This window comes from Carcharodon carcharias, chromosome 4, assembly GCF_017639515.1.
Source record: "Carcharodon carcharias isolate sCarCar2 chromosome 4, sCarCar2.pri, whole genome shotgun sequence".
NCBI classification, from domain to species: Eukaryota; Metazoa; Chordata; class Chondrichthyes; order Lamniformes; family Lamnidae; genus Carcharodon; species Carcharodon carcharias.
The window spans coordinates 33,432,778-34,555,795 of record NC_054470.1 but is presented as its reverse complement, the minus strand read 5'-3'; the positions used below and the strand labels follow the sequence as shown (position 1 = coordinate 34,555,795).

The following is a 1,123,018-nucleotide window of genomic DNA, read 5'->3' as shown; positions in this document are numbered from 1 at the left end:
GAAAGAGAGAGATTGTGTGTGCAAGAAAGAGTGTGTGTGAAAGAGAGAGTGTGTGAGAGAGAGAAAGTGTGTGTGTGAGAGAGTGTGCATGTGAGATATGTGTGGTGTGTGAGAGAGGCTGTGTATTTGTGTGTGTGAGAGAGAGATTGTGAGTGTATGTGAGAGAGTGTGTGCAAGAGAGAGAGAGTGTGTGTCTGTGTGTGTGAGACAGTGTGTGCGTGTCTGTGTGTATGTGTGAGAGAGTGTGTGTGTGCGTGTGTGTAAGAGATAGAGGGTGTGTGTGTCTGTGTGAGTGTGTGTGAGAGAGAGAGGTAGAGAGGGTGTGTGTGCGTGTGTGTGAGAAAGAGGAAGAGAGTGTGTGTGTGTGAGAGAGAGAGAGCTTGTGTGTGTCTGTGTGTAACAGAGAGCATGTGTGTGTGTGAGAGAGAGAGTATATGAGAGTGTGTGTGTGTGAGAAAGAGAGAGAGGGAGAGAGTGTTTGGTGTGCGTAAGAGGCTGTATGTTTGCGAGATGGAGAGCAGAATTTTACAACAACAGGATTTTACGTTCCCGCTGAAATCAATGGGGATTATAATGGCTCGCTGCATTTTATGGCCCTGTCCCTGCAGAAATGGGGCCATAAAATTCTGCCCAGATTTTGTGTGTGAGAGTGTGCGTGTGAGAGAGAGAGACTGTGTGAGAGAGAGAGAGACTGTGTGAGAGAGAGAATGTGTGTGTGTGTGTGTGCATGTGTGTGAGGGAAAGGGTATGTGTGTAAGAGAGTGTGTGTGAGAGAGAGAGTGTGCGTGTGAGAGAGAGAGAGACTGTGCGAGAGAGAGAGAGAGACGGTGCGAGAGAGAGACGGTGCGAGAGAGACAGTGCGTGCATGTGAGAGAGATGTGTGTGTGTGTGTGTGTGTGTGTGTGTGAGTGCGTGTGAGGGAGAGGAGGGTGTGTGTGTGTGAGAGAAAGGGAAAGGGTGTCCGAGAGGGAGTGGGTGAGTATGGGAGTGTGTGTATCAGCGAGAGAGAGAATGTGTGTGCAAAAGTGTGTGTGCGTGTGAGAGAGATTTTGTTTGAGAGAATGAAACAGTGTGAGGGAGAGAGAGAGGCGCTGTGTGTGTGTGTGAGAGAGAGTGAGAGAGAACGATTCTGTGTGAGAGAGAGAGAGACATTGTGTGTTTGAGAGAGATTGTGTGAGAGAGAGATTGTGTGAGGGAGAGAGAGAGATTGTGTGTGAAGTGAGTATGCGTCTGAGAGAGTATATGTGTGAGGGAGGGGGTCTGTGTGTATGAGAGAGAGGGGTGTGTGTGAGAGAGGGAGAGGGTGAGTGTCTGTGTGTGAGGGAGTGTGTATGTGTAGGAGTGTGTATATGTGTGTGTCAGAGAGAGTGTGTGTGCAAGACTGTGTGCGAGAAAGAGAGAGATTGTGTGTGCGAGAGAGTGTGTGTGAAAGAGAGAGTGTGTGAAAGAGAGAAAGTGTGTTGAGAGAGTGTGTGCGTGTGAGAGATGTGTAGTGTGCGAGAGAGGCTGTGCGTGTGAGAGAGAGATTATGTTTGTGTGTTTGTGTGTGAGAGAGTGTGTGTACAAGAGAGAGAGACCATGCAAGAGAGAGAGTATGTGAGACAGTGTGTGCGTGTCTGTGTGTATGTGTGAGAGAGTGTGTGTATGTCTGTGCATGTGTGTGAGAGATAGAGGATGTGTGTGTCTGTGTGTGTGTCTGTGTGTGTGTGAGAGAGAGGGAGAGAGAGAATGTGTGTGTGTGAGAGAGAGGGAGAGATAGTGTGTGTGTGTGAGAGAGAGGTGTGTGAGAGAGAGAAAAGGAGAGGGAGTACAAGAGAGAGCGTGGGTGTGAGTATGTGTGTGTGAGGGAGTGTGTGTGTCAGAGAGAAAGTGTGTGTGCAAGAGAGAGAGAGATTGTGTGTGTGAGAGAGAGAGTGTGTGTGTGTGAGAGATGTTTGGTGTGCAAAAGAGGCTGCGTGTGTGTGAGAGAGTGTGTGACTGTGTCTGTGTGTGTGAGGGAGAGAGTGTGTGCCTATGTGTGTGTGCAAGATAAAGCGTGTGCTTGAGAGTGAGGGAGGTTGTATGTGTGTGTGAGGGAGAGTATGTATGTAAAAGAGATGGAGCGTGTGTGTGTCTGTGTGTGAGAGAGAGGGTGAGCGTGTGTGTGAGGGAGTGTGTACGTGTGTGTGTCAGAGAGAGTATGTGTGCAAGAGAGAGTGTGTATGTGCGAGAGAGAGAAATTGTGTGTGTGAGAGAGAAACTGTGTGTGAGAGAGTGTGTGCGTGTGAGAGAGAGAGTGAGTGTGTGAGGGAGAATGTGTGTGTGAGAGTGAGAGGGTGTGTGTGTAAGAGAGAGTGTGTGTGAGAGAGAGAATGTGTGTGAGAGAGACAGTCTGTGCAAAACAGAAACTGTGCAAGAGAGAGACTGTGAGAGAGAGAGGTTGTGTGAGAGAGAATGTGTGTATGCGAGAGAATGTGTGTGTGTGAGAGAGGGAGTCTGTGTGTGTGAGGGAATATGTATGTGTGAGAGATAACGTGTGCATGTGAGGGAAAGAATGTGTGTGCATGAGAGTGTGTGTGTGTGTGTGAGAGATGTTTGGTGTGCGAAATAGGCTGTGTGTGTGTGTGTTTGTGTGAGAGTGTGTGTGCATCTGTGCAAGAGAGAGAGAGAGTGTGTGCCTATGTATGTGTGCGAGATAGAGTGTGTGTGTGTGTGTGTGTGTGTGAGAAAGAGAAAGGGAGACGGTGTCCGAGAAAGGGCGTGGGTGAGTATGTGTGTGTGAGGGAGTGTGTGTGTGTCAGAGAGAGAGAGTGTGCGCGAGAGAGAAAGATGGTGTGTGTGAGAGTGTGTGTGGGAGAGAAAGTGTGTGTGAGAGAGAGTGTGTGAGAGAGTGTGTACACGTGAGAGTGTGTGTGTGTGTGAGAGGGAGAGTGTGTATGTGAGAGGGAGACTGTGTGAGGGAGAGTGTGTGTGTGAGAGAGAGAGAGAGGGAGTATGTTTGAGAGAATGTGTGGGTGTCTGCGAGAGACTGTGTTGTGTGAGAGAGAGAGACAGTACTAGAGAGATAGATAGTGCGAGAGAGAGAGAGAGAGGGAGCGCATGCATCTGAGAGAGAGAATGTGTGTGTGAGAGATGTGTGGTGTGCGAGAGAGTCTGTGTGTGTGAGAGAGAGTCTGTGTGTGTGTGTGTGAGAGAGTGTGTGAGAGAGGGAGTATGTGCATGTAAGAGAGAGTGTGTGCGTGTGAGAGAAAGAATGTGATTGCGCGAGCGAGTGTATGTGTGAGAGATGTTTGGTGTGCGAAAGAGGCTGTGTGTGTGTGAGAGAGAGAGAGTGTGTGTGTGTGTATGTGATAGAGAGAAAGAGAATGTGTGTGTGTTTGTTTGTGTGAGAGAGAGAGATTGTGCGTGTGAGATGATGTGTGTGGGTGTGCGTGTATGAGAGACACTGTGTCTGAGTGAGTGAGTGTGTGTGAGAGAATGTGTGAGTGCGAGAGTGTGTGTGTGCAAGAGAGAGAGTGTGTGTGTGAGAGAGAGGGTGTGTGTGAGAGAGAATGTGTGTGAGAGTGTCTGTGTGAGAGAGGGAGTCTGTGCAAGAGAGAAACTGTGCGAGAGAGATAGACGGTGTGAAAGAGAGAGAGAGTGTGCATGTGAGTGAGACTGTGTATGTGAGAGAGAGACAGTATGTGTGAGAGAAGGGTGTGTGAGAGAGGAAATGTGTGTGAGAGAGAGGGTGTGTGAGAGAGAAAGTGTGTGTGAGAGTGTGTGAGACAGAGTGTGAGGGAGAGTGTGTGTGTGAGAGAGAGAGGAGTGAGGTGTGTGTGAGAGAGTGTGTGTGAGAGAGAGAGAGGAGTGAGGTGTGTGTGAGAGAGTGTGTGTGAGAGAGAGGGTGTGTGTGTAAGAGAGAGTGTGTGTGAGAGAGAGTATGTGTGAGAGAGAGAGACCGTGCAAGACAGAAACTGTGCGAGAGAGACTGTGCAAGAGAGAGGGAGCATGTGCATGTATGTGTGTGTGTCTGTGTGTATGAGAGAGCCTGTTGTGTTTGTGTGAAAGTGTGTGTGTGAGAGAGTGTATGCCTATGTGTGTGCAAGAGAAAGGGAGGGTGTGTATGTGTGTGTGTGTGTGTGTGTGTGTGAGAGAGAGGGGTGTGTGTGTGAGAGAGGGATGTGTGTGTGAGAGAGGGATGTGTGTGTGAGAGAGAAAGGGAGAGGGTGTCCGAGAAAGGGAGTGTGTGTGTACGAGTGAGAGTGTGTGTGTGTAAGAGATGTTTGGTGTGTGAGAGAGAGAGTGTGTGTGTGTGTGAGAGAGAGTGTGTGTGAGAGAGTGAAAGAGTGTGAGGGAGAGCGAGAGACATTGTGTGTGAGACAGAGTGAGAGAGTGTGAGAGAGAAATGGAGTGTGTGTGTGAGACAGAGAGATTGCATGTGTGCATGAGCAAGAGAGACACCGTGTGTATGAGAGATGTTTGGTGTGCAAAAGAGGCTGTGTGTGTGTTTGTGTAAGAGCGCGTTTGTGTGTGGTGTGTGCGCGTGTATGTGAGAGCGTGTGTCTGTGTGAGTGATAGAGAGTGCGTGTGTGAGAGTGTGTGTGTGTTTGTGAGATAGTGTGTGTGTGAGAGAGTCTGTATGTGTGTGTGAGAGGGAGAGACAGAGTCTGTGTGTGCGAGAGAGAGACTTATGTGTGTGAGAGTCTGTGTGTGTGAGAGAGAGTCTCTGTGTGTGTTTGAGAGAGAGAGAGAGTGTGTTTGTGGGATAGTGCGTGTGTGTGTGTGTGTGGGAGAGAGATTCTGTGTGTGTCTGTGTGTGTGAGAGAGAGTGCATGCGTATCTGTGTCTGAGAGAGTGTGTGTGTGTGAGTGTGTGTGTCTGTGTGTGTGAGAGTGCGTGTGTGTTTGAATGTGTGAGAGAGAGTGCATGTGTGTCTGAGTGTGTGTGTGAGAGAGAGAGAATCTGTGTGTGAGAGAGATAGTATGTGTGCATGAGAGAGAAAGAGATAGTCTGTGTGTGTGAGAGAGTGTGTGTGTGAGAGAGAGTCTGTGTATGTGAGAGAGAGTCTGTGTGTGTGTTAGAGAGAGTGTCGGTGAATGTGGGAGAGTGTGTGTGTGTGTCTGTGTGTGGGAGAGAGAGTGTGTGTGTGTGTATATGTGTATGAGTGTGTGTATGTCTATGTGTGAGAGAGAGAGAGTGAGAGTGTGTATGTGCCTGTGTGCGTGTGAGAGAGTGTGTGCGTGTGAGAGAGAGTGTGTGCGTATGAGAGAGAGTGTGTGCGTGTGAGAGTGTGTATGTGTGAGAGAGAGAGTGTGTGCGTGTGAGAGAGAGAGTGTGTGCGTGTGAGAGAGAGAGTGTGTGCGTGTGAGAGAGAGAATGTGTGTATGTGAGAGAGAATGTGTGTGTGAGAGACATGTGGTGTGCGAGAGAGGCTATGTGTATGTGTGACAGAGAAAGGGAGAGGGTGTCCTAGAGAGGGCATGGGTGAGTATGTGTGTGTGCGGGAGTGGTGTGTCGGAGAGAGAGAATGTATGTGTGTGTGACAGAGTGTGTGTGTGAGAGAGAAAGTGTGTGTGAGAGAGACAGTGTGAGTGTGTGAGAGTGTGTGCGCGAGAGAGTGTGTGTGAGAGAGAGTGTGTGTGCGCGAGACAGAGTGTGTGCACGAGTGTGTGCACGAGTGTGTGCACAAGTGTGTGCACAAGTGTGTGCACGAGAGAGAGTGTGCATGCGAGAGATAGAGTGTGTGAGAGAGTATATGTCAGAGAGAGTGGGTGTATGTGAGAGAATGTGTGTGTGAGAGAGTGTGTGTGCAAGAGCACGTGTGTGCGAGAGTGTGTGTGTGAGTGTGTGCGTGTGAGAGAGGGTGTGTGTAAGAGAGAGTGTTTGTGTGAGATGGAGAGACTGTGCAAGAGAGAGACTGTGTGAGATAGAGATGGTGCCAGAGAGAGTGTGTGCATGTGAGAGAGAGAATGTGTGTGTGAGAGCGTGTGGCGTGCAAGAGAGGCTGCGTGCATATGGGAAAGAGAGAGTCTGTGTGTATGCGTTTGTGTGTGTGTGTGTGTGTGCGAGAGAGAGTGTGTGAGGGAGGGAGTACGTGCGTATGAGAGAGAAAGTGTGTGCATGTGAGAGAAAGAATGTGTATGTGCAAGCGAGAGAGAGAGCATGTGTGTGAGAGATGTTTGGTGTGTGAAAGAGGCTGTGTGTGTGTGAGAGAGAGTGAGTGTGTGTGTGTGTGTGCCCACGTGCGTGAATGTGAGAGCATGTGTGTGTCTGAATGTGAGAGAGAGAGTGTGTAAGTGTGTGTGTGATAGAGTGTGTGTTTGTGAGAGAGTCTGTGTGTGTGAGAGAGAATAGTCTGTGTGTGAGAGAGAGATAACCTGTGTGCGTGTGTGTGTGTGAGAGTACATGTATGTCTGTGTGTGAGAGAGAGTGCGTGTGTATCTGTGTGTGTGTGAGAGAGTGCGTGTGTGTCTGTGTGTGAGAGAGAGTGCATGTGTGTCTGTGTGAGAGAGAGTGAGTGTGTGTTTGTATGTGTGTGAGAGAGAGTGCATGTGTGTCTGGGAGTGTGTGTGTGACAGAGAGAGTATCTGTGTGTGAGTGAGATAGTTTATGTGAGAGAGAGAGAGATAGCCTGTGTGTGTGTGAGAGAGTGTGTGTGTGCGTGTGTGTGTGTGTGTGTGTGTGTGTGTGAGAGAGAGTCTGTGTGTGTGAGAGACAGTCCGTGTGTGTTTGAGAGAGAGAGAGAGAGCGTGAGTGAATGTGGGAGAGTGTGTGTGTGTCTGTGTGTGTGGGAGAGAGAGTGTGCGTGTGTATGTGTGTATGAGAGTGCGTGTATGTCTGTGTGTGAGAGAGAGTCAGAGAGAGTGTGTGTGTGCCTGTGTGTGTGTGTGTGTGAGAGTGTGTGCGTGTGAGAGAGAGAGTGTGTGCATGTGAGAGAGAGTGTGTGCGTGTGAGAGAATGTGTGTGTGAGAGACAGAGAGTGTGTCAGAGACCGTGTGAGAGAGACTGTGTGAGAGAGACTGTGTGAGAGAGTGTGTGCGAGAGAGAATGTGTGCGAGAGAGAGAGAGTGTGTGCGAGAGAGAGTGTGCGCGCAAGAGATAGAGTGTGTGAGAGAGTATTTGTGAGAGAGAGTGAGTGTATGTGAGAGAATGTGTGTGTGTGTATGTGTGTGCGAGAGTGTCTGTGTGTGAGAGAGAGGGTGTGTGTAAGAGAGAGTGTTTGTGTGAGAGGGAAAGACTGTGCGAGACAGAGATGGTGCCAGAGAGGGTGAGTGTGTGCATGTGAGAGAGAGAATGTGTGTGTGTCTGTGTGTGTGTGTGTCTGTGTGTATGTGCCTGTGTGTAAGAGAATGCATGTATGTCTGTGTGTGTGTGTGTGTGTGTGTGTTTGAGAGACTGCATGTGTGTCTGTGTGTGTGTGTGTGTGTGTGTGAGAGAGTACGTGTGTGTCTGTATGTGTGATAGAGAGTGCATGTGTGTCTGTGAGTGTGTGTGTGTGAGAGAGTGACTGTGCGAGAGAGAAAGACAGTGCGAGAGAGAGAGTGTGTGCATGTGAGAGAGAGAATGTGTGCGTGTGAGAGAGAGAATGTGTGTGTGAGAGAGGCTGTGTGTGTGTCAGAGAGGCTGTGGGTGTCAGAGAGGCTGTGTGTGTGTGTCAGAGAGACCGTGAGTGTGTGTGAGTCTGTGTGAGAGAGGAAGAATGTGCATGTGAGAGAGAATGTGTGCATGAGAGAAAGAACATGTGTGTGAGTGAGTGTGTGTGTCTGAAAAGTTTGGTGTGCAAAAGAATCTGTGTGTGTGTGAGAGAGAGAGCGAGAGTGTGTGTGTGTGCACGTGTGTGTGTGTAAGAGAGAGAATGTGTGTGTTTCTGTGTATGTGAGACAGAGAGAGAGTATATGTGCATGTGAGAGACAGAACGTGTGTGCGAGAGAGAGAGTTTGTGTGTAGGAGATGTGTGGTATGCGAGGGAGGCTGTTTGAGTGTGTGAGAGAGAGTAATTGTGTATGTGTCTCTGTGTGTGTGTTTGAGAGAAAGTGAGAGACTGTGCGAGAGAGACAGTGCGAGAGAGAGAGTGTGCATGTGAGAGAGAGAATGTGTGTGGGAGAGAGACAGTTTGTGTGTGAGAGATGTGTGGTGTGTGAGAGAGGCTGTGTGTATGAGTGTGAGAGAGAGAGATAGTTATGTGTATGTATGTGAGTATGTGTGAGACAGAGAGGGAGAGGGTGTGTGTAAGAGAGGAAGAGGGTGTGTGTGTATGTGTGTGAGAGAGAGAACGGGAACGGGGTTGTGTGTGTGATAGAGAGAGGGAGAGGGTGTGTGTGAGGGGGAGAGGGGGTGTGTATGTGTGACAGAGAGGGAGAGGGTATGAAGTAGGAAAAGGGTGTGATGAGAGGAAGAGGGAATGGTGGGGCTGGAGGGTATGGCGGGGGCTGAAGGGTTGGAAGGGGCTGGTGGGCAGGAGAGGGCGGGCAAGTGGGCGGGAGGGGGATGGCAGGCGGGCGGGAAGGAGGGAGGGGGCAGGCAGGTGGGAGGGAGGAAGGGGGCGGGCGGAATGGAGGGAGGAAGGCAGCAGGCGGAATGCAGAGAGGGAGGGAGAGAGAGAATGTGAGAGGGTATGTGTGTGAGAGGGTGAGAGGCAGAGGGTGTTTGCGTGTGAGAGAGAGAGTGTGTGTGTGTCTGAAAAAGAGAGGGTATCCATGTGTGTGAGTGAGAGAGAGGGAGGGAGAGGGTATGTGTGTGTGGGAGACAGAGGGAAGGAGAGTGTGTGTGAGAGAAAGAGAGGGGGAGAGAGTATGTGTGTGAGAGAGAGAGGGGAAGGGAGAGTGTGTGAGAGAGAGGGGGCGTATTTGTGGGAGAGAGAGAGTGGGTGAGAGGGGGGAGAGGATGTGTGTGAGAGAGAGGGGGAGGGAGAGTGTGTGTAAGAGAGAAAGAGGGAGGGAGAGGGGGCATGTGTGAGAGAGAGAGAGGGAGGGAGAGATTGTGTGTGTGTGTGTGTGTGAGAGGGAGGGAGGGAGAGAGGGGGAGGGAGAGAGGGAGGGAGGGAGGGGGAGAGAGGGAGGGGGAGGGAGAGAGGGAGAGAGGGAGGGAGAGGGAGAGAGAGGGGGAGGGGGTGGATGTATGCATGTGAGAGAGAGAGAAAGGGGGAGAGGGTGTGTGTGTGTGAGAGAGGGAGGGAGGGAGAGAGGGAGGGGGAGGGAGAGGATGTGTGTGTGAGAGAAGGGGAGGGAGAGTGTATGTAAGAGAGAAAGAGGGAGGGAGAGGGTGCATGTGTGAGAGAGAGAGAGAGGGAGGGAGGGAGAGATTGTGTGTGTGTGTGAGAGGGAGGGAGAGAGGAGGGAGGGGGAGGGAGAGAGGGAGAGAGGGAGGGAGGGAGAGGGAGAGACGGGGAGGGGGTGGGTGTATGCATGTAAGAGAGAGAGAGAAAGGGGGAGAGGGTGTGTGTGTGAGAGGGAGAGAGGGGGAGGGAGAGTGTGTGTGTGAGGGAGAGGGAGGGAGAGAGGGAGGGGGAGGGAGAGGATGTGTGTGTGAGAGAAGGGGAGGGAGAGTGTATGTAAGAGAGAAAGAGGGAGGGAGAGGGTGCATGTGTGAGAGAGAGAGAGAGGGAGGGAGGGAGAGATTGTGTGTGTGTGTGAGAGGGAGGGAGAGAGGGGGGAGGGAGAGAGGGAGGGAGGGAGAGGGAGAGAGGGAGGGGGAGGGAGAGAGGGAGAGAGGGAGGGAGGGAGAGGAAGAGAGGGGGAGGGGGTGGGTGTATGCATGTAAGAGAGAGAGAGAAAGGGGGAGAGGGTGTGTGTGTGAGAGGGAGAGAGGGGGAGGGAGAGTGTGTGTGTGAGGGAGAGGGAGGGAGAGAGGGGGAGAGGGTGTGTGTGTGAGAGAGGGTGTGTGTGAGACAGAGAGAGAGAGAAAGAAAGAGAGGGTGGGTGTGAGACAGAGAGAGAGGGTGTGTGTGTGTGTGTGTGTGTGTGTGAGAGAGGGTGAGGGTGTGTGTGTGAGAGAAGGAGAGGGTGTGAGTGAGAGAGAGAGGGAGAGGGAGGGAGATGGTGTGTGTGAGAGAGAGGGAGGGAGAGGATGTGCGTGTGTGAGAGAGGGTGAGGGTGTGTGTGTGAGAGAGGGAGAGGGTGTGAGTGAGACAGAGAGGGAGATGGTGTGTGTGAGAGAGAGAGGGAGGGAGAGGATGTGCGTGTGTGAGAGAGGGTGAGGGTGTGTGTGTGAGAGAGGGAGAGGGTGTGAGTGAGACAGAGAGGGAGAGGGTGTGTGTGAGACAGAGAGAGAGGGGGTGTGTGTGAGACAGAGAGAGAGGGAGAGGGTGTGTGTGAGACAGAGAGAAGGAGGGAGAGGGTGTGTGTGAGACAGAGAGAGAGGGGGTGTGTGTGTGTGAGAGAGAGGGTGAAGGTGTGTGTGTGTGAGAGGGAGAGGGTGTGAGTGAGACAGAGAGAGGGAGGGAGAGGGTGTGTGTGAGACAGAGAGAGAGGGGTGTGTGTGTGTGAGAGAGAGGGTGAAGGTGTGTGTGTGAGAGAGGGAGAGGGTGTGAGTGAGACAGGGAGAGGGTGTGTGTGAGACAGAGAGAGAGGGTGTGTGTGTGTGAGAGAGAGGGTGAAGGTGTGTGTGTGGGAGAGGGAGAGGATGTGTGAGAAAGGGGGCGAGGGTGACTGTGTGAGAGAGAGGGAGAGGGTATGAGGGAGAGGGAGAGGATGTGCGAGTATGAGAGGGAGACGGTGTGTGTGGGAGAGAAAGGGTGACTGTGTAATGTGAGAAAGGGTGAGTGTATGATTGAGAGGATATGGGGCTTTCAGGCAGATAGGCGACTATGCCAGATTGAGATGGAGACTGAGTTACGAATTATGTTCACATGGTACATTCTGATAAATCCTTTTTCAGGTTTTCTCTATAGATTAAGAATTGTGTTCTGACGTAGTACTAATCTTCAAGTAATTTAGGTTAGCTTGTTAATTAGAGAACTGCCTGGAGCAGCAGTTATCTGGCAATAACCTGAAAGCAGTTGGTTCAAGTGGTGTTAATTACTGTTGCAGGAAGCTAAACTAGCCAGTGACTCATCAGAGGGTCTATAAAAAAAACAGGCTTTTCAGACCACATGATAAGTCAGAGGCACGTGACTACGCTGGAGTGAGACAGAGACTGAGTGTAGCGAATTAGGTTTACATGGGAAATCAGTACACGGGGGAAAGAAGTGTGGTATACATAGGAATTATTCTAAGTTAATTAAGTGAGTAATGAAATTAAGCATAACTAAATAACATAATTCACAATGGCAGGATAGATGTTATGTTGCAGCCCTAGAATGTGGGAGCTTTTAGATGCATAGGAAATCCAGAACATACACATCTGCAGAAAGAGTGAACAACTAGAGGAATTCCGGATCAGGATTATTGATCTGGAAGCCAAGCTACAGACACAGTGCAAATAAGGGAGAGGGAGAAATACCTGGACACTTTGTTCCAGAAGATGGTCATGCCTCTTAGAATTGGGTCATCTGTTTTGGTCAATAGGAGGATGTGACCATGAGTGAGGCAGGTGTGAGGTGCTCACAACTGTGTGAACAAAAGCGAGGTCTGCAAGGTAGATGAGCAGGCTGGCCATGGCATCACTGTACAGGAATCTGTTCAAATGGGTGGGAAAAACAGGAATGTAGTGGTAGTAGGGGACTGTATTGTGAGGGGCATTGACACTGTTCTCTGCAGCCAAGAGCAAGAGTCCAGAAGGCTGTGTTGCCTGCCCGGTGCCAGGGTTCAAGACTCAGGGCTCAGCCTGGAGAGGAACTTGGAGTGGGAGGGAGAGGATCCAGTTGTCATGGTCCATGGAGGTACCAATGACATGGGCAGGACAAGGAAGGAAGTTCTGCATAGTCAATATGAGAAGCTAGGTACCAAATTAAGATGCAGAATCTCAAAGGTAATAATCTCTGGATTGTTACCTGAGCCACATGAGTGAAGGAAATATCATTTTTCCCCCTAATATTGCTGTGGGATATGAAGCAGGCTTGTGGGCGTTATGTGTGTGTGTGTGTGTGACTAATTTAATTAAACTGAAGACAGTCAAACTGCAAGGTTAAATCACCAAAGGGTTTAGGTGTAAAAGCAGGCATTTTGAAATGGAAATGGACGTGCATTTGAGGATAAATTGAGAGGGTTGAATTTCAAAGAGAAATGACAGAAAGTTTTACAACTGGCAAAAATCATTAATAAATAAAGCAAAGTTATCATGTTTATATTTCCTGAAAGGGCTGGCCATAATGACAACATAAAAGATTTTTATATTCTGAGAAAAGTAACTTGAAAGAAAGTTTAAAGCAATGGATTTAAAGATCAAAGGGAGACAAAATATATTTAAGGAAAGATTGAAAGCTGTTTGGGAGTGACCATGTGAGATCTTGAAAGGTGGGCTGTGTGAAGACAGATTTGTGAAAAGCAACCTCTAACCACTCCAGAGAAGTGCTTGCTTGCTCCAGAAAGCAGGGTTTTGTTGAAAGCCTTGGAATTACCATTGCCGAGTGAGGATGAGAGAAGCTGTGAAATACCACCCTTAAAGCAACACTGGGTGCCTTATGGTGATATTACTGGATGTTTTATAGATTAAGAATCTATTTGGACTGTTGCCTGAAAAGGGGGTTTATTTGGGAGTCAAGCTAAGTGTAATCTTTTTGGAAATGTTGTAATGCTAAAATTAACTGTAATCTTGTGTGTTTAAGTTTTCTTTTCTTTTGTTAATAAGTGTTTTAATTTAATATTTAAAATCTCTAAAAGCAGTAGTGGCACCTTTATTTCTGACTTTAGTGCACATACCTTCTTGTAATAAAAATACAAATTGCAAATCATTGTGATAGCTTGGCCAAGTTTCCCTTTGGTATTTGGTCAGCCAGAAAATTACCACCTGCCATATCATAACACATGCAAATTGGCATAGGGCAAATAAGATTAGAGAGATGAATGCATGGCTCAAAGATTAGTGTGGGAGAAGTGGGTTCCAGTTTGTGAGGCACTGGCACCAGTACTGGGGAAAGTGGGGGCTGTACCGTTGGTCTACACCCTACCCATGCTGGGATGAGTGTTTTTGTGAATTGCATAACTAGGAATGTAGAGAGGGCTTTAAACTAAACAAGCAGGTTAAGGGATCAAGCTTGGGTAGATGTGGCAAATCAAGGGGTAGATTCAAGACATCTGCTCAGCCTGGAGAGGAACTTGGCCAGCAGAGGCAATGGTGTAGTGGTATTGTTGCTGGACTTGTAATCCAGAAACCCAGGATAATGCTCTGGGGACGTGGGTTCAAATCCTGCCATGGCAGATGGTGGAATTTGAATCTAATAATAAACTGGAATTAAAAGTCTAATGATGACCATGAAACCATTGTCGATTGTTGTAAAAACCCATCTGGTTCACTGTTATCCTTCAGGGAAGGAAATCTGCTGTCCTTACCTAGTCTGGCCTACATGTTACTCCTGAGCAAAAACCCTCTCAACTAGGGCAATTAGGGATGGACAATAAATGCTGGCCTAGACAGTGACACCCACATCCCATGAATGAATATAAAAAAATAGTAATATGCAAAGTGAGGGTCATAGCATAGCAGGAAGGGGCAGAGGGATAAAACCTAAGAATACGCCAATAGTCAAGACTGGATGTTACAAAGATAACAAAAAGACAAAACTAAAGGCTCTGTATCTGAATGATAGTGCACATTAAAGTAAATAAATATGATCTGATAGCCATTACAAAGAAGTGGCTGCAGGATGACAAGGATTGGGTCCTAAATATTAAGGGATATATGACATTCAAGAAGAGTAGGAAGCTAGATAAAGATGGAGAGATATTACTGTTGATGGCATTGGTGCAATGGTTAAAGATGACCTTAGTTCAGGAGATCAGGATGTAGAGTCGGTTTGGATGAAGATGAGGAATAATAGGGAAAATAAGTCACCAGTGGGAGTGGTCTACAGGCTCCCTAACAGTAACCACAATTTAGGACAATGTATACAAGAAGGAATTTTGGGTAGTTGTGATAAAGGGACAGCAATAATCGTGGGTGATTTTAATCAACGCATAAACTGGAAAAATCAGATTGGCAGTAGTAGCCTGGATGAAAAGTTCAAAGAAAGCTTTCAAACAAGTTTCTTGGAGCAGCACATTCTAGAACCAACCAAAGACTTGGTATTGTGTAAGATGACAGGATTAATTAATGACCTCAGAGTGAAGGCACCCATTGGTAGCAGCAACCACAATATGATTAAATTTTACATCCAATTTGAAAGGAAGAAGAATGGGTCTAAGACTAGTATTTTAAACGTAAATAAGGATAATTATGTGGGCATGGAAGCTGAGCTAGCTGAACTGAACTGGTATACTAGACTAGGGGATAGATCAATAGAGAAGCAGCAGCAGACATTTAAAGGGAGATTTCAGAAAACTCGGAATAAGTATATTCTTACCATAAAGAAAAATTCTAAAGGTAGGACCCACCACCATGGTTAGCTAAAGAAGTTAAGGAGAGCATAAAAGCATATAATCTGGTAAATGTGAGTGGCAAGTCAGATGATTGGACAGAATATAAAGAATGGCAGAAAATGACTATAAGGTTAATCAGGAGTAAGAAATTAGCGTATGAGAGGAAATTAGCTAGAAATGTAAAAATGGAAGAGTTTTCCACAGGTCTTTAAAAAGGAAAAGAGTAAGTAATGTGAGTGTTGGTCCTCTAGAGAGTGACAATGTGGAGTTAATGGTTAATAAGGAAATGGCACATGACATGGACACATAGTTTGTTTCTGTCTTCACCATAGAGAATACAAAACACATTCCTGTAATAGCTTTAAATCAGGAGGTGGAAGGGAGAGGGGAACTAGATAAAAATACAATCATTAGGGAAATGGTACTGAGCAAATTGATGGAGCTGCGGGCTGACAAGTCTCCAGCTCTTGATGGACTTCATCCTAGGGTCTTAAAAAAGGTGGCTAATGAGGTTGTAGATGTATTGGCGTTAATTTTCCAAAATACCATAGATTCTGGAAAGATTCCATCAGACTGGAAAGCAGCAAATATAACCCCTCTATTCACAAAGGGAGGGAGGCAGAAAACGGTAAACTATAGGCCAGTTAGCTCGGCGCCTGTTGTGGGCCTGTTAGAATCGATCATTAAGGAGGTTATATCTGGGCACTGAGAGAAACTCAAAGTAATTGGGAAGAGTCAATATGGTTTTGTGAAAGGGAAATCATGTTTAACCAATTTACTGGAGTTCGTTGAAGGAGTAACATGCGCTGTAGATAAAGAGGGCCTATTGACATGCTGTACATGAATTCCAGAAGGCATTTGATAAGGTGCCATATCAAAGATTATTGCAGAAAATAAAAGCTCTTGGTGTAGGGGATAACATATTAGCATGGATAGAAGATTGGCTGGCTGGCAGAAAACAGACAGTATGCATTAATGGGTCTTTTTCTGAATGGCAGGATGTGACAAGTGGAGTGCTGCAGGGTCTGTGCTGGGGCCTCAACTTTTTACAATTTATATCCATGACTTAGATGAGGGAAGTGAAGGCATGACAGATACATTTGCAGATGACACAAAGATAGGTAGGAAAGTATGTTGTGAAGAGGACATAAGGAGGTTGCAGACGGATATAGATAGGTTAAGTCAGTGGGCAAAAATATGGCAAATGAAGTATAATATGGACAAATGTGAAGTTGTTCACCATGGCAGGAAAAATAAAAAAGCAGAGTATTATTTAAGTGGAGAACGGCTGCAGAATTCCAAGCTGCTAGGTGTTCTCGTGCATGAGTCACAAAAAGTTAGAATGCAGGTACAGCAAGTAATTAAGAAGGCTAATGGAGTGCTATCCTTTATTGTGAGAGTAAAAGTAAGGATGTTATGCTCCAGTTATACAGGGCATTAGAGAGACCACATCTTGAATACCGTGTGTAGTTTTGGTCTGTTTATTTAAGGAAGGATGTAAATGCATTAGAGGCAGTTCAGAGGAGGTTTACTAGATTGATACCTGGAATGAGTGGGTGGTCTTCTGAGGAAATGTTAGACAGGCTGGGCTTGTTTCCATTACAGTTTAGAAGAGTGAGGGATGTCTCAATTGAAGTATATAAGATGCTGAACAGTCTTGATAAGGTGGACATGGAAAGGATGTTTCCTCCTGTGGGTGAATCAAGATCTAGGGGCACTGTTTTAAAATTAGGGGATGCCCTTTTAGGACAGAGAAGAGGGTTGTGCGACTTTAGAACTCTCTGCCTCCGAAAGCGGTGGAAGCAGTGCCATTGAATATTTTTAAGGAGGAGGTAGATAGATTCTTGTTAGGCAATGGAATCAAAGGTTTTTGGGGGTAGATGGGAATATGAAATTCGAAACACAAACAGATTAGCCATGATCTTAATGTATGGTGGGGCAGGCTGGAGGGGCTAGGTTGCCAACTTATGTTCCTATTTTGTAAGTTTGTATTGAGTGTATGTGTGTGCATGTGTGAGGGTGTGTGTATGTGGGTGTGTGTGAGGATAAGTGCGTGTGTGTCTGAGAGGGTGTGTGTGTGTGTGAGAGGGTGAGAGTAGGTGTGAGAGAGAGGGTGTGTGTGTGTGTGTGAAAGGGTGAGGGTGTGTGTGAGAAAGAGAGAGGGTGTGTGTGTGAGAGCGTGTGTGTGTATGTGAGAGAAGGGGTGTGTGTGTGAAAGAGGGTGTGTGTGTGTGAGAAAAAGAGAGGGTGTATGGGTGAGAGAGAGGGTGTGTGTGTGTGAGAAAGGGTGTGTGTGTGTGAGAGAGAGGGAGTGTGTGTGTATATGTGTGTGAAAGAGAGGGTGTGTGTGTGTGTGTGTGTGTATGAGAGAGAGAGTGTGTGTGTGTGAGAAAGAGAGAGGGTGTGTGTATGTGTGAGAAAGAGAGAGGGTGTGTGTATGTGTGAGAAAGAGAGAGGGTGTGTGTGAGAAAGAGAGAGGGTGTGTGTGTGTGAGAGAGAGAGGGTGTGTGCGTGAGAGAGAGGGTCTGTGTGTGACAGAGGGTGTGTGTGTGAGAGAGAGGGGGTGTGTGTGTGTGTGTGTGTGTGTGTGTGTGTGTGTGAGAAAGGGTAAGTCTGTGTGTGTGTGTTTGTGTGTGTGTGTGAATACGGGGCAAGCATAAAAGTGGAATTGTGGCCCCATTCAGATAGCCATGCTCTTATTGAATAGTGAAACAGAATCAATGGGCCAAATAGTCTACTCTTGCTTCTAATTCATGTTTGTTCGTATGACATTTGCAAAAAGATGCTTGTGCCAGTGGATTGAAGGATGATAACTTTGATTCCCTTTTCAGTAAGAGACTCAGATAGGCCGGGAAAGTATAACAGATTTAGTATTGTTAAATTATTGGGCTGAATCTATGAAGGAGTGGCAATCTCCATTAGTTTGCCACTCTACTCCTAGTTTCTTCTCTTGCACTGGAGCTCCACATTTCTCACCTGGACTTCCAAACTGGGCCTCTTCACAAATGCACAGTGTATCTGTTCTGGGAGTCCTTCTTATAGTGCAGGATCATCAAGAAAATCCAAGTCACACCCCCTTTTTACAATCATATACTGTCATATTCCAGTAAGTAGAGAATATAAAGGTCCCAAAGCCACTTTGAGAAGCTACAGATCGAAGTGTGTAAGGTGAATGGGTGTGGTGGCAGGTGGGTGGATGAGATGCTGGGGCAGGTGGGTGGGTGCAGGGCTAGGGTGGCAGGTAAGTGGGTGAGGGGATAGGGAAGCAGATAGTTTGGTAGTATTGTTACTGAGGAGTTAGAACTGGTTTTAATCCTTGTAGCTTTTACTGCTATTCTGGTAAGTGAGTTGGAACCAACCAAAGTCTGCGACTCTAACTCAGAGGGTTGCAGTTCAGGGGACTTTTCATCGGAAGTCCAAACTTCCTGGGCAATTGCTACATAGTCACTGCATGGGGTCCTCCGAGGGGTCCTTGGGGCATCTTAGGGAGTACCTCCAGGGTACACCCATCCAGCCATCTGAAGTTCTGGACCATTAATGTCTGGGGTTTTTAAGGGGCTTCCTGATAGAAATTCAATAAATGATCAGCAAAAAGCACATATGCCTGTTGTTTTTTTTTGTCATTCATAGGTTGTGAGCATCACTAGCAAGGTCGGCATTTCTTGCCCATCCTCAATTGCTCTTGAGCAGGCGGTGGAGAACTGGTGTCGTCCATGTGGTGTTAGGAAAGGAGTTCCAAGATTTTGACCCAATGACAGAGAAGGAATTGAAATCAATAGTAATAATTAAATTAAGTGAATTGAATTCAATTAATAAATCTGGAATTAAAAGCTAGTCTCAGTACAGGTGACCACGAACCCATTTCAATTGTCGTAAAAACACATCTGGTTCACTAACCTCCTTTAGGGAAGGAAATCTGCCATCCTTACCTACATGTGACTCCAGACCCACAGCAATATGGTTGACTTAACTGCCCTCTGAAATCCACTCAAGTCATTCAGTTGTATAAAACTGCAACATCTAAAAGGAATCAAACCAGGTGGACCACCTAGCATTGATCTAGGCACCAGAAGGGACAATGGCAAGCCCAGCATTGTTGACCCTGCAAAGTCCTCCTTACTAACATCTGGGGACTTGTGCCAAAATTGGGAGAGCTGTCCTATTAGGCTGTTGCTTGATTAAACTAAACAGTCATACGCACTGAATCATTTCTTACAGACAATGTCCTGGACATTAGCATCACCATCCCAGAGTATGTCCTGTCCCAACGGCAGGACAGACCCACCAGAGATGGTGGTATAGTGGTATGCAATCGGGAGAAGAGTTTCCCTCAGAGTTCTCAACATTGATTCTGGACGCTATGAAGTCTCATGGCATCAAGTAAAACATGGGCAAGGAAACCTCTTGCTAATTACCACCTATTGCCAATCCACCCCCACCCCTCAGTTGATGAATCAGTACTCCTCCATATTGAAAACTAATTGGAAGAAGAACTGCAGTTGACTAGGGCACAGACTCTGGGTGGGGAATTTAATGTCCGTCACAAAGAGTGGTTCGGTAGCACCACTATTCACCAAGCTGGCCAAGTCCTGAAGGGCATAGCTGCTGTACTGGGTCCGCAACAGGTAGTGAGGGCACCAACAAGAGGCAAAAAACCTACTTGACCTTACCCTCACCAATCTACCTGTTGCAGATGCATCTGTCTATGACAATATTGGTAGGAGTGCCACTACACAGTCCTTGTGGAGACAAAGTCCCGTCTTTACATTGAGGATACCCTACATCGTGTTGTGTGGCACTACCACCATGTTGTGTGGCACTGCCACTGTGCTAAATGGGAAAGATTTTAAACAGATCTAGCTACTCAAAACAGGACATCTGTGGGGTGCTGTGGTCAACAGCAGCAGAATTGTATTTAACTACAATCTGTAAACTTATGGCCCACATATTCCCCATACTACGATTACCATCGAGCCGAGGGATCAACTGGCTCAGTGAAAAGCGTAGGAAGGCATACAAAGAACAGCACAAGTCAGACCTAAAAATGAGGTGTCAACCTGGTGAAACTATAACACAATACGACTTGCATGCCAAACAGTGGAAGCAGCATGAAGTAGACAGAGCTAAGTGATCCCGCAACCAACAGATTAGATCTAAGCTCTGCAGTGCTGCAGTCCTGCCCCCTGACATTCACTGGCATTAGCATTGCTGAATCTCCCACTATCAACATCCTGGGGATTACCATTAACCGGAAACTGAACTGGACTAGCCAGATAAGTACTGTGGCTACAAAAGCAGGTCAGAGGCTAGGAATCCTGGAGCGAGAAACTCACTTCCTGATTCCCCAAAACCTGTCCACCATCCACAAGGCAGAAGTCAAGAGTGTGATGGAATACTCTCCACTTGCCTGGATGAGTGCAGCTCCAACAACACTCCAGAAGGTTGACACCATCCAGACAAAGCAGCTCGCTTGATTGGCACCCCTTCCACAAACATTCATTCCCCCCGCCACCGACGTACAGTGGCAATAGTGTGCACCATCTACAAGACGCACTGCAGAAACTCACCAAGGATTCTTAGACAGCACCTTCCAAACCCAGGACCGTTACCATTTAGAAGGACAAGGGCAGCAGATATGTGAGAACACCATCACCTGGAAGATCCCCTGCAAGCCACTCACATCCTGACTTGGAAATATATCGCCACTTCTTCACTGTTGCTGGGTCAAAATACTGGAACTCTTTCCCTAACAGCACAGGGACTGCAGTAGCTCAAGAAAAAAGCTCACCACCACCCTCCCAGGAGCAATTATGGATGGCAATATATGCTGGCCTGGCCAGCTACACCCACATCCTGTAAATACATTTTTAAAAACATCCAGTCGTGGATGGTGATGCACAATTAAACAACTAACATGAACAGTAGGCTCAACAGTATGCCATCCTCGGTGATGGGAATACCCAGCACATCAGTGCAAAAGAGAAGGGAACCATCTTCAGCCAGTAGTGCTGAGTGGATGATCTATCTCGCCTCTTCCTGAGGTTCCCAGCATCACAGACGCCAGTCTTCAGCCATCTCAATTCACTCTACTTGTATCAAGAAATGCTTGACAACATTCTGGCAATAGTACTGAAGACTCGTGCTCCAGAAGCTGTTGCACCCTAGCCAAGCTGTTTTGATACAGCTACAACATTGGCATCTACCTGGCAATGTGGAAAACGTCCTGTCCAGAAAAGTCAGGACAAATCCAATCCAGGCAATTACCACCCCTTCAGCCTATTCTTGATCATCAGCAACATGATGGAAGGGGTTGTCAACAGTGCTATTAAGCGGCAGTTACACAGCCATAACCTGTTATTAATGTTCAGTTTGGGTTCCACTGGAACCACTCCTCAGCTCCTGACAGTATTGCAGCCATTGTCTATACATGGACAAAGAAGCTGAACTGAAAAGGGGAGGTAAGAATGACTGCCCTTGGCGTCAAGGCAGCATTTGACCGAGTATGGAATCAAGGACCTAGCAAAACTGAAGTCAATGGGAATCAGGGGGGAAACTCTCCACTGGTTGGAGTCATACCTAGCACAAAAGAAGATGGTTCTGTTTGCTGGAGGTCAATCATCTTAGTGCCTGGACTGCAGGAGTTCCTCAGGATAGCATCCTAGGCCCAACCATTTTCAGCTGCGTCGTCAATGATCTCCATAAGGTCATGAATGAAGATGTTTGCTGGTGATTGCACAATGTTCAGCACCATTCGTGACTCTTCAGATGCTAAAGCAGTCCAGATCTACATGCAGCAAGACCTTGACAGCATTCAGGCTTGGGTTGATAAGTAACATTTGCACCACACAAGTGCCAGGCAATGACCATCTACAACAAGAGAGAATCTGACCATTTCTACTTGACGTCCAATGGCATTACCATCACTGATACCCCACCATCAACATCCTGGGGCTTACTACTGACCAGAAATTGAATTGGCCATATAAATACTGTGGCTACCAGAGAATCAGACGCTGGGAATTCTGCTTAGAGTAACTCACCTCTGCCTCCCCATAGCCTGTCCACCAGGAAAAAGACACAAGTCAGGAATGTAATGGAATACTATCTGCTTGCTTAGAAGAGTGCAGCGCCAACAGCACTCGAGAAGCTTGGCACCATCCAAGGCAAAGCAGCCCATTTGATTGCTATCCCATCCACCACCTTAAACATTCAGTCCCTCCATACCGATGCACCTTGGCAGCAATGTGTAACATGTACAAGATACACTGCAGCAATTCACCAAGGTTCCTTCAATAGCACCTTCCAAACCCACAACCTCAACCACCTAGAAGGGCAAGGGCTGCAGATGCATGGGAACAACACCACCTGCAAGTTCCCCTCCAAGCCACACACCATCCTGACTTGGAACTATATCGCTGTTCCTTCGCTGTTGCTGGGTCAAAAACCAGGAACTCCCTTCCTAACAACACTATGGGTGTACCTACACCACATGGACTGCAGTGGTTCAAGAAGGTTGCTCAGCACCACTTTCTCAAGGATGATTACAGATTAATGATGGCCTTGCCAGCGACACCCACATAACGTGAACGAATAAGAAACAAACTTACCAATTTGATCAAGGTTTTCCTCATCTGCCCTAATATCTCCTTCTGTGGCTAGTGTCAGCTTTGGCTTTATAACATTCCTGTGAACCACATTGAGACATTGGTTTTACATCAAAGGTGCTCGGTAAATACAAGTTGTTGTTGAGGCATGATAAAAATTTTCAAAATAATTAGTGATTTTTATCGAGCAAATATTTCCAAGTCAGGATGGTGAGTGGCTTGCAGGCGAGCTTCCAGGTAGTGGTGGTTGTAAGGTGTTGGATGTAGTTCGGTAGGTCTGATTAAGGTATTCGTAGTCTTAGGTAGTTGAACAGTAAATTTTTATTAACTATATACATATGTACAGTAAAGGTCCAAGCTAAGCTTTCTCCATGCTTGCATCTACACATGGCTCTGTCCAACACTATGCTTATCCCTAGATGCAGGTCATGTGCTCTCTCACATCACTGTGTGGGCAGTACAGTATTAAATCCCACGTCAACCATTTATATGCTGACCCTTACACTACATGTGCTAGAAAGAAATCGATTGTTTCTGGAGACTAATGGCATCAAAGGATATGGAGATAGTGCGGGAAAGTGTCATTGAGGTAAATAATCAGGCATGTTCTAATTGAATGGTGGAGCAGGGTCGATGGGCCGAATGGCCTACTCCTGTTCCAATATTCCTACGATCCTATGTTCCAAGTCTTTATCCAAAGTATTTCCAAGTTATCCCAGGTTACCCCTTGTATTATCATCATTATTACTACTTCATCTACCCTCCTCAAGTCTGAATTCATAGGATGAGGCCTTTATAACCCTTCCATAACTTGTTCTCACTGCTGGGGTAGGAGTGGTAGGTTCTGTCGCTGCAGATAAACTTTGTTGAATTGGAGGTGGTGGTGGCAACCCGTGAACAAATAAAAAAAATTGCTTCCCTGCATTTGAAGTAGTTTGTATTAGCACAGTATAACAATTACAAATTATCCACTGGTACAACGAAAGTTTAACATGTTATGATTTTAATCATGCTGCCTTCTCTCTCTTCCTCCCCACGCCCAGTCAAAGTGAACCAACTATTTGCTAAGTTCATAAACAACAACCCTATCTTCTTAGCACAGCCAGCACATCTTTACCACCAAGGGTTTACACCCAAAACATTAACTTACCATTTCTCATTACATATGCTGCTGAACAATGTTTTGGATAAACATTCATCAACTAATTAAAAAAAATTAGATTCATTGTCAATGTATTTTATCCTTTAAATATATCATTTATTGTATAGTACACATTAGTATCATATTGAATACCCAAAATTTACCTCAAATTCTTTGTGTGGTTATTAAAAAAGGGAAGCAAAATCTAATATTAAATTTGGTACACAATTGTAAAGACTTTCACCAAATACACAACCAAGATAATAATTATTACAAATGCTTCAAAGCCAATAAAATGCTTGTTACCAGGACAGCATTTCACTCAAGATGCTGATATCATTAGCTTACTTACTTACGTGGCAGCTGAAGAAGGTAAGCTCACTGTCATCTTCTCAAGGACAATTAAGGATGGGCAATAGATGCTGGCCTACCCAGTGATGCCCACATCTTGTGAAAGAGTAAATGAGGCTACCACGTCAAAACTGTTAGCTTGAAATTCAACCTTTTTGTGCATAAAAGTAGTGAGACAGGTTGAAGTTGGCTTTGGTTAACTAGTTATATAGATACCATGGGCTAGATCTTCTAGTGGGTGTCAGGATTCTAACATCAGTCCCAAACGGGGCTTCAGAGCCTGCCCATGTCATTAGTGTGCCCACCCCCAAAGCTGGTAGGCTAGGCCACCAGGTTGGAGCAAAAACCCCGCTGCAGGACTGTTAATGAATGGGGTTGTGATGTTTCATCCCTATAGGTCCCCAGCATTGGGATATTGAGCCTTTGAGGTCCCCTTGGCTGCCTCGAATGATCTGGTGGCTTCCACACACATTGACACCAGTGCAAAATGGCCCCTTAACAGGACTAATTGGCTCCATGGAGCGGGCAGCAAACCAGGTTCCCAATTCACCCGACAAAGTCCCCCGAAGGCAGGAATTCATTGAAGAGCCATTCTGTTGTGGCTTCCTCCCCAATTTTTCCATCCTTCTCCCACCTCAAAACCCATTTCTACAGAGCCAGGAAAATTCAGCCTTATGCTATACTGATTGAAATTCATTTTTAACAACAGTTCTTTGGTGTTTGTGAGCATAAATAGCTAATGTAGTAGTCCATTTGTATATTATACCACACTGACATCTTTGTAGCTCAACATTTGAACATTCTTGTTCTGTAGTTAATTACTGTCAGCCTTGACTCAGTGGTAAATCAGAAGATTAAAGGCTCAAGTTTCATTCACATGATTTGATCACATAACCCGCGCCGCTGCTTCATTTCTGTACTGTCTGAAGTGCTGTTTTTATGAAGACAGGTGAAGGAAAAAGATTCCACGGCAATATCAAAGAAAGGCAGGGCCCACCTAGGCCTGCATGGATCAGCAGGCCACTACTGTGGCCAGAGGCCATTCTGTGTAGAGGTTTCCTGTCAGCCTCCTCTGACAGCAGCAGCACCCACCTGTGCCAGTGGGGTCATCGTCATTCCAAGAACAAGGATACACCCATCGTTGTTAATTGAATGGCACACCTGGAGGCAACTAATTAGGTCGCCTCTTGTGACATTGTGCCAGCAGGCATGCTGCCAGCAAGTGTGGGATTGGGACCCAGAATTAGTCCAAATCAGCAACTATTTTCAAAGTGGATAAAATTCAGCCATACATTTCAAAGGTATTTCATGGCTGTAAAGTACTTTAGGACATCTTGGAGATTGTGAAAAGCACTATATAAATGCAAACCTCTATTTTCTAAATTGGATACCTGGGAAGCTCACTTCTTTGAATAAGATAATGAAATAGTAGGGAGAAAAGCAGAGAGAGGCACAGAAGGAGTAGATGAGACCAAAGAACTAGACTTTAGTATTATCAAACCATATTCTGCCCTGTTGTGTCCAACGGAAAACAATCAATAGGATTGGGTTAAAATTGTAAAATGAGCTCCTTTTGAATTACGACAAAGAAACGTGATTTACATTGACGAAATGGTAGACCCAGAAGCAAAAAACAAATTCACAATTTACTTCTTTAACCTAACACGAAACCAGCAAAATTTCAAAAACGTATTTTGCTGTGACCATGAGAGTGAATGCACATTTAAAATATATAAGGTGGGGGGAAAAAGATAAAGCAGAACTGCCTAGGACAGAAAAGGCTCTAGCGAATTTTACTATCACTGCATATACAATGTCATAACTACTGACAACTCTTGTTGGTGTAGTATTTATTAAGATTGGTCATTAATATCGGGGTTAGGGTATTTGGATTGAGGATTAATATTAGGGGTTAGGTGGGGATTATTAGGAGGTTGATAGGGATTAGGGTGGGATCGGGGTTAAGATTAGGAATTGAGGTGGGGATAAGGATGTTAATATTAGGAGTTAGGGTGGGATGGGGTTTATATCCGAGGTTAATGTGGGGATCAGGGGTTGAGGAAAACGTACCCAGAGTGTAATTTTAAAAGAGCAATTACTGGTTAAGCAGAGATAGTTTGAAGCACTTCTGATTATTGTTATATACAACTAAAAATTCTGAGCTAAATTCTATAAAGGACCATTCAGCCCCATTGACTGACCCTCCTTGTATAAGACTTGTTTTGGTTTTGTAACCTTGACAAAACGGACACGTCTTACCATGAAGTTTTCTCATTGGCTGACATCGGAGCTGATTATTGTCATTACCAATCAGATTATCCGATATTGCAGTTGGGTGAGGTCCTATAGCCCCATCTGTCTGTCCTTCTTCTCCTTCTCCTCCGCCTCTCTCTCTCTCTCTCAGGTCCTCCTCCATTCCCCTCCCCGCTCTCTACAATATGTCTGGCTCCATATTAAGAGCCTCTATTAGAGCTGTCAGTGCCAAGAGAAGGCTGGTCCCCACCAGAGCAGCGCTTACTTTGGTAAGTGAGACCACCAATGTCTTCACACACTGTGACAACCCCGGGTAAACGGCTGTGGGCTGGCGCGGGGGTCCAGGGTAAACGGCTGTGGGCTGGCGCGGGGGTCCAGGGTAAACGGCGGTGGGCTGGCGCGGCGGTCCCGGGTACACGGCGGTGGGCTGGCGCGGGGGGTCCCGGGTACACGGCGGTCCCGGGTACACGGCGGTGGGCTGGCGCGGGCGTCCCGGGTACACGGCGGTCCCGGGTACACGGCTGTGGGCTGGCGCGGGGGGTCCCGGGTACACGGCGGTCCCAGGTACACGGCGGTGGGCTGGCGCGGGGGTCCCGGGTACACGGCGGTCCCGGGTACATGGCGGTGGGCTGGCGCGGGGGTTCCGGGTAAACGGCGGTGGGCTGGCGCGGGGGTCCCGGGTACACGGCGGTGGGCTGGCGCGGGGGTTCCGGGTAAACGGCGGTGGGCTGGCGCGGGGGTCCCGGGTACACGGCGGTGGGCTGGCGCGGGGGCCCAGGCGAATGGGAGTTGTGGTTGCAGAGCTTCCAGTTGTTTTTCTGTGGTCCACCTTCCACAATAAACTGCAACTCGGGATGTTTGGATAATCTTACGTCTTTTTCCGCTACTCCGGCAGTAGATTTCAAAGTAACAGCTGTCCTATTGAATAAACGTCACCCGCTTCTTGAAATTATTTTTAAATACGCTACGATTCGTATTTGTATTAATTAGTATTGTATCGTTCGCTACCCACATTCCCCCCCCCCCCTCTCTCCCAAACCCACTTTTTCTAATGAAAGCAGAAAATGCTGGAAATACTTGCAGGTCAAGGCAGCAAATGTGGAGAGAAAAACAGTTAGCGTTTCGGGTGTGTGGCCTTTCAGCAAAAATACTTCTTTCTGTATCTGACCCTGAAGGTAAATTCTTTCCCCCTTGTCATTTGCTCCTGCACTCTCAAATTCGCAATTTTCAAGTATTTTACCTTTAATTCGTCATGAACATCTTCGCAACTGGAATATCTGTGACAAAACAATTGGTTTAACCATTCATATCCCCAGGTCTGACTAGACTGCTTTAACCATTATTGGATTATGCTCTCCATCACTATCCCAAGACTGTCCAAGAAGGCCAACGTAAAACCTGGCTTCACCACCACTAACCGTCTTCTTGAACCGCTCTCTGTGCCTTCATTATAGTCTGTGGAATTCTGTTCCCCAGAGAGGGAGGCAGAGACATTGAATATTTTTAAGGCTGAGTTAGGTAAATCTTTGACAAGGAGCCAAAGGACATAGGGGCTAGGCAGCAAAATGGAGTTAAGGCCACAATCAGATCATTCAGGATCATTTCCTATATTCCAATAGTGGTTACATTTCAAAAATACTTCATTGGCTGTAAAGCGCTTCAAGACGTATAGTGGTCGTGAAAGGTGCTATGCAAATGTAAGGCTTTCTTTTTAAAAAAACTATCCATATCCCCATCTCCAAACACTGCCACCGCCTCCCCCCCCCCCCCTTCTCTCAAGTCCTTGAATGTTTTGTCACCTCCAAAATCCATGCCCATCTTTCCTGGAACCCCTTGCTTAATTCCTCGAATCAGGTTTCCACCCTGCTGCAGTACAAAACAACTGTTATAAAAGTCATATGACATCCTAGTTGACTCTTAACGTTACTGTTAGCATTACTGTTTTCATTATTCATGGAATGCAGATGTTGTGGGCAAGACCAGCATTTGATGCCCAATCTGAATAGTCCTTTAACTGAGTGACCAATGGATACAGGATAGGTGCTCAAAACGTCAGGGTGGTTATGACCACCTCCCTGTGCATCACCCTGCTTGAGGTCAGCCTTTAGTTTGCATCTTGCTGAGGATCATATTCTGGTCCTTCTTAAACAATTGCATAGATAAGGAGGTACAGAATACGCCATCTTAACTTAGGAGTAACAACATGAACTAAGTCACCTTGTCTGTTTCCACAGATTATTTAAAAATTGTTGCCTTTTTAGGGGATGTTATATTATGCAGGAAATATCTGTTTATTCAAGACCCCAATTTCTTACACCATGCAGTCTCATGGCATCAGGTCAAACATGGGCAGGGAAACTACCTGCTCTTTACCATGTACCGCCCACTCCTCAGCTGATGAATCAGTATTCCACCATATTGAACACCACTTGGAGGAAGCACTGAGGGTGGTAAGGGCACAGAATGTACTCAGCGTGGGGCACTCCAATACCAATCGCCAAGAGTGGCTCAGTAGCATCACTACTGACTGAGCTGATCAAGTGCTAAAGGATATAGCTGCTAGACAGGGTCTGCGGCAGTTGGTGAGGGAGCCAAAACGAGGGAAAAACATACTTGACCTCATCCTCACCAACCTGCTTGTCACTGCTCTGTCCATGACATGTTGATAGGAGTGACCACCGCACAGTCCTTGTGGAGACAAAGTTCTGTCTTCACATTGAGGATATCCTCCATCGTGGTGTGTGGCACTACCACCATGCTAAAGGGATAGATTTTGAACAGATCTAGCAACTCAAGACTGGTCAGCAGCAGAACTGTACTTAACCACAATCTGCAACCTCATGGCTCAGCATATCCCCCACTCTACCATTACCACCAAGCCAGGGGATGAACCCTGGTTCAATGAACAGTGTAGGAGTGCATGTCAGGAGCAGCATCAGGCATACCTTAAAATGAGGTGTCAACCTGGTGAAGCTACAGCACAGGACTACTTGCTTGTCAGTCAGCAGAAGCAGCAAGTGATAGACATCACTAAGTGATTCTATAACCAATGGATCAGACCTAATCTCTGCAGTCCTGCCACACTCACTGGAGGAGGAGGCTCCACAAATATCCCCATCCTCAATGATGGGGGAGCCCAGTACATTAGTGCAAAAGATAAGGCTGAAGCACTTGGCATTTCTGGCTGAAGATTGTTGCAAGTAGATGAACCATCTCTGCCTCCTCCAGAGGTCCCCAGTATCACAGATGCCAGACTTCAGCCAATTTGATTCACTCCACTTGATATCAAGAAACGGCTGAAGCCACTGGATACTGCAAAGAACAGGGGCCCTGACAATATTCCGGAAATAGTACTGAAGACATGTGCTCCAGAACTTGCTGAGCCCTAGCCAAGCTGTTCCCGTACAGGTACAACACTGGCATCTACCCAGCAATGTAGAAAGTTGCCTAGGTATGTCCTGTATACAAAAAGCAGGACAAATCCAACCTGGCAAATTACCACCCAATTAGTCTACTCTTGATCATCAATAAAATGATGGAAGGGGTCATCAACAGTGCTATAAAGTGGCATTTGCTTAGCAATAACCTGCTCACTGACGCTTAGTTTGGGTTCCACCAGGGCCACTCAGCCCCTGACCTCATTACAGCCTTAGTTCAAACATGGACAAAAGAGTTGAACTCCTGAGGCGAGGTGAGAGTGACTGCCCTTGATGTCAAGGCCGCATTTAACTGAATGTGGCAACAACGAGCCCTAGGAAAAGTGGAATCAATGGCAATCGGGGGAAAACTCTCCTCTGGTTGGAGTCATACCGAGCACAAAGGAAGATGGTTGTGGTTGTTGGAGGTCAGTCATCTCAGCTCCAGTACATCACTGCAGGAGTTCCTCAGGGTAATGTCCTAGGCCCAACCATCTTCAACTGCTTCATCAATAACCTTTCCTCCGTCATAAGGTCAGAAGTGGGGATGTTCGCTGATGGCTGCACAATGTTCACCATTTGCAACAACTCAGATACTGAAGCTGTCTGTGCCCAAATGCAGCAAGACCTGGACAATATCCAGGCTTGGGCTGACAAGTGGCAAGTAACATTCGCGCCACACAAGTGTCAGGCAATGACCATCTCCAACAAGAGAGAAACCAATTATCTTGATGTTCAATTGCATTACCATCACTGAATCCCCCACTATCAACATCTTGGGGGTTACCATTGACCTGAAACTGAACTAGACTAGCCGTATAAATATAGTGGCTACAAGAGCAGGTCAGAGGCTAGGAGTTGTGGGGCGAGTAACTTGCCTCCTGACTCCCCAAAGCCTGTCCATCATCTACAAGGCACAAGTCAGGAATGTGATGGAATACTCCCCATTTGCCTGGATGAGTGCAGCTCCTACAACACTGAAGAGGCTGGACACCGTCCAGGACAAAGCAGTCCGCTTGATTGGCACCACATCCACAAACATTCACTCCCTCCACCACTGACACACAGTAGCAGCAGTGTGTACCATCTACAACATGCACTGCAGGAATTCACCAAGGCTCGTTAGACAGCACCTTCCAAACCCACGACCACTACCACCTAGAAGGATAAGGGCAGCAGATGGGAACACCGCCACCCAGAAGTTCCCCTCCAAATCACTCACCATCCTGAATTGGAAATATATCACTGTCCCTTCACTGTCGCTGGGTCAAAATCCTGGAATTCCCTTCCTAACACCACTATGGGTGTACCCACACCACGTGGACTGCAGTGGTTCAAGAAGGCAGCTCATCACCACTTTCTCAAGGGCAACTAGGGATGGGCAATAAATGCTGGCCCAGTCAACGAAACCCACATCCTGTGAATGAATTTTTAAAAAAACAATTTTTTCGAATATCACTTCCACCCTCAGCTCATTCCTTTTTATTCTGAGAAAAAACTTCATGCAAATTTCCACCTACTCCTCTTCCCTGACTACCTGCCTTCCTTTCACCTTCCCACTTTCTATCCTTTACTGATTTGAAAGGGTGATGGAAAAAAGGTTTAGCTCTATGAACTAACTCATAATCATCAGCTGTCTCTGCTGCTTGTCTTACTGTTTGAACCCTCTGTTCCTCCACATAAGTTCTCACTACCAAAAGAAGTGAATCTTTAAATTCTTCCAAAAGAGTTACTTCTCTAAGAGCTTCATATGTTGCTCCTATCTTTAATGCTCATATCCACCAGTCAAAGTTACTTTGTTTTACTCTTTCGAACTTGATATAAGTTTGCCCAGACTGTTTTCTCATATTCCTAAATTTCTGTCCGTATGCCTCAAGAATGAACTCGTGCACTCAAAATAGCCTTTTTTACCACATCATAAGTCACTGACATTTCTTCTGACAGTGCAGCATGCTCAACCTCATGCTCAACCCACCAATGTCCAGTTTTCCAGTGGCCATTTCATCTATTTAGCTATCTTCTCAAATGAAATAAAGAATGTTTTAGCATCTCTTTCCTCAAACTTTGGAAGACCTTTTGCAAATTTAAACATCTCCCTACTGGGTTTTAAGTTAAAGGTTTTTTCATCATCAGAACTTTCCTCAGAATCTGATATCTTCTTTTTAAAATCCAACTTTTTCGGCCAATATTCTTTGTCTCTTTCCTTCATTCTCTCTTCTGTTGCTAACTTTTCCCTCTGGAGATCAAGTTTTCACTTTTTCCATTTATTTTTGAAATAAGCTCTGTTTTTCCATTTCTTTTTCTGCTGCCTCTGGTTGCAGTTTTTTCATTTCCAATTCTTTTTCCTTTGTTTGCCTCCAATTCAAGTTTTGTCAGTTCCTTTGCTTGTTCAAATTCTATCCTCTTCATTTCTAGCTGAAGTCTCACTACCTCCAGCTGTGACTCACTAGTGTCAGGTATCACTTCCAACTTTAAATGCTGTGCTATACCTTCAATTATATCTGCTTCCTTAGCCACTGCAGATAACCCCAGTTGTAATTTATATGCCAATTCCAGTAAATTAACTTTAGTTACCTTTCGCAAACCAGCCAAAGTTATAACTTCAACTCCCAGACAAGTCTAAGCAACTGCCAAAGCCCTAATGCAGTCTCACCACTTCAAAAAAAAGTCTCACCAACTCCTGAATTCAAAGTGCTTCTCATACTCATAACCTTAAGATTCAGCAACTCCAAACCAATCAAGGAATGTCAAATATATGCCACAAAGAGTCCCAACTATGTTATGGCACAGCCGATGGTAAATGCTGAGTTATTCAAATCCCAAAGGGAAACTTGAAACAACTGCCACGACTTGTTTTGTAGTTTGAAAAAAATTTCATGATGCGTGTCCTGAATTCAGTAGGAATAAGACTACCAAGTCTTTTAGGTCTTCCAAAACTAGATTAAACATTTATTAATAAGAGAAATGATTTTGAAATACATACATAGATCTACAAATTACTACTATGATAACTTCTAACTCCCCTATTCAGTCTAACTCCCAGTTACACTTTCATTAAGGCAACAGTGAGAGACACAGATTTTAAAGGACCCAGGCAAATTAACATAATACCCTGAACAAGTTGAATTCAAACCTGAGTTTTTTTTAACTTCAGCCCTTTGAAGACAGCAGCTTGAGGCATAGATGCTGAAGGCTTTTCACACTTCTAAGATCTTAGAATGCCTACCCTTAAACACAACTTTTGCTCCTTTATACATATTTTCCCCTTTGAATGCAAATTCCCATTATTTCACTATTTCTTTGGACTTTATCTTCCTGATAATAAAAACCTCTCACAGCACTAAGTTTTACCAGTAATCTTTTGGAAAAATAAACACTGTTTCTGAACATCACCTGGCTAGGTGACACATTTCACCCTTCCTTTGAAAACAATCTAGTCTGGTTTATTCAAAAATGCAAATGTCCTTCTATCTTGCGTTTAAACTTCCCCCATGTTTATATCAAAGCCTTCAGACCAGCTGCCTTTAATCCAATTAAGTCTCTCTCTTTCTCTCTCTCTCTCTCTCTCTGTCTCACACATACACACACCCCACTATTACTCTATACGACAAATTCTAATAACATTGTGGAAATTATTGTATCTCCCTGACAGAAGTGACAGAGGTTGCTGATTGGATTACCTTGTCTTTGTTACAAATGTTACCATGTGCGTTTCTCGCACATTGGAGGTGAGGTTGGGGGAGAGGAGTTCAAGAAGATGGCTTGCAGTAGAGAAAAGAAACTAGGAGTTACCTTGGCATTCCAGAATGATCCTGAAATAGTAATTTTTGCAGTTGGGAGCAGGACCCAATAGTTCTATATTTAGTCCAGCCAGATTTGACAGTGAATGGCTAAACCAGTTCTCCAGCATATCCAATCAAGTCTGAATCCCTTTGAACTTAGAGCAGAGATGAGAAAGGGCCAGGGTGCGAGAGAGTAATGGTTTTAATGGGATCAAAGGTGAAAGTGAGGGTATGATTGAGCAGAATGGTAGCTGCAGAAATGAATGGTGAACAAAGGGCCAAAGTTTAGGCAGTTGAGATATTGAGAATGTAGTTCTAAGTGAAATGGGGGAAGAGTTTTTTTCCAGGATGGATACAGAAGGAAGTAGGGTCGGGAGGGGGAAGGTGATATAGGTGAAGACCAATACAAGGAAGAGATCAGAAACAGCCTTATCTGTGGTTGATAGCAAGGCAGTAGTGAAGCCATATGAGGTGGCATGGTCAAGTGGGTGGCCATGAGTATGAGTTGGGAAGTTTATATAGAGGGTGAAAGTAAGAGAGGATAGGAAGGCCATGAGAAGGAGAAGCTCATATAAATTTATGCTTTCATTGAATAAAAATCAGTAATGAAACATTTAATCTGTTTTAAGCACCCTAGTGAATCTCTTTGCGCAAGGGAAGATATCTTTGTTGCACATACTGTTACTTCTGTAATGATAAACTATCCCTGTGGCTTCACCTGATCTGGAGGCAGCCTGCTTGGTCTCCTGTTGTGGCACATGAGATGCCATGATAGATGTTCACTGGGTTTTGAAGCCTGTAAGCCAAAGGCTGCCTTACCTGTACTTGTGCAGGGGCACAGACAAATAATGCAAGTAAATGTTACTGAAATTAAATATAAAGGAAAGTGGTGGAAAGAATAAGAGAGAACATGTATACTAAATGGTGAAAAAAGCTGAACAGAGGAGCTTGAGAATTCATAGGAACTTGTATAAGTGTACAAAACATAAAAGCCAAGAGAAAATGCTTATCCTATTTAAATCATTAGTCAAGCTACACTTAAAATATTTGTCCAGTTTTCAGCATACTAATTTAGGAAGGATGTCAAAGCTATGGAAACGGGATAACTGCTGCTGGAAGACATTATCTGAAGGCCAGATATGAAAACATAGCTAGAACTCAGTACTTTTAAATAAGTGGGTTGCAATGAGGTAAGCAACTGTTGCTGAAGCTCTGCATTTGCAAAATAGGGGAATACATAATTTTATAGGTTGTGATGTAGGTCCATGCTGTAGTCAGATTAGATCGAGTGCAGCCTTTCTTTTTAGTCATTCATGGGATGTGGGCATTGCTGGCTAGGCCAGCATTTATTACCCATCCCTAATTGCCCTTGTTCAGAGGGCATTTTTTTTAAAGAGTTAACCACATTGCTGTGGGACCAGGTAAGGACAGCAGATTTCTTTCCCTAAAGGAAGGCACACTAAAGAACATTAGTGAATTAGATGGTTTCATGGTCATCATCAGACTTTATTGAATTCAAATTTCACCATCTTTCATGGTGGGATTCAAACCCAGGTTACCCTGAGTCTCTGGAATACCAGTCCAGTGACAATACCACTATGCTATCGTCTCCCCCTAAAGCTGATGCATCGCATGGTCATTTGTGCTGCTCACCATGCTGCTTGTGTTGAGGTCTTGTTATCTGCCATCTGCCTGGAAGATGCTCACATTCATGCTTGTTAATTGTCTAATGACCAGCTAGTGTCAACAATATGTCTTTCCCCATTGAAGACTGGATTAGTCTCTTTGTGGTTGAAATGGGTGCAGAATGACAGCCCCAATGATGTTTCAAATTAAGTTATCCCTCTTTGATAAACATAGCGAGTAATCTGATACCTGAAAACAGTCAGGTCTGCAGTATTCCAGGAACTTGTTAGTGATTTGACGAAAAGAACTTGAAGTGTAGACTAGTCATGAGGGGCTAGAACTCTTTCTACTTAAGGCCAAAATAACTCTACAAACCAATGATCATACAAGGAGCTAGACATGCAGCGGGTAACATACCAGTGCTCTCTGCTGGTAAACTGCTGTTTTAACTGATTCGCCAGTAGGTTCCTCATCATTGGTTCTGCCAACCTGCGCCTTAGATCTCTGGCCTTGGATAAGTGGGTGAGCCCCTAAGTGTGCATTCATTATTGGCAACAGTAACAACTTATATAGCATCATAATAAAAAGTGCCAAGACTCTTCATTAGGAGCATTGTAAAACAAAGTGAGCCACATGAGGAAATATAGGTCAGATGACAAAAAGCCTAGTCAAAAAGTAAGTTTTAGGGAGTGTCTTAATGTGGGAAATTAAGGCAGAGAGGTGTAGGAAGAGTATTCCAGAGCTTGCAACCTAAGAAGCTGAAAGCATGGCCACTATTGATGGAGAAATTAAAATCAGGAATGCACAAGAGGCCAGAATTAAAGGAGTGCAGATATCTTGGAGGGTTGTGGAGCTGAAAGAGATTACTGAGAATAGGGAAGGGTGAGGCCATGGAGGAATTTGAAGGATGAGAATTTTAAAATCAAACTTTGCTTAACCAGAAGTTAATGTAGATTATGGAGCACAGGAGTGATAGTGGAACATGACTTGATGCAAGTTATGACATGGATGCAGAGTTTTGGACGACTTCAAGTTTACGGATTTTCAAATTTTCAAACTAGTAATGATTACAGTGGGAGACCATCCAGCAAATAAAAATTTGCAAGATTTTCTTTAGTTAATTGGTTTGAAGATACTTAATATGGGATGGATTTCCATGCATGTCAAATATCCAGCACAATGAAAAGAAAACATGCCTCCTCTTTAAAGGGTTGTTGTGTTTGTATCCCATTAATCTACACCATTTTCAAACTAGTAATGATTATAGCTTTGAGTAGGCTTTGGGATTGGAAGGAAATGGATAAATTCAATTGTGGGAAATAGGTGGGAGCTAGTAAAAAAATTAGTTCTGATCTCCAACTGATTAGTTATGATTTCCCTTGAGGAAATATGAGAAATATCCAGAGTTCCCAAATTTTCTGTACAGTAAATGGAGTTTAATGTTATAATTTTGATAAATTTTTAAATTGTGATAAAATTGAAATCATTGTTAAACATTTAAACTTGTTTTTCTCCTTACCCAGACTCCCTTAGCTGTTAATAAAATTAAACAGCTGCTTCAGGAAAAGCCTGAATATGTAAGTATCATCAGGTATATATCATTCTTGCCTGCCGGCCCATAATAGGGAAAAGATGGGCAATATTTCAAAAACAAGAATGAGTGGTTTTTTTCTTAAGGAAAGCTTTTCTTCCCAGGACAGGTTATATAGTGATACTAAATATTTATGTAACAACATTTATTTTAACTTTCCTTTAGTAGCATCTTGTACTCATTTGTACTTGTCCCAAGAATAAATCTTTATTAATTCTCAAATTATGTTCGCATTCTCCTTAATGAGAAACCCTGACTCTTATTCAGATTATTAGGGGAAATTCATGATTTAAGTGTTACAACTTAAAATGAATTAAAAGCTGTTTTACAGTTAGTATATACCTTTTTACTCATTCATGGGATGTGAGCTTCGCTAGCAAGGCCAGCATCACTAATTGCCCTTGGGAAAGTGGTGGGGAGCCACCATGTTGAAGTGCTGCAGTCCACGTGGAGCAGGTACATCCCAATGCTATTCGGAAAGAAGTTCCAGATTTTTGACCCAGCAACAGTGAAGGAATAGTGATACACCTCCAAGTCAGGATGGTTTGCGGCTCGTAGGGGAACTTGCAGATGGTGGTATTCCTGTGCTTCTGCTGCCCTTGTTCTTCTAAGTGATAGAAGACAAAGGTGCTGTCAAAGAAGGCTTGGTGAGTTGCTGCAGTGCATTTTGTCGATGGTGCACGCTGCTGCCACTTCTGATGGTAGAAAGGGTGGATGTTTAAGGTGGTGAATGGGTGCCAAACAAGTGCTTTGTCCTGGATGGTCGAGCTACTTAAGGATTGTTGGAGCTGCACTCATCTAGGCAAGTGGTGCATATTCCATTACACTCCTCCCCTGTGCCTTGTAGATGGTGGACAAGCTTTGGGGAGTTAGAAGGTTACTCACTGTTGATTTCCCAGCCTCTAACCTGACCTTGTAGCCATAGTATTTATATGGTTGATCCAGTTAAGTTCCTGGTCAGTGGTAACCTCAATGTTTATGGTGGGTGTTTTAGTGATGGTAATGCAGTTGAAAGTGAGGGGGAGATGGTTAAATTATCTCTCATCAAGATGCCACATAAGTACCATGCAATGATCACGTATGTTACTAGCCACTTATCAGCTCAAACCTGAATGTTGTTCGGGCCTTGCTGCAAGTGGCCGGCTTCAGTATCTGAGGAGTTGCAAATGGTTCTGAACACTGCACAATCATCAGTGATCATCCATCCTCACTTCTGACCTTATGGTCAAGGGAAGGTTGTTAACGAAGGACCCCAGGACACTACCCTAAGGAACTCCTGCAGCAATGTCTTGGCGCTGAGATGATTGGCCTTCAACAATCAGAAACATCATCTGAATGCAAAGAACTATTTTAAGATCTTTTTTAAAAAAAAAAATTGGAAATATAGAGTGAGTGTGAAATTAGCTCTGCCCTTGACTGAAATGTAAGTCTTTTGGTATCTGTAATAGTTAGTGTTGGGCATGATTGATTAAAAGGGTAAGATACCTTGCAGAATATCTGTTAATCATAAAGTGTTTTAAATGTTTCTTATAGGACAGTGCAATGTAATTAGGGAAAGTGAACAGCTTATTTTTTACAAAATGTAATTCTGTGATAGATTGGATTGAAGATTGGAGTTCGAACTAGAGGATGCAATGGTCTGTCCTATACTTTAGAATACACAAAAGAGAAAAGAGAATCAGATGAAGAAGTAATCCAGGATGGTAAGTGCACTAGTTATATACACTCAACTATTTTATTCTAAATACCTGTCGTATATTGTAAATACTGAAGCACCTGGTCCAGACCTTAATCTGCATTATATTTCCTCACATTTTAAAATCTTACCAAATATGTTTCAGTAGAAGTTAAAGTAACCTGTATTATTACTTTCTGCAGCTTCCCTGCAGTATATAACCTAATTGGGTGCCTAAAAATGAGGTCTGCAAAATAAAATAAAGCTCAGAATAGAACACATTTTGCATTGAAATCAATGCAAAGCCCAATGCAACTACACTGTGGCAGCTATTCAGACTCTCAATGGCTGGTCTTTGCAATGTGGCAACTATTCAGACTCACAATGGTTTGTCTTTGCAATGTGCCAACTAATCAGACTCTCAATGGCTGGTCTTTGCAGTGTCACTTAGTTAAATGTACTGGTAATGGGAATCACATGATAGATTTGGGATGCAGAAAATCCTTTTAGCCCATTTAATGCTGTCCTTCCAGAATATGAACTCTACTTTCTTCCAGTTACAAAATCTGTTTTTTAAATGAGTCCTGTGTCTTGACCTTAACTATTCTTGTATTCTAACTGCTGATTGCCCGCTTTAAAGAAATACTTCTTGACGTCTGTTGCAGTAATGATTAAGGAGCTTTGTTTTCATGTCCGTTCCCGAAATTTGGATAACACTGGGATAGCAATATTAATTGTTCATTCCTAATTGCCCTGAAGGTGTTAAGAGCCAAGCAAATATGACTGGAGTCATACAAAAGCAAAATACTATGGTTGTTGGAAATCTGAAATAAAAACTTAAAATGCTGGAAATACTCAGATTAGGCAGCATCTGTGGAGAGAAAAACAGAGCTAATCTTTCTGGTTGATGACTTTTTGTCAGTTCTGCAGTCTTTCCTGCATTTTCTGTTTTTATGACTGAAGTTAGATCTCTGCCAGACTAGGCAAGGATTGCAGGTTACTTTCCCTGAAGAACATTAGCTTGTTACAATAATCCAGCATCTTTTGTGATTATTTTTTCTGGTCCTATCCCAAAATGATCAGATTTGCTGAATTCTGTTTCTTAATTTGCTATGGTGTAATTTAAACTTTTAACCTTTGGATTGCTAGTCCATTCCAAAACATCTATACTCCGTTTAGGCCTAAGGACATTAAAAATCATTTAGAATTCCATTTAAATTGCTTTATTTGTATCTATGGTGCAACAGCCTACAGTAAAACAAAAGGAGAAGTTACTTAGCCTGTTGATTATTTTGATGTGAGCTAGAGGATCCCTGTACTGCTCTCAAAAAGGGAGTGCTGAATGAAAATTTTAAATTTAGTCCAGTCATTCTGGTTATGTACAGTCAATTGCTTGAGAAATTTGACTGTGACTAAAATGACTAGATTAACTTTCAAGTACTTAAATTTTAGGGAAGGAAATGGATTTGCCTGATTATAATTGCAGAAAATGCTGGAAATCCTCAGCAGATCAGTCAGCATCTGTGGAGAGAGAAAAACAGTTAATGTTTCAGGTGGATGACCTTTCAGAACTTGAGGAGCCATATAAGCTACTCTGGCTCCTATTTCTTATGTTCAAATGTTCAACAATTGGGAGACTTTGTCCTGTATGATGTCGAGCTTGTTGTTAAAGCGGCGCTCATCCAGACCAGTGGGAAGTATTCCATAACACCCAATACTTGTGCCTTGTTGATGGTGGACAGGTTTTGGAAAATAAAGAGATGAGTTTATTGCCATAAATTCTCGGGCTCTGAGCTGCTGTTCTAGTGGCAATAATTATATGGTCTAGCTAAGTTTCTGGTCATTGGTAACCCCCCCTCCCTTCCCACTTGCACCCCCAAAATGTTGATAGTATGATGTTGGAGTTTTCAGCAATGATAATGTTAAGTGTCAAGGGGAGACGGTTAGGTTCTTTCTTGTTGTTGATGGGCTAGCTTGGATGCATTTAGGAGAAGCTAGATAAACACATGAAGAAAGGAATAGGATGGTGTTGGGATTTGGTGAAGATGATCGAGAAAGGGTTTATGTGGAGTTTGAACACAGGCACCTGTTGGGCCAAAAGGTTCTCAGCGGACTAGGCCCTGGGCTATAGATCATCTTGACAGCGCTGAAAAAACAGTGCATGCTGTGGGTTTCCACAAGTTTTTGTATCTCCCATGCTCTTGCTACCCTCTGTTTGTTCTTTGTCTCAAGTTTTATGCTGTACTGCTGCCTTCAGTTGCTTCTCAGGCTGCTGCTTTTCACTTGAGCTGTGGTGAAGTTTCCAGCTGATGAAAACTTTGAGCTTGCTTTTGATTAGGTCCTGTAACTCTGGGTCATTTTCATCAAACCAGTCATGATGTTTCCTGGTAGAAAGACATAAGACCTCTTAGCGGGCGCTTGTCATGCTGGACCTTAGGGTCGACCAGGCACTCTGGGCACACTCGATTCTGGTGGCTGAAGGTTGAGGGGTTGGCAATGCGGTGCTGCCTGAAAAGGCCACCTTAGTTGGATTTTGGAGGCCTTTGATTTTACTTTTCTTGCAGCTTTGCTTCTGTTGCCTTCGCTGTTTGGGGTCCATGCTGATGGAAATGGTAATTTGGATAAGGCGGTGATCAATCCAGCAGTCATCAGTACCTGTCATGGCCCAGGTGATATGCACATCTCTGCATTCCCTTGCTCGAAAAATGACATGGTCAATCAAGTGTCAGTGTTTGGACCATGGGCGTTGCCATGAGGCCTTGTATTTGTGTTGCTGGCGGAACAAGATTTTGGTTATGATAAGGTCATGTCTTTGACATTTCTTAAGGAAGAGGACTCTGTTGGAGTTTGTTACCCCTATTCCTTCCTTGCCTATTGCACCTTTCTAGAGATTTGTATTTTCCCGACTCTGGTGTTGAAATCTCTGTGGAGTTTCAGTTTGTCACCTGCTGGGACTCAGGCTAGGGATTGTTCAAGGTCGGTGTAGAATCCCTCCTTGGGGATCTGTTGCCTCAAGTGTAGGTGCATATGCACTGATGACAGTGGCATGCTGATTCATCGTTAGGCTGAGCCAAGCAGTCATGAGGTACTTACCTATCCCACAGCTGAGGCTCATTTTTTGATGAAGTCCACCCATGGAGGCGTGGTACCTCTTCTGGAAGGCCCTACCAGCTAAAGGTGTACCCACTTTCCCTGGTCCTTCAGTTGACCTCCTTCTGCATGTCGCAAGCCACTTAGGATGGAGATGGCAAAGTGCCCAAGTTCCCACACTATGATGGCGGTGCAGTACGATATTTCTGGGGTGGTCTGTGAAGGTCCTGATGTTCCAGGTCTCGATCTTCATTTGAATGAGTGGAAGATGCCTGCATGTATTTTTTTTTAACATAAGATGGTTGTTGCATGTCGATTACCAGATAGTCTGTCTTCTCCATTTTCCTTCTTGCAGTACTGCACCTCATTTCCAGCAAATTACCCACAGGTGTGGATCTACAGAACAGATGGGAATCTGTTCAATCTATGCAACCTTTAATCCAAAACAAACCACTTCAATCTCAGTCATGGAACTTCAGTATGTAAATTAGGCTTGTGTGCGCACTCACTCAAAACTGAGAACCAGGTCATCATCAACTCCTTCTATGAAGCTTATGAGAAAATGGACCTTTCACTTGACACCTGGCAAACTAAGGTTCTCTTCCAACTAGCTACCACAGCAAAACATCTCCCATCGACAAGATCAAGGGCTAGATCCTGGAAAACATGAATCATATTTCGTATCTTGCAAGTTCCTCTCGAAGAAGACAGATATAACTATGATATTCATCTTTGCCTCCAGAAAGCCAGTTCAGCCTGCAGCCAACTGAGGAAAAGGGCATTTGAGGACCAGGATCTCAAACCTGGGACTAAAGTCATGGTTTACCATTCAGCAGTGATCCCCATGCTCCTATATGCTTCGGAGACTTGAATAATATACACCAAGCACCTCAAAGCTCCAGAGAATTACCACTAGCAATGCCTTCACAAGATTCTCCAAATCTGGTAGCAAGAAAGATGGTTAAACAGCAGCGTCGTCTCCCAATCCAACTTATACAGCATCAAGGATATGCCGCTCGTATGTCTGACACCAGGCTCCTGAAGCAACTGCTCAGTTGCGGCAGGAGATTCCCAGGAGGGCATTGGCAATGCTTTATGGATGTCTTCAAAGCATCCCTGAAGAAGTCAAAAACTCAGGGGAGATCCTGGCTTGTGACCAAAATGGGGAAGGCACCACAATCCTCCAAACAATCTATCTACCCAATCCTTCATGCACCACCTGCCCCACAGGTGGCAAGCCTGCAGATCACACATCAGCCATCTGAGTCCATTGAACTGTCATGGAAGCAAGTCATCCTCGATACTGATGGGCTGCCTAAGAAGATTGTAATGCATGTACCTTCATGAAGCCCATTTCTTGTTAATTCCCAGGCTCGCTCTGCATTGTGCCATGGCATGGAATTGCAGCTATATGCAGATATCTATTAATTTACATATGAATTAGTTAAACACTGCATGATGAAATCAATATTTAAAATCTTCACAATAATATTGCATCTGCTAAATCATAGAAATGTATAATTTTCTTATACTTGAGAACGCTCAATGAAATGAAATATGGTCTAAATGAAATTAACATTTAACATTTGAATTTGTTTATTCCAACTGACTTGAACACAGATGGCAGTAGTTAGATCAACCTATAAAACATTTTGTTATTATGAATTCAGCGTTTGCCAGATACTTTGCTTATTTGCAGCTTAAAGGATTGCTTAGGCAGCCAAGCTCATTCTTAGTGAACCAAAATTTAACCTATGCATGAAGTAATCTGGGAGTGAGTATGCCCCAAATTAACAAATTTATGTTAATTATTTACTTTGGAACAATAACTCTGACTTCCATGATTGACATCAGAGTACTGACTGATTATATATCTTGAGCTATAAATATAAATCGGACTTCCAGAGAACTTGAGTGGAAGTAAAAGCTTAACAACATTAGATTGAGTCAACATGATTAATCTATTTTATGAAACTTGTTATTAAATAATAAAACAGCTCTCAAGTTTTCTTGCATATTGGAATTATCAATTTGAACGAATGTGATGGAGAAAACTTCATATATAAACTCGGATATTCATGCCATGTTTGACTATCCATAGCTTATAGTTGTCTGGTGAAGCAGATATTCACTAAATCAATCCTGATATAGAACATTAGTCATTTTTCCTCTGTTTGGAATTCTGAGCCATGTCATAAGGATAGCAAAAGGGTATCTGCAACAATTAAATAAGGCTGTTAATTCAAAATAAGTTTTAAAAATACACACTGCTTAACAAATTTTCTTCTTAGATTTAACCATTGACCAGAAACTGAACTGGACTAGCCATATAAATGCTGTGGTTACAAGAGCAGGTCAGAGGCTAGGAATCCTGCAGCAAGTAACTCGCCTCCTGACTCCCCTAAGTCTGTCCACTGTCTACAAGGCACAAGTCAGGAGTGTGATAGAATACTCTCCACTTGCCTGGGTGAGTGCAGCTCCAACAATACTCAAGAAGCTTGACACCATCCAGGGCAAAACAACCCGCTTGATTGGCAGTCCTTCCACAAACATTCACTCCCTCATCCACCACCAACAAACAGTAGCAGCAGTGTGTACCATTTACAAGATGCACTGCAGAAACTCATCAAGGTTCCCTAGGGAGCACCTTCCAAACCCACAACCACTACTATCTAGAAGGACGAGGGCAGCAGACACATGGTAACACCACCGCTTGGAAGTTCCCCTCCAAGCCACTCGCCATCCTGACTGGGAAATATTTCACCTTCCTTCACTGTCACTTGGTCAAAATGCCAGACCACCTTCCTTAACAGCACTGGGTGTACCTACATCACTGGAATGCAGCAGTTCAAGAAGGCAACTCACCATCACCTTCCCAAGGGCAATTTATTTGTATATGTCATGAACATACAAATTACACGGTAATGAAATTAGTGACCGAATATCTCTCAAAGGAAATATTAAGAATGTCTTTATTTCAAACAAGGCATCTCCAATCAGTCATTGTTTTAATATTTGTCAATGCTATTGTTATTTCCATTGCATTGATGTTTGCATTATAAATCCATATTTCATTACTATTGATAATTTTAGCTTCTGGTTTATGTTCTCAATCTTCCCAGTATTAAATTTAGAAATTTGCACAAAATTTAAAAAAAGACAAGCTTTTGAATATCAGCCATACAAACCAAAAAGTTAAAACCATTAAAATACCATTCATCAAGGTCCAGTTGAACTCTCCCTCACTTTTTTTTAAAAAGTCAAAATATTAGGAAATGATTAGGCAAGATTAGGAAATGTATCATTCATTGAATTGAAGTTTTTCAAGCAGACTTGAACAGCTTTACAAATCAATTTCCAGATGTATCCTATATGAAGAAACTGACAATCATACTTGTAACCCCACACTAATCAAGGTAGCTACTGAAGTAGAGCGTGCAAATTTGGCATGATCACTAATAAATAACCATTTTTAAATAAGGCTCCTATTACTGAAAATCTATACTGAATATAACCCTTACTTATAGCCATTGATTTATTTGGGGGAGGAATGAGATTAGTACATAGATTTGATAGTTATTTATTGAAATTAGTGCATGCTTCAATGGAAAGGTTGTGAGGCTTTAATATTTTCTGGAAAATCACCTTTTTTTGTCATATCAATAAAAACTACAAACATACTTGTTATTTTCTGTCAAATAGTACTTCATTGTAATCCCCTTCCATCAAAAAAATGTATGCGTTTGAACAAGTGTATGGGATTATTTAGCTTGTGCTTTAAGTGCAGACTTATGTAATAAAAACAGCGCTGGAAATACTCAGGTTTAGCAGCATCTGTGGAGATAGAAAGGGCTAAGGTTTCAGGGTCTGTGACCTTTCAAACTCTTATGGTTGATTTTGTAGTTAAATCTTTGCATAGAAAGTTCCATAAATTTCTGTCATAGTGTGGTTTGAGGCTTTATGTGTAAAGGTTCTATACTTTATCAATTCAGTTGTTTCTGCTAATCAAGCAGAGTCTGAATAACGGCAACTTATTTATATAGACATAATAAAATGTCCCAAGGCACTTCACAGGAGCATTACAAAACAAAGTATAGCACTAAGTCACATGAGGTATTGGGTCAGATGACAAAAAGCTTGGTCAAAAAGCTGGATTTAAGGAGTGTCTTAAAGGAAGAAAGTGATGTAGAGAGATGGCGAACTGTAGGAAGGGAATTCCAGAGCTTAAGGCCTAGGCAGCTGAAGATACTCACCAACGGTGGAGCAATTAAAATTGAAGATGCTCGAGTCCAGAATTAAAGGAGCACAGATATCTCGGAAGGTTGTGGGGCTGGAGGAGATTACAGAGGTCTGAGGCCCCAGAGGGATTAACGCAGCTAAGTATAAGACTCACCTACCTAGTTCGGAACCAAACTGTTGAAAATAGTGTTCCAGGTTTAATTTGTGAAATTTGGGACTTTAAGAAAATTGATTTAATTAAATATCAAAGCTTTGCAAATGCCAAAGGTTTTTATACTTGATCAAAAGCACAAATGAGGCAGGGCTTCTGGCAGCAGGTGGCGATGATGGGGGAGAACACCAGGCAGGGGAACAGGTCGGCTCATGTGGCGCGCTCCCTATAGGGAGCAGTGCCTTTGACAAGCTGAGGGGTGGAGCGAGAGGCCGTGAGGGAAAGGAGAAAGCAGCCAGGACAAAACTAGCACTTGAGTGACAATGTGGCACTCGGGCAGCTTGAAACTCCTGAGAGTGGCTGAAGAGACAGGAGGGGAATTAGGACCTAGTCAGACTGACTGGCAGCACTCCTGAGTCTGAGAAGCCTCGTGGGGAGAAGAGGGGCACAGGGCAAGCCTGGTGAGTGCTGTGCTGAGGAGCCATGGCCCCAACTAGACAGAGATCTGGAGGATCAGCGATGAATATTCTGTAAATAGTTGTTTCTTGGAGTTGCGCTTTCCCTTACAGTTTATACAGTTTTGATGTTGGTGGAATAATAGAAACTTGTTTTTTTAAACCTGCAATCCATGTGCTTAAACCTCACGTTATACAAAGTTACTTTGCATCCCTGACATGTCTATATATACTATAACAGAAAAACGTTCAGGTGGGTGAACCTTTCATAACATTTGAGCCCAAATAAAAATCAGTTTTGATTTAACTCAACTTGTAATGTAAATCCTTACCTCTCAATTGTTTCATACAAATATTGCACTGATGTTACTATAACTTAAGCATAGTATTGTCAGATTTTTACAGATTGTTTCTGTTATTTTTGCACTGTAGAGTTATAGCACACAGGAGGCCCATGCGGATTTTACACCTTTTGTTGTGCTAACTTTTCAAATGACCATAATTCTGTTTCACTGTTCTTTCCCTGTGTTCCTTTTATATTCCTCTGATTTAGTTGAACATATTAATGTTAAATATATAGCCTCAGTAGCGTCTTGTGGTAATGTCTTCCAGATTCCAATAATGCTACTTGGAAACTCTGACACCTCCCACCCCCCTGTCCAAGCCCTTTGAGTGATGATCCTAAGCTTATGCCTCTTTATTACTTTTTCTACAACCAACGAAACAATTTACTCTCTCAAATCTTTCTCTATTTTGAAAACCTTTACTTGAGTTTCTACCTGCCCTTGACTTACTCTGTTGCAATTCTAAAAGAATTATTTTTTTTCATAACCATCTCATTAATTCCTGGGAATCGTCAAAGTACCATACCAGTACTCACCTAGGCTCCTACGACAGCACCTTCCAAACCCACAACCTCTTCCACTTAGAAGGACGAGGGCAACAGATGCATGGGAACACCAAGTCACACACCATCCTGACTTGGAACTACATTGCCGTTCCTTCATTGTCGCTGGGTCAAAATACTGGAACTCCCTTCCTAACAGTTCTGTAGGTGTTCCTACAGCACATGGACTGCAGTGATTCAAGAAGGCAGCACACCACCACCTTCTGAAGAGCAATTAGGGATGGGCAATAAATGCTAGCCTGATGCCCACAACCCATGAATGAATAGTAAAAAAAAAAATACCAGGCAGTATTTCAGTTTTGGCCTAAATAATGAGGATTTCAGCAATTCAAAATTAGCAAACACCAGCATGATGGCAAAGGACAAGTGCATTGATTGGGCATGTCATGATTAATGTAATATTTGTAACTAGGGATTATTTAAATCTACAACAATTTGCATTTATATGGTACCTATAACATAGTAAAATATTCCAAATCACTTCAAAGGAATGCTTTCAAAAAGATTTAACACAGTCACTTGAGAAGTTAGGACAGGTGACCAAAAGGATAGGTCTTAAGGTGTACTATAAAGGTGGTGGAGAGGTTAATAGAGCTAACTCTAGATCTAAGGGCCCAAGCAGCTGAAGGCAGAGTGATTATTGATGGAGACCTTAAAATCAAGGATGTGCAAGAGGCCAGAATTGGAGAAATGAAAAATGTTGGATGGTTGTGGGGCTGAAGGAGCACTGAGGCCATGGAGATATTTGAAAATAAGGATAATGTTAAAAGCAAGGCATTGCTAGATTGGGAGACAACGTAGGTCAGCTAACACCAGGTGACAGATGAATGGAACTTGGTGCAAGTTGGATATAGGCAGCAAAGCATTGGAATAGTTGAGCCCAGATGTAACTGGAGCATAGATGAGGAATTCAGCAGCAGATAAGATGAAGCAGGGGCAGATAGGGGTGAAGCTATGGATTTGGAAGTAGCAGTCTTGGTTTTGGGAGAACACCACCAAGCATTGTAATTTTTTTTTATTCTTTCATGGAATGTGAGCATCTCTGGCAAGGCCAGCATTTGTTGCCCATCCCTCACTGCTCTTGAGAAGGTGGCAGTGCCAAATTCGTGAAGCTACAATACTAGACTGCATAAATGCTAAATGGCAAGCAGCATGCTATACACAGCTAAGTGATCCCATAACCAATGGACCAAAGCTCTGCAATGTTGCCACGCCCAGGTGTGAATGGTGGTGAACATTTAACAGGAGGAGGAGGCTCCACACATTTTCCCCAACTTCATTGGTGGTGGAGCCTAGCATATCTCTGCAAAAGACAGGCTAAAACGTTTTCATCCATCTTCAGTCAGAAGTACCAAGTGGATGATCCATCTGGTGTCCTCCTGAGGTCCCCAGCATCACAAATGACAGTCTTCAGCTAATTCAATTTGCACAGCATGATATCAAGAAACATCTGAACGCACTGGATACAACAAAGGCTATGGGTCCCAACAACACTCTGGTTGTGGCGCTGAAGACATTTCTTCCAGAACTAGCATGCCTAGCCAAAGCTTTCCAGTACAGCTACAATGTGGACATCTACCAGATAATATGGAAAATTGTTTTTTGTGGGCAGGACGTAACTAGACAATCTGGCCAATCACCGTTCCATCTACTCTTGATCTTAAACAAAATATTGGAAGGTGTTGTCAACAGTGCTATCGAGCAGCATTTACTCAAATAGCCTGTTCCCCAGTGCTCAGTTTGGATTCTGCCAGGACCACATGGCTCCAGACCTCATTAGAATCATAGTCCAAACATGGACAAAGGGGCTCACTTCCTAAGGTGAGGTGAGAGTGACTGCCCTTGACATCAAGGCAGGATTTGGCAGTGTGGGCATCAAGGAGCCCGTAAAATGGAAATCAATGGGAATTGGTGGGGCGAAAACTCTTCACTGGCTGGAGTCATACCTAGCACAAAGAAAGATGATTTTGGTTGTTGGAGGTCAGTCATCGCAGCCCCAGGACATCGCAGCAGGAGTTCCTCAGGGCAGTTTCCTAGGCTCAGCCATCTTCAGCTGCTTATCAATGACTTCCCCTCAATCATAAGATCAGTGTGTGAAATGTTTGTGCAATCAGCAATGTTCAGTACCATGTGTGACTCCTCAGATACTGAAGCAATCTCTGCGTTCATGTGCCGGAACTTGGGAAACATTCAGTCTTCGGCTGATAAATGGCCAGTGACACGCACAATACACAAGTTCCTGGTAATGACTGTGTCCAATAAGAGAGTCATTCCCTCAACGTTCAATGGCGTTACTATCATTGAATCCCATGCCATCGACATCCTGGAAGTTACCATTGAGCAGAAATTTAACTGCACCAGCTACATAAATACTGTGGCTACAAGATCAGGTCAGAGGCTGGGACTTCTGCAGCAAATAGTTCACCTCCTGACTCCCCAATGACTGTCCAGCATCTACAAGGAACAAGTCAGGAGTGTGATAGAATATCCCCCATTGGGCTGGATGAGCGCAGTTCCAACAACAGTCAAGGAGTTCAACACCTTTCAAGAGAAAGCGATCCATTTGATTGGCACCACATGTACTGCCTTAAACACTCCTTCCTACACCAGTACACCATGGCAGCGCTGTATATCGTCCACATGATGTGCTACAACAACTTATGGCAGCACCTTCCAGACCCATGACCGCTACCACCTATAAGAAAGAACAAGGGCAGCAGGTACATGGGAACACCATCACCTGCAATTTTCCTCCAAGTCCTGACTTAGGAATATATTGCGTTCCTTCACTGTCACCGGGTAAAAATCCTGGAACTCCCTTCCTAGCAGCAGTAATGACAGTCTTCAGCTGACCTTATTGTTGAGGGGAAGTCATTGATAAGACTGTATTGTAAGAAATGTGAACTTCTTAATACTTTTTTTTATCTTTTATACTTTGTTATGAATTGCTATTTGTGTATTTTGTAGGAGTTCATGGTAGTTGAAGAGGTAATTTTTAGATGTGTAAGGAAGTGTGCCTGCATGGCTTGAATTAACTAGAACCACATGTATGGACGTATTGTTGATGTATTAAGGATAGGCTGTTTGGGTCATGACTAAGAGTTGTGACTATGATTCATGTAATGTAAGTTAATGTAAGCATTGTCAGATACATGACAGCACAGGGAGAGTTCCTGGCTGCAGGAAATAAAAAGAGTGAACTTGGTGAAGCTCATTGCGCAGATTTCAAGAAGCCGTAGGGTGAGGAGAGAGTAAAAGAGTTCACGAGCTGTCTGTAGCTGCTAGTTAATAGGAAGCAAGAACCATCTGAACTAGGATATAGACTGCCTTCTTTTAAGTATATATTGAAATCAGTACAACATAAATGTTTGCCAGATCAATTTAAATATTTGATAGGCAGTTGCTGGTAAATTTTTAACGTACTTATACTTGTGCCCACTGATACTTTAAACCACTTCAGTTAAATCTGTTCCAGTACTTAACTCTAAGTCAGCAGCAATCAGGAGACAGGGGACTAGTTACATTGTAAATCATTGTGTTGCTTGTAATGCTCCGCCATTCTCCTCCTCACATGGCAGCTGCACTCCATCTCACAAAACACCTTCCTCCTGCCACTGCTCTCAGCTTACCTTGGATCATGTTGTCATTTATCAAAGGTCACTCTATACAGGTAAAAACAGGTAATCTGAGTACCTTCCTCTCTCAAAGTCTGATTTGTGTTCCTGAGAATATTTCCTGGATCCCTGGATGACCTGGCAAAGTTTGCCACCTTACTGCAGTTCTAGGGTTGGATCAAAAGCTTCTACAAGCCGTAGTTCTCCCACCCCTGAGTTAGGTTTATTGGCATACGTGTGAAGTCTGACATTGGATTATTGGATGATGTCAAGGGGCATCATGCAGATGAGAAAAAGAGGTAAAGGATAGATCCTTGGGAGATTCCAGAGGTAACGGTGAGATATATTGTATAAAGAGGAGGCCAAGTGCTATTTTTCCCATGGTAATAACTATATATTAGCTTTTCATTTTCTCTTGCAGGTGTTCGAATATTCATTGAAAAGAAGGCACAGTTGACACTTTTAGGAACAGAAATGGACTATACTGAAAATAAACTCGCTAGTGAATTTGTATTCCACAATCCTAACATCAAAGGAACCTGTGGCTGTGGAGAAAGTTTTCACGTTTGACTGAAACCAACAACGTAAAATGAACACAAATGTGGGCGTTGTGTGTTGAGGCACTGATCTTTCTTTTAGACTATTGAGTGTAGCTGAACCTTTGTTTTAATGAATTTTGAAGGGAAAAGAAAGTGATATGCATCTTTGGTGTTCTGACACTAATAGATTTTTCCTGATGGGGAATTTTGCACAATAGGTTATGGTGAAGACCAGATACTTTTTTCTGTTCGATCATGATATAATGGATAATGTCAAGTTCGTGTAACTGAAGTATTGGCTGGTAAGATGAATAAATTTGTGCCTGATTCAGATAAATACAACATCCCTTTCTCATCTGGGAGAAAGAAGTTCGTGGATTTGGCATCCTCAAACCTTCTGTATTCTTGCATATGCTAATATATTTATGGCTAATACAAACTGTGCCAAAAACATAATTTTGAAAACATATAAAAGGCTTGTTCTGGCCTTTTTAATTATTCCATTTTATCAATGTCAAATACAAAGCTATTGATAGGGTGTAAGTAGCATCTTTATGCTGTTAGCTTTTCACTCTTCATAAAAACTGTTCACAACAGCTTTACTTCAGTTAAAAATCTGTTTCTAGGTTTTTGTAGCAAAGCTTTCAAAAGAGATTATCATGTTAGGGGCCAGCAGATAATCTCCTTATCCACTGCCAACTGTTAAGGGTGCAAAATGAAAGTAAGGATGGTAATGGAAGCCCGATGAATTGGAGTACAGTATCTCCATTCTACAATATTATATGTCACTCATACAGTCCAATCTGCTGTTTGACCAAGAAAATCGGATACATAATTATTTTCAGATTAATAAAATTAGAAAATATCATTGTTATCTGGAGCCAAACCCCTTTCAGGTTTTTTGATCTAGTAAAAATGCACCCAAGCGATACGAATGATTCGGTAATGTTGCTGTTTAGTGATTTATGATGCATGATTGGGCGGATCTTGATACTTCATGAGCCAGAAGTTCATGTGTTATGCTCTGTCCCATTAGAGAGACGTAAATCCGTGGGGCTTTGAAATGTAATCTGTTTACCATATATCAAGAATTAGCATAAAGTTATTAAATTCTTGATGGTACACAGTTTTATTTGTTTGGTTCCAGTGCAGCTATAGGATGAGTGTATTAACTATTGTGAGCTAATTTGAAGATTTGGAGATAGTTCCAGTAATTCTTGATTTTTTTTTCATCTACATTAAATATAAAATCTAATGGAAATTAAATGTATAAAGTGTATTTTAAATGGTCATGGTTTTAATCATTTTGTAACTTTGTCACATAGTAATTAAGGAATTTCAGTTCGAATAAGTTCAGTTTGTAATCTATTGATTGTGCTGACATCGGTTTCCATTTTCTTGGATTTTTTTTAAAAAAAAGGTTGTAATAATCTATATTTTTAAATTAAAGTCTAATATTAGATGTGCTGTGTAAGTAGCATCTCACAAGTTCAGTGGCAATCTGACTGGCTTAAGAGGAAGTAGAAATTGTCAACTTGCTACACCAAAACAAATCTGCCAGCAGTGGGGATGTTTGCTGATGATTGTGGTTGTTGGAGTTCAGTCATCTCCCCTCCAGGACATCACTGCAAGAGTTCCTCAGGGTAGTGTGCTCAGCCCAACCATCTTCAGCTGCTTCATCAATTACCTTCCTTCCATCGTAAGATCAGAAGTGGGGATGTTCGCTGATGATTGCACAATGTTTTGGCACCATTCACGTCTCGTCAGATACTGATGCAGTCCATTCCCAAACGCAGCAAGACCTGGACAATATCCAGGCTTGGGCTGACAAGTGGCAAGTAACATTCGCGCCACACAAGTGTCAGGCAATGACCATCTCCATCTCCAACAAGAGAGGATCTAATGACCGCCCCTTGACTTTCAGTGGCGTTACCATCACTGAATCCCCCACTATCAACATCTTGGGGGTTACTATTGACCAGGAACTGAACTGGACTATCCATATAAATACTGTGGCTACAAGAGCAGGTCAGAGACTAAGAATTCTGCAACAACTAACTCATCTCCTGACTCCCCAAAGCCTGTCCACCATCTACAAGGCACAAGACAGGAGTGTGATGGAATACTCTCCACTTGCCTAGATGAATGCAGCTCCCAAAACATTCAAGAAGCTTGACACCATCCAGGACAAAACAGCCTGTTTGATTGACACCCCTTCCACAAGCATTCACTCCCTCCACCACCAACGCACAGTAGCAGCAGTGTGTACCATCAACAAGATGCAATGCAGGAATTCATCAAGGCTCCTTAGACAGCACCTTCCAAACCCACGACCACTACCATCTAGAAGGACAAGGGCAGCAGATAGATGGGAACACCATCACCTCCAAGTTACTCACTATCCTAACTTAGAAATATATTGCTGTTCCTTCACTGTTGCTGGGTCAAAATCCTGGAATTCCCTTCCTAACAGTACCACGGGTGTACCTACACCACATGAACTGCAACGGTTCAAGAAAGCAGCTTGCCACCACCTTCTCAATGGCAACTAGGGATGGGCAATAAAGGCTGGCCTTGCTAGTGACACCCATATCCCATAAATGAATTTTTTTAAAAATTAGATTCAACTTGATAGGTGTGAGCCCACATCATGGAATATATCAATGTTTAGCATTAAGATTCTACTAACACCTGGCCAGTTCATATTTGACAGTTATCTTGATCGCTGGTGCTGTGCAATCTGCCCTATTTACATTGCAGATTCCATAACATTGGGTGAAACATAAACCAGGTTTTTCGCATGCAGTTGCTTGAAAGATGTGCATGTGATTTTATTTCTGTCTTCTGAACCTTTTCTGATGGTGGTCATTAATGCTGCAGTACATGCACATGTGACACGTGTGTCCCTGTTGCCTGATTCACCTTAGCTGCAGAAGGTAGCTCTGCTGTGTGAGCAGCACTATAAGATAATTGCAGAATTGGAGAACCCTGAAAAATGGTTAGAAGATATAATGCAACCAGACCAGCATAGGAGATAGAGATTCCAAAATAGGAAGTGAAAGTGTTGTGCTTCTCAGGACTGTGGTGACTTGTGACTGCTTGGACTGCTGTTCTCGTCGCATCCTGAGATCCACACTCAGTGCCATGCACCGCCTTTTGAACACACTCTACCTCTCCCTCCAGCAGCACCAACTCACCCTATCTCTAAGCTGTCCTTGCCCCCAGTTTCATTTTATTCTTCATCTCATCCGACGCCACAACAAGAAACTTTGTCTCTTTCTTTCAGGTGCAAAGGAATGGAAGCTGCAACAACTCATCGACACCAATGCCCGACCCTCTGGCCCCAGCCCATCTTCCAATCCCAGCCCCGGCCATGTATTCACCATACCCCCTGACCTTCCCTCTCTGATGCTGCAAGTTCAGTGCTCAGCAAAGGACTCAGTTTCATAACCTTACACCCTCACTTCAATGAATTTTGGGCTCAGCACGATGCTGAACTCTTCTTCCGCCACCTTTGTCTCCGTGCTCGCTTCTTTGGGCAGGAGTCCTCTCCCCGTTCAGCGGATCCTTTTACCCGCCTCCAATATTCTCCCGCCACCTGGACCCCTCCCTCTGGATTCTTACCTGCTCTTGGTCTTTTCATTGAGAACTGTCGGCGTGACATCAGTCGCCTCAATTTCTCTGCTCCTCTCTCCCACTCTAACCTGTCTCTCTCTGAACTTGCCGCACTCTATTCTCTCAGTCCAACCCTGACTTTGTCATCAAACCTGCTGACAAGGGTGGTGCTGTTGTCTGGTGCACTAACCTCTACCTCGCAGAGGCTGACACTCGCAGACACTTCCTCCTACCTCCCCAAGTGAGTGCTCTAAAATTCTCTCTCGCCTGGTGCAAACCACAAACATCCGGTCCGTTTACAGAAGTGTGAATTCCGCTGTCAGGGTAGAAGATTTTACAGGATTAGGTTTTAATGAGCGTGCATGAGATGCAAAGTGGGTTCCCACCAAGCTTCAGTGGGAGACCCGACCCGCCATGAATGTCAGGAGGGGATCATCCCGACCTTGTTTGTCAGCTTCGGGAAACCGATTTTTCACCATATCTTCCGCCCCTATCTGCCACAAATCCTGCTGATGGCAGGGAGGGAAGATTCCGCCCATTAACTCTGGCCAGGATTTTCCGGCCTCTCCCATGATCTTCCAGTCCTGTTGAAGTGGCTGGACGTTTGAATGGCCCGCCATGCCAGGCCGGAAAATCCCAGCCTCTGTTTCTCTCTTCACAGATGCTGTCAGACCTGCTGAGTTTTTATTTCAAACCTCCAGCATCCAGTATTTTGCTTTTACTGATTCCTAAATGTTTGGCATATCGGGTTAATTTGGTGATAACAGCAAATTTTGAAGCAATTTCTGTTGTCTGTGTCAAAATCATTTGTATAAATGAAAAACAAAATAGGACCCTGCATAGATCCCTGGACACACCATGAGCCATATCCTGCAAACCCAGAAAATACATTTGATATTACTCTTCATTTTGTCTCCCTGCTATGCCTTTACAAATGCACCTATTTCCTTTGTGCCTCAGTCTTTGTTATACGCCCCTTGTGTGTTATCTAAGCCCTGATTTGAAGCCATTCCGTGGTAGCGGAATCATGGATATATGAGAGAGGGCAAGTTAAGTGGGTTGAATGGCCCTCATTTTAGCGCATATTGAAATTTATGCTCTTCATGAAGCTTATCTAAGTGGTATTTACATTCAATACAAGCTGCTATTTGTCATTTCTGGTGTTCATCTAGGCCTGAATCTTCCGTTCAGGTGTGCGTCCCGATGTCACCACGAGTCATTCAGATCTTCAGTTCAGCGGGCATGCAGCCGACTCTGCTGCACGCCCGCCAAACTGTCAGAGGCCTAACATGGCCATTAATCAACAATTGAGATACTTGTCTGGGCTGCCCATCCAACCTTAAGGTTGGTGGGCAGGCGAAGAGCCAAGGCGGCCTTCGCATTTCTCATGAAACCCCCTTCACCGGCAGGATGAGGTTACATGAAGGCTTTATAAATTAAATAACATTTTTTATTGAAATACATAAACATGTCCCTGCTCATGTGACACTGGCACATGAGGGGACATGTCTGAGTATTTTTTTTTTTCTTTTTTGCAAAGCTTTATTCTTAAATTAATCTCCCTCTCCCCCCCACCCGCACAGGTAGCGCTGAGCACTTCCGGGTTCACGTCATGCTAGGCAGGCCTTAATTAGCCTGCCCATGTAAAATGGCGACGCACAGCCGATCAAAGGCAGCTATTGGCTGTGCGCCTGCCTGCACCCACTCCCGCCCGGCCTGCCCAATGGGGAGAAAATTCTCCCCCTATTCAACGGAGCTATGCTAACACTATTTGTTTTCTTATTCTTTCCCAGGACGTGGGCATTGCTGGCTAGGCCAGCATTTGTTGCCTACCTCTACTTGCCCTTGAGAAGGTTGAGTACAGTCAGTATTGGACCTGCTGTGAACACCCGAATGGATATGCTGCTTGATACAATCCACCAGTTGTTAGGACGCTTGGCCTACATACCTGGCATCACGCTGGCATTGAAACTCATACACCACATTACTCATTTGTGTGGTAGGCAGAATGTCTTTTTGGCTTGGCGATAGCATCCTGTTAGTAGAGAGTACCACTCGTATTGCTACTGCACAGCAGCACAAAATGGCTGGCTTCATTTGGCTCAAATTGTAAATACTACAACGATGCAATTTAGTAAGGCTAAATATTTTCACATTGTCAATTTGACAGATATTCAACAGTACTTATAATACTTTGAGTAGGAAGTCAGTTCCTGGGTACAATTAGCTAATGTTTCAGAAGAATAGATGAATTGATTCAAGTGAATTCCCCATATTCTATAAAATTACACTGAAGGCAAGCATATGGATTGTAATTTTGGTCTTATATTTTTGACTGCAAATGTCAGTGCTCTATTTTCATACTTTTAACAGGGATAGATATCAATGTAACTCAGAATTAATCTGCAGCTGTTCAGAGATAATTTGAACTGGTTTATGATGAATGAGTCATGATTTCTGCCTGTTGTCATAAAGTGATACAGCATGCAGCACATGACCACAAATATGGATACACATACTATGAAACTCCAAAGAGACCAGGTAGCAGAAGCATTATTTTTCATGCCAATAGTCTGCTCGATGATATTTCTGATGGCAGCCGTGGCTTTCTTTGTACAGTAGCTCTGCAGCGGTGCCAGAGTTTCTGAGAGGAATCTTGAAGCCTAGTCTAAAGGGGACACCCTTGCCATCCAACAGTCAGCCTGTGAAGAGTTGGAATAAAAACAGCAAAGAGGACAGGCACAGGATAAATTGATCATGATTGCTCCCAAAGACCCTCATAACCATTATCTGATTGTTTTCCTGCAATTCAGCCTTATGGGCCTTGCCTTCACCTGACTACAATTATTGACATTAACACAAATACAAAATCCTGAATAAAAATTTTTACTTTAACTCCTCTTAATATTTTTTTAAATTAACATACTGCCTATCACATAAATGAGTAATGTGGTATGTGAATTTCAGTGCCACTGTGATACTAGGTATGTAGGCCATACCTCCCATAGACTGGCGGATCTTATCAAACAGCATGTCCCAGCTGCTTTTTACAATGGGCATGTATCCAACCAGCCCATGCTTGCAAAACTCAAAGCATAGTGTCCAACATTTGATGTCCCAATCTCAGAATCACAACATTTGCTAAATAATCCTCAGTGTGCTAAGAATTATGCTGACAACCAATTTCAGATTGTCAGTCAGGCTCACAATGTGGAGCGTTTGAAGAAACTGGACTCTACATATATTAATAGACAGGACCCTGTTCTTTGCAGACAGAAAGAGCATGTACATACATTGCAGCTGTTTCAGCGAAACAAATTAAGTGACAGTGATTCACTGACTCATTACTCAGGGCAATGCCTTGCCAATCAGTGTCAAGCTACCTGGTTTAAATTTCAAACAATACTTAGCAGTTAACTGTCAGTCACTATCACTGGCGCATTCTCCATGGCAATACCTCTACCTATCAGAGTCCACTTGCCAACTAATCAGCACTCTTATACAGTAGAAATTGTTGTTTTCCCCTTATTTTGGTATTTTTGTGAAGTGTCCTGATGAGTGCAAGACATAAAGATTCAACATATCTCTTTTTTTCAGCAATACTCAAGTTCTATACTACCCAACAACTATTTATCCTGAATTAAGAAACACCCATGTGCATTGAAAAACTGCCCAGTGCACCTAGAATTTCTCGGTGTCTGGGAGTCAGCTTTCCTTGTTAGCCTGGATCCTCAAAATCATGATCTGAATCATCGACAGCAGAATGCACCTTTTGACAAGGTCACACTTGTGGTGTCCAACCTCCCCACCCTATCCTACCTTTTTTGTGCATGGTAAATCACATGAAGAGCCTAGCTTCTAAAGTACAGTTGTGCCAGTCTGTGAGCTGGTGCTTGTTATGATTAGATTGAGCAATGTATCTTCAGGTAGGGTTCCTTCCTCTTCCAGCATTGGCACAAGAGCCTCAACATTTTCGGCTCCTGAAATGAAAAAGGGATGGTATAAAGGGAGAGCAAAGAGAGATGAGTGATTGCTGAAGCAGTTTTGGCTTGTCTCACAGTGCAACAAGAGTGAGAAAGAAGTGAGTAGGAAGAAAAGAGGATACTCGAAAGAGTTACAGTGTGAAGAAACACTGCACAAACTCATGTCCAGTGTTGCCACAGCTATGGCCCAGCCACCAGCTCATGATCTGTATCACAGTCTTTTTAAACTGGAAGAGTGTATGTAAACGGCCTGTGGCTACAGTGGTGGCCACCTGCAAACCTTCTGCAACAAAAAAAGGGGAATGTCTTAGTGATACTAGTGAGGTGTTTTGGAAATGCATCAGTTGAGGCGGAATAGTTGGTCCGCATTGTGTAATATTTGTGCTGGGGGAAGTGAAGGTTCCAGTAGCAGTGAGAGTAGGAGATGCAGAGTTTTTAGTAGGGGAAGGATGTGCAGTGAATGGTGGTACAGTGATTGTAGGAAAGTTAAGAGAGCTAAATCTCTTGAATTAACCTCCTCAGTGACTTCTTTCCACTGGTGGTGGAGCTGGTGCCTGATGACTGAGGGAAGCAGGATTGTTCTCCTGCCTGTTACCATGACCAGAGCTTTAAACTCTGCATTGGAGACTCTGGATGCCTTTCTGAACCTCTTTCAGCCTTTTTCACCTTTTGGAACCTTTCCTGTAGCCAGAATGTACCTCTCCTTTACTGATATTTCCTTTCCCCTTATTCCCCTTCCCCCACATCCCATTCCATTCCAAATAGATGCTACATCAATAAGCAGCTTGGGCAGCACTGGCTGCACACTGAATATGATATTGAAGTGCCAGCATGAGTTTCATGTGGCCTCTACACCCATATGAACAGTTGCACTGAGCACACATTGCTTCCTCCATGCACTTGTTTTTGTGCAACATCAAATTTCTAGGCCATTTACCTACTCATTACACCATTGCTATTTGTGGGGTCTTACAGGGCACAATTGGGTAGTTCTTCCAAACAGCTGCAGTCAAGATGGGTTGAGCCTTCTGTGCTGCATTGTTCTCTGATTGCAACTACACTTCAAAGGCACTTCATTGGCATTAAAGCACTTTGAGATGTTCTGAGATTATGAAAAGTACTAGATAAATGCAAGGTCTTTTTCCCCATCAAGCAGCATACATATCAGCCAGCACGTATCATAGCCTTGAAAATTACAGAAATTTATCTCTGACATCATCCCATCACTTATGCACACATGTAAAACCTAAGAGATGGGTGGAGGATTCAGCTCTCACAAAGTGGGAATTACATCATGGACAATACATTTTGACCAATTTGAGTGGTGATAACAAATAGCCAGCTGCTACTACACCCCACTAATTTCAAAAATCCAAGAAAATTTGAGTCTTCATCTTAATGACTGATGTTAATGACTATTGGCTTTTGAACCCATTATCTATAACAATTAAATGTTTAACAGTGCAGGAAAAAATCTCTTAAATTGCCAATTGCTTGGTTTTGAAAAAAAACTCAACCTTTTCATGGCCAACAATGGATAATTCTCTTCATTTAATGATCTACTTAGTCTCTGTGGAGCAAGGTTATTCAAAAGTTCCTGACCATTTCAGAATGCTGCTCAAGTACTCCTTAATATCTCAACGCTTTGCTTTTGCTAAATTTCTCTATATGCAATTTATTAAACCAAATCCTGTATGGGTTCAGTTACTGAACAAAATTATATAACGTTGCGATAAGGTTTTGAGCCAAGGATGTAAGTACCATTAACACATGTTACTTGTCAGTTTGAACTGCTAAACATTTACTGAGCAAAAATAACTTGCTTTCAAATGGTAAAGCAAATCTTGCATTTTAAACAAACCCCGGTTGTCCTGTTTAATGTATTGCCTATATCCCAAATCTGACTGATTTTAAATCCCTCTTGGAATTCAACGTACATTTTCTTAAAAGTTGAAAAGTCAAAAAGTTCCAATGCTGAAGTTGCCCATGAGCAACAAAAGATTCGTGGCCAAACGTCTGAACGCTTTTTAAAGAAGATGAAAAATGTTGCCATTCCTTTCGTTTCTTCTTTGTATGGCTGGGAAAACAGTTATTGGTTGATGTCTAGGTTAACAATCCATTCAGCGGCTTCAGCTGACGCAGTTGTGATGCCACCAAGAATGAGTCTCTCAGGGCAAAAGTTCAAAACGTAGGTGATAGTCGAACTTGAAAGGCCACAGTCGCAATTTGAGCTGTTCATGATGTTCCGGCCACATCTTCCTTGACCTGTCTTTAGTCAATCCAGGGTGTCGAGATTTTCGTGGAAGGTTGAAAACTTCACCTTTCCCTATAATTTCAATTAAACTAATCCGTGAACAGCGACTGTGTATAGAGGCATTATATTTCGTTGCAAAAACCTTCCCTTTCTCGTTAGATTACAGCAACCACTAAAGCAAACATCAATCTCAGACAGCACCCCCGAACTGGTATCTAACAATAACTCACTCTACAGCTGGGTTACGCCTGAACTGTTGGGACAATTCCAGGGGGCGAGAACGATTGGATTGTGACGATATACTGACTTGATTGTGTCGTGGATTTGGATGGGAGTCGGTAGAAGCATGCACGCGTATTTGGCGGTAAATTCAGCAATGGCAGGTGGAGTCCCCGGGTTAAATTGGAACAGCTCTCAGCGCTTCTGAACACCCAACTTGCCAAAGCCTTGTATGGATGTTGCTATAGAGACGGTATAGCTATTAACTTATGAATATTGTCAGGGAGAGACAGAGCAGAGGAGGAAAATTTCAACAGTGGTATTTATAATAAATGTGTCTGTGATAATACTGTGTACATTGCGTCAGACAATATGGTCGAAGGGTCATGAGGACTCGAAACGTCAACTCTTCTTCTCCGCCGATGCTGCCAGACCTGCTGAGTTTTTCCAGGTAATTCTGTTTTTGTTATGGTTTTTCTTTTACCTGTTCCTGTGATGCGTTGCTGCTTCTCTCGCTTTGTCTCCCCGTCTTATACTTCTGTATCTTTCTGCTGGACGAGGAAAGACTCTTTGATTTTGCTTTTCTATCCGCCTCTCCTCTCCGTCTCTCTATCTCAAGTTTAAGTAATTAGAATGTTTGCATTTTCCGAACCAGCAAAACACAAGTGAGAGAAGTTTTGCTGTGCTTCTAAATTCAAGTTATTTTTTTTAAAAAATACACTAATAACATTGGGGCGATGGAGACATTGGCTTATGTGATTTTTAAATGTTATAATCTCAAAAGCCACAAAAGGCAGTGTGCACCGTTTCACATCGATCTCAGACTGCCTCTTTGCTTACAAAAGTGTAATGACCTGGATTTTGCGGTCAGCGACAAAGGGAACAGCCTTCGCCATTGACCTTGAAGAAAGCTGCCCACAAGCTCTGGGTATGAATGTCAAGTCCAAACTAGGCTTTTGGAAGAGGAAAAGGCCTTCAAGTAAAAAAAGGTCAATGAAACATTAAAAGAAACAAAAGACAATTCAATACATTAATTCAATTATGTTAATGTATGTAAGAGTATAGATATTTTTTACATTATTCTAATATAGAGCAAAAGCATCAATGGTAATGTAGACAAACTTAATTCTCACAAAACCTGTGTTTTCCTGTGTGATGCTGCTAATGTTGAAGGATGAATTTCAGGATCAAGGTCATTGGACTGTAAAGATGGGCACATATATGTAATTCAGGGGAGATGGTGGCGCAGTCATAATGTTATTGGACTGATATCCAGAGGTCCAGGCTGATTCCATAACAGCTGGTGGAATTTAAATGCAATTATTTAAAAAAAAACACACCAGAGTTGAAAGCTAGTCTCAGTAATAGTGATGGTAAAACTACCATTGATTGTTGTAAAAATCCATCTGGTTCACTAATGTCCATTAGGGAAGGAAATCCGCTGTCCTTACCTGGTCTGATCTACATGTGACCCCAGATCAACAGTAATGTGATTAATTCTTAACTGCTCGCAAGGGCAGTTAGGGACAGGCAGCAAATGCTGGCCTTGGCAGTGACATCCACATCCCATGAAAGAAAAAAACATTTAAAAATTTAATAAATAAGCTAGGGAATGATATTGAGCTTAAAGAATTGTTAGCACTGAAACAAATAGTACACATTCCTTTGGCAGTCCAAGTAACGTTAAGAGGTTCAAAGTGACAACCGCAGCATGCGCACGCACTTCAGGTGTTGTCTGCATACCACATGCACACACAGTGAGAGTTTGCCAGAGGTATGCAGAGTAGGCAGGTCACATCAGCACTGCCATTTTGAAGCTTAGTGGTCCAGTTAATATCCTTTCTTAATCACACGTGGCTAAATACACATTGAACAACAGGAAGGACACCACGCCAACACCCCGCCCCCACCCCCCGCCCGCTGCCGCCGCCAACCCAGGCCTTACCAGCACTATTTAAAAAAATCATCAACTACTTTCAGATTAGTTGTTGATTCATTATTTCTTGTTGCTATGATTGTGAGGGTTCTTTCTAGAGTTCTTAAAAGTTGTGGGCATGTGCTGAAAGATTTTATCCTGATTTCAAAGATACTCCACAGATTACTTGCTTGCGGATATGGCATTCCCCTTAGCATGTCGCATCACTGGGAGAGTGAGCAGAGGTCATGCAGAGCAGGGCAAACTGCTAGAAGAGGGAGGAGGAGGGGGAGAAGGGATCTCAGGATCTCCACTAAATGTGTTTAGGACAATTCTCCTAACTGAACCTCAGTGGGGAATAATGTGTTTCATATCTGTGTTTCACTAAGAATGTTCCCACTGAAATGTACCACCTGCTACAGCCAAACCTGCAACCGTAGAGCGAGGTGAGGACCCAGTAACTGTGGCAACAAGCTCCTTCCAGGTTGGAGATGCAGATATTTGCAACATCTCACTGTTTGTTATCCACCATTCTATAAAGTCGGTCACTGAGGTTGTCTCTTTAAAGAGAGGTGCCTACGTATCATTCTTTTTTGTTTGAGAGCAGCAGGCAGATTGACCATGCAGCTTAGCAAGGATTTCTGGCTTCCCATGGTGCAGGGTGCCAATGATTGCACACATCACTTTACAATGCCGGATGTCATCTCTGAGATATCCTGCAACAGAAAGTGATTCCATTCCTTCAAATTCATTTGGTGTGTGAGCATATGCAGAGAATCATGCAGGTCAGCACCTGGTATTGTGGCAGTGCTCATAATGTCTTCATTCTGTGGCAGTCAGCTACATGCACTGCGTTTGAGCCACCACAGCAAAATACTGGGCAATAAGGGCTATTCACTGTGCCCTGGGCAACATTTATGTATGTATGGGTACAAGTATGCTAATGGGGTTGACCACTAATTCCATGCTGGAAAGAATAGACCCCAAGCTCTGAATAGAATCTTGTGCAAAGTTATTGTTGCTTCGTATTCCTTGACATTGCACGCAGGCTTTCTCCCAATGCATCAAGCATTATATTGTACATACCTGTCAACCTCTTTCTGTAGCCTGCCCCATTGAAGTTCTCTGCAGCAAAACCTGTATGTGACCTTGCCCTCTGAGAAGCTGGCAGCTGCAGCACCCTTGCACTGCCTTGGCTGTATGCCACTTGTACTCATTGTCTTACCACATGGAGACCCTGCTGCTAAGCTATCCTCCAAATTATGCGCAGTGTCAGTATCTGAGTTAGTGGCTCCGATTGCGATTGAGTGATGATGTTTCTTCATTATCACTGTCTTGTTGCTCTTCTACCTGATCTTCCACCACTGTCTGACAAGGGGCCTCTTGTGTATCTGAAAGGAAAATGCATAAGTGTAGGATTTTAGTAAAGGAGGCAGTGGTGTGGGGAGGAAGTAGATGGCGTATTTTTACATAACCTGCAACATGTAAATCAAAAGAGATGGATGAGGGGTGAGTAACAGGATTGGCTATGAGGATACCATCATCTTTTATGCTTTCAGCCCCACTGCAGGCTATGGGTTTCAGTCATGGTTGCTTGAAAGATGGAGAATACTGTTTCCTCCATGAAGGTAAGGACATACACTTGTGCCAATTAGGCCCTTCTGCATCTGGTTATTCTCCTGCAAGAGAGACGGAAGTGTGTCAGAGAATATGGTGCAATTTGTTTGGGTAATATGGCTGCCTTGGTTGAATAACTGACAGTGTATGCAAGCTGTGAGATGCAGGTGTGAGGCTTTTTGTTTTATTCATTCATGGGACGTGGGTATCATTGGCTAGGCCAGCATTTATTGTCCACCCCTAATTGCCCTTGAGAAGTGGTGGTAAGTTGCTGTCCTGAATCACTGCAGTTCATGTGTTGTAGGAACACCCATAATGCTGTTAGGAAGGGAGTTCCAGGATTTTGACCCAGCGACAGTGAAGGAACGGTGATATATTTTCAGGTCAGGTTGGTACGTGGCTTGGAGGGAAACTTCCAGGTGGTGGTGTTCCCATCTGTCCACTGTCCTTGTCCTTCTAGGTGGTAGTGGTTGTGGAATGTGCTGTTTAAAGAGCCTTGGTGAATTCCTGCAGTGCATCTTGTAGATGGTACACACTGCTGCTACTGTGCATCAGTGATGGAGGGAGTGAATGTTGAAGGTGGTGGATGAGGCACCAATCTAGTGGGCTGTTTTGTCCTGAATTGTGTCGAGCTTCTTCAGTGTTGTTGGACCTGCACTCATCCAGGCAAGTAGAGAGTATTCCATCACATCCTGACTTGTACTTTATGGATGGTGGACAGGCTTTGGTGACTGAGGAGGTGAGTTACTCTTCGCAGGATTCCCAGCCTCTGACGTGCTCTTGTTAGCCACAGTATTACCAGGGCTGGTCCAGTTCAGTTTCTGGTCAATTGTAACCCCCAGTATAGTGATAGTGGGGGCTTCAGTGATGGCAATGCTATTGAATGTCAAGAGGAGATGTTTTGATTCTCTCCTGTTGGGGACGCTCATTGCCTGGAACTTGCATGGCTCAAATGTTACTTGCCACTTATCAGCCCAAGCCTGGATATTGACCAAGTCTTGCTGCATATGGACACAGACTGCTCCAGTATCTGAGGAGTCATGAACAGTACTGAACATTGTGTAATCATCCATGAACATCCCCATTTCTGACCTTATGATGGAGGGAGGGTCTTTGATGAAGCAGCTGAAGATGGTTGGGCTTAGGACACTACCCTGAGGAACTCCTGCAGCGATGTCCTGGGATTGATATGATTGACCTCCAACAAACACAACCATCTTCCTTTGTGTTGGTTTGACTCCAACAAGTGGAGAGTTTTCCCCCAATTCCCATTGACTCCAGTTTTGTAGGGCTCTTTGATGCCACACTCAGTCAAATGCTGCCTTGATGTGCAGCGCAGTAACTCTCACCTCACCTCTGGAGTTCAGCTCTTTTGTCCAGGTTTGGACTAAGGCTGTATTGTATGCAGGAGCAGAGTGGCCCTGGCTGAACCCAAACTGAGCGTCAGTGAGCAGATTTTTTCTGAGTAGGTGCCACTTGATAACACTGTTGACATCATTTTACATCACTTGGCTGAGAATTTAGAGTAGACAGAAGGGGCGGTAATTGACCAGGTTGGGCTTGTCCTGCCTTTTGTGGACAGGACATACCTGGGCAATTTTCCACATATCTGGGTAGATGCCAGTGTTGTAGCTGTACTGGAATAGCTTGGCTAGGGACGCAGCTAGTTCTGCTGCACAAGTCTTCAATACTATAGCCAGGATGTTGTCTTTGCAGTGTCCAGTGCCTTCAGCTGTTTCTTGATATCGCGTGGAGTGAATTGAATTGATTGAAGACTGGCATCTGGGGCCTTGTCTCCAGGGAGAAAACTCGGAGGGAGGAGAACCGGAGTGGTGAGTATAAATCTAGCTTACCTCGGGGATTCGCGGCCTTGTCTCCAGGAAGCAGACTCAGATGGAGGAGGACTGGAGCGGTGACCTCGGAGCACAGAGTAACTGAAGCCAAAACTGAAAAAGTGACGTCACAGGAAAGCTGTGACCTGATTGGTTGGTAGGAAATCTACACCAAATTTGAAAAAAAAACACTACAAAGCTAATTAATAAATTAATTAGCTAAGTAGAGATGGCTGGGCAGGTGATGTGCTGTAGCTGTATGATGTGGGCGTTGGCAGATCCCATTGTGAGCCACAGTGACCACATCTGCAGCAAGTGTTGGTTGCTGGAGGAACTCGGGCTCAGAATTGATGAGCTGGAGTCTGAGCTCTGGACACTGCAACACATCCGGGAGGAGGAGAGTTACCTGGACACTTTGTTTCAGGAGGCAGTCACACCCAGTAGATTAAGTACCTCAAATTCGGTCGGTGGTCAGGGTCAGCAGGGTGTGACTGCAAGTGAGGCAGGTAGAGGGATCCTGTGTTCAGGAACAGAGGAGCCTCAGCTTTTGACCTTGTCCAACGGGTACGAGGTACTTGCTCCCTGTGTGGATGAGAAACCAGGCTGTAGGGAGGATGAGCCAGCTGACCACAGCACCGTGGCACAGGAGGCCATTCAAGAGGGGGAAGCAAAAAGATAAGTGGTTTTTGTAGGGGATTCTATAATTAGGGGAATTGATAGCATCTTTTGTAAGCAGGATCGAGAGTCCCCCGTGTTATGTTGCCTGCCCTGTGCCAGGGTGAGGGACATCTCTGACTGGCTTGAAAGGATATTGGAGAGGGAGGGGGAAGATCCAGTTGTTGTGGTCCATGTCGGGACAGATAACATAGGTAAGACTAGGAAAGAGGACCTCTTTGGGGATTATCAGGAACTAGGAACTAATTTAAAGAACAGGTCCTCAAGGGTTGTAATCTCCAGATTACTACCTGAGCCACATGCAAATTAGTTTAGGGGCGCGAGAATAAGGGAAGTAAACACGTGGCTAAAGGAGTGGTGCGGGTAAGAGGGGTTCCATTTCGTGGGGCACTGGCATCAGTATTAGAACAGGAGGGATCTGTACCGTTGGGATGGTCTCCACCTGAACCGATCTGGAACCAATGTTCTAGCGAAAAGGGAAAATAGGGTGGTCAACAGGACTTTAAACTAGAAAGTAGGGGGAAGGGAAGGGTAAAACTCCAAGAAGTATGATGAATGGGAAACAAAGCAGCAGGTTAGCGTGTTGGGGGTGGATTCAACTTCATGGAAAATTATGAAAAAACTGAAAAGAAAGGAGAGCCCAGGAGAGGCTATTAAAGTCCCCAGAACACAAAATAGGACAGAGTGTTTGGAATCTAACTTCAAGCACATCAGATAAAGGGACAACAATGAGAAGAGAGACAGGAAATACAGGACTGAAGGTGTTGTACCTGAATGCACGCAGTATACGAAATAAGGTAAATGAGCTTGTGGCGTAGATTGAAATTGGCAGGTATGATGTGGTGGGCATCACGGAGACATGTCTGCAAGGGGATCAGGACTGGGAGCTAAATATCCAAGGATATACATCCTATTGAAAAGATAGGCAGGTTGGCAGAGGGGGTGGGGTTGCTTTGTTAGTAAGAAATGAAATTAAATCGATAGCAAGAAACGACGTAGGGTCAGATGATGTAGAATCTGTGTGGGTGCAGTTGAGGAACCGCAAAGGTAAAAAAACCATAATGGGAGTTATGTATAGTAGTCAGGATGTGGGGCACAAGATACACCAGGAGATAGAAAAGGCGTGTAAGAAAGGCAAGGTTACAGTGATCATGGGGGATTTCAATGTGCTGGTAGACTGGGAAAATCAGGTTGGTAGTGGATCCCAAGAAAATAAATTTGTGGAATGTCTACGAGATGCCTTTTTGGAGCAGCTTGTGGTGGAGCCCACTAGGCAACAGGCAATTCTAGATTTAGTGATGTGTAATGAGGCAGATTTGATAAGAGAGCTTAAGGTGAAGGAACCCTTAGGAGGAAGTGACCATAATATGATAGAATTTGCTCTGCAATTTGAGAGGAAAAAGCTGGAATCAGATGTAATGGTATTATAGTTGAATAAAGGCAACTACAGAGGCATGAGGGAGGAGCTGGCCAGAATTGACTGAGATGAGCCCAGCAGGAAAGTCAGTGGAACAGCAATGGCAGGAGTTTCTGGGAGTAATTTGGGAGACACAGCAAAAATTCATCTCTAGGAAGAAGAAGCATACTAAAGGGAGGACAAGGCGACCATGGCTGACAAGGGAAGTCAGGAACTTATGGTCTTACGGTGATGCTGGGCCGGAGGAGGCTGAGATGGATCATCCACTCTGCACTCCTGGTTGAAGGTGGCTGCAAATGCTTCAGCCTTGCCTTTTGCACTGTTGTGCTAGGCTTTCCCCATCATTGAGGATGGGGACATTTGTAGAGCCACCTCCTCCAGTTAGTTGTTTAATTGTCCACCACCATTCATACCTGTATATGGCAAGACTGCAGAGCTTAGATCTGATCCATTGGTTGTGGGATCACTTAGCTCTGTCTATCGCATGCTGCCTCCACCATTTGGCCCTGTGTTATAACTTCACCAGGCTGACACCTGGTGCTGCTCCTGGCATCCCCCTTGCAGTCTTCATTGAACCAGGGTTGATCCCTGGCTTGGTGGTAATGGTGGAGTGGGAGATATACTGGGCTGTGAATTTACAGATTGTGGTTTAATATAATTCTGCTACTGCAGATGGCCCACAGCGCCTCATGGATGCCCAGTTTTGAGTTGCTAGATCTGTTTGAAATCTATCCCCATTTAGCACAGTCATAGTGCCACACAACACTATGGAGGATATCCTCAATGTGAAGATGGGACTTTGTCTCCACAAGGATTGTGTGGTGGTCACTCCTACCAATACTGTCATGGACAACTGCATCTGTGACAGGTAGAATTGTGAGAACCAGGTGAAGTATGTTTTTCTCTCTTGTTGGTTTCTTCACCACCTGCCACAAACTCAATCTAGCAGCTATACTCGGCCAGCTCAGTCAGCCGTGGTGCTACCAAGCCACTCATAGTGATGGACATTGCAGTTGTATTTTGCTTTTGTATTAGCTTCTTGGCCACTGCCGGCAGTCAGAATCAACAAACATCAGCTAATTTACTTTTAAAATAAAATGAATAAAAGCCTAAAGTTAAACACTGTCTCCATCTCAGTTGTGTTATTCATAAAAGAATTAGGTATGTAGCAAGTTATTTAGAGTGTATTAAAATTTGATAATTCAATTATTAAAAGTAGTTTAGAATATGAACAGGACAGCAAACTTATTTCTGTTACTCTGTCTTTATATCAGCTGCCTGCTTAAAAAAAGAGGAGCCATTTAATTTCTACATTGTGTTTAATAACTGCAGAATTATAAGATGAAAGGAAATGAAGAGGAATGGAGTGATGAAAAGAGCAGTCCAATTGAAAGTTCCTCCTTTAGAGTAAGAATCTAATGGGAAAGTATAAGTAGCAAATTGACATATGCTAATGTATTTCCTAACTCTACTATTAATTGCAATTGCCTAGTGTAATGACTTGACAGATCGGACAGGTTTCAGCAAGAAACAGATAAACTTTATTACAGAGAATTCGTCAGATGCTACATGTTCGACAGGACCTTTGTCAGGAAGCCCCTCCCACTTGATTACCCACACTTAGGGCTCATTGGTTGGAGCCTCCAAGAACATCACGTGACCCCTGAGAGATAGCAGGAGAGACTATACCTCCAGTTATTACATTTCCTCCCGCTTTAGTTTTTTACAGTTTCTATTTACAGAGAACATTTGAATATCCAGCAACATATACATAAATACAACTTAAGGTGATTAAAGATTAAGTCTCTGAGATGCTCTCCTTATTCGGTTAGAGCAGTGTAGCTCTACCACTTGGGGTTACCCCACAGGACCGACGTGATCAGGAAATGCAGCATCAGGTACATCATTAGAAAGTGGCAGTTCAGGGTTATGCAACTCCACAGGGACAATGGGTATGTCTATTCTAGGTGGATCTGTTACCTCAGGGGTTGATGGTTCGATGTTAAACACGGGCAGAATTGTTGGTGGTTGAAGTGTCTCTCTCTGTCACGAAGATGGTCCATGTGTTTTTGAATGATACGGTCTTCCACTTCCACCTGGAAGGATAAGGGGCCAGTCTCTGAGGCAATGGTTCCAGGAACCCAAAAAGGACCAGTTCCTAAATTCTGCACAAATACTGTGTCTCCTACTCTGAATGTGCGAGCTTTGCTATGAATATTGTGATTCAATTTTTGATTACTCTGATTCTTCTCTACCTTCCCCTCTAAGTTTGGAAACACCAGACTTAACCTTGTACGTAGGCGGCGTTTCATCAATAATTCAGACGATGTTGAACCCATATTCGAATGTGCCATTGTACGATAACTGGGAAGACAGTGGGAAAGTTGAGTTTCTAGAGTGCCTTGATAACCTGTTCATTCCAGATTTGAAAGTTTGCACAGCTTTCTCAGCTAAACCATTTGATGAAGGATGGTATGGGCTGTTTTAATATGTATGATTCCATTTAAATTCATGAATCTCTGAAACTCTGTACTGGTAAGGACTGCAACATTATCAGAAACAATGATTTCTGGAGACCATGTATGCTAAAACAATGACGCAGCTTTTCAATAGTTGTGCTCAATGTTGGTGACCTGACTTCTTACATACTCATCCATTAGAATGTGCATCTATGATCAACAAAAACATGGTACCTAATATAGTACCATGGTCCTACATAATCAAAATGTAGCCTAACCCAGGGTCGACCAGGCCACCCCCACGGATGCAGTGGAGCTGAAACAGGCAACTTCTGTCGTAGTTGACAGTGGAGACAGTGTTTGAACATGCTTTCAATGTCACTGTCAATGTCTGACCACCAGATATAGCTTTGAGAGCATTTTCATCTTTGATACGCCTAGATGTTCACTATGAAGCTCTGTCAAAAGTGGTACTCTTCCTTGGGAAGGGACAACAACTCTTGATCCCCGCAACAAAAGTCCATCTTGATGACTTAACTTTCGGGCATGGAATGGTCTCATCTCTTCAGGTGCGGGTGAATTTGACCACCCTTCCAAAATAAGGTCTCCGAGGCTCAAAAAAATTGGATCTCTGTTCGTCCAGTTTCTAATTTGCTTCGCACACACCATTGAAGAATCCAAGAAATTCAGTACTCGCACAACTTCTTGTGGCACTGGAGCATGTACAATGCTATCTGGTAACGGGAGACGACTGAGCGTGTCTACATTTGCAATATGTAAGACAGGATGTACATCAAAGTCTGATGTTGTAATCTTGCTGATGCTATTGGCAGAGTGGCCTTATCCTCACTGAATAAACCCATTAATGGTTTATGGTCCGACACAATGGTGAAATGTCATCCATGCAAATACTGGTGGAATATCTTCACTCCGAATACCACCGATAAATCTTCCCTTTTTAACTGGGAATAACCCTTCTCGGCTATGAAGAGGGCTCTGGAGACATAGCCAATTGGCCTTTCTGATCCATCTTCCATTCTATGTGATAACACAGCTCCTAAACGATAAAGAGAAGCATCACAAGTTAATACCAATTCTTTCGATGGGTCAGAGTATACCAATAAACACAAGGAATGCAATAGTTTCTTTATTCCACAAAGGCTTCCTTCTGTTGTGATTCTTTTTTAACAACAAGTGCAATGGTATTCACACAGTTGATAAGTTTGGGAAGAGGTGGCTATAGTAGTTGACCATACCCAGGAAAGACTTAAATTCGGTTACAATGGACGGTGAGGGCGCATCTTTTATTGCCCTAACTTTCTCTTCTACCAGATGCAAACCCATGGTGCCCACCCTGTGACCCAGGTGAGTAACTTCTGGCACTTGAAATGTGCATTTTTCCATTCTTTAATCATACACCGGCTTCCACGAACCTTCTTAGCACCTCCTCCAGGTTGGCCAAGTGTTCAGTTTCAGTTGACCCTGTGATCAGAACATCATCTGGGTAAACTACCAGTCAGTGAAGTCCTTGCAAAAGACTCTTTATTATCCTTTGGAAGATTGCACATGAAGATGATACGCCAAGGATTAGGCGAGCATACTGATAAAGACCCTTGTGTGTGTTGATAGTCATGTATCCTCTATACGTACTGTCCAGCTCCAGTTGTTGTTAAGCATGGCTCATATACAGTTTTGTATAGGATTTGTCTCCAACTAGCTTTGCATATAAGTCCTTGGAATGGGGTAGTTATCTAGTTTGGCTGCCTTGTTTACGGTCCAATTATAGACCTCACAAATGCATATGGTTTGGTCAGGCTTAACCACTGGAATTACGTGTGCTGCCCATTCTGAGGATTGGACAGGTTGGATGATGCCCAGCATTTCTAACCGGCACAGATCTGCATCCACCTTCTCCTTCAATTCATAAGGCATAGGCCTGGCCTTAAAGAAATGTGGTGTCACCTGAGGATTCTCATATATTTTTGCTTGCAAGCTTTTTAACTTCTTTAATTCATCCCAATTTATGTCATATTTCCTTTGCAGTTCAGGAACTCTACCTGTTTTCAGGTGAAATATTTCAGGCCAGTCAAGCTTGATTTTCTGTAATCAGTCCCGGCCCAGAAGACTAGGCCCTTCTCCTGTCACTATTATCACTGAAAGCTGAGCTGTCCATTGCATATAAGACACTGGTACTGTGGCGATGCCCTTTACCTGTAGGTTCTCCAGTGTATGTCTTCAATTTAGCAGTTGTCTTCTCCAGGTTCAGTGGCTGGGTACCTTCATTTAGGTATTTAAATATATGCTCTCCCATCACTGTGGTTGAAGCTCCTGTATCTCCTTCCATTATTAGTGACTTCCCATTAACTTAGATTGTGGTAGTGATAGGTTCAGTTTTTATAACGGTGACATTATACAGGGAATAGATGTCAGTATTGGCAGCTTCACATTCTGCTGTAATGTTCAATTCAATCATGTTGATTTGCTGCTTCACGAGCTGTTTCGACTTCACCCTGCATTACCTTACTACGTGACCTTCCTTATGGCAGTAATGTCATTCACAAGAAATAGGAGCAGGAGTAGGCCATTCGGCCCCATAAACCTGCCCCACCATTCAATAAGATCATGGCTGATCTATCCCAAGCCTCAACTCCTCTTTTGTGCAAGCTCCTCATAGCCCTCAACTCCCCGATATTTCAAAAATCTATTTACCTCCTCTTTAAATACTTTCAGTGATCTAGCCTCCACAACTCTCTGGGGTAGAGAATTCCAGACATTCACTACCCTCTGAGTGAAGAAATTCCTTCGCATCTCAGTTTTAAATGAATGTCCCCTTATTCCATAACTATGTCCCCTAGTTCGAGATTCCCCCACTAGTGGAAACACCTTCTCAACATCTACCCTGTTAAGCCCACTCAGAATCTTAATAAGATCACCCCTCATTCTTCTAAATTCTAATGAATAAAGGCCTAGCCTGTTTAGCCGTTCTTTTAAGTCAACCCCTTCATCCCAGGAATCAGCCTAGTGAATTTCTTTTGAACTGCCTCCAATGTCAGTATATCCTTTCTTAAATACAGGAACCAAAACTGTATACAGTACTCCAGGTGCAGCCTCACCTATGCCCTGTACAGTTGTAACAAGACTTCTCTATTTTTAAACTCCAACCTCCCTAGCAATACAAGCCAAAATTCCATTTGCCTTCTTAAGTTACTTGCTGTACCTGCAAACTAACTTTTTGTGTTTCATGCACAACTACACCCAGATGCCCCTGTGCTGCACTTTTTTGGAGTCTCTCTCCATTTAAATAATAGTCTGCCTTTTGATTCTTCCTACAAAAGTGCATGACCTCACAATTTCCTACATTAAACCCCATCTGTCAAATTTTTAGCCCACTCACTCAATCTATCCACATCTCCTTGCAGATTCCTTATGTCCTCATCAGAACTCGCCCTCCCACCTATTTTTGTATCATCAGCAAATTTGGATATCTTACACTCTGTCCCCTCCTCCAAGTCATAGAAACTAGTAGCAGGAGTAGACCATCGGCCCTTTGAGCCTGCTCCACCAGCCATTAATATAGATAGTAAATAACTGAGGCCCTAGGACTGATCCTTGTGGCACTCTACTAGCTACGTCTTTCCAACCTGAAAAAGACCCATCAATCCCAACTCTCTGTTTTCTGTGTGCTAACCAATCCTCAATCCATGCTAACACATTACCCCCAACACAGTGAGCTCCTATCTTGTGCAATAATCTTTTATATGGCATCTTATTAAATGCCTTCTGGAAATCCAAATACATTATGTCTACCAATTCCCCTTTATCAAAGCAGCTTGTTATATCCTCAAAGAACTCTAGCAAATTTGTCAAAAATGATTTCCCTTTCACAAAACCATGTTCATTCTGTTTGATTGCATTAAGTTTTTCTAAATGTCCTATTTCTTCTTTAATAATGGACTCTAGCATTTTCCCAACCACAGATGTTAGGCTGACTGGCCCGTAGTTTCCTGCATTTTGTCTCCCTCCCTTCTTGGACAGGGACGTCACATTAACGGTTTTTCAATCCACTGGGACTCTCCCGGAATCCAGTGAGTTCTGGAATATTTCGACAATGCCTCCACTATCTCTGCAGCCATTTCCTTTAAAACCCTTGGATGCAGGCCATCAGATCCTGGCAACTTGTCTGCCTTTAGTTCCATTAGTTTGTCAAATACTTTGTCCCTCGTGGTAGAGATCTTTCCTCCCATTAGCTCCTTGCTTATCTGATATCTTGGGGATGTTTATTGTGTCCTCCACTGTGAAGACCGATGCAAAATACTTGTTTAAATTATCTGCCGTTTCCCTGTTCCTCATTATCAATTCTCCAGCTGCAGCCTCTAAGGGTCCCACGCTCACTTTAGCCACTCTCTTTTTGTATACCCATAGAAACTCTTGCTGTTTGTTTTTATATTTTTTGACAATTTACTTTCATAAACAATTTTCTCCCTCTTTATTAGCTTTTTAGTCATCTGCTGCTAGCTCCTAAAAAAATTCCCAATCTGCTGGCCTACCATTAGTTTTCGCCACTTTGTATGCCTTAGTTTTTGATTGGATACTCTCCTTGGCCACCTTTGTTAACCACGAGTGGCTCATCCTTCTCATTGAGTCCTTCTTTTTGACCAGGATAAATTTTTGCTGAGCATAATGAAATATCTGCTTAAATGTCTGCCACTGCTCATGCATTGACCTTCCCTTTAGTCTATTTTCCCAGCCCACTTTAGACAACCCTTTCTTCATCTACCTCAATTACCTCTATAATTGCCCTTATTTAAGTTGAGGACACAGGTTTGAGACCGAGTTGCTTGCCCTCAAACTGAATTTGAAATTCTACCATGTTGTGATTGCTACCCTCTAGAGGATTCTTAACTATGATATATTTTAGTAATCCCACCTCGTTACACATTACTAGATCTAAAATAAAAACAGAATTACCTGGAAAAACTCAGCAGGTCTGGTCCTCGCCAGACCTGCTGAGTTTTTCCAGGTAATTCTGTTTTTGTTTTGGATTTCCAGCATCCGCAGTTTTTTTGTTTTTATCACTAGATCTAAAATAGCTTGTTCCCAAATAGGTTCTGCAACATTTTGCTCTAAGAAACAATCCCTGATGCAGTCTACAAATTCGGCTTCCATGTTACCCCTGCCAATCTTATTTGTCCAGTCAAATCATCCGTGACAATTGTAGTGCCCTTCTTACACACCACCATTATGTCCTGATTTATACTTTGTCCTACAGTGAGGCAACTCTTCTGGACCTAAAGACGACTCCCACCTGTGACTTGCTATTCCTTATTTCCACTCAAACTGATTCCACATCATGATCTATTGCACTTATATCACTACTCACCACCACACTGATACCTTCCTTTATTAACAAAGCTAACCCACCTCTTTTTTCTTTTTGCCTATTTTTCCGGAACATCGAATACCCTTGAATATTGAGTTCCCAACCTTGGTCACCCTGCAACCAGATCTCTGTAATAGCTATTAAGTCATATTCATTTATTTCTATTTGTGCCATCAACTCATCTATTTTGTTACAATTGCTGGGTGCGTTCAGGTAAAGAGCCTTAAGCTTTTTACCATTATTGCTCATTCTGGTTCTAATTTCTGCTGCACTCTTCTGCTTATATTTTCTTCCCTTTCCTGTCACACTTTGATTAACATTTGCCTCTTCACTATCCTGCACCTCTGCTTGCTCATTTCCTTTTGATTTTTTAAACTTCCCTTCAATTGAACCCTCCCCCCTACTTACTAGTTCTGCGTCATAGAATCTGCAGGTGTCTGTTCCATGGTCACCCTCACATCTATAACAAATTAATCCCGGAGTTGCTGCTGAAGTATTTCTATTCGACCTTTTCGTGTTTCTAACAGTGGACATTGCCTCTCGTTCGATGCAGTGTCTCTGGTTTTCACGCCATTCCCAGCGGTAGGTTCCTGCCCCACATGAAGAATAGCGCCATGTTGTATGTGTTGCAAAGCCTGCGAAACTCTTGCAGTGCTTTCCATGGCGAGGGATATTCCCAGGACGTGCTTCAAATCCATGTCGACCTCTGTGAGTAAACGGCACTGAATGGCGTTGTTGTGAACTCCTAATCCCAAAGCATATCATTGAGTGTATCCCCGAAGTCACAGTGTTCTGTCAACTACTTCAACTTTGCTACATAGGTTGCAATGGACTCTTCCAGGGCCCTAACTCTGGAATTAAACTTAAACCGATGCACTACTATGGATGGCTTCGGCCAGAAAAGTGTTTTCATGAGGTCCATTAATTCATTAAAGGACTTAGAATTGGTTATGCTCGGGCCCTACAGACTGCGGATGAGATTGTATGTCTGCTACCACATACATGCAAAAGAATGGCTTTCTGCTTTTCCTCTATTGTAATTTCATTTGCTACAAAATAAAAACCAAGGTGCTCTGTATACTGGCTTCAGTCTTCCATAGTCCTTTCCTAAGGATCGATTCTGCTGAAGAGCGGCATGACTGGCAAGTAGCCTTTTCTTTTTTGCAGCGTCAGAGCTGTTTTACCCCCATCGCAAAATGTAATGATCTGATGGACCAGACAGGTTTCAACAAGAAACAATTTTCATTGCAGAGAACTTTTCAGGTGCTACATGCTCGATCAGGAACGTCATCAGGAAGCCACGCACCCAATTACTTGCGCTTTGGGCTCATTGGTCAGATCCTCCAAGAACATCACATTGACCCCTGCTAGACAGCAAGAGTTACTATACCCAATGTACTGAAAAACATGTGACACAGTACACTGATACACTCATGTCACCATTATCTTACAGCACCACTCCTAACAGCAGCCCTGCTTCAGTTGTAGTGTTGTAAAGAGTCAATATTACCCAAGGAGATGGGTCTTTGGACAACTTTCTAAATGAGCATCACTACGGCAGTAAATGTAAGTAAATGCTACATTGATGGCAAGTCAACCACCATTGCGCTATATACCTTCTTGTTGAATAACAAATGGGTGGAGCCCTGAACCCATCCACTTGGGTGAGGAACTGTGGTCATGAAATTTGGTCCCGCACCTCATTTCCATGCACTAAAGAGATGCCTAAGTCTCTAACATTTCAGGCAGGAAGCACCTGTTCATTACAACTTAGAATGCTGCCCATTGTTTTGCTGCAGTCAAAACATAGGCATCGTGGGTCCATGCATGAAAGAGCTGTTTGTCTATTTACATATCCAAATAAGAGACCCGCTGACTGCTTCAGGCCCCCAGTGTAATATTGGATTGCCCTAAATACAAACCAGGTCCATGTTCGGTTTAATACTTTCAGAATAAGGGGTGGCCTATTTAAGAAGAAGGTGAAGAAGGAATTCTTCTCTCAATGGGTCATAAATATTTGGAATTCTCTGCTGCAGGGAACAATGGAAGCTGCTTGAGTCATTGAATATATTAAAGGCTAAGATAGACAAATTTTTGAAACATAGGGGAGTCACGGGTTCTGGGGAACAGGCAGGACAGTGTAGATGAGGCCAAGATCAAATTAGTCATAATCACATTGATGGAGCAGGCCAAGGGGTTGTATGTCCTACTCCTACTCCTGTTTCTTATGTTCTAATTTAAAGGGACTGCTGCAGGTCACAGTCAACAGCCTGTCTTTAAATTATATTTATCTTAATGTGGAGCCTCCTTCCAGCTCCATAGGTAAAACATATGGGCTGCTGCCGACCATGTTACCCTCCTCTACTGCTAATGGCCCTTCCCAATCCTAGCCACCACTAACCACCCTCCGGTTGTCTTCCTGTCACGGCACCTTCAATAAATTACCTGATGATACAGTATCCAAAACTTCAAAGCTTTTCCTCCAGTGAACTGCTTGAGGACACCAAAATGTCTGCAGCTACCAACACTTTTTGTCAAAGCTCACAGGTAATGAGCAGCCACATAAGCAGTACCAAAGGGTGACCGGCAGCACTGGCACTATTCCTCAACAAGTCATCAGCAATTTTAGGTCAGGAGGGGAATAGTGAAAAATAAAATGGAAGTAAATTAAAAATTTAATTTATCAAACTGAAAAACCCTTTTAAAGGGCTAGTCAAATATACAGCAGTACAATTCAGTCGTTGAAGTGAATGTTTTGGCAAACCACAGAAGATGTCAGTGGTGAATTTCTTCCAAGCTTCTTCTGCCCTAACTTCTATAAAAGCTTGTGTAAACAGTGTTTCTGCCAAACTTCCATCAATGTAAGATGTAATTCACCTCTACAACTCCTAGAGTCTTTGACTTGAGACCCAACAGAATGGAAATGTTTTTCTGTTGTTTGTGTACTTAACTTACTGAAAGCTATTCCTGATGTTGCAGCACTGCTAGTTCAATTCAAATGGTAGTGCTGCTGTGAAAATGGGACACAGATATAAACACCACATAATGAAGTTCCAGCACCAATGTCATGTGTTCATTGACCATGTGACTAGCAGGCACCCCACTCTGCTTGTTTTCATATGCTTAATTGAAATTCTGCACAAAGGGTTCTGATTTGCCTGGGCTAATGACGGCGAAGACATCAGCGCTCACTGTCATTACTCTACTGAAACTGACAGCAACTATGGGAGCTTGGGCATGTGCAAAATAATGCGTAAACGCAGAGGTTGCTGTCAGTGAGTCAACACTCCTCCGTATGATGCACCATAAAGGTTCTCACAGACTGCTATCTCTCTTACAATCATAAATTGATGAGAAATTCCACTCAAACGCTGTTAACCTCTGTAAAAAAAACTGAAAAAGTTACACCTAGTTGAATGAGGTGTAACTAGGTTTTTAACAATGTACTAACTTCATAATTACTGCTAAGCACCGTTATTGGCCCTGCAAATCTAATTTTATATTTGCGGAATGTCAAGTTTCTCTACAATGATGAATTTCACATAGCTTTAAAAACACAAAATTCTTCTTTAAAAACTCTGTTTATCTTTATTTTAGCTTCTATCTTAAGTCATACACTTATTTTACTATCTGAAAATTTAAATTGAAAGATTTTAACTTCTTGGTTTGCTGTATGTGAGTACTTCAATTTGATTGGTTACCCACCTCTTGCTGACAGCACTGCTGCTACACACCAATACATCCCCTAGATATGGTACTACATTTAAACTGCATTGGGGAAAGGGGACATAGTGATCTGCCACAGAGGACACTAGTTCTTTGACCTCAAGAGAAAGATGAGCACCCTTATTTTGTTGCTGACTTCAAAATTCAGGCCAACACCTTTATGTCCCCTGAACAGGCCATCTCTAAGCCTGTAAGCCTCAGTATGACTATTTTAAGGAACCATTTAAGGCAATATTAAGGGCATTTGTCATCAAAGTTGAGTGCACAATATGTTCCAAGGTTACACAAGTTTAGAAATATCAATACCCATACATCTACAGAGGTCACAAAAAAACGTATTGATGACACCCTCTGATTTACCTCTCAGTTGTTGATGTTGCATGACATAGAAAAGCCCAATTGAGGGAAAAAGGAGGCAGTCCTACTGTAAAGAATAACATGGCATTTAAGGAAAATAGACTAAGCTCATCAATTAAACAAATATTCCATCTAACAGAATAGAGCAGATCTATCTTCATCTGCTCCAACCCCATCAAACAGTATAAATTTCATCACATTTTTACTTCTCTTTAGTTCTGAAGAAGAGTCATACGGACTCGAAACATTAACTCTGTGTTTCTCTCCATAGATGCTGTCAGACATTTTGAGTTTTTCCAGCATTTTCTGTTTTTGTTTCAGATAAAATCTTGTAATGTTGCACTGTATTTACACATGTACTCATAACAGAAGAACTTTAAATTGACCAGTTGTACCCAAGATAACTTACAGGAGAATAATTGGGCAAAAATAGACATAGAACCAAAGGAAACATTAGAGGAAGAGGTAAAGGCTAAGGGGTTTAAGGTGTGAATTCCAGAGCTAAAGCCTAGATGGCTAAGTAGGATAATAACCCTTAATTGGATCCATTACTCTTTGCAGTTTTTATAACTAACCGAGGCTTGGATGTGGAGAACAACATTATAAAGTTTGTAGATGACATAAAATTTGGCAAAGTGGATCATGATGAGGATGGTTGTAGACTTCAGGATGACTTAGACAGGGTGATGAAATGAGCAGAAGCATGACAGATGGATTTCAATTTGAGGACCATAATGGAAAGACAGTATACCATAACGAGCACAACTTTGAAGGTGTAGATGAGCAGATGAGGTGTAGATGATACCTTGGTATCCATATACATTATTTCCAGCCCAATGAGAAGGGAGGCATTGCTGGACCTGGTTCTTGGAAATGATGTGGGCCAAGTGGATCAAGTGCCAATAGGAGAACATTTAGGGGACAGCGATTATTATACCATAAGATTTAGATTGGCTATGGAAAAGGAACGGGTGCAATCCAGAATAAGAATAATGAACTGGGGGAAAGCCAACTTCAATGATGTAAGGATGCATCTGGCCTCGATAAATTGGAATCAAAGAATAGCAGCCAAAACTGTAACTCAACAATGAGTTGCCTTTAAAGGAGAGAAAGTTCAGGTATAGTTAAAGTATATTCCCATGAAGGGAAGATGTAGGGCAGACCAATCCAGTGCTCCCTGGATGACAAAAGATATAGAGATTAAGATGAAGCAGAAAATGTGTGCTTATAACAGAAGTCAGGTGGATAGTAGGATTGAGAACCAGGCTAAATATAGAAGGCTCAGAGGGGAATTCGAAAAGCAAGAATGATAAGCAAAGAGAGATTGTGAGAAAGGACTGGGAGTTAACATAAAAGGGAATCCAAAAATCACTTATAGGGATTTAAATAGTAGAAGGATGGTATTTGGAGGAGTGGAGGCAATTAGGACCCAAAATGGGAATTTATCCATAGAAACAGGGAACATGACTGAGGCACCAAATGAATAGTTTGCATGCTACCCAGGTAAGGATGAAAGAGGAGGTAGTTCAGACACTTGAAGGGTTTAAAATTGATAAGGAGGAGGTATTGGATAGGCTGTCTGTGCTTAAAGTTGATAAGGAACCAGGACAAGATGAGATACATCCAAGGATACTGAGGGAAGTAAGAGTGGAAATTGTGGAGGTGCTGGCTATAATTTTCCAATATTTCTTAGATTCAAGGATGATATCAGAGAACTGGAGAAGTACAAATGTTACACTCTCATTCAAAAAAGGGTGCAAAAATAAGCCAGTAACCATAGGCCAGTCAATTTAACTGGGGTGGTGAAGAAGTTATTAAAATGATAACTTGGGACAAAATTAATAATCACTTGGGCAAATGCAGGTTAATTAAGGAAAGCCAGCATGGATTTGTTGTGGGCAAATTGTATTGAACTAATTTTCTTGGGAAGAACTTCTGGCGGGTGGGGGCGGAGCCCGCTCGCTGACGCGTAAAATGATGCACGGTGACATCGGGCGGACATCCCAATGTCATTGTGCATCATTTAGCTTTTCAGTTCGGCAAGCGCACAGCCAAGTCAGCTGCGAGCCCGCTGAATTGTCAAAGGCCTATTAAGACCTGTTAAAAACTAATTTAAACAGTTAAATGAGCTGCCCATCCAACCTTAAGGTTGGCGGGCAGGCGAAGAGTCCAGGCGGCCTTCACATTTTTCATGAAACCTCTTCCATGGGCGGGATGAGGTTTCATGAAGTGTTTTAAAATTCAATAAAAATTATTTTAAAAATTCATTGACATGTCCCAGCTTATGTGCCACTGTCACATGAGGGGACATGTTTTAAAAGTTTTTTTTCTTTATTTAAATTTTCAAATGTCAATCTCCTCAGGGAGATTTCTGCGCTCTTTCATGCACATATGTGAAAGAGCACAGGCCCGGACTCAGGGAAGTCACCTCCCCACCCGCACTGAGAGCGCTCAGCACTTCCGGGCAAGCGTCACACTGTGCGGGCCTTAATTGGCCAACCCGCGTAAAATGGCGGCGCGGACCTGATTGGGGGGGCGCCGATTGGGTTCGCAGTTGCTCCTGCCTGCCCCTGTGGAAAATTCAACCCCTTGAGTTTTTTGATTAGGTAACAGAGAGGATGCATGAGAGTAATGCTTGCAGGAAGATGACGTTGAGGAAGAAGATCAGCAATGCTCTAGTTAAATAGCAGAGCAGCTTGAGAGGCCAAATGGCCTACACCTGCTCTTGTGTTCCTAAGTAATGCTGTTAATACAGTTACATGGACTTCCAAAAAGCATTTGGTAAGATGTCTGTTATGGTCAGACCCCCAAGTTGTTGTTAATATCTGGTTAGGGACCAATAACATTTTATTTAAAGTAAGCAAAGCTTAAGATTTAAGACACCTGCTCAATGAATAAAACCACAAGATTCCATGGGTTTTGAACAAACAAAAATAAACTTTACTATACAAGGTCAAAAGGATCAAGCAATTTACATCTATCTTAACATACAGCCTAAGTATGAAGTACATGTGAATTAACAGGCCAACTGTAGTCGAATACAACACACTACAGAATAAATAACAGATGCAATCAAAACAGTCCATGGATTTCTCAACACCCAGATGTCAGTGACACTGTGAGTCAACCAATCTCACTGAAACTCTGTCTCTCTCACAAGGGATTCCAGTCTTCACCTTCGAAGATCTAACCTTGGTATTCTCTCCAAAATTCACTCCAACTCAACAATGGTCCACCTGACAGGGTTTCAATCTCATCTCCTGTGATTCCGTTTCTCTGGATTCTCAATTATGTACTCAAGCACCTACTCACAAGCTTAACTTCAGATCTTTGGCCGCACCAAGCAAAACACTACTGCTCCAAAGAGGTACCTTTGTTCCAGTGACTCGCAGCATAGAGTTACCAAACTTTGGCTGCCTTCTTGGATCTTCGGGGCTTCTTCTGAGCCCTCTTCACTTAAAGTCTGCTCCACACATCCCTTTTCCTATTTGGAACCTGCTTCTCTGCTCCTTTTTTTTAACTGAACTGTGACCTTTTCTTGTCCCTGCCCCCTCTCTGGGTCTCTTCTTTTAGGATCTCTCCCTGTCTCCTCTCCCTGTCCTGTGTCTGAGACATTACTCCTCTATGGTGCTCTGCTCCCAGTCTGGGTTTTCGTGTCTTTTTTCTTCTGGCACAGGCGCACTTGGCCCAAAGAATGTAATAATGTCAATTTGCACATGCGCAGCCTATTCCCAGTCTGTGCATGTGCAACAGCTCCAAGGCCTATTGGGAGTTGAAGTTCCTGACCTTCAATCTCAACGTTAAGGTAAGTTTGACTTTCATAACATGTCACACAGCAGACTTGAGCAAAGTTAGAACCATGGAATAAAAGAGGCAGTAGCAATGTGGATACAAAATTGGCTGAGTGACAGGAAACAAGAGTACTGGTGAACAATGGTTTTTTGAACTGGAGGAAAGTTTATAGCGGATTTTCCCAGGGATCGGTGTTAGAACCTCTGCTCTTCCTGACATATATTAATGACCTAGATCTCTGTGTATAGGGCAAGATTTATGGATGATATGAAACTTGGAAGTGTAGTAAACCATAAGGAGGACAATGTAGAACTTCAAAAGGACATCGACAGGTTGGTAGAATGGGCAGACAAGTGACAGACAAAATTTAATGTGGAGAAGTGTGAAGTAAATAATTTTGGTAGGAAGAATGCAGAGAGACAATATAAAATAAAGGGTACAATTCTAAAGGAGGTACAGAAGCAAAGGAACCTGGGGGTGCATAAATCATTGAAGGTGGCAGGACAGGTTGAGAGAGCAGTTAATAAAGCAAACAACATTCTGGGCTTTGTCAATACAGGCATAGAATACAAAAGCATGGAAGTTATGTTAAACCTGTATGAAACATAGGTTTGGCATCAACTGGAGTATTGCGTCTAGTTCTGAGCACCGCACTTTTTGGGAAGGATGTGAAAGCATTAGAGAAGGTGCAGAAAAGATTCATGAGAATGATTCCAGGGATTAGGGACTTCAGTTATGTAGAAAAATTGGAAAAACTGGGGCTATTCTCCTTGAAGAAGAGACGGTTGAGAGGAGACTTGATAGAGGTATTCAAAATCATGAGAGGCCAGGACAGAGTAGATAAGAAAAAACTGTTCCCATTGATGGAAAAATCGAGAACCAGAGGTCACAGATTTAAGGTAATTGACAAAAGAAGCAATGCTGACAAGAGGACAAACCTTTTCATTCAGCAAGTGTTAGGACCTGGAATGCACTGCCTGAGAGTGTGGTGCAGTCAGAGTCAGCTGAGGCTTTCAAAAGGGAATTGAATCATTATCTGAAATGGAAAATTTGCAAGGATATGGGGAAAAGGCAGGAGAGTGGCTCTAGGTAAATTGCTCCTTCAGAGGACCAGCAGATACACAACAGGCCAAATGGACTCCTCCTGTGCTGTAACCAGTCCATGATTCTATAGGCACTTGAGGAATTGGATTTTACAGGGTTTTGGACAAAAAGTGGGAATGTGGGATTATGCAAGCACTCTTTCAAATAGCCAGTGCAGGCAAGATGGACTGAATAGCCTCCTTCAATGCTATCAGTTTCTGTGTTTCTACTGGCAGAATTTTGTCCTTGTCAGGCAGGCTTGGTGGGGATGGGTGGGGGTGGTCAAGAAGCTGACTGCCGCCTGTGATCGAGGCCCACCCAGTGTGAAACACAAGTGGCAGCGCTCAGCATGGCCTCTGGGGTGGTGGGGGAGGAGGGCGAGTGTGGTGAGTGTAAACTTTGCGCATGTGCGCGAGTGCACGCTTGAGAGTCTCCCTGAGGCACAGAGCTGCCTCAGGGAGATGAAGTTTTTTTTTAAATTAAAAGAAATAAAAAATGCTATAAAATATTTCACCTTGAGTGACCCTGTCACATGAGCGGGGACATGTTATTAATTACAGTTAAAAATTTTTATTTTATTTTTATTTGCACTAGGAAATCTCATCCAACCCATGCATGAGGTTTCCTAGAAAGTGCAAAAATTGCTTGGCCTGTTCACCCACCTGTCAACTGGAAGGTTGGATGGGCAGTGAAAAATTTATTTTAATTACATCGTTAATGGCCTTAATAGGCCTTTTAATTGTTGATGGGCACGCGCTAGAGTTGGCAGCACACCCGCGAACTGAAATATCGCCCGACTGCGTGTTGGCGTTGAGACACTTGCCCGATGTCAATGCACGGTATTTTACGATCAAGCGGGTTGGGCGTGCGCACACCTGCCGAGGTAAAAATTTTGCCCTATGAAGATTATCCCACCCAAGTGCATGTCTCCCAGATGGCTAGGCATTAGGATGAAATTTCTTATAAGTTGTACATGGGCTAGTTGCCAGGTGACCTAACAAGATGGCAGAATTCCACAGCTAGTATGAGAGATTTGCAATCTCAAAAAGAAAATTACATAGCTATCAAGATTTTAGTTAATGGCAATCCTGCTGTCTTTTTTTCCTTAGGTATCAGAATTATTACTTGCCATTGAAAGCTTAAGCAAGGAATGGATGAAGTCTCACAATGAACAGAAGCATGTGAAGAAAATAGCAGAAGCACACAGGCTCCAATTACCCAATATGGAGCTGTCAGCTACCAATGAGAATCAGCATATAAAAACTGCAAAATCGCCAGAACGTAGCAATATTAGTTCTGGCTCATCCAAAAGATTTACATTTACAAAATGGCCTCAACAAAGCATTTTTGAATGCAAGTTGGATGCAAAACCTCTAAATTGGAACATAGACACAAAACTGCAAGTTAATAGAAAACCAAAGCTTGTATGTAATTGGCCCCAAAAACCTAAATTAGATCATCTATTTGACCGAGGCATTATTTCACCAAAGAAGAAATATTTGAATATATTTGATGGAGAATACTTTCACCAATCTCACTTAATACCATTTCAACCAGAAAAAAGTAGAAAGCAAAGACCAGGTGCTGAAAAGACACGTCAAGTCGGAAGCCCATGTCCAAACATGAAGTCAATTCTAATTCGTCGCCGAATTCAACAGTCAGTATTAGCAGGTAAGCTATTGCTATAAAACATAGGACTGATTTTCCTCTGTCTCCCTTGGTCCCTCCCTCCCCATAATCATGCATCAGACAAACATGTTGTAGTAGAGGTGCCCTGTGCCTGCTGAGGAAGGAGTGGGTGAAGATGTCCTGACACTGATCATTTGCACAGCCTGAGTGCTAGCAGAGGTCCACTTCTTGAGAGCAAATAGTTGGGTACACCAGCAAATTTAACAGGTCTCCTGGGCTTCTGAACACGAACATTAGAGCAGAAACATCTTCAGCCCAAAGACGAAGTTACAAACAAAGGAAATAACTTATCTTTAGCAAACCTCCTTCTTGAGAGTGCCTCAGAAGCACCTGTTTCCAGTCCACACATGTAACTCTCAGAATCACAGAATTGTTATGGTATAGAAGGAGACTATTCGGCCCATCGTGTCTGTACCGGCTCTCTGAGCATTTTAACTTAGTGCCAAGCTCCTGCCTTTTCCCCGTAACCCTGCACATTGTTTCTATTTAAATAATCATCCAATGCCCTCTTGAGTGCCTCAGTTGAACCTGCCTCCACCACACTTGCAGGCAGTGCATCCCAAACCCTAACTACTCACTGTGTGAAAAGGCTTTTTCTCACCTCACATATACTTCGTGTGCAAAATACCCTGAAGTTATGCCCTCTGGTTCTCGATCCATTTACAAGCATCTACTCTGTCCAGACCCCTCATGATTTTGAAAACTTCTATCAAGTCTCCTCTTAGCCTTCTCCTCTCTAAGGAAAACAGTCCCAATTGTTCCAATCTTTGCTCATAACTCAAGTCTCTCATCCATGGAACTATTCTTGTAAACCTCTTCTGCACTGTCTCCAATGCGTTCGCATCCTTCCTGTAGGGTGGCACCCAGAACTGTACACAATACTCCAGCTGAGGTCTAACCAGTGACTTAATAAATTCATCATAACCTCCCTGCTTTTGTACTCTATGCCCCTATTAATGATGCCTAGAAACTGGTACAAACCACATCACCATCTCTTTCAGCACAATCCAAGAGCATGAATGGAAAAGTAAAGTTGGAGGATTGGCTAAGTCCTCACTTCCTCACCTTAGTAGCATGCCAATGCTAGGTCTGCACTTATTGTAGAAGCATAATAGTACTACCAATTTTGGGAACCCACAGAAATTCCAAGGCAATGTGGTGTAGTGGAAACCTAAAGTACTAGAACATTCTCCCAGATGACTTTTGTCCCTTGTGTCCTTGGAGCTCAAGGGAATTTCTTGTGGCACCTCTGCCTGCTCCAGATCTTTGTCCTTTTCTACTGGCCCATGTTAGTGTTTATGCTCTACATGAGCCTTTTTCCAGCCTACTTCATCTTACCTTGTCAACATATTCTTTCTGTTTTGTATTTTTAATTTGCTCCTGTAAGCTCCCAGCTTGGCTCTGCTCCATCTCCTTGCCATATCCTCACGATTGTCCAAGTCTGTCCTCAGCCTCCAGCTTCTGCCCTGACATACAAATCTAATTGATAATCCTAGATGCTGCTCTTGCTTCTACTCTAATTATAGGAACATCTGATGCAGATTCAAAGTAGTTTTATTTTGACCGTGCTAGTGCCCTGACCATTCATTTCTAACTTTTTATTTTGTGTTGATTTCACCATTAAGTTTCACATCAATTTTAGTACTACTTATACCCTTTACTGAAACTCTTATTGATGCTGACATATCCAACTGAGAAACAGGAAAACTGAGATTGTAACATAAAATAGAAAATAATAATTCTAGAAAGAGAAAAATTAAAGGGAAAGTGTGATAAATAGATGAAATAGAGGAAAGGAAAGACATAAATGATGGAAGAATGAGGGGAGCAGAAAACAGTGAGGAAGTTTTTTTTGCATCATGTACTATTACATTTGACGATATGTGCTCTACTTTGCAATACAGTTTAGTGCAGCAATTGTGATCATTATTTTGGGTCTTTGCAGAGAGATAGATAAGCATGTAAATGTTGAAAAATATTTAGAGTAAACAGTCACATGTAAGTAATTTTTTTTATATACAGCGTTAACTGTTATACAGTGTAAATCTTCATCACTATCAGAATAGATTCTCAAGGAGCAATAAAACTTGCATTATGTTACAAAAGTGTAATAATTTTCATAATATTTTTCTGGTTTATTTTAAAGTAGGTTTATTGGGGGAGGGTTCTGTTTTTCTGTCTGTATGTGTGGTTTAATTACATTTTGTAGCAAGCAGACTGCAAATTGAAGTTATCAAAAGGAGTAAGGTGTAAAAGTGTCTTTGAAATGCTAAGTAGTAAACATGGTTGGGGTCTTAGCGCATAAGGCATGACAGGAATTTGCATTTTTAGATAGATGAAGGGGGATTTGTATTTCAAAGGGATTTTAGATTGTTTACAAATAGTCAGACAAGCAAGCTACGGAACGTGTTTATTTTTCTTGAGGGTTGCTGACAATATATAGTGACAACATGAAAGCTTTACATTATAAGGTAAAATTCCAAAGACATATGGAAACAATGGAATCCACAAATCAAAAAGGAGAAAAACATATATAAAGGAGAATGAAGCTATGTGTTGGGGGAAGGTATTGTAAGATCTAGCAGAAGTGTGTGAAGCCTTCAATATTTGTGCACAAGCCTGCTGTCTACAGAAACCGAAGCTGGAGAGAGCCATTTTGAATTCCACTGTCCAGGGTATTATGTTAATTTGCTGGATCTGTTTATAATCTATAATCTATTTTTGGATCGTTGCCTTAAAGGGGGTGTAACTGGAATTTTGGGAGTTCTTATAATAATAATTTGTAGTCCTGGGTATGTGCTTGAAATCTTCTCTTTGTTAATAAATATTTTAATTTAGTTTTTTAAAAAAATTTAAGGTCATGGTGGACTTATTATTTCTGAGTTCAGGGTACGCCTCTCAAAATAAATACAAATTGCGAAACTGTTGTGATAGCGCAATCAACTTTTCCTCGTGGATTTGATCTACCCAGTACACATCATCTGCCATGTCATAACAAATTGGGAGCTCGTCTGGGGTATTTGAAATTCCTTGATTGATTTGGACTTGGTGAATCTTAATGTTATGAGTACGAGAAGCACTTTGAATTCAGGTGTTGGTGTGAGGGATTTTTAAAGTGGTGAGAATGCAAAAACGGCTGTATCCGTAGCTAGTTTGTGGATAAGTTGCAGTTGAGGTTACCAGTAGGGGTGAAGAAAGCAGACATAGTTGAAGTGATAGCACTGCACTCGAAGTTGAAAATGATACCTGACGCTAATGAGTCACAGTTGGAGGCAGTGAGTCTTCAGTTACAAATGAAGAAGCTTGAATTTGAACAAGCAATGGAAATGAAAAAACTTGAACTAAAGGTAGCAGAAAAAGAAAAGGCAGAGAAAAAAACGGGGAAAGAAAGGGGAAAAGAAAGAGTATTTCAAAGAGAAATGAAAAGTGAAAACTTGATCTCCAGAGGGAAAAGTTAGCAATGGAGGAGAGGGTGAAGGAAAGAAACAGAGACCAGAATTTTCTGCTCGGCGAGTGGGGGCGGGGCATAAAACGATGCACGGTGACGTTGGGCGTGCATCCCGATGTCACCACGCGTCATTTAGATTTTCAGTTCGGCAGGCACACAGCTGAGTTGGCTGTGTGTCCACCGAACTGTCAAAGGTCTATTAAGGCCATTTAAAAACTAATTAAACTAATAAACTGAACTGCCTGTCCAACCTTAAGGTTGGCGGGCAGGCGAAGAGCCCAGGCGGCCTTCGCATTTTTCACGGAACCTCGTCCATGGGTGGGATGAGGTTTCATGAAGTGTTTAAAAATTGAGTAAAAATTTTTATAATTTTCATTGACACGTCCCAGCTCATGTGACACTGTCACATGGGGCGGGACATGTCTTAATTTTTTTCTTTTCTTTACTTAGATTTTTAAAACTTAAACTAACCTCTGTGCTTCAGGGAGATTTCTGCGCTCTTTCGCACACATGCAGGCCCCGACTCAGGGAACCCCCCGCCCAGCCCGCACAGGAGCGCTCAGTGCTTCCAGGCGCACGTCACGCCAGGTGGGCCTTAATTGGCATAATGGCGGTGCAGACCCAATCGGGGTCGCCGATCAGGTCCACGCCCACCCCTGCACAACCCCCCCATATTCTCCCCAGGGAGTACCAACTTAAAAAACTGGACCTAAAAAAGAGACCTCAGATGCTGAGGGAGGTTGTGATGATGAAAAAACTTTCAACCTAAAACCCAATGGGGAAATGTTTAAATTTGTGCAAGCCCATCTGAAATTTGAAGAAGGAGATGTAGAGGCTTTTTTTTTTATTTCTTTTGAGAAGGTAGTTAAATGGATGAAATGGCCACAGGAAAATTGGACTTTGTTTTTACAGCCTAGGTTAGTGGGTAGAGCTCATGAGATTTATGCTGGGACCCCAGCTATTCAAAATATATATTAATGATTTAGATGAGGGAACTAAATGTAATATCTCCAAATTTGCAGATGACACAAACCTGGGTGGGAGGGTGAGCTGTGAGGAGGATGCAGAGATGCTTCAGTGTGATTTGGACAAGCTGAGTGAATGGGCAAATGCATAGCAGATGTAGTATAATGTGGATAAATGTGACATTATCGACTTTGATAGCAAAAACAGGAAGGCAGGTTATTATCTGAATGGCTATAAATTGAAAGTGGGGAATGTGCAACAAACCTGGATGTCCTCATACACCAGTCGCTGAAGGTAAGCATGCAGGTGCAGCAGGCGGTAAGGAAGGCAAATGGTTTGTTGCCCTTCATGGCGAGAGGACTCAAGTACAGGAACAGGGATGTCTTGTTGCAATTATACAGGGCCTTGGTGAGACCACACCTGGAATATCGTGTGCAGTTTTGGTCACCTTATCTGAGGAAGGATGTTCTTGCTATAAAGGGAGTGCAGCGAAGGTTTACCAGACTGATCCCTGGGATGACGGGACTAACATATGAGGAGAGATTGAGTCAGTTAGGATTATATTTGCTGAAGGATGAGGGGGGTATCTCATAGAAACCTATAAAATTCTAACAGAACTAGACAAGGTAGATGCAGGAAGTATGTTCCTGATGGTGGGGGAGTTCAGAACCAGGGTTCACAGTCTGAGGATACGGGATAGACCATTTAGGACGGGGATGAGGAGAAATTTCTTCACCCAGAGAGTGGTGAGCCTGTGGAATTCGCTACCATAGAAAGTTGTTGAGGCCAAAACTTTGTATATTTTCAAGAAGAAGTTAGATATAGCTCTTGGGGCGAAATGGATCAAAGGGTATGGGGAGAAAGTGGGAGCAGGCTATTGAGTTGGATGATCAGCCATGATCGTAATGAATGGTGGAGCAGGCTCGAAGGGCCAAATGGCCTACTCCTGCTCCTATTTTCTATGTTTTTATGCTTCACTGTCAGAAGTGTTGGTGAATTATAATGCTTTAAAAAAGGTTATTTTGAGTGCAGATGAATTGATTCCTGAGGCATGCAGGCAGAAATTTAGGAATGTAAGGAAACAGCTGGATCAAACTTTTTTGAGTTTGAGAGAGTAAAGCAAAGTAATTTTGACCAATGGATATGGGCATTCAAGGTAGAGGCAATATATGCAGCTCTTAGAGAAGTAATTCTTTTGGAAGAATTTAAAGATTCTATTCCTTCACCAGTGAGAACTATCAGAGAGTTAAAATGGTAAGGGAAGCAGCAGATATAGCTGATGATTATGAGTTAGTTCATAGGTTTAAACATTTTTCCATCCCCCTTTTAAATTAGGGAAGGATAGAAAGTGGAAAGGTGAAAAGGTCAATCATCATGAAAGTGAAGGAGCAGGTGGAAATTCCCAAGAAGTTTTTTCTCAGACTAAAAAGAAAGGTGCTGAGAGTAGAAGTGACAATGTAATAAAGTGGGGCACATGCAGTCAACGTGTTGGAAATTACGGGAACAATCTGCTGCAATTATTGTAATGCAGAAAAGTTCTGGAAGTAAATGTACTGTGGGTTCTGAGATTCAGGCACAGGAAAAACCGGTGGTTTGAGTACTGGTAAAGCAGGAAGAATCAGTGATAAGTAAAGAAGTAGGAATGTGTTCACAAATTACCCAAAAGAGTTCTGAGAAACAGGCTACAGAAATGTTTGAAGGTTTTGTGTGTGAAGGGAAAGTCTTTCCATGTGTACAGGGTGGAGTAGGTAAAGATGTTAAAATTTTAAGAGACCCAGGGGCTAATCAATCCTTAGTGTATTAATGGGATAGTAATATTTGTTGGTCAGAGGGAATATTGCAGGAACAGGTGATAATAAGTGGGGTTCATGGAGGTGCTAAACCTATTCCTTTGTGGAAGGTAAATTTAAAGAGTGAGTGGCAAACAGGCAAAGTGACTGTTGGAGTGGTGGAAAAATTGCCCATTGCAGGAGTTCAATTTATTTTAGGCAATGATATAACTGGGTCACAGATGTGGATGATGCCTATGGTAGTTGCAGAAAATGTTGCAGAAAGAGCTTGGGATTGTTTGCAGATTGTGTGATAACAAGATCACAAGCTCACAGGTTGAAACAGGAAGAAGAGGAAGTTACAAGGGAGGGAAAAATTATTGAAGTTCAATTATCTGATGCTTTTTTTGATAAGATCGTTCAGGAAGAAAGAATGGGAAAGAATGTGGCTGAAGTGTTTAGCTCAAAGCAGTTGCTAGAGTTACAGCAAAAGGATCCATAAATAAAACAGTCATATCAGGCAGCTTACTCAGAAATAAAGGCAGAGTGATTTCCAGAATGTTATTACCTTAAGGGTAATGTGTAAATGAGAAAGTGATGACCACATCAGGTTTCAGCAGATGAAAGATGGATGGAAGTGCATCAGATTGTTATACCATTTGGATATAGAAATGAGATACTGAGAATAGCTCATGAAATCCCAATGGAATTAGAAAGACACAGGCAAAAATGCAAAAGCTTTTTTATTGACCTGGATTGCATAGAGATGTAGGCAAATTCTGTAGAACATGTCACACATGTCAGGTGATAGGGAAACCAAGCAGTGATTCAGCCAGCAACTATATTACCAATTCAAGCATTTGAAGAACCATTTACTAGAGTCACAATTGATTGTGTTGGACACCTCCCTAAGACTAAAAATGGAAATCAGCACTTGCTGACAATAATAGATATGTCTACAAGGTTTCCTGAATGGTACCTTTGAGAAATATTATAACAAAGAGAATTGTGGAAGAGTTGACTGAAATATTTTTACAAGATATGGTATACCAAAAGAAATACAATGGGGAGAATTTTTCCTATAGCAGGCAGGCTGAGCAGGAGTGGGCTTGGGCAGGCACGGAGCCAATTGCTGCCAGTGCTTGGCTACACCCAAGTAAAATGGCAGCACGCCCCCAACTGGGGGTGCCGACCGGGAACCCACCCACCTGCAGCCGCTCCCGCAAGTTCCCCCCGACAGGGGGAAAATGTTGGCCCAAATCACTTTGACACTTGTCTGGAAGGTAACTCAATATTTCATTTAAATTTTTAAGCACACCCTCTTTATCTAATTTGATTAGAGCAAAATCAATTTCAGAATCCTTCATTCCTACCGCCTTCTCCTTATCTAACATCACTAATGCCTCCTTTTGGTCCTCTTCCCTGCCAAAGGTTGGACAGGCAAGTCCATTAATGGTTTCAATTAGTTTTCTAATAGCCTTAATAGGCCATTGACAGGTTGGTGGGGGACGCCACCCTGCATCATTTTACATGTCGGTGAGCGGGCCCTGCCCCCGCTCACCAAACAGAAGATTCTACTCTTGGAGAAGCTATTGCAGTCCCACAAAGCTATTTGTGGGAATAAGCTGGGGAGGACAAATTTAGCTACACATAATGTGGGTGTAGAAGTTTCATCTTCAACAAGGCAACATCCTCATAGATTAAATCCAGCAACATTATCAAAAATACGGAAAGAAATTGAATTCATGCTTTGAAATGTCATCACTGAGTCTAGTTGCAGTAATTGGAGTTCGCCTATTGTGGTGGTACCGAAATCAGATGGAAAACAAAGACTGTGAGCAAAATTTCACTCATGTCGGGCGGACTCAGCGGGGACAGTTGGAAAGCTGACTGCTGCCCGTGGTCAGGACCAGAAGGCAATTTCATGCTGGCAGGCCAATTTGAGCAGCAGCGCTCAGCACTGCCTGTGCGGGCAAGGTAGGGGTGTGAGGGCGAGCAGGTGCACGCGCCTTCACACATGCATGTGAGTGCAAGCTTCATAATCTCCCTAAGGCACAGAGCTTCCTCAGGGAGATGAAGACATATGAAAAAAATAACAATGTAATGAAACATGTCCCCTCTTTGCCATATGAGCAGAGACATGTTATTAATGAAAAATTAAAGTTTTTATTTTATTTTTATTTGCTTATGGAATCCCACAACTGGATGCTCTTATATACATGATTGATGTGTTATATTCTGTTGCCTGCTTAAGTAGCTCTATTGGGAATGCTTAAGTTTTGAGTCTCAAGGAGATGTAACAAGAGAAGTGGAAAGATAAAGACTTGTAAAATAAAAATCAAATTAATAATTCAAAGTCAATAATTTTCATAGAAAAGGCACTACAAATGAGTATATTCTTTAAAAATTGGGGTGGTGGGTAGTGGAAGGAAGGTTTGCTTTAAACAGAAGTTCTGAATCCCCTGGATCGCACTTGAGCCAAAACCTGTGCTTGTTATAGTACAGATCTTATTGTCAGGAACTTAAACCCACATTTCCTATTGTTCATTTGTCTATGCTGGGGTAAAAACCATCATAAAATATGTGAATTTGATGTTTTCCAGTTTCTGTATTCTAAGTGGATAAACCTTGGCTTTGCTTAATTAATTCCAATAAAATAGATAAAACTATACACCAATATGCTATATTTTTTACTTTATTGCATACTTATTTAAATAATCAAACTTGCTAATAATTTAATCTTTGCTGTCATCAATGTTGCTGCTCGATAAGTGCATCCAATTCTGGAACCCAAATATGAACCTGTGGAAATCAGAGTTAATTAGTAGTTATAACTGGAACACAAAGTTTCACTCAACCATCCTTATAATTTTATTGCTGCACTGGACCAGTACTTACTAAATTAAATATATTTTCAAAATCTCTTCCACCCAATGCATCGATCTGTAACTCAGAAGTTCTCATGATAGCGAAGAAGCAAGCGATTGTAAGAACAGTAATTCTAGAAAATTTCAAGAAACTTCATGAGCACACCTCTTGAGAAGTTACAACATTTGCACAAATACAGCTTTATGGAGAATGCTATGGATCTTGCATTTTATGTATTCAGGTTGAATGCTAAGTTAAGTTGATGGGTCATTGTAAGGAACTTGATGAAGTATTTGAATCTCTAGGGCAGGCATTACAGTTTTTATTCAATTAATTATTTTATTTAAAATTCTTTATGATCAAGGAGGTATCAATAATTACCACAAAAGCATTTTTCCTTTTTTAAAAAGGTTACAGACCTAAAAATTGAAATGCACACTGATATCAGGTGACATTGTTTCTTTCACATAAATTTGGGGGGGCTAAATTTATGCCAGTGCAATGCTGACGTAAATGCAGAAACTCTGCATTTTTGTATGGTGGCTGCATTATATAAATGAGCAGCAGAGGGTATCAGTGAATATATCATGCAACTGATGCAAATTTTCTTTAATTTGTTCTGGATTTAGGCGTCACTGGCTGGGCCAGCATTTGTTGCCCATCCTTAATTGTCCTTGAAAAGGTATTGGTGAGCCGCTTTCTTGGTATATCCACAGTGCTGTTGGGAAGAGAGTTTCAGTATTTTGACCCAGCGACAGTGAAGGAGCAGCGATACAATCCCAATGATCAATGAAATTCAGCCATAGTGAGATCTTGATATAAACTTGATTTATATCAAATGGGCCAAATTAGTTGAGGATGGGGTGGGAGGGGAAAGGAAAACATCATAACTTCATTCTGAAGCTATAGTTACACCAAAATCTTTCAGGAACTTCCAGGCCAGTATATTTATTTAATGAATAAATTCCCTCATGTGTGGGGGAGGGTTCTGCTAATTAGCTGTGACAGCTTCAGCAGAAGATTGACAGAAGGTTAAATAGATTGAGTGTAAGCTTTCCACTGATCTGACACTGAAATTAGTGTGCCCAATCAGGAGAACAGCAGAGGAAATTCCCAGTGTTCTCTCAATTAATGTGTTTATATTCACTTTCAGGGACAATACATTATGAACCCTTCATTGACTTAAAGGACCTACAGTGGAAGCTATATAAAGGAGCTGTGAGAAGAGAACCTAAGGTGTTAATGGATGAACATAAATGTAAATTACACCCCATCCTAACAGGGAGACAGCACAAAGAAGCTCTTCCTGTTCCTTTGATCTGCAAAGGCAACAAATACATAGAAGCATTCTAGAAGCACAAGTGTGACCTAATCTCTTGCTGTTTTTTTGAGTAGCTAATAAATCATGATTCTTTGAAATTCTGAATTGTTTGCTGAGCTCCTGATTATTATAAACTGAAGAACATCTCATGCACCTGTAAGCTATTGGAATATATCTGTGACATATTTTATGCACTGGGTAACTGATTGCAAGGCTGCAAAGTTAATACTAATTTTTCCAGGACCGGTGGTTCAGGCAATGAGTGGCTGAGCCATCCAGACTGAAAAAAGTCACACATTTGATTCCCAGTGTATGCTGAGTTAACTGATCTAGTATAAATGGTCTTAATCTCCTCAGTTGGGAAAGAGAAAATTGACCTGGCTTCTGCACCTGATCCAAAGTAGAAGTGAATATCAGTTGAAGATAGGATCTTGTTCTATGGTAATGTCTGCATATGAAAATAAGTGTCTCTGCTTCTTTTACCATTTTAGAACCCAACTAGCCCACTGTAAAATAAGGTAATTCATGTGTAAGACCCAATCTGCCCCTTCCTCATCAAGTATGTTAAAAATCGGAACTTTAAAATTTTATCATTTAATGTTTTGCAGTCTAATTTATTTGGAAGCAAATTTGGATTAGAACAAATTTCTGATTGGTCCTCTTGAATGACACACTCAACAGTTTATGTGGAATGTGATACAGTCTGCTGTGGAGTAATCTCTGACAGTTCAGCGATCCCTTAGTGATGTGTCTCTTACAGTGCAGCACTCTGGTGCTATATGGGAGTGTCAGCTTAGATTTTGGAGTGGGACTTGAATCCACAGCCTTCAGATTCAGTGGTGAGAGTGCTACCATAAAATGTGTAGCTGACACATATTAGTGTGATTAATGTCGTTTGCCCTCTATATGAACTAGGTAAAACTAGTAGCGCTTCTCAAACATTGATTGAACATAAAAATTGTCTCAAACATCAGTAGACAAAGTAAACCAACATTGTCTGCAGGTTGAGAAACTGAGCAACAAATACTAAAAAAAAAATCAAAAAGCAGCAATGACTCATTATAGAGCATGTAATTGTGCTGCACTAGGTGCTTTAGCCAACTGTGGCTTCTTAAACTGAAGGGAGGCCACTGACAAACGCATCCCTTGCACATGTATTCTGAAACCGGTGCAGAAGTTTCTCCTTCACTTTTCTTTTCTGTCGGGGCTGCCATTCAGTGAATAGCTGTTCTGTTTTTGTCTCCAGGTAGCCGGTTCGTGCTGGCGTCTTTGGCAATTTGGGTATCCAACCTGAACTTGCATCTTCACCACCATGCCCATCTTCTTTCGGAAGTCGATTTTCATTCTGAGCCTGATCCCTTTACTCATTCCAGCCAAGTATGCTAAAACAATCTATACGTTAGGGCAAATAACAACCCAATGCAAATGATGAGATTAAGTTGCCACAGTAATTACACATCAGCCATAGCTGATTTTATCCAAAATGATATTAGTGGTAACTTTGTATTTGACGCTTATGGGAATGGCAAATAGATGGGTCTAAATGGTTGGCTGCAATAACTGGCAATATAGATGATTGACACGGTATTTCCTTTCTTTATTTTTCCTCCCAAATGCAACATCTTATTTGTCTTTGCATTAAACGTCATCAAACATCTATCTACCCAATCTAGTAGCCAGTGTCCCCCTGATGTTACTTACAGTGCCTGTTAACATTTAACTACGCTCCTTATTTTCATGCCATCTACCAATTTTAATATTGTGCACCCCTTGTACCCAAGTCCTGATCAGTTTGTTATATTGAGAAGAGTTACGGTACAAACATTGGGCAGAATTTTCTGCCTATCAGGCAGGTGGGCCCGACCCATCTCTGGTGGGCGGGGAGCCGATCCCTGCCGGAGAAGTGGGACCCCCACCATTTTATGTGGGTGGGCCAATTAAGGCCCGCCCAGCATGACGTCCAGCGGGAAGCGCTATGCGCTGCCTGTGTGGGCAGAGGGGATTCCCCAAAAGCGAGAGTGTGCTCTTTCGTGCATGTGCACAAAAGAAGGCACATCTCCCTGAGACTAAGTGCTGCCTCAGGGAGATCGCTGACACCTTGAAAAAGATTAAAAATAGAAAAATAAAATTCCCTAACATGTCCCCTTCATGTGACAATGTCACATGAGATGAGGCATGTTCATAATATACATAATAACTTTATTAAAATATTTAAAACCCTGCATGAAACCTCATCCCACCGGTAGATGAAGTTTCATGTTTTTTCTATTTGCCGCCGGGTCTCCTGGTCTGCCCGCCAGTCTTAAGGTTGGACGGGCAGGTCCTTTAATTGTTTAAACGATCCTTTCAATGGCCTCAATTGGCCATTGACAAGTCGGCGGGCGCGCAGCTGATTTTGCTGCGCCCCTGAGTTCCTGAAAATTTAAATGGATCGGGATGACATCGGGGGTTCCGCCCAATGTCATCCCGCGTCATTTTATACGTCAGCGAGCAGGCCCTGTACCCTGCTTGCCGACGGCAAAATCCTGCCCATTAACTCCTGGGGAGAATGACTGTTCAGATTCCTTCAATCTAAAAATAAATCATCTTATGATTAATCCTTGTTTTCTGCCTAAGGCATCCTTATCTCAGTCAGTAGAACAGTAGAACCTTTCAGTCAGTGCGGTTCAAGCCTCGCTCCTGAGTCAAGCACAGAATCTAGTTATTTGAGCTGAGGTGCCATTTTACAGATGGGATGTTAAACTGAGACACTGTCTGCTCGCTAAGAAAGATTTAAAACAGTCCAAAGCACTATTCCAAGACAACAAGCAGAGTTCCAAAGTACCAAGCAATATTTATGCCTCAATCAAAAAAAATTATAGAAACATAGAAATAGGAGCAGGAGTAGCCTGCTCCATGATTCAGTATAATCATGGCTGATCCTCTATCTCAATGCCATGCTCCCGCACTCTCCCTATACTCTTTGATGCCTTTAGAGCCTAGAAATCTATCTATTAAGGACCATAGAGCCATAGAAAGGTTACAGTGCAGAAAGAGGCCATTCAGCCCATCGTGTCTGCCCTGGCCAAAAAGAGAAAAAAGAAACTAGCAGCCTATTTTAATCCCATTTTCCAGCACCTGATCCGTAGCTTTGCAGGTGCAGTGCTTCAGATGCAGATCCAGGTTCCTTTTAAATGAGTTGAGAGTTTCAGCCTCAACCACCAACTTAGGCAGTGAATTCCAGACACCCACCACCCTCTGGGTGAAAAAGTTTTTCCTCATGTCCTCTCTAATCCTTCTACCAATCACCTTAAATCTATGCCCCTGGTAATTGACCCTTCAGCTAGGGGAAACGAGTTTTTCCTGTCTACCCTATCTAGGCTGCTCTTAATTGTGTGCACCTCGATTAGGTCATCCCTTAACCTCTTGTAAGGAAAACAACCCTAGCCTATCCAATCTCTCTTCATAGTTGCAATTTTCAAGATCTGGCAACATTTTTGTAAATCTTCTCTGCACTCACTCCAGAGCAATTGTGTCCTTCCTGTAATGTGGTGACCAGAACTGTACACAAAATTACAGCTGTGGCCTAACCAGTGTTTTATATAGTTCCATCATTACATCTTGCTTTTGTATTCAATACCTCGCCCAATAAGGGAAAGTATTCCATATGCTTTCTTGACCGCCTTGTCCACCTGTCCTGCCACCTTCAAGGACCTATGGACATGCACTCCAAGGTCTCTCACTTCCTCAACCCCTCAAAATAACTTCCTATTTATTGAGTGTTCCCTTGCTTTGCTTGCCCTTCCCAAATGCATTACCTCACACTTTTCCAGATTGAATTCCTTTTGCCACTTCTCCGCCCACTCAACCAAACCATTGATATCTATCTTTCTGGAGTCGACAGTTATCCTCTTCACTACCAACTACACGGCCATTTTTTGTGTCATCTGCAAATTTCCCAATCATGCCTCCCTCATATAAGTCTAAATCATTAATACATCCAAAGAACAGCAGGGGCCCTAACTGACCCCTGTGGAACGCCACTGGAAACCATCTTCGACTCACAAAAACATCCACTGACCACAGCCCCTTTCTTTCCTATCACTGAGTGAATTTTTGATCCAACCTGCCACCTTCCCCTGTACACCACGAGATCTCACTTTCCTGACCAGTTTGACGTGCAAGACCTTGTCAAATGCCTTACTGAAATCCATGTAGACAATATCGACCGTACTACCCTCGTCAATCCTCCTTGTTACTTCCTCAAAAAAATTCTGTTGTTAGTAAGACATGACCTTCCCCTATCAAAACCATGCTGACTATCCCTGATCAATCCGTGCCTGATAAATCCGTGCCTTTCTAAGTGACAGTTTATCATGTGTCTCAGAATTATTTCCAATAATTTTCCCACCAAAGTCAGACTGACCGGCCTATAATTTTCTGGCCTATCCCTCGCACCCTTTCTAAATCATGGTACAATGTTCGCAGACCTGCAATCCTCTGGGACCTCGCCTGTATCCAGTGAAGATTGGAAAATGATCCCCAGAGCATTTGTTATTTCCTCCCCAGCTTCCTTCAACAGCCTGGGATACAATCCATCTGGCCCTGGTGATTTATCCACCTTCAAGGATGCCAGTCCCTCCAGTACTTCCTCTGTCACTATGCTTATTGTTTATTGCTTATAATTATTTCCTTCTTAAATATATTCAGTAACTCAGTCTCCACAGCCTCCTGTGGTAGAGAATTTTGCAGGTTCACCACCCTCTGAGTGAAGAAGTATCTCCTCATCTCAGGCATAAATGACCTATCCCGTATCCTGAGACTGTGACCCCTTGTTCTAGACCTTCCCCAGCCAGAGGAAACATCATCCCTGCATCCAGTATGTCCAGCCCTCTCAGAATTTTACCTTGTCATTTATCTCATTGTTGTTTCTATATGCAAATTGGTTTTCTTGTTTGCTTGCATTACAACGGGATTGCACTTCAAAAGTTCTTTGGCTCTGAAACACTTTGGGATGTCCTAATATCATGAAAGGTGCTATACAAATGCAAGTTTAACCAACTTCCTATTCAGGCTGCAACTTTCCCTTTAATACTGTACCTCTTTAAATTTATCAACAAATCTCCCATATGGCACCTTATCAAAGGCTTTAGAACTGTATTGAATTTGTCATTCAGAAGTTTCCTTTTACAAATCCACAATCACTGCCCTTAAATAACCCATTTCTATCAAAGTGAATATCAATTTTATATCATCTTATGGCTTCAGTCCAAGCCAAACAAATCATGAATATCAGAACACCAAGGTCTCTACACCATTTGTTATACTGATCGTGGGGAAAACTACAGGATGCACTTAGCACCTCAATTGTGTAGTTGGGGGAGGGGTGTCTACAGCAGATGCCACATGCTTCAGAATGAATTGCAATTCTATGAAGCAGTCAAACAACATTGCAGTGTTACAAATAGCCACTTGATTAAAAATTGAAACCTGTGTCTCCAACTTTGTGGATCATGAGAAACAATGCAGCCCACAGAACAGATTATTTGTCATATTTGATGCAGTGATGCACTCTCACTCAAGCCTGCAAAAAGATTTAGAGTAATTGTCACATTTGCATCCATTACCTTTAATAAAATTTGGGGTGGACTTACCCGGGCTATCAAACCTCTTGCGTGAATACCTAGGGCCTGATTTGGGCTACTGAGACGGGTGTAGACTCAGATACAGATACAGGTTAACGAACTTTTATTCAAGCGAACGCAGGAAGAATCTGCCTTAAACTGGCTAAAACAGAACTCTACTGATTACAGGTAAAACCTTTTTATACACAACTAGCCATGTACACATTGATTTATTCAATTTCTAATCTTGTCAGTGTATAATCACATGATAAGCAGATGTCTCCAGTCCCATTCACATCTTTACTCACCCAAGCAACTTGCTCTAGCCTGGCTCCATCCCTGATACTGTTTGTCTTTACTCTTATCTGTTTACCCTCATCCCCCCTTCTGTCTCCTAAATAGTTAAACCCTTAAGATCCCCAAGGCCTCCCTGGAGAGTTCTGCTGATATTGGCCCTTATGGTGTACAAGGTTCATCTGGAGAATTCTGCTGACCTTTGGTTTTACCAAAAACATAGAAATGCCTGTTTAACTCTTACAGTCCCCTGTTTTGGCCCTTGGCCTAGCCCCAGCTAGCCAATTCAGTGGTGCTGTCCTTTCCCTTTATGCTCCGTAACCCATCGATACTGGTCAGGTATCCAGCTTAGGGCTGTAAAGGAATTGTGTCAGACCTTCTGTACTAGTTGGCCCTTCAATTTAGGCCCCTGATTTAACACTTTGTTGCCCCAACTTTTTATCGCCATTCCCTGTGCGATCAGCTCGGCGTGTGTCCCGACATCATCACGCTGTCTCGTGATGTTTCATTCAGCGGGCCCGCACCAGAGTTGGCTGCACACTTAGTGATATTTAAACGGCTTATTAAGGCCATTAAGGAAGTAATTAAGGTCCTTGTTGATGTTGCCCGTCCAACCTTAAGTTTGGTGGGCAGGCAAAAAGGCCAAGTGGCCTTCACATTTTTTAGGAGCGGGATGAGTTTTCCTAAAGCTTTTATGAATGAAATGTTAAAAAATTCTGAAATATAAAAACATGTCCCATCTCATGTGACACAGCCACATGAAGAGACATGTTTAATTAAATTTTCAAACCATTTATTTATTTATTTCAAAAGCGCTTCAATCTCCTCGAGGCAACTCTATGCCTCAGGGAGATTGAAGAGCTCTTTCACGCACATGCATGAAACAGCACTGGAGTGCTGGCCCCAACTCCCCCACCCAAGTAAAATGGCGGCATGGATCCGATTGCGGGCAGTGGTCGACTCCGCGACCACCCCCACCCGCTCCTACCAAGCCCGCCTGCCAACTGAAAAATTCAGGCCCTGGTGTGATAGATCAGGCATGTTAAATATAAAATTAATAAGCAATAACCGGGGCTTGGGAGATAATCCGAATCCATGAGTATATCTGTACATTCAACCCCCAATTCCACAGTTCCTCCCATCAGGTGGTAGAGTTTATTTGTCTAAGGCTTGAGTCTGTTGCAGGAGTGTATAATATGTCTTATACCCTCACTGGGCCTTATCCCAGATTAGGATGATGTGTTTGGGCAATAGTGGGAGAGCATTGGAGAACTGACTCAGATACTGTCAGGTATTCTTTTACAATTTCCACAGCTTGAACATTAACTGTTCCTCTCTTATATATTTCAGCCAGTTCTACCTTCCCCATTCTTACTGGTACCTGTGGGTGTAAGCACACTGAATAGTTATATATGGGGCATGATCGGTTATTCCCATACCAGAACTCTTGCTGCCATGTGGTAATACAATATCTCCCATTTCCCATGTATGCAATGTGGGCTGGCTCTTTTGCAGCTCATATAGTCTCCATTGTACAATTGGCTGTAGCATTAAATCCACACCTTGCCTCTTCTGTTTTGTACACCGAATGAGCACATACTACTGAGGTGGCTTCTGTATTGCATCTAATCTAATGAAGTACTAACCATACTACCCTGTATCTCTACTGCGTATGGCGATATATTGTGGTATCTTAAAGAATTGTTCCCCCTGATTACCCCTATATTCTCTACCCTATATAACGCCTTGCTGGGTGTTGACTTGGGTATAACAGGTATCAACAAGACAATGCCGATCAACATGTTATTATCCATTATCCATTCAGCATCAGTTTCATACACATGTGTTAAGTCCCTGAACTGGCAAGCGGTCAAATCGTGATTGTGTCATGAAAGGGTAAAAAGATGTGCATTTGTTACCCGTAAAGGGACCATATCCTCATGAACTTGTCTCAAATTGTCCCATGTTTGTTCAAGCACCCATGATCTACAGGTACTGCAGACATTGTTCCTATTTGCATCATCCGAGATATTCTTACCCATTCCAATTAATTTGTTAATGATGCCCACACGACCCTCCAGCACAGTGGTCAAGTACTGAACTGTTTATGTCAGGTCTTGGTCTGTGCATAGTTTAGTGTCTTGGAAGCCTTGCCCCTTTTCTAAAGTTTTCTTAAACTGCGAACTTAAGGTTCGGACCTTTTGGTCCACAGTAGCGAGGCCGATGGAAGTAACTACTGAGGTTCCTGTATTAACACTGTAGTGACAGCATTTACCGGGCTGCACTTCAGCCTGTTCTTCTCCTGGGCCATTGGCCGTGTTCCACCATTGAACTGAGCTTCTTCTATCGTTAACTGACCCATTAAAGCCATATGCAATGCTTGAGTATGAGTCGAGCACCAACAGAGCAGGGTTATGCCGGATATGTTTAGGACCATGGGTACCAGCTCATGGCGTACATTATCATACAAAGTCTTCTTATAATTAATCTGCACACGTCCATTTTCTGGTCCTGGGCTTAATGTCAGACAAGGTGTGTCAGTTGGCGTGGTTGGTGGGTTTTGAATGCATCTGCTAGGACTGATTGTCCTGTTGTCGTGAAAGGTGGTGAAGTGGTTGTAGCGCTCCTTTCCTGGGGTATACTCCCCACATCCACCTATTATCATCCTGTGCCCACATTTGTCTATTATTGTCATTCAGACCACAAGTGTCCCAGCCCTGATTCTTGGGGAGAGAATGAGTAAAAACTGAGTATGTGACTTTCTTTCTCACAAAATACTACCGTTCCTTATGTTCAAAACACATTTGTTAGAGTCGGGAATTTGACAAACGAACCGGTCTCCTCAAGGAGTCCCCACCAACAGTCCATGTGTGTCAAGTCGTTGCTGCTTCCGTGTCCAAACTTAAGTAGATCCATGTCGCAATGCAACGTTACTTGGTCTCCTATTGTTACGTTCAGTGTCCCATGTTGGGTGTTGCGCTCCGCACTGCTTGTGGTATTCCATAATCCCGCCTGTGGTGTTTGTCCGGTGCTACTCCCTGTTCCCTTTGTTAGGATTACCAATCCCACTGGTATTGGTGTGGCGGTTAACATTCTGTAAAATTAAACAGATAACCACCCTGGTCATCACTGGTTGGTTGTGATTAGTTCTGCAAGACAAAATTAATTAGCAAAACACATCAGCTGTGACCGGTGTTTCCAGAGCCCCTTTCCTCTAATGTCCACGCAGGCACATGTATTACTGGTCATGATTATCTTGTATGGTCTCGCCCATCTAGGTGTAATACTAAACAAAAACAAAAACAGAATTACCTGGAAAAACTCAGCAGGTCTGGCAGCATCGGCGGAGAAGAAAAGAGTTGACGTTTCGAGTGCTCATGACCCTTCGACAGAATAGTTCTGTCGAACTCTTTTCTTCTCCGCCGATGCTGCCAGACCTGCTGAGTTTTTCCAGGTAATTCTGTTTTTGTTTTTGTTTTGGATTTCCAGCATCCGCAGTTTTTTTGTTTTTATCTAGGTGTAATACTGGCTTATTGGGTGTGACTCTGACCATTACCATATCTCCCACACTGTGTACCTCAGCCTGTCCTGCCCTTAGCTCCGCCTCCATATCACATATGAGCTGCTGGTCTCTAATCTCTTGTCTCTTCCCGTGCAGCTGCTTGCACAGCTCCTGTGTGAATTGCTTCACTCCCTCTCTCTCACCGGTCCTACTTCCTCACTCCCTGACATGACATCTCCTGGCAATCTCATTGCCCTTCCTGTAGTCAACTCATACGGAATCAATCCAGTCATCCTACTGGGTGTTGCCCTGAGACTCAACAGGGTACTAGGTAACAAATCCACCCACCCCCACCCTGTATCCTGAATGGTCTTAGCCAGCGCTTTCTTCAACATCCTGTTCATTCGTTCGACCATACCCGAACTTTGCAGGTGGTAGGGGATGTGAAACTTCTGTTCATTCCCAAACATTTACAAACTTCCTTATTCACTCGCCCTGTAAAATGTGTGCCCTGATCTGAATCTATCTGCAATGATATCCCCATCGGGGAATCACTTCCTCTAATATTATTCAAGCAGCAGTTGTGGCTGAACAATCCTGCGTGGGAAACGCTTCTGCCCATCTAATGAATTGATCAATTATGATCAAACAATACTGTTTCCCTCGGCTTGACAGGAGAGTTCCCGTGAAATCTATCTGTATCTGCTCCTGTGGTTGAGGCTGGTGCAACGTACAAACTTTGACGGGTCTACCTGGATTATGATGCGCACATGTCAGGCACTTTTTGGCGATGTCTCTTCCTGCTCCCTGCCACCGCCAGCACCTGCCCATCCTTCCTAACATAGCTTCTCTCCCATGTTGGGCAATTCCATGGTACATTTTCATGAGGTTCTGTGGTATACAGCAGGGAGCGACTACCTTTCCATCCTTTCACCAAATTCCATCTGTGCCTTTGACTGCCCCCTGTCTTTCCCACTGACTTCTCTCTTCTCCCTCAATGTCTCTGTAAATCTGCCATGTTCACCTCCTTGGGTCCAATTGCTGCTGCAGCCACCTGGTTCCCTGGACTGGTTGCTGCAGCCTCCTTAGCTGTTTTATCCACCCGTTGGTTTCCCAGTTCAATGGGGTTCGCTACTTTCTGGTGAGCCTCGACCTTTATTACCGCTGCCTCTAATGGTAGTTTCGCAGCCTCCACTAGTTCCTTAACTATCGCTTCATGTTGTACGTGCCCTCCTCCCAAAGTAACGTATCCCCTCCGGCTCCAAGCAACCATATAATTGTGCACTACCCCAAAGCCATATCTACTATCGGTATTAATATTAGCTCTTTTCCCCTCCGCCATATGCAAGGCTTCTTTTAATGCTACCAACTCTACTGCTTGGGCTGAAAGGTCTCCTGTTAGTTTACCCCTGCCCAAGATCCGTCCCTCTCCATCAACAACAGCCCATCCAGTACCGAGGATCCCATCCATGTATTTGCGGGAACTACCTACGAACAGGGACGTGTCTATGTCTTTTAATTCATTTTCTCTCAGAGGCCCCAGGCTCATCTATCCTCATCTATCTCCCGTAGGCAATTATGTTCTAGTTCAATGACATGTTCCTTCCCCTTTAATAATAAGCCCTCTGCTAGATTGACCCTAGAATCGCGGATTATTACAACTGATTTGTCCTTTGGTAATAGCATAGCTTCCCACGCTGCCCGGCTATTATCTGACACAGTTTTCAGTTTCCCCGTGTTGAGCAATTCCACTATAGTGTGTTTCATGTGCAGTATCAACTCCCCTGTCATTACTGTGGGTTCACAGGCTTTCATTGACCATGATGCGCAGTCAATTGCTGCTACGCAACTGGGCATCCCACTCGCCCTGGGGCATTGCCTTGTTGAAAAGTACCTCTGTGTTCCTGAGCCAGTACAGCACTATAAAATCCTCCCTCGTGGTGGGCATACAAGTGAAACGGCTTTCCCAAACAAGGTAACGCAGCACTGGTGCCTGAACAAGTGCCTGTTTCAGTGCTGTATAGGCTAATCCCTAGCACCTTTCCACATTTTATCTGATCCTGCGATGCCTTCTCTCCTTTTGTCAGTTCTTGCATGGGTGTGGTGATTTTAACAAAGTCCTCCACAAAGGTCCTACAATAGTTAAACAGCCCTATAACCTGTCTCACCCCTCGCACATCCACAGGCCTTGGCATTCTCTCTATAGCCTCCTTCTGACTGTGGGGAAGTTCCCGTTTACCCTGTGATGTCACATACCCAAATATTGAACTTCCCGCTTCCCCAGCTGAGCTTTTACCTGGCTGGCTTTAAAGCTGGCTCCTTCTAGCAGGTCGAGGATATGTAGTAAAGCCCCTATTGTGTCTCTTAGCGGTTTCCAAGGTGATCAAAATATCGTCCACATATTGGATCACCATGCTGTCCCTACCCAGACTTGCATGGCTTAAGATGTCACTTATTGCCCGGTGAAAAATAGCTGGGCTATTGTAAAACCCTTGCGGTAGACAGGTCCATGTATACTGCTGGTGCCCCACTGTGAAAACAAACTTATTCTGAGATACCTCACCTAGCGGAATAGCCCAAAAACCATACGCAATGTCTAATGCTGAAAAGAAAATGTGACTTGACCCTAAGCTGTTAAATATAGTAGCTGGCTACTATTGAGTGTTCCCTGGGTGTCACCTTGTTTGGAGCTGTATAGTCAATGGTCAGTTGATAGATCCTATCCGGTTTCTGAACGGGCCAAATAGGGGAGTTAGTCGTGGACCGTGCCTGCCTAACTATTCCACCCTGCTCAGGATTCTGTATTGTACCCCTCATCACTTCCGGTGACTCCTGTTTAAAGGGGTACTGCATCCTTGGAGGGTGTTGTGGCCCTGGAATATGGATGAGGGATGAGACAGGTTATAGAGCTGTTTAACTATTGTAGGACCTTTGTGGAGGATTTTGTTAAAATCACCACACCCATGAAAGAACTGACAAAAGGAGAGAAGGCATCGCAGGATCAGATAAAATGTGGAAAGGTGCTAGGCATATTAATCCTCCCACAGTTGTGCCTGTGCCATACCCAAATCCTGGTCACTTGTTGGCACAGGGTACCCCACTGCCCATGGTGTTCCTATGGGTCCGGGTCAGCATCTTACCGCGGTTACATTACTAAGAACATTGGTGATCGATTCTTCTTAAGTTGACCTTGCATTATGATCTTACCATCCTGGAGGCTGATTAAGGACCCAGTTTTGTTAGGGTGTCCATTCCCATGAAATTTCCCTCCATAGTTTGGCACATCCAGATCCAAATGGAGGTGACTAGACCCTCTACCCCTAAGGGAATAGTCTCATTCAGTTTTGCCTTGTTTTGCCTTTGTGGAACTGTATAAAACACTGGTTAGGCCACAACTGGAGTGCTGCATGCATTGTAGGAAGGATGTGATTGCTCTGAAGAGGGTGCAGAGAAGATTTACCAGGATGCTGCCTGGGCTGGAGGGTCTGAGCTATGAGGAAAGATTGGATAGGCTGAGGTTGTTTTCCTTGAAACAATGAAGGTTGAGAGGGGACCTGATAGAGGTGTATAAGATTATGAGGGGCATAGATAGGGTGGATAGGAATGCACTATTTTCATTAGTAGAGGGATCAATAACCAGGGGACATAGATTTAAGGTAAGAGGTAGAAGACTAAGAGTTGAGGAGTTGAGGAGAAATTTTTCACCCAGAAGGTGGCGGGAGTCTGGAACTCATTGCCTGAAAGCATGGTTGAGCCAGAAACTCTGTTAACATTTAAGAAATATTTAGATATTCACTTGCATTGCTATAGTCTTCAGGGCTATGGGCCAAATGCTGGAAAATTGGATTAGTGTAGTCAGAACTTTGTTGACCGGTGTGGACACAATGGGCCAAATGGCTGTAGATGTCTATGAATCTATCCTTCCTATCCCAGTCACTGTTGTTTTATGGGTGGATCACAAATCCAGGTCTGTGATTGAAATGGATGCTCCTGTGTCTATCAACATACTGCACTGCCAGCCCCCTAACAGCACATCAACAAATATATGGGGATCCCCGGTCCTGAGTATCCTGAGGGCCAGTGCTACCTATTGGCATTTGGCCAAGTCCCGGAAGAGTTTCCGAGCTTCGTCCGTCATGAGAAACTATTGTCCAGGGTCTGTTCCCGGAGTCTGCCTCAGGCCCTGACTCTCCTGTCCACCAATTAACCTCCCCCTTGTCTTCACTACCACAGCCTCTGATTTGTGGTTTCTTTCTTTATTACTTTGTTGGATATTGGCATTAACTTGTCTACACAATTGCAAGTATAGAGTGTGATGATCATTATTCCCTGTTGTTCCTTATCCTTCTTCTGACCCATCCACCAGCCTTTTGTTCCTTGGGGGTTCTCTATGGGCTCCACCCATCCTTCTGTATCTTCGTCATCATTTTTGACTGTAGTTCTGCTTTAAACCTTATGATGGAGCCATCCGACCCCAATCAAGATCAAGAGTGCACTCTTTCTCCTTCGCCTTTCCTGACCGCATCTTATTTATTTATTTGTACTCCACGCGGATGCCACCAGCACGGTCTTTTAATACAGTCCCTGCACGGATACCACCAGCGTGGATTTGTCCCTTCGCTAGTGGTCTCCCTTCTCTCAGCACTTCCTGTACTGAGCTCTCCTTTAGATTCTTTGATACTCGACTGGACCGTCCTCAGGTCAGCTTACTGTGCTAACTATGTGTGGTAAGTAAACTATATTCACCTGTTTTGCAGCGCCGCTCCGATAGTTCAAGACGGGTATCCTGCTCGCAGCGCCAACTGTTGTGGTGCCTTCTAAGAATTGACTCAGAGGAGACTCAGATAAGGATTAATGATTGTTTATTTAAGCGAACACTGGGAGAGTCTGCCTGAGACTGGCTAAAACAGAACTCTATCGATTGCAGGAAAGCATTCTTTTTATACACAACTAATCACTTACACATTACATTATTCAAATTCCAACATAATCACATCATTAGCAGATGTCTCTAGTCCCAAGTACACATCTTTACTCACCCAAGCAGGGACCCTTTATTTCGTTCTAGCCTGGGAGGGGTTGGAAAGAGGAGGAGGAGGGGTTGGAAAGAGGAGGAGGAGGAGGAGGGGTTGGAAAGAGGAGGAGGAGGGGGGGTTGGAAAGAGGAGGAGGAGGAGGGGTTGGAAAGAGGAGGGGTTGGAAAGAGGAGGAGGAGGGGTTGGAAAGAGGAGGAGGAGGAGGGGTTGGAAAGAGGAGGAGGAGGGGTTGGAAAGAGGAGGAGGAGGAGGGGTTGGAAAGAGGAGGAGGAGGAGGGGTTGGAAAGAGGAGGAGGGGGGTTTGGAAAGAGGAAGAGGAGGAGGGGTTGGAAAGAGGAGGAGGATACTCCTGATACTGTTTCTCTTTAACTTTATCTGTTTATCCTCATCTCCCCTTCTGTCTCCTAACCAATTAATCCCTTATCATTCCCAAGGTCTTTCTAGAGAGTTCTGCTGACATTGAACCTTAAGGTGTACAAGGACAAAGCAGTCCACTTGATTGGCACCACCTCCACAAACATTCCCTCCTTCCACCACTGACACACAGTGGCAGCAGTGTGTACCATCTATAAGGTGCACTGCAGGAATTCACCAAGGCGCCTTTGACAGCACTTTCCAAACCCATGACCACTAACATCTAGAAGGACAAAGGCAGCAGATAAACGGGAACACCACCACCCGGAAGTTCCCCTCCAAGTCACTCACCATCCTGACTTGGAAATATATCACCGTTCGTTCACTGTCGTTGGGCCAAAATCCTGGAACTCCCATCCTAACAGCACTGTGGGTGTACCCCCACCATATGGACTGCAGCAGTTCAAGAGGGCAGCTCACCACCACCTTCTCAAGGGCAACTAGGGATTGGCAATAAATGCTGCCCCAGTCAGCGAAGCCCACATCCCGTGAATGATAAAAAAAAACAAGGCTCATCTGGAGAATTCTGTTGGCCTTTGGTTTTACTGAAAACATAGAAATCCCTATTTAACTCTTACATGGGTAACTCAAGTCGGGAGATTTCACAACTCAACGGACTGCCTTGGTATAAAGTACCCCAAAACATGTGATTTTCACTCAGGGGGGAGGTAGGGGGCATAGAGGAGATGGATGTAAGATAGGGTCAGGCCCACCAACCCTGGAAGCAGAGCAAAGGCAGCCCTGGGAGGGAGATGAGTGCCAGGATGGGTGGTTAGAAGACCTGCCTTGGTTTTCTGGGACATTGCCCCAGTTGTTTTAGAACTTGTTAGGCTCCCTATTCCTCACCCCTCAAGCTGTCTCACCTTTCCCACCCACCCCACCAAGGCCCCTTATATCTTTCATGCCACCTCCATAACCACTTACCTAGTATTCACAATGGGCAGACCTCAGAAGCTATGTTGAGGTGAGAAAAAATAAACTTCTAACAATCTAACACAGCTCTCATCCTCACTGTCAATAGGGAAAAAATCTCCCATTCATAAAATCCATTCAAAGCTTTTAACTCTCCTGAAGTGGTTAATCTTTTATAAAAACAAACAAGCTCCTATTCAGTCGGCATTGTCTACTCCCTCAATTCGTGACTTCCACATAGAAGGATAAGGCCCTTGGATCAGCCAAAATAGGGTCTGTTTGACCTCAGCACTGAGTTCAAATGATTTTCCCGAGTTAAGCTTTCCCACCTGTATGAATCGTGCATTGCCCCCTTTCCTCATACTGGCAAAAATTGAATCTGTCAGAAATGAATGTAGAGCATCTGCATTTGGGTCCCGGCTGCCATTTTTAAAGATCCATGGAGTCTTCTCAACTCTGTGAAAATCTAGCTCCTAGACTCAGATGTTGCCTGTCTCCTGGCTTTTATCTTCTCCACTTGCATGTCATCTAGCTGTTCCTCAAAGCATAGGAATAACAGAATTCCAGGAGGAATCTATTGTATCCCTAAATCCTGAGATTTCAATAGCTTCATGTATAAGAAAGTCATTTTGAAGCTTTGCCAGATCGTTGATTCATGTAACCTAAGGTCTTCACTATGGGGAGAATTTCCCCTGTTGTGGGGTTTGTGTGGGGGCGGGTGTGGACCCGATCAGGTCTGCACCACCATTTTTGTGAGCGGGCCAATTAAAGCCCGCCCAGTGAGACGTGCGCCCGGAAACGCTGAGCAGTCCCTGTGCGGGTGGTGGGGGAGAGCATGGTTCCCTGAGTCAGGGCCTGCATGTGCACGAAAGAGTGCAGAAATCTCCCTGAGGCACAGATCTGCCTCAGGGAGTTTAGTTTAAGTTGCCAAAATTTTAGTAAAGAAAGGAAAAAATTTTAAGACATCCCCTCATGTGACACTGTCACATGAGCTGGGACGTGTCAATGAATATTAATGAAAAAGTTTATTTAATTTATAAACCCTTCATGAAATCTCATCCCACCCGTGGATGAGGTTCCATGAAAAGTGCAAAGGCCGCCTGGGCTCTTTGCCTGCCCGCCAACCTTAAGGTTGGAAGGGCAGCTCAGTTTTTTAGTTTAATTGATATTCAAACGGCCTTAATAGGCCTTTGACAGTTCAGTGAGCCCTGACCCCGCTCGATGAGCCAAAGATTGAGGCCTATGATTTCCTGCCTCTGGGATGTGGTGTGGGTCCCAGTACTCCCACCAGAATAGCAGTGGTGTTTCCTGGGGGCTGGAAGAGATCAAAATTTAAGGGAAATTCTGGGGAGTATATGTTGATGTTGTGGAATGAGTGGCTTTGCTCAACGCTGGGGTGATTGAAGGAAAATCTTGTTGCCCATTTTATGTGGTGAGGTTTCATTGGAAGGTCTCCCGGTCCCATTGCACTCAGCATAACACCTGTGTACTCGCCATAGTTTGGAGTGTTGCGTAAGGGAAATCAGGACACACGTGGGAGATCAATTCAAAAGAAAAAAGATTTGTTAACTAGCTCTTTGTTTTTGTCATTTGTGTTTAATACCTTTTCAGTACTAAACATACTGAGTGGATATCTTGTGACTCAATAGGTAGCGCCCCTGTCTCTATGCCAGAAGCCCTGGGGTCAAGTCCCACTCCAAGACTTGTTGACTATGGAAGGAGTGTTCATGATGTGATTCAAACAGGTTTTTAATCAGCATGCTAATCCTTCCAACACATCACCCAAGGAACAAAAGGTATGTGTGAAGAAACAAGAAAACTAAACACATTGGTGGTATTCCCCCAAAATTTAAATTAATAAAAGTAACAATATGACATAAGGCTAAAAATTATTCACAGTTATCACATGAACACATAGGGTAGGGTTTTCCCCTCCGTGCAGCTAAGTATGGTGGGGGCAGGAGGGCGCAATGGCAGGTTTTTGCACTGTATTGTCTGCTTCCCGTCAATTAATTATGCATCAGCAGGAAACATGTCAGTTCGCAGGCATGTGGCCTCTGATTCGCCTGCCCTGCCGTGACTACGGTGGATCTTCGCTCCAGGCGCCACATTTAAACCACACTGGCACACAGCCTTCTCAATGTCTGCAGCCCAGAGTTGCCCCACGAGCTCCCAAAGGGAAGAAGCATGTTGCTCCAAAATTTAGTGACGCTTCACCGTCCACCTGCTGGATACCGTCGAGGCCCGCTGGGAAGCCCTCTACCCCCGTCATGGCTGGAGGAGCTCCACTGATACCACCACTCTGGTTTGGGAGGCAGTGGCAGCAGCAGTCAGCCCTAAAGCTGGTCAGCAATCCAGTGCAGAATGGTCTCATCCATTTAACCAGGCTAAGTCAATCGCCTCATTCCTCTCAACTCACACACTCACAAGCCCATCAGGCATTCGCAGGATGACATTCCACAGGAATCTCACACACTGCCAGCTCAGGGGACGTCACCACTCACTCTCTCACACACACCTTCACATTTCCATCTGGGCTCATATTCTGTGTCAAATCCATCTGGTTTAAATATTGCAAAGCAGGTATCCTTATCCTCTGCCTGAGCATGCATCCTGCTCATACTCTCCATTTGTTTTTATGCAGGACAAGCTTGCACACAATAGGAGGGAGAGGTCCCAGACTGGGGGTTGAGTGGCCAAGTACTCTCTGAGGAGCGTGTCATCACACTGGATGGAGAGGACCAGGACCATGCCTGTGGTGATGGTGAGGTCAGTGGCGCATACTGAAGTGTGGAACCTGCACCAGCTCATCCCTCAGACAATGATACTGTAAGTGTATTGGCGTGTCTTCCAGACACTAGCCATGCACTAATTATCTCTCTTTTCTTTCACAGGCACCTCTGGAATGCACCCGAGGGCATCAAGGAGCCATGGCCTCATCTCCAGCCCTGAAGACACCTCAGATGAGGAACCATAGAATTGCACTGTAGAAGACCTGTCACAGTGCTAAGCCATAGTCTCCACCAGCGCAGAGACACACACTATGGTGGGACCTAGTTCTAGAGCAGCCTCGGTGTCACAATCTGGTGAGCACAGCATACAACCTAGCCCAAATCAGGCAAAAGCAGGGACATCCAACATAGCCAGCACTCAGAGGACAGCTAGAGGCCAGAATTCTGCTGAGTCCAAGTCTGATCACCAGCGTCCAGACTTGGACCTAACTCAGTTGGTGGACCTGCAATGACAATCATGGGAATATCAGGGAGGGTTGTCAGCTGCATTCCTCAGATTTCAATGTATGATGGAGGAGTCTGAGGTAATAGTGCTGGTATGCTGTCACAACTCGCTGCAATATCAAGCCATCCTGCTCCCTGAGCCATGACAGATGTGGAAAAGTTTGATCAACCCACCCAATTGTTTAATTTAAGTTAACAGAAAATAATCACCAGGTTTGTAAACTCAATAAGTAAATAATTGTTTATTGAACAAATTGTCTTTAACAGGGGCAAAAGAAATAAATATGAACTGCTAATTTCTAACTCTATAACCTAAACTCCACCCCTTCTTAAATCCCTATTCACACACATACAAGACACATAAGACACACACAAACATGCATTTTAAGAGTGGGATAAAACTTCCAAATTCCTTTCAGTTCTTGTTAATGCCATGAGGCGGTCTTCCAGTACTTTAAGTCCTTAATTCACTGGTTGAGCACTTGCTTTTCAATGTCTCTAACAGTGATTTTCCCCTTTGCCTCTTGACAGGGGTTTTCAGTGAGAGACCAGGTTATAGAGATATGAGGAGAAAAAGCCAGCTAGCTATTATTGTAGAATTACTGGAATCATACACATACAGAAGAGAAAGGTTTTAGGTGTTTTTCTTTCATGCTAGGGGCTATTCTGCTGCACTGCTCTCACACAAATGCTGGTCACCTGGTCAGGAGCCAATTAAAACATTGTTGCCAGGCAGTTCCCCATTAAATCAGACTCCTCCTCAGCATCATTCTGTCTTTCATGGCACTCTCTGTTACAGGACAGCAACATTGTATATATCCCTCACACTGTTCCATAGACATGTTCTTCAAACTGCAGCCATTGTAATTTTAATCCACAGTCCAACAGAAATAAAAAGATGTGTTTTTTACATGTCTCCACCCTTTAAACAGATGAAACGCTGTTTCAAAAATGTTTCATCGTAAGGTATGAGACACATAGACAACAAAACATGAGACTTACTTCCATTTCTTCTTCCTCCCCATTATATAATCTTATACAATCTTCAATATTTCTTATCCCTTTAATTTATTTTAGTGTTTTAAACCGGGTCAATGCATGTGTGATCAGATTACCTTTGCTGACAATATGAACAATCTTTACATTGAATGGTCAAAACATTAGACTCCATCTAAACAGTCTCGCATTTCGAGTTTTAAACTTTTCAAAAATGCCAGCAGATTATGATCAGTGTAGATTAGTATTTCTTTGTTATCGTGTCAGACATAAATTTCAAAGTATTAAAGAGACAACCTCAATGCTAGAGCTTCGTTTTCTACAGTAGAGTACTTTCTCTGATATTGCTTTAGTTTCTTGGAAAAGTACCCCGCTGGCTTCTCTGTCCCTAATTTATCATCTTGTAACAGGACTGCACCTACCCCCAAGTCACTAGTATCAACTACCATTTTAAAAGGTTTGGTGAAGTCAGCAGTGGCCAAAACTGGTTCATTTATTAAGATTGCCTTCAGCTTATCAAAGGCTGCTTGACATTCTGCTGACCATACCACTTTTGCCTGTTTTCTTAACAAATTGGTGAGAGGTACAGCTATTGTGCTGAAGTTAGGCACAAACTTCTTATAAAACTCACACATTCCCAAAAACCTCATGATTTCTCGTTTAGTTTTAGGTACGGAGAATTCTATTAGAGCATTCACTTTTGCTGTTCTCGGCAACACATGCCCTTGTCCTACGACTTGACCTAGGTAAGTTACCCTTTTGCAAATTCACTTTTGGCCAAAATAATGACTAAGCCAGTCAACTGCAATTGCTTAAACATGTCTTCTTTACATGTCCACATTTTAACTTCTCTTTAGTTATGGAGAAGAGTCATACGGACTTGAAACATTAACTCTGTCTTTCTCTCCACAGATGCTGTCAGACCTGCTGAATTTTTCCAGAAATTTTCATTTTTGTTTCAGATTTCCAGCATCTGCAGTATTTGCTTTTATCTTCTTTACGTGTTCTTCCCATGTGTTACTATATATTACAAGATCGTCTAAATAAACCACTTAGCTAAGTGCTGCAGCAACTTTACATGTTGCCTTTAGTCTTGCTAGAAACATGGACCCGTAATCTAACATGGGGGATTCATCTTTCTGAATTAGGAACTTGTCCTGAATCTCTTTTAATGGACCTCTTATTTCATGACCATAGGTTAAGTCAAATGGACTAAATCTAGTAGATTCATTTGTAGAATCTCTGGTGGCAGATAGTAAGAAATCTAATTCATTGTCCCAATCCTTTGGGTATTCATGGCAATAGGTCTTAATCATGGTTTTGATAGTTTGATGATATCTCTCGAAAGCTCCCTGTGTCTGTGAATGACAGGCGGTAGACTTTATTTGTTTGATACCCAAACTGTTGATTATGTCCTGGAAAATTTTAGACATGAAGTTGGTCAGATTGTATTTCAATTGGTAGGCCATAACGAGTGAAAAACTGAGTTAACTTTTCCACTGCCACCTTAGCTGTAATTGTCCTTAAAGGAATAGCTTCTGGACATTGGGTTGTCATATCCATGATTGTAAGGATATGCTGATGTCTTGTTTTCATTTTGGATAATGGTCCTACACAATCTACTAATACTTGACTGAATGGTTCTTCAAAAGCTGGTATGGGTATTAGAGGTACTGGTTTGATTACATATTGAGGTTTACCTACCACCTGATATGTATGACATGTTTTACAAAATTGCACCACGTCCTTATGAAGTCTTGGCTAGGTAAAATGCCTGTCTATCGATGTATGGGTTTTCTGTATTCCTAAACGTCCCGCCATAGGGATTTCATGTGCTACTCATAATACTTCCTTATGATATTTGGGCAATACCACTTTCTGATGAACAATCGTTCATTCCTCATCCGCAGGTCTGTGAGGGTGACTCCACTTCCTCATCAGAACTCCATTTTTAATGTAATAGCATTCCGGAACTCCTTCTACCTCAGCTTCAGTGTGAGCTGACTGTGCTAACTTGGTTAACTCTGGATCTGCTTTCTGAGCCTCAATTAATGAAGACATGTCAAACACTTCCTTTGAATTATCCTCATCCTTAAAAAAGTTTCGGCTACTCTAACATCTGCTCGTGGTTTACTTTGGCCTCTGGTGATGGACTTTGTTTAGCCATTGCTCTGGCCACCACATATAATAGAAAAATACCAGGAACTTGTTCTTGTAACTGTTCCGTCTCTTTAGCCTCTCTTCGACTTTCTGTACTTATGGGTGAAGCTGTAACCTTCACTCCTGTCAAATCATTCCTCAGGAGTAAATCAAATCCATCTATGGATAATTTCTTAACCACTCCTACAACCACCGATCCAGACAACAAATCACACTCCAAATTGCGCTTTGTACAATGGAACCGGAATATACTTTCCACTTATCCCGTTTACCAATACTTTAGCTTTCATTGAACTCTCTGGAGGGAAAACTCGGTCCTTCTCCAGCAAAAGAGTTTGAGTAACTCCTGTGTCCCTTAATATAGTTATGGGTTTAGCTGTATCAATTGTTGAGAAAGAGGTTATCTTTCCTTTAGACAAAAACCCTTAATACCTTATTCACTTCACACTGCATTCATAGCAGTGTTTACCTCCAGACCCTTATTTGTAGTTAAAGCTACAATTTGATCCGGGCATTTTCTTTTTGAGTTCCTTTTTTGGACTCACCCTTACGAACTCCAATAAGTCCCATGGGCTTCCCTCACAACTTCCAGCATTCTGAACGAATGTGTCCCACTTTATTACAATGGAAACACTTAGGCCATTGAGTTCCACCTCTGCCCTCAATACCTTCCTTCCTGATCTGGAGAGGAAATCTCAAGGTATTCCCAGCTATCCATTCTTTACCCTGGCCACCCTGGAAGGTAATTCATTTCACTCTCCCACTTTCCATATTTTTCAAATTTATGGGAGTGATAGAAGAAGATTTAGTTTTATGGATCAGCTCATAATCGTCAGCCATTACTGCTGTCTGTCTAGCAGTTGCAACCCTTTGGTCTTCAACATGGCTTCTTATTTCAGAAGGTAAGATGTTATCAAATTCTTCCAAGAGAATGGTCCCACTGAGAACTTCATAGGTAGTTTCAGCCTATGAAGTTCATCCTAATGCTCATATCCACCTGTCAAAACTACTTTGCTTAATCCTTTCAAATTCAGTGTAAATGTGCCCAGGCTATTTCCTTAAATTTCAAAACTTTTGTCTGTATACTTCAGGGGCCAACTCATATGCACTCAAAATGGCCTTTTTCACCACATCATAATCTCTAGAAACGTCCTGTGACAGTGACGTGTAAATTTCCTGTGCCCAGTTTTCATTTGGCCAGTTCATCTGTTTAGCTATCTTCTCAAATGAAATAAAGAATGCTTTGACACCCCTTTCCTCAAACCTTGGAAGAGCTTGTACAAATTTAAACATTTCCCCACTGATCTGGAAATAAGCCCTACATCACACACTGGTGTCTCTTTTTGAACTGCCAACATTTTAAGCTGGAATTCTCTCTTTTTCTCTTTCCTCCGTTTCTAACTTTACCATTTCTAATTCCCTTTGGAATGCCCTTTCTCTTTCCTTTTTTTTCTTCCTCTAGTTCCAATTTTTTTATTTGAATTTGAGCCCATTTCAATGAACCACCCCGGGAGAATTCAGTCTCTCTGGTATTTCTTCCAGTTTCAAATGCTGTGCCATCTCTTTGATTATCTCTGCCTTCATAGCTTTGGCAGGCAATCCTACTCTTAATTTACTTGCCAATTCGATTAACCTGGCTTCTGGGATCTCTTGTAAAATCATCAGGAACATCTCTTCCGCTTGCAGGAAAGCTTTAGTAGTTTCCAGTGCCATCTTGTTTTTGACAGTACACACCTAGTGTTTACTTTTAACTTTTATTACCTTACAATTACTAATAAAGTACGAGCTTTGAGGAAAATGGGAAAAACATTCACCAACTGATCACATCTTTTTTCCCATGATGCCACAACTTGATTTCTCTCAGAATTTGGCTGCTGCACTCTGGAGCCACAGACTGGACTGGACTGTATTGCTCTTCTAGATCCTGCTGTCTGCCTCAAAGTTTCTTTTAACTCGCTCTTCATAGACTTTTCAGTGAAACAAGATCAATCCCTTGGTTTGATCGTAATGATATAGTGAGGAGTATGCAGGGCCATGAGGTTACACATTGTGGTTGAATACAACTTTTCTGTTGCTGATGGCCCATAGTGCCTCAGGGTTGTCCAGTTTTGATTTGCTAGATCTGTTCTGAATCCATCCCATTTAACACGGTGGTAGTGCCGCACAACAAACTGGAGGGTATCCTCAGGGTGAAAATGGGACTTCACTTAACAAGGACTGTATGGTAGTGATTTCTACTGATACTGCCATGACAAATGCATCTGCGACAGGTAGGTTAGTGAGCGTGAGGTCTATTAGGTTTTTCCCTCTTGTTGGTTTCATCATCTTGTTGGCCTTGTCTGGCAGATATGTCCTTCATGATGGGAATTGAAATCCCCTACCCAAAGTACATTCTGTGCCTTTGCTTCCCTGAATGCTTCTTTCAAATGGTGTTCGACATGGAGGAGTGCTGGTTCATCAGCTGAGGGAGAGAGGACAGTAAGTGGTAATCAATGGGAGGTTTCCTTGCCCATGTTTGACCTGATGTCATGAGACTTCATGGGATCTAGAGTCAATGCTGAGATCTTCCAGGGCAACATCTTCCTGAATGTATACTACTGTGCTGCCCTCTGCTGAGTCTGTCATGTCAATGGTACAGGACATACCCTTGGACAGTGATGGTGATGTCTGGGACATTGACTGTACAATATAATTAGGTGATTATGACTATGTCAAGTTGATGCTTTGCTAGTCCATGGGACATCTCTCCCAATTTTGGCACAAGCCCCCAGATTGAATACTCTCCAATTGCTTGGATGAGTGCAGCTCCATCAACACTCAAGAAGCTTGACACCACCCAGGAGAAAGCAGCCAGCTTCACCCAATTCACCACCTCCAACATTCACTGCCTCCACCACTGACACACAGTGGCAGCAGTGTGTACCATCTACAAGATGCACTGCAGCAACTCACCAAGGCTCCTTCAATAGCACAAACCTAATCTGCAACCTCTACACTGCACTGCAACAACTCACCAGGTTTCCTTCAACAGCATCTTCTAAATCTCAGACCTTTACCACTTAGAAGATCAAGGGCAACAGACACATAGGAACACCCTCACCTACAAGTTCCCCTCCAAGCCACACAACATCCTGACTTGGAACTGCATCACCATTCTTTCACTGTGGCTGGGTCAAAATCCTGGAACTCCCTTCCAAACAGCAACTACACTACATGGATTGCAGCTGTTCAAGAAGGCAGCACACCACTACCTTCTCAAGGACAATTAGGGATGGGCAATAAAAATGCTGGTCTAACCAGTGACCCCTACACCCCATGAAAGAATTTTTAAAAATTAATCAGGAATACTTTACAGGGTCAACAGGGCTGGGTGTGCCATTGTCATTTCTGCTGTTTAAGTACAGTTTTATTCAGTTTTGATTTTTTTGTTGTGATTTCATACAACTGAATGGTTTGCTAGGCCATTTCAAATGGCATTTAAGAGTCAACCACATTGCTATGGGTCTGGAGTCACATGTAGGCCAGAATGGGTAAGGATGGCAGATTTCCTTCTCTAAAAGACATTAGTGAACCAGAATGGTTTTTATGATAATCGATGATAATTTCATAGCACCATTACTAAGGCTAGTTGTCAATTCCAGATTTTTATTAATTAATTTACTTTATGCCAGAATGTACTTCCCTAAGTTTCTGCTGGCTATAACATAATTTAAAAGCAAATTAGATAAGTATTTGAAAAGGAAGAGGCTTAAGTGAGGAAGGGTAAGGAGTCAGAGTTAAAGTAGCTATAGTTGAAGGACCAGTTCAGACCGTGGAGCTGAACTTCTGTGCTGTAACTTCTATAATCAGGCAGGAATGCAGGAATAGCTTCCTTCACTCTCCTTCCAACATTATCAAGATCACCCACAACTACATTAGTGTCACATTTCATTTCCCGCACTCATCATAGATGGCCTCTTCGAGCAAGATTGTCACAACTGCGTTGAGCTCGCTAAAATTCATAACGAGTACTCATTACCTATGTATATGCCATGAAACAGACTACTATTGACCTTTGGAAACACTACAAAGACAAGTGGCATTATTAATATATCGGGAAACAGCAGAAATGAAAAATACTGGTGGTATTTGCTACACTTAGAAGTAGCCTAAGGTATGAAAATGATGTACTTTTAAGCTGTTCATCCATGGTGCACTCTAAATCGAAAAGGGCACTGGGAAGATGATGAAGGAAAATATCAGGACCTGTTTTTCTCCCTTGAATGTATTACATGAAATCAATGACCTTTAAATATCAAAGGGAAACATTATCAAAAGCATGAATTGAGGCACATGAAGATCCTTGCATCATTCCACTTGATATTACAAGTCACATTGTCTGATGACAGAACACTGTGGCAAAATAACATCAGGCGTGTGTAGGTCAGCCCATTTAAGACTCTCCATTGATATTAATAATTATGAGAACAAAAACATCAGAAATTTCTTCCCGTAATCTGGGGAAGCCCCAGATGTTCTAATTCTACACTGAATAGCTAATATGGAGGTAAATTTTCTCATAGCTTCTCCTTGGTTGCAACTTTGATTGCATCAGTAAGTACTACTGCACTTTTACTCAAATTGCGGCATTGGAACAGGAGAAGATCTAAGGAAATTCACCTCGATAGACTGAATTAAATGGCGCACCCCCCCACCACCCACCCAGGAGTAAAATCAGCATGGAGCCAACCCGCTCCATGCTGGCCCGCCTGCAGCCATAACACGCTGCAGTGGGCTTAACAAAGGCTCAGGTGGACTTCCGCTCCTCACTGGAGAGGAAGTCTGGCCCCTGGAGCTGCCGGCCAATCCAATTGCCCGACAGCTCCATCAGTCCCAGTAGCACCAAGAGCACATTAGTGGCGGCTGTTGGAACTGCAAGAAGAAGACAGAAAAGGCCCAGGGAAGACCCAGGGCTTCATAAAGCCGATAAGTCCAGGGTCTTGTCCAGGGAGAGTTTGGGCTGGTCAGGGCAGAGGGTGGGGCACTGGGTTTAAAGCTAGGGGTGCTGGTAATTAGGATGAAGTGGGATTCGATCTTAGGGTAGCCACGTCCCCTGATCTGCAAAAGGAAGCCCACGAAGATTGAACACACCTCTTCCTTCCCACCCTTTGAAAGTTCCCTTTAAAAATTGGGCTATCCACTCCTGCCCGGCTGCCCATGCGAAATGTTTTATGGCATGGGCAGTGTATTATCAGGGTCAATTGGCTTGGTAACAATAGCTCACCCAGAAACATGTCTGGAGGGCGCATGTAAAATGCAGCCCAATGTTACTAAATCCAGAAGACAGACAGAAACAAAACATTAAAGATAAGTACAGAAAAAAACTTGAGCTGGAGACAAGGGTGCAAACTGGTGTCATGCCCAGTACCGGCAAAACTTTCAGATAATACTTTTAAAAATTGGAAACAAGCTGTTAAGGTGGCTGCCAGAAATCATGTGATATTTAGTATTTGGGCTATAGAACAGTATCAAGTCTCTGGCAAATACCTAATTAAATATGGACATAGGTGAACATACCTCACAGTCATCTATGGAATCCACACATCTCATTGTTTAAAGATGGGCCAACACAAAGCACTGTGGAGTTCCTATCTCCATGTTTCATACTGGACAGAAGGAAAGATTGAAACCCAGTTTGTGGCAGATGGAAGTGAATGGCCACTATCAACCTCCCATTGTATTACAATGGTCTTCCCCATTTAAACTAGACTGGATGGGCCTCAAAAGTGTTAACCTGCAGCACAGGATGGATAATCAACATGAACACCATACCTTATTTGGAAAAGACCTTGAACATGTGAAAAGCCAGATGATGACTGGGTCTGTGGCAGGTGGTGAGGGAACCAACAAGAGGGAAAAACATACTTGACCTCATCCTCACCAATCCACCTCCGCAGATGCATCTGTCCATGACAATATCGGTAGGAGTGACCACCGCACAGTCCTTGTGGAGACAAAGTCCCAGCTTCACATTGAGGATGCCCTCCATCATGTTGAACGGCACTGCAACTGTGCTAAATGGGATAGATTTCGAACAGATCTAGCAACTCAAGACTGGGCATCCATGAGGCGCTGTGGGCCATTAGCAGCAGCAAAATTGTACACGAACACAATCTGTAACCTCATTGCCTGGCATATCCCCCACTCTAGCATTACCATCGAGCCAGGGGATCAACCCTGGTTCAATGAAGAGTGCAGGAGGGCAAGCCAGGAGCAGCACCAGGCAAACCTAAAACTGAAGTGTCAACCTAGTGAAGCTATAACACAGGACTACTTGCATGCCAAACAGCATAAGCAGCAAGTGATAGAACTAAGCGATCCCACAACCAACGGATCAGATCTAAGTTCTCCGGTCCTGCCATATCCAGTAGTGAATGGTGGTGGACAAATAAACAACTCACTGGAGGAGGAGGCTCCACAAATATCCCCATCCTCAATGATGGAGGAGCCCAGCACATCAGTGCAAAAGATAAGGCTGAAGCATTTCCTACAATCTTCAGCCAGAGGTGCCGAGTGGATGATCCATCTCGGCCTCTTCCAGAGGACCCCAGCATCACAGATGCCAGTCTTCAGCCAATTTGATTCACTCCACATGATATCAAGAAATGGCTGAAGGCAAAGGATATTGCAAAGGCTATGGGCCCTGACAATATTCCAACAATAGTTCTGAAGACTTGTGCGCAAGAACTTGCCTCTAGCCAAGCTGTTTCAGTACAGCTAAAACACTGGCATCTACCCAGCTATGTGGAAAATTGCCCAGGTATGTCTTGTACACAAAAAGCAGGACAAATCCAACCTGGCCAATTACCGCCCATAAATCTACTCTCCATCATCAGTAAAATAATGTAAGGGGTCATCAACAGTGCTATTAAGCGGCACTTGTTTGGCTCAACCTGCTCACTGATGCCTAGTTTGGGTTCCGCCAAGACCACTCAGCTCCTAACCTCATTACAGCCTTGGTTCAAACATGGACAAAAGAGCTGAACTCCCAAGGTGAGGTGAGAGTGACTGCCCTTGACATCAAGGCAGCATTTGACTGAGTGTGGAATCAAGGAGACCTAGCAAAACTGAAGTCAATGGGGATCAAGGGGAAAACTGTCTGTTGGTTAGAGTCATACCTGGCACAAAGGAAGATGGTTGTGGTTGTTGGAGGTCAGTCACTTCAGCTCCAGGACATCACTGCAGGTGTTCCTGAGGGTAGTGCCCTCAGCCCAATCATCTTCAGCTGCTTCATAAATGATCTGCCTTCCATCATAAAGTCAGAAGTGGGGATGTTCACTGATGATTGCACAATGTTCAGCACCATTCGCAACTCCACAGGAATTGAAGCAGCCTATGTCCAAATGCAGCAAGGCCTGGGCAATATCCAGGCTTGGCTGACAAGTGGCAAGTAACACGCACACCACACAAGTCTCAGGCAATGACCATCTCCAACAAAAGAGAATCCAATCATCGCCCCTTAATGTTCAATGGCATTAGCATCACTGAATCCCCCACTATCGACATCCTGGAGGTTACCGCTGAACAGAGACTGAACTGGACTAGCCATATAAATACTATGGCTACAAAAGCAGTTCAAGTCTAAGAATAGTTTGACAAGTAACACACCTCCTGACTCCCCAAAGCCTGTCCACCTTCTACAAGGCACAAGTCAGGAGTTTGATGGAATGCTCCCCACTTGCCTGGATAAGTGCAGCCCCCACAACATACAAGAAGCTTGACACCATTCAGGGCAAAGCAGCCCGCTTAATTGGCACCACATCCATAAACATTCACTCCCTCCACCACCGACGCACAGTAACAGCAGTGTGTACATCTACAAGATGCACTGCAGGAATTCACCAAGGCTCCTTTGACAGCACCTTTCAAACCCACGACCACTAACATCTAGAAGGACAAAGGCAGCAGATAGATGGAAAAACCACCAACTAGAAGTTCTCCTCCATGCCACTCACCATCTTGACTTGGAAACATATCGCCATTACTTCACTGTCACAGGGTTAAAATCCTGGAACTCCCTTCCTAACAGCACTGTGGGTGTACCTACAGCACATGAACTACAGCAGTTCAAGAAGGCAACTCACCACCAGCTTCTCAAGGGCAACTAGGGATGGGCAATAAATGCTGGCCCAGCCAGCGAAGCCCACATCCTATGAATGAATAATAATAAAAATGAGACAACCATGTTTTCTTTGCCTGTTTAAAAGATCAGCTCAGGCAGTTTGCTGATCAGATCCAGCAGAGCCTTAGAGTCATCAGTTCAGTGAGTCTGTGAACCAGATTCAGAAACAAACAGTAAAGCAGCAGGCAGCCAAAGTCTTAACCTGTTCCAGCTTTCAAAGTTTAACTGAGAATCAACTTCCTGGATATTCAACTACAAGAAACCTCACAATTGGCTGTGAACCATTTGCTTTACAAGACTGTCACTTACACTTTAAATCATCGAATCCATTCAAGAACCACAGGCCTGTCACATGAGAGACTGAATTAACTGTAGTCTGTAAAAGTGCATTATCTTTATCTGTAGGGAAACTTTATGCGTGTGTCTGCGTCTGTGTTTGTGACAGAGTGTATTACAGTGCGTTAATTGAGGTAAGTGTGCGTGAATAAATAACCTTTATTTTAAACTCACAAAAGCTTGCTGCTGAATTATTTGATTGGAATAAACGCTCCTAGGTTAAGAAGAGACATACCTCCTTCCATACAAAACATACTGATTATAGATAGTATAAAAGCAAAGACACCCTGTCGGTGACACTGATTAAAAACAAAATCTTTTTGTTGGTGAAATAGAATTCTGACAGTACTCTCCCACTGCAACCTAAACTATTGAGGTTTGGAATCAGCCTCATTTACCATCTTAAATATTGTTTTTGTTAAGAAACTTGACCTATAAAATTAGGTGGGATTTAACTTGCCTACTAAGACTGCCAAATTGGGAACAACAAAATTAGACACCCTTGACTGCACTATCCCCTCTGCATATGTAACTAAAGAGACTTACTTCTTGTTTGAGGCCCTGGTTGCAACACTGGGTTGCTCTGAGAAGCAATCCTGCATTTAATCTCCTATCCCCACCTCACAGTTCATGACCCCTATCTTGCCACCCTCCTTCACTTCCTTTCCAGCTCATGTTCCTCCTCCACCTCACCCCCACAATTAGCCATTCTTCAACCCTCAATCCCAGATCCAATCTATGGACCTGATAATGAGCCCCAGACCCACTTACCTGAAGGGCAACTGTGCCTCTGGCAGTAGTCCAAAAATACACAATGCTTCAGCTGCGGATTCTGATGCCATGATGGCTCCTTGTAATGAGGCCTAAAGCCTAATGTCTGGGAAGGCCTGTAAATATTTTTTTTTTGCTAAATAGTGACAGCCCTGCCTGAATAAAAGATATTCTTCACCTTTAAAAAGTATTTCATGCTTCAAGTTCAATTTCTCTCTCACCATTCCTTTTACAAAGAATAAAAGCAAGTGGTTTTTTGGGTTTGTGTAGTAGGGATCTATGGGAAACAATCCAGTAAATGATTTTGAGGCTTTGAAAAATGTAAAAAGAATACACAAAACAGATGCCTTTTCTATTATCACAGTAACCTATGACCCTGCATTAGTTCCAACATCCAAATTGAGGCATAGGAGTGTCAGAAGGGATCCCTATACCTGCTTCCACTCCTCAGCTTTATATTAACTGATTTTTCTCTTTTTAGTTGCTGAAGAGCCCATTGTGCATTCCAGTATTTTCTGTTTTTAACTACAGTTAGTATAGGTATTCTGTTTCCCTGGACTGTATACAGCTCCAGACTCTCAAATGATCCGAATATATAACCTACAGTGGAAAGAATGAAGATCCTCTGGCAATCTTCAGAAGAACGCTTCACCTTAGTGGAGCAGCCTGCAGTCAAGGGATTTAATGTTTTCTTTCATCACTGTTAAAAGATGTCTGTATTTTTTTATAGATATTGAGTGAAGACTTCAGACATGAAATATTCATTACACTTTTCTTCTGCTTTAAGATTTATTCTGTAAACTTAAATATAAATTTTAAAAAAGGTGCATTGACGTATAATTTCTATGTAAATACTGGACCTGAATTTTGCGTTTATCGGGTGCACGTGATCAGCTGGCCCTTTAATGGATGGGAAACTGTCCCCTGACCACAATTGGCCCCCAACCACGATTTTGTGCTGGCTGGCTAATTAACGGCCAGGCAGTGTGAGATGTGCCCTGAGAAAAGCTCAGCACTGCCAGTGGGGGCAGGGAGATGTTAGGCACCAACATCACTATGGGTGCTGGTGAGCACTTCCACTGAGCTCCCTGAAGGCAGACATATGCCTCAGGGAGCTGCAGACCTCTAAATAATTACATAATACTGCAAAAAATGCCCATGCAGCACAATCAAGCACCTGAAAGCATACCTCATAAAAAAAGTTCCCAAATATTTATTTTTATCTTATAGCCTAACAGAGATTTCATCATGCCCTTGGATGAGGTTTCATCAAAAATGTAAAGTCTGTCTGGCCGATTGGCCTATCCTCCAACTATAAGGTTGGACGGGCCACGAAAAATCGCTTACAATTGGGCCGATAATGAGCTTAATTGCCCGCTTAATTGTCGGCAGGTACTCTTCTGACTTCTGCGCATGCCCACCAAGTGAAATATCGCACGAATGTGTGATGAAATTGGGACACTTGCCTGACATCATCTCATGTGGTTTTATATCCGTTTGGGTCGGGAACACGCCCACTGACAGGACGTAAAATTCTGGCCCTGGGGATGATTCTATTGAACACCTATTATTGTAACTGAAGGTGATTATCAGTTTTCCACAAATATAATTAATGTTAGTCTTGTTTAAGCACACCTGGTGCAACGTTTTACTCTGTGGTAACCATGAAAACACAATTTGATTAAAGAAATTAGTTTCTTTAAGTAGGTAAATCATAGCACAGAATACATCTTTTATGTTATTTTCCATTCTGAGAATTGGTGAAACTTTTATAGAATAATCATATTCCTAATCACATTTAAATTTCAAAGCTCATGATATGATTTCTAGTTTTTCCTATCACTGAAGTCTGAAAGAGACCGGTGTTCAAAATTTTGAACTGTCACTGATTTGCTTGATTAGTTAAAATATTTCACGTGAAAGTTTCACATAATTACTAGATAACTCAGATAAAGTTAGGTGTTTCTTCCCTTGCTCATTTTACTGGCTGAGCTCAGCACTGATATTTTTTCGTCTACATGAGCATAATCGGGACTAGCTGACACTGGGTTTGCGTATGTGGCATCTTTCAGGTTTATAGAAACATTTTCAGCATCTACTGATCAGGTTATTTGTTTTGATTTACCTTCCATAACCTTTCAGGTAATAGATAGGAATAAATCTGCAGTAATAGTCATCCAACTCTCAGGAATATCCTTAAGTGTTATTGGAGCCATCATCTCTAGCTTTGTTAAGCTTTCCAAGTTTCTCTTGAGCTTTCCTTCATGTCAACATGTATTTTTCAGAACAGGTGAATTATTTTGTTCAGGCCCAGATGATTTACCACTAGATGACTTGTTCATGCAAAGACATGGATATACACTGAGCTGATCCAGGTTAAGTTAGTTTCTAGGTCTTGCTTTGGCTTAAGATTCTTTATTAAGGTCCTGTGAACCTTGCTGATACTGCTATTTTATTCAACTTCCAATGTCTCTTTGACCTTCCACCAAGAGGCAACCTCCACAGTTTTGCCAGGTTCCCGACACAACGGAGAGGCCTATGACTTTGGTAAATTTTCATAGTTGCAAGAAAATTCCCCTTAAGTGGAACATTCATTGCCTTCATTTCCCGCCTGCTTCCATTGAATGGGTTGTGGATTTCAGTGGCACTCTGCCTGGGAAACTCACCTGGAGGTGAACAGCATCAGGGAGCCATCCTAATGGGGTTTCCACTACTTTCCCATTCCCTCTGTTTCCAAACTCACCTTCAAAGGGCTGTGAAAATTCCTCCCATAGTGGAAGATGTGATAGTTGAGATACTGGATTGGTTAAAAGTTGATAAGCGGTATTAAAAAGGTTGGCTGTACTTAAATTTGTTAAGTCATTAGCACCAGATGTAATGCATCCAAAGATAATGAGAGAAGTAAGCGAGGAAATTGCGGACACACTGACCATAATCTTTCAATTCTCCTTAAATGAAAGGGTGCTGCAAGAGAACTGGCGAATTACAAATGTTCAGAAAAGGGTGTAATGATAAACCCAGCAATTACAAACCAGTGAGTTTGACTTTGGTGGTGGGAAAATGTTTAGAAATGATAATTTGGGACAAAATAAACAGTGACTTGGACAAATGTGGATTAATTAAGAAAATCCAGCATAGGTTAGTTAAAGGGCAAATCATGTTTAACTAACTTGATTGAGTTTTTTGATGGGGTAACACAAAGGGTTCATGAGTATAATGCAGATGATGTGGCATACATTAATTTCTGAAAGGCATTTGATAAAGTGCCACATAATAGGCTGGCCAGTAAAGTTGAAGCCCATGAAATAAAAGGGATTGTAGTATGTTTAAACAGAACACTTAAAGAGAAATTTGAACACCCAGTAATTAACTGAAATAAATCACACTACAAGATTTCACATTTGTAAACAAAAACAAACTTTGCTGTATATAAAAAACTTAAACAGAGCAAGCACTACTATCTTAACACAATAGTTTGTCAAGACTTAAGAGTATAAATGTGGTGCCCTTATTATTCCCTAATTCTATTCAAGAGCACCCTAATACATTACAAGGTATTGAGGGCTCATTCATTTCGCCTTTTGGAACCAAACTACGTATATCATAGTTCTACAGAATTCACTTTGATTTCTCCTCTGTGTTCCAGCCATTCTCTGAGGTGCAAGATTTTATGGGGATCCTTCCATTAGCTTTTGGCTAAGTGATCCTCCAACTTTCCTTTAAGACCTTACAAGTGTGGACTTCTCTGCTCAAGCTTAGACCTCACTGCATTCATGCTTTGTAATTTTAACAACAGGAACACTCCTGGTTCCTATTGGCCTCTCTGTTCCTTTGCAGTTCTCATACACCTCCTGGCAGATTTCTCCTTCTTTCTGCTTTGAGTTCCTCCTAAGCTGACTGCATGTTTTCTGCAAGAAATCCACAGCAAAAACCCAACACAAAAGTGTACCTCTACTGTATAGTCTTTTTCCATAGCAGCATGGCATACTTTGGATGCTTCCAAGCAGAAACATAGAGCAATTATCTTTTACCTTCAAAACAATCCTTTGATCCTGTGACCCATATGAATAATTTATATCTCTAATGGTTTTAATGGCCCTCTTTCCAGACTTGCTGGTTCCACAAAGAAACCTTTTTGTTTACGAAGGTGCTTTTAGGTTCTTTGATTTGGGAACTACATGAATAATTTAAATCCCTTCTTGAAATAACTGTAAACCTCCTTTTCCTATCAAAACCTCAAAGATGGTTAATCCATTGTTTAGGTTTCTCACTTCTAACTCTAATCTTATTAAATAATCACAGGTTACCCTTTTAATTGTAACTACCTAGGTTTGTTTGAATTGCACTTACTTCTGTCAGGTTTGGGTGTGGATTACAGTTTAAGTAATAGTCACAGACCTTAGCCTTTCACGGTGGCTTGCAGCGCTATGTTGTGACTGCAATTACAGCTAAAAATTACCCCTGTAATAGTTCCCACTCTCCACCTGCATGGTGCAGAGCAATGGACCTAGCTAGCATTTGCAAGTGCTCCTGAAATGCCTGTTAGACGGCCACAATGAAATACCTGCTAGACGGTCACAACTATGCGATGTTATCTGTATGTGTCTAGCCTCATGATGCTGGCCTAATACATGTGAGGATGCTGGTTTACACCTGAATGTCTGGCTAGTGCAGCTTCACACAATCCCTATGCTAGCTCTCAGAAGGGCAACAAAATGGTTATCTGATTGTGACCGTGCCATCAGTGTCCTAGTCTTCCTTATGTATAACTTAATCTGCTAGTATGAAAATATGGAGGCCTCTAATGGTATGAGAGCAAAGCTCCAGTACATCTGCTGTGTGTTCTTTATTATCAATGAAGTTACTAAATTATGCTTTAATGGGGTGTCCAGACTGACTGGGCCACCTCGTTCCCAGATGCCAAGGCAATGCTGGACGTGAATTTGGCAAGCTTCCGATGAAGGCTGTGTCATGAGTGCAGTGCTTGTCAGTGGTCAGACGATGGCGCTGCTAAAGCTCTCTCCGCGCACACAAAGGTAACCTGACTGGCAGGCTCGCATCCCTGATTGACAGTGACAGATCACAGCGTCCTAAAGAGCGATCTCATGCTGGGGACTCAGTATAAGCAGGGGCGGATTTGCAATGAAACACACCGTATGGTGGCCCGGGGCCCCCAAACGACAGGGGGCGGCTCAAAATGATGAGTGAATGCTGAACTGTTGGAAGTGCTGTCTTTCAGTTGAGACGTTAAACTGTTCGCTCAGCTATATATACAAAAATTTTCCTGGCGGTTTGCCCCCTCTCAAGGCATTAAAACAAACCATTACGCAACTTGCGAGCTTGATGCGGCTGGAGCGAAGGGGCGGGAGAGGAAGAATGGGAAGTCGACAGGTAAAGGCGTAACTTTAGAAAGCGGCTTTGCTTCTTCCCACATCCTAGACGCCCGCTGAGGTTCGGAGCTAAGATCCCAGTGCTTCTCCCGACATGACTTTATATGCTGCTTTAGCATGCTGGAGGCATTTGACTGGTGTTTATTTTCCTACTTTCTCCCCCTTGGTCACGTCATTATAAATTAGCATCGGCGCCGACTAATCCATCGCCTTGGACGGAGATCGATCAAACTATAGGCTTTTCACCCGGAGCAATCGACAGACTCCCACCAATGGATTGATAAATTGGTCGAACCTCTTTTTTACTTCCTGTTCTATAGACATTTTGTGAGCCGGAGCCTGAGCTGATTTCAAAAGAAAGAACCCACTTCTTCCAGAGGTAGGTTCCGGAGCTTTGCTGTGCCATTTGATGCGCTTTGAACTAGAGCTTTGCCTACTTGAGCTGAGAGCCTTGTTGTAACATTGGCGGATTGGCGATAAGAACGGTGTTACTGTCATAAAGACAACTGTTCCCTAGCTAAGCTACAGGTTCATTCGATGTTCCTCGTTCTTTTTTCAACACAGAAGAAAAATCCTATGAATGATCATTGAACCGATTTGCACTTATTCACCACCATGGTTTTGACATGGAAGTCTTTTGCAATATATTTTTCTTATCACTACTGTGTTGGCAGATTTCCGACCAGTGTTTTAACTGATGCTAGGTGTATTTAAAATCTCCAGAGTAAAGTCATGTTGGACATAATTTCAAGCCTGAGCTTGCAGTTGACGGTGTGACCAAATGGGGCCGCTCCAATGCTTGTTTAACTGCAGAGCTGTCATCGGCCTTAAAAGCAAAAAACTGCGGATGCTGGAAATCCAAAACAAAAACAGAAACAGAAATACCTGGAAAAACTCAGGTCTGGCAGCATCGGCGGAGTAGTTCTGTTGAAGGGGCATGAGGACCTGAAACGTCAACTGTGCTCTTCCCCGCCGATGCTGCCAGACCTACTGAGTTTTTCCAGGTATTTCTGTTTCTGTTTCTGTTTTTGTTCTGTCATTGTCCTTGTTGCTCTCATTCGCTCCCGCTGCAGATGCTGGGACAGCACAGTGCTCGTGTTGCCTTCCAGTCTGCTGTTATAAATCTGAATCTACCGCTGTCGCTTATGATATTTGGCGTTTGAATTCTAGCATCATAAAGTATTAAAATGGCAAGTTTAAAAAGACAGAATTGAGATTGACATGAGGAAGATTTTCTTTGGTCTAGTGTCCCGCGATTATATAAAGTGCAGGACAGTTAATGTCATGATCTTTGCAGCGAATTCAACAATCCCATACTCAGACTGATAACTTGAGTTCCAAGTTCGCAAACCGTGTAACCATTCAGCATCCGGATAAGGATTCAAAACACTGCATAAATCACAGTCCTTTAATATGAGATGTGCTTATTCAGATAGATAGGACTCGTAAATATTAACAGCAGTTGAAGAGAAGGACATTCATATGCAGTATGTTGCCAAAATTAGGAAAGGTTTCATTAAAAGACTTTTGCCACCTTTTCAGAGAGGTGATGGACTACTGTTCTGATATGTGGGCGGCTCCAAGCTGTGAACTAAGTGAATGGGACATCTCTGAATTGATACTAATCTCAGATTAAAAATGTGAGGCTTCTTGGCTGATTTGATAAAATTGGTTTGAAAATTGATTTGATAAAATTTGATGAAATCAACCCTGGCCTTTCTGTCAGAATGCAGTTTGTTAATCCTCCCCCATACCTTGTATTAATATGATAGCACAGCAAACATTGTAATCACTAAGATAAAAGCTGGAAATCCAAAACAAAAACAAAAATATCTGGAAAAACTCAGCAGGTCTGACAACATCTGCGGAGAGGAACACAGTTAATGTTTCAAGTCCGTATGACTCTTTAACAGAACTAAGGAAAAAGAGAAAAGAGGTGAAATATAAGCTGGTTGGGGGGGGGGGGGGGTTGGGGTGGGGACAGGTAGAGCTGGATAGTGGGCCAGTGATAGGTGGAGATAACCAAAAGATGTCATAGACAAAAGGACAAAGAGGTGTTCAAGGTGGTGATATTGTCTAAGGAATGAGCTAATAGGTGACATTATGGGTAGAAAGCAGGACGAGCATGATACAGATAACCCTAGTGGGGCTGGGGTGGGGGGAAGAGATCAAAATAGGCTGAAAGGTAGAGATAAAACAATGGATGGAAATACATTTAAAAATAATGGAAATAGGTGAGAAAAGAAAAATATATATAAATTATTGGAAAAAAGGGGGATCGGAAAAGAGTTGGGAATGGAGGAGAGAGTTCATGATCTAGAATTGTTGAACTCAATATTCAGTCCGGAAGGTTATAAATTGCCTAGTCGGAAGATGAGGTGCTGTTCCTTCGGTTTGCGTTGAGCTTCACTGGAACAATGCAGCAGGCCAAGGACGGACATGTGGGCATGAGACCAGGGTGGTGTGTTGAAATGGCAAGCGACAGGGAGGTCTGGGTCATGCTTGCCGTCAGACCAAAGGTGTTCCACAAAGCGGTCACCCAGTCTGCGTTTGGTCTCTCCAATGTAGATGAAAACGCATTGGGAGCAGCGAATGCAATAGATTAAATTGAGGGAAGTGCAAGTGAAATGCTGCTTCACTTGAAAAGAGTGTTTGGGCCCTTGGACAGTGAGGAGAGGGGAAGTAAAGGGGCAGGTATTGCACCTTCTGTGGTTGCATGGGAACGTGCCGTGGGAGGGGGTTGAGGTGTAGGGGGTGATGGAGGAGTGGACTAGGGTGTCCCGGAGGGAATGATCCCCCTGGAATGCTGCTGGGGAAGTGAAGGGCAGATGTGTTTGGTGGTGGCATCATTCTGGAGTTGGCAGAAATAGCGGAGGATGATCCTTTGAATGCAGAGGCTGGTAGGGTGATAAGTGAGGACAAGGGGGACCCTATCATGGTTCTGGGAGGGAGAGGAAGGTGTGAGGGCGGATGCACAGGAGAGGGGCCGGACATGGTTGAGGGCCCTGTCAACCACCGTGGGTGGAAAACCTCGGTTAAGGAAGAAGGAAGACATGTCAGAGGAACTGTTTTTGAAAGTGGCATCATCAGAACAGATGCGATGGAGGAGAAGGAACTGAGAGAATGGGATGGAGTTCTTACAGGAAGCAGGGTGTGAGGAGCTGTAGCCAAGGTAGCTGTGGGGGTTGGTAGGCTTGTAATGAATTTGGTGGACAGTCTATCACCAGAAATTGAGACAGAGAGGTCAAGGAAGGGAAGGGAAGTGTCAGAGATGGACCATGTGAAAATGATGGAGGGGTGGAAATTGGAAGCAAAATTAATAAATTTTTCCAGGTCCAGACAAGAGCATGAAGCAGCACCAAAGCAATCATCAATGTACTGGAGAAAGAGTTGTGGGAGGGGGCTGGAGTAGGACTGGAACAAGGAATGTTCCACATTCCCCATAAAGAGACAGGCATAACTGGGACCCATGCGGGTACCCATAGCCACACCTTTTATTTGGAGGAAGTGAGAGAAGTTTAAGGAGAAATTGTTCAGTGAGAGAACAAGTTCAGCCAGACGGAGGAGAGTAGTGGTGGATGGGGATTGTTTGGGCCTCTGTTCGAGGAAGAAGCGGAGAGCCATCAGACCATCCCGGTGGGGGATGGGGGTGTAGAGGGATTGGACGTCCATGGTGAAGAGGAGGTGGTTGGGGTCAGGGAAACTGGAAATTGTTGATATGATGTAGGGTGTCAGAGGAATCACAGATGTAGATGGGAAGGGACTGGACAAGGGGAGAGAGAATGGAGTCAAGATAGCAAGAAATGAGTTCCGTGGGGCAGGAACAGGCTGACACCATCGGTCTGCCGGGACAGTCCTGTTTGTGGATTTTGAGTAGGAGGTAGAAGCGGGCCGTCCAGGGTTGGGAGACTATGAGGTTGGAAGCTGTGGAAGGAAGATCTCCAGAGGAGATGAGGTCAGTAACAGTCCTGGAAACAATGGCTTGATGTTCAGTGGTGGGGTCATGGTCCAGGGGGAGGTAGGAGGAAATGTCTGCGATTTGACGCTCAGCCTCTGCGAGGTAGAGGTCAGTGCGCCAGACAACAACAGCACCACCCTTATCAGCAGGTTTGATGACAATGTCAGGATTGGACCTGAGAGAACGGAGTGCAGCAAGTTTAGAGAGAGACAGGTTAGAGTCCGTGAGAGGAGCAGAGAAATTGAGACGACTAATGTCATGCCGACAGTTCTCAATGAAAAGATCAAGAGAAGGTAAGAATCCAGAGGGAGGGGTCCAGGTGGAGGGAGAATATTGCAGGCGGGTAAAAGGATCCATTGAACGGGGAGAGGACTCCTGCCCAAAGAGGTGAGCACGGAGATGAAGGCGGTGGAAGAAGAGTTCAGCATTGTGCTGAGCCCAAAATTCATTGAGATGAGGGCGCAAGGGAATGAAACTAAGTCCTTTGCTGAGCACTGAACGTTCAGCATCACCCTGTTTTAATTGAGTGGAAAATGATCACGGAGGATCATTGTTTATTTTCGGTGCCCTGCTGCTAACCCTTCTATTGGCATATTCCACTGGGTTTATGAACAGCAAAAGCTACCAAATTGGCCTGCCCATGACTGTTAGATTAAAATGTGCCACAGCGACTTTCTGTGAGCGAATTGCGAATGTGGGACACATAATGTACCATGTGCTAACCAGTTGTGCCAAGAGAGCAAAGCAGCGCTAATTTGCATACACGTTTTAAGTTGTATCATTTTGCTAAAGGCACAAAGTTTCTTCGATTGAGTGGCAAGAACTGAAGTAATATGATAGTGTGCAGAAGTAGTTATGTGACTGTGAAAAAGCTGGTAAAATAACCAATGCCCCATAGTTTTGGGTTGTATATGAGAGTGTGTGTGTGTGTGTGTGGTTGGGGCGGGGGGAGGGGGGGGGGGGTCAAAAATGAAGCTGAGCACAGGGCCTCGCTAACTGTAAATCCACCACTGAATTTGAGGATGAGGCCAGAACATTATTCATGACGAGAGATGGCCTTTGGAGAGACACCGCAGTCCGGATTCAGATCAGTCCACAGACGGTCAAGCAAGAATCAGTGATTGGTGATTGTCCTCCTTGAGGTGTCTTGCAACGCTCCAAGCATATTGCCGTGAGTGCATTGATGTTTGCAGTGCTGTTCTTGCCTCTTGAAGGCTGCCAAAGGCAGTGAAATGTTGGTACGATGATTGAAAGGAGTCCACCATATCTACTTGATTCCCAATGAGCACAGGTGGAGTTATTATCCCATTACAGAATGGCCACGTGCTCCACAGGCTGCATAGCCTTTCAAGGATGAGGCCATCATCACCCAAGATTATGACTGCTCATTCTGAGATTGATGTCCTTCATTGGGATATTGAGGATAGCAAAGGTGTTAATGTCTACCCTGCATCGAGGGGACAGGTGAAATGGGTTTGTACGAGCTAGTCATCTTCATTGCCCTTGAACCTTGTCACTATAAGGGTCTCACAGGCATGTTTGCCACGTCTGGCCTGTGCTATGGCCTCTTCCTGCGGGGCGTCAACATCCTCGCCCTTTTCGAGGTCATCCCTTTGATGTCCTCCTCATCAGAGGAGATGTGCTGCATCTCCGCCTCTCCATGTGGCAACTCATCCCCCCTTCAGAGTACCAGATTGTGGACAGCACAGCAAACCATAATGATTTGGGAGACCATCTGGGGAGAGTACTGGAGAGCGCCATCTGACCAGTCCAGACATCTGAAATGCAGGTACAACATGCCCATGGTCTGCTCAATCAAGGGCCGTGTTGCAGAATGAGCAGTGTTGTACTTCTTCTCTGAAGCACTGTGTGGCCGCTGAACAAGCGTCATTAGCCACGTCTTTTGTGGGTAGTCTTTGTCACCGATGAGCCAATCCTGAATGTGATGAGGACCCTTGAAGATCTGTGGCACCTGCAAGTAACTCAAGATGTAGAATCATGCGAGCTCCCGGGGTACCTTGCACAGACCTGCATAATCTGCTTTTGGTGATCACAAATCAGCTGCAATTTGAGAGAGTGGAATCCTTTCCTATTGATAAATTGTAGTGGCTTCTGCAGGGAGGCTCTTAATGCACATAAGCAGTCACTGGCACCCTGCACCTGTGGAAAGCTGGACATTGCTGCAGATCCTTAGGCAGCAACTTCAAAACCCACAACCATTACCATCTAGAAGAACAAGGGCAGCAGATACATGGGAACACTGCCACCTGGAAGTTCCCCTCCAAGCCATGCTGACTTTGAAATATATTGGTGTTCCTTCACTGTCACTAGGTCAAAATCCTGAAACACCTTCCCTAACACCACTGTAGGTGTACCTACGCCATGTGTACTGTAGCAGTTCAAGAAGGCAGCTCACCATCACCTTCTCAAGGGCCTAGCCAGCAATGCCCACAATGAATAAAAAAATCCCATGCCCAGGCAACCTGGCTGGCTTCATCCATGGAGAACGGGACATGATTGTGCACCTTACTGAATAGGACATCAGTGACCTTTGGTATGCATTTATGAGCAGAGAATTATGATATTCCTCAGAGGTCCCCAGTGGAGCCCTGGAACAAGTCACTCCCAAAAAAGTTGAGTGCAGTGATCACCTTTAGAGCCATTGGCACTGGATGACCTCCCAGTCCGTGCAGTGTCAGATCCTCCCGAAGAATGTAGCAGATGTGAGCCACCACATCCCGTGACAAGTGAATGTATCTTTGGCACTGTCTCTTGCTCATCTGTAAATATAAGAGGCTTCTTTGGTACACTCTGGGTCATGCCAAATGCCTCCATGGAATTGGTCTCTCCTCCTCAGCTTCTGGGTCTTCATGGGACCCTGCTGGCCCATGTTCTGCAGGACAAGGCACTTCCCTTTGCCCTGCCTGATGGCGACAGGCCCTACTTCTCCTCCTCAGTTCCTCGTGTCTGTGGGAAAATAGTTGAGAGATATGATTGCACCTTACCCTGCAATGATAACCTTCCATTGCCAAGCTAGGGAGTCATTGTGCAGCCCTTGGGCTGCCCTCATTCCTGACATTCCATCTCCAGATTCTCCCTTGCAGCTGTAGCACAGCATTAAGGCTCATTGGTAGCTGAGTTTCTTCCCCTCTATGCCCCAGGCATGATCACACAATCACAAAGGTGTTGGATCTGGAAGAGTACAGCCAGGTACTATCAACCTCAGTTAGGGCACTGTCTGGCTGCCTCCTTTGGAGTAGACTAGAGCCCAGCCTTGCACTAATGTAAAACAGTAATTGTTAAGCCGTGTAAAGCCTGAACATCTCAGCTGTAATGTGTAAGGTTGTTTGGAGCATTTTGTGTATGTACTTTAGCCGGTGGCCCCTTTATAGTTGGATCCTTCTGACTTTTTCATGTTCCTCTGAGAGGGACAAATGGTCAGTCATACTCTATCTATGTTTGGCCCCAAGCCCTGATGGTTCTCGCAAATCATTCAATTGGCATTTGAGTCTTCCTTACATGTCTCAGCTGAGCCTTGTTTTCCATGTCCTGAAGTGGAAATTATTGGGATGCCTCTTCAATCAGCCCAAAAATACAGTAGTTGACTCCTGTGAGCCCTCAGGCCCCTATCCAAGCGATTTTTCCCCAAGGTTATTTTTATTTTTCAACTGCGTCATTCAGTTGGCAGTCAAAATGGTGCTGCTCCTCTTCTGCTATGAGACCAGCTTCCAATTGCCCCCATCACCATCCAAGTCCCTCCTATCATCCTGGAAGAGCATCATGTGCAAGGTTCCCTCCCTCCTATCACTCTCCTGCCTCCCCCTTCAACGCTGGAGTCTATCGCTATTCTAGCAGATATCCCTGTTCTCACCCTGAACTGTATTCAGTCGATGTTCCCATGTCCCATGTCAACCTCATCCCTCCCTATCTTGAGTCCATATGCAGCAGTGACCTACCAAGATACCCCCGCCATGAGTCCATCGAATGCCCCCCTTTTACTTACCAGTTTTCCATTTACAGGCTGCTGATGCCTCCCATAACTGTGACTGTGCCATCTATCACCAAGTGCCAGCCACCAACTCCCAGGACCCAAATGTATGAAGGGCTGACCAAGCCCTGCACATCATGCTGTGCATGACTGACACAGCATAGACAGGTCCTTAGCTTCCCTGGACTGGGACCAAGACATGCATGCCAGGCATAGCCTTGCAGCATGGTGTGCACTGCCCCAGCACTGCCTTTACCTTTTGGCCCCGACTACATGGTGCGCACTTCCCCTGGACTGCCTGAGACTTATCCCTCCTCTTCCTTTAACACCCACCACCCCCCACCCAGCCATGTGCCTCTGTCCACCCCTTCCCTCCCGGGCTCCAGTCACTTACTCCACAACAGTTAGGCATCTCTGTCCACACCTTCCCACCTGTGCTCCAGCCACCTTCCCTCCCTCCATCAGGTATTGCATCCTACTCCCCCTTCCCCCTGGTCTTGCCTGAGTCAGCCTTAACATGGAGTTGGAACAGCGGCGAGAGCAGCACAGTGAAAGGTAGGCAAATGCTATGCAAACAAACCTTGAAGTCGCAAGTGAAGCGCAGTTTTCCAGGAGCATGCCACTTATATCTGGTCATGAATCAGAGCAGTCTAATTATCTGCCAGCAGGGCAATTAGGTTGGGAGTGTGAACATGATTCCAGTGAGCTGGGTTTTTAATGAGCATTCATGTGATGAAAAGGCATGCAAATGTGGTTTCCGACATGGCGCAGTGGGAAACTCGACCTGCCGTGAAAGTCCGGAGGGGAAAATTGCATTCTATTTTCTCGCTGGCGGAAAACTGACTTTTGGCCAAAGTCAGTTTGTATTTTCCAGTCTGCCCACACAATACCTGCCACTGGTGGGACTGGAAAATCATGCCAATACTTGCCTTAGAGGGAGTTCAACAAACGTTCACCAAACTAATTCCTGGGATGGAGAAATTGTCCTATGGGGAAAGATTAATTAGACTGGACCTTTATTCTCTGGAATTTACCAGAACGAAAGATGATCTCATACATATAAAATTATTACAGGGCACGACAGGGTAGACGCAGGAAGGATGTTTCCATTGGCTGGGGGTTCTAGAACCGGGGGACACAGTCTCAGAATAAGGGGTAGGCCATTTTGGACTGAGATGAGGAGGAATTTCTTCACTCAGAGAGTGGAGAATCTTTGTAATTCTCTGCCCCACAAGACTGTTCAGTTGTTGAGTATGTTCAAGCCTGAGATCGATAGATTTCTACACATTAAAAACATTAAGGGATATGGGGGATAGTGCAGGAAAATGGTGTTGAAGTTGAAGATCAGCCATGATCTCGTGAATGGTGGAGTTGCTCCAAGGGTTGAATGGCCTACCCCTGCTCCTATTTCTTATGTTGTTTCCAGACTTCAAAGTTCTTTTAATATGCCTCCTTTGTCTTAGTCCTGATAAGACTGTCTAGCTTTATATAGGATCAAGCTACTTCTCAATCACTTTCACAGTTCACATTTTCGGGAAAAACAAGGAGCTGAATTTTAAGGGGCACTTTGGTGTCCACCCCCGCCACCTGGCTAAAGATTCAGGGGGAGCCAGCCTACAATCCCAACAGCTGCCCTGCAGCATTTTAACACTGGGAACAGCATTAATTGCTTTAAGGCAAGACTTCTGCCCTATTTCAGGAGGAAGTCCCACCTTACAAAACTACTGACCAATTGAATGGTCAGCAGCTCTTTAGCCCTAGCATCACTAGATGGACTCAGTGGCTACTGCTGGGGTGACAGGCACTCCTACCACGCTGAAGAGCCCAGGTAAATCTGAGGTCAGGAGTCTCAGCAAAGTGGGTGAGTGGTCAGATTCAAGAGGCAAGGGGGAGGGTTAAAGTGGGGGGAATGGTCTGGTTGTTGGGGGGTGACTCTGATGGGCACAGAAGCCCTAAAGGAGGACCACCACTTGCCCATCAGCAGCCTGTGCAGCTAAAGCTACCGGGCTTTCCACATTTACCATGGGTAAAATAATGGCAGTGACAGGATGAGGCACTTAAGTCGCTATTTGATGGTATCTTAAAGGCCTCAGTAAGCCCAAGGTGGTCAGGCTGCCTGACACCTCCCCTGCCCCTCATAAAATTTCAGACAGATCAGGGTAGGCGGTGGGCAGGCCGCCCGCTGAATTTTACAAGCTCCTATCTTCAAACTTGCCAGTGGAGGACAGTAAAATCCAGCCCAGCTGTTCCCCATCAGTCTCAAAGGATGATGGACTTGGTTAGACAACCTTTAACATTTGTATCTGTATGCGTGTATAGCATCATGCTGGAAGCCTTCACAAGTTTCAACTATAATGAGGGTTCTTCTTTATATACCAGGTCCTATACCAAGCATCACTGTGCACATTCCCATCAACATTTCTCCTGAATGCCAAATGTCCTCAGCTGAGTTCTCTGCAGCAGAATCAGTCTGTGCCCTCAACCCCCTCCTCCCCCCACCTCCTTCCAGGGAATTGGCATATGGCATATGTGATAAGAGTGGTAGCCTGATGAAGTATCTTTGGACCTCCACTGATTCAAGCATTAGGATAAGCAAGGCTTGGGGAAAGCAAGAAATTATTTTGCAATCACAAGAGAATTAGGACTCTAGGGAGTAAGTACTGCTTATCATGAACTTCTGTTTGATTTACTTTTTTCTATGTTCATTTTTTTTTCTGCTATTGTCACTGCACATTTGAGGAGATGGTGGTGTAGTAGAAATATCACTGGACTAGTAATCCAGAGGCCTAGGCTAATGCTGTAGGTACATGGGTTCAAATCCCACCATGGCAGCTGGCAGAATTTAAATTAATAAATCTGGAATATAAAGCTTGTCTCAGTAATGGTGACCATAATAACTGTCATCTATTGTTGTAAAAAATCCATTTGCTTCACTAATGTCCAAGGGAAGGAAATTTGCCATCCTTACCTGATCCTGCCTACATGTGACTCCAGACCCACAACATTGTGATTGACTTTTAATTGCCCTCTACCATGGCCTAGCAAAGCCACTCAGTTCAAGGGCAGTTAGGGATGAGCAACAAATGCTGGCCTTCCCAGTGACGCCCACAACCTATGAAAGAATGGGAGAATTGGAACAAGGAGAACAGAGGATGACTTTCGCTGCCAACATTTCCAAGGAACAGTTAGGGATACATATTGTGGAATTTATATTCTTTAGGTGACTTTGGAAAGCCAAGGGACTCCGAGGGAACATTGCAAGTTTGCGCTGACAAGTGTGGCTGCCTGACTGCCTCATAGCTAACAGATACTAATTTAGGCATTATCTTTTTGTCCTCTATGCACTCTCTGTAGGCCCTATATATCCACCCGCAGAACACCTGCGGTCTGTCCGCAAGAATGACCCAAACCTCCCTGTCGCTTGCCATTTTAACACTCCACCCTGCTCTCTTGCCCACATGTCTGTCCTTGGCTTGCTGCATTGTTCCAGTGAAGCCCAACGCAAACTGGAGGAACAACACCTCATCTTCCGACTAGGCACTTTACAGCCTTCCGGACTGAATATTGAATTCAATAACTTTAGATCTTGAACTCCCTCCTCCATCCCCACCCCCTTTCTGTTTCTTCCCTCTTCCTTTTGTTTTTTCCAACAAATTATATAGATTTTTCTTTTCCCACCTATTTCCATTATTTTTAAATATTTTTAAATCTTTTATGCTCCCCCCACCCCCACTACAGCTATGCCTTGAGTGCCCTACCATCCATTCTTAATTAGCACATTCGTTTAGATAATATCACCGACTTTAACACCTATGTGTTCTTTTGTTCTGTTGTCTGTGACATCTTTTGATGATCTGCTTCTATCACTGCTTGCTTGTCCCTACAACCACACCACCCCCCTCCACTTCTCTCCCCCCACCCAACCCCCACCCCCCCCAACACACACACACACACACACACACACTTTAAACCAGCTTATATTTCACCCCTTCCTTGGATTCACCTAGTTCTGTTGAAGGGTCATGAGGACTCGAAACATCAACTCTTTTCTTCTCCGCCGATGCTGCCAGATCTGCTGAGTTTTTCCAGGTAATTCTGTTTTTGTGTCCTATATATCCAGCAACAGATGTGAGATATTTTCTTGTCACAATAAATAGTGTCATATAAAAAAAGCTGCTGGGGCTGGGATGGGATAAAATTTGGGTTCAGAGCATCTTAACCTATTAAAGTCAGGCTGCATTCCCATAAATACTACAGAAACAAAGAAGGAATTTGCATTTATGTAGTACTTTTAAAGACCTTAAGATGTCCAATAGCACTTTGTAACCAATGAAGTATAGTTACTGTTGTATTGTAGGAAGCTTTGCAATGAGTTTTGCACACAGCAAGCTTCCTTTGACCAGACAATTATTTTTAGTGGCATTAATTGAGGGATAAATATTGGCCAGAACACAGGGGAGAACTCACTTGCTTTTCTTTGAATAGTGCCATAGGATGTTTAACATCAGCTACCAAGGCAGATGAGGCTTTGATTTAATGCTTTCTCTAAGAGATCATACTTCTGGCAGTGCAGCACATCCTCAGTACTGCACTGGAATGTCAGCATAGATTATGTGCTCAAGTCTCTCGAGTGGGACCATTATTGAGCACACCATCAGCATGCTGAAGCAAAGATTTGGTGTGTCAACAGATTTCCTTTAATATATGCTTCAGTCTCCACCATCATCATCTTGGTATGCTGCATACTGCACAATTTCATATTACAGAGTGGTATGCAATTGGAAGAGGCACAACAGCAGTAGCACTCCTTATCAAATGATGATGACTTGGGTGAAGGTGTAGAAGTAGCGGGTGAAGGAAGGCTATCTTAAAGCCTTGTAGAAAGGAATGTGAGGATTGACCTCATTTTGATTCTGATGATCTGCTCATTCTCCTGGGAGAGTGAAAAGTGAAGTGGTGCCTCAGGAGGATTATGAGAGCATAAGAAAAAGGATCAGAAGTTATCATTTGGCCCACTGAGTCTGCTCTGCCATTCAATAAGATCATGGCTGATATGATTGTGGCCTTAACTCCATTTTCTTCCTGGGCCCCATAACCCTCGACTCCCTTGTAGATCAAAAATCTGTTTAACTCAGCCTTGAATATATTCAATGAGCCAGCCACCAATGCTTTCTGTGGAAGAGAATGCCAAAGACTCACAACCCTCTGAGAGAAGGAATTCCTCCTCATCTCTGTCTTAAATGGGTGAACCCATATTTTGAAACTGTGTCCCCTAGTTCTAGATTCCCCCATGAGGGGGAGCATCCTCTATGTATCTACCCCATTAAGCCACCTCAGAATCTTTTATGTTTCAATGAGATCACCTCACATTCTTCCAAACTCCAATAAGTATAGACTTGACCTATGCAACCTTTCCTCATAAGACAACCCCATCATCCCAGGAATCAGCCTAGTGAACCTTCTTTGAACTGCTTCCAAAGCAAGTAAATCCTTCTTTAAGTAAAGAAACCACATTGTACACAGTACTCAAGGTGTGGATTGTCCTGCTGATTGAGTGTTTGCATTGTGGTAGAAGTTACTCCAGAGCTTCTTGTTTCCTTCCTGTTGTGTGCCATCCTCTCCTACAAAAATAGTAGAAATATGTTAATAGGTGCCCTGGGAAAGGGCTTTCAATTCTTGTGATGAGCCAGCTTGCCACAGGGTGCGTGATGATAGGAAGATACAACAAAATAGCTGAGTGAGTAGTTTTGAAGGTAGTGGAAGTTGTTTAAGGTGAGTGCTAGCAGAATGGTGGTGCAGTGAAGCCTGCCTTGATGGACATCAAGGCCTGAGAGGTGAGGATTGATGATGCCAAGGCAAAGTGAGGGCCATGCAAAGCAATGCAGAAAGTATGAGAGATGTGAATGAGTTTTATTTTAGCAAATCTTTTGCAATCAATATATACATTGGGTCACATTCACATGCTGTGCCCACTCCCACCATGTCTGTCCAACAATTTACTTTGGTACTAATTACCTTCTGAGAAGAGGATCTTCATTCTATTCTGATCTTATTCCATCGGCATCGCCATGAATGCATCTGAAAATCTTGGAGATCTGCTGGAATCCTTATTGCCCCATAAAATCTATCTGTAGCTCCACAGTTGCTTTCATCCTTTGGCCACAAAATTGCACTTTCCTTTTTAACTTCAGCGGGCATTTAAGGACCTGCAGCAGCAGCTATTTTCAGCCTCATTGCAATGATCATTAGATTTGTATAGAAGAACAATTTATCCTTTGTAAGACTACATTTAGTGAGGGTACCCTCAAAACAATAAGCAGTCTTATATAAGTTGTGCATATCTAGCTAACAGCTCAGTAAGAAGAATCTGCTTGTGATCATCACTGAACCATCTATTGGGAAGACGTAGGGTTTGGAATTTAGTGATGGGTTTCAAATAACGGAAGTTATGCACCTGAAAGTCAATTTATGGCAGTCATAATAGGGATGTTGAGGACCACTCTGTCCATCTGACATGGCCGAGAGTTCATAAGAGTCAGTCCTAGAGATAGCAAAGGCATGGATATTAACATTTAGGTGGTTTATTGCAAACTATCCATGGTGTCTCTGGCATATTTCCCTCCTTTATGCCTGGGTATAAGTAAATACTCGGATGTTGTCCAGAGGAAAATCAGGTAGGAAAGGTGACTGTCATAAAGCTTGCCCGATCTTACATCTATTAAATTAAATGCACAGAAAATTAACAAAAAATGGCAGATATAATGCTTTTAACAAAGCAAAACATCCCAAGTTGGACAGACTTTGTTACTGAGAGTTTTGTACCAAAACAAAGAAGATGGGACATTTTCTGTGAATGAACTTTGTTTTTTCACCCCATAAATACTGTGACAGAAAGGAGTCAATATCATTTTGCAACTTAAACAAAAATGCTTCAGTTTTGCCAAGTTCTCTTTATGTAATGTTGGCCATTTTATCTAATGATCTCTCATATCCCAAGGGAAAAGGCACTTGTCCTGAGAGATGAATGGAAAATCAGAAGGTAAGTACGACATATTTCTTATGAACTGGTTGAATCACATAATCAGGCAGGCTGTAATTCAATGAGTGATGATATCAGCTTCCTGAAAACGTACAGATGGAAATCTGCTGATAGGTAAATACATTATTTGATGTAACACTGAATCATACAGAATGGGAAAGTCTCTTGTCTAAATTAACTAACCTCAGATGTGGTCATTATAAGGAATTCTAATAGATGTTGAGAATCTATAAGAAGAAGCTATAGTGGCATCAGCATGCTTGAAGGGAAAAGTCAGGCAGGATTTATGTCTTTGATTACAAGGCATCTGCCACTCATGGAAAGTGAATATGTGTGAACCTCCAATTAAGGCAATAAAGATTGGCTTTGAGACCCCTCATAAGAGAACAGACAATTACTACTGATCAGCCATGCTTTTACGTAAAGAGTAGTGGTCAAGGCACCAAAGTTTTGCATCGCTACCTTGAATAATGAAGGTGCTTCATACTAAGTCTTGCCTTCCTTTCAAACCATAGTTTGCAAACAGGTGAACTTTTGGCACTGCATGAAATTTTTGTTTTGCTTTTTCCTAGCCTTACCATTTTTAACTATTTTAGATCATTTTGGTTTAGCATTAATTTTGGATGGACCAGCCCAAATTGGAAAACTGCTCATGGCCATTCCTTTGAGAGGATTGTGTTGGTATACGTTTTCTTCACATTTGTACATCTTACTTCAAAGTAAGGTCTTTGGCTATCAGGTAGAAATTGCTTTGGAAGATTAAATATTTAGGGTTCATTGGATAATTGGGTAGATTGTACATAGCGTGTGGTAGGAGAATCCTTGTGAGCATGGTCAGTAAAAGAAGTTAATCTTATAAATTTCCATTTGTGGACTGCTTGTGTGCTACTGGTGCCATTCTCGGGGGCGAAGAGTGGATGAGGGAAGCAAGGGGAGAGTGGACGGGGGAGCAAGGGGAGAGTGGATGGGGGAACAAAGGCAGAGTGGATTGGGGGAGCAAGGGCAGAGTGGATTGGGGGAGCAAGGGCAGAGTGGATTGGGGGAACAAGGACAGAGTGGATTGGGGGAACAAGGACAGAGTGGATGGGGGAAGCAAGGGCAGAGTGGATGGGGGAAGCAAGGGCAGAGTGGATGGGGGAAGCAAGAGCAGAGTGGATGGGGGAAGCAAGGGCAGAGTGGATGGGGGAAGCAAGGGCAGAGTGGATGGGGGAAGCAAGGGCAGAGTGGATGGGGGAAGCAAGGGCAGAGTGGATGGGGGAAGCAAGGGCAGAGTGGATGGGGGAGCAAGGGCAGAGTGGATGGGGGAGCAAGGGGAGAGTAGATGGGGTGGGAAGGGGAGGGTGGATGGGGGCAAGGGGAGAGTGGATGGGGGCAAGGGGAGAGTGGATGGGGGCAAGGGGAGAGTGGATGGGGGGCAAGGGGAGAGTGGATGGGGGAGCAAGGGGAGAGTGGATGGGGGAGCAAGGGAGACAGGATGTGGAGGCAAGGTGAGAGCGGATGCAAAATCATGCTGGGGGTGGATGTGGGATCATGCCAAGAGTGGATAGGAGGGCAAAGGGAGAGTGGATGTGAGGGTAAAGAGGGAGTGGATGGGCAGGCATTTGGAGGGTGGATGGGAGGGCAAGAGGGGAGTGGATGGAGGAGAGTGGATGGGAGGGCAAGAGGAGAGTGGATGGAGGAGTGTGGATGGAGGGAGAGTGGATGGGAGGGCAAGAGGAGAATGGATGGAGATTGAGTAACGGAGGAGGGGAGAGTAACAGGGGAGGCAAAAAGTCGGAGGGAGCGTGACGGAGCGGGGAGTGACAAAGAGGATAAGTGAGAGAACCGGAGTGATGGACGGGGAGTGACAAAGAGGATAAGTGAGAGAACCGGAGTGATGGACGGGGAGTGACAAAGAGGATAAGTGAGAGAACCGGAGTGATGGACGGGGAGTGACAAAGAGGATAAGTGAGAGAACCGGAGTGATGGACGGGGAGTGACAAAGAGGATAAGTGAGAGAACCGGAGTGATGGACGGGGAGTGACAAAGAGGATAAGTGAGAGAACCGGAGTGATGGACGGGGAGTGACAAAGAGGATAAGTGAGAGAACCGGAGTGATGGAGGGGGAGTGACAAGTCCGATGGGCTGTCGGGGGAGTGACGATGGTGGGTGCGGCCGTGAGCTGGCAGGTGCTCGGGTCGTGTCCGGGTTCAACTGCACATTGGGAGCCGCTCCTGCTCGGAACGGTTTGTCTTTGAACGCACCTCCCAGCATGAACAGGTTCTGGCCGGTTTTCTCTGGCAATCGGTAGTGCTGATCGACAGTTCGCCTCATCCATATCTTTCTTTCAAGTATCTTTTGACTCGGTGGATTATTTTTAAGGACTCTTCGCTTAGGCCGGACAGCCGCCTGTGAGTGTAGTTTGAACCGTCTCTCCCCAGCGGCCGTAGGTACCACTGTGCACTCCAGCCGGCTCTGGAGCGCTGATTACTGGGGCTGATGCTGGGCCTGGGGAGCGGGCGGCGCAGCGCGCGTTCTCCGCCGCTGTTCTTTCTGCTGCTGGCGCTGGGCGCGTGCTTGGCCTTCCTCGCGCTCAGTTACTGGGTATCGAGCTCGCGCAGCGTCGAGCTGCAGGCACGAGTCGCCGAGCTGGACGCCAAGGTCCGGCGCGCGGCCGCCGACCTCAGCGCGTCGGAGCTGCAGAAGCATCAACTCCAGCTGCAATTGCAGAGCCAACTCGAGGGCCACAAGGACGAAGTGGGTCATCTCGGACTACTGCACCGCCAGCAGATCCAGTCCGAGGCCAGGATTTGCAACCAAGAGAAGGTAAATTGCACTACTCGGGGAGAAGGGAGGAATGTTTGGAAGAAGATGGAGGGGAAACGGAATTATACTACAATTAGCTATAAAAGCTAGTGTACGAATATAAAAAAGGCTAATACAACTTAAGCCTTATGTTGGAATGCAAACAAGAAAGTATGATTCGGTCGTACAGAACTTTGGTAACATCCCTTCTGGATTTCTGTTTTCAGTTTTGGACACCGTATCTGGGGCAACAAGACATATTGGCTTGAAAGGAGTCCAGAATGGTGGGTCTTAAATACTTAAATAATGAGGGTAGTTTGCTTAAATTTAGCTTGCATTCGCTTATGTTTTGTTGGTTCTAGGTTGGTGTAATTAGGCTCCTCGTTCTCAATTACACTCCTGTAAATTGTCTTGGGTACAACTGGTCAATTTAAAGTTTTTCTGTTATGAGTACAGTGCAATACAACAAGATTTTATCTGAAATAAAAACAGAAAATGCTTGAAAAACTCAGCAGGTCTAACAATGTCTGGAGAGAAAAAGTTTTGAGTCCGTATAACTTCTTCAGAGCTGAAGAGAAGTAAAAATGTACTGAAATTTATACTGTTTAAGTGGGGTGTTGCAGGTGAAGCTGCATAGAAGGCCAGCGATAGGTGGGGGCAAAGGAGAGATTGACAAAGATGTCATGAACAAAAGGACAAAGGGAGCATTAATAGAATGGTATAGGCTAAAGGAGATGCTGATAGTGGCATTAATGTAAGAAAGCAGAATGTGATAATAGCAAGTCAAGGGTAAGCACTCTGAAAAGAACAATATGAACAAGTGACAGATGGCCCCTATGGAGATGCAGTGGGGGGAGGGGACGGTGCTGGGGAAAAAAGATCGAAAATAGGATAAAAGGTGTGGCTGAAACAATGAATAAATGAATAAAAATGAAAATAAGTAAAAATAAGTGGATAAAAAATAAAAATGAATATTGAAAAAAGGAGGTAAAAAAGGGGTGAGGATAGAGCAGCGACTTCATGGCCTGAAGCTGTTAAACTCATTGATAAGTCCGGAAGGCTGTAAAGTGCCTAATCAGAAGATTAGGTGCTGTTCCTCTAGTTTGTTCCTCCAAACACACATATAAGACACGCAAAAACAGTTATTTACTTATTAAGTTTACAAACCCGGGGCTCGTAATCTGTTAACCTAAATGATACAGTTAGGTAGAATTGGGGAGATCTGGTGGTTTGATCAAACTTTTTCACATTTGTCGTGGCTTGGGGAACAGCGGGGGTTTATATTACTGCTCACTATCCCCATGAGTCCTGACAAATTGTAAATAATTGTGGCCCCAGCACTGATCCCTGTGGCACTCCACTATTTACAGGCTGTCATCCTGAAAATGCCTCTCATCCTAACACACTGTCTTCCATTAGTTAGCCAATCCTCTATCCATGCTAATATACTACTCCCAACACAATGGGCTCTTGCCTTATTATTTCCCCTTCATGAAACCACACTGACTCTGCTTGATTATATTATGCATTTCTAAATGCTGTGCTATTACTTCCTTTACAATATACTCTAACATTTTCCCAATGATGGATGTTAAGCTAAATGGCCTATAGTTACCTGTTTTATGTCTTCCTCTCTTTGAATAAGGGCGTTACATTGGCAGTTTTCCAATCTTCTGGAACTTTCCCAGAATCTGAGGATTCTTGGAAGATTACTACCAGTGCATCCACTATTTCTGTAGCTACTTCCTTTAATTTCCTGGGATACAACCCATCAGGTCCAGGGACTTATCGGCCTTTAGCCCCATTAATTTCCATAGTACTTTTTCTCTAGTGATATTTATTGTATTTATTTCCTCCATCCCTTTCGCCCCTTGCTTACTTAGTATTTTTGGAATTCTATTAGTGTCTATTACTGCGAAGACTGATGCAAAGTATTTATTCATCTCCTCTGCCATTTCCTGATTCCCTATTATTACTCCCCCAGCCTCATTCGCTAAGGGGCCTGTGTTCACTTTGACCTCTCTCTTCCATTTTATATATTTAAAGAAGCTCTTGCTGTCCATTTTTATATTACTTGCTAGTTTATCCTCAAAGTTTATTTTCTCCCTCTTTATTATTTTTTGGTCATCTTTTGTTGGTTTTTAAAACTTTCCCAATCCTCTGGGTTACCACTAATCTTTGCCACATTGTATGTTTTTTCTTTCAATTTGATACTATCCTTAATTTCCTTGGTTAACCATGGTTGGTTTATCCCCTTCCTTGGATCCTTCTTTCTCATTGGGTTATATCTTTGTTGTGAGTCACAAACTATTTTCTTAAACGTCTGCCATTGTTCATCAACTGTCTTTTCTGCTAAACTCTTTTCCAAGTCCACTCTAGCCACTCTCAGACTGAATGCTAAATTTGACTATGTTATGGTCACTGTTTCCTCGGGGTTCTTTTACTCAGAGAACATTTATTAAACCTGCCTCATTACACATTAGCAGATCCAAAATAGCCTAATCCCTGGTTGGATCCATAACATATTGTTCTAGGAAACTGTCCTGAATACAATGTATGAATTCTTGCTCGTGGCTACCTCTGCCAATTTGATTTTCCCAATCTACATGAAGATTAAAGTCACCCATGATTAATGTACTGTCTGTTTTATATGCCCTCATTATCTCCTGATTTACTCTCTGTCCTACAGCATAGCTACTGTTAGGGGGCCTATAGACTACTCCCACCAGTGTCTTCCCCTTGTTATTCCTTACCTCCACCCATATGGATTCTACATCTTCCGATCCAAGATCATTTCTTGCTATCGTATTTATTCCATCTTGTGCTAACAAAGCTACCCCACCACCCTTTCCTTCCTGCTTGTCCTTTCGCAAAGTCGCATGCCCCAAAGATTTAGTTCCCAGCTTTGATCTCCTTGTAACCATGTCTCCATAATGGCTATAAGATCATACATATTAACCTCTATTCGTGCCATTAATACATTTATTTTGTTCCGATTACAACATGCATTTAAGTAAGGAGCTATTAATTTTGCCTTTTTACCATTTTTTCCCTTAGACCCTTTTTGTTGCTTTTTTTTTTATGTTTGTACACTCTGTCCCTTCCTGTCACACTCTGGGCATCAATACCTAAATAGCTGCCCTGCAATGCTTATCCTTTTGCTTTGTTAGCCTATGTATGCCCTCTCTTTCAAATTGTATCCTGTATACCAAGGCCTAAATCATTAATATATATCAGGAAAAGCAAGGGTCCCAACACCGACCCATGGGGAACTCCACAACAAACCCTCCTTCAGCTTGAAAATGTCCATTACTACTAGCCACTACTGTCTGATTCCTGTCACTCGATCAATTTCATATCCATGTTGCTACTGTCCCTTTTATTCCATGAGCTATAACTTTGTTCACATCTGTTGTGCGGCACTGTATCAAATGCCTCTTAGAAGTCCATGTACGCCACGTCAACAGCATTGCCCTCATCAACGCACTCTGTTACCGCTTCAGAAATCCCCAGCAAGTTAATTAAACATGATTTTCCTTTAAGGAATCCATGCTGGCTTTCCTTAATTAACCCACATTTCTCCAAGTAACTATTAATTTTATCCCAAATTATTGTTTCTAGAAGTTTCGCCTTCAGTTTTCCCTTTTTAAACCCTTATTATGTCTGAATTACCTCCTGTTTCAACATGGGGAGCATCTTCTTTCTTGGTAAAGACAGATACAAAATATTCATTTAATAAGTCAGTCCTCTCCCTCTGTGCATAAGTCCCCTTTTTGATCCCTAATCGCCCCTACTCTTTTTACCACACTTTTACAATTTATATGCCTATAGAAGACTTTGGGATTCCATTTTATGTTAGCTGCCGGTCTCCCTTCAGACTCCCTCTTTGCTTTTCTTATTTGCTTTTTCATCTCCCCTCTGAATCTTCTATATTCAGCCTGGTTCTCAATTGTATTTTCTACCTGACATCTGTCATAAGCACATTTTTTCTTCAACTTAATTTCTATTTCTTTTGTCATTCAGGGAGCTTTGGATTCGTTTGTCCTACCTTTCCCTTTCGAAGGAATATACTTTGACTGTGTCCGAACTATCTCCTCTTTGCAGGTAGCCCATTGTTCAGCTACCATTTTTCCGCCAACCTTTGACTCCAATTCGTTTGACCCTGATCTGTTCTTCCCCCATTGAAGTTGGCTTCCCCCTCCCAGTTAAATATTCCTACTATGGATACCTCCTTGTGCTTTTCCATAGCCAGCATAAATCTTATGATAAAATGATCACTGTCCCCTAAATGTTCTCCTACTGACACTTGATTCACTGGTTGAGCCCAGTATGTTGACTCAGTGTGCTGGAGGTGTCAGGCTGCAAGTTTGGACATTCTGCTACCTGGGGCAGGATTTTCTGTTTGACATGCAGGGGAGGCGGGCCCCGCATGTCAGCGCATAAAATGACGCACGGTGACGTCGGGCGAGCGTCCTGACGTCAGCGGACACCATCGTGATATTTTGCTGGTTGGGCGCACAATGAAGTTCGATGCATGCCTGCCATTAATTAACGGGCTAGTTAAGGCCCTTAAGTCGTCAACCGACGGTGATTTTCATGCGCCTGTGCGATCTTCGGATCGGCGCATGGGCGCAATCGGCAGGCAGGGTAGAGACTTTTCTATGAACCTCATCCACGGGCGGGATAAGAGGGCTCAGTGGGGTTGTGAATCTGCCTTGTGGAGTATTTATTGGAGAAAGTATTTTAAACTTGCCTGTGATATGCAGCAGATCAGAATGAATTCCAGCAGCTTTCTGTGTACTTTGAACCTTCAGGTTGATACTCTGCAATCGGTAATCTTTATTGGGGCTACAGCTTTCCGGTGGTCTCCCCTTAGCCTCGGTATCGATTCTGATATGTCCACTGGAGGCACCTCCTCTGAGGAGGAAGGGAGGGCTAGAATGAGGAGTAGGCCAGGAGTGCAAATTCAACCTCCAGTGGAGCCACCTTTGGGCGTACAGGTGTAGGCAGAAGGGGCGCAGGGTCAAGAGGTAGTCCAAGGTGGAAGGGGCCGCAGAAGATGCCACTATCCTGCCAGGGTATACAGCCCATGAAGCAATTACCTCAATATGATTGAGGTGCAGTGCCGAAGGAGGCTCCAACTCAAGGGAGTCAGTCAACCATATCTGTCAGATGATTGGCCCTGAAATCTCTCCCAACTGTGTGGGCAGTCACCCCATGCCAGTGGCTCTGACGGTCACAGTTGCCCTCCACTTCTACGCATCTGGCTGCTTCCAGGGCTTGGTGGGTGATCTTTGTGGTGTCTCCCACTCAGCTGTCCATACTTATGTCAAACAAGTCACAGATGCTCTGTTCAAGCGTGCATTGACCTTCATCCACTTACGCTGGGACCAGGCAAGCCAAAAGTGAGCCAGAGGCTTCGCGGCCGGCCGTTGCTGGCTTCCCCTGCATCCAGGGTGCAATAGACTGGACACCTGTGGCCATCAAGGTGCCAGCAGGTGAGCCCAGTGCCTTCGTCAACAGGAAGGGCTTCCATTCCATGAACGTGCAGATAGTGTATGCTCACAGGATGCTGATTCCACAACTCTGTTCATGGTATCCAGGCCTACATCCTCAGACACTCCCAGGTGCTGGAGCTCCTCAGTGCTCTGGCTTGGCTTGATGGATAGCTGCTGGGTGACAAGGGCTATCCCCTCAGAAGGTGGCTCATGAAGCTTCTCCACCATCCAATATCAGAAGCTGAGCAGCGCTCCAATAGGAGCCACGCCTCCACAAGGGCTGTGCTGGAGAGAGCCATCAGTCTTCCCAAGATGCTCTTCCAATGCCTGGACCGATTGGGGTGTACTCCAGTACCCCCCATATCATGTGTTGCTGATAGTGATTGCATGCTGCGCTCTACACAATCTTGCGCTGGAAAGGGGGGACGCAGTGGACGATGAAGACATTGACGCAGTGCCTGTGGCTGCACACGATTCTGAGGATGAGCAAGCACAGGAGAATGCTGAGGGGCTAGACGCTGACCTCGAACTACACCATGGAGGCAGGGGACACCCAGGAGGCTTTAATCCAACGAACCTTCCGCTAACTCAACTCATATGGATCAGCAGGACAAGCCTTGCCTGGCGCTTTCATATTCAGCACCTAAGTGCTAAATCTGCCAGGTCATTAGCAGCTACAAAGGGCTTTGGACATAAATTTGAATGTCCAAACAAACACTCATGACATTTATCTGAAACATACACATGTAGAACAAAGGAGCCACTCAGCAGCCATGGTAACACATCTGATTTTTATTTTAAACATCAAATGTTCTTACAAATCCAAAACAAAATGTTAAGCAAGCAAAAAAAAATTATAAGGACCTAATCTCGGGCCAACATAAAAGCACCAGTGAGAAACCTGTGGTGTGCCTAAGGTACCTTATGCTTTCGTTTCCGGGTGCTATGTCTTGATGCTGCCCCAGCACTTGGAGTGGCATCTGAGACAGCCTGCTGACTCTGCTGTCCTGTTGGCCTTGATGACCTTGGCGGTCATCCTCTGGCCTGTGGAGCCTGTGCTGGCACTGCCTGGGAGGGATCTGCCAGTTGCACAGCTGGCATCTCCCCAGTCATCGCAGCCTCACCCGATGAAGTGGTCAGTGGGAGAGGGGCAGAACAGCTGGTGCCCTCATCTGGAGTGCCGTGAGAGAAGCCTGCAGATATGACGGGCAGCTGCTGCACCCACATGATGTCGCCTCGGACCTCCCTGCTCACTGTGGATGGACGGGCAATGGGCTGGGAAGCTTGAAGCCTACATCATTTCCCACATTGGCAATGACCAGCTGTGGCCACTGGTGCTGTGAGGGCTTGCAGGTCCGAGCGTAACCTCAGGAGAACCTGATTGTTCTCCTGGAGGCGCCTCTCCATGAGAGTCACCATTCTCTCCATGTAGGAAGCATGACGCTCTGACATGAGGCTCATTGCATCAGTGATGCTCCATGTGGACTCCTCCACAACAGACACCAAGCGAAGCACAGCCTCATGTATCACTCCCAGATGCTCCTGCACACCCGGCCGCATTTCCTGCAGTTGCTGCATCACGGACGACTCCAGAGGCACATCATCACGCACCGAATGAGCATGTGCCTGGTCCCCTGCAGTCCTCCGACTGCTGATGCCATCGGTGTTCTCTGTCTCTCCAGCTCCTCCAGTGAATGTGAAGTGCCCTCTCCACTGTGCCCCGGGACACTAGCCAATGTTCCAATGCCCACCGAGGTGCTAGTATCTACGCTAGTGCCTGCCTTGCAGGTGACACTTGAGGGCCCTCAGGTGTAAGAGGGGCACCTGTAGCTCCTCCTGCCAGCTATGCTCTGATGATGCTGAAATGAACAACAAGCACAGTGGATCAGTTAGCGTGCACACAGTGACACACTTCATCCATTTCCCCCTGGCTCATTATGCGCTCAACCTTCCAGAATCAATGGACACGAACATTGGTGGGGTGGCAAATAGTGAGTCCATGACACTCCGTTCCACGACACTCCGTTCCACGACACTCCGTTCCACGACACTCCGTTCCACGACACTCCGTTCCACGACACTCCGTTCCACGACACTCCGTTCCACGACACTCCGTTCCACGACACTCCGTTTCACGACATTGCCTTACATTACAGGCGGATATAAATGGGCTGGTCAGATAGGCTGATGAATGCCAAATGGAATGTAATGTGGATAAGTATGAGGTCATGCTCTTGGGCAGGACAAACAAGGCATGGGAATACACGATGAATGGTAGGACCATGGAAAGTAACGAGGATCAGAGGGACCTCAGTGTGCGTGTTGACAGGTAGCGGGTCAAGTACATAAGGTGTTTAAGGAGGCAAGTGTCATACTTGCCTTTATTAGCCGAGGTGTAGAACATAGGAGCAGAGAGGTAATGTTCCAAGTGCAGAAAATGCTGCATAGGCCACACTATAGTTCTGCGTACAGTTCTGAAACGCGCTTCACGGGAGGGATGTGATAGGAGTGGACAGAGTGCAGAGGTTGTTGACCAGGATGCTGGCTGGGTTGGAGAGTTTGACTTATGAGGAGAGATAGCATAGACTGAGATTATTTCCTCTGGAGCAGAGGAGATTGAGGGGTGACATGATTGAGGAGTATAAACTTATGAGGGGCAAGGATAGGGTCGACAGAAAGGAACTTTTCCACTTGGCAGAGGGATCAGTAATCAGGTGGCATTGATTTAAGGTAAGTTTGACAGGGGATGTGTTGAGCAACTTTTGCACGCAGAGGGTGTTGCGAATGTGGAACACACTGCCTGTGATAGACACAGAAACGCTCCTAACATGTAATAAATATTTGGATGTGCAGTTGCGATGCCATGGCATACAAGACCATGGGCATAGTGCTGGGAAGTGGGATTAGTAGACCTAAGAACATGTTTGATGTGCTCATCCTTGAAGGGCCGAAGGACCTTTTTCTATGATCCACGCCTCTGACTCTATCACTTTGTGACCGAGCAATGTCGCAACAATAACAAATTAAACAATCATCAGTGCTATGGATGGTGGGAGGACATTGTGGATCTCACTGTTGGCCTCAAATACCTGACCATTCCACCCCAGCCTCACCGACACTAGTTGACTTGGGTGCATGACGCCTCTCAAGCTCCAGGGCCTCCTGTTTAAAGCGGCTTAATATCAGGAGGTGAGCCTGGCTGCCTCCAGTCCTCGAACGCTCTGACGCATTATGAGCATTCTTCTCCTGAGAAGGGGAGAACACCATTCGTTGTGGCAATTTGCACATGGACTCTGCACACATATGCTGCACCCCAACCACAGTGGCCCACATCAGGCCTCCAGTGCCTCTTCTCTCTGCTAATGCTGATCAGTCACACAAAGATAGTACACCTCCTCCCAGCAACCACTTTGGACACACGCTGCGTACATCACTTTAGGAAACACACAGTCTTTACTCCCATTGCAAGGATGTGCAACTAAGTGCAGCGTCGAGGGCAGCAGATGGCTCTTGGCCACGACACCTTGAGGTTCCCCTTCCACCATCTCATCACCGTGAATAGGACATGTATTGGAGTTCTGAGTATGCACCTAGCTGCATCTTCTGTAGGTTGCCCCCAGACTAGTCATGTGCAGCTAAGAGTAGCACATGATGCAGGGGAGAACTCATCTCCTCATGAACCAGTCAGGCTGATCTAAGCATGGGCACTATCTGCTTGCACACCCAGCGAAGGAAAACTGCCCAACATGATTCAATGCAGTCACAACAGTAAGACTTTGGGCGGCGGAGGGGGAGCCTCAAAGGCCACGGCTACCTGATGGTTTAAATGACCAATGCCAATATGGTACTCACCCTTCCAAAGCGCAACAAATCATTGAAGCGCTTACATCACTGGATCCAAGTGCACCGCACCACATTGCAGGAGCTCGCCACTTCCTCCCAGGCATGTTTGGTCGCATCCTGGGGGACCAACACCTCCCGCCGTGCTGCCACCTCCTCGAGGAGGGCAGCAAGGCATTCATCTGAAAAGCAAGGGGCGCGTTGGCCTACCCTGCAGCCTGCCCTGCTCTTGTGGCAGACCCTGCAGCCTGGCCTGCTCTTCTGCCCTTCCCTCCAGCATGCCCTGTTCAGCCAACCCCCTGCAATGTGACTTTGAAGTGGCTATTGTGAGCAGCCTACAGGAGGCTGCCAGGCCTTCCTATAAACAGACTGCCAGATCACCATTGGACCCGGTGGTCTAAATAGGCCCGCCACCGCCCGCACACTCCCGCTATCCATGGGAGTCAGCAATATGCTGGGCGGGCCTTAATGGCTCGCCCGCGTAAAATGGTGATGCGGACCTGATCGTGGGCACCAATCGGGCCCACGCCCACTCCAACTCCGCCCTCCTGACAGGCAGAAAATTCTGTCCTTGGTTACTGCTTTCTGAAAGAAATTTGCAGGCATAGAAATGTACCAGAGTTCCCCTTGCAGCAGTCTGACTATATGGTATCTCACTCTTTAAAAATTACTGTATATCTCCCTGACCAATAGAGATTAAGAGTTTGCTGACACATTTTGCTGCCAGGTATCTTTTTAAGTAAACACACTTTTATCTTGATTGTCCCCAATCTGTTGATAGCTACTGGCTATCCTGAATTTCAAATAGCTTCCACCTGTCTCCACAAGAGAGGAAATGATGTTGACTTGCCTGTGAGGCAGCAGTCTTTTGACAGTTCCTATGCCGCCCCCCTTCAGGCCCTCGGTTGATCTGATATGGGGGGTGGAAGAGGGTAGGTGCTTTCATTTCCGAGCATCAGAGCTATGCCATTCAACACATTGCTAAACATATGATCATACGTACATAGAAACATACAAATTAGGAGCAGGAACGAGTAGATCATTCAGCCTGCTCTGCCATTCAGTAAGATCATGGCTGATCTGATTGTGGCCTCAATTCCACATTCTGCCTATCCCCGATAACCCTTGACTTCCCATGTTAGTCAAGAATCTATCAACCTCTGCCTTAAAATTATCAACTGACCCTGCCTCCACCGCTCTCTGGGGAAGAGAGTTCCAAAGATTCATAACCCTCTGAAAGAGAAAATTTCTTCTCATCTCCATCTTAAATGGGAGACCCCTTACTTTTAAACTGTGCCCCCTAATTCTAGTCGTTCCCACAAGGAGAAACATTCTTTCAGCTTCCACCCTGTCAAGTCCCCTCAGGATCTTATATGGTTCCATAAGATCACCTCTCAGTCTTCTGAACTCCAATGGATACAGGCCCAGCCTGTCCAACCTTTCCTTGCAAGATAAGCCTTCCATCCCAGGTATCAGTCGAGTGAACCTTCTCTGAATTGCTTCTAATGCATTTATGTCCTTTCTTAATTAAGGGGATCAAAACTGTACACACTACTCTAAGATGTGGTCTCACCAATGCCATGTACACAGTACTCCATTCCCACTGGAATAAACAACAATGTTCCATTTGCCTTCATAATCACCTGCTGAACCTGCATATTAACTGTTCCTGATTCATGTACAAGGGCATCCAGCTCCCTCTTTACCTTAGAGTTCTGCATTCTCTCTCCATTTAAATAATATGCTGTTTTTCTGTTCTTCCAGCCAAAGTGGATAAGTTCACATTTTCCCACATTACACTCCATTTGTCAAATTTCTGCCCACTCAGTGAACCTATGTCCCTTTGCAGACTCCTTATGTCCTCTTCACAGCTTAATTTCCTATCTATCTTTGTGTCATCAGCACATTTAGCAACTGTACTTTCAGCCCCTTCATCCAAGTCATTAATATAGATTGTAAATAGTTGAGGCACCAGCACTGATCCCTGTGGCACTCCACTTGCCACAACACTCAACCTGAAAAAGACCCATTTATCCCTATTCTCTGCTCCCTGTTGGGTAACCAATCCTCTATCCATGATCATATATTGCCCCCTACACCATGAACTCTTATTTTACGTAATAACCTTTGATGTGGCACCTTGTCAAATGTCTTCTGGAAAACTAAGTACAGCACATCCACAGGTTCCCCTTCATCCACATGACTTGTTACTTCCTCAAAGAACTCCATTAGATTAGTCAAACATAATCGCCCTTTCACAAAACTATGTTGACTCTGCTTGATTGTATTGAGATTTTCTAAGTGCACTGCTGTAGCCTCCTTAATAATAGATTCTAGCACTTTCCTACAACAAATGTTAAGCTAACTGGCCTGTAGTTTCCTGCTTTCCGTCTCCTTCCTTCCTTGAATAGAGGGGTCACATTTGCTATTTTCCAACTTGAAGGGACCTTTCTAGAATCTAGGGAATTTTCAAAAGTTAAAACCAATGCATCAATTATCTCAGCAGCCACTTTTTTTAAGACTCTAGGATGAAGTCCATCAGGACCCGGGGATTTGTCAGCTTTTAGTTCAATAATTTTTTTTAGTACCCTTTCTCTGGTGATTGTAATTGCAGAAACTTCTACTATCAGTTTTATATTTCTAGTTAGATTTCTCTTGTACTCTAATTTCTTCCTCTTTATCAATCCTTTAGTCATTATTTGCTGTTCTTTACATTCTGTCCAATCTTCTGACCTGCCACCCATCTTTGTGAAATTATACACTTTTTTCTTTCAATTTCATACTATCTTTAACTTCTTTAGTTAGCTATGGTTGATGTGTCCTTCCCTTAGATTCTTTCTTTCTCACTGGCACGCATCTTTTCTGAGTATTCCAAAATATCTGCTTAAATGTCTGCTTCTGCATCCCTACTGACCTATCCCTTAACCTAATTTTCCTATTCACTTTAGCCAGCTCTGTCTTCATGCCCTCATAATTGACCTTAAATAAGGTCAAAACCCCTCTCTCCCTCAAACTGAATGTGAAATTGAATCATATTATGATCTCTGTGATGGAGGGACACATTCACTATGAGGTTATTAATTAATCCTGTCTCATTGCACTTTACCAAATCAAGTATAGCCTGCTCTTAGATTGATGCTAAAATGTGCTGCTCTAAGAAGTTGTCCCAAAAGCACTGTGTGAACTCATTATCCAGGCTACCTTTGCCAATCTGATTTGTAGATTAAAATCACCCATGATTATTGCTGTACCTTTCTCACAAGCCCCCATTTTAAAAAATTCATTCAAAGGATGTGGGCTTCGCTGGCTGCGCCAGCATTTATTGCCTATCCCTTATTGCCCTTGAGAAGGTGGTGGTGAGCTGCCTCCTTGAACTGCTGCAGTCCATGTGGTGTAGATATACCCACAGTACTGTTTGGAAGGGAGTTCCAGGATTTTAACCCAGTGACAGTGAAGGAACGGCGATACGTTTCCAAGTCAGGATGTTGAGTGACTTGGAAGGGAACTTGCAGGTGGCAGTGTTCCCATCTATCTGCTGCCCTTGTTCTTCTAGTTGGTAGTGGCCGTGGGTTTGGAAGGTGCTATCTAAGGAGCCTTGGTGAATTCCTGCAGTACATCTTGTAGATGGCACACATTGCTGCTACTGTGCGTCGGTGGAGGTGTGAACATTTGTGGATGTGGTGCCAATCAAGCGGACTGCTTTGTTCTGGATGGTGCCCAGCTTCTTCAGTGTTGTAGGAGCTGCACTCATCCAGGCAAGTGGGGAGTATTCCATCACATTCCTGACTTGTGCGTTGTAGATGGCAGGCAGGCTTTGGGGAGTCAGGAGTTGAGTTACTCATCGCACAATTCCTAGTTCTGACCTGCCCTTGTAGCCACAGTATTTATATGGCTAGTCCAGTTCAGTTTCTGGTCAATGGTAACCCGCAGGATGTTGATAGTGGGGGATTCGGTGATGGCAATGCCATTGAACATCAGGGGCTGATGGTTGGATTCTCTGTTGTTGGAGATGGTCATTGCCTGACACTTGTGTGGCGCGAATGTTACTTGCCACTTGTCAGCCCAAGCCTGGATATTGTCCAGGTCTTGTTGTATTTGGACATGGACTGCTTCAGTATCTGAGGAGTTGTGAGTGGTGCTGAACATTGTACAATCATCAGCGAACATCCCCACTTCTGACCTTATAATGGAAGGAAGGTCAATGATAAAGCTGAAGATGGCTGGGCCTAGGACACTACCCTGAGGAACTCCTGCAGTGATGTCATGGAGCTGAGATGACTGACCTCCAATAACCACATCCACCTTCCTTTGTGCTAGAAATGACTCCAACCAACGGAAAGTTTTCCCCCGATTCCCATTGACTCCAGTTTTGCTAGGGCTCCTTAATACCACACTCGGTCAAATGCACGGCGAGGCTGGCACTCTCACCTTGCCCCACTTCAGGAGTTCAGCTCTTTTATCCGTGTTTGAACCAAGGCTGTGATGAGGTCAGGAGCTAAGTGGCTCTGGCAGAACACAAACTGGACATCAATGAGCAGGTTATTGCTAAGCAAATGCCGCTTGAGAGCACTGTTGCTGACCCCTTCCATTACTTTACTGATGATTGAGAGTAGACTGATGGGGCGGTAATTGGCTGTGTTGGATTTGTCCTGCTTTTTGTGTATAGAACAAACCGGGGCAATTTTCCACATAGCTGGGTAGATGCCAGTGTTGTAGCTGTACTGGAATAGCTTGGCTAGGGGCGCGGCAAGCTCTGGAGCACAAGTCTTAAGTATTATTGCCGGAATATTGTCAGGGCCCATAACCTTTGCAGTGTCCAGTGCCTTCAGCCGTTTCTTGATAACACGTGGAGTGAATCGAATTTTATCCTATATACCACATCCTATTGTGTGGTTACTGTTTGGGGGCCTATAAACCACTCCCACAAGTGACATCTTACCTTTACTATTTCTCATCTCTACCCAAGCTGATTCTGCATCTTGATCTTTAGAATTAATGTCAACTTTCTCTCTTGTACCAGTGCCTTCTTAATTAAGATTAAGATAGCATTATCTTCTCTATTTAATTTATCACATTTTCCCAAACCTTGCCCCCACTATTTAGTTTAAAACCCTCTGTACTGTCCTAGTTATACGACTCGCCAGAACATCATCCCAGCAAAGCTCAGGCAAAGACCATCCCAACGGTACAGGTCCCATTTTCCCCAGACTGGTACTGGTGCCCCATGAATCGAAGCCCATTTTTCCAACACCATTCTTTCAGCCACCGATTTAACCCTCTAATCTGATTTACCCTATGCCAGTTTGCTTGTGGCTTAGGTAGTAATATGTGATTATTACCTTAAGGTTCTGCTTTTTAGTTTAGCCCCTAGCTGCTTATACTCACTCAGCAGGGCCTCTTTCCTAGTTCTACCTGTGTTGTTGGTACCTATGTGGGCCATGACCACTGGATCCTCACCCTCCCACTGCAAGTTCCTCTCCAGCCCAGAGCAGATGTCCCTCATCCTGGCGCCGGGCAGGCAGCACAGGCGTCTGGACTCCTGCTCTCGGCTGCACAGATCTGTGTCTACCCTGCTGACTGTATTGTCCCCAGGTACATTTCATTGCTATTAACTCCCCCTGCTTGAATGGCTTCCTGTACCATGGTCAGTTTGCTTTTACACCTTGCAGTCACCAATGTCATCCTTACAGGCAAGAACCTCAAACCCCTTGGACAATTGTAAAGGCTGAGGGTCCTCCACTTCTACTTACTGAGTAAACCCCTACCCCCCCCCCCCAAAAATACCCCCAGTCACATCTGCAGTCACATCCTCCTCTCTCTGACCAAATCAGAAGACCCTATCTTAAGGGATGTGACTGCCTCCTGGTACAAAGTGCCCAGGCAATTTCTCAGTCCCTGATGCATCACAGTATTTGCAGCTCAGCCTCCAGCTCAATGACGCTGAGTTGAATCTCCTCACGCCACGGATACTTACTGCGGATGTGTTTGTCCTTGATCACTCTGGTATTCAGGAACTCGCACATTCTGAAGTTATAATACCACCTGCCCAACCATCTTTATTATGTATTAATTAGTTTATTCTTAATTTATAAGTAACAAACACTGCTACTCCCATTAACCTTACTATAACTAATAAAACCTTACAATTACTAATAAATTACACCAGTTTTGAAGATAAAGGAGCAAAATATTCACCAAACAATTGCTTGTCTGTTTTCCTGTGGTGTCACACTTTGATATCTCTTAGAACGTGGCCGCTCTGCTTTGGAGCCACAGACTGGACTGGATTGCATTGGATTAGATAGCTCTCCTAGATTGTGGTTACTGTCTCCGGGTCCTCCTTTCTCCTGCTCTTCTAGCTGCTGCTGACTGCCTCCCGGTCCTCTTTTGCCCGCTGTTCTGTAAAGGTCCCTGTATAGCTGTTAAGATAGTTAACCTGAAACAGACATTAGGCCCTTTTCATATCCAAATAAGGAGCACAATGTGTGTTTGAGATATCTTCCTGAAATTAAGCTTCCCTGCACATGTGCCTGCTGGCCTCAAGATAACCATATGAGACCTAAACAGTGTACCTTCTTGATAAATGTTTTAAAAATGTTTCCTTACAGCCATGAAGACCATTGCTGACTGCTATTCAGTTCCTTCCTGATCTCCAAAAACCTTCCCCTTGGACCAATGAGAGCTGTTGTCAGGGAAGAGCTGACTTAATACTGTCCTCAAAGAACTGGGCAAACTGGCTGTCCCTTTAGCTTGTCCAGTTTATTGGCAATAATGAGGCCCTTGGGCTTCTTTTCAGGCTGGTAAAGGGTCTAAACTAATTTAAAACCTCATTACCTTTCTTTTGTTGGATCTCATGGTCTTTTATATCCTGTGATAATGCTCAACTATATACCCTTAAAAAAAGGGATTCCATTTAAATAGTACCTTTCATTACCATAGGATATCCCAAAGTGCTTTACAGCCAATGAAGTACTTTTGCAGTGTAGGCGCTGTTGTAATGTAGGAAACGTGGCATCCAGCTTTTACACAGCAAACTCCAACAAACAGCAATATGATGTTGACCACACAATTTTTTTCAGTGACGTTGATTGAGGAATAAATATTGGCCAAAACATAGAATAACAGTAGTGATATTCCCTATGTAATAGTGCTATTGAATTGTTTGCATGCAATGAGAGGGCAGACAGGGCCTCGGTTTAACATCTTATCTTAAAAAAAAGCAGGGGACTTTTGTGCTCAAATCCTGGAGTGGCACTTGAACCAACAACTTTCTGATTCAGGCAAGAGTGCTACCAACTGAGCCACAACTGACACCTAATGCCTGGTACCTACCAGCTTCATCTCTATGGAAGTTTCAGTTAAATCACAGTCTTGCTTAATTATGCATTATGTCCACTTTCAAATTTACTCTGGGGTTTTGCAGTTAGTATAGTCATTTGGGAAACTGTTTTCATGCACTTGGTTAGTATGATGTATCATGGTGAGATCTGAGTGAAGGCTGTGAATGTGTAGAGTGTAGGCATTTTAATTAACTTACCTGGAGTAGTATTTCCGTGCCAATCTATTGTATACTAGACACATATTTTTTCTCTCGTGTGCCCACCTATTTTTTTAAACCTGAAAGTTTATTCCAGAGGATGAAGAAATCAGTATTGTGGTACAGTCCATAGTAGTGGAAAAAGTGGTATCATACTGGTACTGCCTTAATATGGAGACATGGGAGTTGTGCAAATCTGACTTTGAATAACAAGTTACAGATGGTGAGTGGATTGAATGATAAGAACAAATTTGCATTTATGTGATGCCTTTCTGATTTTGCACAAATATTATTGTCGGTTGAAGGATAAATGTTAGCCAGGATACTGGAACAACCTCCCGCTTTTCTGAATCGTGTCATGGAAACTTTTCTGCCCACCTGAGCAGGGAGATGGAGTCTCAATTCAAGACCTCATTAGAAAGATAGTGTTTCTGACAGTTCAGCACTCACTAAGTACTATACTGAAGTGTCAGCCTAGATTATATGCCCAAAACCATTGTGGAGTTGAAATGAGAATGGGCTCAAATTTTAACTGATTAACCTTTCTACTTCAAAATGAGATGAGATGGTGAAGTTAATTTAGAAATCACCTGAATGTTAGTCTCACATTTTATAAGTCTCTGGTCATACATAGATCTTACTATCGACTATCGCTAAACTATGGCATGAATGAAAGAGTAAAGAATAAGGTGCAAGAGGCAGCCAGCTCCTCATTCTAAGGGCTGTGGGAGTTGAGATATGACAGTGAGTAGGAATGGCATGTTTGGAATCTGCTAATAAGTTACATTAGAATAGCCTGTGTTGAAATTGACAGAGGGTGACCCAGCCTTTAACTGGATATAAAAGGAAGGAAGAACTGCTTTCAACAGCTAGTTCAGATTAGAATGGTAGTTTACATTTGCACAAGCTCTTGCAAACACACTCAACTTCATTGGTATCCAAACAGTTTTTCTCTTTATGGCTGTATATGTGTACAATACTTAAATCTTCAGTGTATTGGCTTTATTCCCTACCCCAATACATGGCTCGAAGTCCAGGGGCAGGATTTTTGGGTTGCCGGGCAGGCAAGCCAGGGAGTGGCCGGGAAACCCCCGATCGCGATTTCACGCTGGCTGGCCAATTAATGGCCAGCCAGCGTGAAAGGTGCGCTGAGAAGATCAGTGCTGCTGGGGTGTGGACAGGAGGAGTGTGAGCTCAGAAGTCTGTGCATGCACGGTGGAGCATGCACTTAATGCACCCTGGAGACAGGGAGCTGCCTCAGGGAGCTGAAGAATTTTAAAATGAGACATAAAGCTTTTGAAAACGGGAAAAAATGTTCCCATATAGGGCTCACTCACATGAACATAAACATAATAAAAATTATGTCAAAGCAACTTTTTTTTTTGTAATTAATGTCAGAAACCTCAAGCTGCCCATGGATGAGGTTTCCAAAAAACATCCAAAGGCCGCCTGGCCAATTCGCCCACCCGTCAACCCCAAGGTTGGATGGGCAGCGAAAAATGGCAGTTAATTGAAACTTTAATGGCCTTAATAGGCCTCTTAACTGTGGGCAGACATGCTGCCATCTCTCGCGCGCACCCGCCGACAGAAACATCGTGTGAGTGTGCAGTGCTCGCCCGACGTCATCGCATGTTATTTTACATCCGATTGGGTTGGGTGTGTGCCTGCCCGCAGGATGTAAAATCCTGCCCGCAGGATATTCTTTGGTTATCCTTTAACAAAGTGGCCATTCTTCAAATCTGATCTTAGGTGGTTGAGAGGCTGTTGAATTAATGGGTATTTTGCAGCTGGGATCAGTTTACTACATGAGCATACATTCCAACAGAAACGATTGAAAGGTGGTTGGCTTGGAAACTCTGGATGCTCTCTGGGATTACTGAGGTTAAATGTATTACCCCTAGCATACTTTCACAGATTAAGAAACAGGAGGATATCTCTGGTAAAACATTTACAACTTCCATAAATGGAACTTGTTTTATGTAATCATGTTCCAACATGATTTATATCTGTTTAGTTTTATGCCCTTTTGCTTGGTTTGTTTTCTCCTCCAGGTTATGTCACTCAATGCCCACCAGCTAATTTTTACAATTTTTGGAAACAATTGCTATTGGTTCTCTAACATGCAAGGGTAAAAATTAAAGAATGCAAATGAAAAGAGAGATTCAGAGCTGGTAAAGGAGCAGGGAAGTAAGAAAGACACAGAACAGTTGCAGCCAGATGTGGGGGTGGATATCAATTTTTTTCCCCAAAAATGCGCTGGATTGAAGATGCCAACTGATGTTTATTTGGATTCCACTAGTATCAGTTGTGGCTCAGTTGATGTACTGTTGCCCCTGAGTCAGAATTGGTTGTGGGTTCAAGTCCCACTCCAAGGACTTCAGCACAAAAGCTGGGCTGATGCCCCATTGTAATAATGAGGGAGTGTTGGAGGTGCTATCTTTTGATGAGATTTAAATCGAGGCTGCACCTTCTCAGGTCTTCTCAGGTGAATATACACAGTCCAATGGCACTATTTTAAAGAAAAGCAAAGAAGCTCTCCCCGGTGCCCTGGCCAATATTTGTCCTTCAATCAACAGCTATAAACAGATTTTATCACATTGCCATTTGTGGGAGATTGCTGTGTGCAAACTTAGAATAATTGAATGGCTGGAGCACGGCAGGCAGTCGTTTGGCCAGTTATGGCCATGCTCGCTTTCTACTAAAACAAATCAGTCCCATTGACCTGCAAATTTTTCCTCTTCAGGTGCTTATCCAATCTCTTTTGCATCTGCCTCGACAATACTCTCAAGCAGTGCATTCCAGAACCTAACCACTCACTGTGTGAAAAAAAATCCTCCTGTTGCTATTGGTTCTTTTGCCATTCACCTGAAATTGGTGTCCTCTGGTTCTTGAACCTTCTGCCAATGGGAACAGTTTCTCTCTGTCTGTTCAGATCCCTCATGATTTTGAATATCTCCATCAGATGTCCACTCAACCCTCCCTAAGCAAAACTGCTTCAGCTTCTCAAATCTATCCATGTAACTGAAGTCCTTCATCCCTGGAACCATTTTTACAATCTTTCTGAACCCTCTCTAAAGCCTTTTCATTCTTTTTAGAATTGTGCCCAATTCTAGCAAGTTGAAGCTGAGGTTGAACCTGTGTTTTAAAAAGGTGCACCATAACTTTCTTGCTTTTGTATTCTGTCTCTATTTATAAAACCCAGGATCTCAGAATGCCTTAACTACTTTCTCAGTCTGCCCTGCCACATTCAACTATTTTTTCATGCATACTCCCAGATTCCTCTGCTCTTGCACCCGTTTTAGAATTACACCATTTATTTTATATTGCTTCCTCGTTCTTTCCACCAAATTGTTGGTGCATTTCCTACATTGCAACAGTGACTACACTTCAAAATACTTAATTGGGTAATGTACTTTGGCATGTCCTGAGGTTCTGAAAGGCGCTTTACAAAAGTGAGGCTGTGAAAGGCACTTTACAAAAGCAAGCTTGTTCTTTTACAGGGATTGCTGAGGGAGGAGTTCACAGTGTGGTTGCTGGCTCGTACGGAGCTACAAAACACATTTGGAAATAATTTGAGTTTGCAGTTACTTAAACTCAAAATTTGTACACCATAAAATATAGCTCTAATTAGGATTACAGATCCTTAGAAAATTGAATATAGTTTCTCTAGCTTCAGCTAACCCTAGAATTTTGTGGTATTTCACTAATTTGTGCATAGTACCAAATAGCATATTATGTCTCTGTTAATTGGTGGCCTAATGTACATATGACTTGCTCCAGTGAGAGCATATAGCTTGGTGGCATTAAGGAGATTGGTGGCTCTGGCAGAGTATTTGCACTGAAAATGGTGGCCAGCTGGCCAGAAATAAAGAGCATAAAGGAGTGCTGGATAGCACCAAAGGAGGAAGTAGTACCATATTACTTTTCTGAGGTTCTGGTGATTGTTGTTTAGTTTATAAGATTGCTTCTGTCTTGGCCCTTTCATTGGTGGGAATAGTATAATATAAAGGAAATCGAGTCATTCGTAAGTTGGGTAAAGAAACTGGGGTTGTTCTAGCAGTGAACTTGTTAGAAATACCAAAAAGAATTGAATGGAAAAGAGAATTCAATTATTAAATCTGAAAATAGTGCTAATCTACATGTAGTATGTCATAAATGATCAGCTGTCCTTTTTTACTAACAGGCAGCTTGATGTTTATTCTTGATCATGTGCAACTTAGAATTATCAGAAAGCAAAGCATGTTTTTTTTTTTAAAAATTAAAAAAATAAAGTTCAGGATTAAGATCATCAGGTTTTAAGTTACAGCCCAAAAGGAACATGAGAGAAGCAGATTTGTTGCTGAGATACAGCAGGTTCTGCATGTAGAAGGTAAATGTAGTGTGATTATAGTCCAGCCCTGTATATTCAATGCACAATCTTCAAGCTTTGGCACAAACTGCTTTTAATATATATAAATTGTTGTAATTTCATGGTCCTCTTTAGGAGTTTCAGTGTTAGTGGTGTTGTCAGTGCCACTACTGAAAGTCCAATCAGCATTAATTCCATGGTAACAAACTTAGGTTTTCTTGGGTCTCCCAACCTGCTACCCTGTTCCCTGGTCAACTTTGTGAAAATGTTGAACCCACTCAGTTTTCGTGTATCCCAAAACTGGCATGCTCACATGTGAGATTGGCTCAGGTTCACATTTCCAACCAAGCCTACTTGCTGCAGATGTGCTGCGTTCAAAAACTCAGTAATTGCATATGTACAGAGCAGTGGGATTTAGTTTGGGGATTTACGTTAGATGAGCGTCCAGCTCCATTTGATTGTGTAAATGTGGGAAAGTAAGCATGTAGATTGATTTGGAGATCCAGATCTAGAACTGAAATTGAGGCAGATTTGAGCAAACATGTGAAGCTGGTTTTAACTTTGCTGCTTTAATATACTGCACAGTTATCCGGCATAGGGAAAATATAGAGATAAAAACAAAAAACTGCAGATGCTGGAAATCCAAAACAAAAACAGAATTACTTGGAAAAACTCAGCAGGTCTGGCAGCATCGGCGGAGAAGGAAAGAGTTGACGTTTCAAGTCCTCATGACCCTTCAACAGAACTGAGATTTAGTTCTGTTGAAGGGTCATGAGGACTCGAAACGTCAACTCTTTTCTTCTCCGCCGATGCAGCCATAGGGAAAATCTACTTTGTTTTGGGTCAAATTCCTGGCAGTCCCTCCCTAACAGCATGGTGGATGTACCTAGATCATATAGACTACAGCAATTCAAGAAGGCAGCTCAACACCACCATTTCAAGGGCAATTAGGGATGGGCAATAAATGATGGCCTAGCCAGCAACATCCACATCCCATGAACGAATAAAAAAATATATAATGAAAGTTAGGAAATGAGCTTTTGTCCCTGTTCATAAGGTGGTACTGTGGCATTTTGTTGGAATGTCAGACCGATTACAAGACAAAAGCAAAATGAGCAGATTTATAAATGTATTAAATAACATGCAGCACTTTCTGATTCCTAACTTCTATAAGAATGTTGTTTTTTTTTAAAAGGAGGCTCTGAATAAGAACATCACCAGTAGCACAAGGATTATACAAACACTGCAAGGTAAAGACATTCTTGGTACATTATATGCAGTACACTATTCAGAATGTGTTTGTTTCAAAATCTAAGAGGAATTCACGAGTTGGCAAAAGCCTAGTAGTGTGGTTGAAGTTAATAAATGAATGCTGTCAGCCATTTGATTAGAAGTGGTAGTCGGGGTTGTATGCATGCAATAATCTTACATTTTTTATTTAAAAACAATATGCTTTTTCATGTGGGGTGTGTGAAAAGACCCCTTAAATAACAGCACCAGCTAACTAAATGGATATATTTAAAAAATAGATAAACACCAGAACACGCTGCAGGTGGTGTATTTCACAGTATCCTTTTTAAATGAGCGATATGCCTTAATTAATTACAGTTAACAAAGATGCAGCTATTCATTAGTAAAATGTAAGTAAAATTGTCTCTGGCTTTTAAAGCTACTGTAAACCACAGCATGTAAGCTGACCTGACTTGTAAGATGACCTAATTTCACTGGCCTCAAAAATCATGTTTTTGTATATACTTGAAGTGTAAGTTGAAAGGGATCAAGCAGACAATACCGGCTGTGTTGTGAAAATGTGTGGAAGCTTAAGCCACACCCACTTTTTGCATCAGATGCTGATAACATTGCAAAATGGTGACCACCCACACCCACGCTGGTGGTTCATTTTATGCTTGATGTGTAAGTTGACCTCTGTTTTTGGAGAGGTTTTTCAATGTTTCCAAGGTTGATTTATATGCTGACCTCTATGGTAGGACTCCTGAATTGACAGTGAGTTTTCCAGGAGTGATATTTTTCACTGCCAGTGAGCTGTTGGATAAATTGTTAAACCTATTTTTAATAAATACTTTTTTCTTTATCCTGACATGAGTCATTATAGGTTGGATATTTAAACCACATTGAATGATTAGATCTCTACTTTTTAAAAAAATACTCTGCATAACTATTCATAATAGAATCAAAAAGTAAGTTGACAATTTATGGTTTGCTTCTTTCATTTTCTGATGAACCTTTGCCTCTAAGGAAAGAGAAGGGCTCCTGTGACTTCATGAATTAATTCATCAATTAATTCTTTCCCAAAGTCCTATCTAAGAATGCTGTGTGTCTTTGAGTTTACTTGTATTTACTTCATCTGAGGTCTATGACCTACTGGACATCTTGCATCGTTGTCAAGATGGGAGAAAACTCTTTAATATTTGGATACACCACCTCTTGTACATATTAGTTTTATGATCTTGGTGGTTTTATGGGCTGGAGAACAACTGCAAAGTGACATCTCCTTGCCTTGTGCACTTGTATCCCTTTTTAAGAAATTTTTCACCATCATAAACTAAGCTTTAAGTGGTTTAGGGGAAAAATGGTTTAACATTATTTTGTTAAAGTAAACAACAACTTATTACTTTGAAGATGCTATATAAATATGTGTCCTGAGGAGCTTCATAGGAGCAGTATAAAACAAAATATGACTCTTAGCCACATAAGGAGATATTAGGTCCAATGACCAAATGCTTGGTCAAAAAGGTAGGTTAAGAAATGTTTTAAATGAGGATAGTGAATTGCAGAGGTGTAGGGAGGGAATTCCAGAGCTTAGGGCCTAGACAACTGAAGACATGGCCACCAATAGTGAGTGATTAAAATCAGGGCTGCTCTGGGCTAGAAATAGATGAGTGCAAATATCTGAGGGTTTTGGAGCTGGAGGAGATTATAGAGATAGAGGTCAGTGAGCATGGTGGTGACAGAGAAATGGGACTTGGTCTTAGTTGGAACACGAACAGCAGGGTTTTGGAGGACCTCAAATTTATGGAGGATAGAATATGGGAGTAGTCAAGTCTAAAGTAACAAAGGCATGAATGAGGGTTCCGGCAGCTGATGAGCTGACGCAGGGACGAAGTTGAGTGATGTTATGGAGCCAGAAATGGATAGTTTTAGTGATGGCGAGAGTATTTAGTTGAAAGCTTATCTCGGGGTAAAATGTGATGCCAAGGCTGTGAACAATCTGGTTTTGCCTCTGACTGTTGCCAAGGAAAGATAGGGGGGTAGGTAGGGAATGGAGTTTGGAATGGGGACCAAAAACAATTGCTTCAATCTTCCCAATATTTAATTCACAGGATCACAGCATCTTTACAGCACAGAAGGAGGCCATTTAGCCCATCACGTCTGCACTGGCTCTCCGAATGAGCAATTTACCTAGTTCTGTTCTCCTGCCTTCTCCCCATAGCCCTGCACATTGTTCCTTTTCATACAACAGTCAAGTTCTGTTCTAAATGCTTTGCTAGAGTACTTAGCCTAATCCGGGGACATTTCAGTTCATCCAGTACTGGGTGTTGGTTAAGCAGTCTAATAATTTAACAACAGTGAAGGAGTTGAGAGAGGTAGAGCTGAGTGTCATCAGCATACGTATGTGAATGCCAATATTGAATTTATGCTACTGATAAATAATCAAATCAGTAATATCTGGCTTGGTTGCAGTTTTGATAGATGTTTTCCTTTTTCCTCCAGAGCAATTTCAAGAATTGCAAAAAGGGTATAGCCATTTAAATCAAAAGCTGCAGGAGCTGCAGAAAAAATTAACCTATGACATGTAAGTATGTGAACCTTCTAGTACTAATGCTCGCTGTAGAAAAGTTTGCTAATACAGTATAACATTGTTGCACTTTGTGTGATGTCGGAACAAAAATAACAGCTTCTATTTAGATAGCACTTTTTTAATGTGAAAACCATCCCAACGCATTTCGCAGAAGGCATCTGCAATTGATGCCAGGCTTCAATAGGTCTTGTTGATTGCAGACTAATCATCTCAACTGCTTGCTGCTTGTTGCATCAAGGAGGCTAATGGTACAAGTTTATTGAACAGGAATGAGAAAATTTTTCCTCAGTTTACTCTCATAGAATTATTGGATTAATCCCAACTACATTACATTGGATTTATGACACAGAAACACACCATTTGGCCCAATCAGTCCATGCCGGTATTTATGCTCTGCTCGAGCCTCCTCCCATCTATTCTCATCTAAATCTACCATCGTAACCAATCTTTTGATGAAGAAGTTCCTTCTGAATTCCCTATTGGATTTCTTGGTGACTAACTTATATTGATGGCCTTCAGTTATGCTCTTCCCCACAGGGGGAAACACTCCCTCTGCATCTATTCTATCAGAACGTTTCATAATTTTAAACATCTCTATTGGTCAGTTTTGGCTTTTTTTTTCCCAAGAGAGAAGAGTCCCACCCTGTCTTGATACATGATACATATACCCATGCTTTTCTGGTATCATCCTTGTAAATTTTCTCTGCACCTTCTACAATGCCTCTACTTTTTTGATTCGTTTATGAGATGTGGGCGTCGCTGGCTAGGCCAGCATTTATTTCCCATCCCTAATTGTTCTTGAGAAGGTGGTGGTGAGCTGTCTTCTTGAATTGCTGCAGTCCATGTGGCAATGGGAACTGCACTTGTTACTGTATGGGGTCTAACCAAGGTTCAGTGCAGGTTTCACATAACTTCCGCACTTTTCAATTCTATGCCTTTAGAAATAAAACCTAATACTTAGTTTGCGTTTTTATGGCCTTGCTAACTTGTGGGGCAACTGTTAGTGATTGATATATTTCTATTCCAAGATTGCTTTGTTCCCCTACCCCACCTAGAGTAATAAGTGACCTCCATTAAGTATCTTCATCGATATAGGTATTCATATTATAGCCTTTTTTTCCCATGACAAAAGCCCCAAGTAATGGATATTTTAATAAAAACAGAAAATGTTTAAATGCTCAGCAGGTCTGGCAGCATCTGAGGCAAGAGAAACAGAGTTAATGGGCAGAATTTTGCCCTTGGTTGGCAGGCGGGCGGGCAGCTGAACTCTGCTGCCGAAATGGGGCCCGCTGCCATTTTGATTCGGCAGGCCAGTTAAGGCCTGCCTGATGGGAAGCGCTGTGCGCTTCCTGTGGAGGGGGTGGAGGGATTCCCCAACTGTCAAAGTGGCCATTGACAGGTCGGCGGGTGGACAGCTGATTTCGCTGTCCGCCCGCCTTCCTCAATATTTAAATGGTCCGGGATTACATCGGGGGTTCCTCCCAATGTCATCCCGCGTCATTTTCCCGTTGGCGAGTGGGCCCCAAATCGCCGACGGGAAAATTCATGCCAACATTTCAGGTTAATGACTTTTCATTACAACTGAGAAATGTTAGAAATGTAATAGCTTTTATGTAGATCAAATCAAGGGAGGGTGGAAAAAGAACAAAATAAGTCTGTGATAAGATGGAAGACATTAAATGACAAGTGAGTTGATGGGGCAGAGTCAAGAGGAACAGTAATGAGATGAGTAAAGAAACAAAAGATGAGTCCAGAGGAGTGTGAATGGCAGAATAATGATCTTGCTTATCTTTCAGATAATAGCTGTTTAAGACCAAAACATGCAAAGAAAACAAAACTGAATGGGGGCAGAGATTACGGTGTGAAATTGTTGAACTCCATGTTGAATCCAGAAGGCTGTAAAATGCCTCATCAAAAGATGACTGTATTGGTGCCATTTCATGCTCTTGCCCTAAACTGGAAAACATTTTCAACTTTGCTTCCAGTTTCAACCATTCTCTCACTTTCACATGGTCCATTTCTCACTCTCCCCTTCCTTGACTTTGCTGTCTCCGTTTTTTGGGATATCAAAAATGTTAATTAGAAGCCCACAATCTGAGCTATACTTCCTCACAGCCACTTCCTGTAAGAACTTTATTCCATTCTCCCAGTTTCTCCATCTCCTACACATCTGCCCTGATGATACAACTTTCCACACCAGCGCTCCTGATACATTTTACTAGTCCTCGACTATGTCGGACCCACTTCTTGCACTTCTGCTTTCACCCGTTCCTCTCGCTCCTAGAGCCACGATAGGGTTCCTCTTGATTTCATCTTCCACCCTACCAGCCTTTGCCATTTCCGACTTGACCAGCATGATTCTACCAAACATCTTCCATACCCCTCTTTTTATCGGTCAGAAGGGATTGTTCCCTCTGTGAAAACCTGGTCCACTCCTCAATCAAGCCCAACACCCTGTTCCCTTCCCAGGATACCTTTCCATACAAGCGCAGAGGATGTAAAAGTTGACCTTTTATCTCCTCCCTCTCCTCACTGTGCAAGGCCCCAAACACTCCCTGCAGGTGAAGCAGTGATATATGCTGCTGTATGTTGCAGAGACAAAATGCAGATTGGATGACTACTTTGCAGTCCAAAAGCATGATCCCAAGTTTCTGGTGGCTTGCCATTTTAACTCTCCACCTTGCTTTCACACCAATATCTCTGTCCTCGGCCCATTGCAGTGTTCCATTGCAGGTCAGCGCAAATTTGAGGAACAGCACCTCATTTTTTTGATGAGACACTTTACAGCCTTCTGGATTCAATGTTGAGCTCAATAGTTTAAGACCATAATTTCAGTTCCCAACATGTTTCCTGTTCTTTGCATGTTTCATTTTTATTTTTTTTTCCCATCTTGTTTTTGCTTTCAGGTGGCAGATGTTCATTATTCTGCCATTCGCACTTATTCTGGATGCAACTTTTGTATCTGAGCTTGTCACGTTATTACTCTCTGGCTCTGCCCCACCAACTCTTTTGTCATTTAATGTGCCTCATCTTCCATCCTATCAGAACTTCCCTTTTTTTTTTTTCCACCCACCCCATTCGAACAACTTAAAACCTGTTACGTTTCTAACTTTTCCCAGTTCTGATGAAAGGCCATCGACTGGAAATGTTAGCATCAACGGAGAAAGAAACAGGAGTCTTTCCAACATTTTCTGTTTTTATTTCAGATTTCAGGCATCTGCGGCATTTTGCTTTTGTTATTAATGGATTTTAAAATCTAGTATGTCAGTGATTTCAAGTGTTTGAGTTAATTCACCGTCACAGTCGTATTATTTTACAGCAATATTTGCACATTAAAACTCATCAATAATGAAATGAAGATAATCCCAGCAGAATCTCAGGAGTTTTGAATCTTTGCAGCATCTTCATACAAGAATTCAGAGCTTTTTAATGACTTTGGTATTGTGACATCAGTACCTGAGCATTGAAAAGGAAAAATGACATTTCTTGGTTGTGACTTCTCTGGGTCACTCATGCAGGTAGAACTTTTCTTTAAATTAGTGACTTCACAGAGGTTTGGCTGAGAATATTTTGCATTTCCTTAAATGTTGGTGTTCAATATTAAATGTCTTCAATATTCTGTTTGTGAATTTAAAAAAAACAAAAAATCTAATTATGATGCTCTGCTCTGAGGTGAGGTAAGCTTTTTTTAATAAAATGTCTTTCTTGGAATTTAATCTTGATTATCAGGAAAATTTTTGATGAACTGGTCTAAGTCCTAAAATCTGTATGCATAATTTATATAATTTAATAATCCTTTGGCTTGTGACTGAGATCATTCCCTTCTTCTAGGAGACCATTAATAACTGATGAAATCTTTACAAGGATAGTCTGAGGGATGTTCTTAATTCTGATGGTGCAAATGATTACCAGTTCACTGCTGGTTTTGCTTCTGAATCAGTTGTACACAGTGTCTAGGGTTTATGATGTAGTGCCCAAAAAGTTAGATATCGTTTATTTGCAAGGTGCAATATCCGCAGAAATAGAAAATTCAGCAACAACTTAAAGCAAAGTTGCAAAATTAATGAATTGTTTTTTTTTTATCTGACTACTCAGTACTCAGTGCAGTAACCAAATAAATGATCAGAAAGAGCTGTATGAAGAGCAGATTAAAGAACTAAACAAGAGGCTTGCGGAAGCCACCAAGTTCCAGCCTGAAAACAAAAATACTGAAGCAACTGATCAGAACAAGTTAATGGTAAAAACACCATTTATTTACAGTTTGTGTATTTTCCTATCCAAAATCTTGGTGTGTTCCCTCATACTTTTCATTTTTTCTTTCTTTGCATCTCTCTTTTTTTTCTCAAATATATTTGCTTGAATTGGAAACTCGATATTTACTGCTTTGGTGATGATGTAACTCTAACAGTGGTCTATGATATCTGGTGTTAAAAACCATGCAGAATGTGGAAAAGTGAAAATTCATGCATGTGCATAGCAGGGAAGATTTGGGTTTAGAACTTCACAAGCAAAGGAAACTAAGAGGCTTATAGTAAACCAAAAGCACCAAAATGTTGCTTTACTTCTGTGTACTCACACAGAACAATCAACCAACTTTTGAAATAATTGCTCAAAACTTGTGGCGCTTATAAAAAGTGGGTGCATAGGGTACTGAGTAGACCACTAATGTGTGCCAGTTACCTTTTTACTTGTAGCCTTTAGCAGATCTGTTGCTCTACCAATCTCTGCTTCCATTCTGGCTCAGTGTGGCTGCAAGATGTTGCCATGGCTGGAGTTTGTTGCTGTTCCTATTTTACAGACAAAGGACTGCAATTGAGTGCTGAGATTATCGTGGCAATCATAGTTTAGAAAGTTTTGAAGTTTATATTTCAATAGAATATAAAGTGTCAATAATTCTTGGTTACCTTTTCTTCTTGTGTTAACATTTGACAATTGTTCAAGGTAGTATATTCCAAATACGTCCACCCACAGCCCTGGAGTGGTGCAGAAATTTGGAGCAGTTGTGGTCCTCTATGAAGTTAATGACGGTTCTGAAGGCTTAGTTACATCTCATTCTGCTTAGTTACTTGGAATTAATAATTTTGATCTAAATGGCAATAGCTCTTGGTAGGTTCAGATGAAATCTTTCAAGACTTGAAGCAGATTCATAATTTTCAAGGAACATGATGGATGAGAGCAACTGAGGAATGGAATGTAAAATCAATCCATTAAAGGAGATAATGCACTAAAGATGTACTTGTTGAAAAGTGACAATTTTAGGCTTTGTGAGAACTATTATATAACTTCACAAGCAATAAAGTCAGATATAAATACAAGAAGAACTTTAATTGGTAAAAGACAGGAAATGAGGAAGATGTGAGATACATTAGCCTTGTATCTAAGTGGAAACGCTAATTAGCTATCCTTGACCTCAACTTCCTTTCACTTAAAAGTAAAGATATAGTTTATAGCATGACTGTTTCCAACCTGATACCTACAGCACCTTTTTGAGACTTCGTGAAATTCAGAGTCTACTCATTGTGAACTCAGTGATTGCTGCCATTGTTTCCAAAAGTAAATACCTTGCATCTTATTCTCAGTAAAATGATCTAAGTCTTCTTTTGATCTCTAAGAATCAAACCACCCAAGCTGACTATCAGGCAGATGGTAGAACAGGTCACATGACTCCATTCATTTACCTTGAATTTAAATCTACAGTCCCAAAACCTAATGATCTTACAAACCTCATGATTGTAACCCATGGGATTGTGACAGTTTCTGAGATAACCATTTCAAGATGTGACTGTAAAGCTCCAGAAAGCAGTGCTTTTCTGATCTGATGGGAGACTGGAAGGTGTTTTGATGATTTAAAAGGACAGTGTGTTGTTTTACTCTGTCTCATCACACCCAGGAAAGAAACAATGTACAGGGCAGATTCCCTTCTACCCCAGCATTGCTGATATGTGTAAGAAAAGGACAGCAGGTGAGCGAGAGGCATTGAGTGAGTTGGTGAGGGCTCGAGCCAGTGCATGCAGGATGGCGTGAGTACACACTGGCATGGCCACCACTTGATAGGCGCATAGCAGTGATGTTAGCAGTGGGAAAGACTACATGTACCGGCAGAGGCAGTGGGTGCCGAGTTCAGTGTCAGGTGTTGGTGTTTATAGAGTAATAGAATGTCTCAGCAGAGAAGCCGTCCGGCCCATCATGTATGTGTTGGTTCTTTGAAAGAGCTATCCAATTCCACATCCCTCTTCTTTCTGCCTAGCCCTGTAGATGTTTGCTTTGCAAGTACTAATCCAGTTGCCTCTAAAATTAACTATTGAATGTGCATCTATCACCCTTTCAGGCAATGCATTCCAGATTATCATAACTTATTGAGTATATTGTTTTGCAATGCCTTCCTTGATCTTGATAATGCACCTACATCTAAAGTCTAGGATGCTGTATGTACTTTGCAACATGTCCTGCCATCTTCAAAGATTTGTGCATGTGAGACCCGAGGTCTTTTTTTACCAATTGTACCTATTTAGTTCATATTACTTCGTGGTTTAAATGGAAGAATAAATCATATGAATTAGGAGTAGGCTATTTGGCCCTTCGAGCCTGCTCTGCCATTTAATAAGATCATCGCTGATATGATTGTGGCCTCAAACCCACATTCCTACCTACCTTGATACCCTTTGACTCCCTTGTTAGTCACGGATTTATCTAGCTCTGCCTTAAAAATATTCAATGACCCTGCCTCCACTGGTCTATGGAGAAGAGAGTCCCCGTAGGATCTCATATGTTTCAGTAAGATTACCTGTCATTCTTTTGAACTCCAATGGACAAAGGCTCAACCTGTCCAAGCTTTCTTCATATGCTAATCCCCCTCCCCCATCCCTGTTATCAATTGAGTGAGCCTTCTCCGAACTGCCTCTAGCGCATTTATATCCTTTTTTTAAATAAGGGACCAAAACTGTACACAGTACTCCAGATGTGGTCTCACCAACATCCTGTACAAGTGTCACAAAACATTCTTACTTTTATATTCTACTCCCCTTGCAATAAACAACAACATTCCATTTGTCTTCCTAATCACTTGCTGTACCTGCAAACCAACCTTTTGTGAATCATGTACCAGGACACCCTGATCCCTCTGTACCTCAGTCTCTTTCCATTTAAATCATATGCTGCTTTTCTATTCTTTCTGCCAAAGTGGACAAGTTCACATTTTGCCACACTATACTCTCATCTGCCAAATTTCTGCCCATTCATTTAACTGATCTATACCCCTTTGCAGACACCTTATATCCTCTTCACAATTTAGGGTGGAATTTTCTTCTGCTGAGACTAAGTGCAATGGCAGGCGAGAAAGCAGCGTGTTTCCCACTGGGCAGCGGGGTGGGTTCTTGCACCCGATTGTAAGCGTACAACCTCATTAATTATGTTACTGGTGAGTTGCTTTCTGAATCACATGGCGGGGCGGGCACTGATTTGTCTGCCCTGCTGTCACCTTATAATGTTGAAGGTCTTGGCGCCATATTTAAACGCCACCACACATTCACTCTCTGCAGCACTGCAGTGTGCAGAGCCGAAATTCTGAAATGGCCCCCAGGAGAAAGAAGCTATGGGTTCCCAGAGCCAGCCACGACTCCCTGGTAGATCTCCTCAAAGCTGTTCGTAAACGCCATGATGTCCTATTCCCGAGGGATGGAACCAGGAGGTCCACCAACCTCATCTTGCCGGCCTAAGAGGAGGCCGCAGTGGAAGTCAGTGTTGTTGGCACCCAAAAAAGAAATATGCTGCAGTGCAGGAAGTGGATAAATGATTTAATCTGCTCCACCAGGAAATGTCTGCTCACTCCAAACTCACTTTCATATTGGTATCAGGCAATTCAAGCGTTACGATCCTTTGGGATCTTTCTCACTATTAGCAGAGGAGACATCAGCACTGAATGTCTCACACATACTTTAACATCACCACAATCTCATCCATCATCCTGCACAAGCAGCATCTTCGGCTCTTACTGGAGAGGGCTGAGCATGTACAGTAGCATGCTTTTTTATTTACTCAAGGGATGTGGGCTTCCACAAGCAGCATCTTCGGCTCTTACTGGAGAGGGCTGAGCACGCACAGTAGCATGCTTTTTTTTTATTTACTCAAGGGATGTGGGCTTTGCTGGCTGAGCCAGCATTTATTGCCTATCCTGAGTTGCCCTTGAGAAGGTGGTGGTGAGCTGCCTCCTTGAACCACTGCAGTCCCTGTGGTGTAGGTACACCCACAGTGCTGTTAGGGAGAGAGTTCCAAGATTTTGACCAAACTTTTCCTCCATCCCTTCTCATCACATTCCAACTGCAGGAACTCACCAAGGCTCCTTAGACAACACCTTCCAAACCTACCACTGCTACCACCAAGATGGACAAGGGCAGTAGACACATGGTATTGCCTCCTGGAAGTTGCTCTCCAGTCCACTTACCATCCTGACTTGGAAATATATCGCCACTCCTTAACTGTCACTGGGTCAAAATCCTGGAACTCCCTTCCTAACAGCACTGTGGGTGTACATCCCAGGAATGAATAAAAAAAATGCCTTCATGCAGGCCAACCTGGCCCACACAGGAGGGAGAATTCCCAGACAGGAGAAGGGACGGTGGACATTTAGGAGCTCACTGCCTTCAAGAAGGAGGCAGCTGAGTTGGCAGAGGAGAACTGGGATCGCTCCTGTGATGAAGACGTGATCGGCCTCTTCCAGCAACCCAGTACAGATGAGCTCTCCCTGAGTTGATCACATCCTGACATTCACAGTGATTGACATACAATATTGTTTTTTGCCCCTAATGAACTAATCTCTCTTCTCTCTCTTACAGGCACCAGGAGGCCCAGATAGAGATGCAGCCAGACCATTGGATCCAGTCCCAGTCCACCTCAGATGAGGATCCATTCGCTGAAGTTTTTGTCACTATGTTCACCTGCAACCTCTCCCACCCCAGCAAACCACACTTCAGTGGGTTCTAAATCTAGATTAGGCTCAGGGTCAGTTTTTGGAGATGACCTCACTGTCATGTCTCCACAGCAGTTGGAGGCAGTGATAACCCAGGTGTCTAGCCTCTAAGGACTGCTGGAAAACAGGAACCTGTTGAGTCAGAGTCAGATGATAAGCCTCTAGAAATAGCCGTCGCAGACAAGCTGGAGTTGCAAAGACAGATGGTGGCAGAACATCAGGCAGAGTTGTGAGAGGCAGTCAACAGACTAGAGTGAAGGATGGAGGAGTCTGTTTGCATTCTGTCTGATGTTTTGGCTCCGACATGCAAATACCTCGAGGCCACCATTGGAAGGATGGTGGCTGGCCTGGAGACCCCGGACCAACAGGTTTTGCCGGATTTGCAGCTGAGTTGGCAGGGGAGAACTGGGATCTGCACTCCATTGCTCTGGGGATAGGTGGGATCCTTCAGTGGCTAGACGAGAATGGGACAGACCACACCTCAACCTTCCTCCAGGTGCCCCTTCTCCTCCAGGAGTCAGGCAGGGGACTTTGGGCACCCAAGGGGAAGAGGACCATTAGCTGGTCACCCTGGGGCCATTTACCCAGGAGACATTTAGTGTGCTGCTGTTCCCAATCCCCTTTGCCTGTGACCCCATCAGCTTCAGCTCCAAAGGCTGGGGAGGATGCACTGGCCCCACAGCACGAGACCCAAAGGAAGCTGGGGCACTCCAGGCCTCGGCCCACCAAGGTAATCACAGACAACAGGGCTTCCTAGTTAGCAGGCTGCTTCCACTTCTGCTATGGATGTCGGGGATGCACCTAGACGTGGTAGGATATGAAAAATTAATGAATATTGAGAGCACATTGGTGGCATGTGTGTTCACTCACTATATGTTAAGCACCTTTGTAAATACATTGAGTTCATGATAATGATCTCATCATGTGAATGGCTCTGCGTGTCAATCTGTGTGCTATCTTATTGCGAGAGTGACGTAGGCACCTACTCTGTGATTGTCTTCCTCTGTGTGCCTCAGATTCATATAATGTTTAGCAGACTCATGTTTGTTATTCACCCCTTGTGTAACGTAAGGGAGATATGTCAAGCTATATCGTGAAAGTGACTGCACCTTGACATTTCATCCTTTAAGCCCTGAAACACACCATGGGGAGAATTTTCGGCTCGATGAGCAGGGGTGGGGCCCGCTTGCCTAGGCGTAAAATGAGGCGGGGTGACATCGGGCCTGCGTCCCAACGTCAACGCGTATTATTTAGATTTTCAGTTCGGCAGGCACGCAGGCGACTTGGCTGTGCACCCGCTGAGCTGTCAAAGGCTTGTTAAGGCTATTAATTAATTAATTAAACCTATTGGGAAAGCTGCCCATCAACTTAAGGTTGGCGGGCAGGCAAGGAGCCCCTGCGGCCTTCGCATTTTTCACAGAACCTCATCCACGGGCGGGATGAGGTTTCATGAAGGGCTTATAAATTAAATAAATTTTTCCATTAATGTTCATTGACATGTCCCAGCTCTTGACACTGTCACATGAGGGGACATGGCTTAAATTTTTTTATTCTTTATTAAAATTTTTAAAACTTAAAACTTATCTCCCTGAGGCACCTCTGTTCCTCAGGAAGATTTCTGCACTCTTTCGCGCACATGCGTGAAAGAGCGCAGTCCCAACTTAGAGAACCCCCCCCACCCGCACAGGGAGCGCACAGCGCTTCCGGGTGTGTGTTATGTAAAATGGTGGCGCCAATTAGGTCCGTGCCCGCCCCCACACAACACGCCCAACTGGGGGGAAATTCTCTCCCATAGATTTATGCATGCTCATGTATCTTGGAGGGTTAAATGTAATGTTGTATCATCAACACTGAGCTATGTTCAGTGAGTGTGTGAGAGCACACATCCTGGAGTCATTATGGTACAACTATGTCACTGAAAGTGTCTCCTTCAGGTGGCAATGATTGCACAATGTGCAGTTGATGCAGTGTATATGCTGGTCTGCTGGCCTTCGCCTTGCACACCGGCTGTATACAGCTTTGGGGCTGATCTTCCAAGAATGAGGACTTCGTGATCCTTGAGGGTTACAGGTCTACAGCCCAATGCTGATCTTGCTCATGATGTCACTGCTTGTAAAGCCCTTTCCAATCACTGGTATGATGCTAAGGAACAGGAGAAATGCACTCTGTTCTTGTTGCCTGGGCCATGCTCCGGATGGAACCTTGTGGCTATCAGTGTTTCACGGGCACATCTCCTGCAGTGTGTAGCTGCGATAGCATCCTCATGCGGAAGCTGACCATCATTGCCCTCCTCAGGTTCCTGCCCTTCCAAGTCCTCCTCGTCTGAGGAAATCTCTGCCAGCTCCATGTCTCCCTGTGGCAAGTGATCTCCCCTTTGAAGCGCCATGTTGTGCAGGGTGCAACAGACCATAATGATGCGGGACATCTTCGATAGAGAGTACTGCAGAGCCCCGCCTGAATGGTCCAAACAATATAAGAGCATCTTCAGGATGCCAAGGGTTTACTCAGTGATGGACCTTGTCACAGAAAATGCCATGTTGTCTCCCTCCTCTGAGGTACTTTGAGGATGCCATTTCTTCAGCAGGTATCCTTACCAACCAGCAGTCACCCCTGTAAGCACTGCGGCCCTTCGAATATCTGTGGCCCCTGCGAGTTACTGAGGATGTAGGAGTTATGAGAACCCCCAGGATGCCAGGCACAAACGTGCATGATCTGCTTTTGATGATCACAGACCAGCTGAACATTGATGGAATGGAATCCCTTTCTGTTAATGAAGATCAAGGGCTGCTGCCAGGGAGCTCTTAAAGCAGCATTTGTGCAATCAATTGTACCCTGCACTCTAGGGGGGCCTGAGATAGCCACGAATCCAAGAAATCTAGCAGCCTGGCTAGCTTCATCCATTGTAAACTTTATGTAATGATGAGCCTTCCGTCACCACTTTTATACATTTATGTGTTGAGGATAGAGAGATGCCGCATTGGTCCCCTGTGGATCCCTGGAACAAGCCACTTGCAAAAAAATTGAGTGACCTTTAGGAACACTGCCAGGACTGGCCTCCCAGTCTATACGGCATCAGATATTCCTGCAGAATGTGGCAGATATGAGCCTTCACATCTCTTGACAAATGTAGACTTTTTCATGGCACTGTCTTGCTCATCTCCAAACAGGAGGTGTCTTCGGTATGCCCTTTATTGTGCCAGTCACCCTCTTTGGGTTGGGTCTGACTTCCTCAGCCCCTGGGTCTTCCTGTGCCACCCTGGACCATGCACCTCAGGCCAGGGTTCTTCTCTAAGCTGTGCTGGATGACACTGGGCCCATCTTCTCAATCTGAGCGTTGCCATCAAGAAGCATCCATTCTGTGGCGATCCTCCTTCCTGTGAACTGATAGATCCAAGAGATGAATGTAACTTACTCAATAACTACACTCCTCCCACTCCAAGCCTGAAAGGCACTCTCATGCCCATGGGCTGCGTTTGTGCTACCTGTCTTTCCCAGTTCCACCCTTGTATTTGAGGCACTCACTCACCAATCATAGGTGTCTAAAAAGCCACCCCAACAACTTGACACCTCAATCTGTTATGATACGGCAGGTGGTACTTGCCAGGCTGACCAAATCCACAAGGGAAACTTGGCCATGCTATCACAACGGTTTGCAATATGTTTTTATTATGAGGTTTGTGTACTGAATTTAGAAGTAATGAGTCCACTAACAATAAAGCAAACAAGATTACAGTTACACAGTTACCTAATATCCCTAAAATTCCCACTTAACCAAACTCCCAACTCTACACCCCCTTTAAGGCAACAGTCCAAAATAGATTTTAAATTTATAGAGATAATCCAGCACCCACTAGACAGTGGAATTCCAAAGGCTTTTAACAGAACTTTGGTTATTGGAACAGCAGACTTCTGCAAAGTGGCTAGAGGCTTTTCCCAAGTATATATGGTGTACCTTTCAGATCCAACAAGGCCTCACCTCATACAGTCTTCCATCCTCCTATAAATATATATTTCCCTTTTAATTTGTAAACCCCATTGTTCCCCCATGTCTCTGGAATTTACTTTTCCTATAATATAAAAATCTTCTATGGGCAGCACTTTTGGGGAAAAATCAACATCATAACCTTGTCCTGTTTATCTTGCCAGTCATAAAAACCTTATTATGTCTCTTTGAAAACCAAACGCCCCTCCACTTAAAATGGAAAGTTCATTCACACCCTATCTGGTGACTTTGCCCTAGCTTTCTCATTAGCACTTCAAATGCCTTTTTACACCTAACTCTTTTGATAATTTCAACCTTGCAGTCCACCTGTCTCTAATTTAATTAAATCAGCCACACAGACAGAACCACACACACATAAACCTTCTTTACAAAATCCCAGAATAATAATATGAAGAATATGATAGCTTCTTGACAAGTCTCGTATAGGATTGAAGAGGATTGAACACAGCCATGTAATTTTAAGCCTCTCTAAAGGCACTTGTACACTCCCTAATTTGGATTTGTGACTTACCCCTGTCTTGCACTTTTGGAATGATTGGAAGCCTTGCACCCTGTAACCCATGTCAAATAGACAATGCAGTTTGCAGAAATGTTCTATTGAAGGGTCATTTTGACTCGAAACGTTAATTGTGCTCCTCTCTGCAGATGCTGCCAGACCTGCTGAGTTTTTCCAGGTATTTTTGTTTTTGTTTTGGATTTCCAGCATCCGCAGTTGTTTGCTTTTATGCAGTTTGTAGGGTTTGAAAAAACTTCTAAACTTATATCCAACAGCTATACTCCCTTCATGGCTGGCTGCCTCTTCCCTTCTCACATACCTGTCATGGTTAAATATTCAATGAGACCATCTCTAATGTGACCCCAATACCTAGTGTAGTCTCATGTAAAAGCACATCATGAGTTGCTGGTTCCAACTCTAACTTGTCAATCAAGTCTCCATGAGTTCTCTCAGCTGAGCCTTCATCTCCATGTTGAAATTCTAATAAGTTTGAGGTTGCCCCGTGGAGTCCAGCTGTGGACTCCTCCCACACTGCCTCAAACCCCTCCTGTGGCAATTTTTTTTTTCTGGTTTCATTTTTAAACTGGGTCATTGACTTGGGGTCTGAACATGGTGGTGCTGCACTTGTACTTCCCACACCCCTCCCCATCTTGAGGCCATGTGCACAGCCGTGAAAAGAGGTGCCATTTCCCTCCCTCATGAGAGCTTCAGGTACCCCTTTTTCTCTCTCTCTCTTTCCACCCCCCCCCCTCCTGCCCATTACATTTTTCCCATTTATAGGCAGCAGATGCCTCCGCTGACCATGACTATTCCATCTGCAGCCCAGTACCGAGCCAGCCACCCCAGGACCATTGTGTGTGATGCACTGACCACATCCTGCACACCATACTGCGCATGACCCCCATTGAGCAGATGGGCTTTACAGCTCCCTGGTCTGGGACCACAGCATGAATGCCACGCATAGCCCTGGAGCGTGGTCCAGGAAGCCCTGGACTGCCTTCACTCTCTCACCCCAACCATTTGACCTCAGTTCCAGAACTATGGCTGTTTGACACTCATCCCCCTACCTCCTTCAGGATTCAACACCCCCACCCCAGTCATGAATCTGCATGCACCCCTACCCCCTCATGCCATATTAACACTACCTGCCACTCTCCCAAGCAAGCGGACACCTCTTCTATGTCAGGCTACAGCTTCCTCACCCCCAGTCATCCCTCTGCATGCCACCCCCCACTCCCTCCTCTTTTCCCTTCATGCCTCTGCCTATTGTCCACCCATGCCCCCGACTGTCCCAATCCTGGTCTCTATTGGTAGCGTGCAGCTTTGGCAGCAGTGACAAGTCAGTGCAACGGTGAGGGGGTCGCGGCAGCTCTGTTGCAGGCAGGCTTACAATGTTGTGCGCACCTTGGAGTCATGAGTGAAATGAAGGTGAGCAGGTGCATGCCACTTAAATCCGCTCATGAATCAGACTGGTCTAATTTCCTGCTGGCGTGGCACACAATTAGGGAGAACATGATTTTGATGAGTTGTATTTTTATTGAGCATTCATGATATGCTAATGCATGCAAATAGGGTTCCCAATATAGACTAGCGGAAACGTCGAACTACCGTTAGGGCGCTATGAAAGTGTTGAGGGGAAAATTCTGACTTGTTTCCCTGCTGACGGAAATCCGACTTTTGGCCTTGCCTCGAATTTTCCACTTCCGCCGGCCATGATGGACTGGAAGATTCTGTCCTTACTTTTCCTTGCCTCATGAGCAAATCTGGCCCTTTCATCCAAGTCATTGATATAAATTGTAAATAGCTGAAGTCCCACCAGTGAACCCTGTGGCACTCCACTCGTCACATCTTGCCGACCCAAAAATGACCCATTTATGCCTATTCCCTGTTTCCTGATAGTTGATCATTCCTCTATCCATGCTAATATGTTAGCCCCAAATCCATGAGCTCTTATTTTGCATGGTAACCTTTGATGTGGTATCTTGTCAGATGCCTTCTGGAAATCTAAGTACAGTACACCCACTGGTTCCCCTTTATCCATGCTGTTTGTTAATTCCTCGAAGAACTCCAACAAATTAATCAAACCTGATTTCCCTTTCATAAAACCATGTTGCCTTTGCCTGATTGAATTGAGATTTCCTAAATGCCCCAGTATAACCTCCTTCATAATAGATTCCAGCATTTTCCCTATGACAGATGTTAAGCTAACTAGCTTGTAGTTTCCTGCATTGTCTCCCTCCTTTGAATAGAGGAGCCACGTTTGCTATTTTCCAATCTGATGGGATCTTTCCAGAATCTAGAGAATTTTGGAAAATTAAGCCAATACATCTACTATTTCAGCAGCCACTCCTTTTAAGACTCTAGGATGAAGTCCATCCGGGCATGGGGATTTTTAGTTCTAATGATTTTTTTCAGCAGCCTTCCTTGGTGATTGTAATTGTTTTAAATTTCTCTCTCCCTTTTGCCTCCTGATTCACAATTATTTCTGGCATTTTACTTGTATCCTCGACAGTGAATACAGTTGCAAAATATCTGTTTCCTATTCACAGGCCATCTGCTTATTTCCCATTATGAATTCCCCAGACACAATCCCTAGAGGACCACCACTCACTTTACTTACTCATATCCTGTAGAAACTGTTAGTATCTGTTTTTATATTTCTAGCTAGCTTTCTCTCATGCTCTAATTTAGACCAAAAGACATAGGAGCGGAAATTAGGCCAATCGGACCATCGAGTCTGCTCCGCCATTCAATCATGGCTGATAAGTTTCTCAACCCCATTCTCCCGCCTTCTCCCTGTAACCTTTGATCCCCTTCCCAATCAAGAACCTATCTCTCTCGGTCTTAAATACACTCAATGACCTGGCCTCCACAGCCATCTGTGGCAATGAATTCCATAGATTCACCACTCTCTGGCTAAAGACGTTTCTCCTCATCTCTGTTCTAAAAGGTCTTCCCTTTACTCTGAGGCTGTGCCCTTGGGTGCTAGTCTCTCCTACTAATGGAAACATCTTCGCCACGTCCACTCTATCCAGACCTTTCATTATTCTGTAAGTTTCAATCATATCCCCCCTCATCCTTCTAAATTCCGTTGAGTATAGACCCAGAGTACTCTAACGTTCCTCATATGTTAAGCCTTTCATTCCTGGGATCATTCTTGTGAACCTCCTCTGGACCCCCTCCAGGGCCAGTACATCCTTCCTGAGATACGGGGCCCAAAATTGCTCACAATATTCTAAATGTGGTCTGACCAGAGCCTTATAAAGCCTCAGCAGCACATCCCTGCTTTTATATTCTCGTCCTCTCGAAATAAATGTCAACATTGCATTTGCCTTCCTAACTACTGACTCAACCTGCAAGTTAACCTTAAGAGAATTCTGGACTAGGACTCCCAAGTCCCTTTGCACTCCAGATTTCTGAATTCTCTCCCCATTTAGAAAATAGTCCATGCCTCTATTCTTCCTACCAAAGTGCATGACCTCACACTTGCCCACGTTGTATTTCATCTGCCACTTCTTTGCCCATTCTCCTAAAATGTCCAAATCCTTCTGCAGCCTCCCCACCTCCTCAATACTACCTGTCCCTCCACCTATCTTTGTATCATCTACAAACTTAGCCAGGATGCCCTTAGTTCCTTCATCTAGATCATTAATGTATAAAGTGAAAAGTTGTGGTCCCAACACTGACCCCTGTGGAACTCCACTAGTCACTGGCTGCCATCCTGAGAAGAACCCCGTTATCCCCACTCTCTGCCTCCTGCCAGACAGCCAATCTTCTATCCATGCTAGTACCTTGCCTCTAACACCATGGGCTCTTATCTTACTGAGCAGCATCCTGTGCAGCACCTTGTCAAAGGCCTTCTGTAAGCCTTAAATAACATCCATTGGCTCTCCTTTGTCTAACCTGCTCATTACCTCCTCAAAGAATTCTAATAGACATGTCAAGCATGACCTCCCCTTGATGAAACCATGCTGACTTTGCCCAATTTTACCATGCACTTCCAAGTATCCTGAAATCTCATCCTTAATAATGGACTCTAAAATCTTACCAACGACTGATGCCTGTAATTTCCCATCTTTTGCCTCACTCCCTTCTTAAACAGTGGGGTTACATTAGCGATTTTCCAGTCCTCTGGGACCCTCCCTTTCTCCCTCATTATTATGCTTTTAGTCATTCTTTGCTGTTCTTTACATTCTGTCCAATCTTCTGACCTGCCATTCATCTTTGCGGAATGATATGCTTTTTCTTTCAATTTGATACCACCTTTAACTTCCTTAGTTAGCCATGGATGAAGCATCCTTCCCATAGAATCTGTCTTTCTCATTGGAGTGTATCTTTTCTGAGTATCCTGAAATATCTCCTTAAATGCCTGCCACTGCATCTCTACTGACCTATCCCTTAGCCTAATTTGCCAGTTTACTTTAGCCTGCCCTGCCTGTCTTCATGCTCTCTGATTGCCCTTATTTAAGTTTAAAACACTAGTTTTAGATTCACCCTTCCCACCTTCAAACTGAAATGTGAAATTTGTTCAAAATATGATCACTGCTACCTAGGGACTCCCTCACTATGAGGTCATTAATTAATCCTGTCTCATTGCACATTGCTAGTATAGTTTGCTCTCTAGTTGGCTGTAGAAGGTGCTGCTCCAAGAAGCTGTCGCAACAACACTATGAACACATCATCCAGGCTACCTTTGCCAATCTGATTTGTCTAATTTATATGTAGATTAAAATCATCCATGATTATCGTCATACCTTTCTCACAAGCCACCATTATTCCATCCTATATACCCTATCCTGCAGTGCGATTACTGTTAGGGGGGGCCTATAAACCACTCCCATGAGTGATTTAGTACCTTTAATATTTCTCTTCTGTACCCAAACTGATTCTACCCCTTGATCTTTAGAACTAAGACCATCTTTCTCTATTGTACTGGTGTCACCCTTCATTAAGAGAGCTACCCCTGTACCTTTTCCTAGCTTCCTGTCCTTCCTAAATGTCTTGTACCCCTTGAATATTCAGGCCCCAGTCTTTGTTGTCCTACAGCCATGTCTCTGTAATGGCTATCGGATCATACATATTTATTTATATTTGAGCTGTCCATTCTTCTGCTTTGTTACGAATGCTACGTGTGTTCAGATACAGAGCTTTCAGTTCTGTCTAATTACTACTTTTGTAACCTCTAATCTTATGCTTTGTACACTATTCCTTCCTGCCACACTCTGATCGTCATTTTCCTTATTGCTACCTTGCTCTCTTACCTTGTCTTCTCCACTTAATTTATCACATCTTCTCAATCCTGATCCCTCATTCCCACCGACTATTTAGTTTAAAGCCCTCTCTACTGCTGTAGTTATACGACTCTCCAGAACACTCATCCCGGCATGGTTCAGGTGAAGACTGTCCCACTGGTACAGCTCTCACTTCCCCCAGTACTGGTGCCAGTGCCCCACGAATTGAAAATCATTTCTGTCACACCAATCTTTGAGCCACATGTTTAATTCTAATCTTATTTACCCTATGTCAATTTTCTCATGGTCAGGTAATGATCCAGAGATTATTATCTTTGAGGTTCTGCTTTTTAATTTAGACCCTAGCTGCTCATAACTCCCTCAGCAGAACCTCTTTCCTAGTTTTACTTATGTCGTTGGTACCTACATGGACCGCAACCACCAGATCCTCTTCATCCCATTGCAAGTTCCTCTCCAGCCCAGAGCAGATGTCCTGAGCCCTGGCACCAGGCACGCAATACAGCCATCTGGACTGTCGCTCTCAGCTACAGAGAACTCTGTCTGTACCCCTGACTGTGCTGTCCCCTGCTACCACTGCATTCCTATTAATTCCCCCTGCTTGATTGGTTTCCTTTACCATGGTGCCATGGCCAGTCTGCTCATACATCTAGCAACCCAGCTTTCATCCATACAGGTTGCAAGACCTTGAACCTGTTAGACAATTGCAGGGCTGAGGCTCCTCCATTCTATGTTTTGGGTCCCCATATTTGCCTGACTCCTGTTCCTGGCCATGGACTGTATCAGAAAACCCTATCCTAAGGGGCATAATTGGCACAAATTGTCCGTGTAACTTTTCCCCTCCCTGATGTGTCACAGTGTCTGCAGCTCGGCCTCCAGCTCATCAACTCTGATTTGAAGTCTCTGCAGTTGCAGACACTGTAGACACGTTTTCCCTGAATATCACTGGCATCCAGGAGCTCCCACGTTATGCAGTCATGAGACAGCATCTGCCCTGTGATCTTTATTGTGTGCTAATTAATTTTTTTTAGTTAATTAACTTATTAATAAGCGCTACTACTCCCAATAAGCTTTATTACCACCAGTAACTTTTACTAATACAAATAAAAATTTACAATTAGTGATATATTGTCTGAGTTTTGAAAGATAAATGAGCAAAATACCACCAAATACTTACCTGTTCCCTTGTGACGTCATTTTAATTTTTTTCTTGGAATGTGTTGGACTCACAGACTGAATCCTCATCCCAGCTAGCTGACCTCTCCACCCTGTGTTTTGAAGCTGTCTCCTTCCCTCTCACGCTGTTTTGAACTCTTAGACCTCCTTCCTTCTCACGCTGTTTTGAACTCGGACCTCTTTCCCCCTCTCGTGCTGTTTTTGAAGCTCCCTGTCGTGCTGTTTATGAAGTTCTCAGATCTCTCACCCCTCATGCTTGAACTGTCCCCTCTTGTGCTCTTTTTGAGCTCTCGGGACCCCCCCCCCCCCCCCCCCCCCCCCCCCCCCTCCGCTCGTGCTCTTTTTGAGCTCTCGGACCTCTCCCCTCTCGCACTTCATTCTAACTGTCCCCTCTTGCATTGTGTTTAAACTTCATGCTTCCTCATTTTTAAAATAAGTACATATGGGCCTGGATTTTTCCTATGGCGGGCGCGGAGACAATTAAGGTCCACTCAGCGTGACGCACAGCCAGTAGCGCTCAGCGCTACCTGTGTGGGGGTGGGGGGGGGGGTGTGAGGGAGGGAGAGTTGGGACCTGTGCTCTTTCACGCATGCGCACAAAAGAGCGCAGCAATCTCCCTGAGGCACTGACCTGCCTCCGGCAGATTGAATAAACAATAAAATAGTTCAATAAATGATGTAAAAATTTATTTAAAAATGTCCCCTCATGTGACAATGTTTGTAAAGGTTGGAAAATTAATTTTTGTTTTATAAAAGCTTATAAGGAAACCTCATCCACAGGCTGGTTGGACGGGCAGTGTTCTTATGTACTTTAATTAATCCCTTAATGTCCTTAATAGGCCCTTAACATGTTGGTGGGCCCACCGCCAACTCCGGCGTGCGCCCGCTGAACGAAATATTGCGATGACGTCAGGATGCACGCCCAATGTCATCGCGTGTCATTTTACACATCGGCGGGTCAGACCCGCACCCACGCACCGTCCAGAAGATTTTGCCCAATTATTCCAAAATATTTGTTACCTTTATTATTAGTGAGCAATTTATGGAGTCCATTTGCCTTTGTTAGCATTTGCTTTACATAGCGTTTCTAAAACTATTTTCTTTTAAGGAGTAGAATTGCACCATGGTGATACTCATGTTTGGGAGTAAATTGAGTTAAGAGCCAATGGCCGAAATGATGAAACTGGTTCATAGGAATAGTAGGATGTAGGGTCTATTTTTTAAATTCAAAAATGCAAGTATCACCATCTCAAGTTTCTCTTGCTTTTTCCTCTTACCCCTCCCTGTCTGTGAGAAAATATTTCTAACCAGATATAAGAGGATAGTTTTTACACTTGCTGCTTATTAATACCTGAACATCCAAGTAAATTTCCAATTTACTGATTACTGTCAAACAGACTAAGCGCAAACCAGCAGAAAAAGAAGGTACTACTGAGGCATCAGATAAAGAGCAAACTGACCACACAGATCAGTTAGGAGTTGAGAAAACAAATGAAGAATTCAAACATGAAGATAAGAAGATAAAAGAATTCAAACATGATACAATGCCTGCAAATCTTGCACATGAACTTGAAAATAACAGGCTACTAGATACAGGTATGAATTTTAAAATGTACAGTTCAAACATTGCTTTGTTCCATTTAATTTTGAGCAAGTATATGCATGGGTTTTCTTTTGAATGAATTTTAATAACTTTAGTGTCTAAAAATTCAACTCAACATTTTTTTCAAATTTTTTTATATGAAACTGAATGGATTCAATGTGTCCCGACCTTCAATCTCTCCCCTTAAATATTCGATTAGTTACAAAATCTTATGCTGCTTTGTTAATAACAATGGGAAAATAAAACTAAATGCACATTATGGCAGCAGGTACAATTGCTCTATGGCACTCATTTATGCTTTGACCCTTTTCCTATCATTACATTAGCATGTGAACAGTTCTGAAGTATTTCTCTGTCAACACTTAGGGATGTCAACATATGTCAATGTCAACATATTTCTAAATTTTAAGATAGCCTTCAAATATTTAATTTGTTTGTTTTGTACTGTTGTTGGGGTTCAGAAGCCCACAGGAAAAGTCCTGCTCTAGGCTTATATTTGATAGTAAGCATCAAAATGAGTTAACGTGAGGCTGTTTTGCAGACATCCTTGACGATGAGAATGGAACCAGGGTTGACTATGAAAATGTGGAACCCAAGAGAACTCCAGGTTCAGTATAATTATCTATATTGTAATGCATTATTTTAAGTAATTCCCAGGGTAGAATTACAATGATGTGGAAATGTCTATCCTTAACTGAAACACTATCAAGGGGTATTCTTCTTTAAAATCTGTAAGCTACTTAAGAAACATGGTAATACCTTCCATGATGGCCAGATTCAATTTAAATCATGTGCACGACTCTTTCCTAGAATCCAGCTTGATGTACTAGGTAGTACTGTTGCTTCTGATTCAGAAGAAGCCTCATGATGGATTTGAGCACATAATTTAGGCTGCCACTTCAGTATGGTACAGGGGAGCACTGTGTTACCTTCAGATGTGATGTTAAATTTGAGGTTCTGTTTGTTTGTGCAAGTGGATGTAAAAGACCCCTTGACACAATTTGAAGGGAAGCAGGGAGTTCTGTGTCTTGGCCAATATTCCTCCCTCAGCCATTACTATTAGAATAAATTATCTGATCATTCATTCAGTTACTGTTTGTGAGATCTTGCTGTGTACAAATTGATTGCATTACTACAACTACATTATAAAAATTAACCATTAGATATAAAGCATTTTGGGATACCCTGAAGATATTAAAGCTACCACGTAAATGCAACATTTGTCCTTTGTTTTTTCTTATAATAAATGTAGGCAAGGAATAATAACAAGGCTGTAAATTTTGCATTTTTTTTGGGATATCTCAGACTATTCATTATGGAAATATTGTAACTTTTTAACCAAATATTAGTATATTGTCCTTTTACCTGTTTTAACATATTTAAGTGAGGTATATCTATCCTTTTAAAGAAATCCAGGCAGAACCTGAGTGACTTTAATTTGTCCAACTCCTGACCACATAGTAGTGGAGGATCTGAAACTAGTGTCTTAAATTTAAATGGAGGCAATTACAAAGATACAAAGACAGAGTTATCAAAAATATCTTGTGAAAACAGGTTAAAATGTAAGAGGGTAGATAATCCGTGGCATACATTTATGGAGGTATTTCATAATACTCAACAAAGGTGTATTCCATTTAGAAAGAAAGACTGCAAGAAGGGCAAACTGTGGTCCTTGGCTAACTAAGGAAGTTGAGAATTGTAGCAAATTGAAAGAAAAGGGGTACAATGCTGCCAAGATTTGTAATAGCCCAGGAGATAGGAAAAATTTTAAAAACAAGCAAATATGATGAAAAAAATAAAGAGGGAGAAATTAGAATATGAGAGTAAACTAACAAGGAATATAAAAACACAGCAAGAGCTTCTGCAAGTATATAAAAAGGAAGAGAATAGGTAAAGTAAATGTTGGTCCATGGAGGATCAGACTGGGGAACTAATGATGGGAAGCAAGGAAATGGTAGAGACCTTGAACAACTATTTTCAATCTGTCTTCATGATAGAAGACAATGAAAGCATTCCAAGAATAGTAGAAAGTCAAGGGACAAAAGTGGGGAGGAACCTAAAACAGTCACTATTACTAGAGAAAAAGCACTAGGAAAACTAATGGGACTAAAGGCTGACATGTCCTCAGATCTGATGACCTGCAATCTAGAGTCTTAAAATAAGTGGCTGCAGAAATAGTGGATGCAATCTTCCAAAATTCCCTAGATTTTGGAAGTGTCCTAGTGGATTGGAAAACCGGAACCCTATTCAAGAAAGGAGGAAGACAGAAAGCAGGAACCTATATGCCAATTAGCCTAACCTCTGTCACAGGGAACTTGCTAGAATCCATTATTAAGGAAATAGTAGCAGGGCATTTAGAAAGTCATAATATAATCAAGCCAAGTCAACATGTTTTTATGAAAGGGAAATGATGATTGACAAAATTATTAGAGTTTTTGAGGATGTAACAAACAGGCTGGATAAAGGGGAACCAATAGACGTATTTGGATTTCGAAAAGCCATTTGCTAAGGTGCCACATAAAAGGTTACTACATAGGAGAAAAACTCATGCTGTAGGGGATAATATTAACATGGATAAGAGTATTGGTTAGCTAACAGGAAGCAGAGGGTCAGGAAAATGAATCATTTTCAGGCTGGAAAGCTGTAACTAGTGGAGTGCCGCAAGGATCAGTGCTGGGGCTTCAACTATTTACAATCTATATTAATGATTTGGGTGCAGGAATAGAGTGCATTTTAGGCAAGTTGGCTGACAATGCAAAGATACATGGGAAAACAAGTTTTGAGGAGGACACAGAGTCTACAAAGGGATATAGATAGGATAAGTGAGTGGAGAAAACTTGGCAGATGGAGTGTAAGGAAAAGGTGAGGTTGTTTGCTTTTATAGGAAAAATGGAAAAGCAGAATATTATTTAAATGGAGAGAGACTATAGCATGCTCCGGTACAGAGGGATCTGGGTGTCCTTGTACATGAATCACAAAAAGTTAGGATGCAGGTACAGCAAGTGATTATGAAGACAAATGGAATGTTGCTCTTTAGAGCGAATGGGGTGGCGTTTCAAAGTAGGAAGTCTTGCTCCAATGTACAGGGCATTGGTGAGATCACACCTGAAGTACAGTGCACAGTTTTGATCTCCTTATTTAAGAAGGGATTTACATCCATTAGAGTCAGTTGGAGAAGGTTCACTAGGTTGTTTCCTGGGATGAAGGGGTTGTCTTGCGAGGAAAGGTTGGGCCTAACTTTTTATTGGAGTTATTGAAATGTATTAAATTGGGGGGATTTTACAGGTGAATGCTGAGAGGAATCTAGAACTAAGGTACACAGTTTCAGAAGAAGGGGGCTCCCATTTCAGACGGGGATGTGGAATTTCTTCTGTTGGATATTAATCTTTGAAACATTCTATCCCAGAGAGCTGCGGAGGCTACTTTATTGAGTGTATTCAAGGCAGAGTTACAGATTTTTGATCTACAAGGGAGTCCAGGCTTATGGGGGATAGGCAGGGAATTGGAGTTGAAGCCACAATCAGATCAGCCATGATCTTATCGAATGGTGGAGAATGTCCGAGGGGCCGAATGACCTACTCCTCTTAATTTTTACGTTGTTAAACCAGGCTTGTCCAACACGTGGCCCAAGTGTGACCCACAAAGCCCCTCAATTTGGTCCCTTGAGGTAAATGCAGTGGAAGATTCTGGAAGTACTGCTCCTCCAATCATAGGCCAGTCCTCTCTCATGTTTGCAAATATGGGAGAGAAGAAGTCTGTGATTGGAGAAGCAGCAATACGATAGCAGCGAGTGGCCTCTGAAGAAGTAGGGGTTGCAGAGGTGGGGGAAGAGGGAGAGGGAGGCTGCCCTGCCCTGCCGTGCTGGACTGGGTGGGGGAGGGAGAGACTCGCTGCTGGGCTGGGAGAGACTCGCTCCATGCCAGATTGTGTGGGAGAGTGTATAGGAGAGAGAATGAGTGAGTGTGGGAAGTTTGTTTGTGTGTGTCTGGCTCACTCGCAGTCTCAGGATTCCCACTCACCTTCACTCCCATGCACCAACACACAATCACACCCACTCATATGGTGGGTGAGTGAGTGAACATCAAGAGACTGCTAGTGAGCTAGACAAACTGACACTCACTCTCACACTCTTATGATGATCTTTATTAATTACTTTTTAAAAATTATTAACTTGTTGCTTTGATATTGCTTTATTTTTGTTCAGCAAGTTGTTTCTTTTCTGGATGTTAATCTGTTATATTTTCGATGCATTGAATATAGAACCTTCTACTGGGAAGTCATTTCAGCTATCCCCATGAATATTCAATTGCAGCCTTTGAAGTGATCAATTATAACCTCCTCTGACTAAAGTTACCCTTGGTTGCATGTTATTTACCAATGTATAAATGGGGCCTTTGTTCTGCACATACCAAATCCAATCCCACTTCTCCGCAGAGCTATAATTGTTGCAGTTCATGTATTATGTCAGGAATATTTTGTTATTTTAATGTTTGTCTTTCTGATAATTGAGCTTTTGAAATTTCATCTCATATCTTCTTCCCCTTCTCAAAAACTGCAGAGAATGAGAACCAAAATCAAAAAGAACTGCTGGATGCGATGAAAGGGGAAAAAACAGCAGATTACAATGGAGATGAGGGAAATGTTGCAGAATCTGAGGATGAAAAAGAAGCAGAACTTGCAAATGACTTGAAAAGTGTCTAGTTATTAGTTAAGCATTTTTTAAAATGAGCAGAATGTGAAATAATCTCCCTTTCCTTCACATGTAATGTTTACATGCAGTAAGTCCTTTTTAAAGTTGTCATTGTGTTCCTGAACAATGCCACTTTCAATGAAACAACTTTAAGCCAATCAAATTGTCCCATTGAAACCAATGCAACAGCTGTAGTTAGGTTCTGTATGACCTTAACAAAAACAGAATTACCTGGAAAAACTCAGCAGGTCTGGCAGCATCGGCGGAGAAGAAAAGAGTTGACGTTTCGAGTCCTCATGACCCTTTTCGAAGGGTCATGAGGACTCGAAACGTCAACTCTTTTCTTCTCCGCCGATGCTGCCAGACCTGCTGAGTTTTTCCAGGTAATTCTGTTTTTGTTTTGGATTTCCAGCATCCGCAGTTTTTTTGTTTTTATCTCTGTATGACCTTTCTCATCAGGAAAAAACAATAAAACCTATAAGTTGTAATATTTCACTTCGTTAAATTACTAGATTGGTAAATGAAATAACTTCTTAAAACAAAATAAATTGAAAAATATACGAGAAATATGCTAATTGTTTCTACTTATCTCCTGGTTGCAGACCCTCCCGTTCACCACACATTCCTGCTCCCTGACCCTCCATCTCACCGCCTTTCCACTTCCTGACCCTCCTGCTCTCTGCTGATCCTGCTCGCTACACATCCTGCTCTTGAGCCTTCCTCTCACCTAGCATCTCGTTCCCCTGCCTCTCCTGGTTCCCTTTCACCTAGCATCTTGTTCCCCCACCTCCCCTGCTTGCTGCTTCCCTCTCATGAGCTCTCACAGTGAGCGAGGGCTCTGGAGACAAGCGCAAGTAGCAGGAGGAGCGGCTTTGATTTGCAGGAGGTAAGCTGCAAGCTGGAGAAGTGGTGAGAGGGAGGGTCAACAGCGACTGGGAGACTCTGGGAATGAGAGAGGCCACGAGCCTGAGGATCAGCGCTGAGAGCCAGGGGCAATGATTGGGAGGGTTGGCAGCAACTGGGCATGCCACAGGCCAGAGTGTCAGGGATTGGGAGAGGCTGCTCCAAAATGACACAGATTAGGTCACGGGTCCCTATGTCAGACCCGGTGCGAAATGAATTTAAAACAAAACTGCTGATGCCAAACGCAAATACAAGCCCCATTAACTGACTGTTAAAGTGAGACAATGTAAAACAGGTTAACTTAAAACAGCGACTTATTGTAGATGGAAGCTGCATGTTTTCTCCTAGGCAATTTTTTTTTATAAAGGCCTTGCTTTGGAACCGCACCTCACTCTCCTGTCATTAATGACTTTTTGTACTCTTGCTACACACCTGGAAAGTTCTTGATGCCACTAGACAAATTCGATCTATGACTATTGCATAACTGTCTTTCAGTAGCTTACATTTTAAGCATTTCTCCTCCCTTATTTTTTCTGGATTTTTGTTCCCAATAGACAGATTCCTGATTTCAGAATTATTTTCCTCTGGCTTGTTATTCCAGGCCTCCAATTAGTGTCCTTGCCTTTCCTTTCCTTTCCTTTCCTTTGAACAAATCAATCATACAAGCTTCTAATATTGGTGTTGCCAGATGATGCTAATGGTTAGTGCAAATTTTCAAGTGCCTCTGCTTTTCTTTTCCAGTAACACACATCCATGATTAATGCCAATATGATTAATACCAATATTCTCTCCAGCTGCCACAACTTTCTGAAGTACACCGTGTCTTCCAAACTATGGAGGGCTAATTGTCAATCCCAGGAAAAGAGAAAACAAAATGCTTGCTTCTTCCTTTGGTGGTGAAGCCTTGAGGGACGGAATATGTTTCAAGTTAGAGATGCTCTGGACATCAGTTTGCCTCATTGTTTCATTTCCATCCTGTTCTTCTTTCATTTTAAAAGGGATGAAGTGTGTGCTTCCAGAACAGGAGGCATGCATAGCTTGGCTGGAGATGGGAAACCATATGGATTTGAATAACTATTAAAAGGTTATAAATCCTTAAGTGGCAATGACTTGATGGTTTTCTTTTTTGATGATGACCTTCTGTAGAGATTGAGCTATATTTAAAGCATAATAAATCTTAATTTTCAGATGTGCATGGCTGTGTTAAAATTGCAAAGTTGTGCCTTAATTTTGGTTTAGATGTTAACAGAGTCGTTTGTAGTTCCAAGCTTTGGTTGATATTAACTTTTTTAAAATGTTTAGAAAGACACAAAGAAACTATGAACAGAATTCTTGAGCAAAGTGAAGGTGATGGCAAGAGACCAATACTGTGAAGGAGACTGCATGAAAATGGTTAACTGAATTGATCTCTTATTTGTTCATATTGCACATTTTCAATTGACTAATGCCCACAAAGAGATTTGTTTACAATTGGTTAGGGCTTCAAATCAAAATGGGATGAACTAGTAACAATGGTATAGTGTGGGCTTTCTGTAAATAGTTTAGGAAGTGAAGAGTGTAGGAGATTTTATGGTTCGTTCAAAATTTAGTAATGAACTGTACTAAGCAGTCATTTGAGAGTAATTCAGACTTGTGGCTTCAGTTGGTGGACTGCTTGAGCAACTGACAGAGGTTGAACTTTGATGCTCTGAACCTAATTGCATTGCCATTTCTAAATAGTGATTATGACAATGTCATAATGGTTTCTTAATCTGGATAATCTATTTTTATTTTCTAATGTCACTGTTACAAGTAGCAACCTTATTTAATGTAGAGTTTAATCTGAGAATTTCTATTTCAACTTTTATAATGTTCATTACAAATGTTATAGAGAATTGCTTTTACCTGCGGGCGAGGCAGATGTTTTAACAAAAAGGTCCTGAAAGACCAGGAAGATGTGCGCAACCTTTGTGCATGTATTTATATTTGAGTGGTGAGTTAAGACTAGCTTCAAAAATATGAAATGTCTCTTAGTGTTGGTGGATTTTTGGAGATTTTTTTCTTGGCTGGATAGCTTTTTATAGTGCTAAAACATGTAAAGGTTTTAGTTATGTTGTTGTCCTGGGAGAAACTTACAATGAACGTATTGGATGTCTTTCTGAAAGGAATAATAGATTAAAACAATTCTCAGCTTTTGCATCTGAACAGACAGGATTGAAAATAGAGTCAGGAAGTTATTTTTGCTAATTATACATCTGTAGCCTAATCTGTTGCACTGCATTATTAGGGCATGAGGACTTTGAGGTTGGGGTGCATGTTCTTTTCCCTTTCCACTAAAAAATAAATTTTCTACCATCTGAAATAAAAATGCCCTTAAATAAGACTAATGCATTGGGCCAAATCTGATTAAGAAAAGAGGTTTTATTCCTTCATGTCCTGTATAACCAGCCTCAGCAAGGGACAGACAGCCATAAGAATTTGTTTTCTTTTCTAAAGGAAGTTGTTTCTGTTGATATGTTTTTCTCATTTAAATTGTCTGGTAACGTTAAAACCACTTTATTTTGGCTTTTTGCATTTTTACCTAAAGCACATTTTCTACTTGTAAAATCTCTTGCTGTGTTGTCTTGCATTTACAGTTGGTGCCTTTGTGAGGAAGAATGACTCTGTGGTTGTTTATTTTTTAAAAAGCTCCTACAAAGTTATAATGTGTCATCAAAATGACAGTGACTTTGCTGTTGAGCCAGTGAATATTTACTTTGTGAAACTTGCTGCTTTGCTGATGGAAGTTATTTGCCAATTCGGTTGTCTTTTTTTCTCAATTTTGGTGAAGGTGATTTTCAAATTCTTCCCCACTGGGTCTTGATCACACTTCCTTTTTTTAGCTGGAAGGTAACTTGGAATGGGCTGCTGAATTCTTCACAGCTTTGAATAACATTACGTGCCAAGCTGGATAGAGGTTGCATTTGCAGGTCTTGATGACCTTGCTTGCCTTTAACTCCCCATTAAACATTGACAGCTCAACACCTAACTAGCACAGTACTTCATCCTGCAGCCTGCTGGAACTTGCTGAGTAAGGATAAATTGTTTTTAAATTGCTCCATTGTTGGTCATGGATTTTTTTTCCAAAGCAATTCATGGTTGGAAGATCAAAATGTTATGAAAATAATCTTATTGCCTAGGCATTGATCTTGTTTTTAGTTAAGTTGCAGATATCGCTATATTTGAAACTTTTTGGGGGACTTGAGATTGTATTCAAATTTAGTTTGATTTTGATGTTAATAAATGGCTTTCAGATTTAATCCTATAATTGTGTATTACGTGACTACATTTTATTTGAGCTTTATTCCATAAATGTGAAAAATAGGTACATGTTTAGACCTGCTCATGTTCAAGTAGGAAATATTGGGTGCCATGATTAATTTTTGTTAAATTTTAAAGCTGTTAACTCAATTTTTAACTTGAATATAATGAAAAACCTGGTTTCTTGAATATGCCTCACACTGGATAAGGTGTGAAAGAAACAGGAAAAATTGGAGGGTTCTCTATTTCAAAGAGAAGCCTGTAATCCTTCTGTACTAGTAGATGGCCTTTTAGGTAAAATATCAACTTGCGCAAATAAGATACAATTGCAAACTGCCTGCAGGTCATTTTATGACATTTTCTAATTTTTGAAAAATTGCATTTTGATGCATGTAGTGACAGTCCATTGAGTGACTACTAAATTATTTTAAGCCTTGCAAAATACAGAAACTGCTTTGCTGCTTGTAAATCTCAAATGTGCAAAGTAAGCTCACTAACATGAATTGATGTGACCTCTATCCTGCCTAACCTCCTCTCCTTGGTTATAGTGGCTTTTCCTACCTTGGATGCGTATAGTCTTGACTAACACATGAAAAAAGTTAATTGATTTAAGATTCATGGCAGCTTTCAAACTTTTAAGCTCAATAACTTATGGCAGAATTTTGCCCTTGGCGTGCGGGATCGCCAGGCTGGGCAGGGGTGGTCGAGAAGCCTACCACTGCCCACGATCAGCAGCGCTCTGCGATTTTATGCGGGGGGCCACTTAAGGCCCGCCCAGCATGATACACGAGCGGCAGCGCCGAGCACTGCCTGTGCAGGTGGGGGGAGGACAGTGAGCAGGTCTGGCATGAACTTCGGTCATGCTCATGAAAGATCACTGAATAATCTCCCTGAGGCAACTCCGTGCCTCAGGGAGATGAAAAATATATTGAAAAAATTATTAAAGAACTGAAAAATTTAATGAAACATATCCCCTCGTTACCGTCACATGAGCAGGGGCATGTTTTAATTAAAAGTTAAAGCTTTTATTTCATTTGTATTTTATTTTGGAAACCTCATCCCGTCTATGGATGAGGGTTCAAAAAAAATGCAAAGGCTGCTTGGTCTTTTCACCAGCCTGTCAATCATTAGGTTGAACTAGCAGTGAAAAAGTAATGACAATTGATAACTTAATGGTCTTAATAGGTCTTTTAATTGTCGGCGGGTGCGCTACTGGCTCTGGTGCAGCCCACCGACCGAATTATCATGTGACTGTGCATTAACGTCGGCACGCTCGGCCTACATCATCACGGGTCATTTCACGCTCAGTCATTTCGGGCATGTGCCCACCCGCCGAGCTAAAGATTCTGGCCTATATTTCTCTGATGCCTCAGTATTGTTATGCAAGTAACCATAAGTCCTGGTGAGTACTGCTGAACCCTTTGTGGGGGAAAATGCTCTTGGGTATCATAGCAAGTATTCAAGTAACTTTAACTTTGGCTCTTCCACAAATTCTGTTTGAGTGACTATCCTGTTCATTTAATGGCCTGCGAGAAATTGCTGCAGCAAAACAGTTGAAACCCAAAGCTAATTGGGTAGAACTTCAGAATATCCATCCATCTTAACATCTCAGTAATAAAAACAAAAATGTTAAAAACACTTGGTAGGTCAGGCAACATTAGTGGAGAGAAAAAAAATAAACATTTCAATAGGTTATTGACTTGTGTTACAACTGGGATAGGAGGAGTGCATGGTTTATCTAGTCCCATTACTCCACAGGTTATACCATTAGTGTAAATGTTTAGTTCACTTAACAAAATGGCCACTTATTTGCCTTTGCAACTATTAGATCCAGAACAAAAGACACTTTAACCGGATTTCTTTCAATAAACTCAGAATGATTGTTTTATTATACAACAAAACTACTCTTCGAACACATTCTAAGAACTGGTTAACACAATATGTAATCTGGAAGTGTATGTGTGCGCATATACTCACTCACTCACTCACAACAAACAAATAGGGTCTCTGCAGAGATGGGCGGTTGAAGAACACTTTACAAAAAGGATGAAGTTCGCAGGGTTTTGAGGCTGTCCATCTGGTGCTCCTTGATGCGAGGATGGATCGCTAGTCACAGTAGATGTCTGGAGGTTCTCATCAATGGAGCTTCAGTGTTGAGAATAGAGCTGGGTCAATCCTTTTTGGCTCAGCCTTGCAGGTTTCCAAATACAGACAAGTTCCACTGATATGAGGATTCCTAGCTAAATACTGATAACCACATTGTCTTTCAGGCAAGACAAGGAGAGAGTTGGGCAGCTTTCCCCCTTCTCAGTTCATTCCCAATTGAGTTTAAAACATAAAGCTCATCCCCATCAGGTGTTTTCCAGTAAAACACTAGGGCCTTTGTCTTTAAAGCAATTTTTTCCCCATCAATTGAAGTAATTGCAGTTCAAACAAGCAAATAGCTCTCCTCCTCAAGGGCCATGCTGGTTATTTAGCTGTAGTTATGTGATTTCTTAGAAAAAGCATGTTTGCTTAGGACCCAAGGGGAACTTATGACCTTATTTAAAAAAAAAGCCAGCTCAGTTCCCAAATGTCCAAATAATGCAATGTCCTTCCAATTTTAAAAGAAAATCTAGTTCTTGGAAGATATGGTTCTAACATGCCCCCAGCCTTAAATGAAATGCCATTTCCAAATGAGTTTCATTACAAAGTGTACAGAAAAAGATATATACAATATATAAAACAAAATTCAAACATGCACTCAATCATTCGCTCCTTATATAGAATCTGTGTGGTTTTCTCCGATTTTCTTGATTTCCTGATAATTCTACAAAAAATACATTCTTGATAATACATTAGCAATTATGTTATCTTTCCCAGCAATATAAACAATCTTTAAGTTATAAGGCTGTATTAGCAAGCTCCAATGGAACAATCTGTCATTCTGAGTCTTAAATTTTTCCACAAAAGTCGAGATTATGGTCAGTTTGTACTAGTGTTTCTTTGCAGCCTTGACGGATATATACCTCAAAATGTTTAAGAGCCAGTAACAATCACAGGGTTGCCTTTTCTACTGTCCAGTATCTCTTGATGCTGATTTATTTTTTTAGAAAAGTACCCCACTGGCTTCTCTATGCCCAATTCATCTTCTTGCAATAAGACTGCACCCATCCCCAAATCATGAGCATCGATTGCCACCTTGAAGGGTTTAACAAAATTTGGAGCAGCTAATGCTGGTTTGTTAGTGAGGATCACCTTCAGATTCTCCAAAACTGTCTGGCACTTTCTTGACCATACCACCTTTGCCGCCTTTTGCAATAAATCTGTCAGTGGAGAAGCTATTGTGCTGAAGTTTAGCTCAAACTTATAATAAAAGCTGCACATTCCCAAGAATCTCATGATTTCCCATTTGGTTTTAGGCACATGGAATTCCATCAAAGCTCGAAACTTTTGCTGATCTTGGCAACACTTGCCCTACGATATGTTACCCAAACTTTCGTGAACTCACTCCTGGCAAAGTTTATTATTCGATCTGCCAACTGTAATTGTTTAAATAGAGTTTCTGATTATTTGAAATGATTTTTCCAAGTGTTATTGTAAATCAATATATCATCCTCATAAGGTACACATTAGGAACACTAGTTACAACTTGGTTCATTGCCTTTTGAAAGTGGCTGGAGCATACTTTTTTAGCCTAGTGGCATTACTCGGCAGTGGTATAGTCCAATTGGCGTACAAAAGCTGATATCTCCTTAGCTCACTACATTAAAGGTACTCATCAGTATCTCTTCTATAAATCATTCTTAGTAAGGAACGTGGTACTGTCAACCTGTCAATGCAATCTTCAAGACGATGGATTGAGTAGGAATATGTTTATGTTATTGCATTAATATTTCTGTAATCTATGCAGAATCTGGTTGATCCATCAGGCTTAGGCACTTATACAACAGGAGAACATCCAATGATTTGACTAGGTTCAATCAAGTGATTTTCTAGCATATATTGAATTTCTGCTTGCACTTGCACTTGCTCCTCTGGACTTAAACGATAAGGAGGTTGTTTTATAGGAGAAGATGCCCTACATCCACATCATGCATGGCTAAAGTTGTACATCTTTGTTTATCCCTACAGATTCCTTTAAATTCTGTCAGTAACCTCACTATAGATCCTCTCGTCCTGCCTCTAAGTATGAAAATATGGTGTCTAATTGTCCTAATTCAGCATTAGCTAACTAGATAGCAGGAGATTCAATTTGTGAACTGACTAAGTCTCCTTCTGCCTCACTCTCACTGTCTCTTCCGTCCTCCATTATGCTTACAACCTGACAAACCTGCTCCTTATCCTCCCAACAATGGTATTGTTTAACATTTGATGTGACACAGCCAATTCTTTCTTGTGATCTGGGGTGTCTTATCAAATAATTTACCTTATCAATCCCCTTAATTACTTTGTATGGACGACTGAACTGTGCTTTCAGAGGTTCCCCCTGTTAAGGCAATAACACTAACACTTCATCCCCTGGTTGTAAGAATTATCAGCCCATTCCTTCATCTTTGTTTGTGAAACTTTAAGATGTTCTTGAGCGACTAACAGGCTCCCATGAGCCGTTCCTGAAACCCGGACACATAATCTAACATAGAGGATTTTCCTTCTGCCCTAAAAAAACTTTTCTTTGATTAACTTCAGAGGAGCCCTTATGTCCATAAATTAATTCAAAAGGATTAAAACCAATAGTTTCATTCGGTGAATCTTGGGTAGCAAATAAAAGAAAGCCCAGTCCTTTGTTCCAATCGTGGGGATATTCATGACAATATGCTTTAATCATTTTGGGTTCCCCAAAAACTGGTATGGGAATTAAGAGTGCTGCTTGATTGTAGGTTGTGGTTTTCCCACCATCTGGCACATATGGCATGTTCTACAAAACTACACCACATCCTTGTGAAGACCTGGTCAGTAAAACTGCCGGCTTATCCTCACTTCAGTTTTCTATATCTCTACATCTCCTGCCATAGGAATTTCAAGTGCTATCTGCAATATCTCTTTAAGATATTTGGGCCATACTACTACCTGATGATCCACTCTTCACCTGTAGGTCTGTGAGGAGGTCTCCACTTCCTCATTAATATCCCATTTTTAATATAATAACATTATGGAACTTCCTCAGCTTCAGCATCTGTTTGGGCTGTTTGTGCTATCTTTCTTAACTCTGGATCGGCTTGTTGAGCCTCAGCCAGAGAAGATTTACTAAATATCTCTTTCAGATTATCCAAGTCTTTAAAGAGAGTTTCAGCCAGCCAAATATCTGTCTGTGGTGTCACTTTGACCTTTGATGATGGACTTTGTTTAGCCATTGCTCGGGTCATCATACATGAAGGAAAAATTCATGTAACCTTTTGCTGTAACTGCTCCATCTCTTTAACCTCTTTTGAGCTTTCCGTAGTTACAGGAGAAGCTACTACCTTTGCCCCAGATAAATCATTTCCCAGGCATGAGTCAACTCCATCTACGGTTAACTTCTGGACAACCTCTACTGTCAGCGTTCCAGACATTGGGCGGAATTGCCTGTACCCGTTGGTGTCAGGCGTGCTTGGCGGCATGAGTGGACAATATGGCGAGAAGACCAGAAATCGATTTCACAACATTATGAAACTAGTTTGCGATCATCTGATTAGCCCGTTGGTGGGCCGTATTTCCCGGCATTGGACCTCAGGAACCTCATCTCCATGTCATTCTAAGGCCTGCCCACTGGAATCACCCTCCACCACCACCACCAGCCACCAACCCCGCACCCTCCCCCCGCCTCCAAGCCAACCCCCAGCTGGATCATCCACCCACACCGAAGTGTTTCACAGCAGCATATATAAAGCATGCCCTTAGTGGGCTGCGCTTTGAGGGGAAGTTGGAGGTGAATACACAGTAACGGTGCACAGCACTTGCCTGCGTTAGCTGTTGGACTTCAAGGTTGAGGCACATTGGAGGCGTGTGGGCAAAGGCTGCCCTGCAGTTGTGTTGACTTGGGGATGGGGGCAAGGGCTGCCCTGCGGCTGAAGGTAATGCACAAGCACGTGCAGAGTTGGGGAAGGGAAGCAGCCACGCATTAGGAAGCCTTGTGACAATTCCTCTGCACCTGAGACTGTATAGATGCAGCCACATTGACATGCTTGGATTTGGGCCCCTAGCTTATCTGCCCATTCAATCAATACAGAGGCATGCAAAAACCACCAAGTGCTCCAGAGCTTTTCACCCCTTGTGCACAGACTTAAAACTAATGAGTGTTTTATTGGACTGCAGATCAGTTGGACAATTGGGCACATTGTACAATCTCCTTGTTAAAGCTGGCCATGGAGCAGTCACTGGTGGAGGTGCCCACAGCCCCTTGCAATTTCATCCCGGTTTGGACCAGTCTCCCCCATGGTTCAAGCCAACAGTGCAGCCTTGCAATATGGGTTAGGAGAATGCCTGTGCCTGAGCTGAGAGCACAGCATGCAGTCTAATGGGCAAGGCTGCCACCAATCAGGTGGAGTGGGGCAGAGGTGGATGGGGTTTCAGGCAGCCAGGCAGTGCACTAATCTCTGGCCATCCAAGTGGTGGTCAGCACTCTCTGGGATGTGTTAAGGGGTGTTCAGACTTAACCAAGAGAGGTTCTTAGTATGCCCAAGCTAACACACACATCTCTCTCTTTCATCCTGCAGGAGGAGTACATCTGGAGCCTGGTGTACTAACTGTATGTCTCGCATATAGAGAGTGGAGATGATGGAGAAGAGAGCGATGGAGACGCCTGGCTGCGCAGAGGGAAGAGTAGCACCCTCAGGAAGAAGGGAATGAAGAGTCACAACAAGCCATCGTTGGTTGTTGTCCAGGTAGATCCAGGGTCTATAGTCACGGCCTTTCATCCCTGCATATGACCGAGAACCAGTGCCGCCGAAGATTGCGCGTGTCTAGGGAACTGGTTGATCACATCTGCCAATTACTGCAGGATTTGGTGTCACGGGGACATGGAGGGCATCCACTGCCAGTGGCTGTGAAAGTAACTGCAGCGCTCAACCTTTATGCCAGTGGCTCCTTGCGGGGCCCCACAGGTGACCTCTGTGGGATATCACAAGCTTCCACCCACAAATGCATCCATAAGGTCATGGATGCCATCTTCACAAGGGCACACAACTTTGTGTATTTCGCCTGGGTCCAAGAGAGCCAGGATGCAAAAGCGATTGGATTTGCCCAGATCTTGGGTTTCCCAGAGGTGCAGGGCGCAGTTGACTACACTCATGTGGTCTCAGATCTCCGTTGCAACAAGGGGTCAACTATGTCAACGACAAGGGCTTTCATTCGCTGAATGCTCAGGTGGTGTGCAACCACCTCAAATGCATCTTGCAGGTCTGCACACGGTTTCCAGGGAGTGTCCACAACTCCTACATCCTCAGTTGGTCATAGGTACCAGGGTCCACAGAGGCTGCTAGGTGACAACAGCTTACCTGCAGAGCACGTAGCTGATGACGCCTGTGCAGCAGCTTCAGACTGCAGCAGAGCGAAGGTATCATGAGGCTTATGCTGCAACTTGCAACTTGGTGGAGCAAACAATCGGGATGCTGAAAATGAGGTTCTAGTGCCTGGACCTATTTGGTGGAGCTTGCAATATAGTCCACAGAGGATGCATCATCGTTGCTTGCTGCGCTCTATTCAGTGCCAGGTTGTAACAAGGAGAGGACCTGGTTAAGGAAGAGATGCAGGAGCTGGAGGTCTCCGATGAGGAGGACATCAATAGTGATGAGGGTGAGGAGGTCCCCTAAGGCAATGATGATGGCGATGAGGCCTTCGCACAGGCAAGATGAAGCAGGTGCGCTTGGGAGGCCATCATAGCTGCTAGATTTGTGGAGGATGATGACGACATGCAGTGAGGAGACACCATGTGTAGGTGGTGAGTCGTCCCATGGACAAGATGAGAGCAATGAAGGTGTGTGTAAGAGAGTGAATGATGTCCCTTGAACTGGCAGTGAGTGAGGGCCCTCCGGATATGTGATGGGTTTGTGAGTGTGTGAGTTGTGAGTGGTGAGAAGAGTAACCTACCCTGACGTAACGGAGGAGATCATTCATCCTCTTGTGGCACTGGGTGGCTGCCATCTTTTGCAGGGCATTGGCACTGACCACCGCTGCCACCATTTCCCAAGCCAGGTTAATGAGGTTGTTGCTCAGCCTACAGCCAGAGCGGGAATAGAGGACATGGGAGGGAGTCTCCACTGCGTCCAAAAGGTGCTCGAGGGATACGTCAATGAACCCTGGGGTTGCAGTCTGCTTGTCTTTAGGGGCCATGTCTTTTGTGCAGCAGTCGTTGTCTGGAAGCACTAAGTTGTGTGTGCATGGCTGCACTTTAAATATGGCGCCCAGCATGATGAAACAGCGAGGTGATGATATGGTGGGCGAATGAGAACCCGCCCACTATGGAAATGATGTGTTTCCCAGGAATGCATAATTAATGCGGCAGGCTTGGGATGATACGGCGTGAGAAGCCGCCATTGCGGCCAGCGGGTAAAACATCATTTTCCCACCCGCTACTGCACTTGTGCAAATCTGGGATGATTCTGCTCCATTAGGTCACAGTCCAAGTACGCCTGGTACAAAGGTATGGATATATACACTCCGCCAATACCATTTATTAAACCTTTGGCTTTTAATGTGCTTTCTGAGGGAGCAGTTACATCTTTCTGCAGCAAAAGTGTTCGAGTGGCTCCCATATCTCTTAATATAATTATAGGTTTAGCTGCCTAATTTGAGGAATAAGGGGCTACTTTTCCTCTCGCCAAAAATTCTTTATAGATTTCATGTATCTCATTCACTTCTCCTGAACTCAACAGCAGTGTTCACACTCGGTTTCACAGCTATAGTTAATTCTACCACTTGATCTGTTGTATTTTCAGTCAGGGCTCCTTTCCCTGAATTGCTCTTACGTACCCGAATAAGTCCCATGGATTTCCCATGCAACTTGCAGCAATCTGCACAAACGTGTCCCGCCTTGTTACAATGGAAACACTTAGGCCTTTAAATATCACCTCCACCCTCAGTATCTTCCTTTCTGGTTTGAGGAGTTGTTTCCAAGGGGGTTCCCAGCAGTCCCTTCTCTTCCCTGGCTACTTGCCTTCCTTTCACCTTCCCACCTTCTATCCTTCTCAGGTGTGTGGGAGTGATGTAATAAAGGTTTGGGTTTATTGACAGGCTCATAATCATCAGCCATCTCTGCTACCTGTGTAGCTGTTGCAACCCTCTGATCTTCAACATTGGTTCCAATTATTGGAGGAAGTGAATTCTTAAATTCTTCCAGGAGATTTATTTCTCTAAAAGCTTGTTACCATAGAACCATAGATAAGTTATGGTGCATAAATAGGCCATTCAGCCCATCGTGTCTGTGCCAGCCAATAAAAGACAAAGAAAGAAACTAGCTGCACATTTTAATCCCACCTTCAGCACCTGGTCCGTTGTCTCGCAGGTTATAGCACCTCAGATGCAGATCCAGGTACCTTTTAAAGCAGTTGAGCATTTTGGCTTCAACCACCAATTTAGACAGTGAATTCCAGATGCTCACCACCCTCTGGGTGAAGAAATTTTTCCTCATACTCCCTGTAATCCTTTTACCAATCACCTTAAATCTATAGCCCCGGTACCTGACGATCAGCGAGAGGAAACAAGTCTTTTCCTGTCTACCCTATCTAGGCCCCTCATAATTGTGTACATCTCAATTAGGTCACCCCTCAGCTGCCTCTCTTCTAAGGAAAACAACACTAGCCTATCCAGTCTTTCATCATAGCTGCAATTTTCCAGCCCTGGCACCATTCTTGTAAATCTCCTTTGTACTCCCTCCAGAGCAATTATTTCCTTCCTGTAATGTGGTGACCAGAACTGTACAGAAAATTCCAGCTGTGGCCTAACCAGTGTTTTATACAGTTCCATCATCATATCCCTGCTTTTGTATTCGATACTCATCCAGTAAAGGAAAGCATTCCATATACTTCCTTTACCACCATATCCACCTGTCCTGCCACCTTCAGGGAACTGTGGACATGTACTCCAAGATCTCTCACTTCCTCAACGCCTTTCAATATCCTCCCGTTTTTTGAACATTCCCTTGCTTTGTTTGCCCTCCCCAAATGCATTACCTCACACTTCTCCAGATTGAATTCCATTTGCCACTGCTCCGCCCACTCAACCAAACTATTGATATCATTCTGGAGACAACAGTTATCCTCTTCATTATCAACTACATGGCCAATTTTTGTGTCATCTGCAAATTTCCTAATCCTGCCTCCCACATTTAAGTCCAAATCATTAATGTATATAACAAACAGCAAGGACCCCAACACTGAGCCCTGTGGAATGCCACTGGAAATTGCTTTCCTTTTGTAAAAACAACTATCAATTACCCTTTGTTTTCTGTCACTGAGCAAATTTTGCATCCAACCTGCCACCTTCCCCTGTATCCCATGGGATCTCACTTTTCTGACTAGTCTGGCATGTGGGACCTTGTCAAATGCTTTACTGAAATCCATGTAGCCAACATTTACTGCACTACCCTCATCAATCCTCCTTGTTACTTCCTCAAAAAAAATCTATTAAATTAGTAAAAAACAATCTTCCCTTAACAAAACCATGTTGACTATCCCTGATTAATCCATTCCTTTCTGACAGTTTATCCTGTCTCTCAAGAGTTGATTCCAATAATTTGCCCACCACCGAAGTCAGACTTACTGGCCTATAATTTTCTGGGCTATCCCTTGCACCCTTTTGAAATAATGGTACAATGTTCACAGGCCTCCGATCCTCTGGGACCTCGCCTGTATCTACTGAGGATTGGGAAATGATCCTCAGAGTATCCGTTATTTCCTCCCTGGATTCCTTTAACAATGTGGGATACAATCCATCTGGCCCTGATGATTTATCCACCTTCAAGGATCCCAGTCCCTCCAGTACTTCCTCTCTCAATATGCTTATTGTATCTAATATTTCACACCCCTCCCCCTTAACTAGAATGTCTGCATCTACATTGAATGCCCATATCCAATGGTCAAAATTACCTTGCTTTACACTTTCAAATTCAATATAGGTTTAGGAACACAGGAACAGGAGAAGGCCATTCAGCCCATTTAGCCTGCTCCGCCATTCAGTACAACCATGGGTGATCGAACACTTCAATGCCTTTTACCCACATTATCCCCATAACCCTTTACGTTATTGTTAATCAGAAATCTATCAATCTCTACCTTAAACATATTCAATGATTGAGCTTCCACAGCCCTTTGGGTTAGAGAATTCCAAAGATTCACAACCCTCTGAGTAAAAAAATTTCTCCTCATCTCGGTCCTAAGTGGCTTCCCCCTTATTCTGAATTTGTGTCCCCTGGTTCTAGACTCTCCAACCAGAGGAAACATCTTTCCTGTATCTACCCTGTCTATTCCTTTAAGTATTTTGTAGGTTTCAATGAGATCACCTCTCATTCTTCAAAACCCTAGAGAATGCAGGCCCTGTTTGCCCAATCTCTCTTCATTAGACAGTCCCACCATCCCTGGAATAAGTCTGGTGAACCTTCGCTGCACTCCCACTATGGCAATAATATTCTTTCTGAGGTAATGGAACTAAAACTGCACGCAGTACTCCAGATGCGGTCTAACTAACCTTCTATTCAATTGAAGCAAGATGTCACTACTCCTGTACTCAAATCCTCTTGTGATAAAGGCTAACATTCCATTAGTCTTCCTGCTGCACCTGCATGTTAGCCTTCAGTGACTTATGGACAAGGCCACCTAGGTCCCTTTGTACATCTACACTTTCTAATCTCTTACCATTTAGGAAATACTCTGCACATCTGTTCCTTCTACCAAGTGGATAACCTCATATTTTTCTACATTATATTCCATCTGCCATGTTCTTGCCCACTCATTAAGTCTGTCTAAATCCTCCTGTAGCTGCTTTACATCTTGCTCACAAGGCACATTCCCACCTAACTTTGTATCATCTGCGAACTTGGAAATGTTACATTTGGTCCACACATCCAAATCATTGATATAGATAGTGAACAGCTGGGGCCCACGTACTGATCCTTGTGGTACCCCACTAGCCACAGCCTGCCAAGGCAAGAATGACCCATTTATTGTTAGTCTTTGTTTTCTGCCTGTCAGCCAATCCTTAATCTATGCCAGTATATTGCCTCCTACTCCATGTGCTTTTATTTTGCTAATCAACCTCCTATGGGTTTATCAAAAGCCTTCTGAAAACCCAAGCATATGACGTCCAGCGACTCACCTTTTATCAATTGTGTTGTAACATCCTCAAAAATCTCCAACAAGTTTGTCAAACATGATTTCCCATTGGCAAATCCATGCTGACTATCAGATTATAATTATCCAAGTATCCATTTATCACATCCTTTATAATAGATTCTAGTATTTTCCCTATTACTGATGTAAGGCTAACAGGTCTGTAGTTCCCTGTTTTCTCTCTCCCACCCTTTTTAAATAGTGGGGTGACATTTGTTACATTCCAATCTTCAGGAACCATTCCAGAATCTATAGAATTTTGGAAAATGATTACCAATGCATCCACTATCTTTATAGCAACCTCTTTTAACACTTTGGGATGAAGAATATCAGGCCCCAGGGATTTATCAACTTGCAATCCCATTAATTTCTCCAATACAACCTTCTTACTTATACTAATTTCATTCAACTCCTCATTCTCCCTTGTCCTTTGGATCTCTAAATCTGGGCGATTTCCTGTATCTTCCTCAGTGAGAACACACGCAAAGTAATCATTTAACTTCTCTGCAATTTCTCTATTCTCTTGACTCTGCTTGTAATGGACTCATATTTGTCTTAGCCAAACATTTCCTTTTTACACCCCTACAGAAGCTTTTACAGTCCATTTTTATGTATTTTTGCGAGAGTTCATTCATATCCTGTTCTCCCTTTCTTCACCAGTTTCTTGGCCTTCCTTTGCTGTTTTCTAAAAACCTCCCAATCCTCAGGTTTACCACTACTCTGGCAACTTTATAAGCCTTTTTAACCTTATACAATCCTCAACTTCCTTTGTCAGCCACGGTTGCTTGACTTTTTTGGGGGGGTTTTGCACCTTGAAGTAATGTATAGGTGCTGTAAGCTATATAATAATTCTTTGAAGACTGTCCATTGCCTATGTACAGTCATACCTTTTAATGTATTTTCCCAATCTAACTCTGCCAAGTTGTCCCTCATGTGTTCATAATTTCCTTTATTCAACTTTAACACCCTTGCTTCAGAGTGAACTACCTCACTTTCAAACTTAATGTAAAATTCTATCATATTGTGGTCACTTATCCGTAAAGGTTCTTTTACAACAAGATTATTAATTAGTCCTTTTTCATTACATGATACTAGATCTAAAAGAGCCTGTTCTCTAGTCAGCTCCTCAACCTACAGCTCTAGAAAACCATCCCTAACACACTCCAGAAACTCATCTTCCACAGCATTAGTGCTCAATTGGTTTACCCAGTCTATATGCAGATTGAAGTCACCCATGATTACAGTATTGCCCATGCTACATGCTTCTCTTATCTCCTGATTAATACCATACCCCACATTACCATCACTATTTGGTGGCTTACAATGTCAACCAATGTCTGCTGCCCTTTGCTGTTTCTTAGCTCCTTCCAAACAGACTCTACACGTTGTTTTTCCGAACAGAGATCCTCCCTTACTAATGCACTGATCCCAACCCTTATTATCAGCGCAACTCCACCTTCTTTCACTCCTTGTTTCTCCTTCCTAAACGTTGAATATCCTTGAATATTCAGTTCCCAGTCTTGGTTACCATGCAGCCATATTTCTGGATTGACAATTCTATCATACCTTTTACCTCTATTTGTGCCTTTAGTCCATCTACCTCATTGTGAATGCTGCGTGCATTTGGGTATAACACCCTTAACTTTGTCTTTTTGACATAATTTTGTATTCGAAGCAGACTCAGTGCTCTGCTTTGTTTCTCCTGCCTTCTAGTCTCATTACTACTTCCTGTTACCAACTTTGCTTCCTTCCAATTTGGGCTACCCCTCAGGTTCCCACCCCCCCGACAACCTAGTTTAAGCCCATCCCAACAGCACTAGCAAATCTCCCTGCAAGTATATCAGTCCCAGTCTCATTAAGATGTAACCCATCCAGCTTGTACAGGTCCCACCTGCCCCAGAACCGGTCCCAATGCGTCAGAAATCTGATGCCCTCCCTCCTGCACCAATTCCTCAGCCAAGTATTTAGTTGATCAATCCTCCTATTCCAGTGCTCACTAGCACATGGCACTGGGAGTAACCCTAAGATTACTGCTCTCGAGGTCCTGCTTTTTAATTTCCTTCCAAACTCCTTGAAATCTGCTTTTAGGACCTCATTGCTCTTCCTACCTATGTTGTTGGTACCAATGTGGACCACGACTTATGGCTGATTACCCCCCCCCCCACCACCCCAACCCCCTCCTCAATGCCCCGAAAGATGTCCTGCAGCCGCTCCATGACATCCTTGACCCTGGCACCAGGGAGGCAACACTCCATCCTGGAGTCATGTTTACTGCTGCAGAGATGCCTGTCTGATCCCCTGACTATGGAATCCCTTATCACTATTGTCTTTCCATTCTTCTTCCTCACCTCCTGTATTGCTGAGCTGCCCATGGTGCCACAGGCTTGGCTCTGGCTGCACTTCCCTGAGGAACCATCGTCTTCCTCAGCATCTAAACTGGAAAACCAATTAGCAAGCAGGATAGAATCAGGGGACTCCTGCACTACCTGCCTGGTTCTTTCAGATTGCCTGGCAGTCACCCATTCCCTCTCTGGCTGTACGCTTCTGACCTGCAGTGTGATCACCTCCCTAAACATGCTATCCATGTAGTCTTCTGCCTTGCGGATGCGGAACAGTGACTCCAGCCACGCTCAGGTTCCGAAACCCAGTGCTCAAACTTGTAGAGCTGGTGAGACTTCCTACAGATGTGTTTGTTTAGGACACATAGTGCATCCACAACTTCACACATACTGCAGGATGTACACTCCATTTGGCCAACCTGACCTGCCATCCCATAACTCTAAACTTTATTACACTTCAAGTAGAATGAGTAGAATAAGTTACTAGTGAACTTTACTCCACTTATGCTAACTTTATCTTACTTTTATTCATTTTATCACTTTATTTCACTTTGATTTGATTTAACTTTACTTCCCTATTGTTAGCATTCTTTACGGAAATCCAAGTAGCTACTTCTTTATAATTGATACATCTTACTAGTTTTAAGCTATTTAAACACACTCCCTATCAACAACTTCTCACCAACCAATGAACTTACAGTTTTCCTGTGATGTTAGTCCTGAATTTTTTTTTCACACTCAGCCCACTAGCCAAGTAGAGGTGCCCCTCACAGATCTGGCTGTCTCTGCTCCTGGAAGATGAGTGAAGGCCCCAAGCTTCACCCTCTATTTATCTGCTGCTCGAGTAGAGGTGTCCCTCGCAGGTCCAGCTGTCTCTGCCCCAGAAGGTGAGTGAAGGCCCCCAGCCTCACCCTCTATTCATCCGCTGCCTGAGTAGAGGTGTTCCTCGTAGATCCAGCTGTCTCCGCTCCTGGAAGGTGAGGCTGTTTCCTTACATTTAAAAATTTCTGCCTGTACACCTCAGGGACCAACTCATACACACTAAGAACAGCCTTCTTTAATTCATCATAATCCACAGAAACTCTTCTGAAAGTGATGCTTAAATCCCATGAGATCTACCCACTAATCTACTCTGTAGGAGTAATGTCCAATTTTCTTTTGGCCACTTCATTTGCTTAGCTACTTTCTCAAATGGAAAAAATAATGCCTCCAAACCCCTTTCCTCAAACTTTGGAAGGTCTTGTACAAATTTAAACATCTCCCCAATGGGTTTTGAGTTGGATTTTCTCATCATCAGAATTTTCCTTAGTACCAGAGGACTCTTTTTAAAATTCCAGCCTTTTAAGCTGGAATTCCCTTTCTCGTTCTTTTTCTCTTTCCTCCTTTACTAACTTCTGTCTCTGGAGGTCAAGTCTTTGCATTTCCATTTCTTTCTTTTTTGAGTTTTCTCATCTCTCCCTTTTTCTTCTAATCCAAGTTTTTCCAGTTCTTTTCATGTTCAAGCCATTTCATTTGCAACTGAATCCGAGCTAACTCAATTGACTCACCCCCTTGAGAATGTGGTCTCTGTTATATCCCTTCCAATTTCAAATGCTGCACTATTACTTCAACCATGTCTGTTTTCCTTGCCCTTATGGCTAATTCTAACTTCAACCCATCTGCCAATTCTATTAGCCTATTTGGTTAGCTTTTGTAAACCAGTCAGGGATAAATATTCCATATCTAGAAAAGTCTTTGCAACTTCCAAAGCCATTTTCGTTTACTTATAGATAAGAAACCTGGTGTCTGTCCTTTATCCTTTACCAATTATTATTATTCCACATACCCGTTGTCTGCATATTGAAATCCCGCAAGAGATGCCAATCTATGTTACGACTGGGGTGGGAGGAGTGTGCAGTTTCTTTAGCCCCACTACTCCACAGGTTGTATCATTAGTGTAAATGTTTAATTCACTGACCAAAATGGCCAATTATTTACCTTTGCTACTGTTAGACCCAGAATAAAGTAGATTTTAACCAGGTTTCTTTCAAGAAACTCAGAATGATTGATTTATTATAAAACAAAACCTATTCTTAGAACAAGTTGCAAGAACTGGTTAACACACAATTTGTAATCTGGAAGTGTAACTATCCTTTTAAAAATTCCATGGTGTGCACACACACATATACACACACAAACAAAGGACAAACAAATAAGGGTTTCTGCAGAGATGGGTGGCTGAATAAAAGAACTTTATAAAAAGGATAAAGTACACAGGGTTTTGGCTGTTGATCTGGTGCTCCTCATGCGAGGATGAATCACTAGTCACAGTAGATGTCTGGAGGTTCTCACCAATGGAGCTTCAGCGTGAAGGAGAATAGAGCCAGATCAATCCTTCTCACCTCTGTCTCTTGGGTTTCCAAATACAGACAAGTTCCACTGATGTGACCTAGATGGATGCTGATAACCATACTGTATTCTAAGCAAGGCAAGGAGAGAGCAAGTTGGGCAGCTTTTCCCCTTCTCAGTTCATTCCCAACCAAGTTCAAAACATAAAACTCATCTCTGTCAGGTGACTTGCAGTAAAACACTAGGGCCATTGCCTTTAAAGCAGCTTTTTCCATCAATTAATGCAATTGCCATTGAAATAAACAAATTGCTCTCCTCCTCAAGAACAATGCTGGTTATTTAGATGTAGGCATGTGACTTCTTAGAAAAGGCATGCTGTTCACAGCCCAAGGTGAACTTATACCTTTTATAAAAAAAAAAATCCAGGTCAGCTCCCAAGTGTCCAAATAATGCAATGTTCATCCAATTTTAAAAGAAAATATAGTTCTTGAAGATATAATCTAATACCTGAAACAGGAGTTGGGGTGTAAGGTGTGCATGCCACTAAAATTGAGGGGAATCATGTCAGGCCAGCTCCCTGATCCTGTCAGTCAGCTGGGGTATTTTAGTAACAAGAGGACAAGAAGCAGACAGCCAATTTTCATTTAACAAAAATGTCCAATTATGGGCCATTTTAGGGTGCCGTTAACATTTTGCCAGATAAGTGGAGCCAGCCTCCCATTGGCAGCCCCATGGGGGAGGATGATTTTATAAAGCAAATAAGGGGCCATGGGCAGGAAAGGCAGCCCTTGCGACCCCAACATAATACCTGGAGTGTTTTCCCTTCGAGCACCTGGCCCTGTATTTTTCAAAAAGATTTTTTGTTTGTACCTTCTGTAGTCTGCAGAGCTCCTACCAGCCTCCGCAGCGACCACCAGTCCTGGTGGCGCTGCTGAGGTGCCAGCCCTCTGATTGGGCCAGTAGCTCTTTGGCGTGGGCTGCCACCCTTAATAGGCCAGCAGCCTTGGTGGCAGCCACTAAATTGACTGCCACTGGTAAGATTCATAGGGAAGCCCTGCCAGCCACCCATGCATACCAACGACACACAATTCCTTCCAATGTTGTGTCGTCTGCTCAATTGTTAAAATTCAGGCGATTGACTCTGTTTCTCTCTCCACCGATGCTACCTGACGTGCTATTTCCAACATTTTCTACTATTTCAGATTTCCAGCAACTGCAATAAGTTGCTTTTGTATTAACATTTCCTCCTGTACTCAGTCCTGACCTATTCTCTTTCTTCCCTTTTCATTCTCCACCGCACCATACATATTGCAGCACAAATAGGTATTCTACCTATAACCACCAATCCAGTTCTCCATGCAATATTCAGCTGCTTTTCAGATTCCATTGAACCATAGAAAAGTTACTGTGCAGTAAGAAACCATTCAGCCCATCATCTCTGCACAAGCCAAAAAGAGAAAAAAGAAACTAGCCACTCATTTTAATCCCACTTTCTAGCACCTGGTCTGTAGCCTTGCAGGTTACAGCACTTCACATGCAGATCCAGGCACCTTTCAAATGAGTTGTGATTCAGCCTCAACTACCAATTTAGACAGTGAATTTCAGATACCCACCACCCTCTGGGTGAACAGGTTTTTTTCTCATGTCCCCTCTAATCCTTCTGCCAATCACCATAAATCTATGATAAAAGCAAAAAACTACGCATGCTGGAAATCCAAAACAAAAACAAAAATACCTGGAAAAACTCAGCAGGTCTGGCAGCATCTGCGGAGAGGAACACAGTTAACGTTTCGAGTCCGAATGACCCTTCAACAGAACTAAGTAAAAAATAGAAAAGAGGTGAAATTATAAGCTGATTTAAGGGGGTGGGGGAGGTAGAGCAGGATAAAGGGTCAGTGATAGGTGGAGATAACCAAAAGATATCACAGACAAAAGGACAAAGAGGTGTTGAAGATGGTGATATTATCTGAGGAATGTGCTAATCAAGGGTAGAAAGCAGGACAAGCAAGGTACTGATAGAAACAAAAAAACTGCGGATGCTGGAAATCCAAAACAAAAACAGAATTACCTGGAAAAACTCAGCAGGTCTGGCAGCATCGGCGGAGAAGAAAAGAGTTGACGTTTCGAGTCCTCATGACCCTTGATAGCCCTAGTGGAGGTGGGGTGGGGTGAAGGAATCAAAAAAGGCTAAAAGGTAGAGATAAAACATGGATGGTAATACATTTAAAAATAATTGAAATAGGTGGGAAAAGAAAAATCTATATAAATTATTGGAAAAAAAAGTGGGGGAGGGGGGGAAATCGGAAAGGGGGTGGGGATGGAGGAGAGAGTTCATGATCAAAAATTGTTGAACTCAATATTCAATTCGGAAGGCTATAAATAAAGTGCCTAGTCGGAAGATGAGGTGCTGTTCCCCCAGTTTGCGTGGAGCTTCACTGGAACATTGCAGCAAGCCAAGGACGGACATGTGGGCATGAGAGCAGGGTGGTGTTGAAATGACAAGCAACAGGGAGGTCTGGGTCATGCGTGCGGACCGACCGAAGGTGTTCTGCAAAGCGGTCAACCATTCTGTGTTTGGTCTCTCCAATGTAGAGGAAGCCACATTGGGAGCTATGAATGCGGTAGACTAAGTTGAGGGAAGTGCAAGTGAAATGCTGCTTCATTTGAAAGGAGTGTTTGGGCCCTAGGACAGTGAGGAGAGGGGAAGTAAAGGGGCAGGTGTTACACCTTCTACGGTTGCATGGGAAGGTGCGGTGGGAGGGGGCTGAGGTGTAGGTGTTGATGGAGGAGTGGACCAGGGTGTCCTGGAGGGAACGAACCCTGCGGGAGGCCGCCAGGGGTGTGAAGGGAAGATGTGTTTGGTGGTGGCATCATGTTGGAGTAGGCGAAAATGGCAGAGGATGATCCTTTGAATGCGGAGGCTGGTGGGGTGATAAGTGAGGACAGGGGGACCCTATCATGTTTTTGGGAGGGTGAAGGAGGTGTGAGGGCGGATGCGCGGGAGATGGGCCGGACACGGTTGAGGGCCCTGTCAACCACCGTGGGTGGGAAACCTCAGTTAATGAAGAAGGAGGACATGTCAGAGGAACTGTTTTTGATAGTGGCATCATCAGAACAGATGCGATGGAGGCACCTTAAATCTATGCCCCCTGGTAGTTGACCCCTCAGCTAGGGGAAACAAGTCTTTCCTGTCTATCCAACTAGGCCCCTGATAATTTTGTACACCTCAATTAGGTTACCTCTTAGCCTCCTCTATTCTAAGGAAAACAACTGTAGCCTATCCAATCTCCCCTCATAGCTGCAATCTTCAAGCCCTGGCAACATTCCTGTAAATTTCCTCTGCACTCTCTCCAGAGCAATTATGTCCTTCCTGTAATGTGGTAACGAGAACTGTACACAAAATTCCAGCTGTGGCCAAACCAGTGTTTTATACAGTTCCATCATTACATTCCCATTTTTGTGTTCAGTACCTTGCCCAGTAAAAGAAAGTATTCCATACGCTTTCTTTACCACCTTGTCCACCTGTCCTGCCATCTTCAAGCACTTGTGGACTTGCACTCCAAGGTCTCTCACTTCCTCAACCCCTCAATAACTTCCTGTTTATTGAGTATTCCCTTGCTTTGTTTGCACCTCCCCCCCGCCCCCGCAAATGCATTACCTCACACTTTTCCAGATCGAATTCCATTTGTCACTTTTCCGCCCACTCAACCAAACCATTGATATCATTCTGGAGTTGACAACTATCCCCTTCATTATCAATTACGTGGCCAATTTTTGTGTCATCTGCAAATTTCTCAATCATGCCTCCCACATTAAAGTCTAATTATTAATATATACAACAAGCAGCAAGGGTGCCAAGTGGAACACCACTGGAAACAGTTTTCCATTTGCAAAAACATCCATCAACCATTACCATTTGTTTCCTGTCACTGAGCTAATTTTGGATCCAACCTGTCACCTTCCCCTGTATCCCACGGGATCTCACTTTTCTGACCAGTGTGGCATGTGGGACTTTGTCAAATGCTCCACATCATCTCTGCTTCTTGGAATATTAAAGACCCAAATTATGCATCTCTTTGCAGCCCACTTTAATCTCATCTCCAAAAAGAGTTATTGCTGAGAGCCTGTCCTCCAAATTCGGTGTAAGGATCATCCTGTGCTGTTCTCTGAATGCATTCCACAGTAGCTGAGGACTTCCTCACAGCTGTGATGTAACTGCTGGCAGTGTGGTGGAAATTATATACGTTAGCCATACAAAAACAGAATTACCTGGAAAAACTCAGCAGGTCTGGCAGCATCGGTGGAGAAGAGTTGACGTTTCGAGTCCTCATGACCCTTCGACAGAACTTGAGTTCGAGTCCAAGAAAGAGTTGAAATATAAGCTGGTTTAAGGTGTGTGTGTGGGGGGCGGAGAGAGAGAGAGAGAGAAGTGGAGGGGGGGTGTGGTTGTAGGGACAAACAAGCAGTAATAGAAGCAGATCATCAAAAGATGTCAACAACAATAGAACAAAAGAACACATAGGTGTTAAAGTTGGTGATATTATCTAAACGAATGTGCTAATTAAGAATGGATGGTAGGGCACTCAAGGTATAGCTCTATTGGGGATGGGGAGAGCATAAAATATTTTAAAATAATGGAAATAGGTGGGAAAAGAAAAATCTATACAATTTATTGGAAAAAAAAGGAAGGGGGAAACAGAAAGGGGGTGGGGATGGGGGAGGGAGCTCACGACCTAAAGTTGTTGAATTCAATATTCAGTCCGGAAGGCTGTAAAGTGCCTAGTCGGAAGATGAGGTGTTGTTCCTCCAGTTTGCGTTGGGCTTCACTGGAACAATGCAGCAAGCCAAGGACAGACATGTGGGCAAGACAGCAGGGCGGAGTGTTCAAATGGCAAGCGACAGGGAGGTTTGGGTCATTCTTGCGGACAGACCGCAGGTGTTCTGCAAAGCGGTCAACCAGTTTATGTTTGGTCTCTCCAATGTAGAGGAGACCACATTGGGAGCAACGAATGCAGTAAACTAAGTTGGGGGAAATGCAAGTGAAATGCTGCTTCACTTGAAAGGAGTGTTTGGGCCCTTGGCCATACGTCTGGCAAAGCAGGAGCAGCTACAAAGAAATTCCCGGCAAATGCATTTTTGAATTGTGTTCAAAATTATATACGATGTTCTGTATGAGGCCGCAGCAGGGTACTGGGTTACAAGAACTTGTGATCACAAACTACATAAATGACCAGTTCCTCTGTTTTGGTGGTGAAGGCGGAGGTATAAATGTTGGAATGGACACTGGAATGCTCCTCTTTGTGTAGCACCATTAAAAAAAACTTACATTTATATAGCACTTTTAATGACCACTGGATTCTCAGCACTTTATACCCAACAAAGTACTTTTGAAGTATAGTCACTATTGTAGTGTAGGAAACACAGCTGCTAATTTGTGCAAGGCGAACTCCCATAAATAGCAATGTGATAACTAAATAATCTGTATTTGTGATGTTGATTGAGGAATAAATATTGGTCAGGGGATTGAGGATAACTCCCCTGCCAGGGATGAGGAACTTCTAACGTTTGGCGGAGTTACGACATTAGTGTCTTGAAAATCCATTTTAAATATATGCTTCGACCATCAGGGCGAGTCTAATGAATGAGGCATTAAAAAGAAATCACAACTCTGCTGTCAGCCCGTGAGAGCGGGAACACCTCCATGAATTTCTCATCATCTGGGTCCTTCCTGAGTATAGTTGGTGCCTTGACAATTGTTATTTTCATCTTGGGCACTGAATATTGGAATCATTTTAATTTTCCTAGTCTGATGCTTTTCGTAGTTTGGACACCATTAATGCTTATGGTCGTGAGAATCTGCCTGTTCCCTTTGGACCTTACTGTGTAATTTGTATTTTCTGTTCTGATGATCGTACTGAATGTTAATGTTTCTATGAGAGCCGTGCTGGCCTGCAAAAAGAACAGTTGCTATTTACTATTCAGCTCCTGCCACTTCAGATCAGTAGCATGATTCTCAGAGTACGTGCCATTGCTGTTTGCCATTCCTTCTGTCAGCTGTGAGATGTTTAGAATTGTTGACAGCATTATATTATTTGATTTGCCCATGTATCTCATTTCCTATTCATCCTAATTTGCATGCCATTCCAGTTTGCTACACAAGATGCAGTTTGGTAATCTTAAATCCGTGTAAATGAGGTAGCCTAAATAACATAACTGCACTCTTATCAGCATTATCACAACACACACAGTTTTGTTGTATTTAAAAATATCTCAATTAATTTGTCCTATTTAATATACAAACAATAACAACATTTTCAAGAAAAACATATCCAGACAACAAAGCAGTTGCTTTTGATTTTTCTCCTGAAACTTCTTTCTGACTTCCAAGGGTAATTGAGTGAATTCAATATTTTAATCCAATTTACAAACTATGACCACATGCATTCCACAAGCCACTCATCTATATTCCCAGCAGCATTTTTCACATGGTATTTAGTCACCTGTGTTTTTACTCTTATTGTTGACAATCTTTGTCCTTACAGTTTATCAAAAAGGTTGACACAGCATCAAATACTTAGTGAGTGAAGCTGTTTGCTAATTTTGTAGTCAAATTTGCAATTTTTTTGATACTCTTCATCTACATCATCAATGCATTTTATGATTTTTGAAAAGATCTAAAATTGTGTCATCTCAATCTTGGTGCAATAAAGAAATTTCAGTTCTGCAGAACTAAAGATGAAGGAGAAAAACTGCACATCTCTGACGAGCACTTTTTTCTACATTATAGACATAGTTGCAAACTCTCGAATGGCATGATGGATGAGTTGCACCTAGGATCTGATGAGAAGCAAAACCAAACCAGCCTGAGCAGTGTTTGTAAAACATTGGCACGGAAAGATATGAGTTTTTAAGGTCACGTTCTATTATTAATATGTACTTCATGCTGTAACCGAATGCTGAATCACTTTGATGATTTCATACAATTGCATTAGTCCAGTCTTGATGGTAGTGGGAGGTAAACAAGGGTAAAACTAATGTATCTACCCATTTAAATTTGAATAATTCCACCCATTTGAAGTGGCCTGGAAGCATTTGCATTCACTATAGTTTTCCTCTCGTTTCAGGGTTCAGTGCATCCAAGTCTGGTGCCTTGCCCTCAACAATTTACATTCCTCACAGCTTGCCCTGATTTTCCCTTCTTAGTGGAAAGGACAAACAATTATGATGACTTTACAACGAGATAGTTGGTAGTTTAAGACTAAAAATATTAGTGGCTGAAATTTTCTACAATGTTACAGCTAACATCATGTAGAATGGTTGTGCTGAGTGAGAGAGTTGGCTTTCATGCACTACTGGTATCAAAACAAATTTAAAAAGTTATATTTTTTATTCTGGTCACAGTATTAACACAGTACAGCAGCACATACAAAGCATTGCTGTTGATGTGCCTACAGCTCTGAATTTTACATAGTCCCTTTCTCATATTTTGGAACACAGCCACAGCTAGAGTAAAATATTTCAAGTCTTGAACTTCAGCTCATTATGCAAACTGCATCCACAGCCATTATCTCCACTGGAGTTAGATTAATTTGACGACTGGAAAGTATTTGTGAACAGAAAAATCGAATTCTGGAGGAACCTGAAATTAAATAAAAATTATCAAGCATTTCAAAAGCAGATTTAAATTGTACAAGAGTCTAACGATGCATGCAGATCAAGTTTACATTTTCTGCATTACATATCTCCAGAATATATATTAAAAAGCTATTTAAAAGCCTTGCATCTGACAGCCCATTCCTGTTAATGCGTAGGATTGCTTTGCATACTTGTATTTACTTACCAATCAACGATTTCAACTTTTTTTTCTCCCACCCCATGCAACCTGCCAGCCATCAGGCCTCTCAAATGAACCTACTGTCCCATTCTTGACACATCTGCCTGAACCTTTCACTGCATCAATCTGCTGCTTCTGTCAACTTACTATTTGTCTTCAGTCCTTGCATACTGTCCAACTGCCACCACCATCTTAAAATTTGTACCTGAAACTGCAAGGCTGTGAAATATAGCCATCCTATTTAAAATAAATAATTTGGAGTCCTAAAATTTGATTATAAACATGTATGGATCTTAATCCTTCTGCCTCAGTACTCTTTGTATATGCAGAATAAAGCAGCAGAAAAGTTATGAATGTTTACAATTAAACCAAAATATGTTCTTGAAAGATAAGAGCCTAAATGTTGTTTTGAGGACAACCTAGCAGCAAGGTGCTCCAGTAGTGATCAGAAAACAGGTACGCAGATTTTTAAACACTCATTGCTGGGATGTGAGGTACATCGTTATGGGTTGAGATAGTTACCTCACCATCTATAAACCATACAAATTTAAAAAACGCCAACTGCAAGTATGAATTTTAGAACAAACATTTGGCTCCAATGGCTATTCCCTATTATTACATTGGTATGTGAACAGTTAGATATCTCACTATATATCAATAGACCCAAGGAAATTGTTAAGCATTTGAATATCTGACATACTATATTAGATGAATACACATTTGTCTCAACTCCTAAGTTGTTGGATCTTTACTGAAATACAGAACTGTCCAGACTTTCAGCAAGGTTGCCTCATTTCACAAGTGATCCTTGACACAACCATTTCAACCTTGGGAAGTATTATAGCTCAGCCTGGTCCTATCCTTACCCAATATCTACACAAAATTCAAGTAGAAGTCAATGTATAGTGACCTGGAGCAGCAGCCCTGAGTGTCTTCCCCTCCCCACTCCAGGGGTGCTGAGATGAATTGTGTTGCTGCTCTGAATAAGAACAGCTAGCTCAGCAGGGAAGAGATATCCAGGTTTAATAGTTGAGCTGGTCACGAGGTAAAATCATTGAGCCATGACTGATTTAAACACAATTTTCAATTTTCACCATCTTGAGAGTTGTTTCCTTTTAAAGCATTACAGGAACATAGTATGATTTTTTAGCTGAATTAATGCATTACAGTCACACTATACTGAAGGATGTATTGCTGGAAGTAACTGGGGAGGACAAAAGAGGGATTTAGCAGTGCAGTAATTCGATACACTAAGGTCAACCTAATTCTCAAATCAGCTGTCTGCCTCTCTGGAATGGGTAGCCAATATGCCTTGCTGCCCCCTGCTGGGAAACTTTGGTAATGGGACAGCGACAGGGATACGTCCCGATGTGGCTTCCTGATATTTTATCAACTCCTGTCTCTGTTCTTGCCATCCAGCAGATTGTGTCTCCTTGTCCACATGGTCTGCATCTGGCTAACAACTACTAATGTCACAATGAACAATTTTGACACAAAACTTCACCATGAGGTGACAGTGGATGTAATGTTAACCAAGGTATCCAAAAATTAGTAATGCAAATGTAGTCACAACTACATGTAAAAAAAACTTAATACCTGCCTAATGCCAGTCGATAAAGATTATAGTATCATAGAAAGATTATGGCACAGAAAGAGGCCATTCAGCCCATGAAGTCTGCGCCAGCTGAAAAATGAGCCACCCAGCCAAATCCCAATTTCCAGCATTTGGTCCACAGCCTGCAGGTTATGACACTTGAGGTGCATATCCAGGCACCTTTTAAACAGGTTGAGGGTTTCTGCCTCTACTACCCTCTCAGGCAGTGACTTCCAGAACCTACTGGTCGAAAAAAAAAATCCTCATCTCCACTCTAATCTTTCTATCACTCACTTAAAATCTATGCCCTATAGTCACTGAACTCGCTACTAAATAGGCTCTTCCCATCCACTTTATCCAGGCCCCTCATAATTTTATACATCTCAATTAATTGTTCTTTAGCCTCTTCTGTTTCAAGGAGAAGAACCCCAGCCTATCTAATTTTTCAGTGCTGGCAACATCCTCATAAATCTCCTTTGTAACCTCTCTGAAGTACTTACATCCTTTCTGTACTGAGGTGACCAGAACTGCACACACAACTCAAGTTGTGCCTTAACTAATGTTTTATATAGTTCCAGCATAACCTCCCTGCTCTTATATTCTATGCCTCAGCTAATAAATGAAAGGATTCCACATGCCTTCTTAATGACCTTATCAAGCAGTTCTGCTACCTTCAGGGATCTGTGGACATTCACTCCAAGGTCTCTCATTTCCTCTACACCTCTCATTATCCTCCCATCTCCCATTTATTATTATAACCCTTTGCCTTGTGTCCCAGTTACAGGAAGGAAAAAAATCTATATATATCTACATCAGCCTGGCTACTTTGTAAAATTAATATTTTGATTTTTAAAAATGGACAAGGCTTTACCCTGACTAGCCATGACTCATACCAGAGGAATTTCTAATTTTCAGACAAACAGCAGAGACTCATTATCTTTATAAAGGCGCTAATGCACCCGCACAGGAACTGCACAAAGCCTCTTTACATTTCTAAAAAGGAATTCTAGCCACCGGAGACCATGTGTCTGCAAAGGACAAAAGGGACACTGACTCCTCCATTAAACACCTCAAGATTCCTGACCTGGGAAAATACATCCTTTGACCAAGAACCAGAAGAAGTGGGAGGCATGTCACATGACCTCTCCCAAGCTGCTAGAGCCTGTAATACTGCCATTGCAGTGTGGAACTGAACCCAAGCAGTCTACCATTTTACCATCCAACAGGTAGCAGCAGAAAGAGCTCTGTCCAGGTCTATGGTCTGGCCCTCATCTACACTGTGAATTACTGGAACATTGGAACCTCTGTATCTGTGCCTTCAAGACTGATTCATCTCGACATGCCTTCTGCCATCATGGAAGTCATTGCTTCTTGAAAGTCAGAACACCCTACAACAGTTTCGGCCTGCTAACCTCTGAAGGAATACACCACTGGACTTTTGATTTTGGATTCACATGAAACCATAACTCTTATTTTTATTGTGGTCTTGCCCTGTACCCCTTTCTTTCCCTCATGACTCTTTTATTGTACGAGTGCAACAAGGGGCGGAAGTTGTGAAACCCCTTTCCTGCATTTTGTGTGTGTGAATAAACCAGCCCTCTTATTTTACGTTACCTTGAGTTTGCTGTGGGGTTATTAATAGAGGATTGGATCACTCCAAACTGGAGGGTTGGGGAAAATATGCCACCATTTATAAAGGGGGCAATCAAAAACACTTTTCTATAGTGAGGTAGTAAGAAGAGAAATCAGAGCTGTTTAAATTAATCACCCCTCCAGTCTGTAACACTTGTTTGACTTCCCCAAATGCATCATCTCACACCTCCCTGGGTTGAATTCCATTTGCCACTTTTCTGTGCACCTGACCAGTCTTTTGATATCTTCCTGCAGTCTACAGCAACCCTCCTTGCTATCAACCGTGTGGCCAATTTTTATGTCATTTGCAAATCTCATGCCCATGTACGTCCAAATCATTAATATATACCATGAAAAGCAGTGGACCTAGTACTGAGCTCTGCGGATCCCACTGTCAGTCCTCCACATTATTTATTCTACCAGATTGAGATATATATGAGGAAGCTCAATACACTGATGCCGGTGTCACGATCAGGGAACTAGCAGAGGGATTATGTCCAGCCACACTAGCCAGAACTTAGTATCCTCACATATAATAGGCCAACATTATGAGGCTAGTCACACACCTATAACATTGCATAGTCGTGGCCATCTAGCAGATATTTCAGGAGTCATCAAGGGCAAACTAAGTCTATTGCTCTTGTCATGACTCACTGGGGATAGTGCTGTAGTATCAAGCCCCACTGTTCCCCGAGCCGTCACAAATGTGACAAGTTTAATCAGACCACCAAACTGCCCCAATTCTACCTAACAGTTTAATTTAGGTTAAAAGAATATGAGCACCAGGTTTGTAAACTTAACAAGTAAATAACTGTGTATTAAACAAATTGTCTGTTACCAGTGGCAAAAGAAAGAAATATGAACTGCTAACTTTTAATTCTACCCCTTCTAAAACTCTGATACACAAACACCCACATGCACACACACATAAGACACACAAAACATGGATTTTAAGGGTGAGATAAAGCAGTTCAATAGCATCAATCCGGAGTTCAGGATTAGATGGGTTGACTTTGATTGCTTTCTTCCAAATTTCTTGCAGGTTGTTGTGGCTGACACGAGGTGGTCCCCCAGCACTTACAGTCTGTGGTTCTCTGGTTGAAACTTCCTTTTAATGTCTCTACTGGTGATTTTTCCCCTTTTCTTCATGACTGGGCTTTCTCAAAGGAAGTAGGATACAGCAACATGAGGAATAGCCAACTGGCTACTATGGCAGGATTACTGGAGTCTTACAAAACACAGGAGAGAGAGGTTTCAGGTCTTTCCTCTTTTCAGGATAGCAGCTGACCTACTGCACACAGAACCTGGCCACTTGGTCAGGAGCCAATTAAAACACTGTCACTAGGCAGTTCCCTCTTAAACCAGGTCCCCTTTCCAGCACCATTCTGTCCAACCTGGCACACGCTGTTCCAGGAGATAGCAACATTGTAGATTTTCTTCTTCCTGCTCTAGTGAACATCTCTTTTAAACTGAAGCCATGGTAGCTTTTAAAACCACAGTCCAAGAAAAAATAAAAATATGTTATTTACACTCTGCATCATACAGGTGGAGAGTGGGGACTAATATAGGGGTAATATTTAGCCATAAACCCTATCACGACTTAACACTGAAAGCCAGCACGAAAGGCTAAGGTCCCCGACGATTACTTAAACTGCAACCCACACCCAAACCTCACAGTCATTACATGGAGGCCATTGAAAAGTGCACTTGTTTGAAATGATTCCAAGGCGGCTTCAGTTAAAAATCTATAACATCCACAGAGAAGAGACTTCAGTACAGCAGCATCAGGATAATAAAAAAACTTCCCAAAATCTATACTCATGAGGCCACATGATATAATCCTGTGCCATATGTCTTATATATGCATTGTCCAATCACTATGTCCATATAGCAATTGGCTTTATTCATCTTACTTCTGTGGACATAAAGGCAACTGACTGAGCTGAGATTATACAAGACACCATAGACCTGAGGGACATGACAGGAGATACTTGAGGTGGTGGGGGCCATCGGTTACACTTGGATTACCTCAGAAAATTGCATCACATGGAAAAGCCATTCACTACCTGTGACTTTGAATTGGAACAGCAAAATATATTTACACATGTGCACAGTATATATAGTGAGCGAACATCTGTGCCACCATTGTGGTCTCTCTACTTAATTTTCCCAACCCTACCACTACATCTGGATGCATCCCTGACAGTTTTAGAGGTGGAGGCAGCCTGCTGACTGCTATGCCCTGTTATCTGTTATGATCTTGACATGCGTCCTTTGGAGGCTCAAGGTCTGGAGGGCCTCGGTCTATTAAGGATCTCCTGCTCTGGGTCAGGTGCACGCTCCTCTGCTTGATCTGTTGGAGTGGATGGAGTCACAGAGGAGATTTGGAGTGGTTGGACACTGTTGGAGTGTCCTATGCGGAGGCCTCCTGGGTGAGATCCCAATGGACTGCCTGATGGCCAAATGAGAGTGTGAGCTGATGCTCCTCCTCCCTGTGGGTACCCGAGGGCACCTCCCTGACTTGAGGTGAAGGGGCACCTGGAGAGAGATCAAGGTGCCCCGTCCCCCTCTCGTCTAGCCACTGACGAATCTCACTCACGGCTACAGTGATGGTGTGTAGGTCCGAGCACATATCTGGTAGAAACTGAATGTTCTGCTGGACCAGGGTCTCTACTGCGGCTGCCAGCCTTCCAAAGGTGACCTCAATGCACTTGCATGTCAGTGCCACGGCATCAGACCGAACGTGGATGGACTCCTCCAACCTTTGTTTTAACCTGGTGATGGCGTCTGATAACTTTGCCTGCTGTTCCCCTGCCTGTCTTTGCAGCTCCAACACTTTTTTTGAGGGCCGATTCCAGAGGCTCATCATCGAGCTCGACTCAGTAGGGGCTTGGCCTCCAGTGGTCCTCTGAATGTCAGAGAACTTGGTTGTCACTGACCCCGCCTTCTGTAGACCCAAAGCAGCCCGCTTGATTGGCACCACATCCACAAACATTCATTCCCTCCACCACCAATGCACAGTAGCAGCAGTGTGTACCATCTACAAGATGCACAGCAGGAATTCACTAAGGCTCTTTCATCAGCACCTTCCAAACCCACAACCATTACCATCTAGAAGGACAAGGGCAGCAGATAGATGGGAACACCACCACCTAGAAGTTCCCCCCTCCAAGTCACTCACCATCCTGACTTAGAAATATATCACCATTCATTCACTGCCACTGGGTCAAAATCCTGGAACTCCCTTCCTAACAGCACTATGAGTGTACCTACACCACATGGACTGCAGCGGTTCAAGAAGGCAGCTCACCACCCCTTCTCAAGGGCAACTAGGGATGGGCAATAAATGCTGGCCTAGCCAGCGAAGCCCACATCCCGTAAAATGAATTTAAAAAATAAAAAAAAATTCTGTGCTGTGCTCACCAGATGGTGATCTCAAGCTTGCTCTAGAACTAAGTCCCATTCAGGTGTGTGTCTCTGCGTTGGTGGAGGGTGTAGGTGAATGCAGTGACAGGTCTTCTTTAGTTGCTTCCTCAGGATCCTTACCTGAGGTGCCCTGAGTGCTGGGACAGATGGGCTGGCTGGCGGTGTCCCTCTGCCTTTTCTTGCTGATGGCTGTAATAGAGAGGAGATAATTAGTGATTGACTAGACAGTCACCTACGTTAAAGAGCACTCACAGTTATTGTTTGTGCGTGGCTGAGGACTACTGCATGGTTCCTCACTAGCTTGTTGGGAGATGCTGATCTCACCTTCAGCACAGGAACGGTCCTTGTCCTCACCAGCCAGCTCTGCCAACTATTCTTTGTAAGGGGAAAGTGGTCTCAACTACGATATCCCCGCTCCAGTCTGGGATCTCTCTCTTTTGTTGTGGACAATCAATAGAGTGTGAGCACAACAGATGAAAGGCAGATCATAAGCATGCATGTCTGCTGTGTGTGCTGAGCAGTCCCCAGCAAGGGCTGAAGACGTGACTTGTGCAGGACATTACAAAAGATGATGATATTGAAGTGTCTGTGAGACAATTATTGGTGATGTCCCTTCTGCTGGTAGTGTGTGCGATCCCCGTGGACTAAAACTCTTATAATGCCCAATGGTCTTATGAGAGTGTGAGTTTGGAGTGAGGAGAAGGTCAACTTGCCCTGGCGAAGTGTGCGATCATTCATCCTCTTCCTGTATTGCAACACGGTCCTCTTCTGAGGTCCACAGATGCTGACCTCCCTGGCGGCCTCCTCCCAAACCAGAATAGTGAAGTTGGTGGACCTCCTGCTGACATCTCTGGGATAAAGGACTCTTGCTGGTCCTGGGCTGCCTGAAAGAAACTCTTCAAGGAGCTGTTGCTGAACTTTGGGGCAGATGGTTTGGATCTTTTAGATTGCTTTCTGGCTGAGATGGTCAGCCCACACCTGTCCTGCAGAGAGTGAATGGGTGGGTGCTGTTTAAATATGGCACCCTGGACCTTTGGACCCATGAGGTAAAGGTGGGGCGGGCAAATCCCAGTCCGGCCCACCACGAGATTCAATCAGATGCACGTTGATGCATAAATAATGACCTGAAAAGCAGACAATCTGGCACAAGAACCCGCCCAGCAGGAATCATGCTGACTTTCCCCACTTGCCAATGCACTTTGTCTCCAGAACAGAAAATTCCACCTATGTGTCCAGACAATGCACCCTTTTCTGAATATATGAACCCAGCCTTGAAATCCATGCAATGAGTGTATTTACCCACAAGTTACCCACTAAACACTCTAGCAAAAAAAAAAAGTTAGGGCTAGTGCATTTAATTGCTAGTGAATTTTTAACGGTGCAATATGTCATAATTATTATCAAACAACTGATCTGGCACTGAAACTTTAATTTTACAAGATTGGAATCTCTTTCTTTCAAAACTAAATTTAATAGTGGAGGTGCAAAAAATATATTTTTTTCCATCTCTTACCTCTCTTGATCCCAACTTTCTTTATTTTGCTTTCTGTACATGATTTTACAATGAATTAAATTAATTTACACTTCCTGGTTTAGACCACATGTCTGTGAGAATTCTTCAATCTGACTGGTTGCTTACCCTACTCACATATGCCACTGATCCCCTGAAGAGGGTGCTGCACTAGAAAAGATCTCTAGCAATCATAAGGTGTTACTCAAAAACCTGCAAAAAGTCTGAGCAGCTGCCAGTTTCATGGAGATGCAGTGAGCACTGTTCCATCACTGCTGACCACAAAATCTGGACAAATGAAATTGTTTTCCCTAGAGAACAATGTATTCATATCTTGCTTGATGCATAGCTGAGCACCTAAGTAATGTTTCCAGTGATAGTCTGGTGCGAATCTGCTACACAAAAATTAACAGGATATTTGTAAATTTGATGGCCACTGCTGGTATTGCGGAGGGAAGTACTAGTCCAGATTACTACATTTCATATAACTCAGTCAGGTTTTTCTTGTAAAGCAAAACTTTCACAGGAACAGCTCTTTGGACAAATGCACATGTGACAATAGAGTGTGACATAGGGATACCAGTGTGTGGGAAATGCTACAGAATGCTGCCTGACCTTCTACAACATCACACCTTCTTCCAAAAGGCAATGATGCAGAGAATTCCCAATGGGAAACCCATGGGAACTGAAAGAAATGGCAGCCCTCAAGCAAATAGTTAGTAAAAAGTTATTTGGCTCCAGAAAAGAAAATCTTGAAAAATCAAAAACAACTAGTACACACATTAGCTCTTTCAATGCTCTTTTGCCTTCTTCAAAGTCTAACAATCTTTAATTCAGATTTTGTATGGACAATGCAAGGAAATCATAAATGGCAAAAAAGGAGCTCATTATGTCACATTCGCTTAATTTACGTGGAACTGCTCAGAAACTGGTGGTCGCTGCCTGAATTTGTAGAAAATGAGATGGGCCTAAGTGGCTGAAGAGTTGGCATCACACTTTTCCAGCCTATTTTCTGGTAGCTGTCAGATAGGGTGCAGACAAACAAGTAACTTTGGTTATGGTAGCTTTCCATGCCATGAGACAATGGTTTGTGCCTTGGTGGTCAACTCTGTGTTAAACATCACCTGGCATGGCTCAAGAGACCCACACTATTGGAAAATCTAGGCTTAAATCTTGGAAAGCTATTCAACTTAAGGAACATCAAGCAGAGACTAATACTACTTGCATGTGGAACTTCCAGTAGTATTTGTTCAACGATCAGAAACAGGGCCCTAACTGATCTATACCTAGCTCAGGGGTGCTGTGGCCAATTGTTACTACTTCCACTTTTGTCCCTATTTATGTTAGGCAACACAGCACAGACCAGGGATCAAAGTTAGAACTTGCCTGGGTGATGATGCTGCTTGAAGTTAAAAAGGGTTATTAATACAAAATAATGTTGCTTCCTGTATTTACAGTAGTTGAATGTGACAGTATTTCTCAAGGTCTAATACTTACCTTGGACTCTTTCTTGTGTCCTCCTGCGAGCAGCTTCATCACCACAATATTAGGTTTTGCAACCTTCAAAATTCTATTTACCTGAAAAACAAGTTGCATGTCACAGGGGAAAAAGTCACATACAGTCTGGAAAAAGGTGTAATTAACTTGCACAACCCAATAAAAGGGGTGTGTGGCCTATTGAGCATTTGTGTGCATTGAATAGCATATTCTATAAGACAAATACAAAGTAACTACTTTGCTTCTGCTTATTATACCAGCTATGAAAATACTCTATGCTCACAGATGAAACCAAAGTAAGCTACTCAAATAGAAGAGGATGTACATTTAGGGCTCAATAAATCCATCACACAAAATATAAAACTGCCATATCGGTTTCCTCAAAGCAACAATACAAAAGATAAATATTGAAAATATATTCTACAGTAAAGTGCACTGTACCTCATTGTCTGGATTTGGGATGTTTTCCAGTATCATCTTAGCCTGTTGGAAGTGCTTACTAGCAGCTAAATAAAGGTCAGAAGATTGAGGAGGGGGAGTGTACTTGTTGAGGTCGGACATTTCCTATTTGACAACAAAATTTAAAAATACTTCAAAACGAATACTGTTGAGAAATGTAATTTTTTGTTAATGGACAGCTTAAATAACACAAAATATCAAATGTAGGAAGGAGCATCATCAACCTCTAACAAACAAAAAACGGGTTCAACTTTAGAAAAACCCTTCTTTTTTCAGCAAAATGTTAACCAGCCTCTTTTCTCTTTTCAGATGCACAAAAGCCTACTGTGCATTTCTAGAATTTTTTGTTTTTATGACAAATTTCCAACAATTGGGTCAGAATGTTCCAGCCTCCTCCTCCACCACCACCCCCTCTCCACCAGCCCCCCTCCTCCTCCACCACCACATCCCCCCCACCCACCCCAGCCAGTTCCCCCACAGCGGGGTCAGCAAGCCATTGAAATCTCCGTTCACATTGGCAGGACCGGAAGATCCCGTTGGCATGAGGAGGTGGAAAATTCTGGCCTTGAACTTTTGATTTTCCACAAGGTGGTCAACCTTGAAGCAGGATTTTTCAAAATGCTTTCTTCGAATTAAAGTCACTTGTAATAAACATTTTACCTTTCAGTAATCAATTAGGCAACTCACATATAGAGGCCAATTTCTCTATATGCATCCGACTGTAAAACATCACTTTAAAAAAAGTAAAAAATCTTCTGTGGCATTGCTCACAGGGAGTCTGAAGATAGGCTTAAATGTGGTGGCAGTTATAATGAGAAATGAGACAAGTGTGATGGTTGCACCAGTGCATACTTGCACCAACTGCATACTTGAAGCAAGACATTCAAAGCCTTACAAGTTGTTTCGTGATGTTACTAACAGTAAATTAGAAGGTAGTTCAACAACTTCAAATGTTAACTCTGTTTGTCTCTCCACAGATGCTGCCTGACTTACTGAGTATTTCTATCAATTTCTGGTTTTACTTAAGTCGAAAGATAGGGTGAGGATGAAGTGAATGTGGAGGGTAGGTTAGTAAGACAAAAATTTGAGGTTCTGGGATTGAGGGAGATTACAGGGATATGGAGGGGCAAGGCCACGGAGTAATTTGAAAAGGTTGAGAATATTAAAATCAAGGCACTGCTTGAACAGGAGCTAATGTAGGTCAGCGAGCATCAGGGTGATGGTTGAATGAGATTTGGTGTGAGTAAAGAAACTGGCAAAGTTTTGGAAGACCTCAAGTTTACCGTAAGTAGAATGTGGGAGATCAGCCAGGAGTTCATTGGAATAGTCAAGTCTAAAAACACCAAAGGCACAAATGAGAGTTTCTGCAGCAGATGATATGAAGTGGGACAAAGTCAGGTGATGTGGAAACAGGCGGTCTTAGTGATGGTGCATATATGCGGTCAGAAACTCATCTTGGGGTCAAATATGACACCAAGGTTGCAAGCAGTCTCCCTTAGTCTCAGACAGTTGCCAGGGAGAGGGATGCAATCTGTGGCTAGGGAACAGAGTTGGGAATGGGGGCCATAGACAATGGAGTAAAAACAGAAAATACTGGAAATAATCAGCAGGGCGGGCATCTCGAGAGAGAAACAGAGTTGGTGTTTCAGGTTGATGATCTTCCATCAGAGCTCTTTGGTACCATAGATAATGGCTTCAACCTTATTAATATTTATGAGGGAGAAATTTCTGCTCATCCGGTACTGGATAGTGTTTTCAGATGATATCTCCAAGGGACAGCATGTGGATGGGATAGATCCTTGGGGGACACCAGAGGTAACATTGTGGGAGCAGGAAGATGATTCTCTGGCTATGATTATAAGTGAAAATGGAACCAGGTGTGTGCAGTCCCATCTAGCTGGACAACAGTGGAGAGGTATTGGAGGAAGATGATGTGGTCAACTGTATCAAAGGCTGCAGACAGGTCAATAAGAACTGGGAGGGATTGTTTACCTTTGTCACTGTCATATAGGATGCCACCTGCACTTCGGTGAGAACCATTTTGGTACTTTGAATCCCTCCAATCAGATTTCTGCCCCTGTTAATCGTGGAGTGCTGGGAAAGATGGGTACGGATTTGGGTGGAATGAAAATGTTCAAGGACTTGAAAGGAAAGGGAATTGGAAAAGGAGTGGTAGTTTGCAAGGGCGGTGGTGTCAAGGGTTGGTTTTTGAGAGGGCTTGATAGCGGTAGCTTTAAAGGGGAGGGGGACACCCCCTGGAAACAGAGAACTGTTAACAGTATCAGATAACACGAGAACCAAGAGGGGAAGCTGGGTGGACAGAAGTTTAGTGGTGGACAAGATGAACTTAGAGCATGAGGGGAAATAGGGGAAAAGCTAGAGGAAGCAGGGAGTTCAGGGCCAAAGCAGGGGATAGCATTAAAAGGAAGTTTGGCCCTGTGGAAGGGATTGAAGCAGCAGGTCTTGATCTTAGTGACAATAAAGACAGGGGAGAGGGGTTTAAGAAGATGGTTCATAGTAAAGAGTAGAAGCCGGGAGTTATCTTTGCATTCCAGGAAGATCCCGGAATAGTGAACAGTTTCAGCAGATGAGAGTTGGACCCAATGTTTTGTGATCCAGCCAGTTATTGTTTTGGATGGCTATATCAGTTATCTGCCATATCTTTTCAAGTCCACATCCCTCAGAATTAACACAGCAGAGATAAGGGGGAGCGTGAGGCGAAAGAGTACGACTGCATCAACAATGGAGGTGAGGGTGCAGTTGAGCAAATCAGTAGTAGCAAGAATATTGTGGTGAATGAAGGCCAAAGGCTAGATTACTGGAATTTTGAAAGTGCAGTTTAAGTGACTTGGTGTTGGGGGTGGGGGGGGGGGGGGGGGGGGAGAGAGAGAGAGAGAGAGAGAGAGAGAGAGAGAGAGAGAGTGAGACAGAGTTCTTTCCAGGAGCAGATACAGGAGGAAGTTGGGTTGGAGTTTGGATGGATGATGTGGGTGCAAAGTGATACAAGGAAGTGATCAGAAATGGTGTTATCTGTGATTGATATGATAGGAATAGCATGACAAAGGGTGGTCCTGCATATGGGTTAGGGAGTTTACATGTAAGAGGGCTTTAGGTAGGGTAAGGGGGCAGTGCACTCAGAGGAGAGAGAGCATGATGAGTTGAGATGGAGACTGAAATCACCAAAGATGAAAAGTTGTTTGGTGCAGAGGCTGAGGGAGGAGAGCATTGAAGATATGTTATGAAAAAATGTTATGGTACTTAGGAGGGCAGTAGAGAATAATTTTGAATGAGAGGCAAGAGGGTGGAAACAAGGTGAGGAGCTCAAATGAAGGAGAGAGTATCAGAGGAGTGAGGGCTAAGGCATCACATTGTCACTGCAACAGTCTCGGTTTGGCAAGTGGTTAAAGATATATGTAGGCCAGGAGGCTTTAATTCAGGGTAAGGAGTCATCACGCCATAACCAGATATCTGTTAAGACCATGGTGTTGACGCAATCATCCCCAATGAGCTGTGGATAGCAAGGTCCTTGATCACAAGTGAATGAGCATTCTGAAATGACTTAAGTACAGGGGTATTGAGAGATAATTTCTGTTGGAGTTCACAGTGTCAGCAATGGGAAGGGTGTGTTGGATGCGAAGGAGATTGGCAAAATAAGTTCCAATGCTGACACATTGGTCAAGAAGTTCGGTGAGAGAGTCAGATGGGCCAATTGGTGTTGCTGCTCATAATGAGCCAGCACTGAGTACCTCAATTAGCTCTTTGGCGGATGTTAAGGGAGGCACAGAGAAAAGCTGTAGACTGAAGAGGGAATCAAGCCTGGGTTGGTGACAAGAGAGCAAGAAGGTCAAGGTGTACTGAAGGATGACCACCAAATAAAAACATTTTGCTCATGTAGCATTGTCTTCACAATCAAAAGGCTAATTGATTATGTAATACTTTAGCAGTGAAGTACTCTTGCTACTCACCTTAAATTGTAGGTAATGCACGGGTGGTGGAGTAAGAACGCTGTTGAATGGCGCAAATCTATGCTCATATCGAACCTGTTCACTATCCAGTTCAAATTTTGGCTTTCTCACTTTTCCATCCATGTCAAAAGCTATCATAGTCTGTACCACACAAAAAAGGGGGAAATGTACTTTTAAGCAAGTATAATTTGATAGAAAGTAATCGTTAAAATTCTGAATGAACATAACCATCCTTTTGAAATCTCAGGAAAGCAATGAATCAAATTATTTGTATTAAATGTAATCAATGTTTTTGCATAACCAGATTTTTATACTCTCTGGAAAGCAATGAATCAAATTACATTTGTACGAAATATAATAAATATTTTTGTGTGTTAGTGGATTTCCCATGCTTAGTGAACAGGAGGATACACAGATTTAGAGCTCCAGGGTGTAACACAGAGTGCACATTATCATGGCCATTGATTTATGGTGACTGACAAAGTCAAATTCTGCTTCACTATATTGTATTTTGGGATTTTAGCCAGTGCTTTACAGAAAGACTGTACATTATTACAAGTAAACTTTAAATGAATGGTTATGATAATTAATTCTTCCATTACCTGTATATTTCATATTTAACTCACTTTTTCTCCTCCTCTGTTTAGCTCAATGGATCTGCCCTCACTTAGGTTCCACTCTTATCGCATCCATTTGGAGACAGAGCATCTCCAGCCATGGCTTCTCTACTTGAATCGCACCATTATCTTCGGAGTCTACCCTTCAATGCTTCATCCTCTACATGTGCCCCTCTGGCAAAATCATTTGCAGATAACAGGTTGAGTTTCCAATACACCCTACTCTGCCTCTCCAACGCCCTCTCAACAGTTCCATTGCCTTTCTGTTTTCAGATTGCTTGTCTAACAATTTCCTCTAGCTAAACAATGGGAAAACTAACTTTATTGCTTTTGTCCTCCTACTGCAAACTCCCTACTCATGGCACTGATTCCACCTGCCCTCAGGCTGAACCGGACTAACAATCAGTGTCCTAAATTCAACCCTCAGGTGATCCAATATCTTTCCAATAAGAAAAATAACCTACCTCTGCAACATTGCCTGCTTATGCACCTACGTCTACCCATCTGCTGCTGAAACCCTCACCCATACATTTGAGACCTAGAGGCTTTGAATATTCCAATGGTCTCCTGGCCAAAAATCTGCTGCCCATATGTTTTCCTGCACCAAAACATGCTCATCTGTTGCCCTGGTTCTCAGTGACCCACATTAGTTCCTGCTGCACGAATCCTCAAGTTTAAACTTCTCATCCTTATGTTTGAATCATTTCACAGCCTTGCTTTGCCCCATCTTTGTAACCTTCTTCAACTCTACAAAAGCCACAAATGCTCCTTTCCTCCAATTCTGGCATCTTGTGCATGCTCCCTCCCTTTACCCACCACTGATAGGCATGCCTTTAGCTGCCTAGGCCTCATGGTTTGAAATTCCTTCCCTATCTTTCCACTTGTCAACTCCCTCTTTTACTATAAGACCCTCCTTTAAACCCACTGTATATGGCTTATCAACCATTTTCTTAACATTATGCTTTTGTGAAATGCTTTGGGGTGATTTTCTATATTACAGGTAATATATCAGTGCTGGTTATTGTTGAAGACCTAGGCCCGGATTTTCATTGAGTTGTGCAGACATGGGAACCCTTTAAATATGGTGGGCGGGTCCGATTCCAGGATTCTTGCCCCACATTCCCATTTCTGGCAATTTTCACCAGATAGCCAGCTCCGTTGCAGGGTTGGACAGCTTAAACCCCCTGAAATTTTGATGGAGTCTGGCCTCTTCCATAAGAATATGTGGTTCACGGCCTCTCAGAGGAGTCATGAACCACAGTCCCAAATGTGGAAAAAAAGTCACCTTCTCCTGGAATTCTTTCATTGACAGGCTTTGAAATACACAAATAAAATCTGTTCTTTCAGTTTCATTAGTTAAATGCTATATTGTAAGCTAGATATCTTTTTACAGCGGTGATTGATTGAAGGGGTCTGTCCTGAAAAGTTAAGTTGACCATTATATTGATCAGCAAAGCATAAGTGTTGGGATCTAAAAGAGTACTTTCCTATTGGAAAAAGTGGTATTATGCATTCAAAACCAAAGAAAATACTGCTTGCGAACTCCACTGTCATGACCTGAATTAATTAAAAGTCTATAGTGCTTTAAAATTTGAAAAAAAAAACTAGTCCAGAGAAAAAAAAGGACACCTCCTCCTGGACTACTTTGATTGACAGACCATCTGATTTTTGCAGTTTCAATATACTTCATTGTTCCCATTTGTAATGGTGTGCTTTGATACCTGGGATCACTATGAATGCTTAGCTGAATTTCAAAAGCTACAGATCCACTTATCTCACTGGGGGGCTTTGGGTTTTAAGAGGTTATTAAAGGATTATCTGCCTTTGATGTGCTAAGTGAATAAATGCTTGTTTTTACAACAGATTAATCATCTGAAGGGATTTAACTTTTCTGAATGGCTTTAGTGTTTTTTTTTGCAGTATAAAGTGTGCTTAAGCGAGAAACTCTATTAGATTGCTAGAAGTTATTTTTACATGCCCATTTTAAAGACATGGTTCCATGGAGATACTTACTGAGTGGCCATTCAAGATACATGGGGTCATAGGGATTGAGGGGGCATGGGGGTGGTATGAGGGGTTAGGGTTTGTAGGCCTGACGTTCATCATTACAAATGGGCTGATGTCCCAGGTAACGGAGGTGGGAATTCCAACCTGTCGGCTTGACTATCCACCTGCCTCCATTGCCGCCTCAGGTCTGCCTCCGGAGGCGGCAAGCTTGATTCTATCCCGCCCCTGGATTTCCAAAATTCAATTCATCTCAAGAAAATCCCCTCAAATAAACTTTCTAGTAAACAAGGAATAAAACATATATTTTACAATTACATGATTAAATCTGCTTTACATTTTTTCTACAGTGCCAAAACTGTTTGCTAAATAGCTGTTTAGACATTCTCCTGAGTAAAAATTAAACACTGCCAATAGTTTCAATGTGAAAGACTACCTGAACTTAGTGCTAAAACTTCTTCAAGCAGTTTTCAAGTTATTTTCAAAAAGCATTGCAATGTCACAGTAGGCAATATTTGGAAACGTAGCATAGGAACCAACTGATGCATGCTATGAAATTGTGCAAAGCGCACATGCTCAGATTGCACAGATGTGCTTTGTAATCCCCTTCAACAGTTTTGGTGAAAAAATCCAGTCAATATCCAGGTGCTGAGGCCTTTCTAAGTTCTAAGTTCCTCCTTCTCTATACCCCCTGCACTACCTGTTACTATTGGGTGGTACTAGTATCCTCCACTGTGAAAACTGAGGCAAAATATTGATTAAGCATCTCTGCCATTTCTGCTTTCCTCACTATTAACTCCCCAGTCTCATCTTCCAAGGGACCAACATTCACTTTAGCTACTCTCTTTCCCTTAATATACTTGAAGAAGCTTTTGCTATCAGTTTTTACATTTTGCGCTAGTTTTCTTTCATAGTTTTCTAATCTTCCAGCCTGCCACTGACCTTTGCAATTTGGTATGCCTTAGTTTTTGCCTTTATGTTATCTTTAACTTCCTTGCTTAGCCATGGATGCTTTATCCCCCTCTTACCATCTTTCTTCCTCTTTGGAATATATTTTACTTGGCAGGAATTAAATATCTTCTTAAATGTCTGCCACTGTTCATCAACTGTCCTACCTTGTAGTCTTCCTGCCCAGTCCGCTAGGGCCAAATCTGCCCTCATGCCTATGTAGTTACCTTTGTTTAACTCCAGAACACTAGTGTGGGACTCAAGTTTCTCGCTCTCAAACTGAACTTGAAATTCTAGCATGCTATGATCACTTTTCCCTAGAGGATTCTTTACTATGACATCATTAATTAATCCCATCTCATTACACAAAACTAAAGCCAGAATAGCCTGTTCCCTGGTTAGTTCCACAACATATTGTTCCAAGAAACAATCTCTAATACGCTCTATGAACTCTCCCTCGAGGGTACCCTTGCCAATTTGATTAGTCCAGACTATATACATATTAAAATCACCCACGATCATTGCCATGCCTTTCTTACATGCTCCCAGTATTTCCTGGTTTATACTGTGCCCTACTGTTGAACTAATGTTTGGGGACCTATAGATTACTCCCACCAGGGAATTCTTTCCCTTGCTATTTCTTATTTCTACCTAGACTGACTCTACATCTTGCTCTCCAGTGCTTATATCATTCCTCATTATAGCATTGATCTCTTCCTTTACTAACAGAGCTACACCTGCTTTTCCTTCCAGCCTATCCTTCCGAAACACTGAGTACCCTTGGATATTCAACTCCCAAACCTATTCTCCTTGTAACCACGTCTCAGTAATCGCCACCAAATCATACCTATTTATCTCTATTTGTGCTGTTAACTCATTAGTTTTATTCCATATGCTATGTGCATTCAAATATAAAGCCTTTAAGTTTGCCCTGTTGTCAATTTTCCCTACTCTTATATGACACTTTGGTGCAATATGGCGTTCACACACTCTGTCCCTTCCTTTCACTTTTTGGTAACAATCAGCCTCATCACTAACCTGTACTCTTACCCTCTCCTTAAACTTTGATTTTTTATATTTCCATGCAACTGAACCCTCCCCCCCACTATTTGTATATAAAATTTAAAACTTTATTATAAATGACAACTACCAAGAAAAAACGGCAATTAAGAACAAGTGATTTGGCAAGTTCACCCTCTCCTTTGTTTGATTTGCATATATTTCTGATAGTTCATTCAAGATTGGTTCTTTTTATATAAGTCCTTAGTTTTACACTGTTGCTTTTCTAGCTTTTTTTTTTGCTTTCGACTCATATGTTCCTTAACTCTTCAGTTGTGATTTGCTGCTGTCTTACTATTAGCCAATCAACAAAGAGTGACAGAAAAAATGATGGACAGGAGTGTTAGTTTTATAGGAACTGTGTATGTAGACAAGACTGGATATATTATGGATACTGTACATCAGCAGATTTAATGAATATAAAAGCCTAACATTAAACTTAATGTTGGATACAAAGCCATAACTGGAAAAACAACCTGTAACTATAATTGAAACTCAGACCTTTGCTTTTGAGATATCACTGGACGTTGATACCTCAGAATTAGCTACCAAATGCTCCCATCTGTATGTTGGGAGTATACATGCTAAATGGAGGGTAACATACTGTTAAAAACAGAACACAGTTCTCCATTCTAAATTTGTCTTAGTTAATTACACCCTAATGTTCAAATGTAGCACTGTCTTGGTGCTGCAACAAACTTATTTAGTTAGGGAACAGAACAAATCATGCTCTGACATTTAATTAATTAGGTAAGTAACATAATGCTGATTAATTTTATTCTTTGAGGTGTTGTGTTGCATCAATTTGGAACAGCAATCTTCGCTGCCGCATAGTGGTGAAATTCAGGCTCCACAATTTGTCAGCAATTATCAGTCAGATAGTGCCATGCAGGAGTCAGCTACTTCTTCACAGAAAAGAGGTAAACGTTTGGAATGTGAAAACAGCAGACACGTGTCCAGCCCAGGGGTCAACAGCCTGTGGCTCTGGAGGTGAATGTGGCTCTATAATGTCTTTTTGTGTGGTTCCTGTTTAATGGCATTTACATAATCAATTTGTAATAGTGCAATAACATTTAGTGATCAATGTTTCTGCTCCTACTGGGCTATGTTACAATTGTGCTTTGAAACAGAAAAATGAGCAGTATTTGCAGACTCATTCCTTATTACCTGTATGTGCAATTCTATCTACCCAGTAGCTAAAGGATGACTTTCTATAGGTTCATGTCATGATTTCATTAATTAATCAATCCAAGATCTGGTATATATATCTCCATTAAAGTGCCTTTCTCAGGCCACAATTCTAAAGGAAACGTGTGTTTATGATTCTCCAGGAAACAAACTGATAAAGTTGAAGGGAAATTTAAGATTTGGGTTGCATCAAGATTCAACAAATGTAATGGTTTTCCTGGGATGCAGAAACTGGATTCTTGCCCAACCTATATATGAGTTTGAAATTACATGAAATTCAGCAGTAGCTGCAATCACTTATATAAGCGTCAGAGAGAAATTAAAGTAAACATTTTTTTACCGCATCAAATAAGTGCATAATGTTCCTTAGAATCTCAATCAACAATTTATTCCTCTTAAGATATGCTTATGCTTTTACTCCATTCTTTAATTTTTTTTTCAGTCTTGCGGTTCCCAATAATTTTTGTTTAAGGCAAACTTTTGAATAAAGTCTCTCTTCAGGTAAAAAGGTTGCCGATCCCTGATCCAGCCCAAGAAACTCAATGGTAGAGGCCTTGAAATCACAATTGCATCTTTGATTGTCCTGTGAAATAATTTTTTTTGCAGATGCTGTTTGGTGGGGGGGTGGGTGAGGAGAGGAGTGCGGTGGGGGAATATTTTCGTCTCTTTGTGGTTGCAAGGTTATCTGCCCTCTCCTTTCCAATATCTGCTTACAAGATTCTTCCTTTTTTTATTCATTCAAGGGGTGTAGGCATCGCTGGCTAGGCCAACATTTATTGCCCATCCCTAATTGCCCTTGAGGTGGTGGTGAGCTGCTTTCTTGAACCGCTGCAGTCCATGTGATGTCGGTACACCCACAGTGCTGTTAAGGAAGGAGTTCCAGGATTTTTACCCAGTAACAGTGAAGTACAGTGACAGTGAATGCCTGCTCTGCAGCATTGTAAAGCTCACAGCTTCTTTGCTCTCTCATAGGAAGAGAGGTACTCCTGCAACTTAACACCATTTTTAAAAGTAAAAACATCCTCACCTTATACATTCCAGCACACATATTATGATAAGCCTGGCTCAAGGTGATCTCTTTGCTCAGAGGTCGAACTGTAAGACAAAGAGAGGTTTTTTTCAAGTTAGAAGAATAATTCAATTCTGCAACACAAAAAAAAACTTAAAACTGAAATAATTGCTTAGGTTTCAGAGTCCACTTTAACAAGTATTCTGCAAATACCTTCAAAAATGATATCATGAATTGGCATTGGTTTCTGCTTTTACTTTTAAATTCTTTCATGGGATGTGAGCATTGCTGGCAAGGCCAGCATCTGTTGCCCACTCTAATTTCCCTTGAGAAGATGGTGGTGAACTGCCTTGTTGAACTGCTGAAGTCCATCTGGTGCAGGTACATCTACAGTGCTATTAGAAAGGTACCTCCCAAATGGACACAGGATACTACTGTTAAGGAGCAGCCTACCAACGGCATCAAACCATTGATGTTCCATTCCCAATTATGAGGCATAATCGCAGAAGATTTTGCATTCAGTGGAGAAGCAAGGCCGCTTCCTTTTCTTTTATTTGTTCATGGGGTGTGGACATCGCAAGCTTGGCCAGCATTTATTGCCTATTCCTAATTGTCCTTGAGAAGGAGGTGGTGTGAAGCTTTCCTGAACCATTGCAGTCCATGTATTGCAGGAACGCCCATAGTGCAATCAAGGAGTTCCAGGATTTTGACCCAACAACAAAGAAGGAATGGCAATATAGTTCCAAGTCAGGAGGCTGTGTGACTTGGAGGGAAATTTTCAGGTGGTGGCATTCCCATGCATTTGCTGCTCTGGTCCTATTAGGTAGTAGAAGTTGTGAGTTTGGAAGGTACTGTCGAAGGAGCCTTGGTGAGTTGCTGCAGTGCATCTTGTAGATAGTACACACTGCTGCAAATGAGCATCAGTGGTGGAGGCAGTGAATGTTGAAGGTGGTGGATGGGGTGCCAATCAGGCAGCTGCTTTGTCCGGGATGGTGTCATGCTTCTTGAGTGTTGTTGGAGCTTCACTCACACAGGCAAGTGGAGAGATTCTTGCTGACTTGTGCCTTGTAGATGGTGGGAAGACTTTGGGGAGCCAGGAGGTAAGTTACTCTCCACTGAATTCTCAGCCTCTGACCTACTCTTGTAGTCACACTATTTATATGGCTGGTCCAGTTCAGTGTCTGCCCAGGACGTGGGGGATTCTGTGATGGTAATGCCATTGAACGTCAAGGGAGATGGCTAGATTCTCTCTTATTGGATATGGTCATTGCCTGGCAATTGTGTGGTGCATATGTTACTTACCACTTATCAGCCCAAGCCTGAATGTTGCCCAGGTCTCGTTGAACATAGTATCTGAGGAGTCACGAATGGTGCCGAACATTGTGCAATCATCAGCAACATCCCCACTTCTGACTGTACGATGGAGGGAAGGTCATTGATGAAACAACGGAAAATGGCTTGAATTAGAACACTACCCCGAGGAACTGATGTCCCAGGACTGAGATGATTGACCTCCAACAACTCCTTTTATGCTAGGTATGACTCCAACCAATGGACAGCTTTCCCCCGATTCCCACTGGCATCAATTTTGCTAGGGCACACTTGGTCTTTGATGTCCTAGGCAGTCACTGTCATCTCTCTTCTTGAAATCAGCTCTTTCATCCATGTTTGGACCAAGGCTGTAAGGAAGTCAGGAGCAGAGTGGCCCTGGTGGAACCCAAATTGAGCATCAGTGAATAGGTTATTGCTGAGTAAGTATTGCTTGATAGCACTTTTGATGATACTTTCCATCACTTTGCTGATGATCGAGAGTAGACTGATGGGGTGCTACTGGGTTGGATTTGTCCTGTTTTTTTGTTGACAGGACATACCTGGGCAATTCCCCACTACCAGATGCCAGTGTTGTAGCAGTACTGGAACAGCCTGGCAAGGGGCACGGCTAGTTCTGGAGCACAAGTTTTCAGTACAATTGCCGTAATATTGTCAGCGCCCATAGCCTTTGCAGTATCCAGTGCCTTCACTGGAGTAAATCAAACAGGTTGAAGGTTGGCATTTCTGATGTTGGGGACCTCAGGAGGAGGCCAAGATGGATCATCCACTTGGTACTTCTAGCTGAAGATTGTTTTTTAAAATTCATTCTAGGGACGTGGGCTTCGCTCGATAGGCCAGCATTTATTGCCCATCCTTAACTGCCCTCGAGAAGGTGATGGTGAGCCGTTTTCTTGAACCGCTGCAGTCCATGTAGCAAAGGTACACCCACAGTGCTGTGTTAGGGAGGGAGTTCCAGGATTTTGACCCAATGACAGTGAAGGAGCGACGATATATTTCCAAATCAAGGATGGTGAGTGGCAAATGCTTCAGCCTTATCTTTTGCACTGATGTGCTGGGCTCTCCCATCACTGAGAATGGGGATATTTGTGGAGCCTCCTCCTCTTTGTTGTTTAATTGTCCTCCACCACTCACGGCTGAGGCTTAGATCTAATGTGTTGGCTTTGGGATCGCTTAGCTCTGTCTATTGCATGCTGTTTCCGCTGTTTGTATAGCTTTACCAGGTTGACACCTTTTTTTTTAGCTATGCCTGGTGCTGCTCCTGGCATGTCCTCCTGCAGTCTTCATTGAACCAGGGTTGATCTTCCAGCTTGATGTTAATGGTAGAGTGGGGATATGTTAGGCCATTGAGGTTACAGGTTGTGGTTGTATGCAATTCTGCTGCTGCCAATGGCCCATAGACCCTCATGGATGCCTAGTTTTGACTTGCTAGATCTGTCCGACATCTATCCCAATTAGCACGGTGGTAGTGCCACATAACACGACGAAAGACAATGTGCAGTGGTCATTCCTACCAATGCCATCATGGACAGATGCACCTGTGACAGGTGAAGTAAGTTTTTTTCCTCTTGTTGATTCCCTCACCACCTGCCACTGACCCAGTCTAGGAGCTATGTCCTTTAGGACAAGGCCAGCTCAGCCATTATTGGTGCTATTGAGCCACTTTTGGTGATGAACATTCAAGTGCCCCATTCAGAGTATATTCTGTGCCCCTGCCACCCACAGTGTTTCTTCCAAGTAGTGTTCAACAAGGAATAGTACTGATTTATCAGCTGAAGGAGGATGGTCGTTGATCGCCAGCAGCTTTCCTTGCCCATATTTGACCTGAAGCCATGAGGCTTCATGAGGTCCAGCATCAATGTTGAGGACTCCCAGGGCAATTCCCTCCCAACTGTATACCACTGTGCCATCACTTCTGGTGGGTTTGTCCTGTTGGTGGGACAGGACACATCCAGGGATGATGATGATGATGGGGTCTAGAACAGTTATACCCACAAAATTATAGATTATAAACAATGGGTGGGATTTTCTGGTCCTGCTTGCTGTGGGAATCAACATGGGCGGGACGGAAAATTTGATGGATCGGCAAAAGGTCCGTTGACTTTGGGCAGGTGCTGCGTGACTGAAAAATCCCATCCAATGTCAGGCTGTTGCTTGACTAGTCTGTGGGACAGCCCTCCCAATTTTGGCTCAAGATATTACTAAGGAGGACTCTGCAGCCTTGACAGGGCTGGGTGTGCCGTTGTCGATGCATGGTTGGCCATCCGGTTTCATTCTTCTTGGACTTGGTAGTGGTTTGATTCAACTTAGTGGCTTGTTAGGCCATTTCAGAGGGCATTTAAGAGTCAACTACATTGCTGCGGGTCTGAAGTCACATGTATGCCAGACAAGGTAAGGATGGCAGATTTCCTTATCTAAATAAGATTAGTGAACCAGATGGGTTTCCACGACAATCAACAATGGTTTCATGGTCATTCCTGAGATTAGTTTCTAATTCTCCAGATTTATTAATTGAATTTAAATTCCACCAGCTGTCGCAGTGGGATTTGAACCCAGAGCATTAGCTTGGGCCTCTGGATTACTAGTATAGTGACATTCCCACTACGCTGTCACCTCCCCTAAGTATCCAGAACAAATGAAGAAAGTAAAAGCACTTCATTTTTAATATAAATTTTCAGGTAGTGTTATAAATGATAGTGATTAGACTGAGATAGAAGTTGAGATAAATGTTTTAGAAAATATATATATACTTTTTAAGAAGGTGGGTTTTTTTTATTATGGAGGAAGTTGACATTTCACAAATATAAAATTAGCTTTTCGGGGGTCAGTGAAGGTGTTTAGCATTCATTATGAAGTTAGTAGATTATTAAAAACTCTGTTTCACATCATTCAACAAGATATTACTTTTACAATGGTTTTTAAAGTGAGAATAATAGTATAAGATTGGATTTTATATTAATTGCATTGGTTTCCATTGATTGCAGCCAGGGGCACCTCAACAGCACATTCTCTGAGAGGTATAGAATCAGTGACAGCAACCTCTGGATTTCTGCACATGTGTGGACTTCAGAGGTTGCTGTCAGTTTCACTGGAGTAATAAGAGTGAAAACTGACAATCTTGCCATCTTACTATTGCCAAACCCAGGCCAGAGTTTATTTTAGACAGCACAAATCTCTACCTTTCTTTTTCTTTTTTGTCTTTTTGCTGCTGCGTCCTTTCTGTTGTTCCTCCACAATCCGCTCCTCTGCCATTTGAGAGGAATCAGCACGGCTCAGTGTTGATATCAGCCAAGCGTACAGGAATTCTGAAAGATACCTGCAGAGTAGTGTGCACTAACATGTATTTTTAATCCATAAAACACATAAGGGCTATGGGAGCACCTTTTAGATACTCTTAGATATTCATAAGAACTAAGCAAACCAACAAGTACTTCTCACAGAATATGCCAGTCAGGGGAGAGCTGACAAATTATACTAGATGAGCTTAACTAGTTCTGACTTTTTAAACTAGCTTTGCACACCTTTTAGATCTGTATAATTATGACCTGGCCTAGACAAATAAGATGAGAAAATGAAAAAAGAACACAGCACAAATGGCAAGTAGAGTCTACTAGAGTGTGTTTTGCCTAAAACTGATATATATATATATATATTCAAATTTTAAAGTCTTTGCTTACCAGTACAAAGGTCACTGTGGATCATGAAAAGGTTGTGATGAAATTGTGGGAAACTTATTTTTATATGGCATCATTAATTTTTGCTCAATTTGAAAATTTATAACCAGATATTTAAGGGAATTATGACAGACTCCAGTCAGTGGATTATTCCCTATAAATTATAAAACCCAGATATTTATTCAAAATAAACTGTGCAGAACTAGTCTATTGTCACGTAAGACAGAAGAAAATGAAGAGTGAATTATCTTGAATCTTGCACATGCATGATTGTAAAGGACACTGCAGTGAGCGTACCAATTTTTAATTTTACTTCAAACATAGGTTCCAAAAAGATCAGCTTACTTCCTCAAAAAAATTAAACAATGCTTTATTTAAGTCTTGAAATTTTGTGATATTTGTCATAGTGATTCAAAAAGACAAGATAATAATTTTTTTTGCTTTTCTTTTCATCTTCTGTTTTATATCTATGCAGTGTAAAAGGAGAGGCTGTGAGTGGAGCAGAACAGCATAAGAGCGGGAGTTGAGCAGTGCCACACAAAAGAAGAGCTGGGAGCAGGCGGTCTTATTGTTTGAGTCTGAACTGAACGAAAAGGGAAAACAAAATCAGTGATTTCACAGGGCAAAGAGTCACGTGAGGTGAGTATACTGTTAATCTTTTAATTTAAATTAATTGACAATGAAGTAAGTCTAAATCAATTAATTGTTATTATAAACTAAGACCAATTAGATAATTTATCAGTGTTCAATTAATCATTCAGATCTAGGGGATTATGTTATAACTAAATAGTAGGGAATAAAAACATGAAAGGATTCTGAATTTTTCAGTAAATTAAAATCTGAGGTGTTTGTATAATTTAGATAACCAGGAGTTGACATTGGAAGGAAAAGAAAATGTGCGTAATGAGCAGCAGTCGGACTCATCCAAGTACATTCGTGAGGCTGAGAATAGATAGCATGTTTTTGAATGTGTTAACCCTACAGCTTAAGAGCATTCAGAAGGAGAGGGAATGGGTGACCATCAAACTATCAAGGAAGACCAGGCAGGTAGTGCAGCTGATATTCGGTTCTCCAACTGATATTCAGTTTTGAATACTGGTGACAGTGATGGGTTTCTCTGGGAACTGCAGCCAGTGTGAAGTCTACGGCACCATGTTAAATGTTGCCTCCCTGGTGTCAAGGTCACTGAGCAGCTGCAGAACACTCTAGGTGGGGAGAGTGAACAGCCAGAGACCATGGTCCATATTGGTACCAATGATATAGTTGGAAGGAGGGAAGACAGTCTGCAGACAGATTTTAGGGAGCTAGGAAAGAAACTAGCAAGGGATCAAAGGTCATAATCTTTCTGCACTTTGTTTTTCTCTTCTAATATTACATCCTGGTTTCCACCACCCTGCCAAGTTATTTTAAATACCCCCCAATAACGGTAGCAACCGCTCCACAAGGACATTTCCAGTGCCACACTCTATTGAGTTTAGAAATAGCAGGATAGAGAAGATGAAAGAGTGGCTGCAGAGATGTTGCAGGAGGGAGGGCTTTAGATTCCTGGAACATTGGGACTGATACTGTGGGGGATGGAACTTGTACAGGTCGGACAAGTTGCACCTGAAGAGAGCTGAAATTAACGTCCTTGTGGAATGGTTTGCTAGCACTACTGAGGAGTGTTTAAAATAACTTGGCGGGGTGGTGGGAACCAGGAGGTAATATTGGAAGGGAAAAACAATGTGCACAAAGAATTGGGAGAGGCAGATAGCACTATATTAAGGAATAGTAATATATTAGATGGGGCCAGAGTAAGAGAGAATGCAATAAGGTCTAGATTAGATTTACTGTGCATGTATGTGAATGCACAAGTGTGGTAAATTTGGTTAATGAGGTCCAGGTGCAGATAACTATGTGGGAATACTATGTTATGACAATAATGGAGACCTGATTCAAAAAAAGGGCAGGACTGGGTACTAAGTATTCCTGCATACAGGTGTTCAGATAAGGAAAGAAGGAAAGAAAGAAAGAAAGAAAGGAGGAGGAGTGGCAGTGTTGATTAAGATGAATATTACAGTACTGGAGAGAGAGGATGTCCCAGAAGGATCAAAGACAGAATCTATTTGATTAAAGTTAAGAAACAAAAAAGGTAACCGTGACTACTGGGTATATTCTATAGGCCACCAACTAGTGGAAAAGATATAGAAGGGCAAATCTAAAGGGAAATTAGGGAGGTGCAAAACCGTTACAGTTGTTATAATGGCGGGGGGGGGGGGTGGGGGGAGCTTTAAATATCCTAATACAGGCTGGGGGAAGAGGAAGAGTGTAAAGAACAGAAAGGGGGAGAATTTCTGATATGCATTCAGGAGAATTTTCTAGATCAGTGTGATTGTGGCCTAACAAGGAAGGAGGCATTGCTGGATCTGGAGCTGGGGAATAAGACGAGTCAAGTGGATCAAGATCAGTAGGGGGACACTTAGGGGACAGTGAACTTGGTGTCATGAGGTTTAGGTGAGCTATGGAAAAGGACAAGGACCAAGCCAAAGTAAAATAACTAATGGGGGAAAGCCAATTTCAATGAAGTGAGAATGGATCAGACCGAGGTAAATTGGAATCAAAGATGGGCAGGCAACGCTGTATTTCAACAATGGGCTATCTTTAAAGTGGGGATGGTTTGGGTACAGTTGAGTTTCATTCCCATGAGGGGGCAAGGCAGAAGAAACAAAGCCAGAGCTCTCTGGGCAACAAAACAGATAGAAAGGTGAAGCAGAAAAAGGGCAGGTCTGACAGATGTCAGACTGATAATACAAGTGTGAATCAGGATGAATATGGAAAGTTCAGAGGGGAAGTGAAAAGGAAAGGAGAGAAGCAAAGTGAGACTATGACACAGGTCTGACAGCTAACATAAAAGGGAATCTAAAATGTTTTCCATTGGCATATACATAGTAAAGGAGTGGTAAAGGAGGAATGGAGGCAAAGGGCATGGCTGAGGTACTAAAGGAGTTATTTGCACATGCCTTTACCATGGAAGATGATGCTGCCAAATTCATAGTGAAAGAGAGGTAGTTGAGATACTGTATCGGCTAAAAATTGATGAGTTGAGAAATCACCGTGGCTGGTTAAGATCCATCCAAGGATACTGAAGGAAGTAATGGTGGAAGTTGTGGAGGCGCTGGCCATAATCTTCTAATCCTCCTTAGATACAGGGGTTGTGCCAGAAGCCTGGGGAATTCCAAATAGTACACCATTGTTCAAAAAGGGATGTAGGATAAGACCAGCAACTACTGGTTAATCAATTTACTCTAAGTGGTGGGAAAGCTTTTAGAAACAATCTGGGGCAAAATTAACAGTTGCTTGCACAAATGTGGATTAAGTAAGGAAAGCCAGCATAGATTTAAGGGTAAATCTTGTTTACTATCTTGACTGAGTCTTTTGGTGAGCTAACAGAGAGAGTTGATGAAGGTATCACAGTTGATGTGATGTGTGTAGATTTCCAGACTGCATTTGATAAAGTGTCATATAACAGGCTTGTCAGCAAAATTGAAGCCCACAAAATAAGAGAGACATTGGCAGCATGGGTATGAATTTTGCTGAGTGACAGGAAACAGAGTAGCGATGAACGGTTGTTTTTTGGACTGGAGGAAGCTTCTTGAGGAGTCCGAACATTGCTTTTTTTGATCTGTGGCTGTGCAAGGCACAATTTCAAAATATGCAGATGACACAAAACTCGGAAGTACTGTGAACTACGAGCAGGATAGTGATAGACTTTAAGAGGACAAAAACAATCTGGTGGAATGGGCGGGTACAGAGCAAATGAAATTTAATACAGAGAAGCGTGAAGTGATACATTTTTGTAGGAAGAACAAGGAGGCAATATAAAATAAAGGATACAATTCTAAAGGAGGTGCAGGAACCGAAGAATTGAGGGTATAAGTGCACAAATCATTGAAGGTGGCAGGGCAGCTTGAAAAAGGGGCAGATAAGGCATACAGGATTCTGGGCTTTATTAATAGAAGCACTGAGTACAAAAGCATGGAAGTTATAGTGAACATTTATAAAAATGCTATTTCAGTCTTAATGAGCATTGTGTCCAATTCTGGACACCACACTTTTAAGAAGGATGTGAAGGTATTAGAGAAGGTGCAGAAAAGATTTACCAGAATGGTTCAAAGGATGACGGGCCGCAGTTACTTGGATTGATTGGAAAAGCTGAGGCTGCTCTTCTTAGAGAAAAGTGGACAGCAGATTTGATAGAGGTGTTAAAAATAACGAGAGGTCAGGACAAAGTAGGTAGGGAGAAACTGTTCCCATTCACTGAAGGGTCAAGAATCAGAGGACTCCGATTTAAGGTGAATGGCAACAGTGAGTGGTTAGGATTTGGAATGCACTGCTTGAGAGAGTGTGGCGGTGGAAGATTCAATTGTGGCTTTCAAAAGAGAATTGGACAATTATCTGAGGAGAAAAGATTTGCAGGGCTACCAAGAAAAGGTGTGGGAGTGGGACTAGGTGAGTTGCTCTTGCAGAGAGCATGGACAGGTTAGTCTGAATGGCCTGCCTCCGTAATGTAACCCTTCTATGCTACTTTCTACCTTCTCAATAGTCACAAGTGCATAAATTGTTTTAGAATTATATAATAGAGATTGCAATAAAATGTAGAAGTTTACTTTAAATAAAAATCATTCCGAAACCCAGTTATAAGACTAAGGAGCAAAACTTGCACTGTTCCTTTAATTTGGCAATTCAAAAATTTCTAGTAGTCCAGACTGTTATAACTAAACAGGATGATAAACCCATAGCTATTCAACATTTAGATTATGATTCTGAGCAACTTTCTATCTGAGGATCAGATCATGTCACTTCCAAAGATAAACACATAAAAGCAGCTTTAGCAGTATAATTTGAATACTGCTACTGCAGTTAAGTTTTCATACCAGTAGACATAGTAGTATTCATGCATGCTGTAGAGTTCCAATTCAAAGCCACTCAACAGGTATTGGATCATGATCCGAAGGTTATGGTAGAGGATCCAAGTGCCCAAGCATGCTAGATGCTGCCTCTGTGGTTCCTGCTTCAACAACATGCTATGGAGTGCTGCATCTACTTTCTCAGCCTGCAAGCAGGAGTTCAGTATGTCATGTCACAATTTAGGATTTTTGGACAATTATTGTCCCTTTCATACAATGGCGTTTGGAACAGCATTACAGCTTGAAATAATCAAATCCATCAGTTCACTCCCAAAGAAAACAGAAATTATTAAACCTTAATTTTATAAACTAGTCTATAGTTATGAAAAGTAAGTTACTATTTTGTTTGAAGCCTTTCCCTCCTCTATGGTTATTGCCTTTCCCTCTCAGCTTTCTGTATTCTCAATGTTCCTGTATGAGAAGATTGTTGTCACAATCATAGCATTAAAAAGAATATCATCTCTTGTCTGGTTGATGGTGCCATCCAAAGATTATGTGCCATAGGCTCTAATTACCACATTTTGAGAGATTGGCCAACTGGAATCTCCCCGGAATTGTTTTTTTTTGACAGCTGTCGCACTACTTAAATATTAAGATGTTATATTACCTCAAAATAATGGAATAAAATACAATTTTATATAAGCATAAAACATGTGCCACTTATCCTTGATACCCCTATTCTTTTCTTTGACTAAATTGATGTTCTTTTCTATCCAAACATTTCCTTATCTTGAAAAACTTCAAATGTTTCAGTTATCTTGAATTCTTATTCTCTTTGCTCCTACTGTGTATTTTGGAGCCTAGAACAAGTTTTATTTTGGAAAAAGGGCTTTTCTTGTCCCTGATTTTAAAGATCCTGATCTGAACACTGACATAATTTTACCACTGATATGATCAGGTCACTATCTGGATAAAAGGTCAAAATGTGCCCAAACCCCCTATGAAGGTAGCTCTGCGAATCCTAACAAGAGCGAACTGTAACTATAGCACTTAAGGTCAAGTACTTCTACCAAATTATAAAATAAAATTAGATTACTGAATATCATTCACCAACATTTCTTCTTGAACTGTTTCTCATCAACTTACTGCGAACCAATGTATTTATATTCTACTGCCCAGTCTCTGACTTTCAGCTGTTGACAAAGAATAGCCAAAATGTTTAAAACTAGCATTAGAATAGAGAAAAAAGTGGCTTAAAAAAATTTCACACTTCTGGTAATTTCTTCTTTGGGGTCATTTACTAAACATTATTATTCTGGTTTACAGTTCCCCAAGGGGATTGTAACAAAATAATTCATAGTCAAGATGGAGAAGTCCACTGATCAGATGGATGAAGTACCATCCTGTTACGAACTACAACTGACAGCAAGAGCACGTGACCTCGCCTAGCCTCTGGTTTCAGATGAGATGTTAAACTGAGGCTCCATTTTACACCCTCAGGTGGAATATAAGGATCCTTGGCACTATTTTGAAGAAGAGCAGGGAAGTTCTCCCGGTGTCTTGACATATATTTACCTCTCAACTAATGCCACTAAAACAGATTAACTGGTCATTTCTCTAATTGCTGTTTGTGATACCTTGCTGTGAGGATATTGGTTGTCATGCTTCCCTACACTACATTACACTTCAAAAAGATCTTCATTGGTTTTGAATTACTTGGGATATCCTGAGGTTGTGAAAGGTGCCATAGAAATACAAGCTCTTTCCTCTTTAAATTCATATTTCATAGAAAATACCTCATCCTGGAGAGTGGCAAATTCCTCCAGACTGTGGCCTAGTTTATCTCTCTGGCGAGCTCTGTTGTGTCCATGAATCTGGATCAAACTGCAGAATGGCTGGAAGAAATAAACCAGCAGTAAATTAAGAACTCAGAAGTTTAAATGTTTCAAATCTTGTACCACCATTCTCTCAGTGTCACATTTACAGTAGTACCATTTACTTCTGAAACCTGAGCAACTGGGAAATGGATAAATGGCAATAAAGGTTTCTAACCAAGTTAACATTTTATACTAAAGGCAGAAAATGATGATTGTTCTGGCTAGAGTTTAGTCTTTCATTTTTTTGATTAAATTTCTCTCCCCTCCCCACCCTTACAAACTGCTCTTCATCAGTCATCTAATAGATGGAAAGGGTGAGACCTCCACTAATCTACCGATCTAATATTGGTGCATGACATCAGTTCACAATGACCCCCAACTCTCAGCTTTTTCAACTCTTCATTATGGGAGCATGTCTCATTTTTGCTCAGTCCTTACCAACAGCCAATAAAGAATGAAAATTTGTGTTGAGAATCAAAAACATGAACCTAAATGTGATAGCTATAATGCATTACGTTGAGGAGTCAACAACACCTACCATCAGATTTAATAGCGAACTCCATATCCGATGTATAATTTCCAACAAACATACAGTAAGAGTTTCGATTCGAAAAGCCAATTATAACAAAAACATTTACATATGTCTAAGTAGTAAAAGCTGAGATTTATTTAAAAAACTCTTCCAAAGAAAAATATGTTCTATAAAATGTTTATGGAATGGCAGTCAATGCTATTTCTCCATTTAAAATATCAATATTCATAATCTAGAAGCACAGTAACTAAACTTAACTAATCGTTTGTTCATAATGAAAAGATGTCAATTTTTACTAATAATTGAATTAATGTTTTTTTGCTAATAATCACTTAAAATTTGCAGAGAATTCTACAGAAAGAAACTGGTTTTCTTTATTGGTCTCCTGACACAATGATATTTCACCAAATCAGCGGCTTTCAAACCATTTTGGTTGAAGGATCCCTTTTCAAGTGGATTAGTAATTAGTAATTTATCCCTAAATTGTATTATATAAACCCATAATATGAAAGTGCTGCATGCAAACCGTGTTTTAATAATGCTTTTCTGAAAACAGACATCAGTGAGATAGGTGTGTCTGTCTGCAAAGGTTGTCTATCCTTGGCATGATGATTGACAATGCTATTCAGAAATCATTCTCCACTTCCAAATATAGTCTGTACTTGGTCTTCATTGGTGCCACAGCAGAAATGGGACTTTATTGGCAAAGGTAGCAACACTGTCATTGATTCTTTTATCAATTCCGGGTACTCTGCAGCAATGGATGGTCAAAGCTGGGAAGGACTGTGTTTCTGATACATAAATCTCAGTAAGCAGTCACAGGACAGTACCACCCGCTCCTTTTCTGTTTTCCCGTTTTGGCAACAAGATGATGCAGCAAATGTTGAAAATGGATGCTGAAGCACTTAACTGTTTTAATGATTTCAAAATAAACACTGAAGCACTGTGCCAACATTGCAAGATGAGCAATGATCCTTTTTTTCACATTGAACTGTCACTGTGTCTGTATCGAGAAACAGTCAGTCGGTGGCACGCATCTAAAGCTCCATTGCTCAGTCATTTTTCCAAACCTCAAGTTTCTTCCTTAATGTTGCAATCTTGTCACTCACTTCGACTATGGTTACATTGCCTCTTTTTACTTACAGACTTAGCATTGTTGACAGATTAAAAATATCGGAAAAAGTAAGTTCAATTATCCATAATTGATCAGAGAAGTTTTCAGCAAATACAGGATTGTGCATTGTGCACAGAAAGAAAATACAGCAGCTCTTTGTGAAGCTAAAAAACTCTTTTTAAGATTGCCAGAGATTAACAACATACTTCAGTGTGAAACAATATTTTTTCATGTCCTGCACTAATTTCTGAACACAGCTTTGCAAACAGTTGTGAATCACAGGTCTGGACTTGACAAAATTCACAACTGTCTCAGCTGCATTTAACACAAAATGTATTTTAGGCTGCATTCTTTTTGAAACAAGGGCTTGGTAAAGTAACATACCAAACGTGTCAAAGTTACCACTGGGACCATTCTTGCAACACCACCATCCATACGAACATACAAATTCGGAGGAGTAGGCCACTCGGCCCCTCGAGCCTGCTCTACCATTTGATAAGATCATGGTTGATCTGAATGTAACCTCAATCCCACATTCCTGTCTACCCGATAACCTTTCACCCCCCTTGTTAATCAAGAATCTATCTAGCTCTGCCTTAAAAATATTCAAAGGCTCTACTTCTGCCACCTTTTGAGGAAAAAAGTTCCATAGACTCAAAGCCCTCTGAAAAAAAATTTCTCCTCTTCTCTGTCTTAAATGAGTGACTCCTTATTTTTAAACAGTGACTCCTTCTAGATTCTGCCATAAGAGGAAACATCCTCTCCACATCCATCCTGTCGAGACCCCTCAGGATCGTAAAGGTTTCAATGAAGTCACCTCTTACTCTTCTAAATTCCAGTGGAAACAAGCCTAACCTGTCCAGCCTTTCCTCATAATACAACCCGCCCATTCCTGGTATTAGTCTAGCAAACCTTCTCTGAACTGTTTCTAACACATCTACATCTTTCTTTAAATAAGGAGACCAGCACTATACACAAGACTCCAGCTGTGGCCCCACAATGCCCTGTACAACTGAAACATAACCTCCCTACATCTGTAATCAATTCCTCTCACAATAAATGATAACATTCTATTAGCTTTCCTAATTACCTGCTGTACCTCCATACTAATCTTTTGTGATTCATGCTCGAGGACACCCAGATCCCTCTGAATCTCAGAGCTTTGCAATTTCCCACTATTTAGATAATAAACTTCCTTTTCATTCTTCCTGTCAAAATGAACGGTTTCACATTTGCCCACATTATACTCCATTTGCCTGATCTTTGCCCACTCACTTAATCTACCCATGTCACTTTGTGGCCTCCTTGCATTCTCTTCACAATTTACTTTCCTACCTATCTTGGTGTTGTCAGAAAATTTAGCCACTGTTCCTTCAGTCCCTTTATCCAAGTCATTTATATAAAATGTATAAAGTTGAGGCCTCAGCACTGATCAATATGGCATGCCACTAATGTGACATCCTGCCAACCAGAAAAAGACCCATTTATGCCAACTCTGTTTCCTGTTCTTCTATCCATGCCAATATGTTACCCCCTACACCATGAGCTTTTATTTTCTGAAATAACCTTTGATGTGGCACTTTATCAAATGCCTTTTGGAAATCTAAGTATGGTACATCCACTAGTTCCCCTTTATCCACAGCACATGTGACTCCTTCAAAGAACTCCAATAAATTGGTTAAACATGATTTCCCTTTGACAAAACCATGTTGACTCTGCCTGATTGCCTTGAATTTTTCTAAGTGCCCTGCTATAACATCTTTAATAATAGCATCTAACATTTTCCATGTGACAGACGTTAGGCTAACTGGCCTGTAGTTTCCTGCTTTCTGTCTCCCTCCCTTTTTGAATAAAGGAATTGTATTTGCTATTTTTCAATCTAATGGAACCTTCCGCAAATCTAGGGAATTTTGGAAAATTAAAACCAATGCATCAACTATCTCACTAGCCACTTCTTTCAAGACCTAAGGGTGGAGTCCATCTGGACCTGGGGTTTTGTCAGCTCGCAGCTCCAACAATTTGTTCAACACCACTTCCCTGGTGATTGTAATTTTCCCGAGTTCCTCCCTCGCTTCCATTTCCTGATTTACAGCTATTCCTGGGATGTTACTTAAGTCATCTATAGTGAAAACTGAAGCAAAATACCTGTTCAATTTGTCTGCCATCTCCCTACTTTCCATTATCAATTCCCCAGACACACTCGCTATAGGACCAACGCTCACTTTGTTAACTTTTTTCTTATTTAAATATCTATAGAAACTCTTACTATCAATCTTTATATTACTAGCTAGCTTTCTCTCATACTCTAACTTTTCCCTCATTAATCTTTTTGTCATTCTTTGCTGTTCTTTATATTCTTTCCAATCTTCTGACCTGCCACCTGTCTTTCCGCAATTATATGCTTTTTCTTTAAATTTGACACTGTCTTTAACTTTTTAGTTAACCATGGATGGTGGGTTCTCCCCTCGGAAATTTTCTCTCATTGGAATGTATATATTCTGTGTATTCTGAAATATCTCTTTAAGTGTCTGTCACTGAACTTCTATTGACATATCTCTTAACCTCATTTGCCAATTCACTTTAGCTAGCTCATGTCCTCATGTTTGCCCTTATTTAAGTTTAAAATACTAGTCCTGGATGCACTAATTTCTTCCACAAAATTAATGTAAAATTCAATCACATTATGATCGCTGCTACCTAGGGGTCCCTTCACTAGGAGGTTATCAATTAATTCTATCTCTGCTCAATACCAAGTCTAGTACAGCCCACTCTCTGGTTGGCTCCAGAACATGCTGTTCTAAGAAATTATCCTGAAAGCATTCTATGAACTCCTCATCTATGTTACATGTGCCCATCTGATTTTTCCAGTCTATATGTGGATTAAAATCCCCCATTATCATTGCTGTACCTTTCTGGCAAGCTCCTATTATTTCTTCTTTTATACTTTGTCCTTTTGTGTAGTTACAATTAGGAGGCCTGTACACCATTCCCACAAGTGACTTATTGTCTTTATCATTATTCATCTCAACCCAAACCACTTCTACATCCTAGTTTCCTGAATTTAGGTCATCCCTCTCTAACGTGCTAATACCATCATTAATTAACAGAGCCACCCCTCCACATTTTCTTAACTCTTGTCCTTCCTAAATGTCATGTACCCTTCAATATTTAGGTTCCAAATTATGTCATCCTGTAGCCATGGGCAGAATTTAGCCCTCGATGGGCGGGCGGGCCCCACCGGCTTGGCGGCGGGCAGGCAGCCGAACTCCAACACCGAAATGGTCCCTGCCGCCATTTTGCGAAAGAGTGCACCACTCCCTGAGACTAAGTGTTGTCTCAGGGAGAGCGCTGAAAGTTTAATAGAACTAAAAAATAGCAAAATAAAAAAATTATTAACATGTCCCCCTCATGTGACAATGTCACACGAGATGGGACATGTTAATAAATATTACATAAAGTTGATTAAAGTTTTAAAAAACAGACATGAAACCTCATCCCGCCAGTGGATGAGGTTTCATGTTTTTTCAGAAGCCCACTAGGGCTCTTGGCCTGCCCGCCAGCCTTAAGGTTGGACGGGCAGGTCCTTTAATTGGGTTAATTATCCTATCAATGGCCTCAATTGGCCATTGACAGGTCGGCGGGCGGACAGCTGATTTCGCTGTCCGTCTGCCTTCCTGAATATTTAAATGGGGCGGGATGACGTCGGGGGTTCTTCCTGACGTCATCCTGTGTTATTTTCACGTTGGCGAGCGGGCCCCACCCCCAACTCGCTGACCGAAAAATTCTGGCCCACGTCTCTGTAATACTTATTTACAGGTTTGGATAAGGTAGACCAGGAGAAACTGTTCCCATTAGCTGACAGTACAATGAGTAGGGGGACACAGATTTAAGGTTTTGGGTAAGAGGTGGAGGTGGTTAGTGAGGAAGAACTTTTTTTTTAATGCAGCGAGTGGTAATGACCTGGAACTCACTGACCACAGGGGTTCAAAAGGAAAATGGATGGGCATTTGATGGAAATTAACCTGTAGGGCTACAGGGATCAAGGAGAGTGGGACTGACTGCATTGCTCTAGAGAGCAGGAACAGACTTAATGGGCCAAATGGCCTCCTTCCATGCTGTAAATTACTCTATGAGCTTTCTTACTTTTAGCAATCTGAAACGGCGTTAAGAAGGATACTTCAGGGCATTTTCTGTTATTTGATGATTATATTGTTCCTTTTCTTGTTCAAAGCCATCTGTTAATTTATCTTTACGTTCTGGATGCCTTGTTGTGAGGGATTTCTTAAGTTTTGCAGGTGTCATTGCTTTGTTGGATGAAATTTGAAAGCAGACATCACATTGCAGCTATTCCTCACCAAGTAAATCCAAATTCTATTTAACATTCTTCATACTTTCTGTTCTTTGTTTGTTCCTTGCTACTGGATTCAGCAATGCCCATAACTTCAGCTAAAGTATTTGCAATAGCAGTATTACATTGTTTCAAATACTCTACCATTTTAAAGTAATTTACCCACACACTATCATAACTCATGAAGCTACTGAGACCGGTGAAGTTCTGGCCAGCAGTATCCCAAGGGCCTTCTTTACACGTGACTAGCAGGAGATGGCTTTATTTCACAGTACAGTACAGTATGCAAATGCTAGATATCAATTTAAACTCATAATATAACTCCAGACTAGTCCAAAAAGTAAAGTTAGGGGAATATCTGCTTCATTATAGAGCACCTATCAGCTGCTGCAGTCAAATCCTTTCGTTTGTTTTTTCTTACTGCCCCTCATGCTCACGGTAAAGGTTGGGAGGCTGTGTTCAAACTGGTCACATGTGACCAGAGAGAGTACTCCTCAGATTGGTTTATTGATGGGATGATGCATGGTGATTGTATGCAAATCACTTAGATCATTAGCTGCATATTTATGAGCATTAGATCTACTCCTGCATGAGTGTGGTGACGGCTGCAAGTGAGGAAGCACTTGTGGAATCAGTGGGCAGTCATTGCGATAATGGCTGAACCCACAAGCTTGCAAATGTGCTGCAAATGACTGTGTTTACTTTGTAGACTCCCTGGAGTCTCTGCAGACCCCCAGCATCTGCAGGCCCCAGTTTGAGAGCCACTGCACTAAATAACAATATCCAGTGCTTTCTAGGTAATAAGAGAGCATAACTGTACAATTTAGTAATGGGCACACAGACCAGGGAAGGTCCCAACTTTGATGCCTGGTTTATGCCAATAATTGCAGCCAAGTCTCAGTGTATCCAGTAGGAAGGTGAAATTGGCCAGATTATCGATTGGGACTCAGCTGTGATTTCTCCTGCTTCTTCTCCCTGTACTCCCAATACACACAAACACACCCACTCCCATGCATACGCACCCACACAGTCAAATGGCAGAATGTTTCATATATGAAGAATGGGTTCTTGGGTGAGAGATCTAAGGCCTGAACATCCATGGAATCAGATTTCAGGAGAGAAAGGATAACTGGGAGAGAGGGTAAGTGAATAGCAAAAACACCAGAACAAAGGGCTCATGTTGAATATTATGAAAAATATGAACCTAGGAATTGTTGCTTGGTAGTACAGAACTTGAACATTGCCGTTGAAGCTTTTTATCTTGCACTCATCAGGACAGACACTAGAATGCCAAATCTTAAAGGGAGTAACAATTTATACTGCATGAGCATCAGCACCCCTTTTCACATGCAGTATAAACTGTCGCTCCCTTTGAAATTTGGTAAGCTTGCATTTGTCCTGATGAGTGCAAAATGAAAAGCTTTGACAGCATGTCTCTTTTTTCAGCAATAACTTAGAATATTTTTAAAAAATACAACAAAACTGCTACCCCAATATTTGAAAAATTTATAAAAACATGCACCAAATTAGATAATTTACTTACCCGAACACAGTGAGTAACAAATGAGTCAATATAATCCTTCGCTTGATGATTATTATAAAGGCAACATCTGAAATTACCACAAAAGTGAAAGATCAACATCACTATATTTATTTAATTTTGCAGTACAAGAATATTCAGAAATGAGTCTTTACAGTTGTGATCTAAAATTTTCTCAGATGCTGACAAATAACAACATTTTCTGTTTTTATTTAAGTTGCACACTTAACCTTTTCTATTCAAACTAAATAGTCTGACCAGTTAAACACTTCTGAACAGGGATGCTTGTTGGTGTTTTGTTATGTATTTTTCTATTAAAACACATTTAGGTGAGGAGCATTATTCTTAGTGTTTAGAAAGGTGACCCCTTTCTTCAACTCTTTAAGACCGTGACTCTTGTTGGAGGTTAGTTGCGCAGTACTTCTTCTCAGTGGACATTTGTCATGTCCGAGACTAGACATTGAGTCTTAGTAGCCTATTCCATCTTAAATGGCACCCTGACTAAAGTTTATATTATTTAGCAAGGATTACTGAAATAGTGGGCAGCAGCAGATTTTTCTTTTCCTTAGCCTGAGGCAGGGCTGTCGTGTTTAAAAGTTGAGCCATAGATGCAAGCAGCCAGTTCAGCACAGATTAGTTTTATAGCATATATTCCAATATTTGCGCCAGTGAACTGGACAATTTTGTAAAGTGCTGTCCAACAGTTTGTTCTTATGCGGGCTAGACATGTTTGCACTTCTGCATTTCTTTCATAACCAAAAGTAGGAATTTCAAACCTGTGAACTACCTTAAATGCTTGTTCCAAACTCTACAGTAAATCCTGCCGCAGCATAAACAGTGCCAATCTCAAGTAGAATATCCTTTGCACACATTCAATAGGAAATATATACTCTAACTTGTATTTATATAGCGCCTTTAACATAATAAAACATCCCAAGGCACTTCATAGGAGTGTTATTAAAGCAAAATTAGACACCAAGCCATATTAGGCGATATTAGGGCAGATGGCCAAAAGTTTGGGCAGAGCAAGCTTTTAGAGTGCATCTTGAAGGACGCAGAAAGGTAAAGTCGGAGAGGGTTAGGACAGAGACTCCAGAGCTTAGAGTCCATGCATTTGAAATCACAGCCATTGCTAATGGGCAATTTATACTAAGGATGCTTAAGAAGCCAGGATTAGATGAGTGCAGATATCTTGGAGAGTTGTGGGGCTGGAGGAGATTAGAGATAAGGAGGGGCGAAGCCATGGAGGGATTTGAAAACAAGGGTGAGGGCTTTTTAAAAATGGAAGTGTTGTTCACTGGAAGCCAATAGAGGTGAATGAGGTTTGCCAGAAGTATAAAAGGTCAATAGAGCTTTGGATGATCTCAAGTTTACAGAGGGTAGAATTTGAAAGGTCAGCCAGGAGTGTGTTTGAATAGTCGAGTCTAGAGGTCACAAAGGCAAGGCTAAGGGTTTCAGCAACAGATGAGCTAAGGCAGGAGAGGAGACAGCTGATGTTACAGGTGAAAATAGGTGGCTTAAGTGATGCATTGATATGCGCTTGGACGCTCATCTCAGGGTCAATGAGGACATTAAAGTTGTAAACAGTCTAGCTCAGCCTCACAGTTACCAAGAATGGTGTCAGTAGCTAGGGAATGGGGTTTGTAGCACAGACTGAAGCCAATGAGGAGCAATTGTGTGACTGCAAGATAACATTCAAGGCATTACCAAACTAGCTATTTACTGCTTGGCCTGCACAATTTCATTAAACACTTCTTTGCTCTCATCAACGAGGAGAACTGTAGAGACGTGAAGGTTTTTAAATATGTGAGTGTCATCAGGATCTCAATAACAAAGTATCTATCTAGCACTATAATCTAACAAAATGTTCCAAGGCACATCATAATACAAATTTAGACACCGAGACACATTAAGAGATATTAGGACAAAGGACCAAAAGCTTGGTCAAAGAGGTAGATTTCAAGGAGTGGTTTAAAGGAGGGGACCATGGTAGCAAGGCAAAGAGGATAGGGAGGAAATTCCAGAGCTTAGGTCTGCTATCAACAGTAGAGTGGTTAAAATTGGAGAAGCCCATGAGGCCAGAATTAGATGATGGCAGATCTATCTGGGAGATTGTGGGGCTGGAGGAGATACAGAGATAGGGAAGGATGAGGCCATGGAAGGATTTAAAAAGGATAAGAATTTTAAGAAGCAAGATTTTTCTTGACTGGAAGCTAATGTAAATCAGATCAGAGGGGTGGATAGGGAAATGCGATTCAGTGTGAGTTAAGACACAGGTAGCAGATTTTTGGATGACCTCAAATTTACAGATGGTAGAATGTCAGAGACCAGCTGGATAGCATTAGAGTAGTAAAGTGTAGAAGTAACAAAGGCACGAATGATGGTTTCACAGTGGATGAGCTGAAGCAGAGGTGAAGTTGGGTAATATTATGAAGGTGGAAATAGGACGTCTTAGTGATAGCACAAATATGTGGTCAGGACCTCATTGTAGAGTCAAACATAACAGCAAAGTTGCAAACAGACTGGCTTAGCCTCAGATTGCTATCAGGGAGAGGGATGGAGTCATTAGTTAGGGAATGAAGTTTGGAGCGGCGACCAAAAACAGTGGCCTCAGTTATCCCAATATTTAAATGTTAGAAATTTCTGCTTGTTCAATATGGGATGTCAGCGAAGCAGCCCGATAATTTAGCGACAGTGGAGGAATGTTATGATACGGCAGGTGGTATTTGCCAGGCTGACCAAATCCACAAGGGAAACTTGGCCATGCTGTCACAACGGTTTTGTAATTTGTATTTATAATGAGAACGTTTGTGCACTGACTTCAGAAGTAATGAGTCCACTAACAACTTTAGAGATTTTAAAAATTAAATTAAAACATTTATTAACAAAAAATAATAAAACACATACATAAGATTACAGTTACATAATAACTTAATATTATACCAATTCCCAAAATTCCCAATTCCTAATTAAATTCCTAATTAACAGTCCAAATTATATTTTTAATTTATAGAGACAATCCAGCAAGGTTACCACAAGCACGCACTCGACAGCAGAATTCCAAAGGCTTTTAACACAACTTTGGTTACTGGAACAGCAGACTTCTGCAAAGTGGCTATAGCTTTTCCCCAAGTCTGTTTCACATGGTGTACATTTTAGATCTCACACAGCCAACCCCCAAACAGCCTTCCATGCTTCTTTGATATGTACATCCCACTGTTCCCCCATGTCTTTGGAATTCACTTTTCCCATAATAAAATCTTTTATGTAGTCATTATGGTCAGCACTTCTGGGAAGAATCAAAGTAATAATCTTTCCCTATTTATCTTGCCAGTTGTAAAAACCTTATCATATTTCTTTGAAAATCCAACAACTTTTCCCCTTATCTAAAAATGCAAATTTCATTCACACTCTATCTGCTGACTTTACTCTAGCTCACTCATTAGCATTTCAAATGCCTTTTAACACCTAACTCTTTTGATAATTTCAACCTTGCAGTCTATCGATCTCTAATTCAATTAAATTAGCCACACACAGAACCACACTCACCTACACACACATAAGGCTCCTTTACAATATCCCACAATAATATTATGAAAAATATGACAGTTTCGTGACAGGAGTGAAGAGAAGTAGTGGTGAGGTAGAGGTGGGAGTCATCAGTGTACATGCGAAAACTAATGCTGTAATATCGGATAATGCCTGAGAGGCATCACGAAGATGAGAAAAAGGAGGGGGCCCAAGGATAGATCCTTGGGGGCTCCCAGAAGTAATGGTGTGGGAACAGGAAGAGAAGCCATTACAAGTGATACTCTGGTTACGAGTAGACAGATAAGAATGGAACCAGGTGTGAGTAGTTACACCTAACTAGATGGTACTGGTGAGGTGTTGGAGGAGGTTGGTGTGGTCAAAGGCTGCAGACAGGTCGAGACGGACAAGGAAATATAGTTTATCTTTGTCACAGTCACATTTGTGACTCTGGTAAGAGTGGGTTCGACATTGTGGCGGGGTGGTATCTTACACTAAAAGCACTAAATGCAGGATTCCCATGAGCATGAATACACTCATTATAAGCTTGGTGGTTAAAAAAAAACACCTCCCGACAATTTTAATGGTTGTTTTAAAATTAATTGGCAAGCACTGTGGTAATTAGCAAATGTTACAAGGAGTTTAGAATGGGCAATGGCCAAGAACACTGTCCTTTTACATATAGAGCTCAGAGTTCTAAACATTAAGCACCATATATAAAATGAGTCTTCATAATCTTGTTTCTAGTGGACTTGCTCCTTAATGCAAATTGACCACAATTTGACACTATGGCCTGTAACTTCCAAGCTCCAGGGCAGTGTTACTGGGAGGTACCCCAAAGATGTGCTGGGGAACCCACCACCCCCCCCACCCCCCACTGGAGGTTCCCAGGTAAGGACTGCATGGCAACTGCCCAGGAAGTTCAAATTTCCGACGGGAAATTGCCATGTACTGGGAACCATCTGATCGTGTGATTTAAATTGCAAACTTCGGATGGTTCCGACTATTTACAGTAATAGTTACCCAGAAAAAGTTAGAAGATTTAAAACCACTTCTAGCTTCTGAGTAACTATAGCACTGACCCACCTCGGCCCCTGACAGGACTTCTCCCAACCCCAACACCTCATGGGCCAGGAGATTCACCCCCCACCCCACTACCTCCCACCTCCCCTGATGTCCCTACCCACAGTACCCCCAACCCCCCTCACTGACCAACATCCCCCAATCTATCCTATATCGCCGCATCCCCAAGCCTGCCCATTTACTTTATAAATTTACTTTCTCACTGGATGTTCAAAGTGGCTGAGTCTTTAAACTTATCTGCTTTACAGTAGCTAGTGCTGTAAAAAAAGGGCATGTGTCCTCCTTACCTGACAGAAGGCTGTGCTCCATAGATCGCGCCCAGTCTGAGTCTGAAGGTCAGGCGAGATAGGAGTGGCTGGAATTTCAGGTAAGGAACCACGAGTGGAGTGTCAATCTAACTTAATTGCCACTCCACCGGAAATTTACAGGCTTATATTTGCTTTGATTTGCTAACCTCACCTCAGAAAATCCATAAGGAAGGCTGGGAAGTGCGGAAAGATGTTTACAGATAAGATTGGTCTCCTAACGTTAGATTTTTGCCATATTGTTGAGCAAAGTCGAGTGTGTGGTATTCGAAATTTGGAATTCTCATTAAAATTAGTGCTATTGCATGAGTCAAACTACAGAGAATTATTTTTATAACTGGGTAGCACTTCTACCATGCTGAATGCACTGAAGATACACAGCTGTAGTTAGACTACAAGTGAACCCACCCACATAATCATACATCAAAATTGTAAGCTGGTTACTTTGGTTAGATGACAAGTAATATAACAATTATATTCCACAGCTGACAGCAAGGCTTATACTGTAGTTTATTTCCAGCATTTCTGAAATCAATCTGTGATGTGAGAATTGTTATAGCATTATAAACAGCAATGTACTTATTTGACATGCAGCTCAGATCAGCAAATGCAAGGAACACTGCTCTTAAAAAAAATCACAGTAAATTAGTTACTCACTTAGATGAGAGCACTGGAGGACTGACAAAGTATCTCAGAGCATCTTTTATCATATCTTGCATCAGATGTGTACCAAATACCTTCTTGTTATCTACCAGGAAAGTTGCCTGTAACATAAATATTTATTATAAATATAACCAATCTACTAATTACAATCATTTTTAGTTTTAATAACATATGCAAATTCTTTGGGATATTCAGGTTGTCTGGTCATAATCACTATATTAGCAGATACCTTCAAAATACAAAAATTTAGTTATAATAATTAGTTTAACTTTATCTAAAAGAGACTTCCTATAGATATTCAATATATCATTTACTTAAATTGAGGCAATTTTAAAATTTGTATATGCTGGTTTATGACATTCATCAGCAATCTCCATTGATAATGTATAACATACAAGTATGAATAAACATGCAAGTACGATACAATGAAAATGCAGTCATTTTCAATTCCTGAAGATATATAAAAGCTTACGCACCTGCAACAAAGACCTGGACAGCACACAAGGCGACTGTTCACTAAATTCACAGAAAAAGTCCTACAAAATGAAAATTTCAAAACACACCAAAAATATCCTGATGAGACAAATTTGTAAATATTTTGAGAGAGGAGGTATAGAAACTTAAAATATCAATATTTTCTTCAAAAAATAGCTTAGTTTACAAGGTAATAGCATGTCTCTATATGAAATGTTTCCATGCACGTGGCAATCATATTTTGTAGAATTCCCAAATGAAAACAAAATTATTCAGCCACATGATAAATTTTAATTTTTCAATTAGTTTTAAAGTAACATTCAATCTAACAAAAATGTTGGAAACAATTCGCAGGCCATTTAGCACTTGTTGAAAGAAAAAGCTAAAGTAATATTTTAGGTATGGATTCTTCATCAGGGGTCCACACTTGGGGCAGAATTTTACGGCCCCGTTTTGGCGGGGACGGGGCTGTAAAATGCGGCGAGTCATTATAATCCCCATTGACTGCAGCAGGAACGTAAAATCCCACTGCCGTAAAATTCTGCCCTTGAAATTTTATTTTGTGTCTGTCATTTCCAGAGATGTCATTTCCAGTATTTTCCATTTTTGCTTGAGATTTCCAGTATCTGCAGTTTTTTTGAATACACTTTCTTCAATCCAATGGTTTCCTTGCTGTCCGAACATGTGCACAAGCCAATATTCAGAGATTACAGAAGGTGAGTGTCATGAAACTACTAATGTATATAATATTATTGGAAAATATTTTTCTGCGGGTGTGTCTTAATTAGATTAAAGCCAGCTAGTCTGGGTGCTTTGATGTGTACTAGTTTTGATATGTAATAGAGATAGCGTGCATTTGCAGTTTTTGAATAGAACATTCAAGAAGTAGGGTGAAAACTGATGCCTATCTAGCAGCTACCAAGCAACATGTTTGTATTACTAATAAAATTGGCACTATGAAAGGGGTTTCATTGTTAAAAGGTGAAGTTCAAAGAGCCTGGTGAGACCTTGAGAATTTGAATTCAATCAGTGGTTTTCGGGTATGCAGAGCAGAGGCAATGTGAGATCAAAAGGCAGCTGTAAGCCTCCAACTGACTCCACAGGAACCAAGTGAAAAGAGCTTCATTTTGAATTAGTAAGGTGAAAATGCTTTGCTTGGTGTCTGGTTAAGTCTAAGCTGTTGCTTTAATGGAGATTAGTTTGGGAATTTGTTAAAAGTTATGGTAGTAGTAATATGTAGCCATGTAAATATATATATATATATATATATTTAACCTGTGTAAATTAATAAAATGTTTCATTTAGTTTAATGTAAAACCTTGAGAACTGATGGTCTGATTCCTAAATTTAGAGTCACATCTCAAACATAACACTTAAAATTATAGGCTATGACAGTTGTTAAAATGTTTCCCTCTGGGATTTTAAAATAATTCTGCTTTACCAACTGCATTAGTCATAGCATGAGTCAGTCTGGTTCCGGTCATGGTAATACTCTGGCTCCAAAAAGTAGGTTCCAGAATTGAACTCCAAAATTTATATTCAAAAATCCGTTTTGACAGGCCTTAACTGTGTCACTAGGTAGCTGCACATGACCCACACCACAAAACTGTCTTCACTGAGTCATTATCCTATATTTCTCTACCTAACACCATAGTGAAGGGACTTTCACCATAAAGATAACATCTTTCAAAGAGGAGGCTTCTAGTGGCAAATAAAAATAGGAAGTAAACGTGACCTTGCTTCCACGTCCTAAGAGCAATAATAAGTTGTAGTACACCTTTTGTCAGTTACCACAAAAATAGGACTGATGATGGTTGTACTGAAGTCTGTAGGCTACTCCGCTGACTTGAAAGAGGAAGGGACAGGTGGCACCATCCAAAAAGAAAAGGCTTAGGCAAAGTGAATGGAACCTAACAAAAAACAAAGCAGTGTTTATACTATAAAATTGTTTTAAAAAGTAGTTCCACACAGCTGGGAGTGACGAAGGAAAATAAAAGGGAAACAAGAATCTCGAAATAAATTATATTTTTTGGTATGGCATTTTTATTGCTCCTGACCACCGTTAACCCAACCCACCGGGGTGCACAGGGTTAAATGGTTTTAACTTGCAAAGCTTAAAAATTATTGAAAGATTTCCTGCAGTTTGTTTTTCACTAAACAACACAGAATAATTACTATATATAAATGCACTGACTGTGCTTTTTTCCTTTGTTTCTTGATTGAAATGGGACACAATTTTAATTTGGGTGTGAAACCCCAGGTGCTGGGGTTTCAGCAGTTGCACTACGATTCACTTTGAGGTTGCTTGCACCAGTCCCTGTTCATACAACTTCGGTATTGAGGCAAAATGGAAATTGCTTTACTATGATGCAAAAGTTGGTGGTACAAATACAACTTTTGCAAAATGAAATGCCCTTTGAAACAAGATCAAATTATCCCTGAATAATTGTCTGAACAGTTAAACAATAAAATAGCAGATTAAGAAATTATACATAAAAGAAATCTTCAACTTACCAAAATATTGTGCAGATTTGTCAAGTTGACAACTTCACAAACCATTTTTATTCGCTCCATAAGTTTAGCAAAATAGTTGACCATATCCTCTCGTTTTATAATTTTTGCATAGCGAGGGAATGTTGGAGGTAACAATCTCTGATTGACCAGTGGCTCAAATCCCATCATTATAGGGTGATCTATCAAACCAAAAGTTCAAAGGCATAGTCTTTTCTTCAGTATTTACTTATTTGAAAATATATAACTACAGTTTTAAAAACACTTCTGGAAAATTAGAGTGATCATCCACTACAACTCTCGTGCACTAAGCTATGAGGGTCCACACTTTTGGTCTGCGTTGCATGAATGAATATTACGAACTCAAGAGCCACATGTGATATTTAGATCTTATACGGCTAACATTCATTTATCTAAGTTCGCTGATACCAACAGATCATGGTGTTCTAATTTAGAATTTATGCATCACTAAGACAGAAGCAATCAGAACAGTCCTTTCGAAAACTCCATATTCTAAACGCAAAAAAAAGCTCAAACTAGATAGTGAATGAAACATATAAACCCAAGTATGATTGAGTTGCCCATGTTTCAACTGCAGGATTGATAGGGCTCAGCACCCGTGTGTGGTCCAACCCTAGAATAAACAATTTCAAAATATCTATTGTCTAATTAAGATAAAGTTGCATTATAAGACACTGTACAAACTAAAGGAGTAATTTTCAACCTAATATATGGGTTTGTTAAACTGCAAAAAATAAAAACAAATGTTTTAGTTTATATTCATAAAATAGGCCCTTGCCAGGGTTTCTTAATCTTGCAATGAAAATGACATGTTTTGTTCAATTTTATTTCCTTTCCATTATTGAAATAGGATACTTTTCTGGAAACTCGATTGTGTGTCCACTAAGGGCCTTGTCCTGGCACTGTGGTATTTCACCAACAGCAGCTGGGGGAAGGTGAGGTGGAGGGAGGGGTGGGGAAGTCTCTCCTGTTCAGGCATCCTGTCCCCCACAAAGGGCCCGCTAGCAGCGAATGCCCCGAGTCTCTCAACCATACCCCCAACTCCACTACAGTCCCACACACCTGGGCAGAATTTTGCCTTTGGTGGGGTTGCACAGTGGGGGCAGTCAGGAAGGCGACCGCCCGTGATCAGCACTGCACCCCGATTTTACGGGGTGGGCCAATTAAGGCCTGCCCAGTGTGGAACGTGAGCTTGGCACTGCCTGTCCGGACGGTGGAAGGAGGGCGAGCGGGCCTAGCTCGAACTTCATGCATGCACGCAAAAGAGCGCTTCAATCTCCCTCAGGCATGGAGCTGCCTCAGGGAGATGGAGCGCTGTTTAAAAAAACTAATGAACAAAATAAAAATATGTCATATGAGCAGGGACATGTTTTTAATTCAAGTGTAAAATTACTTTGTTTTTATTTGCTTTGGAAAACCTCATCCTGCCCATGATTTCCTTCGCCTGCCCGTCAACCATTAGATTGAATGGACAATGAAAACTTCAGCAGAATTGTTGATTCTGGCCTTAATAGGCCTTTTAACTGTTGGCGGGCACGCTGCCGGCTCCGGCGTGTGTCCGCCAACTGAACTATTGCGAGAGCGCTAGTTGAGTTGGCAACCCTGGCTGACCACAACACGCTTTATTTCATGCTTGGGCATGTTGCCTGCACACCGAGCGAAAATTCCTGCCCCTTAACTCTGGGCCTCCAGTGATGCTTCTGGTCTAGGACCTATTGCAGTCCCTGCATTGGCCACTGCTCCCAGTGGCGTTGCTGGGATTGCAGAACTGCCAGGTCACTTATTGGCTGGCAGTTCTCAGAAGTGGGACATCCTGCTTGAGAGGGGTGGAAGCCACAACTGCATGCTAATAATTCCCTGAGCTTTGTAAAGTTCAGTCGTGGCTTCCAGGACTGGCAGAAGTGGGCTCATATCTTACTTTCCAGCCACTGGACAGAACCACTGCCTCTATGTTAAATCCGGCCTTTGGCTCAAACACAGTACTGTTTTAGGGAATCTGGTAAGTGGCTAAAATGCGGAAAATGTATTTTGTTTTGTACCTCCTTTTGTGGTATCATTTTGTGCCTGAATGCCATGGTGGATGGAGTTTTGTATAGCAGGTAGAAGATCTGCAGCTTGGGTCATAAGCTTCTGGGCTTCACTTATTGCACTCATCTAGAAAAATAAATTAACAAATCAGTTTTATCCTTTCTCTGACTTTACAATGTCACTGACCTTCCCAAGAGTTAATCCATACTGTGTGTCATCAACAATGACAGAGGTGGCTGCCTTTTACCATTCCACTGGCTATGATATTGTGCAACTAATTGGCAGGAAGTACAACAGCAACTTAAGTGTGTTGGGGTCCAGATTCCTATATTCCCCGATTTCCAAGATCTAGCCATGGGAAACCAGCTTGCTTCGCTTTGACTGAGCTCTGAAAATCACTGTACAGGGAACCACTGGCATATAACACTTGCCTCCCCCAACCCTCATCCTAACATTTTGTATAATAGCACATTGGCTCATCAGCGTGAGTTGCCACTCAAACCTGACTTTTTAATAAAACTGTTTGTTTCATTGTAATAATGCAAAGTGTTGTCACTAGTCTGTTAAGTACATGGTACTAACTTTTATGGAAAAGAAATCACAATTGTACCAGCGCACTTTAATACTGTTTATTGCTCTTAATTTACTAGCACTTCATCCTATTGTTATCCAGTTCAAGTACTAAAATCTGACATTCCCAGTTCTATGTTTACTGATATTCTAATGAGAACAGCGCAGGCAGCAAGAAATGAACAACTTTCTGGAATACACTTAAAATTAAAACTCCAAATTTGATTATATTCGAGTCTCTAACAAAAGACAAAGAGTGGTTTTCCCTGACTGTAGAGACATAATTTTATATTGTTAACCAGAAGCTTGTTAAAGAAAAGCTGTGAAGTTTCTTCATGCTCAGTTTCATGGCGTATATGACTAGTTTTAGATTCCTTAGACAAGAATCCATGAAATTCTATTACATTATGTTACCAATTTTTGACCTTATTTTGAAGTTGCCAATCTCAATCTTCCCTGTTCTCTCCTACAAGAAAAAACAAAACTTACAAGACTGAAAGCTATGGAGTAGTGACATTGAATACAGCTGCTGAAGGCCTTTCTACAAGGAAGGGGTGGGAAAACAATGAGTAGAGTCCTGCGAGTGGTGGAAGACAGCCTACTGGATTGAGAAGATCAAAGTGAACAATAAAGAAAACAAATATTGCTGAAAAAAGACACTTTGTTGAAGCTTTTCACCTTGTACTCATCAGGACAATCACAAAAATACCAATGTCAGGGGAAGCAACAACTTTATACTCTATGAGCAGAGAGTGCTGATTGGCTGGTAAGTGGACTCTGGTAGAGGCATTGCCATGGAAAATGCACCAGGTGATGGTGACTAACAATTAACTACTAAGCATTATTCGAAATTTAAACCAGGCAGCTTGACACTTGACCAGGCATTTACCCAAGGAATGAACCAGCAAATAGCTATTACTTATTTTGTTTAGCTGAAACGGGTGCAATGTGTTACATCCACTTTCTGTCTGCAAAGCTACAATTTTAATACATAGGGCCCAGTTCTTTGCAGAAAGAAAGAACATATACAGGCCTGTTTCAGCTAAACAAAACAAGTGATAGCCATTCATTGGTTCATTCCTCAAAGCAATGCGTTGATCAGAATCAAGCTGCCTGGTTTAAGTTTCAACCAATGTTTGGCAGTTAACTGTCAGTCACCATCATCTGGTACATTCTCCAGGGCAACAGCTCCACCAATCAGAGTCCACTTGCCAACCAATCAGCACTCTCTTCTCATATAGTATAAAGTTGTTTCCCCTGACATTGATATTATGATTGTCCTGATGAGCGCAAGACAAAAAGCTTCGACAAAATGGCTTTTTTTAGTAACTCAGTACTACCAAAAACAAATTGCAAAATCATAAGATGTCTTATCAACGTTTTCCTTTGTAGTTATTTTTCTTTAATTTTTATGTAAATGTAAGGATTCCTCTTTCTCATTAATGCTGCCGTGTTATACTGGCCACCATGTATAAGGGATAAATTGTGTGCGCTTTACACAGCAGCAACTGTATTATAATAATTAACTGGAATTTGCTGGAAAAATGATGCAAGTTCCCAGTAATGTGCAAATCAGCCAGCAAGTTCAAGGGACTAAGATACTCCATGAGTTGTGAATCTCCAGAGCTTGATCGATTTACACTATTCCTCTGTCTGCTTCACATGCTGCAGCATCTTGGCCTGAGGCTCTCCATTATTTTTAAGAACTTGTTAGATTTCCACATGCATTTCCCATTAAACACACTCAGAGTTAAGACTTGTCATTATATTCTTTTAATGACTGTCAATCAACTTCTCATTGCTTCAGGTGACATGCTGTAGGAGATTTAGAAAAACAATTTTTTATTTTACTTTTCCTTTTTGTCTCTATTTCTTTTCTGACTCTTTATTTCCCTCCACTTCTCTTCCTGTATCTGATTTGACTCTAATTAACATTATATCCTTCTCTGTCACCCTTTTCTTTCTCAAACCTCATTGGTTAAAGAAATGCACCATTGCTCCCGCCATTTACTAAGGTCCCAGATGCCCTATTGCCCTCAAAGTGGTGCTATCAGCTCATATTTCCAGCAAGCTACAATGCGAAAAGATTTTTAACTGAAGAGTACAGGAAGAAGTTTAATTGCATGAGATGCCCCACTCCAGCATGTTCTCGCCGTTAATTCATGGCCTCTGATTCTTTCTCTCCATTTTTAAAAATACACCTCGAGAACAAATATTATTAGATGCTATGAGAATCCGCAAAGTTTGCTTTGCGCTAGTTGGCGAGATTTTTAACTGACTTTTTGACTACTGGAAAACATCCTAGATAGTGTTCAAGAATGGGATGGGTACCGATGCCAATCTTAACATCTCAAATACTATCTTGGCTGAGATTAGCCAACTTTCCAAAGACTGTGCACCAAACATGATACCTTCTTAGTCTTTATGGCTCCATGAACCTTTTGATCAGCCTTTGCTTGCATTTTCAATAATAGAAAATATGCCATCTCTAAGGTTTTGTGTTCTGAAACAAACACTCTCACAATTTTGAATAGGTCTGTATCAAAGTCAGTGACAAAATTTGCATCATGTCATCAAGAGATCAGAAATCCTTTACTGTGAATTTTTTTTACTCCAATAGATTCCTTGCTAATAAGCAGGGTCAATCTATGAGAGTCATTCTAGAAACAAATATTTTGTTCACTTTGATTATGATGTACAACTTCCACAGAGGATGTGTCTCACCTCTTTCTTTGTGAAAGCAATCAGGGCAGTCAACAGTAACCGAGTAAACTTTATCCTGCTGAAAACTGCTGTACATTGTTGATGCTGAAACATTAAAAGCAACCACATTAGAATTTCAAGTCCCAAAACTGGAATATTTTGATCACTATGTTAACTGAAGCCAAAACAGGTTTTCTTCATTACATTCCTCCACTTTCCTCACTTAAAATAATGCCACAAATTATATTCCCAAATGGGTTTTCAAGTATACATCATTCCTTCAAAGTTCTATTTATTAAAAATTATGCCACAAAATTTGGGTAACAGATTAGGCACACTTTTGTGGAAGTAGTTTGTACTGATTTTCTTTAGTCCTTCCTTTATCTTTGAGTTTTTCACATTTTTTTTGAATAGCTGTAAATGAGTATCTAACAAAACTTAATTTTACTTTTGAGGGTCTGCATTGCCCTAAAAAAGCATGATCCCCTCTCTTTTCCTTGTAGTTTATTTTCCTCTTACATATTGGCCTTGGTAAATCATGCTTCCTGCCTTGGAGTAGGCAGGGTGGGTGGTAGACACTGGTGTGAGGTCTATGGTACATAGTCAAGAGATACTCAAGAGTTAGCCAGTGCAATGACTACATCTAATTTTCCCTCCCCCCTTGGAAGACACATATTTCACCTATTCTTGGGTCCTCCTTTACAGTGCAAGTCTGGGACTGTCATCCAAACACTCCAGAACCCCATGCAAACAGTACAAAATGAATTTTAACAAGATGCTCCAAAGCCTTCTGAAGTCAATAATGTGCATAGCCAGTTGACGTAATAGTTGAGGATTTGTTCTATTTAAATTAAAAAGTTATTTAAAAAGTATGTTTCAAACTTTCCAGACAGAAAACGTAGTAGTCCTTTTTAAATGTCTGAGACCTGAACCATTTTACTTTAGCTAGTCTGAATCCAAAGTGTGTACAGGAAAATTTACATGATGAATTCAACTTAAAGACAGACATGTTCTTACTTCAAGTTCAACCTCCGGGTTACGTTCTTCTCCTTGTCGACTTCTAGTGCTCTGGAGAAAGTAAATGTAAATGTAAATGGAATGTAAAACATAAGAAAAAAGTATTTTTTGTTTAAATCTCCTGCAAAAGTGATCCACATTAATTGAAATACAAAGGTTCAAAATTGCTCCCCATGAATATTTGAGAAAATGAACAATGAGAACCAAGACTAAAATATAAATACGTTGCTATGTTACAATATACCAGAAGCATAGAAATAAGTTATAAAAGCATGTTATATATAAATGATGAATTTTAATGGAAATGTCTTAGCATACTGTATTAACATGGTACCTTCACTCTTCTTTGCAGATCATCTTCTACATCTTTTAACATGCCTGGAAATAGAATTTAATGGAAATTACAGAAAAATTAATAGATAAGTACATACTTCAACAGATCAAAAGACTCCAGTCATACAAATCATGCCACAGAAACAGTAATCCCACATTACCCAATGCTTGTTATAAAAGCAGTTTTTGTTCTGTTACATTTATGTCTCCACTATTAAATTGGGGTTACTGAAATACAAACAAATCAAATGTATATATTCAATATTTATTACTGCAATTGAATTAATGGCTATCACATAAAGTGCTTTCATTCTTAGGTGTGGATAAAACCACCACAATCACTTCTAATAACTTTAAAACAATTAGCGCTAAACTTAATTTTAACAATGACTTGTAGTTTCTTTCAGTCTTAGTCAATGGTAAACAAGCTGCCTGCTGGTGGCAGTCACACAGTTAGCTAATTAGATAACTAGTTAGAACTAGTTACCTAGCCAGTTGGGCCTGACTCAGGTCTTCAGAATTTCAGCTGGTATAAATACAGGAGACTTTTGCTAATGCATGGAGTAAGTAGTGCGGAGGCCAGCATGACAATGCACAGCTTTGACAGAGTACTGAGCTTGGGAATTCAGCTCAATGAAGGGAGAGTTTGAAATTTGGAACTCTAATTAATTAAATAAAATATAATAAATTTGGCAGGGCAGGTGATGTGTTGCAGCTGTAGAACATGGAAGCTGTGGACACCAGTGCGATCCACAGCAACCACATCTGTAGTGTCTGCAGCTTGGGGAAATTCAGTTCAGAGTTGATGAGCTGGAGCCTGAAATTCAGACGCTGTGATGCACCTGGGAAGGAGGAAGTTATCTGGACACTTTGTTCCAACAGCCAGTCACAACCCTTAGGTTGGGAATTCAGATGTGATCTGTAGTCAGAGATAGGAGGATGTGACTATGAGTAAGAGAGGTATGCGGATCCAGAAGGTAGCACTGGAGAACCCTTGCACTCGTCCAAGAGATTTGAGGTTCTTGGAGCCTATTTGGATGAGCAGGGATTGCAGAAAAAATGAGAAAAGTGGCCACAAAACCACACCTGGTACAGGAAGCCATTCAAGTGGGGTTGGGGGAAGCAGAAGGGGAGGGGTAAAAATAATGCAGTAGTAGAGGGCAGCATAGTTAGGGGGCCAGATACTGCTCTCTGCAGCCGAAAGCACAAATCCCGAAGGCTATGTTGCCTGCCTGGTACCAGAGTTAAGGACATCTCCTTGGGGCTGGGGAGGAATCTGGCATAGGAAGCAAAAGATCCAGTTCTCGTGGTCCACGTGGATACAAATGAGAACTTCTTTTTTTAGTCCTGCCTAAGGGAGTAAGAGCAGCTAAGGGCTAAATTAGAAAGCAGAACAACAAAATAATAATCTCTGCATTACTACTCGAGCCACGAGAAAATTGATATAGGGTAAGTAAGATCAGATAGTTGGATGCATGGGTCAAAGATTGCTGTGGCAGAAATATGGGCATTGGCACTATTACTGGGGAAAGAGGCAACTGCATAGTTAGGACCACGGTGGGACCACTGTCATGGAAAATTGCGTAACTAGGTGTGTGCAGAGGGCTTTAAACTAAATAGTTGGGGGGAGGGTTCATGTAAGGGGGTACTCAATGAGAAAGGACAAGGCAATAGTGCAGGGTAGCGATATAGGTCATGATAACTAGAGTATGATAGCAAGGGATAGAGTGTACATTAGGGTGTACTAAATAGGGTCAGAGTGGGGGAAAATGATAAAAAAGAATTAAAGGCTCTTAATCTGACTGCAGCATTCATAACAAGATGGATGAAGCAATAGCACAAATTGAAATAAATAGGTGTGATATGATAGCCATTACAGAGATATGTTTGCAAAGTGACCAGGGCAGGGCACTGACTATTCATGGGTACTTGACATTTCAGAAGAAATAAAAAGGAGGTTAAATAGCCCTATTAATAAAGGATGAGACCAGTACAGTCGGAAGAATGATCTTGGCTTGGAAGATCAAGATGTAGGATCAGTTTGCATGAGGATAAGAAATAGCAAAGGAAAGGAATTACTGATGGGAGTAATTTTAGACCCCTGAACAGTAGTGATGACCCATGTGCTAAGGAAAGGCCTTTGTGTGATGACCCACAATCTGGGAAAAGCTTGCATTTTCATTTGTGCGATGTCCCTTTAAGAATAAAGTGGGCTGGGGAGTATTTTGAAAGAGGGATAATTGTTTCCTGATTATGACACCATTCGGTCTCAAGAAATGTCATGTGACTTGGGGTTGCCATGGGGATGTAGAGCTAGGAAGCAAAGGCCAGAATCTTCGGATCAGCGTGTGGGGGCGGACCCCGCCTGCTGACACACAAAATGACACGTGGTGACTTTGGGCATGTACCCGATGTCACCACGCGTCATTCACATCTTCAGTTCAGCAGGCGCGCACCAGAGTCGGCTGCATGCCCACCGAACTGTCAAAAGCCTATTAAGTCCATTTAAAAATGAATTAAAATAATTAACGGAGCTGCCCATCCTACCTTAAGGTTGGTGGCAAGGCAAAGGGCCCAGACAGCCTTCGCATTTATCATGAAGCCTCATCCACGGGCAGGATGAGGTTTCATAAAGGATTTATAATTCAAATAAATTTCTTTATTAAAATTTATTGACGAGTCCCAGCTCATGTGACACCATGTCTGAAATTTTTTTTCTCTTCCTTTAAACTTTTGAAAATGTAATTAAACTCCCTGAGGCAGCTCTCTGTGCCTCAGGGAGATTTCTGCGCTCTTTCACGGCCCGGCCATATAAAATGGTGGTGTGCTGCCAATCGCGGACGGCAATCGGCTGGGCGCCTGCCCACGTCCGCTCAGCCCCCATGACGGGGAGAAAATTCTCCCCAAAGAGTAAATAGAAATCTAAATGCAGTGGGGTTAGGATTTAACCTGCTTTTTGTTGTTTGGCAGTTCAGAAGACAGAATTTATGCAAAGAGAAAACAAGCAAGGCTCTCTCTGAATGGAAGTTTTCTGTTTGGCAGTTTTTGAATAGATCCTGGTGTTGAAGCAGATCTCTGACAATAGAGAAAAGGCTATGTTACTGTGTGTCTTATATAGTTGGGAAGGCTGCACACTGAAGACAGGAAGGATGAGAGATTGTGGATGGGAGAATATCCATTGCTGCTGTTACCAGAGCACCCAGACCTGTCCTGGCAGACCCATCGTTTCAGCCTGTTCCTGCCCCACTGAACTTATTTCTTCCTATCTTGACTCTATTTTTCTCCCTATGTCTAGTCTCTTCCCACCCACATCCATAACTCTTCTGACACCCTATTGCCCAACCACCTCCTCTTCACCATAGACATCAAATCTCTCTCTACCTCCACCCGCAATTAGGATGGTCTGAGGGTTCTCCGCTTCTTCCTTGAACAGAGGCACAATCAGTCCCCATCCACCACCACCCTACTCCACCTTACTGAATTTGTTCTCTCATTGAACAAATTTTTCTTTAACTTGTCTGACTTCCTCCAAATAAAACAAGCTGTTATGGGTACCCGCATGAGTCCTAGTTATGCCTGTCTTTTTGTGGAGTATATATATTGAAAAATTCCTGGTTCCAGTTCAACTCAAGCGTCCTCCCTGCCAACTCTTTTTCCAGTACATTGATAACTCTAGCGGTGCTGTTTCCTGCTCTTGACCAGAACTGGGAAACTTAGCCTTCCGCCCACTCCCCATGTTTTCAACAGTATAAAACCCATGACATTTCTACCTTCCTTCAGTTCTGAAGAACAGTCCTATTCAACTCGAAATGTTAACTGTTTCTCTCTCCACAGATGCTACCAAACCTGCTGAGTATTTCTAACACTTCGTTTTTATTTCAGTTTCTAGCATCTGCAGTATTTTGTTTCTTAATGAATAATGCTAACTGTTTTATATAACAGAAATTATGCTTACCTGTAACTCTCAGATCTGTGACATTATTGGCCATTTTGAAGCCATAAGTCATTGATTGGAAATCCTCCTGAAAGTAGAAATAAATAAAATGATATCAGCGAGTGACTGATGAGGAATATATCTTTCTGGAATACTGAAGTTCCTTTCTCTAAATCAACAAAACAACATCAGAGATGGTAATTAACACTAGGATTTATTTGCTGGCAAATAAAAAGCAAAATTTTGCTGATAATTTTTGCAGGGCTCAATTCTAATGCAACAGTAGCACTGATGAATTAAGATTTCAACAGAACTCAGCTATTTTTAAAAAGAGGCAGGAGGACACTTGTGCAGAGCACTGGGGTGTTAATTGTATACTAATTGTGCTTCATTGTTCGAAGGTGATAGGCATTAACCAGGAATTCACTTGTGTTGCTCGAAATAAAACAAAGGAGCATCGTAGATCACGATACATAAGTCAACCTATAAACACTCCAAAAATCCTTTGAAAATGGAGGTTGATTTATATGCCCAGTATAAAATGTGAACCGCTAGTATGGGTGTGTATGGTAGCACTAACTAATCTATTAGAGTTTTTTGATAAAGTAACATTCAAGGGGATATAGGGGAATCTGTAGATTTGGGGTACTTGGATTTCCAAAAGGCATTTGATAAGGTGCCACATCAGAAGGTTACTACACAATATAAGAGCACATGGTGGTGGTGGGGGAGAGGGTAACATATTAGCATTGATAAAAGATTGATTGGCTAACAGGAAGCAAGAAAGTAGTGAAAAATAGGTCTTTTTCAGATTGGCAAGCTGTGTTGGATCACTGTTGGGTCCTAAACTTTTTACAATCTATATTAATATCTTGGATGAAGGGACCAAATGTGCAATAGCTAAATTTGCTAATGACATCAAGATAGGTAGGAAAGTAAGTTGTCAAGGGGAGGTAGAGTCTGCAAAGGGATATAGGCAGGTTGAGTGAGTGGGCAGTGAGACCACACCTGGACTACTGTGTACAGTTTTGGCCTCCTTATTCGAAAAGATATAACTGTTTTAGTAGCAGTTCAGAGAATTTTCATTCAACTCATTCTTGGGATGAAGAGCTTATTTTATGAAGCAAGGTTGAACAGGTTGGGCCTATATCCATTGGAGTTTAGAAGAATGAGAGGTGATCTTACTGAAACATAAAAGATCTTGAGGGGACTTGATAGGGTGGATATCTCTTGTGGGGGAGTCTAAAATTAGGGGACATAGTTTAAGAATAAGAGGTCTCCCTTTTAAAACAGAGGTGAGGAGAACTTTTTCCTCTGAGGGTCATTAGAGTGTGGAATTCTCTTCCTCAGAAAGTAGCAGAGGCTGTGTCTTTAAATTTATTGAAGGCTGAATTAGATTTTTGATAGACAAAGGTTATGGGGGGCAGATGGGAAAGTGGAGCTGAGACTGCAACCAGAGCAGCCATGATTTTATTGAATGGTGGAGGAGGCTCAAAGGGCCAAAAGGCCGACTCCTGCTCCTATGTCCCCATTTTGAAATGTGATGAAAACATAATACCAACAATTCCTTTTAAATTAATGTGGCACGGTTTATTGAATTAATTAGTTGTCCAAAGATACCTTTACCTACAAACAAAACATTTTAAAATCATCATTTTTGGCATCCTGCATAGAGATCATTGAATTCATTCTGTGTCACTTTGGCTATGGCATCATTGTAAAGATCCTACTCTGGATCAGATGCGGAGTTTTTGCTTTCAGAATCATTCCTTCACAACAAATCATCTTCCTCTCCATTCATTGGATTGGATATTCTGCATTTTTTGAACAATCTGATGACACTGGTGCACTAACAGCAACCCATGATTTGATAACAAAACCACACAAAACATTAAGCGGGACAGCACGCATATTTCCACTCTGTGAAGGTTTTTTCTCCAACCATCCACCTATTCCATTTGGCGTGAACATGATCCTTGAATAACTTGTTGAGGCATGCACTCAAAGGCTGAACTATGGATGTTAGACCTTCCGATCACAATATGGGTGTTGTTTCTTTGCAGGTACCTCTTAATCTCATTGGTTATATGGGATCTGAACATGTCCCACACAAACATGCTGCATTCTTTACTTAGGCCACTGGGACACCTGTTCCACACACTGCCAATCCACAACTTCATTCCATCCAACCATTGTCAAGGACATGCACAAAACCTCCTGCAAGGAACTTGATGTTTGGCATAGTTTTATGTTTGAAAATTACCATAACCATTAATTTATAACCGTTGATTATGCAGGCTAGTACCACTATGCATCTTGTCTGCTCATGACCTGTCGTTTTCACTAGAACTGTTTTTGAACCTTTCCACTGCATGGTGTGGCTGGTGAGGATATCAAAATTCAAGGGCATATCATCTATGTTGTCAGTGTGGCTTAACAGGTACTCGTGTTTCTGCTGTTGTCTGATGATGAATCACTGGAAACTGGTCATTTTGGAATTGAGGTATTTTGATAGTCTATGAGCAATCTTGGTCTTCTGCTGCAACACTAGACTGATCCATTCCATAAAGTGGCTAGACTAACTAGCTGTTGGTCTGAAATATTTGCTGCATTCAGGGTTTAATTTGGCCCACTTAAGTACATATATACGCATTGCATTTCTGCTGACTATGTAACCATTCCGACAATTTTGCAGGGCCCGTTCTGATACATGCTTCTCAAGGTCAGACAAGTGACTAGTCTGAAATGGCATTTTATCTTGGACATCTTCTTCAAAATGGATTCCTTTTTCTTCCATCTTCTCACCAGTTTTTCACCAATTCCGAATTCCATCGCTGCATAGCTATTTGACAAATTAACGAATGTTACGACTTTTAACTTGAAAGCAGCTTCGTACTTCATTCATTTTGCTGGAGGACCTATTTCTGTTCGTCACTTGCCATGTCATGTATGGTCTGTTCTACGTTATCTTAAACTCCCATGCATCTTCTTTGTAACACAGCCCGTATCACCGCTTGATCCCATGTGCTGATTTACAATACTAAGTAAAACAAGCAATTTTGGGCTGAAAAATTGAGGCTGACTACTAATGTGAGTATAGCAATTTGCAGCTGAAAGGGGAACGCGCCAAGTATATGCAAAAGCATGATTTTTGGCACTGATAAAATGGAGTGGCCTTAAACACGACTTATATGCTGTGATCTGTGCTCACTGTGGGTATTGGGTTCGGTTATCTCTGTAAAAGCTTAAGTATGTCAAGATTAGGCTCCAGTTTTATCCTTCTTTGCCTGGCCATTAGGTCACGTTGAGGAATAAGAAAGGATAAAGAAGTGGTACACAGAAAAAAAACGTGACAGACAGAAACAGAAGAACACAAGACCAGGGTGTGTTGCAGTAAAAGAAATGAGAGGGAAGGCGAGGGAGAAAAAGAAGTTGAGAGAGGGGGAGAGAAAGGACATAGAGAGCAGAGTGGAAAATGAACACGGGAGGGAGAGTGAGGAATTAAGGAGTGAGAGAGAAATAAAAAAGGATAGAAAGGAAAAGAAAAGTGAGACGTAGAGATCAAGAGAGAGAGACAACTGACATATGAATACTTGGTGCCACGCTTCTGGCTCAGTGTTCAAATTAACAAGGTAGGTTAAGTGCAGTTACCTATCTTTATTTTACTGGGGCAGTTGTTGTAATGGATAAAAACAACATAAACCCCATAAGGCAGAAACACAGAAACTTCAGTTCATCTAGCTTATCCTATTGTTTAATTGCACCATTAGGAACAGAGCACCTCACCTTTACCGTACCCTGTGAGTTGGATATAGCAGATGGTGCAAGATCGGCACAATTACAAGTTTTACCATCTTTAAAAAGAAATCAGTATAGAATGAAATTTCATGATCAAGAAACTTGCCAGAATACTTCTGATTTAGCATGTACAACCTAACTTGGTCAATTCAAAGAGAAACTTCAGAGAGATTCAAAGGTGTAAGAGTAAAGCATCCCTTCAGTAAATGACAAAGTTCTGACAGGCAAATTCACCCCTCACAAAAATTCTGTCAATGCTGTTTGATCTCCTGTTTGAGAATCCAACATTTTATATATCACATCTTTAGAGTTATATCCATTCATTTTAGGATTTTAAAAAGTGAAAAGTAGAAACAGAAAATGCTAGAAATGTTTAGCAAGTCAGACAACATCTGTTGAGTTAGAAACAGAGTTAACGGGCTGAATTTCATGAAGTCCGCTGAAGCGGGCAAAATAGTGGGTGGGCACAGAGAATTGTGCAGGAGGCTGCGCGTGAGATCCCAGCAGCAGGAAAACTGTAGTGATTAAGTCAGCAGTGGGAAGGTTACAAAACAGGGAACTCACCCAACAGTGGCAAGAAGCTTACCAATATGCTTGACTGCCCACTTGCATATATTTGAAATGCAATTCAATGATTTTTAATCCTGCCACCCTGATTTAGTGAAACTCATGTGTCTCTTGTGCTTTCAGTAATCCGTCCAGTGAAAGATGGTGGCTTATGTGGCTTCTTCGAGTCAACGTGAGAATCCTTAGGACTTCCAGGAGACTGAGTCGCAGGGCATGGGATTGATCTTGGAGATGTTTTCTGTGTAAACACTTGCTAAGCTGACACTACTGGGGGTTGTAGCCTCAGGCAGTAAATTCAGAATCTAGAAGTACTGGGTCCGGAATTTAAAGAGGCAGCACACAACTGAGGTGAAGAGGGGCTATCCCTTACAGTGGCATCACAGCTCTGAGTCTTTAAGGGAAGGACACTTAAGAGGCTGCCTGCAAGGAAAGAGAGGTAGTGGCAGCATCCACCCCATCCTCCTTCATCCCCAGGCACTGGTGGGGATACGCTGGCTGAACAGTGACATCTCAGACCTTAGTTAAACCGTCATTGATGTCACCGAATGAGCTTGTGTGATGGTGGAGCAATCTTCTTCCTGGACTTTGGAACATCTTTTTGTGCTGGAACAACAGAAATTCAGATGCTGGAGATTTAAACTGCACAGCTTTCTTATAAAGCCTGCAAGACGGTTTCATAATCTAACACAAGGCCGGCTGCCCTTTAAATTAGGCACCAGCTCCTGCATGGCTATCAGGTGATGCGGACTTCTCACACAGAGCCACCCCCGCGTCCTCTGCACATGTGAGCTTGCCGCCATGTAATTGGGTTCAACTGACTGCCACGGACCCGTGCCAGATCACAGATGACTTCCACGCTCACTGGCGGTTGCCATGACGATAGGGCTAAATCCATCCCAACATTTCAGGCTGATAACCTTTCACCAGAACTAGGAAAAGTTAGCGATGTAATAGATTTTAAGTAAGTGAAAGGTGAATGTAAAGGCAAGAAACAAAAAAAAGGGAAGATCTATGATAGGATGGAAGGCCGGAGAGATGAAACGCAAAAAGCGGGTGGTACCAGGCCAAATGGAGTGGTAATGGAACAAATAAAGAAACAAAAAGATTATCTAGATGAGGTGTGAATTATGAACAGTTGTTGTCAGAAAGCAAAAACAAGGGGGAAAAACCCAAACAAGGAAAAAAAGGGAAACAAAATGGAGGCAGAAATTATAATCTAGAATTGTTGAGCTCAGTTTTGAGTCTGGAAGGCTGTAAAGTGCCTAATTGAAAGATGAGGTGTTGTTCCTCAAGCTTACCGTGAGATTCATTAGAAGGAGGCTGCGGACAGAGGGGTCACAGCTGGAGCAAGATGGCCAATTAAATTGGGACCTTGAGGTCGCACTTGCAGACTGAACGGAGGTAACCTGCAAAAAAGTTGCCCAAATCTGCATTTGGTCTCCCTCATCTAGAGGCAATCGTATTGTGAACAGCAAATGCAGTATACTAAATTGAAAGAAGTACAAGTAAATCACTGGTCCACCTGGAAGGAGTGGTTAGGTTGGAGGGTGAGAAGGGAGGAGGTAAATGGGAACATGTTGCATCTCCTGCAATGGAAAGGTGCCACGGGAAGGGGAGGGCTGTTACGAGTGATTGAGGAGTGGACCAGGGTGTTACAGAAGGAAGAATTCCTTCAATGCTGAAAGGGGAGTAGAGAGGAAGATGTGCTTGGTGGTGGCATCATGCTAGAGGTGGCAGAAATGCAGAGGATAATACAATCAATAAGGAAGCTGGTGGAGGTTCTGTTGAAGACAGAGGTCAAGAGCATGCATGTTTCAGCACATGGCACTGTGTGGACCTTGGGAATGTGGTGAGAATAGCCGTTTGAAAAATGCTGAATATCTTGGACATTATCTGTAATCGTAAGTGGATTCAAAACATGAAGTATGAAATTTCAACTGTAAGGAATAAACCGGAGCTGGAGGCAATTGCTAAAGAAGTGGCTATGAAAGTGAGTTTTAGTTTTCCCACCCTCCTCCCTTTCATTTGCTTAGAACCTATTGCATCTCTAACTGTTCCTAGTTCTGATGAAAGATCATCAACCTGAAAAGTTAACTTTTTTTCTCTCTCCACGAGATGCCACCAGACCTGCTGAGCACTTCCTGCATTTTCTGTCTTTATTTCCAATTTCCAGCATCTGCAATATTTTGCTTTTGTGAAAGTAAACTTACTTTTTTGCATCTTATGCTTTGAGCATAAACAAATTTCATAAGCTGGCCCAAATTTATAGCAAACTTTGTTCAACAATCTATGTTAAAGATCTATCCTTGATATCTCTTCTGCACTTACCTCTTCAAACACAGCTGCTTTATTAACTTTTTCTCTGGCAATGTCGCAGATCTTTAGGACGCCCAGAGCAAAAGCTTTCATAGCAGAATCCTCAATTAAGTCTGGATTATGAACATAAAGACAGGTGAAGACTGTCTGGGCCAAAGAATGCCCTTCTAGCCATGTTATCTGTGAGAAGAAACTATGGAGTTAAGATTCCAATTCAAAATAATATTTACTGTTGGCAACATCAAATTGCTTTGTATTAAAAACGTTTTTTGCATGTAGACAAAACAAACATCAAATGCATGAATTATTACTCTTATCTTTCCAACCGACTTGTTCAATGTTTAGTGAGTGGATAAATGGTGATGAAGGAATTGTACAAAATACATACAGATTAATTACCCTTTCCCAAGTCTCATTTCTACAGCTATAAAATGTTGTATGATATATAAAAAAGTATAACTCAAAGCAACATGGTGACAATTTTCAATTCTTTCATTTTTTATTACTAATCTATTAAAAAACTCAAAGAATATGGTGAGAATTTATTTGCAGTTTGGCTAGCTGAAAAGACACGACCAAAATTACAAATCACTTTTTCCTGGAAAACAAAGTACAGGTTTTTAAAATACATTATACTGATTAGACTATTAATAAGATTTTCTGTTTTAATAAAACACTTGATTTCTAACTATCTAATTTAGGATAGACTTCTTAAAATAAATTGGAACTTTGATGAAACTTTGTTAAATTGCACCAGTTCACTTTATTAGAAGAAGTTTCTAATTGAGCCAAAGTCTCTTGGAGTTGTGGTAGAACTAAAATACATTGTCAAGAAAACAAGAAATTGTATTTTTTTTCTCTGTTAATAACCCTGTTGTATTTCTTATGTACTGAAAATTAGGCTGTTGGGGTTGTAAATATGGCAATTGAATTAAGAGCCAGAATGACTGCAAGAGTCTAAAGCCAACAATAAGAAGTGGTTTTGATATGTTAATGAACCAAGAGGAACTTAAATCAGAGTTTTACATAAAACAATACCAGCAGTGTTTTTGAATGGAGTTGTTTTAGTTCAAAGGGGAATATATACAAGTTGTAAAAGGTGTAAAAAAGCTAAAGATCGGGTAAGTTTGTTTTTACAAGTTTAAGAGCTAGGGTAATGAAATGAGTTTAATCAATTCTGGGAAGAAAGCATTTCGGCAGAGACTGATTGAGACAAGAGAGAGATCAAAGGGAAAGATTGCATTTAAGGGGCACTGATGCCTAGGTTGGGGTAGCTGGTCAGATCTCCCAGAAGACAGCAGGATAGCTGAGCAGAACTCCAAGAAGATAGTGTGAACAAGGCCAGACCTGAAGACCAGTTGCCATTTGCCTCAGAGGACTCCCCCCATGGTAAAAAAGGAACTGTGTGGTAAAAATTACAGGAATTCCATAGATTTTGAAATCTATAAGGATAGTTGCTGAATAGAAAAGGAAAAGGTTAGCTCTGAAGGTAGTTAAGATCTTATGGAACTGTTTTAAAGTAATGTTTACTGTGTGAAGCCATTCTTGTGTTTAAGTGTAATTGTGTTTTTTTTCTCTCTCTTTTCTTTTAATAAACGTTTACTCTACTATAAAATCATCACAAGTAGTCGGGGACATCATTTCCTGATTTCAGAATCTCTTCTCATACTATACAAATTGCAAAAACCATTTTGGCAGCTGTTTCAAATTTCCCTCTGGCATTTGGGCAGTTTGGCATTTACCACCAGCTGTGCCATAACAACATTCAATTGTGTTATTGTTCTAAACCATGAAGAAAATGCACACAATAACAATTATTGGATGGATACCAATTATTTAATTTGTCTTCACTCCTATCAGTATATCAATTATAGTTTTTAGTTCTATGTACTTTCCTCTTATTTGTGTACAATCCTACAGTAAAAGAGTTGTGCACAGTTCTGGTACCATTTTAAATGAAACATACAAATGATGGAAAATATGCAGTTTAGATTAACTAGAACGTTATCACAGATTAGAAGTTACTCTTACGAAGACAGACTATAAATTGTGCTTTTTTCATTAGAGTGGACAACATTAAAGAATGACAAGATAGATATCTTAAAGGTTGAGAAAAGATACTATAAGGTACAACAAGTAGAGGCACAATATTATTATAACAAAGAATTAAAAGAAAGTTATAAAAATTCTTTACACAGAGGATAGTTAAAATATGGAATTCTCTTGCAAAAACTATTGTTTAGAGGTAGATTCTGTGTGTTGGTTTAAAAAGGAATTGGATCGTTATTGAAAAATAAAAGTGTATTAAAAGGAGGCTGAAATTAGAATATGTGCCCCAGGTAGTGGAAAATAGAAAAAATGTGCCAAATGGATTGTAACATTCGATGGTTCTTAAATTGCTTAAAACTATAAAAAAACTAACCGAAATGCCAAACTTACCAAGCAACAGAAGCATGTATCCATTATACCTATAAGTTCAGGTAAGATTAGACCCTTGATCGAAATTGTTCCATCCTTCAGTAAGAAACAAAGATAAAATTTAATACCTAAGAATTCAGCTACTTAAAAAGGGATATTGTGCTAAATTGTGTATTTTTAAGTGTCACCCATTACAATGGGTACAGGTTTAAACCTTCTCAGGTTTCCAAGTCTTTGAACTGACCAACAAGCATGGAATTTTTTGAGGAAGTAACAAGGAGGATTGATGATGGTAGTGCAATGGATGTTGTTTACATGGATTTCAGTAAGGCAGTTGACAAGATCCCACATGGCAGACTGGTCAGGAAAGTGAGATCCCATGGGATACAGGGGAAAGTGGCAGGTTGGATCCAAAATTGGCTCAGCGACAGGAAACAAAGGGTAATGGCTGATGGACATTTTTTTGAAAATGGAAATCAGTTTCCAGTGGTGTTCCACAGGACTCAATGTTGGGGCCCTTGCTGTTTGTTATATATATTAATGACTTCGACTTAAATGTGGGAGACAAGATTGGGAAATTTGCAGATGGCACAAAAATTGGACATGTAGTTGTTAGTGAAGAGGATAGCTGTTTACTCCAGAATATCATCAACTGTTTGGTTGAGTGGGCGGAGAAGTGGCAAATGGGATTCAATCCGGAGAAGCGAGAGATAATGCATTTGGGGAGGGCAAAGAAGGCCAGGGAATACTTAATAAAGGGGAAGTTATGGAGAGGATTGAGAAAGTGAGAGACCTTGGAGTGCATGTCCACAGGTCCTTGAAGGTGGCAGGACAAGGTGGCCAAGATAGCATATGGAATGCTTTCCTTTACTGGGCAAGGTATTGAATACAAAAGCAGGGATGTAATGATGGAACTGTATAAAATGCTGGTTAGGCCACAGCTGGAATTTTGTGGGCAGTTCTGGTCACCACATTACAGGAAAATCATAATTGCTCTTGAGAGAGTGCAGAAAAGATTTACAAGAATGTTGCCAGGGCTTGAAAATTGCAGCTACGAGGAGAGAATGGATAGGCTACGGTTGTTTTCCTTAGAACAGAGGAGGCTAAGGGGTGATCTAATTGAGGTTTACAAAATTATGAGGGGCCTAGATAGGGTAGACAGGAAAGACTTGTTTTCCCTCGCTGAGGGGTTCAATTACTGAGGGCATAGATTTAAGATGATTGGTAGAAGGATTAAAGGTGACATGAGGAAAAGCTTTTTCACCCAGAGGGTGGAGGGCGCCTGGAATTCACTGCCTAAGTTGGTGGTTGAGGCTGAAACACTCAACTCATTTAAAAGGTACCTGAATTTGCATCTGAAACGCAGTAATCTGCAAGGCTACGGACCAGGTGCTGGAAAGTGGGATTAAAATGAGCGGCCAGTTTCTTCTCTCTCTTTTTGGCTGGTGCAGTCATGAAGGGCTGAATGGCCTTTTTCTGCACCATAATTTTTCTCTGGTTCTATTCAGCTACACATAGATACAGAACAAACTGTCCTAATTATTCATGCACTTCTAAACTAGTATTGTTGAGTTTAGTTACCATGAACAAGTAACTTTAATCATCAAATGGCCTGGAGCGACTGGAAACCTTTAGAGAGTTTTTTTAAAGCTTACCTGACCTGCAGGAAGCTGGCTGGTCAGGAAGTTGTGGGGAATCTGGAATTTGGGCTTTTTTCTACATGGTGCGAGTTTTAGGAGGCGATCAATCCAATGGGTGAATGGGGGAGGAGATCAGACGTCTGGTGTTGGGGAAGACGGAGGACTGACTGGGGCGGATTGGAAAAAAAGTCAGAGGCTTATTGCTGGCGGTGAGATTGGAGGACTGATTGCGGTGAGATGTGATTGGAGGATTCAGAAGGAAAGGTCTTTGGGGGCTACCTGATCGTGGAGGCTCCTCAAGCATGCACCTGGTTCTAGGATTTTGATGTAAAAGGTACTTACTTACCTCCTGAATCTACCTAGTCCTCACCTTAGGAAACTGGACAGATGGCAGTTAAATTCCAAAAATATAACTAAATATAATGATGATGCGAGCCTCATTTTCAAGTTAAAACCCAGTTCCTTGGAGTAGGTTGGTCATTTACCCACCTCAGTTAAAGCCGGAAATGGCCGGGTTCAGACATAGGACTAGGGGACATAGTTACAGAATAAGGAGGCACTCATTTAAAACTGAAATGCGAAGGAATTTCTTCTCTCAGAGGGTAGTGAATATCTGGAATTCTCTACCCCAGAGAGTTGTGGAGGCTAATCACTGAAAGTATTTAAAGAGGAGGTAGATAGATTTTTGAAATATCGGGGAGTTGAGGGCAATGAGGAGCTGACAGGAAAGAGGAGTTGAGGCCTGGGGCAGATCAGCCATGATCTTATTGAATGGTGGGGCAAACTTGAGGGGCCGAATGACCTACACCTGCTCCTATTTCTTATGTTCATATATTCCTGCCCAGTGAGCTATGGAGACATGCTGCCTCACGCTCAGTTTTGGGCAGACTGCCATGTCTGTGAAATTTTAGAACAGGAGTAGGGAACCCCTACCCGGTAGTCGGTTTCAGCCCATAGCACTTTTTCATCTGCCTCGCGGTGAGATTTCAAAATTGGGCCCCGCCACCCCTGTGTGCTGCACTCTGGGCCAGCCACCGCCACGTTCTGATGCCTGAGCTTCGGCCGTGGTCACCAGAGGTCCAGGCTGTGGGGAGAGAGTGAGGCCAGAGATTTGGGAGCAAGAGCGCAAGGCAGGGATGGGAAGCTGTCAGCTGCTAATAGAGTGGTGAAGCATGAGTAACCTGGGGTGGTGTAGAGAGGTGGGCTGGGAGAGAGGGGCAGTGGGGGAGTGGGAGTGGGGGAGAGGGCGGCACAGTGGAAAAGGGGAGCGGAGGGAAGCGAGAGGGTGAGAGTGAGAGAGAGAACGAGAGAGTGAGAGCGAGAGAAAGAACGAGAGAGCAAGGAGAGGGTGGAAGAGAGAGATTTGAGAGAGGGAGTGGGAGAGAGAGCGGCACAGTGGGAAAGGGGGAAAAGGGAGAGTGAGAGCGAGAGGCAGCAAGCGAGAACGAGAGGGAGGGAGCGAGCGAGAGGGAATGAAAGGGAGAGAGCGAGCGAGGGAGAAGGGAGAGAGCGGGCGAGGGAGAAGGGAGAGAGCGAGCGAGGGGGAGAGAGCGAGCGAGCGAGGGGGAGAGAGCGAGCGAGCGAGGGGGAGAGAGCGAGCGAGCGAGGGGGAGAGAGCGAGCGAGCGAGGGGGAGAGAGCGAGCGAGCGAGGTGGGAGAGGGAAAGCGAGCGAGGTGGGAGAGGGAAAGCGAGCGAGGTGGGAGAGGGAAAGCGAGCGAGGTGGGAGAGGGAAAGCGAGCGAGGTGGGAGAGGGAAAGCGAGCGAGGTGGGAGAGGGAAAGCGAGCGAGCGAGGGGGACGAGAGCGAGCGAGCGAGGGGGAAGAGAGCGAGCGAGCGAGGGGGAAGAGAGCGAGCGAGCGAGGGGGGAGAGAGCGAGCGAGCGAGGGGGGAGAGAGCGAGCGAGCGAGGGGGGAGAGAGCGAGCGAGCGAGGGGGAGAGAGCGAGCGAGCGAGGGGGAGAGAGCGAGCGAGCGAGGGGGAGAGAGCGAGCGAGCGAGGGGGAGAGAGCGAGCGAGCGAGGGGGAGAGCACGAGCGAGGGGGAGAGCACGAGCAAGCAAGGGGGAGAGCACGAGCGAGGGGGAGAGCATGAGCGAGGGGGAGAGCACGAGCGAGGGGGAGAGCACGAGCGAGGGGGAGAGCACGAGCGAGGGGGAGAGGGAGAGGGAGACAGCAAGAGACAAAGTAGGAAAGGAGAGAGAAAGGGAGAGGGAGAGAGAGACACAGAGCCAGCTGTGAGTAGCAACATCATCAGTGCCAGCAGACTTAACAAGGCTATTAAGGAAAAAAAAATCAGCAATCACATTAAAGCAGTGGGTGAGTAGAACGTTTCTGTATTCTTTCCAAAATAAAATAAGTTGTTTTTATGCTGGTGTAGCCCGCGACTGATTTTGTCTATATGTGTGTGGCCCTTAATAAGAAAATGGTTCTCTACCCGTTTTTGAAGAACTTTGTAATCCGATCCTACAACGTCTTCCTATGCATTCTTCCCCTCTTCAAAGACCATCTCCATGGCAACATGAATCATATGGGTCCTTTATGCAGGTAGAAATGCTGATGGACTATCCTTTATCCCGAACTCTACTCTATCTTGGACATACGTAGCCAGTTTAAAATATAGCCGTTTACAACCTGACATTCTTAACACCTCCCTGGGACTTGGAGTCTAACAGTCTGTCCATCGTCATCACAGCTGCTTTCAGCATTGTCTACAAGTGTGAAGGCCTTGCACCTCCTTCCCAGTAAAACAACCTGGACTACCCATTAATCTTTAACAATCAAGCCACCCAGATATGTTGTCAACTCAGTTCTAACCATGCCACATGGCCCACTTCATTCCTCCATTTTACCCTAAATTACAAATAGTCTCAAAACATAATACTCTTATAAAACCTCACATTTGTCACATCTAATAATAAAAAAGTGTTCCTCAAGCTTTTCTATGTTGAGATGAGTTTCAAAGGTATGTTTCTCTTCATTCAGCTAGCCAGCCAATTTTTTTGTAAAACATCAATATCTTGTTGCCAATAAAAAGAAGTATTTGCCCAGTTACTAAGCTATCAAGAAAGTGGGCGGGGGGAGGGGGGGGGCTAGAAAGTGTACTTTGCTGGTAAATTGTAAATAGCAAATTTGAGAATTACATTAGTACATTGGCTAAACTTTCGGTTGAATTTGTTCTGAAATGAAGTGCCTAACCTTGACTGCCTGCTCAAAGTTGAGCACCTTACGATTAACCTGGTTTCCAATCATTCCTGCATCCATCTTTGGGTCCATCATTTCAATTGCAGACATGGCTTCGAATAGACCAAACCTGAGACAAACATTTCAAAAACATTTTGAATTACAATTTTGTACGCCATTTGCTGTCAACAAATTCTGCCATACTCTTTTATGTACTATAGCGATCGCCAATGGAATAGACTTTTGGTGATTTTCAAAGCAGCTTAATCAGTGATATGAATTTATTGTTGCAACTGATATTAGTGAAATAAAGGTGTTCCCCTCCCACAATAAGAATAACTGAATAACTGAAGAATAATCATTTTCACTTGAAACTAAAATAATTAAATTATTTTTTTGTTTAATTAAAATGTTGCCATACTTACAGTTTGTCATGCAGTAGTTCACCCAACTTCAGCTCTAAAGTAATACAAGGAGATGAAGTTAATTTTTGTACTACTATTTCACTATAAGATGCAATATATTTTACAATAACATGAAAGAATTCTCTCTTGCAGGAAACCCTTTATTATGGTGCATAACATCATTCCAAATTTAATTTCAACCATTTAAAATCTAAAATTAATTCTCATTTTGCAGTATCAACTGTAGTGGGGATACAAACTGGAATTACTTTGCAATGATGGCATTATTGTGGTGTAACACCAGATTTACAATATGAAGGTTTAGCAGAGCAGAAACAACTTTAGCTGACATGAAGCTTGTAGCGTAAATGCATGCCAAGTACAATATCTGGTTGTTAAACATTACAGCTTGACATTTTACTACAGAGACCTCAAGGGAGACTTAACCGCAGATGCAATAAGGTCAACTGAACTTTGAACATAAAATGCTATGAATATTAAACCTTTACAATAGGTCTTTTTCCTGTTTGTACTTTAAAGAGTCCAAAAATAAAATCTCTTAAATGTAAGGGACGCCACTTAGTGTCAGTGTCAAATATTCCTAAATCAGGTACATGGCCAGGTCCAGAGAAAAAGGGCCTCTACTCTTCTCCAACACCAAGACTAGTATGCTGGAGAGTCTTTTCACTGAGTGACATTGCAAACTTGTTCCCATTTGTCACCAACCCGTTTCACATAGCATCTCAACAGACTACAGGGAGATAAAACTACCATCAAATTAGTCTGATTAAGCTAAATCCAGGTTTCAAACCACCCCCCCCACCCTCTCTCAAGGAACATACTATCCTAATTTGCTGTTCCTTCACTGTTGCTGTGCCAAAATCTTGGAACTCTCTTCCTAACAGCACTAGGGGGGCCACATGAACTGCAGTGCTCTAAGAAGGTGGCTCACCACCACACTGGCCTAGTCAGTGATGCTCACATCTCAAGAATGACTAATTAAAAAAAAGAGCTTTTGGTCAGACAATAAGGAAAGGAACAGACAGAAGCAGTAAAGTGGCATAAAAAATTCTGGGGGTGGGAAAAGATATAGATAGAATAGATATTATACTATTCATATTACAAGAGACTTTCATTTATCTGCTATTGAAAAAAAGCTGCTTAAGATATAAATGGATTTACCTTTACAGCAATCTTTGAATTCCTTAGTAATGTTTACCCAGTTTGCATTACTTTTTTCCATCTTTTCTGAGATGCCAAGCCCCCAGCCAACATCGTCTTCATCCAAAGATGCTTTTGTAACCATGGTAACTATGGAGATCAAATTGTACAAGATAAAATAGACCTTACAAGAAGGACATTGTTTATATTTCCTGTTGTTTAAAGTACTCTGTGCAAATTAAAGATTTGACTTCCTTACTTGCTCAGTAATGGCAAAGGTATTGTTTTCAAACTTTCTAATGAGACCTTCAGAGGCACTGTCAATTACCAAGGAAACAATACAGCCAATTTACTGGTTGCAGCAAATAACATACTAGTAAAATAACAGACACAAGTCTTTTGCTAGGCAGACAGAAATTTGATAACCAGGGACCTGTTGGGCCTCCATTTGAAAACCTTGTCAATAGTAAGCACTGTTAATCTACTTTTTTAGATTTTTCTTGTTTTATGGATATACTGTGACCAATATTAAATTACCCTCTTCGACATTTTGCACACTGAACAAGTTTTGTGATCCCAGTAGAGACCACAATTTAAAAAACTGAAATCCCAGTTATTTACTAACAGAATAAAGCCATAAGACTCCACAGTTGAAAACAATAAATTTTACTATACAGTAGTCAAACAAAGCAAACCACCTATACATACTCTTAACACCTAGAATCAACTTAAGTCAAACATGAATTCACTGGCAAATTGAAGTTGATTATAAACTATAAATTACACATTAAATGGCAGATACAATTAAAACAGAATTGGCTTAGCAGTCCATTCAACATATAGGTCAACCTCATCCACAAAACTCTTTAAAAACTTTGTCTTCCGCACAAAGAATTGCAGCTCTGATCCTTCTAGGATTTAGTCTGATCCCCAACTGACAGCAGTGCACAACCAACTGGGTTCCACGGGTATGGTCTTCACCAAAATGGGAAAACATTAAAAACCTTCTCAACTCGGTCTGGATGGCGTAGATCCATCAGTGCTATTTTCAAGTAAAAGAAACAGCTGCAGTAACTGTATATTTGCTTATTCTCAGCTTCTGGATTGAACCTCTCTTCTTCAGCTTGCCAATTCTGTTTCAATGGACTCATTTACTTCTACTGAACTTGGATTTGTGTGTGTTGATTTATGTTTTCAATGAGGTTCATTCGCTCTCGGAGTTTTGGTTTACAAATGTAGTTTTGCTTTTCATTTCCTTAGAAACTGGGAGGAGCAGTTTCCCTTTTTCAGTTGGGATCAAAATCAAAAAATATTAGGTTCAAAACCACAGATTCCATCACACAAGCAGCAATATTAAAACGTATGAGCAGGGAACTGAGTGATGCAGTTGGCTAGCAATGTCCTTTCTCCTTGGGGCCTGGCTTTAAATACATCTCAGGCTGATGGGATAGAAGTCTGTTTTCTCTGCACATGAAATTAGATTAAGCTGTTTCAACACAGTTGCTGATAAATGCGTGCCCATAATACAGACTCCTAAATTGACAATGAACTAGCAATCTCACTCAGAGAAGTCACAGAAGCCACAATAACGGGCAGTGCAAGAAATAGAAATGACGTTTAAGCAGTGTTCACTAGGAATTGGGCCAATGGAACTTGTTGAAGCAAGTAGATTTATTGCCCTCCTTTCTCTGTTATGATCACTGTTTTAGCACTACAATTGTCCAGATACAAATTTTAATAACTATGGGGTTCCTTGATATCACTGGGGTAAATCCACTGACATTGAGCCTTAAATATCATTACGGTCCAAGACTTAATTTCTTGCCCATGTTGAGTTGATGATCTCAGCTTAAGTTGTAGTAGCAACAATTGCTTTCAGTCCTCCTGAGCTGGAGAGATGGAGAGGGAAAATCAGCTTGGGTTCCTACTTTGATCAATATCCAGTGACAATTGTTGGAATGTGTACTGTAGGTGTCAGGTGAAGACAGGATTGGGCTTAGCTCTCTCCTCTTGATCAAATAGGTTGTAAATGCTCACTTCATAGATTCAAATATTTTAATATGCATTTGTGTGAAGTATCAGAGGGCACAATGACTGATATACTCCAAGCATAAATCAATAGCTTCTGGGAAGGAGGAAGCAAGATTGGAATTATATAAACATGAAATTACATTTCAAAAATAAAATCACTCATGAGTGCTGCTTCTATACACTAAAGGTTGTATTCCTCATTGACAACAACTTCACAAACTTATTTGATTTAAGTAATTTTACCAGTATTTTGGTGCATCTACATTCACTAAAATAGGCAAATACAAGTAAGCAAGCTCGTGTTAAATTATAGGGCACAAGTGGCTTTATTCAAAATCACACAGACTATTTCAATGGCCAGCTTTCTCATTCAATCAGTACTTTGCTTAGCACTTAGTACCTGGCGCTAACTTACATATCTATAATTCTTAAGTACCCAATTCTTATTGTTGTGATTTAACAGACATTACACAATAAAATTATAAGCTGATCTTGGTTAAATGGATCAATCTGATCATTTTAAACATTTAGCCAAATCATTGTCAAATTGTGCCAAGAGACAACAATTCATAAGCTTCAGTTACTATAATTACTTAGCTTGAATAATTGTATGACTTATAATTGAGATATTGCACAAAGATTCACAAATTACACAAATTAACTAATTCCACATGCAGTAACTAATTCAAATATAATACCAGTGGCATGATAGGATCAGTTAAAGAAAGCTGGATTAATTATCTTTGTGATACTATTTGAGAATACTATAACCAGTTCTGGTCACATTGCCTCCAAAGGGTGCAATGCTACGATGTTATTTTATGGAATACATATTGAATTTTACAAAGTTTACAAACTGATTAAAACTATCAGGAAAAATGTGACATCATATCACCAGCACTAGAGACCGCTACTGCATTATAACAGTAAAATGAATAATGTTCAAGTTTAAAAAGTGTTCAGATAGCTTCTGTAACACCGTTTACAATTTTGTAATAACAGCCCTTGCAACTTTCCTAACAATGATAATTTCACCCACAGTCGGAGGCTTGCAAACAGAGCTGCTTCTTGCAGGTGAAACATGATGCTGTTGAACTGGGACAAGAGGTGCTGCAACAATAGCATTCCTGGATCAATTCTGCAGCATTTTGATTAATGATCTAGTACAGTGAACTGATAATGCAAGTTTAGATCTCTGATTACTTCTCGTGAAACCTTTAGCACTTTAATGACAAATTTGCCTTTATTTCCCTTTAGTGATTTATGAATTTTGACTGCATTGTATCACGTGCTACCCTAATTATTCAGCAGCAGCACAGGGACAGTTTCCATAAAATTGCTCAATACACATCCAAGTGGGATAAAAGACCATACTTTTGGATCAATGAGTTCTGCAGCAGGTTTGTGGAAAATCTAACAAACCTTATTAAGGTCGTAAAACAAAGTGAAAATCAGAAACAAGTTTGAAAATAACAATGAGAATAAAGTGGAACAGTGAAATGTTTCGTTGAATAATTAGTAGCACACGATAGGATGCAGTCAAAATTGATAAACCACTAAAGGAAAATAGAGGCAATTTTTTCATTAAAGGGTTAAAGATTTCATAAGAAGTAACCAGAGATCTAAGTGACTTGCATTATCAGTTCACTGTACTAGATCATTGATCAAAATGCTGCAGAATTGTCCCAACAATGCTATTGCTGCAGCACTTCTTGGAGTGGAATTGAAGTCCTAGGTCAGCCATGATCATATTGTATGGCAGAGCAAGCTCATATGGGCCATACAACTTATTCCTGCCCCGATTTCTTGTGAACATCCACAATCCTCTGGGGTAGAGAATTCCAAAGATCCACAACCATTTGAGTGAATAAATTTCTCACTATTTCAGTCCTACATGATGGACTCTCATCCTGACACTGTGCCCGTGTTCTAGAATCCCCAACCAGCGGAAACCACATCTCAGTGCCTATCCTGTCTAGCCCCTTCAGAGTTCTTTTTCAATGAGATCACCTCTAATTCTTCTAAACTCCTGAGTATAGGCCCAAGTTACACAGCATCTCACCAGTAGGACAACCCTCTCATCCCAGGGACCAATGTCGTGAACCTTCGCTGTACTGCCTCTAATGCATAGGAAATAGCAACAGGAATAAGTTATAGGGCTATGCCTGCTTCGCCAGCTGGTAAGATCATGGATGAACTTCTTTATTAACTCCAATTCCTTGTAATATGCCCATATCCCCTGACTGAAATTTGGAGGAATATGGGGGTTGGAGAGATGGGTGGTAACATCACAGTTCCATTGCTATGGCAACACAAACAGCAGCTCTGCAGTGAGGATCAACACAAATGGCTGATTTCTTCTCTCCTAAAATACCTTCAGGAGATGCTTTTAATGTTTTTAAAAGGTCACAACAAAGCATCTGCTACTGGGGAAATCTTGTCAGCAAAACATGTCTGCGGCTTCAAATCCACAGCATCTGCAAAGAGCTTGCTGAATGAAGAATGTCCAGTCCATGGGCATACCTCCATCACTGTATTTCACTGCCACCCTAAGTGCTTTTTATGCACCCCTTGGTTTGGAGCTTGGGTGATGGCTGGGACCATTGCTTAAAATCTTCATTGGATAGGCATCAAGGTCCAAGCCAGCAAGAAAACAACCATAGGGGAGCCCCGACACCAACAGGGTGAAAGGCCGAAATCAGTCCTGATAAATCCACCAAAAATTGCATAAAACCTAAAGAATTTCAACTATCACTTGTCCAGAGAGATCCACCGTGGTCGTTCCATGATAGCCAAAGGGCCGAAAACTCAAGGCATGGTTTCGATGCACACCCTGATCGCCATATTGGGGTGACTGTAGCTCTTCACCCTGTGGCTTTTAGTGATGAGTATGAACAGTGATGGTGTTGCAGCAGCAGCAGAGGTAGCCACTCCTGTGTAGGTCCGCGCAGAGCCTGCCACCAGCAAAAAGTCACTGTTGAAGTTTTATGAGCTGCACCCCCCCACCGCCATCCCAAATCTCAGGCCTAATGTCTCCCAATAACCGTCTTTATTAACACATAAGACGCTGAAAGAGAAAAACCGTCCTCCCTTTATGCTATTCTAACACAAAAAAATAATTAGAAACACAACCTAATCATGTTGGTTGCCTCTCAGAGGGAGAGAGAGAGAGAGAGAGAGACAGAGAAAGGGTGAGTAGCATTGAAGGGAGGATACAGGGCTGAGGTTGCCACCCAAAATTTGGCTTGGTGGGTGGGTGTTGGAGCGATGCACCTTCCCAAGATTGTCTCTGGCAGTGATGATTTTCTTAGTAAAGGGAGGTGTCTTCAGCCTGGCAGCTGAAACTGCCCAAGCACAGTCCTCCACCAGATCCTACTAATTAGAAGAAAGAAAGAAAACTTCACCAAGGTATCTTCAACTGCCCCAAGCTCAGCAAGTGGACCTGCACACACTTAACACATCCCTCATGATCATCCAGCCTCCATTTTCTTCAGTCCCCCCACCTCTAAGTAACAGGCTTCATGAAAGTGCACCAAACACCACCTCTTACTGATGGCTTGTTACTCTCTCAGTTGTGAAAGTTTTCGGTCGTTATTGTTGACTCTTCCTTCCTCTGTCTCCTCCTCCCAATATTGGAAATCAACAGCAAACTAAATCAAAATGCTCTCTCCTTCTGGGCTCCTTCACTCCCTTTCTCTCCAATGCTCCAGGCCACAGCTGCAATATCAGAATCAGCAGCAATACCTCTTCTCACCATCCAGCAATGAATATTCTTTTCTAGAGAGCCAGATGGTGAAGGATATAACATCAGCCATTCTTCCCACACTTTCATAAGCATTTATTTACAGAGTTACAAAGATTTCCTTTTCTGCTGCAAATTTCTGATACTCTGATTGATGAATTCTCCCGTCACTTCAGTGATAAGCATGCAGCAAAAAAAAAAACTGGTTTACAGCCTCGTTTGATGTCATCTCATGTATGACATTAAGTCTCTAGTTGCATAACCAATTGCAAATACTGTATATGAAGTAAGTGTTAGAGGGATGGATGGATAAGATATTACAAGTACCTATTTGTAGAAGCACGAGTGAACGTCCAGTTGATACCCACATTCTGCATACAATTAAACAATTAATAGGAATATAGGACTTAGGAGCAGGAATAGGCCATTCAGCCCTTTGAGCCTACTCTGCCATTCATTAAGATCATGGCTAATCTGATTGTGGCCTCAACTCCACCTTCCTGTCTGTTCCCCTTCATAATCCTTGACTCCCTTGTCTATCAAAAATCTGTCTAACTCTGCATTGAATAAATCCAATGACCCAGCCTCCACTGCTTTCTGCGGAAGAGAATGTAACTTATAAAGTTAGTACACAATTAACAACACTCCACTAGTTACATCCTGCCATCACAAATAATGTGTTTATCTCTAATATCTGTCGGTTAACTAATCCTCAATCCATGCTAATACATTACCCATAATCCAATAAATTCTAATCTTGTGACAACCTTTGCATGGTACCTCACTGAATGCCTTCTGAAATTTCAAATACACTACATCCATTGGTTCCTTTTTAACTACCCTGAAAGTTATCCCCTAAAAAACTCCAATCAAATTATCAAATACAATTTCCTTTTCATAAAACTGTGTTGAATAACCATAGTAATTTTCCAAGTACCCTGTTAATACATCATTAATAATAGATTCTAGCATTTTTCTTACTACTGTTGTGATCCCAGCTGATGTTACTACTGGATAAGTGTAGATAAAGTTCCCAGGCTGGAATCTTCCTTGATAGATCCTAACTTTTAATTTTTGCCTAGAAATGTACAGGGCGGCTACTGAACAGAGTCATAGGAGTCAGCTGATAACTTATAACAAAAGAATAAAACATTTATTAAACAAGAAAAGATGAACTATATTACAATACTCCTTCACCCACAACTATACTTTTATAGGTATATATAGATTCATAAGGATAACACAAGTTACAAAAGCTATTATAAAAGCTATTTAATGTTTACTGTAAGCACACAATCCATTAAACCAATAGAAACCTGTGATCATACACACCACACTCTGTAACCAAGTGATACACACCACACCAAACAGATGCTTTGGATCTCTCATCAACTCCCCCGAGACACTTGTCACACGGTGAGCCAACCGGTCTCACTGAACTGTAGTCTTCCACACAAGGGTTTCCAATCTCCAATCATGAAGAACTTGCGTTGGAATCTTCTCCCAAACAACACTTTCTTTCGGACGCCTTCCACAAGGGTCCACCTCCATGGTTTTGATCTTTCCTTCCGAGGTTCCTCTCCACTGGATCACCACGTGCATTCAAGCTTTGCCTTTCCATGCACTCTCTCTCTCACTCAGCTGTGTCCACAGAACACCATTGCTTCACATGCCCATAGTAAAGAGCTACAAGCCTTTGGCTGTCTCCTTGGATCTTCTGGCTTCTCACAAGCCTATTTTGCTTTAAGTCTGCCTCCTGCAGCTTTCTCTCTTTAATTTGGAGCCTTTCCCTCTGCTCCTTGCTTTAACTTCATTGAAACAAGCCCTTGTTCAGATTCCTGCTGTTCTCCCTTGACTTCACTGTCATCGTGGGACTTTTCTCCAGTTCCACTCCCTGGTTTTGGGACTTTTCTTTTCATTCTTCGGAACCTGCTTCTGCAGTTCCCTCTCCTGTGTCCAGCTTCTTCTGGCATCTGCTTCCAACTCAACTAAAACTGCCATTCTGTCTCTGTGAGCCCCCCTGTTGCTAGGCAACAGTATAGTTTATCCTACTTCAAGGGTCATAAAACATTATTAGAATGCAGGTATACAATCAAAGCCCCCAGAGTTGCAGGTATCAGTTTAAAGCAAGACTAAAACTCAGGTTCCCTTAACACAGAAATATACATTAAATTCAAAACTTAAAGCTAAAACTTAAAATGATAACTTATTCCTAACACCCACAAATGCAAATACGACTCACTTAAACTGTCTCTAGTTCCTAAGGCTATATATGTCAGGCTAACTGGTCGATAGATCCCCATTTTGTCCCTCCTTCCTTTCTTGAACAGCAGGGTTGCATTAGCTGTCTTTCAATCCATGGGCACAATTGAAGAATCTCAAGAATTCTGGAAGATCAAAACCAAAGGACCTCTATCTCTGCAGTGAGCTCTGTTAAAAGGCCATGAGGGCAAGGGGAGTTGCCCTGTTTAGTCTCATTGATTTCTCCAGTAATTTTTCTTTACTAATATCACTATTTTTAAGTTCCTCAATCCTATTGGATCCTTGTTTCCTCAAAACTTCAACTGTGAAGACAGATAAAAATCCTTCATATTTCAGCTATTTCCTTATTCCCCATTATAATTTCTCCTGTCTCCATTTTTAAGGGACCCACATTTACTTTCACTAATTGCTTCCTCTTTACATAGTTGTAAAAGCTCTCATCCATTTTTATGTTTCTTGTTAGTTTACTCCCATGTCCTATTTTCTCCCTCGTTATCAATTTCTCAGTCATCATTTGCTAATTATTAAAACCATCCCAATCCTCAGGCTTACTACTCCTTTTGGCAACTACTTTTAATCAAATATTATTCTTAATTTTTGTATTTAGCTATGATTGTATCACTTTTTCAGGGGCGTCTTTATTCCTCATGTGAATGGTTATTCTGAGCTAAAATAGTAGCAGGCAAATTCACCTCAATATAAAGTTGCAGTTTTTAAACAAAACATCTAAATAAAATGAGCTATTGGCTTATAGTTTCAAGCATACACTAAAATACTTAATGAAAGATGTATTAAAAATGCAGTACATTTTAATAATATTTATATTCAAATTTGTCAGATATAAAAAATAAAATATTATAGAAAAATTTATGTCATATGACGGAGCCAAGCACTTAATAAAGCTGATTGATATCCATAAAATATATTCATTTACAATTCAAACATAGAGTAATACCATATTAAAATTTAAATCTATTTACTGAGATGTACAATAGCATGGGCACATTAGAATTAAAAAATAATCTTCGAACGTAACTTTTTTTCCATTTAGAATGCACTGCCTTTTTTCTATAGCTTGTGGTACATTTAGTAAGTGATTATTTTAAAAATGAAATCACGTTCATGGAAATATCAGAGGCCGTGGTGTAAAGTTGAAGATGGATGAAAATATCACACACTGCTTAGATCTTTATGCACAATAATTTATTTTTTGGCGGGGGGGGAATGTGTAACTGAATGACTACCAACCACACGCTAGATCGCGTCGTTTCACCCTCTGCCATTACCTTAGAGTGATGCTGCTTTCAGTCCATCACCGTGTCCTGTCAGAGGAAGCCATATTCCGAGTTCAGCCCACTCCCCGCTCGCCACTCAGCCGTCACCCTATGCATTTTGGGAACTGTAGTCCGTACGGAGGACGTCGGGTCCGCGCCGCCTACGAAAAGGCCTCCAAGAACTACAAATCCCGTACGATAACACGATAGGAAGATCGCCGGGAACCGTCGCGAGATTTGGTTCAAACGGCGCCGTGTGGATTTGGCCATTTCCTGTAACGGATTCACCGCTGCAGCTAGAGGGGGGTGTGGGGGAAGGCGGTTGAAAGCGTTTATTTCTGTCATATCCCCTGCTCAGGCTTTTAATGGAGTCAGTCCTCAAGAGATTACTCATTCATCGAGATCGGTATGACAGAAAGAGCTTGCGTGAATGAAGCGCCTCTGACAACTTCAGGGCGTCGCAACGTGCTTCACAGCCAATGAAGTAAGTGTGGTTGCAACAACAACAAGCTGCAGCAATGAGCTGATAACTAGTGTTGAATGTTGGGGTGAAAGCAAAAAAAAAGTCATACGGACTGGAAACGTTAGCTGTGTTCCTCCGCAGATGCTGTCAGACCTGCTGAGTTTTTCCTGGTATTTTTTGTTTTGAATGTTGGGACGCCGGGAACGCCTATCCTGCTCCTTGTGCTGGAACTCTGGTCTCAGTCACATTGATGCGGATTAGTGTTGCTGGATCAGCTGGGAGCTTTATGGTCAAGGGGGCCGGGCTCGATCTGCCGCAGATTAATGTTGGAAACTTCGGAGAAAAGTACTGTGTTTATAGGCATTTTGCGATGTTGCGCTGCGATAGTTCGGCACTTAACTCTGTACCGCTATTCGGATTTAAATCCCCTATCCACATCAGCTGCTCACAGGATAACTCAATACTAATTCACACAGGCGAAGGAATGCCTAGGTAATAGGTCTGCATTGTGGGATAGTATCTTGTTGCCATTTCAAGTTTCAGCCATTAGAAAAGAAAACGGAAGCCCCTTTTTTGTTCGTGGTTTCTCGCCTTTTGTAGTCACGTAGCCTGTTACGATCGGATCGGTCGAGAATGGCACTTATTTTATTCCTTGGCAAAATTAGTATTATACTTGTACTTTGTAAGCAGTCCTGTCTATGGAGGAGAGTCTGGCTTGCTTGGTTGTGGCGTTTAGTATTCTGCATGGCATATCTTGGGAACAATGTGATCTTTTTTATATTGTAACAAATTTAATTTCCAAGAGTGTAATCATCTTGCACAGAGTTACTCAGTTGCGTAAGAAACGTTTGGAGAGATAAGGGAAAGCATTTCCATGATCCTTATATGTAGCAAAATCTTAAATGGTTTATGAAAACTTCCTCTGATTTTTTGCAACATAGCAAATATTTACTAAAATGTTGATGGAAAAATGTGACCCCAAATTATGGTTACAGGTAGGTAGTATGCAGCTTGCAGAAGGAATCTTTCAATATATGAATTAATCCTGTTACTTGATCAAACTCCAGGAATAATTCCAATCAGAATTGGCAACCCTAATCTTGATGTGGAACAAATGTGACTAAATTCCCCCTTCTGGAATATGTAAAATATTTAAAGTAATTGCCTTTTTAAGTATTACCTTGGACACTCACTTGGTAGTACAGAACTTGAATATTCTTGAAAAGAGAGACACATTGCTGAAGCTTTTCATCTTGCACTCATCAGGACAAATGCAAGAATGCCAAATTTTAAATGATCACAGTTTATACCACAGGAAAAAAGGGTGCTAATTGGTTGGCAAGGCATCTCTGGCTGAGGCGTTGCCACGGAGAAGGCAATGGGGAACTGCAGGGCTCCCCAAGCTTCTGAATAATTCAAAAAGGCACAAGGTTTGAACATTTTTTTTTGCAAACAAGAAGAATATGTCGCTTCTAGCTATCAGCATGCTCAAGATTGTTCAGCAAGTGTTGCCCAATCATGGAATTGCATCTAACACATTTTATTTTGGGTTTTGCAAGCACGGGCCAGTTGAGTACAATCAGTACTAATTATTACTAGCAGACGAAGGAACATGTTTTTTGATTTTTTTTTTTTGTTTATTCATGGGATGGGGGCATGGCTGGCAAAGCCAGCATTTATTGCCCATCCCTAATTGCTCTTGAGAACTAAGTGGCTTGCTAGGCTATTTCAGAGTCAACCACATTGCTGTGGGTCTGGTGTCACATGTAGGCCAGACCAGCTAAGGACAGCAAATTTCCTCCCCTAAAGGACATTAGTGAACTGGATGTATTTTAAAGACTTTTAATTCCAAATTTTTTTATTATTGAACTTAAATTTCACCATCTGCCGTGGTGGGATTTGAAACCAGGTCCCCAGAGCATTACCCTGGGCCTCTGGATTCCTAATCCAATGTCAATACCACTACACCACCACCTCCCACTTCAGCCAATTGTTGGAATGCATGACCTACATCCTGGTATCTGCACTGAAATTCATACATGACATTGCTCAGTTGTGTGGTAGGCAGAACTTTTTGGATGGATGACAGCAACCTGTTTGTGGAAAATGTCACTCGCAATGGCACTGCATAGTAGCAGTATGAAACAACTTGCTTAACTCATTGTTCAAATTTTTTGAGACGTTTTGCCTTTTCAAAATAAGTTGAGGTAGACCAGGCACTTTTCAGGTCTGAAAGTAGCAGTCTTTGGCTGATTTGCGAGTTTGTGCTACACACAGTGAATAGTGATCTGATTGGGTTAGCCATTGCCCACAGGATAGCTTTACTATACTCTATTTATGTGTCAAGCTTGTAAGGCGAGCAAATGGTTCCAGCTCTATTTACATGTTTGATGATAAGGCCAATCTTATTGATGCAAGAAAATTAACATTGAAGGCCTCATGATTCCACCAAGGTGGCCTTTCTCAGTCAGCACCTAACTGTCAATCTCTCAACCTACAACTATCAGGAGCCACATGGTGCCTGGTTGACCCTAAAGTCCACCATAATGAGCACCTGTGAAGTCCACCATAATGAGCACCTGTGAAGTCCACCATAATGAGCACCTGTGAAGTCCACCATAATGAGCACCTGTGAAGTCCACCATAATGAGCACCTGTGAAGTCCACCATAATGAGCACCTGTGAAGTCCACCATAATGAGCACCTGTGAAGTCCACCATAATGAGCACCTGTGAAGTCCACCATAATGAGCACCTGTGAAGTCCACCATAATGAGCACCTGTGAAGTCCACCATAATGAGCACCTGTGAAGTCCACCATAATGAGCACCTGTGAAGTCCACCATAATGAGCACCTGTGAAGTCCACCATAATGAGCACCTGTGAAGTCCACCATAATGAGCACCTGTGAAGTCCACCATAATGAGCACCTGTGAAGTCCACCATAATGAGCACCTGTGCTAATGAGCACCTGTGAAGTCCACCATAATGAGCACCTGTGAAGTCCACCATAATGAGCACCTGTGAAGTCCACCATATGAGCACCTGTAAGTCCACCATAATGAGCACCTGTGAAGTCCACCATAATGAGCACCTGTGAAGTCCACCATAATGAGCACCTGTGAAGTCCACCATAATGAGCACCTGTGAAGTCCACCATAATGAGCACCTGTGAAGTCCACCATAATGAGCACCTGTGAAGTCCACCATAATGAGCACCTGTGAAGTCCACCATAATGAGCACCTGTGAAGTCCACCATAATGAGCACCTGTGAAGTCCACCATAATGAGCACCTGTGAAGTCCACCATAATGAGCACCTGTGAAGTCCACCATAATGAGCACCTGTGAAGTCCACCATAATGAGCACCTGTGAAGTCCACCATAATGAGCACCTGTGAAGTCCACCATAATGAGCACCTGTGAAGTCCACCATAATGAGCACCTGTGAAGTCCACCATAATGAGCACCTGTGAAGTCCACCATAATGAGCACCTGTGAAGTCCACCATAATGAGCACCTGTGAAGTCCACCATAATGAGCACCTGTGAAGTCCACCATAATGAGCACCTGTGAAGTCCACCATAATGAGCACCTGTGAAGTCCACCATAATGAGCACCTGTGAAGTCCACCATAATGAGCACCTGTGAAGTCCACCATAATGAGCACCTGTGAAGTCCACCATAATGAGCACCTGTGAAGTCCACCATAATGAGCACCTGTGAAGTCCACCATAATGAGCACCTGTGAAGTCCACCATAATGAGCACCTGTGAAGTCCACCATAATGAGCACCTGTGAAGTCCACCATAATGAGCACCTGTGAAGTCCACCATAATGAGCACCTGTGAAGAGGTCCTAAATTTTTCTACCAGGAAACTGTGTGACTGGTTTGATGAAAATGACTAAGAGATACTGGACCTGATTGAGTGCAAGCGCAGAACTTTCAATGACTGGAAACTCCACCAAGGCTCAAGAGAAAAGCAGTAGTCCTACAGGCTGCTGAAGGCAGTAGTACAGTATAAAAAAACAAATGATAGGAAGGAAGATCACAGGAGAGTCAGCAACTCACGGACAACAACGATAGGCATGGTTTCTTCAGCGCTATCAAGATGACCTATGGCCCATGTACTCAATGGCCCACCCTGCGGAGACTCAAACATAAAGGGGAGCTCATCAGGGACAGCGAGGCAGGCAGTGCTTGGTGGAGAGAATATTTTGAAGAATTCTTCAACCGAGACTCTGACTCAAATGTTCTCAACACCCCATCGCTCTCAGTGCTACCCTGATCAAGAGTGAAGTTGAAAAAGCCATTTAACGCCTGAAAAACAACAAAGTCCCGGAGCGTATGGAATCCTCGTTGATATTCTGAAGCATGGCAGAGATACAGGCCTGGCATGGCTGCACAACCTCGTATACCTCATCTGAGAAGAAGAGCGTTTGCTGGGGGATCTTGGGGACGCTGTGATATTGACAATATTCAAGAAGGGAGAGACATCTGTTTGTGGTAACTTCAGAGGAGCCTCCCTGTTGTCTGCTACAGAGAAGATCATTGCGAGGATCCTCCTCAACCGTCTCCTCCCTGTAATCAAGGAATTCCTTCTGGAGTCAATGTGGTTCTCATCCATTGAGAAGCACCGCAGATATGATTTCTAGAAAGGGAAGTGGAGTTGAAATGCAAGATCAGCCATGATCATATTGAATGGCAGGAGAGGCTCAAAGGGCCATGTGGTCTACTGCTCCTATTTCTTGTGTTCTTGTGATTTTCCCTGCATGACAAATCGAAGAAAAATGCAAGGAGGAGCATTCATTGCCATACATGGCTTTTTTCAACCTCATAAAAACCTTTGACTCCATAAACTTTCGCAGTTGACTGAGTATCCTCCTCAAAATTGGCTGCCCTCAGAAATTTGTCCCCATCCTCCACTTACTATAATGATATGCATGCAGTGATCCTCGTCAATGGAACCACCACAAATCCTACCTCGGAAAGCTGGGGTCAAACAAGGTCATGTCATTGTACCAACCCTCGTCTCCATTTTCCTCATTGCAATCCTGCACCTAACTTCCAGCAAATTATCTCCATGCTTGTGGGCACTCAACAGAACAAATGGGAAACTGTTCAAATTACCATGCCTTCAATCCAAAATGAAAACCACTCCACCCTCATTCATGGAGCTTCACTATGTAGATGACACTTCTGTGTGTGCACTCACTCAGAAAGTGAACTCCAAGTCATTGTCAATTACTTTTCTAAAGCATATGAGAAAATGGACCTTTTGCTAAACACCCGACAAACTAAGATTCTCTTCCAATCAGCTTCCATAGCAAAACACATCCCCTGTTGATTCAGATCAATAGTGAGATCCTGGAAAATATGGATCTTTTTCCATATCCTGTGAGCCTACTCTCGGTGAAAGCAGACATTGACAAAATTCATCATCACCTCCAATGTGCCAGCTCAGCCTTTGGCCGACTGAGGAAAAGAGTATTTTAGGGTCATGGTTTACCAGACAGCAGTGATCCCTGTGCCCCTAAATGCTTCAGATAGTTGGGTGACCTACAGCAGGCAACTCAAAACACTGGCAAAGTACCATCAATGGTACCTTAGTAAGATCCTCCAAATCCAGTGGCAACAACAGCAATGTCCTCTCCCGAATCAACTTACCCACAAGAACAGGGCATTAAGGCACCAGTTACTGAATACTAGCTCTGCTGGGTGGGACATGTTGTTCACGTGCCCGACACCAGACTCCTGAAGCAACTGCTCTACTTGGAACTCTGTTGTGGCAGAAGATTCCCAGGAGGGCAGTGGAAATGTTTCAGGGATGTCCTCCAAGCATCCCTGAAGAGGCCAAACGTACCTGCCAACTCATGGAAAATCCTGACTTGTGATCAACCGAAATAAAGAAGGCTTATTCCGAAAGACACCGAACACATTGAGAGACTTTGCTAGGAAAGTGTAGAGGTGAAATCGGGGCATCGGAGGGAGTATACAAACCTCCAAAACAACCCATCTACCTAACCCTTCAAGCACCACCTTCTCCATGTGATATAGTTGGACAATTGTGCAGTGGACTTATCAGTCATCTCAGATCCTATCGAATCGGAGAAAGCAGGTTATTCTTGATCCTGCGGTACTGCCTGAGAGAAGAAAAATCAGTTGTTCTTCCTGGTTCTGGTAGAACCAGAAATGTTCTCCCTGTCTCCTACCAGTAACAGGCCTTCTATCATCTATTTCTTCTCGTAGTCTGCTTCAACAGGTTTCCCCTCACCCCCCACCCCACCCCATTTTACAATACAAAACAGATGTGCTATTTGACAAGACATAAGGGAAATGCTGAAGACAGACAATGAAGAGCTGTGAGGATGATCACTGGTGGCAGAGGTCTAAGCTATAAGGGAAAATTGGAAAAAAAAAATTAGGGCTTTTTGACCTGGAAAGGGGGCACCTGACAGATTATATAGGACTTTGGAGCAGGAGTAGGCCGTTTAGCCCTTTGAGCTTGCCCTGCCATTTGTTATGACCATGGCGGATCTGGTTGTGGTCTCAGCTACTCTATCCTGTCTGTCCCCCATAACCCTTGACTCCCTTATCTTTCAAAAATCTATCTAACTCAACCTTGAATAAGTTTAAAGACTCAGCCTCCACTACATTCTGGGGAAGAGAAAGTTTCCCCTCATCTCTGTCTTAAAATAGAGATTTCTTATTCTGAAACCATGACACCTAGTTTTAGCCTCCCCTACAAGTGGAAACAACCTCCTGGTATTCACTCTATGAAGTCCCCTCAAGATCTTCTTTGTTTCAGTAAAATCATCTTTCATTATTCTAAACTCCAATGGGTACAGGTCCAACCTGTTCAACCTTTCTTCATAGGATAAGCCCTTCATCGCAGGATTGAGTTGATTGTACCTTCTCTGAACTGCTTCTAAAGCAGTTATATCTTTTTTTCAAATGAGATCAAAACTGGATGCAGTACTCCAAATGTGGCCTCACCAAGGCTCTGTATAGCTGCAGTAAAACTTCCCTACTTTTATATTTTATTCCTCTTGCAATAAATACCAACGTTCCATTTGATTTCCTAATTATTTGCTACACCAGCAAATTAACTTTGTGATTCAGGTACCGGGACACACACACCCTTCTGTACTACCAAGTTCTGCAGTCTCACTCTATTTCAAATAGTATACTGCTTTTCTTGCCAAAGTGAAGAAGTTCAAATTTACTCATACTCCATCTGCCAATTTTTTGACCACTCACTTAACCTGCCTATACCCCTTTGCAGACTCCCTACCTCCTCTTGACAACTTACTTTCTTACCTATCTTGGTGTAATTGGCAAATTGAGCTATCATATGTTCAGTCCCTTCATCTAAGACATTGAGATAGACTGCAAAAACGTGATGACCCAACACTGATCCCAGTGGCACTCTACTAGTTAGAGCTGTCCAATCCGAAAAAGATCCATTTATTCCTACTCTCTGCTTCCTGTTAGCTAACCAATCTATTATCCATGCTAATATATTATCCCTACACCATGTGCTCTTATCTTGTGTAGTAACCTTTTGATGAGGTACCTTTAGCCAATGCATTTTGGAAACCTAGGTACACCACATCTGCTGGTTCCACTTTATCCACCTTGAATGTTTCTTCCTAGAAAAACTTTAGTTAAACACTATTTCCCTTTCATGAAGCCATGTCAGTTCTGCCTGATCATATTGTGATCTTCTAAATATCCTGTTAAAACCTCCTTAATAATGGATTCTAGCACTTTCCCTATGCCAACTGTTATGCTAACTGGCCTATAGTTTCCTGCATTCTGCCTCCCTCCTTGAATAAATGTGGTACATTAGCTATTTTCCCATCTGCTGGGGCAGATTCCAGAATCTAAGGAATTTTGGAAAATTACAACCAATGCCGTCTACTATCTGTGCCACCATTTCGTTTAAGACCCTAGGATGCAGACCTACTGGTCCTGGGGACTTTTCAGCCTTTCGGCCGAATTGTTTTCTTACCACCTTTTCTTTGGTGATCGTTATTGTTTTAAGTTCATCCCTCCACATCACCTCTTGATTTTCAAGTATATTTGGGTTACCCAAAGTTAAATTCTTGTTTGTGCACAAATTAATGTATTGTTTGCATAATGTGGGAAGATGCTGAATAGAGAGTAAGTACTACAGGGAGGGAACATTGGAAAGAGAACTGCTCTGAGTTGGTGGCCATTCTTGGAGGATAATTGACAAAGCCATGGAAATAGTTTGCCAGGGTGCTGAATGGCAGTGGCTGATTCAAGAAAGGTGGAAAAGAAGAATAAATTAATTGTAATACTAGAAGACACACCTTAAACTCTGGAATGTTCATGCAGTATGTTTAGTTGCTAAAGAATGTCAGCTTGGTCTCTGAGTTAGGTGGATTCAAGCCTCTGTCCTTTAGCTGAGCAAAATCTAGGCTGACACTTGAACACAATACTCAGTGACACATTAAAACAAGGCTTTGACTGCCTGCTTGGGTGGACATAAAATATCTCATGTCGTTTCTTGAAGAAGAGCAGAGAAGCTCTCCTGGTATCCTGGCCAAAATCTGCCCTTCACTTAACCACACAGCCAGATTTAACTGGTTTCTCATTTTTTTTTGCTTTTGGGACCTTGCTGTGTACAAATAGTTATGTTTCCACAGTGCCAACACAATAACTTGTCAATTATGAAATACTTTGGGGCAAAGGTGCAGTATAATACAAGTTCTTTATTACATTTGGTTATAAAATGTGTTGGCCTTTCTCTAAACAAAGATCTGATACAGAAATGCTTCAGGAATCAGAGTTTGCGATGGGCATACAAACCAATTCCAGTTTGAGAAGTGATTCAGGCAGGGCTATCTTATGTCACCCAAGCTGTTCAATGTGGTGGGAAAGAAGGTAATGAGGATGATGCAGGGACATAGATGTGGCTGCATCATAGGAGGTCATAGCATATGGAATCTCAGGTATGCAGATTGCACCACATTCATAGCCACAACAAAGGAAGAGTTAGAGACTATGGTTGGCTTAGTCAAAAGACACACTGAGTCTTTGGACTGAACATAAATGAGGCAAAAATCAACGTTTTTGTTTTAAATGACAATGGAAAAGTCAAGATTGGAAGCACCGAGATAGAGATGGAGGACAATTTCAAGTAGCTTGGCCCAATGATAAACAGCAAAGTTACATCCAGGATGAAACTTACATCCAAGGATGAAATTCAGATTAGATTAGCTACAATAAGAGACATGACAGTGACTCAAGTAGAGTCTAGAAGTCCATAAGCAATAGCATGAACTTGGAAAAATGTCTGATACAGTCACAGGTGTGGAGTGTTGCATTCTATGGATGTGAGAGTTGAACTCTGAAGAAAGAAGAGAATAATAGCTTTTGCAAATGTGGCAGAGGGTGCTTAGAATCAACTGAATGAACAGAAAGACAAATGAATGGGTTAGATCAAAAGTAGAAGTTCACGAATCAAAATGGTTGTTAAGTACAGTTAGAGAGAGAAAGATAGCCAAGTACAGACATTGGAAACAAAGGCCTGACAGCCTTGTCCTGATAACAACTTAAGGAAAAATTGAAGTTAAAAACAAAAGGAAGAAGAAAAATTGGATGTGTGGATAACATTGAGAATTGGACTGCGGGAAGCTTGAAAAAAGCCAAAGAAGAAGCAAGATGCTGCTAAAGGCCCATCAGGGCTTTGATGAAAATGAACAAATGAAAAGTGAAGATTAACTCTTTAACAATAGGGCATTTTGGAATCAATTAAGAGTCGCTTGCTATATCTAAAGTCACTGAAGTTTGAAAGACCCTTTCTCAACATTTTGCATATAAAATAGTGTATTTGTACTAGTGTTTTAAAGACTAAGGGTGAATGATTCTTATTTTTTTAACACCTGTGAAAGACACTGCCTTCTTAGATTACTTTCTGTAGGCATTGCTTTTTTGCCATGTGCCTATTGTTCACGTATAAGCATGGTACTGAGTCAAGATATTCAATGCTAATATTGTGTCTTCCACTGCTTGGTGATTAAGAGCCGTGGCTGATTTATTATTTTTTTCCCTGTATGATTTCAGAGATTCTGTGTCTGTCAAAAGAGGGACTCATTTCTTTTAGAAGCTACCTAAATATTGTTGCTAATAATATATGACACTTCAGATTCTGCAGGTCTCTTGAAGTGGAACTAAGGGATTTTTTTTCAGTTTGAACAACTCCTTGGCAATTCTTTTGGTTGGTTATTCCTAAAACAGGTCACAAACTTTTAATACCAGCAATTAAGGAAAAATGGATGAGAATACAAATTTAAGTTTCATATGTAGCCTGAGGCTTCTTAATGTATCCTACCAACTCAAAAGCTTGATTTTTGGGGGGCTTTATACTAAATAGGAGCAACTGTTGCTGCTGTTTGTTAATTATGAGTTTGTTTGTCTCAGTATGTTTGACCACTTTTCGGTGTCGCTATTAGATTGTCCTTTCATTCAAATTGCATATGTTTGTTCTGATGCACATTTTGGATGAGGAAATCAAATTTTAAGTCTCGATGCTTTGATGAAACTAGAGCTTACAAGTTTATTTCCCTCTGCCAGTCAGCTACCAATTGTTTTACTGGTTCTTTTTTTGTTCTGTCATGTTTCAAAGTCAGTGCTGTAAGAATGAATATCTTTTGGTAAGAATCATGCAAAAATGCATATTTCACATTGTAATTGCTATAACTGTTATTTTCATTTGTTCGCCCTCTTAAAAAATCAGTACATAAGATCTTTTCCTTGAACTCAAGATGATAGTGAAAGAATGGTAGTTTACTCTGCAACCGTAATACATGGTTCATATATAAACATTTAGAATAATTTACTATTTGGATTGTTAGAAGTCAAAGAAACTGAACCAAATGTTTGCTGAGTAACTAGCGTTGAGTTAATTCCCAATTTGTCAAGATATAAATTGACTGGATATCAAGTCTTAAGCGAGTGAGTATTTGGCACTGAAGCATCATGTGATTTGTATAAAAACATGCTTTCCACTGTTAAGGCTTACTAAAAAGGTAATGGTGCTTTCAAAATTGATATTTCAACTTTTTGAGATTGTTCACTACAAGGTTACATTTCCTGCAGTCAAAGTTCAATGTCTCTGCTATTTTGTTGCTGTACAGAAATTCAATATATAAATAACATTATCATTGCAATTTAAATGTAGAAGGTAGCCATTTATTTTTTTAAAAGACACAAGATTAAGAGCACTGTTTGAAGCACTGTTGTTTCCATTCTCTTCCTACTTTTTAAAAAAAAATTATTTTCATGTAATTGTACACTTAGTCGTTTGGTAGTACAGAACTTAAGTACTGCTGGAAAAAGAGTCATGTTGAAGTTTTTTGTCTTGCGTTCATCAGGACACTTCGCAAGAATACCAATATAAGGTAACTGATTCCCAGTTATACACCACCTTTTAAGGCAACAGTCCAAAATAGCTTTTAAATTAAAAAAAAAGCAAGTGAACACAGTACCCACTTGACGGTGGAATTCCAAATAACTTTCTCCAACTTAAACTACTGGGCACAACAGACTTATGCCCAAATGGCTTGAGGCTTCTTCAAGGCTGTTTCATGCACGCCTGTTAGATCTTACATGGCCCCCAACATGGACTTTCATTCTCTTTTATATATGTTTCTCGCTCTTTAAAATGTAATTTCCATTGTTCCATACATCTTTGGAATTGTATCTTTCCCATAATACAAAAACTTTCATGTTACCAATATGGTCAGTAACCTTTGGGAAAAATAAATACACCCCTTAGCCTTGCTTATCTGGCTAGTTGTAAACAGAATAACATCCCTTTGAAATCTGAACAATCCCTTCACTTATCTAAAAAGGCAAATTTCTTTCACAACTAATATGCTAAGGCAGCATCCATGTTTACTCATTAGCATGTCAAATACATTTATACACCTAGTTTACAAAAGAAGTTTACAAAATTATGAGTGGCATGGACAGAGTAGGTAGTCAGAAGCTTTTTCCCAGGGTGGAAGAGTCAATTACTAGGGGACATAGATTTAAGATGAGAGGAGAAAACTTTAGAGGAGATGTGTGGGGCAAGTTTTTTACGCAGAGGGTAGTGAGTGTCTGGAATTCACTGCCAGAGGAGGTGGTGGAAGATAGTGGTATTTAAGAGGCAGCTTGACAAATACATGAATTGGATGGGAATAGATGGATAGGACCCCGGAAGTGCAAAATATTTTAGTTTGACGGGCAGTATGATCGGCGCATGCTTGGAGGGCCGAAGGGCCTGTTCCTGTGCTGTACTTTTCTTTGTTCTTTAGTTTCTTTTGATAATTTCAACCTTGCAGTCTACCTGACTCCAAATGTAATTAATTCACACACAGCCATCTACACTCAACATTCATAAACCTACTTTACAATAAACCAGAATAATACTTATACTTTTGTAACACATGTTACTTCCTCAAAGCACTCCAAAAAGTTGGTTAAACATGATTTCCCTTTTCACAAAACCATGTTGACTCTGCCTGGTTACCTTGAACCAAGGTGCCCTGCTATAGCTTCTTTAATAATAGCTTCTAACATTTTCCCTATGACAGATGTTAGTTTCCTGTTTCCTGTCTCTCTCGCCTTTTGAATAATGGAGTTACATTTGCTATCTTCCAATCTAATGGGACCTTTCCTGAATCTAGGGAGCTTTGGAAAATTAAAAGCAATGCATCAATTATCTTACTAGCCATTTCTTTTAAGACCCTAGGATGAAGTACATCAGGACCTGGGCATTTGTCAGCCTGCAGCTCCAATAATTTACTCAGTACCACTTTCCTGGTGATTGTAATTTTCTTGAGTTCCTCTGTCCCTTCCATTTCCTGATTTGTAGCTGCTCCTGGGATGTTACTTGTATCCTCAAAACTGAAGACTTATGCAAAGTACCTGTTCAATTCATCTGCCATTTCCTTGTTTTTCATTATCAGTTCTCCAGACTCACTTTCTATTGGACCAATGCTCATTTTGTTAACTCGTTTCTTTTTAAAATACTTATAGAAATACTTACTATCTGTTTTTATATTCCTGGCTAGCTTTCTCTCATATTCTAATTTTTCCCTCCTTATTAATCTTTTAGTTATCCTTTGCTGTTCCTTATATTCTCTCCAATCTTCTGGCCTTCCACCTATCTTTGCACAATTATATACTTTTTCTTTAAGTTTGATACTATCTTTAACCTTTCTAGTTAACCACGGATGGTGTGTTCGTTCCTTGGACTTTTTCTTGTTATGATGTATCTATTCTGTGTATTCTGAAATATCCCCTTAAATGTTTGCCACTGTATCTCTTGACCTACCCATTAACCTAATTTGCCATTTCACTTTAGCCAGCTCTCCTTTCATGCTCTCATAATTGCCTTTGTTTAAGCTTAAAAACTTAGTCTTGGACCCACTCCTCTTTCCCTCAAACTGAATGTAAAATTCAATCATGGTCACTGCTACCCTCACCAGGGCACTATGAAATCATTAATTAATCCTATCTCATTGCACAATACCAGATCTAGTATAGCCTGCTCTCTGGTTGGCTCCAGAACATGCTCTTCTAAGAAACTATCCCGGAAATGTTCTCTGAACTCCTCATCAAACATACCTTTGCCTGTCTGACTTTGCCCATCTAGATTAAAATTTCCCATGATTATTGCCATACCTTTTTGACAAGCTCCCATTACTTCTTCCTTTATGCTCCATCCTATCATGTGGTCACTATTTGGTTACTATTATTTTAAGGAGAATATATCGCAATGTAGAGTGTCTGATTCATAAGTCATCATGACCGCATAGGACAGGCAGGATGGGTCAATTGATCTTTTTCTGTCCATCTTGTTTGTATGTTCTAATTAGATCACCTTATCCTCTGCTCACCGCTCTTCATACGCTATCTTAACCTTTCTAATTTTTATTTCAATCTAATACCTCCAAGTGCTAAAATCACCTTCTCCCCCTCCCTGGGCCACTCAGATTCTCCGACTCTTTCCTTTTGTGCATTCAATTCTTCCAGTGGCGCTACTGTAGGCGATTGCCTTCAGTTGCCTAGGTGCCAAGATCTGGATTTCCCTCACCAGAGCACTAATCTCTCCACTGCAGCTCCTTCACTTCGTCCACCCTGGTCGCCCTTCCTAATTTTTCCTCTTCTGCCTTGGTAACAATTTATTTTTTTGTTGCATGTCTGAAGTGCTTTAAGATACTTTCTCACATTAAAGGCACTGTACTAATGCAATCTGTTGTTGGATGATGAAAACATGTATTCCACAGCACTGGCATTTCTCATTTTGCTAAGCAGAAGTTTACTAATATATTTGGGGTAATACTAAATAAGATAGCAAAATGTACCAACATGGTGAAACGTTCAAGATTCCAACAACCTTGTATAGATAAATTTCACCTACTCATTGTTCTGTGTCTCCCGTGACAATCTTACACTGATAATTCCAGACCTTCAATCAGAAGAATTCCATAAAACAAGTATAAGCCAGCAATTTTAAAAGCCCTAAAACAGATTAGTACAGTAAGATAACCAATTTTAAGATGCAAAATAATTATTGCTGTTTTCCACATCTTTTGGCCTATTGTGTTGTTCACTGTTTGTACAGTATTTTAGAAAAATACATTTTGAATGAAACTAAATTGAAACTGATATACAGAACAGAATCATTGTACTATTTTGGTTTCAGATAATAAATTGAGAAACATTCACTGCCTGATTCCTCGACCAGAGAAAATATACTTTTTGTATTCAAACCTCCTACTAAATTATGGTACCAATTAGTCATGATCTAATTAAATGGTAGAATAGACTTGAGGGGCTGAATGACCTACTTCTGTTCCTATAAATCTGCTTTCAGCCTTCGTGGAAATATTCCCAGCATCTTGAGTCTCTCCTCGTTTATATGAGAGGCAAGTTCAGACATTATGGAGATAGAAATTCAGGCAGTGAGAAAGAGTTCATAAATGCTGAGGGAGGAAGAGTTGGTCAGATGCTTGAACACAGAAAGGTATAGACATTTAAGAGAGGGAGAGACCGGAGAAAAATCAGACACAAGGAATGGGAGAAGTTGAGATAAATATGGTAATGGCATAAGGGAGTAGCACAGGCACATTAGGAGAGGGAAAAAAAGTAAATAGCAAAAAAGAGGAACTTTTATCCACAGTAAGTGATAGATATGGATCCACCAGACAGTAAAAACATTGTATTAAAGGCAGAAAACTATAATTGCACATAACCATGCACAAAGATTAAGAATTTCTCTGAAGGAGAGTCATATGGACTCGAAATGTTAGCTCTGTATCTCTCTCCACAGATGCTGCCAGACCTGCTGAGTTTTTCCAGCATTTCCTGTTTTTATTTCAGATTTCCAGTATCTGCAGTTTTTGCTTTTATGGAAGATTAATTTGTCACGAGCGGAGTCACCCATAAGGATATGAAAACAAATTCACTCTGCTCCAGAGTTTCATAATTGTGCTTTAACAGTTTTGTGTACCCACTCCAGTGCAGCATTTATGACTAAATACTTTGAGTAGAACTTTAGGGATGGCTCACCAGTCCTATCTGCAAACTGCAATGTTAATGAAACTTATTTAAGTTTCAAGGATATCAGGCAACTAGAGGTGGTTCCTTGGCAACATCAGATCACCACAGCAAATAACATAATTTGCTTTGTATGGCGAAAACTTGTGAAGTGTTACACAACAAAAGAAGCTTATCCCAGGAATGAAGTGGACAGATGGCTCACTGATAATACCCATTGCCAAAAAGCTCCTAGGAGAGCAAAATTAGCTATTAGGCAGATTACATGAAATTTAGAAAAAAGCACAGCTAAAAATTCATTTTTGATATGTTTTAATGGATTTTAAAACATTTTTGATTGAGAACATTGTCCAATCATTGGAGTTATTGCCATGTTTCTTGAGTTCAAAGAATTTATGGCAGAATTTCAGTGCAGTTCAAAGTATTGGATAATGCACCTTAAAGTGTCAAAAATGAAGTTTAACATCATCAGAGTTCATTTGCCACTTGAAAAATTTCTAAAATCATCATTTAAATATTGTACTTCTGTATACTTTAGTCTTTTCCTCATATGCAATTCTTAAAATATTGGGTATTGAGCTGCAGCTCAAATCATGACATGTTCATGTTTCACTGCACTTTCATTGTAACTAATTTTTTTTTAAAAAACTATTCATTCTTGAAATATGGGCATAAGTTGCAAGCCCAGCATTTAATCCCCACCCTCGGGTGCCTTTCAAACGTTGATGGTGAACTGCCTCCTTAAATCATTGCAGTGCTTGTGGTGAAAGCACTCCTACAGTGCTTTAAGTCGAAAATCCCTGATCTTTGACCTAATGTCAATGAGGAAACAGCGATATATGTGAAAGTCAGAATGAGTTGAAGAGGAATTGGAAATGATGGCGTACACATGTTCCTACTGCCCTGGCCCTTCTAGGTGATAGAGGTCATGGATTTGGGACATGCTGTCAAAGAAACCTTGATGAGTTGCTGCCTCAAAATCCTGGAACTCCCTCCCTAACGGTATTGTGGGAGTAACTTCACCATGTGAAACTTCAATAGATGAAGACCCACCACCATCTCCATAAAGGCACTTAGCCGTGCTAATAACATTCATATCCAAAGAACGATTTTGTAAAAAAAATCAGCAATAAACACACTATAAACTTAAAGGTATCAAACTGTTTTTTAAAAAAACTGTTCACAGAAGTTGGTCAGATTTCAGTAAATGTTATTGTTGTTATATTCAAGTAGTGTTAGGAACTATACTGTTATGCGCATGTATGCATATGTATCCAGGATGCCACATCACCCTACCGCACTAGAGTAGTGTACCAAACTAACTATCATTCTGCAGAACATGGAGAGGTGCAAGAAATACATCTGTGTCAGCTCCAGTATTTGTGTAAGACTGATTATTTTGAACTCTCCTGGGAACCACAATGCATAACGTGATGGCAGCAGATGCTTGTGAGTAAAACCCAATCATTATAAACAAAATAAATGCAGATAAAAGCAAAATAATGTGGATGCTGGAAATCTGAAGGAAAAACAAATGCTGGAAAAACTCAGCAGGTCGGACAGCATCTGTGGAGAGAGCTCTGTAGCTTTGAACAAGGATCATACGGACTCGAAACGTCAACTCTGTTTCTCTCTCCACAGATGCTGTCAAACCTGCAAAATAAATGTAGAATTAGATTGAGAAAAATAAATCTGAATTAGTGCACGAGAGAGAGAAAAATTGAGCTAATTGTGTGAAAATGAAATGGTTGTCGCCATAACAATGAATGCACAGCTATAGCCCAGGATGAATTGGGAGGCTGTTGTTGTCGTAGAGTCACCTGAGGTTTAAAAAGTGCAGTTTTACATATGGTAATTTTCTAAAAGGCACTAGCGAATAATAAAGTTTCAGTTACATCCTTTTGAGGACAGGAGAGAAATGTTTAAATCTTTTCAATGGCTGGGCGATGAATGAGGACAGCAAAAACCCAGACAAGATGTTTGAGAAATTCAGCACCCATCCCAAGCCAAAATCAAACCAACAGATCCACTGAAATGAATTTCAAAACCTGAGGCAGGAACTAGGTTAGCCTGGTGACAATTTCTTAATGAGATTAAGAAATGTGGGCAGCAAATAAAATTCAAGGAAATGGATGAAAGGCTAATAGATCAGCTCAACTGGGGCTCTGCATGTCCTGATGTACAAAAGCCCTGTTTAGACAGGACAAGCGCACAATATCACTGGCTGACACTGCCAGACCATATGAAGCCACAAGTAGATAGATGAAGATGTTGACTACCTAAAAGGCTAATCTTTGGTTAAGTCAAGAAAAGGGCAGCACGGTTGATGCAGTGAAACAACAAAAGACAGAGGGAAAGATGTGCAAGAGCTGTGGATGACCACATGAGTTCACAGGTAGAAGGAAATGTCCTGCGTATGCAACAAACTGCTGAGCTTGTGGAAAGCCCAATCACTGGAAAAAGATTTAGTGTAAGGATCTGGCACATACAGGATTAAAATGGGACTAAGTACAGTGATGTAAGAAGGCACATTACGCAGACCCAGGGTCAGTGTGGTGTTGAGCAAAGATGCGTATAGACCCAAATATGGACACAGCTCCTAGCTTGTACCCTTATACTGGAACTATTTACATATGTTCAGTATTGTTAAAGACTTATATTTAACCCACAGAAGACTATGGAGACTTCTTTAAGACATACCGATGTGTAACCAGCACCCTCTGTTAGAATCATCTCTTTGAACTGGATTTTTCTTTTTAAAAATATGGAAGGACATTGCAGCACTTGGACATTTGGAGGCTGCCCATGAGTTTTTTCTTAAGAAGGGTCAGAAGTTCACCTTTGGAACTGGCAACAAACAAGCCTCTTCCAAGCAATTACCTGAGCTATATGGTACTTGAGAAGGAGTTGTTTGTTTGTTTTGAACTGCAAAGACCTTTAATGAAGCTGGAAGGCAAAAGGGCAATCACATGGCGGAGGCAAACCTTAAGCTTGAACCTGTGGTTTTGCTTTCAGTCTTGTTGGGAAAAGGCTGAGAACAGAAGGCTACCCTGACTAGCTCGCTCTCTTTCCCCCTCTCTGCTTTCTGAAACCGTGTGTGGTTCTCAACCTGCAGCCACATAATCCTCATCTAAGTGTAGTTTGTCTGCATAATTTTGGACTTGCTTGCTGAGACAGGAAGAATTGGTCCATCTATACTCTCCTCCATGCTGAAGCATTGTTGGTGAACTTCCCGACATCTACTGGGCCCAGCAGCATATCTTTACCCGAGGGAACACGGACCAACCACATTGAACCTCTGTGAGCTTTAATTTTGTTCTCTTTCTAAGTTTTTTTGCCATTTGCCCGACTCTGCAGAGACTACCTATGTGAGTTTTGTTTGCCTGTGTGTATGCGTGTCTGTGTCTGCGAGGGAAGTTATAAAGGGTTAGTTAGTTACACTTCCAGATTACAGTCATGTGTCAACCAGCTCTTGGAACCTGTTTAAAAGGAATTTTTTGTTTTATAATAAATTAATCACCCTGAGTTTTTAGAAAGAAACCTGGTCTCTTTTCTGGGGACTAGAAGTACAGGTACACAAACGCCTGTTTTGATGAGAAAATTAAATATTTAAATTAATGGTATAGCCTGTGGAGTAATGGGCCTTGATAATTTGCGCACTCTTCCATCTCGATCGTAACACCTCCCAACATGGTGGTAGCAATGGGGTTAAAAACCCAGAACTTGCTAAAATGCACAGGCAAACCGAAATGCTGGAAGACTGAGAAAAATTCAACAAAGCATTCTGACCTGAAAAGAAGCTCCGAGGTGCAGAGGAAAAATTGCCAGAAAATGCTCCAGAGAAAGGCCTCGAAGCTGAAGGCAGAGTTTAAAATTTCTTACTGCAGGAGAAGACACTCATTGAATCTCTTTTTGGAAGCCCAGCTTCAGAGTGCAGAGTGGACAGAGCCTGTAAGAGTGAGCTAAATCTTTTAAAATTCCAGACTGCAGCAAGTCCTGAGAACTCCTTCAAGCAATTCAGTGTTGGAAGTGTCATTTGAAAGAAACACATCACTAAAACCTGATCCCCGAGTCAGAACCTGAACCCATGGTGTCCAAAAGAAAAATAACAAATTAATTAAATATTTTGGGAACATTGTGACTGCTCAGCTTAGTAAAAAAAAAAAGAAGCTCCAATTTGACCGACTCAACAGTTTACAAAGGAAACAGCTGAATAAAAGAAGCCATTGTTAATTTTATCTTTCAAGAAGAACATCACCATTTTGTGGAGCCCAGCAAAACCGGCAGGTGCCCCTGAATGGCAATACCATCTTGAAATTCAGACAGCTCTTAAAGCTGCACAATACACTTTAAATTTTTTTAACATGGGTCACAATTCCACACTTGCAAGTCAAATTGGACTAATCCAAGGCCCAGACTAAATGCAAAATTGGGGACTTTGGAGGAAAAGATCCTGAAGATACAGCATTGCTTCAGGTTTAACTAAAAAGTCAGAAGAAGATCAGGTGAACACGCTGCTTTACTTGATAGGTTCAATTGTGAATAATGACATTGTAAGTCTGGGAATTAATGAATCATCTGCAAAATTCAAGGAAGTACTAAAATTATTTTATGTTTATTTCGATCTAAGGAGCAATAAAATACTCGAGGTAAATTCAATAAGAGAGCCCAACTGTGAGGAGAACCAGTTGATTCATTCATCAATGATCTGCACAGAGTGGCAGAAGGTTGTGAAATTGGAGATTTAATGTCTGAACTCATCAACAGAGTAGTGGTTGGAGTAACAGATGATGTGCTCTCTGACCTCCTAGAAGCAAAGGAACATTTAACCCTAGAAAAAGCAATCCAGATAGACAGTCAGAACTCCGTGAGTAGTACAGGACCATCTTAAGGGGAGGGAATAAAACCTGCAGAGGTGCAGAGGCCAACCCTCAGTCCAGTTTATTGGGCCACAAAGATACGGGGACACTCTAAGTCAGAGAAAGCAAATCCTAAACCCCCACCAGCAGAGTGACCATGCCAGTGTTGTGGAGTGAAGCACCTTCACTGGCGAGATCAATGTTCTGCAAGTGCAGCCAAATGCCTCCAATGCAACAGGATTGGACATTATGACAAACAGTGCAAGGCAAGAACTCTGAAATGCATGGAAGACCCAAAGATGATCCATGAGGTCGAGACTCCAAACACAGAAGACATGCAGCTATGCTTCTTGGGTGAGATCAAAGATCTTGGTTTCTCATTTTGGAATGCAGACATTTCTGTCAATGGCTGTCTAACAAATTTTAAATTTAGATGCAGGAGCCAGCGTGACAGTCCTATTGGACAAAGAAATATGGCTGAAAGACCTCTGGCTTTGAACAATAGGCACATCATTTTATGTGCCTGGAGGAATCTGACTTCCCATCCTTGGTATAATCCTGGAACCACCTGAGGTAAGGCAGCAGACAGACCTTGGATCTGATGTTGTACATCTGTAATCAGCCTTTCTTTCTCCTGGGTAAGGATGCCTGCATAGTCTTGGATCTCCACAAGACGGCAGATGATGTCAAGATAGCCACTGTCATTCACCAAACAGAACTGCATGCTGCCGAGTACTCAGACAAAAAAAAAAGAGTATCCTGACTGGGACTTCAGCTCTGGACTGCCTTCTGTCTCTGTGGAGCAAGTTTTTCTGTTCTCAATATAGGTGCCAGAAAACCCTCAATGGTCAGATCTGCCAACCATCCAGGTAACCATGATGCCTCCAGTGGAAGAGGTGAAAGAGTGTGTTCAGCAGTCCGAGAAGACTCTGTCTTCGCCCCCAGCAAGTCAACACTGCAACCACTGTGCATATGGTGCAACTCCCAGCTGGCATGCCAAAGCCACAAGAGACGTATGGTAGCAACCGTCCATGGCTGACAGTAAAAAGCAGAGGTGAGTGTACCACTAAACCTTCTTCGTGCCACAGGAGTGCTCTTCCTCAGACACAGAGGATGTTGAGATGATCCATATGATGATGGAAAAAGCAAAAGAAATGACAAGGAGACAAACACAATGTTTATCCACCCTGCAAAAAATGAGTTCCAGTAGCAGCAACCACCAATCTCCGCAGCAGCTGGACCAACCAAGTGTGGCTAACACGAAGGAATGGAAGAAAAGAATGAAAGCATATCCAATGCCAGCTCAACCTCAGACGAACAGGAAGAGCCAGCAATGACAGAGCCTACCATTCTGATTGAACTGCGGATGAGATATAGAAGGGTTATAGACCCAACTGGTTCAATGATGTCCTTTAGGGAAGGAAATTTGCTGTCCTTCCTTGTTCTGCCTGAATTGTGATTCGAAATCCACAGCAATGTGGTCGACTCTTAAATGCTCTCTATAATGGCCAAGCAAGCCACTCGGTTGTATCAGACCACTAGAAAGTCAATAAGGAATGAAATAGGACAGACCACCCGGCATCGATCTAGGCATTGGAAGCGACAATGGCAAACACAGCCCGACGATCCTGCAAAGCCCTCCTTACTAACGTGGGGGCTTGTACCAAAGTTGGGAGAGCTGTCCCACAGACTAGTCAAGCAACTACTTGACATTGTCATACTTATGGAATCATATCTTACAAATAATGTCCCAGACACCACCATCACCACCCCTTGGGTATGTCCTGTCCCAGCGGCAGGACAGACCCAGCAGAGGTGGTGGCTCTTTAGTATACAATCGGGAGGGAGTTGTCCTGGAGGTCCTCAACATCGACCCTGGACCCCGTGAAGTCTCATGACATCAGGTCAAACATGGGCAAGAAAACCTCCTGCTGATTACCACATACCGCCCCCCCCTCAGCTGATGATTCAGTACTCTTCCATATTGAACACCACTTGAAGGAAGCACTGAGGGTGGCAAGGGCATAGAACGTACTCTGGGTGGGGGACTTCAATGTCCATCACCAAGAATGGCTCGATAGCTATGTCCTAAAGGACATAGCTGTTAGACTGGTTCTGCAGCAGGTGGTGAGGAAGCCAGCAAGGGGTTAAAAAAAATTTGACCTCATCCTTGCCAACCTGCCAGCCACAGGTGCATCTGTCCACGACAGTATCAGTAGAAGTGACCACCGCACGGTCCTTGTGGAGACGAAGTTCCGCCTTCATGTTGTTACAAAAGTATATAACTTTCATAATATTCTGGTTTATTGTAAAGTAGGTTTATGGGTATGAGTATAGTTGAGTTTGTCTGTGTGATTTAATTACATTTTGAGTCAGTTAGGCTGCAAATTTGGAATTATCAAAAGAAGCTAGATGTAGAAATGTACTTGAAATGCTAATGAGTAAAGATGGATGCTGGCTTAACATGTAAGGTGTGAAGGGAATTTGCATATATAGCTAAGTGAAGTGATTGTTTGGATTTCAAAGGGATGTTAGTCTGTTTGCTAGATAAGCAAGGCTAAGGAGTGTATTTATTTTTCCCAAAGGTTACTGACAATATTGGCAATATAATGTAAAAACTTTTATGAGAAAGAGACAGTTTCAAAGACATATGGAACAATAGAATCTACATATTAGAGAGAGATAAACATATATAAAGGAGAATGAAAGGCTATGTGAGGGAAAGGCCATGTAAGATCTAACAGGAGTTTGTGAAACAGCCTTCAAGAAGCCTCCAATAATTTGTGCAAAGGTTTGCTGTGTCTGGCAACTGAAGTTGTAAAAAGCCATTTGGAATTCCACTGTCACATTGGTACTGGTTTGCTGGTTTTGTTTTAAATCTAAAATATATTTTGGTCTTAAAGGGGGTGTGTAACTGGGAGTCAGGTTAATTAGAAATTTTACGAGTTGTTATAGTATTAAGGAATTATAGCCTTATGTATGTGCTTAAAATCTTTTATTTTGTTAATATTTTAACTTAATGTTTAAAATCTCTAAAGGTCTTGGTGTTCTCATTACTTCTGAATTCAGTGCACACATCTTCTCGTAATAAATACAAATTACAAAGCCATTGCAATAGCGTGACCAAGTTTCTCTTGTGCATTTGGTCTGCCTAGCACACGTCATCTGCCGCGTCATGGAGGATACCCTCCATTGTGTTGTGTAGCACAACCACCTTGCCAAATGGGATAAATTTCAAACAGACCTGGCACTCAAAACTGGGTATCCATGGATCATTGGCAGCAGCAGAATTGTATTCAGCCACAATCTGTAACCTCATGGCCTGGCAAATCCCCACTCTACCATTAGCACCAAGGCAGGGGAGCAACCCTGGTTCAATGAAGAGTGCAGGAGGGCATGCCAAGAACAGAACCAGGCATAAATAAAAAAGAGGTGTCAACCTGATGAAGCTACAACACAGGACTACTTGCCTGCCAAACAGCATAAGCAGCAAGCGCTAGATAGAGCTAGAGAATTCCACAACCAACGGATCAGATCTGAGCTCTGCAGTCCTGCCACTTCCAGTCATGAATGGTGGTGGACAATTAAACAACTCATTGGAGGAGGAGCCTCCACAAATACCCCCATCCTTAATGATGGGGGAGCTGAGCACATCAGTGCAAAAGATAAGGCTGAAGCATTTGCACCAATCTTCAGCCACAAGTGCTGAGTGGATAATCCATCTCGGCCTCTTCCAGAGGACCCCAGCGTCATCGATGCTAGCCTTCAGCCAATTCTATTCACTCCATGGTGATATCAAGAAACAGCTGATGGCACTGAACACTGGCATCTACCAGCCAATGTGGAATATTGCCCAGGTATGTCTTGTGCACAAAAAGCAGGACAAGTCCAACCCGGCCAATTACTGCTCCATCAGTTTACTCTCGGTCATCAGTAAAGTGATGGAATCAGCAGTTCTATCGAGCAACACTTGCTCAGCAATTACCTACTCACTGACATTCAGTTTGGGATACCCAGGATCACTCAGCTCTTGACCTCATTACACATTAGTTCAAACATGGACAAAAGAGTTGAACTCCTGAGGTGAGGGGACAGTGACTTCCCTTGATATCAAGGCAGCACTTGACCAAGTGTGGCATGTTGGAACCCTAGCAAAACGAGTCAATGGGGATTGGGGGTGGGGGTTGTTGATGGTGGAAACTCAGTTGGTTGGAGTCATACCTAGCACAAAGGAAGATGGTTGAGGTTGTTGGAGGTCAACTTCTAAGTTCCAGGATATCATTGCAGGAGTTCTTCAGGGTAGTGTTCTAGGCCCAACCATTTTCAACTGCTTCATCAATGACTTTCCTTCCATCTTAAGGTCAGAAGTGGGGATGTTCGCTGATGATTGCACAATGTTCACCATTCATGACTCAGATACTGAAGCTGTTCATGTCCAAAAGCAGCAAGACCTAGACAATATCCAGGCCTGGGCTGACAAGTGGCAAGTAACATTTGTGCTACATTAAGTGCCAGGCAATGACCATTTCCAACAAGAGAGAATCTAACCATCGCCCCTTGACATTCAATGGCATTATTATCGCTGAATTCCCCCATTGTCAACATCCTGGGGGGGGTTACCATTGACCAGAACATGCACTGGACTAGCCATATAAATACTGTGGCTACAGAGCAAGTTAGAGGCTAAGAATAAAAGCAAAATATTGTGGATGCTGGAAATCTGAAACAAAAACAAAAATAGCTGGAAAAACTCAGCATCTGCGGAGAGGAACACAGTTGAGGTTTCGAGTCCTCATGACTTCATCAGAACTAAGGAAATAGAGAAATTAGGTGAAATATAAGCTGGTAGAGACAGGTAGAGCTGGATAGAAGGCCAGTGGAGGGTGGAGGCAAAGAAGAGATTGCCAAAGACGTCATAGACAAAAGGACAAAGGGGTGTTGACTGTGGTGATATTATCTAAGGAATGTGCTAATGGGGACATTAAGGAGGAGGCTAAGAATCCTTTGACGAATAACTCATGTTATCATTCTCCAAAGACTGTACATCATCTACAAGGCACAAGTCAGGAGTGTGATTGAATACTCTCCACTTGCCTGGATGAGTGCAGCTCCAACAACACTCATGAAACTTGATGCCATCCAGAACAAAGCAGCCTGCTTGATTGTCACCCCTTCGACAAACATTCACTCCTTCCACCACCTTTGCACAGTGACAGCAGTGTGTACTATCTACAAGTTATACTGCAGGAACTCACCAAACCTCCTTAGATTGCACCTTTTGAAACCTGTGACATCTATCATCTAGAAGTACAAGGGCAGCAGGCACATGGGAACACCACCACCTGAAAGTTCCCCTCCAAGCCACTAAACATCCTGACTTGGAAATATATCGCCATTCCTTCACTGTCGCTGGGTCAAATCATCCTGGAACTCTCTCCCTTACAGCACTGTGGGTGTACCTACACCAAATGGACTGCAGCAGTTCAAGAAGGCAGCTTACAACCGCCTTCTCAATGGCAATTAGGGATGGGTCATAAATGCTAGCCTGGCTAGCGATGCCCACATTCCATGAATGAATAAAAAAATCCTACCACTCCTCTGACAGATCTGCAAACGTGATATGGAAGGGTTATAAGGCCTCCAGACTGCCTGTACCTCTAAATTCAAGAATGAAGTGGGGAGATGGGTTAGTGCTATTGTAGTAATAGTGATGATGTAGTACAACAATGTAAGGGTATGGGACTGATAATGTAAGACATGAAGTAAACTAGTATAACTCTAAAATCATTGGATATAGACTTGGGGGAAGGTGTAGGATAAGGGTCTGGCACATATAGGGTTAATGTGGGACTGATTGCTGTACCACCCACACAGTGATGTAAGAAGGCACATGACACAGGGTCATTGTGGTGTTGAGCAGAGACTGGTATAGTCCTAAGCATGTAGACAGCTCCGAGCTTAAACCCTTTATTGTGCATGTGTAAGTAGGTCTAGTTTTTAATAGACTTATAGTTAACCCACTTTTTAAAGACATACCAATCTGTAACCAACACACTCTCAACAAAGATGTGCAGAATGAAGAAAGAGAAAATGGTAAATGAGTTGATTCTCATGCTGTCAGAGACAGAGCAACAGGGCAAATGAAGTAACAAGAACTAAAACATCCAAACTCTGGAAAATGATGATGAGTTTGAGGACACAATAAGCATGGGAACCATACAACTCCATAAGATGTCTGGATGCGACGGAGAAAAGAAGTTCTCTCCACCATTCAAATCAGGAAAAAGGTGGGAAATAAGTGCACAATTATAAATCTGAAGCTTGATACTGGAGCTTATTGTAACATCATCCTGCTTAGACTATAGCAGAAGATATTCCATGAAAATTTGAAAGCAAATTGGTACTGAGCAACATCATGCTGACAGCATATGGTGGAACAGGTTCAAAAGCTAAGAATGACCCAAATCAGAGGGGGACACAAAGGAAAAAACTAACTGCATTTTCTACATCACTGAAACAGATGGTCCTGCTACCCTGGGTTGAGCAGTTGGCTAAGAGCTGCAGCTGATTGCAATACACATGAAATAAAGGCTGTATCAACTGAGGGTTGGAGATAGTGCACCCATCGAAAAGTGCCCTCAGATCAAAAGCAAGAAAAAATTTGTCCAAATGCCACCATACTGTTTTGATGAGATGCTTTGAAGATCCTGAGTATGGGAGCATCATTGATTCAGAGAACAAATGAGTGATTCACCCCCCCCCCCCCCCCCCCCACCACGTTAAAGTACCAATAGAACTAAAAGGAAAGCTTGAAAGAGAACTCCAAGAGATGAAAGAAAAGAAAGTGTGGCAAGAGTCACAGAGCCTACAGACTGAGAAAATTCCATCATTGTGAGAGATAACATGCAAAGCCAAATGAATGATTAGCAGACAGATATTGAAATTCTCAAAGCCAATATTGAAAGCCACACAAGTTCATGACAGAAAAGGAAATAAGCTAATTCAGAAAGTTCAGGCAGCTAAAGAAGCTCTCTAGAAACTTACAACACTCCAAGATGAAAAGTTGGAACTAGAGAATGTAGTCAAGAATGAAGGCTGAGTGGGATATAGTGATGAGCTGAAACTGAGCATATGGAAGAGAAACTGCATGTTGTGTAGTTAACAGAGGAGGCATACAAGAGAGAGATCCTGAACTTCTGGTCAAAACCTCAACAGTACGTGTTTTGAATAGAAGAACTTGAAAGATGGCAGTGTAAGCTGCTTCTTACAGCACTATATAACAATCGGGAGAATGATTTACTGAAGACTAATAACAAACTGCTGGAGAATTTAAAAGAGGAAATCCGAAATGCTAGAAGCGAAGTCAAGTGGGCCCGGCAGGAAGCTGAAAAACTGATGGAAGACAGGCGCATAGTGGTTGGAAGCGAAACATAAGCTTCAGAATCATAATGCAGAGCTTGAGGAGAAGAACTGTCAGGCCAAAGACCAGTTGCAGCTTGCTGGTTTAACTCTGAAGAAGTGGCACAACATTGTAACACCTTAATGATACCATGAATAATGTTTTTGAGAAAAAAAAGCTATAAAAGACCTTTTAAGGTCTTCAGTTCAGTTATAGAACTTGATAGTTTAGACATAAAAGTTGAGAATTAACAAATTGGAAGAGTTGTATTGATATAAAGAAGCACTTTTTTTAAAAAAGGGATTTTCTATTTGAGAAGTTAGGAGCTATATTATGTGCATATGTACATAATTATCCAGGATGCCACATCACTCAGTACTGCACTACAGTCTCTGAACCTACACTAAACAGAGTGACTATTTTGAACTCCTGGGAACCGTACGATATAACAGCAAGCTTCACTCCTAATGAGTAATTAGCTGGCTTGGGGTGGAAATTACAAAGTAACTGAGTTAAACAAGTTCTTTCCAGTTGTCATCCAGATGTAGGTAGTGGCACAGCAACTTTAGCATATCAAGGCTATCAATATTTCAATGCAGTACCAAATGAATGCAATATTATAGTTCCAACAGGCAATAAACGAAATAGAAACCTGCATTCGAGATTCAAGTATTATACATGATTAAAACAATACTCATGGATGTAACATACCAAATTAATACCCCGTCGGAGAATACAGCAACTGTACGGGCGTCATGCGATAGATATACCTGACTATAAATATAGGGAACTGTTGGAAATGTCAAGAATACCATTTACGATATTTTCGAAAACGAGACCGAATGCAAACCTATGACAACATGAGCCACAACTTAATATTTTGCAACATTAACTGCGCCCGTAGTGAATTTTCAGAATTGGATTACTCAAAATATATTGCATTTTAAACCCTTGAAATAAGAGCCTCTGTGGAAACGGAAGAGCCTTGGGTGAATGGCATAGTTTTGCAGGGGTGTGTCTCGATGGCTGATGCAGGCGCACGGTGACGTGCCCTGCTATTCGAATAAGCGCTGGGGCGTTCGAGAGGTTTGTATCCAAACAGCTGCGTTCCGTCGCAGACGGTGCTTTCTACGATAACTCTTCTTCCTACACGGAACGGAGCAAGCAACAACCTCACATCATTATACGGTAGGAATTATTTCTGCGGACGCGTTGCCTTCTGCTTGCTTTTAAAAAAAATGTTCAGTGGCATGTTATAAGCCTGAAATATCGAAACCAGGAAATCCACTTTTGTAGAAAGGGTCTATGTAATGAAAAATGCTGACTGGCGGTCAGTTTGATCAGTGACAGGCCCTGTCTTTCCATTTGGCTAGTGTCCCTCAGTTGCCTCAGCTTTGGTGCACTATGTTGCCACGGTAAAATCTGGAAGTACAGTTTTTTAATTATGTGATTTTATAAAAATCAGTACTAATTAACTAGTATCGGAAAATCCTAACCTGGTTAGACCAAGTTTTACATATGCCAAAATATTTGAACGTACCTTTAGATTTTAAACTACAAATGTATCAAGCCAGAGCAATATGTAAATCAAAATAAGGGAAATTCTTGAACTGGTACTCAAGAAGATTGGACTTGGTTGCTGCTTGCCTACTGCTATCGGTATTATGGTTGTCACTTTAAACCGCACCTTCAATTTAATGTATATTTTTCTGTAACAGTTGAATGCCTGATTCAGATTAGAATAAATGCCTCTGTAATTCTTATTAAAAGCAAATCAGAACATTGTGTTTGCTAATAATATTGATTACTGTGATATTGCATTTTAGGAAAGGTAAGGAATTCCTACTTACCATCAGTTGTTTGTACTTGCATTTACTTAATGATTGTAAGGTAATAAAAGTAATTTCCATCAAATATTTTATTAAACATATTTTTGAAAGATGAATGTTAAAATTTGGCCCGTATAATTGGTATGGAATTTATATGCAAAATTCCAAGCAAAACAAGACAGTTTCCATAAGCAGATTGAATCTCCTATGAACTGAGGCAAGTGAAATTGTGCCAAAGAATTACTGAGCGCTCCTAAACTAAGTATAATGCATTGGAGACCATGTAGGATACTCATTGTTTTCTTGTCCAGTGGACTATTGCTGCTAGCTCAAGATATAGATGTAAAATATATATAGAAGGTACACACAGGAGCAGGTAGTTTGATCCACTCAGTCCATGTCAGTCATTATACTCCACTCAAGTCTGCACCTACTGCTCTTCATGTAACCCTTTCAGCCTTTTATTTCTTTGTTTTCATGTAAGCTAACTAGATAGAACAGTAAGTCATGGATGATACAAACACTTAGAAAACAATAAAAACACAATCAATCTACAAAAGGTTAAAATACCTTCTGTAGATTTTGTTTCTTGCAGTCAACGCAATACGATATTCGCTTTTAGATGAAAGTCTTTCATAAACCTTCAGCAATGCAACATGATATTTGATTCTTATCGAGTCCAAGCATGGATTCCAGAAACTGAACTAAAGATACTGACAAAAGTCTGCAGTATATATTCTGGATCAAAATGTACCTGAATAAAGAATAGTTATACCTAAATCATGATTGAAGAAGCTTATGATAGTTATTTGCATTTATACTAATAAGCTTGCAGGCAGTTACCTCAAGACTTCCTGATGCTTTAAACATAGACATTTTTAACATCTTCCTGTAAGGGCCCAAATGCTAGTTGAGCCATTTAGGAAATAATACATTTAATTATAAACACACAAGTTGACGCCTGTGAAAAATGTAAACTGCGCATGTTTTTGAATCTACAGATATCTACCTGTGATTCAAAGGAGGAGTAATTTGATCAGCATCAAGGACCCTTCCTGAATCCGAGCTAAAGTACTGTTCAAAGAACATGCCTGCAACTTGAGACCAACTGGGTTCCATCCTTAATTGTTTCAAAGGGAAAAGGACTCTCCATTTTAATCCAATCTCCATTTTAACCCAATCTCCCTCTCAATGTTAGCTATTTCTAAAACAAATTTTCAATTTTTTTTTGTTGTATTTAAAATATAATACAGGTGTCTCAAATTGTTGCACTCAGTATGGAAAGTTTGTAGTTTTATAGTGCATGCTGAAAATGTTACAATCCCCTAGGTATTTGAATTTTCACTTACAGATTGGAAAAATTATACAAGATTTTACATTTTAAGACTTTTACCCCAAAAAACACTAATTAGCTACTATCAAGTAGGCAACTTGTTCCTTAAACTGCAGAAAATATCCCTCCTGTGACCCAAAAATCCCCCACCATGTTCTACTTTATGCTGTCCCTTAAGTGGATATTTTTTTCTTCCAGGACCAGTCCTGTTTTCAGGAAGGAATGTAAATAATGTTTGACAACCTCCAAAGTTGAGACATCTCTATATTGCTGGTAATGCTTTCAAATGCAAACTGTCATGTTTTCAACGTGTTTTCCCTAGCCTTTGCCATGATGATTATGTGTAAAAGTGGCTTTGAAACAACCAGTCTTTTCATTCATCAAAATCTTAGATTTGCCTTGGTAAAGCTTTGGTTTTGTTACTCTTGAGCTCTCGAGTATGGAACTCGTGTTTCTTAACCTTCTGTTCTTGCCATGCCATTGCTTCTGGAATGGCCCAGATCCAGTTACATTTTTCACAAGAATTTTGATTATTATGTACTTGCTCTTAGTGATTTAAACTAACTAACCGCTTTAGAAATTTTTACATGATGTATTTTAGTTCTAACAGCCCCATATTATTTGAAAGCAAACTTTCTTCCATTATGCAAATACTAAATGTGTTATCAGTACATGGTAGCATCTAATTCAGCAAACCTAACTATTTATTTTCAAAGAGATGAATTAAGGGATACAGAAGGGGCTAAAGTTCTCATTTGCTTTGCTTGCAGATGTGAGGGAAATGCATAGCTTCTAACACAATATGAAGGTTTTTGGAATTCAAGGTGCTTTTTGCAGACATGCTGATTTTGGTAGTTCAGGTACATGTGGTCAACTTTAATTTGCCTTACCCTGGACAGACCGACACCTCTGTAAACAACTTCAGGAGAAATTAAGAATTCTGATTGATGCTTGCAGGATGTTATCCAGAGTACCTATTTATTATGCAGTGGAGCACTTTGTAGGATCCCTAGTGTGGTGCACCAGATTTAGAATGCAGTATCACACCTAAATACTCCTTCCTAGTAATATCTCATGGCTTGAACTGCGCCATGTACTTTCTTGTAGGTAAGTATGATCAATTTAACAATTACTTTTGAACCTTTTAGCCTTTGATTCTGGAGCAGTAATGACAGAGTACTGGGAGCGTCATTGACCCAAATGCAACCTGTCGTGGTGGGAATCATGGTGGCTGGGCCCACTTAATTGCAGGAGAGGCCCCACCTGGTGGCAGAAAAACTTCCTTGATTAAGTTGAAGGGTGGAAAGAGCTGAAGTGGGATTCCCAGTCACCAGCAGCAGGATGTCAATTAGGCACATTAGGCACATTAATAAGTCAATTGACACCCATTATCCCTGAGGCCAGCACAACTCAGTAGTGGCTCAGGGATTAAATGGGAGTCGCATGGCTTTCCGGCACCTCCTGAAGGCCGCTCAGCAAGCATTGTTGGATTTTTTGCCAGCAGCCTCCCGCAACGGGGTCCTTCGTTATCAGACACTTGATGCCTGAGGGAACTGAATACTATTTTGCCTCCTCTGCAGAGTTGACATGGGTTCCCCACTGGTTGTTCATCCAGTGGGTGAGACCCCTGTTGGGCTGACTAAAGAAATGGGAGGGTAAGAAAAGCATAAGCTCCCTGCACCCCATCCACCCCACCACAACCCCCGTAACTATTTCAGGAGAACAAGAGATATGATTTTTTTTGGGCAGGGGGAGAAAGATATTTTTAGGCAAAGGTAGGCTGAAGTTCAGGGGGCTTTGGTGCGTGAGCAATTGAGATATGATCAACATAAGTGCTTCCACCTTCTCCTTCAGTTATGAGTTGAGTGGAATGCATAGAGAAGTGGGAAGGGCATGAGTTGGAAAGTAATCAAATTTAAGTTCCAGTGGGGAAACAAGGGATTGGATGGCTGATGTGGAAAGAGGACAAAATTGAGATTTAAATAATTGTTGCAAATATTGAAGTTCAGGTTAAAATAAGAGAAAGCAGTGAATATGCTGTAAATTATTGTAATTCCAATACGTTATGTTTTTAAAAAAAGTGATGGGATGCATATATTTTGGAGGTGAAAGTTTTTATTTTGATAGCGGATGAATAATTCATTACGTTCCTTTATGTTTTAGTGATGAACATGCGATCGATCACAAATATAGTCATGTCCACTCAACAAATCATCTTTTCACCTTAACCCTAACGCAGCTAACACCCAAGAAATGCACACCTAAGCTAAGCACACAATTATAGTCTATCTGCTAGCTCTTTAGACTTTTAAACTAGATATGCCTCTTGTGTTTGTCTGAAAGTGAGAAGAGCTCCATTGAATATGCACACATCAATATTGTATAGAAGCCCAAGAGTAGAACAGAAACCCTTGTCATATTTATCTTGTTGGATATGGCTTGACTCTTATTGTAATCTTGTAGACAGTGGATAATGGAAGTAAAACATAATCAAATTATAAATTATGGATTAGCCTTACTAAAACGACTATAGGAAGAAACACTCCAGTAACCTACTCTATTTTTCGGATGTTTTAACCTCCATGTTTTTCCCTTAGTTGTCGAAGTAACAAAGAAAATGACATTTCCTTATTTACTGCTATTATGGCTCACTGAATTCCACGAACTGTCTCCACATAAGTTGCAGTATTGTGATATAAAAAGAATTAATAAATCAGAAACACATTGTTTGGGATATACCTCTGGTACCGTTTGAAGTTGCAAGAGCTAGGAAAATCAAAGTTGGCATCTGTAGTTGGATCAAGCTAATCAAATTAATGCAGTAATTTCTTGAACATCTCCAGATATAAGATCACAATTCACTTAGATGTGTTGCCTTCTTTTGGTTTAACTTCAGGACAAAGCAAGCGAATACGTTAGTGCATTCTTAAAATTGCTTTGCAATCAAAATATTTTGGCACAGCTATAATGCTTTAAGTAACAGCCCTGTTCTGAAGTATTAGCCTAGATACTACATTCAGTTGATAGCAGCCTTTTCTGAGTACAATCATTTCACTAAACATAAGTCACTTTTGCAAACTAGCGGTGGTTAAAAGACCATGACCATGTCACCGTTAGGAAATTTCATCTTTCAATTCTGTTGTGAACAGCATGGCACAACAGAATCCTTGTATAATTGCTCTGAGTGTAATGGGTAATATAGTGATCAACATAGGTTGATGTTTATAAGATTGCAGGTATATTTTTTCAGCTATTATTTGAAACATTTTATATTCATTTAAAAGGAAGGGAAACATCAGTGGTATGTGCAGGCTGATAGTCATTCCTACCACCACGGTACCCCCAAAATTTGCTCTCTGAAGTTTTAAGTCCTATCTGTAGTTCTTTAGGAGAAGCAATACGGTATTGGTAAGTCAATTGCAAAATTACTGAGAAGTAATACAATGAATGGTAGTGCCAGATTATAAAGTGAAATGGGGAGTTAACTAGGGGGCAGTTTTTTATGGTGAAGTTGAACTTCTTTTAAACAATTAGTAAGACTGGAAATCCACACCTGTGGTAGATGATTCAACATTGCCTTAACTTTTTACCTGTATTCCCGAAATCAACCTACACCGTCTCCATTTGTCACAGAAAGTTTCTGAGCATTTATAAACTTGTGCTGGAAATGGTTGTTGGAGTTATAGGTAATTTAGAGAAATGCATTCACCTTTTGCTTTTGTTTCTGTATACTACAAAGAAAGTTAGATTAATTCTTTGGGGAAATCTATGTGGATGCCAGCATGAAGATACCGGGGAGGGAGTATCTTGCTCCTGTCAAGAGGTTTTATCCCAGCTTTTATTTCCCCCTGACTCTGGTTTAAGTGTCTAAACTAGTTTTATCTTCGAGCTTTTGTTGCAAGGAGAAAGGGGAAACAATTATTTTATAGCAGTGAAAAGAATTCAGTGAAGTAGCTTGCCATGTGAAACAAACTCTTCACTTTTAAGTGGATAAATGTTTCCACACAGTATACCAATTCTTGCAGACAAGGATATAGAATCAATTCCGTCTGAAGGGAGTGAGATAATCTCAGCCAGGGCAGCAGAAGGGGAAGCAGAAGCAATTCGATTGTAATACAAGTGGCTGGAGTTTCCTTCCACTGCTGCCACTGGCCATTTTAAAAGTATGACCCTAGTCATCAAAAACTGCATTTATATCACACCTTTAATAAAGGGCCCCAATGTAATTAGCAGGCTATTCAACAGTGCTGGGCAGTTGAGCTTGATTCTCATCTTGTCCTTTTGTAGCTTTGCCGAAGGGGATCATTGATGATTGATTTGGATGGGATTCCCAAATAATATTTCTAATCCAGTGGTGCTGAAGCTGCTTGAGGACTCCTGTTGCTGCGTTAGCTGAGATGATCTCTCTCACTACAGACGGGATTGATTCTGGATCCTTGTCTGCAAGAGCTGGCATGCTGTGCAAAATAATTATCCACTTAAAAAATGAAGAGTTCATTTCACCTGGCAAGCTGCTTGATTGAAATTTTTAATTGCAGTAAAATATTGTTTTCCCATTCTCCTTGCAATAAATACTTGAGGATAAGACCACTTTAGACCCTTAAACCAGAGTCAAGGGAAAATAAAAAAACTGGATATACCTCTTGAAAGAAGCTCTGTGGGCATATTTCTGTTCAAGGTACTCCCTCCTCAGGTTGTTTTTAAGAAAGTACAACCATAAATATTTCTACTACATGATTGATGATTTCCTGGTATCCTGAGGACCCTGGGGACCCTCCATTTCAGATTTCTGATTCCTCAGAAATATACATTAAGTCTGATACATGGAGGAACCACGTGGCTACTCCATTGATTTCTATTGGGATCAGCAGGTTGAACCACTCTTAGGAGACTAGCCAGAGCCATGTGATTGACCAACTGACGCATACTACTGCATACTTGACTAGTCTGAATTGATGTACAGGCTGATCTGGAACACTGGCACCTGTTAATGGGTGCAGCTATTCAAAGATCCATGTGACTGCAAATTGATATCACTGGATTGATTAAGAATAGAAGGAGACTTTAAGTGTTGTGTCAGAAAAATGACCAATATTTCAGATAATGGATATTCATTGCTTTATCTATTATTAAATACTTTAAAGAGAGGATTATATGAGGGAAACAAAGCACTTCCTAAAAGTATCCTTCATAAAATTTACTTCCCTTTTAAGCACCTGTCTCCAGGAGCTCTCCCAGTTCTTCTAGATGTCAATTATCTGTTAATGATTTTTTATTAAGCTCCATTCTGAAAGAGAGAGAGACAGTGTAAGCCATGATAGTCTTTTAGTGTTAATGAGCAACTATATTGCAGAATCTTGGTTGTAATACTTGTCAGCAATCAGTTGCATTAATAATATATGTTGCATTCATTAGACTTTACTCACAGTTCCCAATGAGCTATAATATAATGGGACTTGTGCACATCAAGCTGCTCATGACTGAAGCAGTGCCCTGAAGTGTGAGCATGTTGTACCAAAGAGTATCAGGCCAACAAGCTCAGTAGCTGAATTGCCGATTATAAGCACAGTTGTAGAAACTCCCACCACACCGAGGAAACCAGGCATATCAGCCATTAAAAATGGTAGAGGAGAGATAATACAGAGAGGACTGTTCATTTAGTCACTTTCCAACATTTTCTTTCAAGTGACCAAGTGTGACATTAGCAGTGATTTGGAAACAAGCTGTCAACTTTACCTTCTGGAAAGTAGACAGTGAAAGGAATAGATCAGGAGGAGAGCACTTGAAAAACAATGTACATATCCTCAAAAAAGTTATCTTTGTTTTTAAAGAAAACTTTAAAACAGTCTTAAAGAAATTATATCTTAATTTTATGAAAATGTTTTCATTTCAGCATGTTTGAAATGGCAAAGTGAAAGAGGAATTTAAGCCAAAATGAACAAAGTCAAAGTGTCAACAGAAAAAGGGTGAGTAGAGGAAAGACAGACTGATAGTTTTAATGGCATGAAAAGTTAGTTTAATTTGTGCAACTTGCTTTGTTCTTGTCGTGCTTCTGTACTTAAAACTACAGACGTAAGGATTGTTTACACATACCTGTTCTAGTGTCAGAATTCTTCTTGGGAATATTACGATCATGGGAACAGGAGTAGGCCCCTCAGCCTTTCAAGCCTGTTCCACCATTCATTTACATCGTGGCTGATCTGTACCTCAACTCTGTTCGCCTTTTGCTCTACATACCTTGATCCCAATGTGCAACAATCTATAGAAGCAGCATTCGTAGACACACTCCTGTCTACAATGCTAATGGCCCCCTCAAAAAAAAACTAAATTAACCAAACATGAACTATCTTTCAACACCTCCCACAAAGCAAAAACCCAGATTGGGTATGGTGGGAATGGCAATTACAATTTACATGAGACAATAAATTGTAATATTCTAATGCCCCTATGAAGCTTTGAGAACATTTTATGCTGAATATACATGAAAATTCAAATGTTCATGAAGCTTGAAAAAAAATTGTGTATTTAATTTCATTTGATATTTAACGTTACTTTTTACAGTTGCAAGTTGTAATTTATTAAAGTTCTTAATAGTGAGAAAACCTGAACTATAAAGGAACAAAGGGATATGGGTGTTCATGTACACAAAATACCAAAAGCTATTGCACAAGTACCAAAAGTAATCAGAGGCTGGCCTTTATCTCAAGGGGATTAGAATATCAAGAGAAGGAAGTAATGCTCCAGTTGTTTTGCTTGGCAGGAGTATTTGGGCCTTGGATGATGAGAAGGGTGAAATTAAAATGGTAGATGTTGCATTTTCTGTGCTAGCATGGAAAGGCGCATAGGAAGGGGAGTGGGTAAGGAGAGTGGACAAGGGTGTTGCAGAGTGAATGGTCCCTTTGTAGTGTTGAAAGGAGAGGGGAAGATGTGTTTGGCGGTGATGGCAAAAATGGTATAGGAGGATTTGTCTAATGTGGAGACTGGTGAGGTAAGAGGACAGGAGCAACCCTTCAAATGGTTCTGGGAGGGGAGGGGTGAGGTCAGATGTGTGGGATATCTGATACAATCGAGGGGCCTGTCAACCATGGTGCAGAGGCGTCCTTGGTTGAAGAAAAGGGAAGACTTATAAGAATATTGCTGAGAAAGAGACCTATGTTCAAAGTTTTTTGTCATGCACTCATCAGGATAGAAGCAAGAATGTCAAATTTTGAAGGGAACAGCAGCTTATACTGCATGAGAAAAGTGCTGATTGGTTAGCAAGTCAAATCTGGTCAAGGTATTTCCATGGAGAATGCACCAGGGAGCTATTGACCCCCTGTTCTTTTGTTTAATGCAATAAAAGTGCATTGCCTGGATATGTGCCATTTTCCTGCTGAGGTCAGGTCCATGTGTATGAATATGTGAGTCACACTGAGTCTGATAATAAATTGGCGGTTCGTGTAATTTTTAGCACACTTGGGATTGTTCAACAAGTGCCGTCCAATCATGGAGTTGCATCCGGAATAATTTAACATCAATGATTTTTTAGGAAAAGTTCTTGCTTTTTATGAAAAGCACCTTTCATGACTGCATGATGTCCCAAAGCACTTTGCAGGCAATGAAGTATTTTAAAATTTTTTTTTAACATTACTGTAAAATATTGCGCACACACTTTTCGTCCAGCTGTTTCAGTCCAGAGCAGTCTATCTTGCATCTGGTTCCGTGTTAATTATTGAGTTTCAATCTTCCAATTTTTTTGCAGTGTGAGGAGAAATCAATTTTGATGTATTCTGCATTAGAAAGTCTGATATGATGTCCTATCATTTATGGAAGACTGCAGACCGATTTTGTTGAGGTGCAACAGTAATTCCAGTGGATTAGAAGTGACTAAGTCGAGAGGTTTTTTTTTGTTGATTTAGGCAGATTATCAACAATGTGCCTAGTTATAGGTGTAGTGAACACTTTCCATTAAAGGCTAAGATTTACCAAGGAAGGTGATCTAAGATGAGAGGAGCTGGCAAACAATCTGAAGCAATGCTTATTTATGTGAATGTTGTATAAAGTACAGACTGCAGTGCCCTCTGATGATCTTGCTTTCCTTCTGACCATAATTCCATGAGCACTGCTTCCAACTCCATCTAGTTGTCACGATGTGAATGGCAGCTCTCCAATCCTTTTAAGCAAATCTGAGCCATGAACTGAAATCCAAAGCTACTATAAATTTTAGCCACAAACGCTTTGTTTACTTTTATCTAGGGCTTAGCTTGACAGAACCTAATTGCTTTACCGATCAGGGAAGAAGCTTTGGTATTTGATTCCACTCTATTCACTTAGAGATTTGTATTTAATTAACTGCTGCAGCCCATGTGGTATAGGTACACCCACAGTGCTGTTAGGGATGGAGCTCCAGGATTTTGACCCAGCAGCACTGAAGGAACTGTGATTTAGATCCAAGTCAGGATGGTGTGTTGGTTGGAGGGGTACTTGCATGTGGTGGTGTTCCCATGCATCTGCTGTCCTTTTCCTTCTAGGTGTTAGCGATCATCAGAGTGGAAGGTGCTGTCTAATGAGCCTTGGTGAGTTGATGCAGTGCATTTTGTATATGGTGCACAATGCTGCCAATGAGCGTCAGTGGTGGAGGGGGTGGATGGAGTGGATGGTGAAGGGGGTGGATGGGGTTAAAGTCAAGTGGGCTGCTTTGTCCTGAATGGTGTCAAGCTTAGTGTTGTTGGAGCTGCACTCATCCAGGCAAGTGGAAAGTATTCCATCACACTCCTGACTGGTGCCTTGTAGTTGGTGGACAGGCTTTGGGGAGTCAGGAGGCAAGTTACTTTTTTTATTCATTTATGGGATGTGGGGGTCACTTGCTTGGCCAGCATTTATTGCTCTTTCCTAATTGCCCTTGAGAAGGTGTTTGTAAGCTACCTTCTTGAACCGCTGCAGTCCACGTGGTGTTGGTATGGCCACAGCGCTGTTGGGAAGGGAGTTCCAGGATTCTGACCCAGCGACATTGAAGGAACGGCGGTATGTTTTCAAGTCAGGATGGTGAGTGGCTTGGAGGGGAACTTCCAAGTGGTGGTGTTCCGCAGTGTTCTCTGTCTCCAACCTGATCTTGTAGCCACTGTATTTATATGGCTGATCCAGTTCGGTTTCTGATCAATGGTAACCTGTTGATAGTGGGGGATTCAACAATGATAATGCCATTGAATGTCAAAGGGAGATAGTTGGATTCTCTCTTGTTGGAGATGGTCACTAGCACTTGTGTGGTGCTAATATTACTTACCACTTATTAGCCCAAGCCTGAATGTTGTTAAGGCCTTGTCGCATATACAGGCTGCTTCAGTATCTGAGGAGTTGCGAATGTTGCTGAACATTGCACAATCATCATTATGACCTTATGATGGAGGGGAGGTCATTGACAAACCAGCTAAAGATGATTGGGCCTTGGACATTGCCTTGAGGAACTCATGATTGATGTCCAACAACCACAACCATCTTCCTTTGTGCTAGTCATAACTCCAACCAGTGGATGCCATACTCGGTTAAATGTGGCCTTGATGTCATGGTCAGTCACTTTTTTTTAATTCATTCATGGGTTATGGGCATCCCATGGGCATTTATTGCCTATCCCAGAATGTATTTCAGAGTCAACCACATTGCTGGAGTCACATGTAGCCCAGGCCAGGCAAGGACGACAGATTTCCATTAGTGACTAGATGGGTTTTTACTACAGTCGGCAATGCTTTCTTGGTCATTATCAGAGTTATAATTCTAGATTATTATTGAATTCAATTAATAGGAATTCACCAACAATTCAAGGAATTCACCATCTGCCATGGTGGGATTTGAACTCAGGCTTTGCTCTGGGTCTCTGGATTACCAGTCCAGTGATAATATCACTGTGCCACTGCCTCACCTCACCTCTTGAGTTCAGCTCTTTTGTCTGTGTTTGAACCAGGCTATAATGAGGTCATAAGCTGAGTGGCCCTGGCGGAATCCAAACTGAGCGTCAGTGAGCAGGTTATTGCTGATTAAGTGCTGCTTGATAGCACTGTTGACCCATTCCAACAGTTTGATGATCGAGAATAGTCTGATGGGTTGGTAACTGACTGGGTTAGATTTGTTCTAATTTTTGTGGACAGGACATACCAGGGCAGTTTTCCACATTGCCAGGTAGATGCCAGTGTTGTAGCTGTACTGGAACAGCTTGGCTAAGGGGGCAACTAGTTCTGGAGCACAAGTATTCAGTACAATTGCTGGAATGTTGTCAGAGCCCATCTAACGGGGGAGGCTGTGGCATAGTGGTATTTTCACTGGACTGGTATTCCAGAGACCCAGGGTATTGCTCTGGAGACCCAAGTTTGAATCCCACCATGGCAGATGGTGAAATTAGAACATTATTTGCTTTGGGTAGATTGAGGAATTTGATACTGCTGAGAGATTTGGAGGAGTTAGGGTGCAAATTAAAAAGAGAACCTGAAGAGTAATAATCTCTGAGCTGTCACCTTGGCTACATGCTGGTTGGCAGAGGGTAGTACAGTTTAGAAGGTTAAATATGTGGCTGAAGGAGTGGTGTGTGAGACAGGGGCTTTGCTTCATGGGCTACTGGCCCCAGTTCCGTAGAAGGAGGGGGGTGTTCCATTGGGACCAGCTCCACTTAAATCAGTCTGGGACCAGTATCCTGGAATAACAATGGCAGTGGTCAGGGCTTTGAGTTAATAAAGGGGGATGGTCGGAGAATTCAGGAAAGGGGAAATTAAAAAGCAATAAGGGAACTGTCAAGGCTCTAGAGCAGAGCAGCATTTTCAATAAAAATAAGCAGAGTTGGACAGGAAAGGACAGTGAGAGTATTAAAGATAAATAGGGCCTTGCTGACCTAGCTAACATCAAGGAAAGTTATTAAAAAAACGTTAAAGGTAAAAACCCTATATCCGAATGTGTAAAGCATTCACAACAAATTGAAAGTACAGATTGAAATTAATAAGTTTGATCTAATAGCCCTTGCGGAGACAGTTGCAGAATAACCAGTGCTGGGATCTAAATATTCCAGGGTGCTTAACTCCTTTTCCATTTTGCCCATCGAGGAAGGATAACTCTGAAAATAAAAGTTGGGATAAAACAGAGAGTAAGGATCATAGCTTAGAAAATCAAAAGTAGAATCAATTTGGGTGAAGCGAAGAAAAAAAAGCAAGGGGGAGAAAATATTGCTGGGGGCTGTTTATAGGCTCTTCAACAGTAGTTATAGTGTAGGGCAGAGTATAAATCAGGAAATTAGAGGTGGATGTAATGAGATTAATACAGTAATATTAATATTCTTAATATTTATCTGGACTGGGCAAACAAAATTCGCAGTTAAAGTGTGGCAGATGAGTTCATGAAACCTATACAGGTTTTCTAGATTAGTACATCGAAGTTTCAATTAGTGAACAGGCTACTTTGGATTTAGTATTGTCCAGTAGGAGAGAGTTAATTAATAACTTTGTTGCAGTGGGGTTTCTCGGGAAGTGTGATCATAATACGATAGAAATTTTGAGTTTGAAAGTGATTTAGTTAAATCTGAAACTATGGTTTTAAATCTAAATCTTGGACATCCTCTTGGCCCTGCGCCCCTTGTGCCTGCGCCTGGTCTCCCGAAGGTGGCTCCCCTGGAGGCTGATTGTCCAGTCCTGGCCTCCTCCTTATTCTCGCCCTCCCTTCCTCCTCAGAGGAGCTGCCTGCAGTGGAGACGTCAGAACCCGTACCCAGGCTAAATGGAGGCCTCTGGAAAGCTGCAGGCCCGATAAAGATTTCTGACTGCAGAGTGCTGAGCTGAAGCTTCAAACTACATGGACAGAATTTTCTGGGTGACGTGTGGGTGGCGGACCCAGCACGTCAGCGCTTAAAATGGTGCGCGCTGATGTGTGAGCATCCCGACATCGCTGTGCGCCATCGCGATATTTAGCGGGGTGGGCACGCAAGGAAGTGCGCCCGCCATTAATTAAAGGGCTTGTTAAGGCAATCAGCGCCGATTTTGAGCCGCCCATGCGATCTTTGGCTCGGTGCACGGGTGCAACGGGCAGGTGGGTAAGTGATTTTTTTAACAAAACTCATCTATGGGTGGGATATGTGGGCTCAGTGGGGTTGTCAATGTTTTATGTGAAGTGTTTATTGCAGCAAGTGTTTTAAACTTGCCTGTGTGATCTGTGGCAGTTCAGATTGAATGCCAGCAGTTTTCCCTGTACTTTGAAGCTTCAGCTCAGCACTCTGCAGTCAGGAATCTTTATCGGGCCTGCAGCTTTCCGGAGGCCCTCATTTAGCCTGGGTACGGGTTCTGACATCTCCACTGCAGGCAGCTCCTCTGAGGAGGAAGGGAGGGCGAGAATAAGGAGGAGGCCAGGATTGGACAAACAGCCTCCAGGGGAGCCACCTTTGGGAGACCAGGCGCAGGCACAAGGGGTGCAGGGCCAAGAGGTAGTCCAAGGTGGAAGGGGCCGCAGAAGACACCACTATCCTTCTGCCAGGGTATACAGGTGGCGAAGCAGCTACCTCAATATGACTGAGGTGCAGTGCTGAAGGAGGGTCCGACTGTCAAGGGAAATAGTCAACTATATCTGTCAGATGATTGGTCCTGAGATGTCTTCTAACTATGTGGGCGGACACCCCATGCCAGCAGCTCTGATGGTCACAGTTGCCCTCCACTTCTATGCATCTGGGTCCTTCTAGGGCTTGTGGGTGATCTTTGCGGTGTCTCCCAATCAGCTGTCCACGCTTGTGTCAAGCAGGTTACAGACGCTCTGTTCAGATGGGTATTGACCTTCATCCAATTCTGCTGCAACCAGACAAGTCAGGCACAGCAAGCCAGAGGATTCACGGCCATTGCTGGCTTCCCCCGTGTCCAGGGTGCAATAGATTGCACACATGTGGCCATCAAGGCACCAGCAGGTGAGCCCAGTGCCTTTGTCAACAGGAAAGTTTTCCACTCCATGAACGTTCAGATAGTGTGTGATCACAGGATACAGATTCTGCAAGTTTGTGCAAGGCACCCAGGCAGCTCCCACGACGCCTACATCCTCAGACACTCCCAGGTGCCAGGACTCTTCAGTGCTCCGGCTCAACTGGATGGATGGCTGGTGCGTGACAAGGGCTATCTCCTCAGAAGATGGCTCATGACGCCTCTCCGCTATCCAAGAACAGAAGCTGAGGAGCGCTACAATAGGAACCACGCCGCCACAAGGGCTGTGGTGGAGAGAGCCATCGGCCTTCTCAAGATGCGCTTCCGATGTCTAGACCGCTCAGGGGGCGCACTCCAGTACCGCTCAGATCGTGTCTCTGTGATAGTGGTAGCATGCTGTGCTCTGCACCATCTTGAGCTGGAAAGAGGGGACGCATTGGACGATGAAGACCTTGATGCAGTGGATGCGGCTGCACACGATGAATCCAGCAGTGGTTCAGAGGATGAGGAAGCACAGGGCAATGATGAGGGGCAGCATGCCCATCCACAACTACATCAAGGAGGCAGGGACACCTGGGACACTTTAATCCAACAAACCTTCAGCTAGCTCTGCACAAATGGATCTGCAGGACCAGCTTTGCCTGGCGCATCCATACGCGGCACTTAAGTGCTGCATCTTCCACTTCATCAGCTGCAACTAAGGGCTTAATGCATAAACATCAATGTCCAGTCAAACACTTATGATATGTCTGTGAAACAGACAAATACAGCACAAGGGAGACCCTCAAGCCATGGTAACAAATGTGGACTTTATTCCCATTCATCAGATGGTGCCACCAAAAACATAAAATGTTGCTCTGACGTTGACAAAAATAAATTCTCTAATCTAGCGGCAACAGAAACGTACCAGTGAGAAACCCATGGAGTGCCGAACATGCCTTATGCTTACGTTTGCGGGTGCCTCGTCTTGTTGCTGCCCCATCGTTCGGAGTGGCTTGTGAGATAGCCTGTTGACTCTGCTGTCCTGTTGGCCTCGATGGCCTTGGCAGACATCCTCTGGCCTGTGGAGCCTGACTAGCCCCGCCTGGGAGGGAGTGACCAGTTCCAGAACTGGCACGTCCCCTGTTATCGTAGCCTCAACGGATGCAACGGTCACTGGCAGAGAGGCGGAGGAGCTGCTGCTGCCCTCATCTGGAGCGCCCTGAGAGGAGCTCGCAGAGATGACAGGCAGCTGCTACGCCGACACAAGGTCACATTGGACCTCCCTGCTCACCACAGATGGATGGGCACCGAGCTGGGACACTTGGTGCCCAGAACACCTCCCACATTGCCAATGACCACCTGTGGCCATTAGCGCTGTGATGGCTTGCAGGTCCGAGCGTAACCCCATCAGATGCTAATCAATCTGTTGGAAGCCCCTCTCCATGAGAGTCACCAATCTCTCAATGGAGGAAGCCTGATGCTCTGACATGAGGTTCATGCCATCACTGACACTCTGCCTGGATTCCTCCACCACAGAGACCAAATGAAGCACACTCTCATGCAACACTGCCAGATGCTCCCAGTGCACCCGGCCGCTTGCCCAGCCCGACTCAGCATGTGCGTGGTCCCCTGCAGTCCTCCGGCTGCTCGTGCCATTGGCACTCTCTGTCCATGCCATCTCCTCCAGTGATTGTGAAGTGCCCTCTCCACTGTGCCCTGGGACACTAGCCGACGTTATATTCCCCACCGATGTGGGAGTCGCTGCGCTGGTACCTGGCGCGCTGAAGTGATGTGACGCTCGTGCCAATTGACGCCCCTTGGGTGTGGAAGAGGGACTCTGGATGTCCTCCTGGCGGCTATGCGGTGGTGATGCTGAAATTAACAACAAGGACAGTGCATCAGTTAGCATTCAGTCAATAACACAATTCATCCCTTTCCCCCCCCCCCGGGCTCATAATGCACTCAACCTTCAAGAACCTAAGGAGACGATTATTGGTGGGGTGGTAAATAGTCAAGAGGAGGCCCAAACATTACACGTGCATACAGACAGGCTGGTCAGATGGCCTAAGGAATGCCACATGGAATGTTCTGTGGATAAGTGTGCGGTTAAGCACTTGGGCAAGACAAACAAGGTACAGGAATACAGGAGAAATGGTAGGACCATGGAAAGTAAGGACGATTACAGGGACCTTGCTGGGCAGATTCGTTAAGGTAGCAGAACAGGAACATAAGGCGTTTAACAGGGTAAAAGCCAGACTTGCCTTTATTAGACGAGGAATAGAATAGAGGAAAAGGGAGGTCATGTTGCAAGTGCAGAAAAAGCTTTCGAGGCCACATCTACACTTCTGCGTTCATTTGTGACCTGCGCTTCTTGGGAGGGCTGGCATTGGAGTGGAGAGAGTGCGGAGATTCCTGACCTGGATACATGCTGGCTTGGAGAATTGGAGTTATGAGGAAATATTGCATACACTTGTGACATTTGCCATGGAGTACAGGAGATTGACAGGTCACATTATTGACCTTCATACCGCTATGATGGGCATAGGCTTGGTGGACAGAAGGCAACATTTCTCCTTGGCGGAGGGATGACTAACGTGGTGGCATTTATCTAAGTTGAATGCCATGAGGTTGACAGGTGAGGTGCTGAGGACCTTTTGGACAGAGTAATGTGGGATGCACTGGCTGAAAGGGTGGTGGAGGTATAAACCCTCCTAAGATGCAATAAGTATTTGGATGTGCAGCAGCAATGCCATGGCATGTTAGGCCATGGGGATAGTGGTCAGAAATGGGATAAGACGACTTTGGAAGGTGCTAGAGATGCGCATCCTCAAGGTGCCAAAGGACCTTTGTGTATGTCCCACACGTCTGACTGTATCAGTCTGTGAATGAGCAGTGTTGCTGCATTAATGATTGCAGCAATCATCAGTGCTTTGGATGGTGGGAAGACAGAGTGGATGGGACTGTGGGCCTCAAATACCTGACTGCTGCACCCCAGCCTCACCGACCCCTGCCGCACCTGGCTGTTTGGCTCCTTTCCAACTCCATGGCCTCTACTTCGAATTGGGTCAGTGTGTGGAGCATGGCCTGGCCACCACCAGTGCGCAAACGCTTATGGGTGTTGTGCGCAGTTTTCGCCTGCAGAACAGAACACCATTTATTGGGGCTGATCGCTCATGTACTCTGCACATGCACGCCGCACCCCAACCACAGTGGCCCATCTGAGGCTTCCAGTGGCTCTTGTCCACACTACTGGTGATCAGTCACCAAAAGATAGTGCGCTGCTCCCAACCCCCACCCCCAACGGCCACCTTGGACACATTTGGTGTCCATCACTTTCAATAACACATGGGTCTTAGCACCCATGGCAAGGAGGCGCAACTAGGTGCGGCACTGAGGCCAGCAGATGGCTCTTGGCCACGACACCTTGAGGCTCCCCTTCTACCATCTCATCACCGTCAATAAGACATGTTGGAGTTCTGAGTATATGTCTAGCTGCCTCTCCTGCAGGTTGCCCCCAGACTGCTCAAATGTGACAAACACCAAAATATGCTGTGGGAGAACCCATCTTCTCATCAACCACTGAGGCTGATGTAAGCATGGTCACTATCTGTTTGCCCACCCAGCGTGCGCCAAATGCCTAATGCATTAACGACACTAAGACGTGGCAGGGCGGAAGGTGCTCAAAGGCTAAGGCTACCGGCTGGGTTAAATGACCAAGGCCAACATGGTACTCACCCTTCCAGAGCACAACAAATCATTGAAGCGCTTGAGGCACTGGGTCCATGATCGACGGATAGCATCCGTGGAGCTGACCACCTCTGCCACCTCCTGCCAGGCCCCCTTCGTAACGTGACAGGCCCTCCTCCTCCCATCATGGGGAAACAGGACCTCTCGCTGTGCAGCCACCTCCTGAACAATGGCAGCAAGGCAGGCGTCAGAGAAGCGAGGGGTGCATTGCCCTCCTTCTGGCCTATCCTGCAGCCTGCCCTCCTCCTCTGGCCTTCCCTCCAATGGAGCCTGCTGTGCAGACCTCCTGCACCTGGAGCTGGCCATGGTGATAAGCCTGAAGGAGGCTGCCTGGCTTTTCTTTATACAGACTGCCGGTTCCCCATTGGAACTGGCGGTCTGTACACGCCCACCGCAATTTTAAATATCCCGCTCTCCACGAGAGTGTGAAATGCGCTGAGTGGGCCTTAATTGGCCCGCTTGTGCAAAATGGTGACGCAGCCCGCGATTGGATCAGCTCCGCCTGCCCAATGAATGGAAAATTCAGCCCCATAGGTATGAGGGGTGAGTTGGCTACGGTAGACAAGCAATGGCTGACATTTAAAGAATCAATGCATAATTTGCAATTACACATTCTTTTAAGACACAAAAATCCCACAAACAGTGGTTGCACTGTGGTTAACAAGAGGAGTTAGACAGCATTAGATAAAAGAAAGAAGAGTATAATGTTGTCAAAAAAGAGCAGTAACCCTGAGGATTGGGGGCCTTTAGAATTCATCAAAGGAGGACCAAAAAATTGTTAAGGGAAGAAAAGAGAATATGAGAGTAGACTAGCTAGAGGTTTAAAAAGAGATTGGAAATGTTTCTATTGGTATATAAATTTGAAAGAATTAATGAAAGCGAATGTGGGCCCAATAGAGGTAGAAACAGGTGAAATTATAATGTGAAAGAAGGAAATGGCGGAGAGACATTAAACAAATACTTTGCATCAATCTTCACGGTAGATGACACAAAAAAATTCCAGAAGTAATGGGAGATCAAGGGTCTAGCAAGAAAGAGGGACTTTAAGAGATCCATGTAAGTGAAGAAATAGTACTGGAGAAATTAATTGAACTAATGGTGACAAAGCACCTGGGCCCGAGGACGTGCATTCTAGAATTTTAAAAGAAGTAACTGTAGCGAGAGTGGGTGTATTGGTTTTGATCCTCCAGAATTCTTTAAATCCTAGATCAATTCCCAAGGATTGGAAGGTAGCAAACATAACCTTGCCATTTAAGAAAAAAGGAAGAGAGAAAATGGGGAACTACAAGTCCAGTTAGCATAACATCAGTAGTAGACAAAATGCTAGAATCTGTGATTAGGGACGTGGTAAAATGGCACTTAGAAAGTCATAATATGATTAAGCAGAGTCAACACAGATTTATGAAAGGAAAATCATGTTTGGCAATTTCTTTTGAGCTTTTTGAGCCTGTAACTAGTAAGTGGATGTAGTGTATTTGGATTTTCATCTGGTAAGGTGCCACACAAGAGGTATTATGCAAAAGGACTCATGGGTCTGAGGTTAATATATTATCATGGATTGATAATTGGTTAATGAGCAGAAAACAAAGTGGGAAGAAACAACATTTTTGGGTTGGTAGGCTCTAAGTAGCAGGGTACTGCAAGAATCAGTATTTGGGCCTCAGTTATTTACAGTTTAGTCTACTGACTTAGATGAGTGGACTGAGCATAAAGTATCTAAGTTTGCTGATCATACAAACTTAGGTGGGAAAATAAGCTTTGAGGAGAGTGCAAAAAAAGCTACAGTGTGATATTGACAGTTTAGGTGAGTGGACAAGAACATGGTAGATGGAATGCAGTTTTTGAAATGTGGATTTATCTGCTTTGGTAGGTAAAATGACAAAGTGGGACATTTTTGAATGGTGAGAGACTAGAAAATGGTTACATTGACGTTGGTGTCCTTGTGCATGAATCACAAAAACTTAACTGGCAGGCACTTTAAGTAATTAGGGAGGCAAATAGTATGTTAGTTTTTGTTACAAAGGATTTGAAGTACATAGGGACATAGGAAATAGGAGCAGGAGTCGACCATTCAGCTCCTCAAACCTGCTCTGTCATTCAGTTGGATCATGGCTGATCTTCTACATCAACATTACTTCCCCCCGCTATCCCCAAATCCATTGATTACTTTAGAAATCAGTCGACCTCTGTCTTGGATATACTCAATGACTGAGCTGCTCAGCCCTCTGGAGGTAGAAAAGAGTGAAGAAATTCCTCCTCATCTCAGTCCTAAATGGCCAACTTCTTATCCTAAGAATGTGTCCCTTGGTTCTAGACACCCCATCCCCCCCACACTGCCCCCACCACCATTCGGGGGAACACCCTTGCTGCACCTATCCTGTCAAGCCCTGTAAGAATTTTGTATGCTTCAATGAAATCACCTCATTCTTCCAAACTGTAGAGAACACAGGCATAATCTCCTCAGTCTCTCCTCATTGGACAGTCCTGCCATCAGGGACCAGTATGGTGAACCTTCATTGCACTCCTTCCATGGCAAGTATATCCTTCCTTAGGTAAGGAGATCAAAACTGTACACAGTACTCACCAAGGTTCTATACGATTGCAGCGGGACTTCTTTACTCCTGTATTCCAATCCTTTTAAATAGAGGCCAATATACCATTTGCCTTCCTAATTGCTTGCTGCACCTGCATGTTTGCTTTCAATGACTTATGAACAAGGACACCCAAGTCCCTTTGGACATCAACACTTCCCAGTCTCTCACCATTTCAGAACTCCTCTGCATTTCTGTTTTTCCTACCAAAGTGGATAACTTCACGTTTTTCCACAGTATGTTCCATCTGCCATGTCCTTGCCCACTCACTTAGCCTGCCTAAATTCCCTTGAAGCCTCTTTGCATCCTCCTTACGACTCACATTCCCACCTAGTTTTGTGGTATCAGCAAACTTGGAAATATTGCATTTGGTCCCACATCCAAATAATTGAAATAGATTGTGAATAGTTGGGGTCCAAGCAGTGATCATTATGGTACCCCACTATTCACAGCCTGCCAACCTGAGAATGACTCGTTTACTGCTGCTCTGTTTCCTGTCCATTGACCAGTTCTCACTCCAGGCCAATATATTACCCCCAATCCTATGTGCTCGAATTTTGCTTACTAACCTCCTATGGGACCCCATCAAAAGCCTTCTGAAAATCCAAATACAAGCTCCAACAGGTTTATCAAACGTGATTTTCCCTTTCATAAATCCATGTTGGCTCTGCCCAATCCTAGCATTTTTTTTTGCGTTCCATTATTACATCCTCTATAATAAATTCTAGCATTTTTCCTACTACTGATGTCAGGCTGGTGGGTCTGTAGTTCCTTGCTTTCTTTCTCCCCCCTTTTCTTAAATACAGGGATTACATTTGCTACCATTCAAACTGCAGAAACCCTTTCAGAATCTTTAGAATTTTGGAAGATGACCACCAACACATTCATTATCTCTCTGTCTACCTCTTTCAAAACTCTGGGATGTAGATAATCAGGTCCAGGGCATTTATCAACTTTCAGTCCCATTAATTTCTCCAGTGTGACTTTTTTTACTAATAATAATTTCTTTCAGCTCCACACTTTTGCTAGTCTCTTGGTTCTTTAGTATTCCTATGAGGCTTTTTGTATCTTCCTCTGTGAAGACACACAAAGTATTTGCTTAGTTTCTCTGCCATTTCCTTATTCCCCATTATACATTCTACTGTCTTTGCCTTTAGTGGACACACATTTGTTTTTGCTAATCTTTTCCTTTTTACGTATCCATAGTTGCTTTTGCAGTCTGTTTTATGATTCTTGCTAGTTTATTTTCATATTTTATTTTCTCCTCCTTTATCAGTTTCTTGGTCTTCCTTTGTTGAATTCTAAAAAGCTCCAAATCCTCAGGCTTAATTCTTTTTTTGGCAAATTTATAACCCTCTTCCTTTGATCTAATACAATCTTTAACTCCTCGTTAGCCCTGGTTAGATCACCTCTCCTGGTTTTTTGTGCCTCAAAGGAATATAAATTTATTGTAAACCATGTTTTAATTCTTTAAATGCTAGACATTGTTTGTCTACCATCATACCTTTTAATGTAACTTTCCAATCTACCTTAGCCATTTTGCCCCTCCTTCATAGTTTCCTTTGTTTAGATTTGAGACCCTCGTTTCAGATTGAACCACATAACTTTGAAACTTAATGTAAGCTTCTATCAAATTACATTCACTCTTCCCTCGAGGCTCCTTTACAACAAGATTATTAATTAGCACCTTCTCATTGCACATATTGTTCTTGAGTTGGGCCCTCAAAATACTGTTCTAGAAAGCCATCTTGTACACATTCCAGGAGTTCGTCCTGCACAGCATTAGTGCTAATTAGATTTATCCAGTTTATATGTAAGTTTGAAGCCCTCCAAGATGATTGTATTACCCTTGTTACCTGCACCTTTAATTTCCTGACTTATATCATACCCTACATTATCACAGTTGTTTGGTGAGCTATGAACAACTCCTGCCAATGTTTGCTGCCCTTTGCTGTTTCTTGGCTCCACCCAAACAGATTCTACATTTTGATCTTCTGATCTAAGATCCTCTCATTAATGTACTCAACTCATCCTTTATTAACAGCACTACCGCACCTCTTTTTAATTTTTACCTATCCTCCTAAATGTTGAATATCCTTGAACATTCAGTTCCCAGCTTTGCTTACCCTGCAGCCATGCCTCCACAATGGTAATTACATTATACCTGTGTTGCGGTGAAATTGACAAATCCATCGGAGACTCAGGTCCGGTTTTCGACTGTTTATTCAACCAAACGCAGGGAGAACGACTCTTAGTCAATCCAATCGAAGCCAGTACTCTTCCCTCTGAGTTGTTAGATTGTCTTTTATACATTTAGCTCTTGTCCTTTTGTGACTGAGGATGTGTTCTTGGTCACATAGGCTCACAATCTATCACAATTGATGCAAAGTGTTTCAGATCAACTGTCTCGTTTTCTGTGTACCTTATCATTCCAGTGACAGATACCTAGCTATTTGTGATCACTGGGTTCACACCTGTTACAGCTAGCCTGGGTTAGTTTTTGTGTCCTTTGCCTAAGCTAACATATGTCAAGTTTCCCTTTGCTTTACAGGTTCCTTCCTGATAACTTTTCATGGCTAAAACTACTACTGCTGTCATGCTGTGCTGCTGCTATCCTAGGTTACCTTTGCTAATAAATGACAAACGTCTTGTACCCTCTAACATCTGTTTACTTCCATTAGTGCCATCAATTCATCTGCCTTGTTGTGAATGCTATGTTTGTTCCGATACATTGCCTTTAATTCTGTCTTTTTATTATTTTCACAACCTCTAGCCTTATCTGTTGGCACAGTCTTAAGTTCGTTCGCCCTGCTCTTCCTACCACACTCAGATTATCAATTCCCTTATTCCCACCTTGCTCTCTTGCCTTGTCCTCTCTCTGTAATTTATCACATCTTCTCTGACTTGATGCCTTGCATCCGCTATTTAGTTTAAATCTCTCTCTATAGACCTAGTTATATGACTGGTCCCAGCACAGATCAGGTGAAGACCATCCCAACAGTACAGCTTCCACTTTCCCTAGTACTGGTGCCAGTGCCCCATGAAGCAAAACCCATTTCTCCCACCCCAATAATTTAGCCATTTAACTCTGTAATCTTATTTACCCAATCCAATTTGCTTGACGCTCAGATGATAATCTGGAGACTATTACATTTGGCATTCTGCTTTTTAATTTAGCCCCTTGCTTCTTATAATCCCTAAGCAGAACCTCTTTCCTAGTCCTACCAAAGCCATTGGTACCTATGTGGATCATGACAACTGCGAGTTTCTCTCCAGCCCAGCGCAGATACCCCTAACCCTGGCACAGGGCAGGCAACACAGCCTTCTGGACTCATGCTCTCGTCTGCAGAGAACTGTGATTGTCCCCCGACTATACTGTCCACTACTACCACTACATTCCTATTAACTCCCCCCACTTGAATGGCTTCCTGTGCCATGGTCAGTTTGCTCATCCACCTTGCAGCCCACTTCTGTCCACACAGGCTGCAAGAACCTCGAACCTGATGGACAATTGCAAGGGCTGAGTGTCCTCCACTTCTACTTTGCCAAGCCCCATATCCGCCTCATTCGCAGTCACACCCTCCTGTCCCTGACCATGGGTCAAATCAGACGACCCTATCCTAAAGGGTGTGACCGCCTAAGGGAACAGAAAGTGTCCAGATAACTTTCCCCTCCATGCTGTGTTCAGTGTCTGCAGCTCGGCTTCCAGTTCATGACTGTGAGCTGAAGGTCCTCCAGCCACAGCCACTTGCTGCAGGTGTGTTTACCTTGGATCACCCACATGTCCATGAGCGCCCACATTCTGCAACCACCATACATGACCTACTTTGCTGTCTTTCTTGAGTTTAATTAATTATTTTACTGATTAAATTTTAATTAGTGTCTCTGGTCCTGCCTCTGCTTATTCTAATTTCATTAAATGTTCTACTTACCCTGATTGAAATTCCCTTGTTAAGATAAATAGGAAATACTCACCAATCAATCTAATAAGCTTTACTATTATTAGTAAACCTTACAATTACTAAAATTACCAGAGTTTTGAAAGATAAATGAGAAAATACTCACCAACCAAACCAATCAACTACCTGTTTTTCTGTGAGGTCACACTTTGGTTTTTCACAGAATGTGGTTGGTCTGCTCTGAGCCATGAATTAGCTAGCTCTTTCAGGTGCTGTTGTCTGTCTCCAGGCCTTCCTGTCTCCCGATCTTTTTCAAGAGTAAGAGTGAAGAAGTCTTACTACAGTTATACAGGGCATTGGTGTGGCCACATTTGGGGTGCTGTGTATAAATTCAGCCTCCTTACCTAAGGAAGGATGTTCTTGCCTTCGAGGGAGTGGAATGAAGGCTCACAAGACTGGTTCTTGGGATGAAGGGATTGGCTGATGATGAGAGATTGAGTAGACTAGGCCTATAACCCTTCGTGTTTAAAAGAATGAGTGGTGATCCAATTGAAACATATCAAATTCTTAAGGGACTTGACAGGGTAGATGCTGAGAAAATGTTTCTGCTGGCTGGGTGTTCTAGAGCACAGGGTCATAGTCTTAGAATAAAGGATCAGACAATTAGGACTGAGATGAGGAAAAACTTCTTCACTTAAAGGATTGTGAATCTTTGACGTCTCTACCCCAAAGAGCTGTGGATTGTTATTCGTTGCGTATATGCATGACAGAGGTCAATGGATTTTTACATACTAAGGGAATGAGGGATATGGGGATAGTGCATGAAAGTGGAGTTGAGGTAGATTGCTAATCACGATCTTGTTGAATGGCAAGCAGGCTTGAAAGTCCAGATGGCCTATTCCAGATCCTATTTCTTATGTTCTCATGTTCCAATAATTTAAAAAGAAGCCCATTTTATGTGAACCATGGCAAAGCCATCCATGAAACACATTGAACAGAGGATCATATTGAGGAAGTAAAAGTCAGTTGGCTCATTAGGCTAACCCCATCCAGTGAACTCTTCCTAACTCATTCACTTTGCAGATTAAGTATTGCCTCTAAAATGTTTTCTTCATCCCTAGAAATAATTGAAAAAAATTACTCCAGGATACCACCGCACAAGTCTCATAGTTGGAGGTTTTTACAGCTGTTCATGACCCATTTTATTTATAATATGTAATAGATTTAAGGAAACAAATTGAAATTATTATTTTGATATACAGTCCAAAATAATCAGCTGAAGGTGCTTTGTGATGTAACTTTGCCTTTGTGATCTCACAACAAGAGTTATGGTTTTCATTTCCATTGGTGTTTGTTATTTTTCTACAGAAATATGATGGTTGGATTATCCTTATTTAGTTATCTGTCATATTTTAAGAAACAACCAGTTACTGATTCCTGTGTAATTGGATAACAGCAATATATCGGAAAATGGAGGACGAGAGCTCCGGACATGATGAGATGTACAGTAACAATTGCAAATAAATGTTGGGGTTGCTTTATAAGTATTCAAGTCTAAAAAGTTTTGAATTGAAATTGACATGGCTAATAAGAGAAAGAGAATCCAAGTTATTTTGCGTTTGGCACAAGAATTATGCTACTGAAAACTGGTAGCAAACTTCAAAAGCATATATAGTAAAATCATCACCAGGTACCACCTAAATAATGCAGCCTTCCAAAATTATAAATACTTTAAATCATCCTTTGGAATTTTGTACCCGATTTTTAACACATTGAAAACCCATCCATTTGCTCAGAGTTAAAATAGGGCCCATTATTTTTGTTTGTGATGATCTTTAATTTTTTAACATTGTTGTGTAAAGGAGACAGGGGAAGTTAATTTTGGGGTCTATAGGTCTAACCCTAAGAAACTCTAAAGATATTGTGCATTTTTGGCAGGCTCCGATTAAATATTTTGCTTTGTTCTCAGGAACGCCCGTATCCTTGGTCTTCTTGGCCAGCTGGAGAAGATCAATTTGGAGTCAGCATTGCAAGACGTGGACAATGTCCGTCATATCACTTCCAAGCTTCTTCATTTGGTTCAGACTCAAGGTAATTTTGCAAGATCTTTATATTTGTTAAATGAAATACTGTTTATGTTTGACTAAAATAGTTGGGGTTTTCCTTGGTAAAAAGCAGGCACATGATATATAATTACATATACACAGTAACTGCAGACTTTAGTTTCTGTACTGTAGGTTAGAATGTGTGGAAGAAAGCGAGTGATATCTGTTGTATAATGTTGTATGTGCCTGCATACTATGGTAATGTAAAGGTGCTCGCAGAGCAAAGATTAATGTGGGATTGGAGAGTAGCATCGCCTATGGTAAGATGTATGGAGTCACATGGTAATAGACTGAGAGAACACTCTGGAACCAGCCTGCATTGAGGTAACAGCAGCATGTATGACAGTAAACTGGGATCTATGAATAGTTAAAGGTTGACAACAGAGGGTTCATGTTCATATACAAGTTTCAAGATCGCACCATTGAGACATCCAACGATCCACATTACAACACGGTTGGCAGGTGGGATAGTGGTGGGAGCTCCTAAAAGATATCACATCAGTGGTGATCTGAAAAGTGGCAGCATTTTAAACGATTAACCCAGAACCGCATCTCAAGGTAGAAAACGATAAAAGCAGCTGAAGGTAGACCAGAGAGACGTACGCCTAAGAAGAAAAGTTGAAGAAGCTTTGCTACAGAATTAGAAGTTGAGGAACCCACCAGAGCAAGTGGAAGTTTATTGCAAGACCCCCGAGTGATGCAGAGTTAAAAAGAATAAAAACCTGGTCAGACCACAGAGATGGGTGGGCAAAAATTGCAAAATCCTGAGTGATGCTGAGGTAAGACACTTAGATCACAAGATGGTGCACCAAACTACAAAAATTGCAAGACCCTAAGTGAAGCAGTGTGGAGAATACTGGACAGTTCATGAGACAGTGAGCAAAAATTATAAAAAAGAAGCTGTGTTTACATTGGCAGTCCCAGGGTTCAGCATATCCATTGGGCAGCTGGAGGAAGGCTGCAGGTTTTAAAAAAAACTGTTTAAAAAAAATGGCAGGCAGATCAAAGAGAGAACTCTGCAAAGAACAGTTTTGTAAAAAAAAAAAGAAAATTCCTGCAGGCCATTGTTGTTGTTCTGAAGACTTAAAGAAAAATGTCACTGAGAGTAAGGGGTTCCCAGGCTTCTTGTTAATGAGGTGTTGCAGAGTTGACAGCTTTTTTAAAAAAGCAGACAGCCCCTGAAGTTCATAACAAGTAGAAAACCTGCAGAGTTTGGAAAAGGAATCTTTTTCTACTGGGTCTCCAGTTTACATGGCTTAAAAAAAAAATCAGGCCCATGATCACTGGAGAGCTTGGTAACGTTGGTAAAGTGCAGGAAACTCACGTCCCACAAAACGGGTTAAAAAGAAAATAATTACTGCACACAATGTTTTAAAGGGGTAATGAAATTTAAAGTGATAACTACAAGAAATAAAAATGGCCATGGGCAGCCAGGTACATTTGTGCTATGGAAACGACTAAACTAAACCCAAGAGCGGGCGTCTTGGAGAAATAATTTTTCAATGTACAGGACACTTACAGGATTAAGTAAAGAATCAGAAGTACAAGTCAACAAGTTTTTATTCATCTTTGGTTCATTTGCTGGTGAAGTACCCCACAGCCAATGTATAGACTCATACTTGACAACACTTGGTGAGATTTTAAAAGGCTTTGATATATATTTTAAACTCCCAATAAAATGCTGAGGGCAACAAGAGACCCTAGAGAGAAGGCAAATCCCATTAAGTTCTGAGGGCAATAAGAGACCGCAGGGGGAGGGCAGTAAAGACCCCAGAGACAGGGCAACAGAAAACCCCAGAGGGAGGGCAACTCCCAATAAAGCGCCAAGGCCAACAAAAGACCCCAGAAGGAGGGCGACAGAAAACCCCAGAGAGAGGGAGCCAAAAGATCCCAGAACGAGAGAGAAAGATGGCAGTGCTGAGTAAGCAGATGGCTATGAACGAAGGAATGCTATCTGAGGTAACTCAAGCAAAATTGCAAAAAGTAAGTGAAGCTGTTCTACAGGAAAATGTTTGCATCAAAGCTGAACTGAAAGATTTGAAGTGCAAGATTCATGGTGAGTATATACCTTTCAAATGCTCGATAAAGTGAAGTCTTCAATGAACCAAGCTGTTTGAGATCTGAACAAACAAATTTCAGAGATGACACAAAGGTACCAAGAGAAGATAATGACCTTCAATTCCACAGTTAGCAAATCAAACCAGGAATTGGGAAAACTCAGCCAGATGTGCAGCCAGGCAAAACAGCAGGTAGAAAAGGCATGCAAAGAAGATGCGACCCTGAAAGATTCCTTGAAGAATCAATATGTGGTCATGAAGACACATGAGGAGCTAAAAAGGAAGTTGAATATTACTTCAGAAATAGCTGCATTGGAACTAGCAGTCACAACAATACGATGAATTGTATTGGCAAGTGAGTTGGCAAGAGTTCACCAAGAAAATAAACAGTCGAAAGAACAGTTGATTGTCCTTAATGATCAAATGGAAAAGGAATGCGTAACCGTTCAGCAACATGAAGAAATGAAAACTTTCTTAAACAGCAGAATGGAAACACGGCAGAAGAAACTCGAAGAGACCCTATTGAAGTACAGAAAAGCTCAAGATGAAATGAGTGAGCTTTGCAAACGAGGAAAACCTGTTGAAAGACCTTCACGTGTTACATGAATCCCTCAGAACAAAGTTTATTCTTCTGGAAAGTTACAAAGAGAAGCAAAATTAATGTAACGTCCCTCTGAATAAACTGAAGAACCTGTTGGCAGAGATGACTCGGCAATGTTCAATATTCCAGGGAGAAACTGAAAAGAGGAAGCATTGAAGGAAAAAGCCATAGAACTTTCCAAACTGTGAGTGAATAATGAAGCTGCTCGTTGTACAATTACAGAACTGAAACAAGTTAAGACTTTACCGGGGCAGACAGTGAATCTAAAATGAAGGACAAGGACAAAGTTCTGTTGCAGACAAAAAGAAAAGACAGAAATCAGATCAGAAAATGTAAATCCAACACTGAAGCGCAAGGAACTAGAAGAAAAAAAGATTCATACGCTTCCAAAAGGATTTGAAAATATAACAGCAAATAAGTGTTTGGCTGAAATTGAGACACGTGGAAATGAATGTTCCACTTGCAAAACATCCACATCCAGCAAGAATATTGGCAGACACCACGGAAAAAGAAAATTCGAGTCCACTCTAGAAACGAACGGAGTGCACATTCCCTGTGGAAGGAACAGGACAAACCCACAGCGTCTGAAAAAAAGCAGATGGGTTGTTAAAGAGAAACTCAACTTGAAGGGGCACAAAAAGCGAATCAAATGGAGATGGCCAAGTACCAGAAACAGAGTACTACTACCATTCCTCCAGATGTGGTAGACTGAGATGTGGAGGAACTGTCAAGCCTCAAGACCGTCTGACTTGTAAGTCAGAGACTTGAAGTGGGGAACAGGGATAGCGAGTCAAGATTGTATTACAAATAGTAATACTCCATTTTCTTTGGTGAAGAAAGGGGGATGCTGCATGATGTTGTATGTGCCTGCATGCCATTGTAATGTAAAAGTGTTTGGCAGAGCAAGAGTTAATGTAGTACTGAGAATAACACTGCCCCTCAAGTTTGATGTATAGAATCACATGGTAATAGATTGAGAGAACAGTCTAGGGAGAACACTCTGGAACCAGCCTGCATGGAGGTAACAGCACTACGCATGACAGTAACCTGGGATCTGTAAATAGTTAAAGGTTAGCACTTTGCACAAAGAGCAGAAGGTTTTTTTTTGGGTGCAGTTAGGAAATATTTCCATGAGCAGGCCAGCCTGATGAAGTTTGGAATGAGTCTTCAATTTGATCTAATTTTAAGTTATATGACTACATAGGCACTACTATATTTGTACTATAACACCATCGGTGTTTACCTTTATTTGAATTTTTATAATTATTAACTTGCTGTTCTGAGGAGCAGATCTCATCAATTTTTACTCATCTGTCTTCCTTTTGTCAATGATATTTATTGTCCTGTAATGACTGCAATAGGTTACATAGAAATAACAACGCAGAAGCAGACTTATGGCACAATTAGTCCATTTTATCCTTCACATGACATCTGTTTGTTTTTTGTTCAAATTTTCTTGGTGCATTATCTAGGTGAGACTTTGAATAGGATGGGTTTAAAGGTTTTCTGGTACTGAACATTATTCTAGTTATTTGCTGCCTTTTTGTGGTTTTCTTAGAGAATATGTACACTCAGATTGACAAAGCAATCAGACCATTTTTTGAAAGAAATGATATAATTAACAATTGTGAAACAAACCGTACACTTATATCTGCGTGCATTCCTTGACTACAAAATTTTGCTTCTTGTTTTCACACTTTTAAGTGAATCCTTTCCTTTATAAGTTCCTACGTTGGCATTTATGAAGAAGACGGTCAATGCAGTTACAGGTGACAATTTTGCACTTTCTGGCCACTGGGTGGCTTTGCCACATGAACCACAATGCTTTCTGAATTTTAAAAATTTTTCACCAGTTTCTTTTCTCTCAGTAACAAATTTCCATGTTCAAAAATAAAATCATCATAACATGATTTGATTTATCACTTGTGTTTTTCAATGCCTTCATTAAAGGTTTTACTTATAAACCTAAGCATTTCTCAAAGGTGAGGGCTTGGACTAGATAATTTTACCCAGAACTGTGATGCTATGAACTGAATTTGGAACCTATGCCTTTGCAGTGTAACTAATTTCCCAGGATGCATCAGTAACATTTAACCAGCTGTTCCATTGGATCTTTTTTGCAGGGTCCAGCCCTTTCTGCTTAGTTTTTTAAAGATATGTTTCTAAAGCTTTACTGAATTTATATTTAGTATTTTTGAGAGGCTATGTCTGTGTGTGAGAGAGAGAGAAAAAAGAATTAGAGAATACTGACTAAATATTTGTTGGCCTTTGTTTGATGTTCTGTAAAGTTTAAAAAATTTGTTATGTTGAGTGGAAGAGAGACTGGAGCCAAGGAATATCAAGAAGGAGATTGGGGGGTGGGGGGGGGGGGGGGGTAGAAAGAGGAGTCTCAAAAACATGAGTTGAATTTTGAAGCCAACTCATTATGACACTTAAGTCTTCTTGAGTACTAGAAAAGCCAAATGCTAATTTCTTGAGAGGAAGATTTTCTAAATTCTTACATCTGTGGGATGTAGAGGGAATGGTAGATGCAAATAGACAGTCTTCCTCTGTTTAATTTGATTTTTACTAACTTGAAATTTAGTAGCCGTCAAAAATTTTTTGGGAAGTAAATATAGAAGGAAGTGGGGGAGTGAAACTGCTTGAGAATGAGGAGAAATCTGGCTACCCAACTTTAGGGGAGCTGATGGAGCATTACGCATGGAGCATAGGGGAAGGGAGGATGTATAGTTTGACCAAATAGTTCAAGGAAAAGTAACAGGGATAACAGTGGAGCACAGGCGTTTGAGTGATTGGTTGAGGCCCCTACTTCACTCTCAATGACAAATTTTGTGATTGTTTCCTGTGACAAGCTCCAGATCTTCTGCATCTGCTTCATCAATGACCATTACAAGGTTAGGAGTGTATTAACGCAGATGGTGGAGATGCTCAGTCATTGAGAATCTTCAAGACTGCGATTGATTCTTGGAAGCTAATGGAACCAAGGGATATGGGGATTGGGTGGGAAAGTAGAGTTAAGGTCAAAGATCAGCCATGTTCGTGGCAGGCTCGAGGGGCATATGGCTTTGTTCTATTCCTTAAATTCTTGAGTGGGGTTGTTCTCCAATAATTCCATAGTATTCAACTCCATTCACAACTTCTCCAATAATGAAGCAGCCCATGCTGAGTTACAACTGGACCCAGATAATATCTGACAAGTGCCAGATAACATTCAGGCACTTAGGTGCTAAATTGTAACTATCTCAAATAAGATAAAACCCAGTCATCTCCTCTTAGCCTTCAGGTGGCACCACCACCTGGCAGTCCCCCATTATCAGTATTAGGTGTCGCCATTGACACTGAACTGGATCAGCCTAATCAACAATGCAGGGCAGAGACTGTGACAAGTGGCATGCATACCTAACACTTCAAAATTCCACCCATCGTTTACAAAGCTCAAGTCAGGAGTGTGATGGAATGATCACCACTTGCCAGAATGGGTATAGCTACAATAACATTGAATAAGCTTGCCAACATCCAGGATTTTCACGTGGTCCATCTCTGACACTTCCCTTCCCTTCCTTGACCTCTCTGTCTCAATCTCTGGTGATAGACTGTCCACCAATATCCATTACAAACCCACCGACTCCCACAGCTATCTCGACTACAGCTCCTCACACCCTGCTTCCTGTAAGGACTCCATCCCATTCTCTCAGTTCCTTCGCCTCCGTCGCATCTGTTCCGATGATGCTACATTCAAAAACAGTTCCTCTGACATGTCCTCCTTCTTCCTTAACCGAGGTTTTCCACCCACGGTCGTTGACAGGGCCCTCAACCGTGTCCGGCCCATCTCCCGCGCATCCGCCCTCACGCCTTCTCCTCCCTCCCAGAAACATGATAGGGTCCCCCTTGTCCTCACTTATCACCCCACCAGCCTCCGCATTCAAAGGATCATCCTCCGCCATTTCCGCCAACTCCAGCATGATGCCACCACCAAACACATCTTCCCTTCACCCCCCTTATCGGCATTCCGTCGGGATCGCTCCCTCCGGGACACCCTGGTCCACTCCTCCATCACCCCCTACTCCTCAACCCCCTCCTATGGCACAACCCCATGCCCACGCAAAAGATGCAACACCTGCCCCTTCACTTCCTCTCTCCTCACCGTCCAAGGACCCAAACACTCCTTTCAAGTGAAGCAGCATTTCACTTGCATTTCCCCCAACTTAGTCTACTGCATTCGTTGTTCCCAATGTGGTCTCCTCTACATTGGAGAGACCAAATGTAAACTGGGCGACCGCTTTGCAGAACACCTGCGGTCTGTCCGCAAGAATGACCCAAACCTCCCTGTCGCTTGCCATTTTAACACTCCACCCTGCTCTCTTGCCCACATGTTTGTCCTTGGCTTGCTGCATTGTTCCAGTGAAGCCCAACGCAAACTGGAGGAACAACACCTCATCTTCCGACTAGGGACTTTACAGCCTTCCGGACTGAATATTGAATTCAACAACTTTAGGTCGTGAGCTCCCTCCCCCATCCCCACCCCCTTTCTGTTTCCCCCTTCCTTTTTTTTTCCAATAAATTATAAAGATTTTCCTTTTCCCACCTATTTCCATTATAAAAAAAACCCCACTAGAGCTATACCTTGAGTGCCCTACCATCCATTCTTAATTAGCACATTCGTTTAGATAATATCACCAACTTTAACTTTAACACCTATGTGTTCTATTGTACTATTGTCGTTGACATCTTTTGATGATCTGCTTCTATCACTGCTTGTTTGTCCCTACAACCACACACCCCCCCTCCACCTCTCTGTCTCTCTATCTCTCCGCCCCCCACACACACACCTTAAACCAGCTTATATTTCAGCTCTTTCCTGGACTCGAACTCAAGTTCTGTCGAAGGGTCATGAGGACTCGAAACGTCAACTCTTTTCTTCTCCGCCGATGCTGCCAGACCTGCTGAGTTTTTCCAGGTAATTCTGTTTTTGTTTTGGATTTCCAGCATCCGCAATTTTTTTGTTTTTATCCTGGATAGAGCTGTTCCGTTAAGCATGAGAGCTAATATCCCTCCTCTCCATCACTGGTGAACTGTGGCTGTAGTATTTATATTCCATAGGATGCAAAATAACAAGGCAACAACATTATTTCAACAGCATCTCATTCCTTTGTGATCTCTGTCATCAAGATTAACAAACGGTAATGCACAAACGATCAACATCTGCAAGACTGCAAATTGTTTCACTTCAGATAATTATCCAATACCCTTTGAAAGCCAAAATTGAATCTGCCTCCACCACAATGTCAGGCAATGCAGTGTTGATCTTAACCACTCGCTGCATAAAAAGGTTTTCCCTTGTGTAGCCGTTGATTCTTTTGGCATTCATCATTTGTCAGTGTCATCTGGTTCTGGACCCTTGCGTCAATAGGAACAATTTCTGCCTATCTATCCAGATTCCTCATGATTTTGAACCCCATTCTCTAAGGAGAACAGCCCCAGCTTCTCAAGGGATCTGAAGTCCCTCATCTATCCATGGATTTGACGTCCCTCATCCCTGGAACCATTCCTGAATATCTTTTCTGTACCCTCTCTAATGTTTTCAAATGCTTCCTAAAGTGTGGTACCTAGAATTGGACATACATAATGTTGAGGTTGAACCATTGTTTTGTTAAGGTATTCTATGCCCCTAAATAAAGCCCAGGATCCTGCATGCCATATTAACCAGTTTCTCAAGCTGCCCTGCCACTTTCAATGATTTGACGTTACATAACTAACCCCAAGTCTCTGTTCCTACCTACGCTTTTTAGAACTTTATTCTTTATTTTAAATGAGCTCTCCTCATTCTTCCTACCAAAATGTATTTCTTCACACATCTCTGTCGTGTGTCCTTCCACTGCACCAGCTTGCTTATGTCTTTTAGAAACCTATTACTATCCTCCACTCAGTTCACAATACTTCCAAGTTTTGTGTCATCTATAAATTTTGAAATTGTCCTGCAAATCCAAGTCTATTTCATTAATGTAGATAAGAAATGTGGAGGTCCCAATACCTATACCTGAGAACCACACTATATGCTTTCCTCCAGTCTGATCATCAACCATCACCATTACTCTGTTTCCTGACACTCAGATAACTTCATATCCACGCTGTCATTGTTCCTGTTATTCCATGGGTTTTAACTTTACTGACAAGCCTGTTTTGTGCCACTTCATCAAATGCTTTTTGGAAGTCCATGTACACCGCATTAATTACAGTACCCTCTCTGTTACCTCATCAGAAAACTCAAGTTAGTTGAATAATTTTTCCTTAACAAATCTGTGCTGGCTTTCTTTAATTAATCCCCATTTGTCCAAATGACAGTTAACTTTGCCCTCTCCCCGTCGGTTGGGCAGTTTGGGAGTGGGAGTGGGCGTGGGCAGGCAGGTGGCCGATCGCCGCCCACGATCAGCTGTGCACTGCCATTTTACGTGGGCAGGCCAATTAAGGCCTGCCCAGTGTGATCCACGCCCGGAAGTGCCTAGCGCTCCTTGTGCGGGCGGGGAGAGTCAGTGCCTGCGCTCTTTCATGCATGCGTGTGAAAAAGCGCAGAAATCTCCCTGAGGCATGGAGCTGCCTCAGGGAGATTAAGTTGGTTTGGAAAACTTGTAAAGAAGAATTAAAAAAATTATTCAGATGTGTCCCCTCATGTGACAGTGTCACATGAGCTGGGACATGTCAATGAATTTTACTAAAAATTTTTATTACATTTATAAACCCTTCATGAAGCCTCACCCCGCCTGTGGATGAGGTTCCATGAAAAATGCAAAGGCTGCCTGGGCTCTTCGGGCAGCCCTGTTCGTTATTTCAATTGGTTTTTAAATGGCCTTAATAGGCCTTTGACAGTTCGGCGGGTGCGCAGCTGACTGCGGTGCGCGCTTACTGGACTGAAGATTGGAATCATGTGCAGTGACGTTGGGATGCACGCCTGACGTCACCGCATATCATTTTATGCGTCGGCGAGCGGGGCCTGTCCCCGCATGCTGACCAGAAGATTCAGGCCCTGGATTCTTGTTTTACAAGTTTTCTCACCACCCTGGTAAAATTGATTGGCTAAGGTTGCTGGGCTTATCCTTACACTCTTTTGTTCAACAAGAGTGTAACATTTGCAATTCTCCTGTCCTCTGGCACCATCCTTAAGAAGGATTCAGAGATTGTGACCAACGCCATCGCAATTTTCACCCTTGTATCCTTGGATGCATCTCATCCATTCTTGGTTACCTATCAATTTTTAAGAACAGCTAGCCTTTCAGATGCCTCGTCCTTATCAATTACATCCTCTTTGACTATGGCTTTGGCAGCATCTTCTTCCTTGGTAAAGACAGATGCAAAGTGCTCATTTGGTACTTAAGGCATGCCCTCTATCTCCATGTGTATTGGCCCCACTCCTCCTTTTACCACCTTTTTACTATTTATATGCTGTCCACACATTTGAGCAACTTGGTGTATGAATTTCAGTGCCAGTGTGATGTCAGATATGTAGGCTGTATGTGCAAGCGATTGGCTGTTTGAATCAAAAAGCATGTTCCTTCGGTTGTTCACAATTGGCGGTGCACAAACTGTACTCAACCAGCCTGCATTTGCAAAACACAAAACAAAATGTCTGCTGTTACATGTGATTGAGATTTGGCAGCACTTGCTGAACAATCCTGAGTGTGCTAATAACTACACGAACAACTAACTTAAGCTAAGTAGTTGAGCTCATACCATACTTCATTTACGCTTGCTCCGAGTGACATACGTTCATGCAAGTGACCTGTTCTCTGCAAGTGAAAGGAATATGTTCAAGCCATGTGCCTTTTTTGAATTAACCGGGAGGTTGGGGAACCTCTCGTTCCCTGTTGCTTTCTCTATGGCAATGCCTCAGCCAGAGTTGACTTGCTAACCAACCAGCACCCTTTTTTCCTGTAGTATAAATTGTTGTGATCGCTTGAAATTTGACATTCTTGTGTTTCTCCTAATGAGTGCAAGACACACAGCTTCGGCAGCAAACTCTCTTTTCAGCAATATTCAAATTCTAAGCTTTAGTTTCCAGGAGAAGATTAAGTCTACCCATTAGAACTAGTGGCCCGTGAAGGTGCTTTCTGTGATGACAGAATTCTGAAATATAGATATGTGGTGCTTGGATTTTCAAATGGGTGTGTTTATCAGTGGACGTATTTTTTCTTTCTGTTTTCCCCTCTGAAACACCTTGGGATAATTTTCCATATTAAATACACTATATAAATACAGTTTGCTGTAGTTGAAAAGGAGAAATTCTGAATATAGTTTCACACAACTCCTGACATTAAAGGTAGAGACAACATTTACAGCTCTTAGAGAAGTAATTCTTTTGGAAGAATTTAAAGATTCAATTCCTTCAGTAGTGAGAACTCGTGTGGAGGAACAGAGACTTAAAACGGCAAGGCAAGCAGCAGACATAGCTGATGATTATAAGTTACGTTCATAGATCTAAACCTTTTCTTCATCACCCTTTTAAATCAGGGAAGGAAAGGAAGTGGGAAGATGAAAGGAAGGTAGTTAATTTGTTTTTTTAAAAATCTCTAAAGGTGTTAGTGGACTCATTACCTCAATTCAGTGCCCAAATCTTCTTGTAATGAATACAGATTGCAAAACTGTTGGGATAGCATGGCCAAGTTTCCCTTGTAGATTTGTTCATCCTGGCACACATCACTTGCCACGTCATGACACAACGCATTGCTTTGCTCTGATACTGGCTAATGTAAGAAACAGAGCCTTCTGTACCAACCAGGACTGAGTGTGCCAAGAAAATAAAGTGGAAGATGGCAGTTTCTTTAGATCCTGATTTCTCTCTGACAAGGAGATTTATTTGGTCTGGATTCTTCGATTGAAAAATGGCCGCTGAACAAGTTCATCACGCGCGTTATTATTGCCCTATGTGGCTTTGTGTTGACCGCTACTGTATCTTGTTTGAATCATTCTGAAGGGTGACAACCTCTCAAGGCTCATTTCTTCATGATGAATTTGCCTCCTCAAACCCCTTTTATCTAATAGTTCCAATCTCAACTCCAATGCCAAGTGTGACTACTTCATAAATTCTTCACTTCTAAAACTAAGACTACTCAGGCAGCTGTTTCAGCTGCTACTTTCTCTCCCCAACTATTCCAAACCTTTCCCTAGCATCCTATCCAACTTATCTTTTCTGTCACTCTGCAATTCCTCTCCCATCACACCACCTGCTGTCAAGAAAATTTGCCTTCGTCATGAGACTTTATCTGCTACCATAATCTCAGCAATGCCTGACCACTTAATTGCCCCTCTGTGGTTGCTAACATTCTAAATGACTGTCTTTGCTCAAGCATCATCCTTCTCTCTTTTCAACGTAGTTATCATTATTCTGTTATGGCACAGCTGATAGTAAATGTTGAGTTGTTCAAAGCCCAGAGGGAAACTTGAGACAGCTATCAAAGCTATTTTTGCAATTTGTATGTTTTGAGATGCAAGCTTTGAATTCAGTAGTAATAAGACCGCTGAGCCTTACAGGTTTTTACAAAACTAGCGTAAACATTTATTAATAAGAGAAATGATTTTAAGAATATACTTATGTCTACAAATTACTACTATAATAACTTCTAAATCCCCTAATTAATCTGACTTCTAGTTACACCTCCATTAAGGCAACAGTAAGACACACCGATTTTAAAAGATCCAGGCAAAGAAACATGCTACCCTGAACAATCCAATTCAAAGTGGGTTTTCCTAACTTCATTTTGTTGTAAATAGCAGCTTGAGGCATAGATGTTGAAGGCTTTTCACACTTGTTAGATCTTAATATGCCCTCTTTTACACACAGCCTTCTCTCCTTTATACATATTTTCCCCTTTGACTGCAAATTCCCATTGTTTCACTATGTCTTTGGACTTTACCTCCCTGATCATAATTTAACGTAGAACCAATTTTACCAGTAATCCTTGGGAAAAATAAACACACCATTTCTTAACTTCTGCCGGTTCGGTGTAATATTTCACTCCATCTTTTGAATTCAAGTAAGTCTAGTTTATTCAAAAATGCAAATGTCCTTTTACACCTTACATTCTAAACTTCCCCCATGTTTCCCTACTTAACATATCAAACCTAGCTTATCTTCAAATACATCAAAGCCTTCAGATCAGCTGCCTTCAATCTCTCTCTCTCACACACACACACACACACACACACACACACACACACACACACACACACACACACGCACTATTTTACAATAAATTCCAATGACATTATTATGTCTTCCTGACAATTCTGTTCCCCAAAGTTTGCTCTCAACCTCTGTCCTCTCTAAGTTTCCCATTTCTAACCTTGTGATTGGGTCTTGAATATCGTTGTGGCCTCCATTCCTATATCTGTCAAAATTAACAGTCATCTTTGATATCATGACTCTGTGACTGTGTACATGGTGCGTTAACCCTCCTTGGTTTCCTTAGGCTTTCAACAGCTATATAATTGTTGTGGAGTATCTAAAAGATACTCATCACAGAGTCAATTGTAGGTAGATTCAGCAATAGTCCTTTATTCAGTACAAATGTGCACACATGGGAAATGCTCTTTCAAAATACTCTGAAAGGCAATTTGAAGTTAGAGTTTCTATTGGTTATATATGCCATCTTTCGGATAACTCATCATTAACTCACAATGTTCTTATCTTGTGTGTCTAATTGTTACATCTTAATTGCAAATGTGTTTACAACATAAACACGGAATGACCGGTTCATCACCTCCGCAGTTCTAGAGGAATTTTTAAAACAGTCACAGAATGACCTGAGCTTTAGCACAAACAATGCTCACAGTTCATTCCAAAACATAAACTTTGCTTATCCATCCTGATATTTTGCTGTCGTGCCTAGTCAACTCCATATCTTGACCCTGAGGTGAAGCTATCGGTTTATTACAGTATAACTCATAGACCATTCATCAACTTATTTTATCCTGACCCAAAGGTTAATTCCTTTAGCTTTATCATAGACTGACCCATAGGCTAGTCATTAACTTCCAGGCCTTGCCAAAAGATCATACTCATTCTAGATTTTTTTAAACTGCAAGCGCTTTTTAAAACTTTTTTTTGCAACTTGGCTGAGCCTGGGTAATCAATCCTGTGAAGCATCCTGATATGCTTCTTCATAATCAACCATTGCCTCTTTGTTGAACAACTCTGTGGCTGACGTGTCACTTCACTCCTATTTGCTCAAAAATATCAATGCATCTCTAGCAGTGACTGATTTACGTTGTACCCTGCATAGTCCCTTAAGGAACTATCCTTAGCCCCTTTTCTTCCGCATCTAAGTATGCCTTCTCAGTGACATCATACAGAAGCATGGAGCCAGCTTCACATATATACTAAGGATACTCAGCTCTAACTCTCTGCCATTTTCTTGTCACCATAAGTACCTCAAGTTGCTGATTAGTTCTGTTCATCACCATAACATTTCTACAGCATTGCCCAACTCCACCCACCACACCAAATCCACAACTGTTCCGTTACCTTTGTTATTGTTACTTCCATACTTAATTTGTCCAATGTTTTCCATGTCATCCTGCTGTCCTCTACCTTCAATAAAAACCAACTTCTTAAAGAAAAATTGCACTTCACTGCTGTATTCACTGACAGACAGTTGGTTCATGTCTCCTGCATTGTGCTTAATATAATCATCCTTGTCTTTAAAATTCCATTTGAATCCTAGAATGCTTCCCTAGCCTTATATTTCGTCTCAGGGGAAGGTATTGTAAGTTTGACTTCTTGATTTTCAGTCAGAATGGCAGTAAGAGGAAATATTCAAAATGAACTAGTTACAACAACTGGATTACAATTTAAAAAAAAAACCCATAGCAAGTGTTTTGCCCAGTGGTAGAGATCACTCCAGTAAAATGGTGTGGATTAACTCTGGATGCTGAATGGTTTTTGGAGCTTGTATGTTTGGTAACTGCCAAAAATGATTGGCCTTTTTGACTTTCCTGCCTCTGTTTATTTGTTCACTATTGGTATGACAGAGCCTTGAAACCTACTCTCTGGAATAACTTATGTAAAACCCTCTGACTCTCCACATCTCTTTCCATCTTTGAAAAGATTTGCATTGGAAATATTTTTGACCAACCATTTGCTGACTTCTTGTACTTTACCCTGCACTGATAAAGTACCTTGGGTTGTTTCCTACATTGAAGGTTACTATGTAAATACAATTTGTTTTTGTACTCCAGCTACAAAAAAGGGGTAGAACATAAGAAACGGTCTACTTCTTTACCATGTTTACCAGGCTCAATTTCCCAGTTAGTGCTATCCGCGAAATGGGGATGATCTGTAAGAGGAACTCGGTGAAGCATTGGGGTTCATGGTTTGTATTAAAGGGAACCACTCCATATATTAGTTGGTAGGGAGCATTTCCAGTTTGTTGCCAATTATTAGGATGACAATGCAACGTTTTACTTTATTAGTTGCCACTAATATTTGTTTCAATGATGTATACAGAAGTCATCTGATGAAAGTGAATAGAAGCCATATGAATGAACGTATCACATGGGTCTAATGTCATGCTACAACCTGCAAATCTGACTGGATGTAAAGCCACTTATTAGGCCCCTGGCTTGTTGAAGCTTGCCTTTGCAACTGGACTTGTACTGTGTCCTGTGGTCAACATCAAGATGAAGGTTACGTAGAATAAGTTTTACATTCAACTTGTAACCTCTCTCCTTTCAAGATCCTGATTTACATTGATTGATGAGGTTGCTGCCCAAGTCAGTCCATCCTCTCCACAGCTCAAGGAAACAGTGACTTTTAAATAGTCTAATGGCAGTAAAGGAATGGTAAATATTGCCCCTGGATTTTAATTCTTGATCTGATTTGCTTCCATCAGACAGAGGAAGTTATGGTGATATACAGTGTGGGGCACGTCATTAGAACCAGTATGAGCTTACTTTTGTAGTAGGGAATATGAAATGTTAACTATATATAAACAACTATGATTTGTACTTTATCCAGGGTGCAATGTTACTTTAGCACACATTCTTTCTTATTACAGAGTCGGTTGAATATTTTTAAATTTTTATTGTAAAGGAGCCCTTAAAATTCAAGTAGAGTTGAGTGTGAGATTGTTAGTATGTAGAGGTTCAAGTTAAATCGATGGCGCTTTGTTTCACTTGCATTCTTAAAGCCTTATGTTTTGGGAGTAAAATAGTTTAACAAGCATCAAGTCCTGGAGCAAGGTTTGATCAGCATTGTGCACCAACTTAAGAAACAAACAATAATCCTATCTGCACTGCATTGCAAATGTTAATTAAAATTGACTTTGATTTAAGTCAGTATATACAAGTGGTGTTGCAGCCGCATAGATTTTTAATTTGCTTATGTTTTGTCCAGCAGCATTTCCTTTCTCAGTCCTACAAACGTCAGGTAGGATTCTGTTTTGGAATTAATTTTAGCAACTACATAATATCAGTTCTTTTAGTAGTATCTGATATTATAGCAATTTCATTTTATTTACTAGTGTATTCTATCAGTTTTGAATTTGGAGATGTGAAGATTGAATTGGTGATGAGCTGAATATACTGTCCCATTTGACATCAATTGGGCAGCTATATGACGATCATACAAGGAAAGGCAATTGGAATGACATGGATCAGTTGAAAGGCAAGAAGTGATTTTACCTAGCTCTGATCAACAAAATGTTCTCGTTGGCTGAGTGGAATGAATGCTCGGAGATAAAAAGCAAAAAACTGCACATATGGGAAATCTGAACAAAAGCAGAAAATACTGGAAATACTCAGCAGGCTAGGTGGCTTTGGTGGAGGGAACCTGTATGGGTTCAGATGTGGACCCTTCAAAGCCTTTTGGCAAAGGTTGCGCACACAACATCAGCTCATTTTTCGTGTCCGGTGCTATCTGAACCATTTCCAGCATTTTCTCTGAATATTTTTTGTAGCTCTGCATCTTCCAGTTATTTTCTAACTTAGCACAGTTTCACAGTGAATAGTTGATGGAGGTTAATGGTTTCGCTCATACTTTAATGGTTTGTATGTGGGTGAATCCATAACATTAATGTTGTGTTCGGTTGGTTTTGAGTTTACAATTTAGTGTGTTTTGTATCTTTATCATACAAACATTTTGTACACTTTTCATTTGCATATCTTTAGTTGCCAGAATGTATTAGATGTTAATACAGCTGTTTCTGGGAAGGATCACAAAAATTATGTTTGAAACTTCAGCTTTATCAACTACAAAATATTTGCATCTGTTTACATTTTCTTTATGCCAGTAACTGTGCCATGTATGTCGGCATTATTGTCATTTCATTCATATTTTTGAAGTGCTACTATATTTGAAAGTAATGTGAGATTGAAAAGTGCTGGGTGCAGCTTCAGCTGGGTGTAGCTTCAGCACCCCTTGAGGTAGCTGATCAAGGACAAGTTTATTTTATTAAACAATTTTTGTTTCCCTCTAAACAAGTGACATAGCCAGGAGTAATTGCAGCCTCCTTTGCTCTGCAGTCCATTAACAAATCTTGTAATTCAGATTTCTAGTATGTCAGGATTGTGAGGAATTTGCTGTGCTGGTTAGTTTAATTATGAGCCCTCTGTGTAAGCAGCTACTGAGTGGCTAACAAATAGCCATCCAATAACAGCTTAAATCTAACGCTTCTAGTTTTCCTGGTTTACTGGCAGGAGCTGTTTTACTTGGGAACATAAGAGCATGAGTAGGCTAGTTAGGCCCCTCATGCCTGTTCTGACATTCAATAAGATCATGGTTGACCTGTGACCAAACTCCATACATCAGCCTTTATCCCATATCCCTTAATAGCTTTGGTTAACAAAAATCTATCAGTCTCAGATCTAAAGTTAATAATTGATCTCGCATCAGTTTTTGTTTGCGGACAAGTTTCCCAAACGTTCTCCACCCATTGTATATAGAAGTGCTTCCTAATCTCATGAAAGGTCTAACTCTAATTTTTAGACTATACCCCTTATCCTAGACTCCGAGCTCCGGAAATAGTTTCTCTCTATCTACCCTTAATATCATGAAACCTTTGATCAAATTATCCTTAATATTCTTATTCCTAGGAATACAACTCTCATTTGTATAATCTCTCCTCATAATTTAATGTTTGAAATCCAGGTATCTTTCTGGTAAATCTATACTGCACCCACTCAGAGGCCAATAAATAATTTTTACGATGTAGTGCTCAGAACTGCACACAGTACCCCAGGTGTGGGCTGACCAGGGATTTGTCTAGCTGAAGTGTTACTCCTATTCCCCTTGTATTCCTGCATCAAGATATAAAGGCCAGCATTCCATAAGCCTTTTTGATTATTTTCTTTACCTGTTCAAAATATTTCAAAGATTTATGTACCTGGGCCCCCAAGTCTTTTTGGATCTCCATTATTTCTAACTTTTCATTATTTAAGAGGTACAGTACTCTGTACTATCCTTTTTTGGTCTCAAGTGGATGATCTCACCTTTGCTTGCCTTTGAATTCATTTTCCACAATTTTTCCCATTTATTTAATCTATTAATAACTATTTATAATTTTATGCTTCTATCTGCACTGCTTACAATGCCACCCATCTTGGTATCATTGGCAAACTTGAGTATGTGGCTTTCTATCTTGTCATCTAAGTTATTATCAATATGGTGATTAGTTGAAGTCCCAGCACATATTCCTGCAGGATACCGCTAGTCACATCCTGCCAGTTAGAGCACCTGTTCATTATCCCTTCTGCCACTTAGCCAATTTCCTAACCAGATCAATTCCATGAACTTCAACTTCAACTAGCTGTCAGTTGCTTCTATCAAATGCCTTCTGAAAATCCATACCACAAACATTCTACTTTAGCCACCTCTTCAAAAAAGTAATTGTTTTTGTCTGGTATCACTTAGCCTTTACAGATTCATCCTGGTTCTCTCTGATCAACTGAAATAATAGATTCTAATAATTCCTGACAACAGATGTTAGGCTAACTGGTCTGTAATTCGCTGGTTTCCCTCTGTCACCTTTCTTAAATAGCAGATTGACATGCACAATTTTCCAGCCTAAAGGAGTGGTTCTCGAATAAAGAGAACTTTAGAAGATTACAATTAAGACATTTGCAGTGTTCTCACCTACTTTCTCTGAATTCCTGGAATGGAAACCATCTTGAATGGTGATTTGTCATTCATCAGTTTCATTTTCATCTTCATTTCTGGTATTTTGCTTACCTTAATTTCAATGAGTTTGTATCCCTGATTCAATGTAAGTTTCTTTAGGATGTCCTGCATACTGATCGCTGCCTCTACTGTAAATATTGGTGTAGCAATTATTCAACAGGTCTGCCATTTTTTTATTTTCCTCCGCAATTTCACCATTATCAGTTTTCAAAGGACCCACATTGCTCCCGTTGACTCTCTTTTTCTGAACATAATTGTAAAAATATTGATTTTTGATGTACCTTGCATTTTTCATTGTTTCCTGGGATGTAAACATTGCTGTCAAGGCGAGCATTTATTGCCCATCCTAATTGCCCTCGAGAAGGTGGTGGTGAGCTGCCTTCTTGAACTGCTGCAGTCCAATGGTGTAGGTACACCCACAGCGCTGTTAGGAAGGGAGTTCCAGGATTTTGACTTAGCGACAGTGAAGAAATGGCGATATTGTTCCAAGTCAGGATGTTGTATGGCTTGGAGGGGAACTTGCAGGTGGTGGTGTTCCCATGTGTCTGCTGCCAGTCCTTCTAGATGGTAAAGGTCTTGGATTTGAAAGGTACTGTAATAAGAACTTAGGAGTAGGCCATTCAACCCCTTGAGCCTGCTCCGTCATTTAACTGGATCATGGCTGGTCTTCCCACACTGTCTCTGTATCTCTAGATGTCATTGGTATCTAGAAATCTTATCAACCTCTACTTTGAACATAGTCAATGACTGATCCCCCAAAGCCCTCTGGGGTATAGAATCCCAAAGATTCACCACTCTGACTGAAGAAATTCCCTCTCATCTTGGTCCAAAATGGCCTACCACTTCTTCTGAGACTGTGTACCCTGGTTCTATACCCTCCTCCACCACCCCCAAAACCAGGGGAAACATCTTTCCTGAATCTGTCCCTGTCGAGTCCTGTAAGAATTTTATATACTCAGCGAGATCGCCTGTCATTTTTCTAAACTATAGAGAATATATGCTGTTTCCTCAATTTCTCCTCATAAAACAGTCCTGCCATCCCAGGGATTAGTCTGGTGAACCTTCATTGCACTCCCTCTATGTCCAGTATATCCAGGAGACCAAAACTGTTGAAAGAAGCTTGGAGAGTTGTTTTGCAGTCCATCTTGTATATGGTATACACTACTATCACTGTGCATCAGTGGTGGAGGAATAAATGTTTAAAGGTGATCTTTGGAGCACTGATCAAATGAGGTGCTTTTTTTGTGAATGGTGTCAAGCTTCTTGAGTGTTGTTAGAGGCACATTCATCAAGGCAGTTGGAGAGTATTCCACCACGCTCCAAACTTTTGCCTTCTAAATTGTGGACAAACTTTGGGGAGTCGGGAGGTAAGCTACTTGCTACAGAATTCCCAGCCTCTGACCTGCTCTTGTAGCCAAATATTTGTAGCATATGGCATGTAAACACCATCCTTATACTATAATTCCTCACCAGTGGAACCATCACAAGCCCTATTTCAGTGAAACGGGGGTCAGACAAGGCTGTCTCATAATACCAACTCTCTTCTCCATTTCTTTGCTGCAATACTGCATCTCACCTCCAGCAAATTACTCTCAGGCATGGAGATAATCCACAGAACAGATGGGAAACTGCTTTCAATTCAAAACTGAAACCACTCCATTCTCAGTCATAGAGCTTCAGCATGTAGATGACGCTTGTGTGTGCTCGTTCAGAAACTGAACTCGAGGTCATTGTTGACTCCTTCTCCGAAGCATATGAGAAAATGGACCTTTCACTAAACACCCAGAAAACTAAGATCCTATTCTAACCAGCTTCACTGCAAAACACCTCCCCCCGTCAATTCAGATCAAGGGTGAGATCCTGGAAAATATGGATCATTTTTTCTAACTTGGGACCGCCTCTTGTTGATCAAGACAGACCTAGACAACAATATTCTCTACTGCCTCCAATATGCCTTGGAGAGAATGGAGAATGTGGATCTACAATAAACACGCTGGAGAGGCTATAAGTAAAGAGCATGGCTTGAGGCCTTACAGTTACCTATAGTATTATAGGATAACTGTAGCAGCTGCTGGAAAACACTGTTTGAAAACAAAAATTGAATCATGACATCACAGGAAAACCAGAAGCTAATTGGCTGGTGAGTAACTGCTCTTAACTGCTGGAAGTTAGAAAAATGTATATTTTTGAATATTTTGTGGTAAAGATTTATTTTATTATGATGGTTTAAATTAGTACAGTAAGTGCTGGTAAGGAGAAGCATTAAATAAAATGATTAAATAATTAGTTGGTTGATTAAAGCACATTGAGGATGGGATGGCAGGTGACATGTTGTGATTGTAGAATGTGCAAGCTGCTGGTTGCCAGTGAGATCCAGGGCAAGCACGTCGGCAGTAAGTGTCTGCGGCTTGAGGAGCTTTGGCTCAGAGTCTTTGAGCTGGAGGCCGAGCTGCAGATATGACAGCACATCAGGGAAGGGGAAAGTTATCTGGAACTTTATTGCAGAAGGCAGTAAAGCCTTGATCAATGATTTGGTCAGGGACTGGAAGGTGTGACTGCGAGTGAGGCAGGTATGGGAACCCAGAAGGCAAGAATGCAGGAGCCTCAGCCCTTGCAATTGTCCAACAGGTCTGAGGTTCTTTTAGCTTGTTTGGGTGAGAGTGGGGGCTGCAGAATCGATGAACCATGGCACCGTGTTACAGGAAGCTGTTCAAGTGGATGGATTAAATAGGAATGTAGTGATAGTAGCGGATAATATAGTCAGGGGATACACGCCGTTCTTTGCAGCTGAGAGAGAGAATCCAAATGGCTGTGTTGCGTGCCTGATGCCAGGGTTTGGGACATCTGCTCAGGGTTGGAGAGGAACTTGCAGTGAGAGAGGGAAGATCCAGTTGTTGTGGTCCACGTAGGCACCAATGACATAGGTAGAGCTAGGAAAGAGGTTCTGCTGAGGGAGTATGCGCAGCTAGGGCTAAATGAAAAAGCAGAACCTCAAGGGTAATGATCCCCGGATTATTACCTGAGCCACAAGCAAATTGGCCTAGGGTAAATAAGATTCGAGAGTTGAATGCTCAAGGGACACTGGCACCAATACTGGGGAAGTGGAAGCTGTTTTGCTGGGATGGTCTGCACCTGAACCGTGCTAGGACCACTATTCTGGTCAATTGTATAACTAAGGCGATAAAGGGAGCTTTAAACTAAATAGTGGGGCGAAAAGATCATGAGAGAGGAAATATAGTAAAGTAAAGGGAAACAACAAAGCAATAGAGCAAGGCAGCAATTTGCATAATGAGTACCAGAGTGACAGGAAGGGACAGGTCATACAATCGTAGGTATGCACCAACAGATAAGGCCAGAGATTTCAAAAATGGTAAAAAAAAAAAGCAGTGTTTAAGGCCTTGTATCTGAATGTACACAGCATTTGTAACAAAGAGGATGAATTGTTAACACAGGTAGAGATGAATATTTATAACCTGATAGGCATTACAGAGTCGTGGTCGAAAGGTGACCAAGGCTGGGACCTGAATGTTGGAGGATAGTTGACAAATTGAAGTGATCGGAAGCTAGGAAAAAGTGAGGGGATAGCTCTGTTAACATTGGATGACCTTCGCTTGAAAGAGCAAATTGTGGAATCAGCTTGGGGAGAGACAAGAAATAATAAAGGTAAGAGGTCACTTCTGGGAGTAGTTTATAGGCCCCCTAACAATAGTTACACTGTAGGAAGAAATAAATGTGGTATGTGAGAAAGGTACATCAATAATCACGGGTGACTTTAATCTACACGTAGATTGGGTCAATCAAATTGGCAAAGGTAGCCTCGAAAATGAGTTCAGTGTTTTCAAGGCAAATTCTTAGAGTAGTAGTTTCTAGAGCCAACCAGGGAGCAGGCTGTCCTCGACCTGATGATGTGCACTGAGTCAGGATTAATCAAGAACTCCTGGTAAAGGAGCCTCCAGCTGATAGTGATCACACATGACAGAATTTCATATTCAGTTTGGAATGGAGAAGTGTGTGCCCATGTCAAAAGTTTTAAACCTAAATAAAAGGTAACTATTAGGGTATGTAAGAGGTTCCCATCACTGTTTCCTCCTTACGGACAGTTCTTAACGTTAGGTTTTTATAAAAGGCAAAATTGCACAGACACGGGGCTTGGATCAATCACGAACTCGTTTATTTAAAAAAAAACTCCTAATGTCCTAATACAAAGACCTCTAAACTAGTTTAAATGACACACACACCACCTCGAATGGTTAGTCTGATTTAAATCCTTCCATGATTTAACCTTGGCTCCCACTCAAACACACGAAATCACCACAACTTATTAGAAAACCTTTACTGAAAAACCACAGGCAAAACCCCACATTTCTGCCCCAAACCTTCAATTCAACCCCCCTCCCACCAACCCTGGATTTGGTTGTTACATTTAAGTTACTTTAAAAGCTCAGCCCCAATACCCCTTAGATTTGGCTGATAACTTACAATCCTCCCAGTCCTCCCATGCAGTTGGTCCTTCCAGTGTGAATTGTAGGTCCGGGAGCCAGGTTGACCGTTCCTGACCGCCCTCGACTGCAGTCCACAAAACCTCAGACCAATCTCACTACGATTTGACTGAAACCACTTACAATCCCTAACACAGCTGGTCTGTTTGGTGTTGATTGTAGGCCCTGAGTCAGCTATGAATCAAAATCAATTAACGACACCAGTAGAGATTAATGGGTATGATCTTATAGCCATTACGGAGATAAGGTTTCAAGGAGATCAAAGCTGGGAACTAAATATTCAGGGGTATGTGACTTTTCAAAAGGACAGGCAGGAAGGAAAGGGTGATGGGGTAGCTTTGTTAGTACAAAATGGATTAAGTATGACAGCAAGAAAGGATCTTGGATTGGAAGATGTAGAATTCATATGAGTGGAGGTAAGAAATAACAAGGGGAAGAAGACACTGGTGGGAGTAGTCTATAGGCCCCTTGGCAGTAGCTATATTGTAGGACAGAATAAATCAGGAGATAATGAGGGCATATAAAAAGGCAGTACATTAATCATGGGTGACTTGAATTTTCACATAGATTGAGAAAATCAAATTGACAGAGATAGAGACGAGCAAAAATTGACAGAGTGTATTCGGGACAGTTTCTTAGAACAAATTTTGAGAGCCCAGCCAGGGATCAGGCTATTTTGGCTCTGGTAATGTGTAATGAGGCAGGCTTAATAAACGATCTCAGAGGAAAGAATCCCCTAGCAAACAGTGATCATAATAAGGTAGGATGTAACATTCAGTTTGAGTGTGAGAAACTTGGTGCTAAACAACTGTGCTAAACTTAAATAAGTGTAATTACAAAGGACTGGAAGGCAGACTTGCCTGGAGTGGACTGGGAAAGCTGTTTAGCAGAAAAGATGGTTGATGAGCAATGGCAGACATTTAAGAAAATAGTTCATGACTCTCAACAAAGATATATCCCAGTGTGGAACCATGGTTAACAAAGGCAGTTAAGGACAGTATTAAATTGAAAGAAAAAACATACAATCTGGTAAAGATTAGTGGTAAGCCAGAGGACTGGGAAAGTTTTAAAAACCAACAAAAGATGACCAAGAAGTAATTAAGGAGGAGAAAATAAACTTTGAGGGTAAACTAGCAAGTAATATAAAAACGGACAGTAAGAGCTCCTATAAATATATAAAAAGGAAGAGAGAGAGAGGCCAATGTGAATGTAGACCCCTTAGAGAATGAGGCTGGGGAAATGATAATGGGGAACCAGGAAAATGCAGAGGAGTTGAATAAATACTTTGCTTCAGTCTTCACAGTAGAAGACACTAATAGCATTCCAAAAATACTAAATGATCAAGGGGCAAAAAGGATGGAGGAAATAAATACAATAACTATCATTAGAGGGAACAGTACTAGGGAAATCAATGGGGCTAAAGGCCAATAAGTTTCCTGGACCTGATGGGTTACATCGCAGGATACTTAAGGAAGTAGCGACAGAAATAATGGATGCACTGGTAGTAATCCTCCAAGAATCCTTAGATTCTGTAAAAGTCCCAGAGGATTGGAGAATGGCCAATCTAATTCAAAAAAAGAGGGAGACAAAAAACAGGCAACTATAGGCCACTTAGCTTAACACCTGTCATTGGGAAAATGTTGGAGTCTATTATAAAGGATATAATAGCAGAGCATTTAGAAATACATAATCTAATCAAGCAGAGTCAGCATGGCTTCATGAAGGGGAAATCATGCCTAACAAATTTATTAGAATTCTTTGAGGAGGTAACAATCAGGATGGATAAAGGGGAACCGTAGATGTAATATATTTGGATTTCCAGAAGGCATTCATTAAGATACCGCACATAAGGATACTTAATAAGATAAGAGCCCATGGTGTTGGGGTAGTGTATTAGCATGGATTGGCTAACCAAGAGAAGACAGAGTTGGGATAAGGGGGGCATTTTCGTGATGGCAACCTGTAACTAGTGGAGTGCTACAGTGGAATGCTGGGGTCTCAACTATTTACAATATATATATATTAATGATGAGGGAAGTGAATGCACTACTGCCAAGTTTGTGAATAACACAAAAATAGGCAGGAAGGCAAGTGGTGAGGATGACACAAGGAGCCTACAGAGGGATATAGACAGGTTAAGTGAGAGGGCAAAAACTTGGCAGATGGAAAATAATGTGGGAAAATGTGAGGTTATGCACTTTGGCAGGAAGAATGAGGAGCTGAATATTATTTAAATGTAGAAAGACGGCAGAAAGCTGCGTCACAGAAGGATTTGGGAGTCCTTGTGCATGAATCTCAAAACGCTAACATACAAGTTCAACAGGTAATAGGGAAGGCAAATGGAATATTGGCCTTTATTTCAAAGGGAATGGAGTATAAAAATAGGGAAATCTTGCTAAAACTATAGAAGGCACTAGTTAGACCACACTGAGAATACTGTGAACAATTTTAGTCCCCTTATCTAAGGAAAAAAAGACTGGCAATGGAATTGGTTCAGAGAAGGTTCACTGGGTTGATCCTGGGTTTGGAGGGATTTTCTTATGAGGAGAGGTTGAGTAGGTTGGGCCTGTACTCATTGGCATTTAGAAGAATGAGAGGTGACCTTATTGAAACATAAGATTCTTAGGGGGTAGATGCTGAGAGGTTGTTTCCCCTTGTAAGAAAGTCTGAGACCAGAGGGCATAATCTCAGACTAAGGGAGCACCCATTTAAAACAGATGAGGAGGAATTTCTTTTGCAGGAAATCAATCCGTGGAATTCTTTACTGCAGAGTGCTGTAGAGGCTGGGTCATTAAGTGTATTCAAGGCTGAGATAGACAGATTTTTAATCAGTAAGGGAATCAAGGGCTATGGGGAAAAGGCAGGAAAATGGAGTTGATGATCATCAGATCAGCCACGATCTCATTGAATGGTGGAGCAGAATCAATGGGCTGAATTGGCTACTTCTGCTCCTACGTCTTATGGACAAGATGACCAGCCCTGACCCTTATTCCCACTGCAGTGCCAGTCCCTTCAATCTTGTCCTTTTTATGATGATTCTTATCGGAATATCTTAAGCACATTTCCTGAGGCCATTCTGCTGAATGGTCAGTGCTTATTATCCTTCAGTCCTTTTAGGTTATTAAGTGCCCTGGTCCAGACAGACTCACTCAGTGCTGATGTTATTTCCATCACCGAAAACAATGGACTCCACCCCAGGTGAGATATCTCTGGCTCCAAAGGTGATGGGCATGTAAATGCTTTTCCTCCTTCCTTGATAGGAGTGAATGTTGCTGTGTAATGGCATTCCTATAACTGCATCAGGCAGAAGCAGTTACCTTGCACCATTGTTGTACTAATGCTCTCCTTTTCAGTCTCTTAATCGTGTCAGTCGTTGTGATGCTGGAATGTTTGAAATTAACCCCTTATAGTATAGCCTGCTTCTATTGAGGTTTGGCTTTCATTTACAGGACTTGTTTCAATGGGTTTTAGAGTTTTTCATATTTCATAAAGTCCAGTTGGGGGTTGGATTCTGATCCCACAGGTATGAAGGCAGAGCTAGTTAAGGTGAACTGGAAAGCTAGATTAAAAGCTAGCACAGTAGCGTTACAGTGTCAGACTTTTAAGGAGATATTTAATAACTCTGAAGATTTATCCCAGTGAGAAACATGGGCTTTTTGAGGAAGATGCATCATCAGTGGTTAAATAAGGAAGTTAGGGATAGCATTAAATTGAAAGAAACATTGTACAAAACTGCAAAGATTAGTGGTAGACCAGAGGATTGGACAGATTTTAGGAACCAGCAAATAATGACTGAAAAAACAAACAAGAATGAGAGAAAGCTTGCTAGTAATAGATAGATAATAAGAGTTTCCACAAGTATTTAAATAAGAAAAGAATAACTAAAGCTAATGTTGGTCCTCTAGAGAGAATCTGGGGAATTGATAATGGAAAACAGAAATGGCAAAGGTGTTGAACAGATGTTTTGTGTCTGTCTCCACAGTAATCAAGAGGTGATGGGGAGGGATGAACTTAAAACAATCTCTATCACCAGAGTAAAGGTGCTAGGAAAACTATTAGCCCTAAAGGCTGACAAGCCCCCAGCACTGGATGACCTACATCCTAGGGTCCTAAAAGATTGTAGATGTATTGGTTATAATCTTCTAAAATTTCTTAGATTCTGGAACAGTCCCAGTGGATTGGAAAATAATGAATGTAACACCTTTATTCGAGAAAGGAAGGAGGCAGAAAGCAGGAAACTATAGGCCAGTTAGCCCAACATCTGTTTTAGGCAAAATACTAGAATCCATTATTAAGGAGGTTATAGCAGGATACTTCGAAAATCACAATGTGACCAGCCAGAACCAACATGGCTTTATGAAAGGGAATTTGTGCTTATTCCTCAAAAACGCTAATAAATTAACTAATGTTCTAGGTGGATAAAGGGGGAACTGGGAGATCTGGTGCACTTAGATTTCCAAAAGGCATTTAAAAGTTTCCACATCAAAGGTTACTATACAAGATAACAGTGCATGGTGTAGGGGGGTAATGTATTAGCATGGATAAAAGATTGGTTAGCTAACAGAAAGTAGAGATTAGGGATAAATAGGCGCTAATCACTCAAAACCAGTTCTGCTGCATGGGGCATGTAGTGTGTATACCTGACACTAGACTCCCGAAACCACTGCTCTTCTTGGAACACTATCGTGACAGGAGACTCCCAGGAGGACAGCAGAACCATTTTAGGTAAAAGCAAAAATACTGTAGATGCTGGAAATCTGAAATAGAAAAAGAAAATGTTGGAAAAACTCAGCAGGTCTAACAGCATCTGTGGAGAGAAAGACAGAGTTAACATTTTGAGTTTGTATGACCTTCTTCAGAGCAGCTCTGAAGAAGAGTCATACGGACTCGAAACGTTAACTCTGTATTTCTCTCCACAGATGCTGTTAGACCTGCTGAGTTTTTCCAGCATTTTCTGTTATTGTTTCAGAACCAATTTAGGGATGTCCTCAAAGCATTTCTAAAGAGTTAAAACATACCCATTGATTAATGGGAGACCCTGGCTTGTGATGGATCAAAATAGAGAAAGCTCATTCAGGAAGGCACTGAACATAGACTTTGTTGGGAATGTGTAGAGAAGTCAAGGCATTGGAGCGAGCGCACAAACCTCCAAACAACCTACTTACGCAACTCTTCAAGCATCAATTGTCCATACATGGCAGAATCTTCAGACTGCATATAGTACTTATCAGCTAACTCAGAACCCATCAAATTGGAGTGGAAACAAGTCATCCTTGATCTCAGGGGAATGCCTGATAGAGAGTAGATAGTATGTAGCTACTGTGTTTATAGTATGTAGCGTAGTATACAGTATAATATTTATAACCATAGTATTTATAATTTCTTTTTGTTGATCTTACTAGCTGTTTTGCCACCCATTTTGTTCTTTGTATCTCTCCCCATTGCGAGGATCTGTGCATTTTTTTGCATTTTTGTATTCTTTTGGTTTTATGTTGCCCTTACCTTTTTCGTCATCTGTGACAGGTAGAGTTCTTCTTAGGAGTATAAAGTGTTTTTGTATCACACATTCTATTTTTAAGCACTTGCCACTGATCTGTCATTTTGCACATGAATGGATTTGCCCAGTTTACCTTGGACAGTCCCTGACTCTGCATTGAAGTCAGCCTTACCTAAATCTAGAACCTTAGTATCAGTTTCGTGTTTCTCTTTTTCAAATACTATGGGCTCTATCATGATGCATAGGTAAATGTTGATGCGCTGTTAACTAAATCTGACTTATTACTTATTACTGGCCTATCTCCTTTGTTGTTTCTGAGACATATTGTTGAAGAATATCATCCTGAACAAACTCAAAAAAATTTACTGCTTTTTAGACACGTTGGGATAAGCAGACTGGCTCATATGGAAATTAAAATCCCCCATTAAAGCAATTTAGCCTTATCTACATGTTCGTTTAAACTTTGCATTTATACATTCTACCGCTTCACAGCTGCTACCAAGGATCCCATATACAACTCCCACTACAGTTAAATCCTTTCCTGTTTCTTAATTTTACCCATACTATCTCCACAGTCTGCTTACTTCTCATTATAACCTCTTATTATTGAAGTGAGTTAATCCTAAATCACCAAAGACTACTCCTCCCCCTCTACCATTCTCCCTATCCTTCCTGTAAACCTCAATCTGATACATTCAGTTCCCAGTTTTGACCATCTTGCAGCCATGTCTCAGTAATGCCTACTACCCCAAAAACCTCAGTTGAATTTGTGCTCAGAATTCATTCAGTTTGACTCTGTAACTCCGTGTTTATGTAAAGGTGGTTTATTTGGCATGCACCCTAACTTATCCTCCTAATCTCATGTTTACTCCCGTATTTCTTAATTCTCTTTCCTGGTTTAATTACTTTGCATCTTTTAGTTCTCCTTTTACCCATATTGTCTAAAACTCAATTTCGATCATTACTCTGCTCTTTTCTCCTTTGTTTTCAAAGTATTGAGCCCACCCATTTACAAGCTTAAAGTTCGCATGACAGCTCTATTTATCCTTTTCCCTTGGACCATGATCGTAGCTCAGTTCAGTTGGAGCCCATGTTATGACGCGGCAGGTGATGTGTGCCAGGCAGACCAAATCTGCAAGGGAATCTTGGCCACATTATCACAACAGTTTTGTAATTTGTATTTATTACGAGAAGATGTGTGCACTGATTTCAGAAATAATAAGTCCACTAAGACCTTTGGAGATTTTAAAAATTAAATTTAAAGTATTTGTTAACAAACTAAAAGATTTCAAGCATATACATAAGACTACAATTACATAATACTATAACAAATCCTCAAATTCCTAATTAACCTGACTCCCACTTAAGGCAACAATCCAAAATAAATTTCTGGGTTTTTAAAAATCTAAAATGGTACCCACTTGACAGTTGAATTCCAAATGGCTTTCTCCAACTTTAGTTACTGGACATAACAGACCTATGCATGAATGGCTAGAAGCTTCTTCAAGGCTATTTCTTCTGCTAGATCTTACATGGCTCCCAACATAGACTTTCATTCTCCTTTATATATGTTTATCTCTCTTTAATATGTAAATTCCATTGTTCCATATGTGTTTGGAACCATAATTTAAAAACTTTCATGTTGCCAATATTTTCAGTGACCTTTGGGAAAAATAAACACACCTTGGCCTTGCTTATCTCGCTAGTTGTAAACAGACTAACATCCCTTTGAAATCCAAACAATCCTTCACTTACCTAAAAATGCAAATTCCCTTCATGCTGAGACAGCATCCATGTTTACTTGTTAACATTTCAAGTACATTTCTATACCTAGCTTCTTTTGATAATTTCAAGCTTGCGGTATACCTGACTCCAAATGTAATTAAATCACACAGACAGAATCGCTTACGTTCACACCCATAAACCTACTTTGCAACAAACCAGAAAAATATTGTGAAAATTATTATACTTTTGTAACACCTGTCCCAATGGTATAGTGCTTCTCAATCCCAGTTCTGGTGCTAGTGTCCCATGAAATGGAACTCCATCTTTTCCACACCATTCCTTCAGCCACCTGGTTGCCTCTCTAATCTGCTTAACCATATGCCAATTTGCACATGACTCCTTCAACAATCCAGGGATTATAATGCTTGAGGTCTTGTTTTTCACTTTGGCTTCTTGTTCTTGATATTCTCCAAACAGACCTCTTGCCTACTCTTCCCTTTGTTGCTTGCCTCACCATGAATCATGACAATTAAGTCATCCCTCTCCCATTCCACAATACCCTTTCAAGCCAGTTCAAGATGCCTCTTACCCTGGCATTTGGTTGACAACTTGCCATGTGATCTTGATCCTACTTACAAAGAATACTATCAGTCCCCTAATTATTGAATCCTCTTTGGCTACCACATCACACACATCATCCTCCTCTTTAGCCTTTTGGACAGCCTCCTGTTTCAAGGTGGTAGTCTGCATTTCAGCTGCCCTTTTGAATATCATTATGCTTACCTCCACAGGTAAAAGGTACATTGTACGAATTGGATAGCATTAATTTTGCAGCTCCCTGGTGTCTCACTCATCTGGGATCCTTGTACTCTGTATATTATCGATTACATGAATGGAGCTCTGATCTTGCACCTCTCTAAAGTGTGACCAAGACCTTGATCAAATTGTCAAAATACTTCTCCCTATTACACATGTCTCAAAATGTGTCCAACTTGTACTCCATCTCAATAACTCTGAGGTGGAGACATCTACTGTAGATGTATTTCGCTCAAGACATTCTAATTGTTCACAAGCCTCCATATACTACAGTCCAGACACACAACCTGCGGTGCTACATCTTAGTCCAGATTATGAGATTATTTAGGAAAGTATTGATCAGTTAGTTTAAAGTCTGTCATTGGGAAATTGTTGGAATCCATTATTAAGGAAATAGTAATGGGGCATTTGGAAAATCAAAATGCAATCCATCAGAGTCAGCATGGTTTTAGGAAAAGTAAATCGTGTTTGACTAATTTGCTAGAGTTCTTTGAAGATGTGACAAGCAAAGTGGATAATGGGGATCCTGTAGATGTAGTATATCTGGACTTCCAGAAGGTGCTGCACAAAAGATTAATACACAAGATAAGATCACATGGAATTAGGGGTAATATATTAGCTTGGATAGAGGATTGGCTAATCAACAGAAAGCAGAGAGTCAGGATAAATGGATCTTTTCCCGGATGGCAGGCCGTGGGGTGCCACAGGGTTCGGTCCTTGGGCCCCAACTATTTACAATCTATATTAATGACTTGGATTCAGGGATAGAAGGTACTATAGCTAAATTTGCAGATGACCAAAGGATTGGACCAAAATAGGTAGGAAGGTAAGTTGCAATGAAGAAATAAGAAATTTACAAATGGATATGGACAGGTTAGGTGAATGGGCCAAAATTTGGCAGATGGAGTTTAACATGGATAAGTGTAAGGTTATCCATTTTGGTCGGAAGAATAAAAAGGCGATTTATTATTTAAATGGAGAGAAACTTCAGAATGCTTCAGTGCAGCAGGTTCTGGGTATCCTCGTGCATGAATTGCTGAAAGCTAGTCTGCAGGTAATAAGGAAGGCAAATGGAATTTTGGCATTTATTGCTAAAGGAATAGAGTATAAAAATAGAGAAGTGTTGTTACAACTGTATAAGGCATTGATGAGACCTCACCTGGAGTACTGTGCACAGTTTTGGTCCTCTTACTTGAGGAAGGATGTAGTTGCATTGGAGGTGGTTCAGAGGAGGTTCACTAGATTGATTCCAGAGATGCAGGGCTTGTCTTATGAGGAGAGATTGAGCAGTTTATGCCTATACTTGCTAGAGTTTAGAAGGATGAGAGGAGATCTAATTGAGGTATATAAGATGCTATAGGGGATAGACAAAATAGATGTGGAGCATCCTAGAAGGAGAGGCCATAGTTTAGGCTAAGGGTTGGTAGATTTAAATCAGAGATGAGGAATTACTTTTCTCAAAGGGCTGTGAATCTGTGGAATTCACTACCTCAGAGTGCAGTGGATGCTGGGATGCTGAATAAATTTAAGGAGATAGACAGATTTTTAATTAGTAATGGGTTGAAAGGTTATGGGGAGAGGGTGGGAAATTGGAGTTGAGGCCAAAATGAGGTCAGCCATGATCGCATTCAATGGTGGGACAGGCTTGAGGGACTGAATTGCCTACTCCTGCTCCTTATGATCTTATGTATATCTACTTTTTAATTTTCAATAAATATTAGTCACTGGAAAATATTTTACATATTAGTGCCTCAGGTTTACATGAACCACTGGAAGCATTGGAGGCAGAAAGCAGCACCACTTTTGTGCCGGATTTTCCACTCTCACCAAATTTTGGTTATTGGTTAAAAGTATGTGGTGTTTCTGGCAAGACCAGCATTTTTTTTTTACCTATTCTGAATTACCTCTAAGAAGGTGATGGTGAACTGCCTTCTTGAACCCCTGCAGTCCATGTGGGTGTTGGCACATCTGCAACACTGTTAGGGAGAGAGTTCAAATTTGAACCAGCAACAGTGAATGAACTGCGATATAATTCTAAGTCAAGGTAGTTTGTGACTTGGGAGGAAACCTACAAGTGGTGGTGTTCCCATGTGTCTGCTGTCCTTTGTACATCCGGATAGTAGAGCTTCAAGAGTTTGGAAGGTGCTGTGGAAGGAACCTTGCTGAGTCACTGCAGTGCATTTTGTAGATGTACACACTGCTGCCACTGTGTGCTGGTGGTGAAGTGACTGAATGATTAGGGTAGTGAATGGAGTATCAGTCAAATGTGCTGCTTTGTCCTAGACTTTGTCAAGCTGCTTGAGTTTTATTGAAGCTGCACTCACCTAGGCAAGTGGGAAAAATATTCTTTCTTAACTGCCCTCTGAAATTGCCTTTCAAGCCATTCAGTGGTACCAAATTGCTAAAGAAAAGTCTTTAAGGAATAAAACTGGACAGACCACCTGGCGTCAACCTAGGCACTGGAAACAACATGCAGGAGCCACACCAGGCATACCAGAAATGAGGTGTCAACCTGTTGAAGCTACAATACAGGACTATATGCATGCCAGACAGCAGAAGCAGTATGTGATAAGGTTTAGTGCATGTGATAGAGTTCAACGATCCACAGTCAATGGGTCAGATCAAAACTCTGCCACATCCTGTCATGAAGGTGGTGGACGTTGTCAAGGGACAATTAGGGATGGGCAATAAATGTTGATGAAGCTCATCCCCATAAAAGAATTTTAAAAAAGTTTAAACAACTAACCGGAGGAGAAGACTCCGCAAATATCCCCATCCTCACTAATGGGTGAGCCCAGAACAAGAGTGCAAAAGACAAAGCTAAAACACTTGCAACCTTCGTCAGCCAGAAGTGCTGAATGGTTGATCCATCTCGGCCTTTTACCGAGGTTCCCAGCATCACAGATGCCTTTCTTAAGCCAGTTTGATTCACTCCAGGTGATATCAAGAAATGGTTGAGGGCACTGCATACAATAAAGGATATGGGCTCTGGCAACATTCTGGCAATGGTATTGAAGATTTGTGCTCCAGCATTAGCTACACCCCTAGTCAAGCTGTTCCAGTACACTACAACACTGGCATCAACCTGTCAATATGGCAAATTGACCAGATATGTCCTGATCACAAAAAAAAGGACAAATCCAATTGGTTCAATCACTGGCCCATCAGTTTACTCTCCATCATCGGCAAAGTGATGGATGATGTCATAGACTTAGTTTTTATATTTACGCTGACGACACCCAGCTCTACCCCACCACCAACTCTTGATTCCTCCACTGATGCTAAATTAGCAGACTATTTATCCAACGTCAAGCACTGGATGAGCAAAAATTTCCTCCAATTAAATATTGGAAAAACTGAAGCCATTTTTACAGTCCCCACTCAAACTCCATTACCTAACTATTGACTCCATCCCCTGCCCTGGCAACAGTTTGAGATTAAACCAGTCTGTTCACAAGCTTTGTGGCATATTTGATTCTGAGATGGGCTTCTGACTGCACCTTTTTTTGCATCACTAAGACTGCCTACTTCCACTTCCATCACCGCGTTCAGCTTCACCCTTCTCAGTTCATTTGCTGAAACCCTCATCGATGCCTCCATTACTTCTAGACAATGGAAACACACCCCTGTCTGGTCTCCCACATTCTACCCTCTGTACACTTGAGATCGCCTAAAACCTTGCCTACGCCTTAACTCACAGTAAGTCCTGTTCCCCTATCACCTCTATGCTCGCTGACCTACATTGTCACTTAGCCAAGTAATATCTTGTTTTTAAAATTCTCATCCTCGTTTCAAATCACTGCATGGCCTTGTACTGTGCCCCCCGCTTGCCTCAGATCCTTGTAATCTCCTCCAACTGCACAATCCTCCAAGAGATCTGCAGTCCTCTAATTCTTACCATTTGTGCATTCCCAGTAATAATTACCCCACCATTCGTGGCTGGTGCAAAGGTTGCCTTGGCCACGAACTCCAGAATTCTCTCCCTACACCTCTGTGCCTCTCTACCTCGTTTTCCTCCTTTACAATTATTTTTCTAAAACCTACCTCTTTGACCGAGCTGTTGATCATCTCTCTTAATATCACCAAATTGTTGTTGTTGACAGTGCAATCAAGCAGCACTTGCACAGCAATAATCTGCCCAGCAATGCTCAATTTAGGTTCTGCTAGGGCCACTCAGCTCATAACTTCAGTACAGCCTTGGTTCAAACACCTACAAAAGAGGCGAGGTGAGAATGACTGCTCTTGACATCAAGGCAGCATTTTTGTGCTATCAAACAGCCCTTGAGTCATATCTAGCATAAAGGACAAAGGTGGTGTTGGAGGCCAATCATCTCAGCCCCAGGACATCACTGCAGGAGTCCCTCAGGGCATTGTCCTAGGCCCAAGCATCTTCAGCTGCTTCATCAATGACCTTCCCTTCATATAAGGTCAGAAGTGGATATGTTCATTGATAGTGCAATGTTCAGTACCATTCGTGACTCCTCAGATATTGAAGTCTATGGCTATATACAGCAAGACATTCAAGCTTGGGCTGATAAGAAACAAGTAACATTTGCATCACAAGTGCCAGGCAATAACCATCTCCAACAAGAGAGAATATAACTATCGCCCCTTCAAGGGAATTACTATCATTGAATCCCTGCTCTTGTGACCACTATTTATGTGGCTGGTCCAGTTAAGCTTATGCTCATTGGTGAGCCCCAGCATGTTGATGGTGGGGGTTTTAGTAATGGCGATGCTGTTGAATGCTAACGGGAGGTGATCAGATTATCTTGTTGGAGATGGTTATGGCTTGGCACTTGGTGTGGCACGAATGTTACTTGTCACTTTTCAGCCCAAGCCTGGATATTGTCCACTTTTTACTGCTTGAAAGCATGGACTTCATAAATTTTAATTTCTATTTACAACACACTCCATTTATGACTACCCCATGACCATTGCCCCCTCTTTGGTAACATCAAGAGCTCAGGGTTGCAGGAACATGGAGTTGTCAGAGGAATATAGGGCTGGAAAAGGTTACTGAAATTGGGAGGTACGAGGCCACAAAGAGATTTTAATGTGAGGAAGAAAATTTAGCTCAGGGGTGATAGGTGAGTAAGACTTGTGCAAGTTGGGAAAAGAGCAGTAGACTGTGGAGGGTATAAAGCTGTCTTGGAGAATATTAGTATAGTAAGGAGGTTACAAAGGCATGGATTTCACCAGAGCAGACACCAATAAAGGAGGTTGGCAGTTTTTGTGCTGAAGAAGATTTGGTTAGAAACTCAGCCTGGGGGCAAATACACCGTTGAAGTTTGGAATAGTAGACTTCAACCTGAAGCTGTGACCTTAAAACAGGAATGAAATCAGTGGCAGATGTAGAGAGTTTGTGGCGACGATGTTTTGTTGTGTTTAATTGGAGGAGCTGAGATAGGTAATGAAGAGTTAGGTGTTGTCAGGATACATGTGAAACCTGATGCCATATCTTCAGGTAACGTCACAGAATAAGATGTGTAAGAAGAGTGAAAGAGATGTAACAATGCAGGAAGAGAAACGATTGCTGGCGGTGCTTTGGCTATGATTAGATAGGTAAGAATGGCTCCAAAAAAAAACAGCTTTACTGAGTTGGACAGTGGAGGAGAGGCATTGCAGGTGGATGGCATTGTTAGTCATGCCAAAGGCTGTAGAAAGTAGGAGGAAGGATAGTATATCATGGTCACAACCAGGTAATGCAATTTATGACTTTGAGAGTTATTTAAGTTCTCTAGATTTGATTGCAGAGTTTCAGATGTGGATTTGCGAAATAAATGAACATGGATTTTGGAGATGTCAACATCTTCAAGATATTAGCTTCTGTAAACTTGTGTGAAGTTATATCTGATCGATACTGATCCTGGCACTCCAAGATAAATGTAAAGTACTATACTAACTTGGACTTGAGTCCTGTTTCTGGATTAATATAATTGATGGCATTACCATCACAGAATCCCCCACCATCAACATTCTGGGGATTAGCATTAACTGGAATAGCCATATAAATACTGTGGTTACACGACCAGGTCAGAAGCTAGGAATCTTGAGGCGAGTAACTCACCTCCTGACTCTCAAGTCTGTCCACCATCTGCAAGGCATATATCAAGAGCATGAATCAGCCTATCCAGCACCTTACACATTCACACCCTCCACCCCCGACAGTGACAGCAGTTTGTACCATCTGCAATATCTACTGTACTGCAGCAACACTTTGACAGCAACTTACAAACCCATGGCCTCTACCACCTAGAAGAGCAAGGACAGCAGGAGCCATTTCAGTACCAGCCAGTAAAATTAAACATTTTATTCCTGATGTTTAGTAGCTCTTAAAATGTCAATATTTTGAACACTTTGTGAAATATATCTGGGGAGACAAAGGTGCATTTAAATTCCAGGTACACTGTACTTTGTAATGTGTCATAAGCTTGAAAATCAATTAATTTTGTGCAGACAAGAAATACTAAAACTAATCCATGTAACATATAGAGGGAGATCCTGCTACAGGTTACCTGTTGCCCTCGTGCTAGCACTTGGGAGGAAGGAAAATGAACTGTTGACAGATGTTAAGGTCCTTCTCAGAAAGTCCCTATATTTACTTTCCTCTGGATTCAACTATTTAGCACTATTTTAATCTGCTTTATTAAAATGTTTGATTAGCGTTAATGTAACCTTTAATGTGAAATGGGTTAACTCTGCAATAATAATAACAACAGAAAATGCTGGAAAAACAGCAGGTCTGCAGCATCTGTGGAGAGATAAAGAGTGTTAATGTTTCACGCCTGAATGAATTTTCTTCACAGCTAAAGAGAAGTAGAAATGTGATGGATTTTATAAGTGGGGGTGAAGCAAAATAGAAGGTCAGGGATAGGTGGGAGCTAAGGAGAAATTTGATAAAGATGTCAAGGACACAGGACCAAAGGGAATGTTAGTAGTAGAGTTAAAGACTAAAGGAAGTGCTGATGGTGGTATAAAGGTAAGATAGCAGAATGTGTTAAGAGCAGAACGTGAAGTCTTGATAAGCTCTGCTGTTAGATTTTTCCCCTTGCCTTTCAGCTCTCACATTATTTGTACCATAACTTGCTGGAAATATAAGCTGCTAAAGCCATGGAGAGAGCAACTTGGCATTTGGAACCTTGATGCACAAGAGGGCTAACAGTATATTTCCTTAACCAATGAGATTTAAGAATTGGGAATGAAACAGGGGACTGAGGAGGAGAGCAAGTTAGAATAGATCATTTAGAGACATATCAGATAAAGATCATAAGAAATAGGAGCAGTAGAAACAGAAATACAGAGAGGGAAGGAGTAATTGGGTTAAGAGAGAGAGAGGCTAAAAAGAAAAGAAAAATAAGTTAAAATGTTAATAATGTAAGAAGTATATGCTGCATTCTGGATTAAGGCTCAAAAGTTTAAACTATTTTTGTTCTTGGCCAGAAAGGTTGATTTAAGAAACCATTTATCACATTGGTAAAAGGATACTTACGCTGTAAAGTTTGAGCTCTAACTTTGTGATGAGTTTGTTGGCCAGTTAATGTGCATATCCAGCAAGTTCTTAAAAACAAGAGGACCTGCCTCTGTGCAAGGCAAACAGCAGACCATGGGCTGGTGTGGGCAGAGGAGGAGGGGTCCCCCTTAGAGGGCCTCTGATACGCCATCAGGCCCATTAAGATGTTAACCACCCCCCTCAAGTTGCCCTCCCCCACAGTCTCTCAGACCCCAGCCTCCCACCCCCATGCTGGGACCTGACGGAACCCCAACCATACCTAAATGATCCAGTGCCGTATGTCCTAAGCTCGACAGAGCTGCTGGCCGCTGACTAGATGAAGATTTGAGTCGGACTTACTGACCCAGAAGGGCAAAGTTCCACCTCCAGCCTATTAATGACCAGTTGGCTATTAAATGGCTATGGGGCAACTAGTATTGTCCTTGGCATTTCAGCCAGGGAGCAGGGAATCTGGTGCCTCTTATAATTCAGTCCCACCATTCAAATGGCATTCCATGTTTACAAATTCAAGCAGCCAGCTGTTGTATTGTCACTACCGAGGACCATACTCCAAGACTATCAAAGTACAGAACTATCCCTAAGTGCAGCTAAACTTAATTCTCCTCCACCCCTGTCAGTGTTATATAAGGTACTGTCTTTAATGAATCACTTATATTTCCACAGAATTATTTCTTGAGTTGTGGAATTCAATTCCCTAAAGCCCTGGTAAAAATTTCAGTACCATTACTGAAATAGACTTTGAATTATTCAGTCATTGTAAATACCTGGCCCTGATTTTATGCACTGCAAGGCATAAATGTCAGTGTTGTAATAAAACGGTGAATGCTCTAACATAATGAGCAAGACATGGGTGATTTACTTGTTAAAAAATGAGGTTGCTTCTTTCTATATTTGTTTCAGCTAGCCCTACATCCTAAATTTAATGAATCTCTGTTCTAAATTCCTATAAAAGTCAGTCATACTCGTGTTTACGATGGTCAAGATTTTGTTGTCAGTAGCAAATGTTTACAACATCAGACTTCTCGTGGACCTCGAGAAGAAATGTGTGGTTATTGGGCATTTGAAACACCCTGGTGCCCTCTACAGGGAATAGCGGACTTGTTTGAAGAAGGCCAGCAACAACATGTCTCCCCAACCAATCATTGACGAATCCTCAGAGTCATGGAGGGTCCAGACTAGGAAGTGTGAGGTAGAATACATACATTAGTGTAAAATCATGTACAGAAAGTGAAAGAGAGAAGGAAATATGGGATATAGAGAGATATGAGAGACAAGGAAAGAAACCTTTAAAAATTTTAACTTTAAAAATCTATTAAAATCTGAAGAAATGAGACACCACACTTAAAATTAATTTTCAGTGCCAAAGGGTTTTTTTGGGCATTACTTCATACTCTGCACGCTGTTAAAGCTTGATTTGTGTTTGAATGGACGAGCCCTAACTTTTTCTGCTGTGTTCACTTAGTGGGTAAGTATGACAAATTCATGCCCTTGCATGTATTTCAATGCAAGGTCTATAGGAGAGGTACTAGTGTAGTGAAACCTGTGTATCAGTAGAGTAAATCACAGCGACTTCTGGATTTCCTCATTTAGCTGCACACCTGTGATTGCCAGAAGTTGCAGCCAATTTAATCCATAATAATGGTGAGTGTTGATAACCTCACTGTTATTCTTACCATAAAACCTGGGCTTATCTAGGTTTTTGAATACCAGAGTGATGTTTTTCAAGTTATTTTTTTTTACATTATTCAATCCAGTTTGTGTTCACAGTAATCCTTAATCTAGATAATGCATGGTCTACTCTTTGCTTAAACACAAGGAATACAACATTTATTCCTTTTTTCTAAATACCTATAATTGCACTCACAGCAAAGGTTAGTCAGAAAAACTGGGTATCAGAATTTGTTGCTTTGTTTATAAGCAAAACTGCAGCTACTGCTTTTTGGATCATATTTTATTTCTGATGTTGATATTTTGTTAAATGAAAAATAATTTCTTCAAGCTGAGCTCACCAACAACAAATTGCTGCATGAAATAATTCAAATTGGGTACATTTAATGCAGAAGCTAATTTTCAGATACTCATGCATTTGTTTTATTAACAAATGCTCTTGTGTGACAATTTCTATCATTAGTTATGTTACCAACCATTTTGTATTATTTAACAATTGATTTGAATTTGCAGAAAGAACGAAGAAAGATATAACAGCCAAGGGCTCAACTGGAATGGAAGTAATATTGTCAACCCTTGAGGTAAAAGGCATTTTTTTCTTAATATTTCCTCCAAATACCATGGTTAAATGATGGGAATCTTTTGCTGACAGATGAAACAATCCATCAGTAACTTTTCCTGCATCCTACAGAGATTTACGCATTCATTGCGATATCATAAGCATGTGGGATACTATATGTTAAACTCCCAAATTTTATAGACTTTCAGAAAAAAGGTTTTGTAATTTCTGTTTTGGAAAAAGGAAAAATATTTTGATCTAACAAATTTAATTTAGTTTTTTTAGAATAATACAGCTGTCTTTTGCAAGTATTGCTGCTTAGCACACACCTTTTCCATGATGTTTACTTCCAAGGAAAAATTTAAAAAGTTTCTTCAGGTTCTGGGATACAGGAACAGAGCACTGCTCTGGGGATCTGAAAATGTACCTTTGCTTGTAAGATCATTTCTGTTTTCTCGTGGGGTCTTAACTGGATGACTGTCTGACACGTGTCAGGAAAAAAAAATGCATTATACAACTGTTATCTTCATTGTTCATGGCAAGATAAGCAAATTTCCAGATGAACCATCACGCAGGTTTAAGGGAATATTTAATTGTGTAATATCTGCTAATTGGTGCAGCCATTGTGTGTCTTGGCCCATTGAACAAAATTATTGCCCAAACGCTCCCTTTGGGTTCAGCTAGTAGTGCGTAAGCTGCCAAGTGATTATAATCACTGCTTTCTTTACCACAGACTAGAAATGAAGGAGTAAACGACACCATTTAAGTTTTCTTTATCATGTAAATTGGAAGGCTTTTTAGCACTTGTTCAGAACAATCCATCTTCTTATGAAGAATTGACCTGTATCCCTGGGAATAACTGCCTTCCTCACCTCGCTCCAGTTTTTTGATGTCGTAGCACAGTGATGATCCTTTAGAATGCATAAGACATTGGGAATTTGCCTTAAGATAAACTCTAAAACTTTATTGTAACTTGTTCAAGCTAGCATGCACTGATGGAACACTCATTATTCTGGATCCCTGATCAGTTTGCCAAAGATCCTTATTACGTCCCAGCTGTAGTACTGAAGACTTGTGTCTCAGGGCTAGTTGCACCCACTAGCCAAGCTGCTCCATACAGTTACAATACTGCTATCCATCGAAAGTGTGGAAAATTGCCCAGCTGTGTCTTGTCCATAGAAAAAAAGGCAGGACAATCACAGTCTCTATCAGTTTGCTCCCAATGATCAGCAAAATGATGGAAGGTGTTGTCGACTGTGCTATCAAGTGGCATTAACTCAGCACCAATTTGCTGATTGATGCTCAGCTTGGGGCATTGACAATACCATTACGCCACCACCTTTTAGGAGTGGTGTAGTGGTATGGCCACTGGACTAGTAACCCAGAGACCTAGGATAATGCTCTGGGGACCAGGATTTGAATCCCATCATGGCAGAAGCTGGAATTTGAATTCAATAAAAAATCTGGAATTAAAAATTTAAGGATGACCATGAAACTATTGTCAATTGTCGTAAAAACCCACCTGCTTCACTGAAGTCCTTTAGGGAAAGAAATCTGCCACCCTCATCTGGTCTGGCCTACATGTGACTTCAGACCCACAGCAATGTGGCTGACTCTTACCCGCCCTCTGGAACAGCCTAGCAAGCTACTAAATTGTATCAAACTGCTAAAAAAGTTGAGCTAGTCACCAGAAACGACAACGGCAAACTCAGCCCTGTCAGTCCTGCAAAGTCCTTCTTGGACCAGTGCCAGAATTGGGAGACCTGTCCGACAGACTATTCAAGCAACAACCTGACATACTCAATCACGGAATCATACCTTACAGATAATGTCCCAGACACCACCATCACCATCCTTGCGTATGTCCTGTCCCACTGGCAGGATGGACCCAGCAGAGGTGGTGGCACTGTGGTATACAGTCAGTAGGGAGTTGCGCTGGTAGTCCTCAACATTGACTCCATACCCCATGAAGTCTCATGGCATCAGATCAAATGTGGGCAAGCTGATTACCACATATAACTTTCCCTCAGCTGATGATTCAGTACTCTTCCATATTGAACAGCACTTGGAGGAAGCACTGGAGATGGCAAGGACACAGAATGTACTCTGGGCGGGGGACTTCAATGCCCATCAGTAGGGCACTACTGCAGACCGAGCCCTAACGGACATAACTGCTAGACTGGGTCTGTGGCAGGTGGTGAGGGAACCAAGAGGGGAAAAACATACATGACCTCTTCCTCACCAACCTGCCTGCTACAGATGCACCTGTGCATGACAGTATCAATAGGAATGACTACCGCACAGTCCTTGTGGAGACGACGTCCCGTTTTCGCATTGAGGAGACCCTCCATTGTGTTGTGTGGCACTACAACCCTGCTAAATGGGATAGATTTCAAACAGATCTACCAGCTCAAGACTGGGCATCCATGAGGTTCTGCCATCAGCAGCAGAATTGTATTCGACCACAATCTGTAACCTTGTAGCCTGGCATATCCCCCACTCTACAGTTAACACCAAGCCAGGGGATCAACCAGGTTCAAAGAAGAGTGCAGGAGCGCATGCCAGGAGCAGCACCAGGCATACCTAAAAATGAGGTGTCAGGCTGGTAAAATACACCACAGCACAATGTATGTGCCAGACAGAATAAGCAGCATGTGATAGACAGAGCAAAGTGATTCCACAACCAACAGAACAGATCTAAGCCCTGCAGTCCTGTCACATCCAGTTGTGAATGGTGGTGGACAATTAAACAACTCACTGGAGGAGGCTGCACAACTATCCCCATTCTCAATGATGGGGAGCCCAGCACATCAGTGCAAAGGATAAGGTTGAAGCGTTTGCAACAATCTTCAGCCAGAAATGCCGAGTGGATGATCCATCTCAGTCTCCTCCGGAGGTTCCCAGCATCAGAGATACCAGTCTTCAGCCAATTCGATTTACTCCAAGTGATATCAAGAAGTGGCTGAAGGCACTGGATAGTGCAAAGACGAGGGGCCCTGACAATATTCTAGCAATAGTGCTGAAGACTTGTGCTCCGGAACACGCCGCACTGCCAGGCAAGCTGTTCCAGTACAGCTACAACAGTGGCATGTACCAGCAATGTGGAAAATTGTCCAGGTTAGTCCATTACACAAAAGTGTCCTGCAGTCAGTTCTTGTTGAAAATAAGAAGAGTGGCATCACAAGACAGTGGTGGAGAGATCAGAACCAGCGCGAGTGCTGGGAAACTTCAAAAAAGAGACGTCAGCACAAAAGGTGAGAGTTGATTGGTGAGTAGTGGGTAAGTGTTTTTCTCCAGTTTAAAATAGGTTAAGCTAAGGAAAGATAATAGTTCTAGTTTTTATTTAAAGTACATAAATAATTTTACTTTTTTTAAACTGTATTTAAAATGAGGGCTTTTTTCCTTGACTTGAGGCATGGCAGGGCAGCTCAGTCCCGTGTTATGTACCGCCTGCAACATGTGGGAAGTCCTAGATGCTCCTTGTGCTCTGACCGACCACATGTGCAGGAAGTGCCACCAGCTGCAGCTACTTGAGCTCCAAGTTTCAGAGCTTGAGCGGCAGCTGGTGGCACTGAGATGCATCCTCAAGACTGAGAGTTTCGTGGATAGCACGTTTTTAGATGTGGTCACCCCACAGCTTATGGAAGTGCAGACAGAGAGGGAATGGGTGACCATCAGTCAAAAGAAAGGTGTCAGGCAGGTAGTGAGGAAATCCCCAGGGTGCATCTTGCTGAGAACTGTTTTTCTTGTTGGAAAACAGAGACCGTTCCTCTGGGGAGTGCAGCCATAGCCATGACATTGAGTGGCTCAGCTGCACATTTGGGGAGGAAAAAGAGGGGAAGAGCAATAATGGCAGGAGACTCAAAAGTATGGGAACAGACAGGCGTTTCTGCAGCCATAGACATGACTCCAGGAAGGTATGTTGCCTGCCTGGTGCCAGGGTCAAGGATGTCACTGAATGGCTGCAGGTGATTCTAAACGGGGAGGGCAAACAGACGGAGATCGTGGTACATATTGGTACCAATGACATAGGTAGAAAGAGGGATGAGGTCCTGCGAGCAGAATTTAGGGAGCTAGGAAGCAGATTAAAAAACGGGAGCTCAAAAGGTAGTAATCTCTGGATTACTTCTGGTGCCATGCGCTAGTGAGTATGGAAATAGGAGGTTAGACCAGATGAATGCATGGCTGGAGAGATGGTGCAGGAGGGAGAGCTTTAGATTTCTGGGACATTGAGAAATTTTCTGGGGGTGGTGGGACCTGTACAAGGCAGACAGGTTGCACCTGAACTGGAATGGGACCAACACCCTTGCTGGGAGGTTTGCTAAGTGCTGTTGGGGAGGGTTTAAACTAACTTGGCAGGGGGATGGGATCATGAGAGGAGGTTCAGCAGGGGGTGATGCACAACCAAAATTAGAAGAGAGAGCAAGTGAGTCTGGAAGGCATAGAAATTAAAGGCCAGTAAAGGCACAAGGGAGTTTGGCAAGGTTGGAAGGTATTTATTTCAATGCAAGGAGTCTGATGAATAAGGCAGATGAGCTGAGGGCACAAATTAACACATGGAAGTATGATGTCATTGTTGTCACAGAGACATGGCTGAAAGAGGCGCAGGATTGGCAGCTCAGTATTCCAGGATATACGGTCTTCAGGCAAGACAGGGAAGGAGGTAAAAGGGGAGGGGCTGTTGCAATATTGATCAATGAATCAATTACAGCAGTAAGGAGGGATGACAGCTTAGAAGGCTCCTCAAATGAAGTCATATGGGTAGAAATGAAAAACAGAAAAGGAGCAATCACATTGCTAGGAGTATACTATAGGCCCCCAGTCAGAGAGAAAATGAAGAGCAGATATGTAGGCAAATTTCAGAAGTGTAAAAATAATAGGGTAGTAATAGGGGGCACTTCAACTTCCCCAATATTAACTGGGTTAGTCGTAGTGTGATAGGTTTAGAGGGAGCTGAATTCTTAAAATACATCCAGGGGAGTTTTAAGCCACTATGTAGGAGGTCCTGTACTTAATTTTAGGGAATGAAGCCAGGCAGGTGGTAGAGATATCAGTGGGGAAGCATTTTGCAGATAGTGATCATAACTCGATTAGATTCAATGCTGTGGAAAAGGACAAGGATGTGCCAGAAATCAGAGTTCTAAATTGGGGGAAGGCCATTTTTAATAAGATGAGATATAATTTGGCCGGAATGGACTGGGAGCAGCTACTTTTAGGTAAATCTGCATCAGAGCAGTGAGACTCATTCAAGAAGGAAATAGGGAGAGCACAGGACCAACATATTCCAGTAAAGATAGAGTGGGAACTCTGGATGTCAAGGGATATACAAGATTGGATAAAGAGAAAAAGGGAGGCTTATGGCAGATACCAAGGGGTCAAAACAGCAGAAGCCTTAGAGGAGTATAGTGTGTGTGTGCGTGCGTGCATGCGTGCATGCAAGAAACTTAAAAAGGGGGCATGAATAAACATTGGCAGGTAAAATAAAGGAAAATCCAGTTATTTTGCAATTACATTAAGATAACTGGGGAAAGAGTAGGGCCCATTAAGGACCATATTGGTTACATGTGTGGAGCTGGAAGATGTAGTTAGAGTTCTAAATGAATACTTTGTGTCAGTATTCACAAGTGAGAGGGACGACGTGAGTATGGAAATCAGGTAGAAGGACTGTGATATAATTAAAGAAATTAGCATAGAAAGGGAGGAGGTTCTAAGTGGTCTGGCAGGCTTAAAAGTAGATAAGTCTCCAGACCCAGATAAAACATATTTAAAAACAAAAAACTGCAGATCTGGAAATCCAAAACAAAACAGAATTACCTGGAAAAACTCAGCAGGTCTGGCAACATCGGTGGAGAAGAAAAGAGTTGATGTTTCGAGTCCTCATGATCCTTCAGCAGAACTGAGTAATATTAAGAGAGGGGTAAAATATAAGCTGGTTTAAGGTGGGGGGGAGGGTGGAGCTGTTGTAGGGACAAGCAAGCACTGATAGGAGCAGGTAATCAAAAGATGTCACAGACAAAAGAACACAGAGGTGTTGAAGGTAGTGATATTATCTAAACGAATGTGCTAATTAAGAATGGATGGCAGGACACCCAAGGTACAGTGTGGGTAGGGTGGAAAGACTAACAGGGCATAAAAGGTATAAATTTAAAAATAATGGAAATAGGTGGGAAAAGAAAAATCTGAATAAATTATTGGAAAAAACAAAAAAGAAGGGGGAAGAAACGGAAAGGGGGTGGGGATGGAGGAGGGAGTTCAAGATCTAAAATTGTTGAATTCAATATTCAGTCCAGAAGGCTATAAAGTGCCTAGTCGGAAGATGAGGTGCTGTTCCTCCAGTTTGCGTTGGGCTTCGCTGGAACAATGCAGCAAGCCAAGGACAGACATGTGGGCAAGAGAGCAGGGTGGAGTGTTAAAGTGGCAAGCGACAGGGAGGTTTGGGTCTTTCTTGCGGACAGACCAGCGGTGTTCTGCAAAGCGGTCGCCCAGTTTACGTTTGGTCTCTCCAATGCAGAGGAGACCGCATTGGGAGCAATGAATGCAGTAGACTAAGTTAGGGGAAATGCAAGTGAATTGCTGTTTCACTTGAAAGGAGTGTTTGGGCCCTTGGACGGTGAGGAGAGAGGAAGTGAAGGGGCAGGTGTTGCATCTTTTGCGTGGGCATCCTCTGCCATTTCCGCCAAATACAGCATCATGGCACCACCAAACACATCTTCCCTTCACTCACCCCCCCCGCGGCATTCCTAGGGATCATTCCCTCCGGGACACCCTGGCCCACTCTTCCATCACCCCCTACTCCTCAACCCCCACCTATGGCACCTCCCCATGCCCACGCAAAAGATGCAACACCTGCCCCTTCACTTCCTCTCTCCTCACCGTCCAAGGGCCCAAACACTCCTTTCAAGTGAAGCGGCATTTCACTTGCATTTCCCCCAACTTAGTCTACTGCATTCATTGCTCTCAATGTGGTCTCCTCTACATTGGAGAGGCCAGACGTAAACTGGGTGACCGCTTTGCAGAACACCTGCGGTCTGTCCACAAGAAAGATCCAAACCTCCCTGTCGCTTGCCATTTTAACACTCCACCCTGCTCTCTTGCCCACATGTCTGTCCTTGGCTTGCTGCATTGTTCCAGTGAAGCCCAACGCAAACTGGAGGAACAGCACCTCATCTTCCGACTAGGCACTTTACAGCCTTCCGGACTGAATATTGAATTCAACAACTTTAGATCTTGAATTCCCTCCTCCATCCCCACCCCCTTTCCTTTTCTTCCCCCTTCCTTTTGTTTTTTCCAATAATCTATATAGATTTTTCTTTTCCCACCTATTTCCATTATTTTTAAATTTATACCTTTTATGCCCTGTTAGTCTTTCCACCCCACCCCTACTAGAGCTGTACCTTGGGCGTCCTGCCATCCATTCTTAATTAGCACATTCATTCAGATAATATCACCACCTTCAACACCTCTTTGTTCTTTTGTCTGTGACATTTTTTGATTATTTGCTCCTGTCACCGCTTGCTTGTCCCTACAACACCACCCCAAAACCTTAAACCAGCTTATATTTCACCCCTCTCCTAATATTACTCAGTGCTGCTGAAGGGTCATGAGGACTCAACGTCAACTCTTTTCTTCTCCGCCGATGCTGCCAGCCCTGCTGAGTTTTTCCAGGTAATTCCAGATAAAATGTATCCCAGGCTGTTGAGTGAGGCAAGGAAGAAGATAGCAGCTGAGCTGGCAATAATTTTGAACACCTCTGGCCACAGGAGAGATGCCAGAAGACTGGAGGACAGCCAATATGGTACTGTTATTCAAGAAGGGAGGAAGGGATAAACCAGGGAACTACAGGCCAGTCAGTCTAACATCAGTGGTGGGGAAACTATTAGAAACAATTCTGAGGGACAGTATTAATCTACACTTGGGCAGGCAGGGATTAATCAAGGACAGTCGGCATGGTTTTGTTAAGGGTAGGTCATGTCTGACCAACTTGATTGAATTTTTCGAAGAGGTGACCAGGTGTGTAGATGAGGGCAATGAATTTGACGTAGTCTACTTAGACTTCAGCAAGGCTTTTGATAAGGTCCTGCATGGGAGACTGATAACAGAGGTAAGAGCCCATGGGATCCAAGGCAATTTGGATCCAGAATTGGCTGAGTGGCAGGAAGCAGAGGATGATGGTCGAAGGGTACTTTTGTGAGTGGATGCCTGTGTCCAGTGGGGTTCCACAGGGATCGGTGTTGGGTTCCTTGCTGTTTGTGGTGTGTATATATATATATATACATATATATATATATATATATATATATATATATATATATATATATATATATATATATATATAAACGATTTAGACTTGAATGTAGGAGGGCTGATCAGTAAGTTCGCAGATGACACAGCAATTGGTGGGGTGGTAAATAGTGAGGAGGATATCCGTAGATTACAGAAGGACATAGACGGGCTGATCAGTGGCAAATGGAATTTAATCCAGATAATTGTGAGGTGATTAACTTGGGCAGGACAAACAAGGCACGGGAATACATGATGAACGGGTAGGACCCTGGGGAAGTACCGAGGATCAGAACGACCTTGGTGTGCATGTCCACCGATCGTTTAAGGTAACATGACAGGTAAATAAGGTGATTAAGGCAGCATATGGGATACTTGCCTTTTTTATCCAAGGCATAGACTAAAAGAGCAGGGAGGTGATGCTGGAGCTGTATAAAACGCTGGTTAGACCACAGCTAGAGTATTGCGTGCAATTCTGGAATCCACATTATAGGAAGGATGTGATTGTACTAAAGAGTGCAGAGGAGATTTGCCAGGATGCTGCCTGGGCTGGAGAGTTTTAGTTATGAGGAGAGATTGATAGACTGGGGTTATTTTTCTTGAAGCAGAGGAGATAGAGGTGTATAAAATTATGAGGTGCATAGATAGGATAGACAGGAAGGAACTTTTCCCCTTAGTGGAGGGATCAATAACCAGGGAGCATAGATTTAAAAGGTAAGGGGCAGGAGGTTTAGAGGGGATGTGAGGAAGAATTTTTTCACCCAGGAGGGTGGTGGGAATCTGGAACTCACTGCCTGAAAAACGGTGATAGAGCGAGGAACCCTCATAACATATAAGTAGTATTTGGATGTGCAGTTGTGATGGCATGGCATACAAGCCTATGGGCCTAGTGCTGAAAAATGGGATTAGAATTGTTAGGTACTTGTTTTACAGGCGCAGACTCGATGGGCTGAAGGGTCTTTTTCTGTGCTGTTGACCTCTGACTCAAAAAGCAGGACAAATCCAACTTAGCCAATTACTGCCCCATCAGCCTACTCTCTACCAAAGTGATGGAAGGTGTCATCGACACTGCTATTAAGCAGTACTTGCTTAGTAATAATCTGCTCACTGACATGCAGTTTGGGTTCCACCAGGGCCACTCGGTTCTTGACCTCATTACAGCCTTGATTCAAACATGGACAAAAGAATTGAATTGCAGTGGTTAGTTGAGTGTAACTGCCCTTGACATCAAGTCAGCATTTGACCGAGTGTGGCATCAGGGAGCCCTTGCAAAACTGGAGTCGATGTGAATCAGGGAAGACTTGCTGCTGGTTAGAGCCATACCTAGCACAAAAGGAAGATGATTGTTCTTGTTTAATGCCAATTAACTCAGCCTCTGGACAGCACAGTAATTCCTCAGAGTAGGGTCCTAGATCCAACCATTTGAGCTGCTTCATCAATAATCTTCCCTCCATCATAAGGTTAGAAGTATGGATGTTTGCTGATTATTACATAGCGTTCATTAGCATTCTTGACTCCTCAGACGCTGACACGGTCTGTGTCCACATGTAGCAAGACCTGGACAACTTTCAGATTTGGCTGATAAGGCCCAGGCAATAACCATTTCTAACAAGAGAGAATCTAACCATCTCCCTTGACATTACTGTCATTGAATTCCTCACCATCCACATCCTGGTGGTTACCATTGGTTAGAGACTTAACTGGACTAGCCATATAAATACTGTGGCTGCAAGAGCAGGTCAGAGGCTAGGAATTCTGCGGCAAGTAACTCACCTCTCGATTCCCTATAGCCTGTCCACCATCTACAAGGCACAAGTCTGGAGTGTGATGGTATACTGTACACTTGTCTGGATGATTGTGACTCCAACAACACTTGAAAAACTTGACATCATCCAGGACAAAGCTTGGTCAGCACCCCACTTTAAACATTCACTCCCTCCACCACTGATGCACAATGGCAGCAGTGTGTATTATTTACAAGATGCACTGCAACAACGCGAGGAGTCTTTTGACAGCATCTTCCAAATCCATGACCTTTTACCACCTAGGAGGACAAAGGCAGCAGATACATGGGAACATCCTTACCTGCAAGGTTTCTTCCCAAGTCACAAATATCTTGACTTGGAATTATATTGATGTTCCTTCACTGTCACTGCACCAGCATCCTGAAACTTCCTCCCTAACAGCACTCAGTGTACCTACATCACATGGACTACAGCAGTTCACCACTACCTTCCCAAGGGCAATTAAGAATGAGCAATAAATGCTGGCCTTGCTACACTTAATGTTGACACCTACATCCCATGACTGAACAGAAAAAAAAAATACACATATGGTGTTGTAACCATGCACTTGAATACTACAGGAATGTTCAAAATCTGGTTCCTAAAAACCTTTGGGATTGAATTTCTGTAGGGATTTCCTGTTGTAACTTCAGAGGAATGACAATAAAAACCTGGGAATGAGAACATAAATGACAGTTTATGCTCTCTGGGGTTTATTCCTAAGCTACTACATGAGATAAAGAGAACAGCATGGAAATTCTACTCCACAGCATTATAGCTTCAGGACAGAACTGTTATATTTTATCTAATTTGTGGAGAAAACAGAAACCTATTTGGCCTCGGTTATTTTTCAATGAGATATTCAATTGGATTTATATTTATGCATCAAAATGAATTGAAGTAAAAATTACTGTTGGCTTTGAAGCCCTTCCTAAATTGCTGATTCATCACTAATGAATAAAGTGACGTAGATATTGGGGCTTCGGCAATCTGTCCCGATTCCCCTGCCATTCTCATGACCCCCATAACAAGTTTTGAGATGCATTGCTGGTGTGGTAAGAATTCTGGCCTGCTGTTGCCCCAGTGTCCCAGATTTGCAGTCCCAATGTTATTTTGCATTCAGCAAGCAGACCTGCGAGCCTCTGTTGCAGAGTCTGCAGGATTGGGCAGTTGGGAAAATAGGCTGGCAAACTACCTGAATGTACACGTCATTTATTTAAGCTTAATAAAATTTAACTTATCTTCCATGCATCTTTACAGCGTTATACCTCAATGCCTGTGAGGTGAGTAGAATTAGAAGGCTAAGTTTGAGTAGAGTATATCTGAATATGAAGCAACCCATCTGTTCTAATCTTCATAGTGTGAGAACAGGATCAACTGGACCTGCAACTATCCTTTGGTAAAGAACTGGAGTTGAGCTCAAAGTTTTCAAAAAAAAAAACAGTTCTGTACTTCTACTTGTTCTTCAAAATGCAGCATGCTGTGCAAAATGCAACTTCAGCATTCTTCTCAGTGAGAGTGTGTGAATATTTTGTTTACACATTGGATGGAATTTAGTGTAGGTGACCTGGGTTTAGCCCACTGGTGGGGGAACCTGTCACCTTTCCAAGGGGTACCCACACTAGTTAAGTGCAACTGGTACTTAAGTGGGCAGCATCAGGCCTCCCACAGAATAAAGCCTCCTGTAGGGCAGAAATCCTGCCCCTGGGAGCTGCCGGTCAATCAGAGGCCTGCAGCTCTCCATTCCTGGCATGCCACTGGGTATGGGGCTGCTGCTGGCAATTCAGTGAGACCTTCACTGCAGATCATCGCTGAATCCCTGGAGTCAAGTGGGCATGGGCAGGTTGTGGGGGGTGGGGGGGGTAGAATCACTGGTGGGGGTATGGGGTAGGGTTTCAAGTGCAAGGACAGCAGGAGTGACTCAGTGGGCACTCCCCTTCCTGATACCTGGGCTGTTGATTAGGCACCAAATGCCTTTGAAAGAGGGACCCCATGGGAGGCTGCTGGCAAATCTGATGGAGTTTGCTGGGCAACCTTCAGGAGGCACAGAAGCCCCACGTGAGATCAGGAGAATCCATGATTACAAAATAAAATGAGCACAAAATCCTGGTGAACTCAGGGATAATGGCCAAAAGTGCCTCAATAAATAGACTATTAGCCAGCGGGCAGATTCCCTGTGTCAGCAGCTAAATGAGGGTCGGTTTTCGCACTGGTGGGAGGGCTGTGCAGTCTTCCCCGCGATTATGCGGATCTGCTCACCACCTAGCTTGCTCCATTAAATTCCAGTCATTATATTTGAGAAAACTCTCCCATATTTCTAAAACCTTCCTATTTGAATCTCTCTGGTACAGCTTTCACACTTTATGGATTAGTGAAATGAATGATCCTAGCCAAAGTCATGAATGACATTCTCTGTGACTGGCCATGGTGCTTCATGGAACTTTTGTTACCTTCTATCTCTAAGCAGCATTTGATACAGGTTGATTGTGTCGTCATCCTCCAAATTTGTTGCTCCACCTCCTGGGCCTCCGAAAGTACTGGCAGCGGCCACTGCGCCCGGTAGCGCTGCCAGTGAATTGGAGGTGGGACTTCTAGATTAGGGCAAAAGTCTCACCTCAAAAGGTCCATTGGCCAAAATTAAAACGGGTGAGCCGGCCAAGCAGAGGCGGGCTCACCTCCAACATTTACACTGGGATGTGGGGAGCTTGCTCTTAGTATATAATCCAGCCTCATGGCATTACCTTTTCATTGTTCCATTCCTGTATGTCATGGCCATTATTTCTCCAGCAATAGTTTCTCTCACCTGTAGCATTATTGAAGGTATTATCTTGGCCCCCATTATCTGTATGTTGCCTCTTACGATATCATCCGCAAGGCGTGGGGTCAGCTTCCTAATGCATACAGATGACAGCTATGTCTACCTTTCTGCCACTTTTCAATCCATGACTGTTGGTGCAGTTAGATTCCCTGTTTAACATCAGACCCTGGATGAGTGACATTTCCTTGCAGCTGAACACTGGGCAGAGTGAAATCATTTTTTGGCCCTTAGCATAAACGCTACACCCTCTCCATTGATGCTGTGCTCCTCTGACTATTCGCTTAGGTTGAACAAAATGATGTGTAACCATGACATTCAGTCAACTTTGAACTGAGCTTCACAGTCAACACTGCCTGTCTCTATCCTTTCCTGAACCCCACTGCATAGCCCTTATTCACTCCATTGTCACTTCCAGACTTGATTACTCTATTGCTTTCCTTGCTGGCCTTCCATCATTCCCTTGTAAATTCCAGCTGTCACAAAATGTAGTTACCACATCCAGTCCTCCCTCTAAGTCTCACACGTTTATCATTCCCATCCTTGCTGACCTTTACTGGCTCTTTGACCCAGTATAGCCAATTGAAAACTCATCCTTTCAAATTCCTCCACAACATTTTGCACCCTGCTCCAGTAACCTTTCCCCTTTAATCTCAAGAGACTTAATTATGCTTGTGCCATGCCATGCTCCTCGAACTCTCATCTTTCTCTGGTTTCTCTGTCTGCCCAGATGTTCTGAGCTCATTTTGTCCTCGAGACACAACTCCTGTTCCCTCGATCCTATTCCCACTAAACTGCTGATCACCTAACTTCCCAACTGGGCCCTCCATGTTAGCCAATACTGTAAATATTTCTCTCTTCAGGTGTTGTTCATCTCCCTTTTAAATCTACTGTCATTGCCCCTCTCAAAAAACCCAACCATTGACCTGACCGTCCTTGCCATCTACGCCTAATATCCCTTTCCCTCTCCAAAGTCCTTGAATATGTTGTCACCTTCTTAAAAAACAATGAGGGAGAAATTGGGATAAGAAAGAAAACTAGCAAGAGATGTAAAAACACAGCGAAAGCTTCTACAACTACATAAAAAAGGAAGAGAATAGCTAAAGTGATCATTGGATCCTTAAAAGGTGAGACTGGGAAATTAATGGAAAACGAGGGAATGGCAGAGGCTTTGAACAAGTATTTTATATCCGTCTTCACAGTCGAAGACAGAAAGCATTCCAAGAATAGTTGAAAATCAAGAGGCAAAACAGAGGGAGGAACTTAAAACAATCACTATCATTCAAGATAGTGAGGAACATGGACAGGGTGAATAGGGAGCAGCTGTTCTCCTTAGTTGAGAGGTCAGTCACAAGGGGACATAAGTTCAAGGTGAGGAGCAGGATGTTTGGGGGGTGGGGGGATGTGAGGAAAAGCTTTACTCAGAGGATGTTGATGGTCTAGAATGCGCTGCCTGGAAGGGTGTTGGAGGTGGGTTGCCTCACATCCTTTAATAAATACCTGGATGAGCACTTGGCACGTCATAACATTCAAGGCTATGAGCCAAATGCTGGTAAGTGGGATTAGGTAGGTAGGTCAGGTGTTTCTCATGTGTTGGTGCAGACTCGATGGGCCTCTTCTGCACTGATTCTGTGAAAAAGTAATGGCATGTTATGACACAGCAGTTGGTAAAGGCTGAGTTATTTAAAATCCCAGAGGGAAACTTTAAACAACTGTCATAACATACCAATTGAAAACATAGGTTATGAGTTGCAGCTCTAAATTCAGGAATAAGACCACCAGTTCGAGAGTTTTTTATATTAAACTAAATGAGACATTTATTAATTTACAACACATTAAACACACACACGGCTACAAATTACTACTATCATAACTTTTAACAAATTCCCAAATAAATCTCCACTAAGGCAACAATAACCAATAGACTTAAACAAGACAAAGTCAAAATACTGCTGATGCTGGAAATCTGAAACAAAAACAGAAGATGCTGGAAAAACCTCAGCAGGTCTGACAGCATCTATGGAGAAATTATAACCAGACACCAGGCAAAGTATTTTTACCTTACGAATTCAAAATAAGGTTCCTTTCAATTTGTTCCTTTGCGGATAGTTGTAAGCTTACAGGCTTAGATCTTACATGCCTCTGACCTGCAGACACAAACTCCTCTCAGGTTATACCTAGCTGTCACTTTTAAATGCAAATTCTCATTGTATCACCAGGCCCTTTGAACTCCACCTCTCCTGACAATAAAACCTCTTTCATAGTACCAATTTTTTATTAGTGTTATTAACATTGCTTGGTGTCTTCTAGCTAGGTGCAAGATTTCACTCCCACTCTTTGAATGCTTTATTGAACAAAATGCAAGTGTGCCCCCTACCTACTGTTTACATCTCAAAGGTACTGTACACCAAAGCACCCAGACTAGCTGGCTTTAGTACAATGAACACATGCACAGGCTAAACCTCCATTCAAAAAAATTTCCCATAACATTATATACATTAGTATTGCCTGTCAGGAAGAGATATTAATGGAACTTGAGGCTGGCAAGTCCCCTGGACCTGATGGCCTGCATCTTAATGACTCAAAGAAGTGGTTGCAGCGATAGTGGATGCATTGCTCGTAATCTTCCAAAATTCTCTAGTTTCAGGACAAGTACTAGCGGATTGGAAAACTGCAAATGTAACATCTCTGTTCAAGAAGAGGGAGATGGAAAGCAGGAAACTATAGGCCAGTTAACTTAATGTCTTTCATTGGGAAAATGCTGGCATCTATTAATAAGCAGATAGTAGCAGGACATTTAGAAAATCAAATTGCAATTGGGCAGAGTCATGGTTTTGTGAAAGGGAAATAGTGCTTAGAAATTTATTAGAGGACTTTGAGAATGTAACGAGCAGCGTTGATAAAGGGGAAACCAGTAGATATAGTGTATTTGGATTTCCAAAAAGAATCTCATGAGGTGCCACATAAAATATAAGAGCTTATGGTGTTGGGGGTGATATATTAGCATGGTTAGAGGATGAGCTAATTAACAGGAAACGAGAGTCAGGATGGCAAACTGTAACTAGTGGAGTCCCACAGTAGTGTTTTGGGCCTCAAATATCTACAATCTATGTTAATGTATTGGATGAAGGGACCGACTGTATTGTAGCAAATTTACTGACAATACAAAGATAGGTGGGAAGGAAATTTGTGAGGGGGATGCGAAAGGTCTGCAAAGGAATATAGATAGGTTAAGTGAGTGGGAAAATGTTTGGCAGATGGAGTATAAATGTAGGAAAATGTGAGGTTGTCCAATTTGGCAGGAAGAATAGAAAGCAAAATATTTGCCTAGATCTTCTGGTCAGTGGCATTGCTGGGTGCATTGCCATTGCCTGTGAAGATTTTTCTGACCTGATGACTTTTCTAACCCAATTTCTTCTGGGATCTTGTGATCCTGGCTAATCGAGAAACCGGCAGCCCAGTAATAGACTTATACAGCACAGAAACAGGGCCTTTGGTCCATCGTATCTGTGCCAGCCATCAAGCCCCTATCTATTCTAATCCCATTTTCCAGCGCCTGGCCCATAGCCCTGTATGCTATGGAACTTTTAACATGCAAAGAAGAATTGGGGAAGGAAAGGACACACCCCATTTTTATGGCACTAGCTGCCATATTCAAGTGAGTTTTAAGTCGGGGTCAGTGGGGGTTAGTCAGGTCAGGTTGGGGGGAAGCTAGTTGGGTTTGACTGTGGTGGGGGTCGGGGGGTTGGGGGTTGGGGGGGTGGCGGGGTGGCGGGGAGATAGTCAGGTGGTTTGGGTGGGTGGTATTTTTCAGTTGTGGGGTTACCGAGCGGTTAGACCAGATTTTAAACTGTCTAACATTTCCTGGGTAATTAGATAAATTGTGCATATTTAGCCCAAGTTTCCGCCAAGCTCAGGATCAGAGATATTTGCAGGGATCAGGGGCAGCAGGGAATCAGCGGATCAGAAATTCACACTTGCCAAGCAATTTCCATGTTTATCTGCATATCAGGGCTTGCACAGGATCCTGACGCGCATCTTCCATCATATGTCCCCTTTCTAATAATAGGGGCAGGAAGATTTGGGCCATTATTTAAATGGAGAGAGACTGCAAAATGCTGCAGTGCAGAGGTGTCTGGGTGTCCTTGTACATGAATCACAAAACATCAGCATGCAAGTACAGCAGGTAATTAGGAGGGCAAACTGAATGTTGGACTTCATTGCATGGGGTTGGAGGATAAAAGTAGGGAAGTCTTGCTACAACTGTACAGGGCATTGGTGAGACTACATGTACAGTTTTGGTCACCTTACTTGAGGGACATACACACATAGGAAGCAATTCACAGCAGGTTCGCGAGGCTGATTTCTGGGGTGACAGGTTTGAGGAAAAGTTGAGCAGGTTGGGCCGGTACTAATTTCAGTTTAGAAAAATGAGATGAACCTATTGAAACATACAAGATTGAGGGGGCTTGACAGGGTGGATGCTTTCTCTCATGAGGGAAATATATTCAAGGCTGAGTTTTTGATTGACAAGGGCATTATAGGCAGGAAAGTGGAGTGAAGGACACAATTAGATCAGCCTTGACCTCATTGGATGGCAGAGCAGGCTTGAGGGGCCAGATGACCTACTCCTATTTCTTGTGCTTCTAACCCCATTCCCATCTTTCCCAAAACTCCATGTTTGAAGCTTTCCAATTAAAACAGCTCTCAAAGCCACATTTGATATCCTATGTGACTGTGACAAAGGTAAACCATCCATTTTCATCCTTCTTTACCTGCCCTGCAGCTTTTGTCATGGTTGATAATTCCACCCTCCTGCAATGCCTCTCCATTGTCATCCAGCTGGGTGGGTCTCCTCTCGGTTCAATTCTTATCTAACTAATCATAACCAGAGTATCACTTGCAATGGCTTCTCTTTCTGCTCCCACTGTTACTTCTGGTGTCCCCCAAGAGTCAATTCTTGGCCCCCTCCTATTTCTCATTCACATGCTACCCTTGGTGATATCACCTGAAGGCACAGCATTAGTATTCACTGTCGACATCCAGCTCTACTCCCCCATCATCTCTTAACTCATCCACTGTTGCAAATTATAATGCTTATCCAACATTCAGTACTGGATGAGCAGATATTTCCTCCAATTAAATATTAAGACTGAAGTCATTGTTTCCGGTCGCTGCTCCAAACTCCATTCCCTAATTGCTGACTCCATCCCTCTCCCTGCAACAGTCTGTTTACATTTGTGTCACATTGATCTTGAGATGAGCTTTCGACCTTGTATGTGTACTGTCACGGTCCCTGTGCAGAAGCCATGAACTGAAATAACTAATTTACTGAATGACCCCAAATAAAGAAATTACCAGAGATTTCACTTTTTGTAACTTTACTGGGAATCAGAACCCATGTAAATTAAACATGAATTAACAGGCAAATGATACTTCAAATGAAAAGGTAAATTTCACTTTAGATGGTCAATACAAAAGATATGACTTGAACACAAGCACCCACATCATTCACTGCAGACAATATGCTACTGTTTATTCACACAAGCTAGGTTAGGAATCCTATCCAACAACAGTTTTCACCTGAGTTTCACAGATGCGATTATAATCAGCAAGAGACACTTCTGCGAACCCTCTCCCTTATGACAGACTTGATGGTGTAGCTTTCCAGAGTTCCTTTTCAACCGAGCAACCAATATCACCCTGTTTCACTGTTTGGTAAAGCAGCCAGCTCTTTATTCAGCTCCAAGTTTTATTCACACAGCCTTCCAGATTTTAGATCTTCTGAGCAAGCCCACATGGTGCCTCCAGGAGCTCCTATCTCCTTTTCTGTCAAATACAAAAAGCTGACCTCTTGAGATTGGCTTCTTATTCTCATAATTTAGTGTGTTCGTCTTTATTTCTGTCTGCTCTGTGTGCTAATCACATTCTCCCTCCAGCTCTCCTATCTTCTTCACAGAAGTAGCTTTGTCTTCTGTGTCTAGCCACATGGCTTTTTTTTCCTTAGCTTAGTTGGTACTGTTGAGGTCAAGGGTCACCAGGTCACTGACCAGTATTTCTTCCTATCCAAAAAAATTACAGTTGATCCCATACAATTGATGCAAACACAAGTCATTTTCAAACAAACATTCTTAAAAACAATTACAGGTTCTATTGGCACTTTAAAGAAATTACAGATTTTCCTTATTGTACTGCTTCCGGGTCAGAGGTAGTCACAGCGTCACCTCTAAGACTGTCTTCTTCCACCTGTGATATCACCTGACTTTTGTCCGTGTTTCAGCTCATCTGCTGCTGAATACCTCATCCAAGCCTTCATTACCTCTAGACTGGACTATTCCAATGCATTCCTAGCTGGTCTCCCATATTCTACCCTCTGTAAACTGGATGTAATCCAAAACTCTGCTGCCCATGCTTAACTCACAGAAAGCCCTGTTTCACTATTACCCTGTGTCCGTTGACCTACATTGGCTCCTGGTCAAGCAACGCTTTGCTTTCAAAATTCTTATCCTTGTTTTCAAATCCTCCCATGGCCTTGCCCCTCCCTATCTCTGTAATTTCCTCCATACCTCCCAAGGCATCTGTGCTCCTCAAATTCATTGCTTTCATTCCTCCACCATTGATAGCTGTGCCTTCAGTTGTCTAGGCCCCAAGCTCTGGAATTCCCTCCCTAAACCTCTCCACCACTTTAAGTGACTTTCTTCCTTTCAGACATTTCTTAAAGCCTAGTTCTTGACCAAGCTTTTGGTCATCTGACCTAATATCTCCTTTGTGGCTTGGTGTCATACTTTGTTTTGTAATGCTCCTGTGAAGCACCTTGGGACATTTCATTACATTAAAGGTGCTATAGAAATAAGTTGTTGGTATACATTGACTTGTCTTTTGCTGTGCTCTACCATATTATGGATGCTCATGAAGTCACCTCCTTACATTATTTGTCTGGTTGCCCACAAACCATTCTTAACTGGATATGGTAGAGATTAACAAATTTTTCTAACCTGTTGATTTGGTCATATTTGGAAGAAACATTTTTGCCACACCATTGGGAGAGCTCGCTGCTCTTCAAATGGTGCCAAGTGGATCTTTAATGTCCACCTGAAGCAATGAAACAGGCAGGTAGGATGTTTGTTTACCGTGCCATCCAAAGGATACAAGTTTTAGCAATGTAGAGCTCCCACAATAATGATGTATCAATCCAGATAAACATGTAAGTTGTGGAGTGGGGTTTCAATCCAAAATCTTTTGACTGAGGCAAGAACCATAACAAGTTAACCTGGCTCTTTTATAGTGGATCCTATCACACTAAAACTAGAAAGCTTGTTGCTATTTCAGACTCTGCACAGCAGTAAGTGTATGACACACTAAGCATAAAGCAGTTGATGATAGAATCAGAATGATGATATGGCACAGAAGGTGGTCTTTTGGCCCATTGTGTCTGTGCTGGCTTTTTAGTTTAGCTATTCAATTAATCCCAGTCTCCTGCTCTTCCTCCATTGCCCTGTAATTTTTTTCCCCCTAGAAATGAACTGTTTTAAATCAATGTAAATTGTGATGTGCAATAAACTTATAAAACCCTACATGTACTTTGTATGATTTAGAATTGATTACTACCCTGCATCAGAAATCCTGCTGGGAAGTTAACAAAAAATGCTAGAAAACCAACTCTGAAAGGTGAATGCAAATAGAAATGCAATCATTGATTGTTTGAAGTAGAATCTTGTGACAGGTAGACCTCTACAATAGACTATGAGCACATCTTGGAAAATTAATCTCAAGAGTTGCAAGGAACTTGCACTAATATTTCAATGTTCTTTTTAATTTAGATAGAAAATTTGTTAAGGTGCAGAATCTGATAATTATACAGAGATAATTGTGTCGGATAGTTGGTTCTGGTGAGTGATTTGTTTAATTCAGATCTGTTCAGAAACCACTAATATCACTGCCTCTGGATTTTTTTTGTTGTACAAATTATGGTACTTGTGCAGCAAATTGTACCATATGTGGTAAATGTAAGGATTTGTTGTGGTGCATCCTGGTGTGTCAAATCACATCTTATTCATTGCCTAATTTATGGTCTGAATTACTCCAGTGTTATTTTTGAGATAACAGTATCTCTATTTTGTTGCACACAGGGGAAAAGTAGCAAATTACTAAATATAATTAGAATACATTTGTGCTGTCAACCTAGATCTTCAGCTTTTGAGAGTTAACTGCTGTGGCAGAGACCAGGTGGGTGATCTAATTGAAGCAGTTCTCCACAAAGTAAAGGTGAAGTATAAAAGATATTTTAAAATCCTTTTAGCTATGAAAATTGTACTTTCCTGAGGGGACAGTGCAGTGAAATAAAACTTCTTGACTGTGATGTATTGGTCTTTTATAGCATTCTTCTGATAACTGGTTTAAAAGACTGAACCTGCTCATACACAGTAAGATTCCTTTGACTGATGGTGAAGAAAAAATAATGTATCTTTTTTCAGAACACTCATGATCTACAGACTACACTGAATATCCTCAACATGCTTAACGAACTGGTATCAGTGGGTGAGTTTGAACAGAGGTTTTTTGTTCTGAATTTAGTGGCTGTTTCTTGCTGCTTCCATCTTCCATAGTTCCACTTTTAGCTAAGGTTTTGAAAGTGTGGAGGAAATAAGGAGCAAAACAAAAAGAAACAAAAATAAAGCTTGCAGTGTTACTAATGGTGGCTGTGTGATCTATTGTACTTCCCCATTATAGAAGTAGAGGAAGATACAACGTGATCAGAGTATTAATGGTTACTTCCACCAGCCAGCCATGTGTGGCTGATTGGGAATCCAGGTGTAGCTAATTGCATTTTTGATTTGTAAAAAAGTAATCAAAACTGTTGTGCATGTGATCAAGATATTAATGTGGTTGTATGGATGTATTCATTAGCAAAATGGTATGACAAAAAACAGTTTGATTGTTGTGTGCACTTTGCTTTCTTGGTTACTGCTTATTAGCTGTTAAAATGATGTGTAACAGGAGTGAAAATGCCAAACGCCGCACCATTGAAACACCAACAACATTTTAAGAAGAGGGCAGTTGTCAGTTTGATGGCCAGTAGATGAAAGCAAGCCCAATTAATAATCAGTGGCTCAAGGGCATGTCATGGCATAGGTCAAACAGGATCCAGCTGCCTTCTACATGGAGAGAAGCAGAGGGTCTAGCGTGTCTTGCTCTGCTAGTCAACGTTGTCAGTACCACTCAGTCAAAGTATTGCTTGTAACTGTTAGACAAAAACTTAGAAGCTGCACTAAGATGTGCTGTATCTAATAAATTCACCTCAGAATTCCAAACTTTGGTGAAAGCAAATGAATAAAATTTGGCAGTGAATGGTGGCATATGTTTTGTAAACGTGTGAAGTACATTTACCTGTTTTGTGTACAAAGTGTTTTCTACAAAAATTAGAAGATGTGGCTAAAATGACATTGTCATTGCCGTGTCATAGCCGTGCCTGAGGCCATTCAGAGAGCGATTTCTAATGGATAATAATGAGAAGAGTATAAAATATGGTAACTTAAGATGTAATCTCTGTTTAATGTGTGGACATCGTTTCAAGTTCCTTAGTCATCACATTGGGAAGTGCTGGGTGGAAATAGATGACCAAAAATAATGAGAACAGAGCAATAAGCATAAAATTTAAAATAAGTAAAAATTCAGGTTACAAAAAGTTACAAATGCACTTTATTTTGACAGAGCATGAGAAGTTTAAACACATAAATCCTTGCCTGCAGTTTATGTTTGGTAGATTCCTACCCGAAATTTTATAAGCACTCAAAAATATTTGTAATTGGCTATATATTTACACAGTGTTGTATTTATACTTTAGCTTATCCAGACATTAAGTGTAAACAGTTTTCTGGCATATATAGGAATAAGCATAATAAATAACATGTACCCCAGATAAAATAACATTGCAGCTTGTATTTTTTCATACTTGTCCTGCTAGCTAAAACATCTGAAGTTCAGGAGCATCTCAAAATCACTATTGCAGGCACATGCCACCTGGTAATTGGAAACAGTCAGTTTATAACCTGAAAAACTCAATGCTCTGAGCTTCCTTAATCTGTTGAAAAAGTCTGCAAATGAACAAGAAAAAATACCCAAAGTAAAACCCTTGTTAATAAAACTTCCTCTTCAATTAGTGTTGAAGGTGGGGTGAACTTTTTAATATAAAGCAGTTCCCTTTTTTATACTTGGAGACATCTTGATTTTTTTTTAAAGAATCAATTTTCTTTACTGCAAAGGGGCTCACAAGATCAGGCCTCCCTTGATGCATAGCTACTCCACAATGTCATTAATAATAAATTAAGTACATTGTGCCCTGCAGTAGTTCCTTTGGAAATAATAGTGCCCATGACTTAAGACCATGCCTCAAGCTGTTCTGGAAATGTGGATGACACTTATAGTACACAAATGACAGTCTCCAGTTCTCAACGTAACTAGGTCTCAAAATAAGTATCACAGAACAATGAAAACAGAGGATGCAGGATATACATAGCATGTCTGTAGGTAAATAGAAAGAGAATAACAGTTTGAGTTTGGAACTCATTTCTAAGCCAATCAGTATTTTGAATAGGATTAAATATAAAGTGCAGTCAGTTTAAGCCTAAACAAAGCTTAATATCAACAAAAAAAAAAGTGTTTTTAAACTTAGAAGTAATATTTCAGCATAAATTAAAATATTTTTGATATGTTACCAATTATATGATACTTATTTTTGTAAAGCTGAATGTTACAATCACTGTCCTTTCACCAGTGGGGATTTACTTCCAGCTTAAGGTGTTCAGGGTTGCCTTCATATACTAGAGGTACTGGATAAAACAATGTTGGATGTTTTAGCTCAGTTCTTGGTTAGCTCAATACATAGTTTGATAATTGTCAGTAGATTTCTTCTGAAACTTCAATTAAAAATTATTAGGACAGAGATGATCAAATATTACTCTCATATGTGGTAATTAACCTGATGTAGTATAAAGTGCTCCATCCCTGTGGGAGCATGGCTTGATTTGGTAGTTTCTTTGGAAAGCACACACTAAACACATGCAAGTGTCATCACAGTTTTGCAGATAGGTAGTACCACAAGTGATCTCCTACTCCGTTTAAGATTGAGCGCAACGTCTGTGCTGTTTCGCAGTTAATGTTTCCCCTATGTTAGAGGTTCACAGAATCGTTAGTGCAGAATGAAGCCATTTGACCCATCATGTCTGCACCAGCTCTCTGAATGAGCATTTTACTTGGTACCATTCTCTTCCCTTCTCCCCGTAACCCTGCACATTATTTGAAAAGAAACAAAGAAAGATCTAATTCCCTCTTGGATGTCTTGATTGAACTAGCCTCCACCATACTTTGAGGCAGTGTATTCCAGACCCCTAACCACTTACTGTGTGAAAAAGTTTCTTCTCATATCGCTTTTGCTTCTTTTACCAGTTACTTTAAATCTGTGCCCTCTTGGTTCTTGATACTTTCCTTATCTACTCTGTCCAGGCCCCTCATGATTTTGAATACTTCTACAAAATCTCCTCAGCCTTCTTGTCGCCAATGAAAAGAGTCCCACCTATCTTCATAACAGAAGTTTCTCATCCTTGGAATCATACTCAAACCTCTTCTGCACTCTCTCCAATGCCTTCACATCCTCCCTAAAATGCAGCACCCAGAATTGTATGCATTACTCTAGCTGAGGTCCAAGTATTGTCTTATACAAGCTCAACATAGCCTCCTTGCTCAATGCCCCATTAATAAGAGCCAGGATACTGCATGTTTTATTCTCAACCTGTCCTGGCACCTTTAATGACTTCTGCATATACATACTGATGTCCCTCTGCTCCTGCAAGCCCTTTAGAGTAGAACCCTTTTATTTTAAACTGTCTTTCCATGTTCTTCCTACCAAAATGTATCACCTCACTTTTCTCTAACTCCAACCAGTGGAGAGTTTTCCCCAATTGCCTTTGACTCCAATTTTGCAGGACTCCCTGATGCCACGCTTGGTCAGATGCTGCCTGGATGTCAAGGGGAGCCATTCTCACTTCACTTTTGGAGTTCAGCTCTTTTGTCCATGCTTGAACCAAGCCTATAATGAGGCCAGGAGCTGAGTGACCCTGGCAGAGCCGGAGCTGAGCATCAGTGAAATTTTATTCCTAAGCAAGTGCCGCTTGATAGCACTGCTGATGATCAAGAGTAGACTGATGGGGCAGTAATTGGTCAGGTTGGATTTGTCCTGCTTTGTGTACAGGACATACCTGGGCAATTTTCCACATTCCAGGGTAGATACCAGTGTTGTAGCTTTACTAGAACAGCTTGGCTAGGGGCATGGCAAGTTCTGGAGTACAAGTCTTCACTACTATTGCTAGAATATTGTCAGTGCTTGTGCAGCAGCTGGTGTCACTGCAGTGTATCCACAAGGCTGAAGGATTTTGTGAATAGTATATTTCTGGATGTGGTCACCCCACAGCTCAAGGGCCTGCAGGAAGAGAGGGAATAGATGACTGCCAGACAGTCAAGGAGGACCAGGCAGTTAGTACATGAGCACCCTGAACACACCTCTATTTCCAGAGAATATTCAACTCTGAACACGAGAATGATGGGCCCTCTGGAGAGTGCAGCCAGAGCCAAGTCCATGGCACCACTGCTGGCTCATAGGGAACACAGAAAGCAATAGTGGTAAGTGATTTAGAATTTGGGGAACAAACAGGTGTTCCTGTGGTTGCAGATGTGAATCTAGGATGGTCGTTTGTCAGGATCAAGTATGTCACTCGGGGAAGGATGAACAGCCAGTTGTCATGGTCTATTTTGATACCACCGGCATAGGTAGAAAGACTTGAGGCCCTGCAGGTAGATGTCAGGGAGCTAGAAAAAAACTAGCTTGGAGAGCCTCAGGTAGTTACAGGTGGCACACACTGAGCTTTGAAATAGGATCGAGTAAATGAATGCTTGGCTGGAAAGATGGTGCTGGAGGGGGAGAACTTAGATTCCTGGGACATGGTCTCAATTCTGAGAGAAATGAGACGTGTAGGCTGGACACTTGAAGCTGAGCAGAATGGGAACCAACATCCTGGCAGAATGGTTTGCTGTCCTGTTGGGTGTTACTCACAATAAGAGGTTGTGGTGGAAGAATTAATCCAGGCTGGTCTCTTGGTTAAAGCTGGTTTATTTCTGAGACAACTCCTCAGTGCCACTAACTTCCCAGTAGTTCCCACAAAGTGTTCCAGCTGTACCTTTTTATTCTATTTAGATGGGATAATTAATGCCCATCACCCTGTTTAACTAACAATTGGTTTTAAGATGATTGCCATATTAACAGATTCCTCTCTTTTAAAAAAAACTGGAACTTATTTTTAAGAAAACAGGAAATAATGTCACATATTTCCACATCCATAATTCCCACATTTCTTTTATCACATGTATACACAAACAATTATCAAACAAAAACAATTTTTCATTGCATTATTATAAGATGCTTCTCTTCCAACACATTTAATAATTTCTTAGAGCAGGCATTGCATTTTGTAAAACAGTCTGATAGTAGTTGGCGACTTGTGTCAACCCATTTTATCTTAGATCTTAGATTAGCTTACTTTCTAATTTATTAGCAGCTACTAGAATCTGTCATAAGGACTTCTACTTCTATTGAGATTGCTAGTTTGCTCTCTAGTCCTCCTTGTTAAGCTACAGCCTGTACTCTCATTCCTCTCCCTTTCTGGACTGCTACTATATGATCGTCCTCCCATGCGAACAGAATGCCGTTCGCAAGTCCGTGATTTTTTTTTTTTAAACAGGGTCATGACCACTTGCTGGTCCACTCAGAATTCCAACTGCGCTTTCTGGGTTTCCAGATCTTACCTTGTTTTACCAATTGATAGGTCTTGTCTCCTGTCCTTCATCCTGCACATTTAGCCAATGTTTGTATTTACCAGTGACCTTTCCTGCTCTCCCTGTGGTGGCATCCCTCCACACACTCGTTCCTTCTGGCATGTATGTTACATTTATTCCTAATTTAGGTAATTGTCCTTTTGGACAAATAGCATTATCCTGTACCTCAGTATTACTTTGTTCGTAGTCAGTCAACCCTGTATCTGCCGTCATCTGCTCCTCATAACGACCCAGTGTATGTGTATGTGAAGTGCATGGTGCATCCTCATGTTCTATGACCTGTTCAGAACCTGTAAAGGTATAGTCAGTACCAATTAACTGTGAAGAATGTACCTGAACAGATGAATTACCATGTTGCACAGTTACTACTTTCCCATCACTCCCTATAACCTTGCCAGGTCCTTCCCACTCTTTCTGGCCTTCCCTTTTATAATATATCATGTCTCCTTGTCCAAACGATCTTACGTGGTGCCGTAGGGCCCATCAAATTTTCTCCAAAACCTCAGCTTTAATGAAAGCTTTTCTGCTTGCATGCAAAGCGTTCAGATGAGCAGAAAAAGCAGAGCTAATGCAGTCTCTTCTAGAGTAGGGGAGCATCTGACAACACAGAAGGTAACTTTGGATTTCTGATATGGACTGAACCTCCCCCCCAACCATTTGCAGAGAGGTCTTTGCGTGCATCGCCTATGCTAGCGCTGTTTGCAGTTTACAACCTGGTTGATCAGCTAATATTTTAAGTAACATGTCATCTATTACTGCATGGTTTCTTTCACAAAGACCATTACTAAACTGGCTCTCAGCTGCGGTGTGCACAACTATGATGTTTAAATTTTCACACATATCTCAAAATTCCTCATTGGCGAATTCCCCATCCTTATCTATGAGGAACTTCGTTGGTGTTCCTAATCCTGTTCCTACCCATTTCTCCATGACCTTATGGACAATGGTCCTTTTGTCTTTACAATGTATCACAGTGGATGGACTCAACCTGGTTGCCATATCTAAGTGTAGTAAAAACCCCTATCCTTGTCCCAAACTTTCAAGTCCATTGCCACTGCATCGTTAAACTCCCTGGCTAGTGGCAAGCTCAGAACAGGTCGCAGTGGCGTCTTGCGATATTTAAGGCAAATTTCACACTGAGCAGTGATTTATTCAATAAGATCATCATCATACCCTTAATTGACCATTCCCGCATCTCGAAGCAGAGTCTTCAGTTTCTGCAACGCCACATGTGCAAACTGTCTATGTAATTTCCAAATGATCTTTTTCTCATTCTCAGCAGTTAACAAAACTTAATGAGCTTTTGATGAGAAATCTCTGGCTTCTTTAGTGGCATGCAGTAATGGCCTGACCGAGTAAAATGTAGATCCACATTTTTTCCAAATATGGCTGCTCTGTCATTCTACATATCTAGCATCATCTGAGCCTCCTTCATCACAGATTGACTCAACAGTAGCGGTATCTCACTAAAAATCACATCAGTATTGGTAAACAGATTGATCCCTGCTATCTTACAAAGGGAGGACCACCCGTTTGGAGGATGTTAATGTATTGTCATCTCCGAACCTGAAGCAGGTAGAGCATTCATACTCCTTGACCTTCTGCAGGTCTGCCTCAATCGAGAGGCTCCAGAAAGCAGTCAAGCTAATCCATGTCGCACACCATAGAAGTGCAGCTACTGTCCAGAACTGCACAGTTGAAGGAATCTACGATCAAGATACTTATCACCAGATTCAAACTCTGATTAATACAATTCCATCATGGCAGTCATCATCCTCGTTTTCAGTTTCAGATGAATCGTCGGTCACTTCAAAAATAGGACTCCTTCACTGTGGGCAGCTCATTGCATAATGATATTGGGAATCACACCAATTAACCATTCCCCATGCATTTTTTGGGTTTAAACATCTATAGTCACCATCCCAGATATGCTTTTTGTCCCGACCCCCAAATTAGCTAGGGTTACAAGCATTTTCAGACCTCATCATTAACCCCATCTTTGTATTGAAATCTTCATCTAATATTTGGTCAACCGCAAAATTCAGTCACCATTGAATCCTCTATCCTTTGTTTTACAGCATATTTGTTTGATTTGCTGAAAAAAAGAATGGCAAGGAACTACTGTTGCCCTAGAAATTTTTTTGACACAGGAGCCATTTGATCTAAGAGAGATTCTTTCCCTTGGAACTGAACCTCTGTTAGTACTAAAAGGCTATCAACATGGGAAATGTGAGCACAGTCCAGTAATTTAAATGCCAAAATCAATTTTGGAATTTCAAGTTCAAATCATTGTAGTCTCCTGTACCATTTATCAAAATTCATGATATATTCTTCCATGGACTGATCACCTGATTTCCTATCAAAGATCATCCAAGTTTCATACACTTCAAACAACTCATCCTTTTTGTAGAACTTATCCAAAAATTGTATTAGTCCAATCCCTCTTCATGATTCAAATAATCCACTTTACACCTGAAAATACTTCACTCCTCTTACTTATCTTACTTTTGGCTGGTAATGATAATGACCAATCCATACTTTGCTTCTTCCAGGGTATAGCAGTAACCCAGGTCCACATTTCAATTTCAGCCTTCCATTGCTGATAAGATTCAGAGTCAGAAAAAAATTGGTGGATAGTCAAAGCTTGCAATTTTGCACCATCCTTCGACCATTCCATAACTTAAATTGTTAGCAACAGTATACTTCTTTTCCCTCAGAGGACTGAGACAGAAATCTTCATATACAGCAATCAATCAGCAAAGCTTTAAGTTCATCCTCTGCTACCACGTTACTCAAAATCAGAGATTGTGGTGAAAGAATTAATCTAGAATGATCTGTTGGTTAAAGCTAGTTTACTTCCTAATAGCTTCCACACAAAGTGTTCCAGCTTATTATTCTATTCTATTCTATTTTATTCTATTTGGATGGGATAATTAATGTTCATCACCTGTTTAACTAACAATTGGTTTTAACAAGATGATTGCCATATTAACATTGGGGAGGGTTGAAAGTAACTGGATATGGGAGTGAGAACCAGCAGGAAAAACAAGATTCACAAAGAACTTGGTGAGATAAATAGCAATAGAATAAATATATTAAGGTATTGTGTGGGGTCAGAATAAGAGGAAATGCAATAAGGCATCAGTTGAGTTTACTGTGCATGTGGAAATTTGTCCAGGTATGTTCTGTACACAAAAAGCAGGACGAAGAGAGTCAGCAACAGTGGTATGAAATGGCACTGGCGTAGCAGTAACCTACTCATTGATGCTCAGTTTGGGTTCTGCCAGGGTCATTCAGCTTCTGACCTCATTAGAGCCTTGGTTAAAACGTGGACAAAAGAGCTAAACTCCAGAAGTGAGGTGAGAGTGACTTGACATCAAGGCAGCACTTCACTGACTGTGGCATCAAGGAGCCCTAGCAAAACTGGAGACAAGGACAACCAGGGGGAAAACTCTCTGCTGGTTGGAGTTGTACCTAGCACAAGGGAAGATGGTTGTGGTTGTTCAAGGTCAAACATCTCAGTTCCAGGGCATTCCTGTAGGAGTTCCTCAGGGCCAACCATCCTAGGCCCAACCATCTTCAGCTGCTTCATTAATGTGCTTCATTTCATCATAAGGTCAGAAGTGGGGATGTTTGCTGATGATTGCACAATTTTCAGCACCAATTCGCTACTCCTCAGATACTGAAGCAGTCCATGTTCAAATGCAGCAAGACCTGGACAATATCCAGGCTTGGGCTGACAAGTGCCAAGTAACATTTGCACCATACAAGTGCCAGGCAATGACCATCTCCAACAGGAGAGAATCTAACCCTTAACGTTCAGTGGTATTACCATCGCCAAGTCCCCCACTATCAGCATCCTGGGGGTTACCACTGACCAGCAACTGAACTGGGCTAGCTATATAAATAGTGCCAAAAAAGCAGGTGAGAGGCTAGGAGTCCTGCTGCAAGTAACTCTCCTCCTGACTAGCCAAAGCTCGTCAACCATCTACAAGGCACAAGTCAGAAGTGTGATGGAATACTCTCCACTTGACTGGATGAGTGCAGCTCCAACAACACTCGAGAAGCTTGACATCATTCAGGACAAAGCAGCACGCTTGATTGGCACCCATCCACAAACATTCATTCTTGCTACCACTGGCGAAGAGTGGCAGCAGTGTGTACCATCTACAAGTTGCACTGCAGGATCTCACCAAGGCTCCTTAGACAGCACATTCCAAACCTATGACCGCTACCAGCTAGAAGGAAAAGGGCAGCAGATTCATGGGAACACCACCTCCTGGAAGTTCCCTTCAAGCCACACATCATCCTGGCTAAGAAATATATCACCGTTCCTTCACTGCTGTTGGGTGAAAATCTTGGAACTCCCTCCCTAACAGCACTGAGCGTACCTACACTTTATGGACTGCAGCGGTTCAAGAAGGGAACTCACCACCACCTTCTCAAGGGCAATTAGGGATGGGCAGCAACGCCCATATCCCCGGAATGAATTTTTAAAAAGTGAATGCACAGAGTGTGATAAATAAGGTCGGTGAGCTGCAGGTGCAGAAAGCACGTAGGACTATGATGTCATGGTGCTAATGGAGGCCTAGCTCGAAAATGAGCAGGACTGGGTACTAAATTTTCTAGGATACAAGGTGTTCAGGAAAGATATGGGCCTGAAGGAAGGGAGGAGGGGTGGCAGTATTGATTAAGGTGAATATTACAGTGTTAGAGAGAAAATGTCCTAGTTGGTTCAAGGATGCACAATCTACTTGGTTGGAACTAAGAAACAATGGAGAGGTATTATTTCACGACTTTTATAAGCCATCAACTAGAGGGAAAAATATAGAGGAACAAAATTGCAATGACATTTTTGAGAGGTGCAAGAAACATAGAAAAGCTATGATATAGATAGTAATAGTGTAAAGGGGAGAGAGAGGTCAGAGTTCCTGAAGTGCATTCAGGACAAGTTTCTGGGCAGAATTTTCTGGTCGGTGTGCGGGGGCGGGGCCCGCTCACCGAGGCGTAAAATGATGCGCGGTGATGTCGGGACGCACACCCGACGTCACTGTGCGTCATTTAGATTTTCAGTTCGGCAGGCGTGCAGCTGAGTCAGCTGCACGCCTGCCGAACTGTCAAAGGCCAATAAGGCCATTTAAATATTAATTAAACTAATAAATGGAGCTGCCCATCCAACCTTAAGGCTGACGGGCAGGCGAAGAGCACAAGCGGCCTTCGCATTTTTCATGGAACCTCATCCACAGTCAGGATGAGGTTTCATGAATGTATTTTAAAGTGTTTTAAAAGTTTTTAATAAAATTAACGGAAATGTCCCAGCTCATGTGACAGATTCATGTCCTTAAAGTTTTTGTTTACTTTTAATCAATGTTTCATAACTGAAACTAATCTCCCTGAGGCTCCCTGGAATAGCGCACTCCCGACTCTTTCCCCCCACCCCCCCACCCCTGCACAGGGAGCGCACAGTGCTTCCGGGTGCGCCTCACGCTGGGCGGGCCTTAATTAGCCTGCCCACGTAAAATGGCGACACAGACCTGATTGGGGCGCTGATCGGGCCTGTGCCCGCCCCTGCACAACCCCCCTGACGACGGAAAATTCTATCCTCTGGCCCAACAAGGAAGCAAGCTTTGCTGGTGAATGAGGTAGGACAAGTAAATTAGGTGTCAGCAGGGGAGTATCCACGGGTCAGTGAATGTGGTGTCATAAGGTTTAGGTTAACTGTAGAAAAGGGCAAGGAGCAAACCAAAATAATAAAAACTAAAGGGGGAGGGCCAATTTCAATGGGGTGAGAATTCACCTGTCCCACTTAAATTAAAATCAAAGATTGGCAAGCAAAACTGTTATTGAACAATGTCTTTAAAGAGTCTTTAATGTTGTTTGGGTACAGTCAAGGTACAATCCCATTAGTAGGAATGGTAGGACAAACAAAGCCAGAACTCCATGGATGATGTAAAAGCTAGGTAGTAAGATGTTGCAGAAAAAGTGAGCGTAAGACAGATGTCATGTTGAAAATATGAATGAGAACCAGAGTTAATATAGAAAGTTCAGAAGGGAAGTGGAAAAAAAAGGAATGTTAAAGAGAGATTACAAGAAGAGACTGACAGCCAACATAAAAGGAAATCCAAAAATCTTCCATGTTGATAGTAAATGGGTGTTAATTGGAGGAATGGGGCTGTTTAATGGCCAAAAAGCGGATTCATGTGTGGAGGCAAAGGGCATGTCAAGGCACTAAATAAGAACTTGCATCTGTCTTTACTAAGATGTTGCCAAAGTAGTAGTGAAAGAGGAGGTAGTTGGGTTACAGGATGGCTTAAAAATAATGACAAGGAGTTATCAGAAAGGATGGTTGTACTTAAAGTTGATAAGTTCCCAGGACCAGGTTAGATGCTTCTCAGGACACCAAGGAAAGGAAGGGCGTAAACTGCGGAGGCACTGGCCAGAGGACTGGAGAATTGCATATGTTGCACCTTTATTCAAAAAAGGATGCAATGATAATATCAGCCACTCCAGACCATAAGACGTATGAGCAGAAGCAGGCCATTCAGCCAATTGGGTCTGCTGCACCATTCCATGAGATCCTGGCTGACTTGATAATCCTCAATTCCACTTTCCTGCCTTTTCCCCATAACCCTTGATTCCCTTACTGATTAAACATCTGTCTATCTCAGCCTTGAATATACTTAATGACCTAGCCTCTACAGCCCTCTGTGGAGAAGAATTCCACAGATTCACTTTTTTTTTAATTTATTCAAGGGATGTGGACTTCACTGGTTGGGCTAGCATTTATTGTACATCCCTAGTTGCCCTTGAGAAGTTGGTGAGCTGCCTTTTTGAATCGCTGCAGTCCATGTGGTGCAAGTACACTCACAGCGCTTTTAGGAAGGGAGTTCCAGGATTTTGACCCAGCGACAGTGAAGGAACAGTGAGATATTTCCAAGTCAGGATGGTGAGTGACTTGGAGGGGAACTTCCAGGTGGCGGTGTTCCCAACACTCTGAGAGAAGAAATTCCTCCTCATCTCTTGTCTTAAATGGATGACCGCTTACTCTGAGATTATGCCCTCTGGTTCTAGACTCTCCCACAAGGGGAAACAACCTCTCAGCATCTAAACTGCTAAGCCCCCTAAGAATCTTGTAAGGTCGCCTCTCATTCTTCTAAATTCCAATGAGTACAGGCCCAACCTACTCAACCTCTCCTCATGAGAAAGTCCCTCCATACCTGGGATCAGCCTAGTGAACCTTCTCTGGACTGCCTGTAATGCCAGTATATCTTTCCTTAGATAAGGGGACCAAAATTGTTCACAGTATTCTAGGTGTGGTCTAACTAGTACTGTGTAGTTTTAGCCGTGTAGTTTTAGCAAGACTTCCCAATTTTTATATTCCATTCCCTTTGAAATAAAGGCCAGCATTTTATTTGCCTTCCCTATTACCTGCTGAACTTGAATGCTAGCTTTTTGTGATTCATGCACGAGGACTGCCAAATCCCTCTGCTGCAGCTTTCTGCAGTCTTTCTCCATTTAAATAATATTCAGCTCCTCTATTCTTCCTGCAAAAGTGCATAACCTCTCATTTTCCACATTATGTTCCATCTGCCAAGCTTTTGCCTATTCATTTAATCTTTCTACATCCCTCTCTGGACATTTTGTGTCATCCTGACCACTTGCCCTCCCACCTATTTTTGTGTCTTCCGCAAACTTGGCGATAGTACATTCACTTCCTTCAACCAAGTCGTTAATATATATTATAAATAATTGTGGCCCCAGCTCTGATCCCTGTGGCATTCCACTAGTGCCATCCTGAAAATGCCCCCGTTATCCCAACTCTCTCTTCCATTAGTTAGCCAATCCATGCTAGTACACTACCCCCAACACCATGGGCTCTTATCTTATTAAGTAGCCGTATGTGCAGTACCTTATCGAACACCTTTTGGAAATCCAAATATATTACATCTACTGGTTCCCCATTATCTATCCTGCTTGTTATCTCCTCAAAGAATTCTAATAAATTTGTCAGGCATGATTTCTCCTTCATGAAGCCATGCTGACTCTGCTTGATCATGTCATGTATTTCTAAATGCTCTGCTATTACATCCTTTATAATAAACTGTAACATTTTTCCAATGACAGATGTTAAGCTAACTGGCCTATAATTACCTGTTTTTTTTTTGTCTCTCTGCCTTTTTGAATAAGGGTGTTACATTGGCAGTTTTCCAATCCTCTGGACTTTTCCAGAATCTAAGGATTCTTGGAAGATTACTACCGGTGCATCCACTATTTGTGTAGCTACTCCCTTTAATATCCTTGGATGCAACCCATCAGGTCCAGGGGACTTATAGGTCTTTAGCCCCATTAGTTTCCCTAGTACTTTTTCTCTAGTGATATTTATTGTATTTATTTCCTCCCCTCTTTTTGTTCCTTGAGTATTTAGTATTTCTGGAATGCTATTAGTGTCTTCACCGTGAAGACTGTTGCAAAGTATTTATTTAACTCCTCTGCCATTTCCTGGTTTCCCCATTATTATTTCCCCATATTATTATTTCCAGGCCATCAGTTTAACCTTGATGGTGAGAAAGCTTTTAGAAAGGATAATCCTGAACAAAATTAACAGTTATGAGGAAATGGGAATTAATTAAGGAAAGCCAGCATGGATTTGTTAAAGAAAAATCATATTTAACTAATTTGCTTTAGCTTTTAGATGTGGTAATAGAGAGGGGTAATGAGGGTGATATGTTTGATGAGATGTGCATTGACTTTCAATAGATGGTGGATAAAGTATCATATAACAGGCTTATCAGTAAAGTTGAATCCTGTAGAATAAAAGGGTCAGGGACAGATGGATATGAAGGTGGCCAAATGATAGGAAGCAGAGCAGTGGCGAATGGTTGTTCTTTGAACTGCAGGATTGGTGTATAGCGGTCAGTATTAATACCACTGCATTCTTTGATCTGTACTTATGACCTAGGGTAAAATTTTACCCTTGTCGGGAATTAAGGCCTGCCCAGCGTGACATCCGACAGGAAGCGCTATCTGCTCCCTGTGCGGGTGGGGGGCGGATTCCCTCAGCCAGGAGTGCTCTCTTTTGCTTATGTGTGCAAAATAGCACACAGATCTCCCTGTCACATGATTTAGGACATGTGCATAACTTTTATTTGGACATTTTCATTAAAATTTAAATACCCTGAAGAAACCTCATCCTGCCAGTGGATGAGGTTTTGTGTTTTTTCACAAGCCCGCCTGGGCTCCCGCCCTGCCTGCCAACCTTAAAGTTGGACGGACAGGTCCATTAATGAGCTGAATTGGTTTTCTAATGGCCTTAATAAGCCGTTGACAGTTTGGCGGGTGCACATCCGACTTGGCTGCACCCCTGCCAACCTGAGAATGGAAATGACACGGGGTGATGTCAGGAGTTCCACCCGACGTATCCCCGCATAATTTTACATGTCGGCGAGCGGGCTCCGCCCCTGCTTGCCAACCAGAAGATCCTGCCCCTAGACTTATGTGTGCAAAGCACAGTTTCAAAATTTGAAAATAAGACAAAACTTGGAAATATTGTGAACTATGAGGAGGATAATGAAGGACCAAAGGTATGGTTGCTCAATTTATTGATGACACAAAAGTAGGTAGGATAGTAAGATGGGAAGAGGACACAAGGAGGCTATGAAGGGATATAAATGGGTTAAGTGAGTAGGCAAAGATCTGGCAAAAGGAGTATAATGTGGTAAAGTGTAAAATTGTCCATTTTGGTAGGAAAAATAAAAAAGCATATTTTCTAAATAGTGTGAGATTGCAGAACTCTGAGATGCACAGGGATCTAGGTGCCGTAGTGCATGAATCACAAAAGGCTAGCATGCGGGTTCAGCAAGTAGTTAGGAAAGTTAATAGAATGTTATCATTTATTGCGAGTGGAATTGAATACAAAAGTGGGGAGGCTATGCATTGGTGACCACATCGGGAGAACTGTGTGCAGTATTGTTCTCCTTATTTAAGGAAGGATGTAAATGTGTTGGAAGCAGTTCAGAGAGCGTTTACTAAACTAATACCTGGATTGAGCGGGTTGTCTTATGTGGAACGGTTAGACAGGTTAGGCTTGTATTTGCTGGAGTAGAAGAGTAAGAGGTGACTTGATTGAAACATACAAGATCCAGAAGGGTTTTGACAGAGTCGAAATGGAGAGGATGTTTCTTCTTGTGGGAGAATCTAGTACTAGTGGCCATTAGGGGTCACCCATTTCAGACAGATGAGAAATGTTTTCTCTGAGGTTTGAGTGTCTTTGGAACTCTTCCTCAAAAGGCGGTGGAAGCAGAGCCTCGGAATATTTTGAAGGTAGCGATAGATAGATTCTTGATAAGAAAGGGGGAAAAAGGTTATCGGGGTAGGTGGGAATGTACAGTTGTGGTTACAATGAGATCAGCCATGATCTTACTGAATGGCGGAGCAGGCTCGAAGGGCCAAGTGGCCTACTTCTCCTAATTCATGTTTTTGTATGTATGTTCATATGTTTAAGAGGACGTAACAGGCTGGTAGAATGGGTGAACTCTTGGCAAATGAAGAGGAGTGTGATGTGAATATTTTGGTTAGAAGAACAAGGAGACACAGTATAATATGAAGCATAGAATCCTAAAGGCCATGAGTAGAGGGACCTGGGGGTATATGTGCACAAATCACCAAAGGTGGCAGGGCTGTTTGCGAAAGCAGTTTATCAAGGATACAGGAACCTGGACTTTATAAATAGAGGATTATCCTGAGCATAAAAGCAAAGGGGGCTATGGTGACCCCTTATAAAAAACCAGTCCAGCTTCAGTTGAGTATTACATCCCATACTAGGCACCACACATTAGGAAGGATGTGAAGGCACTGGACAGGGCGCAGAAAAAAAATGACAAAAATGGTCCTAGAGATGTGAGAGTTCAGCTACAAGAATAGGTTAGAGAAACTAGAGCTGTTCTCCTTGAGAGAAGAGAAGGTTGAAAGGAGATTTGATTGTGATGCTCAAAATCATGAGGGGTCTTGACAGAGTAGAGAGGGAGAAACTATTCCCATTGGTGGAAGGGTCAAGAACCAGTGGACACTGATTTAAGGTGATTCATGAAAGAACCCATAGGGAAAAATATTTTTAAGCAGTGAACGATTAGGATCTGCAATGCACTCCGAGAGTGTGATGGAGTCAGGTTTAATTGTGGTTTTCAAAAAGGAATTGGACAATTACATGGAGAAAGAAGATTTAAGGGAAAAGGCAGGGGAGTAGCACTAGCTTATTTGCTCTCTCAGAGCTACAACTCTACCTGCCAATGTGGAAAATTGCCCAGGTATGTCCTATACACAAAAAGCGAGACAAATCCAACCTGGCCAACTATCACCCAGTCAGTCTACTCTCCGTCATCAGTAAAGTGATGGAAGGGGTCAGTAACTGTAGTAGTCATTAAATGGTTGCTAAGTGTATTTAGAGCAGACCACCCAGTTTACTCTTGTGTGGGGTGTGGTCAGATACAAATATTTTCCATGATTTTGCTGATTTCTCTTTTGTCCTGATGTTGTTTGTAAAATACTTTGTCCTCCTGAGCAATCGTACATTGAGAAAACTTTTTTGAGCAATTTGAACAGAAATTCTTTAACCACCAGCAAATATAAAGATGAAAATGCTCTCACAATAAAAATAGCTTTATTCACAATAAAATAACAGTGCTATCAAGCGGTACCTTCCCATGCAATCGCAGAAGGTGCAACACCTGCCCCTTTACCTCCTCCCTCCTCACTGTCCAAGGCACCAAACACTTTAAGCAACACTTCACTCGCACCTCCTTCAATTTGACCTGCTGTGTTCGCTGCCTCCAATGTGATCTCCTCTACTTTGGCAGACTAAATGCAGACTGGGTGACTGCTTTGCAGTACACCTTCGCTCAGTCTGCAAGCATGACCCAGACCTTCCTCTCGCTTGCCATTTGATGCACTGCCTTGTTCTCATGCCCATATGTGTGTCCTTGGCCTGCTGCAATGTTCTAGTGAAGCTTGATGCAAACTGGAGGAACAGCACCTCATAGAGCCTTCTGGACTTAACATTGAGTTCAACAACTTCAGACCATGAACTCTTCTCCTCTAGCTTTACCTTTTTTCAATCTAATTTATTTATTTTAATTTATTCTTATATATATATGTATATATTTTTAATTTATTCATTAAAAAAATTTCATGTATTTTTTAATATGCTTTTTTTAAAGTCTCTCTCTCTCTCTCTCTCCTTCCCCAAAAGGGCCATCTGTCACTTGTTTCTATGTTGTGCTTTCACAGAGCGCTGACCCTTATTCGGCTATTAACACATTATGCTATCTTACTTTAATGTTGCTATCAGAACTTTCTTTAGTCTTTAACACGACCATTAACACTCTCTTTGTTTTGTGTCCATGGCCTGAAGTTCCAGGTCGGTGGGCCGGGGAGTGGTCGGGAAATGGACTATCGACCACGTTTTGGCCAGCCACCTTGAACCGCACGCTGATACGATCAGCGCTGCCTGGGTTAAGGGTGGGAGAAGGGCGAGCTCTGAAATCAGCGAGGGCGTGGAGGAGCTGCTTCAGGGAGCCGAAGAATTTAAATGCACAAAATAAAGACTTTAAAAACTGGGAAAAAATACCCACACATCAGAATCAGTCACTGGAACATATGGATGATGATAAATTCTGTGTAACCATTTTTAAAAAATTAATATCAGAAACCTCATCCTTGGTTGAGGTTTATAATCTTGAAAGGGCAGATTTAATTGTCTTCCCTGATCCTATTTTTGGCTGCTCATGTTTGCCTTTCCAAAAGGTTTTGCAAATATAAATACAACGTGAATGCTGTTTGGATACACCTACCAACTGTAACGTTGGACGGGCAGCAAAAATCCCAGTTAATTGTGCCGTCTTATTTGTCGGCAGGTGTGCTTCCGAGTTTAATGCGTTCCTGCTGAGTGAAATATTGCGCAAGTGTGCGATGACGTCGGGATGCTTGCCCGACGTCATCATGCACTATTTTATGCCCGAGCATGTCTGGCGCGCACCCGCACGCAGAGTGAAACATTGTGCCCCATTACATCTTTGTCAATCTCTCCTGAGCTCCCACCTATCCCCCGACCTTCTATTTTGCTCCACCTGTTCCACCCCCTCTTAAACCATATAATATCTATCACATTTCTACTTCTCTTTAGCTTTGAAGAAGAGTCATATGGACTTTAATATCAACTCTTGTTTCTCACTCCACAGATGCTGCCAGAGCTGCTGAATTTTTCCAGCATTTTCTGTTTTATATCACTTTTCACAGATCTGTCCTGAGGGGTAGTTTTGTGCTCCCATCAAAATAGCCTGCTCCTCCTCCTAAATTTCTACCACTTTGGTCTTTAATTGTAGCGCATAAACAATGACAATGGAAAATAAAGACTCAGTGGCAAGTTTGGTCTTTGTTTTTGGAATAATATGAAAACCATGCAAATCACCCATCTATCATGCATATGCATAGTTAGGAGAGGGGGAATTACTTTTAAAGGCTAATTAATTAGAATTAAGCCTCTGGTCAAAATGAACTGGCACTATGATCTACGTCTAGGTACTTTATATGACGTTGGAATGAAGAATCATTATGGCACTACCTATTTGCAATTTACTACTTTTAATGTATGTGCTCAGAACATATCAAGCTAGACTATATTCCCATGCTCATGGAGAATGCATGTTAATTGAAGAACAAGATTTTTAGTTGACTCAAGCAGTGATTTGGTACTAAGAATTTCTAAACTTAGAAATGTGACAATCTGTTGTCAGGTGTATCCAAACATTGCCTTTCCAAAAGGTTTTGCAAATAGAAAACCAAACACGAGCAGCCAAAAATAGGGAAGACAATTAAATCTGCCCTATCCAGATATAGTGCAACCTATCACATGAATCATGCAATCACCTGGGAGACATAAGATGAGAACCAGCTGCTAATTCAGGGGAAACTGGAAAATTCCTCTCCAGTTCCCAAAGGCAATTGAACATAATTCCAAGAAACTGCGGTCCCCATAAAACCTTATTGTCAGAATTATTTGGAAACAATCCCTCTAATATTTGATTATGTTATGCAGTGCTGGATTTTTAGCTTTAGAATTATGTATACATTTTTGTACAGCTCGTCACACTTGTGCTTTTTCCCATTTTTAAGAATTTGACTGCTAGCGTCTACTCCAATTGAATCAATGATTTCTTTCAAAAAACTTGAAAGATCCAGAATTTTTAAATTAAGCAATTTGAATGGAACACAATGGGAGGTATTTGATGCTTGAAAAATGCGGATTTGTAACACTTTAGATTAAGAGCAATAGACTACCAGATGAGGCATGCCAATTTTGAAGAATTGAGCATTTTGCGACTTTTGCACTCGTTCAGCAATAAGAACTCCTAAATGAGATGTAGCAGAGAACAATTGTTCCTACTGTTCCTGAATAAATTACATCATCTAATATTTCTACTCTCTGTTTGTAAATGTGCTGGAATCCTAGGTAATTGGGGTTAATTTTGCTGAATTGCTAATGAATGTTTAACTTACTAGTGAAGAAAATGAAGATGAGAGATCTAAGACGGTTGTTGTTTATAGAATGCTCCATCATTTTAAACATTATGGCGAAATATTATGCTTCTTGTGATTTTCATACAATGTATTGATGGAGTTCTTTCTGTAAAAGTGACTTAACAATCTTGACCAATGACTTAAGAACCAGATTCACCTGATGCATAAAATAAGATATTGCCTAGGTAATGTTTCTACAATTCATCGTACATGTGCAAATGTAAAAACAAATTTCTGATTTGTCTTCTAGGAGGAGGACGCAGGTGTGGTATTTTGGTTTCCAAAGGAGGAAGCCAAATTCTCCTTCAGTTGCTGTTTAGTGCCAGTAAAGATTCTCCTCCAAATGAAGAGGTTATGATGCAACTACATTCCATTCTGGCAAAGATTGGACCAAAAGGTGTTTTTTTATTTAATTGAACTAAATGTGAGGATGCCTTAGTACTAAGAAAATGTTTATCTAATCATCATTTCCCATGCTAAATATTCTTTTCAGGGGTCTATTCTGCTCTTTGAATACTGCTAGACTGAACAGGCAGACCTTGATTAATCAAAAGCATCGCATTTTCAACAAAGCAGCATGCCTTATAGACATCATAGAAGTGTCATCTTAGATTATGTACAGAAATCCTGAGAGTTGGATTAACTCAGTTCTGATAATGCTGCTACTAAATCAAGCTGATATGTAGTCGACTTCTAACGCACTCTGAAATGGCAAGCTAGTCAGTTGTAGAAACCTTTGTCAGGAAGGCTCTTTAGGCTGAAGGATTGTAACTACTGAATACAATCTATAAAACTTATAATATTTTTAACTACATACTTGATGCTTGTGGCAAAGTTGATATCAATAATGTTTGAGACAATCGAATCCTTTTAGGGTGCATTATGTCAATAAGTACAGGATCAAGTGTAATCTTCAGATGAAGCAGTATCGGAGAGCAGGAATAATTAGACCAGGACGCTCAACTGTAATTCATTCCTCATTTTAAAGTCATATATTTTGTCCTTAGTTTTACTTTAGTTTTCTATTATTTAGAATTAAATAAAAAATGTATTGGGGAAACAGAGAATAAGAGTGAATAAAAACACAATGGCGAGAATACTCAGCAGGTCAGGTAGGATCTGTGGAGGGAGGAGCAAGGTTAATATTTCAGATTGAAGATCTTTTGTCAGAATGTAACAAGTTTTAAACAAGTACAGACAAAGGGAAAGAACAAAAAGGAAATGGGAGTAGAGGATATGTTGATAGAATTAGATGAGAAATGGCAGGAAGAGAATTTGATGAAGTATAAGTCCCAGCATGAACTGGTCCAAATGGCCTGTTTCTACTCTATATATTCTATGTAATAATCACAGTAATGAAAAATATCATGAAAGTTACTTTTTATTTGCAGTAACTGCTAATGCAAATTTTAGGGAGTACTGACTCCCTGCCTGTTTTTCTAAGGGGTTAGGTGCACTTATCACTGATGAAATGAGAAAACAATGTGTGTAGTTTTGTGTCTAAAAACATAAAGATAAATTCATGGGAATTAGCAATGAATATTGGTATTAATACTTCTAGGTTAAAAGATTTGAAGTTAAACAGGGTTCTTATCTCTGCCAAGTAGCTATTTAGTATAAAATCACTCAAGCATATGGCACAATATGGTCATGTTTTCATGTAAGTGACTTTGTGCCATGTAATTCTTACTTCCTATAAGTATCACCAGTTTCCGCATTGTTTTCTGATATCTGAAAGTTTAATTCAAAGAAAATCTTATACATTGGAATGATAAATATATTACAAAATTATTTGTTCCTTCAGTTAAAATATTATCAGAAATCTATTGAAAATACCTAAATAAAATTTGAGATGTGAGATTTACTTAAAGTCTGTGGGACATTATTGTTTATCTTTGTTTCTTTGAATAGACAAAAAGTTTGGAGTCAAAGCCAGGATTAATGGAGCCTTGGGTATAACTTTTAGTTTAGTGAAACAAAACCTGCAAAACTCCAAGCTGATTTTACCTTGTCTGCAACTGCTTCGGGTTTATTCCAGCAACTGTAAGTAGAGAACAGAAAGTATTATCACTGCTAAATATACATATTGTATTCATTTTAGCTGAACATTTCATGAACTGACTGAACACCTAGGAATTACTTGTATCTGTATGAAGTGATCAACAAAAGGAAAAAAAATGGCAGCTAAATTGTAAAAATTTTGAAAACTCGTGTTTTTCATTGAATTGGGTAAGGGAATGGGCTATCACATTATTTGTCCACTTATGATTTGTGTATGGACTTGGCTCAGGTGGAACACAACCATATATTTTAGCTTCAATGTAAAATATTCAAAATTGATCAGAAGAAGTTCTAATTTATTGTAAAACCAATGTGATTTATATAATATATCCATTGTCAAAATGCACTGTAGATATATTTCAGATTTTTTAAAAAAACATTGCTGGAATTTACTTTGGTATTAATAGTTGCATGATGTATTTTTTCAACTTTTTTGCAGCTGTCAATGCGGTATCCTTGGGTAAAAATGGTGTTGTGGAACTTATGTTCAAGATTATTGGTCCTTTTAACAGGAAGAACACAAGCCTTATAAAGTAGGTACCATAATGAACTGTTTATTTAAAGCCTGAATAGATTGCATAGAGAAGCAATGTTTAAATCACAGAATTGTTACAGTGCAGGAGGCCATTCAGCCCATCGTGTCAACACCTGCTCTCCAAATGGCTATTTCACATAGTGCCATTGTCTTTACCAAGCAAGAAGATGCTACCCAGGCCATGGTGAAAGAGGAGGGAATTCAGTCACTAAAAGGGTTCAAAATTGATGAGGAGGTATTGGATAGGCTGTCCGCACTTAAAATATACAAGGCACCGGGACTGGATGAGATGCATCCAAGGATAGTGAGGGTGGAAATTGCCAAAGTACAGGCCAGAATTTTTCAGCCTTCCTTAGACTCAAGTCGTGCTAGAGGACTGGAGAATTGCAAATGTTATGCCCTTGTTCAAAAAAGGGTGCAAGGATAAGCCGAGCAGTGACATATCAGTCAGTTTAATTTTGGTGGTGAGGAAACTTCTAGATGCTATAATTTGGGACAGGATTAACAGTCACATGGACAAATGCGGGTTAATTCAGGAGATCCAACATGGATCTCTCAAGAGAAAATTGTGTTTAACTAACTTGCTGGAGTTTCTTGAAGAGGTAACAGAGGGTTGATGAGGGCAATGCTATTGATGTGATGTACATGGACTTCCAAAAGGCATTTGACACAGTGCCACACAACAGACTTGTTGGAAAATTTATATATATTACCATACCATTTTTCACTTTTTTCTTGTAATACATTTCAAAACTGTCCTTTACTTAGAACCTTTCTGTAAAATTAACTAATGCCCAGAGATGCATTGTACAAGTACTAATTTTTGAACTTAGGATCTAAGAAAGATAGATCAATATATTTTCTAAATAGCAAGAATCTAGGAACTATGCGTAAGCAGAGAGATTTAGGGTCCAGGTAAAAATATCACTGAAAACTAGTGAATGGGTACAAAAAATAATTTACAAGTGGTGCAGAGAGGTACACCAAAATAATACTGAGGCTAAAAGGGTTAAATTATGAGGACAGGCTGCATAGACTAGGCTTTTTTCCCTTAAGTATAGTATTTAAGTGGTGATCTAACTCACTGATGTCCAGTAGGATTTTGACATTCGCCAGACTTGTGATCAGGTTACAATATTCACCACATGAAACACAATATATGCAATATTGCTAAAACAACTGCGCAGTCTTTTGAAAATAAGTTTGAGGTTTAAACACTCAGCAATCAAGACTGATGCACTCACTGCCAGAGCCAGAGGAACAACTTCAATAAGTTTTTGCAATCCAATTTTTCCACAAAGCAAACCTGCTGTATGCACTCTCAAAAGTTGGTGACAATCTGTTAACTGAAGTGTTCTGTTTCTATTTTTATCAGAATTGATACAGTAGGAGACTTGGGGAGGGAAAAGAGTCAATAAATCTCTATGTATTGACTTCTGCGTTCTGAACCTTGTCTTGCATATGCTCAATTGCGTGACATTTCTGAGTACAGCATCCAGACATATAAATAGACATTTGACTCATGGTGAACCTCCTGTAGTCTCTCCTTTTGCACCTATAATGCCATATTCTTTTCAATCGCTTGTTCCAATTGGATTTATTAAGATGAAGGCTGAACACATTTGGACATTGCTGCATCGTCCCAGCAACATTTCAACCTTTATTGGCAGCCATGCAGCACTGTCCATAGCTCATGCACCTCAACTGTTCTGGGAAAACCACCAACCACCAGCTAAACAAAAACCAGGTTCTTCAGTTAGCATCCTCTGTGCCACTAGATTTCTGCCAAAAATTTTCAAGGGAAATCATACCATTGTCCTTCCAAAGGCTGGCTCTGCTTTCACAGCACTTCACAAAGCAGTCCTGCAGGTCTAAATGTTTAAAGACATCCAGAGAGAACAGGAATAGACAAGGTAACACAAGACAAATAATTTTTCTTGTTTCACTGAGCAAAGTGGCCCTTCAGCTTCCAGGTAATCAGAAACCTGACAACTGGACTATATTCTGCTAAACATAGTCATGGTCTGGCCATTAAGTGACTCCAACAGCAATACAGTTGGTCTTTCCTTGCTCAGTTAGGGATGGATAACAAATAATGAATTGACAAATGACACCGATACTCAGACCCACTGCTGCAACTTTAACACAATTCAGTATTGTGTGGTTCTAAAAATGAACAGCATTAGCTTATCACATATCTAGGGCTGATCTGCCACATGTGAATAATCAGTGTAATAGACAGTTGAATTTATAATTTAGATAGAGAGAAACTATTTCCTCTGGCGAGAGGGTCTAGAACAAGGCGTTAAAGGCATAAAATTCGAGCTAAGCCGTGCAGCGGTGATGTCACACAAAGGGTGGTGGAAATCTGGAACTATTAACCTCCCCACCCCCACCACTCCAAAAAAAAAGCTGTTTAGACTAGGTCAGTTGAAAACTTGAGAACAAAGGTTGATGGATTTTTGTAAGAAGTTATTAAGAGTTAAAAAAAGCAAATGGGGTAAATTGAGTTAAGGTGTGGATTGACCATGATCTATTTGAAGAGTGGAACAGGCTTGAGGGTCTGAATTGTTGGTCCTATGTTCCTAATTTGTAATTTGCTTTGGTAAGGGGCACTTTCAGCATATTTTTAGTTTACCTTTCCCAAAACAGAGTTGCGGGGGTGGGGGTTGTTATGTTTACGTTTGCCTGTTTAATTCATCTGGTCTTCTTTCCTTGTGTAAACCCTATCATCTCCTATGTTCAGGGCCAGAGGTTTGTCACATGACTAGCTTCAAAGCACTCTTCAAATTTCTGTATCTGTGTGGATAAATTATATAAAAATGCATAGGATAATATATTAATTGTGGCATACATGTATGAATTATTTTATTACTTACAGTTTTTCTTATGTCATTTGCGTTTTGTTATAAATTGGAAGCTTAAAAATTTCTCGTCTGTTTTTAAAACTATTTATGTAGCATGTTGATGGGATATTCAGAACTATGCGCATCACAGCAGGTGGCTGACGATGTGGCTTATGTATGTAATGTTAAAGCCAGTACCTTGAATGCCTTTTAAAATCTAAAGAAAAACAAAAACAAAGTTGTTGATTTCTTCAGTTATAATTCTGCTCAAAGCTCTTCCAAATATGACTAAGCAAATAAAGTAACAAATCTAGTGATTGAACAAAGGGACACATCACACCTTGTGCATTAATTGCCCAATTACGGGCCTCAGTTAGCAACGGGGTGGGAATGCTATCCATGAACCTTCCTGCCTTGGACCTGATCTAGGCAGAGGCGGGAAGGCATTGGGGTCCCCGCAGGCTTTTGCCTGATTGAATACCCCACTGCCTCTAAACTCGCCTCTAAACAATGCCAGGGGAGGGCATTGAATTCTGGCCATAGATACTAACCTCAGGCTTTATTTATCTTTATTCCACTTGTTTAACATGCATTGTTATGTAATTGTGAGCAAATTTGTAGTCATCATCATTTCATTCAGTATTACTTATGCTAAGGGGATGCAGGAGGTAACATCAATGTTAACTTAATTCATCAACTTGGAACAGATTTTAAAGTTCTGCAAAATAACCAAATATATATTTGTTATTTTATCTATTCTATCAGTTTAAATTTGTAATCCTTGAAGAAAATTTACTTATGTCTTTTCTTCATCCCTGCCGCAATTTGTTAATGGTTGCATCGTATGGACTGTGTGGTTTTTTTGCAGGGTCTCATTAGACACACTGGCAGCATTGCTGAAGTCCAGTAAGTGTTTTACCTAGTTAACTATCTATGCAAGTTAATCAATAAGGAAAGGCATTTTCTTTCCTCTTTAAAATTTGTTTTCATATTTCCCCCCATTTTTCCATCTCTTGGATTTTGCTGGGGCATGAATCTACAATGCTAGTAGCTCTTTAGTCCAATGTCCATTTGAACACTCATCTTGTGGGCATCACAATTAAGCCTGATCCCACTATCTCTGATTTTATTTGTGCTTCTGGGAGATGTTCAATTCTTCACAGGTGCCTTTTCCACTTGATGTAGTTCAGATTGAGACTTGAGTGGTACAGAACATGACCCATCCCCTGTCACTTTTATAACAATTATGTCTTTGGCACCTAAAGGACATTAGTGAACTTGATGGATTTTTAAGACAATCTAATAGTTTTGTAGTCACCAGTGCATTGACTCGCTTTTTCTTCAGGATTTATTGAATTGAATTACGTCTCAGGTGGATGTACGTGATCCCATGGCACTATTTTGAAGAAGAGCAGGAGATTTACTCTTGACCAATATTTAATCCTCATTTAACATCACAAAAACAGATTATGATATTCCTGTTTGAGGGAGATTGGCTGCCACATTTCCTATATTACAACAGTGACTACACTTCAGAAGCATGTCATTGGCTGTAAAGCACTTTGGAACACCTTGTGGTCATGAAAAGCATATATAAATGCAAGGATTTTTTTAGTTGTCTAAATTTAGAAGATGCAATTCATAACAGGATGAAAAGTGACCATACAAAAAATTACATTTTGCTGCAAAACTTCCACATGTCACAATAGTGTAGTGGTAATGTTCCTGGATTAGTAATCCAGAGATTTGGACTAATTCAGAAGGATCAAATTCCACCAGCAGCAGGGGCAATTTAAATTCAATTGAATAAACCTGGAAAAAAATTTTAACCTTCATATTGACGACCAATCAATTGGATTGTCTTAAAAACCTATCTGGTTCACTAATGTTCTTTAGGGAAGGAAACCTGCTCTCCACAGCCTGTCTGGCCTATATGTAACTCCTGACCCACAACAATGTGGTTAACTCGTAACTGCCCTATGAAATGGCCTAGTACTCCATTCAGTTGTTTCAAACTGCTATGAACAAGTTGAATACAAACAAAATAAAAAAAAAAACTTCCCCATAAAAGTTTACCAAATTTTATGCTTGTGAGAGTGATACTACTTATGCTTTTTATGACACAGGAACATGCAAGCAGGAGTAGAACATTCAGCCCTTAAAACCTGCTCCATCATTTGAAAAGATCACGGCTGATCTGGTCGTGGCCTCAACTCCACTTCCTTGTCTATCAAAAATCTTTCTTACTTGCTCTTGAATAAACTCAGTGACCCAGCCTGCACTGCTTTCTGGGGAAGAGAATTCCACAAACTGATGACCCCAAGAGAAATCAAAAATTCTAATCTCCATCTTAAAAGGGAGACCTCTTATTCTTAAACAGTGTCCTCTAGTTCTAGTCTCCTCCATATGAGGAATCATCCTCCTGGCATCCACCCTATTAAGTCGCCTTGGGATCCTATATGTTTCAATAAGATCTCCTCTCATTCTTCTAAGCTCCAGTAGATATAGGCCCAACCTCTTCAACCTTCCTTCATTAGATCAGTCCTTCATCCCAGGAATAAGTTGCGTGAACTGTCTCTGAGCTGCTTCTAAAGCAGTTATATCCTTTTTCAAATAAGGAGACCAAAACTGAAAACAATATTCCAAGTGAAGTTTCTCCAAGGCCTTGTAGAGCTGCAGTAAAAATCCCTGCTTTAAAAATCCATTTCCCTTCTAATGAACACCATCATTCCATTTGCCTTCCTAATCACATGCTGTACCTGCATACTAATGTTTTGTGATTCATGCACCAGGTGAGGTGAGGTCAACCAGGCCAGGTCAACTGCCCTTGACATCAAGGCTGCATTTGACCGAGTGTGGCATCAAGGAGCTTTAGCAAAAGTGGAGTCAATGGGAATCAGGGGGAAAACTCTCTACTGGTTGGAGTCATACCTAACATGAAGGAAGATGGTAGTGGTGGCTGAGATCAATCATCTCAGTCCCAGGACAATGCTGCAGTAGTTCCTCAGGGTAGTGTCCTCGACCCAATCATCTTCAGTTGCTTCATCAATGACCTTCCTTCCATCATAAGGTCAGAAGTGGGGATGTTCATTGCTGATTGCACAATTTTCAGCTCCATTCGCATCTCCTCAGATGCTGAAGCAGTCCAAGTCCAAATGCAGCAAGACCTGGACAATATCCAGGCTTGGGCTGACAAGTGTCAAGTAACATTCTGGCACAATTGCCAGACAATGATCATCTCCAACAAGAGAGAATCTAACCATCGCCCTTTGATGTTCCATGGCATTACCATCACTGAATCCCCCCACTATCAACATCCTTTCGGTTACCATTGACCAGAAACTGAACTGGATAGCCATAGAAATATTGTGGCTACAAGAGCAGGTCAGAGCCTAGGCATCCTGCAAGGAGTAACTCACCTCCTGACTCTACTTGTGCCGTCCACAGTCTACAAGGCACAAGTCAGGAGTGTAATGGAACACTCTCCACTTGCCGGGATATGTGCAGCTCCCACCTCACTCAAAAAGCTTGACACCATCCAGGACAAAGCAGCCTGCTTAATTGACACCGCATCCACAAACATTCACTCCCTCCACCACTGATGCACAGTGGCAGCAGTGTGTATCATCTACAAGATGCAGTGTAGAAACTCACCAAGGCTCCTTGGACAGCACCTTTCAAACCCATGACCACTACCATCTAGAAGGACAAGGGCAGCAGATAGAAGGGAACACCACCACCTGGAAGTTTCCCTCCAAGTCACTCACCGTTCTGACTTAGAAATATATCGCTGTTCCTTCACTGTCGCTGGGTCAAAATTCTAGAACTCCCTTCCTAACAGCACGGTGGGTTTACCTGCACCACATGGACTGCAGCGGTTCTAGAAGGCAGCTCACAACCATCTTCTCAAGGGCAACTAGGTATGGGTAATAAATGCTGGCCTAGCCACCGAAGCCCACATCCCATTAATGAATAAAATAAAAAAAATCCAGATCCTTCCACACCACTGAGCTCTGCAATCTCCATCCATTTAAATAGTATACTGCATTTCTATTCACCCTGCCAATGTGGACAGGTTCACATTTTCTGACATTATACTCCATCTGCCAAATTTTTGCCCACTCACTTAACCTATCGAAATCCTTTTGCAAATTCTGTACCTCCTCTGACAACTTTGTTTTCTACCTACCTTGCTGTGATTGGCAAATTTAGCTACCATTCGTTTGGTCCCTTCATCAAGTCATTAATATAGATTATAAATAGTTGACGTCCCAGCACTGACCCCTGTGATAGTCCACTAGTTACATCTTATCAACCTGAAAACGACCCATTTATCCCTACTCTGTGCTTCCAGCTAATTAACCAATCCTTTATCCATGTTAATATGTTACCCCCTACACCATGTGCACTTATCTTGTATAGTAACCTTTAATGTGGCACCTTATCAAATGCCATTTGGAAATCCAAGTACACCACATCTATAGGCTTCCTCTTATCCACCTTGCTTGTTACTTCCTCAAAATCTCTAGTAAAATTAGTTAAACATGATTTCCCTTTCAGAAAACTGTTGATTCTGCCTGATCACATTATGATTTTCAAAGTATCCTGCTATAACCTCCTCAATAATGGATTCTAGCAATTTCCCTATGGCAGCTGTTAGGCTAATTGGCCCATATTTTCCTTCTTTCTGTCTCCCTCCTTCCATAAATAAAGGTGTTACATTTGCTATTTTCCAATCCACTGGGACCCTTGTAGAATCTAAGGAATTTTGGAAGGTTAAAACCAATGCCTCTTCTATCTCTGCAGCCACTTCTTTTAAGAATTTAGCATGTCAACCATCTGCTCCTGGGGACTTGTCAGCCTTTAGGTCTTGTAGTTTTCCTACCATCTTTTGCCTTGTGATGGTGGTTATTTCCCTTTCACCTTTTGATTTTCAAGTATCCTTGGGAAGTTTTCTAAGTCTTTGATAGTGAAGACGGACACAAAATACCTGTTCAACGCCTCTGCCATTTCCTTGTTTTCCATTTTCAATTCCCCATATTCTCTGTCTAGAAGACTAACAATGGCTTTAATTATTCTTTTCCTATTAAAAATACTGTAGAAGCACTTAATATCTTTTTATATTACTAGCTTGCTTTCTCTCCTGCTCTACCTTTTCCCTCTTTAATTCTATTTTCGCCAATCTTTGCTGGTTCGAAAAATCTGTCCAATCTTATGATCTACCACTAATCTTTGTAGATTTGTGCAATGTTTTTTTCAATTTGATACAATCCTTAACTTCCTTATTTAGCCACAGATGATGTATTCTTCTCAAAGAATCTTTCTTTCTCACTTGGATAAATCTTTGCTGAGAGTTATTAAATATCTCCATGAATGTCTGCCACTGTATCTCTACTGTCCTATCTTTTAACCTACTTTTCGAGTTCACGTTAGCTAGCTTTGCTTTCATACCCTTCTAGTTGCTTTGATTTAGGTGTAAAATGTAGTCATAGAATTTCGCATTCCGTTTGAAGTGGAGAAGTGTGGGTCTATCATGTTATGATCGGTGTCACTTAGAGGCTCCTTTACCATCAGGTTATTGAATAATCCTGTCTCATTGCACATTGCCAGGTCTAGAATCACTGCTCCTTGGTTGGCTTTAGAACACAATGCTCAAAGAAATTGTCCTGAGCGCACTCTGTGAATTCATTTTCCAGGCTGCATGTAGGTTAAAGTCACCCATGATTATTGCAGAACCTTTCTTAGACACCCCGTTTATTTTTCCTTGTATACTGTATAACTACTGTTAGAGGACCTGTTAATCTACTATTACAAGTGAATTCTTAACCTTCCTATTTCTTGTCTCTACAGAAACTGATTCCTCGTTTGAACAAAGGTCATCCCTCACTACTGTACTAATAATATCCTTAATTAAAAGAACTACCCCGCCACCCTTTTCTAGCTTCCTGTCTTTTCGAAATGTCAAATACCCTTCAATATTCAGGCTCCAGCCTTGTTCACTTTGCAATCATGTTGCTGTTAGGACTATCAGGTCTTACATGTTTATTTAAATCTCTGCTAATAATGCTTCCATTTTGTTATGAGTGCTGCGTGCATTCAGTATATAGAGCCTTTAACTTTGTCTTTTAATCATTTTTGCAATCCCTAGCCTTATCTGCTGGTGCACCCTTAAGTTTGTATTTTCTGCCCCTTCCTGCCACACTGCTCTATTACCTCTTTGTTTCCCTTTGATTTACCACATCCCCTCCCCCCTCCCCCTATTTAGTTTAAAGCACTCTCCACCATCCTAGTTGTGCAACTCACCAGAACACTGGTCCCAGCACTGTTCAGTTGAAGACTGCCTCAGTGGTAAAGCTCCTACTTTCCCCAGTACTGGTGCCAGTGCTCAGTCTCCAGCTCATTGACATGGTCGCCTTGGATCACACTGGCGCCCATCAACTCCCACATACTTCCCATTCTGTCCGTAACCGCAACAAACCATAAAGTAGACCTATTATTTGTATTAATATATTAGCTGAATGCCAACATCAGTAAAGAACTTTCTTTATTTGCATATAGTGAAAAGATTTTAAAAATGTGCATGTATCTTTTATTATAGAAACCAATGCCAGGAGGTCAGTGGATAGGGGATACCTTCCTGTTCTTCTCACAATTTATATCGATTGGCATAGACATGACTCAAGGCATCGGCATGTGCTGATCCGCAAAGGGATTTTAACCTGTATCAAGAACATCACAAGTATCAAGTTGGGCAGGAAAGCTTTTGTGGATGCTGAAGGGATAAAGGTCTTGTATAACACTTCTCAAGTAAGTGCATTGATTGATGCTTAACTGTTGCATAACTATGTGGACATAATTGTATGTTAAAAACTAGTTGCAATTTCCATTAAAATTAATCTTTGAATATAAGCATTTATGTTATATTTTAATCAGCTGCCATTCTGACTGCAGACAGCTGCTTTAGGGTAATGCTGATGGTAATATGTGAAACTTGTTCCAAATTGTCCAATAATGAACTGTATAATCTTTCAGACTATTCTAATGAAACCATTTATAATGCTTGAATTCTCTAATGCAGTATAGTAATCAAAAGCTTAAAAAAATACTTTTATATAAAGAACTCTCAGCAGCAATTTAAAAAGTTAATAAAATGGTCAATTTAACAGTTTTGTAGAAGAAATCCTTTACAAAAGAAAAATTCAATGGGATCGTTGGATTTCTTTTAAGCATTTTGCAATATGTGCGCATTTTAAAAGAATCTTCTGCATATTTTAAAAGACTGTAGAGAAAAGAAAGCAGAGGCACTATTACATATAATTAATGTATAGTGTCAGAGGACTGGTGGATGGCAAACTTTATACCTCTGTTTAAGAAAGGAAATAGAACATGTCCTGTGAATTATAGACCAACCGGCTTAACATCAGTAGAAGTAAAAGAATGGAATGCATACTAAGACAGAAAACAGAAAAACATGTAGAAACCAAAATATATAACAATGAATTGCCAGTATAGATTTCAAAATCTTAAGTCTTGTTTGACCAACCTCATTGAATTCTTTGAAGAGGTAACAAGTAGTTTAATACAGGAAAAGTTTGGAGCTCTTCTACAAATGGCCATCTCTTATAATCACGATATTTTCTACCTCGTAGAGGGGTTTGGATCCCCCTTCCTGTAAATTGGGTATGACCAGGACCATTCTGACTAGTTGTAAGTCTGTGGTGACACAATGTTTGGCTGTCGAAAATGCTCATATCAGTCCTCTCAGGATGCATAAGGAGCAATTTCCATCTTTGGGCGCCCAAGTCTGTAGTGTGTCATCTGTGATCCAGTCTAGCACATCTCCACTGTGGAGTTGGGCCAGGTTGTGATGGACTTCTCCCACCAACCATGTGCACGCATGCTGCTTGCACGTGTGGGGACTTAATGTAGCCTTGTTGATACCTGGTTAATGGTGTGGGCATGGTGTTCTAGAACCTGCATGAATCCCAATAAGGTTCCAGCCAGGCTTTTTCCTGTCTGTCCCTGCTGTCTTTTCAATTCATTGGCTCTTAACATAAGTTCCTGCAATGTGGAGGTCAAATGATTAACCTTGTCATCTATCCCTGCTGTGTCTGGGGAATTAATAGTGGATGTCCCTGTCTCATAGAAGGTGACTGTGTCATTAATTAGACCATGTTTACAGCTGGGTGCATTCCACCATGCATGTGCCCCAGATGCTCATAGGGTGTTGGTGACTACCATATCGAGGAGTCGGTGATAGAAGGACCTCATCTGTGTCTCACACTGGTAGTTCCATCTGACTGATATTAAGTACAACTGAAATTATCTCGTGATGTGTGTTCTCAAACAAATTCCTACCGGAGTCCATTACCACAAGTCCACTCTGGGGGCACTTTAAGGGTTTCTTGGTGGCCGTAGTCGTAGTCTGAGGGGGTGTTGTTCCTGGGGTTGTGTGGGTGGTTGTGGTTGTGGGAGGGTCCCTCAGACATACCCTCCATCTGCCATACTCCATCCGAAATTCCTTTGTACCATTCTGTGAACATATTTCCCAGCCTGTTAGGTTGATACTAGGGGGAATCTGAGATGGCGCTGTTAGTTATTACACTTGGTACACATACAATATTAATACATTTATGCTTGATATTTGATGCATTGTCGGGGATGGTCAGGCATGTCCTTTTTTCATCATCCCCTTTACTCAGGAGATTCCAAGTGTGTTCTCATGACGCTGTTGTTCACTCCCAAGTGTCCTGGGATAGCTCTTAGACATAGTCGTTTGTTAACAGTGATACGTAAGCGCTCCTGATCACAGTTGGCATCGCTCTCAAGCTCTTGTGGAACAGGCCTGGCTGGGTCCCTCGGTCAACTTTCTTGGTTCCTTCTATGATGAGGTTAATCATGGTTGTCAAAAGTATTAGCAATATCATGTCCCTGTCAGAGAGAGCATAACGGACGCCAGTTGTCACTGGTTAGTCCTTATTATTTTTTGCGTTTCCATTGTTCCTAATCTGTGTCCAGTGTTTCCACTGGCCTTTCCCTTTCATGTCCACGCATGTGCATATATCACTGGTCATCGAGACCTCATAAGGTCCTTGCCATTGGGGTGCTGTCTGGTTTTGCGGGCAGGGTCCTGACCATCACTTGATCCCCTACTTCTGGCAATCTTTTCTTTTCTCCTGCCTCATCCATTTCCATATGCTTAATAATCTGCTGGTCCCTAACCTCTTATTTCAGGTCATGCAGTTGTTTGATGAATCATTTAACCCTTTCTTGAGATGGCCTTACAAGTGCATGTACAAGTGCCTTTGGGAAGCCTCGTGGCTTATCTGGCCATTAGTTTGAATGGGGTTAGTCTGGTCACTTGGTTAGAAGTTGCCCGCAATTTCACCAGGATGCTGGGTAGCAGATCGGCCCAGTCCCTGCTGGTTTCGGCAATGGCTTTGGAGAATAACACTTTGGAGAGTCTGAATAAACCATACCTGAGCTATGTGGGTGGCATGGCATGTAGAACTTTTGCTTAATTTCCAACAATGTACATGACTGTTTGAATATTTTAGCTGTAAAATGCATTCCCAGATCTGAGTCTATCTACAGTGGTACTCCTCATCAAGGTATAATTTCTTCAGTGAAAATTCTCACTGCAGTACTCGCAGAACAATCTCTTGTTGCAAATATTTCAATCCATTGGGTGAACTGGTTAATTATGACTAAGTAGTACATCCTGCCTCGGCTAGGGGACAATGGTTCGGCAAAGTCTATCTGGATGTATTCCCAAGGACCCTTAGGTCTGGGCTGAAGGGCTGTTTTGATTTTTACAGCTTTACCAGCGTTAAACTGGACACAGGTGACACATCACTGACAATGCTTTGCTACATCCCTACCTATTCTCGGTCACCACCAACATGCTCCTGACACCCAAGCATTGCGTTCCTCTTAAAATGTTGATTTCTGTTATGGATTTGATTTTCCAGACAGGTTTCTCATTAGAAACATCATACTTTATTTACAGGCTGCAGCAGCAGTTACATGCTTCCATCAAGCACCTCAACTAGAAGAAGAACTCCCACTCTTAGGTTCCCCGTGCTTCGAGCTGATTCATTCACACTTGATACTATGTCACATGATACTATGTCTTAATAGTAAGTCTTAAAGCTAGGTCACTACATTCCTTAAAGCTACAATTTCCATGATAGATTTTGAGTAGGTTTTGTCTCATCCATCCTGGGGCCGCTACCTGCCCATCCTTGCTCCAGATTCCATACTCTTCTCTACTTGCAACATTTCATTCCCACTCTTCCTTTTCTGTTTTGGGTGTTGCGTCATGTATTTTCTGCATATCTGCCTTCTCCGGGCCAGCAGTGCCGGCTGCCACTGGCTCTGGGGTCCCTGCTTCTACTGCTCACTTTGCTGCCTCACTTGCATAGGGATTTCCCTTTTGGATAGGATCTTGAACCATTGATGTGCCTTAATTATTATCACAGAAACCTGCCGAAGTAATCGTGCCGCTTCTACCAATTCTTTTACTACTTACTCATATTGTATATGTCTCCTGCTAAAGGTCACACCCTTGCCTACTCCAAGCATTCATATAGTCATGGACAATCCCGAACACATACCTGCTGTTGATATAAATACTCAGGGTGCGGTCTTTGGCTAGCTTGAGGGCGTCTGTGAAGGTCGTAACTTCATCCTGTTCAGAGAGGTCCCCTGGGAGACTTTCCTCACAACAATGACACACCCACTGTCTACTACTGCTCACCCTGCCATGGGGTTATGTTCACATACTTTCGTGACCCATCCATAAACAGGGTAAGATCTGCATTTTCCAAGGGCTCCTCGCAGATCCCACTGGGGTCATTTGAGGTGATAGGATCTCTCAAACTCATGTCCATAACCCCTTTGGCAGGATTGGGACCCATATTTCTAACTATCTATACTGACTTATCCTTTGGCAACAACACTGCTTCCCATGTAGCGCTCCGGCTGTCTGACACAGTCTTTAATCTAATAGTTCCACCAATGTATGCTTATTGTGTTAAATCTCCCTGGTCATCACTACGGGTTCACTAACTTTTATAGCACAACCAATTGCAGCTACACATCGGGGCATTCCGGTGTTGACGGGATTGCTTTGTGGAGATTTTTAAAAAATCTTTGATATTTGCGAACAACTCCCTTCTTTAACAATGATTTGAAACAAACGTAATTTCAATTTTAGCATCTCTTCTTAACTCGTTTTGAAAAGTTCAAATTGGATTCCTGCCAAACTTCAAATCTTCAGCCTTATCTTATATTTTGGGAACAAACTGTGTTGCTTTATTAAATTCTCTTCCCAGCCAAAAACTCTCAGTATTTTTAAATTAACACCATTTGTTTCTAAAATTCTTAGCTTATAGGCAGTGTATTTTCTTTCAGCATATGCATAGGCACCCTTGCCTTTGTTTTGTGTCACACCTACAACTGCTGACCAATTGGATCGAACATTTCCCAATTCTTCCTTGACCAGTCTCCTGAATCGATTGTATCTACCTACTCGGGATAAACCCTGGGTGTTCTTCCACCTCCCACTGGTAACTAAATTATTCATTTGTATTCGAATCTAGCAGGGCACTTTAAATCTTACTAGAATTTGTATGACCTCTGGGTGGAATGATTGAATATCAATTATTTCCTCAAACTTGTTCCAGAAAGCAGTATTTGTATTTGTCTAGGGGTGGATGGGTCCCTAGTCAGCATTTGTCTCTCGGCTGGGATGAAAGGGACTTATTTTACTGTCGTTTGGGTGTTCGCCTGACCATCCCGCCATTGTTCATGTACAATGGGAGCTATGGCCACTGGCTCCTTTGTCTCTGTCTCAGACAGAGCTGAGAGAGCCACGGCACCATATTCAGGTGGCAGCTCCCAGTCCCAGTCATCACCCTGACTGTCACATCCTGCAGCCTCTTTTCTCAGTCCTCCCCAGTCAGTATCATCAGTACTGTCTGGGGATGTAAGTCTTGGTCCTGGAGCCTGTATCACACATATTTTGTTTCTTCTCAATCTGATTTTTACATGTTTACTGAGTCTTAAGAAGTTAGTGATAACGATAATCATACCTTTTCCTTATCCTGAGCATCCCAACACCCATTCTGCTTAGCCGGTGGGTTGGGGGGTGTGGCATGTGTCTTCCGGATCCAATCCTTTCTTTCACATTTTCTCTTCTAGGTTTCTTATTTCTATCTGTTAAAAATTCAGTTGTCAACCTTTCTGATCCTCACTGATTCTCATCTAATCCGGACATATTATGTGGCACTCGCCTCTGGTTTGCCCTTCGGCAATTCTGACCTGCCTTCTCCTGGCGCAGCTCCACTTGACCCATTGCCTAGAGGTGTTCTGACCTGGCAGTCCCTTAGTGTGGCTGTACCTGGCCTATCGCCAAGGGATGGTTCTGACCTGCCTGCTGGCAGCTCATGGCTGACTGTGCAGTTCCTGCTTCCTCATCTCCAGCCGACTCTCTGGTTCGGGTCCCCACAAACTATGTCACATGATTGCCGGACTTACACCCTAACTGTGGGTGGTAAAGTAAAAGTACTCACCCACCTTGTGCGTCCAATGGATTGGTTCCTCAGTCACTGGTGGACACATTGCTTGCTGTGCTGATTGTTGTGGAGTATCTAAAAGATATTCAGCGCAGAGTCAGCTGTAGGTAAAGCAAGCAGCAGTTTTATTCTGTAGAAGTACGCATACAGGGCAAATGCTCTCTCAGAAGCTCTAAAAGGCAATTCGAAGATACACAGTTACTGTTGGTTATGTATACCATCTTTGCGATATCTCATCATTAACTCACAATGTTCTTATTGTTACATCCTTATTTCCAAATGAGCTTACAAGATAAACATGGTTTATAAAAACCTGTTCATCACTTCCGTAGTTACAGAGGAATTTGTAAAACAATCATGGAATGACCTGACCTTTAGCGTAAATGACGTTCCAAAGCATAAACTTTGCTTATCTATCCTGATATTTCACTGCAGTGCCTAGTCATCTGCATACCTTGACTCTGAGGTCAGGCTGTCTATTTATTACAGCATAACTCATGGACCATTCATCAACTTATTTTATTCTGACGCAAAGATCATATTCCTTAGCTTATCATGGACTGACCCATAGGCTAGTCATCAGCTCCTGGGCCTGGCCAAAAGGTCTTATGCTTTCTAGTTTTTTTCTAAACTTCAAACACTTAAAACCTATATCTGCAACTTGGCCAAGCTTGGATGATCGATCCCATGATGCATCCTGATATGCCACTTCAGGGAGTCAATACGGAGGAGAACTGGAACAAATTACAAGAAGACATTAATAAACTTGCAGAATGACATTATTGGCAAATGAATTTCATGGATAATTGTGAGGCAATACATTTTGCTATGAGCAATAAGGAGATCGCATATTGCTTGGAAAATAAGAATCCAAATTGGGTGGAGGAGCAAAGATATTTGGGAGTACAAATACACACAACACTAAAAGTAACACACAGGTTAATAAGGCCATTTAAAAAAACAAGCTAAGGGTTTATTTCTAGAGAGATAGAATTAAAAAGTAGAGAAGTTATGTTAAATTTGTATCAAACCTTGGTTAGACCACACTTGGAGTACTGTGTACAGATGTAGTCACCATATTATAAAAATGTTGCAGAGGCACTGAATAGGGTGCAAATGGGATTTACAAGGGTGATACCAGAAATGTATGGGTTTACATTATCAGGAAAGGATAAAGAGACTGGGTGTTTGCTGTTGAAACAAGAAGGCTGAGGCTTGACCTAATAGAAGTATTTAAAATTATGGAAGTTGTTGATATAGTAGACACAGTGTTTCTATTTGTGGTGAAGAGCAAAGCTAGAAATCAAAGGGGAATTCAAAAGAAGCTTGTTTATCCATAGACTAGTGAGAATGTAGAACTTGCTACCATGGAAAGTGGTTGAGGCGAATTGTGTAGAGGCATTTAAGAGGAAACTAGCTAAGTGTAGAGGGTGAAGTGAATAGAGGGTTATGTTAACTAATTAGATAGGTAAGGATGGAAGGACGATAATGTGAAACATACATGCTACCATGGGCTGTTCAGGTTGAATGTCCTGTTTCTGTGCTGTATATGCTAAGTACTTCTATGTTCTATTTAGAGCATAGCATTAACTAAACTTCTGCTATAATTGTAAAACAAGGTATATTAGTTTGAATAGCTGTCTTCTAACAATTGTGATGATGTTTATTTGAAATACTGGCAATTACAAGATCAAATGTGTCCACATATGATAAGGTGAGACTGTACTGTTTGGCTTGGTAATTTATTAGGCTGTTCCCATCTTTTAACAAAATAAACCTTGGTTTTTTCGAATTTAATAAACTGAGAAAAATAGATGTGTACAGTTTTCCCATGTGTGACATTATGAAACCAAATTCTTTTGCAGGTAATGTCATAAAATTGACCATTCACAATATAACTGTAATAGTAATTCTATCACACTCTACATAACTAAATAGCTCCTTAATGTAATAATAATTGACATAAAGTTATTATTCCAATCTTACAATACATGTGCCAAATCTAAAAGAGCTTACATTCGTTCTTTTTAAAGAGACTTCAGGGTACGTCTCCAAGTTGTTATGGTCAGTGGTGTAAGAATAGGAAATTCTGGTTCAGACCCATATAGCCAGATCTGTTCTCCTTTAGAGTTGAGCTCATACTATGTCAGACCTTTTAGAGCAGCCAGAAGTGTTTTCTTTTATAGTCTGTCCATGCATGTGGAGCAAAAAAAAAGAGATATGCAGTTGTCTGTAGCCTTGACAAGAGCCAGCGGTAGAAATTGATAAACGGTTTGTGTCACATGCTTAGGTCATTTACCTCATAAATGAATCTGTTTATAAGAATTCTTTGGCATTCTATTTCCTTAAAATGTGTTGTCTTTGCTATATGTAGGTCAACTATCTCCACTTTACTTTTTCCATTGTCCCCTTGGCTGCTACTACTTGGTAGGTGTGCTGCACTGCTGGCCCCTGGGGAGGGTGACAAGCTGGGCAAAAGAGCAGTATATTCACTTTACCAGCCAACCAATGGGGGTTGGTTCCACATTTCTTTGTCACTTGGTCACAGACTTTTGTTCCTCCTTCCAAGATTGTTTCCCTTTGATTTTGCCAATCATTTTGGAAGCTTTATGAAGTGCTTTTAAAATATATTCAACCTTTAAAAGGTTGGGACTGTTTTACTTCCCATACAATTCAAACCCTAAATATTGAAATTATATGGATTTTCTCGTGGGAAGTGAATGGTCATTTCATATTAGGATAGAAAATAAGTTCTTGTGCTTCTCTGCTAGCATGTTTTTGACACGTTAAAGGAGATAGACATTGATATATGGATTGGAGAATGTCACTTCAGAGGCATTATTTATATGCAAGTACATTTTTATCGCAAGGAAAGTAGTTGATATTTCGCTTCTTAAGAGAATTTTTGTTTTGACATGAAAATAATTACTTGAAGTTAATGGGCTTGGTTTTAGCCTTTGGGTGGAACTGGAAACTATTATTTTAATTTCATAATCTTTGTCCAACTATGGAAGGTATCTTCTGATTTCCTGTGTTCCAGTTTTGGAGCTTCATTGGAAATGAGAGGCATATCTCGGACAGCGTGCTTTCAGGTTCTTCAGAACCTATCAAAGTAACATAGAGGCTTTATGTATAAATCCCTGCATGTAGATTATGCTACGGTCACTGATCCAGCTTTCAGATTAGTGAAATAATTAATTGTGCTTTCTGTTATCTCCTTTATACTTTTGAACATGTCATTGAAAAGCTCTGCCAATTGAAATCTACTGTATTAATTTTCTACCTGTTTACAGTCTAAACCTGTTAGGGTTTATCTGGATCCAAGAGAATACCAGGGGATTCCTGTCAATTCAATAAGCTAGTTATATTAATGAGGATTTCTGTACAATCCTGGGCCATACCACACCATCAGATATTGGGGTAGCTTTTAGTTTTCACTTGGATAGTAGTCTGGTGGAATGGATTGCTTGCTTGTTGTAGAATCTGTCTGATTTTCATTCCATTAAAATCTCCTTTGTAAATGTAAAACCATACTCTGGTTCATAAAAAAAAACTGATTCCTCCCGAAACTCAACTTTGGCTCCAAGAAAAATATCTGGCACAAATCTAAAAAATAGTAATACCTGTAGTGGTCATTTGCCTTTAATTGGCTGCACACTCAGTTTTGGCTTGAGTCTCTTAGAGCTGCTCACGGACCTTATTTCCTGCCCTTTGGCAAGTTCCCAGTGCTACTCCAAATATGAGCTGGAAGTTTCCATTGAATAAGCACATAGGACTGAGCTTGAGAAATTGCTCAAGGTCAGTACAGGTCACTCACTGCTCTGTACTGATAGTAATAACAGAGTGTTTGGAAAGGGCTAGGAATCTAACTTCAAGCACATCAGATAAAGGGACGACAATGAGAAAGGGGACGGGAAATACAGGACTGAAGGTGTTGTACCTGAATGCACGCAGTATATGAAATAAGGTAAATGAGCTTGTGGGGCAGATTGAAATTGGCAGGTATGAGGTGGTGGGCATCACGGAGACATGGCTGCAAGGAGCTAAATATCCAAGGATATACACCCCATTGAAAAGATAGGCAGGTTGGCAGAGGGGGCAGGGATGCTTTGTTAGTAAGAAATGAAATTAAATCGATAGCAAGAAATGAGGTAGGGTCAGATGATGTAGAATCTGTGTTGGTGGAGTTGAGGAACTGCAAAGGTAAGAAAACCATAATGGGAGTTACGTACAGGCCTCCGAACAGTAGTCAGGATGTGGGGCACAAGATACACCAGGAGATAGAAAAGGCATTTAAGAAAAGCAAGGTTACAGTGATCATGGGGGATTTCAATATGCAGGTAGACTGGGAAAATCAGGTTGGTAGTGGATCCCAAGAAAAGAAATTTGTGGAATGTCTATGAGATGGCTTTTTGAAGCAGCTTGTGGTGGAGCCCACTAGGGAACAGGCAATTCTAGATTTAGTGATGTGTAATGAGGCAGATTTGATAAGGGAGCTTAAGGTGAAGGAACCCTTACGAGGAAGTGACCATAATATGATCGAATTTACCCTGCAATTTGAAAGTAAAAAGCTGGAATCAGGTGTAATGATATTACAGTTGAATAAAGGCAACTACAGAGGCATGAGAGAGGAGCTGGGAGATGAGCCTAGCAGGAAAGACAGTGGGACAGCAATAGCAGGAGTTTCTGTGAGTAATTTGGTAGACACAGCAAAAATTCATCCCTAGGAAGAAGAAGCATACTAAAGGGAGGATGAGGCAACCATGGCTGACAAGGGAAGTCAGGGACAGCATAAAAGCTAAAGAGAAAGCACACAATGCGGTGAAGAACAGTGGGAAACCAGGGGATTGGGAAGCCTACAAAGACCAACAGAGGACAACTAAAAAAGAAATAAGGAGGGAGAAGATTAAATATGAGGGTGGACTAGCCAGTAATATGAAAGAAGATTGTAAGAGTTTTTTAGATATTTAAAGGGTGAGAGAGAGGCAAAAGTGGAGATTGGGCCACTGGAAAATGACGCTGGAGAAGTAGTATTGGAGAACAAAGAAATGGTGGAGGAACTGGATAGGTACTTTGCGTCATTCTTCATGGTGAAAGACACGAGTAACATCCCCAAAGTTCAAGAGAGTTGGGGGCAGAGGTGAGTATGGTGGCCATTACCAAGGAGAAGGTGCTTGGAAAACTGAAAGGTCTGAAGGTCGATAAATCACCTGGACCAGATGGATTACACCCCAGAGTTCAGAAGGAGATAGCTGAAGAGATAGTGGAGGCATTAGCGGTGATCTTTCAGAAATCACTGGAGTCAGGGAGGGTCCCAGAGGACAGGAAAATCGCTAATGTAACCCCCCCCCTGTTTAAGAAGGGATTGAGGCAAAAGACGGGAAATTACAGGCCGATTAGCCTGACCTTGGTCATTGGCAAGATTTTAGAGTCCATTATTAACGATGAGATTTCAGAATACTTGGAAGTTCATGGTAAAATCGGGCAAAGTCAGCATGTTTTCATCAAGGGGAGGTCATGCCCGACAAATCTGTTAGAATTCTTTGAGGTGGTAACGACTAGGTAAGACAAAAGAGATCCAATGGATATTATCTACTTGGACTTCCAGAAGGCCTTTGATAAGGTGCCGCACAGGAGGCTGCTTAGATAAGAGCCCATGGTGTTAGGGGCAAGGCACTAGCATGGATAGAAGATTGGCTGTCTGGCAGGAGGCAGAGAGTGGGGATAACGGGGTTCTTCTCAGGATGGCGGCCAGTGACTAGTGGAGTTCCACAGGGGTCAGTGTTGGGACCACAACCTTTCACTTTATACATTAATGATCTAGATGAAGGAACTGAGGGCATCTTGGCTAAGTTTGCAGATGATACAAGGATGGGTAGAGGGACAGGTAGTATTGAGGAAGCGGGGAGGCTGCAGAAGGATTTGGACATTTTAGGAGAATGGGCAAAGAAGTGGCAGATGGAAACATGGGGAATTGTGAGGTTATTTGGTAGGAAGAATAGAGGCATAGACTATTTTCTAAATGAGGAGAGAATTCAGAAATCTGGAGTGCAAAGGGACTTGGGAGTCCTAGTCCAGGATTCTCTTAAGGTTAACTTGCAGGTTGAGTCGATAGTTAGGAAGGCAAATGCAATGTTGGCATTTATTTCGAGAGGACGAGAATATAAAAGCAGGGATGTGCTGCTGAAGCTATATAAGGCTCTGGTCAGACCACATTTAGAATATTGTGAGCAATTTTGGGCTGCGTATTTCAGGAAGGATGTGCTGGCCCTGGAGAGTTTCCAGAGGAGGTTCATGAGAATGATCCCAGGAATGAAAGGCTTAACATATGAGGAACGTTTGAGAGCTCTGGGTCTATAATCGATGGAGTTTAGAAGGATGAGGGGGGATCTGATTGAAACTTACAGAATATTGAAAGGCCTGAATAGAGTGGAAGTGGGGAAGATGTTTCCATTAGTAGGAGAGACTAGGACCCGAGGGCACAGCCTCAGAGTAAAGGGAAGACCTTTTAGAACAGAGATGAGGAGAAACTTCTTTAGCCAGAGAGTGGTGAATCTATAGAATTCATTGCCACAGAAGGCTGTGGAGGCCAGGTCATTGAGTGTATTTAAGACCGAGATAGATAGGTTCTTGATTGGTAAGGGGATCAAAGGTTACGGGGAGAAGGTGGGAGAATGGGGTTGAGAAACTTATCAGCCATGATTGAATGGCGGAGCAGACCGGATGGGCCAAATGGCCTAATTTCTGCTCTATGTCTTAATGGTAGTCTTGTCACTTTTGACACTTGTATCAGAATTTTTTTCCCTTGTTCCTCAGGCAGCTAGATGCACTCTACTTGAAACATTCATGCTATTTCCATGACTTTCTCCTGTAAACCTATGTTTCCTTTTGATTTTGTTTTACAGTTGAACTCAAGAATTCATAATTTGCTATGAAAAGAATGAAAGTGCAAATAAAAGCATTTATGCATCATAAATTTCTAACATGGTCAATTTGGTGTTTAGTTTTAAGGAATGAATTTGGGCAGGTGGAACGAGTATCAGTGGGAGAGCACTTTTGTGGTAGTGATCATAATTCAGTAAGATTTAGCATAGGTGTGGAAAAGGCCAAAGATAAAATAGGAGTAAAGGTTCTAAATTGGCAGAAGGCCAATTTTACTAAATTGAGAAGCAATTTGGTGAAAGTAGACTGGAAACAGCTTTTTAAAGGTACATCAGTGCCAGAGCTTTGGGAGGCATTCAAGAAGGGGATTCAAGGGGTTTAAGGTAAACATGTCTTCATAGACGATAAAGGTAGACAGCCTACTTTAGAGCCTCTGGATAATCAGGTGCCTAGGCTTAAAAGGGAAGTTAATGTCAGACACTGAGAAGTTAATACTGCAGAAGGCCTAGAAGAGTACAGAAAATATAGCGGTGAAATTAAAAGGGAAATCAGGAAAGCAAAGAGAGGGCATGAAAAAATACTGGCAAGTAAAATCAAGGACGATCCAAAGATGCTTCATTAGTACGTAAAGAGCAAGAGGATAAGCAAGGAAAGAGTAGGGCCTATTAGGGATTGAAAAGGAACCTATGTGTGGAAGCAAAGAATGTGGATAAAGTTCTTAATGAATGCTTTGCAGCTGTCTTCACAAAAGAGGTGGCCGTGATAATGCTATAGTTAAGGAGGAAGAGTGTGAAATATTGGATGGGATAAATAGTATAAGAGAGGAAATGTTGAAGAGTTTGACATCTTTGAAAGTAGATAAATCACCATGCTCTGGTTGTTAAAAGAAGCAAGGGAGAAAAATGCAGAGGCTCTGACCATCATATTTCAATCCTCCTTGGCTATAGGCATAGTGCCAGAGAATTGGAGGACTGCCAGTTTTGTACAGTTTTTTAAAAAGGAGGGAATGGATAATTTGAGTAATTATAGGGTAAAAACAAAATACCTGGAAAAACTCAGCAGGTCTGCCAGTATCTGCGGAGAGGAATACAGTTGACATTTTGAGTCTGTATGACCCTTCATCAGAACTAAGGAAATAGAGAAATGAGGTGAAATGTAAGCAGGTAGAGGTGGATGGGACAGCTAGAGCTCGATTGGGGGCCAGTGATAGGTGAAGGCAAAGAAGAGATTGCCAAAGATGTTATAGATAAAAGGACAAAGGGGTGTTGACAGTGGTGATATTATCTAAGGAATATGCTAATGGGGACATTAAGGGTAGCAAGCAGGACAAGTTGGTGGCAGATGGCCCTAGTGGGGGTGGGGTGGGGGGAAGGGATCGAAATGGGCTAAAAGGTGGAGATAAAACAATAGATCGAAATAAATTTAAAAATTGGAGGGACAAGAAAAATATATTTGTAAAAAAATTATAACTTATTGGAAAAAGGGGGATTGGAAAGCGGGTGGGGATGGAGGAGAAAGTTCATGATCTGAAATTGTTGAACACAGTATTAAGTCTGGAAGGCTGTAAAGTGCCTAGTTGGAGGATGAGGTGCTGTTCCTCCAGTTTGTGTTGAGGTATGTTATAGGGTACAAAAACAAAATTACCTGGAAAAACTCAGCAGGTCTGGCAGCATCGGCAGAGAAGAAAAGAGTTGACGTTTCGCGTCGTCAACTCTTTTCTTCTCTGCCGATGCTGCCAGACCTGCTGAGTTTTTCCAGGTAATTCTGTTTTTGTTTTGGATTTCCAGCGTCCGCAGTTTTTTTGTTTTTATCTGTTATAGGGTAGTTAGTCTAACTTGGTTCTGGACAAATAATTGGAATGAATTGAACTCTGAGACATTGTATAAAGCTTCATTTAAAAAGGCATAGATTAATCAAAGAATGTCAGCATGGATTTGTTAAGCAAAGATCATGGCTGGGATTTTCTGGCCCCGCTGTGGTGGGACCCCCACCGCAGGGGATGTAGGGGCTTGGCCAAATATGCATTGACTTTCGGTGGGAACGGAAAATCCTGGCCTATGTCTGACTAGCTTGATCGAATTTTTTGAAGAGGTAACAAGTAGGATGGCAGGGCTGGTTAGCTCAGTTGGTTGGAATGTGTGCCTAATAATGCCAATAGCATGGGCTCAGTCCCCATACCAGCTGAGGTAGTTCTTGGGCCTGCCTTCTCTTCTTCCTCCTTCTCAGAACATGGGATTTTGGAATGATTGCTAGAGATAGAGATGTGTGAAGAGCCATGATTTGCAATCTTTGGACAAATGAGGATGCCACATGAAGTGAGAAAGGCCAAATAGGATTGATGAAAAGCTACGACCACATGAGGAGGGATAAAAATTGCCTCCCCTAATTCACCACTCCAGGTCTTGCTATAGCAGAGCTTTCTTGTGAATTTAACAAGGATGCGCTTTGCGAAAGCAAAAACTAAAATAAAAATACCTGGAATAACTCAGCAGGTCTGACAGCATCTGTGGAGAGGAACACAGTTAACGTTTTGAGTTCGTATGACTCTTCAACAGAACTAAGGAAAATGCGCTTTGCCAATATTGCAGGAGGCCCAGCATGTATGCTTTCAGATTATAAAGAATTAATCTGACCGGTTTTCTGAGTTTAAATTAAAGAACAAGATAAGTTTATTGAACATACTTCCCGAATTTAAAAAGAAGCCAGGTAAATCATAAGCCATTCATACGTCACACACATTCCCTGGGCCCCACACAAACCCACTAACACAGATGGGTGTAACCAGGGGAATTCAATTACCGTGTCAGCTGTAGTGATTGTGTTCTAGAACAGGTAATTACATTTTTTGATGTCTCATCTCAGAAACTTGTGAAGAGTAATAGTGTAAAGGTCAGTGTGGTCCTTCATGCTCCCTGGGGGGTGGGGGGTGTGGGTGTGGGGATTTGAGAGTTTGTTCCTTTTAATCCAAAATGGGGGTGCAAATTGTATATTTGATCGGTTGGCAGTCTTTCCATTGTCTTAATGGGATTACAGTTTATTAACAATCCAGCCAGAAATAGAAGGCATTAGAAATTGTCTTTTTCTTTAAAAACACATCCTTTTAACAAAAAACATTGCAGTAAATATGATCTACAAGGGTTTTAGCAAGTTTTTCTTCCCTTATTATTTCATGGGACGTGCGTGTCTCTGGCAAGGCCAGCATTTATTGCCCATTCTTAATTGTCCTTGAACTGAGTGGCTTGCAAGGCCATTGCAGAGGCAGTTCACAGTCTTTGGTGTTGTTCATGAGTCACATGTAAGGATGGGAGATTTCCTTCCCTACAGGAGATTAGTGAACCAGAGACTAGTTTAAGTTCCAGATTTATCATGGTTTTGGTCACCTTACTTGAGGAAGGATGTAGTTGCATTAGAGGTGATTCAGAAGAGCTTCACTAGATTGGTTCCAGAGATGTGGGGCTTGTCTTATGAGGAGAGATTGAGCAGTTTAGGCCTATACTCACTAGAGTTTAGAAGGATGAGAGGAGACTTAATTGAGGTATATAAGATGTTAAAGGGGATAAACAAAGTTGACGTGGAACAGATGTTTCCCCGTGTGGGGCATCCTAGAACAAGAGGCCATAGTTTTAAATCAGAGGTGAGAAGGAATTACTTTTCTCAAAGGACCGTGAATTGTGGAATTCACTACCTCAGAGTGCAGTGGATGCTGGGACGCTGAATAAATTTGAGGAGGAGATAGACAGATTTTTAATTAGTAACGTGTTGAAAGGTTATGGGGAGGGGGCGGGAAATTGGAGTTGCGGCCTGAAATGAGATCAGTCATAATCATATTGAATGGCAGGGCAGGCTCAAGGGGTTGAATTGCCTACTCCTGTTTCCTAGTTCTTATGTTCTTATGGTCTGGTTAGCTGGTTAGAGAAGTAGAAAATGGAATACAATCCAGAGAGTTGAGAAATAATCCATTTTGGGAGGGGCAACAAAGCAAGGGAATACACTATAAATGAGCACAATAAATGGGAAGAAAACGAGTAGTGTAGAAGAACAGAGGGACCATATAGTGTATGCCCACAGATCCTTAACGGTAGCAGAACAGATTGATAAGGTGATGAAGAAGGCATTTGGCAAGCTTTCCTTTATTAGCTGAGACATAAAACATAAGAGCAGAGAGGTTATGCTAGAACTGTATACAAAACTAGTTGGACCATAGCTTGAGTACTGCATGCAGTTCTGATCATCACATTACATGAAAGATGTGATTGCACTGAAGAGGGTGCAGAAGGGATTTACGAGAACGTTGCCAGGACTGGAATATTTTAGCTATGGAGGAAGATCAAATGGACTGGGGCTGTTTTCCTTAGAACAGAGGAGGCTGAAGAGTGACTTAATTGAGGTGTAAAAATTATGAAGGGCCTAGATAGAATAAATAGAGATAGCCTATTTACCTTAGCAGAGGGGTCAAAAACCAGTCGATGGCCGGGGGTGGGGGGTGGGGTGGGGGGCATAGATTTAAAGTAATTATTAAAAGGATTAGAGGGGAAATAAGGAAACATATTTTTTCACCTAGAGTGTGGTTGGGACCTAGAACTCACTGCCTGAAAGGGCAGTAGAGGGGAAAACTCTCACCATATTTTTTTAAAAGTACTTGGATGTCTACTTGAAGAGCCAGAATCTGTAGGGATAGAGACTTCTGCAGGAAGGTGGGATTAGGCCAGGTAGCTCTTTGTCAGCCAGCACAGACTTGGGCTAAATGGCCTCCTTCAATGACATAAAATGTGTACAATTTTTACGCTCCACAAAATGTGATCTTTCTTTGCCATCAGGGTCTTCTACTTCAGCTCTCTTGCCCATACTCTAATCAAATCTGTTCCTCCTTTGGCACCAGTGCAAATGTCAAGGCTGAAGCATTTGCAATCATTTTAATCCAGAAGTACCATGGATGATCCATCACAGCATCCTTCTGAGATTCCCCACATCACAGGTTCCAGTTTTCAGCCAATTTAATTAATTCCATGTGACATTAAGAAATGGCTGAAGACTCTAGATCAGCAAAGGCCATTGGCTCTGACAACATCCCGGCTGTAGTACTGAAGATATGTTCCATAACTAGCCATGCCTCTGGCCAAACTGTTCCATTACATCTACAACATTGGCAAGTACTTGACAATGTGGAAAATTGCCCATCTTTCTCTTGTTCACAAAAAGCAGGACAAATGAATCTTTGTCTGAATGGCAGGATGTGACGAGTGGAGTCCCGCAGGGGTCTGTGCTGTGGCCTCACATTTTTACAATTTACATCAATGACTTAGATGAGGGGAGCGAAGGCATAGTAGCTAAATTTGCAGACGACAAAGATAGGTAGGAAAGTATGTTGTGAAGAAGACATAAGGAGTTTGCAGGTGGATATAGACAGGTTGAGTGAGTGGGCAAAAATCTGGCAGATGAGCATAATGTGGGAAAATATGAAGTTGTTCACTTTGGCAGGAAGAATAAAAAAAGAGTATTACTTAAATGGAGAACTACTGCAGAATTCCAAATTGCAGAGGAATCTAGGCATTCTAGTGTATGAGTCACAAGAAGTTAGTATGCAAGTACAGCACATAATCAAGAAGGCTAATGAATGCTATCCTTTATTACGAGAGGAATTAAACATAAAGGATGTTATACTTCAGTTACACAGGGCGTTGGTGAGACCACATCTTGAATACTGTGTGCAGTTTTGGTCTCTTTATTTAAGGAAGGGTGTAAATGCATTGGAGGCAGTTCAGAGGAGGCTTACTAGATTGATAACTGGAATGAGTGAGTTGTCTTATGAGGAAAGGTTGGACAAGCTTGTTTCTACTGGAGTTTAGAAGAGTGAGGGGTGAATTGATTGAAGTATATAAGATCCTGAATGGTCTTGACAAGGTGGATGTGGAAAGGACGTTTCCTCTTGTGGGTGAGTCCAGAACGAGAGAGCACTGTTTTAAAATTCGGGATCACCCTTTGAGGACACAGGGGAGGAGAAATTTTTTCTGAGTGTTGTGTCACTTTGGAGAAACTGAGAAGGAGGTGGAAGCGGTGTCATTGAATATTTTTAAGGTGAAGAAAGGTAGATTCTTGTTAGGTAAGGGAATCAAAGGTTATCAGGGTAGATGGGAATGTAGAATTTGAAACACAAACAGATCGGCCATGATCTTATTGAATGGCGGAGCAGGCAAGAGGGGCCGAATGGTCTACTTCTCTTATTTTGTAAGTTTGTATAAATCCAGTCTGGCCAATTATCGCCCCATCGGCCTACTCGCAATTATTAGCAAAGTGATTGAAAGTGTCCTAGACAGTACTATCAAGCAACTCTTACACGCACTAACCTTCTCACTGATGCAAAATTTGATTGAATTTTTTGAGGAGGTGACTAGGTGTGTAGATGAGGGTAGTGCAATTGATTTGGTCTACATGGACTTCAGTAAGGCTTTTGACAAGGTCTCGCAAGGGAGACTGGTCAAGAAGATAACAACCCACAGGATCCAGGGCAATTTGGCAAATTGGATCCAAAATTGACTTAGTGGCAGGAGGCAGAGGGTGATGGTCGAAGGTGGTTTTTGTGACTGGAAGTCTGTGTCCAGTAGCGTACCGCAGGGTTCGGTGCTGGATCCCTTACTGTTTGTAGTGTACATTAATGATCTAGACATGAATGCAGGAGGTATGATCAGTAAGTTCGCAAGTGACACGAAAATTGGTGGTATGGTAAATAGCGAGGAGGAAAGCCTTAGACTATAGGACCATAGTCAGATGGGCAGAACAGTGGCAAATGGAATTTAATCCTGAAAAGTGTGAGGTGATGCATTTTGGGAAGACTAACAAGGCAAGGGAGTACATGATGAATAGCAGAAGTACAGAAGATCAGAGGGACCTTGGTGTGCATGTCCATCGATCCTTGAAGGCAGCAGGACAGGTAGATAAAGTGGTTAAGAAGGCATGTGGAATACTCACCTTTATTAGTCGATTACAAGAGCAGGGAAGTTATGGTGGAGCTGTATAAAATGTTAGCTTGGCCACATCTGGAGTACTGTGTGCAGTTCTGGTTGCCACACTATGGGAAGGATGTGATTGCATTAGAGAGGTTGCAGAGGAGATCCATCAGGATGTTGCCTGGGCTGGAGCATTTCAGCTATGAAGAGAGATGAGATAGGCTGGGATTGTTTTCCTCAGAGCAGGGAAGGCTGAGGGGGTACCTGATTGAGGTATACAAAATTATGAGGGGCATAGATAGGGTAGATAAGAAACTTTTCCACTTAGTGAAGAGATCAATAACCAGGGGGCATAGATTTAAGGTAAAGGGCAGGAGGTTTAGAGGGGATTTGAGGAAAAATTACTTTCGCCCAGAGGGCGGGGTTTATCTGGAACTCACTACCTGAAAGGATGGTAGAGGCAGGAACCCTCACAACATTTAAGAAGTATTTAGATGAATGCTTGAAACATCATAGCATACAAGGCAGCAGGCCAAGTGCCGGAAAATGGGATTAGGGTAGATAGTGGCTTGATGACCAGCGTAGACAAGTTGGGCTGAAGGGCCTCTTTCTGTGCTCAGTTTGGGTTTTTCCAGGCCACACGGCTCCCATTGCAGCCTAGGTCTAAACATGGATAAAAGAGGTGAGCTGAGTGTGACTACCTCTGACATCAAGACAGCCTTTGACCAAATGTGGTATCAACAGGCCCTAGCAAATTGAAGTCAATGGGAATTTGTGTTGGGGTACTGGTGGGTAGTGTGCATGGGGTGCAATTCTCCATTGGCTGGGTGTCATACTGAGCGCAAAGAACAATGGTTGTGGTTAGTGGAGGCCAATTGTTTCAGCTTCAGAGCATGCTGCAAGAGTTCCTCAGGGTAGTGTCCTACGCCCAACCATCTTCAGCTACTTCAATAATAACTTTTCTTCCTTCATAAGGTCAGAAGTGGGAATGTTCAATGATGATTGCTGTGTTCAGTATCATTCACAACTCTTCATGTAATGATGTGCCTGCATGCAGTGAAGTCTAGACAATATTCAGGCTTGGGCTGTTAAGTGGCAAGTAATATTCACACTATACAAGTGCCAGGCAATGACCGTCTCTAACAACAAATTGGGTGCTGCATTTCCTACATAGTAACAGTGACCACTGGAGGTTACGAGATTTTTTTAACTGTCTCCTTTAATTCAAGGTAAAATGGAGTAGTGGAGAGTGGCATGTGACCTCATATGAAGCCTGCCCAGAGACAAGCCCGTGTGACCTGGGGACAGAGGTCCAGATTGAAACTTATTGAAAGGTGCAAGTTCTAAAGCCTAAACACAAAGGACTAGGCAATTGTTCTTGCTGCTTGTAGAATTTTCTACAGGGCAGAATTTTCTGGCTGATGGGTGGGTGGCGGAGCCCACAAGTCAGTGCTTAAAATGTCGGGCGCTGACGTCGCACGAACGTCCCGTCGTCAGTGCACGGCATCGCAATATTTCGGTCGGCCGGCACGCACAGCAACGGGACGCGGGCCCGCCATGAGTTAAAGGTCTTCTTAAGGCCCTTAACTTGCTAATTGTCGAGGATTTTGAGGGGCCCGTGTGAACTTCGGGTTGGTGCACGGATCCAACGAGTAGGAGATTTTTTAATAAAACTCATGCACTGGCAGGATATGTGGACTCGGGGTTGTTCATGGTTTCCACGAAGTTTTAATTACAGAAAATGTTTTAAAGTTGCCTATTTGATTGTTAGCAGTTCACATCGATTTCCAAGAGCTTCTTGTGTACTTTGAAACCAGTCTGCAGATAGTAATCTATCTCGGGCCTGCAGCTTTCCAGAGGCCTCCGTTTAGCCTGGGGGTATGGGTTCTGACATCTCCACTGGAGGCAGCTCCTCTGAGGAGGAAGGGAGGGATAGAATAAGGAGGAGGCCAGGACTGGACAATCAGCCTCCAGGGGAGCCACCTTTGGGAAGCCAGGTGCAGGGCCAAGAGGTTGTCCAAGGTGGAAGGGGCCGCAGAACATGCCACTATCCTGCTGTCAGGGTATACAGGCGGCGAAGCAGCTACCTCAATATGACTCAGGTGCAGTGCCAAAGGAGGCTCCGACTCTCAAGGGAGACGGTCAACTATGTCTGTCAGATGATTGGCCCTGAGATCTCTCCTAACTGTGTGGGTGGATACCCCATGCCAGTGGCTCTGAAGCTCACAGTTGTCCTCAACTTCTATGCCTCTGGCTTCTCCCAGGGCTCGGTGGGTGATCTTTGCGGTGTCTTCTAATCAGCTGTCCACACTTGTGTCAAGCAGGTTACAGATGCTCTGTTCAGACGGTATTGACCTTCATCCACTTCCACTGCGACTAGGCAAGTCAGGCACAGCAAGCGAAAGGCTTCGCAGCCATCGCTGGCTTCCCCCGTGTCCAGGGTGCAATAGACTGTACACATGTGGCCATCAAGGCGCCAGCAGGTGAGCCCGGTGCCTTCGTCAACAGGAAGGGCTTCCACTCCATGAACGTGCAGATAGTGTGTGATTACAGGATGCTGATTCTACAAGTTAGTACAAGGTACCCAGGCAGCTCCCACGACACCTACATCCTCAGATACTCCCAGGTGCCGGGGCCCTTCAGTGCTGCGGTTCGGCTGGATGGTTGGCTGCTGGGTGACAAGGGCTATCCCCTCAGAAGGTGGCTCATGATGCCTCTCCGCCTCCCAAGAACAGAAGCTGAGCAGCGGTACAATAGGAGCCACGGCACCACAAGGGCTGTGGTGGAGAGAGCCAACGGTTTTCTCAAGATGCGCTTCCTTTGCCTAGACCGCTCAGGGGGCGCACTCCAGTACCCCCCAGATCGTGTCTCTCTGATAGTGGTAGCATGCTGCGCCCTGCACAATCTTGTGCTGGAAAGGGAGGATGCAGTTGACGATGAAGGCCTTGACGCCATGGATGAGGCTGCACATGATGAATCCAGCAGTGGTTCAGAGGAGGAGGAAGGACAGGGTGATGATGAGGGGCAGCACGCCGACCTGCTATTACACCAAGGAGACAGGGACACCCAGGACAATTTAATCCAACGACCCTTCAACTAGGTCCACACACATGGATCAGCAGGAACAGCATTGCCTGGCGCTTCCACATATGGCACTAAGGTGCAACATCTTCCACCTTATCAGCTGCAACTAAGGGCTTAGTACAGAAACATCAATGTCCACTTAAGCATTCATGATATGTCTGTCAAAAAGACACATGCAGCACAAAGGAAACACCCTCAGCCATGGTCAGAAAAGTGGACTTTATTATGTTCAACATATAACAGAAACGTCTCTATTGCAAACATAAGTATATTTTTCCTATTCTAAGGCCAACACAAAATCACCAGTGACATACCCAGAGAGTGCCTAACGTGCTGTATGCTTTCGTTTACGGGTGCTATGTCTAGGTGCCGCCCCATCGGCTTGTGAGACAGCCTGCTGACTCTACTGTCCTGTTGGCATCGATGACCTTGCCAGGTGTCTTCTGGCTGGTGGAGCCTGTGAAGGACCCGCCTGGGAGGGAGTGGCCAGTTCCAGAACTGGCACCTCCCCAGTTGTCACAGCCTCAACGGAAGCAACGTTGACTGGCAGAGGGGCGTAGGAGCTGCTGCCCTCATCCGGAGCGCCCAGAGAGGTGCTCACAGTGACGACAGGCAGCTGCTGTGCCGACATGAGGTCCCATTGGCTCATCGCAGATGCATGGGCACCGAGCGCTGAAGCTTGGTGCCCACAACATCTCCCACTTTGGGAATGACCGCCCATGGCCAGTACTGCTGTGAGGGCTTGCAGGTCAGAGCGTAACCCAATCAGAAGATTCTCCATCCGATCGAACCCCCTCTCTATGAGAGTCAGCAATCTCTCAATAGAGGAAGCGTGAAGCTCTGCCCTGAGGTTCATGTCTTCACGTGCACTCTACCTGAACTGCTCCATTGCAGAGACCAACTGAAGCATACCCCTCATGCAACCCTGCCAGATGCAAACGTGATTCCTACCACTTGTCCTGCAGCTGCTACATTCCAGAAGCACGTCATCAGCATGTGCCTCGGCCTCTGCAGCCCTTCGGCTGCTGGCGCCATCGGCACTCTCTGTCCCTACCATTTCTTCCAGTAATTGTGAAGTGCCCTCTCCACTGTGACCCAGGACACTAGCTGACAGTAAATTTCCCCCCCAAGGTGTTTGTGTCTGTGCTAGTGCCTGGCTGGCTGAAATGATGTGCCGCAAGTTGCACGTCTTGGGCCTCAGGTGTGGAGGGGGGTGGGGGGGGTGTTTGCTGCAGTGTCTTTGGGTGTGGCCATGTGGTGGTGATGCTAAAATTAACAACAAGGACAGTGCATTAGTCAGCGCACAGTCAGTTAAACCTTTCATCCCGTTCCCCCCCAGCCTCATAAGTCGCTCACCCTTCAAGACCCTAAGGAGATGAACATTGGTGGGGTGGAAAAGAGTCAAGAGGAGGTCCAAACATTAGACGCGCATACAGACAGGCTGGTCAGGTGGCCTCAGGAATGCCACATGTCATGTTATGTGCCATTGGAATGGGCAGAGTGTAGAGGTACCTGACCTGGATGCATGCTGGCCTGGATAGTTGTGTTGCTGAGGAAACATCGCAAACACTTGTGACATTTGCCGTGGATCACAGGAGATCAACAGGTCACATTATTGACCTTCATTCCGTTAGGAGGGGCATAGACCAGGTGGGCAGAAGGCAACGTTTCCCCTTGGCGCAGGGATGAGTAATGTGGTGGCATTTATTTAAGTTGAGTGCCATGAGGTTCACAGCTGAGGTGCTGAGGACCTTTGGACAGAGTGATGTGGGACGCACTGGCTGAAAGGGTGCTGGAGGTCCCAAACCCCCTAAGATGCAAGTCTATGGCTGTGCAGCAGCGATGCCACGGCATGTTAGGCCATGGGGATAGTGGTCTCAAATGGGATAAGGTGACTTTGGAAGGTGGTGGAGACGCGATTCCTCAAGGCGACGAGGGACCTCTGTGTATGACCTACACATCAGAGTGCCTCAGTCTGTGAAAGAGCAGTGCTGCAGCATTAACGATTGCGGCTGCCATCAGTGGTTTGGATGGTGGGCAGACAGAGTGGATGGGACTGTGGGCCTCAAACACCTCACCGCCACCTGTTGCCCTGGCTGCCTGCCTCCTTCCCCAGCTCCATGGCCTCCTCCTCACAGGTCGTGAGGCGCTGGAGCATGGCATGCCCACTTCCAGTTCTCTGGTGCTTCTACTGATTGTGTTCAGTTTTTGCCTGCAGAACAGAGAAGAGGATTTATTGGGGCTGATCGCTCATGTACACTGTATGCGCACGCCGCACCCCAACCACAGTGGCCCATCTGAGGCCTCCAGCGGCTCCTGTCCACACTACTGATGATCAGTCCCCAGACGATAGTACGGCTGGCCACAACCCCCTCCCCCATTCGGCGTCCATCACTTTGAATAGCACACGGATCTTAGCAAGGAGGCGCAACTAGGTGTGGCGCCAAGGCCAGCAGATGGCACTTGGTCACGACACCTTGAGGCTACCCTTCCACCATCTCATCAGCATCAATAAGACATGTGTTGGAGTTCTGAGTATGTGTCTAGCGGCCTCCCCTGCAGGTTGCCCCCAGACTACTCAAATGCGACAAACACCAACATATGCTGCAGGGAGAACCCATCTTCTCCTCAATCACTAAGGCTGATGTTAGTATGGTCAGTACCTGTTTGCCTTCTGGGTCAAATGGCCAATGCCAACATGGTACTCACCCTTCCAGAGCGCGCAAGTCATTGAATCTCTTGTGGCACTGCGTGCCTGTGTGCTGCACATCATCATGGACGCATACAGCGTCACCAACCTCCTCCTACACCTGCCTGGTGACATGGGGGGCTGCCCTCCTCCCATTATCCGGATACAATATATCCAGACGGCTGGACACCTCTTGGAGGAGGTTAGCAAGGCAGACATCTGAGAATCGAGGGGCACGCTTGCCCCCCACTGGCCTCTCTTGCAGCCTGCCCCCCCACCCACACTCCCCCTCCTGCTCATGCTCCTGTCCTCTGACAGCTGCCTCTCTCTCTCCCTGAGTGGCCATGGTGCACTGCCTCAAGCAGGCTGCCTGGCCACTCTTTATACAGACTGCCAGTTCCCCATTGGAGCCGGCAGTCTGAGCACACCCACCTCCGTGACTATTTTCCCGTTCTCCACGGGAGAACCTGCTGGGTGGGCCTTAATTGGCCCGCCTGCGGAAAATAGCGGCACGGCCCTTTTCGACGGCGGCAATCGGCTGCCCACCCGCCGCCGAGCCGGTCGGGCCCACCCGCCCATCAAGGGCAATATTCTGGCCTCGGACTCTGAGGTAGTCAGACTGAGAGTTTTAGGGAAGAAAATCCAAAACAGGTGCTGCTATGCCAGGCAGAAGAAAAGGACTTGTTTTGGGTTAACCACCAAGCAGAGGGCTGGTGAGGACAGAACTCATGTTTGAGGATACAAGCATTGTGAGGAGTTAAAGACGACGGAATCACCAGAGAGTACTTGCAACGGGTATCCATTCAATTATGCTGAAAGTGTTAAGTGAAGAGTACTGTGTTTCAAAGGACACTGGACAGTTTTTCTGGTGATGCAGGGAGAAGATCTCCTTTTAAAATCAGGAGGAACTTTGGATTTCAATCACATGACTACATCTTTGCAGTTAGTGCAGCTTAATGTGTAAATATGACGGGGAGGTTTTTGGTTGTTAAGAAGTTAATTAGGAATAGCCTTCCTTTAGTTTAGTGCATTTAGTAATGTTTGGTCGAGGTTGATTTTATTTTGTTATGGTAAAATCTTAAAACACGAAATCTTGTCGTGTGATCCTTTGAGTAGGTCACTGGGAAATTTGTGTATAGTTTTACAAGTTATCAGCCTCCAAGGGGATTGTAACACTACATTTCAAAAGTACTTCAGTGGCTGTAAAGAGTTTTGAGATGTCTGGTGGTGGTGAAAGGTGCTATATCTATATCAATACAAGTCTTTCTTTTGTTACCATTGACTAGGAATTTAACTAACTCTGCCATATAAAGCAGAATATTATTTAAATGGAGAGGGACTGCAGAATGTGCAGGACAAAGGGATCTGGGTGTTCTTGTACACCAATCACAAAAAGTTAGCAGGTAGGCTCAACAAATAATTAGGAAGACAAAAGAAAAGTTGGCCTTTATTGCAAGGGGAATGGAATACATAAGTAGGGAAGTCTTGCTGCAGCTGTATTGGGGAGACCACAGTTTTGGCCTCCTTATTTAAGGAGGGACACACCTGCTTTGCCGGCAGTTCAGAGAAGGTTCACTAGATTGATTCCAGCGATGAAGGGGGTGGCTTATGAGGAAAGATTAGGCAGGTCGCGCTTATACACATTGGAGTTTAAAAGAATGAGAGGTGATTTTTTTTGAAACATCCAAGATTCTGAGGGTGTTTGACAGGGTACGTGCTGTTACAAGAACATGCTTTATATAAATAATGATTTTGAATCCACTGGCTGGAAATCCAAATTGAACCGTTTAAAACAAAGACTAAAGTGTGACTTGAGCTCACAGCCGAAGATGGCTATACAACTTGCATTACTGTACCTTCCACATTTCAACCCACTGAGATGGAGACCCCATGTCTGCAAAAACCTATCAAAGACAAATACTCAGGGGAATATGAGTGAATCACATATCCTGTCCCATCAGCAAAGCATCAAGACAATCACCTGGGATACTCAAAGGGTCGAGATGAACCACTTGGACAATGGGACCCTGGCTGAGATGGAAATTCTCGGACATGAACTAATGAATTTACAGTGGAAAACGCTAACCATGACCATGCTTGAACCACTAGGTGACAGTCCACTCTTTTTGTGTTTAAGCATCTGCTTTCTCTGCAACACAAGAGCAAGCAGCCAAGACGCTGCGGGAGAAAGACTCAAGTGGGGTCCTTCCCTCTCAATCTCTCTCTCTCTCTCTCTCTCTCTCCAACCCAACTTATAAGCTTTATCTGTTGCTAATTGTAACTACCCAGGTGCCGCAGACAGATACATCTTAAAGGAGCTTGACTCCACATTATGGTTTCCAGAAGAACAGACAAATTGTATGTCTACATCTTTAAATCACCTCAGCCAGGAAAGCAGCTGGACCACCGAATTCAGGCTGAAGCCAGCCAAGTCAGCAACCTCCACAAATTATATACCTGTTTTATTTCTCTGGACTCTAACTTGACTCCTTCCCCACACTAATCTATTTGTGTGCGTGTGCACTAAAGACGGAGCATGTTTTATTATTTTACTTAGACTGGTTGAGTACAAGAAAAGCTATCCATTTTTCTTTGTTAAAATTCAAGAAAACCTGTCAGATTGTGTCTTTTGCGATCACAGCACATAAACAGTTAAACACTCACTGAGTTGCCAAAGTACCTTTATTTTACCTATTATGGTCAAATGGAGAGTCGGAATCCGACCCATTCCTCACTTGATCATAACAATGCTGGGAGTATATTTCCTTGTTGGAGAATGTAGCATGGGGGCAGACTTTGAGTAAGGAGTCTCCTATTTAGACGAAGATGAGGAGAAATTTCTTCTCTCAGTGTCATTATTCTTTGGAATTCAAGAGCAGTTAAAGCTGGATAATTGAATATATTAAAGAGTGAGTTAGACAAATTTTGATCTATAAGGGAGTTGAAGGTTATTAGGTACAGACAGGAAAGTGAAGTTGAGATCCCAATTAACCATGCTATTATTGAATGGTGGAGCAGGCTTGATGCCAAATGGCCTACTTTTCATACGATCTCCTCCTATTTCTTATGTTCTGAAATACTGTGACTATAAGCTCAGCTCAAAGGCTGGGAGTTCTGCGGTGACTTAGAAAGCCTGTGTACCATCTACTGTAATTTTCCAAATATAATATGTATTTTCTCTAAAAATTGATCTGGAAGTTATGGTGCATTTTATACATAGTAAATAAAAGGTTTTTTTTTTGTAGTTGGTAAGTAGGCCCCACGGCGAATGCAGTTGATTTCTTTTCAGATCTTTCCCTTATTGTGGGTCCTTTTATTGGAACTCAGATCAGATCTCAGTTTCCCTGAGACTATATAAGAGCAGAAGGATGGAAACCTTTACAAGGAAGCAGGGAGGCAACAAAAGAAAATTGCTATAGCATTGCTTTTGAGACCTGTTTGGTGAAGGTTCTCCTCTGAGGCAAACTTTAGCCCACCAAAAGGACTCAACTGGCATCATAACCTTCTATGGATACTCGTGGTGCAAGTATGTTCGTTGGTGTATTATATAATGAAACACGTAAGAGACAGTCATTGCAGGAATACTCCAGATTTGTGGCACTCACCCCACCCTGCCGCAGCTAACGTCCATCACTTCATATCTCAGGGAATAATGACACTTTGACTGCAGTATTGCAAAAGTCTGAATGTCTGTTTTGCATGGTGATAAGGCAAGTTTGAATTTTGTTCATGAAAGCCTAGCTGCGTATTATATCTAGGGTGTATTATTTTCTAAAAATTGTGATATAAGACACAAGTCAGGAGTGTGATTGAATACCCTGTACTTGCCTGAATGAGTGCACCCCCAACAGCATTCAAAAAAAAACTCTGTATGATCCAGAACAAAGCAGCCTGCTTGATCAGCATCCCAACCTCCGCCATAAACAATCATTCCTCCTATCACTGGCTCACAGTGACAGCTGTGTGTACAATCTATAAAATCCACTGTAGCAACTTGCCAAGGCTCCTTCAACAGCTTCTAAACCTGTGACCTGTACCACATAGAAGGACAAGGGTAGCAAATGCATGGACACATCACCATTTGCAAGTTTCTGTCTAAGTCACTCACCATCCTCATTTGGAACAATATCACTGTGCCTTCACTGCTGCTGAGTTTAAAACCTAGAACACCCTACATAATAGCACCGTGGGTATACCCACAACAGATGGACTGCTGCGGTTCAAAAAGTCAACTCATCACCATCTTTTCACGGTCAATTAGGGATGGCAGCAAATGCTGGCCATGCCAGCAATATTCACATCCCATGTAAAGAACAGTGGACTTTGGTTTGATTTACATTTTGTTTTGGGACTCAGCAGAAAAGGCACTGTCTCAAACTTGGATATGCTTTCATGGATGGTAACAGCCCTTTGTTCCCTGGCCTAAATGATTGTTCTCTATGTGTGGCCTGCACAGTGTGTGCCAATAGATTTCCCAACTATAAGTAGTATTCTTGGCAAAACATTTAATTTTCTCCTCGCCTGATGTCCACAAAAAAGTTACAGTAGGCCATCATTGGAAAGCGTTCAAGAGCATGAAATATAGCCAGTATTTTTTTCCATTACTCCTTAGTCAAGAGACACTGAAGTCAATGCTGTCAGGCCCCGTTGCAACGCTGGTTGAGATTGGCCAATTTAGCAAAACCTCTTCTTGGTTTGCATGGGTCTGTACCACACTACGTTATCCATTGGCTGAGGAAGCTGTTCAGCATTGCTCATGAAAATTAATCAGTGGAGATACAACTATTGATTAGGAAGATCCTGTTGAGTCATTTGGCTATTTATCTGTAGTACAAACGTTAGGCAAAGTATTTAATTTCTTTCATCACATTGGGCAGAATTTTGCCGTCAGCGAGCAGGGGGCGGGGCCTGCTCGCCAACGCATAAAATGACGTGTGATGATGTCGGGCGGAACCCCTGATGTCATTCTGCCCCAATACAAATTTTCAGGAAGGCGGGGGCGCAGCAAAATCAGCTGCGGGCCCGCCAACTTGTCAATGGCCAATTGACACCATTGACAGGATCATTTAAACAATTAAAGGACCTGCCCGTCCAACCTTAAGGAGCCCCGGTGGCAAATAGAAAAAACATGAAACCTCATCCACCAGCGGGAAGAGGTTTCATGCAGGGTTTAAAAAGTTTAATAAAGTTATAGTATAAACTATGAACATGTCCCATCTCATGTGACATTGTCACATGAGGGGGACATGTTAGGGAATGGTTTTTTCTATTTTTAATATTTTTCAACGTGGAAGCAATCTCCCTGAGGCAGCACTTAGCCTCAGGGAGATGTGCCTCTTTCGTGCGCATGCACGAAAGAGCGCACTCTTGCTTTTGGGGAATCCCCCCTCCCCCGCCCGCACAGGAAGCGCATAGAGTTTCCTGCCGGACGTCACTCTGGGCAGGCCTTAATTGGCCCATCCACGTAAAATGGCGGTGTGGCTCGTTTCTCCGGCAGGGATCAGCTACCCACCCGTCAGAGATTGAGTTGGGCCTGCCCGCCCAACAGGCAGAAAATTCTGCCCATTGTAACTTTCCTTACTGGTACATGCATTTTATTTTATTGCATATACTGCAGGAGTTGCATTTGCAAAATAAAGAGAGGTAGTTTACAGTTAAAAGATTTTGCTATTTAAGTTTAATATTTTAAATAAAGCTTTTTGTGCATTTAACAAGAATGCTGTAAAATATGTTTGTTTAGTCTTTGATGAACAAATTAAAGAATACAGTACTGTATTAAGTTTAAGAACACTGTGTTATAGAATTTGCAGAATAAAATTTTTTCTTCATTATTTTCATTTTTCAGGATTGCCTTTCAGTGAGAACCCTGGATCCTCTGGTCAATATCTCCAGTCTGATCATGAGAAAATGTTTCCCTAAAAATCGTCTTCCCATTCCAACCATTAAAAGTGTCTACCACTTCCAGCTGCCAGTAATCCCAACAAGCGGTCCTGTTGCTCAACTCTATAATTTAGCTCCCGAAGGTAGGTTTTCTATATTTCCAACACCCTTCTCCAAACCAAAAATTCAAGTGGACAAACAATATATTAATAAGTGAATGCAGATGCCTATGCAAGATGCGCATTGAGAATGGGGTGGGGAGAACAGCATCACTTCGCCAAAGCTACATTCCTTTCACTTTGAGACGTAAGATAAGAATTTGTCTCATTTTGGACAAACAACGTATTGGCCAGGATATTCCCGTTGGCGGGGCCCGCTCGCCGACACGTAAAATGACGCACGGTGACGTCAGGTGGAACTCCCGACATCACCCAGTCCCATTTAAATTTTCAAGTCAGCGGGTGCTCAGCAAAATCAGCTGTGTGCCCGCCGACCTGTCAATGGCCAATTGAGGCCATTGACAGCGTCATTAAAGTAACTAATGTACCTGCCTATCCAACCTTAAGGTTGGCAGGCGGGCAGGCTAGGAGCCCTGGTAGGTACTAGAAAAAGCATGAAGTCTCATCCACAGACGGGGTGAGGTTTCATGTAGGTTTTAAAAAATTTAATTAAAGTGTTTTTAAAAGTTATGGACATTTCCCAACTCATGTGACGGTGTCACATGAGGGGACATGTCTGGAAATTTATTTTTCTAATTTTAATATTTTTTAATGTACAGCCGATCTCCCTGAGGCAGCACTTTGCCTCAGGGAGATGAGTGCGCTCTTTTGTGCGCATGTGCGAAAGAGCACACTCTCAGCTGAGGGAATCCCTCCCCCACCCGCACAGGGAGTGCAAAGCGCCTCCATGCGGACGTCACGCTGGGCTGGTCTTAATTGGCCCACCCGTGTAAAATGGGGGGGAAATTCAGCCCAATAAGTTTATTTCGAATGATCAATGGACCAATCGAACAATCATTCTAATGATGGTTACAGATGATACATTTGTCACTAATATCTGGAACTACCATGTCAGGAAGGTCAACAATTATGAAAATGATAGATTAATTGTAGCGAACTAACTAACCAGCAGCCCCCTACTTTTTCACTTTTTTAGTATTAAAAGGTTATAAGTAACCAATGTGCTTGATTGAAAGTTTTTAACAAACCTATTCTTGTTTAAGAGTTTGGAGAGTTTTTAAACTTCTTTTGTTTTAGTTGATGATGTCGTAGATGAAAGTGATGACACAGATGACACTGAAGTAGAAACAGACAATGAAAATGAAGATGAAGAAAAAGATGAAAACAAGAAGGTGCTGGACTCACTTTGTTTACAAATAATGCAAGTTCTAGGATTGACACCAAGAATGAGATATTTTGCCTTTAAAATGCATCACATTTGGCAAGAAGGAAGCAGTGAAAGAAATTAGAGATTGTGATCCTTTGGATATGCACTATTCATCAGAACTGTACATTAAAAGACAGGCACTTTACTAAGGTTGGAAAAACAGGAAGAGGAAGGGAAAGAAAATTAATAGAGATGGAATTAATATACTTTATTTAAAAAATAATGAATAGGAAGTCTTTAGATTATATATAAGATAATTAGTGAGACAATGAAGAGTCAAAAGAGTATTTGACGAATTCATACCATAGCTTTTCATGTTGTATGGGCTCGATTACCTCATTTTTCCGGATAGTGTTTTGATACAAGCCAACTCCTCCATCTTCCCTGAATGCCATATATTTTGCAATTTGTACCATATTCACTTCTATCATCTTGGGTCAACAATGTCTCTGATTCCTGTAATGTTGTAATTAACAGTTATCACCAGTCTCTCTAGTTTCACCATTATTTAGAAAGCTTCTTGCCTTCATGTATATGTAGTTAATGTGGATGTTGCCTCCTTAATTCCAGTCCTCCTCCACCCCCATACTGATTGACTGGTCATGATGCCTGAATATTGTAATACTCCTATAATGCTGCAACCTTGGCACTGTCCTGATCACTTCCACCATCTGTTATAATACAAAAACAAAAATACCTGGAAAAACTCAGCCAATCTGACAGCATCTGCGGAGAGGAATATAGTTAACGTTTCGAGACCGTATGACTCTTTACCAGAACGAAGGAAAATTAGAAAAGATGTGAAATATAAGCTGTTTTAAGGGTGGGGGGCGGTGGGTGGGAGGCTGTAGGACGGGTAGAGCTGGATAGAGGGCCAGTGATAAGTGGAGATAGCCAAAAGATGTCATAGACAAAAGGACAAAGGGATGTTGACGATGGTGATATTAGCTGAGGAATGTGCTAATGATGACATTAAGGGGAGAAAGCAAGATGAGCAAGGGACAGATAGCCCTAGTGGAGATAAAACAATGGATGGAAATACATTTAAAAATAATGGAAATAGGTGGGAAAAGTAAAATCTATATAAATTATTGGGAAAAGGGGCATCGGATAGGGGGTGGGGATAGAGGAGAGACTTCATGATCTAAAGTTGTTGAACTCAATATTCAGTCTGGAATGCTGTAAAGTGCCTAGTCGGAAGATGAGGTGCTGTTCCTCCAGTCTGCGTTGAGCTTCACTGGAACATTGCAGCATTCTGGGGATAGACTGTCCACCAGTGTTCATTATAAGCCTACCGACTCCCACAGCTACCTTGACTACAGCTCCTCATACCCCGCTTCCTGTAAGGACTCCATCCCATTCTCTCAGTTCTTTCGCCTCCGTCGCATCTGTTCTGATGATGCCACTTTCAAAAATAGTTCCTCTGACATGTCTTCCTTCTTCCTTAACCGAGGTTTTCCACCCATGGTGGTTGACAGGGCCCTCAACTGTGTCCAGCCCATCTTCCGCCCATCCACCTCACACCTTCCTCTCCCTCCTAGAACCATGATAGGGTCCCCCTTGTCCTCGCTTATCACTCCACCAGCCTCCACATTCAAAGGATCATCCTCCGCCATTTCCGCCAACTCCAGCATGATGCCAGCACTAAACGCATCTTCCCTTCACCCCCCAGCGGGCAGCATTCCACAGGGATCATTCCCTCCGGGACACCCCGGTCCATTCCTCCATCACCCCCTACACCTCAACCCCCTCCCATGACACCTTCCCATGCAACCGCAGAAGGTGTAACACCTGCCCCTTTACTTCCCCCCTCCTCACTGTCCAAGGGCCCAAACACTCCTTTCAAGTGAAGCAGCGCTTCACTTGCACTTCCCTCAATTTAGTCTACTGCATTCGTTGCTCCCTATGTGTTTTCCTCTACATTGAAGAGACTAAACGCAGACTGGGTCACCACTTTGCGGAACACCTTTGGTCTGTCCACAAGCATGGCCCAGACCTCCCTGTCACTTGCCATTTCAACACACCACCCTGCTCTCATGCCCACATGTCCGTCTTTGGCCTGCTGCAATGTTCCAGTGAAGCTCAATGCAAACTGGAGGAACAGCACCTCATCTTCCGACTAGGCACTTTGCAGCCTTCCGGACTGAATATTGAGTTCAACAACTTTAGATTATGAACTGTCTCCTCCATCCCCACCCCCTTTCCAATTCCCCTTTTTCCAATAATTTATATATATTTTTCTTTTCCCACCTATTTCCATTATTTTTAAATGTATTTCCATCCATTGTTTTATCTCTACCTTTTGGCCTATTTCAATCCCTTCCCCCCCACCCCACCCCCACTAGGGCTATCTGTCCCTTGCTCGTCCTGCTTTCTACCCTTAATGTCATCATTAGCACATTCCTCAGTTAACACCACCACCGTCAACAGCTCTTTGTCCTTTTGTCTATGACATCTTCTGGCTATCTCCACCTATCACTGGCCCTCTATCCAGCTCTACCTGTCCTACCCCCCCTTAAACCAGCTTATATTTCACCTCTTTTCTATTTTTCCTTAGTTCTGGTGAAGAGTCATACGGACTCGAAACATTAACTGTATTCCTTACCGCAGATGTTGTCAGACCTGCTGAGATTATATTATCCAGATTTTTTTGTTTTTGTTTTGGATTTCTAGCATCTGCAGTGTTTTGCTTTTATCTATTATAATAGTTTGTTATTATAATGTCTATGCCCTTCACTCACTTCCTCTTTCAATTAAATGATGCCCAATAACCATTTCTGTGATCCCTGAAAATCTCTTGATATTTGCTCAATTTTGGTAGTCTAGTGCCAGTTCTCCTTATCATAAAAATCAATCTGAGGTTATTGACTAATTTGTTCCTTTTATATTGTTCAACTGACTTGTTTTACCAATTTTAATTTTCCTTGAATTTCACCCTGTAAAGTATGTCGAATAATTTTACTTCACAACCCATCTGTTTCACTAACCTGCTCCTATGTATCTACTCCCTGCGTACTCCCACTAGCCATGCTTCATTTGGACAGCTCCAGAACTAAGTAGATTGGTCACTATTTTATTTTTATTCTCTTTGGGACACAAATAGCCAACCACTCCCCTAAGCATTATGCTTCTCACTGCCACTGTGGCACTGAGGCTCCATCTCCTGTCCTATTCACTGATTTAATGATCTCATCTATGGTTATAGATGTACTGTGACTCGTTACACATTTCTTCATTTGCCAGAGCTCGAAGTATTTTCCTGGCACAATTTTTTATGTCTCAACCTCATTGGCCTTATACATTTTCTACCTTTTTCCCATTTTAACCCGTGTGTTATCTGAACTATTAGTGTTACCCGGCCTTCCCTTCTGGTGGTCTGTCTCTTTTGTGAAACTTGTAGCCCTGCTTCTGATACTTAGTCCTTCATCCTACAGGAAAGCGTTTTACACAGTATGAATTTTTCAGAATTGCCAGGTCCTTGAACACCTGAACACTTCTGTCTGGCACTTTGGTTAACAGACATCTATTATGGGAGTATCTAGTTCTGAATTCCTCACTTTTGACAATTATGAATGTTTCACAATGCACATGGGTCATTGCACTCTTTTCCATTTCCATTTCTTGTGTGTCCAGTTCCAGACTGGAATGGGTTTACTGGATTGAAAGCCTTTTAATGAATTATTATGTAAAAGCAGAATCTTCAAATCTTGCTTTTAAAAAAAACTTAATATACCCCAATTTATTATCTCTACTATTCTTGACAACTTTGTCTTTAATTAAAAGTGTGTAGTATTTTTTGTGTTAATTGACATCGTAAGGGATGATTTGGTGGATCTGATCCAGGCAATTCTGAAATAAGTTATTGACTTGCATTCTTATAGAACATTTTTTTCCATGGATGATTCTAATCACTTGCCTTAAGCGCTGCTTATAAAATTTGAAAACTTAGTGTACAAGTTATGCAGCATCTTGTTTTAGCTACTCAGAACTTGTAAACAAAAAAGGATTTCAATTCAATTCTATTCAGTTCAAGTTTTATTGTCCATTTGGAAATTCATTGTGGGTACAATCTGAAATCCTGTGTTGCTACAATGCAGCACCATCTTACTTGATTGGTGAGTTTTTACCCCACTCTTAGTTTCTGTTTGACCGCAAAGATGGTGCAGTAGCTGAGCTCCCATCACATTCAGGACCCAGTGGCCGGGGGACCCTGCGTTCTGACACTCATAGCTAGTAGCTTGATGAATTGCTGCCCAGATCACGGTATCGACCTGTCTCATAGTTTGGTTGTCGGTCCGCCCCAAGTAACCAGCTGGCCAAGGGCAGGATTCACTGACATCTATTCTGCTGCCAACACCCTATTTCTGCTTGATGTTGGCTGGAAAAGGAATCTCATACACCACTGGGTCCAGGTTTATAAGATAAGTGGTTTTCACTGAGCCAACAATGCCGCACAAAATGAGGCAGATGGTGCTGCGTTGGTGCTGCCAGCAGTCCCTGGAATTGGAACCAGTATCCAAGTTGCTCTCCGGTCCCACCACCTCCATCACTGATTCAGCAATGCGACTATGTCATCAGGCATTGCTGAGAGCTTGCGAAAATTTTCCAGACTTAGTAAGCAGAATGTATACTAAAATGCACAGGAGGGAATTAGAAGTTAAGCATAAAATTGACACTGATGCCAAAAACAATTTCAATGTTGTTGGAGCTCTGATAATAAGAAATAAATGTTTTTTAAAATAAAGTTTTCATCCCCGCAGAATGATGATATTGAAACTGATATTAACAAGTTAAAGCCAGTGCACGAATTGGGGCGGTCAATAGAAGAATTGGAAATATACAAACAGTTCTTCCCAGAGCTCACAGAAGACTTCCAGGTAAAAAAAAATCCATTCTGTTTTGTGCATATCTATACCAAGCACTTCAAAACTGGACATTATTGCAGATTTTAACCTTTATGTTTTCTTTTCCTTTGGAGCTGTCAAAGGCAAGTTCTGTACCTGCTCAGTGAAGTTGTGATGTGCTATGTTCTACACCAAACGAGATGGCAGAGACATGAAAATTGAGCAGGGATGATTGCAGTACTGTAGAATATTTGAGTAGGCGCACACATTTGTGTAACTGTTTTGTGTTAGCATAAAACCTTGTTAAGCTGCTTTAATATCTGTTGATTGAGATCTACACCAATATCACTGACTCTTGAAATATGTGATTCACATAAATGACTATAAACTGAAGGTAAAATTGCCAGAAATATCTGAAAACAGCTGTCAGAAGGATCCATTTAGCAGGTCTTCCGTGCTGTTGTTTTTAGTAGTTTTACATTTTCAGCTAGTGTGAGACCCACATTTCAAGACCTTGGGCTCAGTAGTGCTTGACTCAGGTATATAAAAACAACTTTGTGTTAATGTCAGTGAGATATTTATATTGCTGGTTCCTGAAGCACACTTCTCATTCAATTGGTAGCAGCTCCAGTGCAAACCTGCTCGATTTGCTACCAGATCTAGCCACCAGCATTTGATCAATCTGGCAAATTTACTACATTGGAGTTCCTGTCTGCTGAGTGAGATCTGTGGCTCAGGATTGGCAATGCAAACCTCTCACCAAAATAAAAACAGTTAAAAATTGACAACAATTGGCTGGCTAATCTCAACTGTCTCCAAATCCATGGACAGAGCTAAGATCACAGCCCCTGATGACACCCCAGGTGTTGTGCCAAAGTGTTGTGTTCCAGAACTAGCCGGGTTCCTAGCTAACTGTTCCAGTATTTAACAAAATTGGTATCTACCTGACAATGTGAAACATTGCCTAGGTATGCCCTGTCCACAAAAGACAGGGAAAATCCAACCTGATCAGTTACTGTCTTAGCAGCCTATTCCCAGTCATCGCCAAAATGATGGAAGGAGTCAGCTACAATCCTATCAAATGACACTTAATCACCAGTAACCTGCTCACTGACGATCAATTTGGGTTTGCTGCAACTTTGGTCCAAACATGGACACAAGACTTGACTTCTGAAACTAAAGTGGGAAACCATGATGTGATAAATGAGCAATAAAGCAATATATTTAATTCAAGATTTCCAAGCAAATCTGGCTACAGGACCCTGAGATTTGAGGTCAACTAATTAAGTGAAAATAACTCATGATTTATATCTGTTTTAAAATAATATTGTATTGGATGATGATTGTTTTAATTTTGACACACACAAATGTATAAATTGGGACTTGCAGTCATCATGACATTGAGAGTGATTGCACAATGCTTTGATCCACAAGTTTTTGGGTTGGTGCAAAGAGGTGGTTGATGAATGTAATATCAGCAGGTTCAGGTTTCTGCATAGTGTTCTTATTAACTTGTTTTGATGTAGTGATTGCAAATGTGAATTGCTTAGCTTTAGTGACATTTACAGTAAACTGCCTGAGGGAATATTTTAACACTTATGCATTTTGTTTTTCGCCCTTTTCTTTTACTCCTACTTCACCTCATACCACAAAGAAATTTGACCTGGAAGAACAAAAGTGTTGTTTAAAAGTATCAAAAAATTAATATGAATGAACAAAATAAATTGAACCATAACACTTTTTTTGACCTACATATATTTTTCCTTTCTCACTCACTAAATAATCTTCTATTTTGTTTACTTTAGTTAGCAGATTGAAATGAGCATAAGTCTTTGGAAGATTACAAGCCCATTCACTTGGACCTTTCTTGCTTCATTTATTGTTTAATTACCTTTCTCACCTAATTCTTCAATGTGGGCACAAGTTAACTTCTGCTAATTTAAATACATCTTACAGTCTAATTTTACTCATTACAGTGGTTATTATTGCATAATTACAAAGCCTTGTAAATGTCATTTGGATACACTTGCTTATAGTCTGCCAATTAAATTCATGGCAAAGATCTAGGATGGCAATCACATGACTGAAACAGTAATAATGCATATGAGAGAAATCTCAAAATTAAAATTCAGGTAGTTTGTTCATTATTTGAACCACTGAAGATGAATTTCCCATGGCTTTCTGCTTTACTCTTGTAACTTCAATATAAATAGGAGTTTTCTGCTGAACTTCCACCAGAATTATGACAGCAAAGTGGGAGAAGGTCTCGGAGGATTCACCCCTTAGATTTGTTTGTACATAGGTAACTTATCTTTAAGTGGCTGGCCATTATCACCCCAGGTGAATTTAGCAAATGCAGGTATAGGTATTTTATCCTATACTTCCACACTGACCCACCCATCAGCTAATTGTGGCACGGAAATTCTAGTAATTCTATGAATTGTTAACTACAGCAGATAGCTCTCAATAGTAAATCAGTTACTAGCAACAGCCAACAATTATGAAATTAAATTCATTTCAACCTCGATTTAAGCAATTTACTATTGAGTTCCATTGCTTTTGGTTTTATGATTTTAGCCTAGTGCCACCCTGTGTCCCATCCCACTGGGGTTATTATATGTGAAACTGTCCGATTACAGCCCATTTATGGACACCTGCGTACTGAAGTTAGCCCACTCTGCCCAACAGGAACAGTGTGGACAGGTGATTAAGATCATAGAGTACGTAACTCTGCGACCCTAATGCAACACTGCCCGCTCCAGTCTTAACCGCACAATTTTCTGAATCATGTGAGGCACTCTGCCACAGGCAGGTGGGGACCTTGTAAATCGAGAACCTATGACACAGTTAGGAGCACAGCACCATTTTAAAGCAAAATTGCAGTCCCTTTAAAATGCTTTAAAATGGTGCTGTGCTCCTAGCTGTGTCATTGGTTCTCGATGCCTAAACTGCCAATGAAACCTAAAAGCATTGGCCTGTTCCTCTTAAAGCAGTAGTTAACCTGAAATGAAGTAAATCATAGGATCAAAGCTTCCAAATCGTTTTTTGCTAATAATTTTTGCCTTCCTTACTCTCAGTAAGCTCTACCTTCTTGTTTTGGGTGCTTTATTGCCAGTTGTATTTCAATAGAGCAATACTTGAAGAAATTGGTGCAGCAGCTGGGCCTATTGGGAGACAGCAGGTAGGGGTCGCAACGAGCTCATCACATAGCATCTATAGATCAAGAGTCAGTCTCTTGGATCTAACCAAAGAGCAGGGAATAGGCAGACTGTTGTAGTTTTCTGCAGCCTCCTGCCTGCTGGGTGTAATAATTAGTTTTTTGTGTCCCCAGAAGAATTGAACATTTTCAATTTTAATCTATTCAAATACAAATAGAAAAACAAAATACTGTGGATGCTGCAAATCTGAAATAACAACAAAAAATGGCGAGATACTCAGCAGATCAGGCAGCTCTGTGGAGAGAAAAACAGAATTAACATTTCACGTTGATGACCTTTTATCAAAACTGGGAAGTGTTAGAGATGTCATCGGTTTCAAGCAAGTGCAGAGTACAGAAATGGGGGAGGGAAAAAAGGGGAGGTCTGGGATAGGGCGGAAGGTAGGAGAGATTAAATGACAAATAGGTGATGGTGCAAGGCAAAAAGGGATGAGAATGGGCCAGGTAAAGAAGCAAAAGATGAATCTTGAGGAGGTGCAATTTTGAATAACAATCATTTAAGAACAGCTACTTTCCATCTATTCTGACAATACCACCTTCCATACCAGTGCTTACGTTATGTCTTCCTTTATCCTCAACTGAAGTTTCCCCTCCATTATGCTTAACAAGGCCCTTGATCATTGGCTCTCTCATTCTGCTTTCACCCCTTTCACACCTTCCCAGAACCAGTGTAAGGTTTTCCTTGTGCTTACCTTCCATCCTGCTGCCTTCACTTTCAATGGATCATCCTCTGCTGTTTCTGTCACCTCCAGCATGATGCCACCACCAAACACAGTATTCAAAAGGGTCTGTTGCCTCTGTGACATCTTGGTCCACTCCTCAATCACCCCCCCCAACAGCTTCCTCCATTTCATGGCATCTTCTCAAGCAAGTGCAGGAAAAGCAATGCCTGCTGTTTATCACCTCCATGCCCATCCTTCAGTCCCCCAAAAGCTCCTTCCATGTGAAACAATGGATTACTTGTACTACTTAGAATTTGGTACACTGTATTCACTGTTCATGATGTGGCCTTCTCTATTTTGGGGTTGACCTTTCCACCCTTGGTCTCTTATACTGTTCCAGTGAAGCTCCACATAAGCTGAAGAAACAGTACCTCATCTTTTGATTTGGCACTTTACAGCCTTCCAGACTCAACATTGAGTTCAACAATTTAGATCAAAATCACTAGCCCTGTGTTTTAGGATTGCAGCTGTTGGTAATGATTCTGTTTTTCCCATTTACACCTCCTCTAGGAATCATCTTTCATTTCTTTAATTGTCCCATTGCCATTTCATTTTACCTTACACCATGATCCGATTTGTCATTATATCTCTCCTGCCTTCCACCTTATCACAGGCATTACCTAATGCTCTTTTCTTCTCTTTCCCCCTTTCCATGCTTCTGCATTTGCTTAAAATATGTTTCATCTCTTAACTTTTTCTAGTTCTGATGAAAGGTCATCGACCTGAAATGTTAATTTTGTTTCTGTTCCCACAGATGCTGCCTGACCCACTGATTATTTCCAGCATTTTCTGTTCTTGCAGCGCTTATTCAAAGTTTATACCTGTGGATATTGGGCAAAAAGAAACCGAACAGGGGAACCCGCCTGCTGAAATAAAAACAGGAAATGCTGGAAAAAATCCATCACTCTGAAGAAGAGTCATATGGACTCGAAACATTAACTCTGTTTCTCTCTCCACAGATGTGGCCAGACCTGCTGAATTTTTCCAGGATTTTCTGTTTTAATTTCAGATTTCCAGCACTCGCAGTATTTTGCTTTTAACCAGCCTGCCGACCTCACTTCGAAATTCATATGAACAATGACCAGTTGGACAAGATAGCGAAGGGCAGATAGAACCTGTGGAACTTTACTCCAGCAAGAGCTTGATACCTCCAAAAGAGGGAGGATGAGAAAATTAGCAAGAGTGGAAACAAAAGACCTGATTGTCCATCTGGGTTGAACTAAATGAACAAAAATACATTTTGAAAGACTTTGCTAGAGTTACCTATTCCAACTAACTCTAAAGTCATTGAGGCTGATTTCCTATTCATGCTGGATATGAAAGAGGATCATAATTCTAGATATACAGCTCTTAACCTTTATACATGAAAGTAGTTTTGAGAGAACTCTTGCCTCAAACATGGGCATAATATAGCATATAACTTGATGTAGGTAAATTTGTCCAACTTAGTACCACTACATTTATTTTTAGTTTATTTTCAACTTTCTTTGTTCTAGGCATTTAATCATTCTGAAAAAAACCATGCCAGTGCGTCAAGGTTTGATGTTCAGCGGCCAGGACCCATTATTGTGCCTACAGCAGGAGTAGAGCTGTCGTCAAAAAGAAAAGTGATTAAAGCTACTGTTAAAGAAAGTAATACCCCAGAAAGCCAACAGATTCTACCTAATGTTTATCAAGGAGCTGCACAAGACCATAAACTACTGACATTTATAGATCTGCAGAACAAAGAGCAGAGTAAAAATAGCGTAAACTCATGGTATTCTAAACAAAATGCGCATACTTCTACACAATGCTTGAACAATGAAATTGCAAAAGGCTTGGATGGTATGTCCTTGCACTGTAATAATGTTTCTGACGATGTTAAGTGTTGGAATTCGATGTGTGTGAGTGGAATTGAGAATAAGCCCAGTTTTTTGACACTGGGGGAAGCATGCAGCAAAACTTGTCAACAGCTCTCTGGTTGCGGAAAGTCTTTATTTGTTTCACCATTTGTTCAGCCTCCATCTTGGCAACAGGTTGGTACCCAACTAGGTCAATTGTGCTGTTCTGGCATTGACACTGATGCTGAGGATGAGTCCTCTATAAGTTCTGAAGAGCCAGGAATTTCTGAGTTACCGGAGCCAGGGGTCTTGCAACCACTTCATGACCCTGACCTTTATGTTGAAATTGTTAAAAAGACTAAATCTGTTCCCGAATACAGTGAAGTAGCATATCCTGATTATTTTGGACATATTCCACCTCCATTCAAGGAACACCTCATAGAAAGACCCTACGGTGTACAAAGGTGAGTATGAAGGTGATATGTTAATGCAAAAAGAAAATTGAGAAATCTCAGTGAAAAATGAAGGCACAACCTGAATTGAGAAAATTGCAAAACAAGTTGAATAGCAAAGTTGTGGTCCAGTAATGCAAAGCTTGAATTTCATAAGCCTTTTGAGTGTAAGAAATGAATGAAAAGAAAGTAGTTTCACAGTTTAAGTAACCGCACGTAAAATGATACCTTGCTGGATTTTTTTGTGGGCTTATCTGATATGTATTTTAGCATTAAACTGGAAGAGTAGAAAATATTTTAGATTCCTCATGAATACTTCATCTTAAAAGATGATTTATGGTTTTATAATGCACTAAAATTTCTTAACAGTGCAACCAACAATAATTAGAATAAATATGCTATGTTACAATTTTACTCTATGTAGGAAGAAAAGCTTTTAGAGTGTTAGATTTGGTAAACTCATTTGTTATCGTGCTCAGGTATGATGAGAGCAAAACTGATTAAAAATCTTTATCATTTTTTAAAAAAAAATCTTGAAACCAAGTTCTGCTTTGTTTGCAACTGGTATTTCTTTGCTAAGCCTCTTGATGTCATAGTGGGAGTGGCAAGATTTAAGAAAAATAAACATTTATATGAAATGTCTTGGCATGAAATTGAAGAATCCACAAAGGAGATATTTATTTATTTTTATATGTGTTTAGTGTTTTTAATAATTGTTATCAGCTGGTTGAATTATTTGTGTAAACTGTAGGTAAGAGTTCTAGTGTTTAAAAAGTAAAGATATGTTTTCACTCAATCAGTAAATGAGACCTGTGATTGTAGTTTTAAAAGATTTGGAAGATACTCTTTGTAATTTTTTCTTTTCTTAAATCTGTTTGTGTTTTATTGTAAACTTGGAATAGCTAGTTTAATGTTAGCATTGTACTATCTTTTTAAAAAACCAACTGTTATATCATTCTTCACTACATTTATATGTGATGGAACATTATTTTTTTCTACCACAGATCAAAAATATTCCAAGATATTGAGAGACTGATCCATGCAAATGACATTATTGACAAAATTGTGTATGATCTTGATTTTCTTAGGTGAGTTATATAAAAGTTGCCCATTTTAATTCCATAATCTAATGTTCATCTTTGATTTTGCCCAATGTGTGTACTCAATGCTCCTTTATATCCCCCTCTCATTTAGCTATCCAGTACCTGAAGATGGAGAAACACTGCGATTCAATTCACAATTTGAATCTGGAAATCTTCGAAAAGCAATTCAAATCAGAAAGTAAGGTTGAGAACTTGTGCATATTTTTACAAAAATTATCACTAGGATTGTTTCAGCTAATTCAGAAGTGTTGCATAATTTATTGTACCTTCCATTTTAAAATAATTGTTCATAAATTGGTCAGGAATAGAGATGGTCCAGTTTGTGGGTGTAAATAGCATCATTGGATTCCCAAAAGTCATTTGATAAGGTGCCACATAAAAAGGTTAATACACAAGATAAGGCATCGTGGAGTTGGAGGTAATATTTTAGCATGGATAGAGGATTGGCTTATGGACAGGAAGCAAACAATAGGGATTAAAGGAGCATTTTCACATTGCCAGGCTGTGACTAGTGGAAAGATCAGTACTGGGGACTCGGCTATTTACAATCCAGCTTAATGACTTCGACTAAGAGACAGAAAGTTATGTACCTAAGTTTGCTGATGATATAAAGCTAGGTGGGAATGCAAGTTGTGAGGAGGACACTAAGAGGCTAAAAGAGATATAGACAGGTTAAGTGACTGGGCACCAAGGTGACAGTTGGAGCATAATATGGGGAAGTATGATGTTATTCACTTTGGTTATGAGTAGAAAAACAGAATATTTTCTAAATAGTGTGAAACGTGTAAATGTTGATGCTAAAAGAGACTTGAGTTTCCTATTAAAACAACATAAAAAGTTAGCATAAAAACAAAAAACTGCGGATGCTGGAAATCCAAAACAAAAACAGAAATACCTGGAAAAACTCAGCAGGTCTGGCAGCATCGGCGGAGAAGAACAAAGTTTCGAGTCCTCATGACCTATTGAAGGACATCGAAGGACCTGTTAAAGGAATATTTAAGGAAGGATATACTTGTATTGGAGACAGTACAGTGAAGGTTCACTAGATTGGTTCCTGGGATGAGAAAGTTGTTTTATGATGAGAGACTGAGTAAACTGGGCATGTATTCTCTGGAGTTTAGAAGATTGTGAGGTGACCTCATTGAAGCATACAAGATTCTGAAGGGGCAGAGGCACATCCTGTAAAGCATCCCAGCATGGATCAACTGCAAGAGCCATAGTTATACACAAGGTAAGGCATTGTGTATATGTGGAGGTCTTCCCTCTCCATAATGATGGCCTGGCAGCTGTGGCTACAGTATATTTCGTACCATTTACAAGTCTTCAGAGCACTGTAATTCAGTTCTGAGTCAGCCTTCCTAGTTGAGCCTTCAAACTGGATGAGACAGTGGTATTAATCTGTTGATTATGTTATCAATTCCAGTTGCAATGAAGTCATGGATATCATGGCCATCCCCCCCATTATTACAGCCTGTAATGATGTGGCAGCTGGATGTGTGCCAGGTGGACCAAATCTACAAGGGAAATTTGGCTATGCTATCACAACGGTTTTACAATTTGTATTTATTATGAGAAGATGTGTGCACTGAATTCAGAAGTAATAAGTTCATCGAGACTTTTAGAGGTTTTAAAAATTAAATTAAAATATTTATTAACAAAATAAAAGATTTCAAACATGTACATAAGACTACAATTACTTATTACTATAATAGCTCCTAAAATTCCTAATTAACCTGACCCCCCCCCCCCACCGTTACACCCCCTTTAAGGCAATAACCCAAAAAGATTTTAGATTTAAAACAGTACACGTGAGTTAGCACAATACCCACTTGACAGCGGAATCCCAAATGGCTTTTCCCCAACTTCAGTTTTGTTATATAGAAGACTTATGCACAAGGCTTCATTAACGGTACTTCATATACTCCTATTAAATGGCCTTCTTTCCACATAGCCTTTCGTTCTCCTTTATATATGTTTCTCTCTTTTTAATATGTAAATTCTGTTGTTCTATATGTCTTTGAAGCTGATTTTGTTCTTCATAATATAAAAACTTTCATGTTGCCACTATTGTCAGTAACCTTTGGGAAAAATAAACACATTCCTTGGCCCTGCTTATCTGGCTAGTTGTAAACAGATTAAGATCCCTTAGAAATCCACAAATCCCTTCATTTATCTAAAAATGTAAATTCCCTTCACACCTTACATGCTAAGTCAGCATCCTTGTTTACTCATTAGCATGTCAGGCACCTAGCTTATTTTGATGTTTTAAAGCTTGCGTCTGCTTGTCTCCAAACGTAATTAAATCACACAGATCCAACTATACTTACCCCCATAAACCTACTTCATAATAAAGCAGAAAAACGTTTTGAAAATTATTTTACCTTCATCACACAGCCACCACCCCATTCTTCCCAGCATCGCTTCTCATTCTTGCTTATTGCCACCTGCTGCTTTCCACCATACAACTGCTGCCATTACCACGTATGTCACATTGGTGCTACTGCGATTTGGAGTTTTAGGCCCGGATTTTCGTTGGGAAACTCTGCGGATCTTTAAAAATAGCGGGTGGGACCGGATGTGGAAGCTTTGCCTCCATTTCCAACAGATTCCATTTTCATTGGTAGGCGGAAGAGGCAGAGCCTGACTCGTGCATTAAGGAAACCGAAACTCAGCAGGGCCATTTGAACTCAGTGCTAAGTTCAAAGAGACCCAATTTTCACAGTAGCAAAGGCTTTAGGCCACACTGTGGGAGTCACAAATTTTAAGAGTAAATGCCCTTGAAGGATGGATTAGGTCTGTAGAGCTGTCATGATATGAAGTTATTTAAATCCCCAGTCTTCCAAAAAACATTGAACAAAACAGGTTGCCTGTGTCATGGGAGTTGAAAACTATTCTAGCAGTTATGATAGCTATTTGTTGATATTTCCGCAAGGGCTTTTTTTATGTCATTATGAATGCTTGGCTGCTCCACAAGCTTTTTTTTCTCAGCACAGAAATTCTAAATTCATAGTTTAATTGACAGCTTAAAGAAGTTATTAAAGAATTAGCTGTCTTTTATCTGGAGTTATGAATAGAAGTTTGTTTTTAATAAGGGATTAAGCACTTGAGATTTAAATGTTTTGAATGGGCTTTCATGAATGGGAGTGCTTTTTCTTAATATAGTGAAGGCAGTAATAGATAGTTAGACCTTGAATGTATTTCAACTCACTGTGGCTCCTGAGGTCTGTTCATGGTAGATACTAAATAAGTTGGCCTCCCCAAATTCATTATCTTGTACTTTACCGGACTGAATTCCACTTTCTGCCAACTGACCAGTTCATTGATATCTTCATGAAGTCTAAAGTTTTCTTCCTCACTATCAGCCATGCAGTCAATATTTGTATCATAGTAAACTTTTTAATCACACCTCCTTTCAAGTCTAAATCATTAATATATATCACAAAAAAGCAAAGGGACCGAGTACTGAGCCCTGATGATCCACACTAGAAACAGTCCTTCTAGTCACAAAAATACCCCTCGATGATTACCCTTTGCTTCCTGCCACTAAGCCAATTTTGGATCCAACTTGCCACTTTCCCTTGGAACCCGTGGACTTTTACTTTTCTGACCAGTCTTCCATGTGGGGCCATTTCTAAAGCCTTGCTAAAATCCATGCAGACTTCAGTTTCATCAACCCTCTTTGTTAGTTCATCGATGCGTCTGACTAACTTGATTGAATTCAATTTTCCCTTAACAAATTCATACTGATAACTCTTTAAGCTCTGGAAATCCCTCCTCTCTGCCTCCACCTTGCTTTTACCCTTCAAAATCCTTTCCCTTTAACCAAGCTTTTGGCCATCTGCCTTAAAATCTCCTTACGTGGCGCTGTGTCGTAATTTGTTTTTATAATGCCCTTTGAAGCCCCTTGGGACATTTTGCTATGTTAGAGTTGCTATATAAATACAAGTTGTCATGACTTAATCCATGCCTTTCTAAATTCCAATTCTTATTTCTAGGTTTGAATATGACCTCATCCTTAACTCAGATATAAACAGCAATCACCACCATCAGTGGTTTTACTTTGAAGTGAGTGGAATGCGAAATGCTGTTTCTTATCGATTCAACATCATCAATTGTGAAAAGTCCAATAGTCAATTTAACTATGGTAAGGCATTTTTTTTGACTATTGATGGCTTATTATTTTATTACTCCTGTCTCCTTGACTATTAAGCAATAGCAGAGATGTAATATATTTGAACAATATCTTTATGTCTCAATACCCAGTCATACCACTTGTGGGTATGGTGACAAATATTAGAAGATTTTAATGTGACAAACAACAGCTCTTGTAGCATCCTGTGGTGATTACGAGGTTGTTTAGCTTTTCAATGTCACCCACATTTCACACTTATTTTTCCAATCCATATTTTAATAAGATCAATCTTTTTGATATGAGATTGATGAACAATACTACTAATTGTTACGCAGACTAAGGTCTCCCATTTATCTGACAAGAATTAAGTTTGATAATTTGCAACAGGAATTAGTCATAGGCTGTGGATTAGTGGAAGTAAAAGCTGCTTATGAAATATATATTGGAATCCAAAATAATGATTTAAATGTTGAAGTGATTGCATGAGATCTTTCAATTTGTATATTATGTCATGTTGGAAAGTTTTAAACAATTTAAGGAAAAATAGTAGTGCCTGATTTTCTAGAACTTGTAAATGACACCAAGGGCAACATTTCCCCCCCCACCCCCTGTCGGGGGAGGGAAAGTGCGGGAGTGGCTGCGGGCGGGCGGCCTTCCGATCGGGGGCACGCCACCATTTTGTGTGGGTGGGTCAATTAAGGCCCGCCCAGCGTGACGTCTGCCAGGAAGCGCTATGCACTTCCTGTGTGGGCGGAGGGGGGGTGGAGGAATTCCCTCAGCTGGGAGTGCGCGCACAAAAGAGCACACAGATCTCACTGAGGCGAAGTGCTACCTTAGGGAGATCGTCTCTGATTTGAGACTTTAAATAAAGGTATTTAATAAATTTCCCTGCCATGTCCCCTCATGTGACAATGTCACATGAGTTGGGACATGTCCATAACTTTTATTGAAACCTTTAATAAAAATTTAAATACCATACACCCATGGATGAGGTTTCATGCTTAAGGTTGGGCGGGCAGGTTCATCAATAAGTTTAATTACTTTTTTAATGGCCTAAATAGGCCGTTGATAGTTTGGTGGGTATGCAGCCGATTCGACTGCGTGCTCGCCGAACTGAAAGTCTAAACGCCTGACGTATCCCCGCATCATTTTATGCGTCGACGAGCAGGCCCCACCTCCCCTTGCCAACCCTAAGTAAGCCATTGAAAAATCCGGACAAAAGGCAGAGAACAGAAGTGAGAATTCAGTTGGTTGTAGTTGGAAGGAGGAGGGTGCTTTTGACTGAGATTCAAAGAACATCATCCATCATTATAGTGTGGGGAGCATTTCAGCCAAATTTTCTGCTGGTTAGGGAGGGCTATACCAGTGATCAGTGGAGGAAAGTCTGTACAATGGAAATGAATATTCTCCAGAGCTGTGGCTAATTTATAGTCGAACCAGTTTAAAAAGGTTATCACAATGGTGTTTGCCTTATCAGTGCCCATTTGTTTTAGGAGTACTGTATTTTTCTGGGATTTGATAATAAATATACTTAAGTAGTATCAAATCCGTATGTGTGCGAATGTGAAAATGCTTCTTTTCAATAGGGGTTTGTACGTAATGTCAGAGACAACTGTTCAGTGGGGCTAACGTCTGGAGTGCAATGCATAATTATGGCATAATATCTTGCACTGTGGACTTGTTAGATTTGTTTGACCATAGCTTGAAGGATATGAATTTCAAAGCAATTAATAAATTTGTTCTAAATATTTTTGTTCAGATGATGGCAGATAGTTCAGCATAGAGTCTAAACTAAATGCTTGGGGAGCATAATTGCTAAACTGACATTCATTCATTAGATTTTTTTAATAGGGAAAAAAATGTTTATTACTGGAGGTGTTTGTAAGCAACTTCATGAGGTTTATAGCATAATTATAAGATCGAAGGCATAATGTCACTTACAGCTTCATCAAAGATGCAGCACTATATAAATAACGCAGAGCGGTTTTTGAAAACACAAATATACAGCAGCATATGGAGAAAAGAGTATTTTGCAACTCACTTGTGAAGTTGTAGAAAATTTATTGCACTTTTTTCTTCTTTATTCTTTGACGGGATTTGAGCTTCTTTGGCAAGGCCAGCATTTGTTGCCCATCCCTAATTACTCTTGGACTGAGTGGCTTGCTAGGCTATTTTAGTGGTCAGCTAACAGTCAGCCACATTGCTGCTGGTCAGGAGTCACATGTAGGCCAGACAGGGTTCTGATGGCTGATTTCCTTCCTAAAGGAATATTAGTGAACCAGATGGGTTTTTATGACAATTGATCATAGTTGTCATGGTCACCATTATAAGACTAGCTTTTATATTCCAGGTTTTATTAATTGAATTTAAATTGCACCAGTTGCCATGGTGGGATTTGAACCTGTCTCTCCAGAGCATTAGCCTCGGGATTACTAGCTTAGTGACATCACTACACCACCATCTCTGACTGAATTGCTAAAGGCAAAAATGAATGAATGAATGAAATGATTCACCTTCTGTGGCTGCAACATATAACGTATTTATTTTCATCTATTACAAAACTCAAAACACATGCCTTATTTTTAGCGGAGATGCTGAGAGCTGGGAAGCAGTGAGTGCAGGAGGCTGTGTGCATTCTGCACCCCTGTGAACGGAACATCAGCCGATACTGCAACCTGTTAAATCTACGATTCTGTTGGCCCTCCAACATTCCTCAGGAAACAGTGACCAATGAACGTCCAGTGCTGTGAACACATTCCGAGGATTCAAGAAGTGGTGCTCAGCAGCTGCCCCTAGACCTCTGGTTGCTCTCAGAACTCCATGCAGTTGCACGGACATGACAAAAACCCTGAAATCTATTTCCTAGAACAGTTCTCATCAAATATCTTTATCTGGATTTATAACCAAAAGACTCAGGAATAGGTTATCTGTATTTGTAGTCTTCACACAAGTCTAGGCCTGGTAATTTAGCCAGCTTGTCTCCAAGCAGATTTAATGGATGAATTTAGGGCATAGGAGGAGGAGGTATTCTGATTCAAAGATCCCACACTCCTTAAAATGTGGCCATCTTTTATAAGCACTTTTATAGAACCTCAGTAGGATTTCAGCTTATTGAAGTTGTCTTCCATTTGAGTTGCCTTGACTAGAGTTTTATTTCCAGGACAAACACAATCCTACTCATCGTCTGTACTTGAAACATCAACAACTTCTGTAAAGTCGGTGTGTGTCTTCTGGTGAAGATCCATCTAGATAATTAAAATTTCTTTTTTTACTAATTACTGCCTTTCTAGAAGATATTTCTATCCATTCAACTACTTTTGAAGGTATGGTTAAAGGTGCAATATGAACCTGAATCATAAACTGATATTGGTTTCTGAAGAGCCTTTCCTTGATTGGCACTTTGCTTCAGCCAGATATGTTAAGATCAAATCACCCTTAAGGTTATTTATTTTTCTAGCAAATATATAACACTATATAAGTAATTCAATTATTTACCACTTCAAACATATTAAGATTTTGATTGCTGATTTTTCTAGAAAGATCTTTTGATGCCCCTTCGTGAGACAAAAAGCCCTATGGGTCTGATGTGAGGAATAGTCAAAGTACAGTAATTTTCTGGAAACATTCAGCAGGTTAGTCAGCATCTGGGGAGAACAGATAAGTTAACATTTTAGGTGTAACCCTTTGTCAGTACTGGAGCAACTTACAGACAAAAATAAAAAGGAACTGGTACACATGCATGTGCACACATTCTCATGTGGCAGATGTAGAAGAAAAGTGAAGTAGGTTCTAGCAGTCCATGAGCCAAGCAGAGGAAAAATGCTGGGTGTGGGATGATTTTGTCAGCTCTTTGCATAAGAGAGAGACGAGTTAATTGCTGGGGCACACACTCTGTTGGAATACTGCTGTCTGCATTCTACTTTTTCTTGTTTTTAACCCTGCTTTATTCACCTTCCTGGTTCTTGAACTGGTAGAATTTTCCAGTTTTGCATGCTTCCATTTCTATTTGACGTACCTCACCCCGCACCTCTCAGCTATTCAAAATTCCCTGCGTATTGTAAATGTCTTTAATTTCTCCCATTGTGACTCATGTTAATACAATTAAAGCCATTTATATACTTTAGATTTGTAGTGGTTGGAAAAAAGGACAAGAACAAAATAAAAACGTGAATATACTCAAATAGAGAAGAACTAATTTCGGTGAGTTGAACAGGGATTTGGCCTAGGTGGATTACAATCGGAGATTGGCAGGTAAAACAATAAATGAGCAATGGGAGGCTTTCAGAGGAACTAATTTGTCTGCAGGAAATAGACACATTCCCACAAGGGAAAGGAAAGGCATCCAAAGCTAGAGCTCCCTGGATGACTAAAGATGTAGAGATTAAAATGAAACAAAAAAAGGGAAGTTTTAAATGTCAGAGTCATAATAAAGGAGAGTACCAAGCTGAATACAGAAAGTATGAAAATGAGGGGCAAAGAGAGTTTGAGAATAAATTAGTGAGTAACATAAAGAAGAAGCCAAGAGTCTTCTATTAACACACAAACAGTAAAAAAGTAATCAAAGTAAGGGTGGGGTGATTTAAGGACCAAAAGGATGATGGTCTTTTTGATACAGAAAACATCGCTGTGGTTCTGATGAATACATTGCATTTGTCTTCACTAAAAAAAAGGATGCTGCCAGTGTAACAATAAAGAACGAGGAAGTAAGAAATGGGATAAGATAAAAATAGATAAAAAGAAGGTACTAGAAAGGTTGGCAGCGCATAAAGTAGAAAAAAAAAATCACCCTGTTCCAATGGGATGCATCTTAAGTTGCTGAGGGAAACGAGTGGAAACTGCACAGGGTTAGGCCAAAATTTACCAGTCATCCTTAGATGGTGAGAGGCCTTAAAAAGGGGAGAGGAATAAACTTGGCAACTACAGGCCAGTCATCCTAATGTCAGTGATGGGGAGGATCTTTTAGAGACAATAATCAAGACAAAATTAATTGTCACTTGGGAAACTTTTAGGCCAGTAAATGAAAGCCAGCATGGATTTGTTAAAGGTAAATAGTGTTTGACTAATGAGTTGTATTCTTTGATAAAGTAACAGAGTGCATGAGGGTGGTCTGGTTGCTGTTGTGTTTACGGACTTTCCAAAGGTGTTAGTGAAATTTAAGCCCGTGATATTAAATGGATATGGCTGCTTGGATATGAAGTAGGCCAAGGGATAAAAAGCAGGGAGTAGTGGTGAACGTTTTCTTTGCAGATTGAAGGGTCAGTATTAGAACAACTGCTCTTTTTGATTTGTATTAATGACCTGGCTTTGGCTACACAAGACATTCTTTCAGTTTCGAGATGACATGAAACTCAGAAATATAGTAAACAATGAGGCAGATAGTAACAGACTTCAGGAGGACTAGACAGACAGGTGAAATTGGCAGATGCATGACACAGCACTTTAATGTAGTAAAATGATTCATTTTGGAAGGAAGAATGAGGAGAATTAATATAAACTACATGGTACAATTTTAAAGGGTGGAAGAACAGAGACACTTGGGTATATGTAGACAAATCTTTGAAGGTGGTAGGACAAGTTGAGAAGGCTGTTAAGAGGGTTTTGCTTAAAAAAGGCTTAAAGTTTAAAAAAAACAAGGAAGGTATGCTAAGTCTTTATATGACCCTGGTTAGGTCTTAGCAGGTGTATTGTATATAATTCTGGGTCCGTGCAGGAGAAGGCGCAGAGGAGATTTTACTAGAATGGTACCAGAAGTATGTGTCTTAAGTTCTGTGGAGATGGGATTATTCTCCTTGGAGCAGAAAAGGTTAATGTGAGATTTGGTGGAGGTGTTCAAAATCATTTGTTTTGATTGGTGAAGTAAGGAGAAACTTTCCAGTGGCAGAATTGTCAGTAAGCAGAAGACACAGATTTAGGATAATTAGCAAAAGAGTCAAAAGCGACACGAAGAAAAACCATAAGACCACAAGACAAAGGAGCAGAAATTAGGCCAGTCGGCCCATTGTGTCTGCTGCGCCATTCAATCATGGCTGATAAGTTTCTCAACCCCATTCTCCCACCTTCTCCCCGTAACCTTTGATCCCCTTACCAATCAAGAACCTATCTATCTCGGTCTTAAATACACTCAATGACCTGGCCTCCACAGCCTTCTGTGGCAATGAATTCTATAGATTCACCACTCTCTGGCTAAAGAGGTTTTTCCTCATCTCTGTTCTAAAAGGTCTTCCCTTCACTCTGAGGCTGTGCCCTCGGGTCCTAGTCTTTCCTACTAATGGAAACATCTTCCCCACGTCCACTCTATCCAGGCCTTTCAATATTCTGTAAGTTTCAATCAGATCCCCCCTCATCCTTCTAAACTCCATCGAGTATAGATCCAGAGTCCTCAAACGTTCCTCATATGTTAAGCCTTTCATTCCTGGGATCATTCTCGTGAACCTCCTCTGGACCCTCTCCAGGGCCAGCACATCCTTCCTGGGGCCCAGAATTGCTCACAATATTCTAAATGTGGTCTGACCAGAGCCTTATAAAGCCTCAGCAGCACACCCCTGCTTTTATATTCTCGTCCTCTTGAAATAAATGCCAACATTGCATTTGCCTTCCTAACTACTGACTCAACCTGCAAGTTAACCTCAAGAGAATCCTGGACTAGGACTCCCAAGTCCCTTTGCACTCCAGATTTCTGAAATCTCTCCCCATTTAGAAAATAGTCCATGCCTCTATTCCTACCAAAGTGCATGACCTCGCACTTCCCCATGTTGTATTCCATCTGCCTCTTCTTTGCCCATTCTCCTAACCTGTCCAAATCCTTCTGCAGCCTCCTCAATACTACCTGTCCCTCCACCTATCTTTGTATCATCTGCAAACGCAGCCAAGATGCCCTCAGTTCCTTCATCTAGATCATTAATGTATAAAGTGAAAAGTTGTGGTCCCAACATTGAACCCTGCGGAACTCCACTAGTCACTGGCCGCCATCCTGAGAAGGACCCCCTTATCCCCACTCCCTGCCTCCTGCCAGACAGCCAATCTTCTATCCATGCTAGTATCTTGCCTCTAACACCATGGGCTCTTATCTTACTGAGCAGCCTCCTGTGCGGCACCTTGTCAAAGGCCTTCTGGAAGTCCAAGTAGATAACATCCATTGGTTCTCCTCTGTCTAACCTACTCGTTACCACCTCAAAGAATTCTAACAGATTTGTCAGGCATGACCTCCCTTTGATGAAACCATGCTGATTTTGCCAGATTTTACCATGCACTTCCAAGTATTCTGAAATTTCATCCTTATTAATAGACTCTAAAATCTTACCAACGACCGATGTCAGGCTAATCGGCCTGTAATTTCCCGTCTTTTGCCTCACTCCCTTCTTAAACAGGGAGGTTACATTAGTGATTTTCCAGTCCTCTGGGGCCCTCCCTGACTCCAGTGATTCTTGAAAGATCACCACTAACGCCTCCACTATCTCTTCATCTATCTCCTTCAGAACTCTGGGGTGTAATCTATCTGGTCTAGGTGATTTATCCACCTTCAGACCTTTCAGTTTTCCTAGCACCTTCTCCTTGATAATGGTCACCATACTCACCTCTGCCCCTCGACTCTCTTGAACTTTGGAGATGTTACTCGTGTCTTCCACTGTGAAGACTTACGCAAAGTACCTATTCAGTTCCTCCGCCATTTCTTTGTTCCCCACTACTACTTCTCCAGCGTCATTTTCCGGCAGCCCAATCTCCACTTTTGCCTCTCTCTTACCCTTTATATATCTAAAAAAAACTCTTGCAATCTTCTTTTATATTACTGGGTAGTTTACCCTCATAGTTAATCTTCTCCCTCCTTATTTCTTTTTTAGTTGTCCTCTGTTGGTCTTTGTAGGCTTCCCAATCCCCTGGTTTCCCACTGCTCTTCGCCGTAACAAGTTGCTTTACACAGCATCTCATTATGATATGCAATGTACTATTGAAGATGGTCGTGGCAGGAGATGTAATAGTAATAGTTTCAAAAGGAAATTGGACGACTACTGAAATGGAAAATTTGCAAGGCTATTTGGAAAGAGCAGGCGAGTGCATTTAATTAGATTTGAAGCAACCAGCAAAGACACAACATTATCCACTGCGTATGTCTGTGCTGTATCCTTCTATGGTTTATCTATTTCCTGTTTTTCACTCACACATTTTACTGACCATCCAACAACCTTTTTAATTTTTGTGTTTCCCACCCCATTACCTTGCTTTTATTCTGTTCTGTTTAATGTGTTTCCAATTTCTTTTACTTCTGACAAGAGTTACACTTGAAACATTAACTCATTGTCTCCACAGAAACTGTCAGACTTGCTAAGTGTTTCCAATTATTTTTTTGTTTCAGATTTCCAGCATCTATGGATATTTTGCTTTGTAGTTATGAGTTTAACTTTGACCTAGGTGAACTGATTTAAAATGTTGCATAAGTACTAAAAGGTAAACACATACAATTCAAGTATATGAGATTTCTTCATGCAATGAGTTGGTTGAGAAGGTGCAGTGTTATTCCCTTGTTAAAATAAACATTGAAATGTGATTATCCTGATTTGGTTAATTGACGGTATTTATCACATCAGTATCACTGTTAATCATTCAGGTAGAACAATTAACAAATAAACAACATTTTATCAGTAGGATTACCAGACAGTGAGCCATTTTCAAATATTGTACCATTTTTTGGAAAGCGAATCCCCAAAGGCCATGAAGATAGAGTATTTCATCTATTTAAAATATTCAGCAAGCTTACCTCATGTCACAGAAGTGTTATCTAGCCTCATGGTGGTGCTTCAGTCTACATAAAGCTATAGGCAAGGGACTAAACAACCTTCAAATGGACAGTCATAGATTCTGATGGATGAGAAAATTATAATGTAGCCTTATGATGGCGATTTGCTCATCTAATACTGTAGTCAGACAGCTTTCTGAACGCTATTGCTAAATATCTAAAATACCAGATTGGGGATATTCAATCTTTCTGATTCTCCATGTGATACTTCGCAAGCTCCTGACATATGTGATAATGGCAATGAGTTAAAATAGTTTGTTTATTACTTCTTACCATGGTGTGGGTGGGAGGCAACATTTTCTGCCCCTACACAGCAAATGTATCTACACAATGCAGCATGAGGAAAGAATCCTGACATTTGCATTTCTGTCTTAAAACTTCAGCTCTGTCCAACACCTAAGGTGACTGTTTAAATTAACCAAATATTGTCCTCCGGTTTAAGTGGTTTGATGTTTTTTATTTAAACAATATGCATCAATGGGAGTAGTATTGGAAATTATAATGATAAAATGTGATGAACTACCCCATTGAACAATGTGCTGCTGGCAGCTATGTTGCTTCTAGAGAGCAGCAGGCCGGGAGCCCAGGCGTTAAAGCTCGGGACGTGGAGGGGCTTGGAAAAAGCATTAAACCTCATTCATGGGCGGGATGAGGTTTCATGAGGGTATTTAAATTTTTATTAAAGGTTTCAATAAAAGTTATGGACATGTTCCAACTCATGTGACAGTGTCACATGAGGGGATGTGGCAGGGAATTTTTTAAAATACCTTTATTTAAAGTTTGAATTCAGAGATGATCTCCCTGAGGCAGCACTTTGCCTCAGGGAGATGTCTGCACTCCTTTGCGTGCATGCACGAAATAGTGCACTCCCAGCTGAGGGAATCCCCCCCCCCCAACCTGCACAGGTTGCACATAGCGCTTCCTGGCGGACATCATGCTGGGTGTGCCTTAATTGGTTCCCCCACCCCAACTGGGAGCGCCGATCGGAAGTCTGCCTGCTCACGGCTGCTCCTGCACTTCCCCCACCGATTGGGGGAGCATGTTGCCCTCTGCCTTTCTCTCCACAGACCTGCTGAATTTTTCCAGCAATTGTTGTTTTTGTTTCAGATTTCCAGCATCCGCAGTATTTTGCTTTTATTTGGGGGCCTTCAGGGCAAACAGACTATTTCTCATTGTATCTGCCTTATGTTAATATTCTAATGTTTAAAGAAGTGATTATTTTTATAATCGCCTATTGTTAAATTGACTACGTTTTAAAAATTGCTGCTGAATTTCTGATAGAAGACTAAAATTCTGATTGTTCATGCATCTAAACCTCCATTGTTATTAATATTCTGTTTGATAGCTAAACTGCAAAATATTCAATTCTGTTGCTTTCACAAATTGCTTTAAAATATTATGTCAAGATCTGGTGTGATATCTGGAAAAACACCCATAATTTCATAAAACCTAAGTGATTTTGAAAATTAAGAATACAGTTTGTTTCCGTTTATTCTGTTCATGGCTGTTTTAAATTGGCTAGATGTGCTGTTAGCAACTGTTGGCCAGGAATATCTCTGACAGTTTTAAGCAATATTAGATTCTTAGGAGATCTTAAACAATTTTCCCCTTTGTTCCACTTGTCAGATGCTGGACACTTACATTTTTATTTGTGTTTAAATAGGCAATGGTGTCAAATACTGTAGAAGTAGTATTTACTGATTTGTTTTAATGTTGTTTGCAATCCTTTGCCTGAGTGATTTCGTTCATTTTAAAGATCACCTAAGTAATTGCTTTGGATCAGAATCTGTCAGAATATAATCAGTTTGCCTCTTTAGGTCCTTTTTAAGTTTCAAATCCCAATTAAATAATGGAGCTACTGTTGTGCCAGGAATCTCAACAATACCAAAGTACTATAAACATGTCAGGTTTGGTAAGGCTGAGAAATTCTAGTATTTTTTTAAATCCTTGTCGTTTCCAAATAGTAGCCTGAATCTGTTGATATCTACAGGATCACATGAAACAAACTCAAGGACATGAGCTATCAAATAAGGTCGGATGCCCCATTTCCTGATCCACACCGGCCACCCGGCTCTAATCCTCATCAAATTTCTACTGGATCTCCCTTGACTTTATTCACCTGCATTGACCTATTGTATTTAAAATCTACAATGATGGCCCTTACATTTGACATACAGCTTTAAGGCAGAGTTCATATATGCCATGAGCTTTCATCATGGCAAAATCAATCTAGTCTCACTGCCATTAAAAAGAAAGCAGACTTGAGTCTGCTATTAGCACCATTATGTTGGTACCAGATATAACTCTTTCGAGTACAAATACGTTTCCATCTGTTCCTATTCAGATGAAATTACCTTGTTTCATAATTTACCATGGTGAGATTTGAACTCTTGATACTCTTTTGAGTAAACCTGTTTCCATCTGTTTCAGATGAAGTTACATTGTTTCATAGTTTGCCATTGTGAGATTTGAACTCTTGATCTTGGGGTTACAAGCCCAGTACCATAACCACTTGGCTATCATACCAGAACTTGGTACCAGATATAGTCCTGTCCTACACCATCACAATGTAATGAGCCCCAATATATAAATCAGCCAAATAATGTGTAGTTAATTGTCAGTGAATCTGCAAGATCAGCCCCTTAATCAGTCTTAAATGTTTCTCCACCACTGGCAGTTGTCTACACTCACTATGCTTTTTTTTTTAAACACACAGTGACTATCTGCAATCACCTATGTTGCACATGATATGTGTGTATGCATTTGTACATTTAAAAAACTTTTAATATATTTGTTAGTATCATGTAACCTGCTTTCCATGAATTTGATTGAGATTCCAGGTTACAGTCCTGTCTCTCAGTACAACTAAATACAATTAAGGCTTTAATGACATGGTGAATTGATAGAAAGTAAAGGATAAATCTCATACTGTTGAAGCTGTGAAATGTACCTGACAGATATGCAATTTGCACTTTATCACATGGACGTTAGAATCTTAAACACTTATTTTCTTTTTGAAGGTATGCATCCCATTATGTATTCTGTCCAGGAAGCCATGCTTGGAAGGCCACAGTGGATTCGAACTGGGACAGATATCTGTTATTACAAGTAGGTACTCTGTATTTATTGGTAGACTAATAATATTATTTATTGTGGATTTTTTTCTAGTTTTCTTATTGCACTGTGCCACAAAAAATTATGTAAATACAGTTTCTGAGTTTTATCATTGCCACAAACTTAAAAGTGTTGGCTTTGAAAGAAGTTGGCTATTTGCCAGACTTCAACCTCAATTTGTTTTCCTAACTTACAAGAAACAATTATTTTGCCCATGTTAATTCTATTCTTGCAGAGCACTTCTTTGTTATGTAGTCATTGATGCAGTTTCACTGTCCATTCTTTGGAATCTTGATGTTTTCACTTATGGTCAATCCCAAATTTTCCCCATATTTGTCAGAAACTGCAGCTTTCTCTTAATACCAATAAGAAAGAGGAAACATTCCTCTTTGTCTTAGGGGTTCTGGGGATGTTTCCCATGAGGGGATATTATATCTTGCATCTTCCTACCCTTCAGGAAGGAAAGTAAAGTTTTCCCCTCCCTAAAAGCCCTGGATAGAAACTAGGTCAGATTTCAATGACTCAAAATTGTAAACAGCTGGGCACTTACTATACAGACAGAACAAATGATTTGGTTCACATTAAGTAATTAAGGAGGCACAAGAATTAAGTTATGTACTGGAGAACAGGCAGTTGGGCATAGCCATTGCAGTGATAGATGGGATTGTTCTTCTGCTAGGGTCCTTACTGTAGTAACTGAAGTTCACAGTTTTGAGTTCCTCTTTAAATCTGCCATTGTTGCTTTTCTTGATAGCATTCATGACTGCTTCTATCTTCAAAATCCAATAGCAGTTGCCAAGTTTGTATTATTGTGAAAGGAAAATTGATTAGATGTCTCTTGATATAGAGGGAATCTATGCCAGCGATACATATTCAAGGGTTACATTTATAATATTGGATCCTGAGAATCCAGCTTTGGTGATCCAGCTGCTTGCAGCTGGGGGACTCCATCTTTGGGCACAATCTACATCCCACAGCAATTCAAAAGGTCAATCGCTGCAATTCAGTCTTCCATTGATTTTAGTTAGTTGCACAAATACCTGCAGGCTTAACTGCCCTCTCATGTCCCATTCATTGATGGCAATGCTAACTTAGACATATTATTTATTCATTAGGAAGATGGTTATATTCCAATGTGTACACTTCCAACAATGAGAGCTATTTTAATTCTGACATTCAGGGTGGATCCGAAATTCAGAAAATGCTAAAAAACCTCTCAGCCCATCAGGCAACATATGGTTAGAGGGAAACAGAGTTAATATTTCGGGTCGATGGTCTTTCACTTAAAAGAATCTGTCTCCCTCATTTGATTCAAAATTATTTTGGTTATAGTTATGGGGTTTGGTATAAATTGGTTCTTTTCTTCCAAAGTCGTCGTATGAAGAGCTTTCATTGCCGTTCTATAGCTCACTCTCGATTTTTCTGAATTTTGTGAAGTTCCTGCATTGGCGTGTTAAGTATTCATTAACCTTGTCACAGAAGTTAGGGCTAGTACTTAATAGTGCAAGTACCTTTAGAGCGGATGCAGACATAACAGACCAATTGGCCTCCTTCTGTGCTGCAACAATTCTGTGATTCTATAGTGTGATTTACATTCCTGCAATGTAAATGAACTTCTACAGTTCAGAAAGGGATCTATCTAACCACAGAGTCTCAATTCTACAGGTAGTAAATTGTTGTTAAAGATATTTAAAATTTAAACTGTTATTTTTCTTCTTTCTTTTCTTTTATCCCTTTGCTCTGTCTCTCTTTATCCAATCTTTCTTTTTATTTATCTATCTGAATCAGATTTGACATTCAGCTCAACTATCCTTATTCACCACTCCTCTGTCGTTCTTCTGCTTTGTTCTCGATTCTTAAGTCTCATTGGTTAAGGAGATAGATTGTTGATCCTGGCATTACCTGGGATCCTAGATGCCCTGCTTGTATTCTGGCAACTTACCAGACAAAACATTTTTGAACTGAAGAATGAGAAGATGAAGTTTGTCTTAATGGGGCATGCTGTGAGATGCCATGCTGCAAGTTGGGTTTATAAATCAGGTTTTTACAAAATAGTTATTATACTGCAAATCCACATGTCTACATAGACCACAACCTCGTAACATAGTGACGGTGAAAGGAGGAATAGCACTTAAAGATATTTAATGTGCTAAGACTAAAGCATTGCAGAGACACAGGCACTTAACACATATAGAACTAAATGGGACAAAAGTCAAATGCTGTCAATTCAGGTCAAATAAGTAGTCTAAACTGGACTCGGTGGAGCTGTATTGCAGGTTTACTCACACAAGACAATTATAATTAAAGGCATGTAACTTATAGAACTATAGAATGGTTACAGCACAGGAGGCCATTCAGCCCATCTATTTTGGCTGTTTGCTAGAGCATGCAGCTCTGCCCTTTCCCCACAGCTGGCAAATTTTTTCTCTTCAGATAATTATCCAATTGCCTTTTGAAAGCCACAATTGAATCTGCCTCCATCACACACTCAGGCAGTGCATTCTGGATCCTAATCACTCGCTGCATTAAAAAATTTTTTCTCGTGTCGCCTTTGGTTCTTTTGCCACATTCAACTTAAATCGATATCCTCTGGTTCTTGACCCTTCCGCCAATAGGGACATCTACCATCTACTCCGTTCAGACCCCTCATGATTTTGAATGCCTCTATCAAATCTCCTCTTAATCTTCTGCAAAGAGAACAGCACCAGCCTCTCAATCTATACAGGTAACTGAAGCAAGCCTCTTATCCCTGGAATAATTTTCAAACATTTTTTCTGTACTGCCTCTGATGCCTTCACTTCCTTCCTAAAGTGTGGTGCCCAGAATTGGACACAACTCTCCAGTTGAGGCCAAACAAGTGTTTTATAAACGTTAACCATAACTTCCTTTCTTTGTAGTCCATGCCTCTATTTATAAAGTCCAAGATCCCATATGCCTTGTTAACCTGCCTGCTTTCTCGACCTGCCCTGACAAGATTTGTGCACATATATCCCTATGTCCTTTTATTTTATCCTTTATTTATGATATCCTTTATTTCTATATTGCCTTTTCTTGTTCTACAAAGATGTTTCACTTCACATTTCCCTGCATTAAATTTAATCTGCCGCATGTCCACCCTTTCCACCAGTCTGTCTATATTCTCTTGAAGTCTATCTGTCATCCTCACAGTTTACAATGCTTGTAACTTTTATATCTGCAGATTTTGAAATTGTGCCCTGCATGCCCAAGAGAAGAATTTTCTGGTCGTGTAAAATGACACGTGATGATGGGCGGGCGTCCCGATGTCACCACATGTCATTTAGATTTTTAGTGTCAAAGGCCTGTTAAAAACTAATTAAAACAATTAAATGAGCTGCCCGTCAACCTTAAGGTTGGCGGGCAGGCGAAGAGCCCAGGCGGCCTTTGCATTTTTCATGAAACTTCATCCATGGGCGGGATGGTTTCATGAAGTGTTTTAAAATTCAATAGAATTTATTTTAAAAAATCTTTAACATGTCCCAGCTCATGTGACACTGTCACATGAGGGGACATGTTTTAAAAGCCTGTTTTCCTTTATTTAAATTTTAAAACCTTAAACTGATCTCCCTGTGGTACCCAATTTCTGTGCTCTTTCGCACACATGCACAAAAGAGCGCAGGCCTCGACTCAGGGAATCCCCCCCCACGTCCTGCACAGGGAGCGCTCAGCGCTTCCAGGCGAGCATCACGCTGGGCAGGCCTTAATTGGTTCGCCCACGTAAAATGGTTCGTGCTGGCTCCCGCCCACCCCTGCACAATCCCCCCACTGGGGGGATTCAGGCCCAAGTCTAGGTGACATGGATCACCTAGATGGATCAAGAAAATTAGGGGTATGCTAGGTCATTAGTATAATTCAAGCAAATTAGGGGTCCTAATGGCCACTGGGGAATCCTCTGAACTTGCTTGCCTATTAGGAACCTGACATCTGTCATGTGCCCCCTTTTTCTGCTTCATCTTTCTATCTCTTGCAACAGCCAGAGAGCTTGACTTTTCCTTCTACCTTTCCCCTCTTGGGAATATACCTCACCTGTATCCATACCATCTCCTCTTTAATTTAAAGGCAGCCCTTGTTCAATTAGTTTTCCCACTAATCTTTGATTCCAATTCACCTGGGCCAGATCCATTCTTACTCCATTGAAATTGGCCCTCCTCCAATTAATTATTTTTACTTTGTTTTGTTCCTTGTCCTTCTCCACAGCTAACCTAAACCTTATGATACTATGATGCTACTGACACTTGATCCGTTTAATCTACCTCATTCACCGGAAACAGATCCTGCAATGCCTCTTTCCTCGTTGGACTGGAAGCATAATGAGCTCGAAAATTCTCTTGAACAAACTTCAGAAACCCTTCCCTTTCTCTACCCTTTATTCTATTACATCCAGTCTATATTAGAATAATTAAAGCCACCCCCCACCCCCATTATAACTACTGTATAGTTTATTTTTGCAACTCTCTATAATTCCCTTGTAAATTTGTTCCTCTATCTTTTCCACTAATTTGTGGCCGACAAGTTATACCCAGTAGTGGAACTGTGCCTCAAATGTTTCTTAGTTCTAACCAATTAGATTCTGCCCTTGATCCCTCTAGGACTTGCTCCCTCTGCAGTATTTACCATAACCAATAACCACCCCTTCTCCTTTCTTTCCTTTCCCATCTTTCCAGAACACCTTGTATCCAGGAATATTTTGTATCCAGTTCTGCACTTTTTTTGAGCCAGGTCTCCATCATTATCACATCATATTCCCGCATGGCTGTCTATACCCATAGCTCACCAACCTTATTTTCCACACTGTGCATTCTACCTACTTGCACAGTGACTCTAATTTAGACTTTATTACATTCCTTGTTACTCTGACCCCGTCTAATACCTTATTGTTTCTTAGCCTTGTGCTATCTGTCTCTCCCAATTCTTTGTGCACCTTGTTTTCCCTCTCTAATGTAAATTGCAATACTGTAAAATCCTTAAAATATTCCTTGGAAGATACTAGAGCAAGTAATGTTTATCATTGTTACTTTAAAAATCTACAAAATTACTCATGAAAATCAGGAAAAAAAACCAAACCCAAATGCTGGAAATACTCAGCAAGCCAGACAGCATCTGTGGAGAGAAACAGAAATAATGTTTTAGTCAAAAAGTATTGTAAACTGTGAGGATGACAGAGATAGACCTTTCATATCATCTGCAGAATTCCATCGTCCACAGTATTTTGTTTTCATTTAAAATCTGGAACTTGTGTTCATGATGAAAACATCCTCTAGTCAAACCTTCAGTATTGAACTTTAGATTTTGAAAAAAAATGACAATATTTATCCTATAACTTCAGCCTTTTGTTAACTGTAATAAATTAGAGATAGCAGCCAAAAATACCTCGGACAAAAAATCAAGCAGTTGACCACAAAACCTATTTGAAGAAAGGCATTGACCCCATCATGATTAAGCTGATTAAAAGTTTTGCATTTCACATCTTCATCCAGCTAGTTCTTATTCATGTTCACTTGGATTCAGTACCTTCTGTTTTAGCTTGTGTGCATTTCAGATCTAGGGTGTTAATAATAGAATGATCAAAGCAATTAGAATTGTTGATAGAGAAACAGAAAATGCTGGAAATACTCAGGTCGGGCAGCATCTGGAGCGAGAAACAGAGTTAACGTTTCAGGTCAATGACCTTTCATCTGAACTGGGAAAAGTTAGAAATGTAACAGGTTTTAAGCAAGTACAGAGGAGGCAAGAAAGAACAAAAGGCAAGGTTGATGATGGAGCGGTAGACAAGAGAGCTTAAATGACAAATGGGTTCATAGTACAGGGGTTTTGGACAAGAAACAAAAGATGTGTCTGGAAGAGGTGTAAATGGCATAATCATGAATATCCACTATTCGAAAGCAAAAACAAGAAACCAAAATCACGACGATAAAGGAAACAAAATGGTGGCAGAGGCTCAATCTGAATTTGTTAAACTTATCAGTAGTCTGGAATGCTGTGACATGCCTAATTGAAAGATGAGATGCTGTTCCTTGACATCGTGTTGAGCTTCATTGGAACACTGTAGGAGAAAAAGGACAAAGGTCAGAATGGGAACAGGGTGGAAATTTAAAACGATAGGAAGCTGTGTGTCACCCTTGGAAATGAACAAAAGTGTTCCACAAAGCAGTCACCCAATCTTTGTTTGTTCTCCCCAATGTAAAGGAGGCTGCATTGCAAGTAGTGTGTTCAGTTACAAAATTGAAAGAAGTAAATCACTGTTTCACCTAGAAGGGGTGATTGGGGCCTTGGATGGTGAGGAGGGAGCAGCAGGTAAATGGGCTTGAATGGAAAGAGGGAGTGTTGGGGCTGATACAAGAGTGGCCTAATGTGTCACGATGAGAACAGTCGCTTCTGAAGGCAGAAAAGGGAATAGAGGGAAAGATGTGTTTGATGGTGGCATCTTGCTGGAGGTGGCAGAAGTGGCATTTGAAGGCTGGTTGGGTGGATGGTGAGGACAAGAGGAAACCTACCATGGTTCTATGGAGGAGGAGTGAGAACAGAAGTCATGTGATTTGGAACAGACATGATCGACGGCCCTATCAATGACGATGGGGAGAAATTCTCAGTTGCTGAAAAAAGAAGACATATTGGAACTGCGAATGTGGAAGGTTGCATCGTCAGAAGAGATGGAAAAACTGAAACTACAGGGGCAGGGTGTGAGGAAGTGCAGTCAAGGTGGCTGTGGAAGTCAGTGAACATATATAATTATTGATTGATAGCCAATGGAGATAGAGAAGGGAACAATTGGACATGGACCATGTGAAGGCAAGTGAAGGAAATAAAGTTGTTTTCAAAAAAATTTTCAGTTCAGAGCAAGAGCAGGAAACAGCGCTGACACATTCATCAATTTACCAGAAAAAGAGGTGAGGCAGGGGGCCTGAATAGGACTCCAGGAATGATCCACATGTTCCCTGAAAAGGCAGGCGTAGCTAGGACCCCTGGAGTTCCCCATAGCAATATCTTTATTTCAGATTTCCAGCATCCACAGTATTTTGCCTTTAGAACTTTTGATACCTTGCTAAATAAGAAAGCCTTCTCTAGTTCTGTGACTTAGAAGTGAAGAAAAATAAAGGATTCCTTTGTTTCACATGGCAAATGTTATTTGATAATGAAAAGGATCATTTTAGAATATCCCTTCCACTGCATGTCCTGTTACAGCCTAAAACTTACCTTGGGTCCTCATCTGCTGAGCTTCATGTTTGCTTTCCACCATCTATAATGCATTAAAATGATGTATTTAAGTCCCCTTCTTGTCTATAAAGTCTTCCTTTTGTCACATTTTTGTGCTGGCTTCTCCCATTATAAGTATCAATGTACTCATTTAAATAGGAACTTTCTAAATTTGTTACCTTGTACATACACCCTTCCACCATTGGTGGAGCTGTAGCATAGCAGTGTTTTATTTCCCTGTTTCTCAGCCCATACAACTGAAAAACTTGTGTTCCAATAAATTCAATTTCTCAAACTGATGCAAGCCTTGACCTCTTGCATGCCATAGCATGGGAGATCAAATAGTATAGAATAAAAATACACAGCCGTGGTCACTTTGTAAGCACCAATCAGGAAAGACCAGATCTATAGAATTCATTCATCACTGAGAATACTCCATTGACATTCTGTGACATACAAGATGTTCCATGGGCAGATGCTTTATACCCTTATTCATAGTATTATCCATGAGTGGTTGTTGTGTGAAAGTTACAGCTTTCTTTATAGGACAACACTTGTTTGGAAGTTTTATGAAGCATTAGCAGAGTTTCCTCGTTTTCTTGGTATAATTTCAAGTGCTTTAGCTAGCTTCTAAAATTAACATAACCCTATTCTAAAGAAAATCAAAGTTCCTTTGTCTATAGTTTCACAAGGCAAAGGGAAATAGGGATTAGCCAATAAGGAAATAGTCATTCAAGTAGTATAAGAAACTGACTAGTGGAGCTTTTTTTTGTGTGTATAAGGACTGTAACCTGATAGGTACGACTGAAACGAAAACTTAAAATGCTGGAAATATGCAACAGATCAGGCAGCATCTGTGGAGAGAGAAACAGAGTTAATGTTTCAGGTCAGAGACCTTTCATCAGATGGACATTTACTCTGTTTCTCTCTCCGCAGGTGCTGCCTGACCTGCTGAGTATTCACAACATTTTCTGTTGTTTCAAATTTCTAGCATCCTTAGCAATCTGCTTTTCATTTGGTATGACTGAGTGATTGTTATTTGATGCATTTCAGTTGAAGCAATCATGTTAAATAAGGACATGTCTCATTAGTAAGAGTGTTCTGTGATCTTGCTGCAACTGACACTTTTCAGAAACTTAAATTGCCGACTATGATTTTTTAAAAAGATTTTAACATAATTATGCCTTTTCCTTGTAGGAATCATTTTTCCAGAAGTTCATTAGCAGCTGGGGGTCTAAAAGGAAAATCTTATTACACTCTGACATTTACAATGAACTTTACCCATAAGGATGATGTGTGTTATTTTGCTTACCACTACCCATATACATACTCCACCTTACAGGTAATATGCTCAATATACTGAATGATAATTATTAGAGAAATGTGCAATATGCAGCCATTAGTTGCATATTATGCAGTATGTGGTTGGCTGAACTCAAGCCTCTTCATTTTACTCTAATTTCTATTTAAGATGATGTATCATGAAACCTCAGCAGGATGTTAGAAGTAATTCCTTTTGGTTTCAGTTAGATTTTCAGACTGCATTTACATTAAGCTAATTGCTTCATCATCGGGCTTGTATTTTGAACTGTGTTTTGTTGAAAAATCTATTACAATTGAGATTCTTAGCTTTTATATTTTTAAAGGTTTGTTGCCTTTTAAGTATTGTCAGATAATTGACTGCAATTAAGTCCTAATTTGATTTTTAAATCATATTGGAGAGAAGTGGAATTTCTGTTTTGTGTTAAAATAACCTAGCTTATGGCTACAAATGATGAAATGAATTAAGTTGCACTGTTTATTTCTTCTGGTCTTGGATCATAGTAACATTTCTAGCTAATTTCTATAAATAATGCAGTTGATGGGGCAGAAATTTCTGCCTGCCGGGCGGGCGGGGAGCCGATCCATGCCAGGGAAGCGGGCCCCGCCGCCATTTTATGTGGGCGGGCCAATTAATGTCACATGAGATGGGACATGTTCATAAATTACACTAAAACTTTATTATACTTCTTTAATCCCTACATCAAACCTCATCCTGCCGGTAGATGAGGTTTCATGTTTTTTCTATTGCCCGCCGGGGCTCCCTGGCCTGCCCACCAGCCTTAAGTTTGGACAGGCAGGTCCTTTAATTGTTTCAATGATCCTGTCAATTGCCTCAATTGGCTATTGGCAGGTCGGAGGGCCCGCAGCTGATTTTGCTGTGGGCCTGCATTCCTGAAAATTTAAATGGGTCGGGATGACATCGGGGGTATCCCCTGATGTCATCCTGCATCGTTTTATGTGTCGGCGAGTGGGCCCCGCCCCCTGCTCACCGATGGCGAAAATTCAGCCCATGATTTCCATTTTATTGCAAATGTAATTATTTTAAAAAAGCTTTTACAAAGTCGTAGTAATCAAAATGAATAGCTCACTCAAAAAGAAATTTTACTTCCTTTAAACTTTATTTGGCTCAACACTCCTTCAAAAGTAGTTATGTTGTTGTCTAAATAAACATGCTTTTTTCAAATGACAATTATTTGATCCAACGAACAATATTCATCCATTTCCGATGGGATCTGGTTCAAGCATATATTTTTCTAGTAAATGGGTATTTATTTGAGTTAAATGATATTCTTAAACTTTCTAATCTTAATGATTTGAAGTTTTGTTATTTTACGTGTTTGTCTGTATTTGTGTACTTTTGTTTTTTAAAAAAATCCTTCATACATAAGCTGGTCCAATAGTTGGTTACTGGATCATGGTCCATTCTGATCACACTTATCTCTTTGAAAATTTTCCACCTGGAGCATTTGCACCTGAAGGCTATAAGCGCATCAGAGTGTGTGACACAAACGTAAAAGACCAGAGAAGATTTTCAGGCATTTTCCCCCAGTTTATAATAAGTTGTACTTATTATAATTCAGTTGTACTGAACCCATATCAAATACTGTCACCACATTGAACCTCTCCAAAAGAACACAAGATTTGTAAATTTCAAATACAAGAGATAGACTGGTGCATTTCGTGGATTGAAGATCTTTGCCTCCAAGCAGTCTGGTTTACATCACCCTCACACAGTGGGGATCAGTAATTTTCTCTGAATTGGAAGCACAGATCCTGATCCTTGTACTCCATGCTTCATGTTAGTAACAGGCTAATGCACCACATTAACATGTGCCATAAATTCTCCTTTTATGAGGTAGCCTAAGATAGATAACAGAATTATCCATAGGTTGATTGATACATATCAAAGATTCATAAATAATATAGGAAATGAAATACTAGTAAAATATATGGTGTGAGGTTGGGCTTCCAGAAATTTACCATAGCTTCTGGTACATAAACTGCACCTTTTATGGCCCACGGATCTGTGATTTTTTTTTTAATGTTACACTAATAACTATACTTCAAATGTACTTAATTGGATGAAAAATGATTTGGGATGAGCTGTAATTATGACTATATAAATACAAGTCCATCTTTTTAATGAGCAATGTTTTATTTTGTGGTCATCCAACGTAAGTCATAGGTTAGACTTCTGGATCAAAGCAGCCTAGGCAGACATTTTACCATACACGTGACCCGTTCTGAAATTGTTTGGGGTCTTTATGCAGTAGAATGACCGAATTGTGATCTTCACATCTATCCACAAACAATCATTTTGAATCTTAATGGCAATAAAGTCACCAATAAGAAGATAAAATTCAGAATATAAATATAATATCCATGAATAACAGGAATGAAAGGCTTAACATAGGAGGTACGTTTGAGGACACTGGGTCTATACTCGATGGAGTTTAGAAGGATGAGGGGGGGATCTGATTGAATCTTACAGAATACTGAAAGGCCTGGATAGAGTAGACGTGGGGAAGATGTTTCCATTAGTAGGGGAGACTGAGGGCACAGCCTCAGAGTAAAGGAAAGACCTTTTAGAACAGAGATGAGGAGAAACTTCTTTAGCCAGAGAGTGGTGAATCTGTGGAATTCATTGCCACAGAAGGCTGTGGGGGCCAGGTCATTGACTGTATATAAAACCGAGATAGGTAGGTTCTTTATTGGTAAGGGGATCATAGGTTACGGGGAGAAAGCAGGAGAATGGGGTTGAGAAGCTTATCAGCCATGATTGAATGGCCTAATTTCTGCTCCGATGTCTTATGGTCTAATTCTAAGCACGTTTTTTTTTAAATAAAGATGCACATTCAAAAGCTGGAGGCACTACATGATCCTCAACAGATTTACTTTCGGCAAGATTCGATCTGTGAAACTTTAGGAGGTAACCCTTGCCCTGTACTGACCATTACTTCTGTACCAGAGTCCAAGTCCTGGGAAAATCTATACCAGTTTAGTAAGTAACTTGACACATTTACCTGAGCTAAGCATCGTAGTTCATTCAATGATACTGTGAATGCATAGTGAAACTGACCTCTAACTCTTTTATAATTGTCTTAGAATCAACATTTGGGCAAATATGTTCATTAGATTTTGCACATGACTGCATTTTTTAATCAGTGTAAGCTTTGCTATTTCTCTCGATCTCCCAAATATGGAGTACAATCCCGTAGGCACTTTTCAGTACCTCAGCCAAGAGAGAATTCTCGGGCAAAGCAGACATTAATTGATGCCAGGCTGTCAGGGGGTCTTGTAGCTGAGTCCAATCCTGTTCTCATTTAGCATCCACATACTACAGGACTGATTACTGCATGATAATCAAGTATGGGAAGCGTGAGTATTGGCCTGGATTTTGTGGTCAGCATTGAAGGGACAGGGAAGGGACATAGTTTGCCACTCACCTTGAAAAAGCTGCCCACAACAGATTTAGAGGGCTCCGCAATGTAGGCTTCTTGTTTTTCAATGTCAGTTTTAATTTGGTATCTTCTAAGGGGGAACTGTGGCCTCCATCAACAGAACAGGCACTAGGCAGGCTGATCAGCTAATCAGATGGAAGAATTCTCTCAGACAGCAAAGCAACAAGTATAAAGCAGAGAATATAAATCGCATTAAAATCATCATACAGAAAGTGAAAAATATTGAGACATACACATGCTGTTGAGATAAATGCATAAATATCAGAACAAAAACTTTGAAATAATATTTTATTAAAAATGAATTTTTTAAATGCTCTTCTGAGGGAATGAGATTAGTATTTTTAAAATCAGTTTTTCAGGACCTAAGAGGTTGTTTAGCAATAGCTATGACTTAGTATGCCGTTAAAAACTTAGTTATTCCTGATTGAACAAGGCTAAATGTTGTCATTGGTGTTTCCAGCAAGGATAGTTTGTAAATAGTCAAAGTTCATGACACATCTTTGATTTCTGATGATTTCATCTGCAAACTGAAATAGCACACCTTTCTAACAGAGCATGAATCCTGTGATACAGCTTCTGGATTTCACATTTAACCATGCATTTGCAAATGCCAGAATTTGTTGTCAATTTCACATAGTAATGACAGTGAATGTTGACATTTTTGATGTCACCGCTACTGCAAATTCCAGATCAGTGTTCTCTTCCTTCAACTGAGGAACATTAAGGCCAATTGTAACAACCTTACAGCCTCTCCAGAGATGAATTAACTCAGCATAGATTGAGAATCGAACCACAGATTTTTCTGGTAGCTCTATGCTGAATAGTGCATTTACCAACAGAACTGAACACAGTTATTGTTTTTAAATTGAAATTAAGTTCAGAGTTCTGAAGATGAATAATTTCAAACTTAATTTCTTTTTTAGGTTTCTGTCTTTCTTTAGCCACCAGACTATTCTGCAGTCAAGGAAATGAATATAGGACCCATTCCCTGGCTCTGTCTAACTGTGCACTTTTGTTTATAAAATTGATACTTGAAAAATCTGTGCATTTATTGCTGAACATATATGTAGAGAAGATGAGGGACAATTTCTGTATGTGTAAGATTTGAACTTTGTTCCCTGTTTGGTAATGTTCTAAAAGTTTGGTTGAACAGCAGAGGAAAAACTAGTAATTGTGAAAAAATGAGCCAGCAGCAAGTCTTTGTTTTACCATCCTATTCAACACATTATCAAATTAACAAAAGAGATTAAGTAAAAAGCCTTTGCAGAGTGTTACCATGACCTCCTTTAGATGACATAAGAATTTAATGACGTTTATGTTTACCCCAATTTACTAATGGCTCATGAACTTAGGTGCACACTATACCAAGATTTACCAATACATCAAACATACCCTAAATGATCCTGTTTTAACGGCAAGTGCTTGAGGAAGCTTCCAAAAAAAAACTGAATAGTGGCTACATTTCACTTAAAAAAACTTCAGTTTTCTTATCTTTTCCCCTCTAGTCATAATTATAATGACAAAGGAGGAGGCCATTTGGCCTATCAAATCCATGCTAGCTCTGTAATCTAATTCAGCAAATTCCACTCCTCTGCTCTATTGCCATAGCCCTGAAAGTTTATTTCCCTCAAGTGCCTAGCTAATTTCCTTTTGAAATCATTGATCATGTACAATTCCACCACCTTTGCAGGCAGAGTGTTCCAGGTCATTACTACTCACTGTGTAAAAATATTTCTCCTTCACGCTGCCCCGTGTGCCTTGCCCAAAACCTTAAATCTGGCCCATTTGTCTTCTGTGATCAACTAATGGAAACATATTTTCTCTGACTACATTATCTAAACCTTTTCATTATCTTGCATACCTTCACAGATCTCCGCTCAACCTCCTTTACTCCAAGGAAAACAACCCCAGCTTATCCACCCTAACCTTATAGCTAAATTCCCTCATCCCTGAAACTATTCTGGTGAATCTTTCCTGCACCCTTTCAAAGATTCCTAAATTGAGGTGATCAGAACTGGATGCAACACTCTAGTTGTGGTCTATCCAGAGCTTTCTAAAGGTTCAACATAACTTCCCTGCTTTTGTACTCAATACCTCTATTTATGAAGTTCAGAATCCCTTTTGCTTGTGCTAACTACTCTCTCAATATGTCCTGCCACCTGAACCCTCTTGTTCCTGTACATTCTTTAGAACTGTGCCATTAAGTATATATTGCATCGCCCTATCAATTCTGCCAAAATGAATTGCCTCACACTTCCCTTCATTAGATTTCATCTGCCACTTGCCTATTCATTCTGCTAGCTTACCTATGTCCTGTTGCAGTTAATTGGTCCATCTTCAATTGCCACACACTCATTTTTTGTATCATTGGCAAATTTTGGAATTTTATTCTATATTCCAATATCCAAATTATTTATATATATCAAAAAAGCAGTAGTCCTCACACTGACCCTTGGAACATTACTGTCTACCATCATCAGCTGTCCCTTGATTTGATGATGACTTTTACTTAGGGTCGTGGGTTTCTGGCTTGGGTCATGTGACTGAATTGGCTGCTGCTCGACCCACAGATCTTGGGGCATGGGGACAGGATGTCCCCTGAGGTAGTGGGACCTTGAATGCAGGATTTGCTCCTTTTCTTTCCTTCTGTGCCACTGCTTTGCCTCCTCATTAAGACGTTGTGACTCAAAGCTTTTTAGCTTGATGGACATTTTGAATGATTGGTAGCAAGCTACTCCCAGCCATTAATGATAATGTTGCCGTGTTTCAAACATGTCTTCAAAAAATTTCCTTTGTCTTCCCCTGGAACATCACCCATTTGACAGTTAAGGAAACAGGACCTGGAGGGGGAGACGCTTTTCAGCCATTCAGACACAGTGTCCAGCCCATGGAAGTTGTTTTTGCCTGAATGCTTGTGTAGCTGGCTTCAAGAGGATATCAGCATTTGTTCAACGGTCCTCCCATTGAATCCAGAAGATGCGACAGTGACATTGCTGATGGAATTTCTCTAGTATCCTTACGTGTCACTGATACACAGTTCAGGTCTCACTGCAGCACAGGAGTGTGGTGACCACAGTTGCTCTGTGCACTGGGCCTTGAAGAGATCTTTGTTGTCAAACACTCCCTGCTGTATTTTGTAGAAACTGCTGCCTATATCCTCCAGTCTGAAAGCCAACCATTTACCACAACTCGCTGTTTTCTGGCCTTTAGCCAGATTCTTATCCAGGCCAACACTGGACCCTCCTGTTCCATGAGCCTGAATTTTGTTAACCAGTCTTTTATGTGGTATTTTGTCAAATGCTTTCTTCAAATCCATATAGACAACATATGTTGCATTCCTTGCATCAATCTCCTCTGTTACTTCATCAAAAAATTAAATTAGGTAAGTCAAACATGATTGGCCTTTTACAAATCAATGCTGGCTCTCTTTAATTAACTGAAATTTTTCCAAGTGCTTGCTAATTTTTTCCCCATATTGTTTCTAAAATCTTACCCACCACTGATGGTAAACTGACTGGCTTGTAGTTCCTAGAAATGTCATTACACCCTTTTTTGAACAAAAATGTCACATTTGCCATATTATAATCCATCTCTCATCTCCACCATGTCGAAGGAAGATTAGAAGTTTATGTCAAGACCTTCCACTCTCTCCACCTCCACTTCCCTTAGTAACCTGGGATGTAAGGCATCCAGGCCAGATAACTTATCCACTCTTAAGCGTAGCCGGCCTTTCCAGTACATCATGCCTATCAATTTTCACCCCATCTTTTACATCTACCAATTCTGTTTCTGCTGAGATTTTGTCAGCATCATTTACCTTAGTAAACATTGAAGCAAAGTACTTATTAAGTATTCTAACCTTGTTCTGTCCCTCTAAGCAAATATCAACTTTGTCCCTAATAAGGCCCAACTCGCCTCTTACTACCTGATCATTTACATGCCAATAGAAGATTTTTGGGTGCCCTTTTATATCAAACTGCCACTCTCTTCTCATTCTTTCTTTGACAGTGTTATTTTCTGCTTCACTTCCCCTCTCAACTTAGTGTATTTGGCTTGATTTTTGCATGAAAGAATTCATCTTATGTACATCATACATCATCTTTTTGTTTCATTATATTCTCTATCTCCCCTGATGTCCGAGTCTTGGCTTTGACTCCCCTACCTTCCCTCTTGTTGGAATATACATAGCCTGTATCTGAAGTATTTCTTCCATTGTTCCATTATGGAATTTCCTGTCAAACATTGGTTCCATTTTACCCTGCTTAGATCCCCTTTCACCTCATTAAAGTTCATCTTCTTTCAATTTAGTTCTACTTTAAATTGTTTGTTCCTCTTCTGCATTACTAAGTTAAACTATATGACAATGATCACTCTTACCCAAGTATTTTTCCTCAGACCCTCAGTCCACTTAGCCCATCTCATTCCCCAATGCAGATCCAGCCATGCCTCCTTTGTAGTTGGACCTACTGGGCAAGGAAGTTTCCCTGAGCACATTTCAGAAATTCCACCTCCTCCTTTCCCTTTACTCGAACATCATAAAATCATAAATTAGTTACAGCATAGAGGGAGACCATTTGGCCTGTTGGTGTCCATGCCAGCTCTCTGCAAAAGGAACTCCCTAAGCCTCACCTCCCTGCCTTTCCCCATAGCCCTGAGTTTTTTTTCTTTCAGATAATTATCCAATTCCTCTTTGAAAGCCACGATTGAATCTGTCACCACCACACTCTCAGATGATGCATTCCAGATCCTATCCTTTCACTGCTTAGGAACGTTTTTCTCATGTTTCCTCTGGTTCTTTTGCTAATTGCCTTAAATTGGTATCCTCTAGCTCTCGATCTTTCTGCCAATGCAAACAGTTTCTCCCCATCTACTCTGTCTCTACCTTCACAATTTTGAACACCTCTATCAAATCTCCTCTCAATCCTCTCTAAGGAGAATAGTCCTAGTTTTGCCAATTTATCCACATAACTGGAGTCTCTCATTCCTTAAACCTTTCTTGGAAATCTTTTCTGCACCTTCTCCAATGTCTTTACATACTTCAAAAATTGTGGTGCCCAGAATTGGGTGCAATACTCCAGTTGAGGCCTAACCAGTGTTTTATTAAGGCTCTTTGCTTTTGTACTCTAGGGGTCAGATTTATATCTTGGAGTTGGGAGTTGGGAGATTTCGCAACATTGTGATTAGCTTCCTGACCATCAGTGTCCACCCATGCTAGTTTCATATCAGGGAGTTGTGCCTGAGCTGGAGTCTGGCCTGCTTCCTCTGACAGCAGTCCTGAGGTGGAGACTGAGGTAGGTCGATGACAAAGCCGCTAGCTAAAAGGCCCGTCCCCATTCACTGAGATATCAGCCCAGTTCTAGAGATGAGTGCAAGGCCCCATAACCCTCAACACCCCATCACCTCCCCCACACACAATAGCCCCTCACCCAGTAACCATTACAAACACAACTGTCAAGCCCTATAATAACATTGGGAAGTCTTTGAGAAGGTCATTAATCAGTAAAAATAAACAAATATTATCTGAATATCCACTTTAGCAGCTCATAAATCTGTCAGAATAAACAAGCATTACTTGCACACCAACTTAATAAAACATAACCCCATTAAAAGCTGATAAACCTGTCAAAATAACCAAGCTCACATTCCCCTTCACAGCTGTACCAACAGCCTCTGCTGACCAACATCCATTAATAGCTTTGGAAGTCAGTCAAGCATTCATAATGAGATTCCGCTGCACAACTGTTTGAATAATCCCTGCTAAACTGAATCCATTAATAGGTTTGAATCTCAGCCAAGCATTCATAATGGGATTACACTGAACAACTGTGTCAAAAAGTCCTTCTGAGCTGAATACAGAAGACATCCAGAAGTCTAGCCATCTGTCAAGGCTTTGAAGCTGTCAGAACAGATGGCTGAGTTTGAACTCAAAGAAAAAAAAACAAAGCTCTTGGACTATTTCACATCATCACTTTTTGGATTTCACTATTGTACAATGCAGAATAGCATTATATTCAGCAGATAATGTACTTTAATGTATATTAATACTTTTCCACTTTTACAATGCTGTTCATTGCCTTGACAGCACGCCAGGTGTTAGAAGTAGCAACCTGGCAAATGCATTATTTAGTGGTCAACTTTTCGAAACAAAGTCCCATCATCACTCAGTTTTTTAAAAAGCATATATAACTTACAATACAGCATTCCATTATGACATGTGAAGTTAGCAACTCATAACTTACCTTTCACACGGTTCCAGACTGCAAACCATGGCTCCTCCATGGTTCACGACACTTCTCTGCTGGTGCGAAACATGTTGCCTTCCAAAACCTGCCCGATTTCATATAAATTGCAGACGGTCTGAAATGCCCACTTCCACAACGATGTTTACAATGTTGGAACAGCTGCACGCGGCCTGCTGATCTGGTCCCTTTTCTGCACCACTGAAAATTGCCAACAATGGGAATGGGGGCAGAAATCCATTAATCAAGTCCTGCCTGCCATTTTTAAAGCCTGTCCAAAGTGATCCAGTACTGTATTGGGATGGGAAAATCTGGCCCTCTGCCTCTATAAAACCCAGGATCCTGTAAGCTTTATTCAACTTTCCACTTGATTAATGGATTCCTGCCCCCATTCCCATCATTGGCAATTTTCATTGGTGCAGAAAAGGGAGCAGATTACCAGGCCACATGCAGCTGTCCTGACGTTGTAAATAATTTGTGCCCATATAGTCCCAGGTCCCTCTGCTTCTGCACTCCATTTAGAATTGTATCCTTTAGTTTATATGCCTCTCCTCATTCTTCCTACCAAAATATATCACTGCATACATGTCTCTGCATTAAATTTCATCTGGTGTATGTCCATCCATTCCACCAGCCTGTCTTTGTCCCCTTGATGTTCATCGCTCTCTGTTTCGTTGTGTGGGCAGGGTCTAGATGAGGGTTTTGGGGATTGTCTGTACTCCCAAAGTATGCTGCTCAAGTCTGTCGTTTATCAAAACCACTATTCTTTATTTACAGCAACTCTCATAACAATTAAGAAGTGTTTAGGTATTCACTTGCGTTGCCATTGCCTCCAGCGCTATGGGCCGAGTGCTGGAAAATGGGATTAGCATAGTCAGGTCTTGTTTGATCAGCGCATACATGATGGGCCAAATGGCTTCCTTCTGTGCTGTAAATGTCTGAGTCTATTTACTCACTTGGATCTCTACATGAGGTTCGAATGTCTCCTCCTTCCAAATCGCTCTCAGTCATGTGATCTGACGTCATTAATAAATTAGCATCATGAATGTTCCTGATGGTAACCTTTTATTCTACATCTCCCAGCAATTATTTGTTTGTCATGTTTACATCCTTCTATATCTCCCCCATAGTCTCAGACTTCACAGGGTTAGTCTCTGAGGTGCCTTGGCCATTTTCCCTGATCTCATTCTGATCTCTTTTGAGGTCAAGGATATTCCATACTCTTCTTCTGTCAGTGTGAGTGCTCTTCTCTTGGGTGGCTATAGGGCTTGTAACTTTTCCTTCTTCATCAGGATCTTTTTTTCTTGCCAGCCCTGTATGTTCTATTTAAGGTCTGCTGGGTTCTTTTACTTTCTGCCACCATGTTTCATTGTGTGGTTGGGGTCCAGACAACGGTTTCGGGGATTGTCTGTTCTCCCAAAGTATGCTGCTTGAGTCTGTACTTTCTCAAAACCGTTACTCTTTATTTACAGCAAGTATTTACACATTTGGACTTCTACACAAAGTTGGAGCTTATCCTCTATCCAGATCCCTCTTATTTTTCGGTCATGTGATCTGATGCCATTATTACATCAGCATCACGTATGCTCCTCATGTTAACCCTTTGCTCTACATCTTACCCAAGTCTTTATTCCTATCATATTTATATCCTCCTACACTATCTTTGTCACAATTCACAATAGGTGCAAGTTTTGTGTTCTCTACACACAATAGTTCCAAGTTTTGTATCTATCCCAATCAATATTTCATTAATTAAAGCCCCCCAATATTACTACTCAATAGTTCTTGCACATCCGTGTGATTTCCCTACCTCTTTTCTCCCCCACCTCTCTCACTGTTTGGAGAGGTCCAACATGTGATCTGCAGACTCTGCCACACGTGAGTAGATGATGCTTGAAGGCTTGGGTAGATGTGTTGTTTGGAGGTTTGTGTGCTCAGCTTCACCTCTGCATGTTCCAGATGAAGTCTCTTGATGTGTTTGGTGCCTTCCCATACCCCTTTTGCTTCTCAACTCTAACCAAATGGATTCTGTCCTTGCCCCCTCAAGGACGCCCTTTCCAACACGAAGATGTCTTCCCTAATTAGTGCCACCACCCACCTCCCTTTTTCTTCTTCCCTACCTTTACCAAACACTTTGTATCCTTTAATGTTATCCACCAATTCCTCATTTTTAAGTCACATTTCCATCATAGTCACCACATCATATTTCCACGTGGCTATTTGCACTTGTAGCTCACCAGCCTTGTTCACCACACTGTGTATTTATATACATACATTCGCAACCTGTCTTTGTATACCACGTAGCTCTTCTTAGGTTGTGAAAGATATTGGTTCTTTGTTGAAGTATAGCTCCTTGGTTTCTGATCAGCTGCAATATTTCCCTGAAATGACTATTCACCAATTTGTGAACCCAGACAGCAAGAGTCAGCAAGCTATTCAACTCCAGTGATTCTTAATGATGTTCTAAATGCTTGCACATTTCCAACAGTTAGAGAAAGATAGAAGAGCAAATATGAAGGAAATTTCTGGCTAGTGCAAAAACAATTGGGTAGTAATGGTAGGGAATTTCAATTAACCTAACATTAACTGGAATCAGGATAAAAGGCATAGATGGCAAAAATTCTTAACTATTATTCAAGGGAGCATCTTATAGCCATCCCAATGAGAAATGGGGCAGTTTTGGACTTGGTTTTAGAGGATAAAGCTGGGCAGGTCCAAGAGCTATCAGTGGGAGAGCAATTTGGTGGTAGTGATCAGAATCCTGTTACATTTAGCTTGTGAGCCTTTTTCCATATCTGGGAGTCTCTTCTCAATGAAGGCAAACATAGATGATGAAATTCATCATCGCCTCCACTGTCCTAGCTCAGCCTTTGGCCGACTGAGGAAAAGTGTATTTGAGGACCAAGATCTTAAATCCTAGATGAAGATCATGGTTTACTGGACAGCAGTGATCCCTATGCTCCTGTAAGCTTCAGAGACTTGGATGACCTACAGCCAGCGCCTCAAAGCACTGGAGAACATAGTGCCTTTGCAAGAACCTCCAAATCTGGTGGCAAGAAAGGTGGTCCAACAGCAACGTCCTGTCTCAAGCCAACTTTCCCAACATCGAGGTGCTAATCACTCAAAACAAACTCTGCTAGGGTGTGACATGTCATTTGTATGCTTGATACCAGAATCGCAAAGCAAATGTTCCACTCTGAACTCTGTCATGGACTCCCCTGGAGACAGAGGAAATCCTTTAGGGATGTCCCCAAAGCATCCCTGAAGAGGTCAAATGTACCCATCAACTCATGGGAGACTGGATTGTGACCATCTAAAATGGAGGCAACCCATTCAGGAAGGCACCAAACACATGAGAGTCTTCGTCAGGTGTGTGCAGGGGTGAAGACAAGATGGTTGAGGGAATGCACACTCCAAATAACCCATCTACCTTCAAGCACCACCAAACTCACATGTGGCACAGTTTACAGATCTTACCAGCCATTTCAGCACCCGTCAATCTGGAGTGGGAGCAAGTCATCTCGATCCTGAGGGACTGCCTAAGTAGAAAGTGATCATAATTCAATTAGAAATTCAGCATAATTATGGAAAAGGACAAAGGTAGACCAGCAGTAAAGGTTCTCAACTGGGGAAAGACCGCTTTTAATAAGCTAAGATGTGAGTTTGCAAAATTGGACTGAAAATAGTTGCTTGAAGCTAAGTCGGTGGCAGTGGGAGGCATTTTAAAAGGAGATAATGAGGGTTCAGAATAAATATCTGCCTAAATCAAGAATTCCCTGGATGCCAAGGAGCATGCAGGATAGAATAAAACAAAAAGGGAAGCCTATGTCAGATAACAAGTAGTCAATACTGCAGAAAGCCTAGACGAGTATAAAATGTACAAGGGTGACATTTAAAAGAAAATTAGGAAAGCAAAGAGGAGGCATGAAAAATATTGGCAAGTAAAGTCAAGGAAAACCCAAAGATGTTTTATAAATACAAAATGAGTAAGAGGATTACCAAGGAAAGAGTAGAGCCAATTAGAAACTAAAAAGGTAACTTTTATGTGTGGAGGCAGAAAATGTGGGTGTGGTTCTTATTACATTGTTCCCATCTTCACTAAAGAGAGGGGATGATACAGATATCTTAGTTGAGGAGGAGTGTGAAATATTGGAGAATGAATATAGAGGAAATATGAAATGGTTAAGCATCTTCAAAAGCAGATAATTCTCCAGGCCCAGATGAAACATATCCCAGGCTACTGAGAGAAGTAAGCAAGGATAAAGCGAAGCTCTGACAATCATTTTCCAATCCTCTCTGGCTAAAGATGTGGTGTCAGGAGACTGGAGGACTGCTAACATGCCATTATTTAAAAAGGGAGAAAGAAATAGACTGAGCAATTATAGATCAGTCGTTCTAACCTTGGTGGTGGGCAACCTATTGGAAAATTCTCAGGAACAGTATTAATTGTCACTTAGAAAGACGTTGGTTAATCAAGATGGTCAGAATGGTCTTGTTAAGGGAAGATTGTATCTGACTAATGTAGTGAATTTTCTAAAGAGGTATCAAGGAGGGCCAATGAGGGAAGTGTGTTTGGTATAGTCTGCATGTATTTTAGCAAGGCTTTTAACGAGGTTCCACAAGGCAGGACTGGACAGAAAATTAAAAAGCCATGGGATCCAAGGGAAAGTAGCAAATTGGATCCAGAATTGGCCCATTGGCAAAAATCAAAGGATAAAAGTCCACACGTGTTTTAGTGACTTCAGGGCTGTTTCCAATGGGGTTCTGCAATTATGGTTTATTAAGAAGTTTGCAGATGGTGAGAAAATTGGCTGTGTGGTTGATACTGAGGAAGAAATCTGTGGATTGCAGGAAGGTATCAATGGGACCTGTGATGCGGGCAGAAGAGTAGCAAATGGAATTCACTCGGAGAAGTGTGAGGTAGTGCATTTGGAGAAGGCAAACAAGGCAAGGGAATACTGAGGTGGGATTTTGTAGGATACTGAGAAGTGTAGAGGATCAGAGGAATCTTGTAGTGCATATCAACAAATTGCTGAAAGTAGAAGCAGATGTAGGAAAGGTAGTTAAGAAGGCATATATAACACTTTCTTCAGCTGAGGCATAGAATATATGAACAGGATTGTTATGCTTGAACTGTATAAGACATTAGTTAGACTTCAGCTAGAGTGCTGCTCACAGTTCTGGTCACCCATATCACAGGAAGGATGTGGATTGCACTGGAGAGTGTGTGGGGAAGATTTACAAGGATGTTGTTAGGGCTGGAGAATTCTAGTCATGAGGCAAGGCTCGATAGGCTGGGGTTGCTTTCTTGGGACAAGGGAGGTCAGAGGAAAATTTAACTGAGACGTTCCCACTGTGGAGTTGTGGGTCCTGAAGTGACTAAAAATTCCAATGCTGAATCTGCACACTCTGTCACAGGTGTGGGGGAGGTAGTTTTTGATCGGGCGGGTGGGTGGGTGGGATGCTCAGATTTAGGTACGCTCTTTCCACTGTTCATGCTTAGCCTCCATCTGCATCTGTCAGAGACGTTCAAAATTATTGGAACCTTCGCAGATGCTTCTTCTCCAGTTTGGTTGGTGTCAAGCGAGAGATTTCCACAAATCAGTGAGGATGTTTCATTTTTTCTGGGAGGCTTTGAGGATGTCCCTGATTCCTCTGCCCTGGTAACCACTCTCCGTGACGAAGCTCGGATCAGAGAGCTTGTTTTGGCAATCGTATCAGGCATGCAGATGATGTGGCCCATCAACATAGCTGACTAACTATAACCAGTGCCACGATATTGGGGATGTTAGCCTGAGAGAGGACACTGATATTGGAACACCTATCCTGCCATTAAATTTGGAAGATTTTGCAGAGGCATTGCTGGTGATATTTACCCAGAGATTTTTGTCTGCTGTATGTTGTCCATGTCTGTGCCACATACAAGGGGGCATTGAGGTGCATAAGATAATGAGTGACCTAGATGTGGTAGGAAGGATGATTTTTCCTCAGCAGAGAGGTCAATAACAAGACAGATTAAAGTAATTGGTAGCGCAGTGTGTGTAGCTACATCACATGGGCTGCAGCGGCTCAGGAAGGTGGCTACCCAACATCCCCCCCCCCACAAGAGCAATTAAGGATAGGTAACAAATTCTGGTCTTGCTAGCAAAGCACACATCCCATGAAAGAATTAAAGAAGGATTTGGGTTAAGTTGAGAGATTTATTTCACCAATAGGGTGGTGGGAGGTCTGGAATTCTGTCTGAAAAGGTAGAAGATGTACAAAACCTAAACGCACATAAAAAGTACTTGGATATGCACTTGAAATGCCATGGCCTACAAGGTTACCAATCAAGAGCTGGAGAGTGGAATTAGACTGCATAGACTTTTCTAGGCTGACACAGACACAATGGACCAAATGGCTTCCTTCTGTGCTCTGGATTTTTATGATTCTAACAGAGACATTTGGATGGCAACCCGGGATGAATTAACCAAGGGTTACCAAGGCTATTAGTAGCATCCCTTGTTACTGTTTGCCTGTCATGATTCGCATTATATGATTGCCAATATGTGAAGCTGTTAGTTTTTATATTAAAAAACCATTATAACTCAATTTCTGCAGGAAATCGATCTTACATTTTCTTAACATCTCGTGTACATCCTGGAGAAAGTAATTCCAGCTGGGTGATGAAGGGAACTCTGGAATTTTTAATGAGCAACAGCTTGGCAGCTCAAAATTTGCGGGACTCCTATATTTTCAAAATTGTACCCATGCTGAATCCAGATGGAGTCATTAATGGAAGGTGAGGCAAGCCTGTCTACATTAAACTATTTTATATAATGTTTGTACAGTTTTAACAAATGCGTGTAAGAATTGATAGTTTTAATAGTTCATTTTCTAATTATTAATTATAAATAATTTAGGAAGATCTTCAAGAAAAAAGACATCTAGGAAACAGAGTATCTCCATTTCAATTACTTCTATTGACTCGACTTTCACCATTCCACATTATATAAATGCTCATCTATTCTAAGTTGTTAAAGCACTCTTTGTTAGTACTACTTTTCCGATCTCCTCCTATTTTATAAGTTTGCAATTGTGCAAATGTACATATGTGAACAATAATGGACAGCAAAAGACTTTGGTGCATCCAACCTGTTCTATACAACTGTGATACCTTAGTTGGATGCACTGTTAAGGTGACTTGGTCATTTTATAAGTTTCAGTGGACAGCCTTCAGCAGTGCAGCAGGTTCCTGTTCAGCTCAATGCAAAATTGTCCCATTCCACTAGGAATGAAATCTTCTCCAGAAATTGAATGATATTTTGCACTCACCTTTTACTTCGAAGATTTTCTGCCTTTCTTCAAAAGACCTGGTTGAAATGTGGAGAGAAGAGTGTCGGTTGGATTAAGCAGTGGGAAAGATGTACACAGGCACTACTTTTCTCTACTTTTCTCTTGGGTTACTAATAGTAGCTGTTTGGGTTACTAATAGCCTGACTGATTCATCTTCCATTCCATGAGTTTCATGGACAGTCCATGAGGATTAGCAGCCCAACCAGGAAAAGGGAAGTTTGCTCACAACAGACAGCAAGTTTCGAAGAATGGCATTTGAGAACCTAGATACTATACAAATAAAGATAGATATGACTAAGTTCCTAATTTAGGCAGCACGAGTTCTGGAGAAAATGTGGACTTAAGTTAACAATTTTTGAAATTACTAAACTTACTTTCTGAGGATCATAAAGATAATGATATTTTTTAAAAATGCCTGTGCAGTTATCTGGTTATAAATGGGATTGGCGATGATAACATCATCTTGCCTTTATGTAGCACAGTTAATTTGAAATGTCCCAATGTGCTTCATAGGGTGAGGGCATAAAAATATGTATGCCAAGCCAAAGAAAAGGAGCATTCAGGAAAGGTGATCAAAAACTTATTCAAAGAGGCAAATTTTAAGGAGAAGAGGAAGGTGGAGGAATTTAGCAAGAGAATTCCAGAGAGTAGAACCTAGACAGTTGAAGGCATGATGGCCAATAGTTGGATAAAGAGAAAGGGGATCTGTATTGGAGACCAGAGGTACAAAAGTAGAGTTAAGTGGTGAAGGTTGTAGCCCTGGAACAGGTCAGAATGATGAAGAGACTTCAGGATATGGGAGGAGTTGAACATACATATAAGAATTTTAAGTTTGAAGCTCCAGGAGATTAATGGCCAGAGGTGATGTACGGGCAAGACAGGGTATGTGCAACAGAGTTTCAGACGTGCTAGTTTATGGAGTCTGGAAAATGGGAAGCCAACTTGGAGAGAATTGAAGAAATTGAATTTTGAAGTGACCATGAGATATAGAAGGGTTTTGTTTTGTAGATAGGCTTATGAAGGTTTGATGGTGGGCAGTGTAATAGGAGTGGAAGTAGGTAGCTTTTTTGACAGGTTATGGGATTGGAAGCTCAGCTCAGAGTCACATATAATGCTGAGGAAGTCACACCATTGGATATTGAACAAGCAATCTGAAAACACAGTCATTGTAAGCTATTCAAACAGGGAGTTGCAATAGACATGGGCACTGATCTGGATAGTGACAATCTCTAAGTCCTTTCTCCTAAGGTCTTTAAATTTTAGTTAATAAGGACATAGGGATTTAAGGGTGGGATTTTTGAGGAAGAAAGGTCTTAAGAGAGGGAAGCAGTGCTTGAGGTGAGCAAACCATTTGCGGTATCACTTTGTGTGCATGAAAGAGAAGCTGAATGATCAAGAATTACTAATGAGGTTAGGAAGGAGGAGTTAGGCCACATAGATGAGATGAGTTTGGAGGGAAAAAAATAGAGATGGGAATTCAGGGCAAGAGTGATGGAGGGAGCCTAGAGAGGTTTGCTTTATTTCAAAGGAGAAATGGGGGAAGCATCTGGTTAGGTAATGTCTAATATGATAGAATTTACCTTGCAATTTGGGAGGAAAAAGCTGGAATCAGATGTAACGGTATTACAGTTGAATAAAGGCAACTACAGAGGCCTGAGGGAGGAGCTGGCCAGAATTGACTGGAAGATGAGCCTAGCAGGAAAGACAGTGGAACAGCAATGGCAGGAGTTTCTGGGAGTAATTTGGGAGACACAGCAAAAATTCATCCCTAGGAAGAAGAAGCATACTAAAGGGAGGACGAGGCAACCATGGCTGCCAAGAAGACAGGGACAGCATAAAAGCTAAAGAGAAAGCATACAATGCGGCGAAGAGCAGTGGGAAACCAGGAGATTGGGAAGCCTACAAAGACCAACAGAGGGCAACTAAAAAAGAAATAAGGAGGGAGAAGATTAAATATGAGGGTAAACTAGCCAGTAATATAAAAGAAGATTGCAAGAATTTTTTAGATATATAAGGGTAAGAGAGAGGCAAAAGTGGGGATTGGGCCGCTGGAAAATGACGCTGGAGAAGTAGTAGTGGGGAAAAAAGAAATGGCGGAGGAACTGAATAGGTACTTTGCGTAAGTCTTCACAGTAGAAGACATGAGTAACATTTCCAAAGAACAAGAGAGTTGGGGGGAAGAGGTGAGTATGGTGGCCATTATCAAGGAGAAGGTGCTAGGAAAACTGAAAGGTCTGAAGGTGGATAAATCACCTGGATCAGATGGATTGCACCCCAGAGTTCTGAAGGAGATAGCTGAAGAGATAGTGGAGGTGTTAATGGTGATCTTTCAAGAATCACTGGAGTCAGGGAGGGTCCCAGAGGACTGGAAAATCGCTAATGTAACCTCCCTGTTTAAGAAGGGAGTGAGGCAAAAGACGGGAAATTACAGGCCAATTAACCTGACCTCAGCCATTGGTAAGATTTTAGAGTCCGTTATTAAGGATGAGATTTCAGAATACTTGGAAGTGCATGGTAAAATCTGGCAAAGTCAGCATGGTTTCATCAAGGGGAGGTCATGCCTGACAAATCTGTTAGAATTCTTTGAGGAAGTAACGAGTAGGTAAGACAAAGGAGAGCCAATGGATGTTGGATTTCCAGAAGGCCTTTGACAAGGTGCCGCACAGGAGGCTGCTCAGTAAGATAAGAGCTGATGGTGTTAGAGGCAAGATACTAGCATGGATAGAAGATTGGCTGTCTGGCAGGAGGCAGAGAGTGGGGATAAGGAGGTCCTTCTCAGGATGGCAGCCGGTGACTAGTGGAGTTCCGCAGGGTTCAATGTTGGGACCACAACTTTTCACTTTATACATTAATGATCTAGATGAAGGAACTGAGGGCATCTTGGCTAAGTTTGCAGATGATACAAAGATGGGTAGAGGGACAGGTAGTATTGAGGAGGCGGGGAGGCTGCAGAAGGATTTGGACAGGTTAGGAGAATGGGCAAAGAAGTGGCAGATGGAATATAACGTGCGAGGTCATGCACTTTGGTAGGAAGAATAGAGGCATAGACTATTTTCTAAATGAGGAGAGAATTCAGAAATCTGGAGTGCAAAGGGACTTGGGAGTCCTAGTCCAGGATTCTCTTGAGGTTAACTTGCAGGTTGAGTCAGTAGTTAGGAAGGCAAATGCAATGTTGGCATTTATTTCAAGAGGACTAGAATATAAAAGCAGGGACCTGCTGCTGAGGCTTTATAAGGCTCTGGTCAGAACACATTTAGAATATTGTGAGCAATTTTGGGCCCCATATCTCACGAAGGACGTTCTGGCCCTGGAGAGTGTCCAGAGGAGGTTCACGAGAATGATCCCAGGAATGAAAGGCTTAACATATGAGAACATTTGAGGACTCTGGGTCTATACTCGATGGAGTTTAGAAGGATGAGGGAGGGATCTAATTGAAACTTACAGAATACTGAAAGGCCTGGATAGAGTGGACGTGGGGAAGATGTTTCCATTAGTAGGAGAGACTAGGACCCGAGGGCACAACCTCAGAGTAAAGGGAAGACCTTTTAGAACAGAGATGAGGAGAAACTTCTTTAGAGAGTGGTGAATCTATGGAATTCATTGCCACAGAAAGCTGTTGAGTCCAGGCCATTGAGTGTATATAAGACCAAGATAGATAGGTTCTTGATTGGTAAGGGGATCAAAGGTTACAGGGAGAAGGCAGGAGAATGGGGTTGAGAGACTTATCAGCTATGATTGAATGGCGGAGCAGACTCGATGGGTCAAATGGCTTAATTTCTGCTCCTATGTCTTATGGTCTTATGGTCTTATGTCTGAGTGCTTAAGAAATCCATGAACTTTTTGCACATGTTCTTGGAGATAACTAGCAGGGAAGAGAATTTAAGAAGGTGACTAGGATTAGAACCTGCAATTATTTTTGTCCTCAAGCATGATTTTAGAGCAATAGGTAGTATTGCTAGAGGAGAGTACAGCCTGGTGCAGCTTGATGTGGTCAAACTAGATCTGCTAATAGATGACTGAACCAGTTGTGTGCCAAGTACACTCAAGTTTGCCGTCTTGGATTTAAGGCAATAAAGGTGGAGGTGGTCTAAAAGCAACGGCAAGGATGGAATCTGCTGACAGGTTTGTTGAATATACTCTTGATAGCCAATTGTTGAAGAAAGAAACCAGAACCAGTCTTTACTTGGGGTAGATCTATTCACAGAGTAAAACATATCAGGTATATATCTCTTGTGCCAGTAAGTGTCTCTTTATATGTGCTGAAGTAACCTCCAATCAATGCCTTCCATCTGTACACTTAACCTCAGTTGTTACAATTAACAATAAAAGCATCAAAGTGGTGGTGATTGTGCTGCAGAGATGTTGTGGCATGTACGAGATTATAGAACACAGCATTGAATTTCTGATTTTCCTGGAATATAAAAATCTCATGAAAGAATAAAGATCAGTCATGAACAATGAATGTAGGATGTAAAATTGAATAGATATTTTAGCTTTGTTTACTTTATCTTAAAGTGTCTCTCTTTGGAAGATTAAATGGATGTACAGGGAGTTAAAGGTGGAGCATTTCTTTCTATGGCAAAACTTGACATAAAAGGCTTCCTAGTTATTTCATTTTTCTGTATACTCTGTTTTGTAGCCACCGTTGCTCCTTAAGTGGTGAAGATCTTAACCGCCAGTGGTTAACCCCTAACCCTGAACTTCACCCAACGATTTACCATACCAAGGGCTTGCTGCAGTACCTAGCCAGTATACAACGTACTCCTCTGGTAAGTAGAAACACTAGAGCTCTTTAGCTCCAGTTAGAAATAATATTAGATTCTATCTCAGTTCAACTTTCACATATAATTGGGAAAAAAATCCGTCCTCTGAGGCACAAAAATCATCTTTAGTAGCACTGCTTTTTAAATTCTGCACCTTCCTTTCATTAACTCTCAGAGCTCACGTTGAGGGCTGGATTTAGTGCTACCGTCACAGCACCCAGAAGTCAGGGATCTGGCATGGGTTCACGGTAAACCCAATTACATTGCAGCCAAGCTCATTAAAATGAGTGGGCTTGCTGCCAGATCGCATGGCAGGGGACAGCTTTGATGTTGGGAAGCCTGCATCACCTGATGGCCGCGCAGGAGCTGATGCCATATACAAAGGGAACCCATCCCTGTGTCAAGAGTTGGAAATTGTCTTGCAGACTTTCCAAAATAGCTGTGCAGTTTAAGGCTCCAGCATCTGAATTTCTGTTGCTCTAGCACAAAAAGACCTTCTGATATGCAAGGAGAAATTCCACCAAAGTCTCACAAGATCAGTGGGTTCAACTGAGGTCTGAGCTGTCACTGTTCAGCCAGCTCATCCCCTTCATTGGAGGATGAAGACAGGTGGGGTGCGTGATTCCCATGCTGCCACAAACTCTCTCTTTCCTTGCAGGCTGTCTCTTAAGGGTCCAATTCTTAAAGACTCAGATCTGCGCTGCCACTTTAAGGGATGGCCCCTCTGCACATCAGTTGTGCCCTGCCCCTTTAAGTTTTGGTCCCAGTACTTTTAGGTTCTGCATTTCCTGACTGAGACTCAGCTCCTCAGTGTCACCTAAACATGTTTTTTTATAGAAGTTGTCTCCGAGATAGATCTTGTGCCCTGTGACTCAGTCTCCAGGAAGTCCAAAGGACTCTCACAGTGAGTCATGAAGCCACATATAAGTAGCCAGTTTTCAGTGGGTGGGTTATTGAAAGAACATGAGTTTCACTAAATTTGGGTGGCAGGATTAGATTGCATCGAATTGTATTTAAATTATATGCTTGTGGGCAATTAGACAAATCAATAAGCTTCCCACTGCTAAAATATGCGTTTCCTGTTTTGTTACCTTTGTACCTCTGGCTGAAACGCTTACAGTTTTCCTGCTACTGGGAATCCGCACGGCCTTCTGCACAATTCTCTGTGCCCGCCTGCTATTTTGGCTACTCCAGTGAGTTCCACAAAATCCAGCCCTGAATGTTTTGTCTGAATCGTACATGATTAAAAAAGAGTTTTTCACCAAAAGGTTTAGTTCCATACAGTTCAGCTATTTTTTTTTTAGTTTTGTAACACCTCGCAGTTCTATTGGCAAATTCAATCTTGGGTGTGTCCATCAGTGCCATTATTTTCATGCTCTTTGCAAATCTTTGTAAATTTAAAAAAAATATTTTTGAACTAGAAATTGTTTTTCACCAAAGACGGGCTGCTGTTTTAAATCATTCAAACTCAACTCTAGCTTGATAAATCAAGCATATCTTGTTAAAAATGAACTAAGTACTACAATGAAGTTTGCTTAATCCCAGTATCTATTTTACTACAGCAGTTATTTTTAACCAAGCTATGTGAATACTTTATCATAACTGATTCATATCTCCTGTGGTATTATAACAGACGTTAGAAAGAAATAGAAGCAGTTCCAGGCCATTTAGCACTTGGAGCCTGCTCCACCATTCAATAAGATCATGGCTGATCTGATTGTGATGCTAACTTTACTTTCTTGCCTGTTCCCCATAACCTTGACTCCCTAATAGATCAAAAACCTGTCTGCTCAGCCTTGAATATTTTCAATGACCCAGCCTCCACTGCTTTCTGGGGAATTCCAAAAGTTAAGAACTCTCTGAGAGAAGAAATTCCTCCTCATCTTAGTTTTAAATGGGAGACCCTTTTATTTTGAAATGCGCCCCCTAGCTCTTGATTCTCCCACAAAGGGAAATATTATCTCTACATCTACCCTGTCAAACCCCCTCAGAATCCTATATGTTTCAATAATATCATCTCTCATTCTTCTAAACTCCAATGAGTATTGGCCCAACCTGCGCAACCTTTCCTCATAAGACAACCCTTTCGTCCCATGAATCAATCTAGTGAGCCTTCTCTCACTGCCTCCAATGCATATCCCGCCCACTTAAAATAAATAGACCAAACTGTACACAGTACTCTAGACATGGTCTCAGCAATGCCCTGTACAGTTGTAGCAAGATTTCCTTACTTTTATACTCCATCCCCCTTGCAACGAAGGTCAACATTCCATTTATCTTCCTGATTACTTGCTGTACCTATATGCTAACTTTCTTGTGATTCGTTTACAACGGCACCCAAATCCCTCTGCACCACAGTATTCTGCAGTCTCCCTCCATTCAAATAATTTTCTGCTTTTCTATTTTTCCCATCAAATTGAGCAAACTCAAGATTTTCCCACATTACACCCCATCTGCCAAATTATTTTCCCACTCACTTAACCTATCTATATCGCTTTTCAGACTCTTTGTTCTCACAATTTGCTTTATATCATCAGCAAATTTGGCTACAATATGCTCTGTCCCTTCATATCTCAGGAAGACAACATTCATCATCCTAACCCTGCTACTCGTCCAGTGCCTTCACTGTTGCCCGTCAGTCAGTCAACCCATGCTGAATGATGCAATCTGTACTCTGCTTTCTAGGCTCATAACTGCTTGAGATGTTCCTCCTAGACCACCTGCACTCTCCTCCACTGAGAGCCATGAGCCTCCTACCAGCCATGCTGTAGAAACTAGGGTAGCAGAAGAGCAGATAAGGGCAGGTGGAAGATAGGCACTATAGGAAAGCACAGGGGTGACTTTTTTAAGCAATATGGCATTATTTCTTTCAGAGTTAGTTTGAAATATTTATTTTATGGTGGCTTTCGTTTTTGCATTGTGGCCAAGCGGATGTTGTGCTGGTCAGTGACACAGGAATATAACGAGTGGGTGGTAAATGTGGAATTGGGGTTGCAGTCAGTGGTATTGCACCCAGATGACCTCTTCACTAGACAGCTAAGCAGAAGGGGCTGTCTAGCTTGTTTCCTCTCTTCATCTTGCTCTTTCTCATCTTACTAATCACTCTGTCTGCTTCTCTCTGGCAAAAGAGAACAAAGTATAGTTAATTCTGACTGAATAGAGACCCTAAGTGACCTCCTTTATGTAAATGACAAGCTTTGCAATGTTGCAAATATCCCTGGCTTCAGCCTGGTAGGAACCATTCGCAGTTCATCACCAAGGTCACCTTCGTAGCCCTTAGTATTGCGGTCCTTGCCCTACTCTGTGAGGATGTCCTTACTAAATTGCACATATTTTACACATTGGACTGGATTGAGAGGGGCTTAAAGTTTGAAACATGTGGTTCCCGACTCAAGACTGCATCCAAATTGCCAATATTCTGCTTTAACTGAGGTCTGAAGTTGAGCGGGTAGCCAACCCAATCTGTGGAGGTGGGTTGGAACTTGATAATGAGGTTGAAAGCTTCAACTTTAACTGCTGTCAGCCACTTTCTCAGAGCGTCAGAGCAAGGACTTGGTGAACTCAGGAGCTAAGTGTCTTCAAACCGATGTATAGGTAGGACAGTACCGTCTGAACCCCATGGGTGGATATGACCTCCTGCGAAGAGCCCCTCTTCCCCTCTTGCTCCTTCTCCTCCCAGGAGTTTGTTTTGCTCTGTGTGGCCTCTGCTTATTCTCCGAGTGATTCTGTTTTCAAAGATGAATGCATAGAATTGCATCCATGTCTGGGAGTGTGTTTTATGTAAAAGCCTTCAAGTCAACAAAAAATTGTTCAGCCACAGCAATCCATGTAGACACTGGCAACTTGAAACAATGATACAAACCACCAAAGACTAGTAGAATTGTATCAGCAGTGAGAAGAAGTCAACCAGCAACTAACCTGTAAGTATTTTAAATAGCACTGGTGGAGGGTCCTTCTTGCTGCAGAACACAAGTTCAACTGAATGAGATTACAGGACCGTTAAACTACAGAGTGGCACCAAAGGTGTAAAATCAGCCTCGCCACCGATTGACATCATATGCCTGCTGTGCAGACAACTGGTGGTTGTTTCCTGCATCCACACTAACACCCTCACCAATATGGCATCTGGGGCGATTCACCCTAAACATGTGTGTCATGCTGCAAACGCTGTTTTGGAGCTCCAAGGGCACTTGAGCAGCCCAGAAATTGGGTGGCTAATGAGCCAAGTTTCTTGTCCAAGATACTGTATAGATATACATTTCCAAGGCAATGGTCACAGTAGGTTAAAGGGTGTTGGGGTGATGCTGGAAACATACTTGCATTTAAAGGATCTGGCATGAAGTTTTAAATGATTTGTTCAGACTCTCTTTTTGATTCCTGGAAAATATAGTTTTCCTGACTTGATGCAAGTATATAAAGAAACGTATTTGTTCACAGTTACTTCACTAAATGTGTATGTAATATTGGGAAGAAGGAAGATTCCGGATTCTGTAACTGCACAATTAATTTTTTGGAATAAAATGGCTTATTATAGGAGATGAGAGAAATGTATTCAATTGCTGATCAGCTTTTGTAAGAAAAGAAGAATTGGAAACTGGGACAGGTGAGTTGCAGAGGAGCCATTTCTGTGCTGAGCCTAAGTTTGTGGTTTAATTAGTTTTAATTGGGGAAGTGCAGGAGCGGGTGCGCCCCCGACTGGGGGCACGTCGCTATTTTACGTGGCTGGGCCAATTAAGGCCTGCCCAGCATGACATCTGCCAGGAAGCGCTATGCACTCACTGTGTGGGCAGGGGGGATTCCCTCAGCCAGGATTGTGCTCTTTCGTGCATGCACGCAACAGAGCGCACTGATCTCTCTGAGGCTAAGTGCTGCCTCAGGGAGATCAACTCCGAATTAAAAATTGTAATACAGATGATAGAAAAATTTCCCTGACATGTCCTTTCATGTGACACTGTCACATGAGTTGGGAAATGTCCATAACTTTTTTTGAAACCGTTACTAAAAATTTAAATAAGCTCATGAAACCTCATCCCGCCTGTGGATAAGGTTTCATGCTTTTTCTGAAGCCCACCAAAGCTCCTGGCCTGCCCGCCAACCATAAGGTTGGATGGGCAGGTCAGTTAATGATTTTAGTTAGTTTCTCAATGGCCTCAATAGGCTGTTGACAGGTCGGCAGGCGCACAGCTGACTCAGCTGTGCCCCCGCCAACCTGACAATGGAAATGACATGGGGTGACGTTGGGTGGAACTCCTGACGTCACCCTGCGTCATTTTACACGTCGGCGAGCGGGTCCCGTCCCCACTCACTGACGGGAAAATTCTTCGCTTGAAGTCTGAGATGGCTGCTTGCATTTTGTATTGTGCAACGTTTTAAATTTGTATGGGAGATCTGAGTTGGAGTGCAAATGATTCAAGAATCTTATGTTGTTTGAATAAAGTGCTGTGGAGTCTGGGTGGGTGGAGGTTACGCTATGAATGTAGCAGACTGTGGAACAAAAAACTCAGTAAGTCCCCGTCAATGGAGAGGAATAAAGGGGAAATGTAACAGATCTGTAACAACAAAGCCTAAAGTAAAATATGACTATAATTTCTGTTAATGTACTGAGAAGATTTTCCTGCTCCTGAACCTGAGGATATTAGCTCATCTTGACACTGCAAGTATAGAAAAAGTGAACATTTATAAGGGCAAAAACCCATATTCTGTGCCATGGTGATTAAATAACATTCAGAGCAGAAATAGGCAACTCCTCCCCTGATGGTCGACCATTGCTGACTGCAGAGCCCTGACCTCTGAAATTCCTTGCCCAAATTTCCTCATATCGACTTTTAAGATCCTTCTTAAAACCTGATTATTTGATGACTCTTAATAGCTCATCTTTTGGCTTGGCATATTCTTTTATGATTTGATTTCCGAAGCACTTTGAGACATTATGGTATATTGAAGTTGCTATATCAATGCAAGTAGTTGTTGAAGTCAGGTATCTGCACTCCTCTAATTCTGGCCTCTTTTCTGCATTCCCCATCATATTTGCTCCACCACTGTTGGCCGTACCTCAAATTGCGTAGGCCCCAAGCTTTGGAATTCCCTCCACAAATCTCTCTGCCTCTATCTCACATTCCTCCTGTAAGATGCTTTTTAAAACCAAAGCTTCGACCAAGCTTTAGTTACCTTACTGAAAATCTCCTTCTGTGGCTCGGTGTCATACTTGTTTTATAATGTTCCTGAAGTGTCTTGGGATGTTTCATTACGTTAATGATGCTATATAATTATAAATTTTTATTGTTGAAGTCAGATTTCTTTCTGGAGGTATATTTTAACAAGCGCATAAAAGAGTAACCCTTTAAAAAAAATGTTATTTACATTTCCATTCATCTTAACAGATGTATGGCAGATTTAATGTACTGATTGTTAATGTTGGGTTGATGTTCTTGTCAAAACATGAAGTCACCCACAAAGCACCAACAGATCAGTTTTTTTTGCCATTACAAAGGACAGTTTTCCATTTTTTTAAAAGAAAGTGTAAGAAAGAGATACTTGAAATTAGTGAAATCTTGTGGTTTAAATGGCTGAAACTTTGCTCATATTTTTATCAACTGACCTCTAATGTTTTTAACAAATCTCCTTTTTACCCACTATTTTCTTAATTGTGAACAGAGATATTGGCATGAGCGTGGAGCATTTGCAATGCTCAAGTAGTTCCCATAATATGTAAATTAAGATATAATATGGCTTTACGTGTTCTTTGTAATGGACCTTAGGAGCTTACAAGAAATGTTTTTTGCTGATATTTTATGAGAGAAAAGCCATAGTTTAAAAACTACTAGGACATTTGGTCCTCCCAGGAGATAACTACTTAACAACTAACATAGTGACTACTGGAATCATAAATTATAAATATGTCACACTGAATTGTATTGTTCTATGGCAGAGTATTAAGCTTGAAGTAGTTCTTGTTGACAGTTTGTGTTTTCTTTCTTGATTTTCTTTCCTGATTATATATATATTAGTAATTTCATTTCATTTGTAAAGAGACAGTTATAATGCTTGTAATAATATAAAGTGACTTCTTCATTATTCACTTTTTTATTTAAATTCACAGCATCATTTGCAAATGTATTTAAGTTTATCATTTTTTGCAAATATAAAACTAGTAGATTTTGTGACAGCTAATAATAGTTAGTTAAGCACTTCATTTTGTGTTTAGCTAACATTCTTTTCTCTAGAATATACTTCTATGTTACCTTCTCCCATGTGCCCCCATTCACCTTCTCCAATCCATTGTTTGATTAGGTGAATCCAACCGTACAATTAGGTTGGATAAAGCCAATACTAAATAAATTATAAGGAAAAACTGAGCAGGTCTGGCAGCATCGGCGGAGAAGAAAAGTGTCACGAGGACTCGAAACGTCAACTCTTCTTCTCCACCGATGCTGCCAAACCTGCTGAGTTTTTCCAGGTAATTCTGTTTTTGTTTTGGATTTCCAGCATCCGCAGTTTTTTGTTTTTAACTAAATAAATTATTGTAGTTTTACACCTAAAAATCTACAAAGTAACTGAATTTTTTAAAAGATGCAAAATTTAATTACATTTAAACAAATATTCCAGTTGATAGAACCAGAAAGAGGAAAATGTACTCTTAAAATATTCATGATATCACGTCCAACTTCCTATATGTCTCGCTGTAAAGTTCTCCTTTTTCTGAATTATTTTCTGTCTTGCTCTTTACTGGCCTGACTCACTGGCACTATTCTGCATTGTGTATATGTCAGAGGTTGCCTGTTTCTTTACATCTGTCAGCATATTACACATCTATTATCCTTTATCCGAAATCTTCGATGTGTTTTGGATTTCAGATAATTTCGGTTTTTGAATGCCGCGTATAAGCCTTGGGCCCACTTACATTACAATGGCTGAAGCCTAGTCTAGCTATAGTCTGAATAATAAATGCTTGGTACCTGTAATAAGTTCCCACCTGTGGCGCCATCTGTGATCCTGCTTGTAGGAGAAGGGGTTTACAAGGTAAACAGTGCAGATAAACAACTAGACTTCCTGTGCTAAAGGTCAGGCGTCGGCTCAGGTCAGACACTTTCTGTGCTAAAGGTTGGGTGTAGCCGGCGAGGCTCGTGTCATCTTGGGTCATGTCAGCTTGGCTTGGGTCAGAAACTTCCCATGCTAAAGGTCATCGAGGTTGAAAACAAGTGCAGTTTTTGGATTTGTTTGGATTTCCGGAAAAAGGATAGTCAAGCTGTATTTGAACCTTCATGTTTAGGCTGGAAGCAGCTGTTAGTGAATATTGACCCATAGATTGAGGAGATCAGGATTCAGCAGCAATATGAGCAAAACTCCAAGCCAAGTAGGGAGAGAGAAAAAGGAGCTTTGTATAATAGAAATACTAGACAGCATGATGACAAGGCACATATTTTTTCCAAAAGCTTCTTGATGATGATTAAACTAGGTCATCAACAGTGACAGACTTTAATGTGGAAACGCCATTTTAAAGTGTTTAAATAGGCAGCTTCAGTGTTCAATTTGATATAATAGATGTACCAAACATATTGTCAAATAAAAATATGGGTTTGCAGAATTTTATATAGAAAGATTCTAAATATACATGTACATAAGATTTAGGAGTAAATCCTTGCCTTAGTGCTATAAATGCCCATTTGAGTATTGCTGAAAAAGAGACATGTCTAAGCTTTTTGTCTTGCACTCATCAGGACACTCACAAAAATATAGATATAAAGGGGAAATCAACAATTTATACCTAATGTGAGGAGAGTGCTGATTTGGTTGACAAGTGACATTGCCATGGAGAATGTACCACTATGATGACTGACAGTGAACTATCAAGCATCGTGAAAATGACGACCTTAGACCTGTTCATGAGTTTGCGTGATGTATAGCGTGAAATAATCTGACCAAGGTAACCCAATTTCAGCATCAAGCTTGTATGGTGAGCAAATGCCTCAAGATTGCTGATAAAACCAATCTTATAGCATGTGGAACTGTAAGAATCCCAACACATATATTGACCGGTGAAGGTAGACTGTGGTAGAAGATCCCTTGGCAGATTTCTCAACTAATACGTCAAGGAAGGGGAGTTCATTTGACTGTTCCATTTCATAGGTGAATTTGAGCACAGGATGGAGCCCATTAAGACATGTAAGGAAACTGTTACAAGCAGCTGCAGATTTAAATATAGCAAACGTATCATTCACATATCGGAAATATGCGAGGGGTAGGAGGTTAGATGTCATTCCATTGAAGACACATTTCTTATGGAACTCAACAAAGATGTTAGCGAGAACTGGGCCTAGAGGGGATCCCTTGGCAGCACCATCTATTTGGGCATACATGGTGTCATTGGGCAGAATTTTCTGCCTGTCGGGCAGGCGGAGCAGGAGCAGCCGGGGGCGGGCATGGACCAGATTGGCGCCACGCCACCATTTTGCACGGGCAGGCCAATTTAGGCCCACCCAGTGCATTTCTGACTCCCTTGAATAGCGGGAGTGTGTGGGCTGCGGCGGGCGTCCAGTAGCGACCCGACAGTCTGTTTAAAGGTAGGCCTGGCAGCCTCCTGTAGGCTGCTCAAAATGGCCACTTCCAGGTCACACTGCAGGAGGTTGGCTGAGCAGGACACGCTTGAGGGAAGGGCTCGAGTAGGGCAGGCTGCAGGGTAGGCCAGCGGGGGGCCAATGTGCCCCTCGCTTTTCTGATGACTGCCTTGCTGCCCTCCTCGAGGAGGTGGCTGCACGGCTGGAGGTGTTGGCCCCCCAGGATAGGAGGAGGGTCCCCCCCGGCCGCATGACCAAATGTGCCTGGGAGGAGGTGGCGGAGGTGATGAGCTTCCGCGACGTGGTGCGGTGCATCTGGATCCAGTACTGTAAGTGCTTCAATGATTTGTTGCGCTCTGAAAGGGTGAGTACCATGTTGGCATTGGGCATTTAACCCAGCAGGTAGCCTTAGCCTTTGATGGGCCCCCCCCCCCCCCCCCCCCCCCCCCCCCCAAGCCTTACTATCATGACTGCATTGAATAATGTTGGGCATTTCTCGTATGCTAGGTGGGCAAGCAGATAGTACCCATGCTTACATCAGCCTGAGTGGTTCATGCGGAGATGGGTTCTCCCCCGCACCATGTGTTGCTCTTAGTCGCTCATGACTCGTCTGGGGGCAACCTGCGAGAGATGCAGCTAGGCGCATACTCAGAACTCCAACACATGTGCTATTCAGGGTGATGAGATTGTCAAAGGGGAGCCTCAAGGTCTCGTGGCCAAGAACCATCTGCTGCCTTCGAGCTGCAAATAGTTGCACTTCCTTGCTATGGGAGCAAAGACCGTGTGTTTCCTAAAGTGATGTACGCAGAATGTGTCCAAGGTGGCCATTGTGTCGGCGGTGGGGGGGGTGGGGTCGGAGCAGGCGAACTATCTTTTTGTGACTGATCAGCAGTAGCAGGGAGAGGAGGCACTGGAGGCCTGATATGGCCCACTGTGGTTAGGGTGCGGGGTGCGCATGCAGAGTCCATGTGCAAATTACCACAATGAATGGTCTCTGTTTTCAGAAGAAGAATGCTCACGTGCTTGAGAGCATTCGAGGACCGGAGGTGGCCAGGTCCAGCTCATGATGTTAAGCCATTTAGTGCAGGCGGCTCTGGAGCTTGAGAGGCGCCATGCGCCCAGGCCAACTGGTGTCGGTGAGGCTGGGGTGGAACAGCCAGGCATTTGAGGCCAGCAGTGACATCTGCTATGTCCTCCCAATATCCATAGCAGTGATGATTGTTTGATTTGTAATTGTTGCAACATTGCTCAGTCACAGACTGATAGAGTCAGAGGTGTGGATCATAGACAAAGGTCTCTGGGCCCTTCTAAGATGCGCGCGTCAAGCACCTTCCAAAGTCGCCTTTTCCCATTTCCCACCACTATCCCCGTGGCCTTGTATGCCATGGCATTGCAACTGCACACCCAAATACTTATTACATGTTAGGAGGGTTTCTGCGTCCACCACCCTTTCAGGCAGTGCGTTCCAACACACTCTGTGTGCAAAAGTTGTTCAGCACATCACCTGTCAACCTCACCCCTTACCTTAAATCTATGCCACCTGGTTACTCATCCCTCCACCAAGGGGAAAAGGTCCTTTCTGTCGACCCTATCTATGCCCTTCATAATTTTATAGACCTCAATAATGTCACCCCTCAATCTCCTCTACTCCAGGGGAAATAACCCCAGTCTATGCTATGTCTCCTCATAAGTGAAACTCTCCAACCCAGCCAGCATCCTGGTCAACGACCTCTGCACTCTCTCCACTCCAATCACATCCCTCCCATGAAGTGCATTTCAGAACTGTAAGCAGAACTATAGTGTGGCCTAGGCAGCGTTTTCTGCACTGAAACATAACCTCCCTGCTCCTATATTCTATGCCTCAGCTAATAAAGGCAAGTATGACATTTGCCTCCTTAAACATCTTATGTACTTGCCCCGCTACCTTAAGGGACCTGTCGATGTGCGCACCAAGGTCCCTCTGATCCTCGTTACTTTCTACGGTCCTACCATTCATCGTGTATTCCCGTGCCGTATTTGTCCTGCCCAAGTGCATGACCTCACACTTATCCACATTACATTCCATTTGGTGTTCATCATCCCATCTGACCAGCCCGTCTATATCTGCCTGTAATGTAAGGCTATCCTTCTGACTATTTGCCACCCCACCAATGCTCGTGTCCATAGATTCTGGAAGGTTGAGCGCATAATGAGCCGGGGGAAAGGGATGAAGTGTGTCACTGTGTGTACGCTAACTGATCCGCTGCCCTTGTTGTTAATTTCAGCATCATCAGAGCCTGTCTGCCAGGAGGAATTCCTGATGCCCCCTCTCACACCTGAGGGCCCTCAAGTGTCACCTGCGTCACACCATTTCTGCAAGGCAGGCACCAGCGCAGATACTAGCACCTCGGTGGGCATTGCAACATCGGCTAGTGTCCTGGGGCACAGTGGAGAGGGCACTTCACAATCCCTGGAGGAGCTGGCCGAGACAGAGAGTTCCGATGGCGCCAGCAGTCTGAGGACTGCAGGGGACCAGGCACATGCTCAGTCGGTCTGTGATGATGTGCCTCTGGAGTTGTCCGCGACGCAGCAGCTGCAGGAAATGCGGCCGGGTGTGCTGGAGCATCTGGGAGTGTTAAAAGAGAGTATACTTCGCTTGGTATCTGTGGTGGAGGATTCCATGCGGAGCATCACTGATGCAATGAGCCTCATGTCAGAGCGTCATACTTCCTCTGTGGAGAGAGTGGCAACTCTCGTGGGGGGCGCCTCCAGGAGAACAGTCAGGTTCTCCTGGGGATACGTTCGGACCTGCAAGCCCTCACAGCACCAGTGACCACAGCTGGTCACTGCCAATGTGGGAGATGGTGTGGGCTTCAAGCTTCCCAGCTTGTTGCCCATCCATCGCCAGTGAGCAGGGAGGTCTGGGGATAACTCTTGTCACCCAGCAGCCGTCTATCATGTCGGCGCAGCGACTGTCTGTCGTATCTGCAGGCTCCTCTCACTGCACTCTGGATGAGGGCCACACCTGCTCCGCTCCTCTCCCAGTGACCGCTTTATTGGGTTAATGCTGTGATTACTGGCGGGCCCAGCACAGGGTCCACGGGCCAGAGGATGACTGCCAAAGTCATCGAGGCCAACAGGATAGCAGAGTTAGCAGGCTGTCTCCGATGCCACTCCAAGCGATGGGGTGACACCAAGACATAGCACCTGCAAACGAAAGTATAAGGCACCTTAGGCACACCAGGGGTTTCTCACTGCTGCTTTTGTGTTGTCCCTAGATTAGGGACTTATTATTTGTTTCTGCTTGAATAATGTTTTGTTTTGACTTGGTGAGAACTTCTGATGGTGAAAATTAAAACCAGATTTGTTACCATGGCTGAGGGTGGCTCCTTTGTTCTGCATTTGTATGTTTTACATACATGTCATGAGTGTTTGAGTGGACATTGAAGTTTATGCCCAAAGCCCTTAGTTGTAGCTGATGACCTGGCAGATTTAGCACTTAAGTGGCGGGTATGGAAGTGTCAGGCAAGGCTGGTCCTGCAGATCCATTTGTGTGGAGCTAGCTGAAGCTTCATTTGATTAAAGTTTCCTGGATGTGCCTGCCTCCTTGGTGTAGTCCCAGGTCAGCGTTTAGCCCCTCATCATTCTGCTGTGCTTCCTCATCCTCAAATCAGTGCTGGACTCATCGTGTGCAGCCGCATCCACTGCGTCCCCCCTTTCCAGCGCAAGATTGTGGAGTGCGCAGCATGCAACCACTATCACTGACACCTGATCTGGGCGGTACTGGAGTGCGCCCCCTGAGCGATCCAGGCATCGGAAGCGTATCTTGAGAAGACCGATGGCTCTCTCCACTACAGCCCTTGTGGAGGCGTGGCTCCTATTGTACCGCTGCTCAGCTTCTGATATTGGATGGCGGAGAGGCGTCATAAGCGAACTTTTGAGGGGATAACCCTTGTCACCCAGCAGCCATCTATCAAGCCGAGTCGGAGCACTGAAGAGCCCCGGCATCTGGGAGTGTTGAGGGTTTAGGCTTTGTGGAAGCTGCCTTCGTGCCTTGCAGACTGGTAGTATCTGCATCCTGTGATCACACACTATCTGCACGTTCGTGGAGTGGAAGCCCTTCCTGTTGACGAAGGCACCGGGGTCACCTACTGGCGCCTTGATGGCCACATTTGTGCAGCCTATTGCACCCAGGACGCGGGGGAAGCCAGCAATGGCCACGAAGCCTCTGGCTCGCTGTGCCTGGCTTGCCTGGTCCCAGCGGAAGTGGATGAAGGTCAATGCGCGCCTGAACAGAGCGTATGTGATCAGCTTGACACAAGTGTGCACAGCTGATTGGGAAACACCGCATAGATCACTCACTGAGCCCTGGAAGGAACCAGAGGCATAGAAGTTGAGGGCAACTGTGACCTTCAGAGCCACTGGCATGGGGTATCCACTCACACAGTTAGGAGAGATCTCAGGGTCAATCATCTGACAGATGTAGTTGACTGCCTCCCTTGACAGTTGGAGCCTCCTTCGGCACTGCACCTCAGTCATACTGAGGTAGCTGCTTCACCGCCTGTATACCCTGGTAGCAGGATAATAGCGTCTTCTGCGGCCCCCTTCCACCTTGGACTCCCTCTTGGCCCTGCGCACCTTGTGTATGCGCCTATATTCCCAAAGGTGGCTCTCCTGGAGGCTGACTGTGCACTCCTGGACTCCTCCTTATTCTATCCCTCCCTTCCTCCTCAGAGGAGCTACCTCCAGTGGACGTGTCAGAACCCATACCCAGGCTAAGGGGAGGCCTCTGGAAAGCTGCGGGCCTGATAAAGATTATTGACTGCAGAGTACTGACCTGAAGGTTCAAAGTACACAGCAAGCTGTTGGAATTAGTTCTGAACTGCTTCAGATCATACAGGCAACTTTAAAAAACTTTCTGCAATAAATACTCTCAGACCAGATTGACCACCCTACTGAGCCTTTTTATCCCACCTGTGGATGGGTTTGATTAAAAATCCTCTTACCTGCCTGCCCGTTGCGCCCATGCACCGACCCAAAGATCGCATGGGCGGCTGAAAATCTCTGTTGATTGACTATTTACGTGCCTTAACTAGCCCGCTAATTAATGGCAGGTGCGCATCGAACTTCATCACGCATCCACCCAGTGAACTATCACGATGGTGCATGGTGACGTGGGGGTGCTCATCCGACATCACCACGTGGCATTTTACATCAAACAGAAAATTCTGGCCATTAAAACTGAACTGCACAAGTTGCTGAGTTCATAAGTTCAATGAATACTGATTCATGCAATGGTGGCGTGTCTAGATCACCTTGATATAGTGCTGCAGCACAAATATCTATGGCTTCCTTAAGTGGAACATGGTGAATAAGCTAGCAATGTCAAATAAGCACATGGACACAGCATTGCTAACAATACGCAAGTCCTCTTTGGCTTTCGCAAGTGTGAAGGAATCCTTCACCGTGTATGTGGGAAAACTTTGCCAAAACTGGTTATAACAATTCGCCTAACCATTTGCCAATTCATTTTGTGCAGTCTTGGTCATAGCTAAGATGGCAGGTAGAGGGACATCACTTGTCTGTGTCTTGGGGTAGTCCATATATGCACAGACATAGCAAACCATGAGGATGAACCCTGTCATAGATATCACATGATAGCTCATCGCTCACCACAGATGAGTAATGTGGTATATGAACTGTCAGTCACCATCAGTGGTGCATTCGCCATGGCAACATCACTTGTCAACCAATCAGCACTTTCTTCACGTACGGTATAAATTGTTGCTTCCCCCCTTTATATTGGTATTCTTGTGAGTGTCCTGATGAGTGCAAGATGAAAACCTTAGACATGTCTCTTTTTTCAGCAATACTCAAGTTCTGTACTATCAATTGAATAAATGCCCATTTCTGAGGTGAGAAGTTAAAAGGTTCAGGTGGCACTCCAGACAGCCCTAGCAAATGCAGACTAGAATATGCTCTCCAAATACTGGGTTAACACCTGACAGTCACTTGTATCTGAATAGAGTGACCACTAGCTCAGTGATAGTATTCCTACCTTTGAGTCAGAAAGCTTGGGTTTGGGTTCCACTTCAGACAGCCCCAGCAGACTGAAATTGGAACACTGATTGAATATTTGGTTGATATCCAGCAGGGTTACTTGCATCCATTTGATATAGGACTTTTTAGCCTTGGTTGCATCCCACCAAAAAGAAGTTATCCTGAAGATGAAAACCTTGAAAAAGCATTGTGGAAACCACCTCTGAAACTCCTCTGTAATAGGTGGCTCTAGGATTACATGTGACTTGAGTTAGGACCTGGCCAAAGTCAGAGCGCAGTACGATGGATGGATAAGCAGATTTCCTGTGGTGTTGCTTAAGTTAAGTTAATGATGCACTGTTTCAATATAGTCTGGAGTGTTATGCCATATTATGTGCAATCTAATGTAATAAAATGGAGTTGACCTCTATAAAATCATTAAGTATAGAGATCAGTTTAATTAATGTTGGGTCACGTTAGTAAATGCTTCCTCAATTTCAGGTTGCACATCGAAAGCACGATGTCTTCAGGTTAACTTTTGTCTGTAACAAAGTGGTGCCTGGAGCATGATGATGGTATGTGCTAGCTATGCTGTTTTACTATCTAACTAGCAGATCTCTAATGATGTTGAACATGATGATTTGTTTCACCTTATGATTTTTTTGCATATTCCTTGAACCACTTTTTCTCTCAATATCACAGGCTTGTTTTTCTTATCTCATGGCCCTTTTTTTATTCCTTCATGGGATGAGATTGTTGCCGGTAAGGCCAGCATTTGGTGCTCATCCCTAATTGCTCTTGAGAAGGTCGCTGCCTTGAACCACTGCAGTAATCTGGCGTAGGTGTTGTTAGGAAGGGAATTCCAGGTTCAAGTCAGGATGGTGCATGGTTTGGAGAGGAACTTCCAGGAGGGTGGCATTCCTGTGCATCTGCTGCCCTTGTCCTTCTAGGTGCTGTAAGTTATGGGCTTCGAAGGGTCTGTTAAAGGAACCTTGGCGAGTTGCTGCAGTGCATCTTGTATATGGTGTACATTGCTGCCACTGTGTGTCAGCGATGGACAAAGTGAATGCTTAAGGTGTTGGATTGGGCACCAATCAAGTGGGCTGCCTTTTCCTGGATTCTGTCGAGCTTTTTGTGTGTTTTTGGAGCTGCACTCATTCAGACAAGTGGAAAGTACACTATAACACTCCTGACTTGTCCACCTACATCAACAAAGGCACATGAGTTGGAAATTGGGAGATAAGTTAGTTGCTGTAAAATTCCCAGCCTCTGACCTGCTCTTGTAGCCACAGTATTTATATGACTGATCCAGTTCAGTTTCTGGTCAATGGTAATCCCCAGGATGGAGGATTCAGATGGTAATACCAGGGGTGATGGTTAGATTCTCTCCTGTTGAAGATGGACAACTGTTCTGAGGAACTCCTGCAGTGATGTCCTGGGCTTGAGATGATCGGCCTCCAACAATCATAACCGTCTTCCTTTGTGCTAAGTATGACTCCAACTAGTGCGGATTTCCCATTGACATTAGTTTTGCCAGAGTTCCTTGATCTCACACTCAGTCAAATGCTGCTTTGATATCAGGGCACCTCTCACCTCACCTCTGGAATTCAGCTCTTTTGTCCATGTTTGGACCAAGGCTGTAATGAGGCCTGGAGCCACATGGCTCTGGCAGAAGCCAACTGAACATTGATAAGCAGGATAATGCTATGTAACTGCCACTTGATAGCACTGTTAACAACAGCTTCCACCACTTTGCTGATGGTCATGAATAAACTGACGGGGTAGTAATTAGCTGGATTGGATTTTTCCTGCATTTGTGGACTGGACGTACTTGGGCAATTTTCCGCATTGTTAGAAAGATGCCAATGTTGTAGCTCTACAGCTTTTCTAGAAGTGCAGCTAGTTTTGGAGCACTCTTAAGTACTACTGCCAGGATGATGTCAAGTCTCAAAGCCTTTGCATTGTCTTCCAATGTCTATCATAGCCTATCCAGTGTCTTTTCAGCCATTTCATGATATGGATATGATGTGGAGTGATTCAAATTGGCTGAAGACTGGCACTATGATGCAGTGGATCTCAAGAGGAGGCTGAGATGGATCATCAGCTTTTCTGACTGAAGATGGTTGCAAATCCTTCAGCCTTGTCCTTTGCAGTGACGTACTGGGCTACCCCATCATTGAGGATGGGGATATTTGTGGAGCCTTCTCCCCTAGTTAGTTGTTTAATTGTTTATGATTGACTGTGGTTGACTGATCTGCTTGTGACTACTGTGCAAAAACCAGAGTCTGAATGGTGAAGTTCTGTACAAAGATTACGTTTATTAAAGCTAATATTAACAGTATAAGTATGATAACGGGAAGCAATTATACAACCTGGCTACCCTGAAATCATAAGCTGATCAGACCTCAACTTTCAGCAACAATTCAAAGACCTGAAGAGCTTTAAAATCCTCCAATTGCTACCCTATATTCATACGCAATATATCTGGATCGAATAACGTCCTTAATCAGTGTTCTGTTGTTAAATTGCTGTTATCTGTAAGCTACCAGCTCATTTGATTCCCATACAATAATCAGCAAGTCCAACCACTTCGTCAGGAGCCAGAGGAATAAGTCAGGAAAGCCCAGTGTCTAATATCTACAATCAGGTCGCAATCTTCCCTAGAGGCTTGAGTGTAAATCCCACTTCTGTTGCAGGCCATAATCTTCCAATCCCCCTTAGATACAGGGGAGGGGCCGGAGGACTGTAGCATTGTAAATGTTGCACCCTTGTTCAACAAAGGATGCATGGATAAGCCCAGCAAATACAGGCCAATCAATTCAACCTCTTGAAAAGTTTTAGAAACATAATCCAGGACAAAATTTATAGTCACTCAGACAAAGGTGAGTTAATTAAGGAAAGCCCACTCAGATTTGTTAAATGCAAATTGTGTTTAATTAACTTCATTGAGTTTTTTGATGAGATAACAGAAAGAGTTTTTGAGGGTAATGCATTTGATGTGGGGTGCATGGACTTTCAAAAACCTTTTGATAGAGTGCCACATGATATGTTTCTCAGAAATATTAAAGCCCATGAAATAAATGGTACAATGGCAACATGGATATAGAGTTGGGTGAGTTACAGGAAATAGAGTAGCTGTTAATGAAAACAAAAACTGCTGAAGAAGCATAGGTCACACAGCATCTGTGGAGTTAATATTTCAGGTTGAGATTACCTTTCATCAGAGCTGAAGAAAGGTAGAAATGTAAGAGTTTATAACGCAGTGGAAGAGGGGAGGGGCGGAGGAAGAACAAAGGAGCAGTATTTGTAGTTGTGAATGATTGTATACCTTTCTCCAGTCTGAAAAACAGTGGGATTTCCCCAGAAGTTTGTACTTAGGACCATTGCTTTTCTTTTAGTCTATATTAATGGCCTGGGCACACTAAGCACGATTTAAAATTTTGCAGATGAGACAAAACTTGGAAGGATTGTGAACTGTGAGGAGGATAGTGATAGGTTTCAAGAGGACTTAGACAGACTGGTGGAATGGGCAGACACGTGGCAGATGAAATTTAATGTGAAGATGTGCAAAGTAGGAAGAATGAGGAGAAGCAATATAATATAAAGGATACAATTGTCAAGTGGATGCAGGAACAGGGATCTGGGGATATATTTTATACAAATCATTAAAGGTGACAGGACAGGTTGAGGAAGTGGTTAATAAAACAAATGGAATCCTGGGCATTTTCTGATTTTATTTTAGATTTACAGCATGTGCAACATTTTGTTTTTGTGTTTTTATGATTTCATCTCCTTGATAAATATTTTATTATTGAGATCTGTGAACAATCTGCTTAATAACCAAAACAAATTAAATAGTAAGCAGGACTACTGTGAAAGTGGTAAAGAAATGTTCAGGACACAGTAGGTCTGGAACAGCTGGAAAAAAAAAAATTAGATTAAGTGGAGGGCAAGAGAGGTAAGCATGGTTGGAGTTCTGGGTTTGAAGGCTGGGCAACTGGGAGGTGTCATACAGAAGATGGCAATGCCACCTACTGTTCCAAAGTAACAAAGAGCAACATTACAGTAACAAAAGCAGAAAATGCTAGAGACAGCATCTTGGATACAACACCCATAGACGGATGTGACACGTTAACATTTCAGGCATTGCTCTCAACTTGTTACATTCTCCACAGGTGTTCTGCTCGACTTACTGACTGTTTCCAATATTCTCTATTTTTGCTTCGAATTTCTCGCATTCATAGTATACACCTTAGTGTTACCCTTTCAAAGTAATGTGAGCATTATTTCAGGTACTATTAATTGTTACAAGGAGTTAACATTGGGTCTCTAGTTGATCTAATGTGCCTGAACAAAAATGGACGCATTTATGTTGGATTCCACGTTTACATCCCGCCTGATTTTTAGTTATGTTGAAGTCAGTCAGTAGAGCGTAAAATCGGATAGAACGTAAATTGTGTATTTGACCTGTAGGCATCTGTTCTCACTGGCCACTTTAGGCGAGAATCAGGGTCTAGTTGTCTAAAGGTGTAATGCCATTATGGCACAGGAAATAGGACAATGTGACAACAGGAAGTGTAAACAGTTGCAAGAATATTAATTCAAGATTAACACATTTTCCATGGTTGGTCAAGGTGTATCAAGTGATGCAATATTTCTGTCATCATAAATATATATTTTAATATGTCAAGTATGCAGCTGCAGAGGCTATGTATTTAATGGTCTAACAGGCTCATGTCTCAATATCCAATTGCAAACGGAAACATTGCATGTGATCACTGAGAGTTTAATTGCCTCATGAGGGAACTTTGCAGATTAGAATTTATTCATCAGGTTTAGGCTGCATTTCAGTGAAGCTGAGCATTTTATGATTTTGTATCTGTGTCAGGATATGACATCTCTGGTAACCAAATGTAAAATCCATCTTGACTGTTTAATTGAGGAAGCCACTATCCTATCGAGGTAAAACATTATCATCTGTTAAACATTGTTGCATTTTCAGGAGTGATGAGTAATATTTATTTATAACAATTAGATTTTAAGACCTTAAAAGGACAGGACATTTTAAATACATCTTATGGTAAGTTATTTACCTTGTAATTATGTTAGATGTTTGTTCACATTTCTTTTTAATGTCTGATCATTTTCTTGTTGCAATTATTAATAAAGCTTTTGTTTGTCATAGAGCAGAAAGATGGCAACAACATTCTGTCCACTATCTTTACTATTAAAGCTGTGTTAGATCTGAAAAATCTGTTAACATGAACTTCCATTATAGATTCTTTGAATTGTGCTGTAAAGAAATGCTATTTCCGGTACAAATCTAAGACTACTGCCTTTGAATAGCATTCAAGTTCATTCCAGGTAGGCCTGTCGTTGGTAATATGGGCAAATATTTATTTGGAAGCGCAACGGTCTGATTCCAAAAACATGTGAAACTTGTGCTGACTCACACATGCTAAACTCTCAATTTTCTAGAGCATTTCATTGCACTAAAGAATTGACCAGAAACTAGGCATTTCCATATACCAGTCAGGGAAATCTTTGTCACTTTGGGTTAGTTGTGTTTGCGCACAACTGGATGGTAGGGTGGAAGTGATGGATGCCTGGCAGCCAGTGTTTTGCCCTAATCTTTCAGCCAGAAAGATCTAGCAAATTCATTTTTGTGAGCATATTCTTTGTAATTAAGAAATGTTCCCCTTTGGTCCTGCCACGCAGCTTTGTTGTCTTTTTCTGCCATTTAATTAGCAATGTTAACTTCACAATGGATAAATTAGTTCCTGTAAAGGACACTGATTTTGCTTTGCAAAATCCTACTCTAGTTGGTTTGCCTTTTGGTATAAATCTGTCCTCCAGATAAGGACACCAGAACAGTTAATCATCTATTTTCAACATTTTCAGTTTAACAATATTTGCAAGACTCTTGTCCATTTAACAACTAAAAAATCAAAAAGCAAAGAAATATTATTTTCAAGCCTATGATAAAAGTTTGCTCTATATTGACCTTCATAACCGGTTTGAGCAGCTGTTGATTCCAGTTCTGGAACTTCCCATGGTCTTCACACAACCCTCGTGTAACTTGGATAATTATGAAATTGCAATAGACAAATCAGTGAATTAATTTGTTGTTGGATGAAGTCTTATGAATAAGAATGAGCCCAAAACAGCTGATGGAATAATAATTGTGGATGGTCAGGAGCCCATATGTCATGAAATGAAGTTTGCTGATTTCTATGAGTCAATCAAAAGAATTATCCATATGGTTTTGAAATGGATAATTGAGACTTAGTACTCTAATTAAAATAAAATAACAAGTCTGTTTATTTAAATCAGAAATGCAGACAAATTACAAACTAGAAAAATCTATGCACTTAAATTAAACTTTGCAACAAAATATTCAAAGTGTTATTGTGGTACTGGATTACATGGATTACATTGAACACTGACTAAGTTTGTAGAAATTAATCGATACCTGGAAGGTAATGCCTTATTTTAAGGTGATATGATCATGAACAATCAGATTAAGTTAGTAACTTTAGTTTCAGGAACCACAATGTTGCTTGGCAAATAAAACAATTGTTCCACTCTCCAGCATTGACATCCCTCATAAAACTCACCAAAGGAAAAAAATTCTGTCGATAGTTTTGTCCATTCTCTTAATCTCTGGCAAATAGATTTCAATGTAGGTAAATATGAGGTCATTCACTTTGGGCCTAAAAAGATAAATCAGGGTGCTTCTTAATGGTGGAAAGCTAGAAACAGTGGAGGCCTAAAGAGACTTGGGGGTTCAGGAATGTGCATCATTAAAATGTTGTGAACAGATACAATAAGTAGGTATAGAATACATGGGGGTAGAAGTCATATGCTTCAGCTATACAAGACCTGACTAGACCAGACCATTTAAAACCTATGAGCAACCCTGGGTACCACACCTCAGGAAGAAAGGGAGTTGGATCATGAGGATTGGCATGTTGGGTGACTAATGGTGGGAATATGAGACTGGGACAGTTGGAGGCAGGGGGTAATGTGTTAAAATCTCTAGAAATATATCTGGAGTTGGTAACTTTATTCTCTTCCACCTCAGTTTTCCTTCCTCCCTTTATCACTCCTCAGGAGGGAATGTAGTGCATATTTACCAGAGTGATACCTGGATTCCAAGGGTTAAATTTTGAAGAGAGAGTTACATAATCTAGGTTTGTATTCCCTGGAATTTAGAAGGTTGCGGGATGATTCGATTGACATTTTCAAGATATTAAGGGGAAAACATAGGGTAGATAGAGAAATTATTTCTCCTGTTTGGAGAATCTGAGGGAAGAATTTTCCCGTCGGCGAGCGGGGGCAGCACCTGCTCGCCGATGCACAGTGACATTAGGACACCCGAGTCATTTAGATTATCAGTTTGGCGGGCGCCGCCGAACTGTCAAAGGCCTATTAAGGCCATTTAAAACCTAATTAATTCAATTTAATGAGCTGCCTGCCCAACCTTAAGATTGGTGGGCAGGTGAAGAGCCCAGGTACCCTTCGCGTTTTTCATGAAACATCATCCACAGGTGGGATGAGGTTTCATGAAGTGTTTTAAAATCTAATAAAAATTTATACATTTATTCTTTGACATGTCCCAGCTCATGTGATAGTGTCACATGAGGGGACATGTTTTAAAAGTGTTAAAAACCTTTATTTAAAACTTTAGCACTGAAACAAATTTCTGGCCTAGGAGTAAGGAACATGGGGAGGATCTTCTGGTCGGCGAGCGGGGGCGGGGCCTGCTCACCGATGTGTAAAATGACACAGGATGATGTCAGGCGGAACTCCCGACATCACCCCACATCATTTCCATTTTCAGGTCAGCGGGGGCGCAGCTGAGTCAACGACCTATTGAGGCCATTTAAAAACTAACTGACATCATTAATGGACCTGCCCCTCCAACTTTAGGGTTGGCAGCCAGGCAGGGAGCCCTAGAGGGCTTAAGGCAAAGTATGAAACCTCATCCATGGGCGCGATGAGGTTTCATGAGGGTTTTAAAATATTTAATAAAGCTTTCAGTAAAAGTGATGGATATGTCCCAACTCATGTGACAGTGTCTGGAGGACAGTGTCACATGAGGGGATACGTTACGGAAATTTTGCTAGCGTTTCTTTAACATGTTTAAATTCGGAGCCGATCTCCCTGGGGCAGCACTTAGCCTCAGGGAGATCAGTGCGCTCTTCCGTGCACGTGCAAAAAAGCGCACTCCCAGCTGAGGGAATTCCCCCCTCCACCCGCACAGGGAGCACGTAGTGCTTCCTGTCAGACCTCACGCTGGGCGGGCCTTAATTGGCCCGCCCACGTGAAATGGCGGTACGCCCCCCAATCGGGGTCACTGATCAGAGGCGCACCTGCCCGCACCCGCTCCTGCATTCCCCCCCACCCTTCAAAGAGGGGAATATTTTCCCATAGTCTAAAAATTGGAGCCAAACCTTACAGGAAAGGAGTGATATTAGGAAATACTACTTCACGCAAAAGTTGATAGAAGTTTGGAACTCTCTTCTGCAAGTTGAATTAAAAAATCCTGCTGATTTGTTGCTTAGCATCAGAAAGTAACCATGAAAGCTGTCAGATATTTGAAAAAGCTCAAGTGGTTCAGTAATATTCTTTCTGGGGAGAATCAGAGAAATGTACAGCACCTTTGTAGCTCTTTGAAAGAGGAACCCAATTAGGCGCAATCCTCCACTTTTTCCTTATAGCCCTGCACATCTTTTCTTTTCAAATATATATCCAATTTCCTTTTGAAACTTGCTATTGAATCTGCTTATACCACCTTTTCAGGAAGTGTGTTCCTGATCATAGCAACTCGCTGGGTTTAAAAAAAAAACCTCCTTGTTTTACCTCTAGTTTCTTTGCCAATTACCTGAAATCTTTGTCCTTGGTTACTCATCCTCCTGCTAGTGGAAACAGTTTCTCCCTTTGTGCTTTTTCAGAACTCACTGCAATGAGGAGGGGCCTATAAAGGCAGGAAGGAAAAATGAGGGGGGAAGAGAGTAATGTTACCAACTCTGGATATATTTCTGGAGGTTTCAACACACTTGCCCCTGCCTCTAACTGCCCCGCTCTCTCACTCCTTTGCTACCCAAAATGCCCATCCCGATGATCCACCACCTTCTTACGCCAATCGGAAAGTGAATAGACTCATAATTACCCAATTGGCAGCAGAGAATCATTCAATCAACATCATTTTTCTAACCATATCTGATATTTTTATAACTAATAAACAAAAGTCCAAAAAAGTAAATAAAAACCTTTTATTAATCCGATGGGCAGAATTTTTCTCTCATTGGCCAGGTGTGCGCCCGACCCGAACGAGGGTAAGATGACGCGCGATGACATCGGGCGAGCGTCCCAGCGTCATTGCGCACTCATGCAATATTTCGGTCAGCAGGCAATCACGGGAGTCACAGGGCGCTTGCTCACAATTAAGCAGCCCATTAAGGCCCTTAATCAATTAATTGGTTCAAATTTTTCGCTGCCCATCCAACCGTTCGGCTGGCAGGCAGGTGAAAAGGTCAAGCGGCCTTTGCATTTTTAGCGAAACCTCATTCACGGGCGTGATGTGATTTTGACCAGTGATTTTTTAAAAAACTTTTAACACTCCTATTTGACATGTCCCAGATCATGTGACAAGTCACATGAGGGGACATGTTTTCAATATTTTAAATATCTTTATTTTTATTGTTAAATATCTTCAGCTCTGTGTCTCAGGGAGCTTTTATTGCATGCACTTCAGTGCTTACGCTCCTTCCAACCCCACCCCTGCAACGCTGAGTGCTGCAGCGCGCACTTTAAACTGGTTGGCCGTTAATTGGCCAGCCAGTGTGAAATTGCGGTTGGGACCCGAGCGCGGGCAGCAGTCGGCTTCGCAACTGCTGCTGGGCTTGCCTGCAGAGGGCAAAATTCTGCCCCATGTTTTATCTTGCCGGTTGCTTCCGGACATGTCTTGCAGAACAGTCTTTGTTAATTCTTGGAGATTCCAGGCCAATTTTGGAGAGTTGATAACCCCAGAAGAGAGAATAAGGGAGAGAAGGAGGAAGTAGAAATGGCAAGGCATGGCGGAAGGGAAGCAGAGGGAATTGGGAGAGGAAGGAAAGACAGAAAATTTGCCAATTATAATTTGTATAGTTGATGACCCTTCATTAATATTAGAGGGTTGCTGTGCCCACTGTAAGTATAACAACCATTTTATATATCAATAGTGGTATTAGCTAACATACAAGTCAGTTCCTTTTGGACTTCTGTTTGTCAACAGGTTTGCTTTTAAATAAAAGTGTGCACAACAGTACATATTTTCAAAACTTCTCATTAGAACTCATATATTTGTGACAAAGAAGAAAAAGAAATCTATGCTAATAAAAGTTAATAAGCTTTTAGATATGCACTGGGTAGGTTTTTCCGGTTGGTATGCGGGGCCCACTCGCCGACGCGTAAAATGACACGGGGAGGCATTGGGTGTGTGTCCCGATGTCACCCCACATCAGTTAGATTTTCAGTTTGGCCTATTAAGGCCGTTAAAAAGCTACTTAACCTGATTGATGGACCTGCGTGTCCAACCTTAAGGTTGGCGGGCAGGCCGGGAGCCCAGGCAGGCCTCGGAAAAAGCATGAAACCTCATCCATGGGCGGGATAAGGTTACGTGAGGGTTTTTAATTTTTATCAAATGTTTAAATAAAAGTTATGCACATGTCCCAACTCGTGACAGAGACACATGAGGGGACATGGTAGGGAAATTTTTTTACCTTCATTTCAACTTTTGAGTCAGAGCCGATCTCTGAGGCAGCAAGCTGCCTCAGGGAGATCTGTGCATTCTTTCGTGCGCATGCACGAAAGAGCGCAGTCCTAGCTGAGGGAACCCCCCCTGACCCGCACATGGAGTGCATAGTGCTTCTTGGTGGACGTCACACTGGGTGGGCCTTAATTGGCCCACCCGCGTAAAATGGCGGTGCGCTCCCAACTGGGGGCACCGATCAGAGACCCGCTCTCCAACTCCCGCAGTTCCGCCCCAATGGTGGGAAAATGTTGCTCACTGTTTTTAAATCATTTGTTCTTGAGAGATGGGTGAAACCTCCGAGGCCACATTTATTGCATATCGCTTTTATACATATATTCAGTTATGGGATGTGGGTGTTGCTGGCAAAGCCAGCATTTGCTGCCCATCCCTAATTGCCCTTGAGAAAGTGCTGATGAGCCACCTTCTTGAATCACTGCAGTCCATGTGGTACAGCCACAGCTCTATTAGGAAGGGAGTTTGGCCCAGCAAGGCATGGCAATATAGTTCCAAGTCAGGATAGTGTGACCTGGAGGGAAACTTGAAGGTGGTGGTATTCCCAAACATCTGCTGTCCTTGACTTCTAGTTGGTAGAAGTCGTGGGTTTATCAGGTGCTGTCAAAGAAGCCTTGGTGAGTTGCTGCAGTGCAGCTTGTAGATAGTGCACATTACTGACACTGTGCTGGTGGTGGACTGAGTGACAATCAGGCTGACTGCATTACCCAGAAGTCAAGTGGAGAGTATTCGATCACATCCTTACTTGGGTCATGAGGACTCGAAACGTCAACTCTTTTCTTCTCTGCCGATGCTGCCAGACCTGCTGCGTTTTTCCAGGTAATTCTGTTTTTGTTTTGGATTTCCAGCATCCGTAGTTTTTTTGTTTTTATCTTACTTGTGCCTTCTGGATAGAGGATAGGCTTTGGGAAGTCAAGAAATATGCTACTCGCTGCAGAATTCCCAGCTTCTGATTTGCTTATGTAGCCACAATATTTATGTGGCTAGTCCAGTTAAATTTCTGGTCAATGGTAACCACCAACAGTGAACATCCCACTTCTGATCGTGTGAGAGGATAGCCTGAAAAGTGGTAGTTGGCCTTTTGTGAGTGCCTCCCTTGTAAAGTTATTGATAAAAATGGTTACATTTAAGGTGACTTATTCTAGAGACAATGTCCTACCAGCTCTGACACCTAATATTGTATATAACATATTTTAAAAATGAGAACAGGCTCTTGGGGAGTGTACATTTGTGCTGAGCTCTGAAGCAGTCATACGGACTTGAAACGTTAATTCTGTTTCTCTCTCCACAGATGCTGTCAGTCTTGCTGAGTTTTTCCCAGCATTTTCTGTTATTTCAGATTTCCAGCATCCACAGTTTTTTGCTTTTATCTTAAGGTTATTTATAAACTTTCTATCATGCTATTTATTTTCCAACATTGTTTCTGCAGGTTTTTTGTGATTATCATGGTCATTCACGCAAGAAAAATGTCTTCATGTATGGGTGCAGCATAAAGGAGACAGTGTGGCAAACTGATGTTAGTGCTTCTTCTTGTGACCTTCAGGAAGATCTTGGATACAGGGTGAGTATGCACTCCATCCAATGTAAATGTTACATTGCTAAATTTTCAGTGATAAGTAATTGTATCTATTGGCAATAGTAGTACTGTAGCTCGAGCTAAAAGGTTTCTTTAATTAAAGATGGCTGTTCAGTCCAAAAAAAGGCCACTTAGTTATACTATTATACTAATATGCTGCAATAGTATCCTTTTTAGTGTTTTTTTTTAATAACTATCTATATTCTGCACACATGTATTCTTTCTGCATTCATCATCTGCACTTCACAGTCGTCAGTCCTTCGATATCTCAGGGCCAGGGCCAGTAGCTAACAGCAACTTGTGTTGCCTTAATGATGGTTATGGTCCTAAGGATCAATAGATGGCACAGTACGTGTAATATGTTTATGGCAGTACATGAATCAATTGTGTTTGAATAACTTCTATGTTGTTTAGATCCTTCACAACAGGTTATCTGAAAGCTAGAATGTTTCTAATCCGTATAAATTGGCAAGCAGACACCAATACTGATTTCCTGTCTACTCAAGGCCTACCTGCTGCCGTCTCAGGGAAACCTTGTTCTCCCACATAGGCTGGAATTCTGTTAGGCTGATGGGAAATTCACCCACCAATCAGAGAAGGAGTGAGGAACCACTGTCACTTCCTTAGGGGAGGCCCGACGGAATTAAGTGCCTTTTAGGCATTCAAGCAGCCACTGTAAGACCTTCCCCACGATTGAGGTCTTGCCTGCTGAGAGCTGCCAGCCAATCGCAGGCCAACAGCTCCTCATGCTGTTGGCACCAAAGGGAGCGGTTGTAGCTGGTGGCACTGCATTCATGAAAGACTGAGGATCATTGTAGGATCCCAGGCCAAAGGTGAGTGAAGGCAGGATAGGGATTGCATGGTTTGGGGGGGGAGGGAGGGGGGGATGCCAGGAGGTCAGAGGATCATGGCTGGATCCAGAGTTTCAGCACCACCACCCCCCCCCAACCCCAGCCTGATGCTGGATACCTTGATGGGGCATAGAGTGTCTGATAGCAAGAAGCAGCCTTCCAAGGGTGTGGGAAAGCCAAGTGTTCTGCATTTAATCCCAGAGCCATCACTAAATTGCAGGATAATGTTATATGACTCAATAATGACCTGAATTGATATGCTGCCACAAGTGGCTGAGAATCCCATGTGAGCCCCTTCCACCCTCCCAATTTAATCCAGCGGAGGTTTTGCCACCACCGGCAGACTGACACAGGGCCTCTCCCATAATTAAGTGGGCCCGGTTGCCATGTTTCCCACCGTGACGAGCTGCATTAAATCTAGCCCATTGTCTGTTTTATACACACAAACGTAAGTTCTGTTTCCAGTGTAACTTAAGTGGAATCTGCATTTTTTTTAACTGTTATTAACGATTAAACTACTTCTGCCAGAAATAGAACAAGAGAAGTAATAGTCAGGCCATTGGCAGCCACAAAACTGCCTGCATTATAAACAATTTGCAAAATTGATAATGACTCGTAATTCCATGCCCAAATAGAACGTATGTAAGTAATTGGAAAGCCTGTGCTCTCAATTTACAGACAAGTTCATATTTATTGAGAACAACAACCTGCATTTATATAGCAACTTTTAAGGTAGTAAAAAGCCCCTAAGTGCTTTAGATGAGTGTTATCAAACAAAATTTGACACTGCACCACATAAGGAGATATTAGGCCAAGTGACTTAAAACTTGGTCAAAGAGGGTAGGTTTTAAGGAGCATCTGACAAGAGGAGAAAAAGAGAGATGGAGAGGGTTAAGAAGGGAATTACAGAGCTTGAGCAAGATCTTAAGCAGCTGTTGGCACAGCTACCAGTGGTCAAAGAAAGACTTGCATTTATATGGCACTTTTCATAAATGCTGAATGTCTCAAAGCACTTTACAGCCATTGAGGTGCTTTATGAAGTGTAGTCACTGTTGTAATGTATGAAACAATTTACACTGAGTAAACTCCCATAAATAGCAATGTGACAATGACCTGATAATTTTTTTTGTGATGTTGACTGAGGGATAAATATTGGCCAGGACACCAAGGATAATGCCCCTGCTGTTCTTTAAAATAATGTAATGGTATCTTTTATGACTCATCAAAAGACAGCATCTCCAATAGTGTAGTGCTCCCTCAGCAATGCTTTTTCTGCTCAAGCCCTGACTTGAATCCAGAACCTTGTGATGCTGAGGTGAGTGTGCTACCAGCTGAGCCACACCTGACACTCTACTGGTGCAGCAATTTTTAATTCATTCCTTCACGGTGGGGGTGCCTCTGACAAGGCCAGCATTTAATGCCCATCTCTAATTTCCCTTGAGAAGCTGGTGATGAGCTGCCTTCTTGAGCCACTGTAGTCCATGTGGTGTAGGTACACGCACAGTACTGTTATGAAGGGAGTTCCAGGATTTTGATACAGTGACAGTGAAGAAACGATAATATGGTTCCAGTCATAATGTTGTGTGGCAGTATTCCCAAGCATCGGCTGCCCTTGTTCTTTGAGATGTAGAGGTTGTGGGTTTGGAAGGTGCTGCCTGAGGAGCCTTAGTGAATTGCTGCAGTGCATCTTGTAGATGATGCACACTGCAGTTACTATGCATTAGTGGTGGAGGAAATTAATGTTTTAAGCTTTTCACTTAATTAAAAGATTTTAATTAAAATTGGGGATGCACAACATTATTCACACAACATAAAAATGTTTATTTAAGTTTTTTTGTCTAACCCATGCAATATAAAATTAGCAAGAATGTGAGAGGGCTTTGTAGTGATCATTACATTCAACTACTTTATTGTGCTTTACTATTCTGTTTCCCCAGTCCATCATAACACCTCATCAACTCATTAATTAAGTGCTATAGTAGTGGTTCCATTTGAAGTATGAATAATTTGTTTATCGAAATCACTAAAAGTAATTATGATAATTTGTTTGAATATTAAAAACTTCTGTTATCTAAATATCAGCTTCTATTCTGCAAAGTCTGAGGTTACCCAAACTCTATGGGCACAATTTTCTGCCTGTCAGGTGGGCGGGGTGCCAATCTCCACCGGAAAAGCGGGCCCCGCCGCCATTTTAAGTGGGCGGGCCAATTAAGCCCACCCGGCGGTAAGTACTATGCACTTCCTGTGCGGGCGGGGGGATTCCCCAAATGCGAGAGTGTGCTCTTTCGCGCATGCACACAAAAGAGCGCATATCTCCCTGAGGCTAAGTGCTGCCTCAGGGAGATCGCTGACAGCTGTATAAACATTAAAAATAGAAAAACAAAAAAATCCTTTAACATGTCTTCCTCATTTGACAATGTCACATGAGATGGGACATGTTCATAAATTTCATTAAAACTTTATTAAACTTTTTTAAACCCTACATGAAACCTCATCCCGCCAATGGATGGGGTTTCATGGTTTTTTAGAACCCTGTCGAGGCTTTTGGCCTGCCACCAACCCTAAGGTTGGACGGGCAGGGCCTTTAATTGTTTTAATGATCCTGTTAATGGCCTCAATTGGCCATTGACAGGTCGGCGGGCCCACAGCTGATTTCGCTGTGCCCCCGCCTTCCTGAAGATTTAAGTAGGGCAGGATGATGTCGGGAGTTCCCCCCAACGTCATCCCACATCATTTTGTGTGTCGGCGAGCAGGCCCTGCCCCCTGCTCGCCAATGGCAAAATTCAGCCCCATAAGGAATTTATTTAAAGAAATTATACAAATAAATACTTTTATTCATTGTAATTAGCTCAGAAAAGTGGCTAAATTATCTGTTTCACTCAGAAAGTTAATTGGTAAAGAGAGCTGGAATGAATGGAGGCAGTGATAAGTTAGTTTCAAGCCTCAAATAAGCAACATCCTCATATTCGCTCAATAGAAGTCAAAGGCACAAGATTAGTCCCAAGTTAGGCTATGGCCTCATCAGCATATATTCATCAAGTTGCGGATCAGATGCCTAGACACAATGCATCAGTTTGAGAATGACTGATTTGGGCCATCTGCCTTGCTGGTATTGGCCCTCTGGGAAATCCTGGGGCATGCAGTGGGGATAAGAGCAGGAGAGGGCCTATCACAGATGGGAGGCTTCTCCCTTGGTCCAAATAAAATATGAGGAATGCTGGTTATGTTACTGAAGATACCCTGAAAATAAATTGGCCAGGCAGAACAGGCCCCAATGCATGTCCCATTCAACCCTAACAAATTTCTAGTTAAGGACCTGGAACAAATGACAACAACTTTTTAACATCTGCATGGACCTAAAACCTGTTTTAGGCGGCCGCTAGGAATGCCTGAATATCATCTAACCTAAAACGATGTATATTGGGAGACAGCTTCAGGACATTGAGTGCAGCAGGGTTCGATTTCTAACCTAGATCTTCCATTTCATCAGACTCATGTTCAAATCCAAGATTTGAAGGTGAAACTGCAATTCCTTTATATTTTGCCAATTTTAAGGTGACTTATATTTTGTAATTTGTTTTAATGACTCAGTCATTACCTGTTATACACTTAAATTTAAGATTGATATTTATTGGCATTCAAGATATTTTATTCATTTGTACACTATGTGTCTGTGGAGGGGGAGACAAGCTGCATCACAAAAGCATTTTCTTGTCTGGACATAATTTTCTAATGAAAAATTAATCATCTTAAACTGTTTTTTCATTGGCTGGAAAATTAGCCTTACAGCTGATATTTGACCAATAAAAGCCTTTTGTTCACACTTCCAAAAGCCATGATGGACATGGGAGACAGAGGAAAAGTAAATGAAACAGTAGAAAAAGGTTATGTTTGAAACAAAAACGATACTGTTAAAAAACACACAAGAAAGAGAGACTGGTGGGATGGTTGGTCATTGATTAAATATTTAATTCTCAATGTAAATTTGTTTTGTAGATGTATAGTTTAAGGTTAATATTACAGTGATAGAGCTGTGTTGAATGTTTATTATTGCAGCAAGAGAGGGCTTGCATTTATATAGCATCTTTTATGGTCTCAGGATATCCCAAAGCACTTTACAGTTAATTAAACACTTTTGAAATGTGGTCACTATTATATTGTAGGGGTACCTATAGTAATATATTTTTCCCCAGACTATATGTGAGCAAAATGGCAAACCAGTTATCCAAAAAAAACTCATTTCCTAAACTTGTTAGAAGTCTAAAGATTAAGAGAGCTAAGATGATGCAAAAGGAAAACAAAAATGATATACCGAGGGGAGAAGCTGTTGCAGCCGTTTTAATAAAACATTTAGTTAGGAAGGTAAAAGTTGCTTCAAAGTTATGGGAAAGAAAGCAAAGCATTTTTAAAAACCTCAATTTTCACCTTCCAGCAGAGTTGTAAGTTGAGACGAGTACATGGCATTAAAAAATGTCCATGAGCTTTGTGAGAAGGCAGCGCCAAAAGGCACTTTCTTATATTTTCTACAAGTTAATATATAACAGAGAGAGAAGAAAATCTAAATCAACAGGGCTAGATGAAATTCATCCAATCTGGGAAATGAGCAGAAGTAGTGAGTGCTTCAGCTGAACTTAATCATAATTCATAGAAGCAATACAGAAAACTGAAAGTAGTTAACAATCTGATTTCCCTAAAAGGTTTGGTCAATTTATAGGAATTTTAGCAATATTAGCTGGGTGATTTCTTTGCAAACGTAACAGAATTGTGTTAGTGGTGATAAAGGGGTAGAGGATCTAACCCACTAGACCCTTAACGTTTGGAAGAGGAACTCACTTGGAGTAAAAATTAAATGGATAAATGCAGTCCTTGAAAACACTTCATGTCATACTGCCACCACTTTGGAATCACGTGGGCTGGTTGCTGGGTTACTTGCCTGTAGACTATGGGCTGAATTTTGCCCTTGATGGGCGAGCCCGACCGACTCGGCGGCGGGCAGGCAGCCGAATGTCGCCGCCGAAATGGGCCCCGCCACTATTTTACATGGATGGGCCAATTAAGGCCCGCCCAGTGTGATGCCCGACGGGAAGCGCTATGCGCTTCCTGTGCGGGCAGAGGATTCCCCAACTGCAAGAGTGCGCTCCTTTGCGCAGGCGCGCGATAGAGCGCACATCTCCCTGATGCTAAGTGGTGCCTCAGGGAGATTCCTGAAAGGTGGTGAAAGTTGAAAAATAAAAAAATTATTAACATGTCCCCCTCATGTGAAAATGTCACATGAGATGGGACATGTTAACAAAGTACACAAAAACTTTATTAAACTTTTTAAAATCCGAAATCAAACCTCGTCCCGCCAGTGGATGCAGTTTGTTGAAAAAATCACTTACCCACCTGCCCGTTGGGCCCTTGCACCGAGCCGAAGTTCGCACGGGCTCCTCACAATCGTCGACAATCGGTGACTTAATGGCCTTAACAAGGCCTTTAATTAATGGCGGGCGCACGTTGCGCTGCATACCTAAACATCACGATGCCGCGCGCTGACCTCGGGACGCTCGCGTGACATTTTAAGCGCTGACGTGAGGGCTCCGCCACCCGTACGCCAGCCAGGAAATTCAGCCCTATGTGTTGGGACTCCTTTTCCTTCAATTTTGCCTGCCATTTCTTGGTCCACTTTCACTTCAGCCTGGCAAAAGGTGCTAATAGGTCGAAATGCCTTCTGAGACTTTCCAATGTTTTTCAGAGTTTATGTCCTCCTCTTCTGACATCTCCTTTAATTGCTTTCTTCCCTTTTAACTTTCTACTTGTATGCAGTTTTCTGCTCCCACCGCATTTTCTGTACCCCTGCAAATCGGCACCTAATTCAATGTAAATACATTAATCGCTGATAATGGATGTAAGGACACATTTAAGTTGAATTTGCCTCATGGGCAGGTTCTTCCTCTCGGCGAGCGGGGGCGAGGCAACCCGACCTCATCCCACGTCATTTAGATTTTCAGTTCGACGGGTGCGCAGCCGAATCGGCTGCGCGCCCACTAAACTGTCAACAGCCTATTAAGGCCATTAAAAAACTAATTAACCTAACTGATGGACCAGACCGTCCAACCTTAGGGTTGGCAGGCAGGCCAGGAGTCCAGACGGGCCTCAGAAAAAGTATGAAACCTCATCCACTGGCGGAATGAGGTTTCATGAGGGTATTTAAATTTTTAAGAACGGTTTCAATAAAACTTATGGACATGTCCCAACTCATGTGACAGTGTCACATGAGGGGACATGGCAGGGAAAAATTTTAAACATGTTTATTAAAAGCTTTAAATCGGATGCAATCTCCCTGAAGCAGCACTTAACTTGGCTGAGAGAATCCACCCCCCGCCCGCACAGGAGCGCTCTCTGGTGGAAGTCACATTGGGGGGCTTTAATTGGCCTGCCCATGTAAAATGGCGGCGCGCACCAATCGGAGGCTGACCCACACCCATACACTCCCCCCCCCCACCTCCCAAACAGGGAGAAACCTTTTCCCATGGTGTTACTATTCATTCAGGTCTAAATTGTGCCAATAACATAAAACCTAAGCTAAAATATTAAAAGAATGCTCTGTATGCAATGAAACTAAATTGTGTAGAAACCTAGATTTTTGGAGGGATAAAACTTGATTCAAATGGTCTATAGAATTTGGCGTATAGACAGCTGAATTGCAATTGGAATTTAGTATTGAGAAGTGTAAGGAAATATGATAGCTAAAATACAGGCAGGATGAATGCCCAGCCAAGGGCAGCAATGATGTTTCCAGAGCCGTGGTCTGCATGGATCTTTCCCAGCGATTAGGAGCCTCCAGCAACCAGAAATGACATCTCAATTTCTAAACTAGTGCACATGTACAATGTAAGATAGCTGGATGGATTCTGCAGAGTCTAGGTCAAAACTATCACATAACTGCCATCTTGGAGTGCTTCTGTGATTCAAATACAATGTTGGGATTGTTTTTACTGTTAATGTAACGTTGAAGATGTCCAACTGTGAACACAATGTCAGTGGCTTCTTTGACCTTTTCTGAAACCACATTGACACTCTCGCAGCAGATCCTGGTCGAGATGTTGTACAGAGCAGTTCTGAAGAATTCTAGTGCAGATTTTGCTGACGACGAAAAGGAGAGAGATTCCTCTGTCACAGGACTGGCGAATTCCTTTCCGCTTGTATAGGTGGTGACAATGGAGGTGTCTTTGTTTGGAGAAATGCCAAGAACAGAAGATAGACCTGTACACCACATTTGTTGACCTGACCAAAGCCTTCGACATGGTCAGTCATGAGGGCTTTTGAAAGGAATGGAGAAATTTTGCTGCCCTGAAAAGTTCCTCATAATGGTGCAACAGTTCCACGATGGCATGCTCATGTGTGTCTTGAATGGTAGTGAATCTTCTGATCATTTCCACTCATGAATGGAGTTAAGCAGGGCTGCATGTTAGTGCCAACCTTCTTCAGCATGTTTTTCTCTGCCATGCTCTCCAGTGCCTTCGATGATGGTAATCCTGGCATCAAAGTCAAATATTGCATGGACAGGAAGCTGCTCAATCTGAGACTGCTCAGGGCATGGAACAAGTTTTCCAAGGAGACACTACACGATTTCCTGTTTGCTGATGACTGTGCAATAGCTGCTGGATCAGAGTCGGACATACAATGTAACATGGACTTGTTCTCCACTGCATGTGACAACTTTCGCTTTACTATCAGCATTAATAAAACTGAAGTCATGCACCAGTCTGCTCTAAGAAAGCCCTATCTTGATTCCAATGTTTCAGTCCATGGCCAGATCCTGTCAACAGTGGATAAGTTCACTTATCTCATTCGCACACTGTCTATATAAATGACGAGTCACGTGTAAGCATTGCCAAAGTATGTATAGCCTTCGAACATCAATCTGGGAACAAAGAGGAATAAGACTGAAAGTCCATAGAGCAATTGTCCTGCCCATTCTGCTCTATGCATGTGAGAATTGAACTGTGTACCAGCATAATGCCAAGAAGCTCAACCACTTTCTTTTGAGCTGCCTTCGGAAGCTTCTGAAGATCAAAGGGCAGGGCAAAGACCAGACACTGAGGTGCTCACTTAAGTTGGCATGCCAAGCATTCACACCATATTGAGAAAGTCACAACTGAGTTCAGCTGGTCTTGTAGTTGGAGTGTCTGACAGCCCCTTACCAAAGTGAATCTTCTATGGAGAGCTTGGGTCTGGGGTGTACTATCATGGCAGTCAAAGGAAGTACCACAAGGCTATCCTGAAGGCTTCGCTTAGGAGTTTTGATATCAACCCAGAGGCTTGAGAGAAGCTAGCTTAGGATTGTTGCACCTGGCACAACCAAATAAAAGAGTACAGCCTTCTTTGAAAGCAAGTGCAGATCAGAGGCAGAGAGAAAACACAAGGGGCAGAATTTTGCCGTCGGCGAGCAGGGGATGGGGCCCACTCGCCGACGTGTAAAATGGTTCTCCCCGACGTCATCCCACCCCATTTAAATTTTCAGGAAGGTGGGGGCACAACAAAATCAGCTGCGAGCCTGCCAACCTGTCAATGGCCAATTGAGGCCATTGACAGGATCATCTAAACAATTAAAGGACCTGTCCGTCCAACCTTAAGGTTAGCGGGCAGGCCAGGAGCCCCGGCGGAAAATAGAAAAAACATGAAACCTCATCCACCGGCGGGATGAGGTTTCATGCAGGGTTCTAAAAAGTTTAATAAAGTTGTACTGTAATTTATGAACATGTCCAATCTCATGTGACATTGTCACATGTTGGGGACATGTTAGGGAATTTTTGTTTTTCTATTTTTAATCTTTTTAAAAGTGTAAGCAATCTCCCTGAGGCAGCACTTAGCCTCAGGGAGATGTGCGCTCTTTTGTGCGCATGTGCGAAAAAGCGCATTCTCGCTTTTGGGGAATCCCCCTGCCTGCACAGGAAGTGCATAGTGCTTCCTGCCGGACATCGCGCTGGGCGGGCCTTAATTGGCCTGCCCACGTAAAATTTCGGTGGGGCCCGCTTCTCCGGTGGGGATGGGCACCCCGCCTGCTGGAGATTGGGTCGGGCCCACCTGTCCGACAGGCAGAAAATTCTGCCCAAGGAGGGGAAATCCCAAGCCAGAAGCTTGTCCAAAACTCAATTATTTACTGTATCTTGTCCTGTTTTCAGCAGGGCCTTCCGGCACAGATCAGCCTTAACAGTTTCCTATATACTCACCAGAATCCAACCAAACACCCCAGCTGTTGGATGTGGTCATCTTTGCCTCAAAGTTAGAACAACACTAAAGAAAAATGCTTTCACCAAACTTTTATTTTAATTGAACTATAAACATTCATAATCATTTTTTTCAACTTTGAAAAAATATAGCAAAATGTATCCCAGATAGACCTGTGGTACTTCTGTGTTTTTTAATGGCGCGGTGAGCCATTACAGCAAACTATACAATTAGTCAGAAGTTCTAACCATATAAAGTTTCTCATTGAAGTATTATTGCTGTGTTGGAATTTGAATGTGTCCCTCGGTGTTTAGTTGCCCTGGGTTTTCTGCTCTAACGCTGAAGGAGACAAATTATGTGAAAGCAAAACATTACAGATTTGGATATTCCTCAACCCCGGTTAATATTTTTAACAAACATTTTTGATCCCATGTTTGATTTTCCTTCTCTCTTTCCAGAGTTTCCCTATGCCTTGGCTGAAAGTGGCTAATGGCAACAGCCCTGCTTCTAGGACTGGGGCAATCGTTCCTTGTCAATAGTGAAACATGAGGGTATAATGTCAAATGATTTCCTGTTTAATTTTCTTCTCTCCATCCCTCTGTGGAAGTACTTTCCTCTGGTCAGCATCTGCTGATGGCAGTATTGATAGGACCTGCTTACATATCTGCAATTCAACTTGTTTATTCTACCTAGTAAGAAGTAGTTAGACACTTCTTGTAGAATATTGTTGTTTATAGCAGCAGAGTGCGGTAGAAGGGTACCTTCAGCAGACAAAAGTAAAATGTTACTTTTTGTGGAGCTAAAATGTGTGCTTTATTTTCCTGATGTTTTGACTATTTAGACTCTGCCAAAGGTACTGAATCAAATTGCACCAGCATTCTGCATGAGCAGCTGTAGTTTTGTGGTGGAGAAGTCCAAGGAATCCACAGCACGGGTTGTCGTGTGGCGTGAGATTGGCGTGACGAGGAGCTATACCATGGAAAGCACATACTGTGGCTGTGATCAGGGCAAGTACAAGGTAAAATAAAAACTAAGCTAAATTTCACTCCTTAAAACTAAAATTAGGTGGGGTCATTTTAAAGTGCTGCCTGACTACCCATCCTTCGAAGAAGCAATCCAATTTTCATCCCATTGATTTTACGCAATCCATCAGATTCCTACCCAGGTGGCAAAGTTCAAAATGACCCTCAAATCTCTCGTGTCGTTCAGTACATTCAAAGTCAGATAAGACCATCGAAACCATTACATGGAGGTGCTATTAGAACTCCGCCTCTTTTAGGAATGATTTTTCATTGATCAGCTTGGAAATTATTGATTACTCTTAATTAATTGTGATCTGCATATGTTTAAATAATTCTGAGATATTTTCAAGTCAGAAATTATGAGACTTTTAGGTTTGAGACTCTGTATCTAGAGCTAATGTAGGCAAGCAAGAATGGGTGAGTGGGATAAGATATTGGAGGATATGATTTTTTGATGAGCTGATGTGTACAGAGGTTAGATAATGAGAGGCCAGTCAGGAGACCAATGCAATAGTTGAATCTGAAGATAAGGATTTTATGAACAAGTAGGCTGAGGCGAAGATGGGCAATATTATGGCGATGCAAATAGACCGCCTTTGTGATGGAGTAGTTATAAGGTAGGAGGTTGAATAGGATGCTGAGATTTTGAACCATTTGGTTCAGCCTGAGACAATGGATGAGAATAGAAGGAATCAGTGATGAGAGGTCAGAATGTGTGGCAGCAACCAAAGCCAGTAGTGTCACTCTTCCCAGGTTTCATTGGAGAAAATTGTAGTTTGTGCACGCTGTGTCAGACAAACAGCCTGACAATGCAGCGTCATTGGAGAGGTCAAGAAGGTGGAATAAGTGTTTTACACATTCAGTGGAAGCTAGCTGCATGCCTGCAAATGATGTAGCCATGAGCTTAAGAGGATGCCAAAGTATAAATTATCTGCAAATAAATGGATAAGGGCTTTGCACCTATGGGCGGAATTGTTCCAGAAATCAGCAAAGTGCGATATTGCGTGGGGAAATCAGCGTGTGACCCGCCATGGTAGCTTTTTCTACTGTATCATGTCACTTGAAGTTCAGGTCGCCCAGGTACACACTTTTTAAAGGGGGTTGTGAATCACGCCATCATAAAATCACGCTGATATGGGTTTTAAATTTGATGGGGGTGATTCCGGCGTGTGGCCACAATAATGAGATGCTGATTCATTCAAATTAAATTCCCAATGTTCGATGGTAGAAAACACGGCTCGCCATTGATAAGCGGAGGCGACAATCATTTTGTGGATTTATGTCGTCGGGAAACATGCCTAGGGCCTTCTTGTGAGATTCCCCCATCTCGCCACTGAACATACCCATCATGATCGGGCGTAGAAAATCCCAGCCAAGATTTTTTCTAATCTTGCAGGATGCCAAGCAGGACAAACCCCCATAAAAGCTGGTGCCATTAAAACCTAATCAGTTGAGGCATTATTCTCTGTAAAGGTGCTGTCAAAATAGGGTGTTTATTATTGACTTTTTCAATAAAGAAATACTTTATGACTTATTCCAGAATGCTATTAGTATTTTATACTTAATGATGGGAGACATATTGGCTGAATGAGGAGGCTGATGAGGACATTGGTTCCTCCAGGGAGTATGGACAGAGCCAAGCTACTGAAGGAACAGCAATCGTAATAGGGGATCCTATAGTCGATGGCCTCCCCTTTAATGCCAGGAGTATTACAGGTAAAATGGATGAGTTAAGGGTGAGGATTGATAAGTGGAATTGTGATATAATAGCCATCACTGAGACATGGTTGAGGGAAGGGCAGGATTGGCAGCTCAACATTCCGGGATATAGACTCTTCAGGCGAGACAGGGGAGGGGGTAAAAGAGGAGGAGGCATTGCATTATTAGTTAAGGAGTCAGTAACTGCAGTAAGGAGAGATGATATCTTGGAGGGGGCATCGAATAAAGCTTTGTGGGTAGAACTTAGGAATAAAAAAGGGGCAGGTGTTTATTATAGACACCCAGATAGTCAACAGGAAATTGAGGAGCAAATATGTGCACAATTTGTGGAGGTATGTATAAACGAAAACAATAGGTTAATTATATTAGGTGATTTCAACTTTCCCAACATTAATTGGGATAGACATAGTGTTAAGGGCTTGGATGGAGTGGATTTCTTGAAGTGTGTACAGGAGAACTTTTTAGGTCAATACGTAGAGGGTCCAACAGTGTACGGCGCAGTGCTGGACCTAATTCTGGGGAATGAAGCCAGTTGGTGGTGGACGAGCATTTTAGCAATAGCGCCCACAACATGGTACAGTTTAAGTTTGTTATGGACAAAGAAATCGACAAGTTGCAAAAAAAAAATGTTTTCTATTGGGAAAGAGTTGATTTTAGTAAAATAAGGCAGGATCTGGCCAAGGTATACTGGGAACAGTTACTTGTGGGGAAATCTACAGAGGAATAGTGCAGGGTGTTCAAAAAGGAAATGGGTCAACATGTTCCCTCTAGGGTGATAGAAAGGAGTAACAAGCCCAGAGAACCATGGATGACCAGAGATATTCAGGTTACGATGAGAAGAAAAAGAGAGGCTTTTAGCAGGTACAAGGGAAGCAAATCAGCAGAGGCATTAGTGGAGTATAGAAAGTGCAAGGTGGAGCTTAAGAAAGCAATTAGGAGAGCAAAGAGGGGATATGTGAAAGCTCTGGCTGGTAAAAGTAGGGAAAATCCCAAGATATTTTAGAAGTATATTAATGGGAAGCGGATAACCAGGAAAGAGTAGGGCCCATAAGGGACCCAGGGGGCAATTTATGGGTGGAGCTAGAGGACATCGCTAGAGTGTTGAATGAATATTTCACATCTGTCTTCACCCAAGAGTATGAGGATAAAGGTATCAAACTCTGGGAGAGAGACTGTGAGGTTCTTAAGCAAATTGACATAGGGGGTGACAAGGTATTGGAGGTGTTGACAGGCTTAAAAGTGGACAAATCTTCAGGTCCAGATGATTTGTGTCCCAGACTGCTGAGAGAGGCAAGGAAGGAGATTGCAGGAGCCCTGACCCAAATTTTTAATTCCTCTCTGGCCACGGGGGATGTGCCAGAGGACTGGAGAACAGCTAATGTGGTTCCGCTATTTAAGAAGGGTTGTAGAGATAAGCCAGGGAACTACAGGCCAGTGAGTCTCACATCAGTGGCAGGGAAACTATTGGAGAAAGTTCTGAAGGAGAGAATCTATCTCCACTTGGAAAGGCATGGTTTGATCAGGGATAGTCAGCATGGCTTTGTCAAAGGGAGGTCATGCCTAACAAATTTGATTGAATTTTTTGAGGAGGTGACCATGTGTGTAGATGAGGGTAGTGTAGTTGATGTAGTTTATGTGGATTTCAGCAAAGCCTTTAACAGGGTCCCACATAGGAGACTTATAAAGAAGGCAAATGCACATGGAATACAGGGTAATTTGATAAGGTGGATTCAAAATTGGCTTAGTTATGGGAGGCAGAGGGTGATGACAGAAGGATGCTTTAGTAACTGGAAGCCAGTGTCCAGTGGCGTACCACAGGGACCTGTGCTCGGTGCCCTATTATTTGTCATTTATATACACAACATAGATGACTATGTTGGGGGTAGGATTAGTAAGTGCGGATGACGCAAAAATTGGCCGGGTGGTTAACAGCGAGGTTGAGTGTCTTGGGCTACGGGAAGATATAGACAGGATGGTCACATGGGCAGATAAGTGGCAGATGGAATTTAACCCTGAAAAGTGTGAGGTGATACTCTTTGGAAGGAGTAATTTGACAAGGAAGTATTCAATGAACGGCATGACACTAGGAAGTTCTGAGAAACAAAGGAACCTTGGCGTGTGTGGCCATAGATCTCAGAAGGCAGAGGGGCATGTTAGTGGGGTGATGAAAAAGACATAAGGGACACTTGCCTTTATCAATCGAGGCATAGATTACAAAAGTAGGGAGGTCATGTTTTAGTTGTATAGAACCTTGGTGAGGCCACAGCTGGAGTACTGCATGCAGTTCTGGTCACCACATTATAGGAAGGATGTGATTGCACTGGAGGGGGTGCAGAGGAGATTCACCAGAATGTTGCCTGGGATGAAACATTTAAGTTATGAAGAAAGGTTGGATAGACTTGAGTTGTTTTTGTTGGAGCAGAGAAGACTGAGGGATGACTTGATCGAGGTGTGCAAGATTATGAGGGGCTTGGACAAGGTGGATAGGGAGCAGCTGTTCCCCTTAGTTCAAGGGTCAATCACAAGGGGACATAAGTTCAAGGTGAGGGGCAGGAGGTTTAGGGGGGATGTGAAGAAAAACTTTTTTACCTAGAGGGTGGTGACGATCTGGATTGCACTGCCTGGGAGAGTGGCAGAGACGGGTTGGCTCACATCCTTTAAAAAGTAACTGGATGAGCATTTGGCACGTCATACCATTCAAGGCTATGGGCCAAGTGCTGGTAAATGGGATTAGGTAGGTAGGTCAGGTGTTTCTCAAGTGTCGGTGCAGACACGATGGGCTGAAGGGCCTCTTCTGCACCATGATTCTGTGAATACTGTGCCGCCTATTTCCCCTTTATTACCTGGTTCTCCTTGGAGGCAGATGAAAGGTTACAACCACAACTCCCTTAATAGCTGTTGACATTGTGCACCTAAGCCTCTAATAACAACTTCCCTACCTCGCTGCAGGAATTCCACCTCACCCGAACCATACAACTGCGCCATGCCACCTTGAATAAAAGAGGAGCTTCAGAATCAAACAGAACCACCTCCTATCCCCACACACCTATCTGATGCCTGCCACCATAATACTGCACTCTTACCAGCTCCTTCCAAGATAGAATTCTGGGTCACCCTGATTTCTGCTTGAAATGTCATTGCCTTTGTAGCAATGGCATGGCAGCATATTCATTGTGGTCATCTGACATCACCAAAAGAAAGGACTTCCTAATAAGAAATATCGATAAAGTATTAAATCAAAGAATGATCAGCATCACACTAGCAGCAATGTACCTTCTGAACTATAAGCTCTGTGAATTAATTCCATGTATTTATTCAAAAGGGCCAACAGATAGGGACAAGAGAACTGGAAGAGATGGGAGCTAAGTTCTGCATTGGCCTTTTACGCCTGAAGAGACTGACATCTGTGGAATGTAGATTGCCTCCTGGCCTTCTGGATGTGGAAAATGACTTGATTGACACCAGATGCAACGTCACCAGGTAGGATCTCACCTAATTTTGTAGAAAGGTTGGAGTATGGTAAAATCAATCCAAACTAGGTAGCTTTTGTAAGAGTCTGTCAAGAAAATTATGGTTTGAAGATTCTTGAAAACCAAAGGCCAAATGTTTAATATGACTCTAGAAAATATTTTCTGGCTTCTTGAGTTCGAAAAATTGATGGATGGAATTTAATTGGTTCTCTGCTATCCTACCTGCACACTTTTAAATTTAAAAAATGTATTTGAATTTGGCATACTGTTAATTTCTTCCACTAAATAATTTGCTTGGTCCAAATATCAGAATCAGTTGTTATTGATCATTTTGGGAATGGCCTACTTTCCCAGTAATTGGATTGCCATCAGAAGTAATTACTGTTGTGAATATCTAGTTCAAAATTCATATATTTTAGAATATAACTTTTAATTTTAGGAATTAAAGATCAACTGTGGAAAAATGGGAGCTGGATTAGAAACTGGTGAAAGCAACCCTGAAGTAAATGCAATTCAAACAGGCTATGAGTTTATTACATTTAAAAGGTTGGGGCCATATTAACTTATGAGTTTAACATCTGGAAAAGTAAGATCATAAACAGCAAATGGACTTACTTAGCTAAAGAACTGGAGACATGACATTTATAGTTATTCCAGTAAAGGATAAGATATTCATGTGATTTCCCAAAATTTAAGGAAAATTTTTGAATTAAAAAGTAGTTAATTTGCATTTCTACCTCACGAGACAAATGTATTTGACATCCAAACAGAAAATGCTGGGAACAAGCTGTATGCATCACATTGCCATGAAGATGGGTCGAGCTTAATAAGTTTCTTTGTTTTGAGTTGCCTCTGTGAACTTAGTTAGGGCAGAGCCAGCAGATAAAACTGGTTGGGAGAAGCAGCTGACAGACTGTGTCAGCATTGGGCCTATGTAGCTTGTAGCTCCTTGGAAGCCAAGAGATAAAACCAGACCTACACCTGAAGTAAAATAAATGCTAGATCTATCATCCATGATGCAGACTGTGAGTGGGAGCTTGTATTCAGTATAAGACAAAGTTGGAAAGAGGAAAATGCCTAGAAGATTAGTTAAGCTGGAATATAAAGGAAGAAGTTTACAGTAATCCTCTCAGTGAAAGACAGTTAACCTTGTTGCAGTTTGAGTTCTGCAAGTTGTCGGCATGTTGCAGTTTGAAACCACAGCAGCAGGCTATTGGAAACCAAGGGTGTTTCCTGATATTTTAAGCCACTGCACAGGAGTTGCAGGGAGGCTTGTGCTGAAGTTGTGGAATCCAGATTCGTGAGGTCAGTAAAGAAATTAGAGGGTCACTTAGCCAAAAGCTAATAGAAGAACTGTTATGAAATCTGGTAACTTGATAAATAGTTGTAACACTGAGAAATCAGAGTGAATTCTGGAGATATGATATATCTTTTGAGTTGTCCCAGGTAAACTGAATGAACCTTAAAGATTTCACAAGGTAAGGGAACTCTTGGAGGGGGAAATAAAAAATTGGATCTGAATCTTGTTAAGTTAATAGTTCTTACTTTGTTTAATTCTTTTTGACATACAAAAAAATTTGTTTTTGTTTATGAACATGAAATCTCGTGGTGTAGTTCTGTCAGTCAATTGCTGGTTGTTGGATTTCTTTAAATGTTAACAATCCCTAACCAAATTATTACATTTCAAGTGTACTAATTACTCTGTTGTACTGCTCCAAAAGGAATTGAGTATTTTTAAAATTCTGGTATTTGAGGTCAGTTTGGGTTGAAGTTACAAGAGTATATTCAGACCATTTTTTTCAGTTGTTCAATATCGTTATCTGGGTGCCAGAGTGTGTTAATATGTTTTCATCTGTGCCTTATTACAGTATGGTATTTTGTTAACCTTTCCTATCTTTCCTCAGTCGTAAAGAGAAACCCTACAGTGGTCATATAAATCCATCATCCACTTGCATGTAATCCTAACCCCTTTTTGGGACAACTCCAGATCAGGAATACCTCTCAGATGATTCCTCTCAACTTAAGGTTGAGAAAGACAGATTCTGAAGATACTAAATGGGTCTAAAGGACTGGTCTATCTCTCCCCAAAGGAAAAGAGTCACCTGAGAGTATTACCATTCTCCTGCTAGCCTTTTTAACAAGTTTAAGATCAATTATGATATTCTGGGCATTTTTAGGGTCCTCCTCGGTAACGTATTCCCCACCAGAGAGTACAGAGTTGGGTTCTTGAGTTAGCAATATAGAAGACTATGTGAGACAATATAAATTCTTAAATATTAAGAAGTTTATTAAAGGACCGAAAATGCAATTCAAAGTCAGGTGAAAGCAAGTCAAATGCAATGCCAAACAGGTCCCAGGAAAAAGAGAGAAAATACATTTGTATTTCTAGTAGAGAACCCAGTTTAAAGTTTCAACTTGTTGTTGTAGTAAAATATTATAGGTAGGATACCCATCAATTATTAAAGTAGCATTTACCTTAATTCCCCAAAGGGAAACTGCAGAGTAAGCAAGATGACTCTTTCCCAGTTAGGGACAGAATAATCTTTGTTAAGCCTCAGCAATCAAATCTTATGAGAGACACCTAAGTGAATTAAGTGAATCTGAAAATCTAGTGTATGCTCTCAATTTTTAGATTGTGTCTTGGGCTACATAACTAATTTCTTACATGCAGAAGTGGTATTTAAATTTCAGTTAGTTTCCGCATCTTTATGATGCAAATTTGGTTTTAATCACTGTTGATTTCTATTTAAGGACAGCTGTGATTCTAAGGAAACTTATAGGACTATCAAATTCTAAATAAGCTGTGGGCCTCATTGATTCTAGGAAAGCACATTTGCAAGGATTGTGTTGGGCAATTTTTCATTTGTCTGGAGTGTGCGATTTAAGATTATAACATGGTTCTAGGTTGTAAAAATTCCAGTTGAAAGGTCTAGGATTACCAGTTTAAATTCACCTTAACAAATCATACATTCTGTTGTCTTTCCTGACAGTGTGTGTAACAAAATATGCTGATGTGCAGTTTTTGGGTGTGTGTCTTTCTAATCAAGGATCTTCTTGCTGCTGTAAGACACAAGTCTCTATATGTAGGGTCTTGTGATCAGGCATTGTGAACTATATTTACCCTTTCATAAAAACAAACTCTTATAAATTCTTTAAGCGCTTATTTATATGAAGATAACTCTTTTTCCCTTATAACCCTTTATTATGACCATATTTCCTTGCACGGGCTCCTTCGCACTTGTTTGTGCCAAGAATGGTTCTACCAATTTTTGCTAATAGAAACAAAGCTATTTCCTTTAAATTAGCATTAATAGCATCTAAAAAAACAAATTAGGATTAAAGAATACAATTCTCCTTTTTATCCCTGTTAGTGCTGATATTTGGTTCCATGGGCACTGGGGCAAGACACAGTGCAACACCCAGATTACCATTCTTCACTTACAAGTCTAGGTAGTGAATGACAGGCTACGTGACTGAGGAAGCTGAAATGAATCCTGTTTTTACTTGTCATCCACATAGTCACTCACTCTAGCAGTGACATCTGGATAGTCAGAAGGGATTCACTGATTTTATTTTTGTTCCTACTATAGGAGCTTTTGAGGCCAATTGTAATAACTCCAGAATCAGCCAAGATACAGGAACAAATCTAGGTCAATCCAAATCTAATTACTACATATGCAGTTAACCACTGAGCCATCTGAGGGGATCCAACAGAGAAGGAAAAATCTCAACACAGTCATCATTTTGTATCTTTCATTTGTTGTATACAAATAAATTGGTCACCATTTAAATTAGAGCAAAGGTGTTAACAGGTTAAATGAGTGGGCAACAAGATGGCAGATGGAGCATATAGTAGGGAAGTGTGAAGTTATTCACTTTGGTTGTAAGAATAGAAAAGCAGAATATTTTTTAAAAGTTGTGAAACGTGGAAGTACTGATATTCAAAGGGACTTGGGTATACTCGTACAAGGAACACAAAGTTAGCATGCAGGTACAGCAAGCAACTAGGAAGACAAATGGTATGTTGGCCTTTATTGCCAGGGGATTGGAGTACAAGAATAAATGTCACAGAATTTTGGTGAGACAATATCTGGAATACTCTGCATTTTTGGTCTCCACATTTAAGAAAGAATATGCTTGCATTGAAGGTGATACAACAAAGGTTCACTAAATTGGTGCCTGGGATAATGGGGTTATCCTATGATGAGAGGTTAAGTAAATTGGGCTTATATTCTCTGGAGTTTAGAAGAATGAAAGTGTTCTCATTCCAAAGGGGTTTTATAGGGCAGACGCTGAAAGACTGTTTCCGCTCACTGGGGAATCTGAAACATGGGGACGTAGTCTCAAGATAAGGGGCTAATCATTTAGGACAGAGATGAGAAGAAATTACTTCACTCAAAGGGTTGTGAATCTTTGGATTTCTATACTCCAGAGGTTTTGGATATTCCATCATTAAGCACATTTAAGGCTGGGATAGACAGATTTTTGTTCTCTCTGAAGTGAGGGATATGGGGAGTGGACAAGAAAACGGAGTTGAAACCCAAGATTAGCCTTGATCACGTTGAATAGTGGAGTAGGCTCAACAGACCATATAGTCTACTCCTCCTATTTCTTGTGTTCATGTATGATGATCCACCACACTTCAACCAGTTTACTCTACAGAAGGGAACAATTGTAAGTAATTTAAGAAACAATTATTATAAATAAATCAGGGCCAAAATTGCCAGTGTTTCCAAGTACTTTCATGGTGTATGCAGTAAATAATGTAATAGCCATTCTATCATTAGACTTGTGTTTGATACCATAGCTGTAAGCTTCCAAAGCTTCTGAAATTTTCCATGGCAGCAATATAGGGCAGAATTTTGCCCTTGATGGGTGGGCGGGCCCACCGGCTCATTGGTGGGCGGTCAGCCGTTCACCGCCACTGAAATGGGCCCCGCTGCCATTTAAGTGGGCAAGCCAAGTAAGGCCCGCCCAGCGGGCTACCCAACGGGAAGCGCTTTGCGCTTCCTGTGCAGGGGGGGAGGGATCCCCCAACTGTCAAAGTGCGCTCTTTCACGCATATGCACGAATGCGCGCACATCTCCCTAATACTAAGTGCTGTCTCAGGGTGATCACTGACAGTGTTTAAATATGAAAAATAGAAAAATCAAAAAATGATTAACATGTCCCCCTCATGTGACAATGTCACACGAGATGGGACATGTTAATAAATATGACTAAAACTTTATTAAATTTTTTAAAAACAGACATGAAACCTCATCCCACCAGTGGATGAGGTTTTATGTTTTTTCAGAAGCCCGCTGGGGCTCCTGGCCTGCCCACCGACCTTAAGGTTGGACGGGCAGGGCCTTTAATTCTTTTAATTACCCTCTCAATGGCCTCAATTGGCCATTGACAGGTCGGCGGGTAGACAGCTGATTTCGCGGTGCTCCCGCCTTCCTGAATATTTAAATGGGTCAGGATGATGTCGGGGATTCCTCCTGACGTCATCCCGTGTCATTTTCGCGTTGGCAAGTGGGCCCCGCTCCAACTCGCTGATGGAAAAATTCAGGCCATAGTGTTTAAACTAGACATACCTTTGCCCGGCGTATTCTGACATTTAGCAAACTTAGAGCACTGGATAAGATTTTGTCTTTGAATTCTTGACATATTTTAAAAAGCGACCTTGACATATTTTTTAAAAATAACCTTATGTTAAGTCTGTAAGTACAGTGAGTTTTCTCTTACATTCTGCCCTGCAATGAAGTCAATGGGCTGACCTTTCCCACAGAGGGTGAGAGAAAAGTAGTGACGCAATTGCCTTTGCATCAGACTTGTGTTTTTCAAAGGCAGGTTCAAGTGTCATTAGCAGTACAGAATCCAGCCAATTGGTGCAATTTTTAAAAATTATATTTAATTCAGTGTTCTAAGGCAAAAAAGATAACTTTGTATTATATTTTCAATTTGTTGCCTTCCCATGCTTAGACAGTAATTAAACAGGAAATGGGATTAATGTCAGAGCAACAAAACCATGAAGATGGTTAAATAGGATGAAAAAAGAGCCCTCAGGGTTATTTTCTTCATATTTGAATCATGAAAGTGACCATTTGCTGTAAAGAGAAACTCACCAAAATTATTTTTAAAAATTAAATGAACCCATATTGCCAGTTGTTGTTTTCAATGAGCATAAAATAACTAAAGGCTCTTTTTAGAAAGATTAAAAACTTAAGATATTCATAAGGTTTCAAATTTATAGGAAGAAATGGGACAAGTTTTTCCGGTCAGTGGGAATGCTGGGCACGTTGCTGCTGCCAGCAAAGTTATTTCCAACCCATTTCCTGAAAATCTGACTTCAAGTGAAATGACTTTCAGTGTAACATTAGTTCCCTTAGGAATCATTGTTAAAACTGGAGTTAAGTCTTATAAGGACCTTCCTATCAGAAACAAAATGAAAATGAAATATATCCTATAAGTTGAAATAATTTACACTGCTAAATTCCTACATTTGTAAATGAAATAACTTTTAAAATAAAAATAAAAATATAAAAGAAAAATGTAACTTTCCACTTTCCATTCCTGCTTGCTGCCAATCCTGCTTCCCGAATCTCCCATGCCCTGATCGCTGCAGATCCTTCCCCTCCCAACACTCTGACTTGCAGCCTCTCCCTTTCCCCAACCTCTCACTTGTGGAGCCTCCCTGTGCCTGCCCTTCCAACTTGCAGCTTCTCCGTATGCCCGACCCACCCTCTTGCTGGACCTCTTTCCCTGACTCTCACCCTCTCACCACTTTCCTCTCCTGAACCTGCGTTCCCCTTCAAGATCCAGATCCAATTCAGTCCAATCTGGAGCCCCGCGGTTGTGGATGTACCACTTCCAAAGGTGCAGAAGTGCTGAGCTGGGGCTGCTATAATCTCAAGTTTTTTTAATGCTGTCACTCACCACTTCCTCTCCTCAACCCTTGCTGTGAGTGAGGGCTCTGGAGAGGAGCGGCAAGTCGGGAGGTGCAGCTTCAAGTCATTTACAAAAAACATGGATTATAACAGCCCCAGCTCGGCACTTCTGCACCATCAGGACTTGTGTTTTCACAACCTCGGAGCTCCAGTATCAAATCGATTCAGAATTTTGAACCGGAACGCAGGTTCAGAAGTAGTAAGTGGTGAGAGGGTGATTCAGGGTTCAGCAAGAGGGTGGTTCAGGCATTTGGAGAGGCCAAAAGTCAGAGGTTGAGCACAGAGAGAGGCTGCAAGTTGAAGGTCGGAGAGAGGGGAAGAGGCTGCATGTCAGAGGGTCGGGCATGTGGAGTTCGGGCATGGTGAGAGGCTGCTACAAAATGGCGCCAGTTCGGTCACTTGGGAAACGACGTTAAAATGAATCTCGTGTCACTCGAGATTTTTGGCAGCATTAACTTGTGGATGTTAAAACAAAACAACATTAAACGAGGCAATGTTAAGTGGGGAGTTACTATATTACTATGGCTTCTGTAGATTGTGAAGCAAAGTAACTGTCCCTTCCCTGCAAAGCAAAGCCCTAATCTTAGTTGCTCTTTGAAACTTGAAGTGTTTGTCGGATACCGTTATACAACTAACATTATATTTTAATGTTTTATTGTTGTTGTTTTAGCTGAATGTTTGCTACATTTGCTAAATCAAATGAATGATATTTTTCCCATTTTGATTTTAAATGATTTGATGACTTTTTGGGAAATGAGAAAGTTGTTCTATATTGGCTTGCAAAACAATTTTCTGTGCGTGTCCACACTCCTGAAATTTTTGTATACTATTATTTTGGACTAGTGTTTCACAAACAAAATTAAAATGTCTTGTAGGTATTATTCTGTTATTGAATACAAACAGCTGGAGAGAGAGAATAGTATTTATTGTATAGATACAGTACATTTAACTGTTAAGATTTTGACTATCGTAAAATTTTAACTCAATTTAACCTTCTTCGGGTTTACTGTAAAAAAAATTTTAATATAGGTGCAAAAATCTTCAATGCAATTGCATTCTTTCAGGCACGCTCAGGATTTTTTGTACTATTGAGTCCATATATAGGCATTACATGTAATAATGTCATTGTGTGTTTTTCAGATAAAATTAAAGATGCCAATGTAATCTTTTACAGATGCTATTTTTGAACATGAATTAATTGCTCATAAATTTTCCTACAGTTTATAATGCAGCATGACAAAATTCATCCATCGGGGAGTCCTCTGCTTTAGAATTGAGCCTGCCAGTTTGCTATGGTACTGCAAGTAATAACTCTTGAGCATTGCCCTGAAAAAAAAGTACAGAGGTCAATCAAAAACCTTTCAAGTATGTCCCCACCCACTCAGTTTGCTGGCCAACTTTCCAGGTTTTAGTTTACAGGACTGTCAGGAATTTTGGTGTGTGTATTGATGTTACCATAGAAATACCTGCAAGTCAAGGAACCATGGATCATATAAGCGAAGATATTCTTTATGATATTTTTCTTCTTATAAACTTTCCATCTGTGCTTGTGGGATTTTGCAGGTTATAAGATATACGTCTGATTGAGCATATTGAGTAAGACTTGGAGGGAAACAACTGTCGGCATCAGGAATTCAATACAAACTTAAAGCTGACTTCTTTTAACTAGCCTTGCTGTCAATCTTTTGTGTAAAGTTGTGGCATATACAGTAGAAAGCCATTAATCCCTTATCCATTGACTGGCCTGCCCTTTCCAGCACATGCTGTGGGCAGAATTTTTCGGATGGCGGAATTTCCCACTCTGCCATCAAAAAAGAACACACCCCTGCTCCTGACGGCTGCCCTGCAGCCTCTTAATGTTCAGTGGAGAGTTAATTGGCTGGGAGCAGGCCTTTTGCACCCCATCTGGGGAGGAAGTCCTGCCTCGAGAGCTGTGACCGACAGCTCTCTCATCCCAGCAGTGCCGTCGGGACTGGTAGTCACTGGGGGGGTGGCTGCCCCAAGTCCTACAGAGCAAAGTGTCGTGAGTCCAGGATGTAGTTTAATCCAGGGAGGATCTCAGTGGGGCCAGGAGAGGAGGCCTGGTTGGGCCAGGGCAATGGCAGTGGTGTGGGCGTGAGAGTGGTGTGAATGGATTACAAAGACTGGGGTGGGGGTGGGGGCGGGGGTGAGAGTGGGGGGGCGGGCAATTGGAAGGGAGACACCCCCCAAAATCTGAACAGTCTACCCCGCTGGGTTCGCCCTCCACCACTAGTCCTTGACCTCCTTTTGTCAACCTAAAAATTGCAGCCGGACAGAAAGCAGCCCTTAAGTGGCTATTATTTGGCCACTGAAGGGCCCCAATTGGGACAAAGTTGGGCAGACCACCCTAGACCTTTCCTGCCACCCCTCCCCATAAAATCGCAGCAAGGCAGGGTGTGCAGGTAGGTGATGGGGAAGACACCAGCATGACTTCATGGGTCTGCCAGTGGGGTACCATAAAATTCTGCCCAATGTCTAGTTATTTCATCATGCTTTAGCTTCAATGCTGAAATATTGTTTGATGCAGTACAATTTCAGAAGTAACATGTGATCACTTATCCAAATTGTTCACTGATCCAAACTGTGATGTTTCGTGACCTCTCTGGATAAATTGGGTTGCATACTATGTGTGGTTTAAAAAAAAAAATCCTGTTGTTCAAGAGCAAAGCAGAGAACAGGAAGACAAATCCCATGTTACTCTAATTATTGCGAAACTGTGATTTGTTAAAATAAGCAGGCTGTGATAGATCTTTTAATTCTTAAATGTTTGTCTTCTGTTATTATGGCAAAAGAGCTTCAAACTATCCATGCTCTAAATCTTGATCATCTAACAGCATAAAGGAGTTAATTTCAATGACTAGACAAACAACCTGCCCGATGGAGACACTTTGAATTACTTTTGTAGAAAATATTGCATCGTATCATAGAATACATAATGTTGGAATCCTTTTTTGATCTTTGAAGATATTACTTCTATTGTGTGTAATTTCTCTGATCTGTATCTGTCTATCTGGATTTTAATCTAAATAGATGATGCAACATTTTAATTGATCATCAATTAAGATGAGTAGCGATTGACACTGATATAGCACTAAGGGGCTTTCATCATCTAGATTATGCAGCAGTGGTCAAACACCATTCAACCAACCTGATAAAGTGATCATTTGCAATTCAGATATTTGAAAACTGTTAAGAACAATATAATCAATATTTATTGAGCTTGGCAAAGTGCCTCATCACCTTAAATGGTAACCAAAGATCTTATTTAAAGAAATATCAATCAGTGCTTCAGTAGTGAAGTATTGACTAGAAAAATTAGTGAAGAGGAGCATCGGTACAATGGCTTTGGAGTCTTTGGAGGTCACAACTCACTCTTGAATGTGATGTTTGCAGATGTAGCATGCTGAATTTTTAAAAATTCATTTGTTTTAACAATAGGATTAACACTGATGCACTAGTAATTTGGGAGAAGAAAGTAGTTTTGTACTCTGACATAATATTCTAAATCTGTTTTGTCATCTTTCTTGTGCACACTACTACAATTTCAAAATCACATCTATAGATTTTATCAAGATATTTATGAACACACATTCATTTTGTATGTGCTTAGTAGATTTTTTTTTAAATAGCTAAATATCACAATGTGAAGGAGTACACAATCTATCTGGTATGCTATGAAGTGTAGCAACTTAATATGTAGACCAGAACAGCAGCTATTTTGTGAATGGCAATATTCCACCAGCAGCAGTGAGATCAGTTAGTCTTTTATTTGATGCCAATTGAGAGAGGAATGATGAACAGGACACAGTGACAAGTCTCTACATTTCAAATAATGTAATGTGGCACTTAATGTCCAACAAGCGTTTACAACAGGAAATTGGCTGAAGGATGGCAATTCCAACAATGCAGCATTCTCTTAGAGCTCCACTGAAATGTCCAGCTAGATTATTTGTTCAGGCCCTGAAGTGGAGCTTGAATTTACAAAGGAACGCCTTGGACCTTAATAGTGTAATAGTGCAATAATGTTGATTGATCCTGTACTTTCAGTTGAGTTTTATTTTTATTCAGATTCCCAAATAAAAATCTTCAGTTTAATAAGATCAAAAAGTAATTCAAAATGTGCAACAATTTCGATACAATCCTAGTTTGTTTTATCTGGTGTTTAAAACAGAATATTAGGCAGACCCAAGCTGTAGTTTTTCTGCTGAAACACTAGAGGGTGCAGAAAATGAATTTTCATTTCAAGTACAAAGGCACAGCTTTGAAGTGAGGAAGTTTATCTTCAGTGCAAAATTATGTCAGTTGGTCATCTTCCGACTTGCCAACCCCAGCCATTGCTTTTCTGCTTCAGTATTTTTTTCTGTAAAACAAACCGTCTGTTTAAAAAAAACCCCGCAAGGCCCTCTGCTTCATTCACCAGGGTCTGAATTTATAAGTACTGGAGAAATAGTAACTTGACTCCAGTACAAAGTAATGCAATTTTTATTACATAGATTCCAAATTACAAAAACAGAAGTAGTGAGAAATAATTGAACTGGAAACAACCAGAGCATTTTCCCTGTAATTTTGTGATCATTTGACATACCCCGAGTTTGCTCTAAACATCTTAAGAGTATGCTTTAAATGAAAACCAGATAAATAAATATTTTAGCCAGTTATAGGAACCTTAATCTAGACCTAATTGTTGACTTCAAATTATGAAAATTCTGTATGTACAATACATACACACTATACACTAATGGCTAAAAGCAAAAAACTGCAGATGCTAGAAATCCAAAACAAAAACAAAAATACCTGGAAAAACTCAGCAGGTCTGGCAGCATCAGCAGAGAGGAACACAGTTAATGTTTCGAGTCTGAATGACCCTTCAACAGAACTAAGTAAAAATAGAAGAGAGGTGAAATATAAGCTGGTTTAGGGGTGGAGGGGGCTGGTGGGACAAGTAGAGCTGGATAAAGGGCCAGTGATAGGTGGAGATAACCAAAAGATGTCACAGACAGAAGGACAAAGAAGTGTTGAAGGTGGTGATATTATCTAAGGAATGTGCTAATTAAGGGTAGAAAGCAGGACCAGCAAAGTACAGATAGCCCTAGTGGGGGTGGGGTGGGGTGAAGGAATCGAAAAAGGCTAAAAAGTAGAGATAAAACAATGGCTGGAAATACATTTGAAAATAATGGAAATCGGTGGGAAAAGAAAAATCCATATAAATTATTGGGGGGAAAAAGGGGGGGTGGGGAATTGGAAAGGGGTTGGGATTGGAGGAGAGAGTTCATGATCTAAAATTGTTGAACTCAATATTCAGACCAGAAGGCTGTAAAGTGCCTAGACGGAAGGTGAGGTGCTGTTCCTCCAGTTTGTGTTGAGCTTCACTGGAACAATGCAGCAGGCCAAGGACGGACATGTGGTTATGAGAGCAGGGTGGAGTGTTGAAATGGCAAGCGACAGGGAGGTCTGGGTAATGCTTGTGGACAGACCGAAGGTGTACACTAATGGCTGTTTTACTGTATAGTTTGACCCTGTGCTGAGTGTGAAAACTTCAAGTTTGGTCTATCATCAAGACTACCTGTAACCTTGCTGGCCTCCTCTTACCTCACCCACTACTTCGTTACATCCAAACTCCCTTCTTAGGAAAAAGTTCAATTTCATCCAGAACTCTAATGCCTGTTTATTATCCTATACTATTTAATCGGTCCTGTCTTCAACAGCCTTCACCACCTCAACATCATTAGTTTATTGATTTTAAAAACCATGAACGTTGTCTAGAAATTCCTCTGCAGCCTTGCATAACTATACCTCTTCAACCTCCTTCACCCAGTTTTCACACTCAGGTTTTTCTATTCTATCGTATGTCCTGTCCCCATTTCCACTCCATTACCAGTTTCAGAGATTTTAATTGTTGTTCCTACAGTTTGGAAACCCCATTCTAATCCCTCTGCTTTCCTATATCTCTCCCCACCCTCAAAAACAAATTATTTGACCACCTCCTCTAATCCTTTCCTGCCTCCACATCTCCTCTCCTCTTGTGGAGAGCCATATTTCACTACATTAAAGGTATTATAAAAGGTACGTGTGTTGTTAATAGCTATGAATACTCCACCTTGGCCCACAAATATCTTCAGGCCTACCAATGATCCAACCACCCCTCCGTGAAGAAGAAACTTTGATTCAGCTCCACAGTGAAACCTCCTCTGACAGACGAGCTGCCTGTATGTGCCTAAACAGGTTTCAGTTTTAAATTCTCTAAAAAGAATTGAATCACATTACATAATTTGAAATATAGCAAACTAAAAAATAAATTTTCCTCTTCTGTCAAAGAGTCTGTCAGCCCTACTACCCTGTGTCAAACCTCTGATGCAGTCCCCTGCCACTAGGCCAGGAAGACTGCCAAAACTATCTGAACAAACCTGATCACTGAAACACACTGGGAGTTTGGAGCACACCTTACCCCTGGATTTTTTTTGTCAGAAAGTAGGTCTTAAACATTCCCCCATTATCATCCACAACTCTGTCAGGCCTGTGCTCTCTATACCCCTCTCTCAGTGAAACCAAACCTGAAGGATCATCTAGTGAGCCAAATCTCAGGGTCTATATCCTCATCCTGCCAAACCTATGTGCTTTTCCGCTGCATATTCAACCAGACAGCTTCCATGTTGTTAAACGCTTATACTTCCCCAGTTACACAAAATCCAAAATAAATTGAGCCAAATAACAGAAACTAAAACGGGAAAATAGTTTGGGGTCTCCATAGCCCTTCAGCGCTACAGTGGATGAACAGGATAATCTCTGCAGAAACTTGCTCTCAGGTGTCACTTCAAAGTTCAGTACAAGTGCAAAATCATTTTTAAAATAAGAAGAATAAAAGTCCATTATTGACCTGGAGGCTAAAATTCAGAAACAGTCACAATTGTCCTGTGACTAACTTAAGTGATTTGCACACAGGTACAACTATCTAGATTTGCCTACTTAAGGGAACAAGTCAATAATAGCTGAACATCATAATCTGCACTCAATGTTAAAATTCTTGAGACGACTTATTTTTACAATGTCGTAACACCCAAAGTTTAATAGTGATGCCTGCTTATATTACTCTTAATAGTGTTCTGATCCCCTTCGAGACTGATAACCTGAAAAGGAATCCCTAAATGGCCCCGAAGTAAGGAAACAATGGACAAGATTTCACTTTATAAAATTTCTACTGTAACAATCAAACTTAACATCAACATAAAATTAAGCAAGTATTAACAGACATTTGGTATGTCAACAAGAACTATGAAGTTCACTTTAAATAGTCAATACAGCAAGGATAATCCTCATGCAATTTTCAGGATCATTCCCAGCATAAAAGTGCCACCACATGCAGTCTCAAAGTCTTTCAAACTCTGCTACTGCTAAGTCGGATCTCTCACTTTTCCCACTCACGGGATTTGGCCCTTGAGCCAATTTCACCAGTAGCTTTATTCCATCCAAGTTCCCCAGATACTATTAACATCTACAAGGTACACTCCTGCGAACCTTCTTTTCCTCGGATCATGACAGTCCTGATGGCATAGCTTTCCAGAGTTCCAACAACACCCTTGCTCACAGTCTGGTCACTGCTAGTACAAATGCTCAGTTCCTTCGTGTGCCTGAGCTATTCGCAACGCTCTTAGGTTTATTTTAGCTAGCTCAAACATAGCTTCACCAAGAGCTCCAGGAGTTCTGCTTTTTTTACTGCCAAACAGAAAACTGACCTTTCTGTTGGAGAGATTTGTTTCTTCTCGTGAGCTCTGGGAGTTCTGTCTGTGTTCTGCTGCAGCACCACAGGCTGCAAAACAATACCCTCACCACCCCAAAAATTAACTTCTAATTGCCTTTTTGGCTACCCAACTTTCATCTCCAAAGCAAGGTCAAGTCACTGGGTCACTTCTCAGAAATGACCTCTCAGCCAGAAAATCCAATTTCACCCTGCCACACCCCTAGAATTTCAGAATTATCTCAGTTTCACTTTGGTCATGGGATGTCTCAAAAATAAAAGCTTCTGGCAGACTAGAGTTCACCAGAATAAGTAATAGGATGCTCAGTCCTCCCAGTATGGGTGGTGCTTTGGCACAAGCCTCGGCCTATTTGCCATTTTATTTTTCATTTCAATTTTCCTTCTCAGCAAGCCAGGATTTATTTATTTCAGTTTGGTTCAATTTATTTTTCATTTGATACATGCTGCCTAAGGCACCCAGCTGATATTCCCTTCTTTCACTCAATTGCTCTCTACTGCCCATCTTACTTCTCACTACTCAGGGGCCTTCTGCCTCCCTGCTGCTCTCCCATTCTCCTTCTGTTCCTTGTCCTCTGCCACCATCCTTTCTTCTGACTCTCCCCACATTTACTCCCCCCACCCCCATTACTACCACACATTTTATGATTTCTTCCTGCAGCCCGACCAGGTATTGCACTTTTTTTAAACTGATGAGGTTAGCATGTAGAGATGATGGGGCCTGAGAGAAGGAAAGCTCCTGAGCAAAAGACACACAAGTAGAGAGAGAGGGGGAGGTCAGGGAAGAAAAAGATTGGCCAAAGATTTTCAAAGAGGTGGATAGGATGGAGGACAAAAATAGATGAATGAAAAGGAGAATGAGGAAAGACAGACGTGAAAAGATGGGGATGAGAGAGAAAATGTCACATGGGGAAAACATCTAGGGAGAGAAAACATCTAGGTGTGGTGAGACAGAGAGATCGAAGGAAGCAAAGGTTGACACCAGAGATGGGGACAGCGATATTGAGGTGCAGTGGGAGAAATTATCAGGAAAGAGGAATCATAGCATGATACAGCATAGAATGAGGTTATCCAGCCTGCTTGAACGAGCTACCCTACTAGTCCCGCTCGCCTGCTCTTTTCACACAAGTGTTAATGTAATTCCTATTTGGAAGTTATATTAAATCTGCTGACACCACCTTTTCAGGTGGTGTATTCCAGATCATCATAACTCACTGCAGTAAGAAAAATTCTTCATGTTGCTTCTGATTCGTTTGCCAATCACTTTAAATCTGTGTCCTTTGGTTACTGATTCTTCTGCCATTGTAAACAATTTCTCCTTCCTTACTCCATCAAAACCCCACAAGATTTTGAACTATCTTAAATTTCCACATACCTTTCTCTGCTTCAAGGAAAACAGTGACAGTTTCTCTACTACATGTAACTGAGGTCTTCCATCCGTGGTATCACTGAAGTAAATCTCCCCTGTGCCCTCCGTAAGGCCTAATATCCTTCCTAAACTGTTATGCCCTGTATTGAAGACAATACTCTAGCTAGGGCCTAACCAGTGTTTTATAAATGTTTAGTTTCACTTGTTTGCTTTTGTATTCTAAACATCTATTTATCAAGCCAGGGAGCCCCTTATGCATTTTTAACAGCCTTCTCAACTTGTTCTGCACCTTCAAAGAATTGTTTCTGTAACCCCAAGTCTCTCTTTTCCTGAACACCCTTTAGGCATGATGCCTTTTAATTTATATTGCCTCTCCTTATTGTTCCTACTTAAAGAATCACCTCACATTTCCCTGCATTAAATTTCATTTGTTCACTGACTGCCCATTTCACTGTGCTGTCTTTGTCCTCCTGAAGTCTGTTACAATGCTCCTTGCTGTTTAATATGTTTTCGAGTTACATGTTATCTGGAAATTTTGGAATAATGCCCTGTGTACTGAAGTCCAGGTCATTAATAGATATCAAAAAAAGCGGTAGTCCCAATGCTGACCCCTGGGGGAACACCATTGCACACTTCCCTCCAGTCTGAAAAATCACCACTATTCTTTGCCATCTTTCCCTTAGCCAATTTCATAGCCACATAGCTACTTTACCTTTAATCCCATGGGTTTCAGTTTTGCTAACAAGTCTAATATTTGGGGCAGAATTTTGTCATCGGTGAACAAGGGGTGGGGCCCGCTCACTGACCCGTAAAATGACGCAGGATGACGCGGGCAGAACTCCCGACATCACCCCACCCCATTTAAATTTTCAGGAAGGCAGGGGCGCAGAAAAATCAGCTGCGAGCCCACCAACCTGTCAATGGCCACTTGAGGCCATTGACAGGATCATTTAACCAATTAAAGGACCTGCCTGTCCAACCTTAAAGTTGGCAGGTCAGCCAGGAGCCCCGGTGGCAAATAGAGAAAACATGAAACCTCATTCATCGGAAAAAAGAAAAACAGTTGTTTCAAATGTGCAATGAACTTCCATACAAGCAGAAAACATCTACTGATTTATAAGTATTTAAAAGAGCAGAATGCCAGTCTGACCTGGCTAACCTGAGAATTTCTTGAGCGCAATAAACTTCCAATTGACCTGCTGAAGCCACAGCATAGCACAGCTTGTAGTATAAAGGAGAATTACCAAGGTACACACAGTCATATTTTAGCAGCAGAATAATACTTAGTGATATTACATTCCTGTCCTTATTCTGTGATGTAACTTGAATATCCTAATGGATTTAAAAAAAATCATCCAGAGCACACCCATGACCTTTTGGTCCACATTTCTGACAGGGAGGGTCTCCCATGTGTGAAGTATAGCCAAGATGGCTGCCAGAACTCCTGGGACCAGACATTTGGAAAATATTGTACCTTTGGGTGATGTGAGGAAAATTGTAAAAAGAAAGAAATGTTTTACCCTTCAGTCTCCTCATAATAAATGCATAATTATTTCTCTTGTGTTTTATCATAATTTCTGAAAATTACAATAGATTATAAAATAGATCATAATTTGTGCATGTTTTTAGAGTTAACAGATTTTCATCTTTCAGAACAGAAAGTAAATAATGTCAATAACAACTATTCTAAATAAGACCGGCAGATTTTAGAAAGCTAGTAAGGAGACCGGCAAGTAAGACCTCAAAGGTAGTAATCTCTGGACTACTTCTGATGCCACGCATTAGAGTATGTAGGAGCATAAAGCTATTGAATGTGAGGCGAGAGAGTTGGTGTAGCTGAGAGACCTTTAAATTCCTGTGACATTGGAACTAATTTGGGGGAGGTGAGACCTATGTATGCCAGATGGGCTTCACCTCAAAAGAACTGGCACCAATGTCCTCCCAAGGCAGTTTGCTAGTGCCTGGAATGGTTTAAACTACTTTGGCACAGGATGAGAGCCAGGTTATTGCATTAGAAAGGAGAAACAAGATGCACATAGGATTGGAAGGGACAGATTGGACTAGAGTAAGACATAGTCAGGTACTAGGTGGGGTAATAAGGTCCAAATTATGTTTGAGCGTTTTCATATAGATGCTGTAATATGTGGTAACTAAGGTTGATGAGCTACAGGTGCAAATATCCAAATAGGAATATAATGTTATGGGGCTGAATCTTTGGTTCAGCGAGTGGGGGCTGGGCCCGCCAACTGAGGTGTAAAATGATGCCGGGTGACATCGGACATGCGTCCCGATGTCACCGAGTGTTATTTAGACTTTCCGTTCGGCAGGCGCACAGCCGACTCAGCTATGCACCCGCCAAACTTCAAAGGCCTATTAAGGCCATTTAACTAACAATCAAAATAATTAACAGAGCTGTCCGTCCAACATTAAGGTTGGCGGGCAGGTGAAGAGCCCAGACGTCCTTCGCATTTTTCATGGAACCCCATCCGTGGGCGGGATGAGTTTTCATGAATGATTTTAAATTTTCTCAAAAGTTTTTATTAAAATTAATGCACGTGTCCCAGCTCATGCGACAGTTTCACATGAGGGGACATGTCATAAAAAAAATTTTCAACACTCTATTGAACTATTAAAACTTAAACCTAATCCCCCTGAGGTACCTCTGTGCCTCAGGGAGATTTCTGGGCTCTCTCGCGTGCATGCGCGAAAGAGTGCACTCCCGATTCAGGGAATCACCCCTGCCCGGCAGGGAGCATAGTGCTTCCGGGTGCGTATCATGCTAAGGCCCGCTCACGTAAAATGGCAGCGTGGACCCAATCGGCACCAATCAGATCCGCGCCCGCCCCCAAACAACCCCCCCCCCCCCAATGGGGGGAGAATTCTACCCGTGATGATAATGAAGACATAGCTCAAAAAAAGGCAGGATTGGATACTAATTAATCCTGGATTCCTGGATACAAGATGTTGAGGAAAGATGGGGAAGGAAAGAAAAGCGGAAGGATGGCAGTGTTGGTTAAGGATAATATTACAGTGCTGGAGAGAGCTGACATCCTAGAGGGGTCCAGGATAGAATCTACCTGGGTAGAGTGAAGAAACAATAGGGGAAGAATTTTTAGGATGACGGGCGGGTATGCGCCCAACTTGATCAGACGCAAAATGATGTGGGGCGAGCGTCCGAATATCACTCTGCGCTGACATGATATTTCAGTCAGTGGGAATGTGCAAAAGTCAGAAGCGTGCCTGCTGACAATTAAGAGGCCATTTAAGGTAATTAAAGTTGCAATTCTCTTTAATTTTATGTTGCCCGTCCAACCTTATGGTTGGTGGACAGGTGAATTGGCCAAATGGCCTTTGCAATTTTCTTCAAACCTCTTCCACAGGTGGGATGAGGTTTCCGTGATGAAATAAAATATAAATAAATTTCTGTGCACAGCATTTTCAGTAACTAAATTTTTAGTTTCTGAAACCTTTATTTTTGATTTTTCAGGTCTTCAGCTCTCTGAGGTAGCTCTCTGCCTTCAGTGAACTTTCAGCACTTGCCCGTGCCCACGCTGACGTCAGCGCCTGCCCTCCTCCCGCCCCTACCCCGGCAGCACTGAGCATTTCAGCGTGTGTTTCATGCTGGCTGGCCATAAATTGGTCCGTTCCCTGGCTGATCCTGGACCTGCTGATCACGCCCGTCCACCGACCTAAAATTCCGCCCTAGATGTACCATTGCACTTCTGGCTACCATCTAGTAGGAAAGATATGGAAGAGCAGATTTGGAAGGAAATTACGGAGAGTACTGATAATGGGGGACTTTCCAGTATTGCTATCCCAGTTTATATTAGAATAAAGGGCAGGGATGGAGAAGAGCTTCTGAAGTGTGTCCACTTTTTTAGATCAGTATGCTTCTGCCCAATGAGGAAGGAGGTATTGCTAGATCTGATGCTGTGGAATGAGGCAGGTCAAGTGGTGGTAGGGGGGCATATTGGGGACAGTGATCAGAGTATTAGAACGTTTAGGATAGCCATGGAAAAAGGACAAGGAGCAATCTAGAGTAAAAATACTTAATTGGAGGAGGACCAATTTCTGTAGAGTGAGAATAGGTACGTCCTAGGTAAATTAGAATCAGAGATTGACAGGCAAAACTGTAATGCAACAACCGGCTGACTTTGAAGAGGTTTTGGTACATTCGAGATACATTCCCACAGGGCAAGATAAGGCAACCAAAGCCAGAGCACCCTGGATATCAAAAGAAATACTGAGTAAGATGAAGCAGAAAAAAGGGGTATATGACATATGTCAAGTTGATGATACAAATGAGAACCAAGCCAAATATAGAAAGTTTAGAGGGGAAATGAAAAGGGAATAAAAGGGGCAGAGAAAGTATGAGAAAAACATACGGCATATGAACAAGGAGCAGGAATAGACCATCCAGCCCCTTGAGCCTGCTCCACCATTTAATAAGATCACGGCTGATCTCAAAAGTAACTGAAATCTGCATCCCACCTACTGCCATTAACCAATCACTCCCTTGCTTACCAAGAATCTATCCATTTCTGCATTAAAAGTATTCAAAGACTCTTCTTCCACCATCTTTTCAGGAAGAGTTCCAAAGACTCATGACCCTCTGAGTGAAAAAATTTCACCTCATTTCTCTTTTAAATGGGTGAACCTATATTTTTAAACAGTGACCCCTAGTTCTAGATTCTCCACAAGAGGAGACATCCTCTCCACATCCACCCTGTCAAGACCTCTCAGGATTTTATATGTTTCAATCAAGTCGCCTCTTACTCTTCTAAACCCCAGCGGATACAAGCCTAGTCTGTCCAACCTTTCCTCATAAGACAACCCACCCATTCAAGGTATTAGTCTAGTAAACCTTCTCTGAACTGCTTCTAATGCATTTACATCCTTAATTGGAGGAGGACCAATTTCTGTGGAGTGAGAATAGGTCTGTCCCAGTTAAATTATAATCAGACTGGCACCTAACATAAAAGGGAACCTAAATGCCTTCCACAGACATATAATGAGTAAAAGGGAAGTAAGAGGATGGGTGGGGTTGATTAGGGATCAGAAAAGGGATTCACGTTTGGAGCAGAGTCTGAAGTACTAACTGAGTACTTGCATCTGTCTTTATCAGGAAAATAGACACTGGGAAAGACATGGGGCAGAATTTAATGCCCTTTCCTGTGGCATTTCTGGTAGTGGGGGTATTTAATCAGCCAGGAGAATGGTGGATGGAGAGCCTGCTGCCTTCCCATCCCACTGGCAATTGAGGCCATTAAAATAATTTCAAAATTTGCAGATGGCACAAAACTTGGAAATATTGTAGAGGAGGAGGATGGTGACAGACCTCAAGATGACAAGACAGGCTGGTGGAATGGGTGGAAAATGTGGCAGATGAAGTTTAATTCAGAGAAGTATGAAGTGATCATTTTGGCAAGAAGAGTGAGGAGAGGCAATATAAAGGATACAATTCTAAAAGGGGTGCAGGAACAGGAAGAGGTTGGTGGTATATGTGCACAAATCTTTGAAGGTGGCAGGGTAGGTTGGGAAAGAGGTTAAAAAGGCATTTGAGATCCTGGGCTTTTAAAATAGAACCATTAAATACAAAAGTGAAGTTAGGATGAACCTTATGAAATACTTCTTCAGCCTCAACTGGTATTGTGTCTAGTTCTGGGCTCTTTAGTAACAATGTGATGGCACTTGAGAGGATGCAGAAAAGATTTACCAGAATGGTTCCAAGGATTATGGGCTTCATTTATGTGGATAGATTGGAGAAGCTGGAGTTGTGCTCCTTTGAGAAGAGATAGGAGAGAATTTTCTCCCCGTCGGGGGTGGGGGTGGTAGCCAATCTTCACCTGCGATATGCTGCGCACCGCTATTTTACGTGGGCGGGCTAATTAAGGCCCGCCCAGCGTGATGCACACCTGGAAGCGCTTTGCGCTCCCTGTGCAAGCGGGGGGAGTAGGGAGAGCTGCCTCAGGGAGATGTTTTGGTTTGTTTTTTGAAAATTTTAATAAGGAAAAAAATTTAAGACATGTCTCTTCATGTGACAGTGTCACATGGGTCAGGATTTTCCCCGAGTTGGGGGCAAAGTTGAAGGGCGGGTGCGCACAGGCACGCTTCCGATGGGTGCGGCGCCATTTTACGTGGGCCAGCCAATTAAGGCCCGCCCAGCGTGACGTCTGCACGGAAGCACTATGCACTTACTGTGCGGGCAGGGGGGGAACCCAAAATCGAGAGTGCGCTCTTTCGTGCATGCGCACAAAAGAGTGCACTCATCTCCCTAAGGCTAAGTGCAGCCTCAGGGAGATTGGCTCCAAATGTGAAAAAGCTAAAAATAGAAAAATAAAATTTCCCTAACATGTCCCCTCATGTGACACAGTCACATCAGTTGGGACGTGTCCATAATTTTTACAAAACCTTTATTAAAATTTAAAAACCTACATGAAACCTCATCCCACCTGTGGATGAGGTTTCATGCTTTTTCTAATTTGCGCAGGGGCTCCTGGCCTACCGCCAACCTTAGGGTTAGACGGGCAGGTCCTTTACTTATTTAGTTGGCTCTGTCAATGGCCTCAATTGACCATTGACAGGTCGACGGGCGTGCAGCTGATTTTGCTGCGCCCCCACCTACCTGAAAATTTAAATCAGGCACGGTGATGTCAGGAGTTCCGCCCGACATCACAGCACATCATTTTATGCATCAGCAAGCGGGCCCCACCCCCACTCGCCGACACGTAAAATCCTGCCCATGAGCTGGGACATGTCAATGAATTTTATTTAAAAAATCTTATTAAACTCTAATAACTTTCATGAAACCTCATCCCGCCCGTGGATGAGGTTTCATTATAAATGTGAAGGCCGCCTGGGATCTTCGCCTGCCCGCCAACCTTAAGGTTGGACGGGCAGCTAGGATTATTAGTTTAATTGATATTTAAATGACTTTAATAGCCCTTTGACAGTTTGGCGGCGGTGCGTGCCCGCAGAACTGAAGGGGCTGAATTTTCCCCCAGTCAGGGGGTTGTTGATGGGCGAGTGCGTATGGGCGTGCTTCTGATCAGCGCCCCCAATTGGGGGCGTGCTGCCATTTTACGTGGGCGAGCCAATTAAGGCTCGCCCAGCGTGACGTCCGCACGGAAGCACTATGCACTTCCTGTGCGCGTGGGGGGAATCCCAAAATAGAGAGTGCGCTCTTTCGCGCATACACACGAAAGAGCGCACTCATCTCCCTGAGGCTAAGTGCAGCCTCAGGGAGATCATCTGTAAAGGTAAAAAAGACAAAAATAGAAAAGTAAAATTTCCCTTACATGTCCCCTCATGACAATGTCACATCAGTTGGGACACGTCCATAATTTTTACAAAACCTTTATTAAAAATTTTTAAAGCCTACATGAAACCACATCCCGCCCATGGATGAGATTTCATGTTTTTTCTAGTTCCTGCTGGGGTTCCTGGCCTGCCCGCCAACCTTACTTTAATTACTTATTTGACCCTGTCAATGGCCTCAGTTGGCCATTGAAAGGTCGATGGGCGTGCAGCTGATTTTGCTTTGCTCCTGCCTTCCTGAAAATTTAATTCGGGCGCGGTGATGTCGGGACGCACGCCCAACGTCACCACACGTCATTTTATGCGTCGGCGAGCAGGCCCCACCCCTGCTTGCCAGTCCGAAGATTCCGCCCATGGTTTAGAAGAGATTTGATAGAGGTGCAAAGTAATAATAGGGGGTCTTGACTGAGTAGGTAGGGAGATACTGTTCCCATTGGCAGAAATTTCGAGAACCAGAGGACATGGATTTAAAATAACTGGCTGAAGAACCAATGGCAGTATGAGGAAATACATTTTCATGCAATGAGTGGTTAGGATCTGAAATGCACTCCCTGAGAGTGTGGTGGAGACAAATTCAATTGTGGTTTTCAAAGGGAATTCGTTAAGGACCTGAAGAGAAAACGTGCAGGGTTACAGGAAAAAGATGGTGGAATGGGACTAGTTGAGTTGCTTTTGCAAAGAGCCAGCATGGACATGACGAACCATGTCCTCCTCTTATGGTTCCTCTGTTCTATCATTATTCTATGATTCTTCTAAGACCTAATGTTTGACCAGACAGCTCATGCTATGTAAGGTTACTAGAACAGTGTGACCACATTTTGTTTATGCAGTCTGCCAGCTCTGTTCCATAGCAGAAACCAAGGAATAGGCCCTGGATTTCTGTGCAAAGTGACCTAATCTCCTGTTAATTTTATCGTAGAAAATGGGGAGAATTCTCACAATCAGTTAATTTGAATTCGTTCTCTTGTAATGTCAATGTGAACATCTATTATCCTGGATCCAAAGAAAAAATCAATTTTGGCTAATTCCACACCCCAACAATGGTGTGTGTCAGAATCGCACAGTTATCATTGCTGCTTTTGGAGATGAGCTACGCATTTGCAGTATTTTGATGAGTCTTGTCAGTTTTGAATTCTTGACATGTCTTCGAAAATTGGCAATGTCCTTTTTTTTTAAAAAATCATTTGCGTTGAAAGTTTATCCTTTTGTATTTTCATTTTTGTTTTTACATTTAAGATTCAGCAATCTGATAACAAGTGAATAGAAAGTTCTATGGTGCAACTGCCTAGACAGAAAACTTACTTTTTTAGTTTCAGCAAGTTTATCAGAAGAGTTTCTTGATCTCTAAAGTGGAGTTGAGGATATCAGATTAGCCATGATCTCATTGAATGGCGGAGCACTCGATGGACTGAATGGCCCACTTCTGCTCCTACGGTCTTAATGGTCTGAAGCTGATCAGTAAACTACTGAAATATAGGAGAAAACGTGAATGAATACTGAACAACTTTCCTGGGCTGTACTGAGTAGGATAATGGGCTTGCTCCTTGTCTGTTCCCCAGTACAGTGCCAGACTCTGTCCACCATTACTCACAAATCAAATAATGGTTGTTTTTGATTTTGTTTTTATTTTTCATGTTTACAGGTTGTACACATCTCCAAGTTGATGAAGGATGATTTCAGTACTGGATGAAAATATTATGAATCTGTATTTTCTCTAATTCTTCTTTGCAATTAGTGTTAGAAATATACAAATATCAGTGCCCTGTGGCAGAAAGTACACAATGTGGAAGTTGTGAATTATAGCCAGTACTTCACTGGTTAACAATAAGTAGGGGTGGGGGACAGAACATGTGTGTTCTTTGTACAGCTGCAGGAATGTTCCTTTGAAAATCTTGAGTCATAATTGGGCAGTTGTTGCTGGACCCACCGATGTTATATGCAGAACACTATTGTCTGCTGATGTCAGTGGTCTGTCCTGCTTTCAAGATATAAGCTGATTTTTTAAAAAAGTTTTATTGACCCAAAGAAATAGTCAAAAGTTCCTTGAAGGAAATAGTTATCCTCTTGGTATCAGCATTACTGTTAACTGCAGTTGAAGCAAATATATTTCTGTTGCATGCAGTATTCCAAACAATGGTTTTGTTTTTACGGTGGTTTGTCCCATTAGGTATTTCAGAACCAGTTTATCGATTTTAAATCTGTATTCCCATTTTCATCATTAGCATCTTAATTTGTTCATTCACTTACTGATCTGTCAATAAACTATAATTCCTTGAAATGATGCTATTGAAAGCTCCAAATGATTTTCTTTGGCTTTGCCTATGGGTAGTCTGCGGTTTGTTGTTAGCTGCTAAGATGCTTAACATGGCCAGAAACAGTAGCAGGAGATGACTGTGTTATGATCCCCATAGGGGAACTGTAAACCAAAATAAGTAAATTTACTGAATGAGCCCTAAGTGAAGAAATTACCAACCAGGTTTCTCTTTTTGTAGCTTTTACTTTGATATGTATCAGAACCAATGCAAGTTAAACATTTAATAACAGCCAAATGACACTTTAAATAAAATGGTAAATTTCACTTTAAGTAGTTGATGCAACAAATATATGTCTTATGGGAGAATTACCCTTCAGCATGTATGATATCTGCACAATATGCTGTTCTTTATTCAAGCAGGGTAGGTCAGGAGTCCCATTCAACAACAGCTTTCACCCCTGAGTTGCATGGATATAATTATCATCAAGGCACGCTTCTCTCCCTTGGGTCATGACAGTCTTGATGGTGTGGCTTTCCAGAGCTCATTTTCAATTGACCAACCAATAACACCCTGGTTCATGGTTTGGTCACTTCTGGGAAAACACCTAGATCTTTAGTCTCTCCAAGATATTCACAGATTTCCAGGTTTTAGACCTTTTTAGTCAGCTCACACAGTACCTCCAAGAGCTCCTGTCCCCTCTTCTGCTAATCACAAAAACTGATTTCTTCCTGAGTTATTTGCTGCTTCTCCTCACGGAAGTGTTCCCTGTTCTTCTGTCTCTGTCTGTTTTCTCATTGTGTCTGCACGTTTGCGCTGATCGCCTTCACTCTCCAGCTCCTCTGCTTTTAGCTTGCCTTTGTGTCTGCCACACTCCACATGGCTTCTTTCATAACTTCCTGTTGGTTCTGTTTTCAGGTCAAGGGTCACCAGGTCACATGGATTTCTTATTATCCAAGAAAATTACATTTGACCTCTTTACAACTAATGCAATCTCTTAAAAGCCCTTTTCAAACATTCTTAAAAATAATTACAGATTCCACAGAGCCCTTTGAAAGAAATTACAAATTTTCCTTCCTGCACATCTTCCAGTTCAAAGGTCTTCCTAACTGGCATTCTTCCCTTTTACCATAATATTAATAGTTTGAAGTGTGGTAGACATGTGTAAACATAAGACAAATGGCTTCTATTTTGTAAGGAGATGGGAGGGGCATTGACAGTGAACTGTCAGCATTCACTGTCATTATCCCCTCTGAAACTGGCAATAACTTCAGGATGTGAGGCATGCGCATAATAATACAGAAACATCCCCAGAGTCAGCAGTCATTCAAATCAACAAAAACTGCAACTTTGACATTCCTATATCACTGTTAGAATGGCCACAAAAAGTTGTACCATATTCAATTAGATGTAACTGGGTTTTTAAAGATGATGTGATTAATTAAATTTGATGAGCAACATAACCGGCTCTGAGAAAATTATTTTAGAATTGTGGAGTTCTGATAAATGATTAATTAGCAGAGCTTTAAACTAAATGTTTTAATTAGTTTTTAAAATGTTTTTTAAGAATAATTTAACTTCTATCTTCATCCCATCTATATGATCCAATCTTTAATTTATTCTATGTAAAAAAACATTATTTTGAAAGTGATATTGTTGTGCTTTTAGTTTCCTGGATGGGTATCAATGATAATCCTTTAAGGTGATTGGTTGCTTGGACAGCCTGATAATATCACTCCAGCTCCACACTGGGAACATCCAGTAAAGAACGCTGCAATCAGTTGGAGTATCACTGCACAGTGATAGAGATTAAATTTTTGCCAGAGAGCTCACTAGATTTTTCAACGAGGCTTACTTCAATGTCAGTGGCGAGTGCCTTTGCTTTACGGCTGACTGCAAACTCTGGGCCAATATTTTAAAAGTTTTGCTTACAATATATTAACCTTATTTCCAGTGTCAGAATTTTTTCAATTATGCACAGTATTTCCAAGACAACTATATATGTCAGCAGCAACCTTTTCAAAGTATAAGAATCATCAATTTTCATTGTACTTTGCAACCTAATTAAAATCTCAAATTCTCACTCATTGACTATGCATAGTACCAACTCATTCCTCTATCTTCCTATCAGCATCAAGTCTAATGACCTACCCAACTCACTTCATTGTATATAATGATGTATAGTATTATCTAAAATAATAGATACTGTGCTGCATTCCCAGTTCTGTCCCATTGGAATCCATGGATCAAAATTCCCTCAGATCTACGCTGCCCCACTCCTATTTGAATTTAATTTTTGTTCCACTCTTACTGTGCTTGCTGGCTGTATTTATGGGAGTTCAGTGGCTAGGCTGGTTTGCAGTACACATTATTTTTCTGTCTAAAGTTACCTGAGAAAAGGCTTTGGTGCTTCAAATAAAAACAGATTCTGATTATTTTCATTGCACCTAAAAATTCAGGTTTGTGTTTCCAATAATTTTCCTTCAACGCACATCAAAAAGCGAACATTCAGCAACAGTTAACAATGAAAAAAAGTGACCAATCAAATCACTAATAATTTTTAGAAAACACTTTTGACCAACATTTTGGTTCTTCACCCATAATGAAGGCATATAATACATTTGAAGAAAATTATGATACAACTTATAAATAGTTATTTCCTGTGGTTAGCATGTTTTGCTTTGGAGGCATATACCTGTAAGAGGAGTCTCAGTCTTGAGTTCTGAGAGCTCTTGCTATCAATAAGGTAAAGCTCATTAGCTTTGCCAGCTCAAATTTCCACTTGCACTTCTCCCTACAAGCTGCAGTTTTTTTTAATGATTGGCAGCAAGAGTGGCCATCTGTAAAGTGTCAGGACTTGCTCTTTGGAAGCAAAAGTGCAAGACTTCAAAATTACTGACACCAAAAGCATTACATTTAAAACATTTCTCTCAAAGGGTCCTGCTCAATTATACTAAGTATTGTTGCAGTCGTAATTGTGAAAGGAGAGGCTCTTGTATATAAAACCATATCATAATAAGGTTGGCAATAAAGATTAAAAAGCTGTTCTCCCAAATTATTTAGAAGATTCATTTATTGCAGCTTGGCATGTCAATGGACCAAATTTATAGTGAAAACTTAATATTTCATCCCTGAATAGAAGACTCTTGGGGATAGATTTTCCACTAGCTATATGGATGTTGCGAGTTTGCTGTCCATTACAGAAATCACTCATTTTCTGACAATTGATTTCAATGAAATCCAAGGGCTCTCTAGATTAGACAATGTGCCGCAATGTGGCAGAAAACTGAAAATTTACTACCTCAAAGCTCTGGTACAGATTCATTCAAAATAGTCATGGCATGAAGATGCATTATTGTTATTCCATGTTGAAGAATTTTTTTAAATATAATTTTTTCTTGTAGTTTTAACAGAAGTGGCCCAATCTGGAGTATGGTTGCAGAAGTATTAGTAGTTTTCTAATAGCTTGTCCAGTGATTGTTGTTCTTGTGTGAGCTGAGGCATGGTGCCAAAAGGATATTAGATCATGGTGGCAATCACAACTGAGTCAAATTCCAGCTTCAAAACATAGCAATTAGAAATGGAAACCACGGTGCTTTTTTTTCCCGTAAGTTTGATACTACCGAGTGGCTTGGTGGGCCATTTCAGAGGGCAGTCAACCACGTTTTGGTGGGTCTGGAATCATGTGTAGGTCAGGATGGCAGATTTCCTCCCCTGAAGGACAGTCCAATAGTTGCAAGATCGCTGTTACTGAGACTTTCTTTTTTTCATTCCAGATTTACTAATTAATTAAATTTCAATTCTCCTAGCTGCCGTGGTGGGATTTGAACTCGTGTTTCTGGATTGCTAGTCCAGTAATGTTACTGCTACACTTGGCCACGGCACATATAGGAAAATATAGAGGATGGAATTGCGCAAACATTAAGGAGCCCAACTGATTTTCCATTCATTAATTCAAATGGACAGTATGTCACAAGGGCTCTTTATGGGTGCAGTTGTCTTCTCCTGAGTTTCCTCTGAGTTATGTCTGACCCAAGTGCATCAAGCGGAAAACCTGCCCATCAACTGTACAAGAAATGTAGGTGATGAAATTGCTCTCGAGCAGTAGCAGCAGCCCATTTTATGGTCCGCCCTTATTTTTTCCATTAATTTCACTGTGTGGTAAACCGGTTGCTGCCAAGTTGCTATGGCCTATTGTATGCCAATTCCAAAGATCAATTTCACATCTTACATTTTACATTTACAACTGATGGGCTCAGTTTTCCTCTTGTTTCAATTTCAAAATAATTCTTGGTAAATTATCTGAGTGTTTTAAACAATAATCTTGAATTATTGTAAATTGTAGCCAGTACATCTGTGACAAATGTACAGTAAGTCTCCATTTAACGTTGTCCCATTTAACATTGTTTCGCTTTAGCATCAGTAAGTTAATGGGCCTGTAAACTCACTGAGCATTGCAAGATTCGTTTTAATATTGTTTCTTGTGTGAGCCGATTGGTGCCATTTTAGAGTGGTCCCTCCTGCTCTCTAACTCTCTGTCTTGCAGCCTTTCCCCATGCCCAACCCTCTGACCTCTCCCCATGCCTGCCCGACCTGCGATCTCTCCTCATGCCCAACCTCCGACATCTCCCCGTGCCCAGCCTCCGACATCTCCCCGTGCCCAGCCTCCGACATCTCCCCGTGCCCAGCCTCCGACATCTCCCCGTGCCCAGCCTCCGACATCTCCCTGTGCCCAGCCTCCGACATCTCCCTGTGCCCAGCCGCCGACATCTCCCTGTGCCCAGCCGCCGACATCTCCCTGTGCCCAGCCTCCATTCTCACCCGGTACCTGACCTCCCACTTGGGGCCTCTTCCCCTCCCCAACCTTTCAACTTGCAGCCTCTCCCCGTGCACCACCCTCCGACTTGCGGTCTCTACCCCTCCTGAACCCTCCGACTTGCGGCCTCTCCCAGTGCACGACTCTCCGACTTGCAGTCTCTATCCCTCCTGAACCCTTCGACTTGTGGCCTCTCCCTGTGCGTGACTCTCCAACTTGCGGTCTCTACCCCTCCTGAACCCTTCGACTTGCCGCATCTCCCCATGCACAACCATCCGACTTGCACCCTCTCCCCATGCACAACCCTCCGACATGTGGCCTCTCCCCATGCACAACTTTCCGACATGTGACCTATCCCTGCGCACGATCAGCACTTTCACCAAACCCCTTACTCACCCTCTCACTGCTCACTTTCCTGAGCCTGCATTCTTGAAGAGGGACTTCAAGACCCATATCTAATCCGGTGCCCAAGCTCCAGGGTTGTGAAATTGCAAGTCCTGCTGGTGCAGAAATTCTGAGCTGGGGCTGTTATAATTCAAGTTTTTTTTTAAATGACTGGAAGCTGTTCCTCCTGCCTTGCTGCTCATCTCCAAATGATTCAGGAGAGGGAAGCAGCGAGCAGAAGCATTTAAAAAAAAATGGGTATAACAGAAGCAAAATACTGCGGATGCTGGAAATCTGAAATAAAAATAGAAATTGCTGGAAAAACTCAGGTCTGTAAGCCTCTGTGGAGAGCAAAACAGAGTTAACATTTTGAGTCCATATGACTTCTTCAGAGCTGAAGAAAAGTACTCAGCTCTGAAGAAGTCATATGGACTCAAAACGTTAACTCTGTTTCTCTCTCCACAGATGCTGCTAGACTTGCTGAGATTTTCCAACATTTTCTGTTACTATTATTATGGACTATAATAGCCCCAGCTCAGTGCTTCTGCACCATCAGGACTCTAACTTTCACAACGCCAGAGCTCCGGATTGGATCGGATCTGGATCTAAAATAGGAATGTGGGTTCGGAAGAGGAGAACAGTGAGAGGGTGAGTCAGGAAGCAGGAGGTTTAGCGAGAGGGTGGGTCGGGCATGGGGAGAGAACGCAAGAGTACATGTCCTCTGGTCCCTTAAGGTAGCAAGACAAGTAGATAGGGTGGTTAAGAAGGCATATGAGATACTTGCCTTTATTAGCCGAGGCATAGAACATAAGAGCAGGGAGATTATGCTGGAACTGTATGAAACACTGCTTAGGCCACAGCTAGAGTATTGCGTGCGGTCCTGGATTCCGCATTGTAGGAAGGATGTGATTGCACTAGAGAGAGTGCAGAGGAGATTTACCAGGATGTTGCCTGGGCTGGAGAGTTTTAGTTATGAGGAGAGATTGGATAGACTGGGGTTATTTTCCCTGGAGCAGAGGAGATTGAGGGGGGACATGCTTAAGGTGTATAAAATTATGAGGGACATAGATAGGGTAGACAGGAAGGAACTTTTTCCCTTGGTGGAGGGATCAATAACTAGGGGGCATAGATTTAAGGTAAGGGGCAGGAGGTTTAGAGGGGATGTGAGGAAGAATTTTTTCACCCAGAGGGTGGAGGCAATCTGGAGCTCACTGCCTGAAAGGGTGGTAGAGGCAGAAACCCTCATAACATTTAAGAAGTATTTGGATGTGCACTTGTGATGTCATGGCATACAAGGCTATGGGCTTAGTGCTGGAAAATGGGGTTAGAATAGTTAGGTACTTGTTTGACCAGCGCAGACTCGATGGGCCGAAGGGCCTTTCTCTGTGCTGTAGACCTCTGACTCTATGACTCTATCGCAAGTCAGATGGTCGGGGAGGGGAAGGATCTGCAGAAACCAGGAGGATCTGGGAGCGGGAGGCTCGGGAAGCCAGATTGGTGGCGAGCAGGAAGTACAATAAGTAGAAAGTTATACTTTTCTTTTGTATTTTTGAAATAATTTTATTTTAAAAGTTATTTCATTTACCAATGTAGGAATTTAGCAATGTAAAGTATTTCAATTTAAAAGGTATAATGTTTTATGTTTTCTGATAAGGAAGGTCCTACAGAACCTACCTCCAGGTTTAACTATGGGAACCAATGTCCTGCTTAAAGTTGTTTCACTTAACGTCACGATTTTCAGGAATGCAACCACAAATTTAAGTGAGAACTTACTATACATGATTTCTACTTGTGCAATTGATAAATATTTTAAGTTTCCTTTCTCATTGCTGAAAAAGCTCTCGAAGAATTCTCTTAAAACACATTAAGTGCCAATATTACTCTGAGCACTAAACATAATTTTATTATATGATAAACATGGCTATAGAAAGGCTTTTCTCCATGAGAATACTGTCCCCAGATTTAATGATCTTTAAACGTCTCTTCACTCTATATAGATACCAATTAAGATGTGATGGTTCCACCTTGAGAATGTATGTAACTATTACTATCCTAACTATTACTCCTAACTATTACTATCATGCTACTTAGTAAAATTGATGTTGTTTGGTACCTTGCCAAGACTATTTAAGAAATTTTCCCTCTTGCACAGTCATAGTTTCACAGTATTATTGTGCCTAAAGACAACATGTCTATGAATAGATTAAGAATAAAGTTATGAATTTTAATAAAAGAAATTTTGTCCAAGTCGATAATGAAGAACAGCTGGAGAGTTGCATTTTCACTCCTCTCAGTTTCTGTGGTTTCTGTGTTTCAACCTTGAGCTGCCTATACTTTAAATTAAAATTTGGTATTTTAGTGAATTTAGTTGCAGACTTTCTTCGAAAAAATGACTTAAAAGAACAACAACTTTAAAATGTGGAGGAACCAATTAATCCTTTTTCTTTCCTGGCCCCATTTATTTGATATTAGGAAAGTAAAGACTTGGTATAAAAACAGAAAGTGCTAGAAAAACTCAGCAGGTATGGCAGCATCTGTGGAGAGAGAAACAGAGGGTGAAATTGTTCCAAAATTGCACTAAGTGCACAATGGCAGGTTTTCATGCCATATTGTCTGCTTCCCATCTCATTAATTATGCAGCCACAGGAAACCCAACGTCTTGCTGGCGGGCGGCCTCTGAATCACCCACTACATCGTTGCCTCACTCTGGGTGCCATATCTAAACTGCAGCCGTGCACACAGTTCTTAATAATTGCAGCCCGGGACTACTCCAGTGAAGACATGGCCCTGAAAGCCAAGAAGAATTCAGTGACCTGTCACTGGAATGCCTTTTGGAGACCCGCCATAATGTCCACCACCCCTGCTCTGGCTGCAAGAGGTCCAGCAATCAACAGTCTGGCTTGGGAGATGGTGGCAGTGATGGTCAGTGCCAACGCTGCAAGAGGTTGGCTATCCAGTGTCGAAAGAGGATGAATGATCTCTTCCATGCCGCCAGGGTAAGGCAACCATCTCATCACTCTAAACTCACACACTCACAAGTCCATCACACACTCACTGGCATCTCTCTCACTGCCAAATCAAGGGACATCACCACTCACTCTCTCTCACACACCCTCACATCTCCATCTGGCTTCATCTCCTCTGGAGACTCCCTCCTCAGCCCTCACCATCTTGAGGCCACCTGCACAGATCAACATGTGTACCCCCACACACCCTGGGATACCCTCCTTCCCCAGTACAGCCCTCGTCCTTCAGCCCCTTCCCTTGCCTGAGGCCACTTCTCCCCCTTCCCCAAGCAAGCCCTAGCCCTGCCTTATCACCGGATTGGTAGGTAGAGACCTGCCCATGACTCCCCCTTAAAAGTGATGTGGTGCTGCCTGTGAAGCCTGGTGCTGATGACCGTGAGTGCTGCCCGAAGCAAAGTAGACAAATGAACCTCAAAGCCCTGAGCAAAGTGCAGCTCATCAGATGCAGGCTGATTATGTACAGTTGTGAAACACATCAACGTTCAGTCATGCAGACATGCCTGGATGATCCTGTGTGGGGGGGATGATTCCGGTGAGCAGGGCTTATAATGAAATGGTAAAGTATTGAAATTAGGTTCCCAACGTGTGTGCCGTTGATTGATGGAGCGGACAATCGCAAACTGGTTTTACAACAATGTGAAACCAATTTTCGCGATCTCCCAAAATTTTCTGTCCCCACCCACTATGACACCCACTGCAAACAGGATGGAGCAGATGATTCCACCCTGACTTAATGTTTTGAATCCAAAATGACATTTTTCCTGAACTGAAGAAAGGTAGATATGCAAAGTAGGGATACTGTTGTAAAAGCGGGGCGGATCAGTGAAGCAAAAGGAAGGTCAGAGATAGGTTAGAGGGTGGGAGAGACTAAAATACAAAGATATCATGGAACAAAAGGTAGTGAGAGTGGTAATGGTAACGGAACAAAACATTGGTCCAACATAGGTGTTAATTGCAGAATAAAGAACTTTGCTGCCTGAAAGGAGAACATGAGAACAAGATACAGATGAGCGTGGGGGAGAAAGAAACAAAATAGAGATCAGAATTCATGGTCTGAAGTTGTTAAACTCCATGTGGAGTCCAGAAGGTTGTAAAGTGGCAAATCGGAAGATGAGGTGCTGTTCTGCAAGCTTGCGTTGGGTTTCACTAGAACATTGTAGTAGACAGAGGACAGAAATGTGAGCATGGGAGCAAGATGGTGAATTGAAATGGCAGGCAGCTGGAAGGTCGCGATCATGCTTGCACACTGAACAGAGGTATTCTGCAAAGCAGTCACCCAGTCCGCATTTGCTCTCCCCAATGTAGAGGAGACCGCTTTGTAAGAAGCAACTACAGTAGACTAAGTTGAAAGAAGTACCAGTAAATCAGTGTTTCACCTGGAAGAAGTGTTTGGGGCTTTGGACAGTGAGCAGTGTGGAGGTAAAAGGGCAGGCTTTACACCTCTTGTGATTGCATGGGAAGGTGCTGTGGAAGGCGATGAGGTGTTGGGACTGATAGAGCAATGGACTAAGGTATCGTGGAGGGAATTAGCGAAATGGTGGAGGATAATCCTTTGAATGCAGAGGCTGGTGGGGTGGAAAGTAAGGAAAAGGGGAACCCTATCAAAGTTCTGTGAGGGGTGGGAAAGGGGTGGCAGAAGTACAGGAAATGGGTGGGACATGTTGAGGGCCCTGTTGATCACAGTGAGGGGCAGGGAATCATTGACTGAGAAAAAAGTAAGAAATTGAAAATGCCGTTTTGGAAGGTAGCACATCAGAACAGATGCAATGGAGACAGTGAAACTGGGACAACGGAATGACGTCTTTACAGGGTGTGAGAAGGTGTAATCGAGGTAGCTATGGAATGTGGCAGGCTTATAATGAATATTGGTAGGCAGTTACTTTTTTCTCAGTCGATGATTCCCTGCCCCCCACTGTGATCAACAGGGCCCTCAACATGTCCCACCCATTTCCTGTACTTCTGCCACCCCTTTCCCACCCCTCACAGAACTTTGATAGGGTTCCCCTTTACCTTACTTTCTACCCCATCAGCCTCTGCATTCAAAGGATTATCCTCCACCATTTCACCAATTCCCTCCACGATACCTTAGTCCATTGCTCTATCAGTCCCAACATTTCATCCCCTTCCATGATGCCACCACCAAACACATCTTTCCCCCTGCTCCTGTGTCAGCATTCTGAAGGGACATTCCTTCTGCAACACCCTCATCCATTGCTTTATCACCCCCAACACCTCATCCTCTTCCTACGACACCTTCCCATGGTGTAACACCTGCCCCTTTACCTCCTCCCTCCTCACTGTCCAAGACCACAAACACACATTCCAGGTGAAGCAGCAATTTACTTGTACTACTTTCGATTTTAGTATACTGTAGTTGCTGCTCACAGTGCGGTCTCCTCTACACTGGGGAGACCAAACACAGACTGGGGACTGCTTTGCAGAACGCCTCTGTTCAGTCTGCAAGCACGATCCGACCTTCCAGTCGCTTGCCATCTCAATTCACCACCTGGCTCCCATGCTCACACTTCTATCCTTAGCCTGCTGCAATGTTCCAGTGAAGCCCAACGCAAACTTGAGGAACAGCACCTCATCTCCCGATTTAGGCACTTTACAGCCTTCTGAACTCAACATTGAATTCACAACTTCAGACTGTGAGCTCCCATTTTGTATTTTTTCCACAGTGCCAGTCTGTATCTTGTTCACGTGTTTTGCTTTCAGACAACGCTGACCTTTATTCTGTTATAATATCTACTCTGGATCAATGCTTTGTTTCTTTGCTACTACCATTACCATTCTCTTTGCCTTTTGTTCCAGGATATCATTGGTATTTTAATCTCCCCCGCCCTCTAACCTACCCCTGATCCTTTCTTTTGCCCCACTTGACCCCACTTTTTCAATGGCATAAAACTCTTCACATCTTGACTTCACTTAGAGCAGAGAAGGCTGAGGGAGGACCTGATAGAGGTATACAAAAAATAGATAGGATAAAACTTTTCCCCTTAGCAGAGGTGTCAATAACCAGGAGGCATAGATTTAAGGTAAGGGGCAGGAGATTTGGAGAGGATGTGAGAAAAAAAATTTTCACCCAGAGGATGGTTGGAATCTGGAACACACTGCCAGAGGGGGTTGGAGAGGCAGGAGCCCTCACAACATTTAAGTATTTAGATGAGCAGTTGAAATGCTATAGCATAGAGGGCTACGGGCCAAGTGCTGGAAAATGGGATGAGAATAGAGCTTGATGGCTGGCACGGACACGATGGGCCAAAGGGCCTGTTTCTGTATGTATAACTCTATGACTGTATGACTAATATTGGACTCAATTTTAATTCTGTTTCTCTCTCCACAGATGCTGCCAGACATGCTGAGTTTTTCCAGCACTTTCTCTTATTTCAAATCTCCAGCATCCGCAGTATTTTGCTTTTATTTTAGAAACTTTGCTATAAATTTTATGTAGTTTCTCCTGTTATCTGATAAGCAGGACATCCTATATGTCAGTTTCCTCTTTGTTCATTTATATCATTTTTAAAAAAATTTTTATGGAGTGGCCCGAGTACCAGGCTTCTATACCAGTCACTTAGATCCTCAACAGTAATGCAGTTGTGCAAGTTCAAATTCTTGCATATACTGCTTTAAGTATATTCAGTGAAGCTATTTGATTTAACCCATATATTTGCTCTGGTATTTCTTTAGTTTGCGGTAGGTTTTTTCTAACATATCTAAGAATGAGCAATAAGGAACAACTTGGTTATTCACGAGGCTGTTGAGTAAACAGTTGCATCATGGCTATTTTGTGTCCAAATAAATGTTAAAGATAGCAATATTTTTAAAAGAAGAGGTAGAAATATATTGTAAATGTCTATTATTACTTCAATTGTATGCTTCTGTACCAAGAGAAGACATAAGTGCTTTTTTAATGTACACAATTAACATGGTAAATGCAGAAATCTGGAGGTTTGAAATTTAATATGAAACATGATAAAATTATACAGAAATGGTTTTAAAATGTTAATGAGTTAAAATGCATGGTCACTAGAGAGTGAAAATTAAATTTCAATTCCATCCTCAAGCTTCAAGGAGTAATGAATCTGGAAAGGTTACGGACAAAGTGGGAAACCATTTGTGGTTGGACAATTCACACCACCTCAGTTTCATATTCAACTTTTTCGTGCTGCTTTTTTCATCAATCTTAGGGCTCCATTCGATGGCACTGAAATCTGACTCCCACTTTACGCATATATCTAAGTAGGACTTGCACCTGTGCCCATGTAGTGAACGGGTCAAAGTTCAGGACTTCAGCAACAAGGAATCCACTTGTGTTCTGTGCAGCCAATCTGAAACCATATTCTTTTACAATTTTTCACAGCAATTAACAATGGATAAAAGATATCAAAGGTGAATTATCCAAAGAGAATGTTGCATCCCTGATTCTAATTTTCTCTGAGGCAGGGTCCAATACCTCATGTAAAAAAAAATTGCTCTGTTTTTCATGAGAAAGATGCAGTTCTACAGATTGTGTCCTAAGAATCTAACAAGTTAATGGGAATCTGGTTTCATTTGATTACATTGAAAATCTGAGAAGTTGTAGACTTTAATGTGGACTTGTGCTGAATTTTGAACTACTGTACTTGCCTAATGAAATATTAAAAAGCACTTAGTGCTGTCAAGTAATATCTTTGGCTGTTCCCTGGAGAGACTTCTGAAACTCAGGGTGGGATGCTTGCTTGTGTTTTTTTTTTTGCATCTCTCCCGCGAAGCTCTGGGTGACTTGACAGGAGCCTTGTTTTTCAAACCTCTACGTTTTCACTAATGGCAGATAATCACTTTAGGTCCTTTTGAAGAAGTGTTTTAGCACTTTACTGGAGGAACCAATTAGAATGTCTCTGAGTCATTACATGCTCCTGAATTACCTCGGTGCCTTGGAGACGCATAAAAGAAAATTGAGTTTTGTCAGTACAGGATAGTGGGAGCTAAAATTTGAAGCTGTAGTCTTTGTTGTGAATATCCTTGACATTAGTGCCAAGATTGTGTTTGGAGATGTATAGTTGTACAGAGCATCACCCTGTCTTATAATAGGCTGAGAAAATCAGATGTCATTTAAACAAAATTACATGTGAATATCTGTGGCTGTACAGAAGTCTGAATGGAACCAGAAAGAAATCTGCCTTTGCCCTAATTTTATTCTTTGACTAAATTATGGAAAACTAAGGAATTTCTAAACAGCTTACTGTGTGATAATTATATTTTTATATAACATAAGAGGCTGCTGGTTTTGTCCCAGTCGGAAAGTAAGAAGCAGTTAATGATCTCTGACCTTCATTCTGAATTATTGAACCTCCAATCAAAAAGCTTGAGGGCTTTTAATCTTCCTGTCAAATTCTTCTGCCTGTCCTCTAGTCTCTCTGCGATGTACTCTTCTTGTGGCTAACCATGAAGGCAGCTTACTTTCAGGTTTTCCCCAATGCTAATGTGTTTTGGTGTGCAAAGCGATGACTCCTGTTTTTTTCTTTCTTGCTTTTAATGAATCACCTCATATCTGTTTAACACCTTCACCACCATGACTGCCATCCTCCCCACTCCACCTCACCCCATCCCCAGCAACATGACTGGGATTGACAGTTCCTTATCCCACCACTTTGAGTTGCAGTATGGTTCACTCAACTGCAGCAACACAGTATCATATGCGTTTATGTTATAGATCCACTTCAAGCTGAAGTAGTTATGTAATGTCTTTGTCTCCTGATGCTGTAGAATCCCACCCATTTATTTTTGGGACAGTTCCTGCTGCTGCAAGCATCTGTGAAAATCCACACGGCTAGACTGCACAGCTCCTCGGGTGGTTCCCATCACCTCCAGAGATGGCTGATGGCTGCAGCACTATCTTATTTACCTGTGCTTCTACAGCAGAGGATCTCATACCACTTAGACTAACTTTCAAACTAAATGCTGCCACGTTTACAGAGTTTTAATTTTCTGTTACTCCACGGTCTTTTTAAATAGCCTGGTAGCTGAATGTATCTTCTCTCAAAAAAAAACAATAAATGTTGCCAAACAGGATTTATTTTACTTTTTTACTTAAAAGTCATTCTACCATGGCAGCAATAATGACCCACAACCCATAATTTCTTCAGTCATAGTTTGTAAATTCCCATTTTGTCAGGCATAAGCCTCAAAGTTTCCAGCTAACCTTCAGCAGATTGTTCCTTGATAAACTTGCAGCAGTGCCATTCCATTCATCTTTACTGCTGACAGAAAAATAATGCTAATGAAATCAATGGATGGAAAGTTGCATGGACTGGGCACATCATTTTCCAATATGTGCTGGTACCAGGCAAGATTCCTCACCACCTCCACATGCTCAGAAAATACAGACTTTCATCACTTCACTATCCTACCTTACATGTATTCTCATGTAAATGTTTTTTTCTTTGGTTGTGTAGAGTTTTTGTAGCATCACTGTTGAAATCAGTTTTACAGCTGAAATCCTGGCCAGAATATTACATCCCGCGGGTGGGCATGCGGCCGACCCGAATGAGCGTGAAATTGCGCGAGATGATGTCGGGCTAGTAACTTGATGTCATCACACACTTGAGAAATTTCACTTGGCAGGCGCGCATAAATGCTGGAACAGCGCCGGCCGACAGTTAAGTGGGCAATTAAGCCCATTAACGTCACAATTGTCAGCGATTTTTCATGGCCAGTCCAACTGTATGGTTAGTGGATGGGCCAATTGGCCAGGCGAGCTTTAAATTTTTGATGAAACCTCATCCAAGGGTGGGATGAAACCTCCGTTAGCATATTAAAATAAAAAGAAACACCTGGACACTGTTGTTTTTATGACGCCTGCTTTTAGGTGCTTGATTGTGCTGCATGGACATTTTTTGCATTTTGGGCTTTATTTTCTTCTTTGCAGGCCTGCAGCTCCCTGAGGCAGCTGCCTGCATTCAGGGAGCTCTCTTGAAGCGCTCACCTGCGCCCACGGTGATGTTGGCGCCTGCCTTCTCCCCACCCCCAGCACTGAGCCTTTCTCTGGGTGCATTCGACGCTGGCTGGCCCTTAACTGGCCAACCAGCGTAAGATCGCGGTCAGAGGTTGATCGCAGGTAGAAGCACGTTTTGCGCCTGCTCCTGAGCCCGTCAATTGCGGGCGCCCGACCAGCACATAATTCAGGCCCCTGTTCCACTGTAAATTATTTATCTCTTGAATCATTTTGAAATAATGTATGTGAACATTGCACTTTTTAAAAAATGAATTGAATCATGCACTAACTATGCTCATTTCCCAATACACTTGACAAATAATCCTATCATGTGCATGGCATGTGTATGACAGGGTAAAAGGAGTTTTATTTCCCAATTCTAATAGAGACGCTGTGACCAAGGCTCAGGTTTCTGCTTTTAAAAAAATTGATGGTCTCCATTTCGATCATTGTATACTGTGCTATTTTCTATGTGGCTTTAATTTTCTGATCATTTTGGGGTAGTGCATGATCAGAAGCATTGGTTTCAATTTCCTATTGACTAAATTGTTCCACATTTTTTTTTTGTGTTAAAGGATCTTTTGTCTAACATGGAAACCAGAGCAGTCTAGGTTATTTGTTTGACTTTGCATCATTATAGAAACAGATTCAATATCTTGAAATATAAAACGTCCAAGTAAGTCTCATAAAATATTTGGCGTGACAAATAAATAAATACAAGTGAAGCATAAACCATTTGACCCTCTGGAACAACACACTGAAGCCCCAATTCCTCATACATTAAATATCGCCTACAGAAGAATAAGAGGTTAATTGAGAATATTTCAGCAGTCCTTCAAAATCCTGGCTGGATTTTCATTCCAGAGTCCCAACCCCAAAGTGAGCCTGAATTCCAGGTCAGAAACCTGGAACTGCCAATGATGGAACCTTGGAAGCAGTTTTTGAGATGCAGCCAGTTAATTGGCTGCCTGGGAGAGACCTGTCCAATTAAGGATGGTGGGGCAGGCTCCTAAGACTGGAGAGCCAATAGGAGGCCCTCCAGCACTGAGATCTACAGTCCCCACCGTCAAAGAGTTGGAAGCTCCTGATGTGGGTAGGTGAAAGAGTGGGTGAGCTCTGAAGACATTTTAAAAACTTAAAATTACAAAGAGGCCACAGCTGCCAGGTTGTAATCGTGGAGGGGGAATTCCTCCACTTGACAGCCAGTGGCCACAGCTGTAACCTTCTGCAGGGAAGATGGTGCCGTGGTGGTACTGTAACTGGACCAGTATTCGAAAGGCCCATGCTGATGCTTTGAGGACATTGGTTCAAATCGCACCATGGGAGCTGGTGGAATTTAAATTCAATTGATAAATGTGGAATATAAAGCTAGTCTCGATAATAGTGACCATGACTACTATTGTCAATTGTTTAAAAACCCATCTGGTTCACTAATGTCCTTTAAGGAGGAAATCTGTCGTCATTACCTGGTCTGGCCTATATGTGACTCCACATCCACAGCAATATGGTTGACTCTTAACTGCCTTCTGAAATGGCTTAGTAAACCAGTCAGTTCAAGGGCAATTAGGGATTTGCAACAAATGCTGGCTTTGCCAGTGACACCCACATCCCATGCAAGAATAAAGAAGAAAATTGCAGCTGCCAGGGCTGGTGTTAAATTGTAGGATGGAGCACAGGGCCCCCAGTATGCTGCCAGGAGACCACCTCCTCTCTCGGCTCAGTTTCAGCCTCAGCCGGGGACCACATGCAAGCAGTAGATAGCCATCACCATACCCCCAACCAGTCCAGCCAGTTCAAAATGCCGGGAAATCAGCATGCTGGCCGGCAGTGGGAAATTACAGACATTTCCACTCCCGTGCACTCCTCCACAGTCCTTCAAAAATCCAGCCCAGTATCTTTGGCATTTTTGTATGTATGTTATGTGTGTGTTTGTGTGTCTGTGTTGATATCAGGGTCTGTGTTGTTTGGAAAAGATTGGCTGGATGTTAGTCTGATACTTTGTCTTCAGCAAAGTGTTATGCATTTTAATATTAAAATAAATCAACTGCATATATCTAAATCCTGCAAGTGTGACACGGCATGGATTTCTGTCTAACTTTATTGAACTTCTATTTTAAACATTTTTTTTTACCTATAGTCCTACTACTCAAGTCCTTGATGAGGATGAGCCACGCTGCCTTGAAGAGATTGATTACAGTGCTGAGAGCAGTGATGAGCAAGACATCGATCTAAATGAAACAACTGACCTTGACACCCAATACTTTGACCCAAGTACACAGGAGGAGCAACTCTCTGATTCTGACATCCCAAAGAGAGACTTCTTTCTTTAAGTTATAAATCACCAAAGAGGCTGGAGGAAAAAAAATAGCCCGAGATCCTATAACCAATAAAAGAAAACAAATCAGGGTTAAAATAGTCTGCTCTGAGTAAGAGCTAGCTCACTCAGGCATATTGGCTAAATTAATAATAAATATACTGCTGGTAACACTGGAAAATTCAAATGTGTGTTATTTAATATTGACTTCAAATGCATTTGTACAAGTTAGGAGATAATCCTCTGCTGTTTTTATTTCCTCTGGATGCAGTTGCATGGCTAAAGATTTGTTCCCACTTATTTTGTATGCCATTTTATTTTTCACTACTTTCCTTGACAGTGTTTCTCTGTATGCACAGGCTGTTCTAAAGGTATGTACCAGTGATAATTTGAGGGCTCTTAATATATTGTGGAGAAGTTGGTAATGGTTTGTCTGTTGAAACTCAAATGATGTATGTATTTATTTCTCTAAATGATTTTTTTAGTTGTGTCAGACATTGTTCCAGGATTGCTTGACAGGAAATATGCTGCTTCAGCTACAATGTTCCAATATTGAGAATGATATTGCTACTGTTCCATAGAATAGGTCAGTTTGAACTGTATCCATCCTGCTGCTGAAAGAATATAAGTTGCACCTTGCTGTGGATTATATAAAAGGTAAAAGCTAGCTGTTACTGTATTTAAATATATAGTCAACATTATTATACAATGTTGACATATACAGTGGATTGTTAGCTTCTCATGAATAATGAAATGATGTAATTTTGATTTTCCGACTATGAATTAAAGAATTTGTATTGTGGTAGTGAATTTGCATACGCCTGTCAGTATTATTTCTGTTTTTGTGCACAAATGCCAATAACAAATTAAAAACTCTGAAGTTCTACTATACAACATGATGTTTGCCCAGTAGTGAGTCCAGTACATGCTGTTGTGGGATTTACAGATTTTAGGGTCAAGCTATCCTTCTGGCCTTGAGCCTCAGCCTGTACTATCTCTCAAAATTCTACTCATAAAACAATGCTCCCCAAACTATTTTCCCAATTTAACCTGATTTAACACTTAAAAAATGTGACCCCAGATGCCAACAAAAACAATATAACAATAAAGCATTCAGTAAAGCATAGTAACATTCAGTATATAATTATTAAACTTTGCTTATTATAGATGAACATTTTCATTTTTATATGATGTAATTAACACGTTTTTAAAGTACTTGATAAAAATGTTATTGTTGTATGTACTCATCAGTCCATTACTTTGTCTGAGCCCCTCCAGCTCATGGACCTTGGCCAGGAAGCAGCAGATACCGTTGATGTCTGCATTTGAATTTAGCATTACTGATCTATAGCAACATCACATCAAAGTTCCCCAAGGGCCAACTTGACATAATTGATTTTAAGGTGAGACAAGTCGAATAAACTTTTAATTTTCTACTAAGGATTTCAGTTCCTTTTCCCCATCTCCCCAATGCACGCTGTAATCAACTCCCCTTCCCCATACGCTGTAATCAGCCCCTCTTTCCTTCCACAGACACACATGTACACACTGTAATCAGCTCCTCTCCCCACACACATACAGGTCAGCAAACCAGTGACAGGCAGTGGGAAATTGAGACAGCTTTGGGTCCATGTGTGGCTACAGCACTGCAGGCAACAGTTTTCAGTGGCTGTCCCCCAAGCTGCCTGTTTTGAATTTAAACAAAAACTAGGCAGTTAACCTTCCATGGCACAGTCTCCATGGCAACACCTCTACCAATCAGAGTCCACTTGCCAACCAATCAGCATTCCTTTCTCATGCAGTATAAATTTTTGTTCCCTTTACAATCGGTGTTATTGTGAATATGTCCTGGTGAATACAAGATGAAAAGTTTTGACAGCATGTCTCTTTTTCAGCAATACTCATGTTCTGTACTACCAAATGACTATTTGAATGTACAGGACTTTCTGTGGCAAGTTTAATTTAGACATATTGCGCAAGTACACCAACTTCACACCTTTCAATGGTGAACCAGACAGAGAGATGCTGTTTCTGTGAAGCTAATGGCAGAGTGGTGCAACTTGGACAGCAGCATTTGTGTAATTGAGGTTAATTCCGCAGCTGTCCTTTGTCTAAAGTTAACATAACATCTGTGCACAAATAATGCTGGGCCCCGTTACCCTCCCTCTTATTTTGACATGAAATTCTGGGGTAATCTGTTTTCAGTGATGGCATTTGAGGAATAAATATTGGCCAGGATCATGAGAAAATTCTTTTCCTCTTTGAAATTGTGCCTTACATCCACCAAGAGGTAAAAGTGGCCTTTTAATTGGACTTGAAGTTAGTGAAATTAATGATATATTTAAATAACATTTGTGGTATTTTTCAGTGGCTGAGCTGCGCCTTGACATTTAATGACACACAAATTGTATTCCTGTATTTTATCTTGGCTGAAGGAATGACATTCCAGGTCAATTGCCTTAGACCTCATCAAAATAAACAATCAAGCGAATAGCTAGAATTTATGCTGCCTATTCATTGATTTTTGTATGCTTTAATAAGCTCAAATTATGTCCTAATTTCTATAGAAACCTTATAAGTGTATAGTAGCCATAATTTTGGTTTACCTATGCAGTCCATACATACATCTACTTTATGGAATAGATTCAATGTTTACCTTCCCATCTTTGTGAAAGCTAATCTGTTGAGCAGTTACCACCTCATTATTCAGTATTTAGTAGAGTTGAGAGAGAGTAAGCATCACACGTTAATGATTTTTACTGATCTGTTGTAAATATTGTATTTTTCATATTTAGTTTTAGTTCAGCATACTTTATTAACTCTTCTCTTGAACTTCTATGTTGGAGAACTGTAGAAAAGCTAGTGAATTTTGAATAAAGTTGTTACTGTGAAGGTAAAGAATTATCAATCATGTCATAGGGCATAAAATATTTTAAATGAAAAATGTGGCCATTTAAGAACATGCCATCCTTTCCCAAAGGAGATAGCCTGGCCATATCAATGGCAATACCTCAATACATTTCTCTTCTAACACATTTAATTACTTCTATATAGGTTTCATTGGCTCCCATAAAAGAAAAAGAGAAAGTCTTGCATTCATATAACACTTTTTATGACCACTAGATGTCTCAAAGTGCTTTACAGCCCATTAAGTACTTTTGAAGTATAGTCACTGTTATAATATGGGAAACCCAGTCACCAAGTTGTACAAAGGAAACTCCCACATACAGCAATGTGATAATGACCAGATAATCTATTTTTTCTTTGTGATGTTGATTAAGAGATAAGTATTGGCCAGGACACTAAGGATAGCTCCCCTGCTTTTCTTTGAAATAGTGCCGTGGATCTTTAACATCCACCTGAGCTGGCAATTGAGCCTTGGTTTAAGCTCTCCTCTGAAAGATGGCACTTCCAACAGTGCAGAACTCCCTCCGTACTGCACTGGAATGTCAGCCTTGATTTTTGTGCTCAAGCCCTGAAGTGGGACTTGGAACCCGGAAGTATGTGACTCGGAAGTGAGGGTGATACCAACTGAGCCGCAACTGACACACCGTTTAATGAATAATCATAATTTGAAAGTCCAAGCAGAAAATGCTGGAAACACGCAGGTTCTCAGGAAGGACAAAAACTGGGTAAATGTCAACCTGACAACCATCATCAGAACTGGTTTTTAGATGTTTACATTGTGGCTACAATTGTTTGGTTGTTCTAGAAGTTACTATTGTTAGAATCTAACTATTCTTCAAACACACAGATTGGATGTCTTCTAACCTAAGCCCCAAAATGTCATTAGATTGCATAATTTTCTAGGGGTGTGTTATCAGCATCGTGCCATGTGTTCCAGTAAAATACATTAATACATCAGTATTGACTCTAGTTTTTGAAACATACATCATTAGAATATATAAGATCCTCCCTTTCACCAAGTAAACATACTCATATGGATTTCCATTTTTTCATTCAATTCTCAATATCCTTAGGCTTTATAGCTGTGATTCTGAATTCATGAAGTTCAGACTATTTACTGGTCACTTTACAACTAAACATTCATTCACCTATCTGAGCCCTGAATTTATTTTGTGAACTTTGAAATGTGTTTGTTCTACAACAACGAGTCTTTAATATTTACTAAAAATATGTTGAACAATGAAAGAAAATTAAGGATTGCTTCATTTTAATCGTTCTGAGAACTTAAGTAATGTGCTTGCTTTATTTCCCCTCTGAATATTTCCCAGAGCTCTCATAAAGTTAAAAATTTCTGATGTTTAATTTTTCTAAATGCTTATTCCTAAGGTCCTAAAACCCCACAAATTAGTAATTAGATGATCAAATTAAATTCTGTCATCAAATACTTAAGCTTTTTGCCTTTTCATTAATATCAAATTTTCTGCAACCTTGAAGCATCCATCATCACCACTCTGTCTTAGAGCACAAGAAGAAATCTATACGCTATGATATTTGGAAAAGAACTGAAATCATGTCACTGATTGTTTAGCTTCAAAACAGGGGCTGCTGGAGATCTGGAATTGGTTAATCAGTGGCCAGACTGGTCAAACTCTACTACATTGTAGATTTGAATGAGTTGAATACAGTCCCAGACTGAAAGAACAGGAGGAAAGAACACGGGATCATTAGCAACCAAAACGGAAAGGCAGGCAGATTTATGTTGGTGGGTTTGTTTGGACTGAGGACAGATTAATTGTCTTCTGATTTGGTTTGGCTGAGAGAATCAAAGGTTCATCCAAGAATATGTTTCCTGTGAACATATTTGGGGTAAATGAACTGTTTTGGATGTCAGATCTTCAGACTGATCACAACTGTCGCTGTGAGCTGGTTCTTGTGGTCTTAAACCTCTCAAACAGCTCAGGAGCATGATACTGTCATTTGAATTTATTTCCACACAGCTTCACAATAATTGGAGGGAATGGTAACAGAAATCTTTCACATCGCACACGATATGTGAAAAAACGTTAGGTGAAATAAGCTTGTAATGTCCCAACCTTTGAGTTTATTGTAAACATCTCTCACAAATTATATATTTTTACTGGCAGTCTGATGAAACTGATTTTGATTGCCTGACAGATTGTCAGCATGGTAGAAGACATATGCTATTGAGATGAAAGCACAAACCTTTTCTTCCAGCTGCTGAATTATCTCAACACAAGCTTTTGTGAAATAAAAGTGGAAAATGCTGGAAACACAGAGTATTGATCAGCGTTTGAAAGAGCAAGGTTAACAAACTGAGGTGGAACCTTCCATTAGTGCTATTGAAGGCCACTCCACCCGTGAAACATTAACCCATCTTTCTTTCAAGTGCCAAATGGCAACTTGCATTTTTATAGAGCTGCAAATGTAATTTATGTTCCTAGCTGCAAACTTATCAGATTTTGAGGAGACATTTAGACACAAGAAGGGAAGTATTCAGACAAAGATTTTAAGAGGAAGGGAGTTCCAAAAAAGGTTTTGCCAGAAACGGAAGAGTGTTGGTTAAGTGGATATGTAATGGGCCAGAGTCGAAGATACAGATGGGATTGTAAGGCTGAGAAGGCTGCAGAGAAAGATGGAGGGAGCCATGTTGAGTCCATGCAGTGGTTTGTAAATGAGACAAAGATTTTGAATTCAGCATGTTGGAGAACAGGGAACCAACAGAGGTGAGTGAGAACAAGAATTTTTCTTTTGAAATAGGGTGCGAGTAGCAAAATTTTGGAGCATGATTTTCAATTTGGGGTCAGGAAGAAGAACAATTTCTGGATCTGAACCATACACCATGTCTGCAGCACTCATACGCTTCAAATGTTAATGCTCTAATTGGGCCAGAGGTGAGCTCGGTGCCAAGTGTTAAACTCTGTGAGGTGGCAGGAGAAGCCTGCTGGAGCAGGAGGCCAAAGGCAGACGGCAGCTATGATGGGGCCTGCCGCTGTCTTGCACAAGAAAGGAAGCAGTAATTTAAGGGGCCAGAAGCTTCAGCAGAGAGAATTGGACAAACAGTACTGAGCCCGATCTTGCAGCCAAACCCATGGTGGAAAAAATTTTTCTGGTTTAAAGAAGTTTACAGCACCCTGTATTAGTCCCGAAATCTGTGCACTAACATGCACCATACTGTTCGGGTTTGAAGATTTCCAGTTTGAAAATCCTGGCTCCAATGGCCCATTAACAAGCCTCTCACGGAGCCTAATTGAGCAATAGTTGGAGACCAGCTGTTTCCCGTTCCCCCTCTCCCTTCCTCTCTTTGAAAATTATGCCCCAATCCGGAGGCATCAGGATACAATGTGTTACAATGTTATATTATTCATAAAGGGGCTAGGAACTAATTGTTATGAAAATATATATCCCGGAGTGCTACATTCACTGTGGCACTGCAGTTATAGGCCACTTAACGACGTATCAGTCTACCAGCCACATGGAGAGCTGAAAGAAATACACTTCATGAAGCTCCAGCATTTTGAGTCCAAAATTTGATTATTTCTAACCCGTGAGAACTAGAACACATAACACAGAGAAGCCCTCCGGGAACACAATTTTTAATGTGCGCCCTCAGCCCTGCACACCCCTTCCTGCAATTGAAAATTCAGCCCTTGGAATCTATGCAACATGAAGCTTCTTAAGTTAATAAGGAAGGCATCAGGGAAGTCAAGTCTTGAGCTAATGAAATAATGCATGAAATATTCAATAGTGGTGAGAGTGGGATAGATACAAACACAGGCAATGTTGTGGAGGTGGAAGAAAGTAAATCTTGATAGAATTTGAAAATTTAGTTCTGTTCAACTCAGCATTGAATAGGATCGTGGGCTTGCGCGTCATCAGTTTCAGCCTGAGCAAGCAAATTAGAAGGGAATGGAGTAGGTGCAAGAATACAGAGTTTTGGGTGGAAGACAAATATCACAGTTCAGTTGGAGAAAATTCTGGTTCATCCAGATAGATAGGAAGTCTGATAGAGCAGAGATGACCATTGCATCCAAGATGGAGGTGTGGTGGAGCTGGGCATCATTAGCATAGATATGGAAGCTGTCTTCATGCTTGAGGAGAATATCAAGGAGCAATATGTAAACAAGCCAAAGGGAACAACCCAGGATGGAACCTTGTGGTAATTGAGAGATCACTATGCAGGATGAGGAGGAGAAGTAGTTGCTATGTGCTGGCTGGGATGTGCTTGTATTTTGAGCATTCATGGCTTTTTCCTTTTTATTTGTACAATCATCTGTCTGGATGACTGCAGAATGCATTTAGAGACATTTATCCTGTGACGTTGAATTTCTTCATAGCTAATAGGGCTTCAATCTTTCAGTTTTCCGTAACTTGTTCTGTTGTCATCCTCGCCCAAGGCTTGAAACACCTATGCAGTCGACTACACCAGGCAGCAATAGATCATGAAAATTCTTGGAGTAGCTTTCTTTACCCTGAGGCACTTGGCACATTTGGCCCCTGATTTTACTAAATAACTATTAGTCTATTGTTAGATATACTAAACTGGGCATTTGATTGGTTTTGATTGTTCTTGTCAATGGTGTATAATCAGATGTATTTCTATCAGCTTTAGAGTACTGCTGAATACAGTTTTGATCTACAGTTACTAATTTCAGATAGCCAGATGACTCTGGCTATCTATAGTCTTCGTATTTATCCTTATGGAACAGCTATTCTAAGACAGGTTTCTAATTACATTATGGAATGAATTTCCACGGAGTTTTTCCAAAGCATACATGGCTCTTCAGCTGAAGTTAGTGCTAAGAAGAATGATTGCAGGAATTCATTCCCTAAGAAATGATCTTTAATTATTAACATCAATAAACATGCTACAATAACTCAATGTCCAGATTAATGGAACTGTAAGTGAAACATGTAAAATGTGAAGTTTCAAGCTTTGTTCTGTGACTCGTGTCGATTGAGCTGATCTCAGCAGGATGGTGGTATAAGTAGCATTTCATTGGTTTCATTATCCCGGATCTGGGAAAGAGAATCAAAGAATCATAGAATGGTTACAGCACAGAATGAGGCCATTTGGCTCTCTGTGTCTGTGCCAGTTCTGCAAGAGCAGCTCACATAATCCCACTGCCCTGCCTTTTCCCTGTAACCCTCAATTTTTTTTCTCTTCAGATAATTATTTAATTCTCTTTTGAAGGTCACGTTTGAATCTGCCTCCACCACACACTCAGGCATTGCATTCCAAATCCTAACCACTCGCTGCGTAAAAAAGGTTTTCCTCATGTCACCGTTGCTTCTATTTCCCATCAAATTAAATTGATCTTCTCTGGTTCTCAATTCTTCCACGAAAAGAAATAGTTTCTCCCTATCGATTCTGTCCAGGCACCTCAGGATTTTTGACACCTCTATCAAATCTCTTGTTAATCTCTTCTCCAAGGAGAACAGCCCCAGCTTCTCCAATCTATCCATCTCACTCAAGTTCTTCATCCCTGGAACCATCCTTGTGAGTCTTTTCTGCAACGTAATGCTTTCACATTCTTCCTAAAATGTGGTGGCCAGAACTGGATACACTATTACAGTTGAGGTCAAGCCAGTGTTTATATAGGTTTAACATAACTGCTTTTGTACTCTATGCTCCTACTGATAAAGCCCAGGATGCCCTTTATATTATTAACCACATTCTCAACCTACCCTGTCATGTTCAATGATTTGTGCACATAATCCCCCAGGTTCCTGTGCTCCTGAACACCCTTTAGAATTGTACCCTTTATTTTACAGCTCCTCATTCTACCAAAATGCATCAGTTCACACTTCTCTGCATTAAATTTCACCTGCCATTTGTCCACCCAATCCACCAACTTGTCTATGTGCTCTTGAAGTTTATCACTATCCCCCTCCTAGTTCTCATCACATTTGTCATCACAAATCTTGAAATTGTGCCCCCTATACCCAAGTCTAAGCCTTCCTCCTGTTATGATGTAACAGATGATGTGTAACAGGTGGACCAAATCCACAATGGAAACCTGGCCATGCTATCACAATGGTTTTGCAATTTGTATTTATTATGAGAAAATGTGTGCACTGAATTCAGAAGTAATGAGTCCACTAAGACCTTAAGAGATTTTAAAAATTAAATTAAAATATTCATTTACAAAGTAAAAGATTTCAAGCACATACATAAGACTACGATTACTTAATACTATAACAAATTCTAAATTTCTAATTAACCTGACTCCAAGTTACATACCCCATTTAAGGCAACAGTCCAAAATAGGATTTAGATTTAAAAAATAATAGCAAGTTAACACAGTACCAACTTGACATGGTTTTCTCCAACTTCAGTTACTGGATCCAAAGACACATGCACAAATGGTTGGAGGCTTCTTCAAGGCTGTTTCACACACTCCTGTTAGATCTTACATGGCCCTCAACATAGCCTTTCATTCTCCTTTACATATGTTTCCCTCTCTTTAATATGTAAATTCCATTCCACATATCTTTTAACTGTACCTTTCTCATAATATGAAAACTTTTATGTTGCCAATTTTGTCAATAACCTTTGGGAAAAGTAAACACACTTCTTAGCCTTGCTTATCTGGCTAGTTGTAAAGAGACTAATATCCCTTAGAAATCCAAACAATCCTTTCGCATCTAAAAATGCAAATTCCCGTCACACCTTACATACTAAGACAACATCCATGTTTACTCATTTGCATTTCAAGTATATTTCCGCACCTAGCTTCTTTTGATAATTTCAAGCTTGCAGTCCACCTGACTCCAAACATAATTAAATCACACAGACAGAACCCTCTGCACTGACACCCATAAACCTACTTTACAACAAACCAGAAAAATACTATGAAAATTATTATACTTTCGTAACACTATTATTCCATGGTTTCAGGTTGACAAACCTATTTTGTGATACTTTATGAAATACCTTTCGGAAGTCTGTATCTACATCAATTACATTAGCCTCACAAACCCTCTCTGTTACCTTAACAAAAAACCCAAGCAAGTTAGTTAAGCATGATTTGCCCTCGACACATCTGTGTTGGATTTTCTTAATTCTAAACATTTGTCCAAATTACTGCTAATTTTGTCCCAAATTATTATTTCTAAAAGCTTTTCCACGACCTACATTAAACTGACTGGCCTTTAGTTGTTGGACTTAAACTTACAACCTTTTTTGAACACCTGTAGCTAAGGAGGATTGGAAGGTTGTGGCTTCTGCCTCCACAAAATCCACCCTTCCTTCCCCCAGTATCCTTGAATGCATCTCATCAAGTTCTAGTGACTTATCAACTTTAAATACAGCCAGCCTTTCTCATACATCCTTGTCATCATATTTTAGCTCAACCATTGGGTGGAATTTTCCGTGCCCGTTGGTAGCGGGCATGATAGGTGGTGTGTGCAGACAGTATGGTACAATCAGTTTCACAATGGCGGGAAGGCAGGTTGCAGTCGTCCGCTCAGTCTGCTAATGGCAGGCCGCCTTTCCCGCCAACAGTCATCGGGGGAGCTCATTGTAATAAATCAGCATATCATTCAAAGGCCATCCCATCAGGCTATTGGACCCCCACGTGATTGTCCATCCACGTTGGTGGGAAAGCACGCCGACGTGTTTCACAACAGCACACAGGCGATGTGCACTTGATGCTTCACTTTGGGGGACCTGGCGGTGAGTGAACAGTAATGTTCTGCAGAACTTGCCAGGGTCGACTGTTGCTTGGCAGCCTTCATGGGCGTCAGGGGTGCTTGATGAAGTGCCACCCTGCCATGGAGGCGACTGTTGTCAGGGGGTGGGGCAAGTGCTGCCCAGATTCTGAGGCAACTTTTGCTTGGGGGTGTGGGTTTCTGGTGGTAACTGCTGCCCAGCCTCAGAGGTGACTGTTGTCGGGCGGATGGGGGTTGATGTCTGGGGGCAGCTGCTGCCTAGCCTCGAAGGCAGCTGTTGGCAGGGAAGGGTGAGGGGGCCATCTGCTGCCCTGACATTGGATCCCGCACACAAGAAATTGAGGTGGGAAGCAGGTTAGGCAAGGGAAGTGGCTACACAGTAGGGACATCTGTATAAACTGACCATTCCTCTGCAACTGAGACAGCTCAGGTGCAGCCATAGTGATATGTTTGGGGTCAGGCTCCTAGACTGCCCACCCACGCAAGCAATGCAGAGGTGCCAAGGTGCCATCTAGCGTTCCAGATCTTAACACCCCCCCACCCCCCGCTCTCCCCCCCGCTCTCCCCCCTCCCCCCCCCCCACTCCCCCAGCACAGACTGCGAGTCTGTGACCACTTTATTGGACCACAGAACAGTTGGACTGCACACGTGCAATCTCCTCACCAACTCTGGCCATGTAGCAGTCACTGCTGGAGTTGTTCTCAGCCCCTTGCAATCACAGCATATCAGTCGGGATCTGTCTTCCCCATGTTGCAAGCTGACAGGGCATCCATGCAGCGCACTCATCTGTGGCCATCCGAGGGGTGGCCAGCACTCTCCAGAAGCATTAAGGGGTGATCGCATGGGACCAAGAAAGGTGCCTAAGTACACCCATGCTAACCATGTCTCTCTCTCCCTCATGCTGCAGAAGGACCACATCAGCAGCATGGAGCATGGTGACCTAGCTGTATGCCTGATGGCCTACAGAGAGCAGAGAAGAGGAGGAGAGAGTGACTGAGGCTCCTGGCCATGCAAAAGCAGGAGCAGCAACCTCAGGAAGAAAGGGGCAGCTGGGGCTCCCGCACACACTGCCCAGGAACGACAGCGAGCCGTGGCTGGTCGGCACTTAGCGACCAGGGTCTATAGACACGGCCTGTCATTCCTGCAGATGACCGAGAACCAGTGTCATTGACAACTGTGCATGTCTGAGGATCTGGTGGTTCACATCTGCCACTTACTGTGGGACTTGGCGCCAAGTGGACATGGAGGGCATCCACTGCCAGTGGCTGTGAAAGTGACTGTGGCGCCCAATTTCTATGCCAATGGTTCCTTTCAGGGCTCCACAGGTGACCTCTGTGGGATATCACAAGCCGCCACCCACAAATGCATCAAATGCAGCTTGCAACTTAGTGGAGCAGACCATCGGGATGCTGAAGATGAGGTTCCAGTGCCTGGACCTGTCTTGTGGAGCCCTGCAATACAGTCTGCAGAGGGTGTCCACATCGACGTCGTCTGCTGCGCTCTTTACAACCTGGCGCTGCAATGGGGCAACAAGTTGGCTGAGGAGGAGATGGAGGAACTGCACATCTCCTCTGATGGGGAGGACGCTGACAGGGATGAGGGTGAGGTTGTCCTCAGAGGTGATGATGATGGAGATCAGACCCTCGCACTGGCTAGACAAGGCAGGCTTGGGAGGCCTTCATAGCTGCTAGATTTGTGGAGGATTATGAAGACTTGCAGTAAGGTGACCCCATAGATCCTCACAACGCATCTTTGAATATTTGACTCCAGTCTGGCTTATGGCAGCGCTAATACACTCTGTGAAAATGCGCCTGTCATGGAGATGAAGTGGAGGCCCTAATAGTCCCTTGATTGCAGGAAGATGTTGACGACTTGTAGTGAAGACACTCCATAAATCTTCACATAGCCACTGAGAATGCCTGACTCCTGTCTTGCTGAGGGCAGCTCGCTTGCACTTCGTAATCAGGGTCATATCATAGAGACACAGCCATGAAACTTTAGAAGCATCTGATGCTTTGTCTTCCATCCGCATCTGAGCCCTTCAGGATCTGGAGCATAGTATCGGTAGTCACAGATGCTGAAGAGATGGGAGCCCTCCTTAAAGGTGCTGAGAGCACATCGAGAGAATAAGAGAACTCTGGTGCCTGCTCACTATATTCTGGCAGCAATGACAAGCACCACCGCAGTGCAGGCATCAGTAATGTTTCCAGGGAGTGGGAGGCACTGTGGTCTGAAGGCTGCGCACAGCACAGAGAAGAGGCCCTGGACTAGACACCTGCCTTTATCTTGTGCAGAAAGGTTTCACATCTGAGTGACACAAACACTGCTCTTCAGAACAAGGAGCCATAGGCAGGGAGACATTCTTGGGAGTTTATTGACAATAGTGAACAGTGCGCACAAGTGATTTGCACCCAAGCCCAGGCTGCGCAACTAATTCTCCTTAACTTTCCTTACCCTGCCTCTGTCTTGTTGCTCCCCGGAAATCCACAGCGGAAGTAGAGGCAGCCTGCTGACTGCAATGCCCTGCCACTCATAACTTTGGCAGGTGTCCTCAATAGGGCCAAGACTTGGAGGGCCCCGGCCTGCTTTCGGGGTCATGCTGTATGGCCTCATTGGCCTATGGAGCTGGAGCTGCTGAGGTCACAGGAAGAGGGGAGTCGGATGGGCTGGACACTTTCGGAGTCACCTGGATGGCTGGGCCCGGGGTGTGCACCTGCTGATCCTCCTTCCTATGGGTGCCCGGAAGCCTTGGGCTGACTCCTTGAGCAGGGGTAGCTGGAGAGAAATCGAGCTGCCCAACTCGCTCGCGTAAACACTGTTGGAGGCCAACTATGGCATTATGGAATTGAGCCTGCGCAGCAGTGCTGGAGCAAAGTCCTGGACCGAGGTCTCCATGGCGGCCACCACCCTACCAGTTTTGACCTCAGTGCATTGGCATGCTGGTGCTATCACCTCAGACTGAAGGCAGATGGACTCCTGCATCGTGCCTTGCAAACTGAGGAGTGCACTGGTCATCCCTCCATGCTGTTCCCTAGCTTGCCTTTGCAGCTCCAACATGTGACATGACTGAGTCCAGAAGCTCATCACCTGACTTAGACTCAGCAATGTTTTGGCCTCCAGGAGTCCTCTGAGTGCCAGACACCTGGGAAGTCTCTGCTGCCGCCTGCTGTGGATCAGACGGTGTGATGTGCTCACCAGATTGTGATCCCGAGGCTGCTCTAAAGCTAGGTCCCACTGAGGTGTGTGTCTCTGTGCTGGTGAAGGGTGTGGGTGAATGCTGTGACTGGACTTCAGTGAGGGCGCCTCCAGATTCCTCTTCAGAGGTTTCTTCGGGGCTTTATTGGAGGCCCTGAGTCATGAACTCTATTGGCTGTTTGGCAGATGTGCCTGCAAAAGAAAGGACAGATAATTAGTACATGGCAGTGGCCTGTGAAACAGGGCACATCGGTCTCAGCATGGTTGTCTGATGGATGTTGCACTACTGGATCCTCACTTGGGAGAGCAGCTCCGACCTCACTGTCAGCACAGGACCAGTCTGTATCTGGCCGGCTAGCTGGTTAGCTCTGTTTTCAAAGTCTATGAGGAGCCTGATTTCAGGCATTCCACCACCGGTCTGCAACCTCTCCCTCTTGTTGTGCGTCTGCTTGTCCTGCATGAATAGAGTTGGAGAAAGAGTAAGCAAGACACCTGCTGGGCCAAATGATAAGTATGCCTGGCCTGTGTGGGTGGTGAGTAGTCTCATGGACAGGATAAGGATAATGACGATGTGTGTGAAAGAGTGAATGGTGATGTCCTTTCAACTGGCAGAGAGTGAAATCCCTGTGGATGTGTGATGGGTTTGTGACTATGAGAGTTGAGAGCGATGAGAAGAGTGACTTACCCTGGTGGAACGGAGGAGATCATTCATCTTCTTGTGGCACTGGGTGGCTGTCCTCTTCTGAAGGGCATTGGTGCTGACCATCGCTGCCACCCCCTCCCAAGCTGGTTTGGTCACGTTGTTGCCCATGCTGTGGCCAGAGCGGGGGTACAGGTCATCCCAGCAGGCCTCCATCGCATCCAGCAGCTGCTTGTTGAAGCGGAGGGCTGCGGTCTTTTTCCCTTTGCTGGCCGTGTACTTCATGCAGCAGTGTTGAACTGGAAGCAGTGAGCGTTGTGCTTGCAGCTGGACTTTAAACATGGCGCCCGGCATGATGTAGCGGTGGGCTGATGGCCAGTGGGCGAATGATACCCCCGCTCTGGCCATGGAAACGCCATGTTTCCTGGGAGTGCATAAATAATGAGGTGGTTTTGGGATGATACAGTGTGAAAACCTGCCAACATGGCCAGTGGGTAAAACATTGTTTCACACACCCGCTGTCGCACTTTGTGCAAAATCTGGGAAAATTCCACCCATTTTCTCAACTACCTCCTCTTTCACTATGACTGTGGCAGCATCTTGTTTCTTGGTAAAGAAAACTGAAAATTACTAATTCAGTACCTCAACCATGCCTTCTACCTCAAATTGGAAACATTTTTTTGGTCCCCAACTGGCACAACTCTTTTTACCACCCTTTTACTATTTATATGCCTATAGGAGACTTTTGGATTCACTTTTATGTTAGCTTGAAGCTCAGTCATTGAGCATATTCAGGACAGAAATCGATGGTTTTCTGGACACTAATGACATCAAGGGATATGGAGATAGCACGGGAAAGTGGCTTTGAGGTTGATGATCAGCCATGATCTAACTGAATGACAGAGCAGACTCAATGGGCCAAATGGCCTACTCCTGCTTCTATCTTCCAATGAAATTGCCACACAATACAAAGGCTTCACATTGGTCAAAATGAGCTCACCATTATAACCACATCTGATCTTATGTTACACAATTATCATTCCGCACTCACTGCAGAAATGTGTTATCGATATGGGACATGAAGATTACTAGGGAATTGTCAAAACCAAATAATCCTTGGGGAGAAGGTGTGGTTCCCAGGAACTGACCACATTGTAGAGTACAAAATCAATCAGTGTTTGCCATGTCAAGCAGCCAAAATGTCAAATCTTCATGTTCCACTCATGATGCCCTCCAGGACCATGGGCAGGATTTTACCGTTGCTGACACTTAAAATGATGCGGGATGACGTCAGGTGGAACTCCCAATGTCACCCCGCCCCATTTAAAGTTTCAGGAAAGTGGCAGCGCAGCAAAATCAGCTGCGAGCCTGCCGAGCTGTCAATGGTCAATTGAGGCCATTGACAGAATCAGTTAAGCAATTAAAGGACCTGCTCTTCCAACCTCAAGGTTGGCGGGCAGACCAGGAGCCCTGGCGGCAACTAGAAAAAACATGAAACCTCATTCAGCGGTGGGATAAGGTTTCATGTAGGGTTTTAAAAATTTTAATAAAGTTGTTATGGAAATTATGAACATGCCCCAACTCAAGTGACATTGTCACATGGGGAGATGTAAAGGGATATTTTTTTTTCTATTTTTAATATTGTTGCAAGTAGAGCCAATCTCCCTTAGCCTCAGGGAGATGAATACGCTCTTTTGTGCGCATGCGCGAAAGAGTACACTCTCAATTTTAGGGATTCCCCCCACCCGCACAGGCAGTGCATAGTGCTTCCCTGTGGACATCACGCTGGGCCGGCCTTAATTGGCCTGCCTACATAAAATGGCGCCGTGCCTCTGATCGGGGGCGCCAATCGGAAGCGCGCCTGCATGTGCCCGCCCATCAACTTCCCCCCAACGGGGGGAAAATGCTGCCCCACGGATTGATTTTGCATCTCCTTTACATCTCCCCATGTGACAATGTCACTTGAGTTGGGGCATGTTCATAATTTCCATAACAACTTTATTAAAATTTTTAAAACCCTACATGAAACCTTATCCCACCGCTGAATGAGGTTTGTGTTGATTTTGCAGATTTTCCCATTGGTGAACACCTGCTTGTTGTCACTGACGACTACAGCAGATTCCCAACTGTGGAAATAGTGACATCAACTTCAACAAAAGTAGAAATCTCAAAGCTTAATCTAATCTGCCTTGTTTGGAATCTGTCAAACTGTGAGATGTGACAAAAGACCCCAATTCAACAACAGTGAGTTCAGTAAATCCATGAACTATCTGGGTTTCACTCATTGTAAAATCACATCCTGTTGGCCAAGAGCTAATAGAAAAGTCTAGAAATTTATACATACCTTGAGAAAAGGGATATGTGCAGCTATAGCTGAGAACAAGTCATGGAAGCAAGAGTTGTATCGCTTTGTTCACAATTACAGAATAACTCCTGACTCGACTATGGGAAAACCTCCAGTTACACTCATCTTTGCACATCCTTTGAGCACACAAGTTTGGAAAGCCCCACCTGCTGCAATACCTACATGACCTCTTCTTCCTCTGCCAGAGAGAAGGCTCTCTCACATAGGATGTGCGTGATGCAAACATCATCATGTTGTACAAGAAAAAAGGTGATTGAAGGTATTGCAACAACTACTGGGGCATCTCACTCATCAGCGACATTGGCTGGGAAGGCCCAGAGTCATTCTAATGAGGCTCCGTCTTCCTGAGCTACCCTGCAGAGTTAATGATCAACATGTTCACAAATGCAATCGAGAACAGAAGGATTGAATGAAAGTAAATGCAGAGCAAAACATGAAATTTCAACTTACAGTGCTATAGCCAGGAGATTAAAAGCTTGCAGAATGTGATGGTCATATTGGAAAGCAAACACCCTCCTGTGACATCCAGCCACTATTGTGAACAACACGCAAGATCAATGATCACTGCAAAGCACGGTTCACAAATCATCACACAAAACACGTTATTGACCAAAGCACTGAATACTCCATTCGTAAGCATCGAATCTGATTCCAACATCAACATCTCAGATGAAGAACATGAGTTAAGTGAGACTGTACCTGACATCAGACAATATTCTACTCATGAGAGAGTGACTATGTTACAAAATGAACTATTTTCAGTTGGTAAACAAATCTTCCATCTCATAATATATGACTGAATGTATTGTAAAATTAATACAAAAGCTTGTATATGTAATTGTGTTATTGGTGAAGTTGAACGTTCAGTTATGCTTACGTTTATTGTTCACATTTCTTGGAAACAAAATATTGAAACATGTTAAACCTCGCATTTACTAAGAAGGGGAGGGATGTAGTGCATTGAAAATTGCATTGTTCATTTTGTCCACTTGAAGCTACAATACACATACACTAGCAGAGAAAGCCTAGAAGGGAAGAAAATAATTCATATTTTAGCAGCATGTGCAGTAGTTCTGTTTTTGCTGAATCTTACTGTTTCTTCCCAATAACTTTACAATCATCCTTATTCAAACTGAAACAAGAGGCGTGAAAATTAAAATCAGTGAAACAAAATGAACATTTGAGCAACAAGCCCGTCCCTTCCTTTGTTCATACCTTGAAGCATTCTATGGTTTATCCACACTGCCCCAGCTGCCTTGTAAACCGGACTACAGTTTCCACCATTTGATCTTCAAAAATAAGCAAAAGTACAAAGCAATGTTCCTGACTTTTGTGTGGCTATTTTTTTTACTAAAACTAATGATCAGATGAAAATATTAGTGCACAGCATTGACCTTGTGTCTCCAATACCTTCTTCCAGACATCAGCATAAGGTGTCACGGAGCCATCTGAGATCTGGCCAACTTAACCTGATAATCACCAGACAATGTGATCTGTCCAGCATTCTTTACACCTGTACCTATCACAGTGCAGCCTGCAATACTGATAACTCTCATGTCAGTAGCAGAGTGAAAGTACAGCCATCAAAAATATACAAATCCAATCACAGTGGCATGCCATGCATCAGCATTCCATGCAGGAGTGACAGCGACAAATGTCGGAAGTTCTCAGGTACTCTCGGGCAGTCCCTTCCATCTGAGAGCTCACCAGATAATGATGATGAAGCATGGAAGTCTCATCATTCAATCAGCTATGAAGCTGTAGTATCCACATTTGGCAAAGGAAGAAAAAGAAACAAATGTTGTTTGAGACCCACTTGCAGAAATGACTGAAGAGAGAAGCTTACCTGGCTTACAGCAATGTGTCCTAACCCTAAAATATGTGACAATCCCATTCTAGCCAAGGTAGTACAGAAGACAGCACGGTTCTGTGAGCTAACAAGTGTTGGATCAATTTATGTGACAAAATATAAACTGCTACCGACAAAGATAACTTTGGCGCTATGTATAACAGTAGTATCAAAAAAGCACTTGACCACATGATCACCAAAGTCGCTCCTTTGAAATCTGTGGTCAGTGCCAAAAAAACTATAGTTATGGGACAGGGTGTACTCACTGACAGGAACAAGCAAATGGCCTTCTGGGTAGAGCACTACTTCAAGCTATACTCAGATGAGATGTATGTCTCTCTACCTATGTTTGATGATCTTCTGCAGCTACCTATCATGTATGACCTTGATGCAGAACCCTCATTACTTGAGCTTGAAAAGGCCATTGACTCCCTAGCAGCAAGGAAAGCACTTGAAAAGGATGGAATAGCAGCTGAGCTGCTCGAGTTTGGAAAGCCCCACCTGCTGCTATACCTCCATGACCTCTTCTTCCTCTGCCGGAGAGAAGGCTCTCTCACGCAGGATGTGCGTGATGCAAACACCATCATATTATACAAGAAAAAAGGTGATTGAAGGTATTGCAACAACTACTGGGGCATCTCACTTATCAGCATCATTGGCTGGGAAGGCCCAGAGTCATTCTAATGAGGCTCTATCAACTAACCAACAGAATATATCCGGAGGCACAATGTGGTTTCAGAGCATTGTAGAAATGTCTTCTCCATATCTCAGCTTCAAGAGAAGCACAGAGAGCAACAAACATCACTCTACCTGCTTTTGCGGATGTCACAAAAGCACTTGACACCATGAGCAGGCTTAGCCGCTACTCTGTTTGGTTTCTTTTTCTCTGTCCTACTGACATGTTTTCTCTGCTGACATGGAAGCAGTGTCCTTCCACATGCAATCAAATGGGAAACTCCTCAACCTATCAAGATTGAAAGCCATAACAAAAGCGTGGCATGTCCTGATCAGAGAACTCCTGTATCCTGATGATGCCACACTATTTTCATAGAAGGAAGACCAGTTCCAAAGGCTCATGGGTCATCTCTCCCATGCCTGTGTCATGTTCTCCCTTGCCATTAGTGCCAAAAAACTATAGTTATGGGACAGGGTGTTCTGTCTTTACCTGTGATCAGACTCAACAACATACCGCTGAAAGCAGTCAGCAAATTCTGCTACCTTGGATCTACAAACAATCTGTCTGTGGATGAAGAACGCAGCACATGCATTGAAAAGGCAGTCACCAACTTTGGCCAACAAAACAGGGAAAGAAAAACAACATTCTGACCCACAGGACCAAGACGCTGAGACCTGAATCCTCAGCATATTGCTGTCATAGAGTCATAGAGTTGTACAGCACAGAAACAGGCCCTTCGGCCCATCATGTCCATGCCAGCCATCAAGCACCTATCTATTCTAATCCCATTTTCCAGCACTTGGCCTGTAGCTCTGTATGCTATGGCATTTCAAGTGCTCATCTAAATACTTCTTAAATGTTGTGAGGGTTCCTGCCTCTACCACCCCCTCAGGCAGTGTGTTCCAGATTCCAACCACCCTCGGGGTGAAAACATTTTTCCTCAAATCCCCTCCAAACCTCCTGCTCCTTATCTTAAACCTATGCCCCCTGGTTATTGACGCCTCCGCTAAGGGGAAAAGTTTCTTCCTATCTACCCTATTTATGCCTCTCATAATTTCTTATTCCTCTATCAGGTCTCCCCGTAGCCTTCTCTGTTCTAAGGAAAACAACCTTAGCCTATTCAGTCTCTCTTCATAGCTGAAATGCTCCAGCCCAGGCAACATCCTGGTGAATCTCCCCTGCAGCCTCTCCAGTGCAATCACATACTTCCTATAGTGTGGCAACTAGAACTGCACACAGTACTCCAGCTGTGGCCTAACTAGTGTTTTATACAGCTCCAACAAAACCTCCCTGCTCTTATATCCTATGCCTTGGCTAATAAAGGCAAGTATCCCATATGCATTCTTAACTACCTTATCTACCTATGTTGCTGCCTTCAGGGATCTATGGACATGCACACCAAGGTGCTTCTGATCCTCTGTACTTCCTAGGGTCCTATCATTCATTGTGTATTCCCTTGCCATGTTAGCCCTCTCAAAATGCATCGCATTTCATCACACTTCTCAGGATTAAATTCAATTTGCCACTGCTCTGCCCATCTTACCAGAACCATCCATATCATCCTGTAATATAAGGCTTTCCTCCTCACTATTTGCGACACCACCAATTTCCGTGTCATCTGCAAACTTACTGATCATGCCTCCTATATTCTTGTCTAAATCATTGATGTACACTACAAACAGCAAGGATCCCAGCACCGATCCCTGCGGTGTACCACTCTTCACAGGCTTCCAATCGCAAAAACAACCTTCGACCATCACCCTCTGCCTCCTGCCACTAAGCCAATTTTGGATCCAATTTGCCAAATTGCCCTGGATTCCATGGGCTCTTACCTTCTTGACCATTCTCCCAGCAGGGACCTTGTCAAAAGCCTTACTGAAGTCATGTAGACTACATCAACTGCACTAACCTCAACCACACAACTAGTCACCTCCCTGAAAAATTCAATCAAATTTGTTAGACATGATCTCCCCCTGACAAAGCCATGCTGACTATTCCTGATTAATCCCTGCCTCTTCAAGAAGAGATTAATCATGCCCTTCAGAATTTTTTCCAATAGATTCCTTACCACTGATTTTAGACTCTCTGGCTTGTAATCATCTCGTCCCCTTCTTGAATAATGGTACCACATTCGCTGTCCTCCAGTCCTCTGGCACCTCTCCTGTGGCCAGAGAGGATTTGCAAATTAGTGTCAGAGCCCCTGCAATCTTCTCCCTTGCCTCACATAGCAGCCTGGGATACATCTCATCTGGGCCTGGGGATTTATGAACTTTTAAGCCTTCTAAAGTTGCTAATACCTCCCCCCTTTTGATGCTAATTTGTTCAAGTATATCACAGACCCCCTCCCTGATTTCTACACCTACATTGTCAATCTCCACAGTGAATACAGATGAAACGTAATCCTTACCTATGTTTTCCAGCTTCACGCACAGATTGTCACTTTGGTCCCTAATGGGCCCTACTTTTTCCCTGGTTATCTTCTTGACCTTAATATATTTATAAAATGCCTTGGGATTTTCCTTTATCTTGTCTGCCAGTACTTTTTCATGCCCCCTCTTTGCTCTCCTAATTACTTTTTTAAGTACCCCCCCTACACTTCCAACTCCTCTGGGGCTTCTTCTATTTTCAGCCTTCAGTATCTGCAATAAGCCTCCTTTCTTTCCCTTATCCAGTCTCTTAACTGAACATGTTGGCACATGTCTGGTGGTGAAGCCTGGATAATCTCTACCTGCCAAGAAAAAAGCTCAATAACTCCCATCTCCAGTGATCACGATGTATCCTTGGCATCATATGGAGAAACAGTCACCAATGAAGCAGTTCTTTCTAGGGCAAACTTGCCAAGCATGCGAGTGCTAATCAAGCAAAGAGAACTTCACTGGTTTGGGCATGTGCAAATATATATTCCATTTAGTCATTTGATAGTACAAAACTTGAGTATTGCTGACAAAAGAAGTATGCTGTTGAAGATTTTCATCTTGCACTCATCAGGATAGTTAGCTAAACAATCATGATTGTGTTAAGAATTACACTGAAAATTAATTTAAGATCATCAGGCTCGCAGAGTGGCTCACTTATACATGCTGGAAGCTACATATATTCACACACGCTGTCCTGTCCTTGGCAGATAGAAGGAGCATGCCCACACTGTCTGCCTTTTTCAACTAAACAAAAGCTTGGGAGACAGCCATTCCCTGGGTCATTCCTCATGTCAATGCCTTGACTAATCAGAGTTGACCTGTTGGAATTTGAACAAAAGCTTGGCTGTTAACTGTTCCCTGGTGCATTCTCCACGGCAATGCCTCTACCAATTAGAGTCCACTTGCCAACCAATCTGCGCTTTCCTCTCATACCATATAGATTGTTGTTCCCTTCACTAATGGTATTCTTGCAAACTGTCCTAACGAATGCAAGACAAAAAGCTTTGACAGCATGCCTCTTTTTCAGCAATGCATTCCATTGAGAAAGAAAGGTTCTATGAGAAGGATGCACCATCCATAGCTGACTTAGAAAGTTAAGGATGGTACCAAATTGAAAGAAAAGATATACAATGCTGCAAAAATTAGTGGCAGGCAAGAAGATTGGGAACATCTTAGAAACCAGCAAAGGATGACTAAAAATAACAAGGGAGAAATTGGAGAATGAAAGAAAACTAGCAAGACAGTAAAAGCTTTATAAGTGCATTAAACTTTGTGTTATCCAACAATCCATCAATTGGAATACTCTACTAACCAGAATTTCTGATGTTCCCCTAACATGAATCGTCATTTTACCAACCAGAAACAATTACAAAGTTATCCGGAACCTGCACCTGTATACCGTATCATTTTATACTTCCATTTATGTTTTAATGTACTGTTGAAGATTATAGGTAAAATGAATAATGTTCTTTACTTCCTGAGCACTTGTGTATTTGTTCATGCTACAAGTATTGTGCTGTATTCCATTGGTAAATAGAACTCTCCATTAACCGGCATTTTTGATTAACTGACACCACCAATTCCCCCTGCATGCCAGATAATAAAGATTTTACTGTGAATAAAAAGGAAAAGAATAGCAACAGCGAGCATTGGTCCTTCAGACGATAAACCTGGGGAATTAACAATGGGAAACAAGGAAAACGGTAGCGGCTTTGAACAAATATTTTATATCTGTCTTCACAGTAGAATACACAACAGTAATCCCAAGAATAATAGAAAAACAGGGAAAAAGGAAAAGAGGAACCCAAAACAATCACAATCACTGATGAAGGAAAACTGATGAGGCTAAAGGCTGACAAGTCCTCTGGACTTAATGGTTTGCATTCCAGGGTCTTAAAGGAAGTGGCTGCAGAGATAGTGGATGCATTTGTTGTAATCTTCTAAAATTTCCTAGATTCTGGAAAGGTGCCAGCAGATTGGAAAGCCACAAAGGCAACACCACCATTCAAGAAAGGATGGAGAGAGAAAGCAGGAAAATAAAGGTCAGTTAACCTAACATCTGTCATTGGGAAAATGATAGAATCCATTATTAATCAGGTAGTAGCATGCGGAGTCAACATGGTTTTGTGAAAGGGAAATAGTGTTTGACAGATTTATTAGGGTTCTTTGAGGAGGTAACAAGCATGGTGCTGTATTTGGATTTCCAAAAGGCATTTAATAAAATGCCACATAAGAGGTAACTGCACAAGATAAGAGTTCATGGTGTTGAGGGTGAGTGGCCAAAAATTTGGCAGATAGAGTATAATGTGGGAAAACATGGATTGCTCACTTTGGCAAGAAGCAGAGAAAAGTGGAATATTATTTGAATGGAGAGAGACTGTAGAGTGCTGCAGTATAGAGAGATCTTGTACATGAATCACAAAATGTTAGAATGCAGGTATAGCAAGTACTTAGGAAGGAAAACTGAATGTTGGCTTTTATTACTAGGGAGATGGAGTATAAAAGTATGGAAGTCTTGCTACAACTGTACAGGGCATTGGTGTTGTGCAGTATTGTGTACAGTTTTGTTTTCCTTACTTAAGGAAGGATATACTTGCATTGGAAGCAGTTCAGAGAAAGTGCACTAGGCTGATTCCTAGGATGAAGGGATTGTCTTATGAGAAAAAGGTTGAGCAGGTGTGACTATATGCATAGGAGTTAAGAAGAATGAGAATTGATCTCACTGAAACATAAGATTCTGAAAGAGCTTGACAGAATAGATGTTGAGAGGATGTTTCCTCTCATGGGGGAATCTAGAACTAGGGTGCACAGTTTTGGAAGAAGAGGTCTCTTATTTAAGATGGAGATGTGGAGAAGTTTCATCTCTCAAAGGGTTGTTCGTCTGTGGAATTCTCTTCCACAGAGAGCAGTGGAGGTTATGTCATTCAATATATTCAAGGCTCAGTTAGTCTGATTTTTGATCTTAAGGGAGTCAAGGGTTACCGGGAAGACAGGAAAATGCTATTAAGGCCACAATCAGATAGGACATGATCTTATTGAATGGCGGAGCAGGTTCGATGGGCCAATTGGTCTACTCTTGCTCCTACTTCACAGAGGCCTAACAGTACAGAAGGAGGTCATTAAGCCTATTGTGTCTGCATCAGCTCTCCAAATGAGCATTATGACCTAGTGCCATTGTCCTGCCTTTTCCCTGTAACCCTGTACTTGTTTTAAATAGTTACCTAATGCCCTCTTGAATGCCTTGATTGAACCTGCCTCCACCACACTTCCAGACAGTGCATTCCAGACCCGAAACACTTGTGTGAAAAAGTTTTTCCTTACGTCATATTTGCTTCTTTTGCAAATCACTTTAAATCTGTGCCCTCTTGTTCTTGATCCTTTTATGAGTGGGAACAGCTTCTCCCTATCGACTCTGTCCAGCCCCCTCATGATTTTGAAAACTTTTATCAAGTCTCCTCTTAGCCTCCTTCTCTCCAAGGAAAACAGTCCCAACATCTCCAAACTATCCTAATAGCTGAAGTTTCTCATCCCCGGGACCATTCTTGTAAACCTCTTCTGCACTCTCTCCAATGTGTTCACATCCTTCCTATAATGTGGTGCCCAGAACTGTACACAATATTCCAGCTGAGGTCTAATGAGGATTTTATATAAATTCAGCATAACCTCCCTGCTCTTGTACTCTATGCCCCTAATAATAAAGCCCAGGATACTATATGCTTTATTAACTGCTCTCTCCACCTGTCCTGCCACCTTCAATGATCTATGCACGTATACACCCAAGTCCTTTTGCTCCTGCACCCCCTTCAAAATTCCACCACTTATTTTAAATTGTCTGTCCATGTTCTTCCTACCAAAATGCATCACCTCACACTTATCTGCATTGAATTTCATCTGCCACCTGTCTGCCCACTCCACCAACTTGTCTATGTCCTCTTGAAGTTCCACACCGTCCTCCTCACAGTTCACAACACTCCCAAGCTTTGTATCATCCGCAAACTTTGAAATTGTCCCCTGCACACCAAGAGCTGGATTTTACCGTCGGCGAGTGGGGGAGGGGCCCACTCACTGGCGCGTAAAATGACATGCGGTGACGGGCGGAACTCCCGACATCACCGCGCCCCATTTCAATTTTCAGGAAGGCGGGGGTGCAGCAAAATCAGCTGCACATCCGCCGACCTGTCAATGGCCAATTGAGGCCATTGACAGAGCAATTAAAGTAATTAGTGGACCTGCCCATCCAACTTTAAGGCTGGCGGGCAGGCCAGGAGCCCCAGCAGGAACTAGAAAAAACATGAAACCTCATCCACAGGCGGGATGAGGTTTCATGTAGGGTTTTAAATATTTTAATAAAGTTTTTTTGGAAATTATGAACATGTCCCAACTCATGTGACATTGTCACATGTTAGGGAAATTTTATTTTTTTATTTTGAGCTTTTTCATTTTTAGAGCCGATCTCCCTGAGGCTGCACTTAGCCTCAGGGAGATGAGTGCGCTTTTTCATGCGCATGTGCGAAAGAGCGCACTCTCGATTTTAGGAATCCCCCCCCCCCCCCCCACCTGCACAGGGAGCGCATAGCACTTCCCTGCGGACGTCACACTGGGCGGGCCTTAATTGGCCCACCCATGTAAAATGGGGCCGCACCTCCAATTGGGGGCACCGATCAGAAGCTTGCCAGCAGGTGCCCGCCCATCAACTTCACCTCTGACAGGGGGAAATTCAGCCCCAAGATCTAGGTCATTAATATATATCAGGAAAAGCAAGGGACCCAATACCGGCCCCTGGGGAACTCCAGTACAGACCTTCCTCCAGCCCGAAAAATATCCATTGACCATTACTCTCTGCTTCCTATTTTTCAGCCAATTTTGTATGCACGTTGCTACTGTCCCTTTTATTCCATGAGCTATAACTTTTCTCACAAAGCTGTTGTGTGGTACTGTGTCACCACATCAAAAGCATTACCCTCATTATCCTTTTCTGTTACCTCTTCAAAAAGCTCCAGCAAGTTAGTTAAACATGATTTCCCCTTTAGAAATCCATGCTGGCTCTTCCTTATCAACCCATATTTTTCCATGTGACCACTAATTCTATCCCAAATAATTGTTTCTAGAATCTTGCCCACCGGTGAAGTTAAGCTGACTGGCCTGTAATTGCTGGGCTTAACCGTACAACCTTTTTGAACAAGGGCGTAATGTTTGTAATTCTCCACTTCTCTGGCACACTCCTGAGTCGAGGGAATACTGAAAGATTATGGTCAGTGCCACTGCAATTTCAGCTCTCACTTCCTTCAATATCCTTGGATGCATATCATCTGGTCCTGGTGCCTTGTCAACTTTAAGGACCGACAGTCTATTCAACACTTCCTCCTTATCAATCTTAAACCCTTCTAGTAACCGAGTTTCCTCGTCTGTCACCATGGCCTGGGTAACATCTACCTCCTTGGTAAAGACAGATGCAAAATATTCATTTGATACCTCAGCCATGGCCCTTTTGTCCATATGTAAATTACCTTTTAGGTCCCTAATCGGCCCTACTCCTCCTTTTATCACCCTTTTACTATTTATATGCCTATAGTAGACTTTGGGATTCCCCTTTATGTTGGCTGCCAGTCTTTTCTCATAATTCCTCTTCATTTCTCAGGGGAGGCAATGGTGTTGTTGTATTGTTGCTGGACTAGTAATCCAGAGACCCAGGGTAATGCTCTGGGATCTGGGTTTAAATCCCGCATGGCAGATGGTGGAATTTGAATTCAATAAAAAATCTGGAGTTTAAAAAAAAGTCTAATGATGTCCATGATACCATTGTCAATTGTCGTAAAAATCCATCTGGTTTACTAATGTTGTTTAGGGAAGGAAATCCATCATCTTTACCTGGTCTGGCCTACATGTGGCTCCAGACCCACAGCAATGTGGTTGATTCTTAAATGTCTCTGAACAATAGGCAATAAATGCTGGCCTAGCCAGTGACGCCCACATCCAATGAATAAAAAAAAATGCTTTTTCACCTCCCCTCTGAACTTTCTGTATTTCTCTTGGTTCTTAATTGAATTTTCCACCTGACACCTGTCATAAGCGCTCTTTTTCTGCTTTATCTTAATTTCAGTCTCCTTTTTCATCCAGGGAGATCTGGATTTGTTTGCACTACTTTTCCCTTTCAATGGAATATACCTTGACTGTGCCTGTACCAATTCTTTTTTGAAGGTAGCCCATTGTTGAACTACAGTTTCTCCTGCTAATCTTTCATTCCAGTCTATTTGGCCCAGCTCCGTTCTTGCCCCATTGAAGTCGGCTCTTGTCCTGTTAAATAGTTTTACTCTGGATTACCTATCATCCTTTTCTATCATCATCCTAAAATGCACAGTACAATGAGCACTGTCTCTTAAATGTTCCCCCACTGACACTTGATCTACTTGAACAAAAACAGAATTACCTGGAAAAACTCAGCAGGTCTGGCAGCATCGGCGGAGAAGAAAAGAGTTGACGTTTCGAGTCCTCATGACCCTTCGACAGAACTTGAGTTCGAGTCCAGGAAAGAGCTGAAATATAAGCTGGTTTAAGGTGTGTGTGTGGGGGGCGGAGAGATAGAGAGACAGAGAGGTGGAGGGGGTTGGTGTGGTTGTAGCGACAAACAAGCAGTGATAGAAGCAGATCATCAAAAGATGTCAACAACAATAGTACAATAGAACACATAGGTGTTAAAGTTAAAGTTGGTGATATTATCTAAACGAATGTGCTAATTAAGAATGGATGGTAGGGCACTCAAGGTATAGCTCTAGTGGGTTTTTTTTTATTTTATATAATGGAAATAGGTGGGAAAAGGAAAATCTTTATAATTTATTGGGAAAAAAAAAAAGAGAAGGGGGAAACAGAAAGGGGGTGGGGATGGGGGAGGGGACTCACGACCTAAAGTTGTTGAATTCAATATTCAGTCCGGAAGGCTGTAAAGTCCCTAGTCGGAAGATGAGGTGTTGTTCCTCCAGTTTGCGTTGGGCTTCACTGGAACAATGCAGCAAGCCAAGGACAGACATGTGGGCAAGAGAGCAGGGTGGAGTGTTAAAATGGCAAGCGACAGGGAGGTTTGGGTCATTCTTGCGGACAGACCGCAGGTGTTCTGCAAAGCGGTCGCCCAGTTTACGTTTGGTCTCTCCAATGTAGAGGAGACCACATTGGGAGCAACGAATGCAGTAGACTAAGTTGGGGGAAATGCAAGTGAAATGCTGCTTCACTTGAAAGGAGTGTTTGGGTCCTTGGACGGTGAGGAGAGAGGAAGTGAAGGGGCAGGTGTTGCATCTTTTGCGTGGGCAAGGGGTTGTGCCATAGGAGGGGGTTGAGGAGTAGGGGGTGATGGAGGAGTGGACCAGGGTGTCCCGGAGGGAGCGATCCCTACGGAATGCCGATAAGGGGGGTGAAGGGAAGATGTGTTTGGTAGTGGCATCATGCTGGAGTTGGCGGAAATGGCGGAGGATGATCCTTTGAATGCGGAGGCTGGTGGGGTGATAAGTGAGGACAAGGGGGACCCTATCATGTTTCTGGGAGGGAGGAGAAGGAGTGAGGGCGGATGCGCGGGAGATGGGCCGGACACGGTTGAGGGCCCTGTCAACGACCGTGGGTGGAAAACCTCGGTTAAGGAAGAAGGAGGACATGTCAGAGGAACTGTTTTTGAATGTAGCATCATCGGAACAGATGCGACGGAGGCGAAGGAACTGAGAGAATGGGATGGAGTCCTTACAGGAAGTGGGGTGTGAGGAGCTGTAGTCGAGATAGCTGTGGGTGTCGGTGGGTTTGTAATGGATATTGGTGGACAGTCTATCACCAGAGATTGAGACAGAGAGGTCAAGGAAGGGAAGGGAAGTGTCAGAGATGGACCACGTGAAAATGATGGAGGGGTGGAGATTGGAAGCAAAATTAATAAATTTTTCCAAGTCCTGACGAGAGCATGAAGCAGCACCAAAGTAATCATCGATGTACCGGAGAAAGAGTTGTGGAAGGGGGCCGGAGTAGGACTGCAACAAGGAATGTTCCACATACCCCATAAAGAGACAGGCATAGCTGGGGCCCATGCGGGTACCCATAGCCACACCTTTTATTTGGAGGAAGTGAGAGGAGTTGAAGGAGAAATTGTTCAGCGTGAGAACAAGTTCAGCCAGACGGAGGAGAGTAGTGGTGGATGGGGATTGTTCGGGCCTCTGTTCGAGGAAGAAGCTAAGGGCCCTCAGACCATCCTGGTGGGGGATGGAGGTGTAGAGGGATTGGACGTCCATGGTGAAGAGGAAGCGGTAGGGGCCAGGGAACTGGAAATTGTTGATGTGACGTAAGGTGTCAGAGGAATCACGGATGTAGGTGGGAAGGGACTGGACAAGGGGAGAGAGAAGGGAGTCAAGATAACGAGAAATGAGTTCTGTGGGGCAGGAGCAAGCTGAGACGATCGGTCTACCGGGGCAGTTCTGTTTGTGGATTTTGGGTAGGAGATAGAAGCGGGCCGTCCGAGGTTGGGCAACTATCAGGTTGGAAGCTGTGGGAGGGAGATCCCCAGAGGAGATGAGGTCAGTGACAGTCCTGGAAACAGTGGCTTGATGTTCAGTGGTGGGGTCATGGTCCAGGGAGAGGTAGGAGGAAGTGTCTGCGAGTTGACGCTCAGCCTCCGCGTGGTAGAGGTCAGTGCGCCAGACAACAACAGCACCACCCTTGTCAGCGGGTTTGATGACAATGTCAGGGTTGGACCTGAGAGAATGGAGTGCAGTAAGTTCAGAGAGAGACAGGTTAGAATGGGTGAGAGGAGCAGAGAAATTGAGACGACTAATGTCGCGCCGACAGTTCTCAATGAAAAGATCGAGAGAAGGTAAGAATCCAGAGGGAGGGGTCCAGGTGGAGGGAGAATATTGAAGATGGGTAAAAGGATCCGTTGAAATGGGAGAGGACTCCTGCCCAAAGAAGTGAGCCCGGAGACGAAGACGGCGTACATCCGTGATTCCTCTGACACCTTACGTCACATCAACAATTTCCAGTTCCCTGGCCCCTACCGCTTCCTCTTCACCATGGACGTCCAATCCCTCTACACCTCCATCCCCCACCAGGATGGTCTGAGGGCCCTTAGCTTCTTCCTCGAACAGAGGCCCGAACAATCCCCATCCACCACTACTCTCCTCCGTCTGGCTGAACTTGTTCTCACGCTGAACAATTTCTCCTTCAACTCCTCTCACTTCCTCCAAATAAAAGGTGTGGCTATGGGTACCCGCATGGGCCCCAGCTATGCCTGTCTCTTTATGGGGTATGTGGAACATTCCTTGTTGCAGTCCTACTCCGGCCCCCTTCCACAACTCTTTCTCCGGTACATCGATGATTACTTTGGTGCTGCTTCATGCTCTCGTCAGGACTTGGAAAAATTTATTAATTTTGCTTCCAATCTCCACCCCTCCATCATTTTCACGTGGTCCATCTCTGACACTTCCCTTCCCTTCCTTGACCTCTCTGTCTCAATCTCTGGTGATAGACTGTCCACCAATATCCATTACAAACCCACTGACACCCACAGCTATCTCGACTACAGCTCCTCACACCCCACTTCCTGTAAGGACTCCATCCCATTCTCTCAGTTCCTTCGCCTCCGTCGCATCTGTTCCGATGATGCTACATTCAAAAACAGTTCCTCTGACATGTCCTCCTTCTTCCTTAACCGAGGTTTTCCACCCACGGTCGTTGACAGGGCCCTCAACCGTGTCCGGCCCATCTCCCGCGCATCCGCCCTCACTCCTTCTCCTCCCTCCCAGAAACATGATAGGGTCCCCCTTGTCCTCACTTATCACCCCACCAGCCTCCGCATTCAAAGGATCATCCTCCGCCATTTCCGCCAACTCCAGCATGATGCCACTACCAAACACATCTTCCCTTCACCCCCCTTATCGGCATTCCGTAGGGATCGCTCCCTCCGGGACACCCTGGTCCACTCCTCCATCACCCCCTACTCCTCAACCCCCTCCTATGGCACAACCCCTTGCCCACGCAAAAGATGCAACACCTGCCCCTTCACTTCCTCTCTCCTCACCGTCCAAGGACCCAAACACTCCTTTCAAGTGAAGCAGCATTTCACTTGCATTTCCCCCAACTTAGTCTACTGCATTCGTTGCTCCCAATGTGGTCTCCTCTACATTGGAGAGACCAAACGTAAACTGGGCGACCGCTTTGCAGAACACCTGCGGTCTGTCCGCAAGAATGACCCAAACCTCCCTGTCGCTTGCCATTTTAACACTCCACCCTGCTCTCTTGCCCACATGTCTGTCCTTGGCTTGCTGCATTGTTCCAGTGAAGCCCAACGCAAACTGGAGGAACAACACCTCATCTTCCGACTAGGGACTTTACAGCCTTCCGGACTGAATATTGAATTCAACAACTTTAGGTCGTGAGTCCCCTCCCCCATCCCCACCCCCTTTCTGTTTCCCCCTTCTCTTTTTTTTTTTCCCAATAAATTATAAAGATTTTCCTTTTCCCACCTATTTCCATTATATAAAATAAAAAAAAACCCACTAGAGCTATACCTTGAGTGCCCTACCATCCATTCTTAATTAGCACATTCGTTTAGATAATATCACCAACTTTAACTTTAACACCTATGTGTTCTATTGTACTATTGTTGTTGACATCTTTTGATGATCTGCTTCTATCACTGCTTGTTTGTCGCTACAACCACACCAACCCCCTCCACCTCTCTGTCTCTCTATCTCTCCGCCCCCCACACACACACCTTAAACCAGCTTATATTTCAGCTCTTTCCTGGACTCGAACTCAAGTTCTGTCGAAGGGTCATGAGGACTCGAAACGTCAACTCTTTTCTTCTCCGCCGATGCTGCCAGACCTGCTGAGTTTTTCCAGGTAATTCTGTTTTTGTTTTGGATTTCCAGCATCCGCAGTTTTTTTGTTTTTTTCTTTGTTTTTTTCTTGATCTACTTGACCCACCTCATTTCCAAGAACCAGGTCCAACAGTGCATCTTTTCTTGTTGGATTGGACAAATACTGTTGTAGAAAATTCTCCTGAACATAATCTAGGAACTTTTGTCCCTCCCCACCCTTTCCTGTCCCAGTCTACATTCGGGTAGTTTAAGTCCCCCATTATAACTACTCTATAATGCCTGTATCTCTCTGTTATTTCCCTGCAGATTTGTTCTTCTACATCCTTCTCACTATTTGATGGTCTATAGATTACACCGAGCAATGTAATTGCACCCTATTTGTTCACTAACTGTAGCCAAATTGATTCTGTCCTTGAACCCTATGGGACATCCTCTTTCTGCAGCACTGCAATGCTCTCCTTAACCAATACCGCCACCCTCTTCCGTCCTTTCCTATCTCTTCTGAACACCTTGTACCCAGGAATATTTAACACCTAGCTCTGCCTTTCCTTGAGCCAGGTCTCTGTTATCACCACAACATCATATTTCCACATGGCAATCTGCACCTCTAACTCCCCAATCTTATTTACTATACTCCGTACATTCACCTACATGCATAGTAACCCTGATTTAGATTCTGTTACTGTCCCCCTTACCCTGACTTTACCTATTAACTTACTATTCTCTGTACTAGTGCTATCTGTCCCTCCCAATATTTTGTGTATCCTGGCATTCCTCTCTAATATTTTTTTCTTGGCTCCCACGCCCCTGCCGAGTTAGTTTAAAGACCTCCCAACAGCACTAGCAAAACGGAACTCAGTCCCAGCTCTGTTCAGGTGCAACCCATCTGGCTCGTACAGGTGCCATCTCCCCAGAGCCAGTCCCATGATCTTAAGATCTTATGACAGGATAGAAGGTGGTCACATCCCCAAGGATATGCTATGGGAGAGGTAACCTGCACCAAGAGGCCAGCAGGGTGCTCAAAGCTCCAATTCAAGGGTGCTGTAAAAAAAGCTATGGAAGTTCTCAAAATCAATCACAACAAGTGGGAAACTCTAGCTGAAGACGTAGCCCATTGGCCTTTCTGAACCATCATCCATCTTGTGCGATAGTACTGGTCCCACGCCATAGGGAGATGTGTCGCAGGTTAGTACCAGTTCCTTTGTTGATCATAGTGTACTAACAAGTTTGAAGAGTGCAAAAGTTGTTTAACTTTCATGAAGGCTTCTTCGTGGTGTGACTTCCAATCCCAATGCTGGTTTTTCATTAATAATAAGCGTAGAGGGGCTCAGAACGTTGGCAAGTTGGGTAGGAATCGACCATAATAATTAACCATACCTAAGAATGACTTGAGTTTAGAGACATTTTTAGACGAAGGTTCCTTCTTAATAGCTTTAACATTTTTTTCTACCGTGTGTAACCCTTGGGCATCCACCTGGTGGCCTAAATAAACGACTTCGCTTGCCTGAAAGGTACGTTTTTCTTTTTTTAAGCGCACCACCGCTTCCAAAACTCATTTCAAGACTTCCTCCAAATTAGCCAAGTGTTCATCTTCCATGAACCCCATTATTAGGACGTCGTCAAGGTAGACCACGACTTGTGCTTATCCTTGTAGCAAGCGCTCTGTTGTCCTCTGGAAAATTGCACAGGCTAAAGAAACACCAAAGGGCAGATGCGTGTATTGATGTAACCCTTTGTGGGTGTTTATAGTCACAATCTCTCTGGAGGTATCATCCAGTTCCAGCTGCTGATACGCATGACTCATATCTAGTTTAGTATGAGTTGTTCCTCCTGCTAATTTAGCATAGAGACCCTCAATCTTGGGGATAGGATACTTGCCCAACTTGGCAGCGTTGTTTACTCTTGGCTTATAGTCCACATAGATCCGGATGGTCTGACCTGGTTTTAAGACAGTGACTATAGATGCTGCCCACTCTAAGAATTGAACTGGTTATATGATCCTCAGCCTCTCTAAATGGTTCAATTTGGTGACAATCTTCTCCCTCAGAGCATATGGCACTGGCCTTGCTTTAAAGAACTGAGAAGTTGCTTCCTAGTCAACATAGATCTTAGCCTGTAGGCCTTTGATTCTCCCCAGTTCGTCTTGAAAGACCTTGTCATATTCCTCTAGCAGCTCTGGCTGTCCTCCTACTCATAGCTGGAAAATTTTCAGACCAATTTAGTTTAATTTCTTTCAATCAAGCATGACCTAGAAGGTTTGGTCCTTGACCTTCTGCTGCCATTACTGGGAGTTTTGCTGTCTGGTTCTTATGATAAACAGGTACAGTGGTAATACCCTTCACTTGGATAACTTCGTGAGTATAAGTTCTCAATTTGGCTGAAATTTGCTCCAAATTCAGTTGTTGAATACACTTATTTAAATATTTGAAGGTGTGCTCTCCCACTACAGTGGTTGAAGCACCAGTGTCCACTTCCATCATTAAAGGTTTTCCATTTACCTGCAGAGTAACAGTGATTGGCCTTGTCTTCCCTACTTTTACGTTAAATAGGGAATAAATATCAGAATTGATGATTTCTAGTTCTTCCACATTATGTACTTTGTTTAACTTAGTTTGCTGCCTGGAAGTATGTCCCAATCTTGCTCTACAATGCTTCAGTATGTACCCTCTTTTATGGCAAAAATAGCACTCCACCTCTTTAAAATGGCAACTTTCAGGAATATGATTTCTTCACATTGGTAACAATTCATTTTCAGATTTGCTGCTGAGCTGTTTCATGTATTTACTTTAAATTTTCAGGTAGTGGGGACTGTCTTCTGCTTCGTGGTGAAGTCCCGGCTTTTCACACCACACCCAGTTGTCTGTTCCCGCCCCAGCTGGAAAACAACGCCATTTTGTGCACCTTGTATAGCCTGTGCATCCCATTCAGTGCTTCCCATTGCAAGCACTACTTCCAATGCTTTTTTTAAAATTGATGTTTACTTCAGCTAATTATCATTGTTGAATGGCATCATCTTGCACACTGCAGACCAAACGATCCCTGAGCGTATCACTTAGGGTCTCCCTGAAATCACAGTGTTCAGTCAGTTGTCTCAATTTCACCATATATGTAGCAATGGTTTCCTCTGGGCCTCTAACCCTCGAATTAAACCTAAACCTCTGCATGGTGACGAGGGTTTAGGTTGAAAGTGTCCCTTAGCAAGGTCTACCAATTCACTGAAGGTCTTCGAATCAGAGACATTTGGGGCCATCAAACTTAGGATTAAATTATAGGTTTTACTTCTACAAACACTTAGGAGAATTGCTCTCCCCTTTACCTCCCCGGTTATTTCATTTACCTGGAAATAGAACCCGAGGCATTCTACATATTGATACCAATCCTCCGTGGATGGTTTGAAGGGGTCAATCCTGACAAACTGTGGCATGTCTGGTGAGTATGTCTTCCTTTTCTTCTGTTAAACAAGATATTCACTGTTGCTGGGCGAGGGACAACCCCGGACCCAATCCCATCCTTCTCACCAGTTTGTTTTGGACTTGATTTTCCAGACAGGTTTCTCATTAGAAACATCAAACTTTATTTATAGGCTGCAACAGCAGTTACATGCTTCTATCAAGCTCCACAACTAGGAGAAGAACTCCAATCTAAGGTTCCCCAAACTTAGAGCTGTTTCGTTCACACTGTCACATGATACTATACAACATAATAAGCCTTAAGGCCACAGTCACTACATTCCTTAAAGCTACAAATACTTACAAGTATGCATACCTCTCTTCATAGTTATTAATGATTTTCAGTGAAAAGATCTGGAAGAAGACAATTTACACTTGCTCTCTGTGTCTTCTCTTTTAACAAGAGAGCAGGAAGTATTAATCCATCCACCTCAGTTACTAATGAAAGAAACTCCAATCCAGATGCCACCATGCATAATGGAAAGGCAGGAAGTGGGCAACTGCATATCATATGAGGCTTTCTGTGGGGTTCATTCAAGGAAGGACCATGAGTGAATAAATACTTGTAGCTGAAGATTTGGGGCTGTGAAGGGTCCCAATGTATCTCCTGAACACTGAGAACAAATTATTAAAACTCTTCAATCCATCAAGGGAAAAGTGATTATAAGTACCAAAAATTCTTAATTTAGTGCATTCTCAGTGCAACGTTGGAAGGTCCATTCTTACCTTGTCTATACGGGGAGGCCAATTTTGAAGGTAGCACTGTTGCCTTTCACTGTGCCTGAGCAGCCCCTTTCCATGGACACCTCCACTTGTTTTAATTGTGGTCTTACATCCCCTCCACCCCCACCCTGCCTGATTTGGGCCACAAGCAGTTTGACCAAAGAACAGTTAAATCATCTGAAGATTCAGTGCCCTGCAGTAGATCTCTCAGGCAAGTTCCTTTTTGGAAATAATTGCAATTCATCTCCCATTCCCCTGTAAGGTGCTGCACAAATTTTAATCCTGAGGATATTATAGCGTGTCACATATAAACATGAATACATTTTCCATTCTATTTGAAGGTAATTGATTTTAGAACATCCTATGTGAGTACCGATTTGGATATCAGGTAAAGCATTTTTTATAAATGATAAGTTATATGATCATTTGCTTGTGTAATTTCAATCCAATGGCAAAAGCAAATGTTTTAAGGGCAGAATTTTGCTCTTAGTGGGAATGCTTGCTGGGGACAGTCTGGAAGCAGGCCACAGGATGGCCAATTAAGGCTTGCCCAGTGTGGAATGCAAGCGGCAGCGCTGCCTGTGCGGGCTGGGGGGAGGAGAGGGGTGTTGGTGGGGAAGGAGGGCGAGCAGGCCTAGCGTGAACTTTGTGCATGCTCGCAAAAGAGTGCTTCAATCTCCCTGAGGCACGGAACTGCCGCAGGGGGATCATGTGGTGTTTAAAAAAAACGAATGAACAAAATAAAAATGTCAGAAAACATGTTCCTTCATGTGACTCAAGTGTAAAATTTTAATTTTATTTTTATTTGCTTTAGGAAACCTCACCACCATCCCCCACCGCCGCCCCCCCAACCTCCTGTGGATGTGGTTTTGGCCTTTTTGCCTACCTGTCAACGACTAGGTTGAATGGGCAGTGAAAGATTCAGCACAGTTGTTAACTTATTGGCCTTAATAGGTCTTTTAATTGTCGGTGGGTGCGCTGCCGGCTCCAGAGCATGCCTGCCGACCTAATTATTGCAACAGTGTGTGTTGAGGTTGGCAAGCTTGGCCGACATCAATGTGCTTTATTTCCCGCTCGGGCATGTTGGGTGCTCGCCTGCACGCTGAGTGAAAAATCCTGCCCTAAGAGTTACTTTGATGAATACTGTCTTTTTCACAATGAGATTGCAGGAACACATGGCTTGGAAACATGCAATTTGATCAGCAGCTGATAGTCATGGTGGGAAACAGGCATTTTCCAATTTCTTTGTGAAAAGTGGAATTTCATCCCATTTCATGACTATGAAATTCACCTTAATGGTAAATGGAATTTGCTGATTATTAGATTCATGAATCAAAAACAAAGTGGTCAAATGAAACCAGCCTTAGAAGAGTTACAGATTCAACTTGCAAACTCTGCTTTTTCCATTTCCTAATCCAAAGTGTGGATTTGGATTCCTTCACCAACATTTCACACAGCAGTTTCAAGTTTTCGGAACTGCTCCAATTATGTTAAAAGCCCTTGAAGTACCATGACAACGGTAGTCATGCAGGAGGGTAACCATGCTACTTTACATAAGCGTTACTGTCAGAATGCCAGTGAAAACAAAAGTCTGTGAAAGCAATAGTATGTAAGCAAGGTCATTTTTTTTACCCTGGACTCGAAATCAGAATTGATCAATTCCATCGACGTGTGATCCTGTCAAAATGTCTATTTCCCTAAAGCCCGAGCTTACTCATATACATTTCTATGGGAGGTGTTTACTTGCTGGTTCTGTCTGACTGCTGTCTCACACCTTCCCTGTCTCAATCCTCTCTGTTGCAAATGCTCATCTGTTAGAATTGTTAAACTGGTACAAATATAATGTTGTACAAGAGCCAGAAGGCTGATACAAGGTGTTAGAGAATTAGTTACAAAGAGAGACAGAAGAAACTCTTTAGCCTTGAAAAGAATTGACTAAGGGGGGGACATCATGCAAAAATACTAGATATTAATTAATGTGTGCAAGGTCTCCCCAGGCACTACTTCAAAGTAAACCAAACATTAGAACATGTGTATACAACTAACACTGGTGGAAGGACATTTTAAGACAGGAAGTGGGAAGAATTTCTTGATGCGAAGACTGATGAGAACTTAGAATGATTTTCTCGGTAGAGTGGTGGAGGTGCGTACCTTATGTTCATTCAAGATTCAATTAGACATTTTGATAGAGTGACTGTATAAGTCAATTTTAGCCCACTTACTTGAAGTGACCACTTTAATGTCCTGCTTGGAACTCAACTTGAAACTATGATACTAACCTGCAGGATTCTGCAACTGGATGACATGCATAGCTGAAGCATGATATCTTCATGAATTTATGCAAAGCAAGGTCCTATTAATCAACAGAACTCCCATTGCATTTTAACTGCGGCTTTCCCGTCAGAATGTGGCAGGTCAGCATGTTGTGGGGAGGCCAAGGTGGCACTCCAGGTATGTCGAAAAGTTCCCTTAGTGAGGCCAATAAGAGAATGAGTGCTCCTCAGGGCACAAAAGGAAAAGTTATGGTCTCTCTTACCTGGCCTCTCTTCACTTCAGAGCCATGCACCTGAAACCTTCTTGTCAACTTACTTGGAAGCCAGGTTACCAAGAACTGTCTGATCTTCCCCTGCCAGCAGCTGCTCTGCTCCCTCTTTCCCTCTTTTTGTCCATTCCAGGCAGGTATTGATTCAGCTGTGTTTAGAATCATAGATGGATTATGGCACAGAAAGAGGCTATTTGGTCCACCATATGTGCGCAGCCAAAAAATGAGCTACCCAACCAAATCCCACTTTCCAATATTTGGTCCATAGCCCTACAGGTTACAGCATTTGAGGTGCATAACCAGATGCCTTTTAAATGATTTGAGGGTTTCTGCCTCAAGAGGGTTTAATTATAGTTCCAGACCCCCCACAATCCTCTGGGTGAAAAAATTGTTCCTCATCTCCCCTCTAATCTTTCTACCAATTACTTTAAGGTTATGTCCCCTGGTCAATGACCTCTCTGCTAAAGTAAATAGGTCCTTCCCATCCACTCTATCCAGGCCCCTCACAATTTTGTACATCTCAATCAAATCTCCCCTCAGCCTTCTCTGCTCCAAGGAGAACAACCCCAGCCTATCCAACCTTTCCTCATACTGCATTTTTCCAGTCCTGATAATATTCTCGTAAATCTCCTTTGTACCCTTTTGAATGCAATTACATCCTTTCAGTAATGGGGTGACCAGAACTGAACGCAGTTCTTAAGTTGTGGCCTAACTAATCATTCATACGGCTCTAACATAACCTCTCTGCTCTTATTTTCTATGCCTCGGCTAATAAATGAAGTTATTCCATATGTTTTCTTAATCACCTTATCAACCTTCAGTGGTCTGTGGACATTTACGCCAAGACCTCTCACTTCCTCTACACCTTTCTGTATCCTCTCATTTGTTGTGTGATCCTTTGCCTTGTTTAAACTCCTCAAATGAATCACCTCTCACTTCTCTGGGTTGAATTCCATTTGCCACTTTTCTGCCTACCAGACCGGTTCATTGATACATTCTTGCAGTCTACTGCTATCCTCCTCACTGTTTACTGTGCAGTCAATTTTTGTGACGTCTGTAAACTTGATCGTTCCCCCAACATTTATGTCCAAACTATTAATATATACCACAAAAAGCAGAGAACCTAGTACTGAGCCCTGCAGAACCCCACCGGAAACAGCCTTCCAGTCACAAAAAACATCCATCAACAATTATCCTTTGTTTCCTGCCACTGAGCCAATTTTGATTCCAGCTTGCTATGTTATCTGGATCCCATGGGCTTTTATTTTTTTAACCAGTCTGCCATGTTGGATCTTGTCAAAAGCCTTACTTAAAATCCATGTAGACCACCTCAACTACATTACCCTCATCAATCCTTCTTATTAATTCCTCATAAAATTCAATCAAATTAGTTAGACTTGATCTTCCCTTAACAAATCCATGCTGACTGTCCTTGATTATTCATGCCTTTCTAAATGACAGTTTATTCTGTCTCTCAGAGTTGATTTCAATAATTTGCCGACCACAGAGGTCAGACTTACAGGCCTGTAATTATTCAGTCTATCCCTCCCTTCCTTTTTAAACAAAGGTACAACGTTAGTAGACCTCCAATCCCCCAGCACCACACCTGTATCAAGAGAGGATTGGAAAATGATGGTCAGACCCTTCGCAATTTTCTTTTGGTTTCTTATAACAGCCTGGGGTACATTTCATCTGGCCCCAGTGATTTATCCACTTTCAAGGATGCTAATCCCCTTAATAAATTAAAATTAAATGGGATTAAAATGACAGTAGCCTCCTGCTGCCTCACGCTGTGCCAGTGGATAGCCTAAACGCCACATGATTTTTGACCACCTACCGTCTGCTCCAGCTGACAAACCAGCTAGTGGGATCCAAATGAGGTCTGGGAATTAAAATAATCTGGTCCTCATTTCTGGAGCAGCAGGTGCATTTCTAATCCACATCACTACCCATCCACCCAGAACGTCCCCAGAGTTAAAATAGGGGCCAATGATTTCTGTTTGGGTTGGAGCCCACTTGGGACAGCGCGCCAACAAAACAAATGCAAGCATCTAGGTCTTTAGTCAGACTGTCTTGTGGCCAGGTGCTATTTGGAAGCCCGACATGTCCACAGGATTAGCACCCCAGTAATGCCAATACAGGCTTGCCTGCCCATCTCTAATATTTGAATAAACTCATCGGTGAGATTTAGGATGGGGCTCACATCAAGTCCAGATCGGCCAATGAAAGTTCTTTCCAATTGAATATCCAGTGGCACAATGATTATATTTATTTGTGCTATGTGTATCAAAAGTTGGTAATGAGTAGCTTTATTCATGGTTGACATGTTAATTTTTTCTGATCATTGTGCCTTGAACACCAGGCTGCAAAAATTGGGAATAGGATGCCCCAATTCCTGAACACCCAAAGCTTGAGCATTCCCAAACCCAAAACTGAAACCAAAAGGAAGTTCACCTTTAAGTTAGCTGCTTCAGAATGACAGAGTCAGGAGGTGTTGCACAGGATTTAATTAAACAACCTGAGACAGTATGGCGGCACACACATTACTAAGCATCCTTGCATTGTGGGTGCAAAAAGAAACTTATTTCATTCATACAATCCATTCCATTACATTGTCAATGCATTTGTCACCTATGATGTAATATTCACATTAAGTTAATTATTGCTAGAAAAAACAACAATTTAAGAAGGCTTTGCGCTGCCTTGACAGTTTCTGAGTCAATGGAAAAGATTTATTTCTGTGACTGGATAGTGTGCTTAATGCTGTACTGATACTATCAAAGGGAAAATAATATCTACCACTGTAATTTTCATTCAAAGTGCTCCCCAACTTCTACGTTAAAACATATTCATCAAATTGTTTTTTGGCGTTTTTTAAAAAGTGGAATATTTCCATCCCAACAGGGACTTAAGATTTCAGGCCTCCTTCTGTTTATGGTCCTCTGAGGGAGACACTGAGAAGGGAGCACCGACCTGCCTCCTAGAGCAGACAAAAGGTCATATGGCTTTCCTCAAATTATTATTTTAGCTGAAGCATTAATGTATTTGTTTATACATTTAAAATAGGAGGGAGAGGAATATCTTACCAATCTGTTAAGTGTTTGTGCACTAATATCACCAAGAGCAATAAGGAGGTGGTGGCATAGTGGTATATTAATAACTAGTATTCCAGAGACCCAGGGCTCAAATCCCACCATGGCATGTGGTGAGATTTGAATTCAGTAAAAACCTGGAATTAACAAGTCTGATGATGACCATAAAACCATTGCTGATTGTTGTAAAAACTCATTAGGTTCACTAATGTCCTTTAGGGAAGGAAATCTTCTGCCCTTACCTGGTCTGGCCTACATGTGACTCCAGACCCACAGCTCTTAAATGCCCTCTGAACAAGGGCAATTAGGGATGGGCAATAAATGCTGGCCTAGCCAGCAATGCCAGCATCCCAGGAATTAATTTTTTAAAAATTCATTTAATGGGAATCAAGAATAAAAAGGAAAAACTATAAATGCAGATAATCTGAAAAAAATGTTGAAAATCCCCATCCGATGAAAGATACTCACCCTGTCTTTTTTGCTTATAGATTCTGGCTAGCTGCAACTTCACATTGGATGTGGGCCAGAAAATCAAGCGACCAATTAGTATGGGGTAAAGTTTAGTATTTCTAACGCAAAGCTTTCTGCTAGGAACATAAAAACAAAACTGGACCCTTTTTGTTGCTAGAATCTTTAGGATCAGTTGAAGTGATAAATTTACTGTTTTTTTTAAAAGGCCGAGTAATGTTTTATGCACATATTACGCTAGTTATTGCTATTGGCATTTTAATGAACAAAAGCTTAGTATAGTGGCTTGACATTCCTATTTCTGCTATTTTACCAGATGTGTTAACCCCTTAAAATAATTGCATTAATGTTTCAGTTAAAGTAGCAGGTAGAGGAATGTCAAATGAACAGGTTATGCATCTACCCAATAATATGGACAGCACTGCTTTCTAACTTTTTAAGCAGTTATTTTAATGTCTTTGAATGTAAGGGTGGTTGTACAGAATCGCCCATTTAGAGTACTCTCCTCTGGAGTTGCCTTCTTTAAGAAGGCTTATGCTTTTTTATTATACATGGAAAATGGGGAGCATCCTGCTGATTTAAGAATGACCTATCTCTGGTCGAATCATTCAAACTAGCTGTACTATTATAAGTGCCACTGTGTGAAAGAAGCACATTTTTATTCAATTGTACAATATGAGTTTTGTACAAAATGCTCATAAAAATGCTATCTGTAAATGATCTCCAAGATAGTTGGAAAACAGCTGCACTGTTATTCAATCTGGTGATGTGGGATTCTAGCTGTAGCTTCTCATATTAGCGCATTTTCGATTCCAAAAGAAAGTAGTTGCTCAGCCAATCAAATCAACATGGGGCAGATCTTCTGCTGTTCCATCAGATTTTGGGTGTGTTTTGCAGGAAGAGGCTGGTTGTAAAATTGGGAAACTGCTGGATCCCAACACCTAATGCCCCTTCTGGGATTTGCCAATGGATTGATATCAGATATATGATGGCCTAGAAATTGCTAGGTGTTGGAATGAGTACATCTGAGGCACACCTGATATTGGGCCTCAGATCACATTTACATGACACCAGTGGATATTTACAGGATACCAGGGTGCAAAAGTTAAAAACGTGGGACAAAGGGAAGCTGCTAGATGGCCAGCGTTAGTCTCTTGACAAAAGCAGGACTTTATATTAATGTGACCGAATGCAGAATTTTGCTTTGTTCGGGTCAACTTTGTCCTACATTCTGTAGTCAGGATTGGGATCAGTAGTTTTTTTTTGTTAAATAAGGTTATCAAGGAACATGGAACAAAGGTGAGTAAATAATGTTGAGGTAAAACATAAGAACATAAGAACTAGGAGCAGGAGTAAGCCATTCGGCCCCTCAAGCTTGCCCCAGCTGACCTGCCCCAGGCCTCAGCTCCTCTTTCGTGCCAGCTCCTCATAGCCCTCAACTCCCCGATATTTCAAAATCTATCAACCTCCACTTTAAATACTTTCAGTGATCTAGCCTCCACAACTCTCTGGGGTAGAGAATTCCAGACATTCACTACCTTCTGAGAGAAGAAATTCCTTTGCATCTCAGTTTTAAATGAATGTCCCCTTATTCTGTAACAATGTCCCCTGGCTCGAGATTCCCCAACTTGTGGAAACAACTTTACAACATCCACCCTGTCAAGCCCTCTCAGAATCTTGAACATTTCAATAAGATCACCCTCATTCTTCCAAACTCTAATGAATAAAGGCATAACCTGTTTAGCTGTTCTGGATAAGACAGCACCTTCATTCCAGGAATCAGCCTAGTGAATCTCTTTTGCACTGCCTCCAATGCCAGTATGTCCTTTCTTAAATATGGGGACCAAAACTGTACACAGTGTTCCAAGTGCGGCCTCACCAACACCCTGTACAGTTGTAACAAGACTTCCCTATTTTTAAACTCCAACCCCCTAGCAATACAGGCCAAAATTCCATTTGCCTTCTTAGTTGCTGTACCTGCATGCTAACTTTTTGTGTTTCACGCACAAGATCACCCAGATCCCCCTGTGCTGCACTTTTTTGGATTCTCTCTCCATTTAAATAATAGTCTGCCTTTCGATTTTTCCTACCAAAGTGCATGACCTCACACTTTCCTACATTAAACACCATCTGTCAAGTTTTTACCCACTCACTCAACCTATCTATATTCCCTTGCGTATTCCTTATGTCCTCATCATAACATGCCTTCCCACCTACTTTTGTATTGTCAGCAAATTTGCTTACATTTCACTCTCCCCCCTCCTCCAAGTCATTAATATAGCTAGTAAATAATTGAGGCCCTAGGACTAATCCTTGTGGTACTCCACTAGTTACGTCTTTCCAACCTGAAGAAGACCCATTAATCTCGACTCTCTGTCTACTGTGTTTTAATCAATCCTCAATCCATGCTAATACATTACTCCCAATACCATGACTCCTATCTTGTGCAATAACATTTTTTGTGGCATCTTATCAAATGCCTTCTGGAAATCCAAATAAACTACATCTACCAGTTCCCCTTTATCAACTTTGCTTGTTATATCCTCAAAGGACTCTAGCAGATTTGACTAACATGATTTCCTTTTCACAAAACCACGTTCACTCTGTTTGATTGTGTTAAGCTTTTCCAAATGTCCTGCTATTTCTTCCTTAATAATGGACTTTAGCTTTTTCCCAAAGACAGCTGTTAGGCTAACTGGCCTATAGTTTCCTGTTTTTTGTCTCCCTCCCTTCTTAAACAGGGGTGTCACATTGGCAGTTTTCCAATCCACTGGGACCCTCCCAGAGTCTAGTGAGTTCTGGAATATTTTGAGAAATGCCTCCATTATCTCTGCAGCCATTTTCTTTAAAACCCTTGGATGCAGGCCATCAGGCCCTGGCGATTTGTCTGCCTTTAGTACCATTAGTTTGTCAAATACTTTGTCCCTCGTGATAGAGACCAGATCTTTCCTCCCATTAGCTCCTTGCTTCCTGATATCTTTAGGATGTTTATCGTGTCCTTCACTGTGAAGACCAATGCAAAATATTGGTTTAAATTATCTGCCATTTTCCTGTTCCTTGTTACCAATTCTCCAGTCGCATCCACGAAGGGTCTCACACTCACTTTAGTCACTCTCTTTCTTTTTATATACCCATAGAAGCTCTTGCTGTTTGTTTTTACATTTCTTACCAATTTACTTTCACGAAGTTTGCAGGTGTCACAAAAATAGGTCGGAAGGCAGATGGAATATAATGTGAGGAAATGTGAGGTTATGCACTTTGGCAGGAGGAATAGAGGAGCTGAATATTACTTACATTGAGAAAGACTGAAGAAAGCTGCAGCACAGAGGGTTTTGGGGGTCCTCGGGCATGAATCCCAAAAAACTAGCATACAAGGTCAGCTGTTAACAGGAAAGGCAAAAGGAATGTTGGTCTTTATTTCAAAGGGAATGGAGTATAAAAATAGGGAAGTCTTGCTAAAACAATCCAAGGCACTAGTTAAGCCATGTTGTGATGCAGAATCTGTATGGGTAGAGTTGAGGAACCGCAAAGTTAAAGAAACCATAATGGGAGTTATGTACAGGCCTCCGAACAGTAGTCAGGATGTGGGGCACAAGATACACCAGGAGATAGAAAAGGTGTGTAAGAAAGGCAAGGTTACAGTGATCATGAGGGATTTCAACATGAAGGTAGACTGGGAAAATCGGATTGTTAATGAATCCCAAGAGAAGGAATTTGTGGAATGTCTACGAGATGGCTTTTTGGAGCAGCTTATGGTGGAGCCCACTAGGGAACAGGCAATTCTAGATTTAGTGATGTGTAATGAAGCAGATTTGATAAGGGAGCTTAAGGTGAAGGAACCCTTAGGAGGAAGTGACCATAATGATAGAATTTACCCTGCAATTTGAGAGGAAAAAGCTGGAATCAGATGTAAAGGTATTACAGTTGAATAAAGACAGCTAAAGAGGCATGATGGAGGAGCTGGCCAGAATTGACAGGGAGATGAGCTAGCAGGAAAGACAGTGGAACAGCAATGGCAGGAGTTTCTGGGAGTAATTTGGGAGACACAGCAAAAATTCATCCCTAGGAAGAAGAAGCATACTAAAGGGAGGACGAGGCAACCATGGCTGACAAGGGAAGTCAGGGACAGCATAAAAGCTAAAGAGAAAGCATACAATGAGGCGAAGAGCAATGGGAAACCAGGGGATTGGGAAGCCTAAGAAGACCAACAGAGGGCAACTAAAAAAGAAATAAGGAAGGAGAAGATTAAATTTGAGGGTAAACTAGCCAGTAATATAAAAGAAGATTGCAAGAGTTTTTTTTAGATATATAAAGAGTAAGAGAGAAGCAAAAGTGGAGATTGGGCCACTGGAAAATGACGCTGGAGAAGTAGTAGTGGGGAACAAAGAAATGGCGGAGGAACTGGATAGGTACGTTGCGTCATTCTTCACGGTGGAAGACACGAATAACATCCTCAAAGTTCAAGAGAATCAGGGGGCAGAAGTGAGTTTGGTGGCCATTACCAAGGAGAAGGTGCTAGGAAAACTGAAAGGTCTGAAAGTAGATAAATCACCTGGACCAGATAGATTACACCCCAGAGTTCTGAAGGAGATAGCTGAAGAGATAGTGGAGGCGTTAGTAATGACCTTTCAGGAATCATTGGAGTCAGGGAGGGTCCCAGAGGACTGAAAAATCGCTAATGTTACCCCGCTGTTTAAGAAGGGAGTGAGGCAAAAGATGGGAAATTACAGGCCGATTAGCCTGACCTCAGTCGTTGGTAAGATTTTAGAGTCCATTATTAAGGATGAGATTTCAGAATACTTGGAAGTGCATGGTAAAATAGGGCAAAGTCAGCATGGTTTCATCAAAGGGAGGTCATGCCTGACAAATCTGTTAGAATTCTTTGAGGAGATAACTAGTAGGTTAGACAAAAGAGAGCCAATGGATGTTATCTACTTGGACTTCCAGAAGGCCTTTGACAAGGTGCCGCACAGGAGGCTGCTCAGTAAGATAAGAGCCCATGGTGCTAGAGGCAAGATACTAGCATGGATAGAAGATTGGCTATCTGGCAGGAGGCAGAGATTGGGGATAAGGGGGTCCTTCTCAGGATGGCGGCCAATGACTAGTGGAGTTCCGCAGGGATCAGTGTTGGGACCACAACTTTTCACTTTATACAGTAATGATATAGATGAAGGAACTGAGGGCATTCTGGCTAAGTTTGCAGATGATACAAAGATAGGTGGAGGGACAGGTAGTATTGAGGAGATGGGGAGGCTGCAGAAGGATTTGGACAGGTTAGGAGAATAGGCAAAGAAGTGGCAGATGGAATACAACGTGGGGAAGTGTGAGGTCATGCACTTTGGTAGGAAAAATAGAGGCATGGACTATTTTCTAAATGGGGAGAGAATTCAGAAATCTGGAGTGCAAAGGGACTTGGGAGTCCTAGTCCAGGATTCTCTTAAGGTTAACTTGCAGGTTTAAATTTGAGAGTAAACTAGCCAGTAATATAAAAGAAGATTGCAAGAGATTTTTTTAGATATATAAAGAGTAAGAAAGAGGCAAAAGTGGAGATTGGGCCACTGGAAAATGACGCTGGAGAAGTAGTAGTGGGGAACAAAGAAATGGCGGAGGAACTGGATAGGTACTTTGCCTCAGTCTTCACGGTGGAAGACACGAGTAACATCCCCAAAGTTCAAGAGAATTGGGGGGGGTGGCAGAAGTGAATATGGTTGCCATTACCAAGGAGAAGGTGCTAGGAAAACTGAAAGGTCCGAAGGTAGTTAGGATGGGAAATGCAATGTTAGCATTTGTTTCGAGAGGACTCAAATATAAAAGCAGGGATGTGCTGCTGAGGCTTAATAAGGCTCTGGTCGGACCACATTTAGAATATTGTGAGCAATTTTGGGCCCCGTATCTCAGGAAGGATGTGCTGGCCCTGGAGAGGGTCCAGAGGAGGTTCACGAGAATGATCCCAGGAATGAAAGGCTTAACATATGAGGAACGTTTGAGGACTCTGGGTCTATACTTGATGGAGTTTAGAAGGATGAGGGGGGATGTGATTGAAACTTACAGAATACTGAAAGGTCTGGATAGAGTGGACGTGGGGAAGATGTTTCCATTAGTAGGAGAGACTAGGACCCGAGGGCACAGCCTCAGAGTAAAGGGAAGACCTTTTAGAACAGAGATGAGGAGAAACTTGTTTAGCCAGAGAGTGGTGAATCTATGGAATTCATTGCCACAGATGCTGTGGAGGCCAGGTCATTGAGTGTATTTAAGACCAAGATAGATAGTTTCTTGATTGGTAAGGGGATCAAAGGTTACGGGGAGAAGGTGGGAGAATGGGGTTGAGAAACTTATCAGCCATGACTGAATGGCGGAGCAGACTTGATGGGCCAAATGGCCTAATTTCTGCTCCCATGTCTTATGGTCTTATGTCATGAAGAGATTAATGTCTATAATGTTATTGGAAATTATTTTTAAATTGGAATTGTAGTAGGGTCTGTGTCTATGTGTGTATATATGCGTGTGTTTGTGTGTGGTTTAATTGGTTTAAAGCCAACTAGTCTGGGTGCTTTGCTGTATAGTAGTTTTGAGATGTTAAATAGATAAACATAAGGAGTAAAAGGTGATGGGCAATTTGCATTCATTGAATAAACCATTCAAAAGAATGAGTAAATTCCTGCACCTAGCTGGGAGACACCAAGCAATGTGTTTACATTACTAATAAAATTGGTACCATGAAAGGTGTTTTATTGTTAGAAGAGGTGGAGTTCAAAGACATACAAGGGAAAATTTACATTCAAAGAGAAAGCTAGGTATAAGCCGAAAGGAGTTTGTGTATGTGGGTCAGAGGCATTTAACATCTGACCAGCCTGTAAGCCTAGGCTGTGTCTGCAAAGGAAACAAATTGAAAGAAACCTCATTTTGAATTTGTAAGTTCAAATGTGCTTAGCCTGGTGTCGGCTTAAAGTCTATGGGTTATTGTTGCCTTGGTAAAGATTCACCTGAGAGTGATTAATTTGGGAATTTGTTTAAAAGTTATTATGGTAATAATTTGTAGACATATGTATGTGTTTAATTTCTTGTTAAATTAATAAATGTTTAATTTAGTTTTATAGAAAAAACCTTTTGAGACTTGGTGGTTTTATTCCTGAATCCAGAGCTGCATCTCAAACATACCAATTGAAAATATAGGTTATGACACTTGTTCAAGTTTCCCTCTGGGATTCAAACAACTTAGCCTTTACCAACTGTTGTGTCATAACAGACCACACCGAGAATACTGTGAACAGTTTTGGTCTCCCTACCTCAGGAAAGCTGTACTGCCATTGGAGGCAGTCCAGAGAAGGTTCACTAGGTTGATCCCGGGTATGGAGGGATTTTCTTATGAGGAGAGTTGAGTAGGTTGGGCCTGTACTCGCTGAAGTTTAGAAGAATGAAAGGCGACATTATTGAAACTTATAAGATTCTTAGGGGGCTTGACAGGGTGGATGCTGAGAAGTTGTTTCCCCTTGTGGGAGAGTCTAGGGCCAGAGGGTATAATCTCAGATGAGGAGTTGCCCATTTAAGACAGAGATGAGGAGGAATTTCTTCTCTCAGAGGGTTGTTAATCTGTGGAATTCTTTACCACAGAGGGCTGTAGAGGTTGGGTTGTTAAGTATATTCAAGGCTGAGGTAGCCAGATTTTTAATCAGTAAGGGAATTAAGGGTTATGGGGAAAAGGCAGGAAAGTGGAGTTGATTATCAGATCAGCCATGATCTCACTGAATGGCAGAGCAGACTTGATGGGCTGAATGGTTTACTTCTGCTCCTACATCTTATGATCTTAATCAATTTTCTCCCTCTGTATTAGTTTTTAGTCATCTGCTGCTGGTTTCTAAAAAAATTCTCAATCATCTGGCCTACCACTAGTTTTCGCTGCTTTATATGCCTTAGTTTTTGATTGGATACTCTCCTTGACCACCTTTGTTAACCATGGATGGTTCATCCTTCTCATTGAGTCCTTCTTTTCGACCAGGATAAATTTTTGCTGAGCATTATTAAATATCTGCTTAAATGTCTGCCACTGCGCATCCACTGACCTTCCCCTTAGTCTACTTTCCCAGCCCATTTTAGACGACTCTTTCTTCATATCTCTGTAATTGCCCTTATTTAAGTTAAGGACACTGGTTTGAGACCTGAGTTACTCACCCTCAAACTGAATTTGAAATTCTATTATGTTGTGATTGCTACCCGCTCGAGGATCCTTAACCACGATATCTCTTATTAATCCCGCCTCATTACACATTACTAGATCTAAAATAGCCTGTTCCCAAATAGGTTCTGCACCGTTTTGCTCTAAGAAACAATCCCTGATGCACTCTACAAGTTCGTCTTCCATGTTACCCCTGCCAATCTGATTTGTCCAGTCAATATACAGGTTTAAATCACTCATTACAATTGTAGTACCCTTCTTACTCATTTCCCAATTTATACATTGTCCTACAGTGAGGCAACTCTTCAGGGACTTATAGACCACTCCTATCTGTGACTTCTTCTCCTTGATATTCCTTATTTCCACCCAAACTGATTCCACATCATGATCTATTGCAACTATTTCACTACTCACTACCACACTGATGCCTTCCTTTATTAACAAAGCTACTCCACCTCCTTTTCCCTTTTGTCTATTTTTCTGGAACATTGAATACCATTGAATATTGAGTTCCCAGTCTTGGTCACCCTGCAACCATACCTCTGTAATAGCTATCAAGTCATTTCATTTGCTTTTGTTTGTGCCGGCAACTCTCATATATCTTGGAACAAATGCTGCGTGCATTCAGATAAAGAGCCTTAAGCTTTGACTTTTTACCATTATTGCTCATTCTGGTTCTAATTTATGCTGCACTCTTCTGCTTATATTTCCTTCCCCTTCCTGTCACACTTAGATTAACGTCCGTCTCTACACTACTCTGCACCTCTGCTCTCTCATTTCTTTTTGATTTTTTAAACTTCTCTTCAATTGAACCCTGTGGCGGCCCCCCCACACCACCCCCCTCCCACCCCACCCAAGGATTGGCCATGATCTTTTTAAATGATGGAACAGGATCAGGGGACTCAATGGCCTCCTAATATTCCTAGATTCTCATGTTCCAGTGAATTATTAAGCGAGTGGCCTGACCTTTTGTACTTGGATTCTTAAAATTACATTTCCACTCTAAAAGTACATTGCAAAGTTATTTCTTCTGTGAGGAGGGATATTTTTCCTTCTGTTTGACATGGAGGCTGCCATTTTCAATAATTTCTTTAATTTCTGTGCCAACCATTCCTGGAGTGTTTGTAACAGCTGCAGGGGAAGTATGAAAGATGAGAATTCCACAGGGTTCTTGTTGCACTCTACAATTTAGATGATGAAGATATGTTCATGATCATACAGCAAATTCAAGCAATTAGACTTTAGAGACTTCAAACTGTACATGCAAAAGACCTAACAGGCAGGGGCAGGCCCTTGATGTTTCATTGTCTACTATTGCCAATATGGTAAACATGCAATGCGTAGTGAGTGTGTGCCCATTGTATTGGAAGCTTAGGCACTAGTTTTGCCTAAGGAGGGGTGTGACACCATTGAATTTTTAGATCTACATGTTAATCACTTTCTCTTTCAAAAGAATGCATCAGCTGGAAAGGGCAGAGGACTTTCATTGGGCGTTAGCATTTCCAAGGGTACAAGAAGGCCCTATGTAAAGAAAAGGTTCCTATTGAATTAATGTGCAGGTGGTATCTGGCCATAAAACATCATTATCCAAGTCAATAACCATTAGTTAGCAAACATCCATAATGTCTTAATTACATAGCATTCCATGGTCTCCACATTATTCACATAGAATGTGCAGATGGCTGTTTGGAGACCATTGCTATTTTTTGCAACCTTGATTGATGATCCCATTGAAATATCACTGAATGCAAATACAATGAGACACATACTCCAGCTAGATTTAATTTAGAACACATTATTAAGATGCTTAAGCAAAAATTCTGCTGTGTGGACTGTTTAGGCATCATAATTCTCTATATAATCTGTGTCCAAGATAATCAACATCGCTTGTGCCATGCTGCTAGGATTCAGATTTCAAGGACAACCCAAGTGAAGAAAATTGATACCCAATCACAAGGCACTTCAGAAATTCAGGGTACATGTTATTGTAGTTGGCTGCAGTATCAGGTTTCATATTACATAATACTGTGACCCCATTCATCTTTCTTTGAGCTTTCCATTCAAACTCTTTGGTGCAGGGGTCTCTTGCCACTTTAAGTAAGTGACTGGCAATGGAATTGACTGACACAGATATCAGATCTGCACTGTTGGATGCCGAGCAGGATCGAGGTGATGAATGAGGTTCCAGCTTTTCTGATTCAAGTGAATAAAATCCATCTGTGAGGTTGTCTCTTCCGGTGGGCTTTATAATTAAGCACCGTCAACTGACTCAGGTAGGAGGTCTATAATATGTGGGCTGTCTGATGCCTTGTACAGGTTCAATAGGGCAGCACCTCTTTGTCCAGGCATGGTGTGTATAAAGGGCAAGAACCAGGAGAGACAGGATTTTGCATATTTCCAGAAGGTACCACAAAATTGTTTATTAACTCCTTCAATTGGGATGTTATGCTGTGGAATAGTAACATTGATTCATTCAGCAATCTCTGTAAACTAAGTTCATTTAGGGTCCCTAAAGTTCCATCAAGGTTTTCTTGTAATTTTGCTGAGTGGTATTGCAGGCTGACATGGATAAGTGATGGCCAATGTTTACTATGTGGAAAGTCATTGAGAACAGTACCTGAAGTTGGGGAGGTGTTAATCGCTGTCACCCTGCAGATGTCAATGAAATAGTTTTGACTCCATTTCACTGAGTGGATGCTTGTTACTGTTTAGGATCATGGTTCATTACTAGATACTCAAATTTGTAATGGATCACCATTTTGATTAGATTGTCAGTGACCCATTCTGTATGGTGGCTAGGTGCTGAGTGAGAAAGAGACGGATATGAGTTTTTTCCCTAGGTTTCACCTGGTTGCTTACAAACGTTGGCAATTTTGAAACCACCAATCTGTATAACATCATGGTGATTAGTGAATAAGACTTTAGTTGCATTTGTGAGATGTTGTTACGCACATAGATAACTGGACCATGCTGAGCATGAAGTACATGACATACCAAGTTGAATTTATCAGTAGTGAGGTGACCAGATTCATCTGCTGCTAAGTGGGATTTTCAAGGTGGGTTATGTCACACTTTTAGTGGCTGGCAATAGTGAGATGATTGAATCAGCATTCTTCAGCAGAATCTCCACTGAAAGGCCCTTAACATGAAATTGTAGGGTTCTCAGTGCTGACCCTATGAGCGGAATTGTCTCAGATTTGCACGAAGTGCGGTAGCGGGCGTGAGAAAGGACGTTTTACCCACCAGCCGCAATGGTGGCTTTTCACACCCTATCATCTGAATCCTGCCTCACTAATTATGCATTCCCCAGAAACATGCCTTTTTGAAGGAGGCACAGGCTCTCATTCACTTGCCATGCCATCACATCACTGCTTCATCACACCGGGCACCATAATTAAAGTATTTAAAGTGCAGCTGCGTGAACATCTCTCAGTGCTTCCAGCCTACGACAGCTGCACTGAAGGCATGGCCTCAAAAGGCAAGAAGACTGCAATTCCATGGTTTAATGACGAGTTTCTTGAGTGCCTTTTGGAGGCAGTGAGAGCTCACCGTGATGTCCTCTACCCTCACTCTGGCTGCAGGATGGGCAGCAACATTACTAATCCAGCATGGGAGGCAGTGGCAGAGGTGGTCAGCATCAATGCCCTGCAAAAGAGGACAGCCACCCAGTGCATCAACAGGATGAATGGCCTCATCTGTTCCACCAGGGTAAGTCACTCTTTTCATCAATCTTAGCTCACACACTCACAAATCCATCACACATCCACAGGGATCTCACACCTCAAGAGACAATACCACGAACATACACCATCACATCTCCACCAGGCTTATATCCTCCTGAGCTCGCTTCCTCACCCCATCCATGGCTTCGCTCGTCATACAAACGTTTGTCCTGCTCACATTCTCTCCATCTGTTTTCACGCAAGAGAAGCTGGCACACAACAGCAGGGAGAGGTGCCAGACTGGGAGTGGAGTGGCCCACATTAGGCCCCCAATCACTTTAAGGAGTGTGCCATCACGCTCACTAGTGAGGATGGGGACCGTGCCTGCGGTGACGGTGAGGTTAGCGAAGAATACCCTCGTGAGGATCCTGAACCACGTCATCCAGCTCTCAACGCAGATGTGGGTGCTCTCTCTCTCTCGTGCTTTTGACTCTGCTGCCATTGGTTCACAGGAAGCTCTGCCATGTAACCGACCAGCCTGTCCCTCAGCTCCATCCATGTCCTCACCTCTATGCAAGAGGATACCCCCTCCACTGGAGAGATGGAAATAAGCAGCCTGGAAGACCCTTCACAGCCTTACCCACACCCTCCACCAGCACAGAGATACACACCTCAGTGAAATCTAGATCTAGAGCAGGCTTGGGTTCACAATCTGGTGGTCACCTCTGGGACACATATCCGCAGCAGGAGGAGGCAGGTTCAGCCGAGTTCCCTGGCACTTGGAGGACTGCTGGGAAAGAGGCATCTGTGAGGTCCAAGTCAGATAACGAGCCTCTGGATTCGGCCTTCCAACTCATCCTGGAGAATCAGCAAAAGGCCAGGGTACATTGCACAGAGCTGTTGGAAGCCCTCAACAGAGTGGCACACGAGTCAGAGGAGTGCGTCCACCTGCTCTCTAATGAAGTAGTGCCCACATGTGCGCATATGGAGGTTTCCATGGGGAGGATGGCGGATGCCATAGAGACTCTGGTCCAGCAGAACACAGAGATGTGTGCAGACCTGCGTTCCATCACAGTAGTCAGGGATGAGTTCCTGCAGTGGCAAAATGAGAGGGGAATGGGGCACCTTGATGTCCCCCCTGATGCTCCTTTTCCTCAAGGAGTCAGGTGGGGGACCTCAGGCACCCGAAGGGAGGAGGAGCGGCAGCTGGATACCCCTGGGTCATCCACCCAGGAATCTCAAAGGCTTCCCTCCGAATTCCCTTTACCTGTGAGCCCCTCAACCTCACCCTCTGTCACTGCAGAGGGAGCAGTTGTCCCACAGGAGGATGGACAAAGCAAGTCAGGGCCCCCAAGGCCTCGGGTCTCCAGAGGACCCACACCAAATTGATCAGAGGCAACAGGGCCAACCTTTGCACAGGCTGTCTCCACCCTTGCTGCATATGTCAGGGCAGCACTTAGCAGCTTAAGGTGTTCAAAAGTTAAGAAATTCTGATCACAAGTTGTTCCATGGGCGAACACATTTTGTCACTTTAAAATCTGAAAATATATTCACTTTCACTGAATAATGTGTAATGGTGTATTTTAGCATCATTGACAGGCTTCCCAAATCCTGCCATTGCATTCCCCCCTGTGCCGCCCCCCCACCGCCCCCCCATTCCCCCCACAACTATCTGTTCAGCTACACGCAGCCGGCCCTGGAGTGATTCTATGAGTTTATGTGGCAGGGCCTTTTGGAGCCTTGTGCAAGCACTCTAAGCATTCTCTCACACATGCAGATCCTTCCTGCATCACACTCATCTCAATGTCCCTAGCCTTTTCAATGCCACCTGCTGGGATTTGATTTCAGTTGCCCATCTGAGCTGACCTGCATCTCCACCCACCCATTGATCTCATTCCCATGCAGCATCTGTTCTTGCTCACCATGACTCTCGTTTCACTTTTGATTTAGCGAGCATGGTGCACCTAACATTTTTCTTCAGCTCCCCCATTCCTACCTTTTCCTCCAGTCATCCATTTCATTTCCCCCATCACTGTTGACCCCTTTGGAATCATCTTCCACCTCCCAACAGCGACATACCAGCCACAACCCTTTTCCTTCGGGGAAGTCCAGGTGAATGTGCACGTTCCCTTCCTTCCGGAAAATCCAACCCCCATCCACATTCACCTCCCTGACCTCCTCCTTCCCACCCCCACGGTCCCTTGCTGCCTCTGAGTCCCTACCAACCACCCTCAACTGTCTCTTCTACCAGTACTGTCGCACCCTTACACTCCCACCCTACTGCCTCACTTTGCCCCGATCATTCTCACCATTTCTTCCTACTACACCCATCCTCAGTTCACTCCCCAGGAGGCAGCCATAGACTCAACAGAGCCCTACCTTGTTTATTCACTTGGACACCTCCCCCTCTGGACTCCATTCCCTCTTGGAACTCCTTCCCCATCCCCCCAGACTACCCCCCTCGCCCCCACTCACCACCAATTTTACTCCTTCCTCATTCCTGACTCCTTCTCCCTTCCCAACTCCTTTCTCCACCCTTACTTCATCCTCTCTCTGGACTCCTTCCTCCCCTTGGACTCCTTCCCCTCTCTGGACCCCTTCCCCAGTGCTCGGCACTCCTTCCCTTACACCTTCCTCCCCTGTTACACCTACCTCCCCATTTGCCATCTTTTCCCCTGTTACTCCCTCCTCCCCAGAACTCCCTCCCCCCCCAACCTCACCACCCTGACACCTTCGCTTCTCCCCTCCCAACTCACCGCCCCCCCCCCACACCATTGCTCCCCCCTTCAAACCTCACCACACAACACACCTTCCTCACCCAGTTGATCCTAGACCTTCTTCTCCTCTTTTAGTGATATGCAGATGTATTACAGTGAGGGTCCTGACGTACGATGGCTGAAAACATGGCTCGTCATTGATGGGCAGAGTGGATGATTGCAAACTGGTTTCATGATGTTGTGAAACCTATTTTTGGTCTTCTTGCCATATTGTCCACTCAAACCGTCGAACACGTCCAACACCAGCGGGCACAGAAAATTCAGCCCTATGCCTTGAAGGAAAAAAAAGAAAAATTTTAAGGGGAGGAACCCCCATCCGTGGTTAACTAAAGAAGTTAAGGAAAGCATCAAACTTAAAGAAAAAGCATACAACTGCACAAAGGTGAGTGGCAGGACAGATGATTGGTCAGAACATAAAGAACAGCAGAGAATGACCTAAAGGTTAATCAGGAGAAATTAACGGAAGTATGAGAGGAAGCTAGAAACGTAAAAACAGCAATAGATTCTACAGGAATCTATTCTAAAGGAAAAGAGTAAGTAAAGTGACTTTTGGTCCTCTAGAGAGGGACACTGGACAGTTAATAGTAGATAATAAGGAAATGGTGGAGAAATGCACAAGTATTTTGCTTCTGTATTTACTGTAGAGGATCCAAAAAATGTGCAAGTAATAGCTGCAAATCAGGAGATGGAAGGGAGAGAGGAACTTGGTGAAATTACAATCATTAGGGAAATGGTACTGAACAAACTGATGGAGCTGCGGGCTGACAATTCTCTTGGCCCTGATGGATTTCATTTTAGGGTCTTAAAAGAGGTTGCTAATGAGGTATTGGATGTGCTAGTGTTAATTTTCCAAAATTCACTAGATTTTGGAAAGGTTCCATCAGACTCAAAAGTAGCAAATATAACCCTTCTATTCAAGAAGGGACTGAGGCAGAAAACAGGAACTGTAGGCCAGTTAGCCTGACGTCTGTCATGGGGAAGTTGTTAGAATCGATCATTAAAGAGGTTATAGCTGGGCACTTAGAAAAGCTCAAGATAATCAGCAAGATTCAGCATGGTTTTATGAAAGGAAAATTATGTTTATCCAATTTATTGGAGATCTTTGAAGGAGTAACATGTGCTGTGGATAAAGGGGAGCCTGTAGACGTACTGTATTTGGATTCCCAGAAAGTATTTGATAAGGCACCACATCAAAGGTTATTATAGAAAATAAAAGGTCATGGTGTAGGGGGGTAACATATTAGCATGGATAGAAGATTGGCTGGCTGGCAGAAAACAGAAACTATGCATAATTGGGTCTTTTTCTGATTGGCAGGACGTGACGAGTCCCACAGGGGTCTGTACTGAGGCATTAATTTTTACAATTTACATCAATGACTTAGATAAGGTGAGCAATGAGATGGTAGCTAAATTTGCAGATGACACAAAAATAGGTTGCAAAGTATGTTGTGAAGAGGACATAAGAAGGTTGCAGACAGTTATAGATAGGCTAGTGATTGGGCAAAGATCTGTCAAATGGAGTTGAATGTGGGAAAATGTGATGCTGCTCACTTTGGCAGGAAGAATAAAAAAAGCAGAGTATTACTTAAATGGAGAATGGCTGCATAATTCTGAGGTGCAGAGGGATCTAGGTGTTCTAGTACATGAGTCACAGTAGGTTAGTATGCAGATACAGCAAGTAATTAAGAAGGCTAATGGAATGCTATCCTTTATTACAAGAGGAATTGAACATAAAAGTAAGAATGTTATACTTCAGCTGTACAGGGCATTGGTGAGACTGCATCTTGAGTACAGTGCGCAGTTTTGGTCTCCTTATTTAAGGAAGAATGTAACTGCATTGGAGACAGTTCATAGGAGGTTTCCTAGATTGACACCTTGAATGAGCTAGCTTTCTTATGAGGAAAGGTTGGACAGACTGGGTTTGTTTCCACTGGAGTTTAGAAGAGTGACGGATGATTTGATTGAAGTATACAAGATCCTGAATGGTATTGACAAGGTGGACATGGAAAGGATGTTTCCTCTTGTGGGTGAGCCCAGAACTATGGAGCACTGTTTTAAAATTAAGGTTTGCCCTCTTAGGACAGAGATGAGAAGAATTTTTTTCTCTCAGAAGGTTGTGCAACTTTGGAAATCTGCCTTAGGAGGTGGTGGAGGTGGGGGTCATTGAATATTTTTAAGGCAGAGATAGATAGATTCTTGTTAGGCAAGGGAATCAAAGGTCATTGGGTTAGATGGGAATGTGGAAATCGAAACACAAGAAGATCAGCCATGATCTTATTGAATGACGGAGCAGGCTTGAGGGGCCGAATGGTCTACTCCTTTTCCTATTTCTTTATGTTTCTTATGTTATGTTTCTTATGAAAGTTGCCTGCCTGGCTGGAAGAGTTGTCTTTGCCATTATTAGCCAGCTGACTGGGATTTGATGATTCTCTTATTCAGTCTTCTGGTTACTCACAGGGGTGTGGCAAGAATGCCCCTCTTGGTTAGCAGCAAATTGTCGACCAATCTTCCTTCTGAGTGTTTGCTGTGAGATCTTCAAGTGCATATCTCTATTTGTTTATGTTGTGCTGAGCACAAACTAAACCGCTTTTTGATATGTCCACAATATTTGTGACCTGTGTACTTTGTGTATTGTTGATGATGATGACCTTGGCTGGGTGGAATAGATACATTACTTCACAATAAAAAGCAAAATCATCCTAGCACACAATGAAGACAAGGCCAATGGGCCATGAGTAGCAGAGGAGAAGGAATTGGGAATGCAGGAAGCTGAGTTGTAGCCAGGAACACTGGGGAGATAGTCCCACATGTTTGGAGAAGGACAAAAGCTTCCATTTTACGCAGAAATATTATGAAGTACATGTCCTTCTATTGAAGGTTCACCACCATCCTAACATAATATCCATTTGTAACATAGTTTTTTCCCTTCAAAACAGAACCATTTTGCACTAAGTAGAAATAAGGAGCTCTACATTTATTACATGACATTTACACTTTTCCACAAATCCAATAGCCCCATTACCCTTACAAGGGCTGATTCCTATGACAGGTGCTTCTGGCAAGCAGTGCTGTTTGTAGACAACACTGGCCAGGAAACTCTTAAAATAAAGAATAAAGTCCACAGGGTCTCAACACTGTTGGCCTGGAGTTCTCTCATGTGAAGACAGGCCACTGGTCCTGATGGATGCTTGGATGTTCTCACCACTGGTCTCAGCTTTGCATGTCCAAATGCAGACTGGTTGCACTCAGATGAGGGTTCTTTGGCTATAGGCTGATAGCTACAATTTTAGGCAAGATATAGAGAGAGGGAGCCAGTCAAGGTAGCCTTCTTTCCTCACCTTTCTTTCCAACAAGACTGCCTTCCGAGCAAGCAGGTTCACAACTTAATTTTTTTTCCCTCTGCAATGTGATTGTCTTTTTGTCTCTCAGCTTTTCATTAAGTAAAATTATTTGCAGTTTAACACAAACAAACAACTCCTTCTCAAGTACCATATAGGTCAGGTGATTTCTTGGAAGAAGCTTGCTTGTTTACAGTTCCAAGGTGAATTTATGACCTTTTTAAAAAAAGTCCCAGGTTGGCATCCAAATGACCATGTTCTTCCATTTTGTAAAATAAAACTTCAGCCTTGAGAGATATGATTGTAACATTAGAAAAACAAATATTTTGTTTAAGTGCTTAATCCCTTATAAAAAACAAACATTTGTATTCATTGCTCCTCAACAAAGATTTTATAGTCACTTGGAGCTGTCCATCAAACTGTGAACTGACAGGCACCCCACTGTGATAATGATAAGTTGTGAAATCAATCATGCAGCATAAATCCTATAATGATAGTGCTCAGACTTATGTCAGCAGACAGAGTGAAATAGAGAGAACTGATTTTTTTAAACTCTAGAATGCCCTTTTTTAAAACTGGAATGCCTTGACGGCTTGACTGTTCTAATGAGTTTGACAGTTCCAATTAGACTTAAATGCTTTGACAGCTTTGACAGTCCCCTTGACATCTTGATAGTTCCCTTCAGCTTGATAATTCCATTGAATCTATCCACTTTTTGTGCACATTCATGTCTAATTTTAAGAATCCCAAAGGGCAATTGACCATTCCCAAAAGGCACCTGATCTCTCCCAAGGGTGTCCTGGACCCATCCAAAAGGGCACCCTACTTCTCCAAAGAACTGTGGTAATTTTGGACCTTTTCCTGAAAGATCTAAAGCCACAAGTCTTGTTTTAGGTATCCCAGTTACGAAAATTGGATCAGTTTGAAGGCAACTGCACTCTGTGAACCATGGATGTGAAAACTACAAACTCCCCCGCCATTTGCCCCAGCGAAAATGCTGACTGCTAGGTCCAGGACAGGACTTATGGAATTGTGTTTCCGGAACCATTTTGCCTAAGCCGGAGACCCTCTCCGTCTTTACGAAAGTTCAGATCTTGCTATCACATTTGACCCTGAGATGAGTTTAATTCCAGCTTCATACTCACACCATCACTAAAACTGCCTATTTCCAGCTTCATAACATCACTCACCTTCGCCCTGTCTCAGCTCATCTGCTGCTGAAACCCTCACTCATGTCTTCATGACCTCTAGATTCAACTATCCCAATGCACTCTTGACTGGTCTCCCAAATTCTACCTTCCGTAAACTCTGTTGCCTGTGTCTTAACTCACACTGAGTCCCATTCCCCTATCACCTCTGTTCTTATCTTTCTCTAAGAATTCTCATCCATGTTTTCAAATTCCTCCATGACCTTGTCCCTCCTGATCTCTGTAATCTCCTTCAGCCCCACAATCCTCCAAGATATCTGCACTCTTCTAACTCTGGCCTCTTGAGCATCCCTGATTTTAATCACTGCACCATTGGTGGCCATGCCTAGGCCCCAAGCTCTGGAACACCTTCCTACATCTCTTGCCTCTTGACCTTGCTTTCTTCTTTTAAGGCAGTGCTTAAAACCTACATCTTTGACTAAGCTTTTGGTCTTCTGACCTAATATCTCCTTATGTAGTTCGGTTTCATATTTTGTTTTCTTCATGTTCCTATGAAGCACCTTGGGACATTTTATTACCTTAAAGGCACTATATAAATATAAGTTGTTGTTGTTGAGTGTGTAACACAGTCAGCGGTAAAATTCTGTGCTCCTGGTTTCAACTAACTCTTTTGACATCAACTTAGGAAGAGTGTATAGGAGATGCAAACAAGGATGAGCTACCTTGGTTTCAGGCTAAGTGCCTTGTGCCAGAGGTAAGGTGCCATTATATTGAGTGCCATGTCACTGTTGAGTAACTTATACTTCTGCGTTACTGAGTATGACAGTAAGTGAGGGCAACAATGAGTGCACATCCAAACACTCCCATTTTCCTCTCACAGACATAAGAGCCAAAAATTGCAAGGATTTTTCCTTCAAATCTGTACAACTCTTTCAAATTAACAGGTTCTTCCGCCTGTAGCACAGTTATGAGCAGTCTGGCCCTTGAATCACACACAAGGCATCCTGATGTTCGAAATTGGAAGAGTGCCCAGGTAGCCAGCTCTTGGGGCAGTGACATGTCTCTTTTCCTGAATTAGTCCAATGCAGTTGAATGTACAGTTTCTGATGGCATTACTACTTCAGAGCAGGCTTTACAACATTTATATGTCACAGTCAAGCTGCTGAAAAATTGTGCTCAGTATCCTTTTGGATGCTTTTCATTACACCCTGTTTGAGGGGTCACAATCATAATTTCAGCTTGTGCCATGTGCTGACCTTAATAAACTCATCTTAAACTCTTGATCCCATTGATGAGGTAACAGAAAGGGTGGTGAGGGCAGTGCAGTTGATGTTGCGTGTATGGATTTTCAAAAGCTATTTCACAAAACTGACCTGTTAACAAAATTGAAACCATGGGATAAAAGGGACAGCAGCAGCACGGATACAAAATTGGTTAACTAATAGAAAACAGAGAGTCATCCATTCAGGAGAACATTTTAGCCATATCACAGCAAGCCCAACAAGAGAAGGTGCTTTTTGGACTTAGTTTTAGGGAATGAAACTGGGCAGGTGGAAGGGATAACAGTGGGTTAGTATTTTGCTGATAATTCAATTAGTTTTAGAGCAATTATAGAAAAGGAGGAAAATAGATAAGAATAAAGATTTAAATTGGGGAAGGACCGATTTCATTAAGTTTTAGCAGAAGTGGACTGGAGACAGATACTTGAAGGTAAATCACTGTCAGAACAAGGTGACCCATTCAAGGAGACTGATCAGAACAAATATGTGATCACGGAGAAAAAGGGTGGGACTCCCAAAGCTAGACCCCATGAATGTCAAAGAGCATATAGCAAAGGGTGAAGCAAAAAAGGGAAACTTATGTCAGATACTGAGCACTCAATGCTGCAGAAAACCTGAGGATTATAGAGAGTGCAGGAGTGAAATTAAAAAGGAAATTAGGAAAGCAAATAAAATCAAGGAAATCCAAGGATGTTTTATAAACATATACAGTTGAATTTTATGGGCCACAGGCAGGAAAACAGGCAGGGGGACCTGTAAATTTGTGCACTGTGCCATCAGCGGTGTACCCGCTGTCGGTCCACCTGTCCACCCCCTTCACGATTTTTGGGTGACCAGGGAGATTACCAGATAGGCAATCTGCCTCTGGTCCAATTGAGGCCCTTAGTGGGGCAATTAATGCCAAATTAAGGGCCTCGTCCCACCACAGCTCTGATACATTGGGCAGGGGGAGAGGCCTCAGCCAATTGTGAACCTGGCAGGTTTAACCCTGTGGGCTGCTGGTCAGTGAAAGGGAGGGGTATTGTCTCCTTCCCAGGACCCCTGTGTCAATTGGAGGGCTCCTCTCAGTTTTTCCTCCCCATGTCCACCCTCCCCCAATGCCCTGCCCAATATGCCCCCCAGCTCCCTCTCACTCAGGCTGTCAGCCTGGCCCTAGCGAAATTTCAGACTTACCTGACTGTGAATTCTATGAGGTGGGACGGATGGACAGATGTCCCATTACATATTAATTAAAGGGCCATCGCCTGAAAAATGAGAGTGGGACTAGCCGCCTAAGCAAGGTGGACTCGCCCCTGAAATTTACACTGGGGAGCCCATCCTCAGTGTAAAATCCAGCGCTTGAAGAGTAAGAGAACTAAAGAAAGAATGGGGACAATTAGAGACCAAAAGGGTGGAGGTGGAGAACATGGCCATGGTTCTTAATGAATATTTTCTGTCGCAAAAGAAGAGAACAATGCAGACATTGTGGTCAAAGAATGTGAAATATTGGATGTGTTAACATAGTGAGAGGCAAAATTAAGGAATTTAGATAAATCACCAAGCCTGGGTGAAGTGTATCCCAAACTGCAAAGATGAAGCAAGGTTGAAATAACGGAAGCACTGACAATCATTTTTCAATCTCTCTGGCTATTGGCCTTGTGTCAGAGGACTAGAGGACTGCCAACATTGTATCAGTGTTTATTAAGAGAGGAAAGGCTGAACCAAGTAACTACAGGCCTGTCAACTTATTCTCAGTGATGAACAAATTATTGGAAAAAAATTCTGAGGGACAGTATTAATCACCATTTAGAAAGGCACAAATTAATCAAGGACAGTCAACATAGATTTGTTAAGGGAGGTTGTGTCTAACTAACTTGATTGAATTTTTTAAAGGAACTAACAAGGCGGGTTGCTGAGGCTAGCACATCTTATGTAGTCTACGTGGATGTTAGCAAGCCTTTTGTCAAGGTCTTAGATGGACTGGTCAGAGAAGTGAAAGCCCATGGGATCCAAGGGAAAGTGACAAGTTAGATCCAAAATTAGTTTAGCAGTGGCAACAAAGGGTAATAGTTGATGGGTGTTTTTGTGACAGGAAGGCTGTTTCCAGTAGGGTTCCACAGGGCTCTGAACTAGGCCCCTTGTTTTTCATGTTTTAATTCAACTGTTTCGACTTAAATGTAAGAGGCATGATTAAGAAGTTTGTAGATGATACAAAAATTGGTCATGTGGTTAATAGTGAGAAGGAAAGCTGTGGACTGCAGGAAGATATCAATGGGCTGGTCAAGTGTGCAGAATAGTGGAAACAGAAATTCAATCCAGAGATGTGTGAGGTAATGCGCTTGTGGAGGGCAAAAAGGCAAGGGAATACACAATAAGTGGTAGGATGCTGAGATGCTTAGAGGAACAGAGGGACCTTGGAGTGCATGTCCACAGATCCCCGAAGTTACCAGGTCAGGTGGATAAGGTGATTAAAAAGGCCTATGGGATACTTTCCTTTATTAGCTGGGGTATAGAATAAAAGATTAGAGAGGTTATGCTAGAACTGTATAAAACTCTAGTTAGGCCACAACTAGAATACTCTACACAGCTAGGGTATTGCGTCCAGTTCAAGTCACCATATTACAGTAAGGATGTGGTCGCACTAGACAAGATACGTAGAAGGTTTACAAGGATGTTGCCAGGAATGGAAAATTTTATCCATGAGGAAAGATTGATTAGTTGGGGTTGATTTCTTTGAAACAGAGGAGCCTGAGGGGATATTTACTTGAAGTGTATAAAGTAATGATACACTTAGGTAGAGTCGATTGAAAGAACCTATTGCCATTAGCAGTAAACCCTAAAACTAGGGGGCATACATTTAAAGTAATTGGCAGTGGGATTAAAGGGGAGTTGAGAAATCTTTTCACCCATATGTTGGTGAAGGTGATCAGCAGTTGAAATGCTGCAACCTACAGGACTGCGGTCCAAGAGCGGAAAAATGGGAATAGGCTGGACAATTCTTTTTCATTTGGCACAGTCACGATGGCTCGAATTATGACCTCCTTCTGCATCATAAATTTTCTATGTTTCTAGGCTGGATCTTCATCTTAGAGGCGGGTAGCTGGAGTTGGGAAATTTCACAGCTTGGCACACCGCCTCAGAGAAAGTGCTTTGAGCATTGCGATTTTCATTTTTGAGGGTGGTTGGGGGGAATGTGGGATAGAACTGGGCCCACCACCCCTGGGATGCAGCAGCTGCTGAGTGTTGAGGCTGGCTGGCTAAAAGGCCTGCCTCAGTTCTCTGGGACTTTTCCCAGTTGTGTTGTTGGATATTAGGTCCTCACCCCACGCACTCCCTCACCCTCCCACCCATTCCCTATGCCCATCCATGCTAACTCATATCCCTAAACCAACTTAATACCAACTCATGCCCCTCAAATCCCCATGGCCTCTTATAGCCCTTTTTCTAACTTGGTGCCAACTCATGAAACCTCACTCATGCCCATGGCCCCTTATATCCTATATGCCAACTTAGTGCCAACTCATGTCTCCACCCACCATCCTTTCCCCTTACAGCCTTCATGCCAACTTACCCAATAGCCACAATGGGCAGACCTCGGAAGCCGTACTGAGATGAAATAAAATAAGGTTCTAAATATCTATTACAGACTTTACTATTTTAAAAAAGCCCATTAAAAACATTTAAATCTCCTCACATACTTAATTCCTTAAAAAAACAAATGTTTGTAATCATAACCCCACATAAAAGACAGCTAATCCTTTAAATAACCTCTTGGAGGCATCAATCAAACTGTAAACTTACAGCCCCTCACCGTGATAATGACAGGTTGTGGAAGCAGCCAAACAGTAATAATGTTATCATGAAAGCCAATGGGTTATGTCAACAAACATCTATTGAAACTGCTAGAAGTGACTTTCTTCACTTTCAAAGATGCATTTGAAAGGCAGGCAGGCAGTTTTTTTCAAAATTCAATGGGCATGGGATTTAAATAATTTGACAGCTTGACAGTTCTACATATCTTATCCACCCTTCGTGAGCATTTATATCTCCATCATGAAGTTGTGGAACATGCACTGCAGGTTGAGGCCATTCCTTGAATGAAAATTGGCTATGCCTTGTCCTGGGCGCTGAGTTTAAATGCTTCAGTCAATTCGTCATTTACGCCTGTGTGCTTCATGCCCTGGCATCTTCCCCCTACCCTCAAAAATGGTGCATGCCAGAAATGGGCGTGGAAATTCTGGATCTTGGTCCCATCCAACATTTTTAGAGATCCCCGGAGTGTCCCAACTCCAAGAAAATCCAACCCTCTATGTTTAGCAGACAAGGCTGAGGAAATTTGATGGAGGCATTTAAACTCATGAACGGTTTAGACTGAGTAAATAAAGAGAAACTGCTTCCAATGGCTAAAGGGCCATTGATGAGAAAACACAAATTTAGGTGATTGGCAAAACTACCAGAGGTGACTTAAGAAAAAGCATTTTTAAGTAATGAGTGGCTAGGATTTGGAATGCTGTGCCTGATGAGGTGGTGGATAGAAAGGTAACATTTTAAAGGGAATTGGATAAACACTTGAAGGAGAAAAAATTGCAGAGATATGATGAAAGAGCAGGGGAATGAGACTAACTGGATTTCCCTTTGAAAGAGCAGGCAGATGCAATAGGCTCTTTGCGTACTATACATTTCTAGAGTTCTATAGATGTGAGAAGAAATGAGCAGAGAGTCACAGACTCTGATGGGCTGTAGGAATGTGCCTCCATCGCTCGCTCTAGTCTGCTGAGTGACTGCTGAACCTCTGCCTGATGTTCCTCCGCCTTTCGTTGCACCTCCAGCATAGATTTGGCCAGAGGCTCATCATGTGACTCAGACCGAGTGGCTGGATGGTCTCCAGCAGCCCTCAGAGTGCTGGAGACCTTAGCTGTCCCTGCCTCTCTGCCATGGGGACCTGTCAGTGAGTGTTCCCCAGAAAGTGAGCCCGATCCTAATCCATATCTGTTCCCCAGCGACGTGTGTGTCTCTGAGCTGGTGGAGGGTGTGTGTGAGCACCGTGATGGTTCTTTCTGAGCTTCCTCTTCAGGCATGGTCAGGGGGCTCACGCTGGTGCTCAATTCCTTGGGGCTTTGATCTGCTGGTGTCTAGAAAATAGATTTTCAGTTAATGAGCATGGACTAGGTAAAACTGCATGTGACTCACTGTGATTGCCAGGATTTGATGAAGTGATGGAGCTGTGATCCACACTAGGTTGCTGGGAGAAAGGCTGAACTCCTCTTCCCCGCAGGAATAATCCATGTCCTCCCGACCAGCTCAGCTGCAGCCTTCTCAAACTCAGTAAGGGTGATGACGTCAGCCATCCCTCCCCTCGGTCTGCGATCTCTCGCGCCTGTTGTGCGCCAGCTTGGCCTGTATGAAGAAGAAAGAAAGGCAGGTGATGAGAAGGGATGGAGCAGAGCTTGGGTGAGATGCAGGTTCCCTGTGTGTGGTGAGCCCTCCCCAGAAGGGCCAGAGGATGGAGTATGAGCAACATGATGGATGGGAAGGTGTTGATGTGAAAGTCTCGGTGAGAGAACGAATGTTGGTATGTGTTCCCCGCTAATGGTTGCGTGAGATCCCTGAAGAGAGCAGCCACTTGAGCGCATAATGCTGTGATGAGAGTTTAATATTGGAGGGAGTTGAAAGATGACTTACCCTGGCAGAGCAGACGAGATCATTCATCCTCTTCCTGCACTGGATAACATTTTGGGTGCGGATGCCAGCCCTGCTAACCTGTTCAATGACAGATCCCAGGCTGGAGAGGTGAGGCTGCTGCGCTCCCTGCAGCCATCCCTGGGATACAGGACGTGCCTGTGCGCCTGCATCCCTCTGATCAAGGCCTGTAGGGCCTGGTGCCTGAAGCAGGGTGCTGCATTCTTCTTGAGGCTCTCAGCCACCTTCTTCTGGCTGCAAGACATCTCTGCACATGTCCAAAATACAGGTGGGTGGGAGAGGGAGCTATAATATGTATTGAACTGGCTTTTAAATGTGGCGCCCAGACCTTTGACACCGCCAGCTGATGGCAGGTGGACCAATCAACTCCCGACTCGCCAAGTGATTTGGCACAATAATGTGCATAATTAATGGCCTTCCAAGTGTGAAACTGGGCACAAATTCCTGCCATTCCGACCAGCGGGACGGGCGCCATTGAAACCACCTGCCCCTGCACTTCATCTCATAAATGGAACATTCCGCCTGTATTGCTGGATATAAAATGGCATTGGATTTAATTCTGGTGCCATGTGGGCATGAGAAACAGCTTGCAAAATTGGCACTTTTGCACCTGTGAAAGAAGTGCAACAGTGTCCAATCTTGTCCCAATTATTTTTTTGTTTGAAAGCTACAATTACAGTAGTCCCCAAATATTGGAAAAATCCACCAAAATAAATAAAACAAACTGTTTGTAGAAAGCCATGCAAAGATTGCCCAGGAAGTACATCTTGCATTTTCAATTGCTAAATATGCTATTTGTGTAAACTGCTACTGTTCCTGCAATAGCATTAATGAAATATCATACATACCGCAAGCAAAAATTGTAAGTTTCTGACCCACTCATTTTGTAGCGTCATGGGCTATAGTCATCTGTTCATTGTCAGCTTTTTAGGAGCCATGTCAATTTTTGCTAGTTCTCTCTGTTGACGTGTATAGAAATTTAAAAAATTTGAGCTCCTGATGTATTCAGGACCATAACTGTAAGCAAGTTTCGGCCAAAGTGTCACTCGCAGATTTCTGTAAAGCAGTTCCATAAAGGGAAAAAGCTAAGCATCCCAAAGAGAGGGAAATTGCTGAACTATGGGGAAAGTGCAGACAAGTAGGAATAGTTGAGTTGCTCTTGCAGAGAGCTGGCAAGTACACCAAGGTCCGAATGGCTTCCTTCTGTGCTGTAACCATTCTATGATCCTATTTGTTTATTTTGTTTTAAAGTTTAACTTTCTTATGCACATGCCCCAGAGTTCAACATTATTTGTCTCTGATCACAAGCCCAATAACACATGGATTAACCGTGTCTGTTGAGGGGGTGGAAGACCATTAGTGGCTCAATATGTGTACCACTTTTACTTTTTGATGTGCATATCCAGTGTCCCTGTGAACTACTGTAGCTCAGCTGGTGCAGATTAAAATTCAAACATCTGCAATGAAAGGAGGCAGAATGAAATGGCCAGAATTTTTCAGCATTCCACCCACCCCCCCTCCCATCCGCCCACGGTGGGTTCTCACACTGTGGGGCCAGCGAGCCATTGAGATCTCCGTTCATGTCGGCAGGACTAGGTGATCACGCCAGCATGAGCGGCTGGAAAATTATGGCCAATGTTTCCAAATTAAACTCTATTTCTTGCGATGGATGTGGGGCGTTAACAGTATGATCAGATTCATGTAAATAATCAAATTGTTTTCTTTTTGCTGATTGTGGTTTGTCCCCTGTTGAGAACATGGAACTGAATAGATCCCAAAAATACATGACTCACAGCGGAATCTGAGCTAATTTTCCTCTTCCTATGATGTGTGGATATAGCAGCAAATCTGGTATTGTTTTCAGGAAAGTGGGGACATTACACATCCACTATTTTGTTTCCTTGGCAGGGTGATACTCAGGAATGAAAGGATAGCTAAGAAACAGTCTGGAGCACGAGGCTTTATTCATTCCAATCATGGAATATTAATTTGCATTGGTGACTAATGCTCTCCTATTCTTTATAAATTTGTATGACACCGAATATATTCTAAAATTTAAGATTATGGGGGCAATTTTCAAATCACTGATTCATTAAGCAGGCGATTGTTGGTGTGAGCCCACTGTTTACCGATGGTATCAATTTGAGGCCCGACCACATGCTATGGTTGAACCTCATTTTTATAATTCCGACCAACTTGCAGGCTTCACCCATTGGTTCATGGAAATGGCATCTGGAACCCACAGCAAATGAAGGACACCCAATTGAAACAATGGCCTGAACTTTGTGGAATGGGGAGTCTAGCATCTGACTCTGAAGAGTCAGTGGGGAACACACACCTGCCGAATCCAAGTGCCCCGCAGCCATTTCATGCTCAAATGAGCGGTAGGTGACTGCAGGCAGGACTTCTGCCCCTCACTCAGGAGGAAGTCCGGCTTTAGAGAGCTGTCAGCCAATCAGATTGGCCGGCAGTTCTCCAGTCCCTGCAGTGACAGTGCTGCAGTGGACAGAAGAAGAAATGCAGGATGAAGCCTGAGACTAAGTCCAGGCACTGAAGGCCCAGGTAAGTTCCAGGGGTCCCAGGGTAGAGAGGTTAGGGAAGGTCTGGGGTGCTGCGAAGGGGGTGATTGGGGTCTCAGGGGGAGAGACTGGGTGGGGGCGAGGGAGGTCTGGAGGCCACCAGACATTGAGGAGGGAGGGCACCTGATTTCCAAAGGTGGCTTCTGATGGAGTCGCCCCCTTGCACCACTCCCCCCCCCCTCCCCTACCCCCACCATTTCCGCTTGAGATGTCACTGTTGATTTTTGGCCTTCCCCAACTCAAGCGCCTGAATTGGGGCCAGAGCGGACTTCCCGTCAGAGGCCTTGCCTGCCCCAGTGTAAAATCACTGTGCAGTTGGGAATCCCTTCCCTTCAATTTCATGTTCCCCCCCGCCTGTGGGGGTCGTAAAATTCTGGCTGCTGAAATAAGGCACCCACCTATTTAGAGTTGAAGCGCAGTTCAAGGCCAGCTCGAAAATTAAAGCCTGGATTTCTGTCTGCGCAGACTCAGGAGAATTCCCGACTCCGTGAACCCAACTTTTAAAAATGGCTGTCTGGACTTCAGATTTTCTGGGACCGGGGTGGCGGGGGTGGGGTGGGGTTGGGGGGGGTGGGGGGGTTGGTGGTGGGGGGGGTGGGGGCAGTGTCGGGAGCGGTGGTGTGGTTGGGCTATATTAGAAGTTGGTGTGGGTGACCCCAAATACAATGAGGAGGATGCTGGGTGCGGAAGCAGGCTGGGTGGAGGGCCTGCTCTGGCACTTTGTCCAAAAACTCAACAAAGAATTAAGCATAAAACATCCCACCAGCCTTCTCTCTCACGTCCCACACACTGTCCATGCCACATCCATGCCAATGCAACCCACCTAAGCCCTGTACCCAACCCCATAAACCCTCATACCCTCCATACTAACCTATGCTCATATACCCACCCCCATGGCTCCTCTTACCCTCCATAGGAACATAAGAACCCTTTGAGCCTGCTCTGCCATTCAATAAGATCCTGACTGATCTTGTTGTGATCTCAACTTTACTTTCCTGTCTGCCCCCCATAACCCTTGACTTCCTCGTCGAACAAAAATCTAACTCAACCTTGAATAAACTCATTGACCCGGCCTCCACTGCTTTCTGGGGAAGGGAATTCCCCACAAAAAGATCCTGTGAGGGAAAAAAAATTCTTCTCTCCTCAGTCTTAAAAGGGAGACTGCTTATTCTTAAACTGTGTCCCTTAGTTTTAGTCTCCCTAGCAAGTGGAAACATCCTATCAAGGCCCCTCAAGATCACCTCCTCATTCTTCTAAACTCCAGTGGGTATAGGCCCAACCTGCTAAACCTTTCTTCATAGGATAAGCCCTTCATCCCAGGAATGAGCCGAGTGAACATTCTTGGAACTGCTTCTGACAAAATTATGGCCTGAATTTTTAGCTTGGCAGGCTGGTGTGACTGGCTGGCCCGGGGTCGGCCAGGAAACAGACTGCCGACCATGATCGGCTCCCGACCGCGATTTCACGCTGACTGGCCAATTAACAGCCAGCCAGCATGAAGGGCCGCTGCAAAGCCCAGTGCTGCTGGAGTGGGGGGCGGGAGGAAGGTGGGCGATGACTTCAACACGGGCACGGGCAAGCGCTGAGAGAAAGCTCCCTGAAGAAAGAGAGCTCCCTCAGGGAGCTGCAGACCCGAAAAGGTTCCAGTAAAGTTTTAAAAAGCAGAAAAAAATGTCCGAGCATCACAATCAGGCACCTAAAAATATCCGGCTGGGTTTTGAGGTTGTTGGGCGGGTGCAGTGGGCAGGCCCAGCAGCAGCGGTGAAAGGGACTGCTGCCCGTGATTAGGCGCTGACCGCCATTTCATGCTGATGGGCCAATTAAGGTCCGCCCAGGCTGAAACGCTGCTCCGCACTGGCCAGGAAGGGCCGAGCGGGGGCAGGGGCCTATCGGCCGCTGGGTCTAATTGTGACTCGGCAGCCGGTTTAAAAGTGGCCCAGGCAGCCCCTGGAAGGCTGCCATGGAAAGACACCTCCTGTACGTTCTCAATGGAGTCCAGTGCACCTGGTCACGGCAGGCGGGAGGGCAGGTCGGATGGGCACTCAGCCCCCCGCTTTCTGATGAGTGCCTCACCATCCTCCTGGAGGAGGTGGCTGTCAGGAGGGTCACCCTTGTCCCCAGGGATGGGAGGAGGAAGCCGCCGCACCTCACCAAGAGGGCAGCGCTGGTGAGCAGCCGTGACGTGGTGCGGCGCACATGGGTCCAGTGCCGGAAGTGATTCAATGACCTGCTGCGTTCAGGAAGGGTGAGTACTGTGTTGGCGTGGGTCAGTGTGCAGAAGTGTTAAGGCGTGGTCGTCTCCCCTTGGATCTCAGGAGTACTAGAGTCAATGTCAATGATGCTGGAGCTGGCCAAGGGGGTGAGCCCTGGCTGCTTGGAAGGAGTGCCTTGCGGCTTGAGGGCCATGACTCGGATGTGCCCTGCAAGGTGCTCCTCAGGTGGGGTTGGCCAGGCTGCAATGGCGCTGCAGGTAGGGGGTGGACTAATCAATGCTCCTCTGTTCTTTCAGGAGAAGACAGCCCATAACAATATTGAAAGATTGCAGACCAGTGGAGGCCGTGCTAGCCTTCTAATCCTTTCCAGGATTCCCAAGATGCCATGAAGCTCGAGAGCTGGCACGCTGTCTGTACAACCAGACGTGGAGAGGAGGGGGTGCCAGACAAAGATAAGAGTGCTGTGCACAGAGGTGAGACTTTTGGTTCTAGTGTAGTCTCTTCATTAATGTGAGCCTCGAACCTGGAGACCCCATTGATCATTGGAAGGCGAGGGCACGTGATGCAGATCTCCAATGTCTCGCCAGAATATCTGACAAGCACAGTGACAGTGTGATAACTTTAAGTAAAGACAAGCCCTGTTCTCCCTTTTAGGTTCGGCAGCAGGCGTATGCTCTGCAGACCCCGAAGGGCCACCCCTGACACTGGAGGACTACCGAGCTTCTGTTGCACATGCATCACACCTGCTCTCTGAAGCAGGCACAGATACCAGCACTTTGGTGGCATTATATTGGCAGCTAGTATCTTGGTGCACTTTGGTGAGGGCACTTCACACTCGCTTGAGGTGCAGGTGGAGGCAGAGAGTGCCCAGGGCACTGGCAGTCAGAGGACTGCTGGGAACCAGGACGATGCTCAGTCGAAGGCAGATGATGAGCTTCTGGACTCATCCATTAGGCAGCAGACACTGGATGTCCAGCAGGATGTGCAGGAGGATCTGCAGAGATCCATGAGGGTATGCATGCCATGGTCTCTGTGATGGACGAGTCCACGCGGAGCATGAGCACTGTGTTGACCCTCATGGCCGAGCGCAATGCCTCTCCAATGAGAGAGTGGCGACTCTCATGGAGAGGCTGCTCCAGGAACGGGTTCAAGGGTTCCTCTGGGGTTGCACTCGGCCCTGCAATCCCTCACACAGACACTGACCTCAGGTGGTCAGTGTCCATGTGTGAGATGGACGAGGCACCCAATATCCCAGCTAGATGCCCGTCCATCAGTGGTGAGCAGAGAGGTCCTGGGCGACCTCATGTTGGCACACGAGCTGCCTGTCATCTTTGTGGGCTCCTCTCAGGGTGCTCTGCATGATGGCAGCAGCTCCTCCGCTCCTCCGCCAGTAACCGTGGCATCTGATGAGGCTTTGGTGACTGGGTAGATGCTGGCCTTGGCACTGGCCACTCCCTTCTAGGTGGGCCTGCACAGGCTCCACTGGCTAGAGGACGACTGCCAAAATCATCGAGTCCAACAAGACAGCAGAGTCAGCAGGCTATCTCCAATGCTGGTGCCAAAGCTGATCATTTGTAGCCTAGTGAAGTAGCATTGGATCATAGTGTCTCTACCTCCCTGGAGTTTACAGAGGTCTGCCTCCATGTTCTCAGCATACTGCTCACCGTGCTCCTTTTCTGATTCACTACTGGATTCATCATCTGTGGCCTGGCTCCACACCCTCAGTGTTCTCCTCACCTGCTCCTCTTTGGACTTACAACTGGACTCATCATCGGTGGCCTGTGGAGCTGCATCAACATCCTTTTCCTCCTGTGGGTCCTTCCTTGCCAGTGCCAGATTGTGGGGAGCACAGCATGCAACCATCGTCAGTAACATCTGCTCTGGGGGTTATTGTAGTGCACCCCCTGAATGGTATCGGAAGCGAGTCTTGAGGAGACCTATGGTCCTCTCGACCACTGCCCTTGTGGAGGCATGACTCATATCGTAACGCTGCTCAGCTTCTGTTCTTGGATGGTGGAGAGGCATCATGAGCCACCTCTTCAAGGAAAGCCCTTGCCACCCAGCAGCCATCCATCCAGCCGGGCTGGAGCATTGAAGAACCTCGGCACCTAGGAGTGCCTCAGGATGTAAGCGTCATGGGAGCTGCCAGGGTAACTTGCACAGACTTGCAGAATCTGCATCCTATGGTCACACACTATCTGCACATTCAGGAGTGGAAGCCCTTCCTGTTGGCGAAGGCACCCAGCTGACCCACTGGCACCTTGATGGCCACATGTGTGCAGTCAATTGAACCTTGGATGCGGGGGAACCCAGGAATCGCTGGAAAGCCTCTGGATCACTCAGCCTGGCTGGCCTTGTCTGTACGGTAAAGAATAAATGTCAGTTCCCACCTGAACAGATCTTCTGTCACCAGCTTTATGTAACCGTGGACAGCTGATTGAGAGACTCCACACTGATCCCCCAACGATCCGTGGAAAGAGCTGGATGCATAGAAGTTGAAGGCCACTGTGATCTTCAGAGCCACTGGCATGGCGTTTCTACCCACACAGTCGGAGCTGATCTCAGGCACAATCATCTGGCAAATGGAGATTGCCCTTGAGTCTCCCTTGAGAGATGGACCCTCCTTCGGCTTTGCACCTCAGACATATTGAGGTAGCTGCATCGCCGCCTGTAAACCCTGGCAGCGGGATAGTGGCATCTTCTGTGCCCCTTACGCCTTAGACTTCCTGCTGGTCCTGTGTCCCTTGTGCCCGCACTTCTCCTCCCACAGGTCTTTCCCTGGAAGCTGTATTAGGACCCCTGGCCTCCTATCCCTACTGCCCCTCTCTTCCTCCTCAGAGGAGGTGCCTGCAGTGTAGACCACAATCCCCATTACCAGGGTAAGGGAAGGCTGTCTAATACCTGGAAGGGTCCACACAGTCTGAATCCTCCGGGGGCCTTGTGGACACCAACAAATCCTGAAATGAAGCCTGGAAATGCTAACAATGAAGCCCCAAACAGAAATGAAGCTGCCAAGTACCAATAAGCAACCAGCAGCAAACTATCTCCAGAACTCCTCACTATCCACACTGGCAACGCTGCAAATCCTTTCCATTCTTGGATGAGGTTTCTAAAAATGCTGGCCGGCCGCCCTCCCGTTTTGCCCATGTGATGAGCACGAAATCACATGGGCAATGACTGTTAAGGGCCTTAAGTGGCCCCTTAATTAATGGCGGCACAGCTCCAGCACCCTCGCGCGCTGCTGACCGAAATATCACGTGGGTGCGCGATGACATCAGGACACTCACCCAATGTTATTGTGTGCAACTTTACACTCAATGGGGTCGGGCGCGTGTCTGCCCACAGGATGGAAAATCCTGCCCTTGGATGATAAAAAGGCTGCCCACAGATTTTTATTTTTATTTTATTTCATAATGGAATCCTCATCCTGCCCTTGGATGAGGTTTCATGAAAAATGTAAAGGGCGCCTGGCTGATTCGCCCGTCCGCCGATTGGATGGGCGGCAAAAAAAACAGACAATTGCGCCAGCTCTTAATTGTCAGCAGGCGCACTTCTTTTGCGCGAGCCCGCTGAGCGAAATATTGCACGAGTTCTCGATGACGTCGGGATGCTTGCCCGATTTCATCTCGTGCGATTTCACGCCTGATTGGATCGGGCATCTGCCCGATCAACGTAAAATTCAGCCCATATCTTTTTTTAAATTAGGAGACCAGAATTGTACACAGCGTTCCAGGTGTAGTCTCAAAAATGTCCTGTACAGCTGCAGTAAAGCGTCCCTACTTTTATATTTTATTCCCCTTGCAACAAACACCAACATGCCACATGCCTTCCTAATCACTTGCTGCACCCGCATACTAACTTTTTGTGATTCATATACCAGGACACCCAGAACCCTCTGTACCACCTAGTCTTGCAATCTCCCTCATTCAAATAATATACTGCTTTTCTATTCCTCTTGCCAAGGTGGACAAGTTAACATCTTCTCACATTATATTCCACCTGCCAACATTTTGCCCACTCACTTAACCTGCCTCTATCCCTTTGCAGACTCACTACCTCCCCTTGACAGCTTAACTTTCCTACCTATCTTGATGTTATTGGAAAATTTCGCGACCATGAATTCAGCCCCTTCATCCAAATCATTGATATAGATTGTAAATAATTGAGGGCCTAGCACTGATCCCTGTGGCACTCCACTAATTACAGTTTGCCAACCCAAAAAATGTGCATTTATCCCTCTCTTTGCTTCCTATTAGCTAACCAATCCTTTATCCATGCTAATATGTTATTCCCTCCACCATGTTCTGTTACCTTGTGCAGTAACTTTGATGTGGCACCTTATTAAATGCTTTCTGGAAATCCAAGTACACCACATCTACAGGTTCTCCTTTATCCACCTTGCTCGTTATTTCATCAAAGAACTCTAATAAATTAATTAAACATGATTTCCCTTTCACAAGCCATTTTGATTCTGCCTGATCACATTATAATTTTCTAAGTATCCTGCTATAACCTCCTTAATAATGGATTCTAGCACTTTTCCCTATGACAGATGTCAGGCTAACTGGCCTATAGTTTCCTGCTTTCTGTCTCCCTCCTTTCTTGAATAAAAGTGTTACATTTGCTATTTTCTGATCTGATGGAACCCTTCCAAAATCTGAGGGATTTTGGAAGGTTACAACCAATGCATCTACTATCTCAGCAGCCACTTTGAAGACCCTGAGATGCAGGCCATCTGGTCCTGGGGATTTGTCAGCCTTCAGATCTAATAGTTTACCCAGTAGCTTTTCCCTGGCCATGATGATTGTTTTAAGTTCTTCTCTCCCATTCACCTTTTGATTTTGAAGTATCTTTGGGGAGTTTTCTAAGTCTCCTTCTGTGACGACAGACACAAAATACCTGTTTAATACCTCTGCCATTTCCTTGTTTTTCATTATCAATTCCCCAGACTCACTCTCTAGCAGACCAACACTTGCTTTAGTTACTCTTTTCCTATCTAAATACTTGCAGAAACTCTTACTATCCATTTTTATATTACTAGCAGCTTTCTGTCATACTCAACTTTCTCCCTCTTTATCATTTTTTAGTTATTCTTTGCTGGTTCTTAAAATCTGACCAATCTCCTGACCTACTAGTAATCTTTGCAGATTTGTACAGTGTTCTTTCAATTTGAAACAATCCTTAACTTCTTCATTCAGTCATGAATGATGCATCCTTCTCAAAGAGTCTTTCTTTCTTACTGGAATAAATCTTTCCATATCAACATTATGCTCCTGTACCCTCAAAAAACCCTTCATACCCTCCATGCTAACCTATGCTACACCACCCACCCTCCACGGTCCTTTATAACCCCTATTCCAATTTAGTGCCAACTCATGCCAATCCATGTCTCCACCAACACCCTTGGCCCTTACACCAACAATGCCAACTCACCCAGTATCCGCAATGGAAAGTATTCAGGACACATGCAAAAATGAAATAAAATTAAGTTTTCAGTGTCTATTGCAGACTGCGCTATATTGAAAAAACACCTTCATTCATAAAATCCATTTACTACATTTACATTTTCAACTACCTAAAGCCTTATAACCATAAACATTTCATTTAAGTGCAAATTCCTTATAACTAAGCATTGGAATTCACAGTCCCACTTCAAAGAGTATATTACCACTTGTAGCTTTTAATCATACTGTGAAATGACAGGCATCCTACTGTGATAATGAATGGTTGTGAAATCAGTCATGCAGCAGTAATCCATAATGGAAGCCCTCAGGCTTATGTCAACAGTCAGTGAAATAGCAAGCAATGATTCTTTTTTTAACACTGCAGACATCTTCTACAAAATTTTAAAGGGTAAGAATTTTAAATGCCTTTACGGCTCCCTTTGACAGGTGCTTTTGACAGTTCCTCTTGATGATTTTGACAAGTCCTTTTGACAGGTCCTGTTGACACCTTTAACAAGTCCCCTTTTGGCAGGTCCCTTTTTAACAGGTGCCCTTGACAATTCCTCTTCACACTTTTGACAGGTCTTCTTGACAGTTCCCCTTGACAGTTTTAACTGTTGATTTTGACAGGTGTGTTGACAATTCCAAGGAGCTTGACAATTAATGATTTTATGCAGATTTTTTGCATATTGATGCCCACTTTTAAGAATTCCAAAAGGCACCTGACCTCCCCCAAAGGACACCTGACCTCCCCCAAAGGTGTTCCTGGATCAGATCCAGAGGGGTACTTTACTCTCCAAAAGGTTACCTTGGCTATCCAAAGAAATGAACAAAGCTCAGAACTGTTCTCACCAGGTCTGGTCTGGATGCTCCTGGGCTACCAAAATCTGACTTGAATGGAGGCAGATGATGATTTAAATGGCCAACTACCTCTGTGAATTGTGCATGTGTGAAATGTTCTTGTGTGCTGTGTTTGGGGCCGTGAGTTGCAATTTCCAGGCTAGCCCACCATTTTAATCATGAAGGAGAGGCTCTCCGATATGGCCAAAGTCCCAGCCTAAGTTGATCTGGCCTTGGGCAGCCACTGGCCAGGAATCGGTATATCATCTTGCATGTATCCAGCTGTAGATTGGATCATGACTCAAGTGTCTTTACAATGACTGAACTAGTAGTCAAATCCACCTTTTCATATTTCATCTTTGTATGGTCATACTTCTTGAGGTTTCTCAGAATATTCCATAAGGTAAGCCAAATATCTCTTCATTTCTCAATTAACCATCAATTTGTATACCTATTTGTTCAATAAAATATAATACTTTGTCATTGTAAGACTAAAAATTAAGTTGCACTATGATGTTGAAGTTGTGCTATACAGGTGACACTTATTTGAATATATTTGAACAAAGCTAACGACCCGGTTAAGGTAAAAAACTAATTTCTTCATTAAAAAAGTAGGTGAAGGAATCTTATCCAAACTGAATGTTAATATTGCACATTATGATTGCAACCCAGAAAATTTCTGTAATTGCACTGTCGCTGTGCTGAGTTAATTTTAAACATTTTTTCCTGTCCAAACAGGAATTCCTGTTGTATCTGGACAACACGCCTTACATGTAACAGACACAATAGGCATTATTCTAGGCTGCCACGTTTGAGGTTTGCAGCAGTATATATTTCTTTACTTACAGTGCCAGGCATGTTATTACCCAGGTGCAAATGGTTGTTATCCTAAAGATAACAAAGTTTTGCTGACAGTTCAGAGTGATAAGTAGGTTTGACAGATGTTATAAGGTGGAATCTTCTGATCCCAACAGCAGCGAGAACCGTGGTTAATTTGGTGGGAGGCAAAAAATCTGTTTCCAGACAGTGGGGCAAATGTTCAAATTTTGTTCTTCCAACTTTCCAGGTGGGTCGAGCTGCCCAACATTAGCATCTCACGAATGCTCATTAAGAGACCATCTTGCTGAAATTGAGTTCCCTCTCCAAATTAACTTCCCTGCCAGTGAGAATTTAGGGCGTCCAGTTTTACGACTGTATATAAGTGGTGTACACCTGGTGAGTTTCAACTCTTCCACAACTTTGAGGGCAATAAATGCTGCTTTTACCTTCTTGGGGACTGCTCATAACCTCACTCATAATGAGGGCCATTAGCAAAGGCTGCCCCAAGGCTGAACATGGGAGACTGACTAAGCAGGGAAGGTTAGGGGAAGAGTGTCTGGGGAAGGAGGGGGAAGAGTGTCCTTAGATGTTGGGGATAAAGTTTCTGGGAAGGGCGTTGCAGAGTGTCCAGGCTGGGTTGGGGAAGAGGTGGGATAGTGTCCTGGGATTGAGGAGGGGGAGAGTGTCCAGGGAGGGGGGGGGTGGAGTGTGTCCTGGGAAGGGGGAGGGTGGTGGAGAGAGAGTGTCTGGTGATGGGGGAAGAGTGTCCATGGAGGGTAGGGGAACAGTGTCCGGGGAAGGGGAGGAGGAGTACCTGGGGAAGGGAGATGGAGACTACCCACGGAAGTGGGGGAGAAAGTGTCCAGAACAAGGGAGAGAGAGAATGTCTTAGAGGACGAGTCCATGGTGTCGATGTTGGGGTCCTGGGGTATGAACTCAGTGTACTGGTAATAGGAGGGAACAGACACAGAAGAGGGGGAAGAAGGACGCGGTAGGGTGGCAGGTCCAGGGTGATTGCTTGGTAGGTGAAGGTCTCATGGGGGAGGTCACAGAGGGGGACTAGACAGGTGGCTTGGATAAGGGGAGGGACAGTGTCAGGGTGGGCATGGAGATGGTAATGGGTGGTGGCTCTGAGGGGAGGGATGGCATGTGGAGGTGGATTGTAATAGGGTCCAGGGTAATGGAGGGGGGGGTCAAGGGTGACAGAGGGGAGAGGAATGGTGATATTGGGTGGATCAAGGGTGATGGGGGCAAGTTGGTGTGTGACGGAAGGGGGAAGAATGTGGTGGACTGAGTCTGGAAAGTGATGCACTCCATTTTTCAAACCTGAGCTTGATCACACAGCTAGTCAGTGAGATCCCTCAAAGTGAGAGGAGGTGAGTGGAGTTCAAGGTCACCTCAAGTGGCCGAATAAAGGAACATCCAAATTATGAGGTAACAGGACATCAACCATGCTCAGTTGTCTTCTTGCTAAGGTGAAGCCAACATAGCAGCAGGTTTGTTCCTGACTCATAGGCCTCATAACAGCGAGATCCCAGCGAAGTGTGCAGCTGCTGTTCATTCTGTGCAGTTGCCATCGGCTGCAGTCAAAAACAGGGATGAAGTGAGGAGGGAGGTAGATACGTCCAAGGGCCATGGCTGGTGGTTGGCGGACAACTCACAACTTCAAACTTCCATCTTCCTGGGTGGATGGTCAGGCCTGACAAGGGCTCATATGGTTGATCTTTCTATGTTGCCAAGGCAACGGTCACTTTATAGCGTCTCAAGGCTAGTGGAGGCAAGCAGAATAGTTTCAGAGGGAGGCTTATCAGACACTCTCATCACCCTGGTTAAAGAGCAATGTCTCCATGTGCAGTCATGTGTGAAAGTGAGGAACACCCATCTCTGGTCCTTCACCTGGAAGGGGTGGGGTGAGGATGCCATGTCTAGATGGAAACCAAGCAAAGGGCTTGCCACTGGCCTGCAGGCTTTGAGATGGATATAAAAGATATGCTCACTAAGTTTATCATTTAAATTAATGTTTTGGAGTTTATATAAATGACTTGGATGAAGAGATGTATGGTTGCTAAATTTGCTGATGGCAAAATGATAGGTATGAAAGTAAGTTGTGAAGAGGACATAAGGAGGCTATTAAGTGAGTGGACAAAGATTTGGCAAATGGACTATAATGTGAGAAAATGTGAAATTGTCCATTTTGGCAGGAATTATAAAAAAAGAGCATATTATCTAAATGGTGAGATATTGCAGAGCTCTGAGATGCAGGGGGATCTGGGTGTCTTAGTGCATGAATTGCAAAAATTTATTATGCAGGTACAGAAGTAATTAGGAAAGCTTATAGAATGTTATTGTTTATGAGAGAGGAATTGAATACAAAAGTGGAGAGATTATACTTCAGTTATACAAGACATTGGTGAAACCACACCTGGAGTTCTGTGTATAGTATTGCTCTCCTTGTTTAAGGAAAGATGTAAATGCGTTGGAAGCAGTTCAGAGAAGGTTTACTAGACTAATACCCAGAATGGGTGGGTTATCTTATGAGGAAAGGTGGGACAAGCTTGGCTTTTATCTGCTGGTGTTTAGAAGAGTGAGAAGCGACTTGATTGAGGCATATAAGATCTTGAGGGGTCTTGACAGAATGGATGTGGAAAGGGTGTTTCCTCTTCTGGGAGAATCTAGAATAAGGGGTCACTGTTTGAAAATAAGGGGGTGCCCATTTAAGACAGAGATGAGGAAATGTTTTTCTCCCAGAAGGTTATAAGGCTTTGGAACTCTGTTCCTCAAAAGGTGGTGGAAGCAGAGCCTGAATATTTTAAGGCAGAGCCAGATAGATTCTGAACAAGCAAGTGGTGAAAGGTTATTGGGGTAGGTGGGAATGTGGAGCTGAGGTCACAAACAGATCAGCCATGATCTTATTGATTGGCGGAGCAGGCTCAAGGGGCTGAGTGGCCTACTCCTGCTCCTACTTTGTATGTTCATATGTATGTTCGTATTTTATCACCAATTCATTCTCAGATCCACTGAGGCATCAATGATGCTGGCTACAGGCAACCCTGCCTTGGTAATGGCTTTCATCCAGATGAGGAAAAGGAGGGCCAACTGCAGTTTGGCACAGACCATAAGACGTAGGAGCCGATGTGGGCCATTAGGCCCATCGGGCCTGCTCTGCCATTCATTGAGATCATGGCTGATCTGATAATCCTCAACTCCACTTTCCTGCTTTTTCCCCATAGCCCCTGATTCCCTTACTGATTAAAAATCTGTCTATCTCAGCCTTGGATATACTTGATGACCCAACCTCTACAGCCCTCTGCGGTAAAGAATTCCACAGATTGACTACCCTCTGAGAGAAGAAATTCCACCTCATCTCTGACTTAAGTGGGTGACCCCTTACTCTGAGATTATGCCCTCTGGTCCTAGACTCTCCCACAAGGGGAAACAATCTCTCAGCATCTACCCTGTCAAGCCCCCTAAGAATCTTATATGTTTCAATAAGGTTGCCTCTCATTCTTCTAAATTCCAATGAGTACAGGCCCAACCTACTCAACCTCTCCTCATAAGAAAATCCCTCCATACACGGGATCAACCTAGTGAACCTTCTCTGGACTGCCTCCAATAAGGGGACGGAAACTATTCACAGTATTCTAGGTGTGGTCTAACTAATGCCTTCTATAGTTTAGTAAGACTTCCCTATTTTTATACTTCATTCCCTTTACCAACATTCCATTTACCTTCCCTAATACCTGTTGAACTTGTATGTTAGCTTTTTGGGATTCATGCACAAGGACTCCCAAATCCCTCTCTGCTGCAGCCTTCTGCAGTCTTTCTCCATTTAAATAATATTCAGCTCCTCTATTCTTCCTGTCAAAGTGCATAATCTCACATTTTCCCACATTATTATATTCCATCTGCCAAGTTTTTTCCCACTCACTTAACCTGTCTATAAATCTGTAGACTCCTTGTATCATCCTCACCACTTGCCTTCGTGCCTATTTTTGCGTCATCCACAAACTTGGAGACAGAATATTCACTTCCCTCATCTAAGTTATTAATATATATTGTAAATAATTGAGGCCACAGCACTGATCCCTGTGGCACTTCACCAGTTACAGGCTGCCATCTCAAAAATGTACCCCTATCCCAACTCTCTGTCTTCTATTAGTTAGACAATCCTCTATCCATGCTAATATACTACCCTCAACACCATGGGCTCTCATCTTATTAAGTGTCCTTCTGTGCGGTACCTTGAGGAACGCCTTTTGGAAATCCAAATATATTATGTCAACTCATCCCCCTTTATCTATCCTGCTTATTACCTCCTCAAATAATTCTAATAAATTTATTAGGCATGATTTCCCCTTCATGAAGCCATGCTGACTCTGCTTGATTAGATTGTGTATTTCTAAATGCTCTGCTATTACATCCTTTGTAATAGACTCCAACATTTTCCCAATGACAGATGTTAAGCTAACTGGCCTATAGTTACCTGTTTTTTGTCTCCCTGCTATTTTGAATAGGTGTGTTACATTGGCCATTCTCCAATCCTCTGAGACTTTTCCAGAATCTAAGGATCCTTGGAAGATTACTACCAGTCATTCACTATCTCTGTAGCTACTTCCTTTAATATTCTAGGATGCAACCCATCAGGTCCAGGGCTTACCTGCCTTTAGCCCCATTAGTTTCCCTAGTAGTTTTTCTCTAGTGACAATTATTCTATTTATTTCCTCCCTCACTTTTGCCCCTTGATTATTTAGTATTTTTGGAATGCTATTAGTATCTTCTACCATGAAGACTGAAGTAAAGTATTTAATCAACTCTTCTGCCATTTCCCCAATGAAGCCCATCCAACCAGAACAGCTCCCTTCTACCCCAGTACTGGTGCCAGTGCCCCATGAATTGCAACCCATTCCTCCCACACCAATCTCTGAGCCACGCATTCAACTCCTTTACTTTATTTACCCTATGCTAGTTTGCCTGTGGCTCAGGTAGCAATCCTGAGATCATTACCTTAGAGATTCTGCTTTTTACTTCAGCTCCTAACTGTTCAAATTCTTTCTGCAGAACCTCCTTTCTAGACCTATCAATGTCGTTGGTACCAACATGGATGATGACATCTGGATCCCTCCCCTCCCACTCCAAGTTCCTCTTCAGCCCTGAGGAGATGTCTTAAGCCTGGCACCGGGCAGGCAACACAGCCTCCGGGGCTCACATTCACGGCTGCTGAGAACAGTATCTATCCCCTAATTATACTGTCCCCTACCACTACTACGTTCCCATTTCCTCCCCCCACTTGAATGGCTTCCTGTATCATGGTGCCGTGGTTAGTTTTCTCATCCTCTCTGCAGTCCCTGTTCTCATCCACACATCTTGCAAGAACCTTGTAACTGTTGGAGAATTGCAGAGGCTGAGGCTCCTCAAATGCTATCCCCTGTGTCCCCAAGCCTGCTTTGCCTGCAGTCACACCCTGCACCTGTACCCTGAACCCTTCACCTGCAGTCCCTGATCACAGACCAAATTTGAATTACCTAATCTGAGGGAAGTGACCGCCTCCTGGAGCAAAGTGTCCAGGTAACTCTCCCCCTCCCTGATGTGGCGTAATACCTGCAGCTCAGACAACAGCTCCTTGACTCAGATCCGAAGTTCCTTGAGCTGCAAACACTTGGTACAGATGTGTTCACTCTGGATCACCTTGGTGTTCAGCAGCTTCCACATGCTGCAGCAGCAACACATCACCCATCCTGCCATCGCTATCATATTTTATTCAATTTATTAATTAATTACCCTAGTATTCCCCCTTTACACTTTATTATAATTATTTTTATACACACCAGTATCGATCTTATACTTAACAAGCTATCTTTAAGAAAAAGAGAAAAAAAAGACTAGAGATCTAAACACAAACTAAAGACCTTACTTTACTTTATAGACTAGAAATACTCACCAATCCTACTCACCAATCAGCTGCTCTTTGTGCTCTTTTACCTCTTGCACTCTTTAATGGTCTCACACTCTTCTCTCACTGCCTCACTGTTAAAAGCCCTGCTCCTCTCTCACTCACTCCCTGTCAATGACCATGCTGTTTCTCTCACATTCTCTCACTGTAAATGACCACTCTGTTTCTCTCACTGTAAATGACCAGGCTGTTTCTCTCACACTCTCTCGCTGTAAATGACCATGCTGCTTCTCTCACTCTAACCCCATAAATGACCACGCTGTTTCTCTCACACGCTCTTGCTGTAAATAGCCCCACTGTTTCTCTCGCACTTTCTCACTGTAAATGGCCCCACTGTTTCTCTCACTCTAAATGACCATGCCGTTTCTCTCAAATTCATTTACAGCAAGAGAGTGTGAGAGAAACAGGATCAGGAGAATCGAGGGCCTGAGCAGCAGGAGGCAAGCAGGGCCTCAAGGAGGTCAAGATGCTGGTGAACAGGGCCCACTGCAATGTTGAGCATTGGCCCGACCATGGAGTATCGCAGGTAGTGCTCTTACCTAGAAATGGCCGAAATGCAATGCCGGATGTGACTTCGTATGTCCCGGGATGTGGTTGCTTATATCGGCCAGCTTCTTCAGTATGAGCTGCAGCCACAAGGACTCTGGATGAGTAATGTACAGCTCCTGGGCTGCTGTGAGTGAATGACTGTCTGGGTGCCGTTTAAATATGGTGCCAGGTCCTTCGACCCCACGAGGTAAAGGAGAGGTGCCCTCCTCGCCATGAGATTCATTGTGCTCCTTGCGGATGCATAATTAATGAGCTGAGCAGCAGAAGATTGCACAAGTTCAGCTATCCTGCTGCCCAACAGGAGTCACTCCGACTTCCCCATCCACCACCGGACTTTGACTCCAGAATGGAAGTTTCTGTCTATAGTCTTTTTGCATTTGGTGACCCAACTCTAGCAGCTTTGCCGAGCTCATTAACTGATATAGTAAATGGAATTTAATTGACAACACAGCCTACTTTACACATTTTACTCATACAATGTATGATTTTTCTATAGTAAGTTGTATTGTTAGTCCATTGTGTGTATGATGTTGTTGTGCAGTGCCATTAATCATTTGTATATACTCACTGCGTGGAAACAAATCAATGCTTACAATGCTGCAGCAACTGAAGAGACAGTAAGGAACCTGAAAGGGGTAAAAGTTTCCCAAAATAGGGCCACTGTGGGCTACAGAAGTAAATACTGGTAGCCAGATTGAATGGAGAAAAAACCTCTGCTAAGCCCTTTCCCCCCTCAGAAGAAAAATATATTAAAAAAACATTTAAGCTTGAGAAAGGTAAAGTAATCTAACCAGGAGGGGATGAAACTTCCAAATTACCCATTAGAACAGAAAAGGACTGCAACAAAATTCAGAGCGGTATTAATTAACTTTTGTGCACAATTATTTGGCAACTGAACTTCGATATAGACAAGAGTAAGGTGATACATTTTGGTAGGAAGAATAAGGAGGCCACATACTCCTTTAAAATTAAGTATCTAAATGAGGTTATGGATCTGAATGATCTGAGTGTTCAGATACACAACAAGTAGCAATGAGTTACAAAGCCATTAAAAAAACAAAGCAATGGGATTCATTTCTAGAGAAACAGGATTGAAAGCAAGAGAGCCTTGGTGTGGCTACACATAGAGTACTGTGAACAATTCTGGTCTCCATGTTATAAAAACGATATAGAGGCACTTGAAAAATACAAAAAAAAAGCTTTACTAGAATGACTTATCAGGAAAGATTGAACAGGCTAGGGTTCTTTTCTCTAAAAAAGAGATGACTTGGGGGTGACTTGATAGATGTCTAAAATTATGAAAGGGTTTGATAGGATAGATCTAGAAAAGATGTTTCCACTTGTGGGGGAAACCTGCAGTAGGGGCCATAAATATAAGATAGTCACTAATAGATCCAACTGGGAAAGGAGAGAAACTTCTTTACCCAGAAAGTGGTTAGAATGTAGAACTATTTTAGGCCTATGAACATCAAAATCTACGCAAGAGACCCATTTAATCCTGTGGTTAAAATGAGATACCTGATTTCTCTGCTCAGATTTTTATTTTCTTTTAATGTCTTGTGGAATGCAAGTTTACATGAAGCAAGACGAGAGAAGAGAATGGAGTGAGCCAAGGAAACAAAAAACAAAATGCTGGTAACACTCACAGGTCAGGCAGCATCTGTGGAATGAGTAGACAAGTTAATATTTCCAAGCTGATGAATGACTAGTGCCCAAAATGTTAACTTCTTTGTTTCCTTCACAGATGTACTTACTGTGCTGGTTTTTTAGCCAGGATTTTTCTAAATCCTGCTGTCAGGTTCAAATGGGAGTCAGGACCCTGCACTGTGTGAGAAACAGTCACTCCCCTGTGATTTTCCTGAGTAAGCTGATTAATGGCCAGGGAACATGCATGCTGCCCAGTTAATAAAGCAGGGCCAATAGGATGCCTTGCAGCATGAAAACAGCAGCAAGTCAGCGAGGGAGAAGGGGCGTGAAAAGGGAGGAGCACTCTCTTCAACTTCTTCAAATTTAAAATTAAAAATGGCCTTTGCAGATGGGCCACCATGTAAACGGGGGTGGAGGGGGCTCCCAGATGGGGAGAAATCCGGAGGTGGGAAACCTGGAGTGTGGCCTGTGGCTGCTGCTGCGCACAGGTAAGCATGGGGGTCTTCTAAACGTGCTTGCAGAGCTGATACCCTACTTGTGGCCTGCTTCTGGGTGATCGCCTCCAGGCAACTGAGCTGTCCCCTGCCGGCTAGGGAGACCTCAAGGCTGACTGGTAAAGCCCAATTGGCCTTCTCTATAGGTATTAAGTGTCCATTAATGAGCTCAAGTGGACTATCCACTGTCACCCACACCCCCAATCCTATCTCAGGGAAAATGGCCTGGAGGTGGGATGGAGCCAGGGAACTTGGCAGTGTGCTATTTTAGTGCCCCAGCAAGGGTTAGAAATGCTTAGTTACTGGAATGAAACTCCTAATACTCCTTTAAATGTGAAGGATGGCTGATAGAAGCATCTCTCTTTACATAATGCAGTAGAAACTGGAAAGCTTTAGATAACTCCAGAGAGTTCTCATTATTTTGGGAGGATTTTCCTTCACCTTGCTACAGTCAGACCAATGGGACTTCAGTCACTGGTAGATGACAGGAAGGAGCATTTTTCTGATCAGGTTTTAGTCTGTCCTTCCCTCCAATGAAATGCTCTGATGCAATAGAGTATTGCAAGGCACTCCAAAACTGAGGCCATCTCCATTATGCTTTTTAAAATTATTCATACAAGGGATGTGGGCATCACTGGTCAGGCCAGCTTTTATTGCCCTTTCATAATTGCCCTTGAGAAGGTGGTGGTTATGATCCCCAGCTGAGGTTACCACAGGACAAGCCTGATACCAGGGTGGAACCCAACTGATAGATCTTAATTTTTATTTGTTGTTTAGATATGTGGATAGGGGCTACTGAACAGAGTCACTGGAGTCAGCTAATGAATTTTTAACAAAAATATAAAACATTTATTAAAGAAGAAAAGATGAACTATATTATATTACTCCTTCACCCACAACTATACCTTTACAGATATATATAGATTTGTAAGGATAACACAGGTTACAAAAGCTATCTTATACTCTAATGTTCACTGTCTATGTAAACCAATAGGCAACCTGGGGTCAAGCATGCCACACTCTGAAACCAAGTGACAGTTGCCACCCCAGACAAATGCTATGGATCTCCCCTCAACTGCCCACCCCAGACATTTATTACAGCATGAGCCAACCAGCCTCACTGACTCCGTCTTTCACACAAGGGTTTCCAATCTCCACTTTCCAAGAACTCGCCAAGTTCTCCCAAACCAATGTTTTCTCTCAGACGTCTTCTGCAATGTCTGCCTCCAACGTTTCAAACTCTTCTTCTGATGTTCCCCTCCCCTGGGTCTCCACATGAATTCAAGCTATCTTCCGTTCACATTCTCTCTCCAACTCATCTGTCAACCGTACACCACTGCTTCACATGCCCATAGCAAAAAGTTATGGACCTTCAGTTGCCTCTTTACACCTTCTGACTTTTCACAAGCCTTTATTTATTTAAGCTAGAAGCTTGGAGTCGTTCTTTCTGCCCCTTACTTTCACTTCCACAGAACAGGACCTTATCCAGATTCCTGTCCTTCCTTTGACTAGAAGGTCTTCTTGGGATTTTCTCCTGTTTCACTCCCCTGGATTTTTGGGCTTTTTTCTTTAGCTCGCAACTGGCTATCTGTCCCCTTTGCTCCAGTCTCTCCTGGCAACCATCTTCAATACCAACTGAACTCAAAACAGCTTCCAAATCAAACTGCTGTTTCTAATTTCTTGTGTGTGTGTGTCTGTGGAAGGAACCTGCCTCTCTGGACCCCTGTTGCTAGACAACAGCCCAGTTTTTCTACTCTTGTTTGTTTAACTTAGCTTCAACAGTCGCAAAACTCTCATTAGAAATGCAGGCAGCTTTTAAAGTGAAACTAAAACTCAACTTGACCTTATCTTAACACAGATAGAGAAATACAAATCAAATTTAAACTTTAAAGCTAAAACTCATTCCTATTGCCCACAGGTGCAAAAACAACTTACTTAAGTGATCTCTATTTCCTAACAGTGGTGAGCTGCCTCCTTGAACTGTGCAGTCCATGTCGTATAGTCACACCTACAGTGCTGTTAGGAAGGGAGTTCCAGGATTTTGATCCAGCGATAGTGAAGGAATGGCAATATATTTCCAAGTCAGGATAGTGAGCGGCTTGGAGGGGAACTTCCAAGTGGTGGTGTTTCCATGTACCTGCTGCCCTTGTCCTTCTAGATGTTTGTGGTTGTGGGTTTTGACTGTGCTGTCTAAGGAGCCTTGGGGAGTTTCTGCAGTGCATTTTGTAGATGGTACACACTGCTGTCACTGTGCATCGGCGGTGGAGGGAATGAATCTTTGTGGATGGTGTACCAATATGAACATATGAAATAGGAGCATAAGTAGGTCATTCGGTCCCTCAAGCCTGCTCCACCATTCAATACAATCATGGCTGATTTGTTTGTGTTTCAAATTCTACATTTCCATCTACCCTCAATAACCTTTGATTCCCTTGCCTAACAAGAATCTATCTATCTCCACCATAAAAATATTCAATTAACCCTCCTCCACAGCTTTCTGAGGCAGAGAGTTCCAAAGTCGCACAACCCCCTGAGAGAAAAAAATTCTCCTCATCTCTGTCCTAAAAGGGCAAACCCTAATTTTAAAACAGTAACCCCTTGTTCTGGACTCACCCACAAGAGGAAACATCCTTTTCACATCCACCATGTCGAGACCATTCAGGATCTTATATACTTCAATCAAGTCACCCCCACTCTTCTGAACCGCAGTGGAAACAAGCCCAGTCTGTCCAACCTTTCCTCATAAGATAACCCATTCATTCCAGGTATCAGTCGAATAAACCTTCTCTGAACCACCTTCAATGCATTTACACCCTTCCTTAAATCAAGTGTGCTGCTTTGTCCTGGATGGTGTCAACCTTCTTGATTGTTGTTGGAGTTGCACTCCAAGCAATTGGAGCGTATTCCATCACACTCGACTTGTGCCTTGTAGACTGTGGACAGGCTTTGGGGAGTCAGGAGATGAGATATTCGCCACAGGATTCTAAGTCTCTGACCTGCTCTTGTAGCCACAGTATTTATATGGCTAGTCCAGTTCAGTTTCTAGTCAATGGTAACCCCAATGAAGGTTGATAGTGGGGAATTCAGCAATGGTAATGCCAGTGAATGTCCAAGGGTGATAGTTAGATTCTCTCTTGTTGAAGATGGTAGTTGCCTGGCACTTATGTGGCATGAATATTACTTGCCACTTGCCAGCCCAAGCCTGGATATTGTCCAGGTCTTGCAGCATTTAGGCATGGACTTCTTCAGTATCTGAGGAGTTGTGGATGGTACTGAACATTGTGCAATTATCAGCGAATATCCCCACTTCTGACCTTATGATGGAAGGAAGGTCATTGATGAAACAGCTGAAGATTGTTGGGCCGAGGACATTACACTGAGGAACTCCTACAGTGATGTCCTGGAACTGAGATAATTGACCTCCAACAACCACACCCATCTTCCTTTGTGCTAGGTATGTGCTAGGTATGACTCCAACTGGCAGAGAGTTTTCCCCCTGATTCCTACTGACTTCAGTTTTGCTAGGGCTCCTTGGTGCCACAGGGTCAAATGCTGCCTTGATGTCAAAGGCAGTCACTCTCACCTCGCCTCTGGAGTTTAGCTCTTTTGACAATGTTTGGACAAAGGCTGTAGTGAGGTCAGGAGCTGAGTGGCCCTGGTGGAACCCAAACTGAGCATCCGTGAGCCAGTTATTGCTAAGGAAGTGCTGCTTGATAGCACTGTTGATGACCCCTTCCATTACTTTGCTGATGATGGAGAGTAGACTGATGGGGCGGTAATTGGTCGGGTTGGATTTGTCCTGCTTTTTGTGTACAGGACATACCTGGGCAAGTTTCCACATAGCCAGGTAGATGGCAGTGTTGTAGCTGTACTGGAACATCTTGGCTAGGGGTACAAGTTCTGGAGCACAAGTCTTCAGTACTATTGCCAATGCCCATAGCCTTGCAGTGTCCAATGCCTTCGACTGTTTCTTGATATCGCGTGGAGTGAATCGAATTGGCTGACGATTGGCACCCGTGATGCTGGGAATCTCAGGAGGTGGCTGAGATGAATCAACACTTGGCACTTCTGACTGAATATTGTAGCAAATGCTTAAGCCTTATCTTTTGCACTGATGTGCTTGGCTCCCCCCATCATGCATGCCCAGTTTTGTCTTTCTAGATGTGTTCAAAATCTAACCCATTTAGTACAGTAGTAGTTCCACACAACACGATGGAGGGTACCCTCAATGTGAAGACGGGACTTCGCCTCCATAAGGTCTGTGCGGTGGTCACTCCTACCAATAGTGTCATGGACAGATGCACCTGTGGCACCCAGGTTAGTGAGGATGAGGTCATGTATGTTTTTCGCTTTTGTTGTTTCCCTCACCACCTGCCTCAGACAAGATCTAGCAGCTGTGTCCTTTAGGACTCAGCCAACTGTGGCACTACCAAGCCAGTCTTGGTGATGGGCATTGAAGTCCCCCACTCAGAGTACATTCTGTGCCCTAACCACTCTCAGTGCTTCCTCCCAGACACATTGAACATGTAGGAGTACTGATTCATCAGCTGAGAAGGAGGCACAGGGGCGTGGGTGGGGCAGCACATCGTAATCAGCAAGAGGTTTACTTGGCTCATGTTTGACCTGATGCCATGAGACTTCATGGGGTCTGGAGTCGATGTTGAGGGCTCCCCGAGCAACTCCCTCCCGACGGTATACCATGGTGCCACCAACTCTGCTGGGTCTGTCCTGTTGGTGGGACAGGACATACCCAGGGATGGTGATGGCGGTGTTTGGGACATTATTTGTAAAGTTTAATTCCATGAGGATGACTATATCAGGCTGTTGCTCGACTAGTCTGTGAGACAGCTCTCCCAAGTTTGACACAAGCCCCCCCAAATGCTATTATGGAGAACTTTGCAGGGTTGACAGGGCTGAGTTTGCTGTTGTCATTTCTGGTGCCTAGTTCCCTGCTGGGTGATCTGTCCAGATTCATTCCTGATCCAAATTTCTGTCCTGGTTTGATACAACTGAATGGTTTCCGAGGCCATTTCAGAGAGCATTTAAAAGTCAACCACATTGCTGTGGGTTTGGAGTCACATAAAGATCAGTCCAGTTAAGGATGGCAGATTTCCTTCCCAAAAGGCCATTAGTTTATCAGGTTTTTTTTAAACAACAAGAAATGATTGCTCCCATAGTCACCATTACTGACTAGCTTTCAGTTCTGGATTTTTACTACTTGAATTTAAATTCCATCAGATGCCATGGTGGTATTTGAACCCATGACCCCAGATCATTGGCCTGGGCTTCTGGATTACTAGCCCAGTGACATTATCAATACACCACTGTCATCCCACATGTCACATTACGCATGTAGTTTGGTGGAAAAGGACTGATCCGAGATTACTCTGTTGATTGTATTAGAAGAGATATATCTGGGCAGTGGAGGAAGAGGAATTCCTTTGATTTGTAGGAGCTTTAGGTTCCCTTTACTGTGTAACTGCTGAAATGAATGACAGAAGGCTTGTGAATATGCATATTTGGGAAGCAAATTTAATAAAAATGCACATGAATTTTATCTTAGCATTCATTGTACATACAGCTGGAATTACCTTCCTCTTCAATACAGTGTCGTACTAGCCAGTTGATCAGTAAAGGTTGTGTTTAATTTGGCTTCCAATTTGCAACCAAAACTAACCTTGGGTTTTTTAACTTGGCAGTTTAGAAGACCCATTTCTTATTTCTGCCTGTCTGACTCCTTCCCATTTTCCTGTGCCAGTGCATTCATGATTCCTGTAACAACACCATAATCCTATTTGTCATTAAACTACCAAAACCTATGGTGGAAAATACATACTGACCCGCAGGTACATACGTGCCGAAGGAATGATCTTTGTGTTCGAAGGTGGAGGCCCATGGTTGCAATAAATTGGTTTGTGGGCCTCATTTAAATATTCAGAGTGAGTTGCTGGCCCCTGTTGTACCCAGTGGAAGTACTGTGAAGCTGGGAGGAGTATGGTTAGGCCATACCCATGTCTCAAACTCTTGAGCAGAACAGGCCCCAGGACTGGCCCAGTCAGACAGTCTAATTTCTTGTAAAGATCCCTAACCAGGCTTTAAGCCCATTACTATAGTCTATAATGCCTGTTTTAAGTGTCTTCCACAAATGCCTAAAAAAAGGCCCAACCCAATTTGGATCAGGTATTTTTCAGGCATACATTAGACCCAGCATTTTGTGCCCTGAAATCTGTCCTTTGTGTGTTAATTTTATGCTGTAAAGAAGTACAAGGACTAAATTCCATCCCATTGTTTAGACATTTTGCCAGAGTCACTCTCTTCTGAAATGGCTGTAGCCAAAAAAACTAATCCCTTCAGCCATGGATATATAAATTGGAGAAATGCATTAACACCTTTTTAATTGGCAAATACTTTGTTTTTAGATGATTTTAACCCCCTTCATACTAACTATTTGTCTCCTGTATTTCAGCTTAATCCAACCACCTTCAAGGGAATCTACAATGGCCTTGGTGAATAGGTAAGTTTTCAGTAACATACCCAGATAATGAACAAAACAATCTCCCCATGAATTGTTTTAGCTATTTGGATTTATTTCATGCCTTAATGGGATCTTTCTCCCATTTTGTGAAAACATCAAACCTTTTGTTAAGTTCAAACTGTTAAGCAAATTTATTTTATAAGGTGTAACAAGTCAATAAATCATTGATATATATATAAAACACACACACACATGCATGTATTATATATACTTATATATATTTACAGTAGGAATCTGACTAATCAAATGGAAAATAATAACTGGTATTATGCTATTTGTCTGTAAGTAACTTTATAAGAACATGGGAACATTGCAATTAAGAGCAGGAGTCGGCCATTTGGTCCCTTGAGCCTGCTCTGCCATCCGATAAGATGGTGGTTGCTCTGATTGTGGTCTCAACTCCCCTTTCCTGTCTGCAACCCCACACCCCAACAACCCACCACCCCATGCCACAACCCTTGACTCTCTAGTCTATCAAAAATCTATCTCAGCCTTGAATAAGTTCAATGAGCCAGCCTCCATTGCTTTCTGGGGAAGAGAATTCCACAGATTAACGACTCTCTGACAGAAAAACATTCTCCTCATCAAAAACAGAATTACCTGGAAAAACTCAGCAGGTCTGGCAGCATCGGCGGAGAAGAAAAGAGTTGACGTTTCGAGTCCTCATGACCCTTCGACAGAACTTCTGTCGAAGGGTCATGAGGACTCGAAACGTCAACTCTTTTCTTCTCTGCCGATGCTGCCAGACCTGCTGAGTTTTTCCAGGTAATTCTGTTTTTGTTTTGGATTTCCAGCATCCGCAGTTTTTTTGCTTTTAACATTCTCCTCATCTCTGTCTTAAAAGGGAGACCTCTTATTTTTAAATTGTGTCCCCTAGTTCTAGTCTCCCCAGTGAAAGGAAACATCCTCCCGGTATTCACCCTATCAAAGCTCATTCTTCTAAACACCAATGGGTATAGGCCCAACCTGTTCAACCTGATATATGCAGTGTCTCTTTTCTTCTTGTAAACTTTGGTCTGTCAAGGACCTCTTGCTCTCTTCAATTTTCCTTGGTCAATGATGCTCCCCCCAGATTATTTAAATAACTCCACAGGCAGCATTGAATCACTGTAAACCATGGGACAAAGCTAAATTGGAACTACGGCATCTCCTAGGAGGAGAAGCAGATTGCACCACTCCAAAGAGTTGTTTATTTCCTTGAAATAATGCAGGCTCTGTGGAATTCTGCATGATAACGTTATCTCAGCTGCTTCCTGAATAGTGGTCGTTGGAACATTAATTGAGTGTAAATGCTTTCTCATCACAAAAAGAGGCAACTGCAGAGTTAGTGAATCTTCCAGAATTTCTAGATCAGTTCCTAAAGATTGCAAGAACGCAAACAGAACCCCACTGTTCAAGAAAGGAGGAAGAGGGAAATGGACTATCGGCCAAAAATAAAAATTGCTGGAAAAACTCAGCAGGTCTGACAGCATCCGTGGAGAGAGAAACAAAGTTAACGTTTCAAGTCCGTATGATTCTTCTTCAGAACTAAAGAGAAATAGAAATGTGGTGAAATATATACTGTTTAAGGGGAATGGGACAGATGAAGCTGGACAGAAGGCCAGTGATAAGTGGAGGCAAAGGAGAGATTGACAAAGATGTCATAAACAAAAGGTCAAAGGGGTGTTAATGGTGATATTGGCTAAAGGAGAACCTTTTGTTTATGACATCTTTTGCAATTTCTCCTTTGCCTCCACCTATCACTGGCCTTCTATCCAGCTTGATTTGTCCTTTAAGAATCTATTTCATTAGGGGCACAACCTCTATTCCCAACAGCCGTAGCACCCAACCCCCACCTGTCACTGACACCCATGCACCAGGTGTCCAGCACTGTGGGCATGGCCTTACATGAATACTTCAAATTTAGGGAGACAAAATTATGTACTGCATTTTAAGTTAGAAACACATGGCATTTTAACTCCTACACTGTGTGGAGGGAGTTGTTAAATTGTTAAAAATATGAAACACGACCCAACCTGCCACAAATGCCCCTATTTCCAGTTTAATTGTAGGAGGTTTGGAGATATCCGAATAACCCACCCTGGATACATTAGTCCGTAATTATGATAATTTAATGAGACTCTAGTCCTCAGATTTTGGGAGCCATTTGAATTTAATGGCTGGGGAGCTTGGGATCCCCCAGCAGCTAAAGAAAGGCTAAAGATCCAGTAGATAGGTGCTTTTCCAATATAATTTGAGGACCAGGAGAAGCAGGAATGTTTTCTCTGGCCCCTCAAGCAAATCTTCTGCTGCGACTCCACCCTTCCTGCAATCTTTCTCTCCACTCTATTCCTGCATCCCCTCCCTTCCTATCATCTCTCCAGCCCCGTGATTTTCCTCTCCTCACGATCTATCTCCCTTTTGATTTTTCTCCCTATGATTTCTCTCTCCCTGCGATCTCTCCCTCCCTGAGATCTCTCCCTTCCTGCAAGCTTTCCCTTCTTCTGTCCTCTTCCTTTCTGCGATCTCACTCTCCCTATGATCTCTTGCTCTCTGAAATCATTCTCTTTCTGTGCACTCACCCTTCTTATGATCTCTTCCCTCCCTGTGACCTCTCCCTACCCTGATATCTCTCTCCCTGCAATCTCTCTCTCGCTACCCTTTCTCTGATGCACAGAGGACCCCCTAAATTTGCCCCAATCTTCTTCGATTTCCAAGGTCTGTCCCCAGCAGTTCTGAGGTGTGGTCTTCTGCTGCTGGCTTTCCCCTGGCAGCTGACCAGCCTCTCAATCTATTAAAAAAAATATGAGGCTCTGCCATTAAATTTGGCAGGACCACTGTGTTCCTAGTATTTTCAGATTTATTGGTGCAAACACATGCCCCTGATCATATTCCATCATTTAATTTGATCAAGGTTGATCAGTAAGGGGCATGTGAGAAGTGAGATGAAGGTTGAGTGAATGGCGAATTAGGTTCATGTGGTAAGTTCTGGTAAGTCCTTTGCAGGTTTTGACAATTTGTTAAGAATCAAAACCTGACATAATACTAACCTTCAAATAAGTTATATTAGCTTGTTACACAGAGAACTGACTGCAGTGGCTGTTATCTGTCAATCACCTGAAAGCAATTTGGTTCAAGTGGTGTTAATTACTGTAGCAGTAAGCTAAACTATCTAGTGACTCATTGGAGGGTTTATAAAAGAGACAGGCTTTTCAAACTGAACGATGAGTAATGGGTGCGCAAGGAGGCAGGCGACTACGTTGGAGTGAAACAGAGACTGAGTGAATAGCTAATTAGGTTCACATGGAAATTCCATGCATGAGGAAAGAAGTGTGGAATACATAATTATTCTAAGTTAATTAATTGAGTAATTAAATTAAGTTAACTAAATAACATAAGTAACAATGGCAGATCAGGAGTTATGTTGCAGCTGTGGAATGTGGGTGCTTTTGGACACTAAGGCTACCCATGGCAAACACATTTGAAGAAAGTGTGAGCAGTTAGAGGAATTCTGAAACAGGATTATTGATCTGAAAGCTGCACTGCAGACATTGCACAACACTAGGGAGGGGGAGAAATACCTGGATACTTTGCTTCCGAAGACAATCACACCTCTTAGAATAGGGTTGTCTGTTTTGGTCAGCGGTGAGGGATGGAAGGATGTGGCCATGCGTGAGGCAGGTAAAGGGACCGAACAGACAGTAATGAAGCAGCCTCAGACTCTGCAATTGTCAAACAGGTTTGAGGTGCTCACAACCTTGGTGGATGAAAGCGAAGTCTGCAAGGTGGATGAGCAGGCTGGCCATGGCACCATGGTAAAGGAAACCGTTCAAGTAGGGGGAGCAAATTGGATTGTAGTGGCAGTAGGGAATAGTATAGTGAGGGGGATTGACACTATTCTCTGTACTGAAGAGCAAGAGTCCAGAAGGCTGTATTGCCTGCCCAGTGCAAAGGTTCAGGACATCTGCTCAGGGCTGCAGTGGAACATGCAGTAGGAGGGGGAGGATCCAGTCATTGTGGTCCATGTAGGCACCAACGACATAAGCAGGACAAGGAAGGAAGTTCTCTGTAGTCAATATGAGAAACTAGCTACCAAATTAAGAAGCAGAACCTCAAAGGTAATAATCTCGGGATTATTACCTGAGCCACCTGCAAATTGACATAGGGCAAATAAGATTAGAGAGATGAATGCGTGGCTCAAAGACTGGTGTGGGGGAAGTGGGTTCCAGTTTGTGGGGCACTGGCACCAGTATTGGGGAATGTGGGGTCTGTAACATTGGGATGATCTTCACCTGAACTGTGCCGGGATGTGTATACTTGCAAATTGCATAATTAGGGAAGTAGATAGGTCTTTAAACTGAACAAGTGGGTGTGAGGGATCAAGCTTGGGTAGCTGTGGAAAATCAAGGTATAGATTCAAGGCAGGACATAATGACAGTAATATGAGAAACGAGGGTCAGAAAATAGCAGGAATAAGCAGAGAGATCAAACCTAAGAATACACGAATGGTCAAGACTGTATGTTACAAAGATAACAAAATGACAAAGCTAAAGGCTCTGTATCTGAATGCACACAGTATTCATTACAAAGTAAATGAATTGATAGTGCACATTGAAGTAAATAAACATGATCTGATAGCCATTACGGAGACATGGCTGCAGGATGACAAGGGTTGGATCCTGAATATTGAGGGGTACATGACATTCAAGAAGAATAGGAAGCTAGGTAAAGGTAGAGGGGTAGCATTGTTGACCGAGGATGGTATTGGTGCAAAAGTTAGAGGTGACCTTGGTCAGGAGATCAGGATGTAGAATTGGTTTGGGTGGAGATGAGGAATAGTAGGGGAAAGAAGTCACCAGTGGGAGTGGTCTACAGGACCCCTAACAGTAACCACAATGTAGGACAAAGTATACAAGAAATATTGTGTGCTTGTGATAAAGGGACAGCAATAATTGTGGGGATTTTAATTTACATATAAACTGGGAAAATAAGATTTGTAGCAGTAGCCTTGATGAAGAGTTCATAGAATGCTTTCGAGGTAGTTTCTTAAAGCAGTATGTTCTGGAACCAACCAAAGAGCAGTATATATTGGACTTGGTATTGTGTAACGTGACATGATTAATTAATGACCTCAGAGTAAAGGCACCCCTACGTAGTAGTAACTACAATATGATTGAATTTTACATCCAGTTTGAAAGGTATAAGAGTGGGTCTAAGACTAGCATTTTAAACTTAAGTAAGGGCAGCTATGTGGGCATGAAAGCTGAGGTAGCTGAGGTGAACTGGGAAGCTAGGCTAGTTGATACATCAATAGAGAAGTAGGGGCAGACATTTAAGGGGATATATCAGAATTTTAAAAAAATAATTCACGAGATGTGGGCTTCACTGGCTAGGCCAGCATTTATTGCCCATCCCTAGATGCCCTTGAGAAGGTGGCGGTGAGCTGCCTTCTTGAACTGCTACAGTCCATGTGCTTTGGTTCACCCACAGTGCTGTTAGGGAGGGTGTTCCAGGGTTTTGACCCAGCGTTAGTGAAGGAACGGCAATATATTTCCAATTCAGGGTGGTGAGTTACTTGTAGGGGAACCTCCAGGTGGTGGTGTTCCCATCTGCCTGCTGCCCTTGTCCTTCTAGGTGGTAGTGGCCATGGGTTTGGAAGGTGCTGTCTAAGGAGCCTTGTTGAATTTCTGCAGTGTATCTTGTAGTTGGTACACTCTGCTGCTACTGTGCGTTGGTGGTGGAGGGAGCGAAAGTTTGTGGATGTGGTGCGAATCAAGCGGGTTGGATGTTATCAAGCTTCTTGAGTGTTGTTGGAGCTGCACTCATCCTGACAAGTGGGGAGTATTCCATCACACTCCTGATTGTGCCTTGTAGATGGTGGACATCTGAGTTTAGACTGATTGGCCTGTAGTTCCCTGGTTTATCCCTTCATCCCTTCTTGAATAACGGTACCACATTGGCTGTTCTCCACTCCTCTGGCACCTCTCTTTTGGCCAGAGAGGTATTGAAAATTATTGCCAGTGCCCCTGCTATCTCCTCCCTTGCCTCACTCAACAGCCTGGGATATATTTCATCCGGTCCTGGAGATTTATCTACTTTTAAGCCTGCCAGACCACTTAGAACTAACCTCCTCCCTTTCTATGCTAATTTCTTTAATTATATCACAGTCCTTCTGCCTGATTTCCATATCCACATTCTCCCTCTCACTTGTGAACACCGACATAGAATATTCATTTAGAACTCTACCTGCATCTTCCAGCTCCACACACAAACTATCACCATGGTCCTTAATGGGCCTACTCTTTCCCTCGTTATCCTCTTACACTTGATGTACTTGTAAAATAACTTTGGATTTTCCTTTATTTTATCTGCCAATGTTTTTTCCTGCCCCTTTTTTGCTCTCCTAATTTCCTTTTTAAGTTCCCCCCCTACACATCCTATACTCCTCTAGGGCTTCCGCTGTTTTGAGCCCTCGGTATCTGCCATTAGCCTTCCTTTTTCTCTTTATCCAATCTTTTATATCCCTTGACATCCAGGGTTCCCTGGATCTGTTGGTCCCACCCTTTGTCTTTACTGAAATATGTTGGCCTTGTACTCACCCTATTTCCTTCTTGAATGAGTCCCACTGCTCTGATGCAGATTTACCTGGGAGTAACTGCTCCCTGTCCACTCTGGCCAAATCATATCTGATCTTATTAAAATCAGCTTTCCCCCAATTTAGAACTCTGATATCTGGCCCAGCTTTGTCCTTTTCCATAAGCACCTTGAATCTAATAGAATTATGATCACTGTTTGTAAAATGCTCCCCCACTGATACCTCTAACACTTGCTGGGCTTCATTCCCTAAAATTAAGTCCAGGACCGCCCCGTCTCTGGTAGGACCTTCTACATACTGGCTTAAAAAGCTCTCCTGGATGCATTTTAAGAACTCTGCTCCCTCTAAACCTATCACACTATGACTAACCCAGTTAATGTTGGGGAAGTTGAAATCCCCCGCTATTACTACCCTATTATTTTTACACTTCTCTGAAATTTGCCTACATGTCTGCTCTTCTATTTCTCTCTGACTGTTTGGGAGTATATAGTACACTCCCAGCAATGTGATGGCTCCTTTTTGTTTTTCTGTTCTACCCATATGGCTTCATTTGAGGAGCCTTCTAAGATGTCATCCCTCCTTACTGCTGTAATTGATTCCTTGATCAATATTGCAACAACCCCTCCCCTTTTACCTCCTTCCCTGTCTTGCCTGAAGACCCTATATCCTGGAATATTGAGCTGCCAATCCTGCCCCTCTCTCAACCATGTCTCTGTGACAGCAATGACATCATACTTCCATGCGTTAATTTGTGCCCTCAACTCATCTGCCTTATTCATCAGACTCCTTGCATTAAAATAAACACCATCCAACCCTTGTGCCTTAACTGGCCTATAATTTCTATGTCTTCCAGACTCACTAGCTCTCTCTTCTAATTTTGGTTGTGCATCTCTCCCTGCTGAACCTCCACTCAGGATCCCAGCCCCCTGCCAAGTTAGTTTAAACCCTCCCCAACAGCAGTAGCAAACCTCCCTGCAAGGATATTGGTCCCATTCCGGTTCAGGTGCAAACCGTCTGCCTTGTACAGGTCCCAATGCCCTCAGAAACAGTCCCAATGTCCCAGAAATCTAAAGCCCTCCCTCCTGCACCATCTGTCCAGCCACATATTCATCTGGACTAACCTCCTATACTCACTTATATGCTCACTAGCACGTGGCACTGGAAGTAATCCAGAGATTAGTACCTTATAGGTCCTGTTTTTTTAATCTATTTCCTAGCTCCCTAAATTCTGCTTGCAGGACCTCATCCCTCTTTCCACCTATGTCATTGGCGCCAATATGTACCACGATCTCTGTCTGTTTGCTCTCCCCCTTTAGAATGCCCTGCAGCCATTCAGTGACATCCTTGACCCTGGCACCAGGGAGGCAACATACCATCCTGGAGTCACGTTTACGACAGCAGAAATGCCTGCCTGTTCTCTTTACTATCGAGTCTCCTACCGCTTTTGCTCTTCCCCTCTTTTTCCTCCTCCGCCTGTGAAGCTGAGCCACTTACCGTGCCATGAGCATGGCTGCACTCCCCAGGGGAACCGTCACTCTCACTGTTTCCCAACACAGAAGAATGGTTCTCGGGTGAGATGCACCCTGGGGATTTCCTGACTACCTGCCTGACACCTTCCTTCTGACTGATGGTCACCTATTCCCTCTCTGTCTACACTTCTGTAAGATGTGGGGTGACCATGTCTAAAAACGTGCTATCCATGAAAATCTCAGCCTTGCGGATGCATCTGAGTGCCTCCAGCTGCCGCTCAAGCTCTGAAACCCGGAGCTCAAGTAACTGCAGCTTGTGGCACTTCCTGCACACGTGGTCAGTCAGAGCGCAAGGACCCAACTTCTGATGATGGGGAGTTTTGTAATTAATTGAGCATGTGCGGGATACGCGTGTGTACACACACAGACACAGACACAAAGTCTAGGACTTCCCACACATTGAACGCGGTACATAACATGGGACTGAGTTGCCCTGTCATGCCTCTAGTTGAAATAAAAACCCTTACTTTAAGTTAAATGCTAGTAAAAAAAATGTTAAATTATTTATGTACTTTAAATAAAAACTAGGACCCTTACCTTTCCTTAGCTTAATCTATTTTAAACTGGAGAAAAACACTTACCCACTACTGACCAATCAGCTCTCACCTTTTTGCTGACCTCACTTTTTGAAGCTTCCCCCCACTTGTGCTGGTTCTGATCTCTCCGCTGCTGTCTCGCTCTGTCTTGTGATGTCACTCTTGTTATTTTCAACAAGAACTGGCTGCAGGACACTCGTCCCAGACTACTTCACCACGCTGCTGACTGCAGGACACTCTTCCCAAACCTGTCTTTGGAACGTGATGGACTTCATCCTAGCGTGTTAGAAGAGGTGGCTAATGATATAGTAGATGCGCAGGTGTTAATTTTCTAAAATTCACTAGATTCTGGAAAGCTTCCATCAGACTGGAAAGTAACAAATATAACACTTTGATTCAAGAAGGGACCAAGGCAGAAAACAGGAAACAGTAGGCAAGTTAGCTCAATGCCTGTTGTGGGGAAGTTGTTAGAATCGATCATTAAGGAGGTTATAGCTGGGCACTTGGAGAAACTCAAGGTAATCAGGAAGAATCAGCATGGTTTACTGAAAGGGAAATCATATTCAACCAATGTATTGGATTCCTTCGAAGGAGTGACATGCACTGTGGATAAAGGGGAGCTTATAGACATGGTGTATTTGGATTTCCAGAAGGCATTTGATAAGGTGCCACATCAAAGGTTATTGTGGAAAATAAAAGCTCATGGTGGAGGGAGTAATATATTAGCATGGATAGAAGATTGGCTGGCTCACAGAAAACAGAGACTATTCATAAATGGGTCTTTTTCTGATTGGCAGGGTGTGACGAGTGGATTCCCGGGTCTGTTCTGTGGCCTCAATCTTTTACAATTTGTATTAATGACTTAGGTGATGGAAGCGAAGGCATGGTAGCTAAATTTGCAGATGACACAAAGATAGGTAGAAAAGTATGTTGTGAAGAGGACATAGGGAGGTTGCAGATGGATATGGATAGGTTCAGCGACTGGGCAAAAATCTGGCAGATGTATTATATAGGAAAACGTGAAGTTGTTCACTATGGCAGGAAGAATAAAAAAAGCAGAGTATTACTTAAATGGAGAACGGCTGCAGAATTCCGAGATGCAGAGGGATCTAAGTGTTCTAGAACATGTGTCACAAAAAGTTAGTATGCAGGTAGGGAAAGTAATTAAGAAGGCTAATGGAAAACTGTCCTTTATTACGAGAGGAATTGAACATAAAAGTAAGATTGAGCAAGTTGTCTTATGAGGAAAGGTTGGATAGACTGGGCTTCTTTCTACTGGAGTTCAGAAGAGTGAGGGGTGACTTGATTGAAGTATATAAGATCCTGAATGGTCTGGACAAGGTGGACGTGGAAAGGATGTTTCCATTTGTGGGTGAGTCCAGAACTATGGAGCACTGTTTTAAAATTACGGTTTGCCCTTTTAGGACAGAGATGAGGAGAAATTTTTTCTCTGAGGGTTGTGTGACTTTGGAACTCTCTGCCTCAGAAGGCTGGGGAGGTGGGATCGTTGAGTATTTTTAAGGCAGAGATAGATAGATTCTTGTTAGGCGAGGGAATCAAAGAATATCGGAGGGAGATGGGAGTGCGGAATTCGAAACACAAGCAGATCAGCCATGAAATAATAACGGAAAATGCTATTGAAACTCAGCTGGCCTGACAGCATCTGTGGAGAGAGAAAAACAAAGTTAACATTTCGAGTCCATCTGACCCTTCTTCAGAGCTCAGAATAAGGGTCATACGGACTTGAAATGTTAACTTTGTCTTTCTCTCTCCACAGATGCTGCCAGACATGCTGAGTTTTTCCAATAGTTTATGCTTACGTTTCAGATTTCCAACATCCGCAGTATTTTGCTCAGATCAGCCATGGCCTTATTGAATGGTGGAGCCGACTTGAGGGGCTGAATGGCCTATTTCTGCTCCTATTTCATATGTTCCAATGTTTGTATGATCTATGCCTCAACCCTACACGCCTTGGCGCCATATGTCTTCATTCTGTAAGACAACAAAAATCTATCCATCTCTGATTGAAATGATACCATTCTTGCTGGCAGTGCAGCCTCAATATTCCCCACCCACCACACCCCGCTGCATAAACTGTCTCTCATATAATTACTGACACAATAAAGTTGTACACCTAATTTTTGCAACCCTCTACCTGAGGTTGAGCAAAAAGCTGACACAGTCCCTCTCAATCTGATGATGCTAGTTTTCTGCTCGACTAAGATCAGCTACATATTTCAACAGCAATTCAGATATTCTTACAATCATCAGGATTTTCCCCTTTCCCTGCAGCTGCCTTATGTTAACAATATGCAATGCTTACACTAATACACAATATGAATTAATGGGAATTGATTAATATAAAAATGTGCACACCCCTGATTTAATTAGATAATCATTTACAGGGTGTTAGGTGTTTTTCAAAAAGCTTAAATGTCATAACCAGTCAGCAGATTTCTGGAAAGAAGGTAAGATTTGAAAAGCGAAAGGTAGTGTAACAAAGTCTGATACTTTTTTCCTTGAGTTTAAATCGAAGTTGCAGTTTGGGAACTACAGTTCCCATCGGACCTCAGGACTTCTGCGCATATGCTGGCCGGAGAATGGCTGCACACGCACAGTTTGTTGACTTCACCGTCTTCAGGCTAGGAACCAGCCCTGCACACATGTGCAGAAGAAAAGGAAGTAGAATGGCATGAAACTGGAGGTCAGGTGACTTGAACAAGATGAGCAAAGGTGTCCCAGGGAGCAGGACATGGGGAGGGGGATGGGAGAAGGTTCCAAACCAAGAAGGAGGTGCCAAACCAGGGAGTGGGACAGAAAGAGGTCCCAGGAGACAGCCGTAGGTAAAGGACAAGGGCAATGGTTAAAAACAAATCCTGTTAAGTAAAATTGAGGGAAAGGAGCAGAGCAGTAGGCTCTGAATTAAAGTGAGAGAGCTGTGGAGAGCAGACTTGAAGCAAACTGGGCTCGAAAGAAGCCTGATGATCTGAGAGGGCAGCTGAAAGTTGGTGACTCCATGCTGCGGACCGTAAAGGAGCAGTGATGTTCTGCTTGTCATGGCCAAAGATCTGAAAGAGTGCTTGGGAGGTGAAGTGTGAGTGCTCTCAGAGATCCAGAAGAAAGGAATCTCAGAAGGTGAGATTGAAACCCTGGAAGTGGAACCTTGCTGAAGCCACCTGGGATGTTTGGAGAGAATTCCAAAGCGAGTTCATCAAATGTGGAGATTGGAAACCCATGTGAGAAAGACAGAGTGAGGAATCATCCCCAATGTGCACTAAGTGCGGTAGCGGGCAGGAAAAGAAAGCTTTACCCGCTGGCCACGGTGGCAGCTTTTCATGCTGTATCATCCCAATTAGGCCTTATTAATCATTCATTCCCGGGAAGCATGCCGTTTCAATGACAGGCGGGCTTTCATTCGCCCGCCATGCTGTCACCTCACTGCTTGCTCAAGCTGGGCTCCGTATTTAAAGTGCAGTTGCACGCACACCTCTCAGTGCTTCCGGCCCAGGACTGCTGCAAAGAAGACATGGCCACGGAAAGCAAGATGACTGCAGCTTCTCAGTTTCGTCACGCATCCCTTGAGTGTCCTTTGGATGCTGTGGAGGCCTGTTGTGATGTCCTCGATCGCTGCTGTGGCTGCAGGAGGGGCAGCAACATTACCAATCCAGCTTGGGAGATGGTGGCTGTGGCAGTCAGTGCCGCAAGAGGATGAACGATCCCAGAGTAAGTCATTCTTCTCATCACTCTCAACTCATCAAACCCATCACACATCTACAGGGATCTCACTCGCTGCCAGTTCAAAGGACATCACCATTCACTCTCTCTTGTACACCTTCATTGTCCTCATCTTGTCCATGGCACCACTCACCACCCACACATGCCACTTATCTGGCCTGGCAGGTGTCCCGCTTACACTCTCTCCATCTGTAATCATGCAGGACAATCTAGCACGCAACAAAAGAGAGAGGTTGCAGACTGGTGGAAGAATGCCAGACATCAAGTTCCTAACAGACTTTAAAAAGAGTCATCCAGCTGGCTGGCGAAGATCTGGACCATTCCTGTGCTGATGGTGAGGTCAGTGGTGCTCAACCAAGTGAGGATCCTGCAGTGCAACAGCTATCTGACGCCCATGCTGTGAGTGATGTGTCCTGTTTCACAGGTCATTGCCATGTACTAATTATCTCCCCTTGCTTCCACAGGCACATCTAGGAAACAGCCGACAGAGTCTATGACCCAGGGCCTTCAATCAAGCCCCCAAGAAACCTCTGAAGAGATATCTGGAGGCACACTCCTTGGAGTCCCATCACAGCGCTCACACACAACTTTCACCAATGCAGAGACACACACCTCAGTGGGATCTACCTTTACAGTAGCCTCGTGATCACAATCTGGTGAGCACATCGAACTGTCTGATCTGCAGCAGGCAGCAGCAGGAACTTCCCAGGTGTCTGACACTCAAAGGACTGCTGGGGATCAGAAATCTGCTGAGTCTGCGTCAAATGATGAGCCTCTGGACTCGGTTATGTCACAGTTGCTAGCTACAAAGCCAAGCTCGGGCATATCAGGAAGGGATATCCGCTGCATTCCTCAGATTGCAAGGCATATTAGAGGAATGTGGTATCTAGGCCACATTGAATTGAACACCCACTCCCTGGCCTTGCCCTCTGTTCTACTAGCTTGTTTGTCTCATTTCTTATCCTGCCTAAAGCCCATCTGTTACTCTTCAGTTCTGCTTTTCCAGTTTATGTCCTGCTTTTACTAAAAACACTTTTTAGCTTCAAGTTTAACCCTTTCAGTCCCCCCCTTTGGCCTTTGGCCTAATGAAAGGTAGCCAACGCAGTGGTATTTCCCCTTTCCTTATGCCCCGCTGGCCATTAATACTGGCCAGGTATCGAGCTTAGGGTTATAAGGGTATTGGGTTATACAATCTGTACAGGTTGGCCCTGCAATACAGGCACTTGCCTCTCTTGTTTAGTTTCTGCATTCCTGAAATCCCATACTCTTTGCCCTATCTTGTCCTTCTGGTGTGGTAAATGTTAATTGTAGAACTAATACCAACTGGACGATAATCAAAACATGGGAGATGATCCTAATCCATGGGTGTATCTGTACTTTTGATTCCCAATTCCAAAGGCCCTACTCTGGGGATATCTATTTGTTCCACATTGTCAGTATAATAACCCATTGCTGCAGCATATAATATGTTCTATGCACCCCCTGTGTCTCATCGCAGATCTCTGTGTAAGGCATTCAGGCAACAGTGGGATTACATAGGAGAACTGGCTGAAATACTGCATCAGATTTTCATTTATGCCTTCCTCTGCCTGCATGTTGACTGCTTCCCTTTTGTAGATTTCCGCCAGTTCTACTTTTCCCATGCTAGCTGGTACCTGTGGGTATAGATACACTGCATAGCTGGTTATAAGGCAGAAGTAATTGTTCCCATTTTAGTACTCTCGTTGTAGACATAGTAATGCAATATCTCCTTGACCATAAGATGTAGGAGCAGAAATAGGCCATTCGGCCCATCGAGTCTGCTCTGCCATTCAATTAGATCATGGTTGATTTGATGATCCTCAATTCCACTTTCCTGTATTTTTCTGATAACCTTGATTCCCTCACTGATTAAAAATCTGTCTATCTCAATCATCTCCTCTCCTATCACTTTACCACAGCACACAGGCCACCCTTTGGTCTAGTTGTTGGTGCCTGCGAAGCTGAGTCAGCAGGCCAGGGTAAGGGACCTGTACAACAGGCAGGCAGGAACAGAAGCACAGTAAAGTTTGAAGCCACCACTCACCTTCCGAGTTGAGCTGCAAGACCTCCGGGTTTATCTTGCACTTAGTGATTGAGTTACACTTGTCTGCCTCTGCCAAATAGGTACACAGACATCATGGGTCTGCACAGCACTCGCCATTTATAAGTGCTTCCTAATGTTAAAGAGAGTGTTGGGCTCACCATCTGCCCATTGCTGTTTGGCAGCATCGAGCTAGTGGGTCCAGTGCTGTCCGGCTGGAGTCTCCACAGTTACATTGCTGCCTTCGGAGGGGAGAGCTTAGGACACGGCCCACAGTTTGGGAACCACTGCTCTGTGTATTGCTTTACCACGCCAGCAGGATGAAAGCTCTGATTTGCTCTCCTCCCTAGCACAGGAGCAAAGACAAAGCTTCAGCACAGAGCATGTCCCCTCACCCCATCCATCATCCCCGTCCACATATTACATGTGAGCTGGTTCCAACTTGGCCCATATAGCTTCCATCGTACAATTGGCTGTTGCATTAAACCCGTACCTTGCTTCTTCTGTCTCATATATCAGATGTGGACACACTATCGAAGAGGCCTCTAGTCTTCATCTCTCTAAAGTGGTGTTTACTATATTACTCTTTATCCCTAATGCATTTGGTGGTATATTATGATACCTTACAACATAATTCCCCCTAATTACCCCAATATTTTCTACTCTATATAATGTCTTAATGGGTGTTGATTCTGGTGTAACTGGGATTGCCAAAACAATGCTGATTAACATATTATTATTCACAACACACTTAGTATCAGTTCTATATACACATGTTAGACCCCTGAACTGGTCAAATTATGATTCATGTGCCATGACAGGTTAAACAAGTATGAATTTGGTATGCACAGGGGCACCTCACCCTCATAAATTTGTCTCAAGTTTTCCCATGTCTGCTCAAGCATCCATGATCCATAGATGTGCAGATGTCATTCCTGACTGCATCACCTGAGAGGTTTCTTTCTACATTAATCAATTTGTTAATGGTCGAAGCATGGATCTCTGGTATAGTGGCCAAGATCTGAATATTCCGTGTCAGGTCTTGCTCTGCACTGAGTTGCCTGTCCTGGATCCCTGTCCCTTCTCCAGAATTTTCTTAAGTTGAAAACTTAAGGTCCGGACCTTTTGATCCACTATTGCCAAATCAATCAAATTTACGACTGAGGTCCCTGTGTTAAATGCTGTGGCGATGTCATTAACCGGACTACATTCCTGTCAGCCTCTTCCCTGGACTGGGGTTGCAGCCATGGGCTGCCCTGCACCATTAGACCATGCCGCCTGTGTTATCACTTGTTTTACCAAAGCTGCATACAGTGCTCAGGTCTGACTCAAGCACCACTCAGGCAAGCCAATATCAGAGATGTTAGAATGAATGGTGCCAGCTCATGGTGTACTTTACCATACAGAGATCAAAGCAAAATACATCGGATGTTGAAAATCTGAAAGAAAAATGGAAAATGCTGGAAAAACTCAGCAGGTCTGACAGCATCTGTGGAGAGAAAGACAGAGTTAACGTTTCGAGTCCATATGACTCTTCTTCAGAGCTACAGAGAAGTAGAAATGTGATGAAATTTATACTGTTTAATTGGGATGGAGCTGGTGAAGCAGGATAGAAGGCCAGTGATAGGTGGGGTCAAAGGAGAGATTGACAAAGATGTCATGAACAAAAGGACAAAGGGAGCATTAATGGAATGGTAAAGGCTAAAAAAAGATGCTGATAGTGGCATTAAAGTAAGAAAGCAGAATGTGATAGCAGAACTCTGAAAAAAACATGAACAATTATTAGATGGCCCTAGTGGAGGTGGGGTGGGGAAAAAAGAATCAAAACCGGTATAGAAAAGGGGATAACAATGAATAAATGAATAAAAATAAAAATGAATAAAAATAAAAATATATGGATTAAAAAAAATGAATTCTGTCAAAAGGGATAAAAAGGGGTGGGGATGGGGGAGAGAGTTCATGGTCTGAAGTTATTGAACGCAACATTAAGTCCAGAAGGCTGTAAAGTGCCTAGTCGGAAGATGAGGTACTGTTCCTCCAGTTTGCGTTGGGCTTCACCAGAACATTGCAGCAGGCCAAGGACGGACATGTGGGCATGAAAGCAGGGCAGTGTGTTGAAATGGCAAGCGACAGGGAGGTCTGGGTCATGCTTGCAGACAGACTGAAAGTGTTCCGCAAATCAGTCACCCAGGCTGCGTTTGGTCTCTCCAATGTAGAGGAGACTGCATTTTGGAGCAGCGAATGCAGTAGGCTAAATTGAGGGAAGTGCAAGTGAAATGCTGATTCACATGAATGGAGCATTTGGGCCCTTGGACGATGAGGAGGGAGGAGGTAAAGGGGCAGATGTTGCACTTTCTGCAATTGCGTGGGAAGGTGCCGCGGGAAGGGAATGAGGGGTTGGGAGTGATGGAGTAGTGGACCAGTGTGTCCTGGAGGGAAGGGTCCCGTCGAGGTAAAAATTTTGCCCATTAACTCTGCCTAAAATTAGATTTCTGTCAAACTTTGTCAAGGTTAACTTGATATTTTGGGAACAGACTTACACACACAAAAAGCTTGCAGCATTTGAATTAATGTCAATTGTTGTCAAATAAAAAAATCCCTTTTGAGAACTTTATCGGGAACCAAACCTCAAATTTTAAAATTTTGTACATACTGTAATTTACATTATCAAAATTAAAGCTACCTCTTTCCCTTGTATATAAATTTATATCCAGATTAAAAGTCCCACATGTTTACCAGCACATATTCTTTATCTTGGACAACATCCTAGTTATTCAAAAGTAACTTGATAAATTACAATGCACTTTTCACATCTCAAGATTGTCCCAAATTCAAATAACAGTGTTGTTGAGCTGCAGATTTCCTTTCATATTTAATTCAAAAGAAAACCCTCTTTATCTATAGAAACCACCTAGACTGTGTGTGTGTTTATGTCTTTTGGTTTTCCTAGAATCCTTTTGAATTTCAGGTAATTTTTCCTTCAGAATTCTTAGAATGCCAGCTCGTATGAATTGATCCTAATTCATTAAGCCCAATCAGCTTGGCAGCTGGTGGAAAGAGTCTTCAAGGGGGTGGTGAAAAGGCTGGCTCATCTCAAACAAAAGAAAACCTTGTTTTATCTTTACAATACCTTGGAATTGCGGTTCTTGCCAGAAATCTCAACTCGAACCCAATACTCAAGACATGTTTGAGTATCCTTTTCCTTTAATCTAATATGATGGTTTTGACTCTAAAATGCTGAACTCCACACAACAATGACAATTTAGGGAAGAAAACACATTAAAGCTCACATACAAATTTTTCCTTGCACACAAATACTTTATACGTAAAGGTATGTATTTCCATTCTTATAATGTTTATCTTAACAACTTAAAACTTTCAGACTCTAAGCAAAACTTTAAGTAACAGTGGGAGGAATAAAGAGTTCTTCGAGGCTCCACCTACAAGGACAATCAAAATGACTGAAGCTCACATTTCCTCTGCTCCTGCCTGTCACTGCTTTTTTCAACCCCCCTAGGGTTACCCCTCTCTCTCTTTCTCTCTCCAGAACAAACAGCTCTTGTGATTTAGATCAATTCATTTTAAAATTATTTACCAATTCTTTTGGGCCCCATGCGTCCTTCCACATTCTCTTAATAATCTTTTTCTGATGTGCTGCTACGAACCCATAGTGGAGCCTTCCAGTCCCCAGTCGAAGTCGATGGTGTCCATCATCTCCTTCTTCTCTTCTGAAAATATTGTCTTCCACCTGCCCTGTGCTATCTTAGTTTCCTGACCAGTGCGGCTTTGGCTTATTCCTTCTGCGGGATCCAATCTATCTACGTGGCTTCAACTTTTAACCTGACAGTGCATTTCTGCCTCCTCTCCTGGCGCCTCCTGCCCTGAGACCTCCTTCAGATTCTTTGGATGTTCAGCCAGACCTTTACTCAGATAGGCTTACTGCTCTAACTATGGGTGGTAAATAAACACGTTCACCCATTCCCAACACCGTTTTGATGATCCGGTACGAGTACCCTGCTTGCAGCGCCAATTGTTGTAGTTTGCCTTGACAAAACACCAGGAGACTCAGGTACAGGTTTCAATCGTTTATTATTCCAGCATATGCAGGGAGAGACAGCCTTGGTCAGTCCAAGACCGTACTCTAAAAGATTACACCTTTGGTCACGTACACATATTCTAATCTTATCAATTTACAATCACATGCTTCTCCAGTCTCAGTTACTTGTTTCCCATGTGTACATATGTCAAGCATCATTTTCATCCATTTCAAGACCACCTATCTTGCTGAGTGTGCAACCTAGGCCACATTTATTTCAATACCCACTCCCTGGCCTTGCTCTGTTCTACTAGCTTGTTTGCCTCATTCCTTATTCTGCCTAAAGCACACCTGCTACTCTCCAGTTCTGCTTTTTCAACTTCTGTCCCGCTTTTACTAAAAACTCTTGAGTTTTTTTTTAGCTCTGAGTTTAATCCTTTCAGGAAGGTTAAGAGGATGTGGTTGCACAGCCTGGGCACGCGTGTTAATCACTTGTATGTAATGTTCACTATTGTAACTAAACTCCTAAGAATGTCTCCTTGGCTTATGGCTCCTTGTTCTGATAAGCAGTGTTCGTGTCACTCAGATGTGAAACCTCAACCACAGGGCAGCCCTTTCCCCCCCTCCCCAACAACTCACTTCAACCACAGTGCAGCCCTTTCCCCCCCTCCCCAACAACTCACTTCAACCACGGGGCAGCCTTTTCCCTCCCTCCCCAACAACTCACTTCAACCACAGGTCAGCCCTTACCCCCCCTCCCCAACACCTTGCTTCAACTACAGGGCAGCTCTTGCCCCTCCTCAACAACTCGCTTCAACCACAGGGCAACCCTTGACACAAGTGGGCAGTTTGCAAAAGATCCTTTAAAACTTGTAGAGGAGTGGAATGATATGATTTGGGAATTATGGAAGAGTGGGGAGGCGATGGCGTAGTGGTACTGTCACTGGACTGATGATCCAGAGACCCAGGGTTATGCTCTGGGGATCTGGGATCAAATTCCACCATAGCAGATGGTGGCATTTGAATTCAATAAAAATCTGGAATTAAAAAGTCTAATGGTGACCATTTACCATCATGTTCACTAATGCCCTTTAGGGAAATAAACCTGCTGTCCTTTAGAGCTCTGTCTGTGGCGGTGCTGCCAAGCCGCTCTTGGTGGTGGACATTGAAGTGCTCCACCCAGAGTACATTCTGCATCCTCAGTGCCAGAGTCACATGTGACTCCAGTTCCGCAGTAATGTGGTTGACTCTTAAATGCCCTCTGAAATGGCCTAGCATGCCACTCAGTTGTATAAAACTGCTACAAAGTCAATAAAAAGAAATGAAACTGGAATCGACCTAGGAACTGGAAATGACAACAGCAAACCCAGCCCTATTGACCCTGCAAAGTCCTCCTTACTAACATCTGGGGGCTTATGCCAATGTTAGGAGAGCTGTCCCACAGACTAGTCAAGCAACAGAATTTTGTGCTCACACAATCATACCTCACAGATAATGTCCTAGACACCACCATCACCATCCCTGGATATATCCTGTGCCACCGGCAGGACAGACACATCAGAGGTGGTGGCATAGAGGTATACAGTTGGGAGGGAGTTGCCTTGGGAGCCCTCAACATCGACTCTGGCCCCATAAAGTCTCACGGCATCAGGTCAAACATGGGCAAGGAAACCTCCTGCTGAATACCATGTACTCCCCCCACCCCACCCCCTGGCTGATGAATCTGTGCTCCTCCATGTTCAACACCACTTGGAGGAAGCACTGAGGGTGGCAAAAGCCCAAAATGCACTTCAATGTCAACCGCCAATATGGCTCGGTAGCACCACCACAGATCAAGCTGGCTGAGGCCTAAAGTACATAGCTGCCGGACCGGGTCTGCAGCAGGTGGTGAGGGTACCAACAAGAGGGAAAAACATAGATGACCTCATCCTCACCAACCTGCCTGCCGCAGATGCATCTTTCTTTGACAGTATCAGTAGGCGCAACCACCACATAGTCCTTGTGGAGATGAAATCTGTCTTCACATTGAGGACACCCTCCATCGTGTTATGTGGCACTACCACTGTTGTAAATAAGATAGATTTCAAACAGATCTAGCAACACAAGACTGGGCACACATGACGCGTTGTGGGCCATCAGCAGCAGCAGAATTGTACTCAAACACAATGGCCCAGCATATCCCCCACTCTACCATTACCATCAAGCCAAGGGATAAACCCTGGTTCAATGAAGAGTGCAGGAGGACATGCCAGGAGCAGCACCAGTCATACCTAAAAATGAGGTGTCAACCTGGTGAAGCTATAACATCGCAGCAAGTGATAGACAGATCTAAGCGACCCCACAACCAATGGATCAAATCTAAGCTCTGCAGTTCTGCCACATCCAATCGTGAATGGTGGTGGACAATGAAACAACTCACTGGAGGGGGTGGCTCCACAAATATCCTCATCTTCAATGATGGAGGAGCCCAGCACATCAATGCAAAAGATAAACTGAAGCATTCACGACAATCTTCAGCCAGAAATGCCAAGTGGATGATCCATCTCAGCATCCTCCGGATGTTCCCAGCACCACAGATGCCAGTCTTCAGTCAATTTGATTCACTCCACCTGATATCAAGAAACGGTTGAAGGCACAGGATACTGCAAAGGCTATGGGCCCTGATGATATTCCGGCAATAGTACTGAAGACTTGTGCTCTAGAACTTGCCGCACCCCTAGCCAAGCTGTTCCAGTACAGCTACAAAAGTGGTATCTACCCGGCTATGTGGAAAATCGCCCAGCTATGTCCTGTAAACAAAAAGCAGGACAAATCAAACCCGAAAAATCAGTCTACTCTCGATCACCAGTAAAGTAATGGAAGGAGCCCATCAACACTGCTATTAAGCGTCACTTGCTTAGCAATAACCTGCTCACTGACACTCAGTTTGGGTTCCGCCAGGGTCACTCAGCTTCTGACCTCATTACAGGCTTGTTTCAAACATAGATAAAAGACCTGAACTCCCGAAGTGAGGTGAGAGTGACTGCTGTTGATATCAAGGTAGCATTTGACTGAGGGTGGCATTAAGAAGCCCCAGCAAAACTAGAGTCAGGGGAAAACTCTGCTGCAACAAAAACAAAAATTGCTGGAAAAGCTCAGCAGGTCCAACAGCATCTGTGGAGAGAAAGACAGAGTTAACGTTTCAAGTCCTTATGACTATTCTTCAGAACTAAAGTGAATGCTCCAGTTTATCTTTTGCATTGATGTTCTGGGCTCCTCCATCATTGGGGATGGGGATATTTGTGGAGTCTCCTCCTCCAGTGAGTTGTTTCATTGTCTTTAGTTCTGAAGAAGAGTCCTAAGGGCTTGAAACTTTAACTCTGTCTTTCTCTCCACAGATGCTGTCCGACCTGCTGAGTTTTTCCAGCAATTTTTGTTTTTGCTTTAGATTTCCAGCATCTGCAGTATTTTGTTTTTATCTAGTGGAAAACTCTGCTGATTGGACTCATACCTAGCACAAAGGAAGATGGTTATGGTTTTTGGAGGTCAATCATCTCAGTTTCAGGACATCATTGCAGGAGTTCCTCAGGGTAGTGTCCTAGGCCCAACCAACTTCAGCTGCTTCATCATATACCTTACTTCCATCATAAGGTCAGAAGTGGGGATGTTTGCTGCTGATTGCACAATATTCAGCACCATTTGTGACTTCTCAGATACTCAAGCAGTCCCTATTCAAAGCGACAAGACCTGGACAATACGCAGGTTTGGGTTTTGGGCTGCCAAATGGCAAGTAACATTTACGCCACTCAAATGCCAGGCAATGACCATCTCCAACAAGAGAGAATCTAACCATCACCCCTTGACATTCAATGGCATTACATCACTGAATCCCCCACTATTAACATCCCGGGGGTTACCATTGATCAGAAAATGAACTGGCCTAGTCATATAAATATTGTGGCTACAAGAGCAGGTCAGAGGCTAGTAATCCTGTGGTGAGTAACTCACTTCCTGTCTCCCCAAAGCCTGTCCACCATCTACAAGGCACAATTTAGGAGTGTGATGGAATACTCTCCACTTGCCTGGATGAACTGCAATTACACTCGAGAAGCTTGACACCATCCAGGAAAAGCAGCTGCTTTATTGGCACCAATACCACCCTCCATCACCAATAAACAATGGCAGCAGTGTGTACCATCTACAAGATGCACTGTAGCAACTCACCAAGGCTCCTTAGGCTGAACCTTCCAAACCCACGACCGTTGCCATCTAGAAGGACAAGGGCAGCAGATAGATAGGAACACCACCATCTAGAAGTTCCCCTCAAAGCCACTCACCATCTTGACTTGGAAATACATCGCTGTTCCTTCACTGTCACTGGTTCAAAATCCTGGAACTCCCTCCCTAACAGCACTGTGGGTGTACCTACACCACAGGGACTGCAGCAATTCAAGAAGGCAGCTCACCACCACCTTCTCAAGGACAGTTAGTGATGGGCAATAAATGTTGGCCTAGCCAGTGACACCCACACTCCATCAAGGAATAAAAAACAGTTGAAGTATTGAACAGTAAAACTCCAGACGGGGGAATTGGCTGATGTTACTCAAAGAGAATTAAATAAGACCCGATTGAAATGGGATCAAGAGAAACTACAAGACCCTAAAATGTTCAAAGACTGAACCAAGCAGGAGTATGAAATCCCTTTGTGTGAACATAAAAAGCATCTTGATAACTTCTTTGAAATGGTCAAAAGTGATCAGAGGAGGAATGAATTGTTAACACACAAAGATGCCACTTTAACCTTATTGTTTCAATGAAAATTTATCGCATTTGAGTTTGGAAAATGAGCTAGATGATGGATTTACATCTACAGCTAATGAAAAGGATAATGATTGGGCTGTGGACTTAAATAAGACATTTAATGCGTTAAAGACCAAGAATAAGAGAAAAAGGAAATGCAATGAATTGTATCATAAATGAGTTATGATAATTCCATAAAGTTTAAACTTTGCTAATCCTACTTGTTGCATATATTGACTTTTGTTTTGTATAAAATGATGTGTAGTTGTGAAACAAAATGAAAACTTTATTTATATTGTATGCAATAAGCTATTTGTTTGAAGATTATGATGTTAAGTTCTTCAAAGGAAAATGTTAAGCCATTGTAAAGAAACCTTCACTTTAGTGAAGCTTTCTCTCTTCTGAAGGGGAACATGTCATGAACTCTGATACTTACCTTGAGCTTAAACTGAAGTTGCAGTTTGGGAACTACAGTTCCTGCATGCGTCGGGACTTCTGCGCAAGTGCCGACTGGAGAATGGCTGCACACGTGCTATTCATTGATTTCAGCGTCCTCAGGCTGGGAACCAGCCTGCACAGGGGCAGAAGAAAAGGAAGCGAGGAAGTGAAATTGTGTGAAACTGAAGGTTAGGTAACCTGAACAGAAGCGCCATTAGAGAGAAGGTGCACCAGGGAGCAGGACATGGGGAGGAGGACAGGGAGAAGTTCCCAAACCAAGAAAGAAGTCCCAAACCAGAGACTGGGAAAGAAAGAGGCTCCAGGAGACAGTCCCAGGTAAGGGAGAAGAGCAGAGGTCAAAATCAGATCCTGTTATGTAAATTTGAGAGAAAGGAGCAGAGCCATGGGCTCCAAATTAATGAGAGAGAGCTGCGGGGAGCAGACTTGAAGCAAAATGGTCTCGAGAGAAGCCTGAAGATCCAACAAGGCAGCCGAAGGTTGGTGACTCCATGTTATATGGGCAAAGGTAACATTTTGGAGTAGTGGTGTTCTGCTTGGCATGGCAGAAGATCTGAAAGTGTGCTTGGAAGGTGAAGCGTGAGTGTACTCGGAGATCCAGATGAATAAAAATTAAGAAGGCAAGATTGAAACCCTGGAGGTGCACCCTGGTTGAAGCCGTCCCAGTGGGAATGACGTTTTGAGAGAATTCCAAGGCGAGTTCTTCAAATGTGGAGATTAGACGCCCTTGTGAGAGAGATGGACTTTCAGCGAGACTGGATTGTCTCACAGTGCGACAAGCATCTGGGTGGGTTGTTAAGAAATCCATAGAACCTGCTTTGGTCACATCTATCATTTACTTTGGGGTGTGGTGTGCCTGACCACAGTTCATCAGTTGGTTCACATGTACAGCACACTTATCCTGAACATTAGAGTGCAAAATAGATATTGTAAACTGTTTTATCTTTCCAAATGTGTATGTGTCTGTAAAGATATAGCTGGAGTGAAGGAATATTAACCTTTCCAGTAGTAACATCAGCTGGGATCATATCAGTAGTGCTACACTTGGTGCAAGGCACATTTAAATGTTGAGTAACCAAAATGGAAGTAGGACATTTTCCAGTTTAGCAAGAAGAAATATTCAATAACTCAGAGTCCAGAGAGAAGGGGGAATGAAAATTACTGATCAAGCTAACAGATTGTTTTTGCTGGGAAAAGCAAATAGGAGAAGCAGATTTGAAGCTAATGGTGAAAATCTGAAATTCTAAGTACTGAGCAAAAGTAGAAGAAAGTGAATGGAAGTCAGACTGGACATATGAACAGTCAAGTATGCTCCATTTTAATCAGTGTACTATGTAACCAATTTCCAGCCTAAGTGCTATGTCTCACTGTATGCAGAAGAAGGTGCTGTTGTAACAGGTCACTCAACCAAACACTGAAAAATGCTACTAGAGATAATGCGTAATAGCAAATAATCTCTTTACGTACTTCCAGTTTTATGTGGCCCTCAACCTTGTTCACTTAACATTCATTTTAATTATTCAACAAGCATTGACTATTTTAATTTTTAAAAAACAATGTTCTTAAACTGTCTTTAATACAATACAGCCACAAGCCACTAACTCTTAACAACCACAATGTTTTTTCGGTCTTATTATGGTGTGGTTATTTGCACTTTGTTTTCTTTTTGTTTAGTATAATACCAAATAAGCTCTTGCTATTGATAACAGCTATAAATTATTGATCTACTAAGTACACAGATATTGTTACAGATATTGTTAGCATGTTATTGTTGCGGCGAGGCTACTAATTGTCAATGGGATGTTTTTCTATGTTAAAAGTGCTACATAAATATAAATTGTTATTGTTCTGAATTTGAAAAGAAAAAGAAATTTATAGTACTTTGCACATCACCGAATATCTCAAAGCACTTTACAGCCAATGAAGTATAGTCACTGTTGTAATGTAGGGAACATGGTAGCCAATATGCCCTCAGCAAACTCCCACAAACAGCAATGTGATAATAACCAGTTAATCCATTTTTTGTGATGTTGATGAAGGCTTAATATTAACCAGGACAGTGCCATAGAATCTTTTACAGACAGGGCCTCAGTTTAACACCTGATCTGAAAGACAGCACCTCCAACAGTGCAGTGCTCCCTTAGTATTGCACTGGAGTATAGCCTTGATTCTTGTGGTGCTTGCAGCAGGGTTGAACCAAGAACCTATGATTTAGAGGTGAGTGGGCTCCTAACTGAGCCACAGTTGACACTGTAGCTTTATCTATACTCATGGGAAGATTGCATGGGAACTTTCAGTAATACTGTCCTTTTTCTTTTGGTTAAACCTTTTTTCCTCAGTGTTTCTGCAATAACCCATCATTTTAAGTTCAAATGCCTTTGAACTGAATATGATTATGTTGAAGAGTTGTGCCTGAAGCATTAACTCAGCTTTCCTCTTTCCTATGATGACTGACTTGTATAATTCCATTGTTTTCTGTAACTATTTCATTTTTCCAGCATTGTTGATTTTCTTAGCGATGATGCAAAGACGTCTATTTAGGAGAATAGACACTGCCATATATATAACATATATATGAATCTGTCTTGTAATGCATTTTCCAATAGGTTGCAATGCTATTAATGATCTTGAAAGCATGTCTTTAATCAGGGCTTTCACTATACTAGTGATTATCTTGAAGTAGATTAAAGCCGGGTGCTATCAATCACCTAAGAAGCCTCCGCCCTCTCCAAATGATTAACATATTCTTGTTCATTATTACTTCACTGTCGATATTTTAAGAACATTTAAGCTCCCTAGTTGTTCTGTAAAATAGTGCTAGTATTTTAATACTAAAAATGGAGACAATAGTGAATTTCTGAACTTCTTTGCTTCCATCCTAGGCCACTTGTCACAACGATCTAGCAAGCTCTTTTATTTTGTTTGTAAACACTGTAGTAGACTGTAGTAAAATGCTATCTCATTTTTGATAATGGAAGGTCATTATCTCATGCATATAAATAATAATGAGGAGAAAGTTCTAGATGTTACTTTGACCCTTTTCATTTCTCTGTGGTGACCTAAAGGATATTATACCTATGGTGAGTTGACATGATCTATACAGAAGAGCTCAAGGAGCCAATGTGAATTATTGGGGTGATAGACAATTATGCTGCATTGAATCAATCAAGACATTTCTCATGTCTTCTGGTATCTGTATTTCTAGTGGGTAGCAGAATAATAGAACTGAGTATGTTGCAGTAATGGATAAAGGGGCCAGTGATGGTTTGAGAATTTTAATGCATCTCTTTAGCCACTAACTCTGAATCCAAGAAAATGTGCACAACAACTGCTTTTGTCTGAAATTAAGCGTTTATTTTAATAAACTGCAGTTTAAGGGTTTATTCTAGTCTGGGCTATTAATGCTTAATGCTGTTGGGATGAAGATCAAAAGAGGATGGAATAATTACTTGAAACAATATAGAAACTGTAGTGATTACTAAGAAAAGACAACAGTACAGGAAGCCAATTTGCTTGCTCATAATTACATATTTTAAAAAAGGTATTCATATGATCAGTAGCTTGGGGAATATTGTTTGTAAATAGCATATAACCAGCATGGAGAAATTCCCAAGGGTTGGATAGCGAAGGGTATGTCTTTATTGTTAATTTCCATTTATTACATACCTACTATTCCACAGTTGCTGGAACTGATCACCAAAAGAGTTCTAGGCTGAGGAAATGCACCTAGTTAACATTACCTTAAGTCACGAGAGCTCTGTGCAATGTTCATAACTCTTCTTTAAACCTGACAACACTGTATCATTTTCAAAATCACTCCCCTTAGGCCAGATCCAAATAACTGCAGTGCCTGCAAACCTTTAGTCATTATTAACGTGGGAATGTCATAAAGGTTATTATAGCAGTCAAAAAACCAGACTGCCTTTTAACGATATCCTGACAATAAAAGAGCCTTTTGTAGAGAAATTGATTCAAATTTAAGGAAAGAAAATGAATGAAGGGAAACAATCTAAAATACTAACATCTGTGAGTTTTAACTGATTTGATTCAAAGGAGTGAGCAGGTTAGTCACAACACCATTCCTTTTTCTCATTGCTTTGTCTTTTATAACATAAAGCAAGCCCTGGAGAAAGCTGATAGAGAGCTCTGGTTTCCTCAGCACGTTGCACACATGGAAGCCATGTCTTTCTCTTCATTCTGTGCTTTTCCTGGCTGATTGATTTTATTCTCGCTTTCTCCTCCTGGCTGAGGTTCCTGTGAGATTAGAAATGGGTATCATAAATGCTACAGCCTGGTCTTTGAAATTGCTCATCTCTTTACCTCACTATGACCATGTGATTTGTTCAGGTACTTTCACTGATTAAATGATTCATATTTTAGCAGCTATTTATTTATTTAGCAAATACAAATGCCTGGAGCCAAGCAATCGCCTCCACATTTGCTGAATTTAAGGTGATTAGTCCGCTTAGTCCGGCGAGGAGACACTCCTCAGTAATGTGCAGCATTGGTTTTGTCTCCCCACAAGTGCATAAGGGGTATGTATGGAGCAGTGGGGGTTGGCTGCACAGGGACCCTGGCTTTTCCTGAACTTGCTTAGCAAGGACCACTCCTGCTGTGGTAGACCAAAGCCTGCCATTTGAGAGGTGGGGTTTGTCAGAAGCAGCTTATAAGTGACTTCCCATGTTTCCCATTCTTTGGTTGAAAGAATGTCTGCTGGTAGACCATGTTTAAGGAGACTACTCCGTATGGCGCACTGAGATGGAAGGTGGGCAATAGGTGGAGTGGTAAGTGAGGTGCATCACGGATGTTTTCAGCCAGCTTGTAGGTTTTTGTCAGTCAGCAAATGTGTGGGGGAGTGATGTTTGTGAGGACAGGAAGCCGGGGGAAGGTTGTTGAGTGGAAAGTTCCAGTTATGATGTGCATTGTTGCATTCAACTGAGTATCAACAAGATGTGTATGTGATGACTTGTGCCAGACTGATGCACAGTACTCTGCTGCGTAGTACGATAGGACAAGTTCTGAAGTCCGGAGTATTGTGGCAGCTGTGCTCCATATAGATCCAGCAAGTTTGGTTAGTAAGTTGTTTCCAGTTTTGACCTTTGCTGCTGTTTTCTTTGGATGTTATTGAAAGGACAGAGTCCTATCCATAGTGATTCCCATAGTGTTGGGCTTGGGTCATGCTTAAGTCTCTGACCAGCCATGTAAATGTACAATTCTTTTTTGGCACTGGCATTATGGAGATGGAATACACTGAATATAGTTTTAGAGGAATTCAATGTAAGTCACTGCGTGCTGCAGTGGTCTGTCAACTTTGCAACATCTTTGTTAAGGATTTGATGCAGGGTGCAGCAGAATGGGGCTTGGGTGGCACAACCGATGTTGTCAGCATAGATGAACTTACCAGACATGGGTGTTGGCAGGTCATTTGTACATATGTTGAATAGCATTAACATTGAGCCCTGCGGTAGTCCATTGGCCGGTTATCTCCATGCATTTCTCCTTTGTCCAAGATGGATTCCAAACTGCCTGTTGTGAAGGAATATTTCGACAACTGTCCTGACCCAGGTTGGAAGCACTCTGAATAACTTCAGGAGCAGACCAGCATGCCATACTGTGGCCGGGATTTTCCGGTCCCATTGCAAGCGGGACCCGCCACAGGCGAGACAGCGTTCCAACCAGAAGTCCATTGACTTGCAGCGTGACCGGAAGATCCCGGTAGCGGGCGGGTGTGCAAAATCCCGCCCTGTATCGTAGAAAGCTGTGAGGTCCAGCAGCACCACACCTGTCTTCAAGTTTTTTTGGAAACTATTTTTAGTATAGGTGGTGAGTGCTAGAACTTGACCACATGTGCTGTGCCCCTTACTGAAACCAGCTTGGTTGACATTAGGATGGCCCCTACTTCCAGAGATATGCATTCCAGGACAAGACACTGAAAGATCTTAAAGCACAAAGAAAGTAGGGAAATCGGTTAATAGCTGGCCGTCAGTGTGGGATCTTTTCCGGGTTTTGGTATGGCAATGATTTTTGCCATATGCCTCACCTTCGGCTTTGAGCTGATGATTCCTGTGTAGAACTGAGTCAGCCAGGCATAAACAGGGGGGCCGAGTTGTTTCAGGAATTCTGTTACAATGTTGTCTTATCCCACTACTTTGCCACATTTCAGGTCCATTAAAGCTGTCTCCAGTTCTGTGATCTCCATGTTCTGCATGCTGCTGGCGTTGTTTTTTCAGTTCATTGCAGATGGTGCGCTTTGTTTTCTTATCCAACGTGTCCTTGCTACATTGAACAGATGGTGAGAAACTTGGTTTGGGCTGACTGATGGGCGATTTAATACAGGTGATTTTTGGGCTGCTCCAAGGCGGTGAATCAGGCTCCAGCACTTCTGACTGGAATAAATGAAATTGAGCCATGCTGTCATTTCCTCCCATCTGGCGTGGCAAGCAGCAGTGTAAAGTACTAGAAACCTCCTAATGCTAAGACATCTGCCCTGTATTTGTTGCTTGGAATCTGACTGCAGTGTGCAAACCTGGCTATTAATCTATTTAAATTGCCATATGAATTTTAGCTTTGTACCAATAATGCTGCAATGACTACTGGGACAGAATTTTACAGTCTTCCACTGGTGGGTTTGCAGGCAGAAGGGCCCATGAAATGCCCTGGGTAGCCTTCCTGCTGCCCTTCTGCCCACCCCAACCTGTCCATAATTTTGCATGGGGCGAGCAAGACCTATATGGCCTGTCTGCCCTCACCCCAATTGAGGGCCTTAAGGCTGCTACCTGTCCCAGTCTCAATTTTGAGGCTGGTGGGAGGCATTAGGGGCAGGGGTGAAACCTGGCAGCTCATCTTACTCAGCCCTCGGCCGTGAAGGGGCTGGCTCATCTCTCTCAAGGGCCACCTTTTGCCATTGGGTGCCCTCCCAAAGTCTGCACCCCTCGGATTTTCCCCCCCAAACCCCCCATTCCTCCAGGCCATTCCATCAAGGCCGCAAGTAAGAAAATGTTGGGGTAAGTATAGTAAATTTAGGTTACTAGTAATTTATTCTACTCATTCTATTTACTGTAAGTGCAAGAAATAGTTTTAGTTTTAGAGTTACGGGTCAACTTGGCCAAGTGGAGTGTACTTCCTGCGGTACGTGTGAAGTCGTGAACACACCATATGTCCCTGTCAAACACATCTGTAGGAGGTATCACCAGCTGCACAAGCTTGAGCTCTGGGTTTTGGAACCTGAGCGGTGGCTGGAGTCACTCTTCTACTTCCGCGAGACACAGGACTACGTGGATAGCACGTTTAGGGAGGTGATCACACTGCATGTCAGAAGCGTACAGCCAGAGAGGGAATGGGTGACCACTAGGCAGTCTCAAGAGAACCAGGCAGGTAGTGCAGGAGTCCCTTTAGCCTATCCTGCTTGCTAATCAGTTTTCCATTTTAGATGCTGATGAAGATGATGATTCCTCAGGGGAATGCAGACAGAGCCAAGCCTCTGGTACCACATGCAGCTCAGCTCTACAGATGGTGAGGAAGAAGAATGGAAGGGCAATAGTTATAGGGGATTCCATAGTCAGGGAATCAGACAGGCGTTTTTGCAGCAGTAAACGTGACTCCAGGATGGTGTGTTGCCTCCCTGGTTCCAGGGTTAAGGATGTCACGGAGAGGCTGCAGGACAGCCTCCGGGAGGAGGGGGATCAGCCAGAAGTTGTGGTCCACGTTGGAGCCAATGATATGGGTAGAAAAAGGGATGAGGTCCTAAAAGCAGATTTCAGGGAGTTAGGAAGGAAATTAAAAAGCAGGACCTCCAAGAGCAGTAATCTCATTGCCACGTTCTAGTGAGCATAGGAATAGGAAGATTGATTTATCGATTAAATACGTGGCTGGAGAACTGGTGTTGGAGGAAGGCATCAGATTTCTGAAGCATTGGGACTGGTTCTGGGGCAGGTGGGCCCTGTACAAGCTGGATGTGTTACATCTTAACAGGATTGGGACTGATATTCTCACAGGGAGATTTGGTAGTGCTGTTGGGGTGAGTTTAAACCAGCTTGTCAGTGGGGTGGGAACCTGAGGTGTGGCCCAAATTGGAAGAAAGTAAAGTTGGTAACAGGAAGTAGTAGTGAGACTAGAAGGCAGGAGAAACAAAGCAGAGCATTGAGTATGCTTCCAATGCGGAATGATGTCAAAAAGACAAAGTTAAGGGCACTCTACCTAAATGCGCACAGCATTCGCAATGAGGTAGATGACCTAAAGGCACAAATAAAGGTAAATGGGTTTGATAGAATTGCCATTACAGAAACATGGCTGCATGGTGACCAACACTGGGAACTAACTGAATATTCAAGGATATTCGACATTTAGGAAAGACAGACAAGAAGGGAAAGGAGGTGGAGTTGTATTGATAATAAGAGACAGGATCAGTGCATTAGGAAGGGAGGATCTCAGATCAGAAGAACAATGTGTGGAATCCGTTTGTGTAGAGCTAAGAAACAGCAAAGGACAGCAGACATTGGTTGGAGTTGTTTATAGGCCACCAAACAGTAGTGGTAATGTGGGGCATGGTATTAATCATAAGGTGAGAGAAGCATGTAGCATGGGCAACACAGTAACCATGGATGACTTCAATCTGCATATAAACCAACTGAGTATTAATGTTGTGGAAGATGAGTTTCTGGAGTGTGTTAGGGATGGTTTTCTAGAGCTGTAGGTTGTGGAGCCGACTAGAGGACAGGCTCTTTTAGATCTAGTATCATGTAATGAAAAAGGGCTAATTAATAAACTTGTTGTAAAAGAACTTTTAGGGATGAGTGACCATAATATGATAGAATTTTACATTAAGTTTGAATGTGAGATGGTACACTCTGAAGCAAGGGTGTTAAAGTTGAATAAAGGAAATTATGAAGACATGAGGGACAAATTGGCTGAGGTCGATTGGGAAAATACATTAAAAGGTATTACATAGCCTATACACCTATATGTTCCTTCAAGGTGCAAAAACCCCCCAAAAAACTCAAGCAACCATGGCTGACAAAGAAGTTCAGGATTGTATAAGATTAAAAGAAAAGGCTTATAAAGTTGCCAGAAGTAGTAGTAAACCTGAAGATTGGGAGGTTTTTAGAATACAGCAAAGGAAGACAAAGAAACTGGTAAAGGAAGGGAAAGTAGAATATGAAAGCAATCTAGCAAAAAACATAAAAACGGACTGTAAAAGCTTCTATAGGGGTGTAAAAAGGAAATGTTTGGCTAAGACAAATGTGGGTCTATTACAGGCAGTGTCAGGAGAATTCATAATGTGGAATAGAGAAATGGCAGAGAAGCTAAATGATTACTTTGTGTCTATTTTAAACTGAGGAAGATACAGGAAATCTCCCAGATTTAGAGATCCAAGGGACAAGGGAGAATGAGGAGTTGAAGGATATTAGTATAAGTAAGAAGGTTGTATTGGAGAAATTAATGGGACTGCAAACTGATAAGTCCTTGGGATCTGACATTCTGTATCCCAGAGAGTTAAAAGAAATTGCTATAAAGATAGTGGATACATTGGTGATCATTTTCCAAAATTCTACAGATTCTGGAATGGGTCCTGAAGATTGGAAGGTTGCAAGTGTTATCCACTATTTAAGAAGGGTGGGAGAGAGAAAATAAGGAATTGCAGGCCTGTTAGCCTTACATCAGTAGTAGGGAAAATACTAAAATCTATTATAAAGGGTGTGATAAATGGACTTGGATAATCATGAACTGATTGAGCATAGTCAGCATGGATTTGTGAATGGGAAATCATGTTTGACAAACTTGGAGTTTTTTGAGGATGTCACTAACAAAATTGATAAAGTAGAGTCGATGGATGTAGTATACTTGGATTTTCAGAAGGCTTTTGATAAAGTCCTCCACAGGAGGTTAATTAGCAAAGTAAAAGCACGGGATAGGAGGCATGGATTAAGGATTGGCTAATAGGCAGAAAATAGAGAATGGGAATAAACGGATTATTCTCGCATTGGCAGGCTGTGACTAGTGGGGTACTGGAAGGATCAATGCTTGGGCCCTAGCTGTTCACAATACATATCACTGATTTGGATGTGGGGACCAAATGTAATATTTCCATGTTCGCGTATGATACAAAGCTAGGTGGGAATGTGTGTTGTGAGGAAAATGTAAAGTGGCTACAGGAGGATTTGGGCAGACTTAGTAAGTGGGCAAGAACATGGCAGATGGAATATAATGTGGAAAAATGTGAGGTCATCCACTTTGGTAGAAGGAACAGATGTGCAGAATATTTCCTAAATGGTAAGAGATTAGAGAGTGTAGATGTACAAAGGGACCTGAGTGTCCTTGTCCATAAATCATTGAAAGCTAATGTGCAAGTGCAGAAGACAATTAGGAAGGCTAATAGAGTGTTAACCTTTATTGTGAGAGGATTTGAGTACAGGAGTAGTGAAGTCTTCCTTCAGTTGTGTAAAAGCTTGGCTAGACCGCACCTGGAGTACTGTGATCAGTTTTGATCCTCTTACCTCAGAAAGGGAGTGCAACTAATGTTCACCATACTTGTATACTTGTACCTGGGATGGTGGGACTGTCTAATGAAGAGAGATTGGGGAAACAGGGCCTGTATTCTCTAGTTTGGAAGAATGAGAGGTGATCTCCTTGAAACCTATAAAATACTTAAAGGAATATACAGGGTAGATGCAGGTAAGATGTTTCCCCTAGTTGGGGAGTCTAGAACCAGTGGACACAATTTCAAAATAAAGGGGAAGCCGCTTAGGACTGAGATGAGGAGAAATTTCTTTGCTCAGGGGGCTGTGAATCTTTGAAATTCTCTACCCCAGAGGGCTGTGGATGTTCAATCATTGTGTATGTTTAAGGTAGAGATTGAGAGATTTCTTATTAAAAATAATGTAAAGGGTTATGGGGAAAGTGTGGGTAAAAGGCATTGAAGTTTTCAATCAGCCATGATTGTATTGAATGGCGGATCAGGCTCGATGGGCTGAATGGCCTTCTCCTGTTCCTATGTCTTCCTATGTTCCCTGCACTCACCTGGTCCTGGACCCCAGGGCTTAGAATCTGGGGACTGCTTGTAGTCTCATTCCTGGCCTCTGCTGCCACTGGTGCTACTGGGACTACAGAGCTGCCGGCTTTGAGGTGGGACTTTTGCCCAAGTGAGGGGGCGGAGGTCGCATCTCCAGATAATTAACACTCCTCAGGATGTTAAGTGGCTGCAGGGCTGCTGCGATCAGAGCAGGATGCATTCCTTGTCGACTCTTCAGATAGCCGAGAGGGAAAAATTCTGCTCCTGATGTCTATACCTTCATACATACAAGAAGGTACCAGTTTTTTCCTGTTGTATCCATTATTATCTTGAATTATTTATTTTCTAAGAGTTGTTGTCCAAAATTTTCCTGAATATTTTCTCTTAGCTACACACAGCAGGATGGAAATTAATCTTGATTAATGTAATTGAACAAATGTTTACCATTATTAAACTAAATTCCTCTCTCTGCAATTTTAGTGCAAGCATTATCCCATTTATTTTTATTAAAGATTCTGTTAAAATTCCAGAAAAGGTATTTGGTCTAAGTGTGTTAAGCATTTTCACAATAAGATCACAGAGTAATTTCTATCCTTGTATTTCTCATACTGTCAGGCCCTGAAATTACACCATAGGATATTAATATACCAACTCCCAATATGTCTGACAGAAATTCCTCTCCGTTATTTTAGCAAAGGCATTAACCTTTAAAAATACATTAGCATTTCATGCCGTCATTTCAATGCCTCAAATGCATTTCTGGACCTTTTAAATTGACTCTCCCTGCACTTGCCTCCGCCCATTTGCTTCCAAGCCTTTCCCATCCCCATTTCCAGTGAGGAAGTAGCCAAATTTTTATCCTGGCAAAGTGGTGAGTTTCCTTTGTTGACGTGATAGGTGCTGGCAACTTGCCCAATTATTAAAATGAGGTCCAACAGACAAATTCTGTTGAGCCTCAGGCTTTCTGGTTTGGGGTGGGGTAGGGTGACGGGAGGGGGGAGGTGGGTATATTTTGGAAGTTATATGCCCAAAAGCAGATTATAATGAATTTCTTTCCCATGCCTTACTATCTCTTTACTATCTATCTACATAGTTGACTTCAATGAATTATTTTTTTACCAAATAGCAGAAGCTTGACTTTTAAAAAAAAATAGCATTTTCTCATAGATCATGCCCCTAATGCTTGGAATAATTGGGTGAGAAATTGGGCTCATTACTGCCCATTTTCTGGGTGCTGTGACTGTCCTTGGAGCTTCAAAATGTCGCCCATGGCATGTCTAGATGCAAATGTGGGCAAATGCCAAGTAGGTGACTGTGTTAGTCTGCCATAGTGGATGTCCACTGCACATTTGCAGAGCAAGGAGATCATTACACTAGTTGATGCCAGGGATGCCATTTTGGAATTCAGTGATCCTGCCAACACCCTTTCTTAATCACATGCTCCATGAAACCACTACCATTCCCCAGGTGTACCTCAACAATCCTAATAATCCATTGGAGGACAGATTTCTGGAGTGCTGTGAATCCATGAAATCCCCTCTATACAGTATAATTCACAGCCATAACATAACAGGCTGAGCTTGCATGACTTCAGTCCAAACTTCCACTGCACCACTCAGATGTTGGAACGCTGCTGATTGTGCTGCAATAGAAGCTGAGATATCAGACATCAGTTGCCTCATCATGGTTGTGTCCAAAAGTGTCCAAATGATGTTGGCCACAACTTCTATGTGGGAAAATATAGGCTCCAAGTTTTGCTCCAAACCCTATGCCAAGTTTATGCTGGACTCATCCATGCTCCTTGACATTGACTGCAGACTTTCTGGCGGGTTTCCTAATGCACCAAACATTTTGCTGTGCATACCCATCGGGATCTTCTGTATGCTGTCCCATCCAAATTCTCATATCAGCCTTCTACAGCAGAACCCATATGTGACCTTGCCCTCCAATGAGCTGACACTTACGCTATCGTCATCTCCCCTGGCTGCAGCCCATTCATTCCCAGTGCCTCACCATGTGCAGATGCCACCTCCAATGTAACACATGCAGTGTAAGTATCTGAGCTGATGGCTATGAGCATGAAATCAAGTGGCGGTGCTATATCTTCATCATCACCCTATTCTTGGTATTCCTCCACTGCCTGGCCAGGTTGGTGTTCTTGGGTATCTGAAAGAAGAAAGGCACAAGGTGTTATGAAAATTATGAAGTTTATAAGACTTATGTTTTGGGGCTTGGGGGAGAATTTTCTGGTTGGCGAGCGGGGGCGGGGCCCGTTTGCTGACACGTAAAATGACACGCGGTGACGTCGGGCAGGCATCAAGTGTCAAAGGCCTATTAAGGGCCTGTTTAAAACTAATTAAATCAATTAAATATGCTGCCTGTCCAACCTTAAGGTTGGTGGGCAGGCGAAGAGCCCAGGCGGCCTTTGCATTTTTCATGGAACCTCATCCACTGGTGGGCTGAGGTTTCATGAAGTGTTTATAAACCAAATTAATTTTTAAATTAATATTCCTTGACATTTCCCAGCTCAAGGAGATTTCTGTGCTCTTTTGTGCACGTGTGAAAGAGCGCAGGCCCATACTCAGTGAATCCCCACTCGCCCGCACAGGGAGCGCTCAGCGCCTTAATTGGCCCACCCACATAAAAGGGCAGCGTGCACCCGATCAGGAGTGCCAATCGTGTTCGTGGCTCGGTCCCGCCTGCCCCCACACAAACCCCCGACAGGGGGAAAATTCAGCCCTTGGAGACAATGGCAGCAGCATTTGTGCTTAGTGGTTAGACTGAGTTGGGATTTAAAGAATGTCTAATCACCATTTTTACCTGGATAAATGACCCATATAATTCACATTGCCATAGATATGGATTTGTAGAGGGGAAGGATGCAGAGGAAGCCATTGTCAGGTTGTATTACAGGCTTTCCTAAAATATCACTGAGTATCACAGGCAATGTTAGTCTGCCAGTATTTGGGAGAGAGCAGCTAGAGGCTGAAAGTCTCTATGGTTTACTGCACAGGAATGCAGGTGGGAGCTCACACACAGATTGAAAAGATCAAATTCATGAGGAGTTAAAACAAGGCTGGAAGATCTCCCTAGCTTGCGCTAGCGAGAGAATCTACAGGAAAACTCTTACTGTGAAGGACAGTTCTGGGGTTAAAGGTTATCAGGCTGAGAAAGCAAATGAACACAAACAAACCCTCAAGAGCTAAGAATCACTTTGGCCTGGTTCCAGGAGAATTGAATGACTACTTAAAGGACAGTGTAACATATACCTGTAAAGTGGGTTTGCCTGTTGTTTTGAAAGTAAAAGGGGAAAGCTCTATTCCATAGTTCAAAGTATAAATGACCTAAAAAATTATGTTTAGTCAATGGTGCTTTTAGTCTGTTTGTTATAGTAAATGCCTTAAAATGTGGAATCTTATTGTGTTATCCCTTTCAGCTATTAACTGGAAGTTCAAATTTCTTTGAAAAGTTATTGGAATCTACGCAGATCTTAACAAAGTGTGGAATTGTGGTACGGAAAGAAATGGAAAGTAAATGGTGTATATACCAACTGCAGCTTGTAAATCAGAATGTGGGCTGAGGGGGAAGTGGAATGTGAGGGAATGGATTAGGTATGAGGATATCATCATCTTTAATGGTTTCTGCCCTGCTGCTGGCCACAGCCTCAGCAATAGATGTCCCCTCTGTTGGTGTCAGGACATACTGGTGTGCATTCCCCTTTCCATTAGCTCCTGCTACCTCTGGTTGTGAATCACTTTGTTCTGTAAAAGGGGGTGAAGTGTGACAGTGAATGTGGTGCAAACTGTTTGGCTGATGTGACTGTCATGGTTGCATAGCTGGCAGTGTGTGCAAGCTGTGAAATGTTGGTGTGAGATTTATGGCATTAATAAGTGTGTGAAGTATATGAATATTAGATATGAGTCCTGATTAATATAGATTGTTGGCAGATGTGGGATGGGCATGTGGTGAGTTGAGCAGTTCCTGAGGCAGTGGTGTAGTAGGATAAGGAAGATGCATTCAATGACCTTGACCACTGGTGTTCATTGGAGGTCATTGGATTTCTTGCAGCCCTGCATCCAGGTCCTTGGGACTTCACTCCTGGCATTCACCTCCACAATTATCTGCTCCCATTGCCTCCTGAGAGTGTGTCTGGATGGCTTCCTGGCCCCCTGCAAATACAGAACATCTTTCCATTTTTCACACCCTTCACCAAGGCCTCCAGTACAGTGTCTGTAAACCTTGAAATCCCATCTTGTGCCATTTTTTACTGTTTCCCAGGTCAGATTTGTTTCTATATGCCTGCCAACACCTTCTTCAGCCACAGTGCACATCCCCTTTAAGAGGTGCATGCTAGCTTTAAATGGTGCTTGGAAGTGACAATTTTAGTTCCTTACTGATGCACACAGCCAATGAACAGCACAGTTAGTCTGTTTGCATACAGAAATCATTCAAATGAGCAGGCAGCATAATGTTGGCATACTGCCTGCATTACATTGAATGGGGCTAATCATGCATCATGATCCCTGTGCCTGTTTTCATTGGATCCAATTTATCCTCCATTTTGCTTAGGCTCTTCATCCTTTCCGGTGCTGGTACATCCCCCATGTGATCTTGTGAGAAGAACCTAATCTGCTTTAAATAAATGAGTGAATGTTGCTATTAAGATTTCAGATATTAATGTTTGGATAACATTATTTTATAGTCCCTAAGTCCTGTAGTCACCATTTTGAGACCCTTCCTCAGGGCAGCTCTTTGCTCTTGCTGCTGCATTTATCACCTGGTTGGATGCATCATCCTTCAGTCGACTGACATGAGCAACCTGCCCTTCCAGCTGCTTTCTTGTTGTCTGAAGCAACTGAGGCCATACACTGCTTAGCTTTCCTGGCTATCTCATTTTGACCATTCGTTGCATTTTAGGTTTCGCTGGTAGTCTGAGTAATGTAATTTATAATGTTTCTCAGCATGTTAAATGGAGACTTCAAACTAGAATATTGGACCTGGGTAATTTGAAGTGCTAAGAGATGTGCCAGCTATAAAACTGTTTACTTATGTAAGTTTCAACAGCTTTAAAGCAATGTTAAAAAAAAACCCAGGAACCAATCAATTGTAAGCTGGACCTTCAGCAAGGATGTTATGTCCAGCAGAGTTCTTCACTGACAGGTGCTTCTAGGAGAGGAATTTCTGACAGATGTGATACATTCATTTATTAATATCCCATGGTATAATTTCAGAGCCTGAGAGTATCAGAGATACAAGGATAGAAATTTCTCTCAGTGATATTATTATGCAATTGCTTAACACAGGAAAGCATTTCTATTAAAGTGGGAACTTTGAGAGCTCTGCAGGACAATGCCCCGAAATGTATATAGAGTTAAAGTGTTGGAGGACTTTTAGGGGGTTTCTTATCTCTTTTGTAGGGTTAGATGAATGGCAGAGTGAATCCTCAACCCATCCTGCTGGGACAAAAATTGAGAGCAATTAGCAATTGAGAGAGGTGATAGCTATCCCAATAGTGATTTTAACCAGATTGTAAATAAAGTTAACATTTCTTTTATTTTCATGGGTGAAGAAAAATTAATGGAACTCACTGTGAAAATTCTAATCTATTTGATTATGTATCTTTTGTAACATAAACAGTTTGTTGGTTTCCAACTGTGCCTTCTCTCGTTAGATTACTTTCTAGTCCAGGTACCATAAAGAGAGGATGATACAGTTGACGACAAGTGCAACATCATGGTATCAATAAGGGTTTTATGTTATAATCCCAAGTCATACCATCATCTAACTAAGTACTGAGCAGGAAAGGGTGCTGGATCACAGATCCACTTACAGGAGTAACCAATGACACCAAGAGAAGATCAGATATAAAACCTGAAATTTTGTAATAGCATTTTGCTCAATTCTCCAATTTCTTTTTAATTCTTTCATGAGATGTGGGCTTCGCTGGCTAGGCTAGAATTTATTGCCATTCCTAATTTCCTTTGAGGTAGTGAGCTGCCTTCTTGAACTGCTGCAGTCCATGTGGTGTAGGTATACCCACAGTGCTGTTAGGGAGGGAGTTCCAGGATTTTGATCCAGCAACAGTGAAAGAATGGCGATATATTTCCAAGTCAGGATCATGTGTGGCTTGGCAGGGAACTTGCAGGTGGTAGTGCTCCCATGCACCTACTGCCCTTGTCCTTCTAGGTGATAGAGGTTGTGGGTTTGGTAGGTACTGTCAAAGGAGCCTTGGTTAGTTGCTGCAGTGCCTCTTGTATATGGTACATACTGTGTATTGGCGGTGGAGGGAATACAAATTAGGAGCTGGGATAGGCTGCTTGTCCTTTTTAGCCTGCTCCACTATTCAACAAGATCATGGCTGAGCTCATATTAACCTCAACTCCACAATCTTGCCTATCTCCAATAACGTTTCACTCCTTATGAATGTTGAAGGTGGTGGTTAGGGTGCCAATCAAGCAGGCTGCTTTGTCTTGGATGTTGTTGAGCTTCTTGAGTGTTGTGGGAGCTGCACTCATCCTGGTAAGTGGAGAGTATTCCATCACACTCCTGACTTGTGCCTTGTGAATGGTGGACATTTGTAAATGGAGTCAGGAGGTGAGTTTCCTGCCACAGAATTCCCAGCCTCTGATCTGCTCTTGTAGCCTCAATATTTATATGGCTAGTCCAGTTCAGTTTCTGTTCATTGGTAACCCCTAGGATGTTGATGGTGGGGGTTTCAACAATGGTAATGCCGTTGAATGCCAAGGGCGATGATTAGATTCTCTCTTGTTCGAAATGGCCATTGCCTGGCACTCATGTGACACGAATGTTACTTGCCACTTATCAGCTGAGGCCTGAATGCTGTCCAGGTCTTGTTGCATATGGGCACAGATTGCTTCAGTATCTTAGGGCTTGCGAATGGTACTGAACATTGTGCAATCATCAGCGAACTTCCCCAATTCCCATATTACATTGGAGGGAAGGCTATTGATGAAGCAGCTGAAGATGGTTGGGTTGAGGACACTACTCTGAGGAACTCATGGAGCGATGTCCTGGGGCTGAGGCAAGTGGCCTCCAACAACCACAACCATCTTCCTTTGTGCTCGGTATGATTCCAATCAGTAGAGATTTTTCCCCGGTTCCCACAGTCTTCAATTTTGCTAGGATTCCTAGATGCCACCCTTATTCAAATGCTGCTTTACTATTAAAGGCAGTCACTCTCATCTCACTTGAGTTCTGCTCTTTTTTCCGTGTTTGAACCAAGGCCGTAATGAGATCTGGGGCCATAACTTCTGAGCGTTGGATTTTGGGGAGCTACCCCAAAGATGCGCTGGAGAATCCCTCTCGGTACTTCCCAGGTAAGGGTTTGCATGGCAAGTGCCCAGAAGTGCTAACTTCCTCTGGACAATTGCCCTACTCTGGGAACGATCTGAAAATGCAGCTTAAATCTCAAACTTTGGATGGATCCATCAGGGTTACACCAATAGTTACCCAGATAAAGTTAGAAGAGTTAAAACTTCTTCGAACTTCTTGGTAACCATTGTAAACACCCAGACAGACCCCCAAAGACTCCCCCCCACCATGGGGCTCCTCCCACCCTGACCTCTGACCTCCTGACCTCTGACCCCCCCCACCCTGATTCCAACCCCTGATGTCGACCCCTACCCCAACCTCCTACTGCCCCACCCCACTTCCGACCCCCCACCCTGATCTCTGACCCCTGACTGACACCCACCCTGACCTCTGACTGCCCCACCCTTAACTCCGATCCCCCTCAGCACCCAACCTCCAAATCCCCACACCCCAGATCTCCGAGCCCCCACACCCACCATCTTCTGATCCCCCCATCCCCCACTGTCCTTCGATTCCCTCCAACCCTCCCATCCCTCCAAAACCACCCCCCCATCCTCCAATCCCCTCGCATCCCAAATCCTATTCACTTACCTTCTCCCTGGCCTGTCAATTTCCCTGGCCCTTTAAACTTACCTGCTTTACGGCAGCTGCTGCAGTAAAATGGGGATGTGGCTTCCTTGAATCTGCTGGAGCTGCACTTCGCTGGGGCCTTTGAGGAGTCTTTCGATGCAGGTCCCAAGCAGCTTCGGTGATTGGAAATGTCAGTGTAATTTTCAAGGGCAGGTAAGTATGTATTTACTCTATCTAATTCCTGCAGGCCATCTCTTTCTGATGCTAGTTGGAAGTTATGGTCTCTGAAGTTGAATGTCTTTGGCAGAACCAATGCTGAGCATTCATGAGCAGGTTGGTACTGAGTAAGTGCTGCTTGATAGCACTGCCTACGACACCTTTCATCACTTTGCTGATGATTGAGAATAAACTGATGGGGAGATAATTGGTTGGTTTGGATTTGTCCTGCTTTTTGTGCACAGGACATGGGCAATTTTCCACATCACCGGGTAGATACCAGTATTGCATAAATGCTGCAACAGCTTGGCTAGGGATGCAGTTACTTCTGGAGCACAAGTCTTCAGTACTATTGACGGGATGTTGCCAGGGCCCATAGCCTTTGCAATATCCTGTGCCTTCAGCCATTTCTTGATATCATTTGAAGTGAATCGAATTGGCTGTGATGCTGGGGACCTCAGGAGGAAGCTGAGGTGGATCATCTGATACTCTGGCTAAAGGTGGCTGCAGATAGTTCAGCCTTATCTTTTACAGGGATGTGCTGGGCCCTCTATCATTGAGGATGGGGGTACCTGTAGATCCTCCTCCTCTGCTTAGTTTTTTAATTGTCCACCTCTATTCATGACTGGATGAGGCAGCACTGCAGAGCTTTAATCTGATCTGTTGTATGTGGGATCACTTAGCTCTATCACATGCTGCTGCTTATGATTGGCATGCACCTCATCCTGTGTTGTGGGTTCACCATGTTGACACCTCATTTTTAATCTGCCTGCTTCTGCTCCTGACATGCCCTCCTGCACTCCACACTGAACCAGGGTTGATCTCCACTGTTGATCGTAGAGTGAGGAATATGTTGGGCCACGAGATGACAGGTTGTGGTTGAATACAGTTCTACTGCTGCTGCTGGCCCACAGTGCCTCCTGGATAACCAGTTTTGAGCTGTGGAGTCTGTTCTGTATCAATCCAATTTAGCATGGTGGTAGTGCCACATAACATGGTGGACGGTGGGTGGAATCGTCTGTACCCACTGGCGTCGGGTGTGTTCAGTGGGGTGAGTGGACAATATGGCGGGAAGACCAAAAATTAGTTTCACAACATCGTGAAACTCGTCTGCGATCTTCGCTCCGCTCGATGGACCACGTTTCCCACCATCGGGAAGCCTCATTGTAATACATCTGCATATCATTATAAGCCCAGACCGCCGGAATCGTCTCCCCTGCTGGATTGTCCGCCCATGTCGGTGTGATTTGATGCCAATGTGTTTCACATCAGCATATAAAAAGTGTGCACTTGGCAAGCTGCACTCTGAGGGGAACTTGGGGATGGGTACACAGCAACGTGCAGCGCTCGCCCGGGTTGCCTGTTGGACTTCAAGGTTGAGCCGCGTTGATGGGTGTGTGCGCAAGGGGACGGGGCGGGGGTGGGGGGCGGGGGCGGGGGCGGTGCAAGGGCTGCCCTGCAGTTGAGGCGGGGGCAAAGGCTGTCCTGTAGTTGAGGCATGTTGGAGATGGGACAAGGGCTGGCCTGAAGTCGAGGCGTGTTGGGGTGGGGGGTTATGAGCTGCATTGAGGTTGAGGTGCTTTGGGGGCAGGGGACAAGGGCTACAGTATCACAGTACCTTTACAGTGCAGACGGAGGTCATTCGACCCATTGAGTCTGCACTGGCTCTCTGAAAGAGCATTCCACCTATTCCCACTCCCCTGCCTTATCCCTGTAACCTTGTACATTCTGTCTTTTCAGGTAGCAATCTAATTCCATTTTGAATATCTCGACTGAACCTGTCTCCACCACCCTTTCAGGAAGTTTGTTCCAGACTCCAAGCACGTCCTGGGTGAAAAAATATTTCCTCACATCACATTTACTGCTTTTGCCAATTATTTTAAACCTGTGCCCTGCAGTTGAGGTGCAATGGGGGCCGGGATGGGGTGGGGTGGGGTGAGGGCTGCCCTGCGGCTGAAGGTAGTGCACAAGCACATGCGGGGTAGGCTGGGCTGGACAAGGGAAGCAGCCACACATTAAGGAAACCGTGTATAAAGTAACCATTCCTCTGGGGCTGACACAGTTCAGATGCAGCCACATTGATATGATAGGACTCGCGCCTCTAGCTTCTCTGTCCACTGAAACAATGCAGAGGCATCAAAGTGCCACCAAGTACTCCACCTCTCAGGCACAAACTGCAAAATAATGAGCGTGTTAGAGGACTGCAAAACAATTGGATGACTGGGTGCACTGTACAATCTCCTTGTTAAAGTTGGCCATGGAGCAGTCACTGGTGGAGGTGCTCACAGCCCCTTGCAATGTCATCATCCCGGTTTGGACCAGTCTCCCCCATGGTTCCAGCCTTGCAGTGTGGGTTAGGAGAATGCCTGTACCTGAGCTGAGAGCACAGCATGCAGTCCAATGGGCAAAGCTACTTCCAATCAGTTGGGTGGAGTGGGGCGGAAACAGGTAGAGTTTCAGTGCACTAAACTTTGGCCATCCAAGTGGTGGCCAGCGTTCTCTGGGATTCGTTAAGGTGCCTTAGGCTTAACCCATACAAGTTCTTAGTACGCCCATGTGAACCCAGGCGTCTCTCTCTCTCTCTCTTTCAGCCTGCAGGAGGAGTACATCAGAATCATGGAGCGTGGTGACCTAGCTGTATGTCTCATGGCACACAGAGAGCAAATATGGCTGAGAAGAGAGCGACTGAGGCATCTGGCTGCGCAGAGGAAGGAACAGCACCCTCTGGAAGAAGGGGTGGCTGGGGCTCCCACACACACACCTCTGAACAGCCACAGTGAGCCATCACTGGTCGGCGCCTAGCTAGACTAAGGGTCTATAGATGCTGTCTTTCATTCCTGCAGATGACCAAGCACCAGTGTTGCCAAATACTGTGCATGTCTAGGGAATTGATTGGTCACATCTGCCACCTGCTGCAGGATTTGATGCCACGGGGACATGGAGGGCATCCACTGCCAGTGGCCGCGAAAGTGACAATGGTGCTCAACATTTACACCGATGTGTCCTTTCAGGGCTCCACGGGTGACGTCTGTGGGACATCACAAGCCTCACTCACAAATGCATCCATGAGGTCATGGATGCCACCTTTGCGAGAGCACACAACTTTGTGCACTTCACCCGGGATCAGGAAAGCCAGGACGCAAGAGCGATGGGATTTAGATTTCCCACAGGTACAGGTTGCCATCGACTGCACTCATGTGGCGCTCAGATCTCCATCACAGTATGGTCAACTATGTCAACTGCAAGGGATTCCACTTGCTGAATGTTCAGCTGCTATGCGACAACCACAAACGCACACGGTTTCCAGGGAGTTTCTATGAATCCTACATTCTCATTCAGTCACAGATCTCTGACATCTTCCAGGGTCCACAGAAGCTGCAGGGATGGCTCCTCAGGGACATTGCTGCCAGCAGAGGACATCGCTGATGACACCCGTGCGGTGCAGCAGAGTGAAGGTATAGCGAGGCTTATGCTGCAACTCACAACCTGGTGGAGCAGACCCCATCAGGAAGCTAGAAATGAAGTTCTGGTGCCCGGACCGGACTGGTGGAGCCCTGCAATACAGTCCACAGAGGGTGTTATGCCTCATAATTGCCTGCTGCGCCCTTTACAACCTGGCGCTGCACCGGGGAGAGGAGCTGGCTGAGGAGGAGTTGGAGGAACTGGAGGTCTCCTCCGATGGTGAGAACGCCGACGGGATGGGGGTGAAGATGTCCTCAAAGACGGCGATGATGGGGATGAGGCCTTCACACTGGCCAGATGAGGCAGGCTCTGGAGGCTCTGATAGCTGCTAGATTTGTGGAGAATGATGATGACAAGCAGTAAGGAGACAGCTTGGATCCTCATGTTGCATCTATGAACGTTTGACTCCACTTTGGCTTATGGCAGTGCACATACCCTCTGTGATAAGGCTCCTGTCATGGAGATGCTGTGGAAGCCCTTATAGTCACTCGATTGCAGGAGGATGATGATGGCATGCAGTGAGGACATCCCAAAGATCTTCACATAACCTCTGAGAACCTCTGACTCCTGTCTGGCCGAGGGCAGCTCGCCTGCGTTCTGTGATCAGGGTCATATCATAGAGATGCAGCCATGGAACTTTAAATGCATTTGATCCTTTGAGAGCCTTCAGCACCTGACTCCTTCAGGAGCACAGTGTCACTGGTCACAGATGATGAAGAGATGGGGGCCAATCCCACTTTTAAAGGTGCTGAGAGCACACAGAGAGAATGGCGGAACACTGTGATGCCCGCCCATTACATTCTGGCAGCAATGATAAGCACCATTGAGGTGCAGAAACGCTAATGTCTCCAGTGAGTGTGAGACCTGACCATCACTTTGGTCTGAAGGTTACACACTACACAGGGAAGAGGCCCTGGACTGAGACACCTGCCTTTATCTTGTGCAGGAAACAAGGTTTCACATCTGACTGACATGAACACTGCTCATCAGAACCAGGAGCCATAGGCAGAGAAATATTCTTAGGAGTTTATTGACAACAGTGAACAGTATGTACAAGTGATTAACACCCATGCCCAGATTGTGGGGCTTACAGCTTCCTGATTGGGCTCCAGTACAGCTCGTTCCTGCCTGAGTGGGAGCTGTTGCAGTGTGATGCTGGCTGTGGCTGCTGCTACTGGGAGAGGTACACCCTGCTGCTCCTACTGCTTTTTCCAACATACTCCTCTGGACTTTTACAAGCTGCTCTGGTTTTGCTGCTGCCTAAGGGACACTAGAAGCCTATTACTGTGTATTGTTGCTGGGGTTGCAGGGGCTGGAGCCCGCAAGGCCTGAGGTTTGAAGAATTGGCGGAGAGAGAGAGAGAGAGGAGGTGCTGCAAGACAGGGAGGCGGGAGACAAGGACTTTTTCATTACATCTGCGGTGGGTGTCTGGACTTTTGTTTGGTAGGGGCTGTGAAGACTGTCGTGCTCTGGAGGGGGAGGAAGAAGACTACTGAAGGAACTCAGGGAGAAGGGGTGCGTGCGTGTGTGTGTCCATTTAACATCTTGTCTGCCCGGAAACCCTCACTTTTTGCCCCACCCATGTCCAAGTCCAGGTAGCAGTCTGGTGAACTGACTTCTGTGTGCCAGGCAGCACCGGCTGGCGAATACAATGACCGCCCCCTACAGGAAGAGCAGCCAGGCCCGCACCACCCTGCTTCACTCCACCCAGCGACACCCACCCACCCTGTACCTATTACCCTTTCCCCTTCTGTGCCTCCCTGTCCTTTTTCCCTCTCTCTTTCCTCCCCTTCTGTCTTTACACACCATCAGGAGGGAGAGGGTAATCCTTCTTTTCCCCCGCTCCCCCCTTCTAAACGCTGTTGCTACCACCGACAGAGCTCGAGGTGGGTCTGGCCCCTCATCCCCCAATGGCTGCCATGGGTTTACCGGTGGCTGGGCCCTCCAGGGCAGCTGTGGAGGTGGCGCTATCACCGGTGGCGGGGCCGCCAAAAAGGCCTATGCGGGAGTGACAACTTCCGTGGCCTCCACTGCTCCCGCAGCCCTGTCACCATTCCACTTCCTGACTGGGGTCATGGGGGTGAAGAGCTCCGTTCACCCTGAGATGATTGTAGAGACATGCATGAAGGCTTTGACTGGGGTTGTCAGCCCCTCGGCCATTGTTGCTGCCTCACACGTGTGTGGGAAGGTGGTGTTCTTCTTGAGGTCCGAGCGGGTGGTGCACCCTCGCCCTGGCCAAGGGGCTCACCATGGGTGGGATCTACATGGCACTGGATAATCTTGAGGCCACCGCGGAGAAGCTTGTTTTATTCAACGTCCCGCCCTTCGTTCCCGGTGAGCTGCTCCTCCCCCACCTTCACCAACTGGGGGAGGTCAGGTCTTGGGTGGTGCCAATCCTGCTCGGCCTCAGGGAGCCCAGTCTCCACCACGTGTACTCCTTCTGGCACCAGGTCTTTGTTCGCCTGGTTCGGGAGGAGTGCACGGAGGGGCAGTTTGACGTCGCCTTTGAGGGGGCTGCCTACTGCGTCTCCTGGTTGGTGGACGGCGTGTGGTGCCATGTCTGCAAAGGAGATGGGACACGTCCGAAAGAACTGCCTCGCCTCCAACGCCACTAATGTCACTCAGGCGGCTGCAGCTGGCACCACCGCTCTTCCCCCCGCCACCACTCCATCTTCCTCCCTACAAGGGGAGGTGCTGCCGGCAGCCACCGCCATCTCGCGGGGGTGGGTAGAGACCCCACACCAGAAGAAGGCACGATGGAAGACCCGCCATGCGGAGGCGGCCCCCCCCCCCACCCCCCCCCAAGCCCCCTGAACTCCTCAAACAATTAACTCTGATCCCCAGACACCTAGGGACACTGGCTCGGGGAGAAAAACATCATCCGGCCCTGGCGACATGTCTGTGCGAGCTTCTCCACCCGTGTGTACCTCAGCGCCATGTGCTGGGCCTGACGTCGTTCATGCGCAGGCTCCTGGGCCTGGGGGCGATGGGGCGCTCGACCCCGATCCGGTGGTTGTCCTAAAAAGAATAGACCATCCCAAACCGCAGAGGGTGGAGCGTCCAGAGGGACTGGATGAGGTGGCGGCGGCCTCACAGATGGAGGCCTCCCCTGCCCCCAGCCTATCCCGGAAGATACGCCACCCCTCGGAGGGGGAGGACTTTGCCACTTGTGAGGTCGGGTGTGTCCATTCCACCAATGAAAAGGTGCTGGCGTCTCTGCCCCGCAAATCACCGCTCTGCCCTCTGGGGGGAGCCCAAATTCCCAATCCCTTGCCGCGGTCTCTCGAGCAGGATCCCTTGGGGGTTGGTGAGGGTATCGCCCTTGCAGTGGTGCTCCACCCCGACCCACCTTGTACCCCCGAGATGCCATCTGGCCCACCAGGGGACTGCAGCAGTCCCTTCATGGCCCCGACCTCTAGGTCATTGGGCAGCGGTGGCGAGAAAGACCTCCTGGCTCCCTCCCGACCTTCAGCGCTGGGCACCTCGTCCTGGGTCCGGAACTTTTTCCGCTGTCTGCGGGGGGGAGTGGGACTCTGAGCCGGTGCCACCCTTTGGCCGATATCCTCAAGAGGAGATCAGAGGGGGCCCCTCTGCCCTTGATCTTGAGGGTGGGATCCTGGGGCTGGAGGCAGAGCTGACTGGCAGCTCTGAACCAGCCCCAGTACTCAATATGGGGGAAGGGTTGGAAGCTGGAGGCGATGACCTGGAGGAGGACGGGGTTTTGGTGGTGAGCACCAGGGATGACTCTGAGTCATTATCGGGTGAGGTGGTGGATTCCCTGGTGCCCCCCCCACCTAATTTCCCCTCATCCCTTAACCAGAGCTCCAGGATTTTTTAGTGGGTAATCGCGGTTTCTGAGACAGGGTGCAGTTGGCCCTGGACCAGTGGCATTCTCCTCTTGTGTTCTGGTCCACCTGCGAGGCCCTAAAAGCCCCTGGGCTGGACCGAAACGCTAAGAGGAGGGTCCACATGTTTCTCGCTGGGATCCTGAAGGATTAAAATAGTCCTCCCCTTCTTACATGAGGCATGGTGATGGTAGCACATACTCCTGACAATGAAGACTACCATAGCCAGCCTCAACATCACTGGCAGCAGGGACGCACAGCGCAGGTTCCGGAACTTCTCGATCCTCCAGGACAGGAAGTATGCGGTGTGCTTCCTGCAAGAAACCCATACCGTTCCAGGAGACAAAGCTAAGTGGCTCCTGGATTGGTGAGGCGGGGGGGGGGTCTACATGAGTCACCTAGCCTCCAATTCTGGCGGGGTGGCTATCTTGTTGGCTCCAAATTTTCAGCCGGAGATCTTGGGGGTCAAGGAACAGGTGCCAAGCCGGTTGCTGCACCTGACTGCATCTGGGGGGGGCGGTGCTTCACTTTGTGAATGTGTACGCTCCCCTGGGCGTGCAGCAGCAAGCGAGACTCTCTGAGGAAGTGTCCACTCATCTCGGCTCCATCGACGCAGGCGAGTGCATTGTCCTCAGTGGGGGTGGGGGGGGCGGGGAGCGGATTTCAACTGGGGACCATCACGGTGCCCAGCCCCGTTCATTCGGTGTGAGTAAATTGTGGACCTGGTCGGCTCCTTCAATCTGGTGAACGTCTGGCGAAATCTCCATCCCGACTCCAGCATTTTCACTTTTGTGTCACCTGGATTCGGAGCATCCAGACTCGACTGCCTTTACGTTTCGAAGGTGTACGTGTCCTGTGTTCCATCAGCTTCTGTGCAGCAGGTGCTGTTCTCAGACCACTGTCAGGTGTGGGCGGAGCTCATTCTGCTTTGCGCTCGGACGGGGTCCGCGTACTGGCACTTTAACAACCTGCTGCCGGAGGGCGAGCGGTTCCTGGACTCGTTCCGTCATTTCTGGGCTGGCTGGAGAAGGAAGCGGAGAGGCTTCCCCTCCTTGAGTCTAGGGTGGGACATGGGCAAGGCTCACGTCCGCGCCTTCTGTCAGGAGTACACAAGGGGGTCGCCAAAGAGGTGGAAATCCTGGGTCTAGGAGTTGGAGAAGGAGGTGTTTGACCTGGAGGTACGTCTCCGTCAGCCCAACATGGACCCGGCTCTGTGGTTGGTGTACGAAGAGAAGAAGGGCACGCTGCAGGACCTGCAACTGGTCGGGTCTCGCGGTGCGAACGCGAGGTCATGGATTCAGTTCCTCTGGGATCTGGACCGTGGCTCCCCCTTCTTCTACTCTCTGGAAAAAAGGCACAGGTTCCACAGGCTCCTTACGCTGCTGGCCGACAACGGATCCCTTGTCTCAGATCCGGAGGGCATCAGGGTCATTGTCAAATCCTACTACACAGCCTGGCAGATATGTCCTTCAGTACTTGAACAGTTCAGTTTGTATTTGTGCTACCGAGCCACTCCTTGTGATGGACATTGTAGCCCTCAGCCAGCATTCTCTGGGCAGAATCTTCGAGTTGGCGAGTGGGGGTGGGCCCCTCTCGCCTACGTGTAAAACAATGCACAGTGTCTTTGGGCGTGCGTCCCAATGTCACCCCACGTCATTCAGATATTCAGTTCTGCGGGCATGCAGCGGAGTCGTTTGTGTGCCCGCTGAAATGTCAAAGGCCTATTAAGGCCATTGAAAAACTAATTAAAATAATTAAATAAGTTGCCCGTCCAACCTTAAGGTTTTCAGGCAGGTGAAGAGCCCAGGCGGCCTTCGCATTTATCATGAAACCTCATCCAAGCGTTGGATGAGGTTTCATGAACGTTTTTAAAGTTTAATAAAATTTTTAAATATAATTCATTGACATGTCCCAGCTCATGTGACACTGTCACATGAGGGGACATTTCTTAAAATTTTTTTTCTTCTTTATTCCAAAATCAAACTAATCTCCCTGAGACAGCTCTAAGCCTCAGAGAAGATTTCTGAGCTCTTTCGCACACATGCGCGCAAGAGCACAGGCCCTGACTCAGCCTACTCCCCCCGCCCTCACAGGGAGCACACAGTGCTTCTGGGTGTGCATCACGCTTGGTGGGTCTTAATTGGCACGCCAACGTAAAATGGCCGCGTGCAGCCGATGGCAGGCGGCGACCCAGCGACAGTGAAGAAACAGCGATATGTTTCCAAGTCAGGTTAGTGAATGACTTGGAGGGGATCTTCGAGGTGGTGGTGTTCTCATCTATCCGTTACCCTTGTCCTTCCAGGTTGTGAGTTTCGAATGTGCTGTCAAAGGAGCCTTGGTGAATTCCTGCAGTGCATCTTGTAGATGGTACACACTGCTGCTGCTGTGCGTCGGTGGAGGAGGGAGTGAGTGTTTGTGGATATGGTGCCAACCAAGGGGCCTGCTTTGTCCTGGACAGTGTCCAGCTTCTTTGGTGTTGTAGGAGCTGCATTCATCCAAGCAGGTGGGGAGTATTCCATCACATTGTGCCTTGTAGATGGCGGGCAGGCTTTGGGGAGTCAGGAGATGAGTTACTCGTCGCAGGATTCCTAGCCCCTGACATGCCCTTGTAGCTACAGTTCAGTTTCTGGTCAATGATAACCTCCAAGATGTTGTTAGTGGGGGATTCCATGATGGTAATGCCATTGAATATCAAGGGGCAATGGTTGGATTCTCTCTTGTTGGAGATGGTCATTGCCTGACATTTGTGTGGCGCAAATGTTACTTGCCACTTGTCAGCCTAAGCCTGGATATTGTCCAGGTCTTGCTGCATTTGGACATGGACTGCTTCAGTTTCTGAGGAGTCGTGAATGGTGCTGAACATTGTGCAATTATCAGCGAACATCCCCACTTCTGACCTTATTATGGAAGGAAGGTCATTGATGTGTGCCAATCAGCAGGAGGTTGCCATACCTATATTTGATGTAATGCCATGAGAATTCATGGGGTCCAGAGTCAATATTGAGGACTCCAAGAGCAACTCTCTCCCAACTATATGCCATGGTGCTGTCACCTCTGCTAGATCTGTCCTGCTGGAGAGACAGGACAAACCCAGGGATGGCATGGGAGGAGCTTGGGATATTGGTTGTAAGGTATGATCCGGTGAGTATGACTATGTCTGGCTGTTGCTTGACTATTCTGTAAGACAGCTCTCCAAATTTTGGTACAAACCCTCAGATGTTAGTAAAGAGGACTTTGCAGGGTTGACAAGGCTGGGTTTGCTGCTGTCATTTCCTGTGCCTAATTCGATGCTGGGTGGCCAGTCTGGTTTGGATCTCAACCTGCCATCAGGAAATTGAAATTTTGCATCCTGCCTAATGAATTAACCTGTACACCACATTTCCTGCTTTTGTGGGCTCTATAAATTCCCCACAAATATGTTCGAGTTCCACATCATTTTATAAATTTCTCTGTTTTCATTAATTCACGTGTCAAACTCAAACTTGACAACTGGTTTCTTATTCCTAAAAGGATACCTCCTTCCTTGACCCAAATTTTCAGTACTTGGGGAAAGACTTTGACTCATCTTGGACTGAGTCTGAGGAGAATTCTTCTCCAAAAAAGACTGATTTTTACCCTGACCTTCAATTGTATTTTCCTCTTTATCATTCATGTCTGTCTGATCCTGACTTAGATCTGAATTGGTTTTAGGCATAACTTGTGTTGTAGTAACTCTACTCGTGTCCCAATTCATCAGACTAATTCGATTCTTCTCAACTTCCTCCTTCTTCATGAACCTCTGAAGGTAAAACATGAAATATATGTATGAACCTAACCTTTCCACTACCAAATATGTTCGAAGACCACATATTTTCACATCTCTTCCTGGTAGCCCCTTCAACTACTTATGATGATGATCTTTCACCTTAACCTTCTGCTTCAACTTCAGACTTCTTTCTCTCACTCCACCCTATCATGATTCTTTTTCTGCCTTCTACTGACTGTGCGAAATGTGACTTCAGCAATGAAAACCTCGTCTGGGCCATCTTCAGTTGAACAATTCAGCTCTGAAGAGGAGTCATACAGACTCAAAACGTTAGCTCTGTTTCTCTCTCCACAGATGCTGTCAGCCTTGCTGAGCTTTACCAGCATTTTCTGTTTCAATTTAGTTGGTGTCTTGCTGGTAGTAGTGTTTGACGTGTTAAGATAAATAAACATAAAAATTGCCAGTCAGTGATCGAGGGAAAACAGAAATTTCTTCAGATTTGTACCTAGCATTTTCTTAACAAGACCACACTTAACAATTTGTACTGGATGCTCAGCTGCTGCATTGGAAGCAGGATGACATGGTGGAACTCTAGCGTGTTGAATGAAAGGTTTGCAAAGAAGGATTGAGTCAAGGCTTTTCACTGAATGAGGGTATTGAATGTTTGGTCTATATTTCTTGGCCTTTTTTGAGCTAAATAGTAATTCAAAGTTCCCTAATGCATAATCTGTACATTGGCTTTCATAAAATTTTGGAACAAGGTTAACTTAACCAAATTTAAACCATGTATTGGATCCTGGGCTGAATCTGTTTATTTTCACTGTGTTAGGCTGTATTTTGTTGCAATGCATTTAGCTAATGCAGGATCACACAGTCGCTACTTCGCTTTTTTGTTAGTCTCCATTACTAAGCTGCACACTTAGTTTTGTGCCAGCGAACTTCCTTTTCTGGCTCGTGCTGGCCTCAAGCTGATGCCTATGCGTTTCCTTCTCAAGCTGCTGAATTTCCTAGTTACTTTGGAGATTTTCTTTCCCTATAATCATCAAAGTTAATAAGGTTCACAGTGGGGGAAAAATGGCAAAGTATTAAGTGTGTGATGGTAGGTGGAGTTCAACAGAGATATGTATAAATTGTGCAACTAGGTGAAGAAGCAATAGAATGGAACATACCTTTAATGATAATATTCATCAGGTGACAGAACAAGAGGTATAAAGCTTTTGATGGGTAGGCAGCTAAAACTGATAGCTGAGCATTTGGAGGCAGTCAAAAAAGTAAATAAAATATATAGACCTATTCTAGGGATGAGATTTATATGCTTAGGGAGTGATTTTGAAGTTGATCTGGCCTCAGAGCCCTCTTTGTAAAGGAAACAAATATCTGCTCTTCAAGATCCAGGCCACAATCCTGGTCCAACGAGTGCTAAGCAGTTCCCAGCCTAATTTCTGGCCCTTTTGCTTTGGTGATGGAGGAAGTACACAGTTTAATAAGCATCTATAAATCATTCTAAAGCCGTCTATAATGATTAAATTTATCTTTTTTATGCGGGTAGAATTTATAGCAGAGTTTCTTGATGGAGCACTGAGATCAAAGCGTTCTTTTACTTTGTGGATGAGTCAAAGGGCACGCAAAAGCAAAAGTTAGTGCTTAAAAATTTGGGATTGCACATTTTAGGTGTGTAAGGTAATTAATCTGTACACAAACGAGAAGATCCAAGGTACATTTGGACTTGGATCTCATTGACATAATGTTGTGAAGATCTAGTTCTTAATTCATGTTTTAGAATATAACTTTTAGTTTTAGGAATATAACATTTATGTTGGAAGCTTAAGTGTTAAATGTAAGATAAGTAGACATCTGATTGAGAAACTGATAATAACTCTTATGTAAATGCAATTCAAACAGCCTGGGTTTATTATACTTAAAAAGTAACCTGTGTTTATCTTTCAAGGTCAGAGTTGATAGTGAAGAAGCTTAAACAATGGGTGACTCATTTCTGGACCTCTGGGTAAAGTCAGGATGCCTACTGATATCTCCATAAAAGAAGCTAAAAGCTAGAAATTCTGGGAAAAAGTGTCATAAAACTCCATTAGAGATAGAATGTTTTCATTTGAGTTGCAGAATCAAAGAGTTATGTTCAAGATAAAATAATTTGTTCGCATTTCTGTTTGAACCATTCCAAAGCATGCCATATTTCCATAGAGATAGTGATTCAGAGTGGAGCCTTGGTTAGGAGGTTCTTTTGTTGAATTTATGTGTGTGTGCTTGCTGACAGAAGGCAAGCAGTTCAGTTTGGCAAACAACAGAGGCAGTTTCAGATTTGGTCTTGTGTCGGCTACAATTCGCTGAGCTGGGGGAGCCAAAGGAAATAAGTATTAGTCAGGCCTGCATTTAAGCAGAGAAAATACAGGTTCACAATGCAAAATGTGGTTGAGGGTTTGAGCTAAGTTTGGATTTTGTAAGAGGGAAGGAAACTGGAAGATATGGATGGTTTGAAGCTGGAGGAAGAAATCTACAGTGATCCACATAGAGCCTTGTGGCAGAAAGCAATCTGCTTGAATAGTTTGCTTGGAAAGAGCTGTACAGAAGCTGTGCGAGCATACTCAGGAAAAGCAGTCTATGTATGTCCAAAACCGGGACAAGCAGCTGAGGAGTCCACAGCTCTGAGGTCTGTAAAGAAAAGGTGGAAGGTTGTGTAACCAAGAAGCAAATGGAAGGACCCCCATAGAATCTTACTTCGGAGAATATCTGGAACACTGAAGAAAAATCAAAGTGACTTCCGCACAATCGTGGCATACCTTTGGGTTGGTCCCTAAAGAAGTTAATGAACCTTTATGATTTTGTAAGATAAGGGAACTCTTAAGGAGAAGTAACAAGCAGAACTGAGTTTATAGCATAAGTATTTACAAACTATAGCATTAAGTTGGGCTTCTTTTGTTTAATTTCTTTTGTATACAGTAAAGTTTGTTTTTGTTTAAAAACATGAAATCTTGTGGCATAGTTCTGTCTGGTGTTTGAATTCCTTCTTTAAACATTAACAGTCACTGACAGGGTCATAACAGCAGAGACAGCACTGCTGGAGGAAGCCACACAGGTTAGGTTGCTGGAAGTTTGGTGCAGGAGCAGCTCACAATAAGGGATTGGTGGCAGCAAGTAGGATCATGGCATCAGGGATATGAGCTAAAGGGCCTTGGGGAGACATTGCAGTTGGGCCACAGGATGAGGGAGATTGAGGGCTGAGGGACTGGAGGTCAGGATTCTTGGGCTGGCATTGGCAGTGTATGGGATGATCTTGGTGCTAAGCACTTACCTGTTTTTATGTACTTGATCTTTAGGTTTGTTTTCTCTATCACTGGTTCCTGCTGCCACAAGGCAAACCATTGTTGCTGCAGGAGACCTGAAGCAGATTCTTGTTATCCTTGCCCAGAGTGGTGGGTAGAGTACTTCCAGTTAGAAGCATGTGCGCGCTTCCTGCCTGCCATTTTGGTGCCTTGAAAGATCATTTAATTCCTGGAAAAGGGATGCAACACAGCCCAATTTAACACCCACTGACTTCTCCCTCCATACTGGCATCCTCAACCTATCAGGTTCCTCAAAGTGACTGTCTTTGCCATGGAAATAATGGTTTATGAAATATATTTTGCTTTGAGGAAGGTTCTCCAGGCAAATCTTCATAAAAATAATTCCTAAAATATATGCAACTTTACAAACACACATAACGATATGATTGGATGGAAGGTCGTTTTGTGAGATTACAAGATGTAACTAATAAAATATTCAACAGAATAACAATCAAGAAATGTTGCTTATCAATGCAATGGTAATGGATATTTATATTAATCATAATGATATTCCTGTCAGTCGCTGATGACTGAAGGCTTTTATCATTATGGACAAGCGAACAGAATCCATATTAAATCTGGGATACACTCATGTTTTGTATACAAGGCTAAAAGCATGGCTATTTCTATGTTTGTCATAATGATATAGTGTAAAAATTCAGCATTTACAAGCGGCAATACCAAAGCAAAGCCTTTTCAAGCCGATGCAGAATTGAAGCTTTCAATGTAAATCAGTTAAAATCATGACATGCTGCTAAGTTAATCTTGTATCAGGGCTCTCCCATCACAAATCCTTAGCCTGTTAAATTGAAGCTATTAGTTTCCCACTACTGTTCATTTGAACGTCCTTTCATGGTTCCCAATATTTCACTGGTCTTCATTGAGAAGAGCAGAAGTGTTCTCAGAGAGGAATTTGGTTGTTGTAACCATAGTATTTTCCTTCTCCTCCTCTCTCTCTCATCATCTGAAATTGGTGATCAGCGCTTGGGGTATGGTTTCACAGGTTCTGGTCCATGATAGCTGGTCTAAAGGATCATTTTAAATGAAAGTATATTTGGTGACTGTAGCCGGTTTTTTAATTGTGATAGGCAATAACTAGGCCTATGCTTCTCACTATACTTTCAAACAACTGCACTTTCCAGCAGGGGATAACTATGGTCAGTGACCTTTTGTATTTCCACAGTTCATTTTCCCAATGCTCCAAATATAGTGTTCTACACATCCCTTTTTCTTCCTACATCCCCAGTATAATAAAATCAAGATGTGCTGCACCATATCCTACGTCAACTCATTTTTTCCCAAGCATTTCAAAACCACTGTTGCAACTACCACCTGGGATAGTCAGGGTAGACCTGCCCAACATTTAGCATGAATGAGCTTGTTGCTCCCTTGTGTATTTTTGGTTTGATTATTCCTCTCTTGTACTATGTGTTTGAAGTTTTGAATCTTCTGTATTTTGTGTTTGAAGTTGCCCTTTCCTGTACTTTTTTGAAGGGTCCCTCTTCCTGCCCTTTGTATTTTGAGCTGCCCTTTGTGTTTGAAGCAGACTTTCCAGTAATTTTAAAAAAATCTCTCACCCCCTCCACTTTGTATTTCCCGCAGCCTGGGAATTTCAGTGACTCCTCTGACTTCCTCACTTACCCTCTGCTGCACTCTATGAGGCAGCTCCAAAGTGTTAGGAAGCAAAAAATGAAAAGGAAACCATTGTTGAGGGAACAGGAAAGCAAAAAGAAAAGCATAGAACAAGGGAAGCTTGTGAAAAAGGGACAAAAGTGGATTTAGAGACAAAATAAAGTGCGGAAGTGGAGAGAGACAAAGATGAGGGAGAGTGAAAAATAGATGTGATAGCAAGAAATCTAGGAGTAAAGGAGGACAAAGACATACACATAGAAATTGACCCTTGTTCCAACCCTTTTTTTAGATGAAAAACAGAGCTAACAGGGCCAATTTTGAGACACATGATGCTGGGTCTGATTGACACCTTGTTATGGGGTGCTCATTATTACACATTATGGCTGATCGCCTAATACATGCATTAGGCTCCAAACATGTACCCCTTTGCAGAAATTGTTTGCTGATTCAAGAATAGATGCTGGGCCTGTTGTTCTTCAGTGGACCCAATAAAATTCAAGTATACTTAAAAGAAAACAATCAGTAATCATTGCTGTGGAGCAAATGTGCCTGACTCCAGAATACACATGATCAGACTCCCAACCTTTTGTCACCCCATTCACTCGCCTTTGCCTTAACTTCAAACTAGCCCAGAGCCAAAATGGAAGACAAGGTCAAAAGTTAGCAGTTAGCAGGAAGAGTAAGCAGAGTTAGGCGGGTTAAAGGGGTTGTACTTTGTCAAACAGTATTTAACATGAGATTGAAGTGGTAAAGGATAAAGAAGCGGTGTCGTACAGTAACCTTCAGGGCTTGTCCTCTAGTTTCACCAGGCCCTGACACAGGCATAACTTGATGTCAGGCACCTCTTCCTCCAGTGGGGACAGGACATACAGGAAGAGATGATTTTAAATACATGTGTCAGCTTCTCCTGCTGTGTTAGTGTGGAGTGTTAGTGGTAACAGTGTGATGTCTTGAGGATATGCATGTCACAGTAGAATATTGTGGTTGCTTTGTGAAAGGGGGCAGAGGTGTGGGAAGTAATTATGAGGCTAATAGCAGCTTCAAAGTGCGGTGGTAGCAGCAGAAGGAAGTGAAGTGTGCAGCTGTGATTATGTGAGTGATAGGAAGCAGGGGAGAGAAGACCTTTGAGTACTGGGGCCCCATGTGGTGTAGAGCAAAGCAGAGGGTATCAAATATCAGAATTAGGAGCAAGATAAAAGCAGAATACTGTGGATGCTATAAATCTGAAACAAAAACAGAAAATGCTGGAAAAACTCAGCAGGTCTAGCAGTATCTGTGGAGAGAGAAACAGAGTTAACATTTCATATGGACAGGAAACGTTAACTCTGTTTCTCTCTCCACAGATTCTGTCAGACCATCTGAGTTTTTCCAGCATTTTCTGTTTTTGTATCAGAATTAGCAACCCTGGAGCGGTCATTACACTTCTCCCTACATTGCTGCCAAATACAATCTGCCTGGTATTCCCCTCCTTCATGAACTCTTGCCACTATTGTTGGGATCCTTTGGGAAATGTCCCTCATTCTATTGATCACCTTTTCCAGGATGTCTGATATGGCATCAGAGAATCAGAGAATCCACCATTTGGGCCTGAATTTTTCCCTCGTCAGGCGCGCTTGATCGGTGGGCCAGAGAGCGGTGGGGAAATGGGCCTCCGACGGTGATTTGGTGCTGGCTGGCCAATTGACGGCCAGCCAGTGTGAAATGCGTGCTGAAATGCTCAGCGCTTGCTGGGGTGGGGGCGGGAAGAGGGTGTGCGCAGATAAGCACTTCCGCTGCTGCCTAGGGGAACAGTAGACCTCCAAATAATAAAAGGAAGCACAAAAAAGCTGCAAAAAATGACCAAGCAGCACAATCAAGAACCTGAAATCAAACCCAGATATTTATTTTTGTTTCATATCCTAAAGGAGATTTCATCCCTTGGATGAGGCTTTATCAAAAATGTAAAGGCCACTTGGCCGATTGGCCCACCCACCGAACGTAAGGTTAGACTGGCCATGAAAAATCACTGACAACTATGCTGTTAATGGGCTTAATTGTCCGCTTGTCAGTGGGCACACTTCCAACTGCCATGCCGAGCGAAATATCACGCGAGAGTGCGAGGATGTCAGGGGGCTCGCCTGACATCATCTCACATGATGTTATGCCCATCTGGGTTGGGCACTTGCTTGTCCACAGAATGTAAAATTCTGCCCTTGGCCTTTTTGTTAATTTGACTGTTGTAAAATCAATTAAACTGAAATGCAGATGACTGTGATCGAAAAGCGCCTCTGTTTAAAAGGTGCAGTCTGCTTTAAAAACCTGTCAAGGTAGTTGAATTTTTGCCCCATGCAAATCTCCCCCTTTGTCCCATTCCCCCCACAATTAGCCAAGCTGACATTCAGAAGCATTTAAGTGCTAACTGCTCATCAGCTGAAATCAAATAAGGCACAAGCATGAAAATCATTTGTGCCTCTTGTCCACTTGTTTAGGCCTGCAGATCAACCACACTGTGCATTGTCTGATGGAAACCTGGCTTATATGCCTGTACATATATTCTTAGCTAGAGGCAGTAAGTAGCTGAGGTCCTAAAATTCCAATTGGGTGCTAGGATGGGGGCAGATTACTTAACAGGGGACAGAATTTAGGATGGATTATAGCTCCACTTCACATTCTCCCCTGTGCAACAAGCCCAGCTGGTTTTGTGGGGACAAATGGGCAAGTTTTTTGCCATCCCATCCTGAGTCAAGAGATCTAGTCTGCAAGAGTTCTCAGGCTGCGAGCTAGTGGTAAGTACCAGGGATTGCACCAGAGAAAGGTCGTCGATTCCCTTAGAAGTGCTTATTTTCCCAAAATGGAAGTTCCTCTCTTGCCTTGGTCTGGCATGTGCTAATCAGATTTTCCTGTGTTAGAGCACCAAGTTTTAGTGCACCCGTTCAGACATGGGCCAGTTGCCCCCAACTGTTTATTTGGCCCTATTCTTGCAATTTGTGTCAGGTTGTGCACAATTGTCAAAGGATGACCAATGTTTCACTCTGCCATAGAATGGTGATTCTCAGAGATTTTTTTCATTATTTGTTTATGGGGTGTGAGCATCACTGACAAGGGTAACATTTGTTGTCAATCCCTAATTGCCCTTGATGCAGGTGGTGAGCTGCCTTTTTGAATTGTTACAGTCCATCAGGTGTAGGTAGATCCAATGTGCTGTTAGGGAGGGAGTTCCAGGTGTTTGACCCAGCATCAGTGATGGAGCGGTGATATAGTTCAGTGTGTGGCTTGGAGGTCCTGTTAAACTGTTTTCAATCTGGGGCTCTCCAAAAAGATTGAGAATTATTGAATCAAAGAATGTTGTTCACATTTATTGCAAAGAACAACACTTAGTTTGAGTGGGTATGTCGAGTATATGAAGGTAGGTGTTTCATCTTGGGTTTGGGGCCTAGCTGGGATTCCTTTAGGATTTGCCTGTTACCCTAAGAATGTTGGCATAGACCTTTATTCGTTAAAAAACATTCTTGTTTATTTACAGATCTATATACACCTCTGTACTCTACATGAGGCTGTACTTCTGCATCCCACCAGATTTCAGTCTCTTAGTCATGTGCTGTTGCATCATAGTTATATCAGTAGTTACATCAATATCAGGTGCTTCTGATGTTAACCCTTTAATCTTCACCCCCCGCAAGTCTTTACCCAATGATACACATGCTCCTACATCTCCTCCAAAGTCTAAGTCTTCAGAGTGTTAGTCACTGTGGTGCCTTAACCAATCTCGCTAATCTGGTCTTGATTTTGTTTCAAGGTTGAGGGTGTACTGCACTCTCTTGTTGTTCGATAGGGGAGTGTCTTCCACCTGGGTGATTGTAGACTTTCTACATTTTTCTGGTCCCTTGTCTCCATCCGGATCTAAGTAGTATTTCCAAGCTTCCATTGGTTTCCTTCCCAATGATATCAAGGCTCTTCAGTTCCTTCTGATATTTCCCTGGTCTGTCTCAACTCTATAAGATATTGGCTGTGGAGCACTTTCTATTACAATGTCTTCTTTGTGTTGATCTTGTATCCACACTCTCTCCCCAGACTGTAGTGCCTGAAGTTGAAATTATGAGCTTGACTGTCTCTTTGTTGCTCCTCACACTTTCTAACTTTATCACGATCATCTGAGATAATGTTAGGTTGTAATGTTTGTTGTAGAGCTGGAAGTTGTGTTTGCAGCTGCCTTCCCAGTTTAATGGCGAGAACCCACTTTTTAGCAGTGAGGTTCTGTAGTTAAGAAGGTCTAAATTAATACCTTTGTTTTCTTCATCTATTCTTTGATTATTTGAAACCCTCTTTCTGCTTCTCCATTTGACTGAGGGTATCTAAGTGAACTAATCACATGATGAGACCATATCCTTATGCAAAGTTATGGAACAGCACATTAGTAACCTGAGGACCGTTGTCTGACACCACAACATCCGGGATGCCATGTGTCATGAAGGTTCTTCTTAATGATGTAATGACTGCCTCTGCAATGGTACTATGCAGTCTACTTACTTCAAACCATCTGGAGTAGTGATCAATGGCAATGATGAATACTTTGCCTTTAAACTCAAATAAATCCATTCCCAGGTGCTCCCATGACTTCATTAGGAAAGGGACATGGTGCAAATGGTTCGCTCTGCTGCTGGCAAAGCACTACACACATAAGGCAACTTGTGATTAACTCTTCAATGGAGTGACTGATGCCTGGTGACCAAACTGATTGCTGGGCTCTTGCTCTGCATTTTGCTATTCCCAAGTGACCTTGGTAGACTTTCTGAAGGATGTTGGGTTGAGAGATTTCTTGAGGTGTAATAAACTGGTCTTCTTTGTCCATTGCTTTGAACTTGAAACAGCACTGCGCCCAAGCCTGTAGATGATGCATCTACTGCTACAATTGTTGGCAACTCTGGATTGCAGTGCATTAGAATTTCTAGTGAAATTAGGAGATTTTTGATCTTGTCAAAGTAGTTTGCTGGTCCACATTCCAGCACCATTGTTGACCTTGTCTCAACAGTTACCACAATGGCTCACTGATTTCCACCAAGTTTGGTAGGAACATGCCTATCGATTGACCATTCCAAGGAATCTTTGTAATTCTGTGATGTTATTAGGTTGTAGGAACTCTCTAATGACCTTGGTTTTCTACGGGTTGGCCATCATTTCTGAAGCTTGCACAATGTCTCCTAAGAATTGTATCATAGACTTTACAAATTCATATTTGTCATTTAGTGTCAAATCTGCTTCTTATGGGACTTTGAGGACTGTTCTTACACACGGTCATGTTCTTCCTTTGATAAACCATGTATGAATATGTTGTCCATTTAACATATTACTCCTCCCATGCCTTCCATGGCCTGAGACATTGTTCTTTGGGATATCTCAGGTGCAGAAGCAATTTCGAATGGTAACCTATTAAAACAATGACAACCAAATTGGGTGATAAAAGTAGTTAGCAAACTGGATTCTTTGTCCAGAGACAACTGCTAAAAGATACTGTTAGCATCCAATTTTGTGAAGAAGGTGTTGTTTGTTACTAATTTGGTGAGACTTTCATCCACTGATGCCACTGGGTGAATTTGCTCTCCTGACTTGTTTCATTGAGTCAAGTCCACGCAGATTCTAATTGAACTATTAGATTTTAGTATTGTGACCATTCCAGAACACCACTTCATTGGCATGGTTACTGAAGAAATAACCCCTTGTTTTAACATGTGTTTAATCTCCTTCTTGACTTTATCTAAGAGTGGGTGAGGGACCTTCCTCGTTGTGAAGTGGTATATAGACTTGGCATCTACCTTTAGCATTATGTGATATTCTGTTTTTAGCTTTCCTAAGCTTGAAAATAGGGATGGAAATTAATTTCTGAATACCTCACTGGACTGCTCAGCAGTTTCATCAACCTTGGAAATGAGCCTCAACTGCAAACATGCTTTTCTGCTCAATAATGATGACCGCTGGTTCTTTATCACCTACAGGGGTTCCATAATTTCTTCATCCTTATACCTTAACCTCGCCAAGTATTGGCCTATTACTTTTAGTGTAGTTCCTCCTGGACTTTGCAACTGGATGAAGGATGGCTGTAATGTGATATTTCTAAGCCATTTCATACTGAAACACCTGTCCCAGTATCTAGCTTGAATTCTGTGGGATGACCATCAACTTCTATTTAATTATTCCAATAATTACATTATTTTGTTAGCTTTTCCTAAGAAGGTTATTTGTTCATTCCTGACTCTTCTACTTCTTGGATTTTACTTAGTTTCATCATTATCTTTTTCTTCCTATGAGCTATAGCAACTTTGGATCTGCAGACTATTTTAAAATGTCCTAATTTCCCACAGTTGTGGCATTCATTTCCCCTGCTGGGCATTCTTCCCACTTGAGCAGGGCTTTCCTGCCACACAGAGCATCTCAAGATGGCAGTTGACGTGCTTTTTCCAAATTTTGCGGGCTTTTGCTTCACTGCGCTTTCTATTTTTTGTCCGGCATATTGAGTGTCTTCACTTATTTTTCTCCACGGGACATCATTTTCTCATGAACAGCTGCTCTGGTTACTTTCCTAAGCTCAGTCTGTCACGCTATTTTGACTGCCTTTATCTTCCATCTTTTGCTAAAGATCTGATAGAGTTTCATCCGAGACCCCAATCACTATAAGATTGTGTATTAATTAATCTCTGAAGATCCCATAGTCACAATTCTCCACGAATCTGTGCAGGTAATTTAAAAATGAGTCCATGGATTCACCTGGTTTTTGTCTCCTCTTATTAAATTTTGCTCGCTCAATGATCAAATTTTTTCAAACACTGAAATTTGAATCGAATACCTGGAGGACTTCCTCATGTGAACTCAAAGTCTCATCAACACTCTGCCTTGCAATAACATTACCTGCAATCAGGACTGAGAATTGACTATGCATAATTTATCAGGTTAACCTTGCTTCAGCGCCTGTCCCAGTATCTAGCTTGAATTCTGTGGGATAACCATCAACTTCTATTTAATTATTCCAATAATTACATTATTTTGTTAGCTTTTCCTAAGAAGGTTATTTGTTCATTCCTGACTCTTCTACTTCTTGGATTTTACTTAGTTTCATCATTATCTTTTTCTTCCTATGAGCTATAGCAACTTTGGATCTGCAGACTATTTTAAAATGTCCTAATTTCCCACAGTTGTGGCATTCATTTCCCCTGCTGGGCATTCTTCCCACTTGAGCAGGGCTTTCCTGCCACACAGAGCATCTCAAGATGGCAGTTGACGTGCTTTTTCCAAATTTTGCGGGCTTTTGCTTCACTGCGCTTTCTATTTTTTGTCCGGCATATTGAGTGTCTTCACTTATTTTTCTCCACGGGACATCATTTTCTCATGAACAGCTGCTCTGGTTACTTTCCTAAGCTCAGTCTGTCACGCTATTTTGACTGCCTTTATCTTCCATCTTTTGCTAAAGATCTGATAGAGTTTCATCCGAGACCCCAATCACTATAAGATTGTGTATTAATTAATCTCTGAAGATCCCATAGTCACAATTCTCCACGAATCTGTGCAGGTAATTTAAAAATGAGTCCATGGATTCACCTGGTTTTTGTCTCCTCTTATTAAACTGCGTAACATACTGATCTGATCCTTCCATTGAATCTTATGCAAACCTGAAGCTGTTTTGTATCTGAAGATTCTCTTCCTCCAATTGGCTCAGTGTTGAGCCTGTTGTGAGCCTTTTGTGCTTTAGAATGGTTCTGAAAGTGGCAATGTAGACTCCATGCTTACCCTAAACTCTGGATCTGTTGCTGTTTCAGTACTTTGGTTGTTTGAGTGTGATCTGAATTCATTGTTCTCTGGACCCCAAGTATGTGTGTCTGCTTGCATCTGCAGCACCCATGATGCTCCATTCTCATGTGAGTCTTCAATCTTTCTTACTGTCCTTTTGCAAGGATTCAGAGGTGCCTCAAGTCTTGCAGTCCTCTCTTGGAGTATTTCAATGTATTTACACTCTGTCAGCTGCCACCATGTTTTGTCTTTGGTTTGGGGTCTAGATAGGTTACTTTGGGATTTATTATTACTTTGGGGTTTGCCTGTTATCCTAAGAATATGCCATAGTCCGTTATTCTTAAAAACCATTCTTGTTTAGTTACAGGTCTTTATAAATCTCAGTACTCGAGACAAGGCTCCCACCAGATCCCAGTCTTTTAGTCATGTGACATTGCATCATAATCACATCAGTAGTTACATCAGTATTGGATGCTCCTGATGTTAACCCTTTACTTTACAGTAGGTGGATAGAACATGAGTGGGCAGGCCTTCAGTATTCTTAACTCCATTTTGTTAGTGGTTGTAGCTATCTCTAAAAATTATTTCACTCCCTATGCCACCATCCAGTCTATTAAAACCCAAGGTTGACATCAACTAATCATTACCACTTGATTGACTTTTTTTTCCCAAGGATATAGACACTTGCCTTGTTCTGCAGCTGGACACAAATGTTAAAGGAAGGATGTTCCATAGAATTGACCCTGGAGGTCAGTAGGAACTCAAAAATAATCAGCAAATTTGCATTGGAATTGCCACAGGATAAATGCTGAACTTATCCATTCACTGGTGCATGCAACAATAATCCTGGTACTGAAAGTGACAGTTAATACCATTTTTTGAGTAAACTTCAGTAAAGGACAGGGTTCAGGATAACAACACAATAGACAGAAAACTGCAGACACAGCAGTTAGCTTTTTGGTCCTGGCGCTGAAGCAAGGTTAACCTGATAAATTATGCATAGTCAATTCTCAGTCCTGATTGGACTCACCAGTAGCTCACTAACAGTGACAGGGCAGGAAATAGAATGCAGTTAAAGCTCATAAAGGCTGTGGCTATGATTTAAAGGGCTTCCTTAATTCTTTTTGGACACAAACCTGGAAATGACCAGTCAAAGATGCAGAACACTTCCATTTTTTAATGTGGTTTTACCATTTTATGACCCTGTTTGGGCCCTTAGAAGCACCCTCCCAATAAGAGCTCAATCTATTTTACTTGGCCTGAAGTGATGGAGAACCAATATTATGTCCAATAGTTAAAGGATATGGGAGCAGATTAGGGAAAATGTTTAGTACTGAGGAATTTTACCATGGTAAGGTGGACTAGTATTTCATTACTTGTTTCCTTACAGAGAAAACACTTCCTGTGAACTTCATTGGCTGCAAAATGCTACGGGACACCCTGAGTTCAATCAAATTATTTCATTCTTTCTTGTTTTCCTTCTTTCTTCTCTACCAAAACTTCCCACTACTCTAGGATCGGGCTGAAGAGCAAAGGTAACCCTTGGCTTATTTCCTCCACTACACCCTGCTTCCTCCATCCTCACTTCCAACAATAAGTGACTTCTTTGGCTATTAAGATTGAAATTTTCAATCAGCAGCCTCTGCTGCTTGCTCCTGCTCACCACCAAACCAACGCCAGGATTCCTCCCTACCTTAGCCCATGCAAGTTACTACCATCTCCCCTATCTCTCCTCATGCTCGTTCTGAGCTCAACTTGTCCATGAGACCCACCTCCTGCTCCCATTCACATTAATCTGATAACCACAAAAATTCCCTTTCTGGGGCCCATGCTCACTGAAATGTGTAAATGATTTGATCTATTCAGGTAGGGTCTCCACCCTTTTCAAAACTTTCAAACCATCATCACCCTCCCTCCTCAAAAAGCCCACCCCTCTGACCTTGTAATTTATTGCCATATCTCCAACCTTCCTTTGTTCGCCAAAGCCTTTGAGCCTCTTGGGCAGAATTTAATGCTCACGGTGGTGGAAAACATGTGGCAACCCCTTCTTGGCCACTCAGGCACTTATTTGGTCAGAGTTGGGGTCTTCGTCATTGTGGTAATTATGGTTTTGTCTAATTTGTAATATACCTTTAAGAAGAATGTTATAAAGGAAGATCACATGATCTTGAGTAACCAATAGGAGAGTAGCACAGGCTACCTCTGTGGTCAGTGTAGTATGGAAATAGGGTTTGAAGTGAAAGCACACATGTAGTTGCTGCTGAGTACCTTTTCTAAATAAACTTAATGTTTGCCACCTAAGAAGTGTCTGCTGATCAACTCTATCTATCAGCCACTGCTTACAACAAGTGTGTAACAAAGATCCACAAGCTTCAACAAACTGGCAATGAGGATCAAGCGAGGATAAAGCAAGTTAACAGAAGAAATCAAGAGAAATGAAATTAGGCTATACCTGATCAATCAACGAAATAACTCCCTCTCAGAATGCTGCAATTTGGAAGAATTGATCCTTTCGATCCAGCCATGGACAATTGGCCTCATTACATTGAACTTTTTCCAAGCCAACGAGATTACGAGGGAAGAGAAGAGGCTAGCAATTCTCCCAACTACACATGGGAATAAAGACTACGGCTTGATTCGAAGTTTGACGGTACCCAGTGCCCCAGATTCAAAAAATTTTGATGAATTGGTGGATCTTGTCAGCCAAAGCCCTCAGTAATGATGCAACAGTTCAAGTTTAACTCAAGAAATAGAATCCTGAGAAGACAGTTGCTTGTTATGTGGTAAATTTGAAGCAGGTAACAGAATATTGTGACTTTGGTACATCTCTAAATGACATGCTCAGAGATCGTTTAGTGTGCGGTGTGAATGAGGGCATGATTCAGGAGAGATTATTGACCAAAACAGTTTTGGATTTTAAGAAGGCGCTAGAGAAAGCACTGGCCATGGAAAGCTCCAGCCAAAAAGGGCGCAAAAATGCAAGACTCTGCTGAATAGAGGGAAACAGCGTCCGCTAGCTGGAAAATGAGAAAAATGACTTAGCAGCGTAAACAAGGAATAATTTTAGTAGAGGTTGGAAAGACAGAACCAATATCTGTAACAGTGAAAGTAAATGGCACACCTGTTAGAATGGAAGTGGACACAGGAGCTTCCACTACAGTAATTGGGGAAGATACCTTCAGATACCTGAATTCAATTTAGAAGAAACTGATGCCAAACTAAAAACATATACTGGTGAAGATATTCAAATCAAAGGCATAAGTAGAGTAGCTGTCCATTATGGAAGCCATTCAGCAAAGCTACCAGTGTTGGTACTGAGAGGCAGAGCACTGAATCTTCTAGGATGAAACTGGCAAAAATCAGCCTTGAGCGGCCACTGAGATTTCAAAAGGAATCAGGAAAAAGGAGTGTGTAAGGACTCAACAACCTGATTTAGCGCAGGCTGTCTTAAGCCAAAACACGTTAGAGCAGCAAAAAGAACTTGAAGAAACTCTGCTTAATGGCAGAGTTTGAGTCGAGGTGAGCAATCTTGGAAAGGAAAAAGAAAACCTGTTGAGAAACCTTCACACACGACAAGATTCCCTCAGGTCTAAGTTTGTAGCTCTGGCAAAGTATGAAAAGAAATAGAAACAATTCAGCACTTCTCTGAACAAACTGAAGAATGAATTGGCAGGGAAGACACAACAATGCTCAATTTTCCAGGAGGCAGCAAACAAATACAAAAAAGAGATGGAAGAGCTGAAGAATCAACTAAATGGAGCCAAAGAGGTTTTGGAGGCAAAAGTTGCAGAATTTTCTAAGAAGCAGAGAGGATGATGAAATTTTGGGAGACTCAACAGCTGAGTTCTTTCAAGTCGAGCTTGAGAGTAGTCCGGCCAACATTGAAGCCGAAAAGAAGGCCGAGGTTAAGGTCAGTGTTAGAAAGAAGAAGACACAGGAACACAAATAAGGCTTTAATCCTGACAGTATACGAGTATATACTTTCATAAATTGGCCTGGTAATCAAATCGCAAACGCTGATGCACTTAGTCGTTTGCCTTTAGAAGAAAATGATGAGGACATCCCAGTTCCACAAGAATTTGTTTTATTGTTAAATTTCTTCGATTCCTCGCTGGTATATGCTCAACAGATCAGACACTGGACACAGTTCTATCTCAAGTACGAGAACAAGTGCATCATAATTGGTCACAAGAGCCCGTATCTGATGAAATGAAACTGTACTTCAACAGAAGACATGAAATAACCAACCAGGATGACATCTTATTGTGGGGAGCACGAGTGATAGTTCCTCCAAAGGGAAGGGAGCCACTTCTAATTGAACAACACAGTGCACATCCAGGAATTTCCTGAATGAAGACAATAGCATGCAGCTACCTATGGTGGCTTGGGATGGATGGCGAATAAAGAGTTTAGTGAAGAATTGTGTGCAATGTCAGCAACTGCAAAAGTTACCTTCAACAGCTCCATTACACCCTTGGAAGTGGCCAGGAAGACCGTGGGTACGATTATACATTGACTATGTGGGACCTTTCACGGGAGCAATGTTTCACGGTAAACCAATGTCAAGGTTTTACCATTCGCAGATTACCAGAAGTAGTCGTTTCTGATAACTGCACGGCATTTACGCATGCTGAGTTTCAATGGTTTATCAACATCAACAGTATCACTCGTGAAAACTTCACCATACTACCCTTCCTCAAATGGACTGGCCAAAAGGGCAGTTCAAACATTCAAGGCAGGCATGAAAAATCTAACTGGAGGTTCCTTAGCAACCAAGCTACCATGCTTTCTTTATCATTATAGGACCACCCCTCACATAACAACAGGTGACACACCTGTGGAGTTCTTGATGAAACGCCAACTCAGGATGAGATTGAGCTTAATAATGCTGAATTTAGGGGGGGAAGGTGGAAAGGAGTCAGGGAAGTCAGAAAACTAGACACCACTGGCAAAGTCGAGAGAGGAAATTTACTGTGGGAGAGACAGTATACGTGAAGAACTTTGGAGAAGGACCAAAGTTGTTACTGGCTGAAATAAGTGCAGTGACTGGACCTCTATTTTACCACATGAAGGTGGAAGGCTGAATCATATGGAAACACATGGATCATCTGAGGAAGACAGAAACAAATCATCTCGAAATGATTCCACCAGAGTTCATGACTGATTCAACCAACACAGACATGTCTGATTTGTCTGTTGTACCTGCAAGAGTTGAGGATACTGATCTGCAGGTGCCCGCTGATGTACCTGATGTTCAGACACCTCTGGAAAAGGAGGTTCCTGACAAAGCATCTGAAGAAAATCTGAGACGTTCCACACGCATAAGGAAAAACACAAAAAGACTGAATTTGTAAATTACTTATCAGTGTAAATAATTTGCCATCTTAAGAAAATTGTATTTGTAAATATAAAATGTGTTTCCGAGTAAGGGGGAGGGATGTGGTAATTATGGTTTTATCTAATGTGTAATACACCTTTAAGAAGAATGTTATAAAGGGAGATCACTTGTTCTTGAGTAACCAATAGAAGAGTAGCGCGGGCTACCTCTGTAGTTAGTGGTTAGTAGTATGGAGATAGGGTTTGAAGTGAAAGAGCACATGCAGTTGCTGCTGAGTACCTTTGTAAATAAACATAATGTTTTCCACCTAAGAAGTATCTGCTGATCAACTCTACCTATAGTACCAACTTGGCCACCACTTACAACAAGTGTGTGATGAGAATCCACAGGTTCCAACAGTCATCTTTAGGAAGAATTTCCTGCCTCTGAGATCTGCTGGTCAATCAGAGGCTGGCAGCTCTCCAGTACCAGCAGTGCCACTGGGAATGGTGGCCACTGCTGGTACTGTAAGAGGCCCAGGTTGCAGGGACGTCTCTGGAGCCGGGAATGAAGATAGGTTGATGGGAGCGCCAAGGCTGGTCGGGGAGGCCTTGGCAATGGGGGGGGAGGGGTTCAGTATTTAGGGCAGGCAGGCATCTTTACCCATGTGTGACTCTAAAAGGATACTTTAACATTAATGAGTGCATTGTTTACTGAGTATAGGTTTGTGCTTGCTGGTCCTGTCTAAGAATGAACGTAGCTGAACACAGAATGAGTCTTAATCACCACACTGCAATTACAGAGTGACTAAACCATGGTATAAAAGTGAAAATATAATTCACAGGTTTAAGAAAAACGAATCCAGTATATGCATTCTAAGGTTTGTTTAAGTCCTCAGTATTTTTATAATTTAGATGGGGAAGGGGTCTGTGACAACTCATCCATTTAAAGAAGAGGTCTTCAAGCAAAAAGAATTTAAAACCACTGCTCTATATGACAGATTCTGCTCCCAATTGTGCTGTTCCAGAGGTGATATTCATTCCACACCTTGTCATCATTGGAATCGCCAATTCAGCTTCCACAATGTCAAGAGATGGCCCCACCACTGCTAGGCTGCAAAATCCCAGCGTGCTTCAGTGAGATTGCCATTCCACACCACAAGTAGCTGGGCAGTTAAAACAGAGCAAGCACCTGAAAGAAATTGAAGCCTTGGGAAATAACTTAAATGGATTTGAAGGAAATTTCCAGGGAACTTGGGCTTTATCCCCCCACTGTCATTGCTTGAAACAGATCATGAAGGAATATCATGTAGTGGTCCTTGAGTGGGCAGGGGAAAGGAAATACAAGTAGAATAGTGAGGCAGCGTCCACCTCATTGTTCAAGTTTTCCTTCATTTTCTGCTGCTATCCTTTCTGATTTCTTGCAGGTTAGTGGAGAATCCAGCCCTTGTATCGCTTTGAACTATTACTGCAAGTTACCTTTTAAAATGGTTAATTTCTCAGAAGCACTGTAGCCTCAAATTGCCTATTCATGTTTTGACATTAACTATAAATTGCAACATGTACTTGGTGTACTTATACACCAACAACAGTCTTTACTTTCACTGATATGTCTGCTCCTGAAGATTGAGTCATTTTACTTTAATTTAGATGTATTCTGTAATTTCTTTCAATTGCACTCAGACATGATATTCATTTATTCTCCTCTATCCACTTTAAGTGATATGGCTGTTTCATCTGCTATTAATGATGGTCTCCAGTGATAGGAACTTTCCTTGGGCAGTCAAGTAAAGTGGGTGGTATCATATCAAATGTCTGTTATAACCCCTGTCCTAATTTCAGTTCCATTGCAATCAATGTCACCTCGCACTGCTTTCTCCTGAAAGAGATCAGCAGCACCATGATTATAGTTTGAAATGGAGGAACTTGTATGGTTTGGAAAGAAAGCATATTTCTTGTGTCCATCTCAAGGGGGCTCTGAACTGCGCAAAACTTTGTTGCACTCGATGTGTGAGGGCTTGATTCCTGCATTGGTTCTGAACAGGAATTGATTCAGTCCCCACTACATGCTTTTTTAAATGTCCAAAAAAGACACTCTAAAATAATTATAGTTTTCATTCACAAGACCTGCCTACCGAAGCCTCTCTGTTATTATTTTGCTCTGCAACCCTACTGGTTTTCCTAAGCAACATGCTCTCCAGACCCCTTTGTAACCTTTGACTTCATAAAGGATATATTTTGCTTTTAAGCTGATGACCATCACACTGAAGTCTTCTATTAGTACAATAAATAATTACTAACCAACTTTGATCTTTGCCTCTGCTGATTAAGTTCTTGTGGGGCTTGCAGCTGTGGGGTTTTCCATTGAGGAGATCTCTCCTGTTGATCCTCAATAATATTGGGTTAAAGCCAAGTGTCTCTCTGGGACTTAGGCATGTCATGGGAGTGGCTACTAAAATATTCCCTTTCAAGTCAAACAGCAAATTAGTTAAAATGTACACATTATCATGTTAGTTGATGTATTCCATCACTTCCAGACACCACATCTTATAAGAGCCATGGTATTGCTTTTCTCTGAGTCTTTTAAAGGCCAATTTGTAATATTGCAAGAAGTAAATTTCTTCCCATGTGAATTCCTATGGATCTTTTCATTCTGGTAATTTTACCATTTAAAAGGCAGCTACATTTTATTGGAATAATTTATTTGCCGAAAATCTCGATTCTAAAAGTTAAAGGAATTAGATTCCGGGTTTTACTTTAGTTAATGTAGTTGGAAATGGCCTGTAGCTAATTGATAAATGAATATTGTACTTTTCAAAATGTCAAATGATTACAAAATGGAATGAAAAATGGGAATGCAAGGAAAACTAACTTCTTTTCAGTATCTGATTTTAATACAACTTAGTAAGAGAAACAGACAAACATACAAACATAGAAAATAGGAACAGGAGTAGGCCATTCAGCACTTCATGCTTGCTCTGCTATTCATTACAATCTTGGCTGATCATCCAACTCAATAGCCTGCTCCCTCTTTTTCCCCATATCCTTTGATCCCTTTCACCCCAAGAGCTATATCTAACTCCTTCTTGAAAACATACAATGTTTAGGCCTCAACTACTTTCTGTGGTAGTGAATTCCACAGGTTCATCATTCTTTGGGTGAAGAAATTTCTCCTGACCTCAGTCATAAATGGTCTACCCCGTATCCTCAGACTGTGACCCCTAGTTCTGGACTCCCCCACCATCAGGAACATCCTTCCTGCATCTACCCTGTCTAGTCCTGTTAGAATTTTATAGGTTTCTATGAGATCCCCCCTCATTCTTCTGAAAGCCAGCGAATATAATCCTAACCAACTCAATCTCTCCTCATATGTCAGTCCCGCCATCCCAGGAATCAGTCTGGTAAACCTTCGTTGCACTTGCTCTATAACAAGAACACCCTTCCTCAGATAAGGAGACCAAAACTGCGCACAATATTCCAAGTGTGGTCTCACCAAGGCCCAGGCCTGAATTTTCCCGTCGGCGATTTGGGGGCAGGGCCTGCTCGTCAATGGGAAAATGATACGGGATGACATCGGGTGGAACCTCTGCCATCATCCTGGTCCATTTAAATTTTTAGGAAGGCGGGTGGACAGTGAAATCAACTGTCCGCCCGCCGACCTGTCAATGGCCAACTGAGGCCATTGACAGGGTAATTAAGATAATTAAAGACCTTGTCCGTCCAAACTTAAGGCTGGCGGGCAGGCCAGGAGCCCCAGCGGGCTTCTGATAATACATGAAACCTCATCCACTGGCGGGATTAGGTTTCATGTCTGTTTTTAAAAACTTTAATAAATTTTATGTGATATTTATTAACATGCCCCATCTCATGTGACATTGTCACATGAGGGGGACTTGTTAATAATTTTTTAACATTTCTATTTTTAAAGTTTTTTAGACTGTCAGTAATCTCCCTGAGACAGCACTTAGTCTCAGGGAGCAATGCGCTCTTATGTGCGCATGCGCGAAAGAGCGCACTTTGACAAATGGGGAATCCCTCCACCCCCCGCACAGGAAGTGCATAACACTTCCCATTGGGCAAGCCGCTGGGTGGGCCTTAATTGGCCCACTCAAAATGGCAGCTGGCCCCGTTTCAGTGGTGGAGTTCGGCATAATAATTGCAGCAAGATATCCCTGCTCCTGTACTCGAATCCTCTCGCTATGAAGGCCAACAAACCATGTGCCTTCTTTACCGCCTGCTGCACCTGCATGCTTACCTTCAGCGACTGGTGTACGAGGACACCCAGGTCTCGGTGCACATTCCCCTCTCTCAATTTACAGCCATTCAAATAATAGTCTGCCTTCATGCTTTTGCTACCAAAGTGCACAACCTTACATTTATTCACATTAAACTGCATCTGCCATGCATTTGCCCACTCACTCAGCTTGTCCAAATCACACTGAAGCATCTCTGCATCCTCCTCACAGCTCACCCTCCCACCCAGCTTTGTGTCATCTGCAAATTTGGAGATATTACATTTAGTTCCTTCATCTAAATCATTAATATATGTTGTGAATAGCTGGGGTCTCAGCATCGATCCCTGTGGTACCCCACTAGTCATTGCCTGCCATTCGGAAAACCACCTGTTATTCCTATTCTTTGTTTCCTGTCTGCCAACCAGTTTTCTATCCATCTCAATACACTAGCCCCAATCCCATGCACTTTAATTTTACATGCTAATCTCTTATGTGGGACTTTGTCGAAAGCCTTCTGAAAGTCCAAATAAACCACATCCACTGGCTCCCCCTCATCAACTCTACTAGTTACATCCTTGAAAAATTCTAGTAGATTTGTCAAGCATGATTTCCCTTCCATAAATCCATGCTGGCTCTGTCTGATTCTGCCACTGTTTTCCACGTGCTCAGCTTATTAAATCTTTTATAATGGACTCTAGAATTTTCCCCACTACCGACATCAGGCTGACTGATCTATAATTCCCTGTTTTCTCTCTACCTCCCTTTTTAATAGTGGGGTTACATTAGATATCCTCCAATCTATAGGAACTGTTCCGGAGTCAAAAGAATCTCAGAAGATGACCATCAATGCATCCACTATTTCTAGGGCCACTTCCTTAAGTACTCTGGGATGTAGATTATCAGGCCCTGAGGATTTATTAGCCTTCAATCCCATCAATTTCTCGTACACCATTTCCCTACTAATACTGATTTCTTTCAGTTCCTCCTTCTCATTAAACCCGGTGTTCCCCAACATTTATGGTATGTTATTTGTGTCCTCCTTTGTGAAGACAGAACCAAAGTATGTATTTAGTTAGTCAGCCATTTCTTTGTTACCCATTATAAATTCCCTTGATTCTGACTGTAAGGGACCTACATTTGTCTTCAATCTTTTCCCCTTCACATACCTATAGAAACTTTTACAATCAGTTTTTATGTTCCCCGCAAGCTTACTCTCGTACTCTATTTTCCCTTTCTTAATCAATCCCTTGGTCCTCCTTCGCTGAATTCTAAAGTGCTCCCAATCCTCAGGTCTGTTGTTTTTTCTGGCCAACTTGTATGCCTCTTCCTTGGATCTAATACTATCTCTAATTTCCCTTATAAGCCATGGTTTGTCCACCTTTCCTATTTCACTTTTGCGCCAGACAGGAATAAACAATTGTTGCAGTTCACCCATGCGCTCTTTGAATGTTTGCCATTGCCTATCTACCATCATTCCTTTAAGGAATATTTCTCAATCCATCATAGTCAACTCGCACCTCATACCATTGTAATTTCCTTTATTAAGGTTCAGGACGCTAGTCTCAGAATCAACCATGTCATTCTCCATCTTGATGAAGAATTCTGTCATTTTGTGGTCACTCATCCTCAAGGGGCCTCGCACAACTAGATGCCAATTATTCCTTTCTCATTACCCAGTCTAGGATGGCCTGTTCTCTAGTTGGTTCCTCAATGTATTGGACCAGAAAACCATTCCATATACACTCCAGGAATTCCTCCTCTACGGTATTGTTACTAATTTGATTTGCCCAATCTATATGCAGATTAAAGTCACCCATAATTACAGATGTTCCACTCTAGCAAATAATTCCCCTGGTGGTCACCCATTCCCTTCCTGTCTGTGGACTCTTAGACTGCAGTGTGACCACCTCTCTATACGTGCTATGCATGATACTCTCTACCTCATGGATGCTTAACAGTGTCCCCAGCCACCTCTCCAGCTCTGAAATCCAGGCTTTCAGAAGCTGCAGCTGGAGACACTTCGCGCACACATGCTGGCCCCGAGCACTGGAAATGTTCCCAGCTTCCCACATAGAGCAGGAGGAGCACACCACGACTTTGAGCTCCCCTGCCATGACTTACCCCTTTAAATTAAATTAAACATTTTGGAAGATACTTAATATCAAATAATATCAATTACCCTAGGGCCCTTCTTCCCTGCTCCTTGCTGTTACAGAATATAGCCCTTACAAATGATGAACCACAAAATAAGACCTTAAAAACTATAAGCAATAAAAGTAGTAAATACTTTGAGTACTCATGGTGCTCAAAGGATCACTTTGTTCCCTCCTCACCAATCTCCCTCAGTCACCAAACTCCAACTTAAGCACTCTACTGAAGCCCAGCGCAGCACTCCAGTGCAGACAAAGTCAGCACTGTATGATGGCTTGTTTTTATACTCTCTGAATCTAGCCTCTGAAAACCTGTTTAAGCCGGTTATCTGATTCGCTAGTTGTAGCTGCAAGAGAGCCTGTATAAACCCTGTTTTAAAGCTGGCCTAAAACTCACTTTCTTCCAACACAAACAGCAACTTTTAGTTAATTACTAAATTAAAGAAAGACTAGACTTTAGATAGAAATTAACCCTTAAATTCACTCAGTCACCAAACTCCAATTTAAGCACTCTACTGCAGCCCAAAGCAGCACTCCAATTTAGTGACGGCTAAAGTAGCTGCGTCAAATGAATTTGTAAAGTATCAGCCGAATCCCTGACAGTGTGTTTTAGATCAAAACTTTCTAGTGGACAAGTGAGGTAGAAAAAGTAAGATCGCATTTCCAAACTAGATTTGGACTAGATTAAATTGAATTCTTATCTGTCCTAATATATCCTTAAAGGGCTGGGTGTCAATTTTTGTTTAATAGTGCATCTCTGAAGTGCCTTTAAAAGTTTGCTATGTTAAAGCCACTGTTTAAATGCAAGATGTACTGTACTAGCTGCTACTGTATTTTTCTGCAGTTGATAAAATTAACTCACCTGGTAGATATTGTAAGAGACAGAAGAGCAGGAATTTGTTTGCACCCAAACCCAACAGTGCCAATAACTGCTATGCTGGAAAGGATGTTCAAGAGGACCACATGAAATAGAGCTTCTGGCACCATTAAAATATGACCAGTTTTCTGGGTGCCAATTGTGGCAGAGGAGCCAATGCACTTGCTCTGAAGTAGACAATAGTCAGCCAGTAGAGACACAGTACCAGGCTCATGGTGAGTCCAAGGGGGGCAGGCAGTGTCCAGTAGTGCCACACCCGCTCCTTCTGGCTCCACAATCAGGAAAGCATTTTTAAAAATTATTTTGTAGCAACTTTCAGCAAATCCATTAAAGGGTGCTGGTTCAGCTGCTTTAGGCCTCAGAAAGTTACCCACAATTTGCACAGTGCCTTCTGTGGTTAGAACCAATTGAACATGGGAAATGGGCCTGAAACTGCCTTTATTTAGGCTCTGAATTTGCATAAGAAATAGGCTTAATTCTAGTCTCAGGAATGCATCCTGGACGATACTGGGACTCCAATATTTTGCATGTGGTGCTCTCTGAGTGCAGAATGACTATGTGTACACCACATGTCATATCGGACCCTTCAGTGCTCATTTTTCCTTTGAAAGACATGTTCTGTGTGATCTAATTCCCAGACCAGAGGCTCTGCTGGTTTTTCCCTGTGGATAATGTATATAATAGATCTTGGGCCATCCTGACCTTCTTAATCAAGTAATTATTAATAAAAAAAGTCGCTTTGAAAGATATAGGGCTGGATTTTGCATCAAAACATATTCTCTGCAGCCCACCCCGTGCTCCTGCCGACGGTACAGTTGGTTTTGAACCTGCCAACTCTGAGTCCGGACCCCCGAATGATATTACACTGGGAGCAGCCTTAATTGATTCAGGGTGGGACTTCCATCTCCCATCAGGGAGGAAGTCCTGCCCTATAGATCTGATTGACCAGCAGCTCCGTAGTGTCAACAGCACCAGGATCGATTGATGGGCCACTGCTGGGACTATTGGCAGTCCCCGAGGATACAATGGAGCTCAGACTTAGGTAAGTCAGGATTTTGTAGGGGGCTGCCTGGCAGAGGGAGTGGGGCCCAGGTCTTAGAGGCTAGTGGAAGGGTTAAAAGGAGGGTAAGATCATGGAGGGGGGGGGTGCCTCTGATGAGCACAGGGAAAGAAGGTACCCCCTCTTCCTGCCCGACAGCAGCCCACACAATGAAAGCTGCCAGACCGACCGTCTTGCCTCTATCTTCCCCTGTCAGATGTAAATTAGCGGTGGAGGCGTAATGATGCCTTTAAGTGACCATCAATTTGCCACTTAAGGACCTCAATAGGCCCAAAGGAGGGCAATCCTCCTGACGCCTTCCCCACCCATCGAATTATGGGAGATGGGTCAGGTGGTGCGAAGGTATTGGGAAGGCCACTCGCTTTATTTTATGAGCCTCCGCCTTCAAATACACCAGGGTGGGGGGTTGAGGGGGGTGGGTGGGGTGGGTGGGCTGAGCAGTAAACTCTGGTCCATAGTTAATCAATGTGAGTGGATTACATATTTTATTGTAAAATAAAAATTCTACAGAAACTATTACACTTCAAGAAACCCGCTTACCTGTTTTTAAAAGTGTCAGACCCTTATGTATCCATGTAATTGGATCAAGATGGTTGAATAGAAATTAATTTCCCGTGAGATCTTTTCAAATGGATATCATGTGTTACCAGCAGCTTGACGTCAATCCCTTGGGACAATACTATCTTGCCACAGATCTCATATACCATTGCCATGAAACCTATGAACTTTCATTGTTCCGGTAGGTACTCCAGAATCGAAAATGAGAATCTACATTGAGTTGTTAAATTAAAAGCAAAAAACTGCGGATGCTGGAAATCCAAAACAAAAACAAAAATACCTGGAAAAACTCAGCAGGTCTGGCAGCATCTGCGGATAGGAGCTCAGTTAACGTTTCGAGTTCGAATGACCCTTCAACAGAGTTGTTAAACCCTGTTCAATCTTCTGTTATCAGCTTTGAAACAATTTTAGACCCTTGGGGTAGAATTTTCTGCTCGGCATGTGGGTGCGCGCCTGTGAAATATCGTGCAATGACGTCGGGTGAGCATTCCGACATCATCACACACTCACGTGATATTTCAGTTGGCGGGTGAGCAGAAGAGTTGGCAGCGCACCAGCTGATAACTACGAGGCCCAATAAGGCCATTAAGGTAACAATGGACTGCGGTTTTTCACTGCCGTCTGACGTTACAGTTGGTGGATGGGCAAAGTGGCCAGGCAGCCTTTGCCTTTTTGATCCAAGGGCGGGATGGGGCTTCTGAGGTTAATTTTAAAACAAAATGAAAATGTTTGGACAGAATTCTCAGCATCTGTTATGTTGAAGTGACTCATTCTGAGACGTGGATTTTTTTTCAGGATTTTAAATTCTGCTTTTATTGATTTTAAATTCTTCAGCTCCTTGAGGCAGCTCTCTGCTTTCAGGGCGTTTTCATTGCGCACTCCCCTGCGCCTGTGCTGCCTTCAGTGCTCGCCCTCCTCCCGCCCCCACCTGGGCAGCGCTGAGCCTTTTAGTGCGCCTCTCACGCTGGCTGGTCGTTAATTGGCCAGCCACCATGAAATCATCCCTTCTCCAGCCACTCATGGGCCTGCCAACCCGAAAATTCTGCTCTTGTATTCATAGCGTAGAAAGTGGCTGTAGGTTTAACAATTTGTTACTAATTTTCGATACTTCAAAATATTTTCAGGGTAATTTTACTTCCCAGACGTGCAAAGTGTTCCTCCCAACATTTCTTAAACAGCACCCAAGAAAATGATAGAGATCCAGTCGTGCCAAGAGTCTGCCATTTCTGGAAGTCTCCTCAATGCCAAATAAAGAGAGGAACATCTGTCTATCAATTATAAAGCAACTGAGAAATGAGCTAGTGGGGTTGGGGTCTCTAAGTTGGACGTTTCCACAGCTGCAATGTCAGATATGCGGTAACGTACTTGCCTCCACTCTAACAGTAGGTGGGCCCTGCCTCTAAGACCAGGTCAGGGGAGCAGCCTGGACTCCTGGAGACTTTTACTTTTTAAAAAAATGTTCCAGATTATCTTATCGGCATAAAATGGGCACATTGAGGGTGGTTTGTATCAACATGGCAGGTTTTGGGTTGACGGGAGGCCTGTGTTTGGGAATAGAGTACGGGTGATGTATTTGAACTGCGTCTCATGCTTGCCAGGCTCATACATATTAGCATTAATCAGGTTTCACCCTGTGCAACCAACATTATCATCAGCTGAACAATTCTGGCCCCATGTTTGAAACTTTGTAAATAACGGCCACCTACCTATCTGCATAGATTTCTTCATTTCACTCCCGTTATATCTATGATGCTCGCCTTGACTGTCAGTTTGAGAGTCTGATCTACTCAGCTAACCAGCAGAGGAAGTGTTTTGGCAGATTTGTGTTTGCAATTTAACTGATTAGCATCAGCACAATCACAATTAATCATTGATATCAACATTTGCTATTGTCAGAGGAATCAACAGATTACAACTCAAAAGTTTCTCCATATCCATGAACAAGGTTGATTCCACCAAGTCCTTCTGATAGTGTTAAACAGAATAAGCATTGTTGCCTTTTGCAAACCATATTAAAGTAATTTTAAAAAAGTTTTACAACTATGCTTGTTATATTTCATGCTTTCTCCAAATGCCTCTTTCCTTAATGTATTCTCATTACAGAAGCGAATTGGTCGACAAACAAAGGACAAAGAAAATGTTTCAAAGACACTCTGAAACTCTCTTTGAAGCACAGCAGCATTGACCTTAATGACTGGGAGGAGCTTTCTGCCAATCATTCAAAATGGTGACAATTTGTCAATTAAGCTGCATCATGCCTTGAGTGTAAACACCTTAACGATGAGGCAGAACAATGGCAGAGAAGCAAAGAAAAGAAAGCAAATCAGCACTCCAGATTGCCTCATGAGCTCAAAGATACACAGGTTGAAAATCGGCTTACTCCAGTCACATGAAGACCCATGATAGAAACTCGTGAGCCTGAGTAGACAAAATTTTGAGGCGAAGGACTGCCAACGACAATGACAACAAAGACAGAAGAGAATTTTCAAAAAATTCAGATTTTGATATTATACATTCAATAAAAGAGGCATAATTCAAAAGCCTCTTGTGATTGTAAAATTGCCACTCTATAATAGAATTCAACTGCAACTTGCATCACTTCAGAAGGCAGAAACTAGCAGCCATGCCAGATACTTATTGTAATATGGTGTCAGGAAGAGATATTAGCATATATAATGTTATTGGAAATTTTTTTTTTAAATAGAGATTTAGTCTGTGTGTGTCTAATTGGATTAAAGCCAGCTAGCTTGAATGCTTTGACGTATAGTAGTTTTGAGATGTAAACAGTAAGGTAGAGGTACATTTGTATTTTGTTGAATAGACCATTCAAAGACTGGGGATGAAATCTTGCACTTAGCTAGGAGGCACCAAGCAATGATAATATTAATAATAAAATTGGTGCTATGAAAGGGGTTTTATTGTCTGAAGGGGTGGAGTTCAAAGGGCCTGGAGAATTTGTATTCAAAAGGGATGGCTAGGTATAACCTGAGAGGAGTTTGTGTGCAGTTCAGAGGCATGTAAGATCAAAGCCTGTAAGCCTACAACTGTCCACAAAGGAACAAATTGAAAGGAACCTAATTTTGAATTTGTAAGGTGAAAATGCTTTACCTGGTGTCTGGTTAAGCCTATTGGGTATTGTTGCCTTAGTGGAGATTAATTTGGGAATTTGGTAAAAGTTATGTTGGTAGTAATTTGTAGCCATGTGTATGTGTTTAATTTGTTATAAATTAATAAATATTTCATTTAGTTTGATATAAAATCCTCTTGAGAATTGGTGGTCTTATTCCTGAATTTAGAGCTGCAACTCAAAACATACCAATTGAAAATATAGGTTATGACTGTTGTTTAAAGTTTCACTCTGGGATTTTAAATAACAGCCTTTGCCAAACTGCTGTGTCATAACACAGGGCAAATTGTAAACAGCTTTACTCATGACTAGAGAAGTACAGGTGAGAAACTGAGCTAAAGAATCAGAAGTCTGTAAACATGTCACAAAGAATCAAATAGATTAGGAAATTTATTTTCAATTCTTATAGAGCTTGACATAAAGTACCTTGAAGAAAGAAAGTAAGTAATCTTGCGCCTCAGTGAAGGCAGAATACAGTCTTCATATAGATTTTGTAAGCGTGACCTAATGGAGTCTAATTTACCTTTGTGCACCATGGCAAAGTAAATAGAACTGCCCATACAGAAAATACAAGTGGCACTCCAGAGGTCTCAAAGTGAGAAAATAATGCCACAGTGTTTCTTGCCACTTCCAGTGCTGCCTGCAAGGCGTCTTATGCTGGGAAGGCTCTTAGAGTGGACATACCATTTGTGCGCTGGACGATTTCACATTGGCCAGATTTTGACCTCTTACAGCTGTTCCAGCTGATTTGATGAATGTCTTGAAAATTTGGATTGTGCAGGTACAGTGTGCTAATCACTCTCAGATGAACGTGCTATCACCTGCACAAGAGAATGCCGTCCATCTGTCCCCCGAAGTGCTATTTAACAGGCCAGCTACCCAACTTCCAAGTGAGGCATTTTTGATTTACCTTTGCTATTGTAAAGTTTGTGGAAGTACTAGGGAGTAACACTTCCACTAACGCATGAGTCATGAGAGCTCCCTGAATAGCTCTTTGTTGGTGCTCACAGACAACATGCATCGATTTTGGAACTGAGATCAGGAAGCCAGAGCTGGCAACCCATCTGAATATTACAAACAATTGATGGACAGTGTTAATGTTTACTGCTCGTTAAGGGTAAGTCTGAATTTTTTGAGGTGAGCCATGGGAACTACCTGGATCTTAACCACATCTGTGAGGAGGAGGTGGCAACACAACGAAAAGACAGTCATGACCGCGCCACTCAATGAAATGGTCTCATTGCAGGGTGGGAGGCTCCGAGAGATGCTCATCCATTGGCACACAGTTGCCATTATGTGAGTGGAGTAAGTTGTCTGTGAGTGCTGGGACAGTTTAGGGAGGAGTGGGCTGTGGTGCTTGTGAACCTGTGGGAATCAGAGGGCCATAAGAGGGAGCATTGCCAGTGTTGCTGACCTCAGGCAAAGCAACGGCTGGACATGGGATTAAACTACTCGACAAGGCCGAAGAGGGATGTGGATCCTCAGTAGCAGATGCAGAGCCCTGGGCACGAGGAGCTTGGTTGAAAGGAATGAGGGGCAGGAAGGCAACAAAGGCCATACTGTCAGTATTAACTGTACTTCTGAGGAAGAAGTTACCTGGTCATGGCAGAGAATCTGCACCACAGGAGACTGCACCTTTCCAGGCAGGCACTATCTGAGATTTGGGCCCTTGTTGGGGAAGACTTCAGAGCTTGCAGGACTGGTGGCCATAACCTTCCAGTAGCCATTAAAGTCACTGTGGCTTTGAACTTCTTTGCCTCTGGATCAATCCAAGGATTGGTAGTGGACCTTGGTGGTGTCACTCAAGAGGCAGCACACCTCGCAGGTCAGTCATGCCCTATTTGAAAGAGGGGGTAACTTCATTGACATTCAAATGTATGGGGCCATCACAGGTACAGAGGGCAGTGGGATTTGCCTGTATAGCTGGATTCCTGCAGCTGTAGGGCCATCATGGATTGCACCCATGTGTCCATCAAGGTGCCGACTGAGCAGCCAGGGAGACTCCTCAATAGGAAGCCCTTCCTTTCTCTAAATATTCGGCTGGTTTGCAACCACAACAAGTGCTTTATGCATGTATGTGCATGCTTTCCTGACAGCTGCCACAACACCTTCACCTTCCAGAAATCGACGGTGTCACTGCTCTTTATGACACCGGAAAGACTCCTTGGATGGCTTCTTTGGCATGTGGGATATTCATAAGAGAGATGGCTACTGACTCCTTTGCATGACCTTCCAAAGGAGACACTTCAACTGATGCCCATTTGCTCACAAGGACCACCATTGTGCAGGCCAAGTGGCTTCTGAAGATGTGATTCCAGTGCTTGACTGGTCAGGTAGCAATTGTGGTGCACTCCCACAAGGGCCTCGCATATTGTGGTGGCATGCTGTGCTCTCCGTAACTTGGCTCTGGTGAGAGGTGTGGACCTTGGAAAAGAGCAGCACAGTTCGTCGGAGGAGGACAAGGAAGAGAAGGAGGAGCAAGATGCAGAACAAAGACCATGCTGTTCGGAGAGGTGGCTGGGGCCACCTCACAACTGAAGCACTGATCAGAACAGTATGGACGTTCAAGTCAATTTGACCAAGGCAGATTTCACCTGAGCACTACTCATCCAGCAAAACTGCAGCTCTGATACTCATCTCGTTCTGAATGTCAGAGCACATCCACAATAAACACAACTTTGATCAGCTCCATCCTTACCGCAAATGCATGGAAAATATCTTCCCAGTGATCTCAGTGTCCATTTTCACAGCCCGTTTTGTCACATACCCATTTCCTCCCTATTTTGCTGTATTGACATCAAAGGATAGAAACACACAACTCTGGGTTCATGCAACAACGTGTCCATTGCATTCAAAGGATCATCCTCCGCCATTTCCACCAACTCCAGCATGATGCCACTACCAAACACATCTTCCCTTCACCCCCACTGTCGGCATTCCATAGGGATCATTCCCTCCTGGACACCCTGGTCCACTCCTTCATCACTCCCTACTCCCCAACCCCCACCTATGGCACCACCCCATGCCCACGCAAAAGATGTAACACCTGCCCCTTCACTTCCTCTCTCCTCACCGTCCAAGGGCCCAAACACTCCTTTCAAGTGAAGCAACATTTCACTTGCATTTCCCCAAACTTAGTCTACTGCATTCGTTGCTCCCAATGCGGTCTCCTCTACATTGGAGAGACCAAACATAAACTGGGCGACCGCTTTGCAGAACACCTGCGGTCTGTCCGCAAGAATGACCCAAACCTCCCTGTCGCTTGCCATTTCAACACCCCACCCTGCTCTCTTGCCCACATGTCTGTCCTTGGCTTGCTGCATTGTTCCAGTAAAGCCCAACGCAAACTGGAGGAACAACACCTCATCTTCCGACTAGGCACTTTACAGCCTTCCGGACAGAATATTGAATTCAACAACTTTAGTTCTTGACCTCCCTCCTTCATCCCCACCCCCCTTCTGTTTCTTCCCCCTTCCTTTTGTTTTTTTCCAATAAATTATATAGATTTTTCTTTTTCCCTCCTATTTCCATTATTTTTAAATAGTTTTAAATCTTTTATGCTCCCCCCACCCCCACTAGAGCTATACCTTGAGTGCCCTACCATCCATTCTTAATTAGCACATTCGTTTAGATAATATCACCAACTTCGACACCTATGTGTTCTTTTGTTCTGCCGTCTGTGACATCTTTTGATGATCTGCTTCTATCACTGCTTTTGCCTACAACCACACCACCCCCTCCACTTCTCTCCCATACCCAACGCCCACCCCACCCCCCCCGCCCCGCCTTAAACCAGCTTATATTTCAACCCTTCCTGGGATTCACCTAGTTCTGTCGAAGGGTCATGAGGACTCGAAACGTTAACTCTTTTCTTCTCCGCCGATGCTGCCAGACCTGCTGAGTTTTTCCAGGTAATTCTGTTTTTGTCCATTGTAGTGATAGATTACAATGTTTCATACCCACAAATAAAAATCACCCAAAAGAAGCACTCGGTGTTATTAATGACATTGCTTTCGATTGCAGCAATTCCTCCAGGGTGCTCCTGTTGGTCTCAGATAAAGTTGAAGCAGTCTGCTTGCAGGTGGTTGGGACGCTCATGGCATTCTCCCTCATTGTGAAGGTACCAGTGCGGGTATCTCCAGAGGCTGCTGCAGTGGCATCAATGCTGAGGCAACCTCTGTCACAGGGCCTTGCTGCCAAGATGGTCCCTTAGTCAGAGGGGCCAAGGAGGAGTATAATGAAAATGGCACCCATGAGGGTTGCCCCACACACACCATCGATGTGTGCCTCAGTCCTTTAAGGGCGAACTTGATGACTAGAGGAAACTACCGCTGGGATACAACTGGCATGCATGCACCTTTGCACCAATAGCACCATTGACTAGTTCATGCAACAGAATGTCCAACCCTAACATTGTCATCAAACCCACTGATAAGGGTGGTGCTGTTGTTGTCTGGCGCACTGACCTCTACCTCACAGAGGCTGAGCGTCAACTCGCAGACACTTCCTCCTACCTCCCCCTGGACCATGACCCCACCACTGAACATAAAGCCATTGTTTCCAGGACTGTCACTTACCTCATCTCCTCTGGAGATCTTCCTTCCACAGCTTCCAACCTGATAGTCCCCCAACCTCGGACGGCCTTCTTCAACCTCCTACACAAAATCCACAAACAGGACTGTCCTGGTAGACCGATCATGTCAGCCTGTTCCTGCCCCATGGAACTCATTTCCCGCTATCTTGACTCCTTTCTCTCTGCCCTTGTCCAGGCCCTTCCCACCTACATCCATGATTCCTCTGACACCCTACATCACATCAACAATTTCCAGTTCTCTGGCCCCTACCGCCTCCTCTTCAACATGGACGTCCAATCCCTCTACACCTCCATCCCCCACCAGGATGGTCTGGTGGGTCTCCGCTTCTTCCTCGAACAGAGGCCCGAACAATCCCCATTCACCACTACTCTCCTCCGTCTGGCTGAACTTGTTCTCACACTGAACAATTTCTCCTTTAACTCCTCTCACTTCCTCCAAATAAAAGGTGTGGCTATGCCTGTCTCTTTATGGGGTATGTGGAACATTCCTTGTTCCAGTCCTACTCCGGGCCCCTCCCACAACTCTTTCTCCAGTACATCGATGATTACTTCGGTGCTGCCTCATGCTCTCATCAGGACCTGGAAAAATGTATTAGTTTTGCTTCCAATTTCCACCCCTCCATCATTTTCACATGGTCGATCTCTCGGTGGGGTGAAGGGAAGATGTGTTTGGTGGTGGCATCATGCTGGAGTTGGCGAAAATAGCGGAGGATGATCCTTTGAAAGCGGAGGCTGGTGGGGTGATAAGTGAGGACAAGGGGGACCCTATCATTGTTTTATCTCTACCTTTTAGCCTTTTTTGATTCCTTCACTCCACCCCAGCCCCACTAGGGCTATCTGTACCTTGCTTGTCCTGCTTTCTACCCTTAATTAGCACATTCCTCAGATAACATCACCACCTTCAACACCTCTTTGTCCTTTTGTCTGTGACATCTTTTGTCACAGGAATGTTTCAGTCCACACTCCCCCGCGCCCCCGCTGACTTCAGTGCTCGTCTTCCTCCTGCAGCCCCCAACCCAGGCAGCGTTAATTGTGTCAGCGCGCGCTTCATGCTGGCTGACTGGTAATTGGCCAGCCTGTGTGAAATTGCAGTCGGGGTGTGATCACGGTTGGTGGTCCATTTCCCGACCGCTCCCAGGCCTGTTGATCGCGCCTGCCTGCCGAGCTGAAAATTCAGGCCTTGTTTCAGACACACCACACTGATCATAGGTCGCCTATTAGTTTACATGAACCCATGTACTTACTGTGAACGTTAAGAGTACAAGTTAGCTTTTGTAACTCATGTTATCCTTACAAATCTGTATATAGCTGTGAAGGTATAGTTGTGGGTGAAGGAGTATTGTAATATAGCTCATCTTTTCTGATTTAATAAATGTTTTATTCTTTTGTTAAAAGTTCATGGCTGACTTCTGTGACTCTGTTCATTAGCTACTCTCCACATACCTAAACAAAAAATAATATTTAGGAACAATCAACCCGGGTTCCACCCGAGGACTTGGCTTGTCCATTAGTAACATTAGCTGGCATCATAACACTAGGTACATTGAAAGGCCAGGGTTAGTTTGAATGCTGTTTGCATTTGAACCACTGAGCTGGGATTGCAGCTGCAATCATTGCCAGGGGTCAAAAGCAAGCCAACAATTTAAAATTTTAGTGTATTCAGCACGACAGTTTGTGGAATAGTCACATTTAATCTCTCTGAACTGTTAAAAGAAAATGTTTGCCAGAAGATAATGCCGAGACATTATTGCTCCACTTTACAAGGTGTGAAATCTAACATCAAAAGACAGGATGTAACATGAAAGAATTCCTAAGGCATTAATCGCATTACAGGTTGACCAGGCATTGATTGAAATTCTGAACTGGAAAATCTTGCCATCTATGTACATTACATTATGAAAGTATAGAAATTATTTGTTTCAAGCTGAAATATCATCCTTCAGGGAATACAGTAAAGAAGGGTATTTAAAATTCACTGTGACCTGGGTTTTTAGTACTGTGCTGTATGCTCTATGGCACTGGAGTCAATTTTAACTTGTATCGTCTGGCCTCAAACTGGGGTTGGTAGTTCTACTGTTAGCCACACAAGAGGGACACCGGTACAAACTGACCATCCCTCTGCAACTGAGACCGTTCAGGTGCAGCCACAGTGATAAGATTGGGGTCAGGCTCCTAACCTGTCCACCCAGGCAAGCAACACGGAGGCACCAAAGGGCCACTAAATGCTCTAGACCTTAACCATTCCCCCTCAAACCCTCCCAGCACAGAATGTGAGTCCGTGACCACTTTACTGGACTTGAGAGTTGGACTGCACACGTTGTACAATCTCCTCACCAACGCTGGCCATTGAGCAGTCATTGCTGGAGGTGCTCACAGTCCCAATCTCAGCATCCTGGTTTGGATGAGTTTTCCCCATGTCACAGGTTGACAGGGCAGCCCATGTAGTGCACTCATCTCTGGTCATCCGAGGGGTGACCAGCACTCTCCGGGAAGCATTAAGGGGCCATCACACAGGCCAGAAAAGGTGCTAAGTTCACCCATGCCAACCATGTTTCTCTCTCTTTCATGTCGCAGGAGGACCACACCAGGAACATGGAGCCTGATGACCTATCTGTATGCCTGTTGGCCTACAGAGAGTGAAAAAGACGGAGGAGAGAGCGACTGAGGCTCCTGGCCCTGCAAAGGCAGGAGCAACAACCTCAGGAAGAAGGGGCTGCTGGGGATCCCCCTCACGCTGCCTAGGAGTGACAGCGAGCTGTGGCGGGTCAGTACCTAGCAACACCCAGGGTCTATAGACACCACCTTTCATTCCTGCAGATGATGGGGATCCAGTGTCGCTGACCACTGCGCTTGTCTAGGGACTTGGTTACTCACATCTGCTATTTACTGCAGGACTTGGTGCCAAGGGGACATGGAGGGCATTCACTGCCAGTGGCCAGGAAAGTGACCGCAGCGCTCAATTTCTATGCCAGTGACTCCTTTCAGGGCTCTACAGGTGACCTCTGTGGGATTTCACAATCTTCCACCCACAAATGCATCCAGGAGGTCACAGATGCCATCTTCTCGAGGGCACATAACTTTGTGCCTTTCACCCGGGACCGGGACAGCCATTGGATTCTATCGGATCTCGGGATTCCCACAGGTGCAGGGTGTGATTGACTGTACCCATGTGGCGCTCAGGTCTCTGTCACTACAGATAGTGGACTACATCAACTGCTAGAGATTCCACTCACTGAATGTGCAGCTGGTATGTGACCACTAGAAACGTATCCTGCAGGTATGCACATGGTTTCCAGGAAGTGTACACGACACCTACATCCTCAGTTGGTCACAGATACCTGGAGTCTCCCTGGGTCCACAGAAGCTGCAGGGATGGCTCCTTGGGGACAAGGGCTACCTGCAGAGGCCGTGGCTGATGACACCCGTGTGGTGGCCTCAGACTGCAGCAGAGCGAAGGTATAATGAGGTTCATACTGTAGTTCACAAGTTGATGGAGCAGACCATCGGGATGCTGAAGATGTGGTTCCGGTGCCTGGACAGGTCTGGTAGAGCCCTGCAATACAGTCCGCAGAGGATGTCGCACATCGTTGTTGTCTGATGTGCCCTTTACAACCTGGTGCTGCAATGGGATGAGGAGCTGGCTGAGGAGGAGCTGGATGAGCTGGAGGTCTCCTCCGATGAGGAGGACACTGATGGGGATGAGGCTGAGGATGTCCTTGGATGTGATGATGATGGGGATGAGGCCCTAGCACTGGCTGGATGACGCAGGTGTGCTCGGGAGGCCCTCATTGCTGCTAGATTTGTGGAGGATGATGCTGACATGCAGTGAGGTGACCCCATAAATCCTCACATCGTATTTGTGAACATTTGACTCCAGTCTGGCTTATGGCAGCGCCAATACACTCTGTGAGAATGCTTCTGTCATGGAGATGCAGTGGAGGCCTTAATAGTTGTTTGATTACAGGAGGATGATGACAACATGCAGTGAGGAGACTCCATGAATCTTCTGTCTTGCCAAGGGTAGCTCGCTGTGCAATTAGTTCTCCTTAACTGTCCTAACCCTGCCACTATACATTGGTGCTCCCCAGACATCCATAGCAGAGGTGGAGGCAGCCTGCTGACTGCAACGCCCTGCCTGTGATGACTTTAGCGGGCGTCCTCTGGAGGGCTGAGACTTGGAGGGCCCCAGCCTGCTTTTGGGGTCATGCTGTGGGGCAGTGGCACCCTCCTTAGCCTGTGGAGCTGCTGAGGTCACGGGAAGGTGGGATCAGATGGGCCAGGCATTCTCAGAGGATGGAAGGGCCCAGAGTGTGCACCTGCTGATCCTCCTCCCTATGGGTGCTCGGGGGCCACTGGCTGACTCCTTGAGGAGAAGGGGAAGCTGGAGTGAGATTGAGCTGCTTGGCACCCCTCTTGCATACACACTGTTGGAGGTCAACTATGGCATCAGTGATGGAGTTGAGTCCGCGCAGCAATGCCGGAGCCAAGTCCTGTACCAAGGTCTCCATGGCTGCTGCCACCCTACCAGTGTTGACCCTGGTGCATTGGCATGCTGGCGCTATCACCTCAGACTGAAGGTGGACAGGCTCCTCCATCGTGCCTTGCAACTTGAGGAGTGTAGTGGACATCCCTTCCTGATGTTCCTGAGCTTGCTTTTGTAGCTCCAGCAATTGTGACATGACTGAACAGAGACTTGTTATCTGACTCAGACTCAGCAATGTTGTCCTCCAACAGTCCTCTGAGTGCCGGACACCTGGAAAGTCCCTGCCTTCACCTGCTGTAGATCAGACGGTGCGATGTGCTCACCAGATTGTGACCCCGGGGCTACTCTAAAGCTAAATCCCAACGAGGTGTGTGGCTCTGCACTGGTGGAGGGTGTGGGTGAGCGCTGTGATAGGACTTCAGGGGGGGTGCCTTCAGATTCCTCTTCAGAGGTTTCTTTGGGGCTTGATTGGAGGCCCTGGGTCATGGACTCTGTTGGCTGTTTGGCAGAAATGCTTGTGAAAGCAAGGAGAGAAAATTAGTGCATGGTAGTGACCTGTGAAACAGGACACATCACTCACAGCTTGGTTGTCTGATGGATGTTGTACTGCTGGATCCTCACTTGGTAGAGCAGCGCCGACCTCACTGTCAGCACAGGAATGATCCAGGTCCTCGCCAACCAGCTAGATGGCTCTGTTTTCAACATCCATGAGGATCTTGATTTCAGGCATTTCTCCACCAGTCTGCGACCTCTCTCTCTTGTTGTGTGCCCGCTTGTCCTGCCTGAATAGAGATGGAGAAAGAGTAAGCGAGATGCCTGCCGAGCCTGATGATAAGTATTCCTGGCCTGTGTGGGCGGTGAATGGACCCATGGATGGGATGAGGACAATGAAGGTGTGTGTGAGAGAGAGTGAATAGTGATCTCCCTTGAACTGGCAGTGAGTGAGATCCCTGTGGATGTGTGATGGGTTTGTGACTATGAGAGTCAAGAGTGATGAGAAGAGTGACTTATCCTAGCAGAACAGAGGAGACCATTCATCCTTTTGCGGCACTGGGTAGCTGTCCTCTTCTGAAGGGCATTGGCACTGACCACCACTGCCACCACCTCCCAAGCTGGATTGGTCACGCTGCCCATTCTACGGCCAGAGCTGGGATACAGGGCAACCCAGTGGGGCCTCCACAGCATCCCGCAGTTGCTTGAGGGACCCGTCATTGAAGCGGGGGGCTGCGGCCTTTTTTCCTTTGCTGGCCATGTCTCCCGGGCAGCGATGGTGATCTGGAAGCGGCTGGACTTAAACATGGCGCCCGGCGTGATGCGACGGTGGGGTGATGGTTGGCAGGTGAATGAGAGCCTGCCCACCATGGAAATGGAGTGGTTCCTGGGACTGCATAAATAATGAGGCGGGTTTGGGACGATGTGATGTGAAAACCTGCCATTGCGGCCAGATGGTAAAACGTCATTTCACCTGCCCGCCACCACACTTAGTGCAAATCTGGGAAAATTCCGCCCTTAGTCTCTGTGGTAGTCTGATGTGTAACATACCTTTAAGAAGAATGTGTAATGAAAGATCACATGACCTTAGTATCCAGTAGCAGAATAGCATGGACTACCTCAGTAGTCAATAGGAGTGGTCTAGAGTTAGAGTCTGTAATGTAGAGACAGAGGTTGAGTTGTAAGCACACAAGTGTAACTGCTGAGTTCCTTTGTGAATAAATAGAATGTGTTACTCATAAGAACTGTCTGCTAATCTACTCTGTCTAACGTACCAAATGGGTCATCCCGAAATATGCGTGCAAACTGGATCCATTAGTCCAACTAAACTAAGGACCAGAATCCAATAATCTCCTTGATCGTATCAACCCCTTCCCACACTTAACACACTGCCTGCTCGAGGCTGCCCAGTCCATCCATTTAGAGTTCCACAGCTTGCTGATCTGAAGTTGATGAGGCCATGGCTCAAAATCATTATCACTTTATTGATTTGACTTGGGGAGACAGGCCTCAATCAGTCACTGAAACCCAAAATTGACAGCACTACTTCTGTATAGTATTCAGCTTGTAAATAAACTATTATACCATGTTGAACTTAATGAATGTCCTTCTGCTCATCTGCCATTACGTCACTGGAAGAGCTGTAGAAACACCGCTTTTCTGGAACTTTCATGGCTCTGCCGCTGAAGGTCCAGGAAGCATTTGATAAAGTCTCTCAAAAGATACTGTTGTAGCTAAAGTTGAAGACAAATTATGGACCTGGTTAGGAAATTGGCTGAGCAGCAGGAGACAGAGATCAGGGATATAGGCAGGTATTCTAATGGCAGGATATGACCAGAAATGTCCTGCAAGGATGTGTGTCAGGATGTCAACTATTCAACGTATTTATTAATGACATAGATGATGGGATAGAAAGATACATATCCGAATTTGCCAATGACATCAAGATAGGCAGCATTGTAACACTGTAAATGGTAGCCTAAAATTAAGATATTGATTGATTAAATGAATGGGCATAACTTTGGCAAATGGACTTCAATGTAGGCAAATGTGGGGTCATCCACTTTGGACTTATAAAGTATGGAACAGAGTACTTGCTAAAAAGGTGAAAAACTAGAAATAGAGGAGTCTTTTTATATTAATTTTGGGATGTGAATGTTACTGGCTAGGCCAGCATTTATTTCTCATCCCTAATTGCCTTTGAGAAGGTAGTGGTGAGCTGCCTTCTTGAACTGCTGCAGTCCAACTGGTGTAGGTGCGCCCACATTGCTGTTAGGGAGGGAGTTCCAGGAGGCAGGATTTTTCAGTCGGCTTGCGGGGGTGGGCCCGACACGCCAACATGTGAAGTGATGCACGAGAACATCGGGCGTGAATCCCAATGTCATCGAGCTGTCTCGCGAAGTTTCGTTTGGCGGGTGCGAGCTGGAGTTGGCTGCGCGCCTGCTGATATTTAAACGGCCTATTAAGGCCATTAAGGAAATGATTAATGTATTGTTAAAGCTGCCTGTCCAACCTTAAAGTTGGTGGGCAGGTGAAAAGGCCAAGCGGCCTTCACGTTTTTCATGAGCAGGATGAGGCTTCCTAAAGCTTTTATTAATTTAATAAAAATTTTTTCCTAAATATAAGAACGTGTCCCATCTCATGTGACACAATATATGAGGAGACATGTTTAAGTAAATTCTGAGGAGGAATATAGAGCAATCAGGAGTCAAGAAAGATAAAGATGAAGTGGCAAGTGTCCTGTTCTTGGGCACATAACCAAAAGTATAAAGGAAGAGATAATAGGAGCTTATCAGAAAGGTACATGGAGGACTTTAATCTACAGACAGACTGGAAAATCAGACTGGCAAAGGTAGCCTTGATGAGGAGTTCATGGAATGTGTTAGAGATAGTTTCTTGGAACAGCACATTCTGGAGCCAACCAGAGAGCAGTCTATACCAGACTTGGCACTTTGCAACAAGATGGGATTAATTGATAACCTCATACTGAAAGCACCCCTAGGTAGCAGTGATCATAACATAATTGAATTTTACATTCAGTTTGAGGGAGAGAAGAGTGGATCCAGAACTAGTATCTTAAACTTAAATAAGGGCAACTATGAGGGCATGAAAGCAGAGCTAGCTAGAGTGAACTGACAAATGATTAAGGGATATATCCATAGAGATGCAGTGGCAGGCTTTTAAAGGGATATTTCAGAATACACAGAATAGATACATTACAATGAGAAAGAAAACTTCCAAGGGGAGGACTCACCGTCCATGATTAACTAATAAAGTTAAAGATAGTATCAAACTTAAAAAAGCGTGTAATTGTGCAAAGATGTGTAGCAGGTTAGAAGATTGGACTGTATATAAAAAGCAGCAAAGAATGAGCAGAAGATTAATAAGGAGGGAAAAGTTAGAGTACGAGAGAAAGCTAGCTGGAAATATTAAGATGGATAGTAAGAATTTCTACAGATATTTAAATAAGAGTTAACAAAGGGAGAGTTGGTCCTATAGAAAGTGAGTGTGGGGAATTAATAATGGAAAGTAGGAAAATGGCAGATGAGTTGAGCAGGTATTTTTCATCGGTTTTCATGATAGAGGATATGAGTAACATCCCAGAAATAGCTGTAAATTAAGAGATGGAAGGGAAGGAGGAACTCAGGAGAATTGCAATCTCAGAGAAGTAGTATTGGACAAATTGTTAGAGCTGCGGGCTGACCAATTCCTAGGTCCTGACTGACTTCATCCTAGGGTCCTGAAAGAAGTGGCTAGGGAAATAGTTGATGCGTTGGTTTTAATTTCCCAAAACTCTCTAGATTTGGGAAGGTTGCATTCGGTTGGAAAATAGCAAATGCAGCTCTTTTATTCAAAAAGGGAGGGAGGCATAAAGCAGGAAACTACAGGCCAGTTAGCTTAACATCTGCCATAGGGAAAATGTTAGAAGCTATTATTAAAAGATGTTATAGCAGAGCACTTAGAAAAATTTACGGCAATCAGGCAGAGTCAACAGGGTTTTGTGAAAGGGAAACCATGTTTAACTAATTTATTAGAGTTCGTTGAAGGAGTCACATGTGCTGTGGATAAAGAGGAACTGATGGATGGATTGTACTTAGGTTTCCAGAAGGCATTTGATAAGGTGTCATATCAAAAGTTATTGCAGAAAATAAAAGCTCACAATGTGGGGGGAAATATTTTGACATGGATATAAAATTGGCTAGCTAACAGGAAACTGAGGGTAGCCATAAATGGGTCTTTTTCTGATTGGCGGGATGTAACGAGTGGTGCGCCACAGGGATCAGTGCTGGGGCCTCAGATTTTTACAATTTATATCAATGACTTGGATGAAGGGACAGATGGTATGGTTGCTAAATTTGCTAACGACGCAAAGATAGGTAGGAAAGAAAATTGTGGGAAGGATGCAAGAGGCTACAAATTGGTACAGATAGGTTAAGTGAGTGGGTAAAGACGTGTCAAATGGAGTATAATGTGGGTAAATGTGAAATTGTCCATTTTGGCAGGAAAAATAAAAAAGAAGCATATTATCTAAATGGTGAGAGATAGCAGAGCTCTGAGATTCAGAGGGATCCAGGTGTCCTAATGCATGAATAATGAAAGGTTGGTATGCAAGTACAGCAGATAATTAGGAAAGCTAATAGAATGTTATCATTTATTGTGAGGGGATTTAAATACAGAAGTAGGGAGGTTATGCTTCAGTTGTGCAGGGCACTGGTGAAACCACATCTGGAGTGCTGTGTACAGTATTGGTCTCCTTATTTAAGGAAAGATGTAAATGCATTAGAAGCAGTTCAGAGAAGGTTTACTAGACTAATACCAGGAATGGGCAGTTTGTCTTATGAGGAAAGGTTGGACAGGTTAGGCTTGTATCCACGGGAGTTTAGAAGAGTAAGAGGTAACTTGATCGAAACCTTTAAGATCCTAAGAGGTCTTGACAGAGTGGATGTGGAGAGGATGTTTCCTCTAGAACTAGAACTAGGGGTCACAGTTTAAAAATAAGGGGTTGTTCATTTAAGACAGAGATGAGAAATTTTCTCTCTCAGAGGGTCGTGAGTCTTTGGAAATCTCTTCCTCAAAAGGCAATGGAAGCAGAGTCTTTGAATGTTTTAAAGGCAGAACTAGATAGATTCTTGATTGACAAGGAGGTGAAAGGTAATCGGGGTAGGTGGGAGGTTACAATCAGATCAGCCGCGATCTTATTGAATGGCGGAGCAGGCTTGAAAGGCCTAGTGGCCTACTCCTGCTCCTAGTTCATATGTTCATATTCTAGCATGCACAGAGTGCACAGACTAACCGGGAGGCCCAAAATCCACCTAAAACTGGGCCTTGGGCTTCATTTCAACAATTTGGTGAGCTGCCTGGGCCTGTCACAGCTCCTGAGGCAGCTTGCCCATTACTAGTGTTCCAATTTCAGATCATACACATCAGCAGCACTAAGTCCTCAGCTTAGTCCCATGGAGGGCATGGAAGGACAGTGGGGGAGGGGTCAGAAGTGCTGGGTGAACTGACTCTCCTGCTCCATGTGGCTCCACAGGAATGCTTAAAAAAAATTATTGTTTGGTAACAGTTGCTTCCTGAGTCACTGTAGCTACTGAAGAATTCTCATAGCTGCAGACCCAGAAACTGAGCTCAACACCCACCATAAGTGGTGCCCAGTTGGTACTATTGATAGAGTTGATCAGCAGACACTTCTTAGGTGGAAAACTTCTAGTTTATATATGAAGGTACTCAGCAGCAACTACAGGTGCGCTTTCACTTCAAACTCTATCTCTACACTATTAACTACTGAAGTAGCCTGCACTACTCTCCTATTGGGTACTAAAGATCATGTGATCTTCCTTAACAAGCATTCTTCTTAAAGGTGTATTACACATTAAATAAAACCATCCACATCCCTCCCCCTTTACTGGGATATATATTTTATATTTACAAGTACAATATCCTCAAGACAGCAAAATATTTGCACAGGTAAGCAATTTATAAATTCAGTATTTCTGGGGGCATAGAGCGTCTCAGCTGTACAACTTCAGATGCTTTGTCAGGAACCTTCTTTTCTGGAGTTGCCTGAACATCCGGTGTTTTGGTGGGCACCTGTAGTTCTAAATCAGGAAAATCAAACATTTCTGTACTGGGTTGAGTACTCTCAACAGGAAACGCTGACTTTGTCGTGAACACTGGTGGAATCAATTCTTAGTGATTTGTTTCTCTCTTCCTTAGATGATCCAAATGTCTCCATATGACCCAGACTTCCACCTCCATGTGGTAAGATAGAGGTCCAATCACTGCACTTATTTCACTTGGTAACCACTTTGGTCCTTCTCCAAAGTTCTTCAGGTATACTGGCTCTCCCATGGTAAATTTCCTTTCACAACTATGCCAGTCATGTCTAGTTTTTTGGCTTCCCTGACTTCTTTCCACCTACCCCTCTAAATTCGGCATTAAGCCCAATCTCGTCCTGAGATGATGTTTCATCAATAATTCAGCAGGTGTGAAATCTGTTGTCATGTGATGGGTTGTCCTATAGTGGAAAAGAAAACGTGCTAGCTTGGTTGCCAAGGAATATCCAATTAGCTTCTTCATACCTGGCTCTAATGTTTGAACTGCCCTTTCAGCCAGTCCATTTGAGGAGGGGTGGTACAGTGAAGTTTTTACATGAGTGATACTGTTGAGGCTGATAACCCATTGAAACTCCAGCACTTGTAAATACCCTGATATTATCAGAAACTTCCACTTCTTCTAGTCCATTAATGGCAAAACTTTGACATAGCTTCTCAATTGGAGCAGAAGATGTTGGTGACTTCACCTCATATTTGTCCATCCATTTTGAGTGGGTATCAACAATGAACAGAAAGATTGTTCCCATGAAAGGTCCCACATAGTCAATGTGTAACTGCACTCATGGTCTTCCTTGCCACTTCGAAGGGTGTAATGGAGCTGTTGAAGGCAACTTTTGCAGTTGCTGACATTTCACACAATTCTTCACTAATTTCTCTATTTTACCATCCTTCCCAGGCCATCATAGGTAGCTGTGAGCTATGGTCTTCATTTGGAATATTCCTGGGTGTGTGCTGTGCAGTTCCATTAAAAGTGGCTCCCTTCCCTTTGGAGGAACTATCACTTGTGCTCCCCACAATAAGATGCCATCCTGGCTGGTTATTTCAGGTCTTCTGTTAAAGTACAGTTTCTTTTTGTCAGATACAGGCTCTTGTGCCCAACCATGAAGCACTTGCTCTCGTACTTGAGTTAGGGCTGTGTCCCGGCTTGTCTAGTCGCTGATCTGTCAAGTGCATACCGGCGAGGAGTCTAAGAAATTTAACAATAAAACAAGTTTCTGTGGAACTTGGACATCCTCATCATTTTTTTCCAAAGGCAAATGACTAAGTGCATTGACGTTTGCGATTTGACTTCCAGGCCTAAGTATGAAAGTATACTTGTATGCTGCCAGGATTAAAGCCTCATTTGTATTTCTGTATCTTATTTCTACGTGCCTTCTTCTTTCCAGCATTGACTTTAATCTCGGCCTCCTTTTCGACTTCAATATTGGCCAGACTACTCCCAGATGTAAGCTCGACTTGAGTGAGCTCAGTGGTTGAGTCTCCCAGAATTTCATCATCTGTCTGCTGCTTAGAAAATTCTGCGACTTTTGCCACCAAAGTCTCTTTGGCTCCATGTAGCTGATTCTTCAGCTCTTCCATCTCTTTATTGTATTTGTTTGCTGCCTCCTGGAAAATTGAGCATTGTTGTGTCTTGTCTGCCAACTCATCCTTCAGTTTATTCAGAGAAGTGCTGAATTCTTTCTGTTTATCATTGTATTTTTCCAGAGGTACGAACTTAGACCCGAGGGAATCTTGTCGTGTGTGAAGGTCTTTCAGCAGTTTTTCTTTTTCCTTTTGAAGGTTGCTCACCTAGTTTCAAACTCTGAGATTATGCATGGTCTCTTCGAATTCCTTCTGCTCTTCTACCAAGTAGAGGCTTAAAAAACCTCATCAACTCCTGAATTCAAAGTGCTTCTTGTACTCGTATCCCTAAGATAATCACCAATTCCATACCAATCAAGGAATTAGAAATATTTTTGTCCTGCTAAAAACTTCAAAGGATTATGGCCTGTATAAACAATTGTTTCTGACGAATTGTTTGCAACATAAATTTCAAAATACTGCAATGCTAACACCAAACCCCAGTCTCTTTTTCAATTGTTGAATATCTTCTCTGTTGCACAATCAGCTCCTGTGAAAAAATACCCTAGCGGTTTTTCAATTCCAGTGTTATCTTCTTGTAACAGAAAAGCCCTAATGAACATATCACTTGCATCAACGGCCAACTTGAATTGCGTGGCATAATTGGGTACTGTCAACACTGGTGTCATAGTTAATACAGTTTTCTAACTATCGAAAGTCTTCTGACACTCCAGTGTCCATTGAAACTTCTTGTTCTTTTTTAATAGTTCATAAGAGAGGGAAATGGCCTGCATTAGGGACAAAAACAGAATTACCTGGAAAAACTCAGCAGGTCTGGCAGCATCGGCGGAGAAGAAAAGCGTTGACGTTTCGAGTCCTCATGACCCTTCGACAGAACTGGGACACCTGTATGAACTGACCATGCCTCTGCAACTAAGACAGATCAGGCACAGCCACAGTGATATGATTGGGGTCAGGCTCCTAGCCTGTTAGCCCATGCAAGCATCGTGGAGGCACCAAAGGGCCACCAAGTGCTCCATACCTTAGCCCCCTCTGCCGGCGCCCCCACCCCACTGGCACAGACTTCAAGTCTGTTACCATTTTATTGGACTGTGGAGCAATTGGACTGCACATGTTGCACTTTCTCCTTGCTGGCCATGTAGTAGTCACTGCTGGAGGCACTCACAGTTTTTTGCAATCTCAGCATCCTAGTTTGGATCAGTATCCCCCATGTCGCAGGTTGGCAGGGCAGCCATACAACACACTCATCTCTGGCCATCTGAGGGATGACCAGCACTCTCCAGCAAGCATTAAGGGGCCAGGAAAGATGCTAAGCACAACCATGATTACCACGTCTCTCTCTCTCTCTCCCTTTCATGCTGCAGGTGGACCATGTCAAGATTATGGATCCTGGTGACCTAGGTGTATACCTGATGGCCTACAGAGACCATAGATGATGGAGGAGAGAGTGACTGAGGCTCCTGGCTGTGCAAAGGCACGAGCAGCAACCTCGTGAAGAAGGGGCAGCAGCGGCTCCTGCACACGCTGCCCAGGAACGACAGTGAGCCATGGCTGGTCAGCGCCAAGCGATGCCCAGGGTTTATAGACACCACCTGCCATTCCTGCATATGACTGAAGACCAGTGTTGCCATCGACTGTGCTTGTCTAGAGACCTGGTGGCTCTCATCTGCCACTTATTGCAAGACTTGGCACCAAGGGGACATGGAAGACATCCACTGCCAGTGGCTGTGAAAGTGATTGCAGTGCTCAATTTCTATGCCAGTGGCTCCTTTCAGGGCTCAACAGGTGACCTCTGTGGAATTTCACAATCTGCCACCCATAGATGCATCCATGAGGTCATGGATGCCAACTTCTCCAATGCACAGAACTTTGTTCATTTCGCCTGGGATCGGAACAGCCAGGATGCAAGGGCCATTGGATTTGCCCAGATGTCAGGATTCCCACAGGTGCAGGGTGTGATTGACTGCGCTCATGTGGCACTCAGGTCTCCATTGCTACACTTGGTGGACTTCATCAACCACAAGGGCTTCCACTCACTGAAAGTGCAGCTGGTATGCGACCACCAGAAATGCATCCTGCAGATATGTGCACGGTTTCCAGAGAGTGTGCACGACGCCTACATCCTGAGTCACTCACAGATCCCTGCAGTCTTCCAGGATCCACAGAGGCTACAGGGATGGCTGCTCGGGGACAAAGGCTACCCGCAGAGGCTGTGACTGATGACACCCGTGTGGCGGCCTCAGGCTGCAGCAGAGCGATGCTATAATGAGGCTCATGCCGCAGCTCGTAACTTGGTGGAGCAGACCTTCAAGATGCTGAAGATGTGGTTCTGGTCCCTGGACCAGCCTGATGGAGCCCTGCAATACAGTCCACAGAGGGTGTCATGCATTGCTGTCATCTGCTGCGTCCTTTACAACCTGGCACTGCAACGGGGAGAGGAGCTGGCTGAGGAGGAGATGAAGGAGCTGCATGTCTCATCTGATGATGAGGACGCCGATGAGGTTGAGGCTCTCACACTGGCTAGATCAGACAGGTGCACTTGGGAGGATCTCATAGCTGCCAGATTTGTGGAGGATGATGACGAAATGCAGTGAGGTGTCCATTTAGATCTACACATCGCAGTTATGAACGTTTGACTCCAGCCTGGCTTATTGCAGCGCCAATACCCTCTGTGAGAATGCTCCTGTCATGGAGATGCAGTGGAGGCCCTAATAGTCACTCGATCGCAGGAGGATGATGACAACATGCAGTGAGAGCCCTCCATAGATCTTCACATAGCCTCTGAGAATGTCTGACTCCTGTCTGGCTGAGGGCAGTTTGCTTGCGCTCCATGATCAGGGCCATCTCCGAGACGCAGCCATGAAACTTTGGATGCATCTGATGCTGTGTCCGCCTTCAGCACCTCAGCCCTTCAGGAGCTAGTGCACAGCATCACTGGTCGCAGATGCTAGTGTGATTGGGGCCAGCTGCATCTTAAAGGTGCTGCGAGCACACAGAGAGAATGAGAGAACTCTGTGGTGCCTGCCCACTACATTCTGGCAGCAATGACCAGCCCTGCCGAGGTGCAGGCATCAGTAATGTTTCCAGGGAGCGTGAGGCTGAACCATCACTTTGGTCTGTAGGCTGCACAAAGCACAGGGAAGAGGCCCTGGACTGAGACATCTGCCTTTACCTTGTGCAGAAAGGTTTCACATTTGAGTGACAAGAACATTGCTCATCAGAACAAGGAGTCATAGGCAGGGAGACATTCTTAGGAGTTTATTGTCAATAGTGAACAGTATGTACAAGTGATCAATGTGCATGGCCAGGCTGTGCAACTACTTTTACCCAACTTTCCTAATCCTGCCGCTACGTCATGGTGCTCCGTGGACATCCACAGTAGAGGTGGAGGCCGCCTGCTGACTGCGAAGTCCTGTCTGTGATGACTTTGGCAGGCATCCTCTGGGGGGGCCGAGACTTAGAGGGCCCCGGCCTGCTTTCAGGATCCTGCTGTATGGCAGTGGCACCCTCCTCGGCCTGTGAAGCTGGATCTGTGGAGGTCACATGAAGAGGGGAGTCAGATTGTCCGGTCGCTCCTAGAGTCACCTGGATGGATGTACTGCTGATCCTTCTCCCTGTGGGTCCCTGAGGGCCCCTGGCTGACTCTGTGAGCAGGCGGGGTAGCTGGAGTGAGATCGAGTTGCCCAGCATCCCTTTCGCGTACACACTTTTGGAGGCCAACTATGGCATTAATGATGGATTTAGCACAGCAGTGCAGGAGTAATGACCTGGAACAAGGCCTCCATGGTGGCTGCCATCCTGCCAGTGTTGACCTCGGTGCAGTGCAATGCCGGCGCTATCATCTCAGCCTGAAGATGGATGGACTCCTCCATCGTGCCTTGCACTGAGGAGTGCAGTGGACATCCCTTCTTGATGTTCCCTAGCTTGCCTTTGCAGCTCCAGCAACTGTGACATGATCGAGTCCAGAGGCTCCTCATCTGACTCAGACTCAGCAACATTCTGGCCTCCAGCAGTCCTCCAAGTGCCGGGGACCTGGGAAGTCCCTGCCTCTGCCTGCTGCGGATCAGAAAGTGTGATGTGCTCACCAGATTGCGATCCCGAGGCTACTCTAAAGCTATGTCTCTGCACTGGTGGAGGGTGTGGATGAGCGCTGTGATGGGACTTCAGGGGCGGTGCCTCCAGATTCTTCTTCAAATGTTTCTTTGGAGCTTGATTGGAGGCCCTGGGTCATGGACTCTGTTGGCTGTTTGGCAGATGTGCCTGTGAAAGCAAGGAGAGATAATTAGTGCATGGCAGTGACCTGTAAAAGAGGACACATCACTGATGGCATGGATACCTGATGGATGTTGCTTTGCTTGATCCTCACTTGGTAGAGTGGCACCGACCTCACCGTCAGCACAGGACTGGTCCCAGTCATTGCCGGCCAGCTGGATGGCTCTGTTTTCGAATTCTGTCAGAACTTTGACCTCCGGCTTCCCTCCACCTGTCTGTGACCTTTCCCTCCTGTTGTGAGCCAGTTTGTCCTGCATGGATAGAGATGGGGAGAGTGTATCAGGATGCCCGCCGGGCCAGATGATAAGTACGTCTGTCCTATGTGGGTAGTGATTGGTCCTATGGATGAGGACAATTGACGGTGTGTGCGAGAGAGTGAATGGTGATAACCCTTGCACTGGCAGTGAGTGAGGGCCCTGTGGATGTGTGATGGGTTTGTGAGTGTGTGAGCTGGGAGTGATCAAAAGATTGATTTACCCTGGTGGAATGGAGGAGATCATTCATCTTTTTGCGGCACTGGGTGGCTGGCCTCCTCTGCAGGGCGCTCACACTGACCACTGCCCCCCAAGCCAGGTTGGTGACAGTGCTATCCATCCTGGGGCCAGAGCGGGGGTAGAACAAGTCCCCTTGGGCCTCCACGGCAGCTAGCAGCCACTTGAGGTGCCTGTCATTGAAGAGGGGTGCTGCAGTCTTTTTGCCTTTGTTGGCCGTGTCTCCTGGACAGCGGTGGTGACTTGGTGGTGATGAGCGCTTTGCTGGTGGCTGCTTTTTAAAGGTGGGAGCGGGCATGATGCCACAGTGGGGTGATGGCGAGCAGGTGAATGAGAACCCATCCATCATGGAAACGGCGAGTTTCCAGAATGCATAAATAATGTGTTGGGCTCAGGAAAATACGGCGTGAAAACCCGCCATTTTCATCGGTGGGTAGGAGTCCATTTTACCTGCCCGCTACCGCACTTTGTGCAATTCTGGGAAAATTCTGCTCTAGTATTTTCTCTCCATAAACAAAACTGCCAGTTTTAGCTTTCTTATCTGCTTTCACTTTCATCACTTACTGTGATATCTTTAAATCTTCCCTAGCCAACTCACGTACTCTGTTTAAACCTTCCCTGAAATTTGATACGTAATCCAGGAGAAAGTTTTCTGAATTTTGACCCACTAATTTCTCAAAGATCAATTTCAGTGGTCCCCTTCCCTTATGACCATAAACTAGTTCAAAAGGGCTAAAACCAATCGATGCATTAGGAGCATATCTAATAGCAAATAACAAAAATGGAATTCCTGTTACCCAATCCTGTGCGTAATCCTGACAGTATGGCCTTAACAAAGTTTTTTTAAGTTTGATGCCACCTTTCCAAACCTCCTTGTGACTCCAGATGATAAGCTGCTGATTTAAACTGTCTTATCCTCAAACTATTCATTACTTCCTTAAAACACTGCAACATGAAGTTAGACCCCTGATCAGATTGTATTTCTTTAGGTAAACTATATCTTGCAAAAATTTAATTAACTCCCCCACAATCTTCTTGGTTGTAATATTTCTTAAAGGTATCACTTCAGGAAACCTGGTGGACACAGCCATTATTGTCAGTAAACACTGATTTCCACTTTTAGTCTTAGGGAGGGGTCCTACACAATCAATCATGATCCTGATGGAAGGTTCTTCAAATGCTGGTATTGGGATTAAAGGTGTCGGCTTAATCACTGTGTCTGGATTTCCTGTTATTTGACATGTATAACAGGTTCTACTGAATTTGACTACATCCCTATGCAATCCTGGCCAATAAAAACCTCTATCTTTTTCTGTGGTTTCCTAATTCCTAAATGTCCCCCCATTGGAATTTCATGAGTAATCCTTGGAATCTCATTTCTATACCCTAAGGGAATGACAATCTGATGCACATCCCTCCAGCTTTCATTTGCTGAGACATGATCCAACTGCCACTTTCTCATTAAAATATCTCCTTGAAGATAACATACTGGAATACATTTTGCTTCAGTTTCTGAATAAGCATTCTGATATAACTGTTTTAATTGCAAATCATTTTTCTGTATCTCCAGTAACCTCTTTGAATTAAACATTTTAGCTGAACTGTCCTATATTCCTTTCTCCTAATCAATGTTAGCAAACACAATGCCAGCTAATTAGATTTCAACACCTTTATCTTGCCTTTGACTGCCTGCTTACCTTGTTTTTCTTGTTCTTCCCTATGAGCCTTTGATCTCATTACAACACAATCAGGGAACAATCCAGATGTTCCTTCTGTAACACCTCAGTGGAAAACACTTCTACCTGCTGCTCAATTACCATAGGCATCACTCACATTTGCGATCCAGCTATATCATTACCCAGAATAAATTGAACCCCTGCAATGGGCAATTTTTCCATCACTCCAACTATAACTTCACCTGCCTTCCATTTGCTCTTTAAATTTGCCTTACACAACGGAATAGGTTTAGCATCTCCATGAATCCCATTTATTACTACCTACTCCTGCAATACTTCCTTTGTACAACAAATATCACTACCCCACAACATTAAGGATTGACTAGTTGTTGTGTCTCTTAACATCTTTACCTACTCCACCCTGTACACATGGAAAGTCTTTCTCTTCACATATAAAGTCTTTTAACATTTCTGCAACCTGGGCCAGCATCTTCTGGTGGGTAAGCTGGGGGCTGGGCCCGCTCGCCGACACATAAAATGATGTGGGGTGACGTCGGGCGCACGTCTTGATGTCACCCCACTTCATTTAGATTGTCAGTTTGACGGGCGCACAGCTGATGCGGATGTGCACCCGCCAACCTGTCAACGGCCTATTAAGGCCATTGAAAAACCAATTGAACTCATTAATGGACCTGCCCGTCCGATCTTAAAGTTGGCAGGCAGGCTGGGAGCCCAAGTGGGCTTATGAAAAACCATGAAACCCCATCCACAGGTGGGATGAGGTTTCATGAGTGATTTATAAAGTGCAGAATATTTTATAATAAAAGTTATGGACATGTCCCAATTCATGTGACAGTCTCACATGAGAGGACATGGCAGGGAAATTTATTTCTAATCTTTATTCAGCGCTTTAAATTGGAGCCGATCTCCCTGAGCAGCACTTTGTCTCAGGGAGATGTGTGTGCTCTTTCACGCATGCGTGTAAGCACTCCCGGCTGAGGGTATCCCCTCCCGCCTGCACAGGGAGTGCATAGCGCTTCCTGGCGCACGTCACGCTGGGCGGGCCTTAATTGGCCCGCCCACGTAAAATGGAGGAACGCCCGTGATCGGAGATGCCAGTTGGAAGCCCGCCCGTGATCGGGGATGCCAGTTGGAAGTCCGCCCGCTCCAGCACTTCCCCCCCCAACGGGGGGAAAATGTTGCCCCTGCTCTTCAGAATTCTCTTGAGTAAACTGTGAACACATTTCCACTTCTTCACATATCATTGATTCTCTGTGTTTCACCTGTGCACAAACCATCAGTTTCTCCTGTGCCTGAACCTCAGAACCCACAGTACTTCTACTTCTAGAGCATTTCTGTACCCCAAGATTTCCAACAGATTTTTACTGCAATCTCCAACACACTGACTTTGTGTAAAGCACTCACTTAATTACAATGAAAACACCTCAATTTTCGAATGTCACTTCTGCCTTCAGCACCTTCCCTTTTATTCTGAGAAAAAACTTCCTGGGAACCACCAGCTACTCATCCTTCTTTTCCTTTCCTAATTACCTTCCTTTCACCTTCCCATTTTTCATCCTTTCCAATTTGAAAGCGTGACGAGAAAAAGGTTTAGCTCTATGAACAAACTCATAATCATCAGCTATCCCTGCTGCTGTCTTACCGAATCAACCCTCTGTTTCTCCACATGAGTTCTCACTGCCAAAGGGATTGAATCTTTAAATTCTTCCAAAATAATTACGTCCCCCAAGAGCCGCATCCGTTGTCTCTATTTTTAAACCCCACCCCCCCCCCACCACCCCCGCCCCCCGCCCCCCAACACCCAATCCACTGGTCAAAATTACTTTGTTTTACTCTTTCAAACTCAGTATAAGCCTGCCCAGGTTGTGTTCCCATATTCCTAAATTTCTGCCTGTATGCTTCAGGAACCAACTCATATGCACTCAAAATAGCCTTTTCCACTATACATAATTCACTGACATTTCTCATAGTGAAGCACATAACTCATGAGCCCTACCTAACAAATTAGACTGTAATAATAACGCCCAGATTTCCTGTGGCCGTTTCATTTGTTTAGCTAGCTCCTCAAATGAAATAAAGAATGTTTAATATCTTCTTCCTCAAATTTTGGAAGAGCTTTTACAAATTTAAACATCTCCCCACTGTGTTCTACTCTAGATTATGACCTTCCTCACCTACTGGCGTCTCTTTTTTAACTGCTTACATTTTCAGTTGGAATTCTCTCTCCCTTTTTCTCTTTCCTCCTTCACTTTTTCTCAATTTTCAACTCCCTTTCAAAACCATTTCTCTGTCCTTTGCTTCTAATTCCAGATTTTTCAGTTCCCTTTCTTGTTCAAATTCAAGCATCTCCATTTGTAACTGAAGTCTCACTACCTCCAGCTGTGACTCACTAGTGTCAGGTTTCACTTCCAACTGAAGATGCTGTGCTATAACCTGATTTCCTAGCCCCCTCAGGTAACCCCAATTTTAACTTCTCTGCCAACTCTGTTAACTTACTTTTGGTTATTTTCTCCAACCCGTTCACAGTTATATCTTCTACTCCCAAACAGGTCTTAGCAATTGCCAAAGCCATCTTGCATTCTCACCATTTCGAAAATATCTCATCAACTCCTGAATTTTAAGTGCTTCTTGTACTCTTATCCTTACGATTCACCAATTCAAACCAATCAAGGAATTAGAGATATTTTTATCTTGCTAGAGCCCCCAAATTGTTATGACACAGCAGTTGGTAAAGCTGAGTTATTTAAAAATCCTAGAGGGAAACTTTAAACAACTGTCATTACCTATACTCTTAAGTGGTATGTTTGAGATGCAACTCTAAATTCAGGAATCAGACCTTCAGTTCTTGAGAGGTTTTTATATTAAACTAAATGGAACATTTTATGGAGTTACAACACATTAAACACATATACATGATTACAAATTACTACTATCATAACTTTTAACAAATTCCCAAATTAATCTCCATTAAGGCAACAGCAACCCATAGACTTTAACGAGACACCAGGCAAAGCATTTTCACCTTACAAATTCAAAATGAGGATCCTTTCGCTTTGGTTCCTTTGCAGACCCAATGGTAGGTTTACAAGTTTGATCTTACATTACCTCTGCCCTGCACACATAAAACTGCTATCTGTTATACCTAGCACATCTCATTGAATATAAATTCTCATTGTATCACCAGCCTCTTTGAACTCCACCTCTTCTAACAATAAAACCCCTTTCATAGTACCAATTTTATTAGTAATGTAAACATTGCTTGTTTTCCGCTAGCTAGATGCCAGGTTTCACTCCACTTCTTGATTGTTCTATTCAACAAAATGCAAATGCACTCTACCTCTCTTACATATCAAAACTAGTATACATCAAACCACCCAGACTAGCTGGCTTTAATCCAATTAAGAGACACCTACAGACTAACGCTCTATTTAAAAAAATAGTTCCAATAACGCCATATACATTAATAGCTTCATGACATGTTCTCATTCACACTACACACTAAACCATCTCTATGCATGTCAGTTAGAGATTTACCAAACTCACAATGTTCTGTCGGATGCTTCAAACTTGCTGCATAGCATGCAACTGTTTCCCCCGGGCTCCAGTTCTTGTGTTAAACTTGAACCTTAGCATCATTACTGAGGGCTTTGGTTGATAATGACCCTTTACAATGTCCACAAATTCATCAAAATTTTTCAAATCTGGGGCACTGGGTATCATCAAGCTTCAAATCAAGCCATAGATTTTTTTCCCACAAGTACTTGATAGGATCGCTTGCCTCTTCTCTTCTCTCGTAATCCCATTTGCTTGGAAAAAGAACGTGAGGCGTTCAATATAATGAGACCAATAGTCTGTGGCTGAATTGAAAGGATCAATTCTTCCAAATTACAGCATTCTGAGAAGGAATTACTTCTTCGACTTGAACGGAACTTCTGCTTACAATTAGTGTGTGAGGTATAGTGCCGATTTTGTTTCACTTGATTTCTTCTACTAAACTTGTTTTATCCTCATTGCCAGTTTGTTGTGAGAGATGGCAGAGATGGTATTATTACATAAGAACATAAAAAATAGAAGCAGGAGTAGGCCAATCAGCCCCTCAAGCCTGCCCCACCATTCAATAAGATCATGGCTGATCTGCCCCAGGCCTCAACTCCTCTTTTGTGCCAGCTCCTCAAGCCCTCAACTCCACGATATTTCAAAAAGCTATCTATTTCCTCTTTAAGTACCTTCAGTGTTTTAGCCTCCACAACTGTCTGGGGTAGAGAATTCCAGACGTTCACTACCCTCTGAGAGAAGAAATTCTCAGACTGAAATGAGTGTACTCTTATTCTGTAGCTATGTCCCCTAGTTCGAGATTCCCCCACTAGTGGAAACATCTTCTCAACATCTACCCTGTCAAGTCTCCTCAGAATCTTGTACGTTTCAATAAGATCACCCCTCATTCTTCTAAAATCTAATGAATAAAGGCCTACCTATTTAACTGTTCTTGATAAGTCAACTCCTTCATCTCAGGAATCAGCCTAATGAATCTCTTTTAAACTGCCTCCAATGCCAGTATATCCTTTCTTTAAATATGGGGACCAAAACTGTACACCATACTCCAGGTGCACCCTCTCTAACACCCTGTATAGTTGTAACAAAACTTCTCTATTTTTAAACTCCAACCCCATCACAATACATGCCAAAATTCCATTTGGCTTCTTAGTTACTTGCTGCATCTGCATGTTAACTTTTTGTGCTTCATGCACAAGAACACCCTGATCCCTCTGTGTTGCACTTTTTTGGAGTCTCCATTTAAATAATTTTGATTCTTCCTACCAACATGCATAACCTCACACTTTCCTACATTAAACTCCATCTGCCAAGTTTTTGCCTACTCACTGAACCTGTCTATATCTCCACTTGCAGATTTCTTATGTCCTCATCACAACATGCCCTCCCACCTATTTTTGTATCATCAGCAATTTTGGGTACATCACACTCTGCCACCTCCTCCAAGTCATTAATATAGATCGTAAACAATTGAGGCCCTAGGACTGATCCTTGTGGTACTCCACTAGTTACATCTTTCCAACCTGAAAAGACCCATTAACCCCGACGCTCTGTCTTCTGTGTGTTAACCAATCCTCAGTCCATGCTAATACATTACCCCCAATACTGTGAGCTCCTATCTTATGCAATAACATTTTATGTGGCACCATATTGAATGCCTTTTGGAAATCCAAATACACTACATCCATTGGTTCCCCTTTACCAACTCTGCTTGTTATATCCTCAAAGAGCTCTAGCAAATTTTTTAAACATGATTTCCTTTTCACAATATCATGTTGACTCTGTTTGACTGAGTTAAGTTTTTCTAAATATCCTACTATTTCCTCCCCTAATAATGGACTCCAGCATTTTCCCAACAACAGACTGTTAGGCTGACTGGCCTATAGTTTCTTGCTTTTTGTCTCCCTCCCTTCTTGAACAAGGGTGTCACATTAATGGTTTTCCAATCTGTTGGGACCCTTCCGGAATCCAGTGAATTCTGGAATATTTAGACCAATGCCTCCACTATCTTAGCAGCCACTTCCTTTAACACCCTTGGATGCAGGCCATCAGGTCCTGGTGACTTGTTTGCCTTTAGTCCCATTAGTTTGTCAAATACTTTGTCCCTTGTGACAGAGACTGTTACAAGATCTTTCCTCCCATTAGCTCCTTGCTTATCTGATAGCTTTAGGATGTCTATAGTGTCTTCCACCGTGAAGACCGATGCAAAATATTTTTTTAAATTATCTGCCATTTTCTTGCTCCCCATTGTCAAGTCTCCAGTTGCATCCTCCAAGGGTCCGATGCTCACTTTAGCCACTCTCTTTCTTTTTAGTAACCCATAGAAGCTCTTTGTTTCTTTATTTCTTGCCAATTTACTTTCATAATCAATTTTTCTCCCTCTTTATTAGCTTTTTAGCATCAGCTGCTGGTTCCTAAAAAATTCCCAATCCTCTGGCCTACTACTAGTATTCGCCGCTTTGTATGCCTTAGTTTTTGATTGGATACTCTCCTTGACCACCATTGTTAACCATGGGTGGTTCATCCTTCTCATCGAGTCCTTCTTTTTGACCTGGGTAAATTTTTGCTGAGCATAATGAAATATCTGCTTAAATGCCTGCTGCCACTCATCCACTGACCTTCCCCTTAGTCTATGTTCCCAGTCCATTTTTGACAACTCCTTCTTCATACCTCTGTAATTGCCCTTTTTTAAGTTGAGGACACTGGTTTGAGACCTGAGTTGCTAGCCCTCAAATTGAATTTGAAATTCTACCATGTTGTGATCACTACTAACCAGAGGATCCTTAACTATGAGATCTCTTATTAATCCCACCTCATTACACATTACTAGATCTAAAATAGGCTGTTTCTGGGTACGTTCTGCAAAGTATTGCTTTAAGAAACAATCCCTGATGCACTCTACAAATTCGTCTTCCATGTTACCCCTGCCAATCAGATTTGTCCAGTCAACATGCAGATTAAAATCACCCATGACAATTGTAGCACCCTTCTTACTCACCTCCATTATTTCCCAATTTATACCCTTGAATATTGAGTTCCCAGTCTTGGTCACCCTGCAACCATGTTTCTGTAATAGCTATCAAATCACATTAATTTATTTTTATTTGTGCCTCCAACTCTTCTATCCTGTTACAAATGCTCCTAGGTCTCTCCTTGCAGTTTTAAACTGAACTTCCGGCTCTCCTTGCTGCTTTGAACTGATCTCCCGGCTCTCTCCTAGCTGTTTTAAACTGTTCTCCTAGGTCTCTCCTCGCACTTTTAAACTGAACTCCCGGCCCTCCTCGCTGTTTTAAACTGAACTCCCGTCTCTCCTCGTGGTTTTAAACTGAACTCCCAGCTCTCGCCTCATGGTTTTAAACTGAACTCCCAGCTCTCTCCTTGCTGTTTTAAACTGAACTCCTAGCTCTCCTCACAGTTTTAAACTCAACTCTCGGCTCTCTCTTCATTGTTATAAACTGATCCCCCAGCTCTCTCCTCCCTGTTTTAAACTGATCTCCCGGCTCTCTCCTCGCTGTTTTAAACTGATCTTCTGGCTCTCTGCGCTATTTTACGCTGAATTCCCAGCTCTCCTCGTTACTTTCCTAATAAAAAATGAAACACCACGCACACCTGCTTTAATGTTAAGCTGGCACTTCTTTGACCAAAGGGAGCTCTGAAAGTGCAATTTTGGTAGGTGTAGGATTTGAACTAATGTCTCCAAAGAAACTAGAAGCAGAATTCAGTGCCTTAGACTGCTCGGCCACTCTACCAATTAATGATGACAGTTCCATGGTCAACATTAATGAGACTAACTTTATAATTCTAGATTTTATTAACTGAACTCAAATTTCACCAGCCACCATGGTGGGATTTGAACCCATGTCTCCAGAACATTCACCCGGGCCTCTGGATTACTAATCCCGTGACATTACTACTACATCATTTTACCACCAGGTTGGTGCTATTGATCAAGTTGATCAGCAGTCACTTCTTAGGTGGAAAACTTCTAGCTTATTTACAAAAGTACTCAGCAGCAACTATGCATGTGCTCTCACTTCAAACTCTATCTCTACGCTACCGACTACTAACTACTGAAATAGACCATGCTACTGTCTTATTAGGTACTAAAGATCATATGATCTGCCTTAAAAGCAGTCTTCTTAAAAGTATATTACACATTAAATAAAATCATTATTATCACAATGGTGAGGTTCTGAAATGGGGATTGGACCCCTCATAAGTGGCCTAACAGCAATTTCAGATGCTTGTGGACAACTGTGTGACCCAATATGGCAGCATCCATACTCTTGATGCTGACTGGCTATGAGACAATGCACCCCAAAGTTAACCCTTCTTGTGACCATCTTACGCCCATAAAATCGGTGCATGATGTCTGTTTGCTACTCCAAGAATTTGCTGAAGGGGCAGAACCAATTGTTGAAATTGGGATGGGAATGAGTTTCAAGGTTAAGCTAAATCCCAGGTCAGCCTACATTGGTTTTTGGAAGCAGAATTCAAGTTGAGCTATTAAAAAAGCACACAAGGATGAAGCATTTCAGCTGTGCTTAATTGAACAAGCTTAAATGTTTCCAGCATTGCTTGCTAATGTAGATCACCATTTAGTCCTTCTACTGTGAAGAAAGATAATAAAATAAAATTTTAGCAAAATTAATCTGCCTAGTGTACTGATCACATTTTGACACATGAGTAGAGGTGACAGCAGAGGTTGATTTTAATCTCCAGAATTCAGTTTGATTATAACTTCAGAACACTATTTCACTTTAGAATACTAAGAAATAGGGGTTGTAGGGGTAAGTTATTTAACTTACTGAGTTGAATTAAATGCACACAGCACAGGTCCCGGTGGTGGACCTGGAAGGGGACGCTGTCACCGCAAGGAAGTAATGTAGCCGGCCAACTGCTGTCACACAGCAGCTGACTGAATAAGGGGCTGGAGCCGGGGGTAGGGTCCTGTCCAATTCCGTTGTGGGGATGGGCCACAAGGCATTGAACTTGTCCTCACCTCATACAGAACAAGGCGCTGGTGTGATTTTTGTAGGTCTGCCTGACCTGCATTCACACCTGCCTTAAACACGGCAAATGTCAGAGCTGCAATGCAGAGAGGTAACTCGCCCCATAGTGGACCCCTGCAACCTGAAGGCTTTGTTGAATGCAGGAACCTGAAGGATGACCAATGCTGAGTGAAAGTAAGAATGGTGGTTTAACTGGGAAGTCAAGGAGATGGCCAGAAGGCTGCAGGAGACAAGCCAGACTGAGGACATCAGGTGACCCCATGATTTAGCGATGTCTCCCTGGAGGCTCTCCTCCAGGCTGCGAGGGATGACAGGAAGGGACCCTCCCACATGACCAAGGAAGCCTGGATGAAGATAGCTGTGGGGGTCAGTAGACATGGGCCACCTATCCACCACCCCCATGGTGCTGGGTGCATTCTTATAAATAGCTGAATGACCTCTTCCACTCTGCCAGCGTCACTTCCTATATAGCGCTCTCCTTCTCGGGACTTGCACACGGCAATGCAGGATGGATTGCACACATGGGGAAGGAGTGACTAACTGGGCATTGGCATTGGTGAGTGCCATCACTAGCTGCCTTATGATGCAGGGCTGCAATCCATGACAGCCACTTGTCTACCTTTGCTTCCTCCCTCCATGTCCCTTGAGTGTGGATATATGGAGGAGGCTTTCGGGAGCCTCCATCATGAGTCGGAGGAATGCCAGGAGCATATATGTTGTGCTAGACTTTGTATGAAAACTCACAATGTCACTTTCTGTTTGTGGGAGAAATGGGCTCACCAGGATAAGGGCAGTGGCAAGATCAGTGGCAGAGTTCCAGATATCAAAGCACTGGCAGCAGCAGAGGAGAAGGCCCATGACCTGGCTGGATTGTGGGCTGGCCAGGCGATTGTGGATGACAAAAATGGAATGGCCACCCAAGAGACTGAGGAGGCATTGAGCTCAAGTGTCCACCACTGGATATATGCAGTGGCAGATTTACAGTTAGTGAAGCTTTGTGCTCAACTACAATTTTGGACCCACCCCCGCAAACCTTCCCAGTACGCACCACCCACCATCCCCCAACCCCTGCCTGCCTCTGGTTTCCTTCACCACATGCTGAAAACACAACCCAAAACTATGGGGCATTGGTTATTCCACCAGCTTTTTCACAGTCACAGAACTACTTCTGCACACTATCATATAACCTCAGTTTTTTCTCACTCAATCGAAAAAACTTAGTGCTTTTAACGAGATGATACAATTTAAAATGTGTATGCAAATGAGCACTGCTTTGCTCTCATGGCACAATCAGTCAACATTAGAAGTGACCAATTTCTGTAGTTTGTGAACCAATCTGTCCTGGTTAAATGTCTGAAGGATCATATAAATGCTGCAAATACTCAGCAGATGTAACAGCTTCTGTGGAGAGAGAATTTAAGGTAATGATCCTTCTAATATTGTTGATCCTGAACTGTGTGTTTCATCTTGGCATTGACTCTTGAGCTTGTTTTGTGTTGTTCAATTTGTTGCCAATTTCTCAGATCAAAAAGGTCGCGGTGATGATTACTGTAATCTAAAGCACCTGATGTTTATCGATAATATAAAGTGTTATGAATAGGTTAAACATTCAGGCTAGAGATTAAAGTCTGTGGTTAAGCTCAATCTAAGAAGACTGTTAATTTATATCCGAGTTCATCTTATATTTTATTTATTGGCCTTTAAAATGCATCAAAATATGAAGGAGGTAATAGAATTCTTGAAGTATGTTAGGCAGTGTGGGTGGGAGGGGGAATCACCATGCAGTTTCTCAACTAGCAGTCTCCAGGTTAATTTAACCTGCGACTCTCTTTGATCTCTCTCCCCGTTTTTACACTGGCGTTTTTAAAAGAAAGACTGAAATGTAAGAATGCTTTGAGACATCTGATGGTCGTGGACATTGACAATACAGCCAATAAAGTACTGTTGAGTTACAGTCACTGTTGCACATGGGAAGCTTCCATAAACAACATATGACCTTTATCAGATTACCTGATTTTGTGACGCTGGTTGATGGATAGCAGGACTGTAGGGAGAATTCACTTGCTCTTCCTGAAAACAGTGCCAGCCCTAACACTCATAACAAAAAGGAAGCATCAAAACCATCCCCTTTCCCGCCTGGTTCCCTCTGAATGAATAGCACTGCAATGGAATGGCACCCCCATTGCCTCTCGCTACCTCCCCCCACTGTCTTCCCAGTCGTTGTTCAGTTCAACTTGGATCCCCAATCAGTTTTTGCAATATTCAGGCTTTCTTTTTCTGCCACTGTACTGCCTACAAAGAGAAGGGTTATTATGCAGTAAGATGAATGTGCTGTGTATCCGGATCATTTCTCTCTCTCCCCCACCCCTCTCCTTTTACAACCTACTTTGAAAACTAACCACCCAGCAATGCAATCTGGGGCCTCTGAAAGCTGGAACTGAGTTATCATCCCTCTCTCGGGGACTGTGTTGCATTTATTGTACTCATCCTACACGAGTGAAACCTGCAGAGCTTTGGCAAAAGCAGCCCACACACTACATCTAAGCAAGCACAAGAGGGTGAACCTAAAAGCCGCAAGATGTGGCATTATCACAGGGACATCACTGGAGAGTGTCTCCCATCTCTCAGGTCTCAGCCATCCATCCACATTGCCTGGAACACTCTGAGGCTGCTTATCTTGAATTCTCCTTCTCCGCTCTCCCCACTCTTCCTCTCCCTCCTTTTTGCTCCAGCCGCATGAAGCTCGCAAATTGGGGTATGGTTTGTTTTAGTGTCTTGACTCCAATAAATTACTTGCTCACCACAGAGCAATCCTGTCCTTGGGGTAGTTGAACCTCTTGGTGCAGCCCAGATAATGGGCAGTGTTTGCGCTGTGTTCTGGGCAATGATGGCTAGCACAACCTTGGACCTCAGCAAAGCCAACTCTGCCACCAGTATCTCCCTGGAAGATGAGCCCCATCACCCAAAATCGCTGTCAGTGAGAGCAGCAGGCAGATGAAAGATTTGGGAAGATGTGTGCACACGGCCATGTTGTAGTAGTTACTCTTAAAGTGAGGCTCCCTGTCCTGTCTCGACTGGCTTCTGGTTGTTAGGTAGTATTCGACCTGCCAGCTCTCTCTCGCTCTTGATGGGTTGGCGGGACTGACATATGAGGAGAGATTGAGTCGGTTAGGATTACATTCACTGGAGTTCAGAAGAATGAGGGGGGATCTCAGAAACCTATAAAATTCTAACAGGACTAGACAGGGTAGATGCAGGAAGGATGTTCCCGATGGTGGGGGAGTCCAGATCCAGGGGTCACAGTCTGAGGATATGGGGTAGACCATTTAGGATTGAGATGAGAAGAAATTTCTTCACCCGGAGAGTGGTGAACCTGTGGAATTCGCTACCACAGAAAGTAGTTGAAGCCAAAACATTGTATTTTTTCAAGAAGGAGTTAGATATAGCTCTTGGGTGAAAGGGATCAAAGGATATGGGGAGAAAGCGGGAGCAGGCTATTGAGTTGGATGATCAGCCATGATCATAATGAATGGCGGAGCAGGCTCGATGGGCCCAATGGCCTACTCCAGCTCCTATTTTTTATGCTTCTATGTTTGACTTTTATTGCCTGGCAACCTGCGTACACTATAAAGGCATCCAGCAGTTAAACCTGTCACAGAAAATCCAACTCTGCAGTTTATACTTAAGTACCTGGCGAACTTACATTCCAGGTAAAGCCATTTACTTCTGAACTCCAAATGCACAATAAATCTCACACTCGGATGACAATGATTTTATTCATTTGTCCTTTTTTACACTTCCCCTGCCCCCGAAGATCACCTTGAACTCCCAGTCGATTATTTTTTTCATTAATTTAAGTTGACTAAGTGACATTGTTCTGGACGCCAACGTTCGAAGCTTCTTTGTAAGCTGCTAAATGAATTTCAATTTGCTAGGGACTCATCAAAGTGAATTCAGCCACTGGAGTGATTGATGGGACAGAAATTCGCTCGAAAGCTAATGAAGTTTGAACTATGTGTTATGAGAAAAGACTCTTCTGAAGAATTACATGTGAAAAAAAGGAGTAACTTAAATAGTGCGACGTCTGACTTTTTCTGGAACAACAGGTTTGCTCCTTCGAGCTGGGATTGTTGCTGTCTTGAATCGCCTCTGCCTTTTGTTGCACCTGGTGTTCAACTGGATTCAATTTTGATTTGGTTCTGTGAGGGATCATACAAAACGGCAAACACAGTTACAAATTAAATCCTCTATCTCCTCATGGAAACAATCTTCATGTGTGACATATACAGTAATTATATTTTCATCTTTGAAGCTGACTTTGTCAATTTCTACCTGATCATTTGGATCCTGTTTACACTTTCTTTTTTTCATCTTTGGCTTTCTGAGAGGAGGGAAACTGCCAGGAGGCTTTTTGTCTGCAGCCGAGCAAGCAGTTTAAAGCAGTTTAACGTCACAGCTGAAAGACAGCACTTCCAACAGTTCAGCACTCACTCATCATCTCGAGGCCCCTTGTTGTTTGGGGGCCCTGTGCCATGGCACGGTGTGTTTCATTGTAAATCTGCCCCTGGATATATGGAACCTCACCAGTAGGCATGGATTGCGGGAGGAGGTGTGAACCCCTAACCCCTAATTGATTGTTTTCCGTCATTCAGGTTTCAATGCTGTGGACGGGATGGTCAGCTGCAGAGACTGGGGGCCTGCAGTCCACCTTTGAGAAGGAGGAGGATTCCTCAGAGGGTGCACTATCATATAATCCCTCTGCACTCTCCACCAGCATTGGTGTATTTGTGCTGGTGGGTAGATTCGGGGGGCACAAGCAGGCGAGCACATCATGGACACACAGGAGCAGCTGACAGGGACTTTGACAATTAGTTGGAGAACTGTGGGAGACCAGGCCCATGCTGAGCCCAGGCTGATGATGAGCCTTCTGGAATTGTAGTGGCAGATGGGGGGACATCTGGCAGAGCTGCCAGATATTATGCACAGCCATAAGTGAAAGACAGAGGAGTCTGTCCAGACCATGACTGCTGCCATGTTTCTGTCATGTGTTTACATGGCTTCCTCCATCAAGAAGTTGATGACCTTCATGGAGAATCAGATCCAGCAGGCCACTCAGTGAATGCTGGAGCTGTGCATAAAACTTCACACCTTCACCTTGTCCATGACCTCACACAGCATTGGCAAGATAAGAGCAGAATGAGGCACCTGGAGTCTCCGCCATGTACTTGTACTTCTCAGGTCAGCAAGGAAGTACAATTATGCTTTGTGAGAGAGGAGGAGTGGCTGCCTTCCACGTCTGGAACTTCCTCTCAGGGTGCTACGAGTGTGGTCAGCAGTTCCTCAGCCCCTCTGCAATTGAGCTCCAGTATGATAAAGGAATGTCTGCAGCTGTGTGAGAGACCTACAGCATGCCAGGCCCACTAGGCAGCTGGAGGACAACCATAAAGGTAATCCCAGGCCACAGGGCAGACTGATCAGCAGCAAGTACAGGGGTCGCACCTCAAAGGAGCACAGGTGAGAATGATACAAAAAGTACCTAAGGTGTCATGGGTGTTTAGATGTGGCACATGTTAAGAATTGATGGCGTAATTCTATTTAATGTATGTCAGAGGGAAGAAGTTTGAGGTTGCCAGTCGGGTATGGTGGGCGGGCCTGGTAGAGCCTGGAAAACGGCCTGCCACCCGCGATTGGCCCCCAACCATGATTTCACACTGGGTGGCCAATTAACAGCCAGCCAGCCTGAATCACATGCTGAAAGACTCAGCGCTGCCGGGGTGGGAGAGGGAGGAGGGCAAGCGCTGAAGTCAGTGCAGGCGCGGGGGAGCACGCAATTAAAGCTCCCTGAAGGCAGATAAAGAATTTAAAATGCAGAAAAAAATGTCCACACATCGGACTCACTTACCTAAACATATGGATAAAACAATTTTGCCCAAACATTTTGGATGAAGTTTCCTCAAAAATCCAAAGGCCGCCTGGCCAATTTGCCTGCCCGCCAGCTGTAACATTGGAAAGGCAGTGAAAAATCCAGATTAATTAATATATTAATGGCCTTATAAGGCTTCTTAATTGTTAGTGGGTGCGCTGTTGACTCTTGCGCATACCTGCCAACCGAAATATTGTGCGAGTGCGCAATCACGTTGGGATGCTTGCCCGATGGCATCGTGTGTTATTTTGGCTGGGTGTGCCAGGCATGGGCATGCTGAGCAAGAAATCCTGCCCACAGTTACTGATGTGGAGCAGTAATGGATTCATTGCTGTCTTGTCAGATGTCACCTACACCCTTACTCCCTCAATGGGCACCCAGTGTTGGGCAGACTGAGTTTGGTTGGCTCCTCAGTGATCAGTGATATGAAGGAGGTGATATCTGACCCAAATGGGGCTGAGTTTTTGAAAGGGTGAAGCATTAAAAGGCATTCTGGTAGCAGGAAGTGGGTGCAAATTAGATTCTCCCAAGTCTCCTTTCTGTGTCTCTCAATTCCTCTTGACTCTGGTACAGGAGGCTCACCATCCTGTCCTACCTGCTCTGCCCCTCCTCCACATCCTCCTCATCTGATGAGGAGTGAGGCTTATCCATGTCATCCTGATATGAAACTACTCCCCCGCAGTGTTCAGGATGATACAAGATACCCTTGCTGGGGCAATGCTGTGCTCCACCAGATCGGTTGAGGCAATGGAAGCCAATGGCCTGCTTGGTTGTGGCTTGGGTTGACCTATTGCAGGCATTCTAGTTCTTCATGGCTTTATAGTGAGGGTTCCTCAAAAGCACCAGCAGTCAGGTACCCCATGTTCCAGGGGAATCCATTTTGGAAGTATGAACAGCAATGGCGCGTGGGAGTGTTGAAGTATATATGCATTGTGACTGCTCCTGGGGATCCAGGCACACCAGCAGTTTGTGCTTTTTGCAGTGACAGAATCCAGTCAAACATTGATCTAGTGGAACACTTTCCTGTTAATGAAGGCCGCTGGCTGGTTCCGGGGATCCTTGGGTGCAACTGTTAACACCCTGCACCTTTAGGAATCCAGCGATGGCCTCAAAAGCGATGGACCTCTCTTGGACTGTCCAAGTTGGTTTGGGAGTCACATGGTGACCGACCTTCTTGATCATTGGTCACCTCCTTGATGCAGCAATGAGCTGCTGCCTGGGAGGCCCGGCACATGATCTCAGTGGATCCCTCGAAAGAGCTGGATGCCTAAACGTTCAGTGCCAAGGTGACCTTCAGGGCTACCGATTTTGGGTGTCCACCAAGGTCCATGGGCCAAAGTTCATGCTGCAGTATGGCACACAGATCAGTTAGGTCCACCCAACAGTATTTTTTGACACTGTCACTCCGATACCTACATAGTTCAGGCGAGTTTAGTACACTGTCGGCTGTGGTTGGGACTTTCTTGGTGCTGCTGCCTGTAGCCAGTCCATTATGCACCCTTCTGCGGCTTCTCCTGGGGGATTTTGTCCCTCTTGCTGCAGAGGTGTCTCCGGTGCCTGGTTCACCACCACTCTGTGCTGCTCCTTCTGCACATGGGATGTCCAGGAAGGCTGATTGTCTGAGTCTCATGGCTGTTTACCTCTCTCTTTCTCATGTGCTGCCCTTGCAGTTATCCTCCCCTGGAACTCTGCCCTTGTCACACCCCTTTGACCCAGCGGCAAAGACCCTCTATGTTTGCTGCCGAGAGGCCACCAGCACAGGCTTACTGCTCCTGTGAGCCCAACAACAGGCTACTGTCCACCTCTATGAGGCCTGTCCCTGCACTCCGGAAATGGCCTCCTGTCCCCTCTCTTCCACTAATGTGAATGATGAATCAAAGCAATTATACAATGCTGATTTCTACAGCCTTCCCACAGTACCACCTGCTTTAAGCATTCAGGGATGCCGTGGGGTCCTCTGTACCCCGACTGGCTGCAGGATGGGCAGAAATGTCACCAATCCAGCTTGGGAAGTGGTGGCAGCGGTGGTCAGTGCCAATGCCCTTCAGAAGAGAACAGCCACTCAGTGCTGCAAGGCGATGAATTATCTCTTCCATTCTGTCAGGGTAAGTCACTCTTCTCATCACTTTCAACTAACACACTCACAAACCCAGCACACATCCATAGGGCCCTCACTGCCAGTTCAAGGGACATAACCATTCACTCTTTCACACACACCTTCATTGTCCTCATCCCATCCATGGGACCACTCACCACCCACACAGGCCCGGCATACTTATCATCTGGCCTGGCAGGTGTCCTGCTTACACTTTCTCCATCTCTATCCACACAGGACAAGCTGGCACACAACAAGAGAAAGAGGTAAAGAGGTCACAGTCGAATGCCCAAAGTCAAGGCCCTCACGGTTTTTGAAAATAGAGCCACCCAGCTGGCCGTTGAGGATCTGGACTGGTCCCTGTGCTGATGGTGAGGTCAGTGCTGCTCTATCAAGTGAGGATCCAGCAGTGCAACATCCATCAGACAACCATGCTGTGAGTGATGTGTCCTGTTTCACAGGTCACTGCCATGCACTAATTATCTCTCCTTGCTTTTGCAGGCACATCTGCCAAACAGCTGACAGAGTCCATGACCCAGGGCCTCCAATCGAGCCCTGAAGAAACCTCTGAAGAGGAATCTGGAGGCACCCTCCTTGAAGTCCCGTCACAGTGCTCACGCACACCCTCCACCAGCGCAGAGACACACACCTCAGTGGGATCTAGCTTTAGCGTAGCCTCGAGATTCACAATCTGGTGAGCACATTACACTGCCTGATCCACAGCAGGCAGCGGCAGGGACTTCCCAGGTCCCCAGCACTCTAAGGACTACTGGAGGACAGAATGTTGCTGAGTCCGAGTCAGATCAGGAGTCTCTGGACCCAGTCTAGTCACAGTTACGAAGCTGCAAAGGCAAGCTTGAGAACATCAGGAAGGGATGTCCGCTGCACTTCTCAGATTGTAAGACAGAATGGAAGAGTCCGTCCATCTTCAGTCTGAGATGGTAGTGCTGGCATTGCAATGCACTGAGGTCAACGCTGGGTTAGGAAAGTTAAGGGGAATTAGTTGCACAGCCTGGGCACAGTTGCTAACCACTTGTACATACTGTTCATTATTGTCAAGAAAATCCCAAGAATGTCTCCCTGCCCATGGCTACCTGTTCTGATGAGCAGTGTTCATGTCACTCAGATGTGAAACATTTCTGCATAAGATAAAGGCAGGTGTCTCAGTCCCGGGCCTCTTCCCTGTGCTCTGTACAGCCTTCAGATCAAAATGATGGTCCAGCCTCACACTCGCTGGAAACATTACCAATGCCTGTACTTCGGCAGTGCTGGTCATTGCTGCCAGAATGTAGTGGGCAGGCACCACAGAGTTCTCTCATTCTCTTGGTGCGCTCTCAGCACCTTTAAGGTAGGGCTCGTCCCCTGTCTCTTTAGCATCTGTGACCACTGAAGGGCTCAGATGCTGAAGGAAGACAAAGCATCAAATGCTTCTGAAGTTTCATGGCTGCATCTCTCTGATATGACTCTGATCATGGAGTGCAAGCAAACTTCCCTCAGTCAGACAGGAGTCAGACATTCTCAGAGGCTATGTGAAGATCAATGGAGTGTCTTCACTGCATGTCGTCATTATCCTCCTGCAATCGAGCGACTATTAGGGCCTCCACTGTATCTCCATGACAGGAGCATTCCCACAGAGAGTATTCGCACTGTCATAAGCCAGCCTGGAGTCAAACATTCACAACTGCAATGTGAGGATCTATGGGTTCTCCTCACTGCATGTCATCATCATTCTCCACAAATCTAACGGCTATAAGGGCCTCCTGACCACGTCTGCCTCATCCAACCAGTGCAAGAGCCTCACCCCCAATATCATCCCCTCTGAGGATTTCTTCACCCTCATCCCCGTTGGAGTCCTCCTCATCGGAGGAGACGTGCAGCTCCTGCATCCCCCCCTCAGTCAGCTCATCTCCCCGTTGCAGCGCCAGGCTGTAAAGGGCACAGCAGATGATGATGATGCGTGACACCCTCTGCAGAATGTATTGCAGGGCTCCACCAGACAGGAACAGGCACTGGAACCCCAACTTCAGCATCTCGATGGACTGCTCCACTAAGCTGCGAGCTGCTGCATGAGCCTCATTATAGTGTCGCTCTGCTGCAGTCTGAGGCCACCGCATGGGTGTCATCAGCCACGGCATCTGCGAGTAGCCCTTGTCCCCGAGGAGCCAACCCTGCAGTTTCTGTGGACCCTGGAAGATTCCCGGGATCTATGACTGACTGAGGATGTAGGCATCGTGCACACTCCCTGGAAACTGTGCGCACACCTGCAGCATGTGTTTCTGGTGGTCACATTCCAGCTGTACATTCGGTGAGTGGAATCTCTTGCAGTTGATGAAATCCACGGAGTGTAGCGATGGAGTCTTGAGAGCCATATGGGTGCAGTCAATCACACCTGGCATCTGTGGGAATCCCGTGATCTGGGTGAATCCAATGGCCTTTGCATCCTGGCTGTCCCGGTCCCGGGTGAAATGCACAAAGTTGTGTGCCATGGAGAAGATGACATACGTGACCTCATTGATGCATTTGTGCGTAGCAGATTGTGATATTCCACAGAGGTCACCTGTAGAGCCCTGAAAGGAGCCACTGGCGTAGAAATTGAGTGCTGCGGTCACTTTCACAGCCACTGGCAGTGGATGCCCTACATGTCCCCTTGGTGCCAAGTCCTGCAATAAGTGGTAGATGTGAGCCAGCAGGTCTCTAGACAAGCGCAGTTGTCAGCGACACTGGTCCTTGGTCATCTGCAGGAATGGCAGGCGGCGTCTAGAGACTCTGGTCACTTGGCGCCAACCAGCCACAGCTCGCTGTTGCTCCGGGGCAGCGTGTGAGAGACCCCTAACAGCTCCTTCTTCCTGAGGTTGCTGCTCCTGCCTTTGCGTAGCCAGGAGCCTCAGTCACTCTCTCCTCTGTCTTCTTCGCTCTCTGTAGGCCAACAGGCAAACAGATAGGTCACCATGCTCCATGTTCCTGGTGTGGTCCTCCTGCAGCATGAAAGAGAGAGAGAATATGGCTAGGATGTACTTAGCACCTTTCCTGGCCCCTTAATGCTTCCCAGAGAGTGCTGGTTACCCCTCGGATGGCCAGAGATAAGTGCAATGCATGGCTGCCCTGTCAGCCTGCGACTTGTGGGAGACTGCTCCTACCCGAGATGCTGAGATTACAAGGGGCTGTGAGCAGTGACTGCTACATGGCCAGCATTGGCAGGGAGATTGTACAATGTGTGCAGTACAACTGCTCTGCTCCCAGTAAATTGGTCACGTACTGGCAATCTGTGCAGTGGGTTGTGGGGGTGGCAGTGTGGGGGTAAGGTCTGGAGTGCTTGGTGGCACTTTGGTGCCTCCACGTTGCTTGTGTGGGCGGGCAGTCTAGGAGCCCGACCCCAGGATGTGCCGGAACTGTCTCAAGTTGCAGAGGAATGGTCAGTTCATAGAGATGTCCTACTGCGCCACCACTTCCTTCACCTACCTTACCTCCCACCTCTATTTATTGTACGTGGGATCCAATGCCAGGGCAGCAGTTGCTCTCCCCAACAACAGTCGCCTCCGAGGCTGAGCAGCAGTTGCCCCCAGACACCACCCCCCCCCCCACACAAACAACAGTCGCCTCTGTGGCAGGGTTGCACTTCACTGAAGACTGCAAAGGAGGAGGGGATCCTGGCAAGCTCTGCAGAATGAAGCTGTTCACTCAGTTCCAGTTCCCCCAAAGTGAAGGCCGCCAAGTGCACATCGCCTGTGTGCCATTGTGAAGCATGTCGATGTGCTTTCCCACCAATGTGGATGGACAATCCAACGGGGGTCCAAGAGCCTGGTGGGATTGATTTTAATGATATGCTGATGTATTACAATGAGCTCACTGACAACCGTTGGTGGGAAACACGGCCCCCCATCAGCAGGCTGAATGGATGATCGCGAGCTGCCTTCCTGCCATCATGAAACAGATCACATCTTATTGTCCGCTCACGCCACCTGTCACACCCGCTGCCAGCGGGCACGGAAAATTCTGCCCTATGTATTTCACTGTTGCCTTAATGAAGGTCTAATAGGAGTCAGATTAATTAGGGGATTTTTGTAGTTATTATAGTAGTAATTTTGTGGACATATGTATGTGCTTACAATCTTTCTTGTATTAATAAATGTTAAATTTAGTTTCATAAAAACCCCTTGACACTCAGTTGTCTTATTACTACTGAATTCAAAGCCTGCATACAGATTTCAAAATAGGCTATGACAGTTGTTTCAAGTGTCCCCCTGGGATTTGAGCAACTCAGCATTTATCATCGGCTGTGTCATAATAGTTGGGGGCTCTTTGCAGGATATATTTGAAGTTCCTTGATTTTTTGGAATTGGTGAATGATTGGAAGTGGAAGATATAACTCTGATTGGGTTACAAAATTAACCCAAGAATAAGTTAACAGAGTTGGTGGATAAATTACAATTGGGGTTACCTGCAGGGGCTAAGAAAGCAGACATAGTTCAAGGGAGAGGGCAGCGTTTGAAGTTGGAAGTGATACCTGACACTAGTGAATCAAAGCGGGAGGTACTGAGACTTCAGTTAGAAGTGAAGAAGCTCAAACTTGAACAAGCAAAGGAACTGAAAAAACTTGAGCTAGAGGCAGCAGAAAGGGAAAGTGAAAGGGCATTTCAAAGGGAGTAAGCGGAAAGGCAGGAGAAAGAAAGAAACTGGAACTGGAATTCCAGGCAACAGAAAAGGATAAAGAAAGAGAGGCAAGGGAAAGAGAAAAGGAAAGAGAAAGGGGATATCAGCTTAAAAGGCTGGAAGTTAAAAAAAAGAGATCTCAGATTCTGAGGGAAGCTCTGATGATAAAAACAAAACCTCTAACCTAAAACCCAGTGGGGAGATGTTTAAATTTGTACAACCTCTTCCGAAGTTTGAGGAAAAAGATGTTGAATCATTCTTTATTTCATTTGAGAAGATAACTAACAGATGAAATGGCCACAGGAAAACTGGACATTGTTGTTACAATCCAGGTTGGTGGTTGGAGCACATGAGCGATCTGCTTTGCTGAAAGAAGAAATGTCGGTGAACTATGATGTGCTAAAAAAGGCTATTTTGAGTGCATAGGAGTTGGTTCCTGAGGCATACAGGCAGAAATTTAGGAATATGAGAAAACAGCCTGGGAAAACTTATATTTAGTTTGAAAGAGTAAAACAAGGTGATTTTGAATGGTGGATACGTGCATTAAAAATAGAGGCAACATATGCAGCTCTTAGAGAAGTAATTCTTTTGGAAGAATTTAAAGATTCAATTTCTTCAGCAGTGAGAACTCATGTGGAGGTACAGAGAGTTCAAATGGTAAGACAAGCTGCAGAGATAGCTGATGATTATGAGTTAGTTCATAGAGCCAAACCTTTTTCTCATCACCCTTTTAAATGAGAAAAGGATAGAAAGTGGAAAGGTGAAAGTAAGGTGGGTAGTCAGGGAAGAGGAATAGCTGGAAATTCGCAGGAAGTCTTTTTCGCAGAATAAAAAGGAACATGCTGAGGGTAGAGGTGACACTCAAAAGTTGATGTGTTTTCATTGTAATAAAGTAGGACACACAAAGTCAGTGTGCTAGAAATTGCAGGGAAAATCTTTTGCAATTATTGGGGTGCAGAAAAAGTCTGGAGGTAAAAGTACTGTGGGTTCTGATGTTCAGGCACATGAAAAAACAATGGTTTGTCTGCAAGTAAAACAGGAAGAATCAGTGATAGGTAAAGCAGTGGGAATGAATTCATAATTCACCCAAGAGAGTTCTGAGGAACAGGTTGCAGAAATGTTTAAAGTATTTGTGTATGAAGGGAAAGTCTTTCCATGTGTACAAGGTGGAGTAGGTAAAGCTGTTAAATTTTTAAGAGACACAGTGGCTAATCAATCCTTAATGTTGTGGGATAGTGATACTTCTTGTTCAGAGGGAGTATTGCAGAAACAGGAGATAATAAGTGAAGTTCGTGGAGAGGCTAAACCTATTCCATTGTGAAAGGTAAATTTAAAGAGTAAGCAGAAAACTGGCAAAGTGGGGTAGTGGAAACATTCCCATCGCATCCTGAGATCCACACTCAGTGCCATGTGCCGCCATATGAACACACTCAACCTCTCCCTCCAGCAGCACCGCCGTACCCTTTTTCAAAGCTGAGCGTGCCCCCAGTTTCATTTTATTCTTCGTCTCATTTGACGCCTCAACAAGAAACTTTTTCTCTTTCTCTCAAGTGCTCGCAAACTGGAGGAACAACACCTCATCTTCCGACTAGGCACTTTACAGCCTTCCGGACTGAATATTGAATTCAACAACTTTAGGTCTTGACCTTCCCCCTCCATCCCCACCCCCTTTCTGTTTCTTCCCCCTTCCTTTTGTTTTTTTCCAATAAATTATATAGATTTTTCTTTTTCCCACCTATTTCCATTATTTTTAAATATTTTAAAATCTTTTATGTTCCCCCCACCCTCACTAGAGCTATACCTTGAGTGCCCTACCATCCATTCTTAATTAGCACATTCGTTTAGATAACATCACCAACTTCGACACCTATGTGTTCTTTTGTTTTGCTGTCTGTGACATCCTTTGATGATCTGCTTCTATCACTGCTTTTGCCTACAACCACACCATCCCCCTCCACTTCTCTCCCCCCACCCAACCCCACCCCCCCACCACCTTAAGCCAGCTTATATTTCACCCCTTCCTGGGATTCGCCTAGTTCTGTCGAAGGGTCATGAGGACTCGAAACGTCAACTCTTTTCTTCTCCGCTGATGCTGCCAGACCTGCTGAGTTTTTCCAGGTAATTCTGTTTTTGTAGTGGAAACATTGCCCATTGTAGATGTTCAATTTATTCTGGGTAATGATATAGCTGGATCTTGGATGTGGGTGATGCCTATGGCAATTGAGCAGTCTTTAGAAGTGTTTTCAACAGAGTTGTTGCAAAAGAAGCATCCTGGACTGTTTCTTCATTGTATGATCATGAGGTCACAAGCTCACAAGAGAAACAAGGACAGGCAGTTCAAAGGCAGGAAGAAGGTATTGAAATCCAATTAGCAGGCACTGTGTTTGATAACATTTTTCAGAAAGACACAGTAGAGGTGTTTAACACAAGGCAGTTAATCAAAAGGATTTACAATTAAAACAGTTATATTAGGCAGCTTACTCAGAAACAGAGGCAAAAAGTATTCCAGAATGTTACTACCTTAAGGGTGATATTTTAATGAGAAAATAGAGTCAGGATAATGTCTCAACAAATGAAAACTGGAGGGAGGTACATAATATTGTTATCTCAGTTGGGTATAGAAATGAGATTCTGAGGATTGCTCATGAAATTTCAATGGGGGAACATTTAGGAATTAGGAAAACACAGGTGAAAAAAATAGAAGTATTTCTATTGGCCTGGTTTGCATAGGGATGTAGTCAAATTCTGTAGAGCATATCACACATGTCAGGTGATAGGGAAACCACAAGCAATGATTACGCCAGCACCTTTAATCCTAATTCCAGCATTTTTGAAGAACCTTTTACAAGTGTCATGATTGATAGTGTAGGATCTACCCCTAAGATTGAAAGTGGAAAAAAAAAACTTACTGACAATAATGTATGTGTCTACCAGATTTCCTGAAGTAACACCTTTGAGAAATATTACAACTAAAAAGATTGTGGAAGAGTTAACCAATTCTTTTACAAGATATGGTTTACCTAAGGAAATACAATCAGATCAGGGTTCCAATTTTATGTCACAGCTGTTTAAGGAAGTAATAAAAAGATGGGAATGAAACAGTTTAAATCAACAGTTTACCATCTGGAGTCACAAGGGGCTTTGGAAAGATAGCATTAAAATCTATGATGAGAGTGTACTGTCAGGGTTATCCACAGGATTGGGATACAGGAATTCCATTTTTGTTATTTGTTATTAGGGATGCTCCTAATGCATCGAATGGTTTTAGCCTGTTTGAATTAATATATGGTCATGAGCTAAGGGAATCACTGAAACTGATTTATGAGAAATTGGTGGGTCAAAATTCAGAAACTACTCTCCTGGGTTTAGTATCAAACTTCAGAGAGAGATTAGACAGAGCATGTGAGTTGGCTAGGGAACATTTAAAGATATTACAGCAAGTGATGAAAGTGAAAACAGACAGATAAGCTACAGCTCAGAATTTTATTACTGGAGAGAAAGTGCTAGTTCTGATGCCAGTACTAGGTAACTCATTAAAGGTAGGGTTTAGTGGGTCTTACAGGAAGGAAAAGAAATTGAGTGAAGTAAATTATCTAATAAATACACCAGATGGAAGAAAGAAGCAGAGGGTGTGTCATGTAAATATGCTTAAAAAGTACTTTGACAGAGAAGGGGAACAAAAAGAAATGTTAGTGATGGTAGATAATGAGAAAGAGGTAGAAATGCAGGATTCAGAAATTGATTTTCCTCTAATCAAATTGGATAATGAGTGGGTACTTGAAAACCTAAATGTAATGTTGAGTTACCTTCCGGACAAGTGTCAAAGTGATTTGGAAAAGATATTACAGTCACATTTGTGGAAATAGGTTGGGGAGGACAGATTTAGCTATACATGATGTCTCTGTAGAAGTTTCATCTTCGATAAGGCAACATTCTTATGGATTAAACATGGCAAAGTTATTGCAAGTACAGAAAGAAATTGACTTCATGCTTCAAAATGATATAATTGAGTCTAATTGCAGTAACTGGAGTTCGCCTATTGTACTGGTACCAAAACAGGATGGAATATAAAGACTGTGTGTGGACTATCGAAAGGTGAATGAGGTGAAAAAAGCGGATTCATATCCTATACCATGGTTGGAGGATTTTATTGAGAAAGTGGGACAATCAAAATTTATCACAAAGATTGACTTGCTGAAATGATATTGGCATGTACCATTATTGGAGAGAGAAAAGGAGATATTGGCTTTTTGTGGCACCAAATGGATTATGTCAGTTCAAAGTCATGTCATTTAGTATGAAGAATACACCTGCAACATTTCAAAGACTGACGAACAAAGTAATTGCAGGTCTGAGCAATTGTGCTGTTTATATTGATGACTTAATCGTTTTCAGCCATATGTGGGATGAGCATTTACAACATCTGGAAGAATTATTTGCTCAATTACAAGAAGCTAATTTGGTGATAAACATGGCTAAAAGTGAATTTGCAAAAGCGCAAGTTATGTATTTAGGCCATACCATTGGACATGGTAAGATGGCCCTGAGAGATGTGAAAGTCAAAGCTGTTGTGGATTTCCCAGTGCCTACAACAAAACGATAAGTTTAGAGATTTCTGGGCATGAGTTGGTTTTTGTACCAAATTGTAGCAGTGTGGTTGCTCCACTGACTGAACTATTAAAAAGGAACAAGAAGTTTCAATGGACACAGGATTGTCAGAAGGCATTTGATAGTCTGAAAACTGTATTAACCACAAAACCTGTTTCGGCAGTACCCAATTACGCCAAGCAAATTGAATTGGCCATTGAAGCAAATAATATAGGCATTGGGGCTGTACTGTTACAAGAAGATGACACTAGAATTGAAAAACCGATTGGGTATTTTTCATGGAAGTTGAATGCACAACAGAGAAGATCTTCAATGATTGAAAGGAGACGTTGATTTGGTGTTAGCATGCAGCATTTTGAAATCTATGTGGCAAACAATTCGTCAGAAACAATTGTTTATACAGACCACAATTCTTTAAAGTTTCTGGACAAATTTCGAAAAAAAAGTGCAAAGCTATTCAGGTTTAGTAAGGAGTTTATTAATGCAATCCTTTAATCTACAGATAACACACGTCACTGGATGTGAGAACCCTGATTGCAGATGCATTATCAAGAGTTTGAAGCTTAAAGGGAAAATTGGACATTTTAAAACCTGAACACTGAACTGGAATGATTTCTGCTGATACCAAGGATTTGTATATATATTGTTTCATTAATGCATGCACCTGGTAATGTAATAGTGTAAGCATATAGATAAGTATAGGAGATAGTGTAAGATGGGTTAATAAAAATTTAGCCGTCTTTTAGAATTATGACAGTTCATTTTTTGATAAGGAGGGGGATGTCAAGAAGATATAATAATACCTACAATGTTATTGGAAATTATTTATAAAATAGAGTTTAGTGGTGTCTGTGTCTATGCATGTGTGTGTGTGTCTTAATTGGATTAAAGCCAGCTGGTCTAGAGACTTTGATGTTTAGAAGAGAAGTAGGTTTGAAATGGTAAATAGGTAAACATAAGTAAGTTACAAGGTGAAGTAAAGCGGGGCAATTTGCATTTTTAAATAAACCTATCCAAAGGAATGGGTGAAATATCATAGCGAGCTGGAAGACAAATAATGTGTTAATTTTTTCCAAAGCTTATCAATAAAATTGGTGCTATGAAAGGGGTTTTATTGTTAGAAGAGGTAAAAAAAAGCCTTTTAATACAATGAGAATTTGCATTCAAAGAAGAATTTATTTATAAAGGAAGAAAAGGCTGTTGGTAAAAGAGAGGGGATTCTAAGATCTAAAGCCTCCAGCCCTTAAGCCTTAAGCCACTGTCTGCAATGACCCAGAACTGAAAGAAACTCATTTTGAATTTGATTGTCCATGGTGTGCTTTGCCAGGGGTCTGTTTAAATCTACATATTTTACTGTTACCTTAACTGATGTATAACTAGGAGTCAGATTAATTAGGGGATTTTTGTAGTTATTATGCTAATAATTTTGTAGACATATGTATATGTTTACAATCATGTATTAATAAATGTTTAATTTAGTTTTATAAACACTTTATTACTACTGAATTCAAAGCCTGCATCTTGAAACATACAAATTGCAAAATAGGTGATGACAGCTGTTTCAAGTTTCCCACTGGGATTTGAACAACTCAGCATTTACCATCATAGTATGGGTTGTCATAATACAGGTTGCATGCAGAATTAACATCATGCTCTTGGTTTCCTGCTCCAGCATGTCTCCTCCCAATTCTTTGTTTCGCACTGTCTCCCAACCCATTCCCAAGAGCCCCAATAACTTCTATCCACTGTTTTCTCTAAGGGGAATAGTACTGTACTAACGGAAATATGAACTACCCTGGGCCGATGTAACAAAAATATAATGGCCTAAATTTTACTTCTGGCAGGTGCATGTGATCGGCAGGCCTGAGAGTGGTCGGGAAACAGGCCCCCGACTGTGATCGGCACCCGACGACAATTTCACACTGGCTGGCCAATTAATGGCCATCCAGCATGAAACACGCGCTGTAAAGCTCAGCACTGCCGGGATGAGGGATGGGGTGGGGAGGGGGGAAAGGGTGGGCGATGACGTTTCTGTGGGTACGGGTGAGTGCTGCGAGAAAACTCCCTGAAGGCAGACAGCTGCCTCAGGGAGCTGCAGACCTGAAACTCATCAAATAAAGGTTTAAAAAGCTGCAAAAAAGGTCTATGCATCACAACCAATAACCTGAAAATATAGCTGATAAAATGCTGTTCACATATATTTATTTTTATTTTATTTCATAACGGAAGTTTCATCCCACCCTTGGATGAAGTTTGGCGAAAAATGCAAAGGCTGCCTGGCTGATTTGCCTGTCCGCCAACTGTAAGGTTGGGTGGGCCACAGAAAATCGGAGGCAATTGCACCATTAATGGAATTAATTGGCCTCTTAATTGTTGGCAAGTGCACTTCTGACTTCTGTGCACCCCCATCAAGCAAAATATTGCGCGACTGCAGGATGTCACCTGATGTCTTCTCACGCGATTTTACACCCGATCAGGTCGGCCGTGCGCCTGCCCCCGGGACAGAAAATTCAGCCAACGTATATTATTATTCTATCACTACTCCTGTCTGAGGTTGCATGTCTAATACTCAGTTTCAATGTTTTTATCTTTTCATGATTTCATGTTGTCAATGTATTTAACCGTGGTATTGTGTTTTTCCCTGAGATAAGCTTCTGATCACATTTCCACTAAGAAGACTGCCTACTTTGAGCTCTGTAACATCACCCAATTTTGCTCCCCTCAGTTCACCTGCTGCTGAAACCCCCATCCATACCTGTTACCTCTAGAATTGACTATTTCATAGTGTAGAGTTTATTTTTAAGACACCATGGAATTAGCAAAGTATTTTATTTAGTTGTCTTTGAATGACTGTAATCTCATCCATTTCATCGGTCTCTCATCTTCCACTCTACAAATTTGTGCTCATCCAAAATGCTGCAGTCTGTTTCTTTATTCACACTAAGTCCTGTTTATTCTTCACCCTTACACTCACTGACCTACATTTGCTCCTACACTGATTTATGCCTCAATTTTAAAATCCTCATCTTTGTTTTCAAACTGTGCCATGGCCTCACTCTTCCCTGTGTCTGTAACCTCCTCAAACCCTACAATCCTTTGAGAGTTCAGCTGTCAAGCTGGTCCTCTATAACTTACAATTGATGCCTGTCAATATGAACATGCAATACTTAAAGTCATTTGCCATTTCTCTTTCCATTATTTTAATGGAGGTATTACCTGTTTATTTTATAGAGTCATAGAGTCAAAGAGGTCTACAGCACAGAGGAAGGCCCTTCGGCCCATTGAGTCTGTGCCAGTCAAACAAGTACCAAATTATTCTAATCCCATTTTCCAGCACTAGGCCCATAGCCTTGTACGCCATGGCATCGCAAGTGCACATGCTTCCTAAATGTTATGAGTGTTTCTGCCTTTACCACCCTTTCAGGCAGTGAGTTCCAGATTCCCACCACCCTCTGGGTGAAAACATTCTTCCTCACATCCCCTCTAAACCTCCTGTCCCTTACCTTAAATCTATGCCCCCTGGTTATTGATCCCTCTAGCAAGGGGAAAAGTTCCTTCCTGTCTACCCCATCTATGCCCCTCATAATTTTATACACCTCAATCATGTCCCCCCTCAATCTCCTCTGCTCCAGGGAAAATAACCCCGGTCTATCCAGTCTCTCCTCATAACTAAAACTCTCCAGCCCAGGCAACATCCTGGTAAATCTCCTTCGCACTCTCTCCAGTTAAAACACATCCTTCCTATAATACGGGTTCCAGAACTGCACGCAATACTCTAGCTGCGGCCTTACCAGCATTTTATACAGTTTCAGCATATCCTCCCTGCTCTTATATTCTATGCCTCAGCTAATAAAGGCAAGTATCCCACATGCCTTCTTTAACCACCTTATCTACCTGTCCTGTTACCCTAAGGGACCGGTGGACATGCACACCAAGGTCCGTCTGATCCTCGGTACTTCCCTGGTTCCTACCAATCATCATGTATTCCCATGCCTTGTTTGTCCTGCCCAAGTGCACTACCTCACACTTATCCAAATTAAGTTCTATTTGCTACTGATCAGCCCATCAGACCAGCCCTTCTATATCCTCCTGTAATTTAAGGCTATCTTCCTCACTATTTACCACCCTACCAATTTTTGTGTCATCTGTGAACTTACTGATCAACCCTCCTACGTTCAAGTCTAAATCATTTATATTTACCACAAACAGCAAGGGACCCAACACTGATCTCTGTGGAACCTCACTGGACACAGGCATCCACTCACAAAAACACCCCTCAACCATCACCCTCTGCTTCCTGCCACTCAGCCAATTCTAGATCCAATTTGCCAAATTGCCTTGGATCCCATGGGCTCTTACCTTTTTATCAATCTCCATTGCGGGATCTAATCTTGCTGAAGTCCAAGTAGGCTACGTCAAATGCATTGCCCTCATCTACACACCTGGTCAAAAAATTCAATCAAATTGGTCAGACATGACCTCCTCTTAACAAAACCATGCTGACTGTCCTTGATTAATCCCTGCCTCTCCAAGTGTAGATTAATTATGTTCCTCAGAATTGCTTCCAATAGTTTCTCCACCACTGAGGTTGACTGACTGGCCTGTAGTTCCCTGGTTTATCCCTTCCTCCTTTCTTGAATAACGGTACCACATTGGCCATCCACATTGGACGGTACCACAGTCCTCTGGTACCTCTCCTGTGGCCAGAGAGGTATTGAAAATTATTGCCAGCACCCCTGCTATTTCCTCCCTTGCCTCACTCAACAGCCTGGGATACATTTAATTTGGGCCTGGAGATTTATCTACTTTTAAGCCTGCCAGACCACTTAGAGCCCCCTCCCTTTCTATGCTAATTTCTTTAATAAAAACACAGTCCTTCTGCCTGATTTCCATACCCACGTCGTCCCTCTCACTTGTGAACACCAACACAAAATATTCATTTAGAATCCTACCTACGTCTTCCGGCTCCACAAACAAATTACCACTATGGTCCTTAATGGGCCCTACTCTTTCCCTAGTTATCCTCTTACTCTTAATGTACTTGTAAAATAACTTTGGATTTTCCTTTATTTTACCTGACAATGTTTTTTCATGCCCCCTTTTTGCTCCCCTAATTTTCTTTTTAAGTTCCCCCCTACACATTCTATTCTCCTCTAGGGCTTCCGCTGTTTTGAGCCCTTGGTATCTGCCACTTTTTCTCTTTATCCAATCCTGTATATTCCTCAACATCTAGGGTTCCCTGGATCTGTTGGGCCCATCCTTTGTCTTTATTGGAATATGTTGGCTCTGTACTCTCCCTATTTCCTTCTTGAATAAGTCCCATTGCTCTGATGCAGATTTACCTAAAAGTAGCTGCTCCCAGCCCACTCCGGCCAAATCATATCTGATCTCATTAAAATTCCCATTTCCCCAATTTAGAACTCTGATTTATGGCCCATCCTTGTCCTTTTTATATGTCCTTTCCATTGTACCTAATGGAGCTATGATCACTATCTGCAAAATGCTCCCTCACTGATACCTCTCTACTTGCCTGGCTTCATTCCCTGAAATTAAGTCCAGGACCGCCCCCTCTCTTGTAGGACCTTCTATGTACTGGCTTAAAAAGCCCTCCTGGATGCATTTTAAGGATTCTGCTCCCTCTAAACCTATCACACTATGACTAACCCAGTTAATGTTGGGGACGTTGAAATCCCCCTCAATTATTAACCTATTATTTTTTCACTTCTCTGAAATTTGCCTACATATCTGCTCTTCTATTTCTCTCTGACTGTTTGGGGGCTTATACCACACTCCCAGCAATGTGATTGCTACTTTTTTGTTTTTCTGTTCTATCCATATGGCTTCATTTGAGGAGCCTTCTAAGATGTCATCCCTCTTTACTGCTGTAATTGATTCCTTGATCAATATTGCGATACCCCCTCCCCTTTTACCTCCTTCTCTGTCTCACCTGAAGACCCTATATCCTGGAATAGTGAGCTGCCAATCCTGCCCCTCTCCCAACCATGTCTCTGTGACAGCAATGACATCATACTTCCATGTGTTAATTTGTGCCCTCAACTCATCTGCCTTATTCGTCAGACTCCTTGCATTAAAATAAATACCATCCAACCTTGCCAAACTCCCTTGTGCCTTTACTGGCCTTAAATTTCTATGCCTTCCAGACTCACTTGCTCTCTCTTCTAATTTTGGCTGTGCATCTTCCCTTGCTGAACCTTCTCTCAGGATCCCATCCCCCTGCCAAGTTAGTTCATACCCTCCCCAACTGCACTTAAAAAACCTCCCTGCAAGGATGTTGGTCCCATCCCGGTTCAGGTGCGACCCTGCCTTGTACAGGTCCCACCACCCCCAGAAATGGTCCCAATATCCCAGAAATCTAAAGCCCTCCATCCTGTACCACCTCTCCAGCCACGCATTCATCCGGACTAACCTTCTATTTCTATACTCACTAGGACGAGACACCGGAAGTGATCCAGAGATTACTACCTTTGAGGTCCTTTTTTTTAAGCTGCTTCCTAGCTCCCTAAATTCTGCTTGCAGGACCTCATCCCTCTTTCTACCTATGTCATTGGTAAATGGGTTTAAATGGATTGATGCCTCCATTAGATTAGTGTACAATAAACTTGATACCAACTCATTGTTCATGGGCTGAAATCAAGTAGTAATGTTTCACTGTGCATAGTTCAATCAAAGAATGTTTCACATTGAATATGTGTCTGCAGGAAAGTTGTGGCAGAGATTTCCTTTAGTACCAGATAGACATAGATGGATGTGTCAAATTTGAGACTCAGTTGGTGGCACACTTACCTCTAAGTCAGAAGGTTGTGGGATCAAGTTCCCCTCCAGGACTTGGACACAAAAATCAAGGCTGACACATGAGTGCAGTACGGTAGGTACTATGGGTGCAGGTAGTGCTGCACTATTGGAGTTGTCATCTTTTGGATAAGATGTTAAACCGAGGCCCTGTCAGCCCTCTCAAATTGACATAAAAAATTCCATGACAGAATTGCAAAGAAATCCCTCACATCCTGGCCAATATTTATCCCTTAATTAGCATCACAAAAACAGATTATCTGCTCATTGTCACCTTGCTGTTTGTGGGAGCTTACAGTGCACAAAATAGCTACTGTGTTTCCTACATTACAAGAGACACCACACTTCAAAAGTACTTCATTGGCTGTAAAGTGCTTTGAGAGGTGCAGTTTTCATGAAAGGAACTAGAAAAATGCAAATCTTTTAATGGACAGTGTGGGAGAAGAATTCTTGGCAACAGCTCAGAGCAGATCCCAGTACAGATCCCAGTTTGGAGTCCACTCTGGCACTGAGGAGTAGGAATGGGATAAGATGACTGAGAATTTCAATAAAACCTGTTCTTTTTTGGAAGCATGAATAATCCCACAAAGCCTGTAGAATGAAGGGGGAGTCAAGAGTTAGCTTTAATTTCCTGATCTGGAACTGCAAATAGAGCAAAAGATACTTTGGCAGCAGGGATGTACTGACATGCTGGTACAGCTTGTTGTTTTGACATGTGAACAGCAATGATTTCAGCATTAATAACCACCTTCCACTGAAAAGAATTTATTCCACATCTCTCTCATCCAGTGGTTGGCATAATGATGCATCACATGCAGAACAAAGAGGCGGGTAAGATTATGGCCAGTCCTGGAAATGCTCAGAGTGTTGATGCTGAGTTTGAAAAATATCTCAAAATTGACATGATGTGTAGTTGAACAACTCGGGCAGGTTCACCTGACAACTAGAATTAATCCAACTAACAAATCCATTTCAGGGTGTGGTGTATGACTTATTTAAATTCAAATGTCAAAGTCCACAGGCAGGAAAACAAAATTAGAAATTTGTCATGTCTGGTTAAAATATCCAAACTCAACAGTGTGGGTAACCTGATGGAAATTAATACATTATTTGTAAGAAAAAGTCTCTTCAAACCAAAACCTTTGCACTCTAAACTGTAGTTTTCCCATTGAATTGGTTTGGTTGGTATCTGTGCATTATGTGGAGAAATTTGTTGCTAAGGGCTATTTATATAAGGTCAAAAAATGTTTTTACTGAATTGTACTTGCATTTTGAAAAGTGGCACTCTAGTGCTCTCAGCAAGTACTGGTATGTAGCAGAACCTCACATTTCTGTGGACATCCATAATATGTGAGAAACCAAAAAAGTTCCAATAATTTCTGTGGATTACATTCTTGACTGATTTACAGCATGCTTTGTAAAATAGGAATATAGAGGGGAAGATTCCCAGGCATTTTGAGGCAGATTTGGAGGTGGGCAGGCAGGGAAATTAGAAAAATGATGCTGGGCTGTTGGCATGTTGGCATGTTCCCAGCTCAAGCTGTTTTTCTCGGAGTGGGTTGATGGAGAATCAGAAACCCCCATGCCTGAGTTGGAAGGGTAATTAAAGTCATTAAGGAGGCAGTTAAGAGGGATTTTTCCTAGTGGAGCAGTCTCACACTGGGCCAGATGTTCGTGGAGGAGGCAGGAAGCTTGAGTCTGGAAACTTCCTGACCTGGCAGATCAGTCTCCTTTAAAAAGGCCTCAGCCCACCAGGGAGGTGGGTGGATGGCCAGACCAGCAGGCTGGAACACCCACCTCTGTTTACTGGGATATTGGCCCAGTTTTAATGATGAATGTCAGGCCCTCAAATCTTCACTTCCATCCACCCCACATGCCCCTTCCATGCCCCCTCAGACCCCCCGTCCTTGCCTTGTAACTTCGATATTCATCATCCATTATCCACTATGGATAGACCTTGACCCACAAATCTTTGAAATGGAGATGATAAAGAATTAAATTTCTAACAATTTAATAGAGCTATCACTCAAACACACTTCCTAATTCATAAAACCCATTCAAATATGTTAATTCCTTCAAATGGTCACAGTGGGATGGGCTTACTCAACAAAACTAACTAATTATGAAGACTTTGTTCAGTTACACTGAGGAGTTGCAGAAATGACCAAATTGTGAGGCTCTCTCGCAAAGCACTCCTTCTGTCAGGCCGTATTATCACTGCTTAACAGGTGATTGCCAACTGCCTAGAAGGCATTTCACCTGACCAGCACTCCCCCTACCCTCAGCTGCATTTCGATGCTCCCAGCCTTCAATGTAGCAGGGAGCAGCTTATGTACCCATATTGTCCTCCTCTGCTGAGCATCTAGAAGGACAAGGGCAGCAGATGCATGGGAACATCACCACCTGCAAGTTCCCCTCAAAGCCACACACCATCCTGACTTGGAAATATATCATTGTTCCTTCACTGTTGCTGGGTTAAAATCCTGGAATTCCCTTCCTAACAGCACTGTGGGTGTACCTACACCACATGGAATGCAGCAGTTCAAGGAGGCAGCTCACCACCACCTTCTCAAGGGAAATTGGGGATGGGCAACAAATGATGGCCCAGCCAGTGAAGCCCACATCGCAAGAAAAAATAATAAAAAAATAAATCTAGGACAGGGGGCTTTCCATTGCAACATGCTCCAGCTGCAGTTGCAGCAACATTAGGAGCAGCACCAGTTTCCTTCTCCACAGCCACATGCCCCTCCACAGGGTAGAGGGGGTGGCCAGTGAGATGCAGGTGGAAGGAGGCAAGACCCCTTATCAGAGGGTTTCTATGCAGAGGGCCAGCTAGCCAGACAGATGACTGCAAGCAGAGAAAGTGAGAAGCTGGGATTGTAGGGAATGATTGGTGTTCAGAACACGGTGACTTGTGCATGGTGACTGTGAGGCATGGTTCCAAGAGGACAGTAGACTGAGGGTCATTGCAAGTGTTGACTGTTCAGAAGGACATCTGAGTTGCCTGTAAAGAGGTGAAAGTTTGGAGCTGCAAGGTGTGTTGGCCCGAGGAATGCTGTGCAGGTGAATGCTGGGAAAGTCAAAGTGTGAGGATTGGAAGCAGACAGCATCAAACCACTCTCCTATCATGCCCTCCTGAGGACCTGGATCTTCCAAATCTAACTGTCTCCAGGTTAAAGGGGCCACACTGCTCCTGCTATTTCCTTGACCATTTCCAACCTTGTCTCCTTGGTTGAAGAAAGCATCCACCATTTGCTGCATTTAGGAGAGCTCACCTCTCTGCAGCCTCTCACCTCCCTCAGCAGCACCTCCAGATAAGAGTGAGGGACTCAGGTGCCAGCTTTCCCAGGTTACCATTCCTGTGATTGCTCCAGACCAAAAAAATCCAAATCCTGGTGAGCCCCTCTGCAGCATGTGGTGGTCGATTTAATTAGAAGTCCATCCTCTGACAAAATAGCCTCATCATCCTACCTGCCTTCCCAATTCAGATGGAAGCCCAGAGGGGGCTCCAAATCAGGCGATTCTGGCATAGAATAAATGGAAGGCCTGCTACTCCCGCAATTGGGTTCACAACTTGAAAATGGTCCCAACATCGGAAAAGAAACTGTTGGGAAAATTCAGGCCATAGTTGCTAATATAATCGATTTCGCTATCGGACTATCTTTGGCGAATATACAAAGAATGGTCTACAAAAGGGGCATATAATTTTGAGGCTGTTTGGAATGGGCAGGTGGTGGGGGCTGGAATCCTACTCTTTGGGGTTAGAGTTCCATATCCAATGTCACTCCAACTCTTTCTCCTAGGTCGAGATGCTTGTGTATGCAAGGGGGGTATTCCTGACGAGATTCTTCATATAAAGAGGGAGCCTGTCAGGGTGAAAACAGATAAACCCCAGTGATGCTGCAGCAGGTCTTTAAAGACTCATTGCTGAAGTATCCAAAGAACAAGGAGCGCTATCAAAGGAGCAGAGCTCCTTCAATGATCCAACCAGGTTCCTCATGGTAGTCTCAGGCCTGATTGCATCGCTAAACAGTTATGTGTGTAGTGGGAATGGAGGGAGCAGAAGCCACTACAAGGCTCTCTTGATCCACGGGGGATCTCAGAGCTTCCCATACCTATTGCTTGTTACCTTCCATAACAGGCCTGGCAATCAACGGAAGCAGATAGGAGGTAAATCCAGCAGAGACTCGGAACTCCACAACCACAATGGAATTTTTTTATGTGGCAGCAGGGAAGGAATGGACAGAGGCCATCCTGACAAGGGTTGAGAGGGGCAAAGGACTCACTGGATTTTTTAAATTATTCATTCTGGCATGTGGGCTTTGCTGGAGAAGTCACCATTTATTGCCCAACCATATTTGCCCTTGAGAAGGTGGTGGTGATCCGCTGCCTTGAGCTGCTGCAATCCATATAGTGAAGGTGCTCCTACAGTGCTGTTAGGAAGTGAGCTCCAGAGTTTTGATCCAGTGATGATGAAGGAAAGGCGCTATAGTTCCAGGTCAGGACGACATGTGACATGGGAGAAGTTTGGAGGTGGAGGTGTTTCCAAGTGCCTGCTGTCCTGTGGGCTAGGTCATATGCTGAACTGCAGCCTGGCAGTATGGGTGGTCATGCAAAAGACATAGATGATGTTGCCATCTCCCAGGATGTCAATGTGTTTGAATTCTTGTGTCCCTCTTAAGCTAATGCCTGCATTGGTGAGAAGACCAGTTGGGATCACTGGCAGATGTCAAATTGCATGTAATCTGCATCCCTGCCCTCTCAGGCCCCAAACTCTAGGGATCACTGATCACAAGCATCTAATGTATCCTTGAATAAGCCATGGCAGCCTTCCAACTCCCAAGCAGCGGCTACTCTGGGGAGGTGGGGGAGGTGGGAATTAGAGTAGGTAAAAGGCACTTAATCCACCATTAGAGGTTAACATCAGGGTCATTAATTAGTGTCTAGGTTTCTGCGCAAGCCAGCAAAATGATAAACTTTTTTGAATTACTTGTGTAAACAGAATTACAGAATGTTGCTGTAATAATTGGTGACTCACGATGTTAGGTGAGGTGAATATCAAAGCAGGTTACAGTATTTGAGGTTGGAAGGACTCACATATATGTTGGAGATGACGATTAATGAAGAGGAGCTGGGGCCATTCAGCTGAAGTGCTCTAAGCTGGGCTACAGTTGAAGAGCTTTGACTGCAGGAACTATTGAATTCTCCCCATTTCCTTGCCATCCTCTATGTCATCAGTGTTAGCCTCTTCGGCTTGCTGAAGGTCCTCATCCAATGGTGGCTCCAAGTCTTCTTCCCAACAAGTTATACAATTTACAATAACCCACAATCATACAGGACACTCTTTGTGGACTGTATTTCAGAAAGCCACCAGGCCTTCACAGACGTCAGAATTGTTGCTAATGGACTCCAAAGATCTGCTTGACAAAGGCATGAGCTAACTCATGGATTTGTTTGTCATGCACTTTGACCCCTTGGTTCTTGATAAGAGTCATGGGATAAATGTGCAAGAGATAGCCTAGGGCATCAAGCTGCCAGCCTCTGACTTGCTGTTCAGGAATAAAGTGTGGGGAGGATGAAGGATTGCCATGATATAAAACTGTCATGGCAGCTGCCAAGCCTGCAATGTGTAAGTCTTTGAACCCTATGTTGCTGTACTGGAATATCCATTTGAAAGTGATATCTAGCAATTGTGCCATCAACCACTGCTTCAGCACAAACTGAACACTAAATACAAAAGGAGTCAGACAAAGAAGTTGAGGGTTGCAGTGATCTCGGGGTCAATTTTAACCCTACTCAACCAGACTTCAATCATTTTAATGGTCCCAAAAGCACTGACTTAATAATGGTGGATGAAAGGTTTGAGAGTTTTACAGCCAGTCCCCGTGCGAGGTCCCCCAATTTGTTATGATCCTGGGTGAGGAGGGATGAACTGGCTCCCCTTCTTTATTCAACTCCTTTGCTTAGTTACAACAAGGTTAATTTAAAAAAGGACCCCTTCTCTCATGGATACCTTCTCCCAGTCCAAATGTATTTATGTTTTAGAAGGAGCCAATTTAACTAGGCTGTCTTGAGTCAAAGGAGGAGTAAGTTTATTAGTTACTAAAACCCAAGAAAAAGTTAATAAAAATGCAACATACATACACACAGATTAGAAATTAGAAATTGAGTCCAAAAATAAAAGTTAAAAAATCACGAATCAGTCTTTGGTTTGTCCATGAGGAGTAGATGGTGAAAAGTTGTGGCTGTGAAGTTGGGTGATTCCAATAGAGTTGACTTTGGTAGCTGAGCAGTTGATTTGGAGACATATGGTTCTATAGGTTAGCTGAAGGAGTTTTCTTGTTTCCTTTTTGAATGTGGCCTTGCTGACTTGTGACTTGCCTCCAGTAACAGAAAGAGACTTTTACTGCAACCTGCAGGGATGCCTAGTTGCTGTTCTTCAGTTGTGACCTTCATAGCACACAGTAGCATACCAGAACTAGCACATACTGATCAGGTTTGCAGCTGGCTTTTTAACCCCTTTTTTTGTATATTCCTGGAAAGGAGAAACAAACGTGTCTTTCGCTCAGAATTTGCTTCCTTTCAACTCAGATCATGTCCACATTTTGAGATATAACTCAACAGCAGATGGTTTCTGCTGAGATGGTAGTCAGTCTCCATTGTCTCCACAACCACAGGAGATTATAGTTCAATCTGTTGCATTGCATCTCTCCCTTTCAAGTATCTCTGTCTGAAGTGGGCCTTGACACCATGTGAGATTCCAGGGCCTCTCTGGACTAGTCGGTCAAATATAATCACATAGGAATTTTCCAGAAAGTGGTTACTTTACAGTCTCAGCCATCTTTTGCTTGTATGTCCTTGGTAAAAAACATGTCTTCCTCAAAAAGTTCTATATGTCTGTAAGTAACTTGGGCTGCGATCCGCTGTCATGACAAGAGGTCATTGACTTGAAAGGTTTATTGCCTTTGTTTCTCTCTCCACTGATACTGATTAACCTGCTATTGGTGGTGCTTTTTAGGGGTGGCAAATGGGCAGAACATCAAGAAAATGGCAGGGATGATTAAGCAACATTCTTCTAAATTCCTGCCCTTGTGTCAGGATGGGCTTTACATGAACAGCTCAGTGTTAAGGTAAGGGTCCAACCCTACAATCCTCCAATATCTCTGTGCTCTTCCATTTCTGGCCCATTGCGCAGCCGTGATTTTAATTATTCCACCATTGGCGGATATGGCTTTCGTTGCTTCTGCCATATGCCCTAGAATTCCCTCCCTAAACCTTTCTGTATCTCTACACCTTTCTCCTGTTTTAAGATGCTCCTTAAAACCCACCTCTTTGACCAAGCATTGGGACGGGTGCCTTGGGACATTTTACTTATATGAAAGGCAATGTATTAAAAACAAGTGTGGATCAACAGAGAGAAATTGTGATATCCATTTTTGGACTGGTGTTTCAGCAGAATGCATCCCTGTCTCATTTGTCAAATCACATCTATCTATACTTTGTGAAAACAGGCAAGAAAAGGTCAAGTAGCAAAGGGGGAGGAAGAGCTGCACAGTAGTCCCCTTTCTGGACTGTAAAGTGACCAACAGATGCTATTTCCCTGCAGGGGAAAATAAATTGGAAGAGAGTCACATCTGGACAGTTATTGGTGCCTGGTTATAGGGGGCATACAAGAGAGATAATTTACACGAGAACAGAAAATACATGCTAAGAAATAAATCTAGAATCCAGTTGTGTGGTGCAAGAATGCCTACTGTACATTTTTTAAAATTGAGAAATCTAAGTGAGGGCTCAGGAATCAATGGACATATCATGATCATTGTAAGGATGAGATTAAAGAAGTGGTGGTTAGACAGAAATGAATAGTGGTTTTATTTTTTTTTTCGCTGCTTTGATCTGGAATTAGCAGCAAGCACAAGAGACCACTGATACAATCCACAGGTTAATGGCACCTTTTCAATAAAACTTTTTGTTTTAATAATGAATTAAAATGAGAGCAAGTATTTCACGATGGCAGGAAGCTATTTAAAGATAAGGATTTCTGTGAGAAGGTGGCTTGGCTGGCAATGTTCTTTTATCCATCCAGGATATGGGAAGTCTGAATCTGGCCTGCTGTGAAATGAACAGTTATTGAACAAGCACTTCCTGCACAGAGATGGCAATAAGAACAATTATTAAAGAACTAACCACAGTGATCAACTACATTTAGCATGGATTTTAAATATCAGTTGCACCCTTTCTGAAGCACAGAATAATTCATGAGGTCAAATCACACTTAAATCATTAGTGCATTGAAATAAAATGAAATGCTTGCATTTTATTCCTTTGAAATTGGCTAATGACACACAGACGCCATTTTGAAGCTTCACATCAGTTGTAAACAAACATTAAAATTCTGAGCATACCCACAGAGCTTACAAGCACCCTCTAAAAACAGCTGCAGTCTCTAATTCAACAGATGGTATTTAATAATAGTCATCTTTGTTATAGAGGTGCTTTCATTTTGCACCCCAGAATTCTATAAAGCTGTTTTTATCAAATCGCTTGCAATTATATGAAAGGTACGTGTAGTGGTGACCCCTTGAGCAGGTTGCCATGGTGATGTTGGTGTATTATTTTCTAACAGCAGTAACAGAAAAGATTTAAAAAAAAATCTATCTCACTTGTTCTGCACCCATTCACGTAGATATGTTTGAGAGAAATTTCATTTTATATATAATTACCTTTCATTCTCATAACATATTAACTAGTTGAATGCTGACAGTAAACTTTGCTGAGATAGATACTGTGTTTTTAACCTTCAGCAAATATTGTATAATACATTACCAAGCCCATTCTCTCTGACTGTAAAACCATTTTAAAAACTGTAAAATGAAATCTATCGAAGAAGCCCTTGCATTTTTTATCATTGTGGAATGGTAAATCAATTTTTTCTAGGGCTAGATACTAAATCCTGGAACTCCCTTTCTAACAACACTTTGTGTGCAGCGACAACACATGGGGCGGAATCATCCCAGATTTGCACTAAGTGCGGTAGTGGGTGAGTAAAACGCGTTTTACCCGCTGGCTACAATGGTGGGTTTTCACGCCATATCGTCCCAAACCTGCTGCATTGCTTATTCATTCCCAGGAAACACACTGGGCTGAATTTTGCCCTTGTTGGGTGGGCGGGCCCGACCGACTTGGCAGCGAGCGGACCAGTTAAGGTCCGCCCAGTGGGTTTGCGACTCCCGTGTACAACGGGAAAATCGAATCGGCGGCAGGCGTGTTCCGACAGTCGATACCAATAGGGAACCAACGGTTTGTACAAAGAGTGGCCAGGCAGCCTCCTTGAGGCAGTTCACCATGGCCACTCATAGGGAAGGACATGGTTTGAGGGCAGAGGAGGAGGAGGGGGGGCAGGCTGCAGGATAGGCCAGCTGGGGGGCCGCTGTGCCCCTTGGTTCTCAGATGCCTGCCTTGCTGTCTTCCTCCAAGAGGTGTCCAACCATCGGGATATTTTGTATCCAGGGGATAGGAGGAGGATGGTCCCGCACGTCACCAGGCAGGCGTGGCAGGAGGCGGCGGTGGCTGTAAGCTCCCATGACAATGTGCGGCGCACTAGGACCCAGTGCCGCAAGCACTTCAATGATTTGTTGCACTCTGGAAGGGTGAGGTACCATGTTGGCCTTGGCCATTTGACCCAGCAGGTAGCCTTGGCCTTTGAGGCCACCCACACACCACCCCCCCCCCCCCCACCCCCCGCCACGTCTTAGTGTCGTTACTGCTTTGGGCATTTGGCACCCGCTGGGTGGGCAAACAGATAGTGGCCATGCGCACATCAGCCTTAGTGGCTGAGGAGAAGATGGGTTCTCCCTGTAGCGTGTGTTGGTGTTTGTCGCATTTGAGTAGGCTTGGGGCAACCTGCAGGGGAGGCAACTAGACACATACTCAGAACTCCAACATGTCTTTTGATGGTGATGAGATGGTGGAAGGGGAGCCTCAAGGTGTCGTGGCCAAGAGTCATCTGCTGGCCTCGGCGCTGCACCTAGTTGCGCCTCCTTGCCATGGGCGCTAAGACCCGTGTGTTATTGAAAGTGATGGTTGCCGAATGTGTCCAAGGTTGGGAGAGGGGGAGGGTGTTGGGACCAGCTGTACCTTCTGGGATCTGATCACCAGTAGTGTTGTCAGGAGCTGCTGGAGGCCTCAGATGGGCCACTGTGGTTGGGGTGCGGCGTGCGCGTGCAGAGTACATGAGCGATCAGCCCCAATAAATGCTCTTCTCTGTTCTGCAGGCAAAAACAGAGCACAATATGAGGGAGCGTCTGCAGACTGGAGGTGGGCATGCCATGCTGCAGCACCTCACCACCTATGAGAAGCAGGCCATGGAGCTGGGGAGGAGGCAAGTGGCCAGGTCGGCAGGTGTTGGCAAGGCTGGAGTGCAGCGGCCAGGTATCTGAGGTCCACAGTCCCATCCACTCTATCTCCCCACCATCCAAAGCACTGATGGTTACTGCAATTATTAATGCAGCAACACTGCTGATTCACAGACTGATACAGTCAGACATGTGGGACATACACAAAGGTCCCTCGGCCCCTTGAGGTTGCGCGTCTCTAGCAACTTCCATAGTCGCCTTATCCCATTTGTGACCACTATCCCCATGGCCTAACGTGCTATGGCATTGCTGCTGCACATCCAAAGACTAATAGCATCTTAGGAGGGTTTGTACCTCCACCACCCTTTCAGCCAGTGCATCCCACATTACTCTGTCCAAAAGGTCCTCAGCACCTCACCCGTCAACCTCATGGCACTCAACTTAAATAAATGCCACCACGTTAGTCACTCCTCCGCCAAGGGGAAATTTTGCCTTCTGTCCACCCAGCCTATGCCCATCATAGCGGTATGAAGGTCAATAATGTGACCTGTCAACCTCCTGTGCTCCACGGCAACTGTCACAAGTGTATGCAATGTTTCCTCATAACTCCAACTCTCCAAGCCAGCATGCATCCTGGTCAGGAACTTCTGCACTCTCTCCACTCCAATGCCATCCCTCCCATGAAGCGCAGGTCACAACTGAACGCAGAAGTGTAGCTGTGGCCTCGACAACGTTTTCTGCACTTGCAACATGACCTCCCTTTTCCTATATTCTATTCCTCGTCTAATGAAGGCACGTCTGGCTTTTACCTTGTTAAATTCCTTATGTTCCTGTTCTGCTACCTTAATGGGTCTGCCCAGCAAGGTCCCTGTAATAGTTGTGACTTCCCATGGTCCTACCATTTCTCCTGTATTCCCGTACCGTGTTTGTCTTGCCCAAGTGCTTAACCTCACACTTATCCACATAACATTCCATGTGGCATTCCTTAGGCCATCTGACCAGCCTGTCTGTATGCGCGTGTAATGTTTGGGTCTCCTCTTGACTATTTACCAACCCACCAATGTTCTTGAAGGGTGAGCAACTTATGAGGCTGTGAGGGAAAGGAATGAATTGTGTTACTGACTGAACGCTAACTGATGCACTGTCCTTGATGTCAATTTCAGCATCACCAGCGCATGGCTGCCCCCAACACATCCGGAGACCCCCTCCACACCTGAGGGCCAAGACTTGCAACTTGTGACAGATCATTTCAGCCAGTCAGGCACCAGCGCAGCGACAAACACTTTGGTGGGGAAAATAACATTGGCTAGTGTCCCGTGGCACAGTGGAGAGGGCACTTCACAATCGCTGGAAGAGATGGCACGGACAGAGAGTGCCGATGGTGCCAGCAGCCAGAGGAGTGCAGGGAACCAGGCACATGCTGAGTCCAGCAGTGATGATGCGCCTTTGGAGATGTCACCAATGCAGTAGCTGCAGGACAAGCGGCAGGATGAGCGGGAGCATCTGGCAGGGTTGCATGAGGGTGTGCTTCACTTGGTCTCTGTGATGGAGGAGTCCAGGCAGAGTGTCAGTGAAGGCATGAACCTCAGGACAGAGTTCCAGGCTTCCTCCACTGAGAGATTGGCGACTCTCATGGAATCACAGAATCACAGAATCACACAGTGCAGAACAATCCCTTTTCGGCCCATTGAGTCTGCACCGACACGTGAGAAACACCTAACCTACCTACCTAATCCCATTTACCAGCACTTGACCCTTAGCCTTGAATATTATGATGTGACAAGGTAGGTGCCTGACATCCAGGTACTTTTTAAAGGATGTGATGCAACCCGCCTCCACCACCCTCCAGGCAATGCATTCCAGACCGTCACTGCCCTTTGGATAAAAACGTTTTTCCTCACATCCACCCTGAACCTTCTGCCCCTCACCTTGAACGTATGCCCCCTTGTGACTGACCTTTCAACTAAGGGGAACAGCTGCTCCCTTTCCACCCTGTCCAAGCCCCTCATAATCTTGTACATCTAGATCAGGTTGCCCCCCAGTCTTCTCTGCTCCAACAAAAACAACCCAAGTCTATCCAACCTCTCTTCATAACTTAACTGTTTCATCCCAGGCAACATACTGGTGAATCTCCTCTGCACCCCTCCAGTGCAATCACATCCTTCCTTTAATGTGGCAACCAGAACTGCATGCAGTACTCCAGCTATGCCCTCGCTCAGGTTCTATACAACTCCAACATGACCTCCCTACTTTTGTAATCTATGCCTCAATTGGTAAAGGCAAGTGTCCCATATGTCTTTTTCACCACCCCACTAACATGCCCCTCCGCCTTCAGATTTCTATGGACACACACGCCAAGATCCCTTTGTTCCTCAGAGCTTCCTAGTGTCAGGCCATTCATTGAATACTTCCCTGTCAAGTTATTAGTTTCTGTACTCACCATTCCAATACTTTATCTGAGCTGCTCCAACTCATGGACGTTGGCCATGAAGCAATGGATACTATTGATGCTCAAATTTGCATTTGGCATTACTGGTCTACAGCAACATCACACTAATTTTCTTAAAGGTCATCTTGATGACATTGATTTTAATGTGAGATAATTGAAATAAAATTTTAATCTTCTGCCGAGGATTTCAAATAACAAAATATTTATTGTCCCAGAGGCTGCAGGTTCATTGTGGATTCTGCTACTCACAATGCAGCTTTAAAATAAAATGGGATTTATTTCACAAGGTAAGTAATGGAGAGCTGTGCTCGTTCCAACCCAGGGAAAGTGGAAGGTTTAATGCTTCTGAACTGGCATAGAATTAAACGTGCTACAGTTACTGGCTGTTCGGAAGAGATTTTAATGTCGATAATGTTATTGGAAATTATTTTTTAAAATAGAGTTCTAATGGGGTCTGTGTCTATGACCTGAATTTTATCTTCGGCATGTGGGCGTGCGCCCGACACGTTGGAATGTAATATGATGCGCGATGATGTTGGGCATGCGTCCAGACGTCATCACGCACTTGTACAATATTTCATTCGGTGGGCGCGCGCTGGAGTCGGCTACTTGTCAGCTGATAATTGAAAGGCCTATTAAGGAACTAACTAACTTGAAATTTATGCTGCCCGTCCAACCTAATGGTTGGAAGGGCAGGCGAAAAGGCCAAGCGGCCTTTACATTTTTTGGGGAACCTCATCCACGAGAGGGATGAGGTTTCCTAAAGCTAACACTAATTAAATAAAAGTTTTATTTTGAAAATGAAAACATGTCCCATCTCATGTGACACAGTCGCATGAGGGGACATGTTTCATTACATTTTTAATGTCTTTATTTTTTCAAAAAGCGCTTCAACCTCCCTGAGGCAGCTCCATGCCTCAGAGAGATTGAAGCACTCTTTCGCGTGCATGTGCGAACTGCACGATAGACCTGACTCTCCCTCCTCCTGCCGCCTGCACATGTCGCTAATGCTCACGATCCACGCAGAGTGGGCCTTCATTGGCTCGCCTGCGTGAAATTGCGGTGTGGAGCCGATCGCGGGTGGCGGTCGGCTCCCTGATTGCCTCCACCCCCTCCCGCCGAGCCGGCCCGACGTAGGAAAAATTCAGGCCTATGTATGTGCCTGTGTGTGTCTTAATTGGATTAAAGCCAGCTAGCCTGGGTGCTTTGATAAATAGTAGTTTTGAGATATTAATTCGGTGAATGTAAGGAGGGTAGAAGGTAAAGTGTAAATTTGTATTTGATAAAAGAAACCATTCAAGACTGCAGGGGGAAAATTTGAGGGGGAAATGCAGGAGCGGGTGCAGGCAGGCGGTTCTCCAATCAGGGCCCCTGATTGAGGACGTGCTGCCATTTTACGTGGGTGGGCTAATTAAGGCCGGCCCAGTGTGACGTCTGCCAGGAAGTGCTATGCGCTCCCTGTGTGGGGGGGGGGTGGGGGTGGGGGGGGGTGAGAATGGGGGGGCGCGGTGGGGGGTGGTGGGATTCCGTCTGCCGATCTCAGTTAAGTACTGCCTTAGGGAGATTGACTCCAAATTTAAAAATGGTAAGCAAATGATAACAACATTTCCCTGACATGTCTCCTCATGTGACACTGTCACATGAGTTGGGACATGTCCATCGCTTTTACTGAAACATTTATTAAATATTTAAAAACCCTCATGAAACCTCATCCCGCCCATGGATGAGGTTTCATGCTTTTTCTTACGTGCGCCAAGGCTTCTGGCCTGCCAGCCAACCCTATGGTTGGACGGGCAGGTCCGTTAATGAGGTTAATTACTTTTTAAATGGCCTCAATACGTCCCTGCCGACCTGAAAATGGAAATGACGCGGAGTGACATTGGGAGTTCCACCCGATGTCATCCCGTGTCATTTTACGCATCAGCAAGTGGGGCCCTCCCATGCTTGTCGACTGGAAGATCTTCCCCCAGGTGAAATCTTACAACTAGCTAGAAGATGCCAAGTAATGTGTTTATTTTTTTTCAGTTTACTAATAAAATTGGTGTGATGAAATGATGTTAATGTTAGAAGGGGCAAAGTTAAAAACCTCATGATACAATGGAAAATTTACATTCAAAGCGAAAGATATGTGTAAAGGAGAAAGGAAATTGTGTGTAAGGTAGAGGCATTTTAAGATGCAACAAGTGTGAGAAGCCTTCAGCCTGTAAGCCTCAAGTCTGTCCGCAAGGACCAAAAGCTGAAAGAAACTCATTTTGAATGCGACTATCCAGGGTGTGCTTTGCCAGAGGTCTGTTTAAATCTATGAGTTTTACTTTTGCCTTACCAGGGGTGTAACTGAGATTTAGATTAATTCGGTGATTTTTGTAGTTATTATAGTGGTAATTGTGTAAATGTATGAATGTGTTTACAATCTTTCTTGTATTAATAAATGTTTAATTTAATTTTGTAAAAAAACTCTTGAGGCTCGGTGGTCTTTTTATACTAAATTCAAAAGCCTGCATCTTGAAACATACAAATTGCAAAAATGGGCTATGACAGTTATTTCAAGTTTTCCTCTGGGATTTGAGCAACTCAGCCTTTACCATCAGTTGTCTCATAATACTGGCCACTGAGGTCTCAGGCAAGTTCTCCATATTCCTCAGTGACAGAACACTCAGTGAAGCTCTCCCCCCCCCACACACCATCAGCACCCCCAACGCACGCACACTCTAATCAGTATCTCTCACTACCTTCACCCGCATAGACACTGTAATCAACCCCTCTCCTCTTCCCTCCCCTTTACACACTGTAATCAGCCTATGTCCTTTCCTCCCAAACACTGTAATCAGCCGCTCCCCTCTCTTCCCCCACCATCACTGTAATCAGTCCACCTCCTCTCCCCTCCACCAACACACACTGTATTCAGCCCCTCCCCTGTATCCCCCACTGTTATGGTGATGATTTTCAAGCCAGGTTTCTCTTTAGAAACATTGAACTTTATTTACAGTCTGCAGCAGCAGTTACGTGCTTCCATCAAGCTTCACAGCTAGCAGAACTCCCACTCTAAGGCTCCCCACACTTACACCTAATTCATTCACACTGTCATGTGATAATATACAACACAATAAGTCTTAAAGTTACATTCACTACATCCCTTAAAGCTACAATTATTACACCCCCACCTTTAATATTTTTTTTGTACAATTTGTATTTACAAGAACATCTACCTTCATGACATTACAAATATATGCATGGGTCATGAAATTATAAGGTTAGTCTCTCAGGTGGTTTCCTAATCCTGGTGGAATGTCACAGCTCCATGACTTTTGAATCTCTTACAGGATCTAACTTATCTGGAACCGCAGCAACATCAGGTACCTCTTTAGGCACAGGCAGTTCAGTATTATCTACTCCAAAAGAAACATCTGGTATATCTATTCTTGGTTGAACAATTTCAACGGGGACCATGGGTTCTAGAACGGTTACAGGTGGAACATCATTTTGTTGGGGGTATCTCACTTTTTCTCAATTGATCCTTGTGTTTGTGGATGATCTGGCCCTCCACTTCTACCTGGTACAACAAGAGTCTGGTCACAGAAATTATTACACCAGTTAACCAACTTGACCCAACACTGAAGTTTCATACGTATTCTGCTTCACCAACAGTAAATTCTCACTCACAACTATGCAAATCATGAATCGCTTTTTGATTCCCTTGACTTTTCTCCACCTTCCCCTCCAAATTGGAAAGTATCAGACTTAATCTCATTCAAAGCTGTCGCTTCATAAGCAATCCTGAAGGTGTTGAACTTGTAGTAGTGTGGGGGGTTGTTCTACAGTGAAACAGGAAATGTGAAAACTTAGTCTCCAATGATCTTCCTGATAATTTTTCATTCCACTAAGCTTTGGCATAACTTTTCTATGGTTGCACCTGATATCGCCAACCTAACTTTGTAAATGTCTAGCCATTTGGAATGTGCATCAGTTATTAATAGGAACACGTTGCCTAGAAAAGGATCGATGTAATCTATGTACAGACTCACCTGGGGCCTATCAGGCCATTCTCATGGGTGTAGAGGGGCCACAACAAGTAACTTCTGTAGTTGTTGGTATTGTATACAATGTTTAACCACCTTCTCAATATCACCGCCCATGACTGGCCACCAATCATCTTCATTCTTAAGATTCCCGGATGTGCGCTATGTAACTCTGCTAAGAGTGGTTCCCCTCCTTGTGAAGGAACAACAACTCATGAACCCCATAACAGGATACCAGCTTGACTGCTCAATTCATTCTTTCGAGTGAAGAATGGTTTCAATTCGTCACGGACTAGGTCCTGGGACCATCCTTTCAACACTTGGTCTCTCACTCTAGACAGGGCTGGATCACAATTCGTCCAGTTACTTATCTGCCTTGAGCAGACTTGCGAGGAATCCAGGAAATTCATCGCTAATATAATCTCTTGGGGATTTGGGACATGTTCATTGCTCTCCTGCAAAGGAAGGCGACTTAGGGCACAGCATTAGTTATATGCATCCCTGTCTGTGTACAAAAGCGTATTCATATGCGGATAAAATTAGAGCCCAATTTTGAATTTGTGCAGAAACTATGGGAGGGATAGCTTTAAATTCACTGAACAAACCCAAGAGCAGTTTGTTGCCAGACACTATTGTAAAGTGCTGGCCACGTACATGTTGATGGAATTTTTTAACTCGGAAAATAATCGATAATCCCTCTTTCTCGATTTGCATATACCCTTTTTTGGCTGTGGCAAGGGTCCTGGACATGCAGCCTTTGGCCTTTCTGAACCATCATCCATCTTGTGCGATAGTACCACTCCCACACCACAGGGGGACGTGTCGCAGGTTAGTACCATTTCCTTTGTCGGGTTGTAGTGTAGTAATATGTTTGAAGAGCACAAGAGTTGTTTAACTTTTGCGAAGGCTTCTTCGTGCAGTGACTTCTAAACCCAAAGCTGGTTTTTCTTTAATGAGTCTAGAGGGTCTAGGATTGTTATAAGTTGGGTAGAAATTGACCATAATAGTTAACCATACCTAAGAATGACTTGAGTTCAGAGACATTTTTAGGTAAAGGTGCTTCCTTAATAGCTTTAGCTTGTAAACCTTGGGCATCCACCTGGTGGCCAAAATAAATGACTTCGCTTGCCTGAAAGGTACCGTTTTCTTTTTTTAAGAGCACTTCTGCTTCCAAAAATCATTTCGAGGCTTCCTCCAAATTAGCCCAAGTGTTCATCTTCCATGAACCCCATTATTAGGACATCGTCGAGGTAGACCACGACTTGTGCTTGTCCTTGTAGCAAGCGCTCTGTTGTCCTCTGGAAAATCGCGCAGGCTAAAGAAACACTAAAGGGCAGATGTGACCCTTTGTGGGTGTTTATGGTCACAAACTCTCTAGAGGTATTATCCAGTTCCAGCTGTTGATACATGTGACTCATATCTAGTTTAGTATAAGTTCCTCCTGCTAATTTAGCATAGTTGTTTACTGTTAGCTTATAGCCCCCACAGATCCGGATGGCCTGACCCAGTTTTAAAACAGGGAAAATAGGTGCTGCCCACTCTGAGAATTGAAGCATCTGTATGACCCCCAGCCTCTCTAAACGGTTCAATTTGGTGTCAACCTTTTCCCTCAGAGCATATGGCACTGGCCTTGCTTTAAAGAAATGAGGAGTTGCTTCTGGGTCAATGTAGATCTTAGCCTGTAGGCCTTTGATTCTCCCCAGTTCATCTCGAAAAATCTTGTCATATTCCTTTAGCAGTTCTGGCTGTCTTCCTACTCATAGCTGGAAAATTTCAGATCAATTTAGTTTAATTTCTTTAAACCAGTCATGACCTAGAAGGTGGTTCTTCACCTTCTACTGCCATCACTTTGAGTTGTGCAGTTTGGTGCTTATAATAAACAGGTACAGTGGTAATACTTGGATAACTTCACCAGTATAAGTTCTCAATTTAGCTGAAATCTGCTCCAAGTTCAGTTGTTGAATACCCTTGTTTAAATATTTGAAGGTGTGCTCCCCCAATATAGTGGTAGAAGCACGAGTGTGCACTTCCATCATTAAAGGTTTTCCACTTACCTGCAGAGTAACAGTGATTGGCTCTGTCTTCCCTACTTTTACATTAAATAGGAAGTAAATAACAGAACTGGTGGTTTCTGGTTCTTCCATATAATGTACTTTGATTAACTTAGTTTGCTCCCTGGGAGTCTGTCTTAATCTTGCTTTACAATGCTTCAGTACGTGCCCACTTTTATGGCAAAAATAGCACTCCACCTCTTTAAAACGGTAAGTTTCAGGAGTATGATTGCGTCCGCATCGGTAACAATTCATTTTCAGATTTGCTGCTGAGCTGTTTCCTGTATTTATTTTAAATTTTTGGGTAGAGGGGGCTGTCTCCCGCTTTGTGGTGGAGTCCTGGCTTTTCGCACCGCACCCTGCTGTCTGTTTCTGCCCCATCTGGAAAGCAGTACCGTTTTGTGCACCTTGTACAGCCTGCTTGTCCCATTCAGCCCTTCCCATTGTAAGTGCTATTTCCAATGCTTTTTTAAAATCGATGTTTACTTCAGCTAACAATCGTTGTTGAATGGCATCATCTTGCACACTGCAGACCAAACAATCACTGAGCATATCGCTTCGGGTCTCTCCGAAATCACAGTGTTGAGTCAGTTGTTTCAATTTCTGCATGTATGTAGCACTGGTCTCCTCCAGGGCTTTAACCCTTGAATTAAACCTAAACTCCTACATGGTGACTGAGGGTTTGGGTTGAAAGTGTCTCTTAACGAGGCCTACCAATTCACCAAAAGTTGGGGGCATTCAGGGCCATCAAACTTCGGATTAAATTATAGGTTTTGATCCCACAAACACTTAGGAGAATTGCTCTCCTCTTTTCCTCTCCCATTATTTCATTTGCCTGCAAATAGAACCCAATCCTCTGTGGATGGTTCGAAGGAATCAATCCTGCAAAAATGTGGCATATCTAGTGAGTATATCTTCCTTTTCTTCTGTTTAAACAAGATAGTCACAGTCACTGGGCGAGGGACAACACTGGATCTGATTTATCCTCATCGCCAGTATGTTATGGACTTGATTTTCCAGACAGGTTTCTCATTAGAAATATCAAACTTTATTTACAGGTTGCAGCAGCAGTTACATGCTTCCATTAAATTCCACAACTAGAAGGAGAACTCCCAAGTGCTCAGATCTGATTCATTCACACTCTCACGTGATACTATACAACACAATTAGTCTTAAAGCTACAGTCACTACATTCCTTAAATCTACAATTACTACACCCACAGACTTTAAGCAGCCTCTCTCTTGGCCACACACAGGGCAGATTTTTGCCCTTGATGAGCGGGCGGGCCCCACCGGCTCAGCAGCGGGTGGGCAGCCGATCGCTGCCGCCAAAACGGGCCCCACCCCATTTTAAGTGGGCGGGCCAATTAAGGCCCGCCCAGTCAGCCGCCTGACAGGAAGCGCTATGTGCTTCCTGTGTGTTGGGGGGGGGAGGGATTCCCCAACTGTCAGATTGCGTTCTTTCGTGCATGCGCGTGATAGAGCGCACTGCTCCCTGAGGCAAAGTGCCGTCTCAGGGAGATCACTGACAGCGCTTCAAACTTCAAAAATAGAAAAATAAAAAAATTATTAACATGTCCCCCTCATGTGACAATGTCACACGAGATGGGACATGTTAATAAATATTACAAAAACTTTATTAAACTTTTTTAAAACGGACATGAAACCTCATCCCGCCAGTGGATGAGGTTTCATGTATTATCAGAAGCCCACCGGGGCTCGTGGCCTGCCTGCCAGCCTTAAGCCTGGATGGGCAGAGCCTTTAATTGGCTTAATGATCCTGTCAATGGCCTCAATTATTCATTGACAGGTCAGTGGGCGGACAGCTGATCTCACTGTTCCCCTGCCTTCCTGAATATTTAAATGGGGCGGGATGACATCATAGGTTTCCCTCAACATCATCCCACATCATTTTCGCATCGGTGAATAGGCCCCGTCCCCAGTTTGCTGATGGAAAAATTCTGCCCACGGTGTAATCTGCCTGTCTCTTCCACCCATGCATATACTGTAATCAGCATCCCCCAACACACACCCCACGGGTCTTCTAGCTGGTAATGGCCAGTGGGGAGACACGGCAGCACTGACAGCCTGGTCCGAGCCAGTGGAAGGCTGCGTCTGTGCAGGTGACATTTTTAAATGGTCTTGTGTAGAAGAAAAATTCCAGAGACTGAGACATGAGCAGGGCTAAGGCAGGGCTGGTTGTGGCCTGGGCTTCGGTGTGAGGTGCAGTCTCAGAGGACGGGGAGCTCACAAACCCAATCACTGTTCCTGCGACCCAGTTGTGGTCATGGCCCAACCCACAGTTTGGTTGGGCACCACTGCCTTAATGCCTTAGCGCAGTTCAAGTTGGACCCACTAATATTATTCGAAGTTTAACTTCACTTAACTTGGAGAAATTCTTTGTATTCAAATATTCTTTTCCTTTTGGTTTTGTTTGTCATTGTAATGGTTTAATTATAATGTCAGCCTTCTGGAGATGTTGCAACCCTATCTCTGACCCATTAAGGCTCAAAGGCACACAATTACTCTTATGATCTTCGAGTGGAAATGCATTGATTTGAGTTGGCTCCCTCTTTAGCATAGCTAACACTGCTCTACTTCAGTACCACTGAGACAGGATGGGAAGTGTAGTCCCATGACTCTGAAGTCAGTCTACAGCCACATCAGCAAAGGTTTGATGTACCATCCATAGTCTCCCAATCTATAAATAAAGAACCCAGGTTATTGTTTTAACAATCTTTGTCATATAATTGGTACTTCAGTGCTGCTTCTATCAAGCTTTTGTACAGGGTTGATCATGCAATTGATGGTATCTCTCTGATGCTGCAGACGACGTCACATGGAGTAGGTTAGGCATTCCTTATCTACTCCTTAGTTTGAATAACGGAGAATGTATAAGAGATGCCTTTTGTTTGTAATCTAGTGAACAGGACAACAATATTCCATTACTTAATCAATACAAACTTTGTAAAACACTATAGTTGCTGATAGTGATATGTAGAGACAAGCTTAAGGATTTTCATTCTATCTTTTCTCATCATCTTTAATATTATTTGCTGAAGTGTGTTATACTCTTTTCGACGTAAATGTACCAATTATATGACAAAGATTGTTAAAACAATAATCTGGGTTCTTTATTTAAAGATAAGACTATATACACACAATGTTAACTGGGACACTATGGATGGTACACATGACCTCGGCTGCTGCTGCTGTAGACTGAGTTCAGTCACGGTATTACACTTCACATCCTGTCATGGTGGTAACGATTGACAGCAGTTTAGGATATGATCTCTTAAAGATACATGTACATCATATCACAACATCCCCCTTTTTTCTAAATTGGAGGTTTACCCTTGGGAATCAAGCTACATGACAAAAAGAGAAAATAACATTGTGTCTGAATAAACCATTATACAAAACAATGAAATGTATCAGCAGTTAACTTATCCGTCCAGACTTAGTAACGGTGATCTTGACTGGAAGCTGCTTCAGAATGCTGGTTATCAGTAGGGGTGCTGTGTTTAGGTTGCATTTTAGACTGTGTTCTGTTCACGATAGGATTACTCAATGTTTCTGGTTGTGGTATTGTTCTGATTTGGCATCTGTTTCATCACACTATCATGCCACTTGGTGTTTGATACTTGATGCAATCTTGGTTCTTGGCATAGGTTGACAATTTCTGCTGTATTATGGGTGCCATAATTTGGTTGTTGTACTTGAACTTTTCATCCAATGTTCAGCTTGGGTAATTCATTAGCTGCATGCTGGTCATGGGCATCTTTCATCTTCGCCTGTTTTTCGATTAATGCTTCTTGGAGTGCATGTCCACAGGTCCTTGAAGGTGGCAGGACAGATGGACAAGGCAGTCAAGAAAGCATCTGGAATGCTTTCCTTTATTGGGCAAGGTATTGAATACAAAAGCAGGGAGTAATGATGAAACTGTAAAACATGCTGGTTATGCCACAGCTGGAATTCTGTGCACAGTTTTGGTCACCACATTACAGGAAGGACATATCGTTCTGGAGAGAGTGCAGAGGAGATTTACAAGAACGTTGCAGAGCTTGAAAATTGCAGATATGAGGAGAGATTGTATAGGCTAAGGTTGTCTTCCTTGGAACAGAGGAGGCTAAGGGGTGGCATAATTGAGGTGGACAAAATTATGAGAAGCCGAGAAAGGGTAGACAGGGAAGAATTATTTCTCCTAGCTAAGGGGCCAATTATCAGGGGGCATAGATTTAAGGTGACTGGTAGAAGGATTGGAGGGGACATGAGGAAAGTTTTTTTCACCCACAGGGTGGTGGGCAGCTGGAATTCAATGCCTAAGTTAGCAGTTGAGGAAAAAAAGCTCAACTCATTTAAAACGCACCTGGTTCTGCATCTGAAGTGCTGTAACCTGCAAGGCTACAGACCAGGTACTCGAAAGTGGGATTAAAATGAGCGGCTAGTTTCTTTTTTCTCTTTTGGCTGGGTCAGACAAGATGGGCTGAATGGCCTCTTTCTGCACCATAACTTATCTATGGTTCTATGGTTGTACTCCTGGGAGTCATAGCCATAGAGTCATAGAGTCATAGATGTCTACAGCACAGAAAAAGGCCCCTTGGCCCATCAAATCTGCACCAGTCAAACAAGTACCAAATTATTCTAATCCCATTTTCCAGCACTTGGCCCATAGCCTTGTACGCCATGGCATCGCAAGTGCACATCCAAATGCTTCTTAAATGTTATGAAGGTTTCTGCCTTTACCACCCTTTCAGGCAGTGAGTTCCAGATTCCCACCACCCTCTGGGTGAAAAAATTCTTCCTCACATACCCTCTGAACCTCCTGCCCCTTACCTTAAATCCATGCCCCCTGGTTATTGATCCCTCCACCAAGGGGAAAAGTTCCTTCCTGTCTAACCTACCTATGCCCCTCATTATGTTATACACCTCAGTCACGTCCCCCCTCAATCTCCTCTGCTCCGGGGAAAATAACCCCAGTCTATCCAATCTCTCCTCATAACTAAAATTCTCCAGCCCAGGCAACGTCCTGGTAAATCTCCTCTGCACTCTCTCTGGTGCAATCACATCCTTCCTATAATGCGGATTCCAGAACTGCACGCAATACTCTAGCTGTGGCCCAACCAGCGTTTTATACAGTTCCAGCATAACCTCCCTGCTCTTATATTCTATGCCTCGGCAAATAAAGGCAAGTATCCTATGTGCCTTCTTAACCATCTGTGCCATGCAGCCTGCGTTGCAGAGTTAGGTGGTCTTCTCCCAGTATAAGTAAAGGATTTCTAATGGCACACCTTATGATCTGTGGTCCTAGTCATTGTCTTGATGATACCATGGATGATGAGCAAGGACAGGTCCCCGCACGCCGATAGGCCTGCAATCACTGGACTTAGTGGGTCCACAACATAAAACAACTGGCATGACTAGCATGAGTTGTTCTAGTGACACTTGATTGTAATGGATCCCAGGGATGGAATCTCTGAGTTATTGTACGCAGTGAGCTTGGCAGTGGTTTGTTGAATCATCACTTGCTACTTTTGTGGGTACATACATTTCAGTGTCCGAAGTAGAAGGATGCTTGCACCTGCACCAGTATCTAGTTTTGCATTTAAATTATGCTCTCCCTGCATCTACGGGCATATAATTTAAAGGTGGCAAATGCTTCTGTTGGTACCACAGTGCCAATACTTTCTTTGATGTTCACTGTGCTGAATGTCTGCTCACTTTGTGTGTTGATGGTCTGGCCATCATCATCATCTGACTGTGTTGCTTGACTAGACATTTCATGGGTCTTTTCTTTTTGCTTTTTGGTACGTGTTCTCGGTTGGTTGCAATGCATATAGGTATACTGCCTGGCCTTTGGTTATGGCTTTTCATGGACATCGAACCACTTGTTCTGGCCTTTGCTTTCTGCATTGGTGCTTCCAACATCCTTTGGTACCACATGCCTTGCATACAGCCTTAAAAGCTGGGCAATTTCTGGGTGCAGGTATAGGACTACATCACCCACATTGCTAACTAGGCTTGCATGCATTGGCTATTGTGTCAATGGTTGATGAACTACACATAGCTGCAGACTCTGTCAACTCAGTAATATGTCTTTGTACTTGCATCCGCTTTGCTGTAGTACTTCCACACTGTAACCCTTGGGATGATCCAAGAGGTCATTTCTGGATGCTTCCATGAGGGTAGATGCTATCATTAGCTTGGTTATTCTGTCAGCTAGCTGTGACACTGTAAAGTCACAATCATGCCCCTTGTCTCTGCATCTACTTTGGAATTGATCCATGGTCTGTCTATTGTTCCCTAAAAGACATGAATTCTAGATGGTGTATTCAGAAGTTGAGCTTCACTAACAATTGGTGTTCGAGTATTGATCATATTTTATCTGGATTTTTAAGGTCATTGTCCATTAGACCTGAAGTATTCAGCCTGTGGAGGCCTCATTGCCTACAGCAAATTTGATCTTAATGGCCTGTTTATCTGGTTTGGAAATATTGAGGTCCAGAAAACACAGTTCTAAGTGTTGTTGGAACAAAGCAAACTCAGATAGGAGTTCTTTTGCCTTCCAATTGAGGGTTGTAAATTTTGTGAACATGCAGGGGCTTTTTGCAGGATTGGTAGTGCTATCTGAAACAGGAACAGCTCTTCAGGCTGCTTGGCTCCCTCAGTTGCTGTACCTTAAGTGGCAATTGCCTTAGCTGGTCATAGGTTGTTGTTTGATTGCAGTCGTGGTGCTGTTGAGCTGTTTCAACTTTTCCTGGGCTTACCCTAAACCTGCACAAAAAACAACGATTTTTGGCACGAATAGGAGCTGCAGACTTCAAAAGTAAAATTAAATGAAGAAAAATTACTTTTTACAGGTTTCTTCTGGTTGTTAGGAACTGTTGAAAGCTGTTGGAAGTCACCTTGCATACACTGCCAGCTATTCAACTCTGGCAAACACGTCGACCAAATATTGCACCACACTCACTGACACACTTCACTCACTTTTGCAGGACAAAGTGGTGCACAATAGATGGTAACCACAGCTAACAGGCGAGTACAGGCACAGCTGCATGTGTCCAACCTATGGAGGAGATGGTGCTAGGAATAATCAGAGTGGCTTTCACTGAGGCGATTACTGGTGGCGTTGCTGGAGCCATTGTGGGTGTTCTGCTCCTGTCTTATACACCTTCTCAAATCTCACTTCCCCTTATCTCACAACCAGTTATGATGTACGAGCTGCAGATGGTGCAACCAAGCACCTCTTGCTTTCTCCCATTTCCCTCACCTCACTACTGCCCTTGGGCATTTAGACTTTCAGATAATCATGAACTGCTGCCTGGCCAGCCTGCGGTACCTGAAGCTGAAGACCTTGAGGGAGTAAAGACTGAGGAGCAAGAAACACCATCACTTGATCTGACTCCAGCAGCCACCAGCTCAGATACTGGTACTGCACAACCTTGGGAGAGTGGTATACACAGTTCCAGCATAACCTCTCTGCTCTTGTATTCTATGCCCTGGCAAATAAAGGCAAGTATCCCATATGCCTTCTTAACTGCCCTATCTACCTGCCCTGCTACCTTCAGGAATCCGTGGATATGCATGCCAAGGTCCCTCTGATCTTCAGTACTTTCCAGGGTCCTACACTTCACAGTGTAATCCCTTGCCTTGTTAGCTCTCCCCAAGTGCATTACCTCACACTTTTCAGGTTGAATTCCATTTGGCACTGCTCTGCTCACCTGACCAGTCCACTTATACCCTCCTACAGTTTACAGCTATCCTCCTCACTATTTACCACCCTATCAATTTTTGTGTCATTCACGAACTTATTGATCATAGCCCCTACATTTAAGTCCAAACCATTTATGTACCCCACAAACAGCATGGGCTCCAGCACCGAGCCCTGCAGAACCCTACTGGAAACAGACTTCCAGTCACAGAAACATCCCTCTACCATCACCCTCAGCTTCCTGCCTCTCAGCCAATTTTGGATCCAACGTGCCACTGAATATAGAAACAGAATCTGCACGTGATGAGCCAGCAAGCATATATGGCTAACAGACAGGCTGGTGGGAAAGGAAAGTGCGTGTGCCAGCTCCCTGGAGGATGAGGCCACAGGTGAGTTCTGCTGCAGAGTACCCGCGAGGACTTTTTAGGGATGACGTATTGAAAAAGGCTGATGGAAATTAATACAGAAATGCTTGCTGCTTTGGCAGGCCTGCAAGAGAGCCTGTTGTCAGTGTTAATAAGCATGTAGGAGATGGCCAATGTAGAAATGGTGGCCAACTGTATGAGAAGATTTATGGACTCACTGGTAATGTAGTAGCTGATGGCCAATGCCCCAGCTCCCTCTGAGGGTGGTCTGCTAGTATAGCCCTCATGACTGTGAGCAAGTGGTGTACTCAGAGGCCATTCAATAGCAACCAATGGTTTCCCAGTGTCCAGCGCCACTCCCTTCAGACTTTACCAACTTTTCTAAACTCTTCCAGCAACGCAGCAAGCTCTGCAAGAGCCGGTAGATGATTAGAAGCAACTAAGCTGCAAGTGGGATAATACTTTTAAATAGCGCTGGTGGGGGGGACCCCTATGTTACTGAACACAAGTTCAGCTGTGCATGTTTAAGAGAGGACATTAAATAGAGCAGCAATGTCGAAAATGGCAGGTTATCAAATCTGATGCTGACTGATGTCACAATCTGCCTAGTCTACATACTTCAGCTGCACGCATGGAAAGCCTACACCATCAGCCTCAATAGCTTAATGTCTGATGCGGGTCACACTAGAAATGTTCAGGAGTGGAGCAGATGAAATTTTTCACCTAATCTGGCACTCATGGCCCTGAAGCTATAAAGGTTACAGAGCTGAATTTTGCAGCCCTTGACTTCTGAATGCAATAAAGAAACAAGCCATTTTTTTGACACTGTCCAATCCAGAACATCTCAGAATGCTATGCTTATGTTACTGTTTTTGTGTTTAGATGGGGTGTACCTGTATTTATATTATTTATTTAGTGAATTATAGCACCTCATTATCCACAGGAATGATGTACCCTATTGATTGGCAATTGGAGACAATTCAATATCTCAGACGAAAACAAACTGTGTATCTCAAAAATGACATCTGCTACTATATCTTCTTGAGCCAAAATGTTATTGAAATTTACAACATTTATTAGCCAGAGATTCAACCACTGTTGAATATTTGGTGAGTATTTCAAAATATGTGCGATTGTGTTGCAAACACATCACCTTCATTTTTTTTAACTTTCCAACAGGATAGCCTGGGTGGTGTGATTTCAACAACACTTGTTTGGGGATTTTAACCGCACAGTTCCTTATCACTGATTATTTGGATCCTTGAAGAAATAAATCAATACATAAGAACTTTATTTCACTCAAAATTTCTTGCAAATGTGCGACTTTGCTGCATATGATGAATAATCAAACTAACTTCACTTTGGAATTCTAAACCAAGGGCTCATTATCTCTGGCTAATAAGATGTGAATTTTGTCCACGAGATGAACTGAACAATTTTTACTAAATGCATTTTGTCACTGATAACTTATCTGTTGAATCTAAGGCTTGGATTTTCCAGTCCCAACACCGACGGGTTTAATGGCAGGTTCGGGAGAGGGGGGGAGGGGTTGCAGGGGGTGGCGGTGAAATATGGCTGGAGCTGAAAAATCGATTATCGACTGGCATGAAATGATGGCGGGAATGTGTGCTCCTGCCTGTCATGGCAAGTCACCATTCTTGACAGATGCCTGCGTGAAGCTGTTTTGCATCCTGTTAATGGGATGGAGATGAAACTCTGACCGGAATTGTCCCTCCATTTCCAATTATCCACGCCACCAGCGGGATATCATGCCAGACCAGAACACGTCCAGACCAATGTGGCGTGGACATGTCGGTACTCACCTGGAAGAAGGCCTGGAGCAAATTGTGGAGGACCGGAAAACGGAAAGGCCTCCAGTGGCTGTGAACCCTGGAATGCCACGTGCAGCAGTGGGTGGGTGGAGCATCTACCATGTGGATTGCTGCTCAGCAGAAGTGTCTTGGGGGGGGGGGGGGGGGGGGGGGGGGGGGGGGGGGGGGGGGGGGGGGGGCGCGGTGGTGCGGTGTCAGGTGTGAATGGGCTTGGATGGGATGAGGGGAAAAGGGTTCAGAGTGAGGGGTCTGCCATGTCAACAGACGAGTCCTGCAAGGGACAGAGGGTGATGGGGGAGGGTTGTAGGGTCACTGTGTGGGGGTCCAAAATCACACTGGGAGGGTCAATGTTTATGGTTGGGGGAAGGGTGTGGCTCATGGGGGGAAGTTGGAAGGTGTTGGACTCAACCTGAAAAGTCACACGGACCATGGCCGCTTGCAACTATCTCAAGGTGGAGAAAATCTCATGGTGGCATTTCAACAGATGAGCACAAGAAGAGGAAAGGCTCAGCTTGCAATGGAGGCTCCTGGCACATGGCACACAAGGGCCTTGGCAAAAATCCTTGCTTCCCAGACACGCATGATTCCAGGGGACATAGACACAGCCTGGGGTGCCCCCTGAAGATTGGGGACGGTGGTGCACTCAGGCTTAATGACTAGGAATTGCAATTAAACCACATCAGATCTCATTAAAGTGCAAGTGTACTCTATTGATAAAAGTGTAATAATATTAACAATCATAGTGCACCCGTGCAACCACACGTGAAATCATGATTTCTTAATCTTGCATTCCCTATCACTTCTTATAGGTGCTCCCCCAACATCCACAGCAGTGTGGAGGCAGCTTGCTGACCGGTTTGCCCTGTTGTCTTGGATGACCTTGGTGGTCATCTTCTGGAGACTCGAGGCCTGGATGTCCCCGGTTTATTTTAGCTGTTCTGCTGCGGGGCAGCTGCTCCCTCTGCGGTCACAGAGGACGAAACTGAAGGGGTCACAGGCAAGGGGGATTCCGAAGGGCCGGACGCTCTCAGAGATTTCTGGGTAGAGTTCCCAGGGGTGTCCAAAAGCCAACTCCCCTCCCTTTGGGTGCCCAAGGTCCCCTACCTGACTCCTTGAGGAGAAGGAGCAGTTGGAGGGAGGTTGAGGTGCCCCATACCTCTCTTGCAAAGCCACAGCAAGATCCCACCCATAGCTACAGAAATGGAGTGCAGCTCTGCCTGCATTTCCGACAGAAACTCAGCGTTCTGCTGGATGGGGTTCTCCATGGCATTTGCCAACCTCCCCATGAAGACCTCGATGCTTGCACATGTCATCAACACTTCATCAGAGGACGGACTCCTATGCATGGCTGCCCACTCCTCAAACTCAGTCAGGTTCTTGAGGTCAGGTCAGCACCTTCCCGTCTCCTCTCACTCCCCCACTATTGTGCCATAACTTTTCCTGCGCAAAAAGAGAAAATGGGGTTGAAAGCAATTGGGTTTCATGTACCTTCCTCATGCTTCAGTCTTACAAATAACCCATTGGATTGTAAGCAACATGATTGATGCACTGAACATTGTACACAAGGGGTCTGGGTCAGCACATCCCAGAGCGGTGAGCCCACACAGATGGAAGGATAAGGCTCACAGAGGCATATCATTAGCAGTGCCTGCTGGTGTCCTCAGCTCCTAACCCCCTTCTGCCCACCCTCCCAGACAGCTTCTCTCTCTGTGTGGAAGGGTCAGGGACCCACAGTGGCTCTCCACCTGCAGTCTAGATGGAATGCAGTGGGGCTATGAGGCAATCATCTTATCACATTGAGTAGCTCTTTTATGCATGGGCTGCACAGATGCCAGTGCCACTGAGGCCCATAACCCCATGACTATTCAATGAGGTGAGTGTGAGCAGCTGAGGAACTTAACATGGCAGTGTGGATGAGGACATTCCTCCGTTTCCGACACCGCAGGGCAGTCTTCTGGTGGAGGTCCTGGGCACTGACCACACTGGCGACTTCCTCCCATGCAGGGTTGGTTAGATGGCTCGGCCTCCTCCTTCCATCCTCGGGGTACAGGGTGCATGTTGTGGCCTTCACTGCATTGAGCAGCACATCGAGGGAAGCATCACTGAATCTGGGAGCTGTAGTTCTCGGGCATCATCAGGCCATCTCTATCTTCAATGGTGGGCTCGCAACAAAGAAGTTGATGTCCAGGGGGATTCCGAAGGGCTGGACGCTCTCAGAGATTTCTGGGTAGAGGTCCCAGGGGTGTCCAAAAGCCAACTCCCCTCCCTTTGGGTGCCCAAGGTCCCCTACCTGACTCCTTGAGGAGAAGGAGCAGTTGGAGGGAGGTTGAGGTGCCCCGTACCTCTCTTGCAAAGCCACAGCAAGATCCCACCCATGGCTACAGAAATGGAGTGCAGCTCTGCCTGCATTTCCGACAGAAACTCAGTGTTCTGCTGGATGGGGTTCTCCATGGCATTTGCCAACCTCCCCATGAAGACCTCGATGCTTTCAAATTTGGTGCTCAGATATGATGGTGGGGTGCGTGTCATTCAGCCTGCTCCCCTGGCACAATACATTGGGAAACCCACGCTCCTCAAGCTGAGAGTGTGAGAGGTGGGCCCTGGGATAGGCAGTCAGCAGCACCTAGAGGATTTAGTCTCTCTAAAGGATCTAGCATCAGTCTATATTCAAGTAGGAGTAAGGGTAAAATAAAAGCAAGGGTCATATTCTATTTAGTTAAGGTATATCTGGGGAGCTCAGTCTCATGATTTGCACAACCTGGGCTATGTGGGAAATCCTAGACGCGCCTGGCAGTCTGGATGACCAGGTGTGCAGGAGGTGCCTCTGACTGAAGCAACTCGAGCTCTGGGTTTTGGAGCTTGAGCACCAGCTGGGGGCGCTGCGGCGCATTCAGAAAGCTGAGAGGTTCGTGGATAGCAAGTTTCAGGATGTGGTCACCCCGCAGCTTAAGGAAGTGCAAGCAGAGAGGCAATGGGTGACTACCAGATAGAAGAAGGGGACCAGGCAGGTAGTGAGGGAATCCCCAGAATGCATCTCACTCACAAATTGTTTTTTGGCCTTAGAAAACGGTGAGAGAGACTATTCCTCTGTGGAGGTCAGCTAGAGTCAAGGCCATGGCACTCTGGGTGGTCCAGCTGGTCAATGGGGGAGGAAGAAGTGTGGAAGGGCAATAGTGGTAGGGGATTTGTTAATGAGGATGAGTAGACAGGTGCGTCTGAGTTCATAGGCGTGACTCCAGGATGGTATGTTGCCTCCTGGGTGCCAGGGTCAAGGAGGTAACGGAACGGCTACAAGGCATTCTGAAGGGGGAGGTAGACCAGAGGTCATGGTCTATGTTGGGACCAATGACATAGGAAGAAAGAGAAATGAGGTCCTGCAAGCAGACTTCAGGGGGTTAGGTAGGAAATTGAAAAGCAGGACTTTAAAGGTAGTGATCTCTGGATTACTCCCAGCGCCACGCAGTAGTGAGCATAGGAACAGAAGGATAGAGCAGATGAATGCTTGGCTGGAGAAATGGTGCAGGAGGAAGGGCTTTAGATTCCTGGGGAATTGGAACCGTTTCTGGGGGAGGTGGGACCTGCACAAGTTGGACAGGTTACATCTGAACAAGAATAGGACCAAAATCCTCGCAGGGAAGTTTGCTAATGCAGTTGGGGTGGATTTAAACTAAATTGGCAGGGGGATGGGATCCTGAAAAATAGTTCAGAGGGGAAAGAAGCCGAGATGGAATTAGAAGTTAAACCACTAGTAAGTGAGTCTGGTAGGCAGAGGAAACATAGGCTAGATAAGGAAGAAGTGAGTTTAGCAAGGCTAAATGGAATATATTTTAATGCAAGGAACCTGAGGAATACAACAGACAAGCTGAGGGCACAGATAGGCACATGGGAGTATGATATCATAGCCTTGACTGAGACTTGGCTAAAAAAAGGGCAGGATTGGTAGCTCAATATTCCTGGTTATAGGGTATGCAGATAAGATAGAGAGAAGGATAGAAGAGGAAAGGGGGATCACCATATTGATCAAGGAATCAATTATAGCAGTGAGGAGGGTTGATATCTTGGAAGGATCATCAAATGAGGCCATATGGGTAGAAGTAAAAAACACCAAAGGGGCAAACATGCTTATGGGTGTGTACTATAGACCCCCCAAACAGCTAGGGAGAGATAGAGGATCAAACATGTAATCAAATTTCAGAATGTAAGTGTAACAATAGTAACGCAGTAATGGTAGGGGATTTTACCTATCCAAATATTAACTAGGATAGTTTTAGTGTGCAAGGTAGGGAGGGGGCAAAATTCTTAAGTTACATCCGGGAGAACCTTTTTACCAGTACAAAGAAAGCCCAAAAAGGGAGGGACAGTTCTGGATCTAATATCCAGAAATGAGCCCGGGCAGGTGGAAGGCCTGATGTAGGGGAGCATTTTGAAGATAGTGACCTCCTGACTCAGTTAGATTTCAGTAGTTATGGAAAAGGATAAGGTTGGGCCGGGAATAAAAGTTCTAAACTGTGGAAAGGCTAATTTTACTAAGGTGAGATACGATTTGGCCCAAGTGGATTGGGAGCAGCTACTTGCAGATAAAACAGTGCCAGAGCAGTGGGAGGATTCAGGGAGGAAATAGCGAGAGGACAGGGCAAATATATTCCCGTAAAGACAAAGCAGGGAACCAAGTGTGGAGAACCCTGAATGTCAAGGGACGTAAAAGTTAGGATTAAGCAAAAAAGAGAAGCTTATGGAAGATACCGAGGACTCAATATGGCAGAACCCCTGGAAGAGTATAAAAAGTGCAGAGGGGAACTTAAAAAATAAATTAGGAAAGCTAAGAGAGTGCATGAGAAAGCACTGGTGGGTAGAATAAAGGAAAACCCAAAGGGGTTTTTTAAATATATAAAGAGCAAAAGAATAACTAGGGAAAGAGTAGGGCCAATTAGGGTCCATAGAGGTAATTTGTGTGTGGCCCCGGAAGTCGTGGGTGCAGTCCTCGATGAATACTTTGCATCGGTCTTCACAATGGGAAAGGATGATGCAGATATAGACATCAGGGTGGTGGATTGTGAAATATTAGAGGAAATTAACATAAAGAGAGAGGAGACAGTAGAGGGTTTAGTGGCCTTAAAAGTGGATAAATCTGCAGGCATGTATGTGATATATCCCAGGCTGATGAGGGAGGCAAGGGAAGAAATATCAGGGGCCCTGGCAGTAATTTTCAAATCCTCTCTGGCCACAGGTGATGTGCCAGAGGACTGGAGGACTGCTAATGTTGTCCTATTATTAAAAAGGGAGGAAGGAATAGACCAGGAAATTACAGGCCAGTCAGTCTAACCCCAGTGGTGGGAAAGTTACTAGAAAGAATTCTGAGGGACAGAATATATCTGCACTTGGAGAGTCATGGATTAATCAGGGGTAGTCAGCATGGATTTGTTAAGGGAAGGTCGTGTTTGACAAATTTGATCTAATTTTTTGAGGAGGTAACCAGGAGTGTTGATGAGAGTAATGCATTTGATGTGGTCTACATGGACTTTAGCAAGGCTTTTGATAAGGTCCCTCATGGCAGACGGGTCAAGAAAGTAAGAGCCCAGGGGATCCAAGGCAAAGTGGCACATTGGATCCAAAATTGGCTGAGAGGCAGGAAGCTGAGGGTGATGGTAGAGGGATGTTTCTGTGACTGGAAGTCTGTTTCCAGTAGGGTTCTGCAGGGCTCGGTGCTGAGGGCCATGCTGTTTGTGAGGTACATAAATGGTTTGGACTTAAATGTAGGTGCTATGATCAATAAGTTCGCGAATGACACAAAAATTGATAGGGTGGTAAATAGTGAGGAGGATAGCTGTAAACTGTAGGAGGGTATAAGTGGACTGGTCAGGTGAGCAGAGCACTGGCAAATGGAATTCAACCTGAAAAGTGTGAGGTAATGCACTTGGGGAGGGCTAACAAGGCAAGGGATTACACTGTGAAGTGAAGGACCCTGGAAAGTACTGAAGATCAGAGGGACCTTGGCGTGCATATCCACAGATCCCTGAAGGTAGCAGGGCAGGTAGATAGGGCCGTTAAGAAGGCATATGGGATACTTGCCTTTATTTGCCAGGGCATAGAATACAAGAGCAGAGAAGTTATGCTGGAACTGTGTAAAACGCTGGCTAGGCTACAACTGGAGTACTGCGTGCAGTTCTGGTCATGACATTATGGGGAAGATGTGATTGCACTGGAGAGGGTGCAGAGAAGATTTACCAGGATACTGCCTGGGCTGGAGGGTCTGAGCTATGAAGAAAGATTGGATAGGCTGGGGTTGTTTACCTTGGGACTGCAAAGTTTGATAGGGGATCTGATGGAGGTGTGTAAGATTATGAGGGGCTTAGATGGGGCGGTTAGGAAGGCAGTTTTCTATTTGTAAAAAAAGTCAATAACCAGGGGGCATAGATTAAAGATAAGAGGTAGAAGGATAAGAGGGGAGTTGAGGAGAAATTTTTTCACCCAGAGGGTGGTGGGAGTCTGGAACTCACTGGTTGAGTCAGAGACTCTCGTAACATTTAAGAAGTATTTAGATATTCACTTGCATTGCCCCACCCCCATGGCTATGGGCCAAGTGCTGGAAAATGGGACCAGCGTGGACATGATGGGTCAAATGGCCTCCTTCTATGAGTCTATGCAAAATTAATGAGCGCAATTTGGCAGGAAGTCTCACCAGGCTCCGTGGTGGGAAACAGTCCTGATTCCTGTCCCCGCCACGTGACTTAGGTCCAGAATGGAAAATCGTAGCCCAAATTATCTCAAGAGTCTATGGCCTAGCTCTCTACATCATCCATTCAGTCTCCAAGCAAAGTGTACATTTCATGCAGCAGATAAATACATTTTGAAATAAATGAACTGGACTTGACCTAAATCTCTGTTTAATATTTATGTGCACTAGTTGTCCCTAATTGAATTAAGCTGGAGATGAATGTTCTTTTTTAAAATCCCTTGCTCCTCATCAAAAATCATAATTCTATAAGGAGTTAATTCCTACCATTTTGTATCATCATTGTTTAATCATTTTTTCAGGATTACAGCAGTCTCTTTGTGGATCGTATTGAAACAATTAATAAAACAGTTTACTTTAAAATCAAGTTTGAAATGAGGGTTGGATCTGATTCAGCATGGTCAACAGCTTTAGATTTTGGATTCAGTTTGATGCTCTCCAGTGAAAATAAAGACAGTCGATGTCAACTTTTCTCAGTGGATTTTATTATGGATATTGTGGGGTGGATTTCCCTTTAATTTATCTCCTATTTTAGGGGGTGTGGATTAATAAACAATGCTGCATTATTTATTTTTAATAGACTTCCTTTCAAGGCTAGCGGAAGTCCTATGGTAGGCTGTGAGTTCGTAGAAATAAAATGGTGCTTGAGTGTTTGCAGAGATTCTCTTTTGCTTAATTGAGTTACCCTGAAGCTCAAGTAATGACATGAGAAGTAAGAAGGTGAGTGGAGCTTCCATCATTGGCATCAGGTGGGTATCAGGAACAATGACTTGACTTACGTTGGATACCTTTGTGAAGTCATTGAACCTCTTTCATACAATGTTTGGCAGCTCTTCGGTTGGTGGAGGTTGTGCTGGCTGCATTCCTTATAAGGCCCAGACAACCTTCTTATGGGGTTTTCTGCACTGAGTGCCCAATAGTCAATCCATTTTAGCTCTTACTTCAGCCAGCAATGCCTTCAGCTATGCATTAGCAAATCTGGGAGCACTTTCTGCAGTTAACTCCCTGGAGATTGCTGCTCCTTCAGGCATCATGTACTTGTGCTTCCTGTTGTTCAAAAAGCAATGTCACCCTGTACCCAGTTACACAAATCTCCTTCTGCCTCTCAGTGGCAGCAACTCAATCAGAAGCGATATTAATGCTTCTAATTTGCCCTGCCTCGATAGCGAGGGCCCCAGGTGGAAAGTTCAATGGGTTAGTGGTTGATTGGTAGATTCATCTCATGAGTGTAAGTCCTATCTCATCTCACCAGAACTCAATGATAGGAGAAGAATCCAGCCCTACTGCAATAATCTATAGTGCACATCAACATTTTAATGTGGTTCAAGTACCACAAACAAGTCACGTGCACCTTCATTGCTTAGGAATGCTTCCTTCTGTCAGATGTATTAATAATTAGGATTATTCTATATTTCTAATTCTAATTCTATAATTAAGAACTCTTTGTGACCAACCATAATTTTACACTAGTTTGATTCAATGCAGGAAATAGGAATCAGAATGCTAAATCCTAATTGGCTGGTATTAGTTCATGAGTTCTGACCTATGTTAAACATTTTAAGGAGCCATCTACATTGATGGACTAAACACATCAACAAAGAAAATTTGGGGGCAGATTCCATTAATTTTAGTATGAGACACACTGTAGCTGATTAGATTCCAAACATTACTGAATTTATGTGTTACATTTTAGTCCAGTTGTAACCTATGCCTACAGACCAAACTCATCACTGAGGCTGGTTTTTAGAAAATATCTCTCAGATATTAATTGACTCCATCCCTCTCCCTGGTCATGTTCTGAGGTTGAACCAGACATCTGCAACCTTAGTCTTGTACGTGACCACCATCACCATCCCTGGGTATGTCCTGTCCCACAGGATGGACAGACCTAGCAGAGGAGGCGGCACAGTGGTATACAGTTGGGAGGGAGTCACGCTGGGAGTCCTCAACATTGACTTTGGACCCCATGAAGTCTCATGGCATCAAACATGGGCAAGCAAACCTGCTGCTGATTACCATGTACCGCCCTCCCTCAGCCGATGAATCAGTGCTCTTCCATGTTGAACACCACTAGGAGGAAGCACTGAGGGTGGCAAAGGCGCAGATGTACTCTGGGTTGGGGGCTTCAATGTCCATTACTGAGACTGGCTCGGTAACACCACTACTGACTGATCTGGCCGAGTCCCAAATGATGTAGCTGCTAGACTGGGTCTGTGGCAGGTGGTGAGGGAACCAACATGAGGGAAAAACATACTTGACCTCATCCTCACCAACCTGTCTGCCGCAGATGCATCTGTCCATGACAGTATCGGTAGGAGAGACCACCGCACAGTTGTTGTGGAGATGAAGTCCCGTCTTCACATTGAGGGTACCCTCCATCATGCTGTATGGCACTATCACCATGCTAAATGGGATCAATTTCGAAAGATCTAGCAACTCATGACTGGGCATCCATGAGGTGTTGTGGGCCATCAGCAGCAGCAGAATTGTACTCGAACACAATCTGTAACCTCATGGCCTGGCATATCCCCAACTCTACCATTACCATCAAGCCAGGGGATCAACCTAGTTCAATGAAGAGTGCAGGAAGGCATGCCAGGAGTAGCACCAGGCATGCCTAAAAATGAGGTGTCAAGCTGATGAAGCTATAACACAGGACTATTTGCATGCCAGTCAGCAGAAGCAGCAAGTGATAGACAGAGCTAAGCAATCCCACAACCAACAGATCAAATCTAAGCCCTGCAGTCCTGCCACATCTAGCCATGAATGGCAGTGGACAATTAAAACAACTCACTGGAGGAGGAGGGTCCACAAATATCCCCATCTTCAATGATGGGGGAGCCCAGAACATCAGTGCAAAAGATAAAGGCTGAAGCATTTGCTACAACCTTCAGCCAGAAGTGCCGAGTGGTTGATCCATCTCGGCCTCCTCTGGAGGTCACCAGCACCACAGATGCCATTCTTCAGCCAATTCTATTCACTCCACGTGATATCAAGAAACAGTTGAAGGCACTGGATACTGCAAAGGCCCTGACAATATTCTGGCAATAGTACTGAGAACTTACGCTCCAGAGCATGCAGTGCCCCTAGCCAAGCTGTTCCAGAACAGCTATAATACTGGTATCTACCTGGCCATGTGGAAAATTGTTCAGGTACGTCCTGTCCCCGAAAAGCAGGACAAATCCAACCCGGCCAATTACCGCCTCATCAGTCTACTTTCCATCATCAGTAAAGTAATGGAAAGGGTCATCAACAGTGCTATCAAGCGGCACTTGCTTAGCAATAATCTGCTCACTGAAGCCCAGTTTGGGTTCTGCCTGGGCTACTCAGCTCCTGATCTCATTACAGCCTTGGTTCAAACATGGAAAAAAGAGCTGAACACCATAGCTGAGGTGAGAGTGACTGCCCTTGACATCAAAGCAGCATTTGACTGAGTGTGGCATCAAGGAGCCCTAGCAAAACTGGGAAAACTCTCCGCTGGTTGGAGTCATACCTAGCAGAAAGGAAGATGGTTGTGGTTGTTGGAGGTCAGTCATCTCAGCTCCAGTACATCACAGCAGGGGTTCGTTAGGGTAGTGTCCTCAGCCCAACCATCTTCAGCTGCTTCATCAATGACCTTCCTTCCATCAGAAGGTCAGAAGTGGGAATGTTCACTGATGATTGCACAATGTTCAGCACCATTTGTGACTCCTCAGATACTGAAGTAGTCCATGTCCAAATGCAGTAAGACCTGGACAAAAAAACAGGTAACTGTAGGCCAGTTGGCTTAACATCTGTCATTGGGAAAATGTTGGCATCTATTATAAAGGATGTGATAGCAGAGCATTTAGAAATACACAATCTAATCAAGCAGAGTCAGCATGGCTTCATGAAGGGGAAATCATGTCTGACAAATTTATTAGAATTCTTTGAGGAGGTAACAAGCAGAACAGATAATGGAGAACTAATAGATGTAAAATATTTGGATTTCCAAAAGGCATTCATTAAGATACCACATGTAAGGCTACTTAATAAGAGCCCATGGTGTTGGGGGTAGTATATTAGCATGAATAGAAGACTGGCTAACTAATAGACAACAGAGAGTTGGGATACTGTGGGGCATTTTCAGGATGGCAACCTGTAACTGGTGGAGTGCTACAGGGATCAGTGCTGGGGCCACAATTATTTACAATATATATTAATGATTTGGATGAAGGAGGTGAATGTACCATCGCCAAGTTTGCAGATGACACAAAAATAGGTGGGAAGGCAAGTGGTGAGGATGACACAAAGAGTCTGCAGAGGGATCTAGACAGGTTAAGGGAGTAAGCAAAAATGTGGCAGATGAAATATAATGTGGGAAAGTGTGAGGTAATGCACTTTGGCAGGAAGAATAGAGGAGCTGAATATTATTTAAATGGAGAAAGACTGAAGAAAACTGCAGCACAGAGGGATTTGGGGGTCCTCGTGCATGAATCCCAAAAAGCTAGCATATAAATTCAGCAGGTAATAGGCAAGGCAAATGGAAAGTTGGCCATTATTTCAAAGGAAACGGAGTACAAAAATGGCAAAGTCTTGCTAAAGCTTTACAAGGTACGAGTTACACCACACCTAGAATACTGAGAACTGTTTTGGTCCCCTTATCTAAGGAAAGATATATTGCATTGGAGGCATTTCAGAGAAGGATTGATCCTCCATCAATCCCGGGGATGGAGGGATTTCCTTATGAGGAGAAGTTGAGTGGATTGGGCCTGTACTCATTGCAGTTTAGAAGGATGAAAGGCGACCTTTTTGAAACATGTAAGATTCTTAGGGGTCTTGACAAGGTAGGTGTTGAGAGGTTGTTTTCCCTTGTGGGAGAGTCTAGGACCAAAGGGCATAATCTCAGAGTAAGGGGTTGCCCATTAAACAGGGATGAGGAGGAATTTATTTTCTCAGACGGTAGTCAATCTGTGGAATTCTTTACAGCAGAGGGCTGTAGAGGCTGGGTTGTTAAGCATATTCAAGGCTGAGTTAGACAGACTTTTAATCAGTAAGGGAATCAAGGATTATGGGGAAAAGGTAGGAAAGTGAAGTTGAGGATTATCAGATCAGCCATGATTTCATCAAATGGCAGAGCAGACTCGATGGGCTGAATGGCCTACTTCTGCTTCTACGTCTCATGGTCATGTATCCAGGCTTGGGCTGACAAGTGGCAAGTAACATTCGCACCAAACAAGTGTAGGCAATGACTATCTCCAACGAGACAGAATCCAACCATCGCCCCTTGATGTTCAATGGTATTACCATCACACAATCCCCCAATATCAACATCCTGGGGGTTACCATTGACCAGAAAATGAACTGGACTAACCATATAAATACTGTGGCTACAAGAGCAGGTCAGAGGCTGTGGTGAGTAACTCATCTCTTGACTCCCCAAAGCCTGTCCACCATCTACAAAGCACAAGTCAGAAGTGTGCTGGAATACCTCCCACTTGCCTGGATGAGTGCAGCTCCATCAAAACTCAAGAAACTTGACACTGTCCAGGACAAAGCAGCCCGCTTGATTGGCACCACATCCACAAACATTCACTCCCTCCACCACCGACACAGTAGCAGCAGTGTGTACCATCTACAAGATACACTGCAGGAATTCACCAAGGCCCCTGAGACAGCACCTTCCAAACCCATGATCACTACCATCTAGAAGGACAAGGGCAGCAGATAAATAGGAACACCACCACCTGGAAGATCCCCTTCAAGTCACTCACCATCCTGACTTAGAAATAAAACGCTGTTCTTTCACTGTCGCAGGGTCAAAATCCTGGAACTCTCTTCCTAAAAGCACTGTGGGTTTACCCATACGTTTTGGACTGCAGTGGTTCAAGAAAGAAGCTCATCACTACCTTCTCAAGGGCAACTAGGGATGGGCAATAAATGCTGGCCCAGCCAGTGAAGCCCACATCCCAAGAATGAATAAAAGAAAAACTCTGAACTGAACTTCCAACCACATAATACTCCATCACCAAGATCACTTACTCTAAGATAAAGGTAAAATACTGCAGATCCTGGACATCTGAAACAAAAACAAAATCATGCTTGCAAAACTCAGCAGGTCTGACAGCAGCTGTGGAGAGAAAGACAGAGTTAACGTTTTGAGTCTGTATGACTTGAAAGTTCTGAAGAAGAATCATACAGACTCGAAACGTTAACTCTGTCTTTCTCTCCACAGATGCTGTCAGACCTGCTGAGTTTTTTCAGCATTTTTTGTTTTTGTTTCATTTACTTCTACCTCTGTTGCCTGATGCCACTACAGCCTCAGCTTATGTGCTGTTGAAACCGTTATCCATGCCTTTGTTATCTCTGGACTTGACAATTCCAATGCTTTCTTGGCTGGTCTCCTACCTAACACCCTCCATAAATTTGAGTTCTCCAAAGCTCTGCTGCCTGTACCCTAACTCACACACGGTATCATTCAACCATCATCCTTTTGCTGGCTGGGCTACATTGACTCTTGATTAAGCAACACTTTGATTTTAAAATTCTCAAACTAGTGCTCATACCCCACCGTAGCCTCACCCCTCCCTATCTCCTTAACTTCCTCCAGCCCTGCAACCCTCTAAGATCTCTGCATTCCTTCAATTCTGGGTTCTTGTGCATTCCTGATTTTAATCATTCCACGAGGAACAGCCGTGCCTTCAGCTGTGAAGGCCCCAAGTTCTGGAACTCACCCTCTAAACTCTCCACCTCTATGCTTAACTCTCTTCCTTTAAGCCATTCATTAAAACCTATCCGTTTGACCAAGCTTTTGGTCATCAAATTTGGCTCTGCATCAAATTTTGTTTGAAAATGCTCCTGTGAAGAGCCTCGGAACATTTTATCATGTTAAAGTCACTATATAACTGTAAGTTGTTGTTATTGCCTCACATGGGGGCATGAAATGCAAACACTGAAGAGTTTCACATATATTAGAGGGCCCTTGAGTCTGTACATTCATGTATGTACAACCCTCTACATTGTGCTTTTGGAGTGATTCCACAATCTGGTGTTCTCACTGGGGACAGAGCTGACAGGCAGCACATTCTGAGCAGCACCTTACTATTATGCTCTTTTATTCATAAGGAGGAACGTTTGTTTGTCTCTTAATAGAAGGAAAACCATAGGCTATACACCTGCGATTTCAGGGAATGTGTTGCCCATGAGCATTAAGATTGTTGGATTGCAGCATCTTTGCTTATATTAGCTCATTGTACCGAATGCACACAATAGATATGGATGCAAGCACCCTCTATATGAACACCAGCAGGGTTTTCCTGCGGATAAAAGAGCAGCACACTTCCAAAACCATTGCAATTACACTTAAGGGAGTGCACAGATGTCACACCACAGTCTATTCAAAATAGAAACTTGGTTTGAAAGACTGGCATGGTTTGGAAAGCAAGTCAAAGGAGAAATTAATGGCATCTGCCCCATGATTGAATATTCTGTAAATCTTCCCTTAATATATTAGTATAACATTTACAAACCCCAGCTGTGACAGAATGACAAAAGATGGATTAAATTGGCTTATTGTGCAGGCTTACCTATACCAGCTGTATAGGGATAAAAGCAAAAAACTGCGAATGCAGGAAATCCAAAACAAAAACAAAATTACCTGAAAAAACTCAGCAGGTCTGACAGCATCTGCAGAGAGGAACACAGTTAGCATTTCGAGTCTATATGACAGCTGTATAGAGGGTGGACTGTGATGAACACTGTGAATGGAAACTCTTCCCTTAATTTGAATAGGCTACTGACATATGGAGAGCTTGCACATTTGGCTGGAGATGTAAGCAGCAACTCTTAAAGGTCTTAGTCTGGAAATTGTAATGACAGAAGGGAAGGACACTAATTATTCAATATGGGACAGCCAAATAATTACAGCACTAACAGCAACAACTTGCATTTATATAGCAGCTTTAATACAGTAAGACCCACCTTAAAACCCACCTCTTTGACCAAGCTTTTGTTACCCTTCTTAATTTTTCCTTCTTTAACTTGTTCTGTGAAGCACCTTAAGACATATGAATGCAATATAAATGTTGCTGTAACTACCATTTAGGGTCATTTAACTTTGCTGGTTTTTATTTCCTGCTGAATAGTTTTTTGAACTTTACCATAAATTATGATTCAGGGCAGGCTCCAATGCACAACCTGCTTCACCATTTTCACTTAACTTTGGAAAGAATAGTTTAGTTCATTTTTAAAATATAAACACTTATTTCAATCTTGATATTTCTGTTTATTGTTGATGGAAATTTACTTGATCCAATTTTTTTTCTCTCCTTGTCTGGTGACTTGCCAATTCCGTAGACAGAAGAACAGCACCTTGTCAAACTGGCAATTTTTTATGCATGAGCCTGGACATCTGGTAAGATATTTAATCATGGGTGGGGAAGGGGAATCTCAGCTAAATCTCTCCCTGTCCTGATCTAATGTTAAAAGGCACAAACTTTCAAGTAAGGTTCTTTGGTCAAGAGCAGGGATCCTCTCACTTTCGAGCTCAAGGGTCTTGAGATCAAATTGTTGCTTCTCTCCTGCTATCCTGTCTGAAATCAGCTAACTGAGCCAGAGATTTGGGTCATGAAATTTGGCTCCATAGCACAACTGGTGTGGGTGCTACAGCCCAAAAATCAAAGAATGTTGTTTGGAAAGCTTCCAGCCTCTTCTGGTGGGGCCCGCGCAGTGTACCCTGACTGTGAAGGTTCCAGTGTGGGAGTGCAGTGCATATGCAGAATGGGCAGATTGTAATATCAAACAACAGCTAATGCTGAGTTGGTGCATATTCTGCCATTTTGAATTGTACTGTTCCTGTTAAATCCTTCTCTTAATCATTTGCAGCTAAACATATCTTATTTAAGGGACTAACCATGCAATCTTTAGGTGAAATGTTTTTGACTTACTTTTGCTGGTGCAGTGTTGGTGGAAGTATTGTGTTGAGAGTAATTGGAGGAGATTTGCAAACATTTTGCAAATATTGGGACTGATGCTGGATTTTGACAAGAAGGTCAGAGGAGTAGGAAAGTCTCCTGCTTCAGTAATGGGGGCTATAAATGCTGTCCCTTGGAGATTGCAGCTTGATTCGGATTTGGCAGCAGAGAGGAGGTGTTGTGCACAGAGGGAGCATGGGAAGGAACAGGAAGAGGAGGAGGAATGGAGGAAGCATCTGGAGCCCCTTCACTCTAGACAGGCTGTCCTTGGAGGGATACTCAGGCTCCAGTTCCCTTGAGGTCTCATCTCCAGACCACAACTGCTCCGCAGTTTCCCACCTATCAATTCATCTACCACGTAACATCAAAGCATCCTCTTGGCAAAAATCGTGGAATAAAAGCCACCCACAAAAAACTGTTCCATAACAACTATATCCAACAATGTTTCTAATACCTTTGGGCATTCCCTTAGTACCTATCTTGTAGGTGCCTTTCCCTGTCCTAATGTTCCTATTCAGTGCTACCCCACTGGCTACAGCATAGCTGGTGGAAGCATGCTGACTTTCATTGGGGGAGACAGCTAATGGCCTTGCACAATGCTATCGAGCAGCTTTAGGTCTTGTTGGTCTGGCTTCAGACTACACTATTTTGGCATGGGAAGAAGCAGTCTGGTCCGGCCGGCTGACAGACAACAGCAAGGGCAGTGGTGGGATTGTAAAGGTGGGACCACAAATGTTGTCATCCCGAGACGCGACAGACAAGTTTGTGCTTCATGGAGCTACTGCCGCTTCCCCAAACCAGCACCCTTAGTAATGTGCTGGAGTACAGATTGTTAGACTACTGTGAGAGCCTACAAACCCCTTTTGAACACTGGCAACCACAGCAACTGAGCCTGGGCTTGCAAAGCAATAAGCATGGATTTCATGACCTGAGTCTGAGCTTCCACTGCAATACTCAGATGTTTGGTGGCTTCAATGGAAGCTGAGAAATTGAGACAAAAGCTGCATCATAAGTGGGCCCTCGAGCGCTGTTATGGAGTTGGTCCCCACTTCCACCTGGAAAGAATGGGCTCCAACTTCTGCATGAAGCCCCTGTGCCAGGTTAGAGCCAGGTTCCATCATGCTCCTTAACAGTGATAACAGGCTCTGGACAGGTCTGCTAATCTACCAAATACCTTGGTGTGCACTCCCATTAGCCTCCTCCTGTATGCCGGCCCATCAAGGTCCTCCTTTCAATCCTCTGCAACAGAACTTGCCTGCAATTTTGCCCTCCAGGGAGCTGGCATACAGATTATCCTTTCTCTCAGATGACTTTAGCCCACTTGTGCCTAGTGACTCACCACATGCTGATTCCAACTCTATACTATACAGATACAGGCAGTGCCAATTTCTGAGCCAATGACTATGATTGTGGGATCAAGTAACAATACTTCTTTATTGCAGTTCTGCTGTTGCTCCCAGTCTTCAGGGTGATTCTATACTAGTTGGCCAGGCAGCCGACCTTGGGTATCTGAAAATAGAAATGCAGAAGTGGAGGGTTGGGGTGAGGGAAAGGGGAAGCATGGGAAACATTAGGTCCAATGGTCATACCATCTGTGACTTGCACCTCATGTGAGTTTTCAGGATGAGGGTCAGGTGGGATTTGATAAGTGATGTCGAATGAAAGGGCTTCACTAACAGCCAGCTCCATTATGCAGAGCAGCATCTCCTACAACAGGCTTAGGAGATGCAGACACACAATCTCCCATTGGTTCTCTGTTGCTCCCTGCAGTTATGTGCAAACTTGTTCTGCAAGGGACAGGGAAGAATGTCATTGAGTGTGTTGCAATGTGTTTGGGTCAAGTGCCTGCCATAGTTGAATATTTGGAAGCCATGGGAGGTGGCTGTGATTCTGGCAGCATTGGTAATTGTGTGATTGTGAGGTGGAGTGTCTGAATAGTTGTGTGAGTCCCGATTGAAAATGGGTAAGAAGTGGTGCTTTGAGCAGTATGAGAGGTGATATTTAAAGATGAATTCACTGGCCTTGACCATCCATGTGAGGTCATTGAACTTTTTCTGGCATTGCAGTCAAGTCCTCAGGGCCTAGGATTGCCAACCCTCCAGGAATGGCCGAGGGGTCTACCGGAATCAATCTCCTAGTGCCAAAGAAAGCAATCTGAAAGATTTTAAAATGAGATTTTTAACAAATTGGTCCGATAATTTGTCATCAGCAACCACCAAGAAAGGGAAGAAACTACATCTCCCATCATAAGGCAATACCACGTGGTGACATCACATGTCTAATCAAATTCGAACCTCAAACCAATAAAAAACGCCGATTGGCTGGGACTTTAGCCAATTGTGATGAGATTGGTGGGGTTTGAATTACATTGAGGGATCGGGCCTGAGTAGTGAGCATTAGTCTGAGGCATGATGGCCACAAGTGGAGTTCGGATCACTTCATTTCATTAAAAACACAGAGGTGGAGAAAGAGAGAAAATATATTCTCCTCAGTTTTAGCAGCTTTTAACATCTCTGCTTCAAACCATGGCATCAGATCTTATATCGAGCTTAAGGATGAGTAAAGCTTTTCTTTTCTCTAAACTTTAATTGTTATTCACCTTTGCTGTAAATTTGTCCTGTTTGCTTAATTAAAGTTGGTGTGTTTTTCTCTCCAGTGACAACTTAGAACTCACTCGTGCTATGCTGCCAACTTTCTGTTACATCATTCCGCCAGCACCTCTGGGAATATGTCCAGTCAGAGTTGGCAACCTTCTCAGTGCCTGGTAACCTGCTCTCATTATCATCTCAGGGTATGCCTAGAGAGTCTTCTGGCTTCCTGTGGAAACATCTGTCCTCCTTTTGACCTCCATCGCTAAAGCCTCCAGCACCACATCCGAAAACATGGGAACCCTTTCTCTGGCCTGTTGCTTCATTTTCTGCCTTGTACCTTTCACTAAAGCCTTCCTAAGACTGTTCAAGCAGTTCCTGGACATGAGCGCTGTTCCCTTTAAGGGAATTAGGCTGCCTTTAAGAGATGTAGTCTAGCTGTGCATTGTGCTAGCCACGCATGCACATGAGCCTCCTGCTGAGCTTGCAGCCAGTCAACAACATGTTTCATTCTGGAAAAGCATGGTCCAACCATGTAGGTTCCCTCAACGGGAAAAGGTGCAATATAATTGCACATCGTGATCTCTACTTCCCATATTGGGCCTAAACCAATTTTTCCCCCAGAATTTGAGTCCTCCCAGTCTGCATGGCTCAGTGGCATGCCATATATGGACCTATTCTGTCATTGAGGAAATTCCTCAGTGCAAGTTAAAGGTTTGCTCATTAGTGGTGGGGTAAGCATGATAGCTCGTGAGTATGTGATTACTCTTGCCACAAGTTCATATTGATTAGGAATAATGGTTACCTACATTCAGATTCACAGAAAAGTTTTGGGTCAGCTTTCCAGCATCCGCAGTTTTTTTGTTTTTGTCTGTTCTTTCTTTGCTTATCAGATAGATTGAGAGCCTTATTCAATGATGGACTGATACTTTAGGTGTAGCCGCTAGCCTGGACAGGAACTGAAAAAATTCATCCAAAAGGAACAACTGTGTTTAAATACTCAGTTGTCATGAGAGCTAACATGCCTGGGAATAGTCAGTTTTCACTCTTGTTTGCTGTAGAGAGAGAGTGAAAGATATGAGATTGTCCAACTGACCTTGAAAGGGATAGCATATCCTACTGGTCAGTTGACAGGGGTTATGATGAAGAATGAGATTTTTAATGACTAGTGACTGCTCCAGGGGATAAATGTGGATTTTAAAAATATTTATTCTTTCTAAGTAAGATCCCAATAGTACAAATAAAATCAGCATCTTCTGTGTGTGCTTTTAATGTTATTCTTAATATCTTTTTGAAGAAAATGCAATAACATTTACAGCATTTACATTTATAACATTTGTACGCTTGGTATATTTAGCCTTTTACCAAAGAATTCAACTACATATCCAACATGCACTGCACAAAACAAATACATTCGATTAGAATTATTTTTAAAGCCATTAAAAAAAAAGCACTTGTGAAATCTAAATTCCAGTACTCTTTTTCATCCGTTGTCATGGCAGACTTGACGTGCAAGCCTAGGCAACAAAGCATTGAGATAGGAGGCTGATTTATTTTTTGCCATTTTGCGTAAATGTGGCAGGCAACAGTTATTAAGGAGGCAGTCAGCGGAGACCAGTGCTTTTGTCTTCCATTTCAGACCTTTCATTAGCGCTGCCTGTCACTTCACTTTCCTAACTGCAGTCCTAGTCAGATAATGTATGCCTCACGTCACCTCCACTGAGAGGAACCAAGCAAAGAGCTGCACAAAATAGCCTTGGCACCTCATCTCCAGACTCATCAACACAACCAAACCTGCTTGTCATTGCATTTTATCACCTTGAATTTGGGCAGGAGCTTAAAACTCTGCTCCTCAATTTAAAGTAATGTTTCTTCAGGATTCTGCAGTGATCTGAGAAAGCATTTCATGATGCACCATATTGATTTCAGCTTCCACTTTGTTCCTTAAACAGCTGTGTTAGTAGCTCCTCAAGTTTGTATTCAAGGACAGTCAGAGACAAACAGAGCTGATTAGTGTGCTGTTAAGGTTAACAGATTTAATAATGGCTGGCGGACTTTCCTTCTTCTTGCTTGAGGAGGAAACGTTTGGTTTTTAAATACTGGCTGTTATTATCAGCATTTTTAACTCCATGTCATCAGCAGTATAGCAGGCTGGGCTGAGGAATCAATTGATAATTTCTACAATGAAATTTAATTCACTTATATCTATTTTAATAATTCCTTGTGTTCAATTGTGGAGCAAAAACTGCAGTTTTAGTTTAAGGAACAAATTTATTTAAAAAACTACCACAGCAATAGATTATCAAAATTTATATACATTTTGCCTGTTTTCCTCTTCAAGACATCAGTCAGTGGAAAAGATTTAAGGATTATTTCATATTTCCAGTTTTCTCTTTTGGGTATTATATTTGTCTCCTCATGTTTTCTTTGTGCTTTGACAGGATGTTAATGAAAAGCTTAAAGGAAATCTTGCTTGAAAAATGCAATAGAAAATAAAGATAAATTGAAAACTGTCAGTGTAGCAAAAAGACAATGGGTGGAATCATCCCAGATTTGCACTAAGTGTGGTAGCAGGCGGGTAAAACGACATTTTACCTGCTAGCCTCAATAGCGGATTAGTGCACCATATCGTTCGCTTCCCACCTCATTAATTATGCAGCCACAGGAAAACATCACATCTCGCTGGCGGGCAACCTCCAATTTGCCTGCCATGCCATTACCTCACAGCTTCCTTACGCTGGGCGCCATATTTAAACTGCAGCCACACACATAGTTCCCAATTCTTGCAGCCCAGGACTGCTCCGGTGAAGACATGGCCCCAAAAGACTCCCCCCCACCACCCACACCCGATTCAGAGGTGCATCCGTGGGACGCCTTCTGGACACTATGGAGGCCCGCCATGATGTCCTCTTACCCCGACTCTGTCCGCAGGAGGCCCATCAATCTCACCATTCCGGCTTGGGCAACGGTGGTCAGTAACAATATAACAAGAGGTTGGTCATCCAGCGCAGAAAACAGATGAATGATCTCATCCATGCTGCCAGGGTAAGGCAACCAGCTCATCACTCTAAACTCACACACGTACAAGCCCATCGCACATTCACTGGCATCTCACTCACTGCCAGCTCAAGGGCCATCATCACTCACTCTCTCACACAAACACTCACATCCCCATCTGGACTCATCTCCTCTGGAGACTGCCTCCTCAGCCCTCACCATCTCGAGGACACTTGAACAGAACAACATAAGCTCCCACACACACCCTGGGATTCTCCCTTTCCCCAGTACAGCTCTCGTCCTTCAGCCTCTTCCCTTGCCTGAGGCCACTAGTTCCGCTTCCCCAAGCTCTGTAGCCATTGAAAAGCCACCCCACCTTACAGCTGGCCTGGTTGGTAGAGACAGGCCCATGAGTCCCCCAAAAGTGATGTGGTGCTGCCTACGAAGCAGAATCGCAGAATTGTTCCGGTGTAGAAGGAGGCCATTCAGCCCATCATGTCTGCACCGACTGTCTGAGCATTTTAACTTAGTACCAATCTCCTGCCTTTTCTCCATAACCCTGCACATTGTTTCTATTTAAATAATCATCCAATACCCTCTTGAATGCCTCAATTGAACCTGCCTCCACCACACTTCCAGGCAGTGCATCCCAAACCCTAACTACTCGCTGTGTGAAAAAGTATTTTCCTGGCACTGATGACTGCAAGTGCTGTCTGAAGCAAGGCAGGCAAACAAACCTCGAAGTCCCGAGTGAAGTGCAGCTTGCCAGGTGCAAGGCCCGACAAGGAGGACTTATAATGAGATGCTAAAGTATTGATATTAGGTTCCTGATGTGTGGTGGTGGGAAACGCAGCCTGCCATTGATGGGTGGAGCGGATGACCGCAAACTGTTTTCATAAAGGCATAAAACTAATTTCTGGCCTTCTTACCATATTGTCTGCTCACGCCCACCATGATGCCTGCCACCAATGGGACCGGACGATTCTGCCCAATGGCCACAAAATTGCGCTGTGCAGCACCCGTGGTTTCAGTGTCAAAGATGCTGTTATGGTACAAAAATGATGTCCGTGCCCTGCAGGCACACTTTAAATGTGGTCAAGGCTGAATGCCGTCTTGGTGTGGATGTTGGTGTGGGCATTAGGACCATGCGCCAGATGTAAGCAGAATAGGCAGATTGTGGCATCAATCAGTGCGTAATGCTGAACTGATACCAGTGCCACTATTTCAGACCTTGCTGCTCCAGCTAATGCTCTCTCTAACCTCACACAGCTGAACATGCATTCAGCAACAGGAAGGAAACCCCCATTAGCGCTATTTAAAAGGATCATCAACAATTTGAAGGTTAGTTGCTAGTTACTTTCTACTGGCTCTGTTCGAGTTTGTGAAAGTGTTTGACGTTTTGATGAGCTGCTCATGGTTGGTGAATTCTGCAGGGAGCAGTGTTACACGTGGAGAAGGCCTTGGTTTTGACTGGTCAGCCCACTTGCTCCTAGTCATGGGTGCTGTAGTTATTATTCCCCTTAGGTTGCAGCATGAGAGGAGGTGGAGCAGAGGCAGTAAAGAAGAAGAAAAGCTACTCACAGAGGGAAGAGGTGAAGGGCTCCCAGCAGGAGAACATATCCACCCAGGATTTTCTGGGAGCCCCTCGCTCAGCTTTATCTAAATCAGAGGCAGTGTTTGTGTTGCCTGTCTTTACGAAGGAGGCACTCATGGAAATCTGCCACATTTGCAACTGGAATTAAAGCCTCAGTGCAGGGCAAGGACAGAGCCAGTGGCTGTGAAGTAACCATGGTCATGGATTTCTTTTCATAGGATCCTTCTAGGTGGGAGCAGGTGATATATCTAACATATTGCAGATCGCTGTTCACGACTGCATCAGAGAAATGATAGACGCTCTTTACATCAGGATAGGGGGGTTCATTGTATTTTCTCAGAATAGGGAGAAGCAGGCAGAGCATGAATGTGGCTTTTGCAGGAAAGTGGGCTTTGCCATGGTGCAGGGTGTCATTGACTGCACACAAGGCATTGCTGATGCTCGATGCTGACATGTATTGAAACCGCAAAAGTCACCACTTGGTGAATGTGCAGTTGGTATGCAACCACATTCAGCAAGTCATGTTGGTGAATGCCCGATCCTGTAGTCGTCATGATACTTTCAATCTGCGCCAGTTTGCTGTTGTTACAATCTCCCAGCCGCCACATCAAACCAAAGGATGGTTGCTGGGCAGCAAGAGCCATCTGCTTTACATCTGACTCTGGCTCCACGCTGTAGCTATATGGCTACAAGAAGCATCATCAAGCATAAAATTATAGTGCTGAAGCAATGGTTCAGCTGCCTGGAGCTCTCATGAATGGCCCTCCAGTACTCGCCAGTGCAGGTGTCTTAGTTTGTTGTGGTCTGCTATATTCTCTACGTTCCGAAATCCATGAAGGCAACACTTGCTACCAGGGATAAGACAAGCACCTCAAGAGGAGGAGAGGAGGAGGAAGAGAAGGAGGCAAAGGTGAGGCAACCAGAACATCCACACTCTCTCTAGGCTGTCTGTGAGTGCCTCATTCAACTCTGGGTTCCCATGCACACAACCCCAAATCCCCATTGTACAACAGTCCTATAGCTTACCATCCCTCTGTTGCAGAGCATCACAGCATCCTTTTGGGCACAATGCTGAAATAAAAGAACAGCACAACACAACTATTCCACACCTAGTTTATCCAACATAATGTTTAAAATTCCATACAAAACTCAGTTAATCACCCTTATGCATTCCCTTAGTGCCTGTCTTGAGGACGCCTGTACAAAAGCAAAATAATGCAGATATCTGAAATCTGAAATAAAAACAAAAAGTTCAGGAAATACTCTGCATGCCCAGCATTATCTGTGGAGAGAGAAACAGAATTAACTTTCAGGTCTGTGCCACAGACTTTCAGTGGGGGAGACTGCAGATGCTCTGGCAGGGCACCGTCGAACAGCTCTAGATCTAGAAATCCAGGCTTTGGACTGCAAAAGCATGTCAGGAGCAGCAGCAGGCTGAGCTGGCTGGCTGACAAGCAACAGGAGAGATAGAGTTGTAGTGGTGGGAGAACTAATGCTGTCAACCCGTGTTCCAGTACAGCTACAACACTGGTATCTAACTAACAATGTAGAAAATTGCCCAGGGATGTCCTGTCCACAAAAATCAGGACAAACCCAACCCATCCAGATGCTGACCCAGTATCCTCATCTCAGCCATCAGCAGAGTGATGGAAGGCATCATCAACAGTGCTTTCGAGTGGCTCTTGCTCAGTAACAACTTGCTCACTGATGTTCAGTTTGGGTTCCACCAGGGTCTCTTGGCTTCAAACCTCATTACAGCATTAACCCAAACATTCTCAAAGGAGCTGAACTCAAGAGTTGAAATAAAGAGTGACTGCCCTTGACATCGAGGCAGCAACTGAAATCAATGGGAATTGGGGAAAAATTCTCTCCTAGTTGTTGACATACTGAGCATAAATGAAGATGGTTGTGATTGTTGAAGGCCAATCATCTCAGCCTCAGGGCATCAGGGTAGTTGTCCTAGACCTAAAAATCTTCAGCTGCTTAACAAATGACCTTCCCTCCACTATAAGGTCAGAAGTGGGGGGGATGTCCGCAGATGAACACACAATGTTCAGCACCATTTCCAACTCTTCAGACATTGAAGCAGTCCATGTCTATATGCACTAAGACCTGGACAACATTCAGCCTTGGGCTGATAAGTGGCAAGTACTTTCACACCATACAAGCATCAGGCAATGACCATCCTCAACAAGAGAGTCTAACCACCTCCCATTGGCATTCCATGCATTACCATTGCTGAATCACCCAACATCAACATCCTAGGGGTTACCATTGACCAGAAACTTAACTGGACCAGCTATATAAACACTGAGGTCAGAGACTGAGAAATCTGTGGTGATCAAATAGCTCACCTCCTGTCTCCCCAAAGCCTGTCCACCATTTACAAAGGCACAAGTGATAAGTGTGATGGAAACTTGCTTGGAACATAGGAACACAGGACTTAGGAGCAGGAGTAGGCCAGTTGGACCTCCAAGCCTGCTCTGCCATTCAATAGGATCATGAACAATCTGATTGTGTCTGAATTCCACTTTGCTGTCTGCCCCCCATAACCCTTGACTCCCATGTCTACCAAAAATCTGTCCAACTCTGCCTTGAATAAATTCCATCTCTACTGCTTCCTGGGGACAGAATTCTACATACTAATGACCCTTTGAGAGAAAAAAATTTCTCCTCATCCCCGTTTTAAATGGTGGACCCTTATTCTTAAACTGTGTCCCCTGGTTCTAGTCTCTCCCACAAATGGAAATCTTCACCTCGTATGTACCCTATCAAATTCCCTCAGGATTGTATATGTTTCAAAAAGATCATCTCTCAGTCTTCTAAACTCCAATGGGTGTAGGCCCAACCTGTTCAGCCTTTCTTCATAAAATAAGCTGCTCATCCCAGGAATAAGTGCAGTTCCTACAGCACTCAAGAAGTTCAACACTACCCAGGACAAAGCAGCCCACTTGATTGGCACCCCATCTACCAACTTAAAAATTCACTCCCTGCACCACTGATGCACAGTAGTCACATTGTGTACCATATACAAGATGCACTGCAGCAACTTGCTTAGGCACCTTCAAAACACCTTCCAAACCCAGAAGCTTTATCACCTAGAAGGACAATGGCAGCAGACATGAGGGAACACCATCACCTGCAAGTTCCATTCCTAGCCACCGTGACTTAGAAATATATCACCGTTCTTCACTGTCACTGGGTCAAAATCCTGGAACTCTGTTCTTAGCAGCACTGTGGGTGTATCTACACCACATGGTCTGCAGCAGCTCAAGAAGGTGGCTCAGCACCACCTTCTCAAGGGCAATTAGGGATGGGCAACAAATGCTGGCCTTACCAGTGACATTGACATAACATGAATGAATAAATAAACAAAAGTCTTGAGAGAGGATAGCAGACATGTGCTTCATGTAGTCTCTGCCACTCCCCAGAGCAGCTCCTTAGTAATCTAAGTAATCTGCAGGAGGATAGATTGCTGGACTGCTGTGTGAGCCTGCAAACCCCTTTGAGAACTGGTACCCACAAACATAATAGCAGCAGTCTGAACCTGCCTGAACTTCCACTGTAGCATTCAGATGTTGGGAGCCCTGTTTGTCCTGCAATGGAAGCTGAGACATTTGGCATCAGACATTGCAACATGGTTGACTTTGCAAGTATTCTCATGGAGTTAGCCACCTAACATGCTGGAAAGACTGGACTCCAAACTCTGCGCAAACCTGTGCCATGTTGGTGCCGGACTCCTCCATACTCCTATATAGTGAGAACAGGCTCTCTTGCAGGCCTACCAATACACCAAGCATTTATGTACCCATTCCCAGCAACCTTTTTCCATACCCTGTCTCATCAATGTCTTCATCTGAGTCTTCGGCAGTGGATCCTGTGTGTGACCTCACCTTTCAGGGAGTTGGCATACACGTTATCTATTCCCCTTGCCCTGGCTGTAGGTCACTTGCACCCAGTGACTCAGCACTTGCAGACCCCACCTCTATACATTGCGCAGGGCCAGTATCTGAGCTGGCAGTTTTGAATGTGAGATCAAGCGATGGCATTCCTTCATCATCAGTGTCCTGCTATTATTGTTCTTCATGCTCCCACACCACTGCCTAGCCAGGTGAACTCTCTCGGATCATGGGAAGGAGAAAGGCACAAGGCTAAGGTTGTATAGTAAGGGGTAGGGATAAGAAAGGTAGGAGATGCATGCTGACACCATCTGCAGCTTGTATATCAGAAAATAGGTTGGGATGAAGGGGAATTAGGGATGTGAGATGGTGGATTAGGCAGAAACATTTCATCACCTTCTATGGTCTAAGCCTTGTAGCTGGTCACAGCCTCAGTAACAATGACTCCCATTATAGCAACCACTGTCTCCTCTATGGGGGAGTGAGGGGTGGGTGGTATAAGGACACGTAGCTGTGCCTATTCCTTGACTGTTAGCTGCTGCTGCCTGTGGTTTTGTGCCACCTTGCCTGGGAAGAGAGAGGGAAGTGCATCAGTGAGTGTGGTGCGACATCTTTGTGATGTGGCTGTAATGGCTGTAAAACTGACAGTGTGTACAAGATGTGAGACTGAGGCTTGCAGCAGAGCTAAGTGTGTAAGGGTGAAGTGAAACTATTAATATGAGGTATGAGTTGTGCTTGATAGAGTGTGTTGATAGGTGAGTGAAGCAGGTGTAGTGAATTGAACAGGCTAGTGGTAATATAGCAGTTGAAATGAATTCACTGACATAGACCACTTATGTGAGGTCATTAAACCTCTTGCAGCACTACATCCAAGTGCTCAAGGTGATGCTGCTCCCATACTCTACCTGCTCCCATTTCCTTCTAAGCACTTATCTGGAGTGCCTCCTGATCCCTGTGTGAAGAGGACCTTTCTTCCGTCCACATCCTGGACCAGAACTTTGAACCTGCACCAGAAACTCTTTGCTATGTTGTGCCACCTTTAGTCTTCTGTATGTTAGACATTCTTCAATAACAACTTTCAGGACCTGCAGCAGTGAGAATGCACCTCCATTTTAGGAGGTACAAGTTAGCTTTAAGTGGTGCTAGCCTTGTACAGAAGTGGGCTGCCTGCTGAGGCGTGCAGCCACTGAACAGCATGTCAAGCACTGGGCTGTATGCCCCTATCTTTTAAATTAGGAGGCAGTAGGAAGTTTGCTTGCTGCCTACATTATTTTGAACAGGAGCATGTTAATTGCCCAATGACTACTTTATGCCAGCCATTGATGACTATGATAGTTATGCAGTTAAATACATTGGTTGTCCTGATCATTCATCACCGGTAGGGATAGGCAGATACATGATTGAGAACTGGCACAAGCAAATGAGATTTTTTTTTGTCTACCATGAAAGCAGTGTAAAATGCAATAGAAAACCATTACTCTTATTCTGTTAGTCCCTATTCTCAAAAGATTTCATTTGATAGCACCTTTCAGAAAATTGATTTTAAGTGCAATTTTATGTTGGCTATTTTCCAACAATTTCTGCATTACAAAAAGTTCTCATATATTTGGTTTCTTTTGTGATATTTTCAGAATTATCTTGCTGCTTCACGTACCTGCAAATCATAGTTGGGATATGTGCCAGTAGGCTGTGTTTACCTTTACCTTTACATTGACACATAAACTGTATCATAGTATCAACAGAGTTTAGCTGAAAATGTCGAGCTTTAGAACAACCAAATCAAGAGTACAGTAAGCAATACAAAATGGCCACACCCACATCGGAACAGGCTGCCAGCCACCAGAGTGTGATAAAATATAATGGTGTGACCTCTTTCTTTTTCTCTCCCCTACGCACCAAATTCCCTTCTTATATTAACTAGCAATTCCAAAAAAAAATCAAGATGAATATATGCAAACAGCTTCTTCGCATCAAAATGAAGTCTCGAGCGAACATAGGTGTTCAAAGAATGCAACACCATAACATAAGAAACAAAAATGTCTGCGTGGAAGGCAAATCCAGGCCATAGGAATCCCAACAAATGGTATGCATACTGGGCATACAAACACATTTCACAGGGGTGGACTACCCTCCAGCCACTGGGGTTTATTCTGCCCCAAATATTAGCATTTATCCTGAAGTATAAAATCTGCTAGATGTTTCAGGAGGCATCGCTGGTTAGTTAGGCGTCTCAAAGCAGGCATCAATGGAACAGGGCTAGTGGTAAAGGTAGACGGCTGGCTAGGTGTGCTAAATGTTATGGTCCCAACTGATGTTATTCCTGGACAAGCCTGATCCCAGGATGGAACTCAGCTTGATAGATCCTAACTTTTATTTTTTGTTTAGAAACATGGAGAGTGGTTACTGAACAGAGCCACATGAGCCAGCTGATGAACTCTTAGCAAAAGAATAAAACATTTATTAAACAAGAAAAGATGAACTATATTACGACACTCCTTCACCCACAACTATACCTTTACAGATACATACAGATTTGTAAGGATAACACAAGTTACAAAAGCTATAGTTACTCTTATGTTCACAGTCAGTACACGGTCTATGTAAACCAATAGATGACTTGTGGGCAGACACACCACACTCTGAAACCAAGTGACAGATGCCACCCCAGACAGGAGCTATGGATCTTTCATCAACTTCCCCCAGATGCTTGTTACATTGTGAGCCAACCAGTCTCACTGAACTCTGTCTTTCACATGAGGGTTTCCAATCTCCACTCTTGAAGAACTCGCTTTGGGACCTTCTCTCAAACCACCGCGTTCTCTCAGATGCCTTCCGCAAGGGTCTACCTCCAGGGTTTCAAACTGTCCTTCTGATGTTCCTCTCCCCTGCGTCACTGTGCATTCAAACTTTCTTCCACGCACTCTGTCTCACCGACTCAGCTGTCAACAGTACACCACTGCTTCACATGCCCATAGTAAAGAATTTCAGATCTTCAGCCATCTCTTTGGACCTTCTGGCCTTTCACTTTAAATCTGCTTACTGCAGCTTTTCGTGTGTTTGCTTTAACTTCTCCCCAAGAGTCGTAAAACTTAATAGAAATGAAGATATACAAACAACTTTACACCTGCTGTCTCCACTGAAAATGAAACCAATTCCCAGGTTTTACCTTTTAAAATGAAACTAAAACTCAACTTGACCTTTTCTTAACACACATATATAGAAATACAAATCAAGCTTAAATTTTAAAGCTAAAACTCATTCCTAACCCCTAAATACAAATATAATTTACTTAAACTGTCTCTATTTTCTAACATAAAAGCTGGTGCAATAAGATCAGGGCTCTGGGCTGGGAACTGCATGACCTTTTCAGATGGCTGCATCAGAACAAAGGCCTGTGCTCAGGGCTGCAAGATTGGGCTAGGTGATAAAGACTGTAGCTCTGGATCAGGTATTGGTGTGTCCATGTCAGGGGGCAGCTCAGGGATTTGTCCTGAAGTCAGTGATTGGGGTCAAGACCAGGGGAACCACCAAAGCTGTGGAATTTGCATGGTTGACCCCATAGTTGACAGCACTGAAGCTGTGGAAGTCCTGGCAAGCACAGCTGGTACGGTAGGGTTCGCAGGAACTGGCTGGACGGGTGGGAAGCATTTTGATAGCCAGAAGTGGAGCAGAACACAGATCAGTAGGGAAGGAAGGTACCTTGAAGCATTCAGATCTCTTGTCTTGATGAGTTTTAATGTATAACTGGGAACTGATGAATTTGTAATATTGCAACAGCCATCATCGACAATGGTAACCAAATAGTGTTGGCTGGTCTGTGATTTGTTGTGATCGATGTGAAGTTAGGTCAGATCACCAAGATCAACTGAGGTGAGTGCTGGTTGCACTCTTAGAGGGGCCTTGGATTTCTGACTACACTGGTGATTGATCTGACAGCCAATATTGAGTCTCAATAATAATAAAAACAAAAAAACTGCGGATGCTGGAAATCCAAAACAAAAACAGAATTACCTGGAAAAACTCAGCAGGTCTGGCAGCATCGGCGGAGAAGAAAAGAGTTGACGTTTCGAGTCCTCATGACCCTTCGACAGAACTGTCGAAGGGTCATGAGGACTCGAAACGTCAACTCTTTTCTTCTCCGCCGATGCTGCCAGACCTGCTGAGTTTTTCCAGGTAATTCTGTTTTTGTTTTGAGTCTCAATAACCTTGTCATCAGACAGGGGAATCTGAACATTAGTGAACTGGCCTCTCTGTGTCCATAATTCTCTCGGGAATGTAGTTATGAGTTGAATCATGCATAGGAGATAGACGGCCAGGACAAAAGTGTGATAGGGCCTCCATGTGGTTTGCAGCATAGCTTTCCCTCCAGTTCTCATACTGGCTTCTCTGCTACCGGCTTCATGTTGGGGTTCTTTGATCTCCTGAGCCCTGTCACAATGTGATGTTCCTGAAGCATCTTGTCTCCTAAAAGGATGGAAAACACAGAGGCAGGATCAGTCTGTATGACAGCATGGGGACTATCTCGCGGTAAAAATCCAATGCATAACTATAGGAGAGCATCCCTTAAGGTATGGTGTTAATTGGAATGATGCAAGCAACTCTTGTTCAATTAAACTCAGTTATCATTCACATTTGATAATGTCTGCAGCAAATGAGATGCCAACCACCTCCGGAGGGTTACATGATGTCTGGGGATGATAGTGTGTGAGATGGTCTGGAGAGCAGCACAAGTATGACAGCTTGTTGTAACCCGTTCAATGGAGGCAACTATGTGAAGTGCATATATTGGTGGATCACCAATTTGTGTTGATACCGTGATGGACGACCAAGACATAGGTGGAGAGCAGTGATATGCCTCCCAAACCATCACATGGGATGATAATGCATTCCCTGGAGGTGGAAAGGGGTTCATTGCACTGAACGATGAGCAAACCATCCCATGCAATGGCAGCAACCTGGAGGTTGTATTTGACATCGCAAATGTTGGTAAGTTTCTTTTGAAGGGCAGGTGCCTTGCAACAGGTAGGTATGGGTATGCATATCTTGAAGAAGGGAACATTCAGACTGGATAGCTAGCCATGCCGGCCTGTTGGTGAAAGGGAGCCTTATGGAGCCTGACACCATTTTGTCAATGGATACCTGGTGAACAGTTAAATGGGAGGTCTGGTTGATGAAAAAACAGACTTGACACCTGGGGCCCTCACAGTCAGGTGCATTGCAACTTGCAAAATCCAATAGGATATTCATAGATCCAGCTAGGTATCTGACAGAGGTCTGGTAGCGACTGACTGTGCAAAGGAAGATAGTGACACAGGGACTGGCAGAAAATTCTCCCCTGCAGAGTTTCTCAGAGGCCTGCGCACAAGGGTTTCTGGCTGTGAGGATACAAGGAAGATGCTTGGGCTGCAAACTACATGGGCTGAAGTGTTTGATAGAAGCTGCAATGGACAACTCCACAAGGTAACCAGGTGATTTGATGAACACACAGTTTGGCACTGAGAAAATTGGTAAAATTTGAATCTGTTGCCATGGATCACATACAGGGTGGATGTGATGCCATGCTTCTTAACAGTGCCGTCTGTAGCAACCCAAAGTTTGATCAGCTGCATGGGAAAGAGTAACAGTTTTAGTGGATGAAAGAGCAGATTGTGCCAACTGAAAGCTTGCGTAGAGATCATCTGTTCACTCGATTTTTTTCATTGGACTGATGACTGACAGTAATAGCATCCAAGGGGGCACACTGAGCAAGGACTCTTGGAGCATCTTGTAGACAGTGATGAAAGATCTTATGTCAGAAACATTCTTTGGCAGAGAGCAGGTAGAGAGGGTGGCCACATGGCAAAGGCTAGTTTGCAAGGTGCCCTGGGGCCAAATCCATCCCAGAATAGTTGTAGTCTTAGAATAGATGACAGATTTAGAGGCAGAAAGGTATATTGTGACAGGGCATGTAGTATACATTGCCAGTTGTGAAGAAGTTCTTCAGGACTGTTACCACCACAGTAGAGGTCATCTATAAGTTTGATGACTATGTCCTCCTCTAGAAGTTCACCTAGGACACAGTATTTCAATTCTTCAAGTACAGTTTCAGATCCAGGCATGTCCATGGTGGATCAAGCGTATACATGAACATCTTTGTAGGGTGTCACCAGTGCATTGGACTTCGTGGAATATCACACTAATGGAATATGGTTAATAGCATTGGTCAGATATATTGTAATAATGTATTTCCACTGGGCAATTGTGCTTAAGGTTGAGTCAATATCTGGCATGAGCGAGGATTGCAGCTTAGCGTAACGCCCGACATCAGTGAATGCTGTGACAAGTCAAAAACCCCCATTTGACTTCTTCACAGGAAATGATAAGTTCTGGTATTCCACAGTGATCTCCACATCTTCAGGCTGAGCAAAGGCTCCAGAGCTTTTAATGTCATCAAATCTTTGTTTCAACTCAGCAAGATTTTTCCTGGCATAGTGGGGAAGATGCCCCTTTCGTTGTGGAGGTTTTATGGGTCCCATTTTGACATTAGCCTTGAAAGGTCCAGCTTTGCCACTCTAACCTTGGAATGCTGGATTGAAGATGTCATCATACTCCTGAAGGATTGTGTGGAACTGAGAATGTGAGTGCTGAAGCAGGGTGTGATCCAGATCCACATGAATTGACTCTGAAAACAGTTGATGGTGCTTATGTTTGCGGTTCTTGGTAAGTAGTTGTGTCAAGATTGTCATCTGAGAAGGCTGAGAATCCTAGTTTCTGGGGTAAAGACAGGTCATATCTGAGCAAAATGCTTATTGCGAGATACAACTTGTGGTTCAAGGGGGAGGTTCGAGGTGCGAACCTTGTTGGCAACACTAATCAAAATTTGTGTGGAGGCCAAGTGTTGGGTGGCTTGTTGCACTTTGGTCCTGAAGGAAGAGTGGACTATCATCAGATTGTATAATTTTGATGAAATCCCTTGGCCAGATTGTTGTTGACCTTAAGGGAATGTGAAGTGCATGAATTCATTTCATTGAGCATGGGCTCGATTTCATAAACATAGATGGTGGAGTCACAAAGTAGCAGTAGGCATTTGGCCGGTTGAATTGACACATCATTGGTTTCCATGAATGGAGTGCCTGCCAGTACCTCGGCTTCAAGGTTCTCCATGACCAGGCCTCTGGTCAGACAGGAGTGTGTTTCACCAACAACATGTAAAGGTGAAGAACCATCAGCCTGGTGAGGCAGATTGGAATGATCACCTGAACGGGTGTGAAGGAATGCAGCTATAAATAAAAAGTTATATGAGAATCCAGCTATAAATAAGGAGTTACAGGATTGAAAAGAATGATTCTCCTATGAAGTAGGGATTAAAAGTTAGAAGCAGAGTTCATCTGCTGGAAAAAGGTTTAAAAGTTTAGAAACTTGTTTGGGCTTTTAATTGTGTGCTGATGGACAACACCATCCTGCGGTTAATACTCTAACACAAGGCAGTTTTGAAAAAACAAGTATCGGCATTTACACCTACTCAGCAAGGCATTGATGAATTGTAAGATATTACAATCTAACAATGGATAACCTTAAATAACTTTTTAACTGAGTCCTGGGAACCAAGTGTTATGACCACCATTTACACCTCTCAATATCCTATTTTCTTGAAGGATGTTGACTAAAATTAAAGGATGTTGATGAAAAACAATGGATGTTGTCCAGCATGAGTGTTCAGCATACTTTTTGTTGCTTTAGCTTTTTGAGGGTGTAAATAATGAACCACACAGTAGGATTTTTAGATTTGTTGGATTCACTCCAGCATCTCTCAAGGTAAAGATAGCTGCTATAGTGTAGTGATAATAGTTCTCCCCTTAATTGGGATGGAGCTATCTCACTAGACTCAGTAGCTTTCTACTTGGGGATTTAAGGTAAATACTATTTTAAATGTTGATGGATATCTTAAATATCTCTCTGTAACACTGATAAGACCTGGATTCTCCAATAGAAACAAAATTATACTTACTTTTCCTAGAATTGCCAATGTTGTAATTGAATTACTATCAAAAGTGAATTGCATGTTTGGTTCTTTAATAAACTTCCTTATAATTTAGAAAATATATTGTCTCATATTGAAATCCCATGTCTGTACACTCTTCAGTGGAGAGGTACATTGTTGAGGAAAGATGCCTGGACGCTTATAATATCCAGGCTGTTATAATCTAGCTAAAACTTGTTAAAAAGGCTATCTGCATGTCAGTAATATTCTATGGTGGCTCCTTTCCTTTGGGAAGAGTTGGATCAATTGTTTGGACACATTTAAGTGTCTATGAGACCTGACTTTCTCAACCTTAAGGAGAGTGATCATCTGAGGAATATGCCTGATCCAGAACAGTCCCAAAAAGGGACTAGCGTTATAATCCACTTCATGGGACACTGATGGCGGAATTATCCCAGGTTTGCACTAACTGCAAAAATGGATGGTTAAAATGACGTTTTACCTGCCGGCCGCAATGGCGGCTTTTCACGCCGTATCATCATAAATCTGCGGCATTAATTATGCATTCCCGGGATACAAACCGTTTTGATGGTGGGCGGGCTCTGATTCACATGCCATGCCATTACCTCGCATCTTTATCGTGCCAGGCACCACACTTAAAGTTCAGCTACGCTCAGTGCTTCCAGCATAGGACAGAAACAAAGAGGACATGGCCCTGAAAGGCAAGAAGACTGCAGCCCTTGAGCATCTTTTGGACGCGGTGGAGTCCCACTGTGATGTCCTCTACCCCCACTCTGGCTGCAGGAGGGGCAGCAACATTACCACTCTGGCTTGGTAGGCGATGACAGTGGTGATCAGTGCAAATGTTGCACAGGAGAGGTTTGCCATCCAATACAGATAGAAGATGGATGATTTCATCCATGCATCCAGGGTATGGCAACCATCTCATCACTCTAAACTCACACGCTCAAGCCCATCACACATTCGCTGTCATCTCACTCACTGCCAGCTCAAGGGACATCACCACTCATTCTCACACACATATGCTCACATGTCCATCTGGCCTCATCTCCTCTGGAGACTGCCTCCTCAGCCCTCACCATCTTGAGGCCACTTGCACAGATCAATGTGTGCCCTCATACACATTGGGAAACCCTCCGTCCCCAGTGCAGCTCCCGTCCTGCAGCCTGTTCCCTTGCCTGAGGTCACTTCTCCCCCTTCCCCAAGCAAGACCTTGCCCTGAAGCTGTTGAAAAGCCACCCACATATGGCTAACCTGTCAGGTAGAGATCTACCCTTGAGCCCCCTCTAAAAGTGATGTGGTCCTGTCTGTGAAGCCTGGCACTGATGACTGCGAGTGCTGACTGAAGCAAGGTAGGCAAACAAATCAAAAGTCCTGAGCGAAGTGCAGCTTGCCAAATGCACTCCTTGGCCTGAATTTTCCCATCAGCGATTTGGGGGCGGGGCTCACTCGCCGAGGGGAAAATGACACAGGATGACATCAGGAGAAACCCCGACGTCATCCCGCCCCATTTAAATATTCAGGAAGGCGGGCGGAGAGTGAAATCAGCTGTCTGCCCGCCGACCTGTCAATGGCCAATTGAGGCCATTGACAGGATAATTAAGGTAATTAAAGACATGCCCATCCAACCTTAAGGCTGGCGGGCAGGCCAGGAGCCTCAGCGGGCTTCTGATAATACATGAAACCTCATCCACTGGCGGGATGAGATTTTATGTCTGTTTTAAAAATCTTAAATAAACTTTATGTGAGATTTATTAACATGTCCCATCTTGTGTGACATTGTCACATGAGGGGACATGGTAATTTTTAAATATTTTTCTATTTTAATACTTTGAAGCTATGTCACTAATCTCCATGACACAGCACTTAGTCTCAGGGAGCAGTGCGCTCTTTCACACGCATGCGCGAAAGACTGCACTTTGACAGGGGAATCCCTCCACCCCTCGCACAGGAAGCGCATAGCACTTCCCCTAGGGCAGGCTGCTGGGCGGGCCTAATTGAACCGCCCACTTAAAATGGCGGCGGGGCCCGCTTTGGTTGCGGAGTTCAGCTGCCCGCCCGCCGCTGAGCCGGTGGGGCCCACCCGCCAACCAAGGGAAAAATTCTGTCCCTTATATATGCCGTTGTGAAACACATTGGTGTGCTTTCCTGTTGACATGGGCGGACGATCCAGCTCGGGCAGATGAGACTGGCGGGCTGGCCTTATAATGATATGCTTGTGTGTTACCATGAGGCTCCCGACATCCGATGACAGGGAACGCAGCCCACCATCGACGGGCAGAGTGGATGATCGCAAACTGGTTCCACGACATCGTGAAACTGATTTTTGGCCATAGTGTTCGCTCATGCCACCAAACATGCTTGATGCCAACAGGCACAGAAAATCCTGGCCTGAGCCTCATAACTATGGAAGCGCGAATCATGTTGTCATTGGCACCACTGTCGATGATCACTTTAATGGCATAGTGCTCAAAGAATGTGGCAATGTAGGCAGACTAACAGACCTGTACAGGGAATGCAGATGATTCCAACAAAATATCAGTACGTTCCTCAATCCCTTCATCTAAACAAGCATCTGCGATGATATCATCATCATCATCTAGGATAGCAGCTTTAGCCAGGTATGAGTGGTTTTTATCTTGCAGAAGATTACTGATTGCTGAGGAAACGTTTATCTGGTAGACCTGTTTGTTTACACAAAGGGCACTCACCTGTCGTGTATGTGAAGGAAGGGAGTTACAGAGTCTGATCTTGTTAACCGAAGGAGAAATGCTCCAGCGCTCCTAGAAGGAGGGAGTGGCAGTGCACAGACCCTTGGCATTAGCAAATGCGTGAATCTCAAATAACAGTGAATCCAAGGCTCGGGAGATTCCTGGTTTGATGGATGCCAGGGTGCATGACCTCAGCTGGGGGTAATAGCTCTGTTTCACTAGACATGGTAGACTAGAGTTGTAGCCAATGTAGGACCACTATGTTGTCCAGTGAGGGTGACCTCTCTTCATCCTTGTCAAGAGATAGACCGTGATGACTGAGCCAATTGCTCTGCAAGAGGTTATCCTCAAAGAAGGCCATCAGACGTTGATACAGATCATCATGCCTTTCATCTGATTGCATTCTGAAATCAGCCGGGTCTAAGAGGTGGGCAACTGTGGTCTGGAAACTATAATGCAAGCTGATGGTGTCCCATTTCCAAGCTAGTGATGTTGATAATTCCACTGTAGAGCTGCATGATAATGGGGTAGTAATCTTTTGTGGAATGATGAGTTCAGGAAACGTCCCAATACCTTTTGTGTCTCTGAATCCAAGAAGAAGGTTATTTTTGTTTCTCTTCTCCCAACTAGGAGGAGGACAAAGTTAAGACCACGTGTGGTTCTGACACCAGTGATCAAATTAATTGACTGTACCAATTATTTCCTAAGCACCACTGCTTTAGTGCCAAATGCATAGCTGTCATTCTGATGTTACTATACTGTAATGCTATGGACTAAGTAGAGGTCATATCCATCTATATGTGCTGCATAAACTCACCAATTTCCTTTGATGAGAAGCATGAAAACATTCCACCTCTGTCACCACACTAGTAGGCTGTGTTTATTTTCAGGTTGGCACAGAACCTGGATCACAATATCAAGAATGTTTAGGTGAAAACTTCAAGCTTTGATGCAACCACGAAATCAAGCAGTACAATAAGCAACACAAAATGGCTGCACCCACCCGGGAACAGGCTCCCAGCCACCAGAGGGCAATAATACTTAATGGCGCTTTATCAACAGCAGTTAAAGCATTTTAATGCTGGCTCAGCTTGTTACAAAATGATAGCTTCTGACTCTGAAGCAGGAGGTGGGTAATTTGAATTTTGAGGTTTCCTGTCACTTCAACTTTTACGCTTTGATGGGGCAAGATTTCAGCCTGAGACACTTCTTGGAACTTTGGGCTTCCAATTTATATGTTCCTTCTCAAAAGTGAGAAAAGCAGATAGAATTTTCTTTATCCTTTTCCTTCATTTCCTAACTAATTATATGGTACCTGTGCCTTATCATCCTTCCAAACGGAGGACAGAGCAACTGTGCCCAAGTTACACTTGAGAGAGAGCTAAAAGGAAACTATTTATTATGGCATGTTTTGCTTTAGCTCGGTGCTTATGGTAGTGAAGAAAATTGCTTCATTTTGAGCTCTGTCCTACTTTGTTACTGAGAAATGATGGTATAAAGAACAGAGACTTCTTGTCAGCAGTGATTGTCACACAAGAGAAAGAATTCAGAAGATTTTGTACTTCCAAGGAATAAAAGCATGAAACCTTTCTGAAACCTCAGATTTTGTGTACAAAATTTTTAAGGAAATGGTGTGAATGCAGCTGCCAGAAGAAGAAACGTTTATGACTACATGGTATTTCTTTCTGCTAATAGCATTACTCAAGTGGACACCATCAAATCCTGATTGTAATTGTTAGTGAAGATTTAGCTCAGTCACAGATAGGATTTCAGCTCTGTTGCCCTTTCAGGATAGATTAAATTATAGCAAGATTGATATGAAACTGCAATTTGCTGGTCTTGTGCTGTTTAGTCCCTGGTATCCTCACTGAAAGTTGCATTAGAACAGGTAATGCAGTATTTAAAAGTCATAAACCACACTAATGATTATTTTGACACTTGCTTATACCTGATATTTGCAAGCAGGGGTGTTGTTGAACTTGTAAAATGCTGCATATGATGATATAATTGCATAAGAGTGCTCAGTACACATCACAAGTTCATTCTCATTGGGGTATTTGTCTTGTAATCCCAGCACTTTCCTCATGCTATGATGGGAGGGGTTATAGATTCTCCTGGCTATGTTGAGCTAAATAGCCTTACCTCTCCATCTTAACAGTGTCATGGTGAAAAAAACACATCACTGATAATCATAAAATATGATTTGTATTCCCAATCATAGGCCATCCTGAATTATGGGAATGTAAATATTATGATTTTCCTGTGTAATGCACTCTATATAATCTTTTTGTGGTTAATTCTCATCGGTGTTTATCTCTGGTACTTCCCTTTGGACAGTATGACTTTTAAAATCTGATAGTCAGGTGGAGAATTACAACTCAGGGCCACCAATTTGCACACATAAAACTGAAATTAAGCCTCTGTATTTTGTGTGGTAATCTCACATGCCTGATCTGCACTGGGAGGGTGTCTGGCACCGTGATGAAGCAGGTGCCTTTTAATCATGCAAGTGCCTATCTGAAACAGAAGGAGGCCTAATTAATACTTGTCAATGAAGATTCTGTGCATATCCAGAAGGGAAAAACATAGTACTCTTATTTCCCAGTTTTTACTGGTGTTCCATTTTAAGATACGACCACTTCAGACCAGTACCCTAAGTTCCCAGTTTTTACTGTTTTTATTCATTCTGGGTATCCAAGGACCCTTCTGGGAAACTCAACTTCTTGAGCACTGAATTTACACAAAACCCACCCACAAATTCCCGGGTGGGAAGAGTTGAGAGGGAGGTGACCCCAATGTTATTAAAGGGAACCTTAGCTACATTTAGGCAAGGAATGTGTTAATTGTTTTAGGCCAGTAATGAGTTTTTATGCCTATTTCTGTCTGTGTTGGCTGCTGTAGTTGACCAGATAAATTGTTGCAAATTATTAGTTGGAGTTGCAGGCAAACTCCAACTAATAATTTGCAACAATTTATCTGCAGCTTTCTGCACAATGTTAGTCTGCCAACATGGGGATACAGTTTGGTCTGCTATTAGAGGAAGAAGAACAGGAACAAGAGTGAAAAGACCTTTAGCTGCTGGGAGAAGAGGCAATATACAGGAAGCTTTACACCATTCAATTGTACAGGAACAAAATAGCTTCCCTCCAGGTAATTGAGGAGCAGTGTGTCTGCCCAGGGAGACTAAGCTATGTTACCTGTTGCAATACCAAATGCAGCCTAACACGAGATCACACACCACATTGCCAATGGCTCTGAAGGTTACTGTGGCTTTGAATTTCTACATCCCAGGTGACAGTGGCAACATTAGTCAGTTTGCAATGCTCTTTGCTGAGGCTGAAAAAGCCATTACATTCCTATCAGAGGCAGCAAAGCAGAAAAACAAAGCTCTGGACTTTGCAAAGATCGCAGACTTCCTTTAAAGGCAGGGTATCATTGAATGAACTCAGCCATGTCCGCTCCATTCCAAGATGTCAGGCTGTACATAAACAGGAAGGGCTTCTGTCATCCAGCTGGTGTATGATGACCAGCATCATTGTGTTATGCAGATTTGTGCCCAGTATCCAGGCAGTTGTCTTGATATATTTATCTTGTGCCAGCCCTCAATGCCCCCTCACTTCCATTCAGGCCATTGGACGTCAGTCTGGCTGCTTGGGAACAAGGGGCATCATCATAACATGTAGCACATGACACGTGACACAGGAACTAGGACAATGCTACAGAGAAGTGATACAATTAAAGCCATGCCTCTATTATAGTTTTGAATAACTAAATGTTCAACCTCTTGAAATAGAAGTTCTACCCACCAGATTGTCTTGGAAACTTCCTGCGGTATAGTCCTGTGAAAATCTTCAGATTCATTGGCATTTGCTTCACACTCCATGACTTTAGTTTGAAACTGGGCACAGCCCTTAGGAGCAGGAAAAGGAGCAAGTCACTGACAACCCTGAAGAAAAGCAAGGGCTACCAACAACAGCAGATTATTGATGCTTTGGTTGATTCATTCCTCCTCTCTTGTACCTACAGTTCGTCCTATCATCAAAACCAAGTCTTAAACTCTGTAGAAAAATGTCCTCAACTTCACCACCAGTTATTTCTATCACATTGTCAAACAAATACTAATCTAAAGAAGCTATGTGCAACTGGGAGTTGGTTCATAATGGTTCATTTGCAATTGTAGTAACAAAATTCAATAGTTAAAGGTAACTCTTGTGAAAATCACAAGTGCCAGTCTGAAATAAAAGCAAAATATTGCAGAAGCTAGAAATCTGAAATAAAAAGTGCTGGATCTATTCAACAGGCCTAGCAGCTTTTGTGGAGAAAGAAACAGAGTTAACATTTTGAGTCGAATATGACTCTTCTTAAATAGAACTCTTTAAGATACAGCTTGCCATTAAGAACAGCAGGTTGGCTGTATCATGTGGTCTGCAAGCAATACAGTCAGGTCTTCCTCTGTACACAGGGCTGCATTAAATAAATGTAAAAAGGCAATCTGAGTATGGACTAGACTAAAGGTAAGAGGTAGGAGACAACATCCAGCACTCTCACTGTCTGGGCTTAACACCAGTTGTAGTATAAACAGATTCAAATGTGAACACAAGATTAATTGAACCTATTGGAAACTTCTTTAAAAAATTAAATATAATTTTCAGTGATTAATGTTAGTTGGCATTTGAACCCTTAGTTGCTCTCTCATCATTAATATTTAAAGGCATTTAGAAGCAAGCGAACAGAACTTCAATGTACCAGACCACACAGAGTGAGTGATGCAGGAGATGGCAGGATAGCTTAAATCTGCTGGTGTTGTCTTGTGTGGTCAGAAAAATTAAAAAGGCAAATTTATATGACAGTTCTAGCAAAAAAAGTGTGTTAAACTGATTTGTAGGACTGTAAGTACAAAGGGGGTGAAATTGGTCTTGGGAAGGAGTGCAAATTGAGCAATAGTCATCTGTAGCCCCTTTTATATTTCTCCGGATTATATTTTCCAATGAAGTTGATGGAAAAGAAAATTAGGCTGGGTATAAATCAGCTGATGATTTGTAATTGCCTGTTTTGTGCTTCTGCCCAAGACAAATTTCACTCCTAAGGTATTTGTTGTTAGTTCACCAATGACTGCAATTATTTTCCAGTAATGACAATTTTGATGAAGTAAGTTGACCCCTACCTACACAAGTTAATGTTGAGGCTTAGACAAAATTGGTGTTATAGAAGCTAACAGAAAAATAACGTTTTTGAATGGGCCTTCACTTTATCCCATGCAGTGATTGAATATCTACATTTGAATGAATTGAGATTTTCCTCCCCCTCCTCACCAAAAATGATTTTCTAACTTTGCTTTTCTGGTTCCATGAATATACACAAGCTGAACATGGCCACACATCACTGTCAAATGATTAATCGAAAAGGGCTGAGAAATGAACAGGAAAAAAAATCCATATATTATCATACTTGCTCTCAAATGGAACTTTACCTTTCTAACTTGTACTTAAGTGGACAAGCCTGTACTGATCGATCTGCCAAGCTCATGTATATTTAAAGTCTGCTTACAAGACATTCCTGTTGACAAACCCAACCCTTGCTTTCTACAAATTGATGGCAGTGTCTGGATGAAGTTTGTCAAAATATTTGTTTTAAATTTTCTTGGTTGCATTTCTATATTTGTGAAAGTGATGCTGGAAACAAGAATCCGGGAGATTTCCTGTATTTGATTACTGGAATCATTTTTACATCTTTTTATTCTAAATATTTAAATCAAATTTGTGTTCAAAGAGCTATTTAATTGGATAATTTCTCCCAGCAACCACTGCAAATGTTTTAAGTACTTTATTTGATTATTTAAAATGTCTTTCTGTTGTATTTTCATGGTTTAATTGTTGTTCTAAATATATTGAAGCATGTTATTTCTTCTTATGGGTCATTTTGAAAACATAATAAAACTTAGCTTTTTTAGTTTCTGTAAGAAACACAGGCAGTTTGTGATAGAAATTACTGCCAGTAATATGAATGCGATTGTGTGACATCCCTCTCTGTTATATTGTCGCATGCACTAACCTGCTCATTATAAAATGGATTAATGTTTTCCACCAAACAGCAATTTAATACAAATCCCTCAGCATTCTTTCACTCATATCACAAACATTAATTGGTAGGCTAATGTATGCATGACTTTGGAAACATAGTGGTCTAGAAATAGGTTGGCAATAGCCCTCTGGCATAAATTGGGCGCAGGGAATGATCTCTGTGCTAGGACCAGTGCTGGAACCTGTAAGCCTAAGGCACATATGTTTACATGACAGCGGAGGACCACAGATGCCTGCTGCACATCCCCATGTAGAGGGTTTCAATATTGGGCCATTGCATTTAGACAGCCCAGTCAGGTAGGCCTCGGGACAAGTGGGGAGGAACGTGCATGAGGAAGCCGAAGTGCGTCACAATGGTTTACAGCACTGCCGTGGAATTGGGAGGGGTGTTCCTTCCAGCTCCACCTTCAAGGTGAACTTGTTTAAAAAATTGCACCTTTTTGATGGTGAGCTGCAGAGGCCCGCTGGTTAAGCTACATGTACCATATTTTGTGAATGTGGCTGACTCAGCATTGGTTGCGTTTTGGGCAGTCCAGTTGTACAAATGGTGTCTCACATAGACCTTAGGCCCAATTTTTGCATAGGCAAAGCCAAAGTCATGGAAGTTTCCTCACTCAGGCACCAGATAAAATGCCATTGGGATGCTATTGATGTAATAGGACCCTGTTTCACATAAATTCATGAGGGTTCTGCCTGCCAGCTAATAATCATATGTCGCAGGAAACAGGGTTGATTTCTGAGCAGCTATGTAACCTATTTGTTCATTTTTAACTGCAAACCCATCTGGTTTCCAATTGGTAGCTGTGATTAAAATCCACCCTATACATGCATTCTTCTGAACACTTTTACAATCATGTTAGAAATAATGATCAAAGGAAACTCTCATCCTAGTTAATCCTGACAAAATATCACGGAGCAGATTTAAGTGATTTGCCTGATTAATAAAAATTTTCATTTAAGTTCAATTATTTCCAGTTGAAATCTATGAAGTGTTATAAAGGTATGTATATGTCTCATGATATGATCATAACTCATTTCTGCTGACTTTTTCATGATCTGTTTGGTGGCACTGCTGAAATTATTTTTCATGGTTGGTTAGCACTATCCTGTACTTATTAAGGAATGATCATACCAACCTCACATAGTCCTTTGCAACACTTCTATTTCTATGAATATGTAGCTTTGGAAGCAGTAGGGAGCTAATGATACGGTAGGTGACCAAGAGGATTACTTCCTTACTATTGAGAAACTTGAAACATTGTATTTTTAATATTCAAATTTACATGATTCTTCCTTCACAAATTTAATTATGACTCCATCTCCAGAGTGCATTGATTTCAAAACCTACCTTTTTATCTACACGTTCCCATTTGGTCTTGCTCACTATGCTCTAAATAAAGGGAACAAGAGAAGAAAGGAATAGAAGGTTATACTGATGGGGTTAGATAAAGAAGGGTGGGAGGAGGCTTGTTTGAAGCATAAACACTGCCCGTTGGGCCGAATGATCTGTTTTTGTGCTGGTCATTCTGTATAATAATATGCAAAGCCCCCTCCAGCTTTAAATTGCAAGCAGTATTTTCTGCTGTTCTGAACATGCTCTCCTGTGTGTCTCCCTCCTCCTCCCTTCTCTCTGTTCTATCTTCAATACAAAGCTGCTAAGCACCATGTCCCTAAACCCTGGAATGTACTTTCAAAACTTCCCCATCTTGTTGTATCTGTCCATCACTTCAAAATTCTCCCCAGGGTGCTTGGACAGGATGTTTTGATGGTGGAGTTTCCAGCCCCGTTTTCTGAAGAGTTGGCAGGGAATGCATTCCCACTGATTACAGCAGCCCCACAGCCATTACAAGAGACAGGACTTTGACCTGTCACTCAGGTGGAAGTCCCACCCCAGGGAGCTGACAACCAAGCTGATTGGCTGGCAACTCTGTAGTCCCAGTAGTGCCAGTGGCAGCAGTGGCCCAGGACTGGGACTATAAGAAGGCCCCAGATTCAAAGTCCTGGAGTCCAGGACCAGATAGGTGCAGGGAGGGTAGGTGAGTCCCAGGCCGGGGTTGGGAGTGGCGGGTTGTGGGAAGAGGGGTTGGTGGTCTTGATGAAGCATCCAGGAGAAAGGAGCACTCACAGGATCAGAACTTGGGGGGCATACCTGACGTGAGTGGTGAGGAGGATGTAAAAAGGCTTCAAGGTGATTTAGATAGGTTGAGTGTGTAGGGAGTGGTGTGTGTGTCAGCTTCACCTTTAACTTCTGAGCAGTCTGAATTGCTCTCACTCCCTGGGTTCTAGACCTTGGACTTATTTGGGGGTTGTGACAAAGTGCAGCAGACAACTGGTTTTGGTGCAAGAAAAAAACTGGGTTTATTGAAGTCACAGATGAACTTATAACATTAGGATTACACTGAGATCATACAGACCTACAAAGTACACTTAGTTAAGAATGGGGAACACACGGCATAATGAGGGAAAATCATGCTACTAATCCCCTTAACCTTGTCCCACCCCCAAAACCTAACTAAATTGAACTAGGAGACTCAGGGATCATGCTCACCAACCAGGGTTCCTTGACAGTTCGAAATCCATCCAGGTAAGCCGGTTGCAGTTGTGGGATACGCTCTTTGTGTCCTCTGGGGCGTCGTCCCCACATGGTCCTGGTCTGTGGAATCTGCAAAGATTCTTCAGTTGGGTGGAGGGCGCAGTTGTGAGTGGTCAATCTTTGTGGAGGGCTGCAGTTGTGGCCTTGTTGTCTTTGGTGGAGACTGCCAACCTGTGCCCCTCGCCGTGATGTTGCCTGCAGGCCTGCAAACCACCGGATCTCTTCACTCCACTTGGCTCAGCTACCTCTCCTTGTTTAAACTCTGCTTCAACCGATCCAAAACTGCTCACCCTCCTTTCGTAACCGGTGGCCCAGTTATACTGTTTTTCGAATTTTTTGTCTGAAACCAAATCAAGGTTAGTTTTTTGTCTGATTTGGGCTTCTTCAGGTGATTGTTGTCTCATTGTTTTTAATGGGCTCGCATGATGTTTATTGTTGTCTTCCTGTCCCAGTAAGTAGTCTTGAACTGAAAGCCATTGTATGTGTGGAGTATTGATGGGTTCACATAATTGCATTGATTGCTGCCTTCTTGCCTTAGTAGTTAGTTGTGATTATTTATGCAAGATTTTGATGGGCTTTAGTTTCATGTAAGATGAAGTCTTTCTCTGGGTTGATTGTTTTAAAGGGAAGAATGCGTATTCTGTCTCCTCTCATCTGGATTCAGGCAACAATCCACACTGCACTCAACAAGCCCGGGCATGTCCAGTCCCAGGCCTTCATGGGCCTAGCCTCCTGTCTGCAGGTTTCTACACTTAACTCAGCAGTTGGGTCCTCTGCCATAAAAGTCCAAAAGTCATATCTTTGTTGATGATATAAAAAATGTGGGAATTTTGAGAACCCTTCAAGTGAGTGGGCAAATACATGGCAGATGAAGTATAACATGGATAAGTGTGAAGTTATTCACTTCGGTAGGAAAAGCAGAATGGCAGAGTATTATTTAAATGGTGATAGATTGGGAAATATTAATGTACAAAGAGACCTGGGGGTCCTTGTACCCCAATCACTGAAAGCAAGCATGCTAGTGCAGCAAGCAGTTAGGAAGGCAAATGACATGTTGGCCTTCATTGGAAGAGGATGTGAGTACAGGAGCAAGGATGTCTTACTGCAGCTGTACAGGGCCTTGGTGAGGCCACACCTGGAGTATTGTGTGCAATTTTGGTCTCCTTACCTAAGAAAAGATATACTTACTATAGAGAGAGTGCAGTGAAGGTTCACCAGACTGATTCCTGCGATGGCAGGATTGCTATGTGAGGAGAGATTGGGTCAACTAGGCCTGTATTCACTGGAGTTTAGAAGAATGAGAGGAGATCTCATTGAAATGTATAAAATTCTGACAGGGCTGGACAGACTGGATACAGGGGGTCTAGAACAAGGGGTCACAATCTCAAGATATGGGGTAGGCCATTTAGGACTGAGATGAGGAGAAACTTCTTCACTCACAGGGTGGTGAACCTGTGGAATTATCTACAACTGAAGTTTGGGAAGGGCAAATCATTGAATATATTTAAGAAGGAAATAGATTTCTAGACACTAAAGGAGTCAAGCAGTATGGGGAGAGAACGGGAGTATGGTGTTGAGCTAGAGGATCAGCCATGATCATATTGAATGATGGAGCATACTTGAAGGGTTGAATGGTATACTCCTGCTCCAATTTCCAAGGGCAGAATTTTACGGCAGTGGGGTTTTACGTTCCCACTGAAGTCAATGGAGTTTACAATCATTCGCTACATCTTACAGCCCTGTCATGTACCCATTAACTTTGCATCTCCTCCCCCATAAAACTAAGGCTCTCCTCGACTTGTGCTGATGCTGCTCCATATTCAGCCCAAAACTAATGTAGTAGCTCAGCCGGGTGGAAGGCCCATAACTTCCGAGTTCCCCAAAGTCGGATTTGGGGATACCCCAAAGATGTACTGGGGAGTCCCTCTGGGAAGTTTCCAGGTAAGGGTTTGCATAGCAATTGCCCAGAAGTGCACACTTTCTCTGGAACCATCCGAAAATGTGATTTAAATCTCAAACTTCGGATGGTTCTACCAGGGTTATACCAATAGTTACCGAGAAAAAGTTAGAATTAAAATCTCTCCTAGCTTCTGAGTAACCATTGTAAAGATCCAGACCGACCCTATAGGACTCACCCAACACCCCTGACCCCCCACCACGGGACACCCCCCCACTTCCCTGACCCTCCCCCACTACCGGACCTCCGACATTCCCACCTCCGACCTCCAACAACCCCAACCCCCGACACCCTGCACCCCCACGACCTCCAACAGCCCCAAACCCTCTGATGGCACACCCCGCACTTCAAACACCAGCCCTCCTGACCCAACTTCACCCCCATCCCCTTGGACCTTCAACTGACCTCCTCCCTACACCTTGGACCCCATCCAGGCTCCCCACACACTACTGACCTCCCCCCCCCCCACCCCTGCCCCAACCTCGGACACCCCATGAGCCTCACCAGACCTCCAATTCCAAACCGGGCCTCCGACGCCGCCCCCCCCCATCGATGCCTCCGACACCGACCCAGCACCCCACCCCATGAACCCCTCCGGACATCGGACCTCCCACGAACCCTCCCCTGGACCTTGTCCACTCCCATGGACTTCCAACCCCCCCCACTGGACCTCTGACTGACTACCATCATCCCCCCCCCCCCGCCAACCCCAGACCTCCGACCAAACCCCTCCACCCCCTGGACCTCGCCCCCCTCCCCCCCCCCCACCCCCCGTATCCCCCCACCCCAAATCCCCCCAACCCCCAAATCCTATCCACTTACCTTGGAAACTTACCTTCTCCCTGGTCTGTTAATTTTCCTGGCCCTTTAAACTTACCTGCTTTATGGCAGCAAGTGTTGTAAAAAAGGGGAAAAAAGGGAGCATGTCCTCCTTGAATTCGCTGCAGCTACCCTTCTCTGGGACTTCCGAGGATTCTTTTGATGCAGGCCCCAAGCAGCTCCGGCGAAGCTACGTGTCAACGTAATTTTCAAGACCAGGAATTCCTGCAGGCCTGCACTTTATGATGCTATTCAGAAGTTACTTCCGTTTATCTTTTAAGGTCAAGATTTTTTTCATCAACTGCAGCAACCTGCCAAAGGCTTCTTCAAGAGCATCTTCCAAAATTATGACTTCCATGACCCAGAAGGACAAGGGCAGCAGGTGCATGGGAACACCATCAGTTCCGAGTCACAGCTCAGACCCACTTAGATATGCTCTTCCATGATCCTCGCTGGGTCAGATTCCTGGAACTCCCTATCTAACATCAATGCGAGGGTACCTTCATTCTTAATAGTTCAAGAGAAAGGCAGCTCACCATCACCTTCTCAAGAACCATTAGGGATGGGCTATTAAAAAAAGCTGCCCTTTCCAGCGACACCCATTTCCTGAGAATGAGTCATAAAACAGCCAATAATTATGTTACCACAGTGTTTCAGATTTAGTGATTTATGCATGGTCAAACATGTTAGTTAAATAACCATAGAAATGTTTACTGACTATTCCATGCAGGAAGGACTTCTCAAAATTTTTTACGCCTGCATTCCCCACCCAATAATCTAAGTGGATTAAAAAAGCTAGTCTGACTGGTTTTGGCCATTAAAAGTAGATTTGTGCTGTACACTAAAATATCACTTTTTTAATCACATTTGTGTTCAAAAAGTTATTTCTTGCATAATTTCTTCCAACAATAACTGCAAATTTTTCAAATTACTTGATTATTTGAAACATTTTTTTGTCCATCCTCTTTGAGTGATTTAGTTTCTCTTTGTTCTTTGAGGGAACATTCTTTAGTTCTTTGAGAAAGCATGATTGCTTCTTATGGCTCGTTTCACAAACATAATAAAGCTTTAAAGTTCTGATTTATTTCGGAAAGACGTAGCCCACCTGCTGAGCGCTGATCCGGTGCATTTGTGGAACTTGTGCCAGCAACCAAATAATACTGTTTCTGAACATCCACCTCTCTTTTCTATCCAAAACGTTGCCCTGGGGAAGGGTGGGTCGCAAGCTTTTCTACTTGAAACTGATGCCTCCACAGATGTTAAGACAGTTGTTATGTGCTTTTAGCATACAGGAAGCTTGGAAGTACTTGCTGTAGATGTCACTCTATTTATCTCAAAGGGGAGATGGGTAAGAAACATTTTACCAGAAATAACCTTCCTCTGTCTCATCACCAGCAGGCTGCCTGGGAAACCGTTTGAAATTTTGGAGAGCTGAGAGTAGAATTCCCTCCTCTGTTTTGTATTTTTTTCAATCAATCTGGATTTCAATATTGAGGTGGTAGCGCCTGGAACATTCCTTCTGTCACATTATTTTGTTCTTGTGTCATCCAGTGCTTTCCCAATTCATTTACCTGGCTGATATAGGCAATAATAAATTGCGCTGCTTATGACTCTGGTGGTGTCAAGTCTTCCTGTTTTTTTTTGTATGTCAGGCCTTGTTTAAGATTTCAAGGCTTTGTCCAAACATCAATCTTTCACTGCCCTCCGAATATCCTCCACATAAAAAAAAACTTTACTCAGTTTCATGAATCAGAATACAAATAAAAAATGCAAAACCAGCAATGAGGAAGAATCAATTTCTCTCTTGCCCATACCTGTTTTGCTTTTAAAGCTATCAACTTGAGAACTGTTGGAGTTCATTTAATGGAGGTAAAATGATGGCCAGGAGGGTTTTACTGTGAAATAAAGGCCTGGCCATTAAATTAAAGTTCTCTTGGCATCCTGAAGTTACTCTAATTATTCATAAGCATATTTAACTGTGTAGCTGTGTTCTTTCCGGCAACATGTGACAGATATTTGGACCCTACGGAGTGAAGACACAATGAAAGAGTTAAGAAGCTGTTTATTTGCACTCTACATGTCCCAGATCCAGGGGCTGTGCTGTGTCCTTGATCTCAGCCATGTGTTTTTTGAATGAAAGTGGTTATTATTCTGCTCTGCAGCTTCTGCTGTCACATTAAAGTGATCAGCTCAACCACAAAATTACAGCGCACCATGAATATGGAACATGTAACCATGGAATCATATATAATTGGGAATCCAAATGCCTTCTATCAGCATAATAACAAAAACAGTATTGTCAGGAGAGCAGTGGGACTGATTTGGGACCAAAATGAGGATTGATTGGTGAAGGCAGAAAGCATGGTTGAGGTGCTAAAAGAATAGTTTACATCAGTGTTCACCAAGGAAGAGGACTTCGGCAAAGCTATAAGAGAGGATGCAGGATTTTGGATGAGATAAAAATAGATAAATAGGGCACTAGAAAGGCTGCCAGTACTTAAAGTCCATAAGCCATCCAGTCTGGTTCGATTTTGAGGGGAGTAAGAGTAGAAATTGTGGAGGTGCTGACTACAATCTTTCAATTCCTCTTAGATACCAGGTGGTGTCAGAGGACTGGAGGATTGCAGATATTACACCCCTGTTCAAAAAAGGGTGGAAAGATGAACCTGGTAATTACAGGTCAAACAGTGGTGGGAAAGCTTTTAGAATCAATAATATAGGAGAAAGTTAACAGGCACTTAGACAACTATGGGCTAATAAAGGACAGCCAGCACAAATTTGTTAAAGCCTTCCCAAGTGTTCTCTCCATTCCTGTGGTTGCTGCTGTTGTATAGTGTTGGTTACAATTCGGTAGGCCTGAAGAAGTCTTCGTAGTCATACGTAGGTTGAGTCTTTATTGACTCTTTCAGCTACTTAAAAATATACAGTAAAGGGTGCAAGCTAGGAGCTGTCTCCATGCTTGCTGGTACACACAGCTCTGTCTAACACTTAACTGATGCTGGGTGCTGGTCTTGTGCTCTCTTACATGATTGTGTGGGCGGTACTGTATTCCGTCCCACATTAATCCTATATGTGCCAGACCCTTATATTACACCTACCCCCCAAGTCTTTATCCAATGTATTTTAAATGAGTATAGTTTGCCTTGTGTCTTACATTGTTATTAATATCATACATATACATTATCATTACTACATTATCAGTACCCTATCTCCTGCCTTCCAATCCTTGAATTCAAAGGTTCAGATGGCTGGAGGCCTTATAACCTACCCATATCTTGTTCGCACTACTGTCAGAGGAGTGGTAGGCTTGGTCACTACTGGTTCTATCTCGAGGCTTGGAAGTTGTTCTGGCATCTGGGTATGTTTTCATCCTTTTCTTCCATTCTTTCATGTTGAACCATACTTTGTTAGTTTGGCTGTTGTGCTTGTTGGTGGTTGCTGCTACTCTAACTTGTTTCTTGCAGAATGGACGAACATTGTGCTCATCTCCTCGCTTCTTTCGCTTCTTCCGTTGTCGCGTGGGCTGTCATGATATACGTGGTGGTTTATTTTTTGGACTCATTCCCACTTGTTTTACAATTTTACCCAAATGTTTGAGTACTTTCTTTTTTTCCAGTTGTTTCTTGAGCTTAGGAATCTTTTGATTCAGCTCAGCAACTATTCTGGAAGTTGAGTTGTCTTTGTTTCAGGATTATCTGCTGAACTCTTTTCTAAGTTTGACAACTTCACCTGGGCATTCAGTTCTGTTTGGAATCTTTTGTCCATGTAACTGATTGCTCCTTGGATTCTTTCAATTCACTCGTTAGATTTTTCTTATTCTTTCATGGAATATGAGTATCATTGACTAGGCCACCATTTATTGCCCATCCCTAGTTACCCATGGGAAAGTGGTGGTGAGCTGCTTTCTTGAACTGGTGCAGTCCACATGGTGTAGGTACACCCACATTGCTGTTAGGGAGAGAGTTCCAGGATTTTGACCCAGTGACAGTGAATGATGATATATTTCCAAGTCAGGAAGGTAAGTGCTTGGAGGGGAAGTTCCAGGTGGTGGTGTTCCCATCTATCTGCTGCCCTTATCCTTCTAGATAGTAGAGGTCATGGGTTTGCAAGGCGCCGTCTAAGGAGCCTAGGTGAGTTTCTGCAGTGCATCTTGTAGATGGTACACATTCTTGGCCCTGTTTGTCGATGGCGGAGGGAGTGCATGTTTGTGGAAGGGGTGCCAATCAAGCGGGTTGCTTTGTCCTGGATGGTGTCAAGCTTCTTGAGTGTTGTTGGAGCTGCACTCATCCAGGCAAGTGGAGAGTGTTCTATCATATTCTTGACTCAAGCCTTGTAGATGATGGACAGGCTTTGGGGAGTCAGGAGGTGAGTTACTCACCACAGGGTTCCTAGCCTCTGACCTGCTCTTCTAGCCACTGTATTTATAAGGCTAGTCCAGTTCAGTTTCTGGTCAATGATAACCCCCAAGATGTTGATAGTAGGGGATTCAGCAATGCTAATGCCATTGAATGTTAAAGGGAAATGGTTAGATCCTCTCTTGCTGAGGATGGTCATTACCTGGCACTTGTGTGGCGTGAATGTTACTTGCCACTTGTCAGCCCAAGCCTGGATATTGTTCAGGTCTTGCTGCGTTTGGACATGGACTGCTTCAGTATCTGAGGAGTCACAAATGGTGCTGAACATTGTGCAATCATCAGCGAACATCTCCACTTCTGACCTTGTGATGGAAGGAAGATCATTGATGAAGTAGCTGCAGATGGCTGGGCCTAGGACACCACCCTGAGGAACTCCTGCAGTGATGTCCTGGAACTGAGATGATTGACTTCCAGCAACCACAACCATCTTTGTGCTAGTTATGACTCCAACCAGCCGAGAATTTTCCCCCGATTGCCATTGAGTCCAGTTTTGCTAGGGCTTGATGCCACACTTGATCAAATGCTGCCTTGATGTCAAGGGCAGTCACTCTCACCTCACCTAGGGAGTTCAGATCTTTTGTCTATGTTTCAACCAAGGCTGTAATGAGGTCAGGAGCTGGGTGTCCCTGGCGGAACCCAAACTGGGCGTGGGTGAGAGGTAGATTGTCAATCTGTTTCATTAAATTTCTTTTATCTGCTTTCAAAATCTGAATTTGCTCTTCCATATTGCTAACCTCAACTTGTTCAGATTGGACTGAAGTTCAAGAAGTTCATCAGTTTTGGTTGTTAACTCTGCTTTCAAACAACTGTTCTGTTGCATCGGCAACTTTTTCTCCTGTTCCAGACATTTTGCACGATGCTTACTAAAAACTTATAATGCTTGAAGGCCACCAAGTTTTAACTGAAGATCTATCTTTGTTGAATTTGCTTCCACAAGTTCATAATTGAAGTGTTTCAAATCTTCTTTCAAGTGTTCTACTTCCTGTGAGTGACATTCCAGTGCTCTCATCAGTTCTTGTTTTTCCTTTGCAAACTCAGCTTTCATACTTGAAAGTTAGTTCTCTACACTGATCAGTTTTTCTTCAGCAGAGCATAATTCCTCTGCACTATTCTTCAAGCTCACATTCTCTAATTGCACTTCTACCAATTGTTTCTGAGACACTTCATGCTCTTTTGTGAGTGGTTCTATTTGCTCTTTTCATTCTAGGTTCTTAATCTTCATCTCTTCATAAATATCTTTTGAAATGTAATGTTTTCCCAAGTGTTCTTCCAAATATCCAACCATTTTCTTCAACTCTGCAGTCTCTTTCTTGTACCTCCTGGGATATAGAATGTTCCTGAGTCTTCTCTGCCAACTGGTTTGTCAGTTCCTTCAGAGTAATGTTGGGAGACTGAAAACACCACAAGTAGAGAGTCAGTTGGGAGATTGAAAACAGCCCGAGAGGAGAGGCAGTCAGGAGATTGAAAACACCGCAAGTAGAAAGTCAGTTGGGAGATTGAAAACAATGCGAGAGGAGGGGCAGCTGGGAGATCGAAAACAGCCAGAGAAAACAAATAGTGACATGATAGGAAATAATCAGTTTGAGTGGTTTGAGAAGAAGCTGACTGGTGAGTATCTGGTTACTATCTAGTAAGTGGTTAAGGTTTATTGTGTTCCTAGGGATTAAAATAGTATAGGTACTGCCCTTTTGTAAGTTAATAGTAAATTGATTGGCCGGTAAATGCTTGGTGTTAGAGATAATGTGTTAATAGTCAGCTTAGGACATGAGTTAAGGTGGATCTATCAATAAAAGAGAATTAAAACTTTAATTATGTTATTTTAATTTTGAACACCTAAACACATACCAGTGTAGTTAAGAAATGTGTAACTTTTATTTGTCAGTGGTACTAGCAATTATTCTAAATTAATCAAGAAAATAATGAATATTATTCTGTTAAATTAACTAAATAGCATAAGTAACAATGGCAGGACAGGTGTTGCATTGTAGCTGTGGAATGAGAGTCATTTGGACGTCAAGGCGATTCATGGCAAACACATCTGCAGAAAGTGTAAGCAGCTTGAGGAGTTCCTGATCAGGATTATTGATCTGGAAGCTGAACTGCAGACACTGCACAACATCAGGGAGAGGGAGAAATACCTGGATACTTTGTTTCAGGAAGCGGTCACACCACTTAGAATAGGGTTGTTTGTTTTGGTCAGCAGTGAGCGACAGGAGGGTGTGACCATGAGTGAGATAGGTAAAGGGACCGAGCAGACAATAGTGGAGGAACCTCTGACTTTGCAATTTTCATACAGGTTTGAAATGCTCACAACTTGTGTGGACGAAAGTGAGGTCTGCAATTTGGATGAGCAGGCTGGCCATGGCACCATGGTACAGGAAGCCGTTCAAGCAGGGTGAGTAAACAGGAATGTAACTTTTTCGAGTTTCCATCTGTTCCTATTCAGATGAAGTTTCATAGTTTTGCCATTGTGAGATTTGAACTCTTGATACTCTTTTGAGTAAACCTGTTTCCATCTGTTTCAGATGAAGTTACATTGTTTCATAGTTTGCCATTGTGAGATTTGAACTCTTGATCTTGGGGTTACAAACCCAGTACCATAACCACTTGGCTATTTAAGCCAAGCTATACTCTTTTGAGTAAACCTGTTTCCATCTGTTTCAGATGAAGTTACATTGTTTCATAGTTTGCCATTGTGAGATTTGAACTCTTGATAGTTTTGCCATTGTGAGATTTGAACTCTTGATCTTAGGGTTACAAACCCAGTACCATAACCACTTGGCTATTTAGGCCTAAATAGGGAAGTGTTGTTGCAATTGTACAAGGCATTGCTGAGACTGCACCTGGAGTATTGTGTACAGTTTTGGTCCACTTACTTGAGGAAGGATGTAACTCTTTCAAGTACAAACATGTTTCCATCTGTTTTTTTTTCAGATGAGTTACATTGTTTCATAGTTTGCCATTGTGAGATTTGAACTCTTGATCTTGGGGTTACAAACCCAGTACCATAACCACTTGGCTATTTAGGCCAAGCAAACAATTAAAATGTAACTCTTTCGAGCACAAACACATTTCCATCTGTTCCTATTCAGATGAAGTTACATTGTTTCATAGTTTGCCATTGTGAGATTTGAACTCTTGATCTTGGGGTTACAAGCCCAGTACCATAACCACTTGGCTATTTAGGAATGTAGTGGTAGTAGGGGAAAGTATATTGAAGGGGATTGACACTGTTCTCTGCAGCAAAGAGCAAGAGTCCAGAAGGATACGTTGCCTGCCTGATGCTGGGTTCTGGCCATCTGCTCAGGAGAGGAACTTGCAGTGGGAGGGGAAGGATTCAGTTGTTGTGGTCTATGTGAGTACTGATGACATAGGTAGGACAAAGAAAGAGGTTTTGCATAGTCAGTATGAGGATCTGGGTGCCAAATGAAGAAGCAGAACCCCAAAGTAATAATCTCTGGATTATTATCTCAGCCACGTGCAAATTGGCATAGGGCAAATAAGATTAGTGAGATCAATGCGTGGTTCAAAGACTGGTGTGGGGGAAGTGGGTTCTAGTTTGTGGGCCACTGGCATCAGTATTGGGAAAAGTGGTGATTGTACCATTGACATGGTCTACACCTGAATCATGCTGGGACGTATGTTCTTGTGAATTGCATAAGTAGGGAAGTAGAAAGGGTTTTAAACTAAATTATGGGGGCAAGGGATCAAATGTGGGAAAATCTATTTCAAAGAGTAGAGACAAGGTAAGAGAGGAAGGTACTAATTTGGGAAATGATAAACAGACCATTACAGGGAGGGAGAGAGAGTACAGGTCGAAGAGTAAACCAATAGATAAGGCTAGAAGGTTACAAAAATAATAAAAGGACAAAACTTAAGGCTCTATTTCTGAATGCACGTAGCATTCAAAACAAAACAGATGAACTAATAGTGCAAATAGAGATAAATAAGTTTGATCTAATAGCAATTACAGAGGCATGGCTACAGGGTGGGATAGATTGTGACCTGGACATTGAAGGGTATGTGACTTTTAGGAAAGATAGCAAGTTAGGAAAAGATGGAGGGGTGGCTTTGTTAATTAAAGATGACCTGTTAATTAAAGATGACATTAGCATGACAGAGGGGCCTAAGTGCAGGAAACCAGGATTTAGAAACAGTTTGGGTAGAGATGAGGAATGATAAAGGCAAGAAGTCACTTGTGGGAGTGGTGTACAGGCTCCCTAACAGTAGTTGCACAGTATGAAGAGGTATCAAGGAAGGAACATTGGGAGCTTGTCAGAAAGGTATGGTGATTATTATGAGAGATTTTAATATACATATAGCCTGGAACATCCATATGGGCAAAGTTTGCATAGATGACAAATTCATAGAATGTTTTATGGATAATTTCTTAGATCTGTAACTTCTGGAGCCAACCAGAGAGCAGGCTACACTGGACCTGGTATTGTGCAATGAGATAGGACAAAAAAATAATTACCTCATTGTGAAGGTGGCCCCTATGTAGCAGTGATCATAATGTGATTGAATTTTACATTCAGGTTGAGGGAGAAAAGACTGGGTCCCATACTAATATTTTAAACTTAAGTAAGGGCAATGATGAGGGCATGAAAGCAGAAGTAGCTAAAGTGAGCTGGCAAATTATGTTACGGGATAAGTCAATAGAATTCCAGTGGCAGGCATTTAAGGAGATATTTCAAAATACACAGAATAAATACGTTCCAACAAGAAATAAATATTCCAAGGGGAGGATTTATCATCCATGGTTAACTAAAAAAGTTAAAGATAGTATCAAACATAAAGATAAAGCATATAATTGCATGAAGATGGGTGGTAGGTCAGAAGACAGTACAGACATTTAAAAAAGAAAAGAGTTAACAAAGTGAGCATTGGTCCTATAGAAAATAAATCTGGGGAATTAATAAGGGAAAATGAAGAGATGGCAAATGAGTTGAATAGGTATCTTTCATTGGTCTTCGCTATAGAGGGTACAGTAATATTCCAGAAATAGCTGTAAATCAGGAATTGGAAGGGAGGGAGGAACTCAAGAAAAATACAGTCACCAGGGAAGTGGTACTTAGCAAATTGTTGGAACTGCAGGTTGACAAGTCCCTGGGTCCTGCTGGATTTCATCCAAGATCTTAAAAGAATTTGTTAGTGAGATAATTGATGTGTTGGTCTTAATTTTCCAAAATTCACTAGATTCAGGGAAGATTTCATTAGATTGGAAAATCGCTAATGTAACTCATTTATTCTAAAAGGGATGGAGACAGAAAGCAGGAAACTATGGACCAGTTAGCTTAACATCTGTCATGGGGAAGATGTTAGAAGTTATTATTAAAGACATTAAAACAGGGAACTTAGATAAATTCAAGGTAATAAGGCAGAGTCAAGTTGGTTTTGTGAAAGGGAAATCACATTTAACCAATTTACTAGAGCTCTTAAAAGAAGAAACAGGTGCTGCAGATAAAAGATAATTGATGGAAGTGCTGTACTTAGGTTTTCAGAAGGCATTTGATAAGCTGCCTCATTAAAAGGTTATTGCAGAAAATGAAAGCTCACGGTGTAGGGGGCAACATATTGGCATGGATAGAAAATTGGCTAGCTAACAGGAAACAGAGAGTAGGCATAAAAGACTCATTTTCTGGTTGGCAGGATGTGACGAGTGGTGTGCCACATGGATCAGTGCTGGAGCCTCAGCCCTTTCCAATTTATTTAAATGATTTGGATGAAGGGACTGATGGTATGATGGCTAAATTTGCTGATGACACAAAGGTATGTAAAAAATAAGTTGTAAAGAGAACATAAGGCAGTTGAAAAAGGATATAGATAGGTTAGGTGAGTGGGCAAAGATCTGGCTAATTAAGTATAATGTAGGAAAATGTGATGTTGTTCATTTTGGCATGACAAATAAAAAAAGAGGCATATTATCTAAACGGTGAGAGTTTGCAGAGCTCTTAGATGCAGGGGGATATGGGTGTCCTAGTGCATGAATCACTGAAGGTTAGTGTGCAGATGGAGCAAGTAGTTAGCAAAGCTATTAGAATGTTATCATTTATTGCAAGGGTGATTGGATACAAGAGTAGGGAGGTTATGCGTCAGTTATACATGCATTGGTGAGACCACATCTGGAGTACTGTGTATAGTATTGGTCTCCTTATTTAAGGAAAGATGTAAATGTATTGGAAGCAGTTCAGAGAAGGCTTACAAGACTAATACCTGGAGTGGGTGGGTTATCTTATGAGGAAAGGCTGGACAGGCTAGGCTTATATCCGTTGAAGTTTAGAAGAGTAAGAGGCGACTTGATTGAAACATATAAGGTCCTGAGGGGACTTGACAAGGTGAATTTGGAATGGATATTTCCTCTTATGGGAAAATTTAGAACTTGGGGTCACTGTTTCAAAATATGGGGTCACCACTTAGGACAGAGATAAGGATTTTTTTTTCTCTTGGAGGGTTGTGAGACTTTGGAATTCTTTTCCTCAAAACGTTGTTGAGGCAGATTCCTTGAATATCTTTAAAGCAAAGGTAGATAGATTCTTGATAAGCAAGGGGGTTAAAAGTTATTGGAGGTAGGCAGGAATATGAGGTTAAAATCAGATTAGCCATGATCTTATTGAATAGCAGAGCAGGCTTGAGGGGCCAAATGGTCTACTCCTGCTACTAATTTGTATGTTCGTATGTTTATATACGATGTTAAATTAATTTTGCTTCATTTCATAATTTTTCAGAGGAAAAAACTTTGACCTGAGTGATCCTTGTATTGTGTGAAGGTCCTTAGCAGGCTTTCCTTTTCTTAGTGAAGCACAATTACTTTGCCTTGTAATTTAACAGTCTCATCGAGTTTATTCTGCTGTTCCTTAATTCTGCTGGTCAACATAGTATTTATTCCTTCATTTTGCTGAAGGATAATGTACTGCTTTTGAATTTGATCTTGAAGGACAGTTAGCTGTTTTTTACGCTGTTTATTTTCTTGTTCAGCCCTTGCCTTCTCTGTGCTTCAGTGCATTGTTTTGTTACTATTAGTAGTCCAATGCAGCTTTTTTTGAAGTAGTAGTCAACTTCTATTTTAACTCCTCATGTTTTCCCAGGGGTATGTTTTGGTTCCTCAAAATGTGTTCACTGTGTGGGCGGTACTGTACTGAGTCCCAAGTTAACACTTCATGTGCCAGACCCTTATACTACTGCTGCAGCCTTAAAACTCCAAGTGCTGGTGAGCCATTCAAACTCTTGTTGTGATTCCTTTAATTAGAATTCTTTCCTTCGACAGCCTCCATGTTTGGTTGGGGAACCTGAACATAGGATGCTAATACCTTGGCTCTGGGAGTGAGCAAAGTCTGAAAATGGTCCTGCAGTACGGGAAGGGACTAAATCCATAAAATCCCACCCATAGAGTACAGATGTTAGGAAGTTATTGTATGCCAAAATAAAATACTAGCTTGGCCCCAGTGTCCAATTCTAGCACCAGATTTTAGTAAGGATGTGAAGACTTTGGACACAGTGCTGAAGAGATTTACTCAAATGGCTCCAGGAATGAGGGATTGCAATTATTTGGATAGATTGAAGAAACTCGAGTTTTCTCCTTAGAGTGGAGAATTGGCTGAGAGGAGATTTGATAGAGGTTTAAAATCATGAAAGGTTCAGAAAGAATAAAGAAAGTGAAACTGCTTCTAATGGCTGAAGGGTCAATAACTAGAAGACACAGATTTAAGGTGATTGGCAAAAGAACCAGAGGCAACATGAGGAAAATATTTTTATGCAGAGTGGTTGGGATTTGGAATGCCCTGCCTGACAGTGTGAGGGGTACAAACTCAATAGAAGCTTTCAAAAAGAAATTGGATAAATGCTTGAAGTAGAAAAGGTCCCAGGGATATCTGAAAAAAAGCGGTAGAGTGGGACTAAAGAGATTGCTCTTCAAAAAAAGCCAGCAGAGACGGGATAGCTGAATGTCCAAATTCTCTGCTGTATTATTCTATTATTTTAAAAGACCAAATTATTACCGGTTAAGTAGTTAATATATTTTATTTTGGTGTCAAATGTATAAACTGCAGCCATCGCTTAAACTTAAAGGGGCATCACACAACTGAAAGTATAGACATGAGACTAAAAATTGGCTTGCTCTGGTTTTTTGTGATAGGTCAGAAACTTTTACTACCTCTGTTTATATTACTAACTAGCTTTCTCTCACAGTCAAATTTTTCCCTCCTTATTAATCTTTTTCTGTTCTTTATATTCTTTCCAATCTTTTGACCTGTAATTATATGCTTTTGCTTTAAGTTTGATACTGTCGTTGACTTTGTTAGTTAAAAGCAAATGGTGGGCCCTCCCCTTGGAATTTTTCTTTCCCATTGAAATGTATATATTACGTGTTTTCTGAAATATCCCTTTAAATATCTGCCACTGGAATTCCATTGACATATCCCTTAACCTCATTTGCCAGTTCATTTTAGCTAGTTCTGTATTCATGCCCTCATAATTGCCATTATTTAATTTTAAAATACTAGTCTTGGATGCACACTTTTCTCTCTCAAAATGAGTGTAAAATTCAATCATATTATGATCACTGCTACTTTGGGGTGCCTTCACTAGGAGGTTATCAATTAATCCTATCTCATTGCTCAGTACCAGGCCTTGAATAGCATTCTGTCTGGTTTGCTGCAGAATGTGTTGTTCTAAGAAACTATCCCGAAAATATTCTATGAACTCCTCATCTACGCTACCTTTGTCCATCTGATTTTTCCAGTCTATATGTAGATTAAAATCTGCCATTATCACTGCTGTATCTTTCTGGCAAGCTCCCATTATCTCTTCTTTTATACTCTGTCCTACAATTTAGTTACAATTAGGAGGCTTGTACACCACTCTCACAAGTGACTTCTTGTCTTTATCATTCCTCATCTCAACCCAAGCTGCTTCTACATCGTGATTTCCTGAACTTAGGTCATCCCTCTCTAATGCGCTAATACCATAATTAATTAACGGAGCCACCTCTCCACCTTTTTCTTAACTTCCTATCCTTCCTAAATATGACATATCCTTCAATATTCAGGTCCCAATTTATGTTATCCAGTTGTCATGTCCCTGTAATGGCTATTAGATCGTGCTTATTTATTTCTATTTCCTCTAGTGCTACTCCACTCCTTTTCCCCAAAGCCCAACACATTCTTACTTCTTGGATAATGACCCAATTCCCTTTAAAAAGCCTCCATTAACCCTATCTCCACCATACTCTCAGGCAGTGCATTCCAGGTCCCAATCAGTCACTGAGTGAAAATGTTTCTCCTCATGTTGCCATTTCTTCTTTTGCCAGTTACCTTAAAGCTGTGCCCTCTGGTGCTTCACTGCCTCACCATGACCCCGGCCTACTTCTCATTCCACCTGGTCTGATTTACAGTGATCCCGATCTACTTCATACCCCTCCCTGTCTGCTTCACAGTGATCCTGACCTGCTTCACACTCCTCCCAGTCTGCTTCATAGTAACCCTAACCTGCTTCACACTCCTCCCAGTCTACTTCAATGTGATCTTGATCTGCTTCACATGCCTCCCAGTCTGCTTCAAAATGTTCCCGACCTGCTTCACACTCCACCCGGTCTGCTTCACAATGATCGCGACCTGCTTCACCCTCCTCCATATCTGTTTCACAGTGATCCTCACCTGCATCACACTCCTCCTGGTCTGCTTCACAGTGATCCCTATCTGCTTCACATGCCTCCCAGACTGCTTCACAATGAGTCCAACCTGCTTCACACTCCTTCCAGCCTGCTTCACGGTGATCCTGACCTGCTCCACAGTCCTCCCAGACTGCTTCAAAGTGACCCCAACCTGTTTAACACTCCTCCCGGTCCACTTCATAGTGATCCTGACCTGTTTAACACCCCTCCCGGTCTGCTTCACAGTAACCTTGACCTGCTTCACCCTGCTTCTTGTCTTAACTGAACAAAAAATCCCAATTCACTTTACCGAGCCACAAGAATATGTATCATGAAGAAAAATAAAACAAATGCATATCATAAAGCCAGTGATAATGTTGTGATTCAGACATATTTATAAATCTGGGAGTACCAAATGGCTTTCTTAACCAGTTGCTGGTTTGCTACACTCTCCTAAATGTAACATTATAATCCATGGATTCATTCATGCAGCAAGTAACTAAAATGGTGCTAGTGTATGTACAATCTCCTACATTACTTTTTTTATAACATACCTTATATAGTTTTGTTCTTGCTCAGCTAAGCTGTCAATTTATGGTGAATAGCCAGGCCATGAGTAAATGATGGTTTGTGTGCCAGCTTCAGAGGACACAGATGAAAATCTTGACTGAGTGACATACAGGAGAGTACTGAATAGTGTATTGGTTGGCATACCTAGCAAACTTCTGTCACTGTCAAAGAGCATAAAGGAGACCAGCTCCAACTTGACAGAAGGCATGGTGTGGAGCTTGCCCTCTCTGTAGCGTCTGCTCCAATCTCCTGTTGTGCTTCAGACCCAGAGGCACTGGCTTGAAATTTTCATGGAGGCGGTGGCCTCGCCCACTGGCTGAAAAGTCAGGGGCAAGCCTACGTCTACCCAGCTGGGAAGCCACAATGGTATTTTACTATTTATGAATTTACTGCCTGAGGTTGTGTCTCCTGCCACCACGTGCAAAGATGTCCTGCCCCCAAGACCGGTTGTTCGATCAGATAGCTGGCAGCTCTCCAGCAGCCCAGCAGCACCACTAGGAGTGGTGGTCACTGCTGAGGCTGCAGTCAGTCCCTGATGAGAAGTCATGGAGGAGGCTGGGTGATGAGCTAAGTCTGGGCAGCTTTGTGGGGCCAGTAAGACAGGCCCTGTTGAGGAGGGATGGGAGCAGAGATCAGGCCACGTTGGGGGGTGGAAGTGGAGTGGAAATAAGCAGGTACGCTCATTTCCATTTAGGGTGATCATGGTGCCCAAACTGGAGGGGAAGCTCCCCCTCATGGAATCCACAGCCAGGTTGCCACGGTTTACCTGGTGGCTTTGCCACTTGGCATGGACACCCCTGCAACTGGTAAAATACTAGCAGTGGCAGGAGGAAACCTTTAAGTGGCCAGTAATTATGGGCCTCAATTAGCTCAAGAACAGCTGGGCCAAGTAATTCCTTCCCCACTGCTGGCGAAATTCCAGCAGAAATTGTTAGGCAATGGGCAGAGCACCCCCTGCGATGCAGCCCAATTTTGTGCCTCCCTGTTTATCCAGAGAGTGGTTAGAACACGGACTTGTTATTACAAGGAGTAGTTGAGGTGAATAGCGTAGATTCATTTATTGGGAAGCAAAATAAATGCATGAGGAAGAAAGGGATAGAAGGTGTAGTAATTATAGTTTTGGGAAATGTAGTACTGTTGCTTTAAGAACAATCCTGTGTTGTAAGATCACATGATCCATGCAAACCAACATGTTAGCAAAACGGAAAACTTGACCCGGCCTGGACACGGAAAGGGTTGGCAGATTGATAGCTCTTTCTTGATCCTGTGGGTGGTGGCACAAGACTGTTCTTAGTTGGTGGAGCGATTTCTCAGAAGATCAGCTCTATAACAAATTGGCGACAAGGATAAATCAGATTTGATGCTGTACCTCGCCCAACGATTGTGAATATCTAAGTTCACTAAAAATAAAAGTAGATATACTCATCCAAAATACCACAGTTTGGCAGAATCTCTTTGAACCAGCCACAGACGATTGGTCTCAATATATAGAACATCTTGCATTCTTTTCACAAGCAAATTAATTCATGGGGAAGGAAAAGAGGAGAGCGATTCTCCTGAGTATTTGTGGGAGCAAAGCCTACAGTTTAATTTGAAGCTTGATGGCCCCCATTGCCCCAGATTCAAAGACTTTCAGTAAATTATTAGACCTCGTTAAGGGACATTTTCAACCCAAGCCCTCGGTCTCACTGCAGAGGTTCAGCTTCAATCAATGGGATAGAGCCCTGGGGGAGACATTTGCTGCCTACCTGGTGAAATTAGCAGAATATTGTGATTTCAGTGAAACCCTGAATGACATGCTTAGAGATCATTTAGTATGTGACATGCAGGAAGACACTATTCAGCGAAGATTGCTGGCTGAAGTGAATCTTGATTTTAAGAAAGCGTTAGAAATAGCACTGGTGATGGAAAGTGCTGTAAGGGATTCACAAGAAATTCAAGGGGTGCAAAATGGCGTCGTTCCGCTGGTCGGGCAGGAACAGTCAGCCAGAAGTGGTGCGAAAAGCCGGGACTCCACTGCGTAGCGGGAAACAGCCCCCACTAATTGAAAAATGAAAGGAAACAGCTTAGCAACTAAATCAAAAAATAACTTTCATTGATGTGGAAACAATCAGTCTTCTAGCGATTGGCAATTTAAAAAAGTAGAGTGTTATTTTTGTCACAGAAATGGATAGTGCAAAGCGACATTTAAACAGGCCTCCAAACAATAATGAGGTCTATAGTGTAGAAGAGCCAGAAACAACCAATTCTGATATTTATTCATTATTCAACATGAAAGTTGGGAAGACAGAGCCAATATTTGTTACAGTGCAGGTGAATGGTAAACCATTAAAAATGGAGGTGGACATGGGTGCTTCTACCACTGTAATAGGAGAACACATTTTCTGACATTTAAATAAAGATGATCAACAAGTAAATTTGGAACCAACATCTGCCAAGTTGAAAATGGACACAGGTGAAGAAATCCAAGGAAAAGGTATCACCAGAGCAACTATGACTCAAAGATTGGCCGGGTGGTTAACAGTGAGGTTGAGTGTCTTGGGCTACAGGAAGATATAGGCGAGATGGTCAAATGGGCAAGTAAGTGGCAGATGGAATTTAACCCTGAAAAGTGTGAGGTGATACACTTTGGAAGGAGTAATTTGACAAGGAAGTATTCAATGGACAGCATGACACCAGGAAGTTCTGAGGAACAAAGGGACTTTGGCGTGTGTGTCCATAGATCTCTGAAGGCAGAGGGGCATGTTAGTGGGGTGGTGAAAAAGGCAAATGGGAGACTTGCCTTTATCAATCGAGGCATAGATTACAAAAGTAGGGAGGTCACATTAGAGTTGTATAGAATTTTTGTGAGGCCATAGCTGCAGTACTGTGTGCAGTTCTGGTCGCCGCATTATAGGAAGGATGTGATTGCACTGGAGGGGGTGCAGAGGAGATTCACCAGGATATTGCCTGGGATGAAACATTTAAATTATGAAGAGAGGTTGGATAGACTTGGGTTGTTTTCGTTGGAGCAGAGAAGACTGAGGGGCAACCTGATCAAGATGTACAAGATTATGAGGGGCATGGATAGGGTGTATAGGGAGCAGCTGTTCCCCTTAGTTGAAGGGTCAGTCACGAGGGGCCACAAGTTCAAGGTGAGGGGCAGGAGGTCTAGGGGGGATGTGAGGAAAAATCTTTTTGCCCAGAAGGTGGTGACTGGAATGCGCTGTCTGGGAGGCTGGTGGAGGCAGGTTACCTGGATGAGGACTTGGCACATCATAACATTCAAGGCTGCGGGCCAAGTGCTGGTAAATGGAATTAGGTAGCTGGATCAGGTGTTCCTCACATGTTGGAGAAGACTCAATGGGCCGAAGGGCCTCTTCTGCACTGTGTGATTCTGTGATTCTGTGAACTGTTCATTATAGACACCAATCGGCACAGCTACCAGTGATGGTGGTAGAAGGTGAAGGACCAAGCCTTCTAGGTCAAAATTGTTTGAGGGAAATTAACTTTGATCGACCAGTGAGATTTCATAAGAAAGCTGGAAGAGTTCCTGTCTTGAAAAAGGAACAAGGCAAGGTCCTTTAGAAAGAGCCTGGAAAGTCCAAGGACTGCAACAGAATGAAAAAAGGACTGTGCACAGCCAATCAGCAACCTGAAGAAATAAAGACAGTCTTAAGCAATGACATGGAAGAACAGCAAAAGAAACCCAAAGAGACTCTGCTGAATGACAGAATTCAAGGTGAAGTAAGCGAACTTCTCAAAGAAAAGAAAAACCTTCACACACTAGAAAAATCTGTCCGGTCAAAGTTTGTGCTTCTAAAAAATTACGAAGAGAAATAGGAAGAATTTAACACCTCCCTGAACACACTGAAGCAGAGAAGATGCAGCAATGTTCAAGTTTCCAGGGGGAAGCCAAGAGATGTAAGAAGGAGACAGAAGAGCTGTAGAATCAGCTAAATGAAGCTATAGAGGCTTTGAAAGCAACAGTCAAAGAACTTTCCAAGATGTGAGTAGATAATGGAGTCATGGGTAGCACAACTACAGAACTAAGACAAGTTGAGATTGCATCTGAGAGAAGTCAGGCCGACAGTGAAGTCTAAAAGAAGACCGAGGCTAAACTCTGCGGTAAAAGGAAGAAGACACCTAGAACGAGGATGCAGAATTACTGATGGGGTGCCACCTTCGGACAAGACTGAGCCTAATACTTCCCAATTTGGAAGGGAAGGTGGAGAAAAGTCAAGGGAACCAAAAAGCGACTCATGATTTGCACAGCCGTGAGAGACAATTTACTGCTGGAGAAGCAGTGTATGTAAAGATTTTCGGTGGAGAACTGAAGTGGTTACTTGGTGGTAAGTTCAGTGACCAGACCATTGTCATACCATGTGGAAGTGGAGGACCAGATCAGCTGTAAGCACGTGGATCATTTAAGAAAAAGAGAGATACCCCAACAAAATGATGTTCCACCTGTAACCATTACTGAGCCAATGGTTCCTGTTGAAGTTGCTCAACCAAGGATAGACATGCCCGATGTCTCCATCAGGGTGGAAGATATTGAACTGCTTGTGCCTGATGAGGTAACTGATGTTAATGCGATTCCAGAGAACTTGTTTCCTACAAAAGAATCTGAAATCGTGGAGCTGGGATGTTCCACACAGATCGGGGAACCACCTGAAAGACTGAACTTGTAATTTCATGACCTGTGTAAATATTGTAATGTCATGAGATAAATAACCTTGTAAATACAAAATGTACAGAAATGTTAGAGAGGAATGTAGTAATTATAGTTTTGGGAAATGTAGGACTGTAGCTTTAAGAATAATCCTGTGTTGTAAGATCACATGATCCACGTAAACCAATGTGTTAGCAACACGAGAAACCTCACCCGGCCCAGACACAGAAAGGATTGACAGGTTGATAGCTCTTTCGTGATTCTGTGGGTTGTGGTGCATGGGCGTTAGCTGGTGGAATGATTTGGCTGAAGATCAACTCTATAACAGAAGGATATGTCAATGGGGTTAGATGATGAGAGATGAGGGGAGACTCATATGAAGCATAAACACCAGCCTAAGCCTGTTGAGTCAAATGGTCTTTCTCTGTGCTGTAACTACTATGTGAAACTACTTTACAAATGCTTTGCCTTTACCTGGAATTACTACTCCTAAATATTGGGATTCAATTAAAATGGTGGCTGTCTATCACATGACAGATAAATAGGCGATTGGCAGTTGAAAATCTGGTGGGAACTTGTGCACCAATTTACCTGCCTGAATCAACTTTTGACCATGTCTTTAAATGGGCTCCTAACACTCTGGCTAAAGCCAGGTGGATGACTGTCTAAGTTCTAGATCAGTTTTAGAACTCCGATTGCAACTTACAAAAAGAAATGGGAGAAGCATGCCACACCTGAGCTGCTCCTGCTTTCTTCATCCATTGAGAGGTCTAAATGGTGAACTTTAAAGGGAAAATGCATGTTGATTTTTAAGATTTAAGATTTTTTAAGATGCAGGGCCCTGTAGAGGGGCAGATCTAACACAATAATCTCGGGCCTGCTGCTTGCTTTTTCTCACGACCTCCATTCATGCTCCAACAGGCTTTAGCTATTGGTTAGCTGCACGCTGTGGCTGGGCAGCTTTCCATTGCAGGAACCCAGTCAGCTACAGCTCGCTGGCGAAATGTTAATGAGACACCACTCAACACTGCATTGGATGGATATGGTGGGAGCATTGTCAATATTGTGCCTATTCTGTGCCCAAATCGAGTTTCTCCCTGCTGGATGGGCATCCTGCATTTGGTTCAAATTAACTAGGATTATTTTTTGTCAAGAATTTACTAATACAGAATCAGCTGGCTGATTTTTTTGAAATATGTTAGAGGCATTAATGAGTTGCAAAAACATCAGAAGACCTTTAATTTTCAGAGATAACTTTCTTCCCAGTATTTTGATATCAGCCTGTGTAACTTTGAAGTACCAGTGATGCTAATTAGTGGTGTGATTTGAAGTTCCATAATCCATTGAAGCGACACATGTAATTGGTCTTATCTGTGACACCTTAGTTGTCATTGTGATACATTTGATATGCCTGTGGCGTAGTGTTTATATCTCCCATTCCCATTCTTTACAGCTTAATTTTTCAGCCAGGCTCCTCAAGAGGCTCCAATAGTGGTGACCAGTGCCAGAAAATCACTGATCCCAAAGCATTGTTTTTTTCATTCATTCATGGGACGTGGGCATCGATGGCTGGGCCTATTGCCCATCCCTAAATGCCCTTGAGAAGGTGGTGAACTGCTGCAGTCCATTGCTGCTAATAAACAAGCTAAATAAGTTTCCTATGCAATCCTTAAAAATAATATAACGTAATTTTTTTTGTTGTAACTTTCTGCAAGCAGAGTAACAATCAAATTGAATAGTTTGACTAAACAATGTTATATTTGTCCTCTTAATTGTCTGCTGCACCTGCATGTTAGCTTTTAGTGGATAACTTCACATTTTTCCATGTTATATTCCATCTGCCATGTTCTTGTCCACTCACTTAGTCTGTCTCTTTGCATCCTCCTCACAACTCACATTCCCATCTAGTTTTGTATCATCAGCAAATTTAGAAATACTACATTTGGTCTCCACATCCAAATCATTAATATAGATTGTGAATAGCTGGGGCCCCAAGCACTGATCCTTGCAGTGCCCCAATAGTCACAGCCTGCTAAACTGAGAATGACCTGTTTATTCCCACCCTCTGTTTTCTGTCTATGAACCAATTCTCAATCCATGCCAGTATGTTACCCCTAATCCCATTGACCCCAATTTTGTTTACTAACCTCTTTTATGTGGGACCTTAGCAAAAGCATTCTGAAAATCCAAATATGCCACATCCAATGATTCCCCCTTATCCATTCTGCTAGTTACGTCCTCAAAAAAAGGCCAACAGATTTGTCAAACATGATTTCCTTTTCATCAAAACATGTTGACTGCCATTATTTTCTAAGTGTTCAGCTATCACATCCTTTATAATAAATTTTAGCAATTTCCCTACTACTGATGTCAGGCTAACATGTCTGTAGTTCCCTGTTTTCTTTCTCTCTCTTTTCTCAAACAGTGGCGTTACATTTGCCACCTTCCAATTTACAAAAACCATTCCAGGATCAATAGAATTTTGGAAGATGATCACCAATGCATCCACTATCGCTACAGCTGCCTCTTTTAACACTCTAGGATGTAGATTATCAGATCCAGGGGATTTATCAACCTTCCATTAATTTCTCCAGTATCATTTTTTCAATAATACTAATTTCTTCCAGTTCCTCGTTCCACCTAGGCCCTTGGTTCTCAGTTACCTTTGGGGGATTTTTCATGTCTTCTTCCATGAAGACAGACACAAAGGGTGGAATCTTCCATCTATGAAACTAAGTGTGGTGGTGGATGATTACTGCCGCTGGTTGGAATGGCGGGAACTTGCGCCTGATTTTGCATCAGAAAGCTTATTACATATACACAACTGAGTATTGGGCCGAATCCCCTGGTGGTTCGGGAGCTGATTCGCCTGCCCACCGTCAGCTGGCGGGGTCAAAGTTCTGTGCGCCACATTTAAACATCAGTCCAACACATGCATCTCACTCTCCAGCCCATCTGTCTTCAGAACACATACAGAGATGTCTTCCATCCACAAGAAGAATGCCAAAAGCCTCAAGAAGGAGGCAGCGCCCCGCTTCATGCACCAGGCCCTCCAAGCCTTGATCAGAGGAGTGCAGGCACACAGGCAAGTGCTTTACCCCAGGGATGGCTGCAGGATGGCCTGGGAACCATCGCAGAGCAGGTGAGTGCGGTTGGGAACTGCGCCTGAAATGACAACTAGTGCAGGAAGAAGATGAATGATCTCACCCACTCCACCAGGATAGGTCATTCTTTAACTCCCTCCAATATCAAACTCTCATCATGGTGTCATGCACTCAAATGGCTACTCTCTTCAGGGGTCTCACACAACCATTAGCAGAGGATACATATCAACACTCATTCCCTCATGGATTGTTTCACATCACCACCATCCCATCCATCATGTTGCTCACACTCCATCCTCTGGCCCTTCTGAGGAGGGCTCACTACACACAGGGAACCTGCATCTCACCCAACCTCTGCTCCATCCCTTCTCATCACCTGCCTTTCTTTCTTCTTCATACTGCAAGCTGGCGTACAACAGACGCGAGAGATTGCAGACTGGGGGAGGAATGGCTGACATCATTTCCTTCACTGAACTCGAGAAAGCTGCAGCCAAGCTGGTTGGGGAGGACAGGGGTTGCTCCTGTTGGGGAGGGGGTGGGGGGGAAGATCAGCCCCTCCCACCAACCTAGTAAGGATCACAGCTCCATCATTTCATCAAATCCTGATAATCACAGTCAGTCACATGCAGACTTATATAGTTCATGCTCATTAACTGAAACCCTATTTTCTATTTTCTAGGCACCTGCAGATCAAGGCTCACAAGCTAGTTCAGCAGCAGTGTGAGCCCCAGACCACATCCAAAGAGGAGGCTCTGGAAGCACCGTCACGGTGCTTACACACACCCTCCACCAGCTCAGAGACACACACGTCATTGGGGAACAGATAAAGATTAGGATTTGGTTCACTTTCTGGAGAACACCTCACTGACATGTCCCCATGGCAGTCAGGGGCAGGGTCAGCCCAGGCCCCTGGCACTTGGAGGGCTGTTGGAGACCAGCCACCTGCTCAGTCCGAGTCAGATGATGAGCCTTTCGAAGCGGCTGCCAGCTCAATGCTGGAGATGCAATGACAGGCAGTGGAACATCAGGCAGATATTCACTCAGCAGACTAGAGTGAACAATGGAGGGGTCTGTCCGCGTTCTGTCTGATGTCGTGGCGCTGACATGCGAGTGCCGTAAGGTCACCATGGGAAGGCTGGCAACCACTATGGAGACCCTGGTCCAGCAGGTCTTGCCAGATTTGCACTCGGCCCTGCGTTCCATGGCCACACAGTCTGGTCAGCACCATCAAGCTGTAGGTGACATGGGAAAGAGGCACCTTGACCTCCCTTCAGGTGCCCCATCTCCTTTAGGAGTCAGGGCGGGGCCCTTGGGCACCCACAGGGAGGATGAGTGTCACCTGAACACCCTGGGGGTCTCCTCTCAGAATAATCCAAGGGTGTGCAGCCCCTAATGGCCCCCTCTGCCTGTGACCCCATCCAATCCAGCTTCTCAGGCCGCCTAGCATGCTTCTGCCCCTGAGCAGCTGACCCTTATCAGGCCGGTGCCCTCCAGTTCCTGGGCCACCAGACGGCATCTGCCAAAGTAATCGCAGACAACAGGATGTAGCAGTTGGCAGGCTGTCTCCACCACTGCTGCAGATGTCGGGGTTGCACCCAGGCGTAGCAATAGGGTTAAGAAAGTTAAAAAAGTTTCATGTCACTTTTGGGTCATGGGTGTGTTATACATGTAAATAAATTGCACTTTTGTGAATACATTTAATGGTTATGTGAATGTTCCTGTCAACTGAAGGCGTTCAGATTTTGTACTTTGGAATCCGCTTATGTCGAGGTTTAGCCTTCCTCCCACTCAGTGATAGTGTCCCGCTGGGAGATTCACATTCCTGTGATGTCAACCTCAGTTGAACCACTATCCACGCCCCTTGTGTGATGTCAGGGAGATGTCTTTAAATCTTTATTGAGAGTGTGTGATATAAGCGTTTCTAACCCTTCTTCCTCAAAGGACGCCATTGAATGAGGGCAACTCATCAGCATTGATATTCTAGTGGCATTTGTGTCTCCTCAGTGGTAGTGTCAAGAGAAAAGACATGAACGGGAGGAGGAGATCCCTAGGCATGTCCACATCTCAGTTGCAGCAGTGTTTGCATCATTAGATGGCCATGAAGGCTTCAAGTCTTCTCTCACATCATTCTTGTTCCTAAGTGGACTCTCAGTTCCTAGAGCGAGCTCATGGGACCCAACAGACCAAAGCAGAGATCATGGTCTGGCGATTCATGAGGCCAGAACCTGCAAGTGTGAGTACGGGACTTGTTCTCACTGCAAGTGGTTGGACATCCTCTGAGATGAAAGAAAATGGCATTGAGGGCTAGGAGAGATACGGCCATATTCCCTCACTTGACTTTACTCTTCCTGGAACCTGTCAGTGATAACGTATCATGGGCACGTCTCCCACGTCTTCTGTCCTCCATGGTGTAATCGTGCTCATACTGACCCTCAGCAGCCTCCTAAAGTTCCTGGACCTCCTGATCTTCATTCCCCGATGAACTCTCATCCTCCTCCAGGTCATCCTCTGGCAGGGAGTCACTTCTTTGCATTGCCAGATTGTGAACGACTCAACACACTGCGATGATGCGAGAAACCCTATTGGGAGTGTATTGGAGTAATCCCCCTGAGTAATCCAAGCATCTGAAAGGCACCTTCAGAAGCCCTATGGTCTGTTCTATAAAGGAGCGTATGGAGCTGTGAGCAGCGTTGTACCTATGCTCGGACGGACTCTGAGGGTCATCAGCCAGCGTTTCAGTGAGTACCTTTATCCCCAAGCAGCCATCCCCGCAGGTGTAAAGGCCCCTTGAAAATATTAAGCACCTGGGAGTGACTCAGGATGTAGGAGTCATGGAAACTCCCCAGGGTACTGTGCACAAATGTGCAGTACGTGCTTCCGGTGACCACACAACACTTGTACATTGATGGAATGATAGCCCTTGCAGTTTATAAAGCCACATCGGTGCAGACTATTGCACCCTGTATTCTTGGGAAGCCTGATTTGGCAGAGAAGCCGGTGAATCTCGCAGCCTGACTATCTTCATCCAGAGCAAACCTGACGTAATGATGGGCCTTCCTGTAAGGGACATCTTTGACCTCCTTCATGCGTCGATGTGTTGCGGACTGAGAGATGCCACACAGGTCCCTTGCTGATCCCTGGAATGACCAAGAAGCAAAGAAATTGAATGCTGTGGTCAGCTTCAAAGCCGACGGCAGGGGATACCCTCGAATTTCACATGGCTTCATGTCTTCATGAAGAATGTGGTATATGTGATGTACCAGAGCTTGGGACAAGCGCAGAAGTGCACAGCATTGCCTCTCACTCATTTGTAAATAGGACATTTTTCTACGATAAACCCTAGGCCTGATGAGTCGCCTCCATTGTCTGGGTCTCTCCTCTTGACCCTCCTGACCATGTCCCTCCTACTGGAACTGTGCACGGAGTAGCCTCTCCCTCCTTCGCTAACTCCATTGAATTAGGACCCTGACAAAGGCAGCATTTAACCCTGCATCCATATCTGCTTTTGCCTTCTCTCTGAAAGGAAACATTGAAGATATTAATGATTCAAGGGACAAGAAACTGAAGCTCAGAAGGTGAAACTTATGGAAACTGTAATGGTCCATAGTTTTTCCTGCCCTATTTGCATGGTGACTGATGCCTCCTTGTTCCTGAGACACTAACACACACATTGAGGTGACCAAGCTGGTATGGCAGGTGTAACATCTTGAGCCCTGTGTGGGATGCTAAGATATAATTGAGATGAGCGACCCAATCAAGCTCTATGTTCCAATCTCTAATGTGGCATATTAATGACCAATCAGTTGTTCATGGTCAATGAGTGGATGCCCTTTGGCCCATAAGAAAGTCAAACCTGGTGAACACTTGACAGCCCCTCATTGATGGAATGCCATATATGATATAATTGTGCCTCCTTCACTATTGCCTCATTCCCAAATTCTACATTCCTATGTGTTAGTCTTGAGATGCAGTGATTGTGATGTGAAGCACTGAGTTCTGATTCACCCTTTAACAGTGCTAATGAAGCCATTGGCTTTCAGTGACTTTGATCACAAAGAGGTTTTCCTCCTTTCTTTCTAAACAGACCCCTATTCACTCTTGCGGCAACAACATGTTAGAGGGTGACCCCAGAAAGAGCCCCTCGTGTTTGCCCTTCCCCTTCACAGCTTTCCTTCCCCATTTCCCACCTTGTGTTCATCATCCCCACCCTCACCTCAGCCCATCCCTGGTTGAAGTGGAGTTCTGCCTGACTACCACTGCACAGTGGTGTCCTTGTGGACATTGGTCTCAGCCACTGGGTGTAGAAGATCCCTGCACTCCCTAGCCTTGGTCGCAGTACTGGTCAATGTCTCAAAGCGGAGGCCTGCATGAGTGCCACAGCACAGTGGTGTCCTTCAGGACAACATAGGAAAGAACAGGAGCAGATCAACCCTACAGCCCCAGCAATGTGGCATTCATCGCAACAAGACTGGTGCAGCGCTATGGCAGGTAGGCTATGTATGTTGCAATCAACTTGAAGTTACGAGTGAACTGAGGTCTGACTTGTGCATGCCACCCCTTTTCAAACGGGTTTTAGGCCGACGTAATTTCCCGCTGGTGTGACACAAAATTGGAAGATTTCGACGAGCAGCTGTTTTAATGAGCATTTATGAGATGTAAATGAATGCAAATGGTGTTCATGCCACTAGCTGGTGGGATAACTGACCTGCTTTCGGGAGAATTGCAAACCATTTTTACACCAGCAGATTTCCGACTTTTTGTCTGTCGCTGGATTCTCCACTTCTGCCTGATATGAAACCTGCCGTGGGCAGGATAGGAAAATTCTGCCCAACCTATTTGTTTAGTTTCTCCTCCATTTCCTTATTCCCCATTATAAATTCTCCTGTCTCTGCCTGTAGTGGACATTTACCTTTGTTACTCTTTTCATTTTTACATTCCTATAGAAACTTTTAAAGTTATTATGTTTCTCGCTAGTTTACTCTTATATTCTACTTTCTCTTTCCTTATCAGTTTCTTGGTTCTCCTTTACTGAATTCTAAAAAAACTCCCAGCCCTCACGTTTGCTACTTCCTTGGCAACTTTATGAGCTTCTTCCTTTGATCTAATATAATCTTTATCTTTCTTGTTAGCAACAATTGGATCACTTTTCCTGTTGGGTTTTTGTGCCTCAAAGGAATCTATATTTGTTGTAAGCCCTGTATTAATCCCTTAAATGCTAGCCATTGCTCGTCATACCCTTTAGCAGTTTCCCAATCTGCTACAGCCAAATTGCCCCTCATAACTTCGTACTTTCTTTTATTTAGATTTTAGACCCTAGCACTATAATGAGGCTGCCCGCTCTCATTTTAAAGGCACTCCAAGGGCAGGATTTTCTGTCCCCGCCTCCGCCGGGATCATCCAGTCCCACCGAAAGTCAATACACTTTTGGGTGGGCCGCCACATCCCCCGCGGTGGGTCTCACCATGACGAGGCCGGAAAATCCTGGCTAATGTTTAATTCATGTCAACTGGGCTTCCCAGGCCTTGGGAAACCTGGCAGGTAAAAGAAAAAAACGAAAAGAAAAAATCCTTGCATTCATAGTGCACCTTTCAAGACCTCAGGATGTCTCAAAGGACCTTACAGCTAATGAAATATTTTTGAAGTACCAATTACTCAAGTGTTGTAGTCACTTCTGTAATATAGGTGGCCAGAAGGACTGAATTCATGAGGTAAGTATCTCTACAGATCTGCTTGTGGCCAGGAACAGCATGCACATGTCCTCTTGGCTCAAACTTTTACCCAGTAAACACCCAATGATCTGTTTGCTCCACCACCATCCTATCTTGACAATAACCATTGAAACCTCCTGACCACAATCTGCTCCCCCTCACCACTATCGAATACCCTGCACCTACAGCTTGCAATTGGACACAGTCCCCACTGCAGAATCGGACCAACCCCCCTGATCAAGATAGCACCCCCATCCCTCACTGCCCCATGATCTCTAACACTCCCCACTAGACCTACTTTCTCATTTCAGTTATGGCCTCGTGGAGCAGGCATCATGCTCTACAGGTTTCTAGCCTGTTAATCAATTTCCGTATGGGCAGGAAACTGACAGAAAGTAATTTCAAAGACCCCTGCAGTTTTTAGCCTCTTCTCAGGGTTTCCTATCCTAAAAACTGCCAGAATACTACCTGGAACTCGCCTTCATGCTAAAATCCAAACCATTTGGGTCAATGGTTTTACAATAGAACTGGAAGAAGTTAGAAATTTAACTGCTTATAAGTATGTGCAGAGCCCGGGAAAATGTCGTGAGAGGAACGGGGAAAGAACAATAGCGAATGTCTGTGAGGGGTCATAGGACAGGAGTGATCAAATGATAAAGGAGATGATGGTTCAAGGAAACGGGTGATGGTAATTGGACAAACAAAGAGACAAAATTCTAACAACAGAATCATAGCGGTGGCTACTATCCTGAACAAATGGGAGCAGTTGTTACTTGTTGAACTTAATATTGTGTCTGGAAGGTTGAATAAAGTGCCCAGCTGAATGATGAGCTGCTTTTTCTCGAGCTTAAGTAAAACTGTGACAGCGAAGCCAGAAAGGGAGTAGTACAGAGAATGGGATGGAATCCTGATTGGTGGTGCATCCTTAATGAAAGTTGCAAGATAGGGTCTTCATGTAATGGTCTGCCCAAGCCTATCCTCCCAACCTTTCCATTTCTAGTGTTTTTGGTAACCCAGCACCAATCGACTAGGGAAGGACATTTGAAAATTAAGTGTTAAACTCAACACCTGACCTAAACATTACATTGTACTTTGGTGCTTCCTTAAAAATTTTGTAAAATATTTATATTCAGTGCAGTTTTAAATAATATTCAATTTTGATTTAAAGAAAGAAACTGGGATGTAATTTAGGTAGCCCCCATTGGTGGCTAATTCTCCCTTGTACTCTCAGTATCAAGAGTGCATGGTTTTTAACTTGGGAAAATGCAAGGAACATTTTTGCATAGTGAAGTATTTAAGAATTAAGAAAGGGTTTGCAGGTTGACCAACTTTGACCAATATTGGATCAGGGTGAACCAAATGGTTTAATTAAGGATTTAATAGAATTACTTATTTATGCAGTTAAAAAATGCATAAGATAATCAAAAAGGTAAAGCAATAAATGAAAGTACATAAATTGTAGCCTGTCTTGTTTGTACCACCGTACACTTTAAAGGTCATATGAGTCCACCTCCTTCCTGGTGGTTGTGTGCATTCTTCTGTTTAAAATGCAGTTACTGCATTATTGATTTCCAGGATATGTTTTAAAAAGCATTTAGCATCAGGCAATTAGTTACTTCTTAATGCAGAATGTCAAAACAGAGTTATTGATCCATTAATTGATCAATTGATTCATCATTTTCCCCATGCCAGAAATGGGACTGAAGTTAAACTGTGGAAAGAAGAATAGCAGTGCTTTGTGGAGTATCGCACTTTGTGACAACTTTTGATGGAAAACTGATATAACTGAAGGTTATATCTGTCCTCAACTCAATATGCCTGAGTGCTAAACACTGACTGCAGTTTTAAAAACTGATTTTTAGCTTCAGAGTGATCATCACATATCTTTGATTTCCTTTAACCTTTTCAGCACTCAACTAATCCAATACAGAGAAACAAAATCAACATTTGCAACTCTCTTTTCTTAATACCAACACAAAAATGTTTCAAGCTGCTAGTTCTTTTAACTCCATAACAATATCGGCATAAGGTACCTGAAATCTCTGACAGGAAGCTTTCAGTTGGTGTTACAAACAGATGTGAAGTTTGGGTGGTTTCTGCATATCACCTAAGTCAACAGATTAAGTCCAGCATTGAAATCACTCCCATCTATTTGTTGCTGTTTATGATTTATACCAGCCAGTTCTGCTTATCTAACTACATACATGGCCAGAAACTGAAGCAGAGGATGTGATGTTGGAGAGGTTTTTGCTAGCAACAATCTCACTTTTGCTTTTTTAAAGCACATTGAGATTCCTGTGTGAGTGGATAAAAATGTTTCTCCCCTCTTTGGTATTAGTGATGAAAACTGGATAACAGATGCCCAGGTAATGAATATTTTTCCCTTTGCTATTGCTTGTAAAGTATTACTTTTTCATTTCTACTGCTATAGTGATGCAACACCTTAGACTATGTCTGTGTGAGACGAGTTAAATGTGTTTGTGACAAGTGTGCAGAGAACCAACAGATTGTCTGGAATATTTTATATTTGCTGTTATAAAGAGGTGCATTTCCTTCTAGGATATGACTTGGTATTCTGAGCACTGTTTTCTGAACAAGAGATGTTGGTCAAACAGTTCAATCCACAAGTGTTGGTGTGAGAGACGCATGGGATCATAAATTGTTACTGAGAGTGAGTTACAAGGTAGCAAGCTGCTGAAGCATTCAGCTCATAAGACCAAACTCTGAGCATTCGATCTGAACCCTGGCATATTTTCCTCTTTGAAACTTGCTTATTAATGAGGAAACTTAACCAAGGAAGAATGGTTAGTAGAACAAGGTGATAAGTTTTTTTGAACAAATCATTTGCACAGCCAGCTCACATCTTGAGTAAGGGTCTCAAATCGAAGTAAAATGAGAAGAACTTATAATTTCGTTATAATATATACAAAGTATATTATCTAGTAAACTTCAAGGAATTGTATTATAAATCATGTTGATATTTTCTGCTCAGTTTATCATCAATTTTCCTTCTTCCAAAGTTCAAACTCATCAGTGTTGTATAGAAGTCTCATGCTGAAGGAACCCTGACAGCTTAGACAGTCTAAAGTTAAGAAAAAAACAATTGTATTTTGAACAGGGGAAAACTTGTCTCTTTCGATTGTCGATCTGAACTTTGCACTAATATAGATACTGGTGCTCCCAATCTTGCGAAATGAGTGTTTGCTATGCATAGTGGGACTTTACTCACTTAAAGGGCTGAATTTTATGGCCTGACTGTTTCCTGCATTGGGTGGGCTCGGCTGGAGTGGGTGGGGGCGTTCGCAGGGCCGAATGCCACCTGCAATCGGCTGTGCATTGCCATTTTACGCGGGTGGGCCACTTAAGGCCCGCCAGCGTAATACGTGAGCTGTAGCGCTCAGCATTACCTGTGCGGGTAAGGGGTGGAGGGAGAGTCGGGGCCAGCACGATAGAGTGCTTCAATCTCCCTGAGGCATGGAGCTGCCTCAGGGAGATTGAAGCGCTTTTTAAAATAATAAATAAAATCAATAAAATTTAAATGAAACATGTCCCCTCATGCGACTGTATCACATGAGATGGGACATGTTTTTATTTTTCAGGGAAACTTTTTATTTAATTCATAAAAGCTTTAGGAAATCTTATCCCTCTCGTGGATGAGGTTTCCTAAAAAATGTAAAGGCCACTTGGCATTTTCATCTGCCTGCCAACCTTAAGGTTGGAGGGGCAGCGTTAACTTGACATTAATTAATTTGTTAGTGGCTTTAATAGGCCTGTCAATTATCGGCAGGGGTGTAGCCAACTCTGGTGTGCGCCCGCCGAACAAAACATCGCAAGACAACTCGATGACATTGGGACACATGACCGCGTCATTGCGCATCATTTTACTCGGCGGCATGTCAGGCCCACCCCTGCACACTGACTGAAAAATTCTGGCCTATGGCCCCCAGGGGTGGAATGGTAGGTAGGGTTGCATTAAATTGGGCATTGTGGCAGCAGCACTCTGACCATTGCCTACCCAATGCCCTCCCCCACTGGAGTTTTACACGTGCAGGGCAGGCATCAAATAGCTCGCTTGCCTGTGGGCCAACTGAACACCTTAAGAGGCCAATTATTGGCCACTGAAGGCCTCCTCCTGTGGCTGCTGAGATACTTTCTGTGGCAGGGGAGGCCAATGCCAAGGCTCCCCAGTAAAAGCTGGTTGCCTGGTGGATTGGCTGGGGGCCTCCTGTTTGGGAAGCTTGTGTCCATTGGTGGCCCCCAAAGTTCCTCCCCTCCCAGCATTTCCCCTACAGCTCTGTCCCCTGGACACCCCCAGCACCCCCTCTTTCCCCTATCAACTTGGCCCCAGGAAGCCCATGGAATCACCTTGTTCCAAGCTCCTGATTCCTCTTCTTCAGGGATCCCAGCAATGGCCACTGCTCCTGGCTGGCAGCTCTCAAAGGTGGGACTTCATCTTGGATAGGGCGGAAGACCTGCCTCAAACCAATTAAAGGCCTGACAGCTGTTAAATGGCTGCATGAAAGGTCGACCAAGCGCAGACAGGGTTGTTCCTGACTTTTACGCAACGTTGGGGTGGTGACCCCACACAAAATTCAGCCCAGAGAATCTAGGTTTTTTTGCTATTTTTTGCAATAATACACTATATTCAATATCACTTAATTGGATGGATATTCAGGCCAATGATTGCACCCATGAAATTACATATTGTAATGAACGTTAGGGGTAAATTTCTATAGGGATTTCACATTCATCTGTAAATTTAGCAAAAGGCCACAGAAATCCCAAGGAAAATGCACATCTGACCTCTAGAATGTATGTCATTTGGATCTGTGCAGCACAGTGGACAAACAATGATTTACTGAATCTGTTGCCGGTGATAGGCCTGCAATTTAAATATAATTATCTTTCACTAATGTACCGAATTATATGCCACAATTATTTCATACCTCTACTAATACTGTAAATTCAGCTGGGCTTCAACTGTATTGGAATGCCTAAAGTCATAACGCAGTCCCTGGGCAATTTTAGTTGATAAACTCTTAAATATAGTGGGCTGGATTTTACGGCATCCTGCTGGTGTTTTTGAAGGGAGGGAGCTCCTAAAATATAGTGGGTGGTCTTCCCACCACCTGCCCATCCACCCCTGACCCGTCTACTATATTACAGTGGGCAGGAAAGATTCAGGAAGTCCTTTTGCCCTTAAGCCTATTGCAATCATTAAGGGGCCAATTAATGGTCACTTAAGGGCCTCATTCCACTTCCGCTGCTATTTTACTTGTGGCAGGGGATGGCAGAGGCAAGACAGGTAGGCCAGTGGCTTTCACTGTGCAGGTTGTCGGACAAGAAGGGAGCTACCTCCTTCTGGGGCTCCCCTGTGCCCACTGGAGGCACCCCACTGCAAGATCAAAGCCCCTCTCCCCACTTTAATCCACACCTTTGACCCCTCTAAACCCCACTCCCCCCCTCACTTGCTGAGGTCTCCCAGCCAGGCCTGCACAAAATACCGGACTTATCTCTGAGTCTGGATTCCATGACTCTTCCTCCTCATGGACTGACTCTAGTCCCAGCAATGGTCATTACTCGACACTGGCACTGCTGGGCTACAGAGCTGCTGGCCAATCTGATTGACTGGCAGCTTTCTTGGCGGGGCTTCCCAGTCTGAATCAATTAAGGCTGCTCCCAGTGTAATATTGCTGCAGAGCAGCTGGGTTTCAGGTGGGCAGACTGAAGACCAACTTCAGTCGATGTGGGGGTGGGGTGAAAACGTCACCTTGTAAAATCCACCCCAGTAGTTCATGGCTTTTATGTGCAAAACTGTGGCTCCATTCTTTTGCAGCTTCAGCCTCTGGCTGCCTGCCTGTTTTCAAAGATGCAGCATTGTGCAGTCTCTCTCCTATCTCCTTCCCAGCACTCAACACATGCTCTAGGAATGTTAAAACATAGGAACATAGGAACAGAAGTAGGCCATTTAATCCCTTGGGCCTGTTCCAACATTCAATGAGATCATGGCTGTTTTGTGACCGAGCTCCACAGGCCAGCCTTTTCCCCGTATCCCTCAGTACCTTTAGTTAACAAAAATCTATAAATCTCAGTTTTAAAATGTACAATTGATTTAGCATAATTTGCTAATTGCAGAAGAGAGCTCCAAACTTCTACCACTCTTTGTGTAGAGAAGTGTTTCTTAATTTCAATTCTGAAGGTTCTAGCTTTAATTTTTTTGACTCTGCCTCCTAGTCCTAGATCTCCAATCAGAGAAATAGAGCTGGATTTTACTGTCCTGCTGCTGGGAAAAACTGCACTGGGTAGCTATAATTGGAGGGGGGAACGGGATGGGGGGTGCAGAGGGACGGTCTGTAAACTTAAATTTCCCAGGTGATTCCTGCTGACCACCATTTTGCCACCTGAAAAATGAGGTCAGATCCAGCCTTTTAAATGCCTACCTCAATTTCAAATTTTCATGATTTGAGATCTTCAGTGAAGTGGGTGGGTTTCTGAAACCTGTGTGAAACATGTCGAGTCAATCAATTCGTGAAGCTAGGGGGAAGTCTGTTGGAGAGTTGGGCACCTTTTGACAGATGACTATAAAAGGTTTTGCCAACTTCAAATGTCATAATTAGATGCTCTATGATAATTTAGGTGTGTTTATGATGTTTGATGTTCAGGCAACAACAAAGACACTATTGAATTGAGCCTAGGAGGATTTGTTTACACAGCTGTTCACTGGAATCCCATGATGAATGGTTGTCTAAGATCCATGCCCATTAATTAATTTAGTTTAGTAGGACTTGTTTACCCAGCTGTGAAGGGGACAGTGAGTTTTGTTTGATTGACAGTTTTATGAGTAGTTCATAGGATTAAACTGTTTTGAAGAGGTTTTTGAATGGCTGTTTATTTATTTTGACAGATTTATGATCAGTTAAGAGAATTGAGGTTTCTTTCAACTGGAGTTTAAATTGCTGAGTGTTTGAGAGTTTTAAGAGCTCATAAGAGAAACAATTGTTTAAAGTGGAGTTTGAGCAATGATTATTTATTTATTTATTTCATGAGCATTTCAAAGACTTCCCAGTGTTATTATAAGACTCCTAAGTTCTGTCCCTGGTGGATACTGGGTGAGTGGGTAGGAGGATACATGGGAAATATGAAGGGGTATGGAGAGGACACGGGGTATGGAGGAAGCATAGGAGATATGAAGAGGTATGGGGGTATGAAAGGACATGGGAGATTTGGGGGGTATAAGGGCTATGGAGGGGGCATAAGTCTATGAAGGGGGCATGGGGATATGGAAGGGGAATGGAAAATTATGGAAGGGAATAGGGATGGAGGGGGAATGTGGTATATGGAGGGGGCATGGGAGATTATGAGGGGTATGAAAGGGGCATGGTGGGGTGGGTGATGGCGTGAAGGATGAAGGCTAGGGGACCTAACAGTATGAATAGAACTGAATGGAGTATGAATAGGGCTGAATTCTCAGTGAATGGAGGTGGACCTTCTAACCCACCAGCCTCAGTATCTGCCTGCCTCCATTCCCACCTTGAGCCTGCATTGGGAAGCAATGCTCCTGGATCCTACTTGATCCCAACTTCTTGGAACTCAGAACTTGGGAACATGACTAATGATTCCTGAATTTATCATTAAAATCTGGCCCATAGTTTCTTTCCATCTACCCTGTCTGTTCCCCTTAATACCTTGAAAGCTTTGATCCACAAGCTTCTAAATTTCAAGGAACATAACTTTAGTTTGTGTAATCTTGCTTTAGAAGTTAACCTTTGGAATCCAAGAATCGTTCTAGTAAATCCATGTTGAACTCCCCCAATACAGATATATCCTTCCTAACGTATGGTGACCAGAATTAGTGATAATACTCCTGGTGGTCTAATCGGGGCTTTGTATAGCTGAAGCATGACTTCTATCCCTTCATATTCTAGTTCTCTAGAAGTAAAAGCCAGCATTCCATTAGCCATTTTGATTATTTGATCTGTGGACCTGCATCCCCATGTCTCTTGGGCTCTCCACTGTTTCTGGCTTTTCCCCAGTAAGAAAGTACCTGTTCTATCCTTTTTAGTACAAAGTGGATGACTTCAGATTTGCCTTCATTGAAAACCATTTGCCACAGTTTTGTTCATCATGTAATCTATTAATATCTTTGTAATTTTATGCTTTCATCTACACTGCTTACAACACCACGTACTGGTACTTCTCCATCAGACCCATTATTTGCTCCCTTAATTTGTTCCTGACAACTGGACAACCATTTCTTAGCCTATTTCTTGCTGACATTTTCAATTGCATACATTCTGCAAGCATTGTTCCCCTTTCCCTTTAAAATTGCTGTCTTCCTCCTCCTCCTAAAAAGCCCACATTCAACTTCTCAATTCTTTCCACCTCTGCCCAGTGCTGCATCCATCTTTCCCAACCTTCCCTATTCAAATCTGTTCAGCCTGGTTTTCATCATGACCATAACACCAAGGCTGCCCTGGCCAAAATAAGTTGCAGTACAATCAATGTCCATGTCCCCTCAGAAATACACTCACTGCTGAAATTTAGGGAACCTCAAACCCCAATTTTTATGCAGTCAAATTCTGCAAACATCAATAAAACAAATTAGCAATCTGTTTTAGTTATGATTATTGAAGGATACATATTAACCAGAATACTTCCCCTGCTCATCTTCAAACAATGCCCTGGGATCTTTATGCCCACCTCAGAGGGCACATTGAGCATGTATTTTATGTCCCATCCAAACATCATCTGTCCTGATAGTGCAGGGCTCCCTTAGTTCAGATTCTGTGGAGTAGACTTGAACCCACACTCTTCTGACTACTGAGCCAAGGCTTGCAGGGTATAGGGCCACAGCACGCTTTGTCAGGGATTGGCTCAGAGCTGGTTGGGATGAAAATGATACAATAGGAATTGATCTTCTAAGATAGCGGGATAAGAAGACTTAACTCCATTGTTTCTCCTTCTTTGCCGAGGTCCTGGCTAGGTGCAGTGTGTGCACAGCGTGGCCTGGTCACGTGATTGGTAAGGCCCGCTGTTTTCTAGTTTCACGAGAGTCACGTGGAGAATAATTCTACAAATGCTGTTGAATTGTGCCAGCGAACTCGGCAGGACTTTGCATCTGGAAAGAGGGATAAGAACATAGGCAGGATGCAATTACAACCTGGCCACCACCTCATCACTTTCTGGCTGCTATCCAACAGCAACCAGAATTCCTCCAGAATTGCAGATCCATGGGGGGGGCTGCAAAAGAAGGTTCTCAGGCCATCCTTGCCTTGTTTCCTGGCTCTATTCCATACACATCTTCATGTCAGCTTCTTTTTGGCAGCCCCTCAAAATTGGAGCCCTTCCATTGCAAAGAGACGAAACTGAGGCAGTAGGACTTGGAACACACCCTTCAACCTCATTTCCTTGGCTACACTGTTCTTAAAATTCTTATCCTTGTGTTCAAATACCTGCATGGCCTTGCCCTCTGTATATCTGTAACCTCCTCCAGCCCTACAACCCTCTGAGATCCCTGTGCTCCTCCAATTCTGGCCTCCAGCACATTTCAATTCTCCTTTGTTTCAGCATTGTGGCAATGTTTTCAGCTGCCACAGCCCTAAACTTTGGAATTCCCTTCCTCTGGAGTCCCTTCTCCACCTTTCTATCACTCTTTCTCTCTCTCTCTCCCTCTCTATCTTCCATTAAGTTATTCCTTAAAATTTACCTCCTTGACCAAGTTTATGAGCACCAGTCCTAATACCTTTTTATGTGGCTCAGTACTACACCTGTCTGATAACACTCCTGTGAAATGCCTTCAGGCGTTTTACTACCATAAAAGCACTAGATAAATTCAAATTTTTGTTGTTGTTGAAGCCTTAGGCTGATTGCAGTGTCAAGGGGGATGCTCCTAGGGGGACAGAGGTATAACGTTTTGCTCTTTTGTCCCTTTATCTCCATGTAGTGTCTGCAAACTGAGCCTTCCCCAGGTGCTAAAATAAAAAAAATTAGGGTCCTTATCTAGGCATTGTAGAAGGAGCTTTACTATACCTGACCTGGGGATAATTCAGATACTGGCTGCGTAAAACTAGAAAGGTGTTCTCCACACACCCAACTAGAATATAGTAATTCAAAATGAATGAAGCACTTCCAAGTTTTTAAAACTGAATTATGTTCTTTTGAGAAACACACAACCACACTTATATATTAGAATAAGTGGAATCTTCCAAGAATTTTGAAATGCTTGTCTCTCACTTCACTGCGCCAAGCTGATGAGTCTTTTTCTTCAGGAAACCATTGATCCTTCCACAGTTGGTCAGATTTGATCAGTCAGCCAAGTTCCCTGAAACTGCTGTCACTCTGAAATGATTAAGTATTTCCTTAGAGGCTTTCTATGAGGTTAAATTTCAGCAAGTGGGTAAGACATGGATCCTGCTCCCATTCTGTCCCAGGACAGACACAATACCAACTTAAATGGCTATAGAGGCTATTTTTTTAACATTCATGATAAGAACAAACTTACCCCTGTGAAATCTTCGTAAATTAAATTAATGCTATTGTTTTAATGGTGCTTTCAACTTTCAGAAACAAGGTTTTAGCTAAAGTGGCACCATCTTCTGAAATAATTTAATGAGCATATTTTTATTTGTTTGTAAAAATGATGTGATGATGTCAATACAAACATATCAATTAGGAGCTGGAGGAGGACATTCAGTCTCTCGAGCCTGCTCTGCCCTTCACAAAGATCATGACTGATCTAATCTGTTCTCAACTCCACATTCCGCATATTCCAATAACCTTTGACTCCTTTGTGAGGGATGTTGTACGTTGCATCATGTAAACATATCATTTGCAGAGGAAAGACATCACGGTGACAAAAATAATGGCAGATTTGCTTCCCTCCCCAAACAAAATCACGTAATCTTTCCTGAAGACAATGGCCTGTTAACTTCCTCAGACTTTATGCATCTTATTATTGGCCAAAAACAAAAATAAAATCAATTTTTATTTAATTTCTCTTACTGTCTACACTGAAAGGAAAGCTGCCATGTTTGGAACCTTTTTTGTTTCCAGTGCAGGTTATTTTTGAATACCTTTATTTGTTCAGATATGGAAATGAGGAATAGTAGGGGAAAGAAATCGCTAGTGGGAGTGATCTACAGGCCCCTTAACAGTAACCACAAAGTAGGATAAAATATACAAGAAGAAATATTGAGTGCTTGTGATAAAGGGACAGCGATGAGCATGGGTGATTTAAATCTATATATAAACTGGAAAAATCAGATTGGTAGTGGTAGCTTTGATGAGGAGCTCGTAGAATGCTTTCAAGATAGCTTTTTAGAGCAACACCTTGTGGCACCAACCTGAGAGTAGGTTATATTAGACTTGGTATTGCATAATGTGGCAGGATTAATTAATGACCTCAGAGTAAAGGCACCGCTAGGTATCAGTGACCATAATATGATTGAATTTTACACCCAGTATGAAAGGGAGAAGAGTGGGTCTAGGACTAGTATTATAAACTTAAATAAGGGCAACTATGTGGACATGGAAGCTGAGTTAGTTGAAGTGAAGTGTGATACTAGGCTATGGGATAGATTAATAGAGAAGCTGTGGCAACATTTAAGGTACTGTTTCAAAATACTCCAAATAAGTATATTCCTACTATAAAGAAAAATTCTAAGGGGAGGAGCCACCATTCACGGTTAACTGAAGAAGTTAAATGAAGCATCAGTCTTAAGGACTATGCAAAGATGAGCGGCAGATCAGATGATTGGTCAGAATGTAAAGAACAGCAGAGAATGTCTAAAAGGTTAATCAGAAGAAAGAAATTAGAGTATGAGAGGAAGCTAGCTAGAAATGTAAAAATGGATAGCAAGAGTTTCTACAGGTATTTAAAAAGGAAGAGATTGAGTAAAGTGAGTGTCGATCCTCTGGAGAGTGAGAATGGAGAATTAATAGTAGATAATAAGGAAATGGCAGATGAAATGAACAAATATTTTGTTTCTGTCTTCACTATATAGGATACAAAAACATTGCAGTAGTAGCTGTAAATCAGGAGGTGGAAGGGAGAGAGGAACTTGGTGAAATTACAATCACTAGGGAAGCGGAACTGAGCACACTGATGGAGCTGTGGGCTACAAGTCTCCGGGTACTGATGGGCTTCATCCTAGGGTCTTAAAAAGGTGGCGAATGAGATAATGGATTTGTTGGTGTTAATTTTCCAAAATTCGCTAGATTCTAGAAAGGTTCCATCAGACTGCAAAGTAGCAAACATAACTCTTCTATTCAAGAAGGGAGGGAGACAGAAAACAGGAAACTATAGGCCAGTTAGCTTGAAATCTGTCATGGGGAAGGTGGTAGAATCATTTATAAAGGAGCTTATAAGTTATAGCTGGGCACTTAGAAAAACACAAGGTAATTGGCAAGAGTCAGCCTGGTTTTGTGAAAGGGAAATCATGTTTAACTAATTTATTGGAGTTTTTTGTGGATAAAGGGGAGCCTGTAGACACACTGTAGTTGTTTGGTAGTACAGAACTTGAGTATTGCTGAAAAAAAGGGCATTTTTTTGTCAAAGCTTTTCTCCTTGTACTCATCAGGACAATTTGTAAGAAAATGCCAATGTCAGGAGAAACAGCTTATTTATACTGTATGAGAAGAGAGTGCTGATTGGTTGGCAAGTGGACTCTGATTGGTAGGGGTAGTGGTATGGAGAATGAACTAGTTGATGGTGACTGACCGTTATTTGCCAAGCATTATTTGAAATTTAAAACAGGCAACTTGACTCTGATTGGTTAAGTCATTGCCATGGGGAATGAACCAGCGAATGAGCCTTCAACCTCTTACCCCTTGCATATTTTTGATATGTGGATGATACACTCGCTATATTTAAATTGCAGCTGCATGTAATAATTTCCTTGCATGTGTTAATGGGCTCCATCCTGCACTCAAATTCACCTTTGAAATGGAGCAGTCAAAGGAACTCCCTTTCCTTGATGTACTAGTTCAGAAAACTACCAAGGGGTTTTCTACCATGGCCCACCTTCATTGGTCAATATACATATCAGGACTCTTACAGTTTCACGTGGCATAAGATTGGCCTTATCGGCAACCTCGTAAATAGGCCCCAAGCCATTTTCTCACCATGAAAGCTTGATGCTGAAATAGGGCGCATCAATCACATTCTGTAGATTAATGGCTACCCTGGTCAGATCATTTCATGCTGTTTTTAACATAGACTCATGAACAGGCCCAAGGCTATCAATTTCAGCCATGAAAGGTGCTCAGGCTACCTCAGATTACCCTGGAAGGGCAAGGTATCTCAAACATTTGAACAACAGGTAAAACTAGCTGTTTCACATTGCTACTATGCAGTGGCAACACAAGTGGTATTCGCCACTAACAGGATGCTGCCATCAAGCCAAAAAGACTTTCTACCAATCACACGAGTTAGTAATGTGGTATATGAATTTCAGAGCCAGTATGATGCTAGGTATGTAGGCCGTATGTCCCAAGGACTGGTAGATCATATCAAACAGCATGTTCCAGCCACTGTTCGCAATGGGCAAGTTACAGATCGTACTCAACTAACCTGTGCTTGCAGAACTCAAAACACAGTGTCCAACATTAGATGGAATTCCATGATTGGACAACATTTGCTAAATAATCCTCAGTGTGCTAAAAATTACGCTGACCACCAATATAAGTTTATCAGTCAGACTTGCAGTTTGGCACACTTACATGTACTACATATATTAATACACAGGATCCTGTTCTTTGCAGACAGAAAGAACATGTACACACATTGCATCAGTTTAAGATAAACAAAATAAGTGACATCCATTCGTTGGTTCATTCCCCAGGGCAATGCCTTGACCAATCAGTGTCAAACTGCCTGGTTTAAATTTCAAACAATACTTGACAGTTAAATGTCAGTCACCATCAACTGGTGCATTCTCCATGGCAATGCCTCTACTAATTAGAGTCCACTCACCAACCAATCAGCACTTTCTTCTCATACAATTTAAATACATTGTTTCCCCTGACATTGGTATTTTCTTGAGAGTTGTCCTGATGAGTGCAAGACAAAAAGCTTCAACAAAAAAATATTTCCTATTTTTTAGCAAAATGCACTGTACTCAGATTTCCAGGAGGCATTTTATAATGTGTTATATCAAAAGCTTTTGTGAAAAATAAAAGCTCTTGGTGTAGGGGGTAAGGTATTAGCACGGTTAGAAGATTGGCTGGCTGGCAGAAAACAGGGAGTATGCAGAAATGGGTCTTTTTCTGATTAGCAGGATGTGATAAGTGGAGTCCTGCAGGGGTCTGTGCTGGGGCCTCAATTTTTTACAATTTATATCAATGACTTAGCTGAGGGAAGTGAAAACATGGTAGCTAAATTTGTAGAGGGCACACAGGCCGGAACTTTCCACCCTAGTTGGTGGCGGTTGTCATGGTGGGTGGGGAGGGGACAATATGTCCAGAAGGCCAAAATTTGGTTTCATCCTGTTGTGAAACTAGTTTGCAATCGTCCGCTCCATCCGTCAATGTCAGGCCGCTTTTCCCGCCGCTGGATGTTAGGAACGTCATTTTAACACGTTTGCATCTAATTATAAGCCCTGCTCACTAGAATCATCCTCCCATGTCAAATTTACCACCCACGTTGGCGTGACTTCAGAACAACATGATTCACAACAACATTTAAAAGGCGTACACCTGGCGAGCTGAACTTCAAGGGGAAATCTGAGATGAGTGCGCATTAATGTTACGCAGTCCTCGCGAGGGTCACCCATTCAACTTCAAGGAAAAGGTGACGCACATTCAGGTGAGGGCACAGGCAAGTCACTTTTTCCTGACTGGCTGACTGACAGTGCGGTGCTGGGATGAGGGCTGTACTGCAGTTGGGGTGAGGCGTGGGGGTCAAGGTAGAACAGTCTGATGGCAGTGCACAAGCACAGGTTCTGGGGGTTGGAGGGAAGTAGCCACTCTAGAGAAATCTTGCATAAAGTGAGCTGAGACAGTTCAGGCACAGCTACATTGACATGTGTAGAGTCGGGTCTCTAGCTTATCTGTCCACTCAAGCAATGGAAGTGCCACCAAATGCTCGTGAATGTTTTGCCTCTCAGGCGCTGACTGCAAATTAGTGAATGTTTTAGAGGGCTGCAGAACAACTGGACCACTAGGAAAATTGTACAATCTCCATGGAACAGTCATTGGTGGAGGCACTCACAACCGCTTGCAATGTCATAATTCAGGTGTGAACCAGTCTCCCCCATGGTTCAAGCTAACAGTGCAGCCTTGCAGTATTGGTTAGGAGAATGCATGCGCCTGAGCTGAGAATACAGCACGCGGTCCAATGGCCGAAGCTGCTGCTAATCGGGTCAAGTGGAGTGGAACGGAGATGGGTGGGGTTTTGGATATGAAGCACACAATACACTGGCCATCCAAGTGTTGGCAGCATACTCTGGCATGCAATAAGTGGCCTTGAGGTGGAGATGGAGCCGCACATGTAACCATGAGAGACCGCTAGGAGACCAATGCTAAACCACCTGTTTCTCTCTTTCATCTTGCAGGAGGAGTACATCAGCAGCATGGAGCCTGGTCACCTAGCTGTCTGCCTCATGGCTTACAGGAAGCAGATACGAAGGAGAAAAGAACAACGGATGTGCCTGGCTGGGCAGAGGGAGGAGCACACCCTCAAGAAGACTTGGCGACTGGGGCTCTTGCGCATGCCGCTGAAGAACCACAACATGAGATGGCGCCTAGCTAGACCCAAGGTCTACAGCCAATGTTTCTCTTTCCTGCAGATGACCGAGAACCAGCGTGGCCAAAGGCTGTGCATGCCTAGGGAACTGATCAGTTACATCTACCACCTGCTGCAGCATTTGGCGCCACAGGGATTTGGAGGGAATCCACTGCCAGAGGCCATGAAAGTGACCATGGTGCTCAATTTTTATGCCAGTGGCTCCTTCCAGGGCTCCACATGTGACCTCTGTGGAATCTTGCAAGCCTCCACTCACAAGTGCATCCAGGAGGTCATTGACAAGATATTCGTGAAATCACACAACTTTGTGCATTTCACCAGGATCAGGCAAGTCAGGAAGCAAGAGTACTGGGATCTGCGCTGACCTCAGATTTCCCACAGGTGCAGAGTGCTATCGACTGCACTCATGCAGTGCTTAGATCTCTGTGGCAACAGGCAGTGCAGTATGTGAAGTGCAAGGATTTCCACTTGCTGAATGTTCAGCTGGTCTGTGACCATAGCAAATGCATACTTCAGGTCTGCACATGATTCCCAGGGAGTGTCCATGACTCCTACATTCTCAGTAGGTCTCAAGATCTCTGATGTTTTCCAGAATCCACAAAGGGAGCAAGGGCTTCCTGCAGAGGATGTGGCTGATGATGCCCATGTGATGGGCTCAAAGTGCAGCTGGGAGAAGATACAATGAGGCTCATGCTGCAACTTGCACTTTGGTAGAGCAAACCATCAGAATGTTGAAAATGAGGTTCCAGTGCCTGGACCATTCTGGTGTTGCCCTGCAATACAGTCCACAGAGGGTGTCACGCATCATCATCACCTGTTGCACCCTTCACAACTTGGCGCTGCAACGGGGAGAGGAGCTGGCTGAGGAGGGGATGGAAGAGCTGCAGGTCTCCTCCACTGGGGAAGACGTCAAAGGGGATGAGGGTGAAGCGATCTACGAAGGCGAGGATGACGACGTTGAGGCCATTGCGTTGTATAGACGAGGCAGGTACAATCGGGAGGCCCCCATAGCTGCTATGTTTGTGGAAGATGATGACGACATGCAATGAGGAGACTCCATAGATCCTCACATTGCATCTATGAATGTTTGACTATTGCTTGGCTGATGGCAGCACACATACCCTCTGTGATAAGGCTCCTGTCATGGAGACACTGCGGAGGTCCATTAGTCCCGACATTCCAGGAAGATAGTAATGACAGTAGTGAGGACACTCCATAGATCCTCACATAGTTTATGTGAATGCCTGACTCTCGTCTGGTTGATGGCAGCTTGCTTGTGCTCTGTGAACAGTATCATGCCATAGAGATGTAGTAACGAAGCTTTAAATTTCCCTGATCCTTTGTGAGCTGAGCCCTTCAGGATCACACTGTCACTGGTCACCGATGCTGATGAGATGGGGGGCGCGCAGCTGCACCTCAAAGGTGCTGGGAGCACACAGAGAGAGTGATGACCTCTGTGCCACCGACCCAGGACATTCTGGCAGCAATGATAAGCCCCACCGAGGTGCAGGCATGACTGATGTGCCCAGTGACTATGAAGCTGCACCATCGGTGTGCTGGGAAGGTAGCACAATACACAGGGAGGAGGATCTGGACTAAGACACCTGCCTTTATCTTGTGCAAGGACCAGGTTTTCATTTTAGACTGACACGAGCACTGGGCATCATAACAAGGAGCCATAGCCTGGGTGGCATTGTTGGGAGTTTATTTATACTAGTCAGCATTATGTACAAGCTCTTCTTTCTTATTATGTCCACGGACAGTCTATACATGGCCCAGCCAGAACTGGACACATTTTTGCACCTTGTTGTTGAATTCGGCAAGATCTGCAACAGTGCAGGGTTCCTCTAGCGATAGGTATTGCAGGAGATGTTGCATAGTCTGTGGCTCAGTTCCACATTCACAAGTTGTCGGGTTGGTTTATATTCCCATTTGCTTAGTGACATCTTTGAACGACCTACACCAGTCCTAAGTCTGTTAAGGCACTTCCAGGTTGCCCAGTTGCAATTAGCTCCTGGGGGAAGGCTTTCATCTGGTAGAATTTCCATCGCTGGAGGTTGTTCGAGACTGGCGAGCCGGTCTTTCCACAAGGTGATGCGGGCTTCAGATGGGGTTGATTGTAATGGAACATCACTGTTCATGAAGCTCTTCCTTGACTTTAGGCGGCTGGGTGTAGGTGTATGGCCATGTAGAGGGTGCCTCTCATCTGATGTTTGACAGAGTTGCTCTTTCTTGCTGGCTACAGTTCTTATATCAGGGGGAGCGATTCCTGCCAGGAGATATAGGCTGTTGGTGTTTGTTGGTTTTAAACAACCTGTGATAAGTCGGCAGCTTGCATTCAGAATGGCATCCATCTTCTTAGCTTGAATAGATCTTTCCCATGCAGGGCAGGCGTATTCGGCAGTGGAATAGCAAAAAGCAAGTGCACTGGTTCGCAATGTTTTCGAGCTTGCTCCCCATTTTGTGTTAGTGAAATTATTCAGAATGTTGTTTCGTGTGCTCACTTTTGCCTTTGTCTTTTCAATGTGGTTCTTGAAGGTGAGGCATCGGTCAAGGGTGACTCCTAAGTAGATAGGGTGCTTGCAATGCATCAGTGTTGCTCCACACCAGGTTACTTTAAGCTGGTGTTTGGCTTCACGGTTTCTGAGGTGGAATGCACAAACTTGCGTCTTTGAAGGGTTTGTGCGAAGGTGGTTTTCTTCATAGTAGGATGTTGGTCCCTCCAAGGCTTCAGAAAGCGTTTTCTCCACCGTGTTAAAATCAGTGCTTTGGGCAGTGACATCTAAGTCATCAGCATATATAAAATGGCATGTGACACTCTCTATAGGTTGGTCATTCATGTAGATGTTGTACAGCAGCGGTGCAAGCATGCTTCCCTGAGGTGATTAATGCCTGTGCCCACGCGGTGAAACTACATTTTCTTAACCTTCCTAAATCTGCTGCATCTTGGTCTCCACCGACACCCATAGAGGAGCTGGAGGCAGCCTGCTGACTGCTAGGGCCCTGTTTTGTGATGATCTTGACAGGCTTCCTCTGGAGGGCTGAGACCTGGAGGATCCCGGCCTGCTTTCCGGTCCTGCTGTGTGGCAGTGGCACCCTCCTCAGCCTGTGGAGCTGGAGCTGCTGGGCTCTGGAAGAGGGGATTTGGATGGGCTGGACACTCCAGGAATCACCTGGAAGAATGGCCCTGGGGTGTGTACCTGCTGAACTCCTCCTTATGGGTTCCCAAGGGGCCCTGGTTGACTCCTGGAGGAGAAGGGGAAACTGGAGTGACTTGGAGCTGCTGGGCACCCCTTTTGCACTGACAATGTTGGAGGCCAACTATGGCATCAGCGATGGAGTTCAGCCTGCACAGCAGTGCAGGACTGATGTCCTGGACCAAGGTCTCTATAGCGTCTGCCGTCCTACCAGTGTTGACCATGGTGCATTGGCATGCCAATCCGATCACCTCAGACTGAAGGTGGATGGACTCCTTCATCATGCTTTGCAATCTGAGGAATGCAGCGGACATCCTTCCTGATGTTCCCGAGCTTGCTTTTGCAGATCTAGCAACTGAGGTATGATCAATCCAGAGGCTCCTCATCTGACTTGGTTTCGACAGATTTATGGCCTTCAGCTGTGCTCCAAGTGCCAGAAACTAGGGAAGTCCTTGCTGCCTCCTGCTGTGCATCAGACAGTACCAGGTGCTCACCAGAATGTGACGCCGAGGCTACTCTAGAGCTAGGTCCCAACGGGGTATGTGTCTGCACTGGTGAAGGGTGTGGGTGAGCGCTGTGATGGGTCGACAATGAGGGTGTCATCAAATTCCTCTTCCGAGATGTCTTCGGCGATTTAGTCAAGGCCCTGGGTCGTGGACCCCCTTGGCTGCTTCCCAGATGTGCCTACGGAAGCAAAGAGAGATAATTAGTTCATGGCAGGGGATTGCACAATAGGGGAACTGACTCACAGCATGGTTGTCTGATGGATGCTGCACTGCTGGATCCTCACTTGGTTGAGCACCACTGACCTCACTGTTAGCACAGGACCAGTCCAGATCCTTACCAGCCAGCTGGATGGTTCTATTTTCAAAGCCTGTTGGGACCTTGATGTCAGGTATTCCTCCACCAGTCTCTGGCCTCTCCCTTTTGTTGTGTGCCAGCTTGTCCTACATGAATACAGATGGAGAGAATGTAAGCAGGACACCTGCCAGCACAGATGAGAAGGATGCCTGGCATGTGTATAGTGAGTGATGCCACAGATGGGATGAGGTTATGATCCGCAGAGCAGATGAAGGTGTGTGAGAGAATGAATGGTGATGTCCCTTGTACCTGCAGTGAGTGAGATCCCTGTGGATGTGTGATGGGTTTGTGAGTGTGTGATTGGGAGTGATAAGCAGAGTCATTTACCCTGGGAACGGAGGAGTTCATTCACCCTCTTTTGGCACTGGGTGGCTGTCCTCTTTTTAAGGGCATTGGTACTGACCATCGCTGCCACCGCCTCCCATGCTGGATTTGTCACCTTTCTTGCTGTTCTTTGCGGGTAGAGGACTTCACATCGGGCTTCCACCGCATCCAGTAGGCGCTTGAGGGAGGTGTCGCTAAATTTGTGGGCAGCATGTTTCCTCCTTTGGCAGCCTTGACTTTCCAGGAGGTTTTGGTGCCTTAGAGAGAGCTAGCTCTGTGCAGGGGCGCACTTTAAATATGGCGCCTGGATTCCTGAAGACCTGAGGTGGTAGCAGGGCGGGCAAATCAGAGGTCGTCCCAGCAGGAACCCGGCGTGTTGCCCGCGAATGCATTATTAATGAGGTGGGGCATGCCGGGAATAGAAGGATATGGTGTGAAAAGCTGCCATTGCAGCCCGCGGACAAAAAGTCCTTTTCCCTGCCCACTACTGCACTTTGTGCAAATCTGGGATGACTATGCCCAAAGGTAGATAGAAAATCATGTTGTGAAGAGAACATAAGGAGGTTTCAAACAGAAATAGATAAAAAGAGTGGCCAGAATTTTCCCATCATGCCTGCGACAGGCATTGTGGAAGGCAGGAGCGGAGAATCCAGCGGCAGGCAAAGGGTCGCAAATCTGCCATCGTGAAAACAAGTCGCAATTCTCCCGACGGTATGTTCATGGCGGGTTGGTTATTCCGCTGACTAGTAGCGTGAATTCCATTTGCATTCATTAGCATGTCAAGAATGCTCATTAAAACAGCTGCTCGCTGGAATCTTGCCAGGCCTTTCAGTCTTCTGTCACCCCAGCTGGAAATTACATCGGCTTCAAACCCGTTTGAAAAGGGTGGCGTGCACAAGTCGGACCTCAGCTTGCTGGTAACTTCGAGGTGAGCGGGACATACCTGCCATAGTGCTGCGCTGGTCTTGTTGCGATGAGCGCCACTCTGCTGGGGTTGTAGAGTTGCACTGCTCCCGCTCTTTGCTTTCACTGTCCTGAGGGACACCACTGTGCTGTGGTACTCAAGCAGGCCTCCACTTTCAGAGACTGGCACTTCAACTGGGGGTGGCCTGTTAGGCGAGGGGTCGGGTAGATGAACACGATGGGGGCAACGGGGAGGGAAGGCAGTGGAATGGCAGTGAGAAGGAAGGGCAAATATTTTATGGGGGCTTCTGGGGTCACCCTCTAACCTCTTATTGCTGCAGGAGTGGGCAGGAGTCTGCTTAGAAAGAAAGGAGGAAGACCTCCTTGCGATGAAAGCCACTTAAAGCCAATGGCTTCATTAACACTGTTAAAGGGATACTCAGAACTCAGTGGCTACACATCACAGTCACTACATCTCAAGAGTAACACATAGGAATGTAGAATTTGGGAATGCCAGGCAACAATGAAGGAGGCACAGCTGTATCTTGTATGGCATTCCATCAATGAAGGCCTGTCATGTGTTCACCAGATGTGACACTCCTAATGGGCCAAAGGGCATCAACTCATTGACCATGAGCAACTGATTGGTCACTAATATGCCACATCAGAGATTGCAGCACAGAGCTAAGTTGGGTAGCTGGTCTGGAATCACTGCCTGGGAGGGTGGTGGAGGTGGGTTGCCTCACATCCTTTAAAAAGTACCTAGATGAGTACTTGGCACATCATAACATTCAAGGCTATGGGCCAAATGCTGGTAAATGGGATTAGGTAGATAGGTCAGATGTTTCTCATGTGTCAGTGCAGAACCGATGGGCCGAAGGGTCTCTCTTGCACTGTGTGATTCTGTGATTCTCTGAACTCATCTCACTTAAACTTTAGCCTCCCATGCAGGGCTCCAGATGTTACATCTGTGATGCCATCTTGGTCACCTCGATGTGTGTGTTAATGTCTCAGGGACAAGGCAGCATCAGCTATCATGCAAGTAGGGCAGGAAAATCTATGGGCCATTACAGTCTCCAAACATGTCATCTTCTGAGCTTCACTTTCTTGCCCCTTGAATCATTAATGTCTTCAATGTTTCCTTTCAGAGAGAAGGCAAAAGCAGATATGGATCCAGGGCTCAATGCTGCCTTTGTTAGGGTCCTAATGCAATGGAGGAGGCAAAGGAGGGAGATGCGACTCCGCACGCAGCTCTAGCAGGAGGGACATGGTAGAGCGGAGCCAGAGCATGAACAGGAGGGTCAGGAGAGACCCAGACAATGGGGGCAACTCGCCAGACCTAAAGTTTATCATAGAAGAATCTCCTATTTACAAATGGGTGTGAGGCAATGCCGTGCACATCTGTGCTTGTCCCGATCTCTGGTGCATCACACATGCCAAATTCATCCTGAAGACCTGACACCATGTGGAGTTGGAGGGTATCCCCTGTCGGTGTCTTTGAAGGTGACAGCTGCACTCAATTTCTTGGCCTCTGGTTCTTTCCAAGGATCAACAGGCAACCTGTGTGGCATCTCTCAGTCCGCAACACATCGATGCATGAAGGAGGTCACAGATGTCCCTTACAGTAAGGCCCATCGTTATGTCAGGTTTGCTCTGGACGAAGATAGCCAGGCTGTGAGATTTCCTGGCTTCGCCACCATCTCAGGCTTCCCAGGAGTACAGGGTGCAATAGACTGCACCCATGTGGCTATACAGGCTCCATGGCAGCAGGCCTGAATGTTTATAAACCACAAAGGCTATCATTCCATCAATATACAACTGGTGTGTGATCACCACAAGCACATACTGCACTTTTGTGCACAATACCCTGGGAGTTGCCATGACTCCTACATCTGAGTCACTCCCAGGTGCCTGAGGTTTATCGAGGGGCCATACATCTTCAGGGATGGCTGCTTGGGGATAAGGGGTGCCCACAGAAATGCTGGCTGATGACACTGGTGTGTCACCCTCAGAGTCTTTCAAAGCAGAGGAACAACACTGCTCAGAGCTCCACAGTCTCCTTCATAGAGCAGACCATAGGGCTTCTGAAGATGTGTTTCAGATGCTTGGAACTCTCATGTGGCTCACTCCAATACACTTCTGACAGGGTTTCCCGCATCATCGCAGTGTGTTGTGCCCTTCACAATCTGGTAATGCAAAGATGTGACTCCCTGCCAGAGACTGAACTGGAGGAGGACGTGAGCCCATTGGATGATAAAGATTCAGAGGCCCAGGAACCTCAGGAGGCTGTTGTGGGTCAGTATGAGTGTGATCATGCAATGGAGGACAGAAGATGTGGGATGTGTGCCCATGATATGTTATCACTGACAGGTTCCAGGAAGAGTAAAGTCAAGTGAGGGAGTATGGCCACATCTCTCCTAGCCCTCAATGCCATTTTCTTTCATCTCAGGTGATGTCCACCGACTTGTAGTGAGAACAAGTCCTGTGTTCACACTTGCCTTATGAATTGCCGAGCCACGACCTTTGCTTTGGTCCATGGGGCCCCGTGAGTGAGCTCACCCTGGGAACTGAAAGCCCACATAAGAACAGGAGCGATGCAGGAGAAGACTTGAAGCCTTCGCCGTCATATAATGATGCAAACACTGCTGCAGCTGAGATGTGGACGTGCCTGGGGATCTCCTCCTCCCGTGCATGTCTTTTCTTCTGTCACTATCACTGAGGAGACACAAGTGCCACTAGAATATCAATGCTGATGAGTTGCCCTCACTCAGTTGTGTTCTTTGAGGAAGAAGGGTTAGAAATGCTTACATCACACACTTCAAATAAAGATTTAAACACATCTCCCTGACATCTCACAAGGGATGCGGATATTAGTTCAACTGAGGTTGACATCACAGGAATGTGAATCTCCCAGTGGGACACTATCACTGAGTGGGAGGAAGGCTAAACCTCGACATAAGAGGATTCCAAAGTACAAAATCACAACACCTTCAGTTGACAGGAACATTCACATAAACATCAAATGTATTCACAAAAGTGCAATTTATTAACATGTCTAGCACACCTGTGACCCAAAAGCGATATCAGTTTTTCTTAACTTACCTAACTTCAGTGCTATGCCTGTGTGCAGCCCTGATACCTGCAGCTGAGGTGCAGACGGACTGCTGATTGCTACATCCTGATGTCTGTGATGACCTTGGTGGACGTTCTCTGGTGGCCCGAGGCCTGGAGGGCCCTGGCCTGATAAGGGTAGGCTGTTCAGGGGCAGAAGTGTCCTCGGTGGCCTAAGAAGCTGGAGTGGATGGGGTCATGGGCAGAGGGGGCTGTGAGCGGCTGCACACCCTTGGAGTGTCCTAAGAGGAGGCCCCCGGGATTTCTGACTGATGCTCATCCTCGCTGTGGGTGATCGAGGGTCCCGCCCTGACTCCTGCAGGAGATGGTGCACCTGGAGGGAAGTCAAGGGGCCTTGTCCCCATGTCGCCTGCATCTTGATGGTGCCCACCAGACTGTGTGGCCATGGAGTGCAGGGCCGAACGCAAATCCGGCAAGAGCTGCTGGAGCAAGGTCTCCATGGTGGTCGCCAGCCTTCCCATGGTGACCTTGAGGTGCTCGTATGTTGGAGCCACAATATCAGACAGAACACGGACAGACTCCTCCATCATTCGCTCTAGTCTGTTGAGTGACTGTCGAATCTCTGCCTGATGTTCCGCCGCCTGTCATTGCATCTCCAGCATAGATTTGGCGGCCGCTTCCAGAGGCTCATCATCTGACTTGGACCGAGTGGGTGGCTGATCTCAAGCAGCTTCTGAGTGCCAGAGACCTGGGCTGTCCCTGTCCCTGACAGCCACAGGGACATGTCAGTGAGATGTTCCCCAGAAAGTGAGGCCAAGCCTAATCTACATAAGTGCCCCACTGACCTGTGTGTCTCTGAGCTGGTGGAGGGTGTGTGTGAGTGCTGTGATGGCTCTTCCGGAGCTTTCTCCTTGGATGAAGTCTAGGGGCTCATGCTGGTGCTGGACTGGCTTGGGGGCCTCGATCTGCTGATGCCTAAAAAATAGACAATAAAATTTCAGTTAATGAGCATGAGCTAGATAAGACTACATGTGACTCATTGTGATTGTCAGGATTTGATGAAATGATGGAGCTGTGATCGTACTAGGTTGCTGGGAGAGGCTGATTTCCCCTTCCCCACAGGAATGATCCTGTCCTCCTCAGCCAGTTCAGCTGCAGCCTCCTCAAACTCAGTGAGGGTGATGATATTGGCTGTCCCTGCCCCCGGTCTGTGCTCTCTCGTTCTTGTTGTGCGCCGGCTTGGCCAGTATGAAGAAGAAAGAAAGGCAGGTGATGAGAAGGGATGGAGCAGAGGTTGGGTGAGATGCAGGTTCCCTTTGTGTGGTGAACCCTCCCCAGAAGGGCCAGAGGATGGAATGTGAGCAACATGACGGATGGGAAGGTGTTGATGTGAAAGTCTCGGTGAGAGAATGAGTGTTGATATGTATCCCCCGCTAATGGTTGTGTGAGATCCCTGAAGAGAGTAGCCCTTTGAGTGCATGATGCCGTGATGAGAGTTTGATATTGGAAGGAGTTGAAAGATGAATTACTCTGGCAGAGCGGATGAGATCATTCATCCTCTTCCTGCACTGGGTGGCATTTCAGGCCCGGGTGCCAGCCTGCTCCGCGATGGCCTCCCAGGCGGAGAGGTGGGGCTGCTGTGCTTCCTGCAGCCATCCTGGGAGAGAGCACTTGCCTGTATGCCTGCACCCCTCTGATCGAGGCCTGGTGGGTGAAGCGGGGTGCTGCCTTGCTGTTCAGGTTCTTGACCTTCCTCTTCTCGCTGCCAGACATCGCTGGTGGGCTGGAGAGGGTGAGATTGTGTTGCACTGGCTCTTAAGAATGGCGCCCGGACCTTTGAACCCACCAGCTGATGGCAGCCGCACGAATCAACTCCCGACCTGCCAGGTGATTCAGATCAATGCGTGCCTTTGCATAATTAATGAGACTCCAAGGGCTGAATTGGGCGCAAGTTGCCGCCATTATGGACAACAGGGTCGGCGCTGCTGAAACCTCCCACTGCCGCTCTTAGTCTCATTTATGGAAATTTCTGCCCAGTGGGTGGGCATAAATCTGGCAGATGGAGTATAATGTGGAAAAATGTGAATTTGTTCACTTTGGCAGGAAGAGTAAACAAGGAAGAATGTAAAAGCAGAGTATCACTTAAATGAAGGACGACTGCAGAATTCTGAGGTGCAGAGGGATCAAGTTGTTCTAGTGCATGAGTCACAAAAAGTTAGTATCCAGACACAGCAAGTAATTAAGAAGGCTAATGGAGTGCTATCATTTATTACAAGGGGAACTGAACATAAAAATAAGAAGAGAAGGCTCTGAAGAAGAGTCATCTGGACTCAAAACGTTGGCTTTGTTTTTCTCTCCACAGATGCTGTTGGACCTGCTGAGCTTTTCCAGCATGTTTCATTTTTGTTTCAGATTTCCAGCATCCGCAGTATTTTATTTTTATAAAAGTAAGGATGTTATGCTTCAGTTATCCCGGGCATTGGTGAGACCACATCTCAGATACTGTGTGCAATTTTGGTCTCCTTATTTAAGGAAGGATGTAAATGTGTTGGAGGCAGTTCAGAGGAGCTTTACTAGCTTGATACCTGGAATGAGTGGGTTGAGGAAAGATTGGACAGACTGGACTTGTTTCTGCTGGAGTTTAGAAGAGTGAGGGGTGACTTGATTGAAATATACAAGATCCTGAATGGTTTTGACAAGGTGGATGTGGAAAATATGTTTCCTCTTGTGGGTGAGTCCAGAACAAAGAGTTACTGTTTTAAAATTAGGGGTCACCCTTTTAGGACAGAGATGAGGAGAATTTTTTTTCTCCCTGAGGGATGTGTGACTTTAGAACACTGTGCCTCAGAAGGTGGTGGAGGTGGGGTCAGTGAATATTTTTAAGGCAGAAGTAGATAGATTCTTGTTAGGCAAGGGAATCAGAGGTTATGGGGATAGATGGGAATGTGGAATTCAAAACACAAACAGATCATCCATGATCTTATTGAATGGCAGGGCAGGCTTGAGGGCTGAATGGCCTACCTCTGTTCCTTTTTTGCATACTCGTATGAATTAATAGAGAGTTTAGTTTGTTAGCTATATTAATGAGAGATAGAAAGTTGAAGAATTTTATTTTGTAGCTTTTAATGGAGTATCAAATCCTTCCATTTTCCCCCATGACCTTGCATTTCACTTAGCTGCACTCTGGCAGCTGACTGGACAGCTGAGTTGATGACCTGGTCTCTACAGCACTGATCAAAAACTGATGGCTATTACATGATAACTGTTATAGCTAGGTATATATGCTTTTTTAAAAAAAAAACTTCACTACAGTCATGAATATATTGGGCAGAGAAAGTATCAAAAACACATTGCATAAATGGAAAAAGTTTACCCACTAGAGATCAGCAGATAAAAGAACACAGATAAGAAATACTTGTTCCTGTTCAGTATGATGAGGAATACAATAAGCAACTTTTAATTTTATTATGGAGCTATTTATAGCTGTAATTAATCATTCTTAATGTACTGTTATTTCCTGTAGATCTTTCTGAGTAGAGCTGACTTTAAGCAATTAATAACATAACAGTTGGTTCTATTTTGCAATATGATAGGTTATCCCAAGATTGGATCAATAAGTGGCTGTCCTTGTGCTAATTGTTGGCCAGCCAATCCCATTGGGCTGAATTTTACGCTCCTCCACCACCATGTTTGAAGGCAGAGGGGCTGGTAAAATGAAACATGTAGCCTTCCTGCTGCCTTCCCACCCACCTCCGCCTTGTCTCACATTTTACGGGGGCTGGTGGAGGTGGCATCATTTATGTAAAGGTCACAGGCATCCATGGCTGTATCAGCATGACTAGGGCATGCACCCTGCCAGTATAGCCTCAGAGTGACATCCCACTAGTCAATGAGAAGCTAGAGATCAGTTGGTCCAAAGAGAGAAAGTTGTCAAATTTTGAATGAAGTGTTTTTCTGCAACATTAGCCCTTTATTTTAATGGCATTTTCCCAATAGGATGAGTGTATCTAGGAAAATAGGAACAAACATAAAAACATAGGACAGGATTCAGCAGATTGAACCTGTTGTGCCATTCAATTAGATCCTAGCTGATTTGTATTTTAGTTCCATTTAGCGGCCTTGGCTAATCCTTAACACCCTTGCTTAACAAATATTGATTAATCTCAGTATTAATACTTTCAATTAACCTAGCCTCAAAAGCTTTTTTGTGGGACTGGGTTCCAGATTTTCCCCGACTCTTTATCTGAAGAAGTGCTTCTTGACATCACCCTTAATGGCCTAGCTCCAATTCCATGGTTGTGGCCTGTTGTTCTTTGCCCCCTCACCAGAGGAAGTAATAGGAAGGATTTTGTCACCTGAGGCGGGATCACGGTATGTTTGTATGGTAAAATCAAGTGGAACCAAAGTAGATCTACTCCCTGATCATTGCCTGGATCTTCAGAGTCATGGAGGCTCCACAGAGCTTCCAAAATGGCAGGTAGGAGCTGGACGCAGAAATCCCAACCCACATTTCTGACATTTTCCGTTTGTGCTGGTAGAAGAAAGGAGACAGGGTGTGCTTCACACATGAGGGAAACCCAAACTCAGCAGGGACTTTTAAACTAAGTGCTGAGTACAAACAGACCCCATTTTGGCTATAGCAAAATTCTTAACCCACAGATTGTGAGTTATAAATTTATGGAGTTACAAATTTGTGTAAAGGCTCTTGAAAGATGAAGAAGGTTTGTATATGTGAAGTTATTTAAATACCCAGCTCTTAAAAAAAAGAACTGGCTGCCACTGTTAGTGACTGTTAGAAAACCTTTTCTCTAGCATTTACAATAGCTGTTTGTTGACCTTTCCCTAATGGCTCTTTATGAATGCTTGGCTGATTTCCACAAGCTTTAATTATCTCAGCAGGAGGCTCTTAGTTCACAATTTAATTGACAGTTTAAAGAGGTTATTAAAGGATTAGTTCTCTTTGATGTGGGGTTATGAATAGAAGTTTGTTCTTGTAACACATTAATCACTTAAGTAGATTTAAGGTTTTAATGGGCTCTCATTATGGGATTTTTTTTTAATATAGTGAAGGCTGTATTACAATTTTAGAAAGTTATTTTATTTCTTCTCTACCTGGTTCCTGAGGCCTGCCCATGGTGGATGCTGGGTTAGTTGGTATGGAGGGTGTAAGGTCCATGGGTGTTGAGTGGGTTGGCATTATTTTGACATGGGGGCTATAAGAAGCCATTGGGGCAAGTGGGGGAATAAGTTGTCATGGAGGGTATGAGGGGCATGGAGGTAGTATGGGGATTGAGTGGAAGAGGTGTGATGGGTTGTGAGGGGTGAGGGCTAGAGGGTGTAAAATTTAATAAAACAAAGTCCCAGAGAACTGAGGCAAACCCTTTCACCAGCCCATCTCAGCATTTGGCATTCTCTGCAGCCACTTCTGATCTGCTTCCAGGCCTGGTGGGCCTGGCTCTATCCCACTCCTGCACCCTTCCTTCCAGAGAGGAAATTGATGAAGCACTTTCTACTGAGGCGGGTCTGTCGAGATGGGAAATTTCCTGTCTCAAGCTACCTGCTTTGGTAGTGAAAATGTGGTCCCACGTCTCACCATAGGAGAGTCTTATTTATGGCAGGACCGGCCTCAGATAGGCTTCAAAGAAGCAGGAAGCAAATTTAAATATTCAAATAACCTATTAAGGGCCACTTTACCAGGCTGACAGCATTTTGCTGATGGTGGATCAACCCCCGCCATGTGAGGAGGCTGCCAGTTGAATACAGGTGACCTCCCGGTGACAGCCCAGGAGAAGGTCTTTTTTATTTAAGAAGAGGGCCTTCGGAGCCCAGGTCAGGAGAAACACCAGGGCCTGAGAGAGAAATCACAGGCCTTAGTGCTTCTCCTGTTTCCTCGCCCCGAAGGCTAAGACCCTGGTATTTTTGGACTCTAAGGGAATCAAGGGATATGGGGATAGAGCAGGAAAGTCGAATTGAGCTTGAAAATCTTATGGAATGGCGGAGCAAGCTTGAGGGGCCGAATGACCCACTCCTGCTTCTATTTCTTACATTTTTATTTGCATTGCGGTCCTATAAAGAAAGTGACAGCTCATTTGAGACATTGAAAATAAAAATCAGGAGATGAAAAAGCAGTTTTCAATTTATTACCACCTGTTTAACACTTAGGCACAAAGTCAAAGTTACCTCAGTGGGTTTCACAGACTTCAAGCTAAGAAAATTATAGTGAAAAGCATTAGAAGCTTGAGAGTTGGTCAGTATTTGCAAAGTATTACACATTTCCCCTCATTAAATGCATGATTAACACCTTAACAAGTGGTGCCGCAACATTACTGCTGGTACATTCAGAATAACTTCAATTTTAACATCTTGCAGGAAACACAGAGCTTAATGTTACTTGTGTGCACTAAAAAAGATGCATGCTCATGGGTTAAGAGCATTTTTAAATGTTAATTTGCTGCGGGTTCAACATAATGTGCTTGTGATGCCTGATCCTCACTGGTGTTGCTGCTATTTTCTCTAGTGTGCCATCCTGGGGAAGGAACCAGTTATAAAGAAAGATGTGCATTTATATAGCACTTTGCATGGCCACCTAAGATGTCTCAAAGTGCTTTACAGCCAATTAAGTACTTTTGAAGTGAAGACATTGTTGGAATGGAAGAAATGCAGCAGCCAAGTGGGACCTTGGTTTAATGTCTCATCCAGAAGATGGTATTTCCAACAGTGCAGCACTCCATCCTGCACTGGACTGTCAGCCTTAATTTTGAAGTCCTGGAGTGCAACTTGAACTCAGAACCTTGTGACTCAGGGGTGAGAGTGCTGCCAACTGAGTCACAGCTGACATTTGACTTACATTAGGGATTTGTAGAGAATGTGCAAACACATTAGAGGAAAAGATTATGCATTTTTTAGATTGATCAATTACAATATTGGTTCTCAATCCACAATCAATCGAGTATTGTTCAATTTATTTGTCACCGTGTTAATAATTAGAAAATATTTCCAATTTAAATGTCCAAAAAGCACTAATCTAATTTTAGTCACATAATTTAACAAAGGTTTTTTAAATTGTTTAATCTATGATCATTGTCAATTCATTTTTTGAGTGCGTTGTGGACACTGGTTTTCACTTGAGTATCATTATAATTCCAAGCTGCCAAATTTATAATTCCCAGCATTGACCTGTGCTGGGAATATCCTGTGGGTTTCTCCAGATTTAATGCTGTACGTTTTTGTAACAAAAAATTTCAGCAGGGCCCTAAGCTTTTGATGGAGATGCTGATGTATCAAGTACAATAGAAGAGATATCCTCTTCCTAATGGATAAGAGCACCCCATGGCAAATTAGTGAATGGGCATGACTAGAGGACACAGAATCTAGAAATGTGATTAGAATTATTTCTTGGAGCTGTGAAGTGCAGAAAGAAACTTAATGATCATACCAGAAATGACAAGATTAGACTATCTTTTCATCTCTGAGACTTTCTGCAGAGGTTTGGAGGACTCTTCCTTTGCCTCAGTATTGTCAATCCTTTTCTTCCCGGTGTGCATGGGTGACCAGTAGTGCAGACATCCATGCACTTTCTTTCCACTTGCACTCACATCCTCAAAAGCTGCCACTGCTCTCACAACTCGTTATGTCCCTTGGCCACTTGCTGCTTCTTCCTCAGCAGTCAGCGGAGAGATAGAGTTAGAGTTGAAAGCACACATGTTGTTGCTGCTCAGTATATTGTAAATAAACTTAGGCCGGGATTTTCTGGCCCTGTTGCTGGCAGGACCAGCCATGGGTGAGGCGGCGCCCTAGTCAGAAGTCCATTGACTTGCGGTGGGACCGCAAGATCCCAGCAGCAGGCAGTTGCGGAAAATCGCGCTCTTAATGTTTCCACCCAAGAAGTGTCTGCAGTACAACTCAGCCAACCCTATAACAGAAGACAACATGTGAATTCAGTTTTCTTCAATATGTGGCAGCAGTACCAATAGAAGCTGAATTTCACACGGAGTTATAAGGTAACTCCCATCCTTCCCATCTCTCATACTTTCTGTACACCCTGCAGGATCAACCCAAACCTCAGCATGACCAATATTCCTCTTTCCAGTATTCCATGGCTCTCCATAAATCAGTAGGGAATATATCACGGTAATTTATTTCTGATTTCACTCACACACTCAAAAGCTGCCCTACAGGTACTTCTCCTCCCCTGGACATATAGGCTCCATTGTCCTATCATAATATGCATTATAGTAAGTTGGTTCATGAATGGTTGGATTTAAAACTATTATGCACAGGACGTATTAACTTGCTCCTACCCATGCAGAAAAAGCTAGCATACAGTAGGAGGGAGACACTAGAACAGGAGGAGGTCCCACAAAACTGCAAGCACACTTGCTAATGGAAGAGACATCATAGAAAGACACACAGCAGTCAGGGTCAGAGGTGATGAGGTTGGAAGCCTAGCACAGCAGTGTGTGTTAGCATCTCCTGTTCCTCTAGTTCACTCTTTGAGTCACACACTTATGCAATGACACCCTGAGCATGACCCCTGCCGATCTACAACTTGAGGAAGAAGAATTCAGTACCACCCTGTCTTGTTTCTGTGGGATCGCATTGCCACTAATCTTTGGTGCTTGCCTACAAAGCTATATCCCTAACAATTATGCCTCTTCAGTTAGATGACTTGGTCAGTTGGGCCATACAGACTGGGAGGAAAAGCCAAATGGCAACACACCGTCACTTGCTCTTACTATGCAAAACATCAGCACAAGAAATCAGTATCTCACATGGAAGTTCCCCTCCAAGTCACTCACCATCCTGACTTGGAAATTTATCACCGTTCCTTCACTGTGGCTGGGTCAAAGTCCTGGAACTCCTTTCCTAACAGCACTGTGGGTGTATGCACATCACGTGGATTTCATTAGTTCAAGAACGAAGCTCACCAGCACCTCCTCAAGGGCAATTAGGGATGGGCAATAAATGCTGGCCCAGTCAGCGAAGCCAACATCCCATGAATGAATTTAAAAAAATGACTTACATGCTCTGGGAGATTCACCAAGCATGTGGGCAAGGCTAGGTGGAAGTAGCAAGAAAGAGCAAGGGAAGAGCTAGCTGAAGAGCCAGCTCATGTCCTAGCTCTGCTGGAAGACAGAGTTGGAAGCATAGAATTTTAACCCCTTTAAAAATGACATTGCAGATAATTTTCCTTTTACAGTAATTACCTGAGTTTAATTTCATTGATTTAATTGGTGACAAAATGAAAGTCTAGTTCACGCTGGGGTTCTGTGTTTAAAATAAAAAATATTTCTATGCATCAGCAATTGCTAAATCTATTGAATTGCTTGCTTGTAAACTTCCAAAAGCTGTGCAGTAATATGATGGAGTTCAATTGCCAACTTGTATGTGGTTCTTGTGCATGTCAACCATGGGCCTTAATTTTTCACTCGTCGGGTGCGGGAGTGGACAGAACAGCATGCCCCTGACTGTGATTTCACACTAGCTGGCCAATTATCAGCCAGTCAGCATAAAACACACCCAGAGAAAAGCTCAGCACTGCAGGTGAGGGCGAGAAGAGGACAGTCGCTGGCATCACTGCGGGTGCTGGTAAGCGCTTCCACTGAGCTCCCTGAAGGCAGACAGCTGCCTCAGGGAGCTGCAGATCTCCACAGAATTAACTGAACCACAAAAAAAACGCTGCAAAATAAGCAGCACAATCAAGCACCTGAATGCATACCTCATAAAAAAACAATCCCCTGATATCTCTTTCTATTTTATTTCCCCACAGGGATTTCATCCGGCCCTGGATCGAGGTTTGAGCAAAAATGTAAAGGCCGCCTGGCCGATTGGCTTGTCCGCCAACCATAAAAGTGGATGGATCATAAAAAATCACTTTCAATTGCCTCCTTAATGGACTTATTTGCTTGCTTAATTGTCGGCCGGCGTGCTTCTGACTGCCAAGCACACTCGCCAAGCGAGATATCGCTTGAGTGCACAATGACATCAGGACACTCACCCACGTCATCTCATACGGCTGGTTAGGTCAGATGTGCATACACCCGTGGAACGTAAAATGCTGGCCCATGGAGTGAATGGTTATCTCAATGGCTGAATCTCTCGGTGCAGGATTTTGTAACACCGTGTCTCAGCGATGCACATACTGGGGTCATGCAGGATCTGAGCTCAACCACTTTGACCCCACCTTGGACAGGCTGAGACAGTGTATGGATATGGATTGGAACATGATGCCCTTACTCATGATGACTACAATTCTATATCATAGTGAGGCCTTGAACTAACATCCACCCTGATACCAGAAAGCAAGTTGGGCCAGACTGTCACGGCTGACCATGTCCTGTTGAAGGCCACAGGAGCCTCCATTCTGCCACGTTACAGCCACCGGGGAGCACTAATGGAGCCGAAGCCCGTGGAAAAGTACATTTCAGGCTGAAACGGTTTGTCAGTCTTTCTGTGGTCCAGTAAGCTCAATATGGTTTGAAATTTTTCAAGGTATTTTTCTGGGTATTGGCCTGGTCACAATTCCACTGTTATACTATACTGAATGTCGATATCTTGAAAACATCCAGAATTATCAGGTTAGGAAAGGCAAAACCAGCAAGAAATCCTGTGAGTGACACCATCTTGCTGATTCTTTCCTTCTTTTACTTTAACATCAGATGTTCAAAGGGAGGATGGAACTTCCACTCTTCCCTGTCCCTGCAGGAGGCTTATGCTGAACTGTCCATCATTACTGAGTCCCATCAAATTTCCCAGCCCTGCCCATCATGCTCTGCCAAACTTCTGCCCCAGGATCATGCTGGCCCTGAGGAATTTCAGGCCAGTAGCAGGAACATATGAAGACAGAAACAACATTCAACCTATCAATCCTGTTTTGCCATTCTATTAGATCATTGTTGACCTATATGCCAACTCCATTTATCCATCTTTGCCCTATGTCCCTTGATACCTTTACCTAACAAAAAAATTGATGATTTCAGCCTGGGAAATTCCAAATGGCTGAATATCCACAACATCTTAAGGTTCGAAATTTCCAGATTTCCATAACCATTTATGTGAAAAAGTGCTTCCTGATTTCCCTCCTCAAAGATCAAGGTCTAATTTTAATCTGGGTACAACAATGAAATATTCCATGATACTGATAAGTTTTTGTTTGAATTATAGCTTTAAGGAATGTAGCAATTGTAGCTTTAAGACGTATTGCATTGTATAGTATCACGTGACAGTGTGAACGAATCAGCTCTAAGCGTGGGGAATCTTAGAGTGGGAGTTCTTCTTTTAGTTGTGGAACTTGATGTAACTGCTGCTGCAGCGTGTAAATAAAGTTTGATGTTTCTTATGAAAAATCTGTCTGGGAAATCAAGTCCATAAAAAAGACTATTGAAAAATTTTAGATGAATCTGGTTGATTCCTGATTCAGACCTCCATTTTCGTGGGTCTGATTTGAAACCCAATTCAGATTCCTTCATGTTCTGATTATTGTAATACAGTCCGAGGTGTTCAAAAACATAGGGCAGAATCTTCTGTTTGGTGTGGGGGTGGGCCCCGCACGCCGATGTGTAAAATGACGCACGGTGACATTGGGCGTGTGTCCTGATGTCACCTTGCGTCATTCTGATCTTCTGTTCAGTGGGCGCGCACCGGAGTCAGCTGCACACCCGCCGAACTATCAAAGGCCTGTCAAGGCCATTAATAAACCGATTAAAGAAATAGACAGGGTTGCCCGTCCAACCTTAGGATTGGTGGCAGGTGAAGAGCCCAGGCAGTCTTCACATTTTTCATGAAACCTCATCCACTGGCGCAATGAGGCTTCATGAAGGGTTTATTAGTTAAGTAAAAATTTTTTATGAAAATTCATAAACAATTCCCAACTCATGTGACATGAGGGGACATATCGGAATAATTTTATTTTTCCATCTTTAACACTGAACTTAATCCGTGCCTCAGGGAAATGTTCGTGCTCTTTCGTGCACAGCGCAGGCTCCGGCTCTCCCTCCTCACCCCACCCACACAGGCAGCTCTGAGCGCTACCGGGCACACATCACACTGGGTGGACCAATTAAGGCCAGCCGATCGTGGGCAGCGATTGGTTCCGCACCCGCTCCCACTCCCGGGCAGCCTGCCTGACGGGCAGAAAATTCTCCCACAAAATTGCACCTTCCAGAACAAATCTGAATTAAATGAGAAATTAATTGACCTAGGCACTTACAAGGAAATATCTGAAAAGCCTTAGACCTGGATCAAATTGGACTTTTAGATTAAATCTTTGAAACACAACTGTATTCATTAGAACTGTGAATTTATTCCAAGTGCAAGGTTGAATTTCTCTGCATCCTTCAAGGCATGCCAAAAGATAGAATCTCAGTACAGCACTGGATACAAATGACTACTAAAATTTATATTCCATTGCCCTGTCTTTGTCCAGGCAGTGGATCGTTCAAAAGTCTACATTAATTAGTGATGAATGCACTTTATTAACTCATTCCGTAGTCAGCAAGCTTCCTGTTTCAGATTTACTAGTGTATGTAAGTCACCATTAGTGCACACCTGGCCATTTGTTAGTATTTGACTGACCCTCAACTGCAGCTGTTATATTTGATTTCCATTGATTAAATAACTATCGTGTTACAAAGTGTAAAAATACATGACTTTAGTAGACTACAGCCTATGCCATTAATGGACTTGTCATTAACAAAAATGTTCATTCATTTCTTTGATGTGAATACAGAAAGACTATCAATACTTATTTTTATTTCTCCACTTATTTGTCAGAAGCTGATTTATGAAATGCCCTCACCCTTTAATGAACAAATGAAACCCTGTTTAACTAACTTGCTTGAGCTTTTGATGAGGTGACAGAGAGGGTTGATGAGGGTAAAGCGGTTGATGTGGTGTACACAGACTTCCAAAAGGCGTTCAATAAAATGCCACCTAACAGGCTTGTTAGCAAAATTAGAGGCTATGAAATTTAAGGGACAATGGCAGCATGGATACGTGCCAGAGTGATAGGAAACAGAATAGTGGACTGAAGCAAGATGTAGAGTGGCATTCTCCAGGAATTACTTCTAGAACCATTGCATTTCTTGATCAATATTAATAACCTAAATCACGGTGTGCAGGAAACAATTTCAAAATTTATTGATGACACAAAAACTTGGGCATATTTTGAACTATGAGGAGAGTAGTTAGAGACTTCAAGAGGACAAGCTGCTGGTATGGCAGACAAGTAGCAGATGAAATTTAATGCAGGGAAATGTGAAGTGATACATTTTAGTAGGAAGAGAAAGGAGGCAGTATAAAAGGATACAATCCTAAAGGGGCGAGGAGCAGCAGGACCTCAGGATATATGTGCTCAAGCTGTTGAAGATGGCAGGACAAAGTGGTTAATAAGGAGCTGGGCTTTAAAAGCAGAGGCATAAAGTAGACATTTTCAGATAGCAGGGTTTCCTGCCCCCACCACCTGAAGAGTTATGGGGAATGCATTCCCACAGATCACAGCATCCCGACAGTAGTACTTGACAACGGGGGCTTGCAGTCCCAACTGTTGTGGCCAGATAATGGCGTGTCACCAATCCTGCTACAGACCATCAGGAAGGCCTTTTGCATCTCATTGACAGGATTCAAATTAACCCCTAACTGGAATTTTACCCCTTCCCCCATGGTGGTCTGGAACATGGCCAGACCAACGTGGCCTGCACTTGTCAGGACTTACCTGGATGGAGGCTTGGAACAGCTCTTGGATGTTGGAAAAGATGGAGGAATCTGAAGCTGGTGGTTCCCTGAGCATCACATGGTCTTTCCGTTAGGTAGGCCATCGCTCGGGTGGACTCTCCAGCAGTACTGGCAATGTGTGTACAGATGTGAATGAGCAGTTGTGGGGGGGGGCTTGTGTGCAGGTGTGAATGGGCAATGGGGGCGTGTGTGTGTATGCACAGGTGTGAATGGGCAGTGGCATGAGGAAAGGGTTCAGAGGGAGGGGCTTATGGTGTCTACTGCTGAGTCCTGGGAGGCAAACTAAGGGAATTGGTGATATGAAGAGATGGTGAAGGCTAAAGGGGTCAGTGGGCTCCTGTAGTGTGGGAGGGTGGGGGTCCTGCGATGGTGTGTGAAGGGGGCTGATGGTTGTTGGAGGGCAGATGGAAATAAAAGTGGATACTGGGGGTTGGCAGGTCAAGGGGGTGATATCTCTACAGTTACTAGTGTGGGTTTCTTGGGAAGGAAGGGGAGGTTAATGTTAACCTGCACTGGACAAAGGGTGATGGGGAGGGGCGGCACTTCAAAGGTGACTGTGGGAAGGTCAAAAGTTACACAAGGTTACACAAGGAGGGTCAGTGGTTACGGGGGGTGAGTGTGGGTAACGGGGGGAGGGTGAAAGATATTGGGCTGTGTCCCAAAAGTGATTCGCACCATGGCCACTCACAAGTATCCAGTGCCTCATGGTGGAGATGTTGAGATGCTGCATGGGAGTTGGGTCATCGAGTGGGCAGAGCCACAGGTTAGCTCAACTGGACAACTGAAGGGAAACCCCAGCATATAGTTTTGCTGAAGCAAAGGCTTGGGAATCGAGAAGGGTGTCAATGGCAAAGGAGCAGCTTGCCTGAGAGACTTCTCACACATGTGGCTGGCAAGGGCCCTGGCAAAGATCAAATCCTCCTTGTTCACACATGTTTCCAGGGCACATAGACCCAGCCTGGGTTGTCCTCCTGAATATAAAGGGTATGCATAGGAAATGACTAGGAAATGCAATGAAAACACATTAGACCTTCTAAAAGTGCAAGTGGCCATATATTTACAAGTGTGTATCAACATTGAATAATGACAGTGAGCCTGTGTAACCACATGTGACAACAGAATGTCTTCATTTCTCTTTGCCTACCACTGCTGTAGGTGCCATGCTGTCATCCGCAGCAGGGGTTGAGGCAGCCTGCTGACCATTATGCCCTGTTGTTCTTGTTGACTTTGGTGGGTGTTCTCTGTGTCCTCGAGGCCTGGAAGGGACATGGCTTGCTTTGAGTCTCCTGCTCTGGTGCGCTTCACCCTCTGCAGTCACAGAGGCTGAAGTGGGTGGAGTCACAGGCAAAGGGGAATCTGAAAGCCCACGAACCCTCTGAGAGTGCTGAGTGGAGGTCCCAGGGGTGTCCGCCTGCTGCTCCTCTTCCCTTTGGGTGCCCAACAAGCCCTCCCTGACTCCTTGAGGAGAGCGAGCACCTGGATATAAATCGAGGCGCTCTATCCCCCTCCCATGTAGTCATTGCGAAATCTTGTCCATGGAAACTGCAATGGAGTGCAAGCCTCCACACATCTACATCAGGAACTGGGCATTCTGTTGGAAAGGGTCTCCATGGTGCCTCCATCCTCCAAAGGCTCGAGCAAGCTGATCTGCCAGGTTTCGCCCTGCCCCTGAACTCCTCCTGCCCACCTCAAAATTAAGGCCAGGCAGGGAGGTGCCCTTAAGTAGGGGAAGGGTTGGGGACTGGGACTAGCTGAGATGCTTTTGTAGAGATCCAATGAGTATATGATATTGTCCTCATCATCTAGTGTCAGAATGACCTGTCCAAATCATTAAATGGCTAGTAAGTCCAAATCATTAATTTTAAAGTTTGCATTACCAAATACACGACATCTCGCTGGGAATGAGATGTTGAAACTTCTATGTATTCAACAAAAACCATTTGGCAGCCTGGAATTTTCCTGTCAAATGCTAAAATGGAACCCCACTGCATATTGTTAAACCAATAGGCACTGTTGACATGCCCAAGCACAGATATTATTACGAAGATGAAACATAAAATAAAAATGCTGAGCTCTGAAGTAAAATAGTAAATACTAGAATATGAAAAGTGAAAACATTGGTTATCATTTTAGTTGTATACCCTCCTTCAAAGCCATGAGCAGAACGTCAGCCAAAACCTTTGTGTCTCTTCTCTTTTGCTTTGATGCTGATGGGCCTGCTGCATATTTCTAGTCCTTCTGTGGCCGGAAATCCTTGGTCCTTCCAGCAACTTCAACTGGAGTGCCCCGGAAAGGCTGGGACACAGCGGGTTTGTGCTTAATATTGGAGTTTCCGTGGGACCTTTTAAGGGACAGATTCTCCAACTGCCACTTATAAGGCCATAGATGATTGAGAGGATGAACAGGTGAGCGGGTTCTCTGAACACCAGTTCCTGTGTACTTTATCTTCAGAGGTGTCTTGGTGAGACCAGGCTTACCAGTTTGCTAAAGGATGCATGACAAAGTCAAGATTGAACAAGAATTTGGATCATATTTTCTCTATCTAATAAAGACAACTGGGAGGGAAAGACTTGTTTCTTCTCTAGGGAGCTCTGACACTCACCCATCTCTTGGGCTGGCACACTTCTCTGCATTCTGTGGGCGGATATTTGAGATGCACCAGTAGTGGTCTGGTCATCTGCTTGGGTTGTGCAAATGGAATCTCTTCCTCTTGACTCCACAAACTCAGGGGTGGTCAGCAGGTGTGCCCTGGCATGTATGCAAGAATTTTGGCCTCTCTGATATTATTTCAGCCAGAATTATGTTGGTTTAAGCAGCTGCTAGAATTAACTGATTATTGGTTGAAGAATTAAGTTTCATTCACAGCCACAATCAAATAAATCCTAAATCCTCTGTTTATAGCTATACAGTATCTGGAGCTGAAACATTTTGATTGATTCTGTCATAAACCGGCTCCTCCTGGTTGTAATAGCAAGTCTCAAATTGCAGCCTCTTTTCCATTATGTGCTCTTCCCGTAATCCTTGAAAAGAGATGCTTTTTCTTTAAATACTTTTCAATATTTTTTCCATACATAATCCATGGTTTTAGTAAATCACTCATAGAATTTATTGATTATTTTTCCCTTAGAAAAATATTCTGCTGTGTCTAGTAATTTAGCAAATGCATTTCAACACTGATTATATTCTCTACATTTTAAATTAACTCTGGGAAATTATTCAGATATTAGAAAATTCAAATCTATAGTGATAAATATTATTTGATAATGATAAAAAGTCAATACTGTTTGGGCCTAATTTTGTTCTGAGCAGGGAAACTTTTTTTATTCATTTATAGGATGTGGGCATTGCTGGCAAGGCTAAAATGTTTTGCCCTTCACTAATTGCCCTTGAGAAGATGGTGGTGAACAGCATTCTTTAACGGCTGCAGCCTTTATGGAATTAATACGCTGACAGTGCTGCTAAGGCATGAGTTCCAGGATTTTGACCAAGTGACAATGAAGCCAGAGAAATATATTTCCACGGCAGAATGGTGTGTGGTTTAGAGGAGAACTTGTAGATGGTGATGTTCCAATGACCTTATTCTTCAAGGTACTAAATGTTGTGGGTTTAGAAGATGCCGTCAACGGAGCCTTGGTGAGTTGCCACAGTGCATCTTGTAGATGGTACACACTGCTGCCACTGTGCACCAGTGGTGGAAGGAGTGAATGTTTGAGGTGGTGGAAAAAGAGCCAATCAAGTGGGCTGATTTTTCCTGGATGGTGTCGAGCTTCTTGAGTGTTGTTGGAGTTACACTCATCCAGGCAGGTGGAGAGTGTTCCATCACATTCCTGACTGTTGCCACAAGCTTTGGGGAGTCAGGAGGTGAGTTACTCATCACAGAATTCCCGGCCTCTGATCCACTCCTTGCCACAGTACTTATATGGCAGATCCAGTTAAGTTTCTGATCAATGGTGACTCCTGGCATGTTGTTGATGGTGGGGGGTTCAGCAATGCTAATGACATTGAATGTCAAGAGGACATAGTTAGATTTTTTCTTGTTGGAGTCATTGGCTGTCAATTGAGTGGCACGAATGTTACTTGCCACTTATCAGCCCAAGCTTGAATGTTGTCCAGGTCTTGCTGCATATGGACATGGACTGCTTCAGTGTCTGAAGAGTTGTGAATAGAACTGAACATTGTACAATCATCAGCAAACATCCCCATTTCTGATCATTTGATGGAGGAAAGGCCATTGATGAAGCAGCTTAAAATGATTGGACCTGGGACCCTAACCTGAAGAACTCTATCAGTGATTTCCAGGGGCAGAGATGATTTGCCTTCAACAACTGCAACCAATTTCCTTTGTGCTCAGTATGTCTCTAACCAGTGGAGAATTTTCCCCCAATTCCCACTGACTCCAGTTTTTCTGGATTCCTTGATGCCACGCTCGGTGAAATTTTACCTTGCTGTCATATACAATTACTCTCATCTCACCTCTGGAATTCCACTCTTTGGTCCTTGTTTGGATTAAGGTGGTGATGAGGTCTGGAGCCAAACTGAGCTTTGGTGAGCAGTTTACTACTGTGGATGTAAGAGCTACTTGATTGCACTGTAAACAATATCTTCCATCACTTTGCTAATGATTGAAAGTAGAATGATGGGGGCAATAATTGGCTGGATTAGATTTCACCTGCTTTTTGTGGACAGGCATTCCTGGGAAATTTTCCACACAGCTGGGTAGGTGCCAGTGTTGCAGCTGTGCTGGAACAGTTAAGCTAGGAAGGTGGCTAGTTCTGGAGTATAATTTTTCAGCACTGCAGCCGAGATGTTGCTGGGGCCCATACCTTTGCTGTATTCAATTACCTTGGCATGGAATAAATCAAATTGGCTGAAGACTGACTTCCATGATGGTTAAGTTTGGGCTTACATTTGCCCACAGACTTTCAATGGCTTTTGCAAAGCAAGTTGCTGTTAGCCAACCATCCCAAAAGCTCATGCACCCTTTACGAGCCATCTGAGTCTTGTGTGAGCAAGGTAAACAACTGTGTGACTCCTTAGCCAATCAGTTTGGAGAACCGTTAATGAAAAACTTTTATTAAAATATCTAAATACTTAAAAGCTGAAGGAATAAGATTCCGTACTTGAAAAATTAATTGTCAGTGTTGGAGAGCCGATGTTGTTTGGCAGTAGGAAAATCTTATTACACTGCTAAAAAGGTACTTAGACTAGAATGGTCAAGCCCTAGCCTTTTTTTGGCAAGCTTATATAATTTCTGTGAGGGGCATACAGCAACTTCACGACATTCAAAACATTAGAATGGTGAGTCAAATGATGAAATGCTGTTTTGGGAAGCTTTTGAAGGAACAGGGCAACTCACACTGCAACCTCTGGGTTTCTGTGTTTAACTGTGCATGTGTGTTCACCAGAGTTGAGATCCAATTTGTACATTGGTGACAATTAGCACCAATAGCTGCACCATTATTTTCCTCGCAAAATATGGCTCAATGTTTCATAGAGTGAGAAACTGGGAAAAAAAATCACAAATCTCAAACATAGGGTAGTATTTTATGCACCCCACCTTGGGGAGTTTGGAGGTGGGGAGGGCATTTAATCAGACGGAATGGTAGTGTGTGGGGACACTGCCACTTCCCACCACCACCATGATTAAGGCTCATGGATGGCCTTCCCACCCCACCGCCAACTGAGGCCCTTAAATGAGCCATTGATGCCAAAATAAAGGCCTCTTCCTACCACCACAGGTATTAACCCAGCGGTGAACAGGCTTTTTGCCACACAGGGAGCATGATATGCAATCCTGTGCAGGTTGCTTATGGTCTGCGCAGAGTGGGGGGTGGTGAGGGGTCCCTTGTTCAAAGGCACTTGGTGCTGAAAGGGGGATCTGGCATCAGGGGAAGGGTGTGGGTGAAATTCTCATCTTTGTTTATGAATCCCTCCACAGCCTCACTGCTGAACATTGCAATCTTGTCCAATCCTACAATCCTCCGAGATATCTGCAAATTCCAATTCAGTCCTCTGTGCATCCCCAGTTTTAATTGCTCTACTATTGGTGCCTTCAGCTACCTAGCTCCTAAGCTCTGGAATTCTCTTCCTACACCGCTATGCTTCTGTATCTTTCCTTCCTTCTTCAAGGCACCTACTTCCTTCACCATGTTTTTGGCCACCTACCCTCATATCTCCTTGTCCAATTAAATATAGGGACGATTAAAGTCATTGTTTTCAGCCCACACTCCAAACTCCATTCCTCAGCTACTAACTCCATCCCTCTCCCTAGCAACTGTCTTGAGATTAAGCTAGTCTTTTTGCAACATTGGTGTCACATTTGATCCTGAGATGACCTTTAGATCTCAAATTGATGCCATTACTGAGACCGCATATTCCCACCTCGGTAACATTGCCCGACTTCGCCCCTGCCTCAGCTCACCTGCTGTTGAAACCCTCATTCATGCTTTTGTTACTTCTAGATGCAACTATTCCAACTCATGCCTTGCTTGTCTCCTATATTTCTCCTCAACAAACTTGAGGTCATGCAAAACTCAGCTGCCCACATCTTAACTCGCAACAAGTCCCATTCCCCGATCTTCCCTTGTTTTCTGACCTACGCTAGCTCCCAGTCAATGTCTTGACTTTAAAATTTACATCCTCACTCTGTAATCTCCTCCAGTCCTACAACTCTCCAAGATGTCTATGCTCCTTTAATTCTGGCCTCTCATGCATTCCCAATAATAATTTCTCCACCAGTGGTGACCTTGTCTTCTGCTGCCTTGGCTCCAAGCTTGGGAATTCCCCCCCTATATCTTACTACGTCATTTTCCTGCTTTAAGACACTCCTTAAAACCTACCTCTTTGACGAAGCTTTTGATCATCTTACCTAATATCTCCTTTTATGGCTGGTTGTCATACTTTGTTTTATACTGCTTCTGTGAAGCACCTTGGGTCATTTAATTACGTTAAATGCACTAAATAAATATAAACGGTTATTGTATGTGGCTTGGTGTTTAAAATTTAGTTTGATAATGCTCCTTCGTGAGATGCCTCATCATGTTAAATACATTGTAGTAATTATGGTTTTATTTAGTGTGTAATGTACCTTTAAGAGTAATACTTGTTAGGAAAGGTCACATGATCTGTAGTAACCAATAGGAGAGTAGCATGAGCTACCTCAGCAGACAGTGTAAAGATGGAGTCAGAGTTGAAAGTACATATGTAGTTGCTGCTGAGTATGTTGTAAATAAACTCAACATTTCTACCCAAGAAGTGTCTGCAGTTCAACACTATACTAATAGTACAACTCAGCCACCCTACAACAAACTGGCGATGAGGATAAAACAGGATTGAACAGGACAAATCAAGTTGGAAAGAAATTGGCACTGTACCTCGCCTAGTGATTGTAATTAGCAAGCCCCTTGAATTGAAGAAGTTATCCTTTCTCAAAATGCCTCATTTTGGGAAAATTGATTCTTTTGAACAAGTCACAGTCAATACATAGAATGTCTAACGTTCTTTTTCCAAGCGACTGAAATTACAGGGGGGGAGAGGGCTGGGGGGGGGAGGGTGATGGAGAGAGAGAAGAGGTGAGCGATCCTCTTGAGTAGTTGTGGGAGCAAAACCTAAGGCTTGATTCAAAGTTTGACGGCACCCAGTGCCCCACATATGAATAATCTTGATGAACAGGTGGACCTCGTCAAGTGTCACTTTCAACCTAAGCCCAGAGTCACAATGCAGGAGTTCAGGTTTAATTCATGAAATAGAGCCCCAGGTGAGACAATTACACACTTTATGGCAATTTGAAGCAACTAATGGAACATTATGAGTTTGGTGTGACTCAGAACAACATTCTCAGAGATTGTTTAGTGTGTGGTGTGAAAGGAGACTATATTCAGAAAAGATTATTGTCCAAAGTGAATCTGGATTTCACAAAGGTGCTAGAGATAGCGCTGGACTAGAAAGGGCAGTAAAAGATTCAAAAGCAATACAGGGTGCGCAACATGGCGCTGTCCTCCACATTGGGCGGGAATCCTCAAGTTTAGGTGGCACGAGAAAATGAGACTCTGCTGAGAAGCAGGAAACAGCCAAAGAATAGAGAAAAATAACTTAGCAGTGAGAGTGAAGATTAATTTTAATAGAGGTTGACACAACAGTCTTTAAGTGATTGGCAGTTTAAAAAAATCAAATGCTACTATTGTCACATAAAAAGACATATGATGAGGCAGTGCAAGGAAAGATTCAAGCAGGCTTGTAAACAAAAGAAAAGGCCCAATGAAATCTGCAATGTAGAAGGGCCTGGAAAAGCAAATTCTGAAATTTACTCATTGTTTAATCTGAAAATTGAGAAAAACAGGATTAGTATTTGTCACAGTGGTAGTAAATGGCAAACCTGTGAGAATGGAAGTGGACATGGGAACTTCCGCTACAGTAATTGGGGAACATACCTTCAGATATTTGAATAATGGTGAACATCAATTAAATTTAAAACAAACAGCTGCCAAGCTAAAAACATGTATGGTGAAGACGTTCTAGTGAAAGGCAAAAGCAGAGGAACTGTCCATTATGGAAGTCAATCGACAAAGCTACCAGTGTTGGTATTGAGAGGCAGTGGATGAAGCTTTCTAGGACAAAATTGGTTAAGGGAAATCAGCCTTGATTGGCCACTGAGATCCCAAAAGGAAGCTGGAAGTGTTCCTGTTTTGAAAAAGGAGTGTAAAAGGATTCAACAACATGAAGAAATACAGACTGTCTTAAGCCAAAACCTGGAAGAACAGCAGAAGAAACTCGAAGAGACCCTGCTTTTTTCAGAGTTTGAGATGAGGTGAGGAACATTCGCAGGGAAAAGGAAGACCTGTTGAAAGACCTACACACACTACAAGATTCTCTCAGGTCAAAATCTGTATCTCTGGAAAAGTATGAAGGGAAACAGAAAGAATTCTGCACCACTCTGAACAAACTGAAGAATCAGTTGGCAGAGAAGGGATAACAATGTTTAATTTTCCAGGAGGCAGCAAACAAATACAAAAAAGAGATGGAAGAGCTGAAGAATCAGTTAAATGAAGTCAAAGGGGCTTTGGAAGCAAAAGTCACAGAATTTTCCAAGAAGCAGACAGATAATGAATTTTTTGGGGACTCAGCCACTAAGCTCAGACAAGTTCAGCTGGCATCTGAGAGAAGCCTGGCCAATAGTGAAGTCAAAAAGAGAGCCAAAATTAAAGTCTGTGCTAGAAAGAAGAAGGCCGTAGAAAGAAGATGCAGAAATACTAATAGGGCCTTAATCCTGGCAGCATACGCATACGCTTTTGTACATAGGCCTTGCAGTCAAATCGCAAACACCTATGCCCTTAGACATTTGCCCCTACAAGAAAACGATGAGCACGTCCCAGTTCCACAGGAACGTGATTTACTGTTAAATCTTTTAGACTCCTCACTGGTATGTGCTCGACAGATCAGAGACCGGACTAGTTGGGACCCAGTCATATCTCAAATACAAGAACAAGTGCAACATGGTTGGTCACAGGAGCCCGTATTTGATTAAATAAAACCGTACATCAACAGAAGACATGAAATAACCAGCCAGAATGGCATCTTATTGTGGAGAGCGTGAGTGATTGTTCCTCCAAAGGGAAGGGAGCCACTTTTAATTGATCCACGCAGTTCCCATCCAGGAATTTCCTGAATGAAGATCGTAGCATGCAGCTGTTTGTGGTGGCCAGGAATGGATGGTGAAATAGAGAATCTGGTAAAGAATTGTGTACAATGTCAGCAACTACAAAAGTTGCCAGTGACAGTTCTGTTACACCCATGTGAGTGGCCAGGTAGACCCTGGGTGCAATTACACGTTGCCTACCTTTCCTGGGAACAATGTTTCTGTTCATTGTTGACGCCAGTTCAGCATGGTTGGATGTTTATGAGGTGAAGTCACCAACATCGGGTGCTACAGTTGAGAAACTATGTCAGAGTTTTGCCATTCACAGGCTATCAGAAGTAATCATTTCTAGTAACGATATGGCATTTACGAGTGCTGTGTTTCAACAGTTTATCAGCCTTAACAGTATCATGCATGTGAAAACTGCAGTCTACCACATTTCCTCAAACAGACTGGCTGAAAGGGTGGTTCAAACGGTTCAAGACAGGCATGAAAAAGCTAACTGGTGATTCCTTGGCAGCCAAGCTAGCACGATTTCTTTTTCATTACAGGACTACCCCTCATACAATAACAGGTGTCACACCTGTGGAGTTATTGTTGAAATGCCATCTCAGGATGAGATTGAGCTTAATAATGCTGAATTTAGAGGGGAAGGTGGAAAGGAGTCAGGGAAGCCAGAAATCTAGACACGACTGGCATAGTCATGAAAGGAAATTTACTGTGGGAGAGCTTAGGGGAAAAACTTAGGGGAAGGACCAAAGTGGTTACTGGGTGAAATACGTGCAGTGACTGGATCTCTATCTTACCATGTGGAGGTGGAAGATGGATCATCTGTAAATATGTGGATCATTTAAGGGGGAGAGAGACAAATCACCAAGATTTGGTTACACCAGCTACCATGACTGGGTCTGTGTTTCCTATTGAGGATACTCAACCCAGGACAGACATGTCTGATGTTCCTGTAAGAGTTGAGGATACAGAACTGCAAGTGTCCACCGAAGCACCTGATGTTCTGGAAAAGGAAGCTCCTGACAAAGAATCTGAAGTTTTGGAGCTGAGATGTTCCACACGTAAAAGGAAACCACCGGAAAGACTGAACTTGTAAATTCCTTACCCAGGGTAAATATTTTGTTGTCTTGAAAAATATGTACTTGTAAATATAATATGTAAGGCCGAGTTAAATGGGGAGAACTGTAGTAATTATGGTTTTATTTAGTATGTAATGTACCTTTAAGAATAATGCTTGTTAGGAAAGATCACATGATCTGTAGTAACCAACAGGAGAGTCGCACGAAAACAGAATTACCTGGAAAAACTCAGCAGGTCTGGCAGCATCGGTGGAGAAGAAAAGAGTTGATATTTCAAGTCCTCATGACGCTTCAACAGAACTAAATGAATCCAAGGAAGGGGTGAAATATAAGCTGGTTTAAGGTGTGTGTGTGGGGGGTGGGGGGGGGTTTGAGTGGGGGGAGAGAAGTGGAGGGGGGGTGGTGTGGTTGTAGGGACAAACAAGCAGTGATAGAAGCAGATCATCAAAAGATGTCACAGACAACAGAACAGTCGTGAAGCCCAACGCAAACTGGAGGAACAACACCTCATCTTCCGACTAGGCACTTTACAGCCTTCCGGACTGAATATTGAATTCAACAACTTTAGGTCTTGAGCTCCCTCCTCCATCCCCACCCCCTTTCTGTTTCTTCCCCCTTCCTTTTGTTTTTTCCAATAAATTATATAGATTTTTCTTTTCCCACCTATTTCCATTATTTTTAAATATTTTTAAATCTTTTATGCTCCCCCCACCCCCACTAGAGCTATACCTTGAGTGTCCTACCATCCATTCTTAATTAGCACATTCGTTTAGATAATATCACCAACTTTAACACCTATGCGTTCTTTTGTTCTGTTGTCTGTGACATCTTTTGATGATCTGCTTCTATCACTGCTTGCTTGTCCCTACAACCACACCACCCCCCTCCACTTCTCTCCCCCCACCCAAACCCCACCCCCCACCACACACACACACCTTAAACCAACTTATATTTCACCCCTTCCTTGGATTCACCTAGTTCTGTTGAAGGGTCATGAGGACTCGAAACGTCAACTCTTTTCTTCTCTGTCGATGCTGCCAGACCTGCTGAGTTTTTCCAGCTAATTCTGTTTCTGTTTTGGATTTCCAGCATCCACAGTTTTTTTGTTTTTATATATATAGGAGAGTCGCATGGGCTATCTTAGCAGACAATGTAGAGATGGAGTTGGAGTTGAAAATACATGTGCAGTTTCTGCCGAGTATGTTGTAAATAAACTTAATGTTTCCACCTAAGAAGCAACTGCAGTTCAATTCTACTACTAACGGTACAACTCAGCCATCCTTACAACATACACTATATAAAGGCAAGTTGTTGAGTTGTTGGTATTTAATGAATGATAATTTTGCCTTTATCATTCTAACCAGAAGGCGATTCCAGGTGTTAATCAATGTGGAAGAAATGCTATCCTACATTAATGGCTTAACTTATAAACACATACACGACTTTTTCTATTCTTTTAGCATTTATGTAGCTCTATAAGATCTCCTCTCATTCATCTCCTTTCAAGGCTGAAGGTTGCAAATATTTTTAACCTGTCATCATAACTCAGTCTCTGGTACTAAAGGGTGAATTTTAACTCCTTCTTCCTGACTGAATTGGGCAGAATTGAAGTGACACATTAATGCTTTATTTGCCACTCCACTGCACTCCACAATTGGTTTAACTCTGCTGTTTTTGTCCATGGCTGAAATACAGTCTTGTCTAAGGTGGGGGCCTCTTTAGTACATACTAATCCAGGTCGTACAATGTACATGGGACCCTGATAGCGTTTTAACATTATGTTGAACCTCAGTCAGTAAAACCAGTTGGGAAATAAGTATTGGCTCTAAAAGTTAAATTTTAAACTTATCTTTGGGCTTAGTGTGCTCCTTCAGGCCCCATAATGAAAGCCTGAGCTTCTGCTACCTCAGGTTCCCAGTTCCCTTCCATCTAGCCATGACTTACCTGTGTATCAACAGGCAGCCCTGGGAGGCTTGACCTGCAGCCTGAAGCCACTTGCTTCTTTATGCCTGTTATGATCAGGCAGCTGGCGACAGCCATTACTATCAGCTGGGCCTTTCGCAGAGACTTTCAGACAGACATCCATTATGTTCCAAAGAGGCTTAAAATTTTCTGTAAGGAATAAACCTTGTAGCCCATTTTTATATCACTTTCAAGCTTTGATATTTCCCTTGTGTGTCTTGGTAACAAATAGTTTAATATGAATAATAAAGTAAATAATTGGGAACCCTGTGTTGTTTGGGTTGAATTTAATTTTTTAGCGAAGAAATTCTCTTAACAGGTCATAAATATGGATTATGAATTACCTATTGTACTCTTTGTGTAAACTGGAAGAATATATCTAAAAAGGATATATATTTCCTTTTATTATTATAGTTTAGAAATAATTGACTATATACGAAAATACTAAAGCTTTATAAAAATGCTGTTGTGTCACTTGACAAGGATCTAGATACGAAAATAATGTGAATATTTTTCTAACCATACAGTATCTGTAAGACTCGAGAAATCACAGGTAGAATGGTATTTAAGGTTACACCCAGTCCATTGGTAAAGGCCTGTTGAAAACATCTGTTTTCAGCTCTGCACCAGAGGGTTAGGAGTTCAAGCTTCAATTAGGAATGTTGCGAATGTGGCGAATAATGACTACCCCAATAGCATGAACAGAGGGAACTGCACTGTTGGAAAAAGTGACTTTTAGATGAGACTTTAATCATAGATTGCTTCTTCCAGTTCAAATGGATGGTAATGTCCCATGACACTTATCATAAAGAGTAGTATTTAACCTTAAGATCCTGGCGAATATTTCTGGCAGAAAATTATCTAAGTGTCCTATTTTCCCTAGATGCACAATGGAAATAAAAATCAGATGCCTAAATCTTTCTTGAATATTCACCAGTTCCATATGGAAAACAAATTGGTCTAGTTTTGTTGTAGTTGGAATAGTGAGGAAATTTTTAAATTTCAAATCAGACAGGAACCTCTGGCAATCACATATGCACAGTTAAACAGGAAATCAGGAAGTTGCTGTCCAGGTTGTTCAGTTCATTCAGAAACTGCTATAACAGCGTCGCAATGAGATAGTCGGCATTGAAACACATGGAGCAGCATGAAGCTGGTGAACTTAGGCAATAAGCACACACCGAACTCACCAAAAAGCTTAAGGCTTGTCCATTCTAGTGTTCCGCCAAACAACTTCTCTGACACAGAAAATGAGTTTTCCAAACATCGCGTCTCATTATTTCAGATTTGTGTTATTGTTGGAAATTTAAAAAAAAACAAACCAACATTTTTAAAAACATTTTTGTTCTTTATCTTTTATCTCTCTTTCTCTCTCAATCCCATCTTTCTTTTCCCTCTCTTTATTTAAATTCCTGTACCTGATTTCACATTGAATTAAATATTCTAACTGACACTTTCTAGTTCAAACTTTGGACTGCTCATTAACAATCTTCAATCAGATTGAATAAGGAGATACATATTTACTTGCTTTGTTCACACAAGTTACAATTCCCCTGTAGAGGGTGCTGTGCCAAATGCCGCTCTAATTTGCAGCAAATTTCAGTGCATAATCTCACAGTAAGTCTGACAGCAAGTGCAAGTATAATGAACGGCTGGCTGGAGTATCCCTTGAAATAGAGGATCGTGGATATCTGAGAATTAATACAAAGCAGTAATTAATACAAATAACTTCACATATTGTGACAGTGAAGCTCAATTTGTTTTTGACAATCACGTGAACTGTGAGTTTTGGCAAATCTTTAGAATCACTTGGAACATCTATTAGTTTTTGTAATGTAGGGTGGAATCTTGTGCCCTACCCTGTGGCGAGTTTGGTGGAGGTGGGACATTTAAACAAGTGGTTGGGTGGCAGGTGGGGACGCTGCCATCTTTCCACATCTACCATGGTTAAGTCAGTGGCGGGAAGGCTCATGGGCTACCTTCCTGTCTCACCGCCAACTGAAGACTTAAGCAGGCAATTAATGCCCACTTATGGGCCCCATCCCATCGCCGCAGGTACTAACTGAGCGGCGGGTGGGAGGCTCATCATTCGGGGAGCATGACAAGCAAACACTGGTGTGTTTGCTTGCAGACTCCCAGGAGGGGCCCTTTTTCAAAACCACTCCATGCCTGATTGAAGGACCTGGCATCAGGAAGGGTGTGGGGGCCCTGCTGGGAGTCACACCTTGCCTTTGCTGTTGAGCCCCTCCACCCAGTGACCCCCTTCCTGCCATCACTCACCTGTGCCTGAGTTCTTCTTCGATCCAAGGCTTCAGGTCAATGCAGTACTGGCAGCAGCCACGGCCTACCTGGCAGCCTCTGAATGGGGCAGCTCTCAGCAGGTGGGACTTCTGCCTCCCTGGGTCCTTGCTTGAAGAGGAAGGATCGCCACTGGCCTGTCAGTGCCTGAGTGGCACAAGATTCAGTGGGCCTTCCTGAAAAGAGGCAACAGGGTGGGGTGTTTTGCAGTTCTCTAGCTGGTAGCTGAGACCCCAGTCACCTCCATGAGATTCCACCCAGTGATCTGTGGCAGGATAGGTGCAGGCACAAGGGGCGCAGGGCCAACAGGAAGTCCAAGGTGGAAGGGGCCACAGAAGACGCCACTATCCTGCTGCCAGGGTTTACAGGCAGAGGTGTAGCTTTACTCAGGTTGTGGCCTTGTCCTGGACTATAGAACTGGTATCCAATGTGCTCCATATCCCATTGATGTTTGTTATCATTTATTATCAGTTGCAGTTAATGCATAAGCCATAATTTAATTGTTGAGATATTTTATAGTCAATATTTAGCTTTTATATAAAAAGTAGAGTGCTCTCACCTGCAATCATGTTTTCTATATTTCTGAGAAGTGTTGAATGACTACTGGAAAGTTTTCTGCATGACAGGATCATAGAATTTAGAATTAGTATACGTCACTCATTTTAAATCTCCTGAATCCAATCCACCCTTTTCCTTATTATTTGGGATGCCAGGCAACATCTGTTGGTAATTCCAAGCAATGGACATTCAACAGAAGATTGGATCCACGAAAAATGACCTTTCTACTCCATTTAGTTCCCTTTGCCTCTTGAAAAACACGTGGGAGTGGATTTTGACTGTGGGATAGTGTGAAAAAAAGATAGCATCTCTCCCAATTTTATTTTCATTTACTTCATGCCCTTTCTAACAATACCAGCTCCCTTCTCAGTCACAATCTCAAGCCGAACCTCACCACAGTGCTGGTTTCCTGTTTGACTCTGAACTGATCTTCAGACCCTATGGCCAAGATTTTATGTTGGGCGTGCAGGTGCATGCCCAACACACCTGAGCGTAATATGATGTGCGATAATGTCGGGCGTGCGTCTCAACGTTACCGCGCACCCTCGCGATATTTCGCTAGGTGGGCGCACGATGAATACAGAAGCGCATCCGCCATTAATTAACGGGTCAGTTAAGGCCCTTGAGATACAAACTGTCTGGGAGTTTACACAGCCCATGTGATCTTCACGGTGTCGCACAGGCACAACGGGCAGGAGGGTAGGCCACATTTTCAAAAACCTTATCCATTGGCGGGATAAGAGGGGCGAGGGGGCTCGCTAATGTGAGTTGTTTGTACTTTAGCCTATAACTTGTTGCTGCTTGCTTGTCTGAACAGGACAATTTCATTTCACTTCAGAGCTGCTTTGACAGAAGTAAGAGACTTCAGTTCAGGACTCCGGAGGAGTCATGCCACATGGGTCCTCCCTGGTATCAGACAGCCTTCCCTTACCCTAGGAATAGGGATTGTGGTCTCTGCTGGAGGCACCTCCTCTGAGGAGGAAGAGAGGGTCAAAAGGGGGAGGAGGCCAGGTTTCCCACTTCAGCTTCCAGGGGAGTGATCTGTGGCAGGATAGGTGCAGGCACAAGGGGCGCAGGGCCAACAGGAAGTCCAAGGTGGAAGGGGCCACAGAAGATGCCACTATCCTGCTGCCAGGGTTTACAGGCAGCGATTCAGCTACCTTAATATGTCTGAGGTGCAGTGCCAAAGGATGCTCTCAAGGGAGACAGTGACCACCATCTGTCAGATGATCGGAACTGATCTCAGGTCCGACTGTGTGGGTGAAAACCCCATGTCAATGGCGCTGAAGATTACAGTAGGCCTCAACTTCTATACCTCCAGATCATTCCAGGGATCGGTGGGGGTGATCTTAGTGGAGTCTCCCAATCAGCTGTCCACAGTTGTGTCAAGCTGGTGACCGATGCTCTATTCAGGCGTGCATCGACTTTCATTCGCTATGAGGCCAGCCAGGCTGAGCGAGCCAGAGGCTTTGCCGCGATTGCTGGTTTCCCCCATGTCCAGGGTGCTATAGACTGCACACATGTGGCCATTAAGGTGCCAGCGGGTGAGCCCGGTGCCTTCGTCAACAAGAAGGGCTTCCACTCCATGAACATGCAGATAGTGTGTGACCATTGAATGCAGGTTCTGTAAGTTTGTGCAAGGTACTCAGGCAGCTCCCATGATGCTTACATCCTGAGACACTACCAAGCGCTGCAGCTCTTCAGTGCTCCAGCCCAGCTGGATGGATGGCTGCTGGGTGACAAGGGCTATCCCCTAAGAAGGTGGCTCATGACACCTCTCCGACATCCAAGAACAGAGGCCGAGCAGCGGTGCAATTGGAGCCATGCCTCCACAAGGGTGATTGGATAGAGAGCCATAGGTCTTCTCAAGATGCACTTCCGGTGCCTGGACTATTCAGGGGGCACACTGCAATACCCCCCCAGATCATGTGTCACTGATAGTGGTTGCATGCTGTGCTCTCCACAATCTGCTGCTGGAAAGGGGGGGACGCAATGGAGGAAAAAGATGGTGACGCAGCTGCTCTGGCAACAGATGAGTCCAGAAGTGATTCCAAGGATGAGCATGCTCAGGAGAACACTGAGGGGATAGATACTGACCTGGGCAACCTCCAGGGAGGCAGGGTCACCCGGGAGGCTCTGATCCAGCAGTCCTTCAGCTGGACTACCAAGGATGTACAACCACCACATGCCAGGACTGCAGGTTCCATACTCGATACCTGACAGAAACATTTGTTTGGTGAACAACATGCACTATGTGTCATTTCAATAAAGCTCAATGACAAACAAGTCACTCCTAACATCATGGGTTACCCTTCACTTGCAGAACTAATGAAGCACCCAGAGGCTTGTTGAACACAAACACATTTACTGGTGTGGAGCCTGGAATACATAAATCAAATTAAATGTAAAGGTGTTCAACATCGCACCAATTTGTAAAGAACTTAAAAATGGAGCAAAAAGTAACAGTAGCCACAAGCCCGTGTTGTGCCAAAGGTGATTTACATTTGTGTTTGAGGGTACTATGTCTAGTTGCTCCCCCATTACTGGCACCGGCATTGGAGAAAGCTTGCTCACTCTGCTGTCCTGTTGGCCTTGATGTTCTTAGCACTTGTTCTCTGGCCCGTGGAACCTGTTCTGGCCCCGCCTGGGAGGGAGCGGCTGGTGCCACAGCTGGCACCTCCCCATTCACCGCAGCCTCATTGGATGCCATGGTCACTGCAAGAGGAGCAGAGGAGCTGCTGTCATCATCCGGAGCACCCTGAGAGGAGCCCACAGAAGCAACAAGCAGCTCATGCACCAACATCAGGTCGCTTTGGATCTCCCTGCTCACCACTGATGGATGGGCACCTAGTTGGGATATTGGATGCCCAATCCATCTCCCACACTGACAGTGACCACCTGAGGTCATTGCCGGTGTGAGGGATTACAGGCCCAAGTGCAACCCCAGGAACCCCTGATTCAGCTCTTGGAGGAGCCTCTTCATGAAAGTCACCACTCTCTCCATGGAGGAGGCAGTGCGCTCAGCCATGAGGGTCATTTCATTGCTCATGCTCTGCATGGACTGCTCCGCAATGAACACCATGGCATGTATTTCCTCATGTATCTCTGCCAGACCCTGCTGGACATCCAGCAGCTGCTGCCTCAGGGACGACTCCAGAGGCCCATCATCAGCCACCGACTGAAGCATTTGTTGATTTCAGTGGTTGTCGCTCTCTCTCACCCATGTAACTCTTTCGAGTACAAACATGTTTCCATCTGTTCCTATTCAGATGAAGTTACATTGTTTCATAGTTTGCCATTGTGAGATTTGAACTCTTGATCTTGGGGTTACAAACCCAGTACCATAACCACTTGGCTATTTAGGCCAAGCCAGCCACCGACTGAACATGTTCCTGGTCCCCAGCAGTCCTCCGACTGCCAGCACCCTGGGCCCTCTCTGCTTCCACCTGCACCTCAAGCAATATGCACCAAGATACTAGCCGTCAATGTAATGCCCACAGAAGTGCTGATATCTGCGCTGGTGCCTGCTTGGCTGAGAGGGTGTGACACCGGTGTGTTGTGAAGGGTGTTGTCCTCTGGGGTCTGTGGTGGGTCTTCAGGCTCCTCACCCTGATGGGCTGCTGGTGAGCCTGAAAGGAAGAACAAGGACATGTCATCAATTGAAATCATTACACTGTTACTGTGCCTGCCTGGCACCTGGATCAGGGTGCCCTCATCTTTCCATTATCAATGGGGATTCCATGTTAGAGGGTCACATCAATATAGAGACAACAGTGGAATGGTTGCTATGTCAGACATTCTGACCTCAGTGCACTGCACTCTTACCTCCCTGTGACACCCCAACCTCACCGTGGCCGGTTGACCTCGGTGCATGGCGCCTCTCCAGCTCCAGGGCCTCCTGCTCGTATCTACTCAAGATTAGTTGGTGGGGCAGTCCTCCGCCAATACACGACCTCTCAGCATTATTATGGGCTGTCTTCACCTGAAAAGAGAGAGGAGCATTGATTAGTCCACCCTGTACCTGCATTGCCATTGCAGCCCGGCCAACTCCACCTGAGGAAAATCTCACAGGGCTCAGCCGATTCGTGACTCTGGAGCCGCAAAACACTCATTCCAAGAAGCCCAAGCTCACCCCCTTGCCCAGAAGCTGCCTCATTGACATTTGCCACTCACAGTCTAAGAACTCTGAGGTCTGGGGGTTAGGTGGGTGGGGAGGGAATGGGGGGCTGAGATGGGGGACAGCACCTAACTCCTGTGCAATGTGACCCATGCCAATGCGGTACTCACCTTTCCCCATCGTAGGAGGTCATTGAACCGCTTCCGGCACTACAGCCATGTGCGCCTCACTGCATCATGGGAGCTGATCCTGGGTGCCACCTCCTCCGAGGCAGTTTTGGTGAGGTGGGAGGGGGGCTTCCTCCTCCTCCTCCTGTCTTTGGGGACAAGTATATCTCTGTGTGCTGCCACCTCCTCCAGGAGGGCAGCAAGACATTCGTCAGAAAAACACGGGACTGACTGCCCCACCCACCTGCCCTCCCGCCTGCCATGTTCACCAGGAACGAGGTCCATCACGAGGTGTGTCTGCTTCACTGGCAGCCTTTTCATGGCTCCTGTGGCTGCTTCTGAATTGGTCGCCATTGGACCCGGCGGGCATTGAGCTCCGGCCCCTGCCTGCCTCTCCTCACTGTTGCCGCTGTCACGTCTTACACTGGGCAGGCCATAATTGGCCCACCTGCGTCAAATCACGGTGTGGAGCCGATCGCGGGCGGTGTTTCCCCCTGCCCACTCCCGAGCCCGCACACTGACTATAAAATTCTGGCCTAAGTTCTCTTATCATTATCATTAAGCCTGCCTATTTCCTGAGAGAGAACTGGCTAAGTTTCATTGAACAAATAGACTAAAATGTATGGTGATAAATAGACATTGGGAAACATTTAAAGAAACAAATCAAAATGTTCAACAAAAATACATTCCATCGAAAAACAAAAGCTCAGCAAGAAAGATGCATCAGTGGCTCACTTAGGAAGTTAAGAATAGTATTAGACTGAAAAAAGAGGCTCACAATCTTGCAAAAAATAGTAGCAAGTCTGAGGAGTGGGAGTGTTTTAGAAATCAGCAGAGGGCCATATAAAAGTTGATGACAAGGGAAAAAATAGAATATGGCAGTAAACTAGTTAGAAATAGAAAAACAGATTGCAAGAGCTTTTATAAGCATATAAAAAGGGAAAGATTAGCTAAAATAAACATTGGTCCCTTAGAAGCAGGGGCAGAGAAATTATAATGGGGAATGAGGAAATGAGGTGGCTTTGAACAGATATTTAGTATCTAACTTCACAGTAGATGTCACAAGTTTCATACAGAATTTGATAGTAACTTAAGGGCTAAAAAGAGTGAGGAAATTAAAAAAATTAGTCTCAGCAGAGAAAAAGTCTTGGAGAAGCTTAAGGCACTAAAATCCGACAAATCCCTGGGGCCTGATGGCTGACTCCCTAAGGTGCTAAAAGAGATTGCTGCAGGGATGGTGGATGTGCTCGCTATGATTTTCTAAAATTCCTTCGATTCGGGAATGGTCCCATTAGATTGGAAATTGCGTAATGTTACATTGCTTTTCAAGAAAGGAGGGAGAGAGAAAACAGTGAACTACAGGCCAGTGAGCCCCACATCAGTTGTTGGGAAAATGCTGGAATGTATTAATAAGTAAGTCTTAACAATGCACTTAGAAAAGCACAGTATGATTAGAACAAGTCAACATGGTTTTACTAATGGGAAATCCTGTTTGACAAATTTATTAGAGTTTTTTGAGGATGCAACCAGTAGGATAGATAAAGGGAAACCAGTATTTACTTTATTGCAAGGCTGGGGATTGCAGTACAGGAATAAAGAAGTCCTGCTACAGTTGTACAGGGTTTTGATGAGAGTGCATCTGGTGTACAGTGTGCAGTTTTGATCTCCACATTTAAAGAAAGGATATACTTGCATTGGATGCAGTGCATAAATTGATCCTTGGGATAAGGGGGCTGTCCTGTGATGAGAGGCTGACTAAATTGGGCCTATACTCTCTGGAGTTTAGAAGAACGAGAGGTGATCTAGTTGAAATATGTAAGATTCTGAAGGGGCTTTTGGGTGGACGCAGAGAGATTGTTTCCACTGGCCAGGGAATTTAAAACACGGAGGCACAGCCTCAGGATAAGGGGCCAATCATTTAGACTGAGATATGGAGAAATTACTTCACTCAAAGGATTGTGAATCTTTGGAATTCTCTACCTCAGAGGGTTGTGGATGCTCCATTGTTGAATGCATTTAAGGCTGGGATAGGCAGATTTTTGACCTCCCAGGGAATCAAGAGATATGGGGAGTGGGCAGGGAAGTGAGTTGAAGTCCAAGATTAGACAAGATAGTATTGAAAGGTGGAGCAGGCTCAATGGGCCACGTGGTCTACTCCTTCTCCTATTTCTTGCATTCTTGTATTCCTTCTTTGTAATATTATCCACCTCCTTCCTTACCTCAGCGCCTCTTCTGGCAAAACCTTCATAGATTCCTTTATCATCTGCAGAATTCGCTATTCAAAAGCTATCCTTGCTAACTTCCCATCATTCATCCTTCATAAATTCTATCCAACATGTGGACATGTGATGTCCTGCACTAAGTGCAAATCACCATTGCCCATTTTTGTCCTTACTGATCTACACTGGTTCCCATTACCTTATATTGACTTAAATTTAACATCCTTATTATCACCCTCTTACCCAAATACTCCATACCTTTGGCTTTGATCTCTTGTACATCCCCTCCTTTTGCCTATCATTATTTTCACTACCTTCAGTTGCCCACTGTCTGCTCCAAGCCATCATCTCTTCACCTCTTTCATCTCCTTTAAAAAGATTATAGACAAAACCTTCGCTCACCTTTCTTAATTTCTTTTTACTTGACTTGGGTCCATATGTTCAAATCAGAATTTTGGTGCCCAAGCATCTCGTGATGTTATTCTTAAATTTAAATGGACTAGTTGGCTTGGAGGTGAACTCGGTGTCCAATTTGAGGTGCTGAGTACCTCCAGGAGATAGCAGCTGCCTGTCTGGCACCAGTGGCAAAGGCAGGTGGCAGCCATGTCGGGGACTGCTGCTGCTTTGCCAAGGAGAGCAGCCAGTTTATTGGAAGGCTAGATGGTCGAAAGTGGCCATGCTGACAAAGTTAGGCGCAGGATTTGTACAGGCGCTAGCTGGGCCCACAGACTAAATTTAACCATTGCTGCAAAGCAATTTACCAGGGCCCCACAGAGGATCTGTGAGCTGTACCCAAATGTGCACAAAGCTGCTCGTGGTCACAAGATAAAGCATTTGAAAATTCTGTTCTATTCCAGACAGAACTTTAACAAGCTCCTTAATGATCTTAAGGGACCATTAGTTGCTGGTGATTGTGTTTTCCATTCCCTCCCACCCCCTGTAGCCTCCCCCCAACCCCCACCCCTCCACCACCCCTGCCAGTCCTTTGAAAATTGCAAGCTGTTCTGGGAGTGGCAGGATCCAGTGCCAACTGCTGCTGGCATGGGGGCAGCAAGAGGGCAGGTGCCAACCTAACTGAGGGTGCAGGTGAGCGCTTCTAGTGAGCTCCCTGAAGGAGGACAGCTGCCCCATTGAGCTGCAGACCTCCACAGAATAAGGGAAACACCAAAAATGCTGCAAAATATGTCCATGCAGCACAAGCAAGCACCTGAAAGCATATCTCATAAAAAAACAGTCCCCAGATAGCTGTTACTTTGTTTCCCCATGGAGATTTCATCATGTCCTGGATCGAGGTTTGAACAAAAGCGTGAATGCCGCCTGGGAGTATGGCCCGTCCGCCAACCATAAATGTGAATGGGCCATGTAAAATCACTGTTAATTGCATCGTTAATGAGCTTAATTGCCCACTTAATTGTCAGCGGGCACGCTTCTGACTGCAGTTCACGCCAGCTGAGCGAAATATTATGCAAATGCGCGATGACGTTGGGACGCTCGCCCGATGTCATATCGGACTATTTTACGTCCGTTCGGGTTGAATGCGCGCCTGCCCGTGGGACATTAAACTCTGGCCAATAAGTAAATGTGATCACAACCCCTGCTCTGTCAATTCACCTAACTGTAAAACAAAGAGCTTACCACTTCCAGCTAAGCTTTGCCTCATCTACCTTTAACTTCTCTTTGGAGAAATTGATGAAATAATTATGCATAACTCATGGATTTCCAATAGGGTCACAAAAGGTTTCCATTTTTTCATTGTAGAAGTTGACAGAGGACAGCAAGTGTCAAGTCCTGTAAAATGTTCAGACTGCTTAATAGAAATAACTGATACCACTGAGCCTCAGGACATCTGCAGCAAATCTAGGTTTAGAACAAAGCATCTTGAGAAGTTTCTTTCATTCTTAGAAGTTGTTACTATTGGTAATTATAAATTAATAAATAATTAGATTGTTTTGATTCCTTATTTTAAATGGAGCACTTTGTGGCCCATCTGAATCAATTTAACACTGTACTCAGTTACTTGTTTAGCCTTAATTAAATGTCACAATTTATAATTCTGAAGCTCTGTGATATTGCTGCTAATGGTACTTCTGGCAAACTCCCCCAATACTAAGATGGCTACTTTGCAACTTCAGTTCAAGTGGGAGTTTGTTGGTCTTTCTACGTATGATCTCTGTGGAATTGATTGCCATGTCCTGGAGATAAGCTCAAAAGTTTTATGGTATCCATCAAACCCTTGTGAATTGTTAAGTGCCTTTTTATGACCAGGAATCAAAAGGTTGCAGTTGTTGCAATTTTTCCAGATTGGGCAATGATTCAACGTCATGCACTTTGGAGAGCTAATAACTGGCCTCTTTTGCTTTTGGATATGGTTAACAATCTGACATTTGATCGGCAACATGAAACCAGATAAATTCCATGTTGTTTGAATGCATCAGTGATTTATCAGAAAAGACAACTTGTACGCATTGACGGGATGGCAAGAAGCCAATGGATTGTTATTAATTCTCCAAAACTAAAATAAATAATGTTTGGCTTTCCTGAATACGTAACGATTAATAAATTTGAGAAATAGTCAGATTAAAATGTTAGCATTCCAATGCTGTTTGGGAGCGTATTATGTACTAATTAGAACTGGCATATCCATGTGAATGTCAGCATACATGTAGTCTAATAGGGGATTGTATTTTTTCCATACTTTCATATTTCAATGAAGACTGGTTTAAATATTGGCAGCTTATTATTATTTAAAAAGAACTGTGATTTGACCCTGCATGAAAAGTGCTTGCCAGGTTCAGCCTTTTAGTTTAACACTGGGGACCTGAATTCAGTTGAATTTAATCAAAAAGTAACCTTGCAAAATTTCTTATGAAGAATCCCTCAGGCTGGATAATGTGGCAGGATTAGAAATAAGCTGGAGAAATAACTTTAAAACAGTTGTTCAATTAACATGATCATAAACTGCAATACTTATTGGCAAGAAATGAGAGAGAAAAATGTTAATTTTAGAAATCGTTGACTTCTCCTTAGAAAGCCAAAAAAGGTCAATTAGTGTCATTTACAGTTGCCTTACTACCATTTGTTGATCTATTAAATGTGAAACAGCACAGAATATGTTTGTGATCAAGTTTGATTGCACAACACTAATGCAATGTGAAAATATTGAGACAAAGAAAAACTTTGGTCCCATAACAACTGGAAGCATTCTTCTAATCCATTTAATCTTTTGTATTCTAATATGTTTTTAATTACTTTGTATCTTTGTGAACCCGCACACATTCTCTGCCAGGCAACTGTTTTTCTGCTCCATGTCTGTTTGCCCATTTTCCAAGTATTACTTCACTTTTTTTCCTGAGGTTGCCGTGAAGCTGCAGTATTATTATTATTATGAATTCTTAACAGTGTACAGTGGAGATGCACTGCTGTAATGGTTCAAACAGAACAAAAATGTGGTCACAATGACAAAGTTTGACACTAATATTCTTTGCATGTAGTGAGCGCACAGTTTATCCGTACTCTACTGATTTTCCAATCTGAGCAACATTTAGAGAGATCCACTGGGTGTTAGCTGTGAGTTTGAGAGGCACCTGACATGTCACAGGGAACAGGCTGAGACGTGGCAGCAGGACTCCTGCCTGGCAATAGAAATGTTAGCTCAAATGGATGGAAAGAAATGTGAAGATAAATCACCATGAATACAACACTTTTATGTCAGTGCCCAAACTATATATCATTGTAAAGGAATTAGGAGAAACATATATGGAACAGAAAATGATATATGGAAGATGACAATGGATAAATGCAATATATGGGGCTGGATTTTCATCTGGTGGTGGAGACAGAAACAGGGTCAGAAATGACAAAAACTTAGAATTTTTTGCAATAATTTCAAATTTGCAGTGCCTTACCAACACCACACTATTTTTGTGTAGCCTTTTCATGGGTCAGGAAGGCCTTAAGTTGCACCCCCCACACACACCTCTTCTATGGTCAGGGCACTATATCAAAAGGGCACATAGAGTGCAGGCCAGGAGCTGTGGACTGTGCATCGACAAGAATGCCACAGAAAAGAAAGTGGCCTTTAACCTCACAGTAAAATTCAACGTGCAGCCATTCTGCTGCCTGCCCACCCACCTGCGACCTGCATGAAATTATATAGGAGTTGGTGGAAGTGGCAGGTGGCCCACCTGCCCTTGGGTTTATTTAAGCCTTAAGTGGCCAATTAATGGCCTCTTAAGGGCCTCATTGTGGCCCTGCCACTATCTTACCCACGGCAGGGGGAGGTCCACGCCAAGCAGGTAGCCCAGCAGCTTTAACTGCATGGGCTGATGTTGGGCACAGGTGGAGGGGACCTCCCTTTGTGGGTCCCCTGTGTCCAGGTCAGATCACACTTTCCTCTTTACCCTCCCCCCACCAGCCTCTCAAACCCGCCCCCACCCCTCATCCCCCTCTCCAGGGCCTGTCAGCCTGATTTGGTGTCCGGCTCCAGTGACGATCTCCATTGGGAACTGTCTGCGGTACCAGCAGTGGCCACCACTCCTGTCTGGCACTGCTGGGACTACAGAGCTGCTGGCCATCCAATTGGCTGGCAGCTTGTGGAGGCGGGACTTCATGTCACTGAGTGGGTAAAGCTAGTAGGGCCGCTGTTCTTCCCCACCGACATTTCAGCAGGGGCTGGGTGAACCAAGGCTACCCATAAAATCCAGCCCATGCTTACCATGCACCAGCTCAAATACTCACACTTCAATAGGATGACTTCAATAGATAGTTGGGGTCTTACCTAGTGACTTGGTGAGCAAGTGGGTAAGAGCAGATGCTGGTGGCAAGGGCCAAGGTGGAGAGTGCAGTCCTCTCCAAGCTCCGCTCAGCTGAACACTGATGCCATAGCCAGGGGGCTGGGAGGGAGAATGATTGAGCAGTAGCAGAGAATGGGTGATGCCTTCCAAGCTCACTGAGCATGATTCCAGAGAGAAAAGTGGAGTCTGCCTCATCGTGAGTGGATTGATATCTCAGGGTATTGTGATGATGTCATCTTCCATGGATAGAGTGGCCTTGGAACTTAAAATACTTCAACCAATTGAGGCTTTGTGTGCTTTGACCATAGCCATGTACACTCTAGATGCCAACATGTCTACGAATATAAATAGATTGACAGATACCTTAGCCTTGGCCTTGCATTGCTGCGCTGATCAGCACTAAAGTGTTCTCCAGCAGAATGGTAGAAGTGAAATGTGACTGTCCCATGAGAATAATGATAGTGGAAGGGAACATGGAATTTGGTACTACACTCAGAGTACTTCCATTTCTCAGCAATGGCTCCCCACCCTCTGTTAATAGCTGGCATGCCTTCTTTCCTGATGGCTGAGTCTGCCTCTGCACAGGTGCAGGCAGAGCAGTATTTGGTAGGGACCTCAAATGCTCCAAAGCCTAGAGGGCATCTGCCAAGATCAACCCAACAGTTAGATTAGGGATTTGAGTCGCCTGCCTCTACATATGAAGCAACAGGGGTTGCACCAATTGGGAGATGTAGGAAAAGGAAGAGTGACGTTTTGCAGTTGCACAAGGTTATGCACGTGGGTTTATGAAGAAACGTTGCGTTGTTATGTTTCTGTGGTTTAGTTAAAGCACGTAAATGTTAAACTTTTGCATCACTCCCCACTCTTTCGCAATAGGAATATTGGAACATAGGAAGGTGAATAGGCCAAATAGCCACTTGAGCCTGTTCTGCTGTTCAATGAGATTATGACTGATCTGTGACTTAACTCCATAAACCAGCTTTTGTCGCATATCCATTAAAATCTTTGGTAAAAAAATCTATCAATCTCAATTTTAAAATTAAGAATTGATTTAGCATTAATTGCCATTTGTGGAGGAGAGTTGCAAATTTGTACTGCACATTGTGTGAATAAATGTTTCCTAATTTCACCCTGAAAGGTTTGGCTCTAATTTTTTGATTCTGGCCCCTAGTTCTAGAGTTTCAAGTCAAGCGGAATTAGTTTCTCTTTATATACCTTACCTGTTCCCTTTAATATCTTGAAAAATTCAATTAAATCATCCTTTAATCTTTTAAATTCCAGGAAATGCGAACCTAGTTTATGTAATCTCCCCTGGCTATTTAACCCTTGGAGTTCAATTTTTATTCTGGTAAATTGACAATGCACTTCCCCCAAGACCAAAATATCTTTCCTAAGCTCGGTGCCCAGAACTACTCACAATACTCCAGGTGTGGTCTGACCAGGGCTTTGTACAGCTGAAACATTACTTCTACCCCCTTGTATTCTATTCTGGATATAAATGCCAGCATTTCAATAGCCTTTTTGATTCTTCGTTGCTGGGTGACAAATCCATTTCAGTTGTTTGATGCTGACTGGGAAGTCATGAATTGATGGGGGTCAATGAGGGAATGTGCAAGGGGTCATTGGTTGCATGTAGGACCATTTCTTGTCAAGTGATAGTGAAGTGGGGAAAGGATGGGGAGATGGGAAGAGTGACCATTGCAAAAACAGAATTACCTGGAAAAACTCAGCAGGTCTGGCAGCATCAGCGGAGAAGAAAAGAGTTGACGTTTCGAGTCCTCATGACCCTTCGACAGAACTTGAGTTCGAGTCCAAGAAAGAGTTGAAATATAAGCTGGTTTAACGTGGGGGGTGGGGGGAGGACCGAGAGAGAGAGAGAGAGAGAGAAGTGGAGGGGGGTGGTGTGGTTGTAGGCAAAAGCAGTGATAGAAGCAGATCATCAAAAGATGTCACAAACAACAGGACAAAAGAACACATAGGTGTTAAAGTTGGTGATATTATCTAAACGAGTGTGCTAATTAAGAATGGATGGTATGAATGGGCTTGGGTCCACTGGTGCAATAAATGAATCTCGGATTAAGAAGGGCATTGCTGGCATCCTGGGAAGCAATTAGAAGAACTAATGGTGCAAAGACCTTCCTCCTCTCCTTGCTCCTTCTCCTCAGAGTTTTCCAGTGTAGATCTGAGCTCTGTGCCTATTCCTGATGCAGGCCAAGACCTTGCAGCCATACAATTTTGTGCAAATCAGCACAATACAACTATTCTGGATACCGTAGCCTGTGCATAATAAAGGGGTCTGCAGATCTACCTAGGTATCTGAGCACATCTTCAGCATGCTGATTGTTTGTTCAACGACACATTTGGTGGTATTATCACATTCGCAGTAGTTTGATTGGTCTTCGTTGATTTCTAATGGGTGTCATGAGTCAGGTTTGATGTGGGGTATCCTCCTGGTAGCCGCCCCTTGAGTGTGCTTGAAAACCAAGATGATGGGATTGGAGGCGAGTGCCTCGGAAAATAGAGCCAAGTCAGAATGGCTCCCCAATGCATTTCCATTGCCGGGGAAGTTCCCCAGGGTCAGGCAGGAATATGGACAGGCTGCCCACACCATGGAGGTGGGTGGCCATTTTAAATAATTAAGGCCCCAGTTAAGGATGATGTTCCTATCTCTCTGGCATTTTATAGGCAACAGAGTGGACCTCAGCTCTGTGCAAAATCCACCATGGAGGCGGCTTCCTTGTGGCAATCTGGGGAACCATTACAGCCAAAGGCTCCATTCCCAAAGAGGAGCTACAGGAATCAAAGCTCCTCCTATGGCCCCAATGATCCAAGCAAGGGAGTTCTCCCTCCATTCAGAGAGACTTACCATTTTTTTCCTTCTGAAATGATTATACTTTAATACCCCCAACGGTCTGCCAAGTTGAGGCGTTCCTCATGGTTCCCAACCTCAGCAGCACTCAACTCTCCTGGTTGGACTGTCATGCCTCTTGAGCTGCCAGCCCAGTGATTGGCCATTAGTATCAAGAGCACGCCCACTATCCTTAATAGGCTACATCTGGGATGACTGTGTGACCTAAAGGCACCCATTTCATCCCTACAATATGATCCTGAAGCCAGTGGTAAAATCCTGCCTTCAGGGCGGAATCGTCCCAGATTTGTGATAAACGCGGTAGCGGACAGGGGAAAAGACGTTTTACCCGTTGGTCACAATGGCATCTTCTCACGCGGTATCATCCTAAACCCACCGCATTAATTATGCATTCCAGGAAAACCCACAGATTCCATGGGGGACGGGCTCCCATTTGCCCGTCATGCCATCACTTTGCCATTTCATCACGCTAAGTGCCACATTTAAAGTGCAGCTGTGCTGGTTGGAGTCATACCTAACACAAAGGAAGACGTTGTGGTTGTTAGAGGTCAGTCATCTTGGAATCAATCCTGGAATCATCTCAGCTCCAGGACATCACTGCAGGAGTTCCTCAGGGTAGTGTCCTTAGCCCAACCATCTTCAGCTGCTTCATCAATGACCTTCCTTTCAACATAAGGTCAGAAGTGGGGGTGTTCACTGATGATTGCACAATGTCCAGCATGGCAGAGCAGGCTCGAAGGGCCAAATGGACTATTCCTGCTCCTAGTTTCTATGTTTCTATTACCATCTAGATGGACAAGGGCAGCAAGTAGATGGGAACACTACCACCTGCAAGTCCCCCTCCAAGCCACTCACCATCCTGACTTGGAAATATATCGCTGCTCATTCACTGTTGCTGGGTCAAAATCCTGGAATTCCCTTCCTAACAGTACTGTGGGTGTACCCATACCACATGGACTACAGCGGCTCAAAAAGGCAACTCACCACCACCTTCTCAAGAGCAATTAGGGATGGGCAATGAAGGCTGGCTTAGCCATTGTCGCCCACATCCCGTAAATGAATAAAAATGAAACACACCTCAGTGCTTCCAGCCCAGGGCTGCTGCACGGAAGACAGGGTGGCCCTGAAAGGCAAAAAGACTGCAGCCCCCAGTTTAGTGTCCCTTGAGCATATTTTGTACGCTGTGGATGCCATGATGTTCTCTATACCCGCTGTGGCCACAGGAGGGGCAGCAGCATCATCAATCCAGCTTGGGAGGTGGTGGCAGCGGTGGTCAATGTCAATGCCAATGCCATGCAAAAGAGGACAGCCACCCAGTGCCAAAAGAGGATGAATGATCTCCTCCATTCCGCCAGGGTAAATCACTCTTCTCATCACTCTCAACTCACACAGTCACAAACCTATCACACATCCACAGGGCCCTCCACTCACTGCTAGTACAAGGGACATCACCATTCACTCTCTCACACACACATTCATTATCCTCATCCCATCCATGGGACCATTCGCCACCAACACAGCCAGGCATACTTATCATCTGGCCAGACAGGCATCTGCTTATACTCTCTCCATCTCTATTCATGCAGGGCAAGCTGGCGCATGACAACAGGGAGAGGTCGCAGACTGGTGGAGAAATTCCTGACATCAAGGTCCTCATGGACTTTGAAAACAGAGCCATCCAGCTGGTGGGTGAGGATCTGGCTGGTTCCTGTGCTGACGGTGAGGTCAGCGGTGCTCAACCAAATGAGGATCCAGCAGTGCAACATCCATCAGACAACCATGCTGTGAGTGATGTGTCCTCTTTCACAGGCCACTGCCATTCACTAATTATCTCCCCTTGCTTTCACAGGCACATCTGGGAAACAGCCAACAGAGTCTAAGACCCAAGGCCTCCGATCAACCCCTGAGGGAGGATCAGAAGAAGAATCCGCTGAAACCCTCCCTGAAGTCCCATCACAGCCTCACCCACACCCTGCAGAAGCACAGAGACACACACCTCAGTGGGGTCTAGCTTCAGAATGGCCTTGGGATCACAATCCGGTGAGCACATCGCACTCTCTGATCCATGGCAGGGGGCGGCAGGGACTTCCCAGGTTCCTGGCACATGGGGGACTATTGGAGGCCAGAAATTTGTTCAGTCTGAGTCAGATGACGAGCCTTTGGACTGGATCATGTCACAATTGCTGGAGCTGCAAAGGCAAACTCGAGAGCATTAGAAAGAGGTGTCTGCTGCACTCCTTAGATTTCAAGGCATGATGGAGGAGTCTGTTCATCTTTAGGCTGAGGTGATAGCACCGGCATGCCAACACACTGAGGTTAACACTGGTAGGTTGGTGGCTGCCATGGCGACCTTGGTCCAGGGTGACGCTCCTACGCTGCTGCTTGGACTCCACTTCATTGTTGATGCCATAGTTGGCCTCCAACAATCTGTACTTGAGAGTGGTGCAGAGCAGCACGATCTCACTGCAGCTTCCCCTTCTTCTCAAGGAATCAGCCTGGGGCCCTCAGGCACCCATAGGGAGGAGGATCAGCAAGTGCACAGCCCAGGGTCATCCATCCAGGTGACTCCTGGAGTGTCTGGCCCATCTGCATCCCCTCTTCCTGCAACCCTAGCAGCTTAAGCTTCACAGGCCAAGGAGGGTGCCACTGGCACACAGCAGGACAGCCAAAGCAGGCCGGGGCCTCCAGGTCTCGGCCCTCCAGAGGACGCCTGCCAAGGTCATCACAGGTCGTAGCAGTCAGCAGGCTGCATCCACCTCCGCTGTGGATGTCTGGGGTGCACTAAGACATGGTGGCAGGGTTAGGAAAGTTAACAAGATGGAATTGCACAGCTTGGGTATGGGTGTTTATCACTTGTACATAAGGTTCACTATTGTCAATAAACTCAAAAGAATGTCTTACTGCCTATGGCTCCTGTTCTGATGGGCAGTGTTTGTGTCACTCTGGTGTGAAACCTTTCTGCACAAGAGGTGTCTCAGTCCAGGGTCTCTTCCCTGTGCTTTGTGCAGCCTTCAGACCAAAGTGATGGTCCGGCCTCACACTCCCCAGACACATTACTGATGCCAGCACCTTGATGTCATCACTGCCAGAATGTCATGGGCAGGCGTCACAGAATTCCGTCATTCTCTCTGTGTGCTTTCAGCACCTTTGAGGTGGGGCTGGCCCCTATCTCTTCAGCACCTATGATCAGTGACACTGTGCTCCTGAAGGGGTCAGGTGCTGAAGGCTGACAAAGAATCAGATGCCTTTAAAGTTTCATGACTGTCTCTCTATGATACAACCCCAATCACAGAGCGCAAGCGAGTTGCTCTCAGTCAGACAGGACTCAGACATTCATAGATGCCAAGTGAAGGTATATGGAGTGTCCTCACTGCATATTGTCATCACTGTCCTGCAATCAAGTGACTATTAGGGCTTCTACTGCATCTCCATACAGGAGTATTCTCAGAGGGTATGTGTGCTGCCATAAACCAGACTGAAGTCAAACATTCATAGATGCAATGTGAGGATCTATGGTGTCTCCTCACTGCATGTCATCATTATCCTCTACAAATCTAGCAGCTATGGTGGTCTCCCCAGCATACCTGCCTCATCGCCATCATTGTCGCCTTCAAGGACCTCCTCACCGGCAATGTCCTCCTCATCAGGGGAGTCCTCCAGCTTCTGCATCTCCTCCTCAGCCAGCTCCTTTCCCTGTTGCAGCTCTAGGCTGTAAAGGGCGCAGCAGGCGATGACGGTGCTGACAGCCTAGATGGACTATATTACAGGGCTCTACCAGACTGATCCAGGCACCGGAACCTCATTTTCAGCATCCTAATCGTTTGCTCCACCAAGGTGCAAGTTGCAGCATGAGACACGTTATAGTGTCGCTCTGCTATAGCCTGAGGCTGCCACATGGATGTCATCAGCCACGTCTTTTGCAGATAGCCCTTGTCCCTGAGAAGCCATCCCTGCAGCCTCTGTGGACCCTGGAAGGTGTCAGGGATCTGTGACCAACTGAAAATGTAGGTGTCATGGACACTCTCTGGAAACTGTGCACACACCCGCAGGCTGCATTTGTGGTGGGCGCACATCAGCTGCAAATTCAGCGAATGGAAGTACTTGCGGTTGACATAGTTGACCCCATGTTGTGATGCAAATCTGAGTGCCATGTGAGTGCAGTCAATTGGACCCTGCACCTGTTGAAAATCCGCAATCTGGGTGAATCCAATCACTCTTGCATCCAGGCTCTCCTGGTCCCTGGCAAAATGCAGAAAGTTCTGTACCCTTGCAAAGATGGCACCCTTGACCTCCTGGATGCATTTGTGTGTGGAGGCTTGTGATATTCCACAGAGGTCACCTCTGAAGCCCTGAAAGGAGCCACTGGCATAGAAATTGAGCACTGCGGTCACTTTCACAGCCATTGGCAGTGGATGCCCTCCATGTCCCTGTGGCACCAAATCCTGCAGCAGGTGGCAGATGTGACAACCAGTTCCCTAGACATGCGCAGTCTTCGGCAACACCAGTTGTTGGTGATCTGCAGGAATGAAAGTTGGCATCTATAGACCCCAGATCTAGCTAGGTGCCAACCCAATGATGGCTTGTTGTGCCTCTTCTGTGGCATGAGTGGGAACCCCTGCCGCCCCTTCCTCTTGAGGAAGTCTGCGCAGTCAGGCATCTCACTCGCTCTCTTCTCCATCGTCTCCATTCTCTGTACTCTGTACAGCCAATTCAACAGGCTCCCTCCTTCTGAAGGAGGATGAAAGAGAGAGACGCGTGGGTTAGCTTGGGGCACTAAGAACCTCTCTTGGTTAAGCCTGAAGACCCCCTAGTGCACCCAAGAGAGTGGGCCACCACTTGGGTTGTAAGAGTTTATTGCGCTGCATGGCTGCCCGAAACCCCAACCATCTCTGCCCCACTCCACCTGACCAAATGGCGGTTGCCTTGCCCATTGGACTACATGCTGTGCTCTCAGCTCAGGCATTCTGCTAACCCTCATTGCAAGGCTGCACTGTTAGCATGGTCCAAACTGGGATGATGACATTGCAAGGGGCTGTGAGCACCTCAACCAGTGACTACTCCATGGCCAGCTTTAGCAAGGAGATTGTACAATGTGTCCAGTTGTCCAACTGTTCTGTAGTCCACTAAAACGCTCATTAGTTTGCAGTCTGTGCCCAAGGGGTGAAAAGCTCTGGAGCACTTGGTGGCACTCTCATGCCTCTGCGTTGCTTGTGTGGGGAGATAAGCTAGAGGCCTGACTCCAAGCATGTTAATGTGGCTCCGTCTGAACTGGCCCAGCTGCAGAGGGATGGCCACGTGATACAAGGTTTCCCTAATGCGTGGCTGCTCCCACCCCCTCATTCCGCATGTGCTTGTTCACTACCTTCAACTGCAGGGCAGCCTTTTCCCCCCATCATGCCTCAAATGCAGAGCGGCCCTTGCTCCCACACCTCCAACAACCTCAACCTTGAAGTTCTACAGGTTACCCGGGCAAGCGCTGCTCAACGTTACTATGCACTCACCTCCGAGTTCCCCTCAAAGTGCAGCCTGCTAAATGCACACCTTAGATATGATGTTGTGAAATACATCGGCGTGATGTTGGACAATCCAGCGGGCAGGGGATTGATTCTGATGGGCTGGCCTTATAATGATATGGGGATATATTACAATGAGGTTCCTGATGCCCGACAGCGGTAATGTGGCCCGCCATCAATGGGCTGAGTGGACGATCGCAAACTGGTTTCACAATGTCGTGAAACCAATTTCTGGCCTTCTCACCATATTGTCCGCTCACACTGCCAAACATGCCGGCGGGCACAAAAAATTCCACCCTCGGTCTCTGCCTCAGCACACTATGTCACAGGTAGTGCTTTCTGTGAACTGCTTTCCTCTTTGCTGCTCTCCTCTCTGCTGGTGCCTTCTCTGTTTTCTAGCTACAGGTCTTTGAACAGCAGGCTGCTGGTTCTGGTGCTACTGGTCATGTTGCTCCTCATCTGTGGTCGAATGTAAGACAGATTAACATCACCTATCCTGATGTGATTGTGAAAACCTCCAGAGTGTGGAAAGTAAACTCTGAGCAAAGTAGTGTAACTCTTTTGAGTACAAACACATTTCCATCTGTTCAGATGAAATTACATTGTTTCATAGTTTGCCATTGTGAGATTTGAACTCTTGATCTTAGGGTTACAAGCCCAGTACCATAACCACTTGGCTATTTAGGCCAAGCTGCAAAATAGTGTAACCAAACCCTTTCCCATGAGCAGGTAAGAAAGCAGGTGTGAGAACTGAGAATTTATTGCAGCATTTCCATGAGTTTTAATCAGCCCCATTAAATACCATTGCACTCTTACCTGGTGAGTTTCAGAAAGCTAGGAAACCCACTGTTGATTTAAAGGTCAGTTTAAATATTCCTCCAACTGAACGATTATCATATGTTAATAGCCAACAGGCCTCCCACAAGAGGGTTGCAAGCAATTTGTTTAATGGGTTCAAGTTAAACCTGCAATTGGTGGGTTGGAGCTGGCTTCTCAACCTTTTGATGGTTTAATCTCCCAACTGTACCAAGTCCATGCACTCCCCTAGGTTTAAATTCCTCTCAGTGTGGCTGTTACTTTCTAAAACTCTCTCAAAATAACAAAAAAATTAAGTATTAACACATGTCACGCATAATAAAAATGGAATCCCTTTAACTCTCACCACTTGGTATTTGAATTATTGACATTCTGTCCTGCTGCTTAGCCAATGATAACACCCAGTTAATGAATTTTTTGGAAGAAAGGTTGAACGGTTTGAGACTGACATCAATACGTTTATAGTGATTTTCCATTGTCAACAAATCAAAGAGTAAAACGTGTAAATATTTTAACTATAATTAACAGAACAGAACAAGAATGGATATCTGTTTCACTCTGGGTAGAGTCCTGTGTCTCGTTTGGCAATTGCCCTGCCAGGTTTCAGTTTCTACCATACTTTGACTCTTCACTTTCCCAATCGATGTCGCTACTTGTTTGACTTTACAACTTTTCCTGCAAATGTGGCTCTGCTTTTAAACCCACAGAACAAAGAAACTACTACATTAATCAGGTTTCTGTCCAGGAGAATCAATCACTATAGCAACATGCCTATCCTGACCTCTGAACAATCCAAACTGTTCAGCACTTTCTGAGTTTCATGTCCATGCAACAGATAATGGGCACCCTGTTTGTCTAATTACTAATCAATTTAACCTTTTGTTCCCTGCCTGGTATTTCAAAGGAATGAAACTTAAACCCATATGAGGCAGCTCATGTGATCTCCCTGTAGGTCTATCTACCAGGCCTGCCCCTCCATTGTTCTGGCCTATGTCTGATATGAACACCTCACAGGAGAACACGGGAGGTGTTCTGCACACAATGTGGAATGGCATCAGAGATAAAAACAAAAAACGTCAACTTTGCTCTTCTCCGCCGATGCTGCCAGACCTGCTGAGTTTTGCCAGGTAATTCTGTTCTTGTTGTGGAATGGCATCAACTTATTTCATTGTTCTGCTTTTCACTATACTGATCAATCTCCAATATCAGCATATCATTCTGTGCTCAGGACCACATGATGTGATTGTCTTCTGACTTACATCAGTATCTTTTAAGTTTAAAGACTTTGAATGATTCATAATATAGGATGGTCAACACTACCATGCAAGGGATTTCTATTTTACTCCTTTGTTCTATATTCTTTCAATAAGACAACAGTACCTTCAGCTGTTGAAAAACTTTAACCATCCAACTGTCCATACAAACACTTACATGTCTCTAACCTATATTGCACCAACCTCCATGGCTGCTACATCAAACTAAGGCCTGAACTCCTCCTTCCCAGATATCATCTATCACCAAGATTACTTTCATTCACCGATGAAAGATTGGCTGTGTCTGCCCCTCTGCTGCCAAAACTCTAAAGCACCATTTATTACCACAAAGCTGTACACTTCCAAGCATTTCATTGCCAGATTTTCTACTTCCAATATTTATAAATCAGATTTCATCCAAGGACTTAGTGCGAAAGACTTTGCTCAGACATGGACTTATATCCTCATCGGTCCCATCCTTAACCAATCCATTGATTTCTGATATCCTAGAGAATTGAATGTTAAGTTCTTATTCTTCCCTCCAAATCCCTCCATTGGCTTGCTCCTCCTTATGTCAATAACCTCCTCCAATGTACATCCCTTCATGCATTCTCTGTTTCTTTGATATAATGACCTCCTTCTTGGTGTTGGTTCTACCTGTTGGCTTTCCTTTAGTATCTATACTCATGTTTGCTGAAACCTCCCAGCACTTTTGCTTTCTTACCTTCCTAATACCCCTTCTCCTCTACTCTGCTTTTACCCTCTCTTAACATTACTTTTCATTTTTTCTGTCCCGCTCGATGTTTAAATATGCACTACCCTGTAAAATGCTTTGAGAAGAGCAGGAGGAAGAGAAGGATTAGAGTTATCGATAGAGTGGGAGAAAAGACGGTTTTTCAGAGTTGTGTTCATACATTTTTCTTATTGGCCGCTTCCTTGATAGAGCTGATAAATTATTTTCAAAGAGGGGTGGACATCCTTTTTCCATTCATGACAAATCAAAATACAGGACATGCAACAAGAAGCCAGTTTCATAAATGCAAATTCTTTCTTTCTCCTTTTTAACTAAGTGTGAAGTGTATCTTCCATTTTTACCACACTTCAGTCTTGCTCTCATGTATTTCCAAAGGGTAGGCCATCAAAAAATGTAAAAACTAACATGATAACCTTAAGCAGTGTTGGATGCAGAAGTATAAATATGAAAATTAAATGCACAAATCACAAGCATAACTGTGAGTTTCATTGTAAATGGGAAGGGCAAGTTTTGAAATCTTGGACCACACACTTACAAAATTGAATTGTATGGTGGAGTTTTCATGCCCACAGCTTGGATCCAGTAACCATTGCTGGTTATTATGCGGATCGTGAAGAGTGGGTGAAATAGAAATGCAGAGAGTATTGAAATTACACACTCAGACAAACAATACTACACAATGAGAAGCCACAACAGATATGGGTCTCACAGAGGACCAATAGCTAAATAAGCCCAGGCACAAAAGCATGCATACCATCTTGTCTACTGTGATTTACAGAGACAGTCAAATATTTGCACATTATCAGAAATGGATATCATTGACTGCAATATGTGTAGCCATTCAGACACTACAAACATTGATGTGACATATCTAAGTAGGGAAGGTTATTAATAACCAACATGGAAATGACATTTGACCACCATCCAAAATGAATGCATGTCAACCGGCACTTTCTCGGGAGTGTGATGAAATGGAAGGCTGGGTCAGCCACTATGTGGAATATTCACAGCTGATGGCATTTCACTGCAACCCTGGAACAAAGGGAGAGTTAAAATACAATAAAGCACGTTGTAAACTGAGAACTTCACTGAGTAATTATTTGTGGGCTAAAACTACAACTTAGATATTTAAATCAGTCCATTGCTTCGTGCTATATAAGCTATTAATAGACAGAGACCTCAGCATTGATTTGGATATGAAACACCATCAAAGTATAAAATAGCAGGAAAGTACTGGCCACAGCCGACAAGCAGCAACAAGCGGATGCATAAAGTTCTCAATGACCAAAGCTTTTAGTGAGTTTTTCAATTAGCCCTCAAAAGCTTCTTGGATTTAGGGCCTCAAAACATCACTGGGAGCATTTATGAATGGTGCTCTTATTGCCAAATCTCTATCTTGCAAAGCCACTATCACACTGCAGCTTCCAGTGATATTGCTTCCCAGTAAATGGCAGACTGCAGTGCAGCCAACTAGTCCAGTAGCGTTTCTACACACTCCAAGTGTTCCTACACCCTCTGCTGGAACGCAGGCCATCTGAGGTCAGTCTTTATCCCTCAGCTGTTAGCAGCGGCATCATTTGCTAACTTTTTGCCACCTGTGCTATGCGCTCCATTTCAGCCAATCATATACATGAAGTTCCTGTATCAGATTGCTTCAAGAGGGCAGGTAGCACATTATTAGTCCCTTAGCATACATATCTATTTTTTAAAGTTCATTCACGGGATGTGAACAACAGTGGTTGGGCCAGCATTTATTGCTCATCCCTAGCTGCCCTTGAGAAAATGGCAGTGAGCTGCCTTCATGAAACACTGCAGTCCATGTGGTGTAGGTACACTCACAGTGCTGTCAGGAAGGGAGTTCCAGGATTTTTATCCAGTGAAAGTAAAGGATTGGTGATATATTTCCAAGTCAGGATGCTGAGTGATTTGGAGGGGAACTTCCAGGTGATGGTGTTCCCATGTATCTGCTGCCCTTGTCCTTCTAGGTTATACTTAGTATGAAGCACTAGTGCACAGTGCTCCTGAACTTCTGTCCCCATCAATTGCCTTATATGGGGCTTATTTTATCCCCTGGACACATCACTGCCTGTTCCACTCTTTGTCTTGCTATCCATCATAACCATGATTCGATGGCAGCACTCTTGTCTTTAAGCCAGAGGTTCCAGATTCAAGTCCCACTTACAAGACTTGAGCACAAAATCTAGGCTGACATTCCAATGCCATCCTGAGGGAGTGCTGCATTTGGCAGAAGAGCTGTTTCCTATCTGAGTTGTTAAACAAGGTTCTTTCTCAGGTGAATATAAAAGAACCAAAGGAAATATTTGAAGAGCAGCAAAGGAGTCCTCCCTGGTGTCTTTTTTCTAGCCTATTCCTAATTGCCCTTGAGAAGCCACCCTCTTGAACCACTGAAGTTCATGTGATCTAGGTACACGTACAGTACCATTAGGAAGGGAGTTCCAGATTTTTGACCCAACGACAGTGAGGGAACAGCGATATAGTCCCAGTTTAGGGTGCTATGTGGTTTGAAGTGGAATTTGCAGGTGGTTGTGTTCCCATGCGTTTGCTGCTCATGTCCTTAATCTAGTTGGTAGAAGTTGCAGGTCTGGTAGGTGCTGTTGAAGGAGACTTGGTGAGTTTCTGCAGTGCATCTTATATATGGTGCACACTGCTGTTACTGTGCATCGGTGGCGGAAAGAGTGAAGTTTTAAGGTAGTGGACAGGGTGCCAGTCAAGCGGGTTGCTTTGCCCTGGATGGTGTTGAACTTAAATGTTTGCTGGCTCTGCACTCATCCAGGCAAGTGGAGAATGTTCCATCACACTTTTGACTTGTGTTTTATAGATGGTGGACAAGCTCTGGGGAGTCAAGATTCCCAGCTTCTGATCTATTTTGTAGCCACAGTATTTATATGGCTGGTCCAGTTATGGGTTTGGTCAATGGTAACCCCTAGGATATTGATGGTGAGATTTTCTGTGATGGTAATGCTGTTGAATGTTAAAGGGAGATCGTTAGTTTCTCTCGTGTTGAAGATAGTCATTGCCTGGTACTTGTGTGGCATGAATGTTACTTGTCATTTATCAGCACAAGCCTGAAGGTTGTCCAAGTCTTGCTGCATATGGACACAGGCTGCTTCAGTATCTGAGGTGTCATGAATGGTACTAAACATTGTGCAGTCATCAGCAAACAGCACCCTTTCTTATCTTATGATGGAAGGAAAGTCATTGACGAGGTTGCTTAAGATAGTTGGGCCTAATATACTGCCCTGTGTACTGAGGGACTCCTTTAATGATGTCCTGGGGTTGAGATGATTGGCCTTCAACAACCATAACTAGCTTCCTTCACTCTAAGTATGACTCCAACCAATGGAGAGTTTTCTCTCTGATTCACATTGACTTCAATTTGGGGCTTGGCCTAACTAGCCAAGTGGTTATGGTACTGAGTTTGTAACCTCAAGATCAAGAGTTCAAATCTCACAATGGCAAACTATGAAACAATCTGGCACTGCAGCTGATCTTAATGAATTGACTTCAATTTTGCTTGGGCTCATTGATGTCACATTTGGTCAAATATGAAGGGCAGTCACCCTCACTTCATTTCTGGAGTTCAGCTCTTTTGTCCATGTTTAACCAAGGCTGTAATGAGGTCAGGAGCTGAGCGGCTCTGGCAGAACCCTAACAAAGCATCAGTAAGCAGGTTATTGCTGAGTAAGTGCTGCTTGGTAGTATTGTCCACAACCCCTTCCATCACATTGCTGATGATCGAAAGAAGGCTAGTGGGGCAGTAATTGGTTAAATTGGATTTGTCCTGCTTTTTTGTGGACAGGACATACCTGAGCAATTTCCATATTGTTGGGTAGATGCTAGTGTTATAGTAGTATTGGACATTGTTGAGAAAGGATCTGGCCTCAGAACGTTATGAACTAGAATTAATATGGATGAAATGAGGAAAAGCAAAAGTCAGAAAACTGGTGGGTGTAGTAACTCTGCCCTAACAGTAGTTGTACTATTGGGCAGAGCATTGAACAAGAAATTATTGGAGCTTGTAGCAAAGGAAATGTAATAATTATGGTGGACTTTAATCTTCATATTGACTGGGACAATCAAATTGTCAAGAGTAGTCTTGAAAATGAGTTTGTAGAATGTTCTCATGATAGTTTCTTGGTGCAATACATTGTGGAACTGACTAAGAATAAAGCTATCTTAGATCTAGTATTGTGTAATGAAGCAGGGTTAATTAATGTCATAGTAAAAGATCCCCTGAGAAATAGTGATCATAATACCGTTGAATTCCATGTTAAGTTTGAAAGTGACACACTCCAATTACAAACAAGAATCTTAAACTTAAACAAAGCCAATTACATAGGTTTAAGGGGAGAGCTAGCTAAGATTAATTGGGTAAATAGGCTAAAATCTATGGTAATAGAAGAACAGTGAGAAACATTTAAAGAAACAATTCAAAATTTTCAATAAAAATATCTTACATTGAAAATTCTATTGGAGGTAGATGGCAAAGTGGAGTTGAGGCCACAACCATACCAGCCATGACCTTGTTGAATGGCGGAGCAGGCTAGAAGGGCTGAATGCCTACTCCTGCTCCTAAGGTATATGGAACAGCTTGACTGGGGTATGGCTAGTTCTGAGCATAAGTCTGCAATAGTATTGATGGGATGTTGTCCAAGCTCATAGCCTTTGATGTATTCAGTACCTTCAGCCATTTCTTGATATCATTTGGAGCGAATACTGGCATCTATAATGCTGGGAACCTCAGGAGGAGGCCAAGATGGATCAACTACTCAGCACCTCTGGCTGAAGACGTTTGCAAATGCTTCAGCCTTGCCTTTTGCACTGGGCTGTCCCATCATTGAGGTTGAGGATATTTTGGGAGCCTCCTCCTCTGATTAGTTGTTTAATTGTCCACCACCATTCACTACTGGATTTGTTAAGACTGCACAGCATGGATCTAATCCATCGGTGTGGGATCACTTAGCTCTGTCTATTTCCTGCATCCTCCACAGTTTAGCATGCATGTAGTCCTGTGATGTGTCTTTACCAGGTTGCCATCTCAATTTCAGGTATGCCTGATGCTGCTTCTGACATGCTGTCCTGCACTTCTCATTGAACCAAAGTTAATCTCCAGGCTTGATGGTAATGGGAGAGTGGGGTATATGCCAGGCCATGAGGTTACAGATTGTGATTGAATAAAATTCTGCTGCTGCCGATGGCCCACAGCACCTCATAGATGCCAATTTTGTTTTGTCAGCTCCATTTTGAATCTATCCCATTTAGCATGGTGGTAGTGCCACACAACACGATGGAGGATATCCTCAATGTGAAGGTGGGGCTTTGTCTCCACAAGGACTGTGTGGTCACTGCTACCTATACTGTCATGGTGGATGCCTCTGCAACAGATAGTTTAGTGAGGATGAGGTCAAGTGGATTTTTCCCTCTTGCTGGTCCTGTCATCACCTGCTGCAGGCCCAATCTGGTAGATATGTCTTTCAGGACACAGCCAGTTTGGTTGATAGTGGCAATACCAAGCCACTCTTGGTGATGGGCATTGAAGACCCCCAGCCACAGTACATTCTGTGCCCTTGCTACCCTGAGTGATACCTGGAATGAGTGGGTTGTGTTATGAGGAAAGGTTAGACAGACTGAGCTTGTTTCCTCTGGAGTTTAGAAGAGTGAGGGGTGACTTCATTGAAGTATATAAGATCCTAAACAGCCTTGACAAGGTGGACGTGGAAAGGACGTTTCCTCTTGTGGGTGAGTCCAGAACTGGGGGGCACTGTTTTAAAATTAGGGGTTGCCCTTAAGATGAGGAGAAATATTTTCTCTCAGAGCGTTGTGTTACTTCTGAACTTTCTGCCTCAGAAGGCGGTCATTGAATATTTTTAAGGTAGAGATAGATAGATTCGTGTTGGGCTAGGGAATCAAAGGTTATTGGGGGTAGATGGGAATATGGAAGTAGAAACACAAACTGATCAGCCATGATCTTATTGAACGGTGGAGCAGGCTTGAGGGGCTGAATGGCCTGCTTCTGCTCTTATTTCATGTGCTCATATATCCGTATGTTCATCCAAGTGCTGATTCATCAGCTGGGGTTGGTGGGGTGGGGGGGCGGTGGTGCGAGGGATGGCGGTAGGTGAAAATGAGCTGGTAGTTTCCTTGTCCATGTTTGACCCACTGCCATGAGATTCATGGGTTCTGGAGTCAATGTTGAGGATTCCCAGGGCAATTCTCTTCTAACTGCATGCTGCTGTGTTGCCACTCCTGGTCATCTATGGCGGGTGGAAGTTGGAAATTGGGGGAGGGAATCAGGTAGCTGCAGTGGGCCTACAGAGACATTCCCTGGCAAAGCAAGCAAGGAATGGGAAGGGTGATCAGAAAGTCCACCATTGAGGGAAGGGCAGGAACCCGAGGGAAGGGGAGACCTGGAATATCTTTGTACAATTAGGAAGAGCATTTTTGCAGCTCCTGATCTACAAGGAACATTTAAGGAATAAAAATAGCTACTCCTGCTGTACCCTACCTGCTGTAAACCTTCACTGGCAGGTCTGAGAATGAAGGACTATGTGGCCCTTAGTTAAAATGGTGAGCACATCTGGGACAATGCCATCAGGATGAAACTGACATATTTAAATTAGGCCTTTGCTTCTCTGGAATGGGTGTTTCCCTATGCTTGCTTTCAGGCTAGTTGAGATGATGAGGTCTAGGAACATGGCACAATTTCTCCCCAACCTCCCCCAACCTGGCCATGCCGTCTTGATCTTTGCAACCTCTGTTCTTGTCAGGATGGTGGTGAGAAATTAAAATTTCCCCAACAGATTTAGGATTGCACTGAAACTTTGTCAGAAAATCCACTGGCAGTCATCATCTTGATTGTGGAACATTGGCTGGGAAAATTTTCACAGCTACTTCCACACCACAGGAGTTACTTTGCTTTTTATCTACGCCACAGGAGCAGCTCCAAAGAATTTCCTGGCCATAAATTTCTACAGCAGCAGACAATAGCCCTTTATTTGTAAAAGTAGGAAAATAGACGTTAATTTTCTTAACCTCTTCAGCAGCATCTCCTAAAGACTCAGTTGGATAAAGCCTTGATTAGGCACCATCCAAAGTACTGTCGGGAAAGCTTTGGAAGAATAAAGAGAAATTCACCAGATTGATATCAGGGCTTAGAAGCTTCAATTATGAGGACAAGTTGCATAAACTTGGCATTTATAAGATTAGAATGTTGAAGGTTAAAAGGTGATCTACTAAGGATTCAATAGGTTAGATGTAGAGAAACCATTTTCTCGGGTAGGGGAATCAAGAACAAGGCGTAAAACTTTTAAACTTAAAGCTGGACAATTCAAAAGTGAAATCAGGAATCACTTTTTAACACAAAATGTAGCAGAAATCTGGAAACCCCTTCTGCAAAAGGCTGTGGATGCTGTGTCAGCTTTCAATTTTTTTTAAAGTGAGGGTATCAAGGGATATGGAACTAAGTGGGCAATTAGAGTTGAGGTACAGATCAGCCGTTATTTAACTGAATGTCAAAACATAGGCTCAAAGGGCTGAATAGCCTAATCCCATTCCTATGGGCAGGATTTTCCAGTCCTATCTGCCTTGGGAATTGTCACAGGAAAATTTGATGGGACCAGGAAAAGGTCCCGCCCCATGTTCCTAGCTTTTGTTCCTTTATTTTAATAATAGGAGGAAAAACACCTTCATGTAATGTGTGCTACATAACGTGCAAACTAGTTGCCAATCAACATGAATGATACAGAAATAAATTTTAAGGATTGTTCGTCAGGCCTTAACTGCTCACCTTTGTCATAATTATTGCAGCACAGAGGCCAGTGACATTGATACAGGTACCAAAATAAAGTGTGTTTCTGGAATGGCTAAAATATCTGAGGGCACACTACTAGGTCCATTTACCCAGAGTGGCCTATGATTAGTTCTTCTTAGTGATTCCTTTCTCTGTTATTGATTTTTTTTCACTCTCACTAAATTTAATTGCAAACAAATCACAAGGCCTGATGAATCCTCAGACAGAGACATATTTTGTGGCATCTCTAAGGAACCCAACCTGTCAATAAAATAACCACCTCATCTCCAGACTGTTCATTTGGTCTCCTTGACATAGTGGCAAGCCTCATCATGGATTCTGCAGACTATAAGTATGATATGAAATGACCCTGAGGTTTTATTAATTTAGTTTTAAACAAGGTCCTACAGCTTAATAGATTTTAAAGAGATGCCACTTTTAAAGGGGCAATAGCTATTCCAACAGGAGCACTTAGAAAATCTTGACCTTATGAAATTAATTATTGCCAGATACAAATAATGGAACTAGCAGTTGCATTGTGTATGTCATTCTATCACCACTCTGTATTTAAAATTGTGGAAGGTACTAATGTAATCATGTTTCATCCTAAACTGGTATATTGGCCTCATTTAGATACCATCACCTCCTATTAAACATCTGTGTAATTTGTGCTTTCCTAAGTCAATAGGGAGCTGACCTTTCAACTCTCAGCCCATTCAGTAAATTACAAACATGATTCATATTATGGAGATTTCTTACTTTATTACCAGAACTAAAATAATAAGATGGGTAAATGTGAGGCCCAGTGGATCCAGCTTTCCAAACAGGTGATTTCACTGTTAGTCCTCTCCTTGTTTGACAATTCGAGTTCTTTCATTCCCAATTATCAGTTGATGAATGCCTTTGCACAATTAACCTGTTCCACAATTATGTATTTTTTTTTTAGAAACCAGTTTTAAAGGAACTCTATTTTTTACTTGTGGAAAAGCTCACCTCTAGTGTGAAGCACAGAGAAAGGACCAGTCCCTTTGTTTTGACGTCTTATTTCAAATGTTTCCTCAGAATGTGGGTTGAGCATTTTCAGCTGGAATGGGTCCAAATACTGACACTGACAACTCCACAACACCTGTATACAAGCAAAATACTGCAGATGCTGTAAATCTGAAATCATAGTGCATATTCTGTTTGCCCAGAGACATCTCTGCCCATTTATCATACCACATGGATTATTTTGATATATTATTCATGTATTTTTGGGTAGTTAACACTTTATTAAATTGAATAATTCAACAGTGCACCTGGGTGTGAAATAATAGAACATATTTATGGCTCCATAGTATCACAGGCTTCCGAGATCCTTTGTTGCTAATTAGTTAAAAGCACTATCAACAGCTGTGATTTATCAAATACTCAGAAAATCAAATTTAGAAAGAAAAGGATGGATATGCAACATTTAGTACCTTGATTAATTCATATTATTAAACAGGATGATGATTAAGTTCTACTGCACTGACAATTCATTGTCTAGCTTAAAGCAATAGCCTCAGGCCTCTTACACATCATTACACTAATTGGCAGTGGTCATAATATAAATGGAAATTATTTCTTTCTCTTACCCAGTATTGTCACTAAACTTATTTAGTATCTTTGTACCACTACACAATGGGAAAATGGTACTTGACCCAATGTGCTTTAACTTATGCTGACACATTTTGTTTGTCCCACCATAACAGACGTAATATTTCACCTCTGGTGCTCTGGTGTTATATGGTTGTAAAATGCTGTTCCAGTTACAGCCCAGGTTTGAAAAGACAATGCTCTAACTATATTGATGAACGTCTTTCACAGCTCAAGTGGACATACCAGCGACATTTCACACACATCCACCATTACACCTTAGTCAATCCCGTTAACAAGATTGCTGCTATCTCCCATTTGAGCTGCACGTTCTAATAGTGGATTATAGAAATATAGAATGGATCACAGAAAATAAAATGCACAAATCATACCAACTTTCTTCCTCTCTCTGTCTAAAACATCCTGGGTCTGATTTTCAGTTTGGACAGCCATCAAGTGGATATTGAGTAGAGCTACTTACCTGACATCACTGACCAGCAGATCTGACCAATTTTTATGCACCATTGGCAAGCTGCCTACATGTTCCTACTTGGACAGGATCATTCAAAAAACTTACTTTTACAGTCTTTGTTAGACACTGGTGGTTAGGCTATTCTATGTACAGTAATTTTTTTTTGATTCAATAGATTATTTTATTCTATACAAATGTTTGCTTCTCATCTAGTTACAGCCCACCTAAAAGTGGAAAAGTAGGGAGATGCTGAAAGTTCCACAGAATTTCAATGCTCTCAGTTTTCATTCTCTAGTGATGTCCTCCATTCTTCTTGAGAGGAAATAGTGCATATTCAACGCCCAAAACCACAACAAATGCTGCAAATCCCCACTTGAAGCCTCGAAAGAAGATATCGCTGAAGGCAATGAGTTTAGCAAAGCCTCTGCTGAACCGCCAGGCCTCATTGTGGGCCCAGGGGTCGCTCAGGCCCCACCGCCACAGCCTCCAGCTGTGGTCCCATCTGTCCTCCAGGTCCGGGAATGCGGCAGCTCTGGCCCGGATCCCATGATGAGAGTGACCTCTATGTACAGTAATGGTGAACAACGCTTGTGCGATTGCAGTTGTCAATGGAAGAACAACATTGAATGAGGGTCCCACATGCACATTAGGCACTTGCTGTTTTCAGTGGGCACCTGGTCTGCCAATGTGGAGGACCCTAGCAAAATGGCAGCAACCCAGACGTTATTGAGAGTGGGGTGGTAAGTGCTGCACAATTAATTTTAGTGAGCTACCCTAGGAAAGGGAAGAAATTGGCGATTTATTGCCTTTTGGCCACATACTCATGTCTAGAATTAAATTCAATCAACAAAATTGAAATGGTACTGGCAAAAACAATGAGGAGAAATTTCTTCACTCAGAACATTGTGTCTTTTAGGAATTCTCTACACCAGGGAGCTGTTGTTGAATATATTCAGAACTGAGATGGAAAGATTCTTGGTCATTGAGGGAATCGAGGGAGGTGGGGATAGGGCAGGAAATTGAGTTAAGGTAGAAGTTTATCCATGATCTTCTTGAATGGCAGAGTAGGATTGAGGGGCCATTTGGTCTATTTTTGCTCCTAATTCTAATGTTTTTAAGTTCTTACAACCTGCTGTTATTTTTATAGTCTTGTAAATATTTCACTGGAGAGTATGATGTTTTTAATAAAGCCAATGTGGGGAGGATTGTGTTTTAATGTAAAATAATTGTTTACATAAATGCCAAAATATTTTTAGAAGTACAAAACATTGCTGTGATTTATTCCATTAATGTTGAAATGTTTTTAAAGTGAAATCTGGCTTTGTTTTCAGCTTTCATTACAAATTTGGTGTCCTCACCACTTATTCCAACCCACTCAGGATGCAGTCAATTCACAACCTCCCCATTCTGTTTGACCTGGAGCTGGGCATCTGATCCCACATTCTCTCCAACACAAAGATCACCTACTTCCATTTCTGTAACAAGAAGATAGGTCTAACAGATTTCTGGGTGTTGGTGCCACCTGGAGCGTGTTGGCACTGAATGGCAGTTTTATTTTGTAATGGTGTTTGTTTGAAATAATGTGAGACATCTTGTTTGTGCACGTGCAACCAGTTTGTCAGCCACGTTGCGAAACCTTATGATGCTAAACACGAGGACATGAGGGATCCTTGCCCAAGTACTTGACGAAAACATTGGGCAAAAATTTTTACTCGGTGGGCGGGTGCACGCTCGACCTGCTTGAGCATGAAATGACGCGCATTGACGTCGGCCGAGTATGCTGACGTCATCGTGCAGTTGGGTGATAGTTCGGTCGGCGGGCTCACGCTGGAGTTGGCAGCGCGCCCGCCGACAATTAAAAAGCCTGTAAGGCCATTAAATAATCAGTAAACCTAAATTCTTCACTGCCCATCCAACCTAATTGTTGGTGGGCAGGCAAAAAAGCCAAACGGCCTTTGCATTTTTTTGGAAACCTCATCCATGGGTGGGATGAGGTTTCCAAAAGCAAATAAAAATAAAATAAAAGTTTTACAATTGAATTAGTAACATGTCCCTGCAGAGTCACATGAGGGGACAGGTTTTATTACATTTTTATTTTCCTTATTTTCTTTCTTTAACAATGCTTCATCTCCCTGAGCAGCTCTGTGCCTCGGGGAGATTATGAGGCGCGCACTCGTGCGCATGTGTGAAGTTTGGCTCGGTCCGCTCACCCTCCACCTCCCACCCACCCCCTCCCCCCCTGCCCCCACCCCTGCATAGGCAGCGCTCAGCACAGCCGCTCGCGTTTCATGCCAGGCAGGCCTTAAGTGGCCCACCAGCCTGAAACCGCGGTGCGGTGCCGATCACGGGCAACCGGCAGCTTCCCGACCACCCCTGCCGAACACCACCCACCCCCACCCCCACCCCACCCCCCCACCAAGGGCAAGTTTTTGAGATATTGCTTTTTGAGCAAGGATAATGAAAGCAACACAAAAAGCAGAGCTCGAGTATTCCAGCAATGATTTTATGACTCAGAGTCAGGGGAAGGCCGATCCCGCAGGGCCAGGTGATAACTCAGCAGGCAGCACGAAGTACAGGGCCCTGATGGAAAAAATCGTAGCAGCCGGCAGCACGGAGTCGGGAGGGAAAAGCTGCCGAGATCAAGAAGTCTGCGAGAGGGACCATTGACCCTCACATGGAATATTTGGAAGCGGTGTTCCTGGAGCCAAGAGAGGAAAACAAGCAGCTGAAAACTATGGTTGAAGCTCTGTGTGCCAATAGCAGTGCCAGAAGTGGCAGCTGTGGTAGTACCAGTGGGTGTGTAAGTGGTGCTAATCGGTCAAATCAGACAAGAATTCATCACACTCAGCAGGCCTGCATGAAGACTTGGCTGATTATGAGCAATACTTTGACTCAATCTCCTATGATGTATATGCCAAACAGGAGCATGGGAGCCCTGATTATGATTATGATGTGTATGATTACATCATACTCTCAAGTAGAATAGTTACCGGAGCAATAATTCCATATCTGATGAGCTACCTCATACTGATAGGCCTTGATCTAATGCTCCTCTGGTCAAATCTGGATCATCTATGGGAAACCAATTGGCTGGTGGTGACAAAACTACAAAATAGCATGAAAAACAATCGATTGTTTTTGCACCCAGATTTGCATTCCCCTCTGAGGAAAGAGATCCCTTGAATGATAAAATGCCCGGAAGTGTGAATTTTCTTCTAACAAGTCCCCTTGAGGAGAAGTACACTTTGGAATTATGCCAGAAGTACCTCAAGCCAGGTAACTACAACTTGATAGTCCCAAAGGTGAATCCTTTGATTTAGGAAAACTTGAATCACTCAATCTGCAGTTTGGACATGAAACCTCAGAGGTGGTACAAAGGTGCCAAAGCCCCTTTGTGAACGGGATTACAGTGCTCTTGAAACCTACAAATGATGGTACCCTGAGTGAAACACAACAGGATGTTATTCCTCTGCTACCCAATGCCAGCTTTGAGCTGAATCAGCTCAGGAAAGACCTACTAAAGCCCGTACTCAACTCAAGACTCTCACATCTGTGTAAACTGAATGTAAAGGCAACACAGTGTCTATTTAGAGACAATCTCCATTAGGCTGTGAAAGAAATTCATAGGGAAAGGGACATTATGTCAGTTTACAGCATTACCGAATGGGCTGCACTCAGGACCTCATGTGTTCACAAAGTTGCAACAGTAAGGAGCACAAGTCATACTGTAGTGGCAAATATAGATGATACCTTACCTGTTGCTGAAATGAAGCAAGGAGCAATGGATGCAGTCAGGGAAATGGCCTGAACTTTATCTGACCTTGGTTTCATCGTCCGCCAACACAAATCCATCCTTGACTCAGTACACTAACGCACCTTTCTAGGATTTATACTAAATTCCTCCACAATGCGAGCCTGTCTCACTGAAGCAAAATCAGAGGAAACATGTTGTTTCTGCAAACGTTTGTTGGCTACTCTTTCACCTTCAATATGATTTGTTTCTTCTGTGATTGGCAAATTAGTCGCTGCTTTCCCGGTATGCAATATGGGCCATTACATTACAGAGAGCTCGAAAGGGAAAAAACATGGGCTTTGAAATAAAACAAAAGGCATTTTGAAAGAAAACTGATCCTTCTGCAGCATGCGATGAGCTCACTTGGTGGGGTTGACAATATTTCAACCATAGTTAATAACATTGACAAGGGGACACCAACATTACACATTACATGCGATGCCTCAGGATTAGGATGGGGCATATCCAATGGTATTACACACATTGGGGGAAGATGGAATGCTGAAGAGACAGCACAAGCAGAAAGAAATGAAATGAATTACTTAGAATTGAAGGCTGCTTTCTTTGCCTTACAAGCTTTCTGTACACAACAGTCATGTACATATTACTATGCAACTAGACAACACAACCACAGTGGCATATAAGACAACGCGGGAGGGACAAAATCATAAGTATGTAATTAATTTGCCAAGGTTTTCTGGAAATGGTGCATACCTAGAGACATTTGGGTCATTGCTGAACATATGCCTGTTGTTTTAAATCAAAGAGCTGATGATAAATCAAGGAAGCTGGATGAGATTGTTTTCCTCCAGCTGTGTAAGTCATATGGTAAACCAGATTTTGATCTTTTTGCATCACGTTTAAATGCACAGGTAGGAAATATGGCCCAGATCTCCTGATCTGTGGATGGTCGGAGACCAGACGTATCCCGGAAGATGTTCTACAGGACCCCGCAGAAGTCCCAGCGAAAGGACTACATGTAAATTGCTTGGGAAGTTTGCACTTCTGATGGGCAATCCCCTGCTCCCTGGGACCCTCCAGAGAGTCTCCAACTCTGAGTAGGCGTCGGAGACTTTGGAAAGTTCCAACTTATTTGCCTGAATAATTACTTAGAAAATATTAGGCAGAAAGTTCCTTGTCTAACTGGTGAGCCTATCAGTAGCAAACATGGGAGAGAATTAGGCTATGACTGGAGGAGCATCGAAAAACAGCTGCTACGAATATGTGGATATAGAGTGATAGAGACTGTGGGGCGCACAGGACTATGTTTTTCCCTCGCTCTCCTTGATCTCCCCCACTCTCTCACTGCTATACCTCTGCTGTATCCTTGCTTTCCCCATTCCGTCCCCACTTCCCCCACCCCCGGCTCTCTCCACACTTCCCCCGGGTCCCACCACATTCCTCCCACTCTCTCCCCACTTCCCCCAGGCTCTTAGCATTTTTCCTTTGTTCTCTTCCCGCTTCGCCCAGCTGTGCCACATTCCCCTGGCTCCCACAGCTTTCCCACAGCCCTCGGGCGCCACTAATCCTCAGGCCTCACTCCAGGCCTCTCTTCCCCTCTCACTGCACCCCATTTCCTGCCGATTTAGTGAGTGAGGGTGGGTGAGTGAGTGTGGATAAGTGGTTAAGTGAGGGTGAATGATGATGAGTCGGAGTGAGTGAGGATGTGGGTGAGGGTATGGGTGGGTAGTTTACACACAGACAATGCCCCTGAACCATACAATAGGTGAATTTTCAACTAAGATTCTGTTACATCATGATCCATGTCTTAGCAAAACTGGAGCATCAAACACCCAACCATATGGATTACTGACATCACTTTTACTGTAAACATCCAATCCAAATACCTGACAGACCTAATGTTTACTGTTATTACCCAAATAGCACTAACCATTCTTATAATGTTATTTATAAGTGTGTGTGGGAGAGGGGTGTGCGTCTGCATGTGCGTGTGTGTGTGTGTGTGTGTGTGTGCGCGTGTGCGTGCATGCGTGTAGTGAGAGGGAGGGGAGAGTGTGTGTCTGGCTCACTCCCAGTCTCGGGGTCTCACCCTTTCAGACGCTAATGGTCATCTTTATTTATTACTCATTTTTAAAAAAAATCAATTTATTGTTTTGACATTTTTTGCTCAGCAAGTTGTTTCTTTTCATACATCAGATTTTTTTTTCGAAATTCACGTTTAATGTTGTGCCAAACTTTGTCTTTCTGAAATTTGCTCATTGGCCCTTTGAGTGAGAAAAAGATTAAAATGTGACCCCCACGCAAGAAGGTTGGACAAGCCTGATTTACATAAAACCATAGTTTTTGTAATAGAAAACAGATTGATTAACTGCCAACAAATATTGCAAGCTGTTTCGGAACTTCTAACTTAATTATTTCACATACTGTGCTACAGCGTCATGAACACGGCAAAGTCAGCTTTGTCTTCCTTTGTTGTATTGCCAGAGAGTCACATTTTGGGCTCACATCCATTGGTCACTTGTTTTAAGAGAGGTATGAAAAATCTCAAACTACCAGTGCCAAGATATAATGCCATATTGGATGTGAAGCCAGTGCTAGACTACCTCTGAGAGCTTTCACCAGTTTTGTCACTTATTCTTCAAAAGTTGTCAATGAAAACATGTATGTTAATTGCTTTGTGACATCTGCACAATGTCAACAGACCGAACATGTACTAGACATAAGCAATATCCAAAAACCTCCTACATCCTTTTATTTGTCAAATTAATTCTCTTTTGAAGCAAAGCAAACAAGGGAAAACTTGTTGCAAACTTGTGCTGAGAGCATACCCATCAGATGCATGTTATTGTGTCTACATTTGCGAGAATATCTGCTTTGTACCAAACACTTTCAAAATAGTGAGAAATATCTTTTTGTGAGTTTTAGAAGACCACACAAAAGGGTGACCACAGACACTATAGCCAAATGGATACATCTCATCATGACAAAGCTGGAATCAACATCAACGTGTTCAAACCCTATTCTACAAAAGCTGCAGCCGCATCTAAAGCTAATTTAGCCATGATCCCAGTTGTGAGCATTATGCAACACGTGGGATGGAACAGTGAATAAAACTTTCCAAACATTTTACAATCAGCCCATAAAAGACAATGCAAATACATGTGAATTTTTGGAGGACTAAAAAGTACTCTAGTGCCCACTTTAATTAAGGGACATGCATGTAAAAATCATGTTATTGAACAGCTCTTTGGTTTTTGAATTGGAAATAACTTGACCCGCAGGAGAGGGAAAATGCCCGAGAGCATATGTTTTTCTTTTCAAAATGCACTTGGATGTACAGCACATAAACAGGTAAAGCACAGCGTTGGGCATTATTGTCTCTGTTTTCTTACATGTGCAACAGTCTATGGTTTGCATTAGAAGTGTTACACTTTTTCAACCAACCACAAATTTCACTAGGTTTGTTATTCAATTAGTTGGCATTGTGAGACCAGAGTTTTGCTTTGAAAATCTCACGTTATTTTGAACAACGACCTTTAAAAAATAAAATGGAAAGATTAAATGAGAACTTACCTGTTCAATGTTTGAACTTCATATTATGAGGTCGGTGGAATGAGAGATAATATGCCCTTCATCCCCTCCCACAACTTTTCATACAATTTTAAGTTGACATGGAATTGTATTGAACTACATAACAGGTCTATATTCCTTCACATATGTTTCCATACTGAATATATGTGCCACTCCTCCCTGCCAAGTATAAAAGGCAATTTCAATAGTTGTTGATAGAGTTCATAAACTCTGCCCTCACTTTTAAGACTGGCTGTGCATGTGCGAATGCGATCTCTCACATCTCTCACTCCACCCAACTTGTAAAATGAAGATCAAACATTGAACAGGTAAGTTCCTGATTAATCTTTCCATTCTCCGACCCCCAGCACTGCTGAACAGTGTTACAGAAAATTCACTTAGCAAGATAATACGTGGTAAACATTTCCTTTTCCTTCCTTGTCCACCCTGGACACCAGCACACTCTTCCTTCTCTTAAACTAACATTTGCTCAGTTAATCCCACACAGTCTTCTCTGGTTAAAAGGGGCTCCAATTTAGCAGCTTGCATTATGGTTGTCCAGCTTCTTTCCCAGTATGTACTTACACATATAATCCTAAAAACTCTTTGATCCTTGATTTTAAAATTCTTAACCTTGATTCCAACCCTCCTTGGCCTCATCTCTCTCTATTTCCTCCAGCCTCACAATCCTTTGAGATATCTACACTCTCCCAGTCTGGCCTATTAAACATCCTCAATTTTAATTTTAATCCTTCACATTGGTGGCTATGCCTTCAACTGCCTACACCCTAAATTCTGGAATAGCCTGAAGCCTCGCCACCTTTTTTTCCCTCTTTTGTCATTTAACACATTTGATAAAACCTATGTCTTTGACCAAGCATCTGTATTTCCCTATGTAGCTCAGTGTCAAATTTTGTCTGCTCATATTCATGCGAAGTGCCTTGATTAAAGTTGCTATTTAAATACAAGTTGTTGTTCTTGTTAAAAAACTTACGGCAGAATTCTCCAGTCGGCGTGTGGGGGCGAGACCTGCTCACCGATGCGTAAAACGACGTGCGGTGAGGTCAGGTGCGCGTCCCAACATCACCCCGCATCATTTAGAGTTTCAGTTCAGCGGGCACGCAGCTGAGTCGGTTGCGCGCCCGCCAAACTGTCAAAGGCCTATTAAGGCCTGTTAATTACCTAATTGAGGTCGTTGTTAGGGCTGCCTGTCCAATCTTACAGTTGGCAGGCAGGCCGGGAGCCTAGACAGGCTTCCGACAAAACATGAAACCTCATCCATGGGCAGGATGAGGTTTCATGAGGTTTTTAAAAATGTTTAATAAGTTTTAACATTCAAGTAATTGACATGTCCCAGCTCATGTGATAGTGTTACATGAGGGGACATGTCAATAATTTTTTACTGCCTCAGGGAGATTTGTGGGCTCTTTCATGCACATGTGCCAGAAAGCACACAGACTTGCTCAGGGAATCCCCCCCCAACCGCCTGCACAGGGAGCGCAAAGCACTTCCAGGTGGATGTCACGTCGGGTGGGCCTTAATTGGCCCACCCAAATAAAATGGCAGCGCACCCCAGACCGGGGGCGCCAAGTGGGAACCCGCCCACTCCCGCACAGCCCCCCCCCCACTGATGGGGGGAAAATGTTGCCCATAAATAACTTTGTACCCTCACATCTCTTATTTCATCTCTCCCATACCACTTGTCATACACTCCTCACATGTTAGCCTTACCCTCATTTAGTCTATTTACTTGGATGATAAATTAGCAGACAACGCCTGCCACAGGAAGGGCACCAGGTGGGCACCCCTACCTTTAAATGCACTTCTGCCTTAAAGACAAAGGGGTGGTTAGGGAGGTAGTGGTGATGTGGCTTGTTAAGTAAAACACCAGAAGTTGAGGTAAAGGGTGAGAGTAGCGGCTGGTTACTGCTGTGACAAAGGTAAGTAGCAGATCAGTTGAGATTGAGATTTCCTTGCTGCTGCTGTTTCTAGTATCTCTCCGCCCTTGCCCCCACCCCACAACTATTGTGTATCGATAGCAGAAAGTGCTGGTGGGGCAGGATTTGTATTTATGTATCTCTATTTATACATAGTTAACTCATAAAACTAGAACCCACTCATGCCACGTCATCAGCTTTCCATGACATCATTTAAGCCGACATCTCCCAAAATCTGTCCAATCGGAATTGGCAAACCCTAGCTGTTATTATGGGAGATGGTACCTTGCCTGTGCAAGAATATTGACTGAGCAGCTACATTGTCACATTCACATCCTTGTAAAGCACTTACAGACACAGCCTTCCATCTTCTTTGTGAGTGGATGAGTGCATAAGCATATCTCTTTAGTCAGCTTTAAATGCAATGGGATCAACCGTTTCCATTTTTCTCAGTGGTGGTAAGCTTATGACCAGCAGTTATGCCATTTTAAATCTACTCCACATTCATAATTAGAGCTGTCCCAGGAAGAAACTGTGGGTTAGCAGTGGAGTCACAGGGACAGGAGAGAACCCCTCACTGCCACTAACCTGTCAATCCGACAAAAATCCAGCATAATTTTTCTCTGTGTTTCTTTCTTTCTCTCACACACATTCTCCTTCTTTCTCACTCTCTGGCTAGTTCTCTAAGCTAAAAAATTAACATTTGACAACTTCCAAAACTTACCCTGGCCAAAAAAATATAATTCCGGAGCTTGCTATGAAATAATTTGAAAACATAAAGAATGTGAGGAGATATAGTTTGGGTTAAGAACAGAACCCTAGCATGTCCCCTTGCAGGACTGTCCTTGCCAGTGACCTCAGTCCAGAACATTTAAAATTTTAGTAACGGCAGGAAAGAAAGATAGCTCTTATGAAAAGCATATTTTGAATAATTTACTTGGATTGCTTGATTTTCCTTTTTAATAAATTTGCATCACCATTAATAAATTTAAATTGTAATCAGGATATTTGCATAATGGCACATCAGATGTGTTGCATTTTTATGAATGCATAATTTCAGATAATCAGCTTGAAGTTTGACACAGAAACGGTGTGCAGTTTTGCTTATGCTCACTTACGATTAGATGTGACAGGAAAGTGTGTGCAGCTTGGTGACTGAAAAGTGATGGGCAGTGTGTGTATGCAGAAATACTGTGGCTGATATATCAGAGTTATGTGGGGGTGAAGTTCAGATTGAAAATTGGGTGGAGTATTATACTGGTGGTTAATGTGTTATTGCCCTTTTCATGCTGTTGCCCAAGGTGAGCTAAGAATCATGCCCAAGTGATCAATGTGACATATTAGTTTCCCCCCCCCCACCCCACCCCCAATAATTTGCTTTCCATATTTCCTGAAAGGGGAATATGAGCCAGGAAAAGCTATGAATGTCCCTGTGACTGCCGCGCTGGTGCCTTGATGTTCCTTAGTGTTACCCACATTAATTGCACGTACTTTATATAATGGGCAACACCATTCGTTTCTTCCAGGGACACTGATCACCTAATGAATCTGCAGTGACAAAAGCCACCATTATAAAGACTCCTAGGTCCTCATGTCCGAGAACATTGCTTCTTTGTGAATTACACACTGTGCCTGAGAACCAGAGAACATTGCAGCCAACAGATTGATGGAGCTGTTATTCTGCCAAGACAGATTGTACAGATATGTCTCGTTGTTGCCATTGGAAACATTGCTATGCTGTTTTTCAGTTTCCTTCTTTTGTCAAGAATAGAACCGGCAATTTGTCTTGAAATAGTCCCCAGCACTTAAACTGCCCATGTTTAAATCGGGCATTTGTTGAAATTGGATGATAAGTGCAAATCATTCACCGTTATCATTACAATGTTGCCACTTAAGCTCACCGGCTATTACAGTTGAAACTAGTTGCACTTCATTAACGTGCAATCAATTGTTATGATGTAGCATGCCAGCTGATTTGTGCATGGAGACAGAGATTCCAGCTGAAGAGAAGTGGAAAGTGTCATGTGGAGGTGCAAGTCAGGAGATTGTTGATCTTAACCATGTACTGTTAGTATGAGAATCATGCAGAATGTCAGGAAATGTATGAACAGATCAGAGTTATAGAGCACAAAGTTCCAGCAGTTTCTCCCATGATTTTTCCCCAAAAATATACTTTATTCATAAAATTTGCAGAAGTACATTCCAAAACATTCCAAACTAAATATTACAAAAAGTACAATAAAATTCAGCATGTTTCACTCTGAGCTGCCTCGATACAATTGCAATACTCTTGATATTTACAAGATACATTCCATGTCAAGCATACAGCCCAAGGACAAAACTCCAATAACTTGAAGAAGGAGCGCGTTCAGTGCAGATAAACTTAATTTTTATTCAGAACTCATGTTACGATTCTTACACACTCGTCGCCATCTTTCTACTGGAAGCTTCTCCCATAGCCTTTGACCTCTGGTTGATTGACAGGAGGGAGGGACAACTAATCTGATTATTACATTTCCTCCCCTTTTCAGTTCCTTATATGTTTACTACAACAACATGTTTGAAAACTAACAAAACATTTTTAATGTCTCTTGTCTTTAACTTCCCTTGTAAACAAAGAACAGTAGACTGCCCAAACCCCAAGTGATTGTCAGGGGATTATTCTGCCACTTAATGTCCTTGGCAATCACTTCTAGGCCATGACTACAAATTAAGCCTCTGAGGTGCTCTGTGGGAACGGTCAGAGCGACGCAGCTCCTCTGAGGGAGCTTATGGAATAGTGTCTTGAGCTTCACAAAAAGGCGCGTCACTGGAACTGGGTGGTTCTGTATTCAACAGCTCATTGGATATGTCAGGAATAGCAGTTGCATGGCGACCACGTACTTCAGAGGTCGGCAGTGAAATATCAATTACAGGTTGATCTTGCATTCATTGAGATGTTTCTCTTACTCGAATGTGTTTGCGCATTACTTTGTTCTCAACTTGAACTCAAAATGACAATGGACCAGTTTCTGGAATGATGGCTCCTGGAGTCCAGCATGGTTCACTTCCAAAGTTATGCACATACACAGGTCGCCTGCTTTGAATGTAAGAGCACCACTGTGTAGGTCATGGTTCAGTTTCTGAGTGGTTTGTTTCTGTCTCACCTACCCCTGCAAATTGGGAAACACCAAATCCAGACACATGCGCAAACGGCGCTTCATCAGCAGCTATGTCAGCCTGGAGCCAGTAGGCGTCAGTGGTGTTGTGCAGTAACTCAGAAGGAATCTGGAAAGACAAGACCCCAAGTACCTCCAGACAACTTCTTCATATCAGCTTTAAAGGCCTGGACAGCTCTTTTGGTGTGATCATTTGACGAAGGATGCCAGGGAGCAGTCTTTATGTGCCAGATGCTGTTTAGATCTGTGAACCGCTGGTGAAAGCTGTTCCATTGTCAGAGACAATAATCTCAAGCAAACCATGTATACTAAAGGAATGACGCAGCTTCTCAATAGTTGCAAATGAAATTGGTATTTTTACCTCATAGACATCAAACCAATTTGAAAGTGCATCGATGACTATGAGGATCTTGGTGCCTACAAACCGTCCCACATAGTCAAGATGCAGTCTGACCCAAGGACGGCCAGGCCATTCCCATGGGTGAAAAGAAGCTGAAACAGGTAGCTTCTGGTGTTGCTGACAAAGGGAACAGTGTTTAACCATGTGCTCGATGTCACTATCTATTCCTGGCCACCAGAAGTAGCTATGTGCCAACAACTTCATCCTTGGTGTGCCTGGGTGTGCGCAATGGAGTTCTGCCAAGAGTGACTCACTGCCCTGGGGAGGGGCCACGACTCTGGAACCCCACAGCAAGATTCCGTCCTGGTAACTCAGTTCGGTGCTTGTGGAATAAAAGGGGCACAGGTCAACAGGCACAAGAATACTTCGCCAGCCTTGTAAAATTAAGTCTTTAACTTTTGAAAGTACTGGGTCTCGGCTCGTCCAATTCTTGATCTGTTTGGCGCGTACAGGTGATGAATCCAAGAAATTTAACAACAACACTAACTTGTGGAATGGGTCAGTTGGCAGGGCTGCTGGTAGCAGAAAATGACTAAGTGCTTCTGCATTGGCTATATGCGAGCTAGGGTGGTACATGAATGTGTACTCATAAGCTGATAGTGTCAGGGCCCAACGCTGGATTCTTGCTGAAGCTATAGGTGGAATAGCTTTGTCTTCGCTGAACAAGGTTGTTAGCGGCTTATGGTCAGATATAATTGCAAAATGTCGCCTGTGCAGGTATTGGTGAAAGTTCTTGACACCAAACACAACTGACACCCCTTCTTTCTCCAGTTGGGAATATCCCTTTTCAGCCTGAGAAAGTGTTCTTGAAATGTAGCCGATGGGTTTTCTGACCCATCCTCCATTTGATGTGACAGTATGGTTCCTCTGCCATAGGGAGAAGCATCACACATCAGCACTTGCTCTTTAGCTGGCTGGTAATGTACCAACAAGCAGGATGAATGAAATGAATGAAGCAGTTTCTTCGCTGCTGCAAAGTCTTCTCCTTACTGTGAACCCCATGGCCAGCAGTGGTTCTTCCTTAGCAATAGGTGCAGCGGTGCTAGTACAGTAGATAGATTAGGTAAGAAACAGCTGTAATAATTTATCATCCCTAGGAATGATTTAAGCTCTGTCACATTACAGGGTGATGGTACATCTTTAATTGCTTGGAGCTTGTCTTCAACAGGATGCAACCCTATAGCATCCACTCTGTGGTCCAGGCAGGTTACCTCCGATGCTTGAAATGTGCATTTTTCTCATTTCAAATGCACACTTGCTTCCATAAATCTTCTCAGCACTTCCTCAAGGTTGGCTAAATATTCCGCTTTGGTCAGTTCATTGATGAGGACGTCATCTAAGCACAGAACCACACGTGGAAATCCCTGTAGGAGACTCTCCATGGTTCACTGAAAAATAGCACATGCTGATGAAACTCCAAAAGGTAATCAGGTGTACTGGTAGAGGCCCTTGTGAGTATTGATTGTCACATACTCTATTGATGTGCTTTCCAATCCCAGTTGCTGATAGGCATGACTCATGCCTAGCTTTGTGTATGACCTGCCTCCTGCTAACTTGGTGTAGAAATCATCTATTTTGTGAATGGGGTATTTGTCTAACTTTACTGCTCTGTTGACTGTCTGTTTGTAGTCACCACATATAGACATATGGTCTGGTTTGGCTTACAACTGGGACGATGGGTGCGGCCCACTTGGAAAACTGGATATGCTGAATTATTCCCAAGTTTTCCAACCTACACAACTGTTTCCATTTTTTCTTTCAGTCACTAAGGCACTTGTCTGGCCTTGAAGAAACATGGTGTTGCCTGGGGATCGATGTGTATTTTAGCTTGCATGTCCTTCAGTTTTCCCAGTTCATCTTGAAAAACAGTGTCTTATTTCTTTAAGAGCTCTGGGATTCCATCGGACTTCAAATGGAATATTTCTGATCTGTCTAGTTTTATTTTTTGCCACCAACCTCAACCCAAAAGTCTGGGCCCTTCCCCCTCTATGACCATCACTAGAAGCTGGGCTGTCTGCTGTTTGTAGCAGACCGGAACACAGCAATGCCTTTGACATGATGGGTTCTCCAATGTAGGTTCTCAGTTTGGTGGACATGCTTTCCTATGTTAATGGCTGACTCCCTTCACTGAGGTATTTGAACGTGTGCTCCCCAACAACAACAGTCGCTGAAGCTCCGGTGTTCACCTCCATCTGTAGTTGCTTGCCATTCAGCGGTACTGTCACTGCAATGGGCTCAGGTTTAACAGCAGTCACACGATACAGAGAGTATGCAACAACAATATCAGTTGCTGCAGTGTCAGTTGACTCAATCAGATTAATTTTCTACTTTGCCATTTGTTTATTTTTTAGTTCTGCACTGCCTAACCAGGTATCTTTTCTTGTGGCAATAGTTGCACGCTGCATCTTTAAATCTGCATACGTCTGCTCCATGATCCCCGCCACATCTACAGCAAATGCGTACCTTGTCGCATTGCATTTAGACTTCCTGATTCATTGTTCAGTAGACAGAGAATCACACAGAAAATCTGCTGTGCGACCTTTAGCTCCATGGTCAGCGGCAGGCTTCTGCCTAACATGGTGCACTGCTCCATTGGTCATGTGCTGTAAATCCTGAGAGTCTTTTGCCGCACTCTCCATAGTGAAAGAAAGTCCCAGAGCCCGTTTGAAATAAAAATCTGAATCGGCAAGCAAAAAGCGCTGCATGGCATTGTCATTCACCCTCCATACAAGTCTGTCCAGCAGCATATCATTCAAGGCATCCCCAAACTCTCAGTACTCTGTCAGCTATATCAGCTTCACCACAATGGTAGCAATAGATTTCCCTGGGGGAGAATTTTCTGGCTGGTGGGCGGGCGGAGCAGGCGCAGGCGGGCACAGACCCAATCACCACCTGCAATCAGATCTGCGCTGCCATTTTATGCGGGCGGGCCAATTAAGGCCCACCCAGAGTGAATTGTGGCTCCTGAGGACTGCGGGAGTGGACGGGCGACGGTGGGACTGCAATGGCCGCCGGGGCCAATGGAGTCCTGGCGGACTGTTTAAAAAACCTGCTACAGCCTTTCAAAGGCTATGAATCATGGCCAGTGGAAGGGCTCCCCAGAGCGCTGCTGGTGAGCAGCCCAGGCAGGAGGGTAGGGCAGGGGGCACTGTGCCCCTTGTTTTTCTGACGATTGCCTTGCTGCCCTCCTCGAAGAGGTGGCAGCATGGTGGCAGGTCCTTGTACCCCAAGACGGGAAGAGGAGGTCTCCCCACATGACAAACATGCCTTGGAGGAGGTGGCGGAGATAGTGAGCTCCCGCGATGTGGTGTGACACACGTGGATCCAGTGCTGCAAATGCTACGATGACCTCTTGCTCTCGGGAAGGGTGAGTACCATGCTGGCTTTGGTCACTTAACCCAGCAAGTAAGCTTTCTCCCCCTGGTGCCACCCTGGGTGGGCCACCAGATATTGCTCATGCCGAGGTCACCCTGAGAGGGTGGTGAAGAGATGGGTTCTGCCCCCGCTACATGTGATACACTGAGACCCACATTATTAATTTGGGAGCAACCTGGAGGAGCTGCACCTAGGCGCAGTGCTAGAACTCCAGGACGTGTCAAAGTCAGGGTGATGACATGTCGGGAGGGGAGCTTCCAGGTGGCGTGGCACCGATCAATCTACTGCCCTCTGCGCTCTGCTTGCACCTCCTGGCTATGGAAGGTTAGACCATGTGGTGCCGAATGTGATGTAGGCAGCATTTGGCCAAGGTGTGGGGGAGTGGGGGGGGGTGTGAGGGGTGGGGGGGAAACAGACCTAGCATCTTTCTGTGAGTGTTCGGCAGCAGCAGGGTGAGGAGACACTGGAGCCCTGCTGTGTCCCACTCTGGTTGGTATGGGCCGTCCATGAAGAGAATCCAGGTACAAGTAGCACTAATCAATGCTCTTCTCTCCTTTTCAGGACAAGAATGCACATAATGCCGCCGAGTGGGTGAGGACTGGCAGAGGGCTGGCCCAGGTGGTGATGCTTAGCCAGTTGGAGCAGGAGGTCCTAGATCTGGAAAGGGGCCATGTACCCAGGTCCACCAATGTCGGTGAGGATGGGGTGCCACAGGCAGCTATGTTTGCCCAGCAGTGAGGTCACCATTGTTCTCCCAACAGCCATGGCAGTGCTGAATGTTCAGTGATTGAAATTTGCAACATGGCTTGACCATTGCTTATGGAAGGTTGAGCGCATAATGATCCGGGGGTCAGGAATGCACATTGGCACTGTCTCCACGTTAACTGATCAAATGTCCTTGTTCTTCCTTTCAGCATCAGCGGAGCAGGGCCAGGAGGTGGAGCAGCAGAGGCTCCCCCTCACACCTTAGGGCCCTGAAGTCTCGGACTCACCAGTGTCACACCATCTCTGCCATGCAGGCACCAGCGCAGATACTAGCACCACGGTGGGAATTAGAACATCGGCCAGTGTCCCGGGGCACAGCGGTGAGGGCACTTCACAGTCGCTGGAGGAGCTGGCAGACACAGGGTGTGCCCATGGCACCAGCAGTCAGAGGCATGCAGGTGACCAGGTATATGCTCAGTCGGTGCCTGATGATGTACCTTTGGAATTGTCCGCAACGCAGCAAACGCAGGAAATGCGGGCAGGGTGTGCGGGAGCATCGGGTGGAGATACATGAGACTATGCTTGGCTTGGTGTCCGTGGTGGAGGTATCTACGCAGACCATCGTCGATGCAATGAGCCTCATGGCCGAGCGCCATGCATCCTCCATGGAGAGAGTGGCGACTCTTGTGGAGAGGCTCCTCCAGGAGGCCAATCAGGGCTTGCTGGCGATGTGCTCTGACCAGCGAGCCCTCACATCGGCATTGATTTCAGCTGGTCATTGCCAGCTTCCCAACTTGGTGCCCATCCATCCACAGTGAGCAGGGAGGCCCGAATCAACCTCACGTCTGTGCAGGAGCTGCCTGTCATCTCTGCAGGCTCCTCTCAGGGCGCTCCGGATGAAGGTGGCAGCTCCTCTGCCCCTCTGCCAGCGATCATTGTATCTGGTGAGGCTGTGATGACTGGGGAGATGCCAGCTGTGGAACTGGCAGCTCCCTCCCAGGCAGGGCCAGCCCAGGCTCCATGGCAAGAGGACCGCCGCCAAGGTCATCGAGGCCAACAGGACAGCAGAGTCAGCAGGCTGTCTCAGGTGCCAGTCCCAGCAAGAGGGCAGCACCAAGACGTAGCACCCGTAAATGTAAACATAAGGCACCTTAGGTACACCATGGGTTTATCACTGGTGCTTTTGTGTCGGCCCGCAATGATGTCTTTATGAATTGGTGTGATGTTGAACACCTTTGTCATTTTGTTTTCTTAAGTTCCTTTTGTTATAATATTAAATTCAGACATGTCACCATGGCTGAGGGTGCCTCTTTTCTTCTGCAGGTGGATGGTTTCCAATAACATAATGAGTGATTTGTGGGACATACAGCTTTATTAACAAGGACCTTAGTGAATGTTCCTAACCAGGCACATTTTGCACTCAGGTATCGAGTATAGAGCCTGCAGCCCAGGCTTGTCTTGGAGGTCCATATCTCGTGTGCCAGCTGAAGGCTCATTGGATTAAAGCCTCTCGGGTGTCGCTGCCTCCCTGGAGTATACCCAGGTTAGCGTCTACCCTGTCAGCATTTCCTTGTGCGTGCTCATCCTCGAACTCACTGCTGGACTCATCGTGTGCAGCCGCATGCACTGCTTCTATGTCTTCATCGTCTGCAGCATACCCCGTTTCCAGTGCAAAATTGTGGAGAGCGCAGCATGCTACCACTATCACGCGATCTGGGGGTTACTGGAGTGCGCCCCCTGAGCGGTCCAGGCATTGGAAGTGCATCTTGAGAAGACCGATAGCTCTCTCCACCACAGCCCTTGTGGAGGCGTGGCTCCTATTATACCGCTGCTCAGCTTCTGTTCTTGGATGGCAGAGAGGTGTCATGAGCCACCTTCTGAAGGGATAGCCCTTGTCACCCAGCAGCCATCCATCCAGCCGAACTGGAACACTAAATATCCCCGGCACCTGGGAGTGTCTGAGGATGTAGGCATCGTGGGAGCTGCCTGGGTACCTTGCACAGACTTGTAGAATCAGCATCCTGTGGTCACACACTATCTGCACGTTCATGGAGTGGAAGCCCTTCCTGTTGACGAAGGTACCGGGCTCACCCACTGGCATCTTGATGGCCACATGTGTCCAGTCTATTGCACCCAGGACATGGGGGAAGCCAACAATGGCTGCGAAGCCTCTGGCTCGCTGTGCCTGGCTTGCCTAGTTCCAATGGTAGTGGATGAAGGTCAATGCCGTCTGAACAGAGCGTCTATAACCTGATTGACACAAGTGTGGACAGCTGATTTGGAGACACCACAAAGATCACCCACTGAGCCCTGGAAGGAGCCAGAGGCATAGAAGTTGAGGGCAGCTGTGACCTTTAGAGCCACTGGCATGGGGTGTCCACCCACACAGTTTGCGGAGATCTCAGGGTCTATCATCTGACAGATATAGTTGACTGTCACCCTTGAGTGATGGAGCCTCCTTCGGCACTGCACCTCAGACATATTGAGGTAACTGCTTCGCCGCCTGTATACCCTGGCAGCAGGATAGTGGTGTCTTCTGTGTCCCCCTCCATCTTGGACTACCTCTTGACCCTGTGCCCCTTGGGCCTGCGCCTGTACTCCCAAAGGTGGCTTCCCTGGAGGCTGAATGTGCACTCCTAGCCTCCTTCCCCCTCAGAGGAAATGCCTCCAGTGGAGAGTTCAGCTCTAATATCCAGGCTAAGGAAAGGCTTCCCAAAGCCTGCAGGCCCAAAAAAGATTCCTCACTGCAGAGTGTTGACCTGAAGGTTGTGAGTCCAGTCCAAGCAGCTGGTATGAGTTTTGAAATATTGCAGATCACACAGGTAAGTTGCAGTAACTTTGAAAAATCAATATTTGACAGAGAACACTCGTGACCCCACTGAGCCTTCTTATCCTGCCCGTGGGTGAGGTTTATACAAATGTGTCTTAAACGCTTGCCCATTGCGCCCATGCGACGACCAGAAGATCACACGGGCACTGAAAAATCGCTGTCAATTGGCACCTCAAGGGCCCTAAGTGGCCCGTTAATTAATTTTGGGCGTGCATCGGATATCAATGCGTGCCCGCCCAACAAAATATTGTGATGGCGCACGGTGACATCGGGACGCTCGCCCAACGTCCCTGCGTGTAATTTTACACGTCGACCTGCGGGTCCCACCCCCGCACGCCAACGGAAAAATTTTGCCCATGGAGCATAAATTTTTGGGCAGAATATTTTGCTCATTGGGCGGGCACGCGCCCGACCCAAACGAGCATAAAATGAGCTGCGATGATGTCGGGCAAGCTTCCTGGCATCATTGTGCACTCGGGTGATATTCCGGTCGGTGGGCAAACGCGGGAGTTTGCAGCGCACCCGTTGACAATTATTCGGCCTATTAAGGCCATTAAAGTCATAATTAAAAGAAATTTTTTGCTGCCCGGTCAACCTTATGGTTGGCAGGCAGGCAAATCGGCCAGGTGCCCTTTGGATTTTTTGCGAAACCTCATCCATGGCCGGGATGAGGTTTTGATCAGTGATTTAAAAAATAATAAACATTTTTCAAAATAATTTCTAACAAACTCCTGCTCATGAGAGGACACGTTTATAACCCTTTTAAATTCTTGATTTTTTATTTTAAAAATCTTCAGCTCCCTGAGGCAGCTCTGTGTGCACGCGCAAACTTGCGTGTTCGCCCTCCTCCCCACCTCCCCCCAGCAGCACTGATCGTGGGCAGCAGTCCATTTCGCGGCCGCTCCTTCTCGACCCCGCCGATGATCAGAAAACTCTGGCCCTTGTGGTGAACTTGAAGCGCTGCATAATTACAGACGGCTTTGGCTGAAAATGCATCTTCACATGCTCCACCATCTCGTTGTATGACTTAGTACTGGGTGCATTCGGGGCAGCCAGGCTTCTGATAAGATTATATGTTTTGCTTCCACACACACTCAGCAGGATTGCTCTCTACATTTATCTTCATCAGGAATTTCATTCGCAATGAAATAGAAACCAAGTCTTTCTGACATACTGACTCCAATCCTTTGCATCTGCATCATACGGATCAATCCTCCCGAACAACAACATGATTGGTAAGTATTTCTCAACTTTGCATTACTCACAGCAACCAGGGCAAAGTATGCAACATAAGTCAGTTTTATCCTCATCACCAAATTTAATAACTTGAAGGGGGAGCGGGTTTAGTGCAGATAAACTTAACTTTTATTGAGGACACATGTTAAGTTTACACGCTCGTCACCATTTTCCACCAGAAGCCCCTCCCATGGCCTTTGACCTCTGGTTGATTGACAGGAGGGAGGGACAACTAATCCAATTACTACAAAAACATTTCAAATTGGATATTACAGAAAGTGCAATAGGATTCAACTTTTCTCCGTACAGCATGTTCCATTCCGGGGTGCCTCAATACAATTTCAATACTCTTGATGTTCACAATCTACATCCCATGTCAGGCATACAGCCAGAGGAGCTCTACACAGTTTCCAGCCCCTAAGTGTACAATGGCTGGAAGGCCTTAGACAATGGCCTTTCCCCATTTCACCTCTGTGGTGGCTGCCCCAGGCTTTAGTGCCTCAGGACATAGCCCTGAACCTTGGAATAAGCCAGTCTGCAACACTCAGTCGAGGACAACCTTTTGCACTGGAAGACCACTGAGTTTTGGGCAGACCAAAGAGCGTTTTTCATTGAGTTGATGGTCCTCCAGCTGCAGCTGATGTTTATCTTGGTGTGTGTCCCTGGGAACAGCCCATAGAGCTGCTCAGGATGAACCTTGGCAAAAATCACGGCATCTCTCTCCAGACCTTCTTTGCAAAGACACCTTTCAGAAGGAGATGGACAATGGTCTCTTCCCCACCACAGCCACTTCAAGGGCAACATGCAGAGGGGATGCAATTCTGGGCGTGTAGGAAGGATCTGACAGGGAGGGCCTTTTTCACCACCTGCCAAGCTACCTTAGGGCAGAAAAGTCCAGCTGGTGTCAACAACAGAAAAGTTTAACAGGCTTCAAATGAAACTCTTTGAAATAGTCATTAAGGGGAAAATGTTCCAGTCAGAGTTATGAACAAACAATTTAGATCCACATAACCCATCCAAATTGTAGAGTGGGAGAATCATATTAGCACTAAGGCCCCTGCTATAAGTGCTGAGGACTGTTATACATACTAAAATAGTATTAACATCTGGTTCTAACCATGTACATGCTGATCATCCTATTAGCTGTACTATAGCAGCGAATGGACATATATGTATTCTGCTTAATTGCAGTGCAGTGTAATGGAAGCCTGTTTAAAAAATATGGATCGCACTGGTTAGGTCATAAAATAGCTGGCTTTGTTTTGGATGTTCTAACCCAGTTCGTTGACAGCAACAGTTTGAAAACTGACCTTTCTAACTAATATGTTTAAGAATAACAAAGTGCACATGGTTTACATTAGAAGGCATGATGAGGTATCCTAGTGAATGAATGAGATGATTCATGTCTTTCAGCCAACACTTATAGCAACAATAAAAATTCAACCTGGGTCTCACAATAAATTCTTAGCTTCATCCAGAGAAGAAGCCAAACAGTGCATGTTATCTTGTGTTGCCGCTGCCATTGTTGATACTGCAGCTGCTCGGTGCATCCTTTTCATTTTTAATGTCATTAAAACTATTGTAGGGACATCACACTAACAACTAACGAAACACTGAGGATGGGGAGGAGACTGAGTGAGCAAACAGGTAGGGAAATGTTTTGAGCAACTGAGATTTCAAACTTTCCAGGATCATAATCAATATTTGTCAAGACTGCACAGTTTTGTTTTGATTTTGTTGTTGCTGTCGATAAAAGTACCAATGCACACAGGAAAAAAAATGAAAAGAATAAAAATTTCCCCGTTTTTCTTAGTGTTACGCACAAGAAAAAAAATTAAGTCTAAAAATTTACTGTGCCAATAGTAATAGCTGGGAAATTGGCCTGGTCTTGTGGCAGAAACTGTTACGAAGTGGACAGCACACCTGTAACACTTGAAGGCAAATAAGATCCAAGGCTCACTAAAAGTTGGGCCTTGGACCACAGTCACTCAAATCTAGATTGCTGGTTGGGGCCTTCCCAATTGGCCAGTTTCAGCTACGAATAGGGCTGCAGATAAGTCCTAAGAGGGGGTGAAGATAACTGTCTTCCCAGGGGGCCATTCAGAGACCAGCAATGGCCCACAGTATTACTGCAGGAACAGGAGGAGCAGTTCTACATTTCCTACTTCACGTAAAGGTAAGTAAATTAAACTTACTGTTCTTCAGCAGCCTCCAGTGGTGTCTTAAAGTACTCTTGGTTAGACCTGTCTAAAGATGGATTAACAGAGCAGCAAGTTTGGCATCAGGATGCTAAAACATGCATAGGCCCTTGATCAACATAGTCAAGAGACCTAGGCAGTTGTAGGCAAGCACTCAGGTCACACGGAAGTTGCTGGTTACAAATTTGGAAGGCGGGCAACTTCCAGAGGGATCGGGCATGGCAGCTTATGCCTAGAAATTGGTCCCATCAACTCAGAAATCGGGTGTGACAAAGACTAATTTCTCTGTCTGGGCTGAATTTTTACTCTCAGTACCAGGTAGTTCTGGATTGACAGTCCTGGGTTACTTGCCCAAGGAAAGCCACCCCAGGTCCTACTCTTTCCTATTTTAATGAATGCCTGTGGACAGGGACCTGAGCCCAAAGCTGGTATGGTCCTAATTCATTGTCTGTCATCAAGGGCTGCCAGCCATTGTAATATTGATCTGAGCAGGAAGCTGCTGTGGCTATTCCTCCAGGTGAAAGGCAGCATGAAAAGGATTGGGAGATGAAAAGGCCCTTCAGGTAAGCAGGAATTGACCAAGAAGCTTAGGCCTTGGTGATTAAAATCATCCTTTCCTCATCCTGTCAAGGTTGAATGGGAAACTCATTAAAAATCAATGGTTTCCTGTCAATTCCCATTGGCAGCTAAAAACCTCCCCTCCTTTAAGATAGAACTGTTCTGCTATCATCATGTTATCAAAAAAAGAAAGAGTTGCGTTCATATTGCATCTTTCATATTGTTATGACCAGGAGGGGAGGAGTGAAATTCATCCCCTATTCTCCCACTCCTCATTTGACTGTAACAGGGTTTGTTTTTCTCTTTTTTAAAAGAATTTAGGAAGGATGTGCTTTGCCAATTGTGTAAGTGTCCCACTATTTACACATCGAGGTTGTAGAGAATTACTCAACCAGGTTTTCTTAGGTTACACAAAGAACGCGGTAAGTTTATTGAAGAAAAGTGCAAGATCATTCATACAGTCACATACATTTGCCTGGGCCCATGCACACACAAGCACAAAGGGCAGGACAGGAGGATATGCAGGTAAGGATTTTACAGTTCATGAAAGAAAAAAATGGACTATAGGGTTGGTTGTTCTTTGATTAGTCTCGATACGGTGATATATTGTTGTGGCCATTTGGCTTAGTGTTCTCCTGGATGCAGTCATAGGGGCAGATTTCCATACTCAATTTGCAGTCATTTTCTTCTTAGGGTGGTCACTTTACAAACTGGATGCAGTATTCCCAGAGAGAGAGAGAGAAAGAGAAGGCACTAGGCTCCAATAGCCTGTTTCAGTATAATATTGTCCTTTCCGCTTCTTCCTCTCTCCTGTTGGACAGGGGTTCTCTTGAAATACCTTGATGGTTGTATATTACAGGTTGGCTTGTTTCATTCATGTCTGCTGCAGTTATTGTTTCAGAACAGGTAATGAATTTTATGACAAAAAATAAAAAAATACCTGGAAAAACTGTCTCATCTCACAAATATTTACAAAGTCTCAGTGTGGTGTGAATAGTTAGGAGGTCGGTTTATCATGTTCTGTGGGAGGATTGATTTTCTTCATTCCAACTTTGTGGTATACGTAATCATGTTTTGTAGCAGGTCAGTCTGTCTGGGCTTTTTAAAAAATAAAACACAATTGGCTGTTTAGAGTTCCAGTTTAAAATGAGCAGTGAAAAAATCAGGAGTCATATCTTCAAAAAGCACATCCTCATGACAATATGGCCCCACATCCTAGAAGGACGCAGGCAGGAGGCACATGGGAACACCATCACCTGCAAGTTCCCCTCCAAGCCATTCACATCCTGACTTGGAAATATATGGCAATTTCTTCACCGCCATTGGGTCAAAATCCTGGAACTCTCTTCCTAACAGCACTGTGGGTGTACATACACCACATGGACTGCAGCGGTTCAAGAAGGCAGCTCACCACCACTTTCTCAAGGGCAATTAGGGCTGGGCAATAAATGCTGGTCTAGCCAGTGCTGCCCACATCTCAATATCAGCGAAGAAATTGTAATGAGTGGTTTTAGGTGCCCATTCTGAGGAAAGGGGATCACCAACCACCTGGAAACCTTCTAAAACAGTGACATAAGGCCCCTTTATACTATCGCTTCCCAATACTGGGTTCCTCAATTAGGCACTGCATCTTTGAACAAGGGTCCCCTTTTGGGAGCCCACAAGCAACCCTACATGGGTTTGTTTATTATGCTCCCCACATGATGAGATCCCTAACCGCTGGTGGTTTAATACAGCAATAGTGGCAGCGGAATGAGGCCCTTAAGTGGGCATTAATTGGTGGCAAGGCTGGAAGGCTGCCCAGGGGCCTTCCCACCATGGACTTAATCAGGGTGGAGGCAGGAAGGTGGTGGGGTCCCAACCCGCCATGCTCCCACCTAATTAAATGCCTCCCACCAAAAATTTGACATGGGGGAAGGCATTAAATTTCACCTAATGCTTCTACCTACAAAAAAATCACTAACCCAATCTTTGAAAATGTTAACTGCAAATGGCCTTCCTCAAACTTTTCCTACAAACTAAATATACTATTTTCAGTTGGGATAAAACTCTAACTCATGCCTTAGGCAATATCTAACAAAATGTTACTATAGAATTATATGTGCCTACATACTGATTAAGTTACATTAATTTACAAAAATAAAACAAAACACAGATCTCTAATAATGTGGAGTGTGAAAGGAAATGAATTAGAAAAAGGTGAAACTTCCTGAATAGAGAAAGATTAATAACAAATTTTGCACTTCGCTCATTTCAAGCCAGATGCCAATCCTGTCCAACATTGTGTCTTTCATTATTCTAAAGCAAATTGATTACTCATCTTATACTTTACATAACAATAAAGGATGTTTTATGGCCTTGATGAATAGAAAATGCTTATGCCAAAGAAATGTTAGTTGGTATCGGAGGAAGGTGAAGCTAAGTATGCTGCTCACTTTTGCAAGTATGTTATGAAGCAAAGCAGAAACCTTGGTTGTCAACATCCTATTGGTGTTGGGGGATGTGGAGGAGAATATCACTTTAAGCATTGTACATGACCTTTATTGTACACATTCTCTCATTGTGTTGAAAGATGATGCATTTTCTTCCAGCTGGAGGTGGCAGCCAAAACACAGCAAACAGATGCTTAAGTTCCTCTCCCCATGCCCAACTTTGTCAATGGGGGATGTTTCAGTAGGGTGAGCAGCCATAGGCACAGAAGTTGGATTGCAAAGTATTTAAGACACTATGGCTGTTTCCTGGATAACAGCCATTGACCTGCATACTGTTATTTCTATTGTGAGGTAATACTTAAATGCCATTGAAGTGTAAACACTTTCAGTTCATGTAGGCCATGGAGTTGCTGTGGAAAGCCCAGATGCCCACTTTTCCCTCAAAGGGACCCTGTCACCCAGTGAAAGATCTGTGTCAAGCTGATACCTGCTTTCCATAGGGAAAATAATTTGTTTTGCAAAAATATACCTGGGATTTCCATATGGATCTTTAGTTAAAGAAAGGTGGAACTTGGAAGAAACTGCCTAAATGGCAAACAATGTCTGTTTAGTTGGTTTTTTTGGAGGTTTTGCTGATTGCCTACTAAAGACACAGAAGATTGGCAGACCCCATGGAAATTTAAGGTCATATCTAGTCTGCTTTGTACTATTCAATTCGGGTGTTGTTGCAAACAGAGACCATTTACGAAAAATATGAAATTTGGTGTGGGACCAAATTTAAGCAAGTAATCAATGTTGATGTCACCTGAAACCAGACATCACACAATGCAATGAGTTTTGTATCAGGTGCACATTGTTGGGGGTTGGACTTCTCAATCTGCATCATCCCACTACCACCAACTGGCCCTCATTCTTCAAGGTGGAGCCTTCAGAAATTGGGACTAATATGTGTTGTGAAATTTTGTTCCAAAGCTACATGAAGAAGTGTGAAATTGCCTCCAAAAGGAAGTCCTACACAGCTTGGATTCACACCTGCCATATTTGAACATATTTCACTGTAATTTTTTAAAATGTCTGAGGCCCATTTGACCTTCTGAGAACACTTGAAGCTCAGGCGCTCCATGGTGAAAAGATCGCAAGAAAACTTTTCAGTGCCCTTTCCAGGGAGAGGGGATCACCAACCATCGGAAACCTTTCAAAACAGTGGCATCAGCCCCCTATATAAGGGAGACCAGAAACATTTTAAGTTACAAAACCTTTCAAAACAGAGGCACATCACAGGCCTGGACTCCCAAGCTATTCTGTCAACTGACAGGTCTATAGAGCTGTTTTTCTTGGTGTACTGCAGTAACCAGATTAGGAGTGCCTTTCCCCCGACACACACCCTCCATGCTGCTGTTTTTGTTTGGTGTGTGCAGAGGCTCCGACCCAAACAAGACCCTGTGGCAACTGTTGGATAAAGCCAGTACATAGATCCTGGCTTAATATACATACCCTGCATCCAACTCCTGCCTGAGATTTCTCCAGTAGGTTGCAGTTATTCAGATGGTGTGTCTTGATGCTTTTCTTTGAAATGTCTAAAAACTCCCCTAAATGGATCAATACTTCAGTAAAAGTCTTGGGTTGCTCTTAAGAGCAGTTCCAAGTAGATCAAGGTCTGCCTGTTCCCATCTGCAAATGCTCTCAGCAACTAGTTTAAATTTTTGTGCATTATTGATTGAAGCTAATGGATTCTGGCGCAAAAAAACCTGAAAAAAACTAATTTTAAAGTCTACCATAAAAGTGTTAGGCAACAGGCAAACTGTAACAAAAGAAAGATAGATTGAGGGGTGTGAAGATAGACAGGCTGAAACACTGATGAACCCACAGAAACAAATGCTTTATTGCACCCCCCAGGGTAGTCCTGGACAAACATATTATACTGCTCTGCAGATTTCTTGCTAATGCATTGTATTTATTCCAAGAATATGTCATAGCTAAATACTATAATGATTCACTCTACACAGCAGTTACATCACAGTTCCCAGAACATAAGAGAAAAGCACCTCTGAAAATAATTAAAGCTGAAATCTAGATTTTCATGCATCAAATTGCAGTTTTTAACCAAAGATTTTTCTTACCATCAAGCCAAGGTTAAATACCTGACACATAAATATTTATTTGAAATTAAATAAATAAAATAAACTTTACCTTTTGCCGATCACAGCTGGCTGGGGAGCAGTTGTCTTTCACTTCTTTATACTGTGCTCTTAAATAGTCCATGGCACAATTACCATAATTTACAAAGCCTAGCAGGAGCAATCCAATACAAAACTATTAGGCGATTGATGTATCTTAAGGAGTCAATTGTCTCACCATCACAATACAGTAAATTTACATTAATTACACAGACAAAAGCAACCACGAAAAGCATGACAGAATCTTATACAATATGGGAGCAGGAGACATAGCACTGCAATTTCCATTCCATTCTGTAGATGTGGTAAAGTGAGATACCCTGTCCCTTTAAGAGAATACAAGTATACTGATCATGTGACAACACTGACGAATCAATGTACAGCGCGGGCAACTGGGAACTGTAAGCCTAGTTCTGGAGGCTTCTGAGTGAGCATCTATGACCTGGTGCTCTGCCCTATGTCTCAATTAACCATCACTGTTTATTCTTACATCAGTCTTTCCCCGTTATTGATTGCAGACAGCAATTGAGGAGAACATAGGAAGGCGTGCAGTTGGAGTTTGGTTGGCCAACGAACTCATTTATCCAAGACGATACAAATAGGTAATATAGAAGAATAACTGCCACTTTTTCAGACTTTTCCACACTCCCATTCTACCTATTTATAGTAGAACTGTCAGCAATGGGAAAACACTGAGTGTGAGATTTTTCACCATTTTTACTAGCCTCAGTTGGATCTGTTTTCCTGTAGATCATTGGTCAGGGCTGAGTTAAATTGCAAGACAAGTGGTATGGTAGGAATGTGTACCTTCATTATGCCATCCCTCAGGACAGCTATAGTAACTGTAGCTCTAAGGAATGTAGTAACTGTAGCTTTAAGACTTATTTTATTGTGTAGTATCACATGACATTGTGAACGAATCAGCCCTAAGTGTGGGGAACCTTCAGGGGGGAGTTTGTATCTAGTTGTGGTTCTTGATGGAAGCATGTAATTGCTGCTGAAGCCCTGTAAATAAAGTTCACTGTTTCTTATGAGAAATCTGTCTGAAAAATCAAGTCCATAACAACTAGTGACAAGGATGGATTGGTTCCGGTGCTGTCCCTCACCCAGTGAACATAAGTATCTTGTTTTAAATAGAAGAAAGGGAAAATATACTCACCAGGTATACCACTTTTTGGCAGGATTGACCTCTTCGACTCATCCACAGTGGACTGGAGCCAAAACATAGAACGCCTCGGTTTCTTTGTCCAAGCTAACAAAATAATGATGGAGGAAAAAAAGGAAAGCAGTTCTCCCAAGCATCTGTAGGAGTAAAATTTTTAATTTAATCCGTAGCTTCATCGCTCCGAATGCTCCCAATTTGAAGACCTTCAGCAAATTGGTAGGCCTTGTAAATGGTTATTTTCAACCCAAACCCTCCCTAACCATGCAGAGGTTCAAATTTAATTTGAAAATAAGAGCCCCGGGGGAGACCATAGTAATATATGTAATGAAGTTGAATCAGCTAGCTAAACATTGAGACTTCAGGGAGACCCTAAACGATATGTTAAGGGATTGTTTGGCCTGTGGTGTGCACAATGATGCTATTCAACAACAATTATTAGCTGAAGTAAATAACAATTTTAAAAGAGCATTGGAAATAGCACTTGCGATGGATAATACCGAGCGGGATTTGCAGGCATTACAGGGTGTACAAAATGGTGTTGTTTTCCAGTTAGGGCACGAACAGACTCCTGGGCATGGCGCAAAAACCAGGGAGTCAGCAGCGATGCGGGAGACAGTCCCTGCTACCTGAAAATTTAAAAAACATACAGGACACAGTTCAGCAGCAAATCTCAAAATGAACTGTTACTGATGTGGAAGTAACAATATCCCTGAAACTTGCTGTTTTGAACAGGTGGAGTGCCATTATTGTCATAAAGGTGGGCACATACTGAAGTAATATAAAGTAAGATTGAGCCAGACTTCCAGGTAACAAATTGAACTGATTGAAGTACATATTGTGGAAGAACCAGAAACCACTAATTCTGATGTTTATTCTCTATTTAATGTGAACGTAGGGAAAACAGAGCCAATCAAACTCTGCAGGTCAATGGAAAACCTTTGATTATGGAAGTGGATGCTGGTGCATCAACCACTGTTTTGGGGGAGCACACACTCAAATATTTAAACAAGGGTACTCAACAATTGAATATGGAGCAGACTTCAGCCAAATTGAAAATGTATACTGGTGAAGCCATATGAGTGAAAGGTATTACCACTGTACCTGTTTATTATAAGCAACAGACAGCACAGCTCCCTGCATTGTGGTGGAAGGTGAAGGACCCAAGCCTTTTAGGTCGTGATTAGTTGAAAGAAATTAAACTAAGTTGGTCTGAAATTTTCTAGCTGAGAGCTGGAGGACTGCCAGAGCTGCTGAAGAAATATGACAAGATCTTTTGAGAGGAACTGGGGAAAGTCAAGGGCCTACAGGCTAAGATCTATGTTGACTCTGAAGCAACTCTTCATTTTTTTTAAAGCCCAGGCCTGTGCCTTATGCCCTGAGAGAGAAGGTTGACACAGAATTGAACTGTTTAGAGAAGTTGGGTATCATTTAGTCAGTTCAATTTTCGGAATGGGCAGCACCCATAGCCCCTGTCTTGAAACTGGATCAGGCCACCTGTATCTGTGGGGATTACAAATTAATAGTAAAACAAGGCTGCCAAGTTGGACAAGTACCTTAACCCCAGGATCAAGGAACTGTATGCCAAATTAGCAGGAGGGAGAACTTACACTAAATTAGATATCAGCCATGCTGATCAGCGGCTGGAACTGGATGATACATCCAGAGGATTTGTAACCATAAACACGCACAAAGGGTTGCATCAATACACACACCTGCCTTTCGGTGTTTCTTTGGCCTGCACGATTTTCAAGAGGATGATGGAGAGCTTACTGCAAGGACTACCTCAAGTCGTGGTCTACCTGGACGACGCCCTAATAACTGTGGTAACAGAAGCTGAACACTTGGCTAGCCTGGAAGAAGTCTTAAAATGATTCTTGGAAGCAGGGGTGCACTTGAAAAAGGAAAAGTGTACCTTTCAGGGAAGTGAAGTCATTTACTTGGGCCTTCGGGTGGATGCTCAAGGGTTACATCCGGTAGGAGAAAAAGTTAAAGCTATTAAGGCACCCTCGCCTACAAATATCTCAGAATTCAAGTCATTCTTGAGTATGGTAAATTATTATGGTCAATTCCTGCCCAACTTGTTGATGGTTCTAGCCCCTCTACATGCATTATTAAAGAAAAACCAACGTTGATCTTGGAAGTCACCTCAAGAAGAAGCCTTCACGAAAGTTAAACAGTTCTTGCTCTCTTCAAACTTGTTAGTGCACTACAACCCGACAAAATAATTGGTGCTAACTTGAGACATCTCCCTCTATGGCGTGGGAGTGTTACTATCTCACAAGATGGACGACGGTTCAGAAAGGCCAACAGGTTATGTATCCAGCGCCCTCTCTTTAGCCGAGAAGGGTTATTCACAAATCGAGAAAGAAGGATTATCGATTATTTTTGGAGTTAAAAAATTCCATCAGCTTGTACATGGCTGCCACTTTTCTATAGTATTTAATCACAAACCGCTCTTGGGTCTGTTCAGCGAAGAAAAATCTATGCCTCCCATAGCTTCCGCAAGAATTCAAAGATTGGCTCTGATTTTCTCAGCATATGAATATACTTTATACACAGACTAGGGATGCATATAGCCAATACAGATGCCCTAAGTCATCTTCCTTTGCAGGAGAGCATTGAACAAGCTTCAACTCCCAAAGAGATTGTATTTGCGATGAAATTCCTGGATTCTTCACCAATTTGCGCAAGACAAAAAAGAAACTGGATGAACTGTGATCCAGTCTTGTCTAGAGGGCGAGACAAAGTATTGAAAGGATGGTGCCGAACCAGCCACCAAAGAATTGAAGTCATTCTTCACTTGAAGGAATGAATTGAGTAGTCAAGATGGTATCCTATTATGGGGTGCATGAGTTGTTGTTCCTTCACAAGGAAGGGAACCGCTGTTACTTGAGTTGCATAATGTGCACCCTGGAATTTCCAAAATGAAAATGCTGGCAAGGGGCTATATCTGGTGACCACGTATAAACAGTGATATAGCAAAAATGGTTAAACACTTGTCCCTAGTGTCAGCAACAGCAGAAGTTGCATGTTGCAGTCCCACTGCACCCCTGGGAATGGCCTGGTCAACCCTGGATGAGATTATGAATTATGTAGGTCCATTTCTACTAATAATTGATGCACATTCCAAATGGTTAGACACTTATGAAGTTAGATTGCCAACATCAGGTGCAACGAGAGAAAGGTTACGCCAAAGTTTCTCTATACATGGATTGTCAGACATCATTGTATCAGATAATGGTACTGCATTTACTAGTGTTGAATTTCAAAGATTCGTGAGCCTAAATTGTATCAAACACATAAAGGCAGCACCATTTCATCTGTCGTGTAACGGTTTGGTCGAGAGAGCACCATAAGCTTTTAAAGTTGGGATGAAAAAATTATCAGGAGGATCATTGGAGACTAAACTTCCATGTTTCCTGTTTCACTATAGAATGAACCCCCCACACTACTACAGGCTCATCATCTTCAGAATTATTTATGAAGTGCCAGCTTCGTACAAGATTAAACCTGGTACTTCCCAATTTGGAGGTGAAGGTAGAGAACACTCAAGGGAATCAAAAAATGACTCATGATTTGCATAGCTGAGAGAGAGAATTTACTGTCGGTGAAACAGCATTTGTATGAAACTTCAGTGGTGGAGTGAGTTGGTTACCTGGAGTAATAGTTTCTGTGACCAGATCATTGTTGTACCATATAGAAGTGGAGGGCTGGATCATCCAAAAACAAGAAGGGAGAAGAAGGGAGATACCCCAAAAAATTGATGTCCCACCTGTAACCATTATAGAACCTGTGGGCCCTGTTGTGATTGATCAACCAAGAATAGACATACCAGATGTCTCTGTTGGAGTGGATAACACTGAACTGCCTGTGCCTATGGAGGTACCGGATGTTGCTGTGGTTCCAGAAAATGAAGATTTTGTAAGAGATTCTAAAGTTGTGCAGCTACAACATTCTACTCAGATCAGGAAACCACCTGAGAGATTGAATTTATAATTTCATAATCTGTGTATATATTTGTAATTTCATGAATGTAGTTGTTCTTGTAAATACAAATTGTAAAAAAAAGAATCAAAGGGATAGGAATTTAACAACTGTAGCTTTAAGGAATGTGATGACTGTAGCTTTAAGACTTGTTGTACTGTGTAGTATCACATGACAGTGTGATAGAATCAGCCCGAAGCATGGGGAACCTTAAGGGGGGAGTTTTAGTCCATTGAGGTTCTTGATGAAAACATGTAACTGTTGCTGAAGCCCTGTAAATAAAGTTCACAGTTTTTTTTATAATGTATCTGTCTAGAAAATCAATTCCATAATAATAGCAATACCTGCATACCCTTTGGCAACTTCCTCTGATATTTGCACATGTATGGCAGAAAAGACACAGGCCAGAATGCAACAGCACTAAGATTGCACCAGGTTCATTTTAGGACATAGATGCCATCTCAATCCCAAGAATTCCATATACCCTAATCATTCAAGTAAGAGGAGCATAAGATTGGGTTCAAGGGCTCTGAATTCAGTTGCCAGGCACTACTATGGATGCCTGATTCCATTTCCTGGGGCAGGGTGTGCTGCCAATTGCTTTCTGCCCCATGTACTGTGTTGCTGACGGATATGGGTGCAAGCATGCGCCGGAAGACATTGATTTGGCACAACCCTGATGTCAAACAGCTCAACTGGCTGCAATATCAGGATTCTAAATTTGGGCAGGCAGTGTCTACATTGTTTACTTGTGAAATTAGAAGCATGAAACTGCAAGCTGACCCTGTTTTAACAATTTAAAGGGTCAAACGTGCTGATTGCAGGGAAAGATTTTTTGGAACATTATCCAAGCATTTGAAAATACTCTGGAGTGTTTGTGGAGGTGTTTTAATGAGTTCCTGCATTTGCTTTTGTCAAATATTGTTGCTTCATCTTCACAGGGATGGCAGAGGAGTTGGTGACCTGTGCACATGAGGGTTGCAACAGGTATGGAGACAGCTGTACTGGGTCCACAGTAAGACAGGGAGATTGATCAGAGGCTGTGGAGAAGGTAAGCTCCTTGCCATTCCCTCTGTTAAGTTGGAGCTGGGCTCCTCAATGTTCCTTGGCAGTGACAGGAGACAGCCTGGCAGGTCAGCCATTGCACCAGCTTTGAGGTATCATGCCCATTCAGCTGCCTCCTGTATGCCATCAAGGTCTTCATCTGAGTCCTTTCTATCATTAACGAAGCTTTACCCCTGGCATGGCTGTGGCACACTTATACCTGGCAACTTATCACATGCTAATTCCAACACTGTACTAATTTCCAAGGCATGTGCAGTGCCAATATCTGAGCTTTTGGCTTTTATTTTATTCATTCCTGGAACGTGGGCGTTGCTGGCTAAGACCGTAAGACCATAACACAAAGGAGCAAAAATTAGGCCATTCGAGTCTGCTCCGCCATTCAATCATGGCTGATAAGTTTCTCAACCCCATTCTTCTGCCTTCTCCCTGTAACCTTTGATCCCCTTACCAATCAAGAACCTATCTATCTCGGTCTTAAATACACGGCCAGCATTTATTGCCCATCCCTCATTGCCTTTGAGAAGATGGTGGTGAACTACCTTCTTAAACTGCTGCAGTCCATGTGACTGCAAGTGTCAGATCAATTGGTGGGACCTTTTCAACAGTGATGTGCTGTTACCCTCTTTCCTTCTCCTGGGGTCCCTGTGGCTGGCTCAGCCAGCAGTTCTTGGCTGGCTGAAAGCTCCCACTTCCTTCTGAGGGTAGTCCTTGAGGACTTCCTGGACCCAAAGGACCATGCCATCACTTCTCCTGCCACCTGCATACTAATGCCCCCAACCGCTATGGAACCCTCTTCTTGCCCTGGTGTTCAGTTTTCAAGAATTTTCATTGCAGAAATCTTGTGCAGCTCCCCTTTAACTTAGAGCTTGTGTTTAAGAAGAACAGGATGACTGTACCAAGTGGTCCGCAAACAACGCTGCTGGGGCCTCCTGCTGTGTACAGTGATCAGCAGCAGCTTTCAGAAGCAAAAGGCAGTGCTGGACTTGTACAAGCTAGTGCCACAAAAATCCAGATGAAGTGGGTACACAAATTTTTTATGATGCCCATCTCGATCTGAACAGGCTTGGGCAGATCATGAATAAAAACTCCTGAGCCTAAAAGAAGGCTAACCATTTTCTACCCAAAGATTGCGAACATCTACCCTGGTGGCAAGGGGATGCAATGTGATAGAAATACTCAGTATAACGGCACACAATGGGTTTCAGTTAAAATTACGGTTACACTGCAGCTGTTGTGCTTGCAGACAGTGTTTTGGAAAAAGGGTAGAGATTTCTTCTTTATATGAAATGCATGGATGCTTTAGAAGTTGTTGCACACAGAAAGTGTCTCTAGGTTACAGTGTTTTTGTGGAGGAAAGAAGGAATATTCTTGCTGGGCCCTTAATGCATTGCTCAGATATCATAAAGAGAATGAAATGAGTGAAAGGTTGTAATTGGAGGTAGGGGCTTTTTTGTGGTGATTGGGATGAGTGTCTCACCATGATCAGGAGAGGGGCTCTGTCTGTGATCTATAACCCTGCACCACCACCGCACCACCGCACCACCGCACCCCCCCCATACCTCCCGCCCCGCCTCCCCCTTCCCCCTACCCCCTCCACTCCACCCCCCCCCCGAGCCCCTCACCACTCCTCCTACCCCCACCCCCCCCACCCCTCCATCCCCCCACCACCCCACTCAGGCTTCTGCTTGATATTGGAGATCAGGCCCGATCTGTATATTTAAGGTAGGACACATTTCCTTCCCGTTTATAAACCCATACATGCTGTCAAGGACCTCAGTACTTCAAATGGAAAACCACATTTCCACCTTCAAAAATAAAAGGTTAATACGGGGACATGGTAGGCAGGGTGGGGGATCTGGATCCTGTTATTTTAACTCCCACCTCTTACTCCGCCACACAACACAGTATCTGTCAGGCAGTGGCAGTTAAAATTGGGTCCTGTAAGTCCATGGCTGGAGTGCTATCTCTGAGCTAAGAGTGGCACCATGGCTAAATTAGGTAATCTTAATCTTCTCTGGGCCACCCTGAGATTTTCCTTTGAGAGTGAAGGAGTGCTAATACATTTGACTGTAAATTATCATTTGGTAGTATAGAACTTGAGTATGGCTGAAAAAGAGACATGTCTAAGCATTCATCAGGACACAAGCAGGATTACCAATATAAGGGGGAAAACAACAATTTATACTATATGTGAAGAGAGTGCCGATTGGTTGGCAAGTGGTGTTACCATGGAGAATTCACTACTGATGGTGACTGATAGTTAACTGCCAAGAATTATTGAAATTTAAACCAGGCAGCTTGACCCTGATTGGTCAAGGCATTGCCCTGAAGAATGAGCCAGCGAATGGCTGTCATTTATTTTGTTTAGCTGAAACAGGCAAAATGTATGTACATGTTTTTTCTGTCTGCAAAGAACAGGGTCTTGTGTATTAATATATGTAGCTTTCAGTACACGCAAATGCACCACACTGCTAGCCCAACTGACAACCTTAAATTGGTTGTCAGCGTAATTTTTAGCACACTGAGGATTGTTTAGCAAATGCGTCCAATTGTGGAATCACATCTAATGTTGGACACTGTGTTTTGAGTTTTGCAAGCACGGACTGGTTGGGTACAGTCTGTACCATGCCTGTTGCGAACAGCAACCGCGACATGTTATTTGATATGATCCACCAGTCTTTGGGATGCACGGCCTACATATCTAGCATCACACCAGCATTGAAATTCATATACCACATTACTCACTTGCATAATAGGCAGAACATCTTTTTGGTTTGATGGCAGCATCCAGATAGTGGCGAATATCACTTGTGTTACTACTGCATAGTAGAGGCTTGAAACAGCTAGCTTCACCTGTTGCTCAAACTTTTTGGGATACCTTGCCCTTCCAGGGTAATCTGAGGTAGACTGGGCACTTTTCAGGGCCTTTGGCCGTTTGTGAGTTTACATGATATACAGCGCGAAGTGATCTAATCAGGTTAGCTCCAACAACTCATTGACACCAACACCCATCTAGGACCCTCCACCCCTGCCTGTCCCTCCATCCCCACCCCATCTTCCAATCCCAGCCCCAGTCGTGTATTCACTATACCCCCGACGTTCCCCTCTCTGACGCTGAAAGTTCAGTGCTCAGCAAAGGACTTAGTTTCATACCCTTACACCCACATCTCAATGAATTTCGGGCTCAGCACGATGCTGATCTCTTCTTCCGCCGTCTTTGTCTCTGGGCTCACTTCTTTGGGCAGGAGTCCTCTCCCTGTTCAATGGATCCTTTTATCCACCTCCAATATTCTCCCTCCACGGGGACCTGTCCCTTTGGATTCTTACCTTCTCTTGATCTTTTCATTGAGAACTGTCGGCGCGACATTGGTGGTCTCAATTTCTTTGCTCCTCTCACCCCTTTTAATCTGTCTCTCTTTGAACTTATTGCACTCTGTTCTCTCAGGTCCAACCCCAACATTGTCATCAAACCCGCTGACAAGGGTGGTGCTGTTGTTGTCTGGTGCACTGACCTCAACCTCACAGAGGCTGGGCATCAACTCGCAGACACTTCCTCCTACCTCTCCCTGGACTATGACCCCTCCTCTGAACATCAAGCCATTGTTTCCAGGACTGTCACTGACCTCATCTCCTCTGGAGATCTTCCTCCTACAGCTTCCAACCTGATAGTCGCCCAACCTCGGACAGCCCGCTTCTACCTCCTACCCAAAATCCATAAACAGAACTGTCCCAGTAGACCGATCGTGTCAGCTTGCTCCTGCCCCACGGAACTCATTTCTCATTATCTTGACTCCCTTCTCTCTCCCCTTGTCCAGTCCCTTCCTACCTACATCCGTGATTCCTCTGACACCTTACGTCACATCAACAATTTCCAGTTCCCTGGCCCCAACCGTTTCCTCTTCACCATGGACGTCCAATCCCTCCATCCCCCACCAGGATGGTCTGAGGGCCCTTAGCTTCTTCCTCGAACAAGAGGCCCGAACAATCCCCATCCACCACTACTCTCCTCCGTCTAGCTGAACTTGTTCTCACACTGAACAATTTCTCCTTCAAATCCTCTCACTTCCTCCAAATAAAAGGTGTGGCTATGGGTACCCGCATGGGCCCCAGCTATGCCTATCTCTTTATGGTGTATGTGGAAAACATTCCTTGTTCCAGTCCTACTCCGGCCCCCTTCCACAACTCTTTCTCTGATACATTGATGATTATTTCGGTGCTGCTTCATGCTCTCATTGGGACTTGGAAAAATTTTATTAATTTTGCTTCCAATCTCCACCTCTCCATCATTTTTACGTGGTCCATCTCTGACACTTCCCTTCCCTTCCTTGACCTCTCTGTCTCAATCTCTGGTGATAGACTGTCCACCAATATCCATTATAAGCCTACCAACTCTCACAGCTACCTCGACTACAGCTCCTCACACCCCGCTTCCTATAAGGACTCCATCCCATTCTCTCAGTTCCTTCGCCTCCGTTGCATCTGTTCTGATGATGCTACCTTCAAAAACAGTTCCTCTGACATGTCCTCCTTCTTCCTTAACCGAGGTTTTCCACCCACGGTCGTTGACAGGCCCCTCAACCGTGTCCGGCCCATCTCCCGCGCATCCGCCCTCACGACTTCTCCTCCCTCCCAGAAACATGATAGGGTCCCCCTTGTCCTCACTTATCACCCCACCAGCCTCCACATTCAAAGGATCATCCTCCACCTTTTCCGCCAACTCCAGCATAATGCCACCACCAAACACATTTTCCCTTCACCCCTCCCCCCCCATCGGCATTCCGTAGGGATCGTTCCCTCTGGGACACCCTGGTCCACTCCTCCATCACCCCCTACTCCTCAACCCCCACCTATGTCACCTACCCATGCCCACGCAAAAGACGCAACACCTGCCCCTTCACTTCCTCTCTCTTCACCGTCCAAGGGCCCAAACACTCCTTTCAAGTGAAGCAGCATTTCACTTGCATTTCCCCCAACTTAGTCTACTGCATTCGTTGCTCCCAATGCGGTCTCCTCTACATTGGAGAGACCAAACGTAAACTGGGCGACCGCTTTGCAGAACACCTGCGGTCTGTCCGCAAGAATGACCCAAACCTCCCTGATGCTTTCCATTTTAACACTCCACCCTGCTCTCTTGCCCACATGTCTGTCCTTGACTTGCTGCATTGTTCCAGTGAAGCCCAACACAAACTGGAGGAACAGCAGCTCATCTTCTGACTAGGCACTTTACAGCCTTCCGGACTGAATATTGAATTCAACAACTTTAGATCTTGAACTCCCTCCTCCTTCCCCACCCCCTTTCTGTTTCTTCCCCCTTCCTTTTGTTTGTTCCAATAATTTATATAGATTTTTCTTTTCCCACCCATTTCCATTATTTTTAAATCTTTTATGCCTCCCCACCCCCACTAGAGCTGTACCTTGAGTGCCCTACCATCCATTCTTAATTAGCACATGCATTTAGATAATATCACCACCTTCAACACCTCTTTGTTCTTTTGTTCTTTTGTCTGTGACATCTTTTGATTATCTGCTCCTATCACTGCTTGCTTGTCCTTACAAGCACACTACCCCCCTCCACTTCTTTCCCCCCACCCAACCCACCCCCCCACCACCACCACCTTAAACCAGCTTATATTTCACCCCTCTCCTTGGATTCACCCAGTTCTGTTGAAGGGTCATGAGGACTCAAAACATCAACTCTTTTCCACTCCGCCGATGCTGCCAGACCTGCCGAGTTTTTCCAGGTAATTCTGTTTTTGTTTTGGATTTCCAGCATCCGCAGTTTTTTGTTTTTATACATACATTGTACCTGTTTTAGCTAAACAAAATAAGTGACAGCCATTCACTGACTCGTTCTTCAGGGCAATGCCTTGACCAATCAGGGTCCAGCTGCCTGCTTTAAATTTCAATAATGTTTGGCAATTAACTGTCAAACATCATCAGTTGTGCATTCTCCATGGCAATGCCCCTTGCCAACCAATCAGTAATGGCTTCACGTACAGTACACATTGTTGTTTTCTCTCTTATATTGGTTTTCTTGCGTGTATACTGATGTGTGCAGAATGAAAAGCTTGGACATGTCTCTTTTTTCAACAATACATCTGACTGTTTAAAATAAAGGTATTGTAACAACTCTGTGGGATGCAAGTATTCAGTTGCATAGTGTGGTCCTACTGGTAATTGACAAGTGTTTCAGGTGGCATTGAGCAAGGATGCAATCTGTGGTCCCTTGGACCTTCAGAAAACCTGTCACTCTATAGAATTTTTATGGTGGTGTCACTATGGGAGAAGATGAAATGCTTGCTCCAGCCAGCAATGCATCTGTCACTGGACTGATACATTTATGACAAACTGATTGGCTGGCATTAACGTTGTTTCCTATGGCAGCAGAGGGGTTTAAGAGGGGTCATTGGTGGACAAATGCAGTGATGTTTTCCCCAACATGCAACAGCTCATTTAAATAATTTGCATAAGGAGCAATTCCGAGGAATTGAGGAGAAATGTGACCTGTTGTTTTCTTCAATAAAATCCCAGATACTCATTACTGGAGTTTTCTTCTCCCACCCAACAATAAAACAACTATCTGTTTTTATTTTTGGTGAAGGACAGTGGTGTGAATTTAAGGGAGGTTTTGCCATTAGTAAATCAGCATTGTGGAACATTTAGTCTGAATCTATACCGGCCAGGAATGGTAAATGTGAGATTTTTATTTTTACACTATTACTGGTTGTGTGAATTAAGTAGAGTTTGTGAGAATTTGGTGTGAATGATAGTTCAGGCTAGCATTATCCCCACTGTTTAGTTAGTTAGACACAAAGTACGGGAAACCCTGTGTTTGTGTGAAGTTTGATATATTGGCCATCGGGGAACCTCAGTGTATTTATAGTCAACATATTTTCATTAAGGTCCTGAATTTGAGTCTCTGGAGCAGAAGATTTCTGTGCTCAGGAAACAATTGGCTCTACTTCACAGCATGAGTGAGAATGAGGGGTTTCCAGATACTATCCAGAATGTGGTCACACACAGTCATAGAAAGTGTAGAAAAATAGAATTTGATTGCTGTTTGCAGGGATAGCAGCAGGAGTTGGGCCACAGCTGCAGGAAACCCTGAATGGTACAGAACTCCTGTGCATTTTTCATTTCCAAGTTTATTGGTAAATGAAATTAGAAAATCAAGGCCATCATCTCCCTCAATTGTAAGGTCATTGAGTTGAAGTTTAAACTGGGAAATGGAATTATTGAAACATAGGGCTCAATTTTCACTCCTGTGGATCATGGCAAAGAGGCCGTTAAAATTGGATGGCAAGAAGTCATTGCTGAACACCCAGAGGAATGATCCCTGTCTCAAGGTAAATGCTCCGGGAAGGGAATCCCAATCTAGAAGAGGTGGGGTGAGATAAGTTTCCAGGTGGGGCTTGAAGGAGCATTCTTGCTCCTTGCCCACAAGGAACCAAAGTTTTTGGAAAAAAATTATCTTGCTGGGCATATTCTGCCTCTGGTACCTGTTTCCAACAGGTTTATCCAATTGCAGAAGCTGACAGGTCTCAGATTATAAATGCAGGTCATGGAGCCTGATCTGCATCTTTTAAGGTCACTTTGCCAACTTGGGGTGAGTGTCCTTCCCACCTGCAATTTAAAATCACAAACCTCCAGGTCGATGCAGGAAAGGAGTAGGCAAGTCGCCCATTTCATCTTAAATGTCCTATCCATACTGGTTTTCACCAGACAGGAGGGTGCTGATTTTCATCCTCGAGGTAAGAATCGTGAGCTGGGCCTTCTACCGACATCATGGTCCCACCTCTTGACAAGTAAATCAACTTCATAGACCAGAAGCTAACAATATTAGGTAGTAGTAACAAAAAGAGAGATAATTACTACCAGTAATTTTTCTGCAGAAAGCAATCCTTACCTTAACAAGATGATAAGTTGCAATTTAACATTGAAGGAAAGTGAGAATGATTTAAAGCACAGCAACACCAGCATTAAATAACCAGTTATATTCAGGATTGCATGAAAAACTATTTTCACAAAAGTAGGTGTTGTTCACCAGCAGTAATCTAAATGTAGTCCCACTTTTACAAATTACTAACATTTCAGATCTGATCACATTCACATGAAGGTGCAGCTGGAGATGAGTGTTGCAAGGCAGAGCGCTTGACTCTGGGAATTGGGTAAATGAGGGAATTTTAAGGGTTGGTCTCTTTCTAAATTCTAGTCAAGTTTGCATTTAGTGTTTAACTAAACTAAACTTGTAGTTTCCTTTGGTCTTAGTCACTGAAAATCAAGATCCCCTGCTGAGAGGCAGATTTAGTTAATTAAGTAGCTAGTTAGAACTGCTTCCCGAGCTCACTGTAACTGACAAAAGTCATTGGGATTTCAGCTAGTATAAATGCAGGAGATCTAGAAATTATATGAATTAAGTAGTACAAAGGTGCAACTGCAGACCAAAGCAGAGTGCTTAACTCTGGGAATTTGGTAAGTGAGGGAATTTGGTGCAGTGAGTGTGTAAATGCTATCTGGTCTTTTACAAAAAAAGAGCAGTCCAAGAAAGGGAGTTAAACACAGCAAGACCTCATAGCTGAAGCCTGGAGGCATTATTTAGGTGAACGGGTAGGTAACTGGTGGATTTTATTTTTTTTTTTCTTTTTCTGAACTAGGACAATAGTTTAAATTGTTACTGGGGAGATATAAGTAGTTTATTAAATCGATTGTATTACTTGTTAAACTCATAACATAACTATGAGGAATTGTTAACTAATATTTCTAAATTTGAAACCTAATTAGTTAAATGAAACAAAATAAAGTTGACTGGGCAGTGTGTTGCAGCTGTGCATGTGGGGTCTAGTGGGCACCTCTGTCATCCACGGGAACCACATCTGCAGTAAATGTTTGTATCTCGGGGAATTCAGAGTTGAGGAGCTGGAGCCTGAGCTTTGGACACTTCGATGCATCGGGGGGGGGAAATATTACTTGGACACTGTTCCAGGAGGCAGTCACACCCTTTAGGCTAGGTACTTGAGATTTGGTCTGTGGTCAAGGACAAGAGGGTGTGACTGCAGGTATGCCGATCCAGAAGGCAGCAATGGAGGAGCCTCAGCCCTTGCAATTGTCCAACAGGTTTGATGTTCTTGCAGATTGTGTGGATAAGAGTAGGGATTGCAGGGAGGATGAGTAAGATGATTGTGGTCCATTCAAGTGGGGTGAGCAAAAAGGAGTTGTGGTAAGGGACAGTATAGTTAGGGGGATAAATACCGTTCTCTGCATCTGAGAGCGTGAGCCCCAAAGATATGCTGCCTGCCCAGTGCCAGCATTAAGGACATCTCCTCACGTCTGGAGACGAACTTGGAGTGGGACGGGAAGGTTTCAGATGTAGTGGTTCATGTGGGTACCAACAACAGGGATGTTATCTTGAGTGAGTATGAGCAGTTAGGGGCTAAATTAAAAAGCAGAGCCACAAAAGTAACAATCTCTGGATTGATACCTGAGCCACGAGTAAAATTGGCATAGGATAAATAAGATCAGGGAGTTAAATGCATGGCTCAAAGATTGGTGCAGGCAAAATATGTTTCAATTAATGAGGGCAGTGGCACCAGCACTGGGGAAAGTGGGAGCTGTACTGGTGAATCAAATAGCTTGGGCTATAGAGGGGATTTGAAGCTAAATAGTCAGGGGGTGGGGGGAGGGTTCAAATGAATGGAAATTTGGAAAGTTGATGAGGAAGGACAAGGCAAGGTAGCTGTATGGTAATAATAACCAGAGTGTGACAGGTAGGCACTAAAGTGCACAAACATGAGTGCACCATTAAAGCACATATAAGTCCTACAAGAGAAGGGGAGGTACTGGACCTAATCTTAGGGAATGAAGCCCAGCAAGTGGTAGAAGTGTCAATGGAGGAGCATTTCGGGGATAGTGACCATAACTCTTAAGATTTAAGGTAGTTATGGAAAAGGACAAAGATCGACTGGAAATAAAGGAATCAGGGAAGGCCGCTTTTAATGTGATAAGACAGGATCTGGCCAAAGTGGACTGGGAGCAGTTGCCTGTAAGAAAGTCTTTATCATAATAGTGGGAGTCATTCAGTAAAGTAATTGTGAGAGTTCAGGGCCAACATGTTCCTGTAAAGGTGAAGGGTAGGACCAACAAGTCCAGGGAACCCTGGATGCCAAGAGATATAGAGGATTGGATAAGAAAAAAATGGAGGCTTATGGCAGATACAGAGGGCTGAAAACAGTGGAATCCCTAGAGGAGTAAAGATATTGTAGGTACTTAAAGTAATTAGGAGAAGGAAGAGGGGGCATGAAAAAATGCTGGCGGGCAAGATAAAGGGATATCCCAGGGCGTTTTATAAATATATTAAGGGCAAGAGGAGAACCAGGGAAAGAGTAGGGCCCTTTAAGGACCAAAGTGGCAATCTGTGCATGGAGCCGGAGGAAGTAGGTGAGGTTCTAAATGATTATTTTTCATCTCTGTTCACTATGGAGAAGGACAATGTTGGTGTAGAAATCAAAGAGGGGGACTGCGATATACTTGAACAAATTAGCAATGAAAGGGAATAGGTATTAATGGTTTTAGCGTGTTTAAAAGTGGATGAATCCCCAGGCCCTGATGAGATGTATCCCAAGCTGCTATGTGAGGCAAGGGAGGAGATTGCAGGGGCTTTGACATTAATTTTCAAATCCTCTCTGACCACAGGAGAGGTGCCAGAGGACTGGAGGACAGAGAATGTGGTACCAATATTCAACAAGGTTAGTAGAGATAAACCAGATAATTACAGACCAGTGAGTCTAACGTCAGTGGTAGGGAAACTATTGGAAAAAATTCTGAGGGACAGGATTAATCTCCATTTGGAGAGGCAGAGATTGATCAGGAATAGTCAGCATGGCTTGGTCAGAGGGAGATCATGTCCAACAAATTTGATTGAATTTTGCGAGGAGGTGACTAGTTGTGTAGATGTGGGTTGTACAGTTGATGTAGTCTACATGAACCTCGGTAAGGCTTTTGACAAGGACCCGCATGGGAGAATGGTCAAGAAGGTAAAAGCCCATGGGATCCAGGGCAATGTGGCAAATTGGACCTAAAATTGGCTTAGTGGCAGGAGGCAGAGGGTAATGGTTGAAGGTTGTTTTTGCAATTGGAAGCCTGTGACGAGTGATGTGCCCCAGGGATCGGTGCTGGGACTCTTGCTGTTTGTAATGTACATTAATGATTTAAACATGAATATAGGAGGTATGATCAGTAAGTTCACAGATGACACAAAAATTGGTGGTGTTGTGAATAGTGAGGAGGAGGAAGGCCTTAGATTACAGGATGATATAGATAAGCTGGTAAAATGGGCAGAGAAGTGGCAAATAGAATTTAATCCTGAGAAGTGTGAGGTGATGCATTTTGGGAGGACTAATACAGCAAAGAAATACACAATGATTGGTAGGACCCTAGGAAGCATGGAGGATCAGAGAGACTTGGTGTACATGTCCATAGATCCCTGAAGTAAGCAGCACGGGTAGATAAGGTAGTTAAGAAAGCCTATGGGATACTTGCCTTTATTAGCTGAGGCATAGGATATAAGAGCAGGGAGGTTATGTTGGAGCTATATAAAATGCTAGTTAGGCCACAGCTGGAGTACAGTGTGCAGTTCTGGTTGCCACACTATAGGAAGGATGTGATTGCACTGGAGAGGGTGCAGAGGAGATTCACCAGGATGTTGCCTGGGCTGTAGCATTTCAGCTATGAAGAGAGACTGGATTGACTAGGGGTTGTTTTCCTTGGAGCAGAGAAGGCTGAGGGGGGACCTCACAGAGGTATACAAAATTATGAACGGCACAGATAGCGTAGATAGGAAGAAACTTTTCCCCTTAGTGGAGGCGACAATAACCAGTAGATTTAAGGTAAGGGGCAGGAGGTTTAGAGGGGATTTGAGGAAAACATTTTTCACCCAGAGGGTGGTTGAAATCTGGAACACACTGCCTGAGGGGGTGGTAGAGGCAGGAACACTCTCAACACTTAAGAAGTATTTAGATGAGCACTTGAAATGCCATAGCATACAGGGCTATGGGCCAAGTGCTGGAAAATGGGATTAGAATAGATAGGTGCTTGATGGCTGACATGGACATGATGGGCTGAAGGGCCTATTTCTGTGCTGTATAACTCTATTACTCTATGACTCTTTAAAAAAAATGTCAGAGTAGAGATAAATGGTAAAAAAGCAGAATTAAAGACTTTTTATCTGAATGCTTTGCAACAAGATAGTTGCATTGAAAGCACAAATAGAAACAAATGAGTGTGATATGATAGTCATTACAGAGACATGGCTGCAAAGTGATGACCATGGCTGGGACCTAAATATTCAAGGGTATTTGACATTCTGGAAAGACAAGAATGAAGGGAAAGGAGGTGACATGGCTCCACTAATAAAGGATGAGATCAGTACAGCAGTGAAAATGAACTTGGTTCAGAGGATTGTGTGTAGAATCAGTTTGGGTGGAGATAAGAAATAGTAAGGGCAAGAAGTCACTGTGGGAGCAATTTATAGGCCCCATTACAGTAACTATCCTATATGACAGAGTATAAATCAAAAAATCATGGGGCTTGTAAAACAGGTACAGCAATAATCATGGGAGATCTAATATTTGTATAGATTGGATAAATAAAATTGGAAAAGGTAGCCTGGAGGATGAGTTCATAGAGTGTATATAGGATGGTTTCTTAGAGCAATACATTCTGAAACCAACCAGGAAACAGTATCTTTCAGATCTGGTAATGGGTATTGAGACAAGAGTAATTAATGACATCATAGTAAAGGACCCCTTGGTAAGAGTGATCATAATATGACAGAATTTCACATTCAATTTGAGGGTGAGAACCTTGAATCTGAAACCAATGTCTTAAAATTAAATAAAGTCAATTGTAACGGTATGAAGACAGAGGCCAGAATTTTCCATCCCCGTTGGCCTCTGGTGTCATGGCAGGTGTGAACGGACAATATAGCGGGAGAGCCAAAAATTAGTTTCATGACGTCATGAAACCAGTTTGCAAACATCACTCCACCCATCAATGGCAGGCTGCGTTTTCCACCACCGGATGTCGGGAAAATTGTTTTAATACATCTGCGTATCATTATAAGACCTGCTCGCCGGAACCATCCCCATGCTGGATCACCTGGACATGTTGGCGTGATGGCATGCTGACGTGTTTCACAATGGCATTTAAAAGGCATGCACCTGGCAAGCTGAACTAACATTGCGCAGCGCTCATGACTCATGAGGGTCACCCATTGGACTTCAAAGTTGAAGCGCCGTGCATTTAGGCGAGGGCGCAGGCAAGTTGCTTTCTCACAGCTGGCTGACAGTGCGGTGCTGGGGCAAGGGCTGCACTGTGTTTGAGGTGAGTTGCAGGGAGGAAAGGCAGCCTGGTCTGATGGTAGTGCACAAGCACATGCTGGGGTGGAGAGTAGTAGTGAGGATGAGGGGAGTGGCCACACATTAGGGAAACCTCGTATAAAGTGACCATTGCTCCACATATGAGACAGCTCAGGTGCAGCAATATTGACATGCTTGGAGTCGGGCCTCTAGCTTATCTGCCCACTCAAGCAATGCAGAGGCATGAAAGTGCCACTAAATCTTCCAGTGCTTTTCACCCCTCAGGCACAGACTGCAAGCTAATGAGCATTTTAGTAGACTGCAGAACAGTTGGACAACTGGGCATGTTGTACAATCACCTTGTTAAAGCTGGCCATGGAGCAGTCACTGCTGGAGGTGCTCACAGTCCCTTGCAATGTCGTCTTTCAGATTTGGATCAGTCTCCCCCAAGCTAACAGTGCAGCCTTGCAGCGCAGGTTAGGAGAATGCCTGAGCTGAGAGCACAGCATGCAGTCCTGTGGGTGAAACTGCCGCCAATCGGTCAGAGGGAGTATGGCGGAATTGAGTGGGGTTTCAGGCAGCCGTGCAGCGCACTGAAATCTGGCCATCCAAGTGTTGGCCAGCACATTCCGGGATGCGTTAAGGGCCTCCAGACTTAATCAAGAGAGGTTCTTAGTACACCAGTGCTAACCCAGGCATCTCTCTCTTTCATCCTGCAGGAGGAGTACATCAGGAGCATGGAGCCTGGTGACCTAGCTGTATGCCTCGTGGCACACAGGGAGTGGAGATGAAGGAGAAGAGAGTGATGGAGGCACCTGGCTGGACAGATGGAGGAGCAGCACCCTCAAGAAGGAGAGGTTGGGGCTCCTGCACATGCCGCTGAAGAGCTACAGCAAGACATCGTTGTTTGATGCCTAGTTAGACCAAGGGTCTATAGACTTTGATTGTCATTCTTACAGATGACCGTGAACCAGTGTTGCTGAAGACTGTGCATGTCCAGGGAACTGGTCAGTCACATCTGCCACCTGCTGCAAGGTGTAGCACACCTCGGGAACATGGAGGGCATCCACTACCATGAAAGTGACCGTGGCTCTCAATTTTTATGCCAGTGGCTCCTTTCAGGTCTCTACAGGTGACCCCTGTGGGACATCACAAGTCTCCACACACAAATGCGTCCAGGAGGTCACGGATACCATAT

At 43.0% G+C, this 1,123,018-nt stretch overlaps 5 protein-coding genes across 19 annotated transcripts; 3 read left to right on the top strand and 2 right to left on the bottom strand.

Annotated features, from left to right (window-relative positions):
* Positions 1 to 25,820: 25,820 nt before the first annotated feature.
* Positions 25,821 to 97,331, top strand: LOC121277499 (iron-sulfur cluster assembly 1 homolog, mitochondrial-like). 7 transcript variants are annotated; one of them, XM_041187057.1, is made up of 6 exons: positions 25,895 to 26,032; positions 26,825 to 26,938; positions 36,111 to 36,164; positions 37,776 to 37,881; positions 86,282 to 86,843; positions 97,066 to 97,331. In XM_041187057.1, the coding sequence occupies exons 4-6, from the start codon at positions 37,879 to 37,881 to the stop codon at positions 97,263 to 97,265; spliced, it is 765 nt and encodes a 254-aa protein (XP_041042991.1). In that variant the 5' UTR covers positions 25,895 to 26,032; positions 26,825 to 26,938; positions 36,111 to 36,164; positions 37,776 to 37,878; the 3' UTR covers positions 97,266 to 97,331. The 7 variants fall into 7 exon arrangements, with proteins under 7 accessions (XP_041042995.1, XP_041042993.1, XP_041042994.1 ...); XM_041187059.1 differs by lacking the exons at positions 26,825 to 26,938; positions 86,282 to 86,843; positions 97,066 to 97,331 and adding an exon at positions 41,299 to 43,027 and having other exon boundaries at positions 25,828 to 26,032; XM_041187058.1 differs by lacking the exons at positions 26,825 to 26,938; positions 86,282 to 86,843; positions 97,066 to 97,331 and adding an exon at positions 50,731 to 52,127 and having other exon boundaries at positions 25,834 to 26,032.
* Positions 97,332 to 107,626: 10,295 nt separating this feature from the next.
* On the bottom strand, positions 107,627 to 108,181 carry LOC121276731 (ribonuclease H-like). Its single transcript, XM_041185277.1, has one exon. The coding sequence runs from the start codon at positions 108,179 to 108,181 to the stop codon at positions 107,627 to 107,629; it is 555 nt and encodes a 184-aa protein (XP_041041211.1).
* Positions 108,182 to 151,193: 43,012 nt separating this feature from the next.
* On the top strand, positions 151,194 to 203,266 carry golm1 (golgi membrane protein 1). The gene is made up of 7 exons (XM_041186589.1): positions 151,194 to 151,833; positions 174,231 to 174,285; positions 176,768 to 176,849; positions 180,951 to 181,092; positions 198,141 to 198,339; positions 198,888 to 198,953; positions 202,905 to 203,266. Exons 1-7 carry the CDS (start codon positions 151,507 to 151,509, stop codon positions 203,045 to 203,047), a joined length of 1,014 nt encoding a protein of 337 aa, XP_041042523.1. The 5' UTR covers positions 151,194 to 151,506; the 3' UTR covers positions 203,048 to 203,266.
* A 28,268-nt stretch (positions 203,267 to 231,534) lies between these two features.
* On the bottom strand, positions 231,535 to 316,321 carry naa35 (N-alpha-acetyltransferase 35, NatC auxiliary subunit). 2 transcript variants are annotated; one of them, XM_041185730.1, is made up of 23 exons: positions 316,182 to 316,321; positions 306,882 to 307,010; positions 305,721 to 305,754; positions 305,311 to 305,425; positions 300,499 to 300,573; positions 298,072 to 298,239; positions 291,400 to 291,466; positions 287,446 to 287,489; positions 287,112 to 287,162; positions 286,116 to 286,199; positions 282,833 to 282,947; positions 280,776 to 280,954; positions 278,264 to 278,323; positions 277,782 to 277,888; positions 272,212 to 272,278; positions 264,594 to 264,692; positions 262,825 to 263,003; positions 257,417 to 257,553; positions 252,927 to 252,994; positions 246,084 to 246,224; positions 242,101 to 242,223; positions 241,660 to 241,740; positions 231,535 to 231,805 (listed from the first exon to the last, which is right to left on the bottom strand). In XM_041185730.1, exons 2-23 carry the CDS (start codon positions 307,003 to 307,005, stop codon positions 231,746 to 231,748), a joined length of 2,178 nt encoding a protein of 725 aa, XP_041041664.1. In that variant the 5' UTR covers positions 307,006 to 307,010; positions 316,182 to 316,321; the 3' UTR covers positions 231,535 to 231,745. The 2 variants fall into 2 exon arrangements, with proteins under 2 accessions (XP_041041664.1, XP_041041665.1); XM_041185731.1 differs by lacking the exon at positions 278,264 to 278,323.
* A 109-nt stretch (positions 316,322 to 316,430) lies between these two features.
* On the top strand, positions 316,431 to 646,914 carry agtpbp1 (ATP/GTP binding carboxypeptidase 1). Of its 8 annotated transcripts, XM_041185722.1 has the most exons (30): positions 345,546 to 345,659; positions 347,302 to 347,371; positions 347,832 to 347,906; positions 353,527 to 353,599; positions 372,732 to 372,853; positions 388,913 to 388,942; positions 413,922 to 413,989; positions 435,321 to 435,384; positions 455,552 to 455,698; positions 457,213 to 457,344; positions 457,802 to 457,895; positions 461,612 to 461,649; positions 467,342 to 467,550; positions 498,766 to 498,943; positions 500,057 to 500,151; positions 504,947 to 505,063; positions 510,466 to 511,253; positions 512,246 to 512,329; positions 512,436 to 512,522; positions 516,340 to 516,488; positions 528,288 to 528,375; positions 536,791 to 536,935; positions 539,764 to 539,917; positions 553,217 to 553,397; positions 558,591 to 558,720; positions 586,526 to 586,657; positions 597,578 to 597,754; positions 602,800 to 602,957; positions 635,786 to 635,821; positions 645,928 to 646,914. In XM_041185722.1, the coding sequence occupies exons 4-30, from the start codon at positions 353,568 to 353,570 to the stop codon at positions 646,118 to 646,120; spliced, it is 3,828 nt and encodes a 1,275-aa protein (XP_041041656.1). In that variant the 5' UTR covers positions 345,546 to 345,659; positions 347,302 to 347,371; positions 347,832 to 347,906; positions 353,527 to 353,567; the 3' UTR covers positions 646,121 to 646,914. The 8 variants fall into 8 exon arrangements, with proteins under 8 accessions (XP_041041659.1, XP_041041655.1, XP_041041658.1 ...); XM_041185721.1 differs by lacking the exons at positions 345,546 to 345,659; positions 347,302 to 347,371; positions 347,832 to 347,906 and adding an exon at positions 316,432 to 316,653; XM_041185723.1 differs by lacking the exons at positions 347,302 to 347,371; positions 347,832 to 347,906 and having other exon boundaries at positions 345,547 to 345,659.
* The last annotated feature ends 476,104 nt before the right edge of the window (positions 646,915 to 1,123,018 follow it).

Coding starts and splice junctions, on each gene's coding strand:
- LOC121277499 (XM_041187055.1), top strand. CDS start 77,757: ATGAGCATCACTACGGCAGTAAAT. Junction 77,781..86,281: donor GCATCACTACGGCAGTAAAT/GTAAGTAAATGC, acceptor TTTTTTCCTTAG/GTATCAGAATTATTACTTGC. Junction 86,844..97,065: donor TCAACAGTCAGTATTAGCAG/GTAAGCTATTGC, acceptor ATTCACTTTCAG/GGACAATACATTATGAACCC.
- LOC121276731 (XM_041185277.1), bottom strand. CDS start 108,181: ATGAGCCTGGGGCCTCTGAGAGAAAATGAATTAAAAGACATAGACACG.
- golm1 (XM_041186589.1), top strand. CDS start 151,507: ATGCTGGGCCTGGGGAGCGGGCGGCGCAGCGCGCGTTCTCCGCCGCTG. Junction 174,286..176,767: donor GATTATACAAACACTGCAAG/GTAAAGACATTC, acceptor TTTTTCCTCCAG/AGCAATTTCAAGAATTGCAA. Junction 181,093..198,140: donor CTGATCAGAACAAGTTAATG/GTAAAAACACCA, acceptor ACTGTCAAACAG/ACTAAGCGCAAACCAGCAGA.
- naa35 (XM_041185730.1), bottom strand. CDS start 307,005: ATGGTTACAAAAGCATCTTTGGATGAAGACGATGTTGGCTGGGGGCTT. Junction 305,755..306,881: donor ATTCAAAGATTGCTGTAAAG/GTAAATCCATTT, acceptor GTATTACTTTAG/AGCTGAAGTTGGGTGAACTA. Junction 231,806..241,659: donor GACACAAGAAAGAGTCCAAG/GTAAGTATTAGA, acceptor ATTTAATTTCAG/GTTCCTCCAGAATTCGATTT.
- agtpbp1 (XM_041185721.1), top strand. CDS start 353,568: ATGAACAAAGTCAAAGTGTCAACAGAAAAAGG. Junction 498,944..500,056: donor CTATAATTTAGCTCCCGAAG/GTAGGTTTTCTA, acceptor CTTTTGTTTTAG/TTGATGATGTCGTAGATGAA. Junction 553,398..558,590: donor GATGGAGTCATTAATGGAAG/GTGAGGCAAGCC, acceptor TCTGTTTTGTAG/CCACCGTTGCTCCTTAAGTG.